We start from the raw sequence: 1,153,433 nt of genomic DNA, 5'->3' as shown, positions 1-1,153,433 counted from the left end.
TGGGTATGGGGTGTCCATGGGTGATCCCCAGGACAGGGGGTTCCTGTGGGCTGCTGGGTGCAAGGAGCACTACATCGCCCTCTGGGCTGCAGATCATTGGGTGTTCCTGGGTCCTGGGTGGCCCCAGGGACTGATTGTGTGATACTGGGGCTCCCCTGTGCCACCATGTCACCACTGCAGAGCCAGGGGGTGGTCATGTGTTTGTTCCCCCACAGCCCCTCGGGGTAGGATTCAGCCCTGCAGCAGCATCCCAGCTACAACCCCAAGGGTCCCCCCACTGCCCTCACCTCTCACGAGCAGGGGCTTCTCCTGACCCCAGTGGGATGCCAACCCACCTTGTGCCCCTCTCCCACCCCTGGGGCCCACCCCAACCCTCCCACAGAGGTGAAGCCCCCTACCCACTCCCATGCCACACAGGGCATTTCAGTATATATAACGTTTCTCTCTTTTTTTTTTCCTTTCTACATTTTATTATTTCAAACGACGTGAACAGTTTGGTAAAACATCCTGTGGGAAAAGCGAGGCCGCAGGCACCGGCTGGAGGGTCCCCCTGGGCTGGGGGGACAGCGGGGGCCGCTCTGTACAGCGGGCTCTCCTCGCCCAACGCAACAGCTAGCCCTAAAAACTAGGCTTAGAAAGAGGGGGGGGATAGAGGCAGTGGGCAGCACCCCCTGCCCACCCTCCTGCCTGAGCTGCCCATCGGCATGGGGGCAGCAAGGCGGGGTGGGGTGCAGACCCTCCCCCCCAAAGGCACACGGTTGGGGGGTGGGCTGGCCACGGAGGATGCCACCACCACGTAGCACTTGATGCTTTTAAATAGTTTGGTAAAAAGGTTTGTTTAAAAAGTAACATGTGCCCAACCGGTGTGGTGTGGTTTTTTTTTTGCATGGTTTTGGGTTTGGTTTTGTTGTTTTTTCTTTTTTTTGTTTTTTTGGTTTTTTTTTTTTCCTTTTTTTCTTTCTTCTTTCTTTTCTGGTTACTAAAAGGAATGTCATCGGTCGTGTTTGTGGCTGGGTGGGCATCCCTGAGGGGACCCTGTGCCCCCCGTGCCAGCAACACTTGCAATGTAAACAGTGAGAGCACCAGGGCTCGGAGTGAATGAAATGGGGGCTGAAGGGTTGAGGGGGTACAAACCAAGATTAAAAACTTGTCTTCCCTGGAAGGGCAACGCCGGCGAGGAGGAGGACAATGGTGGGGGGCAAACACGGCCGGCAGGGGGTACGTGGGCCCTGCCACCATGCTGACACTCAAAAAGTCTCTTTACGTGGTGGGCGGAGGAATGAATCAGAAGAGAAGCAGGAGTGGGAGATGGTGTGGTCCTTCCTTTGCAGCTCCTAGGAGAGAGAGGTGGTGAGCAGGGGAGGGTCTGGGGAAGGGCAGCCTGCAGCTGAAGGATGGTCCATGACCACCACCCACCTGAGCCTCAGAAGAGACCACAGTCCTTCAGGTTGTTTTTGATGATGACGTCGGTGACGGCGTCAAAGACGAACTGCACGTTCTTGGTGTCCGTGGCACAGGTGAAGTGGGTGTAGATCTCCTTGGTGTCCTTTCTCTTGTTCAGGTCCTCAAACTTGCTCTGGATGTAGCTGGCTGCCTCATCATACTTGTTGGCCCCTGGGCAAGAAGAGACACTGGGCTGCCCCACAGTTGCCCCCAACCACCAAAGGGTTTGGGCTTGGCTTGGCCCTCCACAGCCACTGTCCTGTGGCCAAATTGAGGCTCCAAAGGCAGAATGACCCTCAGACAACCACCCTTCAGGACAGCTGCCCTTTGTGTTGGGCATCACTCCCCCCACATGTCCTGGGGCAACCCAAACACCCATCACACCCCACTTGCTGCCCCAACCCACTGCTCCTGCCAGGAGGGCAGGGGGCACAGAGGCTCCCAGTGGTACCTGTGTACTCAGGGAAGCAGATGGTGAGGGAGCTGTGCACAATCTTCTCCTCAAAGAGGTCCTTCTTGTTGAGGAAGAGGATGATGGACGTGTCTGTGAACCACTTGTTATTGCAGATGCTGTCAAACAGCTTCATGCTCTCATGCATCCGGTTCTGGCAGGGAAGATGGCAGCATGAGCCAGGCAGGGACCCGCAGGCAGCACCCACCCCACTGCTCCCCAAACTGCCCCCCCTCATGCTCCTGCCTGCCTGGGCAGGGGATGGCAATGGCCCTGCAAGGCTTGGGCCACCCTGGCCAGGGCACTGGTGGCCACCAGAGGAGGGGCTGCCACCCCAGCCCCCCACAGAGGGGACAGCTCATGGCACTGGTTCCATGCCCATGACTCACCATCTCCTCATCTTCAGCCAGCACCAGGTCATAGGCACTCAGGGCCACACAGAAGATGATGGCTGTCACCCCCTCGAAGCAGTGGATCCACTTCTTCCGCTCCGAGCGCTGGCCTCCCACGTCGAACATCCTGCAGCAGGGGGGTGACACGGGATGGATGGCAGCTCCCAGCCCCACCACCCTCACCCCATGCCCTGCCTCAGTGTCCCCAGCTGCTGCAGCAGGAGCAGCACTGGTGCAAGCAGAGCACAGTGCCTCTGCCCCAGGGATTTTGCCAGTACTGAGGATCTGCCCTGGCTCCTGCTGCCAGGACAGTGCCCAGGCTCATTTCCCAGCCAAAGCAAATCCCTGACGTCAGCTGGGGCAGGATCAGGCCACCTTTCCCAGGGGTTGTCAGTGTCATGGTCCCCAGAGACCTGCTCCAGAGCAGGGACAGCAGAGCTTTGCCAGAGACCTTGGACCAAGGGGAGCAAAGTCAGTGTGGGCTCAGCAGGACTGTGGCAGCAGCAGGGCTCAGGGATGATCCCGATGCACCATGTGCCTCTCCCTCCACGGGCAGCAGAGGATGCCCTGCCTCCATGGAGAAGAGCCCAGCAGCAGCATTCCACATCCACTGCCATGCCCAATGCCAACTGCTTGGCTGGAGGGAAGGCTTCCCCACTGGGACACACTGCATTCCCCCAGACCACCCTCACTGCCACCCCCAAAGTGCTGCCCTGGCAATGCACAACCAAGTGTCTCCATTCTACCAGGGGGGCATCGGGGTCCCTGTGAGCCCCCTGCATTCAGAGAGGACCCCAGCAGATCTTTCTGACATCAGCTCTGTTGCCATGGGACCAAATTCCCTGGGGATGTGCACAATGGCAGCTTTTTGCCTCCGAAACTGGAGCCCTTATTATTTCCCATGGGTTTTCAGTGGAAAGCAACCGCAGGGTGCCAGCAGGCAGCGCTGCCACTGCCTGACCCCGAGCCCCCAGCTCCTGCCCAGCGCCCTTCCTGTAGCGGAAGCAGCGTCACAGCAGCGGGAGGAGGGACGCCTTCCCCCTCCCCTCCTCGCCAGAGCCTGGATCCGCCCCCAGGCTCAGTTCTGTGAAGTGTTTTTGAGGCCGTTCCAGCTATTTCAGCGGTTTCCGCTCTCTGAGGCAGCAGTTCCCGCCATGAGCAAACCAGGAGGTGGGGAGAAGTGAGTGCACACAGTGTGTCCCATGCTCCACCTGAACAAGGGGAGGAAGGGGTTTTTTTGCTTTCAAAAAGGCAAAAGGGAAAGATGTCAGACATACTTGAAGTGCAGGTCCTTAAAGGTGAAGTGAGTCTCTACAATGCCCGTGGTCTTCACCCTGGTGCGCAGCACATCCTGCTGGGTGGGGATATAGTCAGCACGGGCTATCCTCTCCAGGTCGTTCAGGTAGCTGGGGACAAAGAGGAAAGGTGCTGTGGGAGCTGGACAGTGGGGCACAATCCACCCAGATCCCATGGGACATCCCCATCCCCTGTGCATCTCCCAGCATTGCTTAGTTGGGGTGGGCAGTGCCAAGCTGGGATGCACAGCAGAGTCCCCGTGTGCATCCCGGAGTAACCCCACATCCCTGCCAGACACAAGCAGGGCAGGACACCAGTGGCCAGGGACACACAGCACCGAGGGACTGGGGGCAGTGTGCTGGCGCTGGGAGCCAAGCAGAGGATGCAGCCAGGGCTGAGGGGCTCACCCCGTTTCCCTGGCCGTTTGCACGGGGGGAAATGGCAAGAGGAAAATATTCAGTGCTATGGCAACCAGCCGCAGTGCCGGCGGAAACAATTGATGGCGCCATGCCATTTATAGTCAAAAACACAAAGGGACGGCGTCCTGGGAGGAAGCAGGAGGTGGGAGGCTGGAGAGACAGGGAGCAGCGCCGTTGGGGGCTGCAGGAGTCCTGAGCCCCCCGGGAGCATCGCCCACCTTGCTGCCCGCACAGCCACAGGTGGTGGCTGGGTCCCCAGTGTGAAACACCCACCAGCACTGATGAGGGCTGCCAGGGGGATCAAGGCAGGTTTTGATTTCTCCAGCTCACATTGCTTTAATTGGGTTACTACAAACGGGCTCCTTTAAGCAAATTAGGCTTGTCTTAATTAAGGCATTTGTGGCCCTGTAATCTGGTGAAAGCCAGATTACAGCCCGCGAGGCCACAGGGATCCTTGGCTCCGACTGCAGCACGGCCACTCGCCAGCTGCTGGGAAACCCTGCAGCGTGTCAGGGCAAGGCCAGGGCTGGAGGTGCCCCAGGAGCCTGCTGTGGGTGTGAGGGTGGGGGACCTGCACGTTTCTGCTGCAGAGCAGCTCAAAAACAGCCGGAAACACACATGGCCTCTGGCTACGAAAAACAGGAAACACCACAGCAGGGCCCTGCGCAGCGCCACAGGCTCTTGGACATTGCACCAAGCCCCAGGGTGCTGCTGAGCACCACCCCGGCACTGTTGGAACTTCCAGAGGCAGAGGAGGACCGGGATGGGGGCTGCTGTGCTGCAGAGGGCTGGGGCACAGGTGGGCTGTGTGCTGGGTGGGCACAAGGCTCCTCATTCCCACACTGTCCTGCTCTAGCAGCACCGTGGGCACATCATCCCTGTGTGATGGGCAAAGGATTGGCCACTGCACAGGGATCTCCACGGGGCTGGAAAAAGGCTGGAGCAACAGCTTGAAGGTGCTCCTAATTAATGGTTGTCCAACCCCCACCATGTGCTAAACGCTGCATAATGGCACTGACAGCGACAGGCACTTGGCAGACACTGTGCAGATACACCTGCTCCAAATGTGTGTGCAAGCTCCCTGGCACCTGCTGGGTGTTCTGTGCTTCCAAACCAACACCCACTGCCAGGGAAATGCCAGGGCTGGCTGGGGAGTGATGGGGCTGAGCAGACAGGGGCTGGGGAAGGTGGGGTGTGACCATCAGGAGGAAGTGAAAGCTGCGGGTGCTGGGGGAAAGAGCTGACAGGAGCTTCTCCAGGTCTGGGGCTTGCCAGGAGCTTTCCTGCAGTCTCCTCCCCACAGTGACCTCAGTGCAAAAGAGAGACCTGACACTGCTATGCATGAGGGGACAGCTGGGGAATGGGATGGCAGCAAGTCCCAAGTGTGCAGGGATCCCAGGCAAGGCCAGGCTTGGTGGGGTGTTCCTGGCACACCATGAGCTCCCCCCACACTGCTTTACCATAATGGGTCTGGGTGGAGAGGGTAGGAGGGCACTGTGCAAACTGAACACAGACTCAGCTGTGTTGCTCTCTCCAGCAATGGTACATTAGGCAGATTAACTTTATTTATTAATCTCTTCAAAAATAAACCCAACCAGCTGCAGCAATCTACCTAAACACCAATTTGCTGGGTAATGCACAAGTATAATGCCAAGTCGTTCTGTATAAAAATAGTTAAAAGAAAAAGAGAAGCCTCTTGATCATCCTACTCATCCTCTTCAGACCTAGAGTGTCCCCAGGGCTTTCCTTGGAAATTTTTCTTGCCTTGACAGCCCATGAAGGGTGATGAGGATGGGCTGTGCTCATGAGTGGGCAGCCAGTGGAGAGCCTCTCCTGGGGAAGGGCAGAGGGGACAGAGCAGGGGCAGGAGGGGGATGCCCCAGGGCCCCCCTCCCAGGGTACACACACCCCGCCAGAGAAGGAAACAGCTTTCGAAACATCCGCCTTCCCAGTTCCGCTCGGGCTCAGCCCCAGCACCCTGCGGGAAGTGGCAGCACCAGCTCCTAAGCCTGGGGAGGGTGAACAGCAGCCCCTGGGGGAATTTTCTGCTGCTTCATAAAAGCACTGTTGCTCCCAGGGCTCAGCTGAGCTGGGCAGAGGAGGGGGCACTCACTAGGCAGCAGAGTCGTTCAGCTGGTACTCTCGGGAGCGGTTGAAGCAAGCCTGCACCCCGTTGTCAGCCCACAGTCTCCGGATGACGTTGGCCAGGTCCTCAGGCATGATGCCCTGCTCCTCAGCAGTGGAGGAGAGTGCAAACAGCTGCCGAGCATCATCCTGCAGGGATAAAACAGCTGAGCATTGGCACGGACTTACTGAAGCTCACTCACTCAAAGGATCTGATGGGAGCCCACCAGGGAACAGCAGGGCTTGGGCTGAGCCACCTTTAATCCTAGTCTCGTCTTGGACACATCTGTTTAAACCACTGAGAACCCCCCTCCCTGCCAGGCACAGTGGGAGAAGGAGGGCACCCACCGCTCTGGAGGAGTCTCCAAAGTCAATCTGCAGGTTCCCCATCGCCTTGATGATAGCCATAATGGACTGGATGGTGTTGCTGTAGACCACAGCTTTGTACTGCCGGCACTCCTCCTCTGAATAGCCATCCTCATGGATGATCCTGGGGCAGGGAAGAGACACAGGCAAGGTCAGCCCTTTGTGGGGTACCCCAGGATGCTGCTCCCCACCCATGCTCTGTGGCAACACCAACTGGGAGCTTTCCCTGTCAGGCACTGTTTTTGGAGCCCGTGGCCAATGCCTGAGCAGTGCCAGCCACAGTGACAGTGCAGGGACCACTCACTTCATCTGTTTGACGATGGTGCTCTTCCCAGATTCGCCAGCACCTGTGGAGAAATGAGAAGGGATGAGGTCCTGTGCAAAGCCAGGAACCCTTACCCTACTGGGACACCCGCCCAGCCCACAGAGGGAGTGCAGCAGGTGCTTCAGCCATTGGAGAGGCAGCATTAGCCAGAGCAGATGACTGGATCTACACTGGAAACGTCAGGACCCAAAAAAGAGGGAACAAAAGTAGGGCCTGGGGGGCCCTCCCAATAGGTCCCAAGGGAAGAAATGACACCTGCTCTGGGCCAGGAAAATGGCATCAACACACTAACATTTTCCCCACAATCCTAACATGCCACAACTGATGGGCAATTCTGGCTTTGGCTGAACCTGGGGACTCCCTGTGACGAGGGGACCAAGCCCTGTCTATCACCTATCTATCCCATCTCCAGGCAGAACCTGAGATGCCACATCCCCTCTGTGCTGAGGAACAACGGAGCACCAGCCCCAGCACATATCCACAGCTGGAGGCAGCAGCAGCCAGAATGCAGGGATGCCTGTGCCACAAAGTACAGGCAGGGAACTGGGGAATAAGTTGCCACCTCCAGCAGCAGCTCAAGCGATCCCAGCGGGCTCAGCCGCCCCCGGGCTGGTTCTTAAATAGTGAGCACTTCCCAGCCTGCCGGGTCCTGAGCCCCAGCCTGCTGTGGAGGCGGCTGCCAGCAGGGAGAGCCGGTGGCTTTTGGGGTCGTTTTGTTTTTCAGCATCCAATCGCAGGGTTCTGTGAGTTCAGCGAGACAGGGTGCCTAAGGTTCTCCTTCCCCCAACCCTGTCCCCTAGGGATGTCACCCCACGCAGGCAATGTGCAGCTCAGCTCAGCCCTCCCTCCACTGGCTGAGAGCAGGGAACAAGCAAAGTCACCCTGGCTGCAAGAAAGGGGAAGCCAAAAGAGGAAGCTGAAAGAGGCATGTCCCTTGTCCCCTCTCTGTGCAGGGAGTGTCACGAGATGGATGAGTGCCTGGCTTGTCTTGCCCCAGGACCCCCAGCAGGATGAAGCCCCTTTGGCTGGGGACAAGTGCGGTCCCTGCCTCCAGGTGCAAATCCCAGAGGATCTCCCAAGCAAAGTCCATCCCTGTGTCCTCTCACAGACCTTTTTGTGGGTCCCCAATGCTGCCCCTGGCCATGGAGCTGCCCTTACAGGGGGCCCCAAGCAGGATGGTGCCAGCATGGCCACAGAGGGGGCAGAGATTACAGAGGAGGTTAAAAAAAAATCAGAAAAAAAAGTAGCAGATTATGCTAAAATTAACTGGGAAAACCAGGGCCCATCATGCCAGCTGAGACATGGTGGCAGGGAACAAACTCCTTGTACCCATGTCACCAGCCTGAACACCACCAGGTGACAGACATGCACCCCCAGGGACACCACTGTAGGCAGCGCTCGGGGCATGGAGCGCCCTGATGCCGGGGCCATACTGAGGCTACAGGGATCCTGCATTTCCCACTGGAGCACCTTGCTCCGTGGTTCCCATGCTGTGTGTGCCAAGGGAGGGGCTCTGCTCAGCTCAGAGGGCAGTGCCCAGCACAGCAGGGGCTCTCAGCCCTGCTGACCCATCCTCCCCCAGGATGCTGACGCGGCACCAGGCACAGCCCGGCCAGCACTCGTGGTCAGTGCTGGCAGCTCCTGCCTGGAGCTGGGAGCAGGGGGAAGGACTCGGTGCAGCCCTTCAGTTTTTTCCATTAAATATCTCTCATTTCTAACACCATCCCATAGCACTGGGTCTGGTGGCCAGTGGCATTCACCCAATCCTTTCTCAGTGGGTGCCTGGACAGGGAAACTGTGGCAGGTGGCAAGCAAGAACCTGGATTATCAGCATCTCTGAGGTGAGGTGCCAGACAGCCATTCCCAGCTCCTCCTCTCTCTGACCCTGCCTGACATTTTCTCCCTGCCAGGAGGGAACAACCCTGCCGGGGCCTCCTGCTTTCCCCGGGCTGGGTGACAGTCACAGAGTGACCGTCACCAAGGCTGGCTATTTCCTTGCAAACTTCCTCCACATCTCCCGGCTCCTTCCCATCCCCCTGAGGAAGGCAGCCATGTTCCAAGTCAGCACCTCTGCCTCCCAGCACAGGAGACTGTACACTTGCAGTGAGCAGGAATTTCGATGTGAATTAACAGCCCCCCCCCCACGCGGGGGACCCTCCCCAGCCCCCTCCATGAGCGCGGCGGAGGGGAAGGATCTCCAATCCCCGGAAAGCCCCAGCTGCCGCCCATTCAGCCCCAAAACAATTCCTGGGCTGGATGCCAACTGCCAGTTCCCACCCTGCAGCCCAGCCCGGGCAGGATGAGGCAGTGTCAGAGGAGCTCTGGACTCCTGTGCCAGCATATCAGGGTGGGGTGGAGACCCCCCATTAGCATGGGCTGACCCCAGGGCTGTGCTTCCTCCAGCCCTGCCTCTCTGCAGGCAGCGCTTGTTCCCAGGGCAGCGCCTGGCAAAAACAGGACGAGAGCTCTCTCTTGGGCTCATTTCCTCCTTTCTTTGTTAAAAATAATCTCCAAAAATTTAAAATAAGCAAGCAGCTGCCTGGCTCCAGAACTCCCTGCTAATCCACTGGCAAAAACTTTATTGAGCCAACATACGTATTCTGCAGCCCATGATTTATGGTGCTTTCTGGGCAGCAGATATTTAGTGCAATATATGCACATACTTCTGGGCAGCACCTACATAATCCCTGTATTTTAGGAGCTGGCCAACGGTTTCAGGATCCACCTCACCCCCCACCACTGACAGGGGATTTTCCATTTTTCCACACGACACAATCCTTTCAAATATTCAGGCATAGATGGAAGCAACGCATAGCTGGAAAATTCTCATTATGGGGGAAAAGTTGAAATTCAATCCACCAGCAGGTCCAGAGCCATCGCCAGCACCCAGAGGCCCATCCCCTGCTGCTGTCCCGGCAAGCTTTCCCAACCTGGCAAACAGCAGCTATTATTTGAGCATGGATTTACAGATGGGTTTTAGCTCTGGACAAACCCACCAATCCCCTCCCCTGCAGGACAGACAGACAGCAGGACAGAGCGATGGCTGCAGAGCCCACCCCCCCTTGGCACCTGCGAGGTCCCCACCATCAAATGGGATGGACAAAGGGGTGTGTTAAAAGCAGAGTTACCCTAAAGACTCCAATAACAAAAAGAGATTCCCCTCGACATTTTCCTTCCTACCCAAAATAGATGGAAAATTGCTGTAAAAATAATCACATTTTTTTAAAACCCCACAGTGACACAGGCCGTTTTTCCCAAGGGCCATCCCATTCCAGCACAGGGCTGGCTGCTTCCCAGAAGGAGCCGTGCATCGTTGGCTGGTGGAATGCCACGTCCTCAGGCAGGACCTTGAAAAATTGGGGGGTGCAGAACCCCTGTCCAAGGCAGCTGATAGAGATGCAAAAAAAAAAAAACCCAACATAAAAATAAATAAAACAGAAATAAATTAGCAGCACGAAGGATGCTCAGGGCACACAGGGAGGAGGTGGGCTGGGGATGGTTTCCCAGAGGGAGCATGGAAAATGCACCCCCGGTGCCAACACGGGTTGCCGGTGTCCACAAGCTGGACAAAACTATCCTTGTGCTGGGCTTTTTCCAGGAATCCTGAAACTTTGCTGCTCTGTTTCTGCCCCTGCCATGGCCAGAGTGCTCCCTCTCCCCCTGCACCACTGCTGCCATGTGCCCTCAGGCCTGGGTGCCATTATCCCATCCACCCTGCCCTGACAGGATAGGGCCTCATCCTCTGCCACAGTCGGGATGCTGCTGGCACCCAAATCCCCCCGGCAGGGTTTTCCACACCCGAATCCCCCCGGCTGGGTTTTCCACACCCGAATCCCCCCGGCTGGGTTTTCCACACCCGAATCCCCCCGGCTGGGTTTTCCACCAGGGATGGAGGATTACTCAGCTCCCCTGGCTCCGGTGATTCAAGCAGTCTCCGGGCCGGAAAGCCGCGCTCCGGCCTGGAGCAGGAAACCCGGTGGCTGCGGAAAGGCCAGGCCAGCCCTGGCTGTCCCCTGCCTGGGGACACTGTGATCCCAGCCCTGGCAGGCTCAGACCAGGGGACACCATAAAGCTACACATATACATAGGTGAAGATAGATATACATATTTATATGTGCTTTAAATCAATGTATATGTTGCTCCATAAAAAAGTAAGATGGGTGGTGTGTGTATATATATATATATATACACACACACACAAAAGTTAAAATATAAAATGCATTTCCAATGTACATCTGTAAAAATATATGCTAAACATACACATATAAGCCTGCTGCTTCCCCTGGGCAAGGTCTAAGTGCTCATCTTGGAGCAGAGGGCAGCTGCCAGCCCCTAGGACATCACCAGTGGGGGCATTGTAGTGACCCATCCTAACCTATCCCAAGCTGATACACCAACTTCAGGGGTTGGATATCATATCCCTCTGGATTTAACAGCACTGAGTTCTTCCCTGGTCCCCCTCACTGTGACATCTCCTAGCCCATCACAAAAAACAGCATTAGGGCTCCCAGTGTCCCCACTGAAGGGAGAACCCAAGCCCTTCAACAGCCAGGACAGAGGAAGGAGTAGGGGCAGAAACAAGCCCCAAGACAGGACCAAGCACAGCAAAGCAGGCGGCTCACACAGAACCCAGGGCAATTCTGGAGCCACACAACCTCTGAAAGTCACAGCTGGTCCCTCCCTTCCTCTATTTTTATGCAAGCCCCAAAAAAAAAAAAAAAAAAAAAAAAAAAAAAAAAAGCTGCTTCCGAGCCCTGCCCAGCCACTGTCTGTCCCAGGCAGGATCTGGTACAGGCAGTTCCTACATGACGTACCCTGGTGCCACCACGCCAGCAAGGGCAGTGTCCTCATCCCAGGGTCTGCACAGACCCCTGGGGATGAACATCATCACCCTACCAGTGCCTTCTCAACCTCTAACACAGCTGGGAAATCCTTCACTTTCCTAATCCTCCAAAGATAAGAAATAAGGGGCTTTGAGCACAGCAATCACTTGTCTGCTGCCAATCCTCAATCCCCCTGGAGCATCCCAGCTCCCACAGCCAAGGAAGTGGCTTGGCCAGAACACTGCTGCCCAGCAGAAACAGCCACTGACTGCAGGGCTTTGTGTGCTAGGGATGGTGAGGAGCTGACCGTGGCACCAGGAGGTGCTGGAAGTATGGGGCAGATGCTCCAGGTGCTTTTAGATGTCAGTGATGGCTCCTTGCCCCTCCCAGCACCAAAACCGTGGGAGACTGGTGGTTTCCAGTAGCAGAAAGGGACACATTTTTTGTTTGGGGGGAATTGCTTTGCCTGGGGGATGTTGCTTCATCTGGGTCTTCTCTCCACCAGAGACTGGAGCTTCAAACTATCTGGCAGACACTCACTTTGCCAGACCAAACAGCACAGGAAAACCTGAAGGCATGGACAGGTGCCACAGCAGGAGCGGTGCTGTGTCCATGCCTGCAGAGCTGTGTGCCACTGGGGCGTCCTGGCTGTCCCCACTGCCCTGACAGTGTGCCACTGGGGCATCCTGGCTGTCCCCACTGCACTGACAGTGCGCCACTGAGTCGTCCTGGCTGTCCCCACTGCCCTGACAGTGTGACCATGCCTCCCCAGCTCAGCCACCACGGCAGAGGAAAGGCAGGAGGCGGTTCATGCCCACATACAGAGCACAGCACAGATCTGAGGCACCTGCAGCAGTCAGCCCCAAGCCTTCTCTGCTCCTACACTGCTGATGCCATCACCACACACCGAGACTGGTGCCTTCCACTCACATCCTGCCCTGCCTGGCTGTGGTGCTCAGCTCCAAAGCTCAGCTGTGGGACACCATGAGTTGACACCAAAAATATGCCACACTTGGAAGAGACATTCCCTCTTCATGCTGTGGTTGATGCAGCACAAAGGGTGAAGCTGTTTTTCTCTTTAGTTTTTGCCTCCCTTTTTCTGGAGGAGGTAGGAGGGCTGCAGCCCTCAAGGAGGACCCTGGAGCTCTGCCTTGCTGAGAGTGATGAGGAGCTGTGGTGCTCACCAAAAGGCACGTGAGGCCTCAGGTCTCCTCAAAGCTTCCCCTGACCATGGGGAAAAAAATAAACCATACAAAGGACGAGCAGCAGGGAGGTGGGAGCATCCCCCCAGCACTGGGTCCCACCTCACAGAGGGGACATGTCACAAGCCCCAGGTGTGCTGGCCACACCTGCCCAGCAGCTCCCTGCCAGCTCGGGAGGATTTTCCGGCCAAGGCTCAGCTCGGAAATGGGCAGTGCTGACCCAAGGCTGTGGTGCCATTGACACCTGAACAGCTGCAAGGAGAAGAAAAGGCCATTTTTTTAATGTACAAAAAGAGCCATTTTGCTCTATTTTTAGCTTTAGAAAGCAGCTGAGATCAGAAATGCCGCTCATAAACACTGGCCCCAGCAGAAGGGAGTGAGGACATCCTCTTCCTCCTCCTGCCTCCACTTCAGGACAGAGCAAGACCCAGGAAAGGGATGTCAGCCAGTCAGCCTACAGCAAAATCCTGCTCCTTGGTGACGCTCAGCACCAACAGGATGGGCCCTCCCTACCCAGGCACCCAGAGCTCACAGCACCAGGTGATACTGCCTGGACAGGCCCAGGAGCCTCCCAAGGCTGCAGGTGCCAAACCCCCTTGGCCAGCGACGTCCCCATTGCTCCCCATCAGGCCCTGGGCTGAGAGGAGCAGACCTGGCAGCAAAGCCAGCACGGGAGCAGCTCACAGCAAAGAGCCACCACGTGCTCCTCCACTATCCCACATATCCCACGGGATTCCACTCCCCCCACTCTCCCTTCCACAGGAAAAAAACGGGGCAGCGAGTGTGCCCAACCATGGAGCCCCCCAGACAGCACAGACCCCGTCCCAACGTCCCCAGGATGGGTTTTGTTGCCAGCACTGCTGGTGCCAAGGCAAAAAGAATCAAAATAAAACAAAACGCAAAAGAGCCGCACTCTGATAAAGGAGCATTTTGAGGCGTTAATTACGTATTTCTCAAGGCAGGCAGGGGTTGAGCAAATAAAGGCCTGCCGGATTTCAGCGTGACTTCCTGCTGCTGGCAGCTTCCTCTGCAGACAGCAGATGAGTCCAAAGACATTTTCTGTCAGGGTTCCCTCTGTCCCTGCCCCACGGTGCCACGGGAGCCTCGCAGCTCCCAGCTCGCACCTGGCGGGAGGCCCTCCCTGGGAATTTCGCAAAGGGAATAAAAAACCCAACTGGGAGTCATTAAGAGAAATAATGAATTAAAATAACGAAGTGCTGCCTTGCCCGCAGGCACAGGGCAGGGCTGTGAACGCCCATGGGAGCATCACCAGGGTGCTTTGAAGAGGAAAGCGGCCCGTTATCAGTACCCAAATCGAGTGTCCGTGAGGCAGAGAGCCCCTGGGCTGTGGGGGGCCCTGCCCGTGGCAGGCAATGGCCCAAGCCCCCCAAACTCCCACGGAGAGGGCAGGGTGATGGAGAGGCTCGGGCCTGTCCCAGGGCTCCAGTGGGGAAGGCACGGGGCAATGGGTGGCTCTCAGCCCCGTTACCTCCACTACAGCCAGAGGTCAGGGTAAGAGCAGCCCAGGGAGGAGTCCAGGGATCCTAGGCAGGTGGGACGGGGTGCCTGAGCTTGCAGGACCTTTGCTGGGAGGGGACATCCAACACGTGAGTGGGGATGCCCCCACCTTTGTCCCAAAGGGATGGACACTGACCAGCCGGGAGCACAGCACCATAGTGGGGTGGCAGCTAATTCTGGGGGGATCCCCACAGCCCAGGGTGGGGTGGCAGCCTCTCTGAGGGGCACCCAAGGCTTGCTGTAGGGCCAGCACCCCACTGCCAGGGGGATCCCCAAAGCCTGGAATGGGCCGGCATCTTGCTCACAGAGGGGTGGGGAAAGAACCCCAATGTGGAGGGGACCCAGAGTCTGTTGTGGGTACAGGGTGCCATTCCTGTGGGGGAACCCTGGGAGCTGGGATGGGGTCAACATCTCACTCCTGGGGGGAATCAGATGGGGTCAACATCCCAATCCTGGGGAGGAGGGCATCTGTGGAAACTGGGATAAGATCAATAACCCCCTCCTGGAGGAAATCCCTAGGATTTCGGATTGGATCAACATCTCACTCTTGGGGGGGAATGCCTGGGATGGGATCAACACCCAACTCCTGGGGGGGATCCCTGGGATCTGGGACGGGATCAACACCTCACTCGTAGGGGAGATTCCTCAGACCGGGGATGGGATCAACACTCGACTCCTGGGGGAAACCCTACGGCCTGCTGCTCCATCGGAGGGGGGGAACCCGGAAGCCTGGGGCGGGGCAGGCCCCAGTTCCCGGGGACATCCCCGCGGCCCGAGATGGAGCCCACAGCTCACCGTGGGGAGAGCCCGAAGCCTGGGCTGGGGCCAGCATCCCACAGACGGGGGATCCCCGGGGCGGGGCGGGGCACTCCGGGCGCTGGTACCCAGGATGGCCCCGGGGCAGCGGGGGGCGGAGGCGGCGAGGCCGCCCGGTTCCGGCCGGGCCGAGCCGGGCGACGCAGCCAAGATGGGGGGCCCGAGGGTGGGGCCCGGGGGGTCTTACCCAGCAGCAGCAGTTTCACCTCCCGCGCCGCCTTCTCGCCGTCCTCCCGCAGGTTCTTGTCGATCATGCGAGAGCGCTCGGCGGCCGCCTTGTCCTCGGCGCTCACGGTGCAGCCCATGGCGGCGGCGGCGGCGGCTGCTGCGCGCCCGCGGCTCTGCCGGCCCGGCCCGGCCCGCCCCGACAGGCCCCGCCCTGCGAGCCCGAGGGGCGTGGCCAACGGGGCGTGGCCAAAGGGCGGGGCGCTGTCGGGGCGGAGCTAGTGGGCGGGGCTTGCGGGGCGGGGCCGCTCGGTGTCGGTGCGCGGGCCCTCCGGCGGCAGCGGCCGGTAACGGCGGGGGAGGGGCGGGGGTACACGGGCTGTGAGGGATGGGAGTGAGCAGGGACACGGGGTGGCCCGGGATAAAGCACGGTGTGTCCCGAGATGGACGCGTGCATGGGACACGGTGTGTCCCAGGATAGACGTGTGCGTGGGACACGGTGTGTCCCAGGACACACATTGGAGGGAGATGGAATCTGGGTGCTGCGTTTTGGGGCCCTTTGGGTGCAGAGCAGTGGGTGCAGCCCTGGGAACGGTGGTTTCGGTGATGCTGTGTTTCAGGGCTGCCTTCTGTGGAGTCTCGGTGTCACAGGGTGGTGGCTCAGAGCTTGAGCATCTCTCACTCCTCAGGGTCTCCTGCCGCAGGGGAAGGAGCTCCTTGGCAAGTTCTGGGGCTGGGGGTGCCTGTGACAGGGGATGGGTCAGGATGGGAGTGGGCAGGATGGGGCATCTCCAGGTTTCTCCCAGAACAGGGGCTCCCTCAGGCACTTGCCCTGTCCCCCATCTCCCAGGGCTGCTCCCTGAGGAACCAGAACTCCCTACAGGTCCTGAGGAGGGGGCCAGGTGTGCCCACTGACCCAGGCGGCTGGTCCGTGCCCAGGTGGCCACCCTCACTCCATGCCAGCCCCACAGCATTGCCTCATGTCTGCCCAGGCCCTGCAGCCTCTCCACACACCCCAGCGGCACCAGCTGAGCAGGATGAGGGCAGCCAGGGATGCTCTCCACTCAGAATGCCAGGGGAAGGGTACAGCATCTCCCGTGGGGTCTGCAGGCCTGTGCCCGTGGGCCTGCTGTGGGGGAGCAGGGCTGTTCCCGTGGGAGCGGGCTGCCGAGCTAATAAGGCTTTGCTAACGAGCTGGCACTGAGCCCAGAGCTGGGGCCAGCTGAGGGAGCGAGGGGCCAGGGCCGGGGGGGCTCACCCCCACTCCACACTGTGCCATGGGCAAGGGCTGGGGGCTGGCCCTGAGGGCACTGGGGGCACCCACTGCCCTGGCACCACGCACGAGATGCCCCAGCACCGCTTCCCTGGAGCCCTGCTTCCACAGCAGCTCCAGCACTCTCCAGCACTGCCGTGGCACTTGCTGGGCTCCTGCTCCTATGTATCCCACTCCTCAGGAGTCCCACTCCCCAGGGCTGTGCTCCCACTCGTGTTCTGTTGTCCTGGGGATCCTGCTCTCACAGGTGTCCTGCTCCCCAGGGATCCCACTCCCTCACAATCCAATTTCCCCAGGGTCTAACTCCCACAGGGGTCCCTGCACATCCATGTCCGTGTGTCTGTGCTGTCCTGCTGTATGTCCATGCTGTCTGTCGTGCTGTTCATCCGTGTGCACCTATGCTGTACATCCATGTCCATATATCCCTGCTGTCCTCACACACGTCTGTGCACCCGTGTGGCTTGTGTCCGTCTGTCCGTGCCACCTCAGGATGCCTGTGTGAGGTGCCAGCCTGCATGCCAACACCTCACCCACCCCAGTGATGCCCGAGACCTGGGCACATTCTCATCTTTATTCTCACCTCGGGCCTCCTGCCACCGCCAGCATCAGCCCCAGCAATAATTTACAGGTGTCAGGGTGGCCCTGGGGCAGCCAGGCTGGTGACAGGAACAGTGGGGCCACGCTGCACATGGTGAGAGTCCAGCGCCCCCCCACATGATATGTACATTATACAGAGCTACCCAGAGCAACACAACACGTTAAAAAAGATCTACTCTTATGTACAGTATTTATAAAAAGCATCCCAGCCTCCACCACCTCATAAAAAAATACGTCTCTTATGTACTTTGCCGCAGGACAGACCCCCCCAGCCCTGTGCTGCCCACCCTGCCGGGCTGCCCCCCATACTGGGAGGGGAGCTAGGGGGTGAGAGAGCCGCTCTCCGGGTTTTGGCATGGTTTGGATAGATGATCCCAGCGGCATGGATGGATGGGTGGATAGCCCAGGGTACAGGGCAAGCAGGGACAGCTTGGGTTGCTGGGGTACCCATCACCCTGGCATCTGGGCATGCAGACAGGGTGCCTCCAGAGCCCCGAGCTTGCCCCCAGTGAGTGCTGCCCCCAGCCCGCCCCCAAATCCCCCTCATGCCCCCTGGGTGCACCAGGCCCCAGCAGCCCAGCGGCAGCATGGATGCAAAGCCCATGGCGTGTGTGCCACCTCCCTGGAGCAATGCAGCTGGTCCCCCCCGTACATGGCCCAGGGGTCAGCAGGGTCCCATCCGCAGGCACCCGGAGCCAACAGTTCCCCTCAGGCTCAGGAGCAGCAGGCTGAGCACCACCAGCCATAGCATGAGGGCCACGCCTGTCCACAGGGACCGGGGTGCCCCTGCAATGCCAGGACAGCGGGTGGCATGTCTCTGGGGATGGGGGATGGCAGGGGAGAGGGCAAGAGGCTTGGGCACAGGTGCTGTCACAGGTCCGACCGCCCCGCTGGATTCCAGCCCCCACGGACACTGTTCATCAGGCTCTTGATGCTATCTGGGGGAGGCCAGGGAAGTGCCCAGCCTTGGTCCCCACGGCAGGCAGTGCCCTGCGCCCCTGGCAGCGCCTGCTGCTGCTGGTGGCTCTTGGGGTGCACAAGAGGTCCACCTGACAGCCAGCTCCGGGTGAGGTAGGGCAGTATTATTCTCCCCATTTTACAGATGGGGAAACTGAGGCGCAGAGCAGGGAAGGTGCCCGCTGGAGTGGCTGGAGGGCACAGGACCTGCCCCGGGCTCACTGCCCCATCCCGGACACAGGTCGAGGAGTCTCCATGCCTGCCATAGCTCATGCCCTCTCACCATCACCACAGGTGACGGGCAGCAACAGCAGAAGTCCCCAGGGAGTCCTGGTGGGGCTGCAGCATGGGGGCTGAGCCCAGGGTGGGCTCTCCCTGGGCACCGGGCGGGCGGGGGTGAGGTTGGCTTGGGCACCGGCAGTGGCTAGTGGCTGCCGCCGCTCTTCCCCCCACCCGTGGCCCAGTCGATGATGATGAAGCTCAAGCTCATGATCATGAAGACCACTCCGAGAAGGGCAAAGCAGGCAGCCTGTGGGGACAAGGAAAGGACTCAGGGATGGCCAGGGCGACAGGGTTCCTAGCCAGGCTCAGAGCCCCATGCCTGTCCCCATCCTTGTACCCCTGCCCACGCTTACCAATATTTTGGGGGTGGAGCGCAGCGGCTCCTTGTCCTTGGGCATGATGCGGATGTAGAAGATGGCAGGGAAGATGAAGATGAGGCAGGGAGCAGAGGTGGCACCTGGAGAAGACAGGGACAGAGTGGGCAGGGGCCTCCCACCCTGCAGCTCAGCCCTGCCAGCTCCACTGCCAGGACAGGTCCTGTCCACCCCCACCCCCTCCTTGCCCTCCCCAGTCCTGGCAAAGCCTTCCAGGAACCCAGGGACGCAGTGTGCTGGCACTGTCCCCACACCCCTCCCGCAGCCCTGGCACCGAGCTGAGCGCTGAGGGGGGGGAGCCTGGCCGGGGGGATCGAGGGAAACACGCAGGGAAGAGTGGTGCAGGCACTGCGCTGTGGGAACCGGCCTGCAGGACAGCCATGGGATGGGTGAGCCACACAACCACCTGGTCCTGGCAGGGTAACAGGGGAAACTGAGGCACGGCAGGGTCAGTCACAGCTGAGCACCAGTCAGGACAGGGGCTGGCATGCTGCTGCAACACCCCATGATCAAGGAGGGACAGGAGCAGGGCACTGCCACCCACCAATCAAGCCAAAGATGCCGAGAATGGAGGGGGCAAAGATAACGAGGAGGTTGATGAAGGTCAGCAGGATGACAGCAATGGCGATGTGGCGGATCCAGCTGAAGTCTTTCCCTTGGAACAGCATCTGCTGGATGGCCCGACGCACCTGGGGACAGGGACAGGGTATCACACTCCATCCTTGGAGCCAGGACCCATACCCCGTCCCTGCAGTCCTGCTGGTCCCCATTGCCCTCACTCTAACCCTGTCCCTACAGCCTTGCAGGTCACCATAACCCCTTTCCCTTCCCAAGCTCTGACCGTGATGCCCCAGTGGTTCCTGTCACCCCTTCACAGCCTTGTCACTGTGGCCCTCCCTCTGCCCCATCACCCCTGCCTCTGCCCCAGCCCTGCTCCTGGCACCCAGAATGTCCTGTTCCCCAGTCCCTGTCTTCATCACTGCCTCAGTTTCCCTTCTCAAAGCCTGGTGCTGAAGCCACCTGGCATTCCTGGTGGGTCACTCACCGGGAAGAGGACGATGGGGACGGTGAGGGTGACAGCCGTCAGCACAGCCACACGCACACACAGGATGAGCACATCAAAGGGATCCACCTTGTTGTACGTGTGCAGCAGCTCTGACTCCACACGGTCTGTGAACACCACCAAGGAGCCCCTGGGTGAGCCCCAGCACCATCACCCCCTGGCACAGGTGTGCCAGCCCAGTCCCCTCCCTGAGGGCTCACCGTAAAACGTGAGGTAGCCAAAGAGGGCAGCCAAGAAGTACATGAGGTACATGACCATGATGGAGATGTTGGAGATGCACTGCATCTTCTTCTTGGAGGGGCTGCAGGACATGGCGGGCTCAGCACAGCCCCGTGGCACCCGCTGACACCAAGCACCCACCCAGTGAGGAGAGGTGATGCCAAAACACTCTGGGGTGTGTGGGGGATGTGCAGAGAGGGGCTACGTACCCCTTCCTGGGCAGGGGGGCACCAACCAGCCACCCACGCTCTCTGGGTCACAGCACCCACCTCCCAGGGGTCACACCACCACCCCTGGATCATGGCACCAACATCCCAAGGGTCACACCACCACCCCTGGATCATGGCACCCACCTCCCAGGGGTGATACCATGCCTGCACCCATCCTGAGTCATATCCCACACCTCCCAGGGGTGATAGCGCCCACCCAGGGTTATATCCCAAATCTCCCAGGGGTGATATTGCCTACCCACCTACCCCAGGTTGTATCACCCACCTCCTGAGACTGATACCACCCATCCCAGATCCTATCAGCCACCATGCACCCACCCACCCACTGTCCCACCCAGGGTCATATCACCCACCTCCCCACGCTGCCCCAGCGCAGGTCCCCACACGGATGGCACTGCCTTTGGGTGGGCACCGGGTGAAGCCCACCCCTCCCCGTGGGTGCCCCCACCCAGGACTCACTCCTTCAGCTCGGTGTAGATGGGCAGCACCTCGGGGTGGCAGACGAAGGCGAAGGCCATGATGGGGATGGTGTAGGCTGTCTGTGTGAGAGGAGCACAACTGACTGCTGGGGGCCCAGAGGCAGGGGCTGGCAGCACCAGGACCACCCATGTTCACTGGGTGCATGGGCTGGGGGCTCACCCAGAGCCTCAGGTCCTTACCTGTGAGTTCAGGGTAAAGAAGCTGGGTGTGCAAGTGTCCTGCTCGGGAGCCTGGAGGACTGTGTAGCCATTCTGGTAGTCGCTGGTGCTGACAGTGGTGACATTGAGGATGCCCGTGATGTTCCCCTCCTGCTCTGGAAGTGGGCAGGGGATCTGGAACTTCTTGTAGATGACCTGGGGTGGGGGGGACATGGGGCCAGTCAGTTCTTGGTGCCCCCAGCTCCCAGCACACATTGCCCACATGCCCAGCAGGAGAGTGACCCTGCCGGGACCCCTCCCAGGGACACCTTTTGCTAGTGCTGCCCTGTGGCAATGCTGCTCCCCCAGCCTGTCCCTGTGGGGGTGGGCAGCAGGACAGAGCCAGGCAGCAGCACGTGGAGGGGCCACATGTGCAGATGCCCCTCCAGCACCTTCCCCCCTCTCCCTTTCCACAGCATTCGGTTCCTTCAGCCGAAAATAACCCAGCAGCTTGACAGCCCAGCCACAGCGTCTCTGCAGCCCCGAGCACCCGCTGTCCCTGCTGCTTCTGCTGTCCCCACAGCAAGCAGCCCGGCCTCACACCCCGGCAGGAGGGATGCTTGGCACCCCAAGGCACTGCCAGTGCCAGTGGGCGCTCACCGAGATCAGGAAGAAGACCATACAGCTGAGGGAGAAGCCGCTGGCATAGCCAAGGTAGCCTGGGGAGGGAGGAGAGTGGCTGCTGGGTGCGGGCTGGAGCCTTGCACCGGCTCAGTGTCCCCTCCTGGCCCAGCACATCCAGGCTGGCACCATCGCCCCGTGGGAGACCCAGGGTGCAAGGCCCCAGTGCCATGGGTAGCATCTCCCTGACTTACCCAGCTGCTTCATGAGCGCCAGGGGCAGGATAATGGTGACAGAAACCAGGATCACCAGGTAGTTCCCATTCATGTACCAGTCCCTGGAAGCAGAGGGCCTGCTCACCACCTCAGTCTGCTGGGGCACAGCAGGCAGAGGCAGCCACTGTGCGGGCTGTCTGCCATTCCTAGGGACCCTTCAGCTGGCAAATCCCAGGGGCACTGGTGTCCCCTGAGGCTGGCATTTCTGCTCTGCTAACATCCCTGGGGACCCCTGAGACAGCATCCTTGGAGACCCTGAGGCCAGCATCCCTGGGGGTCCTTGAGCTCGGGCTCTGCCTACCGCCAGAGTGGTGCACCCACAAGGGCTAGAGTTGCTAGTGGGGATGTGGGCATGGGGTGGGGGGACCTATACCCAACCAGACCCCCACCCTGCAGCCCCAGGTTCTGCTCAAGGAGGAAAGCCTGATCCCAAGGGGATGTGAGGAGCAGGGATTGGAAGTTCAGCTCGGTTTAATCTCACCCAGGGGCTTATTCAGCACTGACAGTTATCAAAAATAGTAGTGGCTTAATGACAGTAAATCCCTGCCACAGGCTGCACAGCTGGAGCCAGAGCCCCGGCGCCTGCCCGGGGAAGGCACGCAGGCAGCGTGGGCAGGAGGCACTCACGTGGTCTTCTCCTCCAGGTTCAGGAAGGTCTGGATGACCAGAGGCACTTCAGATTTGACAATGTACAGGTAGCTGGACATGGCTGCAGGGCAGAAGGAGGTGTTGCTGCACTGGTGTTCTCTGGTCCCACCCCATCCCCAGCCCCGGCGTGTCCCCCAGCTCACCCCCGATGTTCTGCAGCGTGATGGCGATGGCTGCTGCCAGCTTCCCCGGCGTGCCGAAGGCTCGGTAGCCCAGCTGCTCATAGGCACGGATGCCTGTGGGACAGGGAGCAGTGGTGGTGGGTGAGAGTCAGGGTGGGACCCCCAGCACGGCCCTGCTGAGGATTGGCACTCACCCACAATGCCCGAGGACTTGAGCAGCAGGTGGATGGAGTAGCTGGAGAGCAGGGCCACTGCTGTGAGGAGGAAGCTGCAGGAGGAGAGCACAGTTACCAGTGGGTCACAGCACAGGGCTCAGACATGGCTGTGGGGCAAACCCCATGCAGATGTGCTCTGCCTGTGGGCAGCTGGCCCAGGATACCACCCCCAGGAGACCACCCTCTTGCCTCAGCACCAGCTGGGTGTTCATGGGGCAGATTCAGTCCGTATCTCCACACCCAAAAGGAGCCATCACTCATGTCCTTCAAGCTACTTTTGAAAATCTGACTTTGTAGTAAGGAAGGCAAACCTTCACCCTCCTCCTCCTCCCCCCCCCAAGTGGGGCACGGCACTCAGGCAGACTTTTGCCAGCAGTGGGCATAGCTCAGCCAGCAGGACACTGGTCCCTGCATCATCCCAAGCCAGAGACTTCTTTCTTGCCTGCACCCACCGATCCCCTTGGAGGAGCCCCCCACACCTGGACAGCCCCCCCATGCCCCCATGACACTCACAGGAAGAGGATGATGCCGGTGTTGGCCATGGCATAGGCCAGCCCCAGGATGCCGCTGCCCATGATGGCATTGCTCAGGTTGAAGACCGACATCCCGAAAGACGTCTTCCCTTCAAACTGTTACAGGACACAACAGGGAGGGGATGCACCAGTCACACTGGGAGCTTGCCCCATCCTACCCTCACCACTGTGCCCGTGCTGCTACTCACATCAGTGAAGTGTGTCTGCTTCTTCTCTGCACCATGGGGCAGGAACTCCTCCATCTCTGCCACGCCAGTCTGGTTCTCTTCAAATCTGTCCATGGAGGGAGAGGAGTGAAGCCAAAGCAGAGACAGGGACCATCAGCCCTGGCTGGTATCTCACGGGCAGGGAGCAGCTCGGAGGATCCCCCAAGTCCCTGCACTACCCCTTGCCCTGAGTGCCCTACCTGTCACCCGCCAGTGAGGGGACAGTGGAGGCGGTGAGTGCGGCCGCGTGCTTCCCGTTGGGCACCAGCTCCACCATCTCGGCCTGCAGGGGAACGTCCGTGGTATCCATGGCTGGGAGACAGCTGGGCTTGCTATGGGCTCTGCTCAGGCTCTGCAAGAGGGAGGCAACAGCGGTCCAGCTCTGGGCAGGAGCACGGGAGGGGCTGGCCTGGAGCCTCACAAGTCCTGCCTCCACCAGGGACTCTGGAGCTGGGCTCAGCACCAGCGCTGGTGGCACGGCAGGGATGGGAGGGTCACCGAGCCAGGCATCACGGTGGTGTGCTTCTTCTCCTCCCTTCTGCCTGCTCAGCACACAATGTCCCGCGGAACTCAGCCCCAGCTCCAGTGCCCCACCAGAGCCCCAGTGTGCGGGTGCCCTCTCGGCCAGCGAGACATCCCACAGCCCACCCCGTCCCCTTGCTCACAGCACAGCACTGCGCTGCCCAGCCCCAGAGTCCCCATGCACACCGCCTGCCCGCCTCCACTCCCCTGCCCGCAGCTCTCGGCTCCATGACTCAGTTTCCCCTCCTGCAGACGGGTGCCAGCAGGCGAGTGGGGGCGTTTGGGAGGGCGGCTGAGGACGGGGCAGGGAGCTCAGGGACCCCCCAGCCGCCGTTATGTAAAGCCCGTGGTGCTGCCCGGCGCGAAGGGCTCACCCGCGTCCCGCCGCTGCCGGGGTGCCAAGGCGGGGGGCTCGGGGGCACGTCAGGGCTGGACAAACGGAGCAGGAAAGAGCGCGGGCCCGGGAGACAGCTCCTTGGCAGGGGAAGGCGGCCGGGCTGCCGAGCGCGGGACGCCTTGGCACGCCGCACAAAGCCGCCTCTGTGCGAGCCCCGGCCCTCCCCGCCCCGCTGGGAAACGGCACAGGGTGGCTTTCTGGGGCAGGCTGGCAGCCGGGGCAGGGTCCCGCCACCCCCCACTGCCCCGAGGGGCTGGGGTCTTGTCCGGCTGGCCAGGGGGCTCCACACTGGGGCTATGTCCAGCCAAGGGCTGCTGCCACCCAGCTGGAGGTTAGGCCTGGCTGGGATGCAGTGTGGTCCCCAGTACTGGGAGGATGCTGCTGCCCCCCCAGCCCTCTGCCTGGGGTCGCCATGTGGTGAGCAGGGGACATGCCCATCTCTATGCTCCCAGGGGACTGGTGTCCCCAGAAATCTGAGGAGCCTTCCCACAGCACAGTCAGGTCCAGCAGTCCTGCTGGCACGCAAGGGAAGGATGACACGTCAGGGTGTGGGTGCCAGCACCTCCGGTCTCCTGAGCTGCTGCCCTGCTTGTCCCTGCCCATCCAGGCCACAAAGACCTGGCAGGGTCATCCCAGGCCACACACTGGCTGCTGGCACTGCCAGGGGGGCCGAGCCCCTGTGGTTGGCCCGGGGTGGTGGGCACATATTTGGGCCACCCTACCTGTAGCACCCAGCCAGGTGGGGAGGCTGAGGCAGGACACAGGCCAGCAGGAACCAAAATGAGAAGGTTCAGCCATGCGGGGGACGAGAGGGAAGCGCAGGGCGGGCTCTGGGTGATGATTTATCCCCTCCACTAGGCCTCCGCTTGGGATGGATCCAGGCATGAACAAGGCTGCCAGCACGTCCAAAAGCCACCGTTAACTCTGCGCCTTCCCACCACCACAGGCAGGCATCGCTGAACCCACTGCTCACCCAGCATGGGACTGGGGGGGGGCACCAGATCTGTGAGGTTCCAACACCTCCCTAAGCCCCCCAGTGCCGCTGGGCTGCCTGCGGGCAGGGCTTCACCGCATCCCGCTGGTGGCACACAGCATCTGCCCACTCCCCTGCCCGCTCCCCCACGGGCGCCAGGAAGGCTGGGCACTCTCGTCTGCAGCCCCTTTCTTCTCCCAGGTTATAATTACACCTCTATGGGCAGCTCAGGAAATACCAACTTCTTCCCCCAAGCGTCTCTCGGAATAGCAAGCGGCACGGCCGGGCTCATTCAGCATGCACCGGGCTTCGTGCTGCCACCCAGACGCTTCCTCCCGCCGGGCAGCCTGGCACGGCCCTGGCACAGCCCTGGCACAGGCCCAGCACCACTCACTGCCACTTCCCCAGCTGGCCCTGGCCTTTGCCCCCCGGCCAGGCTCTCCTGGTGGCAGTAGCCAGGGCAAGGGGGGAGATGAAAGAGGAGGGAGCATGAGACGATTCGATCGGGCAGTGTGAGCCCTGCCTGCTGCTGTTTGCCTTGCGATAAGGCAGAACAGCAAATACAGAGTGACGGGCGGCCCTGAAGGGGTGGCTTGGTTCCCCTCCAGGTGGGGTTGGTGGGTTCACCACCTCACTGTGTGCCCACCTTAGCTGGGAACCCTCTGCACGGGGCAAGGAGCATCTCCTCAGGGATCTCCTCCCTCAGGGTGCCACCACGTAGAAGAGATGCTGCCATCTTCACTGCCATGCTGGGTAGCCACACGCTGCCTGGCATCATCCCACTCCTGACCAGCAGCTCCAGCGCCCACTCACCCAGCTGATGGTGTGGACCTGGCCACATGCATGGGCACAGAACCCTCCAGGCTGTGGCACCCAGGGCCGCATTCCTGGGGGTGCTGGGCAAGCTGCATCGATTTCCCGGCATGTGCCTCTCTGCTGCCTGCCGGGCTCTGGGACACAAGGACAACACTGCAGCCAGACCTCCTACCTCTGCCAGGCTGCTCCCAGAGCTGGTGACACCCCACCAACACTGCGGGGTGGCCAGGCAGCCTGGGCCGGGCCCCGGTGCTGTCCCGCAGCCCCGGCAGAAGAACACGGAGCCGGATGCGTGGGACGGCACGTCCCGTCCCGCCGGCCACGTCTGCGCTCCCGGGCAGGCTGCGTTCGGTCTCGCACGCTCGTCCCGCCCGGCCAGCACACAGCCTGCCCGCCCTCGCTGCGATGGGGACACGTGTGTGGGGCGGCCCGGCTCCCAAATCCCGGCCCTGCTCTGGCACACGGGCAATCCTGGGCTCACCTCGGCCCCCGGCCAGCCTTCCTCGGGGACCAGGGCACCGCTGTGAGGGTTTCAGTCCTGGAAGGGACCGCATCCCTCTCTCTGCCTCACACCTCCCTTCCACGCACCTCATTGAAAAGGTGGAAAATCCCCGCGGGAGGCGGGAGCTGGGGGCTGGGCAGGGGAGCTCCGTCGGCAGTGCCAGCAGATATGCAGGATGGGAGGTCCATTGCATCAGGCAGCGGGGCCAGCAGGATGTGTATGACCCTGGGCGAGCCTGGCTCCTGCGCTGTGCCCGTTCCCCCGGTCAGGGCCCGGCCCGGCACAGGCCCCAGCAGCACACACGGTGCCGGTGGGAGTGCAGCACACGGGGACAGGCAACCAGTCCTGCCAGCCCTGCCTGTGCCACACAGTGACAGCCTGAGTGTCCCCACAGCCCGCAGCACCCACCTGCGAGCCCCCACGGCTCTCACCTCTGCCCAGCGAGGGCACAGGGTGTCTCTGGCAGCAGGTGGGTGCTCCCCCAGGCCGGGGACCCCCGCAGGGCACAGAGTCCCTCCCCATCTCCTCTCCTTGCAGATGAATCCTTGTTAATCCGGCCCAGCTGGAGCCGTGGGACTATTCCGGGTGGTAATCCGGCTTTAGCGCCAAGCCTGCCGCAGCTGCCGGCCTGCCCTGCGTGCTGGCAGCCAGGTATCCCTCCCATCCCATCCCGCCGCTGTGCGCCGGGCACCGCAGCCCCCCCGGCCCAGGTGGCCGTTCGGGTTTCAGCAGAGCTGGGCACACAGGTCTCATGTTCCCTGAGGCTGTGCTGACGAGCGAGCCCTGCCAGAGAGATGGGCAGCAAGGGCAATGGGCAGGGATGGCACCAGCCATGTGCCCCCAGTGCCATCAGCCCCAGCCCTGAGGTTCCCCCCAGCACTGAGCCCAGAGTGAGCCCAGCCTGGGGTCCCTGGTCAGCCTCTGGCACTGCTGTGGGCACAGGGGGTGTGGGCACAGCTGGGCAACAGCCCAAACCTGGGCACTCCCTGGGCAACCCCTACCCAGGGAAATTGACCCCAGCAGGGCACACAGCAGAGAAACCCCTCTCTCCTTGCCTTCCACTGAGAACTGCTCCCTACAGTTGCTCTGGGAATATCTTTGCCTTTCCCCTGAAGCACACACAGGAAAAGCTTTCCTCCCAGCCTGTCTTCCTAAAATTAGTAACCCAAACCTGGATTTAACCTGTGCTGTTCCACCCCCCACCTACTAGCCAAGCAAAGGCAGTGCCAGGGTGCCACCTCCCACAGAGGAAAGGGGCACCCAAAGGGGCAAATCCAGCCATTCAGGGGATGGCCAGGCACCCCACTTTGGGGCAAAGGTTCTGGGGGGTGCCCATGTGGGCATGGGATCCCCAGTAGCTGTGGGAAAGGACAGCTGGAGGAAAAACCTGCCTGGGGCATGGCTGGAGAACCTCTCTGGGTAGCCCTGCTGTAGACCTTCCCCAAACAGATCCGTGGGAGATTCTCCTGAGATAGATCCACCTGGGATCCTCTGCAGATGACAGCCCCACCAGCTGGTCATGCCAGCCAGCCCCACTCATGCCCCCAGCACAAGGTGGGTACAGTAGGCACTGGGCTCACCTCACCTCACCACAGCTCAGCCTTGGGGCAGGCAATTCCCCCAGTGCTCCAGCCAGGGCAAGACAGGCAGTAGCAAGTAGGAACAAGTGGCTCTGAAAGCTGCTGTCCTGGCTAGCAGGGCTCTGGCAGCTGCCTGGGCACTTCTGGCCATCTCTGCTACACCATGTGGACAGCAGTGTCCATCCAGGGTCTTACCTCTAGGAGCACAAGTGGCATCTCTGTCCTGGGGGACAGCTGTACCTGAGCCTGGGAATGGTGTCTGGGACACACCAGAGAGGGGAAAGGCACTTCAGGGAAGGGAGTGGTAGAGCCAAACATCATGGTGGGGCCATGGAGAGGGTTTCCAGTGCCAGAGCCATGGTGCAGCTCAGCCATGGCATCACCTGCCAGGCACAACAACAGGATGCCACGACAACCCAGGATGGCTGCAGGTGTCAGCCATCACCATCCTGCCACATCCTCCAACATCCAAGCACCAGGACAAGGCAAGCTGGGAAAAGCAGTGAGGAAGCTGAGGCCAGGCAAGGGGAGTCATGTCCAGCACTGGGACAGCCTGGGCTGTTGCTGTCACCTGCCAGCTTGAGTCCATGTGGTACAAGGTCAGGTGGCAGGTACAGCTGGCAGCACGGGGATGGGGACAGGGTGGGCACAGCACGAGGCCGATGGCACTCAGTGTGGTTCTTGGGGAGGCTGGGTGAGACACCAGCTTGAGCCCAAAGCATCTCAGGCAGTGCTAGGCTGTACGATGAGTTTTGCTATAAACTTCAAACACTGCCCTCCAGAAACACAGGGCCGCCCAGGGAAGGTGGTGGCACAGGTAGTGGCACTGCAGAGACTGATGGACAGACAGTGCCTGGAAAAGGACATGTCAGGTTTCCTACCACACCTCTGGAGTTCTGTTTTGCCTTGGAAGCAAGATGCTTTCCAGGGGTTCACACTCTCCAAAACACAACTGGCCTTAGTGGGATGACATGGAGGGGTCAACAGCAAAACCTCCAAGGTGCCATTTGCTGCTGGCAGTGCTGGGGACTGTCCCTCCATCAGGAGGGACTGGTCTCAACCACAGCCTCACGTGCCTCTGGCACCTCCAGCACAGCCTCCTGTGGCAATCAGGAGCCACGATTCGCCCAAGCCCCGTGGCACCACCGCTGTGCCTGCCCATGGCACTCTCACCATTGGACCAGCCGGACATTTGCTCCACAGGGTCAGCGGAACCGGGCTGGCCGTGCCCCGCTGGCATGGGGGACCCAGCCGGTCCCAGAGCTGCGTCAGCAGCTGGGGAGGCACGCGGCGGCCGAGACCCACGCGGCGAGGAGAGCCGGGGCATGGGGGTCCGTTCTGGCCCCGACCCGCCTCTGTTTTCTCAAGGGTTGCACTTCCAAAGGAGCCCGTGGGATTCCGCTCCTTCCCCCATCCCCACGCGCCAAGGAAAATAGGCTCTGCCGGCGCTTGTTTGTTTGCCGTGGCCGCGGCCCCGGCGTGTGATTACAGCTGCAGCACGGCCGGGTGCTGTGGGGCCCTTTGCGCCCCAGCCAGGGTCCAGCAGTGCCAGCAGCCCCGTGCCACCCCCCAGTGGAATGGAGTGTCCCACTGCTCCTGAGCATCCCTGGCCACCTGAGCCAAGGCACACCAGCACTCTGTTCTGGGACACGGGACAGTGCTGCCAGGCAAAGGCACCTTTTGCTGGGGTACCCCATTGAAGCCACAGGGACCAGACAGGTCTAACACCTCATCTTGGGCCTGGTCCAGCACCAGTGGAAAATTCCCCATCTCCTGTGCGTCAGCTCAGTGCAGCCATGCCCTCCGCAGCCAGTCAGGGTTCTGCGTCCCTGCCATCCCACCTGTTGGGGACTTGCCAGGTCCCCTTTCTCACCCATGCCACCACACGGCTTGGGGGGCACAAGTCCAGCAACCACCTGCCATGGTTCTGTTTCCCTTGGGGAAGGTTTCTCTCCAGTGGGACTTTCACAGCTGACACGGCAGAGAGAGCCACCACACCACGCCGGCTGGCCCAGGGCACGCGTGGCCGACAGGAACGCAGTGTGCTGCCCGCCTTTCCACGCTGCTGGCCCGGCCAGCCAGGCTCTATTAATACCCCAGCCCGTGGAATCCCCGCACGCAGGTCCCAGGCAGCCCCGGTGCCCGTGACGGCCGGCACCGCTCTCCCTGCCAGTGCCCCCCGCCCCGGCACCCCGGCACCCTGACACCCGATCCTGCCCACAGCCGCTTCCAGCCTTCAGAAACATATGTCATTCCCACGGGCGATTAAAAATTAAAGCAGAAAACAGGGAAAGTAAAGGGAGTTTGGGGGTTGGTGTCACTGTGAGGATCAGCGGAACGATGCACGCCGAAGCCCCCACACCGCGCTCCGGGCAGGGGCAGTGTCGGGGCGCTGGGCTCTGCCTCCCCCGGCACCCGCGGGATCTGTCACCCACCCGTGGGAAGGTGCCAGCCGCTGGCAAGTGGCAGGAGTACAGCAAAGCAAACAGCCCCGGGGCGCTAGCACCTGCCAGAGCTGCCGGGCCCCGGAGCCTTCCCCGTGCTGCCCGGAGCCGGGAGGAGGAGGAGGAGGAGGAAACGCAGGAGGAGAGAGAGACGGGCTGTGAGAGGAAAGCGGGGCCGGCGAGAGAGAGATGAGAGAAAGGACTGGATGGGGTGCGGAGGAGAATTAGGGGAGCTGAGGGGTCCGAGAGCCCGGCAGCCTCCAACCACGGAGCTCCAGGGAGGAGCGAGCCCGGGAGTGCGAGCGGCAGGGGAGCTCGGAGAGACCTACCTGCCCCCTCTCCGCCGTGCCTCTGCTGCGGGCTGGGGCGAGCAGCCCCCGGTGGCCGGTGCCGCGGATTAGAGACTATCCTGCGACCGTAATCCGGCGGAGCCCGAGATTAAACCGGACCCGATCCCGCCCCCAGTGAGAAGGCTCCCAATCTGCTCTCCGCCGGAGCGCTGGGGAGGGAGCGCTGGGGAGGGACCGCCCCCATCGACTGACCCCTGCCCCGCCCCGCCCCGCTCCGGCGGGACCACCGCTCCGCGGGCACGGCCGCCCCCGGGGCATCGCCCCCGCCGGGCATCAGGGTCCGCTGGGCATCGCCTGCCGCCTGTGAATCACCCCGCACCAGGCATCATCCCCCCCGGGCTGTCAGTGTCCAGGCAGCGCTGCCCTGTGTGGAACGGGGCAGTCACCAACATCCCCACGCACCGCACACGGCACCAGGTGTTTGTGCCCCTCACGGCACCCGGTGTCTGTGCCCCTCATGGCATTATCACTGTATGGGGCATCCCTAGCCTGCCAGGTATTGACACCCCACCGGGAATCCCTGCCTACAGCAGCCGAGGCTCCTGCAGGAGGCCAGGGGCCACTTCCAAAGAAGCAGGGCTGGGGCAGCTGCTCTAATCTACCTGAAGGGATAAATCCAGTACATGCTGAGTGTAGGCACAGCGTTTTCCCCGTCCTTTGGTCAGATTCTCTCCCTGGCCTGGGAAGCTCAGGCTCTCTCCCACGTTAAGCCAGCCCAGCTGCCTGCCCTGCTCATGGTGCCTGCTGCCCCCAGAGTTCTCACCCCAGCATCTCAGCACACTGGGAAGAAACAACCCATGTGGAATCATCCCAACAACACCCAGAGTAACTGGGCCAGCCCCCTTCCCCAGTCTCCATCAAACCTCCCCACTTGAGCCGAAAGATGTCTATTTTCATGAAGAAACAAACCCCCAGTTCCCCAAAGCAGAAATTTCTCCCAAGTGCATCCCATATGCTTTAGGGAGAGCCATGAGCTCTGGGGAGTCACCAGCTGTGTCCCCAAAGATTCCCTGTACCTTTACAAGGTCTGCCCCCCCCTAAACTACCTCCTGCTCCTCTGTCCTGCCCAGCTTTTACTTCAGAGGAACATTTTGGAGGTCCACGCTTGAGAGTCCCCTCAGGTCCCATGCGAGCTGCAAACCCTGCCCAGCTGCTGTGCTTGGGCAGAATGGCTCCTCACGCTGCTGGAAGGTTTTATTTGTGTTATGCATATCTTTCATAAATCCTTGCGGAGCCTCGGGCAGCCTGGGATGGAAACGGCTTTGCCAGCCAGCAGCGAGCGTCGCCATCGGGAGCAGAGGCAGCCTCCCTCTCGCCTGGACATCGAGGGATGTTAAATATTCAGTGGCAGCTCTGCCCTCCCGCTCCCGGCAATCCCGCGGCTCCTGTTACTGCCGCTCTCCTTTGGCTGCAGACATACATCCATTAACTAATTTCTAATAACAGCAGCATGCGTAAGTGCTGAACCAGCGCTGGCTGGCACGCCGGGGGACTGGAGGCAGCCAGGTTTGGCAGTGTGACGGGGGAGCCAGAGGCACCCAGAGGATGGGCATGGCTGGCCTCAGGCCATCACTTTAACCCTTTCCCTGCTCTGGTGAAGGCGGGTGCAGCCACGTGGCACCTGCGGAGAAGCGTCCCGGGCTGGGCGGCCACGCGTCTCAGCGGGGCTGGAAAAGGCGGCAGGAGCTCCCGCCCTGTGAGCAAACACAGCACAGGTGCTGGGCCTGGGGACAGCACTGTGGGCCCGTGGCACTGGGCGCAGCCACTGCCCTGGGGCAGCGTGCTGGAGGACCTGTGGGAAGTGATTTGGAGGCTGTCTGCTCCTTCCAAGCCTCCAATGCCCTTCCCCTGCTATTGGCACTAATGCAGCCATGTCTGCTTTGTCCTGTCCCCTCTCTTGTCCAGCATGTGACAGCCTCACTGGTGTTCTCACTTTCCAGGTGGGCAGAGGACAAGGGCTCCACCGTGTCAAGCTGAAGCTTTGTGGAGAATCAAAGCAGTGAGGAGAGGGGGAAAAGAGAGTGAAGATGTCCCCAGAACCTCCCAAAGCTGTCCCAGCACTCAGCACACAGTAGCTGCAGGCTCCTGCAGCCAGGCTGGCAGCACAGAGAGGAGCCATGAGAGGGGTGGGCTAAGACCCTCTCTCACCCCCTGAGCCCTCTGGTCACCAGGGCTGCCCCAGTGCAGCTCTGGCCAGTCTCACCAATGGCTCTGCTGGTGTCAGGGCTCCAGTGGATTGCAAAATTGCAGCCGTGCGGTTTTCTCCAGCTGGCTGGAAAGTTTGACGCCGGATTCCCGTATGTGAGGAGCCTTCAGGGGAGCACGGCCCAGCACGGCTCATCTCTCCAGCAGCCTCACCAGTGGCAGGGAGCCGAGTGCTGTGCCAGAGCCTTGCCCTCAGCACACCCCCGTGGGCTTTGCCTTCTCACCATTTCCCCCAGCCAAAAGCTGCCCTGTTTCTTATCCTTCAGCCATGCTTCCAGATCAGAGATTAAAGGGAACCCATAAAACCCTGGGCCTCAAATGTCACAGCAGGGACAAGGCCAGGAGCCGGGCGCAGAGCAGTGGGTGCTGTGTATGGCCAGGACACGCTCTCCTTGTCACGCTCGGCTTCCTCCCCAGCCCTGAGCCCGCTGCTGCCTGCCGCTGCCCGCTGCTCCCAGGGCCCAGATGGCAGGAAGATAGGGCAGAGATAATGCTGACATTTGCAGCCCAAGCAGCACTCCCCTCACCACCACTGTGACCTCTCGAGCAAGAAGTGTTCCAGAGATTGCCCTTTCCAGGAACGTTCCAGAGGGTGCCTCTGTCCCCATCCCTGGGCATCCCACAGACACAGCGCCAGCACACACAGGGGCTCCAAGAGGGAGCAGTTGCAGAGGGTTATGCATCCTGAACCATGAAGAAGAGAGGCACAGAAGGAATGCTGACTGTAAGAGGAGAGGGATGCCTGTGGCCAGCAGCACGGGCTGGGTGGGCTCCAGAGTGACCCCAGGCCATGTCCAGGGCTGCAGCCTTGCTCCCCAGCCCTCCCTGCACAGAAGCAGCCCAGTGCTGGTGCCTGTGCCTGCACACAGAGGGGCTGGGGAGCAGCTGGTGCCCCCTGCCTCGCCCTTGGCCGCCTCCCTCGCGGCACACGCTGTCATGTGGCAGGGCACAACAACAACACGGGCTAATTGGTTAATGTGATTTCAAAACATGATTTGCAATTATAACTCACCAGAGAGCATTCAATGATCCCGCACATCGCAGAGTGGGTTTTTCTCCTTCGTTTGTTCCTGGAACCTCGAAACCAATTAACTTTACAGAAGCCAGAAGCAAAGCACTGCTCAGCAGACCTGAAGGGTGGGTTATCTCTGTGCTCAATCGCTCAATCTGGGAACCAAGGGCTGCAGGACGAGCCCCGGGGTAACCCCAGTGCTTCTCCCTGCACCACTGAGGGGTTTGGGGGGACCTACACAGGCTCCCCCAGCTCCAACCCATCAGGCACCAGGGCTGCTTGGGAGCACTTGGGGACAGGAGGATGCCCTGAGCCATCAGGTGTGGGAATGAACTGTTCCTGTTGGCACAGGGACACTGTCCCTTCAGTTCCCCCCAGAGGTGCTGGCACCTGCTGGCAGCCTGCTCCTCTCTGCCACCCTCACTGGACAGCCGTGTCCCCACCATCCCCATGGGCAGCACCCACAGCCCCACCAGGGCCAGGGGCTTTGCTTCTGTGGCTTGACAATCCTGCAGCAAAGGCTTAAATGCTGTTAAGGTAATTAAGCAAGGATTTAGCAAGGACTTGAATGCCTTCAAATGCCTTTCAAGCCAAACAAACCCAAGTAGCCATGATGCTCCTGAAACATCCAGCACCCAGTGCCCAGCTCCCCTGAGTCTTGGCTTGTTTCCCCAGTGACCCCAATTGCTGGGCTCTGTTGCTCCCCACATCCCCCTGGAAAGGCAGACATGGGACCAGCAGTATTTTCTCTTGGGTGGGCAAAGCGATGTTGGGTTCCATCAGCCTCTGGAGGGATGATCTGGCAATTATCCCTCAGGATGGTGACCTGGCACCACTCTGCAGGGAGACCCCTGCTCACAGGGGAAGCCTCCCATGTGCACAGGGCCTGAGTCTCTCCGGGCTGGGAGCTGCCTTCCATCAGCTCCCCAAGCCTCAGGGAGCTCAGCATTGCACCCTGCAGCCACCCAGGCTTCCTGAGGACAGGGAGGGAGCTCAGGCAGCTGCCAGAACCTCTGGGGAGGCACAAGGTGATGCCAGCAGTGCAGCATGGGGCAGTGGAAGGAAGTGTGGGGCCGTGTTGGGGGGTCTCCAGTCCCCGGGGAGGGGCTCTCCTGCTCACCTCCAAGCTCCCTGCAAGCTGCCAGGAGTGTGGAGCCGGCTGGGAGCCCCTGGGGGATGCCAGGCACAGTGCCCAGGGCCTGGGCAGCAGGGTGGCAGATGGCTGGGGAGCTGGGGACCGGAGAGCAGGGGAGGAGCAGGGACACCTTTCAGCCCACACAACTGTAGCATCCTTGTTTAGAGTTATAAATAACTGGGCCAAAACTGGAGCCGTGGCCACAGCCCTGTCCCTCCTCTCCCCAGGGCGCTGTGGTCGGTCCAGGGCTGACCAAGGAGCAGATCTGGTCCCTGCAGCCCCAGTGAAAGGGCAGCCTGCTCTGGCTCCCTGCAGAGGCACCCACAGGGCTGTCCTGAACCCCCTCCCCGGCTGGGGTGACTGTCACTCCCAGGGCTAGACAGCCCACCACAGGCTCCTGCCTGGTGAGATCCAGCAGGAGAGGGGATAAAGGCCCTTTCATGGCCCATCAGGGGAAAGGATTCAGAGAGAAGCACAAAAGGAGGTGCTGGCAGGACTGAGGCTGCCGTGTCCCACAGCAGTGGGGCTCCTGAGCTGCCCCAAGGTGGATGTGGGTGCCTGCCCAGCCAGGGGGCAGCCGGGGAGCTGGGTCTGGCAGGCACCCCTGGGTCCCTGCTGGCACCACCCAGCCTTGTGTTTGGGTGGACTAAACCTGGTGCTGTTTCAGGCTGGGCAGTGCTGGCATGGTGGCCCTCTCTGGGGTTGGGAAAGCCCAGGGGCAGCTGCCCCTCTCCCTCCCCTCCGAGCTGTACAACAATTGGCTGCCCGAAGGACGCCGGCCTTGATCCGCGTTGCTGGCCGTCCCCAGGGCCGAGCAAACAGAGAGCAAAACAGCCCCGGCCGCTCCTGCCACCGCCGGCATGCGGCCAGCCCGGCACCCCCGGCCAGGGCTGCTGTCCCCGGAGCTCTGCCACGCTGCCCTGGCACCCAGCTCTGCCACCCAGCTCTGCCACGCTGCCCTGGCACCCAGCTCTGCCACCCTGCCCTGCCACCCTGCTCTGCCACCCAGCTTTGTCACCCTGCTCTGCCACCCTGCTCTGCCACCCAGCTCTGCCACCCAGCCCTGCCACCCTGCTCTGTCACCCAGCTCTGCCACCCAGCTCTGCCTGGTGCTGCCAGGGGGGCAATGGTACCGACCCACCCGCCCCACAGCCGGGAGTGAGCCCGGGGCTGCAGGGCTTGAGCCAGGAGGAGGAAACAGAAACCGGGATCAGCACACACCGCGCTGGCAGAGGGGCTGTCCCCAGCGGGGGAAGCGAGGCACAGCCAGTGCCTGTGACCGCTGGCCCTGCGCGTGGGGTCGTCCCTGCTCGCCCAGTCCAAGGGTCAGCTCGCCCACTTGAGCCCTGTTTGCCGTGGGGCTGGGCCCGTCCCTGGGGCTGCAGGCTGGCCGGGGGCAGCTGCTTGGTGGCAGGAGGCCAGCACAAGCCCAGGGCACGTGCCATGGCCTTGCCCAGCCACCTCACATGTTTCCCCCACAGCCCAATTCCCTGAAGCCTTTTCCCACCCGTAGAGCACGGTGCTTCACAGAAGTCCCCCTGGCACCCTTCCCAGACCTCCCCTGTTGGAGAACCACCCCAGTCCCACCAGATGCCAGGGGGACACCTGAGGCCAGCTCCAGCCCCATGTCCCTGGGCACATCCCACACCTTCCAAAGTCCTACCACCCACTCCGTGGCACTGCTGGGACCCCCACCTGCCTGTGAGCAGCAGCACGCACGCTCCACCGGCCTGGTGGGCAGCAGGAAGTACGGATGAGCGCTGGGATGGGATGGGGAATGGCATCACCAGCAGGAGCAGCCACCGTGGCGCAACGGTGACACAACGGTGACACCATAGCAGCGTGGGATGGGGATACAGGCCCCCAGCTGCCCTCTCGGCACTACGGCTGTCCCTGGGAAGGTCAGGCCATGGGTGCCAGGCCACGGGCGGCTGCTCCAGCTCCGCCGGTTCTGCCCTGAGCGCTGCCGCCGGCAAGGTCAGCGCGGTGCTACGGCAGCACCGGCCCCGCCATCCCCATCACCGGCCAGCCGCTCCCGGTTCCCACCGGCTGCAGGGACGGGCATGGCGTCGGTGACCCCACACCACCTACGCGGGACATGGCGGTCCCGTGACTCTGTGGGCTCGCGATGCCCTGCCTGGGAGCGCCGGGGGCGCCGGGAGCAGCAGGAAGCGCCGGGGGCAGCGGGGGCAGCGGGGGCAGCGCCGGGGGCAGCGGCAGCGAGCGCGGGCGGAGCGGCAGAGCCGGCACCGCTGCGCCACCGCCCTCTGGCGGCCGCCGGCGGCACAGCAGGGCCCGCCCCCGGCCCCGCCCTGGTCCGGCCCCTGCCCAGTGCCCGCCCTCCGCCCGCTGCCCGTGCCCTGCCCACACCCTGCCCACCGCCCGTGCCCTGCTCACATCCTGCCCACTGCCCGTGCCCTGACTGCCCACCCACTGCCTGCCCCCTCCCACCCCCTGCTTGCCCACTGCCCGCACCCTGCCCACTTCTGACTGTTCCGTACCTGGGGTTTCCCCAGCACCCTCTGCCTTGTCACACCCTTGTGACTCCAGCCCACGTTCCCCCAGATGTGTGTCCCAACAAGCCCTCTCCCCCCACTTGCACCCTAAAACCCTGCCTGCCTCTCTGTGGGATGGCACGTGCCCTGGGCTTGTGCTGGCCTCAGTCCCTCAATCTACCCATGGGCAGTGGTGGCCGTGCTGCCTCGCACATCTCCAGTGTGTGTCATCTGTTTCCTGAGGCCTTTGGCCACCCCAGTGCTTTCCATGGAGCTCAACGCTGAGAGGTGCTCTGGGGTTTCACCTGGTACCACATGGCACAGCACAGTGATCCACTGTCGTTTCTGCTCAGCCCTGTGGTGGCACTGACATGCCAGGATCATGTGCCCCAGCCCCTCTCCACCTGCATGGCCCAAGCTGCCAGGAGGGAGGCTGGGCTGGCACAGTTCTGGCAGAGTCCTTGGCTGTCCTGAGCCCACCCCAATGCAGGAGGGGCTCAGCTGGTGCCGACTGCTTGCTTGGGCACAGATCCTCGTGGCTGGATGCTCTGCAGCCTCTGGCACAGCCGTGTCAGCACCTGGCCACTGCCACAGAAGAAAAACACATTCCCTTGCCTCCAGATGGAATTTCCTGTTTTGTTTTTTTATTAGAATGATGCCCATTGCTTCCCGTGCTGGGAGGCCCTGCTGAACAAAGCCTTGCTCCCTTGCTCTCTCACCTCATGCCCTCTTGGAGGGCACATGGGCTGAGATCATCGTGTCCCTCCAGCAATGTGCATGTGCCCAGCCCAGCGCTGCCCACTCTGTTCCGCCCAGCCAGCTCTGGGCACCCCAGCGTGTCCAGCCACGACACGGACTCTCCTCCTCCCTCCTGCCCTGCCTGAGCGGCTCTTACTGCGATAGAGCAGCAAAGAGCAGTAAGAGCCACTCGATCCCCTGCTCCCAGGATGCCGGGAAGGCAGGAGAAGTCATGCGGCTCAAACGGCCCCAGCCCAGCGGAGAGCTTGTTACACATTTACCCCTCACTAATGAGGCGTCACCGGCGGCTCGGCCTTCGGACCGCAGGGGCGCTTCCCCCGGCCCCACGGCAGCTATGGGGGTTCCGGGGTGTGGGTCCCCCCAGAGCCGGCACCATGGCAGCAGCCGCATCCCCTTCCTCCCCCTGCAGCCCGGCTGGGCTGGACTTTGCAGGAGCAGCTGAGGCGCTGGGACGGTGATGAGTGCCCTCACCCTGGCGCTGCTCCAAGGCAGGAACAGGACTGAGCAGGCAGGAGCGGGAGCGTGGGGACATCGGGATGTAGCGCGGCTGTGATCGGGATTCCTAGGCTTGCTCGCACCTCTCCTCCCTTCCCAGGGCAGGCTGAGGGGGTGGCAGCGCCCCGAAAGCCCTGCGCTCCCGAGGGGCTGTTCCCAGGCAGGTCCTTGGGTGCAGAGGGAGGACACACGACACAGTCGCCTTTTGTTGGTGGCGGCCCCGGGAGCAGGACCGGGGCTCTGCATCCCCTCCCTCCACCCCCGCCGGCGGCGGGACTGGCGCCCAGCACCGGGATTTGGGGTTTAAGGAGCCGGCGGCAGGCAGAGCCCAGCTGAGCCGCGGGCGAGGAGGCAGGCGAGCTCCGGCAGAGCCACGGCTGCACACAGCAGGTGAGATGATGGGTTTGGGGCGCCGGGCCGGCCCGCTGAGGGGGGCTGTGGCGATGGGACTGGGGACAATGGGGCTCCCTGGGAAGCTGTGAGGTCCCTGTGTCCCCACAGCGGGTACCGGGTGCCAGCAGGCTCGGACACGGGGCTGAGAGCGAAGTGAAGGCATCACTGGGCAGATGCCCCCTCCTTGTTCCCGTCACCCCACAGTCGGGCAGGAGCCCCCAAATCCTGTCCCAGCGGGGGTGGCAGGGGTAAGCAGCACCACGCTAGGAAGTTTCCAAAGCCACGCTCCTTCCCTGGCACTGGTTTGTGGAAGGGGAGCTGCCCTGCTGGCCTCCCACCTGCTGCTCCTTCGCGGCACTCAGTGGCTCGGCCGAGGCAGGGTTTGGCACCTGGGTGAGCCCCGGGGCGATGGGCAAAGGGGGTGTCCCGCGGCTGGGCACGGGCTGGGCAGGAGCGGAGCGGGGCCAGCACACAAGGCCCCATTGTGCCGTGCCGGCTCGGCCCTCAATGGCCCCATTATGCTCGGTGGCGGCCCCCGCAGCCTTCCCAGGCGGCACAGCCCCCCGGGAGCACCGTGGGAGGCGGGCTGAAGTGCCTGTTGTGCTGGGGTCCGGGGTGACAGGAGCAGGGTGAGAGGAGAGGGCAGGGTGCCGGCACTGCTCCACCGCTGCCTGGCCGGGTGCTGCTGCGTGCCAGGAGCGCTGGGCTCCCTGCTGCCACCAGCTCTGGGGGCAATAAGCCCACGATAGGGAGCAGGCAGGCTCGGGGGGCAGCTGGACACCCCTGTCCTCTCTTGCCCACCCTCACCATCCCTCCAGGGCATTGCCTGTGCCCGAGGAGGCCGTGGCTGTGCTGCTTTGCCCCAGGGCAGGGAGGAGCAATGGGCAGTGAGGGGCTGACATCAGCCCTGTGTGTGCATGCAGCGGGGCCAGCAGGAGAAGATGAATGGACCAGCATGCTTCCCAACAAGACACACCCTGGCTAAAATTACTGACCCCATGGCAGGGACACCAGCCTATTTTTAAAGCCTAAGGAGCTGGATGCCACTGGTTGGTGTGGCTCAGGGCAGGGCCAAAGGGACGTGGGCAGGACAGCAGGCAGGGGGACTCAGCCAGCATCTCCCACTGCCCTCCTGCTGGGGTGGGGAGAGTGCTTGCATGGTGGCAGAAAGCCTGGGTGTCCTGCTCCTGCCCCACATATGGCTTTGAGGAGCTTTGGTGGTTCCAGTGCAGGGCAATGGCCCCTCTGCCTGTCCCAGAGCCTGGCTGCTGGCAGACGCCAAGCCAAGGGCAAATGGTCACCTTGGTCAGGAGGACAGGATCCTATAAGACCATGATCCCTCCCTTTCCCTTTCCAAAAAGCCACTGTCCTGCACGTGGAGGATGGACATCCCCTTCTTCATCACCACCCCAAAGGTTCATCATGCACCCCATGGCTTGGTGCCACAGAAGGGACACACGATGGCAGCACCCCACAGGTGCTCAGGCACTGGGGTGCACACAACGCCCCCATTCCCTGGGCAGCCCAGATCACTCCAGAACAGGGCTGGGACAATTAAAAAGGGATTAGCTGGGCTACACCAGCATGGCACTGCCGGGAGCCGGCACCTAATCCCGGCAGGAATGCACTGGGGCCACTGGGCTCCCTGAGGCTGGGGTCTCACCAGCCTGCTGTGATGGGGGTGGACATAAGGTCAGGGTGTATCCACAGACAGGGTGTGAGCCCAGAGCTGGTGTCGCCCTGGGGCATTGCCTGCATGCTGTGCTACAAGGATGCAGCTGTCTCAGGCACGTTTGCTTGCTGCCAGCCAAGCCCTCACACTGGCCCACTTGGGATGCCATGAGCTCTGTCCCCTGCCTAGCACATCCTTCCCCTGTACCAGGAATGTGGCAGCCATGCAAGGCCTGATGCCATCTCATGGCCCAACATTATGGATGTGGACCACCACAGACAGACTCCCAAAGAAGTCCTAAAGCCACATCTTTAGTGCTATCACAAAGCACCAGCAGTTTTTTGGGGTGTCCAGACCCAGGGGATACTAGTTTGAGCAGCATATCCCTGTGCTTGGGTATGGGTGTAGGCTGGGGTGAGGATGCCACCACTCTCCTGCCCTGTGACGAGTTGGCAGCGTCACTGGCAGTGCTGGCAAGGCCACCCTGCTGCACAAACACATCTCCTGGCTGGGGAGGAGCACCGTGCCCAGCCCATGTGTCACAGGGATGCCCATGGCACCAGCTGTCATGGCACAGCTCATCCTGACCCTTGGACCCATGGATTGCCATGTCCCAGCCATGATGGCTCCACCAGGCCAGAGGGAAGCTCTCTGGGCCCCAGGGACATGGGGACCACCCTGCAGCACCCCTGGGGGAGTCACCCCACAGAATCAGGAGGGTTCCTCTGGTGAGGTACCATTCCTGTTTGGGATGCAGGATTGGTATCCATCCTCAGGGCTAGTGGATGCCAGTCCCAGCCCTCCTCCCTGCATTCAGGGCATCCAGCAGCTCCTGGTCACCCGTTTGATGGCATGGGCACCTCCCGTGCCCTGCTGGCTCAGCCCAGCACGGGGGATGCAGGAGCCTTGGCGCTGCCTGCTGGGTGGCGCCCCCGGAGCCTACGGGGGTGCAGAGGAGCCGTTTCCTCCCGCTGACACCGCCGCGGGCCCGGGCGCTGCCGGCAGAGCCGCAGATGCTCTCCGGAGCCGGAACCGCCGGGGGAGACTTGGCCGAGGCAGCGATCCCCGTGTGCGGATCTGCCAGCGGCGGGGTCGGGATCAAAGAGCGAGAGCGGCAGCACCTGCAGGTGCCGTGGGCAGCGACACCCCCGCGCTGGCGGGGAGCCAGGCCGCCGGCACCTGGCTGTGAAACCCTCGGCGGGCGGCGGAGCGCGGGGATGAGGGCGAGATGCCAGCGGCCATGCCCATTCCACATGGGCACCGTCACCGTGCCAGCGGCCGGTGGCTCCGGGGCTGGCCAGGAACACCCCGTGGGGCGGGTAGGGTGGCCAGCGAGCGACGTGGCGCATCCCTCCCGCGCCGCTTGTTCCGGGATGGAAGCCCGGCCCTCCTGACGCTTGATGGTTTCTCCAGGCGGAGTCGCTGCCAGCAAGGTCCCCTCAGGGCTCCGGGGCGATGGTGACGTCACCGTGTCACCTCGCCACGCTTGCCGGGAGCGGCGGTAGCTGGAAAGGTCCCAACTGGGTGAAGGGAAACTGAGGTACGGCGCTGGAATAGGAAGGAGCCCATTGTGCAGGGCTGGGCACGACATCTCTGTGCCCACCATCTCAGCGCCGTCCTGTAACAGTAGGCATAGGGACACAATGCCCGTGTGAGGCCACCCAGCCCAGAGTCCTGCCGGTGCCTGGTCAAAGTCTGACAGCAAAGTAACCCCTGCCGTACCGGTGCCAGCTCCCCTGCTGCCCCACCCGTCCCCTCGCTGTTTCTGTCCTCCTTGCTGCCATAAAGCTGGGCTGGGCTGGGCTGGGCTGAATGCCACTCAGCACCGCGGCACAGCCAGGAGAGGAACAAGATGTGGTGCTGGAACAGAGCCTGCCAGCATGCCAGAGTACCGGGGCTGGCAGCACGAGGGTTACTGGCAGCGGGACAGAAGGGCATTTCCCGGGCACCCTGCCTGGCACAGCTTCTGCCTTCTGCACGGCTCTGGCTTCCTGCTGAACTCACTGCCTGCCTGTGCCAGCTGCCTGCCTGCACCTGCACCTGACCTGCCCGCACCCGCTGCCGGCCCGCCCGCACTCCCTGCCAGCCCACCTGCGCTCGCTGCCTGCTGGCACCCACTGCCCGCACCTGTCCGCACCCGCTGCTGCCCGCGCTGCTGCTCACCCTGCACCTGCCTGCCCCCCTGCCTGCCTGCACCCCTGCCCGCAGCTCTGCCTCCCCACGCGTTCCGGACCCGCCTTCCTGCACCCCCGCACCCGCAGGTAGGGACAGTCAGGGGCGCGGGGAGAGCGAGGCAGGTGCGGCCCCGGGGCAGCTCGTGTTCCCCGCCCCGAGCCCTGCCCGCCGAGGCACGCGTGGCCCCGCTGCCGGCACGGCTCGGCACTTGCTATTCTTGGCAGCGGCAGCTGGAAAATGGGAGGCAGCGGAGGAATTTTGTTTGCTCCGGGCTGGGCCCGGGCCAGACATCTGGGCTGCAGCTGAGCGGGGCCCGGGACCGGACCCCGGTACCCCCGGCACAGCCCCGGCACCCCCGGCACGGCCCCCGCGCTCGGGCAAGCAAGTGCCTGTCCCGGCGAGGGGGGAGCCCCGGCGCCGCTCGTGGGCTGAGCCGCGCGTGTGCGGAGCTGGGCACACTCGGCTCTGCCCCGGGGCAGCGGGTGTGACCGTGGGTGTCCCCGTGGGTATCACCCCGGGCCGCTGGGGGGTGGCAGCACGGCTGTGTGTGTCTCTGTCTGTGTGTGTGTGTGAGGGGCCGTGGGTGTTCGCCTGTGTGTGTGTGCGTGTGTACATGTGTGAGGTGCCCGCTCGTGAGCGTGTGCTCGCACACTCGTGTGCGTGTCCCTGCGCGCGCCCCCGGCCCCGCCCCGCCCCGCCCCACGGGGCCGCCCCGCTCCCTCCCGGCGGACGCGGGCGGGGCCGGGCCGGACCGAGCCGAGCCGGGACACAGGTGGGTGCCGGGGCCGCGGGCCGGCGGGGTACGGGAGTGGCCGGGGAGTGTCCCGGGGTGGCGGGGTCTCTGCGCTGCCGTCGGGGGGCTGCCCGTGCTGGTATTGGGGGGCTCGCGGCGGGTTCGTGTCCCCTCCGGCACCGGGGGGCACCGGCGGGCTGGCGTCGCGGTTGGCACGAGGAGTTCCGAGGGCTGGATCTGCCAGGGTTGGCACCGAGGGTCCGTGGTGCTGCCGCTGCTGCCCGCCCCCCACCCGACCCCCGTGCCAGGCGGGTCAGAGCCACGCGGGTCCGTGTCCGGGGGTCTGCCCCGGCCGCTCGGCCAGCGAGGGCAGGCGGGAGCCCCCCGTGCCCCGGCACGGCCCCGGCTGGCGGCAGAGCCCGGCGGGTCCCGCGCCTCATCCCGGCGCCTCTGTAAATGCCATTAGCGCCGATCGCCTCCGTGCCGGGACACCGGGCAGCCGTAGCCGGCACAGCGCCCAGCCAGGCCCTGCCCGCTGCCCGCCCCGGGCTCACCGGCCAGCCCGGAGGGGCTGCCGTGCCCGCAGGAGCCCCTTCCGTGCCTTGTGTGTGTGTGACCCTCCCGGCCAGCATGCACCAGCTCCCACCAGCTCGGGGTGATTGCACCGAGCCCCGCGGCTGTGGTGGGGCTTTGGCTGTCACTGGTGTCCTGGTGAGACCCCAGTGGCTGTGCCATGATCGGCATGGCTCAGTGTGTGCCTTGCACAAGGCACCGCAGCATGGCCAGGAGGCAAGGTGGGATCTGTGTTCTGGCGCAGTGCCCTGATAACCATCACCTCCCACTCCCCAGGGGAGACCTGCTGCTGCCAGAGTCAGAGGAGGAGTTTCCTACCTCGTGGTGAGCACCCATCAGAGTGGCAGACACACCAGCATGGGCCCCTCTGGTTATTGTGGGCACCTGCTTAGCCAGTGCCTCCAAATCCCTGCTCCCATTTGCAGGGTGGTACAAGAAAGGCCAAGGGCTAATGGTGGGGCTGTAGCAGTGGGGGAAACTGAGGCATGGGACTCCATGACTACCATCATGGACAGCTTGCCCAGTGCTCAGGAGCCCACTGACTGCCCCGGGTGCCCTATTTGGTTGTCACCACTTCGGTGCTTGCTCTGTCCTTGTCCCCATTCCTAGCACAGCTCCGTGCTTGCAGGCAGGAATGAGCAGAGCCCGGCACACTCGTGCTGATGGGCTCAGACAGGCATGGGCAGGGCTGGATGCTGCTCGGCTGGGCTGCCTCTGTTTCCCCACGGGCAGGAGCAGGAGGGGTGTTTCTGAAGCCCATTATGTTTGGGATTAGATTAATGGGGACTTTAAAATAGGGAGGGACGTGGCTGGCTCACATCCCCTCCGACTACGAGGCCGAGCCCAGTGGGGGATCCCCTTGTGCCGTGCCTGGAGTTGCCCTGCGCTGATGCTCAGGGCTCTGCAGACACTCGGCAGCATCGGGGAGGGATCGTGGTCTGGGGGATGTGGGGAGGGGGCTGTAACCCGAGCTGAGGTGTTGTTTCTGTGCCCCAGGCGCGGCGCCACCAGCCAGAGCCCAGCCATGAGCCGCACGCTGCTCCTGCTCCTGCTCCTGCTGCGCGGGCTCTCCGCGGGCCGGCCCCCGGTCGCTGCCACCCCCCGCCTCAAGCTGTCCTTCCCCGGTGAGCGCGGGACACGGGCAGGGCGGGGGTGCGGGGTCAGCTCTGGGTGCGCTGGTTCCGTGTCAGCACAGCCAGCATCATCACAGGGACGGGAGGGTCCGGGGGGCAGCACGGTGCGGTGGGTGCAAGCCCCAGCAGTGGCACATCCCTGGCGCTGCTGCCGCCCTCCCCGCGGGCTATCAGGTGTTGGCACTGCTCCTGACCTGATGCCAGCCCCTCCAGGGCCACCTGCCTGCCCTTGGGGCCGTGCCGGTGCTTGGGACCTCGCTCCCAGCCCCCGGCATGTGCAGGCGCAGGTGCCCCATCCCTGTGTGCACCATGGTGGCACTCCCTGGCCTCAGCTGTGCCATCCCTGTCGGGAATGTTGTGCCAGCTGGAGAGCTGCTGCCGTGTCCCGACCGGCCACTCCAGGGGCTCCAGCACGGCGCAGGGGGCTTTGTCCAGCGGCGGGGCTCAGCGAGAGCTCTCCTCGCAGCCTGACAAAGGGCTGTTTGTTCCCGCCACGGTGGGATTAGCTCCGCGGGGCAGGGAATGGCCCCTTCTCCCCCGCTGCCGGGTGAGCGGTGCAGGGATGGGTGCCGAGGGCATGGGAATCACTGCTGAGTGGTTTGGGGATGAGTCTCGGGGGACACGGGGGTGGGTGTGGGGCTGGCATGGGGATGAATGCTGGGCAGGCAAGTGCTTGGTGAACCTGGTCAAGCCAGTGGGACAGGTTTGGGGGAGGGGATGGCAGGGCAGGGGGCCGTGGCCTGACCCGGGCTGCCTCGGAGCGTGTCCGGGGCAGCGGAGGTGGACGGGCAGTGGCGGGGCCGGGCTGAGCAGCGCCGCTGGGTCCCGGCAGAGCTGCGGGCTCGCCATGGGCTGCACCTCTTCTCGCTGGAGCACTCCTGCTGCTACGAGGCCCTGCTGCTGGACGAGGAGCGCGGCCGTCTCTTCGTGGGCGCCAAGAACCACCTTCTCTCTCTGGCCCTGGATGACATCAGCCAGCGGGGCAGGAAGGTAACGGGGCGGGGGGAACACGCTGGCAGGACAGTGCTGGGTGCTCCAGGTGCCGTGAGCATCCCCTTCTCCACCCGCAGATCTACTGGCCGGCTCCCGTGGAATGGAGGGAGGAATGCAACTGGGCTGGCAAGGACATCACTGTGAGTTATGGGGAGTGTTGTGGGATGCCAGGACTGTGCCAGGGATCTGCCCCAGCACTACGTCACCCTTCATTCACTCCATTCCCAGGCTGAGTGCATGAACTTTGTGAAGATCCTGCACCCCTACAACCGGACCCACCTGTACGCCTGCGGCACTGGTGCCTTCCACCCAGTCTGTGCCTTCATCGAGGCTGGCCAGCATGCAGAAGTGAGCCTCCCCTGGCACCACCACAGCCTCCAGCTGCTGCCACCTGCCCACCTCCCGTCCTTACCCTCTCCAGGAGCCCGTTTTCAAGCTGGACCCCCACCACACTGAGGATGGCAAGGGGAAGAGCCCGTACGACCCCCGGCACACAGCAGCCTCTGTCCTTGTGGGTAAGGGCATTCTGAGCCTGGTGCTGGGTGCAGCGTGGCACAGGGGTGCCAGGGGGGCCCCTATAACACTTCCCTCGGTGCCTGCCAGGCGAGGAGCTCTACTCTGGGGTGGCCACCGATCTGATGGGCCGTGACTTTACCATCTTCCGCAGCCTGGGCCGGCGTCCCTCCATCCGCACGGAGCAGCACGACTCTCGCTGGCTCAATGGTCAGTGCTGGGCACTGGGAGCGTGGGGAACAGGGGGGCCACTGGCACAGCAGTGCTGCTGCGTGGAGGCACCAGGGCAAGGACTCCTCCAGGCTCAGATATGTCTTTACTGCCTCCAGAGGGTGATTTCAGGGGTTCGTGTATTGCCTCCAGACCCTCAATGTCTGGTGGAGTCCCATCCTCACTATGCCTCTGCTCTGCAGCTGGGCAGAGTTGGTTCTGCACCCTCCCCTGGGACTCCAACATGTGCTCCAGGGTCCCTGGGGAGCACAGCCAGTGGAGGCATTGGAAGCACCACCCTTCTGTCCCCAGAGCCCAAGTTCGTGGCTGTTTTTTTGGTGCCGGAGAGTGAGGACCCCGACGATGACAAGATCTACTTCTTCTTCCGTGAGACGGCGGTGGAACGGCAGCAGGGGCTGGGCAAGACCAGCTTCGCCCGCATCGGCCAAATCTGCCGGGTGAGAGCGGGCACGGGCAGGGGGGCTGGGACCAGGGTGCCCAGGGGTGCCACCTGCTGCTGCTGACACTGGTGTCCCCTTGCCCTGGCAGAACGACATGGGCGGGCAGCGCAGCCTGGTGAACAAGTGGACGACATTCCTGAAGGCTCGGCTGGTGTGCGCTGTGCCAGGGCCTGACGGGGCAGACACCCACTTCGATGAGCTCCGTGAGTGAACGGGGATGTGGCCCCAGCAGTGCAGCTTGGGCAGCACTGGCAGCACTGATGCCTTCCCTGCTTGCAGGGGATGTTTTCCTGTTGCAGACAAGAGACAAACGCAACCCTCTGATCTATGCCATCTTCTCCACCTCCAGGTCAAGCCCCTTCCCCAGGATCCTGCACATACCCAGTGGTGCCCCTCCTTGCCTCTCACATCTTTCCCCTCTCTCTCCCATTAGCTCTGTTTTCCAAGGCTCAGCTGTCTGTGTCTACACCATGGCTGACATCCGCCGGGCTTTCCTGGGCCCCTTTGCACACAAGGAAGGTCCCAACTACCAGTGGGTGTCATACCAGGGCCGGGTGCCATACCCCCGCCCAGGCATGGTACGTGGAGTAGGGGTGTCCTGGCTGGTGCCACCACTGAGATGCCACTACATGGGGTGGGGACACTGGGCTGTGAGACCCTGCTTAGCCAGTGCTGTCTCCCTGCAGTGCCCCAGCAAAACCTTCGGCACCTTTGGCTCCACCAAGGACTTCCCAGACGAGGTGATCCAGTTTGCCCGTCACCACCCACTGATGTACAACCCTGTCCTGCCTCATGGCCAGCGCCCCCTGTTCCTGCAAGCCACCGTGCCCTACACTTTCACCCGCATAGCTGTGGACCGTGTCACCGCTGCTGATGGCCACTACGATGTCCTCTTCATTGGCACAGGCATGTAGTGACCCTAGGGATGGGGCAGTGAGGGAGAGGTGGGAGATGCTGGGGCTGGGACCCATGGCCTCACCCCTCCCTGCCTGCAGATGTGGGCACAGTGCTGAAGGTGGTCTCAGTGCCCAAGGAGAGCTGGCACCGCATGGAGCCGCTGCTGCTGGAGGAGCTGCAGGTCTTCCAGGTGAGGGTCAGGGTTCCACATCCCACCAGTCAGACTTCCCTGCAGCATCCTCATGTGCTGTCCATGCTCTGGGTTGCATGTGGGAGCCAGGATGCTGCATTCCTAGGCTGCCCCATTCACCCTTAACTCCTGCCCATGCTCTGCCCACAGGATTCCTCCCCCATCATCAGCCTGCAGCTCTCCTCCAAGCGGGTAAGGGGGACCCCTGGGCATTCCCAGGTCCACCATGGCTCTGCCTAGCCCTGTGCCACAGCATGGGGTGCTCAGCTCTGCTCTTCCCCCAGCATCAGCTCTACGCTGGCTCAACCACAGCGCTGGCCCAGCTGCCCCTGCACCGCTGCAGCGCCTATGGCAAAGCCTGTGCCGAGTGCTGCCTGGCCCGGGACCCATACTGCGCCTGGGATGGCAACACCTGCACCCGCTACGTGCCCAACACCAAGAGGTAGGTGCCATGCCGTGCCGGGATGCAGTGCTGGGGCAGCCATCCTGCCCCCAGGCCATGGTGGGGAGCATGGTCAGGCTGTGCAGCCCCTGCTCCTCCATCGCCCTCCCACAGGCGTTTCCGCCGACAGGACGTCCGCAACGGGGACCCCAACGTGCTCTGCTCTGAAGGTGAGCTGGGACCAGCCCGAGTCTGGGGCTGCCCTGCCGTGGTGGGGGCTGACAGCCAGGCTGTGTCCCCGCAGATCCCAGGCGGGACACCGTGCCCCAGAAGCAGCTCTACGGGGTGGAGGGAAGCTCCGTCTTTCTGGAGTGCATCCCCAAATCCCTGCAAGCCCACATCCTCTGGACATACCAGCGCACCCTGAATGATCCCCAGCGAGAGGTAGGCTCTCCCTGGCCAGGTACCGCCGGTGGGGCCGTGCCGTGCCGTGCCGAGCTGACCGCCCATCCCCGCGGGTACTGCAGATGCAGATGGACGAGCGGGTGGTGCGGACGGAGAGGGGCGTCCTGTTCCGCAGCGTGCAGCGCTCCGACGCCGGCCTCTACCTGTGCCACGCCACGGAGCACGGCTTCACGCAGCCCCTGCTGCGGCTCTCCCTGGAGGTGATCGGCGCCGGGCAGGCCACGGGCGCGGCGTCTGCCGGAGACCCCCAGCTCGCCGCCGGGATCCCCGGCCGCAAGGTCTGGTACCGGGACTTCCTCCAGCTGGTGGAGCGCCCGCCGCTAGGAGCCACGGACAAGGCGTGCCAGAGGCTGTGGAGCCGGGGCAGACCTCCAGCGCCGGCCCGCAGCCCCGGCGGGTCCCCCGGCCGCGGGCAGGGCTCGGAGCCGCGCAGGGCCCGCCGCCGGCGCACCCACGAGGGGCCGCGGGCAGAGCGGGGGCCCCGCAGCGCATCCCCCTGGTGACCCGGGCGCCGGCCCCGGGCGCCGGGCTCTGCCTAGGAGCGGGGCCGCGGGCGGGGCACAGCCTCGGCAGCGCCGCGGGGGCACTGCCGGGGGCTGGCTGCGGCTCCGGGGCCGCAGAAGGGCAGCCGGGCTGAGCCGCCCCCCGAGGGGCTGCCGAGGGCCCTTGCCACCGGCTCCAACACCGGTGGGGACCCAGCCGGCTGCCGGCGTCGCAGAGTCACCGAAATATTTATTAACGACTGTTACTATGAATGTAAACTGCGGGGTCAGGCAGTGCCCCCCCAGCACGGCACTGCGGGAGGACGGCACAGCAGGGTCACGCTCGGGTCCCAAAAGGGCCACGGGCAGCAGTGGGGGCACGGAGGGGCAGCACAGGCACTGGTGGGACGCAGGAGGAGGGGGGAATAAAGGGGAGATGTTGGGGGGCATAAAGGTGGCACCCACTGCTCTGGGTGTAGAACAGTGGCACAGGGGACCTTGTACTAATTGAGCACAATAAAGCAGATTCAGCCGCCCAGGCTCCCGCGTCTGACCCGGAGCCCCAGAAGCGCTCGGGGGCACCCCGGTGCCCCACAGCATGGACCCACTCTGGCACCCCAAGCCTGGAGGGGTGGGATGCCTGGAGACACTGGAGGGCTGAGGGGAGACAAGACCTGCAGGGACATTGCCAAGATTGATGGGTTTTCCCCAGACTTCCAGCTGCCCGTGCTTTCTGGAAGATGAAAACCAAAATTCCCCGGTGCCAGCAGGCAGCAATTAACGCAGTGACCGAAGGTGACCTCGGACTCTGCTGCCTCCTGCTGTCTGTGCTGGCATCAGGACCCCTGGTGGCACTGGCCACATCCCACAGCCTGCAGTGACACCATGCTACCAGCACAAACCATGTCCCAGCGCTGGTTGCCCCCCAGCCTGAGCACAGGCAGGCAGTGGTGCAGGCAGGAGCAGGCAGATAAAGCAGATGGCTTTTTCTCCTGAGGTCCAGCTGGCAGCAGGCTGTCATCCTTCACCCCACCAAGCACCCTGGGGTCAGGGAGCACTGCTTTACTGCACCTCTGTGTCCCTGTCCCATCCCGGCAGCTTGTGGCATTGAGGTCCCCCCTCAAAGTGTTGGCGACCCCAACCCCTTTGACTACCCCATGAGACACTTGTCACTGTCCCCAACAGAGCAAGCAGCACAAGGATCTAGTAAGTATTTATTTCCAGCATGACAGGAGGGTACACAGGGGCATGGGCTGGTGCTGAGGGCAGTGCTCAGCAAGGCAAGCAGGCAGGGAGCTGGGGGCCTGCGCCTCCCCGGAGCCGCAGGAGCATGTAGATTGTGCTCATGGGCCTGATGTTGTAGTGCTCCAGCGTGTGCTGGTCCTGCAGCTCCCTGGAGCCGTCGGTCAGGCGCTGCTCGTTGGCAGAGGGCCCCTGCCGGGCCTGGATCTGCTCCTTCAGCTGTCGGACGGTGTCGGTGGGCAGCACTGTGTAGGTCGTGGTCCGGTTCTTGTCGTCCTTGACCAGGACCTGCATCCTCTGGAGCTCGGTCTGCAGCAGCACCAGCGTGGTGTTGTAGAAGATGCCGTGCATGGCCAGGGTATCGCTGTCCTGCAGGGTGATGTTGTTCCTGCCTGGCTCCTGCTGTGCCAGGCGCTGTTGGTATGGGGAGATGCCCCAGCTCTGGTGGATCATGTCCTTCAGCTGCCCGATGGTGGTGTAGGGGCTGACACACTCCGTCAGCCTGGTGCCTGACAGCTGCACCACCTCAATGGTCACGGGCCGGGCTGGCTGCAGGGACAGGAGAGTGGGTGGGCAAAGACAGCAGGGACAGGGGTGGGGGACTTGATGCTCACAGGGTCAGGCAGCCTTACCTGCACATTCCAGGGCTGGGCGTCTGCAAGGCAGGGCAGTGAGCGGCAGTAGCTGGCAGCTGCCTGTGCCATCAAGTTCCAGTCCTTGTCCTGGCCCAGGATCCCCGTGGGGTCAGCAGGGTCCACGATGACAGGGCTGCAAACACAGAGTGGGCATTGCTGTCAGCCCTGGGCAGTACCATGGGGCCAGCAGGCACAATCCCACTGGGCATGATCCTCACCGGGGACTGCGCAGCAAGCCCTTGACGTGGGCACCAATGTCTCCGTGCAGTGAGTAGTACTTCTCCCAGTAGATGCAGATGTCCCGGTGCCGGCCCAGCAGCTCCAGCACTGTGCGGAAGCCCTGAGCCGTGTCAAAGTTGCGGGAGGAGTCTGTGCCCTCCTCCCAGGCATAGATGGTCAGCAGCTCCAGGGCATACTTAGGGGGCAGGTGTGCATCGGGGTACTGTGGACTCAGCAGCTGAGGAGAAGAACAGATGGAGGTGAGAGCTGGCTGGGATGGGTGTCTGTTGGGAACTGGGAAAGCTGGGCAGCCCTCACCTTCTTGTACCAGTACTTGACCAGGCGCAGGAGGTCCTTCAGCTTGGCAGGGCGATACTTCACAAACTTCTTCTGCAGCTCAGTGAAGCAGGGGGAAAACTCCCCGGGTTGGCTGTGGGCATGCAGGAGCTTCTCATACACTCCTGGGTTTGGTGGGGCATCCTGGGTCACCTGCCCTGTGGGGTGAGAAGGAGGGTGAGAGCCATCCCAGCACTGACACCACTGCCTGTCCCTGTGCCAGCCTGCAGCCCTTACCCAAAGCATCATAGGCAGGCAGGACGTCCACATCGATGGACTCTCCAGTCTCCAGGGAGGACAGAGTAAGGCTGAGGGAGCGCGGTGTGAAGTCAGGACCTTTGTACCTGGGCTCACCAATGCACACATCAAACTGCAAGCTCTCCCTGCAGTCCTTCAGCCTTATCATGATCAAATCCAGGATAACCGTTCTGTTGTTCCTCTGGTCCTCGTAGCTGGGTAAGCAGCTGAGGAAGAGCACCACATCAGCATCAGAGCTGTTCTTCAGAGCTGTGCCCTTTCCTGCTGATCCACCCTGCAGAGAGAGACCCTGCTTGCTCAGCACCACTGCCAGCACCAGGATCGGCTGCCACCACTCCTGGAGCTGCCAAGGGAAACTGAGGCAGGGCAGGAGCTGGAGCATGGGGCAGTGGGAAGGGCGGCAGCAGGGGCGTCAGCTGGCCCCCAAGTCGGGTAGCACTCACCTTGACGGTCTTTTGGACGTGGATATTATCCTCAAAGCACTTCCTCTTCAGGAATTCACAGATTTTCCACACTGTCTCCTTCACCTGTGCAGAGAACTCCGGGCTGGGCTGCAGGGTTCTGGCGATCCAGCCATCCAGCTCCCTGGCAGTTACTGTTCTCAGTCCGTCCATGGATGCCGCCGGGTTCATATCCATCCTGACAGGTGTATCGCTCCCTTTGCCCTCTTCTGATTTGCTGCCTCCTCCCTCTGCTCCTGCCCGCAGCACTCCACCCCACAGGCTGCTCCTGCCTGCAGCAGCTTTTAAACCTTCCCGGGCCGCCGCCCCGATGCGTCACCGCGGGGAACTTAAGGTGGCCCCTGGTCGTTTCCCCGAGATGCTCCGGGTGTCTCCGGTGCCGCCCTGCGGGGGCTGGGAGGGGGCTGCGGTCACCCTGACACCCAGCTCGGCTGGCCGTGGCAGAGAGGCAGCAGCCTGCAGGCTGGCCCTGGGGTGCCGTGGGGCTCACAGCCCGGTGCCTTCGGTGACACAGGGTCTCACAGCCCCGTCGATGACACAGGGTCTCACAGCCCCTTCGGTGACACATTGTCTCACAGCCCCGTCGATGACACAGGGTCTCCCCCGACAGGCAGAGCCCCAGTGTCCGGGCTGGGGCACAGCCAGTGCTGGGACACGGCTCACGGCTGTGCCATGGTGTGAGCAGGGGCAAGGGATGTGGCAGTGCCACCACGGGCAATGGAATGAGGCTGTCCCCAGTGCCTGCAGATGCCCGGCACCGCTGCAGGCAATGAGATTGCAGACGTAGCCAGTTTCTCCGAGGCTCCTGGTGGCAGCACCGTCGGTGGGACACGGCTGATGCCGGCATCACCAGGGAGGCTGTGCCCTCCCCTGCAGGGGGATGCGGCCGGTGCAGCGGCACCAGAGCCCCCGGAGCCCCTCGATGCCGGGAGCAGGAGGCAGCAGGCAGCACGAGTAGGATGTTACAGCCTGTGCTGCCTTAAACCGGGAGATCGGGAGTTTCGGTTTCTGTTCCCGACGCAATTTTCAGTTTCTGGCTCTGCCAAGCTGGAAACGAAAGTGCGAAGGAGCCCGCGACTGCCCCCGTGGCCCAAATAAACAGGGAAGAGCCAAATGACAGAAACACACCTGGGAGCTCGGCTTGGGGCCAGGCGGATGGGCGGGGGCTGTAACAGAGCGGGAAAGAACAAAAAAAGGGGCAGGGAGTCGGGACATGGGCAGGAGACAGGCAAAGGCTGGAGAGCGAGGGAGGGAAAGGGATGGAGACAAGATGGGGCAGGGAAAGGTCAGCAGGAGGGGCAGGGATATGAACAGAGGGAGATGGGGTCCATTTTGGGATCAGGGATTGGGATAGGGGTACAGATAGAACAGAGGAGAGATGGGCAGGGTTACAGGGATACAGTCAGGAGCAGAGACAAGGACAAGAGTAGAGATACTGGATATTAGGAGAAAGTTTTTACAGAAAGAGTGATAAAGTACTGGGGAGGTGGTGGAGTCACCATCCCTGGATGTGTTTAAAAAAAGACTGGATGTGCCATGGTTTAGTTGAGGTGTTAGGGCTGGGTTGGACTCAATGATTTTGAAGGCCTCTTCCAACCCTGTGATTCTGTGATTGGCAGCAGCAGCAAATGGCCAGGCCAGGGATGCAGGCAGGAGCAGGGATGGGTGTTCCCTGAGTATTGGGTGACAACAAGGCAGGAATACAGGCAGGAGCAGGGATATTAGGAGGAGAGGCAGGGAGGGGACCAGCACTGGGGACAGGGTTACAGGCAGGGGCAGAGCTGTGGGCAGGGACAGGTGTCATGAGCATTTCACACCTGAGGAGCAAGGCCAGGACACCAAGGTGAGCATGACAAGAGATGTTCTTTATTCTCACCCAGGGGGTGTCCCAGCCAAACTGAGGCACCCTGAATGTGGTTCACATGTGGGTCCCACATTCCTCAAGTGTTGGGGTACAACAAGGCTCCACAGATTGCCTGCTGTCCCCATGGCTTTGTAAAGCCAGTGCAATTTGTGGCTTTGGCATCCTTCTTTCCTCGTTCTGGAGTCAGTCTCACTATGCCAAGAGGTGCCTATCTGTGAGGCCAGATGGTGGGAGGGCCCAGCTGCGGGCCTTATCTGCCTGCCTGCCCAACCACAGCAATGCAGTGTACAGCAGTACAGGGGATGTATAGATCTTAGTAAGGGCCAAACCATTTCATAGTAGAAAGGCTAATTGGTACTTTACTTAGGGAATGAGATTTTCCTATTGAGATGCAGGCAGGGACAGGGACAGAAGAAGGGATACAGGCAGGGATAGTGAGTAGCTAGGGATGAAGATAGAGCAAGGACACAGGGCAGGGATGTGCAGAAAATCACATTAGGAGAGGCCAGTGTCCATAAAGGAGACAGAGGAGTCCTGCAACTTTATTCAAATAAAGGGAGAGACTCCACTGGGCCATATCCCCACGGAATTTCTCTCCTGACATTCACGATGCAGCATCCTTTTACTCTAACTCTCGGCTGCATGTTGTCCTCTGTCTTTCCCCATTGGCTGAGGTACTAAGAAGGTACAGCCTTCCCGGACCGCCTACCACGTGTTCCGCCCCTAAACCTGTCATTTGCCCCTGAAGTTCAGAAGTTCAGGCTGAGTTCTGCAAGAGACTTTGTGCTGACCGAATTATCTATTGCCTTAAAGTTCAGGAATTCGAGCTGTAGTCAAACTGTCTGGGTTCTGTACCAAACCTGTGTGGCTTGAGCTTAGTAGAGACATTAAGACCCATTTCAAATACATGAACACCGATTTCTCCTAAAGACCCGCACCCATCAAATTGTTTTAAAGATATCAGTAGGCACCTTTCCTATCAGGGACCAGGGATGAAGATAGCATCAGGACAGGAGAGGGGCAGGGATGCTGAGGGAGCAGGGATGAACATAGCGCCTGGACAGGGAGAAGGGCAGGTAGAGGGTCAGAGAAAGGGGCAGGGAGGCGAGCAAGGACAAGGAGAGGGACCAGGAGAGGGACAGGGACAGGGGACTCGGGCAGGTCCCGCGACGCATGCGCAGATAGTGGAGGCGCTCTCAGGGGCGTGGCGTGGGCGGGGTGTGGGCGGGGGTATCCCGGCGGGGGCGGGGCGTGGGGTCCGCGCGCGCCGGCCATGCCGCGCTCCCGCCGCGCTGCGCGCCGTAAGTGAGGGGGGCCCGGGAAAGGGGACCGGGGGTCGGGTCTGAGTGTGACATGGCCGGGCTGGCAGCGCCGGGCTCACAGCGCCGGGCTGGCACCGCCGGGCTCACACGAGTCTGCTCCCAATCCCGCAGGCGGCACCGGCAGCGCCCGGGCGAGCTCGCCCGGCAGCGAGGAGGAGGCCGGCAGCGAGGTGCTGAGCCACTGCAGCAGTGCCAGCGAGAGCGCCGGCCCCGCTGAGGAGGGAGCAGGTGAGGCACGCGGAGCCCATGGTGACCCCCACGTGGGTCGCGGTGTGCCCGCCCTCGGCCTTCCCGGCTTCACGTGGTGCCGCCCGGGCAGGGAGCGAGGCGGCGAGTGAGCACGGCCAGGAGGAGGAGGAGGCGGAGGACAGGCTGAAGGAGCACATGGACACCCTCCTGGACAAGAGGTGAGGAGCGGTGTCCCCCCGCGGGCGCTCCGGGCGCGCTGCCAGCCGCGGGCAGGGACGTGCCCCGTGCCGGGACAGCCCAGCCCGTGACGTGCCGCGGTGTCTCGCAGCGCCAAGGCGCGGCAGGCGGCACTGCAGGGCCTGCGCCTGGCCCTGTCCTCCAGAACCCTGTCCGAGTTCCTGCTGGAGCGCCGCCTCACGCTCACCGACTCCCTGGAGAAGTGTCTCAAGAAAGGTCAGGGGCCGGGCGGGCGGGCGGGGGGCGGCGGGGCCGCTGGGCCGTGTCTGAGGCTGGTCTCTGGTGCTGCCCACAGGTAAAGGGGAAGAACAGGCGCTGGCAGGTAGCGTCCTCACCCTCCTCTGCCTCCAGATGGGCTCCGGCCCGGAGGGAGAAGAGGTGTTCCGCAGCCTGAAGCCGCTGCTCGTCAGCGTCCTGACAGACAGCACAGCCAGCCCCAGCGCCCGGCAGAGCGTAAGCCTGGCCCCTTTCCTCCTGGGGACACCTCCGTGCTGGGGAGAGCCCATGCAATGTCTTTGGGAGCCCCTGCAGTCCCGGGAGGGTGACAGGATTGGGTTCTGTGGAGTGCGCTGGGGCAAAGCAGGGGCACCCCAACCCGGCTGCCCCTTGGCTGGGTGCTGGATCAGGCCTGGCATCTAACTGTTCCCCTAACTTCTCTTGCCAGTGTGCCACAGCCCTGGGCATGTGCTGCTACATTGCTGCTGGTGACCTCGAGGTAACTGCGCCTGGGTGTCGTCTGTACCCCCTGCAAAAGGGCACCCTGGGGCTGCCATGCCACCTGCCCTCAGCCCACAGTGCCAGAGCAGCCTGGAGCTGAGCTGGAGTAGGGGTACGGGGACATGAGTGACAGCCCAGGCCCCTTCCCTGGGCAGCCTGGAGCTGAGCTGGGGGCAACCAGCTGGGGGGGTGTTGTGGGTGGAGTAGCCTCCCCTGTCCCAAGGGGCTCCTGGCACCTCTTGGTATAGTGTGTCCCCCTTTGGTCCCCAGTGCACAGCTCAGTGTGGCATTTCCATGGCAGCTGTGGTCTGACTGGCACAGTTTCTCTCCTCCAGGACCTGGTTTCATGCCTGTCCTGCTTGGAGGGCATCTTCAGCACCCCCAGCACAGGCGAAGGGGGCACAGCACCTGCCCAGCACGGGCCTCTGCACTGCAGCGCGCTCCAGTCATGGTCCCTGCTCCTCACCATCTGCCCCCCCTCCCACCTCAGGAGTATTTTGGACAAGTGAGTGGGGTGTGAAGTGAGTGGAGGCTGGTGTGGGGCAGCCAGCTGTGGAGCACAGAGCCCTTGGTGCCGTGCTTGGCCTCTCTGATGCCCTCTTGCCTCCCTGTCCCAGTCGCTGGCTGCAGCTGCCCCCACTGCTGACCAGCAGCAGCGTTGCCCTGCGCATCCTGGCTGGGGAAACCATTGCGCTGCTCTTCGAGCTGGCCCAGGACCTGGAGGTAAGGCATGGGCTGTGTCATGGAGCAGTGGGTGGGCACTAAGCAGGCAGCAGGGAGGGAGCTGCTCTGACACCCTGACGTGCCCCGGCTGAGCTGGCATTGACCAGCAGGCACCCAGGCAGAGGGGCTGGCCCCAGTGGCCAGCCACTGCTGGCCATGGCAGTGGGCAGTGCCTGGAGGTCATCCCTCTAAATCCCCTGCTTTTTGCCAGGAGGACTTGTGCCACCAAGATACAGAGTTCCTGTGTACCCAGCTCAAGGTCCTGGCTACTGAGAGCAACAAGTACCGAGCCAAGACAGACCGACGGAGGCAGCGATCCATCTTCCGTGACATCCTGCGTTTCATCGAGGTACCGGAGCCTGGGGCTGCCCTGCTCTGCCCCTGCTTCCCAGCTGCCTGATGATTCCTCTCTAGAGAGCCAGGGGACACACAGGGCTGGTGCCCAGGTTATTGCTGATGCCCCTCTCTCTGCTCAGACTGGAGAGTACCAGGAGGAGACCGTCCGATTTGGCCTGGAGTGCATGTACCTGGACAGCTGGGCACGCCAGCGCACCTACCAAGCCTTTAAGGAGGTGCTGGGCTCCGGCATCCACCACCACCTACAGGTATGGGCTGGCAGATGCCCCAGGGAGTGCTGGGCTGGTGCTGTGGGCATTGACAGATCCCTGCTTTCACAGAACAATGAGCTGCTACGGGAGATCTTCGGCCTCGGGCCCCCCTTGGTGCTGGATGCGGCTGCTCTGAAAGCCAGCAAAGTCTCCCGCTTTGAGAAGGTGGGTGCCACCTCCCACATTTGTGCCCACAGTCCCCTCCTCTGCCACCAGGGGCTCCAGCTGAGTGTGGTGGGTGCTGCTGGGGAGGTGAGCAGAGGGGCATCCCCTGCCCTAATCTCTCCTTCCCTCTCCTTGCAGCACCTCTACAACTCAGCTGCCTTCAAAGCGCGCACGAAAGCACGGAGCCGCGTGCGGGACAAGCGGGCGGATGTGCTGTGATGGGCACGGGGGGCAGAGCCCCCAGCCCACCTGGACTGCAGACCCTGCACTGTGAGGGGCAGGTGCCCCCAGCCCTCGGGCTTTTATTCATGTACAGCAGAGTATTTAATGCCTGGAGCTGCCCCAAGGGGGGGGCTGCCCCCTCTTTTATTTTTTTAACCAAAAAATAGGAAGGATAAAAGAAGAGCAGGGGGAGGTGGTGGCGTGCTGCCATGTGCCTGCTCTGTGGCTGGACATGCATGTGTCACAGTGGGAGGGGGTCTCACCCAGGCTTCTGCAGCCACTTTCAGTGGCAGGGCTTGTGTATACCCTCCCTAGTCCTGCAGGGGCACCAGGGTGGCCTGGCACAGCCTGAAGAGTGGGTGGGAGGGCAGAGCTGTGCAGGGCTGCAGAGCAGCTGGTCCTGGTGTCTGTGCCTGTGGCAGGAGCGTTCTCCCCACCCTGCCATGCTGAGTACAGCCCCTGCCTCCCCAGCCAGCCTGGCATCAGTGATGGTGGCAGAGCAGTGTGGAGTGGGAAGCTCTGCCCAGTCCTGCCAGCTGCCTACTCTCAATCCTTTTGCAGCCAAATGCTTTATATGAAATAGTAATCTTGTGGGAAATTAATTACAGGGGGGCCACTGCCCAGGCGGACATGGGGCCATGCCAGTTGGCAGTGCCTGCCACCCTGGGAATGTATCTATCATGGTGATTTTCTAAGACTTTGATTGTAAGAGGTAATTAAAAGGCTAAATAAAGTTTGCCTTCTGCCTTGTTAAGAGGAAGGGCTGTCACTGGGGCGGATGCAGGTCCTTACCAGCCCGGTTTCTCTCTCACAGCCTGGGACAGGGTCTGGGATTGCCCCTGTGTTCCAAGGGACAATGCTGCCAGGTCTCAGTGGGTAAGGCTGCTGCTCCCCCCTCCTGCCCTTCGGTGCCCCTTCCCGTGGCGGCCCAGAGCCCGTGGTGGGGCCAGGGGCAGCTCAGCGGTGCCCGCCCGGCTGGGCACTGGCGTTGAGGCGAGCCCAGAGCTGCCTGCTGGCTGCCCGCAGCTGGTGCACGGCGTCCTCCTGGCTCTGCAGCCACTGGGCCAGCGCCCGCACCGACTGGCTCTGCAGGACTGCGGGGACAGGACGGGAGCGTGCTCAGCGGGGGCACTTTGGTCCCCCACATGCCCCATCTCCCACCCTGCCAGTGCCACGTACCACTCAGGTAGATGGCCAGCGTGGCCAGGACCAGGCTGGACAGTGCCAGGAGCGCCAGCAGGGCCAGCAGCAGGGGGTGGCCAGGGCCGAGGCAGGGGCAGGGGCTGGCGGGGGGCACGGGGCGCAGGGTGGGCAGGAGCGGCGGGGGCACGGGGGACACGGGCCGAGCTGGGGGCCGGTGCAGGCTGCTGGAGGGAGCCGGGCCGTTGCCTGCAGCAGGGGAGAGAAGGGGTCAGAGCCTGGCCACGGGCACAGCCGGGCCTTGCACAGCCCCTCTGCCCCTCCTCTCACCCTCTGTGCCCTTGTGCCCCCCCGAGGCCCAGTACAGGTCGCTGATGGACTCCACGGGGCGCAGGCTGATGGCTCCAGACTCACTGCTGTCGGGGTCCCCAGGCTCTGCTGGTGCAGCACCCTCAGCCCTTCCCATGGTGTCTGCTGGAACAGAGGCAAAGGGTCGGCCTGTGCCCTGCCCTGGGCACCCCTGTGGGACCAGAGCCCTGCTGGGGGGATCTCAGCCACGGCTGCACAGGGCAGGCAGCCAAGGCTGGTGCTCCCTTGGCCCAGCCCTGCAGCCACCGTGGGCAAGCCCTGGCTGTGCCCCCCCGGCCCCACCACTGTCATCGCAGCAGTTAGCGGGTGCCTGGTGGCCACGATCCCGGAGCCTTGTTAGTGGGGCTGGAATCTGGCCCTGGCTTGGGGGCAGGAATGTGCCACCCCCCAGCCAGGATAGCCCAGGCACTGTGGGACTGGCTGGGGCTCCAAGGGCCAGCTGGAAGCTGGTGGGCAGGTGCAGGGCAGTGCCAGTCTGCCACGTGGCCCGGCTTGCCCTGCAGGTACCTGTGCTGCTTGGGGTGCACAGATGGAGATGTGGGGTGCATGCTGTGCCAGGGGGCCCTGGTGCCCATTGCCCTAGTGAGCATGTCACACGGGACTGAGAGGGCTTTTCGGAAGTAGGCATTGCTCCAGCACTGTTTTGGGAAGCAACCATGCCTGCATTGGGGTAGAGGGAAAAGACTATTTTCTAGGTGTTTGTGTATTTTTGAGCGGTGTGCAGGGCCCACGCACTGTGCCCTTGGCAGAGCATGGCAGGCTGGCAGTGTACCCACCCCCAGTCCCTCCCGGGGTCAGTGGCATGTCGCAGGGCAGCGTGGCGCCGTGCTGCTTCTGTCCAGACTGTGTGTCACCCACAGGCTGGCAGGCATCAGGGTTGGGGGGCCTCAGCCGGTATCCAGGGCCCCCTCAGACCCTCCCCACAGCCCTACCCTTGGCCAGGGACTGCTGCACACATACCCACATCACCCCTGCACCCACTTGCCCCAGGTATGGGGGCACAGCTGGTCACATAGGTTTGCTGCAGGGGGCTGTGTGTGCCAGCTGCCTGTACCCTCCCCAAACCCTGCTGCCCTACACCTGCAGCCCTCCAGGACCCCCTTCTTCCCTGGGCAGGCATCTCTGCCCACAGCCCCCATGGCAGAGGGCACCATCTGTCCACTGCTCCCATCCCAACCCCACAGCCTTGCATTGCCCGGTATCCCCTGGGGTGCCAGAGCCCCCGCCAGCCCCAAGCCCACTCCCCAGAGTACCTTCTGCAGCTTCCCTGGGCATGGCTGCCTGTGCTGGGCAGCGTGAGCGGGCAGTGAGGTGGTGCAGGGCCCCCAGGAGCTGGGCACTGGGCTCCCGGTGCGCCAACTGCGCCGCTTAAAATAGGACAGTGAGAAACACGGTTGGGGGGCGATAAAAATAGCTGTGGGGAGGGGGGCCTGGTGGCGTGGACAGGGCTGCGGGCAGCACAGTGCCAGTGGCAAAGGGACAGCAGGTTGTGGCAGTGCCCCATGCCCCCTTTCCCAGGGTAAAGCTGCTGCCAGCTCACAGGATCAGGGCAGAGCCCATGCAGGAAAACTCATGCACTGTTGGACCCATCCAGAGCCAAACTGGGGTCTGTGCTGCCTCTCAGCAGCAATGGCAACTGTGCCCAGCATGGCGACACCACAGAGTCCCCCAGCTTTGCCCACAAAGACCATGCCAGCTGTGCCAGGAGAATTTATTTAGGTTAATGAGACCATAGGAAGTGCCAGCAGCAGCACTGCTGGGGTAGGGGACCGTGGTGGCCCCTGGCCTTTGTCACCAGCCCCACGTGCCCTGTGGCAGGCAGGTGTCAGAGGATGTGAGATCCTTGTGCCCATAGAGGCTGTGAGAGTGGGTGGGCACCTGGCAGGAGGTGGCAGGGCTGAGCCATACCCGCTGGGCACAGCCCTCCCCTGCCCAGCCACGGTAGCAGTGGCAGCGGAAAGCAGCCCACGGGCTGGCACCGGGGCCGAGGTGCAGGAGGGTGCCCAGCTCGTGGGGCTGCCGGCGCACACAGCGCCCGTGCCCGTGGCACTGCCCGTAGCTGCACTCTCGGGCTGCTGCCGTCACGTTGGCCACGTAGGGACCCAGGGTGGACACGAGGTAGTGGTGCAGGCTGGCACAGCTTTCCTGGGGAGGAAGCACCAGTGAGAACCCATCCCAACCACAGAGACCTGGCCAGCCCTCCCTGGTGGGCACAGGCAATGTGGCCACCCCGTACATCCCACATCCCACAGCCTCTGGTGCTGCAGGGGCAATACTCACAGCCGAGTGGGAGTAGGACAGGTCTCCCCAGAGCACGACTCCAGCCGCTCCCAGCGCCGCGCTCTCCCCGATGGTGTGCACCAGGTCAGCCTGCCAGGAACACAGATGTGACCCATCTGGGGGACACAGCCTGTGTCCCTGTGCTAACCAGAACCCCCGCGTGCTGGCACCCGCAGCCAGCTCCAGCCCCACCGTGCTCACCAGCTGCAGGAAGCGCGAGGAGCGGCGGAAGGAGAGGCGGGAGTAGGGGATCACGGGCAGGAGGCCGTGGGCCCCGCGGGCGGCCACGCGCAGGGCCTCGCGCAGCCGGTGGTGCACGAAGCGGCGGCGCAGCGCGGGCGGCAGCGCCAGCGGCAGGTAGATGCTGGGGTACAGGGCAGAAGAGGCGGCCCAGAGCCAGCCCAGACGGTTGTTCCGCTGCACCTCTGCCAGCTGGCACCGCCCGGTGTAGTTTGCCTCCTTGGCCCAGTTGCTGTTGAGGCAGTCGGGAAAGCGGTAGAAACCCCAGAGCCCCCCGGGGCGCAGGGCTCGGCCCACCAGAAGCGTCTCCTCCATCAGAGCCTGTGCCGCCCGCTCAAACTCCAGCTGGGCCAGCTGGAGCTGCTGCCGTGCCGGCAGGAAGCCGTGCTGCTCCCGCACCCACTGCTCCGAGGCTGTCCGGTATATCCTTTTGGCTCCCCAGTTCTGGGCCCACAAGGGCCTCCACTCCTCCCAGTCCACCACGGCCAGGCCATGGAAAGCAGGTCGCAGGAGGAGGCGGATGTCCTCAGCCACCCTGTTGATGTGGGCATCGAGGGAGACACGCTGGGGGAGGCCCCCGTTATGGGGCACACCATGCTGTGACAGGTAGGGGTACAGCCCAAACTTGTTCTTGTAGAAGATGGTGATGTTCTGGCCGGCAAAGTGGCCACCCTGGTTCTCCACGATGCCGTAGTCGCCGAGGGGCAGCCCTATGCCAAAGCGGCGCTGGCAGCGCTCGGTGGGGACGTTCCACACCACGGCAAAGGGCTGCCCGCCTGCCAGGGGCTCGGGTGCCGGGCTCTCCTCGCTGGCTGTGCCCAGTGCCAGGCAGGCCCACAGTGCCAGCACCAGCACCATCCCGCCTCACCAGCTGCTCGCGGGGCCGGCACCCTGCGAGGAAAGGAGAGCCGTGGGGATGAGGCTGTGGGATGCAGGGGGCATTCCAGCAATGCAGGCACTGCCCCCCGGCACATGGTGGACTAGGACTGGCCACAGGGGCTGGGCTGTCCTGCAAGCACATGCTGCCCACCCCAAAACCTGACAGGACTGGGTACACTTGGGGCTTTGAGATCCCTCCTGCCTCAGCACTGCCAGTGTTACCCTATGCCTGCTGCTCTCTGGTGCTGTGATCCTACTTGCACCACCACAGCCATGGCACAGCACTGGAGTGGCACTGCAAGCCACTGACCCTGGTGCCTCAATTTCCCTGCTGGCTCCCAGTCCTGCCTGTAGTGGAGGCACCAAGACTTCCTGGTCCCCATTTCAGCACAGTGCTGAGCCAGGCTGGGTGACCTGCTGAAGGACCGAGTCCCACCAAGAGGCATGCTGTGGGGCCAAAGGGACAGCTCTGTCCCTCACAGCCCAGGCAGGGCCAGAGGGGTCTGGTGCCCCTGCCCAGCACTGGCCAGCTGCCCAGAATGAGGGGATTAGGCGGGGAATGGGCCCAGGGCCGCGTGACACAGCAAGGACAGCGCTAATCCCTCGCTGCCAGGCCGGACGCTCTCTCTGACCTTCCCGCTCCCATGCCTGTCCCTCACTGACACCAGCTGCCTCAGGGGGGCTTGGCCACCTGCCCCCCTCGCTGTGCAGTGCAGGGGACCTGATTCTGCAGCCCCACCACCGTGCCCTACTCCCACAGTGCCCCCCCCCACCCAGCCATCCTGTGCCTCAGTTTCCCCAGACTGCTCAGTGAGGACAGCTGTGGCCATGCTGGAGGCCACCACTTCCATCAGCCCCAGCTGCCCCACTCAGTAAATCCTGAGTGGAGGACACAACTAGCGGGACTGGGCAGTGCTCCTGGGGACTAGTGCCAATGCCACAGCCTGCGGTGGGCCTGGCTCCCCACCATGCTGGTGGTCCCAGAGCCCCAGCCAGGCAAGCTGGGGGCCAGGCAGGAGCAGAGGCAGCGTGCCCAGGTAGGGCAGGGTACGGGAACTCTGCCCATTCCCTGCCCCAGCAATGGGGCCAGGGTGATCCACAGAGGCTGGGGGAGCTGGTGCCAGCCCTGAAGAATGGCAGCAGTCAGGCAGGGCTGCGGCGGGCAGCTCCCACCCACACTGCTTTAATCACTGCTCGGGGCCCCTCAGATGTCCTTCTTCATCCAGAAGATGGGGAGCCCTTTGGCATCGCGGTGCGGGGTCTGCAGGAGGCTCTGCTGCTCGCCGCCCTCAGCCAGGACACCCCTCGCCCAGATCACAGTGGGTGGGGGAGGCGGTGGGGGCACAGCGAGGGGCGGCGGGGGCGGCGGGGGGACCGCGGGTACCCACGGCCTGGTGCTGGTGGCAGCGGCAGCCCCAGAAGGGGCGGAGAAGAGCCGCAGCACCTCAGAGGATATCGCCGGGCTGAGAAAGGCCACGCTCTGCACCGGCTCGCCCAGGACATAGCCCAGGTGCGCATAGAAATGCTGCTTGTCGTGGGTGGTGAGGCGCAGGCAGCGAAAGCCCCGGGCCCGGGCCCACTGCTCAGCGGCCTCCATCAGCCGGCGCCCGTAGCCCCGGCCCCGCAGCGCCCGCGCCACCACCACGCTCTCCACGAAGAGGTCATGGGGACGGCTGAGCACGCGGGACAGTCGCACGTGGCCCACGAGCTCGCAGGGCCCCTGCCGGGGGGTGGCAGGGCTGTCGCTGGGGCCGCGGCTCCGCAGCAGCAGCAGGCACACGGGAAAGGCGTCCGAGGAGCGCTGCAGCGAGTGCAGCCGCGACGCACGGCTCTTCCCCCACTCCTCGCCCAGCAGCTCTGCACAGGCTTCCAGCAGCTCCGGCCTCTGGTGCAAGGGGACCAAGGTGAGCTCCTCTGACACAGAACCCATTCTTCTCACTGACGGGAAACCAAGCAGGTCACAGCTTAGAGGCAGTAAGGCACAGACCGTACGTGTGTGTGCTCCCCCCAGCCTGCCACTGGCCCCAGTACAGGCACGGTGCCCCAGCAGCACAGCCAGATGAGTTCATGGCAGGTCCAAGGACAAACAAGAGACTCATGGCAGGGAAGTGGCACATGGTGCCAGCTCCAGGAAATCATGCCATGAGACATACAGAAAGCTCTAGCACTGCCAAATCAGCGGAGGGGCAGGAGGCACAGTGCTTCCTCCCCAGTCCCTGCCACCAGCTCCTGCCACCTTGGCACCCATCAGACCAGCTAGCTCATCACACATGTCCTCAGTCAGGGTTCTGAGGAGCCCAAATAGCCTCTGAGGGGTCAGAAATCCCCTATCCTACATCATGCTGTGGGGTCCCCTCCCTCAGCCTGGCAGTTCCCCTTGCAAACAAGCCACAGGCAGAAGGCAGGAGCAACCACCACGCCAGTTGATTAACTAGGATTGAGCAAACTGCTCCACTTCCTCTCTGGGGGTTGGGGAGGGACTCAGTCTGCCCTCCCACACCCGAGGTTCTTCTAGGAGACATGGTGGGGTCACCCCCCTAGCTCCAAGACTCCTGACTCACAGCCCAGCCTGCACTGTCCCCTTCAGAGGCCAAACCCCACCAGCACTCCTGAGGAGGTGATGGTTTCCTTCTGCCTGCCCAGCAAAGCCACGCCATGACCTCAACAGCATCTGCCTGCCACCCACCTGCCCACATCACCCTGCCTTCACCCACCCACCCACAGGTGGGTCTGTACCCACCCTGCTCACAGTCACTCTGCTCAGTCACTGCTCACGCTGATCCTGCTCACGCTCACCCTGCTCACACTCACCCTGCCCGCTGCTGCTGGCTCCTTTGCCCCGGGTGCCAGCGCAGCAGGAAGCAGCCCAGGCTCATGACCAACCACAGCGCCTCATTCTGCTTCCCCGGTGTGAATGACACGTCTGTCCAGGGCCCCACACAGCACCCCCCACTTCCCACGCTGCACCCCCACACGGGGCACTCAGCCTGCCTACAGCCCGATTGCTCCAAACCACACTGCACTCACACACAGACACAGCAACTGATCGATGCTCCCACTGCATGGCTGCATCTCCTGAACACGGGTCCCCACCCCACCACTGATCCTCGCCGACCACCACAGAGCCAACACTCACCTCATTACTGACCTGTCGTTTGACCTGCCATTGACGGCTCACCCCACCAGTGACCCCCCACCAACTCATCATTGACCCTATCATTGACCCTATCAGTGACCGCAGCATTGACCCATCACTGACCCCACGCTCACCCATCACTGGCGCATCAGTGAGCCCCCACCAATCCGTCATTGACCCCAGCATTGACCCAGCACTGACCCCCCACCAACCCGTCATTGACCCTAGCAGTGACCCCAGCACTGACCCATCACTGGCCCGTCCCTGGGGCACGGCCGAGCCCCTGTCCCTGCCCGTCTCCCCGCTCTGTCCCTGCCCAGCCCGGTCCCGCCCGTACCGCTCTCCGGCCCCGCCGTCGCCGTCACTTCCTTGGCCCGGCCCGGCCCGCCCGCGCCCTCTGGCGGCCGGAGGGCGCACGGTCCGTGCCCCCTTCCGCACTGCCCTTGGCATGGGTTCCTTCAGCCTCAGAGCCTGAGCAGCAGCTCCACAGCAGCCTGGGGCCACCAAGACCAAAATTCCATAGCCTGGACAGGCTTCCAGCCAGAGACGGTGGCTCCTCTTGTAATGCCCTGGGGTGCTGAGCCTGGGGGCAGCATCAGTCCCCACTGGTGCATCCATTGCACAGGCTGGGACAAGCTCTCCCTAGGCCTGTTGCCCTGCAGAGACCAGTGCAGGACGTTCCCACTGTCCTTCCCTGACTCTCCCTGTGCCAAAGAGAAAAGAGATTGTTTGCACATAATAAAATTTCTGCACAAAAGCAGTTTTTAGCTCTTCAGAGCACTATCCGTCCCCGACAGAGAAACGCTACCCCAGCATGGCCAAGGACGGGTCCCTGGCACTCCACAAAGGACATGGGAAGGGAGCAGAGGCCATGCCCGGCAGTGGAGGCTGGTTAAGGGTCCCTGAGGGGCAGGACAAGCTGACCATGGTTTCGGAAGCACCAACCCACTGTCACTGTCACCACGGGGGCTGCCAGCTGCGGGACAGCGCCCGAAGGGCCATGGGGGCAGAGGAGGCAGCCCGGGGGCCCGGGGGCTCTGACAGCCGCTCCAGGCTGCGGGTCCCCGGCACGAGTGGCCGGTCCGGCCGCAGGGACCCCGGCACCGGCACCGGAGAGGCAGGGAGCGTGGTCAAACAAGGGGGCGTGGCTACGGGCAGAGGGCGGGGCTGATGCGTGACGTCACTCTCTAGTGACAGCGCGGCCGTCGGACCGGGACAGGGCAGGGCGCGCTTCCGGGACCGGGAGGTGGTACCGCAGGGCCAATGGAAGGCGGGATCCTGCCGGCCACAGCCAATAGGCTCTGTCGGGGGCGTGGCCTGGGCCCCCGTGGCGGCCGGGGGCGCCCACGTGCGGCGGCAGCATGGCGGCGGCGGCGGGCGGCAGGCGGGCTAAGGCCCCGCGCGGGGCGGCGGCGCGGCGGCGGCCACGGCCGGCGGTAAGGACCGGGCCGGAGGGAGATAGCGAGGCCGGCGAGGAAGGGCTGCCTCGCGGGGGTCCCCGCCGTGGGGCTTTCGCTGCGCCCGTCCCCATCCCCATTCCCGTCCCGTCGATCGCCCCATTTTGTTCCGCAGGCACCGGGCGCCGATGGGAGACCGCGGGCGACGGCCGGTCGGCCCGCCGACGAGGAAGTGTCCAGTGATTCCGAGACAGAGAGGTAAGGGCTGCGCCTGGGCAGTGCCGCTACCGCAGCGGGGCGTCGGCATCGGGGGATGCCTGTACCGGAGAGATGCCGGACCGGGGGATGCCTGTACCGGAGAGATGCCGGGCCGGGGGATGCCTGTACCGGAGGGGGTGTCTGACCGGGGATGGCTGTAGAGGGGGTGTCGGACCGGGGGATGCCTGTACCGGAGACATCCCGGACCGGGGGATGCGTGTACCGGAGGTGTGCCGGTACCTGTGGGGTGCCGGTACCGATGCTCACGCACACGTGTCCCCGCAGCCCGTTGTTGGGGCGGCGGCGGCGAGAGGCAGCGGAGGAGGAGGTGGAGGAGACGCCGCAGGAGAAGAAGCTGCGCTTGGCCAAGCAGTACCTGGAGGAGCTCCGGCAGCTCGGTGAGTCCCGCCCGGTAGCGGTGCCCCGCGGGGCGGCCTCGGGCGCTGAGCCCGAGCCTCACGCACTGTCCCGCTGCAGAGGAGGAGCGGGCGGAGGACGAGGAGGAGCTGGAGCCGGCGGATCTCATCGGCGACCGCCTGAAGGAGGACGTGGTGAGCGGGGAGGCGGGCGCGGCCTCTCGGTCCCCTTCCCGCGGGACCGGGACTGAGGCCGCCCCTTTGGCTGAACGTGCCCCTTCTTCCCCAGCTGGAGCAGAGAGGCCGGCTGCAGCGCCTGGTCGCCAAAGATGTGAGTGCCGGGGCGCCAGACTGCCAGTGCCAGCCTCGGGGACACGAGGGCACGGCCAGCACAGTGCAGCCTTTGTCCCTGGAGCAGTCAGGGTGCGGTGCTGGGGTGCTGCTGTGCCTGGGGAGGGGTCCTGGGCAGCCCAGCTCACATCCTGCTCTTCCTGCAGGTACAGCCCCCAGATCCAGCCAGGATCCGTGTGCTGCGGGGACACCAGCTGCCCGTTACCTGCCTCGTCATCTCTCCTGATGACAAATTCATTTTTTCTGCTTCCAAGGATGGCTCCCTCATCAAATGCAAGTGTTCACCTGGGGCTGTGACTGGCTGTTGCCAAGCCCAACCCCTGCAGGGACCCAGGTGCCCTCTGAGGTGGCTTGGCCCTTGACTATTCTTGGATTGTGCATGATTCCAGGCTGTGTGGAAGGCTCATTGACACTTTTGGGAGTGGTGGGAGGCTCCCAGAGGGTGATTGTGACGATTTTCCCGCAGGGGAGGTGGACAGTGGGAAGAGGCTGTGCGTGGTGCCTGGGGGGAAGAAGGGCACGGAGGAGCGGCACATGGGGCACGCGTCCCAGGTCCTTTGCATGGCCATTTCATCGGACGGCAAGTACCTGGTACGGGCACGGGGGGGAGAGATGGCCCTGGGGAGTGTTCTCCCTGGGTTCTGGGAGCACAGCCTCATGCCCACATGTGCCTTGCTGGGTTAAAGCAGCCCCTATCCCCTGCTGGGTCAGGAATGGGTCCCTGGGACAGCCACAGCCCATGGAGTGGGGGTGGAGGCAGGGGTGGGCTGTGGGTCTCCAGGGTGCAAGTGTCAGGTGTCCCCTGCTGCCTGCCAGGCTACGGGAGACAGGAACAAGCTGATCATGATCTGGGATGCCGCCACCTGCAAGCGCCTGCACATCTTCACGGGGCACCGTGACGCCGTCTCGGTGAGCTGGGGGTGTTTTGGGCACGGTGTTGTGGGGCCAGGCAGCTGTGTCCTGCTCAGCATCCCTCACTGCTGTGCCGTATCTGTCCGTCTGTCCCAGGGCCTGTCCTTCCGAAAGGGCACGCACCAGCTGTACAGCGCTTCCCACGACCGCTGCGTCAAGGTCTGGGACGTGGCTGAGAACGCATACGTGGAGACCCTGTAAGACCTGGGGAAATCCCACTGACCCCTCCAGGGTGTGCCCAGCAGCCCTGGGGAGTGAGGGGTAGAGGGCCCTGCTTGCCAGAGCTGTTTGTCATCATCTCCTTGTGCAGGTTTGGACACCAGGACGTCATCACAGGGCTGGACAGCCTGAGCCGGGAGTGCTGTGTGACCGCGGGGGGACGGGACGGCACCGTGCGGCTCTGGAAGATCCCTGAGGAGTCACAGCTCGTCTTCTCTGGGCACCAGTAGGTCTGGGGTGGCAGAGGGGGCTGTGGGCAGGTGTGTCCAGTGGGGGCAGTGCTGTGTGGGTGCCAGGAGCCCTGCAGGATCCCAGAGCACACCTGTAGCTGCTGGTACTTGCCTCTTCTCTTCGCAGGGGCTCCATCGACTGTATCCAGCTCATCAACGAGGAGCACATGGTGTCTGGTGCAGATGATGGGTGAGCACGGGGCCAGGATGATGCCTGGGTGGGCAGGGTGCTCCCTCAGCCCCCTCATCCCTCCCATCCCTGCAGGTCTGTAGCCCTGTGGGGGCTGACGAAGAAGAAGCCGCTGGCGCTGGCTCGGCAGGCGCACGGTGAGCACGGCACCGAGGGCCTGCAGCAGCCCTGCTGGGTCTCAGCCGTGGCTGCCCTGCGCAACAGTGACCTCCTGGCCACAGGTGTGTGGGGTGGCAGCCTGGGGGGACACCAGTCCTGCTCCCACGCCTGGGCTGGGTGCATGACAGGCTCCTCTCTGCGCCCCAGGGTCCCACAGCGGCTGCGTGAAGCTCTGGAAGTGTGGGGAAGGATTTCGGAAACTGGAGCACCTCTTGGACATCCCCTTGGTATGGATGGATGGGCGGGCTGGGAATTCTGGAGCTGGGCTGGAGGGTCTCTGAGCAGGGACTGCCCTTCTTGGGCAGCAGGAGAAGCCCATGGGAGCCCCTCACCCTGCCCTGTCCTTTTACCCTGTGCTGTTCCCTCCAGGTGGGTTTTGTCAACAGCCTCAAGTTCTCAGCAGCTGGTGACTTCCTGGTGGCTGGCATCGGGCAGGAGCACCGGTATTGTCCCCCCTCCCTGGTGCTGCCTGCGGGTGCAGCTTCCCCCTCCTTTGGGTCTTGTTGGATGGTGACCCCCTCATCTCTCTCACCCACAGGCTGGGACGGTGGTGGAGAATCAAAGAAGCCAAAAACAGTGTCTGCATCATCCCCCTGAAACAGAAGACCACAGCCTCCAGCCCTGAATCCCCGGGCAGCTCCTAGCCCTCTGTCCCTGGAGCCACTGGAGCAGGTCACTCTGTCCCTGGAGCTGTGCCCCCCATCCCTGGTGCAGCCACCACCGTGCTCAGCAGGATGTGAGTGGGGGTTGTCACACGGCCCCGATTCTGCTGGCCCCCATGTCTTGATGTGGCTCTGCCCTCTGCGAGGGTCTGTTCCCTTCTCTCAGGTTTGGCTGTACCTGAGCTCTGGAACAATCCATTTTGTAAAAAAAAAAAACAACACCAAAACCACTTTATTTACATAAATTACAAAAAAAAAATCACACTTTTGTTCACAGAAAAAGTCTACTGTTAAAAACTTGGTTGGGCTCAAATACCTGGGTCCTGTTACTTGCCCTGAGCCTCCAATGCCCCCTGGGCTCTGCAGGGGCTGGGGTCAGCAGGAATTTGTCTGCCCCCACTCGTGCCAGTCTCCCAATGAGGGATGAGAAGCGCCACACCCAGTGAGGGAAGCGATAGGGGAGGCTTAGGCCCAGCCCAGCCACGCTCGGCGGCTCTCCTGAGGCCAAAACCAGGAGGAAAACATGAAAATGCAAAGCACTGTGGAAAGGGTGATGTGGTCCAAGGCTTGGCACAGAAGGTGATGGCAAAGGCATCCCTGGGAAGCTGGGGTGGGCTTTGGGGCACAGGCAGTGTGTGGCACCGCAGTGGAAGTGGGATTGGTGCAAGCCAAAAGCAGGAGGTGGAACGTGGCTGGAGAGGGAGTGGTGTGTGCCCAGGGCTGGGGACAAGGGGCAGGGGCTGTGTCTGCACCAGGGCTCAGTGCAAGGGACAGAGACGGGGTATTTGTGCACAGCTCAGTGCGAGGTCCGTGCCGTGTGCACCACGGCTCAGTGCAGGGCTGGGGGACATGGGGACGTTCACCATGGCTCAGTGCAGGGCTGTGGGGGCACATGGCTCAGTGCAGGTGACACAGAGGGATGTGCCATGGCTCAGTGCTGGGGACCTGGGGACGTGCGCCGTGGCTCAGCTCGGGGAGGGGGTGCTCACCATGGCTCAGTGCAGGGTGTGGAGGACAGGGTACATGTAAGGTGGCTCAGTGCAAGGGGAGGGTGACACGTACCATGACCCGACATGTGGGATGTGTAGCTCGTGCTGGGGCAGGGACTGAGCCTCCTGGCTGCACCTGGCACCTCAGCAGGCCGTGCTGCGGGCACTGCCCTCCCTGGGGAGCAGTGGGGGTGCTGTGTGGCAGCACCACAGCCTGGCCCCTGTCCTTCACAAGGATGACGTTGTGGAATCCACCACCTCACGGCCATTGCACACCGTGGGCACGTACGGCGAGGCTGAGCCTGCACAGGAAGGCAGCAGTCAGGGCTGGATTGGGGTCTGGCAGCAGCTCTGCTCAGCATCCTGTAACAGTGGTGCCCAGGGAGTTGGGGTGGAGGGTGCCCAGGATGGCCATATCCCCCCGGGTGCCCAGGGTGGTTATATTCCCTGGAGCTAAAGGGGAGAGTGCCTCGGGTAGTGACAGGAACATGGGGGCAGCTGAACCCCCTGTGTGGGGTGGAGAGTGTCCCCTCAGAGCAATGAGGGCCCCCCAGGAGCAGAGTCCCTCTGGCAGCTGTGCTGTGCTGGGAGATGAGGGACAGAGGACAGGGAAGAGCCCCTGGGGACACATCCACCATTTTCCCCCGCCATTTCCCCCACAGCCCACCTTTCTTCAAGAGCCCATGCTGGGGTGCCCACACCCCCCCTCCCCAGCAGGACAGGGGTGCTGTCCCCCGGCCCTGCCCCAGCCCCAGCGTGCTCACCGTGGGACTGGCTGGAGCTGGCGGCTGCCACGCTGAAGCGGGCGGTGCCCACGCGGTGGCTGGCCACGTTCTTCTGCGGCTGGAAGAGGATGATGTGCAGCTTGGGGGTGAAGAGGCAGCCGAGGACCACGGTGCCGCTGAGGCTCACCGAGATGCACATGGTGGTGGTCTGGACCTGGAGACAGGGGTGGGCATCAGGTGCTCCACCCGTCAGCCCTCTGCCCCAAGCAGGGCAGGATGAAGCCCATGCTGTGGCGCCGGCCAGCCCCACTGGGCACAGGCTGCACCCTGCAGGCACATTCCACCCCACACCACATCCCTCTGTCAGGGTGGTCCTGCAGGAGACCCATGGGCAGAGTATGGACACTGCCCTGGTGGGGACGAGTTGCCCCTGCAAAGCAGGAACACCCCAGCCCTGCCCGCATGCCGCTCTGTGGCACTGCCCAGGGCCAGAGCCTGCACTCCCCCATCCCAGTGCCCACTCTCTCTGGGGGTGCAGGTCCTCTCTGGGAGTCCCTGACTAACTGCCCCACCAACTCCTCAAGGCCCATCAAGAATCTGTTTCGTTGTCCATGCCAGGATGTGCCACATGCTACCCAGTTCCTGGCACTGCTTCCAGCCCAGGTACCAGGCTCGCCCTAGGGCTGGCACTCATGCCCTGGGCTCTGGTGAGCCAGGGGCTGTCTCATGCTGTTGTGTCACCAGGCTGAAGGATGACTATCATTGCTCCATGATAGTCATGGCTATGGGGGATCTCTGGAGGTCTCAGGACCATTTCCCATCCTCATCCCAGCAAAGGAGGGAGGGGGGCAGGTCCTCTCTCCAGGATTCATTGCCCCATCAGCCACAGCCCTTCAGGACCATCCACCTGGTCCTGAATTACCTAGGAGGTGACCATCACTAGGTGTGTGGATGCAGACCCTTCCCCAGGCCCATGCATCTCCTAATCATGGACCCTGCGTGGCCCGGATCTCCAGGACCACTTAGATCAAGCCCTGTCAGAGCCCCTCAGAGCTCCAGTTCTTACACGGTAGTCGCTGGAGGTCACGTAGAAGATGGGCAGGAAGGCCAGCCAGATGATGCAGGTTGTGTACATGGTGAACCCAATGAACTTGGCCTCGTTGAAGTTTTCGGGACATTTCCGTGTCTTGAAGGCGTAGACCGTGCAGAGGACAATCAAGAGGACATTATAGGTGAGCGAAATGAGCATGTTGGAGTCACGGTTGTTGCACTTGAGGGTGACAATGTACCTCTTGTCAGGCTCAGTCTCCTTGCCTGTGCCAGGGGTCTCCACCAGCAGCCAGATGATGACGATGATCAGCTGGCAGGAGATGAGGGCCATGCAGATGACCACCTGTGATGTTGGGCTGATGAAGCGGGGCCGCTGGACGCCCTCCTTCACCCCGCTGAAGATCCTGGCGATGCGATTCGTCTTGGTCAGGAGGGCCGAGTAGCAGACAGCAAAGGAGGTGCCCAGCCCCAGGCGCCGCAGCGTGCACACCCCCGTGGAGGGCTTGGCGATGAAGATGAAGGTCATGCTGTAGCACATGAGCACCCCAGTCAGCAGAATGTAGCACAGCTCTCGTCCAGAGGCCTTCACGATGGGAGTGTCGTTGTTCTTCACGAAGACCCCGATAACGAAGAGGGTGGAGATAAAGCCCAGGCAGGAGATAGTGACGGGACCGATGGCCCAGACGTCTTTCCAGCGGATGTACTCCTGGGGCAGCTCGTAGCAGCCATTCAGGGTCTCGTTGGGCCAGTAACCAAGGCCGCAGTCCATGCAGGTGAACTCGTCCAGCAGGTACTCGTAGGGCTGGCAGGGGATGCAGATCCAGCAGCAAATGTCTCCCGGCTGCATGCTCTTGATCTCATTTTTCTTGCAGGGGTCGCTGCACTGGGACACGGGAATGGAAGTCTCGGCCCAGGGGATGAGGCTGGTGTCCAGCATGAGCCCCTCTGCCCAGTAGCCCACTTTCTGGTACCGGTACCGCCCGTCCATGTGGTGGTAGTTGAAGATGTTGTAGCGCCCGATGCCGTCGCCGTAGCGGTCAAACCGAACGACGCTCTCCGTGTCCGCTGGCCTGAAAGGAGCTGCAGGGAGGAGAGGGGGAGACAGTCACTGCCCCAGGGCAGAAGAACACTCACTCCAGCCTCGAGGCAGGGCTCATCCAAAGGGTCACATCCCACCATGGCCACAGGAAAATGCCCAGCCTGGTTCCTGCCTTCATTCCCATCCTTGCTGCCTGTGCACATGTTAGAGGCAGGAAAGCAAAGGTGAAGAACCACCCACTTGCCTGAGAACCTGTGAGCCCCAGCCAGCTCTGCAGGGACAGAGGGCAGTTGTGCAGCCTCCATGGCTCTCAGTGACTCCTGGGAGCCAAGACATCCTCAGCCCAAGTCACAGAGGACATGCTTCTAATCACTCCAAACTACATGGATCCCTGATCAAGGGTATCCTACCAGTCTAATCCCTGAAATGTAAATAAATCATGATGGTTGGAAGGACCTTGTTCTCGAGGGTCCCTGGGGCTGGGTGGGGCTGGTCCACAGCTCCTCCACACATTTCCACTGGGAATAGAAGGCCTTGCCTCCCAAGGATGATGGTGGGCTGGCCGTTGGCACCTCAGGACAACCACAGCCCTGGGCATGGGCAGGCTGGAGGAACTGGAGGGTTTTGGGTCAAATTTGGGCCTCCTTTTTTCCTATTCTTCACCTATCCCTTTCCAGTTTGGCAGCCAAACCCCATCTCCGCTTTGGACTCACCGTCAAAATTAACATTGAGTATAAAGTCCTTGTAAAACCTCTTGCCATTGACAGGCTTCATGGCATCACAGAGCTTGGTGGAGTTGGGGCACAGTGTCCGGTGCATGTTGTGCAGAGAGTGAGCCATGGCATAGACTGCATTGACCACAAACGTGATCTTGGACTCTGGCTCAAACTTGCCTGTCTTGAGAGAGTACCGGCTACAGTCCTGCGTGTGGAAGCTGCACCTGAACTTCTGCTCCCAAAACTCTCGGAACCAGGGATTTCGGCTGTTATTGTAGGGGTGGAGGCTAAGGAAGTAGGAAGCAAACTCCTTGATGGGGTAGGCTGCCAGTTCAATGGTGATGGCTCCCTCTGCCACCGCTTCACTCCCGGCCACCACGCTCTCCAGGGCTCCCCACCCATCACTGGCCACCCACATGAAGGACACGTTGGCTCTCTGGGCAGCTGCCAGCAGCTCCCGGGCATCTTCGCTGCGGGTGAACAGCACGACCACTCTGGCATTGGGCTTCTGCAGCAGAGCCCGCACCACCCCATCGTAGGTCTTCTTGTTCATGGAGCGCCCCACCTTCTCGGAGGTGGCGATGCAGATGTTGCGCATGCGGGCTTCCTGCTCGAAGGCCTCGATCCCCGTCTCGCCGTAATCGCCCTCGGAGGCCACAGTGGAGACGTAGGTCCAGTTGAAGAAGCGGAGGATCTCTGCCATGGCCTTGGCTTGGTAGAAGTCTGGAGGGACTGTGCGGGCGAAGTAGTCATAGCGGGACTTGTCGCTGAGCTTGGCGCTGGTGGAGGCATAGCTGATCTGCGGGATCTGGAAGAGCCGCAGCAGGTTGGCCACCTGCGTGCAGGAGGAGAGGTGAGTGCCTGAAGGGGTGGCCAGCAAGGGACATTCCTGTGGGGAGACCCCCGCCCTGTACCCAATGCTGCATGATGCTCCCAAACACAACCATTGGGCTGAGGAGCAGCCCATCCCATCCCAGAGCATCCTGATCTGTGGAGGGACTGGAGAAGAATGGATGGCACATTCACAGAGTGCCTGAGCCCTCAGACATGCTCATTAATCTTTATTTTTTTTTTTTTTTTTAGTGTTTCAAGCACTACACTTTGAAATTGTGGTCTGGGGATAGGACAAAAGCAGAAAGTCTGCCATAAGTGACCTGTGGGAGATTCTCAATGGCAAGGAGAAAGCCAGGATGCCTGGCAGCCCTACAGCACAGGGGAAAGGGTTCTAGGGGCTGGGAGCCAGGGCAGAGTCCCCCACCAGGCTGGGGGATGCTGCAGAAGTGGGTCAGGGGAGCGGCGCCTGCGCATCCCACATCAGCAGCTCAGTGGGACTGGCACCTTCCAGCACTCAGCAGAATCCTCGTTAGCTTCAAAGGGGAAAAATCCCCACTAATGAGGCTGTTAAACCCAGGCTCTGGGGGCAGCAAGGGGACCTCGGGTGTGCCAGCGGGGCTGCCAAGCCTGCCCACATCTCACTGCTCCCCAGGCAGGAGACGTGGCTTAATTAACGTGGACAAATGATCCTGACGACAAATTCCCCTAATGGCAAGAGTGTCCCCGAGTGCAGCGATGCTGCCTGTCCTCACCATGCATGGGAGCTGCCAGCCTGCCATGCCCCTCCAGTGCCCCTTGAGCTGCCCAGCCAGCCCACATTCTGCCCCTGCTCACCCTGCCTGCCCAGAACTGGGACATGGGGACGTGCTGGGCTCCCAGCAAGGCAAGGGACAGGTGCCCAGGTGGGCTGGGATGCTGCCTCCATCACACAGTCCCAGCTTTTTCCACCCCATGCTGGGGGATGCAGGGACTCCAGGGACCAGGACACACAGTCTGGCACATGTTGGGGACTCATTAAATCTCAGCAAGCATGTGGCCCACCGGCCACCCCTGTGACTCAGCTGGTCCTGCTGAGTCCTGCATCCTCAGGGGATGCTCTTCTCCCTGCTGTAACCAGCCTCCAGGTCCACAGAGGTGTGGGTTTGGGGACTGAGATGCACCCCAGGCAGGGTCACAGCCAGGCCTGAAGCTTGAGGTGCCTGTGGGATCACTGGGGACACAGGGGCACTCATCCTCTGAGCACAGCCTGCCTTAGCCAGGCAGCCCTATGGCTGAGCCCCTCAGAGGTGCATGTCCCTTGCAGCACCTCATGGGCTGACCTTTGGGAGGGAAAGGGGGACAGTGCCCCCTCACACTGATCTGCCCTGCCTGGCACAGTCCAGACATGAGCTGGGCTGAGGAGCTGCACTTGCCACCTTGAACCCAGGAGAGGAATAAACACCTGTCCCCATGTGAGGCTTGGCTCCTATGGCTAATGGAGTGTTGGGGGATTCATGCAGCCCCCCAGGGGACCCCCAGGCACATCCCCCACAATCACAGAGGGATGGCTCATTCAGATGCCCACCTAGCATTCCCTCCCCACTGGAGGAAGGGGCAGAGCATCACTGTGAGGGCAGAGTGAGCTTCCCTGTGCCACACTGGCAGTGGCATCACTGCACTGCTGCCAGGGTTTTACCCCTCTCCCCCACTTCAAAGCCCCAGCCCCATGCGAGCCCCTGCTGCCCCTCAGGGAGGTACCTGGATGGACACGTCGCTGTAGGAGCCGCCGATGACGCCGGTGATGGCAGTGGGAACATCATCGTGGACGGCGTAGGAGCCATCAGGGCAGATGTGCTCAGAACCATCCACCCTGGTCAGGGAGGCACGCACGAAGTCAAGGGACTGCTCTAGGGCATAGGTGTCCTTGGAGCAGGTGTCCAGGATGTGAGCACCCAGCTTCACCCCCGGCAGGATGCTCTCGTCCCTGTTGATCTCGTCCAGGGCAAAGAGCATGGCCTCCAGGCGCTGGATGCCCCGGTGCTCGTTTATCTTGCCGCAGTCTTCGCTCCCCACTCCTTTCTCATGCACGGGGAAGAGGCCCCCAATCACCAGGTCCCCATCCATGCTGATCTCCTTCTTGCCAGCCATGCCGTGCCCAGCAGCCAGACAGGTGGCCAGGTGCATCAGCCCCAGCCAGGCGGCCAGGGGCACCGCCATGGGGGGCGCTGGTGCTGGCTGGGGGACCCACGCCACCCCACGTCACCCGCTGCCACCCGTCAAGGCGAGGGTGGGCAGTCCCCAGGCATTGGGTGGTGGGGGGTGGCACGGCGTGGTGTCGGAGGGAGAGAGGTGGTGTCACCCCAGCAGAGCCCTCGGCACCTGGAAAAGCAAAGGGAAAAGCTGCTGGGTCTGTGGGATGCAAGGCATGACAGGGACAGGGACAGTCAGTGCTGCACGGGAGAGCCAGGCCATGAGCCTGCCTGTGCCCCCCACCTGGGGTGCCCTTAGGAAGAAATCCCCTGCAGAAAGGCAAGATAAAGAGGTGCAATAGCTCCCACAGTGACCCAGAACCCCCAGGACACACACAAGTGACACAGATCCCAGGGCACATGGAGGGACACAGGGACAAGCCTCCCCACAGCACTCCCAGGGACACACTGGCATAGGGTGGGCACAGAGCTGGCCCCTCTGGCAGCATCGGGCAGAACAGCCTGCAGGGGGACAGCTTGACAGCCCTAAAATATCACACAGGGGGAAAGAGCCAGGGATGTCACCTGGCACAGGCAGACCAGGCTGGGCACACAGAGCCAAGGCCGGCTCCAAGCCGAGCCCCCGACCCACGCAGCAGCATCAGGGGTGCTGACAGATCCCACCCTCCAGCTGAGAGCACTGCCAAAAGCAGCCAGCCAGGAGCCCACAGTCCCCACAGCACCCAGTGCCCACAGTATTTTCATCTCCATCCCACAGCCATGAGGCTGCTGCTGCCCCCAGAGATGTCCATGGCACCGGGTTGGAGCAGGGACCCTCCACTGGCTTCACCCTCACACAGCAAGGCGCAGGTTCTGGCAGCCGCGGTGCTTCAGAGTCTGTTCTCTCACCACCGCCCCTTCCTTCCCTGTATACTAAATTCAGAGATTTCAGTAAAAGTAAGAGCCAGGTTTGCTGACTCCTTCTGCAGAAAGCACGGAGGCGCGGGGGAATCAAAGGCTTTTGCAGCAGGCAGGCCTTGTTTTGGCAGAGGATGCAGTCCCCTCCGAGATTGGTTGTCTTTTCCCAAATCACAGGAGAGATTTGTTTCCCATTTGAAGCTGACTGCTGAAATCCCTCGAGGCTGGCATTTCAGAGACCACGGGAGAAGGAGACCCCTTGGCAGTCCAGAAGCCTCAGGCTGCTCTGGAATGGGAAGCTGCTGATGCTGTGACCGGACCACGGCCTCTTCCACAGCCCAGCAGTGCTTGTGGGGGCACAGAGGGTGGGAGGGGGATGCCAGGGAGTGCTGCCCCCCTGTAGTTCCCTGCAGCCATACTGAGGCTGCTCTCCCTGAGCAGCAGGAGGGGACCCCCTGATGCCCCCATGCTGCTCCCAGACAGGTGATGGCTGTGCTGGGGAGCGCTCCGGCAAGCAGCCAGAGCTGGCAGTGATGCCCAGGGGGCTGCAGGCAGCAGTGTGGCACAGAGCCTAAAGGGGTGGGGTGGGGTGACACATGCAGACCTCCTCCTCTTCCTCCATGCCCCTAAGTGCATATTCTCAGGTGCTGTCTGCTGCTGCTGAGTCCCCATCTGTCTCAGAGCATCTCCTACCTGACCCCGCAGTGTGAAGGACTTTGGAGATGAGAGAAGGAAGGGTCCCTGCCTTATTTCAGGAATAAATGCTTCTAAGGGACTCGGGGTTCCCTCAGGCAGGGGAGAGGCCACAGGCACATGGATTATTGATGGAGCCCATCAGTGGCAGGCTGAGCCTGGCACAGGGGTCTGGTAGTACTGGGAACCCGGGTCCCTGTGATCCAGATCGTTTGGGGCAGGTGACAGGACCCACCAGATGAAAGGCACCTTCAGGCCAAGCTCCTGTGAAGGGCAAGCCAGCATCCGCCGGCAGCGAGCCACGATGGGCAGCGAGCAGGGCTCCCGCCATTCCCGCGGCTGCTCCCCTCGGCTGGTTCAGTGCCGGGGGTTTGACAACCCGCGGGAGCCGCTGGAGAACGCCCGGGGAATGGAAGCACGGGGCAGGGCAGAGCCAAGTCCAGCCCGACAGCCACGGAACGGCGGGAAGCTCCAGCGGGCAGCCTCCCCTCGCACCGCGAGCGGGGTGGGTGAGAAGGGGCAGCGACTTCTCCGTGCTCGGAGCGCTTCCCACTCGTGCCAGGAGCCCCGACCCCGCCGACACCGCATCCCAGGGGCCGCGCGACACCTGGGCCGTGTGCGAGAGCGGCGGGGCTGCGGGGGCGCAGGGACAGTGTGGCCTACCGCGGAGGTCCCGGAGGTCCCACGGCCACCGAGTTCTGCCAGGAGCCCCCTGCTGTCCCCTGCTCAAGGACTGCCAGCCCCGAGACCCCGCGGGGCAGAACCGCTTCTCCAGGGCGCTCCCCCGGCCCCGCGGCCGCCCCGCATCCCGTCCCGAGCGCGCCCCGAGATCCGGCTGCCCCCTCACAGCCCCCTCAAAGCCCCGGATCTTCCCGGCCCGCACAGACGGACCGGAGATCGGAGGAACAGTAGGGACCGGGGTCTGTCCCCGCCGGGCCGGGCGGTGACCCCGCGTCCCTGCCCCGGTGCCGGCGGGCAGCCCCGGCCGGGAGCGGCGGGTCCTGCTGAGCACCACTGCGGGCTCGGGGCTGCCGGATCACCGGGGGACCAGAATCCCCCATGCCGCTCTCCCGGGGCGCCGCGTCTTGCGTCGGGCAAGGGTGAGCGGCGGGAGCAGCCCCGGTGCCACCCCGACCGCCCGCATCCCCGGCCCCGCCTGTGCCGGTGCCCGTGCCCGTGCTCTGCTCTCGTCCCGCAGCTCTGTGAGCCCCGGCACCGGGCACCGGGCTCCGAGCCCCGCCGTGGCGCGACCCCGACGGCAGCGGGATGTCGCCGGTCTCCGTGCGGCTCCACCGCCGGTACCGGGGCTGTGGAGACGGAGACGCGCCGCCGGGGCACGACGCGAACCGAGGTCACGGCGACGGGAGCGCCGGGGTGGGAGCGCAGCCCTTACCTGTGCCCGGTGGACTGTGCCGGGAGCCGGTGCCGGTGCCGCGGCTGTCTCGGAGCTGCGGCTGCCACCGCCTCCCGCCGCCGCCTCTGACACTCCGCCAGCCCCAGCAGAGCGGAGCCGCTCCGCCCCCCGCCCGGCCCGGCCCCGGCCCCCGCCCCGGCCCGGTGGGCAGCGGCACCCCCGGGGCCGCCCCGACTGCCCTCCGCTCGCTCCGGCACCGGCCGAGCCGGGCAGGGCACGGCCGGGGCTGGGGTAAAGCCGGGGGCAGGTGGCCAGGTCCGGGCAGAGCACAGGCAGGACATGGACAGAGAAGATAAAACATAGGCGAGACACAGCCAGGTCCAGCAAGAGATGGTCAGACTGAGCCACAGCACCGACAGGATGCAGACAGGACATGGCCAGAGCAGGCAGGACACGGGCAGAGCAGGCAGGAGCTGCTCTGCACGCCGGCAGACCTGGCAGGGCACAGCTCAGCACCTGCTCTCCCGGCCCCAGAGCCCCCAGCTCATTCCCAGACAGTGAGAGGGGACCCAGCCCCAAACCAATCCCACAGCCACAAGCCGGTGCCCCAGGGTTTGTTCCCCCCTTGCCTGGCCTGTGCCCAGCTCCCCAAGTCCTTGTGAGGGTTTGAGGCGCCCGGCATTACCCCACTGCCCGGCTCTGCATTCCACACAGCCCCAGCGCTCCCTGGCAGCCCAAGCACCCGGCTGGGAACGGCTCTGGACCATACAAAAAGAGGCACGGGCAGGGCAGGGCTGTGCCCCAGATCTCCACCAATTGCCCAAACTCCTCCTAGAGCCGTTCAGCTGCCCAGGATCCTGCAGCACTGCATCTCCAGAGCTCCATCACTCAGAGACAAGAATGACACAGGGGACAAGGGTCCTTCTCTGCACTGCCCCGAGTAACCACCTCACCATCGTGTGCCTCAGTTTCCCCTCTGCCAGCTTCTGCACTCACAGGCTCTGGGTTAAGGGCACTGCAGTGAGTCAGACACTGCTGGACCCCCTTCCCTCCGGCAATCCTGGTTTGGGGAGGGATAACTCAGAACATCCGTGGCAAGGACCCCAGACCACACCAGCCCTGTCCTTTCAGGACTGTTGGCACAGACAGAGTGGGACACTGGGCAGAGGAGGGTGCCTGGGCTGGGGCAGCTCACCACTGCAGGCCGGGGTGGGCAGAGGTGGTGAGGAGGACTGGAGGTGTGCTGTGCCAAGGGATGTGGCACTGCCGTGGTCCCACCTCCCCCCAGCAGGTGGGTGCTGGCTCCAGCCTCACACACACCTTGGCACTGGCTGCTGCTCCAGAACGATGGCAAAGCCCCTGGTGCCCAGCTTCAGAGGGGTTAGGGGACAAGCACCATCAGTATCCATCCACTGCCTGGCTCCAATCCCCCGGGAGCCTCAGCCAAGCATAAATATTTCAGGGGGCTTGGCAGTTTTGTAATAACCAGCAACAAAGATAAACACCGGGAAGAGCAATATTTTTCCATGTGGGCTGGAGGAGTTTAATATTTTATCACTCGGAGCACAAAATATTTATGAACAATCCCATGTCAATCACTGGCTGAGGACTAATCATGACCTTTCCAAGCCAGGGAGGACACATTCCCACCATGGAGAGACAGTCACACCTCCCCTGGTCCTGACACCCCCAACCCAAGTCCCAGTTTTGGGCTGCCACACTTGACCACCAAGAACAATCCCTGGGCTGCTGGAGGCACCCAGGGCACTCAGCAGGTGCTCTGGCACCTGGCATTGCCCCATGGCACCGTGACCATGGTGTCCAGGCTGCTCCCTTGCCCCAAGTTGAGACAGGGAACAGGGACCACCCCAGGCAGCCCTCCCTGCCTGCATTCCACAGCAGCAGGACAGACAGATGGGATGTCAGGAAGGCACAGTGCAGACAACCTGGTGTCCCCTGCCACAGGAGGAGGCCCAGCAGCAGCTTTATATCTGGCTTTATACTGGTTTTACTCTCCACATGTTCCCAGGAGTGGGGATGCCACTTCCCTCCAGCTCTGCCCAGCTCAGCAGGGCAGATAGGACCCTCCTTCCCCCCTTCCCCTGCAGCTGGCACAAGCTGGGCACAGAGCCCGTGCCCTGCTGGGTTGCCCAGGCAGGGAGAAAGCCTGAGCAGCAGGGAGGCAGAGCCCCTGGGCAGCTCTTTGGCTCAGCTGAGGGCTGTGGGGGCAGCTCCCATCCACAGCCCACTCCCCACCACAGGACAGGATGGCACAATTGGCCAAAGGACAAGTCAGCAATGCACCAGCCACCAGTGAGGAAAAGCATCCACTTTATTACAGATCCCAAAGCGCCCGTGGCAGTGCCAGGAGGACCACATTTACACAGGATGTTTCCATTGCTCAGCAAGGGGAAGAGAAGAGGGGAACAAACCCAACTGACCCAACTCACAGCTCTTTGGTGCTAGAAAACGTGGTGGTGCAGCAGAGAGAAGCTGTGGGAGAGAGGGGCACCAGCAGAGACGAGGGGGGACATCTCTGACATCCATCACCATCCCCCAGACACCTGCAAGGATCCTGCCACGTGCCTGGACACACACACACACACACACACAGAGCAAATGCATTTCATGTCCCCCCAGCCTGCACCTAACCCTGCGCCACCAAGCACCACAGAAATCCCCCCCCCACCTCCCAGCACCCCCAAAAACAGTCAAACACCCTTTCTGCAAAGAGGGAGAGCAGGTCCTGGGGGGAATCAGCAGCCAAAATCTCTTGGCTGGAGAGGAAGGAGGTGGGAAAGGCAACTGGTTCCCATAACTCAGACCCCGGTGGGAGGTGAGGCAGCCGGGTCTCTCTTCACTCCTCTCCTCTCTCAGCAGCAATGGGCTCCTTGGTCCACTTGTCTGTGAGCTCCTGGCTGCCCACGTCAGGCAGCAGCCCCGGGGCTCCCTCCCCGTCGCCGGCAGCCTCCAGGTCCAGCTCCTCGAAGGAGGAGCCGCTGGCTCCCGACTCGCTGTAGCTGTGCTCGCTGCGCGTGTCCGCCTCCTCCCGGCCGCGGCTGCCGGCCAGGGGCAGCAGGATGGACGTGGCCACCGACGTGTCCCTGCTGTCAGTTGTGGCCTCCACGCTGATGGAGCTCGTCTCGCTCATGGTGTCGACCCCTGGGATGGAGAGAGAATGGGGAATAGTGAGTGCTGTGGGAAGGAGGCAGTGGGGATGGGGCCACAGCCTTCAAAGCCACCAGAAGCCTCTGAGATATCAGAGACCAGCTCCTACCTCTTGTCCCTCCTATGCCTTTGAGACGTAACCAAGTCAAGCATGGGCTGAGCTCAAACTGCACCCTGAAATCAGGAACCCCCAAACAAGCACCAGCTTCCAGCCATACCCTGACCTGGCCACACCACGGCCCCACAGCTGCTCCTCATGCACACAGCAAGGACCTGCCAAGCCCTTCCTTGGGGAGAATGCAAGTCTGTCTCTGGCTTGGCACCAGCAATGAGACAAAGAGCAGGAAGGACACTGTGCTGTGAGGGTGGTGTGGAGCTGCAGCATTGTTTAAGCACCCAAAGGGATGATGGTACAAGTGCAAATACTCAGATGTCCTGCTGTCAGAAGCAGGTATCGATGTCCATCCTCATGCCAGGGCATCCTGGTGCCTCCAGCACCTGACAGGATGCTCCCACTCCCTCCATGGCTCCCCCAGAGCCAGCAGCCCTGGCAGCAGTGTGAAGACAGGCAGGGGACCAGCAGGCAGGTCTCGGGGCGCCAGAGGACAGGGGGAGCCTTCCCAGCTCATTCTGTGCTTCTGCACATGACCTGGCTGCCAGCCACACCCCATCCCATGGCCAGGCCCCCGGGGCTGTCCCTGCCTGCCCAGGTGGGGCCCTTGGCCCAGCTCCCCCTCCCCAGATCCCTGCCTCATTAGCTCCATCGACAATACAATTAAGGAGTCCACAAGGAGAGGAACGTGTCAGATTGAGACCAGCAGCTCGGTGCTGTTGCCAGAGCAACCAGCCAGGAGACAAAACCCTCCTGTTAAACATTAATTATTGTTAATTATGACATCACAGATCCACGAGGTTTATTATGACATCACAGATCCTCATTGTTAATTACGATACAGGCTTCCATCACGGCCCTGCCTGCTCTATCTCCTCCCTGCCTGCCTTGCATCAGTGGGAAGTGAGTGCCAGGCTCTGTCACTTCCCAGCACCTCCATCCATGCTGGACTGAACACCAGGATCGTGCCCCACACCAAGAGGGAAACCAGGAGGAGCAGCAGCACTCCTGGAGGACTGGGGCCTGCCACCAGCAGGGCTGGGAAGTGGAAAAGGGGAGCATCACCATCCTAGGTAGGAGAGAAGAGCCCTCTTGTCCACACTGTCTCCTGCAGGTGCAGCTCCATCCTCAGCTGCTGCCTTGGGGCTGCCTTGGGCTCCCACAGGCGTTTCCAGCCTCCCCCAGCTCCTGCAGCCAGGCTGCCCAAGGCTGGGCTGCTTGCTCTCCTGCAGCTGTGTGGCAGCCACTGATCTCCTGAAGGAGATTCACCAAGGAGGGAACTTTCCTTCCAAACATCCTTGAATCCTTTTTCTGCGCTGTTTTTCTTCCCAGCCTGGGCAGCTGCCAGCAGAGCTGCTTGTAAATGGCAGAACTCTGCCTCCTGAGCAGCAGCATCATCATCCCACGGCCCTGAGAGCCGCCTGAGTGACGGCTGCTCCCAGGACCCAGCAGTAGCAGCACGATGAGGGGCAGCCAGAAATGATCCACAGACACAGTGCTTCATCCCACCTGGATGGCTTCATCCTGGAAAGGAACCTGAACCTCACCCTCTCACCTTGGCAATGCTTTGGGCAGCTGGCACAAACTGAGCCCTCAGCCCCTCCCCAGGCAATACCAGGTGACCCCTCCCATGGAAAGGAGGAAAAAACCACTGCCCACTGACACACATTGCCTTTGCTGCAGCATCAGGGAGCAGCTGACATGGAAACTACATTTACTCTAAGTTAAAAAGGATGTTGTGCTCGCTGAAGAGGACAGCAGCCACTGAGTGGGCAGCAGGAAGGTGGGAGATGCTGTCCTGTCCCACCTGACAGGAGCTCAGCAGGGCACTGGGTCAGCAGGGAGCCTCTGGGAAGACTGAGAGCTGTGGGGGATGAAAGGGAGATGAAGACCCTGAGCCTTGAAGACAAATTAGGGTTTGCAAGGTCTTTAGTGGTCATCTGAAAAGAAGAAATAATCTATGGGGACATGGACATGGACATGTTCCCACCATAGCTTCATGACAGCTCATGTCATGTGTGGCCATCTTGTGTCCCTCTAAGATCCCAGGGGACAGGAGTGACACCAGCCCCCCAAGCAGTGCCCTTCCTGCTCAGCACCTCTCCCCTGGCACCCCAGGGAACATTTTGGCTCAGAATTTGTCATGAAACCCCATGACACAGAGCAAAGAAGCTCCTGAGGAGAGGAGCAGCAGCTCAGGGAGAAGAAGAAGAAGACGGGGTGAAGCTGACCTGCACACCGCTCCAAGCCACCACTGTGGGAAAGCACTGCTGTCCTTGCTCTCATGGCCACCTTCCTCTCCCTTGCTCCAAGGGTGACAATAAATCCAGTCCTGTTTCCCTTCAGCCAGGCACTTTGTCACTGCTCTGTCACTTCTGATCATGTTCGAGCAGCCTCAGCAGGCGAATCTGCCCAGTTCAGCAGCCTCGCTCTACTCTGCACAGGAAAGGGTGGCTCTGGCACGGCCCCTCAGCCTGGCCACGATAAATGTCTGGGGTGGGCAGGGCAGCAGAGCTCCAGGATAAATGTCTGAGGTGGGCAGGGCAGCAGGGCTGCTGCTGCCAGGGACCGTGTGGGGCCAGCTCTGCCAGGGGAACGTGGCAGCAACACCCAGCTGTCCTAACAGGGAGGCCAGGCAGGCAGGGCAAGGGGCTCTGAGAGGGCAACCAGAGCCCTGGGGGAGGGCAGGCAGGGATCCAGCCCCCATCTCACAGGCACACCCTTCCAGCAGCTGCTACACCTGCTTGTCCATCCTCACACACACCTTGTCTGGTCCTCCCATGACCCATTCCTTGCATCCACCTTCCCAAGGCTGGTCCTTACACCAGGAACCAGTGAGGCACCAGCACACTGTGAGGCAGCAGCCTTCCTCTATTGAAACTCACCCCTGACCTTGCTCCCTCAAGGATGGCACAGCCATCCCACAGCACTCTCACTCAGCAGGAACATGGGACCCAGGAGTGTTCATTTGGGAAACAGGCACAGCCTGGGCTGAAGCCATGGCAGGGTGTTAAGGAGTCCCCAAAAGCCAGGAAGAAGGGATATCAAGCAGCCAAGAGACCAAGCTCCAAGAGACCAGCCAGGGATGGGTGCAATGGGAACCACTCACCCCACGCTGCCAACGAGCCTGGTGGGGAGCTGCCTCCCCAGACAGCTCAGCCCTGTGCCATACATTCCCAAATCCAGAATGAGGGCAAGCACCACCCTGTGCCACACTGATGCCTGAGCAGTGCCCCACTCCTGGTGCTCCTGGGCCCTTTCCTTCCCCTCATTCCATCAAATATTCATCACCCCTAATACAGTGTGCTGCCAGGGGGCACAGCTTATCCATGACTGCTGAAGCTCACACACAAGCCACCAGGAGAGGGACTGGGGCCCTTCCCAGGATGCAGAGGCAGGCAGGAACAGGCAGGGCTCTCAAGGATGGAAGCAAGCAAGGATGAGGCAGAACACACCAGGAAAGTTGTTCCTCTGTGGCACTGGAGCTCAGCATGTGATGCCATCAGTTGTACCTGAATGCCGTGGGACAGACTCTGCTCCATGAAAATGAGCACCTGAGGTTCTGGGCAGAGCCATATGCTCGGGAACCATCTGTGTTCATGCCAGCCCGTGTGGAGAGGCTGCTTTTTTTTGCTTCCACCTTGCAGCGCAGCAGCGGGGTCAGTGCAGAGCGCCGGGAGGGAGCCGGCAGCCGGGACCCCCCCCAGAAAACAATTAAATACAAAACAACTGATCCTGATTGACACTGCCCCCTGCAGACCCATCAGCCGCCTTCAGAAAACGCTCCCTGTCTTTCCAACAACCCTGACCATGCTGAAGAAGGGACGGAATTGGTGCAGGGGCAGCCACAGCCCCGGCCCCTTCCCTGTGTGTTGAGTGTGTGTGTCCTCAGCAGAGCTGGCAGCACCCTGGCACAGAAAGCGAGAGCCCAGACCATGTCCCACAGCCTTTGTGCCACCTGCTCACAGCCACAGGCACCCAGCACCTCCCAGGGTGAGCTCAGGAGCAAGGACAGCAGGTGACAGCCTAAATGGAGAGATGTGCTCCAAGGTCAGGAGGCTCGAGAAAACAAATCCAAGCTTTTCTTACACTTCCAAGTCGCATGGTAGCGTCTGGCACCAGCCACAGTGACAGGTGAGGAGAAATGGCAACACCTTCCACTGGAAACTTCTCAAGTCTTTAATTCAAAGAAAGCAAAATCCAGCTGCTGGTGGGGAGTTTCTTGAGCTGTGAGTGACCAGTGGTGTGCTCACACAGAGTGTTACTCAACATGATGTCCTTGCTGAAATCACACTCAGTGCCCTTATCTCAGTATTTTGGGAGGGGGAAAGAGGAGGCTTCCTTTGCTACCACGTGAGGACACACAGGCCAAAGCTTCTGTGCACAGAGCAGCCTCAGCTGCCTTTGGGAGAGGAAATGGGGCTCAGAACCTTCCCAGTCTCTTTATCCATTAAGGCACAACTGGGTATCAAGGCCCTACACCTGGATTTGTGCAGCTCTGACACAGCCAGAGGATCTGAGAGCCACCATCAGGGACTGCCACTTGCCCCCACTGTCCCAGGAGCACTTCCTGAGCCTCCAGCAGAGCAGGACCATTTTGAAACATTCATTCAAACCTGAGAAGGATCAAGAAATAACCCAAATAAAAGCAACTGGGGTTGAGCAGAGATCATGCTGACAGGCAGATGGGGACATTGCTGTGCCCACCCTCCAGCTGGCAGAGGAAAGCTTGGAAGCTGTCATAGACATCCTGGGATCTCCTGGGTCACCAAGATCTCATGTCCATCATGCCTGTTGAAGGGGCTGTGACTAAGTGGAGCCTGCTTCCTGCTCAGGGAGGAAGGCTAAAAAGGATGGGAAAAGAGGCTTCTCTTTCTCCAACTCAGGGGTGATTGCACAGATCCCAGCACATAAAATCGTTGGGAAGGGAGGACCAATCTCATTCTATAAGGTGTAATCTTCATGGGACCACCAAAGCACTCAGGCAGGAGCTGCACAAGCCACCCACAGGCTTGCCAGAGCAAGGATGTGACACCCCATCACATGTGGTTGTGCCATTGTGCCCAGCAGTGACAATCACAGTGCAACATCCAAGCCCAGCTCTGCAGTCTCACAGGCAGGTCCAACCTCATAGGTATTATTATTTTAAGTTGGTTTTGTGCAGACTCAGCAGATGGCACTGCATCAGATTGCACTGACAAAAGTTCATCTTTGTGCCTGGAAGGGAAGGGGTGGTGGAAGAGCTGGCCCAGAGCTGCTGCTGGAGAGCCCAGCCCAGAGAGAGAAAGTCCAGTGTAATTTTCCTTCTAAAACTGGGAAGATCTTCCTAGCCCTTCTTCCAGCAGGTCAGGGGACTCCCCCACTGTGGGCATGCTGGCAGTGGCACTCCAGGGAAAGCAGTGAGAGCCACAGGGCAGTGGCTGCTCTGAGCACCCCTGGCTGTGCTGTGGGACCTTGCACCCCCTGAGCAGGCACATGAGCACACACAGCTATGGAGGCACCACCCTCGAGCTGCTTTTGCTCCCATGGATCCTGCCATCCCTCTCCAAACCAAGGGGAAGCTGTCAGAGGGAGTGGGCTTTGGGCACCTCTGCCCAAGCAGGGCTGGTGCTGCCCCAACACAAGGCAGACAAAGAGGAGAAGAGCCAAGTGAGCACCGTGCTAACAGGGGCCCTGCAGGGGCTGGGAAACAGCTCCAATTAGGCTCCTCATTGCAACACTAAATGGACACAGCTCCCAGAAAGCAATTCCCAGGCTTGCTTTTATGTGATTAAGAATTAAAGCGACCCAAACCTGGAGATGTGCTGAAGCAAATGACCCAAGTGCCCGCGAGGCGAGCACAGCCCTCATGGTTTTTTCATGCCCATTACACAAGCGTGGGCAACCCGTGGGGCAGGAGGGAGGCCCCTGCCAGCAGCCAGCTCAGATGTGCTGTCCAGTGCCTGGGAGTGCTTGGACAGCCAGCTCTTACATCTCACAGGCACGGGAGCATGTGGGCTGCTGAAGGCAAGCAGCATTTTGGGTTACTATAGCACTGCTGCTCTGCGCCTACAGCCATTGTGGTCCCTTCCTGTATGAATACATCCAGGCTCCAACAAATCTTGCTGAGCAGATGCTCCCAGGCAACTCCACCACGAGCTACAGCAACCTGGTATTTAAGCTCTTTGCAATCCCAACATGTAACAGATGAAGATGAGATCAAGGAAGATGTATATGACAAAGAGAAAAACAAGCCCAGCTGCAACTAAAAGCTGTGAGATCCAGCTCTGTGCTAGCAACAGTGGCTTAACCCAAAACTGCAAGGGTTCCTGGGTGCTCCCCAAGACATGCCATGATATCTCAGATCCCAGGGTGACGGGAAGAGGTGTGCTGAGACTCTGGTTGGGTACCAGGTGGGCACAGGCCAGTCCCTCTCTGCCCAGGCAGCAGGATTGGGAATACCAGGACCCCACCTCTGTGGGGGCTGATGAAGAAGGAGCCTGTGCACAAGCCATGGATACCTGTGATGTCTGTCTGGGCATCCTCAGCCACAGCTGCAGCAGCCCTGCTCTTCCTCTCCAGTTCTTTCATTTCAGGCACATAGAAGTCTCCTTGGCGGGCAAGAGGACACACGAAGTAGATGCGGTCCTGCTTGTAGATCTCGATCCGGGGGTGGGCACACAGCTTCCTCTCCTGGAAGACACAAAGCAGCCATGGGCAGGGATGTGTCCTCACCCCCCAGCCCAGCAGATCCCCCACCACACTGACCTGCCAGCCAGGTCAGCCTGGTCCTCTTTGCCCACAGGTGTGGAGGCCTAGTGAGGAGCAGAGGGTGCCATCCCAAACCACGGTGCTGCTTTCCCTACCACAGCAGCCCCAGGTACCAGGGCAGGCAGGTTAGGCCCAGAAGATGAGCAGCCAGCTGGGCTCCAGGAGGAGATGCTGAAGACCCCCAGCTCACCCTTGGTTTTGATGTGCTTATTTTGGGCTGGAGTGAGAGGTTTTGGGGAGCCAGGCAGCTGCTTCACACAGACCTGCCAGATCTCCAGTTCCTGCTGGCAGCACAGCCCCACAAACAGCACAGCCCCATGAGCAGCACAGCCCCATGAACAGGCACTTCTCTGCTAATTAATATAATCCAGAGCCGACAGCTCAAGCAGCTCCTTTAAGAACCACGAGGGCAGGGGGAGTGGGAGATGAATCCCTGGCACTTCAGACAAGTCTCCCTCCTCCTTTTCCTCACCCCAGCTCCCCCTGGCAGAGCCCCTCAAGACCCCAGGCTGTCAGGGCCCCATGGCAGGGGCTGAGCCGGGGCTCTGGGGACTCCTGGGGTGCCAGGGCTGGGTGAGGAGCAGCTGGACCCTCCTGCCACCCCCTCCTCGCCCGCCCGCCCGCCAGCTGCTCGCTGGCAGAGGGGGCGGCTGATTACAAGCCGGGTGAGAAAGGAGAGTGTCTCTTTAGCGGGTTTTCTTTTTCTTTCTTTCCCCTTTTCAAATCACTGACAGCTTTTATTTAACCCTGCAACCACCTTGGTTAACATCCTCCTCCTCCTGCTCCTCCTCCTCCCTGCCTCAGCTATTCTCTTCCTCCCTCTTGCCCTGATTATCCGCTTCTTCTTCCTTGACCCAGTGATTTTCCTCTCTGCCTCAACTATTCTCCTCTGTCATGGCCTGTTGGTGTGGCTTGTTTGCACATCCTCCAGCAGGGTCCACATCCCTCTGGGGCTCTCTGTTGCCAGAGCTGGCCCCACACCAAGAATGAGCTCTACGGACACATCAATCATGACCTTACAAAAACCTGACTCCTTTCAGCCCTGGGGATGGACCAATGTGATTTAAGAACCATTTATTTCCCAGACTAATGCTGGCACCAGGCAGGATCCACAACAGACATGAGCCAACACTGACCCTCTCCTGGTGCTGGCAGCTGTACCACCTGAAGAGCCACCTTCACACTGCCAGGATGCTGTACCAGAAATACAGGCAGAAATCCCACAGGAGCAGTTTTTGGGTCCATTTTCCTGGGAAAGCCTGCAGGATCTGGCAATGCAGAGGCCCAGTTTACCCAAAAACACCTCAGTGGCAGAAACATGACCCCAAGAGAAGCTTCACCTGTCCCATCATCCCAATGCCTCCCAGCCTGAATTTCAGCAGTGCCTCCTCCAGTCGAGGAGGAACCACATTTCCTGTCCCATGCTGCAGGGACACGCAGGGACGCAGGCAGGCTTCCAAGGCACTTGGAGTTTGGAGTTCCCACTTGCAGGCAGGTGAAACACTGGGGCCTGCAGATCAAAACTGCATTAAATAACAACAAGCTGGGTTGTTTTTAGCAGCAGAGCAGAGGCGGCTCATATCACTGCTGCTTTTTCAGCAGCAAGGCAGACAGGAGCCCTCCCCGCCGCTCTGCCCCTTGCTCTGCCAACCACAAGCCCATCCACCAACCCCCAGCTCAGCTCCCTAATTTAGGTTACTGCAACACACACCAGAGATAGGTGTCCTCCAGGATTTGCAGGGTTTTTTTGACAAATCCAGCTGGCCCTCCATCACTTCTTGCACACAAGGACAACTCAAAGGATCTTAGAGCAAAGAGACCTTCATTAACTTTATGTGAGATCTCCGACCAGTCCAGATCCTCAGGGCTCCAGTCTGGTCTTCAAGACATCCCATGCTGACTTCCCAAAGCCTCTCCTAAGGTTCCAAAAGAGTGGATCTGGGACATACCCTCTTCATACAATCTACTCTAGGCTGCTACAACTTCCAGTTACACAGACATAGAAGTGGCTTCCCCAAAACAAAACAACACCCTCTCTGCCCATACAAAATGTGGGAATCTTGGCTTTTTAAGGAATAAAAATGTGCACATGAATGAAGAGCAGGACTGTCTCTTAAGCCAAATGCTGCTTCACACTCAAGATTATCCTACAAGAGAGACAAGGATATTCCACCCTGCCAGGAGCAGCTCTGTGTCCCTGAAGCCAGAGGAGCCCAGGTGTGCAGCCCAAAGCCCATGGCTGGGGACCATGGTGGGACCATGCCAAAGTGGCTGGACACTCACTGTCAATACCCATGCCTGCCTCATTAGGGACAGATACAATACTTGATTTCTTCCCAGTTCATCCAGGGTTTTCCCAAAATGAAATGGAGGGAAATCAAAGCCTGAGAGTGCTAGTTTATGTCTGTACAAATTATGCTGGAAGCCAGGCCAGTGAGCTGGCCTCTGCTTCTGTGCTTCTTCCCAGAGAAACCCAGCCTGTGGCAGGGCTGCTGCAGAGCTCAGCACTGGCAGGTGGGCTCAGGAGAGGACAATGTCCCCAAGGAGGAGCAAGGATGTTGCACCTGGGGATGCTGTCCTGTCCAGCCTGGATGAGGCTGCATAAAGACTTGAGAAATGGGCACAGGCAATGATGTGGGGAGCCATGACAGTGGAAATGGATAAGGGGATCATCTAAAGGGGGTGGGATATCAGCCTTGTGATCATACCAAAGGAGATTAGGAAGCAGGCAGAGGCCAGGCAAGAATAGTGCAGCAAAGTGCAAAAAAGGCTGGTGACAAAGTGAGTTTGGGATTATCCCCACGGAGAGAAACACTGCAATGAAAAGAAGCAACCCAGAGAGACTGGAGAGCAGAGGCCAAAGGCAAAGGTGTGGGAAGAGAGCGAATTAGCAAAGGCTCAACAACATGGCAAAACAACAGAAAGGCTCAACAGGCAGTATAGCACTGCCACTGAGAAGGGAGCCCCTGGCTGGCTGTGCCACCAAGCCAACAGATGGAGCAGCAAGGGGAATGTGGAGTTTGCAAGGCAGAGCCCTCCAGTCAAATCCAAAGCAGTCTCACACGGGTGGAGGAGCTCAGCGAGAGCTGAACAGTGGGACACTGTCAGTGTCAGGCTGCTGGCTGTGACAACAGGACCAGTAAGTGGGGCAGGAAAGAGGACTTGTCCCTTTGCAAGGTCGTGCAGTGCCACCTCCCTCCTCAGCCTCTGCCAGCAGCTCTCCCTTCCCATGGCCAGCAAAGACAGAGGCAGCAGTGCAGCATTCAGGGCTCATTTCTGTGCAGGACCCTCCCCATGGCACCTGAAACAGGGAATTGATTCGTTGCACATAATCCATGCAGCCCATCTACACACACAAATGCACCCAGAGTCCACAAGCTCAGTTCTGACAGAAGAGCAGCTCCAGCATACTCCTGCCACATCAGATCCATGCTTCCCATGAAGCCAACTCCTTCTCAGCCCATCTGAGGAATGTGGTGGGGTGCTGCTCACCACCTTCTCGGGAGCAAGGCGTTACGTAAGGGAAGACTCTTGCACTCCTCTTTCCCAGATGGAACAGCACCTCGCCCAATCTTTAACCTCGGGTTCCATATCACCTCCCACCACGTACTGACTGCAGGATTTCCTCCAGGTCACTCTCATCCTGCTAGGAATGGAGCATCCCCATGCCTCATGCATCAGAAAGGACAGGGTTATGCAATGACTAGAGTTTTGGGAGACCTTCCCCAGCAGCAGGAGGTGCCAGCTATTCATCAGCACAAATCCTCCTCCCCCTACTCGTCCATAAGGTCTCAATGTGTGCTCATGATATGGCTTGGGCACAGCCTCCCAGGGGGAAGATGCCCTCACTTTCCTGGGTGAGCATGAGAGCAGTCCCAGGGCTGCAGAGGACATGACAAGGTGTCCGAGCCATGACCTGCAGTCATTAAAATCCCAGCAGAATTGTGCAAAGGCAGAAGGAGGTGGCAGGGTGCTCGTGTCACACCATGGCCCTCAGCACCTGCTGGGAAGCAGAAGATGAGCTGGGGCACTGCAGGGACTGTCTCTGTCACTCTGCCAGGTTCAACTGCTCAGGAATTCAAATGTCACCAACTGGATTTGCTTCATCTCCCACTGCTGCAAGAATTCATCTTGTTCGGAGACCACAAACGAGCCTTGTGGATGCTCTCTGGATCCTCGCCATGCACGGGCATGCTGGCAATCAGGCTCCAGCTGAATCCACAACACTTCTAGTGTTGCCAGGAAGGCAGTGGGGAGGCAGCTGCTGTCCTCATCCCACTTCACTCCACAAGCTCCCTGTCACCCTTGACTCCTTACTGTGACCTCCTGGAATCACTTACAAGGTGCTGGTTAAGTCACACCAGCCTGCAGAGTCCCTGTTTCAGGACTGATGCTGTAGGAGCAGCTGAGGAGAGGTTTTTCACGCCACCACTAAGCTTCCTGCTGGAGCAGAGCTGGAGGCTGAGCTGTTCATGCTGCCCAGCAGCTCCTGGCTCCACTGCAGAGATGTCCACTTCATGCTCCAGCCACCTGTGTGCCACAGGAACACAGCCATTGCTTGTGCCTGGCACCCATCCCTGCCAGAGCACCTTCTGCCTGCAACACGTGAAAACGTGCCTGTTAAAGCCCAGCCAGGACTGGGAAACCAGGGGAGCAAGCAGCTGGTCACCCAGCAGATAAAAACCCTCTTCTCTCTTAGGGGAACCAGGCAGCCCCGAGCTGGAGGCACTGGGAAAGCCAACAGTGCTGACAGTGCAGGGTGCAGCCTCAGCACTGCCTGCTCTCTGCACAGAGCCAGTCCAGAGAACTTCCCAGAGGGGCCAATGGACACATGCCCAGGAGGGCCAGACTCAAGGAGAAGCTGTGAGTTGTTCACAGGGATTGTCTAAACTTCATTTTGGCACAGTGTGCCAGTAAGTCAGTGCAACTGTGCCTAGAACCCTTGCTCCTGTTGTGAGAGGATGTGCTGCTGCCATTGCAGGGAAGCAGAAGGGCACATGGAGCTGCTCCATCCACATCCTGGCTGTGACACTGGAGCAACACCAACCACATGAGGAGCTTTTCCACAGGCAGCTGGGCTCAGTCCCTTCCCTTTACTATGCTGCCACACCTGAAGAAGGGATAGATGGAGGGTGCAAACACACAGGGGGCTTGTGACCACCGTTGGGGATTGCTCCCTGTTGGGGGGGCTCACCAGCATCCCCCCAGCCAGCCAGGGCACCACCACAGCCTCGGTGCCACAAGGCTCCCCTTGCCTGTGCTGCTGGCACTGGGGCTGCTCTGGGCACTGCCAGCAAGTCAGCTGGCACCTGGGAGAGTGTGGGGAGACCCCCAGGAGACCCACCAGCCCTGTCCTCACATGCCAGACAACACAACTCCCCCACACCTTCCTTCCAGCTGGAGGCAGCCATCCTCTCCATCTCCCAGCGATGGAGTCGCACGCTCCAGTCCCAGGGATTTTAAAGGAACAACAAAACTGCGTGGAGCTGAACGGCCCTAAATCAGTTGCTAAAATTAAAAGCTGAAACTGAGCCACCAGCTAGGACTGGGGGGAGCTGTGCTGTGTGCCACATCCTCCTCGCTTCCTCACACGCTCCATGCTCGGTGTGTCATCCCTGCTTATCTTAGAACACGGGTGCTAGGTAGTCCTGAGAGGCTTTGCAATTCATTTGCACAGCACACAGCCCCCTTTGGTGTTCTCCTCCTTGCTGGGCCATCCTTCTGTCCCAGGCTCAGACTGGGAATGTCCCTGTTTCCATTCCTCTTTGCTCAGACAGCAGCTTGAGGTTAGACATTGCTTCAAGTCATCCATGTGAGCTGATGAAAGCAAAGAAACAGAGGCACCCCTTCCCCCTGGGGTGAAGGGTCTCCTGGGCTGCACTGCAAGTGGTGTGGACAGCAGCCTGAGGGGGATGTTTCCCCTCAGTTCTGCTCTTGTAATTCCACCTGGAATATTGCCTCCAGCTCTGGGGACCCCTGCATGAGACAGCCATGGACATGCCAGGGCAGGTCCACAGGAGGCCACAGAAACAGTCCAAGGGCTGGAACAACTCTGCCATGGAGACAGGCTGAGAGAGTTGTGGTTGTTCAGCCTGGAGAGGAGAAGCCTTTGAGGAGCCCTGAAGTGTGCTTGTAAGAGATGTAGATTTTTTACCAGGGCCTGTTGTGACAGGGCAAGGGGACTTGGGTTTAAAGAAAAAGCTAGCAGGTTAGACTGGACATAAAATGCCTTGTGCTGAAGGTTGTTAGGCACTGGAACAGGCTGCCCAGAGAAGCTGTGGATGCCCCATCCCTGGACATAGCCAGGAGTTCAAGGCCAGGCTGGATGGGGCTTTAAGCAAACTGTGCTAGTGAAAGATGTCCCTGCCTACTGCAGGGGGGCTGGACTGGATGACCTTTAAATGTCCCTTCCAAACCCAACCCAGATTCTGGTCCTCTCTGCTGGGCCACAGCCTAAAGCCTACCAATGGGAGACAGGCATGAAGCCTGGGTGCTCAGGGCTGTTCAATGAAGGGCAGCCAGAGGCTGGGGCAGAGCCATTGGCCCCAGAGATGGCTGGGCAGAAGCAAAGACAAACTGCTGGAGGGAGAGGCAGGCAGACATGCTTTACACCAGTAATACCTCAAACATCAAGGAAACCCCAACATCTCAGCTAGCAGCTCCAGCAGGGTGCACATGGAGCCAGGCAGGCCAGAGCCAGCTCCAGCACATGGCACAGCAGCACCAGGCTGCCAAGGGCTGGGGAACAGCTGCTGCCTCCCAGCTTGGAAAAACTCACACTTCAGGGCTGGTGAGACTGCTCCCACGCACGTGCACTTTACTTTCAAATCCTCTGGGCTGCGAGGTGTTTCAGAAACAGAAGGTGATATTATTGCAATCAGGAAAAGGCCGTTTCCATCAGGCAGCAGGAAGAACGAGTGCCACCACCAGCACTACGGCAGCGGAAAACAAAGTCTCGCCAAAGGATAACAAATCCTCCAGGTAGCAGAATGCAGAGCCTGGCAATTAGCACCTCCCACAGCATCAGCATCCTTGCCTGCCCTCAGCACACTTCCCCTTCCCACAGCAGGCCCCCCGTCCTGCCTGCCACCAGGACACTGCAGATGTGGCAGTGCCATGGCTCCAGGACAGGCAGGAGAGAACCAGCCCCCAAGATCCTCCCTGCAGCAGTGACAGGGAGTGGGAGGGCATTTGGACCGTGGGAGCTGTGAAACACTGGGCTTGATAGCTTGGGAGAGTTTTTCATTTTCACCTCAGTGAAGGCAGCCCGCCATGCAATTTACACCTTGCCCGCCCGCGCTTCCCAGGCCCAGCCACCCAGCTGCTCCCAGGGCTCCTCCAGGCAGCACCTGCAGAGTGGCAGCTGCCAGGCACGGACAAACTGAGAGCTAAAGGAGTGAGTCTGGGGCAGTTGGTGGGTGCAGGAGATCCCAGCACCCTGGGACAGCTGGCAGGGACCAGGCACAGGCTCTCAGGTCATGCTGGCAGCTACTGTGGGAGTCATGAACACTGTTCTCCTCCCTGGGATGGAGATTCCATCCTCTTCTCCAGCAAAAGGGAATATGCTCCAGCCCTACTTCACTAGAGGCCCTAACACACTCTGGACCTTTTCCTCTTCCAGCACCCACTTGAGCTGCAAGAGGAATCCTGCAGCACACAAAGAGGCATCCATCATCTACAGAGACGAGCCAGGTAGCAAGTCCCAGCAAGATAAAATCTCTCAGAAAGTAGCCACAGGCAGTCAGAGCCCCCAGTGGGGGCAGGACAAGCCTTGGACAAACTGCCAGCCCAGAGACGTTCAGGTACATCAATCCGTGTGCTTGCAGGGATGGATGGTACTGCCCCCAACTATGGGAATGTCACCTGCAGAATAAAGGCCAGATGGTGCAAACAAACATAATTCATGGGGCTTGGGTCCCCCCTGGTGTTACGGTTATTTGTTGGTAATTAGTCCTGAGGCAGAGAGTTGCAGAAATAAAGGAAACTTTTGCATTAAAAAAGTTAGTTTTCCTAAAGACTCAGTGCTTTCCACTTTCCCAAGTTCTGCCTTGCTCCTGTACCCACAATGGATAAAATACCAGATGGGGAGATGGTACTCACCAGCTTCCCAGAGCTCCATAATAACGTTCTCACACTCTTCCTCCTACCCGACCCCACCACCTCCCATCTTCTCCTCCTCCTTCCCCATCACAGCCACGCACAAGCTCTCTGAAGGGGACTTTGATTTTAACCATCCTGAAGCTCAAACACCAGATTTTCATCACAAGACAAGGAATCTGTGTAAATCCACATAATCTCTCCTCTCCTGAGGAACCAGTGCTAGGTTCCTGTCCCAGTTCCCAGGAACTCCATCACTATGGGAGCACATGGATTAACAGCTGCACACGAAAGGAGGAGGAAGAGACTGTGGGAGAGGAGGACCACAGCTGGAGAGGGCTGCCTCTGCTTCAGAGAGAGGATCTCCAGGGACAAACACACTCCTCCCAGCCCTCACAGGATGCTTCTCCAGCATTAATCACAATGCTGAAGGGGTTGATGCAATGATCTCTGCCACCACGGATGACTGGAGCAATGCTAAATCGCTTTGCCTGCTCTGCTGCCTTGGCAAGGCTGCCAGGAGCAGCAGCTGTGGCAATTTCTCTGTCTCCTGTCAAGATAGGGCCTTTCAGGAAAGGGATCATCATCCAAGATCATGTCCTGTTGTTCTACCTCAGCCAGGCAGCTCACTGCACTGCAGCCTCCCACCCAGCATGGGACACCACACAGGTAAAAAGAACCTCTCCAAAACTTGTGTCTTTGTCATGTTCCTCACAGGGAGAGTAACTCCTAACCTAGAGTGACATGCCCCACGCTGTCATGAGACTCTTGTGGTGACAGATCTTCCATGGACAGCCTAGAGAGCTCCTCATCCAGGTGGACATTTCTAACCCACCTTGATGGCTTTCCCTCCTGGGCCACCATTCACTTGAGTAGCTGCCCTTCTGCAACAAGAATGTCCAGACAGGCTGGAGGGTTGTGGTTCACAGCCTTCTCACACATGTCCTCACCTGCAACAAGTCCTGCCATGAAATCCTCTTGCAGCAAAGCCAAAGCAACAGCCATGGAGCGGGAGCAGCAGTGTCTGTGCCCACAGCACATGGGGGCTCTCAGTCTCCTGAGACAAGCTCTGAGCTGCCCCTTCCAAACCTCAACCCTTTACTCTTTGGATTGCAGGCATCTCTAGTTGTTCTTCCACAGCCTCAATCACCAGGACAAACTCTGGTGTCACACCAATGGCCCCAGGAGGAAAATGGTCGAGTGGAATAAATACCCTCCCTGTCCCTTCCTACCTCCTTGAACAACCTTGTCTTTCTGCAACGCCCCCAGCTCCCAGGCTTCATGGAATATATTTCACGATGAGCTAAGCTCAGCCTCACACCATCCCTTCACAGCTGAGAAAGCCAAAAAGGGAAGCTGAAGAACTTAACCTTGTTGAACTTGCACAGATAAAGCCACCAGCAGCCCAGGGCAAAGCCACGATGCAACTGCCTGATTCTCAGACAAAATAGTCCTCCCTCCCCACCCACAGGGACTTACTGTCAGGCTTGCTGGCCTCATTTGGAAGGCAAGGAAGATCCAGAGGAAGAGATCAAGTGGGTTTCAGCCTGGTTTGCTGAGGAGGAATAGGCAAGCTAATCACAACATCCCTAAGCACATCTCAATTACAACACATTGACAAATCTGAAGTCAGAAAGCAAGTTTCCAGGACAGAGGGATCTTCAAAGCTATCAGTTATGTGCAGCCAACTATGCAGAAAGATTGTTTGAGCTCTGGATTAGGGAAACCCTGCACTCACAGGCTTGTCTTGGGCGACAGGGATCCCAACCAGGCTCTCTGTAGGGCAGACACCCATGGGCCTACACTGGTTACCTTTGGCTCACTGCCCCTCCTGCTCGTCCTTCCCTTGCCCCAGCGACAGCTATCTCCACGTTTTAAATGCAAGCCAGGGCTTGGAACAAGTTCCTTCCTGAATGCTTACAAATGAACAAGAGGCATTTCCCTGGAGGCTTCCAGCAAAGCCACCTTCAAACCCCCACATCCAAGAGCTTGCACCTCTCTTCCCCAAAAACCTGACAAAGGGCAGAGAGACAGCGACAGCGGCGGGCTCCTGTGTGCTGACAATTCCGTGCTGACAATCCCCGGGTGAGCTGGGCTAATGAAGCCCCCGGAGCCCTCGGCGCTGCAGCCGCGGGCGGTACCGATTGCCCGGGGAAATCCCCAGCGCACCCACAGCGCCGGCGGCACGGAGCGAACGCGGAGCGAACACAGCCGGGCGGGCTGAGGCTGCTGCAATGCGGGACGAGCCGGCGAGCAGGGGTGTGAGGGAGGCCAACCCCGGCACCAGGCAGATTCACCAGGGGCAGCTCCATGTGTCCCCACACACGCCATTTCAGCGGCCATACGTGCTGGCCGCACTTCTCCATCGGCCCCGCTGCGAGCGGGCATGGCAAGGCAAGGCAAGGCGAGGCGAGGCGAGGCTGCCTTTCCTCCGCAGCTTTCACCTCCTCCTCCCTGGCCCACCAGGGACCCTGTGCAGTCCCAGCGGGCTCATTACCTTGGTGTGGAGAGCAGAGCACCCGCTGAGCAGCACAGTGCAGGGAGGCAGCGGCTGGGGGCCAGCAGGGACACAAGCTGAGCGCCTCCAGCCCGGGCTCTGCTGCCGGCAGCACGGGCAGCAGGGGAGGGAGGGGAGCAGCTGCTGCCAGCGACCTTTGCAGGCTGGCAACTGCTCCTCTGCCAGCACAGGATCGTGAGTTTGACTGTGCAGATCAATCAGGAGGAGAAATCAAAGCAGTTAGGCAAGGACAGAGCCCAGCCTGACTCTGTCCTTCCACAAGGATCCCATATGTTCCCAGATGTGCTCCATGAGCTGGTAATGCTCTGGAGATGCATCAAACCACTCAGCTTTTCAGATCTTTCTACCCTGGGAAGCCAACTCCCCATCTGTACCGCTGCTGTGCCCTCTCAGGTACCCCAACCACACACAGCCCTGTGTAACACCACTGACGGCAGCACAGCAGCCAGAGCTGCCCCACATCCTCATTAGTGCCCTGAGACCTGGAGGACATCCCTCCTCTTCCCAGTGCTGATGCCCCTCCTTAAACTCTGGGCACCTGGAGGATGGGGAGGCTTTTGGGGAAGCATATCTACACCTCTGTCCCATTGTGCCCCTCCCCAAGCAGCCACAGCTTGCCATGGGCAGGCAGTATGCTCTGCCTGGGCAGCTCTGTCCCAGGACACAGCAGAAAGCCAGAGCTGAGCCAATGCTATGGGTCCAAAAGTAGCTCCCCCCAGGAGACACAGCTTTGAGGGGAACTGCTGGGAGATGAAGGCAGTGTCTTCTTGGGGTGGCAGGACCTGGGTGGGACAAGTGGACTTGGCTGGCACCTAGAGATGCACATAAGAGAGGAGGAGGAAGATGCAAGAACAGAGAGGAGCTGATGGCTGTGTTCCTCCACTGTGAGCCCACAACATCTGGCAGCTCCTGCAGGCACAGCACCACTCTGCTTTGCTCATTCCTGCACTGAGAAGTACCTGAGCAAGTCTTTCTCCACACTGACCTCCTGATAAGCTTTTGCCAACTCACGGGCTGGTTACTGAATCACTGGGAGGACCTTACCCCAAGCTGTGAATCTGCACAGCGTGAAGAGCAGAGCAGCTGGCCCCAGCAGATGATAGATATCTACCTTCCTGCATGTCAAGGACCTGCCAGCAGCTCCAGGCAGAAATAAACCCCTGAGTTAATGACAGCAACCGGCCATCCAGGAGCAGGCAAAAATGCAGGTGTCCACAGTGGGAATGAGGCCATTGTTTCCCTCCCAGAGTGCTGTTATGTTACAGCCCTACAGAATGGGAACAGAGCCTGTCAGCAATGCTGAATGAAGCCAACAGGCAGCTGCAGACAGGGCCGCTCTGTGATCAGCCATGGCACATTCTCTTCCTCCCCCAGGGCCAGGACACCCCTTCAGGTTTCATTTGAAAGGCAACAGCCCCCAGTGCTGGGACTGGGGCTCCCAGACCAACCACTCTCCCAGCTGCCTTAGACCTCCACCTCTGACCTTCAAGCAGCCCCTTTGCTGAGTCCATCCCTGTGAAGATAAGGGAAAGAGACACAGTAGCAATTTAAAATGTACTAGGAGATTTTCTGGTTGGTGGTGTATGGAATGGGGGAACAGAAGAAGAAATTTCCAGGGGTTGTGTGATGCAAATGTGCCCATCCACAAGTTACCACTGTGATAAGCAGCCAGAGCCAGGGACTCAGAGCAGCTACTAACTTGCTGTCTCCACTGTACTCAGCTCTGTCACTCCTCTTCATCCCTGCAGGGTTGTTATAATTCCTCCCATTAGCAGAAGATGCAGGTAAAACCATCTGTCTGTGGAGCAAGCACCCGGTGGTCATTGTACAAGCCGCCAAAAAAAAAAAATCATTCCAATTACTCCATAGCGACAGCAAGTCCCAGGCATCCTTCTGCTCTGAGCCTTTGAAATGTAAAGCCATGCTGTTTGGTGTCATTTAATTTGGAGCTCAGCCTCAGATCAGCAGAGCCTTGCTGAGCTTTAGGAGGAGGCAGCCATGCAAAACATACATGTGCAAGATTCAGATGTCAGTGGCCTGGAAGACAAGCACACTCCAAGCTTCATCAGTAACTCCATTTCATGGCCCCAGCATCTCTCTTTTGCCATCCCAGTGCCAGAGGAGGCTGACTCTGTCCTTAAAGCTGTATTGAGTCTTTTCTCCAAATCAGTACTAGTTTCTCTCCGGTACCCAGGAGAGCTGACTTCCCATCACCATCTCCCCGCTGAGGAAGGTTTGCTCCTCTCCTCCACACTGGAAGCACATTCTTTTTCGGATTATGCACCCAGCCTAGCTGACCTGGCAGGGCAGAGGCATCTCACCTAAGGGAGAGCTTGTCTCTGACAAACCCAGCAGAAATGCATCTGCTCAAGCCAGGTGTGAGCCTCTGCCTCCTCACACTCACCACAGCACTGAGGAGCTCAAGAAAGGTGAATGTTGGGTGGGCTGGGGACAAAGAAATGGGTTGGACTAGAGGCACCATCAGGTGCTGCTGATCACTCTTGAGGGTAACAGGCACCTTCCATCTCTTACCAACACCAGGCACTGCACTGGATCCTGAGAGAAATCAGCTCAAGGGTGACAGAGGACAAGCCCCTCTGCCCACTGTGGTCTGACAACAGGGGAACAAATGCCTTTCCTTGTTGCCATGCACTCAGAGAGGTGCCAGGTGACCCACCCAGCACAAGGGCCATGAAGGCAAAGAGAGCTGCCATGACATGTTGCTCACTTGGGATGGAGCAGGGGAAGCAGCTCAGGAAGCCTGGACATCCTGCCATGCTGCAGACCTCCATCAGCTGCCTCAGGGCAGCTCTGATCTGGAGTAATCCCTTCCAGCCCCAGGCATGAGTGGTGGAGTTAGAAACTGCCAACATTTCTATTACAGGCTCTGATTTTCCCTGGTGTGGCTGGAGCACAGGCTGAAATCAACTGCCACATGCTGGAAAAGGAAAGACACAGAAGGAGTCCTAGACTGAGGGCTCACAGGCACTCTCCAAAAGCCTGCAAGCCAATAATTAAGCATAGCTCAACCTTCCTCTTTCAAGGAGCTCATAGACCAGTCTGCAAACTGCTCTGGAGCCCTCAACAGCTGAGGCAGCTGGATACTATGAAGATGAAACCAGTCCTGGCAAATCCAGAGGAGTTCAGAGGGCCAGGATTTGGCAGCCTACTGGGACAATCCAAGTTGTCCTGACAATAAACAGGCAGTGGGTGTTTGCTCCTCAAAGCAGGGTGGGATATACTGGCTGTGTGTAGGTCTGCCCTGAACCATACACCTCTCCACACCCTGCACCCACTCCCCAAAGGCCCTGAGGCCCTGTGGGTCCAGGCAGAGTGACAGCCAGCAGGCAATAGCACAGAGAGAGGAAAGCACATCCTGAGCCCATGAAGGCCTCCCCAAGATGTGAGCAGCTCCACAGAACTCCACACCTGTCACTGTCATGAGGAGCGGCCACTCTGGACACCTCCAGCCTGCTCCTCTGCCCAGGGCCACCAGCACACAGCAGCATCAATTCAAACAGCATCCACAGGGCAGCAGCTGCTGCAGGCAGGCACAGCTGACAGAGCTGTGTGTGTGTATCTCTTGTGTATCTCCCTGTCAAACAAAGAGACCCTGAGGGACTCCCAGTATGACCCTTTGCTTCAGAGCAAACAGCTGGGCTCTGCCACCTCGCTGGTGCCCCAGCCTCTGGTGCAGCCCCAAAGCTTGTGCCTTGCCTATGGCACACAGGCTCTAGGCAGGAGGAGGAGGAAGAACTGATTTTGTTCTTTCATCCCTGTGATCTGATCACCACCCAGCCTCGCGACTCATCCATCCATATTTTGACTCACTGCAGAAGAGAAATGTTTTCACTCTCCTGCCCTCCCCAAAGCGGGGCCTTTCCTACCGTTTTATACCTAACTAGAATTGAAAAAGTGCAAGTTAGTCATAGCACAATGGTCCCTTTTCTGGAGGTAAAAATGCCACTGCTTTCAAGTGTATTATCTGCCTGCTCCACAGGTTTCAAAGTGGGAGCTTCACAGCCAGGGAAACTGGGCCAACAGCATTTGTTGGAAAAGAGCAAAATTTCTATGAAGATGTTTCTCATTTGATCGGGTTCATTTTCCTATTTCTTAAGCCTGGCACAGCTGGCAAGGTCTGGCTCAGAGGGCTATGGGGAAGAACCTGTCCAGACAAAACTCATTAGGACTCAGCTAAAATAATTGCAGAGAGGCAAATCAATCTCATCCTTGAATTAATTGACTAGCTGTCCAGAAGGGAAGACCCCAAGGTTCAGGACACTGTCGCTGCTGGAAAGAGCTGGACACGTCTCCAATGCCTGACAAAGAAAACCTTTCGAACCGATTGCATCCTCTGGGATTCTCTATAAATACATCTGGGGAGAGCACACGTACAGATCAAGTCGATAAAGAGATCTGACAGAAAAGCACTGTAGTGTTTTACTCTCCCTCCTTGCCCAAGGCAAACCATTTCAGTTCTTTCTCTTCCTTGGACAGCCGTATGAAATATCCCTGGCTTCTCCCGTGATCATTAATCCTCGTTGCAAAGAGGGGGAAGCAAATCTTTTGTCTGAGAAGATTCATCTCTGTGAGAATCTTGCAAGGTTGAGCAAGTCATTCCAAGGCTGCTCTCCCAACTTTCCAAAGCAGCAGCTTGGGAAGGTGAGGTGGATTCCTACTCCCTCCTGGGACCAAAATGCCTCCAAACAGGACCACTGAGTGACAGCCAACAGGGGTCCAGCCTTTTGGCTGCCAGGCCATCAGGGATGCCCACACAGTTTGGCATGCATGGGAGGGCAGGCACTGGAAGTTCACTCTTCTCCCAGGAGCTGCCTTTGGAAATGTTCCTGAAAAAGGAGCTGGGATAGCAATAGGCTCAAAATGCTGGATGTCACAGGAAAGTGCCCACTGTGGCAGCAATCTGGGGCTGAGCTGCCAGCTGGAGAAACCTCCACAGGAATGTGGTGGAGGCCCCATAGCCAGAGGCTTTCAAGATGCAATTCTGTGCTACATAACCACACTCCTTTTCCTATAAAAGGCTGTACCAGACTCTCTTTGCAAGCCCCTTCCAACCTGGTCTGTTCCCATTTTGTGATCAATTAGAACTGGGAGGCCATGGAGGCAGGAGCCTGCATACCACACATGTGCATCCCACACCCTGCTTCCCTAGAATCAGGACTCCCCTGCCTGCTGCTAGGACAGACTCTTGCACAGAGTCAACAAAAAGTTGAGGAAAACCTGGGTGATTTCACACATGCCACAAGCTGCAGAGGCAGGGAAGGAGTCTTTTTAACTACCAAAACTCAAAACTGGTCAGCAAACCTCTCCTGCTCAAAGTAGCAATGCTGTCAGAGCTGCAGTTTGCACCTGCTCCCGTGCAGGAGCCAAACAGCAGAGCTGAAACAGAAGCTGCACAGTTCGCTTGCAGGAGGAAAGGTGTGTGCAGGCACAGGCAGCAGGAATGGCACCAGCACAGGCTGGGAAACCAGCACACACTGACTGGTGCACACCGACGTGCCTGGCACAGGCAGCACTGAACATGAAGCATGGTCAGTGTTAATTCACAGCCTGCCCACAAGGACCAGGGAGAAGGTGACAGCAGATGAGTAGTGGCGTGGGGCTGCCACATTCCTCTGGGGAAGGGACAGTGGGGCTGCCTGCTGCGGGTGGCAGGAGCCGTGACGCAGAGCCCCGGGCCCCATATGTTCCATTAGCTGCACAGGAGGAGCGCAGTCCCTGCAGACACAGGTTAAACAGAGCTGCTCCGAAGCACTGCACAACCCTGCCCACCAAAGCCCCTCCACCTGGCTCAGCCCCCAGCCCGACCTCGTGGGCATCCTGCCCTCCCCTGCCCGCTCCACGCTGAGGGCGAGGTCGCTCACGCTCGCGGGACTGAAACATCTTTGGGTGGTTTTGTTTTGTCGCTAAAAATATTTAATAACTAAAAGCTGCTGCGAACGTGAGAACTGATGTGATGTGACATCCAGCTGGGGGGTGCCAACCAGCAGTGAGCAGGCTGTGCTGCAGAGAGGCCACTGAAAACCAGCTGTCAGTGCAGGTCAGCGAGAGATGAAGGCGCCCGCACAGGCACAGACACCCCGGGGTCCCTCTGCACACCCTGCCGTTCCATGTCACCTTTGGGACAGGCTGGAGCATCACAGTGCCCACCCTTCACCTGCTCCTCCTGCCCAGCCCGAGATCCAGAGCTTCACTGCTCCTGGCAGAGAGCACACACCAGCCAAGGGTGCTCTCCAGCACTGCACAAGCCACTCTGGTCCTTGTCTTCAACATCAGCCAAGAAGGGTCCATGAATAGTGCACAAGCCACATGTGACATGACCTACAGCCCAGCTTGGGACCATGCAAGGGCTCCCAAAACACTTTCCCTGGAGCCTCTATCCTTACTCCAAATATATGACAGCCCACAGCCAAACAGCCTGTCACACTGTCAGCTCTGGTCTCGTCCCTGACATCAACAGAAGATGGACACATCAAATCCTCTATGACTCTCTAGGATTTTTTGCCCATTATTATTTGATGTGTGAGGATCATTTCCCAGCAGTGTCAGGTAACCTCCTGTTTTCCTGGGAACCCTAAAGACCTACACCCATGAGCACACGGGCTTAAACTGAGGGTTATCCCACCCAGCCAAGCAGCTGAGCCACCACTCCTAACCCCAGCACCCTCTTTAAACAAATCAATTCCCACAGTCATGCGGGAAAAAGGCAGGAGAAGGATCCAGGGCTCCATCTTCCAGAAATTCACTGGCATATTCTGAAGAGTAACCCACTGATGCAAAGAGGAAGAACATCAACTGGATGAGTCTTGCCAGACCCACATGATAAGACACTGAGGGCAGCAAAGCCCCAGGTTAGAGGTGCTAAGTTTGGATAAAGGTATCCTGCTCCTCCTTCTCTCTAGAGATGTGGATATGTGGCTTTGAGTGGCCCTGGCTCAGCAAGGGCTCCACCTTGGGCAGCAGTCTTCAGCCTCTGGTCCCCAGGGCTTGCAGGAGAGCCAAGGAGCTCACGAGGACAAATGAAGCTGTGGTCCAAGAACACAGGACTGAGCATCTGTTAGTAATTCCTGGACCTCTGGAGGAAAATTCAGGCAGCAGTTGATTGGCTGAAGCTGCCACTGCGATCAGCTCTCACGCACGTGCAGACTGAAGCCTGAGCTGCTCACACACGACAAGCTGGCATTTAAAAATGCTTCATGCACAGAGCCCGGAATAAATAAACTAAATCATCCAGGAGAAAGAATTTAAGTGGAAAAACATCCCAATAATTGAGCCCTTTTTGTAAATGTTTTATCAGCTCCCAACCCCCAATCCCAGCCTCCCAACACAGCCAAGCAAAAGGATGGCCTTTAAAGCACAGACCACCTGGGATGGGAACACAGCTCCACAGACCTTCATTTAAAACTGCTGGGAGAAAAGGATTTTCAACAGATCTGAGCAAAGGCAGCAGGCTCAGCAGCGTGGTCAGCTGAGCCAGAGGGGAAAGATGAGGTGCAGCCTCGCAAGGGTGCTGAGGCTCAGCTGCCATAAAGGATCATTTAAGCTCCCAGCTCCCCCCAGACAGAGGTATCCATGCTCTGGAGCTGTTTGGGGCACTAGGTAGGGGAGAAATGTCTGAAGGATGGCACAGACCCTGGATAGGTCAGCCAGGGGAAACCTCAGCAGCACCAGTGAGAAGGGAGGAGTGTTCACTGAGTATTTCTGCACTGAAATTAGGACAGAGTCAGATGACATGGGCAGAGGATGCGGGTGAAATGTTTGTTCTTCATGACAAGATAAAACACATGGCTCGCAGGCCCAGATAACACACATTTCAACATGCTGAACTCCCTGCTGACAAGCTGTCCACATGTCAAAGGGTGATCTCTGGCCAGCTGGAGATGCTAAAAAGTCCCAGGAGAGACAGCAGCCTGTACCTGCCAACATTCAATGGGTAAATAACTGACTTGAACAAGCACAGACTGCCCAGGCAAAGCCAGCCAAGACAAAATACACGGATGGCTGCAACTGGGCCAGATCACCAGGAAGCAAAGGAGATCAGCATAATTAATGCCAACCAACACTCGTTTACAGCTGTCAGATCCTGTTGGCAAACAGGATTTGTTTTAGTGGGGAGGGAGGGCTTGACTGATAAACAAACCAGCATTTGTGCCATTCAATCCAGCTCAGAGGAGATGCAGGACTTGGCATCATTTCCCATCTTTAACTGAGGAACCACAACTCCATCAAAGGGCAGAGGCACGTGTCTGAGGTTGCTATTAGCTGGCTCAGATCAAACCCAGGACAGGGGGGCTGTGGCAGGGGACAAGGCCTCCACCAGAGATTCATGTGCTACAGCAATATGACAATTGCTGAAATAAAAGTATCTGCCTGAGCTACTGACAAGTCATAGAACTTTTTAAGCTCAAAATAGGTCCAAAAAAGAAACTGGAAATTAGGGTCAGAAAATATGGAAAACATTGGAAAATGTGGGAACTTTAAAAGGTTTTTGTATTTAGCTTAGCAAAGAGAGAGGCAAGAGGTGACCACATCCTAAACTGCCATAGCTGACAAGGGGACAAAAGCTTGCTCCAAGCTGATGGTCCAAGGAATAACACATTTCCCTGGCTGTAAACAGGAACAAGCCACATCTTTCCAGCACCTTGTGGAGCTCCTTTTATGGGGAGCTGAGGTGTGGAGGAGCACGACAGCCTCTGTCAGGCAGGAGCCAACCTGACAGTTCCCAAATATCTCCTGGCATCACAGAGTCCATGCCAGCCATTCTTGCCTGAGATCTGCGTTGTAAAGGAGTGATTCACAAGCCCATGGAAGTGGGAAACTTGTGATTACAGAGACCAGGGGAAGGAAAAAAGCTGGGGGTTTAGCTGAACTTGGAGGATACCTTTAAAAGACCATCCAAAGAGATAAAACCCCAGTTTTCCAAGTTAGGCAGTCAGACTTTGAGGTCAGTCAGCTGGTGCTCTGGAGGGTGCAAAGCAGTCAGAATGATGCTGGCATCCACTTCCACATCTGCCTTGGCTGAAGACCACAAAACTGACCCAAAAAAATCACAAAAAAAGGCCATGTTGAAGCAGGCACTTCTAGGGCTGTAGTGGGAGACACCTGCCAGCTCTGCCTGGGATGCAATTAGCCACCTCTCTATGCCAGAGAAGACCAACAGCCAGGAGGGCCCAGCAGGTGCCAGAATGGATGCAGAGAAAAGCAGGGACACACAGCCCACCACAGAGAGCTCATTATAGCTAAAGCAGGAGAAACACTCCTTGAAATGGCAGGAGGTTGCAGGGGAATAAGCTGCTCCCAGAGCTGTCAGAAAGGGTCCCCACCAGAGAAGAGCTCTCTCCTTTGCTCCCAGGAGCTGGGAGTGCCTGGTCTGACAGGCAGCTGGGTTGTGGGCCAGGAGTGCACATCCCAGGAAAGCAGGACATACCTGCCTGGAGGCAGAGAGAAGCAACATCAGAGGTTATTAGGGAGGAAATGCTTTCAAGGGACACTAAATAACCCCAGCCTATGCCTTAAATAACCCATGTTCAGAGTAATGAGCCAGCAGCCCCTCCTGGGCTCCTCAGAAGGCAACTCTAGCCAGTAACTCACTGCCATCCCAGGGGAAGGATGTCCTCTTACCTGCCAAGGATGGCTGCAGCCATTTCCCCACAGCTCCCAAAAGCCAGGCCTGCACCAAAAGTCTCACAGAAACACCAGCTCCTGTGCTCACAAGAGCCAGGGGGGCAGAGATGCAGGCTGCAAGGACAGCCTGGACATGAGACCCCCTGCTCCATGCCAGCTCATCTCCCTCCCACCCTTAATGAAAGGAGACTGTCACCCTACTGCTCTTTTTAAATTCTTGTTATAAATTTGTTTTTAACTTTTCCTTCCCTCTAAAGCCATGGCAGACTGGGAAACACAAAGTTCAGACTGCCAAAAGCCAGCACCACTGCACCCTCACTGCTTGGGAAACACGAGCCACAAACACTCCTGGTAACTTCTGCACAGCAGCAGCAAGCCCAGAGGGAGCCACAGGTCTCATCCAGCAGCCTTTGGGACTGGATGTCCCCAAGTTAACCCCACAGATGCCATGGGAAGGCTGCTGGAATGCCATCTGTGCTAAGGCTTCTTTCAACTCTGGCCCAGAGTTCCTCCCCAGCTCTCGCTGCCCTGATCCCTAAGCTGGACCCCAAACCCTCAGTTCCTTTGCCCAACATAACCCCCTCCAGTTCCCTTCTCCTCCCATTCCTCTTCTCTATTTTCAGCATCTCCACAGCTTTCTCCACTCTCCCTCCCCACCTTGCAACTTTCTTCCTGCCTCCTTCAGCTCCCTCTCCATCCCCAGCTCTCCCACACCTTCTTTCTAGGACTAGGCAGCCATGTCATCCTCCCTCCACTTCAGCTAATTCCCTCTCTCCATGGGAGCCAGTATTTCATCCCTGCCACTGAGTCCCCTTTCATGCCTCATGGCTTTTGCCTTCCAACCTCCTGAGATGGGAGAGCTGTGAGGGACCAGCTCTTGGCAGGCCTGACCCCCAGCTGTCATTAACAGCACCTTCCCCAAAGCAGGCACACAGGAAATAAATAAGTAAATAAATAAATAAAGCAAATCTGTCTCGCTGCTCTCTCGGGTTGCTTAAGGGAGTTGGGCTCTGGGGGTGGGATGAAGGATGCTATTTGGAGAAGCTGTTTCCATGGCAACCCCCATTCCCACCACTGAGCGGGCACAGGTCACCTGTTTCCATGAAAGTTTCCCCCTTCCCTCCCCATCCCTCCATCCCAGGAAGTGCCAGCACAGCCCCAGGGGTGCAGACAGTCCAGGCTGAGGGAGAAGTGGCAGGGATGCTGCTGGCAGGGCTGCAGTCTCCTGAGTGCCCTGTGCCACACTGGGGAAAGGCAGGGCATCCCCAGGGTGCAGCGTGCAGGGAGCAGCAGCACCCACTGCCCTCTGCCCCTCCCAGCATGGCAAACCCACCCTCCCTCTGCCCGTGTCCCCATGGTCAGTGCCAGATGGGCAGGGGGCTGATCCTGAGTCCTGATCCTGTTCTGCTGCAGGACATTCAGACAGACACAGGCACCCTGACCCCCGTGCTGCTGGGACTGGGCCAAGATCAGAATGTGTCCCCTCCCTCTGCAAGTGCCTGTGGGTGTCTGTTTCCCTATGATTTCAGTTATTGTAAATGGAAAGGGACCACTCCCATTACACACTGCCAGGTGCTCCCAGAGCAGCCTGTGTTCCCTTTTGAGCTCTCACAGCTCCATCTCTCCTGTGACAGATGTGCTGCTGGGCCCTTCCCCAGCTCAGGCAGCCTCAGCCCGGTGTCTCCGAGCGCTCCCGCCCGCTCAGCCCCCTCCGTGCACGCCCGCCACAGGGCTGGCAGCTCTGCCTGGTGCCCCCACAGAGAAACGGGCACAGCTCCAGCAGGAGACACACAGCATGAGAACAGGGGTTCTGCTTTCCACAATGGGGGAACAGCAGTGCTGGTGTCACCTACTGCCAGCACTAATGCACGTTCCCCCAGGAGCAGCGGGCAGCTCCCTGCGGCCAGGGTGGACAAGAGGCTCGGCAGAGAGCCCCCAGCTGAAGTTCCAGGATTGGCACCCAGGCAGCCATGCTGCAGCACAGCGCAGGCTGGAGGGATTCACACGGTTCCCCCACAAGGCTGGGAGTTTCGCCAGGAAAAGCAAGTTTATAAATAGTGTGTTTCAACACGAACAAACCAAAGCGTCAGAACTCGACAGTCAGATAAGCCAAGGGCTGAGCGTGGCCCCTCCACAGCATCCTCCCCCACTGGGAAGGACAGTCCCTTCCCTCCAGCATCCAGCTAGCCAGGACCTTCCTTGCTCTCTGGAAAGCCTGCATCTGGAGGTGTCTGTGGCAGATGTGCTGCTTGGGAACACCCCTGCCCCAGCTACGCTGGCAGCCAGAGCAAGGCAGCAGAGCTGGCTTCAAAAGGACCACAAGCAGCAGGGATGGCCACTCGGGGCAAGGGCAAACACAGCCCACAGCAGCCAGCTGCCCAGCCAGGGCCAAGGCCCACAGATTTCAATGTATTGCTTGAAAGAAAGTTTTCATAAGCCTGCAGGCCAGAAAGTTTCTAACTTCTCCTCCTGTTCCTGAAGAAGACAAGCTGCCCCACTGGTGAGGCTGGCACTCAAAACAGAAGCTCCACAGCACGAAGCATTACACCGAAGGGCACATACCTGCCAGATCCTAACAACAAGAAAGAAACTCAAGGGGAAAATCAGCTCTTATCTCTGTGTTAAGGAGAAAAACAGCAAGTTATTAGACAAGAACTTGTTTCTAATAAACACGAAACAGCAGAAAAGACACCCCTGTGCCTACCAAGCGAATGGAAGGACATCCCTGCTGGGGAACTACCTGCCAGATTGCAAAAGGAGGAGATCTTGATGGCAGTGCCCAAGGGAAAATATCAAGACATGGCACGTCAGAGCAGCCCCATCAGCTGTCAGGAAGAGAAGCCTCTGACAGCCCACTGAACACAGGCAACGCTCCTCACGCCACACTCGCTTACCTTGATGTAAGTGTCAAGGGCTGGGTGGACACGGTTGACTGCCAGATGGATGGACAACGGTGTAGTGAAGGGGAAGGTGGCCATGACCACGTGGCTGGGAGCAGGGAAGCTGAAGATCTTGAAGCCATACTTCTGGAACCGTTTGATCTGCTCCTCCGACGGCTTCGCGTCTCCCTCGCTCAGGATGCGGCCGATGGCGAAGCGGCACTTTTCTGGAGACACCTGATGGAAGGGGACAGACAGACAGTGTCAGAAGAAAACACAGGCTTGGAACTGGCCAAAACCTCAGCTTGCTGAGGTTGGAGGCAGAAGATGACCATAAACCAGTAAAAGCAATGGCCCAGCATGATCAGGCACACCAAAGCAGGTGCCCAGTCCTAACCCAGGGTGATCCAGGCCTAAATCATCTACACTCCTCCCAGCCTAAATGCACAGCCCAGTGGGGAAGGTGCTGCTCCTTTCCTTGGAGGGTAGATGGACTTGCAGCAGAGAAGAGCTAAACCCCACCAAGCTGCTCACTCAAACCTGTCCCAGGTGACAGTCCCTGCAGGAAGTGTCTCTCCTGATCTCACATCAGACACCCTTCTGTCAACAACTTGTCAAAGCCATTCCCTTCTGCAGGACACCCCTGCAGCTCAGGGAGGGGGCTTAGAGATGTGATCACAGCTTGCCAAGTTTGCCTCCATCCCACTCCTGAGAAAGTCCCCTGGCAGCCATGTGCACATGCCACCAACCACCATGGGCCACGGGCACTAAGCTGGAGAGAAATCCAGAGGCTCCCAGGTCCTGCCAAAGTAGGCACACTCAATATGGCAGTTTTGGGGTGGGGAAACTGAGGCAGGTAAAACCTGCATGCAGTCACCCAGCTGTTTGTAATAACACAAAGAGAAATATACTTATTTCTATCCTGAACCCCACAACATACAAAACCTCTTTACAGATTTGAGGTTGCCTCCCATTAAGACAGGGGGTGCAGCCCAGCAATGGGGGTGCTCAAAGCCCTGCCACCAGCACAGTGATGACCCACAGCACTCCAGCCATCTCCACACCAAAGCTGACCCAGGCCACAACTTCCATTTCCAGTTTTCAACAGAATCCCACCACTTGAGTTCAAGCTTACCCACAGCCCTGGGCAGGAATTTGGGAGGGGGCTGGACAACCCAGCCACTTTCCCTGATATAACCTAGGGCCACAAAGGTGTCACAAAACTCTCACAGGGACGATGTGAAGCAGAGGATGCATCAAGGCCAGCGTTTTACAGGTCCCCATCCCCATGCAACACCACAAGGGGATCTGTGCTCCCTGATCCCATCCCTAACTTTGCAGTACTAAAGCCCACCCTCTCTGCACTCCCTGCCCTGCCTTTCCCTTAAACACCTTCTGATGTCGCAGGGCAGGACCATTGCAGAGGGAACACGAGCAGATGTGAGTGGAAGGAGGAGAGCAGCCTGTGGAGCAGCACCCACCAGGCTGGGGACAGTCTCACGGCTCGCTCTTGCCCTCCTGTGCTGCAAGAGGGAGCTGCACCAGGGCTGTGCCCAGCATCCATCACTGCTCCGGGCAGGGAAGGAGAAGCACATCCACCCCAAAGACAGCAAGAGGCAGCCATAAATGGCATCCCTGGGAAAAGAGCCAGATGAAACGAGGAGATATGGAAATCTAGATTAAATTCCTTTAAACATTCAATCTCCATTTATGTCCTGAGCAAAAACAGCTCAATCCCAGCCCTGGAGCAACTGTCAGAGGGACCAGAGCTGCTGGAGTGGGCAGCAATGCTAGGCCAGGCATGTTTGCTTCCCCCCTCCTCCTTTTACCTTTCCTTTTCACAGCATGTAGCTCCACAGACATCTTTCCAAGGGTAGCAACAAGGCAGATTTGCCTTCTTGGAATGGAACAGAAAGGAAAAGGAAAAGGAAAAAAGGGAAAAAAGGAAAAGGAAAAAAAGGAAAAGGAAAAAAGGAAAAAAGGAAAAAAGGAAAAAAGGAAAAAAGGAAAAAAGGAAAAAAGGAAAAAAGGAAAAAAGGAAAAAAGGAAAAAAGGAAAAGGCTCCATTTAAAATCAGCCTTTCCCTAACAGATTTGTCTATTCCAGTAGACAGGTGCTGATCAAAGCCTCTGGTCCCCCAAGCACCCTGACAGAAGAGTTCTGGAAATTATTGCTTAACCTATCCATCAGCTTTGCCAGTTGGAACAAAACCTATTTCTGCATTCACAGAGCATTTTGGTTTTATCCATCCAACACTTGGGCATGGGCTTGTGGCTGAGCACATGGACTGCAGGAAAAGTCCCTGGCATGTGCCCACAGCTATATGTGAGCAGGAGCTTGGCTGGAGCTGAGCACAAACCCACCCGCCACATCCACTCCTTGCTGGGGAGTTATTTTTGTTCCTGACAGAGGTGGGAAAAGGAGGGAGAAGTCCTCTGGGCTGCTAAATATTAAATAAAAAGGAAAAAAAGAGAAGATTAAATTAATATTAATCTCGTCCATTAAGACACATAAACATGGCTGGCAGGGTTCTGGCAGCACTCGGGGAGCATCCTTGTCTGAATGCTGGGAGAGGCAGGAGTCAGCAGGGAGCCCCAGGGACGCTGGTGGCAGTGGCTGCCCTGAGGACTGGCATGACCCTGAGGCAGCCCACATGCTCCAGGCCATGGGGCTCCCCCAGCCCCACTCTCAGCCAAGAGCAGCATGCTGCTGCTGCTCTCCAGCTCAGCATTCCCACCCTTTCTCCTAGCCAGAGCTTCCTCTGACCACGAATCCACCAGCACAGTAATTGTCACTTGCTGGTCACCAGCCCCTTCCTTCCCAGTGCTGGGGGCACCAAACCCCCCAGGAGCCATGGCTGGGGTGGATGTATGGCCAGAGCCCCCCAGTGCTCCACCCCCAACACCACAGGACGCAGGACTCAGCCAGCACCTTCTGCTGCCTGATGACAAAGGTCTATTTTTAGAGACAAGTCAACATCCGTGGCAAGTGGCCAGCTCTGGGCGGGCCAGCTCTGCCAGAGGGTGCTTCACCGAGGTCAGCAGAGCACTGAGAATGAGGAGGAAGAGGAGGAAATCATCTCTTCCTCCCAGGGGAAAGGCAGCCTGGGTGAGCAATCCCACCCTGTGGAACCTCCAGGAATGAGGAGCCAGCAGTGCACAGCATCTCCCAGGCCATCATGGCTCAGTGGATAGGAGCACACAGGGAGCCCCACGGGACACTGGGCTGTCTGCACCTGAGCCAGCACATCACGTACAGGCACTGCAGTCTCCACCCAAGAGACCAAGCCACAGCTGGCCCTTTCTTCACCTGCCCAGAGGCAAGAGAAACACCTGCCCAAACACATTCTCACTCCCAGCACCCTGCCTGGCCTGACCTGCCTGTGGGTGAGATGTGGATCTCTGTGGGGAACCAAAGATCAGCACGTGGAAGGTCCCACCAGCACCCCAGCTGCTCCAGCACAGTGCCCACCACTGTGCTCATGGATAGCAGGCAAGGCTCCTGTCACTATGCAGAGCTGCAGGCACTGCAGCTGTATCCTGCACACCCCCCTGTGCCCCAGCCACCACAGTGGCTACAGGGACAGGAGGCTCAGGCCAGTGTCACCTGCTCAGTGCCATGAGCAAAGGACGCTGGTACAGAGAGGGGCAAGGTCCGTGGGGCGGCCTGCCAAGCCCAGGAGGGCAGGTTAGACTCTTGCACAAGGAGGAACAGTTGGCTTCCAAAATCCTGGATGGCCACCAGAGACAAGGCCTGCAGCCCCACTGCCTTCTCCAGATACAGGGTAAAAGCAGAGATGCAGCAGGTGCAGGGACAGGAGAAGAAAAGACAAGAGCTGGAAGGGGAGGCAGTTTGACCGTGCATTGACAGCCCAAATTTTCAGGGTCAGGTCAGAGTCACTCCTTCCTAGCCTCACCTGGTGCTAGCAGGGAAAGAAAGCATTCCCTGTGCCAGCCAGGGCAGGAGTTAACACAAACAGCCTTATCAGTATCCATGAGCCAGTACAGTACAGGCTTTTACTAGCCCAGGCTTTAGCAAACAAAGAGCCAAGGCCCTTGATACAATGTCAGCTGAAAGGCTGCAGGGCAACCACAGGCATGTGCACATCATATCCCTGGAGCAGGACAGCAGTGGGAATGGACACTGAGCCCCTCCCAGCACTGACTGCCTGCTCTGTGCCCAGAGACCGCAGCAGAACAAGCAGCACCATCAGGGTTCTCAGCTCCAGGTGAGACCCTCAACACAAGGAGACAAATTAGTGGCCATGAAATGGCCACTCTGACCACATGGGCACCATGGCTCCAGCTCCAAACATGACAATTCCTCCAGACAAAAGTGTCCAAGCACGTCTAGCCAAACCCTGCCTCTGCTCAGCTCATCCTAAGAAGTCACCCTTGCCATCCTTCCCAGGCCAGGAAGGGGCACCATGGTGTTTTCTCTGCCTCCCATGATCCAGGTAGGTAGAGACAAGTCAGGGCACCACAGGACACAAGGAGGCTGGACACAGCAGGCTCCTCTGTGCACAGCCAAGCTCAGTGCTTTCTCACCTCCAATATCCTCCTGTCACATCTCACTCAGCGCTGTTTTCATAGACAAGTTCTTCCCTCAAAGCAAGTTCAATCCTTGGGAGAACCATCTTGCAAGCAACAAAACAAGGTTTCTAAAACAGGACAGACACCCCCAGAGCAGAAGCACTGGGTGAGAGCTATCAGCCCAAGCCCTGTGCCCTGCACCAGCCCCCAGCACACGAGCCCAAGCACACATGCACAGCTGCTGGCCACTCTTTTGTCCCTCCTCCCCATGGATTCCTCCACGGTCACACGAGCTACTGCAGAATTACCAGGGAGCCAGGCTGTCTGCCCCAGACAAATGCCCACATGCCATTATTTGAAAACCCCAGAGTCATTCAGCATCAGCAGCCAGGTTCCAACCCCCCCCAGCAAGTTCTGATGCTCTTTTGTTTGTTCCTTGTCTCTAACTGTTCCCATGGAGTACTGGGCTCTGGCTGGCAGCCACCAGGCAGCGTGCTTTCTGCTCACCTCTCAGCCCAGGAGCATCATGGAGCAACTGTTTCATCAGACAGGAGCCCTCAGCACGCAGCACCTGAGCTTTCAGTAAGAACTCTCAGGGGATGGAAGAACTACAGGGAAGCTCAGAAACACATGAGAACACTAGAAACGAGAGAAGGAGTATGGATGAGAACAGACCGAGCTTTTGAGAAGCGACCATCTGCTTTCAACCACAGAGCTGCAAGTCCAGAAGGAGCCTTGGCTGCACTTCCAAGGAACATGCCAAGGAATGCCTCACCTTGGGGTCGTGAACACTGGTTTCTGTTCCATAACCAGCTCTGTTATCCTGCTGATACCCTGTTCAGCAGAGGCTATCAGAAGATACCAAGCTTTGCTCACCCAATGCCTTTCAATCAGGATTATGCAAATCCTGATGCAAATTTCAGGTGCTTTTCCCCACACAGGGTGCTCTGTAGATCTGGGAGACCATGTGAACCCCAGTGCTCACCTACAGAGAATGAGTTGCACGTGCCTGAGCACATTTAGGGAGCATCCCAGGAGCGTGCTGGGCACACCTTACCGTGTGAGGGTTGTCATAGTAGACGCCGATGGAGCAGAGCTTCGAGGAGATGCTGCAGCCGTCCGTGAAGAGCTGCCCGGACTCTCCATAGGGGCCCACCCTGAACTTGTAGGCCAGAGTCATGCTGCCCACAGGGGGGGAGCCAGCACTCACAACCACCTCGGTGAAGAGCCCCGAGTAGACGACGAAGCCGAAGACGGTGAGCAGCAGCAGCACAACCAGCGCCGCGATCAGCCCCAGCAGCACCCAGTCGGTCATGATGGACACCTGGTGCACCATGGCTCCTCTGGCACTGCAGCAAGAGCAGAGGGGAAAAAGAAGGGCAGTCAAGATACCACTTGGGCAAAGAACTGCTTTCTAAAATGATTTATTTGCAGCAAAATGCACTCTCTTCTTATGTGTGAAGCTTAACAAAGTGGAAGTCCTCCAGAAGCCTGCTGTATATGAGTGCTACATTGCATCAGCCTGCTCCAATTGGTCACCAGGTACAAATTATATTGCTTCAGTGCCACTTGGGAATGAGGTGGTTTGGAAGGGAGGACAGAGAGGCATCATCTCCAGCTCCTCAAAACTGTTCAAATCCAGTTTTGTATCCAGGAGAAACCAAAAACCCACCCTGGGAGCCTGCATCATACAACAGATAACAAATACACAGCACTGGTCTAAGGATCAGGGAACCATAATAAAATAATTTATCATTTATGGGTACAAGGCCCACTCCAAGCAGGGCAGCCCCTTTGTCAATACATCCAGAAGCCCAGACCTTCCTGCCTGATCCAAATGATGGACCACACCAGTTCAGATCCAGATTCAAGCACTCAGAGAAAGCTGAAAACCCAGCTAGAAAAAGCATTTCCAACACACTCAGGTACAATGAATTACTGGTATTTCTTTCAGAGGGCTTTTTTTAAACTAAAAGAGTTTTTATAACTTCAACAAAGGCTTCCTGTTTTGTTTGGCATATTTTCTCTTGTGCTGACTGTGGGACACAGTAGCCTGGTGAATGCCTCCTGCTTGTTTTCACCCACCAAATGCAACCACTCTGGGGAGTTGCAATCCAAACTATTCCAAGAGTTGTTTGTGTTTTACACTCCCTTGAGACAGAGCTCTGGTCACACAGGGAACGGTTGCGATGCTCCCCTGGGACTTTCACAGAAGGCAGGTTTGGGAGTGAGCGCTGAAGTAAACAATCCACCTTTACCTCTGTGTGTTATAAACACACTTTGTCCACAAAGTGTCGTTCACCGAGGCTGCTGCTTGTTCACTCAGCTTTACAAGAGAAAAGCCACATCCTGGTAGGAAGCGCAGGCGGCTCTGCTTTGGCCCGGCAAGCAGATACACAGCAAAACCAAACCCTGCTGAGCCCAAACTGGGGCCGCGCTCCTGGGCCAGGCACCATCTCGCACCATGACCCCACTCACCTGAAAAACCAGCTCAGCCCAGAAACGCTTCAAGACATCTGATCCACTGGGGTGCAGGATCTGTGGCGCTGCAGCAGGAAAAAATAAGGATCATTGCTTCCTCTCAAACTCACGGGACCAAGGCAACACAGCTGCGGCAGAGCAGCCGAAAGGTGCCCGGTCACCTCCGACCTGCTCCCCACAGGAGGGGTGTCCCGAGGAGAACCTGCTCCTGCAGGACCTCGCAGGCCAAGGTTTCTTCCCAAAACTCTGCGGCTGAATGCACGGGCACCAAGAAACGTGGAAACGGGGAACGAACGGTGAAAGAGGACGATGTCCTGCCTCTGCTGGGTGTCCCAGCCCGGCCGCCCCCGGGGACACCGGAGCCTCGGCCGGAGCCGCTCCCGAGTGCCCTGGTAGCGGAGAGCTCCCGGAGGGACACAGCCGCTCCCGCAGCGCCTCCGCTGCTCCCGGTAACCAACACAGAGCCGGCACTCCAATCACGGCCCGGTGATTCCCCCGAGCTGCCAGCCCCACGCCCAGCCCCGGGGCCCTGATGGCAGCCGCCCCAGAGGAGAGCAGGGTATTTTTGGCCGTTCTTCCCGGTTCCCGTGGCTCGTTCCCCGCCGGCACTGGCAGGCACTGCCCGTTCCCCCCAGCCCTCCTCACGGGCCGGGGATGTCACCTCCCCTTTCGGCCCGGGATGCCGACCCTCCCGGTGCCCGTGCCCGGCCGAGGCTGGAGGTCTGCCCCGAGCGGCCCCGCAGTCCGGCCTGCCTGCCGGGAGCCGCAGCCCTGGGCCCCGCCTGCCCGCAGGCAGCGTCCCTCGCACCGGCACCGGTGCAGCCCCGCCACGGGCGTGCCCACCGCCGGAACCCTGCGGGACCCGGCCGGCGCCCTCCGGCTCCAAGCAGGCCGCAGCCTAGGGGGACCGGACCGGATCGGCACGGCGCTGCCCGCCGGGCCCCGCGGATCCCCGCAGAGCCGCCCCCGCCGCGGTGCCGGGCGGGGTCCCCGGGCACCCCCCGCGCTCTCACCGGGGCTCCCGGCGCGGCCGGCCCGGAGCGATCCCGGCGCCGCCCCGCCCCGCCCCGCCGCCAGGGGGCGGCTGCGCGCCGGGCCTGGGGGCGGGGTCGGCGGAATGGGCGGGGCGTAGGGCAGCGGCACCAGGGGGAGGGGCGGGGGTTCCGGAGGGGGCGGAGCCTGGGCGGGGCAGCCCGAGGGTTTGTCCGCCCCGCTGGGAGTGCGCCCTCTGGCGGACGGGCGGCGGCACGGCCCCTCACAGCTCCCGGCTGCTCCCCGAGCCTCCAGTGCCTCCCCGGCTGCCCAGCTCTGCCGCTCAGGAGCCCCTCCCTGCGCCGAGCAGGAGGGCTGTGGATGGAGGGCTCTCCTCTCTCCTCCCCTCCCAGCCCTGCTCCCTCCAGGGCACTGCTGATCGCCAACCAACGCCATGTCCTGCAGCCTGCCGCACGTCCCTGCCGGCTGAGCCGCGCCTCAGGCTCCCCGGGCCTGCTGAGGAGCCCCCGGTGAACGGGCCCTTCCTTCCTTCCTTCCCCCGGGCGCTGGGCGAGCAGGGGCCCTGAGCCGGCAGCCGAGTCAGGGCCCTGAGCACACGGCCTGGCGTGGCCGGTGCGGGCAGTGGGCAGAGCTGCTCTGCTGCACCCAAACCCTTCCCAACAAACCCTGAGAGGGTTTTCAGCAGCTGCTCTCAGGTTCCATCGCTGGGGCTGTTGCAACCTGGCAGAAACATCTTGGCTTCTGCCTGTGCTGGGGTTCTCCCACTGCCCAGCTGGAAGGAAAATCAGCCAGACATCTCAGACAGCAGTGCCCACCAAGGGGAGCACCAGCAGGGCACAGAAGCAAACTTCACACCTCTGAACTGTCTTCAGCCTCTTCAAGCCTCCTAGGAGGGAAAGTTTGCTCTATGTTGGTCCATGAGCAACCTCCAGATGCAGCAACAAGGAGCAGTGGAGTTTGCTGTGGCCTCTCCTGCTGTGGTTTCACATCCATTTCCCTGCATCCCAACCCCCTTCACTGGGGTTGGGTTTTTTTGTTTTGTTTGCAGAGAGAGCCCAGCCACTGCTTTTCACCAATGTGCTCATTTATGAACAGCAGTGTGAAATACTGCAGTACTTCAATACTTGCCTTTCTCCAGCAGCATCCTTGTGAGGATCTCGAGGCTTTCCATAACCTGAAATTAGTTAAACCTCAGAGGTCCTCCTTGTATTTGGCATTATAACTCTTTTGCAGCTGGAAGAAAATATTCCAGCTTGGTTACGTGTCTCGCCTGGAGCCATGCAGTGAATCACGGGCAAGAAGAGGAACAGAACTCAAAAGCCCTGCAGCTGCCAGCTCTGGCCATCAGACACCTCTCCTTCCTCCAGCCTTAAAGTTCTTTAAATCTGCACACATTTAGTACATAACACGTATGTTTCTCCATTACAACAGCAAACACTAAAATTTGGGTCTCATTTAACAGCTCCATGCCTTCACTCTGAACCAGTACATTGGGGAGAGGTGAGGCAGGTAAAATGTGCTCTCCAGCACATGGCAGGAGAGGTCTCAGCAGATTTGTTTGAGCCCTAACATCTCTAACAGGGATGCAGATCAGCCCATTCTCATTTGAATGCTAAGTGGCAGTCAGAAGTGGAGGTGGGTTGTGAGCAGAAGCAGATGTGGGCGAGCTGCCCCACCTCTCAACCTCCAGCCAACATTTCTCCATCTCCTGTAGCCTCTCTATGGAGGGACTCCAGCTTCATCCCAGCATTAGCAGGCAGAAATGATGTTTAATAGGGCAGTGACCTCATCTGACTCCTGCAATACTCCACAATTGCCTCAGCAGGGTACCTGTGCTGGGATATTCAGCTCAGCCTTGGCCCAGTCCTTGGCTTTCCAGTTCTGCTCACACCTGCTGGACCCTCTGTCCTCTGCTCCAGGACAAGATTCTTCGTTGTCCTTCCTCTCTCAGTTGCCTTCACCTGCTGGACAAGGTGAGCTGAGCTTTGCAAAGGTCACTTGAGGTGTGCAGTAAGCAAATAGATGTGATAAGGATACTGATCACCCTGGGAACATGGCAAAACACAAAGGGCTCTGACTAACTCTGCATGGAAATACCCTCCCTAGAGGGGCAGGCAAGAGGCCAGAACAGATCACACAGCCCTGAGGAATTTCCATCAGCACAGACACAAATGGGCTCCACTCCCAGGTCCTTCCTGGAGGTCCTTAACAGCAACTCTGCATTACTGTTGATGAACCAAGACTGGCACTTCGTTCCTTGCAACCAAAGGAGACCATCAGCTGTGGGAAAAACTGGAAGGAAGGCAGCACAGGCACATGGAAATGCTCCCTGGTAGGTCCCCTTCAGAGGAGAGACACTGCAGAGGGAGGGACTGTGCTGGCAGAGGGCAGGACTGGGCTGTGTGGACAGAGTGAGGGCACAAAGGGCTGTTTGGGGGCTGCCAGCACCAGGGTGTGGCTCACTCAAGTCAGTATGGTTTTGGCCACTGGCCTCCCTAAACACAGGGTTAGTGGTGCTGGGAGCAGGAGGCTCCTTGGGAATCCCTCACAAAGGCTGCACAAGACAGGACAGGTTTGCCCCTCTGCATAACGGATTCCACCTCTAAGCACCCAGAACTCACACATAAGCTTTTAATATTTGCCACTATGGAGCTTCTTGTACAATCCATCCATTTTCTAAAAGATCATTCCTTTGTTGAAATGCAGCTGCTGTTGATGGGAAAACCTCAAGGTGAGACCAGGAAGGGCTCACACACAACCTGGCATCTCATAAGGGCCAGGCCTGTGAAAGGCAAACAGCATGAAGAGCTCAGCAGCACTTCAGCCCCTGACCTTTTGGTGCCTCTGCTAACACAAAAGAGGAGATGCACTGAAGGATTAAGTGTTGGTCCATTGGCTTGCCCTCAGATTTACATTCATTTCCCACTGCAGGACAGAAATGTTTCTTTCTCATGACAGGAATAAAAATTTCGGTGTTACAGAGTAAGAAAAGGCACACACATCTTTTCAGACAAACTTAAATGTGTTAAGAAATATGCAAATTATTCTTATGGCTAACTGTCTATTTAGGTCACAAATGCTAAACAGCAAACTATGTCCCCCCAGGATCTATTAGCAAAAATGGTCTCATAATTAAATGCAGTTTTTAAGGTATGAAGGACAGACACATAACCTTTCCTACCTCCTGCCTTTGGAAACCAGAAGGGTCAAGTTTAGATTCTCACCTTGTGCTCAGATCCCAGTCCTGAACCACACAAACTTGGGTGTTGTAGGATCCAGTAAAACAAAACTAGCCACCAAACCAAACAGAATGGATGGCAGTGACAGGCAAAACACTCAGTAATGCCATGACACAGAGTGGCAGGACAAGTAATTCTGTCATGGGGAATTTCCATGGATACTACAAGCAAACTTCCATAAAGTTATGGAATAAAAACATCTGTAGGTTGTAGCCTGTGAGCTCCTCTTTTTGCTACCAAAGCCCTAAATAGCAGATTGGAATTCTGCACCTCTGATCATCATCTATTTAGCAAGATACTGAGGTGGTTTTTATTTAACAAATTGCAATGGAGCTTTCATCTCTTCCTTTCAGATGTCACATCATCTCTGGTAGCTGCTGTGAATGACAAGGAGTCATTCAGACTCCTGTCCCCAAGGCCAGCAACTACCTTTGTACATTGCTTTGATTTTCTGTGAATAAAAGATCACTTACAAGCCTGAAGAGATGCATTATTCATCTTTGAACTCCCCTGAAAATCATTTTAAGCTGTTTATAGCTCCAGTCACTTGGAACTTGGGTGCACAGCTTTGACTCATGACCAAACAGGTCTGGCCAAATTCCTCCTGAGGTGCCAGGCAGGGGCCATGCTCGAGAGGATCTGTTCTTACCTTGGTGACAATGCTTCTCCCTGACACCTGTGTTTGACCCAGAGCACAGCACCTCCCTTTGCCCATGCTGGGAATACTGCTACCTCCTACTGCACTGTCACACACACACAGAGCACAGGGCTATCCACACCTTTTCCTGGTGAAAAATGTATTTTACAGGGACATCTGCATTGAAATATTCTCTTGTTTCTCCTCCTGTGACATGCCTTCAACTTGCATTGCCTTAGCAGCAACTGTGTACTTCCTTCTTTACCCTGAGGATTATCTTCCATTGGCTTTGAGCTACAGAATACACATTACACACCAGGCCAACCAGGCCCTTCCTTCCTCTTTTTTCTTAACCTCCTCTCTTGTACATGAAGTCTAGATTAAGTTTAGGGTGTTTTTCTTGCTGAAAACATGAGATAGTTTACCCAGAGTGTTTTTCCATTTTCCACCCAGACAGAACCAAGAAGGGAATCAGGAACACACCACACTTTGTCTCTCTGGGTTTGCAAACTGCGCTCGTAAAAAGTGCTGGGTTTAATGTGTGCTTGTCAACAAGCTCATTCTCTACAGCAAGTGACAATTTAAACTATCTTCCAGATTTTTTAATGAGGAATCCCCTAACAGGATTCAGGGATCTCAGCAGGATTTTAAGAGCCTTACACAATGTCATTGTAACCAGAGTCTGGCACTCCACAAAGCAAAGCAGCCCAGCAGTAACGACACCAACAGAGCTTTCATGTCAATGGCTCTCCTTTAGTTTTACAAGAGTGACTGCAGAAGAAACAACAAGCAGGAACATTTGTTCCAACCTTAATTGCTAGCTTCAAAACCAGAAAATTAATTTCTTATAGCCATGTTGTGCTCCTGTTTTTAATGCACATGTATAAATAGTGCTTTTTAAAACCTCTCTGGCAGCTCTCTAAAGAATTACATTGCAACAACAGCTCCAAATTTAAAGTCAAAAGACATTTTTGGTATAAGATTTTCATCTCCTTTCTGGCAAAGAAAAACTGTCTTGCAAAAATACTTCTGAGACTCCTCCAACTACAGAACATCTGTGGAGAGCTGCTGTGAATCTGAGGAGGGGGAAGGCTTCCAAAAGGACTTTGAGAAACCCTGATTATTTATACTCTCATATTTCCCTTTCTTTTCCTACTGCCTCATGGTGTAGTGGACACACCATTCATAATAAAACTACTAAACACAGAGGATTTCTGACATTATTCCACCTCAATGTGACCTCCTTCTCTCCTCCAAGTGTCACAGTGACAGGCTCAACTTTGCATATTTTGATTTTCTTTGTTGTTTTTGCAGGTAAATCAATTTCCCAAGATTTTAGAAGTTTATGAGGCGGTTCTGGTCCTGCTACCAGTCAAGGATCAGTCAGCCACATCTGAGCAACCCTTACAGAATCACTTTGAGAGTGCAGGAGGGTCTCCAGCCTTGGGATATGGCCTAACTAAGGAAATTGAAAGTTGGTACTGAGCTGCAGCAGTTAACTCAGAGCCATCCACCACATGTCACACCCAGTTTGCTCCCCCTTTCCCAGTGCATTTCCCCTACATTTTCCTCTGTTTACTCCAGTACCAGCAAAGGTCCTATTTTTGTAAAGAAATGCAACACTGTGCAGAGGCTGGGGAGGGCGAGTCACACAGATCCCACAGGAGCTTCTGCCAAAACTCAGAAGCCCAAAATCAAGTCTTTTTTCCATTTAATTATGAAACCTCTGCTCCTTGCATACAAGAGGGGAAGTTTTATGCCTGTGGAGTGTTTGCTCCTGTAACTTTTTCCTCTTGTCCAAAAAAAGAAAAAAAAAAAACCCAATGAAAGGGCCACATCAAGTCTGTCACTGAGAAAAGCAATATTTTCCAGATAGATACAGTACTTTCCTGGGTTACTGAGGCTAAAATATTCTTTAAAAAACCTCTCCATGAAATTGAGAGATTAAATCTCAAGTCTATACTTTGGTTTTTCCTTGGGAGATTTTTGTGCAACTCTCCATTAGTCTGAGCTAGATACCTAGCTAATACCTAGAACAAAGGCTCCTACTGGTTCAAGTGATCAATTTTAAACTCTTGTAAAATTGAATAGTCTGTCAACACTCTCTGTACAATCCTCACATTTCAGTATGAACAATTTTAGAGGAAGATGTCCAGAAATTGTCATTCTGAGTTGCAAAAGCTTTGAATTCACAAATATTTCAGAGTGTCAGGGACAGTTCTCTGGCAAACTTGAGTGTTATTTTTCCTGGAATAAGTGATCAACTGAGCTGATGTGAGTCAGTCCCTGCTGTACACAACACAAAACGTTTTTCATTAATCCAGACCAGATCACAACATTAAGCTGATGCTGGTACATTAAGTGGGGCAGAGGAAAGGCTGCTGGTTTCTAGCTCCAGTTCCTGGGGGAAAGAAGGATTTGGGATTGGAGGACTCACTGGGGCTGGGAAGATATTCCATTTCCTACAGTGTTTGGTATTACCTCCACATTTGGCCTTGGCTGAGTAACAATCCATCTTTCTTGGGCACAAAGCAACACACCAAACCCAGAACCACAACAAAGACAGTGTGTGCTCCTAAATCATCAGTTCAGGGTCTCACTGCAATTTAAAATGAAGTCATCTGACAGGGATTATCTCTGTGGCTTGAGAAATAAAGGACAATACCCTGGGTGGGAAGACATGCTTTCAATCTTTGTCACCTAACTGCTGCCAGAGGACAAGCATGGTGGAAACAGGTCCCAAACATGAAACACAGACACCACATTTCCTCACTGCCCTTTTTCCAAGGACCAGCAAGTGAATGCCCGTGACTCGCAGAAACTGGGGCTGAGCCACATTTCTGAATGCAGTAAGACTGCAGAAACACAGCTCCAGCACGAAGGAGAAAAAGATCTTTGTGGCAAACTGAATTTAGCAACGTCACTGGGAGCTCCTGACTTAACCCTGCTCTGCCTGGCTGCACGCTCCAACCACCACCACCCCACATACCTGCCAAACCAGCCCCATCCAGCCCACTTGGAGCCCTGCCACCAGCAGCTGGACAGGAGATGACTGATGCAGTTGTAAAGCAACATCTAATGAAGAAATTCTTTTTATTTCAGGGCTGTAATTAAGCCATACCTCGCAACACTGCCACTGGCTGAGGCAGGAAGGCTGCTGTGGGTTGTACCAGGAGAAGCAGGAGATGGAATCAGGTTGTTATTCCACTTCAGACCAGTCCACGTTGGCTTGAGCCAGCCTCAGACCAGTTTAATGCAGCTGTTTCCTTGCCTGTTTCTGCTGCCTGGCAGGTCTCCCAGCTAAAAGGGCTGCTTGCATTGCTGTGGCACAGAGGAGGGTGCTCTGGCTCTGGTCAGGAAGGTGTTGTCCAGGTTTCTGGGGACTCTTGGTACAATGGAAGGGGACACTGCTACAGCCACAGAAACTGCAAGGTCCCACTGCCAAATGTTCCACCTCCAAACAGCTTCTCAGCCCCACTGCTCCCACTGTCCCTGCAGACCCACGGCTGTGGTTTCATTGTACAGGGACACAAACACCCCATACATGCACTTACAGCAGAAGATTTAAGCCCTTCCAAATTAGCTCCATCTCCTGCACATCAAGCTGAACACGTCCCTCCAGCGGGCGGCCCGGACAGCTTAGGCAGCTCCCAGGTGGGCACCGCTGCCTGCTGAAATGCTCAATGCTGAGCTGACAGCTCCCTCCTCTGTCAGAAAGTAATACAAGCGGCCTGAAGTCTGTCCGAGTGTCCCTCGGAGCAGGGGACCTGAATACCCGAGGATATTATGCATTTTCTCCCATTTTTTTGAATGCAGGCAGAGAAGTCTCCAGAACAGCTTCCCGGTGGTACAGGACTGCCCAGCCAAACACAACCAGCTCTTAAAACTTCAGCTCCATCCTGCCCTGCTGCAGCTGATCAGGGGGAACCTTCCACAGCAGCAGGGCATGGCCAGGCCCTCCAGCTGTGTCAGCACATGCCAGGGCTCCTGCTGTGCTTTGGCTTCTCCAGGATGCAGCAGGAGACAGCAGAGCACAGGCTCAGGCTCCTGTGGTCACTGGCAGGTCTGTCTGTCCTTCCCACTGCTTCACACTGAGGGGGTACCACTGGTCCTTTGCTTCTGACTGTGAGGGAAATATTTGATTTAATGAGCATTTAATGGCAGGGCAAAATCACATATGAAAACTCAGCTGTTTTCCCTGATGTGCCCCCTCTGCTAGGATTATGTCAAGTGTTGCATGTGCTGAATGTTTGTGCCCCACACTTAACCAGTTTTTTGCTGGTTCTTGAAACAAAACTGGAAAAGGGGAGCATGGGCACTTCACAGAAAAACCAGCTTTGGCATAATAAAATGTTGTAGAAATCTAATTATTTCAGGATCAAGTTGCATCATTATGTTCTCTTCTGTTTACCCTTTAAAACTAAAAGGGAAAGGGGTTTTACTTCACTTTTATTTCTAGCACAATTTACTAGAGATCTTCCAAATATTTCAAAATTTAGAAAAGAGGAAGAAAATTATCTCAAAGTGCACAGAAAGATTTTAATATTAAATGCCTTACTGTACAATTGAAATATTCTATTCCCTTTCTATTCTATATTCTTTTGTTTTACAAAGCATTAATATTTGTCTAATACACTTATTGCTGGATTCTGCTGAACATCTCTGAATTTATTCTGTTCTGCTCCATTTACAAACTCAAAGTTCCGAAATTATTTTGGGTTTGGTCATAAACTGAACTCCACTGGCCTTGTTTGCTGCCTGTTAGTCAAACTACACTTCTCTGACAGGGTTTTTAATTCAATTAAGTTTCTCTGAACATACCACAAAGTAAAGTTACTGCCATTTCATTTTCTTGCCACAGCAGCCAGTGCTCACTGAAAGACAGCAAAATGCCATATACAAGCTTAAAGCAAAGCTGCTGTGTTGGTGTGAAATAAACTACATTATTCAGCTTTCAACTGAGACACAAGCTGAAAAGAATTGTGTAGAAAAATAAATGATTTGCAACAAGATGATAGTGGACTATAGGAAAGGCTTTCAGAGCTGCAGGAGGAGCCTGTGCCTATTTGTGGAACACAGGAAGGTGGGTCACACCAGGATTAAGGGATGAGCTCGTGCAAGTCACTGCAGTCTGGAGCTGTTGAGCCCAAGGGCCAGCCAGGGTCCCTGAGGGGTGCAGCCTCCTGGATACATATTCCCAGGTAAGGACAAAACAACTTTCAGTTCAGGCAGTAAATCACCTTCCTTCACAGGAGGAGACCAGCAGGAACCCACACTTGGACAGGGAACACAAACCCCAGAGTGCTCTGATGCCTTGGCTGCAGGATTTTAGAGTGCTGGTTGCACCCATGGAGGCAGAGGACGGGCTTGGAGACACACAGTCCTTGGGAGGCTGGTGATCCTCTGAGCCTCAAGGCCTTCCCACCAGGATTCTCTCAGCAGGAGCACAGAGCTGCTTTCTCCTGCTGCAGTAGTCCTGCAACAGGACCTGCCAATGCCCAACACTTCAGCAGCACCGATCTGGGGCTCTGGGCATCCTTTCCCCAACCACTGCTAGAGACCAGCAAAGTTTGGAGCTTCTGCTCCCCCTCTGCATATCGAAGGCTTTGGAATTCATACCTGTGTGAACAGTAAAATTTTCTTCTGTTAAAATCCTCTCCAGAGCACAGGACTGCTCCCTTCATCAGGGCTGTCATGACAGCAACACATCAAAGCACCCGTGGGCCCAGCAAACTACCAGCCATGGGCAGACACAAGTGAGCTAATTGCTACAGCAGCAGGGAAGGAGGAGGCTAAAGGACTGGCTTTTAAGGTGGCCACTTCCTTTAGGACTTCAGACAGGTGACTTGCCCTTCAGGATTCTTTATCTGTGAGGCAGATCAAAAACTAAATCCATCAAGGCCTGCACTTGGCCTAAATGTGGTGTAGGCTATGCAGAGAGGAAGACTGATGGCCTACATAGAAGAAATAGATCTCCTGTTGGTTTGGACTCTGCTGGTTTTACTTTTTTTATTTTTTATTGGCACCATTGGGAAAGTTCCCATTTGCTTAATTAGGCCACATATGAGGAAACAGGAAAGACACTTGGCATATTTGGCTTGACCTGCTAATTTTCATTGTTTATTAATCTGAGCCACCTGGGTTCAGATAAAAGTTCTTGACAGTAGGAGCTGGATATCCAAATCAGCTGGAAAGGATAGGTGTTGGGGATTTTGGGTTGGTTTTGTTTTTTCTACAGCAGACACAATCCCACATTTTTATTGTGGTAGACAAGATGCTTTACACTGCTCAGCTTATAGCCCCAGAACAAAGACAACATTGACATACCATCATGTTTGGTTGGCAAACGCTTCTAGATACTGCTCCCAGTTTCTGACAAGACTTTTAAAAACAAATTATAATGCAATTAACTAATGGGTAAGTTATGGAAGCATTCTTAGTAAATCATGTGAATGCTGTGGTGTTTGGAGGAAGCTCTCAGTTCCCTGGCACAGAAATTACATTTACTCTTCAGTCAAGTCTATAGCTTGACCAAAAATATAATCCATGGTATATTCCCTAAGGGAAAAAAAAACTTATCAGCTACTGTATGCTATTATTTCTTCTCAGCCTTTGTTTTTGGCTTTTTTTTTCTGATAGCTGTAAACACACTTGAAAGACTGTCTGAGTTAAGCAGAACTGATTGCAAAAGATATCTCTGCAATAAAAATATCTGCAAAAGATATTCAGGGGTGTTTTAGCTATTCAGTTAATAAATCATTTTTCCCCCTGTATGGGCCCTTACCTTGGCAAAAAAAATAAATTGAGGGGAGGAGAGAGGGAAGGACTTATGTTTATGACCAAACTAATAGTTTCAGAATACATTGCCTTTAATTCATAAACAAAGTCCCCAAATGTTGTGTGAGAAGAGCTGCACTTCTGCAGCTTGTCTGCAACTTTCTCACCCTTGACACAAAAAACTTACTGGGGTCATGGCCATCATGAAAGTCAGGATGAAAACTGTTTTCAACAATAACACACACAAGACAAGAGAAGGTGGCAAGCTCACACTACAGACACCTTCAGAAGGTGTGGTTTACAGAGAGCTAGACTGAGGATCCTCACTGCTGGCAGTAGAGCTTGTTGGCCACCTTGATTAAAAGCAGTTTTGAATCCATCAAGAGCTACCTATTCACCAAACTGGGAAAAGTCAGCTCCTGAAGTACTTTCATTAACATCATGCCCAAACAGTACCCAGCTGAGAGAGCAGGACCTGGGGCCACAGAACCATCCAAATTCAGTGAGTGCTCTCCCTTGGGCAAGGAGCTACTGCCAGGAAAAGGAAGCACACACACTGTGATCAAAACACCTGACAGTGTTTTGTAAACAAAGCCAAAATTCCCAATGGATCATGAAAAATAACCAGTAGGCCACAAGGATCTCTATCAAACAGTAATAAAAAACAATTATGAAAAGAACCTATGGCCTAGAAATAACTGATTTCTGGTTCAAGTCTCACCAACCCAGTGTCCAAATCACAGGTAATTTCCCTATGGACTTCAGGAAAATGAACTTCTGTCTCAGCATCAGAAGTGGAGGTGTACTGGTCAGCCACAGAATAAACCATCATGTGCCTCAGACTGTGCACACTGTCAGTACCAAGCTGTAAAAACCATTTACACCCCATTGAATCAAATGTCTGCTTGGTAAGGAAAAGTCACCTTCCTTGCAATGCTTTCCAGAACAAGCCAGTCCCAGGGAGCTGCTTACTGAGAGGAGCCAAGCAGCACCTTTCCTCCACAGGCACCAGAATAGCACATAAAAAGGTCAGGCTAAAGTTAGCTGGCAAGGCAAATGTTGTCAAATGAGGGAATGGGGACAAACACTGCAGATCACACATCAGAGGCAGCACAGCTCCAGTTTGTTACAGTGCCCAGGTTAAACAGGCCATCCCCAGGCGCCAGCTAAAGGCTGCTGCGCCTGTTCACAAGGGAGCCCTGAGACACAGCAGAGGCTGTTTGTCATCAACCCTCTCCATGCACACATTCCTTCTGCAGTGATGTCCCCACCCCAGGTTCCCTGAGGCCAGTTCCACATGTTGAACCTTCTCAGGTGGACAAGGAAGGAAACAATGAAGCAGTACCCTTCCTCCAGTGCATCAGCTACAGGGCTCTGCACCCTGGGATGAGGGCAATCCTTGGCTCTAAGCTCACCACAGACATGCTCAGGAGATGCTGTCAGTGAGTCCAACCCTTCCAGGCCCTGCTTTTTGCTGCCTCTGAGCCCCTCAGCTCTCTCCAGCCCCAAGAGCACAGCTTAGTGCCTTCTAGGAGCAGGGCTCACCTGCTCCACGGGATTAAACAGGCCCACAGACAAACAGGGCACTTTGATACCACTGCCCCCACCCATTTTTAACGGAATCAATTAGGTTGTAAAAGACCTGAGGTCATCAAATCCAACCTCCGACCAAACTCCTGGATGTGAGCCAGACCATGGCAGAGTGCCACAGCCAGCCTTTCCTTGAACACCCCCAGGGAACGTGACCCCAAATCTCCCAGAGCAGCCCTGTTCCAATATCTGATCACCTTTGCTGTGAAGAAATTCTTCCTGATGTCCAGCACAGAGCAGTTTTAGACTACATCCTCTCATCCCATCATGAGGTCCGAGGCAGGGGACACCAATTCCCACCTGGCACAGCTTTCTGCCAGGAGTGGTGCAGAGTCATTCCTGAGCCTCCTTTTCTCCAGGCTAAACATCCCCAGCTGCTTCTGACAGGACTTGTGCTCCAGACCCCTCCCCAGCTTCTCTGCCCTTCTCTGGACCTGCTCTAGCCCCTCAATATCCTTCTGAGCTGAGGGCCCAAAACGACGCACGGGACCTGCGGTGAGACTCCGCCGGAAGAAAGGGGGAAACGAACCACCCACAGGCCAACTGGGCATCGCGATTCAGGTCCCCACCACAGCCGCCTTTCCCCCAGTAGGTGCGGAGGGGCCGTGCCCAGCATCGAGAGCTCCTCTCACGGTAGGCACGCATGAGGCCGCAAGGAGGCAGGCAACTCCCCTGATAGAGCGCACACACCATAAGAACCTAACCCCACCGCTCCCCAACTGGCGCGATGTAAATAGCACCAGCGTTTTTATAGCGGCCCTTCCCGGCAGCCCCCGCGCGCGGCCGCGCCGATTGGCCGGGGGGCGGGCGGGCGCGCGCGGCCGGGCGGGGCGGCTCGGGAGCGCGGCGCGCGCGGGGGGCCGGGAGCGCGCACGGCCCGCCCCGCCCCGCCCGTTTCCGCCGCCGCCGCCGCCGCTCGCGCTCGGGCCTGTGGAGCAGGAGGCGGCGGGAGCCGGACCAGCGCAGGCCGCAGGTACCGGGGGGCTCTCGGCCGACCGGGGGGCGCGGGGGGGAGCGGATCGCCGGTTTCTCTCCTCCCTTCCCCCCTTCCCGCCGCCGTCGCCGGGTGGGGCCCGCCCGCCCCCGCCGGGAGCCCGCGGCCTGCGGGCGGGGGCGGCCGGGCCCGGCCGGGCCTCTCGCCGCCACCGCCGCGCACAAAAGGGGAGGGCTGGCTGGGGTGGTCTCTCCGCGAGATCCCGGGGCCGGTAACGGGGCCTTTTCCGGGCCGCGGGAGCGGGGGAGGGGAGGAAGGGGCGCGGCCCCGGGGCTCTCCCGCGGGAGCCGCCCGCGCCCCGCCCGGGCCCCGGTACCGCCGCCCGGCCGTGGGCGGCGCGGAGGGAGGCGGCGGCCGCGCTGCCCCGGCCCCGCGGGGTGACACGGGCGGTACCGGGGCTGCTCCGGTGAGTGGCGGCGTTGTGTGACGTCACCCGCGGCGGGCCGCGCCCCGCCCGCCCCGGGGGTCGCAGGCGGGGGTCGCGCCGGGCCCCCCGCGGCACACGGGGCCGGGCCGGGATCCCTGCGGAAGGGCTGCCGGGATCTGTGCGCCGCTGAACTTTTATCTTGGGGAGGAATCGGCCTTTGGAGCGAAACTGGAAAGTTTGGGCGGTGTTTTTCGGTGGGGCGGCTGCACAGGCCGGGAAACGGCGGGGGTGGTTTGACACGGCCGGAGCCCCCAGAGCCTCACCTGGCTGAGAACTGCCCGGTGTTCAACGAAATCTGCACAAAGCTTTTCTGCCAGGAAAGCCACTCCTTCGAGGGCGAGAGGAACCTCGAGACCACTGTTTGGGTTTTAAAAATAGAACCTAAAAACTTCTCCCAGAGGTCTGGAGAGTTAGTTCTTACAGATCCTCAGGATGAAGTATTGTTCAGTCCAATGATACCACATCTGCTTTGATATCCCTTTAAGAGGTATCTGGAACGGGCGTTTGTTTGTTTTTATTTGCTGCCTCATATCCAGCTTTTGTTTCTCTCCTGGTACAGTTCACCTGTTTGTTGCAGGGAACCCTTCAGGAGCGGTGGTTCCCACCCACCCTTTCTCTGTGTGATACGGTATTTGGAGAAAATCAAACACTAAGCCCTCCCTAGGTAATGTTAAGTTTGTTGTTGCCTTTTCCTCCCCCTCCAGAGCTTAGCCTAAGTGTCAATTCTGCCATCTGTGTGACTTTGAAATGGTGAACTTCTCCCAGAAGCAGACTTCTGTTGATCTTCTTTTTACCTCAGAAATCTCAAAAGTTAATTTTATGTGCCCTAAATATTGTTTGTGACTCAAAGTATTAAGTTCTCTGATGGCTTTATTTGGAGATTTTTTTCCCAGTATGGAAATATTAAGTCTTTCCCTCCCCAAAAAGATTGATTGTGAAAATATTTGCTTGCTGTTTTAGGCTTTTCTGATAGATGTGTACTTTCTCCCTGCACTCTTCTGGTCTTATCCAGGTCTCCACACAGCCACACAGCCCTGGCATTTCTCATTCAAATATAGAGTCTAATTCTGGCACTGATTTGGACCAAGGCTGCATGTTTAAAAAAAGAAAAATGTTAGCCTTATTTCACTTTAATTAGTTCACTGGAATGTTTAACAGCATATTCAGGATAAATGTTTGACATAAATTTATATGATTTGTACAATCACCCGTAAATTTGGGTGCTTTATATCATTTAACACTAGAATACACGGATTTTTCCAAAATAATTTTTCAAGGCGTGAATGCACCGTCACACCGGGGGCAGAATAAATTCAGTCCCAGCAGAAGTGAGCTGAGCAGCTCCCGTGTTGTCCCTCCTCGCTCACCAGGCTCAGGCCCTGGCCGAGTGCCACAGCAGCCAAGCGCCAGAGGCGGGGAGTTCTCCGAGCCAGGAATTGACAGTAAAAACATCCTAAATGATCTTAACTGCCACCAGGATGTAGGGCTGGGGATGGCTCTTCAGATAAGCAAATTCCAAATGAAAACCTTTTGGTGGGGTCTTGGGAGTATCATCATCTTTCCTTGTTTTTCTGACAGTAACTCTTGGGTTTTCTGGTTTTTTACACTTAATCTTTTTCTCTCAATTTATTTAAGTTGCCCAGAACCCTGTGGGCTCTTCTTCACACCATGTCTGTGGTCTGCTCTGTGCTAGATATTTCTGACCTTGGCTACCTTTTCATTAGTCAAGTGTGCCTTCTCAGTTTCTCTAACATTTTATTCCCTGCTGCTGTGGCATCTTCAGGTTCTTTCCAAGTCTGCACTCAGCCACCATCTTTTACCTTTAATACTAAATCTCATCTCACTCTTGTTCTGCTCTGTTGCCTTACAAAGTGTCTTTAAATGCAGTTTGAACTGTGGAGGAGAAGTGTAATTGGGTGAGTTTGAGGAAGTGAGCATGTTGATAAAGTACAGCAAGTGTGCCCTTGAAATTTTAAATTAATCCGTGATGAGCTTGTCCTAGTAAAACACATAATAAGGGTGAAACTCTGTAATAGAGAACAGCACAATGCAAAATAAATGTGCCAAAAGACAGCTGACCTTCATTCCATTCCCAGGGTACAGCTATGCACCTGCACACACCTGAGTGCATGATGAAAATCCTCTGCTCCTTGCCTTTTGGTATAATTCCTCTCCTGCTATAAATAGTGGGTAGCTAAATAGAAAGAGGTAGTTGCTTATTACTTTTTGGTAAATCTCAAAAATAAGCAAAAATATCCCAAAATACTGCCTGTGGTACACTGGTTAAGTTACTACTACTTTTACACTCCTGTTTGGTGTCTGGTGCCTTCTGGTCTTGGTGGGATCTGTTACCACTCATTCTGAAGAGTGAATAAAGTAACAAAGGCTAATTGGAGTTGGTAGAGTGACACTGCCCTATCCCTCCTCTCTTCTGTCCTTTTCCTATCACCATATTTTCATTTGGAAAGGACATTTGAGACTATAAAAGTTGAACTAAAATATCTATAGGCCACCTTTTAATTAAGATATTTGCCATCCACACAACTAACAGCCAGTCCTTCTGAGTGAGTCAGCTAATTAAACTAATCAGAAGAAGGTTTGCTGTCTTTCTGTGACCACCTTTCATGACCAAGGTCCCTTGTAAAACAAACAGATGGAGAGTCACAAGTATACCCAGTAAAATTGGGCAGTACACCAAATATGAGGTTTTGCTTTCCTGAGGCTCTGACAGTTGTGGGTTTTCTGCTTGCTTTTTTATTGTTGTTTTTTAATCAGAAACAGAGCTCAATTCAGTCTCTCTGCTCAGTTAATTAGCAGTGTTTTGCAACCATAAATAGTTCTGTCTCACCTGGCCTGAACTGTCACATTTGGAGCAGGTTGCTAGTGTGGATGTGTACAAAGGGATTCCTCCTCCTCATCTTCACAGTTTGAAGGAAGATTGTCTTTGCATGTGTCAGTGGTTTGGAAGAACTAGCAGCTGTCCAAGTACCAGTTATCTCTGTTTGCATTCTTTGCTAGCATTTCATTTTTCTTATATTTTACACCTGGAGATTCTTTACCCTACACCTCCCGTCTGCTCTGTTGAAACTGTGTGAAGTGAGAAGGCTGTCTCACAGTGGGATCTTGACTGGGTGCTGACCAAGTGAATTGGCTCATTTTTTGAACCTCAGTCCAAGAGCTGTTTGGAAAGGCTGGGTTCCATGTAAACCACAGCAGAACTAGGCTTCTGCACTTGAAATTGAAAATGTTGTTGGGAGGATTTTAAATTATACTGTGGAATGTTGACAGATGAGAATGAGCATGCAGTTTGGGATAAAGAAAGTATTAGAAATAAGAATACAGCCTTCAGAAAGTTTAAGTCATGAAGTTGACCAGAAAAGTAAATAAGAATGTGAAGTCTGGCAAGTCAAATGAAAAATACAAGGATGCAAGGACCTGCCAGAGAGACTCTGAGAAACATCATACTAAAAAAAAAAAAAATCCAAGTTCATCAGAAACAAGAAAGGTTCAGGATTCTGGAGGGCCAATAGATGGAAAAGTGAAAGAAATATTTGATGATGAAGCCATGAGTAGGGAGATGACTTATTCCTGTTTCCTGTGGAGGAGTCCAGGAGTCCAAAGAGTTCCCTGTGCCAGATATTCTCATTCTGGAGAACAGGACTCATTGGAAGATCTGTCTCTGCTTGAATTGTCAGCAAAGTAATTTATAGAGCAAAGTAATAAATACAGTTACAAGATGCCAAGACCAGATGGTGCTTGCCCAAGGGTTCCAAAGGAAACTCAGGCCTGAAATGACCGAATTACTAATTACACTGTGTAACTTCTCAATACCTTGAAGCCACAGAAATAGAGGAGGATTTATGTGGTAGCAGTTCTTAAAGATAGTTCAGCAGGATATCACAGTTCAGTGCCTTTTTAAAAAGTAGAAAACAAAAAAAAAGCTAACCAGATGGACCAACAACTTAAGAGTAGCAGAAAGCCAGTGTGGCTTTTGCAAAGGAAATGGTGCAGCTCGTAGCTGCTGGAGGTTTGTGATTTCTTGAGAAGCACAAAGAAGGGAAGTTTGGGAGAAGAAGAGGGATCTGTGTTTCATCTCTACTGTTCAGCATATGCATAAATGATCTGGTGAGAAAGGTGTTGAGGATGGAGGGAGGAAAAGACTAAAGCTGATTAGGAAGAATTGCAGCTTGTCCTTCTCACACTGAATTACAGGCAGCAAAATGCCAAATGAAATTTGTTCCAGATAAATACAAAGCAGGGGGATAGTCTTAATTTGTTTATGCACTGATGGGGTGAAAGTTAATTATTGCCACTTAGAAGGAAGAGCTTGCCATAATTCTGTGAAAATGGAAGTTTAGTGTTCAACAGTGTTCATATGAGTTTGTATGAAGGGCTTTGGGAAAGGAATAAAAAAAGGAAAACAGGGATAGCATCATGGCTCTTAGTCCTCAACACACTGATTAGAGTGGGGTGCCACAGAGAAAGATGTGCTTTGAGATACATTGCAACTGGAAAAGCAAAGATGAGGCTGGAAATAGTGATCAGAGATAAGGAATGGATTCCATACAAGGGATGCTTAAAGAGATTTGAACTCCTTAGCTTGGCAAAGACATGACCAAGCAGTCTGGTCTAGATCAAACCTGAGGTGCCTCTCCCTCAGTCTGCACTGGAACCACAGAGTGCTTTGAATGACAGCGATTTACACAGCTCCAGAACCAAACAGGTGGAATGACAGCAGAAAGCACTGTAAATGTTGGGCATAAAGAATAAAAATAAATAATTACCCCCAAGCTGTCTACTGAGAAAATACACTTGTGGTGGTATCAGTGCATTTGCTCCTTCTTTTACTCTGAGATACCTGCAGTGTCAGGCAGTGTTGGGCTTGCTGGGTGTTTGATCTGAACCAGTGCAGTTTCAACAGATGTCTTGTGGTGGGAGAAGAGGAGGAAGGAGCACAGGTGAGTGTCAGTTGTGGGTACAAGTGGCTGTCTGGAGAAGTTAGTGTTAGTTTTTCTCGTCCATATGTGCTTTGCTGCCAGCACCTGAAGACAGAGCCACCACACCCAAGCAGAAGCCTGCCTTGCTCAGCATGAGGTGCCCCACATCCCATCTGACATGCAGCAGGTGTCTGGGAGGAGAGGACAACAAGAAAAAACTGGCTGAAATGCAAAGCTTTTTGCAGATTACACAGGCATGGAAATCCACAGATCTACTATAATTACCTCAATATTAAGCCCTAATCTCATTTTGTGCAGAGTAATCTTGGGACTCGGTATTGCATAAGAGAAGTGCTCTCGTAAGTCGTGCCTGCAGACAGCAAAGATGGAGTCAGTGGGGGCAAATGAGCAAGAATGTTCCATGGGGGAGCAAGGGCAGCAACAGCAGCCACAGATCCTGAGGACAGAATCCTTCTTCCTGCCCCCAAAATCCAAACTTTGCCTTCAGCCTCAGAGAGGGACTTGTCGTGGTAGAGGAAGACAAGGGAGAAATGCTCAAATTAGTCTTCTTCCCTGGGTTCTGAAATGGTGTTAATTTACTAATTATGTACCAGTAGGGAGGTGAACAGCATAGGGGTGAACTTTGCAGGCAGTTATCAGGAGCACCCTGCTAAGTTTGGTGTTAACAAAACAGGATGCATGTTGACAATGTTAAGACAGAGTTTTGCTTGCACATATTGCTGGTTTAGTTTTAAAAAAAGTTGACTTAAACATGCTTTAAAAAGGTCTTTCAGGAACCTTCTTTTGCAGTGTTTTTCTCCTTCCAAGTGTTGAATGTGAATTAAATAACCTGGCTTGGAAAGGAAATGAAAGCATCTGTTTTGTTCACACTTAAAAAAAAGTGCAAGAAAGCCCTACAGATGAAATAAGAGAAAAGTACTAACTGAACATAGAAAGTAGAAAACAGAAGCTCAAAATTGTAGAAAGTAACTGGGAGGAAAAAGGAGCTCAAATAACTATGAAATTGTGGATCTAAAAAGTAGAAATGTGGTGAGGCCTTGCCATGTGTCCTGCTGGGAGGCCTGCCTGCCTTTGCTTTCAACCTGGCTCATCCCATGTGCTCTTGTCCTTGTTTCAGGCCCCAGCTTTGCTCACTGCTCTTTAGGGTCTGAGAGAAGCATCCAGTTGTTTTCTTCTGTGGCTGTGTCTCTTCCAGACTGTCCTTTTTCCAGTCCTGCTGTAGTTGTTCCTCATATGGTCACTGCTGTGTAGTTTAATCATCCGTGTGCCCTGCTCTGAGTCATTTCCAGTTCATTTATAGCCTTTTGACATGGGAGGATCACAGCTGCACACATCAGAAGATGCAGTCATGCGATGGATTCCAACAGCATCTTAATGGTTTCTGGTTTGTTCCTTTTCTCCTAGTTCTTAATACTGGAATCTTTAAAATTGTGGCACTTTGGAGTATTGAGCTTTTATTTTAAAGGCATTAACTATATCACTTTTGAATGCTGTCCTTGAGTGGCAGTGATCAGCTCCTAGTCCATCATTTTGTATAGAAAGTTGAGTCTGGTTTTTACATTGCATATCACTTCACATTTCTCTCTTTCAAATTTTATTGCCAAGGCACAGAGCCTGTTAAAGTTCTGAAATCCATCACAATTAACCCTTGCCTTTATTGACATCACCAGTAAATTTTGTTGTATAGCTATTTTTCTTCGCTTTTTCAGGTCATTTATGAACGTTGAGCTGTGCAGGTTCCACGGGTGTTTTTCTGAGAGCGCTGAGCATTTCCTTCTGCCTGGTTTCCTATCTTTTGGCACTTATTTATCTATACCCAGAGAACTTCCGTGTAATCAGGTATTCTGATTATCTCATTAAGTTTAAAAGAAAAACGTTGAATGATATTGCACACCTAATCTGACCAGATTTGGTAATTGACACCTGTTTTGATATATATCTTAGGTCTGAAGATCTCTGGCCTGAAATTGAGGGGGGCAATGTAATTTTTTTTCCGGAAAGCTCTTTACATGCTGCAGCAGTTTGAGTTTGAAAGAATGCTAATATGCACTAATAATAAAGACAACTAGGACAGTCTTAATGATTGTAATCCCATCGGATTTAAGACATCAATCCCAGGTACAATAATGGAATAAGTAACAAAGTGTTCAGGAAAGAATTAAGGCAGTGTCACTCAGCCTGGACTGGGGGAAATAGAAACAAGAGGTGTTAATTGTTTTAGTTCGGTTCTTAAGTACAAATGTTCATCTTAACCTTCAGTTAGTACTTGACAGTAATTACATGTCATTTTCAGTGAGAAAAGAATCCAGAATAAAATCAATATGGTTCATATTAAATTTAGTAGAAAGGCAAGTGGAGGCTCAAGTGAGTCTGTGTGTAGTGAGAGCATGAAGGAGTTGGACTCTTGGGCTGTGCTTTTGAATGGTCACCAGGAAGAAATGCAAAATGCCAGTAATGGGAAATTTGCAGAGGCTGAAGAAGTGAGGAAGTGACTTCATCATAATGCAGAAAATGTAGTTGACTGCTGGAGCGAGGAGCATGGTGTATGGCATTCTCTGTTACTGCTGTTTTAAAGTCAAGATGATCTGCACTTAATGCATGGGGTGAAATGTGCTGGGGAATGACCAAGCAGTGGCTTGTTTGCACTTGAAACGCATCTCAGGGTGTGTTCTCTGATACTGAGTGAATGGGTTTAAGGCTCCTCTCCTGGAGCTGGGCTGCTGCAGCCCTGAGGCGTTTGGAGCTGGGATGGATAATGTGGGATGGTGACACCTCTACCACTTTGTTACTCCTTATGCCAGGAATAGACAGGCACTACTGTCAAAGGTGTAAAGGTAATTAAAAAAAAACAAACAACCAGCTCTGTGTTCTGTGTGTTAGGGTGCTCCAGTCTGGAAAGGCTGTTATGTGAGCAGCAGGAAGAGGGTGAGCGAGGCAAATTGTTCACTCCCTTTCCATTTCGGAATTAGGAGGCAGTAAAGAAACTAATAGGGACAATCTTGAATTTGAAGGAAGTGGCTTTAGACAATGTGTAATTAAATTGTGGGAACTCCCTCCACAGGATGTTTTGTGTGCTGGAAGTTTACATGGGTTCAAAGGGAGTCTGGACAAGCTCATGGAGGAGAAATCTGTTTGAGGTTACCAAATTCATGGGAACCACATCTGACCCAAGAAGCTCCTGAGCTGAAGGCTGGAGAACATGCAGGGAGAAGCTTCTTGTTCATTTTTCCTCTTCTTTAGTGCAAGAATCCAGTCCTGAGTTTATCTGAAATGCCAGGCACTGAGGTGGAGAGCCCTAAGTCCATGTCCCCATTTCCATGTGTGTAGACCTGCAGTAACAGATGGTCTGTGAGTCTCTAGGTGTAAGTTTAGGTGCAGAAACAAGTTGGTCCAGTGGTCAGTGTCCATGTTGGAGTTGCTTGTGGGACACAGTGCTGGGTGTAGAGAGTTGCCCAGGTCATGATTTGGGTGTTTTCACAGAAAATAGTTTGTGTGTTCCTGGGAGCACTTGGCAGTGCTGAGGCTCATTCCTGTAAAGCAGGTGCTCTGTACAGGGAAGGAGAGCAAAGCAAAATGTTTTCAAGCAAATTTATTAGAATCCAAAACAATTTTCTTCTCTGAGAGGAGGATGAATTGTGTGTTGTCACACAGGATTTTTCCTGAAGAGGAAGGCAAGGGCAAAGGCTGTAATTTGATAGGATGAATCCTACTTTGAGACTTCACATGATATCTCAGATTAGACGTGCTGTGTCCGCATGACACTCAGCACGGATCTAGTGCTGACAGCTGATTCAGGTTTCCTCCCAAACATTGCACTGGCAGCTTTATTCTGCATGAGGAACCTCCTGCCCCATCACAGCCATTGCAGAGGCAGCATGAACAACACTCTGTGTCCTTAACGAAGATTCACTGTATGCCCATGCCTGTAAAACACCTATTGTGTACTTTTGGATAACTCTTAATGACTGTATAAAATTAATCAGTCATTAAGGGTTCACTGGGGCTGGCAACCAGTGTTGCTAAGACCTAATGCAGTTAAGCTGACCCTGTTCCCAGTTCTGGTGATGTAGTACAAAGAGGCTTGAGCTGGTTATTTGTGGAGTTAGCTGAGACCTGGGGAGGTTTATTAGCTGGGGCTGAGCACAGCTATGCTGCTCTGGATTTAAAGCTGCCTCTGGAAATGTACAGCTCTATTTGCAAGACTTTTTTTCCAAGCTAGTAAAACATGCCAGACTTGAGCCTGGTTGATGTAGGCTGAATGAACTGTTATCAGAAAGCTGAACACTCGGCTTGCCTTGTCCAAAGACCTTCCCCAAGGACCTGTGTTTTGTGTTTAATCCTGTTGGATACTATGCTGAGCTTCTGTGTCAGTTTTTCAATTGTACTTCAGTCTTACAACAGAAAAATTCTATTTCTCTGTGGGTTAAATTCCATGTGCAATATCAGTAGCCTGCCCTATGCTTTGCCACCTTTGGAACTTTTTTCAAATGTTAGATTTCATATGTAACCCTCCCCAAAAGCCCCAGCAGATCTCTTTTTCTCACCAACTGCTCCCACATAGTGCTGTAGTTAGAAATAGGTCTGTTTTGCAGTACTGTCAAACTGCTTTATGTACTGGCTGCAGTAAGGAATATAATTATAGCTATTTCTCAAAGGTCTTGTTAGCAACACTTTAAATAATGTGGCTTTTTGGTTTATGAGTGGAAGTGTCCACAGGCAAACTTGCACAGAATTAAGAAAATCTCAACTATTACAATGAAATGTATTGACCATATTCATGATTCTGGTGGCTTGGAATTGAACTGAGGTTCCATGCCAGTAATGCTTGATTTCAGGTTGTTCATGGTGTCAGAAGAGCAGATCACTGAGCTCAGTGTGTCTGCCTTGACTGCCAGTGTGGCTGTACAGATCAGTTCAGACAATAAATAAGTGGTCACTTGCTGCATGTTTTGGGGTATGTGCATCTTCCAGGATCTTTTAGGAACCCTGGAACAGAAACATGGGTTGTATCAGACTCCTTTATGTGATTGAGTCACGTTTTTCCATAATTTTTTCTTACTTTTATTTCAGTCCCAAGGCTGTTGATTTCCCAGTTTGCAGCTTCTCTAAGAGGTGAATTTGGGTCACAGCTTCTTTTACTTCACAACTATTGCTATGGAAGAGCAGGGCCATCCTGTGTTGGTTATGTGGGGAAAAGTGGAAAGGTAGCACACATAGGTTTACATAGGCTGAAGGAAGCTGATTTAAGGTAGCAGGATTAGTATTTCAGCAGCAAGCTGCAGTATTTCTGGTATTTGTTTATATGTGCTTTCACTAATGAGAAGTGAGCAGCAAAAAAGGATTATAGAATGTATAGTTGCTGGCATTCTCCATTGGGACTTCAGTGGAGGAGGAGATTGAGACTCTTGCCTGCTGTTGGAAATGTGGGAATCCTGGATTGTGCTCTAGAGGAGTGCTTACATCCTTCTGTTGTTTCCTCCTGGCCTGTTTGTCTGACCCCTTCCCTGGCCATAGTCTTTGGGCCACTTCACCCACTCAGATGCTCTGTGTTCAGTCTCTTTCTTCACTGTACACAGCTGCTGTAAAATCAGGCCTGGTTGCTTTGGGGCTGATCTACTTTGGGCTCCAAACTGCTTTGCTAGTTCTCAGTGCTAATGCCCAGCCTTGCTAAATGGCCAGAAGAAAACTGAGAAAAGCCTGCTCACCCCCTCTTGATCCCTGGAGTCTTTGGGGACAACTCTTCGTTCCTCCACCTCAGACTTGAACAAAAGTGAGTATATTTTAGGAGTAAATGCAGGTAGTGAGGCAGAAGCAGCTGAGGGCTGGGACAGTCAGTTCTCCCCTGTGGTAGGTAGAGGGCAGGGCCTCACTGGTCAGGGTGGGAGACACTTGAGCAGGGTTTCTTCTTCTGGTCCCTCAGCCCAGCTCTTGTTCCTCCTGCTGCCCAGGGCAGGGCTGACTGAATGAAGGGAAACACAGCAAGTGAGAAGGGTGCCAGGCTGTGATTCACTCAGCAGCAAACTGCTTCAGTACTGTGTAGAGGAGTCAGCAGCAAGGCAGTCTTTCTAAGATTTCAAAACCTTTGCCTTCCAACATTTTGGTTTTAAGAACTTCAGCAAGATTAAGTGGAAAAGAATTTAAAGGATGTTCTCCCCCCATCCCCTGCAGCATCCTTACTGCATGCTGAACTGCTTCTGAACTGCATCTGCTGAGTTCTTGCTGACGTGCAATAATCCAGAATTATTTTTTTACAAAATTCTGTATTTATGCCAAGGGTCTGCCTGTATAGCATAGCAGGCAGCATAAAGTTACTAGTAGTTAATTGGTAATTGAAATTAAATATAATTGTGATACCTATGTGATGGTAAAGGGCTGTTTCTTCCATCAGTTACTTTTTCCAGGATGAGATCCAGAGTGAAACAGACAAACCTGGCATGTTTGTTGTCAGCCTATCCAACTTCATAATGTCAACAGTGTCCACAATCCTCACTCATGCTGTGTGGCCCTGGGACCTGCCAGAGAGGTGGCACTAGAAAAGTTGTTCCTTGGAAAAACAAATAGCATGCTGAAGAGGCAAATTCCCTTGCAGTAAAGAGTAATACTTGGGGGGAGTATGTTTAAAACATGAAAAAAAAATTTCCTCATTTCTAATTCTTCTGGAGTATTTGGTGGATTCCCTTAACAAGCAGGGCTTTATGCTGCAGGAGTCTTGGAGCCTCACTGCACTTAGAAACAGCAGCCTCCTGTAACAAGGATATTAGTGTGGCAACTCTGCAAACAGGAGCTCCTTGTGTTGTAACCTCCTGTGATGTTAGTGGGATTGAGCAAATGATGTCTAAAGCTCCTGTAATACCTGGGAAAGACACTGGCTGAGGCTGGGGAAATGTCATAATTGAATCTCTTCCATTCAGATGAGTCACTTGAGTCATGTTGTGAGAGTTTCCACTTTGAATCTAGCAGCCTAGCTGGTTTTGAGAATCCTATAAATGCAAAGGAAGAGGGAAGAGTGGTTTATTTAAGAGTAGGAAAAATTGCAGATCTCTTGCCTTGCTGCAGAAGACAGCACAGATTCTCCTAGAAGATCACTGCAGCCATTCTGCTACACTAATTGGGATAAATTATTTCTTGCTCAATGTTGTGTGTGCATCATCAGTGATGCAGTTCCAGCAGCTTTCTGGGTTTATTGGACTCTCCCTGCTCTGTGTGTTGTGTAGAAGGATGAATGTACTTTCATTCAGTTACAGGAGGCAGTAGGAGCTGTTTGTTACAGCCTCTCAGGTAGCTCATGGAGGTTTTTTAGCACTGGTGAAAAGCTGTGATGCAGCAAATAGTAAATTGTGTGTAATGTGCATCCTAAATGAAACTCTTTAGGCCAACAAAGTGCTTTGATTCTCACATACTGCTGGTAGAAATTTGATGTATTTCCATGTTTCAGAATACTTGAAGAAGAAAAGCAGAGCATGTCAGAGTGCAGCAGAAAGACCCAGCTGCTGTGAATGCTGTTAGTGTTGTCCTTGCTATATGCACCACTAAGATGCAGCTCCATTCCAACAATCCATTTTTTTCTCTATTGTGCTACCAAGATGTTGTTTTTCTGAATCTTTGCCAGACCTGACAACCCCTTACAGCTGTCCACTGGAAAGGAGTGTATTTATTTTAGCTAAAAATAACTAGCTGAAATATGCTGATCTGTACACTGAATCCTCTAAATTAGGAAATTCAAGGAATTCCTAAATTAGAAAGTGTTGGATGAGGCTTTGAGCAGCCTGGTCTAGTGAAAGATGTCCCTGCCTGTGTCAGGGGTTGGAATTATATGATCTTGGAGGTTCCTTCCAGCCCAAACCTTCTATGGTTCATTGATAATGATAAATAGAAAGAAGTGGTTGTGATGTTTGGTGACTTCCTTCCGAGGTGGGTGGAGGTGATCAGAGCTGACATCCTGAGGTGTTTATATCTACCCAGCATTTATAATCCGGGCTGTTTCTGAAAACTGGAGATTTTAAGTGGTGATCTTTGCCTCCTGAATTGAACTTTATACAACACACTTGTTCTAGAAAGAATTGTTTTGTGGTAATGCTGTGGAAGGTGAAACTAAAGTAAAAAATACAAGGATGCCATAGGTCACCAAAAAATGATAATGTGGTTGAGGCTTTATGTGATGGTCCAGAAGGATCTTCTAGAAGCTGATGCTGAGGGAATTTTAATTCCCTGGATTTTGAATGTACCAGATGGAGGGAACTGAGGGCAGGTTTGATCTGGCCTGGTGATGGTTCTGCACAGAACTGTGAGCTGGAGAGCCTCGAGGGGCAGGTGCTGAGCAGTGGGAAGGAAGTGGTTGAGCACACACTGCTGAAGGGCATCTTGGGTCCAAATGATATCAGCACATCTCAGGAAGCATTCAGGCAGAGAGTTTCATGATAGGATTTTCTCAGGGAAAACAAAGGAGATAAATTAAAGCTCCTGAAATAATTTTGATAAATATATATCCATAAATTTTCCAAGCTTTTTTGGGGAAGGATTTTTAGAAAGATCTACATTAAATAATGGGTTTGTGGGAGTTTTTTTACACAATTGTAGTTTTCTTGTATACCTTAGGCATAGGTATGTAGAAGGCCAAAACATAAAATTTAACTGGCAATACTTTTAAAATAATGTGAGTGATGGAAGTATTTAGAAGAAGATAGAGTTGATGTGATACTCCATTGAAAAATACAGTTATCTGTAGGTGATGCCAAAAGGTCACATACCCTGGGTGATCCTGCAGGGAACTCAAGGCATCCCAGGCCAGGCCCAGAAGGGAGAAGGAGGGAGGGTGGCAGGGAAGGACAGGCTTTGTCAGCCACCCACTGTGTCTCCAGGGTGGTTTCATCAATGGCCTGGATAATTATCTGGGGATCACTGCTATTAAACTTGCATCCAACAGACCGTGGTTAAACGGGAGGACAGAGCTAGAACCTGAAGGTAGAATAAACAATCAGTCACTGTAAGGATAAATAAAAGTGTGGCAGTGGATACTCAGCTGTGTGAAGAGAGAACTATTCACTATAGAGACATCTGAATGAAAAAAAGTCTGTGAGCTATTAGGAATTAAAAGCTGACTGTATCAACAGTGTTGTCTTCAGGGGAGAGGAAGAAGGAAGAGAAAGACACATAATTCCAGATTGGTGTTTAAGCAGGGTGTCCCAGAAGATCAGTGAAATTATTCCTTCAGCTCTGGGCACTCTTCACAGAGCCCTAGGAGAAATACTGGATTCAGCTTTTGGGCTCCACACTTGGGTACATTTGTGCCAGTTGGACTCTGCCCAGAAGGGAGCAATGGGAAAGTCTAGGAAATATGATTTATAGAGGAGGCTTGAATAAACTGGCATTGTTTTCCCTGAAGAGAAGACTAAATGAAGGCATGTATTCTCAGCTGCACTGGGGAAAGGGAATAATCAATTTCCTTATGGCCACAAAAACCAGCATAAACAGTAATGGGCTTATATTACATCAAAGAAGGGCAAGGGTACACACTGAGGGAAATTTTCTCTTTGTAAATGTTGTGGAGCACATGAGTAGATTACTTCAGAGGTTTTGTAGGACTTGAAGGGCAGATTAGCCAAAACTGACATTAAATAGAAGTTACAAGTAGTTGATCTTGAGTTGGTACAGACAACAGATAATTTCCAGTTCTGTAAACTACCATTGCTAGAAAGGATTCAAAATCATCTCAAACAATGGAAGGAAAACTTTTATAAGGCTTGGATCATTTAAAACCTTCCACAAATGTAAAAATTGCCCCAAGTCCCTAAGGTAAATAACTTTAACTTGTGTACATACATGTTTGCAAGGTGAAAGAAACTCACTTGAGACGTGGATTTGGATCACTTGAGCAGTGGTGTCTGACAGGGCTGTCCTTGAGCCCTGCTGCTTGGTGGGTTGAAATCGTACCTGGAACATTCTCTGTACCTGGAGCAGAGGTACAGAATCTCTCAGTAATATCCAATGCTTCTTCACCACCTAACAGTACCAAAGTTTGCTTTTAGATGGTAGTTTTACCTTTTTACTTGATTTCATGAGGCAAAAGAAGAGGTGAAAAGGGTAAAATGTTTTTACTGTGTCCTTTAAAACTCTCCTGTGCTTCTTTGAGGCCTTCTCCCCTTGCCAGCAGCCATGATCATCCTCATAGATCTTTGTTCTGGGTTTGTCATGGCAAAAGTGACCTCACAGGGTGCTCCCTCTGTGCTGTTTTGGTCATGCAGCCATAGGTATTGTGGTGGGGTTGCTGTTTGCTCCATTTCCAGGAAGCTTCATGGGATGACTAAGCGGCATCCCCTGGAGTGCCTTTGTGTTCTGAGAGGAAAGTCCTCCTGGCTCTGTCCTCAGTGCACTCAGCTGCAGGCAGGTCACTCCCTGAATCCCTGGCTAACACCTGGAGGAAAGAGAGAGCAGGCACATACATAGTGCTGCTTTTGTTTGCTTTGCCAGATCCAAAACAACCATCTCCTTCAGCCCCACCCTGACTCCAGGCTTTCCTTAGAGCTTTCCAAGCTTTTGTACTGTCTTTTTGAGGCCAGGTTTGCTCATGAGCAGGACATGGATTTGTGTGGTCCTGATACAGACCAATCAATTAATCATTGATCATTTCATTGCACAGCAGAGATCTGCATGGAGTATCACAGGGGTCTCCACTTCTGAGTCCCCCCTTCTCTCACTGCCAGCTGACAGCAGGCTCTGTTAACCTGGGAGCAGGTTAATGCCCAGGAAAGGGGGTTGAGGAGTGAGATATGTCCTGCCAAAATCCTTTGCAGAGTGGTGGTTGTAATCTGAGGAACTGGTTGAGATCCTTCTGTTGGTGCTCTGAGGTGGCAGCAGATGCTCCTCAGTGCAGCTGACTGGCACTTTGTGGTTAAGACAGCTCAGTGTGATAAGAAAATGTTACTGCCCTTCAATTGAAGCATCCTGTATATGATTACCTGGAATCCACTTCTGAGAGGGTACCCTGGGACAGTGCTCATTGTCTCTGGGTGCTGCTACCTCAGCCTTTAGGACAGATCAATAAATGCTAAACCAGGCCCATCTCTTCTCCTTTCTATTATTCTTGCATTAGTGGGCTCACTGGTGTGTTTATAAGTGCTGTGGAATGTTTTTTTCTTAAAAGAATGGGAATCTGAACGCACCCAAGTCCAGATATGTCTGTCTCTCTAACAGTCATGTATAACCAATTTAAAAGGTCTTATTAATTGAAGACTTGGTGTTTATTAATTATTAGCATCTCGGTTAAAAGCTGTATTAGTTGAATTAACAAGTCATTGTTTTGTTTTTCAGCTATGGCAGCCATTCGAAAAAAGCTGGTTATAGTGGGAGATGGTGCCTGTGGAAAGACCTGTCTGCTGATTGTATTTAGCAAAGACCAGTTCCCTGAAGTGTATGTTCCCACTGTCTTTGAAAATTACGTAGCAGATATTGAAGTGGATGGAAAGCAGGTATGTGAACCCTTCCCTAAGAGCCAGAATGAACTGGTGTTTGTTCAGAATAGCATGGACATCTCCACACTTCCTTCATTTAAGGGTGTTCCTGTGGAAAAAAATTACTGGCCTTGCTAGAACGTGCTCATATCCAGTGTCTGTCTAACAAGGTGCTTCTAGCTGTACACAAGCTGAGGTTCTAAAAGCCAGGCAGTCAGTGTGAGGAGAATGCTGCAGCAGGTGGGAGGGGATGGAGCAATGCAAAGATGCTGAGGGCTTTGGGGCTCCTGGCCTTTGGAACAGAGTCCCTGCTTTAATAAGGACCTGGTATTGTAATTATAAAGACTAATTCCTTGAGAGGATTTTTTTAATACCTGCTCCTGGCAACATGCAGCATCCTTCTGAGAACAGATGACAGACAGGTTGATAAGGGGGTTGATTTTTGTAGTGTACATCAGCATCACCTGTTCTGCTTGTCTGAAGAACCTCAATTCTTAGCACCCAAGTGTAGCCACAGCTCACTGAGCTTCATCTTCAGCTTGTACTTCAGTAAACTAATTATTAAAATATTTCATTTTAGTTTTAAATATTTTGAAAATCAGATTTTAATCAGGGGAACCTCTTGAGTCCTTTTGTTAGGCAGACATGTCACACACCCGCTCCAGGGGCAGCTGTAGGTGCTGATCCCTGGGTAAATTGCCTTCTGCAGTTCTGCCAGCAGGGTGCTGGGTGATGTGCAAAATTGTCACTTTCCAGGATGCTCCAGAAGCACACAAAGCAGGAGCTTTGCACCTTGAAAGCTCAGCTGTTGCCACACCCTGCCAGGCAGGCACAGCCTGTGTCTGTTTGGGTGCTGTGAGCACACAGAGCCGACTCTGCCGTGGCACTGCAGCTCAGGCATGTGCAGCTCTTGGTGCTGCTGGTGCTGAGCTCCCCTGTTTGTCCCTGTGGGACATTGCCTTGGCTCTGGCCTCAGCTACAGCCAGGACATTGCTCAGTCCATTCCAGCTCAGATGCAGTGACTGTCGATCCTGACTGGAGAAAAAGAAGTTTTTGAGCTAGTTTTGGACTTAATGTTAAATTTGATTTCCTGGTGTTGCAGGGATGGGTTATTTATGGATTTAGTCATGATAGCTCTTGCTACTTGAGTCTAAAAAGAGCTTTCCTCTCCCATAATGTGAATCAGTAAAAGAAAATTTACTTTTAGACTAATATTAGGACATATTTTTCCCCCAAGTGACAGGTTCTACAGTTTCTATATTGTATTTTAGACTCCAAGGACTATTGTTTGAAATATGTATGATATCCATTTCTCTGTCTCATCACCAAGTCTAACTTCCTCATTCCTTTCTGCCTGAATCTCTGCATCTCTGAATGGGAGAACAGGGAGTCATGCCCTATCAGCTAGATGCAGCCAGTAGCTAAAGGAAAATAGCATCAGCAGCTTGAGCAGTATCAGCTGATTTTATTTTTGTAACTAGAGGATATATTTTACCTAAGCTCTTGGTCTTCAGAAAATTTGATGACAAAAGTTTGTAGGAGAGATTAAACCTATTCTGTTTGACAGACTCGTACCACTGTCTTCCTAGAAAAGGATTACCAGAAATGTCCAGAAGTCATATGAAGACAAAGAGGTGATGGTAGGAGATGTGGTGTTTTAGGAGCTGATTCCAGTGTCATAGACATCACTTTAAAAATATCAACATTTGCCCCAAAATTCACATTTGCAGCTGCAGAGGTGACTCTGAGAGGAGGAGTATTTCTGACTGAAATACAGAAGATTATTTTTGTATATGTGTGCACTCCAGGCTCTGTCTGTTCACAGTTCAAACAGACAGTTGCATTGCACATGCAGGCTCACATTTGGGTCCCAGTTCTGCCCATCTGTCTTTGTCTGAGTTGCTGTGGACTTTTTTCCTGGAATTTTTGAATGCAAGGGTTTAAAGAAGGCACCCAGTCCATTATGAAGGCAGACTCATCAGAGAATCTTAAGCAAGAGTATATGTACCTAAAGAGCTTGATTAAGGTTTTTAAAGTTCTTTGCTTTAAATGTTGGCTAGTCCTTCTACAGGACTTTGCTTTAAATGTTGGATAGTCCTTCTCCTATTGGGGTGTTCTCACCTAGCTCCAGCAAAAGTAGAAAAATTGAGAACATTAAGTACTTTACTTCTTAGTAACAAGAAGCTTTACACACAAATCAGTTTTGTTAAATTTGTGCACAAATAAGTACGATCTTGACATTCTTAGTCACTAAATGTTCCATCTGTAAACCTATTGAAAATGTGCATAATCCTAAAAAGCATATACTTAGTCCACTTTCACTGAAAACTGGTATTTCTGGGATGGTTGTCAGAGAGCTCCCAGCCCTTTGAAGCTCATTCCCTTCAATTCTTCTTTGTGGCTTTCCTGCTGGTAGCTTTTATGTCCTTTTAGTGGTCACAGGTATAAAGAAAATACTCATAAGCAGCAATAAGTTGATTTTTGGAGTTACAGAATGTAAAATGCCTAATAGTTCTCCTGGCAAAGGAGAACTTGCAGTCTCCTCCTTTTGAGTGGTACTGACTGAAATATTTTATTCACTCCTGTTGTGTTCCTGGCTTCTGAATCAGAACTTTCCTGGTGATCTGACTAACCCCTTATGTTAACTTTGCAGGTTGAGTTGGCTTTGTGGGATACAGCAGGACAGGAAGACTACGATCGACTTAGACCGCTTTCTTATCCAGATACCGATGTTATACTTATGTGTTTTTCAATTGATAGTCCTGATAGTTTAGGTAAGTAGATCTCTAAATGAATCAGAACCACTTCGCTATATCAATATATTCCCCCTGGAAATTGCACTGTAGAATGCATTTTCCCTTGGGGGGTTTTCCTAGTTTCAGAATTGCTGCTGCTTTGAGTTTGTAGTTTTCAGACATTAGGGAATTCTGCAGCAACACTGAGAGCTGCAGCAGCACTCACTCTGTGTTTGCCCAGATTGTAACAATTCTCTTCCCTCTCCTCCCTTCCTGCCCACCAGTGTCTGGGTGCCAGGGTCCCTGGGAGCAGTGAACTGCCAGGCAGTTTTTCAGGTGTGCAGCATCTCGAGGCCAGCACACCTGAGCACTCCAGGTGCAGCTGCAGAATTGGTATTTTGGCTGTAGTGCAAAAACTGGCTTCAAAACCCTTGTTTAAGTTGTTCCTTCAAGCAAGAAAATATGCCATATTACATAATAGTGAATGTCTCTTCAAAAGCTGAATGGAATTTCATGAAGATAAAAAGTGGTTATGCAGCCTGCAGGTACATCCACTGGTGAATCTCAAATGTCTAAGAGCTTATGAAAGCACAGCCAGATGTTTTAGGCTGTTCAGCACTTCCTGCTGTACAGAACTTGTCAAGGTTTTGCTTTCAAAAGCCCCCAAGTCCTCCTTTCACTAAAAAACTAAAGTCACGTAGCGATGTGAGGAGGAGGTTGCTTGTATATGAGAACAAATTCATTTGCTGCATGTAGGGAGAAATGGCAGATTGAAAATTACTTACCCTAAGCCTTTGTTTCTGTGTATGTGTAATTAGTGTGTTGAACAGCTCTGCAGTAAGGGGAGAACTGAGAGGGGTTGTTTTGTGTTGCTTTAGGAAAAGAAGTGAGGTTAAAACTTAGGCTTCATTATTGTGCCCACCTCTAGCTTCTGGAGATAAATAAAATGTTTCTCTTGAAGCAAAATATTCCATAACTTTCCAGTCCAGAAGTCTGCATGCTGTTCTTTAAGTCTCTTGTGCTAACCCTTGTCAGGTAGCTGCTGAGAGAAGCCAAAATGTTACATGTCCTTCAGCCTTCAAATTACCACACACAGGCTTGTCTTTTTTGGTAACACCAGAACAACTCTATTTGCTTCCTTATGAAGAGCAGAAAAAAGGGCATCAGTGTGGATTATCAAGTTACAACGACTCAATCCGAGTGTAAAAGCTTTAAAATAAAACTCTCCTCAGAAGTGGGATTTTTTTTACAGTCATGCCTCAATTTATTTTCTTCAGAAAACATCCCAGAGAAGTGGACCCCGGAGGTGAAGCATTTCTGCCCCAACGTGCCTATCATCTTGGTAGGAAACAAGAAGGACCTGAGGAATGACGAGCACACAAGACGAGAGCTGGCCAAAATGAAGCAGGCAGGTTCCTTCCAGAGCCTTACAATAAATGCTGTATTACACAGAAGCGTGTGGTGGTTGCAGCAGAGCATTAAACAGGCACCCACAGCTGGCTGCTGGTTTCTGTGGGCTGGCTGATCAACACCTGTATACAAAGACTGAGGCATTGATTTGGGGATTTGTTCATAGGCTTTTTTACAGTGGTGGCAAAGAATTGCATAAATGCTTCATCAGAAATAGGCAGTCACTTGCTCGTTTTAATAAGGCTTGCAGCTTTCAAGCTCAGAGATATCAGAAAACTGATCGTGTCCTCTGGCATTGGATTTTTAACTAACCAGTTCATTATGTGTGCTTAATCCAGAAATTCTTTGCATTTGTTGGGAAGCTGGGTGGGAAGGGGAGGAGCAGTGTGGCTTTGGGCTGTCCTCACCTGCTGCTTTTGTGCTGTTGCAGGAGCCTGTGAAACCCGAGGAGGGCCGGGACATGGCAAACCGCATTGGTGCATTCGGGTACATGGAGTGTTCGGCAAAGACCAAAGACGGTGTCAGGGAGGTGTTTGAAATGGCCACTAGAGCTGCTTTGCAAGCCCGGCGTGGCAAGAAAAAGTCCGGGTGCCTTCTCTTATAAAGCGTGGCCAGAGGAAGATGGCCAAAGCAGCACCCTGCACTTGAGTAATTTTGAAGTGCTGTTTATTAATCTTAGTGTATGATTACTGGCCTTTTTCATTATCTATAATTTACTTAAGAGATTTAAAAATCGAGTCATCTTGCTACCAGTATTTAGAAGCCAACCATGATTTTTATAACAATCTGCATCAAATTCATCTGTGCACCCAAGGTTAACCTCAACATTCCTCTAACAAACCTTTTCTGCACTCACAGGATATGCCAGGCGCTAATTGAAGACAATTCTCTATCTTCTTTCTTGTCTCTATAAAGACAAAAAGCTGTCAGCACAGAGGATTGGTCTGTAACTACTTTATAACTAACGTCCTATTCTAATTGAGTACAACCGTTACATGGCTGTATGGAATCAAGAGTAGCTTCAGTGCTATCACATTTAGGAAGATCTGATTTTCATGGCTTGGTGTAAAACATTAATTTGGAAATGTGATCACTCTGAAATGACCAAGTCCCATTCAGCTAAGGAAAAGTGAGGGTTCTGTGGTTTCATGTTAGTTACCTTTTAGTTACTGTGTAATTAGTGCCAGTTTAAATGTATGTTACCAAAAATAAATCTATTTACCCCAGCTTAGATGTAGTATTTTTTGTATAATTGGATTTCCTAATACTGTTACTTGTAACCTCTGCGTTAAGGTGTTCTGGGTTTTTTAAGAAACTGTATTTGAAAATAAAGTCCGGTGGAAAGCAGCTGATCCTCTTCCCCTGTTCATTTGTAAGAGTCTGACCCATTTGAATGATACGAGTGGTCTGCACACCCAGGAGGAGTTTTTTCCATAACGTGCTGTAGGGATGAGAAAAGACAGCCTGCTCACACTCAAAGCTTCTGAACTGTTCAGTTGCCTTAAATTCATTGCTGGACCCAGTTTCAAAACTTAAAAAAAAAAGAAACTTTTTGTGTAAGTTTGGTTACCATGTAGTGATCAGACTCCTAACCTGTGAACTTCTTGCTGTTCTGCAGCCAACTAAACTCTTTCTGTATTTTCATTTTTCCAAGAACTAATAGAATAAAGGCAGTTTTCTAAGCTCCCTGTATCCTGGTGTCTGTATTCCTCACTCTGGGTTTTTGTCCCAGCATCTGACAGCCTGAATTAGAAATAGCATTTTTGATAAAGCTGAGAGAGAATTCGCTGAGCAGTTGCAAGTGCTTTAATACTTATTTTTATTTCCCAGCAAGGGACACCCATCTGCTGCTTGTGGTGCTTTCCAAACACTGCAGCAGAGCTGAGTTGCAGTATCTCACCTGGCCCCCACAGGGAGCGGCAAAGCTTCCCAGGAGCTTTTGATACCAAAAGATGGGAGTGCATCACTTGAGTTGGGTTTGTCAGTCCTGAGCATGGGACTAGAGCAGCAGGAGGAGGCTGTGCAGGAGGAAGGGAGGAGCAGGTGCAGTGTTGCTGTGGGAGCATGCAATGGTTTGCAGCAGCTGGGCTGCACTGGAGCAGTGGCAGAGGTTGCACGAGGCAGGGTGTTTGCCATGGCATTGCATGAGGGAGGCCTGGGCTCACGGTGTGGGCCCTGTGCTGCACCCATGCTGGAGAGAGGAGTGTGCTGCTCCTGGGGAGGAAAGGCCAGGGAACAGCAGTGGGCATCTCCATGCTCACACTGGTATGAACAGCAGTGGGCATCTCCATGCTCACACTGGTGTGAACAGCAGCTGCTGCTGAGCTGAGAGCCTCCTTGCTGGGCTGGGTAGGAGGGAGTCCATGTCTGAGCACCTGGCTGCATCCCATAATGGCACACAGAACACCTGTGTCACTTTTTTTTTCTTTTTTTGATCAATTCCTGATTGCTTTTCCTGCAGCAAAGGAGAAGCAGACCCAGCCGTAGCAATGCCCTGTACCTCTGGTCCTTGTCCTTCCTCTTCTGCCACAGACACCCAGAGTGAATTGTCTGACAGCCCCAGTGTCTCACCCACCCCGCCCCCCTCCTTCCTCTCCTGGGTGTTTGTCCTCCCCCTGCAGGGTGACTGGGTTGAACAGAGCAGGAAGTTCTCAGCTGTGGCCGTGGGGCTGCCAGGGAGGATTTAATTTGCTGGCCTGTTGATAAGTTTAGTGGCTCATTTGCAGTTCCCTTTTCTGGGGGGGTTGTTGCAGTTAAGCAAATCTGGGGGTTTTCAGTCTTAGAGGGACGTGGGGTTGCAGTCTGCTGTGGCCACAGTTACAGAACAATTCTTACAGCAGTTTGGAGTCAGGTTGCCTGTTCCTCAAAGCCTGTGGCTGTGTGTCTGCTGCTCTTTTTCAACCCAGCAGTGACTGTTAGCCCAGTGTGACCAAGCTTTTGCTGACTTACACCATCATCTCAGTTATCAGTCAGCTTTCCTGCCTTTGAGGGCTGGCAGCCTGGCTCCCTCTGGCTTTCTGCCACATCTGTCACCTCTGGACAAATGTGAAGCCACATTTGCTCTGGATGAAACTGAGCTGAGGACACAGATGGCCAGACCTGACCTGGGGAATGAGAGCTCAGCATTAATGGAGAGTGATCCAGGCAGGCAAGGAGCTATAGAAGAGGCAGGGGAAAAGCCAAGCCAGGAGCCAAGTGCCAGCCCCCTGGGCAGGGGAGGGAGTTCCCTACCAGGAGTGGGGACATGATGTAAGCAGGAGGCCAGAAGGTGTGGCCTTTGTGATTACTCGCTGCTGTTGCTGTTGAACAGTAATTTTTTGACCGTGTAGGACAACTGTCACTTGTCACACAGCCCAAAAGGGGTCCCCTGAACCCATCTGGTCCCCCTGGAGCTTCTGGCACTCCTCTGGATCCCAGCTGAGGAGGCTGCACAGAATGTGTCCAGGCACAGGCCATAGCTCTGAGCCAACAAGGAAGTTCATTCCGTACCCTTAAACTCGCTCATCAAGGAAGGGAAAGCCCTAACCTGAGCTTCTCTGGAAAGGGCAGGGCCCCAGAAGTAAACTCCTCCACTTCAGAGTAATTCCGTGGGACCAGACAAAAAAGTGAAGGTGCCAGTCTGAGGTCAAAAGTGGCAGCAGAGATGTGGCCCCACTGTAAAGGTCACCCTGAAGGGAAATTCCTCTTGTTCAGAGCTGTGGCTCGCTATGCCCAGGGTGGGTGAGGAGGAGTCTGTGGTGACTGCAACTGTCATTTTTTTCAAGAGCAAACATGGATCATGTGCCTCTGCTCATCAGCCATTTTTCAGCACTAATCTCTCTCAGGACACTTGACATGGCTCCTGCCATCACTGCTGCAACACACTGCAGGTCCCCAAAGATGCAAGATAATCAGGAAAGTCCCCAAAACTTGCCACAGCTGGGAACTGGAATAGTTCCAGTCCCAGTCGCTGGGGCAGGTGCCAAGAGCAGCTCAAAGCAGCCCCCCAGATCCTGCAGTCACCTGGGCACCCAGAGCAGAGAGGCACATTGTGTGGTGCCTGTTGGTGACAGCTGGCATTTCGTGACAAGTCCCTGCTCCCAAGCACAAAAGAGAGCAGACAGCGGGGCGGGCTGAGCGCATCCCCCGCGTGGGGGCCCCGGCTGCCTTGGCTGCTGGCCAGCGCTGATAAGCAGCTGTCTGACCTTGGGCTGTTGTGAAAGGAGCTCGCTTGGCACAGATGCAGGCAGGAGGCTCAGCAGGGGCTCCCTGCTTCCCCTGGGAGCTGCACTGGAGCTGAGGCCCTGGCTCTTTGTTCCTGCTGGGCTGTGCTGCTCCACTGTCCCTGTTGGTCCAACCCATGGACATGGACACGAGGCCTGACCCCGACCTGCCTCTTCACAGGGTGCTCTGGGGGAGGGCAGTGGCTCACAAAGACCTGGGAGGGACAGCTGGGCCACTTGCTTGGTGTGAGCACAAGAAACAGCCCAGCTCACTTAGGGCTGCCTTCAGTCTGTGGGGAACTGAGCAATCAATACTGCATGGCATAACACTCCTGCAAACAGACTGAAGCAGTTAGGCAAGAAATGGAAAAGCCAAGGATGGGAAAAAGCAACCCCTGAAATTGAGAAAGGAGCTTACTTCTCTTTATCTAGTGAGGATATACCAGCTGTAATCCTGTGTGTAGACTTTACCACCCTTAAATAAGTGGAAAAATTATAGGACTCTGGAGAAGGGAATTTGTTGCCCTTCTTTCTTGTGCTCCTCCTGTTCTTCTTCTGTAAGAGCTGTCATGAGGGATGTGGGACTCCAGGTAGCTCTTCATAATGTAGTTTGTTAGATCCAAGATGTTACAGCAGCCCAGGGTTGTGGGTGACAGAGCCTGTGCCTACAGCTGTCAGCTCCAGCTGCAGGCAGGCCTGGAGACCCTTTGGTTTTGGTTACAATGCATTATAGACTTTTCTTTGCTGAGCACCTTAAAACAGAAGGACCAATCTATACCTTAATTTTTACCTATAGCCTATCATAGCTACTATAATTACCATATTCATGTTATTGTTCACCAATCACTAAACGTTAGTATGTTACAGTTAAAGCTAGAAGTTGTTTTTCAGTTTTCTTGCAGTGGAAAATTCTGAGGCCTTTTTTCTACTTGCAACATCGGCAGTCTTGTTTGCCTGTGCTGTCTTTCTGCTTGGTAAAAACACCTTCTTGTTTGAGGTGGGTTTATCCTTTGCTCTAAGCCATAAAAACCCCTTCTAACTAACACACCCTTTGCCTCCTTGGTTACCCAGTAAGACTTGCTCAGCAATTATTTCCTTCTATATCAAAACTTGCTTTCAATTCCGTTCCTTCTTCAGATTCTACATTCAAAAATCTTTCTGCCAAGCATCCATATTTGTGAGACTTTCTTGTCAAACTTTCATCTTTCCCATTCCTGAAGCACAAACTGCAGGTGTTTCTCTCCCCAAGGCCACGCTCAGTGGCAGCGGTGTTCTCGAAGAATGCTGCAGCCTTGGTGCCACACTGCGCGGGTGGCCTGTCACTACGAAGGCTGCAACTCCCGGGACCATTCTGTGTTTTGCTGCTTTTCCACAGCGTTTCGGAGGATCGGTGACACTACCCTGTTAGCTGTGGGTTTAAAGCCACCCCGCTCTGCGCATTTCACTGATCCCAACCCCCCGAGCCCCTCAGCGCAGGCCCCGCCGAGCCCGGGCGGTGCGGGGGCGATGTCCGGGCGGGGCAGCGCTCGGGGGCGGCTCGGGGCGGGGCCGGGGCCGGCTCCCGGCGGGCCGGGGCGGGCGGAGCGAGGCAGCGGCGGGAGCGGAGCCGCTCCCTCAGCATTGCGCACCATGGCGGCGGCAGGAGCGGGCGGGCGTGTGGCCAGGCTGGAGGAGCTGTCGGCGAAGCCCCTGGGCGCGGCGGAGCCGCTGTCGCTGGGCTCGCTGAACGGCAAGGTGCTGCTGGTGGTCAATGTGGCGTCGCTCTGAGGCACGACCAAGCGCGATTACCAGCAGCTCAACGAGCTGCAGCAGCGCTTCGGTCCCCGCGGGCTCCAGGTCCTCGGCTTCCCCTGCAACCAGTTCGGTCACCAGGTAGGGCGGGTGGCGGGGCCGGGGAGCGGAGGGGAGCCGTCCCCCGGGCCGGGCTCTCACGGGCCGTTCTCGGCGCGATTTTACCTTTGTTTCCTTAGGAAAACTGCACCAACGAAGAAATCCTTCCCATGCTCGAGCACGTTCGGCCTGGCAACGGCTTCAAGCCCAATTTCATGATGTTCGAGAAGTGCGACGTGAACGGGAAGGACGCGCACCCTCTGTTCACCTTCCTGAAAGAGGCGCTGCCCTTCCCGCACGACGACCCCTCGTCGCTGATGACCAACCCGCAGTACATCATCTGGTCCCCGGTGTGCCGCAATGACATCGCCTGGAACTTCGAGAAGTTCCTCATTCGCCCTGACGGCATGCCCTTCAAACGCTACAGCCGGCATTTCGAAACCATCAAGATCCAGGACGACATTGAGATGCTTCTGCAGAAGGTTGACTAGAAAGTTCTCTGCCCTTTGCCCTTGCTGTTGGCTGTTTTTCTTGCAGGGACCCGCTGCTTTGGCAGAAATCCCAATGTCTCGTGCAGATTTTGCTTATGATGGTGCATCTTCCAAATCCTTGAAGTGTGCCTGATGTTTTCAAAAGTTGCACGGGAATGTTTGGGAAGGTATGCCAGGGCAAGCAGCTGTGAGTTTCAGTAGTTCACTGTGATTCTCTGAATAAAAATTGTGTAGTTTCTTTAAGGCTGTGGCTTGATAAATCTGTGTGAGTTGGGTAAAATGTGGTGGGTCTGTTACCTGTTCATCAGCCCATGTGGGTGCTCACCTGGAGCACTCGAGCACGGCCGTGCAGTCAGGCTGAACTAAACTGAGGGCATGAGCTCTGCAAGCCCACTGCAAGTGAATCAGTACCATGTCCTGCCCCACGTGTAACAAGCCTGGGAGGGTGGTGGGGAACAAACAGACCTTGCCCCAGTGCTCACTGGGCCTCCCTTAAGGCTTCGGTGCAGAGGGAACACCCTGGCATGTGGCCAGGGGGTGATTTTACACTGGCTGAATCCCCAGTGTGGCTACCAGCAACAGGTCACAACAGGCTGATAACTGCTAGGGCAGGGAGATGAGCGATTCTGCAGCTTGGGGGGACCTAGACCAGGAGCAGCACCCACTGTCCCTCCCCTTGTCCCAGAGCCACTGCCCCCTCACTGGCCCTACTGGACAGAGCCACTGTCCCCTCACTGGCCCCACCACTTTGTGTCAGTGGTGGCCCAGCACAGATCCTCACGTGCTTGCCCAGTCCTCCATGAGACTGAAGCGCCATGCAAGGAATCATGTGACAAACCAGTTTGTTCATGTTCCCAGTGCAATACCACCCCAATCAACCACCTGGCCCATGGGAACTGTGCCCTGCCTCAGTGTGTCCTTGTTTCCTTTGGGCACAGGAATTGCATGTGACACTCCCAAGTGCAGGTCTGCCAGGAAATATTTCCTTTTCACTTCTTCCATAACAGTTTTTTGACTCCTGGCAACCATGGAGCTGAGAAGTACTTAATGAGAGGTTGGTACAACTGAAGCCAATGATCTTGGAGGTCTTTCCTAATCTTAATGATTCTATGATTCAGTAATAATTCTGACATATTGGCCCTGCTCAGCAATCCTGGTTTTACAGGCTGCTGCTAAATGACTGGAATTATGATTGGTTTCCCACTGGAAATCATGAACCTCTGCCAAATTTCACCTGCCATCCTACTGCCCAGTAGCTCAACTCCTTCTATAGGAAAATGTTCACTCCTCCAATTGCTCTGTGAGCATATTTTCCTTGCAAGCCACTCCTCACAAGGCCTTGTAGCACTGTGCATAAACTTGGTGTGGGACTGAGGAATCCTAACCCTGACTAAAAACTTGGGCTCTTCAAGGGAAGGCATAATGCTTTCAAGCATTCATGCACTGTTTTCATAATAAAAACACTCAGGATTTGAGGGTTTGGTAGGGTTTTTTTCCTTGTTTGTAGCTTTTCACTTCACAAACTCACAGTTGCTTTGTTACTGTACCTATATCCAAGGATCCCTCAAGATTGAGGAGAGACTGGGTAAACCTTGCAACCAGCACCACCCTGCTTGCTGCTACCCCTGAGTCATCGAGCTTTGAACTCGGATTGCACAATCCTCACCAGGGGATTTCTTAAATCCCAGAACAGCTTCATAGAAAAAAACAGGATGTTTTCAGCAGCTATTGTAGCTTTGCAGCAGATGATGCATGGTGTAGGGGATTATTTTTTCAGTTAGTTCTACTTCCTTCATAAATGCAAGATGTTGAAATAGGTGGAAAGTACAGGGGATCAGGAGCAGCAGAAACCTAGGGCACTGAAAATCTTTCTCAATGTGAGCTGTTGCACTTCCTCATTCCTGACTCACCGAACTCGAGCCGAGCGTTTGAGTGGGGCCTCCTCTGTCCCTAACCAGGCTCTGGCTCTGGCCAAGGCCCACAGGGAGCAGAGCCCAACACCTGCTGCAGCTGCATCATGCCATAAAGGTCTCTTGCACCTTGCACTGTGCTTGTTCTGCACCTATGGGGATTTATTTACCTTCTGACTGCTGGGGCTGTGCTAGCAGAACAACAAAGCAACAGCTCCAGCCGTGCCAGAAGCAGCACAGTGACACGATTCCAGGACAAAACTGAGCCATGCCAGCAGGAAGATGAACAATCCCAGTGTAAGCACACCAGCAGGAACTCTGCAGCGTGGCTGAAAGCTGCCCAGCCTTGTTATTCCCTGTCTCATTTCAGCATTCCCTGGAACAGCTGGCTCTGGGGTCCAGTAGGCTGCAGCACAGAGGGACTGGCTGGAGCTGCCTGGCAGTGACAGGGACAGTGCAGCACGGTCCCCACGCAGGATCTCACCCCAAACCTTGGCTGGTGCTGTGATGAGCGGAGGTGAACACTTCACCACAGGCAGCAGCTCTGTACTGAGGGGAGGCATGAAGAATCCCGGGCAATTCTTCAGGTATTATAAATCAGCCCAGTTCTATTTCTGTAATTCCAGAAAGAAACAGACTGACTCAGAGGGCAACCTTAAAATAAATACTACTTTAGCACAATTGGCTGCTTCTGTGGCTTGAGGAAGTTGTTCTTTCAACATCTCCTGTCTGTCACATATACACTCCTACACTACACTTTAATTGCAAACACTTAATCCCTCTGTTAGTGTTCCTGTTTTTCCATTCTTCTGCACATCAAAGTTTCATATATTCTCTCCTTCACAGAAAGTGTTTGTCCCCTACTTGTCCTCCCTCCCAGTGATTCTTCCCCCCTTTAGCTGCTGATAGTTGCAGCCAACTTCTTAAATTCTTAAACAAGTTCAAATATTTGAAGGTGTCAGGAGTGTTAACTAGTTCCATGAAAAATTATCCTTCCTGGCCCTTTCTCCCTCACCCAGATTCCCTAGTGTTCTGCCCACCAAACCCTGGGCTATCTGCTGAAATCCTGGCTGATGAGATGTGTTCAGAAGTGTCTACTCAACAGAAGTGCCATCAGCCTGAGTCTGAGACCTTTCTTACTCAGCCTGTACAAGGTTCTTTCAGCTATTTAAATTCCCTTTCTCCTCGGCAGCTTTCAGTCACTGTGTTTGATCATTGCCACCACAAGGCAGGCTGGGAACACCTGCCTCAGTCCTGTGGTACTTGAGGGGGCTTTGCTGCTGTCAGTGCCACTTTCATACCCATTGGGATGAGCTGGAGATGGGGGCAGAAATCCATGGCTGAAAGGAAAGTGCTTGAGGAGCGAGGAGAACACAGACATCTCTGTCTACAGTGAAACTGGAACAATGTAATTTTCTTGCACTGAATCAGAAAACCCTGAATTAAACCATTTAATTGTTTACCACACTTTCTATGAGGAGTCAGTAATTCATTAGCAGAGTGAGGTCAGCCACCAAGTACTATCTCAGAATAGCTGACTCATTTTAAAAACACACCCAGCCTTGCCATAATAGGGTGTGTTAGAGCCTGAAGGGGCCCTGCCCTCTGAGAAAAACTGAAGTAACAACACTCAACTCTTACTGGAAGGAGAAAATGGTTCTTTCAGCGTTAACTGAATGGAATTGCTCTGCTGTCAGGAAGATAAAAGGCTTTTATCACGTTACCCTGGTTGCTGCAGCAGTGCCAGGCTGGCAGAGCCCACCTGCCCATGGTGCTGCCAGAAGGCTCCTGGCACAGGCAGTCACAGCACCCCCGCCTTTTTTTCACATAAGGTAAAGGGATTTCTTTGGTGCATCCGTTTAAGGCAGATTTTTTGAATTCTACCCAAGAGCCCTCCTTCTCAAGGACCCGACACGGTACTGGAGGGATCAATGTCTGAATCTCCTGGAGCAGTTCTCTCCTCAGACATGCCCCAGTCAGTCACACACACCCGTTGTCCCGTTTATTCCCCTAACAATTTGCAGTGCAACGCCCTCACCAGTGTGCCCCACGTCAGAAAATGGAGCGTCTAAAACCGAAACCACAGTCCAACGCAATGGGTCTGCCACCAGTTTTGACAGAGAGAGAGAGAAAAATAAACTCTTTATATGAAGAACTAAAGCTTGGGTTCGATCTCCACTGAGCCATAATTCAGGGAGGAGATTCTTGCTGAGAAAGTGAAGCACACGGTGCCTGGAGCCCAGAGCAAGGGGCTGGCAGGAGCCACCCTGGGCAGCTTTGGGGAGGGCTGGGCTGGTGCTGCTGCGGAGGCGGAAGGGAGCACAGTGTTCGCACAAGTGTTCTTATCTGAGCACTCAAAGAGGCTGGCGAGGGAGCCCTCTCGACCACGAAGCTCCCTCGGGGACGAGGTCTATCCCCGCGGGCAGCGCTCCTGCTCCCCGGGCTCCCCCTGCAGCCCCCGTACGAGCGCTCAGCGCGGCGCACACTCCGCCCTTCCCAAGCGCCCTCACGGTGCCGCCGCAAGATGGCGGCCGCCGCCATAGCGCGCGCGGCCCCGCCCACCCCGTCACGGAGCGCGCGCGGGCGGGGCGGGTCCCTCCCACTCGCCCAGCGCGTGCCCGCCCGCGCGCTCGCGCGCGCTCCGACCTCCGCCCGCGCCGGGTCTCGCGCACGGACATGGCGGCGGCCGCGGCCGGCGGGGAACGGACCCGGCCGGACCCGGCGGAGCAGCGGGCCGAGCTGGGGCCGCTCCTGGCCACGGCCCTCCGGCCCGGCGAGTCCTGGTGAGCACACCCGCGCCTCCCCTCCCTCCCCGTCCCCCTCCCCTGCGGGCGGCGGGGCCTGCGGGCCGGGCCGCGCCGCCGCTGAGGGGCCGCGCCGGGCGGTGCCGTGTGTTGCAGGTACCTGGTGGAGAGCCGGTGGTTCAAGCAATGGAAGAAGTACGTGGGCTTCGATACCTGGGACATGTTCGGCGCCGGCGATCCCAACCTCTTCCCGGGCCCCGTCGACAACGCGGGCCTGTTCCCGGGGCCCATCGACAACTCGGGCCTGTTCGGCGGTGAGTGCTGCGGGCAGCGGGGCCGGGGCTCGGCCGGGAACTTCCCCGCGCCGCTTTCGCTTTCGGAGCCGGGCGCTGCAGGGGGCGCGCGGCCGCACCGCCCTGGCCCTGAGGGGACCGGCCGGGCTCTGCCTCCCCGGAGCGCCGCTGTTCCTCCGTGTCCCGGCACTACGTGTGTGCCTCTGGAGAGGAAAAGGCGCTGATTGATGCCCTGCTCTCTGCTGTCTGTCTCTCTTTTAGATCCGCAAACTCAAAGTTTGAAAGAACACCTCATTGATGAGCTGGATTACGTGCTGGTGCCCACCGAAGCCTGGAACAAACTAGTAGCGTGGTACGGCTGTATAGACGGACAGCAGCCTATTGTGAGGAAAGTAAGTATGGCTGAATCAACTTCTCCTGGTTTCATTTTTTGATCTCCATCAAACGTAAATGGTTTATTTTGCCACATGCCAGCTAAGACAGGATTCTCAGTAGCTCTTTGGAGATAATAATGTGAGGTCTTTTTGCCTTGTGTGAAAGAACAGCTTGCCTGTATTTCAGCCAAAATGCCTGAATGTTTAGGGTTCTGAGTTGATGGTTTATCAGGAACAAGAACCCTGAACCTTGTTCAGGTTATGATTCTTTGGACTAGAACAGTGCTTTTATATTGCATAGAGTAGTTTGTACTTTGTGGGTCAGTGTAAGTTGCTGGTCAAACTAGTTTATCTTCCAGGACAGAATTAGTCTTTTGGTAGAGATGGATTAGGGACTTCTCTGGAGCGTAAGGTGATTCTTATTTTCTCTTCCAAAATTGTGTGATTCTAAAATCTTTATAAAGAGATGGATATATGATTTTGTTCTGTAAGTCATATTTTTGGTTGACAATTGCAGTCATCATTCTGAATATGTAACCTGTTTTGTAAGGTGAAATTGGCAAGTGTTTGTTTTCATTTTGTTTGGGTTTTTTTTTGGTTGGTTGTTTTTTTTGGAAAGTGCATAGGTAAAAGGTTTTTTGTTTTTATTTAGTTTTAGCCAATTGTTCTGACTAAATTGAGCAATGCCAGTGTGTGGGGCTCATTAAGAAACTAATCACTACACCAAGTGTTGATATAATATGGAATTAACATCACTTATGTTTAAGCAGCACTGTGTTGTAAGTAAGGATTACTTCAAGGTGTAACACCTAGCAAAGTGTGGCACCAGAAGGGAAGTAAGATCAGGAAGTGCTGGAACATTGTCATTCAGTGTGGGCTAGAAATTGCAGGTAGTAAGAAATTCTGATGTCTTAGGAGTGGTGAGTTAACCCAGGATCACCTGGGTTACTTCAGGTTCTCTCAGCTGAGTAGACAGAACTCCCATGGAAGCAAGAAGCAGGAGAGGAGAAATAATTACAGCATTAAAGGAGATGTGGTTTTAGAGGAACATGTAACATCTTGAGGAATTGCAGGTCTGTGCTGAGAGGGAGAACTGGTGCTGTCAGTGATCAGTGCCTCTCCAAGTGAGGGAGCTTTTCTTCCTGAGCTGGCTGATTGCTGTCACAAAGCCCTTTTTTTGTGGCACACACTCCCTTTTCTGAAAAAATTGAAATTTGACAAGAGATTTGGGAGCTATTGGGGAAACACTTGGGCTTAACTGCATGAGCCTTCTTTTGTTGTGGTATCTGATGCTGCTTTCAATAGTGCAATAACCAAGGGGGTAGAACTCAGTGCTGGTTTACAGACCTGACATGCCAGGTTATTCTGGGTCTAGTTAAGAGTAAAGTTTTCAAGTTTTGAATTGCTGTGAAACTGTCAGTCTCTGTTGTTAACCTGATAACTGAAGGGGTTTTTATATTTAAGAAAATGCTAAAATATAGCAGAATAGTAGGTTTGTGGGATGTAAGAGCATCTTACAAAAATCCAGTGGGTCAGTGAGACACAGAAGCTGCCCTGCTGCACCTGAGTAGGATGTGGGCAGGATCTGGTTACAGTATTCCCCAGATTGCATTATAAAAGTCAAGCACTTAAACTTGTGGTCCTTGAGTGCCTTAAGACTTTTCCTAAAGGTGGATCAACTGTAATTCATACATAAAAATATCCATAAAAATAGGATCTGGGAAATGATTTTCAGGCATCTTTATGGTTTTAAAAGATATTTCTTCCATCTCTGTGTTTGATGATCAGAGCCAAGTACAGGAGGATTAGATTTGATTTATTTGTGGTTCAGTTTCTTTTGATAGTCTCAAACCATATTTTTGGGCAGTCATCTCTGGAGTCCTGTGGGAAGGTTTATTAATGTGCTTCCTCAGCAGCTGGGTTGTGCTGAGATTGCTGGGCAGTGGCTTGACATGAGCTGTCCTTTGGCAGAGAACAAGGGAGCTGCTCAGATGCAGTTTAAAAGACATCTGCAGGTGATTAGAGACTCCATTCCTCCATCCTGATGGACACAATGATCTGATCAGGAACTTCTTGGAAAGAGTTCTTTTCTTTTCTGAATATGGCTCTTACTTGTTTCTAACTACAGAATGCTGGAGAACAGGAAGTCACGTTTAGTGACATTTATTCTGAAAAATAAATGGAGAACTTTTGACTTGGTTTCTTTTCTTTCCTGAAAACAAGTCTGCTCTGCTTGTCAAGAAGCTGCTTAAACAGGGAGTTTTACTTTCTGTTGTAACAGCAAAGTACTGAAGATCTTGTCAAATGTGTTTGTTAATTATTTACCTTTAAAGCACCTTGCATATCTAATACAACCTTCTAAAAGCAGCAATCCTCAGAAATGGAAGCATAATTTAGTGGAATTGTCACTATAAGTCTAGGTCTTAATTCTTTGTTTCTTTCCAAAGCTGGGTAGTTTTTTCTGTAATATGTTAGGTGTAGATCATACCAAGTCTGGTGTCACAGGAATAGAATGGAATATTTCAGTTGGAAGGGACTTAATCATCTGGTCCAACTGCCTGACCAATTCAGGTCTGATTGAAAGTTAAAGCAAATTAAGGGCACTGTCCAAATGCCTCTCACTGTTACTTTTAAATATTATACCAGCTTTTTCAATGAAATATGTTCCATTTTCTACAAAGCCTCCAGAGAGAATTGAGGTGTGGGGTTTTCTTTTTTTCTTACTCTTCCTATTACATTGCAGTTGTCTCATAACTGGCCTGTGAAATGTGCTTTTCTTTATGGCATAATGCATTCTGTGATCTGGTGATCCCAGAATACATTAAGTGAAGAATGGTGTCCAGTTTTATGGAAGATTTTTAAAAAATATGCTGGAAGCTAGGGGCATGAGTAAATGTACCTACTGGAATATTCTCTCAAATGCAAAGTTGATTTGAAAGGTACTCTGAAATAAAGCAGTGGCATCCAAACAACTTCAGAGGTACTTTTCTGTTCTTGCTAGGAGAGAGTATTGAGGCAGGTTCTGTGTACTGTGCAGAAAAATAATTAATGCTTTGGTTTGCTCTCTTCTGGTAGAAGAGATTTTGCTCCAGTGTTCCAGCTTGGTTTAATTCTTTTATAAAACTTAACCAAAGACTAGAGGCAAAAGGTATTTTTCTTCTAGAATGCTTTGTGTTATCAAGTGTTTTTCATGAGTGCTTAGCTGACACTCAGTTCAGCTGTGATATAGACCTCTGGAACTTTGCACTGTGGAAGGAAAGCACTGGGATTTTCCATTTAAAAAACCAAACAAAACCCCCCAACAAGCTGGTGACTGAATGTGGGAGCAATCAGTGTTCAGTTTATGGCTTGACTCTCAGTTCTCCACAAGGCTCACAGCATTTAGAGCTGTGTGCTCCAGAGGGGTGCCCAGTGCTGCAGCTGTGTGTTGCCTTGCTCCCTGTGTGCAGGTGGTGGAGTATGGGCTCTTTGTGAAGCACTACAAGGTCGAGGTTTATCTCCTGGAGCTGAAGCTGTGCGAGAGCAGCGATCCCGACAATGTCATCAGCTGCCACTTCAGCAAGGCAGATACTGTTGGTAAGTAGCTCTCTGGTAGATGAAGCTGTGCTCTGAGGCTGTCTCAGGAGATAATCTCTGCCCTCCAGAACCTCCAGACTGGAGCAAATCTGACTTTTCTCTCTCTCTCTCATTGCTATGTTTTTCACATGTTAAAATGCTGAATGTCTGCTGTCCTGTATGTACAGTACTAAACTGAAGAAAACATTTGTCTTGGTATGACCCTGGCCAAAAGGCCAGGCACCCTCAAAAACTGCTCACTCACCCTCCCCTGCCACAGCTGGGCAGAGGAGAGAAGAAAATTAACGAAGGGTTAATGAGTTAAGGACTGAGAGAAAACACTGCAAAGGCAAAACAGGCATGACTTAGAGGTAGACAGTCAGTTTATTACTAACAGAATCACAGGAGGATAATGAGAAGTAAAAATAAGCCCTTAAAAACACCTCTTCTTCCCCCAGCCCCTCCCTCCTTCCCACCAACAGGGCATGGGGGTTTGGTGAGTTTATCAGCTGAGGTTTTCTTCTGCTGCTCCAGGAGAGGAACCCTTCCCTGTGGGGCTGTGGGATCCCTCCCACGGGGACAGCTCTCCATGTACTACTCTGGTGTGGGTCCAATCTCCTGAGCAGCACTCCTCCCAACACTGCTGCAATGTGAGCCCCTCCCATGGGCACACAGCCCTCCCAACACTGCTGCAGTGTCAGCCCCTGCCATGGGCACACAGCCCTCCCACAACTGCTGTGACGAGGGTCTCTCTTCCCACGGGGTGCAGCACTCCAAGGACAGGCTGCTCCAGCCTGGAAGCAGGGCCCTCTCTCTCCACTGGGGCTTCTGCTGGATCACAGCCTCCTGCAGGCATGGTGGGTGGATCTCTGCATCCCCCCTGGATCCCCATGGGCTGTGGTTGAATCCCTGGATCCCCATGGGCTGCAGGGGCTCAGCTGCTTCACCCTGCTCTCCCCACAGCCTGCAGAGGGGTCTCGTTTCCAGCACCTGCAGCACCTCCTCCCCCTCCTTCTCCACTGACCTTGGTGTCTCCATGTTGTTTCCCTCACATGTTCTCACCTCCTCCTCTTCTCTGACTAGGAAATGACTTTGTGCAGTTTAGTTTGATTTTCTTCTTAAATATGTAATCACAGATGTTACCACCCTCTCTAACTGGCCTGTCCTTGGCCAGCAGCATGTCCTTGTTCAGGGCCATCAGGGATTGGCTCTGCTGGACATGCTGGAAGCTTCCAGCAGCTCCTCACAGGAGCCACCTCTGTGGCCTCTCCCCCTACCAAAGTGCAGGCCATGCAAAACCAGCACAGCATCTTTGTGGGCAACTTGACAGTGGTAACTGAAAACTTGACCCTGTGTTTTCAGATGAAGAGAAGTTGGCCTTTGGGCAGAAAGTTCTCAGAGTGTTCTGCATGTTATTGGTTTGAGGGCTTGACAGGCAAATACATGACTGAAAACAGAAGTTTTTCAGTTTTTCAGACTTAATATTTGACAAACTATATGAGCAATTATAACTTCCATAATATGTTTTCTGCTTGAAGGATCTTGAAGGACAAGTGATGTACCTCCTTGCTGAATGAATGTCTTAGTGTTTCTCCTAAAGCACTCATGTTTTAGGAATTTTGGTGGTTTTACTTTCTCCTGAACAGCTACCATTGAGAAAGAAATGAGAAAACTATTCAATATCCCAGCTGAGAAGGAAACCAGGCTATGGAACAGATATATGAGTAACACTTATGAGCAGCTCAGCAAGCTGGACAGCACAGTGCAAGATGCAGGGCTCTATCAGGGTCAGGTAAGGGACATAACTTTTTCTCTCTCTTTTTTTTTTGTTAATGTAGTGCTTTTGCTGATGTGTATATTTTTTCACTTGCTTTTATGTACTTTGAGCAAACATTGACAGTGGGATTTGCTAATGCTTTTGCAAAATGTGTAACAGACTTGCAGTTACCTTTATTACCTGCACTCTCTTTCAGGTTGTTTTAATAGAAGTGAAAAATGAAGATGGCACGTGGCCTGGACAGCATTGCCTGGCAAAGTAAGCAAGCATGTTCTAAAGGTTTCTGTTATTTTGTGCAGCTTGTTTGCTAGGCTTTAGTGACCACATGTTCTCTCTGAAAGCCTGATTATCACTGGCTGTTGTGGCTTCCTTTGTTTTGGTTATTTTGAAGGAGAGAAAATCTGAAATATAAATATTCTTCAGTGGTTCTACTGCTGGTTTCTTTTCTTAGCAAGAGTGTGTTTTAAAGCCTGTTTCAAACAGGTTGTATAAGGATTAAATAGCTTAGGGTTTCTATAGTGCTTAGGAGGCAAAAGTGCTATTTGTGTTGAGCTAGTGTGCTTAAAAAGCTACCTCTGCACACTGCACAGTGAAATAAATAATCTGTCCTTTGCAGCTGTAGAACAGAAAGGATCTTGGAGTGTGTTCCCAAACCTGCCAGTAGTGAATGCTCAGAGTTCTGGTAGTTCCTTCTTAAAAAGGGTATAGAAATAGGTGACTAACACCCCTCCCACAAAAGACAATTACAGAAGCCTCTAAAAGTGACCCAGATTCCCTCAGTGCTCTCTGATTTAGAGAAGAGCTGGGTAATTGCAGGGCTTGGTGAAATATGATGTGTATAGAGTGAATGGTGTAGAATGGAAGTTGCAATGATAAGGAACTGCTCATATCAAGTCCTGCTACAGAAAGTAGAATTTGATGGCTTCCCCTGTCTCATGCCTGCTTGGTGCCTTTCCAGGGGCCATCTGACTTGATATTGATAAAGAAAATGCTTTTCTGTACAATCAGTTCACTTACAGAGCCTGATGCCAAGTGAGCTCATTTGAAATCAAGATACACTAGTCTTAAACTTGAAGAGTTGATGAGATAGGTCAGTGAAACCTCTTCTGAAACAGCACTTTGAGAGATCATACTGTGGAAATTAATCAGGAGAATGCCCTGAATGGGATTATAGTGAACTTTCTATAGGATTGCCATGTAAAAAGCAGCTAAACATTCATATCATGTACCTGGTTGAAGTCAGTATGGGAGAGGCAGCTGTGCAAGACCAATCACAACCTTTTGTTTCTACAGGAAACAAAGCTAAAAAGGAGCTGTGTAGCATTCTCAGGCCTCAGAGCAGTCCTTTGGCAGCAGCTAGTTTGATATGTAAAGGCTTTGATTTAACCTCTAGTGATAGATAAATGAAAGTGGGTATTGGTATGTAGATTACTATTTTCTAATGACATAAAAATATTTACTTACTGTAGCATGAAACTTGTGAAATGGACTTGATACTGGTAATGGTGGCTGAAAGAAGTGTACTAAGTAATACAAAGATTTATATGTTCTTTTGTACTTTGTCTTATGCTTTGTCCTATCTTAGGCAAGATTTTCCTTCAGTGTTCTATTTCTCAGCTCCAGAAAATACATGAGGAATTTAATATTTGGAGCTCTTTTTTTTCTGGGCTGCACCAGTTTATTACTGAAAGCTTATGAGGGAATTTTTCCTGAATTTAGAGTTTTGATGACATCAACCAAACAGAATGCAGAGCTCCCTGCTGTTGATAGAGAATTGGAGAGCACCTGCATCACTGCCCAAGTGCCAGGAGAGGTTCTGGCAAGCTGGGAGTTCATTTCCTCCCCCCTCAGAGGGTGGGTGGTTCTGTGCCATCAGGATTTTTCCCCACCCTTTGCTGCTTGTCAGAGGCACTGGCCCCCTAGCAGAGGAAATAGCTTTTCCACAGGTTTGGCAGCTGTGGAAATTGTTTCCCCAGCCATCAATCTGGCTGACATTTTACAGGAAAAATGCTCTCAAACTCCACAGCAGTCCCTGGGTGGTATATTCAGCCTGTGCTTGGCCACTGCTGTTAGTTTGCTGCTCTCTAAAGAACAAAATACTTTCTTCTTACTGTAGTTTGAAACTGCTTTTACTTCTAGACAAAGTTTCAGAAGAGGGAATGGATTTTACTTATTCTAGGAATTTCAAAATTAGAGGCATACTTTGTTTCTGAAGGGAGATTGTCAATGACTCTGTGGAATTTAGTACTCTTAAATTGTTACTTACAGGACTCCCAAAATAAAGTCCTGAACTAGCAGAATTCCATTTCAGCCCTAGCACACTTTTTTTTCTGCCTTTTTTTTTTTTTTCATCCTGGATATAAGTTTCTTAGTGAAGGCAAACAAGAAGTTGTGTTAGTTCTTGAAAATAACACCTTTTCCACCTGGGATTGTACTTGAAAACTGAAGTTGTATTTAGTGTCTGCCTGGTAGCTGTATTTCTCCCTTTTCAATATGCAGCAGTAAAATACCTTTTGGTTGGAGCTAGAATTTTCCTGCTGTTTACTCATGGCACTGTGTGATTTCAGAGGACCCCTTCAGCACTGGGTTAAATATTTTGTGTGCAGATCTTTATTCCCTGACTGTGAAGTGCTTGAGTTTGCAGCAGATGCCAGGCTTGCAGAGGAGCCCTGAGGATGTAACATAAGTTCTGGAGGCTTTTACATGTAAGAACTTTCTAAATGAGCATCCATTACTGCCTCTGCTTTGTCAGTTGAACAAAATCCCAGCTAATCTGGCTCTGACAAAAACTTTTTGTCACAAAATTCCTATTTTATTATTGGTTGTGTAAAGGAGGACTGACTCTGCTGCTCTGAAGGTGGCCTCATCTGAATTGAAACACTTTTTCTGTCTGTGCCTTTCAGCCACTTGAAAGCCTTTTACAATGTTTTTCAAGTTGTTTAGTTTAGGAGTTTTTTTACCATATGGACTCAGAGTAATTTGATTTTATCCTCTTTGTCCTGTAAGTCTCCAGATTTCTCCTCACTTGCCATTTGTGTGGGTTTTTGACAGGTTTTGTAGCCAAACAAAGCAGCTGTCTTTACCTGCAGATGGGCACACAGTGTGCTGCAGTGTTGTGAAGATGAAGTTGGGTTTCAGTGGTCAGATCATAAATTTCAAAGATGAAATAACTTTGTTCTCTTACTTCAGAGCAAGGTCTTGGGGCCTCCATTTCTGAGGGAGCAGAAGTCACATCCTGTGAGAGAGATGGCAATAGAGGGGGCAGATGCCTTTGACCAAAGTCTGCATGTTCCACAGAAACCCTTTTTGTGGCACTGGGGATAAATATTTGGCATCCAGGTTGTCTGTTGTCACTGTGTGTGAGTGAGGCAGTCCTTGAGAGCTTGCAGTACTCTGGGGTCACTAACAATGGCTTTCCAGGCTTCAAGTGGGAAGCTTTCAGAGAAAAATGTTTTTCTTTGCTTCTCTCTGTGCCTTTCACCTGCAATCAATGGCTGCCTTTGTGAGCATCTTGGGAAATGAGGGGAAACAGCTGTCCTTAGGAAATCCTTTCTTCAGGAGTTACACACAGATGAGTAATTTCTAAAATGTAGGAGTATGTAGAATTCTTTATCTTCCTAAATACATTTGGTTTCTGTTCTTTTATTCTCTCATGCAAAGCTCTTACCCTCTCTTGTTGTTTTGCTTACATGAACCTTCCCAATTTTCTAGCTGGAACTTGCTCAAGATCCTGGATGACTTTGTGGGTAGCACCTTGTGAAAAGACTCTTGACTTGTGTCTTACCTTTGCTTTCTGATCTGTTTTTTATCTTCCTTTGTAATTCTTAGCTTTTTTTTTGTTTGTGTAGGATGCTGTTGAAGTACTTGGAACTCTTTAGTTGCCATGTGACTCTTGATGAAACACTGTCTCTATGCTTCTGTTGGAAACCTTGAAATCCCTTAGGAGGTTGTCCTCATTTTCCTTTTTCACCAGTAGATTTTCTTCTTATGATTTTCTGAGTTTCTGTCTCTGGGAGATGAAATGTGTGAAGCAGAGATGCTTAGTTCTCAAGTCTAGCATTTTCTGGATTGCTCCCCTTTGCTTCTAGATAATTCACTACTTCAGACTTTTAAAATGTGTTCTTAATGGATTTACATGCTGTTGTTACATAAACTGTTTTATTCTTGAGCCTTGAAACCCACACATATGAACATGAGTCTGATAATTGTTGTGTAGCCTAGACCTTCTGCTTTTCCATTGTTTTTACTTTGGTGTCCAGGTAATCTTGAAGTTCCACCTGCAGCATGGAACAACAGAATGTTGTGTATTGTCCCAGACATGGTTCTCTCAGTTATTCTGCTAGATCTCATTCTTTCCAGGATACTTTCCTGTATACTTTTTTGTTGTGCTGGCTGGTGAGTTTTTTTAGCATGCTTCAGGCTTTGACTGTGTTTGGGGTGTTCCAGTTCCATCTGGAAGCTCCTCCTGTAACTTGTTTACTTCTGTATTTATTTTACTGCTATTATATTTCCAAACTGTTGAGGCTGTCCAGCTGTTCTGCCTTGTCATGGCCTTTATGGCTTGTTCATTGTTGTATAGTTTTTTCCCCACTGAGGTTTTCCAGAACAATTTTTTTAGTGCCATCTGAGCTATGAATATACATTTTTAGTTTGTATCATTTGAAAACAAGGGCCACAATAAAAAAGAATAAATTCACAAGCTGAAGCTTGACAGCCCTATCCTCTGCTGGCTCCCTGCTCTGGTTTGGGGCTAGTAGCAACTGTTGTGTGGCTGTTGGTGTCCTGCACCTTTTTAGTTTTGGCTTTGTGTGTTTATTTGGGCAGAGATGGAGAGATTAGACCAGTCAACTCTTACTATAGAGAAACTAATTAGTGTCAAAATTAGTACTGCCTTGTGGTTTTGCCTTTTTTTTATGGAACTGTTGATGACAGGACACTGTTAAATTTTAGTGCCTCGTTGGTTATCTTCTTCCTGATGAATGTTGTGTTTGAATAGATGGTCTGAGTTTCAGGCAGGGAAGGACTGACCTGGTCACTTTCTAATGCAGGTAGTGTTCTGTGGTCTTCTGATTTGGGAGGTTTTGCTTGCTTATTTCAAGGTGGTTTACTCATAAAATTAAAGCTTGCTTCCCTCTCACTCACACTGAATTGCTACTTATTTCTGTCTGGGACCCAGATTTGCCTGTAAGGAATAATTGTTGCTGCTACTTCTGGTACCTTTTTCCTGATGTTTCTGTTCCAGACAATTGTTTGGAAATGTGATCAAACAGATTAAAGCAGTAAATTCTGTGTGGGGTAACTAACTATAGCTCAGCAAGTCCTTGGAGTTTTGTGGGAGGTGGGGCTGGGGATAAAGAAAGTAGTAGCACTGTTTCTGCTTCTTTTTCCTTTCTCCCAGATCAAGCACTGCAACTAGCAGAAACTTTACTACCTCTTCAAAATCATCAGCAAGTTCTTATTCCTCAGTGTCTGCCACTTCTGTCATTACTAACGGTGATAGCAGTAACTCCTATGGACTCAACAGCTCCCACCTGGGCAGGGGGTAAGAGCAGGAATGTTCTTTTTGTTTTGTCACCCTTCATGTGAGTGATCCCTTGCATCCTTGCCTGAATAGAAAAGGAGTGTGATGGTGCCCTAGAGGACTTCTACTACTCTTGTGTACCTGTTTATTGGACTTGGCTTTTTGAAACCACTGCCTTCTGCTGTTCCTTGCTGACTTGCAAAAGTAGTGCATGTTCCAGAGCTTACTAACTGCCAGAGCATTGCCTGTTTTTTGTGGTGACTCAGAGCATGAGGGAAGGGATTGTGTTCTTTTGTCTGTCTGCCAGTGTGGTAGAAGCCTTCCAGGTACAGATCATAATTCTCTTATTGTTCCTTAAAGTGCATTATCTAGACTCTTGCTGTGTTAGGGTAGTGTGCTGTTTACTTACAGACAGAGGAAATGAATGTGTTATGAGCCATAAATAAATAATAGACTTTGTAAGGATTAATGTTTCCAAAGTTAGCATGTACATTTTTTTCCCTGGTATTCAATATTAGCCCCTATGAGGTAGCACAAACAGGTATCCTGATTAAAAAAATTCAGTAAACAGTTTTCTGCCTTGTATTTGATGTGACTTTTAAATAGTAGTGAGACTCAACAAACTCATTGTGGAGTTCACTGTATTGTCTTTTCTTGCAGAGGTTCTGGGTTTGGCTGTAACTCTTACAACTGCAGGGACAGTGCTTCCCTCTCACAGCCTGGACTCTGTGGACTCAGTAACCTTGGAAACACCTGCTTCATGAATTCTGCATTACAGGTAAGAATTAGAAAGAGCCCTCATTAGAATTAAATAAAAGATTAGTCTCATAATATTGTGGATTAAAATCTGTGAAAAGAATATTTAATGTGATTCCATGGGGAGACTACACCTCAAAAATAAACAGACCAAAAAGTCATGTTTAGTTTGGCTTATATTTAGCTCATTAGTACTGTAAAACAGATGACAGTGTTAGGGACTTGTCATGGTTTGACCCGGAAGGAGTGGGAATTCTGGGAAGCTGTGGTCAAACCAATGAAGGTTTTGAGTTTCATACTGACACCTGGTGTAGCCAGTGGGGTTTGGACACACCTCCGAGAATACACAGGGGTTAAAAGCAGGGCACTGCCCTGGCATTTCCTCTTTGGGACTCGTCGGGCGAGGAGGTCAGATCTCTCTCCCCCGCCCGGCCCGCTGCTGCTGGGCGGGGGAGGGGACAGCCATGCGGTGAGGCCTGGGGCCAGGGCCTGGACAGAGGGGGCTTCGAGGATGGAAGGGTGGGGGAGCCCCAAGAGATATCGGGCAGCCAGCCCTTCCCCCCCCCCCCCCCCCCCCCCCCCCCCCCGGAGAGAGAGAGAGCCGGCGGCACCGAATGTGATGGCAGCCCGCCAGGAGGAGAAAGGGGAGAGAGAGAGAGAGCCCGGCCGGCCGCAGCAGCAGCATGTGTGGGAGTATCATCTCCCAGGACAGACAGAGACTGAAAACTTTTAACCCTTTCTTGCATGATTGGGGCCTTACAAAAATGCTAATCCTCCTCGAAGCTGAATAAGAAGGGAGATGAGAGATGATATGAGATAAAGACTTTGGCCCGGAGATTGTGGAGATGATTGGATGGGGAGAGATGATTTGGAGTGGCCTTTTAGCTGGACTTTTCTTGTAGCCATGGACTCAGTTGTTCCTGTGACACAGACTGCATTTAGGGGGAGGCAGTGCCTCAAAACCAGGAGGGTTCATTTGTGAGGACCCCCCGGCCCCAGGGGGTTGGAAATATATGGGGGGGACAGTTGTCCCAAAAGCAGAGACTGTGCCTTTTTGGAGTGAGACAAGGCATCCTTGAAAGACCACCCTAGAAGCAGCTCTGGCCATGTCTCGGTGGTGAGAGCACTGAGCATGGAAGGAACGTGTCACAAGCGGCAAATGGACTTTCCGGGCGGTGCCGGAGTGACAGGGAAGCACACGAGGGTCTCAGTGTGTCTCCATGAGAAGCCTATGGAACAAGAAGGACTCCTTTCCCTCTTCATGAACTGATGTTTGAGTATACTAAAGTGTCGTGCCGGACTGGGCAGTTGGTATTTTTGAGAGAATGTATTGGATTGGGAAAGTCAGGGAGTGGGGAGGAGGAAAAGTGGTTTTTGTAAGGTTTTCAATTTTTTTTTTCTTTTCCTTATAGTCTTTCCTATTTTTTCCTGTAGTTTTAGGTAATAAAGTGTTATTTATGTTTAAGTTGGAGCCTGTTTTGCTTATTCCTGGTCACATCTCACAGCAGACACCAGGGTGGGGCATTTTCATGGGGGCACTGGCTCTGTGCCAGGCTCAAACCATGACATTTTTTGGTTCCCTGACCGGGAATCGAATCACGGGAGAATGATGAGGTAAAGCTGTGAGATGAGACCAAGAAGAATAAGGAAAGCATGTACTAAGTTAAGGTAGATAAATAGTCATAGTGAATCTAAGGTATTGTTGTGTAGAAGTGTTTTGTAGTCCTGTTGATAATTTTAGAAAGTGTATTCTCGGAGGTGAAGGTGGATTGTCATGGTTTGACCCGGAAGGAGTGGGAATTCTGGGAAGCTGTGGTCAAACCAATGAAGGTTTTGAGTTTCATACTGACACCTGGTGTAGCCAGTGGGGTTTGGACACACCTCCGAGAATACACAGGGGTTAAAAGCAGGGCACTGCCCTGGCATTTCCTCTTTGGGACTCGTCGGGCGAGGAGGTCAGATCTCTCCCCCCGCCCGGCCCGCTGCTGCTGGGCGGGGGAGGGGACAGCCATGCGGTGAGGCCTGGGGCCAGGGCCTGGACAGAGGGGGCTTCGAGGATGGAAGGGTGGGGGAGCCCCAAGAGATATCGGGCAGCCAGCCCCTTTCCCCCCCCCCCCCCCCCCCCCCCCCCCGGAGAGAGAGAGAGCCGCCGGCGGCACCGAATGTGATGGCAGCCCGCCAGGAGGAGAAAGGGGAGAGAGAGAGAGAGCCCGGCCGGCCGCAGCAGCAGCATGTGTGGGAGTATCATCTCCCAGGACAGACAGAGACTGAAAACTTTTAACCCTTTCTTGCATGATTGGGGCCTTACAAAAATGCTAATCCTCCTCGAAGCTGAATAAGAAGGGAGATGAGAGATGATATGAGGTAAAGACTTTGGCCCGGAGATTGTGGAGATGATTGGATGGGGAGAGATGATTTGGAGTGGCCTTTTAGCTGGACTTTTCTTGTAGCCATGGACTCAGTTGTTCCTGTGACACAGACTGCATTTAGGGGAGGCAGTGCCTCAAAACCAGGAGGTTCATTTGTGAGGACCCCCGGCCCCAGGGGTTGGAAATATATGGGGGGGACAGTTGTCCCAAAAGCAGAGACTGTGCCTTTTTGGAGTGAGACAAGGCATCCTTGAAAGACCACCCTAGAAGCAGCTCTGGCCATGTCTCGGTGGTGAGAGCACTGAGCATGGAAGGAACGTGTCACAAGCGGCAAATGGACTTTCCGGGCGGTGCCGGAGTGACAGGGAAGCACACGAGGGTCTCAGTGTGTCTCCATGAGAAGCCTATGGAACAAGAAGGACTCCTTTCCCTCTTCATGAACTGATGTTTGAGTATACTAAAGTGTCGTGCCGGACTGGGCAGTTGGTATTTTTGAGAGAATGTATTGGATTGGGAAAGTCAGGGAGTGGGGAGGAGGAAAAGTGGTTTTTGTAAGGTTTTCAATTTTTTTTTTTCTTTTCCTTATAGTCTTTCCTATTTTTTCCTGTAGTTTTAGGTAATAAAGTGTTATTTATGTTTAAGTTGGAGCCTGTTTTGCTTATTCCTGGTCACATCTCACAGCAGACACCAGGGTGGGGCATTTTCATGGGGCACTGGCTCTGTGCCAGGCTCAACCATGACAGTACTGTAAAACAGATGACAGTGTTAGGGACTGAATCTGAAATATGTGGCATTTGAAATGGCCAGGGGAAGTTGTATTGAGCAGGTGCCTGACTGTAACACAAGGTCCCAGTGCTGTGCCCTGCCAAAAATGTCTGACATGGAGGATGTTTTGGCTTGTGTGGGCTGCACAAGTGACATGAGCAGCTCACTGTGTGCAGTTCTGGGCCTGTGTAAAGATTCTTGAAAAATGAAGAGCATGAAAAGCCACAGGAAGGGTTCAGGTTCATTGTACAAGTTGTTAAGGTTGAAACAGTGATGCAAAGCTAATAATTATTTCTTTTCTTTTGAACTTAATTTCTTAGGATTATTTTGTTCATTTTAAAGAATGCAAAAACTTGCTGGAGTAGTTTTTTGCTAAGAAGTTCAAACAAAATATGAGACAAATTGTATGAATTTTGATTTAAGGAATGGGCAAACTTCTAGTGTGATACCAATGCTGTGAAATTACTTCAGTCACTCTGTGATGGCTTTGAAATCTGGAACAGGTCTTAAAATAACGAATGCATTATGCACATGGTATTCAGGACACCACAATAAACTTGGGCTGCCCTGCTTTTTGTTCAACATGACTTTATTTTCAGTTGTGTATCATTAAGCTACTCTGTTTTCTTGGACTTAGCTAAGAGACAACTTTAAAATTTTTTATTATCCAAGTGACTTAAATCAAATGTACTTCAATCTTAGTTTGTCATGCAAACTAGTCATGTTGAGGACTAGTTACTTTCTTTCTTGTATTTATCATTATGCTTTAATTTTCTAGATATCAGTCTTTCAAATGCAGATTTCTGCCTTAATTTTTTCTTTGTTTTACTAAACAAGCTTCTGAGTCTCACCAGTTTTGTTAACTTGGTACATGTTCTGATGGTGAAAGTTGGTTTTGTTGTTTCATTGTCACACAAATCTCTTGTCCCGTGCAGTAAATTAATTTTCTTAATCTTTTCTCAGTGCCTGAGCAATACTCCTCCTCTGACTGACTACTTCCTGGAAGATAAATATGAAGCTGAAATAAATCAGAACAACCCCCTGGGGATGAGGGGAGAAATTGCAGAGGCCTATGCAGATCTCATTAAACAGATGTGGTCTGGGAGGCAGTCCCACGTGGCCCCACGGATGTTCAAAGTAAGTGTGTCCTGTTCCTGTAGCACAGCTCTGGACAGCAGAAACAGTGCAAGCTAACATGCCTGCCATGTATTTTGATGTTATGAAGGCAGTAAGGACAGAATTGCTCCAGTGTTTCATGGTTTGTGAATGCTTTTTGGGGTACAGGGAGGAACTTGTCAGTGGGCAGTGTCCTTCCTCAGGGTTTGCTACTGCTCTTTAATGTTGCTTAGTAAATGCCCTCCCAGCCTGAGGGCTGTTTGCAGATGAATCAGAATTTGCTGCAAGACTAAGCAAGGTCGTATGAATTGCCAGCTGTGAACTTTGGTCAGTGAGGAAAGGTTTGCAAGTTACAAATCTAAACATTTAAATTATGAAGTGAACATCAAAACACATCCCCTTGTCTATAACTTTGTTTATTGGTGTAATGTTGTCATTGCTTCAGTGTGAAGAGCTGCTTTCTGCTGAAATACTGAAAGTAGCTGGGGAAATGGTTCTGGCACCTTTCCCTGCATTAGCATCCAGTTCACCATGGCCTGCTGCCCACAGAAGGTGGTGCTGAGCTGAGCTCTGCCACAAGCACAGCCTGAGTGTTCTGTGTCCCCTGACTGTTGCCTTGGTGTTTCAGACACAGGTTGGGCGATTTGCTCCTCAGTTCTCAGGATACCAGCAGCAGGACTCCCAGGAGCTCTTGGCTTTTCTGCTGGATGGCTTGCATGAGGATTTGAACAGAGTGAAGAAGAAGCCCTACTTGGAGCTGAAGGATGCCAATGGCAGACCTGATTCGGTACAGTGCCCTTTGCTTAAGGACCCTCAGGGCATTTAGTTGGGTTCTGGGACACTCCTGCCCTTCCTGCTCACAGGCCACACAAACATCCTTCCCACAGAGCAGTGTCCTTGGCACAGGACAGACTTGTCATGCCTTGTTGCTCTCTATCTAAATAGAGAAAAGGAATTATCTTAGGAGGTTTACCTGATAGAGGCCCAATAAGTTTCTTGTTTTCAGTTTTCTTCCTGAGACTAAAAGTCTCATGCTAAGAGCAGCCCCTGATTGCCCTGAATAGACAAATGCCAGATGCCCTTTGGTAAGGAGTTTATAAGTTGTCTTGTGAAGGTCTTCAGGGAATTGTAATTTGTCTCCTTTTAGCCTGTCTTTGTGAAACATGGCCATCATTTTCCAAGACAAAAAAAACTCTGCTTTTTTCCTTGAAAGCTGTAACTGCAGTTGCCTTTCCAAAGCAACAGGCAGTGCTCCATTCCATCTGGAGAGTGGAGCAAACCTGCTTGTCCTGAAGAGCAGCATGTGACCCTGTCACTGTCCCCTCAGCTCTGTTCATGCTTCTGGCATTGTGTGCACCAAGGAATACCTGATCAAACTCAGCCAGAGCAGATAGATTAAATTTTACTTGTTGCTAGGCATTAATTTCACTGAGAAGAAATCCCAGTGTGTTGTGCTTAATGTACACATATTGGTAGTGCTCCTTCCCTCTGAAATTGACCTATCAGTATCAATTTTCCAAGTTTTCTTTGATCCTGGTGCTCAATCCACTGTAGAAATCTTTGCAAGAAATAACTTCTAATATATTTTTTTAAATTGTTTTTATAGGAGGTGGCAAAAGAGGCATGGGAGAACCATAGGCTGAGGAATGATTCCATCATTGTGGATATTTTTCATGGTCTTTTCAAGTCTACCCTTGTTTGTCCCAAATGCTCTAAAGTTTCTGTGACCTTTGATCCCTTCTGTTACTTAACTCTGCCCCTGCCCTTGAGGAGGGACCGGCTGATGGAAGTTACCCTGGTGTATGCAGACCCACAGCGCAGGCCTGTCCAGGTGAGGCATGCTGGAGACACACATTTCTTTGAAGTCATCTGAGTTCTATTAGATTTTAAAATTGAGACTCTTAAAGTAATCTGAAGGATATTGATGTCCACCTTTGAGTGAGGTAGTATGGGTTTTCTGATGAAAAATCTGGGATATGAAATCAAGTGACTTCATAAAATCTTGGCTTATGAAACTAAAGGTCATGGTCAGCTGGAAGTGGCTTTCTGTGGTGAGGTGACCTGTGTGATGTGCTGCTCCCTGAAAGCAGCAGTGTGCTTACAACATGTAAAGATGTAACTTATATTGTGCCCTGGGGTGCACAGCCTGTCAAAGGGGGCCACTGTCCCCTGCTCTGCACTGGGGCAGCCTCACCTCAAATGCTGGGGGCAGTTTAGGTCATCACAATACAAAAAAGACACAAATCATTAGAGACTGTCCAAAGAGAGCCATGAGGATGGTGAAGGGGCTGGAGGGGAAGCCTTATGATATCACAGCTTTGTTCAGCCTGGGAAGAGGAGACTGAGGGGAGAAACCTTGAGGTCTTCAGCATCCTCAGAGGGAAGTGAAAAGGCAGGATCCTTGTTCACTTTGGAGACCAGACAGGACCCAAGGGAAGGGCCTGAAGCTGAGCCAGGGAGGGTTTAGGCTGGATGCCAGAAGGTTTTTCACCCAGAGGGTGGTTGAGCCCTGGAACACTCCCCAGGGCAGTGGTCACTGCACCAAGCCTGTCAGAGTTCAAAGAATGTTTGGACAATGCTCTCAGGCACAGGGTGGGATTGTTGGGGTGTCCTGTGCAGGGTCAGGAGTTGGGCTTTGATGGTCCTTGTGGGTCCCTTCCAACTCAGCATATTCTGTGGTTCTGTGATTGTAAATGGGTAAGGCTGCTGAATTTCAAACAGAATTGAAAAATAACTCCTCTTGGGGAAATAAAAAAAGAAAAATGACATTTGCTTTTTCAGCCTCCTCAATAGACTTGTTTTAAATTTGCCCCCACTTTATTTTCAAATGGATACACACATCCCTGAAGTAGCCTTGTGCTTGCCACATGTCACAGAAGCACAAGCTGGGGCACCCAAGGAGAGGGAGTGGATGTCCTTGATGCAGTTCTGGAGGAGCTGATTGGCAGCATTTCCATGTCTGTCAAGATTTTTGCCTTGACCTTCAGCAGCATTGAAGAGAATGGCTCTAAGATGTTTTTTATCACAGAAAAAACCAGCAATTTTATGTTCTAAGCAAGCTGCTGTGTTTGGTGATTATGTTTTTTCCTGGGTTTTACTGCTGCTGAGCCTGATCACAGCAGAAGGCTGTTCATGGCTTTCATTCCCTCCAAATCCCTGCTTTGTGTAAGGCAAGGCTGAGATCCAGAAGACCTTAAAGTGTGTGGCTGTGACCTTAACTTCAGCAGAACTGCTGTAAATTAAAGATTTAAGAGTTTTAAGATTTTATTTCCATTTTCTTGCTCTCTGCCTTGTATGGGTTTCTTTTGCCTGGTGTAAATATAACATTATTTTTGTTTCTAGTACCGGGTTGTGGTGCCAATGATGGGGGCCATCTCAGATCTGTGTGAAGCACTTTCCAAACTCTCTGGTGTTCCTGCAGAAAATGTAAGGATAAATGGAGACAGTAATGTTGATAAATGTTTATTCTTCTTGAAGCATTTTGGTGGTCTAGCTTTTATATGGGTGATAAGCTGAACTTAATGGGTTAGTGACAAAACTGTAACAAATTAAAATGCTGTTCTTTGCTTGAAGATTTAAAAGATGCATGAAATAGTCTATATTTATTCTGATAATTCCATTGCAGTAGAGAGGTTTAAGAGAAGGGACAGAAAAGCAAAGTGCAGCTGATGTTGGTATGCTGACAATTGTGTTAGAGAATTGGAATAAACTGTAGCTTGAATTTAAAGGTAGTTTGCCAAAATTTATGTAAGTTTTTACTATAATCACTTTGCAAATCTCACTTGCTGTCCTAGATGGTGGTGACAGACGTGTATAATCACAGATTCCACAAAATCTTCCAAATGGATGAAGGTTTAAATCATATCATGCCAAAAGACGACATCTTTGTGTGAGTAAACTGGGAAAATGCCACATGTGAAGAATACTGCAAAACATTTCCTTTGATTTTAGGGTCTAAAACCCACTTCCTGTCCCCTCACAAGACCTAAACCTTCTTGTAGACCTTTTGCTTGGCTCAGCAGCACTGCTCCTACCAGCAGGTCAACATCTGCAGTGTTCAGCTGGTATTCTTCTAACACAGGAGGACATGGCCCTTGGATCACAGTAAACTTTCAGTCTGGTCTGTGTAATGCAGTTTAGAACTTCCTACAAGCCTCTTTAGGACATAATTACATCTGGATTACACTTTTGCTCTTACTGACATTTTTACTTTTGCTCAAGGTTGTTGTTATGTTTTCCAAATCAGCCAAAAGCTTTGCACCATTAGTAGGATAGTACAAAGTCTAAGTTGTTGCACTCTGCCTTTCCAAAATCCATCGTTGTTGTTAGAACACCCTGACTGGGCGTTTTTATGGGCTCTTGACTGGTACTAAACACTGTATCTAACTGTTGTTGTGAGGGCAAAGCTGGGGATTTGGTCCTGCTTGGTGTTCTACATGTGTGTGGTGAGTGAGATATTTTCAGTCACCTCTGAAATGTGGTGAGGAGAGCAGAAGGTGATCCTCTATTGCAGCTGAAATAGGAGAACATTCCAGTGCAAGAATATTGCTGCCATGGAATTGTTGGGTCTGTGTGGAGACCTGCACTGACATCCTGTGGTGCTTTGTGAACCTTTCAGGGGGTGGGATGCTGTGACATCCTGGTGCTCTTCTGTCATGCTGTCTGTTGTGACCTTATTGCTGAGATGTAATGAAGGAGTTCTGTAAAAGTTGTTCTCTTCATCTGGGTGACCAGTTGGGATCTCTGGGAAGGAAGTTTGGCTTCTATGAAATCTGTTTGTAGAGTGTTAGTTTGTAAGTCTGTCTGTCTCTGCAGCACGTAAAACATTTTAAAAACAAGAAGCATGATATTGCAGTGGTAATTGCAAAAAAACCTCTGCTTTCATACAGGCATAACATGTTGTAAATCCTTTCCCAGAAAGTAACTGTGTGTCTGAATCAGGTCTGCTGTGGGCCTGGGGCAGGCATTGGCTGAACTGCAGCTCCAAGTGGATTTTCCTTTGCAATTGCCTCTTCCTTTTATGTGCAGGGTAGCTGTAAATGAGGTGCTGCTGTGAGTCACAGTGAGTGAACTGACCTGGGTTAAAAATAACCTTCTGAGGAAGAGGAGAGGTAGCAGGAGGAAGTTTTGCAAATCCTGTTTTTCCATGTATGCCCTCCAAGATCTTTTCAGCACTAAGAGGCAAGAGCAAGAAGCCAGGCACCAGGGCAAGAATTAGGAAAAAGCTGTTCATAGGAAGTCCTTTTAATGGGTAATGCTGCCAGGAAAAAGATATGTAAAGTAATATTCTACTACAGCTAAAACCCAGCATTCTTTTATTGAAAGAAGTCTTGTTTAAAAAAATGAGCAGAAAAACACTTGTTCATAAAGAGGAAAGTTTTTAAAAGGCAATTGCATAATTACTTCTAGTGTGGCAATCTCCCTGCCTTGCCTGGTTATAAAAGTTCTGCTGTTAGGTGTTCTAAGATCATTCAATGAATCATTAGAGTAGTGTGAAGGTTCTTGACTTCCACTTTGTTTCCATCTATTATTTTTTTGTCCTGCCAGCTTCAAAACCTGTTTTCCATTAGGGGATGTACTTTTAGTTGTGGATGTACCTCTCTGCCTTTTGCTTCTTGCAGAAAAGATGGTTTTACAGTTAAAGAGAAACTTGTCACGTGCTGCTCAAGCTGTTGTGTTTGTGCCAGAAGTTGCAGGCAGTGCCTTGGCAGAGCAGGTTTCTGCCTCCTGCAGGTGCTGTGGAATGTGTGCCTGGGGAATGTGGTATGTGGTGCTTTGTTCAGATTGCTGCTGCCAATAGCTTCAGGAGTTTCTGATATCTCAGCAACTTCTTAGATTACTGGCAAATATCTCACTGGTTATTAAAAAGAGGAATAAAAATACTTCAAAAAAAATAGGTCTTTCAAAACCTTCCACCTTTAAAGAACAAACTTGTTTCCACTTGAAATGTTGAGAAACATTTTATTTCCCCAGAGTCATTGAAGAAGAGTTTCTCACTAAAATGAATTTTTTTCTTCTTAAATTGAGGCAAATTCTTTAGAGGAGTGACAGGAAAAGACTTGCTGCTTGTGACTTGGAGGATGCTCTGTGTGCCTGCACAGTCCATGAAATGTTCAGCTTGGAAAAGATCTCCTGTACTGGTGATGGAGCTGTGGGGTGTGGAATGGTTACACAGAGTGATGCATCTCTGCTGTTCCTGGAAGAAAACTGGCTTTGTATCACTTAATGAAGGGGAACAGATGCCTTTTATTAGAAAGTACAGCAGTGTAGGGTTTTACAATCACAGTATTTTCACCCAAAAATCACAGTTGAAATCAATAACTTAAGAAAGACTCAATAAAACCATGCTAACTCATCAAACATTTGTTTGCACTACATTTATACTGGATATTACCACAAAAGAAACTCTTAAGAACACTTTCTAGACTGTTGGCCTGAAAAGATAGCAATTGCTTTTTAAGAAAGGAAGAATCCTTCTGGAAGCTTCTTGCCTACCATGTTTTGAAAACTTAAATTTTTTCCTGAGATTTGTATGAATCACTTAATGGCCTTGTATGGTAAGACTAAAACATACCAGCTTTGAGTCTAGGAAGATAGAAGTCACAGAACAGATGGGTTTTCAATAGCATTACTTATCTATAAATCAAATAGGGAAGCTGCATCATTTCAGGGTGTTGGGCTCAGTGCAGTAAAGCCAAGTGAGAGCTATGTCAGCTTTCAGGTGTGAAAAACAAACTGGAAAGGGATTATCTGGTCCTGGCACCTTTTGCAGGGTGTGTTCTTATACACTAAATCTTAGTGTAAGTGTGCTTCAAGTTGACATATAATGGGGCCTGGGATATGACTGAGTAGTGTCTATTAATTTTTTAAATTCAAGTAAAAGGTGTTTTCTAGAATCAAAGTATCTCTTGTATTTAAATGATACTTCATGATACTTGCTGTCTGATGTGCTTGAATTCTTTCCTAACTCATGTTTTATTGATCCTGTCCCTTTTATATACTCATCATGTGCTCTTATTTCCCAGTAAGGTTCAGTAGCAAGACTGCCCTGTGGGTAAACTGTAATGTGTATATCTTGCTCCTTGTTTTAAGTAGTTGCAGTTAGATGCTAAGTTTCTTTCACTGGTTAGAAAACAAAGGGAAAAACTATCCAAAACAGAGTTAAATCAGTACAGCATATTCAGAAACAGATATTTCTCATGTATATTTCCCCCAAACTCGTGTGCATGTCCCAGACTTACATTTTGAAATTACACATGGCTCAGTGGGTTCTATTGATTTTTGAGGTCTTTTTCTGAAGGATTTTGTTGCCTGGTCTTTGAATTGGGGTAGGCTCACAGGCCTTTTCTTTTGTTCTTCCTGATTCCTTGCACACTGAGTGAATTCTGAGAGAAGCTGTGATAAAGTGAAGGCCACACCCTTCCATTTAAATAACTTTTTTTAAGGTGTAACAGTTTCCTCACCTGAGAAGCACTCCTCCCTTCCTCTGGCAGAAGCAAACCAAGGTTGTTTTAGTAATCATCTGTGCTTATTTGCTGAACTCTGAGAATCCAGAGAATGGTAGGGCAGCACAGAGCCCTGGGGCTCTGAGTTCATGAGCAGCTGCCATCCAGTTGTTCCTGTGTTCCTTGCTCTCGTTATTCCCCTCTAAACATGACCTTGCTCAGATCTCCCACCTGTGATCGCCTTTGTGGCTGTCTCCTGTAACAGAAATCAGTTGTGTCAGTGGTTCTGAAGCTGTAGGATCTGCTTGTAGCTTAAACTGGCAGTTCTTGCCTTCTGTACATTTCTTAGCATCATATTAAGTTGTTTCAGGATTGAAAAATTTAATTATCAATGTCGGTCTCTTCCAGTGTTTCTGCAGGCTTGCTTTGCTGAGAGCAGTAGCCAGGCCTGCCTGTGACAACAATACCCCTGTGGTTTGCCAGACCTCTTACTGTATTGTGCACTGGCCAGCTGGCAACACACATCTCAATTCAAAATTCAAAAACTCCTAATACTGTGGGAGATTTGTGCTCCAGCAGAGCTGTGGCTTAAAAAAATTAAAGTCAGTGTCTTGCTTTTAACACCAATGTCTGTTAAGTCTCAGCTTTTCATTTGGGCCTCTGTTGGTTTGTTAGTGAGCAGATCATGGATTTCCCTGAAATGCTTGGGTTGGAAATGTCAGGGAGCAGGAGCTCTCACAACACATTGCAGCAGGAATAGAGCAGCTGGGGTGGGCCTTGGCTTTTCTGAGCATTTGCTTGACAGAGGACATGGCCTGCAGAATAGGTATTGTAGTCCAGACTGGGAAATGTGCTGTATGTGGGATGTATGGATATTGAGCTGCTACCTTTTATGGGATATTTCAGTGGCAGGAAGAACTGTGGGTTTTTTTTCTGGTTTTCACCCTAGGGTTATGAGGGAAGACACATTCAGATTTTGCAGGGCATCTTGGACATCTTGAGATGTACATTGTGAATTTTAATGTGCCACTAAAGTGGTTGGGAATACTGAATCTGGGGGACTGAGGAAGGGGGCAAGAATTGGACTCCATTTGGAACTTAAGCTGAATGGATTGCAGTTTGGAAAATGATGATGTGCCCTGGATGTCTAAGATACGTTTTTCCTCTGAGCTGCTCAGTTTCTGGTTCATCAGTTCTTCTGGTTTATTTTCTTACCAGTTGAGCTCTCTGATAGTAAAACCTCAAAAAGAAGAAATGCAAATACACACTGGTTGATATTTAGGTGACTTCAAGTAACTTTGAAATGCATTCCAAAATTTGCCTGGCACCTTTTACACAAGAGGACAAAACCACGTTTTCTTCTCCTCTGAGAGGGAAGGAGGATTCGGACATTTTGGAAGTTCTCCAAGCCTGTTCTTTCACAAGGCTTTGCACTCATCTCTTTCTCATCTTGACAGGTTTGGAACTGTCAGGTAGACCTGGAGCAAGTTGTGTTAATATTTATCAGAGAAGAGCTGAGATGCAGAAGTAGAGAGGGTTGCTAGAAGCCTTGAAACAAGATCACTGATCCACCATGCAGGGGCAGTGCAGCCAGAGAATGGTGGGAGTATCTCACTTCTCACAGCTGGAAATGGTTCTCTCCAAGCATGTTGTTCTGTGGAAGGACAGGGAGGTTTGTGGCAAATGATCTGAAATCTCTCCTGTAAAGGTGGTCTGCAAATCAATTTGATGCCAGTAGTTCAGTGTTTGTGCTGAATGCTCTCATTGCCCAGGCTAAGCAGAGCACAGCACTCAGCACACAACCCAAACACTTGCTGTTTCTTTTCCCCAGGTCCTGGGAAGCCCAGCCCCCCTAGGACCTCCGGCTCCCGCTCCAATGTAACCCCTCCCATGCACCTGCTGGTGCTGTCCCACCACCAGGGATCCTGCTGGAGCTTGGGGCCGGCCTACAAGGGCTCAGGTAAGTCCCACATGGACACAAACTCCACAGCCCATTGCAGGGGCGTTGCTCTTAGTGTTTCTTCTTAGTTCTGAGGAACTAAGAAGAAAAGTGTTCTGATGGATCAACTAGATACCCCTGTTCTCTTAGCCTGGCTCATGGGGCATATTACAGAACATGTATTGTTTATGTTGATAAAAGTTCCACAAATTGATTTGCAGGTCACCTTTAACCCATACAAGTGTGCATATTTGAATAGCATCTATTCAGTTTGCCATACATGCCATGTTTTCTGCCTTCTCTTACAACATGCTGTGTATTACATTCAGATAAGTTCATGGTCTTGAACAAGCATCACTGGCTGCAGAGATGTCAGGTTTGTTAGTGTGACTGAGCCTACAGCAATTACTGAGCTCAGTAAGTGAGGTCAGCAGACCAGCAGGTCCAGTAGTTTTATACAAGACATTTGAGATCTTGTAGCAGACTGATCTGTGAAGTTTGTTCACACTTATTAAAACTGGGCTTTTCTTGTTTGAAATGAGGGTTTGCGTCCTTTCCTAAATGAACTTGTATTTTTTTAAGCCAAGTATAAATCTCCTGTGTGAATTTCTCATAATTTTTAATCTTGTTCCTCTGAAAGACTGGGAAAATCTTTTGACCAGGTTCTGTGGTGCAAACTGTCCATTGTCTTAAGAACATTGCATTTTCAGTCTCTGATCTCTTAGTTGACTTGTTTGTCTGTGTTCTGGTATTATGAAAGGAAGTAAACAGATCAGGTGTATCTCCACTTCTAGAAGAGATCAGAATATGTGCCACAATTTCTCTCAGTTTTTTTCCAATCCTGTGTTTATTCTTGTTATCTACTTTTGACCCTGTTGTGGTTTCTCAGCAGCATCTCTGGGTTGTTGTACAGTAGTAACTCCCTCAGACAGATCTGTTTGGCAGCTTCTGCAAAGCATTTCTTCCTGCCTTTCTTCATTCTTTTTCAAAATAGACTTCTTGGTTGTTGCCGTAGACTGACTTGTGGTCCACATCGTGTTTTGCAGCTGGAGTTAATATCACAGATCCCAGCACCTGTGAGGGAATGTTTCAGTGACATACAACCTATATATTAGCCTGGTGTTTACCTTAGAGGATTTTTTGCTTTCAGTGTCCTTTCCTGTAGCTCTGGTCCTTCATAGCTTTCCATTCTTCTGTGCACTTGCTTTACCTTCATTGTGCAATGGAACAAAGTTACCTCATTGCTCAGTGCCTCCTTTCTGAATTGAAACCACACACCTGAACCTCCATAATGCTGATAAAGACTGGTCAAGTCCTACCCTATTACTTAGCAGTTTTCAGACGCTTCTGAGTTGTCATGAATTATAAAGGCAATTAGCCAGTGTCTAGCAGTGTGGTAGCAGCTGAGCTAATGTTTGTGACTTCTAAAACCATGTTGTGTCATCTGGAGTAGCATCACCTTCATGTTCTATTATTTCAATTAGGTTGTAACATACAGAATTATGTGGTATTGCCCAGTAATTCCCAGTATCAGCTCTACAGCATGTTACACTGTACATAAAATACTTTGGCTTTGGGTTTTTTCAAGGGATACTTGTTGCTCAGGAGATCATAAAAATGACAGATCTTGATTCTGATGTGTCTGCTTTTAGTGCTATAAAAGGTGTTCTGAGATGGAGTGGGTAAAGGGACACTTGAGTAATCTGTTGTGTTGTGGTGAGAAGTGTGTGAGATGCTCTCTGCAGTGTTGTGGGGTGCTGCATGCTGGCTCTTTGTGATGGATGATCTCTACCTGTGGAAATAATCTTTTATTTCTGTCCCATCTATTCCTTCTCATGGGCAGGGCTTCATTCAGGTGCTTGAGGCTGGAGTGTAAATGGGGCTGCATGAATTGCTGCTTGCAGAGCAGTGTGGGTGGTGTGGGAGGAGGCACAGGAGTGGCACGCACTGAGCTGTGTTACAGGAGTCCAGGCTAAGGTCTCACAGGACCTGGTGTTAATCATGGCTTATATTCTGGGACTGATTGTGGCCTTTTGTGGTTTAAACAGTACTAAGTGAAATAATTCACCTTTTTGTAGTGCTGTTTCTCAGGAGGCTTTAGGAGGTGTGGGCTGTGTGCAGTGCTGGTGTCCAGCTGAGTAGCATTGACAGCCCAGAAAACCTCAACAGCTGCTGGCATTGGACTCTTCTGCTGACTCTGAGCTCTTGTGTTCTTGGTGGGCTGGGACTCCCTGGCAGGATGTTTTCCTTCTGTACTCCACTGAGCTCAGTCCAAGTCCCAAGCTGGGATCCTTTTGTGTTGTAAGTAGGATGAAGCAGAATTACAGCTCTGAAATTTGTTCTCCTCCCTGCTCTGAACACAGGAATAAAAAAATGTTTCTCAGCTCTTGAGAGAAGGGGAGTGGCTTGTCTAATGGAAGAGAATTGTTAGGAGTTTGAGGCAGTCAGGTATGTGACTGTGGTCTAGGTCATTATGTGTAGTGACATCTTTTAATGAGATCTTTCTTTCTCTTTCAGTTTTAAGGTAAATCTGGGACAGGTGACTCACTAAATTAAAGAGCACTGGGGCTTGGCATTCCTGAAAATGAATCTTTTGTAATGAATAGGCCTGAAGCAAACAGTGTGATAGTGTTGGAGCACGTGGTTACTTTTGCCTCTCCTCTGACAGCTGCAAATACCTCATTTGCTGTTTCACCCAGGGCACAAACTGCGTCACAGTCTCCTCACTGTTCTCCCAGGCTGTTTGTTGTCTTCCAGAATTTTTCTTGTTTGTTTACTGTCCTTGGATTTTTCTGTGAAGCAGATGTTTCCAGACTCTTGGTTTTATGAAACATTAGCTGCTCAGTGATGTGAGCTCAGGCCATAAAACTGATTGAGAGGCTGGCAGAATGCAAGACCCAAGGTATCAACAAGATTTCTTTCTCCAGGGGGAACAAACACTGTCAGAGGAATTTCAAAGTACATTTAGTATTTTTCACTGGTGGAGTTGTCAGGGTAGTGTCTTGGGAGGTGATTGATAACAGGGGTTTGAATTAGGAACAAGGACAGAGGGAAGGTGGCAGCTGAGTCATTTGCAGGTGTGTGTCCTGTGCCACTGTGAGCCATGGGGTGTGTTCAGAAAACGGCTCTGTAGCATGAGGACAGCACAGCCCTCTTGCACTGTGGGAGAGACTTGAACTGAGTTCATATTGGTCCTGCTGTGCTTCTTGGCAGTGGGAGTAACCCCTGGAAATACCTATCTTTCAAACAGGTATGAAGTGTGCAAGCCAAGTGAGGATGGCTCAGAGTATGTCACTCTCTCCATTTACTTTCGGGAGAAGACAGTGAGGCAATCCAGCAACACTTCAGGGACTGTGCTCTTTGGGCAGCCACTGTTAATATCTGTGCCCAAACACAAGCTCACTGTGGATCACCTGTACAATGTGGTTTTGGAGCAGATCAGGTAAGTCATGGCTGTACCTTTGAATCCTGTGCCAAGCTCTAGAGGTCGCTTATTCAATTACACTGTAATAGGATTACTGAATCCTTGTTACAGGGAGAATTTTCCTTGATTTGTGTGGGTTGTATAAACCAGGATTTGCATTGCATTAGTGTCTGGAGGCCCCAGGGACATTTCAAGGTCCTGGTTTTTTCGGCTTTGTAACAGATATTGCTGGCTCAGCCTTGCAAAAGGAATCAGGAGCACAACTGAGGGCATGTTTTCAGGGCTCAGAGATGGGGCCACCATAACTTACTTCTGCCTTTTCAATATACAGCCAGTGAAACATGGAACAAGCAGTGAGAGCAAAGATTCAGGGAATTGTTGTTTGACTCATTCTGAGGGCTCTTGGTGCTGTCATGTAAATGTAAATGGTGCTGTACAGGTTGGGTTCTGGTTTGCTGGAGGGAACTGGGCAGTAAGAGCTGATTAAAGAGGGGTGTGCTGCTGTTCTGGTGCACAGCTCCAGTATGGCTGTGTAAGAAATGTATCCCTTCTCTTCAGCCGCTGTGTGAAGCTCCCTCTGGCAGAAGAATACTCCCCACCCTGCCCAGACAGAGGAACCTGCAATGGCTCCAATGGTGTGGTTGAAGGTAAAGCCCTTTCAAAATCTGCTGGAAGCTTTTCAGCACTTTAGCTTTCTAACAGCATTTGTTTTGTGCTGTATGGATTTGGCTTAAGCTCTAACAGGTTGTTTCTCCACCATGATTAAACCACACTGTTGTGCTGGACATGTGCTTGGTACAGGGAGAATCTTGTAGACCATTTCCTTCCTGGGGAGATGAGATGTGCAGCAGCTGCAGAACAAGGTGTGGATGTGCATTCATCCTGACCAGTGTTAGAGAAGTCCTTACTTAATTTGAGGCGTCCAGGTGCCTCCCTCCAGAGGCAACCCTTCCTGACATGCCCTTTGGTGATGAAAACTGGCCTGTTAGGTCACAAAGATTGTGGAGAAATTTGTCTGTTGGAGGACATAGAATCAACAGTTTCATTCCTAGGCCACATGCTCTCTAGGAAGCTTTTAATGCTGATGGCACATGAGTGTTTCCCTTCCCTGTTTGAAATGATTCTTAGTGTAGCCCTGAGGGTAACAGCTGCAATCAATTTAAATGGGGGGAAAACCTGCCCATTTCCCCCAAAGAGTGGAAATACCTTTCCTGGTGACTTACATATTCCTTTCTGTGAGGACACCCAGCTGCAACCTTGCTGATTCTCTTTTGGAGATGCTTCTCAGGGTGTGCTGCCAGAAGGAGTCATTGTTAACCTGCAAACTGAGCACTCTCCTAAACTGGCATCTGCTAAAGGAGAAAACACAACTTCAGATGGAGTGGTCAGCAAGCAGAGGTTTCTTTTTCTGTGTGCCTTTTCATTGCTTCCCACACAAGTGGTGTGTGTTGTACAGGCTGATGCACACAGCTGTCCATAGGAGGTGTCAGGCTAAACTTCCATTGGAGCCCTGTTACATTGTCCTTGTTTGAAATGTTTGTCCAGGCGACATTGAAGAGATGGAGCATCAGGATGGTGGAGAGGAAGGCAGGGAAAAGCTGACAGAAGTTGACCCCTGCCACTCTGAGGGTTGTATGCAAGTGGAGTCAGCAAGAGACCTGCAGCCTTGCAAGAAGCAGCATTTCACTTTAAGCCTTGTGAATTCCTCTGGGACCTCGGAGATAAACTCCATTGTTGAAGGAAAAATCTTAAAACTGAATGGTAATTATTTTCTTGCTGTTTTTTTTTCCTTTCTTCTTTTTACACCTGTACAATAACTATTTCCTTTTTTTGGTAGCTTTTTCTGCAGTTGCTATTGACTGGGATTCTGAGACACGGAGGCTGCTGTATGATGAACAGGAGGCACAGGTTGTAGTATGCTCTTTTCATAAGTCATCTGTGTAAATTTGCATGGTATTTAAAAGGTGATAGTAAACAGTGTTCTGATGGGTCATCTTTTTAACAGAATAAATTGTTTTTTTATAACAGAATAGGACAGTTTTTACTGTCTTATAAAAGCTCTAAACCCAAGTGAGGACATATATTTTCTCTTAAGGACTATTTAGCATAAGAAAGGAGTGGGTGGAAGCTGGAGATGATTGTCTGGGTAGGGAAAGAGGTGCAGAAATAGGCATTGTAGGGAAGTGAGCATGTAATTTCTTGATGTCAGGGATTATAGAGTACATGGAATTGACTAAAGCACCTGTCTCTTCCACTAGGCATTTGAAAAACATGGAAGCATGCTACAAGTACAGAAGAAGAAGGCTGTTGTAGCCCTCAGAGACTGCATAGAGCTCTTCACTACTATGGAAACACTTGGTGAACATGACCCGTGGTAAGAACCTGCCTGCCATATTTACCATCAGATGTAACTGTTTGAGTTCACATGATTTTTCATGGGATTCTTATCATTTCCCAGGTCTGTCCTTTTGTCCTCATCTTTGAGAAGTCTGTCAGATCTGTATTAAGTCATTGACTCAATAGGCTGTGGCCATGGGTTAATAAAAGTATTTGTTTCCTGCCTATATTTAAGAAAAAAGTATCAGTGGGAATGCAGCTTCCAATAACCAGGCTGTTTTTCAAAGTTAGTTTTTGTACATTGTGCAGTCAGCATACTTGCTGTAGGACTATAAAATGAAAGCAAGTGGAGTTTGGAATTCTCTGAGGCAGAATGTTCACCTGCAGATTCCACAGGCAGTGTGCCTTCTGTCAGGCAGGGACTGTGCTTGTGCTAGTGAGGCATCTTTAAGGGAAGGCCAGAAGCTTTTCCTTTGCTGTCAATAATTTCCTTGCTTGTTGCTCCTTCCTTAGGTACTGCCCTAACTGTAAGAAACATCAGCAGGCCACGAAGAAGTTTGACTTGTGGTCTTTGCCCAGGATTTTGGTGGTACATTTAAAACGCTTCTCGTACAGCAGATACTGGAGGGATAAACTTGACACGGTTGTGGAATTCCCCATCAGGTAGGATTCTTCTCTCAAGCCAGGAAGATCTTGGTCAAGAAAGATGTACTTCTGATGTTCCTGTTGGGTGGGCTTGTTGTAAAGGCTGTAACTGGAGCAGGTGTTTTCAGGGTTTGAGTGGCTGGACAGCAGGCATGAGTTGAGAGGGTTAGTGTTTTTGAGGGATGGTTTTTGTTAATGCTATTCATCTCAAAGAGCATTAATTACTAGCAGGTACTGTTTCTTCTGAAATTCACTTAAGCCTATGTGATTCAACCAAGAGAACTTGTGTAGCAATTTTAGCAATTTTTTTTGGCAGTGCTGCACTTGCAGTATTGAGTACTGCACAATTACAAGATGAAAGCCTGCCTTGTCCCTCTGCTTCTGCATCCTGCTGTGGGATGAAGCAAATCCCTTACTATTCCTGTCTTACTCTTCATGCCTACACAGGGACACTCCAAGCTGTGTTTTCTTCAACACCTCCCTCTAAACTGGCAGTGCTTGGTGTGTTTGTCAGGACCTGCCTTGTGTAGGAGGGGTAACAAGCCTGGTCTTCACACTAACAACACCTGGCCCCTGAGCAGCAGAGCAGCACTGGTGCCACGCTTCATTTCCTAAAAAGTGATGGTTTCTGGTGTACTGATAGTTCTGTGTTTCCTTCCAGGGGCTTGAACATGTCCGAGTTTGTCTGCGACCCGAGAGCAGGCTCATACGTGTATGACCTCATTGCAGTATCCAATCACTATGGAGCCATGGGAGTGGGCCACTGTGAGTAACTGCTGCTGTGTCCTTGGTGTGCAGGGAAACGTGGGCTCAGGGGACATGGGAGGGCTCTGCACTGAGACACCTCAATAGCCCTCCCTAAGGTGTCTGGTGCAAAACTGACCTGTATTTGTGTGCAGGCGAGTATTGGATTGGGATCCTGTTAGGATTGGAGGCCAGATAGGTAGCAGCACTTTGGCCTGAGGTCTGACTGATGCCTGTGGGACCCTGGTTAGTTGTCATTAGTTTGTGTGATGGTGTTCCCCAATTTATGAGTGGAGTCCAGATTTTTCAGTGTTGAACTTGAAATTGTGACACTGGCTGACAGAATGTCCCCACCTCTGCACTGATAAGAACTGACAGAGCAAAATGTCATTTCGTCAAGAGAAAACCCACTTACATACAAATTTTGTACATGATGAGTCTGTGTTTTCTGTCACTGGTTTTGCTGCAGCACAGATGAAAAGTGTCTGTTGGTGAGTTCCCTGTATCAGGTGTCCATGCAGATCCATGCTGTAGGTGACATTTGTAAAACCACCCAGAAGCAATTTACCATTGAGAGGATGATGAACTCCTGTAGCTGAAGGGGCACATGTTCTGAAACTGGAGATCACAGTCACAGAAGTCTTGGCTGGAAAAGATGTTGAGGACTTCTAACTTCATTCTTGAGTGAGGATTCTTGCAGGAATCAGATCAGATCCATTAGCAGCAGAGAACTTTCCTTTCTAGTGAAAATGCAGAGTCTTAAACTATGTGTGTTTGGGAAAGCTCTGATTCAAGGGCAGTGAACAAAGCCTATTTTTCCCCTAAGTTTCTTTTCCCTGTATCTCAGCTGGCAGGGCTAAGCCTGGTGTGTGGAACCTGGTCCTGGACTAGCTGGGCCAGCTGGCATGTTGTAGATACTCATGTTGGTTAGCTAGGCTTGGGGCAGGCAATGCCAAAGCTGGCTGCTGGCCTCCCATGCACACGTGGTTGGAGTCCCAGTGTCCCAGGTGTGCATTCCCTCCCTGCTGGCCCTGGCCAGCCTGCTGAGCTGCAGTTCCTCCCTGACAGACACTGCCTATGCCAAGAACAAGGTGAATGACAAGTGGTACTACTTCGACGACAGCAGCGTCTCGGTGGCTTCAGAAGACCAAATAGTGGTGAGTATTTGGCTTGAGGCTCTTGCAGCTCTGTGCTTTGTGTGGTTCCCTGCTTTGTGTGACATTGCAGCCAAGCTGTGGGGATGGTTTCAGGTGGGTTTTCTCTCTGTTTGGTAGACGAAAGCTGCGTATGTGCTGTTCTATGAGCGCCGAAACAGCGAGGAACATTCTGCCCCCTCTGCTCCCCAGGAAGAGTGTGATGGCATGGACACCAACTAAGCACCACCTCCAGCACTCAGCCACCACGGTAGTGGTTGCTCTTGTAAAGCAATGCCTGAGGCGCCTGAAAATTTTTCTTCCTTCTGTAGGGGTCAAGCAGAAAATCAAGCATTGAGAGAGTCAGTGCTGGGGGTTGCAGAATAGCACTGAAGAGCCAGGAATAGGTGCTGACACTTGGGTATTTAGAGGCCAAAAATAATATATATTGGAGCTTCAATAAAGTTGTTTTTAAAATCTGGCTGAGCTGTGTGGCTAGAGGCAGGGGCTGGGGCTCTGGTTCCTGGGCTGAGGGTTGTAGCTGGGGTTGGGAGAGGACAGCCTGAGCTGGAGGCCAGCACAGCTGAGCCTTGAGGGGCCCGTGGAGGAGAATGGTGGGTACGATTCTGTGAATCGGCACTGGGGCTTCCTGCCACCTCTCTGGTGTTGCTGTTGGGCCCTGCCTGTGTCAGGGAGGCCTCCTGCACCCTTTCTGGAGCTCAGTTCAAATCTTTGTACTTCTGGTCTGTTGCAGTCTCTGCCATTGCACCTAGGTCCCCTGGCAAAGCAACAAATGTTTCTCTTGCTTGCATCCTTTCACTGATGCATTTGAGGCTCTCCTGGGCAGTTTTGACTCAGCATTTTTTATGTGAACACTGAATCCAGTGATGCAGGAATCTTGGCCAGAAGTGAATCATACCTGCCTGTGGTGTGGCATATGTGCAGGCTGATCCCCATGGAGATGCAGGTTACAGCTGCTCTGGCTCCTGTTCTTCTGCAGAGAAAATACCATCCATAACATTGATGATTTCTTGTCTTTTCAGTCTCCACCCCTCACTTCCAGGCTGCTCTGTAAGCACTTTTCTGCTGCCAGCATTTCTCCTATGGTTTGTGCAGTGACAGCATTTTTATCCTTTTTTGCTCAGTTATGTCTCCAGCCAAGCTCAGCACTGTGTCCCCAGAGGTGTCACCTGTACAGGTGACAGCCCAATGCCATGGATTGTGTGAATTTTCAGCCTTTTCTCTTGTAACTTTGGTTTTTTTGGACTGCTCTTTCAGCCCTCCTCCACCCTTGAGTGCTGCCTTTCTATCCTCACCTGATCCCCCTCTGTGGGGCTGCAGGTGTCACAGTCCTGTCCCAGGTCCTGTTGGCCTCTGCTGTTCAATGGTTCTGCTCCATCCTTTTGTCACAACTGACAAATGCTCTTCCCTCTGTCCTCCTTTACTGTGTGCTGCTTTTTAGGATTCAAGTCCAGCTTTCTTGAGAAGAGACTCCTGTGAGTCTCAGTGGAGGACTGGTCTTCCATGTGAAAAATGGGAAAAATTCCAGAGCCTTAGCCTGTATTTTAGGGGAACATCTAGCTCAAGGTAGTGAACCAAACAGGAAGGTTTTTCCTTTTAGATCCAAGTGTGTTGGCAGAATGAAAGGCTGAGACTGGCCAGCAGTGTGCTTTTTGTTCACTCTGGAATATGTGCTTGCAGCTGCTGTGACTTCAGTGCTGCCATCGCCTGTTGTGGTGGTCAGCAGTGCTCATCCATTTAATTCCAAACTTTCCACCTCAGCCCCACCTTTCTGCAGCCCAGGCAGTGCCTGACATTGCAGTGTGCCTGTCCCTGCACCCTGGCAGGGCAGCACAGGCAGCACTGGAAAGTGATGGGGAGGAGGAGGGGCATTGTCTCTAGCCAGCATGCTGCTGCTGTGATTCTCCTTTGTGGAATTAGCTTTAAAGCATTAAAATTTAAATTTTGAGATCACAATTGCTTAGTTGCTTCTGCTGTTTTATTTTTATTTTTGCAACTCTTAATATTGAATTTTTTTTCCTTATTACTGAGGGGAGCATGCAAAAAGCAACTTTTAAGCTGTAGCACTGCACTGAAATTACTCTAATCAGCATTTTTTTGTTTGTTTTACCCTGAAAGTTAGTCATGTGGGCATTCCAAATGGGGAATAGAGGAAGGGAGGACAGTAAAAGACCTTTTTAAAAGATAAATCAATCTGAAGTAGCCTTTGTCCTCCTCCTCACCTCCCTACCTGTGCTGACACTGAGAAATGCCTCTGTGGGGTTCAATCTCAGATCCTGAACAGACTCTGTTGTACTGCAGAACAAGCAGCCCAGCTCTGCTTTCTCTGCCTCTGAGCTGCTGGGCTTTGGCTGGTGTGTGTGTGCTGTAATACCAGACTGTTTTTTAGACTAGCACTTTGTAAGTGGCTGGCTCTGTTGTACAAAGAGGAAAATTAAAGAGTGGTTTGCACTGAAACTGGGTTTTGTTGTGTTTTCAGCTTTCATTACGTGGCCTAGCACTGCTGGTTGTGGGGATTCCTGGTGCTCTGGGAGAAATTTGGGCTGGGGGAGGGTGAGTCCTGCAGAGCCAGTGGGGATCTGGGAGGAAATCAGCTGTTGAGGGCACAGCTCTGCACAGCTGAGGCTTCACTCTGCTCCAGGGTTGCCTTTTCTCTCTGCAGTGCTGGCTTGCTGGTACCCGGTGCTCTAGCAAAGCTGTCCTTGCTTTTTTGTGGCACTGGACAGCCTCAGCTATGGTTTCATCCTTCCTCTGCAAACTCCTGAGAGTTCTGGTCTTCCTTCTGTCCATTATCTCCAGGGGTACCAGGGCTGCTGAGCTTTGCTGTGAAGGGCTGGTCCCCAAAACATGAAACCCATTGTGGGAAGAAGGGAAAGCCAAGGGGCACCTTCCCTGTTCCCTGGGAAGGTATTTGGTGAGAACAGAACATCAGTGTCCCAGTCCTGGCTCACCTCCTGCCTTGAGAGGATTTACAGTGTTACCCTGAGAAAAAGGTGCTCAGAATAAAGAAGGGGGAAATGAATAACAGCCTGAGTATGGAAGAGCTTTTTGCAAAGCATTTCTCTAGGTTGGGGAAGAGGTCTGAGGAGTTTCTACAGAGGGATAAACCAGGAACAGTTGCTCCCTGTTCTCTACAGTGCAAGGTGGGCAGCTTAAAGCATTTATTATCCCACCTGGCCCAGTAAATAACAGCCAGGCACTCTGCTCAAAGGCAGGAGAGGCTGTGTGGGCACTCAGGTGCTTACAAATAGACTTGGGAAGGATTAAATTAATGGGGAAATAGTGAGTGTGTGTGTGTCTGTGGGCTCAAATTAAAGTGAGGGCACTGCAGTTCTGAACATGATGTTTTTATTTTAATTGCAGCCTTGCTAAAATACATTATATAGTTCTAGATAACAGATTTCTTTTCAAATAACTTTTACAAGAAGTGACAAAAGCATATTCTCAAATTCAGAAGATGGAGGTCTGAAGTTCTTCCTTAAACATGCCTTCAAAATGGAGGTCCTTTGCCATGAGCTCTTCTTCTACATCTTCTAAGGCCCACTGATGATCTGTCAATTCTAAGGCTTCCCATTCAGTCTGCATTGGCAGTGAACAGAAGCAGAGAAGGAAAAGTAACAAAGGATTAGTTAAACAAGAACTACACAAAGCAGTGCTTGCTTTGAAAACTGCAACAAACACTGATTTCTATTAAAAACCTGGCAATCATATCAACTCTCTGAAATCAGTGGTTTCTGCTTAATTAGATGTTAGTTGCTCAATACAAATTGCATCACAGAAATTAGAAAAACTACATTATCTATCTTCTGCCAACCCTCTAACCTTCTGGAACAGTCCATAACTTTTGTAACAGCCAGTTCTGTTCTGGTGGGCTAAGTGCTTTGCAGTGAGGTAATTCTTTAGTTCAGAGTTAGCTGATAACAACAGGTAAGAGGCCAAAAATTTTGCACCTGATGACAGACTTGGGCCTGCAAAAAACCCTGTCACATGATGCCCAGCAAGGGATTTGTGTTTCTTGGCCAGAACACTTCTCCTGCAATATGGGCTTTTTCCCTTTTGTTTCTGCTGGAACATGTAGTGGGTTTTGGTCCCTGCAAGGCTGAATTGGCAGAAATGCTGTGGAGAGCCAGTACTGGGTGAAGTGGAGTCAGTCCTGGCTGGAATTGCCCCTCTGTGCTGAGTGTGGCAGAACAGCCAGTGCTCCAGCACTGCTGCAGCCACCTCTGCCCTGGCTGAGCCTCTGCCTGGGTACTGTGGGATTTTTAACCAGCAGGGTTACTGATAACACACTGCAGGAGCAGGCCATCCCAGCTGCCCAGGATGATGTGTGTGGCTAAACATCTTCTACAGCACACAAAACCAGAAATCAGGTCTGTCCTTCGTGCATAAACCTGGCCATGAACACTGCCTGTGAAAGGCACAGGCAGTCTAACAAGCAAGTGCCTGTGGAAAGTGCTTTAGGAGAACTGCAAGACAGTAAATTGCTGATGGATTTTCCACTGAACTGACTAGCTTACTTGATTTTCTCACCCAAGTTCGATGAGGATCATGCTGGACTCATGCTCAGCTGCACTATTAACACAACTTTTGGAGAGCCAGCTTCTGCTTTGGAACTATACCTCAAGGTAAAAAACCCCCTTCCTCAGCAAAAGCAAAGCATGGGACATAAATTCAGCTTTTGTACCAGCAATGACTGATCTGTCAGGTTTACTTCAGGGTATCTGGGCTCTGCCAGACCCAGAGTAACTCCCACAGCCTTCAGAAGCTGTCAGCTCTAATTTTAGGAACAGGAATCCAGAGCAATTCCCTTACTTGACACATGGAGATGAGTTACATGCAGCTCACAACCCTGCAGGCTCACACAAACAGGGGTGCAGGTGGGAATACTGTACCTTAAATGCTTTGTTAGTATCTGCTGGCATGGCCATTGCTGCCCCTGTCATTTGTTCTTGCATCACCCTGGACTGATCTGCAGCTGCAAATGAGAAATGAGAGGATGATTTCTGTGCTATTAAACAGCATTTCCTGGAGCATGGTGCAGTTGGGAAGGTTTTTATCTGTAGATGAGAACAATGCAGCAACAGCCAGAATGCAACACTGCTGTGCCAGGAGTCCTCACAAGACATCTTGCTCCCAACCCGCTCTTAGCCAGATTTACAAAAAGCCTGCAGAAAAATTGAGGAAAGTAGTTTTCTATTCCCAATGCACATCTGTCCTGCCCCACATCTAACATTAGGAAATCTCTGCAGTTTTCCTTAAAGCCAGTACTTGCTAGAAATAAACACTGGTTTGATGGGAAAGCAAGCCTGGACTAACAGCCATGGGAGTTTATGAGCCAGTGGCTGGTGCAGGAGATGTCAAACCTGGCCCATGGACAGTAAGTAACCTCACAGAAACAAGAGAAGAATTCAGGAGCTTCTTGGCTGGAAACTCAGAAATCTTTTCTCCAGCCTGCCCCAGACAACATCCCATGGAAGGAGCAGCCAGTTCCCAGAAATGGCAAGTGCCTTACCATTATCTTGGCCCAGGATGAGAGTATAAATGCTTCTGAGTCCAAACACATTCAAGAAGTACCAGGAAGCAGAGCTCACCCTGACAAATCAGAACAAGCACAGTTGTTGTCAGTTCAAAGCTGGCTCATGACCTCATTCCAGCAGCACACACAGACCAGCCAAGGGCCATTAACACGTTCAACATTTTCCAAGTGGGAACTGGGCCTTGCTTGCTGAGGACAGGGACTTACCAGGATGCATCCAAAGTGAGCAGCTCAATTCCCTGCTGCAGCATTGGCTTGAAACGCAGCGTCAGGGGAAACGGGACCTTTGCTGCAGGGTAAAGAAAAAAAGCCCAAGTTCACAAAGTGACACTGCATGACTGCAAAGGAGCAAGTAGCTCTTTTATTACATCTAATGTAGTCTCTGATGTGTACAATAAAGAGTTAACTTGGAGTTTTGAAAAAGCTGCAGTTCTGTATTCATTTAAACATGAAAAGACTTTCTAAAACTTCATCAGGTGACCAAACCCTTTCACAACTGTGAAAGGGAATGTCCCTTTTTAAAGAAACAATTATCACATTAACAGTATAGAAAAAAAAAACCCCAGAATTATGAATTTAGTAAGTATTTTTGATGTGTACACTCCACACAGTAACCAATTCCCTGGACAGGTTCAGAGGAAAATCCACTGCATCAAGCTGGATTTCAGGCAGTTTTAATAAAATACTGGTTTTGTCACTACAGTTGTTCCCAAATACATGAGCTATTTTCTTTGAGACCATGACCAACACTCAGAAAACAATTTCCACCCTTTGCAATGGGACAAGCAAATTTGTGCAGTTTGTGGAGTGAAGAGCAGCAGTGCCACAAGCCAAATTTATGCTGCTTCTGACTGACTGCTCTCAGGGCCAGGAACAAATCTCTGATGCAGCTCAGACCCTCAAGGCCATCTTCAGAAACACAGGCAAACCCTTGTTACTCCAGACACTTACTTGTGACAAATCCTGAAAATGTCATGTTGATCCAGCCACCAATGAGGATCATAGGCAGAACATTGGTTACATTCCCTTTCATCATATCTGTCAGCATGGTAGGATCTGCAAATCATAGATGGGGTGTGAAGTAGCAGCACATCACAATAAAGAGAAACAAGTCATTGCATGTCAGATAATTTGTTTAGGAAACTGCATGAGACAACACTCCTGTTCCAGTATCTACAGTTTTCCATTGCTGACAGTACTTTGCAAAAGGAGATGAGCAGCCAATGTGGTGGAGACTGCTGCCACAGAGGTGCTGTGCTCTGTGCTGTGCCTGACCCCATCCCTTGCCCCAGATCTCTGGACTTGCCTGACCCCTGTGAGCTGACCTGGGTAGAGGAAGGACAAGCTCCTGTTTTGCTGTATACATTAGTTAAATTAAATCACTTTAGAGAAGACCCTCTGGGAGCTGGAGCAAACCACTGGCAAAAGGAGCCAAGAGCAGGACTCCCACTCCTGGCTACCCTGAGGAGGTCAGGCCTCCTGAGATGCTGCAAGCAGCTCAAGGCTGAAGTTAAGCAACATGAAGCAACCTAATGTTTTTGTTTTCCAAGAGAGGGATCTCACTCCCACCCCCTCCCTCACACTGCCCGAGCTCCCTGCAGAGCTGATTCACCTTCCACCCTCAGCAGACACTGCAGGTTTTTCTACCTGGCTGCAGTTAGGGTACCTTAACATACCTGTCATTGGTGAAGGAGGCACTACCTTTCTTTTTGTTTTCTTAAAAAATCCATCCTCGGGGTTATTAAAAAAATATTTCCGGGACAGGAAAGACTGAAAGCAGAGAAAGACAATGCCAACACCGTAAGAAGTAAAAGGACAGAAGCATTAGTCCTTGCTCAGACATTCAGACATCTTGTGAGTTCTTTCACAACACACCTTCCTGGGATAGGTGCCTCACTGCCCATGTGTTCTGAAGCTCATCACATTTTTCTGCATCCAGAGTACCAGATCCCTGGCTCTTTAAAATTCTTGAAGTAATTATAAGAATTCTCTGAAGAAAAACCCATGTTAATTAAAGAGCTTTTAGTGTTTTGTGCAAATTCTTTGTGCCAGGGAGCACCAATACTTATACACAGGAAATTTTCACTCGCCCAACTGACCTCTGGATTTCACAAAATACACATTTGGTACCAACAGAGCCAACACGAGTGATGCATTTTTAGTTTAGCAAATATTTCAGCTGACAAATTATGACCACCTCGTTATCCCAAGCTAGCACTGCATCCCTGTGTGCTTGCTGGCACATATTAAACAGCAGTTTGGAGGCACATCTCATGTCAGCACGCAGTTAAAACATCGAGCAGTGACAGCTAACATAAATGTCAAGGAAAAGACATAAACAGCAGTGCTGTATCCAAGATTCCCGGGAATCTGCCCTTACGGACACTGCTGTGCCCAGGGCTGACCCGGCAGCGTCCGAGCCCGCAGGCGCTGCTCGTCCCGCGGCACTGCCCGGGCACAGCCCCCCAGCCGCCCTTGTACAGCCCGAGCGCGCAGCTCCCTACCTGCTTTGGAATGTATTTTCCATTTTCCCGAAGGACTCTGCTCCGGATCAGGACTTGGCTGGAAGAGAGACACGCGGCGTTAGCGGCGGGCCGGGCCGGGCCGGGGGAGCGGGGCGGGCGGGGGTGAGGCGGGCCCTGACCTGTCGGACACCTGCTCCTGCGTGAGGCGCTTGTCGCTCTGCAGCAGGATGGACACGTAGTGCCGGATCATGCCCACGAAGAAAGTGATGAAGACGATGGGCAGCACCACCCATAGCCGGATGTTGGAGTCCAGCAGCAGCTCGGGCTCGCTCATCGCGGCGGTGCCGCTTCGGGCCCGGCTCCGGCCGACACCGGGCCGCCGCCGCACGCCGCGCTTCCGCTTCCGGGACCGGGACCGGCCCTTCCGCCCCCGGCGGAACGGCGTCAGCGCGCGCCGCGGGCGGGAAACTCGAGCGCGAGTGGCGGGAGCGGCGTCTCGGGACAGCGGCGTCTCCCGCCCCGCCCCGCCCTGCCCTGCCCGGAGAGGACGGGAGGTGAGCTCGGCTCGACTCAGCTCAGGTGAGGTGGGCACAGGTGAGACGGGCTGAACCGAGCCGAGCCGAGGAAGTGGAACGGCCGCCTGAGGCACTGCCCACCTTTGGCAGTAGGTGTGATGGAGGGGTGCCCGGCTGGGCTGTCAGGCTGCGCCTCGCACCCAGGACACGACCCCAGCAGCGGTGGGGCTGGAAGGGAGCTCAGGGGATCAACCAGGGCAGCCCCTGCCGAGGCAGCGACACCCAGGGCAGGTGACACAGGAGCGGGTCCGGCTGCGTTGGGAGTGTCCGCAGGGAGGGAGAGCCCTTCCCTGGGCATGCCTGGGCACGCCTTCCCCGGGCAGCTGTTCCAGTGCTCTGCCGTCCACAGCCTGAAGAAGATTTTGCCCATGTCAAAGTGAAAGTTCTCGTGTTTTAGTTTTGGCCATTGCTCCTTATCCTGTCACTGGGCACCCCTGAAGAGAGTCGGGCACCATCGCTTTGGTGCCCATCTTTCAGATATTTATACACCTGAAACAGCTGTGAAAAGCTCGTTGCACTTTTGTTTTTAAACTATTCCACTGCCGTGCTGGTATTTTAAATAACTTATTTTACCAGCCTTTGCCAAGCAGTTGAAATTTAGCGTGAGATGCTCACATCTTTTTTTCATAACCTTTAAGTTTTAAAGGTGAGTTAAGTTTATTTTTCTTTTTAATTGTTGCCACCCCCCAAAAGAGGATGGTGAGATGGAGGTTTGTGCTGACAGAGCTCACTGGCTGTAATTCGTGGTTAGGGGCATGAACAGGATCACTTAATGTGTTTGGGCTCATGAGCACCTATCTGTGAATCCTTTGTTGCTTTGTCATGTGGAGAGCTTGACTTTAGCTCAGTGGATGCAGTCTGGGTTCTCATAGTTGCTCACTTTAATTTGCCATTTCATTTGCCTGAATGAAAGGCCAAGCCTTGTTTTCTGAGAATTTCAGAAAAAGGCATATATTGTGCTATTGAAATATGACAAACTCTAAAATTTCAACCTGCACAGCAGAAAAATGTGGTGTGATATTGGTTACCCAGGCAATCTGTCTTTCTTTGAGCACTCTCAATTTCTGTCATGTTCCCTTTTTCTATTCACATTCTAGATCTGCTTAAAAAAGAGATTAATAAAACACTTGTCTTTTTCCTGCATTTTTTTAGGCAACAACAAAGGTTTTGTTACCATGGTTTCAAAAAGGAAATTGTCCAAAGTTGATGCTTCTGAAGAGAGCTGCAGGACAGACTTGGCAAGTAAGTACCTGGGTATCATCTTAGTGGAGTGGAGACCCATTAATAGAGGCAGCACCTCCCAAGCAGGGGCAAGGCCAAAATGGCAGTTCTGATAATGCTGATTGTTAATGACTGTGCTGATTTTTTATATATTTGCTGCAGCATGTGTTGTTTTCTCAGAAACTAAGAAGTCACGGAGTTCTGATAAAGAAAATGCCTCTGCCTTCTGTGGGTTGGAGAATGAGGGAGTCTTTGAAGAGCTCCTCAGGACATCAGGAATTGTGCTGAAAGCTGGGGAGGGACAGAATGAAATAGGTATGAGTTCAACATTTGCTGTTTCTGCTTCAGATCAAAACCTGCAAGGATGGATAGTACAAAGCAATGATGTGTTTTACTTGCAGCACAAAAGTGCTTGAGCCAGCTTGTTTCAAAATTCAAGCAAACCTTCATTTGGCCTCTTATTTGTTATAAACCTCTTGTTCCTGCTGAATTCAGTGCATCACCTAAACTCATTATTCCACCTCTTTGGGTGTATACCTGTTAAGTCTAAAGACTGAGCTCTGAAATGGGGAAGCAAACATGGCATTGTTGCCTTTCATTTCAGGCAATGCCTTCAGGGTGTCCCCTGCATTCAGTGTTTCAGTGCTGCTCTCAGCCCTGACTAGAGAAAGCACAAGTGCTGATTCCACTCAGGCTTTTGCCAACTGCACTTCTCAATAGAGCAAATGCAAAATGTTGGTGGATGGGCTTGAGAGCTTGTACTTGGTGTAGCTGTTAGGATGTTGTATGGACAGATTGTCTCATTCTTTATTTCCTTTCTAACCTGTCTCCTCAGCTGTTGATCAAATAGCTTTCCAGAAGAAGCTCTGCCTGGCCCTGGAGAAGCACCCTACTTACCCAGCTGTAAGTAACTTTGGCAGGAGCCACCTTTAAAGCTGCTTGCTGAGTAGGAAAATATGCAAATGCAGCTGCCTGTCCCTGCTAGTCCCATACAGAAGTGTGCAACACAGCAGCTTGTCTTGGATTTCTGTGGTTCAGATTTTCCAGTTCTCTTAGTGTTGCTGTTCCAGCCTTTTAGTCCCACAGTTTTTCTGACTCTCAAAGTAATTTTCATTGGTAATATTATTCAATAGACAAAGACTCTCACAGCAGACAAATCACTTGCATAGCTCTCTGGTGGAAGCTGGGTTTGGTTTTGTGTTGGGTGGGAGCTGGCAGCATTAACAGTGCCATGATGTGCTGGCAGCATTAACAGTGCTTCTCCCCAGACACCAAGTCCAGGTGAAAGTCCTGAGGCAAATGATTTGGCTGCAAATGTTTTTTGGGTGTAGGCCTTGTCACATTATCTCAGCAGAACAGGAAGAAAGGCAAAATCTTCTTAAATCAAAGTAAAATGTGAGACACTTGCTTTAGAGTTACTTTGCAGGGCAATCCTCTGGAAATGGTCTGGACTAGCATTTATTTATTATCCAGCATTCCTTCCATCACAGTTTCTGTCTGCAGTTCCCAGATTAGCTCTCCCTGGTTCTCACCATCTGCTTGCAGATTGCATCCTAAAGCACAGCAGCTGGCTGGGGTGTCCCTTCAGGGTGGGTAACTTCTCTCTGCCTTGCAGGTGGTGAAGCAGTTCATCAGTGGCCTGGAGTCTCACATCAAGGACAGGAACCAGTTCAAGAATTGCCTCTTGCCCTGCACTCCTGTACGGACTGAGGGGTCCAGGTAGAGAAAATGAGTTTTGCCTTCCCCTCAGTCAGAGCCACATCTAGGCAGTCTCTAGAGCTGTGCTGGGACATTGACCAGGGTGCAGCTAAAGGCTCCAGCTGGTGCACACCAAGGCAGCATGGCTGGTGTAATCAATTGCTGTTAATTAGCAGGGAGTTTAGAGTATTAAGTCAGAATTTACTGCCTGCCCATGGCACACATTGGATTCTATGGCATTTTATGGCAACAACCAAATACTGTGAAAAAAATTTGCCAGGGCTGGTGGAGGTCAATTCCTTTTTAAGATTTTTTTTCCCCAGGAGATACAGCTTCACCACAGACTTTCACATTTTTAATCCTGTAGAAAGTGAGCTGGTTCAGAGCTAAAGTGCACTTGTAAATCTTTTTATGTGTCTGTGATTGCCATGTGCTACCTTAAGTCATTGTATGTAGTTTTTAAAAGAAAACAGTAATGGGAAGAGTTACAGCCTGTTCTCCCAGCATGTTTTTGACACAACTGTGGTGGAATCTTTCATCTTGCAGGAATCTGGTGCACTCATATTGTGAAAGCCTCATTAAACTGCTTCTTGGGATTAAGATCTTACAGGTATGGGAGCCTTACCTTGCTCTTTACAATGTTTTGATTGTAGGGAACATTTTGCTTACTTAAGTAAAGGATTAACAGAGCTGGTTTTGAGGCAGGTGAGGCTGCATGTGGAATAGTGTCCAGTTTGTTGTTGTAGGGGCACAAAGATGCCTAGAGCCTGAGACACGTGGCAGACAAGCAGAGACAGAAGGAACTGGGTTTGTTCAGTTTTAAAAGAAGATTAAGGGAAATTTCATGGTCTTCAAATGGTTGCAAGGTGTAGGGAGCACAGAGCCAGACTCTCCTCAAAGGTGAACAGGGGCAGAATGAGAGAGGATGGCTCAGGTCAACCACAGGAAATTCTGATGAGATATAACCACTTCCACTGTGGAGAATCTTTAAGTGCTAGAGCTGGGCACTGTTTTCAAACTTATCTAAAATTGATGCTTTAGTTTTCTGAGTGGTGAAGAGCAGCTCAGTGTCTGAGAAAAAGAAGTTCATTGGTCCAGAGGAATTGTACATCCTGCCCATATGGCCATGTTCTGCTGGGTTATGTGGGTAGTTTATACAACCCTCTGAAAAGTGGTTTTCACTTCTTAGGCTGTGTGCCTCATTTCTGGCATTAGGCAAGAGATTTCTTATACAGGCAATACTTCATTGAGCCTTCCAAGCATTTTATTCTCTGTATGTATGTCATCTTTTCTGAAAGGTCAGTTTGGGTGGCAGTACCACAGTGCAACCAGTAAATCATCCTAACATTGGTTTTTTCCTTTCTTTTAGCCTGCTGTCATAACACTGTTATTGGAAAAGATCCCTGAATTCTTTTTTGACATGTGAGTATAAACTGGCTTCTCTCTGCCTTGAAATGAAATTTCTTTTGGACAATCACCAGCAGTTTGACTTTAGCTGTTACTTCAGGTTTACCTGGCTGGCAGTTTGCACTGATGTGGGGGTTTTTTCATACCTGTGTAAAATAATCTGTGAGGTACCATGACCTTAAATTGGTGAGTCCATAGAGCAGAAGGCAGATTTCTAGAAGGTGAAATGCAGACATTGTGCACTGATTGATTGTGCTTTTCACAGCTACTGACACAAGCTTAGGAATTATTTCAGCAGAGGAACCAGAGAGTGTGTCATCATTTAAAAAAAGATGGAAGTGGCTGCTGACAGAGTTTAGGAGGCTGGGAGATGCAAACAGATCTTCTTTTGTGTTCAAACTAGGGAAACTGAAAGAGCATCTCTTGGTTTTTGAATGTAGAACACCACAGTGGAGTGAGAGATCTTGAGGTGTAACACAGGCAAGACTTGGCCACTCCATCTCTTTTCCTGTGCCCTGGATGCTCACTGCAGAGTCAGTGGGGCAGACCAAGGGGCAGAAAGAAGCTGAGGCTGTTCCTGCTGCAGTTTTTGTTCCTGTGCTGAAATACAGCACACAAATGCTGCACAGAGCTGTAGTCCAAGAAATTGTGTCAGACTGAAATCTTGTTTGAGGAGGGTTTAACATAGACAGTCACAAGGTCTGAACTGTTTTCACCCAAGAATTCTAAAGGATCTTGGATGTAAAAGTGATAAGCTGTTCATTGTGCTGTGAGTCCTTTGGGAATTCTGAAAAATGGATGTCGTTACATTTGTCTCCTATCAACCTGTAAGAAGAGAGAAGTTCTTTCTGGGTATTAGTGACCAGTTAAGAATGGGGTCAGTTGTTCTTGCTGCCCAGCAGCAGAGCTCTGGACTCTGTAGGTGTCACTCAGCTGTGTTTCCTTTTCTGCTGTTCCAGTGTGGGCACCTTTGGAACAAATTTCCCCCGGCTCATCATCAATCAGTTCAAGTGGCTTGACAGGCTCCTTGACAGCCAGGTGGGTGCCAGAGGTGCAGTCACAGGGATGATTTTTCCAAACAACTTCTGGAATGCCTCTCAGGTGGGATTAGATTGAATTATTGTGGTGATGAGAACTGATGTTGTTCTTGTATTTACATGCTGAAGGAGAGATTTAATTTTTTCTGGTTTGTTATGTTTGCCTTGAGTTACATCTGAACATCTTTTACTATTTTTTTTTACTATTTTTTTCTCTTTTTCTTCTTTTCTTCTCTGCGTCTTCTTTTACATAAATTTATATATATGCATGTGTATTCACACAGATGGCCCCATTTTAAAGCTGTTGGCAGGAAGTTACAGTCCCCTCTTGTTTAATTTTGACAAGGTACTGGATACTTGCAAGCGTGTGGGGATGAATTCTCTGTTCTTGTTCTGGTAATTCTTTCCCTTCTTTCCCTAAGTCATTTGGTCTCTGTGGGTTACTCTACTGGAGTACTAAACACTGGGAAGCTTGTTGTGTTTCCCAGTTTCCTCTGTTCACCAAGATCATTATATCCTAGCTGTAAAATATCCTTTTTCCACAAAAATCTGTGTCTGCTTCATGATGTCAGCAGGACAGTGAGTTAAGGGACAGTTGGCACAAACTCAAGCAGATGTTGCACTGAGGGACCTTAGGTACATAATATGGTTGTGCTGAGAGATTTGTGCATTTCAGCAGTGCTCCTGTTGCCTGCAGGATCTGGTCAGGAAGTTAATGCAGATGGTCAGTGTCTCTCCAGTACCAATCCAGCACGATATCATCACCAGTTTGCCTGAGATCCTGGAGGATTCCCAGCAAAGTGAGGTTGCCAGAGAGCTCAGGTATGGATGATTTGGTTGGGAGGGTTTGTTTTGTTTTGTTTTTTCCCCCTGGCACTTAGCAGGAAAGGACAAGATGCATTAATGCAGGTTGCTCTGGGGCTGACTGAAGTATTAGGACAGCACTGTGTTCCTGTTAACTGCAGCATCTGGGGCCACCCAGCACTGTCCTAGGACATTCCATTTGTACTGTTGTGCTCCTAAAGAGAGCACAGGCAATCCAGCAAAAGACATTGCATTTAGACAATGCTCCAAAACTGCTTTTATCTAAATTATGATTAAACTCTTGACTACATGGAGACAGCACAGGTAGCATCCAGTTAAGTACTCACTGCTTCTGCTGGATAGTCTGTGATCAGTCACTTGGATATTACTACTGACAGCTTCTGATTTGTCTTGGATTCTGCTGTGGTAAGGATCAACATGGTTTTTATTAATAAAGAAAACCCCAGATCCACAACACAGTTAATGTGTGTATGAAACAGAACTCTGGCTATTTTATGTACTTTTCTCAAGCATATTTGCTGATCCAAACAACTGGGGAGCCTAATGCCAAGAGTTACCCTCCCAGGGAGCACTGCCATAGGCTAATCCTTACATCTGTCTGCTTTAATAATGCACTCATTTTACACAAGAATTTGAGTAGTCTAAGTGTTTCTAATTCTTATTATTGCACAGATCACTTACATTTCTGCTGGAGTTAATCACCTTTTCAAACCTGTGATCACTTGCAGATTATTACTGCAAGCAGTGCATCCTATTCCTTGTACCCTCTCAAACTGTGACTTTGTTTTCATTCTCAGTTTATTGCCTCAGCTTCTAGATAAAAAAACTCCACACATTTTTCCTATACTAATCAAACTCCTCAGACTTCTCTTTTCTCTGTTTGTGTGTTTTGAAAGCTGAGATCCAAACAGTATCAGCAGGGCACACTTATTTCCATATTCTCCATAGCCTCTACCTATTTCTGATGCAGAAAACAACTCATTACTTCTAATGAGTAAGGGAGCACAAACAGTTACCAGGATGCTGCAGATGAGCTGTTTTTCATCTAACAAAATTTAAGTACAACTTCTTACTAGAGAAAGTTTGTAAGAAACTCAGAGGCCAGCCAAGAATGATTACATGAGCTTTGGGAAAGTCCATGAGGCTGTTAAAGACAGGAGCAGTTCTTACATGAGGAGTAATAATTTTGAGAACAAATTTTCCATAATCCCAGTGGCATATGTTGTCAGCTTCAGAGATTTTTTTTGCAGTGGCCACAAAAACTACTGGAATCATACAATACACTAAAGATACATTCTTGGTTTTGTTAAGAGGACCCTTTGTTTTCTTTTCCCTGTGTATCAGCTGCCTGCTGAAGCAGGGCAGACGGCTGACAGTGCCAATCCTGGATGCCCTTTCTCGTCTGGATCTGGATGCAGAACTTGTGGCTGAGGTGAGAGCATTTATGAGCACTCCAGCACACCCCAGCCCCTGCTTAGCAACATGAGAACTTCATTCCCAGTATTTTGCTAAATCTGACTCCTGTAGGCCTTCAAAAGTCCTGAGCTCCTGAAGTTGGAAAGAGGTCAGAAGCTAAAGCTGGTTTTTGAAACATGTATGAGGGATTCAGGAAAAAGCAGAGAGAAGTTTTCTGAATTCCTGCTGTAACAGCCAGGAATTTCAATCACAGCTGTTTTAGCAAATGCAGAAGCACTTTGTCCTGCTGCAGTAATTTTTTACTGCCTGTCTTAAATCTTATTGTCAATATTTCCTCTTTTTTAAGTACAGTGACCAGACTAGACTGTTATATTCTAAGGAAAGGCAGATTGGTGATTAAATAATTAAAAAGATTTTCTCTGCAGAGTGCTGACAAAGGAGAAGAGATGATGATGTGCCTTGTGCCTTTTGGATATGTTGCATTGCTGCACTTTTTGGAGTTGGGCTTCTTATGGATAAAATAAAACTGGTTCATTTGAGTACATAGTGTTTTACATAGTGCCAAAAGGCTGGTGCTGCATAGCCAGCTGGTGCTGCACATCCTCCATGCTTTTCCCTTTTGAAAGCCAGTTACAAAATGGTGGAGCCAAGCTCTTCCTGCTGAAGAGTGATAAGGGGCAGTGGCCACAACAACAGGTTTAGATTGGATATTTGGAAAAACTGGTTAAGGTCTGCAGCATTAACTTAAATTATCAAAGAAGTGGCAGAGATTGGAGGTTTCCTCCATCCTTCAAGACTCAACAAAGCCAAGGTGAATCTGATCTGGTACTGACAATGCAGAAGGTTGGACTGTTATCTCCAAGGATTCCTTCCCACTGGCATAACTATGTTTCTGTGAAGTGTTGTCTTCCAGCTGATGCAGTGCTGCTCTCTCCTCAGGTGAGACAGTCTGCCATGACCATTGTGCCTTCTGTAAAACTGGAAGATTTGCCTGTAGTAGTAAAATTCATCCTCCAAAATGTCAAGGCAGCAGATGCAGTAGAGGTACAGTATCTTTTTCATAATGAAGTATGTGTTTTCCACACCAATGTGTGTTTTAACAGAGGGAAGTTGCTTCATACACAGAGCTGTGTGTTTTTAATGTTTTCAAGTAAAATTTTAATATTGCCAGGGATCAAAGCCAACCTTGCTGAGCTATCAAACACACTTTGTTTCATATGTTGAGGAAGCCTCAGCCTAAGGGAAATGAGGTTTGTGATCTGCCCAAACCTTTCAGGGAGACCCCTGTAAAAAAGTGTGCCTATGACATGGCAGCCAGTCTGTGCTGGTACACTGCATTTGAACAGCAGTCACATTGGTAAACTTGCATGTCCCAGAGTTCCTCAGGCTGTCATGTATCTTGCTCAGCTGCTAAACAGAATAAAAACAGTTCACAGCAATGTAAAGCAGATATTGGTGGGAATTTCACAGAGTAGGTCTTAAAAAATTCTTTTTTGTATGACATACAGGTGAAGAGAAAAGTTTTGTTGGTTCATTTTCTGAATTAAAAAAATTAAATTTGGGCATGATTAAATACTTGTAAATCTTTACAAATATATGAGTTTTGATTTGTAATTTTAGGGTTATTATGGGAAATTGTTTTATTTTCCTCAGCTTTTTCTGTTCTTCCCTCATTTGTCACAGTGATTTGTGCATGGGTTTGTGCTTTACAGGTGATTTCTGATCTTCGGAAGAACTTGGATCTGTCCTCGTGTGTTCTGCCCCTGCAGATTCACAGTTCCCAGAAGAAGATTAAAAGCCAAGTCCAGGCCAGGTACTTTAAGAAGTTTACTTGATTCTCCAAGGGTTAGGATGAGACAAGATAACTTAAACTGTTCCTCTTCTGGTCTCTCTGGTACAACTGGCTACAAACATGAGCCTGATTTATCCTGTGGCAAGGCATGGACACATTTATTCCTTCCTGCTTGGTGCTAATGCAATCCATGTGTCACTCCTTGCTCAGCCAGCTTCCCCTGCCATGGCTGTAGTTCCTTTTGAGCCATCTGCCTCCATGTCTGCATGGGGATAAGCAACTTCATTTATAATAATATTGCTACCAATTTATCTGTTTTAAGTTCCCTCCAGTATGTTTTCCATTGATTCTGCAACCTCTGGTTCCATCCTCTTGGAAAACTCCCTCTCTTTCCCAGAGCATTCCCTGTGGACAATGGCTGCTTTAAGTTACTGCTGTGGCTGCTGGGCTGCCTTGCTCCTGTGACAGTATTTGCAGGGACTGAGTCTCCTCTTTTCTGATGATTTGCAGTTCTTCCCTGAGCCAAGTAACCACCAGCCAGAACTGTGTGAAGCTACTTTTTGATGTCATCAAGTTAGCTGTGAGATTTCAGAAAGATGTCTCTGAAGCATGGATTAAGGTAAGAGACACACTTCAGTCCTTGTTTCCTTATTTATTTGGGCTCCTTGATTGAGCCTGAGCTTTTCTTGTAATCAAATGCATTAAAAGACAGATGTTAGCCCTTCATTTTACTGATACAGATTTCATTCTACAAGAGAGGAAAAATGTATACCATATATTGAGACTGAGCTATGTGAGGCCTTAAGATGTTTGAAAATGTCCTGCTGGAAATCAGTATCAGCTGGTATTAGGCTAAATTTAATTTTAAATTGCATTTTAGTGTAAACCATGAGGCTGTTTCTTGTCCTCATTACTCAATACCTCAGTTCCTTTCTCAAGCCTCATGTTACTTGAGAATATCCTTGCTCCAACTCAGTTTTCAGCTACTTTTTAATACCTCCTGGATTCTCTGTTGTTGGGAGGATCCAGTTTGCTGACTTTGATGGGTATCCTGCTGTAGAGGAGAGAAATCTGTGGGCAGGGTGTCACAGACTTCTGGTGTCTACCTTTTTTGATTTGGTTTTGGAATATAGAATTGTACTGTAACCTAACAGCTTGCTTGTTTTTTTTCCTCTCAGGCTATTGAGAACAGCACATCTGTGTCTGACCATAAGGTAATAGTTCTGCTCTGTAAGTGTCCTCTTGTTTTCTCAAGGGCTTTCTTCTTGGTTGTAGATTAGGAGATATTTGAATTTGGACCAGAAACTTACTGGTGATGTTTCATGGATGGTTCTCTTGGTGTTGGACTTGTTCCAAGTATAACAGCCATCCATTTTCTTGTAACTCTTGGTTCATCCCTTCCTTCAGATTCATCCCTGTCCCTTCTGTTAAGGGACAGAGTTAATTCAGAGTTAATCCTGCTTTAATTCTGTACTGTTCTACTCATAAGGTTTTATTTAAGTTGTAACTCTTGGGACTTTCTGAGCTCTTTTTTTCTTCTCAGTTTAGACTTCAAGTCTTGATTTGGAGTTATCTGAACTGTTTAATATTTCAGCATAATGAGTGGTTGTTATTTCCTCTAAAAGGTTCTGGATCTGATAGTTTTGCTGCTAATCCATTCTACAAACACCAGGAACAGGAAGCAAACTGAGAAGGTTTTGAGGAGCAAAATCCGACTGGGCTGCATGCCAGAACAGCTGATGCAGAATGCCTTCCAAAACCATGCCACGGTCAGTCTGATCCTGCTTTGGGACTCTCTCTTTTATCTCTCAAAGATCTTGTCAGATGATGATTTAGCCCTGTGCTGCATTATTTATACCTTTCCAGTAATGTTCATGTACTTCTCTTTTATAATTTCTAGTCCATATCAGTGTCCCAAGGCACATGTTCTCAGTTGGAACTGTCATGTGGTTTTTTGGAGCTGAGTTTTCCTCAGCATTGGATGTGTTGAAAACAAGCAATAGTAATCTCCCCTTTCATGGTGTCTGTATTTCAGGTTATCAAAGACTTCTTCCCTTCAATCCTAGCCCTTGCTCAGACATTTCTGCACTCAGCACACCCAGCTGTGGTCTCCTTTGGCAGCTGCATGTACAAACAAGCTTTTGCAGCCTTTGACTCCTACTGCCAGCAGGTACAGTGTGATGGATGGCAGCTGTTTTATTTAGGTTTGCACTTTGTTCTAGAGTTTATGTCATAATCCTTTGGGGACAGGGTTTCAGGCAGTTGGAAGCCTTTGGAGGGAGGTCTGTGCCAAACACTAGGCCAAGAAGAAGATGGGGAACAATCACAGCAAGACTGTGATAGCGAGTGACTTCAAGCACAAGGACTTCTCTGATTATCTGTACTTGATCAACGTAGTCCATATGAGCAGAGCAAGGCAGACATTTTTCTGTTGATATTTCACTGTGGTTCTTTTGGTGGCTTTTTCCTTAGGAGGTTGTGAGTGCTTTGGTGACTCACGTGTGCAGTGGAAGTGAGACAGAGCTGGACATTTCTCTGGATGTGCTCACGGATTTGGTGGTGCTGCACACGTCCCTGCTGATGCGCTATGCCACCTTTGTGAAGGTATCTGCTTCTCTGGGTTTGTACTGCATTTTGGGGCCCTTACACTGCTGTGCCTCAGATCCAGAATAGACCAGTACTTCTCCAAAATAGAGGTATTGGAAAAACTTGTACCTGTAAAGCTTTTCTGCCTGGAGAAAGGCAGTGGTCAGAAGTGAAAAGTAACTGCTGTCCAAGTGTGAGTTGTACGATAGGACTGAATGATTTTTTGACAGGGGAAATTGAGATAGACAATTCCCTTTAACTGGACAATGCTTAAATTACAGGCATGGAATGGTGCCTACAATGGAAATGTTGCCTTTATTTACATGAGCTATTTCAAAACTTGGCAAAAACTCGCCCCCTTTGTGGACTGCACATTCTGTCTGTTGAAGGACTGACAGTACTTCAGCCAGTATTTGAATCCTAAGACAAAATTGCTTGCAGAGATGGAAAAAGACATATCCTAAAATTTAAAAGAAGTACTCAGTGGGGAGAAAAAATATGGACTACTGAATTCTAAGAGTCACAAGCAGGGTCAGACCTGCGAGTTGCCTATTTCCAAAAGTAGTAAAAGTAGAGATTGAGGGAAGAGTTAAACAGAAAGGCAAGCATGTAACAGTACTTTCCTTGAACACTCCCCCATCCATGTTGGTTTGTAGCTTAAGGACAGCTTTTGTTTAAGAGCCCTTGAAGAGCGTGGGTGTGGGTATTCCCACACCTCTCTGATATTTTGGTGCTCCTGGTGATTTAATTATACATTGTGAGAAAGGTGTATACTTTTTGCTGTTTAGTTGGTTGGTTGTTAAATGAAAAGTACTTGCTTGTCAAATATTTGAATCCTGTGACCAAACCTGTGATAGAAAACAGACAGCTGCCACTTGTCCTGAGCACTCCCAAAATGCTTATGGTAGCCAAGTTATTCTTTCAATTCAGCCTCTGATAAAATGAAATCCCATAAGTAAGGCCAGAGCAATAATCTGGCATTTATGTTTGGTTAATTTGAATGTAGCTTTTACATGCATGTACAAAAAGGTAATTATCTTCCCTGAGGGTGACAATTAATGTGTTTTTGAGAATATGGAAAGGGATTCTTGATATTCTGAGCTAGTTTGTGGCTTCTCTTCCAGACCATTTTAGACTCTACACAGAAACTGAATCCATGCCAGATCCGGAAGCTTTTCTACATCCTCAGCACTTTAGCATTCAGCCAGAAGCAAGAAGGGAGCTACATTCAGGTGAGCAGAGACACAACAGAAAGTTGTTCAGTCTGTGCCTTGGTTCTTCTGCTAGGTTAACTAAATATTGGCATCATCTATGAACAGGGATTGATGTCAGGATAGCCTTGAGCTTAAAATCCTCTTCTCTCCAAGTGTCTGCAAACCAGCTTGTGGCTCTAGACTTTCCACCCTGATATCAAGGGCTTATCACAGTGACTGTGCCTCTCATCTTTCCCAGAAAGGTCCCCTTCTCTTGCACATTTGAGAAAGGCAGAGTTGTTAGACATGTTGTAGGAAGGGTGCTGATGGTAGTCCCTGCCCTAACCTCCCAGTCAAAGTGGGACTGTCACCAGCATGGTGTCATGTTGATTGTTGCTTTGTCTAGCTGAGCCTTGAAGGCTTGCAGAAGTGTAAATTCAGCAGCCTCCTTGCACAGCTCTGTTCCTCCATCACTTGGAAGCCTTCAGAAAGCACAGTTGAGCTTCCTCCCTGAGATGTTTGTATTGATTCAGCCACTTAAATTCTGCACACCAGAGACAACAAAGACTCTCTTGTTAGAAGAGCTGAAGTGCACAGAGCAGAGTATGTGAAGTGATAGACTCCACACCTCTTGTGCCTGTGGTTTAAACATGAGAAGCTGTCAGACCTGGTCTGTCTAAATCCACTTCCATCTTGCACAGGATACCTTGTGTGACTCAGCTGCAGCATACAGTGGTGGTACCTTTGTCTGGATTTCTAAATCCTTGAGCAGAGCAGATAAAGAAATAATTCAGAGATATTTATTCCACAACAGAGACATCAGGATTTAAAATCTTCCCATTCATAAAGTTCAGCTCTAGAAATTAGGACTATTTGTCTTTCTTTGAGTCCCTGTGTGGTTTGTAGTTTTAGGTATGTTTGCACATGCTAACTTGAGCCTATGAAGGAAAACTGCTCTTCCTCTCCTGATTGGTCTGTGGCATGTAAAACAGCATGTCTGTAGCCATTTTATCCTTCCCACTCACCCTGTTAATTGGAGCTCTTCACTGCCAAAATTCCCAGTTGTGTGGCAGGTTTAGCTCCTTTCTGATCTAGTTTCCTCAATGATTTCCCTCCTCCCACCCCGAGTCTTACGTGTGACTTGGGAAAATTGCCCTGGCAACACACAGTGTGACTTTGCAGCCCTGCAGGACCTGCCATCAGGATGTTCTGCCTGTCACCCTCAGAAGTTGTGAAAAGAAGGGGAGGAGTGTCTAGAATTTAGTTTGAGCTGAGAGTTTGTAACTGTGGAGATCCAAGGTTGGCAGTTTGACTCTTATCCTCAGTGATACTGAAGACTCCAGGGGTAGGTCACCAAAAGAAATCAGTACCTGAGAGCCAACTTCCTCTTTGCCTTCTCTAAGTGTTCTTCTAAGCTGATGCCTCTTAGACATGAGGATCTCTGCAGGCAGATTAGGAATTTTTCCTTGCACTGCACAGATTGTCTTTGGAACCTTCACCACAAACTGCTCCATCCCTCAGCCTCCTGAAGTTGACAGTGTTTTGAAGTGCAGCTCTGCAGCTGCTCTTTGGGTATGACAGGCTCCAAGACCATCTGTTTTTTAACATACTCTCCTATTAATTATGGTTGAAATCTGGAGCAATTGTGTCTGTGTTGTAGTTCTTTGTAGTAGTTACAGCAAAGTCAAACCAAAGCACTTTTAATGCTGCTTACAACCTTACTTGGAGTTGGGACCAGTATTTTCATAATAAATGAAATGTCAGAATGTACATTCCTTAAGCAAAAATCCTTGTACACCATCCCTCTGTAGCCCTTGGAGATGACATTAAGTGAAGATGCCAATAGAGTGAGTGATGGACACAGGTAGCTCTGTGGTGACATGGTCTGTGTCTCTTTTCAGGATGATATGCACATGGTGATCAGGAAATGGCTCTCCAGCACAGTTCCCAACCACAAACAAATGGGGATTATTGGTGCTGTTTCCATGATAGGGAGCGTGGCATTAAAAAGGTGAGAGAAAATGTAGCAAAGATGAATCTAACATGGCTTTCAGTTCAGGCCTGGAGTGAAACAAAGACAGGAGAGCATTGCCTTTGAGTTCAGGCACATCTTGGGCAAATCCAGGATCTTAAAACTCTCTTCTGCATACTGTGGTGTTTGCTATTTCAGCCTGTGCTGCTCACCTGCTGCTGCTCTGAAAGGCATCCCAAATTCCTTGGTAATGCCTATTTGTGAATCCCTTGACCACACTGCACAACCTATTGCTTGGAAAAAAATTGAACACTGGGAGACTGACTACAGGTCAGCTTCTACCTCTAGGCTGAATAACCTGAGGTGCTCTGTGTTTGAGTCCAGGGAAGTCCAAAAGAGAAGTAGTTCCAGACAGCACCAAGTGTTTTCCTAATGTGTTCTAAAGAAATCTTTTTATTGTCTAATTCTCTGATTTCTGGAGAGAGAACCTTGTGTGTGTGATGGGTTTTGCTGTCTCTTGGGTCCTGTGCCACAACAGTAAGTTATCAATTGCTTCCAGGAGTGAAGGAGAAGCTGCTTCACTGGAGAGACCAGAGCTGAACAGTGAGCGTGATGAGCAGGTGAGTGCCAGGAACAGGGCAGTGTGGGACACAGGGAGGACATGGTCAGCAAGGAGGGGTGACTGGAAGTGCAGTCTTAACTGAAGAACTCTGTGGGTCTGGGAGTTGGCTTTCCTGAGCCTGGGATTCTTGTACATTGACTGCAGAGACAAGAGTCTATTAAAAATGGTTTTGGAGAAACAAAGGTGCCTGCTGGTGTTGCCTCTGCTACACCAGAGCAAGCAGCACTGCAGCCATTTAGTGAAAGTCTTCTGTCCAGTTGTTGTTTCAAATACAAAGGAAAGAAGCAGGACAATCTGCTTCAGGGAGCCAAAGGTGACCATGGCCATCCTCTCAGCTTTGGTAGCTGTGCCTTTCAGGCCATCCAGACAAAGTAGTTCTGTTCCACAGGATTGGCCTAGCAGCCTTTTTCCTTAGGTTCTGTTAAAGAGCCTTCTTCTCTGCTGACACTCTGTTTAAGAGTGATCCTGAGCAGACTCTTTTGTTATTTCATGACAGAGGACACTAAAAGATCCATGTTCCTTCTTAAGTCTGTGTCTATTCAAGAATATTCACCATGGATTGTTGTTACTCTAGAGATGGAGCTTTGCATATGCCTCACAATAAATTAATGTAAAAAGGACTGAAGGTAAAAGCTTGAATTTGATCCTTTTACCTTACCCATTTCTGCACTATTTTCTCTCCTTTCAGCTGTCTACCCTGCTGGACCTTGTGGGCTTCTGCTGTGAGCAAACACCAGAGGTCTTGGCTCTGTACTACGATGAATTTGCCAGTTTGATTGAGAAGCAGAAGGGCAATTTGGACTTGCAGCTCCTAGTAGGTTGCAGAGCATTTTGAACTTAATCACTTACATGAATTCTTCAGGAAATATGTTGGTTTTCAAACATTGGCAAGATAGAGTCAATTTGAGGATTTCATTCTAGCTGGGAACTTGTTTTGTTCTGTGAGAGATTGGTCAGATACAAAATCCTCATTCAGCTCTCTGGGCTTTTTTTGATTGTGGCAGATTCCTCATTAACAGAAATGTGCTCATGTGCTTTAACAGCTTCTTTTTTGTGAAATTTTACATGACAATTTTACATTACAAGGGGAAGCCTTTTAAAGGAAACTAAGTGACATTTCTCAGAGCATGCTGTTCCTATTCATAGACAAAAATAGAATTTGAAAGAACTTTAAGCTTAGTATGGGAATTGGTTTCTGGGTCAGACTATTAAGACTATCTGATCCCTAAGATCTTGGAAAAGCCACAGTCATTAATGGTAATAATTGAATAAATAAATGGTATTTATGGTGATAGGAAGAGTTTTGTGAAGGCCACTGGACACCTTTCTTCCTGTTGGGAGCTCCTTTTACATGTGGGCTGCTTTCCTCTTCCAGCCAGCTGCTCTGTCTCTCTGCATCACTCTGGAACTTGTAGTCAAGCCCACATCCAAAGAGCAGGGAAGAAATTGGTTGTGCACACTTAGCAATGTTTCCTGGCTCTGTCTCTAAAGGCAGGCCATGGGGCTTCATTACTGTGGTGGCTCCAGGATACTTTTGCTTGGCCTTGTCTTCTGCATCTTCCACTGCTGCTGCTGGAGCTTCCTTCACTGAGCCCCTTTGCTGAGCAAGTTTTCTTTTCCTTTTTTTATAACAGGATGAGTTTGGGAAGAGTTTGGTGGAGGATTTTCCCAGTGACTTTGTGGTGGATCTCAGCCCCTCAGTGCATGGGTATGCTAATCACAAATAAAGCATTGGTAGTGTTTCTGTCACTGAGAACTGAAGTTGCCAACAAGATGTTGTCTGTCTTTCCTTGCAGTTCATTCTTGTTCCCAGTGAAGTCCTTGTACAATCTGGATGAAGATCAAAGTCAGGATGCAATTGCCATCAACCTCTTGCCATTGGTGTCACAGAGTGAGCTTGGCAGGGTCACTGCTGGAGCAAATAACCAGAGTAAAAGGTATTTGACCCTTACCTGTGGGATGGCTGCAAAGGTGAAGGAAGGGTTTCCATTTGTGCCCTTCAGGTGCCTGATAAGGAGCTGGTCAGAGAATTTACCAATTCCCAGTGTTCTTCTCCTTCTTTTGATGTTAAACATACTCAGATAGGTTTGGAGGCTTGGGCTGTTTGGGTAATCTTGGGTGTGTCATGGTGGCAGACAGCGCTAAACCCACAAACACGCTGCCAAAAATGAAATTCAACTGAAGAATCAGGTCATTGTCTTTGGCAAATGGAACAGGAAGCCTGTAAAATGTAAAAAACTCTTAAGTAAACAGGAGGACACCAAAGTTGAAAGAATCATAAGAGTCATAGACTTGTTAAGGTTATAAAAGCCTCTCTATTTTTTTTTATTTTATGCACATAGTTTGTAATTTGTTGTCATAATATTTTGTTGAGATTTTAATTGTTCTTTAAAAAAGACATGATCATTTTAAAATGAGAGAAAATGTAGCTACTTTGCATGCATCTCTGGAAAAATGTTAATTTTAATCACTCGGAACTGGAGCAGTGGCACACTGAAACATTGAAGGAGGTTCCTCTACTCCTTATAACTGTTGTGCACAATTTCTTACAGTTCCTTCTGAGTTACTCAACTTTGATTTCCACCAGAAGTAAATCTGACCCCATTTTTTGTTCATTGCAGCCATTTTTCTGCCCTTACATGCTTTCCCAGAAAACTGGTAGTCACCAGTTGTTAATTTGTGGGAGTTTTTTTCTAACCCACATGGTGCATTTCTGCTCTCTGTTGCTGGGACTTGCAAGAAGCAAAATAGAAGGCATAGGCGAGGTGGCCTGGGAAGGACACAGGACATAAGGGAAAAGTGATGGGCATTCTGGAGTTCTATAAAACATCAGACCCACTCCATTGCTTTTTTCCCCCAGGGCAGTGTCCCCCCTGTGTCTGTCACCCTGTTTCCGGCTGCTGAGGCTCTACACTGCAGAGCAGAACAGTGGAAGCCTGGAGGAGATTGATGCCTTACTAGGTATGGGAAATGCACTTTTTATAGAGCCTGCCTGCCTGCCTTGCTCCTGTGCCAGATCTGCACAGATTCCCTCCAGCTGCAGGAGGGGTTGTGCATTTTGTGAGGAGGCTGAGATGCTCTGTGCCCACAGAGTGGAAGGGGAGGCAGTTGCTGTGTCTGGGGATGGAGTGGCTGATGGGCCTTACTCCAGACAGCCACTGGAATTGGGGCAGGCTGTGGTAAGAGGCCTGGTTAATGCATGAACCAAAGCATGGGTAGCACACAGTCCAACCTGTACTGTTCTTGCTCTGTGCCAGGTTGTCCCCTGTACCTGACTGACCTGGAGGTTGAAGGGAAGCTGGACTCTCTGTCCAAGCAGGAGCGTGAATTTCTGTGCTCACTCCTCTTCTATGCTCTCAACTGGTTCCGGGAAGTGAGTAGAGCTTTGTCTGCAGGTTCTGGGGTGGAGGGATGAGGGAAACCTGGGAGGGCAGGGCTTGGTCAGCCAGGAGAGGGGAAACTGGAGGGGAGGGAATGTTGTGGTCTTTTACTGTGGTCTTTATCTAACAGAAAGGTTGTGCTCCACTTTCAGAGAGGCTGTAAATTTCCTCTCTTGGGGTGCTCTGTACTCTCTGTTCTATACCTCTGAAGAGTAAAATGCAGTGCCTTCATGCAGATTTGGACAATGTATTGGTCAGTGGGATTTTTCCTGCTGGGGTTATTCTCATAACATGAGAAGGGCAGATTTGGTGCAATTCCACATTCCCAGTTCTGCTCTCCTCCCAGGACTGCCTCTTTCCTGGCAGACCTGGGAAGTGCCAAGGGATCTCCAGAGCCACAGGTATCACTGAACCTGACAATGTGCTGTCTGCTAATTCCTCTTGTTCAATTAATATTTTATGTATAGGTATTGTCCTATTGGTTTTTTTTAGATTGCACCAATTGTATCCATGCTCTTATGGACTTCTGAAGAGCTTTGTTCATGCAGTGTGAACCTGGTCACACAGGCCACCTGTGCTGTGTTGTGTATTTATTCAGGACTTGAGAATGTTATTCAGAAAAGAAAAAGTAGCAAAGTGGGTACAAATCTCCCTGATTCAGTGAGCTTGGTTTGTGTCTCTAGGTTGTAAATGCCTTCTGCCAGCAACAGGATGCTGAGATGAAAGGGAAAGTTTTAACTCGATTACAGAACATCACAGAGCTGCAGAATGTGCTGGGAAAATGTTTGGCAGGTGAGTATGAAACATTTGTACATTCTGGGCCTGTACTAGCTGTGAAATGAAAGGGGTTGCCTTAGACATCAATGGAGGAAACAAATGGTAACACACACTGCAGTTTTCCAGTTTTAAAAGTTTGTGCATGGGCAGCTATAATTTTCAATTTGTCCAAATCCAAACTGCTCTCCTTAATCACTTCCTCAGTGAGGAACACACAAATTGCACACTCCAGAGTCACAAGCACACAAACTTTAGCAGATCCCCCAAGTACTGACACACCTTGTCCATCTCCCAGTAGCCTGCCCTGATCCCAGGCACTCTGATCTGCTCCACTGCTCCCCACTCACTGCTGTTCCAGCTCACTGCTCGTTAGCAGGTAAATTCTTACACTTACCTCACCACTCCACACTTTCACCAGGACAGTGAAATTCATGATACTTCCTTTAGATATGTATCTGGCCTGTATGTTGTCATTCAGGAGTTGAATTAACCCAATTTCTACATTTTGGCTCTTTCAGCAACCCCTGGCTATGTCCCACCACCAGCTACTTTTGACTCTGAGGCCCCAGAGGCTGCACCATCCGTGAATGCTGCTGGTCCAGCCAGGAAAAGAGGTGGTAAAGAAAATCTAAAATGTTTGAGCAAACAGATGTGATGGGGGTTGGCTGGCAGATTGCACTTGTATGTGCCTAAAGCACTAAATTTTTGGCAAAGTCTGTCTAGCTGGAAATTTTACCTCATCAACTCCTGTTGCACCAGAAGTGGAGATGGAAAAATAACCTACAGCAAATAGGTGTTGGATAGTTTGTCTCCTTGGGAGAACTGCTGCATTTAACAGTGAAAATCCACGGCTTTCATTGATTGCTTTCACCTGCCAAAGTACTTTCTGCTTCTGCAGCAGCAAGTTCTGTCTTTGATAGGTTTGTGGCATCATCTGGTACTGAATCTGTGGCTTGAGCTGCCTTGTAAACCCCTGAGCTTTAGGCTGCACCTAACCAATGTCCTGGGAACCTTGTCATGGCTCTGCTGCACAAGGAAATCTTTCCTTCATCCTTTCCCATTGCTAGCTCCCACAGAGAAGACACATAACTTGCCTTTCAGTTGTTTTCAAGCTGAATCAGATTTTCTTTGCTCTTCCTGTCTCTAGTTCTGTTTCTAGATTAGATTTATTTCTAGTTTAGATTAGCATTTCCTGGGAACATATCTGCCTTAAGCCAAAGTAGACAAAAATTCACATTGCATTCAATAAGAACAACTGAAGGAGGCTACAGATGAGAATGCCTTTCCCTCCTGTGCCAAACCCATTGTGCAGGGTCTGGGCCTGTTATGTAGGAGCATGTTGGAGGCAGAAGGAAAGTTTTGACAAGAGGAGAATCCATCACTTTAGATACTGTATTTTGAAGGAGCACTTAATCTATGGACCTGTGCTCCATGTTTTCTTTGTGCTGATTCAAGTGCTCCTAGTGCTGAGCACAGTGTGCAGCCTTTGAGTCTGAAGTTGCTTTTGTGTTTAAGGAAGGAAAAAGAAGGCTGATGGCAGCAAAGCTGGCTCTGCAGATCGTTCTCAAGCAGAAGACAGTTCTGAGGGAATCCAGCCTGATACTGAGCTCTCTGAGCTGGACAAGGTAGGTGTGCAGCCCTGGGCACTGCAAGGAAGCCAGAGCAGGGAAGATGCCATGGAAGCAAAAACAAAACCTTTGACAGAGGGGTTGTTCCTTCCAAAGCTAATCACAGTCAGTGGTTCAGTTCTGCTTTCTGGCACCTGTCTCCCATCAGAATTTTGTAAATGATCCCTGCAGTGGCCATTCTCCTGCAATTTCCTTTTCAGAGTGCTGCTGACAGAGAGGCAGGAAATCCTCTGGCCCAGCTGCAGAGCTACCGCCCGTACTTCCGAGAGCTGGACCTCGAGGTGTTCACTGTGCTGCACTGTGGGCTGCTCACAAAGTCTGTCCTGGACACAGAGATGCACACAGAGGTGAGTGGAGCAGCCTGAAGCCCACACTGATGAGGCTTTGTGGAAATGCTTTTCTCAGGGGCCTTGGCCCTCCCTGTTCCACTGAAGTGCACAACAGGCTGGTGCTGAGATGTGTTGGCCCAGGGCTGTGAGCTGGGGACCAGGAGAGCATTTGGCCCCAAGTACTTCAAGGCACAGAGAAAAAGAGGACTTTCCTGAGAAGAACAGACATGTCATATAGTAATGTTAAAAACAAACTAATGCAAATATTTCATAAAAGGTGAAAGATACTGGATAACATGTATAGACCTAATGGGAAGAAAGGGGCTTTAATATTAGCACAGGTAAGATACAGGATGGTAAATACACTAAGTATTGCCTGTCAAAAAGAATCTATGACATAAAGTAAAGCCTGTATTGGAAAAACTCAAATGTCTCAAAGCATGAGGAAATCATGAACAGCACAAATGTTGGACTGGAGTCATGGAGGTGCTCTCAGTGAGCAGGGTGCTGTGCATCATCTGGGAGTTTGTAAACACTGCATTGCTATGGCTGTGAAAATAGATGTGCTTAATTTTGCTAATACCTTCTTTGTAGGCAGGCTGACTCCATCTGGAGTCTCCTTTTGTCAGGCTACAGTAAATGCATGAGATGGGAAAAGGCCATGGCAGGCTGGAGCACAGCCTGGTCTGCCCTTGCAGACAGCTGTCTCTGTGCATGCAGGTCACAGGCCAGCTGCAAGACTGTTTGACAAGTCTCTTGGGCTATGTGGCATTATTTCAAAATACTTCTTGCCTGTTACTCAGTTGGTGAATTCTGTGACTCCCTGGGCTTAAACCTCTTTTTATCTTTAGAAACTTATTTCAATGTCAATGTATATAAATCTGTTCTTTCTCAGTTGTTAAGTTGTACTGACATTGCCTCAGCTGTTTAGAGCATCAGGATGGCTTCTTGCTTTGAGTTACCAGAGCCAATGCCCCATCCCTGCCATGGGGAAGCATAAAACCAAGCATCTACCAAATAAGTCCCTTCTGAGGTTAACCTAGTCCAGGAGTCATGACTGGAAACAAGGTAAACTTGAGCTTCAAGGCACTACAGTTACATCTGGGTCCTGGGACTGACTGTTCTTTTAATTGCAGGCTCGTGAAGTTGTGCAGCTGGGGCCTGCTGAGCTTTGCTTCCTTCTGGATGACCTGTGCTGGAAGCTGGAACATGTGCTGCCCTCGGGCTCCACAAGGAGGGTGCCCTTTCCAAAGGCAAGAGCAGCAGCAGGCTGTGGGCCCTGGGCTGAGGCAGAGCACATCAGGGGCTTCCAGGCTTTTCCTGAGAAATGTTTTTCAGAATTTGTTTCACTTGTTAGTTAAATGGAAGTGTGACACCCAGCTGTGTGCCAGAGCAGCACTTGCTCTTTCAAAACTCTTGTGTGCACTGCTCTTGCTGAAGTGTTTGCAGCATCTGGTTCTCTGCATGTCTCAGGAAGGGGTATTTAACTGAGGCAGTCTTGTAGCCTCAAAACTCAAGTGACCCTTTTCCTAGCCCTCCCTGGGGACACTGGCTGTGCTGCTCAAATTCAGCCAGGCCAGATGGCTGCAGCAACCAGCAGAAGCTGCTGCATCCATGTTTCTGCTTTCTCTGCATTAGAAACCCCCCTGAGTGCAGAAACTCCTTGCTGATGCCTTCAGGAGGAAAGTAAATGCATGTCCCATTGCATTAAACTGAGAAATGCACTGCAATTGGCTGGGCTTTTCATGGTCATTGCTCTTTCTCTTTGTCTTTTTACCTATCTCAATTCCCACATGCAGAGACTGTCTTCTCTTGGTGTTTGAGTAAAGTGTTGGATTCTCTGATCCAACCTAAATTATTCTGTAAGAGAGCTGTGTGTCAGATCAGTTTTATCCTTTTAGTCAAATGTTATCCATTTGTGTGAGTTGGTGGTGCTGGTCCAGCAGAAGCCAACTTTCCTGCCCTGTGACCCCTTCTGACCCTGTATGGCATCAGGGATTGCACTGCTTGGCAGCAGTCTGAGATGTAACAATTGATGTTATTCTCAAGAGAGGCCAATGAAGCAACTTTTATCTTTTGGGTTTGCTGCAGGAAAGAGGCAACAAGGATATTGGCTTTTCCCATCTGTGTCAGAGATCTCCCAAGGAAGTTGCCATGTGTGTGGTTGATCTACTCAAGCCATTGTGTAAGCACATGGAGAACATGCATAACTACTTCCAGGTTAGTGGTCAGCAATTTTGACCAAAACACCCCTAAAGTTTTGTCTCCTGTAAAGATACTTTTAATTTTGTTTGGGGAAAAAAGAGTCACTTTGTTTTCTTCAGGTTTTTTAAACATGGAATTTTTGGAAATGAATTCTTGTGCCATTATCTTTATTTGGAATAGTGTTTAATGGATTATTTGATTTGTATTAAAGGCAGCTGTACAAAATCAGGGTGCAGAAGGTGAACCAGGAGAGAACATCCAGGAGCACCAGCTGATGTCCTCCTGCTACCAGCTGCTGTTACTGACTTTTCGCTCCTTATTTGCTTGGTGAGTTTAAAATAAAAGTCCATAGTTGTACTCATTTATTGCTTCTTCTTCTTGTTTCTTTTCTTTAAAGTGTTTGCACCCTGCCAAAGGCCTGTCAGCCATGAAAAACAACCCACTGCAGTGGGTGGAGGCTTCTAAGCACTTCTTAGTTAAGCCAGGCTTCATTGCCTGATTCTGAGCAGTGCTCAAGCTGTAGGTGATGAAGCACTGAACTGGGTAGAATTCAGTCTGGCTTTTGGGTCAAGGTCAGCATAAAGGGCACACTGGCACACCTAGCTGAGCAATTTCCAGTCTGCCTAGGGATCTTGGATTTTCTTACCCATCCTTTCCCATTTCCTTCCCCTCATCCTTTGCTAAATTGTCACTGCCTGAATCCTGAGTGATGGAAGAATTTCTTTTGCCAATGAGAAAGGATGAATGTGTATTTCACTGGCAAAAAGCCAATGCTGTTGATGCACTCAAGCTGGATTCATAAATATCCAACTCAGAAATGCTTGTGCAGCCTGCAGACTTCTGCATCTGCTACCATAATCCAGGATAGTATCATAAAAGTTTCTTTCTAAACCCCAATTTGGATTTGCTTGTGGAAAGCATTTTACCTTTGTTGTACTTCATAAACAGTAGTAACTGCATAAAAAGATGTCTGAGGTTTGTCTCCTGTTGACTTCTACTGGAGCTTGAGGGCCCCTGATCCACTCCTGACCATTCCCAGATTTGTCATTCCCTCTTTAGCCAGTGGGAGTGTTGGTTGTTCCTGAGTTCATCTATTTTGTGAATCAGAGAACCTGGTCAGTTTTGTACCAGACAACGTAAGATCAGTTTTGCTGCCCAGTGTAATAGCATGCATATCCTCACAGACACTGGGAGTTCAGAGAAATAAATGAAGATCTCTAGAGTTTTCCCCCTGTTAGGCTCCTACCAGCTGCTCAGGAGGTGACCACCCATGGTCACTGCATTTGCAGAGCCACTGTCATTATACATCCTTTGGTTTTGATCTGCATAGCTTTGCTTTAGTATATATGGACCTCCACTTCTGGGAAATGGCCTCTCCTCACCAAGCTAGATCTGCAGTCTAACTGAAAAGTTGATATTGTTTGTGCTCAATGCTTTCCATTCCCATTGAGTTTTCAATTTTTTGTGTCCCTTTATAACTTTCATATTGCAGGACTTATCTTGAATTTCCAGCTTCTCTATTTTTCATCTTGCCAAATGGGCTTAAATATACATTTGCACCTGATATCTCTTCTGATCTGATGATGAACTGGATTTGTTTCCCCCCTCAGGAATGGTTTTTCTCAGCATGAAAATACTGACTTGCTGAGGTCAGCCCTCCAGGTGCTTGCAGACAGACTAAAGCCAGGAGAGACAGAATTTCTTCTTCTTGAGGAACTGATAAGGTAGAATCTGTATTTCACAATGTTTGAAATGAAGAAATTTCAGGGATTTTTCTCTGTTTTGTGTGGGCATTATGGGCAAATGTGTGTTTGGGAGCTGTCATAGAGACTACACTCACTTCAAACAGAGCTTTGTGTTTAATTGAATGGCAGTGTAGTCAAACCTCATTAAAGGATTAAAAAATGTAAAACATGCATGAGTCTGTGGATCTCATTTGCTTGTATGCTGAGACAAGGATATTAGTAGAATGGCTGTGTTCTGCAGAGTTAAAATGCTTACAGGTTCACTAGGCAAAAGCAGTATATGAAGCTGTTGCTAGACTCTGAGTGGCTGGGGCCTGAGAGAATTTTTCAGTGATTGAACTCCTATGTATTACTGGCTGATCACCCCTTCTTCAGAAGGGCACTGCCAGAGACAAAACACTGGCATCTGGAGACCTTGGATCTGAGATAGTCTAATGCTTCCTTTTTATCTGTGTGTGTCTGAGACATTACCCTGCCTGCACTTTTTTTACCTTTTCCCTTTCCTTTCATCCCCAGTGAGAGTTTTCAGTACCTCCTGAATTTCCAGCAGAGTGTTCCCAGCTTCCACTGTGCCTATATCCTCACTCAGCTCCTGATTGCCATTGCTGAGAAACCCATGTCTGGCTGGAAGAGGGACAAAATGGGTAATGTGTGAAGAGTCACTCATCTCAGATGAGTTTTTGCGTGGTCTTTGCCTTTTCAGGGAGAGATTTCCCTTTCACATCCTGGTAATCTTACTGGGTGAACAGTCCTAGCCATTAATAAAGGGAACAGCAGTAAATATATTGGACCCTCTGCTGCTCAGTGTTGGTACCAGTTTAATCACTGGTTATGGAGGTGAGTGATCACAGACCTGATCTGATGTAACTTCTTACTCTAAGTACAGATGTCTGTGACAGCTTGTTTCCAAAATTTATTGAAATGAGCTGCAAATACAGCTGTTACTCCTGGGCAGAGAGAGAAAAAAATTCTTAACCCCATGCAACAAATGTTTTCAGTTAAGAAAGCTTCTCTCATAGATTAGGACCCATTACATGAGATAAATAGCAGATAAAGGATAGACATGGTTGCAGGGAATATACAAGAAAACTACTTGATCTCCACTTCAGCACTGAAATAAAGACTCCAGACACTTGCCTCTCTCAGCCATTCCTTGTCATACTAAGACACCTCTAGAATTTGTCCTTCTCCAATCCCCATAGCCACACAGAATTGTAACTTCCCTCCTTAAAGACAATTTTGCAATTTAAACAGTCCCACACTGGGAGAATGACTGAGTGTGGCAGGCAATAACCTATTTTAACAATTAATTTCCTGGTTTTAAACATTTCTGCAAGAGCCAAGCAGGTTTGTTAGCAGTTTGGATTTCAGAAATCTGTAGACTTTAAATTTGTCTGTTCACATTTATTACTACAGTGCTGTGGCCAAAAGGCCAAGCCACTTGTTATTGGAACTCTGTTTCTAGAGATGGATACCCTAAGGCTTGCACATGGCCTAATTAAAAACAAATACATGGCACACTGTAGGAGCTACAAGGAGCTAAAGAAATAAGGTTTAACTTAAGTTTGTCTGAAGTGGCCAGAGGTGGATGATGGTTCTGATGTGAACAGATATTCCAGACCAGGAACATGCTGGATGTGCAAATACTTTGTTATCATGATATATGTCCTTGTGGCCTTGCAACTTTTTAGGGAAAATGCATTCTGACTTAGAAAGGTCAGGCACATGAGGGGCAGTGATATTGTGATCTTTCAAAAATCATTTGAATATGCAGATTTTATATGGAAGAAGGATTTTTTTTTATTATTATTTTTCTTTCACTAAGTTGTCCCTTATGTTTCCCAGCTTCTCTAGCAAAGCAGTTCCTCTGCCAGTCCTGGGTGAAGCCCAGTGGAGACCGAGAGAAGGGCAGCCAGTTCAACAGTGCCCTGCACACCCTGCTCTGGTAAGGCCCAAGCCATTCCCTTAGGCCTGCCAAGACACTCTGTTTTTTTAGTGATTACTGTTGCTACACAGGAATGGCCCCTCTGAATCACAAGCCTCATGCTTGCAGAGCTTGGCCTAAGGCCCTGTTTCTGCACTGCTTTTAAAGCACACTTTCTTTCATGGTTTGAAGCATGAGGTGCAGCTGAGCACCTTTCCTCATCAGGTCCTCTGTCACTTGTGTCAAGTTCTCATCAATGGCCTCCAGGAGACTCCTGGATTGCTTATGCCCTGCTGGGCTGTCCTTCCAGCAGGTGTCACCGTGGTTAGTGTGCCATGAGGATCATGGGGGTACTCCTGGCTGTCTGTAGAAGGCTCTGTTGGCTTGTTCCTGATCCAGGTTGCCCATAGCAGACAGCCATTTCAGTGTCACCCATACTGATTGGGTGTTCTCTCTCAGAAAGGGCAATTCCATCTCATCCTCTTCCCAGCCTGTCCTTCCTGAATACTAAAATGGGGGAATACTGAATCCATGTTTCAGATCATGGTAGCTTTTAATGACACCACTGTGACAGTTCTAAGTAGTGCTTTGGGTTTCCTGCATGTGATTGCTTTTGCCAGGGAAAAGCTTGACAGTTTTAGGCAACACATGTTTCAGGTAGGGCAGTGTTCAAGGCCTTGTTGTGTCATTCTGTGAGGTATCTACTGATCAGCTACATTGGTTTTGGATTTAGTGTCTACCTGGAGCACACAGATAACATCCTGAAAGCCATAGAGGAAATCTCCAGTGTTGGTGTTGCTGAACTGATGAACTCTCCCAAAGATGCATGCTCTTCTACTTACCCTACCCTAAGCAGGTAATTGTAGCAATAGAAACTTTGAATTCTATGATACACATAATGATAATTTCTGCTTTTAAATATGTAGTTTTCTTATTTTGTGGCCTATTGTGATTTCATGTTGGTACTGTGATGGCTACTCTGGACACTTTTAAACATTGTTTTGACACTTTCCAACAGGTAGCATGGGGTAGCTTTATGCCAAAATGGAATGTTCTGTGCTTAATATGATGCTGAGTTTATTTCTGTGAGCCATTTTAACTGGAGAATGAACTTCTGTCTGTCATTGGTGTTGTCTCTGTGGTATAAAGCACTCCAAAAGTCAGCCCCAGAGGCCTGGGGTGGCTGTAGGCAATCTGGGCAGATATGCAGTGTGCAAAAACACACTCAGGGTCCTTCTGCCCCAGCCTGGGAATTTGGAAGCAGGGATGAAGAAAATTCCTGCACTTTGAAACTTCCAAAATCATCTTATGCTGAGAGCTGCAGTCCTTCCACTGTGCACCCCTACAGCTACAAGGAAGTGGTGGTGTCTAAGTGTCATTCACACTGAGGAAGTGCTAGTGACTTCCCAGGATTCTCCTTCTGTCTGGGCAATTGGGCTGGGCTGTACCTGTTTATGAGTCCTAGGGCCAATCTTCTGTGATTTCCTACTGAGAAGGATGCCCAGCTGGGCAACCTTCGACTTTTCTGCATCATTCTGGTCACAAACAGCCTATCAAAATGCTCAGAGCTGACTTGCAGTTTTTTCATTTTCTCCATAGGCAGACATTCCCAGTTTTCTTCAGAGTAATGATGGCTCAGCTGGAGAGCTCAGTGAAAAGCATCCCAGCTGGGAAACCTTCAGACTCAAGTGAGGTAGGAATATCGATACACTGGACTTTGTAAGGGGAAGAAAACTTAGGTTAAACTGGACAGTACAATAAAGATGTATAAACTGGAAAGGAATTTACTTCTGAACTCTTTCTAGGAAATGCAGTCAGACACCTTCCCTCATCAGTGTATATTGACATTGATATGCAGGGTAACATATAAGTAACATCTTTTTTCCTGGTTTGCACCATGTCCAGCAGAAGTTGCAACCAGAAAAGAGGCATTAATCAGCAAAATTCTAAACTGTGCAGTTGGCCTGCACACGCGTGTGGGAGGACAACAACTTTTTGCAACCAAGAGCTGCTCTGAGAGCAAGCAAGTTAACTCCTAGCACTTAAAGCCACTGATCAGGCTGGAATTGCCATGGAGTGTTTCTGCTGTGATAAATAAGCTTGTGGTGAAGCTTTGTTCCTTTGTCTTCAACAACAACAGTGCTTTGGGTACAGCAAATGCTGAAAGCACATGCAGCAAAGTGAGAGGAAATGCAGCCTCCTGGGTTCTTGTCCCCTTGCATCCCGTAGGTGCAGCTGGAGAAGCTGCTGCGCTGGAACATCGCTGTGCGGAACTTCCACATCCTCGTTAACTTGGTCAAGGTGAGCTGCTGGCTGGTTTTCTGCCTTTGCCCCCAAATTCTCAGTGAGGCCTGGTGTTCACAGGCTCAGGAGCACTGGGGAAAAACAAAGTGTGACTGACTAGTGGAACAACGTGGAGCCAGCCATTATAAAGCCAGTTATAATCTGTGCCCTGTCCCACTGGACGAAATATCCCCTTCTGGTTCATCCAGTGTCTCTTGAGTGTGCTGCTGTTTGGGCCAGAAGGTGATAGGTACAGCTCCACTTCTCTCCTTGCTTAGGTTGATCATTACTGTTTATTTTGACATATCTGAAGTGATAATTGGCAAGCCCAGGTTTTTCTATACAGCAGCATTCACTGGAACCCTACCTGTGTTCCAGATGCCTTTGGAGAGCATAAAGGGTAGAGCTGGACCACTTAGTTCAGTTTTGCCCATAGTTCAGTTTAGTCCATAGCAGCACCAGGGTTACCTTCACATTATTTTGCCCATCTCAGTTTTGCTTTGTCTGCTATGTGATTATTTGCCCATCAGCTGGGCTTGGGTCTCTCAAATCCCAAACTGTTAAGAACTTCAGACTCGCTGAGATAATTTTGTGCCATCTGCAAAAGGTGCACCTTAGATCACTGAACAGCAATCCTGCCAAGGGCTTCCAGCTGAGAGCCACCACAGTTCATGTGCTTATGTGGTGTTCCTGCTGAATGAGAGAATCCTTGAGAATGGATGTGCTTTAGAGCAAGGTTCACACATTCACAGGGGTGTGCTGTGCTTACATGGTTTTCCTTAGACTTGTGGACTGATCTGACTCTTTTTTCCTCTTGTCCATGTAGGTATTTGACAGCAGGCCTGTACTCAGCATCTGCCTGAAAGTAAGCAAAAGTTCAAGATAACTGAAGAGAGCAGTTTAAGTACCAGCTTTCTTGACTCATTGCCTCTAGTGTAGTAGAGTGGGTACTGGATTCTCAGGAAGAGGCACATACTGTATTCCTTACACCTTGCTATACATATATATGTATAGTGATTCTAACATTTGCATTTAGTTCAGTATTATTGCCAGATGCCTGGTGGATAAAACCAGGGATGTGTACAGTGATGAGACCTGGTCCTTCTAGCCTCTCTTTGCAAGGATTTAAGTGGGACCCTTTGCTGATCCTGTATATTCCAGTACTGCACATATGTACAGTACATATTCACATGAATATAATCTTTTTCTGAGCAAGAACAGTCTCTGGGGTAGCTTGGAAGATTGTATCATTACCTCATCTGACTCTGTGATGGTTCTTTGAGGAGTTTCAATTTGCTTGCTGACATATTTATCTCTGTTTTACAGTATGGCCGCCTCTTTGTGGAAGCATTTCTGAAGCTGGCCATGCCCCTCCTGGACCACAGCTTTAAAAAGCACACGGTAATCCTGGGGACAGAAGGGCTGCAGCCAGCTGGGAATCACGACTGATGCTGCCTCCATACACACATCTCACCTCTATCCCATAACCCCTTGAAAGGACTGCTAGGACTAAGGCTGTTCAATATTCTTGTTTCCCTATGGAAAAGTCCTTTGAGAGTGATTTGCTGATCTGCTTATTTATTGCAGGATGATGTGCAGAGTTTGCTGAAAACCTTGCAGATGAGTACCAGACAACTTCATCACATGTGTGGCCATTCCAAGGTAAGATAAGTTCCATTTTCAGCACAAACTCCTGTCCTAAGGATGGTATTATTTCCCTTCCACTGCTTTTCCAGGGCATTGGCAGGTTCTACTTGCATGCTTCCAGCAGGGTCTGTGCAAGCAAAAGCTCTGAAAGAAGGTGAAATAACCTTGTTTAATGGCCAAAAGTTGAAGCATTTATTCTGGAAGTGGCCGACTTGAATGTTAGGTCAGGTTGACATAATATTTTTTAACACAGAGGTTCTGGACATCTTTAGTTATTGGCATCTATTGCTGGTTGTTTCTGAGAACACAAGCTAAGATCTTAGAGACCTTGAACAAAGTACAAATGCCAGATTGATAATATAGGAGAGAAGCTTTGCCAAAGATGAACAGCCTTGTGACTCAGAAGAATCAGCAACAGGAGGTGGATGGGGAAAAACCCTGCTCAAAGTCCTCTTGAGGTGGCTTTTATGTTATGGTGGTAAGGGCAAAGGGAGAAGGAGGACAGTGATAACAGAGTCTCTGTGGGAGACATGGGCTGGAAGGAAGGAAGGAGAGGATTAGAGCTTTGCTTACAGAGTCTGTTGCAAGAGAGAATCACACAGGAGCAGACAGGAAGATCTTCCTGTGTGCTGCTTTGTTCCTGACTCCTAAAGGGTTCATGACCACTTGTCCAAGAAGGGAGCTTTGCCAAAGTAGCTGAAGGGAGAAAGCCATCTACCAGCATGGCTCCCAAGCCAGATTTGCTACCCATTTAGGCAAGAGCTGGCATCAGGAGCATAGATATTTAGAAGATCAGAAAATGCTGTTGCACCTCTCAGCACAGAGTGAGAAGTGGAAGCTGGCACAAACCCTGACAATGCTAAAAGTCCTCATGTTTCAAAGTGAAATCTTCATGCCTGCTTTAAAGTCACAATTCACCTTGTTAGCAGGATCACAGCATTGCAGCTTTTCATGTAATCTTTATCTTTGCACTTGGCCAGCATGTTCAAGTGCTGTGGCCCATGGTCCTTGTTAGCACAGGGCTGCAATTAATGAACACCTGTGTTCTACCACTTCTCTGGTACAGATCTCTGTACCAAATCATTTTGCAAGAATGAGAAGGCAGAAACTGAATCTGGGGCAAGTAAATGGATGCAATGAATGTTCCATACTTGTTTGAAGAGGAGTTGACACCAACATTTGTTAAACCAACCTTGATTTCACTTTCACACAAACCTCAGGGATGCTCACTAACCCATGGTGCAGTGTGACCTAGGATTTGTCACTCTCCCTCAATACATGTGTCTTTAAAGAGCATTACACAGCAGGCAACAGCAGTCAGCTTCACCTGTCATTCTCTAAGTATTTGTCATTTCCCCTTTCACACCAAGCCTCTTTTCTGTTTACATACCTAACCCTGGCCACGTGGACAGTTTCTGGAGACAGAATTTTGCAAGTGCTGTACTTTGTTGAGTCTCCAAACTGCCTGCACACAGTGGGGCAGGTTCCAGGGCCCAGGGAGCACTGTGAGTGTTGATTGTGTCATTAGCAAGGGTTCTGCTGATTTGGTTTTGATCAGTGCTGATGATGGCTGGCTCCTGCCTGTTACATAGGCTAGAGAACAGCTTGCTGTTGGTAAGCAGTTACCAACTTTGCTTCAACCCTGTTGGCAGAACTTGAAGCAAAGCAGTGTCCCTCTGCCCAAGCATGTTGAACTCTTCCAAGAAATGCAGGTGACCTGAATTCAGAGTACAGCTAATGAGAGCACCTTAATCCCAGAAGATTACAAAGTATTCTCATGAAAGAGGAAAATACTTGCATACAAAATAATTGTGCAGGTTTTGGCCGGTTGACAGGATTTGTGGTTTAGCAGTGACTGTTCTGTACTGCAGATTGAAGCCTAGCAGGAGATGCTCACCCAGAGCTAAATCTCTTAGGATACCTGGCATAGCTGCCCTTCCTCTGGTGGTTTTTGCTTACAGCAACTCCATCTGTTCCTCCTGTCCTAGTTCTCCAAAAGCCAATGCTTCTTTGCTCCAGAGAAGCTGGATTTGGAGATTATAGTGCACACACATTCCATGTAAAGGAATTGCTTGAGGCAGTGAGGAAGAAAAGGTTGTGATGGAAGTGGTATATTTAACACCTTTCTCGCTTTTTCTTTTCTGAGCTTGGGAATTCAGCAGAGAAGTTACTACCTTCTCTCTAGAGTTCATGACAAAACCAGATTTATTTTAATGCAGGTCAATGTGAATATTTGGATTGTTGTAAGGGATCAGTTTAGACAAAATACTGATCTGAGCTTTATTTTTTAACAATAGCTATAATTTGGCCAAGAAGTGATGTCATGTGGGCAAGCTTTGTGGGGGTCATGTCCATCCCACCTGATAACCAATAATGGCTTTTAAACAGCCAGAACACTCAGACAGGAATCAATCCTCATCACATTTTACTGTTGCACAGATTCACCAAGACATTGGACTGACCAACCACGTGCCTTTGTTGAAGAAGTCTCTGGAACAATTTGTGTACAGAGTGAAGGCAATGCTGGCATTCAACCACTGCCAGGAGGCCTTCTGGGTCGGCATCCTCAAAAATCGGGATCTTCAGGTGAGAACCACTGCCCTGCCTGGGGCAGTTAAAATCTGGGAGAGGACAATGCTGATCTTGTCCAACACTAGAGACATCTCTAACTCTCCCCTTGTGTGTGGGTATAGCTAAAAGGTCAAATTCAGTGTGACCACAGTACAGTCATGTCTAGTGCAGGAAAAAGAGACACTTTATTTCCAGATTAAGAGTCTGTATCTCTAGGCTCAGGTACAGGGAAATGCCCTTTCCTTCCATCCCACCCTAGCACACTTTGTCCGCTTCACGTACACTCAGTACAGATCTTGTGTTCAACTTAGGGAGAAGAAATTTTGACTCAGGCCTCTGAGGAGAGGGGCTCGGATGAGGACGAGGGGGACGAGGAGGATTCGGCGGAGGGCCCCGCTGAGGAGGTACTTCAGGGGCCGCCGGGCTGCGCTGCTCCGAGGCGGGGGAGGGCGGGGGTGCAGCCCGGGTACTGACGGGGCCCGTCCCGCAGGAGGCGAGCGGCAGCGACACGGACGGCAGCGAGGAGCGCGGCGGGGCCGGGCCCGGCCCTGAGGCGGCGCGGCCCTGAGGCAGCGGGCGGGCGGGCGGGGCGCGGCTCCCGCGCAGGCGCGGCGGCGGCGGCGGCCATGTCGGTGCAGGAGGACCCGGTGCAGCGGGAGATCCACCAGGACTGGGCCAACCGCGAGTACATCGAGGTGATCACCAGCTCCATCAAGAAAATCGCGGACTTCCTCAACTCCTTCGGTGAGGGCGCGGGGCGCGGGCTGCGGGCGGGCCGGGGCGGGCGGTGCGGCGGCCCGCGGTGTCTCACTGCCGCCTCCCCGCAGACATGTCGTGCCGGTCCCGGCTGGCTACCCTGAACGAGAAGCTGACGGCGCTGGAGCGGAGAATCGAGTACATCGAAGCCCGGGTGAGCAGCGGGGGAGGTTGGCCGGGTGCGGGCCGGGCCCGGGGCCGGCCCTGCTTGAGGCTTTTCCTTTTCCCGTAGGTCACCAAGGGGGAGACGCTGACATAGGCCCGGGGCGGCCCCAGCACCGCCGCCCCTCACCCCGCTCGGGGCCCGCCGCCACCGCCGCCGCCTCTGCTCGTGTTGCCAATAAACCGCTGTGCTCCTGCCCTGCCTGCTCTCTGCGTGCCTGCCTGGGGCCGGGCCGCGGGATGCCCGGCTCCCTGCCACCGTCCTGGATGTCCAGAACCTGCCCTTCCATCCGCCTGACCCGCGGGGTTTGGGCACACGTTCCTCCCCACACGTGGGGGCTGCACCACAGGGGCTGTGGGCCAGGCTGTTGTCAGCTCCTGGAGGCGCCTGGCTGGCCTTTGGGGCGCTTTGTGCTCCTGCTGGGATCATAGAAAATCTGGTGATCCCTGTGGTCCGGAGGGTGTCTCAGCCTTCACATGTGCACATGTCAGGGCAGTGTGGGGACAGCAGGCTCACCTGGCGTGGTGCACATGCCACAGGATAGGGCCCTTTGCCAGCACCGGGGAAGAGGAGTTTCTCCTCTCTGCGAGGCAAGTGGCAAGGAGAAGGAAGTCTCTCAGCCCTTCCCCACCACTCCTCTGTTTATCTCAGTTTTTCAGTGGGCATCTAAATCTGCAGATTCACTGCTCATATTTAGTGTTTGTTGGGGAGTCAATGGAATTGGTGTCAGCAAAGGTTTTATTACTTCCCAGCAGGCTTTAAAAGTCTTGGTATATTCTCCAACTGTAATCTTAGCTTTGTCATGATGGCACTGTCATGCCTTCAGTGTTTACTGAGCACCTGAGTTACTTAATGTTTGTTATATTTTTGATGCTATCTGACATCAGCTGGTTCCTTGTTGATGTAGGTCCTCCTCCGAGCTCACAGTTTTGTTCTCCATAGGAATCTCTGTTTTCCATTGTTTGAATAAGTGCTCCTCCAGTTTTTCCCTCAGCTCTCGTGGTTACTGTCAGTTGGGCTGCACATCAGGGAGGCTTGGCTGCCTTTGGAGCACAGTACCTGTGGAAATGAGTGCTTTGTAGCAGCCCTGCAGTGAAGTGGAACAGCCATGGCTCACTGCCCTTAGGTGTAGGGGCCATATCAAATTATCCTGTTGTCATAAGAAGATTGATAGATGGAAGGAAAGCAGCTCTGCCATGGCCCATGCATTGCTTACTGTGCATGTGCTGGAGTCCTGAGATCTCCATCATTGGAGATAACTCAGTATTTATCTGGAGAAGGCCCTGAACTAATTGGATGTTGAAGTTGGCCCTGGGTTGAGTGGGATGGGGTTGAGGCAGAGACCAGCAGAGGTTCTTGCGTAAGTTATGGTAAGATTCTTCAATCCAAAGACTGAATGGGAGACATGGTACCACAGACAGTCCCTGGCACTGTGTCTGTACTGGGCTGACCTCTTAACTTGAGATCCATTGCTTGTTTCTGTTCCCAGCTAGTGGCATGGTGTGTCTCAATCCCTTCCTGGCCTCCTCACTGGCTGTTGGAATGGCACTTTCTCCTCTCATACCAGGATTTCTCAGAGGAGTAGGTTTTGCCACGCAGTTGGTGGGATCTGCTGGAAGTTGCCACTCCCCCCAGGATTTGTGCTCTCACAGAGCTTCAGCCCTGTGGGATCAGCCTGTCTGGTTCAATCCCCAGCAGCAGGGATGCTGGGCAGCTCACTGCTCTACAGAGTTCTGCCCTTTTCCTTTCAAGAAGCCTTACTAGTTCCCTAAGGAGCCAGGTTTTCTGCTTGGGTGCTGCTTATTCCAGGCTATCTCTGGGAAGTGAAGCCTCCTGGTCCTCAGGCTGGTACTGCCTCCTCCAGCAGCTGCTGTGATGTGCAGCCTTGTAATAGATGGAGCTTTGATACATTTCATTATTTCAAATACTGGGGAATTCTGTTTGCCTTTTTTCTTTGTACTGTATTTTGGTTTTTGGTTTGTTTTTTTGGTTTGTTTTTTTTTAGAATATGATGCCCCAGGAACCCACATTAAACTTTTCTGGAGTGGATTTGTGTATTCTAATTTAGATGACTGATTTATGTGGTGTGTTAGTGGTGCTGTTCTTCCCACCACACATTTAATGTAGCAGAGATGGCTGTGTCCTCTGTGTCCTGATACCATGCTGTCCTCATCTCCTGAGAGGGCTGGGTGCTCTACTTGTGGTCAGCAGAGACCTGTTGGTGATCTGAGACCTTTTCCCAGAGTCTGAACTGCAGAGAAGCTGCTTTGAAGCCCCCTATGAAGGTGCCAGAATTGACCTGGGAAGTCTGAGCCAGTCTGTAGCTTGAGAAGGGTTTGCACCCTTGGATGACAGACAGTGAGTGGGCTGGTGGTGCTCACTGCCTGCTGGACAGGCAGCCAGGCTCATGCAGTGATGGGAGCAGCCCAGCAGTGCTCATTAGAGGCTCCAAGGTTTGGGAATGGGCTGTAGTGTTTTCATCTGGGTGGAAGACATGGTGTATTGGTGTCACCCTTTGTGTGGTATCAGCAGAACAGGTCCAGAATTTGATTCAAGCTTTGCATAGCCCAAAAAGGTTTTAGTCTGTCCAGAGTACATCTTTTAAGATGAATGGATTGGACCAGATTTCTCAAATAGTGCTAGCTTTTAGTAAATACCCTTTGGGCTCTCGGTGCCTACTGTGAGCAGACCCTTGATTTTAGGAAACAGTTTAGAAGTGAAATGTACCTTCATCCCCTTTATGTTGCAGGTGATTGAACCTGATAATTCAGTGAGCTGAGGCCATTTCAAGGGAGGAGTGTTTTAGGACACAGCTGAGTTGTTGAGGGACAGCTGCACTTTGATCCTAAGAGCTTTGCAAGGCTGAATTTTAAAGATCCCAGAAGATGGTGTCTGCTTGCATCCTGGTGCCAAGGCACCCACATCACTGATGTCACTGGAGTAGTTGTCTCACAAGGAGAAGATTGGCCCTGCCAGCCTGGCATGGCTGCTGCTCCCCAGGTCAGTGAGATGGGAAGGTCACAGGAGTGTGGGAGGTCTCCACATTCACTGAGGCTTTGTGTCCAATTTCCAAAAGCTTCCAGCAGTGCTGCTCTGAGCTCTGCAGGTCCTGGGAGCTGGAAACTTGGCCTTGGAGCACATAAAAGCATTAGGGTGGCTGTACCATGAGCTCACCTTTCCATTTACCTTCTCTCCCTGTGCAATCTGACCCAGCCTGTGTGTTTTCACTTTATATCACAGCACTGTGAAGCCAGTCATTGACAAAACCCTCTTTTTGGAGGAGGAGAGGATTCTTGTTGGGTGTGTCCTGGAGCAAAAGCTTGAGAATAGTATCCTGGGGAAATAATGGATAGATCAAACTCTGATTCCCACTCTGGGTGGGAGCTCTGAGGTTCACCTTGTCTGGGGGATGTCCCAGCCAGTTTGGTTGGTGCTGCACAGAGCTGCTGGCCCAGCCCCAGCCTGGCTCTGTGACTCCCTGTGCTGCCCCTGTGCCAGCAGGTAACCCCACCAGGAAACCACCCCGTGCCTCCTTACCCTTACAGGCTGTTCTGCTTCCTGGCCTTGCCTTCTCCTGGCAGGTACAGTGCTGACAAAGCTCTGGGGACAGGTCACAGCCTGCCTTGCTGACAGTTACAAAATGGATCCAGGACCAAACCCATCCCACAAAACATCAGGATTAAATATCGAAATCCTTGGTGTTGCCTGTGTGATTAAAAGTGCTGAGGAAAAGGGCTTTGTCAGGAGGGAGGATCAGCTGAAGCTGGGAATTGTCCCAGGGAGCATCTGTGTTCTCCTGCCTTTGACTGCTCCCATCAGGCACTTGCAGCCCTATTGCTAGACCAGAAGACTGGGGATGGAAGGGGAGTCCAGTGAGCTGGGAGAACGAGGAGAGGAGAGGAGCAGATACTGGAGCAGATTTGTTTTTGGAGATTGCTCATGGAAGCAGTTCTCCAGTTAGGGCAGAGGGTGGGGAGAGCATCCTGGGAGCCTGTGTTGATCCCTGTGCTTGCTGCAGCACTGCTCAGCCAGGCCAGGGGCTGGGAAGAGCTCACTGTTCCCTACTTCTGTCAGCCAGCAGCCTGTCCTTTTTGGATTTGTGCTGGGGCTGCACTGTCTGTCCTACTGATGGGCCTGGGCTAAAGCAGCCAGATTGTAACTGAAGAGTGCCCTTGTGGCTAAATTGGAAGGACCAATGTGCCCCAGAGTGCCCCAGAGACCAGACACCCCCTCCCTCTCATCCCTCAGAGGCCATTTGTGAGCCTCTAATGTGCTGACCATAGTAAAGGGGAGCTCCCATAATGAGGGAATTTCCACCATGACCTGCAGCCATTAAGGGGAGGATCCTGTGCTTGTCAGTACTGGAAGCACTCACTCTTCTGCCTCGGGAGCTGTTGATAGCAGCACCTGGGGAGCTCAGTAATCCTCCAGGAAGTGAGTGATACATCCTGGCCTTTGATTTAGCCTGCTCAAACTGGCCTAGTTCTTAAATTTAACGGGCTTTAGCAAAAATTGTATTAGTATTTTAAATTAACACAGTACAATAAATTATTTATTATGGCAAGTAATTCCACAGAAGGGTACAGAATGAGAAAAAAATTTCCAAAAATCATAGTAAGGTACAACATGATCTACTCATGATTCCACAAGCTTTCATAGCAAAATCTCAGGCTTTGTCCCAGCCAAAAGCAAACATCTTTCACCTGATTTCAGCATAACAGGGTGTTACTGGTTCAATGATGGTCTGGAAGGTTAGGAAGTGAGTTGTATTCACTGTTTATTGCTTTTTTCTTCTCTCTCAAGTCTCATAGTTTAAAAGTAGAAAGGTAGCTGTAAACTACCTGTAGCCTGCAAAGTACAGCTGGCAGTGAGGCATAATCCCCCTGCACTTACCTGTGCTTCACAGGCTCACAACAATCGTTGAAGCAGACTTTATTTAAAGCAAAATAAGTAGCAAGTAAGTAAGTAGCACAGGAGGGAGTAATTTAACCACCCCATTGGATGAAAGTCAGGGTAGGGCAAGAGGAGTCATGGGACTGTTTAAATCTGTCAGAAATGTGATGACATAATGAGCAATAACTACTCTGTGTTCCATCACTGGGCCCCTCCTACACTCACTTAGCAATATTTCTACATTTCTCATGCAACCTGCCTGTGTGACAAATCCACACACCCATTGCACCCAATTAGTGTCAAGCATAAGAGCTGCTCTGCCTGTGTCTCACCTCTCTAAACCCCTCCTGGAAGCAGTTTTCCCAGCATACAAAGAATAAATCACCATTCTCCTTAATCTCTCAGAGGACAGTTCCCAAATAATGGCCGGGTAAACACATGTAATACATGATAAAGCATTATAATCTTCCCAGCAGTAGATGCAGGGTATTTGCTGCTTTAAGTGTTCAGTGTTACATGTAATTAAAAATGTCAGGGGAGGTGAGACAAGGCACTTGAATAGGCACTTGTAGAAAAGTAGTGGAATACCTGACTTAAAAACCACAAACCTCAATCCTTTCCCCCTCTAAAAAATACAAAAACTCCACAGCAAACAGCCAAACAAACTGTTAAAAATAAATGCACACCTACTTTAGTAGGTATAACTTACTTCACCCGTGTCCCAGTCACTCCAGAAGCATCAGGAGATGAAGAAGTGAGGAGAGCAGAGGGAGGGAGTACAATCCTTCCTGGGCTACCAACTGCACCAGGGTCAAACCATTAGCTGAATATGACAAATTACTTTCATGGCCACACCTTGTGGAATCAACAGCCACTGTGCTATTGGAGTGTCCCAAGGAGTCTCCTTTGACACTGGCTGTCACTCCTCACATACATTTTCAGGTGAACAAACATCTGCCACCTTGTGCTGTGGTGCACTGCAGGAATTTATCCCCTCCTTTCCTACTCCTGTTTCCTTGTGGTGGAGGCTGGCTGGCTCAGAAAGCATCACCTGCCAGTGAGGGAGCAGCTGTCCTGAACAGCAAACAGCCCTGGGTGGCTGCAGATACTGTTGTGCTATAAGATGTGTTCACAGGGGCTGAGAAGGGCTGGAGGGGAGCACCAGTGTCCTTACAGTGGGTATTGGATGAGCAGAGCCACAGGGTCTGTGTTGTCAGCACCCTCTGTGGCTGCTGGGGACAGGTGGGGTGGAGGGCACGTTTCCCTTTGCTACCACTGGCCCAGCTGCACAGGCAGTCCACCTGTGCCATCCTGGGATGCCCTGAGCAGGAGGGGAGCGTGCCTGGCCTTCCACACCCTCATCATGGTGTCCCTGCTTAGCTTTAGCAGAGCCCAGGCCGCTCCCCACAGAGCAGATTCTACATCCCCAGTGCCCTCCTCATGTCCCAGGGAGGCCAAACAAGCGGGGCTGGGGTCTCCTGATGTCCCAGGGAGGCCAAACAAGCGGGGCTGGGTCTCCAGCCTGAGCAGGGGCTGTGTTGGAGCAGCCACAGGCAGGAGTGAGGGGTCCTGGCTGCTCAGGGCTGCTGAGGGCCATCACTGCCTGAGGCTGGCTGGGAGCTGCACAGCTCCTCTCTCTGTGCCAGTGGGACTGGCCCATGGGCACATCCCCGGGGCTCAGGGACATGGGGACACGCCTGCAGTGTGACCTCAGCAGCCACAGGACAACGGAGCCGCCGCCGCTCAGCCGTGACTCAGGGGAGGCCACGTGAGGCCCCGGCCCCGACGCTTCCCTGGGCTGGGATCCCTGAGCCAGGATCCTGAACCACCACACGGCCCTGCAGGTGAGGCCCCGGCCCCGACGCTTCCCTGGGCTGGGATCCCTGAGCCAGGATCCTGAACCACCACACGGCCCTGCAGGTGAGTGCTGGGGAGGGTGCAGGGGCTTCTTGGGGCCAAGCCTGAGGGTGCTGGGGGGCTGCCTGCTGGCTCTTGGTACTGCTGGGTCATTGGCTGCTGTTTGAGGCATTGAGCCACCGTACAGGAAAAGGGTGCTGGTGCTGTGGGGATTACAGGACTTCCCTATAACCTCTCTTACTGACTCAACTGGAGTCTTTTTGACTCAACTTCCCCATCTTTTAATTAGTTTTTTTTCCTCTAAATTCCTCGCAGCAAGCCCAATACTTTATGCAAAGAGAAAGATTTGTTTGCCTTAATTTTACTCAGGCTACGAGCATAAACATTTCTGGCTTCTGATGAGCTAATATTCTTCCTTCAGAGCTTTACAGCTACCACAGAGAGGCACAGGGTGTGAAAGGAGAAACACAAACTGAGTAATTTCAAATGTTGCATGTCAATGCTTAAGGCAGAGCTGGAAAATGGGCAGCAACCCCCCCAGGGCTCACAGGTGTGGGGCTGGCAGCAGTGCAGCCACCGTGTCTGGGCCTGCTGTGAAAGCCAGGGGAGGAAGGAAGTGCTGGAGCTGCAAGGAGTGCTTGGGCTATGCCTGCTCCTTGCTCACCCCCATGGGGCTGTCAGAGCTGGGAGCTGCCTTTGCTGCAGAGACCTGCACTTGCTGGGTCTCTCTACAAGCCTGTGTTCAAGGAGAGTGAAAAGTCCAAGTTTTGCTGCTTCTCTGTCACATTTCAGCTGCATTTGACAACAGGAAGGCAAGCAGAAGGGTAGCAGAGTTATTACCACAGCCCGAGGAGCCTGGAGCAGGAAGGTTTCAAACGGAACTGGTGTGGATCAGCTTTTGTTGTCTCACAGGAAGAAACTCAGCTTTCACCACGGCCACGGCCCTCCAGGACGTCTTCCTGTGGAACCAACAGCTAGGACCAACCTGAGACTTGCAGGTGTGCTTTAAGAAGTTGGTTTGGTTTGATTTGAGAGAAGGCAATTGAGGGACTTTATAATAAAATTTAGCAGGTTTAGGTGTCAGCATATAACTTAAAATGAAAGGTGAAAGCAGTTTCAAAGGGAAAAGGTCTGGGATTGTCTGATTTTTGTCTTGAAGTTCAAACAATCTTATTTTATTTTATTTGCATATTTTTTGTTTTCCCACTGAGCAATTTCCCTCAGATATATTTAATCAGCTAAGCAAAACTTCATGGAAATTGTTATCCTCCCTTTCTAAATCTGACTCTTCACAGAAGTTTTATTCTAACACGTTAAAAAGACCTCACTACAATTAAATTCTGATTTAGTGAGGAAAGCAAGGTGAGGTCTGTTGTTCATGTCATTCCCCAGTGAGCTCATGGCCAGGCTGAAATGCCTGTATATCATCATCCTTCTCTCATTATGAGGTATAATCAACTAAGTCACTTTTAAAACATACAATAATTAGGCACCTATACTTATCCTTTGTTTAGATCTGATTTTCTTTCCAGAAGAGCCACAAGGGAATTAATGTGCATAGTCTAAGAGAAATTAGCTACCCAACTTCCTTGGCTAATGTAAATCTTGGTGACTGACTGGGCTGAGCTGTGCTGGAGGCACAGAAAGGGAGATGGGAGCAGATGCTGAGTGCTCCTGGATCCTCCTGTGGCATCCAGGTCTTACCACAGCAGGATACAAAAATGCATTGGGCAACTCTGTTTCTGTTGCTGGAACAGCTGAGCAGTGTGCTGGCTCATTTGGGCCAGCAAATGAATAGTTTTGAAGTAAATCAGTCTGATAGCTGGTGAAGATGACGTTGGCAGTGCCTGCCCTGCCTTCACTGTTGAATCTGCTCTTCCTGTGTGCATGGCAGGACAGGTCAGGTAGTGCCAACCTGCTCACTTTGTCTTTGGGATGATGCAAAGCTGGGATAGGGCAGCTGCTGTGACAGGTTCCTGTCAGGGGAACAACAACCTGCCTTAAAATGCCACTGAAAGTCACTAGGTATGAGGAACCCCAAAGACAAACCTCCTGAGTTTCATTAGACAGTAAAATATCAGAATACTTGTAAATTATTTTCTGAAATTAAATTAATCAGCTGGGACAAATGTTTATATTTAAGGTACTTTTGTTCCTTTAGCTCTGGTATTTTAATTATACAGTCCAGAGAGAGGCATAAAGGATTTAGGTTAAACAAGCAACTGTTGCAAGGTCTAAGTTGAGCAAATAGGAAGGCAGGAAAGAGACTGAAAAAGGCAGAAAACTGTAGCTGGAGATATCTAAGTGCTGTGAACTGACACTGAGTGGCCAAGAACGAGTCTGTCCAGGGTGTGGCGTGCTGGGTTCCTACATTTCCACATCAGCTGCTGCTTACCCACAGAGGGGACAGATGCATTTCCTGCATTCCCTATCGGTGCTCACAGCTCCCACAGGGCTGCTGCCACAGCTGCAGCAGCAAAGGCTGGATGTAAGTCAGGGGAAGGGGAAGATCTGTAGATCTTTTGCATAGATTCATCACTGGAATAATTTCAAAATGTTGTTAAAATATTGTTTTCTCTCAATACACTTTGGAGGCAGGTAAGCCAAGTTTTCTGAGCTGATCCTTTGAAAGTGGTTATGTAATTTTCCCAGAAGTCTTTTGAAGTCTGTTTGTGTCTAAGTTCCTCTGTCTGAGAACTGACACCCTAAAAAGTTGTTCTGTTTGAGTGTTTGCTTATGTGTTACAGTATCCTTCTGAAGATATTTACTGACCTGTTTTGGGTTTTGTATTAGAATGTTTTTTGGACTGATATGATTGTCCTAATACCAATGAGAAAAGAAACAGGTTTTCCTCTGGAAGTTTGAAGGGTATACTTAGTTTTCAAACTGCTTGATTGGAAGTGTTTTCTTGAATGGATCCAAAATCATATTGTAAGAAAATGTGTGGACATACAAACTGTTTGACTGTTGCATCCTGCATAGTGGCAACTGTGCTTTAGGCTCCCCAAAACCCTTTTGCAGCTCTCAGTGCAGCTGTTGGTTGGTTGCAGTGTTGCACAAGGGGAGATGCATCAGTGCAGAATGCCTGGACCATGCTAGGCAGAGGCATCAGTTCAGAACCACAGCCAGCACAAAATGTGCACCATCAGAATATTCCAGCCTCAGCCCAAAACTTCTGTGGCAAGTTTATCAAAATGAATTAAATGCTGAATTTTGGGGATGTCAGAACATTTGTTTCTTTGGCAAATACCAATAATTAGTCTGGGATCAACACTTAAAAGTTTGTAATTCATAAAGCTAAAGTTTATGGAAATTTCATGACAACTTGGGAAGAACAGACATTGAAGTATCAAAGTCTTCTGTGAGGCAAGAGTTCAAAGTCTTGTGGGACTTTCCTAGGAAATATTTCTGCTCTTTTTCCTGGCTGATACATTTTAAGTATTGGGATGTAAAAGCTACAGGATAATTGTTCTGTTTCGTGAATGGAACCCAGCCTATTAGGTTACTCACATCTGTGGTAAATGTTTAATTAGACACCTTGGTAGCTTTACAAAACAACAATGTGAATGATCAAGTCTGACTTCTTTTTGTTTTACTCATGATGATCAGACTTTTGTTCTTTCCTAATAACCAAAGGCCAGTAGGGCTCACTTGGAGGAGTCAAGAATTGGGTCCCAGGAGGGTAAATGAATCATGATGTGAAACAGAGAAGTGATTTCAAAACTGAAAGGCCCAGAGACAGACACTGTGTTTGCAGAAAATCACAGGCAGAAAACCAGGAAGGTCAGTGACCTGATTCTAAATGTGCTTTTTCTCCCCTCTCAAACAGGCACAGCAATGGAGAATTTGGATGTCCCAGTCCCAGATCTTACTGAAGAACAGCAAGGTGAGGGAAGCACACAAAGATCAGAGCTTTGGCTCATGCACAGTGCACAGCAGTGTTTGCCAGGCTGGATATGAGTCAATAAAATGTTTCCTCTGAAAACACACCCTATCCATCTCCTTGCTTGTAAAGAGTGACCAGCACTCAATTCCCAGCTCTTCCACAGGCTCCTGTTAGGCTTTGTGCACATGCAAGTGGGAATTTAGATACATGAAGGAGACTTTACTGTGCATTAAATGCCTGATGAGCAATCTCAGTGCCTTGGTATGCAGTCCTTGGGGTCTTTGTGCCTGTCTGTAAAACAGCAGGGTCAGAATAAACACTTGTTAAATAGCTAGGAATACTTTGGGAACACTTGCCATGCTTCTCTAACTGAGACAACAGCATCACAGAGACTCAGTCATTCCTATGGAGTATTGACATTTGTCTAGTGTTTTGTGGCAGACTGAGATGCTTTATACAATACAGCAGCTCTTTCCTGTGTGCTGTTACTGGGCAGTGTGTTACAGCCTGGTGTCTGTCTCCATACCTGAGCACCACAGGAACTCTGCCATGAAACCCCCCCTGCTCCTGCACAGTGACAGGTTTGTTTTCCTTACAGACATTTTTCAGAGAGCTTTTGCTGCTGATGCCAATTACTTGGAGAATCATGAGAAAATGAACCAGTCCTTCTGGGAATCACTTGTGAAATGCTTGGCCACTACTGACCCACCTATCCTCAATACTGAAGAAAAGAACAATGTAAGTTACCAAAGGAACACTTATCCTTGTTATTTTACTTTTCTCCTATATTCTGGGGAGAGAGAACACAGTCCCACTAGCTGATGTACTGAAATATATATTAGAAGGTGTAACAGGGCACTTAGATAAATGAGGTTCAGGCCACTCCTTTTTATTTCACTGCTCTCCATGTGCAAAAAGAACTGGCTCTGTATAAATTCCTCAGGATCAGCTCAGCTCAGTGTGTTCTAGGCAGGACCATTGTTAGTCACATTTTGCTGTGAGAAACTGCAGCAATTGCATGGCCTTTTTCAGATCCTATAGCTGTATTTCTCCTGCTCTCTGATTAGTTAACTATTGCCCACCATGCTGTTTTTCCCAGCTGATGGCTCTGCTCCCAGTTGCTGAATGGAGTTTACATTCTCTTCCCTTCTTTGACATGACTGTGTCCCCAGTTTTCCCTTTGTGTAGTGGGAGCAGGGGGTTACATTTCCCACAGGGTGGGATACACTCATTTGCCCATCAGGGTGTGCTTCTACAGGCTGTGTTTTATTGGAAAGACCATTTGCTAGTTACTGACCTCCTTTCCAGCTCCTTAACAGCTGTGATGACCTCCCTGGAGGCTGTGCTGCCTGCCTGAAAGCCATAGAGAAGAAAGGAGCCAGGGCAATGGTTCTTCTTTACCTTTTGCTGAAGACTTCCAACCCATCTGGGTACACGCAGCTGCTCAGCTCCAAGGGAAAGGGTGAGTCCTACCTGTCCTCCTGTCAGCTGTCAGTGGGACTTGACAGCAGCTTGAACACTGGTATGTGCTTGGAAGTGATTATTAGTGAGCAACTGAACTGTCTGGAAGTGCTGCTCAGGAAAAGCAGTTAGGTGTGGTGGTAAGGAGAGCCAAAGTTAGTATTTTATTGCACTTAGACTTGGCTTCTTCTGGGGAAAACCCACCTGTGTTTAGGGAGAGAGCCTGTCCTGGGATGGTGCTGCCAAAGAAGTTTCTCTGACTTGAGAACGTTTTCCCTGATGTTTTTGCACAGACTGTTATCCAGCCAGCCATGACCCCCCTGAGCACTCACAGTGGTAGGAAATCAGAGCTGAGCCAGTAAAATATTTGTGCAAATACAATTCCCTAGCAGCACATGTAAAACTAAAAATGAAAATACTTGTACAAATATAATTCCCTAGCAGCACATGTAAAACTAAAAGGAATGGACAGGGGATGGCACACAGGGTGCTGAACCTGGCAACAAAATAAAAGAGACTTAATTGCCTGGTTGTGCAGTAAGGAACTAAGGGCAGTTTCACAGGGTCCATAGTCATTAATTGTCTTTAACAGATGACAAAGGAGCACTCACTTAAGATGACCCTAAATTTATCTGGGGACCCTCAAGGATATCCTGTTCCTCCTTCTGCCTTGATTAAACATGTTCCTGAAGGGGAGAGACCTCCCAGCCTGGTGCACAGCCCAGCTTTGGTCATCTCTCAGAGCAGGAATGTTGGTAACAAGACCTTTGGGCTGTGAGCAGCCTCGAATTCCATCTACCTGCCTGTGCCTCCAGATGAAGAGATGGTGTTCAGGGTCACCCCTGGCCACAGGAGGCAGCAGCAGTTGGGATCCTGGCATGGCCTGGCTGTCAGGGCTGTGCTCCTGTGCCACGAGAGGGAGCTGCAGCCGCGGCGTCGGCACTGGGAGCCCTGGCAGGAGTAGCCCAGGGCAGGGTGAACTGCTCCTCTCCAGCTGCTGCTGCTTCAGGGAGTGGGAATCTGCACAGGGGTAACATTATGAATAATTAAACGCCAGAATATGAAAATTTAGGTGTCTACCACAACCAGTTAAGAAGGTCTAAACTGTAGTGTGTGTGGTGTTTTCATTTGATGCTTTGTACTACCCTTTGTGTGCTAAAAACACAACTGAAATTAGACAAAGGGTCTGATTTCCTGTCAGGCAACTTTTAATAAAGCATTGGGAAATTTGTAATTGTAAAATAGCAAATGTAGTCACTGATAATGTTTTTTTTTTCTCTCTTTATAAAAAAGATGAAAAATTGAAACTCCTGAAGAGTTTGGAAAGGAATTTTCTATATTCAGAAGAGGACAAAAAGTCTGAAAACTCAGCCCAGGAGTCCATGGATGAAGATACACAAGGTAAAGAGGATTTATTTTATTTTTCATGATACATAATTTAGTCTGACTGCATGTTTGTAAGGATTGTCAAAGGAGATGTGGCAATTCTGTAGAGCTCTGAATTAAGTAAGAAATTGTGCAAAAGAGAGAATGTAGAAAATCATCAGTACCTCATTCATAATCAGCAAAACAGTGGCTGCCACCCACTCTTGTGGACGTTGGTTTCAGAAATATAGAAATCTGCTGCAAATTCCTTCCCCAAATAAAAGATCCTAACTTCTCTCTACAGTCCTTTATACAAGTTAATCCATCTTCAGGTTTTGCTGAGCTTCACCTATCCAGCCAGCTTTGAAGGGAGCTGTGAAGCAAAAGCAGCCAATAGTGATCCCTGCATTTCAAAGCCTTGATTTTTACCTTCATATGGTTACATTGTGAGCAAACAACTACAGTGCTGTTGTTTCTGATGCTGCTAGCACATTTTTCTTTACTCTGATGAACAAATATTTTCTCCTATCCAGACAGTGATGAGGAATATTTAAGAATAAGAATACAGAAGATTGAAGACCAGTTACTTGGAGGTAGGACATTACTAGAGGCAACCAATGTAAACCAAAAAGGGATTATTTTTTGTATTCTTTGCTTTGGCTGTTGAGCAAAGGTATATTAATGCGTAGATGTAAAAGAAAGACAAGTCAGAATTTGGCTGTAGGAAAGACATTTCCTACAAGTTGAAGGTCAACTAATGCTGACACTCAGCCATGCCCTGTGCTCAGAGTTGAACCAGGAAAGCAGCAAAATCTGCTGTTGTGGGAGGAGTCCTGCTGCCTGGGTCTGCACAGCTGCCACTGAAATGCAGCAAGAGGGTTCTGAAAACATCTGTCACAGTCACAGCCACTGCTTAGAGGGGCTGCAGTCAGCCCACAGCACTGACTGGAGATCATCAGCAAGGGCCACCTTGTTCCTGAGGATTTTCCTTTCCTACCAAAGGAAAAGTGGAAAATAAGTACAATGCAGATGAGGAAAATGTGCTGTGTCAATACACAGAAATACCTATACAATTATGGATGTAAAAATGTAAAGCGTTAATATTTTAATTAATGTCTTAAACTGAGTTCAGCCCAAATGTAAGAGCAGTTAATTTAAAATTGAAATTAGAAGATCTAATCTGTCTCACAGGAGTCTGATTCTACCTGAATCATTCTACCCCTCCAGATACTTGGAGAGATGGAATAGCAGGGGGGAAGAATTCACTCATTTCCCACTTTTTTACTGCATAACCCCCAGCAGAGGCACCCTCTTTAAGGGGTTAGAGTCGGTCTCTTCCTTGTCTCTGTTACACACCCGCACTGATTTCAGGGAGCTGATGGGCTGCACTGGCACAGACACCCTCACTGCAGGTTTTAACCTACCTCATCTCTGTGTCATGTTTTAGGAATACCAGAGGAGGTGGTTCCCTACAGAGATTCAGGTAAGTGCTCCCAGGTCACCTCATCCTGCTGGAATGACTATAACTGCTGTGCCTTCTTTCTGACCTGCTGAGACATTTAAAAATAACTCAGGCTGTAAATCCCTTGGTTTCCAGTTAGCCTGGTGTTGGGCCTGGGCATGGTGCACGCATTCTGTTGCAAGGCTGTGGTAGTGCCTGGCTGACAGCAGGTGATTTGCACAAGGTGTTCTGGCAGATCAACCCATTTTTGTAGGCCTGCCAGGTTCTCAGAAGATCAGCTCATAGCAGTCATTTTTTAGGGAAAAACCCAGCAGTTCTGTTGGGCAACTGTTCAGTCTTAGCCAAAAAAGCTAGAGGCAGTTCTTAGCATTCCCTGAAGCCCTCTGTCCCCTGCTGAGCAGGGGTGCAAGGCTGGGAGGAGCTGGAACCTGCTTTCTGCCAGCAGTGATGCTTGGCTCTGAGTGCACAGCATTCCCAGCAGGAGGTGCCAGGTGAAAGCCTCAGCAGCAAAGCAACAGTGCCAGGCAAGAGGCCTGCACAGACAGGCAGTGTGAAGGCAGACTTCCTCCCACCAGACACTCTGCACAGCCCCAGAATGTTTGTAAAAGCCCACAGCAGGAAATTGCCAGCAGCTTAATTGCATTACTGAGCTCATCCCTCCTGTGCCCAGGCCAAGGCCAGAGGATGAGTTAGGAGAGACAAACAGCCCAGTGGAGCAGCCTTTGGAGAGGACATCTGCTCCACTTCTGTTCTGTGCAGTGGAAAGTTAGAAATTGCAGTATAATCCCTTGGGGAGGTTTTTGAGTTACCTATCCACAAGGAGCCACAGGAACATCAGGGCAGAGGGTTCCATTGCAGGGCCATATTCTCCCCACACTGCCAGGTGCAGAAAGGGTCATGGTACTTTTCCCCTTGCCACTCACCCCGGTTTTGTTGCAGGTAGGTGATTGCTCACTGTGCTTCTTGGTGCTGAGTGCAGTGGGAAGCTCTATATTTGTATTTTTTCCATCAGAAGTAACAAAACTATATTTCTTTTCAGAGATTGCCAGAAGAGAAGATTCAGATGTAGATGGTGAGTACAAACATGCAAATAAGTTTATTTTGTGGATGTTCTTTCAGGAGTTTTGCTTAGTGTGATGAGGGCAATTCCAGCTCCTTGATGCCTAGAGATTGCCTAATCAAAAAGTTGAAGGTTGAAAACAGGTAATAACATGGAATGCTTTAACAGAAAAAATACTGTGCAAGTCATTCCATGATGCCAAGTTACAGTGGGACTGTTGCATTTAGGAAGTAGAGTAATACAGGACAGACACTTGCCAAGTGTGAATTGATGTTCTGCTAAATTCTTTATCTATATATCATTCATACAAATGCACAGAGTTGTATCTGTGAGTCAGAATAATGCAATACTATGTTTTTAATAAGAAAATAATTGAGTTTGCCCCCAAACCAGAATGTGATCAATCCAGACTGCTCAAAGAGGCAAAGATCTGATGTCTGTATCAGGTGACCCAGAGCAGAGGTTCTGTTCAAGGTTTAGTTGTTCTGTGGTTCAAAAGCACCACAGCAAAAGTCTACATCTCATGTAAAGGACCCCTCTAGTACTCACCTGTTACATCTTTAGAGAGAATTCACTGCCAGGCAGAGGCTGCCCAGTGAAGGGGAAATCAGCACCTGAAACTTGTTCTGAATGAACTCCCAAAGGCTTGGGTGCAGCAGGTGCCTCAGGGGCTGCTCAAACCACCAACAAAGACAAAAGGAAAAAACTGCTGCTTTAAACCTGTTGTTGGAGAGATGGTAAAAGACTCAGCTCTTTCTGGCAATACAGGTGGAGAGAAAAGAGAATTTGGCAACTCTGCTCATGACAAAGAGCAAACTGCTCTGTGTTTAAACTTCTAAAATACCTTATTTGTTCTTATGTTGTTTTTCTCTTTGCCAGTGTAGCTGCAGGAGACTCATTTCAGCAGCAGGTCTCACTCTGGGAGGTGCAGAAGTACTTGGTGTCAGGTGTTAGTAGAGGGATGGTTCTCACACCCTCAGTAATGAAGGGGAGCTTTTTAGTGTGCCTGTGGTTGTGCAAAGCACCCAGGAATCAAACTGAAGCTCCCTTGTACTGTGGCTTTACTCCCCCACTGTCATTCTGAGACTATGGCTTGTCCCAGAAGAGGCAGAAAAGACTCAGAGTGCTTTAAAACAATTCAGTATTGTTAATGCAGCCATCTGGTTATACTTTTTAAAATTCATTTTTAAACCCATGCTCTTTGGAGTGATTTTAAAATTGCTAATTTGATCTTTCTGAAAGGTTTGCAGACCAACAAACAGTTTTACATATATTCTGCTCTGACAATCTATTTCAGATAGAAAAAGGGAAATAAACTTTGAACTCCTTGAATTCACAGTTCTATGGTACTGAAAGACTTCTCTTTTTTGTAGCTTATGAGGAGAGCACTCACCCCCCTCAGTGCACAGTACGGTGGATGGGCATACGGAAGGATGGTAATTGATTTATTGAATCAAACTGATGGCAAACCTGTTGAACCTTAGTCCAAGAATAAGATCTCTGGTTCAAAAATCCTTTATTTTTCCAACATCAGTGCTTTGTTGAAGTGCATCAAGGCTTGGTGATGAAAATCATCGAGGCTTCTCACAATGTTGAGCCTAGTCCCTGAGAAATCTCAGGGAAATTGATTTAATTCCATGAGTGATACTCTGTAGCTAAAGATGAATTTGGAAGGGCCATGGCTGCAGTTGTGACCTAATCTTCCCTCTCAATTTCAGATGAATTCTTTCATTTTGTCATTCTTTGCTTTGCAATTGGAGCTTTACTAGTTTGCTACTACTACCACAAAGGTAAGGCAAGATTCAATAGAAGGATGTATTGTTGCACAGTAGAAAAATGAGCAAAGCTAACATTTATTTTGTTGCCTTAGATTGGACTATTTCTCTTGGGATTGGTTTAATCACCTTTGCTTCCCTGGAAACCACTGGGATATACTTTGGTCTAGGTAAGTGTCCCTCCAGCAGCAGCTGTGTCCCTGCTCTAAGGACAAGGTCACGCAGTTGCCACAGCCCATGAAACTGCTGGGGCTGAGATTCTGTAACTCACCATGAAACTCCCCCAACATCTCCCAATTACAGAGGGGATGCAGACAAGCAGCCTTAGTGCTACTGAAGGGAGAGGTTGACTCATTTTTCCTTCTCAGTGATCACAAGACCCTGAGTCACCTCTTTCTGCAGCAATGGCCGAATGCTGTGTTGCCATGACAACGAGTAATTTTAGCAGCCAGGCCTGTCTTCCCAGATCCACTGGATAAGATGCTGTGCATCCTGGCTGCCATGCATTCCCCTGGGACTGAGGATGAGCTTGGGGCAGCAGCTACTGGAAATATTAAAACCTGTGCATTTTGACAATCCTTAAGGATGGTATAGGAGTGCTGCTACCAGCAGCAAGTTATGGCTCCCCAACCAAGAACTTGTCTCCTCTGTAATCTCATGTTAACATGGTGGGAGGTTGTGGATGGTTCTCTCATGACTCAGCCTGATCTTTCTTATTAATGATATTGCAGATGTGCTTGTTTAAACAAGTGTCAGTGTTTGGGTTTTGCCATTTTTTACTTTTTTATGTTTTACGTTGCTTACCTTATATGTTTGTTTTCACACCCAGTGTACCGAATTCGGAGTGTCCTTGACAGTTTTGTTCCTCTGATTGACAGATTCAGGCCAAGAGGTAACAGTGCTCTTTTTCCTGACAGCATGTCTTCCCTGGACCTTGATTTGGCCAAGAATTAAGATCAACTCAGTTAAATGACAATTTCCCATCTTGATTGCCTTTAAAAAAAGGAGTATTTTACTACAGTTCGTTACAGCTGCTTGGGTTTGGAAATTAATTAGTCTTGACTCTTTCCCTGTGGCAGAACATTTTCACATTTTTAATAGTCCACCCTGTATGGGGTATTATTTCCTGGCAGTGTCTTGTGTAAGAATTCTATAGCTTAAATAAAAACTCAAGGGCTGGAGGGAGTCTTCACTTGTTGGGTCTTCAGACAGACTCCTGGTTCATGTTTAAGGACACAAAACATGAAGAATACTGAAAAAGTTGCATGGATACAGTGAATACAGCAGTCCTGACAGCTGTCTTTTTCTTCATCCCACAGGCATGAGGAAAGCTGCCTAGGAGGAGTATTTCAGGAGAGTTCCCCAAACCTGGCTGTCCAGATTTCCAGTACTAAAGGAACTGCTTTATGAGGTGAACCTAACAACCAAATGGCCAATGTGAAATACTGAAATGTGAAACCTCTGAAAAACATCACTCCTTTCCCTCCAAAATAAACCTGAAACTGAAGTACAGGGCCCCCTCTGGATTCTGAAGTGGTTTGGGGCTCAGCAGAGCTTGGAAGACAATGGAAATACAGCTTTGTGTTCAATTCCATTGAAACACAAACAGCCACCTTCCCTGCCCCAGGCAGCCACATGCTGGTGCAGCTCTCGTTTTACAAACCTCATCAGTCTGCCTGTGCTGTAGCAGAACCAACAGACCAATGGCCTGTGCTGGTTCTGGCTTAGGCTCTGGCTGTTTCTGTCGGCATTCTGGCCTCCTGCTCCTCCCCCTGGTGCTGCCCAGAGCAGGCAGAGGCGGGCCCTGCTCTCCCAGCTGAGCCCCGCGGTGCCGGCACTGGGGCTGATGAATCCATTGGGGCAGAACTCGGAGCAGGGGCGGGCAGTGGTTCCACCCGAGGAGAGCTGGGGAGATGTTACAGGCACTGACAGAGTGCTGCAGTAATGAGATTGTTATTAACAACAGCAGATTTCATCTTTTCTCAGGGGAAAACCAAAGTGTTTGATTTGACTCATCCTCCAACCTTTTTCTTTCTTTGAGTAAAATAAACATGAAACTTTAACATTATAGGATGTGTTACACATTGCAAGAATGCAACCATAGGAAGACTGCAACAAAGCTACATTTTAAGTAAAAATGTAAGGTCTTCATACCCACAGAACGATGAAGGCAACCAGTTGAACAGAAAAAGCCATAAACATGGACTTTTAAGGAAATGTAAATCTGAAAGCTGTAAAGCCAAACAGCTCAGAGTTTTACAGGAACAATGTCAAGCTTTGCTCAGAAAGTTAGAAAGGTTACTTTTTGTTGTAAATGGTTTGAAGCACTAGTGCCAGCCACTCTTGCCTGCAGTTCCAGCTGCACTGCCAGAAATGCCAAGAGTTGCACTCAGGCCTGCACCAACACAGCACAGCTGCCACCCAATGCCTCAAGGGCTAAATTGTGCAAGAAGGGTGAATATAAATTTTTCATAGTATTTATATGCTCCTTTATATGTCTTTGTAGAAATATTTCACCATCCCAAACTACTGTATATTTTGTGTTAGCCTGCAAATAAAGTCTTGCTCAGAGCACTGCAGCCATGCTAGAGGCAAATGGCTTTTGGGTGAACTGAAAACTACAGTCACCCTGCTCTGATGAAAAGGGCTTTTTTGGTGTCCTCTGCTGTCTAATGTCTTTCTGAAAGGCAATTTGTGGAACAGTCAAGATGAGAAACATGTTTCAATACTTAATGTTTTAAATTTGGTACTCTGCAGTAAACATAAATTTTTAATTTTAACAGAAATTGCTTAAGGGTAAAATAAGCAAAACATTTAAAAACTGCAAAACATTTAAAAAGTCACCAAGTGCATCCCACCATGTGAGATGAACAGCTAAGCCACTTACAGCAGGTCCCATGAGAAAAGTCAGGTCTCAACAAAAAAGCAACTTACACATTGAGCTGCATCCCCTTGAGTACCTGGGAATTTCCTGCTCTTCTTCCAGATCCTTTAGTCCTTCTCAGCATCACCCTTGCTGTAGCATCAGCCAAGCACTCAAAACTACAAGTTCCTATGAGGAGTTCCAATTTTTTTTCCTTCACCTGTGCTGTCTGTGTTACCATTCAGCCCAGCTGGGCCTCACCTCCCCGTTGGTTCCCCAGGACCTGGAACATCTCATTCCACCTCAGCACCACCCAGCACATTGGGTACATCCTCCTTGCCTTTGGTTTGAAATGGCTGGGGGCAGTGCAGAGAGGAGGGGCTCTAAACATGCAGGTATTGCCCTACAACACCAAACCCCACAGAGAAAAGAAGAGATGAACCCCAGAAGGTTTTTTAAGCTGGTATTTTTATTAGAACTCTCTACATAAAGCACCTTTGCCTGCCTTAACCTCTCCGAACGCAGCTCTTCGTTCCACAGCACGAGATGCTCCCGTCTACTCGGCGTTCCTGGACTTGGACAGGGCTGCCCTCACCGCCTGCATGATGGCATCCTTGTCAATGCCAAACATCCTCAGCAGCTCCGCTGGCTTCCCGCTGCGGGGCACGTGGGACACGGCCAGGCGGGTGACGGTGACGCCGGGCTCGCCCACCACGGCGGCGCACACGGCTTCGCCCATGCCGCCTGCGGAGAGAGGGAGACACGGCACTGATGGAGCGTCCCAGCAGAACATCCACACTGTGTGTGGGGCCTGCACCTTCCAGCCTCCATCCCCAGCCTCAGCAGAACACCAATCACACGTGTCTGAGTGGGCTGACTGCGAACTGAAAAGCCTGTCCTGTGCCAAAGGCGTCCTGAGGACAAGCAGGCTGCCGTTTCTGAAGTACTCAGCCATAAGCAGCAGGACACACCTGCCTCTCAAGGGCACAGGATTGTCAGCAAGCTCTCACCACCTCAGCATCAGCCACCAGGAGCCAGGTTTAAAAATACACTTTGACTGAAGAGCATTTACAAGTGTACTTAACGTGCTGAAATTCCAACCAATCTCAGCAGCTCAGAGCTCCATCTTTTCACAGTGTCTGTACGTGCTGCTGGGCACCTCTCTGGCTTATGTAATGTATTCACAACCTTTGCTCAGAGCTCAGCTCTGACTCACTATCAGTCACAGGCATAAAGCATGTAACGGGAACTGCATGGAGGCAGGAGAGACACTGGAAGCAGAAGTACTAAGGAAGAAGAAAACAGGACTGGGGTCAAAAGCATGTGCTGTAAAACCTGGTAGAAGGGACACCTTACTGATACCCTTCAGAGAGTGTATCCAGGATCACAGGGCTGCCCACAGCTCCTGGCATGGTGGGATTTAACCAAGCTGAGCCTGCAGCCAGATGCCCCTCTGTGGATGCAGCTGGTGAGCTCAGTGGGATGGGGCCTGCAAGCACAGACACCAGCCCTGCCTGCACCCCACAGAGCACCGTGTCAGCACAGAGCCCCTGCTCAGCACCTCACAGTTAAGAATCTGCTGTCTTGCAAGCCTGTAGTAAAATGCTTATCCAGAGCTGAACATTGAGCTAGAAAATGAAGAGGTTCAGGTATCTATCACCATCCATATCCAGCACTTACAGTAGAACCAGCTCACTTCAGGTACCCAGCCAGAGTGATGCTCACCTTAATTTAAGATAATATTCTCATAAGGATATCTACTAATTTCTGTTAGTAGATATCTATGGTGGTGGAGAAGAAAAAGGGAGGAATTTATCCCAGAGTAACTGTGGAAAAACTATGGAAACTGCCCAAACCATCTGATTTCAGGTAACCTGGAGCCAAGCTTTTGGACACATGGAATACTTAAACCTGCACAGCAATGGTATCTCTTGCAATTTCACATCTGCAAAGAAGCTGCTGTGCAGCCTTTCAGAGAACTCTGTGAGCAGAACCCCTGCAGCATAGCAGGAATTTACAATTTCACTGGGCACAAATGAATCCGGACTTCACTTGGACCAAGCACAGAAAGGGCACACAAGGCCAAGTGAATCAGAAAGACAGCCCTGATTACCCCTTAAATCTTTGGAGCCTTTCAATCCTCAGTGTCACTTTATAATCCTAACAGCACCAAAAAAACCTGAAATCTCTCTTTTGCTTTCATGAGATGACAGCATCAGGTCTCATACTCCTCTGTCAGGTCAGAAGCTGGGAACTTCCAGCTTCTGAGGGCTGTGACCTCCCAGACCCTTCTTACCTTCATGGTAATGGTCCTCAACAGTGATGATTCTGCCCTTGGTTGCTCTTGCATTTTCAAGTATTGTCTTCTTATCCAGGGGCTTTATGGTGAAGGGATCAATCACACGGATGTAGATCTTTTCTGCATGAACAAATGAAAATTATTTGCAACAATGAACTGCAACATGGAAGACAATGCCAGTGGGACAGGCAATGGCTGTGATCTCCTAGACCATTATGAGAACTGCCCACATGAACTGCCAGGTACCTGTACCTATGGCTCATCTACCACAGAACCCAGCCAAGCCTAATTTCTATATGTATTCTTTCTCCATGGACCTTGTGGAATAGTGATACCCATTTATTCACAGACATGATGGAGGAGGTTTGGATGAGGGACTCAAGGTTACCAGGAACACCCTGGTAAAAAGTAATGTAACTGGCTTTCCCCAGGTAAGAGAGAATTCAGTCACCAGAGAAATCCTCCTTACTCAGGCTGTCAATTGTAATTTTTTCCCCAGACCTTTATTTAACCTTTATTGTCAAGCCAAGTGCAATTTCCACCTGATTCTTTGGTGTGTAGGCATTCTGAATTCTTTCTTCACTGCAGGCTGCCACCTCTCAGGTGTGCCTGTCTGAGCTGCCCAGCCCTACCAGGGCACCCTTAAGGTTTGTTGGCACCAGACCCAGATCTGCCCTGCCCTCGTAAGGCAGGCCCAATGGCTCATTAAAGCTGCACACAAATGGCAATTGTTTATAAAGAATAGCAATTATGTGAGGTTGTCTCTGATCCTGGCTGGCTGAACACTGGGCTGATTCCTACACATGAAGAGGCCCTATTGTCATTTTGTGACTGAAGGCTCTTTAGTGGCCAATACATTTTAGATATTAGACTTTGCACTGTGGGATTATCTCTCCAGAGGTGATTACTCAGACTTCAAGACCAGCAGAGCACTGTAAAGCATGGTAAGTGTAGAAAAATAACAATGGTTCTGAAAATACAACTTTCAAAATGTCCTAAGCCTGGTGACTGAAGGTCATGGCAAAGTATCAGTGCACCCAGATGCTGCACACAAAGCTCCCCACAAGCCACAGCAGCATTACTGTATTATCTCCTGCTATTTGTAATCTCTTCCTGAGGAGAGGCTCCTGACTCACAGATGGGTTTTTGATGGTTTCTTTCTCTTGTTTCATTGAAGGGTTACCATTGCTGTGAGATGTCAGTGACTTGAGCACTGCCATAGATTTGTGCCCCTCCCACACTGGTTCAGAGTTGCTGCATTCAAAGGAACCCAGGTCAGCAGTGAGCCCAGCCCAGGGCCAGGTGCCCATGGGCACACACAGGTGACAAGCTGTGCTTTGGGGCCTGGCTCCAGCTGGTTTGCAGCTGATTGTGCTGTAGCAGACCAGGTGCCACTCCTGCTTCTCACACAGTGTCCCCCAGGCTCTGCCCACAGGGCCCTACCACAGATCAGCAATTCTAATGAGACCCTGGTGTGATCTGTTGTCAATTTTCATGGCTACTGAAGCTGCTAAGCCAACTAAAACCTCCTCCATTAGGTGAGACTGGCAGCTGCATGCTGTGTTGCAGTTTCAGCTAGCAGTGCCTGACCAGCTGCCTGAACAGTGTCATTCATGTTTACCAGTACAAAGGGTGAGCACTTAGGCTGACTGGTATTGATTTTTTTTGGTGTTACATGACAAAAAAGAAAAAAGCCCCACCTTTTCTCAGCTGCTCTGCTGCAGCCAGTGCTTCATGCAGAGTGACTCCTGCTCCAATCACAGTCACTTGGTCATCCTTACTCTTCAAAACCACCTGCAAGAAAACACGTCCATGTGTTTTTAACACAATCTTACTGGAGTTATTTTACATTTCTAGAGATTTTAATGAAAAGATCAAATCTTTGTAACACTTTAGAGGCAAAAGGGCTTTTACAAAGGGAACACTGCATATTTTTCTGATTCTATTTATCTGTGCAGTATTTACCTTTGCCTGTCCAATATGGAAGTCCTCATTGTTGTTGTAAATGACAGGGTTTTCAGGACGACTGGTTCTGATGAAACAAATGCCCTGTTTCCGATGTAAACATGGTAGAAGTTAGGAAAACAGAAAAGTGTTAACATTCTAGTTGATAAATCCTATGAAAAAAAATACAGCAAAAATGACTTTTTCTATTTGTCTGATGTTCACCCTCCTGTGTTGCCTCTGATTCTTATAAGTAAACTCTGCCCCACCAATTCCCATTAGTCCCTTGTGACAGCTGATTGCTTCAAGCAGTACAAAACACTTCACCTCCTCTTAAAGCACACTGATAACTTACAATTTCCTTTCTGATTCCAAGATACTTATCTCTCTTTTGTTCTCTTGTGGAAATGGAGAATCCTACTTGAGTTAATTAGACTCTTGGAACCTTACCATACCTGTGCAACTTTTACTCTGTCAATTTTAAATTGGAGAAGAATGCTTGGTTGAAAGCAAGGAAAAAGGCTTTTCATCAGGTAAAGTTCAGATGCCCTTCCAGAGGAAGTAGCAAACTTGTACTTTAATCTGTTCTTCCCACTGCTTTCCCCACCTCCCATCTTTTTTTCCACAAACCACTCATCATATTTGTTACACTCCTTCACTAAAAACCTGTAGTAGCAAGATTGGATTTTTTCAGATCATTTTCTCCTTTCTCAAGAAAAACTTCCATGGCAGCCAAGGAAAATACTGATCAAGGAGATGATCAAAATCCTCAATATAGAGATTTATCTTTCCATATCCAGCTCCAAGTTTGACCCCAGAGATAAGGTACTAGGAGAGCACTTTTAGGTTTGCTAAAGACCTACACTTTAATTCAATATAGATTCAAACTGCACTTGTGTAATCATTTACATCTCCCCAGATCTGGCCCACAGCATTCAAGATTGTTCATTCTGCACCAGCCTGGACAGAATGTCTGCAACCTTTCCGTGAAAAGAAAACATCCCACTGCCCGCTGGAGCCTTAGGAAGAATTTACGTGGGTAGAGACATGCAAGAAACATGCCAGAAGCAACAAGAGTAGTACAAAAGCCAGAATTATTTTCTGGCTCAGAAATACTCTGATGCAAACCTTGGTGTTGGCAGCTATTTCCACTGCTTTTTCAGTGGCTACAGCATCACTGGGGTAAAACACAGTGGAGTTGGGAATGGCCCGGAACATGCTCAGATCCTCCAGCCCCATCTGAGATGGCCCATCCTCACCTGGAAGAATTAAAGCAGGGTTACAAAGGAGCAAGTGCACATTTTTGACAATCACTCAATATAGAAGTGAGGTTCAACGTAAACCAGGCAAAAAAGGAGAAAAGGATAAAATCAGGCACACACACGACATGCAAGTCTACCTGCTTGAGAAAAGAATCATCTTCTCCTTAAACTTGGAACCATCTAAACAGTAAATAAGGATAGAAAGAGACTAAAAAGAAAGAGAACTGGGATTAAAAAGAAAAAATAGGAAGTAAAGTATAACAATAAAACAACACAAAAGGAATACAACCAAATAGGAGGGGTACAGATACAGAAAGAGGGTCACAAGATATCTGAACATCTTCAGATTTACACGTGCTGAGGCAAAATTTATACTTGTCAATAAGTGTTCCTCCAGATTTAAACTGCTGGAAATGTGAAGGGAGAATTGCATGTGTCCCATCAGAAATGGAGAGTGCAATTGGTACAACTACTCTCAAATTCTTAGGCTGATTTCAAGATTAAATGAAAGGTATGTATGTACTTTTTAATGCTGTAAAAAGGTCTTTTGAGGAGCAATAGGGCATCTGTGTTGTTATTTTAACAACTCAAGCACCTCATGGCACAGATCTCTGAAAAGGAACTGTTAGGCAGGACACGTGCTGGGCGCCATGATTTCCCATGGTTAAAGAAACAACCACCACAACACCCCCCGCCCCCAGTGACCTCATGTAAGGGAGCTTTGGGAATGGCACTGCTCCAAAGCCGCCATGCACAGAGCTCTGAGTCCACTCATGTCACAGCCTGCAGCAGCAGGGCTGGGAGCCTTCCCACATGCACCCACTACCTGTTATTCAAGAAGGACGAGTTCACGAGGAAGGAGGAGAATATGTTCCTAAGAGCAGCACAAAATTCTGAAGAACTTTAAACACGTTAAAGAGATCAATTATTGAACTCTGCCACTGCACATTACTAATGAAGTAAGCACAGACCAGGAAAAGGAATTGTCTTGGCTTTCAATCATGACATGAAGACTCCCTCTCAACATCACAGTTTCTAAAGGTGTGTACTCTGAGTGAGAGGGATCCAGTGGGCATTTCCTTTCCTAAAATGCACTCGCACAATGAAGGCATAGAAGGAAAATGAAATTATGAAGAATAAAATTATCAGGTGATAATTTTAATATCCTGAATCTGAATATTATCCAATGCAGAGAGTTACTCGTGCTTGTCCTGCTTTTGCTATGGTGGTGCCAATACCACCAACATTCCAAGCTGCTCAGTTCAATTCAAAGTAACTTACAGACTGGAATCAAGTTGAGTCTGGCCCCAAGTCCTTATGAAAATGTAAATTTATATGGTTTTGGAATACTACAGATCAAATGAGAGTATAATTCTCAATTACATCTGCAAAACTTACATTTATAGCTTAATAAAAGAAGTAAATGCTTAATATGAGCAGTAGCAAATGTCCAGAATATAAAACAGTCTAAACAATTGATATTTCTATTTCTGACACATGTACGCTATGATTTCTTTTTCTATATGTTCAGTTTGAAAAATACAGATTTTTCCATTATACTCTTATGACCTTATAATTTATTTAATGTTTCAGTCCATCAGCAACTATTGGTCTAGGAGTGAACTTGTACAGAAGGTCATTGTGATAGCTATTTCTCATAAGTTTAATGGTTCAAATTTCAGTGCAGTAGAAGCCCAGGTCTGCCTAGAACTGCATACATAAAACTTCAATTTTCACCACAGGTCCAGATTGGATTCTGAATTGCATGCAGATTTGGAATTCCATGCAGGCCCAAAGTTCTAATAGGAAGTATGCTTCATTCATACCCTTTCATTTAAAATTGAATTTTTTAACTGCTAAAGGATTTCTCTGAATAACTTTCTTTATAACTCTTCATATAAGTTGCAAAACTTACATTAACATCATATAACTCTTTATAAAACTTTATATAGCTCTTTATATAAGTTGCAAAACTTTAGGTTGAAATTCTTTTTTGAAAATCAAGTCGAGGCTTGAATGAGATTTGTACCTCAAACAACTTTGTAAATCCAAGTCTGCGCTTCACCATCACAGCTCCCAGCAGAACATCTCATGTGCTGAAAATTGAAACTTGGAAGTGTAGTTCTAGGAGACAATTTGGGTAACCCAAAAGAGTTTCATCTTCCTAAATCAGCAAAGACCAAAGCTACTTGGCTTTTACATCAACACTCTGCTTGCTAGAAGTCTGAAAGTGGAAGGACTGATTTTAATAAGAGGCTTGTAATAGAATCCCTCCCTTAATTACATATACAATATGTACAGAGTCTGCTCCAGAGAACTGCACTGCTGCAGGTAAGTTTGAAGTTTGGGATGAGATTACATGTGTTTATGAAGCATCTTTAAATCTTTACTGATATTACAGATCAACTTAACTATTTTGTTTTAAATGAAAAAAAAAAACCACATCCAACTCTTTGCCAAACCTTACTGCCAGCCAAAACTATTAAATCAACTGAAATACTGATGTAGGCAGTGAACCTTAATTTACTACCCCTGTCAGCTCTCCCTCTCTTTCACTTTCCCTACAAATACCTACTAGTTTTTCAAGCATGAATGTCTACTTGCATTTTTCTTCTTGGTATGCAAGTCTGTTCCTGTTTTCATGGGTCATGTCTATGCATTTCAGATTAGAAATAAAATTCTTTTCCTCCTTCAAACCAAAGCCAACCCCACTATGATCTGACGTGCTCCAAACAGTTAGAGTGGGAAGCCAAGACTAGAGAAGGCTCTGCTGGTGAGGGCCCCCAGCCAGCTCGACTGAGATGTGCTGGCTCTGCTGCCTTGGTCTCCACTGGCAAACCCTTTTCCCACACCAGGACAGGGTCTGGACAAGAAAAGTTCCTTCTGCTGTCAGACATTCTGGGTTTGGCTGGTTCATTTTTTTTTCTTAGCTGGTACAGTGGAGTGTTTTGGATTTAGGATGAGAATACTGTTGATAACACATCAATGTTTTGGTTGCTGCTGTGTGGTGTTATCCTAAATCAAGGATTTTCGGTGTCCTCATCCTCTGCCAGGGAGGAGATGGACAAATAGCTGGGAGGGACCATGGCCTAAACTGGCTACAAGGATGTTCCATAGCACAGAATGCCATGCTCAGCATACAGACTGGGGGGAGGAGGGGCTGGCTCCAAGGGCCTGACCACAGCTCAGGGACAGGCTGGGCATTGCTCAGTGGGTGTTGAGAAATTGTATTGTGCTTTTCAGTTTATTTTTATAATTACTATTATTATTATTAGTAGTAGTAGCAGTTAACTTACAAGTTTTTTTCTGATTCTCCTCCCAGTCCCATTGCAGGGACAGGGAGTGTGTGAATGGCTGGGTGGTACTTAGTGTCCAGCTGGGATTAAACCACAACAGATCAGGCTTGTGATCTCCTGAGGAACCTCAACCTACAGACTCCATGGGAGCTGAGCAGATGCATCCCAGAGTCCTGAGGGAATTGGTTGAGGCAGCTGCCAAGACACTCCCCAGCAAAAGTCACAGCAGCACCAGGTGGAGTCCCCACTGACTGGAAAAAGGGAAACACTGCACCTGGTTTTAAATAGGGGAAAAGAGAGAATCCTGGGAACTACCAACTACCACTGTGCCTGGGAAGATCCTGGAACAGATCCTCCTAGAAGCTGTACTGAGGCACATGGGGAGAGGGAGTTCATTCAAGACAGCCAAGGGTAAGTCCTGCCTGACTTTGAGCAACCTGGTCTAGTGGGACATGTTGGAAGGAGATGACCTTTAAGGTCCTTCCAACCAAAACTTTCTATGATTCAATTTTCTGAATTCTGTAACAGCTTCACAGTTCCTGTTTCATTAGTATGTAAGAGATTTCAGATTTTATTAATCACAATATTAACAATTTCAGTAGTAAAAAATACTGGGATAAGTTGAAGTAGTTATTTTAAATGTGTGATCTCTAAAGTGTTTTTGAGATTGATGGACAAGAGCATCTGTGCAAAACCAGTTATCATTAGTAAGAGAGAGATTCCCAGTAAGAGACTGGGAAACAATGGCACAGTAAGCACATGACTATTCTCTCCACAGAGAGAATATTCTCCTCTTTTTTTCATCAACTACAAAGATGAAATGGAACCTGAACCCCTCAGTTTCAGTCCAATCCCTTTATATCAGTCTGTACTTGTACAGTAGGAAATCTTGTAGGGAAAAGTCCTATTTTCATCAGGCCAAAGAGGAAAAACAAGGCCAATGACAGCTTGAAATTTTTCTCATTCTTTCTAAACACAACAGAAGTGGACTTGCAAATACAACTTCCTGCTATCCCTGCTGCCACTGTTACAGCACCCAGCTAGAGCACAGCTTGGCTGCCCAGAGCAGGATCCGTCTGGCTGCCAGCCAGCCAGCAGGGAGTGCCTGGGACACTGTGGCTCCCTTACCGATGGAGACGCCGCAGTGGGAGCCGCACAGGTTGATGTTGCTGTCGGAGATGGCGGCCATGCGGATCTGGTCGAACGCCCGCGAGAAGAAGGTGGCAAAGGTGCTGGCAAAAGCAACGGTCCTGTCACGAGTGGCACAGCCAACTGCAATGCTCACCTGAAATTGGACATTGGGTAAGAACAGTGAATTCCTCATTTATCAGTGGTTTCCAGGACATCATCTGTGCGACTTCTTGCTCTAAAAATTTAGCAAGAAGCTCTCAGTGCAGATTAAAAGTCTCTGTTTAGTCCTGCTTCTAATTGCTGGCACTTCCAGAAAGGAAAGGAGGCAACTCACCCTCCCAGTATCTATTCTCCTGCATCTCCTCTGCTCCATGCTTCAACTGCTAGCTGTTATTGTTGTCTCTTACTGGCAGCTTCTTTTCTTTATCTGCTTAAAGCAGCCATTCAAAGATTTTTAAGACTTATCCCTCTCTTTCTTCTCCTGGATCAAAGGCTTAGGTTCTCAGTCCAATGGACATGGTCTTGCTATCTCCAGAAAACAAAAATCATCATTAGTAAGAGGGAATGGATTTACCTGTGTTATTTGGACTGGTATTTACTAAAAGGGCCCTTCTTTAGCAAACTGGAAATTAGAACAAGGTTCCTAAATTGGTTTTTGCTACAATTACCTCACATTTATTTGAAAAACAAGTATTAGACCCCCACTGTGAGGGGGCTCACACTGAGTGGTCATACTGATGTTTCAACAAAGCCAAGGGAGCAGTTACCATGTTCTGCTCAGCAATGTAGCACTCAATGTAGCGACTGGGATGTTCCTTCTTGAAGAGCTCGGAGAAGGTGGAGTTCTTTGTGTCGCCATCCAGGGCAATCACTCGATCGTTGGCGTGGCCCAGTTTTGCAAGCGCAACCCCGTAAGCCTTGCGGGTGGCCCACTGCAAAAGGAAAACACACCAGGGCTGCTGTAGCTTGCTGCTTTTTTTTCTTCCTGTTTTATTGTTTTCAAATGATAGCAGTATCAAAAGTACACATGAGAATGGTGACACACAGAAGAGTAAGCAAACCCACAACGAAGCATTAGAAAATACATCTGTGCTGAAATTAGCAACGCCCCACCAATCTGGCTAGGAAATGTTTAAACCTTAGTTTCCAATCATAGAAATTCACTGAACCTCAAGGAGTTTCTTCAGTTTCAAAGGCACATAAAATAGTTTATAAAATTGATAATGATCATCAAAGGAAGAAGAGTGATTTGAATCTCCATATTTTAATATATTTATATACCCTTTCGATACCCAGCAAGTTGCCTGTCTGTGTCACACTATGGAAATAGATGTCTGCCTATTGAGAAGTGGTGGGTAGTTGCAACTAGAGGAAGAGAGAACACAAAACCTCCTGCCATCCTGTTAAACGGTCTCACACTTTGAAATATCTGACCATCAGTGAAAAAGAAGGGAATACCTTTTCTCCCACTTTGTAAGTTGGTGGAGATGGCATCTTAATGTTTCTAATATTTACTATAGGTGCATCTTCTTCTGGAAGGGCTGGAGAAAGCTTTTTCTTGTTCTGGATTCTGTCATCTATTTCCTGAATGACTTGCTCAGCCATATTTTTTGGAAGGGGCTTTCCATGCCAGCTTTCCTTATCTTCAACACCTGTGTATTTAAAGTCACATTACAAGTAAGAATATAAAAACAATTAAGGTTTTTAGCTTCAGATTTTACCCAGATGAAAGTGCAGTGGAGTATGACAGTCCAGTATTTTCTTCCAAGGAAGAAATTCCTTGAACAATTACAGTAGTATTCAGCTGCATTAAGACAGACATTTAAACAAAGTGGAGGAATTTTACATGATCAAATTATATATATTCCAAACTTGTGACAAAATCCCAGCACCTTCTACTGAAATGATTTGTAAATTTGCCCCTAATAGACCTCAGTGTGGCAGGAAGCAACCAGTAAATCAGCATTAACATTTCCTATGAAATTTCAACAGTTCTATTTAAACAAACTCAGATAAGTTTGAAACAACAGTTAACCAAGGTGTCCAATTCAAACAAGATCTTATATTTTACAGCTTTATTTGAATAGCTTCTGATGACTCTTATCTGTGCACCCAGCACTAACAGCCAAATCACCTCTCTGGCTGATACACTTTTCCTTCAGTCACTGCAAATAATGAACTTTGCTTGCTTACTCAATGAAAAGGAATGATATTCTCTCCTGTTACTAATATTTATCTGGTCAGAAAGGCAAGCTCAGAGTGCTGCTAAAAGCTGTGGCTAAAGGGAATCATGGCAACCCTTGACACACTGAGTGTGCATTTGCTCCATCCCACGGACAGAACACTCCATAGCTGGCACACGTCCCACTTGATAGGACCAAACCAATTTTCTCAGCAGTAATGTTGCTGACAGGTAGAGAGGGTCAAAGACCTTCTGCAGCTGGTGCTGAGATGTGCAGCTGCCTGTACTGCAGCACTAGGTGTACATAATATCTATGTGTGTATGCAAAACAAGAATTGTTTTATTACCTGATATGCCTTTGCCTTTGAAAGTCTTTGCAATGATGGCTGTTGGCTGATGTTTGGCCTGGCCAAAGGCTTTGCAAAGCTCCTCCACACTGTGTCCATCCACAATGATGGCATGCCAGCTAAGAACACAAACAGATCAACTGTTTCTAAAGGGTTTTAGCATGTGACACTCTCTGGTAGTCAGCAATAACAATAACAAATACTAACTTCATTCCAGTGCAGTGTCTTTTTAAGAGACCCAAAATATGCCAGAAACACGAACTAGCATTTATTTGAGACCATAAAAAAATAGCACAGCTGCTTTTTTATAATGCAAAATGAGTCACAGGGGGATCAACAACTATGAGCAAAATTCACAGCCCACAGATAACTAAGTTATCCTACATTTCTTCAGACATAATGGCCATTTTTAATCACAAGAGCAAATCAAACATCTAAAAATAAGATGAAAACTGACAATAGACGTTGATTAAAAAAACCCCAAGCACTCGGGCATAATTTGGTTTCTATTGTATCTGACATTTTTTTTAGCATGGATTTTGCATCTGCATAGAAATATGAAACTAAATGAAAGTCAATACACAAAGAATTCTCTTTCCATGCTGTTTTTTTTCTGATCTACTTGCTAGGATAGGACATGTGGTCACAGTTATAAAATCTGAATTTGATATGTTAAAAACAGTTTTAAGACCCTTGACAGATTTATCTGTGCAAGCAGTCCTTATTTTTCCTCAAAACCAACAAATTTTGCCACTTCCAATATTCCTGCTGCAGCCCTAAAGTCGACCAATATCAGGCATTATGAAAGACCCTCTTCCATGCTGATGGAATCCTTTAGAGCTGAAAGCTCATTTGAACAATTCTGAGAAGCAAACAGAACATACATTTTCAAATGAGAGATTATCCTGAGCTTCTCCCACTCACATACCCAAAGGCCTCGCAGCGTTTCTGGTAGATTTCAACGTGATGCTGCAGAGGAGCTGGGTCACTTTGTCCAAGACGATTAATATCAAATATAGCAACAAGATTATCAAGCTTGTAAAAGCCAGCAAAGGCCATTGCCTCCCAAACAGAGCCTTCAGATAACTCTCCATCTCCAAGCAGACAGTACACTCGATAGCTAGAAGAAATTAAAAATGAAAATAAATTAGGTTTGATTTGTGAGCACTATTAAATCAAAACTCCTCCAATAATTCATAGTAAGAATTCACTTCATTTTTCTATCCCAAACTCAATTCCCATTGTTCAATGCATTCACCTCAGCTAAAGTTATGTAACCTTGGACAAATCAAATTCAAATAGTTATGAGCCGTTACACGTTAGAAAAATAAGATGAGAAATACTGCACTCCTTTCCAAACCTTTGTCTCAAAAAAAATCAAGTTTAAGCCTCCCACTGCAAGGCTTGACTGAACAAGCCCATTGAACACTGTCACTGTGACTCAGCAAGATCCTGAACAATGCAGGGACAGTTACCTCTGCTTCCTCCTTCCTCCCATATACCCTCTGGAAGGACAACCAACAGGAATTAATTCCAGGAAACTCTAAATTGTAGATGAGCTCAGCTATGGATTAAAGCATACTGCATAACAAATTCAGAGTTCAGTAAAAAGATAACCAACATTAAATGACTTTGTAGACTATTTCTCCAACCACTGAAGCCCTTTATTTAGATAAAACTCAGCAGGAGTACTGTCTCATCTCTACCAAATTCAGCTACAGCATTTGTCTTTTACTTTCACTCTTCTTCTGGACAACAAAACTTTGTAAATGCTTATTACCCACCAAAATGAAAAAAAAAAAATGTAAATTATCCTTCAAATATATAATTTTAAAACAAAATAATTGAGATGGCTGTCAGTGATATTTTTTTTACTCAACATGAAGCTAGAAGAGACTTTTGATCTGATTCCTACCTGCCTTCAGCTAAATGTGAACTCCTTGCACTTAAGCTGCTCCCCAGTGCTGCACGCAAGACCACCTTTTCCTTTTGTCATGTAAGCACTAGTTAGATTTTTTCCACACGTAGCATCTGCTAAACTCAATTAAAATCAGCAAGTCATCTTTCACAGAAATGATTTCAAGCTAGTGAAGTGTAGGACACATTAACTGGGCAGCCTATGCTTGGATGTACTAGAACTGTCAAATAAAATATATCAACCACATCAGGCTATTTTCCTCCTCATACAGATTTGCCTTTAGACATCTTCTCTTCTTGTGCACAAAACAAATGGCAGGAGCAGTCATTTTTGTCTCTGTGGAGTTGAGTGCCTTTCTGATAACATTTTGGAGCCCTACTTTATGATTCAATTATGCTATTATTGACCATAACGGGTCCTTATCCAACCTTCTCCATTATTTGTCATCTGACTTTGAACAGACCTCTCCAGCTTGCACTTTCCTTCTAAAGGGACTCATCCAGTCTCAAAATGGATATCAGTTACTCTCTGGAAGTTAGAGGCTCCTCCAACAACTCCCTGTCTTCTCTGTTCAGGAACATCAGCTTGCAATGCTGTCAGGTCACAAAAGAAACACACATATGCACTAATTGTTGCTAATCTTTAAACCCTTGGTAGTTTCACTGGCAACAGCTTTGTAATTATCTATCATTTAAAACCCAAATTTGAAATCAGATTTGGGATTGAATAAAGGAGAATCAATCTATCTATCTATCTATCTATCTATCTATCTATCTATCTAATTTTAACAAAATTTTCCCATTGAATGATCATGAAGTATGAAAATGGAATTACCTGGCTCTGTCAAAGAATTTGCCAGTGTATGCCATTCCACAAGCAGCACCAAGACCCTGCCCAAGGGATCCAGTAGCCACATCAGTGAAGGCTTGTCTCTGAGAATAAAAAGATGATTATTTTGTAGTTATGAAATAGAGGAAGTAATTTCCAGTGCTAGAAGCTGGTTCAACATACACCAAAATGCAGCTTCTCAGCCATAACAATGTGCAAGTCCCTCTAAATCTTGAACCCCTGATTTCCCTGCAATGCAATTTCCCTCATGTTGACTGTCACAAGCTAACTGGGCACTCTGAGAGGGAATGGAATTTCTCAGCTATGCTTTGGATGGCAACAGTTGAGAATTGATGATTCTGTGTACAAAAGAATCAATTGAAACAACTGGCTGGGAATGGAAAGACCAATGAAGTGGCCAAGCTGGGTGTAAACTCTTGAAATACCTCAAAGCTGCTTAAAGGGCAAGTGAAGCCTGGATGAAACTTTACCTAAACATTTATGAAATGGAAAATACTGCCATGCAGGGCTGTAGGGGAACTTTACTACTGCAATAAAGGTCATTTCTACATGCTCATTCAAACACAGTTCAAATTCAAATTCAGTTGTGAAGCCATAAATGCCATCATCCTTCTTAAAAGTCTTTATCTTTCCTGTACTGAACAGCTAGCAACCAAAATCACTGTGAAATACATACACTTGTTGTTTCACAGGAGGAAACCCTTTCATATCAAAGATTATGAGCACTCACTGGCACTGGGTGTCCTTCTAGGACAGAATCAATTTTCCTCAAGTTCAGCAAATCTGCTTCTTGTAGAAAGCCAGCTTCTGCCCAAACAGAATACAAAATTGGTGCTGCGTGACCCTAGAGAGAAAAAAAAATTGTAAACAAAACACAAGTTTCACAATTCCCAATTACCAGGACAGAACTCTACAAAGCTGACAGACCCTGAAATCAGGTTCTCGTGCCCATCAGGAAGGCATGGAGTTATTGAACATTTTTACAATGCACACACCACACTGATGCTTGTTTCCAAGTTCCCCATGCCCCTGCTTACAGCACCCCAGCAGGATGAGCAGTGTTATCTCACTAGAGCTTGCTTCAGAATGAATGCACTCAGGGTTGAATGCAGTGAGTGACAACAGGCAAAGTTTTAAGCTTTGTACACTCAGAGCAGTCATCTTCCACTCCTGGAGCCATCAGGAGTCAAAAGAGCAGGCAGAGGGTTGAAGCCATTTAGCAACTCTGGACAGAAACACTAATTAATTAGAGAGCTAAAGTAAACATGAGGAAGTGACTCTCAGTGTTTCACCACCTCAGCATCAACTGCTTGCTTCTCACTCAGTTCCTTCTTTCAGAGTGGCCACCAGACATGGCAGCAGTGACATCCAGCACAAGGACATTCACCGTGGGCTCCACAGCACTGCTGAGGAACTCTTGACTCAGAGATGGAATGTGCATCACTGGAGCACTTCATCTGCCACGTTTTACATCTTTTCCATGTTTCCTGAAGGCCCTCACCTGCCTTTATGCCATATGAATAATATATCCCTGCGATTTGCAAGGACACAATGTAGGAGGGGACAGAAACACTAACAGGCAGCACAGACTGGGGTTTGAGTGTTTTCTGACCCACAGATGTAACAGCGACTTGAGTACCATACTGGCACAGTAGGAGTGCAAACTACAAACTACTCACTAACCTGCCCCTTTGCATGCAATGCTCCCTGAGAAGCTGGCAGGAATTAGAGCCCACTGTGACATGGCTGCAGGCAGAACAGCAGGGCTGCATTTAACAATGAGCACAAAAGCCAACTGCAACTGCCTTGTTAGAAAAACAAAATAGACCTTGCTGCATCCTGATAGATTGTATAGACAATATAATATTTATTATTTAACATTATAACAACTTAACATAGTGGAGTTAAGACTTATCGGGACACATTACAAAGACCCTTTTTAAACTGTTTTTAAGTTATGTTGTAACTTAATTCAACCAGTTTCTTTCTTTCTGAAGCTGACAAATTCCAGGCTCTCAGATATTTCCAACAGACTTCTCTGCACATGTAGGTGTATGTAAACACAAGTCAAAGAAGACAAGTCAATTAAATCTACAGACAGACAGCTCTTTGCTAGCAGACTGTAACAGGACAGCAAACCAGTAATTATTTATTTACCTTTGAAAGGACAAACCGGTCGTTGCTGGCGTTTCTGGGGTCTTGCACTTTGTACCTCATGGTATGGAAAAACAGCACAGACATAATCTCTGCTGCACTGCAACATGATGTAGGGTGGCTACAAGTCAAGAAGACCCAAGATTACCACTTGTGTTACTGTTTGCTCAGGACCACATCTTTAAAGTATCACTTCATCAGACCCCAACTCCCCAGCATTAAAATGCACAAATCTGAAGTGTTTGATATCCCACCCCTGTGCCAATCAAATACTTTGAGGCAGAGGGAGCCTCTGATCTGGTTGAAATGGGTGTTCAATCAAGACCCTGCTGATAGCTCAAGAACTTGTTTTTTAGAGGTCTCCCTTCTTCTCCATGCCAAGGACCACCACCTGAAGGGGTGGCTGAAGCACAGGACTGTCACTCACAGGCTGTGTCAGCCTGGGCCTGAAATCAGACTCCACTGATTTATCTGGTGGCAGAAATTCACACCAATCAGAGGAAACAAGGGCAGCTTTCCACAGAACTGGAGCCACTCGCTGAGTGGAGAAATTGAAAGCATGGCATCAGGACTTGTTCAGGCTCTGGTGCACATGCAGGGATTGGTAATGCAAGATTAACTTCTGCAGAGAGTTCTGGAACATTTATAATAGTATAACTTAGGAACCATTTCATTGTACCACATTAGAGTTGACAGAATAAGAATTCTGATTTTTAAAGAGGACATTAAATAATGCAATTCTTTTTCATCTTCTGTTGAAACTGGATATGGAAATTTACTGTCTCCAGTAAACACCCAGATACATGTTGTAAAATACTAAATTGCTTAATCTTTGGCTAGGAGGGGAACTAACATTTTCTACATTTACATCTTTAAGTTTGAAATATTGTATGTGTTGGTTTATCAAACATATTTCAGTATCTGTGTAGTCTCTCTCATTGAATTCTCTGGGATAACAGCACATGAATTCATACTCAACTATAACTTGCCTTAGGAATACACAGGCCCATTTCACAGGCAGCTGTGCCATGAAGTACCACGTGAACATAAAGTTATGTGAAGAGGTCATGCAAGTAGCAAATATGGAGTTATTCCATGACAAGGTATATATTTCATTGGAAGTGCAATAGAAGGGCACAGAATTACTTTTATTTCTCTAGATTACTGTAATTTACATAATAATCACTGTAGTTCTTATGCACCTGGAATGGGTGGCACCATTTGAGCACTTGGGGGTACCAGCCTTGGTTTTCGCTTGCCATAAAGCTTAAAAGGGGTAAGGAGGCTCCTTAAAAATCTTTATTGAATATGCAAAATAGCATTTTTCAGATTTTACTGATGTAAACATAATTCTTGACATCAGCCATCACTACTGAAGTACAGGAAAGTGGATGATGAATAGTAAGGAGGTTGAAAAAGCTGTTTCTTCTCACTTCCTCTTCTACCCACATTTATTTTTCATCTTTTGCAGGCTATTCTTCAAATATTTGATCCTCCTTGTAAAACAGGATAAACTGACTGTGAAAGTGTCACTTCTGTTTCCTACATGTACATTTACCATGCATGTTAGGATTAGACAACACTTTCACTAAGTGAACCAGAATATTTTCTTTTGATAGTAATAAACCTTCCCACCCAATATCCCCAACATAACTGTAATAAAAGAATAAAAACATGCAAAACACTAGCAAAATACAAATTATGGTTAGTGTCGATCCCTTAGTAAGTACTCACACACAGGGAACCAAGAGAATTAGCTTTAAACCATGGTTCAAACATATTAGTAAATATTCATATATTTGAGTTAATCAATAAGCCTTACATGCTTGTTTAAAGCTTTCATTCCTTTAATTTTATTAACTTTATACTTAACCATACTTCTATGAACTCCTGGTCTTGATTAAAAAAGTTTTAAACCACCTAAAATGGTAGCATGTGGAAATAAAAAAAAAAAAAAAAAGTAGAAAAATTTAATAAATTACCTGAAAATTGGAAAAACATCTTGTTAAAGCTACAGGTTAATTAAATTAATTTCTACTATTTGAAATTAAAAAAAACCCAAAGCCTTAACTTCAAAATACAGTCCTTTGATAGGAAACCCAACCAAAGTATACTAGAATACCAAAATCCTGGATCCACACAAAACAAGGGTAAAATAATTGCTCCAGGTTCATTTTGTGGGGGTTTTTTAATTACTGTGAATCAACTGATATTTTTTCCATCTACATGTGTCCACACATTTCAAAGGACAGCAGTGAAAAGCTAAAATGGAACACTGAGTCAAAACAAAACAAAAAAAAAACCAAAAAAAAAAAACCTGAAGAAAAAATCATCTGCAACAAGTGATCACATCACCCATTATGAAACTTAACTGCCTCTTAAGAAACTCTTGCAACTTCCACTTTTAAGAATGTATCCATCCTGCTCTAGGAAGCCAAGACACTGTTTCAAAACTGCAGCAATTTATCAGCTACAGCAGCCACTCTACCCATTTCAATGGGAATGTGTGCATTACTTATCTAAAAGAAAAAGCTCTTCCACACCCCAAAGCAAGTATGGTCAATCTTTACAATGAAACGAATCAAATTTTTGCCCACGTAAGTAATTTTGAGCGCAAATTTTTTTTTCCAGTTCACTGAATTTTTCCACTCCAGCTGATGAAATACTCAGTGATGTGTCTGAGCAACTTCAGGATCAGACTGAGTTAGGTCTTGCCCAGGCAAAGACTGTACTTTCTTTAACAGAAGGTAAAAGAAGTAAAGACTGCAAGAACTGGTGTGAAATATCTACCACACCACCATTTATGTTGCAATACATGCCACAGTTCACAGAAATTACTTCCTTGAAAGTGTAGGCAGGTCCTGTTTCTTCTGAAGTGCTTTTATTGCAGTTTTTACAAGCTACACCTTTAACAAACATGTATTTCCTTAACAAAATCAAAGCCATCATGACAATTCACATTTCTAACTAACTGGAAGCTTCTATTTAACCTTAACTTCCATTCAAGCATCTTTTCCCATCCTCAGTGCACACCAGCTATTTAAGCAAAGCACACTGTCTCAGTTTTTGGGAAACATTCATAATGCACAGCTGCTTTGGAAATGTACATGCTTTGCCTAACTCCACAACAGACTGAATGTCTTTGGGGCACATTACTACACCATCATCTTGGCAACCAAATCTTATTAAGAAAATATATTACTTATCAACAGAATCTTCTCTCAAGAGCCCATCTTTCATAATCTGCTTGTTATCAAGTTGTGTAATAATTTCAGACTACACAACTCCAGTGGCAGAATAAACCAGAGGATTACTGAAATGCCTTTGTGCTAGAAGGACTCAGTATTGTAGCACAGATGAACCAGGGAATAAAAAGCTTGAGTAAAACTACTTTTTCTGTTTCATCAGTATGGTGAGAATGGTTTTACTGGTGAATTTCATGGACCACGGAAGAGAAACAGAGGCTGTAGTATGATCCTTATTCTTTAACAGCACATCAGACAAACCAGAGAAATAATTTTATGTGTTGATGCGACAACTGATACTACACACCGCTGTTGCCTGCTTAAAATAATTCCTGGAAGCTGAATACAGAAGTCCAAGCTCTACAAAACACAGTTTTCAATTTACACTTTCACACAGACTTGTGTAATACTGTACACTGCAGCTCTGAAACAAATCAAGAATGAAAAGGGCAATTGTTGGGTATTCTATACCTCTCTCTCCAGACTGGACCCAACAAGACAGATTTGTAAAAAAGCACTGCTCTGACTTGCTGAGAGCTTTCCCGCGTCCCACACCCCATTTCACAGGAAGAACAACAGCAGCACTTTCACTTGCTGGCTGCAAACGGAACGAGTAAAGTTCAGCTCCGAGAGCCATGTGAGGGAGCTCATGCCAGGCACAGGGTGGGGACTGGAAGGCAATTCAAAGAAGCTTTATAATATTTTGCACATCACCCTTCTTCACAGAAACCTCAGCATCCAGGATTCAGTCAGATTTTTTTAAACACTGCAGCTAGTTTCAAAGAGAGCCAAAGGAGGAAATTGCAACAAGATGGGATATGTGTAAAAAAGAAAAAAAGCCCAGCACTTTATATGGAAGCATTCATATATTTTTCAAGAGGAAAAAAAAAATGGCTTTGATTTTACATGACTAAAAGCTGATTGTTTGCAGAGATTTTTTTTCCATAGGTAAAGCACGATCAAAGAAAGGATAACCCTGGAATCTGCACACATCAGAGCCCACACTAAATCCTGTCCAGAGGCCTGAATAAACTGCCCATTGGAGACCGCGGGCATTGCACAGATAATCCCACTTGGGCTCACTTGAAATTCTGTGCAGAATTAGTTCCAACTGACGGGCACGCAATGAAAAAGAAGCCGCTTGCGCCTCGGGCACAAATTCTTTGGTTTCCAGTCCTGCCCCAACTTAGCATTCTCTCCCAGTCACAACACCCGGCGGCACCGGCGACCGGCGTGGCCCGGCCCGGGCGGGCTGTGCCCGCGGAGCCCCCGGCCGCCATTTCCACACGTGTCTCCTGCGCATCCATCAGCGCCGGGGGCTGCGGCGGGATCGGCGCTGCCCGCTGCCCATCCCCGCGCACGCCGCCCCAGCGCTCCCAGGGCCGGGCCCGCCGCATCCCCGCGCCCCGGGCGGGAAGGGGACCGCGGGACCGGGGGCTGTGCTCGGGGGCACCGGAGCGTCTCGGGCAGCGGGAGCCCGGCACGGCCCCTCCCAGCACCATGCCGAGGCCGGATGCAGCCCCGGGATGCGGGAGCGCGGCTCTGGTGCGCGGCCGGGGCTGAGTCGCTCCACGCCCGCCTCTCTCACTCACCCGGAGCCGGCCGCGGTCGTGGCCTTGATGGAGCTGATGCGGAGCCGGTTGGCCGTGTCCTTCAGCGCCTGCAGCGTCTGCTGGTCGGGTTTGTGGTAATCCTCCATGTGTGCGACGCGGGAGGGCTGCGGCGGCGGCGGCGGCGGGTCTCGGGCGGTGGCGGCTGGACCTGCTCTGAGGACGGGCTTTGCGATGCGGCGGCGCGGCTCACCGGGGCCGAGCGCTGGGGCGGAGAGAGGAGCGCGGGGGAGGGGAGAGGAGCGAGGGGGCGGAGAGAGGAGCGGCCGCCTCCATCCTCCCTCCCTCCCTCCATCCTCCCTGCCGCCGCCCGCGGGCGGGGCGGGCCGGGCCCGCTCTGCGCTCAGCGCCCTGCACGAGCCCGCGGCGGCCCCGGCTCCTCCCGCGGGCGCCATTTCCGCGGCGCGCGCTGAGGCGGCGCTGAGGGCGAGGGAGCCGCGCTCTCCGCCCGCCATCGCTCAGGGAATCACAGCAATGGTGAGGCTGCAAGGGAGCCATGGAGATCCCCCAGTGCAGCCCCTGCCAGGGCAGGTGACACAGGAACGGGTCCGGGTGGGTTGGAATGTCTGCAAAGAGGGGGACTCCACACCTTCCCTGGGCAACTGCTCCAGTGCTCTTCCCCTTTCAACGTAAAGAAGTTCTGTCAGTTGAGGTGGAATTTCGTATGGTTTAGTTTTGGCCATTGCTCCTGTCCTGTTGTTGGGCAGCACAGAAAGGAGTCTGTCGCCATCCTTTTGGCACCTGTCTTTAGATGTTTGTATGCATTAAGGAGATCCCCTCAGTCTTCCCCAGCAAGAACAGGCCCAGCTCCCTCGATCTCTCCTCATAAGAGACGCTCCAGATCCTTCATGTTTGTGGCCTCCACTGTTCCTCTCCAGTGGTGCCTTGTCTGTCTTGCCCTGAGGAGCCCAGAACTGGATAGAGAACCCCAGGTGTGCCTCACCAGGGCCGAGTTCACGGCTCTCGGCATGTTTGATTCAACCCCTGCTCCTCCGTAAGGCTGTTGGTAGCCACCCCAGTCTGTTCGTGTGTCTAAAAGAATGTTACAGTATCCCACAGCATAACAGTAACCTGGCTCTTCCACACAGGAGAAACAGTAGCAGACTTGCCCCATGTGGCTTCCTGTCAGGAAATAATTCATGTTTCCATAACATGTTAAAAAATGTGATGAATGCAGAGAATTCTGCATAAAATGCTGACTTCACCAGCCATCAATCAGCCAATACATTTTCCCTAGCAATTTTGAACACTATGACATTAATACTAGACTTAAATAGGCAAGTACCTCATGTTTGTTCTAGAAAGCTCAAGTGGCATTAGAAGTCACAACCTAGAAACAAACAAAAACAAGGTTAATCAGACAACCATGACAAAAAAGTCGTACTGCTAGGTTGCAGGTTGGAATTGACAATCTTAAAAGTATCTTCCAACCTTGATGACTCTGTCATTCTAAGATACCTCAAATCTTGTTCATTCAGCCTGATATTCCTGCCCCACACTCCTGTATTTTAGTGTTCTGTCCACTGCTAGTTTGTTCTAGAAACTGTATTGTATTGATTTAAAAACATCCTAGTTACTTTTAGTGAACTAATGCTATCATCATCTACTTCCAGAAAACACTGGACCCATTAAAAACCCTTCACCTTCAAGGCTCTGCAGACTTTGGGTTTCAGAAACAAAGGAAATGACCTCAATTCACAGAGCATTCAGTCATGATCACTTGGCAAACTGCCAGTAAGGAGTAGCATGTGAAACTCTTAGCAAGGTATGATAAAACTTTTTTCCATAAGCTAAGCAATTTATTAGAAGCAATAAAAGCAGACACCACTCCCTTAGCTCAACTGTTTTCTTAAGTTGTTTTATCAGTTGTCTTCTTGAAGATCCTTTTAATAAAAATCTTCAGAAGAAAAACTAGACTGGAAATAGGCCAGGAAGGATAAAACAGAGCCAAACAACCAGACCTGACAGTAGCAAAGTGCAGAGGTTGTTCTGGAGAACACTATACAAAGGTTAATTGCTGCAACTGCCATTTGCTCTGCCCCAGTCTATATCTGACCTTCAAATAATTGGGTAGGGTAGGCCTACTACCTGTGGTGGGGTTTTTTGGTTTGGTTTGGTGGTTTTTTGTTTTATTTTTGGTTTTGTTTTGTTGTTTGGTTTGTTGTTTTTTTTTTTTTTTTTTCTTTCTGCAAAACCAGTTACCAAAATTTTTTCATTTCAGTAATACACTTTGAAATTATATAGACAATAAAACTGGGATAGGGTAGAGCCTGATGAGAATCACACAAGCCTTGGTTTAAATTTAGGAACTCTGAAGATATGGGCTATAATGCCAAGAGCTTTCAGTGGCAGAGCAGAGGGCAAGAAATGAGGGTGTTAATGCACTTTCATTGCGCAGGTTTCCTCTCAGGGTACAGAAAGACACCTTGTAACCCACTATGTTTAAACAGCAGCTTGGAAATTAAGTAACACGTGATAGCTAGAAAGTAGCTACTTGTGCAGGAAATCATACCAAAGAGATCCTAGCTGAGGAAACAGACACTGTGGGAACTATCAACAGCCATTCTTAACAGCAGTTTCCCCACAATATTCCTGTTAAAATCCACTTTGGTACAAGACAGGGACTTCTTTTGTCCTGGAGCTCTGATGCCCAAAGGAATATTGTCAGTAGGGGAATATGAAAGATCTCAAGAGTTACAAGTAACATCTATGACAAATGCTGATTTTTTTTCTCTTCTTTTGCAAATTTTAAACTATAAAATGTACCCTAACTGTTGGTGAGGTAACAGTAAATTCAAACCTAAGTTCCCTGTACAAGATCCTTAATTGAACCTTACAGTCCAGCAAATATCTTGCTCGGGATCTGGTTGTGCCATTGCCTCAAATCAAATTTAATTACCTAAAATCAAATAAATGTTGTAGAGTGAGGGTGACCAACTTCTCTGAGCATGTTGCACAACTTTTCCTCTTCTCCTCTGTCCATTCTTGAATCCTTTCCACAACCTGTCAGCCTTCTCAAGGCAGCAGCACCCTTGATTCTGTCTGCAGCCATATGGTCAGAGGGTAAGAGTAAGGCAGCCACCATTGAGCCACCATTTCAGATCAAATTTCCTGATTGTTCCTTGCTCACTGTGCTCTGGCTTTCTCTGCTGAGCAGTGCCACAGCTCATGAACTGGATTCCTTTCAAATAAAGATGAAACAGAAGATTCAGTCTGAGAAAGCAGCTAATGCATCCCAGCTGTTAATGAGTATTCAGTTCAACAGGACAGACAAGAGCCAGTCTGGAGCAGAATTCAAGCTCCCTCAGAGTGCAGATGGGGAGCCCTCAGCTCTTTGTCATGTGCTCCATAGACCTGCTCTACAGGAATCTCCTGCCTGCTGGTGTAGTCAAAGGCACAGAACCATTTTAGCAGCACAGCAGCATTTATTAGCTTGAGCTCTGGACCTTGCTCACTGATTGGAGAGCAGTTGTTAAAATACTGGCTGCAAGGAAGGGAATGACACTTTTTCTATCACCCCTGCTGTTTAAACACTGTTCTTTAGACAGATGTTGACATTTGGCTTGACCATCATCTCACTGACACAGAGTTATCCATGTCAGCTGAGTGATGTTAGGCAGGATAATTTGGTTTTCTCTAATCTGTGGTTTAGAAGAGGTGCATAAAGTAAATTCTTCAAATGAGGCCAAGTGTAAGTGAAATCATGTTTATGATGCCAAACTCCACAGTATTTTGTATTGACCAAAGGTACATTAAGAAAACATGGCTGGGCACCCAATTTTAGCTGCAGAAAACAAATTTCAAAAAACTTCATAAATACATTTGCACCAGGAAATGAAAAGCTTATTTTAGAGATATGGCTACTTCATCTTTCTGGATGGCTGGTAGTATTTACAAACACAAGAGAAAAATGTCAAAATGGAAGCAGGTATCATGAAAAATTTGAAGTAATTTCTACACAAAGTTTTTGCTTCCAGCAGGTTAATTTACTCCCTATTTTCTGTCTGTACAATGTGATTGAGAGGTGAGCATTGCCAGGCTGTTACTGTTCTTCTCTGCATAAATCATTGATAGTGGCAAAGTCAACTGAAATGTGGAGTTCAGGGACTCCCCACTCCTTTGCCAATGCCCTTTGTTTTCTCTCACAATTTTTTAAAATATAAACTGGCCAGATCATTGTGGAGGGATAGAATGTAAGAAAATAAAGATAGTGCAGAAGGTAGTGTCACACCTGAGGAGCTGCAGCTGTACAAATCACCAAAGATTAGGAACAGGCCTGCCCTTAATGGGCCACAGCTGTGTCCAATGAGAAGATGAGTGCTACAAAAGGGTTGGAGTGAGCTGGGTGAGGACAGGGTTGGAGTTTGTTGGCTGTGCTGTGAAGAAGAAAAGAGTTGGTGCTGTGAGGAGCTGGCCATGAGAAATCACTGAGGAGGTGTGGAACTTTTGCAATAAGATGACAACAGATCACAGCCTTGCTTTTGCCTTTGTTGGCCCAGGCTGATTCCATTCTTTGCCTGAAGGGTAAGGCCTGTGGTTGAGTCTCTGTGATCACAGTGATGATGTGCTCTTGAATTGCCTTGTATGGCTCCCTCACAAACTGTCCCAAGTGTGCTGGCAACAGCAATCTTAGCAAGTGCCTTCTCTGGCTGGACATACAGTGCTGTTCCCCTCCTGTAAGAAAATAGGGGGGATGATCTGAATCAGTCCAGTATTACTACAGCTCACTTCTTTTGTTTCCTCCATTGTTATCTGAATGGTAAAATGACTTAAAGATAGACTTAGCTTAGACAATGTCATTGGGAGATCACTGCCCACAACTCCCCCTCAGTTCCCTGAATCCTTGTGCTGCATCACCGAGTGCTTATTGTGGTATTGTGCTGTTAAAACAGCAGCTGAAGCATTCACAGGATGAAATTCCACCTTGTGTCAGTGCCTCCTCTTTGATCTACTGAAGAGCCGTGTTATTTCTGCACCTGTGGCCAAGTGTGATGGACTGTAAAGCAACAGCTGCAGTCATGGTATACATTGCATACAGCAGGCAATGTTTCTTCCACATTCCTCAGCCTTGCCTCTGGAACCACGTACAATGTGATTAAACCAAGGATGCAAATGTATGGACAAGCAGCCTTGCTTCAGAACATACAATCACATCTCGTTAGCTTCAGAATGAACTACTAGACTAGACAGCTTATTAAATACATACACAGGATAACTGGATTTTTCCATCCCTTCATCCACATTTCAGCATCAGGGCATTATGTGCAGCAGAAGCATGAAAGCTCAGCTATGACTGACATTTGCTGAGATACTGCAAAAATGCATTGCTGACATAAGTACATGCAACCCTGTTTACCAGAGCAGGAGCTGCAGGCACTCAGCACTGCTAGAATTCAGGCCAGTTGCTACCATGGGGCTATGTGCCCAATTTTGCCTTAAAAACTGTTCTCAAAAGATTGCCAAATCCAAGTCTAGTAAGAGCTCATCACTACAGAATCCAAACAGTAGTGAGTAAAGAAAACGCTTGGAGATGTGGGAGGAGACCAACAGGCTGTGCAATTGCAGTTTGAGCAGTGTATGGGTTCCAGACTGAACTGGAATTGCCAGTCACTGCTGTCCTGGACTGTCACCTTGCTAGTCCTGAGCACCTCCATGTAGTGCACAGGGTTTAATGTCCTTTGCTGAGTAGCTTAAAAGAGAAGTGGAATTCCACTCATTGTGGAATTGTGGTGGAATTCCAGTTGTTGTAGCCTGATGGATGGGAATGCAGTACATTGTCAGACCAAATCTGGTGCTGCAAATTTTCCAGAGACTCAGTCCTTACTGTCACATCTGACTCAAAATAAATTCTATTCCTTCATCAGTGATTGCAAGTGGTTTTAGATAAGCACAAGCGAACCCTCAAGTAAACACCCTGTGAAAAGAATATTCAGCAGGCTGTGAAATAATGATCAGCTCTGCAGTTCCCATTGGAGCATGAAAAACACTCTCAACATCCTTTAGTTGCCATAGAACAGCAGTTTGTGCTACACAGACTACAAACAGCTATAACCAGCAACCTGGAAAATGCAGGGTTCTTGTGCAGCACCTGATGCAGAAACATCCAGAAGGGAAATCCATCCACATCTGAAGTCTGTAACAGCAAGATACAAGGACATGATACATACAAACAGAACAGATTCATAGTTCAGCTAAAACTTTCTCCTCACCTGAAAAAATTGTCTGCAAAACCAAAAATGTGTATGGAAATCTTCATAAAAGAACAGACCATTTTTGAGTCACAAGCAGGCAAATGTTGAATAAAAACAATTTCAAACCATAGTTCTTTTTATATTGCCTCTAAATAGAAATGTCATTTACTAGAAAAACCAAACCCAACCCAAAAATTGCAAAGTTTCCAAAATATTATGACAGTTTTATTATACATGAAAAATGTTTAGATTAAACCAAATAACTCAAGACAACTTTTACACAGTGAGACTTTTTTATGTCTATCTACCCTTTAGCCTGCCAGAGAAAAACCAAAGCATTTTTTGTCTCACACAGTTAAAAGGAACTCACAGTGATTAGGTTTGGGCTGTTTTTGATGATACTTAGGGAAGTATTTCCACTAGCAGTGCAAGAAAATTACAGTATTTATATCAAAATTTGCAATACTAATATTGCAGTATTTTGGGGTATTTGGATTGGTTTAGTATGATCAGTTAAAGATATTATTTACAAAACTATATAAATTTATAATCTGACTTTTCACTTGCTGCAATTTCTTCAAATTATGTTAATATGAAGTACTCATGTAGTAGGAGTTTGAGGCCTTTGCCTGCATCTGTGCTTGAAGGGCCAACTGAATAGAGAGATGTTCCACAGTTACTTCACCATGCTTGCTTTTCTATTTAATTCTTGACTCAAGTTCTATGACACTCTTCAAACAAGCTCAGAAGTTATTAATTTCTTTAGTCTTTGTTTAAATGAATATCTGTACTCAATTAACTGAATGTGACAAAATTGAAAGGATGAAGTTATTGGTGATAACTCTTGTGAATTGAAATCTCCCAAACAGCAATGCTTTCATAGGATGTGCACATTTAGAAAGAAGGTGTAAGAGAGCTGTAATGACCAAATAAAGCAGGATTTATTTGTGCTGAATGCATAGGAGAGAAAGTGAAAAAATCCTCTTCAGCCTGACCTCTGCAGCACAACAGGGTTTGACTATTCCTTTGAAAGAACAGCTGCATTAGAAGCCCTTGGAGAAGGAAATCATTCAAGAATTGATGAAGTGGATTGATGCCAGAGCATTCTCTCATTATGTGCCACCAGCACATCCTTCCACATGCAAAAACAGTGACTTCAGTTAGACATGGAACAGATTGTTCAGCTCATCTCCAGTAATAACATTATTTAGCTGCTAATGAATTTAAGGAAAAAGAAAAAACCTCTCTGATGTCTGTGCAGCACATCACCAGTAATTGTAAGAAATTATATGTACTGCATGAAAACAGGTATAGGAGCAGTAATAAGATCAGGCTTTTTTATCTAAAATGATGTTACAGATAAAGCTACATCACAGGCTCAGGCACTACAGACTATGAGTCTACATTACTTTCACATGTCTGTTATGTTAGCAGTTTCCCTCAGACAGCTGTCTTCATATCTGAAGAATATTAATTTATTTCCAAACCCTTATTAAAATACTGCAAATGTTTCTAACCAAACCTTTGGGTCTTCTGTAAAAGCTTCTGTTGTGGCAGGATTTTCCTACTAAACCATTGAAAAGCAGAGCTCTCATTTTATAATGGGCACCCTGTGCCTCCCATCAGGAGCAGGGCTTGCTGTGAACCACCACAGCCTCTGCACACATCCAGCCCTCAGCTGCACTCCTGTACCTCAACTCCTGTGGGCAGGTTAAGATGACAGAAGCTTCCTTTGCAGCAGGGCTGTTACATGGGAGAGCTGTGTCCCCAGAGGACAGAAGTGAATTTGTTTGATGCTCAGAACACAGAGAATGCACTCAGCATCTCCCACACATCTCAGACCTCCATGAGAACGCTGGATAACCTGCTAAACCTCTCTGATCCCTCTTCCAAACCACAACAAGTATGAGCAGGATGTGCAAGTCATATGCTGTCTAAATTAAGACCAACATAGTTTTGTTTACAGGAGCCAGGCTGGGTGATCTTTGCTCTGTAGATGCTCTTAAAAGCTTCATAACTTATTTATGAGGAGAAAAGAAGTAAAACTTGTGCATTTACATCACATCCCTGCGTGTTTCCAAGAAAGGCCTAAGGGCAAGTACTTTCATTTCAGCCAGCATAAAAATCTAATTATTTTGTGGTTTTATTTCCCAAGGTTGATTTTGTAAAAATGAACTGCTTGAATTTTAAAGAATGGATTCTGGTAGAAATATTTTTAAAGATCTGTTTAAAATGAAAGACATAAGGCAATGAGGTATGAGCAGCCTTGTTCTGTGTAACAGATTTTAAACTGTAATGGGAGGCCACAAAGCAAAAAATGAGGTACTGCTGTGATCAGTCAGCTCCACTGTGCTGCCTCATTACCAGAGGTTAAAAACTCCACAGCAGACCTGAAGAATTAGAGCAAGGAAATCATGCCTACCCAGTCATTTTCTGCATACACCCTGAAATACTCTGAATTCTCACAGGCAATCTGCAGTGGAGCTTGGAGAATACCTGAAGACAAGCAGCAGTACAGAAGCAAAACTGTAACTTAAATTCCTCTGTGCTTCAGGAAATACCTTCACAGGCCATACTTCTCTCTCCACAATATCCCCTTTCATATTTACATGGATGCTTTTGCTATTCCTTCCCTTGTTTTCTTCTCAGCAATCTTCTATTCAATTGTTTTCCCCTCTTTTTATTGCCAGTACTCTTTCAAGAATGCAGCAATTGATAAAAATCTCTTTTCACTGCCCTCTTTTCTCAATGCTTTTTGAGCCTGATAAGGAGTGTCTTATGAAAAAATTGTTGCATAACTGACAACGATGAGTTTTTACATGGCTGTATTTTAAGTTACAGGTCTATCACAGGAGTTTAATTCTCCTAAATTAGTAGGTCAGATCAAAAAATAAATCCCCCAATCAAAATCTAGAAGATAGAAAAAAGCTGATTCACACCTGAAGTTGTGTGAAGATAAGTGAAAAAATTCCACTACTGGGCACTGGAAATATCTTTCAATAACATGCCTTATACTTTCTAATATTTTGGTTAGAAAATTAAACTGAAATTTACCTCAGTCATAATAAAGACTATTTAGTAACCTGAAGGCATCCTATTAACAAACAAACAAACCAATCAAAAAAAACCCAACTGATATTACCTTCTGTAGTGAGAAGGAAGTGTAGCTGAACCCTTACCAAACATGAGTCCACCAACTTCAATTAATTTGGCCCATGAACGTGAGCCACAACTTGTTATTTCATTCTGCAAGCCTGTAAATGAAATTTGGATTTTAGACAATGAACTTTAGGAAGCCTAATGCCTATTCCCTGATCCTATCCAGTACATATCACCATTGTAGTAGGGATTGGCTTCATTCTGTCATACACTTTAAAAAAACATGACTGTAGAGCACCAGGATCAAGTGTACAGTGCCTGGTTTAGCTGGAGCTATACAGAGAAATTCAAATTATTCCTTTATTCCCAAACCAAAGGACAGCACTTCCTGTGAGTATCAGTGAAGAGGAATACCTGCACCAGACAAGACAAACAGATTAATGGCACTGAGAATGAAAAAATATTCTTGATATTGAACCAGACAGGCAACACACCTAATATGGAATCTAGATCTAGTTCCAGAATTTAAAGTTTGATTCTAAGCAGTTTTCCACTTTTTTTCCCACTTATAGTGCAGTAAATCCATGACTTTGTACCTGTTTTGTAGGCAGTCTTCTATCAGAAGAATCTGCTTCTGGACATAGTACAGGAATCAGTCCCAAATGAACCAGCAGGGCAACAAATGCTGTTCTTCACTGGCCTCCCTGGCATTTGACCTGCCCTGCAAGCACCAGCTCCTATGGGTAGTTAGAATTGGAATTATCTAAGATTTAGGCCTAAGGTTTTATTTAATTTCAAGATGAACTTCTATGTTTTTCTTCCCTATTTTACTTGGTGAAACTTGGATCAACCAGTTGCATGATATTGATAAGATATGGTAGGAGGACAACTGCAATTTCCAATGTCTTGGATCAAAGACCAACACTGGACTGAGAATCAAATGCCATGTCTAGAAGGATGAAAGGGGATACCATAAAAAAGTGCCAGAGAAAGGCACCAAACACAGAGCTGTACTTACAAACCAGTGAAAGTGCAGCTGCATTCTGAATGTGAGAGGAAACATCTGTTTATCAAATTCAGAACACAAGGCTGCTGACAGCAGCACAGGGCCTTGCAGAAGCTGTTCCCTCCCCACTGCCCTTCAAGAAGTCAGGTTGCATTTTCTATGTGGACAAATACAATTTGGCTCCACTCCCCGAATGAAGTAAAGGAATTTGAGTTTTTTCCTCTGGAAAATATTAATCCTAACTAAAAACTGAACCTTCCAGTAGGCTAATAGAGTTCTAGAAATAAAAAGAAACATCACAAGATTTTAGGAGGTGCTGAAACATTTGTTTTGAAGTTTTATTACAAAAATATATTTGCAAACATACAAAATTTTGGATGAAAAAAATGCTCATTCTTAAACATTTATGCAATAACTTAATAACTGCAAACATACATAGGTGCTATAAAACCCACACCATACCAAAAACGTTAATGATGCAGTATCTACATTTTTTGACTTACAATTATTCAGGTTTCCAGAAATCTTTCCTTGAAGCCCCCCCTTCCCCATGGTCTTCATATTGAAAGAACATGCAAATGGCTACAACTGGTGCATATGCAGAAGTGATAAAACTCAGAAATTACTAAAAGCACATAATGCACATAAAAGAACCTAACTAACCATATGCCCATACACTGAATAGATAAAAATAAATACACCACCAAATCAGAGATACTGCAATTTTTCCAACTTGAAGTGAAAGGAAGATATTGCATCTTAACATTTTAGTAACATTGCCAGACAAACATGAGGTGATACATATTGCACACATTCCTCTTGTTAAGATATGCTGTACAAGCAACCCAAATACCTGGCAAAAAGGTGGCTGATTCTCTTAAAATACTTTTAAAAATCAAGAAGTCCCAAATTAAAGTTTGCTTTCCAAAGCACTGCAGAAATTTTATCAGTGACTACACATGGCATAATGGATTTCAGAAATAAATCAAAATGAAGCCATTAGAAATGCAAGCAAAAATGATACATCCAGCAGCAAGTGTTTAAATATTGAGTACTTATACACAGAATTACACATTTTATATTAAATCAGGATGAATTACTTGAATTTTTTTTATCACTCATTCTGCAAGTCTTGTTTAATTTGGAAAGATATTCTCCTTCTAAAGTTAATAACTGTTAGGCACCTTTCATATAAACTTTGCATTGTTAAATAACAACAGATACAGTCTAACTACAAAACTGAGAATTTTGATTTTCCTGAACAATTCAGCAGTTGTAGGTTTTAAAACTGTCTTTGATTAGGGAAAAAGTAAAAATCCAAACTCAAACCTAAAGTAACTTAATATGAGCCACAAAAAACATGCTTAGGTAATAATTTGAGGAGTGCAGTCTGAACTAATAATATTTTGATTCCCAGAAAGAATAGATAAAATCCCCATTAAGCCAGCAATCAAAAAAAACCAGCAACTTTGAAATGGTCACAATCATTTTTTGTGATGCCCCAAGGTAACTTGCTACACACTGGTTATCCCTACATGCAGAAAACACAAATCAAGCACTTCAACAAGCTGGTCATTTCAAACTTACACAAAAATTTAAAACAATTAGGGAAAAAAGTTTTTAAAGATAGCGATTACATAAAAAAAAATCAGCTTTTACACTGTAATTGAGCTTGTGTTTTACAATGAGCTTTTAATGAAAGGAGTTTATCTGTTTGAGCCACTCCCTGGCACTTGGCACACCTCTGCCCTGGGGGGTTCCTGTGTCTGCTGGCCCCATGCAGAGGCTGGAACAAACACGTGCTGGAAAGTTCAAGGTGGAAAGTTTGCTGTGGACACTACAGTTCCAACCCTTTGGAAAGTTTGGGCAGGGAAATAAACCATCAACCTGCTGCTACAAGGACACTACAAAACCAAAGTGAAGTAAGGATCTGCCAACTGCTCGTTTCCAGCTGCACAGGAACCCTCACAAGTTAAGGATATTGAAAGTATTATTACTTTTGTATATGGCTGAAGAACTCAAAATCCAACTCCTTCCTATCACTTGTACAGATCTTTGGATATGACTGGATTTAGCAAACAGTACCAACGTGTGCTATCAGCTTCCAACACTTCTGTTCTTCCAAACCTTTATCAAATCTTTCATTGAAGAAACCAGAAGCTGTCCATGAGAAGTGAGAAGTTACAGACTCCATCTTTGCTAAATCTAGGTAAGAGCAACCCTCTATTTGGCTTAGACTGTCCGTTTTTGTTCAGAGGAACTGCTCCCTGGTTTCCCATTCAGTGAAACTTTTCCTAAAAAAGCCCAACATAAAATCAGTTTAGACCTTCAATCTAACTTGAATCTCACTGTTTATGTGCATACACAGTATTCAAACTCCAGAATTTATGGAAGAAGTTCCTATCTTCCTTAAGAAATCTGAGTTTGTATTGCTGAATTTAGATGCTACCATTAAATCCAATGTATTTCTTGATGAATGCACATAAGCATCTTTCCCTGAATCTTGAACATTTTTCTAACAATATATTAATTGGAAACACTGAACTCAAAGGCTGAGAAGAGCTTTTCAGAAGGCAGGTAGTGCTAAATAAAATATATTTTCCACTAAAAAGCTAAGAAAAAAACCTAAAATAGTTCAAATACATAAAAATATTTAAATGTTTGTAAATATTTGTTGTATCTAAAACATCCTGATTTGTGAACAAGTCACAATTAAAGCTCAATTACTAGTTTCCAATGAAATGGCCATGCACCTTGACTATGTCAACATGAACTAATCCTTAGGAGATCTATACTTACATATATGTTGTAAGGAGCCAAACAATATTTTTCTTCATATTTCAATAGTGCTTGAGGGAAAAGAATGAAGCAGTGCATCACAACTCACTACAGATTATCTTTTTACTTAATAACCCAACACTTTTCTACTGAAAAACTAAACTACTATTGCTGGAAAATGTTGGGACCTGAACTCAGATTAATTACCTTTGCATGCCTTTAAGAAATAAATATAACCCATGGGTAAACCAACACAGCAGCATAAGAAGGTATAATTAAAATTTTTCTGATTTGGGAAAAGTACCCAGTTCAATTCTTAGTGAATAGTGACTTACTAAATCACATATACAAAGCAGTAACATTTTAATTAGATTAACTTCAGACTATGAAGTTTACACTAATTATTTGGGGAGAGGGCAACAGAAGAAAAGCATGCATTTGTTTCCCATCTGCATAGTTTTTAACACTGCAGTTCCAACACAACTGAGGAGTGAAAGCCAACTATGGTGTGGTCCATCCTTAAGCTAAAAGGAAACAAAATGTTTAAATTTTATCAAACACTCATGAACAGGAAGAGAGTCTTCCAGTGGTGGTCTCCTAACTATAAATTTAAAATGAGAACTTCAACATGCAACTCCTTTGTTGTTTAAAAAAAAAGTACAATCACTGAGGATTTTGCATATTTCAAATTTTGCCTCTTTAGAGAAAATGGCCTTACCCACTTGGGTGTTTTATGTCAGTAACACAGAAACAAACAAGATTAATGAAATATTGAAAGGATGAATTTACATGCATTAGCTAGAGACTGCCAGTGTATTGAGCCAATCACATTTTTAGACCTTTTGTTAAAGATTTAGCTCCAGTGGCCTGGCTTCCAGACCCTTTCCCTCCCCACACCTACCAGCTTCATCACAAGGCATTTTGCTCTCATTTTCCTTAGTCCTTCAAGCGAGGTTCCCACAACTGAATTTGGTTCTGGTGTGCTGTAGTGTATTATACTGTGCATTTGCTGGTTGAAATAGTTTTGAGTCTGTAATCCTTGAACAATGAATACAGTCAGGAATGAGAGCCAGAGCAAACATTTGCACATTCACTTAATGCTAATGAGAGCTCAAATGCAACTTAAGTCCCCTCCCCAATAAAAAAAAGGTTTGCTGGTGATGATCACAGTGAAAACCTAGATCATTCTGAGAACATTACTTTCATAAGTATTTAAGGAATAATAGTTCCTAACAGGTTCAAATTCAAGACATTGAAAACTAAATATTCTTTTACAAAAATATTAGTTTTATAGATGAGGCATAATTGTTTCTAAAATGAACATATTTTAAGTAGATTCAGCTTCAATTATAGCTTAATGTTGTCTGTACTCTTGGTGAGGACTTGCAAGTAGACTTCATGGATAGTGCTGAGAAAACGGGAATCATTCTGCAGGAAAAATAGAAACACATTAGAAACATTAGTGAAAAAATGCCAAAAAAAGTTGAATTTGCTGTCACTTTAGTTGTGATAAGGTTTGAAGGAGCTGTGTGCCTGCACAGAAGGTGCTTTTGGAACACACACAGGCTGTGAACCATGAAGCTGGGCAGCAGCTGAAGGCACCACCAGGCACTCTGGATGCCCAGACAGACAGACAGGGTCACTGTGTCAGCCTGGCCACACTGAGCTTCCCTCCAGAGCCCAAACCACACACTCAGGCACAGAGAATCCCATTCTGGGTACAGGCTCCCAAATCAAGCCTGAGTGTCAGGTGTGATGCTGTTTGTCGGGCAGAGCAGCCTGAATGCGACTGCAGCGAGCTCTACAAGAATTCCCAAGTCAAAGCATGACTGGGAAGTGAATTGGTTTCATCTGTGGACAATATTTACAGATATTTCTCGAGTCTAATTCCTTCAAATGACAAGTTACAAAACTGGTATGTCATCAGTTAGCTTGAGAGTGTAATACTCTCTTGACAAGACCTGAACAGCAACTGTTATCCTGCCCAGAATGCTGTGTGAGTACTCCCATGCTGCAGGATATGCCTATTTTGGTCTTCATTCAGTCTTCTTCAGTCTCAGTAAAGGCTGGAGACAAATATCCCTGTCAGCTCTCTAAAATCACCACTCAGAATATTAGCAGGTGAGCTCAGTTCCAAGATTAGTCTAAGCCCTTAATTAGAAAACCCATACACACCAGCAGAAGAAAAGGTTATGTAAAATGGAACAGACAAATCAGGCAACCTAGTGATGGGATCTGGCAATGACCTTTTTGGTCCTAACAACATGGTCACTGGGAAGATGCTGTTTGTTATTTTTGTTATTCTTGCATTTTGGGTATAAGCTCTACTAACACCAGCATGGAGTGAGCAAGAGAACCCTGAGCTAAGAAAGAACAGTTTGTCATTCATTGCAACTTCATCATGACATTAGAGGTCAAAATCATCTCAATGCACAGCTGCTTCCAACATCAGATTTAATACAATAAAAGTTTTTAGTCCCTAAAAATAGCAGAGCTAAAACTTTGCAATTTCCATTTCAAAGAAACACACTAAAAGTAAAGATAAGGAAAGGTTCTAGGGAACTGAAAACAGGAAATCTTTCCTTGAGGAAGTGGAACACTTAAAAAGACAGCAAAATCAACTCCCACCCCATACCAGCTTCTACTGCTGCAAGTTACTCCTCACTTCTCTACAAATTCATATGGATGTGAAAGGACACACCAACCAAAAGGAGCAAGCTGTGCCAAACTCTGTGTTCAGTGTGGAGTAATCTGCCCCTTCCAAAAGAAAAGAACATCTTTTGTAATCTTTCAGGGCAAAAGGAGTTGCAGGGGTACAGAATCTGTCAGTGCTGCCTTCTGTGCTTGGAACCCCATCCCTCAGAAACTGTGAGCTCTCTATAGACACTACCTTTATTAGATGTATCAGTGCTTCTTGAAGCTGAGACCTACTGAGAACAGTAGGAGGTGTAGTCTGAATTTCTGTTGTTCCAAGTGTTAGAGGCGAAGAAGAACTGGCTTTATTCTCCACTTCAGTAGCTTTTGTAGCTGATTGCTGAAACACACTTGGAGACAAGAGCACTGAAGGTGTTACTGTCGTCGTGGCTGCAACAAACTGTGGAGGTGCAACCTGTAAAAGAACAGAAGATTAATAAGCACTGGGTTCAGTAAGAATGAATGATGCTGTAAAGGCTGGAGAGATAAGCATAAAGAAAATGAAATAAATTGCAGCCACATGTACTCAGTCAGATATTGCAGAACAGCTGCTCTTAATCAAGAAATATCTACCTATGAAGATTAATATTAGTACCAATAGTACTTCTCATTTTCAAAGCTGAAGAAGGTAGCAGCCATGAACATTCTTGTATGCAGACTCCTTTCTACTCATGTGGTTGCTACAGAACAGATACAACAAAAGTTGAGCTTTTCACCTCAGTAATCTAAGGAGCCTGTAGCTGTTTAGCAAATTCTTTTCCTCTGGAGTTTTCAGAAAGATCAGTCCTGCTTCCTGCACCCCCACTTCTGTGGTCTCCCACAGATACTTGACTTCAAATTTGAAGTGCATCTCAAACATATTTAAAGAAACTGCTGAATTATAGTTAAACCATTGGAGTACACAGAAATATTCTCATTCTGTTTTCCCTTAGGGGGATGTAGGATGGAAATATTTTAAAGACCATCTTTGCACCTCATCATTCCACAGGTCTGTCTCCATTTCACTACACAAATGCCCACACTGCCTACACCACTTTTTCTTTTAAACATAAATTGCACATTTAGAGGACTATTACATTTGCATCAGCTGGACACAAATAAATGTCCTCTTTGAGCAACTCTGACATCTCCTGATAACTGCAATTGTTACTCAGGCTGATAATCTGTGTCTTGCTCAGGCTTCCAGGATGACCAATGTGGTGAAAAAAAAAGAAAATAAATAAGCCAATCTCACTCCAAAGAAAAGCAACACTAAATGTGATTCATAAAGATGTTTGACATATCAGCAGAAAGAGCTCACCTTGGATAACCAACAATCTTCAGAAGAAAAAGCCCTCCAAAGCCATCTAAAGTTAATGTGTATGAAATAACATCAACAACAGCAGAACTAGAAATTTGATTTTCTTGTAGTCAAAACTGTGAAGACTCACAGCGTGGGATTTCAGCTGAAGACAATGTGCTTAAACTGACAGTTTGCTATACAACATGCACATGTTTCTTAAAATTCCCAAATCCATATAAAATGCTTTGAATTAGGTAATTATTTACTAACTGGGTCATGATCAGACTGTAGAGCTTATTTTATAGCATCCCAGTGGGTAAACCAGCATTTTACTTCAAGTAGGACCATTTTTTTTGCCTTCACAATCAGATCTGGGCATGCTACTGAAACTGCTTTCATGGAGAGCAAGTTTGACAAGAATGAGGCAAGATAGCTGAAAAAGGAGTGGGTGCATAAGGGAAAAGCAGAAATAAAATACAGATGGTGTCCTAAAATGAATACATAACAAAAAGGTAATTAAAACCAGTTCTTGAACACTTGACTATTATCAAGTTATTTTGTAACTATAACCTGAAACTTAAACTTGACACTATTTCAAACTGTTATCCAAGGCAGTTCTAAGAAGCTTAAACCTGCTTTTAGCTGTCTAAAATTTGCTATCACAAATTTTGCAGTAGCAATTATTGGGTTTTTTTTCCCCATCTTCAAATTTTTCTGCTTTGTATCAGTTTATAAGATACAAGGTATCTCAAGAAAACTGAGACACACAAAGGCCAGGATAGCATTTTAAGCCTCTGGGGTGCTTAAGGTTGGGCCAAGGCTAAAATACCCTCCTACAATATGATGGCATTAAGTACTCCCTGCTTGCAACATAAAAAAACCCAGTTCAAATGGTGCAAGCTCAGTGCAGGGCTGCAACCCCAAAAATGTGTTTTCATTTCTGCATTAGAACCAACAGAAAGAGTGACTGTGCAAGAGCAGTGCACTGACAGCAACTCCCCCTTCCTCCAGCGCTGTTTCATAACAGCTCCTTCAATGTGGGCAGTGGGCAGTGACTATTTGAGATATCAGCTGGGTTTTTCCCCCTAAGAAAACCCCTGAGACTGATTAGCACAGGTACTTATCCACTTACTTGACTGGCTTTAGACAAAGTTTTCGGCTGTGGAAATACTTCTGATTCCTTGTTTTGCTGTACAGTCTGAGTTAGGAAAAAAAAGCAAAATTTACAGGTTACCATCCACAGCTCAATTTCTAGAGGTCATTCTCTGTTTTTAAGAAAGCCACAAAAATGCAAATTTCAAGATTTTAGATATAATTCAATCAATTTTGTAAAACTGATATAATCAATGGGAAGCTGTAAAAAGAGAAAAAATCTGAACTTATGTTTTATGCTTTCAATATTATGGCAAACCTATAAAGCCATATCTCAAGGTAGCCCACAGAAGAAGTGGGTCAGAATTGAAGGAGTACAAAACACTCAAAGCAAAATAATCAGAAAAATGAAATTGTCAATTGTATTGTAGACTTCCACACATCATCTCCCATTACAGTGCTCAGCCTGCAGCCTTCCATCCCTTCTCAGATCCCCAGCTCTGAGCAGTACTTTTCTGCCACAAGGTGAAATCTTTAGGACTTATTCACCCATCACCAGCAGCAGTTTGAAAAACCTCCTCCACTAGAGAGCAGATGCTAATGATACAAAACCAATGGAACTGCATTTCTAACTTAGCCATTCAATCAATACCACACAGTGGAAATCCTTCATTATCTTCAAACAGCTAATACATAACAGCACAGTTTTCAAGGGAAAAATACACGTAGTCTAAAGCTTCATGGATATCAAAGCCCACAGAATACCTGAAGGGGAGAGATTATCTTGCTGTTCAAGGCTGATGGCTTACTGTGAGATTCTTTGAAGCTTTCTGGTGTTGCAAGTTGGCCAACCGAGGCAGAGATGTTTGGTGTTAAGGGACTCTTAGCGAGAGACTGCTGCTGTGTTTGGTCGTGCTGTGGGGTCAACCTGAGTTTCTGGAGAAGATCAACACTTGTGTGAGATGCATTGGAGACAGTCCCTGTGTTTGCTGCAGTCAAGGGTGCTATGAGCTGGCTTTGGCCAGCCATGAGATTCTGTGGAGCGTGGTTCACGTCAGCTGGCGGCTGATTCACCAGTGGGGATATGGGCTTGGCAGCTTGCTGCATAACTTGCATTATGCTGTTGCTTTGTTTGAGGCCAGGAAGCATCTGAGCAGGGGCAGCTTCCATTGTCGAGGCTGAATTAAGAACAGGGCTTAAACGAACTGAATAGCTTGGAACGTTTTTCAGCTCAGGCTGGGAAACTGAAGCTGGAGGTATTATCATAGGTGTCAAACAGTCCTGCTGGCTGGCACTGGCTTTAATGCTTGGACTTTCACATTTCCCCAGGGATTGTTGCATTACTGGTGACTGGTCAAAGGAAAAAGGCAAAAGCAAACTGTGCTGCTCTCTGGCAGATGCATCTGTCTGCAGCTTCTCCATTCTCTCTGGATTGGGATATGGAGCTGCAGGCTGTTCCTTTTGGACAGAGGTTCCAAACAGTTCCTCCAAAGTCAGATGCTTCTGCCTTGACTGAAATGGCTAAAAAGAAGGGAGAAGAAGATTTCAGTTTAGAACTAGACACAACACTGTGCAGCTCACACAGTCTATTACAAATTCAAGGAAGTTAGGAGAGACAACTAGGTCAAATGCATATAAAACACAGTTTGGATACCAAGAGTGCCCCATTCATAGGAATTTTAAAATTAATTTAATTTATGAGGAACATCCTGGCTATGTATGGCTTTTCCTTAGGGCCATCTCAGGACAGTCTCTGCAGCAGTAGTCAGGAAGGGGGATGGCAATGGATTCTGTCAGGAACATGGCACCTGCCATCATCCATCAGCCCTAACTACACAGGGCACTTCAGGGAAGTGGAGGGAAAATCATGCATGTTGAAAAAATCCTCACAGAACTTACAGAATTGGAAATAGTGAAATGGTCAAAAAGATGGGAAAGGAACATAAAAACCAGAAGCTGCAAAACTGAACTGGCAATACATGTCTAGACAGCTTTCCTAGCCCTAGTGCAGTAGATGTTACAATAGGTAAGAGAATTTCTATAAACTTAAATATGTATCTCCTTGAAAAGTATGTTAAATGTACACAGTTACATCTAACAGTCCTTTAGTCTTTCCCCAAAAAAATACATCTGGCCTACACCACTGACACTGTTAGAAAAATATGGTTTTAACAATATCATATTTTGCTGAAAATATTTCAAAATGTGTTTAATTAAAGAGAAAAGAAACAGCTATTAACAGTGATCTCAAATTTTCCTTTTTTTTTTTTGAGGTTGCACAGGAGTTATGTAAAACAGCTGGACTGAAATACAACATTCTGTTCAGAAGACTGAATGGCCTGAAGCACAATTCCAGTGTATTCTGATGGTATGTCTAAACAAAGATGCTACTTCACAATGACAACCACTGCACCATGACATTGCTCTGCTGGCTCTGATTTCCCCAGCACAGAGAACAGGACAGCACAGCAGCACAGGTGCCACAAATAGCCCAACAAGAGCCCCTTGAGCTTGAAGTCACACTGTCTTTTTCCCAGGTTACTCATCTCCACTGTCACTGTTATTCCATTTTAGCTAGTTAAAAGCCTGGCACCCTTTCATTTTGGGGCTGAGACATGCAATAGTTTATAAACTTTGTTAATTATGTTAGCAATCTTTTCCTAGAAAGTTGTTCTTACTTTTTTCCACTGATCCTACTGTCCTTCAAGCATAAAGATTCCATTAAGAGAAAAATCACTGTTCCAGATCATTTCAAACTCAGCTGTTCACTTCAGTATGATTAATTGACCAGCCTTCCTTTATTAATACATTGCAATAGTCAAGTAATAAACTGAAATCTCTACCATGCCCTGATCCAGGTCAGACTGGATAGTCTCAAACATCAAGTTCCTTTCCAGCATGGAGTATAAAACATCTCTTTTACCCTGTCTGGCTGAGGTGTACTTTGAGCATTTCATCAACTCAGTGTGTTTATGAAGACCTTTACCACAAGGGGCTGCATAAAGGCCACAAGATCACTTCATTTCATAGGAACAGAGTGCTGCTGCTGCTCAGAGGGTTTCTCCAGAAATGATTTCAGATAAATTAAGCTTTGCAGTCCCAGCTCTGCTTATTCATGGTTCAGTACCAGTGGTCTGGTTCAGTTTTGCAGTCTGCTGGCACAGAAGCATTTCATGATACAACTAATTTTAATTTTGAATTGCCAAGGTACAACACTTAACTACACAATATCATACAGGAGACATTTATTTTTATTCCCAAATGTGTGGTATCTTTAGCATGAGATGAAGTTAATCAACATGCAAGTGTGACATTTTGGAGGGAATTTAGCAATCTCACTGTACTTATCATATGCACACTATTTTTTGATTTCACTGGCCATCTGCTTTAATTAGATGAAAAATGTATATTTTTATAGTTGAAATGGAATGTTTTTCCAGTAGTCTCTCAGTTGTCCATGTTAATAAAAATGTGACTCAGAACCAACACATCTGAGATATATTTGAACCCAGCTAACTGGCTTTATAGAACTATCACTTATGGTACCCAATTAATTTTTTCCAATATCTCTGCAGCTATTATTTTAAATAGCTCAACAGAATTAAAAATATGACATTTTATATGTTCTATAAATCAACTTTCTCTTTAATTACTTCAGAGAAATTTGTTAGAATCTTACATTTCCAGTTTTTCCTTTCCTAGTTAATTGATGCCTGTTCTGCAATTCCATGCACTGTCAGGTGGAGCATTTCAGCTGATTTTGGACAGTCTACATGGAATGACCCAAAGCAAACAGGAGCTTTGAGAGCAAAGCCTCAGGCAGCCCTGGTGCCAGGTCTCCAGACATGGCATGCAGCAAACAGAGCTGGCTGCCAGGGGTGAAAACCAGAGGTGCTGCTCAGGGGCTGGAAGGGCTGGGATAGAAATAATCCCAGCAAACTCCCACCCTTCATTTCAGTTCATTAACTGTTACCACCCCACCCTCAATCAGATTCCTGCTGCCCCAGCTCTGACCCAAACTAGGAACTACAACTACCCCTCCAAACCGTGTGTATTATTTACAAGTACTAAGTGCAGATTTCCCCACATTTTCCTAGGGGATGCCACTTCTCAGGCACGGTGATTTATTGCATCAGAAGCACCCCAGAGAAGCCTGGCATGGAGAGGAGTTTTCCATGGGGCACTTCCAGGAGCAGCAGCAGTGCCTGTCCCGTGCCCACTGGGTGGCACTGCAAGCAGGCCCATGGCACCTCCCTGTCACAGGCAATCCAGGTACTGCACAGTTCACTCACTTGTTTCTCTGAATTTCTCTCTACAAAGTCTTGTATCAAGCCCCAGCTTCCTTGCACAGGTACACTACTGTGGCTCTGAAGCACAGACAAACCTTCAGTAAATGCCTGAGACAGAACACCAGGGCTTGAGTTCCTGAGGGAAAGAGCTGACCACCAGGCACGGTCAGCTGCTCTTGCCTCCTGTCTCTGCAAGTCAGCCCACACACATCACCACAGACTCACTTCTTCCACAAACCACGTGGGCCCATTTAAACCTGAATATTCACACTAGTGGGGACATAGCATTTTTCATAAGACAGAATTTAGGATCCTAAAAGTGTTCAAACTCATCTGTTTAGTGATAATAAACTGGGCAAACACTGAAGGCATCTTAAGAAAAAAATAAATTTTGGTATCAAAACAAAGTATTAATGAAAAAACCCCCTCATTTAGGGTTGGATCAAACGTACCTGCTCTTGCACTTGTAATGAAGGCTTCTGTTCTGAAGGCTCTGTACTTTCTGGCTTTGGAGGATTTGAATTCTGTTGCATTCCAGAACTTGATATAATACTTAGGTCACTAATCTGATTCTGAGGAGGAAAAAAAATAATATAAATACATGAGTTTCAGTCTACATTTACCCACTATGCAGTCCCTGGCACTTGGGACTGAAATACAGATGAGGTACAAAAGCACTGGTTTTTGTAAGACACTGTGGAATTCACAAATATTATTATTTATTCTAGGAAATAAAAATCATACCAATCCATCCAGAATCTGGTATGCAGTCATAAAACTTTTACTCTTTATTATTACAAGAAAAGCAACAAGAAAATACAACTGATTTTATACTTTGTCACCAAGAACAAAAATGATACAGTAAAGAAAAGGTGAGCTTTTCACATCCTGTATCTGCATTGGCTGCTAACAGAAGTTTGCTACACTTCCTTCAATCAACAACCCAAACTAGAACTGCTTGGGAAAAAAAGATCCTGCCAGAAAGCACTCTAAGTGGATGGAAAGAGCTTGTCACTGATTTACTTCCACCAGATTTAACCAACCAGGTACATCTTTTTTCAGGTGTTAATTTGGTTTTCTGTGAACAAGACAAAACCAGGCAAGAGAGTTGCATTATGACACAGTATGTTTCAGATGGATTTGACTTTCATCTTTAATAAGCATAAAAATAAACTAACACAGATATTCTGTTACTGTTAAAATCACCAGAAAAACCCAGACTGTAGAATAATCCAGCTTTCATGGGTAAACTACACCAGATGCATCTCATGGAGTTCAACCATTGGTACAACACATGGTGATTGCTCTGGTATCTTACCCAGAGCAGTAAAATATGGGTTAAAATTTCTAGCAATGGATTAAAAAGCAATCTGAGCTTTATTATTTTGTTTTCAAATTCTAACTGAAAGCAATAAATACAAAACCAAGCCTACATATTGTGATTTAAGGACAGAGGAGGGAAGCAGACTTTGCATCTTTCTGACTTTTAGCCACTAACTTGAAGGTCAAAACTCCTTGTGCCTGAAAGGCTGGAGGCCTTTTAGTTATAAAATCAGGAAAGGCAGAGTCTTGTTTTCACTAGAGGATAAGCCACAGTATGTTTCCCTGCTCAAACTGAAATACAAACACAAAACCACACTATAAAAAGCATCCATTCACTTCATTAAAAAAAAAAAATCTCAGAGTTCATTCATTTTCACATATGGGCTTGATGTAGTGTGTACTTGAAGGATTAAGCTGATTTGGAATCCTAGATTAAAGCACTCAGACCTTCATAAATCTCTTTTTCACTCCCTCTGCCCCCTTCTCATGCTGACACTCTGCCAATCTCATGTGGGCTGCACACAAGGATTACTGTATGATCCATCTGGAATGTACCAGCAGATAAGTACTTTCTGCTCCTAAATACAAATTCATGCATAATTACCAAGTGCCATAAAATTATTGAAAAAAAAATTAAGTCAGGAAAGGTCTCTCAAGAAGGCATCTTCCAAACAAGTTGGTTACTTCATCACATTTACATTGGCACACTCTGGCTACAAGAGCTCCAAAATTAATGTACCAAGGGTTTGTTGCTCAAGCTGAGGTGGTCAACAGAACATTCTCCAAAGAAGTTTGCTTGAAACGTGACCAACATTGTTCAGTTCTGCTTTTCTGACAACTGTACAGCACTACAGTCACAGCAGGCTCTGATGGGATCACCATGGACAGGTTCATTTATGGTTCATGTACACAAAAAGGAAATGAAGTAATTATTCCAGTTTCCCTGGCTTTCTAAAAACATCAAGAAAGAAACACACACATATATAACAATAAGAAGAAATAAAGATACAAAGCCCCCAGTTTTAAAGTAGCTCTGCTGTAGCCCATGCCCTGCCTATTTCACTGCTGCATTACTGGCACCACAGATATTGTCTGTCCATTGAACTATCTGCATCTGTTCCTGCTCATCAGAATTTTACTTGTCTACAGAGCTTCATCCATGATGTTCAGGAGCTTTGTTTACAGCAAAAGCTTTTCAGTATTCTCATATGAAAAATATCTGAAAATTAGAAGAGAAGCTGGAATATCCCAAGTCACCCAAGAGCCATCTGTTGGAAATGTGCATTATCCAATACTGCAAGGACAGAGAGGGAGAAAAGCTCCACCACACCCAGGAGGGCACTACCAAAGCAGTGCATTCCTGTGGTATGGGCTTTTCCCCTTTTCAAAAAGACCTCAATTTCTTCAAATCTGTCTAGATTGATACAGCACTGAAAGATGAACCATAATGTGATATTTCCTTCTGTGATCTCACAAAAGCTGCGACCTGCACAATGCTGGCCTTCATCCAGAGACACCTTCTCCCCAAACAGCACTGACACACACTGGCAATTAATTTTGTTTTCATCTGTATTTTAAAGCATTAAAAGAACATAGGAGTGATTTCCAGAGATGAGTTTCTAGCCTGGGGCAAAGATACTGTTGTTTATCACATTGCCCTGACCTCAATGTACCTCACACAGTGACAGGATAAGAGGTCTCACACAAGGTTTAATCCACATGCTTGCTCTCTTCTCATCCCACACTGTATTGTAACCATTCAGAATCTCACAAAGACTCAATTTCAAGTACTCAAAGGAGCTCTGCAGCACAAGCAACTCCTGCAAGGAATCAAGCACTGTACAAATGTGCTCCCTGTTCTCCCAGCAGCACAGGCACAGAAGGCACACCATGGCTCTGCAATGCAATACTCACACATTGCTTTACTATGGCACATTCCTGTATTATTACTCTGGGAAGAGGCGCGTTCAGAATCTCTGCTTCCATTTTTGGATCTCCCACACATTACCTTTATATTCACCCTGCATGTATGAATTTGGTCCTCATGACTATATAAAGTAATTCTTTCTTAAGAGAAGTAACATTCCTCATTATGTAATCTTGTGGATTTAGCACTGGCAAAGGATAACAGGCTTTTCCTTCTGAGATGAATTATTTTATTAAAGGGAGAAACAGTAGACAGGACACAAGAAATAAACTGGAGAACAAAAAGACAAAGGAAGAGTATTGTTACACTTAGTCTACAGCTAATAAGAAATATGCTTTATAGAGTCTACAAACAAACTGAATGCCTCAGTCTCTAACACCACAGTTCATCTTTTGAGACTAAGAGACAGATGCTGTTTGGTACAATTTTTATTTGCTATTCCCAGAGACAAGATTTCCTCACAGCATGAGAAATCACTATAAAATGGGTCCACCCTGCTACACTTCAAGTTGGACCCCATGATGGGGATTCAATTCATCTTGCCTGAAATCACAGAATGTTTCCTAGTACAGGGCTCTTGAGGGAGGGAACAACACAGCACTCTGAAAACAAGGCTGCTGGAACTATTGCACACTGCCCACCCTTTGAACAAAGCACAGCTGATGTGCTAAAAACTGGTTTCCAGAAAAGAGAAACTTACTCGTTCATACTCATCCTTGGCTTTACTAAGCATCTCTAGGATGTCAATGGGCCTGTTTTCATTGCAGCCATTGGTTCTGCTGGGACTTTTTCTGTCCTGAGAAACTTGCTGCGACCTCTGAGCTTCTTGTTCAACCACTCTGGAAAAGGAAAGGAGAAACAGGATTTAAAAATTTAACTAGAGTTAACATCTTGCAAAAAGCAGTAATGAAAAAAGTACTCCCAGTACATTAACCCATTTTTCTGCCTGAATAAAAGCCTAACACATAGCTGACCAAAGTTACACAAGTTTTCATTTGCTACAAGGTTCAAACAAGACAAACTGCCAAATGGTCTGCACGATTTATCTCCCATTCACAGAGCACTGGTCTGTCTCTCTCAAAGTTTGCCTACAGCAAACACTATTCCTATAAAACTCTCATGTTTAGACATTTTTACAATGAAATATGTGGACATCCAAGCATGTGATACACAAAACCCACATGTTTTACACCATACACTAAGATACAAGTTTTACTCTTTACTTCCTAACATGCATTTCTCCATATTTAGTCAAGTCAAGCCATGTCATTCAACAAAATCTATTACCAAATAGTTCTAATTTAGGATGTGGCCTACCATTATGCAACAGAGACAATGGGAAAGAAGAGAGCTGGCTCACACCAGATGTCTCTGGAATCAGTCTGCAAGAAGACTTAGAGCAAGTCACCCCTCACACCCCCACCTAAGGCTCTGGAAAGAACAGCAAACCATTTCCTCTTCAAGCTGCCCTGCAGTCATTCCAATTACCTGCATCACCTCTGGCCCCTGGTGCCTATGGTTCATTCACCACTTCTACTCCAGCCCTGCCTGCCTCAAGTATCCAGAACCTTCCAACTGAAGGACAGGTCAGAGATGCAAGAAGGTGAGGTGCACCTGCTCATTTCATTAATGAAAATAAAAGCAGCATATACTCCTAATCCATATGCAGTTCACAAGATATACATGGCTGTGCAGTGCACTGAAGCTTATCCTCTTGAAATAAACACACACCAGCCTGTAATCCCTTCTTTTTTAAGCCTGCATTAATCAAATATGTTAAGAAAAAACAAGCACTGTAAACAGGGCAGAGCTCTGGAGCTGGCATGTCACTTGGGAACTCTCATGCTGTGGAACTGATGGCTGAGGGGGGAGCCAAGAGGTGCCATCACAGCAATCACAGAAAGTGTCAATCATCCCAGCCTCCAGTTTCTTTGGGTCAGTTAGGATTCAGGACAAAATCTAGATTTTATAGGCTGTAATTATTTATATGTACCTCTATGTTTACATTTCTGAGGAAGAAACAGTTTGAGTTTTGAAAGTTTCTTCCCAGTTTTCTAGCTACCAAGCTTCTTTACTTCACTAGAGTTTAGCTGAAAAAGGGTTAGATTTGGCTTTTAACAATTCAATGTTGCTTTCACAATTTTTCATCATAAAGGCTGGTTATTTAACCAGCTCCTGATTACTTCCAGCCTTCTCTGTAAGCAGCAGTCACCTGGCAAGGTAACTCACAACAGGGAGGCCAATGTAACCCTGATAATTTGTGAGAACTGCAGCATGTGCTCGTTTGGATGAGGCAGCTCCATACTCCACAAGTGTTTCTATGGTGACTCCCTGAGAGAACATTTTGTTCTAGCACCTCACGTGGTCACCCAGTCCTGGCTTAGGACCTCTCTAAACTCAGCTCCAAAACTAATGATGAGAAAGAGCAAGGTAAGAGAATCAGAATGCTTTGCTGAGATGTTAAGTGCCAGCATAATTGTATAAGAAAAAAGAAACACTTCAGTTAAAGGGAAGATTCTGGGCAAAGTGAAATCACACAAGGTGCCTGGCAGGCACAGCAAAGGCTTCACTCTTGAGACTTTCCTTTTGCCTTAATTAGTTGGCCCAGAAGGTTTCAGTAAAACATTTTCCCCTGAAACCAGTATCATTGAACTCACAGCAAAACACCTTCAAGGAGTGCAGGCATTTCACAGAAATGTTTCATAAAAATTTCTGAAAAACAGTTCATAAGATTTTTCTCTTGTTCATTTATGAAGTGTTTGTTACCTTTTTAAAGTTCAAAGTTTACTTTCTTTTTGAATAATAACAAATTCTCTTCTTATCTAGGTAATTGTCCAATAGCTTAAACTCATCTTCTGTCTTGTGCACCACATTTCAATGGTGGTGATGGAATATAATGTGAAACTGTATCCCCAGAACTCTGAGATTCTCTCCCAATTCTAGTCTGCTTCCTCTATCTCAGAAGCCAATTTGGGTCTGACTATTGAAACAAGGTAAAACAAGCTTGTAAACTAAATTGAAAATAACCCCTCCATACAAACTTACAGGTCAGAATGCAATAGTTTTCTCAAATATTTGGAGCCCTGCAGTTTCTGCCCTACTCCTTCTAGAAAGGCCATCCCTCAATCAATCATCTTAATTTGACACAAATTAATTTTTTCTCAAATCAGGAGTTTGACTCCCATGAAATATTTTCATTTCAGAAGATTCTAGAATTCTTAAAAAAAAATCTGTAAATCAAATACCTAAATAGCCTTCCTGGAGGGAAAAAAGTAACTGCTGCAAATCTGTACACTGAACATGCTCCGTGTGCAATCCAGGATTAAATCTTTTTTAAGCAAGGCCTGCTGTTTCTTTCCATTATATCAGATAGTGGAAGAGGCACACATTCCTTCAGGGACACAGTAGCTGCTGTGACAGTTTGTTGAAGAATATCTGGAGTTGCAGCATTGAAAATATACCTGGCACAACCTCACAGAAGGGCAGGGGGAGGGAGAGAATGTGAGAAGTGAAGTCTGTGATTACAAAGCCTAATTTACTTTTCTTTTCAAAGATAAGCCACCAAAATACAAATGGATGGCCTGCAATCTTGTTAACTCAGGCTGGCACAATAAGGTCAAGTTAAATGCAGGGAAGAGAATGCAAATCTCCTTGAAACCTTTTATGGTTATGTTTTGGAACTGCTGAAGTATTATAAAGGCAGCACTGTTTCCTATCAGTGATTAAGAAAAACTCCACCTTAAGAATAGGGTGCAAATCCAAATTTCCACCCCAAAGACAAAAAAACTACAGAACAAAATTAATACTCTTGGAAGAAAATGTAAATATTGCAATCCAGCCAAAGGGGTAAATGTGCTTTATGGACTGCTGTGCCATGGCCAGACTGGTCTGTTACCTGATCCCACTTTTAAAGACTCCTGAATTATCATTTGTAGCCCATCATTTGTGCTACAGTGACCAGAGCAGCTCAAATGGACTCAAGGTTTGCTATCTGAAGTTAGATCAGCACTGTAGCTGTGAATATGGTAGAGTTTGACAGGTCCAGCTCTCTCTCACAATTCAAACATTAACTAATGGGTTTAGATTAGAAGAGAAAGCCATGTCCTTCTGATGCTCTGTTTATAAAGAGGAAAGGCAGTAGATGTTTTGTTATTTGTTTTGGTAACAACATCCAAGAGTCAGTTTCACACAATTGCTTCCCACTAATCCTTAGATACAGACAAACCAACTAACAATAAGAAGTCCAACATAACTAGGAAGAAAAAAATCAAAGTGGGAAATGGGGTTATAAGGATGAGAAAAAAGAAAAAGAACTTAGAAAGATATCTTGATAGTAATGTCTGTCATTTGTGTTTTCTTTCACTGCTTCTGTGTGAAGATAATAACTAAAAAAAAAGCCAAAATAACCCACACCAAACCCCCTACACTAAGAAATTAGAATTCAGCTTAAAATATCTACACTGTGACTAGTTTTAATATAATTAGATATTATATATTTCCATGTAATTAAATTGTGCAAGTTTTCAGGACAGCCTGACTGGCAAGCCCTGACATGCTGCTGAAGGCACGCAAGAGATAAGAGGCTTCAGGAAAGCAGTGTGATAGCAAAGAGGAGCAAAGCTGAGAACGAGGGATGAGAAGATACCCTGGGTAGTACACCTACAATCTGCATTTTAGCAAGAGTAACTATCCCAAATCCAGAAATTAGCAACACCAAGCTCTTATTATTTCAGTTTTGCTTGCACTCCTGAACCCACTACAATTCTAGAAAATTCTACCTAGTTCTCCTCTTAGTTTTTTGTCAAGAATAACAGCTAAGTCTTATAAAACCCAAACAAACCACAAACTCCAAGAAAAAAACAGCTCTCCACAAAACAAACAAAAACCCCCAACCATTGTTTATTTAATTACACTCTCTGCATCAGAAAATCTTTTACCAGCACCCCTATACAAAACAGAATATAAAATAGCACACAGTGCACATAGTTGCTTTCTTTGGAGAATGCCAACTAACTCTTCAACTAATTTTTTTAATCACTCAATTGAAAATATTAATGCTGCAGGTTTTTTAAAAAACAAATCTGTAATTTTCATTAGTTAAAAAAAAACTTGTATGAGCAAGAATGTTGTATTCCTCCATTTTTAGGAGAGTGAGGAAAAAAGCAGACACATTGAATAATCTCTAGAAGGCCCCAGTACTTACTTAGCCATGAGCTTTGCTATTCGATGACAGTCATTCTTGTCATAAAACCAAATACTGTAAATTGACACTAGAAAACAAGAAAAAAAAAAACAAGTATAAGACAAAAAAAAAGTAATTAAATCAATAGAAAAAAACCACGAGTCCATTAGATCTGCAACATACAAATTTCCATCCGTTTCCATTGAAATACTGTGTGTCACCACCTACTATTTATTAAATCATCAGAAACAGCACATGTGCAAACATAAGTACAACTTCAGTCAGACTGAATGGAAGAACTATAGAATCTTGATACTGTTTGTAAATAAAAGTGGCAGGAAAATGTTTTAACCAGCAGGTGCCTTCTCACTACAGTTGCAACCTCCTCTTTTGAGTTGACTTTATCATTTAAGCTAGGCCAAGGAATATCCATTTAAAAAAAACCCACTGATTTTTAAACGTGTCAAATTCAAAGACCAACATTAATATTTGAATTACAGCATGACAGTTCAGTCAGAGCCTCTCTGGAAAGTTGCCTCTGCAGAAGGAAGCAGTACCCAAGCTCCCATCACACAGCCACATTCATGGAACAGCTTAAAACTACACTGATAGGGACCCCTGCTCTTGGAAGGTATCCAGGACAAAGCAATGAGAGCAAAAAGGCAATTGGACACTTTACACATGGTACCATTAAAGTATTTGAATTTCTGAAAAAATGCTTTCAAGCCTTTTAAAACTCATCTTTATACTGCAGTTCATGTCAATGATTTTATGTAGATGAAATCACAAATTATAAATACACTTAAAGTGAAGGAAAGGACTGTTCAAAAAAAATTACACAACCACTTCCCATTAGAGGTAGATTTTTATTGCGCAGTGAAATCCTTTTTCTTTCTTTACTCACTTTTTTCCCTCCACAAGATGCTCAAAAAGCTCAAGCAAAGCCCACTCAAACTAATGTCAAGTCATAGCAAAGAGGGCAATTATTTACCAAACTTTTTCTGGCCTTTCAGCTTATTCCAGGTGTACTCTGTTGTGCCAAAATCATCAAGAAGTCAGGTAGACATCTCATTTCCAGAAGAACATCCTACGACAAAAGTTCTTGACTTTTCTTTCTTTCATTAAATACCAGCTGTATTAATTTGGGTGTTTATATCTTTAGAGGTTCCAGCTTAAGTAATAGATAACAAAGCTTCTCGAGTAATAAACAAAGAAATCAATGCACAAAAGACATAAATCAATAAAAAAGCATTTCACACATGTAGCCAATGCTTCTGAAATGCTTCTATTAAACTTTGCAGTTTAATACAACTGGATTTTCTGTTACATAGAAACCTACAAAGTTTCCAGGTTGCTACATGACTAAAGAAGTAGCTCATACTTTAACACTAAAGAAAAGACTTCATTACCAGACAAACTGCCAAGAGGAGAAAGCTGCTTCAAAAGCATACTTGCTGAAGAAATGAAGATATGGAACTTATAATAATATTTAAATAGGAAAAATGATAAAAGTCACACTCAATTCTGCCAGAAACAGGTCTAGACAAGACCACAAGTAGATCCAAATCTCTGTTTGGTGTAGAGTATGAGGCTTTTTTCCACTTTGTACCACTGGCAAGCAATCACAGGGAGTCACTGCAAAACAATTTTACACAATATGATGAAGATGCACAGCAGATTACAACTTGGGCATTAATGCAGGTACAGTCCACAGGCTGGAATGTTTATCTGCCTTTTTCCAAAAGCCCTCCTGTACTGCCAGTTCAGCTCCCTTCCCCAGAAGTGTGTGTCCCAACAGCACTACTATTACTATTTAATATATAATTGCCTATACACTTCCTTCCGTGCATGTAACTTCAATAAAAAACATCCTTATAGCAAAGACAGAGCTGGCTCTTACCAGCTCCTTTTAAATATGTGATTTTTTGCTATACTCAGCATAAATATCAGCTGAATATTCCCATGTCTGATGGTACCTTTCTACTGCAGCTCTTGCAAGAGTTTCATCCAACAGAAGCCACTGAATTTTTCCATCCAGCTTTTCTACACTGAATGCTGGATGGCATCTTCAGCAATCAAGTAACAAGTTTGTAATCATCAGCAGCAATTCTTTCAGTAGGATTCACACTGCATTTTGACACCCCTGGAGTAATGAGTAACCCATACCACAGACAAATCAGGCTTCATAAAACTAAAAGAAGTTATCCATTTTCGTAATCTGTGTTCTTCTCTGTCATATGCAATTTTTGTAGGAGATACTCACCCATAAATATTTATTTAAACACATAACACTCAACTTCCCTCCAAACTTGTCTGCATCAATCCTTAAAACCTGATTAAAACTGAAATGGGAAACCAAAGAGCTTTTGAGAGAACAGAAGGATTATGGAAGACTTCCTGCTCAAGCCTAACAACTGAATAATACCAAAAGGAAGGTCTTGGGCTCTTCTATAATCTGGATTAAGAGTGGGAATAGCCAAGTGCCACTGCGAGACAGAAACCAACATAAAATGAAGCTGCATCCCCAAACTGTAGTTTCACTTCAGCTCTCATTTTAAGTAAGCAGCAAGAGGCAGTGCCCCCACCCTCCCATTGCCACAACTTTGTTAACCCATTGTACCCCAAGGGGCCCCCCTTCCTCATGCCAGCTGGGTACATTCTAGTCCAGACCAGGTCCTTGATCCCATTTCTGCATCAGCTTCACAAAAGGCCATTGGAGCATGAGACAGCACAAACAAGAAGCCTGGGACACACAGGAAGGGAAAGCTTAGAACGGAACTGTGTGCCAGAGGAAGTGCACATGGACTCATCAGCACTGCCAGTTTCAGCAATTCCAGACACTGTCACTCCCTTCCCCCAGGCAGTTTAGCCATTTGTACAAATACATCCTCAACTCATTCAAACAGATGATTTGTTTAAAACTTCCATTAACTATCTGGAAGAGCTGGTAGAAGAGAGAGAAAAGTTTTATTTTACAGGTCCAGTTTTGATGTTGCCATACAGTGAAGGAGAACAACTGCAAGTGGAGTTTTTCAAACTCTTGAAAGAAAAGGAGTTGTAATTTGAAACCCTTCCTATAATGTAACCATGGAAAACAACCCCATCTCACTTCCATAAAGAAAAGCACATATATCATCATTTTACAACTCAAATAGAGTTTGAGGCAAAATGACATAAAACTCTCTCTCTTAAAGCTTGTACTTCCTCTAGTAGCAATGCCAGCTGAAATGCCACCTCTCCTCAGTCAGTCAGCTCTGTATCACTGACATTCTTCATATTTATTTCCTACATGTAGGTATTAGCCTGCCACATAGACTTACAAACCATTAGAATGAATGGGAGAAGTTCCTCCCTTTCCTGTTTTCAATACCTAAAGGCATTTCACAAATATATCACAGAGCACAATCCCAGAGGCAGAAGAATGCAGTAATTCAGCAGTGTCAAGCAGCACCCAAGCTCAGGAACACTTTAACTGCCACCACAGTATTATATGGAGGGAGAGGGATTGCTTCTTTGCAAGCTGAACCACAGAAGAAAACCTCTTGCAGTTAGAGTGCTGTCTTTCAGGTCAAACAATGTATTTTTAGAATGTCTCCATAGTTTTCAATCATTCCCCCCCTCCCCCAGCTTGCATTGCTTCTTCTGCTATGAAGATATGAAGAAAAGGCTCCTTTCTTATCTCAGACTAAAGCAGTGGGTTAATGTGCTTGCTGGAGAGCCAGGCAGCCTCAGCAATCACAGATATGTTACACTTAATGGAACATGTGTGATAAGAGACTTTCCTTACAGCTTTGAAACCAGTCAGGAGCTCTTTGAAACACTTCTAATGCAACTCATTTCTCTTTTGCTGTTCAGGATACAAGTTGTTTTCATCAATAATACAACAAGACCAGAAGACAGCACTTTGTAACTGAGTTTTCCACTTATATTTATAAACCTCTCTAAAATCCATTATCTTTCTATTACTAACTCTTCCCTTGGACAGGAATAAGAAGCAAGGAAAAAACCACACCACCACAAAAACCCCACACCAAACAAGGACCATTTATTTTAATGCCCAACGTTTATGCTAAACATCTGTCTTTTGTGCACCATGGAAATCAGCCTGTCTGACCTCCCAGGTGAACTGGCTTGGATTAAAAACCCTTTTTATCAAGAGCAACACCATCGATACAAGGGAAAAGTTATAAATGAGAAAGGCTCAGGAGAATCTTTCCTGCAGACTTTAGGAGGTAAGTTCAATAATGCTTAAAACTTTGACTAATTTTCCTTAATTATAAAGCTAACTATTAACTAACAGCTCCAGATTCTCACATTACAGATTGAAAAGAAATACTGAACTTCAGACTAGACTGTTATTACTGTTACTGGCTGAACTGTATGCATTTTTTAAAATAGAGTTTAACATGCTTTCCACAAAACACAGACAAGAGAAAACAAGTTCAGGTTCATTAAAAAAAATAAATAATCAATGGTATTCAGTATTTAATGAGCAAATAATTTGAGTTCTCTAAAGAGTGTGCATGCGTCCAGAGGGAGAGTTCAACAAGGATCAAATATACCCAGCAATACCTATTCCAGACTAATAAATAATAAATGGCACATTATGTATGGAGTATAATCTCAAAATTTTTACCTTTTAAGAGTAATTCTAATCTAAAAATATGTTACAATAAGTCAAACAATCTCTTTTCAATTTGATAACTTCTTATCTGTTTATGTTTGGTGATATTTGCTTTCCTTAGTTCTTTACAACAGTGAAAACAAGAATGCCTTTTTTTTATTTACTGCAAGTGGTATAAAGTCTCACAGTTTCTTAGTTACATTGTTATCATCTTTGTTTTAGGGTCTTATGCCCAACAAAATAAATGGAGTAAGTCTTGAGGCAGCATTATATCCAACTTTTTGCATTTGGTATTCTTTTGGGGCTGGAACCACATTATGTAGCCAAAATAATTTTGAGAACAAAAATTCTGGAGCGAGGAAAGATTTCCCCATTAAAAGCTGAAATATGAAAAAGGTAGGATTGGGATGGGGGGAACCTCACAGAATAATAACAAACTGATCCAAATGTCTTCCATTGTGCTCAGAGAACAGCAAAAGGCAGATATAAGAAAGGTACCTGCTCTCCTTCCAAAATGCCCACGGAAGTTTCCTTCAGCCCCCACCCTGCCAAAAATGGGAGGATTCCTCTCAAGAGCTGTGAAAATCAGTAATTTCCCGTAAGAATAAAATGACCATTACCCAGTCTTGGTCTGAGAGTATGAAAATGCTTCTGTGCAATTGGATAAAATATCTCACATCTACAGCTTAACAAAGTAACTTCTGATATGCAGCAAACCAACAATTCCTTTGTATACTAAGAGTGTTTGAAGAAATCAAACTACAAAAGAACAGTAAAACCCCACCAAAATATTATGATCTAGTATGACAGGCAAATCATTCTTACAGCCTCCAGCCAAACAAAACCAATGTTTGTAGAGTGCTTGCAAAGTTCCTCACACAAGTCACAGCAGCTTGGAGCAGGTTACTCACTGTCCCAGAACAGCTCCTGTGCTGCTGCAGACAGAAATGCCAGAGGTCTGATCTGCTGCACAGAACAGACTTGGCCTCATTTTAAGTCAAGACAGAACCCCAGAACAAAGTGAGAACATGAAGTTTGTAGAACAGTAGTACCACATTGAATATAAATATTGTTGACATGGAACCTTCCCCAAATGCATGGTGACATAATTTTGCTTTGATCATTTTCTACTTTTCTGCCATGCCCTGGTGAAGCACAAATCTGTATTTGTTACTGATCCTGTTACAATGTAACTACAGAGGCACAAAGTACCTATCTGTCTCTGACAAACAGCACTATTAGCATGATTTTAGGTTTTTACTGGATAGTCTGAGCCATCACCCGTTTGTAAACTAAGGAAACAGAATCAGCCTCACTCATAGAGGGTTTCTAATGATAGGAGATTTCTTTAAGGCCACAGTAAAAGCCACTCTACAAGACACAGGGTTGTGTAAGAGGAAGCTGCTCCTTACACAAACTAGCAGTCCATCCTCTTTCAGTCATTAGGAGTTCTCAGAAGAACTTCACCTTAAGCCACTAGAGACACATGACATTAAGCCCTTGGAAATACACATTATAGTCACCACTGGCTTAAACCTCTGATTTGAATTAGTTCCAAAAATGCAAAGGTTTTTCATGCCAGCAGGCAATGAGCAGAAGTGGAGATCCTTCTGCATGAAGAGAACTCGGACAAGAATCCCCTGATCCACCCAGACAAACAAAACACACACGTGTTGAAATTTGTCTGCAAATCCAAATTTGCCTGCACATTCACAAATACTTTGCAAACAGAGGCAAACAGCTTTAACACAATTCAACCATATAATTTGTTTTCCAACTCTTTCAGAGGACACAAAATTTAGAAAACCTTATGTAAGGAAAATAATCCAAAACAAAATAGCTTAATGCAAAATGTAAGGGAGTAAGTGATGTGGAAATTATAAGGAATAAAAAGCTTAGATGCCATTTTCAATGCTTTTAAGCTTGTATTTGAACAAAGTGAACACACTCAGAGGGCAGGAAAATTCATCTGCAGTTTATTTGTGGCACCTGAGAAAATAACTCATGACATACTAACTGCACTGGACATCTTCCATCTGCAATCACTGGAGACAGGATAATGAAAGAAAGGATAGTTTCTGACCAAAGTCTTTTAAAATGTCAATGGCAAAGAAATAAGAGGAAAAAAAATACTCCTGATTACTTCAGAATGCAATTCCCACATCCAGTCTGTAATTTCTTCCTTGCTGACCTTTGTATGATTTCTCCCCTTCCTTGTACTATTCTATGTCACCTCTATCCTAAATCCATGAGCCTCCCACAGATTGTACACACTTATGCCCCAGAGGAAAATGAGAGCTTTTATCAAGGAAAACAATTGGCTTCAGGGGTTTCTGATGAACTCACACACAGTCTGTACCTTCTCTGATTACAGATACCTGAAAGGAGCTTGTAGCAAGGTGCTGCTTGGTCTCTTCTCCCAAATAAGAAGTAATGGGACAAGAGTAAATTTGTGCCACTGGAGGTTTAGATTGGGTATTAGGAAAAGTTTCTTCCTGAAGGGGTTGTCAAGTCCTGGAACAGTGCCCAGGGCAATGGTGGAGCCACCACCCCTGGAGGTATTTAAAGGATGTGGCACTGAGGGATGTGGGTTAATGGTGGACAGTGCAGTGCTGGGTTAATGGTTTGGTGTGATGATTTTAAAGGTATTTTCCAACCTAAATGATTCTGTGATTCCTTCCCTGGATGATCCAATGATCCTCTAGTCACTGTCACACACCATGGTGATTCCACAGCAGCTCCTGCTTCCTTATACCATCAGCAGCCCCACCAAATCAATCAACTTCTCGCTTCCCTTATGTCACCAACCTCAGAGCTGCAATTCTTTCCTGACACCTTAAGGTCCATCTTATCCCTGCTGCCTCCATCTACAGCTCTCCTTCTTTGCAAACCAAGCAATCTGCTTAAACACCCAACTCAACACAGTACTTCTCCCAGTCTGTTGCCAGTCACTTCCCTCATCTCCCAGACTTTTCAACTTACTGATCAGTTTTGACTTCTTCCTCTTTGTGACACTTATGGAAGGAAGATTGCTAAGATTATGAAAGAAAGATCATCTGTCTTAGGCTGTTCTTTGCCACCATGATGGAATCTATCCTGCTTCTTACAGATCCCAGAGGTCTTCCACGAGGAAAAAAGGAAGGGATTAACTTTTGACTGGTCTATTAGGTACACCAAAGCACAGCCAAAGCAGTGTTCCCATCAAGGGGACATGCTGATGGAGGAGGGAGATAATATTTCAAATCATTAATTAAAGATCAAAGCAATATTGCACTTTGGTAGTGTATTTGCTTTTTACTGAAAGCAGCCAGTCATGATAATATAATAGAACAGCAATTTAAGTAAATTTAGCACTGTAGACAGAAAAAAATCATGAGATATTTCACTGGAACCCTCCTCATTACATTGTATTTGAAACAGACATCACAGTAATCAGAAGTGATCTAGGTTATAAAACTGAACCTGAAGTTTATTTGGATTAGAGAAAGTTATACTCACAGCTGGCATTTCTGTAGAGCAGAAAAGGTTCATGGAGCTGAAACTCCAAATCTTTATTTACTGGCTCAACCAGGTTGTGCATATTCAGTCGATTCACTATCGTAAAACCATGGTAAGGAGAAGCTGACCTATTGTGTCAATTAAAACAAAACCAAGGATTAATATCTTCATCAACAGAAGTAATTTTCTGTAACCAAGTTAAGAATTATCTTCAAATTTCCATTGCTTTATTATGTGAAGCTCTAGCAGCCCTGCAGCTCTCACAGTTGTTTTTCTATGCCATTTCTTGGCATGCCACCTAATTTCAATTTCAAACTACACTTACCTCAAAGCAGGATTAGGATTAACATTACAGTTCTACACTGTTAAACTGCTGAATCGAAGATATGCCTCTGAAATATATATTCAAAAAAACTAGGGCAGGTCCACCATTAAAATGTAAATGTATTCAATACTTGACATAAGATCGTTTTGAGGCATTCCAGAATTTTTTTTATTAGAGGAGAAAAACCAAACCACTTACACAGCACCATTACCTTACTGCAAATAGACAGGACAATAAAAAAGAGCTGCTGTCTTAAATAGCATGAAGTACACTTACAGGGGGAAGCATAAACAGCAATTTCCTCCTAAAGGGAGACTTTGGAAGTAAGGACTTAACCCAGAGTCCTGAAAGTAAATTATTCAGAATTGTACTGCTTAGTGAAGCAATTTTTATTTATCTATATTTTTTTCTGGACACCAAGTGGAACCAGAGAACACTGAGCAAGCACTGAAAGTTCAAGACAGTTTTAGATGTGTTTTCTCTTGCATGAATGTCCTGTCACCACTCAGCTGTGCCTGTAAACTGGTGTATAACCAACAACAGCAGCACAATGAAGGCAGGTTAAAAATCAGACACACTTACCTGGTAAATATAAATATTTCTGTAACAATGTGGCCACTTTTACCTAATGATTTACAACCTGTCAAGAGCTTTCAAGAACAGGGTAAACAACCATTACCATCACAAGTGAATCTCTTAATGCACCACAGAGAACTTGTTTGAAATCATCAGCTAGTGACACTGAAAGCTTTTGCTTTGGTTTTTGCTTTGATTTTTTTTTTAAGTTTGGTTCACTTTCTTACACTAAGTATTTCCAAACTGGGAGCTGAAGTAGCAGGAAGTGGTTACTCAAATCCCTACATAGTGCCAGGATAAAATATCGTAATGAACAACTGTAACAGTTTGCTTCAGAAAGGCTTAAGTTTGCGTAATTTATATTTGTTACTTTCACCAAAGTGTTATTTCATTTAGATTTTTTTATTTGCCTATAATTGAAACTTGAACTTATTATTGATTTTATGTGCGGGTTCTCCTCCTCACCCCTTTTACTTTTCCTAGAGAACTGGAAATTTCTCCCATGGTTTGGAGAGGAAATCAATTAGCCCCCAAAACCAGACACTACAAAATCTCCACTTTTTGGGCAACTTCATCCATTTACAAAAATTTATGCCATATTCCAGGAGTAAATTAAAACATATTACTTAATTTCTCATCTCTACTGTTTTCATAATCAGCTTCATGGATTTCAGGAGACAAAGGGAGACTTGGCCCTTAAACTCAATGCACTTACAAGAGCTACTGGATTAATAAGATAAGCTCAATAAACCAGTTTTTGATGTGGGTACATATGTGGCATTCAGGTTTTATGCTTTCTCAGCAATACTTTTAGGGGCTTTTGACAGAGTTATTCACCCATGTGCAGAATTTATTCTTTTGAGTGAGTACACAGCAGTTAACAGCTGGACAAGCAAAAAATGATGAGTATGAAAGCTCTGCAGGAAGCCATCTGGAGTTTGTTTTCTTAAGGAAAGAAAACAAACATCACCACCACTATATCCCCCCTCCCCCAAAAAAACCAACCCAAACCACCTCTTACCTTTTATACACAAATAAGGTCCCTTCTATGTCGGTTTTCTCCTACAAAAAACAACAAAAGCACTTCAGGGATGAGCTTGTTCACACAAGTAGGTTTTAGACAGTGTTCTAATAAGAGAATTACAATATCCTTATCTTTCCATAAGATTTGACATCACATGTCTAAAAATATGGCTACAGTTCAGAAACTACTAGTTTTTTTTATTAGAAAGATCAGGAAGTTAAACCTGCTGCCAAAATACTTTGCTCACTCTCTCTATTTGTCGATGTGATACACACAGAGCGTTCCACAGCCTTGCCCCGCAGGGCCTGACGGGGCAGGCTCCGACTCTCGCAGAAGCTGTTCCAGTTGTGCTCCAAGGAGAACAGCAGAGCAGGGCAGGACTGTGGCCATGGCTCTGTGTCAGACCCCAGCTCCCAGAGCAATCCGCCCCACGGCGTGTGCGAGGGAAGCTGCTGCAGCTCCAGGGCTGCCCTGACACCGTGCGGTTCCCCGTATTCCCCTTTTTATGGCTCCGTGATGAACCCGGCAGTCGAGCCAAACTGTGCTTTAATGCAATGACGAACACTCACATCTCTTAAATCTCCCTCCTCCCCAGTTAGGGCTCTGTGCAACAGGCGCGAGCAACAACAACAAAGTACGATTAAAAAGAGAAAAAGCCAATGGCCACCAGCAGCCAAAGCGCCCTCCAGCCCCGGTCCGAGGGGGAACGGCGCCGCCTCCCCGAGCGCACACTCGGCCTCGCCTCTCTCTCCTCCTCCTCCTCTGCCTCTTCCTCCTCTCCCTCTTCCTCCTCCTCTTTCTCCCTCTCGCTTACTTTCTTCGTCTCCTTCTCTCTGCTCTCCCCCAGCACAAGCGGGGGGAAGGCGCTCAAACCCCGAACTCCCCCTGGGCGAGCGCAGCCCCGCGCGGGCCCCGTGCGGGCGCGCCGGGCCAGGCGGCTGCCGGGGCAGGGCACGGCCGGGCCCGCCCCGCCGGACTCACCCACTCGTTGTCCTTGGGGCTGAAGCTGTAGAGCGCGACCTGGCCGGTCACGTCGGCGATGCCGGTGATGAAGGGGTCGTGCCGCCGCAGGGCCGCCAGGCTCATCTCCTGCCCCGCTCTGCCCGCCGCCTCCATCTTGGATCCGGGCAGCCCCGCCCGCGGAACGGCAACAGCCGCGCCGGTGCAGCGGCGCGCCCGGCCCCGCCGCCGGCCGGAGCGCCCGGCCCGCGCCTGCAGTTCCGCCACCGGCCAGGGCCCACGCCCCGCCCCGCCGGGCCCTTCTCGGGCCCTGCCCAGGTCTCGCTTCTCAACTCGAGACCGCAGCCCTTTCCCGGGTCCCCGCTCTCCCCTCGCAGTTCCCGTGAATGAGCGCTTGCAGGGCCGTGGGCTCGTGGCGGAGCTCCGTGGGCTTCGGGCAGGGCCGCGCCCCCGCCAACACGCGTGGGCAGGGCTGAGGGCCGGCCCCCGCATCGTGGTGTTATTTATTTACCCCAATGGTAGCCCAAAGAATCCGGGGTTTGCTGCAGGCTGCTTTGGGAAGCGCGGTGAGCTCGGTCACAGGCTCAGCATTCTCTCCCAGTACTTGGAGGGTGATGCTGTTTGCTCCCGTGTCTGTCTTTTGCTGGTGTGTCAGTAGATCACAGTCTGCAGTGGGATATGGAATTTTCAATGTTTTAGAAGAATTTGGGGATTAAATATTTCTTTCAGGTATAGTAAGCATCCACAGATACATTTCTCAGGTAAAGTAAAGGTACACAGGACAGCAAACTGGCATATGTAGAGTGCTATGTAGTACATGTCTGCGTTTGCTGAAACAAGAACAAAGTAACATGCAGTGCACTGAGCTTTGTTCTTCAGCTTTTTCAATTACCGGTGATTTTAGGAACAGGAAAGTATAGATAATTCATCATAACCAAGGCATTAATTACTTCCAAGATAAGTTCACTCAAGTTCAAGTACTTTGCAGCATTTTGTGCAATCTGACAGGAAAGAAACAAAACCTTGTAAATTTCAAAACAAACCTTGTTTGTAAATTTCTAAACAAACCTTGTTGATGGCAAACTCCTGACCCTCCTGAGAATGTAAAGAATGTGTGCTATGCTCTGTTTTACCGCAGGTGATGTTCTTTGTTGCAGGTGGACAAACGTCTGATTTTAGTACAGCTTTACAGGTTAGTTCTCTCCCATGATGGCTGACATTTAATGCACAAACCATAAACAAGGACCCAGCAGTTGTGTGATTCCGGAAAAAGTCTTTCTGTTAAGAAGTGGAAATATCAAGTTCCAGTTTAATATATTTTTTTAAACTGTAAAGCTTTTGGGGCAGAACAATAATGTGCTTGTTTTGGTGTCAAACAGTTCTAGCGTAAAATAAAAATGCTTTTCTTAGGAAAAAAGTAATCTAGAGAGAAAACTTCATCCCAGTAACTCACCCTTGAACCCCAGAGCATAGGCATCAGTAAAAACCTTAACAAAAGTCATGTGGAATGTGTTAGAGCTCCATAAATAGTCCATGTCTCTCTAATGGTTTCACCACAGAAGAGCCTAATCCATAAATTTTGGGTTTTCCCTAGTTCTGTAGTGTTTCCTCTTAAAGGCAATACTTTGATATAAAATGTTTCATTATTGTCTAACAGTTTATATTAAAGACAATAAGAGGAAATTAAAGTTTTAAAATTATTTTACAGAGCAAAAACATTCTAAGAACTCAAAGAAAATGACAAAAACTTTTCTAAAAAATAGTTCTAAATGGCATCTTAAATGCCTGCATGAAAATGCCCCTTTTGCCAAGATTACTGTACATAAAAGGTATCTTTCAAATTTAAAAACTTACTGGCAAAGGAAGTTTTCTGCTGTGTGAGATCTCAGTTGTGAAAGCTCCTTGGCTTCATCTTGCATTAAAAGTGAATCCCAAGGAGCAGCAGGAAAGAAAGGGAAGCAGTGCTTCCTGGCTATGGATTGTTTTCCTCCAGCACCTGCTAATTCTAGCTCTGCATTTCAGTGAATTTATTCTCCTTGCCTGTCTTCCCCATTGTTGCATTGGAATAAAATATTTTATATCAGAAGGGATGCACAGCCTGTCCTCAGCCTTGTAGGGGGATAGGATATAAGAAAATAAAGATAGTGTAGAAAGTAATCTTACCCCTAAGGAGTTGCAGCTGGGCCAATTATCAAAGATTAGGAACAGGCCTGACTTTAACAGGCCACAGGTGTAAGCAATGAGAAGAAGATGCTATAAAGAGTGGGGTGAGAGGGGAACTGAAGTCAGTTGGCTGCTTTGTGAGGAAGAAAGAGTTGGTGCTTGGAGGAGCTGCCCACGAGAAACACCAAGAAGGTATGAAACTTTTGTGATAAGGAGACAACAGTATGGAACCCCTGTGATAAGATGGCAGCACAGCACAGTGTGTGTGCAGGCAGAGTCTGGGGCTGCACTGGGGAGCTGCAGCTGCTCAGGGATGTGCTGGGAGTGTTGCGAGGTGCAAACGTTCCTGTCTCACTCCCTGCTCCTGTTCTTGCACAGAGCCAGGCACAAGGGGATGATTCAGGGATGCCCTTTTCGTGTGTGCTCTAGGAGCAGGACCGATTCTATTTGTGTTTCAACAAGTGAAGAGAACATCATGTTTTATAGTTCACTTACACTGCTGAGGTTTTGTAGGACAGGATATGATAGTTTATTGCCCTGAGTACTGTTGTCTACTTAATCTATGTAAATATTAAGGTAGATGAAGTAAAAAAGATTTTTCTTTCCTTTTTTTTCTCTTTCATTTGCTTGTGACACCATGCTAGGTCTCTGTTGCTCTGCTGTTGGCAGTTCTGTTATACAAACTATTTTTCTGGCCCCTCTTTTTACACAGTAGATTACTGGTGTATTCCCAAAGCTTATTTGGGCTGCAGTCACTTGTAGGGGGATAGAATATAAGAAAATAAAGATAGTGTAGAAAGTAATCTTACCCCTAATGAGCTGCAGCTGGGCCAATTATCAAAGATTAGGAACAGGCCTGACTTTAACAGGCCACAGCTGTAAGCAATGAGAAGAAGATGCTATAAAAGAGTGGGGGAGCTGGGTGAGAGGGGAGCTGCTTTGTGACGAAGGAAGAGCCAGAGCTCTGAGGAACTGCCCACGAGAAGCACCAAGAAGGTATGAAACTTTTGTGATAAGGAGACAACAGTATGGAAACCCTGCTGTGAGATGACAACAGTCACTCCTTTCAACTTCCTGCAGAAAAAGTCTTCATTCTTCAGTCCTTTTCTTTTTCCCTTGTGGGCTGAATATCCTCAGCAAAAGATTTATTGATGCTGTGTAGATGAGGGAGAAGTGCAGCCAGTGCTCCCAGCCAGTGCATTTCCTGGTATTACTCCAGGATTAGGGTCCAAGGAGTCCTGCAAATCTGAGTGCTTTGTATTTCATCTGTACATTTTCCCACTCAAAACAATACCAGATATTCCTGGTTTTATGAGCTGTTTTGCAAATGACACACTCCTTTTGGTTTGTTTGCAGATGCTTTTCTTGTTTTGTAATGAGAGGCAATTTCTGGGCTATTGATTAATAATTGCATTGTTATCTATACCCTAAATTTCAGGTTAATGGCTGTAATTATACAGGCTGTTTGTTTGGGCTGTTCTAGATAGGACAAAATGTCCTGGTCATAACTTCCTTAATAACTTAATGAACATTTATTTCACATTTAATTATTTTAATAAAAAACCAAGGAGCAGGGGATGCTAGAATTTTTCGAATGCTGACATGTTATTTGAAAAACCCTTTTACTTCACAGGTGGCATTACTTGAGCGTTTTCCTCCTTTGTGTAAATATGGTATAAACTGCTCAGGGTCTGTAGTTACCTTCCCTGGCAGTTGTTCTGCTCTTTGGAGGGCCAAGTGGATCAGCAGCCTTCCCTTGGAGCTCCAGCTTGCCCTGTGCTCTCTCTGCACTAATGCTGCAGCCACAGCTACCTTATTGCATATTCATGGTGACACATATTTATTTTTAGCTGTACAAAATGATCTTCCGCTTTCAGAGGAAAGTTTTCCAAATTGCTACATATTAACAGTACCATAGGGCAGCAGTGTTAATCCCAACAGTTCAAATTGGTGGGATAGGATGGTGTGTGAAGGGACTCCAGGCTTGGCAGGACCATCACATGGGAGTGACAAGGTTTAGGAATATTGTTCTGGGGCTACTGACTTACCCAGCTGTAGGTAGGGATTTTTTCCTGTTTCCATACTCTGTATAAAACAGAGATAACACAGATCTGCTTTGCACAACATCTGAGTTTCTCAGCTTTTGCAATACTGAAGTGTTAATTTAACCTGTAGATTCTTGGTAATGAAATAATTGCAGTAATGATTCTGTAAAGGAGTGGATGACTTTTTTTTTTTATTTTTTTCCCCTTCTTTTACAATTGGAACAATCTTCTAGAAAATGTGAAGCATGAAACATTAAAAAAAGGATCACTTTCTGAAATAATATAGCTTAATAAAGTACAAGAAAAATATAAGAAAAAACAGCAGTTAGCCATCTGGGTGTCCATTGACATTTTGGATATGAATGTAACCAACAGTTACAGTCCTTCCAAGAGATTCTGAAATAATATTGAAAGAAACAGAAGTCATGAAATTACAGTTACAATTCAATAAAAACAGAAGAATGAAAACACTCAATTCGATTTATACAGCAAAGCTACTCCCATAATAGCAATGTAAGAGGGTGAAATAGGTCACAGGCAGCCCTCCTTACATTGCTCAATAACATTAGAAGGCTTAATCATTTATGGATTATCTCCTAGAAACAATGATCTGGTGCAGACAGGTAATCCAATCTCCTCTATCTTTCGAACCTGGTTTGCCATTTCACAGGAGATTGTGGAAGGGTGGCAAGTTTTTCTAGGAAGACCTTGCCTGCCAGCTTGAAACATGTAAATTGCTGGAATTTGCATCAAAATATGACAGCTCTTCTCTGATGAAGGTAGGTAGTGAAATTAGACAGGTAAAATGATTTTTTTTTTTTAAACTAGGGCACAGAGGTTCAGCTCCAAATTGTATCATGTTCACCCTTAGTTAGAATCTGTCACTGACAGAGAAAAGAGAGAAATTTATCATTGACATAAATCAGAACTAGAGAGAAAATGTTATTCCTGGGACTCTGCATTTTGCATAATGTCCAGCAATGTTCTACAAATTTACTCAGGAAAAAAAAAATTAAATACAACTTATTTTTGAATGCAAGCTTTTCAGTGATGGCAGCCTCTGTAAGTCCATTGGATGCAGGTGTGCTGCCTAACTTTTACTGATTGAAATGCATAATGTGATATATTGGCTTTGAACAAACATCTTTAACTACTTCTGGGATATTTTATCTGGCTGTAGCCTCAAGGCCTGCTGTTGAATATATTAGGCTGTGCTAATTTCATTGCTGAAAATGAGCTCCATTGCAAATATTCATTGGTCAAAATATTGCAGTAGCAAAAGTGCACTGTCATGATTTTCAAATGCTTATTTCATTTTGCATGTAGTTGCTGTTTTATTGCTATAATAATGTTAGGAAAAATATTCAATTACTATTACAAGCAGAATAGCCTGTTCCCCTAGGTCTCCTTGTACAGTTAAAAAAAAAAAAAGAAAAAAATAATTAGATTAGCAAGGTCCTGCTCTGTACAGAACGGAGAAATACATCAGGAATAATAGTGCATTGTAGTAGTAACCCTGAGTCTTGAGAAAGCTACTTTAGTAGAACCATGTTAGTTTGTAACTCGGCCAATTTTTAATTACTGAGTGATTTCCCTTAAATATACAGTGTCAGCTTTATGGCGTTATTGTGTAGTTATATTTTTGTCTTAGAGCACCCTTTTTTCCCTGAGCCACATTTGATGGCTCCATGTAGCTGGCCCTCTAAATACTGGAACCATCACATAAATTTTAAAGTGTAGGTTTCTATGCTGCTTTATATCTGAAGCCTTGCTGTAAAATAGCAAGTCAGTATTCCTTTTAATTATTTAAATATTTTAATAAATATTATTTTTATCAGTATTTTCATTTAATATTTTGTTTTCATATTTTATTTTAATGTTTCACTTTAAAATATTGTATCTTTCAAAATATGCCCATATCAGAGCTATCATCTCCAAAATAGGTTAGATTAATTTTTTATGGGCAAGTGTGTATTTTTCAATGGGCTTTTCTTGATGTGGTACTGTACTAATAAGGAAAATGCAGCACAATTCTGAGAGTAAATAGCTTCTAGAGCTTTTCAGACATGACTGAAAACAAATAAAATGTAAAACACCCTGGTGGTTTGGGCTGCCTTTGATGCTTCTTGGGTTTTCCAGTGTCAGAGGAATGGGAATCAGCAAACCTGCATTCCTTTCAGAGGTTATTAAACCACTGCAGCTCTCTCCACCTTTATTTTCCCAGCCATAAAATGAGTACAGTGTATTTACTCATCCTCATAAATTTAATTGGAATACTTTCTGAAGAGCAGTAGGCATTCTGGTGATATTTCACTCATCCAGGGAAGGGCTGGTGGGATGCTGAAGGATCACAGAACCTCTCTGGAAGGAGAGGCAGCAGCACTGGGTGCTGTCACCAGGACAAAGGAGCAGCTTTGGAGCTCTTTGGAGCTGGGTGGGTGTCCTGGAGCCCCTCAGTGTCAGCCAACACCTCCTGTGGGCTGAAAACAGGAACAGAAACAGGTGTAGAGAGAGGCTGGAGCACAGCATCCCTTCATTCCTGCTGTGAGCACAGGGATCTTTGCTTTGGCAGCTTTCTCCAGGATCTATCTTGTCCAAGAGAATTCAGAGACTTAAACCACAAGGATTGAGTGTGTGTCATGTGCTAAATTCTACCTCTGTCAGATTCAGTCAAGAATCCATAATGTGCCCCTGCTTTGAAATGCAGTTCTGAGGTAGAGGCAGCCATTCTGGATGGCTTTCCTGCAAGGGCTGAGGAGGGCAGGCTGGGAGAGGTGGGGAGGAGTCACTGTTCCATCATGACTAAGGGAATAAACTGGATGAAATCCTCACCTCTTATTTGGCCTCTTTCCTCCAATTCAGTTCTGGCTGATGGAGAATTCCTGTGCTGCAGTCCCTCAGAAAAGAGCCATAAAGTTGTGTGCTGAGGATCACCAGGGCAGCCCTGTGGATAAGGTGTGTGAGGAGTGGCTCAGGAAGGGCATTTCAGGGGAAAGCATTCACACACAGTGCTCTGGAAATTTGCAGCTAAACTGCAACATAGCTTAGCTAAGGCACAGCTGGAGCTCAGGCCTGAAGGGCTGTGGTGGAAGTGCAATTGCAGCTTTTTAATTTTGGGACCTCATGTCCCTTGACATGGGTGTTAGAAAATAAACGATCTAATAGTAATGAAGTATTAAAGAACAAAAGCAGCAGCATCTTATTTAATTTCAAGTGGGTTGTGTGCAGTTGCATGTGTAAAGAGAAATGGCAGTCAGTATTTTCTACAGAATCTTCTACAAAATCCTGTGCAGAGATCACCTGAATTTTCATTTGGAAAATAAGTATAGATTGAGATATTAATCTACGAATTGCTTGCTTTTGTGTATTTTCAAAGGAAAAAAGAAATAAGTTGTGTGTTGAAACCATCCCTTGCATTCAGACAAGAATTTCTTTCCCAGAGGTACATCATAATAAAATTACTTTTGCATGTGGAGTTAGTGCACGGAAATGCTGAATGTAAAGAGCTTGTGTAGGGGTGATAGATTTTTTTCAGGTAAGGATTGGCAAGCTGCTGAACAGCTCTCCAATAGATTGTAATAATCTCAAATAATTATTTCAAGATCTCTTGAGTACCAGTTCTCATGACAGGCTGTAATAGGTTCTTTCAAGACTCTCATGGTCAGTACAACTAGTTCTCATTTTCAGAATTACTACCTCATCTAAAGTCTGTACAAACCATGCGATTTTCAAAACAATTAAATGGAACAGACTTTGAGAGCTGCAGTGTAAACAATGCACAGATGCACCAACAGCTGAAGGACCCCATCTCCTCTTGCTTTTTCCTTCTGCTGTGACTCCTTGCAGAGCTGGCAGGTTGAGCTGGGCCCTGCAGTGCCAGTGCCTGCCTGCCCAGCTCCCCCTCTGCCCCTGAGTGCAATCTGTGGCTGCTGACAGCTGGCACAGAAAGCAGGGATGGGGAGGTGAGGCTGGCCATGCTGGCCCTCCTGTCCCTGTGTGCACCTGACAGTGCTCAGACACACACAGGGCAATGTTACACAGCTTGACATTCCATGACAGAAAGCCCTGTCAGCCAGGAGAACTGAATTCCACAAGTGATGAGCTGTAAACAGGGCAGGAGTGCCCAGGGTCCACCATTTGCCCAACAGAAAAAGACTCAAAATCAGCTACCAAAACATAGAACAAAACATTGCCTCTGTGAAGTGTTTTCACTCTGAGATAGAACTGGATTAAGAAAAATTCTGATCAGCTCTGTTTTCACGATGGGTGTGAGTGATTGGGTTGCTGTGTCTGAGAGATGAGCTGGGCACAGAGGAGAGCTGGTTGTGCTCCTGCACAAAGGGACTGAGGGAAAGGCTCTTCCTCCTGCCCTTGGCAGCAACAGTGTCCACACAGGAGCAGCAGGGGAGCTCAGGCTCAGGGAAGGGCTAGGACACAAAACCAGGCATGTCTTTGTAATGTGTTGTGTGGGAAGGGGACTGTTTAACTGATAATATCATGGGCATATATTTTGGTAGGATTCTCCCTTTATATTCTGTTTTAGTGTTTGTTTTTTTGGACTTGTTCTTAAATTCTAGTTGCAGTGGGGGTTGGCCAAGCAGGCTGTCTAAAGCTCTAAGATTTAGCACTTCAGGGCCAGCTTCTGTGACACAAGAGCCAGGCAATGCTGTTGGCTTACAAACAGCTGTTGGGAATGCTTAAGTTAAAAGGGTTATTCTTGTTCCTTTAGAAAATCCCCCTAATATTGTGGAATATCTGGATTTTTACTTTTATCCAGCCTCAGATATTCCCTTTGTAGGCTCTTGCCTACTTCATGGTGCTTCTTTAGTGGTGACACTTCTGCAAAGTGCTGCCTGTGGCTTGGTGGCAGCAATCCAGCTGCTGAGATGTTTGAAGGGTAGTAAATTTTTATTTGAGTTTAAACAATGAAAGGCTCAGTAAGGGAAATCCACTGCAAGTGAAAGATGGTAACTGAACCACTGACTTTACCAGAAAAGCATGACTGCCAGAATAGGGGCACTTTGTCAAACACTTTGACAAAGAAAAAAATAAATGTGTAATAATGAAGATAATTGTACCAATGGTGTTTTATTACTATCATGTCAGAAGGACAGGGACACTTATTAAACTTACTTCAATCCCCATCAGTTCTTTATAACCTTGAAAAATATCAGAGAGGAAGATAAGGAAATTGTCTATATTCTGTCTCTTTAAGTTGATTTTTCATCTGGATCTCTAGTTGAAATTTAATAATTAATGTTTGCAAAAACATATTCTGGTATATGGGCTATTTGCAAACTGTTCACTGAGATTATTATTTAAGATTTCTCTTAACTGTAGTTTTAAGCAGAATTGTGCTGGTTTTTGAAATGCTCCCAAAACCATCAAGTGCTCTCCAGAGGATGTACTAATGAGGATATAATGGGACATCAGGATGAATTTTTTATTTTAATTTATACATTAAAAGATTATTTTTTATACTTTTGTTACTTGTGTCCCATTATGAATAAGCTAACACTAGAAAGTGTTTACCTTGTAAAATCATCAGAGGTGAATGTCTTGCTTATCTGAATTTAGGCAAGGAGATTCAGTAGCAGCAGGACTTCTGTTATACTCAGCAAAAAGGTAATAGAGGAAAAAGGCAACTGAAATGTAGATCTGTAACAAGATCTTCTGTTAGCTCAGGGATTTTTGAGGCTTCTGTAGTCTCTGTGGGACCCTTTTTTTTAATATTTCATCTGGAACTGCCTTTGTTTGCATTTCCACTGAGCTTATGCAAGAGAGGAACTTTGCAAATCTGTATAGCTTAATTTTCCAATGGGAACTGCAGATAAGTTGTGGCTATCATGGGCTTCTTTCATCTGTGTAATCCAGGGGAGCTGTTCCCAGCTTTAGTCTGGATGTGGCTGACTCAGAGTGACCTCAGTGATGGCTGGTAGGGACTGGTGGCTGAGCCCAGGAATGCTCCCAGTGCTGTTTAGGGAGCATCTAAATCTGTTCACTGACTACTCAGTGCTTGGAGGTGTGTGGCTATTTGAAAAGGTTCATTTTGTGACCTTTGGATTGCATCCAGGACCTATTTCAGTCCTAACCTTTGGCTTGTATCTTGGTTTCTGGCTTGGGCTCCTGACCTTTGGTATTTAGCCTGCCTGCTGGCCTTTGGGTGCCAGATCCCCTCTTGTCCTAGCCTTGGATTCCAGTTTTGGATATTAGCTCTAACAGCTTCTTGCAGCTTGGCACTTAAATCTTATATGTGCTTTTGAAATTTTCCCCTTAGGGCACCAATTGTACTTCTCACATTTCTTTTTCAGCCTTTATGTAAAACTGTTGTAATCAGAACAGCTCGATTCTAAATGCATCCCTTCCCTTGTGGCTCGTTAAACAGAGGATGCAGAGCTGTCTGGACACTCTTCCAGGAATCCCTGATCCTGCTCACCCTGGGGAGTCTCTTGGTTTCCTTTGTGCTCACACTTGTGTGATGTGCAGGTGGGTGGGTGCCCACCAGCACAGCCTCAGCCCCAGCTGGCCATGGCAGGTCTGCCTGATGGTTGGGCATCCAAAAAGCCAAAAGGGATGCAAGCCTGATAAATCCCAGCATCCTGTTTGCTACAAATCTGTTGTTGAGATACCAGCCTTGAAATTTGACTGAATGTGTAAAAATTAAAAACGCTCATAAATTAATATTACATCAGTCAATTTCCTCCTAAAACATGATATATGAAATGACAGCAAAATCATTTTTAAGGAAGATAAACACAGCCCCAAGGTCCCCATGGTATTTTCAGTAAAAGCATCACAAGGTTCTGTTGCTTTTGGAGGTCAGATGGCAAGCTTCATGTTCACAGTTGTGACTACATGCTCATGTGAGTTTGTTTCCCTGGCTTTGCAGGGATTGTTTGCATGAATAACCACTCCTGCAGAGTGAATAAAGGCATTTGCAATCTGGTCCCAGCTGGAAACTTATTTCTGAAGCCAGTTCACTCTCTTCATAAAGCACAGATTCTTTATTTTATCTTGTTCTGTGTTTAGTTCATACAATTTGAAATCTCTAGGTTGATTGCTATGCCATTCCAAATTGCTTCCTACTGGAAGAGATGTATATTTTACAGTTCTTGATTCTTTCCCAACACATATTTGGAATAGAGATATTCCTGTCTGGGAGGAGAAGGGTAATTGCTGCCTGCCTGGATATCAGTTAATTAGCAGTCTCCTCACCAGTGGACACCTGGCTAAATTCACTCTTTTGCTGAGTAATTTATTAAATAACTACAAGTCTGTTCAGGCAGCCTCAACAGTATTTTATAACAAAGCACTAATTACTTGATATATTTAATAGCAAAAAAGATGTGAGGAAGTACATGGCATATATTCTCATTGCTTAACACCTTTCTCTTGGAGCTCAGTGAATTAGACCCAGTCATTCCAAGTGAGGATATGGGCATCATTTTACAGGACTTAACTGAGAAGAAAAGGATAGTCAGTAAGGCAATCTTGGCCTGGTTTGGAATGCAGAAGAACATTTCAAACAGCAATCCCTGCCACAGCCTCAGCAAGGCTACAGGTAGGGAGAATCAGCTCTGCTGAGTGCTGACACTTGTGCAGAGGCTGGGCAAGTGGGCAGAGGAGGTGCCAGATGAGCCCGGTGCGGGGCTGCCCTGTCACTGCTGCTGTCACTAACGTGCCACTGCCTGGGGACAGCGCTGGGCTCAGCCCACATCGCCGGGCAGCTGTGGGTGAGGCAAACTGGCCGGGGAATGCACCGAGATAATCTCAGCAAGGTGAAGTAGAACCTCACACGTGTGCTGCGCTGAGTGCTCCGAGCAAAGGAGGCTTTGTTCTGCAGCACAGAGAGCAGATGGACTCTGTGCCTGTTCTTTGGGTTTCTGGGGGAGAATTCAATACATATGGTCTGGAATCAACACCTCATTTGGCAGTTCTAGTCACATCATTACACCCTCCCACCCCCCTAATTTTTGCTGTTGTTTTACAAACAGAACATCTCCTGGTAGCAGGTATGTGTTACGGCAGCATTCTGAAATTTGCCAGCTCTTTATCCCTTTTGCTGAACCCCTGCTGGAATCCAAAAGCCCAATTTCTTTTCTTCTTTTCCTGCAGGGTACAAGCAGCTGTTATTTCCATAGTCGTTCTTCTCAGCAATTTGTAAAAAAAGCACAGGCTTTTTGTTACTTCTAATGTCTTATCAGATGATTTCTGTTTTGATTTATAAAACATACTACTGTATAAATAGTGAAAATGGAAGGTTGGTAGATTTGAGGGTTGAGTCTAACTCTGTTTTAAGACCAATTCTGGCAGCACATCTAAGACATCTTAATGCACAAAAGGTGTGCACAGGTGTTTGCTAGGTGTTGCTGAGAGTCACTTTTAATGCTGGGATTTGCTGAGTGGGGAGGAAGCACACTCCTCTTTTTGGGTATTCCTTTTCACTACATGCTTCCTTCAGAACTCAGCAAGTGTTAAACATTATCCTACACAGCATTGCTTGCTAACTCAAGTTTAAGTGTACATGACTGTATTTCATGGTATGGTCATAGAAAAGCCATCAATTTTTTATTTTAGAAAATAATTTACATTTTACTTTCTTAAGGAACGTTGCTGCTACATTTTTAATTTCTGTAAAATCATGAAGCTTTGTTTTCTATGAAATGTGTATGGTACAAAGAAAGAAATGATCATTTTAGATATTCATACATAATAGGCAGAGACCTAAATGATGTATTTTTAAGTCTGTTAGTTCTTCCTTGACTAAATGCCTGCCCCTTCTTTAGAAGTGTTTGTGGCAGGGAAGTTTTGCTGTTGTTCCATCCAACAATATTAGAATATTAAAGCAGTAAACAGCACAGCAAAGGAATTTTTCATAATGAAGGAAACTAACTCACACCAGGACCAAATTGTGTTAAAGAGCAGCATTGAAACTGACATATCAACTGACATGGCACTGTCCTCTTGTTACAGATCAGACACCTGGGTCTGTAAAAGGGTGTGAGCAACACAAACCAGATCATTTTTGGGCTTTAGCAGCTTGGATCTTGAGTCAGTTCAGAATATTTTTCATATGAACAGCAAAACTGAACTGGTGTGAATGGTAAAGGAGAAACAGGACCCCATGGTCTCATAAACGCATTTTAGAAAACTCATTTAGAGGAGTAGTCAGTTTTTGAGGCCGAAGGGGTTAGTAAAAGTACTTTAAAGTGATGATGATTCCTTTCTTATTTTATATAAACCTTCTTACTAAAATGTTATCAAATGTTCTTTAGAATGCTTTCATTAAAATTAAATGGTTGAGTGGAATTAGATAAAGAGTTACACTGAATAATTCAGCAGTCTTACAGATGGAGGGTCCAGTTTGCTCTTTGGGAAGGTCTGGAGGATTGCTCATCACTGTTGCAGCTCCTGTACCTCACTGACCACTGGAGTTGCTGTATTTTGTTTTTGCAAAAGAAGCTGAAGTTTTATTTAATCCTGAGTTGTTCACACTGCCTGGATGCAGAGTTTCAGATGTTTCAGCAGTGTATGTAAAGATCATTAGTTTGAGAGAAGTAAGTTTTATGGATTCCTTATATTTGATGTTGCACAGGACTTGTACCATGCATAGTAGATTTTGTAACTCAGTTTCAAATCTGATATTTTAGAAAGCACACCTATGACTTGAGCGATAGAAAAGTCATTGAAGCTTTCCTTGTCCTTTGCTCTCAGGCTTTGACTTCTCCCTTGTATTTCTCATTATTCATTAATACTGACATGCTGGCTGATACATTTTATGATGCACAGATACTCCATATGTATGAGAAAGACCTGTCAAAGACTAGGAGGCTTTTTTTCCTCCACTGAATTGATTATCTTCAAAGTTCTGGCCCATATCTACTTTTAATTTTTTTTTTTCAACAAGATCTTTCTATTTTTCAGGGATCAAAGATGCCTTTAAACCAGCCTGTGTTGACAGCTGAGGGATCAGCCTTAAGAAGGTGTTGGTTTAGGATGTACTGTAGGGTTGGATGTGAGAGGTTTTACAGCCTCCACATTGATGGCAGTGGTTAAATTGCCTTTAATCTCCACATGTATACTAGTGTAGGGTCATTCTGGCTCCTAATTTTTTCACTTTAGTTCCTGCCTACTTCATAGATTGTACACTTAGAACTAATCTAATGACCTTCAGGAATAAATTAATATAATTTTTCAACTAGACAAAAATTTGCAAAACTATCATGAAATATTCCGTTTTGCCTCATCCATTTGTGGACGAGTATCTGTATTTCAGCCTGGCTCAGAGGCACTTGCTCTGCTCTGTCACTCCCTGCACAAGCAGGTGGAATGGCTCCATCCCTGCACTCTGCATGGAGGTGGCTCCTTTTCCTCTGGCCACAGGTGCACTTGGGCAGGAGCAGGGCAGTGGCTGCAGCATCCCCATAAGGTCATTTTGCTGCTTTTCCATATCCCTGGGTGTACCAGGCTTCCCTGCTATGGTCTGGGTGCACTGCAGGAAAAGCTGCTGGTGCCTTTCAGCAGAGGATTCCCACCTTGCAGAGCTGGGGATGAGTGCTCTCCATGACCTTGCTTCTCTCAAATCCCTTTTGCACTGTTTTGAAACTGCACTGAGACCAACGAAGTGGAAGTTCCAACATCATTTCCAGCTCAGGCAGAGAGCATGCTGACCTTGCCCAGACTTCATGCTTGAATGTCTTCTGTTCTCTCAAAATTCCAATAAAAAATCTGGGGTTGGGAGAGCAGTACAGCAATAGGTACTGCATAATTTGACACATGTTTCTGACTGGCTGGAGGTCATTTAAGGCTTTGAAATTATGCAAAAAAAAAAAGTGATGTGGAAGCTGTTTTTGGGATAAAAATAACTTTTAGGTGTCTTAAGCAGTTCACAAGGTGAATCTTGTAATAAATAGTATTTGTTTATATATTTTCAAGAGTGTTACGGTAATCACTTTTTCTGTTACTATAAAATATTGAGTTTAGAAAATGCCCACTGAATTGGCTTTTTAACACTTTTAAACTTCATATTCTATGACTTTGGTGTAGGCATTAAAATAGTAGCAGGTGTTTCTATTCTCTTTTTTTTTCTCTCCCTTAATATGGATCACAGATGCAGATTACATGATTTGTAAGATATATGCAAGTGCAGACATGTTCCTTAAAGTCAGGACAGTTTCAGTGATTCTATCTTATTTTACTGCTGCTTTGAAAGCTGATAAAATTTAATTTCCAGTAAGCTGTAGAAAAAAGATTTTTTACTCTTGAAAAATACCAAATTCAAAATCTGTCAAGAAGAATTTGATCTGGAAACCATTCAAAATGTTTTAAGAAGGAAATTGAACAGTGTAGTTCTATTTTTTATTTGGATATGTTTTCTTGTGCAAACCTTTAGCTGTATGAGCTATAACATTTCAATACTACTACAAAAATATTTCAACAGGAGCTGGCTGATATTTCCAAATTAAAAGATAGTGCAGTCTACATTACACTGAACATTTTGGGGTTTTGATATTTTTTTATCCACTAAGGATGGAAGCAAACTTCAAAATGCCTGAATTTTCCAAAGGATAGACAATTTATTTCTCTAACTAAGCATGTTTTGCCACACTGCTCCCTGAAGTAGGATCTGTGTCCTTATTACACAACATGCTTCCTCTTGCAGTCTTGATGATCAAAGCATGAGAGCTGTCAGATGAGCAGAAATGTGTAGCATGTAAGAACTGGGTATCAGTAACACACTGGTTAAAATCAAAGAAATCAAGACCAAAAAAATCATGTTTCTTTTCACCTTAAAACTAAGTCAAGCCAGTGTTAATGAATCTTCAGAGACAGTAGTAGCTTCAGGAAATAATGGCTTTTCTGGGGTTTTTATCAGCAGAAACCCCTTGGTTTCCAAATATATAGCATAGAACAGTTTTTACAGTTCCAAGGGATTATTTAAAGAAAAAAGGAAGTTGAATCAAGATTTTTAGTCTCACTGAAGTCCATGAGCATTGGATTAGGTCCTTAGATCCGGTTATGTAAACACTTCTGTAACATTTTTAGACTGCAATGTTTGGCCTGTTACTACAGAGTGCTGCAGTGCTTTTCATAGCTTGATGCTTTAATACTTACACTTGAAGAGCTTATAATTCATTTTCTACCTGATACATCCACTTCCTGTGTTAGCATACACACTGGTACTTAGGAGTATCACTCTTTCCTTTCTGTACTCCCTGAAAAATGTGGAACAGCTGCCTGAGGTCTGACAAAATGTTGCTGGATATCAATGATTTCTGACCCACAGGAGAGAAGTTATTCTTTGCATTTCATGCTGCAGCTATTTCTGATTTACCTGTGGGTAAGAACAGGTTTTTATAATCCACCATCTTTACTCTTTGTGAGGTGATAAATATGATAAATAAATAAACCACTCATGTGAATACTGCTTTGAAGACTTTCAACCTTTTCTCTCCTTTTCTTTTTGGAAGTTTTATCCTTATATTGCCTTATCTTTGTATAAATCACAAAGTCTATGTTAAGCCCAAAAATGTTTAACCTCCTATAAAACCTGGCTTCAGGTGTTGGTTGGGGCTTCAGTGGCACAGGAGGATTGTGCTTTGCAGAGGACCAGGAAATAGCTGGGTTTCATTCAGGGAGCTCTGTGGTCAGACACACAATGAAGATGATCAGTGGTGGTAAGCCTGCTTGAAGGGAGGAAGGACCTCAGGTTTGAAAAGTCCTGACTCTTGCCCCATTAATCCTGCATGCTGCACTCACATTTTACCTAATTTTTCAAAAGATGTATCTCACTATTAACTGGGTAGTGTTGACCAAAGGGAGCAGATTGATTTGAAAAGAGTGAATAACAAGTAACTTCTATCAGGAGTACTGAAAGATTGCACACTGAGCAAAGTGAAACATGGCCATTGCTCATTCATTCTACTCTCCTGTGCCATCTGTTCTGCCAGAGCAGTGACACGCTAAATCATTGCATCTCTAAGGCAGCAGCGTTTTGCACAAAGGCAAAAGACTGAGAGTGCCAGGAAAATGCTTTTGGAAGTGTGACCTGTATCTTATGCAAGCAGTGTGCCCTTCCCTGACAGCACAGGCAAGCAGGAGAGTGGAGCTCCACCTCTTCTCTGTGACAAATGACAACAAATTTTATATTATAACAGGCACTCATGACCTGACAAACTTATGACAGAACAGTGGTGCTTAGGCACCTGCACTGTAAATTACTACAGTGCCCTTGCTACCAAATGAAACTCATGTTGTGTGGGCGGATGTTTGTTTTAACATTGCTTTTAATACTCTCTTACAGCCATCAGAGCTCTGCGAAGATGAGCACAGTGCTGTTTTTACATGTTCAGCAGTAGCACTGCTCTAAGAATGATGCACTAGAGTTTCTCAAGCTCTTGAATGTTTATTATGAAGGATGCACAGCTGCCCTCCTTCAAAAGCTGCTGGGAGAATATCACAGTCCAAACCCTCAGTTATTTAGGAAGTCAAGGAAGATGTGACCCTAACAAAGTCAGTGGGATTAGATGACCTATATAGTTGTTATCTTACAGTCTTTTTATAACTAATTCTGAACAGGGGAAAGAAGCACACTCTTTTTTGACTTACTGGAATCCTCATAAAAATTTACTGAGATAATAATAGCAATCATATGTTGTATAGATAGTGCAGTTCATCTCTAAGTGCTTTTTAAAGATAAGAAGCATCTTCATTGATGCTGAAACAAAATTAAGAAGTCTTGTGATATGTCCCACAGCACCAGCTGACAAAGATGGGGAATGATTAAACCATCCAATGCACTAAGTCTCTGCAACAGTAGCTTTATCTTTGTTGTTCTTTTAATCAACCCCGTTAAAAACTTCAAAAAAAGTAGTATCTAATACTATAATCTCTTTACAGTTAGCATTAGCTATCTCTGTTACTGCAAGAAGTGGTCCTAAGCCTCTCTGGTCTCTGTCATAGCTTAGTTCTGGTCTCAGTTCTTTACTCTGGCTCTGCATGGGTACCAGGTGGACAAAGGAGCTGAGGAGACTTGAGGGGCAGGTAATTCATGCCAATAATGTAAGGGTTACTACTGGAGTATAAGAGGTAATTTGGTCCTGTGCTTAGTCCTCTTTTTTTCTTGTATTTTGGACATTTGGACTTTTGGAGCAACAATCTCAATGCTGAAAGGAGGCAGGGAGGAAGGTACTCTACAGTGCTTGAGAGGAATTTCTCATGTTAGTGGACTTGGCACCCCAAACCAGTCCAAGCCTACACATTTTCTTACATTCCCAAAATGAAGTCTGATCTCTTCTGTTCAGATGTAATATTTGTGTGTGGTCTGCCTTTCTAACTTATTTATTTCCCTTGTACTGCAGCATAAATCTAACTGAAATTACTGTAGTAATACTCACCCTTCTGGACTCATAGTGGTTTCATAACAATATGTGTCACTGAGCCTCCAGTTCAATCCCCTCTCTGTGACACCATGTTAATGAGAAGAGATAGTTTTCCTGGCTTAATTTCTTGCATCATGCTTTGTAAGACACTGTTTGTTCCTGACATGTAAAGGTATCTTAGGATACTGTCCTTGAAACCTTTGCTTTCCTTTTTGCTGTGTTCTTATTGTATCTGTCTGGGCTTTAAATTTTATGCTCTGCCAAATTTCAGCCTGGAGTGACAGCAGAGGAATGAGCATTATAATGAAAGTGCTGACAAACCCTTGGCTGTAATGACGTGAATGGTGCAGCTATCACTGGAGTTTGCTGTGTTCTTTACTTTAAATCTTTAATGCTATTTTCTCCTTTTATCCCGTGTTGAGCAGTGGGATTACTCAAGTGGTTTATGGCTTAGAAGTTGTGCAGTTAAGTGAGTTGTTCAGTGGGGTGGAAGGATCTCTCTCTGGGGGCTACCTTCTTTTTAGAGGTGTGGAAAAGTTCAAGGTTTGAGAAGGAAAAACACTGTCAGCAAGATGGTCAATACTGCACTGCCATTCCAGCACTGCCATCAACTTTGGCCACTGTGATCACTCCCTCTAACAACCCCTTATTTTATATACACTGGTTGAGGTAAGGCCAGGCTCCTCTGAGGTGGGAGAAACAGCACATTTTGTATTGTAAATGGGAAAAGAATGAAGCCTCAAAGAGAGAGAAAATTTAGCTTATAGTAAAGAAGTGTTAGTTGATGTTGTAGGCATTAATATTTTAACTTGTAAGTAATTTGAAGCTGGATGTCTGCATTCCTGTGTGAGCAGATGTCCAAAGCATTTCTGACATTACACAGAACAAATAATGTATGGACTGGATATGAATCTGTACTGCAGTGCCCATTCCCTGCCCTGTCTGCCTGTACCTGATGTTGCAGCAAGGAAAGTAACAATCCTGTGGAGTTTTCCTTTGATTTCAGTGAAAGCAGAAACAAATGTTTAAGATGCCTTTTGGATTATATCTCTAGCTTTTCTAAAATGGCAGAAGTTGTTTCATCTTGAATAGGCCCTGCTATTTTACACTAGACAAGGATTTGGCTCCAGGAATCGCCTCTGCCTGATTCCAGTCAGCTGCAATTAGCATGTGGGTGGATGTGTGGCTCTCTTCTGCCATGTGACCAGGTAATGCTGAAAAAGAGGGAACTGTAATCCCTTTAGCTCCACCATACATCTCCCCATACTGCCTGAGATTAACTGAGGGGTGATTTGAACAAAGTAAAAATGGTATGCAAATATTTAAAAAGATAAAAGATGTGTGTGCAGAGGGATTTTAGCAGCCTACAGACATCCACTGATATGAACCTCATGAAGCTCAGCCCTGTTTCTCCACTAGGGAAATGAAATCTGCATCTTATGACATGGAGAAGACTTGACTGTGCAAGGCCATGAGCATCCTTTTTCAAAATGGTTCTGCTCTGAGCAGGAGATAGGACCAGGTGACTTCAGGGGTCCTTTTCATCTGATATTGCTCTGGCTTGTTGAAGGAAAGATTAGTGGTGAAATCATTGTCCTTTCTTTGTGACTCTGACTCAACTACTGACCCAGTGCTTGTTTAGACCTGCCTACAGGGAATTAATAGCTCTGGCAGGATCTATGAGGCAGACCCTTCAAGTGTGTTATACAGCAACAAATTAACTCATTGCTGTCAGCAACGTTAGGGTACAAGCTTACTTTGGTCTCCTGTGCTTCCCTGTCACTGTGAGCTCTGTATTTCTCTCATCCTTAATACAATCTTTGAATCAAAAGGCTTATGCCTCAAAAGTTCACCTGCTTTGTCTGAAATCCTCCCACTTTTCCTTTGCTTTACTGTATGGAAATGATGTTGATTCACAGAGATGATTGTGTATCATACCTACCTGTGCTCTTATTTTCTTTTCTGCTTTTCACACACAACAGCATAATATCAGGGCCCTTGCACCCACTTCTCAGGCTCCCTGTAGTTATGTATGACTTGTGGGGTTCCTGGAACTGTGTTAATACAAGTGCAGCCCTGGGGAACACTGCTGCAAGCTGCTTTCTGTGAGAAACAGCCAAAAATCTTCAGGTCATTCTCTAACTCCCCTTGATTTTTCAAGATTTCACTACCTAAAGAAGGTAACAGACACATTGTCCCTACAACTGTGTGCAACACTTGATTTCTTGAGCTGACAGCTACCACCACCATTCATTAACAGTCTTTTGAGGGACAATGCTTACAAGAGTGAGAACAGCAGTAGTGGGGGTGATATCATCATTCTCTGAGTCAGGTTTGATTAAAGAAGATAAAAAATCATCAGGAGAAGCTTCTGAGAATCAGAATTGCAAACTAGATGATAACAGCCTTCTCTGGGTTATGCCTCACTCTACAGTTAAAACAGGTTTCTGGGCTCTTTGTTGACAACATTGTGCTGGGCATAAACATATGGGCAAAATAAATTTAATGGGAAAACCCCCAAGCAACCTCCTTGCTTTATTAGGCCTTACCATCATTGTACTCTGGGGCAGATCACAGCAGATGAAGGAAAGTCAAAAATTTGGGAAGTTTATTCTTACCCAGGCCTGCCTGTGATAGCAACAAAACTTGTTTTGTCTCTCAGTGCCTCATCTTATCTCCAGGTAAAGTGCGGTGGTTTTGATTAATATAAAAAAAGGAGGATTAGAAGCTTAATCCATTTATCTTTGTACATTATTTTGAAATATTTAGAAGAAGACATGGGAGTCCAAAGATTTGCTGGTTAAGAGCCTGCTGTGCAACGTGGCAATGGTAGTAAAATCTACGTGTGGCTATTTTTGAATGATTTTCTGGACTCTTGGTTTGCAGTGTGACATAAAGAATTCATAAAGAGCCCTTGGCAGAAGTTATACAGCACCTCCAGAACAGATAGATGTTCTCAGTGACTCCAGAGCTGAGAATACATACAGGAGACAGATGCACTTATTTTCTTGAGTGTAGAACCAAAGTTATGCAATGAATAGTATGATTTGAGTGTTAAGCATTATTCTGATTTCATTCTGATTGCACTTTGAGACACAGATGTGATCTGATGTATAAAAAAATCCTGATTTGTTGAGTGTCTAGTAAATGTTAAGAAAACTTCAAAAAATACCATCATAACTAGAAGTATAATAAATTATAGACTTTTTGGCCCTGTATTGCTTTCCAAATAGCTTATGGGAAGTCCAAAGTTGTTAAGTCGAGTGGAAAGCTTTAGAAAAATAAATGTATATATATCTCAAGAAGTAATGCAATTTTTCATCCCTTCATACAGAGGCAATATTTGACAGTAGGAAATTCTGGTATTTGTGGCAATGTGTCAATCTCTGTTGGTTATACAGACACCAAATATGTGTCTTAGCCAGACTGCCATGGAAAGAATTGCTCTGCAAAGAGGCAACCAGGTATGTGGCTGTGCTCTCAGCAACCTCTGCCAGTGACCTTTTTTTTTCTGGCAGCCTCCTTTTCACTGGATGCTAAGGGAAAAATAAAAGTTCATTTTCAGAGGGACTATGGCAAAGGCCTGTGGGAGACAACAGTCCCTTCCTCTGCCTCCCATTCTCAGGGCTCACTTACCGACTTTGATTAACTGCTGCTTTGTCCCAGCTACTTTAGCTCATTTCCCTTTCCCCCCACTTAAATGTATGTGTTAAATCATCAGCAAGTCTGCATTCTATTCTAAGAATTACTTGCCTGCAGATTTCCCTATGGAGAACTCAACTCACATGTATCTTGTGAGGAGAAGAAGTGTGCTGATGTCTGACACATTACATTTCCTTCTATATTTGCCCTTCATTCATGTACAGCAAGAGGCTAAAAATTGTTGAGGATATTTGTTGCTTGTCACTCTTATTTGTGCATGAACATGCAGATGCAGCCTTATGGAAACTTGGAATTATAAAACAGTGAGAAAAGGTTTTATATTGTTGTTTATCCTCTAGGCACTGTGCTCTCACTTCTCTTTTCATACTGATGGGAAACAGCTTATTAATGGGCTGGTTCAATAGACTTGTTAAAAGATTTTCTTTATAATAAAAGGAAAAACCCAACCTTTTTGAAATTCCATCATTGAATGAAATTACATCACTTATTTAGTCTTTATTTTCTGTATGACTAAACATCTCATTTTTATACAGAATAAAAATTCTTGTCAAGAAAAATTGGTCATAGTTCAGATGTTTTCTAACAAGACATCAGCTGCATCATTAGTATGGTTTTTCTCTAAGCTGAGCATCAGCTTATATGAGAAAGAAGGGATTTGCTGAGCTCCACATTCTTCTTCCCTCTCCGATCTGCATATCGTGCTCCATTGCTGTGGTACATTAATTCTCTTGTGACCCAGCCATTCATAAATTAGCTCTCTCATCATCACTGCAGAGAGCACAGAATTGCAAACTTCACTGAGGGAAAGATCTTGTAGGTCAGCCCACGCCATCTCCTCAGCAGTTTGAGATTGAGCTGTGCTTGTGAAGGAATGGGGGGAACCGGGGGCACTCAGGTTCCAGATTATTCTGGTGGCAGAGCTGGAAACCTGGACAACCACCACTGAGATACTTGCTTTCCACTCCCTGAAGAGTTTGGGACTCTTCTGTGTTCCCTGTGAAGACCTGATATTCATCTGTTTAGAGGTCTCTCAGTGCAGAACAACAGAAGAAGGATCCTTGTTGTTCAGAACATTTAATTCTGACAAGTATATATTTGGTATGTGAGAAGCAAGTTAAATATTTGTTCTGTATAGTTTGAAATCAAATACATGAGTATTATCCCAAATGTTCTGAAATTAAATACAGTTTTGTGGCAAATGTGGTCATCAGAATCTTTTTCTGGTTTGTAAGAATCATTCTAATACAAATTCCATTGTTTCATTTTCAAGTTCAGCCTTGCTTACATTTTTTTCCCTGCATAAAGCCTTGTGACACTGTGACAGATATACTCCTGTATTTACTCACCTTCTCAGATGCAGACAGATGAAGGTAATTTAATAAATTATTTGTTGATCTTGTCTGCTCCTACAGCTATTAGATGTACTGTGCACTGTATGTGGTGTGCAAGAGTTTGGGGTGCTGTGTTATGTTCACACATACAATGTGGAAATTGTAGCCCAACTTTAAGGGAATAAACACACATAATTTTCCTAATGATGCCAAAATTTAATATAAAGTTCTTAGTGATTTATGTTTGAGGAAATGTAAAAGCTTCAGCTCTGGTTATATCTTTTACACCCATTTCGTAGTATTGTGACTGAAAACCCTGCTGAACGTGATGGTTCAGCTTTCAAGTCACTCTTGTGCTCCTGGGCCATAAAAGTGAAAATATATTTTGACAGTGCCATTCAAACTGTACCCTGACTCACAAATGGCAGTTGGCAAACATCTGTTTCATTTCTCTGTGGAATTGTGCTTTACTATTGAGTGTTAGTGGGTGGCCCTACAGTATATACTGTGAGCAGCCAGAACCAAAAAAAGACTATTTCATAATTTAATTTCTTACATGCAGTGAAACCCTCAGTGCCAGTGTTCATGATGATGGGTTGTGGTCACTCTGCTACTGTAATGAGAATCCATCTCCTGGTAAATACAATTCTTTAGGAGTTTTGCATTTTCTTGATTATAAACAGCAGCTTTATTCAAGTCAGGCTTTATTTCATCAGCTGACCTCAAAAAAAACCATCTGAGAGAACATTTTGAGATATTCCTCGAAGGCAGTTAAGAAAAGCTTAATTCATATGACTGCTGCACAGGTTTGCACATTGTATTTCCATCCCAGACTGATGTGCAGAGTGAGCTCCAAGTCAAATGTCCATTGGAATTTTAAACCTAGTTCTCAACCCTGTTCAGAAAGAGGATAAATGGAAATGGCCAGCTCTGAAACTGGCTTCACTGGTGTCAGAGCTCATCCTAAACTTCTGCATGAGCTCCTGGTTCAGATAAAACCCTATAGGAACTAAACTAAGCAAGAACATTTAATTTCTTCAGTAAAGGCTTCTCTTTATGGGCATGAAGCAAAGTTCAGAGAACCAAATGGAAGAAATAATTTTCTCATGGTAACTAAGCACCAAAATCACACACACACGCTGAGCTGAAATTGTGGCTGCTGTTCTGGATGCAGTTTAAGCAACCATGACTAGAAGAGGGCTGGAAGGGCAGGAAAAAATAAATAGTTATTTATCTGTTCTGAAAGCATTTAATATCTAACAAAAGTTCAGTCATCTATGTGCCTTTATATGAGAGACATTTTTCTGTTGTGATCTGGCTGCATGATAATGTGGGTTATTATCTCCCTCACACTCATATTCTCAAATACACATAAACTGAATGAGAGTCTTGTTTAGTGTGAGAAAGAATAGGAAAAGAGGATGGAAAACACATAGACAACATCTACTTTAAAAGTACTCTAAAATTATTGGATGCTCACAATAGATACTAATTAACAGCTGATGGAGAATTTAAACCCTGCAATTTTGTGTTAATTCCCAGATTTACATAAGCACTGGGAAACAACTGATGATGTATCCAGATGACAGAAATTGCTTTGTGGGATATTCCTGTGCTTGAAAAATGTGAAAAATACACCACAACAATTCTGAAATTAAAGGCATAGTAGACTGAGCAGACCTATATTGGCTTTCTCTTTGTTGATCCTCTTCACACTGATTGACTTCTTATAATCTATAAAACTGTTTTATGAAGAAAGGAGTGTTTATGGTGTGGAAAATTACCAGAAAGGGACAGAAACTTAAGGAATACTTTAGTGACATTTTATTACTTCTGCACATATTTAACTGCTTTCTGTCTAGGTCTGTTTCTAAAGTTTTATTACTTCAGTTACTTATTACTGCTGTAAAATGATGTGAAGTTCAATAGTTGCTTCTTTTTTTCACAGATTTTTTATTGAATTTGTGCAGCAAAAAGCTTCTCCTAATAGATGCCTTCAGGAAACTGTCTTTTACTTCCTCTGCAAAAGCCTGTTGCTGTGACACTAAAATACGAGTTCAGAAATGAGAGTAGGTAGTAGCAGATGAAGCAGTATTGCTGCTGTTTTGGGAACAGGAAAAGGTGTGATCACAAAGCAACAATTTGCTACTTTTTGGAAATCAATTCACTATATTCACTATATATGGCTGTTTCAGGAGTAAAGGGAATTAAACACATGCTACATATGAATAAACTATTTCTAGTTAGTTTTGTACTCAGTGTGTCATCATAATTTTGGTGAAAATTGTATTTTAATATTATTTCAAGAAAAGTATAACATGTATAATAAAGACATAGTGTGAAATCTTTTAAAAATCAATGTAACCTAGCTCAGCATTAATGTGCACAGAGGTATCAGTTTGTGTCTTTAGCACTGTGAGTGAAGTGGCCAGTTTAAGCAGACAGGAGAATGTCCCAGATCGCTGTCATATGACACTTTTCTCTCTCTTTCAGCACCTTTTCAATTGTAAATCCTAAATCACAGATGCAGGCAGTCTCCAGCAAAGCCATGAGCCATACCTTTAGCTGCAGGCACCTGCAAAAATCCAGTTTGTATTCTGACTTCCAGAGCTGGAACAAATTACTTCTGAGACACCTGCCCCAGGTGAATTAGACAATCACAAATTTAGACAACCTTAAAGAGAACATTTTTGTAAAAAAGGAAACAGAGCAAATAAAGTACAATGCAGAGTAGATACTCTATAAATAAATGGTGCATGAATAAAGTGCAAAACCTGCAAACCTGCCTAAGTCAAAAGGGTTTTGTAACAGGCTGCTATTAGGAACGAAAGCTCTCACAGCTCTGGAGGTCTCTGCCTTCTGGATGGAAACCTCTTCAACAAAGGCAATTCCACAAGAGAGAAATACCTTCTCTCAGAAAGCTCTTATTATCTCCTCACAAATGTAAATGTGCTTTATTTAACCTCACAGAGCACACAGGCACAGGGACTTTGTCATTTGCAGTCAGGTTTACTTGTGCTAATGCTCATAATTCCTTTGCTTCTTGCCTCTGATGCCTTGTCTCTCTTCTGCTTCCTCCTGGCTTAGCTGAGTGAAGAGCTGTCTGTCTGAGACCTCTGTCTGTCCTTCCTGGAGTCACTCTGGGAGCTCCTACAGCCACGTGGAAATGATTTCAGGTGGTTTCTTATATGGCCTCGTGCTTTGCTTTTGTAGTGAATGTCTGTTCTTAGACCAGAGCTCCACAGGCTGAGGCAAATATTTGATTGCTGAGCTGAAATGATTTAATGTAGGCATTAAAGAGGAACAGAGGATCTCTCTTCAAGAACTGACCTCCTTTTTTCCCTAGGTGTTTTTGAATACTTTCCATAAAATCTCACAAGATCTAGGATTTGTGCTTTCTAGAAGATAAATATATCTTCTTATAAAGAAACAAGATTTCTGTTGAGATACTGATGCATTAATATAGATCTATACATCTGTCAGACTTACTGCATTACCTATACTGATTTAATAAATTTTTTCTTATTTTCCTTCTTAATTCATAATGTTGTTAAGGTTATTTAGTTCCTGAAATTCAGAATACAAACCAATACATGTTTACCTTAAAGAGGAAATTTCAGATTTGTTTAGAAAGCAGCACAATCCTACCTGCCCACAAATAGCCTTTTCTGCCTGCAGTAATAGCATTTGAATGTGTGATACTTGATACATGAGCCATTAATTTGTGCCTTGGAAAGATATTGAAAGAATGATCTCCACTTTACAGTGATTCTACATGAGATTATATAAAGTATAGATTTTGAACTTGTGAGAGACTATTGTGACTGTCTATTTTGAACGATGTAATTTTATGAATGAGTCATTGTAGTATGTCCAATGGCAATGACTGAGAGAGAACTGAGCTTTTAGGAAAATAGACAGTGATGCAGTCCTTTGCAGGCCCACAGCTTGCACTTCCTTCAAAAGGGACATCAGACAATATTTAATCCATTGTATGCCACACTGATATCATCCTGCCTTAGCTACCAAAAGGACATGTCAAATACCAGAGAGAAATGGAAATATAATTTTACCAAGACACCTCTTAGTCTCAAAGGGTAAAAGCTGGCAAGGTGGTCTGAAAGATTTATTTTCCATTGCCTTATGCTACCTTTTATAAATCATGTTGCCTCCTTAGTTTTGCTAAAAACTCCAGTGCTGCCTTTTTTATTATTTTGCTCAGGATTGCTGTCAGGCTGACAGACATAAAATTACCTTGGTCCTTCCATTTACACTGTTTGGCACAACTTAGCTTTTTTTTTTCTCTAAAGTTGAATTTTAATATTGATTTCTCCTTCCAAGCTGGGAGACTGTCCTTGGAAAATTTAAAAATAATATCTGATACTGTATTGTTCTCATCCTGAAATGACAAGCATATGTAATTGAGATATAAAATGGTTTTCTATATAATTAGGCTTTACATCTAAAAGGAAAAACCTGTAGCAGTAGAGAATGACTTAAAATATGATTTTTCTTTTGGTAAGAATTGCTTGTGTGCAGTTAGAATTTGAATACTCATTTTCTTGAACTGCTTAATCCACCAGCCAGTGAGCATAGGATGCTTTTGCAGCCCTGGAATTCCTGCACACAGGAGGGCAAGTTGGGGTGATAGGTTGTATTATTGCATAAAGGTTTATTTAGAGGTCAAATGATGACAAGTTAAAACATCTTAGTAGTTATTAAGTAATTTGCAAAAGCAAATTAGTGCTCATGAGAACTCAAAACCATCATGATTATGAATTCAGAAGGTCCTTCAAGGGAGCAGTCTGGTTTATCAATGTATGCATTGCATTTTTAAATATAAAAGAAGTGAAAGACTACTGAGGACTTTTCTGAAATGGCCACATTCATTCTTTATTGCAGATGCAAAAAAAAAATTATATGGTAATTTTAGTAGTGCTGTGATTGAAATACATTGGCATAGTGAGAATGTCTTTATAGTGAATAAAGTCTTTATACTATTAAAAAAAGAGAAGGAAAAGCAGTACTTAGGAAGCTTCTAAAAAGGAACATGCTGTCTCTTAGATTTCTCTATAGAATTCCAGAGAGTTACTACTTCAATACTTTACATCCCATGCTGAATAGTAGGCTATGATTAAAACTAAGCTCTAATGTTTCTCATGGCTGCAACTTCATTGCAGAAGTATCATGATTAGAAGATTGTTTCTCCAATAAAAAGTATTACTTTATTCAGCACAATGTGTTTCCCTGAAGATTTGGTGGTTTATTTTAACAAATTTGATTCTACTTCTGTGCCCATTTTAATGTCTTTAAAGACATTATACTTCAGTAGTATAACATAATTTTCCACTTTTAATCTATCATACAAGTATTTAACTTTTTCCTTCTTTCCATGAAAAACTATTTAATATTAAAATGTGCCATTTTAATATCATTAAATAATAAATTTTGACATGCTTTATTGTATTTACAATTACTTGTAGTACTGATTATATTGAAAACAGTAGGATCAAGATGTATTTTATAGTGTGGAGAATCTATCATGACAAATTTTATGGAACATATTCTTTATAACATAAACATAGGTATAACTTAGAACATAGTCTTATAAATAGGACAATTAAAAATAGGAATCTGAATTCCACCTGCATGTTCACTGTACTATCACTGAGTTGCTACCTAACATCAATGAGTTGTCTTTCATTTAATTTTGGTTGCACTGCTGGAATGGTTCCTGCAGCAGAAAGTCTTACCACTATTGAAATTAGCAGCAGAGCTCCCTCTGCTTTGTCATTCCATGATTTTATCCTAAATTAATAACCCTTCCTGATGCTGATAAAATCAATACAAGGCCACGAAAGCTACTGTGGAGGGATGCCCACAAATGATCAGATTCATTGTAATTAAACCAGACAATTGCTGCTGTGCTTATGTGGGATGCAAACCTAGAGAAACCTTGTTCCTTGGTTTCAGAAGCAGGTGCAGAGACCTCTGTGCTGGCTGTCATTGCAGGGGCAGTTCTGCCCAGGGAATAGGAGCCTTCAGTGGCATTTTGCCTGCTTGCCCCAGCAAAGCTCTTGGCTCCAAGCTCTGCACTGCCTGGGATTGCTCTGTGAAGCAATTAGCTAACTAGCCTTGTTCTTCCAGCTCTGCTGACATCAGCAGTGCTGCTGGTGGCCAAGCAGCTTTGGCATGGATCTCTTTGATGTAATGTCATCAAATAGAGCATCTGTAGTAGCTTCAGCACAGCCTCACCCAGGAGAGTGGAGGCTCTCAGAGAAAGGTCAGGCAAGGAGCATGTCCAGACATTTATATTAGGCAGCATTCAATGACAGAATGGTGAAAAGCTACCAGGTTGTTTCAATGTGCACTCAGAAAATGGGGTATGTGTAGAGAAAAAGAAAGGCAGCTTGCATAGTGGTGAGTTTATTTAGTGTGGAAAACCTGGGCAAAAGTATTCTGAATCTGATTAAGAGAATGGTTGGATGAAATGTATTTTTCAGCCTTTTTTTTGGCAATTCTTAGGCTTCAGACATTACTTCAACAACCTCTCCACGGCAGAAAATGCTGTGAAAATGGTGAATTAATCAAAGAAGCTACACAGTGTTACTGCATGCTCAGGTGGGGAGAAGCCAGGAAGGCACCAGCTTCTCTTTTTCTCTGGTTGACTAAGTTACTTACTTTATACAAAGGGTTTAATTAAACTAACTTTAAGTTACAAAGAACATTTTACATTCTTTAATTTTGTGTACTGTCTTGTGAATCTAACTGGGTCAGTGAATTCCTTCCTGCTGCTGAATTTAAGGCCAGGGATCTGATACTGAATGGGCCTGCTGACCTTTTTATACAAAAAGCAAGTAGAATATAAGATAAATACACTGTTGTGAAGAACTTTCAGTTTTGGGGTTATTTTATGGTGCTTTATAGGGCTCATGACAGATCCTGAAGCACCCATTCTTTCAGATCTGGTGTCACATTTTCGTAAGATTCCCACTGAAAATAAGGGTACTGCTGCTCTGCTTTGGTTCTGTCTAAGTAGTAAGCCACTGGTTTCTGTGGGAAAAAAGACAGAAATCAGGGGAAGATTGCAAACCGTTGCCTCAGATTGACTTCACTTCAAAGTAAAGTTGGAAAATGAAATTTGAAACACTCCATATTTGCAAAGGCTGTCCCATTGTGGATTTCTATGGAAGGCTTTTTATTTCTTCTAGTGCCATACCTGGTTACTGATGTTCTGCTCTAATATCAGTAGGATCAATGGCCGCTCAGGTTATAATGAGTCATCTCTGCTTTCCCAGCTCTTTCAAATTCTGTTTCTGAAGGCTGGAGTAACATTACTTACTTTTTATGTTCAGCCTGAGTTCTTTCTGCAAAATCACCATTGAAGGGTCACTGTTGTTTGACATTTTAAGTATATTTGTTGCAAATAATCTATCCTCACATCTTCCTTGTGTTACTGGTTATTCTAGATGGCACAAAGGTCATAACGTATTTTATTCTTCTTAAAATCTTATTTATTCAGTGTCCTCATCTGCAAGCTGTGTTCTCTTTTCTGGCATTTCACTTCTCTTTATTGCATAGATATTGAATAGAAGTGAGCATTTACATTTCTTGGTTTATCTTATTGTTTTGTTAACTCCTGTTGTGCATAGGTTCTGTTAACAGTTCAGGAGCTGTTTCCCTGTTGATCTTCATATCATTTCAGTATTTTGAGGTCCTTTATTGCTTTTCTTTGCAGTCTTCTCACTTTGTGAATTCTGGCAGCCTTACACAGTGCTGTTGTTGGGTTTGGGGGTTTTTTGCATCCTTTCAGTTCCAGTTCATAATTCTCTTAATCCTCTTCGGATTTCATGTTCTTATATGTGTCATATACCCTCTATTTTTCCTCAAGAACTCTTTTGACATTCTTAGTCATCCACATCAGTCTCATCCTTCTTTTATGCTTAGAATAGCTGATGTTTCTCATGCTCTTGCAATCCCTTGCCCTCCCTTCCTTGCCCCAACTCCTGCTTTGTCCATTATTTAGCAGTGGGTATGGCTGGATTGAAAGAAATACCAGATCTCATGGAAGTCAATGATATTGAGTGTCTGCCTATTTCGGGGAGGCATTGATGTTTGGCTCCAGTGGTTCTGAGTCAGCCTTTGCCCCCAGGCCACTGCTGCATTGCTGGCTCATTTGCACAGCAGAGAAGGTGGTGCTTGCTGATGCAACAGGCACAGGCTGAAGAGATAGATTCTGCTTGCCAAAAGGGAAATCTGTATTTAAGCAGGATGCTGAGGCAGAGGTAAAAAATAAACTGCTGCGTTTTTCAGATTATGTGCTGTATTTCTAGGAAGCCAAACCCCATCCTTCTGCAGAGTGTGTCAGCTAATGCACTATGAAATGTGGCATCTGCTTTTATAGTGGGCACCTCTCCATCAGAGGCAAGATCAAATCCATTTTATATGCACACACTCCAACCTCAAACTTTCATATTTGAATATAATTTAATTAGTCTTTCTGATGGAGTCATAACATTGCAATATTGTATCTGAAAACAAAATTAGATTTGAAGTATGGAGAAGAAGAATCATTCACATGGGTTTACAGGGTAGACTTTTGACAAAAATTCGACCTAATGAAGAAGCTTTCCTGTCTGTTTTTGTATAGCTTTGTTCCCTATGTTTTCTATGTAGCCAAACAGCTTATTATTCTAAAAAATATCTTCACAACCACCCTTTTTGGAAGCCCCTGTTCCATTTGCTCTCTCCAGAGTTCTGAAGCTCTCCCTCCCAGGCATGGCAGCGCCACCTCTCACTGCCACAAATGAGGAACAGCTGAATGCCTCCTTTCAATCAGCTATTCCCTGGCTGGAGTGAGTGTCCCCGTGGGGGTGGATTTGAGCTCTGTGTGTTCCCAGGTGAGATCCACAGTTCAGGAATATGGGCAGGGGCAAGGCAGCATCAGCCTCTTTTCCTTGTGCCAGTTACTGAAAGCAGTGTAAGACATGCAGTCCTATTTTTTTTTTTTAAGTTGTTGTTGTCAAAACTGCCTGAAATATTTTTGAGCTCTTTTTTCTCCTTTCCACACTGAAAGAAAACTTTCAACTACAATTTGTTCTTCAATTAGAGCTGCTCTGTGGAGACATGGCACGGAGGGAGACAGGTACTTTGTGTATGTCTTCACATTCTGGCAGCCCAGGACTACATCTAGGGGCTGGTCTAATATTTGACATGCTTTAATTTACCTTGGAGTGTATGCCTGACTACAAGATGCTAAGAAACTGTATTGTTAGCCAGGGATCTCCTTGGCAAAGGTCACAGCCATTTGAATTTCCATTGAGAACACAGTGTACTGAGGGCTAAAGCACTTCTGAGGTTCCTCTGAGACAGAAAAATTTCAAAAATAGTGATGCTTGAGACAAAGTCTTTCCTAGAATTTTTGAAAGAATTGTGGTTTTCTCTTTCAGCTTGGTTTATATCTTGAATTCTTAAGTATATTTGTTCTGGCATTTATGAAAGGCTGTGTAAGATACAAAGTACAGCTGTAACCTACCCACACTGTGTGACTCTAGAAGGGGATTTTGTATGATAGGGCACACACACGTGGTTTATATTGCTAAGTGCTATATTAGCTCTCAGGGGGCTAAAAATGCTAAAAATTATTTCACTGTCATCAAGAGTTATTTAACCCACTGTATTGTACACAAACTAGGTCAAAATGTGCTGCAGCTTTGCAGAGCCCTTAAACCTAAATCAACTTATCTAAATTGAACCTTTAAGGGAAATTCACCATTTGGTTTGTTTACAATTTTCTAAATTCAGTATGAGGCAAGAGGAAGCAATCTGTATCTTTAAAGAATTTAAATATGCCCATAAATAAGCTCAGTCACTTGCCTTTGTAGAGAACAAAACAAAACCCCCTCATCTACTAAATCGGCTGGGAGCTGAAAATAAATTTTGAGATTTTACTCTATGTTGGTTTTGTTTGTGGTTTGGTTTCTTTTTTTTTTTTTTAACTGTGTATTTATATGGAACAGCAAGCACAGATTATGCCTTAGTAATTTTTATGGATTCGGCATCTGTCTCTTTGCTTTTATTCACATATTTTCATAGCCATAATCTCTGGTTTCTTATTTGATGATGCAAACCTTTCAGACGTAGAAATGGATAAAAATCTTACTGAATCTAGTGAGAGTCATTTTCAGGAATAATCCCTTTATTAGACAGGAAATAAAAGACCCCAGAGCAAAAAAAAAAAAAAAAAGAATCAAAAAGAAAAAAAAGGCAACATGTATATTAAATGACTGAAGATATTAGTGTCCAGTGTTTGCCCAGCTAGGTTTCTGCACAGAGAAATGCTTGGAGAATTCCTTACAATAGCAAACTGGAAAAGCCTCAAGACCTAATCCACCTGATCCTAAGTTTTATTTTGCATGCAGAGAGCTCTGTTGTGTTTGAAATGGCAGGGTGTGTTGACAGGTCTGTCACTGTCCCAAGCTGATATCCATGGCGGGGTACACCCCCTTCCCTGGGAAGTGGCACCCTACCTTGAGACCTCAGTTACACAGCCATTGAAAGGAGCCTTACACATGAGTTCAAAGCTGTGAGTGAACTGCATCAACAAGCCAACTGTGTGAGGCAGGTGATTATAAAATATTGAGATTTGGCTGCACTACCTGATTTTCAATTAGCTTCAAGGGCATGCAGAAGAAAGCAAAAGTGTGACAGAATTTGTTAGTTGTTTTAGAAATATTAATATGATGTGAACCTGGAATATTTCCATGGATATAAACACATCACAGCACATCCTCATTTGATGTGCTTGGGCAGTGATGTCTCTGATGACAGAAAAATCCCCAAACCCGCTAAGTGACAAAGTGTATTTCACAAGCCCCTTTTGGTACTTGCACTTGCTAACTGAAACACATAAAGAGAGTGTCTGTAGTGTGCTGAAGAATTTTGTTATTTGCATCTCCTCTATTACTGATTGAAAGCTCCTCTGTTGCCTTGTCTGCTACTAACGTGATCCCTCAGTGCTTTTCTATAGGGATTTGTTTCCCTAGTCTATTAAGCTGGTCTTTGTGTTGTCAAGAGCTACACAGTAAAGCCTTATGATATGATGGGATATTTACTTTGCTTCCTCATTTATGTTTGTGTCCTTTCAAGCTCTTTGAACTCCAGTGGAAGCACCATTGTGAGAGGTTTGACCTAACATGGTCCTGTGTTTTGTTGAATGTCACCATAAAGCCAGGAAGAAAACTTCTCAGTAGGGTAGAAATCTGGACATCCTACAGCATCTGGAGAGACAGAGAAAGGAATTTTTGAATAATGCATAAGTCATATGTGTTTAGATACTCATAAAAACAAAGACTGATGATTCGTTCAAGGTGTTAATGTTAAAGCCAAAGATGGAACCTTTGCGTGACAGTCTCTGTTCTACCTGGTGAGGCACTTTAAAAATTATTGTCATATAATTTCAGATTGAGATTATATCACACTTCCTAAATTATTTAACTGCAGTCTTTTACTCCTGTGAGTAATGCAGCTCATTGGATCTATTTGTAAGACTGACAGATTTTAAACAAAAATTACCTTAAATGCTTGCTCTAGATCTGAAATCTAGACTTGTGTTCCTCTTCAGTAGTGTCGTATATTTGCCTCCCCCATTCTCTAATGCACTTACTGTGTCTCCCCTCATTCCATGGGCCTGTGATCTTTTCATCATCTCTGGTTCCTGTTACAATATGGGTTGCCAATGCCAACAAAGAGACATGATGGCATTTCCCCCAGTAGGTACCTGTTAGCATAGAGAGAAAGTTTTCTTCTTAGAGTTGTTAATTCCTACTTTAAAACCAGTTTGTGCTTATTTCTCATTGTGAAACAGGTATGGGCAAATCCTGTGTGCTTTTGCTGCAGTAGAAAATTGTCTTCCAACAAAATAATTTTGAAATACATTTTGTGTCATATCCATTGCTGAATACATAAATTAATTAATGGTTTGCAAAGATAAATATGAGAGTATTTACCTTTCATTTCTGGCTGTAAGTGCTGGCTGTCCTGCATATGACATAGCACATATTCCTGCAAAAGGCAGAATGGATCATGTGAAACTGTGTCATGACACAGCCCCAGAATGAAGTAGGACATTTCTTGACCTTGGTGTGCTCAACCACGCAGCTGCAGTCTTCTTATGACAAGGAATGTCTCTCAAAGTAATGTTTAAAGTCAGTTTGGGAAAGGTTCTACAGAGAAATTTGCTAAATTAAAGTTTCCTCTATCTGCCAAGAGAGAAATATTTTTTGAAGCCCAGGTAATGTGTGATTTTAGTAACTGAAGAATTTGACTAGGGACCTGAGAATTTGATTTCACTCTGTGTTCTGCTAAATGTTAAAACACTTGAATTCTCACACAGTCCCTAATATCTGTGTCAGTTTGTTAATATTTCATACAGAGCCAATAAATTTCACTTATTCTGGCAAAAACACCTCCAGGTAGCGCAGCAGATAGAGTTGGTTTAAAACTGCAGAGTAAGTTTACATTTTAAAGGGTTCATTTGGGCTTTCGGAGGGGAGATCAAAGGGCTTCTGTAGGAAGCGCAGGGACTGTGCCCGACAGCGTGCGCTCCTTTGGGCTGGGCTCGGGCAGCGCCTGCAGCGGCTCCGGGGCTGGAATTCCCGCTGGGGGCTGTCGGGCAGCGCCGGGAGCTGCTCCGGGGGGCTCTGGGAGCGGCTCCGGGGCTGGAATTCCCGCTGGGAGAGGTCGGAGAGGTCGCCTGGAGCAGCTCCGGGGCTGGAAGTCCCGTCGGGTGCTGTCGGAGCGGCCGCCTGGAGCAGCTGTGGGGGGCGGTGGGAGCAGCTCCGGGGGTGGAATTCCCGCTGGGCTCCGCCCGGGCAGCTCCTGGAGCAGCTCCGGGGGTCTCTGGGAGCAGCATCAGGGCTGGAATTCCCGCCAGGGGCGGTCGGGCAGAGCCTGGAGTGGCTCTGGGGAGCTCTGGGAGCGGCTCCGGGGCTGGAATCCCCTCTGGGGGCGGTGGGAGCGGCTCCGTGGCTGGAATTCCTGTCCGGTTCTGTCGGGCAGCTCCGGGGGCCTCTGGGAGCAGCATCAGGGCTGGAATTCCCGCCGGGGGAGGTCGGGCAGAGCCTGGAGCAGCTCCGGGGGGCTCTGGGAGCAGCATCAGGGCTGGAATTCCCTCTGGGGGCGGTGGGAGCGGCCGCCCCCGGTGGCGGAGCCGCCCCCGGCCCGGCGGGGCTGCAGCTGCCTGGCTGCTGTCTCCTGCAGGCGCCGGGGGAGAGCCCCCACACGGATGTGTTTGCTTGCCTAAAGTCTGTGCAGTTTTTAGTTGTCTCTTCCAGCCTCCGGTGCGGGGTTTCGAAACTCCATCACAAGCCACCAGCAGAACATTTTGAAAAAACCTGGAGTGTGGCTTGTATTTATAAAAGTTATTTGTTTGCATGAGGCACATGTGCTGATACTGTGAGTCATCCATCCATTTTGCTGTGACATTTGCAAGCACAATTATGTGTAGTGGAATTTTTTTGGTAGCTGGCTATGTTGCCCATCTGTGAAATCATCATTCTACCGAGCACTAAAAATAGAGATGAAACTCTTGAGAGAAAATTTTGAATCTACTTAAATGACAGTTTGAAATGTGTTCCTGCAGTCAACAGTTTAAATATTTTCTATCCTAAATATGGATACTCTAAATTTAAGGTGATGTAGTCCTGCTGTCACCATTTCAATTCACCTTGCTAGCACAGTAATAGAGCTGGAAATAATTTCTGGCTGGAAACCCGGTCTGGTGCCCACCAAAGCCAAATCACTTGGGCCCCAAAGGAGCAGGACTGGCATAGGCATGAGAGAGCTCTGGAAGGTGGATATAACACATGGAGTGGAAAGTATTTATTAATAGCAGGGGATCCCTGGAGAAAAATGTGAGGACAACCCATGACTGTAGATCAGAGGGGAACAAGGAGAAGATGATTTTTTCATTTTTGCCATCTAGGAAATGAAACTTTGAGATAAAGAACAACAGAATATCGAGCAACTTTTAATTAGCTGTATTTTCAGTCAAAGGAAGTTGGTGAAAAATATGGTAGACACTGAAAATAGTGAAGAGCTGCAGCTAAAAGAGGGAGCTGCTGGAAGAATATAAACTGTGTTGCTGAGTAATAGCATCCTAATTGAAGCCACACAAAGCCAAAGAATCTAATTAGTCAGGAAAACACATTTCATTACATTCTTAGTAATTTGTTTTGAAAAAGTCCAACTGGATTTTAAATTTGACAGATTTCATTGTGTTCAGAGCAGATTACACTGTTTATACTTGCATATAGAGATAATGAACAATATAGTTGCAGACTATATGTCTTTTATAGACATATATAAAAAGAATATTTAATTCAAAATCATGTTTGCTGTTGTTCCTTGCTATCTGGGTACCATTCTATGAACTTCTGCAGAGGGGATGGACAAAATAAATTGGACTTTTGTTGAGTTGGTGACCAATACTGGAGAGCATCATCCATTTCTTTAATTTACTTGAAGCTTCAGCTCAGGCAAACAAATGAAAAGAGCATTGCCCGTCCATCCTGCTGCCTTTCCTCCTTCTTTCCCTTCTCCCTCACTCCCTCTCACTCTCCTTGTCTTTGTACAAATTTTTACGAGATTTTTTCACAAAATATAGAGCTAAATCTCCAGCTAGACTGAAGTAGTCTTACTCACTTCATTTATATTCACCTTTCAAAAATTTGTATTTCTGGTGAGTTTATATGCAAAGGATTACGTGGCAAGACCTCAGTGTGGTAGGTTTCTTGTATCTGGAATTATTTTTTTTCAAGTGCTAAATAGGAGAGAAGAAAATAAAAATTATGCTTAGTAGCAGGATACTTTGCTCATGCAAATTAGTAAAAAACCCAGTGATGCAAAACCATAAAAGACTATTCTTGCAGAGGATATATAAAAATTCAGCATCTTCTCCTCTTGAAAGTTCTTTTACCTATTAAATCTCAAGTGTGGATAAGGTCAATAACATGGACAATTAAGCCTCCCTCTCATCATTTTTATCCTATAGTGGATTAATGTATTTTAAAATCCATTTATGTACATTTTTATCTACTTTTAAGATCCAAGTTAATGGTTTTTCAGAAGTCTGTACTGTTTCTATTTTTCTATGTAAATTACATCCACAATAACAATGTGCTATTTTAAGTTCTTTAAAGAGTCACCCTTACTCACAGTGACATCAGAAAGGTGATATTCACTGATCTGACATAAACAATATATGAACATATTTAAATTTCATCATGGTCTTTTTTAGATAAAAATTTGAACTAAATCTTCAAATTCAAACTGTAGCTCCATCATACTTTAGATGAGTAGAATGAAAATATAAGTCCTTAGACAAGAAGAGAGCCTACACATGAAAATATATACAAAATTAAAAGGAAATGTATAACATGGACAAGAATTAATCCTGCAAATCCTTGTTTGCAACATAGCCATGTTTCCTTAAAATATTCCTCCCATGAATAAGGATAGTAATGGTTTAGTATATATTAGCATAGTAATAACTTCAGCTGGACTATTAGAATTAATAATGGATTAACCTGCATGAGTGAGAATCCCTCCCTTGTTAAGGACGAGGCCACTTCTGCAGCTTCCCATTTTTTATAAAATTACGTATTTGTGACGTAAGTTCCTCCCACGTGCATTGCAACTGGATTTGGTTTTGCTTCCTGCAATGATCTCCTTCACAGCCTTGCTGTGCTCCACTCCAGCAGTTCATAGGGGCTGAAGTTTTGGTTAAGCAGGTTTATCCTTCTGCACAGCACCCCAAAATTCTTAATGGGCTCTCTATGATACCCCTGAGTGAGTTTCTTCATCTGCCTCTTTCCCTTACACAGAATAAATCCCTGGGAAGCAGTAAATGTTATCAAGAGGGGAATGATGGTTATTTAGCTGGAAATCTGCATTAAATGTATTATAATATTGAATATATCTACTCCCTGCTCTGCCAATCTGTAACATATAAATGAAGTACACTGAGTATGGTGTGGCACAGAGGTATGACACATGGTAACATCCATATTTCTTTCTTTTCTGGACAATGTTATTTCCATTCAAACTGTCATCACTTGTTATAGTAGCTGGGACATATTCTAAAACATCCACAGAATGCTGGCCATTTCATTCAGGAGTGAGTAACCAATATCAAAGTGACAGAAAAGTGAAGCAATCCTAGAGAAACAACTGGACACCAGTTTCTAGAAGAAGGGAAAACTGTTCAGAAAAGAATTGATGGCTTTAGTGATTAGCACTTTTGTAACTAAAGACTATCAGTGTTCCTGAATACTTCCTCAGAAGTTTCTAAACAGACTTGCATTTTCTTTTTAGCTCTAATTTTGATTTGAAAATGAGTAGGTAATTTGATCTAGCAATAAAGGGACAGTTAGCTTTTGAAATATGCACAACTACGTGCTCACAAGTTTGGACCAACTGTGAAATTTTTTTCTCTGTTTAATGGTTTTATTGATTTTGAGGAGTATTTGGTAGCTTTCAGTATGTATTGCTGTGGTCATTATAAGGGCTGGGGGTTAGAAAATAGACATTGGTGAGGCCAAAATCAGGAAATTTATGAAAACTTTTGCAAGGGAAGCAGTTTTTTTGGGGATGTTTTTGTTTGTGTTAGACCTAAACCTTAGCAGATGAGAATTTCTCAGTAGTGCCTCAGTGCTTAAATTAATGAGCCTAACTAAAAAAAATTATTTGGATGCTGGAGTCCAGCTTTGCCAGGAGGGTTAGGCACAAACTCCTGCTAAGCACATGAGGTGCCTTCTTCAGTGCCTGCAGTGGTTGTTAGGCAACTAATCTTGATTTAGATACTTTTGAAAAATCTACCAAGCATAAATATCTGGCTGTTGAGTAGTCCTAGTTAATTTCTGGACATGTAAGGCAAGTACCTAAGTACGTTAAGATTGTTTAAACTGGAAACACCTGCACTGTAATGACACCTGTGAGAGGGTGTGGTGCCATCCCAAATCAACCAAATCTGCAACAGCTGAGCCAGTCAGGTCAGAAAATTGCAAAAGAGGAAGCATCTGTGGAAGACTGCTCTCTAAATCAGCCTTGCTGCTATTTTTTTTTTTAATTCTTCAATTAACAAAGGTAAAGCCAAAAAGGATGGGCTCTACCTAACGGAAAGCTTCTTATAAAGCTGCTGGCTGGGCATTCTTCACTGGATCCCTGGAGAATATCAGCAGTATTAAGGTTTTATTGCTCATCTTCTAATTACTGTCTGTAGATGTTATTTATTATTAATTAGATGGAGATAGTTGTGGATGAAGAATGGATGAAAGAGTGGGTAGGCACATGAATACAAAAGTGGGAGAGGAAAGGTGTAGTAGAAATAGTTTAATGAAAAAGTTTTCTTAATGCTTTTTGTCAAATATAAGGCTTCACACCCACCGAGTTTGACTGTGGCTTGAAATACTCTTTAAAAAAATGGGGAAATGTTCATTGCAGAGAAAACAAGCTATAATTTTGAAGGATCAGTTCTGTTTGAAATTGGAATTTATGTCTATAATTCTTACGGGACTTCATTAATCACTTTTTGTTGTGATTGAAGCAGTGCCTTGCCGTAAGGGAAGGTGGCTGTCCCGAGTTTGCTCCTTTGTGGTAGCAGCTCACAGTCCCTCCAGACACGGCGCTTTTGGGGTAGCTCCACCACCAATGAGACAAAACTGAAATGAATGTTGGAGGGTTCTGCAGTGGAAGGTAACGCCAAAGTTATCTTCCCCCAAGTCAATTTATTTATTTGGATAAACTTTGAAGGTCCTATATTAGCTTGAAGTCAGAATGAGGGCATTTCAACAGGTCAGCGGAGAAGTCGGCGTTGGGATAACTCGGGAGTTTTCCTGGAGGTGAGGGCAGAGGGTGCGGGCAGGGACGGAGCGGCCGGGGAGCCCTGAGCCTCCAGGAGCGGGGACACGGGGACAGGGAGACGCTAAAGCCGCTGTCGGTGCCCCGGCGCTGTCGCTGTCCCTGCCCTGGGCAGGGGGCTGAGGACGGGGGCCCCGGGAGCAGGTGCGGCGCTGCCCGGGCTCAGGCGGCGGCGGGCGCGGGTCTGTCGGCAGTGCCGGAGCTGCGGGCGATCGGAGCGGGCCCGCGCCCCCGCCCGGCCGCAGCAGCAGGTGTCGGTGACGGCGGTGGCAGCAGCGAGGGAGTTAAAGCCCGCGGCGGCGGGAGGAGGGGGACTGCGAGCGAGCGGGCGGCGGCAGCGGCGGCGGGAGGAGGGGGCCGAGGCGGAGCAGGCGGCGGCGGGAGGAGGGGGACCGGGGAGCAGGCGGCAGCGGCAGGAGGGGACCGAGGAGCCGGCGGCGGCAGCAGCAGCCGGGTTGCTAGGGATGGAGAGATCCCGTGTCACCCGGATGTGAGTGTCATGTTGGCCCAAACTCTGAGGGATTTGGCAGCGGCGAAGCAGCAGCGGCAGGAGGAGGAGCAGCAGCAGCCCCTCGCACGTCTCTAGTCACTACCATGGGGGTCGGGTAGCGGGTAGCGCAGGGGCAGCGCGCACCTGGCTCGGGGTGGGGTTGGGGGGCGTCTCTGCCCTTTTTTCTTTTTTCATTTTCCTCTCACACGCTGGAGAAAGTGAGAAAAATGCACCAGCAGCCGCAGCCCGAGCAGCACCCTGAAGGTAAGAGCCGAGCGGGGCGCCCACCAAGGGCAGCGGCGTGCTTGGGGCTGAGGGGAGGGTGGGGGCGGGGGAGGATTTGTGAGGGATTTGGGAATCGGGGATTGGGGGGATTAGGGAAGGGGTTGAGGATGGGGTCGGTTTGGGAAGGGAAAGGAATGAGCGGCTCTGTTCGAGGAGGGACCGCGAAGGGCAGGGGATGAGGCGAAGGCGGGACAAGGTGCTGCCCTCGGCGTGTGACCAGCGTGCGAGTGCATTTATGCGCGTCTGTCCCTTGTCCTGGGGCCATTAATATCAGCTGCGGGAGGACGCGGCTGGGGCTGCGTTTGCCTCGTCCGTGTGTACCTGGGGCTGAGCCTGCCCGGAGCTGCGGCTCCCGGGGGCTGCCCCGCGCCGGGCGGGAGGGCGGCGGGGCCGAGGGCAGGGCGGCGGGCGCGATGCGCTCGGCCCCTGCCCGGCGGGGCGCACGGGGGCGAGACGCGGGGCTCCGCGCCGCTAATCCGCTCCGCCGACGGGCTCCGGCGCTGCCACAGCCCCCGCTGTTGTTTATATATGATTTCTCCCTCCTCAATCAGCAGCAAGTTTGTGTTGCCCCCGAGGAACGCAGTCACCCGGGCTTTGTTTCCCTTTCGAGCATCCATTTAAAAAGATGATGGCTATATAGATAGATGAGTAGGTGGGTGGTTTATTTGCGCCGAGCCACGTTTCATGGCATCCCGAAGGGCAGGCGGAAGGCGGGGGAGATGGCTGTGCCATTGCATTTATATCTGGGGGAGGGAAAAAAAAAAAAAAAAAAAAAGAGGGGGCGGGAGGGGAAGCAGGGATGCTTTGGGAAAATGTTGGAGGTAGCTGTGCCACCTTTGCCCCCGCGGCGGCTCTGCCCCCCGTGTCACCCAGCTGTTGATGCGCCGCCGCTGGCCAGCGCTCGCCGCGCCGGGGCCGCTCCCCGCGGAGCTCCGTGGGGGCCCCGCCGTGACCCCCCCACTCCCCGCCGCCATCCCGGGGAGCCATCTTAGGGCATTCACATCTTTGGGCTCCCGCGCCCCCGGAGCGGGGGCCGGCGCCGGCCTCGGCCGCGTCCAGGCGCGTTCGCGGCGCTCCCGTGGTCTGTGCCCCCCGTGTGGAGCGGGAGGGCTGTGCTTTCCCTGCCTCTACGCCGCTTGACGGGGAGCGATCTTTCTCCCCTGCCTGGGTAGATCCGTTTCACATCATCTCTTTTGCCAGCCCGAATTCCCAGCACGTATATTGTGCCGTTCCTCCATTTTTTTTCCCCACCCAGGCATCAAGTTTTGAATCGCACTCAGGAGCCTCTCCTTCCTACAGGTGCATGTAGGAGTAGACTGTTGCGCTAGTCAAAGAGCTCGCGAGGAAGGATCCTTGCGAGGAGGTGGTGTTTTGCCTCTTTGCTGTCATCTGCATAAAGAGCACTCGATTATTATTTGGAAGGTGCAGTTTATTTTTTAAATTCTCACGAAGAGGCAAAACCAAACACCATCCTTTTACAAAACCAGAGCTCATCCTTCTACAATGGGTCTGTGGTTGTGATTCCTTGTGCACAAGACAGCAGAGCTTTGTGAACGTGTTTATCACAGACAGTATTGGATCTTCGCTCGTGGGAGGCATCCACGCATTTTTCTTTGAGAATGCAAAGCAGGGCAAGATTTAACTTGCTTACAGAACTTCCCCCTCTACCTTGCTGCTTATTCTTAATTGAACAATGTGTAAGAATTTGGAATGACTATTCTTTTGACCAAAATAAATTGAGAGAGTAGTAAATGAGAAGGTGCTACAGCAAACTTGATCTGAAAGGGTAGGTATGGTTTACTGAATAAACATGAGGACAGGAAGGCTTTCATCCAGTTAGAAAAAGACAATGTAAGTGGAAGAATCAAAACGGGAAGTGTTTGTGTGTCAATACTTACATCAATCTTGAAGTTGTAAAACTGATTCCTGAGCCCATTTTCTACTGTTCAATTGCATATACCACAGCACTAGTGTATGCATGTGTGTCTGTGTACGTAATGCAAACATCACACTGCCAGGAGGTCTTAGAAGAATCTTTTTGGGTTAGACCCATTTTAGTGTAAAGCAGTTATAACCAAGTACTTTTTTCTTTTGTCCCACAGAGGTGAACTATGCAAGCAGCACCAGGATTCCTCTCCCTGGTGACGGACCAGCTATTCAGTCAAACAGTTCAGCACCATCCAAGCAAACTGTTCTATCTTGGCAAGCTGCAATCGATGCTGCTAGACAAGCAAAGGCTGCCCAAAACATGAGTACCACCACAGCCCAGCCTGTAGGATCTCTGTCCCAAAGAAAACGCCAGCAATATGCCAAGAGCAAAAAACAGGGTAACACGTCCAATAGTCGGCCACCCCGTGCCCTTTTCTGTTTATCCCTCAACAATCCAATACGAAGAGCCTGCATTAGTCTAGTAGAATGGAAGTATCCTTTCTTGCAGTTGGCTTTTTAAATGATTTTCTTACTTTTTCTGATCATGTAAAGGGGATTGTTTTACAGGATCTCTTGGAGCATCACAACTTGCATGTTACATCACTTGTATGTGTGGGTAACTGTCATTAATGTCAATGGGAGTTAATTTGGCTTCAGTTGCTGTTAAAGATAGTCTCTTGTGTCATGTTGACACAGAATATCATTTACTGAAGTAGGCAGCTCGGAGTCAGAGGAGAGCTCATAGCTGTTCCTTTTTTCTGGGAGAAGTTGGGGGAACATTTTCAATCTAACATCACATTCCAGCAAATCTCTGCATTGCATTTTTTGCCTTTCCAAATACGGAAGAATGGATGGGAATGTACTTAGCCATCCAGTGTTAGGGACATGGCCAAAGATGTCAAACCTATATCTTCCATATTGCAATTTGGGGTACTGCCATTAGGGCAAATGAGTCAGATGTAGAAATCTTTTTAAAAAGATTGTTTTCCCTGTACTAAAAGTAGGGAAGATTTTTACTTAAGCCAAGGAAATGTTTTAAATACACTCAAGTGTCGTAAATATAATAATCCTCTGAGCTTGTACAATTTATGTCAACCAACAAATATATTTGGAAGCATGTTCATCTAGGTGGGAGAGCAGAGATGCTGCCTTGTGTTCATGATGACCTGTGTGATGGGAAGTCCTTTAGTTCAGTGGTTATGATGTGGAAATATGTACATTTCTCTGGCAGAATGGATAGCGTGATGGTTTAGTATAATATTTAATTATCAAGAAAAGCTTTGAAATAGAAAATAGTTTTGCTGGGGTACAAGGAGAAAAATGTTAGCATATTAGCCATGGCAACATCTCTGTAATGGGAAACAGCTGTTCAAGACAGTAGATTACTGAAGTAAAACTCAATTTGTTACTATAAACAGAACAGCCAACCTGGCAATAAGAGCTGTTACTCATTTATGGGGTTGGTGCTTCTCAGCTCTTTGTACAAAATTCAATTGCAAATTAAAGATAGTGAAATGGCTTCTTCTTTCATTTAAACTGGTAGAAGTCCAACTAATTTCAGTAAATTGGCCTCTCCTTGGCTAAGGTCAGGTAAATGAAATTACTATGGATCTGGAGTGGAATAACTCAGCGAGAATTTGTCCCAGCAGCACCACATCATAAAACAAGATTGTCAGTCTTGTGATGGTATCCAGTCTGGAAAATGCTGTTGTAACTTTATTTTGTACACAATGTAGCAGCTGTTCATGTTGATCTGCTTTGTAGACATAAAAGTGGCCCTCAAGGTGACAAACTTTTAATAGGGCAGCAAACAAAATGTAGCACATCTTATAGGACATATGGGCTTTGTAGGACTTTTTTTTCCTCCCCTCTTTTTTCCCAGGGAACTTTTTAAACTGGCAAAAATATGCTTTTGAATATATTTAGTACTCTTACCCCAGTCTTTTATTGGACTCTTATGGAAATGCATCCAGAAGTTGTGCATCAAAGGATGCCAAAAATTGTAGCTGAGGTCCAAGCACATCTTTTCCAAGCTCCCACAGATAGGCTCATCTTGGTACCTCCATGTTTCTGGTCATTGAGAAAGTAAAATATCTTGTGAGAAAGGGAAATCAATGATGAACTGAAGAATGAACTTCATATCATGAATTTTAAGAAAAGGAAGACATATTTTCCTGGAAGACAGAAGGAATCTCCAGGTTCCCACTGCTGTTGTCCAGCCTAGTATAGAAAGCAGAGCTGCAGTCCTTGCTGTTGTCAGTGTGGAAATCTGTAGCCTCTCTTTGTGTGGCTGCCAAGCCAGCCATATTCTATTTCTATTATATTCTATTTTCTACTCAGCTCACCTAAACTTTTATCTGGCTTGGCCAAATCCAGGATTCAGAAATGCAACTGTCAGAGACATGGAGTGGCTCAGAACTTTCCTGTGTCAATTGCACAGCTTTCTAGCTCTCCTGTAAGAGAACAGTTGTGGTTTTCTGGGAATCTTTCCCATATCCTGCTATGAACTGGATTTCTAATGGTTTTCCTCCTTTGGACAAATGTATATTTATGAAACCTTTATATGAGGACAGAACAGCTCCATGAGTATTCCTTGCCCATTATGATGACCTGCATGTAGATTTAAGAGTGGATAATGATATTCATCTTTGGAATTTAATGTAAAGTGCTCTGTGACAGCATGAGTAATAGTTTTCACTCTTTTCAAAAGGAAGAGGACGTTGAAGGATCATTGTGATGGAAAATAATATGGTGTATATATAGTGCTATAACTAAAGGTGATGGAGTGTTTGTCAGAGTTATCAGTCAAAAGATTGCCTTAAAGCTTTACCATTGTTGATGCTGGAATGGAGAACTAGACTTAAAAGTTTGCTGATACTCATAAGTCATGAGTTCCTTAACGAGATTTTCCAGACCATTTGACATATTTATACTACTGTCTATTTTTGCCAATTGTGTGGCCTTAGCTGTTTACATCCCATTCCCAGAAGATGATTCTAATTCAACTAATCATAATTTGGTAAGTAATCTTGAATTTTTGTTTTTTGTTTGCTGTGCTTTTAATGTGATTAACTGCTAGTATTTGAGATTGCACCAAATATAGGTAATTTCAGTAAAAGAAATTGGTATATAGTTTTATACAAAATGTGTTTGAAATTTCTTTGTGTTCCTCCCCCCCCCCCCCGCCCAGTATTAACTGTTACTTTGTCATGTGTTCAAAATTAGGTTTTTTATTAGTAGAACTCTTTGGAAAGAAATGTGCATTAATATGCTGTGTATGTCTATATATTTGTGTGGCAAAAAAGTTTGAATTGTTTCCATTGCTTGTATTGATTACTTACATATATTGACTAGCTGTTACTGTTTCTGACACTTATTTCAGATTTGAAGGTTTACTGCCTTTCCTAGTGCACTCTCTTTGCAGTTTTTAATGGTGTTATTTGGCTGTTTATTTTACTGGGTATTTTAATTTTTAATGAGAGGGTGGTGGGAGATTTTGCATTAATACATTTTAAAGTTTTAGGAACATCAATGTGAATTTTCAAAGTGGTCAGTGGTGGTATAAATGATCTTTCAAAAAAGGGATGGTGTTGCAGTAAGTGGTGTGCAGAGATGTATTTCTTTGTTTGAAAATAGTATACTAGGGTTGTACTTAAAAAGATAAAATGGAAATTAATTTTTTAAAATTCTGTAAAACTTTCAAAGGCTGTCACTCAAGGGTAATATTGAATTACATTGCAACAATTTTATTGTTTATATTAAACTCCATCTTGAAATAGTAGAGTGGTCTTGTGCACTTATAATCTGCATGTGACTCTTTGTATGGGAAAGGAAGTTCATGAAATAAAGAAGTGGGTACCAAGAAGTAGATATAATTTTGTATTAACTTACCTGGAAAATAGGGGTTGATATGAGGTCTTCTATTTTATGAACTTGTTTGTGTAATTTGTGGTGTGTATGTTTATTTTTCTAAAAGTAATTATTTTGTGCAGATGACTTTTTAATTGCAATTAAGTAAATATGGACAATAAAAATTGCTGATGAAAGGCAGAATAATTCAGGTCAGTGTAAAGGAAGAGTTATGCAGCTGTGTATCCAGCCAACCAACAGATTTTCTTTTTTTTTCCCCTGAGAAATTCAGGGCACAAATTTCCATAGCTGTCAGTCCACCCCGAGATCTGCTAATAACTAATTTCAGAAAACATTACATGAAAAGGGTAAAGCAGTTACTTGTGTCAGGGGCTAATAATTTTGAAAAATGTTTCTAGCATTAGTTTTGTTAGGTTACTGTCTGGTGTTTCTGAGCCAATTTCAATTCTACAATGTGCTAATATTTAGAAAGACAATGGACATTTTCATCCCTGCTGATTTCTCTTTTTTTATTTGATATGGCCAGGCTAGTCTAAGGAATAATAATTGGTGTCTTTTTTTTTTTCTTTTAGTAAGAGATACTTAAACCTTATCTATTTTAAGTAGAAGGGCTCTTGAACTCCTCCAATTATATGTATGTAAAGTTTAGTTGGCCATTAAGTGATCTCAAATTCTCATTTAAATTTGCATCCTGTTTATCCTGTAGTTGAGTCATTCCACTAAGTTTGCTCAAAGAGCAGAATTTATACTGGCTGTGTACTTTGAGCTGCTGGGACAGATTTAAACTGAATAAGGGAGCATACAGACATATCCTGTGTGTTCAATCTAATAAAATAAGTAGTTCTGGAATGAGCAGCATTGGCTTTTCCTATGACTGGGGTTCTCTACCATGAAATATGTTACCCAGTGGTCTGGGTCCATGCCCCTCCTCTGGAATTTCACTGACAGTTTTCCTTGGTTAGTGTGGATTCCAGTGCACTGTGAGGGAATACGGGAGAACCTGCTGGATCCTGTGTTTCCTGCTGCTTAAGGTACTTGTGTCAATAAGTGCTGGAGAGAGGAATGTCTTACACTGGGAGTAGGGATTATTCTGTTGATAATGTTCAGACCTTTCCTCTGGTTTGTGAACAGACCAAATATTAATCATCATTGAACCTTTGGCAGGATTTTGGCTCCCTTGGTCTTGCTAGGAGCCGCCCCTTTGGCTTTAATTCAAGTTCATCTTCATAAATTTTAGTTTGCATATGGATATTATATCTAGCTTGGTTCTCTCAATGCTGCTACATTGAATTGAATAGATGAATTGATTTCCATCAGCTAGCTGAACTGGCTTTTTTTTTTTTAATTTGTAAACAGAAAAATGAAGTGTTTATACAAGTGAGGGTTTTCTATGAATACGAAATAGACAAAATTTGTAATCAGCCTCAGGAAAAACCAATGGAACACTGGTAAATGGGAACTAGAAATGTAAACTTGTTCATTTCTGGTTGGGCTCATGAGAAGGTAAATATGTGAGAATTTGATCAGGCCAAGTGTTCATCCTTTATGACTTGGAAAGTTTGCAGTGGTGACCTCAGTGCAAGGATGTATGTGCAGAGCAGGTGCTCCCACCTCTCTGGGGTGGCAGGTAGAAGGCAGAGCCTGTATCATGGAGTTTCCAAGACTTGTAAAGGAATCCTGAGAGGGTTTCTGGGTCTGTCTTTGCCTGTGGCTGAGCCAGTGAAACACTGACCCTGTATCAACCACCCAAACTGGTTGTGTGAGCCACGTTCTCCCTTTCTCATTGAGGCCTCCAACACAGAGTCACTTATATGTTGCAGTAGTAATGGAAACATGAATTTTATAACCAAATATATAACAAACATTGTAAGAAACAGGTATATGTGTCTTAAGACAAGTAGTGAATCAAATGCATACTTATGTATTTTTTGAAAATAGGCTGTATCTTGGGTATCATTTATTCTTGGAAATGAATCTATCTTTAATCCTAAATATCTTAAGATAAAGGTCTGTGAGAGGGTTCCAAACCCTTCTTTTTGGAACAGTAGACTATTTATAGAAAACTGATGGTGCAGGGATGATTCCACTGTGTGTTTCTGTGTTGGTCACTTGCCTTTGATTTGCAAGCTGTGATTACTGATGTTTTTGTGACAGAGCCAGCAGCATGCTATGAGATATTTATGATAATTTAGGGAAGCAAGAAAAGGTTTTTTCAGTATATTGATGACTGAATTAAGCAGATGGTAATGGTAAGCAGTGATGTAAGAATACGAGTACCTTTCATTATTAGTTTTGTTTTTTTTTTTAATGTCTTTTTGTGCTCTGAATGCACAAATTCTGGTTTGTGTTTGGGCTTTTTGCCTGTCTCTGGGATAAAGGGCGCACTACAGTTACCTCCTTGCTCAGGGGACTCATGGTCCTACTTACCCTCTGTCAGGCCAGAGGTGTGAGTAGTGAGTGATACAAAACAATGCATTCAAACAAAGCAGAAGTGCAGAATCAAATTCAGACTGGGCTGTGCTTGACCACTTGCCAAGGGTTACAGCCCTGTGTTCTAAGGGAAAATTTTCGTCATCCTTTGTCTAAAACACCTTGATGTGTCTTTGATGTGTGCCAGGAGAGGCAGGAGGAAGGGATCCTCTTTTCTGCCTTTTAACTGGAGTAGTTCTCTCATGGCTGTGTGTGTTGCATGCAGTGCAGCACAGACTGATGAACTTAAGCCTGAATTCTATTTCATCAATAATTAGTCTCTAATCACTGAATGTACTGATAGAAGTGGGCCCTGTTCTTCTCCAAGTAGATGGGTCAAAGTATTATGGAACTGAGAAGTTTTCTGTTAGAGCAGAGCAGGGGCAATGTACTTTGGGATGAAATCCTGCTTCATAATTTAAGGTAGTTTCTTTCATCTGCTTTCAGAAGTTTCAGGTGATCTGAACTTTCCATGCTTAATTGAGCTCTTCTTTTTGGAAGTGCTTCTTGTCTGAGTTTGATAAGAAGCAGTTTCTAGCAGAAAGGGCTTCCTGTATATACATATATATATATATTTTTTTTTTTAATTTCTGTTTCTGTCTTTTCCTTTACTCCTCATCTGTGCTATGTTATTCCCTTCTTGTCTTTCGTCTTTGACTTCCCACTCATTTCTTTCTTGTTATCTTTTGCCTCTACCCTCTGGCTTCCCTCTGTGTTTTCTCTTCTGTTTGTCCTCTTGTGCAGCATGCTTTTCTCTATCTCCTTCTCCCACCTCAATTTGTCTTCCTGGTGTTATCCTGCTGTCCCATGTTCTGTTCTGTGCTTTGCCTCCTGCTGCCTTTCCCATTGCCCAACTTGCACTGGGCTTCTTTCTTTATCATGTGCAGGCAGACCAGCACTATACAATGGATTTTGGCCCTGGTCAAGATATTGTTGGTTATTCTTTTTCTTTCCTTCCTTTTAATAAGTAAATATGAAGAGTAAGAAGGCATCCATCCATCCAGAGTGGCTGGAAATGACACCCCTGAAGTTTGAGTTGAATTTTTGGTAGCACTGCATCTCTCGTGCCTAGACCCCCAGGGTTTGTGTGGTGACACTGTTCTGCTTGAGAAGAAATTGGCAGCAGTCAGGGGTGGGAGACCCAGCTGTGTCAATGACAGCAAACTGGCAAAGTCCCTGAGTAAAGACCTTGCCTGTAGTGCACAAAGGGCCCCTAATGTTAATGACAAGTCTCTGTACCCCTGATAACAGGATTTTTCAGCCTTGTCTGAGTGCTGCTGTTTGTGGGGAAGCCTCTGAGTGAGGCCATGTGTCTCAGGCTGTGCTTGCAGAGCAGGGCAGTGCTGATGGTCCTGGATGCCTCCTCTTTATCCCAAGGGCTGGGAGAGCCTTAGTGGGGGACACTGCTAGAGAAAGGCAATGTTTGTGTCCTACTTTCAGGCCAAGATTTCCTCTGTAAGGAGCTTTATGGGGCTCTTTGAGTCCCTTCAGCAGGAGGAAAGCCAGTGTTGTGCCTTCAATCTAGGGCACAGCAGGAGAGTGCTCTGAGGAGAACCGGTTGAACTCTTGACTTAGAGGTGTCAAGCTTCCTGTCCTTATCTCATTAGCAACTCGATGACTCATTCAGTTCTGGGGCCACATGACTAATTAATCCATCCATTGAAAAGGTTGTTGGTTTTTACCTGGCACCCAGTTGTCCTTTATAAGGAGATTATCTGAAAATATAGTTGTAGAATTCTGTAAATTTTAATCTCATTTAGTAAATAATTCTAAAGATTTTTTGTTTAATTGCTAAGTGCTCAGTGTTGTATCTTAGAAGGATTTCTGTGTTTATCTACTGTCTTTGCCATGTTTACTTTTTCAGCTCAAGGATCTTTAAGGCCTGGCTCTCTTTCCACTCACTTAGAGAAATCTTCCAATCTAAATAACTTTTTGATACTGTGTTTCTGATATTTTTCTATCTTTGGATTCTTAGCAAATGCACTCTCCTAATGTCCCTGTTAGCTGGCATGAAAGTCACCCAAGTAAACTTTTGAGGAAAGATGCAAGATAATCTGGACTCTACTGAAAATACTTCACTTTGCTTGGGAAAACATGGTGGAGACCTTAGAATGACTTATGTGTACTTAGCCAAGCTACCCGAGATATACTAAGATATTACCAAGATATACTAAAGATATCAGATTAATTTGTGAGAGAAAATATCAGTGAGTTTATCTTAAAAAGATTCAAAAATATAGAATCTAATTGTAACTGATACACCACAGGAATTTTACATTGTGCATTGATTCAAGTCAGTGAAATGGATTTACATGTCTGTGTATGGATAGGAGGGGCCTGTGAGAAAGTCATTTATGAAAAAAAAGAAATCCCACTCATTAAAATTAAAATAGGAGACTTGGGTCAGTTTTTTTGCCTATATGCAAATGCTCTGAGGGATAATTCTGATAATTTTTTTTTTTTTTGCTGTTTTTCATGTACATTGATACCCTGACGTGTATTTTCTTGTTCAAAAACCCATGAAATAACTATTTAACTACAAGAACAACATGCCTTCTCTCTGAAAATTAATAATAAAGTTATTTCATGGTTATTAGGTGAGAGAGAGTGCATCAGTAACCTTTGCACATTTGCAAGAATTTCTCAAGAGATGACATTTCTGCAAGGGGATTATAAAAAGTATTGTAATTTAGTACTCACCCCTATCTCCTATTTCAATTTCAATTCTTTGTTTAAAATTACAGTTAGCCCAAAACTTCAGTAATATGCATTAACTAATTATTATAGATTATTTTGATTTTTCAATGCAAATTTTGAATTTAGGATTTTTTCTTCCTTTGTGTTGCCATGCACACCTCTGCAAAACAGATGAAAATTCTGAGTTAGTGTTTTATTCCCACTTTGTCCTGCAGTAAGTTCTGGGCACTGTCTGTGCTGCACTGCCCCAGTAATGTAACACAGCTCTTGAATTGTTCTGGTGAATGTAATTGCACGTGTCAAGTCCATCTCTAGCTGTGAATGAAACAGAAATTTTATTTCACTCTGGTGTAGGAAGAGCGACATTCCCAGAGGAAAGCTGTGACCAGGATGACTGGCAATTTCCAACTGGCAGAAAGGTCATTTGGGTTTGTAGAGGTGTGGGAATAACACAGTCAAGTCCTTGTTCCTCTTCAGTTTATTTTGTGTGTCTCAGTAAAACTTAATCTGCGCTGAGGTAGCTGATCCTAAAATGTCTGTTTGGAACTGAAGGGTATGTGAAGATCTGCAGTTTGGTGTTACAGATTTCAGGTAATGACATGACAAAATTTTTTTTATATGCAAGAGAGAAGCTTCTCAGTTGTCCAGACCAGAAGATCTTACAAAAAGATGTACTTAATCACTCCCATTTGAAAGGAAATGTTTTTTCCGTGTTCAAAGTTGCAAGCTTGTTCCTGTGGGGAATTCCTGCCAAGGGCTTGTCTCTCCTTAAAGAGGTTTGCTGGTAGTGCACTGCTGGCAAGCTGCCTGGGGAGAGAGCACACACCAGCAAGGGCTCTTCTGCTATTTATTATAGCCTAAAGTCAGTCCCCACACAGAACAGTGCTGCACTGGTAGACAAAACTGGTTTTTTTGGGTTTCTTTATGTGGAGAGCAGTGATTCCCCACTCTCTTTTTCCTTTACTCCCTGCTTGATGAAGATATGCCAGTGAAATATTTAAGTATAGACTGATTGTAATAAAAGTAAACCTGTTAATTTAACAACACAGAACAATCCTATTAGTTACTGTACCAGTTGAGTGGCCAGTGGGGAAAGTAGTTAGATTTGGTATCAAAATAGCTGTAATTGAAATATAAATTGAGCATTTTAGATGAGTGGGAGAAGTTTGTACTTTATATGCAAACTGTTGGAGTAGAGTAAAAGTGGATTTTGAAATACTCTGAAAAACCCATGAAAATCCCCGTCGATAAAACTAATTTACTGACTTTATGTAAAGCATGTGAATTTCTTGTTTACTGAATATGTAAACCTAACAAAACATTATTTATGGTTTTGTTCCTTGACAGTAGCTGCTGTGCTAAAGGAAACCCTGAAAGTTGTTTCTGGAAGTTTTACTCAAAACCAGAACACCATAGTACTGAGAAGTTTTCCATGTTCCATGAATTAATGCCAAACCAAATGCAGATTGCCATAAATATTACTTGGATTTTTTCTATAAACCCTGTTTTAAAACTCTAGGTTATGCAGATTATGGGTGTTTACTTTCTTTCAAAAAGATGTTCAGATCAGATGTATCTTAGGCTTTGAGAACTGTGCTTGTTTTCAGCATGGTTTGTGTGTGAGTGCTGTGTCTTGGAATACCAGAGTTGGGATCCATGGTTTTTGCAAGTGCTGGTCAAGGATAGCTTGCTTAATTTGAGCAGAACTGGAATAATTCTGTGTGCTATTAGAAAACTGGTCCCTGACTATTTCAAAAGATTCATGTAGCTGTTAAATCAACTGAAATGCAGTTTCTAATCTGGTGAGCTTTAATGACAAACTGTTTTTGGTCATGGTTAATTGAATGTGTGATTTGGTTTACTATTCATTTTGCAAGAACTCAGATTTGTTTATCCTTCTGTCATGCACCAGAACCTTTCTTTTGCAGGGCCATCTGTAAGAATAGAGCCATAAAGAAAGGTTAAATGGATATATAGTGATACTGGGAGAATATTAATTAGGATGGAAGTGATTTTTTTTTGTTTTGGACATTGTGTGATCATTTGTGATAGCATTTTCATTTAATGAATTGCAAATTGAATATCATTGTGTTTCCTCCCCACTGCCTGCTTCAGAAGAGATTGAGACTGAGTGTTGTTTCTGCTTGTATAAAATTCACTTGGTAAAACCAATTAGCCACTTAGAATTGTTTGTGATTCTTTTCATGGTTATTTTTATGAAGAAAAGAGCTTTTAGAGCTCCTTTTGTTTTTTGAAGGATCCTTTGATCCACACACAGTGTGGTATTTCTCAGAAATGTAGGTGCTTGACTTCAGCATTTGAAGCAAACTTTAGATAAAGATTTGTATGCTCATAATTCTGTGATTTTTCAATAAGTCAGTGTGGCTGATCATGATGCATATTTTGACTTTTCAATGTTTTTAGGGATTAATTAAACTTTGAAATGATAGATTGAGTTGCATGGATTTGTTTAGCCATGAATCAAGATTTCCCACCCTTCTTAAAAGGTATTGTGCCAGTATATTTTTTTGTTGAGATGCATGGCTAGAAGTTTGGGCAGTGTCTAAGTCTGTTGCTGTTACGATTTTTTTTCACCCTGATCATTATTCAAGGGGGTAGAGAGCTGTTACCAACTTGCAGTCTTGTAGAATTCTACCTTTGAGTGATACTGTTCTTAAGGACCTGAATCTTGCTATTTGTCTGTGGTAAAGCAGATAATACAAGCCATGGTTTGTGAGGGTTGGTAAAGGTGAAGGGACCAAAGTAGATAAAGAACCTGCAGAAGCTCAGAACTGCAGAAGCTCAGAATTTTTATTTTGGTCTTCAGTTTTATTTTGTTGCAAATTTCCCAGTACTTAAGATACATCAAATATTATTTTGAGGGAAATAGTTCAGCCTGAAGATTCATTTGCCCTGTTATTTTAGTTGTCCTTTTCCCTTGTGATACAAGCCAGGTGATATGTTGGATTTAATCACACCTGACAGGTTTTGTATGTTGTGCTGAGCTACCAGGCAGCATTTCAGTAAAATCTTGTGGGAGATCCAGTGGCACAAAGGAGCTCAGAGAGCTGCTTACATTTGTTCAGCATAAAGGAAATCTCTTTACAGGGTAAGAATATGAGCATGAGAAGTGTTTGTTAATAAGGTTCAGTAGTTTAATAATTATACTTTTCTGGGTTGCTGACGGTGGCTGCAGAGTGCAGCAGCCTCCAGCAAGACGGCATCTTGTGCAGCTCAGCTAATCAGACAAATGCAGTCCTTCCAAGGAACTGGGTAGCAAATACCCCAAAGCTCTATTATGTTTATCAGACATTTTGTTAGTGCAGTTTTCACTCTGTTGGGTTTATTATGATGCCATTACTGATTTTTTTTTAATGTATTCATCCAGAATCCTTTAAAACACATACCAATGTTGTGTGGCATTAGTGTTATTCATAATAAATGATATTTAAATGATTATATGCTTATCTTCATCACAAGAATACTTAATAGTTCTGAGTTAAGTAACTTTATATCATATTGTATTTCTTGCTATAGAAAAGGAAAAATCTGAAAGAAAGCAACCCACAAAATTATGTACCTCTTGTATGTTTATTAAAATAACATCTCAAAATCTCTTGATGTGACTGACTTCAGAAAAATGAAATATTCAGTGATAAAAAGTAACAATGTTTAACTGAACTATACCTATAAATCTCATGGTATTAAATGACGCTTCCATGTTACAAAGCTAGAGATGAATAGTCCCAGGTGCAAAGTCTGTGACTGGCTCTGTTGGTGCTGTTGAGGTGGCTGAGCTGCTCTCATTCTCAGGCACAGTGTGGGCCAGAAAGCTTCTTTCTGTTCTAGTACCAAGCTGAATGGTACTTAAAATGTTTTACACTTTTTCTTTAGTATAATTAAACCTCATTGAAGTGGAGGTCACTAAACCATGTTGTTCTGCTGTGTGTCTGTGTGGTCACAGGGGTGTTGGTGCAAGCCCACCTTAAGGCAGGCACGTGTGCCATCTGCATTCCTAATGCCATAAGAGGACCTTACCCTGAACTCAAACTTGCTGGAGGCTTTGCAGTGTTAACACCCCCAGTTAATGCAGATTGAGCCCAGACCTGGCCTGTCAGCATGGGTTAGACTTGTGACTTTTTAGTCAAGGACTTGGTCTCCTGTTGTGGGACTGCTTCCCACATCTCTGTTTTCCCTGAGCACTGCATGGCTCAGAGTGTGTATCAGTGTGGATGAAAAATACATGGGCTGCTGATTTAGCTTCAGCTCCTGAGAGCATCTGATTTCAACCAAATAAAGCAGAAACAAACATTTCCAAGTTATTTTTATATATTTGAGAGCAGGGAGAGGAACTTTGTGTTTCCTCTTTCCCCCACATGCAAACCACTTGTCATCCCAAACTCAATCAATGGCAGGCTGAAGGGATCAGGCTTTATTAATTTTCATGCTTACAGAACTGGTTGCTTTCTTTAAAAGGAGCACTGGTCTGTGTGGGCTAAGAAAGTCAACTAGTGTGGCCCTATAAGGGAAAAGGGTAAGAGAACATAGGTAAGACTTTAGCCCGGAACTTCAGGGATGAGCCCTGAACTTCTTGATGTTCTTGGACAGGATATTTATCTTTTTAGAATTATTGTTTCCTGCCTATAAAATAGCTTTCTGCTTTAAAAGGTTGTCAAAAGGAAAAGTAAATTTGAGGCTGTGAAAGACCCAGATATGGTAAATGGTGTTTGTATAGACAGTGGAATGATATCTAGGGAATTCTCTTAAAACAGTTCCTTTGTCTTTATCTGGAAATGGTTTGGCTGACGTTCTGGTGAGTGCTTCTGGAGAATTTTGTTGTTAGAGGCTATATTTTAAATTTGAGTACGTAGAGTGTTTTGGCAGCAAATTTTGGCGAAGAAAAAGTGATTGGTAGTGGCAATATGGGAACAGAAGGAACAGCCACTGTTCCCATAGTGATACAGCAGAAGCAGTGACATTTAGGTAAACAGCAGTAGGACAGGAAATTTGGGGGAGTTAATGTTAGATGTCTCAGAAGATACAGTAAGCTTCCAGGCAGAGTCTCATGTGTATCTGGAAATGCTAATGTTAAATCTCTATTTGCTATATTGGTGGCAAAAGCATCCCTCAGTATTCAATTGGGAAGTTCAGTAATTCCTTGAACAGGTGATCTGTCAATGAAGCCAAGGCACACACCCCATTCAGCAGAAATTGCACATGACAAAAGAAAGGGTGATAATTTGAGTGTTCAAAATGATGGGAGCTGTCCAGCTGGTGGGAATGGTACAATTGAAGATGTTTTTGAATTGAAGGATTCTGCCTTCAGAAATGTTTGAGTTCTGCATTTCATCAGTTAGCAATAAAAAGATAGAATCACAATCTTGGCTTAGGTTGGAAGGGACATTAAAGATGTCCCAATGTCCCTTGCAGTAGATCAGGTTGCTCAGAGCCCCATCCTGCCTGTCTTTAAACACTTCCAGGGATGGCAACTAAATAGTCATGTTATATTATTTGATATTTTGCTTTGTAGAATACTACTAAAGCCATGAAATACTTCACTGTTGTATTTCACAACCATGAAAGGATGAAACAGCACTGAATTTGCTTTAACAGAAGTACAAAACTTCTCATGTTCTTAGTCAAAAATTTCACTTCTAGTAGAGAACAAAGTTTGCATGTAGTTAATTCAGTCTTTGAATTTTTTTTTTTTTGGAGATGGATATTTGTCATGTGAAGAGGATTTATTCTTTAGAAGAGATTATGAATTTTTCAACCAGCTGTGTAAACAACATTTTTGCAGAATGGGGAAGAAAAAGCATAAACCCACAGAAATCTTACTTAAATCTTCAGACTATTAAAATGCAAGTGAGCATATTCATTTTATCCCACAAAACACAAAAGTATTTTGTATCAGACTCTTGTTTCCCATGTGAAATTTTGAAGAGTTTGTGTTTGGAATGTATGGCTATTATTAACCAGTAATCTCAGAGTAAGTCCCTGGCAAGTGTGAAGGACAAATTAAGGTGCCAGAGGTCCAGGTACTAAGGCTGTTTTCCACTGAGTTGTTTATTCATTTCCTTCTGCCTCTTTTTCTCATTTCTTGCAGGAAGAAATCTGGTAGTAAAGGCCCTAAGTTGATGTTTTCACATAATAATATGCTTTTTAACCTTGATAAATAGTGGGAAGTTTATCTGTTCTGCGAACTAGATCTTGAGTGATATGAACTGAAAGGTAACCTCATCAGCTATCAATGAACTTAAAGGATTTGGGTGTCTCTCCATGTCATTGTGCACACTTAGAGTCTCTGTAATTACAGAGCAGGGTGCTGATGCCTGCTCCTTGCTAACCTATTAGAGAGGTCACTCATAATAGAGATGCTTTGGTTTCTTGGGCAAGGGCAGATTGATGGGCTCGCATTTGTCTGCAGGAGGCATTTCCTCAGCTGACAGGCAGCATTCAGAGTGCCAGACACTCCAGTGCAGGGTCAGTGCTGAGCAGGGGGACCCTGGAACATCAGCTGGTCCTGCACTGCACAGCTTGGAACTCCTTTGCAGTGCCTGAAGAGAGGGAAATCTTAGGGTATAACAGCACATCCTATCTTATCCCTCTAAAACTTTGAAGGAGTAACCATGAGAAATAAATTCTGTGAGTTTCAAGTCCATGGTTTACTGTTCACAGAGACAGTTCAGGAATTTTCCTATCAAGCTCTGACTGTGTGTTTTAGAAAAGAGTTACAAAACTCCAAATACTGCCTTGCTTTTACTTGCTGTGACTTCAGTCATACACAGTGCATATTAAAGCCCTACTGGAATGAAAGAAAATCCTTCAAGTTGAATCCTTGGGTATGAATGTTGCTCAACATATTTAAGTTTGTGGTGGAATATTTATTTCTCTGAAAATTAAAAAGGGGCAATTAGAAGCCTTTATCTTGACTTAGAAAGGGAAGCTAAAATGGCTTATTATCATTTTATCTAGAAGACAAAACTGATCTTTTTATCCTAAAATTGTGTCCTTATGCAAAGACCGATTTATATTTATTTCTCTTCATGTATTGACTTGATTAGAAATGACTAGGTGGTGCTCTGAGACAACCCCAGTTGCAGGGTGAATCATCTTAATGCCACTTTTCCATGGCTGCTCATATTTTAAGTGAATGCATTTTACTTGCAGATGAGAGGTGTTAACCATGAACACTAAAAATATAATGACTTAGCTAATGAGTGATAAACTGCTGTGGTCTTATGATCACATGAAAATACTTGACTCCCAGGGAGCAGAGAAGTTTTTAGCTTTCAGATTGTAATTAATTAATGTTAGAATTGTTATAACTCTGAGTAGGATGTGGAGTCTCAAGGGATTGTAGATGTTTTTTTTTTAAGCCAAGCCTGGAGTGTAGCTATCATACACAGAACCTGCCTTTTGAAATACCTAGCTTTGTAATTTAAATACTGTACCAGTTTTCAAACCTGAGGCAGCTTATCTAACTTAGTGTGTTCCCACATGTAGTATTAACTCCATCATGGACACATATTCTTGCATGTAGTGAACACTTTCCTAGGGCTAAAGGCTGGAGAAAAAAGGCTGTGGTTCCCAGAAATTGATTGAAGAATTCACTCATCTTTGAAAGCCTATAAATAAGTACATGTTACCGCAAATTTATACAAAAACCAGAGGCAGAAATCAGAGTGGGTTAGTTTTTATAAATGTCATGACTTCATAATGGAATTTACTCTGTCAGTAGCTGTTAGGTTGATAAACATTTATGAGAATTGATTCCCTCATTTGTAAGTTAGCCATGTGTTGCGTGTATCTTCACTCCACCAAAACAGTTGGATTCTGGCACATTTTATTCTAAAGCTTTTCCCAATCCAGTTTTTCTTCCCATACTAAAAGATTTTTATAAGCAGTGGTATTTTGATGATGAAAGTAATAACACTTGGAAAGATGTTAAAATTGGTGAATGGTTTCCCACAACTTCAGAAATAGTTGGATGCTGCCACAGGCAATGATTACTTGATAATTTGGTGCTATATCTATGCAGGCATGCTCTGCATGAGTTAAGAAAAATAGCCCATATTTTAGCTTGGAGTTGCTAGCTGTGGTTTTGTATAAGCTGTAACAAGCAGTAAAATGTGCACTCTGTGGTTTGCAGTGACCTTCGCTGTTGGATAAATCGCAGGAAAAAAATAAAAATCAAAGATGCTTAGAAATTCTTTGTTTGGAGGGCTAAATCTGGCCTGTATTCTGCTGTCCTAATTGTGCATAGGGATTGGAGACCTTTTCAGCTTGGGCAGACACAGATCTTCCAAAGGGGACAAGCAAAGCACTCAGGTTTTTTTCTATTTTACAGTACTCTGTGTGTGTATATTTGCCTAAAACAGAGCAATGTGTTTGTTCTGAGCTGTAGACTTCTAGTTGGCATATATGGGTTTTATGTAAATTTGAAAAGCTTTCACACCTCTGAAAAGATATAGAAGGTTATTTTTATCAATAACTTCAGCACCGTAATTATTTGGAAGATAAATGTCAAGAATTATCTGTGCCCCAAAATTAACTTCAGCATGCTAGAAGCAACTCTTGCTTTATAAAGATTTTCCTTAGTGTAGGAACAGCAAATTATGGCAGCTGTACTGAACCTGTGGGATCAACCCCTTGATCGTGGCCAGTTGAGGATGTCTAGGGAACAAAATAAATGCTCAGTACTGGAACCAGTAATCCTCAGCTCAAGAATGTTGAGCTATATGTAAGGCCTTTGTGTTCAGTGATTTTAGATGAGACAGTTCACATCACACTTTATAATTCACACCATACTTCAAGTGGTTTGAGAGAACATAATCTGGTCATTGTGCTTAATTATTATAATTTTGATTCTAAAGATGCTTCAGCAGAGACAAATATTCCAACATCTTGCCTATTAAAAAACCTTCTGATGTGGAGCAGTGTCCAATTCACCTGCAATTTTTTGTTACTCTTTCTATTTCTCCTTTAACAAGCTATTTTATCCTTTTATATCACTGTAGTAGATATTTTTCTTTTCTGTCAGGAAGTGAAAGTTAAGAATGCAGTGATTGCTGTGAAGGTATTGTTCAGAAATAATATTTTGAATCAGAAAACATCATGACACAATGATTTTTTGGTTCCTTGGAAAGATGATCTGAGGTGTTGTCGTGTACGCTGTGTCACACTGGAGTATTACATCAGATTGAGTCTGACCCAGTATTTACCAAGTAGTGATCTGGATTACCAGTTGTTGAGCTTTTTTCCTGCCTGTGAAGCATTTCTTGTCTCATTTATTGTGTACTGGATAGATACTATTTATTCAGGGTCAGATACTCTTTTTGATGGAATATTTTCTGTTAGCAGATGCCTTGTAAAAACTGTATTCAATAGTGTTTTCTCTCTTTATTGTAATGCTTATTTTGGCAAATAAACTTTGAAGGTCAAAGTTTTCTTTGTCAGGTGTTAAACAGAAGCCAACAACAAATTTGATCCCTATACCAATCTCATTTTCCTCCCTCAGCTACACCTCCAATTTGTTACATTTTGGATACTACAACTAGCCTCCAACATTTCATGTTCTGTGCTGCTGAGATTCTGAATTGTAGTGGTGTTTCTTGTATAATGGAAAGGTTGGTAAGAAAGGTGCATTTTGAAGAAGTGTAGCAGCTGTGATAATAATATATCTGCTTTTGTACCACAAGTAAACAGAATATGCATGTGGAACTTAAAACATCATTTAAGACTGTGTCAGCTGTGCCTTTTAGATCTTACACTGCCACAAGTTCCTCATTTTGATTCAAACATTTCATTGTAGCACTTCTGAGTCATTTCTTTGGTAGAAGTTAAAGCCAGCACGTGTCGGACAGATTCTAGTAATGACTTCAGGTAAATCAGCTCATCTGCAGATATTTAAACATAATTTATGTGCATTATTGGCAATAACACATTACATATTGCCTACACATAATGCTGGCTCAGAACGCTGTAGCTAAGTTTACTGTTGCATGCAGTATTTCTCATTAAAGTGTATCACAGTATTATAAATATCCTTCTAGTTTATGTGTTAGTAAATAGAAACATATTCTGTTATCATGCCACCATAAACTTATTCACATTCTCTGGTGTTTTATGTGAAGAAGGCAGCCAGTAGTGATAAAGTAAACTATAGAATATCCAAACAATTTTCTCAAATCAAAATGTCTGGTGGACACAACTATCTCTTGCTTTATTTTCTTGTCCCAAGATTTTAGTCTAATTTTGTATCTTAATTGACTGGTTTATAGTTTCCTTGAAAACAAATTTCTGTTACCAGATTACTGAGTTAACATGTACATACAAAAAAAATCAATAACCTTCTTGGTGTTGAAAGACGGTGAAAGAAGCTGCTGATTCCAGGTGAAGTAGGAGGAAAACATGGTGGGACTGAAATTGGTCCACAGTAGGGACCAGCAACATAATCAACTGTTACCCTGTCTTCGTTACCTGATGAATGATGAATTAGTCAATCAAGAGCATGGAAGTATCTAGGAGAAAATAGGACATTATATTTAAACAGCAGAAAACCAGTTCAATTGAAATTACACAGTGCCAAAATGTGTTTGCTTGTTTTGTTTGGAAAGCTCTCCTCGCTCTTCCTTTCGTAAAAATAAAAATCTTTGTAGAAGTCTTGAAGGCGGGAAAGGGACAGTATTACAACCCTGATTCATAAAGCTCTTTTTTCCCCAGTCCTGTAGGTGACGATGATGACAACAACAACATCACACTTCTGTTTTCCAGTGAGATTGACTAAAGTCTCTTTATGAGGTGCAATTCATGAAATATTTATAATTATTCATCAGAAGAGGTTTGGGGTCATGTTTAGGCATGTTTTTCATTATGATGATGCTCCATTTGCTAGTAGGAGCACCTCAGTAAGGAGGAATGGAAATTCTTCTGGGGGCAGCCTTCATTATCAGGGCCTTCTTCTGGCCTTTGGGCCAAATGTCGTCTGTCTGCAGTGCTGCATTGGTGTAAGTAAATATCCAGCCAAGATATGAAAAGAGGCATTGTCCTCTTAGTGGATACAGACCATTCCACCCTAACTCTCCCGGCTTGTCCAGCAGTTCTGTTACCCTTCAGGTCTCCTAGATGCTGAGAAGGGGTGGACTGCAAATTTATTTCTCCTGAAATTTCTGTTATGCAGAGCCCTTCAGTTAACTGATTGAGATTTATTCCCTTGCAATAAAGCAGGGAAGCTGGATAACAAGCAAGGGATGCAGTCATCTGAGAGCATGCCTCTGTAAAATTGCTAACTTCAAAGTCTTCCAAACTCTAGGAGCTAAAGCTGTGGCATATTTTTTTGGCAGTTGGTGCACACCTCCATGCATTCTTTCCTTTGCCTTAATTGTTTAATGCAACTCAAATTTTAAGTGGGAGATTATTCTACTCTCTTGAAAAGAGCTCTCTGTAGCTGCTGCTGCTGAAGTATGTAGTAATCAGTACAGTAAAGATGAAGCTATGTTACAGGAATTTCTTTTTCCATTAGATGCTTTTGGATCACTGATAAGAACTTCCCCGAGTTCCCAAAGGAGAATCTGTCTCCAAGTGGTGCAGATTCCTAAGGAGCCATCTCATGAGCAGCTCCATTGCTGGTGTAAGGTCAGCAGGCTCAGTGAGGAGTATCTGTCACAGATCCTCTCAGCTGAACTTTGTGGCTTTTCCTGTAAATTTATTTTTTTCTAAATGCACATTTCTTGGGGGGCAGGATAGGGGTCAGGGAATCTCCCTGGGTCTGTTTGCTCTGCCCACACTGTCAGGGTGCAGGACTTTGGCAAAATAATATTGGCATGATGCAGTTTAAAAGGAAGTTTCTCTGCAGGATAAGATGCTTACACATTTCAGTTGCTGTTTTGGGGGTCTCTATGGGAAAGGCCCCAAAATGAGCTCCCTGCAGGGCAGGTTGGGGGCAGCTGGTCATGGTTTTCCTGTTCTGTACAGGTCACAGGCTTCCAGCTGGAGATGGGTGAGCAAGTTGGAGCCTGATAGTGCGGTGTTCTCCTTCAGCACCATCTCATGTCCTCCTCTGGTGGGGATAAGAAGATGGGGCTCAGCTGCCAAATGGGGTCTAAGGGAACCATAGATTCTTGCTGTATTTGTGCTGGCAGCCTGCAGTGATGGTGATGCTTGCTGAGATGAACATTTTGCAAAACAGCCATCAATAATCTTTACAGCATGATGGACTGTTAAGGATGGCACCTCATTTTGACCAGAAACTGTGAAACTGTGGTAGGCAGATTGGAACTAGATGGTCTTAAAGGCCCCTTCCAGCCCAAACCATTCTATGATTCTGTGGAAGAAAATGAGGAAATATGTTCTGGAAGTCATACACCATTTTCCAGTCATATAAATTAGTGTGTTTGATAGCACTTTTATATTTCTATTCTGTGTTTTGTTTTCTGTCAGCCTCCAAAATGCAGGTTAGTGCAACTTTTGAAGCTGATACTGTAATTTTTATATAGTACAACTCATCCTCTTTTTTTTTGAAGTAGAAAGTTATTCTGTGCTGAAGGCTGATGTCTGTAGTAGTTTGTGTACTTGTGAGAAAAGCCTTTTCATTTAGCTCATCACTCAGCTGTACCTCTCTTTTTTATCTTCAGATGAAGACAACAGCTGGGAGAAGCACGCTCTGGGTTGCTTTCACTGCTGAAAGCTTTCATTGCTAAATACTTCAAAAATCATTAAAGACAGGGCTATTTCATGCTGAAGCAAAGTCCTGCTTTGTTGCCTGTCTTCCATAAAATGTAGAAGGTTTAGTGTGTCTCATTAGCATTTGCTATCTGTTGCAAGTGTGCTGACTGCCTCTGGAAGAATAAGGCAGCAGTTTTTAGTGTTATTCTCAGCTACCATAATGTCACTTTATCCCTTGTTTTGCACAATGAGCTTGGACTCAAATTCTGTGCATGAATCCAGTTTTGTCTGGGGTGTAGAGGAGGAAGGAAATAGCCAAGTCCTCAGTGGATGCTTTGTGTGGAATTAGTATTAAGGTCATATGCACTAAACCCCCTGGTAAATGTAGAATTCATTTATCTGAAATTGTACTCTCAAAGCTTTTTTCTTTGGACCAGAACACTTTTAAAATATTAGTTTGGGTCAGAACTTTGGCCCATATCAAGATTTTCTCTATAGCTTGTAAAGAAATATCATGTTTCTATAGCCAGGTGTCTGTTTTGTGGTGCCAAAATCTGTTCAAGGCTGGGTTATACAAAGTCAAGATGCTTATGTGTGTTCTGTGATTCTTTCTTTGTGTCTTTTTTCTAAAATTAGATTTTTAATACCACCTTTAATCGACACTAGTGTCATGGAGCTTGCTTGCTACTTCAGTTGCTTTATGGAACATTCTTAGGCAAAAATGTGTTGTGATATAATAATTTATTTTCATAATTTATTTTCATATTTTAGACAGTGACTGCATGCAGGAAATTAGGGCAATAATATGTTGAATTCAACATGAGTTTTAGTAATTTGCAAAAGGGAGCTCATGACTGGAAGTTCATAGAGCAAGTGCTTTTATGTTGTAGTCTATTCTAAAATATGTGATTGAGAATTTAAAAAGTCACTAGTAAATGCATATTTGAGATATTAATTTCTTTCTTAGTGGAATAGTCTTCAATTTGCAAGCTGGTTTCCACTCTCCAGCTGTGATAAGGACATGGTTCATCACCTTTCAACAGCTGAGGTGTCAATGATGTGCAAGTTTTCAGTGGGTTTCAGTACCTGAACCTGCAGTTAGGGTAAGGGGGAATAGAAATATATTGAAATGTGGATACTTGATTGACAGTGGAGGGAGAGCACAGTGTTATATCATTTTATCTGTCTTTTATTAAGAATGTTGCCAGACTCAAGATGTCAATGCTTTCTGATTAAAGTGTTGAATTTGCTTTTGGACTTTTAGGATTTTACAATAATGTAATTGTAGATTTCAGGTGTTGAGCTGTGCCACAAAAGGTAGATTTATGTACATGCATTTTAGGGGTCCCGGTTTTTGTTTTACTCACTGACATTTCCTAACTATTGTTTGATATTTGAATTCTTCCTGATTACTGATATTTATATAACTTATGGTACTCCTTGAGTTTGAAACTAATAACGATTGTTTGGCTGAAAAAGCACTTCACTTGCTAATGCAACAAAGCTGTGAGAATGGGAGCCCTTTTGTGTCTTTGGAGAGTGACAATTGTGGCAAAGTGGAGGTTGGGACTAAGAAGGACCAGCAGGAGAACTCTACTGCCTGTCCAGCCAGGGAATCTCATGTGCAGAGCCTCAGGGACACTAAAAATGATTAAAAATGATCCACATTAGGTTTCCTTGCAGAACAGAGGACAGAGCCTATAAATGGGTGATAAGGAAATAGGGGTGATAGAGATGAGGCTGACACAGTTATTTGTGAATGAATTCAGAGCAAGCTGAATGTATTCCTTCCAACCTAACATTCTTATTAAACCTAAATTTGTGCCTGGATACTTGGTGAGAACTGTGTTTAATATTCTTGGGTTTGAAAGTCAAGTCTTTAATGAACTTGGATGTTTTGTTCAGTTCCTGGGCAATGTCCCAGTTCATGATGCTGTTGAAATGAAAATGTTTTTAATGAGTAGTGTTGAAAGGCACAGCAGAGATCTTAATATGGATAGTATTGAAGTATTAATCAGGAACATGGCATGTAGTGGGAAGTAACTATGTTCTTACATAAACTTTGTTACTTTGATATGACAAGAGGTTGTTTCTTTTGAAGTTAAGACCTGGATTGATTCCATTTGTAGTCATATAAACTAGGAGTTTATTCAGGAGATGTCTATGTACAAAAATATTTTCCTCTTGTCTGAATTAAGTCTTTGTTGGTGTTGGCTTTTTTAACCATTGTAATTCAATTTAAAAGGCCCAGATGTGCCTGCATAGATTTGGGTTACTTTGTATAAATATCACATTTGTGCTATTAAGCATTTATGGGACAGTGAGGTGACTCTTCTGACTTCACCGGTTGATGTGAAGTTACCTGAACAGCAAGGAAGGGGAGGTGCCCTTCAGGAGAGTAAATGGATATTGTACCAGTGAAGCTTCCATACATGGTTGATTCTGGAATGCAACCTGGAGTTTCATAGCTGAGAAACCAGGGACGTGGAAGGATTTTGATTAGCAGTGAGGACGACTATTTATTAAATTCCTGGCTTCCTGTTTTGATTTTGGCAAACTAAATGACCGTATATTGACTCAATTGTTCTTCTGGGACTGAGGAGGAAAGCACAGAAAGAAAAAAAACCATTAAATTTTGGAAAACCCTAAATATTTCCAAAACATTCAGAATTGTTGAAAAGGTTAGGACTTATTTGCATTATGAATATTATAAATGTAAGTGTTACATAAAGCATTTATGATTGCATATTCAGAAGACCTGTCTTATGGAAGGCCTTACTTCTTTTTCTGAAATCCAAATGCTTCTAAAATTTAACATGACCTTTAGCTGGAAAAGCAGAATAACATTGGCAAAGGTGGGATAAATGTCTTTTGTATAAACTCATGGAGAGGTTTCAGAAACCTGCTAAGACTGATGTTCAGATTTGAAGTCAAGTTTAATTATACATAAGAAATGTTATAAGACGTTTTAAAAATGTATTGAATTATATTAGAAACCAGATTCATCATTAGATCTTGTCTCCTCTTCCCTGCTGGAGGGAACTTGTTCTCCTGTCTCCCAGAGCTGTCACTGTGGTTCTTCCCTACCCTCATGTTTCAAAGTGAGTTAATTGAAATAGTTTAACAATAAGCCTCACGTCATTTCCTAAACTAAGCAGTGATGAAGAGCTGAAATGGCCTGAATGGGGCTCTCCTTTCTGCTCTTCAGCTGGATCCAGATGTTTGCCCACAGTTTCATTTCCAAATTCGACATACATACAATATTGGCAGCTTTTCCCCTCTGTGAAGGATTCTGCAACCAGAATCTCCCTCCCTTTGTTGGAAGCACAGGAGGGGAGAGGGTTTGAGAGCTTTATTATCACACAGCAGCAGGGACTGCACCAAAGCAGGCAGAAGTACTTGAGCAAAGGGCTTGCATGAAATTTCACATGATGGATTGCACTCTACAGTTTTCCAATACATTTACACCGGCATTTGAATGCTGGTCCTTCAACAGTGGAGTGATGCAATTTCAGAATGAGTAAAGAAAAAGAACTAAAATTCTGGTAATGGTAACCTGGGTTTGCTTGTTTGTTTTTGTTTTGCCCTCTGTGGACTGTTTGTTTTGTGGATAAATGGTACTTACATTAGCACATGGCCAAAATGTTAATTGTACTGGTTCAGGTAATTCAGAATTAATGTCTCTTTTTATGCTTCAGTGCATTTTCAGAGTAGAAGCCTTAATACATACATGAGCATGCAGCATTTGGTAACAAGACATTATTATCAATTTGTTAAGCACACAGATGGTACCTTTAATGCCATACAAGGCATGAAGAGACATGTTGCCAAGTTCTTATTTTAGTTATACTGATTGTGACTATAATTCTGCCGTTCTAGAATTATATCTGAATTTAGTCCTGACTTTGGAGGAAAAAATAAACATAGCAGCTGAAATATAGTGTCTTTTTCCCCCTCACCCGAGACCCAATGCACACAGATGATTTAATTATATAATTTAATTTATCCTGTAGTGAAAAATACTTGAAGCATACATGCAATGAAGTGAGTTCAAGTCTCTTTTTGGGGGGGCTTTAATTTTATTTTATTTCTCTATTATTAAGCATGTGAGGTTTTCAGTTAGGAGCAGCTTCTCTATTTTGGTATTTTTTCAAGGTAAGCTGACAAATGCCTATAACAGCCTGCATACTTCCATGTGACAAGTGTGGATGTCATTTAAAGCATGTTGTGTCAAGCTGCTGTTGCCTCAAAGAGCAGAGTGCTGTGCCAGTAACAGAGCATCTGCTCTCTGTTGACATTGTCAGAGGTTGAGGTCAGTAATGGTATTATGATCTCCTGTCTCCTTAGCAAAGAGCAGGGGAAAGCTTTTCTGTCTCTAACGTGGTTTGTGAGCTGTGTTTGCCACCACTGACGTGTCTGATTATAAAAAACTGTTTGTAGTTTCCTTAGGTGAATTTGCACGTTGGTTTTACTATTTTCAGAGATCTGAGAGCTCCTAGTATTCCAGTCTGATCATAAAATATAAAAGGTGTTGTCAGACACACTTCTGGTGAGTTGGATGTCTTTGATCATCAGGATAACTCTCTCATCTTTGTAGTGTGGGCCTGGGGAATAGAGATCTGAGCTCACAAAGATTCTATCCCAAAGGTGACAGCGTTGGGTGTTGCAGAGGAGCACTTGGGAGGGCCTAGATGGCATCAGGGAGCTGCTCAGGAAATACAGGTTTCAGAGTGCCCAGGAGATCCTTGCAAGGCTGATGGCTAACATGTGGTGCAGGTATCTGTCCTGACAGTTTTAAGGCAACAACCTTGATTTGTTTCAGAGAAATCCAGAGATGAATAGAAGAGTTGAGTCTTAGATACTCTCAGATTGCTTACCTGACTATGGAGGTACAATGTGGGCAGTGTGAGCAGAGCCTCGTGTGCAGCAGAAAGGGATGTGACCAACAGTTGCTGTTCTTGCCTTGTTTTAGTGACATTTTGCTGATGCAGCAGAGCTGTGGCCAAAGCAAATCACACACAAAAAATGTGCTTTGCTCCTCTTGTTTTGCTGATGCTTCTGGAGGAAAGGAAACCTAAAAGATGCTTCTGTACATTGAAAGTGTAAAGTGTTGCTAGTGATAAGCATTGTGAAAGCATCGCTAGTTATACTGTAGCAGAAATTAATGTGCTTTGAATTTTCTATGAAAAGCATGAGAAACTAAATTGTCCTTCCTAATGAGAAATTGTCACCAGTCTCTGCTTTGGTCTAACAAAATTCTAAGTGATTTAATAGTAAACCAGAAGAGCTTTTTCATTGTCATGGTGTATTTAATTAAACAGGTTTAGGAAAAAATAGGACACGAGTTTTGTGCTTAATTAAAATGTTAATTTGTAATTACAGGAGGCACATATGACCTTAAGTTATTGTGCAATAATCTGTTTCTTGTCAGATCCTGCATCTAAATGGTGTAGTAGCAGTAACATTTCTTGTTAGAGTGGTTTTGGTAATCAAAAGCAGTTCCAGTTTGCTTTTTTGGTAATCAAAAGAGCTCTAGAAGTGTTCTTTATTAGGTAGCAAGGCACAGACTCTCTACCAAAAACACTACCAGAATTTAATTTGTGGTCCTGCAAACTGACCTGGCCACAGCAACCTCTTCCTCTGGAGATCTGTGAGTTTTGCTGGTGGGCTGCAGCAGCGCCTGGAGAGTGGAGGTGTGTGCCCACACAGCATGGGCTCACTCCTAGCTGTGTAAGCAAGGTGTGCAGAGCTGGAAGGTGTCACCAGGGACCTTTTAAATACCTTGTATAATTGGGTCTTATTGATTGCTCTCCATGTCCCTCTGTGCTAGGTAAATATTTTATTACACTTGCAATGTGGATACTGAGGTGCTGGGGACGTCAGGCTTTGGGCGCTTTGTGTGTGTTTGTGCTGCTGGAACTTTTGCTGGCTGGCAAGGCAGGGGCAGTTCTCCCCTGGGACTGCAGAGCTCAGGCTTTCTTGGTGTTGCATGTGTGAGCCAGGGGCCGTTTGATGGCTTCTTTTCATTCTAGGATCTGCTTGTGGATCATTTTTACAAGTTTGCTTGTACTTTTAGACCTTGCTCTTTCTTAAGTGTTCTTCAAGCTGTGTAAAACACACCACACATACACTGTATTTTGTCATAAGTTATATTTTTTGCTCTCCATTACCCTCAAATTGATTTGTCCCACTCCAAACCAGGCATGGCTACCTGCGGTTGGAAATGGTTTTTAGAGCTAAACCAAGTGGAAGGAAGGCATCAGGTGATAGAGACAAGTTTTGGTCCAGATCCAGCACATCGGGTACAGAGCCTGTGCCCTGTCATTGGCAATACTGTGTTTAAAGGGCTATAATTGTCTTTGTGGTGCGACAGAGCAGTCAAAGTAATCCTGAAAAGTTGGTATGTGAGAATGGATTGCAATCATAAGAGTAATTTAAATTTTTTTTGTGGTTGCAAACCTGTACAGCTTCCAAAACGTTCCTCCAAGGAGGTGGTTGTGAGGAACTGTGTGAGTTATTTTGGCAGCAGATGCTTTCCCAAAACTCTCATTTATCAGAAACTGCTTGGGACTAGTGAGGGGTGTGCATGCTGTCAGGAGCACACGCTTACTTGCAGTTGTTACTGGGTTTACTAATGCGCAACCTCCTACCATGTTGCATGATTTCTTTTTCTACTAGGAATCATACACTGGAAATGCAGTGCCTGTGTGTGAACTGCAAAGTTTAGAGCCAATGCAGTGAGGTTGTGACTGCTGCTCCCAGATGTGCTGTGGCACTTGCAGGTGATAACACTGGACCTGTTTTTGGGTCAGTGCCTTTGGGGACAGTTAAATACAGGGAGGGAAAAAGGACCAGTGCTTTGTACTGACACAGGAGGGGAAAAAGGACCAGTGCTTTGTACTGACACAGGAGGGAAAAAGGACCAGTGCTTTGTACTGACACACTGAAGCTGTGGTGATACAGGAGTGGCTACGTGGGGAGGCTGATTAGAGAATGGCCCTCAGCAAGAATAGCTTGCAGCAGATAATCCTATTTCTTGCTCTTTATCTTTGTCCTGTTTCCTCAGATTTGCAGGCATATCTCCATGGCCAAATGCATGCTGTTAGAGCTCTCTGAGGGAAATATTTTCGACCACAGCAGTGCAAATGCAGTGATTAAAACTTTCTAGGTAATTATATAAATATTAACTGGGAGCCTACTGCTAATACAGTGAAATCTGACATGTTCAGCCTATCTGTTCTCACTTTCAATTCAGGTTTCAGAGTACCCAGGAGATCCTAGCACAGCTGATGGCTAACATGTGGTGCAGGTATCTGTCCTGACAGTTTTAAGGCAATAACTTTGATTTGCTTCAGAGAGATCCAGAGATTGATAGAACAGTTGAGTCTTAGATACTCTGATTGCTTACTTGAATATAAAGTTAATTTCAAAGCAGCAATGTTATTCTTGAATAACTCTATAGCTTCCTAGTGTTGCTGCAATAGTTTTCTAAATTAAAATTGTGAACAGTCATAGTTTTTAAATGTGATAATCAGATTCTACATCTTATAAAGAAACTAAAATGCCCATAAAATGACAGAAAGCAGCAAATTTTCTCTACTCAGGATGAATTTTCAGTCCTCTAACAAAAGTCAAAGAAATTAAGATGAGAAAACAGGGTTCTTATGTGCAGTTGTTTCATTTGTCAGGTTCTCTTTACTTCTTTGTTAATGTGGTCAGAGGCTTGGCTGTACACATGGAGTGGAAGGATTACACACAAGACAAAATAAATGTTGTCCTCTCATCTGTTGACTGCCCTCATGATTATTTGCAGGATCAAATACTGGGGTTTTGTCCTTATGACATGTGTTGTACATACACAGTGTAAGTGCACTGGTAAAATGCTCATAAATGAAATGAGGTTACAGGATTTCTCTCTTCAAGCAAGTAAATTATTTAACCCATGTTCCTTATCCAGCTATTCCTTGGCTAGGAGTGGTTCCTGTTTGAACTCAGTCTTGTTTCAGTGTCACAGAGAGAAAAAGAAGAATATGAGCTTGGGAAGAGACTGCTTCCTAATTCCATTCTCAAAAGTAGTGTCTTTTCTCTAGCAAGAATAACGGCAAAATTGATCACTAATAAAAGTCTGTCTTACTGCACCAGATTAATCAAGAGCAAAAAAATGTGTAAACTCTGAAACTTTGCAAGAAGAAAGAGGAAATTTTTGTGTATGCATGTGTATGTGTGTGGTGTGCAGACTGAATGAGTACTGACAAAATTAGAACTTGAAAAATTTCACAGTTTGAATAAAAAAATAGTATCTAGTGTTATAAACACAGTTCCCTAATTTGTCTTCTATGGCCTTACCAGGGCTATAATTCCCCTCCATAGAAGATTTCCATGCTATTGCAGTAATAGGGGGTGAAAATATTGAAATGTTTTAAGACTGTTGGAAAATTCATCAGTACATTCATTGAACCTGCTTTATATTGCTGAAGAATTGAGATTTTTTTTTTTAAGATAGTATAACCAAATAGATTAATATTTTTCAAAAATGCCATTAATTAGGAGCATTATCCTTTAGGATTTTTAAAATGCCTGTTTACATTTTTAATGAAAAACAAACCAAGTAATTGCTCTCTTCAACTGGAACAGGTAGATCAGTAAACATGAGTTTAAACTACTACTGTGGCTATTGCCAAATAAATAAGCTAGGCCTGTTTATGCCAGTAGCTCTAGTTCAAATTTAAGTGTATTCCAAAGTGATTTGGAAACTACTGGTTGCCTATATTTAGAAGTCTCTATCGGAATTTCTGTATCAGAAGAAGGAATGAATCATCTTGAATAACTTGTGCTCAAGTGATGTGATCCATACAGTTTCTGCTGACTGTGGACTAAGATATTAATGTTGAAATGGTTTTGGTTTATGCATTCTCACATGCTGTATCTTCTCAGGAGCTGGGAAAAGGTGGCTTTGAGTACTTGTTACAGACTCTGCCTATGAAGTTCTGTACAATTACAGAAATCACATTAAAAGTAAAGTTGAGTAGAGTGGAAGGAGTGTCATAGCAGCCTGGCACGGTGATGCACTGGCAAAACACTTTTTTTCTGGAATTTTATTTTATTCTTCTTTAACCTTTTGGTCAGGCTATCTTTAAGGAAGTGAATTGCACCTCATGTAAGGTCACAAACCCCTGCAAAGCTGGATTTCCCTTTTGCATGACACTAAACTTGTATATGAAAGTGTTACAACTTTATATTTTCCCAAATCATCTGACATTATTTTCTTACATACAGCTATGAATTATAAAAACCCAAATGACTCATCATTGTGACTTGAAAAGCAAGAGATCCCTTTCTGTTTTCTATTTTGGCCAGGTCTATCAGCTTAGTTAATTCTGTGTCTGATCTAGAAGTCCAAAGAAGGAATTAGGAAGAACTTAAAAGAAAAAAGAAGCCTGTGATTGAAAAAAAAAAAAAGTAGGAAGGAAACTACTGCGTTTCTGCACAACATATAGGCATTTCTTTGGGAAGTTTGAGCAGTTCAAAGACAGCAGCTGTTGCGGCAGTTTAAATTTCTCTCAATGGAATATACTCCTTTAACTGGGTTTTCTGTTTGTTGTGTTGCTGTTGTTGTTTGAGTTTTTGTTTGTTTATGGTTTTGCAAGCCAGTCACCAGGAATGCAATTATATAATTCTGGTTTAATCACAGACTACTCTAAAACTGAAAGAATATTTTGCATGTGAATCCAAACTGATCTGGCTCATTGGCAAAGACATCATTTTCCAGGAAGACTTTCAGATTTTGGTCAATGGAAATATGTAGTAGCACAGGTCACAAAAATGTATAAAATTGTCATTCCTTCTGCAGTAACTTTGAATTATTCAATATTTTGGAATGGACTCTTTTAACACCTACTGTGAGAATAAGAAGTGTGAATCTCTTGGTTTTGTTCATGCCTGAATATAAGAATCTCTGAATTCTGGTCCCAGCACATGGTTATAGGAGAAAACACTTTTATATCTTAATAACAGATATTATATAGATAATCAGACACAGATACAACAGATATACCAGAAACAATAATTCCATGAAGGACTTTATAAGATTTAAGGCATTTCTAATCTTCTGATTAGGAAATTGTGATACAAGTGGCAACTATTAATAATCTAAGAGATTGTAAATTATAAGGAACTATAAATTAATCTAAGAGAAAGAGGATACATTGCTAACCTAGAAAAAAGATTATGCACGACACATGCATCTTTCTTATTATGGGACAGAATCCTTTTCTGATTTCTAAAAGCACTTCAAAAGCCACATTTTGGGGCATTTTGAGCTTTGTCTTTCTGTATATTTGAAAATGAATAGCTAAGAAGTTGCAGGAGCATCATCTAGATACTTTTTAAAGACTCTCAGGGATTTATGATTAAAATTGCTTTATCTAGTGACATAGTAAATCAAAGATAGTTTAAATGTATTCTGGCCTGAATTTGCATTTCTCCTTCAGTACTTCTACTGTGTAGAAATTTGCCTTGTGGAGGATTAGGAGACGAAGACAATGAATGCCAAAGTCACATGCCCTGGGAACTCGTTACCTTTCCTGCAATCTTGTAATCAGAGCTCCATATAAAGAAAACTTCCCTTGTGCATGTACTAATCTAGGAAGCAGGCCCATATTAATTATGTAAGGGAAGTTGCTTCAGATGCAGTTTTCAAATGTTACTTTGTTACAGATGACTTTGCTCTTGAAGTGTTACTACATTTACTAATTGCTTAAGACCTCTAAATTATTCTTATAAAAAATAGGTCACCTATTTTGTTTTCTAGCAGCAGTATTAGTTTTATATTTTGAAATCCTATTATACATTTTTGGTCTAGCCCAGATTAGGAGAAATCTTTGAATTGATCTGCTTCCTATCCCTTAGATTTTCTAAGCTACTTTTGTGCTTCCATGTGTATATTATGTTTGGAGCATAGCCAAAGGAGTAGAGTATGGGACCAAATCAGGAATTTGGTAGAAAAGGTACTTTTATGTTGAATTGTGAGGTAGATGTGTATTTTGATAGATACGTTACTAATTTAGGAGTAATATGTTCTGTATTCAATTGCAAGTTTATTTTTTATTCACCATTTATTGATTCAGAATATTTTGTTAGGTCACAGTTAAAGATACCTGGTTTTATTTACTATACTGTATTAATTTGAATTTAGAGGAGAGGTGAAAAGGTTCTACCCATCCAATAATGAAAAGGTGCCACCCATCCAATAATTCTCTTCAGCATTGTGTTAATCCTTTCTGCATGCAAGCCCCCAAATTTGAAATATTAGTGCTCAAGTATTAGTTAGTGCTTAACTTTGGTTAACTGCTCTACACTTTATTTTGTAGGCAGCACTATGGGTATTGTAGCAAGGTTGAACCAAGAAAATTCTGCACCTGGACTGGCCAATTTTAGTGCCTTTGGCTTTTCTCTGTGCATGGAAACAGCTAAAGAAGGAGTATGGATATTCCTGCTGGACAAGGAGTTTAAATATTAACTCATGTGTACAATATCTATCAAGTTGAGGTGGTAAAGGAACATTATCCTGGCTTTTATCATGATTTGTTTTATGACTCCCACTGTAAATTGCATCTCCGTAGAATAACAAATGCTCCTAATTAGAATTGCTAGAACTGCTTTTATTAACTAAGACAGCTTCTATAGGACTTTGCTTAGTCATCAGAACAAGTATTCAAATGTAAATGGATACAGAAGCACAGTCTACGAGCACACATTGGCATGAAAATGGATTTCAGCCAGTTTTATTCCAAGTACTCAGTTATTGTGGTGTTCATTTAAATTGAGGTGTCTGAAAAGTTTTCTGGCATGAATAATGACAGAATATTGATCCAGAGAAACAACAAGAACAGGTTGTCATACAGAGTTCACAACAGTGTAATTGGATCTTGACAGTTTTCTTTTTCATTAATGATTGAAAAAGTCTTTTATAGTAGGGATAGTATAGAGAAAAAGTACTTAAACTTGTTTATAACTTTCTGAAACAGAAAGTGCAATATAGTAAAAAATCTTAACTATTGTTTTTCAGTTGTTCCCCACATTTTTTGCCATGATTTGTTTGAAGCACTGTGAATATCAGAATATGTCAAATAAAACATTCATGTCTCTGTTGAATCCCATGTAAATATTCCATATCCCTTCCAAATAAGGAAATGTTGATCAATTTGAAGAAACTAATTTTTAAAAAAGGATTTTATTACATATATTTTGGAATACTCTTGGCCATTTGGGTAAGACTTTAATAATGAATTTTTTTTATTCATCTTGGCAGTTGTGTTAGAGGAGCTCATTGAAAGCATGCTGACCTATTGGACCCTCACTTGTGACTAGGCTCGTTAAGAGGTCTTAATGAGGAATTCTTAAATTAGATTTTTGTGTAGAAATATACTGCTAAGATATCAGTGGTTTGTTCATTAAATATTGTGAGCAATGCTTCTGTGAAGAAGGAAAATTTTTTTAAAGGTGGTTGCTGATTTTATGTATCTGAAATTGAGGGACTTCTGAAAATTGAGCAGGAAATCAAACTGTTACTCATTAAATATCAGTTTTATTTTGCACTGAGTTATTAAAAGAGAGAAGAGCATTGGCCTTCTGGGCTTGGGCAGAAGTAAAAGGCAGAGTGGCTGCTTAACATCATTCTGTATCTGCCCTCGTGGTTCCCAGAAAATCCTGTTTGGTCTTACTCTGGTTAATCTGAGGGTTAAAGTTGATCCTGTAAGGGAAGTCTCCAGTTTCTGTCACTCTGCCTCCAATGGGCAGGTTCTAGCCATTCTTTGGGGGCACTTGGTATTAACTGGAGAGCTTTATGGTTTGGAATATTTCTGCTGGCATTTTTATTCATTAGCCTTACACATGAGATACCAGGCTAACTGTCCTATGGGCTTGTGTGAGCCAAGGTCAAAAACGTTTCTCCCCAGAACTGGTCTTTACTTGGTCTCCTTCCCAAAGGGAGCAGTACCTACTCCTGCCAATTTTTCTTATTCATGATATGCAGCAAATGAGTGGGGATAAGTGGGTTCTTTAGCAAAATTTAATTAAGTTCATGTCCCCCACACATTCTAACTTCCTTCCAAAAGCGAGAACCAGTATTTCAAGCCTTGTTGTGATGTGTAATCCATTGTAAGTAATGAAATTCTTTCTGCACACAATGCAGCCTTTTAAAACTTATGGTATGATTCAGCTGTTCTTGCATTAAGTAGTACTTACTCAAGGTGTAATTCTATTTGTTTTGATTATTAGATGGTTATTGTAACACTTGATCAGAATGACTCCGCTTTTAATTGGTCTCCAAGGGCATGATGATGTGACTCATCTTCATGCTGAGCTATTTTTAGTAAATATTTATATTCTTACATAGTACAGAAAGGAAATGGACCCCAGTATGTTGACAGAGGAAGGAGTCCTTACTCTGGAGGTATTCTAAAGTGCAGATTAAACAGCATCTTTTTTTTTTTTTGACGTTAATATTGGGAGATGAGAATTTTCTAGACTATGTTATCATTAGATGTGACCAGCGATGTGAGAGTTGGACAAAAATGTAATCAAAGAAATTTCAGATCCCTGTTCGGTTTCAGGTACACTTTTTTTTTCCCAGTTAATATGGCCACTGCCAATGTTCTTGAGCTCGTTGGTGATTTTCAGGGATATTTTATTTATATGTATATATCTGTATAGCTGTATATTTGCAGAAATATGAGAGGTGACTTGTTTAGCTTCTTAGAATCAAATTAGAGGATGAAAAATGTAAGAGTGCGGAGATAGAGTTTGTTGAGTAGGCAGTTTTGGGGTTTTTGTGAATGTTGATATCAACCTTGATATTGGCCTAACATAGCAGTGGCAGGAGTGTTTTTCTCTGCACTGCCATCATGCAGATAAAGCACAGCTTTTTGAGGGCTTTTTTCCCACTTTAGTGTTGCAGTAACTTGTACTGATGTTCTTCAGCCCATTGAAGTTTTCACTTCTGTCATCAGGCTGTAGATTAAAATTCATATAATAGGTAATGAAAGAATGTTCAGCATTTACCTACATTCCGTTCTGTACAGTTTAGGAGCTTTTCTCCTGTGTAAGATTTTGATCTCAGTATTCCCAAATAAGGTAGTAATATTTCAAAATGGGAAGGAAGTCATGCTGTAAAACATACTCACAGAAATAGTAAAGTTGTCAGCAGCAGCTTCTAAAATACATCCTTGTTAAATATTTTAGGATTCCATCGTGTTCTCGATCGTTTCCTTAGAAGGGACTGTGATCACAGTGGAGAATGTGTTACTTTTCTTTCAGCAACGTGTCTGTAGTCAACAAGAAATAGTTTGGGGCTCATGACCTTCTAAAGCCCTGCCAGAATTCTCGTTAGAAAGTTGTTCCGTGGCTGTAAGGATGGAAATAAGAATCCTGCTGTATGAGAAAAGAAGCCTCTGGAAGCAGAAGGTGATTTACACGTACCATGTTTTTCCTGACAGGGCTTTGTTAGCCTGCTATATTTTAAGCAACAAGCTTTAAAAAATGTTACAAATAATTTCTGGGGACAGGTGATTTCCATTTTTCTTGCAGAGTTCAGTGTTGCCAAATCCTCTAGAGAATTTGTTTTATATCCACTGCACCAAGCTGTCAGGAAGGTGTTTCAATCACGTTTGTGAGCAGATCTTTCTGGTTATTTGTACTTGGATGTTCATTATAGGAAGAAGAAACAGTATTAGACATTTAATATTTTAATGGTGCAGAGATATGAGAGAAATTAGTTCTGATCAATTTTGAATTTTATATTTGTGTTTTCAGGACAATAGCTTTACTGAAAATATCTGCATTAAAAGAATTTAAAAAATCAGATAGCTGGAAGAACTTCATTTAACTGGAGTAAAGATTTATAAAATTTAATCTAGTAAACAAAGCATCTTTATTTAAATAACATTGAACAAAGCTATATTTTCTTAAGGCCATATGACATAAATATTGATGTATTAGTATAAGCTGTTAAAATGATTCTCCAGTCTTAGCATGAATCTAGTGAATTCTCAACAGTTTTTGCTAGTTTCAAAAAGTAAGATCAGTACTGTATAACCAAGCTGCAAGTGATTTCTCAGTGTTTCAAAAACTGGTTATTTCATCATGCATTTGAAGGAATTTGTCAGAGCAAAATACTCCAGTGCAAAATTTGTTTGTAAAGACACCATGCAACATACGTCACTGGTTCGCTTTTTTGGTGTTCTGTGGTGTGGTTTTGAGTATACTGAGTATGAAGCAAAGAACTGTATGTTTGAGTAAAATGAACTTTTGCTGAGCTCTTCATTATGAGATTAGAAACCTGGACAAGGTTGCCTTCAGGGATACCTGTAGGAGCAAAGAGCACCTGAAGGACTTCTGGGGAGCAAAAGAAAAACAATTCAAAGGAAAAATAATTTGGTCAAAGTCTTGTATTTTTAAACTTTTGCTTTCTAACTGGGCTGTAAAAATATTTGTCATGTTTTCTTAAGCATTAAAAAAGCATTTAAAAGTCTTCCTAAAAATGTTCACTTTCCCCTGTTAAAACCAGGTTCTTTTAAACAAGACTTTCCCTGCACTTCCTGAAACAAGCTGGGTTAATCTCTGCAGCCCCAAAGAAAATCATTACTATGAAAGCAATTTGCATGTCTCCTTCCTCTTTGAGTACTCCTGCATTTAATTTTCTTGCAATTGGTGCTAATCCAATTTGTTCCCATTATACTTTAGATCTCGTGATGTTGTCTAGAGCAAATTACTGCCTGCAAAATTATGGTAGACTCACTCAGTTCTTCCAAACTTCCTTCTGTGTAGGCTGACTTAGTTGTGACTACTGTTAACTGTGTTCATTCATTACATTTTGTTTTGCTAATCAGATTTTTTTTTCTTCCTAGTCTAGTTAGATTTATATTTGTATCCTATTTAATGTTAATTGCATTACCTCTCATTTTATCATGCAGCTCTTTGCTAATCTTGTAATTCCTTCCACTTTTGTTTTTAGGTAGGTTATTGTGTATTCTGTGTTAGAGTTCTGAAGGTCATTTTAGGATCTGTCAATGCCTACAAATAACAGAACTGAGAGAGTCCTGCACAGGCCATGAAACACTTGGGTTGGATTATTACCTTGCTTTTGTCAAGTCCTAAACCTTCTGGATATAGAAAAACTGAATATCTTGATGCAGCATGGGGAAGCTGTGCCATGTTTGTGATGTGAGGCGGAATCTTTGCGCAGTGGCACCACAGCAGTGTGGGAGAGGTGACAGGAGATGCCCCACGTGCATCTGACCAGCCTGCAAGCCTGGCTGGGATGGTCTCTGCTGCTCAAAGAGGGCAGAAGAAATTCTACATTCTTGGAATTGAAGAAAATCTTTGTTCAGGGATCAGTCAGAGGTTTTGACCCAGCTCTTTAGTGAATGACATGAGTCTCTGGTGTTCACTCTTAATACTTAAGCACAGTTTCATGTGTTGTGCTTTTCTTCTGACAAGTTTACATAGGATCTCAGCCAAGAAAGAGCAGATTTGGTCAGAGATATATTTGGAGGGCAAAATGGAGTTACTAAACTTATTAAGGGACACTTCTTTATTCATAGATTAATTTCTTTGCTCTAGGTTGCTTGAAGGGCACTGCTTTTTGGCCCTGAGAAAGGGAGAAGATTTTATTAATTGAGTTGAATTGTTCTTGTTTTTATAGCAATAAAGTTGTCTGATTATAAAACATTTCCCTGGGTTGCTTTTGGCAGTCATTATTTCAGGCTGGCAAAAGCACTCTAGGCTTTGTTGGGTGAGATCAGATAATGATGATTTCTGCTTGAGCTTTTAGCTGTGTTGATGTTAGTGGTAACTTCTATGGTCCCTTCTTCAAATTCCTGGAGGATGAAGTCTGGTATCGAGCTGAATTTGCTTTCTTCTTTCGCCTTCTGCTGAAGTTACTTAGAGGATCCAGCTCTTGATACTTCTTCAGCAATTTCCCTGATAAAATGTTAAATATATCTTCTGTTTTACTTTCTTGTGTAATTTTATATTTTGTATGGAGACTTACTTTTCTGAAACTCCTCCCTTATTTTTATTTTTAAGTTTTTTTCCCCCTGAAGATAGAATATATAAGATTTTAGCTTGATGAACAGTCTTATTGCTCAGTTGAGCACTGCCTTAATCCTCCAGTGCATGCTTTTCTGCTTGGACTGTGCTGAAGTGACTGTACAGAGTGAGGGGAGACAGATCAATGAACAAATCTGTGTGAAAATGGCCTCTCCCTGTGGTTTTTAATAAACCTTTTTGCTGAATTGGATCAACATATGCCCACTATAGTCTCATGTAGTTGAAATGCTTTTGCCTTTGTGAGAAAGCGTGAAAAGATGGAAGTGGAAGAATGCTTTGTTTAATTCCGTACTCCTGCTGGAAAAAAAGGTTGTCACTGTCCTTCCCCACATTTTTTATCCTGTCACAGACTGAATGTACAACCCTTAAGTATTTCATTGTATGTAGAACTAATGTAAAATGAGGAACTGTGGAAAACTTAGCCTTCAAGTCAAGCTCCAGCAAATAGGGTTTGGTTTGGGGGCTGAAAGTGCCAAACGCCATGTGCACGTGGTGTAGCACTCCCAGCTTGAGCAGACTCATGCAGATTTTCAAGTTTGGTAAATGTTTCTTTCAGCTGATAAACTTTTCAGTGACACTTCAGCCGTGGCAGGTATTGCCTCCTTGCCCTGCTGGGGATCTGACACGCTCTAGAAGTCTGATATGTGTTTATCCTAACTTTCTAATAAGCTCCAAGTTGAATAATTGAAGATACTCATTATCATGTCCATGTCTGATGTGAATCAAATTTTCACTGCTGCCTGAACTGGCATGGATATACTGTAAATGTACAGCCTCACCCCTCAGAATTTCCCTAGGTTTGGATTCTCTGAGCAGAATTTTAAGAGAAGAACATGGGGCCTTGTGGGTTCAGATAGCCTAGCTCTGGATTTCTGGAGCTTGAATGAATGAATGTGAAAACGTTACAAGAATATTCCCAAAACTACAGTAAAAATAATGCTTTTGAGGCACAACATTTTAATTAATATTTTTGAATCCTTTTTTCCGCTCTCCTCCACCTTCAAGTTTTGTAGTCTAATGCTTTTAATTTGGAACTTATTTTTGGTGTTGGCAGTTTGATTACAAGTGCATTATCATGGTTCCTTCTGCCACTGGAAGTACAAATATTATGTGCAGTTGTCAAGTGACTCAAAGTATTGTAATGACTACACAAGTGCTGCAGAGCAGTCAGTGTTTAGGCATGGTAATGCTTTCCTGTGGGCTAGTTATGAAAATATTGAGGGGACAGCATCTCTGCTTAACACTTTGGGGTTTTTTGCTGTGTGAATTTGGAATCAATGTAAGAACATCCATTCTACAGAAAGTTAAGGATGTAGTTTCAGTATATGTAGTACTATTGAGTGATGGAAAGTCTTATGATAACATTTAAAATGTAGTTTGGTTTTGTGAATTTTTTAAATGCACTTTTTGCTAAGTTGAGGTAATTGAGGTAAGGTAGCACACAAAAAAAGCTGGCACAGTTTATTACACTGAAACAGTGAAATATATTGTATTTCCGTCTGATCCCATAATAATAAATACTCTTTTGCAAATTAAATGCTAAAAAAATTGAATTTCTTGCATAGTTGATGAATAGAGAAGCTGCTTGCTTAAATCTTTCATGTAAGGCCAGTACAGCATTCATCCTGCTGGTATCTAACCATCTGCATTCTTCATGGAAAGTGAATTTATTGCTTGAAGCAGGCTGAACTTCCTTATCTACAAAATGATACTACCCAGGCAGCCTTCATGGAAGCTGTCAGATGCTTCATTGTGAGCCTCAAGTACTGTAGTTACTGTTATCTACTGAGAACTTGGTCTGCTTGGGCAAGTGATTGAAGACAGATATAAGGATGGATTCTGAAGAACTTGACCTAAACTTTATTAAATTGACATTTTCCAAGTAGACACAGTGTAAGGATTACATGGTTCCTGCCATGTAATCCAGAATTTAGGGCAGATCTCAGTATACCAAAAGGATTCAACTCTTTCCTTGAATTCCTCAGTTATCATGCTTCATATAGAAGAACAGAAAACAGATTTATGATTTACCAAGTTATTTCCTTTTGTGAGTGTAGGTATGATCCTTTCTTTCCACTTCAGTTCAAGTTTATTATTTAGTCTTTTACCTGCACTGAATCTGGGTATGTGCACAGCTAAATGCAGTATCTAAACTTCAGTGTATATATTAATATTTTAATTTTAGTTAATGTTTGCTCAGTAGAAAATAACTTCACCCACAGTTCAGTCAGTGGATTGAGGTTGGCTTTCCACAGTTTCTGCCAAACATTGTCCAGCTGTTTGTCTTGCAGGCACTCATGGCAGGATTGTGAGTGTGGTGGTTGGTTATACTGGAGCTGCAGAAGGACATCCAAAGAATCCAATTTCAACCCTTATGCACCTAAACAGAGTTTAAACAAATGATTGAAAGGTGATAGGTTCTATATCCTGTTTTAACCTTCTCTTCACCTATGTTTTAAAGTTTTAATCCTCTACTAATCTTTTCTTACATGAACTTTCTGTATTTGTGTTCATCCTAAACTGAACACACACAGGATTTTCAGACCTTTTTTTGGCCCATTTTTGTGCTGAAAACCAGATTCATGCAAATCTCTATGAATAGTGTTATTTTAATATTTACAGCATCTGGGGTGGGTAAGATTTATTTTTGAATTTTGTTTTTAAAGAGCAAAGATAATACAGTAGAAAGTAAAAATTAAGGAAACAGAATTTTTAAAAAAGAAATATTCATCAGCATTATATTGATCTGGCAAGGAGATATTATCTAGATTAATATCAGGGCAGGAATAATTTAGATTGAAATAAAAATAGCTCTGTATTTTCAATTTCAGTTTTTCACCTCTGCCTGTTTCCTCTGGCTCTGTGTGTGAGGGTACAGCAAGCATATGGAGGAGTTTCTGATGGATGTATATTTGAAATGTCTTCCTTGCAGTCTGCAATTGTTGGCCAGCATAAACATGTCAGGAAACACAGCCAGGTCATATTGACCTACTTTGTTTTTGAAGGGCAGGAGAATGTTCTCCTTCCTTGTACTGTGCTGTAGACGGATTTGGGAACAAGCCCAGCTGAGGGGCTTGGCTTGAAACGTCCCTTTCTCCCCAGTTTTCAGCAGGAGCTGCTGTGAGGAGTCACTGCTGCTTCCACCAACTGGAAAGGGTTGCACTTTCTGTTCCCCACTGTGCCAGTGGTTTGTGCACTGCCTGTATAGACTGTGTGACATGCAAGCAGACTGCAGGCTGTGTGTACACATAATCCATAATGCACAGGCTCTGTATTATGTATTTTTTCTAAGCTACCATTAAAATATGGAAGCAAATGAGATGCAGGTAGAATTTGCACAGAGCAGCCTTTCAGCTGGCCCAGCTGCAGAGAGTGGTGTTGGGCTGGCTGCTCTCTCCTTTGCAGAGTCTGATTTCATCCCTGCCATGTGTGCTGTGCTGGAGTTTGTGTTTGTGCATAAGGTTCTTGGGTGCTGGAATAGAGGCCCTGGACAGCCAGAATGCTCTCATGGATCAGACTGCTTGATTTGCCAGCCAATACCAGGTTTTATGGTGCTGCTGGGTCCAGCTGGTGCTCGCTGCAGCCAGAGGTTTAATTACAGAATAGGCAGGGTGGATTTAAAGCTCAGTGGCTTGGGCAGGAAGATCAGTGCAGAGTCCGTGACTTCCCTCTCAGCTGCAGGTTATCAGCCTCTGCTGCTGTCTTGCTCCTACAGTTTTAAGGTTATTTCTCAGCTAGATCCATTTGATATTTATCTGCCTTTTCATCTTATGGTCACTTTGCTATTCATAAGATAAATACATCTGCATGAATCTTTCTCTGATGCATTTTATATTATACATGTGTATTAATTATTTTTTATTCCATTGAACCAATTAAAAATTTGATCAAAGCTTAATGGGAGTCTAGAAATAATATACCTGTTACATAGACAGCCTAAAGCAATGTCACACCAAGTGAGCACAAAATATTATTCTCCAACTTAGAGCAAGCACTCTCAGGAATGTGTATAAGCAATTATGGTGTATTTTTACTTTCCTTTTTGCAAACATGCTTTGCACTGATGTTTTGTGGAATTTGGTGAAACTGGGAAGTGAAGGAAAACTAGGGAGAAGAAAGCTTAGTGTCAGTTTGTCTTCAGTTTTCTGTCCTGAGCATGTCAAGTGAATTTCCTTGTGCCATTACTGTACTAATATTTTGCTGCCTGACTTCAGGCTTGGCTTTTGGTGTCTCAGGTCCTCTGAGGAAGCAGAGCTCTGCTTGGCCAGGGGTGGGGTATTGGTCTGGAGAATACCCTGGGTCACTCAGGAGCTAAACTAACCTATCTTGGCCTTTTCTTGAGACTTTTTATGCTTTTCCAGAGTGGAAGAATAAATGGTGTCTGAACACATAATTTTTCAGAATTAAAATATGTCCTGTAACTTAATTTTATTTGATAACACATCTGTGCTGCCCTTTCTTATGTAATGAACCAAAATCTAATTGAGGCATAAAATGTCATTAGTACTCCAGTATTCCTGTTTAGCAGATGGGATAATAGATGTAATAATTGATGGTCTAACTTTCAAAATATGTACTTTCACCTGGGCTAAGTATTATCAGAATGACTCTGTCTGAAGTAGGTTTATTATTTTTGGGAAAGCAAGTTAAGGTGAAAGGGTGCACATTCAAGAGAGAGAGAAAGAACAAGTGACAGCATTTCAAATGACCTGTGCCAGTACATGCAGTAAAAACCAGAAAAATAAACAGCTACAGAGCATAGCCTCTGATTAATCATACCTCTAGAAGACTGAAAGTAAAGGTTAAGAAAATTATTACTTCTTTCAGTGTGAAGTATTTTTTACAGAAATGTCAAGTGTTTAATAATCACAGGAGCTGACTGCCTGAGTTGTCTCTGCTCCTCTCATGGCTTGTTGCTGTCACAGAATCGAAATGACAAAGTGTGTAGCCCCAAGACCTAATCCAACCATATTTTGTAGCAGTAGTAAAAAGGCTTTACATTTGTTCAACATATTTCATCCAAAGAAAACATTACTACAGCTGGATGCTTTCCAGATTCTGGGTTCAGGCCTACTCCTTTTGACTTAAAAGACAATGCTGTTTAACTCTGGACATGAAAAATACTTGACAACACAGACATCAAGGCTTACGTAACAAGGGAAAAGATGACTTTGTATGAACCTACCAGAATAATCCTTTTCTCCTCCAAGAAAAGTGAAGTATTTTAAGCATCCCCATGGAAAGGGCTCCCCACATGTGAAATATTAAGAAGCTCAGTGTGCTTATATAGAAATGCTAAATGCTTAAGGTGCCCTACTGAAATGAAAGTCTGGGGAGCCCCAAAAACTGATGTAATGGATTTCAATCAGATGTGATTGGAGAAACTAGTGCTGATTCTTTGGTGGAGTTCAATGGTGACAATTTTGACCCTAAAGTAAGGAATTGAAGGTATGGAGTTTAAAGAGATTCATAGAAACAGACATACAAGAAATTAATATTTTAAAGTTACATAACAGATTTATGTGCCTACTTCGTCACAATGTGGAAATTGCTTTCTGACAGAGGGTAAATTAATCATCCTCTTGTGGATCAATTCAAATAAATAGGTGCAGAGGAAGGATAATAGGATGACTGTGTAGAATAAACTTATTTCATAAGAGGGAACTAACAGCATGACATTTTTCAGCTTGGAAAATTGAAGAATGAGAGAGAATTTCAGTGGGGGAACATGAGGGGGAGAGGAAAGCTGCTCTAGCTAAAGGGTAGTGCTGGCACAAGAACAGCTGGGTATCAACTAGCTGTGGGTAAAGTTGCATTAGTGATTAGAAGAGCTTTCTAAATGCCAGAGGGGTGAGATATGGGAACAGACTTCCAGTAGGAGTGAAAAGGACATTCATTTTGGCAGGATTTGGCCCCACAACTTCACATCTCAGGGCTGTCAAATCTGCTGGAAAAGAGTGCAGCAATGAGCGAAGAAATAAAGTAGGAAAAGGGGGCAAATTTGAATTCCCTGTCATATTACCTTGATTTACCCCCAATAGTAATAAATTATTAGACTGTGTACTCCTTGTGAAATTATTGTACAAAAATGAGCTTTATAATATCTGCAAAACCATGTTCAGAGTTTAGGCAAACTGATTAGGTTATTAATTAGGTTGTATTAATTAACTAAGGAGTTTATTAATTAGTACTGCTGCTTCTTTTCACTAAAACCATTGAAAGTAGTGATTGATGATTTATTGAAGTACATAGAGTCCTAAGCAAATAACAGACCTGATTTGAGTGGCTGTATTTCATAGGACTCAATAGGAGTGCATGTTTTATTATCTGAATGCATTTTTATGTTCTGACTTATTCTTTATAACAGGAAAGAGTATTTCTAAAGGAAAATAACTTCCCTGGTTAGAAGAGCCCATAGTTATTTAATTATGTATACTTTTTGTGGTGCTGAGATATTAATGGCAATGGTGATTTATTGGAATATGGTTTCACGATGACTTTTGAGCTATTTTCCTAAGTGATGCTATATTAGAAAAATATAGATTAATGATAACCTTGGAAATTAGGAATAAATGAGATACTTGGGTAGAAGTGCTGAAATGCCTTTCTACAGAGTAAGAAATGGATGGAATTATAATGCAGTTAAGGCTGAGATGGGGAACTAGTTGAAATGTAAATCATGTTTTTATCCTTGTTGATATGTTAGGTACAACAAGCACCATCAAGGCTATTGTAGATACTGGTGCAGGACAAATATTATGCAATAGTGTGGTCATATTGAAACATGAAGTGCTTCCCTGTTTGGAAGAACAACCTAGAATTATTTCTGAGAAATGTTGAGTGATGTTGCTAAAAAAAAACCAAAACAGTTAATGTTAATTATAGGTAAAAAGAATAAGCATGGTATGACTTTTTATTGCAGTGAGGTCATGTGTTTGTTGTTTTGGTGTTTCAGGTCATTCAGCAAACATTTACTGCAGGGCTCACAGCAATGTTTTGTGTATCTCTACACCAAATGTTACTGTAGGAAATTGCACAATTGCTGGATGCCTCACCAAAATTAAATGACATTGTCAGACAACAGAAAAATTGGTCTCTGAAAGAAACAATTTTATTTATACCTGAAGGGTTGTGTTCTGTGATAGACAGTGAGTCTGGAGTCTTTCAACATTGATTCTTCAAAAATTCGTAAACTCATCTAATTTATTTGGTTTCAGTAACATTATTACTGAGTTATACCAAAGGAAATCAAACAACTGATTTTCTTGTGGCGTTATGATCAATTTCGAATAATTGTGACTTTAAGTTGCCTTTCAAAAAATATTATTTTTCCAAGCTATTATGGAAATGAATCTGTCCTCCTATTTTTATGTTCTTCACTTCTTTAATACTTAATTCTGAGATTCATCAGTGAAACTTTTTATCATTATTATGATCAGTTGTTGTTGTGAGTAAATGAAAATTTATTTTTTGTGTTCCCATAAGGATCTATTACAAAAAACCCAAACCCAAGTTTTTACTTCTGAGTTAAGATACCATTGAATTTTTCAAGAAGAAAACCCAGTCTTGCTCAACCCAACCAAACCAACACAAAGAAACTTAGATTATTGTTTGGCCAACAAGCACATCATACTCTTGCCAGTCTGTTTTTACACTGCACTTCTTCTTCAGCATCTTTCATCTTTTAACTATAATTCAGGATAAACTAAGCATGCAGATTAAAAGCTTTCCACTTTCTGTACACTGTGTTAATTATGGAGGGCACATGCATTCAGTGCTTTCAAGGGCCTTCTTCAGGTGTGTAGCTTTGTTAAATAGGGATCAAAAGATTTAGACTTACACGCCATAACCCCCCAGATAACTGGTTAATATTTGTAAAGGAAATGGTGTCTAGTTGAATTATCAGGTTTGAAATATACAGTCATGTTGAGAATGGAGGTCATTCGCTGGCATGTCAGTATGGAATTTAACTGTTTCAGAATAAGTACATGGTTTACTGTGGGGCTTTATGATTCCTAAATCATAATATATGTAAGTATTAGGAAGAAATTAGTGCATGTAGTCCAGAGGGCCATTACGGAGTGTGTTGTATTTTACTTACTGTTTTAGAATATGGTTTATATGTATTTATAACTTAAGAACTGTTTTTGTTTCCAAAATATCCAGATTTCAGGTCATAATTGTTTTCAGGTCAAATCTGTAGGATTTTTGGAGATCAGGGTAATTATAATTATTGTTACATACTTTTCTGTGAGATGACTTTATCACCAGGCACCAGACAGAATTTGTTGCTGGTGTTTTTGTGTGTTTTTAGCTTAAAAAACCGATAAACCCAAAACAAACCACAAAACCAGCCAAACATAAAAAAGTTGAGATACTTAAAAAGGATGTGAACTAAGCCATGTAATATGGCTGAATTTCCCTGAAGGAGGAGGAAGGTGTCAGTTACGATTAATGTGAACAACATTTATGGCCCTGGAGATGTGACCTCTCGTTACAGTAAATGTGACAGCATGAATTACTTTCAATTACAGTGAACTACATTCAGCTACATTAGTTCTGACACACCTCACTAGGAGAATGTTGCTGTGGTAGCTTTAACCAAAATAAAAAAAAGGCAAAACTTCTGAGTGCAAATGTGTGTGTCACTTGAGCAGAGCCATTGGGTTCTGACTGCGACGTATTCTTGCCTCAGGTTTTACACACTTCTATTACATCATTTGTTATTTTCACTGGCACTTTCAGCTTTATGCCTTGGGTGCTGGAGAATATGAAAACCACCTTTTAAATATGCTGTGTATAATAAATGTAAATGCAGAATTATTTTTTTAAACAAGATTAGGTGAATTATCCTTTTTATTTTCATTTGACAGTAACCTGCATGATTACTTGGAATGGTAAGTGGGCCCTATCTGTCAACATGTTCAACATGTCCCATTTTGTATGGCATAACTATGTTTTAATCTTTATTACTGCTATGAATTTATTGGTACAAATTAAATATATCGTATCACAGGATATTTATCACTTGACAGAAGCAGTTCTTATAATGTCACTACTTTTTCCTTCAAGGTTCAATTATCATGCTTCAGTTTCTACCTCTAAGCTTTCACAAAATATAAAAGATGCCCAGGGCAGAAGTCAACCTTTCACTTTTGCTACAGAGGAGATGCCGTCTATTTCACGCTGTGCTAAGTATTCCATCGAAACACGAGTAAAACAGTGCCTTTGGCAAATCATAAATTAGAAATAGCACTAAGCAAAGGAAATAATTAAAGCATTTTGTTGCACTTTGAGGACTTTATTTGCAGAGTACTGGGCATTTTTGGTGCAGAGATGAAGACCCTCTTTTCAAATTTGAGGTGCTGGTGTTGGAGTCAGAGTAGAAAACTTGTGACGTCAAATTGTCAATTCACAGAAGGAAACAAAAAATGGTGGTTGCTGACTCCAAAGTGATTCCAAATTAAGCTTGTGGAGTGTAAATTGCTGTTAGTCCTCCTCCCATGTTAAGGACTAATTTTCAGACCTTCATTTTTCCAATATTTTACTGGACATTCAATGTGTAGTGGTGGATTGTGGAAATATTTGTAAGCGTTTCAGTGGTCATTTTAAAAGCCAATGTGCAGTATAAAGTGGCTCCCATATGTCGTCAGCTCCCAGGCCATTAAGGTACAAAGATTTGTATTTTAGTTACACTCATTGAAGTAGAATCAAATAATTTTTAGAGCTGTCTTCAAATCACTGAAATAGTTGGAGACTAATAGAATTTTCAGTTCAGCTCTTCTGGCTGTGAAATATCTTTACTTAGGCAACCAAATTACCTTGAATCCTGTGTCCACTTTTGGCCCCCTCATTTCAAAAGGAGATTGAGGCATTGGAGTGTGTCCAGAGAAGGACAGTGAAGCTGGGGAAGGGTCTAGAAAGTCCTACAAGGACTTACCAAGTTGTTTAGTCTGGAGAAAAGGAGGCTCAGGGGTCCTTCCCACTCTGTACAACTCCCTTAGAAGAGATTGTTGTCCTCTACCAAATCTCAACAGAAAGGACAAGATGAAATGGCCATTTAATTGTGTCAGGAAAGGTTTCCATTAAATATTAGGGGAAAAATCACTGAAAGAGTGGTCATGCTTTGGAAGAGGCTACTCAGGGAGGTGATGGAGAGACATCTGGAAGGTGTTCAAGAGACATCTGGAAGTGGCACCTGGGGATACGGTCCAGGGGTGATTATGATGGTGGTGGGTTGATATTTGAACCAGGTGATCTTGAAAGTCTCTTCCAACCTTGATGATTCCGTGACCTTCAGTAAATGCACGGTTTTTAAATTATGTGCATATAACTGAAAGAGAAAAAAAAAATTGTTTTTGGCTCTTTGTCTCTGGCATTTTCATCTGATCAAAATAATGTATTCTTTTTTTCTTGCCTATTTGAAGGTTCTTTAGGAGAGAAAGCCTAATTTTTCTAAAAGGGAGGTAATGGATCTTGTTTCATGTAATTACTTTGAAGAACAATGTTTGTACGTGTGCTTTAGGGGCGATTCCACCGAATAGATGGGTGAAAAAATCCCAGGGACTATGGCATTCTATGTCAGCTGGAAAGCAGTTTTATAGGTGGAAGAAAAGCAAGTGTTGGTGTACTCAAACTGTCTTATAGTCATAACAGAAGTGAACTTGAAGCAGTGACAGAGCACTTAGGAATATATTGTTGTGGACAGTGAGTTCTCTGGAAATCAAAACTGATATTCCAGATAGGGGAATAAATTAAAACAGGCTTAGATGCAGTTCAGATGGGAATAATAATAAAATAATCTTCTTGATCAAGTGCTCTGTGTGGAGAAGTGGAAAATGAAATAAGACATTCAGAATCTAAATACATCTCCTGGGATGCCAAATGGTATGGGAATGAAAGGAAGAAAATGATTTTGCATTGTAACTTAGAGATTACAAAGATGCATTTAGAAGCATTTGCAGAATCTGGAATTGTAATTGTAGCAGGCACTGGAGGGACCCTAAATTATGTTGGCTACATTCCACAAGATAGAGGAAAAACTGATTCATCCATAAAGAAACAAGGAATGTGGCTTTAGGGCAGGCAGACTCATATTTTACTTTCTATCAGGAGTTGAAGATTTTTATCACTAAGGTTTGATCTGCAGATCAGAGGAAATGAACGAAAATGTTTTCTGCTTTATTCAGGTGGATCAGTTGTTTCCACTGTGCCAAGTTTTCCTGATACCTTAGCAGTGGATGTCAGTAGTATTCCATGGCTTTCTTTATTTCAATATTGGTACATTTAGGGTTACTTTGAATTCTTGTCTACCATGGTTAGAATTAAGAAAACAGGAAAGCTTCATGGTGGTGCTATTAGCAGAGAAACCATCTAAATACTTGACTTTTTAATAGATTTTCATAAGAGTTGGATCAGTGTTGTACCTGAGCACTGCTGAAATTAAAGCTGGTATATCATGGGTCATGTTTGTAGGCTGGATTTAAATAGCTGGTTTAGCTGTGCTACTTTTTAAACTTTTTTTGCAATGCCTTTATGTTTATAGAGAACCATTCCACCTTTTAATATTTCTTGTCCAAGAGCTCTATGTTTGCAGTGGAGCAAAGGTCTTCCATTGAATACTGTCATGGCAAAAGAGCACATTTCCCTTGCATTTTCTCTACAGATCCTCATTTTCTTTGTTGTTATGGAACAGCCAGAGCAATCTAATCCTCAGATGGGCGATGAAAATGTTTCTATGTTCACTTAGCCTTGTGTGCAAGATGGAAGAATTTAGAGGGCTTTCCTTTCATAATTATCCAAATACTTAGTGGATACACAAAATGAGAATATTCCTGCATTTTATTGCTGCAGGGAAATACCAATTTCTATAGCCAAATTACATTTCTCATGTCTGGAATTTACAATGAGATAGTCTTTCAAAACAAAGTCTTTTATTAGTGTGTTATTTAATTTTTTGACTATGAAATAAATTCTTTATTAAAGAGTTACCTCAAGCACGTGGCTCAAAAACTACCGCAGGAGAAGAAAACTGCAAAGGACAACTTGTTCAGCAACTGAGACACTCAAAGATAAAGTTGTGTTTTAACATTTTCATGGCTACTGCAGACCATTCTCCTGTCAGTTTGGATAAATGCATTCTTTTGGTTCCCCACGTTGTTGTTCTGGGCAGCATCTACCAGGAATATTCTATCCTGTCTTCTCTTTTAGTTGAAAATGTATTTCATCAGCAACATTGCTGCTGACATTTCTGTAGTTTATGGCTTCTAGTGCTCTGGCAGGTTGTGTGCTCATAAATAATGCAATCTTTCCAGATTTGTTGGAGTGATTTTTAGTGCAGTACTTTGTTTTACCTGTTAAGAAATATGTAGAGTAAATCAAAGTCTATCTAAGGAGTTAAGAAATTCTTTTTAAAAGAAAATAATTGTGAAGAGGTAATAGAGTGAGCAGCATGTAGTTCTCAGAGAGGCATTAGATATTTCACACTGGAACTTATTTAGCAATCAAACCTTCCTCTCAGTAGGGAATAATTTCCACATGATGTATTGCATTCAGTGTCTTCTGTATGAAATTCTACTGCTGAGCTGATGTTAGGATGTATTAAGAAGGAGTCAGAACTAAATACAAATTTCTCTGAAGAAATTTCTTAACACTGTTATACCAATATAAGGGATCCACATTCTCTAGTACATTTTAAAGCCCTTGAAATTTTTTAAAATAATATTTTAATTCTGTAGCCAGTCCTGATACAGATACCCAGTCTTGGTAATGAAAGTTGACTACTGTCCAAAAACAGAGGTTTGAACAAAATATTCTTGGTGCTGCTGGTTTGCAGGGGCAATAGTCGAACCACAAGTGTAGGATGTAGCTCACAGATTGACCACTGGTCTGGGGCTCTTCTGTTTCAAACTTGAGAAGGGCGATTAGAAAAATTCCAATTAAGTACCAGGCCTCACCATGTCCTCCCTTTGTATTCACCTCAAGGTCAGAGCAGGACATGGGGTGTATGGTGTATTTGAGTTTTTGAAAACCTTGTTGGTGGGTGTCAAACCATTTCCACTGTGATAAAAACCAACCAACAAAGAAACCTCACAAAACCAAACAAATGAAACAAACTCAAACCAAACCTCACCAAATGAAATTATTGAGCCTTATATAATGCAAATTTCTACCCTGCTAAAGGTGTTTAGGAAAACAAGCTGTCTCATTGGGTATGTTCTTAACAAATCATTCTGTAGTTCTTAAACTGACAAAAGCAAAGAGCTGATGGAGTCATATATCTGGCAGATTAATGAGCAAAGCATTGTGATGAAGTTATTCTATCAGTTTTGTCCAGTTCTTTCGTAATGAAAGTGGAAATTAGATTTGCAGTTAGATGAATAAATCAAGGGAAAAAACACCTACTCAAGGAATGTCATTGTTCTGTTTCCTGGCTGACACTACCAGAGCAGAACTACAGACCCAATCTGTTCTCCATATTGTTTTAATGTTTCATTTTATTTTTTTTTTTACAGAAAGTCCTTGACATTTTTAAAACACAGCACTGGATCATTATAGAGCTGTGAATGAATAAGTAACACACAAAAAAACCTGACCTTTTTTGGTCTTCTCCTTTTCTTTCCATTTTGGATACCATATTCCTTCAGAGCCACTCGGAATTGTTGCTCTGTTGGGACAGACTCTTGCTTTGGCAGCTCACCCACAGAAAAGCTGAGTGCAGAGTGACCAGGACTGGTGTGAGAGCCACTCCTGTGCATTTCACAATTGTGTTGGTCAAAGATGTAATTACATGGGTTGGAAAAACGGGGAAAAAATGGACATTGTTTGTGGGCAGGTTTAAATTCAGGCTATTGCAGCATCACTGGAGTAGGTAAGTTTTTGTGACATCTGAAAGTTTTTATGGCAGCATTTTAAGAAGCATATAAGTAGTATCAGTATGTGCTTTTGAAGTATGATTTGCAAAAACATACAGGAAGATATTTTAAGTAAATTTTTTTTTTCATCTGTTTCATAGTGAAATGCCAAAATAATTGCAGTTTGATGTTGTTGGTGAGATTTTGGTCTGTAGTTTTCTCTTTTAAGGAAAAATAATTTTTGTAACTTTTGGAGCTGTTTTGGGTTTTTTTTTAACCTACCTTGCACTAAATTCAGTAGAGGGTTTAATACTGTCAGTGCTCCTGCCTGTTTTCTACTCATAGGTTTCTGCATGGTCAGAATGAATTTATAAGGATTACAAAATTCTCGTGATTTCTAAATGTTCAGAATTTTAATATGTTCTCTAAAGTATCTGAGACCTACTAATATTCTCATACCCTGGTTTCTGGCCAAAACATGGTGTCTTCTAAACAAAGAAAACTGATAGTAGGTATCAACGTATATTTAACATTAGTGCTGTTTTATGATTAGATGTAGGTTTAATTCACCACTTGACACTGATTCTATTCAACTATGTAAGGAAAATGATGAGGCCATGTGCCAGTATACACAAATATTGTCTTCTACTTATTGTGCTGGCCTTGTTTTCCTGAATGTCATCAGTTAGATGGGGGCAGAAAGACACCCAAGTAAATTGGATTTTATTCCAGGTATATTCTTTGTTGCTTAGTTGGCCAGCTTTCATTTGTGCAATTCTTTGGAATCCTGTGCTCAATCTTCAAGTGGTTTTATGACTGAAGCTCACATGTTTCTGCCTGCTGGCATTTCTACAACCTGCCTTTTGCACCTTGCAAGAATGCAGTGATTGCCAAGTGATTGGTTTGTTTGTGGGCCCTTTCTTGATAATTTTTAAGTAGATGGTCAATTTGCAGGAGTTCAGTTTTGCTGTTGGTTATTTATGATCAAATTTTCAAAACCACACCATTTGTCTCATTTCTTCACAGCAATAGAAGCAGAAGGGCTGTCTGTGCCTCTCTGAGGTTGTGCAAGGCAGTGCCAATAGTGGATTTAATTATTATGTACACACAGAGTGGATGTCTGTTGTTTTCCCCAGCTGTTGCTCAGCAAAGCTCTGCATTACCTGTCCCAGAGCAGAGCTCTGACTAAATATAAAGGAGAAAAAAAACAAAGAGGTTGAATTCTTTTCTATTTATGGACTGAAAATACTTAACATGTAGTAAATTGAACTTTTGCATGAATAAAACGAATGTGGCTCCACAAAGAAGCCTGTATTATGTATGACAAATTCTAATTTGGATGCAACATTTTTCTCTCTGTAAAAATGGTTATTTACAGAACAGAGGTGTTTACATCTCCATTATTGTATTACAACGTAAAGTGCAAAATACATATGAGATGCAGTTACACTCAAAGATGAAATGCAGGTCTACACATTTGGAGGAAGTGATTGCAGGAAATAATGAAAAAAGTAATCAGCGTTAAATATGCTCTGCTTATTCCTCTACCTCTGGCTGCCAGAATCCGTCAGATGAAAGGAAAACTAAAACTGTTTTTGAACTTGAGGTTCTATTTCAGTGATGTAAGTAATTCAAATGCTCCTTCAGACTACATTGATAAAAAGGGACTTAAAGAAACTTAATTGCAGTTAATTTTAATTACGCCTCAGTGTATAGGTTGCACATCCATTTTGTTCCTTTGCTGTGCTCAGTGTCAGAGATATTCTCTGTTCCTGCAAACACAAATGCCTGCTTGAGATTTGGGGGTGCAACTGTTGTTAACTGTGAGCAGACCATGGGATTGTGAATCCTCAGTTCAAAAAAGATGAAAGTATTCTGTGCTCTCTTTGAAAGCAGTAAAAATGTTGAATGAGATTTGTTGCTTGGCAGTGGTACCAGGAATGAGAAATCCTGTTCATTTAATATTGAACTGGTGTAAGAATGTTCTTGCTGTGTAATACCTGCTTATTTCTACTCCTAAGTATGGAGTTTGTACTTGGCGTTGACTTTCAAGTGTCAGCCTTGCCATGAGATGCACCAGCCTGAAATTCCAGAGCATCTGGGTCTGCAGTAATGTGATGGTGTCCTGTAAAGCCCCTCAAAAGACTGGAGATGTTTCTGGGCCTGATGCCAAATTCCTGCCCAGTCTTGCCCTGGATTTTACATGTGTTCAATGTATTCAAACATAAAAGGTCTCACGTACATGAAATGTGCTCTTGAAGGATGTAAACAAGGTCTGTTGCCCAGGCCTCTATTAAAGGAGTACAATTTTGTGAACATAATGACCTTTTCTATAGTTGCTGTAGAGCAAATCTGCACTTACAAGGACAGTAATGCAGCCACCTGACAAAGCAGAGAGCAGGGGTTGCATTCCCTCCAGTGGGTCAGGACTGATGAGGGTGGTGAAACATGGTTTATTTGGATTGATCAGGACAAGAATCCTTACAACATGTTTTTCAAACTCTCCCTCCTTGTTTGTTGTTACGTATCTAAAGGCACAGTTAATCCAATAGTTATCCGAATTGTTGAGAGATAAATAATTCCAGTTCTTCTAATGAATAGAGAGCAATTTCCATGTCTAATCTTGGTAGTACATTACTTTTAAAGTTGATGAAATAAAGGCAAGTATATGGATTTCTTTCTGCCAGGTGTATGGATTCCATTTTTGTTTCATTTTTTGTATTGGGAAACTGCTATAACATTTTTTCACATGTGGGAATAAATAGGTTTACTTTCCTACTGTTAATTGTTACTTGTGCTGCATGTCAGAGAGGATTTTCAGAGGAATACAGCTATACAAAGTGAAAAATGAAATAATTATGTTTTAAAATTCAAAACTCAAGTTACTTTTCTGTCTTGTGGATAGAATGTTTTTCCAGTGCCAGAACTTGAAAAAATGGCTGATTGTCAAAAAGATAAATGGCTTTATATGTGTTGTCCAAACATCAGTCACACAACTTATTAAACAATATCTGATTTTTTTTTTGTTTTTGATCCCTATAACAATAATGTCAAAGTATTTTGTGTTGTGTCTAAGCTTCAGAAAGTTGATCAGTCTGTTTAATTTGCTTACATTGAGTCACTTTATCTGCTAAGCAGTTTTTACTCTGATGCATACTTGTTACTCTGGATGCAAAAATATATTTCTTCAGTTAAGAAATAATTCCCATCTCTGATGCTGAGGGAATAGAAATTTTAATATAGTAAGACTTAATTACCTAGCATAATAGATTAAGGTTTTGCAAATTAATGACTTCCGATTTTGAAACCATTATCTTGTGAAGCATCTTAACGTAAATGCAGAATTTTGGTGTGTCACCTTCTGACATGTAACTGTAGCTTTGCATATTTCTTTCTGAGATTTTGAAAATATGAAGATAATAAATGATGACTAATGTGCACCATCTGGCTACGGTGGGGGAAAAAAGATTTCCTGAGCAACAGGGTTTCTGCTAAGCTGATTTACTTAAAATAAGAAAGCAAATGCTTCCTTTTTTTTTTTTCCCCTTTTTTCCTTTTCCCTTTTTTTTGGTGAGAAAATGAGGATCTAATGATGGCACCTAAACTCTTGGGGTAAGAGTGGCCTTTGTTTTGTGATTCATGATAAACACCAAAGGCAAACTGCATGGATTCCATGAGAAGGGCAGTTTATCTTATCAGTCCTGTTGCATCATATATTCAGAAAAAGATTGCTGAGACTTGAAGATTTCGAGCAGCATTAACCAAAGTGTCAGACAGCCTTGCTGGAATCAGCTGCCTGTGAGGAGAGATGACCTAGCTTTATCAAATCAGTGAACAAACAACTATTAATCTATACAGCCTCAGGATTAGATCCTTCAGAACTCAGACATATTGTTGTGCTCCATATATTCTTTAGGTTTACAGCTGTCACTTTTTTCTGCTAATTTGATCATGCAGTGTAGAAATAAATGCAATAATAGATGTTAGAAATTATGTGCAAATTCTGCAATAATCTCTGCAGTTTCTTAGAACTAAACCTGCCTTCTTGGTTTCTTTTAATAGATTATCTTTTGCAAGCACTTCATATGTACTCTTAGGTATTTCCTTATTATTTTGTTTAGGTATCTACTTTTTTAGTGTACCTACTGCCATTTTGAATGAAGTGTTCATTTAAAGATATCAACTAATTTGAACAAAATATAATTTTACCTCTGTGGAGAAAAGAGACCAGATAAATGTATGCATCATATCGTTCTAAAATTGCAGTCTGGAGTCCGTGTTTTGAATTTATCTCTTACTTTTTTAGTTTTATTTTCCCAAACCAACCCTGTCTCTGCAACTCTTTCATGGATACTGAAAATTGAGTGTTATTTACTCTGAGTAGTGGTTGGTTAAGCTCTGGATGTACAAGGTGATGTGTGGCCTACAGATGCATCAGGGCTGCAGAGGCAAAAATTGATGTCCATAGGGACCAGCAAGAAATTATCCAAGTGTGAGAAGAGACCACCAGAACCTTCCTGAGGGTGAGCAGGTTGTCAACGCTGCAGTTTATGTGAGAACATCTGTTGGGTGCCTATTTATTAAAGAGCCAAACAGTCTGTGAGGAAAGCACAGCCTGTACTTTGTGTGCTAACTATGGGGCCAAGTCATTCATCTGGCCTCTGTGGAAGACACAGGTTGTGCTTTAAAAAGAAATAAATAAATAGAGTGTGTGAGAGCATGAAAGGGAGGAAAGCAGGAAGGAAGGGAAAATGAAACAGTGAAGTTATGGAATTGGTCTGATTTAAATGAGCACATATTTAAATTGATGTGCAACTTCCAGGTCCTTTCTCAGCCCGTATTGGTGTGGGATTATTTAAGCCAAGATGCAGCACTTGCCATTTTTCTTTCCTGAGATTTCATGTGGCTTCTGTTGGTGCAGCTCTCAAAGTTTCTTATGATCCATCTGGGAAGTGACACACACTGATCTTGAGCCCATTGGAGGGTTTAAAAATGAGATTGTCCTACATTCCATATGGCTCTATGGAATGTTTGTAATACTGTTTAGGAAACAATAAAAACTCCTGCTTCCATGAAAGAGATGAGATAAACAGGATGGAGACCAATACTATTTTTCAAGGATGGATGAAAAATGATAGGGCAGAGTTGTTCAGATTTGAACTGTCCCATTAAAATGAGCTGCAGGGCTGTGTGACATTAACAAAAGTTGTGTAACTTTAGCACTGGGACTGGTGTTTAGCCCAGAGAGCAGAAAAACATTGGAATATTTTTGAAGGGGAGCACTGAAGAGCAAAGATGGTTTTTAGGATGGAACTGGTACTTTAATGGATGGAATTAAATTACATGGTTGCCTATAAAACTCTGGACTTAGGGACCCATGAGGTTATTTTGCCTCAGAAGGTCCCATCCTGTCCTGCATTCTGTGTTCCTTTTAAGAAAAGAAGCTATTGAAATTTGGCATAAATGAAACATGTATTTTGTCTCCCTTTTTTTTTTTTTTTTAACTACTATGATTTTGATATATATTTTGCCCATGGCAAATGACAACTGTAATATTTTTGTCCTTCTTATGTTTTCCTACATTATTTATCTTCCTATATCTTAGCTGCAAATTTAGCTGTATGTAGAGAGACAGAAATAGCTGTTATTGTGGAATGTGTATGTGGTAGGATTTGTTGTATTTAAGCATCTCTGAGTGTGTTTTTTAGGAATGCTGATAATTCATATTATTGTAATCTCAGTGGTGTTCTGTAGCCAAAGAGATCAGATGGATTTTGGTGCACAAGACCTTGCTATTTCTTGTGTGAGGCCACTTCACTCTTGTTATCTTGCAACTGTCCTGGCTGATTGGTGATAAATTGATGGGTAAGTGGGAGGGACAATTTTGAAAGAAGTATTAGGAAGTTTGAGGACAGGGAGGTTTCGCTGGGCTGGAAGATCTCACCCAAAATGGAAAGTAGCTGAGGAGCCTGGGATGAAGCTCCACAGTGTTCATGAAGTGTAATCAAAAGAGGGGGAAAAGGCAGAGGTGCAGGACTGAGCTGAGCAGGAGAGGAGATCCAGGAATCCTTGTTTTGCAATGAGAGTGCCTGACCTGCCCCAGTGACCCCAGGTGCTGCTTGCTGCAGGTAAAGGCCTGGAAAGGAGTTTATTGACCAGCCTGTGCCTCTATTAAATCACCAGTGTCAGATTTATAAATGGAAATATCACATCCTATACATAACCATCCTAAGTGGCCTCTTTGGCAGCAAGAGAAATCTAGCTGCCCAAATTAAAGATTTGCACATAAGAATATCAAGATCTTTGTTTAAGTTGCAAATGATTAAGGTTTGGTTTTTCCTTTGGTTGTGTATGAGAGTGCCAAGCTATGTCACAAATAAGGAATGTGTATTTTTTCATGTAACAAATAAAGAGAATGTATTTTTGTGTGTAATGTTGGTGTTCTGTTTGAGTAATGATAGTAGAAGATGGTAATCCTGCCTGAGCAGTTACAGTCATGTAATGAATCTTGTATGTGATAAATGAGCAACATCATGTGTTCCTGAACAAGTTTAAAAATGAATCATACTCTTTGTGCATTTTATTCTTGGCTGTAATATTTGAGTAGCAACAGATAACGAAACAAAATGTTATAGGAAATAATGAAATGATCATGTCTGAAGGTAAAAAGAACAGTTGTTAACTGCTCTGTTTTGATAGTGGCGACTTCTTCAATTTACCAAGTCAAGCATGCTAATAATGTTTTTGAGGGTTTCTTCTTTCTAGAGTATCTAGTTAGCTAAGAAAAGATATTCAGTATATAGCTCTAAAATAAAAATTTTGGTAAAATGCAAAAACTAATAGCATTTAAAAAAAAAAAAAACCATTAAATCTGATGTTGGAGCTTCCATGATACAAGGTGGTGGTACAGTACCTTAAAATTTCTTCAAACATAATAGGGTATTTTAAAGAAACTCTGGTAATGTGGAAGGGAGAATAAGTGAATGCAAGCTTCCATATCAAGATTAAAAAGTTGCAAGACAGTGCAAAATTAAATATTAAACAATTAAAGCTTTTTTAATAGTGAAAGGAAGTGTACCACTGCTTACCTTTCAAGGATATTTCCAGGGCTCTGTTCTACAGCATTTTCTGGTTATAATGAATGCAGAGAATCCTATTGACCTGGATGGGACTCTTTGCTTAAGCAAAGGTACAGTATGCTTAAATGTTTGCAGAAACAGCTTTTTTTCCTCTCACAGAATGTGAAAACAAGAAAACCTTGTGCAATTATGTAATTATAACCTTGTCAGTACAGTTATAATTAAGTGTTATGCAATTAAAACCTGTGAAATAAACTGCCATGAACGTATTTCCTTAGTCCTGATCAGTACTCACTTGTTGCAAATTGTCAATAGTAAAAAGAGCTGTTACATTTCTTGTCTTTCATTGTACTTTTTTTTTTGTCTTCTACAGGAAAAAGTAGAATATGCCTTCCTGATAATTTTTACAGTTGAAACATTTTTGAAGATTATAGCATATGGATTATTATTACACCCCAATGCATATGTTAGAAATGGATGGAATTTATTGGATTTTGTAATAGTAATAGTAGGGTAAGTAGCTTATCTTCCATTATAAAAATATTTAAACTTTTAATTACAGTGAGGTAAGTATAGGCCTGTTTGGCTGTGAGTATATTCACCAATTTCCTAAATGTTTTGAAGATTGTGTTAAACAGCTGTTTAACCAGTACTGCAAATTTTGTTTGCTAAAAGTATGCATCATTCAGAACATGGAGGACATTATCCACATATAACTTTGTGTGTTGTAGCAAACACAACCTTGGCTTGCAGTATGCAATTCTAATTTCATTTTAAATTTCAAACCGCATCAAGGGTTGCCTGTATTTGAAAAGGCTCAGAAATTAGAGTGTATGCTGCTTTTAAGTTGTTACTGCATTAAGGGAAAGAAAGAGTTGCTAACTAAAGGAATTGTTAAATTGTAAAGCATTGTTAAATTTGGGGAGGTACTGTGAATATAAGAATGCCTGATTTGTAACTATTTGATTATGAGATACTTGATGTTACAGAGAAGGTGGTATTTGGGCCAGTCCTTTAGCATGCAGGCAGTTTTGGTCCAGGACTAAAGTTTGTGTATAAATAGATCCTTCATCAGGTCAGGTCATTCTCAACAGATTGGTCCCTGTGCCTGAAGGGGAAGCTCGGTGGGCAGGTTGGAGATTGTCACACACAGCTCTGCTCCCTTGCCAAGCAGTCCCTTGAATAGACCTCTTCCCTTTGGTCAAGTGACCACAGAGTTACAGTAACCCTGGAGCAGTCTAATTAACATGACCTCTATCTTTGGCTGTGTCCTAAATACATGATAACTAAAAAATTTTCCACTAATTCCTAAAGCACTCTTTATTGGAGGCTAAATGGAGTTAGGTCAAATGCTCACACCGAATTTGTTAAAAATACGAATAAAAAAGGACTAAATCTTATCGAATGCCTAAAATATCACACTAAGATTAAGTCCTAATTTAAATCCAGAAGTTGGGAATATAAACTCTTGTGCAGGTTGTCAGCAGCCTGCCTGTAAGACAAGGTGGACCTTTCCTCACATGTCACAAGCTGGCATAATTGTGAGCAAGGTTTTTGTTCTTTCAGTAAGAACACAACCTGCATGATTAAGCAAGCATGAGTCCCATTTATTTAATTAATACATAGTAGTAGAGTGAAAAATTGATTTTCATATATAACCCAAGGTGGATATGGAACCACTTCTGGACCTGATTCTATTTGACTAGCTTCAATGGGAAATTTCATTAGGTGTTCTAATAGCTTGAAAGAGCTGCCATGATGCCTTATATTGAATGTATTGAAATTTGCTTTCTCAGCAGAGACTGCAGCCAGTCCAATTCCATTAATCTTAATTATACCTAAAGAAATCTCTACGAGCAAAAGGGAAACATATATAGAGATGGTTTTAAAATCAAATCTTAATTAAACCTCTAAACTTTGATAAACTGTAGAGGAATATGAGTGTAAATTTCAATAAAACAGATCAATAGTTTTATACCTTAATGGCTTTTTAGGAATGACATATGTCCTGGTTTCAGCTGGTCAACACAAAATGACAGAGCTGTAGACAGAGCTGTGAATGTGATGCTTTCTATTCTTTGTCACTTCTCTCTGTAACCCATCAGAGTATGAATTACTCTGATTAGTCTGCTCACCTGCATGGTCTCTCATGTAATTTCCATTGATTTCTGTGGAAGAATAAGGTCCCGGTAGAGAAAGCTTTCATAGCACCTGCCCATGCCCTTTAATTTTCTGAATGTTGTATGAACTGACAGCTGAGAGGTTCTCTGAATTCCGGACTTGATTCAGAAGCCTTTTTAATAACATCTGTCTTTGAACACAAATAGTCACTCTTGAAATCACTGAGGTGTTAGTTTTCCTGCATTTGTGCTTCCAGTAAATTCTAGGGCTGAATCAGGACCTGGTGTTGGATATCTGAGTTTGGTGAACAGTATGTGGGCTGCTGATGTTCCCCTTAACATCTGGGGAGTCTTTGGGGCTGAGTTTTTCTCTGGAGCAGAATGAAGCAGTCTAGGGATGGGTATGGCCTATGTGGGTCAGCTGCTTACTGGGGGAGGGTAAAGTCTGCAATAATCCAGTTTAGGCACCCTATTAAATAATATATGATTTCAGGCAACTATCCAGCGTGACAGAGTTCTTAACCAGAGCTGTGAAAACTTTTCATGACCAAACTAAAACCCTTCACATTTCAGGCATCCTTTACAAGTGTGAAACATTTCTCATGATTGCAAGACTTTATTAACTTGATAATCCTTTCAGGAGAAGTGCAGCTCTGCAACTACAGTCTCTGTGCAAAGGATAACACAGTTTGTGTGGTCTAGTGGCAGTCTAGAAACCCATGCATCTGAGATGGAGCTCCAAACTAAAATAAACCTAAGATTAATTTGCATCTCAAGAACATGCATCACTTTAAATTGCTGCTAAAAGTGGGAAAACAAAATAAAAGTCTTGTCTTGCAAACTGTTCTAATGAATGACTAATTCATTTCTGCAGGGAAAAAATACAATATAATAAATGAGCCATCTGGGAATATATTTTTCCTCAGAGGTATTATGTGTAAGAAACAAATCTTTTTGGTGTTATTAAATGGTGAACTCTAATTATTTTTAAAATATTCAGTTTCTGCTGACTGTATATAGAATATTGTACTGCTGTGCCACTTAGAGTTCATATATTCCACCAAAATTAAACCAGATGGTTTCAGTTATTATCTATTTCTTCTTCTAAAGGGAAGATTAATTCTCCAAATGTTAAAGCTAAAATGTTTGAACAAAAGTGGCAAAGCAGCTTCATCTATTTAAAAATAGCAAACTGTATATATAAGCTGAATGCTAAATTATTGGAAACTGTGTGATCCTCATTCTCTAGAGGGATTATAAAGTCTTGCACTTCATAGCTGTGTCTGTCATGATTTAATGTGTAAATATACCTCTCAGTCTGACATCTGAACAGCTTTGCAGAATGATCTGCACTTCAGCTAATTTCCTAAGTAATATCTTTGACTGCGTGTTAAAGAGATAGTGATGACCTTACCTTTCATCTCATTTTCTAGATTATTTAGTGTAATATTGGAACAATTAACCAAAGAAACAGACGGTGGCAGCCACTCAGGTGGCAAACCTGGTGGCTTTGATGTCAAAGCCCTAAGAGCCTTTCGTGTACTGCGACCTCTCCGACTCGTATCAGGAGTGCCCAGTAAGCTCTGCTCTCTGTATTTCCTTTATTTCTCTTTATTGCAGTCAGGAATGTGGCTGCTCTCATTGTTGAACTGTCTCCTTCCAGGCACTACAGAAATGAGATGGGATAAAGCTGAGTTTTGTTATCTGGCTATGTATATAAAGTGAATTTCAAGATGAGTGATACTCTATTTCAAGTTGAACAAGGCATTGTGAATTCAGTCAGTGTATGATCTCCTTACACAGTTCAATAAGCAGACAGGGGAATACACTTCCTTTTTAGAAGCTTTTTATATAAAGTAAATTACATGTTAAAATGCAAATACACCAGAAAATTAAATTTAGATTTTTTTAATTCTAAACCCCTGCATCTGAAAGTGTAGCTGGTCCTAAAATAGTTTATATGTTGGTAAGTGTGTGCCAGAGCACATAATACATTTTGTGCTTCCTGCCCCCTCCAATGCCCATGAATGCCTTCTGTTTATCTAGCAGAGCTAAGAGATAAATTAGGAAACTTAAAAAGTAGAGCAATATTGTTTAAGAAAGCAATTGAATTTTCTGATATTTCATGTTTTCTTTGTATGCTTTATTAATTATTGAAGCTATTTGGGCTATACAAAGTTCACGATTTCCAGTTCAGCTCTTTCCAAGGCATTCAGAGGAAGAAAGCTGATTCTGTGTTTAATATATTGTGGACTGTTACATGGAAATGATTGATTTTTGACAAAAGGGCTTCAGTGTGGACAGAAGCATGCCTATGAAATGTCAGAGAAGAAGTCTGTCAACTTAAAAAGAGGCATATTTTATTCTCATTGGTACTATGGCAGCTTCATTAATCTGGGATTAGATCATCTTGGTAAAGCCAAAAGTTGGATAAATATTTAATTGAAAGCAAGAAAGTGGAGCAGTTTTGAAAGGGATAAATGATGTACGAATAGATTTGTTCAGATTAAAAATGTGTGTTCCCAGTTAACTATATTTTTCTCCCAGAGTAAGAAGACAGTTCTACAATTGGCTGAGTGCACATTTTCTCAGAACTTGCTGCAAAGTTTTTGTTTTAGCACAGAACTTCTTCAATGTCATATAAGTGATTTACAGGCACACACTGACTAAGTGACCTTTTTTATAAAAGCACCCACAGATTCTTGTGACACATTTCAAGCACTGACTTCTATGATATAAACTTTATTAACAGAGGAACTAATTAGACAGGAAGCTTTAGATTCTTATGAAGATTTTTATGTTAAAGAAGCATTTTGTGGTTCTGGGTAATAGATATTTTAAAAAAATCTGATTATCGCTGCATGTCTGCATCATTGAATCCTAATAATATATAATTATATAAAATTTGATAGAATAAGATACAGAAATATGAGTAATATCTTGTATCCTATATTTATTTTTTTTTTTTTTTTAGGTTTACAAGTTGTCCTGAACTCCATTATAAAAGCCATGGTCCCCCTCCTCCATATTGCCCTTTTGGTATTGTTTGTAATCATAATCTATGCTATTATAGGATTGGAACTTTTTATTGGAAAAATGCACAAATCTTGTTTTCTTATTGATTCAGGTAAGTCATTATACTGTTGATTAAAATAAGGGTTTGATGATGTTTTCTTTTAAATCTGTGGGATTTCAGTTTGAAGTAGAACTAGGGGCCAAAGCACTTAAACTGTTGTTACCCCAGTTTACACTGGTTCACAATTTTAGGTACAGTGCATTAAATGAAAATAAAACCTCAATACCAAAGTCACCAAAAAATCGAACTACTTAGAGACTAGACCATGCTCTGAATAGGTTTTAATTTCTCTTATGTGTTGCTTAAGTACCAGCAGTGAAGAAAATAAGGGTGACTACTTATAAGGGACAAATCCAGATTGTGGCAGCGTGGTGAGGAGTGGAGAGCAGCGTTCTTCTGTCCAGATGAAATAATGAAGTGGAAGTGTGTGTTGTGGGAGAACTTTGTAAGAGTGAAACCATCTTAACTGGTGGCTAAAGATGCTTTTCTTTCTGCTAAGGATGAAGACAACTTTGTATAGGAATTAGATCCACTTTTCCTTAGTAGTCCATGTGTTGTTGCAAAGCGCCTTGAAGTGAAGTAGCAGCAGTAAAGAGGAAAACACAATCAGCATGAGGAGCTTTTAAATGATGTATTATTACATTGTGCTTCTTTCTGCTGCTTAATTATTTTTATTAACCTGTTCTTGAGGTTATAAGGCCAGATCTGAATGAGACTAAAATCTCCAAAGCTCTGATGTGTTTTCTTTCTCAGCGTGAAATCTGGATTTATCCCACAACAGCGTTGATATTTCCTCATGGGAAAGGGTAACTCCTGAAAGCTTGAGGACTCAGATTTGTGACTCTTGGGTCCTTTTGCAGATATTCTAGTTGAAGATGATCCAGCACCTTGTGCATTCTCAGGGAACGGCCGTCAGTGCGTCATGAACGGCACCGAATGTAAGGGTGGATGGGTTGGACCCAACGGAGGCATAACCAACTTTGACAACTTTGCATTTGCAATGCTGACTGTGTTCCAGTGTATAACCATGGAGGGATGGACTGATGTGCTCTACTGGGTGAGTTCATAAATCACTGAGCTTTGTGTGCTTTTAAACAAGCTTCTCTGTTCTAGTGGGCATTGAGCTGTGTTTCACAGGGAATCTTGGTGAGTTTTGCAGACACAAACTCAGCTGCATACTTGTTTCAGTCACAGCCTGTTACTGGATTCCTCAGGCTAAAAGGACATTTTAGAAACAAATTTATTCATTGCTTATTTGAGGGGTTTTTTGCCTATTCCATTTGGATAAATGTAAAAGTACATTTCTGTCCTTTGGACTAGCTTTTTTTTTGTGTGTGAGCTTACAGATATTAAGTATGTCTTCACTGATTAGGCTTAAGAGCTCTCTTTTTGCAGTATTTGTGCAGAATTTTTTACCGTGTTAACATAAATTAGAACAAAGCAAGCTCTCAACTGACATTGCTTGCCATGGGGACTGAAAATCATGTTCACCATTCAGAAATTACAGATTTACAGGAACTATGGCCCAGATATCATCTCCATAGAAGCAGCAAAAGGTATTAAAAAACTTAACTCCCTAAATCCTCACATTTAAATGCTCCTTTGGTGTAAGGTATGGTGCTTCCAGAGCCTTCTAACATTTGTAGTCAGCTGGACACAGACTGGGAACTGAAGGATAGAGGAAAATGAACATAGAGATTTTTAAAAGAGTAGAGTAACCTAAAACCAAAGATAGACATTTCTCTGCTTAACCCCATTCCACTCTGAGTGACATGACATTGTTCTGTGAATCTTGGAGTATCTCAATATCTGATGTGATTTGTCCAAGTGCATTCAAGAAGTCTGTGACAGAACCTTCCGCAGGTGCTGAACATCAGTGAGAATATTCTGCACTACATGGTATTCAGCAGGGAGTCTTTGCTGCTATTAGGACCTTACTAAAAACCACAATTCTGACAGTCCAAATGTTAGAAAATATATATGGAGGAAGAGAAGTGATCACTGGTAAGGATCACTGTTAGCAAGCTGTTAAAAAGGATTATCTCAAGGAGTATCTTAGTGGAACTTTAGGTGTTGTTGCTAAGAGCAGCTCTCTTTGTGAGTTTGTTGAAGTTTGTCAGGCCAAGTGGGATTATTTACTAACAATGCATTGGTTGTGGAGTACTGGATGCGTTTAAAAATGTGGTATTACCCAGTAAATGACCACGTGATTTGATGTGAAATAAGGGTGAAATAAACTGTTGCCAAAACATATAGCACAGTGTAGTCTCAGATAAAATCTGTGATGCTAAAGTATAGAATATGGACATGTTTTTAAGAGAATATCAATGTTAAAGATAATTAAGATGTTAAAATGGCATTCTTTTAGGATTGAAAGAAAAAAAGGGCAACTATGAACATCTTCTTCCATTGCCTGTTATCAGTTACAAAACTGGCTAGAAACACACAAACGTTCAACACTAATGAGTAACAATCATGTATGGCTACACATAGGCCTTTGCATGATTTCCCATTGTAAAGGTTTTTCAGTTCCTTGTAATTTGCACTCCAGCTCTCTCTAATTTACTAGGACACTGTGTGAATGTAGAATTAGCATTGCTTTATGGTTTGTGTTCATGGTGATGGCAGTTATTTTAATTCTTCCTGAAAAGGGAAGGTGTGCCGTGATTATCTAGAAAAGAATTACACCTTTAATATCTCTTGAAGCAAAATATACCCACATTTCAGGAGCTGATAATTCCTCCAACTTTTTTCAAAGAAAATTAATATAAAAGCTTTGGAGAGTTGCTGTATTTAGAATACAATTGTTACAAAACATATAGAAACAATTTAAGTTGAGCGTCTCAGAATTAAATAATTTTTTCCCCTGGGATTTAATGCCCTAATTAATCTGCTGCCCTTTGCAGAATCTCCAATGACAGCAGAAAAAATAAAATCATTAAGGTAGGATGTTGAGTATTTTCAGGATCAGGCAAAATGAAAAGTGTAAGAACATTATAAACAATTGATAACTGTATGAATTGATTTTGCTTCTTTCTCTATAAGGAGTTTCCACTGTAGAAAGTATTTACAGGTACAGAGGTGTCATTTTTCATTTTATTACAAATGATACTGGGATTGTTAGACAGTGAAGCAAATATTTATTGACCTAGTGAAATATAATCAGAATCAGGTATTCAGGTGGCTTTGGATCTATCTTGACTGATGCCTACATAATTAAATTATAGATTCAGATTCTTTCTATCTTACAGACCAACAAGTTGCCCGTTGTCAAACTGAAATTACTTGCTGAGGACAAGAGGAATGACAGTTTATGTGTTTGAATTTCATCACTGGATCAAGTTGAAGTAGTTTTGGCTAAAAATTGGAAAAGATTTAATTTAATTTGAAAATTGTAAAAGCATTAGGGGGATACCAAATTGTAATAAAAGAATCTGAGGAAGCCATTTTAGCTCGATGTGCATGAGGTTTGTGGGTTTTTTACTTAGAACTCTGTTATTAATACACAGACTGAGTGGATTTTATGCAAAACAAATAAAACCAAACCCACAAATATTAGAAATTGCACAAAATTCTCATTTTTCATTCGGTCACTGAGGGAACAGTGAAGTAAACTTATGTATGCTTCTCTTGCTAGCAGGTGTAATGTGAGTGGGTGAAATCTGTGCAATATTTTGCATCGTGTTAAGTGGCATTCTGTCAGCAAGGATGACAGCTGAAAATGACAGCTTCCAACAGCCCTCACTGGCACAGCTTGTTATCACCTGGTTAATGACAGTAAACTGCTTGGAAAATTCTCCAAGCACCAATAATGATTTTTTTCTTGTGCATATCTATTGTGAGTCAAGGCCTTGATTCTGCTGCTGCTGGGCACCCTTCAAATCATGGTGACTCACGTGGGCATCCTGCTGCTCACCAGTTTGCGTCCCATCCCATATGTCCTACTGGGTTTTAGTGTCTTCATCTGGCCTCTTCTCTCTAACTCACTTGTAACTCACTGCATTACATGGTTTATCCAAAAAAATTGTGACTCCTTAGTGCCAAGGTTTGAATTGAGAGGTTAAGGGGTGCTGTCCTTGTTCTCATGAGCCAGTGCAGCACGTGTGCTCCCAAATTGTGTTTGTGGCTGCTCATCTCTGTATATTCTCTATTTCTGTTGGGACCATGTTTATTCCCATTCATGGTCCGTTCTGTTTGCTCTGGAGCCCTCACTGGAGGTTTATGTTTTTGTTTTGGATCCAAGGTGCAGTCCTTGTTATCAGCCAAGTGGCAGCCTCTGTGTGCCCAAGTTTTTAACACTCTGGCTCACATTCTAAATCTGAGAGCATAGTACTCTCTGCCTTATTTCCAATTTGTGCTAGCAAGCTCTCAGGAATTACAGAACTTGAATATGCATTTGCATATCTGGCTCCAGATTTTTCCCATGCCTTTGAAGCATCTCGATGTATAATCTTCTAATGGCAAACACATATTTTGTAAATTGCTTTTTATTTTTAGCTGCTTCACTTGATACATGGGAGCACAGATAATAAGCAGTGATACTTGCCAGCAAAACCCCCAATTTTCCCATGAGCACCAAATTGATCACATTTAATTCTTCTTGTTTTCACCATAGTGAAGTTGACTTACTACACTTGAATAATGCAACTCTACCTTGAATGAGAGATGGTCAGGGCCTCAGAGAAACAAAGAGGATGCTTCAAAGTTGCTTCAAAGCTAGGACAAATGTATTAGTGGCTACTGAATTTTGCTAGGTTAATTTTATGGCCAGATACTGCATCACTAACCACAATTTTAAAGCTCCCCAGTTCTCTAATACTTGTCTAGAACTCTTCAGATTGATCTGAAGATTTCTGAGATTGAAGCACTCGAGCTAAAATTGCTAAATAATGGTACACTGATGTCTTACATGGCTTTGCCTATTAATACACCTACTGATATGTTAAAAAGATATTCTGTAAAGGATTCTTATTTAAAATACTCAGATCATTACTTGAAATGTCTAGGCAATCTAAAATATACCTAAAACTTTATATAAAGTTTAAGGAAAGAGATGGCAGGTTTTTTTAAATATACCTTTTACTGATATGCCTATGTTAAAAAACTGTTAGTACTTTTTGCTAATAACATATATTATCATCAAAGAAATTCTTCATTCATTGTTCCTCTGCTTTTATAACAAAAAAGGGTGCAGTTAAGCACCTCTCTCCTGTTTAAGAAATTGAGCTTTAAATCCTCCAACATACTCCTTGAAATATTTTAGAACATCTGAAAAAAGTCCATTATTTCTGTAACATAGACTGTTCAGGCTGCACTGCACTCTTGTGTATGTCTGCATGCACTTTTGCACAAGTGTCTGCACAGCTAGTGTATTAATGTCAATCAGATCAGGTCAGGAGCTCAATCTCTACTCCTTTTAGAATTCTTCTATTCAAGAATATTTAAGGGTGGAATCAGATGTAGTGTACTTGAAATCAGCTGATGTGCAGCCAGAGATATTTCCTAAACACAAACAAATGTTTTACAAATACATATCACACAAGAAAATCCCTTGGCTCGTGCACAAAATGTATAAATAGACTAGAAACTAAAAAACTGCAAAATATGTTTCAAGTATTACCAAAACTGTCATCAGAGTGCTGGCAAGGAATCTCCTAAAAATATCTTTCCAAAAATATGACCAAGAGTCAAATAAGCAATAATAGTCTAGAATTTTGAATTGAATGATTTAATAAGTGGGAATCAACTACTTAGGGTGATTTAAGCCATGTTAGTCCCATTCCACCTGCAGAAAGAAAAGGCATGTTCCTGCATCCAAGCAATATTTGTCAGCAATTAATTTCAGCTTATTGTCTGAGAGAAGTCAAAGAATGCTTCACAGCTTTTTTCCATTTGTAAATCACTTGCAGATATTTAGCAATGTGAAAACTGTGGGGAATTGTGCCTGAAAAATCTTAGATAATACTCCTGCCTTTTCCTCTTATGTACTTAGGGAAAGCTCAGTGCTGTTCTGCTGGCATTGCTCAGCACCACTCACAGGTCATCTGAGGGAGGCTCTGGAGTGAAACAAGTCAGCTCATCCCCAAAGGCATCCATGTGCTGCTTGCACAGAGCTCCCAGCCCTCCGTGACTACATAGCAGGAAGTTAACACATGATGTGCAGCTGGAGACAGAGCGATAGAAATTTTGACTGACAGCATTAATATACTGCATAAATCTCCCTAAAGAGCCAGGGATTGCAGGCAGAATTTTTTCTGTTTGAGTGTTAACTACTTGAATCTGTTTTCACGTTAAAATCAAGATCAACCTCCCTCCCTGCCTTTTACGTAATGATTTGTACTAATTGCTTTTTTATATTCTCTTGTTATTAAAAGCTCTGAATCATCCAGTTTTGGATTGCAAAGAGACAGGACTTAATTTCAGAAAGAGAAAAAAGAGAATGATCAAAATCAGACATGCAAACAGAGCTACCAAGCCAAGGAATGTACCGATTAAAAGTTTGCATTAGGATCAAAAAGGAGGTGACTTATAAGTATCTCACACACATATATATGGTTATAGTATAATTTTTTTCCAATTAGCATCTTAACACAAAGACCCCACCAGAGGAGGATTTTAAACTAACTCACAGGGAAATATCTTTCCCATGAGGTGAACTTGATTGACTTTGACAAGATATCTGGTATCTCAGCCTCAGCTGACTGCTGACCTGTACTGCAGTCAAAACGTGGAACTAATTTCTTGTCACAGATCATTGCAAATACTAAGAAGAACCTATTATTTCTCCCCAGAAATTTTAAATAAAACTGGGTCAAAACTGGATGGGAAATAGAGGCTAAACTTGGGGTAGTGCTAAGAACTCCACTAGTCCATCAGCTAGAATTTCCTCCAAAATCTTTGCCACAAGAAGCCAACAACTATTTTATAACAATCCTAGTTCCCAGTCTGTCCCAGGAAAACAATTTAGTAGATAAATTTAGATCTTCCCGAGTATTGAGGCTTTGCTTGTTGATGCTACATAAACAAAAGTAACAATTTTATATAATCTATCTGAAGAGTAAATGCATTGTATTTGTAGTTTTTGTGTCCAGTATATAAGAAATATTAAACACATCCAATTTTTGTATAATGTATGGTATATATATAGGTGGAATAGCAGATGCCAAAAGAAAGGTGTTTAATAGAGCACACCTGTGTAGGTGTTCTTCTCATTTTCATACATGATAGCTAACCATTTAAAAAAATAAACACATTGTTGATCTCATTTGTTATTTAATTTTAGTAGTTTTTTGAGCCCTTAGATTTAACAAGCTAAATCTATGCATAGGTTTTATAAATTTTTGTGAAATTAGTTTGGGCAATACAGACAAATAGGTACAAGCACTAAAAAATTCTTAATCTGAAATTAACATGATGCTCTTTGTGAGAGGAGTCAAACACTTGGATTTTGTTATATCTGGAATACAGATTTTGTTAACCTGGTAGTGCTCAACAGCAAACTTTCTCTGGGTTACTGTTTTGTAGAGGTAGCACTCTTCATGTTGTTATGGTTCTGTTCATCTGCTCTGCAGATTAAGCAGGGATGCATAATTATCTGAAAAAGATAAAACAATTTCTTAACAGTCACATTTGAAAAAGATAAAACAATTTCTTAACAGTCCTGTTTGACATCTTGGCTTTCCTTGGCACAATGACTTGATTTCCGCCCAGCCCCTCCTCCCAGTTAATGACAGTAAGCTGATTAATGGAATGCCACTAACAGGAATTAGCTAAAATAGTCTTAGATAGAATTCAGTGTCTGAATGAAAGACCTGCATCTAAACTCATTTCCATGCAATCATAGTAAAAATTTATAAATCATGTTTTGAAGAGTAAATGCTTTATGGGAATACCAAAATGTTATAATGCATTTGTTAAGAATGGATGAAACCAACAGAAGGAAGAAAATGAGGTCTGTTCAGCTTGGTCAAATTCATTAAGCTGAAGCAGTGTCTTCCAAGTTGAGGTTTAACTTGAGAGGATCACTTAGATGTGTCCTGTATGCAGTTGCACGGTACAGTTTGAGAGTCCAAATTTAAGAGGTGATTAAGCAATTATGAGGCTCTCTATGCCCTGTGACAATTTTGGACTTCTCAATGGGATCTCTTTCTCTGTAGGCCCTACCTTGCTGCCTGTGCCATGGAACTCTTATTTTTGCAGGTGTTGCTGATCTGAAATGCTTAACAAAGGGTGATCTCAGTGCACACCCCACCAGTGCATCTCCATATTCTGTGTCAGAAGCACAAAAAAGTCTGTCCAAGCAGGACAGTGCCAGGGAAATCTGTGCTTTGACTCCAGAACACTGAATATAAAATTCCATATAAATCAACCTGGGGGGTGCTGTGCTTCAAGCACAGCCTGTTTTAAGTCAACTTTAAGTTAACTCAGATTGAGCCAAGAATATCTCAGGACAAAACCTTTGAAGCCAGGCAGCTTTGAAGAGCTCTCTGCTGTGCTCTTCACTGGGTAGAATAAATAGACTGATCTGGGGTTTTGTGAACCTCCCTTCCAGGCTTCCAAGGATGCAGGGATAGTCCCACTTCACAAAACACTGATGTCTGCAGAATTTTTACACCTGTCAAGAGACTGAGTTTGTCAGTCTGAACAATTTTTAGGATGATGAGGTAGATTACAGGTAGCACAAAGTAAACCCACCAGTTATATGCCTGTTGGCATGTTATGAAAAGAGGAAGGTAAAATTAAAATCTAAGGAAGCTAAGAAATTCAACAAATTTAAGAGAGTTTGAAACACTGTGGAAAATCAAAATAGGTGCATGCATCATCGCATTTTATCTGTAATGCTACAAATGCAGTGTTAGAGGTCTTGTCTTATCATTAACCCCAGGTAGAGCTTATATTGATTGCAAATTGGGTTTGCAACAATTTTCAATAAAAGCATACCAGGTGTACAGAAAAGTGAAGACCTTGATTTGCGTGCAATTGCATATGGGGATTTTACTCACAATTACCATAGATAGGGATAAATAATATTTTAATGATTTCTAATTGATGTTTTAGGTTGAAGTTTGCCATCTGCTGCTGTGTAATACTAAGGTTATATCAGCAGTAAATGTGACTTTACCCCTGTTTCACTTCAGTCTTGGTCTCTGATCATTTATGCTGTGTTGCAATGATAGTTGACTCCACCTACATCACAGCTCACAAGATAATTCTTCCAAATGCCATTTGAGGCAGTTTCAGACTATATCAGGTTTGTCCAATCAGCTCAAGATAATTCTTCGAGATTGCAGACTCACCAACATATATAGGTAAACATAAAGAGCCAAATAAATCATGTGTAGTGCACATCTACTGTTATGGTGAAACAGAATGAAGGGATTTGAAGAAACCTTTGTCCTTCATATTGTCCATTATCTCATCTGCCCTCTGGTTGATGTGATGGACAAACTGCTGAGAACTGACATTGAAATAGTACAACTGGACCTTTAAAAAGACAAAGGGCAAGAAGGATGGTGCTTGGTGGTGTCCTTGCCATAGGTGTTTTGAAGGCTAAAAGCCCCATGACCCCTCCCTTGGTACAGTGCACCCTGAGCCATAGGGCAGGAGACCCTTGCAGGACAAGAACTTTTGCTGAGGATTTCAGATGTGAGATCTCCTTGAACTCCTGGTGTTGCTTTAGCAATCGGAAATTTCTGACTTTAACTCATTCTGCACTTTGGGTGAGAAGTCAGCATTAATCCCTTCAAATGAATATATCTTGGTTTTGAGGATGGAGATTTTCCTGTTCTCATATATTAACCAAGCTCTGTCTCTGTTTTTAATCAGAAGGCAAATCAATTCCTTTAATCTTTCTTTAATTGGAAGTTTTGGAAAATGCCATTTGACATGCATGAAATGAGGAGCAAAGTTTTCCAAAAGGAAAGGACTTCTTTTTGTACTTTGATCTCTGGTATTAATGCAATCTGAAATATTATTTCATGAGTAGAAATTACAATGCATTACTTGATTACGATTTAATTGTATCAAGAATTAAATGGCAAAGTTGTTGAGTAGTTTTTAGGAATTCAATCTTAGATTTGTTCCAAGGTGTTCTGCTAGGTTCAGGTGCTCTTGAGTTAAGGAATGCTTTTGAAGTAGTTCAGCACCTGCCCAAACTGAAGCATTTCTTCTAGTACTGGTTAGCTGCAGTCGCCAATTTTTGTTTCACAAAGCAATAATCCTAGATAGATTAGTCTAAAATGTTGGGCTTGAAATCCAGCTGCATAAATGTGAAAGAATTTTTTTAATATGTTACACGTTAAAAAGTGAATACAAATCCCAGCTGCTCATACTAACAGAGCCTTTGTGACAGAGCATGAGAATTTCAGCTTTGCTCCTGGGTAACTAAGTTAGCAGAGTGCCTGGCTGCCTGAAAATGTTCTCTTTATGAGCAAAAGCAGAGCACAGAGTTGTATTGCAGTGACTGCCAGAGCTCTGTTTTTTGAGCTCTGCTCAAAGTAAAATTGCAAATATTAATCTCTCAGGTTTTTCAAAATGACACATTGCAGAAAAATGTTGGCACTGATACCAGATGAATTTATATCTGCACTCTGAACTCTGGTGACTTGGAAACAACTGTCTGCTAATTGTAGAGTTTTTAGCTGTAAAATACATTCAAATGTATTTGAAATTTAATTAAAATGTTTGTCCTGATCAGTTATTGCTAGAAAAACACTTGATCTGTATGGTATGAGTCAGGTCTATGAAGCAAACTAATTCCTAAAGTAATAAAATAATTATGCGTACACTTAAAAATAAATAACTATTGCTCTTAAAACATAAGGCCAGATGCCTATGCTTGAAAGAAGATGCAAAGGGCAGCATCCACTGGGACGAGGCAGAAATTCAGTCTGGGCAATGGGATGTGTTCTACTCATTAACTTTGGGGCTTCACTGCTGAAACTTCCCAAACACAGGGGACTCAATTTGACAGAGTGGATGTGGGTGATAGAACCCAAAACTTCACAGGCACTGTCCTTAACAGAAGCCCCTGATGTGCCAAGGGCTGTTGAAGGCTTTGCCCAGGAGCGTAGATAACTATAATGGCAGCATTGTGAAAGACTTCCCCAACTGAACGATGAAAGCTTGGGGTCTCTTGAAGGTAATGAAGCCAATCTTGCTGAATGACTATGACCCTTGTTTATTTTAACTTTTCCAAAATACAGTTTTATTGGAAGAAGAAAAAAATCTAAATCAAACGTGTTTTCAAGTTTTCTTTCTTTTTTTGTAGCAAGTGTAATTGTAAGTTAGTTTTCAGTACCTCAGTTAATTTTAAAAGATGATACATAGACCCTTTTAAAAGGTGCATGAAGAAGCTGTGTAAACTCATCTGGTTTGGTTACTTAGGAGGTTTGTTTACTGTAAGGACAAACTGGTGCTATCACAGGTCACCATGGAAGAGAAGTGCCGTTGGGCCTTAACCTGAAAAAGCTTCTGTCTAACCATCCAGAGGGTCCCCTTGCAGAAACTGAAATTATGATGTTTAGTTTAAAGACAGGGAAAAAAATAAAGGAAATAATTTTGAAAAATATTTGTTCCCATGTTTAGTAGGTTTATTCCAACGAAGATGTTAAGGTGAGGTGTCAGACTTGACTGTCAGTAGAGCTCAAAGCCTAATCACAAATTTCAGATGCAACAACCCAGTGACATTCACAGAAGAGAAAACAGATTTGCAATTAGATTGTTTTACAGTGACATATGTAATTTTATTGTTTGCTGAATTTTCATGACTATAAAACATCTTAAGAAGAATCCAATGTAAAAGCCAGAATAATTCCTCTTCAAGAAGAGCTATTTCTAGGAAGCTTCATGTCCAAATTATTTTGTGACTTATCAAAATGTCTTTTTCCACCTGAATCCTACACGCAAAGCCAAATCTCCCTGTTTTAAAATATTGATTTTTCTGAATAGGCCTTCTTAAATCTCCATGGGTATATTTCACAAGTCCATCCTTTGATAGGTATGATGAGCTGGCTAAGAATGGCAAGTGGAAGAAGTTTTAATCGAAAACGCTGTGTGAATCTGTAAAGAGTGTATTGGAAGCTCAGTGACTTCAACCTCACTTTAAAAAAAAAATCCGCAACAACCTTTTAAATTTCATTCAACCTTGATCTGGATATATAACTCATGTTCAGAAGTTTTCCTGGAATGTTTCCATGTTTCCATTTTGTTTCTAAAATTTGTTTACAAATTTTCATTTTCCTAAAATTGTGTTCATGCTTTTTACACAGACTTATGCTCATTTATTTCTTTTTGAATTGATTTAAAATGTCTGACTGCATTTGACTGCTTTATTTCAGGTAAAAGTGTGGGAATTCTGTGGTACAAAAAGTAACACTGTTTGTACAGTTGAGATACACATTTCTGTTTATTTTCTCAAATAATCATTAATGTAGATAGGATATACATGAACTAAAAATCCAAGATCTCCAAGATCCAATCTTAATTGGAGATCTGAAATTTAGTTTATGTTCTCAGCATTAAAGAATTATACCTATTATTATTAATACTCCTTATTCTGTAATATTCCTGCAGGGAAAATATTAGAACTGTTGCAGGGCTCCATTTATGTTCGATAATATTTCTGATCCAAGTGCTAGTTTCACTCAGCATTTTGTTTTAGGCTTGTGTTGGAAATGCAAAATGAATGTGGCCAGTGCCTTCTTGCTCTCATTGTTCTTTGATTTCTGAAGGTATGCATAGCATGTTATCTAATCTGAATGATCAAATTCTCCTTTCTCTGACTCTTCATTGCTGTTAATATAGTGATCTACTCTATAAGATCATCTTATTTCTTGCAGATGAATGATGCAATGGGATTTGAGTTGCCATGGGTGTATTTTGTCAGTCTCGTCATCTTTGGGTCATTTTTCGTACTAAATCTTGTTCTTGGTGTATTGAGCGGGTAAGCATACACCTTTTTCATCATGAAGGCAGAGTCCTGAATCCAGTTGCCATGAACACACAGGTTATCTCGTCCAGGTGAGACTTCAGTTGGGATGACATCTTTTAATAAACCTCTATTTCTTCCTCCTCGTATTACAGCACAAAAGGTTTTCTTGTAGCTCTCCTATAAATAACATACAAACACCAAAATTGGAGTTTAGATGTGCCAGTACATATTCTTCATGTCCTTTTGGCAAAGTTATAAAAAAGACAAAAAATTCTCATGCACTCATTTGGATGTTATTTCAATTAATCCTCTAAAGTCTCACATCTGCAACAAAATTTGGGTAAGTAAATTTAAACAATTATTCACTCACTTTTTAAAGACCTGGATAGGCCATAAACTTTGCATTGAACCTACGTGATCTGGCAGCTGCACAAAGGACTCTGCTGTTTAATGAATGACTGAATCATAACTTATTTCCTTGCGTTTTACAGGTAAATGATGCAATAGGATGTGAGTGGCCATGGATCTATTTTGTTAGTCTTATCATCCTTGGCTCATTTTTCGTACTTAACCTGGTTCTTGGTGTACTTAGTGGGTAAGCAGTTGAGTTAACATTGTGTATGCTACTGCTACTTGTAAGATGGCCTCTGCATTGACTCCAGCTTCTCAGCAATGGCTTTTTTGCATGCACTTGAGACTCTTATGTCATCCTACCAGTGTTTGCTCTTTGGACTGAACTGTGTGATTTGAGTGCCTGTATCTGTCTTGACATCATGTTCACCATGCTTGCCAAAAATATTCATTCAGTGAGGCACTAATCTCCTTGTTCTATAATATTCCTGCAGAGAAAAATATTTTGTGCGCGGTGATGGGTGGTGCACCCATACAAATATCCTCCCCTGCTGTTATATACAAATGTCTTTTTCTGAAAAACCAACTTCTGCTCTTCTTCAAATAGTCATAGTGCAATTGGAGTGTTATTTATGTTTAACAGTTGCATATTTTGCTCAAAATATGGCAAAATATTTTTAATAAGTGCTTCGAGACCTGCCTTACAGAGTGTGGTTGCACTACCCTGACAGTGTTCAGTGGTTCCTGGGTTGTAGAGCTGTGAACTGCTGGGACAACCTGCACCAGGAGCTGGTAAATTCATCAATAATAATGTATCAATTTAATATAGCTGCCAGTGGGAGGTTGTCACAGCTTTTTGTTTGTTTGTGCACTCCAGGCTCCGGCCAAGAACTAAAGCCATGTCAGTTCTAGCTGTATAATGTGCTTTAAAACTGTAGTTTATGACAAGAGTTTACCAGTTTTTCTTTTTACAAAGTCCCATTATGTGAAGTTACAACCCTATTTCCTTTGCCATTTCCTGATTTCTAACACACTTGAGCTTGGGAAGCTCCAGTCTATGGTAAAGATATTTTTTGATAAATATATAAAAGATCCAGCTATCATTCAGGTGCTGAAAAGAAAATTATTATGGTTGTATGCATTAGGTTTTAATTATACAGCAAACAATATTGCTCTGGCAATCTCAGGCAAGTTGTACCATGTTTGTCAGCCAACAGAAACATTTCCCTTGCATGGAAAGCAGCCTGACAGTGCAGGGGATGGTGTCATCAGAGTGCTGATAGTATCTGCAGCCCTGTTCATGGTTTTGCCACACTGTATCTGAAAGAAATGATAAAATTATTATTATATTCCTGGAAAGCAGATAAGCAAATAAGATTTCCAGGTGTTGATGTAATTTCGTTACAGGAGCACTTTTATTTGATGAGTGGTTTTACATTGTGCTTTAAAAAATATTTAGCCATTTATCTGTGACAGATTACTGTTGCACACAGGAAACCAGGGAAAGTATAGTTTTGCCGGCTTTGTAAAGCAGATGTTTAAAAGAAATACGGTAGTGCTTAAACAACACTGCTGATTTTTAGATTTAACCTTGTCCTTCCAAGGACAAATGTGTAAATGTGTAAATTGTTGCAAAACTAAGGGCCCAGCTTTCAGCCACCCTGGAAAATGAAATAAGAAGAAGGACAGATAAATGATGGTAGTTACAGTAATTTATTTCTTCTTTTGATGCTGTTACCTAACGTTGCTGTGTGACTGGCCTTTCCACTGAAGTCATTACAGGATTAGGCTCTCACAGTTCCTTCTCTGGCCCTTAAGAACATCACAAGCACCAATTAATTTTCTTCCTGTCCTGTGAAGATGTCTGGTAACAGATAATGAATATTCCTGTTTTTCCTTCCATGACTCGAATTGTTATTGGATTCAGTCTTTTCTGTTTTTATAAAAAAATTACAGGGACAGTGACACACAATTTGGTGTTTTGTTGCACATAATAATTTCTTTTCCTGAAGTCATGGAAATTTAGAGAGACTCTAATGAATCAGCTTAACATTGGATTTAATAAGCTTAAAATACTGTGTGAAGTTTTCAGTATTATGATACATATATTTTTTGGACTATGGAATAGTTTTTTAGCTGCCATTCCAATACAGGGAAGAGGTGTCCCCTTGTCCTTGGGTTCCTTCCTGCAGACAAGAAATCACCACTCATTTCTAGGTTTTGTGTGATCCATAGATCTCTAATACTCCTCACAACCCTTGCTGGCTTCCCTTGGACTTTCAGTGCACAGAAATGGCAGTGAAAAGAGGGATGTGAAATCTCTTTATATTTATCAAGCCATTAATTGCTAAATTAATTTTTCTGCCATAGTGTCAGCCAGGGTCAATTGAGTGCTCAGGGTCCTTGATGAATTGTCTGAATCCATGTTTGCCCTAAATACATGAAAGAGCTTTCCTAAAACTCCAATTTTGTTTTCTTTCTGGAGACAATGACATTGGAGGGCTGAGACACATGATGTATAAATATCACCAAGGACTGACATTGAAAGTGCAAGGAGAAAGGAGATGCTCCTAAAAGATACCAGTCAGAGCAAACTTATGTTTGGTAGGGAAGTGAAGAGAATGTCCTGGCATACTTGTTTGAAACTATGGCAAACAAGGGCCAGTGTGGAATACTGTTACTCTGATTTATTTTAAGCAGTATATGACAGTTCTATATAAAAAATTTTCCCCATACTTTCTGTTTAGAGCTCCAAGTCTAAATTCTATGCCTAAATTTGATGTACTAGTAAGATCCAATGGATGTTTTTGTGTTTCTTAGTAGAATGATATTTTTCATCCTGAGCCAAGCATTGAATATATAGCACACAATTTTTTTAGGTTTTATTTAAAAGTTATTAGCTTTTATGTTTTATACTCCTCAAACCATAACACAAAAACTTGGTTTATGATAAATCCACAGATAAAGTTAAATTTTACTAAACAAATCAAATATCAAGAAAGCAAAAATTATGCCAACTTACTTGAAAAGCATGGATCTGCATACAGATTTTGAAATTGGAATCTGAATGCTTAATACCTTTTCTGTATGAAAGTGTTACTTCCTTTATATCAGGTTGTGCCGTGTACATTTTAATCTGTTTGCTGTTTTTGATCTGTTTGTTGTTGTAAAATATTCAGTTGTTCTCTTTGCACCCCTTTGTTATTCTGTGACCATCTGCCCCTTTGTAGTTCTGTAATGCCTCTTGTGCACTGCATGTTTGATGTATTTAGGTACTGTAAAATGGATGAGAATGATGATTTGGCAGATCTTTTGTTTTACATCTAGCTCTTTCTGAAGGTGAGTATTTCCTGGTGATCCATGTCAGTCTTGCCTGCAGAAGGTGACATTCTTAAAATACAGTTCATATTTTTAATATCAGTAGTGTAAATGAACAGAAACAATGTGTGTATGGAATCTGCATGTGGTAAATATTGTGATTTCTGCATGGAAGCTGACTGTGGAGATTTTTTTCCAAAGTAATTCCATTGAATAACAAGGATGGAGAGAATTCATAGGCTTGAGTTAATTCAGCTTTTTCAAAAAACTCTAGAAAACTCTTTTTTACTCTTACTCCTTTTGCTCTAGAAGTATTCACATTACTCTATAAGTAAATTCTCTCAAGGCATGAAATACTAGGCATAGAAACTGGGGGCTCAGGACACAGCTCCTCCAGATATTCCAGTGTAAAAGATCAGAGCCTAGAATGGCTGTTGGTGCCAAAGAGGGAGCTGAAATTGAAGGTTAGAAATTATAAGGTTAAGGTTATTAGAAAGTTAACAAATAATGATCAGGGTGGAGATACTCATCCCTCCTGAAAGCGTAAAAAGTTAAAAAAAAAAAAAAAAGAAGCCCAAGAAGTTAAAATAGGCATGTCAGTAATTCAGCATGCATTAAACTGGTTTGCTATGAACAGAGGAAATAAATTATTTACCAAGAGGCATGGCTTTTAATGATGCATGATAATCTATTCCTGAAGATTGTCCTTATCATTAGGAGATGGGTTCTGCTGATGGCATTTTCTGCTCAAGGCATTAGGATTTCTTTGGGCAGCCACAGGAACAAATAAAGCTTTCAAATACACTTTAATAAATTTATAAGTTGAATTTATTGCCTCACAAAAGGACATCAAAACATAGGCTTTGACATGTCCTTACATCCTCCTGCATGTGATCTTGCAGATTACTAAGTGAATGTTAATTTTTCAATTTGTTTTCCCCAGCAATATTTGTAATGTGTGTACATAGTGATTCTAAAAGTTAAGGGTGTGTGCTCATCCACCCCACTCTCCCAGCAGTATCTGTCAATTAATGTCATATAAATGATGTTGGTGCAGATAAGCTTATACACCTAAGAACTGTTGTCTACAATATATATGGGAAAAATCATAGAAAAAGACATTTGAATAATGATTCACCAAATAGAAAATGGCAGTAAACTGTCATCCATAGCCTTTCAGCAAAATGAAAATGAACTGGTTTTGGCAGGGCTCCTTTTCACAGTAGCAGAAAGGCCTAGTGAAAAATATAAAATAAAAATTACTGCTGAAAATGTAACTCCTTCCCACAGATAAACTGAATATACTTTGAAAACAAGGAGAGGCAGTTCAGCTGTAGATCTCAAGAAGTTATAAGCTGAAGCAGGGTCATTTAATTTCTGTGTCTTGGTGAAAGTAAAACTTTCCTTTTGAAAGCAAATGTTATATTTGAACAATCAGTTGGATATACTAACAATAATTAATCAGCAAAGACTTTGAGCTGTATACAGCAGAAAGTAACTGATTGCTTTAGACAGAAACCACTAAAGTCAGGTCTGTAGTCTTGAGTAAGAGCTTGGAGGGAACTGATTTTATTCCAGTCCTGTCTGAACTCACCACACCAAGGTGTTTCAGGGATTAGTGCTGTGGGTGCTTGGTGGGCAGCCCCGGGCAGGGAACAAGACAGGGCAGCTTCACAAACCCATGGAGAGGGCACAGACCAATGTCAGGGGATGGCAGCCTCTGGTGCTGGGCTCACACCTGCCCCTTCTTCTGCCCAGAAATCCTGAGTGTCCTGGGCCTAATGGGGCTTGACCCAGGAGAGAAGGAGCACATCTTAATGTGCAGATCTAATTAACAATGGTCAGAAACAGCAGATCTCAGTTTTGGCGCTCTATCCAATGTCTGTTCCCACTGGTGATCCCATAGCACTCCTGGGCACTCTGGCACAGTCAGGCTGGACAGGCCCTTGCTGCACAGAGCTGCTGCTGGAGCTGTGGAATGCACATTTTGGTAATTGCTACCCAACTGCACAGAGATAGCCATGAGTGGGTGCTACCAGTTTGCCTTTCCCCATCAAGGGCCCAATGCTCCTTGCTCAAGGAAAATTCCTGCTAGGACTTTTTGGTTTTGCCCTCGAGTAATAATTCTAGTGTTCAGCCTGTGAGGTTTTTTTCCCCTAAAAGAAGGGGTGACAATGATGTGTACAAATCTTCTGTATTTAAAGATGTGATGTTACTTGACCTTTTTATGTCTCTTTACATCTGTTACACTTTACACCCAGCTGTGAGCTGCTGTCCCTGCTTATTTGTACACTTGAAGTAGTTTTAGTTCTCTTTAGATTCTGCTGATTTGTTGGTTGGTATGGTTACCACAGTGTGAAACCTCTCCTGCAAGTCTGGTGCCCAACACTGTACTCGTGTGAGTACATTTTTGTTATTATGTGGCTGTTCTCTGTGAATAAATGAGTCTGGGATGTCTGGTTGGCAGTTCTACATATAGAATTAGCTTAGCACTTTCCACATAGCAGACCCTGTGTGCAGTGAGCTCTGTATGCAGGAGATTCACTCTCCCTCCCACTGCATTTGCAGTGACACAAAAGGGCAGGAATATGGCTAGCAAAGGATTTGTGTCCTGCTTTATGCTCTGATATCAAAAGCACCTGTTTGTTTCCCATCATCAATGCCTAGAGAGACGCAGGAATTTCAGCAACACTCCTGCTGCTGTGCAGGCCCCCTGATGAAATGTCCCTGGCCTTTAGCATGGGAAAGCTTTCAGCTGGTAGGAGGTGGTGGAGGTGTCTCTAGTTATTATATCTGTGAGTATATAGAGAGAAGGGAGAGTGTACCAAAAGAATTTCAACAAATTGCCTTAGGATTTTTGGTTAATATGACCCTGTCTGTAATTGAAGGTGTGAGAACCAGGGAGATGTAATTGAGTCCCAGCAGGCACTCCCTGCTGCCACTTCCACCTTGTTGCATCAAGCCATTCCTGAGTGATGCACACCAGCAGGGGTTATTTCACTCTGCTGAAGAAAGAAAAATCTGGCATGATTACCCCAGACTATTGAAGCATGAATTCAAGCCCTGCATTTTATATGCTTCTGCCTCAACAACCATTGATGATGATGGTGTTGTGCCTGAACAGAGAAATGAGATCATCTTTCTGCTAGGAGACAAGGAATTTTTGAGCAACAGAAATAAACCCTGAATTTTATATAGTGGGTTAGTTATCACTAAAAGTAAATGAGATTATGTAAATTAGTCTCCATAAAATGCTTTATTTTGCAAGTGATGTCTCTATTGTGCTGCAAATGCAGCACCACTGCCCAAAATACTTTAAAATGTCAGATCCAGGTCATTTTATCAAACCAGATTGAAATACGTGTTTCAAAGTTAGCTCTTAGCACAGGCATTTGTGAAACCAAATATTTACAGAGCTTAAGTCCACTTACTGCAATTAATGTGCAGTTTCTTGAGCCTGTCAGCTTCAGAGGCTGCTGGCCTGAGTGCTGGGTTGATGACAGGGAGGCCAGTTCAGGCCACCAGTCTGACCACGTCAGTCCCTGTGCTGCCTACAGAGCTGAAAGATTTTCTTTATTGCCCTGGACCCACCCTTCCCTCTCCACAGCCATGAAATGCTGCACAAGCAGCTATCTCAGTCCTCCTTCCAGGAGATCAGCCAATGCCTGTGTATCTTTACCTAAATATTCAAGTATCTTTTTGTCCAGGTGGCTTTGTCAGAAGCTTTAAAGAGCCAACATCTCTCCCTCTTCTCACCCCCATCATCTTTTTCAAATTGCTTATTTCTTGGCCAAGAAAAAGAGATGCTTTTGTTTTGCCAACAGGAAATTCATTACTTTCCAATTCTATTAAATTCTTCTTTCTTATTCATGGCATTCCCCTAAAAAGGAGTATGTACATATTTGTCTGAGTGATACCCCTTCATTGTGGATGAGATAGAAAAAAAATACCCTAGAGCCAGATTCTTCCCTCCCCTGAAGAAAATTACCTTCTCACGTTTTATAGTTCCTAATAAACAAGTTTTAAAAATAAAATTGAAATTTTTAAATATCATGGAAATGAGCACCCTTGCATCTCCCCCTACTGATAAATGGCAGCAGCCTGTAGCAAGGCAGCATCTGACTTCTGTGCAGCACTAAAGGGAAAGGTCAGAATCAGCTGTGTATGTAAAACTAAGTTTAATTCTCTGCATGCAGCTGTTTCAATGTGAAGTCAAAGAGCAGTTCAGCCATGGGTGAAGTTCTGTTCAAAGTATCAGCCTTGCCAGCTGATTAATTTAAAAATTATTTTGTTTTACTTCACTCTATATAATAACAGCAACTTTTGTTTTACTTCACCCTCATGCATCACATCTCCTTTGAATTAATAAGAAATACCTGAAGGACTATAAATGAAAAGCACATGAATATTTAGTAAAAGCCAGCAAGGCTTGCTACTTCTCATTTCCTCCTCTGCCATGATAGCTTTCTCCAGAGATGCTGCCTGTGGGAAGTGAGTCATGAGCACGCTGCCTCAATCAGGTGGAAAGGACAGGCTCTAATCCTCTCTCTGAGAGAAGCTTAAACCTGGCATTCCTTAACCCAAACGGTTTCTTATTGACTTGTGGAATTACTCTGGTTATTTTTTAGAGTGATTATCTTTCAGAGAGGTCTTTAGAGCTCTCTCTCTCACTGGCATTTTTGTGAGGAGATGGCCTCCTGCAGGATCTGGTCCTGGATGGGAGGTGAAGGGGAGCAAATGCAAAGCAAGCACTGGCATTCTTCAGCTTCATTACAGTGCCATCAGATGGAACAGGATCATCCCCATGTGCCAGGCTGAAATGCTGTTGAATTAAGTCCTCAGCTGTAAAAGATGAAGTGCCTGCCCCTTAGCATTTGCAGCAGAAAACTGTGTAACTTCTGCAACACAGCATTAAAAAACCTCCAGCATCTCTGTAGTTGTATGTAAACAGCTTAACATTTAAATTTACTCATGTCATCTAAATACTAAATTTTTTCTCTGACATGTTTAAAGACTAAAACAGCTAGTAAAAATAAATAAGATGCCCCCTGGAGAGATTATGTCTTTGTAATTCTAAACAAACAGTGTATATCACCAAATTGTAATATTATTTTGAAAAATGGAGACTTTCTGTTATTCTATTCTACTGTCTTCAGGCAATATTTTTATTGCTAATTGTTTGACTGTCTTAAAATATTTTTGTCCTCTGTGAATTTTATAACTTTCCACTTGAGAAAGGGTATTATTGAGTGGTTCAATACATTTCCCCTTAAGAGCATATTAACTAGGGAATATCTTCAAGTGAAATTTTCCAATAAATAAAGGAGTTGCAAATTTATGGAAAATGAAGTTGCTCTAGCCTTTTTTTAAAGTTTAACTTAAGCCCTGTTGCAAGATTAAAGTGAATAGCATTAGGACAAGGGGTAACTGCTTAAACTGAATGAAGGCAATTTACATCAACAGTAGGAAGAAATTCTTCCCTTTGAGGGTGGTGAGGCCCTGGTACTCGTTGCCCAGAGCAGCTGTGGCTGCCACATGCCTGGAAGTGTCCAAGGCCAAGCTGAACAGGGCTTGGAACAATCTGGGATAGTGGAAGGTGTCCCTGCCCACTGCAGGAACATGGAATGGGATGAGCTTTGAGGAGCGTCCCAACCCAAACCCTTCTATGATTAACATGTTAGTCAAAACAAGCTTAACTTTAAATACTGAATTGTGTGTACTTAGAATACAGTCCAAAAGATCCTTGCCTGCCCCTAACACTATGTATTGGTACTCAGATAAACTGGAATGTGTTGGTCCTTGTAGCAGAGGGGGTTTCTGATTTGGAGCTGGGGAATCACACCAAAAGTTGTAATAATGTTGGCATGTGAGATGTTGTGGGGGGAGAATATAGAATATACTTGTTAGTTGTCTTGAGTTTTATGTCATTCATGGAATCTTAGGTTTATGGGGTAGTTAAGGTTGAAAAAGACTTTTGGGGGCCATTTTATCAAATCTCCTCATCAAAGAGCATGATTTTAATACTTTTATTATCATTCAATTCTAATTCAGGGATTGATCCCAATAATGAACTAAACTGGATAGACGGTCCAATACATTGTCTTGAGATTGGGGCAGTGAGATAGAGGATTAAGTTTCTGTTTCTGATCTGTGAGGACTTCTAGGTTCTGTTGCAGGAGCAAATTTCCAGCATCACAGGGGTCTGTGTGTGATATTGTTAAGGGAGAGCCCAGAAGTGGGGTTCTGTGTGTTTGGACATGGCCAATGAACTGTGACTGGGAAAGGAAGGATTTTAGAACGGGCTACCAGAATTTTCTTTTTACTGAAACTTAATACTTAAATGTGAAATTGCTTCATTATTGCAAGCTAGTTTCTGTTTGTAGATAAAAGAAATTTTGAGATCTGTATAGAAGAGCACTAATTAAATGAGAAGAATGGACTCTTCCCTTATGGGAAGTGTCAAAAATACTGCTTAATTTTTGATTAAATCATAAAAGCTCTGAAAGTTGAGATGTAAGGTGGTAGGGATTTGCCATGACTTCTTTGCACCTCTACCTTGTTTTCAAAGCAGCACTCCAATCTTTGCTGTATTTTCTATGTCACTGTGCTAATCTGCAGTATCAAGACTTTGCTCAAAATGCCTGAGAGTTTGTCAATCAGTGTTTTTTTTCTGCTTTATCTGCATTTGATAGGGAATTTTCCAAAGAAAGGGAAAAAGCCAAGGCCCGAGGGGACTTCCAGAAGCTACGTGAAAAACAGCAGCTTGAAGAAGACCTGAAGGGATATTTAGACTGGATTACCCAGGCAGAAGACATTGACCCCGAGAATGATGAAGAGGCTGATGAAGAAGGCAAAAGGAACAGTACGTATTCCTTCCTCTGTACTTCTGTGGGGACAGTTTGGCTCCTCCTGGGGGTGCTGCACTGCAGGGAAGGCAGCCTGGCCAGTGCTTTCCCTTTCCCAGCTTGCAGAAGTGTTGGTTAGCAGAGCAATTGGCTGTCAATATGGAGATGCTGAGTCATGGAAGGTAATTTGGAATCTTACAACAAAATTCTGCTTGGGGTGTCCATGTATGAATCACTGTCTGCATTCAGTCACTGCTGAGATTTATAAACTTTGCTTTATTTGTGTTCTGGAAAGAGTTAGTGCAGAGAAGCCATATGCCATTAAGTCTCATTGTAAATCCTTAGAATGTGTTTTCCTGTGGGTGCATACAAGGAAAACAATAATGATATAAAGTGCTTAAAAATATGACCAAAGTTACAGTCAAGAAATAACCTTGTGCTAATACTGAGGATGCTTTGTTGTTGTTGTTGAATTAGGAAAACAACAATCTGTGTCTTTCTTTTTGATATTCAGAATACAAGAGAGAACATTTTTTACTACCTGTCTTAACTGGGTGTGCAATAAATGAAATCTTGTGGGATTTTCATTTGACACTAAGAAATACAATTTATGATGTATTTATTTAACAGTAGGTTGTTAAAACCAGGTGATTTATCTGGCAGTTTGATATTGAAGTATGATAGACAGTATACTATCTCTGTGTTGCAGTGACAGTAGCAGTTTTTCAGAATCTTTCAATTTCAGAATTTTATGAGTCCTTTAGTTCACAATAAAAGCCAAGTATGGGAGTATGGGACTGTGTTACTGACTGGAAGGGCACTGATTTTATGAGGGGATGCAAGGGAAATTGTGGGTTGGTGTTGATTCGTGCACCTCTGGAAAGGAATAATTTATGTCTATTGGAAAATGTGTTGCACAAATAGGATTTTCGTATCGAACAGAGCAAAAAAAGCCAGAACTCACAATACTTAAGTTATTGCTACTAATGTGTGGAAGGAGTGCATAAACTCTGGGTTTGAGTACCAGTATAAAATCCTAAGCCTGAGATGTAAAAGATGGCACATTTTATGGAGTAAATACGTTTGTACAAGGCTGCTGTGTAGAATTGTATGTGATGCTGAGTTTGCACAGTGTTGGATGACTGAGTTGTCAGCTGTGGTGCCAGTGGACTGGGCTTACAGATGAAATCCCAGGAACCTTTTTTTGTCCTGTTCAAATTGGGTGTCTGTTAATAGGCTGCAAAACCCCCCCATTTGCTCTGGCATTCTTTAAACAGCTTTGAGGTCATACAGATAAAAAATACTTTGCATATCTACTGAGTTTGAAAGAACTTTTATGTCTAAGCTGTTAACTTAGGCATAATTTTTGGCTAAGTTAAAGGTTGTAGAAGACTTGCAGAGTGAAAATAGAAGGAAAGTAATTAAAAGAGCTTTAAGAGAAATGCCAAGAATTTAATTTCAGGCAGACATATATGCTTTTGTGTGGAAATTTACAGTGAATAGGCAATCTCCTAGCACTCCTGGATTTATGCACATGTCCTAAATATGTGGCTTGGTATTCCAGTGTTAATATCAATTGCAACAGCCTGCAAAGCAGGAAGGGTTGCTGAGATGCTCCACCTCCTTGCATTTCAGATATTTTTAGGTAATAAATTTAGATGAAATATATTGGTGATGTTTTTTTCTTGAGCCATCTTGGAAACATGAAGTAGAGCTGGGTCCCAAGATAGTCAAAATAATAATTTTCAGGCTTCTAGGCAACTGTGTCCCTGCTTTGAATATCTAAACCTCTGGGTGATCCAGATTGCTACTGGTTTATGGAGATGGATGATGACCATGGTATTCCTCAGTGATGTAGAAGAGCTCTGGGTTTGGGATACACAAGATTTCTTTGGCAGGCAAAGAGAGAGATTTCAAAGACGGTTAAGTCAGTGATTAAGTTTCTCATGTAATTGTTTAAAATTGTAGTTGAGATTCCTACAATGCCCTCTCAACATTTGAAAATTCCTAATCAGAGAAGTCATTAAGTAATTTATTTATAAATCCTATGCATTTCTACATCTCTGCTGCTGATATGGACAGGTATTCAATGCTGCTGAATAACAATAACTTTTAATTACTAGAATTGTAAACATGCCTTTAGTGAAAGTTGGAAATCTTTATTATTGATTATCCTGAAGCCAATGAAAAAAAAACTTCCATTGCCTTCAAAGCACTGCGAATTTAGCTCAGAATGCGAGGAGCCGTGAGAGGTGAGGGGTTTAGCTGTGACAGTCGTGCTGCCGGTGATGTCAGTCTGTTCTGCCTAACCTTGCCTGTGTTGTGTGTACGGACACGTTTTTGTTTTTTGCGTTGCGACTGCTGCCACCTCCCGCGTCACTGCTGGGATTACATGTGCTTCCCCAGGGCTTACACTGGCTGACTTAATGGAAGACAAGAAGAAAAGCAGACTTAGCTGCTTTGGCCGTTCTTCCAATAAACATGGTAAAACGTGCTTGGATTTGCAGTTGAACTTTTCTTTTGTGCCCATACTGCATTGGATGTGGTAACTTTTGGGAGCACAGACTGTTTGCATTTCTCTAACGCAGGCACAGCCCTCTAGCATGGAACCCCTTGTGCATGCAGACCTTCCTCCTGGTTGAAGTGCATGTTTGAAATAGAGGTGCTCTGCTCTACCTCCCTAAAACAGTGTTTAATCCATTCACATTTCCCCTGAAGTGTCTTTGTCTGTGGCTGTTCTTGAAGAATAGGTTTTCTTTTTCAGAAGTCAGGTAACCCAGATCAAAAGTGTATTTTAAATCTAGGCATGAAGAAAGTAATAAAAGTGTTTTACAAGTCTTTTAATCCATCATAGTGTAAGCTTAGAACAGCATGATAATACTATTTACTTTTGATACTTATGATGTAGAATCCAACAAAACACAACAAGCTTTTACTGTATCTCCTTTTGTTGTTGATGGTTTTGTTTCTGTGGTTTGTTTTATTCACTTTTCCCCACCCACAATGAAGATGGAGGTTTGTAGTATGGTAATTATTTTCAAATCTGCCTGTTTTAATACTGGCAAATGTCCTGTTTTGACATGAGCACAGTTGCAGTAGTTAGGAGATCCAGTTTTAGTGCTATCTGTAACTAAGTTATTTGACCAACTGGATTTCTTGCTGTCCTAACAGTTCGTATTGTGGCCCGGACTGAGGCTGGTACTCTCATCCAGTTACTTTAGAGAATGCAGAATTCTAATCAGAAATTGCTGGGACCTGATAGACTAATTTTGTTCAAACAGTGAGTCTGCTTGAAATTGTTTGTGCAGCTGTTGCATATAGATATATACATATCGCTGTCTGATAGCTCCCTCAGCTCTGCGTGCTGAAATAGTTTTCCTATAAAAATTGTGAGAAGACAATAACAATTTTACTTTGAACTAGCCCTTAGATGAGCAGATTCAGGTTCTGATGTCTGTGAGGACCAGCCTGGCACTGCCTGGCACCTGCTGTCACCTGCTGGCAGTGGCTGCTGTGCCATGCCTGGTGCCTGACTTTGCAAGCCAGAGACATCCCAAACTCATGGGCACTGACTTGGATTCCTCTGCCTGGCCGGGCAGGTGCACCTTTTGGTTGGGTTTTTCCAAAGTACAAATTAATGGCCTAAGTTTATTTCTTCCTGAGATGATTATGCTGATCTGAGGAGTTGAAGCTTAGACTGTCTCTGGATTAGAAACACCACACTAAATATTTTTCTTTGTATTCCCTCTACCTGTATGTCCATTAAAGCAACATATGTGTGGACTATGCAACATTTCCAAGGTTCTCAGTGTCATCCTTCAGTCTACAATTGGTTGGTTCAGTGGTGCTACTACAACAAAACCCAATTTATTTGCTCTCTTTCCACTGCTATGCAGCCAGCCTTATATTGCTTTTCCATTTGCCTATAAAAACAGAGAGCCCATAAGAATGATCTACAGCAACATTAAGTCTGCACTATGAAAAAAGATATCTTGCTACACTATCATGGAGAACATCTTCCAAGCAGACTCTCCTTAAACTGAATTTACCCCAAGAAGTTTCACAGTCAGAAGAGATAGTGCCACTTCTTTCTGAAGTGTTTTCTGGGCATACTGCAGACTTGGGAAAATTTGAGATGAATTTGCAATGATAATGTTGCCACTTCGGGGATTTTTTTTCCCACTCTGTTTTCCCGTTTGACTACCTCAAAGATTTGGTATAAAGGATTCACAAAATTCATGTACTAATTTGAGAAAGAATTAGGAAAAATTTGGAACCAACAATTCAAGGAATTGATTGGCTGTTACTAGCAAACAGAACATGTAATTTTTTGTAAGAGTGATCTAAAATGTTGCCAGTTTAATATAATGCCAAGATTCTGTGCAGTAGCCAATACTGATGAGCTGGGCAGATCACTCCTCTTCTGCAGCACTCTTCCTTCAGCACAGTTAAACAATAGGCTGCCCAACATGCACCAGTGTGAAAATGCACAGTTGAAGTTGAAACAGATTAAAATTTTAATAATTTACATTAGAGAGGAAAACATTTCCAACAATAATACTTGAAACTACAATTCAGTAATTCAGGTTGTAATTTAGCCTGTTTCTGGATTCTACAGTGACACTGAATTGTTGCATATCAGGATTATGGAATTTATTTCTTCTAACTGTAGCTGGCAAGGGCAGAGCATTGCTGATAGACAGTGTCTTGCTCTTCACTATGCATTAGTTAGGTTACATCCTGGAGTGGAGTTGGAAATCCTGCTCCAAAGTCTACTCCTTAAACTACCTTGTGAACACAATGGATTGTTTTTCTCATGTTATATTCTTATCCACAGAAGCAAAAAGTAGTAGTTGATATATTTGACCTGTTTTCTATCCACTCAGGAAAGTATTAAGCTGCATGCTGTATGGGTTGCTTATATTGTCTAATGCAAGCATTCTTTTGTTTGAAACCAGTTAGTTCAATTGAAGAGATTATTGGATCTAGAAATGTAGATAATCTTTCCAGAAGAATGCCAGTAAAACAAGGGCAAAAGGTGAATCAAGAAAAGACAAAAATTTGGCATCTTCCTTTCAATACTGGGGTGCCAGTTTACAGATCTCAGAGCTGACCCTGCTGAGATCAGTATCCCAAAATTCTCTCAAAATTGTGTGCTGTGTTTGCCTCATGGACACCACCTGCCTTTATGGAGCTGTGGCCATGGAGCTGAGCTGTTTTGGGACCTAGCAGGCTGCTTGCATTAGCAGAGTGGATGTGGACATGCAGTGCTGCTCTTTTCTTCTGCCTAAGGACCTGATGACTTGCTGGCATTGCTGGAGCTGGACTTCCACACGGTGCCTTTCTCAGTACTTCTGTCAAGTTTCAATTTTGACATATAAATTACATTATAATGGCAGCTGAGTTTCTAATGTGAATTGGTTCTTTTTTCTTCCCCTCTTCTGTTTGTAATACAGCACCTGCAAGTCACTGATAGAGATGCAGCAAGAGCCCTGTGGTGTCTAAAACACAGTAATATTCTGATGTATTTAATAATTAACAGAACTGACATTCACTTCAGTAGGGACAAAGATATTTTTACTTTGTTTTTCTTCAAAAAACCTTATTCAAAAGGGGCTGGTATTTCTTATTGTGGGCTAAAATATAAAGTCAGGGTAGATTTGAGTTAAAATTACAGTACTTCACTTTATATGCACTTGCATTACTTGCATTAGATGTAGCTTTTTTGTCACTCAGTGGAGTGACACTTTGTGAAGAGTTGGATTCTAGGTACCTTTTTTTCCAGGGGACGGAAGTGTTGATAAATTTGAAATAAAAGTGTGGGACACATTGCACATATGCAATAATCATGGAAGTAGGCCTAGCTGCGTTTTCCTGGCAGCTCTTAATGGTATGTGAAACAAGACTTCAGCACTCTTATTTTGCAGTTGCTTATCACAAGTGCTGAAATGCTCATCATTAGGTGACTGCAATGCTATGTTTTCTAACAGCAAAGTCACCTGGCACAAGGCAAACAGTTCAGTTATTTACCAGACAGGGTATGCTTATATATATTTATAGTTATTTCAAATGAAACTGGCATTTTAAAATAAAAATTCTTAGTTCCAAAGCCCTGAGACTATGCTTGAAATAATTTTGTGATTTTTTTCTTTAACCCTTTGAAATTTTAATAGTTGAATTTGAACATCGAAGATTGTTTTCTTTACTTTTGAGTGAAATTCCTTTTGAACTCTGACTGTAAGCAGTGAAGTTCTTACAGGTCTAGAAAAATTCATTATTTTAAAACTGATTTATAAAGGGAAGTATGATATTAGAATTGAGACACTTGCAGGTGCTAACCAGAGAATTTTAATATATAAAGTCATTACAGAAATATTTTAAAAGAATCATCAGAACAGAAGAACCTTGTGAAAGAAGGTTTTGCTGTGCTTACTGCCTGAAGTGCTTTGTTTATTCAAACACCTGCATGGACACTTTGGATCTTTGTTATGCCACTCTGTTTAGCATTCCGTATAACAGTGACTTGCTTATGGGGCCAGATTCTCAGCAGTAGCTGAGTACCTGGCCTGCACAGACCTGTCAGTCTCCAGCTTGGATGGGACTGATGGGCACAGGAACCAAACCTGCCCTTCCCACTCCCCTCTGTCCTCATGTCAGTGTTGAGGCAGTATAAAGGCTGTGCAGAGGGACTGTTCCTAACCCTTACCTCTTTGTGCCTGATTTGTGCACAAACCATAACATTCAGGGTCTGATCCTTAAATCTCATATCATCCTTTAGCTACCAAAATAGTGAGATGTCCCTGTCAGAAGTTGGCAGTGTATTGCCCTGAGTACTGTCAGTTCACAGACTTTGGCTTAAACCCTTCCTAACAAATCAAACCAAATAAACCAACCAAGGAAACCATTAAAACAGTGAAGGTACACACCAAAATACCTCTAGAATGCTCTGTTTTTCTTTTGTTCTTGCTGCTTTACAGTAATTTCAGTGCATCTTTCCCATCTCTTTTGTTTCCAACTTTAAATGGCACTTCTACTGTATAGACCAGCAACATTAATTAACCCTTTTCTTGTTCCTGAGGTTTTCCTTTCATTCTCACTTTGCAGACATGGGAGCAGTGCTCTCCCCTAGGAAGTACTGAGAACTTTGGCTGTTCATAATTTCCTAATGCTTTTTGACATAAAGTGTCCTCCCTCTATATTTCAGCTGATTTGCAGACAAATGCTGATGACCCAGCTGAAAATGGGTTTTGTCTAAAAGCCATCAGCTGCAATTACTAACCACTCAGTTCCACTATATGTGCAGTAATTCACTCTGGGCCAAATGTACTTGTCCCCTTTTTATTAGTGGTAATTCTCATCATGCTTTGAAGGACTATTCTCCCATTCCCCTGCTCCTGCCTGCTGCTCACAAAGTATCTGCAGGCACATTTACCTTCTGGCATCTTGCCTCAATAATTCACCATGTCAGTAAAAGCAAAGAATGGTCAGTGTGACCACGGTGTGATTGTTCCTGCTTTGAGAAGTTTGATGATATTTCTTGGAATCAGAGAGCTTTTAATAGCACTTCAACAGAAAAGCATCTCCAAAGTGTTAACAGAGCATTTCTCAAAGTGAAAAGTTTCAGAATCTAGCTCAGGTTAATTTCTTTTCTGGGGTAGCATACTCTTTGTACAAACTTTCTCTGCTTTATACTCTGCAGTGAATTGTAAGCAATTACTTTGAATCACTAAAAAGACACAACAAAACTAAAAAAGCCACTATTCTCTCTGGAATTCCGCGTGCTTCCTTTGGGTGAGAGAGGAGGAGTGATGAAGTGTCTGACTTCATCTACGACTCCTCAGGCCTTCCAAGCTCTCAGCAGAGCTGGAGGCCCCCTTGCCGTGGGTGAGGAGATGCCAGCTGTGCCGTGCCTTGCGTGGGGCTGGCTCTGAGGCAGTTGTGTGTCCCCACAGCGAGCATGCCCACCAGCGAGACCGAGTCGGTGAACACGGAGAATGTCAGCGGCGAAGGGGAGAGCCCGGCGTGCTGCGGGAGCTTGTGGTGAGTGCACGGCTGGGATCACACCCAGCAGCTCAGGGCATCTCAGCTTTTCAAAGGGTCCTTCTCTCCCCACTGTTTGTTTGGCCAAAAGTGCCTTGGAATAGCCAGGCTTTGTATGGCACACACAGGAGTTTGATATTTGACCAAATATAAGAGTATTAAAGCACTCCTAAAATTCTCAGGTTAAGGTGGTATAAAACAATTCAACTCAGCTTGGAGTGGAATTGTGATTTTCCTGAAAGCTTTTATAAAATATGATTTTTGTCAAAATTATAAGAAAATAATTGAAGCTTCATGACATGGAAAAACGAATATTTTCTGTTAAATTGGGCATGACCTGAGGAATATGTATTTTTTAGACAATAACTGAATGTATGGGAGAATTTCTATAACTCATGATGTTCAGTATTTATTTGCAGAGATATTCATGACTTCCAGGCAGCTTCTACATGTTTATTCAAAGTTTATTTACAGAGTTTTAAAGGAGATTTCCTTTCTTTCACCAAGATAATTTGTAAGGTTTTTGAAATAGTATTTCAGAAAATAAATAACAGACAAAAGAGTTTCAGCACTCATGATGCATTTTGTTAAAAGTTTGTTTTATGTATGTATAATGCCAATGCAAAATTCTAAAGAAAATTAATTTATTAATTACTTTTCCCCCATTCTTAAAAATGTATTTTCCTTTTCTTCCAGTCAAACCATCTCAAAATCCAAGTTCAGGTCAGTATTTTCCTCTTATAATCACATTCTAAGGTAAATGCAAAATCTTGGTCCGATTCTCACTCTTCTGGGCTGATCCTCTCTCCAGCTTCTGGAATGTTACTCTGCAATGTCAGTACACTGAGTTTGAGCACAAAGTAAGTCAGGCTATAACTCATCAAGGATATTGTTTTGAAAGTAATGTCAAAATGTCTTTGGATCAAAATAGAAAATGCTTTTCATTGCAAGCTCGCCTACCTGCTGCACTACAAGTCAAAGTTGAAGTTAATCTTTGGGAGCATGCCTTTACTTGTATCAGCCTAATGGAGAAATTGATGCTATTCTCCTTTTTGAAGTTTTGTTTTATTTCTGTAGCCTGTTTATGCATGCCTATGTTATTCATGCACATTGATATATATATACAAGTTAGCTATTCTTTACTATCACTGACTCCACACATCTTTCTGGGGAAAACAAAAAATAGCTTCACAAATCTTGGAGTTTTGCAGTTTGAGCCTGCTTTTGAGTCTTATAAGTGAAATATAGCATCACTGTTGTTCTTCAATATTCTTTCATATTGATCTTGTCTCATGGACTTCAATGCTAGGGTGTTCTGTAAGTGTAAGAACAGCCAGTTTAACCTACCCAGGGAGTGATGGCCATGGACAGCCCTTAGAGCAGGGGATTGGCAAGATAACAATGTTGTATCTTGAATTCCATGTTGATTTAGGGCAGGACAGGATATTTTTCCTTTATATGGTTAGAATACTGCCAAGACTTGAATCGTCTTTGTACTGGTATCTGAAACCAGTATTGATTTCCTTTACTACAAGTACAAATTTAAGATGCACAAAGAAAACTTAGTTAATGCTTGAACAGAGTTCCCAGAAGTGAAGCAGAGAAATCTAGTTTCATGAGTCCAAAGATATATCCTCACTTTTGAATCCAGCTCATATCTAGGTACAGTCTCAGCTTGTCACTCTTTTTTATTTCACAGACATTTGCCCACTGACACAATTTCAGTGCACATCAGTAGAAATCTCTAGGAATTACAAAAGAAGGTTTCTGATGTTATAGGGTAGATTTCTAAAAGGTGACCTCAGCATTCCTATTCTGTTTCATGCTGCCAGAATTCTTTTTGTGGTTTAGCTCAAAGCCTACATTTTTAGACTGAATTTAATTTGAATCCTGAGTTGATTCATTGACTTCTCTTTATTGCTATTAAGTGTATGGGGCCTTGGAAAGATAGATATACTTTGTTACCCAATGAAATGTTAAATGCAGCTTAATCTAATTATGTCACAGGCAATTTAAGTCTCCAAATGTTGTGGTTTACATTTAGAAATCTATAAGGAAATATAAAAAAAGGAATAAGATGTTAGCAGTCCCTAATCTGCAACTGGTGATGACTTACACAGCTATTGAAGTATTATACACATATTTATGAAAATACACCTGCTCACACAAACACAACTGAACTTGTTTTCTACACACAAGAAAACCACACTCTCCTTAAGTTCATATGTGTTTTCCATATAATAATAAATTTATTTTTATTTGAACTTTCAGTCGACGCTGGCGTCGCTGGAACCGCTTTAACAGAAGAAAATGTAGGGCTGCAGTAAAATCTGTCACATTTTATTGGCTTGTTATTGTCTTGGTCTTTTTGAACACGTTAACTATCTCATCAGAGCATTACAATCAACCTGACTGGCTGACCCAGATCCAAGGTACAGTCAAAAATTATTTGTCCTGGTCTTGACTATGGGTGGCTGCATTCTATCAGTGGCTACTTTTGTACTTTGCATTTTGTTGTTTGCTGTCTGATGGATATTCTGCCCAGCCAGAGGGAGATAAAAGAAATGACTGAATGTGGTCTTTGATTTTCATAGCTGTAACACAGCTGAGTAATGCAGCAGCACAGACCTGACAATACTAAATTGTAAATAACTGTACTTTTATCATGAAACTGTGCTTGAAAGATGAGGAGGAAGTGGGAACTGGCACAGCAGGACTTGCTGTGGGCTGGTTGCTTAAGTTACAGTGTGGACTCAAGCTGTGAGCTGAGGAACCATGAACTGCACAACAGATTGGAAAGATGAATAGTTTATAGCTGGCAGGAAGCTTTACATCCTTGTGTAACTTTTGCCACTCAAGCATCAAATACAGTCCAACATAAAAGCAACATCTCCTTTTTAGGCAAAAAGCTGCAAACTCATACAGAAAGTATAGTACTAATATGTTAAAATAAAAATGGAATCTATGAGGCAATTCAGAATCTTTTTTTCTTTAATATTTTGTTCCAGATATCGCAAATAAAGTTCTTCTGGCTTTATTCACCTGTGAAATGTTAGTAAAGATGTACAGCTTGGGCCTACAGGCCTATTTTGTTTCTCTCTTTAACCGCTTTGATTGCTTCGTTGTTTGTGGTGGCATTGTTGAAACCATTTTGGTGGAGTTGGAAATTATGTCACCCCTTGGAATTTCAGTGTTTCGCTGTGTTCGTCTCCTGCGTATTTTTAAAGTAACAAGGTAAGATTATCTAATACTGCTAATTCTAAGGATAGCTGAAGAGTGATCAGCAATTGTTTTGTAATACTTCATCATGCACTGCTCTTTTACTGTTTTGTTTGGGGTTTTTTTGGTGTGTGTTAACACACGCATTTTAATTTATAGGCACTGGGCATCCCTGAGCAACTTGGTAGCATCCTTGTTAAACTCAATGAAGTCCATTGCTTCACTGTTGCTTCTGCTTTTCCTCTTCATCATAATCTTCTCGTTGCTTGGAATGCAGCTGTTTGGAGGCAAATTTAATTTTGATGAAACTCAAACAAAACGGAGCACCTTCGATAATTTTCCACAAGCCCTTTTAACTGTATTCCAGGTAACTTTATTTCATCCTGTATGAGACATTTTACCTTCGATCAACAAAACTGTTTAAGTGATCATGTTGCCTGAAAATGAAATCACGAATACTATTTATTCAGTTTACTTTAAGTAGCATTCTTCTCATTAAATTCAGTACTCTGGTAACTTTGCACCATTTGTACCATTTGTTTCATATCTTCTTTGATCTATCTATGCAACATAGCTGTTGTGTTATTTCACAGAGTTAAATCTCCTTTCTCCATCAAACACATGACTAGAAGAAGAGGTGGAATGTTATATTTATTTTCATCAATTTATTTTCTTTAACTTATTAGGTGTGTAACATATACATTGGGGTCATATCACTATAACATAAAAATAAGCATTAATTAATTAAAAATAAGCATTAATTTCTTTAGAGACCAGGTTTTATTAAAATCTTAAGGCAGACTTGTCTGCTACTAGTGAAATGGTAGAGGCATACTTAGAGTTTACTTTTCACTGATTTTTGATGCTTTTTTAAAACTAATTTTTCCCAATTTGGATACTGGAATTAGGCTATTTGATTTCATCTTGCTCACCATTTTCACACTTGGCTGTGTACATTACCACAATATTTGGTTTCAGCCACTGTAGGTGAGGGTTAAAGCTGACCCTGCAGGATTCCCCTTGGTGTCAGCTTCCTGTCACTTTGGCAGAGGTCTCTTCTGGTGTTTGCCCAGAGCAAGCAGAAAATCTTTCCATTTAATTTCAAGATAAGGAAATATTAATGAGAAATTTCCTTATGGGTTAAAGTGTTTACATTTGACCTGACACTGCCCCTACAAAAACTTAAGGCTTTACTTCCCAATTCAGCTGAGTTAGATTTTATTCAGATTTTAAGCTGCCTCATTTTCAAAGGAATGGTGATTCCTTCAGTTTTAGAAGACATTCAGGAGCAACCAACCTGTTGGGTGCCCACCAGCAATGAAAATTAGTTGGATAAGTTTAACTCTCCAAAAAAAGAATTTTAGAAAATGGCATGCATTTTATTTTCTTAAACAACCATTTAATTGCTTGGAAGGAGAGTGAGTATTGCGTGTTTTCTCAGGGTGGAACTGATAATTTTGGAGAAATATATGAAGTGTCCCTAAAGCCTGCATTGCAACACTCAGAATTTTTATCATAGGACAGATTTGTAGCCAGTATTCAAAAAAAAGAAGAAAAAAGGAACCTTAAAACATGTAATAACTTGATTTTTAAGTGATGGACATTTGTTGGCATTGCTATGTAAGTGGCATTACTGAAAACCAGGGCTCTTACTTTGGTGTGCCAAGATCAATAAAATTTCAATAGAATTTCATTTTATTATTTTTGCCTTTGAAGTTCGGTCATATAAATGCATAGCACAAAATAAAAGCTGTTAGAGTTAAACCCAAGCTTTCAGGAGAGGTTTAAATGGGAATTTTAAAACAATGCATGAAAAGAACATGATATTACTTTATGCATACAGAAAGTTAGTGTGTTGTGTGGTCAGAGGAAAAGTGTTTCTCTGTTCACTTTTGATGCTGAGTTACTATTAATCTCCTAATATCTGCTCCTTAGATCCTAACAGGGGAAGACTGGAATGCTGTCATGTATGATGGCATAATGGCATATGGTGGTCCCTCATCCTCAGGCATGATCGTCTGTATATATTTCATTATCCTCTTCATCTGTGGTAACTGTATCCTTTACACTGGCTGGAAACATCTCTGATGGGGCTGTGTGCCAGGGACACCCACAAAATCCCTCTGGGAGGGGGTCAATGGCCACGGGCAAGGGCTCTCTGCATGTGCTGAGTCCTTTAAACAGAGCTTGCCTTGCTCCCTGAGGAGCCAGAGCAGCGATCTCCAGGCCATCTCCTTTCCCTATTCCCTGAGGAACCAGAGGCAGGGATCTCCAGGCCATCTCCTTTCCTTGTTCCTCAAGGAACCAGAGGCAGGGATCTCCAGGCCATCTCCTTTCCCTGTTCCCCAAGGAACCAGAGGCAGGGATCTCCAGGCCATCTCCATTCCTTGTTCCCCGAGGAACCAGAGACAGGATCTCCAGGCCATCTCTGGCCACCACCAAGCAGAAAGCAGAGAATGTTTTCTTTCTGCCTTCCCTGGGAGCTGTGCCCTGCTGCTGTTTGTGATGGCTGGAGCCCATGGGCAGTGATGGTGCCCCATCCATCCCTGGCACTCAGCGCAGCCCTGAGCTCTGGCATGGCTGAGGGTGAGCCAGGGACCAGGGCACACACCCTGGCACAGCTGGGACAAAATCTGCTGCAACATTCCCCTTCCCTGCCCTCAGTGATCTGGAAATATTTCCTTGGCCCCACATAGAAACAAACTACTGCCATGCTCAGAAGTTCTTAAAAGGTCAGGAGGTGATGAAAGGGCAAAAACATTGTATTTTCTGCACTATATGGTATTTGTATCAGTATTTGTGGTTAACTGATATGGACTGAAGAACTGAATTTGATATAGATTGTTGTAGACATGAAAGACAGTGCATTATAAAAATGAATTTTTCAAAATGCCTGAACAGTCTTCACATATAATAGACAATTTCATATTCATGGACTTGCTCAGGCTAGCATAAAGTTGAATTTCATTTGTTTAAAAAAATACCTCAAGCATTCTGCTATTTTAAAACCCATGACCCTAATGGATCTCTGCTCACTTTACAGCCAGTATCAGTCTGGTCCATTAAATGGGTGTTATTTGCAGTACACTCCAGCAGCACAAACCTCCATGCTGTAGGTTGGGAACATGTGTTTTATATCTCTCACATTGTCAGTGTTTATGCTGATAATAAACCACACAAGTGTGGTAAGGCATAATGTCCTTAAAATGATTTGAAATAGATATCTTGCTAAATGTCTTCTTGGCCATTGCTGTGGATAACTTGGCAGATGCTGAAAGTCTAAATACAGCTCAGAAAGAAGAAGCTGAAGAAAAGGAAAGGAAAAAGAATGCGAGGTAAAATAGATGGGCATGTTGAACCAGCAGGAGAGGGAGGAGGAGGGTATTGAATTATTCCATAAAGATGTTTTTATATTAATGTCTTTACCAATTTCAAAATGTGCTGGACTCAGGAAAAAAAATAAAAAGATTTGTCTAGACACTAAAATAATAGACAAAAAATATAATTTTAGATAAAAGGTAGTAATTGGGTGAATTAAGAATGTAATGATAAACCAACTGATATTTAAACATTGCAACAGTTGGATTTATTGTGCAATTAGCACAAGAATTTATCTGTTGTTGCCAGTGCACAGCTCCCTGTGGAATCAGTTCTCTAAGCCTTATATAGACAAGCAGAAAACCTTCTTTTGAAATCAGTGCAAGCCTGTTGAAGTCAATGAAAGTTGTTTGTATGAGTCCAAGGGCACAGTTTATCCCTCTAGAAAGGAGTAATGATCATGCATTGAATGTTTTAGGGATTAGCCTCTGGAATTATATTCAAAATAATAATCTTTTAAATGGATCATTGCATTTAAATGCAGTAGATTTTATTGCTCTGACTCCTTATGCTGTACAAAATATTTCAAATATTTTATTATAAGGCATTCAGATTTTTATAGAATTGGTATAGTTCATTTAAAATTGTCTGTCTTTACATGGCATGCTTTGTAATTGTTATTGTATTGTTTTATAGAAAGGAGAGTCTGGAAAATAAAAAGAGTGAGAAGTCAGAAGGTGACCAGAAGAAGCCCAAGGATAGTAAGGTGTTTATCCTAAAGCTTGTCTCTTTTCTAAGAAGCAATTTTACTGATTTTGCTAGGGAATACCTTGTATTGTGCATTGTACAATTCCTTTTGTGAGCCCATCATCCCTACATTTTTTCCAGGCAAAGGAAACTTAGTTCTGATACTTTGCATCCTCACACTGTCTCTTAAACTAGAAAAATCCTTTTAGTTCCAGGATATCCTGAGAAGGGAAGCTTTTAAAGAATAAAATAATTAATGTTAGAAAAATGTGATTTTATTGTTAGGATCTCTGTAGATATTTTGCTTGATAAGTCACATGAGATCAGCGAATTATAAACTCTTAGAATGTTCAAACATTCTTGGTAGATTTTATCAAAATGTGTTGGTTCTATTCTTATTGTGATTTACACAGCCAGAGTAATGTGGACACTATAGAAAAATAATTTTGAAAAATTAGTAGCAAAATGTCACCTCTCCTACATTCTCAGAGTTACTCTGCTTCAGAAAATTCACTTCTCTGACTTCAGAGGCTTATTTGGTTTGTTTTCTCTGGGCTTTGTACTCTGTATTAAAATTTATTTTTCTTCCTGTGCATCCCTTTCATTGCTGTAGGTGACAATTGGTGAATATGGAGAAGGAGAGGAAGAGGATAAAGATCCCTATCCCCCCTGTGATGTACCAGGTATGTGAATACTAGCTAGAAACACATCTAAATTTATTTTCTAAAATATTCTAAACTTGCCCCTGGTGAACATTAAATCAATTCCTTTGAAGCCAATGAAGTTGTGCTCTCTTATCAGTGGATAAATGGGCCTAAGTATTATCTTTTTCTGCAGCTTCCTAAACAGTACAAGCAGCATTTGAGAGTTAATATTTTGAGCCTCAGGACTGTTTTGGTAACACTATCTGGAAGGGAAAGCAAATTCTAAACTTCTCTGAAACATTTGGCAAAAGAGGACATTCCAGGGCTGATGATGTTTGGTCAATTTTTTCTTGGCCCAGTGGACATACTTATCTAAAAATCAGTTCTGCCTGGTTGTCTGGATGCGTGGCACAGAAATGTGCCCTGAATTTTGAGCACGCAGTGCTCACCCAGTGCCCAGAGCTCAGGCATGGACAGGCTGTCAGGGCTGAGCTGGACTGGGGCTCCAGAATCCCCAGGTGAGGCTGCTCAGGACCAGCAAAGCCAGTTAATGCACTCATGCACACACCCACGAGTGCACAGCACCCTGTGTGAGCTTGTGACAACATTTGGATATTTATAGATTTTTAGAGTCATGCTACGAATGCATATTCCTATATTCTCATACAAGCTGTGCTTTTGTATTGTTATGAACAAAACCTTGATATTTTTTAGTTTATAGTAAAAAGAATGTTCAATCTAAAGTAGGTGAAGATGAAGAAGAGGAGGAGGATGAGCCAGAGGTACCAGCAGGCCCACGTCCCCGTAGGATATCAGAGCTCAACATGAAGGAGAAGATAACACCTATCCCTGAAGGCAGTGCCTTCTTCATCTTCAGCAGCACCAACCCGTAAATATGACTTTGAAAAATATTGGTTTAGACATCAGGGTTTAGCAGTGAAATAACAGAACTCCTTCTGGGGAGACCAGGAGTAGAAATCTAGTGTCTTCTCCAGAAAAGAGATCGGCTTCCCTCCTAAATTTTTCTGATTGACTTGGCAAACGAGAAGAATTTGAAAAATATCTTATTTTTCTTCCCACTGTTGAAGATAGTAACATTTTGTACATGTAGTCTGAGTTCTCACAAGTACCCTGCAAAGTACCCTTTGAGGTGTATTATCTATGTACTATGTTAGCCACTGGATATAAAAGATCTGAACATCTTCTGCATGAGACAGAATTTCTAGTAACCCTAGTAACCTTTGTGGAGGAGAAACCAGAAAAAGAGAATAGTAGGAGAAAGGTTGCACATATTCCTCTTAGGGCAACAGCATTTCCCAGATTCAAAAAAGCATCAAAGATAAAGACAAATGATTTCAAAAAATCAAGAACTGTAATACTTGGATTTTGGGGAAGGCAGTGGAATCTTTCACCACTTTAGTCTAACTCCAGAGCATTTGGAGTTCTGCCCTGATGAAGACAGCAAGCTTTACTAGTCAGTAGAAGTTGCATTCTTGGTCTAAAATGGCCAATTTGCTAAACTAAGATACACCACGCTCCAATCATCTGCTTAATAACAGGAGGAAAAATTTTAGCCGAGAACCTTCTGAGTCTTCATCAGAATTTAGACAACTTCAGTGTTAGTCAGTTATGAACCTGATCCTGCCTTTTTTGTCAGTTTAATCCCAGACCTGCTCTGTATTTGTGATTACTTTGGGCTCAGTGACTGTAAGCATATGCACAGTTACACTTCATGTCATGTGGCTAAAGCCTGACAGCTCTGGAGCCTCCAACACCCACTTGTCCTGTAATTCTATAAGAAAATCTTCATGGAGATTCTGATTTGACTCCTAAGCAGCACAAGGAGATCTGCAGCCTAAGCTGCATCTCTCAAGATGAGTAATTTTGACAGCTTCAGTGAGAATCAAATAGAACTGGGGATCCGGGATGATTTATCATCTAGCCTTGGTCTTTCTGACCTGTGACTGCACGTGCACAGTGCTACAAGCACTGCACCTTGTGGTGTTCATAACCCAATAGAAACCAACCCCTCCCAGATGGCTTTAAGTGCATCTTCACTGTGGGTGAATTGGATTTTGGATTTATTTACATTCTAAGGAATCAGACCGATGGCTTCAGGACTCTCATTGCTTCTAGCTGCTGATTGCTGCTCTGTTCCATCAGAGCTGGCAGAGTAACAGAAAACATGTTGTGTGTTAACCATCTGCTGAATTCTGTGTGCAAAAATGGTGTATTTCTGTATCTCCTCTTTAGAATTCGAGTGGGATGCCACAGACTTATCAATCACCACATCTTTACCAATCTCATCCTTGTCTTCATCATGCTGAGCAGTGTTTCCTTAGCAGCAGAAGATCCAATTCGCAGCCACTCGTTTCGAAATAATGTAAGCCCTTCATTTTTGTCTGAAGTTAAATATACCCTCACAGATACAATCCTTTGGGCCTAGTGACTTGTTTTTAATTTTCATGTTAAAAAACATTCCTTCTTCTTTTTCAGGCTATACGTTTATATTCCTTTTGCTCTAAGAAGCATAAATCTTTAAAGGCAATTGACTTTATTGATGGAATATCATCAGTATTAAAAGTGTTTATTATTTACATAATGCTTTTTCTGTGAATATAAATATATCAGGATAAAATATTCTCCATCTGAATATAGTATCTATAATTTTCATATTTTTCCCTACTTTGCAGCTGGAGTAACTGATGTGCAATTCCTGAATCACTCTTAGTATCTCACAGTGTTTGATGCTGATTTAAAAATGCCAGTTAGAATTATCACTGTTTATCGTGTTTGGAACAGACTCTGATGTGTCCTCTCCTCATTGATTCTATTATGAGGCCTTGGGGCACTTGGATGATCCCTCTGTCAGTGAGTGCAGGGGTTCATGGGGGTGTTCCCTCCTCTCTCAGGGAAGCTTGTGTGGCCACTCTGAGGGGTTTGAGCTCCCCCCACATTGGACTCAAAAATATTTGGGTTTTTGATTGGCTATCAGAAACTAAACAAATTTCTCTTTTCTCTAAAGACACATGTAAGAGGAGGATCAGAACATGCCCAGCTCTTGCCTTGACTCAGAGAAAAATGCCATTTCAGCCTAAAAACCATTAATTTCAGTAGTGTCTTTATTAATAAATAAAATTGTAGTTTATGTGGGGACTAAACACCTATGTTCTCCCAAAACAAATTCTTGAATTTGTTTAAGCACATTTTAAGTGCTTAATCTAGTGGAAGCCCTAACTGCTACCCAAAAGCACAATTATTAGAGAGAGAAACTAAAATAAATCCACTGTCATGACCATGGACTTTTTTAGCCTTGTTGCATTTGATTCATAGCAAGACTCTCACATTCTTGTGAGTTGGGTTTGCTTTGGATTAGGTAGGAAATGGCCGAGATGGTGCAGCTTGGTAGTGATCCATGGGGACTTGGGGGATGCTTTGACAGAACTTCCAGCCCTTTCCTGTTTTAGGTACAAAATGACCTGTAGAGATGGGCACAGAGTCAGAGAAACTCTTCTGCATCCTGCAGGACAGGTGGCCCTGCTGGGGCTGCAGAGGTTTTATCTCTCTGCTTCTTGCTGGTGTTGGTGCAACCTCTGAAAATCTTCTTTAGGCTGATGGCATTCTCTGAACACTTTTCCAGTAAGTTTAGTAAAAACCAAAAAGCTAAAACTTTCTCCAGAGGTAAAAAGAGGCCAAAGCACAAAGACACTCTTCATGCACTATTCAGCAGAGCAGTGTACTTCCCTTATCCACAAAGCTGGACCAATGTAATCCTATAAATAAATCACACTAATGGGTAGGAAGAAGAGAGAGCTGGTGGAGAATACTGAAATTGTTATTATAGAAATGGCTTCAAGGGCTGATAATTGTGTTTGTAACTAGAGGAGCATTAGGAAAATGTCAGTGGAGAGTGTGGTAACTGAAAAGATTATTTCTGTTTGGGACACAGACAAAATGTGTGAGGGATTTCAGGAAGGTGTTGCCCTCTTGTTGTAAGTACTCTCACATGCCCCAGGCCTGCATCATTTTCTTTTCACTGCCTTGAAGGTTCATGTTCCCTCCATCAGCCAGGTCAGCAACAGAATGAAAGTTTAGAAACTGGAATGCCTTTAACTATTTTTTTATTTTATTTTCAGTCTGGAGTGAATTGTAGCTGATTAACCTTTGTCATATGGCTTTAACATTTGCCTATTTTTTCAGCCACACCAAGGGGCAGCAGGATGGGATATTCTACAGAATATGGGGGGAAAATTATTTGTTCTTATTTGATCTATGACTAATTTCTTTGTGCATTGTCTTTTTATTTTATTTCTCCTTCCAACTTGGTTAGTTGCTGAACTGCAGGAAGGATATTTCTGTGCACAGCTGTTGGCTAGGTGGATTGCTGGATCCTTGACACCAAACTCCCAGCCTCCTGCAGTTCACTGATTTAGGTGTTAGTGATGTGGCCACAGCTCTGGGTGGTTCTGAATTACCAGTTCTTGTGCAGTGAGGTCAATCCCACAGCCACAATCCTCTCAGAAACTTCATATCACTGTGCAACTCTTGTGGGTTTTTTAGATTTCCTACAAATAAATCACTGCTGTATCTTTTCCACTTCAAGGAAAAGGGGTTGTGGTGCTGATTTTTAGTGATTAGTTATTAATTAATTTGCTTTGTGACACTCTGTACAAGCCCATACAAGAGCAATATAATGTAGCAGAATGTGGGGTGATCTGCACTCTAGAAGCAGCCACTGAAGTTTTGTGATGCAATACTTTGGTAAAAACCACAGACATTATTAATAAGTATTTATTCTTTGTTTAAGATTCTCTGCTAAAGGCTGAAGAAAGTATCTGTGAAAGCTGGTAGAGGAAAAGTCTGAATTGAAAGAAATTGTTGCCTATTTGGTCCTGTCAATTATTGAGGGGTGAAATCTAATACCTGAGCACAGTGGCATCTGTTCAATTTTTAAGCAAATAAAAATGGTTGCACAATAGATGAGATTTTAAACTACTTTGTCTAAATCCTCCATGTGTCTACTTAGATTAATTCAGGTGTTGTGTTTGTGGTCTAAATTGTGAAAATTATTAAGAGATGGATTTCTTACTGTGGCACATATTATACCTTGCAGATACTTGGTTACTTTGACTATGCTTTCACAGCCATCTTTACTGTTGAAATCCTGTTAAAGGTAATGCATTGTTAATTGATCCTTGTTAGCCCAAAAGCAGCTTTAGCAATAATGTTTGTAACTTTTTGTTTACCTTCCAGATCCTAGGGTATGCAGATTATGTCTTCACTAGTATGTTTACATTTGAGATCATTTTGAAGGTAACAGGTTTTTAAAGGAAGCTTGTTTAAAAGGATTTTCCTTGTGTGTCACCTGCCAAGAAAAGGCCCTTGAAGTGTTCTTTGCCTTTTCTCTAAGCTATCAAAGCTAAACTTTTTTAAACTAGAGGATTTTTTTATTTGACAGTTCCTCATAGTTTTGATTGGTTATTTTTTTACCATTGGGTGCATGAAGAAGCTGATTTTTTATCATTACATCAGTATAATAATTCATTTTTTACCCTTTTTAAACTTACAGTTGTTAGAAAAGGGAAAAATCAATCACTGCGCATGAGCTTTTCCTTCTCCTTGCTCTGGCATTTCTGAAAGAGATAATCAGTCTTATAAGGAGGGAGCATGTAATTTCTCATTTATTTTGCTGAACTATATCCACAGAGCTAAAATAGTAGATAACTATTTTCTTGCAATAGGACTTGCAAGATATCTTGCATTTATCTATCTATACACTAAGATACTTTGCATTTATTTTGGGCATACATTTAAATTCACAGACAGGCATAATTATGCTTGCTTAAATGTATTACCCATGCATGAGCCAAAAATTGGCATTTTAATGTATAGTTTGTGTGCTGATTATTAAGGATATCTATTGGGGTTGCTCAGATATTCAATGTACAAGATTTACTGTGGTAAAGAAGATAAATAACCAAAAATTGCATTCACATGAAACAGAATGCTGAACAAGGAAGTAAAATTTTTCATTGGAAATTGGTAAAATGTTTTTTCAGACATTTACATATGATTCATAAATGTTTCATGCTGTGCTGATTCTCACCTCAAGTTTTTGGTTGAGTAACCCTGATTTATACACTTAAAAATTGCTGGCACACTAAGAATCTGTACATAAACTATGCATTTCCAGTTGAGGATTAAGCTTAACAAGATCTCTTCTCCCAGCTTTTGCTCATATTGCTGTGCATACTCTTCACAATGCAATTTGATTATTACTAATTGGTGCAATATTTGGGCTGTTTACAAGATAAGCTGTTCTGTAAGTAATAGGCTATTTTTATGCTTGTGAATTTTCTCCCAGGCTTAATGTTTATCCCCTTATTTCACATTTTCAGCAGTGAGAAGCTTGCTATAGAATTGATTATTCTTATTTGTAGCACATTAAATAAATATCCAGGGGTTTTGCTGCTAGAGAAAGGCCAAACTAAAGGAGAGAACAAGGCATTGAAAAGAGCTGTAGCATTAAATCAGACTAGTTCCCAACTATGAATTTGGGAAGCCATAAAAATATTTTACCATTGTACTGTGGCAGAAGAAAGGCAGTAAACTTCCACATGCAGGTTCTCCAGCTCCTGCAATTCCATTTGTGTTTTTCTAGGAGGCAGAGGAATTATAAAGGGCAGGATAAAGAGGCATAACTGGATGGGTTAAGAAAAGCAACATTCCTGCAAACTGCAAGAGATTCTGGGACTGAGCAATTTATGAGTTATCCAAGGGAAGCAGGAAACTCTAGAGCTTGGGCTACTGAAATCTGGAATTGTAAAGATAACAAGGAAACAAGAAGCTACATCACAACCAAAAATGTTGATGCTTCTGACTCTGGTTTCTCCAGGAAGCTCTGTAGTGCACTCACATGAAAGGAAAATAAACTGTACCATGCAGATGTGCACGGTCAGGAGCTGCCCCAGACCCCTGCCTGCTTTGCTAACCTGTCCCAGCCTCTGGCTTTGCTTGCTTGTGCCTGGGGCCCTCCCTGTCCTCTGCTGCTTCCCACAGTGTCCGAGCTGTGCAGAAGGAGAGTGCTCTGCAAGGAGAAAATTCAAAACCAGACCTGCAGGAACAATAGTGCTCCTTAATCTCCAGCAAAAAGATATATATGAAACTGAAATCAGGATAAACAGAGGAAATATTATCACCAGTAGTGAAGAAACTTGTACAAAAGCAAGCATTAAACCAGAATAACTCTCAGCATGTAAGAAGTCTCCCTGTGCTCTTGCTGCTCTCAAACAAGAATTTCCACATTGCAGTGTTGAGGGTATGAATGAGGATGTGAATAACAGAAAAGCTGCAACATCATTTTTAAACATTTGAGAATTCTCTCTGCATGACATTGAAATTCAGTTTATCATGCTGTTTGGACAACTTGGGAAAGGTGAAAACATCAGAGCAAAGGTCAGATTAGGGATTTGTGCTTTCTACCTCCCCTTACTGTGCTGATTCCACACCATTTAAACTTACTAGAGAGTTGTAACAAATTCTTCCACTGGGATTTGTGGTGATTGAAATATAAGTCTCCATGTGAAGATGGAGAGATATGTGCCTCACCTGCACTTTAATGTCAATTATTCACCTAATTTTTGTGGGAGTTGTTACATGAAATTTTGTGTGCTGCTCTTATCATATACAATGTACATGGGTAGTTGTAGATAGATGTTAATTTGATTTTCAGGGTTATTTTTGTGTTCAGCTCCCAACAGAGTTTAGATATACTCTGTATAGCTGTAAGTGAACGAGCTAATGTAATGGAAATTTTATAATATAAATATGTTACATGTCTCATCCCATGGCTTAGGTTAAAGCTTTAGCATTTTTACTCTTCTAGCTTTTGGGAATATTTTTATCACCAAAAAGAGGGCTTAAGAACAGGAAATTAATTGATTTTTGCTTCCCAGAAAAAGACATATTTCCTTTGCAGAGGCCCAGCCCTTTACTGGTGGTGCTGGTTTGCCATGCAGAAGGCCTGGAAATGTCTCACACTGAGCAGGATTGCAGTGCACTGGGATGCCCTTTGCCTGTAGCTCTGCTCTACACTGGGAACTGTCTGGAAATCTGCAGTAATCTGCTGTGAGGGGAAACGAAACAAAATCTCTTCCCTACTCCTCGAGGAGCAGAATAGAAAGTAAAGGGAAAGTAAAATTCACAGTCAGTATGGGATGCTCCCTAGATGGCATCAAATTTTCTTACCTATGGAAAACAAGGAATAGTTCAGTGTTCAGGCTCTGTGAGAGGATCTTGAGGCTGAAGAAATTAGAATTCTTGTGACTGAGCTGACTACAAGGTGTTTTCCAGAGGTATCCTTGTTTTTGTTCTGAGTTTTTAGTTTCAGTGTTTCAGACTTAATCCATAACAATGGAAAGACTTATGCAATATTCTGGTGAGTCTGTCCATCTAATGGTTATTTGGATTCCTCTGTGCCATTTTAAATTTGTATTTACTTACAGTTATGGTAGGAAGTCTAATTGATGGATTTAGGAGTCAAATTCAGCTTTGTGATACCCAAACCATCTGCCCAGGTGCTGGCTGCAGCCATAATGAATGGAGCCTCCATCACTGGCTCCTAATGAGACCTGCAAATGATGCATACAATATCCACTTTGTAAGCTTTTTTCATTCAAGTATAGGGACAGAAAACAAAAAATTTAGAGAAAGCCCAAAAGGAAGAGCAGTGTTTGATATTCCCCACAGAACAGCAAAATTTAGGGACCTCTGATTTCACAGAATACAAAAGATCTGTTGGTTGTTCCAGGTTATTCCAAGACAGCCACTCATGTCTGCCATAAGCCAAAGCTGAATAGCCTTGAATTGTTGCCTTAGGACAGCCTTGTCCTGCTTCTGGACCAGTTTTGGCTCTCAGGTGTTGGCAGTACATTTTCAGCTCCTTTTCAGTTCTTAAGATAGTATGAATTATTAGGAGTAAGAATTTTGACCTTACAGTTTAGTAAACATGGAAATCTCAAATGATTTTTTGTAGCAATTTTTTCTAACAAAGGCCAAATTAATTCAGGGTAATGATCTCAGCCTCATCTGTTCGTACACAAAATAAAACATTTGTTGATATCAGAAAAAATTACCATATTTATTTATGTTGCTTGAGCAGAATTTTTATGATTTAAAAGAAAGATTTAATGTATGTAGAGGGATTGGTTTATATCTCAAAGGATTTTAGAAAGTGAGATAGTATTGTATGCATTCACACTCCAGGCAAGTGTCTTGTAAACAGCCTAAATGCGAATTTGAATAAATTGAAATATAGACTAAGTGTGTAACAATTCTATTTTTAGATGACAGCTTTTGGAGCATTCCTTCATAAAGGGTCCTTCTGCAGGAATTATTTTAATTTGCTGGATTTGCTGGTTGTGGGCGTTTCTCTGGTATCATTTGGGATTCAGTAAGTACTACACTCACACTGTGAATGGTTTATTTTTGCTCTGGGGTTTCAGACTGAAATCAGTGTTCCAGCTCCTTTTGTTCCCCCACGGTGTGTGGGTGTGCAGTGCCAGTGCTCAGGGATGGGCTGGCAACAGGGAGTGCTTTCCATGGAGGGTGTTGTAATTCACCACTAATATGGGCTGGAAACAAATTACTACTTCCCACAATCACCAGGAGAGCGAGGAGGAGCCCCATGACACTGGTATTGGTACAGCAGGGATTTCCTGGAGCTGCAGGAGGTTTAAATCCCTTCCTTTGAGCCATTGTCACACCTGCAATCTGATTTTATGGGCTTGTTCTTTCAGTGTTGACCTGTAGGGATATGGAACTAGACAGGGTTTGAGGGGGGAGAAGTTGTACTTTAATCAGTTTGCAAGTGATAGTGGAGAGGTTTTTTTTATTTTGTTTGGTCAGATTAAACACAGTAAAAGAATCTAAATGTGCTTCTTGATTCATTGGGTGTTGTTTCCTTTTTAATAATAATCTGTGAAAGCATTAGTGACTCAAAGAGAGCAGGGGAGGGTGTCAGGCAGCTGCTCCCCACTCTGGGCCCTGCTGGTACCAGACCTCCCACTGCACAAACTTTCAGTGTCACGGGCTGTTCTTTAGAACACTCTGCACTCTTATTTCCTCCTATGCAGTCCTAGCTACTTAAACAGAGAGAATCAAAGCCATTTGAGATCTTTTTATCTGAGGTTAGTTGGAAATTGAAGGATTCATTGATTTACGGGAAATACACAGTATCTTCAAAAGAGCTTGTCAACACTGGAAAATACTGTGGGGACTATTTTGCTCCATTATGGTCTTAGATGAGCTTCTAAGCTCTTAATTCCAAATTTGCTCCAGAAATCAAAATGATTCTTACTGTATTTATGAGGTCAATACTATTTTCTAATAATAAAGAATCAATAAAGAATAAAGAAAAACATTTTATACATATCTTACAGTTCTAGTTGGAGGGTTTTTTTTCAAATGTCGCATTTCAAGTATTTGCAAGGATGTTGTTATTCTGTAATAAAATCAGTTACCTTAACAGTAACAGTATAATTTTTTTTCTTCTAGATCAAGTGCTATCTCAGTCGTGAAGATTCTCAGAGTTTTAAGAGTCTTGAGGCCTCTAAGGGCAATAAACAGAGCAAAAGGACTTAAGGTGTTTATTTTTATTTTTTAAGTTATATTTCTGTTGGCCTGATCCTTCAGTCTTGCCTCAGGTTAAAAATTCTTGCTCAAGAGAAATTGTCTGCACAGAACAAGGGCAGAAATCAGTTATTGATTGTTAAACATGTCTGGTGTTGGCCAGCCCAGGCTCTGCCCACAGTTACAGCAGTCTGTGTGTGCAGGAGCTGCCACTGAGCAGATTTGGACTGTGATGAGCCAACCCACCAGTGCATTTCAGTTCTTTATGCATAGTGCCTATGTAATTTCTAGTCAGTTGATGTTGATGGATCTGTGTCAACAATCCTACAGACAAATTTAGAAAACCTGTCAAATTACAGTGTTAGATATTTTGCTGGCAACAGAAAAATAGTAATTTTTAAAAAGAATGCAGAAATGACTTTTATTATATATGGTTTGTGACAAATTGCATTGAAACATATTTTGTTCTTTCTTTCTAGCACGTTGTTCAATGTGTCTTTGTGGCTATTAGAACTATTGGTAATATCATGATTGTTACAACTCTGCTGCAGTTCATGTTTGCTTGTATTGGGGTGCAGCTGTTTAAGGTAAGACACTGAGAATTTACAGTCCATAAAGAATAGAAAAGCTGAATTGAATTCTTGGTGGTTTGTTGCTGGGACTGGGCTGATCCCATCCTGAACCAATCATAGTAAAAAGCTTATATTTTGCATATTCTGCATTTTGTCATTGCTTTTTTGTTTTTATGTGTAGGGAAAATTCTACAAGTGCACTGATGAGGCCAAACAGAACCCCGAGGAATGCCGGTGAGGAGAGCTTTGCTCTAAGAATGTGCCACATTTTGTTCTGAATTACTTAAACTGTGCATGGGCAGGCATTGTGCATGGGTCAGGCTGTTTAGAGTTGTGTGAATTGGAATTGTCATCTTAATCCCACCAGAAAACACAGGTTAGCAAGGAAATAAAGCCAACATGAGGAGGCAATGTAAGAAACAGCTTTGAATGGAGCGTTGAGTTACCCTGAGGCCAGTTCAGCATTTCACCAATGCCAGTTTCTTTCCCACAGAGGGATTTACATCGTCTATAAGGATGGAGATGTCGACAGTCCCATGGTCAAAGAGAGAGTCTGGCAAAACAGTGATTTCAACTTTGACAATGTCCTGTCTGCTATGATGGCCCTGTTCACAGTGTCCACCTTTGAAGGCTGGCCAGCGTGAGTGGGTTCTCCTTGTTTGCACAGTGTTGTTTCCAGAGTTGCATTTTCCAGAGCAATTCACTGTCATTTAACAGACATTTTTGGGCAATAAAGCAGTTTTAAGTGGTGGTGTAAAAAGGGAGGAAGTAAAGAAACCTATTATCATGAATCTGGGCACTTATCCTATCTTTCAGGAAAAATAAGAAAAGGTGAACTTTTTGGTATTGTTTGAATCCCAGTCTTGCTGCATTTGCTATGGGGAACTTCTCCTTAGCTCTAATGGAAGTAACAATTCTAGATGCTTATCCATCAGTGGCCCTTAAATAAGGCTGATTTGAAAGTTTTAGGCCTTCCAGTAAATATTTTACTAAAAAATCAGACAGCAGTACCCTCATAGAAAAATCTAGAAAGAGCTAACTCCCACTCACTATTTCCCTAAATGAGAAAATTTCATTTCTGGAAATAAATAAATAAATGAAAAATTCAAAATTATGTCATTAACTTAATGCTTTCAGAAAAAAAAAAAAAGAATATAACAAAATGTGCTGTGATTCTTCTGGTTTCTGTATTCTTGCAAGCACTATCAGCAAATAGAAGAAGATATCAGTGAACATCAGACCATTTCTGAAATCTGACCTCTCAGTCTGCATATTTTACTATTTTCATTTTAATGGTAATAAAGATAAAATCTTGTTTGTTTTTCAGGCTGCTCTACAAAGCCATTGATTCAAATGGAGAGAATGTAGGACCTGTTTACAACTATAGAGTGGAGATCTCCATCTTTTTCATCATCTATATCATCATTATTGCTTTCTTTATGATGAACATATTTGTTGGTTTTGTGATTGTTACATTCCAAGAACAGGGAGAACAAGAGTACAAGAACTGTGAGCTGGACAAAAATCAGGTTAAAATAAATAATGAATTCTTAAGTTTTGAAAGTAACCTTTTTTGTTTATGCATGAGGAGCATCCTTTCTGCTTTGGGGCAGAAGAGGGCACCAAACACATAGCTTAGTATTTATTAATTTTTTTACTATCTGGGTATTTATTTAGCTGGGTATTCAGGTTGTTGTACCTTTCTGTGAGCCCAACCCATCAGTGTTTTTGTTGTGAAAAGTGTCCACTAAGCTTATTGTCTTCCTAGCATCTTGCATTTTGGTGTCACATTAATAAGAATACAGCCAGGTTATCCTGAGGCAGAGATAGGTTTTACACTAAGAAATGGAAAATAGTTTTGTGTTCCAAATAGTCTGAAAGTGTCCAAAGTTCAAGTTTTCAAAATGTTCCACTTCTCACCCCCATTTATTTAGAAATTCACTGGGGATATTCAGATTAAAATTACTAAAATCTGTCTCCATTTACTGTTTAATCTTTTCACTGAGAAACTCATAATTTTTTGGCTATTTTTGGCTGACTTCATTTAAAGAAAGCCAAGCATGAGATGTAGCCAGGATTCTTTCTGCACCATGTGCCCCATTAGACAGCCCTGTAAGAAATCCTTCAGAGACGAGTAGGAGGCTCAGCCCTGAAGATTCTGGGCACTAATAGATTATGAGATGAATCCATGATGTTCCTACACATGTTATTTTACTGGGCAATTTAACTGGGCTATTAGAAATAACACCTCCTCAGTATTTATTTTGCTGATTCTGGAGTTTTATGCTAGGCAGGCCCATTGGTGGTTGACAAGGGAGTAAAGACAAAACATGGTTTAGAGATGACTTAATAGTCTTGCTATGTACTATATCCATACATACCATAATATATTAGTGCATAAAGGCAAAACCCTCTAGAATTTCCATGAGCATTATTTGATTTTTGTATGTGGCTGAGTAGTGGATATGGTTAGACAGAGTTGTAAATAATCAAGTAAGGATTGGTGAGCTCCTTCTGCTTAATAATAAAAGGCCTTAAATCAAGTAGACAGGCTGTTTTTGACAGTTAGATTTAACAATTTTCACTTAATGATTGTGTTCCCAGGTGATGACCTGCTAGGTTACAGTCTGACAGGTTTTGCTGTATTTGCTTTCCAGAGGCAGTGTGTAGAGTATGCCCTGAAGGCTCGTCCTCTCCGCAGATATATTCCAAAAAATCCTTACCAATACAAGTTCTGGTATGTGGTGAATTCTACTGGATTTGAATACATCATGTTTGTCCTCATCATGCTGAACACCCTTTGCTTGGCTATGCAGGTAGGAAAAGCAGAAACTCTCTTGAAGCTGTTGGCATAAATTGAGGGGAAGGGTATGGGAAGTATAATGCCTTTAAATTATGGCAACCTGTATTTTTTATGAAGTAGAATTTTAAAGAACTTCTGATCACAGTAGTTTTCTGTAATATGTTCTAGTTGTCTCTTTCTTTCCCTAGTATTTCAGATTTTAGTAAGAAAAAGCATGGTTTGAATTCAGTTTACAAAATCATTCTGCTTTTTTCAGTATAGTTGCATAGACTGTCCTCTTAAAAATATACCTCCTACACTCTGTTATTTTGTGACTACCATACTTCAGGCTCTCTAAGCAGGTGTGACACAAGCCTGTGTAATTTTAAAACCTTGCATATAAAACTTGGGCAAATGTTGTTATCTAATACTTCTATTTTGAGGGAACAAGTTTTCTCTGGAGATTCCCTTAGGATGTTGAGGAATGACAGTTTTGTTCTGCTCTGTGCCTAAACAGAATGAATTTGAACAATTCCATGCTTGACCAGGGATACGCAGCTAATCTTTCATGTATATAGATCTGCTTCACAAATTTTACTAGAAAATGTTTTCCTATGCTGATTTTTTGTCAACTTTGTCTTAGGCTGCCTTGCTTTCAGTACACATTTTAAAGCCTTTACTTTTGTAAGTGTTTTATTTTTCATTCACAGCACTATGGACAGTCTAAGCTATTTAATGATGCCATGGACATTATGAATATGGTTTTCACAGGAGTGTTCACTGTTGAAATGGTTTTGAAACTGATTGCATTCAAACCCAAGGTAAGTTTAAGATATGCTTTAATTAGGTCATCACCACAGGAATTAAGTAATGATGAGTTTTACACTTGTTGTATATTACTCAAATAACAAAAAGAAACAACATTTCCCACCTTTATGTATCAGAGAAATTATAATAGAAAAGTAACTCCAGGAAATGAAATGCAGATATCAGAAAAAAATCTAACGAAGTGGTTGGTGAGATCTGGAATATTTTGAGGTAATAAAAATGTCCCTTTCTAAATCAGATAAATAATTTCCTGTTAGAAGCATTACTACATCTCCTGTTCTGGGTACTACATTCATTACTTGACCCTAATTTAATCTCCAGTAAAGACCTGTATCCAGTATAATTTCTGATTCTAAAATGCAAAATATTATCATTACTTTATAAAACACAGCCAAGTATTACAAACATACACATAAATAATTTACATATGCAATATCCTTTTTAGATTTTTATGTTTTCAGTTATATATACATAATATTTGGTAGAAGGCCCCACACTGAGTGGTTGGTTCCTTGTTTTAAAGGGACACTGTCAATATGAATGATGCAGGCACATTTTTAAAAGTAGATTTGCAAGAGAAACTGGTAACTATAATTGAAAAAAAGATAAAACTATCCTGTGGCAGCTAATGAAGCCTCTTTTTTCAGTTCTAATACTGCATTAATGAAGTGCAGAAGTTAATGATGAACAAACAGACTAAATTTGCTTTTAGTACAATGAAATTAATGTTTATTCTGGGCTATGTAAATGAGTAAAACGTGCTCACTTGCTACACTTGGAATTTGAATAAAGCCAGATGAGCCATTTGAGGTTTACTGCTCTCACCACCCAAGGCTGGTACTTTTCCTTTCCCATTGCCCTTCTGTTGAAGCAGCCAGGATACCTGCCCAGGGGCTGGCAGAGCTGTGCCCTGTGCTGGGTGCAGCAGCCCTGGCTCTGTGCAGCCCCATCCCTGCTCTGAGCCGGGCACTTCTGTGCTCCCAGCACGGCTGCCCGCAGCTCAGGCTGCAGCAGCTGACTTGCAAAACTATTTATTCAGCTTGTATTTAGTACTGAGATTGGCTGTACAGCCTGAGCTGCTTGGTTTAAAGCCAGCTTTATTTGCCTGCAGAGGTGAAGCAGTGATCCATCTCTAGAGATCTGGTGTTGAGATGTGAACTGTGGAGTTCGGGGTGAATGCTTGCCCGCTCTCCCGTGGTCTCGCTCTGCACTGTCCAGTCCATTGTACTCTTCTAATGAACTTATTTGTATTTTTGTGTCAGCTATCTTATTTAAATGCTAAGGGTTTCACATTAAAAATAGCACCATATGAGGCCCCAGAGGAGCTAGCTCAGCTGTGTGGACCACAGTGTCATGAGTATGCTGGTTGTGTTTCCTGATCTGTATTTCCTGTTCTATATCCTTGTTTTGCACAGAGGACTTTGCTGCATTTTATCATCTGCTTTTTGAAAGAAGATTGTGAATCCTTGTATGGTTCTCCATGCACTTGTGACTGTAGTCAGAAATAGCAGCTAATGCCAAACACAGTGGTCTGATCATGAGTGTACAAATCACAGTGCTCCATTTGTACTGTGGGCTTCCTACTTGTTAGCAAATGCAATGTGTTAAAACTGGTCTCTAAGACTCTGTACAATTTGAGCTTTAATTCTGTTGCAACATGCTTTCTATCTGACTGGACGCTTTCCCTGTGAGACATCCCTGGATCTGAACCCTGAGAGTTTGAAAGGCAGACCCTGCCCGTGGAAAGGTCTCCTTTCCTGAATTTCAGTCCGCCATAGGTGCAGAACATCTTAAACTTTTTAATTAGCAGGACAATGTTTAAAGACCATGATGATAATCAGACTTTTGGAAGAGACTAATGAGCAGGAAGGAGTAAAGTATATTTAAGGTTGTTCCTGTTATTCTTTGGAGATTGTAACTTTTAAAATTATCAGATACTCTTCAACAAAACCTATTGGCAACACATATTACATAGTTCATTAATAATCAAAAATCAGATAGCAGCCTTAAGCAGAATTTTAATGTCTTTAATCTAAATTTCAAAATAGATGCATGTTTAAAACAATTAATTGCTTTAACTCATATTAAAGTTTAATAATAGTAGGAACAATCTGAAACCAAATTTAATGCTTTACTTTAGGATCCATGAGGGTTAAATTGATAAATTTCTACTATGTCTGTGTCACTGGTGGGTGGGTCTCTTAGATCAGTCTGACAGAATAAAGTTTTATTTATTAATTTTGTGCCTTTAAAAAGTTATTTCAGAGATGTTCAAAGCATCAGATAAAAACTCCATTTAACTCTGTAAAAATAAGAATAGATAAAAACCTGTTAACTTTTATCTCATCTGCTTGACAGTGTCCCCTTAATATGCAGACAAAAGTCCTGTGAAAACGGTGATCTTTTGGTTTTGCTGGTCATATAAACTTAAGGCTACTATAAATTATTGATGCTCTTCCTATGATATTGTGTTGTGTAAAACCAAGGCACTGCAGGCTGCCTTGCAGCTCTGAAATACATAAAACCTGGAGAAGTGCTCAATAGCAAAGGTGATGCTGAGTGTCTGGCACACTTGACTGGGAGATTGGATCACAGAAGGCTTTGCAGAATAAGGCCCTAAATTTTCCAAGAGAGTTCTAAAAGAACTAAAATATTTATGTGGTAGATGTATGGAAACATATTTTGTTGCTAATTCTCTATGCCTACCTATTCCCCAGGATTTGTGATTTTGTCCTTCAGCATTTCTCAATGAGCAAATTTTTCATAATATAAGCTAAAAGAACAGGTCTTTTTTCTCACATTTGCTAAAATCTGTTACTCAGCATGGTTCAGTGCCATTCAAAACAAAATACAGCTTTGGAATCAAAAATAATTCATCCACACAGACCGTATGTACAGCCTCCTGGTAGCCAGTTGTTGCTTAAACTTGTAATGATTTTCCATGTCGTTTTACATCAGATTTTTGTAAGAAAAAAGGAAAGATGGCTAGTAAGTGAATTGATCTTGGGTCCTTGCAGTGGTGAAAACAACTTATTTGCATGATGTTTATTTGCTGTGACTTGTCCATTCCTCCCTTTTCCAAAACCATCTTTATTTTCTCTTAGTTTTTTGTTTATTTGTATGCTTTTGCTTTACATATTAGTTTGAACAATATTTGTCTATACTGATGGAAAAGGTTTCATAAAATTAAGAAATAAATGTGTAAATTATTTTAGCTGTGAAGTGTTTTAGCTGTATTAAATCAAAATGTGATTTTTTTTATTTCAGTGCTTTATCTTGTATCATGTCTAGTAAAATAACTTTTTCTATAGCTGAAATTATCCTTTATTTGGAGAACCTTTTTTGGTTCCATTTGTAGAGGAAGATGGATAGCACAGCTCAGGATTGTGCTAATTATGTGTTTACTGTTTGCCAATAGTCTCTTATTTTGTTTACCTATAGATAAAAATACTGCTATTCTAAAATCAAGGAAGGTACTTAGAAATAAGGAATGCAAATGATCAGGAAGAACATGATGAGAGCAGCTCCCTTTCATTGGTTGGCAGCTGCTAATCTCATTAGGATTATAAAATTCAATATTGCTGGGATGGTTCAGTGTGATTCTCAGCAAAGCTTTGGGAATTTCTTGTTCCCATGAGCAGGAAGGGTAAGGAGGGAGCAGCAGGGAATTGTGCAAGAGCTCTTTGGAGTGGAGGCATTTCTTCAGGAGGCCAAATCCAAGAGCACTGGCTTTTGCCCCAAAACTGGAATTGGTGGTTGATCCCAAAGAACCAGAGAAGCACAGAGAGTTGTGGAGATAATACTCTGATCTATTTTCCTCTTTCAGCCCCTTTCTTAGACAAAGGAATGGTGGCAGCAATTTGAGTTTTAAAAGAGTAGAATTAGAAACATAATGAGCCTTTCCTGACCCTGCTTCCTCTCCAAGAATGTGGAGCTGTTGTCTACTGAAGCAGCTCTCTCATAGTCTCCAAGAGGAAATTTCCACTCAAAATAATCCTTTTTGCAAATATTAATGCACTCAGGTGCATTACTTTAAACTGTGAAATTACTAGAAATTCTAACAGTTTAAAACCTTGAGAAAAATATCATTCAAATTCTAAAATCGATTTTGGAACCAATTTTTCTTTACTCTGCTAATAACTCATGTAATAACTTAAACTACTCAGCTAAAACATTATCTTAGAGCAAACAGTGTAATAAAAAGTGTGACTAGATATAAGGTTAGATTAGCACATATGTAATTTTAAAATTCTTGCTAAATGTATTATTTTAGAGCTTCAATAGTGGCTGAAAATTTAGCATTTGAAAATTAATTACCAAGAAATGTACATGTATAAAATGTACATTCCAGGTTTTCTCATGTAATGCACATTCCTTAGTCATGGTAGACTGATACTTTAATACATTTGAATGAGGTAAAGGGCAAGTTCAATAACTTTTGCAGTTCTGGTTTTCTATAATAAGTAAGAAAAGCCACATGCTGCAGAAACCTCTGGTTTCCATATTTATCTTAACAATTGTAATACATTTTGATTTGTGCCACACTGGAACCTACCTGGAGGATTCTTCTGAAGAACCTCTGCTCAAATATGCTGTTTTATGCCCACAGTCAGCTAATTGCATTATAGACCTTTATATCCCTTTGCAGCCATGTCCCAGGAACACTCATGTGGGGAATATATTTAAAGGCATACAACATCAGAAGAGTGGTGAAGCAATTGATTAAAAATGGGTTTTCAGACCCTGGACTGGCTGCACCAATCAAAAGCATTAAGAAATTGTTCAGGTTGCTGGCTTCACTGGCTACAGAATCACCCTCTGACTGCAAATGTGGGATGGGTTCCTATATTAGACCTAGTTTATGAATAGAAGATTAAGTCAGTTCTCTAATCTTTATGCACAGTTTCACATTATTAACTGTGCATGTTTAGCCAGTGATGAGACATGACCCTTTGAATATTTTTACCAACCACTTAGATAAGACTATCACAAAATCCTTGATGATAAGGAGGTTTAAATTGGCTTGATCTTGCAGAAATATAATAAAAGGGGCCTTGTTGTCCTCATTAGGATATTTATGTTAGAATTTTTCAGCCTTGCTAGAAGCCCAAAGCCAATTTTGGATGATGGCTTGCTTGCCAACATCGTGCTTATCTGATGGTGTGTTCTGCATGTGTAGAGTGTGTGTGTGTCTGTGTGCGTGTCTGTACATGTATATATATATTTATATATATACACACACATGCACATCTATGTTGCTTTTCCTTCAGTAGGCAATATTGTTTGGTTTTTGTTTTGTTTTCTCATTAGACCACAGGTTTTGTTTAACTAATTTCTGTTTATGCAAAACTAAACAGAAGTATGCAAATATTTGACATTTCATGTGTAATCACAAACGTTTGCACCCTGCCTGCTCTGTTCAGGGCTATTTTAGTGATGCCTGGAATACGTTTGACTCCCTCATCGTTATTGGCAGCATAGTAGACGTCGTTCTCAGTGAAGCTGATGTGAGTATATCCCAGCTTACTTTCCCCAGTCCCTACTTCTCTTTCTCTGTCTCCCCACTATTTCCATCATCTGGACAAGTCACAGATTTTGATCTGATGTTTCTAAAGTTTTGAGTACAGACCAGTCATAGGTCAATTATGTTGATATGGGAAATAAATAGCCTTTTTTTTCTACCAATCTTTTTTAGCTATGAAAGGGAAAGTTTAGATTGTATAGTGGTACATCAGAGAAGCCTAGAGTGTTTCTGTGTTATAACACTGTCCTTTTCTTCTCTTTTTCTGTTTGTGTTTTTCTCTTGCTCTCTTTCTGCTGAATGCTTGTCCTAACAGCACTATTTCACTGATGCATGGAACACTTTTGATGCCTTAATTGTTGTTGGTAGCGTCGTTGATATTGCTATAACAGAAGTTAATGTAAGTAGCAACTGTTCATGCACTAAATAGTAATTGCTGTCATCAAGAAATACAGAAAATGTAAACTTAATCCCAAAAAAGTCCTTTTTATAAAAGTATGTTTAAGCCTGGAATCAAAGACCAAAACACTGATACAGATGTTTGTATAAGCTGCTGTTATTTATTTATATACTTGTGTAGTTGCACACAGCACAGTGAGACAATAAAAATTGTTTTTCTATATATGCACAGAAAATATTTAGAAAAAGAGATTAAAGCTTATGTTTCTATCTTACTTGAAGCCCATTGCTTTTTGTAGTTAATGTGACCAAAATAATTCAAGATTCTGTAAGTTTTCAGTGGCTTGGTTTAACAAATGATGATTTATTTTTCTGTTAGAGGTTTGGGTTTGGAGGCCATTCATATCTCATGAGGTTGCAGAAGAAGGCCACATAGAAAGTCAGGCTTTCCATGCTGTGGAAAATAGAATGTTTAATTTTCCCCAGTCCTTTTGCTTTTCATATCCTGCAGTAAATGCTTGGAAGTTTGAATTACTCTTAAAGTACTTGGAAAACTCCATAATTTACCAGAATTTTGTCTGATGGCCATTGCACATTATAGGTGTTTGGGCAACAGATTCACCTTGAAGTTGCCTCCTGGTCTTGTGTTAAACTGTGAGAATCTCATGACTGACTGACTTTTGGAAAGAAAATGGAAGAGTGATGAGAGAACATGGGAGCAGGATAACTTTATCTTGACCTTTAGATTTCAGACTGATTTTTCTCAGTTCTGTGGGGATGGATCTTCCTGTGAACTGAAGGAACCTGAGCTGACAGGGAGGGTCAGTCAGCCCAGAACTGCACTGTCCCTTTGAGACTTTTCTTTAAGGATAATTATTCTTCATGGAGTTCATTTGTAAAAGCTGCCTCTGATTTATTTTGATTGGGTTTTCCCCCTCTGTTTTGTTTACTTTTGGGTTTGTTTTATTTCCCCAGAAAAGTTTTGCATTTAGATTTACAGCTCAAGTATTTGCAATTTACCCACGATTTCCATTCACAGTAGTACTGGAGTAGGTGAGCACAGTATTTGAGGAGAGTAAAACCACCAATCATTTAGAACAGCTTTTCCTCATAACTGCAGAAGGTATTTGACTGTGAGGAGGTTGAGGGGTAGCTCAGAGGTGCTTCCATGGCCAAAGCAGATGTGTCAGTATTCAGCAGCGTTAATTGGACAGCACTCCTTGTAACTCTGAGCTGTCAGCTGTGAAGAACACTGGGATTTAGCAACTCCCGCAGCTGTCTTGGAAATATTCTGGAGCCCAAGTAGTGATGTCCAAGATAAGTGCACACCACAGTCAACAACCAGCACTGCCATTTCTTGGTTTTCATGTTATTCTTGTAAGAGAAAATATGCTCATCTTTGATTTCTTTTACTTTTGCACAGCAGACTCTCTGTGTACTAAGCATTGTCTGTTTCTGGTCTTGCCACTTTTCTGTGCTTTGTTTGTGCAAGTCAAGAATGTATTATGGTTTCTATATATTTCTGGCCTTGATTTCCCATTTTCAACATGAAGCATTTAATGTTGCAGAGTGTCCAGGGAAATTTCTTAGATTTTTACTTTCATTGTTTTGATTCTACTGAACTATACCTACTTGAGTAGTTGAGTGTAAATTTCTGTCATCGAAATCCAGTATTTCAGAATCTTTTCCTCAGTATTTTTTCAGCAGTCTGAATTGTGCCATTCCACCTGTATTTGTTATCTAAGGCTGGCAGTGATCCTGGGAAAGCTGCATCTCTGTTGAAATGCTAACGAGACTTTGTTTCCAATGGGATTTTGGAAATAAAGAAACAGCACCTGTGAAAATTCCTGCTACAGAAACTTCTTGAGCTGAGGAAGCTCAACTTTGTTTGAGGGCTGATTTGGAGCAGGGTAAATCACCAGCACTGACAGAAAATCAGAGCTTGTCACAGCTCTAATTGTAGGGGCAGAACCATCTAGACTGAGCAGTGCAAGGGAGACGTGAGTGTGAATATTTCACGTCCTCAGTGTGAACTGAACATTGCTGTGGGATCACAGATGGGATTGCCCCATTCTGTGGAAACAGCTCAGCCTCATCCTGACAGTGCACCTGGGGATGCTCAGGTCCTGTGCAAGGGCCAGTGAGCTCTTCTAGCCCTCAACAAGTTTGCATCTGACCCAGTTTTTACAGGAGAATGGATTGGACTGTCTAGGTTACACACTGCCTTGATTTCACTATTAAATACTGGAAAATAAATGTCATCTCTTTTATTTTGTTAATTTTTTAACCCTTTATAAGAATATATATGCTTCCCTGAGGCTGATTCCTCTGATCCAGTAACCTCCCATTTTCACATAATCCAGGAATTACTATAGTTTGAATATTTTTGGTGCCTGTGGAATTCAGTCTTTAATGTATTAAGCAATTTACAGGATTGCTCAGCATTCCCAAGGACTGGATCAGTGACCAACTCAAGAAATGAACCACCTCAGAGTAACATATATTTTGGAAATAAAATGTTATCTGTGATTATCTTTTTAATTTAGTCTTTCATTTAATATCCCTTTCTTCAACCTCCTTCTTTTTTGAACCTAATTGGTTTTCATGTTCGTTTTATTTTTAGAAATTATTAGAGGCAAGTATATATAAATAAATATACATGTGGTATAGCATTAAAAAAATTAATATCACTACTAAAACCTATATAATTACTCCTGGGCTCTGTGGCCTTTTGCTTTCAGAAACTTTCACATGTCATGCAAGATCCTGTGTGGTCATAGAAATGGTTCTTTTTCAATTAAAAATGCAGAGTAAGGATTGGCAGACACAAAGTGTGGTCGATCCAATCTGGGAGAGGGGGTATAAAATTGTGAGAATGAGGGAGAAATAAATTGAAAATAAAATCTGAATAAATAAGTTGTTAAAAGGAAATAACATACAAGTTTCAATCTGGCCTGACTGTATAGAAATGATCTTATTTGTCAGCTCAGAAGCCATTTGGATGACCAACACTGAATGACTTGGAAGCATGATCACATTGCTGCAGTAGTGGTTGTGAAGGTTTTAATTCTCATTTTTTATGTAAGTTTCTTTTACCATTCATGTGCTGCCAAAATGTTGAGAAAATAATGGAGAGTTCTCTTTCCTCATCTTTTATGTAAATTATTAATGCCATCTTTATAGGACTGATTTTATTCTTGACATAAAAAACCCTCTGCTGAAATAGGGCTTAAAGGAACAGCATTTATGTGTTCCTCCTGAGCCCCTCAGAAAAACCCATCTGCCTCAAATCTTGATCTTGTGCTTGTGTGGAGGAGTGGAGTAAAGCCCCTGTCTGCCTCCTGTAAGAGATTCAGGATTCAACTTTGAGCAAGAGCAGTCCAATTTAGTTTGAATGCAACTTTATGCACCCCTATCATATGTTAGAACTTGGATGTTGGTGCTAGTAATTTGTATTTTTGTATACTATTGATATATTTTGTAAACTTTTGCAAACACCTCTCTTTAGGCTTAAGGGTAGCTCAGAAAACTGTGTTCTCATACAGCTTTGTTTTCATTAGAGTGAAGTCTTAGTGCAATATCAAATCTCTGCAGTGTTGTACTATCTAATTTGGAGCCAGAAATAATTTTTTATTAGTTATCATATAATAACAAAATATTAATTGTGACTTTAGAACTTAAATACATATTTTACAGGGGAAGAGGCACTTATAAAAATAGTTTCAGAGGTTTCTCACAGTGACTTAAAATTTTAATTAATTAATGTCTATGGGCATTTGGTTCATGTTGAACAGGGAATATAGAGAGCACTGATAAGACAATGAAGATTTCTTGCTCACATCTGAATTGCAGTAACTATTATCTGAACAAATTGTGTGTGTTTATGCACATGGACTCACAGCACACGTTTCTGGAGATATTTTGGCAACCTGAATGTTTTGCTATAAATGCTATTGTCACCATGTGTGTTTGTCATTCAGATGCTTCCTTCTCTAATTCTGGTGATGAGGACATTATCATCGTGTGTCATTTGTTCTGACATACTCTTGGACCCTTTGGCACAATATGTAAAAAAGAAGCTTTTGACCAGCACCATTTACTAACATCACTGGTTTTCACCATGTTTATTTTTTATTTAAGCACAGAGTTTGCTTCCAAGGCATGATCCAATCTGTTTCACACTGTTCACAGTTTGACACTGAAGTTCTTTATAGTCAGGATATTTATTTTTAACATTTGTTGCAAACATTTGTGTAACAAGGAGCTTCTGTTTAGGAAATGTGCTAAATTTTTCATAAGCAGCATTAGTACTTGACCAAAATTGGTGGCAGGTTGCAAACATTTTCATCAGTGAGTCAGAAATTTAGGTTGATCATTTGTTATATTTTTTTTGAGTATTGGGATTGTTTGAGGAAGAAAACTGTTGTGTTGAACTTCAGTTAAGTAAAAAAGAAAAATCATATTACTGCCTATTTGAAGTATTTAAGGATTTGCTCACATTGACATGGCTGTGAAGTGCTTTGATGCCCTGGGTGTGACTGGTCCATGGCTGACAGAACAGGCAGAGCCATGAGGGATGTCTGTGTTCATTTCCCTCACTGCAGGGTGTCTGTGAGCCCCAAGCAGGGAAGCAGAAGTTGTCCATGTATTCCAGCTGTGACCATTGCCAGACTTGTAGCAGACAGAAGCACACCTGCCACCTTAGGAATCACACAGTCACACTCTTTGGGGGACAAAAGAATCCCAGTAATGACCAGCCAGTCCCAAAGTGTTTGGGACCAAATAGCATTGGAATGATTGGTGGAAAAGGAGGGGAAAGAGGAAGCTGGAGGTAGATTTTCTGACCACAGGTTTTTTTATTTACCTTATTGTCAGCAGATACCATCCCTCTGCTCAGCCTGCCCCCCGCAGTCTCAAGTCTATTCTAAGAGTTCCCTACAAGTACAAAATCAAAATGTGCCACCCTCTTATGTGTGTGTGTGCACAAGATGTCTCTGGTGCTGCAAATCAGGCTGGAGCTTGGGCACTGTCTGGTTTTCCCTTATCTGTAGGAAGCAGACACTCTGTTTTTGTCAGTCTGTCTGTTATTGTTGCTGAAGTTTGTCTTATCTTTATCTCAGTTTCCCAGATCTGAGCATTGCTTCATGCTGGATGGACACATGTAACCATTAACTAACTTTGTCTCCCAGATGAGCATTTCCTTTATAAATGAATATGAATAATGTTTTCTTTTGTGGTGTATCACTACATTAGCTTCATTAAAATTGGTATTAGTAAAATAAACTAAGCTGCTGTATTATCAGAGGGAAATGCCAAAGAGGATAAAAAATTAGATGCACCCTAAGATGTCAAACCCAAAATGCTTGCCCAGTGATGAACACTTTCACCTTCAGTAGGAAAACCTCCTCTTGTTCATGTTCTTGTTCTTACTTTGTTTCTAGATTTATCTTCACCTTGGCATTATTGTACAATTTGCTTTTTGTGAACAGAGTATTTTTATTTTTCATTGCTGGCCTGCACTTTCCAGTGTCCATAATCTGTGATTTCTTGCATATGACATCCTAAGACTCCCCAGCAGCATCAGATCAGCCATCAGAACCAGACAACTAGAACTACTTAGTCCAAAGAAGCTGAGGAAGAGGGATTTGTGAGGGGAGTGTGCATTGGGCAGTCCTGGGCATACACCACTGAGCAAACACAAATCCCTTCAGTGACCTCCTGACAAAAAATAAAATGAGGGATCATCATTCCAGAGCAGCTCCAGTAGAACTGATTGCATAGTTTGGGTAATCTGACCTCTGCATTTTTAAAAGTGAGAATTAAGTAATTACCAAGAGGGTTATATGTAGAAAACATTGTTTTTGCTCGCTTTTCCTTTTGAGATCTTTTTGTTCATAACCAAGTCATAATGCAAACTCATTAATTTTTGCATTTGGAAAAGTGATTAAATGAAAACATGGAGGACCAAAGTATCCTTTTTCTGGTGTTATCTATCCCATTATATATTGCTATCCTAATACTCATGCTAACTTATTTGGGGCCCCATCCTGTTCCCATAAAACACAGTGGGAAAAATTCTCAAATGCCAACTCCGAAATTTTATTTCTTTTTTTAGTGTCAGTTTGTGATGATACTGTAATTTAATCTGATCTCTATCTGTCAAATACTATGTTCAGGTTTTGATCATACAAAATACTAAAGCAAATTAAGTAATTTGTTCACTATTTAAGAGAGTATCAAGCTCAACCTGAGTCAGTCACCAGAGATTAATAAGACAGTTCAGGCTTCATCTGCAGAAGGTGTAATTAAACCTTTTTCCTTTAAAGCTTCAGATCAAAGGGATTTTTTTCCTCTGCTAAAAAGTCAGTAGCAGTGTGGGTCTGTGTGCACTGGTGCAGGTTTGGGATTGGTTTAGGTAGGCAGCTTTGCAAGGTTGCTTCCATGACCTGTGATATTTTGACATTTATGGTGTTTGTGATAATGAAGTTTTTCCTTGATTATATTTTGATGATTTCATTTCAAATTGTTGAAATATACAGAGAATTTCTAATGAAACAGTTGTCTTCCCTTGGCAGCAGATTTTCCATCTATTTTATATAAGTTCTTGACAAATACTCTGCTTGCTGAAGTTTAATAAGGACATCTGGGGTTTTATTAATTTATTGCATAAATTTAATAATAATCCTTTATACAGTTAAAATTTTTTTTTGTTTCAGAATATATTGATATCCTGTCAGGGCAGTAATTTATCCATACATGACTTGCACATAGTTGAGCAAACCATTTTTTTTACTTTTTTCCCCCTAATGATGCCTTTATATTGAAGTAATAGAGAACACAATTAGCATTTGAATAATGATCCTATTTTTTAAAAGTACTACCTCTTGTTGCTTTTCTTTACAACAATAGGTTTGCATAACATATTTTCAGCAGAACCAGCTCCTTTTTTTTCCTTTCCTTCTCCTCAAGTTCTATCTTGAGTACCAGTAGCCTGTGAGGTTTGAGTAGGTGGAGTGTGGCACAGAGTGTGGCTGGTGCTGGAGCAGCTCTGGGGTGGCACTGTGCTCATTGCTGCTCTGAGTGACAGCAGTTGATGAAAGGTGCCTCTTTAAAAGGAGGATATTTTAGGCAAAGGGTAAGACTCATCACTGGGATCTAACATCCAGAATCCCTTTCTTTTCTAGTGCTATAAATGTTTTTAAAGACACTCCAAATTTGGAAGAAGCTGCTGCAAGTTTGTCATTGCACAAGCAAGCACAGAACTTGGGTCCCTTAAGCTTTGCTGCCTGCTCTGCGAAGTGTGTGACCATTTAGGCTCTCAGGAAAGCTTCTTCAAAATCAGACAAGAGAATAAAAGGAGAAAAGTGAGATGTTCCTCCCAGCACACAGAGTTTGGCTCTGTGAACAAGGAGCTGTGTGAGCCTCTCTGCTCCCTGAGGCTCCTGAGGGCTGCACAGATCTGTCCCTAAAGGATCAATCAAATCCTGATCCCTTTGTCCATGCCTGATCCTGTTCCTCCAGCTCAGGGATGGAGTTCAGGAGCTGCCTCCCTGCACTGCTGGGGCAGGCTCAGCCCCCAGGGCGTGGGACTCAGAAATTTCTGTGTCCTCCTGTCCTTGTTGGGAGCTGCAACACCCGGAGCTCATCACTGAGCCACCTCAGTGAATGCACTTTGCTCTCAGGGAGCTCCTGCTGTGGTATCAAACACAAATTGCTTAACTCTGGTTAGATTCCAGTGATGGAGTCATTAATCTTCAAAAAGGGCAGAGCAGAAAAGGACCTTGAAAGACCAGTTTGGCGCCAAAGCTTTGTTCTTGAGTTTTAGGGGGGCTTCCTGCTATGATTTCATGTAACCTGTGCAAATTGATGGCTAACTTTTTTGGCCTACATAGGAGAAGATCTTTTATTTTGTATTCACTTTCCATTGATTTTATAAACATGTTTTATACCAGCAAAATTTATTATTAGTCAGCCAACACAAACAGATAAGAGGATCGTTTAAGAAGGGAATTAATGTTTTATTCAGGACATATATTGTAGCTGAAAGATGTTAATTCTCATTTAGAAATTAAAAAATGTTCTTAATTTTGCTTATGGTTAAGCTAACTTAACTTTTTTTATATTTTATTTGATTTTAATATTTAATGTTCTTAATTTCTTAAAGCCAAAGCCAACTGAAACAGTCACAACTGATGAGTCTGGGGTAAGATCAGTAAAGTGACCCCAGTGGTTTTACCTATACTTGAGTTTATTCTTTTTACCATGTCTTTTTTCCACCAAGTTTTTCTGTATTTTTCATTCCTGTCTGACTGCAAAGGTGTTATGCAGTGGTTTGCATCCATTGTCAGTGTTCTATTGGAGTCTATTACAAACAAACCCAATATGATCCTATTAACAAACCAGAAAACTTGGAAATGCATGTGGTGTGTGAAGCATTTCTACAGGTCCTGTGTTTTCAGCATGTAATTTTTCCTTTCATACCATGGTTATCAAGGTGAACAGGCTTTCGAGATACATTTCCAAATCTTACCTCTTCCACCTTTGCATTTTATGTTGTTTTTCTGGAAGTGTTGCATGTTTGAGTTTGTATTTGGTTTGACTTCTCCTGATGCTCTTCAGAACTCTGAGGACAGCGCTCGGATCTCCATCACCTTTTTCCGTCTCTTCCGTGTGATGAGGTTGGTGAAGCTGCTGAGCAGAGGAGAAGGAATCAGAACATTGCTCTGGACATTTATCAAGTCATTTCAGGTTAGCACAAGTTATTTCAATTTGCTTTATAATTACAGCCATTTATACACCAAATTATAAGAAGAAATACCCTGTAAAACACAAAAATATTTTTAAGTTAATCTTATCAATAAGGACATATTTAAATATATTTGCATACCAATGCCAAAATTATTTTCACCAATTACTTCTGGGAGTCTGAGGGTCATTCTTTGTCATTTAATATCAGCTGTTACTGTGAGGTTTTGATGGTACTTCTGGAAAAATATTTGGCCTATTTAAAAGAGATATGATAGGTTTGACATACATAGATCTCATGCTTCCATACTTTTTTATTAGATGACTGCAAAAGAAGAATTTAACACATATTTTACATAAAGCCAATTTCATAAGTGAAATAGATACATGAATCATTGCTCCTGGAAACTGATGAATGTGAAGTTAATGAAACTCTGCGACTGTATAGAACAAAGTATCTTTGTGTTGTCAGAATCAGTTATGAAAGTAAAATTAAAAATACTAAAGATGATCCTTCCCTCTGGATTGCTGGCAGAAGTAATTTAAAATACAATGAAGCTGATACACATTGCATGCAGCAAAGTATTAAGAGTGACAGGTAATAACATTTTAAGCACTTGCATAGGAAGAAAAACCTTGGAAAAGTCTGTGTTGAACCGAGAAATTACTTTTGCAAATTGAAATAGAAATGATGGTGTGAGATTATTAAAAGACAATGCACCTGTCCCTTTCTAGGCCCTGCCTTATGTTGCCCTTCTGATAGCCATGCTGTTCTTCATCTATGCTGTCATTGGAATGCAGGTAATTAAAGATTTTTTTTAGCACTAAACAACAGTACAGATTTGTCTGAGACTTGTTTCTTAAGTTGCTTATTGAAGCATTCCTTTGATTGTTGTGTTATGTATAAGGCAGAGCTTTCAGAGTAATGGAAAAATCTTTATTTGGCTCTGATTTTCTTGATCAGGAAATTGCAAAAGACACAAGAGAAGAACTTGGTGTGCTGCCTTTTTTTTCCTTGTTTATGTGATAGATTTATTGCACTTATATATAATGAAAAATCTAAAGTGTAACAAAAGTGTTTTCGTGACATTTCATGCATCCTGAAGGAAGTTTAGATTTCAAGGTCTACACCCTCTGACAGCACAGGTCACTGGAATGAAAGTCAAAATTCTGGTTTATTGTAGGTTTTTGGAAAAGTGGCCATGAGGGACAACAATCAAATAAACAGAAACAACAACTTTCAGACTTTCCCCCAAGCTGTGCTGCTTCTCTTCCGGTGAGCAAACCTTAACTCTCACTCAGTGCATCCCATTTCACTGATCTATGAAAAATGTGCAAAATGTGTTTGCAAGTGAGAATCAGTTCAGCTCAGCAATCCCCTCCTGTTTGTGAGTGAGTGTCCTTTGGCACAGAGGGTTCTAAGGAGGGGATACAGAGCTGAACTCCTCTCAGCCCCTGTGAAACTCCTCCTTGGGCAGTGTTCAGAGTCCAAACCTGCACCCAGACATCAGCCTGCCCTGCCTGGGCATGGGGAAAGCTGCAAAAGGCTCTGCCCTTACTGGTGGTATATTTAGAAGTGCAGCTTGTGTGATGATTTGAAGAAATGAAAAGTTATTGCAAATATAAAGAAATAAACTGTTCTTTACATTGCTGAAGGGGGTGTAAATTGCAGAAGGGAAATACCAGATGAGCCATAGGAGAAGCTTCCTGATGGTGAAGGCAGCTAAATCTGCAATGGAGGGGTCATGGAATGAAGAGATTTCCATCTCTGGAGAATTTAAGAAGAAGGCAAACATTTGCCAGGAGTGTTTCAAAATGTCCTGGAGCAAGGAGAGAATGACATGGGACAGGGATGCCTCTAAAGGTGATGGCCCTGAGCTGTCTCTTGCCTGAGATTGTGTAATTCAGCTCCGGTGCATTGTTACTCACCTGGCTGGAAAAACTGGCAGGGCATTCCTGGCACCAAAGGCATCACCCACTGAGACCTAAGTCCCTTTATGCCTTTGACACCAGGTAATGAACACAGCTAAAGATGTCATAATTATGTAATTGTCTTTTAAAAATTTGAAATTGTGGGACAGGCTTTATGCAACTGTGGAAAAAAAACAATAGCAGAAATTAGAGAGAGGCATTTCTTCAAACACAGGGGAAAGTTCATCTTTTACAAATATGTTCTTAGAAATTTTATGACTGATTTTCATCCACAACACTGCTTTTGTACACAGTAACTCCATTGCAATAAGTACTTAACTTGTAAATCACACTTTGGGGTTGCAGTTTTTATATGCAAGCCTTAGTAAATTATCTTATAAAATGTGTCTGCATTGTCAGATTATGCTTGTCAGTTCTAAAACTTGCTCTACACTTTTCTTTAATTAGTTCCTTTGAAATGTTCATAGTCAGTCTTCACATTTGTGCTTGTATACATGTGTACAGAATGCAACGAATTAATTTTGAATGAATCTTGATCAAATAATGCTGAGTTTATCTCTGTGGTGTTTTGAAGGTGTGCAACTGGAGAAGCCTGGCAGGAAATCATGCTGGCATGTTTGCCTGGAAAGCGCTGTGATCCAGAATCTGATTATAATCCTGGGGAAGAATACACATGTGGAAGCAATTTTGCCATCATTTATTTTATCAGTTTTTACATGCTCTGTGCATTTTTGGTGAGTTTAGCTTGTGCTTATTAACAGCAATGAGCTTTGACATTTTAGGTTTCTTCTGAATGAAGAATATAGTGTTGAGAATATGACTGAAAATCCCATGTCCAATATATTTTGGCAAGGTTATATTTTTCCATATAGAGTCTTAAATCCCATATTTTCTATCCATTTTTTACAGTGAGAGTGGAAAAACACTGGCACAGGTTGCCCAGAGGGGTGGTAGGTGACCCCCATCCCTGGGAATATCCAAAGTTTGGTTGGACAGAGCCCTGAGCAGCCTGATCCAGCTGAATGCAGGGAATGGGTATAGATGACCTTTAGAGGTCCTTACCAACCCAAACTATTCTATGATTCTCAGTTCCCATGTGTGAGGGTTTCTTCTGACTGCTCACATGTGTAGGGTGGTTGGCTGAGTGAGCTGAGTTAGCAGTCTTTTCATAGCTGTTATTTCATGCATTTCTCAATGGTACTATTAAATATTCACTGATAATGGAGCTGCAATTCCCATGACTGAGCAGTAATGCTGTTTCTTTTGTTTAAACTTGTCAGAATTTGGATTTGCATCTCTGCAAGTGTCCTCATGTGTGGCACATGAGATGTGAACAATAACCTTTCACCCTAATCTGTGGCAGAAATGGATTATTTGCTGTGAAATAATCATTGAAATATGTTTTTCCTCATTGCAGGTGTCTGGTATAAGCTGATTGTTTTGTTCTATTCACAGTAATTGTTTCCTTGCAAAAGGAGAGTAGTCCAACAAAATTCTGTGAATTGATGTTCTGTTTCTCTGTATCACCTTCTGTTTTAACAAAATGTATTGTCATGAAATTGAATTCTATTCCTGAGATACACATGGTGTCATAATGTGTGTATTGGATCCATTCTTCCATTTAATGTAGGGATCTGGAAAACTGAGGAAGAGAAACAAAACTGTGTTGTAGCCTATGTCATAAGATGTAGTACTCTAAAATACCATGTTCTTGTTATGTCATCATTTGATAGACTTCCATTTAGTTAAATGCAAATATTTTCAGTGATATTTGATGATATTTGCTAAAAACTATTGATTTACTTGAGTTCTTAATCTACTACATATTAAATTGATAAAAATTCAAAATAATCAAGGAAGATTGTTCTTAATTACTTTTTAATTTTTTTTTTAGATTATAAACTTATTTGTGGCTGTCATTATGGATAATTTTGATTATTTGACACGTGACTGGTCTATTCTGGGCCCCCATCACTTGGATGAATTCAAAAGAATATGGTCAGAATATGACCCTGAGGCAAAGTAAGTTAGATCATTTCCCTGACTTAATTTATTTGGTAAAAACAAGCAGAGCGGGGTGTATATTTTGGGAGTGGATGTTTGCTCACTGATGTGTGTTGTTCTAGGGGAAGGATAAAGCACCTGGATGTGGTGACATTGCTGAGAAGGATTCAGCCACCGCTTGGTTTTGGCAAGTTGTGCCCTCACCGAGTGGCCTGCAAGGTGGGTTCCACCTGATTCTGTCTGAGTGCAAGGGGATAGACCAGGCTGGAGTGAATAACAGTGGGTAACAGTATATAGCACCAAGTGAGAAAACAGAAAATTAATGGGAATTTAAAACTATATAGAATCTTTCAGGCAAAATGTGTAATTTTGATAAGGAATAATGGCATTTTAATGTAAAAGTTGAAAAGCAATACAAAGGAGCTGCATGATTGTTACATTATTTGATGGCTTCAGAATTATGGATATTGAGGTTTTAGGAATTTCATTGGGAATAAGATCAAACCTGTTAATTGAAGGACTGATACAAAGTGCTGTCATTTGGGTTCCTTGTATATCTGTTTTATAAACGGGTAAAATTGACATGTAAACCTCTGGGCTGGAATTCAATGTCACAAGGCATACTTAAAAAAACTTCTACCTGTCTATATGCTAACATCAGTTATTCATTGAGCAATGCTTTTAAACTAGAATAGAAAAATTCCAAGTCAGACATTAGGAAAAGATTTTGATAGGTGACATTTTACCTTTTGGCAGTCAGGGTCACAGCAAAGCTGCTTTAGAAGGAGAACCCTGGTGCAAGGACGGACTGACCCAAAGAGAAAAGCCCCTTTCCCCACAGTTCTGAGTAGTTGGCATAAGTTGGTGTAACATTAATGAGGAGTTACCTGGGGAATGAATGGGCTGGGACAGTTCAGACCTGGTGCTCTGGTTCTTTATGGAACATGAGGAACCCCTGGGGAGCCTGGGACACAACTGCAGCTGGAGTGGGTGCCCTCAATAACTGCTTTTGTCCTTAGTACTGGCACAGTGGGACTCAGTCAAAAACTGGGCTTCAGTGTTTGAAAGTTAGCTCATTAAATAGCTCAAGAAATCTTCTGTACACTTTTAACTTGTGTATAAGCATACATATCATTAAAATGAAAAAGAAGCAAATTATTCTTAATTACTGCATATTATACACAGGTAGGATAGAAAACTCAACTTTGTTTTGAATAACTTACATAATTTATGCTCCTCTCAGTAATACTATTCTTTGAACTCATCAGCTTTTCAGAAGTTATCATTACAGGAGTTGGTTTTTTTTTTTTTCCAAAGAAAGCAGCATCAACATTTGTTTTCCTTTTTTCATTTTCAGAGGTTAGTAGCCATGAATATGCCACTGAACAGTGATGGGACTGTCATGTTCAATGCTACTTTATTTGCTTTGGTTAGGACTGCTCTGAAGATAAAAACAGAAGGTAAGGTTCTTCACTGTAAAGCCTTCACTGCCCTTGTCAGAAAGCACAATGAGGAAAAGTGACAATTTATTTATTTCATTGAGTAGGACTGCCTTGGTCTCACTGAATCTGGTTTTCTTTTGGATTGTATTCACTGTTGGTAGGAATGATTTGCTAGAAAATGAAAGGAAAGGGATAGTGGGGCCAGAGCCCAAGATTCTTCAGAAATTATTCTGTGGTTTTGTCTTGTCAGAAAAAAATGTGCAGCACTGGCATAGCAGGAGTTCTACTGCAAGAAATGAATGAATTTCTCTTCCTGCCCAAATAATTTCCCTTCCTGCTCCTTCCTCACTACCTTCTATCTCAGTGCCTTGGATCCCACAGTGGTGCAACTTTTGCACACGTGAGAGCAACATTCCCACTCTGGTTGAGGCCAGTTCTGGCTGGGTTGAATGAATTTCTCTCATTTACACTAAAGAGGGAAAGGTTTTTAAAGGTAGTAGAATATTTCAAAGATCTTTCTACTTTTACACATTTTTCAAGTTTTTTTGCTATCTTTTACTGCTTTCAGTTCTGGGTTCTGCTGGCAGTAACAAACTTAGATTAAGGCACCTCAGGCGTTGCTGTGTGAACAATGCAAGAGATGAAATGCTGCTCACTAAGTTGTTTGAACATCCAAACCTGTACAAATGACTAACTACTGTGATTAAGTAGATAAAGGCTCAGCTTTGCTTCAAGGAAGAAGTGGCTTGTAAAGAAAAAGTCATCACTTTTTGGACAATTTAGGCAGAAGGAATGACAGAGTGAGGCCAAGGTTTGGAACTCACCTTTAATCTTTGCACTGCTCCAGAGCTGGATTTGAAAGCACCAGGAATTTGCTGTCTTATGCCCTTTTTCTCTTTAGTTGTGGCATTGTTGCTATATCACATAGCATGGGCTTGCCCCAAAGGATCTCTATCACAGTCTTTCATTGTATGTACTTCATTAATATCCAAAGGATCATTCACTGCAGCTGATAACCATAATTACCATTCTTTGTTTTGCCATTTCCTTGCCACAGGTAACCTGGAGCAAGCCAATGAGGAACTTAGAGCAGTTATAAAGAAAATATGGAAGAAAACAAGCATGAAATTGCTTGACCAAGTTGTCCCTCCCGCTGGCGGTCAGTCTGATAAACTCTGCTGTGTGCTGTTCTCTGTGCTTGTTGGTCTTTCTAGAGTGGCAGCAACCAAAGGAATAAAACTGCTGAATTTTGAAATTATAATGTGATTTAAGGACAACAAAAAATAGCAAAATGAATATTGAGGCAATGATATCCTATTGCAATAAGCCATATATAGAGGATTGATAAGTGAAACTTAGGTCAAAGTGAGAGAGAAAGGAAAATGTTATGCTGATTTTCTTGCTTGAAAAAAATACCTTATTAGATCTAAATATAGTCTTGATTTCTAATCATTCAGCAAAATAAACTAGCTTGATTTCAATGCATCGAGCAAAACACCATGTTTTGTACTATGCTACATTATAGCTTATTTGCTTGTATATGTTGAATACTTCTGGGAGGAAAAATAATTAATTGCCAGCTTAAATTTTTTTTTGCTAAATTAATAAAGCAAGAAGCTAAATTATCTCAGTTGCACTTGTTTAAACCAGAGCCATTCCACAGGTGATGGCAATGGTTCAGATTTATGCTGATAAGACTGAGATATGAAAGTAGTCCATTTAAAGAGATATCTGAATTCTAATGACACCAAACATTTGTGAGAACTACAAGGCACGTTTATTAAATTTCTTACGTGCCATAAAATGACATGTCAGTATCTCTCTTTGTAAATATATATATTCTGATATATATATTTAGCCTTTTTCAATATATACATTTTTATTAATTCGCTCTAGTGTAGGTTTGGGTGACTGTTTTCTACTTGCTTTTTCAAGTTTTAAAGGTGCAGGATCTGTCTCACTGTCACTCATAGCCAGGGTATATTTACCCAGACATCCAATCCTCAAATCCAGTGTAATCCCCTGGTGTTTCTTGAAGTTTATTGTACCTTCACAGCTTATGGCAGCTCCCAGGGCTGCTCAGACTGCAGCCCCTGGCCCTGGAAGGGGATGCTCAGTGCCGGGAGGAGGAGCACAGCCTGCCCTGCTCTTGGTATCACTCAGCAGCAGCAGCTCTGTGGCTGGAGGAGCCAGCCTGTTGGTGGGGTGGCTGCTGGATAATGGTGTGGATGAAGCCAAAAATCTGGCTAAATTGACTCTCCAAAGGGGAACTGATACTGCACATTTAAAACAAATTTTGTGTTCTACTCTGTTGTTTTTAGCCTTACACCTAAGTGCTTGCATGGCATAGATGAATCGCTTTGTTATTGTTGTAACTCTGTGCTTGAGCTTTTTCTGCAGCCTCTGTTCCTTTCAACTATGAGTCTTTCCGAATATTCTGAAGCAATTCTGTTTTAGGGTGGTGGCATGGAATTAGTGTTGCCTCTTGCCAACTTTATTCCCCTACATTTTTATTGAAATAGAGACGCATGCTTCAGAATAGCGAGCTCTGCCTGCCTAAATCAATCTGACAAAGAACCTGTACAGATGACATTCCTAGAACTAATCCCACCTAGTGATTCACTCTTAACTTCAGCTTCATTTCATTGCTGAGTATAAGCTGTGTATTTATTTTCAGCTATACTAAAATTCATTGCTAAATGTTTATTCTGCAAATGTAGCTCTTCAGTGTAGCTGGAAGGATGAAAACCTGGATGTGCTCAATTGATAGGAAATAGGATGGATTTGGCAACCCAGTATAAATGGGAATGGGTTGGGAATTCCTGCAGATTTATGAGTTTTCAATTCCAGTTTACTTTGTTCCTCTGTAGATCTTGTTATGATTTACCTGAAAATTGAAAATATTGTAAACCACCTAGAAAAAAAGAGGAATACAGCTATTTTACATTCATATGCCATAGGAGTGTAAAATAGCTTAGTGTAAAGTAGAAATGAGTTTTGATGTTTAATATTCAATGGAAAATTGTCTATGAATTAACACCAATGATAGCTGATAATAACAGTTTCCCAAGAGATGGAAAATTCTCTTCAATATGAATCAAAAAGCCATTCAAATTCAATATGTTAAAATCACTCACACTTAAAATTATTGACAGGTGCAGTTTATAGTAATTTGCTCCAGTATTACTTGGGCTGATATTACTGAATGCTGGGTCCTTTGCGTGTCATGGCCATGTCTCCAGAACACTTATTTGCAGAGCAGAATGAAAATAATCCATGTAGTAGATGTTTCCCCCCTTGGATTATAAATAGATGCCCTGGAGAGAAACAGTTAATTCTTAGTACTGATAAAATAACTATTATAACTCAATGAGACTGTTAATAGTTAGCAACATGTTTTCATTGCAGAAAGGTGAAACTGATTTGCAAAAGCATAGAATGTCAGTCAAATGTTTGATGAATGAGACTAGAGAGTAAGAGAAATACATAAAACTCACTAAGGACTCACCTATATTCTCTAAACTTCCCAGTCTCCTCCTGCAAATCCATTTAATGCTTCCTATACCTTTTGCCTCTTCCAAGAGCTTCCTTTTGAAGTAATTGCTACTGCTGTCACTAATTGTAATTAGTGATTTGTCTGTTCTGTGGTCAGTTATGCTTAGCTGCCTTCCTACAGCTGTCTGTACCTGGCTATTTGTGTGTGACCCAGAGAAGAGACCAAGGATGGCTCCCCTTGGCCAGGCAGCAGCTCCTGTGTGCTCGTGTCTGCAGTCCCCCTGGCTGTGTCTGTGGCATGGACAGGCACCCTGGGGACACAGCCAGCCTTTGGCACAGGCAGCAAACTGGCAGTGCCTTTGTCTGAGGTGCTTATGAACAATTGGTGAATGTTCAAAGTGACCAGTGGGGGCTCTTTCTGCCCCCTGGTGTGTCCCAGGTGGTGTCACTCAGGCACAGCCAGTGGTGGGGCAGTGTGTGGCCTGATGTGACCATGCTGAGTGCCACCACAGCAGTGTGTGTCACAGCCAGTCTGTCACTTCTGTGTGCCTGTTCTCTCTGGGAGCCATTTGCTAGCTCGCTTCCTTAAAAGTTCTGTTCAAGTACTTGGAGTGAAATAGTCTGAGGGATGGGGAAAGGCTTATCTGGGGAGTTAAACCAGAGCTATGCTGCACATCAGTGGATTTGTCTAAACTAGGGAAGGCAAGTTTGCATTACATGCTGTGTAAGAGATCTCATCCTAATACAATGCTCTGTTAGTCTCCTGAAGAGCTGCAAAGGAAGATTACAGGTGAAAATCAAAGCAAATGTTCACAAAAAGTTTATTAATGAGATTCATGAAGTCAATGAAAAAGATTTTTATTGCTGAGATGGAATCCATAGCCTGGTGAGCTTTCCTTGCGAGGTGTTTTTGGTATTTCCTGCTAGTTCCTCCTTTCCTGGCAGGCCTGGGGGGCTGTGACCCTTGAGGGGTTGTCAGAGTTTGGCAGAGCAGGCTCTTTAATACACTAAGACAATTCCTGCAACAGACTGGTCTCCCAACCAGTATCTCTTGAAGCAATTGTAATAACTATTTTTGTTTTGATATGTTTAAAGACAAACTGCTGAGAGAAGACATTCTGGGTGCATTTTCAGTGTAGTTAAAGCCTGTTGTGCTTTCTCACAGGCATACAGCCCATTTCAGACAAATTATAATGAGAGGAGCTGATTTTGCATAGTAGAGGTTTCATTTTGAGATAAATTTAATCAGAAAGATAAAAATAGATTTGAAAAGTATTGTCCATGGAATGCACATGGATTCCCCAACCTCTTTGATGAGAGCAAGTCACTAAAAGAAGAAAAGAAGAAAGTCGATTTAAATTACAAAACCCAGTCATTACAGGTAAAAATAGTGCTACAAATACTATCCTTAGTGAGATACATTGGTACATATTATTGATAAGATACATGGACACTTTATTTTAATAAAATGTTTAGAAAATGCCTATAATTTCTAATAGAGGTGTGTTAAAATATGTCTGGGCTTTTTAGATTTCAATGCTCTGTCAAGCCATGACTGGACAGAAAAACATTGATGCCTAAACCACACCAGCCCCTCTTTATGTGCTACAGGAGCCAGAAATCCTGTTACCAAAATCTACATCTGGATACTGAAAAACATGGGTTGATTGGGCAGTACACCAGAAAGGGAAATGGAACTTCATGTCAGATAATCCAGGGAAAAAACTGTGTGACAACAAAAGCAATGTTTTTTAATAGAAAACTATTTCTGGTTTTCTGGCAAGCATTAGTCACTGAGAGATCAAACTTGCCCAGCTGAATGATTCAATGGACTCATGAACAGCCCCATTCATTCTCAACCTGCTGTGAACCAGGAGATTTTGGTGTCCTCACAAGGCACCTGCCTTTAGAAACTTTCAAATTTGGATTTTGTTCACAACAGTGACTCTGTAAAAATGCTACATTTTACTGCTCTGGCTGTTTGCCTGTTGTTTGAATTGTACAAAATTCAGTGATGGAAGTTGTTTTGTTTCCTTTCAGCATTACAGAACTAACACAATACATACACTGACAAGCAAATTTGGTTCAGCAGGGACAAAAAAAGGCAGAGTCACTCTTATGAACATCAATGTATGTCAGACATAGTAGATTTTATTAAATCTGTTTACTCTAAGTAACTAAAGCCAGTTTCTATGTATATACAATCACATTTATGGTTTTGGTAAAAACTTAGAAGTACACAAGTCTTTGTAATATATTGAATTTTCTCTTTTATTAGGATGAGTTCACTTAACTGAACAAAGCTGCTTGCTGAAACATTGCTTTTGAGCCCCTGCCAGGCTCCATTGTTGGAAGCGTAGTCCCTGTTGCACCCATCACATTTCCCCCAAATCAGATGTGAGTGTACAGGCTATTGGTCAATGTGCTGACTTGGGAGAGATCTGTCTGGTCTGTTCATTTAGATGATGAGGTAACCGTGGGGAAGTTCTATGCCACCTTCCTGATACAGGACTACTTTAGGAAATTCAAGAAACGCAAAGAACAAGGACTGGTGGGGAAATATCCTGCGAAGAACACCACCATTGCCCTGCAGGTGATTGTTTTATGTTTTTAACTAACCATTTTGTGAGCTTACTTGACATAGCAGGTAGATGAATATTGGTGATTGTGCAGTGCTGCCAGGATTTTATTTAGCTGGGACACTTTTGGCCCTTATTCATCAGCAAAGTAAAAGCTAATCCTGCTGTTCTGTCTAAAACAAGGTAAGTGCAAAAACTTATTCTCTATGGATTACTCAAACAGTAGCAGTTGTTATGAAATTTCTTAGCAAGTCTAGCAGGTAAATCACAGTCTAAAGTTGCTGATTGCATATTGGATAAATAAAGCCCTGAGCTATCATTTATGTTCTTCGTTTTGCTTTAACTGTTCGATTTCTTGTGTACCTGAAATGCTACAAGCCCATTGTCAGGGAACTTCCTACCATGCATTATCTCATAGTAATTAGGTTTTTATACAGTACCATTTTTCTTAATTCTCATTTTTCTTTTTATTTTCCACTTATGATATGGTGAAATATCTTCCTATTTTTTATTATTTGCAATTTCTGAATTTTTCATCCATGAATTTATATCATAGGAAGTATTCACATACTGCATTAATATCACACACTTCTGTCGATCTCTTAAAACAAGCTGTCACATGGAAACAAGGACAATAGATTTGGCCTTCTGTCTCTCAAGAGGCCTGCAGCAAGCAGTCCATAAAGTACATGTGATCTAAAGAGCAAATTGTGACAACTTCTTTCCACTGGTACCTTTGTAGAATGAACTTTGAAACAGGCAAATGGAAAGCTGTTCTCAAATAATTCCAGACATCATGCACTGCACCATTTTTATTGGATTGGGACTTTGTGAATTTCAGTTAAAGATTAGCAGTTTGGTACAAACTATAAATATATTTGTTTCTGATGCCAAAATTTAGGACTATGTTTAGAAAATCCCTTCCTAAAAGAGGAGAGCTGTGTTAACTTGGTTTGTTAAAACCCTGTTGGTTTGTACTTCAATTTAGCAAAATGATCTTTGCTGTGTTAAATGGGTGATGTGTTTCACTCCCATTTCCTGAGAAAGTCTCTGCTGGCAGCTCTGACTGCCATTGTGTTCCAAATCACCACCAGTGTCAGAGATGCAACAGGCAGGGCAAGATTCACCACAGTCCTTGCTATGGGTTTGGGCCCACATGGCTTGGCAGGGATGTATTAACTGTATTTCCATACAGGAAAGAAGAGAAAATTATTGGTAATGGAATTGATGAAAAGGCTGTAAACAGTTGAGAGGGCAGTGAAAGTTGTTGGAGTTTTAGGTAGGCCTGTTCAGACTTCTTTATTGCAGAAGCATTTGAGCATAAGGAGGTCAAAGCTGGTTTTGAGGCTCAGTATTGCAGGTTTCCACTTGTGTTTTTGAAATTGCACACCTAACAATGTAGAGAACCACTGAGCTGTCAAATGTGAGTGTGATCTCCTGTTTATTATCAGACTGTTCCTTGTTCAATGACTGAGGGCAAGATGGAACTGGAAAGACTCAGCTCTTCTTCTCTCATTAGGCAAATATTTTTCAATTAAAAAAATGACCATGAATCTCCACTAGAAATCTGCAAAGACCTGTGGGATTTGAGGTGTGGAGCCTTTTTTTCTGATTAAAACAATGGTATTAAGATGACCCAGGCCAGTAGACGGGAAGATTATCGCTTCCTTTTTTCTCATCTTCCTCTTTTCTGCTTTTGTCTTTCTAACAAATCAGTAGGAACTCAACTTGATTGACCAAATAAAAATGGAAATATTGTTTCAAAGAGACCTGAAACACGTAGTTAGAAAAAAAAGCCCAGTCAGGCATATAAATGAATGATATAATTTTAAACTGGAAGCTGCAGCATGTCAAATTCAAAGTCCTAATGCTGTGCTTGTTAGAACAATTACTTATGTGAGGATACAGCTTTAAACAGAGCTGGATATCATGCTGCAAAATCCTTACGCAAACCAGCAGATAAAAGCAATGCCACCTGTTCCAAATTGTGTCAAAAGCCATAGGAGCCATAAATGCACTTTTGCTGATACCTGTGACTTTCTCTTGGGGTGAATGAACTGGTTAATTAGTGAAGAACATGGTTATTAAGGATCTAATAAACCCTGCAGTTCCTGTATTATCTAGCCTGGCTTTCCTTATCTCTTGCAAGAGAGGAAGAAAACAACCTGCTATTCTCTTCAGCTATTTACAGTCCCTTCCTAACCTTTGGGTGAAGCAAGAGGTGAGTTACAGTTTTATAATCCTGCTGATTCCTTCAGTTGGCCATGTCACACTTTCCTGCCCTCAGAGAGTAAACAGCTCCTGTGAGAAGAAGGCTCCTGGTGACAGAATCCACTGTGTTTTAATTCAAAGAACAGCTGTTGGGGAAAACATTAATGGATGTTGCCGTTTTCCCTGTTTTATGAGGCTGAAACAGCCTTTTTAAAACATAGATAAATCTTTTGCCCTCTTTTATTCCTCATGCTCAGGAGGCTGGGTTTTTACAATAATTTCATTCATTACTTTTGAGGATACTGAAGAGAAATCCTGTAAATGTCAAATGGCCTAAGGTCCTGTTTTTCCAAGGGAATTACACTTTAGTTTTTTTTTAAACTAGTCCTTTAGTTGTAATCTAGGATATTAAATTGGATGCCTTGCTTTTAGCTAAAACTTTTAAAAATATGTACTTCTTATGCTGCGGTCTCTGATAGAATGACTTGTATGAATATAGGCAGAAAAATGATGCAGAATAATAACTTTAACATGCAAGATAAAAAGGGTTTTTAGGACTGCAAAACAAAATCTCCACAATATTACAACTAGAGTTCAAAGTCATAAAAATAACATTTGCAGCAAGAAAAACACTTCTAGAAAAAGTGTAGTATGAAAGCCAAGGAGCCATCCGCACAGTCTTTAGTTAGTTTAGGAGGATTGCATAACACAGAGTAAAATTCTGTGAGTTCAGAAAGTCCAGTCAGGCTTTCTGGTGGCCTACAGTAGTTGTTTTAATAAGTTCTGTTTCACCAAGTGTGGGAATAAATCTTCCCTTGGAAGCCACATTACTTAGCTAAAGATGCAGTCTGTGCACTCAGGAAGGCAGAATGACCAAGGAGCATGGGAAAAATACCGTTCTTAGATGTTATCTTCAGAGAGACACCCAGAGCATTTCATTTCAGGGTGATTGAATGCTAGAATATACAGAATAGGGGTTTTATGTCATTAAGACTTAGGCATTTTAACACATGGAACTGAAACTTGCATCCCTTGCCTGAGCTTTGTTTGGTTATATGAACCCAGAAATTGAGAACTGTGTCACAAGAATGTCCCTGGCAGCCCCCTCATGTCTGGGGGTCAGAACCTCCACCCAACCCAATAAAGAAAGCAGCTCCTTTTGACACTGGCATTGAGCTGTGTTTGGTGCAGGAGAAGAGAGAATGGAACTTGGGGTTGAGTTAGAAAATGAGAGCAGAGCTCCCTGCAGAACTGGATTTGCTTTGTGTTTGCCAGAGCATGCAGCAGGCAGGGATTCCTCTTCTGACTCCACAGTGACTTCATTCAGGGTGATTTTTATCCTGTAGAGCTCAGGTTTTCCTCAAGGGTGTAGCATTGTCTGTCAGCCTAACCCAGGCTGCTGTTTGGGAATGTCAGAGGGGAGGCAGCAGCCTGGAAAGTGAGGAGGGGAGAGGATGATTATCTGCTCTTGCTGCTAAGTCAATGAAGTCTTTCTGCCATGAAGTTTCAAATTCCTCCTCACTCAGAAAAGGACACTTCAGATGAATACCAGCAGCAGTTTGTTTAAACTTGCATATTGTCACTAAACCCATCTTCAGAGCTGCAGTGCCAGCATCCCTTGGAACCCCACAATTTGTGTTCTGCAGACCCAGGGGAATTCATGTTCTTATGGAGGCCAGACAAAAGGAGGCTCTGAAATGATGGGGTGACCAGTTTGAGTCACCTGTTTATGCCATTTTGTGGTGCCCTGAGGTCACCAACAAAAAGGGTTTCCATTGCCTTTCTTGTGCTATTGACTGATACTTGTGCAGTGACCACAAATATATTTTCTGGGTCAGAAAGGGATGTCTTTGTGTAATGATGGAAACTTGTATTGAGCCAAACAGTGGTCACATTGCTAGTAAAATAGATGTTAAATGAAGCATGAACAATTTTAATTACTTTCATCTAGTACAGAGAAGGAATTAACTAATTGTACACTATTTTTCCTATTGAAGACACTTACTGTAACATCTGTGTATAGATGTGTTATATATGTAACACATCTATATTTAATATTTATTTATGTGTAGCTCTCTTTGTTAATGCCCACAAATAAAGGATATTTTCTTTCACATCCCAGATACATGAAAGCACTGATTTATTAATCTGAGCCTGATTTTGGAAACATGTTTCAGATTAAACTAATCATGATTTTTTCTCTCTGCAAATGTTACAACCACTATTAACCCTGCAGTAAACGGTGATAGAAGAAGAAAAAAGCCAAACCCTCTGGTAGGCATCAGCTGAGGGGTTAATTTGTTGCTCTAGTCCCATTTAATTGTGCTCTGATGTTCTGTGGTGCTCCCAGAAGGGCTCAGCTCTGGCAGCCTTTGTGCAGCGGCAGCGCTGGGAGCGGCTCTGCCAGGATGGAGAACTCAGGGCAGTCCAGGCTTGACCACTATGTCTCCTATGTCCACTGCTACAGTGTAGGTCATTCAGCTCTTTTTCTGCATGCTTATTTCCTTTTAAAAGAGTTCTGTCATTGTATTCTGTTCTTACTAACCTCTGTTTATTTTTGAGTGTCAGTGTATCTCTGAGGTTTTTTACTGTTTGTAGTTTTCTCTGCTGTAAAATAAGCAGATAGTAAAAACATGTTCTTTACCTATAAATCTAATGGTTTGCAGGAATGCTTTTAGCATCATTCGAGGCTTCCAGGATTGTGAAGCTCTGAAAACATGAGCATTTAGTATTCATATTTGTGCTTTTTTCCAGTTCTAGTGAGTTTATATAGCAATATACATAAATATGCATCATTGCTCTAAAGTCTGTGAAGCAAAGTTTGCCAGTGTCTTCCAGTTCCTGGTACCACTCTTGGACAGCTCAAAAGAGGGAGCACTGGAAATAGCATAGATGACAATGATATTGTCATTTATTTATTGTCATTATTATTTAAATAAGGGTAGTGTGCTTCCACTTCTTAAACTGAGCTTAAACTGCATCTATATATAGGTTGGATCATACCTTAAAGTGGTTGTGGACTGAATTTAGGTACAAGGAAAAGGATTTTTTTGTAGTTCCAGTATTTGTAAGCATTTGAGGTTTTTTTTTCTGAAAGTCATTACTGGAGTCTTGCATTAGACTCGGATTTCTTAATATAAGACATGTATTTAAAATGGTGTTACTCTTTTATGCATACTGTAGATGTGGGAAGTGGGTTTAAAATCTGTTTGGCATTTTTTAAAAGCAGCCTTTTCATAATGTTTACATGTTTAACTTCCAAATGTTTTGATGGTTTGGTGTGAGGTGCATTTCAAGCCTCTTAAGGCATATCTCTAAATAACCTGTCTAGGGGTAGTTATTGGTCATATGATATCTTTTCTCACTGAAGATAGGAACTCCTACATTTCTGTTATTTCTGCTTTTGAAAACACATCTGTGTCCTCTCACTGGTGTGTCAGAGACAGGGGCATCAGTCATTGTCCCTTGAGATGCTATTTAGGACCCAGCACTGTTTATCAGCGCCTTTTGCCATCCAGAAAACACTGCAGGTGCTGTTGTGCCTCCAGAGCACAGCTGCACAGAATTACCATGTTCATCTGCAGTCATTCCGGGCATTTATGGCAAAGCCTAATTAAAGACATGCTTGGGTTTCTCATGTAATTATGTTGTTCAGCACTCTGTGTGTCACTGCTTTGCTGAGTAACCTTTGGCCTGATACTTCTCATCTTTCTCTCACCTACAAGGAGAAAAGATGAAGCAAGGAAGGAAATGAAAATTAAATTTTGAACAAACCATGTGTCTGAACAAGAAATAACTTTTACAAACTTCTAGTGAAACCTGTAGAACAGAGTTAGAACCATGCTCAAGGACTGTGAGGACGCAATCCCTCTATAACTCTCAAATTTGATTTTTTAAAAAGTCATTATAACATGATGCTTCAGGAATGTGGCACATCTTGAATCTCTGTATGTAATAAAAGTTTTATGAAGTTCTATGCAGGGCAATAACCACCTGCTAAGACCTTTAGCAGTCCTAGTGAAAAAGAAACAAGCACACCTCTGGCAAGGGTAGAGAATTCACTGTCCAGGCTCTCTTTTTTGAAAAGCCCCATCTGCTCAGCTTTTGTTTTTATTTCTGATTTAAATGTAGCAGTTTTTAGAACCAAAAAAAAGGAGGACATGGAGTGCTGCCATTGCTATCTTGTGTGTTACATCGTCACCAGGGTTCTTCTGGGTAGACTAAAGTGTGCAATATTATGTAGGGAATGTGTATCTGAAGGGCACTTCTTCCCTGTAAACCAAAGAAGAGGTGTGGGAAAGGTTGGTTTGATATTTGTGTGCACTCTTTTGCTTTAGAGATCTTTGGTTTTGAAGTGCTTGTATGTAAAGTCAAATGTTTGATCTGTCCATGCTGCCTCTTCAGTCTTTGCAGAAGACATTAAGCATTCATTAAGATTCAAAGAAGGGATTTTCCTATTGCCATAAAAGTTCCAATTGCTCTGGGTTTATGTCAGTCCCACTTTAGTCGACTGATCTTATGAAGGATTGTCCTATCAGTGAGAGATCAGCATGAGCATTTGTATCATGATATGGTGATCCCCATAAAATGTTTCTTAGATTAATTATGGTGCTGTTGGGTTGCACCAGGTAAGATGAGACAGAAAGTGGGAGTAGTCATTTTCAGCACAGAGTTCACAGAATCGTTGTAGGTCATTCATTAAAACAAATAAACTGGAATATTTCAATTCTGTAGATTGGTGTTGCTTGAGAGCATCAGTGCTGGCTGTGAGTGAATAAATCTGCTGGGTTTAGTGTGATAAACATAAACCTTTGCATATGGTGATCCAGGTTTCTTTCATCCACTGCTGACTGTGTAAATGCAAGAGGTCTGTTACTTGGAAATGAGTATTACTGGAGAGAGATGAGATGATAAAGGGTGCCTGCTTTCTCTAGAGTAAAGGAGAGGTAATTCACCAAGAAGTAAGCCAGAAGGCAACTGGAAATGTAATCAAAATTAAATTACTATTCAGTGTGTTGCTGTCAAACACGTGGCTTTCCTCAGCTTCCAGGCATGTATTTGTGGGGCTTTGTCACAATTTGGCAGACAGGACTTTGAGCTAGTAGATTTTGTCAGAGTTAAATTTTGTGTGGTGCTGCTCTCTGACAGTGCTGTGTTCATAGAAGGGCTCAGCGCAAAGGCAGCCTGGGCTGGCTGAAAACTCAGAGCTTTTGTGCAGTTGTAGAGCAGAAAACTCAGCCAGGGTTGGGAGATGGGGCCCTCCAGCATGAATAACTCTAGACAATCAATACTTTGCTATATCTCTTATTATGTGTATCTTATTATTATGTGTTCAGTGTTGTAGTGTAGGTCTATTCAGGTATTTTTCTGGATGCTAATTACCTTATTTTAGCAGTTTTAAAATTGTATTCTGTTCATACTAAGCTCAGTTTATTTTTATGTTCATGTGCCAGTTGAGATTTTTTGTTGTTTTTAGTTCTCTTTGCTCTAAAGTCAGCAGGTAGTGAGTGTGAAATGCAAGTGGCTCTTCTAGCTAATGATCAAATAACCAAAATATAATAACAGTCCTCTAGTAAACAACTACTGCATTTGTCTCTGCTAAATCAATAGAAGCCTCTGGTCTTCCATTTGTATAGCTGTACTTAAAGTGTTAATTTTGCTTTCCTTTAGCACCTTGCAAAATGATGACATTAGCAACCTTGCTGAGGTTCTGACTATGCAATTAGCACAAGAAGTGGGAGAAAGCACAATGTATTCATGAAATGAGTATTGTATATTAACTCACTAGTAAATGATTTTTAGAGCCTTGTTCAATTATAGCATAACTCTCAAAGTTCATCCCTGAGGAGGAAAACTGAATTGCCAAATAGATGTAGATAATGTGATTAGTCAGGCACCTTTTTCAGGAAGGGAAATACTGGAGTGAGTGAAACCTGAAGTGGAGCCTGTAGTAAATCTACACCGTTAAGGTTCAAAGCTTTTTTGGTTCATCCCTTTCCAGGCTTTGATTTCCCACCCTGCATAAATGCCATTTTTTTCCCCAGCAAAGCAACTGTTTCTGTTTTGAGCAGTTCTGAGCAGGCTCCTGGGAGGGTGTGAGGAAACAGCATGAATGAGACCAAGCCATGTTTGGGGTCCTCCAGGGTCTGTCAGCTCCTTCTGCAGCTCTGAAACACAAAATTCTCTGCACATCCTCGTGCTACCCCAGGGCAAGTAACATGCAATGTCAGTGTTGTGCTGGGACAGCCCTCACATCTCATTAAAAATGCTAAAAAAGAATAAATCAGGTTTTTAGATCATAATCAAAAATTCAGCCAAGTGCTGTGCAGGATTTTTAGTAGTGTGTAAGTGTAGTGGTAGTAAAGGGTTAAACACACACATCTTGGATTTTTCTGACCCCCGAGGAGATAAAAGAAGTGGCTGGGAAGAACAGGAATGTGGTTCTTGCTTGGCATCATAACAGGCAGAGTTAAATCAGGAGGAATTTTCTCCTTTTTGAAGTAAGGCCTGCAAAGCACTGAGCTCTTGGTGTGGGGTATGATGTCTCTCTCCTCCCTGATGTGCAGGTCTGTCCTGGACAGTGTCAGCTTTATCCCTTTTCCTAAATGTTGCTTGTGGTAGCAAACTTGAGAGGAACTGGTGTACACTGAGTCTCTGCTGCTGTAACTCAACTGTTTTCTATCCTAAACTAAAGCTTTAAACCAAATAACTGCAAATCACAGTGCAGTGCAGATGAGCTGGAATTATTTCACTGCTTTCTTTTCCATCTGAGCTCTGCTAAAATTGCTGTTGCTATAGCAAAGATCTCCTTGTGTTTCCTTTGTTGACACAGGCTGCAAACATGTTTTGAACATTAAATATACATCTCATTGAAATGCATTTTATTATAGTTCTTGCTGATTACACTTTTTAATAAGATTAATTTTTCTTCTGTAGGGGTCCATAAACATCAGTGGTGTTTTAGTCAGAATCTACACTGTGATAATAAAGACATGATCACCTCAGTACTACGAGGGTGGTACTGGAATATATAAACTTTTTTTAATAACAGTAAAGGAACATACAGCAGAATACATCCTCCGTGGATGTCAGGATACAAAAACTGTTCATTGTCCTTTAAAGTAATTTTAACACCAGTAATTAAAGAGCAAAAAAGAATTTGCATTCCTAATGTGTTATGGTGTTGTCATTGATTTAGGCAGGACTAAGGACACTTCATGATATCGGCCCAGAAATACGCCGAGCTATTTCCTGTGACTTGCAAGATGATGAACCAGAGGAAAACAATCCAGAGGAGGAGGAAGATGTTTATAAAGTAATGTCAGAACACAACCACGTGAATTGTTTTTTGTATAATATGAGAGTAAAGAATGACCTTGTCCTTGAATATGAAATAACATAGTAATACTTTTAAACCCCTCAAATCAGAAAATAGAAATATTTTATAAATAAGTATATGTTATACATAAGTATATAAAAATGGTAGTATCGGGACACTTGCATTTCTTTATAAATTTAGGAAGCAGTTCCTACAGGGTGCTTCTCCTGCCCCTAATTCTTTCTCATTAATTCTTATTTTTTCTTAAGCAAATCCAATCAAAATGTATGAACCTTGCCATCTCAAATTTTGATAGAGGCAAGGTTGAAACTGGTTTTAGCCTCTGCATGGTAGATAGGAAGGTGAGAATGAAAGTCTATGCAAACAAACCACAACAGACACGGAGCTGCATATTTAAAACTGAATACATGGGGTTACACAGAGATCAACTAAATAAAATGCCGTTTCCAATCACATGAGGGATATCAATAAGAATCAATCAGAAAAAAAATTAGGTTTCCTCTTTATGTTATTTGGTCCTAAGTGGTGAACCTGTAAATTTGATGTTATAATCAGATGCAGTCTGCAAACCATTTGTCAGCCAGCAAGAAAACTTATTTTTTCTCAAGCATTTCAGACGAAGCAGATGTAAAACCATGCTTCTGCAGGAATTACAGCAGAAGCCCCATAGCTTGCTACTGTGCTTTGCAGAAAGGAGGATGTGGCACTGGAGACAGTGCCTCAGCTGCCATCAGTAGATGCATTTCTCTGCCAACCATCATTACCTCCTGTCTTCTCTAGATTGAGCTGCAACTCAGACTGCTGTCATCCAGGACCCCCACCTGGCTAGACAGGGAGGCTCCCTAACCTGGGTCAGGTGTCCAAGACAGCTGCATGTCACAGTCATACCTCAGCACCTCATCCTCTCTTTCACCATCCATCACACCCCCAGGGCTGATAAACAGAAACTCTTTCTTGTACCTCTGCGAGAAGAAAGAATGGGAGCACTGGAGCTGAATGTTCCCTCCTGGGATTTGCTTGCAAGCTGTTGCATGGCACTCCATCCTGTCTGAGTGACTCCTGCTGCAACCCCTGCCCTGGGAGAGCAGCACAGAACTCCACCAAGGCCTTCCCAAAAATTAAACGAACACATCTCTTTCTGAGGAAGCTGGTGCATGTTCATTTATGGGAATCTAGGTTTCTCCTGCGTAATAAAATGTGGAGAAAGCTGGATATGTCACTTTTACTTGGGTGGAAAAGAATAATGATCACAGCATACTGTTGATTTGACTCTGAAATACAATATTGTCATCACCACAATCACATCTCTGTCACTTCAGGAGATCCCATCTGAAGCATCATAAAATTAGAAAGAAAAATCACAGGTTACTTGAATTGCTACTTTTCTATGCATGTAGGAGAGAAAAGTAAGTTGTCACGGTCAAGAGTATGTTCTCTTAAGGTATCTGATATAATTTTTTCTTTCTCTTCCCCTAAAACAGAGGAATGGTGCCCTCTTTGGCAACCACATAAACCACATTAGCAGTGACAGACGAGATTCCTTTCACCAAATCAACACCACACACCGTCCCTTACACGTCCAGCGGCCTTCAATTCCCTCTGCAAGTGATCCTGAGAAAAACATGTACCATCAGGCAGGAAACTCTGTGTACCACAACCACCATAACCACAACTCGGTAGGAAAGCACGTTCCAAACTCAACAAATGCCAATCTCAATAATGCCAACGTGTCCAAAGTCCATGGGAAACACCCAAGTTTTGGGAACCGTGAGCACCGATCTGAGAACGGTTACCGCTCACACTCCAGGACTGACCACGAGAAGAGAAGAAGGCCAAGCAGTAGGAGGTAAACTTAAATATGCCTTTGTTTTTAAATAAACTTAGAATTACACTATAGGAAACTTACACTAAGTGAAATTAATTTCAATTTTCATTTCTGTTGCCTACTGATGTGTAAGCTGTATTTAAAATGTAGCTCTGATGAATGGGAAATGCATAAAGCTTTACTGGGGTTTGAAAGTAGCAGTTTTCTTTGAAGTGAAATCATTAGTTACGGCACAGAGATTGTAATCACCAAAGAATTTCTCTAAATGACTTGTTCTTAAAATATTTTTCTCATTTTCGTGGCCTACCTGGATAGAACACGCTACTATGAAACATATATTAGGTGAGTTGATATTGTCCTGACATCCTGACATAATTGAAGAGGACAGGAAGTTTTTCTTTTTTTTCCCCCTCTTCTTTCCTGTTTCTTTTCTAAATTACCTATATAATGATACATATGCTCAGTAACTCAAGTGACAATTTCTATTTTTTTACTGCTTGTTGTAAAAGGACAAACTTTTGTTAAAGTTCAAAATTATTCAAGCCCTTTTGAATAATTTTGAGAGTCCAGGCATGTTTCTGCAGTTTTCAACAGGCTAAAGATCACATCTTATTGCAGCCCTTGTTAAAAATTTACTTACCAAGACTGGAAAAACCACTGGTGTTAGCTTTAATAAATGGTAATGTGTACAGTTCCTTTTATAGGGAACCCAAAATCTTTCCTGGTCTTCTGTCCATATGTTTTCTAAGGCACTTCTTAAAATATAAGATCTCTTGTTTTAATTACAGTGCATTGGTAAATGGATGCTCAGTGGTGGTTTTAATGTCTAGATTTGCATACCAATTTCAGATTTCTTTTTGAATACCTCAGTGAAAACTTAATATTTGAGCCTTTTGGCAAACTTCAGGCATTGGAGAGAGGATGTGTTTTTCCAAATCACAATGTATACAATATAAAATGTCTTGAATGTATTTGATTTCACTGAGCATCCTTTTATTATTTTTCTATTGTACCACAAGGAAATAAAGAAAGGCCATCCTTAAGAAACAGATACATCATTCATGTTCTGAACTGCACTGCTGTAACACCACATCCTGAACTAGAGAGTTGTTAATGCTTGTGTTTTTCTTCTCCTCTTTGAAGAACATTAAAATAATTATAATAGCATTATAAACAATATAAAATTCATATAAATAGAATAAAAATTCCTATTTGGTTGCTGCTTCCAGGTCTGACACTGGTGATGGGCGCCGCCCGACCATTCGCCGGGAAGAGCACGAAGTGCAAGACTACTGCAATGATGATCATTATCTGACAGAGCAGGACTATTACAGCGGAGAAGAATACTATGAAGATGACAGTATGTTGTCAGGAAACAGGTGAAGACATTTGTTAAATAAAAATATTTGTTAAATAAAATAGCGTGCAGAAATATTTTGGTATTTTAGGTACATAGATGTAAAGGCTTCACTAAGGACATTGACACTGTCAATTCTCTAATGAAATTAATACTCCACAACTGCTGAAATGGGAAATGATGAGGAGGAAAGGAGAGTATTCCAAAGATGGAATGTTTCCCTTCTACTGACTACATTCAGTACTGTCTCAAAAATAATCTCCACTTCCATCCATTTTAAAAAAATGTTCAAGTCTAGCCCAGAAGTAGAGGAATTTATTGCCATTTTATCTTAGATCCATAATTGGATATGTTAAAGTGCCAGACATGCTGAATTCTCCTCCTCCTTCTCCTGCTATATGGGCTACATTCACCAGCTGAATTCTGGCAAGATTGGCACCCTAATCTGCATCCCATGGATTTGCATGAAAGCTAAATTTTACACAATTCTCAGGTCACTTTTTTTTTTTTTTTGTATGATAGTCAGCATCAAGTAACACCCTTTCAAGATCTGATTTTAAACATGAGAATATCCAGAATGTAAGAGACTTAAATCCATTCTGAGCTTCTGTGCTCTGCACCTTATCCAGGGCTCTCAAGAGAACTGGCAGGAGTAGAAGAGAGTATTTATTTTATTTTTTTAAGCAATGTGTGACTGAGATCTTACATTTTTGCCTGTACTTGTAAGAATAAATTAATTGAAAATACAATATGATTAAAAGTTTAACCTGAAAATTGACCTAGTAGAGAAGTATATGCCCTCTCAAAATCCTACAGAGACTGAATTTTAAATCTGAGTTGTGCAATTACAGAATGCTGTGTCCAATTCTCTTCCTGGAGAAAAAGTAGATTTGAAAATCTTTTAGAAGGAAACAAATTTTGTAACTTGTAACTACTTACGAAAACTCACTGAAATAATATTTTCTTTATTTTTTTTAATGCAGGCATAGATATGATTATCACTGTAGATATCACTGCCATGAATCAGATTTTGAGAGACCAAAAGGTTACCATCACCCACATGGTTTTTTTGAGGAAGATGATTCACAGATCTGTTATGATACAAAAAGATCTCCTAGGAGACGGCTGCTACCTCCAACACCACCACGTAAGTACATTAAGGACAATTGCTTTGCAAATCTGAAATAATTCAAATGCATTTAGACAGATTCCAGTTTAAAAAGGATTTTTTTATAAAACTTGGATTTTAAGCATCTTATTTCAGATTGACATTGGTACTTTATTCTGCTGTCTCAGGAATGATGCTTAAATTTTTTGTTTCTTCTGAGGGAGAAGATATTTCAATTTATAAATAGAATTAGCATTGTCAACAGATGTTTTTTCCTGATTCTTTAATTTTCATTTCTTCCCTTCCTTATATCTACCCCTTGGTTTTTCCTTATCTCAAGAACAAAATTGCTTTATATGCATTCTACTAGATGTCATGATTCTTATCTTGCAATCCTGTCTTTGTATGTTCCAGGCCATACTGCAGAGATCAGCAGTGCTAATCCTCTGGTGAAACTAGGCACAGACTCAAAATTCTTGGGTTTGGTCTTTGACCTCTAAGTGCAAAAGCAACCTCTTTTTAAGGCTTTTTCTTGTCTCAGAGATTCTCAAGTATATTGAGATAATTTTATATCTGAGGTACGGTCTCAGACTGTTTAAAGCTGCAGAAAGCTGTGGTACAAGGCAGCAGCAAAATATATTTTTCTATAATAAAGGTGGCATTCTCCAGCAATACTGCCAGTACTGGATCTACACTTTAGGCACTCATCTCCTTATAAGACTGGCAATGCTCTCTGCTTTTTGGCTTTCTGCTCTTAGGGGATACAGGGGCAAAATGTGTCTTGCACCACAGAGAGTAAATAATTCAGCTGAACAGTAGTGAAGCGTACAGAAAGCTGCTGTCTTTCAGTCTTTCAGCTGCTCTCTTTTCAGAAGGGAAACACATCAGACGAAGGAGAGACTTGAAAGGAGACCCCTGTACATCTTTCTGCCTCTCTGATAACAGAGGAATTTTATGCCAAAGAAATAGATAGATGCTTTGTATATCCATTCCACAGATTGCAGGAGAAAAAAAGTTTGCACAAAAATTGTCCTGGGTCTGCCCATGAAAATGTTTTGAGTGGAGGGTTAAAGGTTTCCTCTCACTGCAGTCTTGGAGATAAAGTTTTAATGACAGTGTTTGGCAGTCATTTATTTAGAGGAAGTTATGCTTCTTATCTCATCTGCAGGAAACTAGATTAAGGAACTAGATAAGATTACTTGATATCCTAGGATAAGAGGACATAGTTCTGATCGAAGTTGCATAAGGGTAATTTAGGAAGTCCTTGACTTGCACCAATGTAATGTTGTAAGAGCAGTGTCAGATCTCCTGTCATAACCATTTATTTTATATTCAGGAAAAGAGTTGAGAGATTTTAGCAGCTCAGTATCTGAGCAGATTTTTAAAAAATCTCAAATCTATTATTTGTAAGTACTGTATGGGCTGTTTGGCCTGGGGAGGAAGCCTTGATTGTCTCACATTAATAAAGAAAAAAGAAAAAAAAAAAAAAAAGAACGTGCAACATTGCACTCAACAGCTCCTGCTAGCATCTGAATCAGTCCAAGTGAACATAACACCCAGTGCCTTGGCTGAGTACTGCAGTCAGTAAATTGAACTCTGTACAAGCTTTCTGGATGCTTCTATGCCAAACTCATCTCCACAGTATTTGAGCAGCTTCCAGAAGTGTACTGAGGAACAATTGAGATCTTCTTTCAGCCTCTTCTCTGCAGGGAAGCATGTGCAATGAAGTGCCTTTGTGTTGCATGAGGGGACTTTTTGGGTTGGTTATTATACATTTTGGTGCTGGGACATTTAGCCTATGAGGATCAGGAGCTAAGGCTTACATCCCTCTGTTTGGATTTGTCATAGAGACCAGGGAGAGGGACAAAGTTTGCTTTAGTTTGTCAGAATGACCTCGTGGAGGTGCCTGTTTTGGTTCAGTGGCTCTTTCTTAGTATCCAGCATGAAGTGTCTGATAATAACTGTGGGGTGCCATAACTCCATGGCACTTGGTAGAGCCAGGTTCTCCCCAGTGTCCCACTCCAGTGCTTACAGCTGTGAGGGTGGATCTGGATCCCAGCTGCAGTTCAGCATCCAGGCTCTCTGAGCATTGAAGCTGGCACAGGGGAATGATACCCACGTGCTTCCCATAATTCTGCAGGCTTTCAGCAAGATCAGCTGAAACATCTCCCCATCAGCCAAACATCTTGATTCAGTTCAAAGTTCTACTTTTTTTTTTCTACCATGAATGTGCACATAACAGCAGAGACTGTGGATGATTGCTGTCCTAAGCAACAGAATAAACATCAGGAATTGACAATCTGAGTTGACTTGAATGTGGTTTTACATATTGCATATTGCTTCCAAGGAACTGCAGATTTCATATTTCCTTTGGGAAATCTGGTTTATTAGAATAGAGAGCTTGAAGCCGTGGGGAGGAAAGAAGAGTCACAGCAGGTTATGGCGAAACTCTGCAGTTGAGAGTCTGAGCCAGTCAGCTGCATCAGAGAAGTTTGTTTTCTGAAAGAGCTGCTTCCAGTTCTGTCATGTTAGGTTCCTTCTATGATTTCTACCTTGCACTGCTTTTGCTTATGTGGGTAATCTGTCCTTTATCTTATAACCTGCTACTTGCTTCTATTAGTACAACATTTTTCTTACTGGAGGATCTGTTTTAATTTGTATCACAGCTCACTCACCCTGGAATTCTGGAAATAATAGACTTAGAGGAAAAATACTTTGTTTTTCTAATGAATTATGATTTTCCTGTAGCACACAGACGATCTTCCTTTAACTTTGAATGCCTCCGCCGACAAAGTAGCCAAGACGACATCCCGCTCTCTCCTAATTTTCACCATCGCACGGCTTTGCCACTTCATTTAATGCAACAGCAGGTAACCTCAAACTCTTCCTTAACCAACAGTGGATTACATCTTTCCATTTATTAAATCTCTACATTGCACTCATGACTTTCACTGTTGTATGAAGCAGCACTGGTGTATTCGTTTCTAGACCCAAGGCTTCTCAAACATCGACCTTGTACAAAACACAGAATGAGCAGCTTGCCCCTTGGACCCTGCGTGCTCACAAAGAGTCACCATGCCCTAAATTTTGACCAGGACTGCATAATACAGCAGCTGTCTATTAATGTTTGCCTATCTCAACTCCATTTGTGACAATTTGCAACTACAACTCATACACTTTCTGAGGCTCAGTGCCCAGCTTGGAAAATGCTGATAGCTTCCTATCCTGTCCTGGACAGAAGGAAGGTTTCTATATTTTGTTTTCTTTAAGATATTAATATATGAAGTTATTTATTTATTTATTTATTTTTAATATCTTAATATATTTAAAATGATTTTGTGATATGAGTAAATGGAAAAAATATAATTTTGTTGATTCAATTTACCAATTTCAGTCCTGTTCCTCTATTACACATCAGAAAATGTTAACTTTGCATAGCTGCTGCCTGAGAAATTGGTTTGAGCTAACTGCTGAAGTGAAAAATGAGTACGACTGAGCATTTGAAATCACTAACCTCTAAAATGCTTCCCTTTGCCAGGTGATGGCTGTGGCAGGTCTGGATTCCAGCAAAGCTCATAAACACTCGCCGAGTCGCTCAACGCGCTCCTGGGCCACCCCGCCCGCCACCCCTCCCAACAGGGAGCGCTCCCCCTACTACACCCCTCTGATCCAGGTGGACAGGGCTGACTCCACAGAGCACATGAACGGCAGCCTGCCCTCCCTGCACAGGAGCTCCTGGTACACGGATGACCCCGACATCTCCTACAGGACGTTCACCCCAGCCAGCCTGACCGTGCCCAACGACCTGCGGCACAAACACAGCGACAAGCAGAGGAGCGCCGACAGCCTGGTGGAGGCGGTGAGTGCTGCACGGACCCCGAGCCAGCCAAGAGGGCCCCTCTGGGACGTTTAGGGTTAACTCTCCAAGGCATAGAATTAGGTTTGATGCCCCAGGTTTTAGCTTTTATAGTTTTTAGATTCTGTACTGCTTCAGTGTGTGGGTCTGAGCTTCATGTTAGGAGATAGTAAGCTCTCTTCACAGAGTAGGGAAACAAAACAATTCCTTCTCTAGCTGGGCGCCAAGGACAACCAGCCCAGATCTCAGGCCCAAGAGCATAAACAATGTGGACTGAAGAGAGAAAAACAAGAAGGACAGGACTTCATAAGCTAAATCTGTAATTGGATAATTAATTTCAATATGCTAATGGACCAAAACTTAAAAAAATGAGAGACCTTATGACCAGTCGTCCATTTTGTGAGCATTTTGGGTTCATCTTGGGTGTAGCCCTGGCGGGGCTCTGGTGTTACTCAAGGTGGATCCATTGCAGCCTTCTACTAATCACTTACTTTATTTTTTAGCTGTGTCTATTCTCTGGTCTAGGTCAGCCTTCACAAGGCATCAAGTTCACATCAACGCTATGAAAATGGATTTTTAGTTTTATCGCCACAAATTGGTTTTAGTTAAAGAGGGGAATTTATTAATAACTGTTGTGTAGTTAAGGATTTCTACTGAATCCAGGTTCTCAAATTAGTGAGAGATTAATCAGAGAACTAAAGACACTTTAGAATTTTGAAATTTAAGTTTTTTAGGTGAGCATCAGTTCTGAAGTATCCTTCCACAATGGCAATAAGGAAGAGATTTATATGCCTGTTCTCTGTTATTTCTACAGAAATGAATCCCTATTTTTGCAGTTATCTGAATAATGATGCTTTCATCAATGAACAATGGTATGACCTGTCTGTTGTTCTGTAATTCCACTGAAATTCTCACTCTCTCCCCTCCCTCTGCCAGGTACTTATATCTGAAGGCCTAGGAAGGTATGCAAAGGACCCTAAATTTGTTTCGGCTACGAAACACGAGATTGCTGATGCTTGTGACATGACTATTGATGAGATGGAGAGTGCAGCAAGTAACCTTCTCAATGGGAATATCAGCAATGGGACTAACGGGGATATGTTTCCAATTTTAAGCAGACAAGATTATGAACTTCAAGATTTTGGTCCTGGCTACAGCGACGAAGAGCCGGAAACGGGACGATATGAAGAAGACTTAGCTGATGAAATGATATGCATTACAAGCTTATAGTATTTAGCAAGGAAAATGTTCTAATAACAGAAAAAGTGCCTCATAGTTTCAAGATGCTAGGCACTAGCTGGAGTGAATAACCAATCCAAGTTTTGTACGAGTGATGCCGCACCTCAAGGAAGCCATAACTAATAAATTTATTATCTCCAGGTTGCCGAAATGTGAACAGAGCTGCAGTAGGTCAAGTCTCCTCCCACGGAATCTTCAGTTCCTCTGTAGGAATGAGGTTCTTTTGAAACCTAGCAGATTGTGACAATCAGTTTTTTGAGGGCTAGAGCAGGATTCTGAGGTGTAATATCTTGCCTGTCTTTCCACCTTGTGCTGCTGTCCTTCCTAGTAGAGCAGGATTTTGTCAGTGACAATGTCTCTGTGGGTCTGGCACAGGACTGTGTGGGAAACAGCAACATGAGATGAGTGATGACAACCAATAATGTCATTACCTCAGTGCTCAAAGCATATCAGCTACCATTGCATATCCATTCTAACATTGTTTTCAAACTTGCCTCCTGATTTCTTTTCTTAATGCTCTTCTAAAATACGATTTGTCATGCTCTACCTGTTAGAGATCGTTGGAAAAAGAAGTTATATAAAGAATAATCCGTCATATGTAACATCAGTTTACATAGGAAAATATCATTCAGATGGTCTGTTTTCTGACTATCATGTTAAGGGCAAAATATACTGGAATAATTGCATTCTTACTAATGCACTTGCAACCAGGTTATAGTAGAATTAGATAAGATAGTTTGCTAAAAATTATATAGTAGAAAATATTGTAAATTAATTGTAATATACAATGATTTGTATTTGTAAAGAGATGTTCTATATTTTGTAATTATTGTACCGTAATTGAACTGCAGCAATATTTATGGACCCTAATTATTGTAACTCTCCACAGAATTCTAGATAGAAGTATTTTTACTTGGAATATATAGATCTATAGCATAAATATTTAAATAGAGCCACCTCTCAGTGTAAATCTCTTTTTGGGATAAAGTGTCAAGTATAAGCTTGGCAACAGATCAGATTTTTTTAAAATAATTGAGTCAAAAGAATCTCTCTGCAAAAGGGATGCACCATTGACTACTCAGTCTTATACTTGGAAAGGTTAAAAATTTAAAGAAATTTCTCTTTTTTTTTTTTTTTGACTGAAAAGTAATCTGTAATTTTATTTTTGTAATAACTCCATGCAAAAAATCCAGAACCTTGGCAAGTTCATGCCAGGGTGTTCCTGGTCAGAAGAAAATTTTGACAAAGTACATACCCTAAATTGTCATAGAAAATATCTGAGGAAGAAAATATTTCAGAGGTAAATGAAACTACTTTCTCTGCTTGAAAAGACAAGAAATGTGATAGTATGATTCTACACAGAACCAAAAACCTTGATATAAAAAATATTTTATTGCCTCTACCTTTCTGTTGTTCTATGTGTACTATTTCAAAGATTTATTTTTATGCAATCAAGAGAGGGCTTTGATATTGTTCACAATGCAGTAAAACCCTGAAATGTCTTTGAGGCTGAAATGACCTTGGAGGATAATTAAAACACCCTGAAAGCTACTGTCTATTTTGTTAGCACTGGATAACAATGACTTGTTCTAACAAGTTATCTTATCAGGTTTTACCTGTAGTTCCTATGCTAGATAGCAATCCAGTTCACATTTTTACAAATGTGATGTTTAAAACATGTCAATAAACATTTTGTACATAATGACAGTTTCCTATGAATAGCTTACAGACTTCCTCTGAAATCGTTCTTATTTCAAATGCCAGGATGAGAACTTAAAGGTTTGTAAATTATTTCTTGACCTACATCATTTTGTATTAAAACAAATGCAAAATGTTCTTCAAAATAAAACTGTGTAATAATTTTATTATACCTGGGAGTCCTTTTACTAATATTTTTTCACCAAGAAGTTCCAAAGGTTAAATTCAATTTGCCATGTTATAAGAATGGGAGGGAATGTGTGGAATAGGGTATCAGTCTGCAGTGTCACATCATTCAAGTCTTTTATGAATGGTAGCTGTGAACCACAAAGAAATAAGCAGGGTATTCATGTGCAAAAGGGATTACTACTTTTCCAGAGACAGACCTATGGAAATGATTAGGAAAATTTGACTAGAATACCCTGAAACATCTAAATAAATTTTCCATGCTGTCTTGGGAAGCTCTTGGGTAGATTACCCAGCAATATTCCCTCTGTACACTTTTCCAGCTCACAGAAACAAAATTTGGGAGGCCAAAATGGAGCTATCCCTGTGAAGTAACAATGAGTAGATTTCAAAGTTCTACCTACTGTGGTAAAGCCACTTCTGATAACCACCTTCAAGGCAACTGACGTTAAACTTTAAAAAAAAAGGAGGAAAACAATCTCAGAATTGTATTTTGTCCATACATGGACAAATGTGGTAACAAGTAATCAATATATGCAAAATTATGTGGTAATTGGCATCCTTAGAATACTACCAATCATAGTAATTAGTACTAAAAACCTAGAAGTTCTCTCAACAATTAAATCATTATTTATGAGACTCCAAATTTTTATATATGTATTTAATGAGAGAAAATACTAGTAAAGAATTAAACACTGGTAAGTATTCTACAGTGAAGTAAATTCACTGAAAAAGTGAATCTATAACATATATTCATATTTGAACATAGTCTTTTTTTGGAGCTTGGCTGACAGAAGAATTGAGACTAAAAATTGTAATAATGTAATAAGATATGCTTGTGTTCTCCCTCTTCATTTTAACTATAATATAAAAAGAAATTATTTTTATTATTATTTAATGATGTATATCTATATTTTTCTATACTTTAATATATTTTTTAAATTATTTAATTACTTTCATTATTATTTAATTATATATATCTAAATTTTACATAATTTATTTATGCTTTTGTTATTACTCTAAATCCGTTTTTATGTTTATTTTATAGAAAATGTAATTCCAAGCACACTTTTCCAGTGTTCATATAACTGCCTGATCTGGTTGCAGACTTATTGACAGTGGGCACTTGGCAAGGATTTTAAGGTTGTGGTCTACAAAATCTTACATAAATTGAATACAATGCAATTTTACAAAAACTGCTATAATTCTGCTGCTTTTAAAAGCACTTCTCATACTGAAACCACTTGAGTTGAAATGTGTGTACAAAAGAAATGTTTTTGGTCACTTTTCTTTCTTAATCTCATTGTCCCCAGCCAGAGACCTCCAGCTGCCTGGAGCATCTGCAGCAAGCCATTCCCAAGGAGATGCTGGTGTTCTCTCTTGCAGTTGCTGGTTCTCTCTTCCATTGCTGGTCTAAGCTATGCTGGGAGGTCTAGTAATTATTGAATTAAACAGTTTTTACAGTTTTGAACTAGTTTTGAACATATAATATATTATATGCATATTTATAGAATTTATATCTGGATAGAATTGGGAATACTCACACTGTATTATTCTGTTAAATAGGTCAAACTGTGGAATTACAGAGTGTGTTCTGCAGTCCAGTAAGGTGTAAAAGATGGTTAATTGTAGCTGTGAGACTGCCAGTGCTCCACAGGATATGTCAGAACAACCTAGACCTGTTTTAAGAACCCTTTGACTCTGCTGAAAGTCAGTACAATTTTAACAAGAATTCAATAACAGCAACCAGGTACAACACAGGACAAATTAATGCTAAATTGATGCTACTTAAAGATTTCCCCAGGGCAACAAACCCTCCAGCACTGCATCAAAGCAATCTCATGAGGGAGCCTCAGTGTTCTACAGCAGTGAGGCTGGAATTAGTAAAGCAATAGCCCACAGCAATGAAAATGTTCAAGTGTTTAGAAGGAGAGGAATCTACAAGATGTCTGTGGATGGTTAGAACTGCAAGAAAAGATGATGATGTTTCAGAAGAAATGCCTGATTACCTGATTTCTCAGTGCAGCAGTGAGGATAATACACATAAATACCTAACCTTGCCATTTACTCCTTGTTTTTAGAGCTTGGCATAACAGCAGAGAGGTCTGTGCATGTTCAGTGGTAAGTTATGTAAGCCAGTGGCCAGTTAATCCTCTGAAGTTGCATAATAACAATTCCCATCTTGCATGCCTGGAGTGGGAACCCACATTGTACATCTGCAAATGCAGGAATTTCAGTGTCTCATCTTGCCAAACTGCCTCCCTTCTCAACTGCACAGGGCTGTGGTAAGTCTCACCAGTATATATAACTTAAAATATCCTAATTGTATTTCAAATGACACTAGAACTTACTGAACACCCTTAAAGATAAATCTCACAAGCATAATTGCTGAGAAAGAATTATTTGCCATGAGGAGGTACACAATACACAGTCCATGCTTTTCTCAAAGAGCTCACCAGAGGAATTGTCTCCTTAACTCAGCTAATCAATCACCTGTGATGTGAAATATTCTTGTTCTTCCCCTCATTTCAAAAGAATGCATCACATACATAGAAAGGCTTTACCTGTCTCCCTTTGGAGCAGAGTTCACTGCTGTTATCTTCCATCTTCAGTGGTTTTGTTTGTGTTTATGCAGATGCTCTGAAGAATTAAGTCCTTTCCTTCAGCAGAGCTTCCAGTCAGTGCCTTACAGAGAGCAGCAGCAGGTACAAGTATCTGCCTTAAACATCTGCAGTTGTCCCTCCAGCCAACATCTGACTCAGCAAGGTTTTCTACAGTCTGTTAAAATTGTGTAAAATTCCAATTTTTCTGCTGAAAATTTGTTTATTCTCTTTGTCACAAGTCCTGAGCAATCTTAGGCTACAGAAGATTTTACTTTATGATTTGACATCTGCTTAGTCAGAAGTTACTTTGGAATACTTAATAAATACAAAATAATCAATGGAATAATTTTCCTTCAGTGAGTTCAGTTTCTTTAGGTTTTTAATTTGACATCAAAAACAGCCATGAAAGCTCGAGTATTTTAACTTACACATCTGAAAATTAAAAAAGCATAGATTTAAGTCCTAACTAGAATATGGCATTGGTTCACTGAATAAGATATTTGCCTTCTAATTTAAAAAGACCTCATATCATCAGTATCTGACCTTATACAGTTATTTTGAGTAACATTTCATTTTAAATATAGTTTGGTAATTTTTCTAAATAAAATTTGAGTGATAGCAAGGCACCATTCAGAATATTTACTGATAAATATCTTTTGCAGACAATCATCTGAGCAAAGACCAATCACTTTAAGGATGTTATACAAAGTGCAGATCTCTTACTGCTAGAGTGGTAAAACTACATCAGCTTAAATTGTGAGCAGGATTCTACTAAGTGCTTTGTTAAAAAAAAATCAAAAGCAAAACAAAACAAAGAGGAAATAATTTTCCAGTAGATTTTTATAAATCTCAACTCTAGTTCTGCATTTTTAGAAAAATAAGTTCTGATAAATACACTGTGTGTCTTCTCCCTGAATGCTCTACAGTTAGAGGCTGCTGAGCTTAGTGAAACCTAAATCTGAGTGGGATTTGTAAACTGTGCATTCCTTTCATAAAGGAAATGTTTGTCATGTTTGACAAACTCTGAGCACATGCAGGTTCCTCCCTTTCCTATGAATTCTGATACAAACTAATTCAGCTCTTGAATTTGGAATTGCATAAGTGCTTACATTTGCTTGACCGTTCTCTGCAGGATGTGGTGATTACTGACAAGCTGTTTTCCTGGGTAAAATTCTCATAGCAGTTAAAATTCTTCAAATAACATAATCATTTTCAGAACAGCCCACATTAATCTCTTCCATTCCTCATACAGTCACATGGTATTTCTTGTGATTTAGAAACAGCTTCTCTTCAACAGAAGATTTGAATTTACCACAAAAGGTCATATTTAATTAAATTTGTGATTCTTGGAGTGTTCTGCACAGGGCCAGGAGTTGGACTTAATGATCCTGATTGGTCCCATGAAATTCAGCATATTCTATGATTCTAAAAAAGGAACTTAAGCCAGCTGATTTAAAAAGACCAGTAGGTAGTCTAATACAAAAAAAATTATTAAAATTAATAGGTATTTTAATAGGATATGTTGTTTTGCATATTTATCATGTTGGCATATTCAGTGTGAGATACCAACATGTGGATGAAAGCCTAAATATCAAATGATATGAAAGGATGAGAATATTAATTTATCTCTGTGTTTCCAAGGTCTTGGGCTTGTATACAGGAACATTCTTCTCCTGAAGTGATGGCAGGCCCTTAATTATATCTGCAGCTTTCTCTGCTATCATGATAGTTGGGGCATTCAAGTTTCCAGTGACAACACTGGGCATTATTGAAGCATCAACTACTCTCAAGTTTTCAACACCAATGACTTTTGTTTGGGGATCCACTACGGCGGTGCTGTCTGAAGGCTGACCCATTTTACAGGTGCAGGAGGGATGATAAGCACTATCAGCCTTCTGCCTTATGAAGGCATCTATGTCTTTGTCAGACTGAACATGATTTCCTGGTTGAATTTCAGGCCCGCGAAATTTTTCAAAAGCTTTCTGAGCAAAGATCTCTCTGGTCAACTTGACACACTGGCGGAATTCCCAAATATCTCTTTCTGCAGAGAGAGAAAATGAGAAAATTGTAAGTACTCATTTAATTTACCAGTATACACAGAATGCAAAACAGAAAAAAGCAGCATTGTGGGGAAAAAAAGCTGGAAGGAAAGTCTCACTTCTTGCTGAAAGCCACAATAAAGAAGAATATTTTTTAAAGTCACAGATATTTACATCCACTGTGAACAAAACTGTTGCTTATACTGCATTAGCCCAAAAGGGAAGATGTGAACTGTGAGGAATTGCACTTTATCTTGATGTGCCCACTGTCTAGGAAAAGGAAAATAGTCTCAGCACAAAGGAGCAAAAGACATTAATTCCTTCACAAGCAGAGGTGGTGATGAAACAAACAGCAAGACACAGCAGATACTGAGAATTCTGACTTCATCCCAACAGGAAATTCCTTCTAGCTTACACAGTGCTTTGCACAATCACCTCTTATCATACTAGTTGGCTTTTATAAATGAGAAATAAGTAACAATGTACCAACCAGCACTTCTGAACTGTGTTGAGTAGGTACAAAAATCAGCTCCTGAAACAGGCAGGAAATGAGCTGACAGAGCAAGGAGAGGCTGCAGTTACCTGTAGACAGGTAGTTGGGCTCAATGATGGGGTGCTCATTTGGGTCTGAGCTCTTCAGCTTCAGCCAGCCCACACTTGTGCTCCTCATGGGTCCCACATGGACCTGCAACACACAGCACAATCCCACCAGGTCTACTTCCAAATTCAACATCGCTTTTTTGGAGTTTTTATTGCAATTTAGACGGACTTTACAAATTCAGCAAATATAAACATTAACCAGAGATAGTGGAAAATACCATTGAGCATTTTTCCATTTTATATAATTTATTTTGTAAATATGTAATTCCATTGCAGGGACTAAATATGTCTGTCACATCAAATCACAGCTGTTCTTTTCATTTAAAATACAACCATTCCAATTTAGTAGCATCAGAGCTCTCTAATATAATCAGCAACTGGACCAAATTATTGGGTCTCTGAAGGAAGGAGATTAGTGAGGAAAAAGATGTATATTCAGTCACAGTTCCCCAGAATTAGTACTCAGAGTTTTGGATTAAGATGATAGTCTAAAAAGGGGCTTGGATTTGTGCCAGTGAATTAATGAGTGTTTCTATACATTTTCACTCAAACCTTTCTCTATCTAAACTGCAGAGGAATGGTTTTGTTCCATTGCAAAATTGTGTCCTAACCCACAACACTAGGGCACTTTAGCACAGTGAATACTTCATTCAGTACTTGCCTTCTTTCCCAGAGATAAAAGCTAAGATAATTTTGGTGGCAATATCAAATAACAAGGCTGTGTTTTCTCCTCTGAAGGAGGTTAAGCAGTCTATTTCATATTAAACTGAATACAGTATTTTTCAGTATATAGCCAAATTATCAACATTTATAATGGAGCATAAACCTCTTTGCTAATGGCTACAAAGCCTTTCTGGAACATTCTCTTTGCCTCACCTGGTAAGCTTCCATAGTGGAAGCAACCCGGCCGTGGTCAATCACCTGGGAAGGGAGAAAGTGGAACTGGATGTCGGGGTGAGGCACCCCGGGCTCGCTGCGGATGAAACCCCCAGATTCCAGGTGGGCAGTGGCTCCCTCACCTAGGGAGGGCAAAGGAGGGATTAAAATACCCATTAAAATACCTCCAAAGAGCAACAGGTCCACTTGTTTTTAACCTGTAGATGCACTACCATGAATAATTGATTTGTTAATTGCAAGGAATGCAAATGCATTATGAGCAGCTTGCAGTTTAGGCACTGTGCACCACTTTCATCTGCCTTTTAAGTTCCTGGATAAATGTAAATAAGCATAACTTTGGAAATCCCACTGATCTGAGGATGGGGTGTTACAGTTATCTCACTGGCTCTGCCTGCAGAAGCAGATTTGGTCCTAAGAGGAGTGGAGGGAACTGGCTGCACATCCTGGTGTTCCTGCACTGCTCACTCTGTGCACTCCAGTTATCCCATCAGTCACATGGAGCAGGCAGAGCATCCACAGTGCCTGCCCTGAAGGGAAAGATAAAGCCCTGCAATGTGCCTTATGTTATTTTCATTTCTGTTTAAAACTGTGAGTTTGCCCTCAGTATTTACTTGCATGGTAAAAAGCCACATATACCCAGAATAAATTGCCAAATAATAACATAATTCAGCTAGGTATGTGGAGCTCAATTTTGGCCAAGCTATTTTACTGCCATTAAGGATTATATTTACTGGTTCTTTTTAAGGTACAATTTATGACTAAGGTACTGTAAAATTCATGTGTCATTCTAAGGAAAGGCAATTCACATTTGCTTACAGGGCAAAAAGATTCTGATCAGAGCCACAAACTAATTCTTTTGAGACAGTTATACAGAAGTCAGTTCAATAATATGCTTTTATTGACATCACATTAATTTAAACTAAAATATTTTCTCCATCTATTTTGCAATAGCTTTTCTTAGGAGCACTCATTTTTAAATGTAGATATAGAAATGTTAATAATAACCTCCTTCATTACCTAAGACATAAAAACTTTAAAATATTCTGCTACAGAAGAAAAGAAATAGTTCAAATCCATTTGCAAATTCCAGTTATTTCTCAGAGCATGGAAAAGATTATACATTAAGGCTCCATGCCTATAAAACTCATGGATAAAAGGCTGTCATAATTCTAAATCAGTCAGTGGTAAAATGATTGCAGACTTTGCTTCATACCTGTAAACTTCCAGAGCCATTCGAGACCAATCCTCACCATGTTCAGTGGCTTTTGTGCACTATACAAAGTAATAGGTTTGGTGCACTTCTGCTGGACATACACTTCTAAATGATCTTGCAGGTTCTGCCCTACTCCTGCAGAGGATAGAAAGAGAAGAGGGAGAAGAAAGTGAGAGGAAAAAAAAAAGTTATTTTGCACAGAAAGATTGCCCACCATGTTTCAAGCAGAGAACATCTTAAGTGGGAACTAAACCAAGCTCTTACAAGGGCAGGGGTGACACAGACCAAGGCCATGAGTCACATCAGCCTTTTGCTCATGTCAGAATAAGTTTTTTCATATGTTTTCATAAACATAACTAGAATGAAAATAGTTACATATAGAACTAGAATAGCAATACTAGTTACATACATAACTGGAATGAAAATGGAAAGTTAAATGGCAGATATATCAGTTGTTGTAAAATTGCCACTACTCCTAAATGCTGTGTTAACTTCCTTAGCTTTAAGGAAAAGTTCATGTTATTTATTCTGTATTTGAATATTTATGACAGTGGGAGTTTACACAATGTGTAGTGGATCAAAACTAATTCAAAACTCTTAATGACAAGTGCGCTGCTTAATTATAAAAATATGCCTTCAGAAAGGCATTTTTCACTGTCAGATGTGGTGAAGAAAGAGTAGGAGTTTGTTGCTTAGTTCAAAAATCAATGCATGTTTCCACTGATTTGTATTAAATCAATACATCTTTCCACTGATTTCTAACAAACATGTTTTCAACATGTGTTTCAGGCTACACAACTTGACATAAAGAAAACTCTGTTTCATGATTAATTTAATTTAATGGTCATTCAGTTGCATCCATAGGAAGATGAAAGAAAGAAAAAGAATTACCAGGAAGATGGCAAACAACAGGGATCCCCAGTTTTTTTAGATCATCTGCATTTCCAATTCCAGACAACATTAGCAGCTGGGGAGAATTTATGGCACCTCCACTTAAAATAACTTCCTTATTGGCAAAAACCTAAAAGGAAATGAGCACAAAAGCCCTAAGATTATAAAGCCTGAGCTGAATGTGAGCAACACCAGGGGCTGCTGTTTGAATATGCTGCTCTGATCCAGATTAGACACCCTTCCCTCACATTTTCCTCATTTCAATGTATTCCTGTCTTGTCAGAATTTTCCACAGAGAGAAGTAATCAAGCTTTTGCTTTGATCATTCCTGTATTTATTCCCATCTTTACAATCCACTCAAACTGTATGGCACAGAAACATTCAGCTCCTGTCCTTGCCAGGGGAATAGCACCTGTGGCACTCAGATCAGGCAGCCAAGCTTCTCTGCCATTTTCAGTAACCCTTTATAAATTAAAACTAGAACTCCTAAGGAAGATTTGGAATTCACAGACATGGTAGCTCAAAAGTTCTTAAGAGGTTTTTTTTTTGTTTTTTTTTTAGATTCAACCAAGGTTAAGGTTTGATTTCTCAGCTCATGGTAGTCCTCAAATCCCTCCCTACCATTCACCAAAGCACTTCTGATAAAATAGTAGCAGGCATAGATTGAATTTTGTTTTGCTGACAATCTTTTCATCAAATGGTTTGGTCTGAGCCCTGAGCTGGTCATGACACAGGCTGCTAAATTATTCCTCTGCCTTTGACTTGGAGTTTTAACCGATTAATGCATATAAACTTGGAACCTTGTCCTTTTTGAATGACACCTCAGCTATACAGAAAGATGGCAAAATGTTGCTACAGTAACATCCATGGTTAATAATAATAAAAAGAATTTTGACACTATTTATCCAATATGGCCAACAGATGGCCAGTGCTGTTACCTTGTGTTTGTTACTGCTTTGCTCTGGGCAATGATTAGTGTGTTAAGACTAATAAACACTGTATCAGAGCCTGTTGAATCAATACTTAGATCTGGATTTTGCATGTTATAGAAACTTAATTAACTTATTTACATTTACACACAGAACTGGTACCAGTTTGTTCAGAGCAGCATTCAAATGATGCTTGCTCAGTCTAAATCCCCTGCAAAGTCAGCACTGTAGTTATTCCTGTCCCACAAGAAGTTTTTCATAATGTCTCAGCTAACATGGTAAGAGGAAAAAGTGACTTTGATACACTTTTGTTTGAGTTAGACTACAATACATGAAAACATTTTCATCCTTTATATGAAATATGAAGTAGAAATGTACTTTTCTGCTTGATTCTGAACTTAAAAACTCCAGGAATGTTCAATCTATCTTTCCTACTTTTACTGGGGTCCTGGGAGATCTCTAGGACTTCAGGGTTAGACAAATAACAAGTCATTGGCTGGTGAATACATTCTGAATAACTTTTGAATCAGGTTTGATGATCTTTTCATTTTGCTGATGACTGATGTAAATGAGATTATATCTAAAATAGACTGTAAAAACAAAAACACTTTAATGTAGTCAATTGCTTCATCTTGATGGTCATAATGCAATAAAATTATTAGTTCTTCCATCCTGACAGGTATAAAATTTTCCAGAAAGTAAAAGCAGATACTAATCCTGCAGTTTTGATGCTGGGGGAGGAAGGGGAGGGGGAAAGAAGGAAGGGAAATACTTCAAAGATGTATTTTGTACAATACATGATATAAACATATATTATTAACTATGTAGAATTCATGCATATATTAGTATGTATGAAAATTCATAGCAATTGAAGAATTTTGCCATTAAATGGTCCAGTACTTAGAAAGTCTTTGATCGTGTGTAATTGGGTTTTCAATACTTTCTTCAACAAAATTAATCTTGATAATGGTACAAGAAGAGCAATTAGAGGTACTCTTTTCACAGAAATTTAATAGCTTATGAAATCAGTTAAAGGTTCTGTAACTTTTGTTTCATATTGGTAAAATGATTATCATTTGCAATCCACTTAGCAGCAGATTTGATCTGTGCTTTAGGAAATCAAAGAACAGATTATTTATACTGCATTTTAACTTCTGGCAGGTGCTCAGACACTGTCTGCTGAGTTTTATAAGAGTTACTGAACTCAAACCACCCAGATCTGTACTCAGCTCTCTCTAGGATATTATTATTACACTTTGTAATTGTTTTGTAGTCCTTTCTGACCAAATATCTTAGTTATTAGCATACAAGCCCCTTTTAGGCAATATCCTGGTTACAGACTAATCCACAATCAGCTGTTAAAGGAAGTGAGGATGGTTTGGGTCTTACAGAGGTCAATGTATTGAAAGAGACATAAAATCAACCCATTATCCAGAATTTTGCAATAACAATTCAAGCTTCCTTCCACACAATCACATTTTCAGCAGGAGTTGGACTGAAACTGAGAAATATTCATTCCATAGCCAACCATAAGGCAAGATGTGTCATCTATCCCTTGAGCAATTCAGATTCCAGTATCTGGCTTTTACAGACTTTCCTCTGCCAGAATTGTTTTTCAGAAACATCCCCATTGCAGCACTCTGGTCAATGTGCTGGGACAGGGCATGGTTGCACCACAGGCTCCAGGCTTACACAACACTGTGGAACATCAAGTTACGGCCTGTCCCCTCAGCACTGGCAGATGGAAATGTGATGATGAAGTTAATCTCTAAATCAATGCAACTGGAATATATCATCTCCTGCAAAATAACTGACAAGGAATCATATCTTGAAAGTAACAACACAACCTCTAAATAAAGAGAACATTTTGCACAGTAAAGTGCCAATTTTAATAGACTTTTTAAAAGAAAATATATAATTTAGCTTTGATTCATACCTCTCATACTGAAAATTGAAAATCTCTTACCTTTTTCCTTTGCCCATTTTTCACATACTCAATACCAATGCATTTTGTTCCTTGGAACAAGATTTTTGTTACAAGTGTCTTCTCTGCAACTGAGAAATTTGGGCGTGATATGGCTGGGCGAAGATAAGCACTAGCTGTGCTCCATCTTTGACCTACAATGTATATTTGCATTAAACATCAAAACAGTCATGCTCAGTATGCTTCAGATTTTGGCCAATAACCACCAGGATGCCTACAGAGGGAAAGTCTTCATAGAGTTTATAGGGTTCAAAGCAAATGTGATTTGATATAATAATTAAAGATATTATTTTAGCATAACAAATTTCACAATGACATAATTTAACTGTGAATCAGTACTTTTCCACCAATGCAACTTGCAGTGAAGTGCACAGTACATTGATAGCAAGCTGCTGAGAGATGAATAGGTGTAAATACAGAGTGCCATAGCTGGGCAGTAACCTAAACACTCAAATGGCATTCAGTGCAGATTATCTGTCCGTATTTCAACATTATTTCTGGGTCAGAAATAGACATTACTCGAGGACCCTTTCTGGTTTACCTTTGTGTATAGTCATGTCCATCCAGCCAAAGCCTTCCTGCTGGTACCCGTTCATGTCATCCGTGAAGGGGTACCCGGCTTGCTGGGCAGCCTCCAGGAACGCCTGATGGAGAGGATGGTTTGTTTTCCCTCTCGACACGTGCAGGGGGCCATTCCCGCCTCTGTACCGATCCGGCCCCAGTTCGTGCGTCTGTGCCTTCTTGAAATAGGGCAGGCAGTGCTCGTAGTCCCAGCCCTGAGCGCCCTCCCTGTCCCAGCGGTTGTAATCCTCGGCGTGCCCGCGGATGTAGACCATGGCATTGAGGGACGAGGAGCCGCCCCACACCCTGCCCCGGGGCCAGTACATCACCCGGCCGTCCATGTGCCTCTGCGGGGTGGTGTGGTAGTACCAGTTGTACTTCTCATCGCACAGGTTGTACGTCAGGGCAGCGGGCATGTGGATCTTCCACATCAGCCTGGTGCTGCCCAGCACGGTGTCCTTGGGGCCGGCTTCCAACAGCAGCACGGTGCTGTGCGGGTCCTCTGTCAGCCTGTTGGCCAGCACGCAGCCTGCGGAGCCAGCCCCCACAATGATGTAACTGTAAGAGTCTGTCTTTGCAGAGCTCAGCTGGGATGATGCGCGTGAAATTTTGAGTTGTGCATTGATGCCGAATGTGTTCTTTAACGTGTGTGCTCTAAACAGGCTTCCTGCTACTTTGCACATCACAGAACTGTGACGCTTAAATCCTTTCATTAAATATGACATCTTTACTGATAGTCACTCTTGCTGAATTTCTGACAAAAACCCAGTGGTTTACCCTAGAAAAAACCCAAAAATACTAATTAAAATGTAAGCATTACTACCGCTAAAATGTCAGTCATTTTCAGGTGACAATGGTATACTTTACCCATTTGCACTACCCAAAAAGTTAACAACAATGGCAATAAACAGGTAAACATTATTATTATTAATTTATTATTATTATTATTATTATTATTTAGTCCTATTATTCTTTTAGTACAGTCTATGCAGCAGTCAAATGTACTATCATAAATTATATGTAGTCTGATTTTGATTTGCTTCTGGTTCCTGAGACAGATATATATTTTCAAGCATTTGCCAAACCCAGAAGAAGCAAAAGCTTTTGCATTCTTTGCAGTCTCTCTCTGTACACCTCTAATAGCAAGAATTTAAGAACAACAATTTCAAAAACTTCTCTGTGAGTCTGTGACAGTGATATCACACAAGGCAATTCACAATGGAAATGATGAGTATGCTCACTGCACATTCTGCCAGAGAGTGTCTCCACAAAACAAATGTGTAAAAAACTCATTTCCAGCTATCCCTAAGGTGAAAACTGCTGGATTTGCGGGTGTCTCCTAACACGGGGAGACTGGTTTGGGCACAGGGACTCAGTGGCACATTTTCTGTGTGTTACAGGTCCTGGCCAGCCTGAAGGGTTTCTCCTGCTCCCTCCCCCTGAAACCATTCCTTTTGGTCTAAACAATTATTGAAGTGGGGTCTTCTTGGACTGTGAATAATATTTCTCCCTGGCCTATGACTTCAGTCTAAGCTGTTGTCCTGCATTCTAGAGACAGCAACTTATCCAGAGTCCACTACACTTATCTCTTCCAGCACTGCCCAGCTGAGAGAGATAAGCAAGAATTCTCCTGAAATACGTTGAGCCTTCTGTAACAAAATTAGGTGTAAATTGCTGCTAAATGTTAAAAATTTTCCATGTACATTATACAATTTTATACACAAAGTATGTTCCTTGACTCTTGGGAAACAGATTGGAAGAAGCATAATTCTCTGACTTTTCTTAGGAAAACTTGTAATAAACTTGTTTGGGGCTGTACAAGCCCCAAAACTTCTGAATGAACAACCAACCATGGATAACAATTTGTTCTGTAAAGAAAAAAAGAAAGATGCTGGGGATATCTCTGAGCCTAAAGTTCACCCAGCTGATTCTCCTCACATGGATAACTTGAAATTGTTCCCAGCTGGAGATGGGGACTTGTCAGGTTTTTTTTTTTTTTGCAGGTGAAGTCTATTAAAGGATTCTTTCTTGAAGAAAAAGTTTACCAGCTTCTTGTGATGCAGCAGAGGATGCAAAGGTAGGGAGGTTTTTACTTGTTTTGGTTGTGAGGAAGAGGGTTATGGTTTTGCAATAATTGTGTTTACCCTGTGGGACTGGTGGGCCACAGGACTTTATTGATCCAGGAGCACCACAGTGGTGAGTTGGTGGAATAGGGGCCTGGGCCCTGATAATCTGGAAAAGACACTCTGTCCCAATAGGGAACTATAGTTTTGTGGCTGACTCTTCTGAATATTGCAGCAGTTTTCTTTGCATTTTTTTTTGTTATTTTACTTCAAATGGAACAGGACTGGCAGAATAACACCTGAGAGAATTTTTGTTTTGCAAAGAGAGCTGGGAGTAAAATCAGTCAGCAGTGTCCTGGCCATAACAGTGAAGTGACTTTGGCAGTCAGTGTGTAGATGATTCACAGACCTTGGTGCTTTTGAGTTTTGAAGTGCAGAGGTCAAAAATTAAGTCAGTCTGATTTAATATAAATCTAGCACACATGTTTTGATTGAATGGATTAACGCACTAGTTTCAATGGAATAAAAAATAAAAGATTAGTTTCAATGCACAGTTCTTTTTGCCATATTGATTCACATCCACTCTCTTCTTTCAGTGGTCCCTTTGCATGAGCACTATCCTACCCCATTTCTTCTAAACTGATCCTGAAACAAAAAGGAGAGTGAAACAAAAAGAAAAGTGCCTGAAACACTTAACTCCCTGCTCTGTTGACAGAGGAGGAACAAGAACATTCTTTCTGGCAGATGGAAATCATGACCCTCTCCCAGAGATGTTCAGAGCACAGACAACACATAATGTAGCGGAGCAATGGGGCTTTGTTAGGATGTTAACCCTTCATGTTACCACCGAATGCTGTCGGGCCTGACTGTGCAGGGCAGGAGGAAGAGCTCCGCAGGCTAAAGCAGATCTTGCTTTTTCTTTCTTTTGTTTTTCCCTGCGGCAGACAGTGTAACAGGTTTAAATGTATCTGCTGCAGAATGTTTTGGACTAACTTTCCCTTCATTCCTGCTAGGGAGAAAGTTTATTCACTTTCAAAAACATCGTGGTAAGTTTCATTGCCAGGGCTGAAAGTGCTGAAAGTGTTCAAGCTGACTTACCTCGCCGCTTCCTCCTCTGCACAAGCGTCTGTGAGCTCCGGCGGCTCCGGGCTCTGCCCGCGACCCCGCTCTGGGGCTCCCGAACCGGACCGGGACCGCGGCCGCTCCCGAGCAGGAGGGCGATGGGTCTGTCCCGGTCCCGTCCGCAGGTCAGGGCACCCACAGGCCGCGTCTGTCCCAGCCCAGCCGGGGAGGCCGCTGGTGTGCGGGGGCTGCCGCCGACCCTCGGAGCCGGCCGGCCCAGCGCGGCGGGCGGAGCGCGGGGTGGTCCCTGCGGCGCGGGGGCCCCGGCGGGAGAGTCCGCGGGGAGGCCGGGCAGGAGCGCGGCTGGGACTTCCCCCGGAACGCACCCTTTGGCCGCTGTGCGGGCTGTGCAGGAGCGGAAAGCGCCCCGAGGGGCAGCGGGCGAAGTCCTCGGCCTCGCCCATCCCGCCCGAGTCCCCGGGCGGCTGCGCTGCCCCGCCGGGACTGGGCTGCCAGCTCCTCCAGGTACTCGCGGTACAGTGCTGCCAGCTCTGCCAGTGCCCCCGGGATGGGGCTGCCAGCTCTGCCAGTGCCACCGGGATGGGGCTGCCAGCTCCGCCAGTGCCACCGGGATGGGGCTGCCAGATTCCCCCGGTACAGGGCTGATAGCTCCGCCAGTGCCACCGGGACAGGGCTGGCAGCTCCCCCGAGGAGCTCCGGGGCGCGGGGCAGAGCCAGCCCCGCGCTGAGGCGACCCTACCCCGCTCCTTCCCGGAGCGCTCCAAGTTTTTCACCCCGCTCTCAGCGGGGCAGGAAAAAACGTTTTTCGTTTCGCTGCGAAAACGCTTTCAGTGGGAGCGCTGGGAGCTGCAAGGCGGCGGGGATGACACCCCGGGTGTCCCCGCTCCGTGCCCGTGCCTTGCTCCGGCCCGGCGCTGACCGGAGATATCTCTGGATGGATGAGCGCTGGGCGCAGTGCTCGAAGGCAGCCCCTGAAAGTTGAGTTGGAACTTGCAGTTGAAGGCTTTAATTGCGATCCTTACCTATGCAATGCCTTTAATTAATTGCGATTCTTACCTGTGCAATGCGTGCTCCCAGGAGAAAGCCTTGATTAAAGTGAGAGCAGCAAACGCGCTGTCCCGCCGGGCCTGCCTGTGCTGGCTGATTCGTTACCTCAGCAGTGACGATGTTCAGGTTTGGTTATAGCACTGAAAAGTGTGTGTTCAATCATAATTCTGGACAGTTTCCTGCTGGGTAAGCAGAAGAACTAATAATTCTGCAATAGAACTCAGATAAGTTGCTTCTCTATTGGCTTTTTCCTCTGAATATCTCCAGTATATGCTAATGTAGTGCATACTCGTTGTAGACAAGACTGCATTAAAACGTGCTGGTAATGAGAGTAGCTCAAATTCCCTGAGAAATGGCAGGGATTGGTATTGTGGGAAGAGGCAGTACCACTCTGGGAGGGTTATCTCGGGGGTCTTGTTTACCCTTTCAGAACAAAGCTGACATAATGAAGACAAACCAAGATTATTGTGACATCTTATAATTTTTCCTGACATCATTTAAGGACAAGGGACTTTGCTGCAATATCTTTGATGTTGCTTCTAGATGCTGTGTTTTTTCCATGTCCTTCCTTACCATTCTTCTCAGAATGTATTGAACCATTATTAATTTTCTAGCTTAATTACTTGTTCATGTTTTTGTTCTTAATCAGATAAGTAGATAATGGACAGTCTCTGGGTGATTGGTTATCCACACTCAAGCACCACATTCCAAACTTCTGAATAATTATTCATTAATGGAAAAGAGTAATTGTTCCCTGTGGAACTGTGAGTAAATGTGTACTTGATATAAGTGGTCTTTAATCTTTGCAGTGATTAAGAATTCTTGAAACCAAACTGATGTGTGCTTGCAGTGTTGAAAAAGTTTTGTACACTTTCAGTGCTGTTATTTGGTAAGGAAATAAAAAGTCCATAGAAAACATGCACTAAATATGTATAAGAGTATAGGAGTTTCATGAAGTAACAGAGCCATTTCAGCAGTTAAATAGGGGTAGATGTAGAGATGAACAAGATTCTAAGTTCATTGTTTGGAATGTGAAAAAATAGAGGAGCTTCCACTTCATTGTAAGGGCTCCTGCAGGTGTCCAGTATTTCACAGGTTTGCAGACTAGAAATTGGTGATCTCACCCCTTTGTTACCAACTGAATCATAGACATGGCCTTTAAACAGAAATTTTGAGAATTCTGTGCAGGTGAATTTGCTGGTTTTTAAATGCATGGATACTTGAATATTTATCATTTTAAAGTCAGTATTCACTGCAAACTAAGCTGAAACTACTCATTGTTTCCTGTTGCAGTATTTATCAGGTATATTCAGTAGATTTTCCCCTGGATGTTTTCAAAGCTCTGGGAAAAAGAAATGTTTTGGCTATACAGATGTTCAGATGTTAAAATCCTGTCAAGAAGTAGGTGATTTTGGTCTTAGGTGACTTTATATATACTGGCATTGGCAAATTTTGCCTTTCACCTTCCTCCTCTTAAGTTTTATGCTCATTAGAGTAATGCTGCACTTCAGGAATTTGTTATTTTGTAGCTTTTGCTCAGGGTGAAACTCTAAACAAAAAGGAATAGAAGAGATGAGATGATGGTTGATGAGACCTCAGGCTGCAGGGGGAGGTACACTCCAGTGACATGGGAGGAATTGGCAGGGAGCAGACTCAGACTGATATATCTTGTATCTTTCAAAGTAGGAAAGAAAATTAAGTAAATTAAATAATGTAATCAACAACTAATATTGATGATGAATCATTTTGCATTGCTTTTTAGCAGATTTTCTAGGTATGGACATTGGAAATGATCATTTCAATAATTCTGTGTGCATTTTCTCTAAATTCTATTAATATACATGGATACATACCATATATTGGTGTTATTATAACTGATGATAGCTTTTAGAGACTTGTTTCAAAGTGATTTTTTTTTCTCTTTTAGAGCTCCTCACAATCCATTCAGTTGGAGAACATGAGTGATTTCTCCTTGCTGCTCTACCTGTGACTGTGTCTCATTGCCATCTCAGACAGAGGTAAGAGTTCTGACCTTCCTGAGCTTTTGTATTCTGTAGTTTTGCTGCAAGCATCCTTTTAGATAAGGTCATGTGAAGGACACTGCCTTTTAGGTATTATTGCAATAGGAATGCTCTCAAGGTTGTTCAGGAAGCTCCAGCTTCAGTATTTCAGTTCAAACCAGTCCTGTGGTTTTGAAGGCAGCTGCCCAACCAAACCAGGTCTGCTTGGTGTTGCAGGGTGCTTGAGGAGTGCAGCCTCACTGCCCTCAGGTGGAGTGAACTGGAAGATGTGCTGGCTGTATAAATTTGCAGCTTGGTCTTTTGAGTGTATTATATTGATTTTTGTAAAATAAGGAAAAAAGTGGACTCTCCAATAGATAATGAAAAAGTAAGAAGTTTTGATGATAAGTACAGGGCAAGAAAAAAATACTCCACTTCCAAATTCTTTGTTTTTCCACTGAATAAAATAATTTATTACATAAGTAAAATACAAACAGTGACTGTAGTTTTAGTTCTTCATTTCACTTTTACCCTAATGATCACTTATATAACAACTTCATCTCCTGGTAACATTAGAGTAGCAATCAGAATATTACATTAAACCCACAGCTGAACTCTTCAAATGTTGCTTCTGTGTACATGTTTCTGGAATGAATCTTGGCTTAACATCTCTCACATAAGTTCCTACACTGTGCAATTTTAATATACATTACCTGTATAATATAAATATAGTTATTCTGGAGATGACAGTGGTACCCTGTATGCAGAATTCAATGCATACAATTGAAAAGACAAAGGGTAGCTGAAGTCAAATGAACTCAGAAAGTCTTTTGGTTTTTTACAACACGTCCAGAAAAATCTCAGTTGAAGTTAATAAAATACAAAAAATATGTTATCAGCAGAAGATCAATTCATGTGCACTGGGAAAAAAGGGTATTTGGGGAAAGGAATCTTCAGTGAAGTTGCCACAGGTTCCTCTGTGAGCCCCTCCTTTACCACACAAAGGCAGCTCGCTCCCGCAGCATCCTGACCCCGAAGCGCTGCCACTCCCTCTGGTATATCCACAGCTCCTGGGTTGTGTCCAGACAGGCCAGAACTGCCCCTCCTTTCCAGGCTATTAAACGTGGATCCATATCCTAAATTCAAAACACACATTGCACACAGTCAGTAGTCTCATTCTGCATCATTCTCCAAAGCTGTATCCTATTTTCTGACACTATTTACTAGTTAGAATCTGATGGGGTAGGCGAAAAGTTTTTCAGTATTATCCAGGAAAGAGTAGTGGGATAAAAATATTTAAATGATATTCAAGATGCTTTGAGAAGTCACTTTGTTTTAAAATGCTTTCTAAGCACATAATGAAAATCTTCCCTTCAGTAAGGAGGCTCTGAAATAGATGGAAGTATATTTACAAGTTTTGCCTGATTAATGCCAAATGAAAATTAATCTCAATGCCTGTTTTTCTATTATCTTTACAGTACTAAAAAATAAAAAATCCCAATTTCTTGCTGAGGAGACAGGTTACCTTCATGGGCCAGTACTAACTGCTTCTTTAAGAATAGGGCCTTGAGCTAATAAACACTGCAGTGATCTGTACCAGTCACACTCTTGCTTTGCCTCTAACTCCCCATCCCTAACCAGCCAGTGCTATGTTATAGGCTGAGAGCTCCCTTAAATCTCAGATATTCAACTACTCTGGGATTTTAAAAGAATTTTTTTCTTTTAACCTTTCAAAGATTTCAACCAATCATAGTTTATTATTTACTTAGCTATCAGTTAACAGTTACCTTAGGCCTTGTGATGACCTCAACATTTTCAACAACTCTTCTGAAAGAAGGTGGCATTTTGTTGAGAATTCGGTGCTGAAGGAACTCTTGAGCTTTATGAAACATAAGGCCTCCTCCCACTACTAAGATGGAGCTGTACATCTTCTTTTTTGTATCATCAGATGCTGGAATGAAAGAATATATAGACATAGATCTGTGTTTTGAAGTTATTATGGCCTGTGTTACAATTAATTTAGTGCAAGTCAAACCAGATAGAAACTGATGTTTGCTTTTAAAATTCTTCTTCTATTCCTTGGATACATAGCTCAAGAAACATCAACAGAGATGCAAGCATAAGAAACAGTGTAGCTACTCTACAGACTGTAAAACCTAGGGACACATCTTTCTTTGGTGAAAAACAGGAGTTACATAAATCCACCCTGAGGTCTGTTCCACAGACTGGTACAAATGTAATTCTTACCACAGCAGTCGATACTATGAAGGATGGCTTTGTCCAGGCCCAAGGCTTTGCCTTCAAACTGAGAAATAGCAGTTTTCCTGGACATGTGTGCAGTTAAAGGCTCCTCTGAGTCATTGCCAGGTATCATACAGTCACCCTGGGAAGAGCCCAGCTCCACTTCTTGTGGGTAGATCCTCTCTGAAATGTCTGAGGATTGGCCTCTCAATTCTCCCTCAAACGCACCAGGCTTTGACATGGATTTTCTGTCAGCTGTAGCTTTTGCAGACTTAAAAATGAGAAAACAAAAATACAAAAAGGTCACAGAACAGTACAAAGACTTAACTAAGCACCATTGTACTTCCCTTCACCTTTTTGCACAGCAAGGTTAAGCCCTGTGTTATTCCCTCATCTAATTTTCATTTTAATCCTCGTGTTCTAAGGGCTTATTTTGAACTCCATCTGATTGCTCAATCCCATAATAGAGGGACCCCTTCTTAGACTTTAAAAATGCACACTTTAATTGAAAAATTGTTTAGGCATCTGTAACTACTTACTTTAAATTTATTCTTTAATACTTCTGACCAAGATTACAAACTCTGGTTTCTGAGATAAGCCAATGAGTCCTCATTTAATTCCCCAATTAAATGATAGTTCATGAAAAATAAAACCAGCAATCACACACCTGCTCCTGCTTACTTTGTGTGGCCAGCAGATAATGTTCATCATGAGGATCCTCAGGATCACCTTGTGACCTGTGCTGCAAAATTGTCATTTTTTGTCCAACAATTCCAAAAGTTGCTGGATAAAACAGAGCCATGGGTGCCTGAAGAGAGATTTGGCATGGTTTTACTGCAATATTCCTTCTTATGGCATTTACTACAGAAAAAAGAAATGTCTTGTTCCATTTTTCTCACAATCCAAAATTAAATAGAGGTGTTTTTTTTTTTTTTCAGGTAGTCTGTAAAATACTAAAGTGTCTTCTGTTTTTTATAATTAAAATATATCCCAATAAATACACAAGTTTCTTTACAGATTTAGCATTGTATGATCAACAAGTACTCAAATGTCATTTATGACAAAATTAGACTATTCAATGGTGAACTGAAAAACTTGCAAAATTAACATTAATGCTTTGCACTTGAAGGATAATTATCATATTTAGATGAAGTAACAACAATTGTGGCTAAAGCTACTTAGAAAGTCTTGTGCATCCACCAGTTCTGCATTAGGTCCACCCATCCATATAGGAATTAATTTTTTCTACAAGCACAGTTTAACAAAAATCCATAAATAACATGGTCTTAGTAGCACTAGACTGATACAAATTGAGGCTCTGAGTCTGAATGCTCATTATATTTGTAATTTAATTTAAAAATCACCTGTAATTTTTCATCCCCTAATCGGAACTGGTACAATAAAGCAGGAGAGTCCGGATGCCGAATTTGGAACTCGTGATCTTGTAATCCAGAAATATCCTAAGGTAAGAAACAATGGAAACAAAAAAACAATGGAAACAATGGAAAAAAAAACCCCAGAAAATTAATTACAAATGCTGTGTAATCTATTTAGCTACAGAAAATAGCTCAAAGTAACAAATCTCTCTTCTAACAATGGACTTTATTTACCTATTCTTGAGTTTTTTAAAGTCTTTTCCATGTAGTATGATGTGCCAGACAGCTTTCTACATGCCTAAGCCTCTGCAATGAGGGTTTTGCAGGAAAAAGAGACCTGCTGGCAGATCTTACAGAACTGAAGTTGAAAACCAGCAAGTATGCAACTATTATCAGCTTCTTTCAGCAATAAGAACAAAGAAATTATCTTTCTAAGGGTTAGCATTCCTTTCAGCTAGATGAAAAATAAACCAAGTTATAAACATTTCAAGTCTAAAGCTTCTACAGCTTTTGCCAGTATTCTCCTGGGTAAAATATTTAAAATTAACTTGAACTCACAAAAAGGATCCCCAGAGTAACATTCTGTAAAAGAAAAAATATTACTTGGATAACACACGATTTTCCCCATCTCACCTGATCTAGATGACAAAATGTCTCCTTTAGGTGCTGAAGCAGCAGGCAATCCAACTTATTAGTTAACTGGCAGTCTCTGTATGGGAACCCTGCTCGCTGCATAAGCCAGTAAAAACACCTTGACACATCAGATCCCCCATATGCAAGGCACAGCCTAAAGCACAGAGAAGAAAGAGATCTTTTTATCTAGTTTCTGAAATACTGGCTGACTGCAGCAACAGAGAGAGCAATGCTAGGAACATTTCAGACATGTTGGAACCATGACTTGGACAGCCTGCAGAACACAGTATTGGTTCTGATCAGTTCTGCCTGTTTTCTTCTTTTAAAGATAATTCTTTAAGGTTTATATTGTAACAGTTGTCTCTGTTAAATGCCTCAGAGCAAGAAAACCCCTATATTTATAGAAATTTTGTCTCCTTTTACAAGTCCAATCTTTGGTAAGCAAATAAATCCATGATTATAATAATTCTGGACACTCCAAGGTACCTGGTATTGCGATGGGAAACACCATCTTCTACACAGCAAACACTTGTCTTCTGATCTCCCACATCTACAATGCAGGCACTGCTTAAACCACTCCCAAAGGTAGCACAGACTGACTCCTGGTGAACAATAATTCCTAGTAACAAGAGAAAAAATTGTATTAAATTTATGCCAAACTTTACAGTCACATTGCTGACATTTAAAGGACATTTTATGTCTTTTCAAGATCTACAAGTAGCCTGACTGAAAGCCTGTATATTTAGTGAAGATGGGGTGGAGGGTACTTAAGAGATTTTTTTTGTTGAATAAGGCTTTAAAAGTCCTGAAAAGAATCTAAGAGCAGGGTCAAATGATCCTTTTTCTACAAAATTGAAGGTATTGTCTCCAAATTACAATTATTTTTTTAACCTGATAGTGCAGGGTCTTGGCTACTGGATGTACATGAAGTGTTTTCCTAATTTTTTTCTGGTTTTAATCAAATAGCATTATTATTAGCATTTCAGATATGGTCTTCAGGTAGTTATGAAATGAGATCCAATTTGACCTTTTGTTTTCCCTACAATCCACCTTTACAGAGTACATTTGTGTCACAAGCCCATACTTAAACCTGGGAAGTACCAAAGATTCCAGTCTGTCCTTCTAGACAGTCGTGCATTTTAGAAATATTTAGGAAAACAGACTGCTACTGCTTTTACCTCAGCTGAATGAGAAGCCCACAGGTGGAATGCATAACAGCAAACCAAAAAACTTGTTTCAATATTAGCCAACCATTTTGCCCCTTTAAAAGAGACAGCAGTTACATGATTGGCAAAAGATGAGGGTGCTAGTCCCAGCTAACCTGAGACTGATGTGCAAAAATATGCCTTAAAAGAAAAAAAATTCTTATGCAATTAATCATTAAGTACTTGCTTCATTATGGTTTTTACCTGAGAAGCCCATCTTCATTAGGATCATATTTACCAGTTCTTTCACATGTTGTTTATTATAGATGTCTGGAATTAGTAAAATGCATCTGTAGTACTGAAGACAAGAAGAGTAAATTAAAGCCAGCTCTCAAATAAAATTTGATATACAACTTATTTAAAAAAAACCAAGATTTTAGGAAAGGGGAAGGTTTTCAATACTTTAAAAAATATGTTCCTAAGTAAGTGCCAAGAGTCTATAGCCTGTAAATTGTTTAAAAGTACATCAGGCATGAGACAAACTTGCCAAGGATAAGTAATTATACAAGTATTAGGCAGCCCTTCCCCAGGTGCCTCCTTTACAGCCAACAAAAAAAACCCAAACAAAGACTAAGACTGAAGTGTCTAAAATGGGATTTCTAAACATCCTTGTTAAAGGTTCTATCAACAGCTTTTGTCCTAAAGACATGGACAAAATTCCAGATGAAGTCTTGGGAACCCTGCTCACCAGCAGAAAGAAGGTATTTATTAAGGAAAACACCAGTAAGAGGCTACCAATACCAGCAAGTTGCTTCCCATTTACAATAACACTCAGAGAAGTGGATACAGCCCACACCACAAAAATGTGCTGTTCACAGCTCACCTTTAGGTCTTTCAGGGGTATTTCCAGGTATTTTTGTATTGCATGTGACCATATAACTTCCAGGTCTGCCAGTACTGCAGTGAGGGAGCCACCAGGTCCTGCGTGGAGGTTCAGCTGCCCCCTTCTAATGGGCCAGTGTATGTTGTAAGAATCTAATGGATTAACATACAGGGCCTGAAAATGAGAGATTACATCCTGGACATTGCTCTTCCCAAAAAAATAGTAACAAAATGAGCAACAACTGGGAAGAAAAGTATTTCAGAAGCACATAGAAGACACTGCAGAGCTCAGACTGATGTAATAGCAATACAGGAGGTTTCTTTGTAACAGGGCTTTGATAATAAACCACTAAAATAAAAAGACAACAAATACATAATCTAGATTGTTTGAATTTTGAATGTTTTTGCCCACAGACATCTAGTGAATATAACGGTATATTTTTCCACTATCTCATTTAGAAATTAAAATAGTTTAAAAACTTTGAAGCCCACAAATATCAAGTTACTCAGCAGCAATTCCATGTAGTGATACTTTTATCAGTTTCTTGCTTTTTCTCTGAATTATGCCATATGGGTGAAGTTCTCACCTATTCCCTGCAAAACCACTGATTTATAGCAGCAAAGGATCCAAGATACTTGTTAAGCAAATAGGGGAATCCTCTTGTCTTACTGAATGATAAAAAATACTAAGTTCCTCCACAGTAAAGTTTCTCAATTTTGTTTGGTTAGCTTTACACATCTTTCAGTATGTACTAACTTACAGCAACTGTACTAACAGACTGCAACTAATCCATGGCTGCATTAAAACACACAAAGCCTCATTCAGCAGGAAAATCAATCTTACCTCTTCTCCCACCAAAAACTCAGGGTGATTTGATGTGTTTGTCCACTTGGCCCCAGAGCTGTGATCCAATATGGCAGGCCTCATCTGTCTGTTGTAGGACCTGGCCTGAAATGTAACCAAATCAAATCCTGTTGATAAATATTTTACTGGTCACTTTTTATGCATGGAAGAAAAATGAGATACCCCTTTGAACCCAGCCCTTATAATATACTTATAATATAAATTTTCTCATGTTTTCAGAGTTAGGTAGTACAGTAACACATCCATATTTGGTGTAGAAAGGGTATTAATTCTTGTCCACTGAAGCACAGCATCTCACTGAAGGATTGTCTGAATGAACAATTTAATAAGACCTTAGAATGAGTTACCTGATCAGGTGACACCGGAATGCGCCTCGCTCCATTCGACATCTTTTTGGACCATATTGCTTGGTCCACCATTTTAAGGCCATTTTGTCTCTGCTCAGTACTTTCAGGTTTCTAAGGAAAAACCCCAAATATGCAATGTAAATGTTTTCAAACCACGTCTGTATACTGGCAGTACTGAAGCTATTAGGAAACAATGAAACCATTACTGATTAAATTTAGATAATTGACAGAAATGTACAGAAAAATACAGATAATGTACAGAAAGGACAGATGTTTGTACAATCCAAAATGGATTTATGCTCATTTTTAAATAAACTATTTTTTATATTAGAGCTCCCAACACCTATTCAAGACAACTAGAATCTTTTAACTGTTTTTAGCGGTCATTGGACTTCATCTCTAGTGATGAGCTCAGGCTATTATTCTACTTAACTACAGACATATGAAGTAGGAGCAAAAATGTTTAAACAGATCTCAATTATTTAACGGTGAGGTTTACTATTACAGAGGTTAGCTCTAATTTTTACAGATTCAGATTATTACATATGTCTTTTGACCAGGCTGGACTAAAATGACTTGCTGTGTTACCCAAGTCACTAACTAGTAACCAACACATTCGAATCCTACAGTTGGCATTCCAGCAGAAGAAATACTGACTGTGGTACCAGACTTTAGCACGGGGAAATCAACATGTACAAACCCTCAACCTATCAATTCCTCGGGTTTAGTTCATTGCAAACGAATCAAATAAAACGCAAACACAGACTGGTCCAAGCCTACTGACTTCAGCAGGTGGCACCTACAGTCCTTAAAAGGGTGAAACACAAGTTTGACAGGAGATGTACTCTCATCTGGAAAACCATGAAGGATGAAGGGCACACATGCACCACACAACAAACCAAACCACCGCAGAACGGGCGATGGGCAGGCGGGTTCCGGCGAGGCGGGGCCGCTTACATTGAGGCCGTCCCTGAGGAGCCAGCTGTCCCTGTAGGCCGCCTGGCCCGGCTGCTTGTGCCGCCGCGCGATCACGTGCGGGATGCCCGCGGGCAGCGTGTCCGTGGCCCGCCCGAGCCGCAGGGTGGTGGAGCCGGGGTGGATCACCACGATGAAGTTGCTCTGTATTTGCTGCAAGCGGCACAACGAGCACGGAATCAGAGCGAGACACCGGGACCACCTGGAGCCCTCCCGGGGCTTCCACACCCCCCTCCGCAGGCCTTTAAAAGGCCGAGCCCGGGCCGGGCCCGCCCCAGCGGGGAGGGAGCAGCGCCCGGCAGCCGCCGCTCGGCCCCGGCCTCACCTCCTGCAGGGACTCGGGCACGGCGGCGGGGACGATGGGCCGCTTCACGCCGCGCTGCTCGCGTTCCCGGTCGCGCTCCTTGTCCTTGCCGTTCTCCGCCTCGCCTTTCTCCGCCTGGGTCATGCTCCGGCCGGGCGGAAGCCGCGTCTGCCCGGCCCGAGCGGCGCCGAGCCCGGCGCGAGGCGGAAGCGGGCGGGCCCTGGCCGGGCACCGCCCCCCAGCAGGTACCGGGAGGGGCCTCGGCGGCTCCGGGCGCCGCCTGGGATGGCCCCGCTCCCGGTGCTGAGGGGCCGGCTGCGGCACGGGGAGCCTCGGGAGCAGCCCCACGCTGCCGCGGGTCTGGTGGAGCACCGGCCACACGCTGTCAGCTGGGCTGGTACTGCTGGAGGGGCTGCAGGAGGGACATACGGCCCTCCAACAGCTTAAATACTCTATACAAAGGCTGTAGTACAGCTGGTGTGTATGGTAAGGGGATAACCATGTAAGGGTCTCCCTGTTTGTGGGCAGCGAGCTCCTTTATAAACTGTGCAGAGAGGATGTTTAGCTGGAGATGGGGGAGATGTGGTGTTTGAAGGCTCAAAGTTGCTGTTACACAGCAGAGTCTAAAAGGGATTTTGTGTTAGGTAGGAGTGGTATCTGCTGGAGTGGCTTGTTAATTGAGGGGTATTGTTGATCAATTTCCCGCTAAGGACTGTTAAGGAATACAGTCAGTACAAGAACAATGAGAAATTCCCATCCTGAAAAGGGGAACAACAGATAAAAGCTAGTTACTATTTAAAAGAAAATAACTACTCTGGGATAGCTGTCAGTATTTGACTTGACCTCTTTTTTTGTTCATGTTATAACAACACCTAATTTTATGGTAAAAAAATCCCAAAATTTGTACAGTAAATGTTTTTACATGTTTCAGTAAGTTTATAGTGAAGAATGAAGCTCTTTCAAAAGGTGTTTCTGTTATAAAAAACATTATGGACTTAAGTGAAGCAAAAGGGTTGTAAAACACAGTAATTTGTTAACTGCATTTTTGAAGTGCTTTTAGAGTATCATTAATAGAAGGAAAATACAGCAAAGTAGAGAGTGTTTGTCCTGAGAGAGTGAGTATTAAAGCTCTTAGGAATTGCTGCTTTGACTCTTCAGGGACCATCTCTATCAACTGTAAATATGTATTTTTTCTCATCTGAATAGCAGAAGGCTTATTGTACTTCAGATTTTTTCCGTTTCTAAAAATGATGAGAAAATCAGTCTTGTGACAAGCCAAATATAATTTACTTACAACTTTGCAACTACAGTAAAATGTTCAGAAACTATACAAAGACTTTAGACAGTAAACATGTATTTAATGAAACTGTGGCTCAGTTACACCGGATCCTTGAGGAAGGAGTTCCCAGTACAACTTCATTGATCTGCTTCTATCACAGGACAGTTTCCAGTCAGGCATACACATCCCCATTTGGTCCAGCACTAAACTCTTCTTTTCATCTGGCTGATGTGTATGCTTGTGCCTGCCTCTTCAGCAGGCGTTTACCTAAAAGATAAAGTAGTAAGAGTACATTTAAAGAAGCCTTTCTTTGTGAGATAAAATTAAGTAAAAAATTTAAAATAATATCGCTTTTAATTTAGCTAAATGGGACATGCTAAAGACTTGCTAACTATTTCTCAGCAGGTTACACATTGCTGTGAGTACCCAGAAGCAATCTCCAGTCTTTGCTGGAATTGTGTCTACGCAATAAGAAAAAAACACCACAACATCCTGGGGTTTTTCTCCCACTTGGAAGAAGCTTATCCTGTTCCAGTGAACTGAAATACTGGTGTCTGTGTTTCCTGGTACATGAACTTTTTCCTACAAGGTTTACAGGTATTAACCACCTGCATGGGTTGTTTTTTTTCCTTGTAACTTATAGTAACAATGGGAGTGACTGATGAAAAACAAGGACTATATACTTAAGTCTTAAAGTAAATAAAACCATACTGTAAATACACTCAGTGTCAGCTGCAACTCCCAGCAGCCAAACTAATTATTAAACAGAATAAAATATCAGGCAGCTGTAAGAAATCTTCTAATCTTAACCTCTTTTAATTTTGCCTCTATTTTTAAGCAATTCTGATTTTTACACTTTACTGGAATTCAAGATTGGTATGGTTGTATCATTGTAATGGGGGAAAAAACCCAATTTTTACTGTCTTGTAACAACTTTATATTTTTCTTTCTTTTCTATTGAGAAATATCAACTTTAGCCAAAACCCATCATATGTCATATAACTATTAGAAATGCAAACAAAGCATCATTTTCTAACAATCTGATCTTTAAATTAGCAGCCAAAAAAGATGAGAAGTTATAAATAACTTATCAGCTGTGCTCAAAAATCTTTGCTGCACTTTGTCCATCGACTTCTGGGCAATTAAAAGTGAAAGCCCACCATTCCTAAACCGAAATAATTTTTAACATCCCTCCCCCCTGCTTTTTCTCCCCTTTACTGGAAGCATCTTTATTTCTTTTATTATTGAATAATTTTGATTATTTTTCTGTTTTGGTAACTTGTGCAGCAGGAGGACAAAACACTCCATTCTACCTTAACCCTGAATTAACACTGCTATTTAAAAAAACCCCAAACCCTCCAAAGCAGGATGCAGCAGATTTGGAATTACCTTCCTCATCCACCTCCAGCCATGGGTGGTGGACTGGGGCCTGCACCCCAGTGATTTATTCGGCCCATCCGACGGCGAGGATTTGCTGGAGGCCTGAAAAGAAAGGAGTTCTCCCTTCATTAAACTTTTCAACTAGAAATACAATTACTGCTTCTAAATGTCAGTAGTGAGGAAGTCTGAACCTCTAAAGTTGAGTTTCACCTGGAAAGCTGTAACAAAACCCCAACCCCACTATCACAGAAATCCTCTCCTGTTTCATGACTGCTGTGTGATGTGGGAAGGCCACAGAGCACTGATGCTTTTACACAGACTTAGGCTGCAGTGTTCATGGAAATTACACCCCTGTAACAGTGTTCTGCTTTAGGTAATGTAACACAAGAAATGACTGCACTAATGCAACTCAAATGCTGAGTACAAACATGTCTAAGAAAATAAAATTTTAACAAAGATATATCTTGTCTCCTAGGCAGGCTCAGAAATATTTTCAGGGATGTTAGTTTGTCTGTACTGCTATTGCAGCTGTCCAAAGCTGTGTATTGTTACCAACAATTGTGCAGATAACCATTTCAGCCTTCCTGCACAACCCAATTCAATGCAAACCACAACTGTAATCTACTCAGATTCATGCCACTTCACCAAGAGAGGGGAAAATGTGTGAATATGAAAAAAATACCCTCTTCCATCATGGTATCCTGAATAGGAGGAAGATGTGTAGCCTCTTCTTCTTAAATCTGGTTGAATAATGCTCTGGAAACTGAAAAATTAAAACAATGGTTAGGTGAATTGATAGCCAGGTACAGTTTTTGAATATTGTGATTGGAAAGTAAGAAACGGCCTGAAAAACAGTAAGTAGTGTTCAAGAATGAACAGTGTATCTTCTCATGATCACTGTTGTTTAAATCTTGGCAATTTGTCTCCTACATATGAAACTGAAATATGAAATAACTCCAAATTACAGTGAAGCTTAAACTATAAAATCTAAATCATATTATATATTTTTAATTATAAATAATAATAAATTATATATTTTAAATTATTAAATCTAGTTTTTTTGGTAATATGCAAGAAATGCATAAGGTATAAACTTATAACTGAAATCACTAAGAACTATTGAATACATCACATGAACTTTCTGTTTGTTAACTGGCTTTGAATCAAATTTGTGATTACTGTGTGTTTACTTTTACGTGGTCAGAATCTATTGTCACCAGTAGAAATTCTCCAAACAGCTTAATTATTTGATCAGCTAGTAGATGCTTTTTAACAAAAGTGTATACTTTCTTTTTGCAGTATCAAAATAAATGAAATGTAAGAAAACCCATTTGAACTGCCAATAAGTTATAGTCACTTTTCAAGCACTTTTTGTTAAGTATACTGTGCTTAACAGACACAACCACAAAGTTGTAGTAAAGCATTTATACATATGGAATGGTAGAGAGTAAATATAATATTTTTATTGTTGTGTACTGATAGCACTGTGTAACTTCCACCTCTGTCAAATCTAAAATGAAGCTCACCAAAAGAATTAACTTCTACTTACAACAGAACCACAAAATCTGCTATTGACCAGAAGAAATCTGTTATAGATGACAACCTCCAGGGAGCCCGACTCTGGTTATCCAAAACTTGTCCTGTAACACATCCAGATACAAGAAGTGACGTTCAGTGTGTGACACTGAACAGTGCATTACACAAAACCAGATCTGCTAAGTCCAGAGTTTGCAGGTGGGACGGTGAAACTGCACTTCATGGCAGGGAGTTTCATTTTCCGCAGGTTACTGCCCACGTACGTCAGCTAAAAGGGTCAGCACCGCCACAGGCGCTCTCCGTCCAGAAAACCCCCAGACAGCCCCAGGCAGAGTCTGATTCCCCGTAAGCGGTTCAAGCGCTGCCGTGTGACGCTCCCGGTGTCTGTAGCACGCACTTGAACTCGTCAAAGTCCCCAAATCCGCTTTAGAAGCAGACCAGGCTCGGCCACAGGCCGCAGGGCAGCGCGGGGTGACGCGACACCGGCAGCCGCCAGACCCTGCCCGGCTGTCCCGGCAGCGGCGGCGCTGGGGGCGGCGCTCCGCGCAGCGCAGCCCCGGTGCCCCCGGTCGGTGCCCAGCCCCCGGCCCGGCCCCCCACCGCTGCGGACACACACCGCGGTGCCCCGGCCCCCGGCCCCTCACCGTTCGAGATGTACACCATGGCTGCCCGCCGGCCCGGCCCGGCCCCGCCCCTGCGCCTGCGCGGCCGCCGCGCGCATGGGCAGCGAGCGGTGACGGCGGCACCCGCGGAGGAGCGGCCGTGGTGGCGCTGGGCTCCGCGTCCCCTCGCCTCAGGGCAAGGGCATGAGATTAACGGGGTCCCGCTCAGGACCGTCTGTTATCGAGGGGTCCCTTCTGGAGTGGTCTGCCTGAGGAGGTGGTGGAGTCACCATCCCTGGATGTGTTTAAAAAAAGACTGGATGTGGCACTCAGTGCCATGGTTTAGTTGAGGTGTCAGGGAACAGGTTGGACTCGATGATCTTAAAGGTCTCTCCCAACCTTGTGATTCTGTGATTCTGTCAGCAGCCCTGTTACTAACGAGTTTTCCCTCGGCATCCTGGATAACGAGGGGTCACCCTGAGCAGCCGCTGTTATTAACCAGGCTCCTCCCAGTGCCCCTGGTAACGAGGGATCCCCTCACAGTCCCGGTACCGGAACCCCTCAACAGCCTCTTTTATTAACGAGGGGTTCCCTCACATCCCCGGTACCGGGACCCTCAGCAGCCCCTGTTATTAACGAGAGATCCCCTTAGCCCCGGTACCGAGCCCCTCGGCAGCCGCGGCGGGGCCGGCCTGAGGCGGGCGGTGCTCAGTAAACGGCTCCTCCCTCCGAGGGGGCGGGTCTGGTTAAATTATTCATTAAATAAATAATATTATTATTTAAATAAATATTATTATTTATTAAATAAAATAAATAATAATTTATCATTCCAGTGCTGTTGGAACTTCTCTGCCGCATTTAGGATAGTAACGGGAGTTGGAATAGTCAGTCACTGTTTCATAAAAACAAAGTGCTCTTAGTTGCCTTCTGCGGTAATGATAGAATTACAACCAAGTGCAGAAATAATTTAACATTTCTCTCCAAAAGGAGAGAATGTTTGTGCCCTGTATTTAATGACAAATATGTGGCTATGTACATTATGTTCATGGGAATGTTCAACCCTAACTCGGGAATTTGTTTTAATTTATTTTATTTTTATAAAAACCTTGCCCTGCAAATATTGGCTAGCATTCCTTTTCTAGTGGAATACATACTTGTAAAGTTGGGGGTAACTATACAGCTTTATGGGCAAATTTAATATAATACCTTCTGTCTCTGAGTTTTTAAGCTGAACTAATAAAGAAGAAATGTTTAATTCTGATGTGAAACAGCAATTAAAAAAATTATGTAAAAACACTTTAATACTTCCTTTGCAAGAGCTATATTTTACTAATGATGATGAGGTAAAGTCCTTTGCTAAGAGGGGAATAACAGAAGAGGGTTTTCTGAAGGTGGAATTGTAATACAGTGTTTCTGACAGTGCAGCTGTCCCACAGTAAAAAAATTGTTTGCACCTGACAGGTATTTATAAATGTTCGATGTTTATGAATAAACTCTTGCAAACAACAGAAAGCAATTAGCAAAGAAAGTGTCTGTAGCACGTATGAGCACAGTTTGTGGTAATTGGGAGTGGGGCTGAGCTTCATCATCCCCAATTGGGCACAGCTGTGAGCAGCAGGTGAGCAGCATTAAAGGTAACGAGACTTGGTGTGCACTGCCCAACCACCAAAGGGAGCAGAGGGCACACAGGTGCAGTGCATCAACAGGAGGGGATAAAAGGTTGGGCTAACAAAGGGCAGACTCTTGCAGCCTCCTGAAGTGTTGGGATGTTCCTCTGTATGGGCAGAGTCCTGAAGCCTTCTGAAGAGGTATGGTGTTACTGTGTATGGGCTGAAGCTTTCTGAAATTGTACAGGGATACTCTGTATGTTGTGGGTCTCTTGACTGTACGTTTGTCATGACTGTAACAAGGTGTCTAAAATAAATGTTTATCATTATTGTAGGAGCTGGCTAATCTGCAACTTGCTAAAAGGTGCAATACAAAAGCATTTAGAAAATGGCGCCACATAGTGCAAAATGGGCATAAACACAGGCAGTATGTTAAAATAATCCAGGGACACCACCTCTGTACCTTTTGCTTTCCCAATGACAGAAAATCCCCAAACATCAAAAGTGGTTAGTGAGTTCTTAATGTGCTGTATTTTTTTTTGTTGTTGTTGTTTGTTTAGTTTTTTGTTATTTGTTTTTTCACTTGGGGTAGAGGACTTTTTAAAGTAAAATAAAATGTGAGCTAGTCTTGGGGTTTTTAATAACAGTGGTAAGTAATAGTTCAGTGCCCTAAGGTTAATATAAATAAAAGGCCATCTTCCTCTGTGACATATACTTCTGGTGAATGAAACTAAAGACCTTTTTAAAAATTGCATTATCAACCTGATTATGTCTTGGCCTGTCCTTGGGTGCGTAGAGAGGAGGAATGGGAGGAGCTCTCCTGTGCAGCTCAGTTTGTGCTAAGCACAGTTTGTAGTGTTGTTGGCGGCTCAGCAGCTGTGCCATGAGCTGTGGTGGAGCTCACTCCTGGGAATGCCATGGCCCTGTGTCCCAGTCAGCCCCACCTTTGGGGCTGGCAGGTTCAGAGGATCAAGGGGCTGTGCACCTGTGCTTAAAGAGCAGTGGCATTTGGAGAGTCAGCAGCAGAAATGCAAACCAGTTGGGTATCCTTGTGAGGGTGGGTGCTGTGAGCAGAGGTGTGTAAGAGCTAAAAGTTACCAGCAGTGCTGTTTGGAAGCTGGGGAGGTGTGATTATTTGATAATAGGACAAGGAAGTATTTGTGTAATGCCATGAAAGAGTAGTGTGGCCTGTACATTAGGACAAGCAATTGAAAAAGAACAATGTTTTTACATTTACCATTTTTGGTGCCTTCTGAACTCTTAATGGGATGCCTTCTGGTTTTTTTTTTTTTTGATTGTTTAGGCTGTTTCTTTGCACTTTGTTCCAGGTATAGGTTTGTATATTTTGATTCCTTGTGAACTGTGTTTTGTACCTATACCAAAGTACCCATGTCTGGTACTGTCCTTTAGCAATGTTTTCTATTATTATAGAATTTTTCAATTATTACTATCCTTTAGCAATGTTTTCTATTTTTTCATGAAAAGTAAGAAAACCACAGGTCAGCTACTTTGATAGCATTGTCTATTTTGAGGGATGATCTTTTTGTTGTGGTGCAAGAGAACCTGAAAATGGTGTGCACAGATTGGTGATACAGCATGAGCAGAAGCTTGACCCTGCCCTGAAGAGGATTTGCAATGTACTGATCACATATAATAGCAGAAATAGGAAAGCCACTTTTTTTGTCTCGCTGACCTATAGTTATTTCACATAATGATTATCATGTTGCACCAGCATACAATTAAAATAGAAGTATTCAAAACTTAACTTGGACTTGAATTATTCATAAAAGAGCTGATTGTTATGTAGTATTTGTTTTATGCACACAAAAGTAATACTGTATGTCTTAGAGTGAGAAGGTCTTCTAAATTCCACATTACAAGTGTGGAATGTTTATTGCAACATAAATGTAGTACTCAGCGGACATTTCACAGGATTCTATTTATTAACTGCTTTTATAAGAAAAATTTAAATAACTTGCTGTTTGTGGAAGAGCTGATATTCACTTCTTGGGACTAGCTTGTGTTGATTTAATGACAAAATTTTAAGTAGACTTTACCTATTTAGGTAGCTTCAACCCTTGAATAATTGATTGAAAACCTTTTTTTTTTTTTTTTTTAAACTTTGGTGCTCCAGATAGAGATCTCTTTAACTGAGAGCCCACAACACATGAAAATATCCTGTACAGATTTCAGCTGGAAGGTACATTTTGCAAAATCAGCATCTCTGATCCTGGCATAAAATCAGGTCAAGTGCATAAGCACATAATGCTGTAGACAATTTTTTCCCCTGGCTGGTCAGAGACCAGATGTTCTACTAAAGGAATTTGTCTTCAAATTGTTTGTTTATACAATTTCCTGAGATCTGAATAACAAACATGAAGAGGCTTTTGCGAGAAACGGTGGCTCGCTTTTCATAATTTAGAAAGGTTTATTAAACCTTATCAAAAATACAACAGAAGACTGAATAGAGAAAAAGGCTACTGTGCTGGGAGCAAAGGGTTTTCCCTACCATGTGCTCACCTACACAGTGGAGGTTTTACCTTTTAACCCTTTAACCCCTCCCAAAGTTCTGTCCATCATCCCCTTCTTCTCTCTCCAGTGTAGAGATGTTTTTCCTCAAATCCCCATTGGATGTCAGATGTCGCCATAGTGCCAAGCCGGCCCTCCCAGATGTCCCAGCCCTGGCTGTCTCTAGATAACCACGTGAGGGATTAAAACATAATTATAAATCTATAAAACTTTTCTTAACCTATAGACGTATTTGTTAATTTGTTAACTGTGTGAGTCAATCATCGCATTACTCATCTATCACACTTTAGTTCAAAATTATTACAGTTTAGGGTTTGAGAGCACGTCCATGCTGGAGGAATGCCAAAGGACTGCCTAGCTTTTATATTTATTTAGATAATGGCACATCCTTATATTCAGAAAGCCATAACATGTGCTATATGTTCCTCTTAACAACTAGAATGAACTGGAATGAAATTGGTTGTCACCAATTTAAAGTTGTCTGAAAGTCTAGAAAGAGACTTCCCTGCTCTAGGCAGAGTGAGTAGTGCTGCATTTAATGTTGGGGCAGAGAAAGAGCAGGTTCAGTCCCTGCTGGAAGTACCAGAGTGAGGAAATGCCCGGGATTCGGGCTGGGGATGCTCGCAGTGTCCATCGGGTGGCAGCGCGGGTGTGATGCAACGGGACCTGCCTTGTTTAACTGCGCTCTCTGTGCCTTTGGCACAGCACAGCTGGATCCTCCTTTAGAGAAAAGTCCTCACTCCGCTGCCACTTGACACTTTGTCATGCATTAATAGCAAATTCTTCCCGTGTCGAGGACTGGTGTCAGCTACACAGATTTAGAATTTGTTAGAAGTTTCATATAGGCAGCGTTTTGGGTAAAGTGGGAGACATGCTCGTATGTTTACACATCACTTTATTGATGGGAGTCATTGGGGTTTTTTTTTGTTTGTGGTTTCGTTGGCCTTTTTTCTTTTTTCCTCCAGCTCTCCATACTTCCCCCAATTAGTGGGATAGCAAACTCTTCCTTTTTTGTTAGTGGAACAATTGGCTTTTTGTATAAATGAAAAAAAAGGTGAACATAAATGAATGTAATGGTGACCTTTTGAAACACAGCAGATAGGAAAAATAATGATCATGACATGGGTCAACTGCAAATAAAAATCAAGTCCTCAAACCTATGTGGTAAAAACCTATGTGGCAAAGCCTGAACTGCCCTGCTTACTCTCCTACTTATGTAATTTCTTGAGGATATACTTGCATCTGTCAGGTAGAGGAAGCAAAAGCAGTCTCAGACTGTGTCGGTGTTTTGGTTTAAGGCAAATATCCTTTGCCTTGTTATGCTCTCTGCTAATACATGAGAATTTGATTTTTCATGTACCTGATGAGTCTGGATTGTGAATGTGTGCACACACATGGTGCCTACTTTGGCGTGTTTTTCTTTTCTTAATTCTTTGAAAATATTTGGCTTTCTAAGGAAAAGTAAGATTTAATACAATGAAATTTGAAGAATAAGTGTTCATGTTACAGATTATCCTTTTCCACCTCTGTTCCTTTATTTTAAAATCCTCTTTGTAAAGGTAGCTTGTAAGCACACCTACACATTTTGTATAGTTGTTGCCACCTCCTAGATTTTACTTTTTGGTACTAGCAATGGTGTCATTATGCTGTTGTGGTGTCTAGAAATGAAAAGGAGTGATTAACCAGGGAAATGGATTTGTAAAGACAGATGTGAATGTTGCCTTTTTTGCCAGACTGTTTAGCCCACAGACCAGGGCAGGGCATCAGCTGCAGGTGATGGTGTAGTTCAGCTGATGTCACAGTCTTCTACTGTGATTTTGGTCTTATCTGCACACAAAAATTTGCTTGTACTGATTTATCATGATAGTACTAGAAGATCAGGGGGAGGTGCTCTGAAGACTGAAAAGATAAACATTTGAAGGGGAAAATGGCATCTCAAAATGCTGAAGAACTGGTTAAATGCCAGACATGATCATATCTGAGTAAACCTGGTCTCCTTCAAAAGGTCTTACATTGAATGTCTTCTCTGGAGCCTGCTAGGGCATATAGTGTGTTCCTGTTATCTTTAAAAGCTGTCTTAATTGTTTGGCATACATTAGACTGTCTGTTTTTAGTGATAGCTTAGTTGTGAATATACTCAAAAGAGGAAAAAAGCTTTAGCTCACTGATGCTGTGGAGCTGCTTGTAGATAACTGGAACATTCTTATCAGCCACCTGGTGGGAGAGGTATGGGCTGTTTGAGGAAACTCCTGCATGGAAAGTGGGAAAGGAAGCTGGGAAGAATTCTTTCCAGCAAGGTGCTGCTATTTGTAATTTTTCTTTATTTTTGTGTCTGAGGTGATTATAGCACAAAGCAGATACTGGAGCTCTCTGGCCTCAGTGATGTGATATCCCTGAAAAATATGTGCAGCTGGGATATCCCTGTGCTGTTTCCTGCTGGATGTGCAGGGGTTGCATTTACACTGATGACTGAGTGAGTAGAAGTGTTTCTTCTTGATTCATATTTGCTTTGCTGTGTGTTTGGAGCTTTGTGTCTGCATTTGGAGCCTTTTAATGGGCACTTGAATGTGCCACTGCCGTGCCAGGAGTGGATTCCCCTGATGAAGCAAGGCTGAGATTGCACAGCAGCTGGAGCTCTCCTGCAGCGTGGGCACAGAGTGATCAGCTCTGCTCATGTGCTGTGCACACTGAGGACTGGCAGCTGGCAAAGACGCTGTGTGGATAAGCAGTTCTGGAATCAACAGATTTCAGCAAATGAAACCCTGTTTTTTCCTTTCTGTGCAGCAGTCATGGCCAGCAATTTCCTAATGGCCACCAGTTTCCTTGTCAGTGGAAATGGTATAAAACCGTACATGACAAGATTAACATAAATTTTGAGAATTTCGCTTACTGCATTTGAAAGGGTGATGCAAATAAGGTGGCAAATTGAACAAGGCTCTAGCTGTGGCTAGAGGCATCTCTGATACTTGATATACCCTTTTAGCTGTTAAACTTTCTTCAACTGCTACAGACTTAACAGCCAAGGTAGAAATAGCACCTGGGGTACTTGGCAGAAGTAGGTGGATGAAGCCCATCCATAATCTATTTGGTGAGTGAAATGTTGATGTGATAACTGGAACATTGTTCTAAAGAGCTTGCATTGTTCTGTTGTTGTATTACTATCAATTTTTTGTCTTCTAAAAATTTCTTACTTCAATAGAATGTATTTGTGCAATCAAAGCACCTTTGAATGGGTGCAAACAGTGTAGGTATTCTAAAAGCATTTTTGAAGTGATTATTGGAGGTTGGAAAAGTTCCTGCAGGACTATATCCCATGTGAGGGGACCCCAGGTTGGAGGAGGGGAAAGACTCTTTGAGCAGTGGCAGGAACAGTCAGTGATGAACCAACCAGCCACCCCATTCCCTGTCTCCCTGTGCTGCTGGGGAGAGGAGACAGAGCTTGGGAAGGAGAGAGGAGTAGTAGGAAGGTAGTTTTAAGATTTATTTTACTTCTCTTTATCCTACTCTGATTTTGCAAGTAATAAATTCAGTTAATATCCCAAATTCAAGTCTGTTTTGCCTGTGATGGTATTTGGTGAGTAATCTCTCTCCTGGACCTTAACCCATGAAACTTTCATTATATTTTCTCTTCCCTGTGCTGTTGTGAAGGGGAGTGATAAAGTGGCTTTGGTGGGTGCCTGGTGTCCAACCCACCACAAAGAGTTAATTGCAGAAGTGTTATCTAATATCTGATTGTGGAGCACACGCCTCCTCCCAGGTTTAGCTTTTGTGCAAAAATCACATTTGCTTCTGTCATTATCATGTGATAGAGGATCCTGAAGATTCTGATTTTAAGATAAAGTGACACTCTTTACTATCCTATTTACTGCATTTTCCATCTTTTTCTCATTTAATGCAATCCACTGCTTTATACCTCACAATCTAGAACATAATGTACATGGGCTTTGTGCTATCAGAGGCAGAACTAGCCCCCAGTAAGAAATTGCATATAAACTTGAACATTTTTTGTTCTTTTTCATCAGATGACAGATTTTAGATGAAAAAAACAGTTTCAGTTCTTTACAGTCATATTGTCATGACTTTAAATAGTCTTCCTTTTATGCCTGACTGAAATGGGTTTCAAATTCAGAAGGATTTCCAGTAGCTTCTTTATATTTAAAATTAATTGCAATTGAATTATCATGTGTTTTGTGCTTAAGGAAGCAGAAAAGCCTACCTGTAAAGAATTCTGAAGTGCTAATTTTATTCATCAATAACTATGGTAAAAATTAAAGTTCTCCAGCAATCCAGTCAGTGTGAAGCTGAGCTTCAGTGGCACAGAAAAAGAATGCAAGCAAGACTAACTAATGACATGATAAAATTTCTTGTTGAGTTCTTCCGTAAAGTAAAATGTTGAATTCTAATTACTGCATAAAAAAAAGGTCTTATAGTAGTATTGAAGAAGATGGTAAAAGTTGATTTCTTTTAGAAACAAAGGCAGAGATAGATTGGTGGTATCTGAAAAAATAAAAAATGAGAGTTGAAATATATAAACATGTCAATGGATTAAGCAGCGGAAAGCTTTGTTTTCTTTGGCAATAGAAATATTTGATGACAGTGGAAATTTAGTGGGTGGTAACTGGTATCTTTATGGTCTCGTGACAGAAAAGCACTTCCATGTGGAAGGAGGTTGTTCTTCCCACAAAAACACCCCAACAAAACCTGCAGAGTCAGACTGAAATCAAATGTTTTAGATCTTATGCTTTCATAGTAGGATGCTCACATTCTAGACTGCTCTCAAAACTAAATTTTTTTGGAAGAAGTAGAGGTGAGTTTAAGGAAAGACATTTTTTCCTTAGGCATTGAATTCCTTCAGTCTTCTTGCTGTTGGACAGAAGAAAATCTGTGACAATCAAAAGGAGTTGCTTGCTTTTGACTAAGAATAGTGCTTAAATTTGTGCTTTAAAACCAGTCAGGTGTCTAAGCAATCACCTCTGAGTCTCCAAGCAGTAGGAGTTAAGCTGAGATGTTTGACTAAGGAGCTTATTCTCATATTTATCTCAACTGGGATCTCCTGAGCTTTTCTTTGAAGTGTTTGACAGCAGGTACTGGAGAGAGATACAGCAAAGTGTTTGATGCCTGGAACTCCTTTCAGAGACTTTCCAGTCATCCTTGCTGCCTCCTGCTGTGGATCTGCAGCCTTTCTATGGGCATTAGAAGCAGCCATTGGGCTGCAAGATTTACTTCTCTCCCTCTGTGTTCCAGCTGCATGTCTCCCATCATTAACAGAGGTTTTCAGTCTGTCTGGGCAGTGTTTCTCTAACTAATTTTGAAGGCAAGACAATCCTGTCCTGCACTGTCCCACTGTGTGACAATGGTCTTGCAGAGAACCAGTGAGCACCAGTTGATGGTGAGGATCAAGTGTGGCACCAGCATGAAAAGAAGGATTTTAACAAGCAGGTCTCATGGCTGGTTTCTTTATGCAGGATGTACCCCAGCCCAGCTTGCTGCAGCCCAGTTGCTTTGGCAGCATTCATCTCCTGATGCTAAGTGATGTTGGGTATCACCTGTGTAATGCTTTAGGTGGGTGGAACTGGTGGAGAAGCTGCTCCTGAGCATTTCCCAGCTGCACCACGACCCTGTGGGCAGGGGTTTGTGCTGACAGCACAGCACACGAGGTCCCCAACAGGTCACAGGGCAGAGGGGCTCAGTGTCCAGCTCTTCAGGTGGCTGCCAGAGGGAAGGACAAGGATGCCAGGCTCAAGGTAACTGCTTTTGTTTGTTGTGCAGAAAATCTGCAGGTGTGTGGCAGCAAGGTAGGGAGACAGTTGGTGATGAAGTTCTGTGTTTAATTGGCTATTTCCTTCTCTGGAGGACCCACCCTGCACCCTTCAAACCTTTAATAATTTTAAATCATTAAGGAGACAGAGAAAGGGTAAAGCTTGTTTCTCCGGGTTCATACTTTCATCCTGTAACATAATCCTTTATGTTACAAGGCTTTCTTCCAGGCTGTTAGCAGGGTACACCAATCTCTGAGACTTAATCAAAGAAATGACAACTATAATAGTGTGAGAGAAGCTTCCAAAAAATTGAACTCACAGCAGACTACAATGCTTTATTAGGCTAATAGACTTTAGAAGGTGCTTGTTTCCAGATTCCCCCCTTTAAGCTGTTCAAAACATGCTCCTGAGGGCAAGCTGAAAAAAAAATCAATGGAGAGCAGTTTTGGCTATCACTTTGTTTCCTGCTGCAATGTGACTGATCCCATCCGAGTTCACTTGTTAATGCTGAGAGGCAGAATGCAGGTTCTGGAACCGTGGGCTGTACTTTGTCAGGTTGCTTTCTTTTGTCAATTACAGCTGTTTTGAAGACACAGAAACTTCACTAATAGCCTGAAGTTCCTTCTGTTACTTTGAGTTAGTAGCTTTCCATGCATGGAAAACTGACACTGTTGCCTTCAAATTTAAGCTGTGTTTCATTTCTTGACAGCATCATGTGTTGATTTTAAGATATTTTTTCCCCCCTCTCAAGACTTATTTTCTAAATCTCTTTTTCAGATGACACCTGACTACATGAATAATTTTTTAAAAAATAAAAATTTAATAGTAGCTTATGAAATCTTTGTTTTTCCATTGAAATGTCATAATTGGACAGTAAATTACCTAATTTGCATAGAAGTCAGATTCTTGATAACTACTGACAGCATGTGTCCTTTGGGAACACAAATGCAGAGATTGCTTCTGAGTCTTTTCTCATAAACAGTACAAAGTGTGGGGGTCTCTCCCAATGGGTAAATAATTTATACAGTTCTGTACCTTCCTTGAACCTTTCCTTCAGCAGTTTCTGGTCCATTTACAAATGCTGCAGTGATAACATATCCAGTGGGTGAATATATTCAGCATTTGGGTACCCAGAGATTGATGTGTCTGCGAAGTGATTAAGCACAGAGGAGTAATTTATTATTAAACTTAAATAAAAGAAAAACTGGAATAGAACTTCTTCCTTTTAGCCTCTGAAGCCTTTGAGTCTCTTAATGTTAATTACTGTTAATATATCAGTCTTTTTCTAGTCATTCTTTCATTTTGATGGAGTTGAGGTGACTTAATGTTCTTACAAACAGAAGCAGGGACAGTGTGCAGACTTGAAGATGTGAATGCATTTCAAGATCTGAGTTTTGATCACAGCAATCTTCACTCCCTTTCCATTAACTTTCTTCGGTTTACATTACAATTTTCATGGTTATCATTGAAATACCTATAGTCAGCTCAAGCTATGTCTAAAATAAAGACAGAATATTTAACTACACTGTGTATTTTAATTTAAGCATGAAACTGAATAAACTTGATACTTCTGGAAAAACCAGTTCCCTTAATAAGAATAATCAATTACATTTTCCTTTCTGCCACATGGCCAGACATGCAGAGAGATTCTTTCCACCTGGGTTCCTCATGTCATTTGAAAAGCCAGAATTAAAAGGGACAGAACAGGGATTGCAGCCCTCTCCATGTCATTACATAAACTTTCCCTCTGTGCAGCTGATACGTCAAAACCAAAGCTGCTTTAGAATAGACTCAACAAATATTAACTGTGAGAACAAAACAACTTTAATTCTATATCGTGATTTTTGTTCTAGAGAATTAGTATTAATGTTATTGTGGGGTTCCAAAATCACCTCAGTACAATGTAAAAAGCACCTATGTCTTTTTTTTCCCTTCCCTCTTGCTGCCCTCCCTGAACATGCCATCCCCTGGCAGTGAAGTGTAGGTCTCCTTTTTGCAATATTGAATATATGTGACCTGTAGTAAGAAAAACCCTGAAAATTATGCACTTACTCTCATCTCAGCAATTACTTCCTTCAGTATTTTATGGCATCTATACAGCCACTGGTAAGTTCAAAACAGTTGGAATAAGCAGAAATTAGAGGAAGTATATAAATAAGCAATTAAATATAGAAGCAAGGGAGAAAAGTGTTTTCTGGGCAAGTGGGTTTTATGTATGAGCTGCAGCTATTTGTCTCCTTGCTGAGAAAAGTCACCTTCAGAGGTCAGAAGACCCTCCCTAGGCAGGAAATGTCTTTGTGGCTCTTTCTGTAACACTGTGTTGTGGCTCCTACCAGCTAAAACAAGGCAGAAATGTCTCTCTCCAGGCTCAAGAGTTACTGCATGTGTTGTGTACAAAGAGTTTTCACAACCTGTGTTCTGAAGCCAGTTTAATTTTACTGATTCATTCATCTTCATGTATAGTCTTTACAGAGCCTCTTAAGCTTGGTCAGTTCTTTATCAGAATTTATTGTATTTGAAATAATCTGGGTCTTTGAGGTCCTAGGCCTGCTGTGACTCTGCAAAATTCCTACAGATTGTTGCTAATTTTTTTTGCAGGAGCTTTCTTATTCTTTGCATATTGATACACTGCTCATCTCTCATAGGTCTAGTGCAGCATTTTGTTGTAAAATGTTGTTGTAAATCACTTTAATGTTTTAAAACATCTTTGCAAGGTGGTGGAATGACTTAGCAGAAAATATTGCAATTGCTGACAGCAGATTTTTTCCTTTAAGAGATAATGCTTGCAAAAAAAAAAAAGAAAAGATAGTGTAAGCAGAAAAAAATCTGGAAGTCTCATTGTCCACTTTGGTTCCATGACCTTGGATGTAATTAGAAGACTCCTCAGCTTTGTTGTTCAAGCAATGTGTAGATAGTCCTATACACAAACTTGACTAATTTTATGAAAGAGGAAAAATTATCTAGGAGCTTGAAATGAAAGGTAACTAAATTGATTTTCTTTTCCTAAGAAATTTTTATTAAAATTTAACCTCTCTGAGATGTGAACAAATACAGACTCTTAATTTTTTATGTTAGTTCTATCTACTAAGGAAAAAAGAAAAATCAGGGTTTTGATTTTTTTCCCTGCAAACCTTTGAGTTTTGAGTATTGCCTTTATTCTACAAGGTTATTTGATTAATATTATCTGTTTCACTAGTGAGTGTAGTCCTTAGACATTTTTGAATGAAAATAGGACTTTTTAATCTGACTGTATTCATTGTATCATGGGAAATACTATTCCAGTTATTTCTCATTCTCTTTTGTCAATGAACCTATTTTAAATGTCTGATGCCTGTGATAGCAGTTATGTGAATTCTGATTTTTGTAACACACATCCTGTTTTATGTATCTTTATTTTATTGTTGTTAATCAGATCCATTATGTGTTTTGTAGCATCCTTAGTCCATGCCTTTCTTGCCTTGTCTGTCTGTTCTATTGATTGCACAGGAGTGAAGAAGACAGTGTGACAGCGCTGTTTATTTTTTTTTTTTTCCTTCAGTCTACTCATTCCTTGTTTCTGGACCTGTGAAGGAATGATGGGAACTCTTGTGCATTGCTGGCTGGTTGTGAGGGAGGAATGTCTGAGGGGAAATGAGTTAATTGATGGATTTAGACTGAGGCTGTAGGAAAAAGAGCCCCCCAGCCCAGCAGTGACTGTTCAGGGGGCTGTGGGCAGCATGAGGCTGCAGTGGCACTCAGGCTGCTGCAGGAGCACAGTGCAGCTGCCCTTCATCACATTGAAACTTCACACAAAATGAGGCTCTCTCAACTTCCCAGATTCCTGATCGTGGCAGACCTGAGGTTACTTTTGGGGGAGTGGCTGTTGGTGCTGACAAATCCAGTTCCTTCCTGGTGGATTTTTTTAGGAAAGGGAAGAGAACATGTACTTAAAGCTGAGTGCCAATCATCTTAGGGCAGCAGCACCAGATGACATTCTCTCTCCTCTTCTCACCCTTTTATCCTCAAACTGGTAATGGCCTTTGACAAGCATTGCTGTGATTAAGTAAAGAGACAGATTGCCTTGTTAAAGGTACTTCACAGAGTAGGGAAAAATACTTTGAAGACTGCTTAGATTAATAATTCATAATTAGCTGATGTAGCAGGACAAACAAAGTGCACTCCAAGTTCCAGTTACCTGGAGATCATGAATGTCACTGCATCCTTAACATAATGGACAAGATGCTGCTTCAGGACTTCAGGGACAATGTATTCATTGTTCTCCACTTTGTCCAATGTGGCAATTAATGTGATTAAGCTAGCGCCAAATCTGTTTTAAATACTGCTGCACTGGGTCGTTAACTTTAACACTGTCATCATGTTCTCCCTAGTGCATTTGCCTTATTTAAGGGAGGTACTAATGCTTTGCATTCACTTGAATCAAGAATATATTAATGTTTCTTTAGTTCTCAAGATATTACTCAGTTTTCATGTATTTAGAATTACATTGGACTAACCCTATGTCCCTTAGCCACTTGAACTCCCACTAGCATAGTAGCAAGTGGATTTATACCCATAGTTTGCAAACCTGTTGGTGTTTAGCCAGTTGAATGTACTGTTTTATATTTTTATCTTTAATCTTCAAGGCTGCCTAGAATAAAAGAAAACTAGATCTCTTAATTGGTCTTATAAAGGACATGATGCAGTGTAGTTCAGAAGAATTGCTAGGTAATTCTCAAGCAGTTCCTTTTATTCAAAAGATCCATCAAGCCATGCTGGATTTTCTAGGGGTCACTATTGGGATTGGCTGGACACTGCTGCAAGGGCTGGCTGAAGATGTGTGCAGTAGGTCTAGACAGCAGTGATATTGCTTTTAGGGATAACTTAAATAGAGGCAAAACCTGCATATTAAACTGGTCTGATTTGGAAAATCAACTTATGTTTAAGGGTCCCAGTGAGTGAAGTGGAATGCATATAGTAGAAATTTGAGCAAAGGTTCTGGTGCCAGTTACACAGCCATGAACCCACAGAAACACTTAGGCAGCAATTGGTGCAGGTGGCTTCCAGTCTTTGTCTGAAATTCCTCATATAGTTGAAACAATGAAGTGATTTGATATCACATATAATGGAATCTCTGTGCTAGAAACCTAATGTAACAAAAGAAGAAAAAAGAGTGCATTGATTTTTTTAATTTAAGATATCAGTCTGTCACTGCTCTCATTGTTCACATGTGGGAGCAAGGGTAAGAAAAACGTCTAAAATAAATTCTTATTATGTAATTTTCATGTGTTTGGCTTTAGGAGAATGAGTCCCTGGCCTTGAGCTTAAAGTGAAGAGGAAATGCACTTGTGTGAATCTGTGTCTGACAAAATTCCTAGAGAAGCATTGAATACACAAATGTCTGTTACTGAATTTCAGACATGCTCTTCACATGTTCATGTTGCTTTACTTGGGAGAGTTTTAAAAGTAGTTAGATATTAAATTGCAGATGTGTTCACCAACATGTGAAAGTGTGTTAGGAGCTAGAGTGGAAATTGATCTGTGAGCTCACTTTCAGTGAGATTAAATACATTCACAGCTTAGGGTGCACAGTTCCATGTGCAGAAAAGCATGTGGTTGTCCAAGGGCTTGTATACCTAGGAACAATCACTGAATTAAGGTAACTTCACTGAATGAAGTTAAAACCTCCATAAATGAGATTTGTGACGCATTAAATACAAGAAGGGGTCTCATCAAAATGTAAATGTGAAACTGTTTATTGTGACTTTTGTGACTACTTTTTAAAGATGTGTAACCTTCTCCGAAGTACATGGGCACTCAGAGATCTCTTTGTGGAACAGGAAATGCGGTGTTTTTATGAACCAATCTATATGGATGGCTACATGTCTCTAATTATGCTTGCTTTTAACCTCTTCCTTGATTATTTTTTTCTTCTGAGTTCTTGTAGTTTTCAAAATAACACTCTGTGCTTTGTAGTGTGACCTGAGCAGTTAGAGTTAAATGTATAGAAACCTGCTCCTATAGAGCTGGTGAAAAACGTAGTGGATCCCATCTCCCTCATGTATAGCAGGAGTTGTGTTGTGTTAATTAGCTCTTTTCATAGCTGCATCATTTCCTAAAAAAAAGATAAATTGAGAACTTGTTGTGGCTGTGGATGGAAGTTAACTTCACATTGAGCCCTGGCACATACTATAAACTGAATTACCTCTAATAGCCCTTCTGTTCCAAAATTGTTAATTTTTTTGTCTCAGCAGCCTTTGAAAGCATATGTCTGTGGCACTTTGTATCTTGAAATAAACTGAGGGAACTTTCACACTACTGTGGAATCATCTGACTTGTTAAGTACCAAGGAAGATGGAGTTTTTCTTGTGCACTAGCCAGATGGATCCCACAGATTCCACACTGCACAGTCTGCTCCATGCTCTTGGCAAGTTTCTAATGTACATTTGAGCTTCATTGTTTCATTTGCTATGACCTTCACTAGTTAATAATTTTAAAGTATGTAATCTACTACCTGGTTTTCTTTCTTCTTTTTTTATTCAATAGCCATGTGCTTCTAGAAATTCTTCCCAATAGATTCTCTTAGTGTTTTATGTTTTTACAGGGAGGGTGTTTGGGAGAACAACTTCTTGGGCATTTTCCAACTTTTTTGCAAAATTTGGGTTGTGAATGTATAATGCTTAAGAAAATCTCACATTAATGACCTAGTCCACTTCCTTGTGAGAAAATTTGACCTCCTCTGTGCAAATTCCTGCACAAAATAGATTTTTGGGCAGATTAGGTATATCTGCACTTCCATCCTTTGCATCTTCTTCAAATAATGATTATTTTTGCTATTTTTAAAATGATAAAACCCAGTGAATGCTTATGGACATTGCGTTTTCCATGCGCTTGGGAAGATATGTGCCTGTTTATCAGATGTTTTATGTGTGCATTGCTCCTGCCCAGCTCCCCAGAGGATTTGCTAACTGAACCTCACACTCTCGTTATGGTGTGTGCCTGTCAGGAGTAACTCAGGGGGCAGGTGGGAGGTGAGAAGATACTTCTCTAAATAAGGGACCCTGTGAAATCCTCATCTGAGACAAAAGAAAGACACACTCGTGTGAAGGTACCATGGGATTTTTTTATGGATGAAAAGAGAAGAGTAATTTCATAATGTATCCCTGCAAGATAAAAAGATAGCAGCCTGTTCTGACTGCATTCCAAAGGACTTGTGGCACATTAAATTAATTCAGGAAAGTAAGAGTGAACCCAAGAGCCTTAGGTGTTATTTCATGTAGGCTCATGTAAAAAAAAAATCCAAATTTTTTGTGGGTTTTTTCCATATATGATGAGCTCATTAGTTCCTCAGAGAATACAGAGCTATCTGAACATAGGAAATGTTAGGTCACAGACTAGTGTAAAATAATTCCCAAGATGAATTTTTTCATCCTTTTAGATGAAAATAATACAAAATTAAAAACAAAAAAGTGCATTTCGAGGTTAAGAGATTATTGCAATGAGATGAGTATACAAAAATATGCATAAATTATGCCCACTAGATGAAGCCCATTAAGCTATTATTCTTACCAGTGCTGCATTCAGTGTTTGTAATACAGACTCTAAGGAATTCTGCTTGATGCCTGTATTTAAATTAAGGTGGAGTAGTGTATAAGCAGAATAAAATGCTCAATATTTCATATTAACAATGAGCAAAATAAAATATCTGCCATAAAACGAGATGAAAGAGAAATAATGCCTAAGTGGTGTGCATTGGCCCTTCATTGGGAAGATCAACTCTCTTTAGGGGATTTGATGCTTCACAGCAATTGCTTGCACTTTGAACTGCATTTTTGACTTGGGTACAAAATATATTGGACTCTTTGGAGCTTAGTGACCATGTCATGGAAAACCTACATTCGGTAAGTGGCATGCAAGGACAGTATAAATATCAGTGTGTATGTATGGGTAGCTAACACATAATTATCAGTAAGCTGTCATCATGAATACAAAATTATGGTGATTATGAGAACAGAAAATAACTACCTTTCTGCCTCTCTTTTTAATACTAGTACATATTCTCATGTCAAAACCACAAGTTCTTTTTCAGGTCAATTTTGTGTGTGCTGTTTCAGTCTGTGGAAATCTTGAGAAAAAGAATTCTGAAAAATGGAGATTTTTCAAGCCCTCATGGACTATCTGTATTTGACACTTTCCAGCAAGTTAATCTCCTTTACAAAGCAAATTCATTATTGATCAGATAGTTTTAGGCATAAAACACAGTAAAGCCAGGGCAGAATCTACAACAGATTTCCAGCATATTAGCAAGAGTGGGATAGTGTGAGACAAATCAAGTGCAGTTTGTGATAGTTTGTTGCTTTTCCAAAGAAGAAATAGATTTTTTCATGCAGTAATGGAAAATTCTCATAGCATGGCTTGTCCAGCATGTGTTTTCAGAGGGTATCATTACAGAGAATGGACTTCGTTTGCCCCCTCCTTGGGATACTGGAATTTTGCAGAGATCCAAATTTTATTGCCATGTTCTTAGTGCATCCCTGAAAATCCATAATAGAAGCAGTATCAAAGCTGTCAAAAGACCCAAGCAAACAAAACCCACAACAAGTGTTAAAAGGCAAAGTAGTATGTGTTTTTGTAAGTGATACTGAACTTCAGGATTACATCTGCAAAAGACTCTGCCGCTTGTGGGCTATAGTGCAGAATATCAATTAGAGAAATGTTGCAGAATGGTCAGTAAGGCAAAATCATCAGCCCTTGGTGTTATTTGAACAGGTCTGTTGTAATGATCCTCTTTCATGGAAGCATTTAGATGTAATGTGAGGCACTTGTGGATGTTTGATATACATTACAAATGCAAATATCTTCTTTCTTATCTACTCTGAAATTACCTGTCACAGTGCCCTTCTCTCACCAGTCCTTTTGCTAAAAGGGTTTGTAGCTTGCAGATCTCTGTGTTTCAGACTGTGGTTGATGCATGTGCATTCCCTGCTTGGGCAGGTGCAGTTCCTGATCTCCAGGACAGTGATCCAGTCAAGTGCTAAATGTGCAGGTCAGCTGTGGCATCACTTTTCCAACTGAGTCCTGGCAGATTCTGTGCAACAGGTTTTCATTGCAGGGATCGTCTCCAAATCACTGATTGAAAATTTGTGTATGGAACATGCTGTAGGAGTTCCATTATAACTGCAGAAGGCACTCCTGTCAGTTTCAGGGTTTTGGCACAGAAGAGCTGCAAAGCCTTATGTAGTTCTCACCATGGAATTAGGCTGTGGAACCCTTCTACCATGTTGTAGATTCTATGTGAATTCAAAAAGTGGCTATGCAAATTTGTGAAAGGAGAATTCTTGAAGGATAGGGAGGTACAAATGTATCAACTCTGGGTCAAGATGTCTAAGGTGCAAGCTGGTAGAACTTGTGGGAATATATGTTAGTGTTATCATTGCAAGTTTTTTTAATTTCCTTTACATTTGGTCTTGGTATCTGTTGGAGCTGGAGCACTGAGTTGGCTGGCTGGCTTAATGCAGAGAAACTTATATTAAGTTCTTAAAATCTTTAAGGATTTTTTCACAAGAAAAAAATTATTTAGCAGTAAAGTCTTTTTCAAAAGTCTTAAGGGGTGTCTCAGTCCTTCTCAGATGCGGGGGGAGTTGGTGATAGCCTCCAAACTGAGGTTAAATATGTTTGGATCTTCTTGAACCTAAGTCTGTTTGTTGCTGTCTCCCTGATGGCTGTGCCTTCTAGGATTCTAGCAGCAAGCTTAGGCTACCTGATTAAAACTGACGTTCCCCGGTTTTTAAAGTGATGGCTGACTTACTACCCTGGTGTGGAATGGGAAGCAAGGTGAATAATTCACTGTATTATGTAGAAAAACCAAATAATTGTAACACAGATGGATTTCAACTCTATCATTCCATCTCCTTCCCTATAGGTGCTTGGACTTGTCTCAGCATATTGCCTGGTTTCATCAGAGTAACAAATCCAAAAAACTGTCAGGTTTCCATTATCACCATGTCTTTGGCACATGAGGTAGATTTTAAGAAGATGATTCATGAGAATACGTTGTTGGAAAGGGCTGTGCTGAAATGTGTGTGACAGATGTCAAAGAAATATTGCTGATATATTTTAAGTGCTGCTCCCAATTGAGGCATTCCTGAAAGTGTAAATATCCTATAGCAACAAGGAAAAATCCTTCTGTACTCATCAGGAAGTGGTTTGTATATGGAGCCAGGCTGAACTTTTGTGATGTTGACAATAGACAGATATAGAGCAACAGAATTAAAGTCATCCTTCAGGATAGCAATCTGGGACACACAGCTCTGCTCCCATGCTGCTGTCCAGCTTTTGTGTGAAGGTGGTTTCCTCTTCACTGCCTTTTGTCATTTCTTAGTGCTGTAAACAGAACACTTATTGTTCAGTTTGCAAGAAATTTTGTGTAAAATGCAAAAGATTCACGAGTGCCTTGTGAATGCAGTTACAATAGCAGATATGCAAATATGTCAATGGAATTTCCTTGCATTTATGTGTGTGAGTAGGACCAGCTTGAGAGAGTTATTTGCCACAGATGCAAGACTGTTTAAACCATATAAATAACTACTTACATGTCTTGTGCATTAAAGTATCACTATGATGGAGGTTCTTAAAATTAAGACCAAGTTAAAAACCAAATCACAAATTCTCAAAATAGTTTAGAAATTCCAGACAGGATAGGAGAATACCTCAGGGTAAAACCAGTCCACCGAGATGAGAGTGAAGGGGAGTGCATGCCAAGCTTAGGACAAGGACTCTGTTTCTCTTGTGGCTGCTCTCCAAAAACCATGAGAGGAAAAGGCTGAAATTAATAATTTTGACCAGAAAGATGTGAGACCACAGCTGTTGGCAAGGATGTTCTCAGGAAATCTAACAGCACCTAAGGAAAGTGGCAATAAAAGGGAAAGAGCCACCAAACCTCTGCCAAGGCTTTGTGACTCCATGAACTCTGTTCAGTTTCTGTTTGTATTCAAAGATATCCTTGCAAGTTAACAGATCTGAAATTTCCTTATACTTAACAGTATTTACCAATCATTATGTCTGTAAATGACGCTGAAATCAAACTTTTGTTTTGTTTTCTGAGTCCAATAGAGTTGTTGAGAATTTTTTTTGTACTGCCAAGTACTGAGGGACTTTAGTGGACTGAAATACAAAACAGTACTTTCAACTGCAGTGACGACAAGGAGCAAATATGAATAAAGATGTATTAAAGTGAAAATAGACATCATAACCAGGTACTAAAACAATTACTAGATATGAAGTTAAATCACAATTTAAACTTTAAAAAGTATTTTCACTTATGATAATTTAACAACTTGATATCTTTATTCTGTGCAACAGAATCAGGTTTGTTTCATGACAACAAGCAAATGAAAAATCTCTGTAGGTAAGGTGTGTTAATCCCCTTCCTAAGGCACAGGGAAATAAGAAAGGTGCCTTTGTCATCTGAAATTTTCCTCTTCTGCACATGGAGTCACAAACATTATAAAGAAATATATGCCTTGAGCACAAGGAACTTAAGCATATAGTGACATTGGAATCAATGATTTCTGCCTAGAGAAGTGACCTTTTCTACAGCAGCCAGTGTTCTGTTTTATAAATATTTGATGAAACCCTTTAGACTGGGCTTGTTGTTACCAAAGGAGATAAGTGGGGGTAAGTGTGCTGTGCTTGCCGTGGGCTTGCTGGGCAGTGCTGTCCTTGCCAGCTGCTGTACCCTCTAAGAGGCCATGTGAGGCTGTGAATTTGGCTTCCACATCCTGCTGTAGCAATAAATAACAAATGTAATAGATATGTGTGTATTTCTGTGTGTCTATTTCTATTCATGAGACTTAATTCTGGCTTTGTGTCTGATTCTATAAGGACAGAGTTAAAAATCCATTTCTGTGTTTGCATCCAGGATGGGCCATGCTCCAAGCAATGCCACAGAAATTGTCTTTCCTCTTGGTTTCTGTCTGCAAGTTCAAATGAATTCCATGATGTGATACTGTCAGCTAGTTTTGTGCTTTCATGTGTTTGCTCAAAAAGCAGCACACTTTTGATGTTGTTCTACTTATGTCTCATCAAAGGTTTCGTAGCAGCTGCATTTCATGGTTCTGTGCAAAACCACCTGGAAAACATCCATCCTCTGCAAGTGATATTCTTAAGAGCGCCTTGCAGACTCAGATTTGCAGGTTGCTGAATGCTGCTAAATTGAAAACGACCCTATTTGAAAGGAAATGGATGCCGTCAATCCTTTAAGAATATCAAAAGCTACAGTACAAACAGCTCACAAAATGTAATGGGTGTCTAGAGATCCAGCTGTAAAGCTGCAGTGTAGTGCAATCTGTTGAATTTTAGTCATATAGAGTGAGATTTTGCATATCTCTCCTGAAACGATTTTATAGTGAATGGCTATTTTAAACATTTACTGAATGCCTGATTACCTGTGCTTATTGAAAGAGACAAGACCTGTATTTAAAGGAATTGTAGTTAAATTCTCCTGTTACCTTCATGTCTTCCCCCATCAAGTTGTCAAAGAGCAAAGCATGTGCTTTATGCCTGCTTATCCAAAAGTAAATGCGTTCATTGAAAAAGTATCATTGCTGCAGTTCTGAAATGGTTAGAAGAGTACTTGAAAAATTATTTTAAAAGAGAAAGGAGAAATAAATTATGCATGTTCATGATGAAGTCGCTCATGAAGGCCTCAAGGAACTGTTTGTGTACTTGTGCTGGTTTATATATGCTATATATGCATAAATTATTAATAAAAAAGGTAAATAGTACTATCAACAACAGATTTTGTTTCCTCAATGATCTTAAACAATGAAAACTTAATTGGACTGTGGAGAGCTTGAGAAGGATCTTTTAGAATTGTATGATGAAGACAGCAGAGGAAGTCCTAATATAATTCTGCAATGATCCTCAAATTGGCTATTGTTTTTCAGAGAAAAAAAAGTCAGATATTCTTGATGGTTCTCTAAGATTGCCAGCAGAAGGTTTGCACTGGATTATTCCAAGTGGCTTTAGAAAATACTCATCTTGATGAAAATTCGATACCTTTTTTAGCAAATCCATTTTGGAAAAAAAACCTATTAGAAGTGTTCTCGTGTCCACCTTGCTCCTTTAAAGTAGATCAGTCAAATGAAGTTAAGATCCTTAAAGATCCAAAATTAACAGAAAATACTGAGTAAAAGGAGAAGATCTGTGTCCCTTTTTGCTTTTTTTTATTCTGTAGCAATCTGCTATCCTTCTCCATCAATCATTTGTAGTGGCACTTAATGCTGTGATTCATACCATTAATTTGTTCCAAGAATTAATAGATAGTGTGTAGTAATTAACTACAACATGCTGTAGTATGGGTTTCACTGCCTGCTACATGAAAGGACAGATATCTCTGTACTGATCTGAGATTTTCTGCTGTTCAGGTGATAGAAAGGAGCCAGATGCTGGCTGTAATTAATCAGCAGAGAATTGTTCTGTTGATGGAAAGCTCTCAGCTGGAATAAAGCACACAGAGCTGGCTTCTGCACCAAACACTTCTGCCTCTCTGCCATCAGAAGAGGGACAGGATTTTGATCCATTAATCCATCTGATATGTAATGTTTTATAGAAAACATGTGTTCCTAGGACATGAGGTTGGTGTTGGTTTGCCCACAGAATCATGGAGCTGTAATTATTTCCTTGTTTTTCATCTGCTGCACTGGTCAGATGAAAAATTTCAGGTGATAGCATAATGAAAGAAGAATTTGGACTTTACCATTTTTTTGAGTAATGGTTATCCTCTTAAAAATGATTCCAAGAAGTATTAGAATGATGTGAAACTAAGTCCTTTAAACCATTTCCCTTGTTACATTGACAAAGATTTGTCAGGATCTCATTAGTCACAAGAAGTGCAATAAAGGAGTCCTAACTCCAAGAAAAATGTTTCTTTAAAAAAGGAAATTTATTATTTTGGGTTTACACAAGCAGCAGGCAGTAAGGTGCCCTTCTTGCAGGGTCACCCAAGTAAGTAGTATGCATATGTTTTCTGTTGAGCTCCTTCCCCTGTTTCTGCACTTATTGTACGTTTTAAAGCAAGGAGGATAAATTTGTACCAGTATATAGAACACAAAATGAAATCTTTATTCAAAATACAAAACCCAAACACTTTGTGGAGATTTTTTATGTTTGCTAAAAAACAAAATTATGGGTTTTAACTCGTCCATAGTTTTTTATAATCTCCTATTCCTTCGAAATCACAGCAGAGAAGAACTCTCAGTGGGGAAGATTAAAGTGGGTCGTTTATGGAGGATTTTGGGGTGAAGCTGCGTTTTTGTGTCAGGAGGGGAGGCTGCAGCTGGAGCCCAGAGCGCCGCCCGCGCTGCGCCCGTTCGGCCACCGGGGGGCGCCGCAGGACTCGGGAAGCGGCGGGAGCGCGGCTCGGGAGTTCGGGATGCGGCTCCAGGGCAGGGCCGGAACGGGGGCTCTGATCCAGCCCTCCCTGCCGGAGCTGGAGCTCGGGGGGCCGGTGACCTCTCTGCCGCTCACCCGAGAGCTTAGAAATGCGTGGTGATAGTTATTCTTTCTGTGCTGGTCTAACTGGGGAGTTCCTGTCCCAGTGGAGTATCAAAGTGGATAGGGGTGGTAGAAAGAGAAATTCCTAAACCCTGCTCTCTCTCTCTCTTCCCCCCATTTTATTTATTCATTTATTTATCCCTCTGTGCATTAGTTACAGAATTCTGGTCCAGACCCTTCTTTAGAATTTCCTTATGCTTTCTGAGCTTGTTTCACTCATTGCCACTTCACGGTGCGATGACAATGACTGATGGCTTTGAAATGAAGTAAACACCTGGAAGCCATTTCCCCCAGGTGTGGGTGCTGACCACATTTAACTGCAGTCCTCATACCCATACCAGCTTTGCTCTTTAGTGTTCTCTACAGATCCATGGCAGAGAGACACTGCTTTTTTTCTCTTGGCATCAACACCATGAGGAATCACAGCATCCTCATGCTGGCTGCAGGGAGGTGCAAAACCATCCATCAGTTTATTCATCCACTTCAGCTTTCTGCTTGGGATCACAGGAAGGTGGCATTGCCGCCTCAGGATGTGGTGGAAACAAAGTGCATGGCTGTGGTAGACAGGATGCTGTTCTAATCCAGGTTCTCTTTGGGGTGATTGACAATTCTGGCTATTAGAAAAGGTATCATGCCATCACAGCTGTCAAACACTGTGGAATTTTTACAGACCTTCCAGGTGGGTTTGACCCTGGAATCAGCTGGGTTTCTGTTATAATGCATTTCACAGTCAGTGAAACACTTTGCACCTGGGAGTGCCTCCAGCCCTGTGATGAAAGGGGCAGCTGCGTCCTGGAAGGTCTCTTCTGGTCCTTTCTGGGCAAAAGAGCCCACTCAAAACACCAGTGTGGATAAGAAACTTATGACAGACACCTCTGGGGAAAGTAAATCTTTCCAGGTCTTGATGTATTAATGTACTGGATGCTTTTTAAAAAATGTTTTAATTTATTTTTTTAGCTATAATTAGAGCTCATTAAAGAGCTAAGTGGATCAAAACCTATGGCCTGTGATACAGTTATAGACCATGTGTGTGGTAGTCTAAGGATCTATATTCAGTTCCTGACAACACAGACTTGGCAGTTTCTGTGCTTTCACTCCCACTTGCTATAAATACACAACAGAAAAATCTAAGTGTTAAAAATTTTAAAGTGTTTCCCAGGCTGTTCCTGCAGGGAAATTATGGTGCCAAAGTGGGTCATAGGTGAGAGTGGGGAGTAGGAGCTGCTGTTCCATTATCTTATTGCCTCGTGTTAAGGGTAAAGTGCTGTAACAGTGGTACTGTACATCCTGACAGGTCAAACAAGCGAGAGTAGTGCAAAGAAAACCACAACTCATTTAATCATAGAGATTAAAAAAATATTTAAGCCAGAGTTTTATTTCTTAAGGTGAAAGGTTTTTGCACTGCCTTTGTAGTTATTTCAATTTTGTTTTGTACATACTGCCAAGCAGCTCACAGATGTAGGGGCAGCACTTCTGGTTTTGCTTCTGAGGAAAGTCTGTCTTAGAGCTGGCAAAGCAGCAAACCCTTGAGTGGCTATTGACCATTTGAACTTCTAATAATGAGCAAAGGAATCCTTCAGCTCTGCAGGGCTTCATTCATGGTTTTTGCATTGAATTCCATGTTTTAAAAAAATCTGTAAGAAGAAAAATATTATCTCTAAATTCTAACATGAATTCCCATTAGAAGAATGATGGGGGTGTTTTCCTCATTTCTTGTTGACCAGTTTTCATCACTCTTTTCTCTAACAGAAAGACAGTCTGCTGTGTATTAGCTTCCCTTTGGGGTCTGCCATCTTTTTCCCTCCCTAACGCAGGTACAAATCTAGTGTGTGGAGGTGTTCCTGCAGTCCCATGGAAGTTGCAACGGAGGTGGTGTAAAGAAATATTCAGTCCTCTCTCTTACAAGTGTACATCTTGTGTTTTTCATTATATATTTTTGCAGGGATGGTAAAATACAGCTTGAAAATCACTTGCTCAGCACAAAATCACTTCCCTATTGATTTGGTTACCTTCTTGCTGCTTTTGCCATGCAGGCCAGCAAGCAGTTTTGTTTCCTTTGGTGAACTTAATCAATGAGGAGAGAGAGAGAGAGAATATGGAAGTAAATATGCCTGTTCATACTAAAAATCTTACCATGTATTTCAGCAATGTTCATACCAAAACAATTACTCTTTTTTTTCCATTAATATTCCTGTAGGAAAAAAGCAATTTTCATCTAAGCATTCGTTTTCCTCATGAAAGCTTGGAATGCTCAGAGAGATATGGAATTAGGAATATTCCTAATATTAGATTAGGAATATTCAGAGAGATATGCAGCTGGTGGTAGTGTTTGGGAAGCCCTTAATGATTGGCTCCTGAGACCTCCTTTCCTCTCTGTGCTGGGGGCTGGTGTGGGTGAGGATAATTGTTGGTTTCAGTGCAATGTGTGCCAGTGCCCTTTGGAGCAGAGGGCTCAGGCTGCAGTGTGTAATTGCTGGATAGATGGATTTACAGTGAGTTGTGGTCTACAGGGCAAAACACTTACTGGGCACACCATCCTGCTTCTGCACAGCTCTGCAGCTGCGTGCTCCCAGCTTCATTTTTCCACATGATGGATGCTGTCATTCCTGCTCTCTGAGTGAATCAAAGAGGAAAAAATCTTGGTATTAGTTCCATCATATGCTGATAGTTTGTGATTCTCTTATTTGAGTACACTGGAATTATTTGAAGTTTTTTTTTTTTTGGTTTATTTTTATTTTATTTTTGTTTCCAGATACTTTTCAGCCCATATTCAGTTTAGAGTCCCACAAGCCATCTTAAGTGCAAAAACTTATAGTAGTGGTACTTAAGAGTTTCAATAGGGCCTTGTTTATTCCTGTATAGTTTTGTTATCTCACCAAGAACATGTTATGGCATTTGACATGCCTGGTATCTTCTAAAAATGTGGAAATACATCTGAAGAACAATTTTTTAATTCCCATTTTTCAGATAGGAAAGCTGAAGCATAAAACCAGAAGGATTCACTGAGGGCTCACAAAAGGCTGCTGTTAAGCTAGAAATAACCTGAAGTCTGGACTCTTAGAATCCTGCTTTATTATTCATTACTGATCCATATCATGTCCTATTTGAAATATATGGGAGTCAGGATTTTATTTTCTGTTACTTTAAATAGAAAATATTTCTCCTAATAGAGAACCCTGTGCTAAATACAAATGATTGTAAGTTACTGAATCTACAATCACGGAGTTATTTCCTTGTTTGTTGTTGTTTTTTTTTTGTTGTTGTTGTTCCATGAAGCTACAAATGTGTTATTTCTACTCAGTGCTGATTTTGACCTTGACATCATGCAAAATCTCAAACTCCCATTCCCTCTGCTGAGCATCTTAGAGCACAGAGGAGAGAGACACTGTAAGAGGATATTTGATTAGTTAGTGGTTCAACATAGTAGACTACAAGTCTTTCTCAAGTATTATTACATAGTAAATACAAATTTATTTTCTGATTTCATGGAATGTATTTTCCTGGTACTCAGCAAATGAAACAGTATCAACCAAACTAATTCAGCTACAAAAAACAATACCTGGATTTAGACAAAGAAATGGGTTTTTTTTCTTTATTTTTTTAATGCCCCCATTACTTTATTCTGCATACTATTTAGAGTAGTAGAAAAGGTGAAAAATTCAATTTTAGTGTGTCTGTGTGTAAGTGGTATATTTTGGGACATGTTCAAAAGAATGAAATGAGTGTGCTGAAGGAATCCATGGTGCTTGTTTGGAAGGCAGCCCCTTGGGAGCTGCAATCTGCAATTGAAGCAAGATGTTTTTAAAGGAAGCCACACTGCTTTACAGGGCAGCTCGGATCATTGGCATTTATTTCTGTGACTGCACCTTGGCAATCATAAATCACCCTGCCAATAGATGCCTCACCTGGGGGATTTAGATTTGAGACATTGATCCCTAGGAGTTCAGTTTTATAGAGAAATACTGTCCATTTCCATCCAAGAAAAGACACCATTGAAAGTAAAGATGGATGCAGGAAGGATGGGCTTCCTTTTGCTGTTTGCTTTCTTCTCCAGGCAAATAGATGATCTGGGTTTCAATCCCACATCCTGATTCTGTTAAGCTTCTTAAGTTAGTCCACTTTTGATATTCTCTGCATATGAATTTACCTCAATAAGTACATGCCAAAAATGAATGTGCAATCAAAAAATGGTGCCAATAGGTAGTGTGTTAAAGAAATTAATTTTTGTGGCAATAAATACACCAAATAATTTTTAGTATAAGCCAGGCAGTGATTTGATGCAAAAAAAGTATAAAGAGGCAAATAAAAATCCTTCAGTAGTGAAGTTAATGAATAAAGAACAGTTCTAAAGTTTCAAAAAACCAGTGGTCCACAGGAATGTGTTGGTGTTAAGATGTGTACCACAACATGAAACATTGCTGTGCCACATGTGTTAAAAATACACTTTAAAGAGAATTACTGGGATTTGATTTAATTGTATTCATAATGGACATTCACACAACTTCCTGGTTATAACATTAAATAACCCTGCTCACATTCTTACTAAAGTTAGGGCCAGCTGTGGCATATGCGCAAACATAGGAAATATGGAATACAGCCATCTGTACTCTGTGGTGCAAATAAAGTTAAAAAAGGGACCTTACCAAAAGGTTTTGGTGTACAAATACATACATACATATATATATACATATTTGCATATATACATGGCTCTATGTGTGTATTAATAAAAAAGTATTATTTCCTTATATAGTTCTTATTTGTATTTCACTATTAATTAATGTGAAATGCTTGTGTTAATCTTTAAACGGCTGCTTCTCCAAGTCTTTTTAGTGTACCTCCACATTTTTATGATGTACTTATCAAGTTTTTGAGGTAACTGTTGTGTTAGATCTTGAATCTTCAGTTTTGGAAAGCACTCTGTAGTCAGCTGCCAGTTTTTATTAATTATTTCCATTTATTCTTTCCTTAATATTTCAGCTTTCTCAGCTTGTAGCTCAAACTTCTGAGAAAGTTTGGTTTGCAGCTCCAGCAAGTTCTTCAACAGCTGCTGCTGGTTAGTCAGCATTTTATAGGAGATTGTCATTATGTAGTACTACAGTAAAAATGCTGTACTGAATAATGCCATATATTTAATAAACTTACAATTTTTGCAAGCAATATAAACCTTAAAATGATTCCTAAAATAGAGATATTTGTTAATATATTTTCATCTGTTATAACAAGTAAAAATTATGTGTAATAATTTGAGGCTTCTTTTAGAAATTCCCGTGGTCCACAGCCATAACTGTGCTTTGCAGTCCTGCTTTGCTGGGTGTGAAGCTGCTCTGTGTTGAGGTGAGAATGCTTTTACTCCCAGCTGTTATCATGGGGCAGGGTTTTATTTCACCAGAAGGTTTTTTTGCATGGCGCTTGCTTCTGCAACGAGCTGTGACAGTAACTGTGGAATTTCTCTTTGAGAGCATTCCCCAACCCCAGGATGTGATCTGACAGCACCTTGGCCCCAGCGCTGCTGCACTGCAGGCTCTTTGCAGCACCCCAGCCCAAGGTGACTCTGGAGCAGTAGAATTGGCCATGGAGGATGTGCAGAGCAGAAGGAGCTCCCTGGGGGCTGAGCTGGGCAGGGCTGGGCCGTGCGCAGGGAGTGCCGAGCTGATGGTGCAGGAGCCTTTGGGAACCTTGGCAGGCACAGAAAATCCGATTAGGCTCTGGACAGCTCTGATTTATGGGAAAAGCCTGCACCAATAAATGTGCAGCCAGTCCACTTGCCAGCCAGGCTGTGGGGAGAGGTGCTCACAGGGAGCTCATGTGTTCACAGCCTGCTTTGCAGTTTTAGTGTATCTCCACCCTTTAGAGATGTGAAAGCTTCAGTTAAAACTCTAGGACAAATAATTTAATTTTACTACTTTTTTTTTTTTTTTTTTTTCTGCATAATTATCACTGTGATAGCAGTGTCCCAGTCTGTGTGTTTAACTTCATGCCCAGGCTCAAGTACAACCCAGTGTAAAGAGCTCCTCATTCCGCAGGAAAGGGTTAACAGGAGATGAAGAACAAGGGATGTGCTGCTAAAGATATTTGCATGAAATTGTTAGGGGATTTGTAGGAAGCATTTTAATCTTATAATTTTTCACCAATTATTCCTTTTTTAAAAATAACATCACAAATTTGAGCACAGCTAAAAAGCCCCAGGCTTTACCACACATCCCAACTCTTGCAGTCACAAGAGAAAATGTACCCTTTCAGATTTTCATGTTTTCTTCAGCCATCTCTTCACTTAGAGAGTAAAGGGAAATGATATTTAGGCTTTTCTCTATTCTTTCTCATCCTCCTACCTAGAAAATTATGGCACTGAGTCAGGTGGGTAATTCAGAATAGAAAGAATAGCTCTTGTTTACATCCTTCTATCTAGTTTTCAGAGCTCTTTTTATATTTCAAAATTATTTTCTCTGATAGTTCTGTGTAAATTTGGCAGACTGCTCACACTGCATTTATTGATGATTCAATACCAATTGTCCTTCTCTGAGAAGGTAGTAATGATTTTTTTTTCATGCTTCTTTCTTTCACTTAAAAAAAAAAATCAAATCCTGGCAACAATTGCATCATTCCTCCACTAAATTTTGAAAAATATTCATTACCATAAGGGAATTATAGTTAAGAATCCCTTTGTGACTTTTTATAATAGAAATGGGAAAAATAATAGGGCTATTACATGTGTAAAAGGCTATGCTCATCCATTTTGTGTCTTAGAATTTGAATAGATGAAGAATCAAGGCTCAATGAATTATCTTCCCCACTACTGAGTCAAAATAGCAACAATGGCATTTTTGGGATGGCCAAAGGATACCCAGGATGTTTGAACTGCTTTTACTTTGGCTTGAGTTGGGCACTGGATCACTGATTGTCAAATAATAACTAATTGGGTGGTATTGCCCCCACTGTGGCAAAAAGAGCAAATCCTTTGGATTACCAAGTCCTCCTTGGAATAGAAAAATTACAGGTTTATTTTAGCAGAAAAAGTAAGGCATTAAACAGACTCAGACAGAGTTACCCTGGTTAGGTGCATCCAGACAGTGACTGAGGATTGTTGGCGAGTCAGTGTTAAAGCCTCTCAAGCATAACCTTGGTTTCTTATTGCTACTCAAAGTACCTCTAGTAGCATTTACATTTGTATTTTTTAAAAGCTTATTTATTACTGAGAAAAATTTACAGTATCTAAAAACTTTTTTTATGAAAAATAAGTGCTTAACCTTAGTAGGGTGTTTGCTAATCATCAAATGGTCAGTATTTTACATTCCTGCTTGAATAGAGATGTGAAGTATCCTTCCTGCAAGAGATACAAAGGCAGATATGAGGTGGAGGGCAGGTGATATTTAAAGAAAGACGTTCATAAAGAGTGGGTTGAGAATAGCCTTTATTACTTACATACCATAGTATGTAAAGTTTCAAAGCCAAGTGATCTAGGTCTTTTTTGTCTTTTTAAGATGTGTCCTATCAAAAACTTTGTTTCAGAGCACTGTGTTTCAACTATATGTTTGTGGCTGTAATTTGAAATTTTAAAATTTGAGTGTCCCACCATGAAAGATTATTTCTGTGACTGCAGTCATGGCACTGTATCCCTTTGGTATTTCTGCCATTGGGGTAGGTCTTGGTCTGTATGTTTTGTCATTTCTGCAGGAAAACCTAACGTATTTCTGGAAGTTTTGATAATAAATTACATAGATATACATATATATAAAAAATAATATATTTAGTTGATTTCTCTATAAAGGACATATAGTTTTGCCACTTTGTTCTCGTTTTGACTTCTGCCAGAAAAAATTATCTTGAGGTTTGTCTCAGGTGTTTACCATGCATGTTATTTTATAGTCCAGTTCAGAAAACACATTTATCTGGGGGACATAAAATAAATGATGCTTACAATGGTGCTTAGCATTATGAGAGGATTAAAAACAATCTCCAGTGAAAGTGTCCCATTCAAATATCTCAGCTAGCATTTCTTCTCTCATCCCAAGTACTAAGTGGATCTCAAACTGGAGCAAGCAGTCCAGCAAAACAATGTAATATCACCTGGAAACTATGCCCCTGCAACATTTCCCAGTGGGGATGCACCCATGCCTGGCATGTGAAATTAAGGGTTTGTCACATCCTGGCTCATCAGCTGTGTCATTTCACCCACACCACAGCACTGCAGACTGGGGTGACGTGCCACAGCTGAAGCGCCAGCATTTGACAAGCTCTTCATTTCAGTGAGTGTGCCAGGTGCCAGGAAATCCAGCAGTCACCACTGATGTTCTGTGTAATCACTCTCCAAGACACCATGCTCTCTCCAGTGTAGTATTTTGAAACACCACTTAGGCAGAACAATGATTATCTACGCTTTAGGTGTGCATCTGGAATAAAATAATGCCAATAACCCTCTCCCCACTGTCCTGCCCCTACATCTGTAAATCATTTAAATATAGCCCTTTATTTCTGAACTCCACATTTGCCAAGGAATATCAGAAATCCATGTAAATCCCAAGTGCCAGATTTTGTGTCTGGATCTCTGATTTAGATGAGTAATGTGTAAAAGTTCATGAGGTGTGAAACTGCATATAGATAGCTCCTACTGCTTTATGCACATGAGGACATTAAGGTTTCTTCCAAGGTCAGTTCAATTTATGCTCACTAAATCCTATCAGAGATGTCACCTCTTCAGACAAAGCACGTGACTGAGAATTTTGTTAATACTAGCTTACTGCCCCACCATTCTCACTTTTGAAACCTTCATATTAAAAGAGGGATGATGTGAAGACCATACTTTCTTAAAGATGTCATGATATATTCTAATTGTAATTTAAAAGTAAGGACTGCTAGCTACTCTCACAATCTTCATCTTCCATATGATTAAGAGTTATGAGCTGGATTTAACATTAAATTTGATTCTAAGACTTTTTTGAAAAATAACCGCAATGGCTGTGGACATAGCTATTCCTTTTTTCAACACATGTTTCAAATATACACACCTATTCTTTATTTGGACTCCTCCAGCCTATTATTGGAAATCATGTTTATAACAAAAAGTACTTTTTCCCTTGTTCAAAACAATTAGCTGATCTTATAAATTGTCCAGTGAAATTTTTCACTAAAAGTTGTATTTCAATTAATAGCACTGTCAGTCCTTGTAGCTGTGAATTGTTGATAACTGCAGGCTATTGCTAATGCCACAACAAAGTTATTTCTAAAGCATGCAGCTACATAATAAAGAACTTACTGCCTGGATTTGATTAAACTGCTTTGGATAAAAGAATAGACTTACACAAAATGGAAGTTAACCAAAAGGTGTCATCACTGAAAAACAATATAAATAAAACTACCTGTTAGAGTGGTTCAAGGAGAAGAAGGATTATCCTTTATTTAATAATTATTTCTTATTTATTATATTTCACTTATAGTTCTCTGGTTCAAATATATTCCAGAAACAGGAAATAATTTCTTTCCATTAGAAAATGTTGAGCTATTCAGTGCAAAGTGATGCCTCTGATCATGTGCTTTGTGTCATAATAACTTCCACATTTAAGTTTTAGATCCCTTGCCAGTAGCTCATCAAAAGGTGTAAGGATTAGCATGAGTAATACAGATTTATGTCTACTGTGATCCTGGACTGTCCTTTTGTGGGAAAGGATAAGACATGTCATGTCTTACTTTGCTGCAAAGCTTTTCTCTGTGAGGGACCAGGTCTGGGTGTCACTGAACCTGAGTACTGCCAGAATTCTAAAATGATACTCTTAATAATCCTTAACCACCATTCTTCTTTGTGCCTGCTAATAACTTGCAAAATTAAGTGTTAGTCTTTGCTGTTCTTCTTTTTTTTTTTCCCTCACAATCTCTCAGAAGATGTTGATGAGAACACAGTTCTGAAATGGTGCTTATGGGTTTGTGGCTGTTCTGGAGAATAGGACATGAGGATTAAATCAGTAGCTCACAGAACATAACAAATGACCAAATGAGGCATTTTATATACCTTTTGTTGACATAAAAATAAGCTGCTACCTGCTGTATTATTTCTGCGCTGGAATTTCTACAGCGCTTTGAAACCCACACTAAAGTGAATAGCCATGGCTATGGAATGTTTGAAGCCCAGCACAATCCATGACTTGATAAGAAGTGCCCTTGAAGTGCTTCAGCTTTAGGGTAAGACAAAACAATCATAATCATGGTGGGTAGACAAATTTGCTTCACTTTTACTGCTATTTGGATAGCCAGGGAGCTCTAAGCTGTAAAAGTCCCTAGAAGTCATAAGTCAATACTGGCTTGAGAGAACTTCCCTAAGGATTTCACACTTCAGAGTTGCAGTCATTGCTGTGGCCCATCCCTCATGTGCAGTAGTTTTGAGTAAGGTACACCAGGCACGCTTTAAGACAGGAAGTTTTTAATGTATCAATGATCCTGATTTTTCAGATTTATCTGTAAATTCCTTCCGAGCTTTCTTTCCCTTCTTGAAAGTGTGTTTGTATTTCTTAAGCACAAATATACTGTATTTCTATTCAGGAGATGGAAAATGGAAATGTGTTGTTCCTTGAGATGTTCATATCTTTTTCTGGGTTTACTGGTGGGAGAGAAAAGCTGGCTAGAGTTTTAAGAAATATTTACATATGTGAGTTGAAATGTTGCTAACTGCACAAAGAAAGACAGCTTTCAGCTTACAAGAGGCATTTTTAATGCCAACTTCAATTACATTTTGCAAATGCTATATTACTAAGGAACACAAGGTTCTGATAAGAGAAAAATTTTTAGGGCTGGAATGATTCTTTAAGGTCTTCCATATTTTCAATATTAGTAAAGCATATATAGTTACAAAGTACGTATCAGCATTGTCCCTTTGAAAATCACAGTAAGAGATTTCTTCAAATTCCTGCCGAAGTAAAGCGTACTTCTTTGGATCAGAAAATATACATGTTGATTTTGTTTAAGAAATAATACCTGTGCTAACCACAGTGAATTTAAAACTGTCAGAATTTCTGCAAAAAACCCCAACATTGGCCCCACTTGCTTGATCATCTGAATGAAATTTCAGATACCTATTTCCTGTTCTAGTTGCATAGGATATGAATTTTTTCTGTTTTACCTTTTTAACTCAGTCAAATTGCCCAAGAAGGAGCTTTGCATGCCTATTGAAGAACAGCTCAGAAGAGCAGGAACAAAGCATTTTTGTAGGACTAACACAAACTTCAGATATGAGAGTGCAGAAACTGTTGCTTAGCCACAAATGGTTTCTGTCAGATTCAGCTTTTATCTTGGATATTCCTGAAGGAATCTGGATTAACATAATGAGAATTGCCATGAACCAGCTCATCATAATTTTAGAAATTTCAGTGCTGAATAATACACTAGGCTTTATTATAAAGCTTTGTGACTGGGTATTTTTATTTTATAAGACATATTTGCCCTATATAGTTTCATTTACATTTGTTTTCCTGTTTGTCAGCTCTTCTTTTATTGTCTAGAATTTGAAAAAAGGACACAAAGCACCAGTAAAATTCTGACCACCAATGTTTAGGATTATATAATCCAAAATAGCAAATAATTGCACTTTCTCTATATTTCCTAGAGCCCTTTGAACTGAACATGTCCAAGGGAATGTTTATTATATATTGTTGTGAGTTTCAAGTAATTACAATTTATTTCAAGAATTAATGGAATTGCAAATATCTCTCACCTGGATTTTATGTTAGGATGAGAACCTGTGCATTACTTTTAAATTTGGCAATCAAAATAAATCAATCCCAAAGGAGTAAGCATATATAATATGCATTAGTCTTTGATGAAACTGTCTGGGTGGAAGTGTTTTTAAAATATGAAGTATTTGCAGTGATACCAAAAATCTGCTAAGATCTTTCATAGATAGGCTTTTTCCTTTTCCCACATCAAAAACACAGAGCAAATGAGATCTAGTTGAAGAACTGATGATAAAGGGATTTTTCTGTTTCATTCAAGTTATTGACAGCTTCTATGGCAGTTTTATATCTCTACATGAGTGTGCAGCATTTTCCTCTTTATTCTTGCTCCTTTTACGGCTTTTAAGCTATTTTCCTTTCTGCAGTCTATGGTTCCACTACTTTGCTATTAAAGCTGGAGAATGAGCCTTCACAAGGGAAGCAGGTTTGCCATCAGAGATGACACAACAATTTCTTTAAATGCTTCTGTTAGTAATATAAAAAATATTTTGTATAAAAGAGTTTATTTTGTAAAAGAACTCTCTTGGAAATTCACCTGTCCTCCAGTTCAAATATGTTCTTACCTCTTTTTCTTATTTATAGGGGAATTGAAATCCACCTTTCTCTAGACCCAGCGCGGACAAAAGTAGCATTACTTGTTGCTGATGGTGTGGATCAGAGTTATCTTATAACAAAAACAGTTATCTTGTAACAAAAATCCATGAAATTATGTCCCCAGGATATTAAAAGTCTATGGTGACTGAACTGTTGAATTTCTTTAGTAATTTTGCCTCATTGGCAAGGATATTGAGTGGATTTCTGTAAATATTGAAATAAATTTAAATTTGGATGTCTGCAGTCAGGTTCCAAGTCCATAGATTGGTGCCTAAATATAACTGGCCTGGTTTTTAGAAGGTTGAATATCAGGTCAGTCATACTGAAGCATTGGAAGTTATTCCCAAGGGATGGGTACCAGAGGCTGGTTTTAGATGTGGGTTTGGAAAACTCAGACTTGGAGCTTTAAATTCTAAAATATATACAATAACTCTTTCTTGTCACATCTAAATTTTACTATTAATCTTTGTTAAATGCTGGGAATGAGAAGTTGTTAACAAACTTTTAATGCATTTTTGAATTGTGTAACTAGAATTCCCATTCTCAGATGACCAGGTGTTTAAATCCAGGTGCACTGTAAGTGCTGTTTTAGTGAATATTTATGAACTTCTCAAGATGTAAACTGAGCTAAATAGAAGAAATGCCAGTTTGAGTTAGCACACAAGTAAACCTGGACAGGAATTGTCTCATAGCCCTGTTCTGCAGGAAGATACTTTGTAATGAAATGAAACACCATAATTTAGTGATTTAATATTATTGTTACTGTGCAAACACTTAAAATATTAGTCCCATAGTCTTTATGGTTCCATATTTTATTACAAAACGTAAAACATGCAATGCTGCACCAGTTTGTATCCATCTGTTTCCATCTAGACTTTTCTAGGTTCTTTCATAGCAGGATTTTGGGAGCAAAGAAATGATCATCCATAGAAAATCCTTTCTGAATTTTAACTTGGTTTGATGGCACTTGAACGAAGCTTTGAGAGGTTAATGAGGGTTCTGTGAGTGTTCACAGAATGATAGCCATTAAAAAGATGGCAACTGATGTGGTAATTGTATCTCTTAATGGAAAATTCTCTGTGCTTCTCTGATCATTACAGAATTCATAGTGAATTTCTGAACCCCAGCTCAAGAAGGTTTTAGAAGCTGAGGACCCATGACTGTGAACACCTTGTTCCTGTTGTGTTGTCTCCAATGCTTGAATTTTTTCATGAGTAACTGCACTGTAATGGAAAAAGATATTATTGTTTTATCCTTTAATAGTTGCTTCTTTGGAAATTTGTATAAGCTAGAAATATGCTAATTTGATGTACCTTTTGGGCATATGCAGGCAGCTCTGTGTAAGTTTTGGAGGCTATGGAAAAGTAGAAATTTTGAAAAATAGCAAGATTTAAAATATTGTAAGCACAACACACAAAAATTTCACCCAACTCTCCCAGCTGTTCTCCCCCAAAAGTTTTCCTGCACAAGTTTTAAAATACTTGAAAGCATATATCATTAATTATCTTTTCAGTGTTTGGCTGCATTTTTCTCCTTGCAGTTGTGAAACAGCCACATGTAATGGAACCTTGCCAAACAGCATTGGGAGGTTGTCAGAAAATGGAGGTTCTTTACATAAGTAACATATGTAGATGAATATATAATTAATTAAGAGTGTATGAGAGGCTACATTCTCTGTAAATCTGCAATATATTATTCATTTTTCTTCACCTTTTCATTAGTTAACCTATTACTGTAATTATCACTCATCTTTTGTGGCAAGCTTTTTAGATTAGAACTAATCACTCTAAAAATAATGCAGTCACCTAAAATAGTCACCTCATCAAAGATGAATTTTTTTGTGGTGCTGCAACCTGATACACCTTGGTGAAAATTTGTAGATGTGGCATTTTGTATACGTTAGGGAAAAACAGGCTGACGGCATGAGAAAAGGAGTGGTGAGTCAGAAGAGGGAGATAGGAGTGACCTTTTCCTTTTTACTTTTGTCTTATTCTTGCACTTGTGGTACACAGTCATCATTTTCAGAGCAAAAAAATGCCAGGCTAATTAATTCAGTATAATGTCTGAATGCTTTCTGAATATTTTATAGTATTCAACAATATTATGTTATTTAAAAAAATAATTGGGATGTGAAATCTTTACTCGCATTTTCCACAAATATTCACAACTCACATAAAAATTCCTTCTAGGGTGAGTCAATCATCATTTGACAGTTTTTGGCCAAAAAGTTGTCCGGTGTTCCTTGACGTGAGAGTTTCTGTAGTATCTAAATATTCAAAAAAACAGCCAAGTGATGCAAAATATGGTCTGCATTTCCTTCTCATTTTTTCTTGTAGTGGTATAATGTTGTGCTCTCAAGAAGTAATTATGACATCTGAGAATGGATTTAGAGGTGTAAAAGCTCTAAATTAACACTACTTGTAAAAAGGGACTGAGCACTGTATGTAATTTTCCTGTGTTAATGGCTTCAGAAGGTGGGTGAGTGAATCAGCCCCAGCTGGAGAGGTCAGCCTTGCAATTTTTCCACCATCACTTGCACTTGGAGTACTTGTGACAACAGAAATGGAAAAATATTGCAAGGATATTATTTTGGATCAGCAGTATGATATCTTTATGCATGATGGATAATCCTGGTGAGCGGGCTGTCAGCCAGGAATTCTCTTCCACTGCTGAAGCTTCAGACTGTGGCAGGACTTGCATTAGGTACAGTGCACAGAAATATTATTTAAGACTGGATTTTCAGTTGTTTGCCCCATGGAAGGAAGAGCAACTCTCTCATATCCAACAGGTCCCAGGGAGGAAGGAACATGGCCAACCTCTTTTATTTTATCAAAGGTGCCATCAATGAGCACCTATAATTATCTAATTCAGATTAATACTTTTATCATGTCTGTTTGTGCCAGCTTTTATGTCCAGCCAGGAAATAAGACACTTGTCCTTTTTCAAGTTGCTTTGAAAACATCAGCAGAAGATAAGTTCTAATTGCAGCTCCTGTTCCTCTGGCCTTGTATTTAAGAACAGAGCAGGACCTTTCCCACATGTCCTTGTCACAGTAGCTGAATATTCAACATTAGGGATAACTTTGAGAAGGTATTTGCTATGAGTAAGTCAATCTGTAGAAAAAATGCAACAAATGAGCTATCAGACAGCTCAAGGCAAATTTATGAAGCCTTTCACTTACCCATGTTTCAGCAAGAATCCAGAGGGACAGATTTTCCATAGTGTGGATTAAATGAGTTTTTGGCCTTAGTGCAATGAAAGATTGTTATTCTAATCATTGTTAGTAAACCTGTGTAACCTCTGTCCCAGTGTAACTGTAAATGTTTTGGTCATGGAATCTTTTGCAAAATCATTTGATGACCATGACAGAACTCTATCTCCACTCCTGCCTCTTGTCTCTGTGGCAGTAGTTGGTATCCAAATCCATCATCAAAATATCTGTCCCATGTCTCTTATTGATCTAATCCATCTGACTCTTTTTTTACCATGGGAAGCCAGTTATTTCTCCTTAGTATCTGTGAATATTCTCTTTTCTATAACAGAAATGTAGCTGCTTGGTACTAGTTTTTCTCCAAATGGCTTTTTGAAAGGTCTAGTTCAGGCATAGTGCCCTGGAGGTATCGACTAATTCTAAAATCAGGCAGATTTCCAAAACTGAATTTCCTTTCATTCAGACACAACTTTCAGCATAAGAGATGAAATAAAAAGGTGAGAAAGAATAAATGTTGATAGGTGAATTGATGTACTTTTCCCTTGCTTAGGGACAAAAAGGAAAAGTAAGGAAATAAAAGTTACCATTTGCCATATCTCAGAAAAATGAAGCATTTCATGTTCACCTGTTCACAGACTCATCTAAAACACCATTTTCACTGTGTGAAAGGTGCTTGGAGGCCTATTCCTATGAAATTCACTTGCTTTTACTACTCCTAGTGAAGAGGCAGGTAATGAGCAGAAAGTTTGGAACAATTAAATGAACTGCAGCCCCTTGTTCCCTTGTCCATTAAGGAAAGAGCATTACAGGAAGCAGCCATGGTGAATAATAACTCTGGAAAACCAAGAAGAGAGCTGACATTAGTGATAATGCACTTTCTGCCTCTAGAAGGTAATATGTCTGCAAAGCAAACAATTTGAAATCCACTCAAAAGCAAAGAATAAATACTGAGAGTGGAAATGCTGGATAGCAGATTGAAGCAAAACACGAGTTTGAAATGCAGTCATTGACAGTAGGAAAAGACATCAGTTGGTGTGTAAGTGCTACTGGGATTTACATAGAACATTAAAAAGTTTGGGGAAAGAAAAAAGCATAGCTCATATGTCAGAAACATTGGAAACAACTTACAGAAGAAAACAATGTAGCTATTGATTCCCCAAAATGTCTCATAAAACTTGAGGGTATTGGGAATTGGATGGGAACATGTGGTTCTGTGGGCTGGATTTTGGCCTGCATTCAGTTACTCGGGGTTTATGGTCACCCCTAAGCTTACAAACAGGTCAAGTCTTGCTAGACCTACCTCTGTAAAACTGGAGTTGCAAGGGAGGAATGACAGAATGGCTGCATGTTAATGACCAAAATGACCCATGCGAATGGTCTACTGAAGGAAAGCAGGCTCTGCTGAAAGCATTTAGGTTCTGATTGTGGAGATTAGATTGTATTCCCCTTAAGAGTTGATCTTAGATTTTACAATTATTAAATACACCAGAAATGAAATAAGTAGATGACTAAAGCAAGCCTTAATACTTACATATTGTATTTGCATTGCCCCCTAGACAAAGGAAGGAATGATGAATTTGCCCCCATGTTCTCAGAAGGCTAACTTATTTTATACTATATTATATTAAAGAATACTAAAGTAAACTATACTAAAGAATACAGAAAGGATACTTACAGAATGCTAAAAAGATAATAATAAAAACTTGTGACTCTTTCCAGAGTCACGACCCAGCTTGGCACTGGTTGGCCAATGAGTGAAAACAACTCACACCAGAAAACAATGAAATAATCACCTGTGGTAAACAATCTCCAAACACATTTCAAAGGAGCAAAACACAGGAGAAGCAAATGAGATAATTATTGTTTTCCTTTTTCTCTGAGGCTTCTGAACTTCTCAGGAAAAAAATCCTGGGCAAAGAGATTTTTCGGAGAATGTGAATACCACACTTGCGTATTTTAAAAATGTATTTTTGCCAGATAGTTGCATCCTCTAATTAATTGTAAATCTAACATAACAGCAATTCACATCTGTGTTCTGTGTGTTAATTTATCCATTTCTGTTTCTCAGTGTCTCAGTTACTGTGAACACAGAAAGTGAATTGTTATCCCAATGTTGTCTCTGTTCTGTAAGTTGTTTACCCAGCTGCCATAAGGCTGTGCTGTTTCAATAACTCACATGGAATTATTCCACATTGCTGGGGATGCAGCTGATACCCAGAGGGGTGTGCATGTGTCCATGTGCCCCTCTGCAGCCACACACAGCACACCCTGAGACATCCAGGGTGGCACCTGAAACACCTGTAAATAACTTATTAGATCTTTCCAACAGTATAGCCGCTGTATTCTGACTAGCTTGAATGTTTAATTTAGAAAGAACTAATGAATTTTTCATATTGATATAGTCATTTTCCTTTTAAGTGTGTGTTTTGTATCCACAGGGAAATACATGGAGTTGCCAGGGTAACCATGATTTTCTTGAGGTCCTAGGATGATGAAACACGTGCAGTTCATGCATCTGTGTCTGTGTGGGGTGAAAAGGTTTCTGTCTAGGGCCATTTTGACAAAGTTGGGAGGAATGACATCCAGTATCCCAGGGAAGCCTGTAACTAGAACTACACTGATGTTGGCATTTCTTTTGCAAGCTTGTGTAACACAGGAGAAACCACTTTGCTGTGCAGCAGCATTTATTGCTTGCAAGGAAAAAGTAAAGACAACACTGAAGGTGCCCGGGTGGTGAAGACTCAAAGGCAGAACCTGTGAACCTTCAGTGTGTTTTGCCTTGGGAGCAGTAAGTCAGGCCCACAGCTCTCCTTGCCTGGGAGTTGGGATGCAAATGGGGTTGTGAATTCAGGGACAGGCTGCAACCAGTAAAGACAGGATCTACTGCTGCAGTAAATCTTCCTGATGCTTAATTACACGGAGATGACTAAACTTTCCACATTTCATAATACTTGGTTTCCCCAAACCATATAAAGATTAGGCTTGTAACATTTACATGTATGAATCAGGTATAAATGCATTTGCAACTTCAGCCTAAAAATCATAGACATAGTTATTTATAAGTCAGATGTTATGACAGGACATCACAAAAAAATCTCTGTAGAAGTAAAAATCAAGGCTAAGAAAGGTAATATTTAATATGTTATAAACATTTGCTTTATTTTTCTTTTTGTTGCTTTAACAAAAATATTCTTGCAGGGTAATTCCCTAAATATCCATCACAAAGCTTTATACTAATGAGAGTATGTATGAGTAGCTCTGTTCTCATTATCTTTGGTTATCATGAACTAATATTCAAAGTTGGAGGTGTAGACCCAAGATCAGTTTTTTAAGAGTAAAATGAATACTATTTCTATATATAATGTGTACATACAATATTAGTTGCACTTAGACTCAAGTAAGATATCATTCTATGATCTAGACAAAGGCAATTATTTTATTTTAGTTGAAAATTTAGAAAGCTGTCTTGAGCTGATGTGAATTCTTCTGTTTAATGTGCCAAAGGCTTTTGTCAAATTCTCTTCAAACAGCTTAGTTCTGCCCAGGTTAGAAATGAGTTTGTTTTGTTCAAACTTTAAAACTACAGTAGTGCTGTTTTACATGTTCTTTTCCTTGCCTTTTTTCCTCTTTCTTCAGAGGGATGGAAGTCTTTTTGTCTGCTACTAAGCAATGAATGACACTGATAAAACTTGGCTATTTTCAATAAAATAGAGCAAGGTCAATTTGAATAAAGAATATCTTATGCTAGTCAAAATGCTCAAGGACAGCAGAGAAAGGGAAGGAAACTGAGTGGTGGAAGGGATTACACTTTTTTCAGGGGAAGTCCAATGCTCTGCAAGGCCAAAATTAGAAATGTGTGCTGAATTGAGAAATTAGCAGTAAGAAAAGTGGACAGTCTAACAAAACTATAATAAAATGATTTGTCAAGGTCAAATATCTCAATTTAATGCAGCTCTAAATCTCTCTAAAGTACTTAAGTGAAGCTGTGTGCAAATCTGAAACCACTTCAGTCCCACAGTGAAGGTTTTACAGTGAAATAGATCAGCCAGTGGGAGAGAGCACATCATGAAGAATACATATAGAACTTAGTTATGGATTTTTATGGTTGGAGCCATACTAAGTACTAGGAGGACTTGATAAAAAGGAACCTCTCAATAGATATTCTCAGTTCCCAAACTGTTTTTGCATGTCTGGCTCCAATGGTTATTACCTTGGAACACCTTCAGGTGTTTGGGCTCAGCCTGAAGTTCACTGATGCAGCACTTGACTGAATTCTGTCCCAAGTGTTCATGCACTTAAATGTAGACCTGTACTCAACAGTGTGTTCACTACTGTGTCAGTCACTCTGTCTTTGAGCTTGTATAAAAAGTTAATGCTGTTAATTTTTTATGCATGTGCTTTTTACCATAATATAAACATAAAATAAGTATTTTGCACAGTCATTGGATTGTGTTCCCAAGAAACTTAAAAAGGTTATACTGAAGTCATGTTAAATGTATGTCTACCCTGAGCAGCTGAGTATAAGGCAGTGAATGCCATCCAGGCTGATAACTCCTCAGAGCAGGACAGAGCCAAGGTTTAGCTTCCAGTAATAATCTCAAGTCCTTGTCAAGACCAACCACTTTGCGGTATGTTAGCATATGCTTGAAAGACCTGGGAGAGATCTCAGGTGGGACTTTTGACTGGGAGTTGTTTCTGTGCCTGCCTGGTGCTCAGAATACTTTGGATATGTGAGTTTCTCTTGGACAGTCCTGGAATGAAATCAATATTGATGTAAGTGAACACAAATCGCTGTTTTACCTAATTTGATGACAAGAAATTGACCCACAGTGAGAAATATCAGAGTTCAGTATCTGTGTTTTCTTTCAGGATTTCCTTGCAAACAGAGGTAAGGAGTGTAACGGAGAGAGAGGCTTTGGGGCTTTGTATGATAGAAAGAGAGAAGAAAAACCTGTTTGTCTAAAACTTCTTTCTCCAAGCTGGACCCTCTCACCAATATGGTGTTTGCCAAGCAGCTCAAGGCATCTCTGCTAAATGAACCCCAGTCCTCAAGGCTACCAAAACAGCTCGATTTAGATCATTACTTCAGTGAAGACAATGTTCTGTAAATTGGTCGATGTAATCCTTGTTTCAACAACAGAGGACATGAGTATTAAAATATACCAGTGCCCATTTAAATTTAGATATCAGTGTGAAAAAGAAAGGAAATGAGTATAAAATATACCCCTACCATATATTTAACAAACAGTGCCTGTTGATTTGTGCCACTCATCTGGAGTACCTGGGGCACATCTTCTAAGTCTACAGTTTCTAGAAATTATGAATTAAAAGCTGAAATGACTCTGAAGATTTGGTTGAATTCATTAGTGTTTGTTATTGTTTATCCCTCAAGGAGCTAGATTTTGGCTACAAATGTAAATGCCCTTGCTGCTATGCCTGACTAGATGTAAAGCACAAATTAAAATTAAAACACATTAGAAAGAATGAAGGATTTCCAAAATCTCCCCTCGTCAAAGATTTACTGGACAAAAGGAGGAGAAATAATGTGGGAGATTTAATTCCTCATAACTTCTGGCTCTGCCTTCTCTGCTATGGTAGGTGTAGGCTTCTACCACTCCATTGTGCAATATCTCCTGGGGAACCAAAGGCTACACAGCCTTGTGTAAGGAACTGAGAATGGGATAGTGCAGCATGTGCATCTTTCATCTGGCTCAGATCAATCCCTCACTCATCCCTTTGGTCAAATAATTTCAGTGTTGATATCAAAGTACCTGAATATAATTTTTACAAATATTTTCCAAGGATGGGTTAAAATGATGGCCACTGATATAATAGGTCTCTTGTGTTTCATGAAGTGGGTGAGACTAACTGTGATTTAATCAGATCTTTCTGTCCTAATGCATGGGTTTGCACAGAGATAGTTCCCATCTGTGCATCTTTTCTTTTTGCCTTAGGGAATTCTGCAGAAAGCCTAGTGCTCATTCAAACAGCGCAGCATAGCTTAGTGATTTGTATTCTGGTCACATCATAAATAATCCTCCCAATGCTTGTTCCAATATATAGTAAACACATTTGGGAAAAATACACACAACTGTGTTGAGTGGAGTTGATTTGGGATCACTAAAGTAGTATTAAACCAGCATGTTTGTAGCTCCTTCTTAAAATTTTAACCATGTGGGAGAGAGAGATTTCTAAAACTATCTGATTGATAATAGTGAACACGAATACTTCTTTTCCTTGAAGAGACAATCCTTTTTTTTGATATTGTAAATTAATTTTATTTCTTATCTTTGTGCCTTGCAAGCAGACCCAGAAGCCACAAACTGAAACAGCAAAGCAGAATCAAATGCTTGAACACATTTAAAAAAACTCAAACACCTTGTTCACAACAACAGCCAGAGCTGAGCAGTGAAAGTCTCAGTAGTTTTGAAAAGCAAGGCTGCTAACAAAGAATTTAAAGTGAGTTTTTAGTAGCTTTAATTACAGGTGGATTTTTTAACGTCAAACACATTTGTTGAGCAAAGAGTAAAGTCAATCAGAGGTGGTTAAATGAAGATTCCTTATGCTATCAAGGGCCCAGCCAGCTGAACAGCTGAAATGTCTGTACCTGGCTATCGTGAGAGAAACATGAAAGCCACTGTAACCTCAGATTCCTTTCACACCCTGCCCCAGACAGAAGACTCCGTCCTGTTTCCAATACCATGTGCTTGTTATCAGTATATTGTGGTTTTCCATCTCCTCACCTGCCCTGAGCTCTGTTTTATACTTGTTCCTCTGGATATCCTGGTTCATGAGGAATTTCCAAGGGTCTAAAATCCCTGAAATGCCAAAGGTGTCTTTCAGTTGCTGAAGGCTTATTAGGTCCTTAGAAATCAACTTCTTACTGTAAAAAAAGATGGGAAAATGTCTGTTACCTCCAAGATATGTTGCAATTGTGAGTGCCATAAATGGTAATTATTTTAATGCTTAATAAAAATAGAGATGTAAGGTACTACATGAAGAAGACTAAGGCAGCCAGGGGCAGAGAGCAAGGCAGCTGCAACACCAAGAATCCCTGAATTCAAATGAAGTCTGTATTGAACTTCTGCATTTTAAGGACAAAAATATATATTTTTTGAGTCAGAACCTTACTGAAACATCTCATCTATAGATCTGTTCAATAGATGAACACTGTTTTTGCACAGTCATTTTTAATATTTCATCTCCATTGGAAGTCCTTCTGTGCAGGGCAGGTCTCTTCTAAAATCCATGGCAAAACCCTTGAAAAAAAACCCCAAAGAATATTTAGAGCAAATATATTTTGTTCGAAAACCAAACATCCAGAGATATTTTCCATTTCTGGTTAACTGTCTTTTCATAAATAAAAGTTCCTCTAGCCTTTTTTAGAATAGTCTAAATAAATGTGTTTTTACACATTTATTTGTTCACAGAATTATTTAATTTCTCAATTGCGCTACTTTTGTGGGACAGATTTCAAGGATGAAATTTCAGACAACATCCAGGTGATTTCACTCACCCTCCTTAGCAGATAAGTTTTCTCCATGTAATTATTTTTCTGGATGTAACTTAAATGATGTGGAATTAAAAAGGGACTAAATAGCTTTTTGTTCAGGAATTATATTGAGTAAATATACTTCTTTTTCCTCAGGGTCTTACCAAGGACTAAGCTGTAAATAATATAGTGTATACTCACTTTAAGATGGCCATTACTGCAATGGAAGTTGGCTCAACTTTGAATTTTTTTTGGTTGGCTGAGGAATGAAAGGAGTACAAAGAAGAAGCAAAGAGGCACAGGCTTGAATAACTCCAAATGCCTCTTGGCAGCTGAAATATTCAAGTGTTTAACAGAATCATAGAATAGTTTATGTTGAAATGGACCTTTAAATATCATCCAATCCAAAGCCCCTGCCATGGGCAGGGGCATCTTTCAGTAGAGTAGCTTGATGGATGTAAATACTTTGTGATGTTTAAACTCTTGCTTTAATGGTTCTGGCAGTTGCATTTGGAAGACTGAGCCTTATCAAGGGTCAGAGCAGTGGCTTTGGGCAGGTTCTTGTTCTCTGACCTTTTCCTCTCAGAATTGAATCTCTCTGGATCTAAATAAACTAGTTAACTCCTGCTTTTCCTTTACAATAAACCTCAAGAAAGAAGTGAAACATTTATTCTGTAAGGTGACCACTATTCACTAACGAGGTAACAGAGGCTTGTTTTAATGCAATAGTAATTAGGAGAGATTTGTGCAAGATTTAGGGCAGGATACCCACATAAAATAGTGCTTAGGCAACTTGTCAAGTTGGTTAACGTGCACATGTTGCACACAAAAATAACATGTTGTTATTTTTTTCCTCTCCTCTGCCCAAGGGAGGGTGAGCAGGTGACTCTTGTGGGTGTGTGGTGTTGGGTCAGTGTCAAACCACAACAACCTAAAAAGGAGAAACTTACATTCAAGTTCATCTTACAGAAAAAACTGCAGAGATGAAATTTGTAGTAAATAACTCTAGATAAATACAAACTAGTAAATCTTTTAACAGATTTTGTGGTTTAAAGAACACCACCACACACACCTGGTCCTCATTGAGTTCATCATTATTGTCCCCATCTGGGACCAATCTGCACATGAGATTCAGGTGCTTTGGGAATAACAAGCCAGGTTATAAGGGATGAGGCTGGCTGTGAAGGAAGAGGTGGAGGGGAAGAAAAAGCTAGAGAGGTGACCATAGAGACTGCAATACAAAGGAGTTGTTGGAGTTCATCCTGTTTGGTTTTCTTACTGTAAGAAAGATGTTATGATTTGTGAGAAGACAGATGTGGGGCTTGCATGTTGGGTAAGTAAATGTTCCTATCCTCATTTGCAGTTCACCTAACTTCCGTTCATCCTGGATTTGTGTGCTGGTTTTTATTTTCCCTAGTGAAACAGGTTTTCCTAAATTTTGTCTTTCTTACCTGTGCACTTACCTTCTTTATGATATTCAAATTCAATAGACTTTATGTTGTTGTGTGCTATGAGAAATCTCCAGTAATGCATTGTTGCTGCATATAATGAAAAGGCTTTGCAATTTTGCAGACCAGAACTGTAAGCCAGGGACAAGGCCAGGCATAGGAAGATATTCTGAGTTTTTCTAAGTGCATAGAAGTGGAGCCCTCCTGCTTTGGCCCCAAGTCAGGTGTTAGCCCCCAGGCCTCTTCTCTAGAATTCCATATAGAGCAGTGAGTGATGTTGAGAATCTCTGGGCTACTTTTAAATGGTGCAAAAAGCAGCTACTGCCAGTAAACTTGTGTTTGCCATATGGGGACTCTAGTTGAAAACAGCTGAAAATGACTGATCTAAACAATAACACACCTGTGAGAAGTTCCTCTGTAACTTCATAACCCCTTGTGCCCTGCTTGGCTTGGATCAGAATCCCTGAGGGAATCTTGTCCTTCTTCTCCTGCCTGTGACATTCCTGCTGAATCATGTAAGTGCTCATTTTCTGACTTAGCAGTCAATGCCCTTCTGGTTTCCAAAATCAGTTGTGAGACCTTTCTGTTCCTTCTTTACAAAGCTTTTTTTTTTTATGGCAGGCTTGCTCTGAAGGTCTAAGTGCCCATCCAGGTGGTTATGTGGTTACTGCCTTGGAGTTCTGATATGAAAAACTTGTCTGGAAATTAGTGGGAGTGACTTTTGCACTGTGGCATCTTTCTGGAATATATCACTCAAGATTTAAGAACTGAAGTTACACCTTGGTTGTTTACAGCAATCTCTCTTGTGTCAGAATGGAGATGAGTGTTTTTCACTCCTTTTTGTGATGTTTAGTAAGTTTGCAGTTGGACATGGACATCTGAATTCCAGGTGTTAGAAAATGTCAGTGGTATTACAACTTCAAGTTCATCACAAGCCATCCAATGTAGTTGGGACAGAAGCTGTTTTCTCCCCTCATCCCCATGCTGGTTGTGTCTCCTCCTAGAAAGATCTATTCCATTTTGGGTCCTACTGATGTGGCAATTCAGCCTGGATTGCTGCATTATTGTTATGTTCAGTTATTATCCTCAGACTCTTTGTACTGCTGAATCACCCTATCTCATCTCAGTCTTTGCTTGTGATCAGGTGGTTGAGTGACCTTGGTGCCTACAAGAGTTTACTTTGGGTTGCTGCAAGAAATATGATGTTAAATAGGTGTTAAAGGCTCTTCAGAACAAAACTGCAAAGCCGTGACTCACTGAGCAATACAGGCTGGACAAAGACAAGGATTTGAAAACAAAGAAGGTTTAACAATACCTTGTTTATGCTTGGCGTTTCACTCCAGTCCTTAGATAAGTATGACTTATCTTTGGCATCCCTTGCCCAGTTCTCTTGGGGCCCAAATTACAATCTGCTTGCTGCAGCCTGTGCCTCTGTGAGATTGCTGCAGCTGACAGCTGCAGAGCTCAGCCCTGGCCAGCGAGCCAGCAGCAGTGAGTTTGCAGACGTGCTCGTGCTCTCCCTGTCTTTTGCTAACTTGAAACAAAATTCTCTGGGCAGTGGACACCGGTGGTGACTGAGTTTATATGTATCTCCTTTTAGTATGCCAGATAAATATATGTATATACAGATTTAATAATCTGTTAAAAGAAGTGATGCTGATTTTGTCTTGTTTTCCCTTGCCCTTTTATTGTTATCTCTTTTCTGTTATGTTAAAGAATGACTTGGAGGGATGATGGGGCAAGAGACAAACAGGAAAAAATTTAAAAAAAATTATGGCAATATCTTTAGGAGTTCATGCTAACATATTTCCCTGTCTTAACTTCAACAAAGAAAATACCATGGACTGTAGGTCTGTAATGTAGAGCATGGAGAAGATGGTGCCATGTGCCTAATTTTGAGAATAGAAATAAAAGTAAAACTATTTTTAATTTGCTAGTGAAACTACCCAGTCCTGTTCAGCAACTAGGAAGTTAGTGGTGAAAAATTTTTCGTTCTAAAACTTTTTTAGTTTTATCTTGGGTGTATCTGGCTGTATATTCCTCAAAGCTTTGTTTGTTGTTTTTTTAAATGATTCAGTATTCTGTTATTTTTTTTTTTTTGAAAGCTTGTACTAAAATGTGTATTAATTTCAATCTAGAACCTGCTTTGGATTATTTAATTATAGTCTAATTGGAATACCTAGGAAGCTCTATGCATTTTGAATGATACCAACTCACTGGTGCACTGCCTCCTGTCCTACTTGGAGCTTTTACTTCTCCCTGCAGGTTAGAGAATCTACACTGATTAATGGTTTCAGTCTTTATTTAAAAATAAGTAGTTTTTCCCTGTTGCCTGTGTTTAGGTTTCCTGGATTTACTAAGTAATATTTTACTTGTTTCTATTTTATTGGAATTCTGTACACAGTTTCAATTGAGTCTCAAAGAACAAAACATGAAACAATTGAGTTTAATAAGGAAGAACCTCTTCTCACAGTGATCAGCAAAGCACAAAGGTGATGCTTATCTGTAGGAGCACCAGATACACTACTTGCAAACTTTAAGGGTTGTTCACGCTTTTTTTGGAAATATCTTCTCTCTTTATTGACCCTCCACTACTCAGAAATCAATGGTGACATTGCACATGTCTAAAATTGTAGATAAAAGCCCACCTGGAGCACAAGCAGCAATTCCAAGAATTAGATTTAATAATATGCTTCAAACCTATGGATTTTCTTCAATGACTGTATTGGAGAATTTACCAAGTCCCCTTTTGTAAGGTTGATCTTCAGTGCTTGTGCCTCTGGAAATGTGTAAACCAGAGGCATTACTGACTTGACAATTACAAAGCAGTAAAATATTTTTATTCTACTTCAGCGCTCGGATAGTTGTGTGTGTGCTGAAATTATGGTGATCTGTTTTGTTGAAGAAATCTTAGGATTGCTTGAAAAGAAAACAAATATTAATAAATGCAATGAAACTTTGCAGACTGAACCTTTATATTTAAAAATAATGCAGCAAGCTCTGTAGTGGTGGAACCATTAGCAGACCTCTTCTATGTTTTGTGGAGCAGGATAATACTTTCCAAGGTGCAGAAATAACTAGCTAGTTTTATTCCATGGCTTCCAATTTTTTGCTACCCAGAAAATACTGAAAATACTCTTCAATTTTTTAAAATAAGTTGTTATCTATGGACCGACATTAACCAGAGCTGGAAAAATGATTTTTTTTTTTTTCTTAAAGAACAGAAGGGAAAAAGTGTTATGGGCTGTAATTTTCTTTGAAAAGCAAGTAGGTTTAAAAAGTTACAATATGCTCTTTTATTGTTACTCATAAAAGCTCAACTGTTATTGGGAGTTATGTGAAAATCATGTTTTAGTTTGGGCAAACAGTATTATCAATTGTTGAGGCTTTGCAGAATTTTTTCTGGGTCATAATTAACATCTTGGCAACCTTGCACATACATAGCTTCATTTTTATTTTTGTGCGTATTTTTAAAATAAAAGTGCCATCTGCAGTGCTGGTAGCTTGCTCTGCTTTAATGTAGACCTGGGAGGTGCACAAAGGCGTCACACACTTTGGTGGTGTGTAAATATCCTTGCTCTACAGCACTCATGACAAAATTTCTACTTTTTAGAATTATGTGAATAATTACTGGGGTTTACTTCCTTAACAAGGAGTTAGAGAATGAAAACAAAGAAGGCTGGGAGAAAGAATTAGGGCATATCTTCAAATGTCTTTGGGGATTTCTCAAGGCTAGTATGTGAAGACCCCTTACAATAAACTGTGCCTTTTGTAAAGCTCTGTGCTTTTGGACCTGCATTATCAGCACAGGTGTGTTTCCCACTCAGTTAAACAATGTATCCTTGAAATTGCTCTAAATGCAGCTAAGAGAGCAATGACCAATAACTGCAATACATTATTTCAAAGGTCTCATGGCTACTGCTATTGATATAAATTTACAAATTCTGTTATGTGTACAGCATTATACTATTAACAGCACTTATTCAACCCTCCTATTTATAGTCTGCATACTATTTCTATACAGTCTGCACACTGTATGGTGTGATAAGTGATAACAGGGTTGTGTCCCTTCACAGAAAGAAACTGTGAAGTGATTTTGTTTGGGTACTTCCACAGAATTTATGTAATTGCTTCATATATGGGAACTACAGTCTTATACCAAGAACCGAGTTGGTGTAAGTTGGATTGTGCAAGACCCTTGGTCATTAATAAAAATAGTTAGATCTAAACTATAAATGGCCAGTATAAAACAAAAAAAAAACCCCAAAAGAAATATATTAGTATTTTATGCGAACTCCTTGGAACTAATGATTGAAAACAGGGTTTGCAGATGGCACTGAAACAGAAAGAACAAATATTGAGCAATGCAAATAGACATGAGAAGGGTTTTGTTCATAACCACCATGTGTGGAGTGAACTGTTCATTTGATACAAATGCAACAACAGATGCTGAAAATGTCTATTATGACATTATCACAATGAAACAATATTTTTAGTCTTAGTGTGTGCAAATGGCTTGCATATTAATTATTATAATTTGTATCATGGTGAATTATTACAATACACAATCCTCACATTCCTGCAGTACCCACAACTTTTTACTTCCATTGATGTGTACTAATGCTACTTGAAATTTTACAGCAGATCAAAAGCCCCTTGTCAGTCTGAAAGTTGACTTTATTTTGCACAAATTCTCTTCTTTGGTTCGTTATATTACTTGAACACATTGTATCTACAAATTTTATTTCTTAAATCCACAAAGACAAAGAAATCAAGGACTTGCCTTTCAGCCAACCATAAATTTTTTTAATATATATATATTTTAGTGCAATTAAACAGTATAATTTGTGTTTAATGGCCTGAAGATAAAAAAGTCCTTGCCCCACATTAACTATTTTCACTCTTTATAACTCAGCGGCATCGTGCAGATCTTCTGCTGGGTGGCTTTGTTCTTTAACTGCTTCATATAAGGATACCCACTTATAAACCAATAGCTTCTGAAGCTATCACTTGCTCATGTCTGACTACTCAAAGTTTGCCTGTTGTTTTCAGATTATTCTCACCAAAACAACAACAGAACTAATTTGGTCTATTAATTTTCTGGTTTGCATATACTATTATATCCTATATAAAAATGCTATACATAAACTGTGTTGCTTATAGGACTACCTCTAAAATTAGCCATTTCTTCTTTAACTGGAACAATGTCTAGATGCTGTTCCAGACTTTGCCAGTTCATTTGAGGTCTAGAGTAAAGCTTTAAGGGAAGTTGAATGACATCCTGAAATCCATCACTGATTTCTGTGTTAAATGTGCAAGGCAATATTAAAACAAGAGCTGGCACCTTCTGACCTCTCCCATGCAGCTGAATTAACAGTTGAAATGAAATAGGTTTACCATTAGTGTCAGTCTGTGGGCTGGAGGCAATGGGTCACAACACTCTCTATCTGCCTTGGAGAAAGTGACAGCAAAAACATTGATATTGAAAATCTGCTTTTAAATTCCTGCATCTGGATGGTGGCAATCTAAAAAAAACTAAACTAGCTGAAACACACTGTAAGGGCTGTGGGGCCAAGGTTACCAAAGTGATGTGTTTTGTCCATTTCCTACCTAGAAAATGAAGCCAAGGGAATTGGTTGCTTACCTTGTTTTTCTTCCAGCAGTTTGGAGTTTCTCTTATCCCTGCCTTTGTTTTGTGCTCTGTAGAGGTTCTTCCCAGATGAAATGGTTCTGATTTTTCAGCAGGGCTTGCTTTTGCTTCTGAGACTATTGCTGTTCAAAGATGAATGCACCTGGTAATTTTTATCAGTGCTGTCTTTAATTTGAGCTCAAAGGTAACTGCTCTTAAATTAGTAATTCCACTGCAAAGTTGAAGAGTCTTTTTGAAGCTATGAATAAGTGAAAATGGCAGGAAATGAAGTGTGGGTTTCTATTTGGAGATAACAGCACTAATTGTCTTTCTTGTACCCCCAGGTTTTGGGTCCTTGCTCCTAAACTCTGTTTCCCATTTTGCTCAAATTGTAGACCTCAGTTCTGAAGTCTTTAAGTTGGCAATAGAAATTTCTGCCTAAATAAAATATCGCTGATATTTTTCCTCCCTCTGAGTGTTATGGGAATATAATAAGGGCTATTAAAATAAATTAGATTACATTTTCAATTAAAGTTTTTGTTTTGAAAACTCAAGAGTTCCAATGTCCTTTTGAAGGATTGCAGAAGCTGCATATTTGATATTTCTTCAGTGGTGTCAGCTGCAGGGAACACTTCAGGACAAATCTCAGCCACCACCCCTTGCCCAAGAGGAGACACTAAGCCACCATGTGATGGAGAAATGAGTGTTGTGTTATTTAGCTGCTCTGTAACAGCAACAGCAAGTGCTGTTTCAGATCCATTGAGGTGTGAAGGGATGTGACTTGTGCTGCCCGTTTCTGCCTTTCCCTGCTCCCTTCCAAAATTTTGCCCTTGAGTTTTTCTGGTGTGTTATCTGGCCAGCAGACACTGGTTTTCAGCCCAGTGACCTCTCATAGCTTCTTGTTTCAGTAGCCCTATTTAAAATTAAGAAAAAGGTTTAAAAATATGGTGAGACTGCAAATGGAAAGTGCTGATTTTTGTTTAAATCTCTTATTACTCTTTGTGATGAAGGGACTGAAATATGTTAAAGAAAAGCTCCAGTGATGAGCCCGCATTAACAATACAGTGAATCATGAAGCTTTCTCTAATAGTACAGATTGTCAGTGATTACTGAATTTTCTGGCTCCTGCTGCTTTGGACGATTCCTGCTTTGTGTTATCAAGGGTCAGGGGAAAATTGTGGTGTTTCTTTTGTGGTGCTGAACAAAGTGCCATGTTTTGTGACTTGTGAAATTAAATCATTTTGAATTTGTTTTTTTGCCTTTTCTCTTCTTATTCACCTTATTTTGCACAGTAGTTTGAATTTCCATTAGAGAAAATAATGTTAGTAACAGGCTTTCAACTTCCCAGCACTTGCAAGGCAATCATTAATGGAGGCATTTTGACATTCTTCTTTCCATGACAGCCTTAAGCTGCAGCCACAAATGGCTTTTCAGATTTATTTGAACTCTTGTCTTTAGTTTTCATGTTTTTGATGAATGGATGCTGCCTTTAGAGTTTCTAAATATATGTTGGACATATGAAAACATATTCAAGGTCTCTTCTTAAATGAAAAGAAAGAGTAAAGCCCATAAATAAACCATCAGAGCTTTGCTTTAGGAGACATGTCACACCTGTTGTAGAATTAACATTCTGAAACTTCAGAGTGTCAGACTGTTTTTGGAAAGATTCTTCCTAATGAAGAGGAAAAAAAAATAGAAGAAAAATAAGGAAGAAAAAAATAACACTTCAAAGAGCTACTTGCCTGATTGAGTTGGGGTGAAAAAATGACTTGATGGCTTTGATCCTTCCATCAAGTGAAACAACATGAGAGAGGAGGGGGGAGGGAAATGTGTGGCTGTGCAGAGTAATGTCATGCTATCGATGAGGACCACTGAAGATATTTATTGGCTACAGCAGACTGTATCCTAATACAAAAGAATTTTCAGTCACCGTAGGGCTACCCATGTCCTCTGCATTAAAATTTGGTGGCAGAATGTTAATAAATCAGCAGTGGTTATCTAACCAACACTGGGTGAGTGGAGACAGATTCAGCATTACTCTCCAAAGAAGAAGGGCTGTCTACTCTGCACAGCTTATTTCCAGTATAAACAAATGTTGTATTAGATAAATAGAAACACATTTGTCTAAATATGCTGTGAATATTTTATGCACAGCTCCTACTGGGGAAGGAAAAAAATCTATCAGACTTACAGTCTGAGTTTCATTGAAGAAAAATGCTACAATTTCCCTATCTGCCACCAAATTTGATCTAAGCCCTACTGAAAACAATTGCAGGGAGGGGGAAAGGGACTGATCTTGAACATCTGGTTGTTGTTTCAGATCCTGTGTTTACCATTTGTGATATGCATGAAGCAATTGAGGACTCTGAGGAGGGATGGGTTGGAGGAAGGATAACAGCATGAATGCGCTGGGAGAGGAACCCTGGGTGCTGAGTGGTGTCAGGAGCTGGCAGCTGCCACAGGAGAGCTCCAGCACGGGGTGGGAACACTCAGAGCTCTGGTGAGAGCCACGGGCAGTGAGCAGGGAAAATGTTCCTTCCTGTTCCTCTGTTATTGCTGTCTTCAGGGAATTATCCTGTCTCACTAAAGATGGACAAGGTTGCATCAGGAGATGTTTGGCTCTGTCATCAGTTTTACCTGAAAACAATAATCTCCAGGATTCTGTGCTCACTTCTGGCCCAGGAATAGTTATTTCTGTTCTCTGATGTTGTGATTGTGAGTTGCTTTTGAAGCCAAGCTTTGCAGCTGACCTTTCAAATTTGAAGTGCTATCTCCTGTAGCAGAATGCAACACTCCATTTTCCAAGTAATGCTACAGCATTCAAGGTCTGCTTTTTCTATTTTGAGGTTTTGTTTTTCTAACCTTCTTTTTAGTCTTCCATAAAGATGATAGAAGAAGGGGGAGGGGAGAGAATAGTAGCAAATGCTTTTAAAGATTCAAAGAAACAGCAATGCAGAATTATTTTTAATGTGTAGTCAAATCTAGGCACAATTTCTTTCTTGTCATCTTTATTGTAAGGCTGTAATAAATAATTAAGTTGGATGCACTACTTCTGTACAGGTTGGTGTAAACAGCTGCTGTCTGATATTTCAATCTCATTTTACTTACTCCCTTTAGTGAAAATGCTGACCTAGAAATTGTCATCTCTGACTGAAGCAGTGCTGCTTCTGCTCCACTACCTACATCTGATAGTGATCAGTGGCAGCTGTTTTGGAAAAAAAGTAGGATAAAAAAAGTCCATAGTGGGAATTTATAGAATGGTTTTTGCAGTTGGAGAACATTTCTGCATATGATGGTGTGGTAAGAAACAAAAGAAGACCCTAGGGGGTCAAGTAACGAAGATGTGTTCTCCTGCAGAACAATAAAACATTGAGTAAAAAAAAATAAAGTAATAAAATTTGTGAAAGATCTGTTGCTTGGATTATGGTAAGCATGTTTTTTTTTTTTTTTAGTATCCAGCTAATTTTTAGCTAAAACTAATGTGTGATTTGTACATCTTGCAATCAAAATTCAAGTGTAAGATCAACTATCAAATCTTTTGCACTTTCAGAGGCTGGTTCTAGTAATGTACAAATTTGACTCACTGTAAGTCATTACATGCTCTGGGAATGCTGACTCAATTACTTGTCTGAAAGACATAGGAGAGAATAAATGTGTTTTCCTGCATGATGTGGGTACAGGGTGTACAGGACAGGCCTGTAAGTGAAGGCTGGTACAGTTTGTGGCTCTTCAGATGAGTTTTGTATGTTCAGAACATCTCATTGATGTGAGTGTATTGTTTTGGAAATGGATATTGACTTTACAGCCTGGTACTGGTTTTGTGTAACACTTAAGAAGAATTGAATAGGAATTATTGCTCCTTTGGGCTGGAAATGCTGGCTGCTGGCTTTGAGTGGAAAGCAATTGTAGCCAGTTCTCACCAAGGCAGGCATCTGAAGTGCTAGATGCTTTTCAAAACTCTAGCAGATGTCTAAACCTATTTTTAGGTGCTTGAACAACATTTTGGAATCTATTCTGAAAAAGCTAAAAACCCCCTGTAGATAGCAGTAGGATTTCCATGGCAGATTCAGGTACATAAATTATCTGTCTTAATAATATATTTTCTGTGAATGCCTTGCAAGATGTGAAGGATGTTTTGCTTGTGATCTCACAGGTAAAACACTTTAAGACACTTTCTGTTCACTGAAATAGTAGTACAGGTCCTTTTTCATGGCATTGGTGGATATGAACATTCATAAAAGTGATTTCTGATTTTACTTTTATTTTTATGTTTGATGGCACCATCCATAGATGCTCTTGGTTATGTTTGAGGACTAAGAGTGGTTAGGTGATGGCTGTGAGACTTTTGCTGTTTGGAGGGATGTTTTTTCTTCTTCCCTAAATTCACAGTGGTAAGGAATAACTGAGGAAGTACTGACAGCAAAATTTGGGAAGGTATTTTGGCAGATGTATTCTTTGTTCCTTTGGTTGAAACTCCTTTTTGGGATGTGAAAGAAGGCTTATCAGTGAAATGGAAAATTTCTGGGCCTTGGCATGTGGTGACTCTGACCTTTATGATGACATTGATTGATGCTCTGGATGACACTCTCCAGAACACTCTGCCAAGCAACCTTGGCCATTGTTCCCCAGCAGAAAAAGCCAGAAGAGAACGTGGGGGTTGGGTTGAAACAGTGAGCTTGGTGAGCCAAGAGAAAGCTCTGGAGCTGCTGCTCACCTCTGTGCCGGGGCTCAAAGCTCGGGGCCCTCAGTGATGTCTGTACTACAATAATTATTTAAGCTCTTTTGCTGAGAGAATAACAAAATAATTATCTGTTTATCCAGATAGATCAGTTGAGCACCTGTGGGGGAGGGATGACACCTTAAAGTGAGCTCCTGTTCATCTTATTGGCCCTCCACATTCACTTGTAAACTTGTTTAAATTCCGTCCCACCACTACTGTTGGCCATTCAGATGTGCTGCCACCTGGGCTTGTTCTCAGTAGAGTAACTGGTTTACCCACAGGGAATAAAAACTGAATTAGTGCAACTTGTCCTGAGAATGAAGGAATGACCTGAGCTCTGGTTGCTGCTGTGCTGCTCTGACCAGGCTTCCATCAAAATACACTTCTAGGGGTACCCCTGGCTGTTATTTCCCCTCAGTCTCCAACAAAACTGGTTCACAGTTGCATGGCCAGAAGTTTGATGCCTTACTTAATAAGAGCAGAGTTATTTGTGTGGTGTGGGAAAGGCATAGACAAAACTAAGGCAAATTGCCTGGCTGATGTGTCACCAGATGTTGGCAGGTTGTTCTTGAGCAGAAATTAAGAGTTAATGACTATGTGACACACAGGTTTGTGGTATCTGGGTTTAAACAACTCTGGAACTCTTTGTTAGGAAGGGATTTTTTAATTGCAAATGATTCTTTATTAAAAGTAGCAGAGATTAATGTGTTTTGTGTTCAGTTTTTTCTGGATTTCTCGGTAGTGTTGGAAGCACTGTGTTGCTTGAGCGCTTTACCATGGAGGCAGTTTAATGATTCAGTCGGGTTTTGTTCCTGTGAAAATGTGGAAGTCTGGGAAAAGAAGTCACTTAGTCCTGTTTAAAGTGTTTTTGATAAATATTTACTGTCTTGCATGAAAGCTGCCCTCATCTATATGAGACTAGGGCTTTTCTTTACCTTTACTTCTAATACAGCAAGGAGAATGTTGAGGCAGACTTGGTAAATTAAAATGGATTGTGGTTGCAGTAGATGCAGGTCCTTTTGAGTATCTTTGTTCAGCAGCTTCCAATAACATGGAGCCACAGTTTATAGTTCTAGCTTGGGTTTTTTTAATAGAAATTCTATCATTTCATAGTCTAGTAAAGTTAAATCAAGAATCCACTAAATGCCAAGTTTTGGAATGTACATTATATGTGGAAAACCCAAACTGGCCATATACCCTTAAAACCACAACAAGCTGGTATCAAATAATGTGTACTCCTCCCTTTTGGCTTGCTCATTTTGTAGCAAGAATCTGATTTACAAGCTATCCTTATAACCAGCTGATTTCTAAAGATCTTGCAGTGTAATATTTTTTGCTTGTGACTGTTTTCAAGACTTACAGTGAATGAAATAATCTTTACAGGTTGTTTAAAGTACATAATGGATTTTGTGTTTTGTATTTTTGAAGAAATTTTCCTGACATAGCATGTGAAACTAACAGCTGGATAGTGAAATAATCTGCAAGGAGCTCAGTGTGTGTTGGGAGGCAGTTTGTGGGCTGGGTTTTTTGTAGCTGTAGTAAACAGAGAAGATCTGAAACAGACTGAAATAGGGAGGAGCATGCCAATGATAATAGATCAAAGCTTTTTCAAAATACTGTTTAACTTTCCACGTGTTCTCTGAACATGTTATTGCAACAGAAAAGGGGAAAAATCCCATTGTAGAGCAGGAAAAAGTGAACAAAAGTTTAGGTAATTGAAAGTGTAGTCAGATTATTTAATAACAATTAGGTGGCAAATATGAAAAACAGAAGAATCTTGCACCAAAAGATGAATGATGGATCCGGGGGTCAATAAAACTATCTGAGAAGTAAGAAATCGGGTAGGAATGATTAGCTGGTTTAGTCAAAAGCAAGACTTTGAGCATGTCTTGTGCAGTGTGCTGAGCCAGGTGATGATAGGGACTTGCCCTGGCGGAAAGCATTTCAGCGAGGTTGAGCTGTGACTGGATCCTGAGGGCTCCTGCTGCTCTGTGTCACTTCATTTTGCTCAGTCCTGACAGGCTGGGCTCTCTGTGCAGGAGAATTTGCTGTGAGGGGTTCAACCCTGTTTCTGTTCAGTGCCCAGTGGTGGGGATTTTGTTGGGAACCAGTCTAGTAAATATTTCTTGATCTGCCCAGTGTACAGCATCAGGAAAGGGAGATGGTGACAAACAAAAGCAGGCACAGCTCTCCAAACCAGCCTGTGGCACAGATGGGCACTTGGCACGGGGGCAGTGATATTTAACGGGCAAATTTGTATCCTGGAGACTTGAATGCCCTTTCCCATAACGTTCATATGGTATAGTTTTCTTTCTTTTTCTGTTTTTCCCATGCTGTGAGGGAGGATTGGTCAGGGAACAGGCTGTGGTTCCTCCCTGAGGGCCTGTGTGCTCCTGTTCTCTTGATGCATTACTGGACCCACTGTGCAGGAGGATGGGTACTGGCTGGAACCCAGGTGTACACTGCACTGTCCCTGTGTTTAACAGGATTTTCCTACATTGTGCCGCATTTCTTTATGCTAATTCACTCCCAGAATAGGTGTGAAAACATCTACAAAGCATGCATTCTATTTCTGAGTCTTCAGTAACAAAAGTTTGAAGTAAATCACAGGTAGTGTGAAGAAAGAATAACTTAATCTTTCCAGGCAAGTCCTGGGAGACTGTTCTAATATCTCAATAATTACAGAGCAAGTATAATAACAGGGCACAGAATAAAGTCTGAAATCCATCAAAAAGAATCTAACAGCTATTTTTAGTTTGCTCTTTTGCTTGGATTCTTACCTTGCAATGGCAAGCTTTCCTGCAGTAAAGATATTTTCAATTGGTGGCTTCAAAGCCTTGCAAGTTTTAAATAATATTTCTTTTATTGATATGTGAACTCCTGCTTACACAATATAATATGTTTATAAAATAATATATTTACCCTGAGTAGCTGTGTATTGATCTGGCACTTAGTCCTGGCTCCCATATGTAACACAAAGTGAGAGATTATTCTACATATTCTACAGTCTCATTCTAGAATGATTCCATTCTGAAGGGCCTCAGCTGTTGAGACTGCAAAGTTCAGAGTATTTCTGACTAATAAGTAATAGGCTTTTCTTGATTTGAAGGTTTACCAGCCTGCTCCCTTAGAGACTGACACATTTGATTTGTCTCCTGTGAGCATGTAACTTCCTTCTAGAACCACTGTTTGCCACTTTACAATTTAATTAACTCATAGTTGCCAAGTTTTTTTTTAAAGTAGCCTAAGGCTTCAGCTAAGAAACAAGTAAAATATGCTCTGCTAATGCCACCTGCTGATGCTGAGAGTACATGTCTGTCTGCAGTTTCATTTGCTGCAAAGTTTTTGTGTCATCCTGTATATATGTAATGAATAACTTCTTATATGCTTGGTCAGAGTGTTATTTTAGACACATAACAATGAAATACTTCTGGCTCTTACTCCTGTGTGCAGTAATTGCACTTGAGCTCTAGTCCAGCTCATAAAGTGCAGTTCTGGTCACTAAAAATAAACAAAAGAGCCCAACTTAGCCCTTGTTCTCACTGTTGTGTACTAGTTCTATGCACAGTTAAACGGCAGACTTCAACTGAGCCATCCTTTACATTTTTATAAATGTGTCTTACTGCCTCAAAAATTTCATGTCTGTGAAGGTATAAACTCTTGGGCTTGTGTGTGACACAGTGCAGAAGAATTTCATTTCTCTGCCCCAGTTTCTTGCTGTCTTCCTCTGTTACAGAGGACTTGTGTACAAATTGACCCTGGTTATCAGGATCAAAGGAGGGGTAAAAAAACTTCCTTTGCTGGAAATAGTTTTCATTTTTCTGATAGATGGCAGGCAGGGCTGCCAACAGCACTGGGCAGAATGAACGTGCACTTCCAACTTTTTGGACGGGTTTAGCACTGGATTGCTCTTGTTTTAAACCTTGTGTTTGGTTTTCCCTCCTTGCACAGTTCAGTGGGATGCAAACTGAAATCAAGAGCTGGAATTACTTAGTGTCAACCTGTACATAAACAGTAATTGAGTGATTTTGAATGGGACTGTGCAAAAGCAGGGCAACACTAAAAGTTTAAGTTACTGAAAACCTGCTTTTCATATTTCCCTCCACTCAGGGTGTGGTTTGGGAGAGAGAATTGTGATAGAGAAGAATGTGTCAGGCATGAGCCTAAACTGTGAAACAGAACTCTGAAACGGAACTCATATCTCTTTAGGGAAAAAAGCTGAGCTATTAGCACCATTAATTTATTTGTGCAGTGGAATCTCCTTTGACAGACAGCTCTGTGTGTTTAGCATCTTCTTGTTTCAGCCACAATCATACCCTTCACCTTTATAATTAGGGACATAGTAGCTGAAACAAGGTCTGCTTCTTGGCTTTAGTAGGACTTTAAAAATGTTTAATTACTATTTATGATTATTTTTCTCCTGATCAGTTTTAATTGTATGCTCTGTTGTTCCTCTCATAGGACCCATTTCTTTAGCTCATCTGATTCAAATAGTTGCCATCAAAATAATAGAGGATTTAATGTTTATATACCTTTTTTCACTGTGTGTTTTTACTTGGAGTTGCAAACATCCCAAATTTCTCTTTACTTATAAGAAAACAATGGATGTCTCTCTTTGTGTTCTCTTTGGATGTTGGGGCAGATATTTCTGACTCCCCTCAAGCACTGTGCTCCAGCCCTGTGGGATTGTCCATTTGTTGTTTTGGGATCCTGGCTATCTCCCATAGCTGACAAAATTGTGTTCCTGCAGAATATAATTACTTTTGATTATTCTTCACTGTTCTTGCTCTGTGTTAGTTTTTTAATGAATTTTCAGTAAGAAAAATATTTGGACTCCTGATTTTTCTTATGTATTATCTCAGAAATACTTGTTTTGTGGTTTAAAATAAAAAACTGAGTCAGAACCTCTACTGACATTGTACAAACCCCTTCAGCAAATGCAGTTGTCTCTCACATAGATGGGCCTTCCTATGCAGAAAGGCGAGTTTATTTAGCAGAGAGGTTAAAGTTGCTTATATTATTCTTTATGTACTTATGAAAGTAAAAAATGTCACTGACAAAAAATGGGCCCTGAGTTTAATTTTTCTTATGTACAGTTGTAATTTACTTTGTTGGGTATTTTTTGAGAAAACCAGAATTTTTTTACTCAAGGTATTAAGAACAAAAATCAACTTTTATTTTGGTAGACAAGTGCTTACTCATGATTTAAATTTTAAAGCCTCTCTTGATCTCTGAAAAAGAAGCAAATGAAAGGCAGAGAAGAGTGATGAGTTGAAGCTGTTTATCTTGTGTGTGCAGGGGATTTGAGAATGCGATTCTGATGTGTTTCAATTCTTTGAAATTTTTCCTGCAGTAATGCTTTTCCATTTTAATTTTGGATGATGCATATGTACATAGAACTAACAGAGTAAGTTTCTGAGTTTAAAAGTCCTTGCTTGCAGCTGCTTGAACTGCACTTTGCTTTGGACTGAAACAGGTGCTTGACTTGTCCATCTGCCTCTTATCCTCTCCTGCACCCCACGTGCCTCTGAAGTGGACTGTGAAATGCTGCAGCAGCAGCTGAATAGAGTTGTTAATGGAAATGGAGGGAGAGAGACTCTTGCTTTAGCACAGCAGGAGACTTTGTATGTTGTGGAGACCTGCTGCACTCACACAGCTACCATGCAAAGATCATGTCATTCTAAAACACCATAATAAAGGAAAATGGTCCTAAATGATGGACTTTGCTAGTATTGAAGAGTTGAATTAAGAAATGTTACAAAAGGTCTAAACATACCTGGGTTTTTCTTTTCAGTCTAACAGGGGCTGATTACTGTGGTCGGAGCACTTAAGAACAGTCCCATTATGAGAAGTCAAATGAAGGGCTTATGTAGTTTCCAAATATTTAATTTGGAGGAGAAAGGCTCAAAAGTGTGACCCAGAGGAAAATATATCTGATCTGCAAATACTTACCAATGAATGATACTTTATGTGTGAATGTACCATTGGAAGTCCAAGATGTAGGGAAAATGTGCATACCTAGAACTGGCAGTGTTCAGACATGTGCAAAAATTCAGAAATCAGAGTCCAGTTTGCTGGCTGGTTTTGTAGGCATTTTTGAATGTTGCATGCTTACCAACAGAAGGCTCAGCCAGCCTTACTTAGCCTGTGAACTCTGAACTCAGTAAGTAGAGCAGACTTTTCGTCTGTCAAGTTTTCATTAAATTTTAAAATACATATGCAGGTTTGTGGTGTCAGCAAAGAAGAGAATTCCTTCTGGCAGGATTCAGCTCCAGGACTTTGTGCTCTGGGATAACCCTGCTTGAGCAGGGAGGTTGAACCACTGTGGTCCCTGCTAGCCTGACTATTCTGTGCCTGCAGAACTTCAGTACCTGTGCTGGTACCTTGCAGCTCTCTGTGGTGTTATTTATATACATAATACCTATTAGCAGGAGCTGAGGGCTCTGCTCAGTGAAGGCAGATTTAGTGTGTGCAGAAGCTGTAAACCTTGTGATGATCACTGTCACAGCACTCTCAGCACAAAGGGCTTCCCTGCCCATCACAAACAACTCAAGCTCACTGCACATCCCTTGCTAACCTCTTGCTGAGCCTTGACAGGCTGGCACAATGGCACGTTCTGCAGCTGGGTTCCTTTTAATGAACTGGAAATGGCCTTACACGGGTGCAGGCTGGGTGTTAACCCCTGATTGATGTGTTATTTCACCAGGTAACTTCCTCTGTGGGTGTGCTGGTGCAGAGCAGGCACGTTCCACTGCACACAATGGGTTCATTCTTCGCTAGATAAATATAATGTGAGTAATTGCAGTTCATTATGTAAATTCCTCTCTGTGAGACTTTTATGGAGTAGTAATGGATTTTGCAGAATGCTGTTTTTTAAAACAATGTAAGAGTGTCCATCAGGAGGGAGGCTTCGAAACCTCCAATTTAGAACATTTTGTTATTACTTAGTTTAACTTTAACTGGGGAGAACAATCCTGACTATACAAACATCTTACCACCTGAAAGGTGAAAGGCTGTTTGTTAACTGTATTGTTATTTTACTCTTTGTTAAGTGCCTACTTCATAGAAGGGTAACAAGGGTGGAATTTAAAAGGAAAAAATCATGTACCCCTAAATCAAGGGAAACGTATGGGAGAGTTAAGATGTGATAGAGAAGAGGAGAATGGAGGTCTAGAGGCACCATTGCTTGTGGTATTATTGGAAAAATATCTAAAATATAGATATTTTTTTTACCAAGCCTCTTGATAAATCCTAAATTTATAGGGATTATTTTAAGTATTTCTCTCCCTGTATTTGTATATATTAGTACTGGTACAGAGATAACAACAAATATTTGAATATAATAATAGAAGAGCATTCCAGTGTGAAAAATAGGAACAGATCTTCTGATGGTAAAGCATCACTAACAATGAATTATTAAAGGATTGAAAGGTATCCCAGTGAACCTGATATTTTTTTTTCTGACAGTATGGTTTAAAATCCCATCTTAAATTTAACTGCACATTTTTGCCTAAGTTTTGTATTCTGGCATGTAGAAAAAACCCCAGTCAAATGAAAAAAAGAGCTGGCAACTCTTATACCTCAGATTGCAGTAGTTTTTAAATGAATCTTTTCTGCTTGGAATAATGTGGAATGGCCTTTGTTTCTGGGCAATAATAACTGAATGTGTGCGAATCTTATATTTTATTTCTATTGGATTATTCTGTGTTGCAAGTAGAGGAGAGAGCCTTTGGTCCTTACATTGACTGATAACACCAAGATGCAGTTGTGTCAGTCAGGTCTGAGGAAAAAAAGGTTGCCCAAGTTTGTGAAGACAGATCTTTGTTGTGTCCTGGTGAATTCCAGCCAATACTGTGACATATCTGGAGGGCCCTGACAGGCTTCCAATCTAACAGTGTCCCTAAAATATCGAGGTATACAGAACAGAACCCTTTGTGTGTTTTTGATATAGCTGAGATCCCTGCATGCTAAACAAAAACTGTTAATAAGGGAAATAGTTTCAACATATTCAGAAAAGCAGCTCAAGTCTATAAATGAATGAAAGGAAAAGCCAGATAACACAGCTGCTCTATGTAATGGCTAGCCTGTCTTCAAACAACTCGACTGTGAAATGATGCAAGCCTTGAGATTATTACTTTTCCCCATTGGCAATTTGTATGCTTGAACAGCCTGTGCTCTACTATATTTCAGGCTCAGGATGGGGGTGGCAGGATGCTGGGGGGTTCATATTGGGCCAGTTGTGGTAAAAAAGGGCAATTAGGGCACTCAATTTTTTTAAAAAAGTAAATCCCTAGTCACTTCATCTACAATCCTTCAAAATGCATAACACCGGCTCTCTGGGTGGTAGAGCAAGGCAAGATGCCCAGAAAGATGACATGTGTTGTCTTCAACTACTGCCGTTTCCTGGTCTTACTGCTTCAAGAAATATGTAACTGCTGCTCTAAAAAGTGCTCCTTGAAGTGTGGGCTGTGTCAGATCTGCCTCTCGCTGCCAGCAGGCTGTGGGATCAGATGTTACCCAGGGTGCTGTGAAAGAGCTCAGCTTGGCTCAGGGGCTGATTGACTCTGTGCACCTGTGGGTTAAAGGCTGGGCATGCACTGATTGCATCCAGAGCACCTAAATGTTGTCTTGGGAAACTGGAGCTTTTTATTGACTCGATTTGGGAGAGCCGATCTCTTCAGAGCTCTGCAGCCTCTCAGCTCTGTGTTATGACTGTCTTGATTTGCCTGGGAGTAATTAGTTTGGTTCAGCAAACCTACCAGACTGCTGACTACTAGGACAAAACTGTTAGAAACAAGTGCCATTGGACTGCTGCAGTTTTCCTTGATAACAAAAACATCATAGTATTGCTTTCCTTTCATAAATAAAAAAAGGTCTGGCTTTAGATTTTAAAGCTTGAAGCAAAGTAAGGAGCTGCTTGGGAGGAGGATTTTAAGCAGTGTGAGTAGGTGACAGCTCAGGTGGAGATTCCCTGGGGACAAGTGACACCCAGGGAATGAGCAATGCACTGGGGAGGGGGTCAGGGGGCTCATGGTGATGGATGGCAGTGGTGCCCTCAGGGGCTTGTGGCTGTAGCCCCTCATTATGAGGCAAGTGTCACAGGAGCACAGGGCATCCCTTCAGAAAGGTTTCCTTGGAGTTCTGGCACCTCCTGTTCTGAGCAGCTTTTGCAGTTCAGGTTTATGGCAATTTGAGAGAGAACTGAGCATAGGCTGTGATTTACATGGCTGTGTCTTCTCCAGAAGCCTTTAGGAACCAGAAGGGTATCTAGGATGAAATAGCCTTCACTACATTTGTAAAGGTGGATGGGAGCATGGAATTTAGGGATCCAAGGAGCTGGCAAACTGTTTAGGAAATTTGATGTGTTTTTGTGAGAAAATGGGTGGCACCTTTCTGTGGTTAGGAAAAATGGGACTTGCAGTAGATAAAGGTGAGAACTGAAAACAGAAACACACAGCAGTGGAAAACAAAATGGTGGGGGAATGAATGTATTGGAGAAAACCAGGGAGCTTTCGTTTACCCAAGTTTGTATCAGGCTGTATAATGCTCAGGAGAAGCTCTTGGGGTCTGATGCCTTTCCTGTGTCCTTCTTGTCTGTCTTTTTTGTAAACATTGACAAGATAGCCTAGCCTATTGCTTCTTATCTTGGCAGCCCTCAGCTAATTAAAAAAAAAAAAACACTTTGAGGAAAGTCAAGAAGTCCATCCACCATTGAAATGGAGACAGTTCTTCTAGTAATGGCTGAGAACTGCACAACCTTTTCATTCTTTTTTTTGAGGTCCCTGATAAATAGCACATGGAATAAAACCTCCCCTTTGAATTGTCACTGGTGTTGTCACCACTGTGTCCCCTTTGGTGTTGTCACTGGCCTTTGCTCAAACGTTGCATTGAATCCATTATCTAAATCTACTTTATTGGCCCCAATTGAAGAATTTGGGCCAATAAAGCAAAAGTGTTTTCACAACATAAAAAAACCTAGAACCAAATCCTGAACCAACCCCCCAACCCCCAGCCAAACTCCAGCCCTCAAAACCACCAAATATTGGGGTGGGAAAAGTGGGATAATAAGTTTGACTCAGAAATTTTCTTCTTTTTTCTGTATTTTTTCCAAGACCCCTCTAGTATTGTGTGCTTATAAGTAAAATTGTAGTATAAACTGGCATATGGGTGGTGATTTTTTTGCTTTTCATTTTATGGATAGGAAGGATGACTATATTATAGCCTGAACTTGTTAGTATTAATGTTTAAAATGGAGTGATGCATTAAAAAGTAATAAGCACAGCAGTCTGAGTGTGTCTGTTGCAATGTTAGTGACACTATGATGGATTAACAGCCTGTAAAATAGAAATGCATGCTCTGGCAAATATTTTACCTAACACTTATTAGTATATTTATGGGTATCAATTTTACTTTTACTTTGCATCTTTTAAGCATAATCATGGTTTAAAATATTTTAAAAACCTACAGACCTATAAATCTGCTATTCTTCTGCAGGTGTGAACTTTCCATGATATGCAATGTCAAGTTATATTATTAAAGTAGAAGTAGAATTTGAGCATTACACACAAGCCAGAATTTGAAACCCCAGAATAAGAAACTAGTTGTTTTGGTGGTGATTTCATGTGATGGGGTATTTTGTGTGATGTTGGGGTCATTCATTATGCCCAAGTCCACTTTTCCACTTTAGAATATTATGGAAGTGCCCTGATAATAGATGTTTTCATCTGTCTACAGCAGCCAGGTGCCATCAATTAATGCTCACCAGAGCAAGAAGGCACTTGCACTGGTGGGAAAAAATACAATCCTAAATTTGATTCTTAGCCAAGGTGACAATAACCCCTTAAGAAATGAAACTTGATTTGCATAAGCCAGCAACTCTTAAATAGGTTTTATCAGCTTGCTATTGTGACCTTAAGACAAATAATGACTTGCTTACACTCTTCTTGAAGTTAAGTCAATTTTAAACTCTGAAAAGTTTGAAATTTGCTTAGTGCTCCCCAGTATTCTTTTAGATCTTATTGAAATCTCTTTTCTTTTGGTAGTTCCTGGTGGGCTTTATCTGCAATTGAGATCAGATATGTAAGCCTAATGACTTCACAGGACACTTTATTCTGTTGATATATATTATTTTTCCTTATGCAACAATTTAATGGAATTCATTACCACAGTGTGTTTCTTTTTAATACATACTATTTCCAATTTGAGATAACTTTCCTTTTGAGATAACTTTGATTTTCAGGATAAGTCAATGCTCACAATAAATGAAAAAGGCTCAACAAAGTGATGGAGCAGAGGTGGATCACAGGTTAGCAACTGCTGCCATGGAATTATACAAAATCCATTTTCTGTACTCAAGAAGCAGAACTGTGGTGAATATCAGATCAAGAAGCTGCCAGTTTAGTCAAGACTTCATAAAAGCCACATTCCCACCACAAAATTCATACTTGTGATGTAGGAATTAATTGGAGAGTGACAGAATTATGGGCCTCTGAAGTACCTTGTGGCTCTGTGTAATTACTTGACATGGCCCTGTTTCTTGGATTAAAAGCCACGTTATTTTTTCCACTTGGAAATATGAATGTTGTTTTGAAAATAATTGCATGCCAAGCTAAAGTTTGCTGGCTGCTTTCAGCTGAGTGGTTGGAACCCTGACCTCCCTGATGACAGTGGCTCCACAGATGTCACTTCATCTCCTGCTGGAGAAGGTGCCCCTTTGACAGTGGCTGCTCAGGGCTGTTGCTCCTTTCTCCCCCCTCAAATACATCATTTTTGTCTCCCAGTGTTTGTGTCACCAACCCTGCCAAGGTCTGGAGTAAAGGCAATGCTTTTCCTAACCCTTGGAGCTGCAACAAGGGTCCCTTCAAGTGGCTCTGAGGAATTTGTAAGGTTTGGGGGGGGGGAATATTCACAGACCATTATAGACATGATCAGGGGTTCATTCTAGAACATAGACAGAAATAGATTAACAAATAAATATGCTGTGACTTCTAGTGTTTGTTTTTTATTGTCAGAGAAAGAATGCTAGATTGGTCCATTTCCATAGCATTCTATCCATTATATCAGAGTTCTTAATTACAGTTTCTCATTTTTAAGTCCTATCTTCAGTTTGCAGGTATTTTGAATTCATTGGAAGCATTAACATTTACAGCTTTGGGAGTAAAAGATAGTTTATTTGCTTAGAGAAGAGTTCATTTCCCAGCGTGAAACACTTGAAAGAAACCAAAGGCAGACTTTGTCTTAATAGTTGAAAATTCAAAATAAATGAAGCTTATGTAAAATGGCAGTAACAGACTAGAGCTACAGTGGACTGCTGAAATTGGATTTGGGTAGCTATAAACATAATTAGCTTAAAGCATTCTAGCTTGCCATGCAGTGTGAGCTCTCATAGGCTGGGATTGATAATGCTTTGCTCTTTTGCATTTTAACTCCTTGTGGAGATTCAGAAGCCAGCTGATCTGAGGCTTTGTGGAAGCGAAATTAACCACGCGTTCCCTGGGGGTTATGGCAAACTGTGAGCTTTATTGGGTGTTGAAGTGTGCTAAAGATAATGTGGCAGTAACCTGAAATGCTGTACTACCAACATGCTAATTAGGTTTATATATTAATATTCTTAAAAAATTTTAGAGATTTGTGTTTCTAGTTGCGTAAATGATTGATTATATGCAAAAATTGGTTGTGCATGCTCTTCATGCTCTCCTGGATGAAATACTAGTGCTTGATTTGACCTGAACAATATACAGAAACAAAATGATAAGATTGCGGAGTTGTATATAACAAATAGTGATGTGGTTCAGAATTTCTGCAGGATTTTTGTTTCTCTGAAACACGAGCTCATTCCCATTATGTGAGGCTGTGCTCATTTAAGGCAGTGACTAATGCTACTTGACCTCAATCTTTGCTGTAAGTGGGTTGGAATTGGCCAATAACTTGGCATTCCCACACCAGTGGAACACTTAGATTTATACAAGAGAGCTCCATAACATTCTAGGAATACACGTCCAGCCTCTCCAGAACAGGCTCCACGTGCAGCCTCCTGCTCCTCCTCAGATGTGAGCGAGCCTGTGTTCTCACAGCAGGCAAACACTGCTCCGTGAGTGCTTCCTACACTGGGCTGTTTCCAAATAATAAATTCAGAACCTTCAGATTTTGCCTTTCATCTGGCAGACTCAAGCTTTGCAAAGCTGAGATAAGTTTTGTTATCCCCCTACTTCCCCCGTTTCCATTTTCCATGAGTAAGTGTAAGTGGAACATTATGCTTGCACACAAGTAAGGGAAAGTTTCATAGAGTTGTTGAAGGCTGGAAGGATTTTCACCATGATATTATAAAAAATTGAGGTGACTCTATATTCTTTCACTTTTTCCCTTTTTATTCTCCCACTGATTATATTTAAGGGAGATTTTTTGAAATGAAGTATTTCAAACAAGGCTAAGAATGGACAATTTAGTCTGTTAAAAAAATCACTGTGGAGAACACATCTGAGGATTATAATCTTAGTATTTAGGAGTGTGGAGGAATGTAGTACAAAGCGAGTATTAATACAATGTCACGCAGAGTAGTTACAGCTTTTCTATTTTTGCAGTATCTGAATCTTCTAATATATGTGGAATTAAGATAAACTGACTTATTTCCTTTCTTGTGTTCTTTTTTAAATATTAATTTCCATTGAAGGTGGCTTACATCTTCAGCAAGGCTTTTAGTACTTCTGTTTAGAACTCATTGTAGATAAGCATTGGAAAAAAAACACAATAAACATTTGTGTTAATTATATAATTTCCTCCTACCCTTCTCCCCTGCACCATATGTTCTCTTCTCTGTATGGCTCTCAATTGACTTTTATTAGGGTTTGATACGTGTCTAATCAGAGACCTCAAAGTCTGTGCTGATGATGCAGTTGTGACCCTGTTTGTGCACCCTTTCCTAAGTGTAAATATACCTTGAGGTGGGAGAAAAGAACAATGGGATTAATTTATCAGGCAGTTATTATGTGTGTTTATATATAGGCTTTGCCTTAGTCTGTAGTCTCTGCTTCAACCTTTGTGTCATATCTCACATTGCCCCTTGGCCTGGATGTTTTGATTGTTTATTTGTGGGTTGGTTTGATTGGTTTTTGTTTTTCCTCTAATCCCTTGGTTATTTTCTTGAATGTGATCCTCTGAAAAACCTTTGGGGATTCATCAAGTTTCTCTACCTCTGTCTGACTTTCCATTACAACATTTGAGTCACATATCCAAGTTTTATTTCTGCTTTCATAGGGAAAACAGCTTCTTTCATTTTCTGTGAGACACCAAAATGAACCATTGTGCTTGATCATCAAGGACACAGCAGAAAATTACTTGCCATTTTTTATCCCTTAAAAATGAGAGGCCAGGAGCAGTGAGGTGAAACTTAATACACTTGGATGGGGAACCCTACTTCAGAGACCAGTGGCATGTAAGGAACTTACCTGCACTTTCTGCTGAGATGCACTTTGGTTTCTGAATGTATATTTGCTATGTGCATAAATGCTTTCCTTCTCCGGTCAGTTATGTGTGCATTCACTTTTCTAGTGGGACCAGAAATTATTCCAGATTCAGCAGTTGTTTATAACAGCATAAAGATATGATAGAAATGGCACATTACTTCCAAAAGAGAAAATCATTACTATGCTTTGAAACTTGGCTTTCTGCAGCCTTTGCTCCAGGACATCAGAAGGCTGGAGCAAATAATGAAACACACTGCTCTATCCCCACTAAAAATGACTGAAACTGTCCAGCAGAACTTGCCACTTCTTTTTCCTGTGCTTTCCTTGGACCTTCATTATGCAAACCACTTAGGGAAAGTTTCTGCATCCTGATGGGAGCAACATGGGAGAAATGCTGACGTGAATTTGGAATCCGGTGTCACGACTGCAGTGATCTGCATACCAGGAATAGTCAGCAGTGGTCAGGCCAGGACACAGCTGCAGACGGGTTCTGGTGTCACCTGTGGTGCTTTGTGGGTGCTGTGGTTCAGGTTTGCTTTCCAGTCACTGAATGGTCAGGAGGAGCTGATTTCCTGCATGGACAAACCCAGTGTGCACTGATGAAAGGTGCTGGAAGCACTCTGAGTATAGTGTACACAAGTGCTTGTTAACACAAACAAAGATTGCTCTTTCAAGCAAAAACTTCTTTTCTAAGTGAATTTAGTTCCTTAGACTAGCAATAGTGCAAATACAATTTGTGTATTAAACAAATGTGAGTGTCCAGTTTTGCACACAGCAGATGCTTAAACTGTAGATCTGATATAGTATTGAATGTATGATAAATGTAAACAAAGTCAAGGTTTGATGAATGACTTTATCATCTTTTCTTGCCAATAATTAGTGATGTGTTAAAATGTGCTGGCCTCTTGTACACAAGCATTTTGTGTGCTTTCAAAAAGCTTCCAGTAATGCTTTCAGAAATGAAGGTAACTGTTACTTGCCATAAGGGCACTGTGTTGGCTTGAAGCAGATAAGGATCTTTGTTAACATAAGAACTGTTTGAATCTCACAAAATGAGCTGATGTATTTACTGCCTGACAGTGTTCAGCATGTAAAAAGAAGTAAACAACACAAGTATTGAGACATTCACTCATTTCTGTTTCATTCCTGGCTTTGGAAAGATAGTATTGTTTATGTAATATGTTCAAAGGAGCACATAATTGATTATATACTGTTAGTCAGCCATGTGCATTTTTACATTTCTGCCTGTAGGTAAGCTGAACACCTGGTGACATGGCAGCATGTTTTAAACACTGCTTAGGAAACCCACAGTAACAGCACAGATAACAAGACTTTCAAAATGGTTCAGTAATACACAAAATAAATGTTCCTTTTAAGAAATATTTTCTTTATTGCCTTCATACAAAGGTACTAGTACGGAGGGAAATGTGATCTATTTACTGTTTGTGGTGGGGATGGCTGGTGGGTGGTGAAACTTGCAGGGTGCTGTGCTACTCTGTTCTGCACAGTTCCCCTGTTAATCTTTCTATCTTTAAACTTCTCATTTCTTTTGAGAAAGCAGGATGCTTTTGTCAGCTAGATATTGAATAGAGGTTTTGATATTTAAAGCAAACTGTTCAGGGCTCTTAGAGATATTAATGTGGAAAGAAATACAGGTACTATATCTCGAGCTTCAAGACAGAAAATGTTAAGATAAGGACAGTGTACAAAGGCAGAGTGAATATTTTGAGGTGTTAATTCTAACTACAGAGGGAAGAAACTGGAATTCTGGAGCGGACACTGGAGCTATATTGTAGGATGCAAGGATGACTCAGCCCGTGCTCAGATCATGGTCTTGCCATACTTGTTTACATTAAAGTTCAGTTGCTATTTTAAGTCTGCACATTTAGTAGAGAAGAAGGTGAGAAAAAAGCAGAGGGAGAAGAATAAAAGCAAAAAGAGGAAGGGAATATTTTAAAACGCAACAACAACAAAAAATACCTGGACCAATCCCTCCTGCTCCGTACGCTGCTCTCTCAGTGGAAGAGCTTGTAATCCTATATTTGCTATATCAAGAGGATTCTTCTATGAGCACAAATTAATAATTTATTCATAGGCTGGAGTCAGCCCGCATTGATTTACTTATGCTGCATTTCTTTTCATTCATAAGCCTTTGCCGGTCCCGAGCTCTCGGAGAGTGACTTGCTGCAGTGCTCCGGCGTGGGAGGAAGCAGCAAAGGCGCCTTTATGCACAAGGACGTGCTCCCCACGACTCGATTCGATGTGCGAGCCTGACCGGGAGCCGGGGCTGGCTGCGGGCGATGCTCCCCGGGCCGGCACCGCCGCTCCGCCCGCTCCGCCCGGTGCGGCGCCGGGATGCAGCGGGATGCTCCGGGCACCGCGCTGAGCTGCGAGCAGCCCTCGCCTCTCCGGGCTGTGTGACGGACAGACGGACAGACAGGTGCTCGTCATGCCGCCGTGCCCTGCCTGATCGCTCTCCGGTGGGTGTGCACGGCCCCGCGCCCCCGCCCCTGCCAGCCCCGCCGAGCCCTCCCAAGCTCAGCCCCCGGCAATGTGCAGCGCTCTCTCCTCGCCTTCCTGCAAGGGCTCAACTCCACTTTCAGCGCCTCCAGACTTTCTCTGCTTGTGCCGTGCCCTCCCTCTGGTCCAGCTCCTCCTGTGCCTGCCTCTCTGTGTCGGCGCTATCCCGTTAAAAGGCTGCTGCTCCCGCTCCGCTGAACCAGAGCTCTGCCTGCCTTGATCGGGATGAAGGCTGGAGGTTATCGGCGAGGGAAAGGAGAACTCTAGGCAGCTTTCCATTTGCCAAGTGAGCAGTAATTGCAAGAAGACAGCCTCCCCAGCTGGAATCAATAGTCTGCTTTCTGGCTGCTAAGGGCACTTTGGAGCAGCAGTAGGTCACTGAAGTAACTTCAGCACACTGCTGACTGCGGAGTTGTAAAGAACTACATGCAAGTGGCTGCAGTAGTGCTGGAAAACGCTTTGCTGTTACCAGGGACACAATAGTTTTCAAGTCATTAGCGCTTCGATTCTGCTCCGCTCCTTCCATTACACAGAGAGGGTCATTCTTTGGAGGAATGAGGATGGAGCTGTGAATTTTTCTTTTGCGGTGTTCCAGTGTCCCCTTCTAGTGGAAGGGGGTAAGAGTGGGGGAAAAGAAGCTTTTAGAGACAAACCCCCACTGCTGCTGGACTCAGCTTCACCTGAATTTCCCCAAACCTTTCCAGGCACAGAGAGGCACAATGCCAGAGAACCTGAATCTTCTTCGGGCTTTTGGGGGCTTTTTCTTTATCTTCTGGACAGCTTTTAACACAGCCTTAGTGGATGTGGTTGGATCGGAGCAGCAGATCCCCTTGTCAGTGTAAGTGCTTTCGTGCTATTCCTCTCAGGACCATGCTCAAGGATGAGAACTTGGCTGCTCAAGTTCTCCTGTTTTCCTATTGCAGATATTTGGCTGTTCCAGGGCACCTTTGCTCCTCTGTCACCTGTGTTTAAAGTGGTTGTCTCCAAGGCGCTTGGCACTATGATTTTATTGTAGGAGCATGTGTTGGTGGAGTATGTGGCCACTGAGTTTTAAGCGCTTGCATTTACTAAAATTGATGTAGTTAACACTTTCTCATGTGGGAATTTATCATTCAGAACTGTTTTGCTATCTTATCTACTATTTTCCTTTCAATGGATATATGTCATGTTGTGCCAAAGCATGTTTCTGTACAAGTTAATTCCTTAAATTTTAATGGTTCAGGTTGGCAGTTTCCTTATCAGAGGCCTTACCTTAGCACAGGGTCTGCTTTGTGCTTATACTTGTCCAGCTTCACTGATCTTTTGCTGTGCTCAGGTTCCTTAGTGAGCTCTCTAATGCAAAATTGCTCAGATCCTTCCGAGTGCAGCTGATGCTGTTACAGTCTCTGTTGCTAGCTCTGACATGTGTATTACATTTCTTCCTGTCTCTTTTTTTTTTTTCCTTCACAGTGTAAAGCTCTGGGCCTCAGCCTTTGGTGGAGAGATCAAATCTATTGCAGCCAAATACTCAGGTTCCCAGCTCCTACAGAAGGTAAGGATTTCTTTAGTTGTAATAAGGAAGGTTTTAACCGAGAAAATGGAGGCAGATTTAATTTTTTAAATGAACAGGCAAGCAGTGCTGTGCATGCTTTTGTCCAAGATCTATTTTTGTATTGCATACTAGTCCCTGATGACTCTTTGCATTGCACTGCACTATCTGTAGAGTCCTTGCTTAACCTGATATTTTTCTGTTGGAATGACTTTTTTTTTTCCATTGGAAAGTAAACTCCAACACTTATTCCTTGTAGCCTAGGCTTCAGCCCAGGTTGCGGGTGTTTAGTCTGGTTGCTGCATTGTGATGATGATGATGATGTTTCTGTGCAGAAACAGCTATTTCTTATGAAAGATGCTAACTTCATTCAAGGAGCAGAATTAGTGCATATTGTATTATTTTCACCCTGGGCGCTATGCACACAATGCACTGTATCAGGAGAAGGCGGCTGCTCTGTTGTTTGTCATCTCTGCAGTTTTTACAATGCCATTATTCCCCAATCATCTTAACCCAGTGCTGAGATGTATTACATCATTACAGATAAGAGGAATGAATGTGGTTATCTTCTTGCTCAGCTGCACAGCTGGGTAATAAGGTGGTGAAGTATAGCAAAAACTTGAGAAATGGGTATAAGTCTGCATAATTGGGACAGAGGGTAATGAAAAAGCAGATTTGAGTATTAGGTATAAATCAAAGACTCTGTTTAATTTAAATATGCAACCTATAGTAAACTTCTGTATCGTGGACAGTTTATTTTTACAACAGTTGCAAAAAAAATGAGAGACTAAGAGGAATATGTTAGACTGAGACTGCTATTTTGGGGCATTTAACATGTGATTCTCAAAATGCAATATGTAAATGGGAAAACATTGAGACATTCACTGATCAAAAAACGCTCATTCAACCCATACATTAAATTTCTGCTGAATTTTTGCAGACATGATTTTTACTTCTGAGTAACACTAATTTTATTTTTTGTCTGATTGCGAAGGAAATTATTCCTTCAGCTTTTAGCATTTATTTTGAAAGGCTTATATATGTGTGAAATTATATAACTGTACATGCAGCAGCTGAAATAAAAAGCTTGTGCTATCCTTTAAAATGAAAGCAACTGGCTTTAGTAATTACTAAAGATGTATGAATTGTTTAGGAGCTTGCCTTTTCAGATTTGTACACCCAGGACTGTAAAACATGAATTTCACTAAGCGAAAATACTGAGCAGTTAGGAACCAAAATATTTGCGGTCTCTTACTGCCTTTTAAGGCCTTTAAATGACTTCACTTCAATATGTTGGGCAAACTCATTTTATTATGAAAATCTGGACACTCAATATTTATTATATTTCCAGCTCACATTCTTTAAAGTCTCTGTAGTCTTACATTGTCACTGTTATTTATGAACACCTTAAATTCATAAAGCAGTTGGAGCTTTCATTTTTGATTAGTTTGTAATCAAGTATTATTAAAAAGATTTATTTTTTTTTATTGGGCCATAACAAACAAGTATCTTTATTTAACTTTGGAGCTCTTCCATGTGCAGCCATTTCTGCGCTAAAATGGCTTTGGAAATGAAACGTACCCAGTCCTGAGCCCAATGTTTGCTAGGAGAATATGGAATGTACCCTGTGTGGCAATCATGCTAAATCCCACAAAGAGTCAGTATGGAATCCTTAATCCTCCTTCTCTTCCTCATAGTAGATGCTGCTGTCATCCCTTCTGTGATGTGTTTTTTCCCTCTGAAGCAGCAAGATTGGTTCCTATTGGTTGTTATAATTGTAGGTAATTGGAAGCTATTCATTTTACCTTTTCATCAGCATCCTTTCTGTTTCACTAACCAGTCTGTGCTCCTGTTTTTGAAGGTGGACAGTTTGTGTTCTTTCAAAGCTATTTTGTTTTTCTTTCTTGCTTATATTTCCTTATTTAATGAAAGAGAAAAGAAAAAAACCGCAGGTTTGGCAGGTATTTAGAGCATTTATTCCTCTGTCACATGTATTGTTTTTTTCTTTTTTTCTTCCTTCTGGTTACAGTAGTTTTTAAAATATGTCTGTTGCTTTTTCTTTCATTTAGAATTCCAAAATGTCTCTGTCCATTTAAGCTTGCTGTATCCTGGTGTTGATTGTGGCAAATGAGCCTGGATGACAGATGACTTTACCATGTACTTTTTTTGTATGGTTATAAAGTATATTTTTTCTGTAAGCTTGTGTGAATAGAAACATACCAAACTTCAAGGTCTGCAAGTATTTTCAACATGCAAAGTCAGTGACAGAGGTTGTCACAACAGTTAAGGAGGTGATAGCACAGGAGGGCTCTAAATACAAATGCCTTTTTTTCCCACCTCCTCCCTCCCCACTAGCCAGGCATCAAGAATATGTTTGGTATTTACTGTGAGCTCTGGGTGATCAGAATCCATGTCATTTTAAAGTCAAGATTCCACTTTTAGAAGCAGTGAGACTTCTGATATTACCAAAGGAGCCCACATTTCCTGATTATGAATTAAGCATCCTTAAACAAGTGAAGATATAAAATGTGTGTATGATTATGGATCTGGACAGTATAGATTCCTCAACTGTCAACTGCTTTGGAGTGCCATTTAGCTTAATACAGGCTTGCTAAATGAAAAATTAATGTAAAGGTTACTTGATTCATTCTGTCAGCACACACAGTGAGTGCTGCTTTCAAAGGGATGCGCTCACAGTCGTGATTGACAATCTCTGCTGCCCAAATGTTTTGCACATTGAGTCATTTGACCCACACTAAAATTCCATTGAGCAAATTAATTCGTGTGAGATACTCAGTAAAGAAATTTTTTGCCAGTTTACAGTTGTGAGTGTTGATGGAGTTATTGCAATTCTTAAGGTCTTGCTCTACTGTGAACATCAAATACGTGACCAGCGCTGGTGCTCTCTGGAGTTTGTAAAAGATGTATGAGAATATTTTTGTTGCTTTTTGAAAGTATATTTTAAAAGACACTGCTTCCCATATCTTAATTGAATGTTTTATTATTTTATGTGATTACCATAATCTTATTCAAGTATTTTTTTATGCCATCTAGAAGTATCTGGGATACATGACTTTTCCCAAAACTGACTTTAGGTGAAATACAGATGCTTCAAATTCCTTGAAAAATAATAGTTCAGTAAGTAATTTCAGAAACTATGATGAGGTTATAAGCAAAATTAGCACTTAAAAAATGTTCTACACCTTGATTTCAAAGAGATGGAACACCATTAAGTGTAACGTAAAACATCCAGTAGCAAACAGGACTGTATCATTCCTAGTTTGTCTGGTGTCTGGAGGCTTTACAGTTGTCATATAGATTTGGAGAGACTCCTTGATGCTCTAGAGATGTTCATACTCTTCACCTACTTAGCAAATACTACTGGGGCCCAAGAATTAATTTTAATTCTCTCTTAGGTGTTTTTTTTCTTCCTAAGACTGTCAAAAGACATCTGCCTTATTTGAATCCTGACATATTTGATTTGTTTTTCTTTTGTAAACACTCTGAGTTTTGTGGGTCCTGTACTGAATGTGAGAGCATAGCCCACTGGCAAAGCCTGGCTTCCAATATGGGATGCAAAGCAAGGCTTAGGTGCCAGGAACATATTCACTTCAGCTGCTGCAATTAGAGTTCTGGAAAACAGGCTTTGGGGAATGCTGTTGTAATACAGTAAAGCTCTTAAATCAGTGCAGTGTCTGTGTGAAAGTGCAGCATGGTCTGTGCTTTCTCAGGTTCTTTTTGATGAGACTCTTTTTTAAAAAATATTCTCAGCTTTGGTTCTTCATTTCTTCCTGAATTGTCAATATTATTCATTGCAAGTGTAGGAAGGGTAAAAATACCCTTATTTTCTTGGTCCTTCCACAAGGTTTTTTTCCTGACCAGAAGCTTGTTTCAGGCTCCCTGAGATGTTCCTTATGTAAGTTGTGTGCTGGAGCCCTCAGTGTTATGTAAGCCCTGCCTGCCTTGCTCTGAAGCAGGCTGGAGTCTGCATCTGCCTCTCCTTTCGACAAATCCTTCATTGTCTTGGGAGCTCCCAAATCATTGTTTTCTCAGAGCAGGTTTTTCAGTCAGCAGAGCATTCCTGTGTTTAAAGATGCAGAACTGCCTTTTATCTCCCTGACTAGGATGGGGTGCTGTATCTTAGGAGTTTCTTGCAACTGTGGAAATGTCAGTGCAAAATTAATATAACGGGGTGATTTAGATCAATTAGCATTCAGCTGGTGGATCTGATTCATACAGTACATCTATCTTTAGTTTAAATTGTATAATAGAGACTTAAATTCTTAGGCAAGTTTAGTGCAATCATCTTGACATTAATTGCCTTTCTTTTATTCAGCCTTATGTTGGTTTTGGTTTTTGTAGGCTGTTTCTTTGCTCGAGACACTGCAACTACTGCTTGTAAGGAAAGGGTCAACTAGGACTGAGACCTGCAGGTTAAAGGATAGGCATGGACTGACTTGTTGGATATCAATTTAGACTTTGCCAGTTGAGCATTTCTAAAACAGGAAAAAAAAATAGGAAAAAATTATCAATAAAATCTGTAGACATATGACTGTGAATCAAAAGATACAGAAACTCCATCAAAGGAAATACCACCACCCTCAAAACACAAAAAACAAACCCAACCAACAGCAACGACCCCTTTTTCCCCACCCACGAAGCCTGACACTTACCCCAAAGCCCAAATTCAAATTCTACACCAAGTAAATGGTGTAGACCTTACCAAAAACTGTATTCAGAGTTCATTCATTACAATTTGGACTCCTGAAGTCCATTTTATGTAAAATGTGTCTCTTAGCACTGACTTAAAAATCAAACCTTAGAAAGTAAAAAAAATATACACCTGAGATCCTTACACCAGCGTAATTCTGTTGATTAATGCATATGATGTTTTGGAACTTGCAGATCTTAAATCTCCATCACCTTTAATTCCTACAGATATTTGGGCTATGTGAACAATGAGATTATTCTCCATGCCAAACTAGGTGCAGAACATTTGTGTGCTTTGCAGTATTTTATGTTTTCTGCAGACATAAAGATGTAAATACTTCTGGATAGACATTTTAACTTTGGTCAAGAATGAAAAAATCCAACAAATGGTTATGCTACTAATCTATTTGGTGGGAAAACCTTTGATTCCATGCTAATCTTCAGGTAGTATGTTCATCTGTAGAGGAAAGAATTAGTCTTATCAAATTTTGAATACTTCTTTTTCTCCATAATTAAAAAACCTTTGGACTTTTTTTTGTAATAAAGTTGTGCCTTTTCTGGAGGTATTGGAAAATTTTCTTTTTCTTTTATGAAGTTAGAATTGCACCTTGAACAATCTGTGATTTGTACTCTCCTCTCCTGTTTGAATGTTATGGTGGGAGTAGTAATTTTTTTGGTGTTGGTAATGGTTTTAAAATGTAGTCAAATCATCTTGAATATCAAACATCATGTTTCAGATTTCACTTGATCTGAAAGGGAAGCCATGCTGAATTCATGTTTTGCCTCTTTCAGCACTATTTTGCAGTCTGTTCTGTGTCTGTCTGGGTTTGAGTGTGATCCTCTGTGTTATTCAAAGTAAAAAACTTGTACTGTTAGTATGTAAGAGGAATATGAGATGGCTTGAGTAAGTTCATGATAAATGCACTGCACTTTCATTAATGTATTTTAATATGGAAATTATTGAGCAGACAATCCAACTGGAAAACATTAGATCTTGAAAGGAAGAGAATGCTAATTCCCTTGCTTAATGCATTTATGGTTGTTTGTTTTCACATCCTGTATTGGAAAATGCTTACGTTTCAAGGTTAAAGGAGCTGCTCTCCATGCAAATTATCTTGCCAGTGAAGGTATGTAGAGCATGAGTGGATGCTGTATTGTAGTGGTGATTCACTCTTAAGTAACTGCCAATCAATACTCCACACTTTCAAATGTCATTACCGTTCTGTAGGGGGCAGTTTTTTGTTGCTGATAATAAGTCTTAACACATTTTACATCACAAATTATATATTGATGAGGTAGATGGTATTTTAGTTTCTGTAGGAGCTTCACTGACAGGTTTTAATGAAATAGCTAAATTAATTTGTAGTTCTTGTGGAGTTCCATTTTGCTTTTTTACACATAATGTTTTTGCAAAAATTACATGGATGATCCTGTTTTTATGGTCCTTTTTAGCGTCCACCAAGTTAATTTGTGTAAAGCTGTAGTGCTTTCTTAGAGTGTGTGATCAAATACTTGCAAGATTTGTACTTAAAAATGAAGTCTTCACAAAACCACTTTTAAAATCATAGTTGGGAAGAAGTTGCTAAGGGTCTTGGTAGCCTTTCCAGAAGTGATTAATTTCAGAGACACATAATTACTGAAAATATCCCGCCCTCAGGTCTCCCAGGACCTTCCAGGTGAAGTTACCCCTGTAATAGATGATATCCAGTGCACTGGTTTTAAAGACAGTGATATAACATATGAGGGGATTGTGATTGCTCAAGATACTCCTTCACATAGGATCCAGCATACCAAAAAAAGGCAACATAAATGTGTTCTCCACATCCATAGTAGATGTACAAGAACCTTGTAAACACAAGAATTAATTTTAATTAATTGTGTCTTTAAACACAAGAATTAATTTTTTGCTACTATCAATTTATTTAATTTTGTTTTACTGAGAGAAAACCCTAGAATAGTGTGGAAATCTTGCAGGTTGGCTGCTCAGACCAGGTTCCTGGGCATTATGTAGACTTTGTTGAACTGCCTGATATGAAGATGAGCTAAATCCTTTATTTTGGACTATCATCAATTATAGTAATTCTATTTCTTCTTTGATGTCTGTATCTATGTGCTATTAATCTTTGTGTCTACATCTCCTTAAGGCATAGCTGGTGCGTCCTTCACATTTCAGAGCAGAAACATGTTATGAACACAATTGTCAGTGCTGGGTAGCCAGGCTGGATGAAGTCTTGCTGGTTTTCCCCTCCCCTTTTAAACACACAAACAAATTATCTTATTAAAATATCATTTTACTATATAGGAATAAATATGTCAGCTATAATAGAATAAACTTTTTGGAAAAGTTTATTTGGAAAAAATGTGGACTGCACATATCTCTTGTTGGGTTTCAGGTCTGACAGCCATGTGATAAGGTATCAATAAGATGAGCTTTTCAAGATGCTCCTGTGTGTTCTTGTGTTAAATGTAACTGTGAAGTCTACAAGGGAACTTCAGTGGGGCTTGTAAGACTCTGGGATGTCCCAGGGAGAAAGCAGGAAATGATCAGATGTAAACTCCTGGTCGATTCCTTCTGCACCAGCCATAGGTTCTAGCGCTTTTTAATCAACAATTGATACTTGTTAAAGTTTGTTTTTCACTGTTGTTTTTCTTGAGAAGAATTTTCCTGAAGAAGCACCTGCATTGAAATTTTACTTGTTTAGGTGGAGCCTGGTAGGTTGGTTGGATGGGGTCTTCAAAGCATCTAGGTTCTTGTAGTGATTCTTCATCAAAAGAGTTTGAGAAGGGATTTCTTCTAACCGTGTTTTCTGTATGTCAAGATTCATGAAAGAACTGGAAAGAGTTAAACCAATGCACTTTATTGAGGTGATTAAAACCCAAAAAAATTATAAAATCTTAGGTGTTTTCTTTGTCAAAGCATCTGCTCCTACTTGTGTGTTTGCTTTTAGTTTTCTTGACATGCTTTATTGTTGTCTTTGTTTCTCTCCCTGTCTCTCTCTGAACCACCTTGTTTATCTCTCATTTTAATCTTTCAGTTTTTAAATGGGCATATTTTCTAGAGAGAAATGTTTTCTTCTGAGCCTGATGCCAAATGTTTTGCATAAATAATTTTATAGTACAGAGGCACTTAGAGATAGTTATTTCTATTTATCCTTCTAGATTGAGATATTAGAGTATCAAAGTTAAGCAAGTAAAAGATGAAGGAAAAACTTTTCTCGGGTCTATTAACAAACAAAACTATAAAGTGGCCTAATCTACATCATAAGATTGGGGAAATAAAGAGAGAAATTTGTGTGTATAATTCATTCAGAACATCAGGGATTAATGTGTGGATTATGTGGATTGTTGATTAGTGAAGTTTCTCATATGTATCACTGACAGTAATTTCTTTGAAACATTCCTCTTAGTTTTTAGGAAAAGGTGGAAAAGCTTCTAATTGATCTTCTGATAGGATGTTTTTCCTTTGTGCTTTCAAAATGTGGATTTGACAGGCTTCCCTGAATTTTGAGCAGCTGATGGATTATATGTCCTGTCAGTACCATTCCTCTACTATGTGCAAGTTAAGATTTCTTTGGCTTACTGTTCTGAATATAGTGATGCTGAATTAAAAAATTCTAATTGTACTCTCTAAGAATTGAGACTTTTGTATTTGACACTAATGACTACAAAAAACTGGTTCTGGAAACCAACACTCATCACCTCCTCTATACAATGTCTTTCTGTCTTTCCCTGTGGAGCTCTGTTTTTCATAATTTCTGGACATATGGAATAATGAATTCTGGAACAGGATTTAGAAGGTCTTTTAACTCTGATTCCTGTTCAAAGCATGGTCAAAGCTAAAATCAGTGCAGATTTCTTGGATCTTTGAATTTGATCTTCAAAACCTTCCCAGGCAGCAGAACCACAACCTTTTTGGTTCCAATGCTTGTCTCTAGTCTGGACAAGAAGTTACTTGAGCTGTAACTTCCCATTTCCATTTTATTGCTGAGTGTCACTTCTACCTCTCTAAATATTGTCCGTTCATCATCTTCACAATCTCCTGGAGGGCATGGAAAGGCACAGCCCTTTGTGATGGCAGCACCCCTAAGGTCCTCCCAGTCATAGACAGCATTATGGAGTTCTTCAGTTGCTTCATCAGGTCCCAACACTTTTTCTGACCTATTATTTTAAAATAGTTCTTGTAGCTTCATGGACTCTTAAACTGAGCTCTCTGCTGTTTGATATTCAGATGGGTTTTTACCACTCACAATAGGAATGTGTAACTGTTCTCATAATTATCAAGTCTCAAGAGTAATTTCCACTTAGCTGATTGCATGAATAGGAGAAGACTTTTTAATTTGTCGTGGTAACACAGGAATTTATTTTCTAATCTAGGGCTAAGACAAGCCATTTAGCTTCCACTTGCTTTATTAGCCATTTCTTTTACTATCTTTTTCCCCCCCAGTATCTTAAGTGAACTTAGTGTTGTACAGAAAGAGTCTGTCAGCTGGCAGAAGATTTTATGTCTTATTGTCTATTTCTGCTTTATTCTACAGTAGCTGTCAAGGGATTTCTTTGTGCTTTTATACACAAACAAGAATTTTAGTTGTTTTCAAAAAACAGGATTCAAAATTATGCAGTCATAATATCTGTAGCCTGTTAGGTAACAGCACAGTGAAAATGCTGTTTGGAATGCATTATGAAAACTCTGGTCAGGGCCCCAGTGTTCCTATTGTTCCTCCAGGTCCCATTTTAATATTTGACTATTCAATATACTTTGAAGATTTTGTGTCAAGCTATCTAAAATTTCTGACTTTCAAAAGAAACACACAAAAAAAAATCTACATACTACGGGTATTAAAATTTGATGTGTTGGGAACACATCATTGGTCACAAAATTAGATAATTATCTTCTAAAGTAACAAAGCTTCAGAGATAAAAAGCAGGAACACTGAAACTTTGGCTTTACCTTGAAGCTAAATGTCTATCATCTTCTGACAGCTGTATGAAATGTATGAGTTCTGAGCTGCTTGGCCATGATGCTATCGTATTACATTAATAGCAATTTTCACTGATAATGAAAACTGGTAGGAGGCTAAGAGCAAAGCTTTAGATTATGACTTGCAGCCATTGACTATCTGCATCCAGCAGATTTATTACCCCCTATGCACATTGTGCCTTTTATAATGTTTTCTGCAGTTTCTTCATCAAAGTACAAGAAGAAAGCTATTATAGATGGCATGAAAGAGAAAAAATCGGGGCACTCGCTTCACATTTCAGACATGCACTCGTTACAAACTGCAATGCTGCTTTACAGTAAAAGTAGGGATAAATTCCAGCATCCCCCATGAAATCTTTGAGAGCGAGAAGAGCGTGAATGAAAGAAAACTGGAGAATTTCTGTTGGTCAACACTAATTTTCTATGTATAGATATATCTGCCTTTTATCCTGAGGCTATGATAACCTTTTCTTGATGGTCTACTTAAGTCCTGTAATCTTGGTGGCCAAAACTCAGTGCAGTCCTTAAGCACAATGCTAATTTCACCTGTAATGTCACACAAATCTGGTGCATGCAGTGGTGATAGTATTTCATGGAGAGTTCCAGAAACCTTACATTGAAAATTAAAAGTGCCAGTGTAACTCCCCTCTTTCCCCAACTGGAGGCACCTTTTCCCAATTTTCTGTGTAAAATGGGCCTAGTAATACCTTTTTTCCCCCTCAAATTTTAAAATTTTGGTATTAGAATTAGGGGAAATGCTTCATTATATAGAGTTTAGCATTTTGAGAGAACTGGCTGGTGAAGAACACCCTTAGCATATGGATGTGAAAACAGAGGGAAGTGGAATGGAATGGATCAGCTCTGAGAGCTACAAGGCATTAATTTTAACACACTATTTAAATATAACTGCTTGCACTACTGAGAAGATAAATGGTTTCCTGTAACATTCCTGAATAACTACAAAATTGATAAAAACTCTCTCTTTCCTGTTGTTGATATTTGGTGTCTGTAGCTGGCAATAAATCTCCATATGGCATTGCACTGGCAAGGGAGATTGAACCTTTTTTGTCAGAGGATGAATCCCTCCTGTGCCTTGAATACAAGGTGATATGCTCTGCTGATATCAGAAAATAATTTGCAAATTTGCAAACCTTCCCTTCTTTCCCTTGTAATTTTTTCCATGCTGATATTTTTCTCATTATACGTTTTCCGCATAACTTCAATTTTGCACTACTTTTTCCTGTCTAGATCCTTCAGACCTTTCTGACCTATTCTGGTTTTCTTCCAAGTAAGATCCAACTAACAAGACTCTCATTGGAGTCAAATTCACAATTGTGAAATGCAGCTTAATTGGGAATTGAGCAATTTTGTTTATTATTTTATGAGTGGCTGATTATTTCTGTCTACATTTCAATTACCATAGAAATTTATTTTCATGTGTTATTTTTCACTCTGTCCTTCTCTTTACTCCCACTTGTTCATAGCCATTACATTTTTTCCTTTGGAAATTTTTACCATTAATGTAATTTTTTTAAAAGTGCCTTTAAAACTTTTATGGCTCTGATTATGGTTGTAATCATAATACTGCAGTAAGGATCTGGTCACCTGAGAAAATGATGCAGAAATAAAATGAGTAATAGCTCAGTAATACTTTCATACCTAAGAATGGGGGAAGGTTTTGCAAATAAAGCTGTTTTTCTTAAAATCTTTTCATTAAATTATGATGCATGAACCCTTCAAAGGAAGAATAAATAGATTAGGATCCATTGGTGCACTTTATTCATTGTGAATGTCATTGAGAAAAAAAGATGGTTATTTCCCCAGTGATAGCCAATATACTTTGTTGTGCCTTGGATGGCGTGTGTAGGAAATGGAGTGGGAGGGACAGAATTTCCTCCAAATTCAAAGGGAAGTTCTGTCATGGAGAGGGAGGCAAGTTTTGCAGAAAGGAGCCAGAATCAGGGGACTGCTGCAGGCTCAAAAACCAGCCAAAGGTGAGAACAGGACACATAAAGGTAGCAAATGAAGAGGAATGGAACACATTGAGGGCAAAGAAGCAGAATGAAGAACGTTGGTTTCTTCTCTGTATTTTAAGACCATTGGAGAATAAATACATTTGTATGAAAGGCAGGCAATATCTGTATCCTGGAGATGATTTTTGACAAATCTATTACATAAATAACATATTAAAACATATAAGTCGTAGAAGGTCAAGCTGACTTTTTTGCACAAGTACCACATGATTTAAAACTTGAGCCAAGAACTGAAAAGAAGAAATTACATGCTAAGAAATGTAAATTTCAATTCAGGAACGGCATCAGAAATTAAACTGGATTTAGTAATGATGTAATTCTGACGTTTATGTTTTGCTTCTCAGATGCTTAAAATTGGAATGCTTAAACATTTTTAAAAAATTGTAGTTTGTTTTGCTGAAGTTATTTATTCTTTATAACCTCAGTGTAATAGGAATATAGTTCAACTACCTTCATAAATTGGCACTGCTCCTGTCCAGTCCACCTTAAGCATGTTATTAATGTAGATATATATTTTTTCAGTAGAACTTCCTCAGCATTGCAAGATGTCTAGGGAATTTTGTCTGAAAAAGGATGGCAGAGCACAGCATGAAATGAGGGACTGGGACCTATACTTATGTGTTGGAATAATTCAAATGTTAGTGTATAGTATTATTCATCTAGACCATATTTATCTGATTGCATGCTGCTTATTTATCTTGGTTTATAAATATACAGGAGTTGAATTACTGAAAGCTCTAATTATTCTGAACATAATTTGTCAGACAAAACCAGCTGCTAACTCAGCTCTTCTCAAGAATCTTCAGTAAAATGCACAACCTAAATAATAATGTCTTGAAAAGTACAGAATTCCCATTCTTCCCACAAATCCTCCCTGTCTGTTGGGTACCTTCCTCTCCAGAGTCTAGTAAAAGCCCAGGTTTTTCTGATGTGGCTGAAAGGACAAGAAATCCAGAGTGTTCTGTGGCTTGTGTTGCTTGGGCTTCACTCACAGAAAATTTTTCAACACTATTTAACCTGTAGGTTGGCAGAAATTATTCTTTCCCATCTTGGCTGAAATGTTGATATGTTCATTGTCTAGTGCAGCCATTAAGCTGAATTAAATAGCATTCCTGCTTTCAAAGCCTTCAAAAAACCTACAGGTCTAGTTTGCCCCTGACCTGGTGATTAACCTTATGCAATTCAGTTCTGAAATGTCTTTTTCCATGTCTATAAAGATGTGCAAAGTGTTGCTTTCTGTCTACAGTTAAAAAAAAAAAAAATGATGGCAACTTCTATGCAAAATTTGCTTCTGTGGGGTGTGTTTTAATAGGTGTGGTACTCTCTGTTTTGTAAGTTGGGTGTTTTTTTTTTAATAGAAAAGGGTCAAATATCACAAGTAGGTATAGATGAATGATTGATCTAGTTGACTGAACAGGTCAACATCTGTAACTTTGCATAGATAACAATGTTGTCAAAAAAGAAGAACCATCTATATGGCATTTATAGCATCTGTTTCCAAAGGCTTGAATGAAAACAAGATGTGTGCAGGATTAATGTTATTATTTCAGTCTCATTTGGAAGTAAACTAATTAGCACAGCATTTGAATGCACAGCAGTTCAGGGTTGATTGAGGCCAGGGCAGATGGGAGCCACTTCTCTTGTGGAAATGTCAGTGGCACCTCTGTGCAGCCTTGTGCCTCAAGTGAGGCTGGTTTTGGGTAGCTTTTAATGAAAAGTTCTTGCCTAAAGTGTTGTGTACCTCAGTTATTGTCAAAGAATAGCAGATTCTCTGCTGAGGGTCTAGGGCTAAAATCATCACTGCTGATGAGAAGTGATGTAAACAAGGAAAGTGAAGGGAAGAATTGCTGTTAACATGCAGGTAGTTAATACAGAAAAAAATTCCACATAAATCTAGGATATATGAAAATAATCTGCACCTACTCTGACTGTATGCTGCCTTCTTGGAATGCTGAGTTTTGTATAAATTGCAAAAGGATTGAATCTACAATCAGGAAGTTTTCTTTTATATTCACAATAGTCATACACAGTAATGAGACTGTTATCTGTAATGAAACCATATTCTCTTGGAAAAAAGGGGGAGAATATTTGAGGGGGCAATGTTTTTCAGACTAGAAGAATGTTGTGGTTTAAATATGAAGAGTAATTATAAATCTTATTGATGGCTTCACGTAAGTCGGCCTGTAATTTATTTCACTGCAAACATGCATGTACTTTGCTGATTTCTACTTTTTCTCCTTGGTGGGTAGGAGGTTAGAATTGAAAGATGGCTTTTGTTTCCTTGTTTAATTGCCTAAAAGGAAAAGTGACTGGAATAGAATCCCATTTTTTGTAGGGGAACAATTAAATGTGATTCTCTCACCTACTGATTTCAAAATATGCAAGTCTTAATTCTGTTCATTGCTTCCCACAGGAGCTGGCAATCCTTCTGTGACACCAACTATTCTCTGTCCTTGTATCACATATAAAGAATTGCTTTTTTCCTTTTTTAATGAGTGGCTTGATATACAACATGTCATTTGCCTTAAGCATTTATTTCCATTCTCCTTTCTAATACATTTAATTTCCTTCCCCCTACAACTGTCTGTCCTTGCTCCAGACTTGTGATATTATTTGATAATTCACTTTTTCTTAGTACTGTTTATTTAATTCTGTTTTCAGGTTTACTCCTGTGTATTAACTTAATTTTTAAAAAATATATACACATGTAGTAAAGCTGTTAGTACCTTCTCAGCTCCTGGAAATACCCCAATACCTATCTCTGAAGAAATATCATGTACAAAAAATCCCTCTGGGGATGGTGACTCCACCACTTCCCTGGGCAGCCTGTGCCAGCGCTTGACCAGGTGATGAATTTTTTCCCAATATCCAATCTAAACCTCCCCTGGTGCAACTTGAGGCTGTTTCCTTTTGCCCTCTGACTTATCATGGACCTCTCTGTCTCGGCCAGTGTCATTCAGCCTCTTAAATGCCCCTTGGTTTTGACTGCATTTATTCTAGAACTTCTCCTTGGTTGTGGAATGTGATGTTGTCTGGAAAGTGAAAATAATTCTCTGCTTGTTCATTGTGCATGAAACAGCTCAAGGTCATGATTTGCTATAGTTGCAGAAAGAAACTGATTTACTTGGCTGTGTCTTAATGGCCAACACCTTCATTTGAACATAGAGACACTGTTGAAAGGATTTTACCACTGCAGGCTAAACACTGTGCTATAAAAGGGTAACAAATAACATTTGTGTAGTTTTATGCCTGTTTTTTGACTGCATATTCAAGATTCCATTTTTAGGACTATTTACCTGTTCCATCTTAACTTTTCTCTCACTGCTGTTGATAGATTTCACAAGATATGTTACGTGTGTAGGTACATAATCATATGCCATTCTTAAAAAACAAAACTCCCTAAAATCTTGAAAAACCTTGTATTAAATTTGATTGTTATGTAGCTGTATGAAGCATTATGAGTTTTGGTAAAAAAGATATTGCAGAGCCATTTAAATACACCTTATTGTATGAGATGGTGAAATTTGTCACTAATGAGCTACATACTGTGTTGTCTACTCTTTGTTTACTTTGTCTAAATAATCCCTAAAAATCATATTTTAGAATTGTGATATGATTCCAAGTCTTGATAAGGTTTACAGGGTAAACTTTTTAATTTTTATAACATGGTTATCCAGGAGAACAAGAAACAGGCTGATAAAAAAGCACCTGTACAGATTCTCCCCTCTGCCATGTATTCATTATACATTCAAGGATTGCTCTACCTGTACAGAGATAAAAATACCCAAGCACTGCAGCAGGGTGTTATACTGCAGGTGGTGTTTGTCTAGGCATGAAAAAGACCTTTCTTACTCTGGTTTTCTGAAATGTGGAGAAAATGTCAACAGAAATTTACTTTGTAGTGCTACACAAGTATTAACATAAGTATTAAGTTGTTTATTCTGAATTAGAGAGGTAAAGGAGGAGGACAGTAGGTGAAGATGGATACCATTGTTCATTGTCCTAAACAAGCCAAGTCTTATGTCTGATGTTCTAAGAGCAGGATTTAATTGTTGTTTGGGTGTTTTTTTTGGTAAGATACTGTCTGGATTCTTTCTTGACCTTTTAAAGAAACAAATCCTTTCTGTATAAAAGTATCCTTTGCAACTTCCTTACCATAAAGTTATTGCACGCTTGTAAATGAAAAATAGAAAGAATGAGAGTTAAAAATAAGCAACATCCCCAAGGACATCTAATTTGTCCAGAGCATGCTGTGAATGAGATCTTAGCTTTACCTAGTTATTTTTTGTGTGTTTCCTTTGTTTGAGGTTTATTTTTGCTTTACCCAAAGTTTTATAAGGACGAAATAACAATTTGCTGCTTAAACCATGTACATGCAGTCCCATGTAGAAATGGTAATTTAGTAGTGCTTGGAGCTGCTGCTATGGCAGGTGCTCAGGAGCCAAGAGAACTAAAAAATCAATGGTATATTTTGGGGGAGGAGGGGGGTATAGGTATGAAAAGCTCTCACTTTGGTTGGTGCAGTTAAACTCAAAGTAAACCAGAAAATTGTTGAGTAAACTTGACTTGTGGAATCATCATATTTCTAAGGTTGGCTGTGTAGCTGACACCAGAGGGAAAATAGTGGAAAAGAAAAGAGCAGGAAATGAAGGAATTTGTAGGCTGGCCTGGGAGCCTGGTGTAGAGGCAGATGTGTCATGGTGTCTGTGTCTTGCCCCAAATCTGCTGAGCTGCCTTCTGAGGAGTCTTTGCCACAAATGCTTTTGAAACAGAATATAAAGCAACAGCTCAAAGGGAAGTAATTATTGATTAAAACTTAAAATTAAAGTTTTACTCAAAGGGGGATTTTAAATTATGTGTCCCATATTTTTTTGATGAGTGCTGTTTGAGAGTGCCTATTGTGTGTCACACACATAGACAATTGTGTTTCTGAAGATCAGTGTTGCTTGGGTACTCATTTCCTCAGCTTTTCTATTCTGGAGCTGGGAATGGCAGCACAATAAGACAACAGTAGGTGTTGTCTTATCTAACTCTATTCCTTTGTCTAGGCATAGTTCTGTCTTCTATTTTCCCCTCTCACTAAAGGGAAATGTATTCCTATTGTAAACAATTGGCTTTCAGTTAGTTGGCTGATGCTGAAAGATGAACTGCAAAAGAGACAGAGGGTATGAAGTCACACTGGGAATCTTGGTTGTACTGGCTAATAGGAATCTTTGGGGTACAGCTCTCAGTCCAGACCACATTTTTTCTATGAGCAGATCCTTACCTGGACACTCCATTAAGTTTTTAACCCTGCCTACCTGGAATCAAATCAATGACAAACCCCTCCCCACGCACCCTGCCCTGCTTCTCTGTGGGTGAGCTGTCTGAAAAGTTCCTTTATTCAAATTCCACTCTCTCATGTGTTTCTCTGCTGAGCCTTTCTCATCTGATTGGAATAACAATAAATAGATAGTTATTAACAGGCAAATTAGAACAGTTGAAATCAGGCAAAATATTGGTTTTTACACACAGATCAATATTTCATTTTCTGCCATTTTTTAAATCTGTTTGGGCTCCTGAGGATAATTTGCCCTTCTCCTCCAAGTAAGCAGATGCAAATTTTCAGGCAAATGATTCCACACTTCAGAAGAGTCTCTTTAACCAGTGCCATGTGCTAGCCAGATTTTTTAGGTGATCTATCTCTACTTTTAGAAATAAATCCTTCCACATTCCTGCAGTTGCCTAAACATTTTGTATCTATGACATAGGCTTAAAGAAAAAAAAATTCCTGTTTTACACAATAAACTTGGTCAACACAGAAAAAAACAACCAAATCTCATGAAACTCTCTTATCTGTCTGGGATTTATTACCATTGAGAAAAATTAAAACGCCTTGAGGACATTCAGTTAAGCTTTGACTCTTGGTATGCCTCTGTCCTCAGGAATGCTGAGCCTAATGTGGAGATTTTTGGGCTCCATCTCATTTGATGTGTTATGGGTACTTCATCAAGTCAGCAGAAGCATTTTAATCTCCTGTTGCTCTGCCACGAGGCAAGGTGTTTCTAGGAAATGTTACCTGTTACACTGTTACAGCAGACAATAAAAGACTTATGGGATCCATAATAAGATTTTATTAGCTTGACCTATTTAGTAGTTTTTCTTCCTTTTTTTGTGACAATTTCTGTAATGGGGATCAGAAGTGTCTGTTTTTCACTGTGGAAATGGTAAAGCAATTACGCACACCTTTAAGGCATTGTATTTTGAAATTTTAAGTTTAATGCAAGACTTGTAAGCTTAAAAAATGGGAAGGAATTTCAGAAGTATTTTGATAATGGTCTGGGATTTTTCTGCGGAACTTTTTTCTTGCGTTTACTGTTTTTTGTCACAGGATGGCAGCATGAGTAAGACCCTAAGAAGGTATAGCAGGGAGGCGTTTTTGATGTATTTTAAAGATCTCTACAGGGTTTGATTTGTTGCCCTTCAAAGGGAGACGTCAGCTATAATTTTGCATCCTAAAGACTGATTAACTAAGTTTGCAATGCTAGTGCATCATCCTATGATCTGAAGACAAAATTATGAAGGGATGGAGTGGATAAGCTTCTCATTTGAAAGATAAAGTTTCCATTCAGATCAGGCTGTTGAATAGAATTGGCTTTTACACATTGGCCTTTCATTTTCCAAATTAGAATCCAGGGTTCATTTTAGCATGCTTCTATATGGCTTGGAATTTTTTTCCTTTTTGTTACTGGACCAATAACTTTTGGCTTGTCAGAGTATTTCACAGAACACATACTTGAGGCGGAACCAAATGCCTGGATCCCTAAACCCTGATGCATCTTGGCTATTAGAACTTTGTAGGCCAAATTAATTTTTAAAATGAATTATTGGATCATTGGTTTAACCAGGTCCTGGGGAAGATCTCTCACAAAGTGACTGGTTTTGCAAGACAGCTGCTACTGCTAGACATGCCCCTGTCAAGTGCACTGATTGTGTCTCAAATATCTCATCTGGAAAAGCACCTGTTTTTCACAATAAGTGGTTCTTGAACATGTACATATGTTCTGATTTGTACAAAATTATGGATTGATTTTTCTTGCCATCGGTTGCCTTTAGCCTCAAAGCTGTTTGCTTCAGAAGGTAGAATACAGAAGGAGGAAACCCAACTTCTACTCATGACCTAATGCTTTTACATTTTATTTTTCTTACTCAAATCTAAACTCTCTAAATTTTACAGCCTTATTTTCCTCTGAATTATATTCTCTGATAGTTTTGTGTCCTGCTCCATTCTTGTGTTTAGGAGCTTTATAACTGAAGGTTCAGACTTTCAATACTTGTTCCAACATTGAGAGTTTTCAGTAAGAAAATATTTTTCTTTATATGGTAGGCTGAATTGTTCATCCTCTTTCCATAGATTAACTTAATACAAAGATCCTAGGATGTATCTTCTTGACCAAGTGCTAAGCCTTGGAAGTTTATGGCTTGGGTACAGAGAGCAGTTTGGGTTCAGATAAGAAGCAAAATATTTCAGTCTGAAATAAACCCAGTAATAGCCATCATATTTATACAACTTATAGCTATTAGTAGTAAATGCAGGATGGTGAGAGGCAACAGATTACTTATTCAATTTTTTTCTGTAGGAACAAGAATTGTTATTATAGGGCATTGTAAATAGAAAGGGAGATTACAAGAGGAGGGAGGATGAGGTTTGGGTGGTACATGTGCTGATGTTTCACTTGGTGCGACTCTGACTATGTAATCTCTCTTTCCCTGCAGACTTCTTTCATACTGCCACTTAATTTGCCACTGCAGATAATTCTGCTATAAACCACTTAGAGTTGTCATATGCTCTCACATAATGCTATGTCAACCACAAAGCCAACAATGTCTTTGATCACTTCTGTGGTGTTTATTAGTCACTTTCCTTTCAGGAATTTCTGGGCCCTTTTGAAAGCTTCAAAGAATTCTACTCCAATCCTGCATCAAACCAAGACACCCTTCAGATGAAGAGGGCTCTGCATTATCCCTGCAGATGCCATTGGTGCTGGTTCTGAGTCTACAGAGGAGTTCATGAACAGCAGTGTAGTGCTTTTCTACTGCTGCTGGGGAGCTGAACAAACTCCTGCTGTAGTGCTCCCAGCTGCCAGTAATTTTAGAGGCTTTAAGTATAATGCTCACTATGCAGATTTACATTTACAAATTCTATTACTTTGTCCATTTTATTCTGTGAGTGGTTCACGTCCTTCCTATTCATTTTTCTGTTCGAGTGTTATTTCAGCTCTAATTTGTTTGACATTCTTGGTAGTAGTATATTTGTATTCACAGAAAAGCATGTGAACAATTTCATCTATTGATGCTGTACAATGTGCCTATTAGATATACAAGTAGCAGTTGAATATATCCCCCGACCATTGTTAGGCCTCTTCAAATGATAATGTGCCCACGTTCCTCTGTGAGGCTGATGCAGCATAAGAATGAGTCTGCAATCTTCAAGGACTCTGTGTTGTGCTAGCAGTGACCAGAAATTGAAAGTAATTACTTCCATTACTTATGCAGTGAATAGCAGGGAATATGTGTACTTTCATTATGTTCATTAGTTTTACTTGTAGATTGCAGCCATTAGGAAATCACAGTGTTGAGTTCACCTGGCTCAGCTGGGGAGCTCATCCTGTTCCTGTGGTGGCATTGTGAGCAGAAGTAGTGAAGAGTTCTGGGGCGTTCTCCAGATATTTCCACATGAAGTGTGGAATCAGCCAGAAAGTGACTTCTAAAATCTCTAGTTATTCCATACCAGCTCCTTCACTAAAAACGCCTTTGTAGAATGATACTTATGATAAAAATATATACACAAATCTTCTTACTGGCCTCTTTTTGCAGAGCTATTTCTGCATATTTGGACGAAGTATGAGCATAAGGAGATTTGCTTTCAATATCCCAGGAAAGAGAAATTATGCTTATTTTGTCCTTTTTGCTTAAAGGTTCTAATAGTAATAAGCGATATTACATAAAGGGATCTCAGTGTAGCATAACTAGAGAGCTGTCACGTCCATGTTCTAAGATCCCCTCAAAGGCAAGAATTAAGAATGACAACTTGTTAACATTTATTTCCTGAGCTGAATTTTAGGCAAGTCTACGTGTTTTACAGAGGCAACTGTATAGAACAGTGAGCATGTGGGTGTTCTCAGCAGGATCACAGTGTGCTTCTACCAGCAATCTCACTGAAAAATAGTAATGAAGCAAGAAGGAAAACAAGTATCTGCTAGTAATGTATATGCTAGTGAATGAGCTGCTTGATAGGAATAGCTCAAATACATCACAGTTGCAAAATGGAGCAAGATCCTCCCAAGTGAATGCTAATCGGGCAGCTTCTTTGGGCTTGTGTGGCTTCTCACTCTTCAGAGAGAACTGGGGAAATTCATGATGCAGAGTTCTTGAAATGTCTGCTTTGACGTGGTTCTGGTTTAATGCATTCAATAGATAAGATGAACTAAATAGAGAAGGCAAGCTCATGGGTGGCTGAATGTGGGGCTTTGTCACGCTATTTTGGTGTGGCAGCATTTTTAAAGCATTTATGGACTTCAAGAAGTGAAGTAAGTAGGAATCATGTGACTTCTTAGTGTCAGGCTTTTGAATTTTCTGTGAAACTCAGGATTTGCTTGAGCAAAAAGTTATTTGGTTTGAATTGCTGAAACAGCATGCTCAGCTAGTCATAAAAAATATAAATGGTGCAGTAGGACCTTGCTGTGCTGTGGAGGGTAGTAGCACCGGATTGCCATCTCTGAAAACTACTGCATAAATGCTCTGAAGTGTAGAGGTGAATGCAAGTTCTGTGCCTGAATAAAGTTTGTACTGACCATCTTTTATTGAAAAGGGCAAATCCAAGGTTGGACAAGTTTCTTCTTGGTACCACGTGTGTCTGTGTGTTCCAAGGACCACTGGCAGGGCACTTTCATGGTGTTTACTCACCCACACATCCTATGAGGGATTGCAGCATTCAATTGACACACTTTGCACTCAATACCATTAATCTAAAGGATGATATTTAACTTATTCTGGGTTATTAGCTGCTAACCTTGAAAACCGGTGAATGAAAAATGAAAAGTATCCTGATGTCAAGCATTATTTCTTGAAAATGCAGTGCCTGGATTCAGTAATTGTCATTCACAACAGAAAGAAGACAGTGCTAGCTGAACTATTAGTTTACATCAGCTGTTATATAGTAAACAAAATAAAAGGTAAAATACAATTTGGGAGCTTGAAGGGACTGCCTTCCCCACTTTTTTCTTTCCTCATCCTCACACGTACCAAGACACTTGGGGATTTAGTTACCTAGTGAATCTTCCCCCACACACTCACCATTCTCTTTGTTTATCATAGTATTGTGGTTGGATTCTGGAAATTAAATGTTTACTGGATTCATCAGGCTGTTAAGAGAAGCAATATTGACTCTTATGTGTTTTGCTTAGTTATGGGCACAGTAGAATTTGACATTGTCATTATCAACCTTCAAAATTTTGTTTAGGAAAGAATAAATTAGAGTTATGTGCACCTGACATGCCTATTGATTCAAAGCATGACGGGCAATTCTGATAAGATAATTGATTTCCTAATATGGCTGATAATTGAAAAAGGGAACTCTTCAAACAGATAGGCTTTGCATTACAAGAAGTGATTTACTATGTTTTTATGTTTTTGATTTTTATGTTTTATGATTTTAATTGTTTTACACTTACATATTTTCAACATAATATTTTTCTGAGGTTTTTATTTAAATCTAGGGGTTTTTTTGGAGATTAAATTTGGAATTATGATTATTTTGGTTTAAAAATAAAACTTTGGATTTAACAGGTCTTGTGTTTTCTCTATTTGCAGTTTAATTTCTCTCAAACTGTGTAATGCCTTTCACATAATTTAAATTCATGAGTTCTGTAACTCATGATCATGTGAGCCTTTCAGTTACAGGGTTTATAACTGTGCTGGAATAACTGCATAAAGGAGTGGTGACTCTGAGCTTATAGTCTTTCAATATGTGAGAAAAAAGTAATGTTTGAAGAGCAAGAGGGGTTTTGTTCCTCTATTTGTAAGGAGTAGGAAATGTGATATAAGTTGATGTATGGTGGCACATCCCACACTCCCTCCCATTATTTCTCTCCCCTCACAAGAATTCATTTTCTTGGCTACTTCTTGTCATTATGTACTCTGTTTTGAGACAAAAAAGTAGAAAATCTCTTGGCTGGTGTTATTGCAGTGATTTCAGTTAGTGGACACCAGCTTCAGCTGGAAGGATTTTGTGAAAGTTATTTATTTAGTGTTATTATATTTTTTCCTTATCTGTTTAGTGGATATGGCCACATTAATGTTTATAAAGTACTTTCTGAAAATGGAGGGAAGGTGTTTGAAAAGCATAAAGCAGAGCCTTTCCCCTGTTCTCTGCCATAGTCTTCAAAAGGGATTAAACTTAAAAGCAGTCTGGTAGGATCAGTTCTGGGAAAGCAGCACTGTGTTTCAGCAGATTTCACATGGCTCAGAACTGGGCAGAGGCTTTTCAAATCAGTTGTATTTGCAGAGCCAGGCTTAGCCATATTTGTTTGCTGTCTTTTGTACCAAGCCATGAAGTTTTCTTTCACCATGGAGAGTTGACACACTATTTCATATTTTTGGGTATGAGAAGGGTCACTTAGCACCAATAACTAAACTCCAGCTTTGCACAAAATGTTCTTCTCTTGAAAAGTTGTCTCCAATGGACACCATAGCATTTTTGTAAAACGATTTTTTTTGTTTCTGAATGCATTCTATCCCCATAGAATAATCTGAGGGGGTGAGAACCCCCTGAGGATGTCCAGCGAGTTATTCCCGTTTTCCCTCTTTGGAAAGAAGGTTTTGGTGTGCTCTAGGCCTAGCCTTGTGTACATGACAGATCAAGTTAGTGGTTGAAGTGTTTTCAAGGAACAGTGGGACTAAATTTAGAGAAAGTTTTATGCAGGGTATTATGGAAAGAAAACTGATTTTGAAGCACAGGGTTGAGATTTCTAAAAATCACCCCCAAAACCCCCATTCTGGGGGGATATAAAGTGGCTTCTGTTGTAAGAAGGAAACTGCTTGGAAAAACTTTCCCCTTCAGGATTCCTCCTTGCCATGAAATCAGAGCCCTTCCAGGACAGGCTCTACAGGAGGAAAAAAGGTTTTCACGTGATAGTTATTGGTGAACACAAAGAAACATGATGTGTTGCTGGCATTGAAGATGGATGGCTGCAGAATACATTAAATATTGCTTGAAATTGCAGGGCAGAGCACACACTGTTCATTTGGGTTATCCTGTTTGTTGGTGTTCTTCACTTGCCAGTGGAATCTACTCTTTCTGAAAATATTTATATATTTTTAAGAAAGGTGTGTGATACAGTGGTTGAGCTATGTTGCTATAGCAATTGAAATAGTTTGGATATCTGAGGAAAACATTGTAATAATTACAGATGGTGTCGGGCAAACTTTAATGCAAACAAATTTTGTATGGTAGAGATAACTCTGCCAGGGATAAGTATATAAAGAGGTATTTCTGTGGTTTCTCTTCAAGATGGAAAGAGAAGGCACTTTTGTAGGACTTCCTACAACTTATCTTGGATCTATTAGGAATTTGTCCCAAAATATTCTTCTCCAAAATGCAGTTACACTACTTTATCCTATTTTTGTTCTTTATGTTGCATATCAGAAACTGCTAAAACTTGCCATGTTTGATTAAAATGAGAAAATCTTTGCCAGGGCAAAAGCTGTTTAGACATTTAATGGTATATGTTCAGAGAATGTTGCAGCTGAGACATCTGAGAACTCCTACCAGGGAATCAGGTTGAGACTTTGAGAAGCCCTGCACAATTTAAATACTTCTGAGAACAACCACTTGTTATATTGCTTTTGCCCTTCTTAAACCAAACTTTTCATTTAAATAAGAAAATATGTCGATTTTCCTTTTTCCTGGTCGCTTGGTATAATGTTGGTTTTTTTTGGTGTTTTTTTTTTTCCTTAAAATTTAACATGTAATATCTGGCAAAGAGCAGGGAAGTGTCCATGGTGCTGGCACACCAGTACAGCTTGAAGCAGCACTTACCCAGAACTGCTGTCTGTTTTCAGACTTTCATCTTTAGCTGTATCAGCCATTGAATTTGAGTGGTACTGTGGAAATACAGCACTGCTTGCACAAATCAGGCATTCTGTATTCAGTCATAATCACAGTGCTTTTGTCCTGCTCTGGTCCCAGCTTCATATTATCAGTTCTTCTTATTTCTTCTTTATTGTCTGCTCTAGAAGTGAGATCCATTCAGATGTTGACCATGTGCAGAAAAGAATCAGGCTTATTTTATGTAATATTTTAAATCCTTTCCTTTTTTTTTCTGGATTCAAGATATGCCTCTATAGAAATGGAAATAAGGCCTAGCAACTGAGTGATATTGTGGAGTGAGTTCCATCAGCTGCATGAGTAAGTGAATGAAAAGATGAAAGAATTTGAAATGAGCTTAAAAATATCTCTTCCTATTACTTTGTCCCTTCTAATTTTTGAAATCTGTCATATTTTATATTTAAAAATTGAATTGAATCAGAACTCTTCCTTAGGATGGTATATTTTAGTGGATTCTTAAATTTGAAAGCTTTAAAAGGCAAGCGGTTTTCTTTTGTGAGCTTAAGATTACTCTTGAAAGCAATAACTTCTTCAAGAAATAGAGTTAAATGGATAATATTAATGTGACCAGGAGCAATTTTAAATGTGCAGTTGGTTATACGCCTTACAATTGGAAAGGAGAATAATAAGAAATTTTGCAATCCACCAATACATCCTAATACATTCAGTATGACCTGATTCATATAGCCACAGTTTCTTAGAGTCCAGGAGTTTGCTGAAAAACCAGAGTGGTGGAATGCTACATTGCAGTTGTGTTTGGCTACATCTCAGTGTTGGCTTTCTAACTCTCTCTGTGTAGAATCTTGCAGTCTTTGTGCTGCTTAGTTCAACAAATGGCACAGTCAGTCTTGATCTCTGCATTCTTATAAAAAGCATCTCTGGTTTCCAGCAAAACAGTGAGTTTGGTGGTGCACCTGGGTCCTGTAGAATCATGCTTTGTGCAGAATTCCAAACTGAAAAAGAGGATAGTAAGAATTCCTGGGAATGGAACAGGATGAAATCAATTATTATGCTAGGCTATTAATGCATGTTGAACTCTTGAATAAAATATGCAGGGCTGATTTTCCATCCCAAAAAGGTTGCAGTAGGATGAGCAAAGGTAGAGGAAAATCTTTAATATGCTAAAATGTACAAGACACCTTTGTTGGGTAAAATTAAGACCAGCATACAAAAGAAATGAAAAGCAGGGAAAGGATAGTTTGAAAGCTGTGTAAAATCACTGATGACAGGAAAGAAGTGATCAAGAAATTATTCACAGTTTCTTTTAACAAAGGAGTTGAAAAGCCTCATATGACATTCAGTTAAAAGTTTTGATATAAAGAAGATGCTGTTTTCATTAGACATAATTAATCTATGCAATTCATTGTCATGGGATATTATAAATGCCAAAGTATAAATAAGTTCAAAAAGCAATTAAGCAAGTGCACAGAGGAAAGGTTTACCAAAGAGCATTAAAAATTAGGTGGATGCAGATGCTACTTTTATCTTGAAGTTCTGTCATCACAGGTTTTTAATGCCTGGGCGAATATATGAGGAGCATATTAACACCTACACCTCCCCTCTTTATGGCATTTAAGCATCTGCTGCTGGACACTGTGGCAGTGAATACTGTGTTCATCCAATGTGACTGTGCTTGTGTCCATAATGATTATTGTGGGCTACATAAAGCATACCTTGTTCATTTGTGCTAATTAAGGGTGACAGCATAAATTGTGGTGGCTTCAGGGAGATGAAGTTTAGGCATGACTTCCTGTGCTGAGCAGAAACAATTTCAGATGTGTCATAGGAGCTCTTACAAACAACCTGGCTGCTTTGCTTTCCATTACAGGTGTGTTATTTCCTTGCTGAGTACAGTGTGTGAGTTCAGTTCAGTATTATGAGCTTGGGTACCACTCTAGGAGAGGTAATCCTTGATCTCTGCTAAAGGAATGATTTATTTACAGTGCTTGTCTCTTGAACCGCATATGGCATCTTCAATACACACAAAAGGAAGACAATAAAACAGGTAGTTGACAGCAATACCAACCACACCAAACGGTTTCCTCCTGCTAGTTCCTCACATAATTTGCTGTGTCATTGTAGATTATATTTGTTAGTTCAATTACTTTTAAATTCCTTGATAAAATAATTTGCTAGTGTGCCTATTTAGAAAGGTCAATTAAAATTACTTAGCCCAGAGAAATCAATTTACATCAGAAAAACTGCTTGAAGACACCATTAAGTGCCTGATTCACTGATAAAACTGGATATGCAGTTAGATTGGAACTCCAGATGTGGGGGCCTCCCATCTACAATGACCTTGCACTTTTGAGTTACGAATGCTGAAGCATATGGAAGGCTTCATGAGTTAGGAGTTCCATGGCTGAATGTTTGCTCTTGTGCCATTTCACTTCAGTTCCTTCTTATTTATTGCTTTCAATTAGTTTTTCTTTGTTGTAAAACAGCTAAAAAGAAAATTAGAAACATAAGCTGCCATAGTAAATCTTTCCTGCATAGTCACTGTAGCTTGTAGTCTGCTGCTCTAAATAAACTGATTAGGCATCAGTAGCTTCTTTGTGTTTTGTCTTTCCAGCTAAAGTAGCAGAAATGGGCACAGCTAAAATTAATTTTAAAAGAACAGATTACAATATATACACCTCTTTCTCACCTCTTTTACCCTTTTTTAATGGTGAAGAGCAGTAAATCGACTTGAAATTGGGCCCAACTGACACCTACAATTCTTATGCTGTGCTTATTGTGTGAGAAACTAACTGTAGCATCATTAATCAAGCTGTCAGGTACAATGTGAAAGTCCTACATTCATTACATAAAGAGGAACTCCACGAAGAAATGGAACCCCTGTGATGAATAGGCACTGGACACCAATTATTGTGGTGCTATTAATCATTACAACCAGAGTTAACAGAGACTGGGGAGTGCAGGCTTAAACCAGAGTGGGGAAGAAATGCACAATATGCTCACATTCATATATGTGGTTTTGTGAGCTTTATAATCTTCAACATCCACTTGATGAGATGACAACTAGAAGTGAGTGTTGCCGAGTTAACTCAGAAACACTTCTAAAGGCAGGAATGATAGATGAGGAATGTTCTTGCCATGCATGCTCTGGGAACACATGAATCACACTGGCTGTGGCTCCTCTCAGGTTTTCCTTGGGAGCTTGGGTGTTATTTCACAGAGAGAATTCTCATATTTAACCTGAAGGTGATTGTCTTGTTTCCAGAACTGGGAAGTTTCTCATCCTGTGAGAATATGAAAAAGATACACTTGCAAATGACAGGAGTGGTAATATCTAGTTAATAATATCTGAAGAATGTGTTCTCACTGATAGGAGTCTTTGCACATCTATGTAATGAATATCTGTGATTGAAGTATCTAAATTGTTTCCTTGGATGGCAGACATCAGCCTGATTTACAGTTTTTCGCATAAGTTTCTGTAAGTAGTTTTGTGGCAGGTACTTTTTGGGGGTCTTATTCCTACTTCCTGTAATTCCTGAAACTTTGTCTGAAATCAAAGCTTAATGAATTTGATGCAAGTGCCAACAAAGCCAACCCCTAAACTGTAGAAGCAGTGGATCTCAAAGTGATTTATTGCTCTGTAGCACCATTGCAAAGCAGCATCTGTTGTTGAAATGATGTGCAACAAGAAATGTGTACACTCCACTTGACTGGCAGTCAAATTGAAGATTTTTCAGGAAATGCTGTGAAATCCTTAATTTTTGTGGAAAATAGACACTTCCTTCTGGAGTAGAAACTATACAAAAGGCGTTTGAGCTTATATGTATTTGATAGCTCTTAATGAAATGATTATAATTACGAAATTATTATTATTATTATCAATCTCCAAAATAGTATTTCTTTTCTCCTTATGTCTTTTGCTCCAACATTAACTTTTGAAAGCCATTCCTTTGTGTTAATTCCTATCCCTGGAATAATTCTCATTCATTTCAGATGTTTTGAATACTAAGTAGATATACTTATGTGGATGATCAGTGACTTAAGCTAAATAGTGAGATTTAAACTCTTCATCTGCTTCATGCTTCTCTTGCATTTTTATGGAAAACTCTCTGAGCTGTGGCAGAAATCAAAACTTGATTTTTGCCCTGATGCATAAGAGCACTGCACTGTGCTGTTCTTTCTTTTTGAACAGAATTTGAGTGGAAACCCTGTCTGCTGCTTTGCTTGGACTTTTCAAATTATCACTTGAATCCTAAAGAGTTTTCAGGATTTCTTGTCCTTTCTCCAGGCTGCTGAGAGCAAATGTTGCCATCTCAGTGTTTCACTGCAGAGAGAAAACTAATTGCACAAGGCCACTTTCTGTACAATCATCACAGAACATTCAATCAGAATTAATTGCTAAAATTATATAATTACAGCTGCACTGAATGAGACTAGACCACAGCATCTGTTCCAGTCCCAACTGTATTTTCTCTTGCTTTTCGGAGAAAAGTGCAAACTAGGATATTGCTTTTTCTGCACCATTTTATGAATACCTAAATAAAATAGTGGTTTATTTAATGGGACACTTTGAAGTGAAATAGATATTTTAAAACCACCATAGGGTAATGATATTACCATAGGAAGAAAAGAATTATGACTTAAATTATTAATTATATTCTGAAGGGCTTTTAGGTTTGGTCATCTTATCTTATAGTAAGCTATCTGAAGAATTGCCATAAAAGAAAACAGTAACTTGAATACAAGTTCTCTACATTGAGTCCAAATCAATTAATATTGTGTTAATGATGCATGAGAAAAGTAAGTTTACCTCTAAATATCAAGTAATCTTTAGAAGGGAAAGATGTAATGATTTTGACAAAGCAGGATGAGGAATTGAAGCTTCAAAACACACAGTGAGAAAGGTAAAAGCCACATTGGAGTTCCTTGCTCGTGTGACTGATCTTGATGTCCTGTCCATTGCATTTGCTTTTAGGCTGTTGACTAAGCAGTAAGGAAATATTTCTTTTTTTCCAGTCCTAAGGCATCAAAATTTTTGATGCTGTCCCCTTAAAACAAGAGATGGGCTTGGAAGATAGAACCAGTGCATTCCATCTACCTACTCCACTAGTTCTTATCTTGAAGCTGATCAACTTGCAGAATTTACCCTAAAATCAAGAAATTGGAATAGATATTTTTCAGCAGAATTCGATTTATATGTAATAACTTTTCCCTCAGAAAACAAATCTTTAAGAAGGCATAAACAGCTTGAGATTTGCAATCATGAATAAGGAAATTCAGCAGACACTGTTCTGCTATGGAAATTCAGGGTTATAACAGAACATTTATTAAAACTAATTTATTGTCAATCATTTCAGAAAACTTAGATACATCAAAATGACAAAGAAAGTAAGAGTTATATACTAAACTAAAAAGCATCTGTGTGTATCTCACAAACATTTAATTCATAAATTGTTTCTTGGTATCTCATCCTTTTTCAGAATTGCAGTGACATGTCACTGAATCCTTGTTGCTCCCCTTTTTGTGTTGAATTCACTAGTTTTGAGCATGTTTTTTGGGCATATTAGACTTGTTAATACAGTCTGATTAAAATGCTGTCTTTCCTAAAGCAGCCAAGCAGCATGTCTGAGGCTGTCATTTAACACAAAATATCAACTAAAAACTGCTGTGTCAGTCCTGTCAGTCCTGGAAGTTCATTTACTGCTCTGTCCTTGCTAAGAATGCAGGGTTGGGGTTTTTTTTCTATTCCACACATATAATAAATGTTGACAATATTTGTCAAAAACTTTTTATTAGATGAGACAGAGATAAAATTGGATTTCATGATAAAAGGAGCACTCAAACAATCTCATTTAGAATGTATAGGCTTTTTTGCAGTGCCACTCTGCAGAGCTGTTTGGTGATGAGTTCTGGTTATAGGAACAAAATATTTTACTGATTGAATTGTTAATGTGCTTAATTTCCAGCAGCCTTTGCAGATGCATGGAAGCATATTGTGATAATTGTTAAAAGGACATTTTAACATATTTCCTTGTTTCAGAATTTCTTTTATGTTCAAATGTTGACTTCTCTCTCCACTTTGAGTAAGACCACATTTATTTATGACCAGCTGTTATACAACACCTAAACTTAAATTGAAGTCAGAAAGTAATATTAAGTAATATTATTGATGAATAAACAATAGGTTTAATATAGAAACAATATTTCTATGCATTTCCTTCCTAGTTCTAACTACAATAGCTGGATATGTGCACATGATTTCTATGAAAGGGGTAAAGGCGCATGAATTTGTTTTATGTGGACTAGGCAGACTGACAGTGATTCCTTTCTTGGTCAGGAGACTGAAGCTGGATAAGGGCCTTTGACTTAATAAAATGCCGTGATAGAAAAATGCAATTTGTATTTTTTCACACGTACTAATTTAGGTATTTGCAATTTTATTTGGTTTATAATAGCTTCAGATGAAATATCCACATTACAGGAAGTGTTTTCTGCACTGTGGATATCTAGCAGTTGAAGTTCAGATGCAGCTTCTTAATTGGCATTGATAATTAAAGGGAAATAAAATAAGGAAGTTTTAGGGAACTGCTTACAACTAAGTGGGATTTTTGTGCTGTTGAGATTCATGACTGAAAGATATTTTGATGAACACCTTGCTATGGCATTATGTGTGATTAAATTACACAGTGTCAGCTGAGCAGCATTGCCTTCAACAGTATCCCCATAAATTACCTTGATGCTCTTTGCTCTGAGAGCCTTTGGAGCACCTGTATTTATGTGCTGCTGTCTGCTCTGGAGGGCCCTTCTTTCACAGTGAGGGTGCAGCTCTCCTCACGTGGTGGTGTTTGATGCAGCCATGATTACAGACAAGATACAGAAGGTTCATATAATTTGTTTTATTTATTCCATTGCTGAAGATACATATTTCCATTTTAAAGATATCCTTAATGAATTCAGTAAGCAAGTGTAATTAGAATTTCTTTCTAATTCAAACAGTGATTTTCCTGTTGGTGGGAGGGTTTTTAAACATGTGCCTGGTGGTTATTACATGCCAACATTCTCATGTTTATATTTAACCAGGTTGAATTCAGGTCTCCTTGAATTGGGATCTTAACCCACTGGAGACTCTGCCTTTGGCCCTACAAAACTTTATTACCTTGATGTCAAAAAGAAAATTTAGAGTGTTGAGCAGCAGGGACAACAGGGATAGGGCATGTCAGGATAAGAAGCAGGCCATCTTTGTTCATGCATCCCTCTTGTAGCTGGAACAGGCTGTGCAGGGAAGGTCTTCCCCATCCTGCTGAGCTGCCACTGGGGCTTTGCCTTGTGCTGAGTTGCTGATGTGCCACTGGGGGGTTTGCTCAGCAGATTCTGGTGCCCTGTTCTTTGCACTCTGAATTGTGTTCAAGTGACCTCTCTGCACCTCAGCTTGGTAGAAACTGAGACATTTGGAAAACATAGGTATTTCACTTTTTCATGGTCTCTCATATAGGTAAATAGAAAAGAAAAAATTATTTTTCTCTTCTACTTACCTGTATGAGAGTGCAAATCAGTGCAAGTCTGACAATTTGCACTGCTTTTTCTTTTTTTTTTTAATTTTTGTTTTAAGCTAATTTGGATGGCTGGTATGGTGATGTAAAGAAGCAACAGTTGAAATTGTTCTTGGTGCACTGGTTCATTTCACAGGGGATAGGTAAAGTGCTACTATTTGGGACATGATTCTTAACAAAAGGATCGTGCAAGAAGTTATGCTGTAATTCAAGTGAAATGTTTTAACTACTGTTACACCTAAACCTTTCTTTTGAATGGTGAAATGATGAAATAGGAGTAGGAGGTGAGTGAGCAAATATGTGGCTGTGGTGTGCATTGGTGTTTGTTATAACTGAATAGGGAATAAAGGCAGTCTAAACAAATAAACCTAAACGTGCTTGAAAATGACAGAAAATCCTACTGAATGTGCTCCACGGTGTGCTTAATGTAAGCTTTTTGGATATCTCAGCCCTTGTTAAAATGTGTGACATTAGATCTCTTAATTTAGCTGCCTAATGTCCTGGATTTCTCTGAGAAAATAAGATCTTGATTTCACTTGATTCATTAATATAAAACTTCATATTTCAGTGCATTTGTTTCAGAATGTGAGAATTGTTTACAAAGCCCTGGGCATGCACAACACTAAAAATCCACATGAAGAAGTAAAGTGCTCAGTGTTTTGAAGGATTCTGCGTATGTTATTTAGTTTATGTGTTAAGTACATTTGCTTATGTGTTAAGCAAAAAGTTGGAAAAAACCCCAAACAAACAGGGAAGTAAGATGTAAAATAGCTATAAAAACAGTAATCCTTGTTTTATGCACATGTTGTACACTATATTCTGTATTCTTACTGGCAGGTAAGGCACAGATGTGGCTGATCAGTTTGAGTGTAGTTGCACTAGAATGTTCCTTAATTCTGGGGAGATGTATTTGTGACAAATTCAATTCTCTGTTACTAGAAAACGTGCAAGTTTCAGAAGCGTTGAAATAATTTCAGTTTTAAGAGGCAAAAATAGGAAATAATTGAAAGTTTAGAGGAAAACCTGTTACCTGACTATGGCTGTGTGTATGATTACTGGCAAGATACAGAAGGTTCATATAATTTGCTTTATTTATTCTACTGCTGAAGATACATATTTCCATTTACTGGGGGCTGGGAGCTGTCTGTGTGGAAAGGAGGAGCTGGGACAGGGTGACTTTGGGCAAACCAGTAAATAAAACACCCTGAGCCTCATATTTCTGTCCTGCCCAGGTAGCTGCAGTGGTTTCAGGGTAATGGTGGGTGATTTCTTGAAAATGTTAGCAAAGAAAAAGGCTTTTGAGATGTTAATTTGCTCTTATGCAAATTTATCTGTCAATGGCACACTGAATGTGGAAGACCCAACTTCTTTTCCCAGAGTGGTTCCTATGGTTTCAGAGGTATGCTTTCTCAGTTGGGAAGATATGAATATTTATGGTACACAAAAAACCCTCATCTGTGTTGCAGTTTCTATAATTTTTATTTAATTTTACATTAAAAGATGTCATTTCTATCCATTGCATAGGTAAATGGCTTCATCAGCAATCATTTTATGCATGCAGGAGCTGGCCTGATTTACAGAATGCTAAACACAGATGGGTTTGTTCCTAATGCTCTCTAGTAGATACTGCAGGAAAGAGTGCACAGTATATGCCTAATACATTATTTACTGAAGATAAATGCCAGACATGATTATGGTAAATTAGACCTTTTGAATTATTTATGAGACTCAGTGCTAAATGTTTTTCTCCTCCTTGTGTTACTATAAAAGCTGTTATATAATTGTTGGTAAACACTTTTTTTGTTAATTATTCAAGATACAGGAAATAAAATGTTTGGTTAAGTGAATCTGTTATTCACTTAAAGCCATCTGGTTTTTTTTCCTAAATCTAATTCAACATTTTTCTCTGCTTTCTGAGGTAAAAAATTAGTGCATTATCAAATAACATTCCTTGTAGTCATGTTGTCACCTAGATGGAGAAACTGAAAAGTAGAGTATGTATGGAAAACCTTTTTTATTATTATTAATTTTTTTAACCATCACACTTTACTTTCTAATATTGCCTAAATATGTCAGTGGAAATATGTTCCATGATATGTGGCTATTCTCAATTGAATGGATTTGTGGCTAAAGTTGGGTATTTTAGCTCGTGCCCTGACTTGCACAGTGATTGCCCTCTTTTCTACTGAAATATTTGAGTTTCTGAGGAAAGCAGCTCTGTGCACTACTGGGATAATACTTTGCATGCTCCAATCTCTAACTGCTTCATTGGTAAAACACCAAACAAAAAAAAATCTGAACCTGAATTAAGTATTCTATACAAGGCATTCCTCCTCCAGCCATTTTAATGTTTGTAGCGTTCTTTTTTATTTTTCTAATTATATTTTGAAATTGAAATTCTAAGATGCCACCATTCCCAAAGGCCAAATGAACATAATCTATTTGACAACAGACTGGTTTTTGGCAGCAAGGAACACAATGACAATGTGGGCACATACATCTTTTGTCAGTTTTTATTTAGCATTCAAAAGATATTTCCCATGCTGTGAGAGTGCTTCTGCACCAGTTTTAAAGCTATGCTGGCAATTATGTGTTAAAGTCTCATTCTGTATTTTGGACAGAAACAATGCCCACTTATTTATTCCAACTGGAGCATCTTTGGAGCAGTTCATGTTTATTTTGATAAATTTTCTCCATTGTTTTTTCACTCAGTTGGGATAGCAAAGCTCCCTGGTTGGTAGTTGTTTGGGCATCACATTTGAATGAGCTGTAAAATGTAGCCATTCTTAGATGTGGAGATGTTTTCGTGGTTTTGGGAGAATTAATTCCAGGAAGATTTTCTCCATGTTTTTGTGTGCCTTATGAAATACCTTGTCGAGCTGAGAGGTGTGAATGGAGAAATGCTGGAAACACATTCAAGGCTGTTCTGTGATATGTGCCCAGATCCCACTCACCAAATTTCTGACTCTGGAGGAGGAAACAGTGAATGTGTGGAAGGTGTGGAAAGTTTGGTTAGGAAATTTTAGGGATAATGCACTCCTGCCATGGTGTATTTCTTATCAGTCTTACTCATCAAATTAAGAATCAGACAACTTTCTTATCAACTGGGATATCTTAGAAAGCTGTTACCATTTCTTCTTTCTTTCAGCAGATTAAATTTCTCTCCCCTATTCTCTCTTGGATTCAGCAAGAGAAATGAAATACTATTCTGTGTTACCTTTTCTTGACAAGTGTTTTTTGAATAGTGTGATTTTCCTCTATTTATAAAGCATTGTGAGAACTATGGTTTGTTTGTTTTGTTGTTTTTTTTTGTTTTTTTTTTTTTTTTCTGAAAAGTTTTTTCTTCTGTAAAAGGAGAATGGACAATTCAGCCCCAAGTCTAAGCTGTACATTTGTTTCAGGAAAGCTTTTGCAAGTAATGTTAAAATAATATTTTTGTTCCATTAGAATGGTGAAGTGCAAAATGCTTAGCACTTAAATCTGTGAGGAAAACCGGAAAAAAGCAGCTTTAATTTAAATTAATTCAACTTTAAGATAAATTTCTACACAGGTCCAAATTCTGTTTGTTTGGTTTTTCCCCCTGTAAAGGGATGAGTTAAAGGCAGCAGTCCCAGTGTGGCTTGGCCAAATCCTGTGTGCACATTTCTCCAGAGTTCTGTTGGATGTGTGAGGCAGGAGGAGCTGGTTGAGAACACGCTGAGCAATGATTTATGTTTCTCCTCTACCCATTTACCAAAGGAAAAGGAGAAGAACAGATAATGATTTGTCCACTCAAATTCACATCACTTGAGCTGTTCAAATTTTTTTGTTCCCTGTGATCTTTTCATAAATGCAGGGACTTGAATTTCAGATGTGATTAAAAAGAATAGTTGTAAACCCTGGGCTAACACAATAGTGAACAAAAGGGGTTTGGGGCTGTATAATTTTCTTGGTTTGTGGCCTTTCTTTCTCTAACAAGAGTTTTGTGCACCCTGACACAGTAAAAATTACTGTCTTTATAAATTCATTGGTATAATTTAATTGATTTCATAAAAAACTATGAATTCTAATGATTTTTAGAGTGTCACCCTGCAGTTAGTTATAGGAAAAAGCTGAAAAAATCCTGTTATAAATTAAATATTCTGAGCATAAACAAATTTGGAATCCATACTGTACTTAAAGAGAATTAGTTACATTTCCCTATTTGCTTATTAGAATTTGTAATTTTGCCATAATAATTAGTTTGGAAAATGTCCCCATTCATTCTGTTTAAATTTTGATCCTATGAAAAAAAATTAAATGTAACTTTTCATAAAAATTTTTTTCCCTTTTGAATTCTATCAAGTGGAATTAAATATGGCCCCTTTGTTTTCTCCTAATCCACTGGCAGCCTGCAGTTTTCTGATAAACAATTAGAGTAATGATTTATCTAGAGGGAAAACTCAACTGTTTAAAAGTTACATTATCTGGAAAATTATTTTAAAACTAAATGGTGAAGCAATGAACCCAGAGGGCATGATGATTCAAAAGACCACTGAGGAATACTTAGAGTGAGGTTTGTAAACTAAACAGCCATCAACATTTCCAGGTTCAGACAAATGGTGATTTATTGTCCATGTGCTTTAGCAGAAGCCCAGCTGCCAAGACAAAAAGCAACTCCATGTGCCATTTGTTTGAAAGAGGACAAATGAAATTTTAGTGGCTGAGAATAACAGAAATGTCTGCAAGAATTTGGATAGCTTGTCTCTAGCTTGAAAAAACAGCTGAACAAACCCACCACATGGTAAAAACCAACCCCCAGATAAAACAAACTTGGACTAACCAATCAACAACCCCAAAAGACCAAAACCCAGGAGCTGTGTGCAGTGAGATACTGAGGATCATGTGTGAGATGCTGATTCTTCTCGGCTTTCTTATGTTAAAGGAGATGTTGCAGGCACCCAGCATGGTGTGTGTTTGGAAACACAGGTGTTAATAGCTAGCAATGAATAACAAGTATTTTAAATGGAAAAACTGTCCTAATGTAGTGGAATAGTGTTTGCCCCAAAGGGTTAACATCTTTACACCCCAGCTCCCCCCTCTGAGCACATCAATAACGCATCGAAAATTCATTACTGCTAATTTTATCATTGGTAGCCGTTTACTGTGCTTTAATGGCAGCGCTGATAAAGGCCTGTCTGCAGATGATAACAGAATTTTCCTTCCCTTTGCTGTGCTCAGGGCTGGGGTTGTTTTCTCACAGCTCAGGAGTCTCAGCTGAACTCAGGAGCTCCTGGAGCTGAGCAGCAGCAGCCCCAATCCAGCTGTTATTCCACGAGCTGACTGCAGGAATTAGCACTTAGTGCTCAGTGTTCCCCAAATCCCAGGGAAAAAATTGGCTTTAGAAGCATCCTGTTGTAGCAGTGTTAGCACGGAAATGATCTGGAGGTGAATGGAGCTGGGTACTTTCAGAAAACACTTTTCCAAGGGTGTTTCACCTATAAAGAGGAATAAAACCAATTTTATAAAAAAGCTAAATTATTTTGCTAGATAATTATTTTTTTTCCTATTGTGGTGATTTCTACCTGCTAATAGGAGGCTGACTCAGGCAGATAATAGCTTTACAGAGTCACCAAAATCCCAGGCTTCCCTTGGGTATCTGCAGCCCACTGGCTGCTGTGCAGGGGGTGGTGGAGGCTGCTGGGGCCACGGGCAGCTCTTTGTGTCCCTGGTGCTCCATTCAGCATTTCCTAGGAGAGGAATGAGCTTCTTTCTTCCCTTCCAGTCCATGTGGCAAAACCTTCTCCTTGTCATGTGGGACCCTTCCTTGGGAAACCAATGACCTGCTTCTGCCTCTCCTGTGTTAGGTAAAAAGGTGTTTAAGCAGGAGGTGAGTGAGATACAGTTCTGCTTCAGTGGTGCCTTCTGCAGGGAAAAATTGTTCTGGATTTTTTATTGCTCTGAGTCCTCAATGCCTCAACCTTCTAAGCAAGTGCTGCAGGATTGTGGGCACTGTTCAGCTCTGGCAAACACTGAGATTTTCCCTATCTGATGTTCAGGCACAAGTTTGGAAATACCATCAGGAAGGGTGGTTCTCTTGCAGAACCTGAGAACTCAGTAGATCTGAGGGCAGCCTGGCTGTGACTCTACTAACTCTCTGCTTCATGACTTTGATCCTTTAGCTGCTCCCAGTGTTTTCATGTACGGTGGCAAAGGCTGTCTTTGGCTATGTTCAAGGGCTGATTTGTGTTTTTGGCTACTTCCAAGTATAAAGTATATGTCAATGAAATAACTGCATATATCATATACTCTATGATCCCAATTAATTTAATATGTCAAAGTTCCAGTGTAAACAAATCTCTGGGTGTATTTGGAATACTTCCTCTCTTCAGTGAGAGGAAAGAAATTGGGACTGCTGTGCATTACATCCTGTTTCATAAACAGTCGTGGAAATGCACAATTTTCTGAACATAAACAGTCTCATTGGCCTCAGCAGAAATGTTTAAAGTGACTGAAGTGATTAGGAGCTGACTGATGGAACTGGAAGGCTGCAGTCACTACAAAGATCTGTGCTTGGTCCCAAAATTCCTACTAGCAAGCCTTGTCAGCTCTTCTATATTCTGGGAATATGAACCCATTACAGGTTATGGATCAACCTAAACTCCAAAAATCTAAGATATCTGAAAATAATGATTGTGCTATAGAAAGAGGGCTCCCTCTGTCAAGACAAATCAAGTGCCCTGTAGATTAATACAGATGAGAATATATGTGGAAAACATGCACAGCCTATCAAGAAGAACAGGAACATAAAATAAGAAGAAACCAAACCTTTCCTACTATTTCTTGAACTGATTTCAACAAAATGAGCCTATTATAAAATTGCCTTTGGGGTTTATTAATTGCATGTTTTCATTTCTATGTAAATACAAAAATGAAAAAGAGAAACAATATGAACCTTGAATCTTTTTAGGAAGATTGATCTCAGGTTTCCCAGCTTTCCTCAGTGTGCTCAGCTGTTCCCAGCTGGTCAGGGCCCTGTGTGAAATTGGCTGTACCTGCAGCACTGCACAGTGCCAGGCAGAGGTGGGTCCCTGTGCCAGTGGGCAGAGCTGGACCTGTAACATCTGACATCCCTTTGAAGTGTTACAGTGGAACAGGCTGAAACCTGCAGAAAGAAGCTGCTGGGGATAAAACACTACCTGCAAGGAGCCTTGTAGGGACAGTAGGATGAATAAAAAATTACTATGATGTCCATGCAAAATGTGTTCTAATAGAAACGCAACTGCCTTTTTTTTTTTAACTTACATTTTGCTAAAATCTTATCAGTGTGATGCAATGGTAGCATTTGAAGAGCTTCTTAAATTGTGCTTGATATTTTTAGCAATGTGCAATGTTTTCCTTAATCCATTTTAATAGGATTTACAATCCCTTTTTGATCAGAAGCTTCAAGCCTTTCTGAAGCTTCACTAAAGCAATAATTGTGGTAAAGCCAAAAGGGTTGTATGAATTTGGCTTGCAGTCTCTTGATGCAATTTATATCCATTCCTACCAAGGGAAATAGTCCAACACAGTGTTTGTACTATGGGTCACACCTGTTGGAAATAAGTGGTCTTTTGTAGTGCTTTACAGTTAATGTATTTTCTATATATTTGTCTTATTTCATTAGAGATTTTATTTAAGAACATTTTGAGACTCATCAGTATATAAAATTCATTTCCAGGGCTAAAACACCAGGACTGGATCCTGTTCAGAGCATTTTGTTGTGTCACACATAATGAAGTGTTAGTCAAATATTTTCTTTAGTCGTTATCTCCTTTTTAATCCCCTTAATCTGGTGTGATCACACAGTCCCCTTCCAAGCCAGGTGACTGGAGCACATGCAGACTCCTCCCATCAGTGAAATCAGGGGCAATTAGAGCAATTGAGAAATCAGGCGCAGAATCAATAGTCCTGATGATCAGATTTGCACAGTACACAAACTTGTTATATAGATGTATTACCAGAAATAGGGTCTAGACATAATGTAAAACTACCCTACCCACCTGGTTATATAACTTGATCTCAGCACATTCCTTTTTACACAGTTTGCTTGGTGTAGAAAATAGGTTTTTTAAAGCAAGGATTAATAGTAGTTAATGTTTAAAGAAAGCATTTTGCACCCTTTTGCTCATAAAGAGGATTATATTTAAGATATCTGACTTGACCTGATTTTCCCACATGGGAGAAGCAAGCCTTCTTTTCCTGAAATGCTGTGAAGGTGTCTTTGGCCCTTCATCCACACAGGACAGCCTTGGTCTAAATGGGAAGTCCTGTAGAGCCTTCCATTGAGCCTGTTGGAATTATGTTTAGAATCTTGAATAATTTTCTCTTTGTATATTTATTTCTCTTATCCCCTTCAATATTTTTGCCCTGTTGTATCTGGGAAAAACACAAAGTGCATCACAACTGAGCTTTCCTTATTAGCTGATTAAAATCTTAGGTTTTTGTTATTATGTCTGTCAAAGTTGATCACTGATAACATCAGAACAGCAAAAGCAGAGAATTTATTATATCTATCTGCTTCCTCTGAAATGCGCTAAGTAGCAGAGACAGAGGCTTTGGAACAGCAGTAGTGCAAAAAAAGATATGGTAATTACTGTGGTGATGTTTTATAAAACTACTTTGTGCTATTATTTTCTGCATATCCTTGGGCTCAAAAAGCACTGAAATGAATGTCATTAAAGACAGTGAATTCCCAGCTGTGCCAAGTACAGTGTTCAAGAAATTCCTCCTGTGCCTTTTGAAAAGTGTTTCAACTTGTATAAAATCTATTTACAGAAAGGATGAACCAAAAGACTGAGTGAGGAAAATACTTTGGGAAAAAAAGATTGTAAACAGAAATGAATACATATTTTCCAAAGAATTTTGGAATATCTGCAAGGTAAATACAACAGAAAAGGTTTTAGTGTCTACTCTGAAATAGGGCTTTACTCTGTCCCACTCACCCAATTTATCCATTTTAGGGGAAAAGTTAAATAGGAAATCACTGGGATAGGTTGTTTTGAATGTGCAATATGTAAAGTGCATTCTTGTATTGCAGGCCATTGCAATAAATTAGAAATTCCCTGTTCCCTTTGTCATATTTCCTGTTGAGCTCTAGTCACATGAATGTTGAGTAAGTTAGATAATTTTTTTAGTTGACGACGTTTGTTTTGTCATTGTTTAATGAGTAAGTTCCATGACTGCCAGATATCTGATACCAAAGAATTTTATTACATGTTTAGGTAAATCCAGCCACAGTATGTTGTGAGGGTGCTTTAGAATATTCTTCTTACTGACTCTAGAGGAGACTACAGATATTTGGTCTCATTAAACATGTGTTGAGAATAGCCTGTGTGAAATAAGAACCTGGCATTGTATTTTCTCAATAAAATTCCCTTTTTGCAAAGGAAGGAATTCTAGATAATCACTGCACTCAATTTCTAGCTTCCACAGTTATAATATTGTATATCAATTCCTTTTTAATGTGCTATTTATCCACTTTGCAGAATTCTATAGTCAAATGTTTTAATTTGCCCTCCTATTTAAAAATCATAAATTGAATAATTGCAGAATATAAACCAGTGTTGAATTGGATAAGCTTGGTTTAAAAGGTCTGTCTCTATTTCATGATGAAAATTTCTTAGAAGGCGTAAATGCTGAGAAATTCCAAATTGTGAAACAGTAAAATTGCAGTCAATGCAGGGTCCATCCCCACCCCCAGACCCAGAATAAACCTGAATAAATGGGATTGCAGGATTCTATTGGGAAGGCAATTAATCCCTTGAGAGAGGGAGAGAGATCTATTAATATGCAAATGGAGATCCTGACACGGTCAGCATATTTTAAAGGGTTTTGTGTCATTGGCAGGCGTTCCCATTGAAACAAAGACATTTTCAAGAACTTGCAGGAAAAGGAAGTTCTGAGAAAAGGAGTTTATAGAGGATAACACTTTCAGAAGTGCCCCTTTGCTGCTTTGTTTCTGACAGAAGCTGCAGCAGCCCAGGGAGCTGCACCCCTGGACACCCAGGCACTGGAGCTTTGGTGTTTGCTCCATGTGCTCTTTGTCCCCCACAAGCAGAGACTGCCAGAGCAGGCACAGACCATGCTGTTTCTATGGCCAGTGTGTTTCCAGTCAGCTGTGGGAAGGAGGAGCCAGGGAAACACCAAGGAAGAGTGACCCAAGGGGTTTGCAGGGCAGGCACCTGCCCAGGCTTTGCCTCCTTCCTCTGCCCTTCCATCCTCTCCATGCTTTCCTCTGCCCTGGGCTTCTGTTCTCCTCCTGGATAATTCCTGCCCCAGAACCTCTTTAGCTGTCCTTGCAGAGTGCCTTTCCCCTGTACTGCATGTTCTGCCTCTTATTTTCATCCAGAAATTTGAGGCAAACCTCCTCCCCTACATGTGAGCGAGAACAGGGGCATCAACTGCATTTTACAGAGTGTTTGACCCCCAGCTCTGCAGAACATCCCTGCTACTGAGCCAGGCTTCCAAAATCACTGAAATATTCTCAATCTGGATGGTTATGAAGGGGCTCTGATGTATTGTGACAGTTTAATTTTCTCTTTATGAATCTCCCTAAAGGGAAGTGGTCTCTCAGTGTTATCTCTGGTTATGACCATCTCATGCCTCCAGTCCCCTCCTGTGCAGGGAGGGCAGCAGAGCTGATTTAGCCCCTGGCTTTCCTACAAGGAGCCATCTCCTGTCTCCAGGATGTGACCACCAGCTCTCAGGAGCATCACTTGTGCTGGGAGGGGACCCACTCTGGGACACAGCAGGGACCATTGGCCCTTGGTGCTGCAGTGCAGAGCTGGGGGACAGAGGGATGCTCAGAGCACCTGGAATTTGGAGGCCAATTTGGAATGTGCAGTGGGAAATGCCTACAAACCCCTGCAAACCTCTGAGGATGCACTGAAAATTATTTTAAACTGCTGAGTCTAGTTCTGCAGAGCAGGAGCCAAGGCAGATCCTTTGGTAGATAAGAACTCTAAGGCTGGAAGAAAACTGAGTTGCTAGTGGTCTCTTAAAAGGCTTTGACCTACTTGAAATCTTTGTGGAAACAAACACATAGTTGTGGGATGTTATATTTTGTTTCATTTCATGTATTTTGTTTCATTTTAGTTCATATTTACGGCTCCAAGCCACTTTCTGAAAAGCAAGGAAAAAAATGACTGTGTACAACTGAAAGGTATGAAGGACATAATTTTTGTGAAGAAAATCCCAGAGCTTCCAGTAATCATGGTAAAGCAGAAACTAATAGCATATGAAGGACTTTAAGTTGAGAGATTAAGGAAAATAGCCATTCTTTGCTGTGATACACAAATAATTTTTCTCGTAATAAAACACTTTTTGCTACAGAAGCACTACAAGAAAAACTCAGGATATTTTAAGTTCTTCAGAGAAAATGTCACGAGACAGTGAAATCTTGAGGTTGTGCAAATCAGCATTGGAAAATAGTTTGTCAACCTGATTCTCTGATTATAAAATAACAAAAATGTTTTTGTCATAGCCTGCAACCTACATTGGAACTGGGATCTCAAGAGAAATGACACCTATATATAAAATATCCCTTTAGTTTGTGGACAGCGGCAAAATTGAGTTTTTAGCATGAAAATAAGGGAGGTGCTGAGAAATTATTGAGTGTCCAAAAGTGCCTGAACCAGTACAATGGTCTTTGAATTTGTGCAAAATGCAAAAATTTGTGTAAATTTGGCTTATTATTTACTAGGTGCTTACAAAAATCTTGGGTGTCAAGTACTTAATAAAGTGGTTATTTTATAGGTAGGACATGACATTTATTTCCAAATCCTCAAATGTTGGAGAGTGTCTTTGAAAAGGTTTTTGTCAAGATCAGTTTTTAAGGGAGCAAATCCTTCTCTCTGAGGTGGGGAGCCCTGGCCAGGCTGGGAATGCTCCATTCCTGGGCTGTTCCAGGCCAGGCTGGACACTGGGGCTTGGGACACCCTGGGACAGGGAAGCTGCCCCTGCCCAGGACAATGGGGCTGGAACAAGATTATCCTCATCCTTTCCAACCCAAGCCACTGTAAGGGTTTTAAAATAATGTATAACTAATGCAAAAGATTTGATTTTACTTCCCCTTAAAGCTTGCCTTTTGATTTTCTCTTTGCTTTGCTGTTTAAGTCAGATTTTGATATGAAATGACAATTTTGTGACAGAACACAGTTCAATAATATTCAGCCATATCTAGTTGAGGAATATTGCTTATTTAATATGCTATTTGATGAACATTTGCCACTATTCCTATGTTTTATAAAAGGAGCAGAGGTATTTTAGTTTATCAAACAATGAAAATGTAAGAAGGAAGAAAAAGTCATTTGAATTATAATGAAGTGGTATAAAATTCACAGTACATTAGTTTTCATCTGTGGGATGTTATAATGAGTATTATTCTGCCAGGCTAAAAATTAATGTTGTGAGGAACTCCCCTCAAGTGCTTTGTGATGTTTCATATCTTTTCACTGTGTTAACCATCATAGGGTTTGACCCTGAGCTCCCAAATGTATCTCATTAGCACAGAGATTTCTGCTTTAGTTTAGATAAAACAATTGCTGTAGCTGATTTTCTCTGTCAGTTTGTCAGTGGGATGGAAATCTCCAAACCTCTACTCGGTACAAAAGTACCTTGAGAGCACCAATACTTGCCAAAGAACCTTTGTTGACATTTCCTGTGATGTTGTGGAAGTATATACAGTTTCAAGTTGTATTTTCTGCAGTCCTATCAGCACAAATCTATTTGACAGAACCCAGAAAAAAAATCCCTGTCAGGTTGCACGTTAAGTGTTGGATTAGAAAAGCACAGAGACATTTTTTGGTCACTTCTACATTCTTGGATTACTTGTGCATGTTGTGTTTTCAAACTGAAGATACAACCCCTTTACCTTGACACAGGTTGTAAAGGCTTTTTGTGAAAGTCACAACTGATTTTGGGAGATGATCTCAGTCAGTAGAATCAAAACACTAAGCATTTCTTTTTTAAACCAAAGATGCAAAGGCAAGTCTTTTTAGGGGGGTATTTTCTTAAGAGGTTTATAGGAATGCATAGGATGCAGCTTTTGCTTTTATTCACACTGTTTCAGCTGTTGGAATTAGTGTCTGGTGTTCTGAGGTTCAGTCAATGATTCAGATCTACATCTGGAGCTATAAAATGTTGCTGTATCCATAGAAATGTTTCCTTGATGTAAAACATTAGAACTGAATAGAAATAAAATAGCAATTAAATATAATAATTTTGCATAAAAAGCATCACCACAATTGCAAAATTGCACATTTGAAACCTTAATTTGTGACATTGAGAGACCATCCTGTGCACTTGAAGTCACTGATCTCATAAAGAAAGTTAAGTTTACATCATAAAGTGTTTGTACATGCAAGCTGAAACGCTTTTGCTTTTGAAACAGTAAATCGAGTTTCTTTTTGTTTACAAAGGCTTGAGTTTGTCAGATAAATTGTTTTCCTTAGCAAAACGTGTTCATTTGTTACTCCCCTGAGGGTTTTTGTTTGCTTGTTTTTAAAGGCAAATCCTCAAGGAGCTTCTTGTATTTCCAGTTGCCAAACCCCTGGGGATGGGTGGAGCTGAGCAGCTGCTGTGGCTGTGAGCGCTTCATCCTTGGGGCTTGGGAGGGTGCTGAGCCTGGAAAACAGATGGATGGGATATTAGCTGGGCATGAAACCTCTGTGCTGCTCCTGCTGGGGAACTCTGGTCTCTGCCTGCCCTCCTTCAGCTGCCCAGGGCTGTTGGGAAGGATGAAAGTTGGACAAGAAAGTCTCTCAGATATCTATGCTTAGCAGAAAGATTTTTTTAATGTAGTCTGTTGAAGGAATAGAGATGGAAGCAAATTTTGGTATAGAAGGAAATAATTGCTGAGCCAGTCTTACTGGATAACTAAGAAGGCAAAGGGTGTGCTAGTTAGAAGGGGTTTTTATGGCTTAGAGCAAAGGATAAACCCACCTCAAACAAGAAGGTGTTTTTACCAAGCAGAAAGCACAGGCAAACAAGTCAGCAAAGCTGCAAGTAGAAAAAAGGTCTCAGAATTTTCCACTGCAAGAAAACTGAAAAACAACTTCTAGCTTAAACTGTAACGTACTAACTTTAGTGATTGGTGAACAGTAACATGAATATGGTAGTTATAATAGCTATGATAGGCTATAGGTAAAACTTATTATAGTAGTTATGATAGGCTATAGATAATAGTTAAGGTATAGATTGGTTCTTCTTGGCTCAGAGAAGTATATAATGCATTGTAACCAAAACCAAAGGGTCTCCAGGCCTGCCTGCAGCTGTAGGCACAGGCTCTGTCACCCACAGTTCTGGGCTCCTGTAACATCTCGGATGTAATAAATTGCATTTTGGAGAGCCCCCTGGAGTCCTGCATCCCTCATTATGGCTCTTACATAGGTCCCTCCAAAATCTCTCCATCCCTTGTTCAGTGATGCTGGTGGAGCTCAGTGGCCGCTGCCTGAGGGCTCTGCAGATTTCACCTTCAGTGGCAGCTCTGGTAAGATGGCAAAGTAAAATGCTTCTGATAATCCAAGAGAGTGAAAGGAGAAGCTCTTCCCATGTTGCTGACATGAAGTATCTCAGGGAAAACAAGCACACTGTCGAGTGTTTCATTGTCCTTTGAGAATATCACCTGCTCTGGCAGCAAACAAAAGCAGAGAAAAGAACAAGGTAAACATAGGGCTGGCTGTCTTTTTCCCATACACAGACTTGGATTTTGTTTCCTATTTGTACCCAGGAGATTATTTCAGAAATGGTATAGTGTCCTAGAAATATTAAGTACTTAATTTTTGCATTTTCAGAATTTTTTAAAAAGTCAGAATTCAAACTCTGTGTTGTCTTTGGAGTCTACTTCTGTTTCCCAGTTGACATCTGTTTTTTCTTTTCAAAATGAAAGGACAAGAAGGGCATAACTCCTCTTGACACAAGCTAAAGTAATTTATTCATCCACTAAGGAGTCTAGTTTTTTTATAATTTCTGTAATACAAATAACAATACTGGCAACAAATCTGAGGGAGAACAAAAATCAAAATTTTCACACAGTGTGCATTTTATTGAGTAATTTTTACTTTATTTTTAGAAGATCTCAGAGATCAATTGTGTACAGTTACATGTGGGCAATGAAAAGACAATTGCAGCCCCAGAAGTCTGCAGTGTAAATACAGCAGGAGAGAGAACAGCTGGACACTGAGCAGCACAGGTGCTCTGGAGTGAGTGCAATAATTGTGATTGCTGTAAGAAGGGGCGCTCACAGCACACCAGCTGTCTCACCAACATGGAGCAAAGTTTCAACTGGATCAGGAATTCATGAGTTTAGCTGCTCTGGTTTACTGTCCTCAGGCTTGCAAGTGAGTTTATTACTTGTCAGAGGGGTAAATTATTAGTGGCTGAAATAACAGGAGAATGTGTCTTGGCAATGTGGTTGAGAAGAGTCTGAAGATAAGAGGATGACAGCAAATAAAACTCTTTGTCTTTAGAAGAAGTGTGATGTTCTTTGAACTAGTTGAGTTAATCTGCATTTATGTGTGCTTCATAGTAACAAACGTGGCAAAATCTGGAATTGGAGAGATTTATAGTAAAAGTAAGGGAACAGCTGATTTAACATAATGCTCTGGGTATGGAAGGATTAAAAAATACTTTGGAGAAAAAGCTTTGTTTCCATTCAGGGTTCAATTTGCAGTGCAGTGCTCACAGGTTCCTTGGTTGGCCATGTTCTGTACAATTGATGCTGGAATAAATTATATTTATCTATGTCAGAGGAAGGTGGAATTTAGTACTGAATTAGTCTAATTCTCTCTCTCCCCTGTCTGATCTGCAAACACCCATTTGTAATCAGAGTTAAATGCATTGCAGAGCCATGTCTTTTGTGTCATGGTGAGCAATTATTGGTTTTCTCTTGCACAATTTTTGAGGCAATTTTTGTATAGCAGATGAATAAGGCTTGTACATGTAGAGTATAGCATCATGACTGACTATTCCTGGTAGTGTTTACATTTAAGCATGTCATTTATTTACTATTAGTTTAGTAGTCTAATGAATTTAATGAGTAAAATGCCTTAAATAGTATGATTGCATGTCTAATGAAGCATTTGGCTGAAGAAGTCTTGCAGTCTTCTGAAAGCACAGACACTTCCATCTCCCATGTCTGCAAATTGTTACATACACAACCTTACAGAAGTGTGAATGTATTTCCTTTCAAATAACTCTGATTCAACATACAAGATAATATTTTGTGGCGAGTGTATATTAGAAGACAAATGGAATTTTATTTTTCATTTTCTTTTGTTTTTTACAGCAGTTTTAGGACAAGGTATTTCATCCTCAAACCCTTGAATTTATTCAGATAACTTTCATGTCTTAAAAATGAGCACTGAAAATTATCTTATGATTTTTAGTAGATTATATGTTCATTCTAATATCATATGGGGAAAAGTGTAGGACATTAACAGGAGTGTTCACAATATACATCCTGAATTACAATGTTTGAAAAGGACTTGATGGACAGATTTCTCATGATGTGGCTGAGTTTGGAGAGTAACCTGTTCTACTCCAAGTATTTTGAGTAGTTTTATAAAAAAGCCATTTTTGTTAATATGGAATATCAGGCTATGAAAGGTTGAGTATATGTTACTGCTATCCTGAATTCTAAATTTTTTGTGCTGATTGTGGTAAGAAAATTAATGAAGAAAAGTCTTTTACTGTAAATTTTCAGACATTTTCAACTTGAACTTCACTGAGTTTGCTACTCTGTACTTTTCAATGATTTTCTTAATGCTGTGACATTTGAGAACAATTGGAGGAAAAAAGAATGTATGCTGCCCTTTATTCCAAAACAGTAATTCTGCACTTTTGCTTGTGTTTATATTTGCATTAAAAGAAATGTTAATGCTTGCACCGAAAGCTGGACCACTCTGGAACTGCAAATGCACTGTAAGCAGGAGAGAAAGATTATATAACTTAGGCAGAAAAGGTAGAAATGGCTTTGAAATTGCAAGTACACTGAAGAGGTGAAGCTTCCAAAGTGAAATTGTGTTGACATTTAGCAGTGGAACAATGGGCTTGCATCATGATTTGTTTTTATATAAGCAGATTTTAAAGTTATTTCTCTGAACCTTTCTGCTTAAATTGGATTTTATGACCCCCCTATTCATAAACTGCCTTAATAACTGAAGAGTAATTAAGAGAATGAGCAGATTTACCCAAACTTTATACAAAACTTTAGCAATTCTAATGAAATAGTATGCATTGATGCTATCATCTTTATTAGATACTTGAGTGATGGAGAAAAAAACATCCCAGCAGGCAGTTTAAGAGAAAAATGTGTTTTATAATAATTCTTGTAATAAAAACCTAAAAGTAATTATTGGTTTTTATACTTAAAAAGGTGAAGGTTTCTGTGAGGATCAAGTGAAATAAGAAACTAGAAGAGGGTTTTTAATATATTACAGGGCAGATTAAAATGTTGTCGTAATTTTTCTGCATAATAACTTTTGATAGGTTTCAGTCTCCTGTAACTCTGATCAGTATCTGACAGCTGTATTTACTGCACACATTTCTACTTAATTTTCCTGAGGGTAAGGTATAAAATCTGTGTATTTCCTCCATTCAGCAGGTTTTGCCAACAAGGCTTGCTCCATGCATGTGAAGCAAGAATCCTTAAAAATCATACAAAGCCACAACTTCTTTGCACTTGTTAGTATAAATATATTTTAAAATATATATATTAGTGTATTAAAATCTATGTTAAGTCTGCAAAAAGTGCATTAATCAGACTGGCAGGAACTGATGCTAGAGAACTTAATGCTGGTTGCAATATTTGGCTAATCAGGAGTGCAGCCTCAGCTCTGGCAAATGGTTGAGAGTGACTTTTTTCCAATGCAGTTATCAGTAGGTTTCTGTGCATGTGCTCTGTGTTACTTACACACAGAGTAGCTGCTCTGCCTTTGATCCCTGTGTTTCTGATGGAGAGAAATCTGCTTGCCATAGTAAATGTTTATGTAAAAGCACACACTTGTTTAAATACAGTACAATTTGGTAACTTTAATGGGGACTCTTCTATAAAATGCTGGTGGTATTGCATTTTAGCATTTGTGTATATTTAAATACTAAGTTAGTTTTTTAACATTCAGGCTTTTTGTATCTTATCTGGTCATCCATTTAAACTCTCTCTTGCCTCCTTGTCCCTTTCTGGTGTATCTGTACATATGAAACAAGATCAGGGAAGATATTCTTACTCTGATGTAGCAGTATCCCATCTGCTGTGCCAAGTGTTTAACCTTTTACCACAACTTAGTTCTCACATAAGTGGCATTTTAAGCCCATTTTACAAGAGATTAATTTTGCTCTGCTTGTTGTTAGAGAGCTGTTGTGTCTCACAGTGCTTGCAGTCGTAGTGCCAGCAAATTTCTCAGTTTTGAAAGTTGCTTATGCTATGGCTGAGCAGAGATGTGTCACACATCCTGTCTTGCTGAAACAACATGATGTGTTTATTACAGCACAGAGTTGTGTTGTGTGTCTCCAGCCCCAAGGAAGCCTTTTTTACCAACTCCATTCATGCAGGGCTGTGGATTTTCTTGTGTGTGTAATAGGCTGCTGTTTAGTCAGCATGAAATCCAAATCAGCCGTCAGTGTAAGTGTGAGTGCCTCCACAGGAACTGTGTCGTTAAATAAAGGTTAAATCAACAAAATGTTGTGGGAAGAGAAAATTGCAATTATTCAACATTTTCTGTTTTGTCCAGAGCAACAATATGGAACTGCATCTATAACATGAAATGCATAGAAGCAAGACAATCAGTTGGAATAGTAGTCAATCCAAAATGTCTAAGAATTCTTCAATATTTTCCTGTCTGTTTGTTACAAATTCTGCGTATCTGTGCATAGGTGGGAGTTTCTCAGGGCACATCCTTTTATGTGCTGCAGGGGATTTGGAGGAGCTCAGAGCTGGATTGCTTCCTGTTGGTAAAATCTTCAGGTAGGAAAATGTAAATAGATGGCTTGTAACCTGCTACAAGCCTTGCTCTGTGCTGAACTGCAGTCCTGCAGGAGGTTTTAACACCAGCAAATTGTCTCTGAGCATTACCTACCTACAAAGATTTCTGGCCCTTGGAAGGGAGCCCTAACTGGGAACATCATGGCAGAAAGAGATACTTCAAATCTATAGGAACAAACGGAATAATTTCACCACTTTTTAGTGAAGGTGGCTTATGATCATAGTAAAATGTTAAGATAATTGCAATTTATTAAAAGCATCTCTCCTTGTTTAATAACATTTTCTGTCTTTATCAATAATAAATGTCACTGTCAACATTTTAATGTTTGTTAATATGTAGTATTAAATGATAGTGATATAAACAATGCAGAAGAGTGAGATGTGCTTTTTTTTTAGTGGTTTATCAAGCAACTATCTCACTGGCATTTTAAAATTGTTTTTAAAAAGCATGATTTGTTGAAATAGAATGGACAAGCTCAGTGTTAATGGTGGCACAGACACCTCGGGCATCATGAGCTATTTCACTCTGTCATCTATTTTCAGAGGGCAAGGGTTTTATGACCTTTCATTCACCAGCTGTTCATAGCTTTTGCTCAAGGAAGGTTTCTAAAACAGATAATATTATGGTGAATTAAAATTAGAGATTATGAAGACATAAGGATGTATACCCTGAGAGCAGAACATGCATTTGGTTAAAGGGGATCTCCCTCTGTACGAGTTTTCCTGTAGGTTCTAAGTGACCTATAATTTATAGTTATCTCATAAATACTCTTTACTGTAGTATTTTGAAAACATACTGTCATAAAAACTTCCTTGCATTTTGAGAATTTCTGTTTAGGCTGCTTTTATTCCTGTGTCTGGAGCCTGGGCTTGTAGCTGGTCCTGCTATACTCTGTACCCTCAGCACAGGATAAATATGTTTGCATGGAGAACATGGAAGGAAACCACCTGTTCTCTAAAGATGTGCAATCTGCTTGGTCTGGTTTTGCTTTCTGTTTTTCTGGGGGTAGTTTTTTACCTCAATTTTGTAAATTTTAGACACACTGTTTGGAGAAGCTTTTCCTAAGATTTCATTTTTTGGAGAAAGCAAAATGTGCAATAACAGTACAAGCTTCTGGTCCTTCATCCTTGTCATGGTAGGGTTAGAACATGTTGGTGCACATTAAGAAGTCAGTATTTACCAGAAGTAGTTTGGTATTATCTGGCAGTTGTAGCTCTTTCATGATTAAGTTTAAAAAACTGTGACAAGTCATAGTGTCAGATGCCTCATGCATCAAGATTTCTCAAGCTTTAAGATGCTGCATTTGACAGACTTTAATCCAGGAAATGATTAAAGCATCTTGGATGAGCATAGATAAACTTTGTGATAATATCATTACTGTGGAAATGTAATCCCCTTGAGGAAAAAAACCATGGCAGCATTAGTGACATGGAATTATGTAGTGCACAGCTTAGATGGTATAAATAAACAATACAGAGAAAAAGTATTTTGCTATCTGAAGACTTAAATATTTTATATTCTCATTCTGTTGGTATTCATGGAGAGCTTTGGATTATGAGGCCTCATCCTATACATAGGAGGGTAAAAAAGAAATTTTTTCTTGTCATCAGTGGGACATGGAACAGGATATATATAAGCTTTTGGAGTTTCCTCATTACTACCAATGACAGACTAAATATGGGCTGTTCTTTAATATAATAATTGTTCCTTTTTTTCCTTATTCTGCAAAATTTCATTTCTTTTGCCCTAAGCATCTTGGCTTCAAAATGTTCCATGTTAGTAAGTCTGGTTCTGAGACCTTCAAGGATTTGTAAAATATACTCTTAGGAATTAAAACTAAATTGAAGCATTTTCACCCTGCAGTCAGAATTCCACCACACTGTTTTCATGTTTCAGCTTACCTTTTCCTGTTTCAGCTTACCTTTTCATCTGAGATGCCCAAATATTTATGCTAATATTATCAAGAAAAGAATTTTAAAAATCCTTCCAGATGACTGTTTACCATTGAGGATTCTGCAATACTGAACTCAGTCTCTGTGTGTAGCCAGAGCAAAAGTGGAATGTTTAAGGTCGACTGCGGTATCAGATTCTGGGAAATCTATTATCAGGCAGAACATTTCACACTTCAGTAAACTCCAAATTAATTACATTGATGGTACATGAATACCAAAAGTAAGTGAGCGTAATTAATGCTACTTCAGCAAACATCAGAGGAAATATTAGAGATTTCCAATTGATGATAATGCTAATGTGTTACATAAAAGTATTTTATTAGAACTGGTATAATGCTGTCTCTTGCAGTGCCTGTGTAATGTGCCAGTTTATTAATTTAAACATGTTTTTATTGGCAATTTAAGATTATATCAACATGCAAATGTATTTTAATACAGTCTTAATTACATGCAGTTCCTTTGCAGGACAGTTTAGGTGTGGGGACAGACAAATCTGAAATGAAATAGGAACATGTATGAAGATATTGGGAGACAGCAAACCTGCTACCTTAGACTTGTGGAGGGCAGACTTTGGTATCTTTAGGAGTCTGGTTGGTGCAGTTTCTTGGAAGGCTTTTCTGAAGGGCAAGGAAGTCCAGGAAGGCTGGACATTCTTCAAGAAGGAAATCTTAAAGGCACAGGAGCTGGGTGACCCCAAGTGCTAAAAGATGAGCAAGTGGGGAAGACTGTCCTGTCTGAACAAAGAGCTTTGTCTGGAATGCAGGGAAAAAAAATAGAGAGGATTTATGACCCTTGGAAAATGGGATAGCAAACTCAGAACTGCAAGAATGTCATGAGGTTATGCAGGGAGAAAATTGATGGGTCAAATCCTAATGTGGCTACTGTCATAAAAGATAATTAAAGAAAGATGCTATAAAGGTATTGCCTTCAAAAAAGGAGGCCTAAGGAGAATGTCCATCCCTTATTGGCCTTGGGGAAAACAGTGAACAAGTGTGGCGAGAAGGCTGAAGTAACAAATGCCAGTTCTTTGCCTGTCTTTAATATTTAGACCAGTTGTTGTCAGGTACAGATCAGGCCCCTGAGCTGGAAAAAAGGGCTGGGAGCAGAGTGAAGCCCCATTATCCAAGGGGAAATGGTCAGCAACCTCCCACACCCCTGAAACACACAGACTATGGGACCCACCCAAGGGTATGGAGGGAGCTGGTGGCAGCACTCATTGGGCCACTTGCCATTTTCCATTATTTATCAATGTCTGGAGAGGTCCCAGTCCACTGCAAGTTGCGAAATGTGATTCCCATCAGATGGGGTAGGAATGGATAAGAACATTGGTAGGAATGATGATCTCAGGAAGGTCAAGCTTGTCAGTGTTACCTGGGAGCCAGGGAATGTCATGGAGTAGATCATCCCAAGTGCCCTCATGTGGCACATACAGGACAACCAGGGATCAGACCCAGTTTATACAAGGCAGGTCCTCCTTTACCACCCTCATTTCCTTCTGTGACAAAGTGACCCCTTAGTGGATGAGGGAGAGGTGTGGTTGCTGTCTCTCTGGACTCAGGAAAGCCTTTGACATAATTTCTGCAGAATTCTCCTGGACAAACTGGCTGCTCTTGGCTAGGGTGGGTGTGCTCTTTGCTGGATCAAAAACTGGCTGGGTGCTGGGCCTGGAGGGTGGTGGGGAATGGAGTCACCTCCAGCTGGGGCTGGTCACCAGTGCTGGTCCCTGGGGGTCTGAAGTGGGCCCAGTCATTTATCAATAAATAATAAATATTATAAATAACAACAACAATAATAATGATAATGATAATAATAAGTTACCTAATGAGGAGGTTGACGGTCAGGTCAGGCAGTTGCAGGTGACTCCGGGGTGGGTGGCAATGTTGATTTGATTTGCTGGAGGGCAGGAAGGCTCTGCAGAGGGCTCTGGTGAAGGGTCTGGAGCACGAGTCTCATAGGGGAGCTGGGGCAGTTCAGCCTGAAAAAAAGGAAACTCAGGGGGACATCATGGCTCTCTACAGCTACCTGGCAGGAGGTGTAGCCAGGCGGGGTTGTTATTTTATATTCTCTCATGTAACAAGAGACAGGATGAGAGAAAATGGCTTCAAGTTGTGGCATGGGAGGTTTAGATGGCTATTAGGGAAAACTTCTTCAGTAAAAGGGCTGTAAAAGTCCCTGAGAGAAGGCTGCCCAGGGAAAAGTGGAGTTGCCATTCCTGGAAGTATTTAAAAGATGTGTAGACCCACTGAGAGATGTGGGTTGGTGGTGGTTTGGATGGTACTGGGTTAATGGTTGGACTTGATGACATTAAAGGTGTTTTCCAACCTAAACTATTCTATGATTTTCTATCTTCTAGGGTTTATAGAGCAACATTAAGAGCTGATGCTATCTCAAAAGACTATCTATAATTCAGTGACATTTACACAAAAATATGCTATTAATGGTATTATGGCTTCAATTGTTTACAATCTGAGCCATAATGAATTCCACCCTGCCTATTGTGGAGTACTGTAAGAGCAGCCACTGTAAAACAAGCTGTCGGCATCCAGAATGCAGTTTCTCACCCAGAAACAATGTAATAAGAAAAATAATTAGATTCTGTGATTAACAGAACACAGCGAAATTATATAAGGTGGTTTTGAGTTTTTTTGCAGATGTTAGCACTTTATAAATTTGCATTGGAATCTTATTGCAGCCACTACGACTGACTTTCAAGCAACAGTAAGCAGGCTATAGTTAACCACTGAAGCAGAAATTTAGAGTCAATGAGTAATTATTAAGAGCTTTCCAGAATATTAGCTGTTTCAGTTGCTGCAGTGATGGAATAGTCCATTAGATATTTCTGTTTCTGGCAACTCCTGAGAATTGATTTTGATACGAAACAAGGAGCCATTTTGATCAATACTGTAATTACTCTTATTGATGGATTGTTTTACAATGATAGTCATCATTGCCATGTGTCTGCTCGGGAGGCACCGGCGCTGTCCGCCGCGCGCCGTAATGCGCCACAAATATCGGATTCAAATCAACACACTATTGAGACTGGGCTGACAAGCGTGAAATTAATTGTTCCACTTCATGTAAGACCTGCATTCTTCTTTTGAGAGAGTAATTTGTTGCTGTGTGTAGCCTGGGAACAGTACAGCTTCGGTGCCATGTTAGGTGTGGCTTCCTTGGTCTTTGTCTTTTCCCGGCAAGATTGGTTCTCTAACCCTTTTTAAGTAAAATCAAAGGAATTTGTGACTCAAGGGCTCTGGCAAAGTTCATGTTCTGTCAAGTTTTTCAGAATGGAACTGCATATTTTGGTAAGAGAAAATTAGGCTTTATCATCGAAGCTATTGAAAGGTTTTAAAATCTAGGAGTATAACTGAGGCAAGGAAACTCAAAATCCTTATATATGAAAATATTGCAGAACAAGATGATGTTTCAAAAGCTGTTTATCTGGTTTTTCTTTTTAATCTGAAATGTTGCATCAGTACTACTAGTGTGTTTTTTAATGAATATTTATACTGAAAATGTTTTCTTCAAATTGCCCTGATGGAAAAAGAGGCTACTTACAGGGAGAGGAAATATTTAGAAACATAAATATAGATCTTCTGTGCCACACCACTATGGTCTATTCATGGTTGGTTGGACAAATGGCTTATTAATAAATGGAAAGCAGTTAATTAATTAATTGTGATAATTGTGGTAAAAAGTGACAGTTATTAGTACACTTCCCAAAATTGTGTTGCCCTTTCACTTGTGTGTTTCACTTTGAGTATGTTAATTTTTAGCTTTAGGTTTCTTAAAAGAATATTCATGATTTTAAAATACCTGAACTCAAAGGTTTTTAACTTTATTCTATTCCACTTTGCCATTTTTTTCTCTTTTGTATAAGCTGCTCTCTCTTAAATGAAAGGCAAGTTTATTGCCAACTGGCATGGTGTGTGTGCACCCATGCATGTGTAATTTCACCCCATCTGTGTAAATTCTAACAAAGTAAATTCATAGCTGGCTTTGAGTATACTGGTTTGAATATGGAAAACACAGAGATAGCTGCGCAACTCAATGGACATTTCTCCATCTACCATTCTGTCTAAGTGTCAGACTTAAATGTTTGAGGATGATGCTAATATTTCTGTCATGAACAGCTGAGAATAACCTTGCAGGAGTGAAGAGCCCAGCACAGAGTCCCTTGCTGGAAGCTGGTTACTGAGAATTTTAGATTTTTTGTGTTGACATGTACTGAGCCTTAAGAGAACACTACATTTGACCTGAGGTTGTGGAGAAGGTTTCTAAAATTGAATGATACAACTGGGATTGTGGGTGTGTAGTTTGAATAGAAGTGTGTAATATTATATAGTGGAAAACTTAAAGATTTTTGAATATAGTAATATCTGTAAAACAAGATGGAGGTTTTTGGGTAGAGGCTAATTTTTTTACTTTCTTCTTCATGGGTTTGGGTAGTATTGTATAATTGGATAAAAAAGTCTGCAATGCAGGCTAGAGGTAGCTTGTTAATTAAGTTAAAAATTTAAAAAAAAGAATTTTTAAAAATTAATTTAATTTAATTTTTTTTTTAAAAAAAAGAAGTGGAATTTCTTAATTAGATAGGGGTATTTTTCATTTATTTCATAAATATAGATTTATTTTCATAAATGTAAATGCACTTATTGAAAAAGAGTCCTGTCCTGTTCTCTCATCAGCACAGGAGACTGCATTCTTGTTAAATGCTGTTTATCTAGATGGCTGTGGTGGGTTTTTTGTGATGGCAATTTCAGGGCTATAGAGATACCTTGTGTAGTGATGCTGCTGAGAGGGTTTTGCTTCTGAAGGGACTTGTTCATTCTGTTTGTGTTAAAACTGCTTTCTTATGCCCTTCCCAGGGAACCTTCCAGTGCTGGAACACTGCAAACAGGTTTTTAGTGCACCCTAAGCAGATGCGCAGATGGTTTATTTTTCAAGAAAGCCACTTAACAGACAAACATTTGCTTTTTACCCAAAAAGCTATTAAAGGGCTTGAATTGTACTCTGACAGCTTTTATCACACTGATACCACATCTGGCCTAAGTCCCATGTTTCACATTTGTGACATGTCCTAGAGAATCACAGAATGTTTGGGTCAGAAGGAACCTCAGACACCATCCTGTTCCAACCCCAGTGCCATGGGCAGGGACACTGTGTCCCGTGTTTCACATTTGTGACATGTCCTAGGGAATCACAGAATATTTGGGTTGGAAGGAGCCTCAGACACCATCCTATTCCAATCCTGGTGCTGGGGCAGGGAGAGCTCCCACCAGCCCAGGCTGCCCCAAGCCCTGCCCTGCCTGGCCTCAGGCTTTAGTGCTGAGCAGTAGCTCAGTAATACACAGTGCTTGTCTAGTTTTAATCTTCTAGATTACCAAAATTCTTAGGCACTGATAATCTCAGTATTATTTGCCAGCAAACATCACAGATCCTGAGTCTCACTGAATCACTCTGCCCTCACCTTGTACCACGTAGGTGTCAGTAGTGTGCATCAGCAAGACAAAAAATCAAGCATCATTTAGAAGTGGGAAAAGTGATTTGTTTAAATCTACTTTCCTATATACAAATATTTTTATTTGTATAAAATAACCGAAAAAAATTCAAATCTTTAATGAAACATTTGGCTCAAGATTTGTCCTGTGCTGAGTTTTGGGGTTTTTTTTTAAACTTGTTTGGGTGTTTGACTCTTTTCTGCCTGAACCAGTTGAAGTTTATGCCATCATCTGAATTTCAAATTGCATTTCCTGGATGCAGGCATGAATCAAACACAAATGAAGGAAGCCCAGGGCCAGTTGTGGCTCAACTCCAGCAAATACAAAAAACCTGTCAGGGAGATTTAGCATTGTGTTCTCTTTTTCTCACGTATCTGTATTGCAGCAGTCAGCAGGGAACTTAAGCTTTCAAATATATCTTGAGACAAAACTTTTGAATTTCAATTTTGTTATAAAATTCACATTTATATATCTATCAAAAACAATGCACAGAAGTTTGTACACAAATTAATCAACTATGGTGGGTCTTCGATAAATTAAAAAGAAAAATAAAATACACCTTCTCCCTAAAGACCAAACTTTCTTTTTTTGAAGCTCATTATTTTTGTTGAGTTTTGACTTGTTCTTTGAAATTGTTTTTTGCAATGAACTCACTGAAATCTAGCATTTATCTTTAATTCATCCCTAGGCTAAACACACAACAAAGCTCTTTGCTGAAGATAGATCATGCCACAACAACAGAAATGCATCAGGCAGTTCTCTAGATCAGAAACTCAAAGAACTGCTACTTGCTGGCTTTCCAAAATGTAACAGATATTTTATTGATCTGTGCACTTAATTACCATAATTCTGTCTGCTTTATTGCTATTATGGTGTGTGTGATCTGTGATCACTGGAGTTTTATTTTATCTGGGGTATCAAATGTAATACACCCTCAGTCACTTATAGTTTTGAGATTGTTTCTACACATATTGATTTTTCAGCTTGTTTTATTAAATTGCAAGGAGAATAAATTCAAAAGCTTGCTTGCTTGATAGATGTTTACAAGTTTGGTTTCTTGTAGGATAGAAATCTCAGTGATACAAAGAAGGAAAAGACAATCAGAGTGCATGGTTTGCTTTTCGAGATTAAAGGAGGGACAGGACAGAGAGTAGGTAGGCCCAGGCATCCTGAGGTGTTTTGCTTTGCTCCACAGATGTAGATAAGAGCTGCTTATCTTCAGTGTGGGCAACTTCACCTGAGCCAGAAGTGTTCTGGGCAGAGAACATAATCCCCCTGCTGGAATTTCAAGGAATGCTTTCCATTTCTGAATGGCAGAAATGAGTTTCCTTCTTGAAATTCTCTGAAATGCTCTCTTTTGGTGGCTCTTGTGTTTGAACAGGGTTCCACAGCAAGTTTGCTACTTCAGGCTTCTCTTTGTGTAAGGTTTTGTGCTGGTGTGTGTGTGGAGCAGTTGATGAGCCCAGATTTTTTTCAGTATTCTTTTAACACCAAAACATTGTATTAGTTTATGCCTAAACATTGATGTGTACATTTTTAACAAAAACTGGTTATTTCTTCTTCAAAAATTAAAACCAAATCAAATTTAGATGAAAAAAACCCAGAACTTGCTATTTTCTAAGCCTTAGCAGGCAAACCTATTTACCTTCATGCTGATTTTTAAAAGGAAAAAAGTATTAAATAGTATTAAAACATTAAAACTTCAATTTATTTGATGGTGTTTGCTATGTAAAAATTCTGCTATAATTTGTAGCTAGTGTTAATGTAACTACTGTCAGGAAAATATTTATGCAAACTTTCGTGTGATAAATCACCCAACATTTTGTAGGCTTAACTAGTCACTGCTTCTTTTTATTTACTATTTTTTGTATCTGTTTGGTAGTGAAGGCTATGTATTTATGTGCTTAACATTATAAAAATGAAAATATTACATGAACTTGAAATTTTGAGAGGATTTTTTTATTTGTGTACTGCCAAATCTTACTGATAATTTAAAGAAATAATGATTCTCTGTCCAAGAGCTTTGCCAGGTGTACCTTGGCTTTTTTTCCCTTTGCAATGTTATACTGCAGCTGAAGTCTATTTTGCACTTTGTTGCACAGTGGAATTTCACCCTTCTTGCATAAAAACTGCCTACTTGGAGCAGGGTGCTTTAGAAAAATAAAGGAAGGGAGCAGCTATGAAGAAAAACAGCTGAACACTTCAGAGTGGGAACTAGTTGGACAGAGGGAAGTTGTGGCTATTTACACCCTGAATCTGGTACAGTTATGAACCTGAGTGTGTTGTGGAAACTGAACCAAATGCTGCCTTTAAAACCAGATTTTTTTTTCCATTCCCAGCAGACATATTTGAAGTAGCAAGTGCTCAGTGTATAAACGCTTTGATCGGATTAGCAGATTTGAGGATTAGGTTTGTCTGTTTCAGAACTGGAAATCACTTTTTCTAAAAAACTCCTATGCCTGCATATGTATGCTAGCTTTCAGAAATTCTCCTTTCTTTCCTTATTTATACTTTAATCCTGGATAATATAAATGTAGGCACATATAATGCATTGTATGATTAAAACTTGTGAGAAAAGTGGAAAAATGGATGCTTTCATTCACTTGAGTCAACGGTCCTAAATCTGTCTCACAGTACTGGTTATTCATCTGACATGGTCACAAAAACCTCCCTGTCAGCTGACAATTGTCTGCCTAAAGCTTACTCTGTAAGCAGGAATTACTTCCCTCCTTTCTCCATCCATTTGGGGAGTAAAGCTGAAGTGACTAAATTTTGAAAATCTGGAGCGCTTGCAGAAAGCACCTTGGGCATGTTAGGCCTGTAAAATCTGATGGGCACTGGAATGTTCTGGCATTTGGTGTGTGCACAGTGGGCATTGGTGCTCCTGCGATTTCGCTGCAGGGCTTTGTCCTTGGGCTCTGTCTTAGGTGGTTGGTGGCCCTGGTGGCAGTGCTGGAGTTGTCCCCTGTGCTCTGTGCCACAGAAGTGTACTGAGATGTTATGTGCTTTTATTTTTATACTCCTGATTCAGTTTGCCATTGAACATTCTTTAATCTGATTGATTTATATGTGGATAGCTGAAGGTAATGCATATAATCTAGTGACCTGCTCTAAATTGAAAATCTCTAATTTTTATTGGATAAGTCTGGTGTCAGACCTGAAAATAAGAGTGAAATAAGTTCACATGCGTGTATATATGTTCCCCTGAACATATATATATATATATATAAAATGCAGTATATATATGTTCCCCCTGAGCATATGTGTATATATATAAAATACAGTATATATAAGTTCCCAGAACATATATATACTGCATTATGTATCTGTAGTTTTAAAAATAGTTCAAATCTGAGGCTTCACCATTTCTCCTTTTTTATGGGAGAGCATGAAGATTTAGTGCATGAAATGGACAATTTACACTATAAGGATGAGGAAATGTATAAAAAAAACTGTGTGGAAATGAATCTGGTTGTTGTGGTTTGAAAAGCAGCCATTGTGCCTGTGTGTGGATTTGTTTCCAAGAAAGTTTCAGTGGCAGATTTATGGAGCAGGTAACCAAATTGTCCTGGTAAAGTATAGTCACTCTGGATCTGGATCAATACTCCATAGAGTAAATACAGATGAATTTCTGCGTACAGATGACTGACATTTCAAGCTAGAATTTAAAGATTCTGTATTTTCAGTGGTTTTTCAAGGAGAAGATGGGTGCACTTTTAGATCTGTAGCTCTCAAACAAAATTGCCAGTGAGAGGACTGCAGCCTCTATAGCAATTGGAAATACAGTATCAGCTCCTAAAAAAGAGCATGATTTTCACTAGATTTATAATTATTGGATGAATTCTTAAAATAGTAATAAAACTGATTTTTTTGCTTTGATTGAATAGAACACAAATCTGAAATACATAGCTCAGTGAAGAATTCTAAAGTATTTTATTTTTCAATTAATAGAAATTGATGACATCAATTAAGTCAAATTACTGTCCTCTGGTTATAGGATTTTATAGAAAAAATGTGTTTTGAAAACTCTCACCTTTTTCATAAACTGCAGTAAGTAAAAACTTCAGATGGGGTCAATTAAATTTTAAAGATTTAGCAAATAGAAGGTTTATTAAACATTCCTGTTATCCCTCAGTGAAGTGCTGCAAAATACTGTTTGCTGCAGTACCTCTGCAGGTTTGGGGCTTCATGCAGATCACTCCCAGCCTTTATTTGGTTGCAGTAACATTCTACTCTTTGTATTATATTGCACTTAGATTGCATATAAGTCTGATTCTTTCTGCTGCTTGAATTACAGATTATTATATTTCATACTACTTTAGGTGTTGTGGACTTTTTATTTCATGCTACCTACGCAGGCTTTGAAGTGTAAAACCTTTTTATGGCAACTGCTGCTCCTGTGATTACTGTTTGCACAAGTGGGATCTGCACTGATGGCAGTTTGATCAAGGAGGTGAAGGAGGCTTTGCAGGAATGTATCATGTACTGTATGCAAATTTCTTTTAGTTTAAAATTATTTAGAACACTTGCATACTCTGCATTAAGCAATTCCCCTCAGATTTAAGGGGGAATAAAAAAACCCTAAAAAAAGATTCATCCACTCCTACCTGAAGCTTTTTTTGGGCTAATTAAATGCCTTTCTTTCAGGTCCCTTCCCCTCTCCCCCCACATTAGCATTATGAAACAGGTTAGTAAAGTCACGGTTTCTTTCAAGCTATTTTAGTAACATAGATTTTACTTTGGTATCTTATTTTCACAGAAGTTTTTGCTGTGGTTAATAAAAAAGTTTGATCTGTTGGGGCTTGATTTGGTAGACAATGTGAATATTTTGTCCTCTTTTGGTTTGTTTATTACAACTTCCCAGAAACTGAGTATATACATTTTGTATTTCTGAATGGGAAATTGAAGGAGAAGCAAATAGTTGGTGTGGAACCCTCTGTATTATTTTTGGACTAGAGAAACCTGACATCCAAGAAAATTGCTTATGCAGTTAGATTTTAGTTGTTTCTCCATTGGGGTGCATTACACACTTAGCTTTAGAACACAAGAAATGATGATTTATGCAGTACATAATGGTCCAGGGGTAATGAGTATGTCACTGCATGCTTTGTGAAAAGGAAATTCAGGGAACCATAAGTTACAGAATAAATAGTGACAACAGTGAATTAGAGATCCATAATTCCACTGAGGGGTTCTGAGCATGGCATAAACTTCAAATGTGAGGCTTGGGTGGTTTCTGGTGCTCCATCACTGGAGCTCAGCAGAATTAATTCCTGTTTGAGACCCTTAATTCCAAATTAATGAGATTTTCTTTTCTTGTTCAACACCTGAACCTCACCTTCTTTTCCATTTTAAGCAGTGTGTGCCCACATTTTTCTATCAGGACATCTTTGCTGCTCCCAGTGTGTTCCCTTTTTCTTGCAAGTTTCAGGAAAGGAGCAACAACACCTTTCATTTTCAAACTACTGCAAACTGACATCTCAGCCTCACTTAGAATGGTTTTATTGCTGTCTTGTTGTCCAAAGCTGTCCAAAGCTGCTCATCAGTCAGGCCTAAAACCTGTGACCTTGTGTTTGATAAAAGCTCTTAGCTCGATATGTGTGTTTTTTATGGAATTTAAAGAGAAAGTAAGTGTGCTGTGGTTGTAACTGCAGTTAATTTCTTGTGGAGTTGTGCAGCTTTTAAATAAATGGTTAGAAATTTTTTTTATGCAGTTAATCTCTTAAGAATTCTTTGGGAAAAATAAAAATAGGGGATTTTTACAGAACATGGTTGGTTTTATTTTTAAGTGATATAAAGTACTTGTGATGCTTTATGATATGTATTAATCATAGGCTACAAAGTGGATATCTTTTCACAAATTGAATAATAGATTATGTACATAAGTATTTAGTGGAAGATAATAACAAAGAATTCCTTATGTTTTTTCCAATGTATCAGTTGTCCAGAATCACAGGTGCTGGCTGCTCTTGCTACATAAAGAGTGTTGCTTCTTAGGCTGTGTATGTCTCTCTTGCATATGAATTATGAAAAGAACATTTTATTTCATCAGATTCAAGTTTTAATCAGAATTCTTTATTCTTTCCTTTTTAAAAGACTTGCATACACACAGAGTGTATGTGCTGAAACTATAGTAATGGATTGAAAAACCCAAATACTTCTATTTTTGTATTAGGTTTGAAGTTTTCTAGTGTTATTTTAACAATCAATGTAGTAAGCCTTTGCCTTTTATGCAGACACAGTACAGATGACACAAATATTATTGCTGGAATTCTATTATTATTGATTCTTTTTTTACTGTCGTTCCTAGGATTTTTGGTGTTTGGGATCCCACAATGCAAACTGAGACTGATGCCAAGGATTCAGAACAGGAAGCTAGTTCTAAAACAAATTGTTCTTGGGGATAAAATAGTGGGGCCTTTCACAGATTTTTTTTTTTTTTCTTTCTGATTTGCCAGAGAACAAGGTGAAGCTGACCATGGAAATATTATTATCTGTGTTTAATACCTCGAGAAGAGAAGCACCAAGTAATTAAGTGACTAATTCAAGGTTATGCAAAACTCTGTGGCAAAGCTGGGACTTGAGCCCATTTCTTTCAAGTCCAAGGTTAATATCTCAACCACCACACCATTCTTCCTCTAAGAATGTAGCTTTCATTTTAACCCAAAATTTCACTTATGCTAATTTTACTGCAAAACCAAAATCCCTTTGAATTAAATTTTCTGTAGTTACTCTCAAGTAACAAGGGACTTAAAAACTACTTCTGCAAAGTCTGACTATTATTAAGGAGTATTTGTAGATAAAATAACTGATATTTGAAAACATGTTCAACCTTAAATATGCTTTTATTACTTTTTATGTTTTCTTTGATATTTTTTTTTCTTTCCTCTGCCACCTAATACTATAGATAAATGATTATTGACTGTAACTGCTTCTGGAAACTAGATAGGTTGTGTCTATCTCAGCAATATTTGAATTACAAAGTATGGTTGTTATATTTCTTCTCTCTCTCAATATATATTTATAAAAGGGAAGCTGAATTCTGAAGGAATTATTAATAATGTGACAGTTCAGTGTTCTAAAAGTTAAAGCTGCTGTAGAGGGACAATTGACATCAGACTTGAGTTATACTTTAGCTCTCGCTTTAAAGAATTAAAAGTGTAGTATTCAAGACAAAAAGTGAGGTATGAGTACATGCTGCCTGTCTAGAAGATGTTTTATCATGGACCAAAATTATTTCTTCTAATGCAACTTGTGCAACTCCATCTGGAATAATATGGGAATTGTTTTACGGTTCAGCCCTGAAAAAGGGTGACAAGTCAGGACCAGTAACTGGAAGAACAACAAAGAATTAGGAGTGTAATCATGGATGCTATAAATTACTGGGAAAGAAATGGAACATTAAGGAAGTCTGAAGTATTGTATATCTAATGTGTGTGCTGCTTTAGGAAACACACAAGCATTTTATTTGCCAAAATATTTTCAGGGGAACTCAATATTCAGAGGCAGCTTCAATGATCTGGTTTGTTAAGAAGCCAACTGGGGTAGAAATAAATGTAATGGTACTTTTGGATATTATTCATTCTTATTCAGTTGGCTCTGTGCTGTGTGCTAATACCTGGTCCTCTTAAACTAATTCAGAAGATCTTGTAAATATTTGAGTGAATAAACAAATAATGTATTTTAAATGTTTATATCTTATCTATACAAAGATATTGGAGAACAATAACAGTTTTGGCATCAAACTATTCCTGAAGCACAAATTTAATTTTTTTAATGAATGAAGAAATAAAGAAAGAGAAAAGTTAAAATAATTCCATCAGAAGGCTGCTGCAGTGCAGGGAAGACAACTGCAGTGCTCATGAGATTGGTGTTGTCTTCCCAATTGTCATTTAGCAAGTGCTTTGTTCTGACTCAGTGTACCGTGCAAAACAGGACCTTTTTATCCTTTCTCCTGGTCCAGACATATAACCTCTAAACCTACCTCTACTTTTTTACACCAGGAGGGAACCATTACGTTTTGATGGAAAATATGCGCAAGTTAGTCTTTAATAGTCATGCAATTGTATATATTTCCTAAACCTATTGATCCTTTCATATGCTGTTAACTGATACTATGTAGAATTTGGATTACAGAGGAATTCCAAGGAAAGCCAGGGATGACCAGCTGATTATGACCTTTACCATTTGTTAAAAAATTGGTGAAATGTTTCTGCTTGTAGTGAAATTATTATCTAGGAGCAAAGGGTTTTTCTGGGCAGGATTATAGCCACTGCATGCTAATTAATGGAACAAAGGGATAAGGATTACAGAAGCAATAACAGTAAAATATCCAGGGGCAATTGCACTGGGGCATTATCTCTGTCAGCTGTGCTGTTGTGTGCTTTGGCACATCTCTTCTCTTCCCACAGTAACCAGAGACTTTTACCAGGGCCTCAGAGAAACTCGCCTCGTTCTGTCCATGTGGGTTTCCCTTGCCAGCAGAAATCCTGCCCACAGGGTCAGCAGAACCAGATGGGGAGGAGAAAATAATCTAATGCTGGTATTCTGAGTAAGATGTCAACTGTTCTCCAAAAGGGATAGAGGATGGGTGGTTTCTGTAACCACTAATTGTGGGAGAAACTGTTTAGGGTGAAGTGATTCACTCTTCAAAACTACACAGTGGCACTTCGGCTATCCTCAGTTTGTTCTGCCATGACATCTTAATGTATAGAGAGATTTTCTCAGCTATCAGGGTCATCAAATAGTTCTAAATCTGGTAACTGATAGTTAAGTTTTTACTGGAAAGCATGGCAGTATGATAAAAGGTTAGTTTGCTGAAGAATGTTTTCATTTCTAGTACTGAGTACTAGAGACCAGATATTCTTAGCATATTCTCTAGATAGTCGGCGTTTTCTTCAATTTCTACTCCACTGTTTAATTTAGAAATATTGTCTTGTCAGTGCTTCTAGTGGCTCTTTTTTAAATTTATCCTATCTCACACCTTGAGGCCCCTAAACCCTGATTTTTAGGTAGTTAAGCAAGTGGCTTCATGCGGTTTTTCTATTTGGTGTTTTGGGAAGAAATTTCAAATCTCTTCTAACACAAATCTCTTCTAAAGAGATCACCAAACACTCTTCACTTGAACCAAGAATATAAAAGGGCCAGGGGTGTGATTGGAGTATTTACATGCTTATTTCTTGATATTTTTTTTCAAAATGCAATATTGACAGAAAAGCTGTAAAATTGACGGAGATCAAAGTAAGATTCTTTAATATAAACAGTTGAAAAATTTTCTAATTTATTGCACTAAATGCTCCCTTTCACTGTTCCCTATAAATGTATAATTTTATTTTTCGGACGTGCATGGATGTACTGATTGGCAGTGTTCTTGTGGTTTGACTTTTCATCACCACTTGGAACAGGAAAACTTTGAAGAATGAGCCAAAAGCAAATTATGAACAGTGCAGTTTTTTGTTTGCTTTATAGGCTGGAAAACACTCTCTTATCAGCTAAAGCATCTTTCAGCCTCCATCTGATTAGGGTGTTCTAGAGACATCTAGAGATGTGTGATGGCACCATTAGAGCATTAATAAAGCTCAGGAATCCACACAAGCTAAGTGCTAGTGCAGTGTTGCAGGCAGGCTTGGGCTGTGGCTGTGAAATGACCTTTTCCATGTTCAAAAGCCCTTTAGGAGAGTTTGGGTGTAGGTTTCTGTCGTGTTCTACTGGGACACAGCAGCAGGAAACTGAGAGGGGTTATTTTAAAAATGGATGGTTGGGAACGAGATTAAGCCAAATGAGGCAAACATTGGATCTGAGAACCATTTATTGGTAACAAAAATGAGATGGAAAAGGAGTTTCCCAAATGAAAGAGGGCTAGAAGAGACAGAAAAGAAGGCAGGAAAATGGAAAAGTCCTGGAGGAGAGGGAAGAGAGTGGAGAGAGAGGCACAAGTGGAGCTTGGGAGCGCTGTCCATGTCCTGTGGTGGGGCTGGGCACTGGACAGGAGCTGAGGGGGGAGAGAGCAGCAGGGCCTGGATGGGCAGGGCTGGACAAGGTGGCCCAGGCAGGGACACAGAGACAAGCAGGCAGGGCGTTGGTCAGGGACACAGGAAGGTGGGATGGACATGAGGGTGAGCAAGAGCCAGTGAGGTCAGGAGAGCCAAAAGATAGCCTGGGGCCAGGGCAAAAAGCCTAGGATTCTAAAAGTCCCACAAGATGAAAGCATAAGCCCCAAATGCAAGTTCAAAAAAGCCCCCAAGGCTTAGGGTACAGTCACTTTTTATGCCTCTTGGCCTCTCCCAAAATCTGCCTGCTGACAGGAGACTTGCTGATACCCATAAAGAGTGGTTGAATGTCGAGTAGGTTTTATTATGCTGTAGGATTTTCAGTTATCAGAACCCTTCCCAGTTGTGATACTGTGATAGGAATGCAAGCTTTTTTTCAGAGTCAGGAATTTCTATGCAGACATTGAAAGTAAATATAAAATAAATTAATAACTCTATATAACAGGTTATGTGGTGATAGGGCAAGTTAGAATTCTAGAGCAAGAAGAAATGCATGCAGTGCAACCCGTGATTAAAATGGTCCCTGTGAATTGTGTTCAGTCTGTGTTAAAAAAAAATAATGTAGGTGGTGTTCTATTGCAGTCTTTAAAGATATCTTGCATCTTTTGCCAGTGGCTATTATGCATTCAGGCACCTCAGGAACAAAGAAATGACAGAGAAATGGATGGCCTGGGTTTAACTAAGTAGGTGATGGTACAGATGAGGCCTGATAAGCTTAACACTCCATCTCTGTGCTGCCACTGTGGTTTGCAAGGAGATTAGAACTGTCTGACTGTGAGGAGGGCAAGCTCCACAAATTCACTCATACATGGCAGTTCTGTAATGAGGTGATACTTCATTCCTTAAACTACTGAACTAGAACTGCACAAACAGATGTGTGCCTCTGGCAGTGCTGTGCAGGCAGCACAGGCTCTGCCGTGCCTCCAAATGCAAACACAATGTCCACTTGCCTCAATTATATTTTATTGGTATATGCTGTTCTTTGTATGTTTGTAATAGTAAGGGACAAATTATGTTGTTGTGAAAAAGGGAAAGTAATTTTAAGGGTGTTTATAATGCAGGGTAGGGTCTGAAAGGATCTAAATAATTATTGTAATTTTCAGTGGGTTAATGTGAAAAAATTTGTGTTGGAAATTGAGAGCACCTTTCCCTTGGTTATTTACACTATGTTGTTTTGTAGTAAAGCTTTCAGAAAGCTCACAAGATGGAGATGTGGCCCCACTTTGAGTGTTTTACACAGTGAACAGCCCAAGGTCAGCTCAGACTCAGAACTCAGCTTCTCTGTGTTTGGGGGCAACAGTTTCACAGAGCCATGGAAGGATGTGAAATGACCACTGAGACCCTAATTCACACAGGGGTATCTTTATGTGCTGACTTGTTCTGCCTGCTTTAATAGCACCACTTGTGATTTTAACTTCAGTATTTGTTAATTATTCTGCTGCTTAGAGCCTTGAATGCAGTTCACCAAGGTCATTGCAGCTGTGGTGCACACTGAGGAATTTATCAATAGGTTGCTTTGCAATGACCTGTGATTGTGGTGCCTTTGTTTGATGTTCTGAGGTTTAGTGAAATTCTGTATTTTTATGAAGCAATGAAGTAGTTGCAATCTGCTGATGGCAGTTTGCTGAACCTTGTCAACAAAGGATATATTTTTAAAATGGAAACTTTAATTTCCATGTCTGTGAAAATGCAGTGTTAATTACAGCAGCCTAAGGTTTACTTTGTACAAAAACAGCACTTAGAAGAACTTTAACACAATGAATATTTAAATTGTGTTCTTTAGAAAGCAACAGCACTCTCTTTTAAAGCAGAGACCCAGTAACTTTATCTTGTTTCCTCTCCTAGAAGCTTGCTGGTCTAGAGACAGTCCATTGGATTAACAGAACCTCCAAATGCTTTTTTTCCTAAGAAGGGGATGCCTCTATTAGATGCTGATCACTTAAACCTTGCCTTTTTTTTCACTTGCAAAGAAAGGGCATTATTTAATTAACAGTGGAGTTGAATAAAAAACTTACTAACTTGGGGCATAAGTAAATGTAGTTTTCACTGATAAGCCTTTCCATTATGGGATATTGAACCCCACAAGACTTAGAATATTTCTACAGGTACATTCACTAGGAGAGTTTTTGTGATGCACAAATGTTATTTTAGGCATTGGTCATTTATACTAACATACAACCCAATCAGAGCAAGATCTTTTATTTAAGAAACAAATTTTCAAATTGCAGTACTTGAAAATATCGGCTGGTATGTGCATATGCTCCCAAAAACACAAGCTGTTTTTTCTATGTGCAAATAAAGTAATAATTTTTAAGTGCTCTAAGTGTGTGAACAGAAAAGATACAGTAAGGAGATAACAATATGTGTTCATTTTATACTTAAAAAAATTATGTGGTTACTGTGTTCTTCTGCTTGCTTCCTCTCTTGTGTGAAGGGAGGGAAAGTAAATTAATTACCATTAGCCTGAAGGAGAGCACACTGTACTCTTTACAACTTCATAGTATTGATTTGGCTGTTATTCATGGCTTCTATCCTCTGCTATGCAGATTGATGCATCTTTAATTCATAGATACATTATCATTAATAGTGGTTTATTGACCAAGCAAAACAAAGCTGTTGTTGGGGTCCTTTCTAGTGCCAAAGCTCTTGACTTTTTCTGATAAATGTATTTGTTTGTGCAGTCTAATACAGACTCTGGAGTTAGATGGTTTATTTCTATATACTGGGGTCTTAATCTGTTGTGGTGCTACTATAGGTAATACATATTTTTTTGTGAGATGATCTCTGTTGGTAATGTAATGAATTCCTAAATTACAAAGACGCTTTTTTGCTCTTTTTGAGACTCAGAAAAAAATCTGAAAAAGCATCTGTAGGTGCAGTTTGTGGTAACTGGGAGTGGGGCTGGCCCAGCATTATCCCCAATGGGCACAGCTGTGAGCAGCAGGTGAGCACAATTGAAGGTAACGAGCCAGGGAGTGCCCAGGGGCACTGACCAACCACCGAAGGGAGCAGAGGGCACACAGGGGCAGGGCATCAACAGGAGGGGATAAAAGGCTGGGCTGAGGCACAGGAAGGGCAGATACTTACAGCTTCCTGAAGTGATGTTCCTCTGTATGGGCAGATGCTTACAGTCTTCTGAATTGGTAAGGTGTTACTGTGTATGGGCTGAAGCTTTCTGAAATTGTGTGGTGTTACTCTGTGTATTGTGGCTGTCTCAACTGTGACTTGTGCTGTGACAGGCATCCCATGTTTGTATATGTATTTTACAGCAAACTGAACCTAGAAAAGTTTCAACATAGTAGAATCAAGAATGTGCCCTGCATTTTAACTTGAAATAGGTTTGCTTCAGATTTAATTTGGGCAAATTTCTTTGAAGCTGTCAAAAACAGAATGAAGCTGATGGTTTGCTGAAATGCTTACAATCTGATCAGATACTGACTTGTGGGTACACAAAAATAAATCTTCTCTAGCTTGGTAGCCAACTTATTTTCTTGTTTAGGTTTGTGAGATTTTTTGGCCGAGGAGAAAAAGGCAAGTTTGTAACACAGGTGTGAGAGTACACAAATTTCTGAGTAGCGGGTCTGAATCTCGTTCATTTTGGATGATAGGTTTTGGTGAAGATGATATCATTAAGCACATATCTACAAGTAATAAAACCAGCTTGAGTTTTCAGTTTTGGAGGAAATAGAGGCAGAGACTGGGGCTGCTGTACTTCAGTCCTCTCTGCAACATTTGAAATTGCTCAGGGTTTATTTACTCTTTGCAGTGATGTTTGGGAATACCTATGTGTGGGTATGATATGGTACCCACTCTATGATCTAGAGTATTCATCCAATTTTCATAAAAAACCAAAACAACCAATCAAAACAGAAAAAAAAAAGCACCAAAACAAACAAAAAGCCCTCCAAAAACCAAAACAAAAAAAAGGAAGAAGCAAACCAAAGAAAGAGCTACAAGCAGAACTCTGGCTGGGATTTTGATGCACAGGACTTTTCCTTAATGAGGTTTCAAGTGTCATTTTTAAAAGTGTGAGAGAGAAAAAACTTTGTTGAGGGGAAAAACGCTTTGAGAGCCAGCATGCCAGATGCCAATCTAAGACTCTCTCATAGCTAAATGGTCCAAAGAGAAAAGGATCTGCACCAGTTCTGCTGTACAGGGCATTCGTTTATATCATATTACAGCCTTTCAAAGGCAGTTATTAAATATTGGACTAAGGGTGGTTTGGCATTTGAACTTTAACCCTTTGTTTGTCCTGGTCTGTTCACCAGTTTGTTTTGTGAAGCTTTGAAGGGAATCATGATGGATCTGCTGCTCTCCAGAAGGATGCAGCAGGGCTGGCCATCCCCTGCTCTTTCTTTGAAGTTTTATAAGGGACTGGCAATCACATATGGAAGTGAAAAGCATTAGCTTGTGTGGCAAAACCACAAATATGTTTTCACGCTTCCAGGCAGTGCCAAATGCTATAGTTAGGTTCCCAAATATTTTTTCTTTTTTTATGGGTAACTTACTGAATTCTTTTTAAGACATTTGCCCTCAGACCACATGCAGGTGGTCTGATTGGTCTGATTTTCACAGATGCTGAGAATAGACTGATATTGCTGGCTTTGATGGGACTGAGGGGAGTAAAGATTTTTGAAAACATAGTAATTTTTAACATTCAGTCATGAGCTGAAGAACTGGGAGCCTAAATTTAGGTACCCAAATTCAGGTATTCAGATGTTATGCTGTTTCTTGTCATTACAATTCCCCTTTGATCTGTAGATTCTGACACCTCTCTGAAGCCCTAAATCAATCAAAATACTTTTATCAGGTATTGCACAGAAAAGTGCAATGATGAGCCAGAGCAGCAGGGATCAATGCCATGTCCTTCAGAGTGACAAACCCTGAAATGAAATGCTCATTTTAGAGTTAATGTTGAAGGTACCACACAATGGTTTAGAGGCATCCAAGCAGACAAACGTTCATGGTAGAGAACATTGCAAAACATAATTTGTGTCCTGAGGAGATTGTGTTTCTTTTTCCGAGGAACAAAAGCCATTAGAGGTTCTTAAAAGCAGAATTTTTGGACCTTCTCAAAAGGCATGGATATTGCTAAGCAAAGGTTTGTCTTGGAACACACTTCTTTTTTTCTTTGTTTTTTTATTCTGCGTACATTCCACTTTATTTCAAGTTTTCTTGGCAGCTCATTTTATTTTATTGCTCATTTAGGGGCAACCATGAAGGGTGGGAAGGCAATTGTGTAATTTTTCTTAGATGGAAAATAAGTGCTGTCTAGTAAAAGTCTACAGAAACAGCAAAACCTGGTACAAGAGCTTGGTGTAAGGCAGGCATAGGTCGAGGGGGAACAGTAATGAGAGAAAGAGACATTCAGTGATAAGAGTAGTATAAAGAGGGAAAAAAAAGAATTAGCAGAATGTCTGATCGAAAAAAATTTTGTGGTTGTATCCTGTGACATTACAGCACAAAGTAAGCTGTCTCATTTGGCTGTTCTTGTTTCCAGCAGCCATGGAGGTTTTTGGAGTAGACAATGCAGCTTTGTGTACAAAAGAAAATGTAGTATCTCATCCCTGCTGAGAATTGGTGATGGCAGTGAACTGTCAGGTTACCTCCTCCTGAATCTTCAGTGGCTTAGAAGTGTCCAGGGGGAAAGGATTGCATTCTCAGATTGCTTCAGTGTTTTGTGGGGAACACATTAGTTATACATGCTTTTAATATACTTACTTTCCCCTGAAAATATGGAGAAGGCTTTGCCTTGGATGAACACAACTTCTGGATCGTGTTTGATTCTGCAGATTTATACTGACAGGTGTTTTGTTCCTCATGGAAAGCAGTTCATGTGAAATACTGTAGTGAGTATCCAGAATAGCCTTATGGAAAAAGGAGTCTCCAGGGCAGTTCCAGAATGTTCTTATTCAGTTTAAACGAGGGCTTTATGTTATTTTCTAAAATAGAAGCAAAGGTGTGGGTAATTGTATAGACAGCTTCTGTGAAATGTATTTCCAAAGCAGCTCTTAATAGGCTTTGTTAAGTAGCTCTTGAAAATCCTTGCTGGCCTGTGGAGATGTTTCAGATGTCTGAAAGAATTTGCAAGATAATGGTTGCTTTTTCAGCTATTTCAGTTATGATTAAATTGACAGTCAGGGGAGCTGGTGAGGTGACTCTCCTGGGGAAGGAGCCCCAGGTGGGCTCTGGAGGCAGAGCCAGGCAAGCCCTGCCAGACATTTCTGACTGGGGACAGCACTGACCAAAGCTACTCTGTTAAAGGGAGACATGGGAATGTATTTCCAGTTGCTGTTTCCTTGGAATTAGAATGCCTGTCTAGTTATTTGGATCACCCATTTGTGGTGTTTTTCTTTTAATTACCTACTTTGTATAAAAGTTAAAATACTGAAATAATCTCAGAGAGGAAGCATTTGAACCTCCTGGAGAATGTTTCCTTAACTTTTAATTTATTGGATGCTATAATTTATAGCATCTAATAAATTAAAATATAAGGAAAAAAATCTAATAAAAAAGCACCAATGTGGCTGCTTTTCTAAAATTGTACTTATGATGAGAAGTACTCTGTGGCAGAGTAGCTTTTATCTTCTCCCACTAGCAGAGCTGTTTTAACCATGCTGAAATTCCAATTAATGCCCTTCACATGGTATTTTCAGTTATATGGATGTTGTGTGTTTATATATAGATAGACATAAACATATCTAGTTGTGAAAGGTTCAAGAAGACACCTTGTGTGGCCTTTCACAGATGGGGCAGAGGAATGCTGCTAAATCAGGAGTTGGGATGTTTGGTTTTGATGATCATTCAGCTGAATGCTTTAATGCATTTGGTTTTGTGGCATTTACATATAGCCATGAGGTAAAAATAGGTCAGAAGTAAATATCTTTGTAAAGATTAAATATGCTGGGGGTATGGTGCCCTTGCAGTGATTTTAATGCGCAAATTATTTTGCAAGGAAAGCAGCAACTATCCTTGTCAAGTCTGCTGATGATAACAAATTTCCCAGGATAGTTGATCTTTGGCTATGACATACCAGGTACAGCACTGAGTAACTAATCACAGTAAAGAAGTATTCAAAAATATCCCAATATTTTGTTTTAAAAGTGTATTTTGTGAAGTAACCCAAATGGACTTTGAGGCAACAAGAGTTCCTCAGATACCAGTGTGTGTAAGAGTCAAATGTGATGAGCTAATCCAGAGCTCCTAGGAGATGTTTGATGAAATGAGTGAGAATTTCTCTGCAGAAAATGAGTGTGCCATCACACTGGGCATTGCTGATGGATTTCATCAACACAAAGAGGCTCAGGAAAGGTTAATAGGAGTGTGTAATGTGGTGTAACACAAACTCTCAATTACTAAGGAGTTCTCTGATGTCAAGGTGAGGAGAAGTGTGCTGTTGTGATTGATCTTGCCATACAGATCAAGAGGAAGTTAACAAAGCTGACTGTGGTTTATTGAGCAGGGCATTGGAAGAATAACCAAGAGAGCTTGTTCTCTTTGTAGTTCTGAATTGTTGTGTGACTTTGGGTACATCACTGAATTTAAGGAAAGCCCAATATCCCCTTCTGCATGGAGATTTTGATCTACATGCTTTATAAAATCTTTAAAACTCTGTGGGTGAAAAACTTAATACCAATTCTGAAGTAAAATAATTTTGTTCAACAACAAAATATCAAAATAAACAACTAGGGTTTTTTAGAGTTGCTCCACTGAATGAATGCATTTCAGAGTCAGGAGGAACAGATAGCAGCATGAATGTGGCACTGTAACAAAACCACCCCACCATGGGGTCAGTGTGATAAGGGGAAAATACAAAATCTTGTAGGAATGAGAGATTCACAGATGAGTCTGTCAGAGGAGTGCACCATCTGTATTGGATATCTCTGCTGTGCCTGTGCCATCTGAGTACCCTTCTGCTCAGTGGAAAAGCTCAGACTCCCCCTCACAGGCACATGTGATGCTGGAGAAGGTTTTTAATTTGGCTTGCAGTCGGGTTTGTTCCAGCAGTGCATCCATGGTTAGTGACCCCTCAGCTCTAATGAGGCATTCAGAGGCTGGGCTGGATAATTTTAAATCTTCTCCTGGGCATTGCTCTACCCTCTCCCACATGCAGAAGGGATGTGTGCTCTATGGTAGAGCACTGCAAGAGCTCAGGCCACAGAAGGGTTGAACTGTCACTGCTTTTGTCCCATCAGTTTCAATATGGATATTGTCTTATAAAATTCTGTGATTGACTTTCCAGATGAAAAGTAATTTATGCTTGTTTTGATTCAAAGCCATATTTTGCTACAGTCCCTTCTCTGTGCATAGCTTTTTAAAATTTCAACAGAACTGTTAATGGAGTAAGGCAGCAACTAATGAGACATTTTGAGTTTGCTCCATGTATGTGGCAGGTTTTGGGTTCTAGAATTTAAAAAGCCCACAAAATCAAAACCTGTATCAAGTGCAAAGAGGAAGAGGTGCTTTTAAAACACCCTGAATAAATGACATTTAAAAAAATAATTGTGCTGTTATGCTAAAAAAAAAAGTAAAAATTGTTATACATTAAGAGGAGTAAAGAAAAATGAAGTGCCTTAACGTTAGATGGCAATGAAGAATTGATTATTGAAAGAAAAAATTTCTTTATGCATAGAAAATTAGTTTATTATGAACCTTTTGATCCCTCAATTTAAAAGAACTTGACATAAAAATTTAAGGCTACTTCAGCTAGGAAAGTCAACTTTAGTGATAAATTCATGCATTTAGGGGTCAAGAATATGGTCAGGACTGTGGCATAACTTTTGGCTCTGTAACTAAAGAAACTGCTTTAAGAGCTGCAAATTGTATCAGCTGCAAGCTTTTTGCAGCCTTTCAGTCTCATTAATTGCATCTGATTGTTGGGGTATCTTAAATATATAATCAAAATAATTTTAATAAATTTATTAACATCTGTGGCCCTTCAGTCCAGCACTGCCGCTCTGCAGGGAGTCACTGCCAGGACTTGCGTGGCAGAGGGAGTGAAGCAAATCTAAACAGTTCAAGCTCTGCATGGCACAGCATTTCTGATGGGCCAGAGATATTAATTGAAATCAAAAGTTGGTGATTTAATCAAAAGCATATGTTTCTGCAATCTCTCTTTTACATTCGCAATGTTGAGGCTTGCACATCTGAAAGTGGTTTTTTGAAAATGGCATGGAGTAAACACACATTTAATTTTTTCATGGAAACAATGGATAGATTGGATATTTGATCTGCCATTTGCATGCTGGTTCTGCTTTTTCATTATAAAACATAAAATGTATATATGCACATATAGTTTTAACATGCCTGTGACAAAATCTCTCAACCAGCAACATTTGTGGAGCGTGTGCAATTGAGCCATGAATGCACCTCAGAGGCAAATTACAGCTCCAAACAGGCAACACAGAGAGATGATTTTTAAAGTATTATTGCAAGATTCCTGTTGAATTCCTTTCTTTAATCAGGATGGTAGTGGTATTTACTGGCTCTCAAAATCCCAGGGAGGGGGAAGAATTTTCATCATAAATGGGTAGTGTTCTGCAGATGTACAAAGCAACCAGAGCCCTTTTGAAAGACTGAGACTAAGGATGGTGTGCACACATGTAAGTAACTTGAAATATTTTTGTTTACAGCACAAAGGTGAATATCTTGATTTTGATAAGACTTGATAGAAGTAGATACAAACAGGAACACAAAGACCATTTTCTCTTTAGAATAAAAACAAGGAGAAAAAAATTTAAGCTGAAGTCAAGAGTCTTGCTTCAGGAGCTGATTCCTTTTCCTGCCTTGGTCATTCGAACTCTGTAGGTTTTGGAGTGGTTTGGCTTTTCTTTGTTTTTTTTGTTTTGAAGACTCTGGTATTTTTTTTTTTTTTTGTTAGGAATTCTTAGTTTGTGTGTGTTTGTGTTATCTTTCAGTGCCAAGTATTTAGATTGCATTAAACACTTCTGATCTGAGTTTTGTACAGATAGCTTTTTGGTTTGTTATTTCTAGATGATCATTTACCAAGAAAAAACCCCCACACCTAAATCAGTGAAAAACATAGAAGCATTAAGGGTTCTGACAGTGAAATACTGTCTGTCTTTCCCCGGTGCTTATGTGAAATGATCTGGCAAAACAGATACTGAAGAAATAATGTATTTTTTGTGGGCTTTCTCAAATGATAAATGTTCTTGTCTCTCTAGAGAATTTCTTACCAAATGCTGATTTTTGCAAGCCGACAGAATCAGCATTTCAAGTATTTTTTTTTATAATGCAGCAAATCAGAAGTTGTGCCTGCTTCATCTTCTAGACAATTGGAAATTCATTTATCAGAAGTTTCCAACTATGCCTCTAATATCTCATACTCTTTTTTTAAGCAAGTCACTTGTTTATAGCAAAGTCAGAGCTATTTTCTCTCCTTATAATAACAATAAACATGTATTATTGCCTCTGTTACAAATTATGAGAATTATCAGTATCTCTTAATGAAATAAAATTAGGGAAGATTGAAAAAACTGAAGGAATTTTTTTTTAAATAAAACAAAATGACAACTTTGTAATCAGCTTCATTTTTTTTACAGGGAAGGGAAGTAATTTAAGGCATTGCTTGTATGAGCAGCTTCATAGTAGCAGTACACCAAGGTAGTTTGCAAGTTTGATGTATCAAGGCCCAAAAGCTTTGTTTTTTCCACTACTCATTTTGTTTAACTGGAACAATAGTGCCATGCTGCTTTCTCAAGATGACATGAAAATAGAACAATTTCATTTAAAATTTTTCAAATTTATTTTGGAGGGACTATGTCTTTGCTGTTTTAATTTATTGAAACTTAACCCCAAATTTAATATGTAAAAATTTAGTGGTGGGGAAAGGATGAGGGCCTGGAGGTCAGATAACCTCTGCAGTGAAAGGAAGAGAATGCAATGTTAATGACGGCCTTTGTTGTGGTTTTATTGTGGCTTTGTGGGTTTTCACTGTCCTGTGTGATTCAGGTTTCTTGCATTGATAGTTTTTATAAAATCAGGTTCTCTGTGGGTGGAATCTGAATCCCAGCATCCTGCAGAGTGAGCACTGAGGGCACAGACACCCCCAGGTCAGGCTGGCACCTCTCCTGTCCAGGCACCAGGAGAGCAAAAACAGCTGCAAGTTTTTTACAACCACATACTTTTCCACATACTTTTCCTGTTTTGCAACCTTCCAATGATGGCTGAAAAATGATAGAAATGCTTTTTTTATGGCGGTGGAATTCCAAATATAAAATATATAATACATAAGCCTCTTGCTTGCCAGGGTCTTGCAGACCAAGCTCTCCTGGTTTTGTTGCAAATGTTCTTGAAGGTTTGCAGCAACTGAGCAGAGTTGCACACCATGAAACATGTGGGGTCTTTTCACATAGATTTGAAATAATATCTTCTATTTCTTCTTTTGTTTTGGAACTTTGGCTTTTGAATTATGAAAAAATGCCTTTATTTACTATGAGCTGGCATAATTATAAGATCATAAATTACAAGTTAAGAAATCATTCGCATCTCTTTTGAGTGCAAGTTATTTTTAGTTTTCAAAAGCACCAGTTACTCAACATTGAGAAGTGTGGCTTTTTAATGTGCTTTCACAAGAGCCTAATAGACCATGTGGTAGGGCTCTGTGTGCCTAGAAAATGTTGTGGATTTCAACAGTTCCATTCAGTTTTCAGGCAAGCACAGTGAGTAATTGCCTGGCTTTCTTCACTCAATGGCAAAGCTCAAATCAATAAATCTGATGACCTGAAAGCTGCCTCTTCAAGTGATGCATTTTAGAATACTTTCTAAAAACTCAAAGGTCAAGTCTAAAGGAAACATTTTTATCAGGAGGTGATGTGTTGAACATGATCTGTGCAGCTGGAAATAAGTGATTCAAATTTGTACTTGATTTGTTTTAAATTCCCCAAAGCTTCAAATCCTGTGTGATGTGGGCAGACATTGACATCATTAATTAACTGGTGGTGTTTTCAGTTTACTGATCATTTACTGCATTTTATCATGGTGTTGGTTGCAATAGCATTTGCCTCTCTTTTCTACTGTGCTCTTATATTTTCTCCAGTGAATAAAAAATAAAAGTGCATTTTTCTATTTTAGAAAAATCCCTTTTATCTCGAGTAATGACATAAATGGACTTTAAGACTTGAAGTCAGAACTCTGTTGATGGTATCTAAGTGCAGATCAAAGGGGGGAAAATCCCAAATCTCTCTGCCTGCCTCGAGGGAGTAAAATGCAAGGGGTTTGTTTGAGGTTTCTTAGGTTGCTAGATTCCTATTAAGGTCTCAAACCAGAGATTTCCTGACAGGCAATAATGTGGGAAAATGAAATTATTGCTGAAATTACATATATAAAAAAATTGCCCTAAATATTTACTGATAATTTTCTTTTTTTAACTTTGTTCTGAAATTGGCTGCAAATTATGTTTTATTAAATATTGTTTCACTATCAAAATATTCACACAAGTTTTTACAGAAAAATGTAAAGTTTAAAGGAAGTATAAAGTGTCAGTCTATCTTGAAAATTAGTTTTGTTGGGGGAAATGGGTCCAACATGTGCAGGCATTCTCTTAACAGAAGAGCCCTTTCTTGTCCCACCAGCCAGGACATAACTGGTTCTGGCTTATTCACTGTTTTGAACATTTTCATGTTCATCCAGCTGCTTTGAACCACTGTTTTTGCTCACCTTATTCTCCATTGTCTCTCTGGAGTTCTATAAGAATTATCATTCTGCAGGCAAATTTTAATGATAATTTTTTTTAAATGATACCACTTCATTTTATTCACTCAAACACTGGGCTGCCCAAGAGTCTGCTGGGGAGGTTGGGGAGATAATTTTGGCACAGGGCTTAATTGGCAGGAGGCAGGTGTGCCTTCCTCTGCCTCCCTGTGTCATAGAGGTGCAGGTTTGTGGTCAGGTGAAGGGTTTGGTGATGGACACCCATCAGTTCAGCACAACTGTGCATGTTTTAGAGAGAGAGAGAGGCAAAGAATGGCCAGAGTGGAAGCCAACAGTTCTCAGAGTACAGGCTGCAGTGGAATAACGTGGGGAAGAAGAATGTCCTCAGCATTAAATTCTTTCTAATAATTAATTTTTACAAAGCTTTCTTATAAACACTGGTGAGGAAAAAAGTATTGATATGCAGAAAATAGAGGATAAAACTTGTTTTGAATATATTTTTAGTGCTTAGGCATTCTGGGAGTTATTCACACTGTGAAATGTAATGCTCATATTGGATAAAGGATGCTTTGATGCTTGTGTTTAGATGAAGGCTCAAGTTGATGTACTTTGTTTAGGCTTTTCTTTGCATGAAAAGTTAAGCATGTCTAGATAAGCTTGTAGTGTGAGTACTCCTAATGTAAGTGTTGGATAAATCTTGTGAAATAGGCATCTGCAGGAAGTTCAGCTGAGGAGGATTCTAGGTTGCTAAGGCAGAGGGATTGCCAATCATATCACTGTTTTTACATGATTTTTGGAGGAGATACAAGCATTTTTTGTTACGTTTTTGGCTCTTGTTTAGTTGCAGGGAAGAGTAATTTAAACATTGTGAAGGGGAGTTATCGTTTTCCTACAGTGCATGAGATAAATATTTTTATTATTTTTTAAATGGACTTCTGGTTCTAATCCAGTTGTTCTCTCCCCATGACAGCATCTTGGCACAAAGCAGCCTGCTGTCACGCAAATAAACATCAAATAGATGAGGAATGTCAGCAAAAGTGTAATATAAAACGAATAATTAGTTGTCAAAATTTCAGCTGGTTCCCTGTGAGTAACTTTTCCCTATTTTTCTTTTCTTCTTCCAGAAATACAAAGAATATGAGAAGGATGTTGCAATAGAAGAAATTGATGGCCTTCAGCTTGTGAAAAAGTTAGCAAAGAATATGGAAGAAATGTTTCATAAGAAGTCTGAAGCTGTACGGGTAAGCAGCAGATCGATCTGCTATTTCCTTTTATGATGTAAAACTAAATATATGGTTTAGGCTCTGCTCTGAAGGCTGTACTAGCAATTGAAGGTGCTGAAGTGGAAATGCTAAAGCATTCAGAAGTATTTTAGAATCACTGTTCAAGAGAATAGATTTAAATTATGTATACTATCAATAGACAAATGTAAGAGTGTGCAATGAGATTGGGACTACCAATTTCCAATATGAGTTTGTAGCATATCACTGTGTGCAGTAAAACCTGAGCGCATATGGTTGAAATGTTAGATTTTAAAATATGCAACCAAAGCAGGCTTAATTTCACTGCTCACTATTATAACAATAGTATTGGAGGGAAATGTCTGAGTTCAGTAACTGTCCTTTAGTTCAGCAAAAGATGCAAACACTTCAAATGGTAAGCATTTTAATTGTGGTAAGTACTACATCACTCTTCAGTGATGATTATTTTTAATTATTATTAATGATCATTGAACAACTAGGCTGCTCTCTCTATGTCTGTAAGGTTTTGTGCCTTTTTTGCCTTTTCTGTTTTTGTATTTTTCTATCTCCATTCTGATCCTCCTTTTGTAGTAGCTTTGGTGTCATCTTCCTGGTGTAGTTTTCCTTTTGCATTATTCTTTACTAGAAATTGAGGTGACTGCCTGGAACAATGTGGCATCACCCCTGTCAGCAAACTCACAGGGCATTCTGGTGATGCTGTTTGCCATCAGCTGCTCTATTTCAGCCAGACTTAGCTGCTCAGTTGAGCTGAAGATGCTCCTGTCTCCACTGCAGAGCTGGAGGTATCACCCGAGGACAGGGATTCCTTTTGTGTGACTGAGGATACAGTTCCACCCTCAGCCTTGTATTATTTGTTATGGTGCAAAAGGGAGGAAGGAATTTGGCTACGTTTAAGAGGTTGAATTTTCAGGGCTGGCAGTGAAGTAAAACATATTTCAGCTTGTAAAACTGAGCTCACTTGGCAGGGAAGCAGAGAAAGACAATAAACATGGAACCCCGCAATGCTATTTTTACAGTGTGTTTTTCAGGGGAAAAACTACACTTTAATATGTGTGCAACAGCTTCCAGAAGCCTGAAGAATATTGACTTGGGGAAGGGGGAGGACTCTTTTCCTTGTTTCTTTGCAGAGAAAACTGCTCCCCTGAGACCATAATGTGAACAAAGCATTCTTGGAGCAGCACTTGTTTAGCGCGAGAGGTGACCAGTGAGCCGCGCTTGGCTGGTGAGGGAATAGAATTCCATCAGGGAGGAGTGGGGTGGGGAAGAGCAGTTTGTGTCTCAATTAGAGCTTCATAACAAATGCTTAGAACAGGTTTGGTCTCTTCATACAGATGGTGTTTTTATTTGAGGAGGAAAAAAAATACAGGATCAATACAGACCACCATGCTCTGAGTGAAAACAAGCCCAAATTCCGCGAAGTTAAACCATGCGTGTAATCTTGACTGAACAGATTTTAGTGCTGGAAAAAGTGACTGAAATCCAGAGCCCTTTTGGAAGGTTTCCATCTTTGGAAAGGAAGCTAAAAGTGTGGTTTGGACAGGGTCACTTTTAAGAAATCTGTTTAGTGTACTTTCAAATTAAGCTATTAATTTTTGCTTAATAATATAAATTGGTCCTTCTTGATGCTAGAGATGTAAAGACTGACTCATTCTGTTCTGGTAGTAAGTAGTGCTTGGTAATTTGCATCTTGAGAAGTACAAAAATCTTTGGTACAACAGAGGTTTTGCATAAATTTCGTCCTTGGTTCATCACAACTAAATTTCCCCTCATATTTGGGGAGGTGAGATGGGAATTAGAAAACTCCTTTACACTTAAGAGCTCTGTTCCATCCTGGTGCTGGATCATTTTGTCTCTAAAATATTTGAATTTTGACATAAGCTTTTGATGGAAAGATGTGCAAGAGCGCTGAAATGTACAATTCAGAGCAATATATATATATATTGGTGGTGATGTTGGAGGAAGTACTAAATGAAGATTACCATACAAAATATCCCTCAACCTTAGAAATAATGGGGACATGATTGTGAGGCTGCAAATCCAAGGACTCAGAAAATGTGTTCCAGTATTAGCCCAAATTGTTACCCTACACCACTGAGTGAATTTGCTTCAAGCACACATCAAAATCCAATGTTGATTAAAATGTTTTATCCAAAAGCATTTTGGGCTAAACATACTTCTTCAGGTGTTAGCAGATGTAGCACTCTGAAAATGTTTGGAAATTCATAGCACGTAAAGTGTTTGATTTGTAGAAAAAGCTGGGAAGAATGAGTTTTTGTGGAGATTTTTTTTTTTGTTGTCTTTTTTGTGGTTCTACTTAATGCTTTCAAACATATAAACTTATTTGAAGCTACTAATCACATTTGAACTCTTCTCCCCCTTCTCCCCCTTAATATTCTGGATGAATTTTTATCTTTCTGTCTCATCGCTTTTCATAGTGATTAGTAGGTTCAGTGTGATTTTTATCATATTCATTCCCTGTTTGAATTACCCTTCAGTATGCAATTATCCTATCACAGATTGTCCTATTTTTGTTCTGTCAGATACATAAGATAAATGGAAAACTGAAAGTACTAAACCAATTATATAACCTTTTGTCATCTACTTTCTGATGGAAAACCTTGCAAGCAACATTCCCCCCCTCCTTCTCCCCAGTGTTCACTATTTACCTTGGGTTTATGTCAGTTCAGGATATTCCTGTTAACCATTTCCTTCCTAATGCTGCCCTACTGATTGAATTTCAGGCAGGCAGGTTTGTGTTTTACTTTCAACTATTTGTGACATGAATTAAGTTAAAATCCCTGAGCTGTGGTTTTGATTCAATGCCGCTGGTGTTTTGTTTCTATCTGTGACAAAGGTAAATGAATCCATTTACTTTTAATATTACAAAGCTTGAGATGGGAAAAATCTTACTGCCCATAAGGTGAGAGACACAGAAATGTTTCCTGCACTGCTCAGCAGTTGTTTTAATTTTACAGCCAAACACAAATAATCCCTTTGAGACCTTTGTGTAGTCTGCTGTCACTTGAGGTATTGCTGCTTTTCTGGGACTTTTGCTTATTTCACTCATAGGAAGTTTTCTTCATTAGTCTTAAAGTTATCTGTGATTTCTTTTGAATATAATTTTTAGAAGGTTTTATGAATACTTCAGTGACTTTTCTAATTTGAAGTGGAATGGGAATGAATTATGTGACATAATGCTCAGTAAGTAAAAATGACCAGGGCAACAAACTTGATAGTGAAAAAGAGGTTAAAATTGTTCATTTGGTGCTTTTACTTTTCCTAATTATTGGCATATTGGGAAAAAATTGAAGGCTAGAGGGAAGAGAAAAAAATAGAAAAATGAAAGGTAACAAAGTTATTAGGGAATATTTGAAAAGCTATCATAACTTTAGCTTAGTACTAAAATTTTGATTTTCATTAATATTTTCTTGCAAATAAAGAGGTGCTATAAAAACTATTGTTTATTCACTGATATGATGGCAAATCAAGTGTTAAGGATGGTTTTTCTTTAAGGCAACTACCCTTGCTGCAGTGGAAAATGCAAATAAGAGGCTTCTTTTTATTAACTTTTCCTACTATAGCTACCTGGTGTTCATTGTGAAGCTGATTCTCATTATAACTGTACTGTGAAAAGTAATTGCTGTTGTACAGTAATTCAATTTCAGTGCATTCATGCATCAGTAAACCAGCGGGGTTTATCTAGAGAAACCTGGGACTCTAAAGCCTTTTATCATGAAATTCCACACGCAGACAAATGTTCTTCCAAGGAGTAGAATATCAGCATTTACATTTAACAAACATTTGCAATGAAGATAAATGGTTTTTTTTTTTCCACTGATGATTTTTACACCAGTCTTCAGGCTTTTTTTGGGTACTATTAGGATTATATGTTTTATGCACAGTTTGAGTAATGTATGTGTTTGAGATGTTTGTGCTTACTCATATGCATATGTGGTGTGCACATTTTAGTATGCACATGTGTATTTGTGTGGGTGCATTTTGGGGTTTATATGTGCCATATCAACAGCTGCAATTCACTATGGTTTTTCTGCATGTATATGTACATATATATGTAAGACAGTATTAAACAGCACATACTGCATTCAGATATTTCCAGGAAAATACTGGTAAATTGGTGCCCTGGTCAAAAAATGAATTTTTATTTAAAGTGATGTGTTAATGGGTGCAAAATGAACTTGATTTGATGAGCAAAAGATCGCAGCAAGTAATTCAAAGCTGAGAGTGAAAGTTGCTAAAGAGTGCTTCTTTATTCAGAGCATAAAAAGATTTCCATAGAGTGTAGAAAAGCTCAGTAAAAAATTAATACTGAATACTGTAGTCAATAATTGTAGCTTTATTTACAAACCACCTTCAAATACTTTAGTTTTTCCTTGAGTGTACTTGGAATTTAACTTGTTTTTAGTGTGTAACTTAGTGGTGAGTTCCTTCCTATGTGAGGCAACAGTGAGGAATATTCCAGGTGCGTTTTGAACTGATTTTTTTTTTTTTTTGAGACTGTTTTAAATGTGTGCCGGCTTGAATGCCCACTGTGCATTTTATTGCGCTGTATTTTCATTCTGATTTTCTATCACTTTGATCAGGGCTAGATCGGGAATGGCATTCTTGAGAAGAGAAGCAAACAATCATTCATATTTTATATTTATATAATAGAATAGAAATAGATATTTAATGTCAAAACATATTACTTTTCTGGGCTCACTACTTCAAATATAGAATAAACTAAGTTTCTTCTTGGAGCTAATTTGCATCTGTAGAATTAGAAGAAAAATGAATATCAATGTGAACTCTTTACAACTGCAACTCAATGGGGGCTGTATTGACCCCTGATTTTTTTTTAAATAAATATAGTAATAGAGGGTTTTTTTTAATCTGCAGATGGAAACGAAAAAAAAGAACCTCAACATTAAGTTTATAAAATTACTGAGGGGAAAAAAATTATAGATGGTTGTGGGTGGAAGGAAATTATGGTGAATCAACCCAGTATCACTATAAATAGTTTTAACTGACAGAATAAAGACATAATGAATAAAGGAGAGATGGCTACAGTTTTGTTAATTACTGCTAACAAATTAAAGGTTTTCAGCAATATTTTTGTATTCACATTTAGTATTTTAACTGTAATTGTTGCTATTTAATTTTGGTGTCATTTAAATTTGCTCATAGTTTTACTGGTCTCCTTCATGTGTCAGTAATAAATTTGTGTTCTTGAAAGCATGAAGAGCTTTATTTTTACTTTTTTGAAAATTGGAATACATCACAAAATGAAAAGATGGATAGCAATCCACTGACAGTGGAGTATTCAATAGCATAATGCATAACCTTGATAGCCATGATCTGGAGAATGTTTAAAGGCACAGTAAATTTTTTTCTTCTTTATTGCTATTGGACTTGAAGATTGCTTTTGGTAAATGGGTAGAATTTAGGATAGTCAACAAATGAGGGATTGGAAAACATATTCTAGTGCAGATCCACCAAATCCCACCTTGCCTGCTTCTCTTTTTAGTTCTTTGGGCTTGTCAAGAAATTTTTGTATTTGTAAACAGATACAGGTATGAGTTCTGAAAGGGGGAAAAATAATCTGTTTTATTGGAGTGTGGGTGGGCTTCTTTTCTCTTTAACTTTCATTCTCATCCTATGGCTGTGGTGTGAGAGCTCAGACTGTCCTCAGGTGCATTTGCTGGTAAACAGGAGGAATGAATGAAATGAATGAAACAATTTTACCTGTGTGTAATGGAATAAATATGGAATAGACGGCTTCAATGGAAGTTAGTTTTTCTGTCTGTAGACCTCTCTGAATCATAGCAGGGAGCCCAAGTGCATTGATGAAATATTTAACTTTCCTATGTCCTAACCAGGTTAGCTGAGTTGTCAGAACGGGTCCTGGCAGGGGGCAAGAGGTAAAACATGGAAAAGCTCAGTGGGGGAGAATGAAAAGAAAACTAGTGAAAACTTCAGGGAGATGTTTCAGGGGATATGTGTTTGCCACGATTTCCAGGGAGTCATGTACAGGATGTGCAATATCCAGGAATTCCTGCTCCCAGCTCATCCCTGCTGGAGCATATTCTGCTACAGCTCTGCAAATGTGGAGCTTTCATGTCTGGGTAGAGTTGAAATAAATATCTACAAAAAGTAAAGCCTCTTGAACCATCTTTGGATTTGTCTGTCTTTAAAATCCTGGCCTGTTTGTATGCTAAAGGAAAAAAAGAATCCATGGTCTAGTCAGTCTTAGGAAATTTAGTGAATTCCTTGGAGTTCAAATTTAGAAAAAAAGAAAAAGTAGTCATAACATAAAATGGAGGAAAATTAAGACTTGTAAAGGAAACTTCAAAGCATTTGCTGCTGGAGACAATTAGGATGGTCTCACCTCCAGTGGCAAGAAAAGAAGGGGGAAGTATTTAAAGATAGTTCATTCAACTGTGTAGCATTTATGTGAAAATACAGTGAGTAAATGCAGCCACCTCACAGATTAGTTCCTTCACTGCAACAACACATACCATTCAGTCTCTGCCATCAGCATAAAATAGTGTTTTAGAGCAGGAAATAGAGCAGGAAAAAACAGTAGTTTTGGAAGAATGAAGTAGGATAAATTAGTCTCATTTATCCTTCTTTCTTATCAGTGTTTTAGGGTATTAGCATATTTTAGTGCTTTACATTAACATTAATTATTTTAACAAAGTCATGTTGTCCAACTTTCTGTTCTATGTGGGATTTAAACTTCAAATAGTAATATTTTAATTAAAACTTAATTTCACTTGCACAGCTGTCATCTTCTCAGTTTTCAATTAGGATCCTGATCTCATATTGTAAATACGTATCATTGAATCTATTTGTTGGAATAATAAAAATAAATACTGGTACTTTTGCGTCAAAGAAATGATAGATGTTCAGTGTCATGTTAATTTTAGAGGGTTTATTGATACCTATTTTTAATTGATTATAAATATTCTTTTGAGATGATGCATTATAACTTGCTGATCATCTAACATTAGCCCATTTTTTGAAACTTTGTGTTCATTTGCTTTAATACTTAGGTAATAAAAAAGAACTTTTTTTTTAGATATTGCTCAGGGTGTGCAGAGCAGGTTTCCAAGCTGCTGCCTCCTTTTTCCATTCCGTGAATGATTCCAACTCCTCTGCTCCAGGAGCAGCAGTGAGGAGGAGCCTGCTAATGGCTTTCTTGGAGGCATTTAATGAATGGTCATTTATCAATATTTTGAGGAGGAGAGAGACTATCATCTCTGTGCGATTCTTCATTCTGAAGTGCTCGGAAGCATTTCAGTGAAAAGAGGTGTAAAGGGAATTCATGAGTGTTTTTTATGAGAATTAACCCTTCGCTCTGCTCTGTGATGGAGCTTCCAGCAGGGACTGTGCTGGCCCAGCCTGCCCTGCCCCTGGAGCACCATTGCACCAGAAGAGCCTCCTACACACTGAACTGAGGGCAAACACCCCATTTATCCTCTTCACTCCCACCTTTCTTGAGTTTGGCTCTAGTGTAATTAGGTAGGAAGAAGCCTGCTTAATCTAAAATACTTCCAGTTTAGTTGATTTTTTATGTCTCTAACAGCTGATTCTGTATTCCAAACCTGCCCAGCAGTGGTCGGTGCATTTCCTTGCTCTCTCACCTTTTGGATTTTTAACACCTACTGCTTCAAAAGTTATTCTGCCTCATCTTGTTTTCTTTGGACACTACAGTTTCTTTTGGATTCTAATTTGAATGGAATTATACCTTATAGGTTTATAAAATAAACCCACTGTGCTCCTTCTTCCAGCTGAAAAGTTTCTTTAAGACTGGGGAGCTTCACGGACTCTCACAGTGTCCTTTTTAAGCTCATTGTCCCAGGGAGCTGCTGAAAGGGATGAGGGTAAAGAAACTCTTGCCAGCACGCTGAATTTCAGGTGGTCACAGCTTTTGCTGGAATTAAATCAGAATGTCATGATTATCACTACTGGTGGTATGTGAAACTGTCAAACATTTAGTTAATGGTCTTGTTTTGAACTGTAATTAACAGCTGTCTGAAATACAGCTGCAATAAAACATCAGATTTGATGCTGCAACTAGAATTTCAAATGTTCAAAACTCATCTTCCTTTTTGATGAATACCAAGAAAAAGGCTCAAGTTTTGTTCGCTAATGTTAGACTTCTGCATTGTCCTGGCCTGCACTTTGACCTTTTTGCAAATTGAAAAGGGCTCTTCTGGCTTCCACAGGTGCTTGCTCACCTCTCCTTTCTCCTTTACTTTTACTCCTCTGAGCTGTGGCAAAGCTGTGCAGAATAGCCTGAGATTTTTAAGACTGAAGAATTACCCAGTGCAGAAACCCCAAAACAAAAAGCTAAGAGGTTTTCTATCCCTTGGTTTAATTAGGATCTTGCGCATTGCACGACATGAAAAATATTTGTAAGAGTAAGGCCCAGGAAAGAGATGGGAGACAGGAATGAGTTGGATCATATGATGCTTTTTTATTTTCTCATGGGAATGGTGATGATGACTTAGAACTCTATTGAACCAACCATTTGGAGGACTTTTTTAAAAACTCTGGTGACTCTGCAGCTGTTTAGGGAAGTTATCTAATTACTTATAGGTCCCTTCAGGTCTGGTATTTTGTGTCTAGCTGGGTTGAAATGTGCTGTGCTGTTGCCTGCTGTACTAGAGGGTGAGAATCTCCTCCTGTCTGGAGGTGATCAGTTCCTTATGTGAGGTGGCTGCAGAAAGCTGAGCTCCCAGCTCAAACCCTGAGTGTCTGAGCAAAAATGCTTCAAATCAGTAAGCTGAATCTCTGGAGGTTCAGTAAAATATAAACAAGACTAAAAATTTCATTTTCCCTCGGAATAAAGCAAGGTGGCTCCCACATGGCACATTGGTAGATTTGAGATTCTGCTGGACAGAAAGACCCATCCTGAGTCTCATAGGGCACAAATTCTGTGGTACTTCAGTCTGTGACACTGGAGACCAACCAGCTTTAGGGCTGATAGGAGGGGTGGAAAGACTCTTACTAAAACAATAGTCTTGCTGTGGATCGATTTAACTAATTGATCAAATTATGCCTAAAATTAAAATGTTAATGGATTTCAAATTACTTCCAAAGACAGGCTCTGAACGTGAGGTTTCACAAAAATGTCTAGGCAGAGCTTTCCATGTGCACAGCCAACAGCATCCTAATAGATTTCTGCTGGAGATTTAGGATTTGTGGCAGGAGCAGCTGAGGCCCCCAGCTCTGGCAGGAACTGCAGCACACTGGGGTGAGAGCAGGTGCAGAATCTGACACCTGGAATGGAGTTTTTCTGTTTTGAGGAGACACAAAGTTAAAAATCCCTGGGTGGGGGGAGCAAAAGAGAGAACTTTGATTTTGTAGTGTTTTAAATTTGGAAGGAAGATTATTATTAGTTATATGGATTAGCTATCCTAATCACTGTGTCATTGCTGCAGGGGCTATGGTAAGAACAAGTTTAGTCATTTATTTCAGGAGCATCTTGATTTCCGTGCCATGTAATTATGCCACATTACCTTTGGTATATGTTTTAAAATTATTTGTAGTGAAGGGAACAAACAATAAATTATAGAGATCACTTTTTAATTTCCTTTACCTCCACATGAATAGATACACAGCCATGTATTCTTGGCCAACATGCATTTCTTTGTCATTTAAGCTAGCACAGCATATCTTGGATGATTGCTTCTGTTGCTGTGCAAGTACTCCAGGAGGACAAATTGTTTGAGTAAATCATAACAAAAGAGGTGTTTCATGTAAGAAATAAACAGTTCCAAACTAATACCATAAATTGAAATTTTATTGATTAGTCTGTGTTTTTTTTTAATGTAAAGTTTAAATTTCAGCAATCATTGTGGCACAAAGCACCACAGAAATACTACATTGCAGAAAAATCTTGTGCCCTGTATTTTCCATGTGTCATTTAAGAGCAGTGGTATATACAAGCAAAAAGAAAAGAACTGCTTTGGACCCGTGAGTCTTTGTTTTAAAAAGAAGCTGGAACTGGAGAAGCAAGGCACAGGAAAAGGCACAGCAAAATCTGTGTGCAGAAATAGAGTTAGGGAGCATTTGGAGATTTCATGTAGCTTTGCATCACCCTGGCCAGGTGTACCATAACATGGACTGTACACTGCAGCCTCCCCAAAAGGATTGCAGTGCAGCTTTTTATACATCAGAAAAAATTTCAGGGACATCTCAGGATAATTCTGTAATTCATAAGTATGAGGACAAGAGATTACTTAAAACCACTGCTGTAACTGGTAAACCTTTGGCACAGGTTGAGAACCCTGGTAAACATCTTTATTTTCTACTTTATACCTTGATTTCTTTCATCAGTGAAGTTCTGATTTTGAAACCCCTTGGGGCTAGCACAACATGGGGATTTTCTCCTTTTTTAACACACTGAGCAGGCTAGAATAACATCTATTATTAAAAAAGATTGGCTTATAATTTTCCATTATATTGTAAGAACTGGGTTTTGTCAGTAAAATAATACTTTTATAACTCATTTCCCATAACTTGTAGTGAGATGGTAATTTAGCACTCTGTAAATGTGCCAGTAAATTAGTAATTCTTGAGTCATTAATTTTGCATTTATCTTAATTGTGTTACATCTATGGATATTTATGGAGTTTTACTTTTTTACACTTGAAAAACATTACTACTGAGATGGATTTAAGAAAACTAAATAATCTTAATGGGAATATTTTTGACATAAAAAAATGGAAATTTTGCCTTGATTTGTGAGTTAAGCAATTTTCATTGAAATGTTACTATGAATTTTTAGAGAAATGGGAATAGCTATTTTCCTTTTGCTTTTAGATAACTTCATGCTCATGATCTAGTAATTACATCCCTAACCTCTTGATCTTTATTTTTGACAGAAGTTCAATAAGGAATTGGATAAATTGATAAAAGATGAGTCTATAGGTGGCTAATTAATATACTAATGGACAACCTTTAAATCAGGAAGCCCATAAAACACTGATTGCCATAAGCTGAAATCATTTAATGAGAAAAGAAAAAAAGGCTTTTGTCCTATTTCTCAAGTTCTTTACTCCAGCAATCTCAGCTGCAAAGGGGTTGGGAGCTCTCCTGTGTCTCTCTGAGCTGAGATTCTGTTCATGGCTCAAAGAGTTCAACTTGAAAAATTATTTGATGAATTCTGTGTTTTTGAAAGATCAGATAGTCTGAGCTTATAACACAGTTCTGTGGGTGCTGCTGTATTCTTATTTTAAAAGTGATATTGTATTAGAAAAATGCTGCAAATTATTGCTTTTTCTCCTCATCTATCACCTTGTTTTCTGAGCTTGAAGAAACTGAACCATGCAGGTGACACTGGCCAGGCTGCCTGGTGCAAACCCAAAGCAATGTTCAGGAGAAACTCAGACCTTTGCATATGTTTTTCTTTCTATATATGTGGAATATGAGTGGAACAGGTGAGAGAAAGTAGTGTCATCATAATCTCTGATGATACAGTCAGGTGATGGCACAGAAGATGATGTGGTTTTATTACAGAACTAGCAGAGAAATAGAGCATAGTTTAAAAATGATTAAAAAGTGAAGTACAAAGCAATGGCTTTTATATTATATGTTCTTAAAACATTTTTATGGCACATATTATCACAATCTCTAGGCCTATGTGTTTTTGCTGTTGGCAGCTTGTTAGAATGTGGCAGGTAAAGGAGAAATATTATCTTCTATAATTGCAAAATTGTAAAAGTCCAGCTGTTCCTGGAGGATTCCCTGAGTTAAAGGGATATAGGATGTAGTCAACACAAACTCTGGGTTTTCTAAACGACATAACTAAAATGTTTCATCTAAAGTAGCACAGCTAAGACAAATGTAGAAGCCTTTCATATATTATGCATGAATGAATGAAGCCTTAAATAGCTTCGTTCTGCAGCAGGGGAGGTGAGAATTGTGGGGTAATGTGGTGCTTCCTCAAATTGATCTTGCATTATTGTGATTATGCTGTGGGGCAGGACTCAGGAGGACGCTCAGCATTTCAGGAGTAAGGATGATGATGTTCAGGAAATCAGAGATTTGGCATTTGTAAGTAGGCACAAGCATTGTGCATTTCTTCCAGGAGAATGCAGTGCCAGTCCTGGGGCAGATGCTCCCTTGGCATAGCCCTACATTTACTGTGCTCCCTACAGGATAAATCCACACTGTTCGTGCAAAGCTTACAAGGCAGGGACCCCTGTGGCTGCTGATGTGCATGGTATCCTTGATTTCTGGTTAATTTTAATTTATTGAAGTAAAAGTCTTCCAAGGTACTTACAGGGCAAGATAAACTCACAGACATTCACTCCTTGCAACCCCATAAAAATTTAAAGTTCTGATGTAGAAAAACTTGTGATGTCATGTATAAAATACATTCAGATTAAATAAATAAAAGCAATGAAGTGGCTTTTTTTTCTTTATATAACACAAAATGCTTTTTTTTTGTGTTATCATTGCTCCTGGGATAAAGGAAAACATCTTGGACAGTAAATTTGGCTGCTTTTCCTTCAATCTTCGTGTGTGGTGACAAAAATAATTTAGTTTCAAAACCTGCTTAATCCCCTGCATTGAGTCTGTCACAGTTAACACATTGACTGAGCCATCCTGATTGCAATGTAGACCTTTGTCCAGGCAGAAATTATTAGCACCAGCAGCTGATTTCAGAGGGCTTGGACCAGCCTGCAACAGCACATTTGACTTACTGCTAATGGGACTGAATTTAAGAAAGTGTTTTGCAGGAGAAATGTCTTCATTATCTATTATAAATGTCTGTTATTTGTTTCCCCTTATTTGTGTTACAAAGCACTAATGCTTTAGGAAGTGAAATAGGAAAGTGCTATGGTGATTCTTACTCCAGAAATTAATTGCACTGCAATCCTCAGTGGCTGAACATTTAATTTCAGACCAAAGTAAAATAACATAAAATTAAATCCTGGATGAAATTTCATTCAGTCTGATCTCAGTATTAGTTTCTTATAATGCTTTTTGGGAGACAAAGAAATATTACCTACTGGCATGAAAAGAGCCTATAAAATTTAATAAAAACACAAAGTGGTTAATATACTTTTTTATTGGAGTAAGATTTCATTTTGTTGTTGTATTTTATTTCCATTTTTCCTTCAAAAAGAACATTTTAAACTCAATATTTCCTCCTGTACAATTCTGCTTCTTTTGAAAATACAGCCTTCCTTTTCTAGTAGTTTTCTTTTGCGCTTTATGAAGAGTTGAGAATAGACAAATTAATCATGACTTTTATTCCTTTCTCTACTCTAAGTGCTTTAGTGTTAGTAAGCTAGGTTAGTCTGCTGGTATTACATCATATATGAATTAGATAATAATTTTAACTTTTTGAGGAGAAAATTTTAAATTTTTGTGGAGTAATCATAACAAAATAACTAGGAAAAGAAATAATTATTTGATTTGGAATAAAATAGAAAAATGTAACTAAACACTTCTAATTTGCAGTGTTGTATCTTACTTGCCTACTCTCACTTTTGCATAGTTCCCAATATATTTTCCAGTGTTTTACATATTATCACATTTATGGTTAAAAGCTGTGAAATTGTTCCCCTTTCCCTTTCTCTCACTGGGGAATTTGAGCACTCTGAGCCAAAATTAGCGTTTGGGTCATTACAAAGACACTGCTGATATTGTATTTCATACTTAATGAATCTTTATTGGCATCTGGGTCTAACCTTGACTCTGCTCACTGAATCATAACTTGGCAGTCTCAGAGTAGGTGCTCCACTGTCCTATCAAATTCCAGCAGAGATAATTTGGTCTTTCCCAGAGATTTCTTTATAACCTGCAGCATTGTGATTTTTAAAAAAATAGTAATAATAAAAATAAAATTATAAATGCAAAATAAAGCTTCAAAATGAAAGTCATACTAGAGTTAAACTTTGTAAATTTAATACGGTTGGATTGGTAGTAAAGGTGACGTTCTCATCTTTTGTGATGTTCTGCTAAAACCAAGCTTCTTCATCTCATCATCTCAGAGGTCTCAAGGCTTGGTATGAACCTCAGAGCTTTCAATACATGGAATAATTTTTTAGCACAAGAGAATAGAGAAATTCAAATGTCCTCTATGTGCAACAACTGAAAAGGAGCTCATTTCCTAATCTTAATGCAGATCTGGAGAGTTCCCCTTACCCTTTTTGGGGTGTGAGAAGCTCTTTCAATGTTTCAGATGAATTAACCAGGACTCTGTATAACTGCTCCTATTCCTTGCTCAGTAATGCTGTCTGGAACTTCCAGTATTTCTGTTGTAATTCCTTTTCATCTCAAAATAAGTAGTACAGAAGAGAAAACAAAAAGAAAAATGCTGGAATTCTGAATTGATAGGAAATAGAGTGAAATATATTTTTGAAAGGTAAAAAACACTGAGAAAAGTACCATTTTTATCTAAGTGGAAACTCAGAGAAGACATTTGCAATCCGTGAACACAGATTAATATTTTTTAATCAAAAACATGTATGTTTCTGGTAGCTGAGTGCAAATGATACTGTGATGTGCAGTGACTGGCACAGGAAGCATCATAAGCTTTGACCTGCTGGTGACCAAGGTCTGGTGGTCCAGGCAAGGGATGCAGCAGGAGCAGCCAGCTGGTGCTCACCCTTCAGGCTCCATTGCATCCCAACTGATGCCCCAAATCCTGGCTCATGGTTTGGGAGCTGTGTTCAGGTTTGTGCTGAGGATTTTCACCTTGTGCTTTTGGGTGTTGTAAAGGCCCCTGTGAACTCTCTCATTCCTGTGTCAGCTGTTTGCTAATATCACAATTCACAGCACAGCTGCAACTTCAGCAGTGCAGGGTTCAGGCCTTAGGAAAGCAATAATGGACTTTAAAAGCTCAGAGAAGAGAAGCAAAGGCAATTGCAGGTTGGAATGTCTTTGTTGCAAGAGGATTGTCACTCTGGTTTTTTAAGATTCTCTAAGCCTTCTGCTGTTGACATTCTCGCGGCGAACTTTCTCACACACTTTCTGGAAATAACTCATTGTTTTGCATTCCTTCATGGAGGAAGAGAAAGTTGATGGACTGTTGGTTTGTCCAGTGTCATTGGAGAGGTGGCACTGTCACCCTCCAATCCACTGTACTTTTGGAAAACTATAAATGTTGGAGTCAGAAAAGAAACTTCCCTTTTTTCTTCACCTTGAGAACGGCAGCGTGTGTTTGTGTTCTTTTGTGTCCTATAGCGACAGCGGGTTCCATGCATGTGAATCCCTCATTCTTGAGGAAAAGAGCCGAGGTGGGAGTGAACAGCATCACAATGGGTGGGGAGGATTGCAGAGCAAGCAGCTGCTCTGTTTTCCAGTGCTGTGCTAAGGGAGGCTGCTCAACTCTTGAGAAGTCCCAGAGCTGCAGAAGAAGCTTGGCAAAGTATTGCTAAACCTCCCTGCACCCCAGTGCAGTTTTATGCCACCTGAAGGAGCAGCTTGTTTGGTTTTGTTTCCCTCTCTCTGTGGTCAGGCTGTAGACACAGTAAGCTTTGTGGTTTTTCTCTTGGAGTGAATAACCCAATAACCAATAAAACAATAACCCTGGAATGTTATGATGATATGAATGTTATGAATGATAATACATACTGGATGGTTACTTGGTACTTTATTCCTTTGGATTTCTCCTTTTGGCCACTTTTGATGGGCTCTGTGCTCTGAATGCACACCCCTGTTCCCAGGTGCAGGAAAGGAATTTCAGTCCAGCTCTGGGGTGCTTAGAGCCTGAAAAGGAGACCCAGCAGCTCCCTAGCAAGGAGAGACATCTCTGTGTAGAAAGCTAATTAAATTAAACTGGAAAAAAGAAAATTTCAGTGCTCAACAATTTCTGTTGCAGGGAGGGTGTTTCTAAAGGTCAGCTCAAATCTAGAATCCATCTACCCAAATAAAAGTTTCTGAATGCACTTTCCCAGATCTTTGGCTGTCATGAGGTCTCTCTCACTTGTACCAGACTTGGCCTTCTCTCCTTGCACACACACAAAATCCTGGTAAATTTTTAATCTAGCTAATTTTTGAAAAACAGCTTTGCGCTTTTTGTTTATACTTGAAACCAAGCTCTGTTTCTAAACCTGAGGGCCATTTAGTTTTCCTTAGTTTTGACGTATGTGCAGCTCTTGTACTGACAGTTTTGAGGGTTCATAAAGGACCATTTTTTCTTCCTCAGAAACTTGCCTTTGGCAAGAGACACTGTTGCACAGTTAGCCCCCCAAGCTGTGTTTTTTATCTCTTTCTCATTTTAGCAATTAATCTGAATTTTGCCGTAGGGAATACCTGGTATTTCTGCTCTGTGGATGTTCCTTACAATTCAGAATATATTGTGATAGGTACTGTGTGATATAGAAGGAAAAGGTTGAGAGCAATGGATTTTGTGGGATGTAGGTGAAATGTGGAACACTGCAATCCAGAGAGAATATTTAAATGTCTCACTTAAACTGTCAGGCAAAGTAGATATGCAGTGAATGCATATGTTCTGAGAATATCAAATCTGCTCATGTGCTACCTTCAAAGAGAGACTTTGAAATAGGAATTGCAGCTGAAATTAATTCTGTATGGCACTTTCCCTATCTTCTGGAATTGGCATCGAATTTGCCTCAGAACAAGACAAAAGCTAGTCAGACATATAGAGAGCTTCTGGAAATGGTAAAATTCTCACTGGAATTGTGCTACAGCAAAACTAGTAATAAGATTTGGTGTATTCTTTAATTTTAATACTTCTGTCTACTCTATCTGGATGTCACTTAATTAAAAAAGAAGGAAAGGAACACCACCAAGGCATTTATTAATTTTGGGGTAAGCTGTGTAAAATCTGTCAATCTGAGTTCACCATATCCCTGAGATTCATTTTCCTTGGATTTGAAAATAAACCTTAAACCTCAAGGATGAAATGCCACTATGGCTCATTTCATTACTTGCAGCAGACAATAAACCAGCCCAGAATTAGCATTCCCCCCACAGCTGTGCCCCTTTCCCCTGTAGCCTTGTGTGGAGGGAGGCTTGTGAGCTGAGGTCTCTCCCATTTCTGCAGCTCTCTGGCTGCTTTAGCCTCTTATCCCCAGGAAGGATCTACAGATCTCAGCACTCGCTCCCTGCCTGCTCCCTGATAATTCCACGGATGCAGATACAGGGATGTACCTGGGATATTAATCTTCCTGCATGCTAATAAGCAAGGTGCAGCATTTCTTAACCTCCCTCCTCCCCAGTGCACTTTCTCTGCCACCTGAAGGAGCAGCTTGTTTGGTTTTGTTTCCCTCTCTCCGTGGTCAGGCTGTGGACACAATTAAGCTTTGTGGTTTTTCTCTCGGACTGAAGGAGAGACTTAATTGGCTTTGAAGTTTCCAAATCTGTTTCTGAAGAAGAGATTTGCAATGAGTGACTGTGAAAAGGAGCCTGTGTGGAAGCCAAATCACTCTGGAACCAGAGCAGTGCTGGCTGGGTCAGCCGCCTGCTCTAAAATCCTCTGTTAGCACTTGATGTGAAATTGAAATTGGAATGATTTCCATCCCTCTGATGGAACTGGCTTCTCTCACTGCTGTTCAAGCATCTGTGCAGATGATGATTCTGTCCTGATATCTCTTAGAAAGCACTCCTAAATCTAAGAGTATTTATTTGCTTATTAAGTTCTTAGGGAACGAAAATGAACAAAGCAACCCCAACACCACTGAATTCTCCAAAAAGACTTACCTGTCTGTGCTCAGACAGCATGTGCTGATTCCCTGGTGCCAGGAGTGCCGAGCTCTGGTGATGCAGAACTCTGTTACACATCAGGCAAATTCCTTCCCTTTCACCCTTTGTAGGTTTTGAACTTTTAAAAACCAGAGATTTACAATAATTTCTGAGAAAGTGGTATCAAGTTTGGCTTTATCAAGTGAAGTTTTAATCTAGCAATATGAATAATGGGAAGGGACTGATTCTCTTGATCCCAAAGCAAGGGAGGTCTTGGTGGTGTTTTGTCTGGTGGTCCCAAACTTCTAAATCCTGATTTGCCAAAGGATGAATTTGAACCTCTTGAATGAGATGTGTTGTAGCTGATCCTGACCACTTTCTACTTGCCCTCTAAAGTCTTGGAATGGCAAATGATGGGTTCTGCTGGATGCCATTCCTGAGATCCCTGGTGGAATTCTGCACTTGGGGACCCTGGCAAAACCAGGTTTCCCAGAGCTGTTGAAGACCTGCAAATGGTGTGAGTGAATGTGATTCCATTGTGAGGAGCATCATCCATGGCTTCATTTCTGTGGTGCAGGGGAAATTTCCCCAGTAAAAGCTTGTGGGGAGGTAGGTTTACCTTTCTCAGGAGTAGAATGAATTCTAACAGGAATGCACAGCAAATAACGTCTCATTTTCCCTTTGGCCTCTCCAAATACAAAGCACTTTCCTTCTTTCTTGTTCTCCCCACTCTATGCAATGCTAATATATAGGATAAAAAAAGCACATGAATCACTGGAGAGTAATAGTTAAAAATCAATACCTTCTCAGGTAACATTACTAAAATTAAAACTAAGCAGTGCATACTTATCTTTTGGGACAAGGAAAAGGTTTTATTTGTGACAAGTTGTGGAGATTGGTGCACTGCTGGCACTCCTGTGTGGTGTCAGGTTTGAGATGCTCAATTCAAGCCTGTCCATACTGTAAAGCCACCTAGCTTGCTACTGATTAACATCTCTTGTAGCTATGATTGGTTTTAAGACAAATTAGTAGGTGTAAAATTCTCATTCTTAGACTTGCTCAAAAATAATATTGATATATGGCTTGAAAATTCAAGGTTCCTCTGCATTTGAGTTTTTAGAATAAAGCTTTTTAAACTGCTGCTTTACAATGATGTGCAAAGACAATGTAGACTGAATAGAGTAGGATTTCTGATTGCAAAATGGGAAGTGATGTGCAGAGTCTGTGGTGTTTCATAATGTAAATGTGATAATTGCTAGATGAAGGTTATTTGGAAATGCTTCTAATATTTGATTTGTCTTTAGCATGACAGAATTTCATAACTTATAATGTTTTAGATAATATTAATTGATGTGGAGGAAATCTGTGTAAAATCTGTTAAATGAGCTGAGAACTACACGACTCCAAGTTACTTTCGGGATGTCAATAGTTAGACATCTCAACAGAGCCAACCACATAATTTTTCAAGGTTTGATCTTCATACATAAACAATATTTGAATATAGCAGTTGCCACACAGAACTCGAGAATTCAGTACTGTAATGTGAGGTGGCTGAACTGCTTTTGTGCAGTATTACCAGAATACCTGCAGCAAACAACCACCTGTCTTACAGAGCTAAATTTTTTTATCCTTTTAACTCTTGAACCTGAAACAAACCACTATCCATTTCAAAGAAGTGATACTTCCAAATAAAATTTAGCTCGAAATGTATTAAACCCAAAAAAGGATAAAAAAAACCTACCAAAACCCAATCCCAAACCTGAGGTTTATTTCTTCATTTCTGAGGCTGAGTGATGTGATGGAAAAAGAGTGGCTTTGCACTGTGTTCCAGGGAGGATGAGTATCCTACCAAGGTTATTAGAGAATTATGCATTTCACCTTTAAAGCGTTATCTGGCACCGCCACTAAGGCTTATCATTAGCATATCCTTTGATACTTCCATGGCTTCAGGAAAGACATAAACCAAAATAGAGAAGGGACTCATAAACAAAACAATATTGTGACTGTGTTGGCTCACTCAGAATGGTAATTTTTTCTTTACCTTTTCTGCAGTCCTTCAAAATGGAGATAAAATTGTTTTAAGAACAGTGCAGACTTGTATCACAATGTAAATGATTTGGGAAATGAGCCCAAGCCAGTGTAGTCTGCATAAATGAAAGTGTTATGTGTGAAACTGCTGTAAGCAGGTCAGAAATAATAATATTGGGGCTTTCTATTAGCTTCTAACTAGCTTTCTTCTTCACAATCTTTAAGATGGGTTTTTCTATTGATTCTGAAGCAGATTTGAAGACTTAGTAGCTGCCTGGTGAAATATTGGGGGAAAATAACTTTCTTCCTTTGGAGGTCACCCTCTCTGTGTGGGCTGGAGTAAACAGGGCAGGGCTGGACTTGCAGATTTCCCTGTTTCTTTGCAGATGTTAAAATTTCATATATACAACTCATGTATAAAAAAGGTAAAATTAAGATACTGTGTTATTCTTCCATTTACCTTACCTCAGCAGAGTTCAGAGTGATGGTGGACAGTGCAAATTTTTCCTAACGAAATAGGATCTGAATTGATCAATATCCATGTTTATACATGGGAGTGCTCCATTGTGGTACTTGCAGCTTCTGTACTGTTTTACTACTCTAAAAGGTCTTATTCTTTGTTTTTTTGCTGTTTCTCTTAATGAGGAACTGAAATATTTTTCTAGATGTAGCAGTGGAGATCCCTGGGGTTCAATGCCTGCTTTTGGAAATCCCTACTGAATGTCTGAAGAAGAAAGCAATATCCCAACTTTCAAAAATTGAGGATTTAATTGCCATTTGCACGGTCTGTTACACATTTGTGTAATAAAATTGACCTTGCAAGTTTTATTAGTGTATGACTTAGCCATCATTCATACTTCTTAAAGATTCATGGGAAACATCTTACACATTTTTATTTGAATATCGTTTGGCAAACAGTTCAAACACCGATTGGAAAAAGACTTAACTTGAAAAGAGTAAGCAGCATATGCAAAACAACTCCTCAAAATCCCAAAACAACAATATTCTCCCCCTCCCTCCACCCAAAAAATGTCTCCCAAAATTCAGCACCGAAGGAATTCAGAGTTGAGGCTGCCAAGATGACACTGCTTTACAACCCTAATCCCAGCCTTTATACCTAAGAGCTCTAAAAAAAATGTTTTTCTTTACTTCCTCAGTCAGTTGAAAACTACCAAGGCCGAGGGGATTGCAGGCATTAAGCCTGACCACCAGGACATGATTTTGGGAAGGCTGGAAATGGCACGTTCTTCAGCAAGCCATGTAATGTGTGCAGTGGGAACATGGCAGCCCCCATATGGAAGTCCTGCTGACAGCAGCAAAATAGTTTTTAAGCAGCATGTACTGTTACCCTGCTCCAAAGAGCTGTGAATTGTGTGGTGTGGAAGCCTGGGAGCCTGCACCAGATCCCTCTTCCATCTGTGCACCACGGCCATGGTGCCAGACAGGTAGTAGGCTCTGCTGTGCTCTGCTACCCTTCATCTGCTTTCATGGCTCCCACTAGTAAAAGCAGAATTACGCTGCTGAAATTCAGTTCAATCAATGGAATTCCATATGGCAAGGGGTTAGTCACTTGTTTTCAATGCAGACTTTAAAGGGCGGGAGCTTTTCATTTTGATGATATTTAGGTTCTTAAAATCAGGAGTAGAGTGCTGTTCAAGTTCCTGGTTTTAATAGATTGTGGGTTTAATACAATTAGAAAGCTACCAACAAACAACCCCACACAAAACCCCAAAAACCAAACCATAATAAAACTTCCACAAAAAACGTGCCAACAAAAAAACCCCTCCAACATTTGTATAAGAAAGATATGTTTTTAACATGCTGGAAATAAAACTGATTTTGAAAACAGCTAAAGCTTCAAAATTCTATTCTTCAATTTAAGACTAGTTTTTTTTTTTTTTGTGAAATTACATTATTTTAAATTTTTTTTAAATACAGCAGATGTATCTTAATGTTTGAAAATTTTGCCCAAACTCAAACTAACCAAATGCCCCTATAAAGTGCTTGACTTCCTTTCCCCCTCTTGCTCTTGATAATTCAGTGCCAAGATTACTCACACCTGGTGCTTTTGTTTCTCCTCAGTATTCTGATTGCCTCTTGAAGCTCTTCACAATTTCATTCTTCTACAAATGGCTCAGCTGTCTGGAAAAAGGCCGATTGCTTTTGTGAATTTCAGCATTGAGAAGCTCAGTAAAATACTCTTTTGATCTTTCTGTAATTGTTTTAACAAAAATATATCTGCATTTCTGTGTTCATTCTTCAACTTTGATTTCTTCACGTATTGAAGTTGCAAATTACTCTGGCTCTATCAATGTTATCTTCGTTCATCTTCTCAGCTGTTCTCTGTGAGTTCTGGCTTTTACTTTTCTGGTGAAAATAAAAACTTGGATAACTATTTTCCTCATGCTGCTGATTTACAAGCTTTTCTCAGGCCCTCTGTTGTCCTGTTTTGGCCCTTTCTTTGTCTTCTATTATTGATCACTTTTGGATCTCTCAGTGTATTTCATGCTCATGGCATGTTTCATTTAGTGTGAGTATTCTCTGGAACTTCTAAGGATTCTTCTAAAGCCCCAGACCATTCTTGAATTATTCCCCAAGAGTTTCTGTCCATGTTTTAGAAGAATTCTACCTGCGAACTTCTGTATTTCTCAAATGGAATCCAAACATTTCACACGTTTTGTTAATTTATTTATTTCAGTAATTCCTTTGTCTTGCTCTGTCAAGATGCTGCTTGTGACACACACTGCTGGTTGGTGATTCCACCGTCCCTGGTGGGTTTTTGTATCAGGTACATTGCCTGATATAAAAGTTTGTCTGTTGAATCCCTGGGATTATACCCCTTGTGCTGTATGACAGAATCTGGTTTTACCCCTTTTTATTTCAGCTACTAGAAAAGCCCCAATGATCAAAACATCATGAAAAATCCTTGTTTCCAAGCACTAAAAAAGTAGATAATACCATTTAAGGTTTCCAGCAGATTATTTATGTTCTGGTAGATTATTTATATTCTGATGCATTCTAATTATTTAATAATTTCTCTTTAAGACCTTCTGACCTAATGAATAGAGCAGATGTACTCAAAGATTAAATCAGTACTGCATGGAGAAAAAAATTGCATAAAAATTAATATTTTTATGTTTAAAAATGAGTTTTCCTATGTAATATTCAACTTTGTGTGCCAGGGCTATCTACTCAATGTGCTTCAGGAAAAAGCCCCCTAGGTCTGATTTCTCTGATTCCAAGCTAAAAAACCTATGTTGCTATGCAACAATTCTAAAAATTGGAATTCTTTCAGGTTGGCTTCAGTTAAACCCCATGTTTTGTTCTTCACTTTGCTGGATATAAGATGCAAAAATAATACAATAAAGATGTTCCCTAGAATAAGATAATTGACGTAAGAAACTGGGGTTTTTTTGTTACAGACTATTGCCAAAAGGTGGCAGTCTTTGTCCCCAAAATCCTGTGCTCTCTAGGAAATGTTATATGGCAAACATAATTTATTCCTAGCTACACCAGATAATAAAAATTACTTTTTAAGCAGACATAGAGGGTAAAACCTCCTATATTTGAAAGTTTAAGGGTGACACAGCTATAGTTATATTTTATTTTGACAGTGGAATGTTAAATAACAAAGCTGGGAGGGGAGCAGTGATGGGGAAAGAGCACTTCACAAGTAGACTGCTAATGAGCAAGAACTACTTGGGTCTCAGATTTGGTTGGTGCCTGCAGTACTTCAGCTTTGGGAGATGCTGTTAGGATCTGATGCTTTAGATCAGTAGGTTGCTCTGCTCATCAATCAACCCCATGAAATTAATAGAAACTATCCACTTCCATTAGAATTCGTGTTCAAGTGGTTGATTTTTCTTTACGAGTGATTCAGTTAGATCCAAGCAAAGCACAGATTGATTTCTTATAAAATAGCCTAAAAAAAGGAACTGATGATAAATGATAGCCTTGCTAAATATGTGCAAAAATTTGGCTATATATTTTGTGTTTAAAATTGTACTTCTTTTGATTTTGTTGTTGTGCCTTTGTTTATTTTTTATAGTGAGTGCTGCTCAGGCTGTGGGTAGAAGACGGGCTTTTTGGCAGGGCTCTGTCAGACCTGTAGTAAAGCAAGGGCTTCCTCTACTAAGCTGAGGAAAGAGCTGAGTAGTCCAAGAAGCTTGGGAAAGTTAGTAGCATCTCAACATCTATTATATTATTGAGTTAAAAGTGAGAAAAGTTAAGGCATTTCAGAATTTGCCAGTGTTACACTCTGAATTCAAAAGTGTGGCAGGCAAATTTCTTGTCACCAACTGAAGGGCATGGAAGGAATGTAAGCTGAGCTGCACCTTGTGTTCATTATATATGCAATCTCTGTCTAATTTTCTGAATCCTTCTCCCAAGGTTTTTCAGTCAATGGTATCTCAGATTTCCTGCCAATAGTTACAGCAGACCACTGAGATGTTTTCAGATGAAAGAAATAATTTCTCTGTCTTTTAATTTTTTTTATGTCTCTTTATTGGTACTTACATTATTGAGGTCTTATATAATTTATAAGGATTGTGTGAGATATCAGAAAAAGAAAAAATCCAGTTGGTGAGAACTCATTCTGAACCATTTAAGTGTTACACAGAAGTGTTCTTCATTTCAATTTGCTCCTTATTTCTCCAAGGGCCTATGATGAAACCCTAATTACTGAGCATGTTTGACTCATCTTTGTGTCCTGGGGTAGCGAAAACATTAATTATAATGGTTTGGTCATACAAAATACATTTGATTTCCTCTTATTTTCAGTAGAAATAGAGAATGGTTTGGGTTGGAAGGGGCATGAAAGGTCATATTGTTCTACCCTGTCCCAGGTTGCTCCAAGCCCCAATGTCCAACCTGGCCTTGGACCTTTCCAGGGATCCAGGGGCAGCCACAGCTTCTCTGACCAGCCTATGCCAGGGCCTGCCCACCCTTGCGGGTGTTTCACAATTCTCTTATAATCCAAGATAAATGGAGAACTATTGTTATAATTTACTCACTGCCTCTGCAAACTTAAGCTAATAGTTTTTGTTGGCTTGGTTGTAGTCTTGGTTGTTACTTTTTGGACCTGCAGGTGTTGGTTAGCTCTGTGAAGACTCTTATTGTTCCCCAGGCTCATTTTAGAAGCACTTTGAGAGGCAAGAGAAAAAAAAAATTAGTCAGAAAAATGGGATTATTCTATGAAAAGAGTTCCCTAGGTCATACCAAAATCTAGAGATGTGTCAAGCTTAATGGAAATTTTGTGCGGTGTTGCAAATTTTAACTCGTTTTCCAAATAAATCTGCATACGATAATTAAATGGTGAATGTTTCAGTTGATAAAGAGTAATTAAGAGGTGAAAGTAAAGCTATCTTTTAGTCACTAGGAGAATACAAGAACAAGACTCTTCTAAATAGGGAACAAAACACCCACTGGATTTGAACTTGTTCACTTTACAAAACAATGCAGATAAGGTTTTGATTATGCAATGCAGCCTTTCTTTGGGTTTGGGAATTTGTAATTTTCCTTTAATTACAAGGACAGTTTAATATTGTTCTTAAGATAGAACTAAAAATACTATTATAACTAAAAAAAGTATTTAAAAAATAAATTAATATATGGGATGGTGTCTGTACCTGAATACAGACTTGTATTTAATTGTGACTTTGGCAAAGTGATACCCCTTGTACTCTCTGGGACTTGAGCATTAATCCACAGGTGCCACCAAAATCCTTCAGGTACATGGAATTGATGTCCAGTTACTAACTCTGGACAAATGTCTACACCAGAGAGTTTTTCCAAAATGTCCAAAACCAGAGAGTTTCAATATAGTATTTTTCTTTTTATTTTTTTTTTTTTTTGTACCAGACCAGCCAGAATATTCTAAACTATGAAAAGACTAAATTATCACTTAGTCTGAAAGTTGATTTTGTAATTATTTCCAGCATTCTCAGCAAAGAAGTCTCCAGAACTATAAAGTATGGTTCAGGAGACCAAAGAAACTTGGAATTTTATCTTTGAATGTCATCTTTTTACAAGAGAGAAACTGGGGAAATTCAATGGTTTACTCTTTTAAACATAATACTGATGTTCTTTTCATTAAAACTCTGTAGCACTTCTGTGCTTGGGAACCAGCTCTTGAAATTGGCAGGGCTGGGGCCTTGACACAAGGTTTTCTTTGAAATTCTGTTCCAGCTGGATCAAGTTTTTTGCATTTGGAAACTCCACACATGGAGGCATATGGCCATTAGAAATGTATCACAGCAAGACTGTCTGCAAGTGAAATCTTTGAAAGTTCTTTGCAGTGTGAATTTTCTGTGCAGGGTTGAACAAGACTTTCCCCCAGCTGGATTGGGAAATTAAATACAAGTCTGTATTCAGGGACAGACACCATCCCATCTTTCTTATTGCAGCAGGCAGGGGAAAGAGTGTCTTTGTCTGCTGAGGCACTGTCAGTGTGCCCATGTGCCCTCTGGACCCAGGAGAGAGCTCTCATCTCCCTGTATTCACCTTGGGGCGCTGGAAACTGGGAGGGTCAGCAGCCAAGGGGGTTTTTGGTGCATTTAGGAGAGGCTGAGGAAGGTTCTGCCACAAGGAGAGCAGAGACTGGGGAAGAGTGACATGGTCTAAAGAGAAAAAGGTGAAAGAATTAGACTGTGCTAGTGCAAGATATTCTAGATGTGCTTAATGAGAGTGCAAAGGGAATAGGGAAAACTGGAAATGGAAGTCAGCAGAGTGAGGAATTGCTAGGGACCTAGAAAAGTCTGGTCATGAACATGCTTGACAGTGTGCACACCAAGGCTGTTTTAAGCAGAAGAAGAAAGAATAGTTGGTAGGTGCTACAGAAGAAGTGGAGAGTAGAATGAAAAACTTTAACAGTGAAGTTTGGGTCACCTAATGTGGTATTAATGAGCTCAGGATATGGAGACAGGAGTAGGAAAGAAATAGGAATAGGTCCCAGTCTTTGCTCAGTAAGAGAAGGAACAGGGCTAAGCCATGGCTGTGTTTGAAGGCAGAATTTGGTACATTCTATTATTGAATCTGTGCCTATTTGACTTGAGATGTAACACTGGATTTCTAAGTCTTTGGTGAATGCTTGCAAAATCCACTACTGATGCATTTAGAAATGGATACCAGTTACTTTCCTCACATATTCACAATAATTTTCTATTTGCCTCAATATCTATCTTAGAGAATTCCACTTGCAAGAAGAAGCTGGGGAATTTTTAGTTGCAAACTTGGTGTTTCGTTTTCCTTTCAGTGTTTTAAAATTTTCCTTTTCAGTTAATCTATTGGCAACTGACATCCTGACCCTGTCAGAATTAAAAACCAGTCCAGTGGACATTGCATTGCTTGGTTTGAAAGTGAAGACAAGGCTCTGTGCCTTGTGATGGAGTGCTGGGCTAGGCAATGGAAGTCTGTCCCTGCAAACTCTGGAACTGACCTTTGTTTGGAGTAATAAATCTTGAGGGTTGGTTTTTTTCTGCTGTTGTGTGACAGTAATCTGGTTGGAAACTGAAAGAAGGACAGTATATCATGACTGGTTTGGTTGAAGCAGATCACAAATTGCAAGCTGAATTTGAATTAACTTGAGGGACTGAGCCTTAGTGCAGAGGTGAGGAAAAAGCTGAGTGAGGGAACAAAGCAAAGACAATTGATTTCACTTGGTGCTTCTAAATGTAAACAGAACAGAAACACCTTGACTCATGCCAGGACTGCTGGCAGGACAAAGTGCTGCTTCAAGTGTCCTTTCCCTATTGAGTGAACACGGGAATATTTCCATTTCCCTTTAGCTCATTTGTGTTGCACATATGGTGTGGGATTCATCTCCCTTAGTTTCAATCATATAAAGTTAAACATCTAGTGAAGGAAAAGTTCCAAAGGTTTTTCTGTATCTTATGAGCTCTTTTAGAATGGAAAATGCAGCACCCTTGGAGTTTGATGTCTCTACATTTGAAGGATATTTAGGAAACTTCAGTGGAGAGATGATTAACTTTGAAATAGATGAGGTTAGGTGAGATAAATTCTACCAAAGGAGAATTTTTCATTAAAAGAATTAGACTGAAAACAGTTATCCCAAATCTTTCTCAAGCAAGACCTGCCAAGCATCCAGCAGTGGTGCTGGGAGCTGTCAGAGCTGAGGGGGAGCTGGTTTTGCTCAGCCATGAAAATCCTCACTGTCCTCAAATGCAGGAAAGACAGTCTGGCATTATCCAAGCAGGGGAGCAATTGTGACAGTCAGGTAAAGAGTATGACCTGTAGCACCCTAAATGTGTGGAAAAATTAGCAAATCAGATGTTTTAATCTAGGGGTTTCAATATAGGAGAGCGGGAAAAAGGATCATAATGACACTCACAGGTTAGTGTTGACAATATTTAAAGGTGTGTGTAAGCAGGTGAGTCTATGGACTCATACACAGGCTGCTTCCCTTGCTTTTGGAAGGTGTTTTACAAAGTAACATTTTCATTAAATTTTTAAATGTATGTGGAAGAGAAAATTCACTGGTTGTGAGCTACTCATTGAAAGTAAAACTTTGCAAATTGTATTGCCATGTTGCAAGTGAAGTGAAAAGGATGAGTAAAGGTATTGCCAGAAAATTACACAACCTTGGGTGGATGTGTGGTTGGTGCAAAATTCTGAAGAATCTTCCTCTTGGCCCTGAGGCAGGAGAGGTGGCTGAAGGAGCTGGCTGTTGCTGTACCCCAGCCAGGCAAAAAAAATCACATTTTAAATGTCCCTGGAACAGCTCTAAGTTGTGTCTGCAGCTGAACTGATTCCTTCATGTCTGGGACATATGGAATTAAAAGTATAGAATAAAACCCTATTTAACACCTCATTCTGCTCTGTGCTAGACATAATAACATGGTAGGAGCAGATTTGATAATCTGCATATTTTATATCTCATATATTGGGTTTGTGCAGCCTTTGAGCAATGAAGAACTTGGTACAAGACAAATGTGTTATCTTCTTCATATGGAGTCTTCCTTCAATGCCCTGGCAAACTCCAGATGCCATAATTAAATATAGTGTCAGCCTAGTTGAGTAGAAATGCATCTAATTACTCCAGGATTGTCTTAGCCACTGTTATGCAATGTATGAATTTCATGTACTTTAATCCACTTGCAGTTTCATTTCTGTTTTGTCCAGCACTGTGCCAAGCTGAACTCTTGTTGCCTCAAAAAACCAGCTCGCACTCTAACAACAATCAACCTGAATATCTGCCAGTTTTGAATGAATATAAGTGGATAATTGAAGTTATTTGCGATAATTGCATATGCTAAGCTTTTAATTTATTTTTATCCTTTATTTATAATTTCTGCTTTGATTGTGCTTTGCTGCACTTAGTGTGGCTGAGCATTGTCTGGCTGGGTTGCAGTGGAATTTGATAGCAGTCACAGAGCAGGCAGTTTTTGTGTGGCATTAGTTGCAAGACTGATATCTATCTTAAGCCATAAGCACTAGGAATTTGAATAGTAAAGTAACAGGCACTAAATTATTTTTGGTGCATCTTAGTGACAGCAACAGCAATTTTAGTACTAAACTTCCCTAGAAAATACCACACAGCTGAGGAGAACAATCTGGGGTATAAAACACACTGCCAGGCTTTCTGGAAAGAGGAAACCTTCTCTGTGTGTTTGTGTGTCCCCACCTCAAGGACTGAATCAGCCACGGTGCCTTGCCCTGCTGCTGTGCTCCTGAGAGGAGCAAAGATCCCTCCAAGGTCAGCATCAGAGTCTGATGCTCCTCTGTGTGCTGTGGCAAACAGGTGCAAAGCTTTTTGTGATAAAACATTGAGACTGGGAAACCTGTTTTCACCCTGAGGCATTCACTGCTATCTGATATGATACTGGGTTTGGGCATGGGAAATAAAAGTGAGGCTGAGGAACAACATCAAACTCTCTCCTGGCTTCTTTACCTTGTCTGCTAAATGAGCTGTGAAAGGAGCACAGCCCAGAACTCTGAGGGAACTCAGGAGGACCTGCAGCACAATTAGCACCATGCCAGAATATTACCTAAGCTCAGTAAATGCTAATAAATCTTATACCCTCTCTAAACAGCCCCGCCTTTTCAGAAGTTTTCAAAGCACCTGCAGCCTTACAGATTTGCTGCAGAGGAAAACCCCTTTTTCACATGTGAAACGAACCCTAAAGTGGGCAAGTCACAGGAAGGTACCTGGGTAACGTCCTTAAAGTCCAGTGATCTATTGCTGATCCCACATGCACAGTGTGGGTTTCTCACGGGGAAGCCAGTGAGGAAAATTGCTCTGATGATGGAAACCCAATCTTGTTTCTCTCCCAGGAATACTTTCAACTGCTGAACTGTGTTTAAATAGTTATCTGGCAGCACTTTAGGAAATATTTTTGGCATATTCACAGCTCAATTACTGTAAATTTTGATTGGGAATTAGACATGCAAATCAATAGTAAGGCTACTAAAATTGCACTAAATATTTCACCTGAGGAAGGGTAACTACTGGTAGTCGTAAGTATTTTCTGCACACAGAAAACTGGTGTTCCAGCACACAGACTGCTGCTGGTTTTTGGTTGGTAATGTAGCAGAAACCTTGATACAAGATATGAAAGAAATAATGCTTTAAAAACAGGCATAGGTTTTCCTTTCTTGTTATCTGCTGTTTTGCTTAACAGAGTTCATTACATTTGATTAAGATAGAAATCTTGCTTACAATTCCATATATATAGGAGTCAGAGAGACAGGCCTGTTAAAGTTACACAAATGATTATTATTATTTTTAGTTCCAAAACACATTTCAAATCTACATTGAAATTATATTAATGTTTTTAGGAACCTCAAATAGATCTGATGCCATGGGAAATAGTGAGAAAATTTGTTAGGGTTCAGGGTTATTTTTTCCTGTAGGTTGAATGCATTTGATGCTAGAATATAAGAGCAGCCTACACAGGTTTGTCTACACTTCTTTAATGACTGTGATATGCCTGTGCATTTTTGAAAAGAAATGTTATTAAATTATTATTATTGAATAGAAACTAGTTATGTTATGGACTTAGATGATGCCAGTACAAAGCTGATACTAGTTATAATTTAGTTTGAGCTATCAAATTAATTGATGCTTTCTTGTGATTTGTGGCAGTTTAGTTTTGAGAAGAACAGTTTTGAGAAGCATTTCTGTTTTTTTGTGTTGCAGTTAGTTCATCATAGAAAAACAGAAAGGAAACAATGAAACACAATTTTTAAAAAGATTTCATAGTTGAAAAGAGAGAAGGGCATAACTTCTGTCAGCATTCATGGATAAAAATTAGTAACCCTCCACAGTTCAGGAGTTCAGAAACTGTTTCAAATTTGGTTATGCTTATGAATTTATTTAATCTAACTTCAAAATGGGATTCTAATGAAGGAAAATGATTGAGAAGTAATCTGCAGCCCTTAAAAAGTACATGAAAAGAGAAAATATCTCAGAAGCTAAAATAACTACCCTACCCTCTGGATGTTTGGCTGATGTTTTTTTCTTGAAATTGTTATTTTCAGCTTTTATTTTCACCTCTCCTCTCCATTTCTGTTCCTTTCCTCCCTTATTTTTTGTTGAATTCTTCTTCATCCATTCTGTTTCACCTTTCCTTTGCTCTATCTATAGCAACCAAACTTGAAAGAATTTATTTGGGAATATTAGTTCACTGAAATTATAATATCATTTGTCTAGAAAATTACCTTGTTAGGTAACTTGAGAGATAGTTCAGTGACTTATTTTTGAAAAGTTACTGTGAGGTAAAAACCATTTATTTTTCATCTCTCAACTTTTTCTGTGTAATTTATAACATTAGTACCACTGAATATACAAAACATAGAGCTTATGTTTTGGTGACCATTTTGAGGTTTTTTGTGATTGTGTTATTTGTTCATCTCCTGCTTCATTCCCTGTTTTTATGCATGTTGCATTGTGATATTCTGGGTCAGGCATTTCATCTTTGTCATGTTTATGTGTGTTGGGAAAATTCTAAGGATTAGTTCCTTAACTGAGAGAGCCTCAACTGAGCTGTGCCTTAGAACATTATAATTTCTTTATCAAAAGATTGTGTGCTGCCCTTGACTTGCCTGTTTATGTGCACACAGACACTTTTCCACATTTAGGGCTAAATTCTTCTGAAAACACCCTTGAATGGTGTGAGTGTACCAGTTCTTACACTGTGCTCATAATTCATTCCACGTAAGTGCATGCAGATAACTCACAATTCCCTGCAGGATAACCACAGCTTGGGAAGCATTTACTTGCTCCAGCAAGGAGTTGAGAGCATGGTTGCTCAAATGAAAATATATTGGCATTTCTATTTAGAGTGTCATTATAAACTATTAAGCTAAAATTGTTAATCATGCTAATGTTGAGACTCATTTGTAGATAACTGCTCAGTCATTAAAATATTTTAAAAGGGATCTTTCTTCTCCATATAAAAAAGTTGCAGTATTACATGTGGTTTTTATGTTTTTGCCTGCAGAGTGTTAAGGAATTTCTTCCATTGTGCTTCAACCCTTTGGGGACCTCTTAAAAAAAAAAATCCAACCAATTCCCCCCCCAAAATACAACAAAACCCCATGAAACATTTGCATTCAATTTCTTCATTCCGATATAATTTGTGTATATCCACTAATATGTCATTTTGTGGAGTTGGACTTATTATTGGCTTTCCTTCATAATGGTGTTGAGATACTTTAAGCAAACTGTGGTTAAGGACTGACACATAGAAAGTGCAGCACGTGCTTGTATTTTTTTCATTTCATGTACCAAAAGTTTAATTTTTTTATTTGGTTTTGTGAGGGCAAAGTACAAAATGTGCTTATGTATTTGCTTCTACAGCTTCAAGGAAAAATTCCTGCCAGTAGACACTTTACTTCTTTGTCATTGAGTTTCTTGTAGAGAATGTTGCTGAAATGTACATTAAAAAAAAAAAGTAACAACTGAAATCTTAATGAATAATTCAATAAAATAAAATGCAGTACTTTTCATTTCTGAGCTGCTCTTGTTACCAGATGTTTCTACTATTGCCCATCTTATACTGCTCTAGTTATTTCTTATATGTGGGGATAAATCTTAGTTTAAATTTATTTCACTGAGGCAAAAATGTAATTGAAACACATTGGGATCAATACAAACTATATAAGAAGCCATGAATTATTTTTCTAGCCCGCTAGGTACTGATATCTAATATCACTGGTATCTCATGAAATGCTATAATAATTTTTCTTTTGATGATTAAGTAAGTATTTCAGCACAAAAAGAAAAACATGGTTTCCTTCTCCATGTATTCTTTTCTGTATGAAGAATTTTTTTGATCCTTTCACGTTTTTGCTCTCAAGCTCATCAGTCATGAACTTTTGTATTAGGTGAGCTCAGAGTAGTAATACACCTATGCCTTTATTATAAAGGAAAATAAAGGTAATGCATTGAATTAGAGTAGTTATTTTACATAAAAGGCTTTTTTCATGTTTGAAAAATGAGGGCTGTATTTGTAAAATCCTTTCAGCAGGTCACTAGCACGCTGATTAAAGTTGGGCTTCTGAGAATGTTCAAATGCGTACGGGTTTATTTCAGCTGCTATAAGGCTTCCCCTTCAGAGGAGAAAATTTGTGTTATTTCCCTTTTTAGATTCTAAAGACAAAGATTTGGGGCTCAAATGAACGTTCATTAATGTTTCACATTGCAAGGTCTGGTCTTGGTACTATTCAGATAGTGCAGGAGTAGTGGGAACAACAACACAGATATTCATAGTTCCATTTGAAATGTTTTCCCTCAGATCCCCCTCCTGCAGCAGGTTGGGATGCATTGTTATTTTTGGGTTCTTTCACCCCTGTACGTCGGAAGGTGAGCTCAGATATTTTGCCAGTCCAGTTCTGGTTTGATTTGCTCAGTGTTGGACCCAGCTCAGTTCCAGTTTGGGTCAGATGGGTTTGCTGTGACCAGCTGGGTTTCCATGGGACAGGATGTTTAAAGCTGGAACCAGCCAAATGTCAGGGAGCTACTCCCAGCACAGGGCTCTGGGAAGGTGACCTTTGCTTCTGTGAATCAGCTGAGGCAACAGGACTATTTCCAGCTTTTAATTGTATGTTTGAGATTGTCGTTCTGCACCAAAGAAAAGTCTGGAGAGCCTCCCCACGGCGTGTGCAGGGAAGGGGCAGGAGCCTGGCAGAGACCCTGGGGTTTTGGAGCTGGTGCTGGTTGTGGGTGAGTGGGAGATGGGATGGGACAACTGGGAATGGGGATGGAGCCAGGGGGGAGATGGGATGGGCAGCTGGAGGTGGGATGGGGCAGCTGGGGATGGGATGGCACAGAGGGGGGAGATGGGATGGGAATGGAATGCATCGGGGGAGATGGGATGGAGCAGCAGAGCAAGGCTGGGACTCGCTGCTGCTCCGCAGACCCGGCGAGCACAAACCCTCCCTGCAGCCACCGGGGCTCTGCTCAAACTGTCAGCGTTCTGCTCAACCATTTGTTCTGCATTGGCAACTAGAAATATTTTTCTTGGTTCAGTTTCCATTATAGCTCAAAATGTATAGCAATCAATATGAATTCTGATTTCATTTTGATTTATTTCCAAAGAGTTGATAAATGTGCAAACTGTTATGAAAAGGGAGGAAAAAAAATGTGTGCATGGCTGCCCACTCTGCGTATTGTTAATGAGAGTCTGGACCTCGCTTTGTGATGTAAAATATGTGAAAACATCCATGTGTACCAGTGTCTGATAGAGCAAAGAAAATAAAAGACGCTGAGTATTCTTTGTTTGATTTTGGCTTGCACAGATATGAATGTTCAGGTAGATTAAATGAAAATTAGGAGTTTTTTCCATGGTTAAAATACTCGGAAGTATAAAGAATGCTGAGTAAAACCTTAGAAAGGGTATAATGTCAGCTCCCAATAGAATCTCTGCAGCAAACCCCTTTATGAATTAAATGGTTCAGGTAGCTGTGTTTTGGTGCAACGGTGGTTTTTTCCTGTCAGATGGCAATGGTGAGGGAAATAACTACTACAAGGAGTTCTGGATATTGTTAAGAGGGCAAAAATCCTACTGAAATGCTGCCATTCAGTAAATGTTACTTCTGTAATTGCAGAAAAATCTTGTGATAATGTACCACGTTAAGGTAGTATTTCAGCCTGCTTGGTAAACAAAACTAGTCTATATTTTTCTTATCATTTATAGTTGATGTGTAATTTAGAAATTAATTTTTATGTCAGTTTCTTGAAATCAAGTGCATTATTGGGGAATTCCTCCTATTTGCTGTTATGGAAGATTTGAAAAGCGCTCCTAGGTGCAAAATAAAGTCCATGTGAAATCAACTTTATTTCAGAATGGGAGATAGAGAAAGCTGAGCACTGGTGAAAAAAGAGACTTTTTTATTTCTGTATTTATTAATAAGTGAGCTGTCTTTAGAGTTTTGTACCACCATCAATGGGTACTGAGGGTTTAAAAAACTTGGTCTTTTATTTCTTTTTTAAAATCTAAATCGTTTATTTCTATTCAGTGAAGTAAGAGAGCAGATAAATTGCACAAAATGCTTAAACAATCTCTATTTTTATACTGGGTTGTAAAGTTGTTTTCCATTATTTCAAAAACACACTTTTTTTTTTTTCCAGCGTCTTGTTGAAGCTGCAGAAGATGCTTACCTGAAACATGAATTTGATGCTGACTTACAGGTAGGAAATAATTATTTTCTTGAATGTTTATCATCAGAGTATAACTAAGGGTTTGTACAACAGCTTGCTTGAAGAAAGCCAATCATGTGAGTAATAGAAGGATGCTGATCACAGAAAATGGAATTAATGAAGGCTGGCTCAGTATTTTGACAGGTTATGTACTTAGTGCTGGTGTGTTGGGACGCCAAGCAGGTGGCTTTTACTCTTTCAGAGATTTCATTTAAATTCCCTTGCATATCTGTGGAGATCACATTTTAAACCCAGCAATTAGCCTCGTGTTGTGTCGCTGCTGTGTGCTGGTGAGGAGCTGCTCTGCTGAGAGCCGAGTTTGCAGATGGGGAGGGACCCACAGGGATGGGATTAGCACGACCTTGGTTTGTGCCAGTGGTTTGTGCTGGGATCTGGAGCAGAATTGCCTTTTCTCTCTCCTAGGAGCCCTTGGAGCTGCACCACTGCCGTGTGCTCCCTTTAGGAATGACACAGGAGGGAGCAGCACCGTGGCAGCTCGCAGCTAAAAATGATTAAAAAAAAAAGCCTTTTCCTGAATAAGACATATAATTAAGTAAGACACATAATTAAAAAAAAAAAAAAGTTCGTTTTAGAAACTGAGTAATTTAACCTGACATTAAAAGTTTAACAGAAAGTCTTATTCAATGCTTAGGTGAGTAAATACCTCCTTACCTTCAATTGAATACCTAGATCCATGGTTTCTGGAATGAATGCTTTTTTTTTTGAATGTTAGGTGGAGTTTTGTCTTTGTCTCTCCCTTGTTTTAATTTTAAAACCTTCTGTGAATATTTGCCATAAGTCTATTTACATTTTGAGCTTAAAGAATTAAAGGAAACAGACTTTTTCCACAGACATTTTCCCATATGTATATCTAAGAAATAAACTGATCTTTTAGGTTTTCTTTTCAGATTTTGCCATGGTTATTTCCAGTAATCACAAACCACTTTATTTTAATGAGAATATGATGCAAATTACTGATTTCTGTGCAGAAAGGAAGAAAAAATAGAGTCATCTTATCAGAAACAAGCATAAAAAAATTGAGTTTAGAAGGCTGTGATACTGAGATCTGTCAGCCCAGGCTGGAGTAAGGATAAAATGAGCCCACTGAAAATGATCATTCACATTATTGTTGTATATTCGAGGAGTGCTGAGTTTTCTATTCAAATGCTTTAGAGTTCTATTGTACCCCAGCCTTGCAGAGGTGTGCTGCGTTTCATTCTGTTGAACTTTAAGCCTTGGAGAAATAGGAGCCATTGTCTGAATAAATCAGAAACACACTTGATAGAAGATGTTTCAGAGGGCTGCAGTAAATGCTCCTCCCCTGCAGGACAGTTCTCACTTTGACAAAGTCCTTCATTTGCCGGCTCTGGCGATATTAACACTTTGAGGAAGCCAGTTAAAAGCCATTTGTGTCAGCAGCATTAACAGGACAATCAAATCTTTGTGTGGAGCTCTGTTGTTTATTACTGTCACGGTCCATTAAAGCTAATCAATTGTTAATCTTGGTTTCAGCGACCCCTTTGCAACCCTTCCTGGGTGATTGTTGTTCTTTATCAAAAATCTCATAATACCATCTGCTCAATAGAAAGTAATGGCCAGGATGATTTGATAGTGTACATTCAAGTGGAAGGGGACAGAAGGCTTATAAAATGTACAGTGTATACAATTCTGCTATCAAAGAGGAATTTCTTGGCATTTGTATTGCTTTGGCCGACGTGTGGAAGACAGGATTAAATGCTTTGAATTAGTGATATGTGATACAGCATCAGCCTGTGCTCTTTGTGCACAGATACTCAGGAAAATCAGAAAGCAAATAAAGAAAGTGGTTTTCTTGCTTAAGAGAATGACAATAAAGTGGGTAACATCTTCTGCTAGGAGATGTTCTGCTTAAAAAAAAAATCAAATAATTTATAATTATTGTTAAATGAAATTTGACCTCCTGATCTTTTACTAGCTCTGTGCTTGAGAGTGTGTTTTGTAAGATGTGAACTGCCTTGTTATGGTTCACAGAAACACTGTGGTGGATTTGGTCTTCTGTGTCTCGAGGACAGCATAGATAATATTGTTTTAGTACATAAAAATGATAGAAGGGAGAAATAAAATAATATTAATATTTTTATTGACTGTAGAAGAGCACCAAGTTAAAGAAAATAATAACTGTAAGGCTTCACCTTTTAGACTGCTGGTATTCTCTTCAGCAATGCTGAAACTGTATTACTTGGTTGGACTAAACCTGATCCCTTCTGGGCATTTTTCTTAGTAACATTATTAGTTTTGTCCTTAGTTATTCCATAAGTATTCTAATCAATAAACTGTAATTCTGTGTAATGGTCTAAGCACTCACCTATCTATTCCTGGACTGAATCTATTGGCACCACTGACCTTGTAGTTATAAACATAAATAAAATTCCCAGACAATTGAAAGAAATAAATCAAAATGGGTGATGTGATGTTTAACTCATCAGCATTATACACTGCATGTTTGAGTAATGGCCAAACTATGAATCAGTGAGACCAGACCTTAAAGATTTACCTTGCAATATTTGGGGTTTGGGATATTCTTTTTTTTCCTATTAGGGATGTGAGGTTATAAGGAAATAACCTTCTAAATGCTACTTATATTTGAGTCTCAGTCCAGGGTTTTCTTACCTCGTGGATAAGGGTGCAAGTCATTCCGTGTTATTAAATATTCTTTCTAAGTTTATAAGTGGAATTTCTTTAGTCATGCCTAATGCATTTGGGGATGTAAAATAAGTTACCATTTGTATTACTGCAGCAGGTTGCCCTGTCACAATATATTCACAGGTGCAAAGAATTGCTTCCTTTACATGGGAATGTCTCTGTGCTCACCTTTGTTTAAAATTAAGCCATTTCCCTGATTTTGTCACTTTAACATAATGGAAAAACCCCCAGCATAGAGGTCAACTGCTATTTTCAGATATCCACAAAGGGGACAGAGTATTGGCTGTTGCAGGTTTTGAAGTAGTTCTACAATCATCCTTTAGTTTTCTTGGCTTAGCTGTTTGCCAGAGAAAAGAATTTGGAGAACGATATTAAAGAGAGTACCATCTTATGGTAGGAGATGATGTATTATATAAAATAAATTAAAATTATTTATAATTATTGGTAACTGAAATTTGGCCTCTTGATCTTTCACTACTTCTGTGCTTGGGGGTGTTTCCTGACCTGTGAAGTGCCTTGTTGTGGTTCACAGAAACACTGAGGGGTTTGGTGTGCAGACCCCTGGAAGAGGCTCTGAAGTGGAAAACTCTTCCCTGGAGCTGCCACGCAGGGAAGAATTTGTTGCTCACTGTGTCACCTGTGTCACCTGGACTGAGCCCTGCGCACACAGACCTGCACAGAGCCAGGGCAGGACCCCTCTGGCAGGGCTGGGCTTTTTTGGGCTCCCAAATCTCAAGAGGGGGTGCCCAGAAGTGGGGCTGGTGCTGGGCTTTACTCCGTGCAGCAGCAATAATAACTTGTGCTTTGTTTCTTACAATTTTAGAAGAAAGTTTTGTAATAACTTAGCGCCTACCCAGTTTTTGTACTTCTGACCCCAGTGACTGGAAGAAGTAATATAAAATTTTGTCATGACTACTTGTTCATTTGCTGACTGATTTCACTACAAACACACATCTGCAGGGTAGTTCTTTTATTTTCTGTGTGTTAATTAAGTTCATTAGTTCATTTGCTTTACATTCCTGCCGAGTTTTCTCTGCATGTGTGTGATGTGGTGATAAAAAAGCAAGGTTATTTCTTTCTGCTGGAATCAAAGCTGGTGTGCACAGTTGATGCACCGGAATTACCAGATTTTATGTTTCTGATTGTTGTAGTTTTACTTCCTGCATAAGACAGCAGAGATTCAAGTGACAATGTGTTAAGGTGGTTTGACCTTATTTCAGTTTTATGCCTGAAGACTAGAAGAGGATTAATCAAATAGTTTTTAGGAAAGGATTAGTTTCTTTTAAGAATACTCTTAAAGTTAATTTAGTGGGATAAAAAAGGAATACTGGTGTAAGGCTGTTTTTCATTATTCGTTTTTCTAAGATCTATAACATATGGCTGAGCCTTAAGGAAAAGGTTTGCAAAACTATACCAGAGTCAGATACCTGTCTGCCAGATTTTGCTGTCTGTTAACCCCAAATTGCATTTCATGTCCTTGAAAAATCACATCCTTACTTTCAGACTGTGTGTGTTGGCTACATTAAAAGCCTTGTGAAATCAGCAGATGGAGAGCTAAGGGGTTTCCAGTGGTTTACACATGTGAACAATGCACTTTTTTATAAAAAAAGAAAGACTTGAGATGTTTAGGAGAAAGCACAAGTAGTAAAGGAGGGCTGAGGAACACAATTAGTCCAGTTTGTGTGATTTACACTTCTGGGTCTAATCCTCCAACTGTTAATATTACTCAATAGTTTATTGTTTAAGGAGAGCTGCCTAATTTTTTCTAAATTTGCAATTTAACTGTTAAATACAAAGCCTAAATAAAATAAAATATATAGATATAAAATCATAACCTAAATTGATGCTACTTTAAAAAAATCTTACCTAAATGTTCATTTAGTATAATGATGCCAGGCAAAAATTTACGAAGATGGATTATTAAATGTTTAGGGATTTAATCAGCATTTAAACAAATAGATGATAATGACATTGATATCAGGTACTGAAAAATACAAGGACAAAAAATAATAGAGAACAGTTATTCCACATAGTCTTTTGAAACTCCTGTTATAACACATGCATTACTTTTATGTTAGTACTTCAGACAAGTCTGTTTGTGCATTTATAATCTCACTAATATTGCATGAAGCACATGATAAGTAAATTTACAGTCTATTAATATTTCTTGGTGTTAGAATAATTTCCACTAGTCTGAATTCAGCTCTTGAAGGGTCCTGGACATGCACAATGGGAAAGGGAAGCCTGTTGGACTTCAAGCACTTGTAACCAGCAATTGAAATGACTTTTTGAAAAGTGCATTTAAAATAGCAGTGCCACATCTGAAGTCTGGCACGCTTCATGCATTATTTATTCAAGCTGCGTATTTTCTACATCAGAATTCAGCCTGTTTAAACTCCAAGCCTGGAAACAGCCTAAATTCCTTTTTAGACTTTGAAACGCTCTGCAGGCCCAGGTGCTCTCAGCTCTGTTTGGGTGGGGTGTGGACACTCAGCTGGAGCTCCCAATAAGGCAAGAGGAGGAAGGGATCCCTGGGAGCTCACACAAATCTGAGCTGGAAACTGAGGCTGTAAACTTGTGCACAAGGAGCTGCAGAGCACTCCAGGTCGTTCATCTGTAAAATGTGGAGCTCTGTCCCCAGGTGCCTCAGCCAGGGTCTGCTCTCAAGGGTTCATCTCCATCTCACTCTGAGCCTCAGGCTCTCTCTGGTTTTGTCCACCCAGCTGGAGGCACAGTTTGGACACAGCTAGGATGCAAAATGCTGCCAGGCCCTGCGCAGGTGTGGTTCTTATTCTGAATAGTTTGAATTTTTCCATACTGATCAAAATATAAGTGAGATCAAGGAAAGGCAGTAAGCACAGAATTCAGAATGTCCTTAAAAAATGACTGCATCACCTAAGGCCCAAACTCTTAAGAATTGCAGTGCAGTTTAAAGGTTAAAAGGAAGGAAAAAGTGCACAGAAATGTGAGTGCTTAGTGACTAATGAACTATAAGACTCAGCAAGCCCCATTTAAATCATAAAAGCATCTCTTACAGTTTTTATTTGGTGTTAGTTTTTCCTTTGGTATTTTTTTCTTTCATAAAATACTTCTGGTTTTTTTTCTGAAAGAGATAAAAGGTTCCTCTTTGCAGTTCTTAGTTTTGTATTATTCTTTTTGATTTCTCTAAGCTCAAATTAAGGACTTCCCAACTGCTCTAATACTGCAACAAATTGATTTTCAGATTTTTAGCTCTTTCAGTGGAGAGCATTTTAGCTTGTCTGCTCTTTCCTATTTATTTGTTGACGTTGCCAAGAGGAAAACTGAAATGGCTGTGAAACTATTGGGAAAAAAATAATAAAAAAAAATTAAAATGCAGCAGAATTAATGCACAAAGTAATCTTCAGAGGAAGACTTCCACTTGGCCTTCACTCTGCATGCATGGCAGGGATTAAGTATCAGAAAGGGAGTACAGAGAAAGAGAGGCCATGCACCTTTTTGGTTATTTTAATTTCAGAGCTTTTATGTTTTCTGACTCTGTGGCAAGTGAAGAGTAAAAGAGAAGCCAGGTTCTGTGAAGCCAGACTAGCAATATTTTAGCTCATCTCCTAATGATAAATAACTTCATTTATAATTTTTTGCGCTTTGGAATTTTTTAGTTTGGGGATTTTTGAGCACTGCGTGAATATTTTGGATGTTTGAGGACAATAATGATCAGTGGATAATTTCTATTACTTTCCTTCCTCCCACATATTTATCTTGCTAAGAACTGTGTTCTCTTACTACAAAGAAATCAAATGTAAATAACTAGAGTGATTTTATTTTTGTTGTGAGTGATTTTTTTAAGTTTGTTGATAACTTCTGTTGACAAGGAGTGACTTTGAGCACAGAAGAGCAGAGTTTACCTCTCTGTCACAGAAGCAGAGATGCAGGAGAGGTGATTTTTCAGCAATTTTGCAATTTTGATGTGGTTCTGCAGTATACAAGGGGCCCATCCAGAAAGAGCAGAAATTCTCTGCCTGCCTGGTTCAATAGCTGTCCTGTATACTCAGGGCTTGACAGCAGAGGAACTGGCAGCTCTGGGCTGACTTTGTTACTGCAAATAATCTTCTCTGCTTCTGAGGAAGTCTGGCACAGGTTTCTGGAGGTTGGTTCTTCTCACTCCACCTACAGGATTTGTCCTCTTGGCACCCTTCAGCCAAAAGGGTTTACTCTTGCCAGACCTTTCTGGGTTTACCCTTGCCAGCCTCTCCAGACCTGCAGTCTCTATCTGAAGTGTGTGAGGTGTGCACTGAAGAACACTCCATAAATTCAGCTCTACCCATCAAATATGGACTCAGTGCTTTTTCCTCCTGATACCTGCTGTAAAAAATTACTGAAACCTCAAACCTGGAGTTGACAAAGAACTGCATGACTGGCTGATAATGCTGTTTTCCTGAGATTTTACCTTTTATATTTATGTGGTCTTTTGTTATGTTTGCTTGCTACCAGCAATGAGAAGGAAATAACTTTATCATCCCATGAGTGTTTTCAAAATTTCAAGTTCTCTGATTAAACATTGAGACACCCCAAAGGTTTTCCTGAGCAAGAGAAACTTCTGCTTTGGAGCAGCTCATAATCACATAGGTGGGGCTCTCAGGATATGAGCAACCTGTTCCAGTTGCTTCTCTAGTGAATATTAAATTATTTGTATGATGTGAAGCAATTCAGCAGAAGAGTTAGTGAGGCACTCAGCTCAGAAAAGCCTGATGGATGGGGCAGTTGTTTTGGATCTCAGAGGCTCTAGCCTGAGTGTCTCTACTTGGTTCAGAGGAAAGCTTTGAACAGTAGCACAGATCTTTTCCTCTCTGGCACAATTCTGCAAAAGAGAAATGTGTTTTCCAAAACTAGGAAGATCAGCAGGTCTCATCTAACAGCACCAACAAAATGAACAGAAAGTATTTGCATGCAGACAGTACCTGTACAGTTTTTGCTTTCCCATTCTCAAGTCATTAAAAATCTTCAGGTTGGGTTTTTAATGCTCTTTGTATGCATCTTGGAGGTATTAGAGACATGTTTAAAAGAACTAACAGCTTAGATTTTTGCATATTCACACAAACTCATGGGTTTTATAAACAAAACTGAAATGCTATTTAGAATAGTGATAAAACAATTGTTGTTTGCAACACAATTCTTTCATTTATTGTTTTTGCAAGGCAATTCTTTAACTTATTCCAGTAGAACAGAGGAATGAACAAGTGTTGTTCAGATCAGGGGATAATGATGTACCAGAAGAAACCAGTCACATGAAAACAGATAAGTTCGTTTTCTAGCAGGTAATAGGGAGAAAAAGAAAAAGGAGAGAGACAGTATGAAATGAACATTCAGCAGAAAATCAATAACAGTACTTAATCCTTAAAATTAGAGTGAAATTTCTCATATCAAACTGGGAGTGAGGGTCAACTTGCAAGAACTTTACCTGAGGCTCCAAAACAATTTATTCTCAAAATGCCCAGGGTTTCTTCCCAGATTGTCCAAACCAGAATAGATTCAGGCAATATTTTTGCTTTCTCACCCAGTCAGAGCAGTGTGCACTGTGCTGTGCCACAGTCTGAGCAGATGGAGGCTTTCCTGCATTTCAGCCTGGCCTTTGGGAAGAGATGATCCCACCTCAAGCCTTGCCCTGGGCAGGGATGGACCTGTAGGCAAAACAGATTAAACAAGGCAAATTTGTTTTGTGAAAGGAAGGACGTGGAGGATGCAGAAATAAGCAGAAACAGTGCAGAAAAAGGTTAGGTGTCAGAAGACTGTGAAGTGCAGGGGAGAAGGCTGGAGAAGGAGAAATACCTAAATAAAGTGTAAAGGCAAAGCTGTTAAGTGTTAATATTCAAGTGTTTCAAGAGTACTGACAGTAATCTTTTTGCAAGTCTCTCTAAGAGCCATTACCTTTGCCTGAAGTGAGACTAAAATGGAGAAACTATTTTCAACTACTTAAAAATACCCTTTGGAGAGAACAGAAGAGTAGGTAACATTCAAATAAAGTTTTAAAACAGGTTTCAGGGAAGTCAGGCAAAACAAGTGCGCGCTGGGAGTGAGGGAGAAATGCTGCATAGATGAGGAAAAAAGATCACAATGTTATTGAAAAACATGCACTCCTTGAGATTGCTGTAAACCTTAGAGGACTTGGCTTATCATTGTGAGAGCAGACAGAGATGATGTGTTTAATAATGTGTCTCTCATAGATGTTTATGGGCCTATCAATTTCCAATTCTAACTAACCAAGAAAGCAGCTAAAGAGCCAGAAAAATGACATACAATGTGAAGTTAGAGTTGCCCGTGCTTAATGTTTGGCATGTTGGCGATAACAAACAGGAATTTGACATTGAAATTTGCTTCATAGGAGGCAGTTTTGTGTCTTCTTTTGCTCAGATTTGTGCTCTTGAAAATACTGGATGTCCCTCTCTCCCAGAAAAAAAAAAAAAAAAAGAAAAAAGAAAAAAAGCTTGTCATCTTCAGAAAATGCTTTTTAATTAGCTTTTAGCTTTGTGCTGCAACAAGGGCAGCAGAACTCTGAGCGCTGTGCCTGTGCCCTGCCCTCAGCACTGGTAAGAGCAGAGTTCACACTGGGAGTCACACTTACTCCTACATTCCCACTCCTGTCAAGGTCTCTGAGAATGTTTTAAGAAAATGACTTTCCATGGTTTAAGTGATGCCAAAGGCAAGTGAGAGATCTGAGGAGTTTGATCCTATCAAGACTGGTTTTGAAAAACGCTGTTCTGGCTGAGCTTTCCTTTATCCGTGGGTGTTCAGCGCGTATCCGACAGCACAGGGAGGAGGTGATGTACAGGGATTGTTGTTGTCTGATTTGGTAAGTCTTCTACAAAGGCACACTCAGCCTCTCATCAAAGCTTTGTGTCTGAGATGTGTGTTCTGCCAGGATCATGTGTTTTCTGAGTTCCCTGGAAAGTATATTTTAAAAAAATCTACTTGAAACCTCTATTTAATTCTGTATGTACTTGTGCTTCTAGCAGAAACTAAATGCAGGTACAGAATGTTGAAAGTGCAAGATGCTGAGGTGCTTAGGGGAACAGGCAGAGCTGGAGTTAATGCTTTTATTTATAAGGCTCATTGGTCAATGATACTGAGCTCTCCTCCAGGAAAAAAAAGATCCTTAATTCACTCTTACAAAATTCAATGCCCTATTGTTCTCACTTTTCTGAAGTCACTGTTTATAACATTGCTCTCCTCTCCCCTCTGAGGAATAATATAATTTATTGGAGCAGTTCATTCATAGTCTATGTGATATCTATCTTTTGGGACAGAGATACCTTTTGCATGATGTACACACTGTTAACTTCAAACTCTTCCTGTTTGCTTTATGTGCAAGAGCTCATAATCAGGAATATTTATGCATCCTGGTACCCAGTTGTGCTGTGCTTGCTGTTTTCTGCTCTTCATAGAAAATTAAACTTTTTTTCTTTTTGGCTCACACCTACCTGAAAAGCAAAAGATTTGAGAATATTACCCAATGGATTTATGATTACTAGGCAGATAGCCAGTAATAAGCAGTGATATCTGATACTACAGCCCAGACATTCTCTGCTTTTTTCCACCTTTTTCCTATTATCTCTAGGTTTAATAAACTATAAATGGGAGACATAAATGGCAGACCATCTTTTCTCTTTTTGTGCTTTTTTTTTTCTTTGGAGGTGCTTGGTGATGAGATTAAGTTAAGGGTCATATATTCTTCCAGCCTAGTATTTAGGAATAGGCAAATTATTGAAAAGGGTGGAAGTGATCTAGGCTTATTCGTTTTTGTGGGAGAGCAGCTTTTTTTGCTACACAACAATCATTTTAAATGGAAATAACAGTATTACAGATAGAGATTTAATGAATATATATGAGAAAGGCACGATAGGAGTCACTAAGCAGTTCAGGGCTCTAGATGAGGTCACGTTTCTGACTTGTGTAGTATGAAAGTGAGTAAATCTTAGATGATCATAGTAGAAATATTTCCAGGGTATTGTACATACTGCTTATTGTAGGGAAAAAAAATACTTTTTGCCTCTGGCTTAGAAGAAAGATATTGAGTGAAAATGCATTTGTACCTTAACGTTTCCAGTGCATGTATTGTGTCTTTGTTTCTGGATCTCACATAATTGCTGACTGTGAAATTAAAATACCAAGCTCATTATTTCAATCTTGAAATATAACTTGCTGTAGACTTATGCTTTTGTCTCTAATTGTAGTGTCCATGTGTTGAGCTTCATTAACTTGAAACAGAAGAAGCCCCCACTTTTGTGTTAAAGTTAATTAAACCTGGTAATGGTTATTGTCTGAAAATTTTCTGGGTTCAAGTAGGTTATTTTGCCTCTGTCTCTATTTTCATGCATCATTTCATCAGTTGTGGTTTGTCAATTCATAATATACAGGATTTGCCTGGACTCAGTGGACTATGGGGTTTTTTAATCATAAAAATACTCTTGCATGTTTAATTAATGCATAGTTGGAAGCTACTCCTTGTGAAATAGTCACTGGTGACTTTTAAACTCAGATTATAAAAAAAAATTGGAAAAACAAAAGCAATTATTTTTCCATGAATAATAGGTGACAGCACAGCACACAATAGATTGATGTCAAGGGCCACAGTTAATGACTTTCAGGTCTTTTTAATATAAAACCTGAAGATTTCAAAATTCTACAAATCTATGATGTGTAAAACCTTCAGACTTGGAAATGCAGCCCTCTGAGCTGCACTCCACATGGATATGTGGCCATAGCTGAGAGGATAAATTAAATATGCACATTTAAATGCATGTATAGTTTAGTATTTGTGCTTTAATAATTTTGTTCAGAGTTCTGCAATTCAGCCTTAAGTATAATGTGTGATGTGCACATCTTTGTCACTGGTTGTGTGGGTTATGCTTTGTGGGAGATGTACTCCTTAAAAATACCACAAAAACCTCCTAGTGAAAGACCCTGCCTAAGATCAGACCATGAGTTTTGCTCAACAAAGTTCAATGATTAAGTGCATGAAATAAAAGACTGGAAGATGCACTTGCCTATGGGAAAAGCTTGGGAAAACAGCAATGGTCTCTTCCTTGAAAAATCATGCACACCAAGTTTAAATAAGTGTTTTGTTTGTGATTCATTAAAAAAACCCCATTTAAATAACAGTAATTTTATTTAATATCACTTTTAATGCATTTTAGATTTCAGATTTAAACTATCAACTGTTTAGCTAAAGCTTTCAGGCTATTCAATTAACATGTAAAAAACCCCAACTATTTTACATCTTATTCTGTGTCCAGTTAGCTTTTTGAAATGAGGAGCATGTGTTCAGAGAAATATTGCTGTGCATCCAAAAGGTGCCAATCAGAGATATTAATGAAAGGTTTCATGGATGTTCTGTGCTGTGTGAAGCTGCTGCTGAAAAAGTCAGCTCAAGAGCTTTCAGCATCATGTGCAAACCAGAATCCTGCAGCAAAGCAGAGATGAGCAGGCGGGGATGTGCTGTGTTGGAATGGACCGTGGAGGCTTTGGGTATAGGGATGGCAAAGCCCAGCTGGTTGGCAACAAGCTGAGGAGATTTGGTGCAATTTTTATGGCATGTGGAGGCTTATGTTGGATTTGTGATTATTTTTATTTTTTTGACAGGGTGTATGAAACTGTGATGAGGTAAAATGGTCTGGACAGAGGCCCTCTGAGGTTATGAACAGCTGTGGGAGGTTTTGGAGGCTGTGAGGTCTTTCCAAACCTTTCTGCCCAGCCCAGTGGCCCTGCTGCCCTTGCACAGTGCAAATCCTACACTGCCTTTTGAAAACTTCCCTCATTTTCACTGAAATCCCCATACATGCAAATATCTATGGAGGAAGCTCCCCAAAACTCAAATTATTATTTTTCTCCTAGGAAGACCTAAATTTCCATGTCAAATGTCAATAATATGAAAAGGCATAATAAGGAGGCGAAATACAAAATGGTAGTGTTATGAGAAATTATTCAATTTCTATATCATCTCCCCTTCCCTACTCTGTTTCATCTCTTAGAATAGCAATTTTCTGCAGATTTTATGGGACCTATATTCATTGGGATCTATTACAGGTTATAGAATGAGAAATCTCTTAAAGATTAATTGAAATTCAGAGAATGTGTAGCATGTACTATAAAACCACTTGAATTCTAAAATATTTTTTCATTTTTGATCTAAGTTCTGCACTGAACTCCTTAATATAGCAGCCCACAATTAACCCCATAGATAAATGAAATTTTTTAAGTGTTATTCCTTGATAAATACTTTGCTGTATATTTCTTACAAATAATTCCCAGTCCTTGACCTTTCTACATTCAGGCAGCACCAGTGTTCCTCTTGAGCAGGGGTTGCTGGGCTTGTGGAGAAATACAACAACACAGATTTTCATCTCATCTTCCCGTTTTCCCTCTGTGTGTGAGAAGACAAAGCTGAGAGGTGGGATTGTTGTCAAGGCCAGTTTGGGTGGATGCAGTTTTATTTTAGCTGGGTGATTCACCTGTGTAAGCCCCTGGCGTGCTGAGATAAATCAGGGAGAGGCAGGAGGAGACACCAGGGGTGTGGGATACAAAGCTGCCTCATTTGCTGCCTGGCCCTCACTCTTCGGGCTGCAGCTCAGCTCCTGTTCGACTGACAAAGCATTTCTGCAGTGACAAATCCCCCTCAGAGCCGAGGATGTGCTGATGGTTTCATCACTGCTGCCGTGGTTGCTGCACCCCGGGCGCGCCCAGCCGTGCGCAGGCACCTCTGCTCCAGGCTCCAGATTATTCCTGACAGTGACTGGAGAATTTGGGGAGTGTTGCCGTCAGCCCAGGTGTGAGGGACCTCCAGAAGGACAGTATAAAATCTGTTTTCTGATTTGGGCTTTCCAGTGCCATAAAGAGTGACATCACTGTATGTACACACAAATATATAATGATGAATACAGCAAATGCAGTCTTGCACATTGGCTGAAAAATACATGCTCCAGGCCCAGATTTAATAGGAACTTTCATATTCCATTCTTGGAATATAAAGCCAGCATTTTTTGTCTATTTTGACTTTTGCATTAATGAAATGAGGTCAGGAAATCTGTTAAAGTTTATCTTTAAAAATGTTTTCAACCCAGTCACCTTGTTTTAAAAATCATTTCCGTTTGTTATCTGCACATTTAAGTAGATTGTGTTTCCTCGTGATTGAGTCTCTGAAGGAAAGCACTAACAGATTCCTGTAATTGATTATACTTTAATGATACATAATGGCAAGTTCTGGTTTCCATTATTGTTACCCTACACGCTGGACTGTAACTGCTGAGATACCAGAATGTATATTGATACACAATTGATTTAGTGACATTTTACTGGTTGAAATGTCCTGCATTAACCAAAACCATGTCTCCACCTCTTCAGGAGAAGTGGCCATTGACACATCCAGGGCAGGCTCTGTACAAACCTACAGCTCTGGCAAAGCACAGCACTGCTGGGGAGCACTGCCATGCCTCCTCTGGGTTTCATGGGTGATCACAGATGGGAGCTGGCTGGTCTTACTTTGCCCTGTTTTGCTAATTATATTATTTTCTTTTTGCTTGTCCCTTTTCAATAAGTGTTCCACTGTTTCTCCCTCCCACTGCCACCCCTGAAAGCCCTCAGTGGTGAATAAGGTGGTTGATGATCTGAAGATGTTGCTTATTTTCCTGATTGGTATTACCTAATTATTTATGGATGTCCCCGATGGTATAAAACTCCCCCCTTTGTGTTTGGGTGGAAAATTTGAGAGCAGGGATTGCTTTGTGTGCCTGCATGCGATGGTGTGTGCAGTGCGAGGGCAGTGAGCACAGCTGAGTGCTGCTCTGTGGCTCACACCAACAAATGGAGCAGTTCTGTTCCCACCCAGCTGCCCTGCAGCCCCTGGACACTTGGCCTGTCCTAACAGAGAGGTCACAGGGAAGTTCTGGTGGGTGATCCAGCACACAGAGCTGGCCTACATGGGGAAAAACAATTTTGAAAAGCTAATTTAAATGTTGCATTTGAAGGGGCAGTAAAAAGCCATGGAGCTCTTGTCTTCTCAATAATTATAGAATAAGGAAACTTAATAGCTAGAACATTATAATGATGTAGAATTGGTGATGTATCTTCAAAACACTGGATAGAATCACACAGTGTAGTCAGATAAGGTACTGACTGAGGCTTTGCTTTTGCCTTGATTTTTAATTTTCTTTACTGAGAAGAGGATGGTGCTTAAAGCTTGCAATTCTGGCAAGTTGTGCCAACAAATCTCACTTATTGTGTTGCACATCAGCATCTATATTATCAAAATCCTTTATTTGCCAGGAATTTAAATTTAAGCATTCTCATAGCATAGACCATGTTAAGCCAGTGAACATTCTTAACCAAAATTCGGGGGTAAAAAAGAACTTGTCAAACTGCTGTTTGGGCTTGATGAATGTCAATGTCTCACAGAATCAAAATACTTTCCAAAAATCTGAAACAATTTTGTATTTCAGTTTTAAAAATGAAATTTTATCTTTAAATTTCACTTTAAATTCTGAAAACTAAAAGAAGAAAGTCACTTCTGAAACAGACACTTGGTGTAAGTTGAGCTCAAATGCAATGACTTGACACCACACAGATTTTTTTGTCTATTCTCTGCTGCATACACTTTGTAATGTTTTAAATTACATCACTGTATATATATGTATTAGCATTCAACACTTGGATTTTGTTTAATATATGTTAAATATTAGTTTAATGGCTTTGTGTCTGACACTGATTGCAATTCAAATCCTCCTTGCATGCTGTTCTGCTGATAGTAATAGCAGCATTTGTTATGTTCAGTCACTGGCACCCAAGTCATAAACAGTAATATCAATTAATATATACTTCTGCTTGTGTGGTAACTGTGCAGGGATTAATAGAGAAATTATTTTTCAGAAAAATATCAGAAAACCATTTCAAAGAGATAAGAATGGCAAATGCAAAGCAGATGAAGTTACATAAATGGCCTTTTCAGTGGTGATATTTGAATGTTTGTAGTGTCTCACAGCAGTTTTGGAATATAATACACAATTTAATTTCCTGTATATTTGTGTTGTAGAGGAACAGTTTTTGGACTGTGAAGGAAAATTTATGCTCTAGTGCAATGTATTCTCAGCTCAACCCCAACATTGCAAAAGAAACCTCTACACATTTCTTTAATTTAAGAAACATGAGTTCCTAATTAGTTATACATAGACAATGGAGGATTTTTCCAACTGCAAAATGATTAATAATACGTAATTAAAATGGAACCTGGATCAAAAACTCATCAAGTCTCCCTAATGCCATAATGCCCTGTTCCTAGGCAAGTGAGCTTCCCCCAGGGGATCTGAATGATTCTCTGGAAATACATTCCTGCAAATGCACTGTCTACTCTCATAAGGAACTTCCAAAATTTTCAATAGGGGAACTTTTTTTCCTATATTTTCAGGTTAAAAATACGTAACTCATGAGAGTGTTAAGTAAATTTTGGAAAATATGGCCATATATGTACACAAGGTATGAACGCGCTCTGTTAATACAGTTGGAAGTCATGTGTAAGTAAACAAGCACACATGAAGAGCAAACCAGTATTAGTCCTACAGCTTTACTGAGCATGTTCTTAAAAAGTGTACAATTTATTCCTGCCAGATTAGAACAAAAATCCCACCTACTTGCCTCTAAGCAAAGACCCTAACACAGCACCCATAAACCGAGAATAAAATCTCTTTATTCCTTAACTTGTTAACCTCCTCACCCCTCCATTACTCTATTCCTTAACTTGTTAACCCCCTCACACCCCCATTCCCAATTCTGCTATTGGGGACTCCCCAGACCCTCAATTCCACCCAGAGGGCTGCAATGGGCACAGCACAGAGCAGCTCTGGCTCCATCCCAGTTCTTCCATGGGCAGCCGCACTGTAACGCTGGGAGCCACTAGATGCCACTCTTGTCTCATCCCAGTACAAGTCTGAGAGTATTTATGGCTGTTTAAAAAACCCAACTGTGCCCTCCCACACTCAAAGCCCCTTTAAAGATGTTCCTTTGGTATTTCAGATATTTTGCCTTTTTTTTTTCTTAATTAAACTTACAATATGACCCTGTTGTTTATAGTTTTCTTTCCCTCCGCTGTAATGCTACACTTGTTTATAAATATTTTAAAGCTATTCCTAGACAGTATTTTTGTTGCTGGACTCTTGCATAGCTGTGTTGTGCTCTATCTCATTTTTCTCTTTGGGTGGGATTCCAAAAGTTCTGACATAAACATTCCTCTATGTTTGATTGATTTCACAGCCACTTATGGTGTAAGAACCTCTAAATCTAATTTTCTAAAAAATTCTCCAAAGAACTCCGCCTTTGCATTTTTTTTTCTATACCAGATACGGTAGGAAGCTCTTGAAATTGTTGTATGTTCAGATTTTGCCATTGATAACCTTTTTACTGCATTTGCCATGGCATTTCCAAGAGAGTTGCCTCACTGTAGTTTCCCCAATTTTCAGGATATTCTTAGCCAGGTAGTTGAGGAAGAATAAGTGTAAAAATGTTCAGGTTATTTAGGACAATAAAGGAAAAAAATTAAAAAATACAGCAATTCCTATGACAGTCAACATAAATTTGTAATGTTCTATCTGTGCAATAGTAAACTCAAATTTCTTTTGTTGGCCAGACTGGAACTGTTCTCTTCTTTGTGTGAACTTGATATAGACCTTGTGATTCTACTGTTTTCCATATAGAATCAAATGCTCTTTTTCAGTTTTTAATGACTTTTATGTACTGTAAGCTACCTCTGTGGCAGCCAGAGCTAATGAAGTCACTTGCTTGAATGATAGACAGTACATATTCTGTAGGTAACCTGCAAAAGCTTGTGAATAACATGACAGAATAAAGATGAAAGGTTATAGGCATATAAAGACCTCCTGCACTTTCACTTAAGTTAAATTTAGTTTTATCTGAGCATTTTCTTGCACATGTGGGATGCTATGAATTAATACAAAAGTTCAGAGGGATAGATCTATGGAGAAAACCTTTTGCACTCTGCTCACTTTCTCAGAGGTGAGGGTTGTTGGTTGAGCTCTGTGGAGAGAAATGTGATTTTGGAACATCTAAATGTGAGAATAGAGGGAATAGATGTTCGTGCATAAAAATATGTCAGTAAAAAGGATTATTTAAATACAGTAGAGATACCTTTATTGAGAGTTGATAGACTGTATGCCAGTAAAAACTATTATTCTCTTCTTTTTAAGAAAAAACCCAGAACTATTAGTGGTTTATAGAATTAACAACAACACTGCATGCAGACCAAAGTCCAGAGCTAAGGTTGCCTGTGGAACCTTAACTTTATTGCTTCCATATCTCTGAATAATAACTGTGCAACTTGAAAGTTCCCTTTTTTGTCATTTGCAATGTAATGATTTAATTTATTTAAGTTTCTGTGATGAACACTTAATGCCTTACACATGTAGGGAAGGGTACAGTCCGTGACTCAGCGCCTGAGTCTGTAATGCAGCCTGTCTGCACTGCTGCTCTGAGGAAGCTTTTTGTGGCCATTAGCAAAGGCTGACCTCTCTGTTTGTATACAATGTCTTGACCATGCAATTGTTGAAGGGCAAGTTTAGGGATGTGGTTAAATTTGTCTGTAATTTCATTAACTTGCTGGGGACCACAGCAGTTATTTATGAAAGTTCGCTCTGCAGTTCCGTTCTCCTCTACTATCAGATCTTTCCTTTGTAATCTCTTCCCAATAAGCTCCCCATTACTTCCCTTTCCTATGAATATTTAAGTGGTGGTGGTGAAAAGAGACTCTGTATCAGCTTTTCTGAAGCACGTCCCCACGTGGTGTATCTGGAGAATATAAACCCCTCACAGAAATGGGCAAAAGTGTTGAGTTTCCTTCTTCCCAAGGGACAATGGCTGGCAGTTCCATTTGTCAAGAGTAATTCCATGCTCTTGCTTGGAGAGCTCCATGTGAAGGGTTTGCAGATGCCAGTTTTGCTCAGGAGCCACCATCTGCAGGATCAGCAGCTCTTGGGACGGGCACATACCCTCTGACCCCACAGCAGCTCCTCACACCACATCCATCTCCCCCCCTGTGTGTCCATGTCCCACGGGAGCCCTGCTGGCCTCAGTGTCCATCCTCACCTCCCCCAGCAGCTGGGGCACAAGGACAGCACGCCTCCTACACCTGCTGCTGTCACTAAAACCCACAACTGTGAGTGTCCAGTACAGTTTCCCTCTCTGGGCCGATCTTCAGGTGATGTCTCCTCACCCTGACGTGGACAAGTTGCCAATGTCAGGAATGTCTTGTCTAACAATAAATGACCTTGCTCGTTCCATCTTTGGGGTCACTAAAAGGAGAAGGGGCAGCTCTGGAATGGGGTTTCCAGTCCTGCAGCTGCACCCCAACCCCTGCAATACTTCTGGCAGTCAGAAATGCACAGCAGGGCCTGGGGGCAGAAGGAGCCGCTGCAGGGCTGGGCTTGCAGCTGGATCTGCAGTTTCCTCCTGGGAAACCTCAGGCACAGCTTGTAGGGAGCCCCAGAATGGGAGAGGACTGTGCCATCCAGGGATGAAAGGGTGTCTGATGTCATGGTGGGGGCTCTGTGCATGTTTTCCCCCCTAATTAAGTAGGGCTTTTTTCCTTCTCTTCCAATATTAAGTCAGGATGCGTTCGTCAGATGTAGAAGGGCAGACATTTTGAAGGAAATTAGCTTTAATCTAATAAAGTCTGTTCCAGGACAGAATTTGCAGTAAGCATAACCTTTTATAAATAAAACTGAAAAAGTAAAAAACCACTGAATTTAAGAGAACAGAGTGTATGTGACATGTTTTTTTGAGTAAATCCTGGGACAAGGAGGTTTATTCCCCCATTAGTGTAGGTATATAACTTGGAGGCCAGTAAGTGCCAGTTAAATATGGACTAAAAATATAAAGTGTGGTTAAGAGAGAGATTTTATTTTCAGTTTTTAGATCCCTACATATGTTGAATCTCATTCAAAAACAGTTACTACAGAATGACAACAATAAAATAATCAATGAGCTTACGGATATAATCAATGATCTATATGTTTTTTAGCTGACAAAAATAATAACCTTGATAGAAAGGGATTAGGGAGAATTTAGATTAACATCAACCTAATGATAGTTATTATCAGAGTAGGAAATTATGATTAGAATGAGGAATGTGTTATGAGCACTTTGTGTTATGACATGTCATTTACAATATAATTTGTTTATTCATGGTTTTTTCTGTAATCAGTGTATGGAGTGCTTCTTTTTAGTGAATCACAGTAAGAAATGGGCAGCTCAGGACCCTTTAAAGGGACTCTTGTAACTTACTGCTGGGTAACATGATCAGAAAAACCTGAATCCAGGGTTTCTCTGACATCCTTTGTGGTCTGTGTGGTCAGCCCCAGGGCCATGAGGAAGCTGCTGGCTGGGGTTTTGATAGCAGGTGATCTGTGTAGGATAAGGCTGCCTCTGAGGTCAAAGGCTCCCTGATAATAATTCTAATTAACTTGGGCACAGTCCTGTGTAGTCAAGGTAACAGAGCACCCAGCTCACTTTTCTCAGTCTCTGTATTGGGAGTTGCTGCCCTGGCTTGTGCTGTACAGCACAGTTGTACTTAATCACAGCAGAGGTCACACCAAATTTAAAGCCAAATGTAAGGTCTGAGAATGAGAATTAAATATTTAAGTCACCCAGGCATTTATTTTTTCCATTTCACTTATCTTTTCAGGAGGCATGGGGAATTTTGGGCAGAGAAGAACTAAAGTAATAGTTCCCATGCTTTATTCCCTGTATCACTTTTTTTCCTCTGTCATCTTGCTTTCACTTAAATTTAATTTTAGCATGGTGAAATGCACACCAAATTCAGAAACTGGGCATACATTAGGAATGCATTATTCTTGCTGATTGCAGGTAAGTAAACACCAGTGAGGGACTGTGCTTGCCAGCCCTTTCCAAACCTTATGTTAGAACTTGTGGAGCCATGCCAAGCACTGATGGACTTCAGCTATCATTAAAAGCTAAATTTCCATCAGATTTTTGCTAAGGTTCACAGAACTCCTCAAGCAAATTTGAGCCTCATGGTGGTAGTCTGAGGATTGATTTATTGTTGTGTATCAAACTTAAAATGGCTTGGGTTTCATGTTTTCAGCATTACAAGCAAACTTGGAAGCTCTGATCCTGACGCATAGCTGAGTGCAAAAATCCAGAGTGAGCCAAAATAGAAATCAAAACTGATTCTTCTCAAACCATGCAGATGAAGCCTGCAGATTTTTTTCCTAAAAGTCTGTGCTATGTGCCTTTCAAAGGACTGATAATAGCTTGTTCTTATTTTACAAATATAGACAGATAAGAGTTGGCAAACACTCTGAGAAAGAAGAGAGAATGAAGGAAAATAGGTACGGAGAAGCTGTGAGCCAAGCATCCCCAGAACCATACTGTGAAATGATATGGCTAAAATATGTGCATGGTAAATAATGTGACATTGAAAAATGAAACATTCAATATTTCAGCCAGAGGAGAAAAATGCCAGCTCCAAAATTGGGTTCTGGCAGTATGTTCAGAGAGTCAATAGGCATATGCTTGATTGCAGTTTGGGTGGAGAGAAAGGAGATTCACAAAGCTCTATTTCAGCTCTTTCTGTATTTTCCCACACTATGAATTAATCACATCTAATACTAATTATATACTTGCAACATTCTGAATTCCTGCATAAACTGTGGAAAAATGTGGAGATGCTTCCAAGACTGGAGCAGCTCTGACAATGAATCCCTCTGTGTGCTTTTGCAACTGTTTGCTGTGCGTCATCTTCAAGCCCAGTTATGTTCTGCAGATTTACTCTTCTGTACTTTGATGGTGATTTACACTCCTAGGGAAGCAGTTGGGTGAAACCATGTCTCAGAAATGTGGAAGCTTAATATAAATAAATGAAAGCCAGGCGCTTGATTTCAGTGAATCACAGCCCTTTGACGTTTATAATTTCAACACTTGATTGTCCCAGCTACTCAACCACTGTGACTCATGGGGATGCTTCAGCTTTTGGCTTGATAGAAAATGTAAAACGTAAGGCTGGGGTTTTTTAGCTATTCTAGGATGCTAAAAGATCTGGATCCACACAAGTGGGACAAATTCATGCATACCAACAGCACGTTAGGAAACTGTCTAATCATTCTGAATTAATGATGCCCTCATTATCTTGCCTGAGACCATGAGGTCAAATGAAGAGTTTTCTCCAGGCTTTGAGATACAGGCAGGTGTAATTATTTTGTTGGTGTTGAAAATAGAAGTGTGACCTGACTACAGAGGTGAAATTATTTCAGGAGATTAATCTGAGAGAGTTAAATTCTTCATGTTGCTAGCGTTGCTCTTGCCTGGAATTAGACAGTGTGGGAAGGTTTCATCCACAGGGAACCCATTAGGGAGCAGAAGTGCTGGGATCAGGAGGGGCAGGTGCTGCTCTCAGGTGTGGGCAGTTTGAGCTGCTCTGTGTCACTGTGGCCAGTGGGGAGCTGAGCAGGGACTCAGGTGGGACAGATACATCAGACAGAGCATCTGAGGACACAGAGGTACCAGCGATGCTCTGAGGGGCAGGGAATGCTGTGCGGATTTTTCATCAGGCAGTTTCAGCTCTGCAGGTATGACAAATGTGATAATTCCCATCTTGCAGCTCAGGAATCAAGACTGATCACCTCTCTCATTATATATATAACGCTGATTTTGGGTTTTCTTTCCCCGCACTTTTAACAAAGCGATTAAAGAGGTTCCAATGAAAAATTGAATACGTTTCAATTTCAGCAAGATTTTGTTGCAGAAATAAGCTTGATTTTCTGATTAGAAGTAAAAGAACTTGCTTTTGGGAGAAGGAAAAATTGAAGTGGGAGGAAAAATTTTTGAGTTTCAGAAACAAGATTAAAATTTCCCAACTTCATTAACCTACTAAATTGCAGTTAATAGCAGAAGCACAATTAGTTAGACTCCAACGAGGCTGGTGTAAAGTAAGTTTCTCATTTTTTTCTCATTTTTTTACTTCTAGCAGCCTGGTGATAGATACATTTACTTCAGTTTCCTCTGAATTTGTTATAAAGTAGATTGAAGAAGAGTAGAAACAAAAGAATGAATTGAATAAGGAAATAAGAAGGGTGAATCTCCACACCTGTCCTCTTGCAGCACTTCAGCAGATCTGCCCAGTGTGATGAGGTGTACAAAGGCTGTCTTTAGAAATACTCTAAAGGTTTGAGAAACAAGAATATCAGAGCTAATTGGGGAAAACATTGGTGAACTAATCTTGCTGCTTTCCATGGAGAACCATAAAGCTGGCTGTATTTTCAGGGCTGTTTCTTTTTTCGCTATTTGTTAGTATTTGCCTGAGTCCTGCCTTTCAGTAATGACTGTGAGGCTCAGGTAGGAGAAACCCCAACTTAACATCTGAACTTTGGATGCTGTCAGTGTTGTGTGTGGGTCATGAACCCCCAGCACTCTGATCCCTCCCTAAACGTCCCCAGTGCAGAGCAGGCAGGTGATTTTCTCTTTGGCCACTGCTCACAGGAGAGCCTGGAGCTGAACTCTGCCAGAACTGCTAAGGAGAAGCACTAAAAACCAGACTTATTTCACCTTCTCTGGCACAGTCACACCCAGGATTTGGGGAGCGGGTATTAAAATGTGCAGATGCAAACCCTCCTAATTCTTCTGTACATAAAAGTGGTGTTGTATCAGATTAGCCTCTTGGTCATGTATATGCTCCAAGATAAATGGACAGCTATTGTTTTCAGCTGCAGCACCCACCATTCACATCAAAGTCCCTGCATGGCTGTAACAGAGATGAGAAGCTTTTTTTAATCAAATGTGTCTCATTTCCTTCAAGTATTTATGGCTTGTCACTGTCAAACTGAACCCAAGATGCTGACAAATATGCAAGTCATTTGTAAAGCAGTTAAAGTACAGGATATACATAAGTAGAGACATTCTTCTGATTAGAAAATAATCTTGTATTAATAATAAGTCTTCCTGTTGTAAAATTCTTTCTAAATACAGTAATATTCGGAATGGGAATTAGAGATATTTCAGGGATGACATTTCATTATTTCCAATCAGCTTTACTATAAACAAACCCTGCAAATTTTCAGTGTCAGCATATACCTCAGGTAAAACTAAGCTCATATTTGTGCTCTGAGTACCTGAATGTTTGCTGAGGATTTATTCATGGCATATTTCTGTTTCTGGATGATGTGTGTTACATTAGGCATTTTGAATGGTATCCATTAGCATAAGCCTTTCTGTCTTTGAAAATATTTATGTCACTAAAGTTTATAAGTCTGTTTTAGGTCTCTATGTTTGTTTAAAGTAGAGATCAGTAAATGGCTGAGATGTGTGTTACATTTCAGGGTTTCTCCATGATACGTTGTAGGTATTGTTGTTCAGATCCCTGTGTGGTCCAGTCATGCCATATATTATTTAAAAAAAAGGCTAATGACAAGCTATTGCTTAATGAAGTGCTTTCATGGCACCTTATTTAGGAGGGAGGATCTTTTTTCTGGCAGTTGGAGGCTTTTGTAACAATATCTACTGTAATTTCTCCCTTGGAATCTACAGAGTAAGTCATCTGTGCAGTAAACTTATGTCCAGGAAGCCTGAATTAATAACCTCTGGGTCAGCTTCACAAATTTCTCATTATTCCAAATACCTTTTCCTGTTGGCTAAGCCTTTTGTTCAACATGACACTGAATTGCAGTGGTTATAGATGGCTTATGACCTGGAAAAGGCTATTGGCAATACAGGTACATTTTGTCACAGACTTAAAATGAAGCAAGCATGGGAGTAAAATACATTAAATGTACTAGTTATCCATGAAAATAACCATTACAAACAAAAATAGGTTTGTATTTTTATTAATATTGTTTTAGCTGTGGCAATAAGCTCAGAGCCAACATATTCAAAGCTGATAAATCTTTTTTATAAGGGAGTATATTATATTAGCACTAATCTTTATTTCTACAATAAATATTTAAAAGCAATGGAGGATTTTCCTGCCAAGCATAATTAACAAATTTATATAATATTTTTATTCAGCTCTTCTCCTTCAATGTAGACAAATGCAATGGAATTTTTAGAACTGTATATAATCTTTTGCATTAAGAAGATAGTAACAATTAAGAAAAAAATGCTATTTGCCCTTAAAAATGTCATTGTTCAGATGATGTCCTGCACAAAAGATGCAAGATCTCAGATAAACATCTGGTAGGAATGAGGGCTTCTTCATGGTTTTTGTTAGATGAGCCTTCAGACTCATTTGTGACTGAATGATACTGTATTTTCTCTTGTTATTTTCAATTTATCCTTTACCAGAGAGACAGGAAGGAGCAGTGAAATAGGAAATTAGGATGTTTAGAGAGAGTAACTGGAGAGAGCTAAAAGATTGTTTTTTAAACTGTTTAGATGGCTGAGAGGCCCCTGTGTGTGTGATCTTTGCTGCTGAGCTGAGGGAAATGCACAAATACAAGTTGTGCCCAGTCTGGGCTGCCCCTGGCTGCTGGGGACATCCTCAGCTCTCAGCAGATGTTTCACGCAAAGCCCATCTTAGGAATATTTCTTGGATTCTTCAGAGGCCTTGGGAGATGTTATCTCTCTTGCTTCTTGAACTTAAACTCCTAATGAATGTAAACAAGACCGAGCAGCAATCTGGATTGTGGGGTAGATGATTCATAAAACTACCAGTTATCCATCCCCTAGATGGATTCCAAACTAGAAATTTGCCTCTGGTTGACTTCATTTGCCTGATCAGCTTTTCTACAAGTGTTTATCTGTTTTAATTTAGAATAGGTAAAATTGCCCCACGAGCCAGAGCTGGAGCATGGAAATGGTGGTAGTTTCTGAAAATCTCAGTCCTTTCTGCAGTTGCATTCACAGTGTCCCCCTGTGCTCTGCTTTGACCATAACCCTGAAGTTGTGTGTAGGATTCCAATAGCAACACAGTCCACAGCTCAGTGAGTATCCCAGTAAATTGTTCTGTGAGTATCTGAGAATTTAATATCGTGAAGAAACAGTTGTCCAGACTCCAGATAGTTTCATGATGTTGCTCTGACAAATTCAGTTTATGTAATATGTTCTTCTATTGCTGCTGTTATATTTATCATTGTTGGCCTGTCTTTGCTTGATGTGAAAAATGGTTAGAAGTTGAAAACATAAAAGAGACAGTTTTTGTATTTCATAAACTTAACTCTTGGGCTCTACCACTCACTTATTCTCACAAGTTGAGGATGGGAATAGTGTGCAGATGTTCATTTTACCTACACAGATATTTTTCAATATCCAGGTTCTTAACTTACCCCTCTTTCCAACCTCCTTTGTCTCCCAGCTCTCCCCCTAGGGCAAATAAAAACTCAAATTTGATGTAAACCTGCCTCAACTGGTTTATGTGGATTCTGAATATCTGTATCTAGGACTCACGCTTGCTGAATGGAGTCAAGAAAAAACTTAGTGTGTGACATGAAAAAGTATTTTCTTTGCATCTTTATTTGTACAATCAGTACAAAACGAAATTTTAAAGAATCAGAGGAGTGTACATGCATACTCTGTGATACCCTATGAGATGATTTTAAACACTTCAGACTTATTTTATGAATAAAATAGATGCCATTGTCCTTCCCCCTTTACTCTAGAGACATGTGTTTCTTTTATTAAATTAACTCATCATCATGGTTTTGTTATTTCAACTGTGGGCTTAGCTGACCAAATTTCTGTATTGCTTGAGAGAGTCATTAATCATTTGAAGAGGATTTGTATATGTTCAGTTGCTCAACATCTCATCTCTCACTTTACCCCCAAATAAATTCAATAATGTTGCACGTGTTCTTTTGCTTTCCTTTTTGTAGTCAATAATATTAATTTAACCTCCTGTGTGTTGGTGGGTGGTTGGAAGTAACAAAACAATGATGGGATTGTGGTGAGTGCCATGAAATTCTGTTCTGTTCTAGCTCTTCACTGTTTAATTATTTTGATTATCCCCTGTTGGTCTGAAAAAAAATAAATCTGGTAAAGTACATATTTAATTCATCATTCAGGGCCACGGTTAGTGTTCAGATGCTGACTGCTGGGTATGAACTGCTTGTTGGTTTCTGTATTTTTGGGAGCAGTTATCAGCCCCCAGCCCAGCCCAAGGTTACAGACAGGCTGTCCCATCCCTGAGCTGGGGAGGCTGCACAGAGCAGCAAGACATGCTCAGTGCTCTGGGTTAAAGTTGCTTCTCATGGGACACAGAGATGATGCAGAGCTCGAAAAATATTTTTTTCCTCCTGCTTGGAAGCAGGAATGAGGCACTTAGGGCATGTGATTGCAGAAAGGCACAGAGAAGTCACACAACATCTCTGCCGATAATTGGAAGCAGCCTTGAGGTTGTCATCAACCTGAATGTGTCAGATGAGCTGAATATGCACAGAGCGACACTGATTTCACTTTAAAAGTTTTCATCTTATCTGTTTGGGAAATAGTTTGCTTTTCTATCTCTACAGCACGTTTTAAACTGTAGGGATGGTATTTTTTTAATGTTCTATATTGAAAACCACTCACTGGTTACCTCATGGTGAAATGAAAAACATCAGAATATATTAGTGCTTTGATTTTGAAGCAAGTCTGCCATTTTGCTCTTCTCTTTTACAGAATTATTTTGGAGAAGTTGTTGATCCTGCTTGTTCATTAGCTTGGTATTAGCTGTAGGGCTTTCAAGAGAAATGAAGAAATCCTGTGGTTCTAGCTAGTAATAAAAATGGTATTAAAATGAATTAAAATCTAGCAGGTTTTTTTGCATCTGTAAGGATACACATATGGTATGATTTGTCTAAAAAGGTCAGCCCCATAAAACTGGTTTGGGGAATATTTGAGCTAGTGGAATTTAGAAGAAAGACATCCTGACAACCTGTTGGCATGTTTTGCTTAATCTAAGTATTCTGCATCTGTGATTTGGCCACACCTCTATTAGTGGGATACTACTTCTAACCTAAAAATAAAATGAGACATAGTGAAGGTTTTTAATGCTCTGAAAATATTATGAATTAATCATGGCTTACTATGCAATGTTTTATCTTGCTTTTCCTAGTTTGAAAAGGGAGGATCAAGTCTAGTGCAGGATGGAAGTAATTGTAAGCTTGGTACAAATGTGTTCAAAAATGTTTTAGCATCCTCAAGCCTTCAGAAGTACCTGTTAGTCTTCCCTTGTTTAACGTTGCTCCAGAGATTTTCATTACATTTATTCCATGGATTGCTGCATCTCTAGGATCATGGGCCCTGGCTCTGAACTCACTGTTCCACACAACTAGAATCTTTTTAATCTACGCACACTGGGAGAAGGGAAAAAGTCAGTATGTCACCAGAGTAGGGATTTGTTTTGGTTTTTAGCAAAAAGTATTCCTTAGAGGTTTCTTATGTGTATGAAAATGAGCACACTGAATATTAAAAAAATGATAGATATCCAGTAAGGCTTGTCAAGGTGTCCAAAATATTACACTAAAAGCCTGTTACATAAGTGTTTTCTCCTTCCTTGTTTTATTTACTAAATTTTAGTGAACAACGAGTTTTTCTTCAGTCTTGTGACAAAGAAGAGACTCAAGAGATTTTGCACGTGAAAGTAAATACTTTTGAAGTTATTTATCTGTAAAGGAAAGTGAGGCTTCATCTGAAATCTGTAACCTAATGTGATGTTTTTAACTTTAATGGATGATTTAAAATAGCCATCATAATAATTTCTACATTCAGTGAATCAGTTAATCCTTACAAGTCTGAGACCTTGATGTCCTATCAATTTACTGCTACAATAGGTTTTATACTATAATGAAGTATTATTTATTTATCCTTTTAATGGCAATTTTAATAGGGTAATCATATTGGGACAGAATGTATAGCCTGGGGGAAGGTCATCTTAATTTGAATGTGTAGAAAACAGATCTTTTTTTTTTCAAGGATGCAAGTAATGTTTCTTTACTATTTTAATAATTAAAGTGGGATTGAATACAACTTTTCAAATCCCAGGTGTTCTTTGAGCCTTTCTGGTGAATAACGACATAAAAAAGAGGGGGGAAAAAAAGTGCTGGATGTTCCTACAGAGGAGCAAGGAGGAACCTTTAGAGAATAATTGGAAATTATAAAGGGAAATTATTGTGTCTTACAACAAGAGAAGCTGTTTTTTCAAACATAACAGCTTTTTAAAATTCAGAAGTTTTTACTGAATGAGGTTCTTGGCTTTTATGACCTTTTATACTCGCTAAACAGACCAAGCTATTGAATACAAGAGCTTTAATCATATGCTTGAAAACATAGATTCTCCTTACTGGACAACTGCCAGAAGAGATTGTTTTGGGCCTTAGAAAGAGATGTGCATTCAGATGTTTCTCTCCTCTTTAACTTGAGTACCAAAATGGGGATTGCTGTCTCCAGAGTCTTCTTAGTAGGACAGCCTCCCTCAGAATGGATAAATTTCCTCATTTTGCTTTTCACATATCATGAACCTTTCTGGTCTCCTCAGAGATATGTCTTATTTATCAGTCTTGAGAAAATAAACTCTTTGTTTTTTGTTTTAACTCTGATGATAATAGCTGTTTTGTTGCAACTGTAGATGTTTCAAAACTGTGCATTTCTAGCTGTCTGTGCTATTTCATGGTAGGTTTTGCTTTCCCCTTAATTTTCCACGTTATTTGCTGCTACTTCATTTTCTCTGATGCCCTAGCCTTTCAAGGCTCAATGCAAATGCCATAAACTTCCCTTAATTTAATATCTTTCAGATACATTTAGCTTTCTCTTTAGATGAGCTGCAAAGTTACAGAAACACTGTGAAAATGGTTCTTGAGTAGTTAAGAATTATCAGTGTAATCCAAATATTGCTCTAATGCTGCTCATTAGTGCAAATCATTCCTATTTACACCTTTCTGGTCCTCATTGCTCTGTGAATGAGACTATTTTGCTGCCTTGATAAAAATTTCTATAGTGTAGGAAAAAAATATAGCAAACTAAAATTGTGGCTTGTATTCTTTAATGCTGTTAAATACCAAACCACTTCATTTTAAAATGAAGTGATAAAAAGTGATGCTTGTTTACTCTTAAGCCAAATACTCTCTAAGTTACAAAGGCAGTTTGCATTATAATTTATCATTTAAGTTTAATAGTAAACATTTATGTTTAAATAAATATGCTGTTTACAATGTTAACAAATACTTGATAAAATATTTAGGCATTGTTGGATATCTATTTACAGAATAATAAATGTAAAAGGCAATATAGAATATCTGTCTTGTACAACACTGCAATAATGTGAGATTTGTGCAGTATTTTTCAATACTGCATCTAAATTACTGAAGTTTTGTTTCAGACAAGTATCCATTGTTGTCAACGTTCTTGGTTAGCTGAGACATTGTGCCAAAATACGTGGCCAAGATGGAATAGAGAACTTTGAAGATGTTTCCTTATCTTGAAGATCACTTCTTGCCTTCAACTTACTCCTGTGGTTCTCATTGCAGGCCACAAACTTTGCACTTGCCTGGTTTTTCTATTTTATATTTTGAACAAATCAATTTTTGTCATAATTAACATAAGTCTTTGGCAGCCATCCTAAGTGAGCACACAGCACGTGTGTTTTCATTGTGGCTGAAGGTATCTTTGTTTTAAAACAAACTTGTTGTGCCTGTCAGCATGAGTGATGCTGTAAAGCAGTTTTGTGATCAGCTCTGTAACAGCCCCATAAGTCTCTGTCTCCTGTGATTACAGGGCATGGCAGAGCAGCCCAGGACGGATTTTTAGGATTATTTGGGGTGTCTCAAACATGGTCAGTGCCCTGCTGGGGCAGAATGGTCCAGTGCTTGTTCTGCTGGGCACTGATCCCTTTATATTGGCTTGCACTAGGAAAACTTTACAGGGATAAAACTGAAAATTGAGATTTCAGTTTGCCTTTTCTTAATATTATGATACAGTGTGGGCTTTCCAAATGTCAGCTCAAGCATGCAGAATGATGCAGATGCTGCAGAGGAATGTACAAGCAAAAAGCCTGAATGTATTTACTTGAGCAAATCTAAATGCACTAAAGTCTAAAAGCTGATTTTTAGTTCTAATGATTCGTGTAACAGCTGACACGAAGGGGATTTCCTCACTCACCTGCAGGTCTCTAGGTAAGGTTGGAGTAAAATCATCTGTTGGACAAGTCACAGTAGAGCTGAGTCTGCTCCTAACCTGGATAATTACCTTGTTATTTATTAGACTAATAACTTTCTGGTGTGTTGTATTGTGTGCACTCAGAACTCACCTAGTTAAGGTTATATCAAAGACTGACCTCCATTGACAAGATTAAATTGAAGTCATTTTCTGTAAGAGCTTAGGCAGAGTATTTGTGTTGTCAGCAAACAGGACTTTATCCTCTTTCCCTTGGGCTTTATCTCAAATGCAGTGTCAGAATGCCAGATGGATTTGCCTTCACTTTTTTTCTTCAATTTTTAATATTCTTTCTATCACCTTTCAGCTGTCACACTCAATAATTTCCTTGGAAAGGAAGAGCCCAAAAGAAGCCATTGTATAACAGCTCTGCTTAAATGCTCATCTTTTTCAGTACTATTTTTGAGCTGCATACATTAATGAATAATCCTTAGAACTTGCAGGACTGTCTTAAATATGCTATTTTTGTAGGCTTCACACTTGCAAAAAATCCCTCAACAAGCCGAAGACAAGCCCCCTCAACCCCACCCCAAACAACCAGAAAAAAACCCCAAACTAAGCAGGAAGATATTAATAATATAAGGACTACTCTATGCTACAATTTGCTTTAAAATAAACCCCCAAATATAAATCATATTATTGTGTATTCACTGGTAGAATTGAGAAGAGCAAATACAGACTCAGAGAAAATACAGACTCAGACCAATAAATCAATGAATACTAAATCAACTGAAGAAACAATCAGTCCTAAATATCCTTCATTGTAAAATAAATGGTTTCTTTTTTCCTTTTTTTTTTTTTTTTTTTTAATATAGCAGATTTTAGTAGTTGGCTAGCCTTGCCACTTACAGAACTTGATGAAAGAGGTTGCCTAGTAATTAACTTCTTTGGAAAAGGGGATAATCCATGGAATGAAATTAAATAATGCTTGTTTAGAGTTGATTTCAAGTACATTCTGACATCCTTATTTGAAATTTTTCCATTTTTCCTTCCATTTACAAAGTATTATAAAAGCCATGGGCAAATAAAATTTACATCCTTGAAATTACCAAGTCCATATGTGAATTTTTTTAGAAATTATTCCATGGTACATATCTTAAGTTCAGTTCAAGAAGAACAGTATATTGCTGCATATTATAGTACAGAGTTCTTTATCATCAAATAAACATAGATTTATATTTAAATATGATATGCATTTACTCTCAAATGGATATTATGGCAGGAACTAATATTTTAATTGATGTGATTCTTCAAAGACACTAAACTTTGGCCTCCTCCAATTAGGAAGAACATCACAAAGTGTTGCCAAGGGTTAATGTATTTCAGACATTAAAAAATAGGCTGTACTGTTTGTTGCTTTCAAAGCTTAGTAAAATTTCTGGTTAAACTAGGTCATAAAGATATCAATAATTTTATCTAAATTGCTTTTGCTTGTCTGGTTATAGTTCTGTACAAAATATGCCAAATAGTCTTCAGGAATCTTTAACAGGCAGACAATTATTTCTTGTTCAAAATAAGTCACAATTAAGTTTATATATCCAGATTTAAGTATGCATATTTTAGAAGGCCAGCTATGATGTGCATTCCTAAAATTCAGTATAAAGCAAATAATTTTAGGAAATGTCAGTCAGTAAACATTGAGTACACATCTACAGCTGTAGTTAATACTCCTGAGAAGTAAAAACACTTTTAGTTTGTCAGGGACCAAGTTCAACACTGACAGCAGTTCTTGATCTGGTGGAAGTAAGCTAAACAGAACTCATAATTAAGTAATCATCCAGAAAAATATTTAAATTTAGAAAGCTTTGTATTAAAAATAGTACAAATATTGTTTATGATTAGATCTTTTCTTGGACTGCCCTTAACATTTTCAGGGCAGCCAGAGAACTGAAACAATATGGGGTTTTCTTGAGATGTATTGATAAATCTGTTTTCATAAATGTACCTGTACGAAGAGTACAGAGGGAATCTGAGAGAGGATAAAAACTTCTTGTTCTAGCTGGAGCTGTTAATCAGTGAATTGATAGATGTACTAAACCATTCAAACCTCATTTTGATGCTGAATGTGCGTTCTGAACAGGGAATGTGGGTTTCTGTTGCAGTATGAATACTTCAATGCTGTGCTCATAAATGAACGAGATGAGGAAGGGAACTATCTGGAGCTGGGGAAGGAGTTCATCCTGGTGCCAAACGACCACTTCAACAACTTGCCTGTGAACATCAGCCTGAGCGATGTCCAAGTACCCACCAACATGTACAACAAGGGTAAGAAAAGAGCTGCTTTATTTCATCATTCCACTGGCCTAACAAAAGCACACCCTTCCTTAAAAATGAAGCTGTTGATTAACTGTGTATTATCTGTGTTTTCCAGTTGGCAATAATACTGAAATTTTCTATGGAAGAATGTTTTAAGTGTGACAGTTTTGTAATATCTTTTGTTTTGTGGCAGTTTAGCAGTTTAATGAGGTTAATGATTTGCATATGAGGCTTGCATGAGTTCTGTCATAGAGTATGGCAGAATATGTTTATTCCAGTGAATTATTTTCCAGAATCTTCAAATCATTTGAACAGGGCGTACATTGTCACCAGTTTAATTCTATCCTTGATGAGATTTAGAATTGTCTTTGAAAGATACAGGATAGGTGGATGGAAATACTTTATTAGATTTATGCTTTCAAACTTCTGAGAATATTTCTAGCAGTAAACACAAACTCTGCTCTGATTTTGCAGATATGATTTAGAAGGAATAATTTCTACTCCCCTACTTGATGTAAATCCACATTGTACAAACAGCAACATTAGGTGTTAGAAGTGATGGACTTTGGTCTAAAAATTTGGAATGTGAACTAAACTCAGACGTACATTTACTCATTTTCCTTTTGCCACTTCCCTTTAATCAGACAGCAGGAATTTGTGTTTTTGCAGTGTTTATGCAGCACCTATCTATTTATTTTTCTCAAGCCAGTAATAAAAGAAAAATTTAGAAGGGAAGTGCCAAAGTTTCCTAACAGTATCTACAATATATTTGTCATTGGTCTCTAGAAAGCTGCCTAATCTCCTTATCTGGTTCCTCTTCTGTGTTTTAACTATACTAAAAGACATCTAAAAGGACGTTAAATGCTTTCCTCTTAATACATTCCAGGCTAGCAATTGTGGAAATTCATGCAAGGATATTGTGTAATAAGGCGAATTAATTCAGCTAAGTTGGTCTGGTAAGAGAAGTTGTGGATATGGCAGCTTCTTTTCAAAGTTAGGATTCTGACTTGAGAATCCTGAGAAGTCAAAATTCCTACAATAGTCTTAAACCAGGGATGAAAATTAATCTTCCTAGAGATTATTTGAAAGGTTGTGAAATGATTAATGCAGGATATTTTGAAAATACTTGGAAAATGCTTAAAGCTTCTAAAGATACCAAATGACTCGTTTTGTGCAAGTGCTAATAGTTATTTCATCAAGTCTGTCTATAAATTAATTAATTCCAGAATTGCTAAGGAGGAAAAAGAAAAGGAAGGAATATAGAGGTCAGGCAAATGTGCTTTTCTGGAGAAGGAAATTATCCTGAGTAGTTAGTGAGAGCAGTAGAACTAAAGAACCTTCAGGTATGTGCTCATGCTATGTAGTGAATGCATTTTATATACTGATTACTTTGAGTTAAATGCCAAAGGGCTTGCTACATCTCAGCTTGGCCTCTCATACAGGGATTTTCTGTAGCTATGGGCAAGATGGAGTTCTGTGATGATTCCTGTTTCTACTTTGTGTAATTCAGACCATCCAAAATTGTCACTTTATGCAGCTGCAGAAGAAAGCGCATTTTTTAATAATTTAAATGTATTCCAACAGCAGAAATCTGGTTTGTTACTGGCATTTTCCTTGCACATGAACATAATAATCTTGTTTGGAGCCTGTCAATGTCTGGAAATGGTTCTCTTACCAAGCAGAGAACTATATACTTAAAATTTTTGTTGCCCTGTTCTGTAATGCAGAGGGGTGATAACAAGTTAATTTAATCCTAACCTGAGGGTACAAGCAGAATATATTGATAGCTTTACAACCAAGTGTCTGCAGAATACCATTTCTCTATAAAGGGCCTGTTGTTCATTTCCAAGTTATGTTTTATTTTATTGAATTACTTGGGAGAGCCACAGCCAGAACTCACAGTTGGAAACAGACAAGTGTGATCACTGAAGAGTTAAACACAGGGTTCTTGAGTCAACATGGAAAAAAAAGAACCTTATTTGTAAGCTGATTCTAAACTTTTTCCTTAACTTTGGTTTTTTTAGGTGTACAGATATTGATAATTTGCAATGGGTTCAGAGAGGAGTCACAGGACTCATCAAAGAATTGACAAATGTGCCGTGGACTGAGACCACAGGAGCTCAGTTCATTTAGCTTATTCAAGAGATGATTAAAGGCTTAATTAGTTGTTCTGTAGTTAATTACTAATACCAGGCTCTATAATCTGGTTGCCAAAGATTGTAAAAATCCTGTGGCTGAAATCAGGTTCCATTAATTTGCAAATTGCACAACTGTGGGCTCAGTGAAGCTTTGGGAAAAGGTTTGGCCTGGTCAACTTCCACAATCACAGTGATGCTGCCCAGCTGTGGAATCACTCAAGTGCACAATCCCTAAACTGGGCATTAAATGAGGTTGGCTTAAAAACCTTGGCACATAAACATATTGCTATTCTTCATTTGTCTTCTGGCTCTTTCAGCCTCTTCATAGAAAAGCTTAAAAATGTTGATGGCAACAGCAGGAGTAAATAATTCTCATTCTAAGGACACCTTCAGGTTTGGAAAATAAAGAGCAAACCTAAATTTCATTACATTTATGGTGAAATCAAGGCAATGAAAATATGATAAATATCAAATCTATGTCTGTCGCTGCATTCTATTTCTTCTCTTTGAACACAAAGTGTGCTCATTACCTATAGGCTCATTGCCAATAGCCACAGGATTTGCAAGGCAGTATCTTTTCAAACAATTACTAATTAATTAATCAAGACATTTTGTGATAACAGTCTTGGCAAGCAGTAGTTCTTCCATCCACAAATTTCGCAATTGTCCACTGTATATAGATTTCTGAAGGAAAGCAGGGAAAGTTTCCCAGTGAATTAGTCATATAAAAATACTCATAGAGGAAAAAGAAGGGAAGAATGAAGGCATGTTTTTCACTTTAGAAGGAAAGTTTAATTTTTGAAGTACAGAATCAATCTGAATCTGGTTTGGGCTATGCAAAGGCAGAGTCTAGGTGTAAATAAGACACTGTTTCATTCAATTGCTGGGATCTTTTATTAAAAACGTTTATACTGGTTACATAGAGGCACAAAATGAGTTCTCATAGGTCTTATTTTTTATATCTTCCTATTAATTTAGAATGGAAATTATCTGGGACTTGCTGCTTTCTTGGACATATCTTGCAGGTACACTTTCACAGCACAACTACACATTCTTAAGATACTCAGATACAACTTTCTACATATCAATCAGTACATTTTAAACAGCTATTGTAGAAGACATTAGTGCTAATGAAAAAAATGATTAGTAATTTAAAATTGGTATGGCTTCAAAATTTGATTTATTACTTTCTGAGATGACAGTAGTATATTTAGAAGACTCCAGGAACGTGACATATAATTAAAAAGTAGCACTTGGAATGAGGGCCAGGCTTTCTGGCAACCATCCATGGGGAGCTTGGTGTTAGCATTGCCACTGGGGAGAATAAGATTCTAGGATGGATTTATGTATGCAAGGAAATGATAAAAGAAGACTCAAAACTGATGTTGCAGATGTTGACAGTGTATAAAAGAAAAATAGACTAGCATTTTACCTTTTGTTAGCATGAGAATATAGGTAACCAAGATCCCATATTCTTTGTCCAAAGTATGTGCTGTATCTGGGATGAAGAACCTACTCCACATTTTGGGGTTTTTTCTTAAATCTGTCACCTCATATTTACTCCTACTTGTGGACAGCAATGACATATTTTCTGCTATTGAGTTTTCACTCAGCAGTTTTTCCATGGAAGAGGCTTATGAATACTTGGATAAATGTGGTTTTCAGAGGAATGTAGATGAAAACCAAAGCCAAGGTGAGGGTCAGTGTGTCCTGGTGACACACTTCTCAGTTATGGCACCTGTTGAAAAGCAAAGCCTAGAGCAGCACAGTACCAGAGGTGACACACAGCAGGATCTCATCCACTTATAGTAGCTTTGCATAAAATCCAGGAAACACCAGGGGAAATCCATTGTCTTGGTGTTAGCTGAAAACAACTCCTGGATTTGGAATTTGCAGTTGGTCTTTGTTTGTATGACAAGGTAGGCTTTATGTTTGTAGAAAGGGGAAGAGCCCAGGTTCTTTTATTTTCAACGATTCAAAAATATTAGGATGTGATCACTTCTCCTTGCCTTTTAAACTCCATTTCTCAGTGCAACAGCTTCTTCACGGTAAGAAATTTAGAACTGAAGAGAGACTTTTTCATGTATAAAATTATTATTTTTTCTAACACCCTTGTATTTCATAAAATCTTACAATGTCTTTGCCTCCATATTTGGTCTAAGATTGATATTTTCGACTAAAATATTACACACTCAAGGACAGTCTTTCTAAATGTTTTTAAAAATAAAAATGCCTTGTAGAATGAGCCAAGCTTGACTTTGCTCATTGGGTATTTTGACAGAAGTAGAGTAAGGTGAGCATATGTGACTCCATCTAGCATCCCTGGACAGTATCTCTGAGATGTGGTGGAGGAGACAGATATGTGCCAATAGAGGTAGATTGGAGAAAGGATAATTCCTCTGTTTGGATCAGATCAGATGCATCTTGAGAAGTATGTTTCATTTTGCCTTTAAAAAAAAAAAAAAGAACAAAGTGATGCAATTTATCTTGGCAATAGAAGGGAAGTAGGCTTATGTAAGTTGATTTAAAGTAATAGGAGGTTTTTCCTTTGTTGTCATTTCTAGTTTACTGAATATATAATCTTATTTTACTTGCTCAGTTTTATAATGGAGAAACACTTCCTAGGGGATAAACCTTCATCCCATTAATACAGCTGACAGTGAAATTAAGTGCATTCTACAGCTTTGCAAGCCTTAGTTATCCACTGAATTTTTTGTACTTATTAAAAGTCATTGAGCAAAGAGTTCAAACTTTATTGGATAAAACCCCCAGTTTTTCAATTTTAAATACTCTTATTTATTCTAAGTGTATTTTTGTTTTCATGACTAGTGAATGTCTGAGGAAAAGACGTATGTATAAAGACATAAATGAAAAAAAAATTATCTATATGTGTATATATGTATCTCCTGTGTGGTGGAGAACGGTGCAGTCTGTTCTCACACCAAAGGATGTTGACATATATGTGTGATTCACTGAAGTATTTCAGGAAATATTATGGACACAAGATAGTTTTGTGACCACAGTTCTGCATCAGAAGAATTTTAATTTAAGCTGTAGTACAAGGTTAATGACTTTTCCTGCCCATGCAGAGATAGTCAGATCACAGCTCTGCTCTGCCTTTTGTTTGTACAGCACACTGATCACTTCTGAGAGCCAGGCTGATATTGTAACCAGTATTTCAGTGCTTGCCTGTTTTCCCAGAGCTTGTTTCCAGCGAGATTCCATTGTACAGCCTGAGGCACAGCTTCTCCCTTTAAGCTCTGTGACTACTGAAGCATTTCAGAGCTGGCTCAGCAGTCTGGTCTCTCCAGCACAGCCCCAAGTGCCACCATCACACACAGAGCTACATTTTCATGGTCCTGAAATTCAACTGTGCTCTGTGTGGGGAGATGGAAGCCTGTGCTACTGAATTCTGTGACATCTGTATCTTTCAGCTTGGGCTTTTTGCCCTTTACTCCCAGTAAAGCCCTGGGGTGAACATCACATAAACCCTTAAATGCCTTTCAGAGGTGCGCACACAGCAGCACCAAGCTGGTACAAACGGACACACTTGCTCTGAACAGACTCACTTTTGGAAGTTTTTCTTCCCAGGTTGATTTACAGTGATGTCTGTTCAAATTAGTTTGATCATGGAAACATCCACTCCTGCTGTGGAGCTTTGTAAAAATAATTGATTTCTGTCTTTGAAGTGCCCAGGGTGAAATGTTGACTGGTGTGCGGAAAAGTGAGATGCAGTGGGCAATGCACAAAAGGATCACATCAACTTGTGAAGTCTACAATAATTATCTTTCATCCATGCCTTTTTGGTACCTTCCTTCTTTCCCCTGCTACTCCAGCTGAACTGAAATGCCAGTGTCTGGCATGTGCAGAGGGTAATTCATGAGCATTTCTCTTTTTAGAAACCTGATATCAGTAACTGCCTCACCTAAAAGGCATTAGGCTCTGCTTCAGGGAGGATCTGTGCTCTCTGCATGGAGAAGGAAATATCTTAAAATCAATTAGTGAATCTAATAATGATATGTAAAAATAAGGCATTAATTTTTTAAATTAAATTTTAAAGCATTTACCCAAAAGTGTTGGGCCTGGAAAGCTACTCACCAGCTTTCATTATGCTAGATATAGGGGCTCATACTAATGAGCAATGTTTCAGTTTTTTCCTTATATGAATACATGTTAAACTCAGGAATTTAGGTGAACTTTTGCCCAGTGCTTACACTGATTTCTTTTTAATGCTGACATGATATATACTGAATACATTTCTCAACATTTACCTACAACTATTTCTGACATTGCATCTATATCTACCAATATAAAAGAGTGAATTTTCACATCATCTAGCAAGTTATAGTCCATAGTGCTGCCATGTGACTTAGAATTATATTTTGAGTTCATTGTCATCTTTTTGTGAATTTTGTAGTGAAATCTTTATTCCCTACCATAATGTATTTGAGAGGGGAGGGAACTCTTATTAAGAGTTCCCTCCTTCCTATCCCTGACATTAGACTGTACTCTGTGAATTCTGCTAGTTGCAGTTTTGGCACTAGGGAGGATTTTTCTTATCAGATTGGCTGTCTTTGGTCAATACCTATCAGCAGCCCAGTGGTTGGTGAGTTTATAAAATCTCTACTATCATAAACTGCCAGGTGCCTCAGTAAATTGCTTCTGCATTTTGACATTGTCAGGCCTGGTTCTCTGTTAAGTTAGGAAATACATGTATGTTACAGGAAAGAGCACAGTTTGTGCATGATCAGGTGAAAATTATTTGCTCCAAATCCTTTTCCCAATTGAGATTAAAAGAAGAAAAAAACCAACCAAACAAAACCAAGCCCAAAAGAAATATATTCCACTGGATTACAGATTGCCAGTTATTTATCCTGATATATTTAGAGAATAAAGTAGAAGCCTCAGTGCAAGATAGTGCTTTGTCTTTAGTGACAGAGTAGACAGAATCAAGACAGAAAATAAAATTTGATGATCAATTATACAGCCTGAAGCTAATCTTCTGCTTTGAAAACTAAAAGCAATAATATAAATTTTAACTTAGAGAAAAGTCTGTCTTAACTGCCTTCCGTCTGTTTTTCTCATCCTGATACTGTGATAGAGCTGCAGTTGTGGAGTTTTTGAAGTACAGGAAGCAATTTTATCAGTGCTTTCCATAACTGCAGAGTTTTTCACTGATGGATGCTGAAGTCCATGAATATTTTCAAGCGTTTCTGTCAACAGGAGATATGGTTTATGTCAACTCAACTAACAAACATAAGGCACACAATATGTTGCTGAGAGTCTCAAACTGTGTAAATCAAGCTGTAAAATCCATTTTAATCCATCCAGTTTTTAAAAATTGGTTCATGACTGTAAAGTAAATTTTAAAGTTCAGTAATAAGTAAAAAGATAAAGGAGTCTTCATTAATAATAGTCTAAATTTGTTTTTCCTTAAATTAATACCATGCTAATACTAATTCCATGTCAGTGCATTTGGAATACATTCAAATATTGACAACCATTTTGACTCTGTAACCATGATCACGCTGTGTAAGAATGGATTTATAAAAATAAGTGATTAAAAAGTATCTTACAGCTCTTAAGGTGTATTTGGATTTCACTTATTTTGAGGACAAAATGACTACAAATATTTTCCTATGGATTTAAATTTAATTCCTATCATTGCTCACATTTTCACAATTCAATTCCTTTCCATGTTTTGTGTTTTTTTTTTACAAGGTTGCAACACTGTTTTGCACAAAGAGGCTGTATCTCTTTGTCTTACAGCTTTGCTCATGACATGATTCTTTGCAGCACATGTGCACTGTCTTTTGTGCCTCCCTTTGTCTCTGCCATCTATCATTTCACTGGCTGCTGAAAGTATAGATTTTATCATGTGACTTCAACCTTTGTTTAAAGCTTTTAGTTAGGATTATTGTTATTACTGCTGTGGAAAGTTGGCAATCAATTATTTATTTGTATGCGCTTTTTTGTTTTGTGGATTGTAGATTGTGGAGCAGTTTGGGTTGGAAGAGATCTTTCAGGGCCATCTACTCTAATTCCCCTGCAAAGAGCAGGGACATCTTCACTTGGATTGTGGGGCTCAGAGCCTGACCTGCAGTGGTTCCAGGGAGGGGACATCAACCAGCTCTGAGCGACCTGTTCCAGTGCCTCACAACTCCATAATAAACATTTTCTTCCTTATATCTACTCTGAACTTACCATCTTTTAATTTATAACCTTCATCTCTTATTCCATGGCAAGATATTTGCTTCCAATTCTTTCCATCCTTTGCCTCTTTCTACCTTTATAATCACCAATACTTTTAAAATTACTTACAAACAATATGAATAGAAGACAACTGTGAATAATTCTGACCTCAGTGTCTTTCATAGAAAAGACATCAGGTGTAGCCTGTGTTTTTCTGCTTACCTTATTTACTTCTTGAATGCTGAAAACATTGCAAAAGGAGATCTTTGCCTTAGACTTCACAAATATTATTTAAGTTTTGCTTGAACAATTTAGAGACTGGTAAAGAATATTACCTGTGTCAAATGGCATTTCCATTGCATGATGCTCACTGCATGTTAAAAATGAGTTTATGCTCTACAAGTCAATAAATGCAGACTCTAATCAAAAGTTTTGCTTGCAGAGGAAAAAAAATCCGCTGCATGTAATGGTGCCTTCTCTAAAAGATATTGAAATTTGATGAACCACAACCATTTTTTGATTAAGTAAGGTTTTTTCAATTTGATACTTAAAAAGAGCTATGAATATCATTCAGTCATACTTTCCTATCAATGCTTTCCAACTGGCTGCCAAAATTGAGATTACCTATTTTCTAGAATATTAGACCCAAAAAAAATCATTTCTCAAGTGATGCAGAAAGATTATAATCTGCAGCTAGCACATATGCAAAATCATTTTCCTGTAAGGTGTGAAATTAAGAAATAAAATCTTGTCTGTCACTGTTGTATATGATTTTATGGACCTTGCTTCTGCACATTCAACACCCTGGAGCTGTTATTTAAATACTCATGGTCACATACTGTCCTGGACCACTATATTTATGTTTTGAAATCCTTCCCCTGGATTGTTTGTCTTCACTTTTTAAGGTCTCTAGGACAGTGTTTTCACTGTCTTCCTAACACTGGACATTGTTTAATTTAAAAGGAGCTTTCTTAGTCCAACAGATTTAATCAAGGTCGCAGAAAATGTCCTATCTTCCCATATTTCTTTGTTTTAACTCTTGTTGCCTGTTGGACAGAGATGCACAGACTTCTCTGCTGCTTCCATCTGGTTTTGCTTAAATTCTGCCTCAAATATGATTCCCAGAATTTACTCAGGCTGCTGCTTTGTTCTTGGAAAGGGCTTTAGCTTCATGGATTTCTTTTTTTCTTTCTCTCAAACCTCTGTCTTTAACAGCAAGCCTTTTGGAAACGTTGGCATGGCCATGCAAGATGTGTACCATGCTTTATCTTTGCTGTGTTCTAGTCTGTCTCTGGCTGTGGATCTAATCTGTGTGTTTCTAACACATCCTCATCACCATGGCAACGAGATGTCAGATCCAGGCTACGTGGAAATGTGAAGTATTTCCTCTAGAAAGCCCTGCTCTCTGCCTCTCCTGATCCAGCAGCTGTTGCTTAGTTACTCTGAGCTGGGCTTTGCCTTTTGACAAATGTGAGCAGTGCATGTTTGTCACTGAACACCATCTCAGGTACAATATTAAGAGGATTTTTGACCTGACGTGCCTCTGTCAATCATGATGCCACCCCTACTTTCTTGTTGCTTTTAAGGACAAGAAAGTGACAATCCTGGGTTTTTGAAAACTTTAGGAGTGAATGTGCATTAATTAAATGGTTGTCTGGCAAAGTAAAAACTGTAACTTTATATGTAGTGAACAAGATTGACATTTGACAATGAATAATAATAGTTTATCTAAATATACATATTCATTTTGTCTACTGTTTTAGAATACTGTAACAATCTGTTTCTCCACGCTGCTGCATTACACAGACCCTTTGATTTTTCCAGAGTATGTGTTGTGTGAAGAAGAAGGCGGCTTGCTCTTCTAGTTAAGCATTAGCATGCTTGGCTAGAATATAAACTGTTTCAAAATATTGTTTGGCTAAAAACGTACAGAGACATTTTTACACTATACTTTGTTTATTTAGGTGTCTTGCAGCTTTTATTTGGCACATTCCTGAAGGAGTAAATAGTGTTTAAGAATACATAATGGATTTTGTAATGTACTCATCTCAAGATACATTTGTACATCTGCTCAGTGTTTTTATTACTATCTTCAGAGGCTTTATAACCAGCTGAACATTTTCATATCTTGTATGAGTAAAGCTTCCATTTTACTCAAATTGTGCAGACAGTCTTTAGGGCAAGGAGGCGCTTCATAGGCACTTCCATTTTACTCAAACTGGGCGAGCAGTCTTTGGGGCAAGGACTATAAAAGCACAAGAGAAGTAAGGGCCTGTTGATTTGAGAGGATAAGAGGTGGTGATTTGCCATGGTAGTAGATAAGTGTGCTGTTAAATCCAATAATTGCATATTCGTACTCTGTTGATGGTCCCAGGAATGGAGCAGTAGAAGTTTAATTTGTTATAGCCCACTGCAACTGGGATGCATTCTACCTGGTAAAACATTTCTCTCTAAAGGTTTTCGTGCCTCCATTTGCTGAGGCAAGAAGCATGATGTGTTGGTAAACACAGGATGACTTTGGAACCTCCTTCAAAGCATTATTTGTTGGTCCCAGCTGCACTGTGCTGTGCCATTAAGTCAGCCTGCTCCTGTAACTCTGAGTCTCTGAATATCTGTGCAATAGGAATGGAATAGTTTTTGTGAAGTGCTAGTTAACAGGTTTGCATGGTCTTGTGTTTCAAATGGCTTTTCTAAAGACTGGTGGATGGATCTGTCCCCAAGAAATTTCTGTAAGGATGACTTTTATTTCCAAGGCTATGCCTTGCCTTTGTCATTCATCACTTTGACAATAGCTCTGAATAAAATTGTCCCTTTTGTAGGTTGTGCATTAAATATTTTACAGTACAGTTGGCTGGATTTAGCAGCAGTCACATTTGCTTTCTTTTCCCTGCTTTGCAGTGTGTTCCACTGGCTTCCTCTATTGCTTCTTGTGACACTTTTTCTGGTCTGTCACTTACCAGAGGTTTGAATTTCCTGGCTGCTGATAGCCACTCTTCCATCAGACTCTGCAGAAATTTCTGCTTGCTGTGTGCTAGAACTGGCTCTTTTTCTTTGCAGTATTCAGGACTAATTTAGTGATGAAAATGCAATGGATATAAGGCCTCTGTTTGATTTGCAATGGATATAAGGCCTCTGCTCAATTTGCTTAATTCCTGAGTTCTCAAAATTTGTTTTCTCTTTTCCACTCGGAAAACCATTTCTATCAGTGGCTTTCCATGTTGTTCACCCTTTCTCTTTACATCATGGCATCTTATAGTTCTGTGATGCTGTATTTTCTTATTATCTTTTCATTTTTCACCGTCCTCAATTTGTATCATGCAGAAATGTGGAAATTAGTATGTTTCACTGAAAATACAGAAATACCCTATCTGAAGTATCATTAATTAATTTATCTATCATGATGACTGGCTTGTGGCATTAGCTCTCAGCTCAAAGCAATTGCTGGGTGGGCAATCCCATCTGTTAGGGCATGTTAGAGGCAGGTCTAACTGCCCCTGATACCTGGCTCCTGGGACAACAGCTCTAGTAAAGCAGAATCTTTCTTTTTTGTCCTGGGATGCTCTTGACTTCTCCTCTGAGTTTCTCCTTTAATTTAAAACAGAAGTTTATGTTGTATTTTCATAGCTGGTGCCTATATGCTGTTTCCAGAGCTTTGCTTTAACCTGCCCACTGCTCAGCCCCCACACTGTTTGCATTTAGCTGTTACATCTGAGAAGTTAAGCAAAGTCCAGCCAGGCCAGCATCAAGTGGATGAAATGGGCTCAAATCTCCACTGATTTGCTGCAGGACATTTTCTATAACTCATGAGAAGGCAAGCCCTTAAGACACAGAAATGAATCTGTATCCCAGAATGCTGTTAGTGAGGAGTTTGCAGCTGTAATTCTGACTTTCAAATGAGCTAAAGTTAAATCTCAGTCCATCTCATTAATTAAAAAAAAAATAGTAAAAACCTCCCCCCTTAAACAAAAAAAAGAACACTGTCCCCTCCACACCATAAAGCAATACAAAACATCACCTAAATGCACTCATGAAACAGCATAAAAGATAAACACATCTGGCCATACTCCAGTTCTTCTGCTGCCACTTCAAAGGAGGAGGGTGAAGTTATCAGGGCAATGCTGGAAGATGAAGGCACTAAATGCCTACTGCTATGCCTTTATGCAGGCACGTACTGGAAGCCTTTAGCATCCCATATTCCTGCAAGGAGGGAATGTGATTTCTGACATTGGTGAACAGTTCCCAGCACATGAAGCAAAATGGACAAACACCTTCTTTTATGTCTACAGATGGCCAGATGCTTTGATCTGTGAGCTGATGCATCCACATTACCCTGGAGTCAGAGAGAGGGGAAGAGAGAGAAAAAAGTGAAGGCAGTTGCCAAAACTGGCATCCAGCCCCAGCTCTTGAGTCTGCTGGACCACCCTGAAAAGCATTCATATTAGTGTTGAGTAGTGTAATTATTAGATTGTTGGTATATGTCCCAGCAAAGTATGTGATTTTGTTATTCTTTAAAATATGACCAGACTAAATATGTTGTCAATGTCATAAAAACTAAGCTAATATTGTTGCTATCTCTGAGCCAGAAATGTGCAGGATTTGCATTCCTTTTGCAGTGCTTGGGCCCTTAGGTTGTGCTTGCATTGCTCTGTGGCAGGACAGAGCTGCTCTGCAGTTTAGGGCTGCTGCTGAGGCTGTCAGATACTACAGGAGGGAAGATCATTTCCAATGCCAGCATCGCTGACAGCTTTCCAGAAAAAAGTAATGATTATATCACAAAAAGAATAGAATAGGGAGAAAAGATTAAGGTTCATTGGAAACTTTTATTTTCTTGAGAATAAAGCAGAATATGTCAAGAAAGAGAACTTTCTTCATAGTTACTGAGTTCCTCAGTGGTTTCCCTTATTTTCTGCATGCTGCAACAATTGAAATGCAGAATGGGCTGTGTAGGTATTAGTTTTGTTCTATTGACTTCGCATACTCTGGATTCTGGGGACATTAAAAAAAGTCATTACCTTTGGCTATTGCACATCTTTTAGCCTGTGCCTCTTCCTTGCTTTTGTTCAGTCCTTTTCAGGCCAGCAGGGTCTGTGACAGCCCCTTAATTGCTACATGCATTTGTACTGTTCTTTGGCAATCTCATTTCAGTTTCCTGTCACTGTACTTATTTTCCTGGAGGTTGGATTTATGTTAAATGTCAGTAAAAACAGGCAACATCTACACAAACAATGGTGGAGCAAAATCCCATATAATTGCAAGCCAGCTCATCTAAAAGACAAGGGAAAGGGAATATTTTATCTGCCAGGAAGCAAAAGCAGAAATCATATTTGAAGAACTGTGGTGAAAGCTATTTCCATTTATTATCTTTGAGCCCCATAACATCACATTGATGATTCTGCATTTATATTAAGCTTTATCTTTTTTTTTTCTCCCTCACCAAATTTCTGAAGATTCTCACAGAATAATTTACTACCATTGACATTTAACTACCTGGGGGATGCAGATGATGCTCACCAGTAATTGAAAAACTTAAGAATACTGTTTCTGAATGAAGTACTGAGGGAATTTAAACAGTTTAGTGTAATTACTAAAATTGGAAATTGCCCAGAACAAGTTTAACGTACAGGTTATTAGATGATGATTTAGTGTGACATCTGGTCAGAAATGCAGCTGTATTTGGGATGGTGCATGAGGACAGAGATGCCTCCATGTAGTAGAGTTGTAAAGTTCAGAACAAAGAGATCCAGAGTGAAATCCCTCTGGCTGAAGGTGCAGCAGCAGCAGACACTCATGACTTCCAGGTCTGCTGCTTTGTTCTGTGCCTACATTTGTCCCTACACCACTTTTCCTTGTATTACAAGAAAAAAAAAATTATATACCTCTTTGCTTCTTTTATTGAAGTGGTTGGTGCCTAAAATGTAACTTGATATATTGTAAGAAGAACAGCCAGCATAACAGACATGCAGGGCGTGGGAAGGCAGGGAATTATCACCAGCTTTCATTTTGAAGGAATACAGTGAGCATAGGTCACACTTTAATTGTGCTCTCTTATTTAAAATGCCTGCTTTATGCTCCTTCCAGCTAAAAACAATAAGTCTATTAGTTTCAGTGTCACTGGATTAATGTTCAGGAGTTGGATGATTAGTGTTGTCAGCCTAATGCAGAATATGGATTCCACCAGACACATTCAGGGAAAATTTCCTGATTTTTATTTCCATGGAGTTCTCTAATCTGTAATACACATATATAAACATGTTAAGTGGCTCTTCACAGATGGTCTAAAAAAAATTATCTAAACATCTAAAATTATCTAAAAATTATCTAAAAATAATCTAAAAAATTATCTAGTACCCATGGATATTTCAGTGTGATTTTTAAAAAGTGATTTATATCTGTATTTTGTATATACAAATACATTTTTTAATATGCTACTGGAAAGACTTTGGTTGAGAACTTAAGAGGTAAACGACTAAAGTTGTGCCATAACCTTATGGAACTGGAGTGCATATAGAATTCAAAGGAAATTGTCATTGGGTTGGTAGGAGGAGGGTTCTGCTCATGAGTGGCATTAAAGCTCTGATTCATTAGGAAAGGACATGAAAACTTAAGCCCTGAGGAATCCAGGATAGGAGACATCCAATGAATTGATAAAACTGTAAAATACCAAGGTACAATGGGCAGTCTTGGAAAGACATCCAAACGTAAGTTTCTAAGAAGCACTGCAGGTTATTTTAAATATAAATTAATTTAGAATTATTCTGTTTGATTTGTTTGGCTTTTCACTAATCTGATGACTGCAGGGCATATAAAGAGCCTCTGGAGTCTTGAGAAATGGTGCTTTCTATTTTCCTCTAAATAGACCTTTCTTGCAGCACCAGGAAAAGTAAAAGAACAAAACCCAATCCTCTGAACTTGCTCACTCTTTTCAAAGATTAATTAAACTTATTGCCTTATGTCAGGATTGTGATGCTGAGTCAACAGTGCCACTGCAATTTTTAGTGATTTGGATACTCCATTATACATGAAGTATAGGAGCTTAATCAGAATATCAGTGTTTGAACTGGTACTGGGAAATTCCTGTGGGCTGAGGAATAGAATTCTCATTTTAGTGCTTCACATCTCAGGTAATGTCTAAATGTTGAGCAATGGGCTGATATTGGGATGCTGAAATAGAAGCATATTTTGCAAATCAATGATAGATCTCAGTCTTGAGAGCTGATTTGTGATGTTTTGGTCCCAGCTCATTATTGGGGTAACTACAGATTGGGAGGCCATTGGACAATGAAGGTTTTGCCAGCTAGGCAGGATTGAAGTTAGTGCCCTTGGACAAGCGACATCAGTTTGTTTGACACGTGTCTGGTGTGGCAGAACTTAAGTGCATATATCATCTTCTAGAGAAACAACTAACTGCACTCCATGTGTTTTAAAAATAAGATCTGTTTTGTTGACCTTGCTATTTCAGCACTTCTTCTACATAAACCTAAATACTTAGGTGAAAGCAGCATGCAAAGTTGTGTGGCTAAGACATTTCAATTTTTCTGCTGTTTTTTCTTGATGAATGCAGGGGAAGATAACAATTTGCCTTTTTTCCACTCCATTAAAATCACATTTGAAGCAGTCTTCTGAAATCAGTACAGTGACATTATTTTGCAAGCTAATGGCTGCTTTATTTCAAATACTTGAGCAAATGTTACTGTGTATTCATGTATGCACACTTTTGAAAATTAAATAATGCATCTGTGATTTCAGTTCTGCTTTTTTCCTTTATATTCTGTTGACTTCACATAAGATTGAACTGGGAATATCCTGTATCTTAATTGTTTCTCACCTTTCAAAATTCACAGTTTGAAATCCACTAACTTTCTAAGACAGGTTCATTGATTTCTCATTTCCCACTATTGAACCAAATCTGCAGCTTCAAGACACACTTGAGCAGCCTGGGGTCTTAGGGATTGATGGATGGGGATGTCTTAAACAGAACGGTTTCAGCATCAAGTATTTGCTTTGTAGTTCTCTTTCTATGGAAATAAAAACTAATTGGGTAATTGTTGTGGAATGTGGGTTCAGTGTTTTCCAAATAACAACTTGTGGTATTTGTAATGAGATGTGTTTTTATGCATATTCAAGGGCAAAGTAAAAGGTATTTCACTTTCTGTTCCAACATGAAAACTTTCAAACATAACGAAATGTAATGTTTTAAAAAATAAAGTGTTACAATGAGACATTCCATGCATTTAGGGAAGGTACAATGAGTAAATAATCTATATTAGATGGAGTTATTTATGTTCTCCACAACAAGCAAGGTGGTGGTTCAAGATAGATGCTCTAAAGAGCAATTTTAACTAATCTAAAAAATAGTACCAGGTTTCTCTGTCCTGTTCTTTAAGTGAATTATTTATTTTGGATCACTTATTTGACAAAGGAAACTAAAACAGTTTTGCAACAGTTTTAAGTCAATGGACTTTTGGGTATTGAATAAGCTGAAGATGGTAGAGTTTATGGGATTCTACTTATCAAAAAATCACTTTTCTTTGTGTGTGTTCTTTATTTTTTTTTTCCAGATCCAGCCATTGTAAATGGAGTTTATTGGTCAGAATCTTTAAATAAGGTGTTTGTTGATAACTTTGATCGTGACCCTTCTCTCATCTGGCAGTACTTTGGAAGTGCAAAAGGATTTTTCAGGCAATATCCAGGTAGGAAGAAGAGAAGTCCTTAAAATACAATAAAGAATTCCATGGCTGCATTGAGTATTGTCACAAATTCTGACTGCCAATACTTGCAGGTTTGATTTTACTTCATCTAGTTTTCAGAAAGATTTCCAATCAAAATCTTGAAATTTTTGAGTTTTTTCTACCAATTTATATTTGGAGGTGAAACCCTCATGATAACTCATGTACTCATAAAAATTTCTATTTAGATAAAATATACAGACATGTGAAAAATAACTTCTAAAGAGGCTGTGAGAAGGAGAGCAAAAGGATTAGAACCTTCATATAGTACTAAGCTTGAATTCTCTGCTCTATCAATGCACACAGGAAGACTTCATCATTATTTGTTTTATTTTTAAAATTCCACTTAAACTGGCAGATTTACATTAAAAAAATTTAAAAACTTGTTTGAAAGTTTATTTTCACACCAGTTGTAATAAAATGCAATCACATCACTTGTATTATTTCTATAGAAATAGGTTAAAACTTACATTGTTGCTATTAAGTTTTATGTGTAGTCCTATACAAAATTTACCACATTATAACAAACTATGAGGTTAAATAAACTGATTCTCAGCTTCTGTAACTTTGAATCAGGCTCGTAGTGGGTATTGTTCCTTTGGCTAATGTGGTTTAGCAACCCATGTTTAAGTCTTGAGTTTAAGCAAGTTCACTATAAGCCTGTATGTCTGAAAGTGGCTGAGAGTAATGGCTACTATATCTGTGCTAGTTTTAGATTATATTTCAGCTCCCAAGCTCCATGATATTTCAAATATAAGTCCTTATTTCCAAGGCTATTTCTTGTTTTGTGCTAGAAAATGAGTGTAAAAAGCAGGAAGAGTTCCCCTGGCATTTATTTTTCCTTGGAGATTTTTTTTTATCATATTCCTTCTGACCCACAACCAGGAGCTGTTACCTCTTCACAGTGATGTGAGTGAAAATTCAGAGTATGACCTGTGAGTGAAGCAGGTGGTGTAAGGACAGCTCCTGCAGCCAGCCATGAGTCAGAACTGCTCAAGGTCTGGAAAGGACTTGGCAAGATGTGATAAAGCTTGCCAGCACCAAATACCAAGAATGGCAAGAATTTTGTGAAAATAGTGCAATGAACATTGTAGACCTGAAGAGCTTTCAATATATAGTAGGCTAAAAAGGAGTGAGAAAAAAAAAATATTTCTGGTTGCCCAATTTTAGGAACTTTTCTTCCCCACAGTATTTCCTATGTTATGATGACACTGCCTGTTAGATTAAAGTATGAAACTCCATTAACTGCCACTTAGCCCCAATACCACAGATACATTTTCCACAGGTACTGTGAAAATTTAATTTAATATTTTATCCTTTTTTTTTTTTTTTTTTTTAAACAGGAATTAAATGGGAACCTGATGAGAATGGAGTGATTGCATTTGACTGCAGAAACAGAAAGTGGTAGGCAATTGATGACTGCCAGTGTTTAAGAAATTTGAAATGATGAAAAGTTCAGTATTTAAAAGAAGTTTTGTCTTTCACCTCAGGTACATCCAGGCAGCAACTTCTCCAAAAGATGTGGTAATTTTAGTGGATGTCAGTGGCAGTATGAAAGGGCTTCGCCTGACTATTGCCAAACAGACAGTTTCATCCATTTTGGATACCCTTGGAGATGATGACTTCTTCAATATAATTGCTGTGAGTGTCTCAGGATTATTTTTTTTTAAACTATTTTTCTTCCATCATTTCTTGCCATCTGTCATGTTTTACTTCACTCAAGCCACTTGAAAAATGTTGCAGACAGGTGATGGCTGACATCTGAACCCACTGGACAGAAACATTTGTTTTTTCAGTATGAGATTCTTTAACTGTCAGAGATTTGGGCTGTTTGTCTGTGACTTGCAATCTGAAACCCCTCAAAGAAGTAGCCTTCAGTCTGGGGTTGCGAAGAATAGTTGTATCTATTTTTTTAGTTTGTTTAAACTTTGTATATTACCTTAACTTTTATTTCAGGGTGTGTCTGCCTTCCCCCCTGCTTTTCCCCCTCAGCTTCTGCAGTAAGGTGCAAAATGGGTAAAATGTAACAATTAATGGATTCAGATTTTAGCTTTTTCTAAGACTTGCATGGCATGATGAAATACCAGCATAACTCCCAATGTTCATGTTCTGGTCTGAAATGTGTGTCTGGGTAAGTTGTGTAGATGGCTGCTGGTGTTTACCAGCAGTGAGAAATCAGATCTTCAGTAGTTCCTCTTGTGTAAAAGTGAGTTTTCCATGGTACAGGTACAATTCTCAAAGCTGTGACAAGAGGCTGGTTTTACTGTACTTAAGAGTAATGGGATTAATCTTGTGGGTAAGGATGACTTCAACAAATCCAAAACTGACATCAGAACTATGATTTGCAGGGGAGGGAAGGGAGGAGAAATTGGTTGTTACATAAATTTTTGTTTGCTGATAGTGTCTTGCTAATACTTTGTAAAAAGGGGTTTTCTCCAATTTGTAAATGTCTTCAACTTCTTAAATATAAGGAAGATTTTGGCCTTTTTGTTTTCTTGCACAAGTCCTTTGTGTACTAAATTAAATGACCCCAGAGACACAAGTGTAAATCATTGAAATTGTACAGAAAATGAAGTATATGTGCATGAAGTATATGTACATATACTGTATTTTTAACACACAGCCAGCAGTTCAGACTGTCATATTAATCTCTTTGCATGATAATTGCATAATTAGCAGAAACTCATGTTGTATAAAGATATAATTACATACTATATCAAAAAAAGATTTACTGTCCTTTAAAAAAATGTGATTAACTGCAATCTAAATAATTTCTGTAAGTTAAAAGAATGTTTCAGCTAGAGTAATTACTAAGATGCCTGACCAGCTATTTTTTGGTGTATGATCTGTGTTTCTCAGTAGTTGTAACAGTCACTGTGAATTATGTAGGAAGAAAAAAGAAAAGTTGGTTGGCTGGTGAGGGGGTAAAGAGCTGTCCTTGCCTTGGGGTTCTGCAGGAAGAGTTTGTAGGGAGTTTTGCACTAAGTCATGGAATCATGGAATATGCTGAGTTAGAAGGGACCCATCAGCCTCATCATGTCCAACTCCTGGCCCTGCACAGGACACCCCAAGAATGTCACCATGAGCCTGAGAGCATTGTCCAAACATTCCTTGGACTCTGCCAGGCTTGCTGCTGTGACCATTCCCCTAGGGAGCCTATTCTCCACTCTTGAACCACCCTCTGGGTGAAAAATCCTTTCCTAATATAATCTAAACCTCCCCTGGCTGAGCTTCCTCTTGCTGTCTCACAAGGCAAATAAATAACTGTGTAAAAACCAAAAAAATTGCTTGAAAATAGAACAAACTAGCAAGAGAGATGTGCTGTGGAGGGAGTGGGCCTTTAAATGAGGAATGGCACAGGTAGGCTGGGCTGAACCATGAACTGCTTTCAAAATGTGCTGTGTGAGACAGTGAGGGGACACAGCAGAGCCAGCCACTGGGATTTATGTTATCTGCAGAAATTGCTTCCGAGGCATTGCTTTGACCAAGTGCCAGCAGGGCAAATGAAATTTGTCAAGAACCGAGATGTTCCAGTGATTAAAACACGAGACAACAAAGCCCACACAAGAGGCTGCTTGGTGTGAAAGCCCTGAAAATCCCATACAGCTTTTATCTACAACAAATGTTTGAGTGAGATTGTATCTTGCTCTTTGTAATTCAGGCACAGCCTGCTGATGTGACAGCAGTTTCATTTGAAGGTAGGACACACATATGTCAGTCCAAGAAATCCACTCTGTACCAGCAGATCCCCTCTGTCTCCAGAGCTGTCCAGCTGTGCAGTGTGTGCAGAAATGGATCTGCTGTGCCCTGATGGTGGAGACTGAACCTTCACACAGCTGAGCCTTGCTCAGGCTGACCTCTCTGGGAGGCCACTCCAAATTGGTGCTCTGTGACATCCTGGGCATGTGGAAGTCTCAGACAAATCTCCAAGCACCTCGCTCTCTCCCCAGCCCAAAATCTGAGGTGGAATAAGAGCTTTATTAGTGTGGGAAATCTGGACAAATTCTGTACTCACTATATAAAGCAAAATTTTGAACTTGAATGACCATGACTGTCAGGATGGCTTTATTAAGCACAGTGATTAACAGAATGAATACTTGCATGTATTTCTGCATACATATAGATAGATATAAATGTATACATATATCAGAAAGCAGGATTCACTGCAGGTCTTTCCAGAAAATAAACAGAAAAGGATAATGTTAAAGATCATTTTAGCTTTCATGGGTAGGTTGTTGCAATATCCATCTGAAATTGATGGACTAGATGATTGAATTGCAGAAAAAATTATTGAAATACGAGAGCGGTTTTGTGCTGCCTATGTTAAAATTTAAGGTCAGTTCACTGGTGCATGAACAGAGATATCTGCAGCAACAACAGAAAAGGCATGTTTTTCCAATTCACTTTGAAGTATAATTCCAAGTCAAGCATTAAATTGACAACATTATCATAAAACGAGTACTAATTTTGTCAAATGCTGAAATTTTAAAAATGCTTTTATACAAACTCTACACGGAATTAGCAAAATATTAACTGAGCCAAGAATGTTAAATTAACTTTACTGCTTTGGACACACCCTTTTAGCAAAATTGATTAGAATAAAAGTAGTTTTTAATTCAAAGCACAGTAGTATAGCTCCCAGTATTAATATGTAGAATTTTCCAATATAAATAGTCTCTCTTTTTTTTTTTTTTTTTTTTTTTCTACAGAAGAGACCATGGATAAATTTACTTTTCAGCCTGCCTAAATAATCAGATTCTGATGTGTGAGCTGGCTGACAAAGAGAGGCAGCAAAAATGCACCTCCATAAGAAGTTTCCAAGCAGTGGCCTGTGCTTGTGTGCCACTTGTTTGGCACAGTAAACTATGGAAACACCAATTCCTTTGGTTCCTTTTCTGGACTGGCTTCTTAGGCTGGGCTGAATTAGATAGCTGAATATACTTTAATATAATGTGAATTTTTTATCTGTATTCTTGCACAACAAAATGGAAATTTAATTTATTTCTGTGGACCTTGTGCCAGGCAGTTTAAATGTGACAGAGAAGAAATATGGAAAATGCTAAGGAAGATGTATACCACTTGTGTAGGTGTGCTAAAATAATATATATATATATATAATTTTTAGAATATGAATAGTATCTTATTATAGAATGTAGGCCCACAGCTCTCTAAATAATTATATGGTTTCTCTTAGTCCACATTTTAGCCTGCTTACATTTTTATGCTATTGTGCACAGAAGTAAGAGGGACAAAATAATGTGAAGCAATAAGACAGATAACTATAACAACATAAATAAAATAGTAAATATCAGTGTAATTACATGTTAAAATTACAAGAGTAACCCAGGGTTTTTGAAGAGGAGCTCAGAAAGGAAGGTAATTAATTTTTACCTCCCTTCCCTCAGCAAAACCCAGGCTATTCCAGGCTATTGTGCAGGTATCAGCTCTCCCAGCTACTGCTGTCATGTGCAAATATGTCACATGCCAGGGCACGGAGCACTGGGGTGTGTAACACTGGGAAATGTGAGAAAACACCATGATGCAAGAATTCTTGAAAAGCCAAATGCAGGCTTTCACTGAGGTAAATTAACAAGACATCTGTACTGGGCACTGCTGGGGAAGTCAGCAGTTGTGAATCAGATCAGGAGCGTTGGCCACTTGCAGACACTGTGCCTGGTATGATATAAAGATAAATATGTATGCTCTTGTAGTTTCCAATGACAGCTATAGAGACAAAACTAAGAACAGGCTGAACTGAAAAGTATCTTGATTAAAGAACATATTGAGAAAAACCTGTGTATGACCAGAAAAAACTTGGGAGTAGGGGCTTGTGTACCAGAGTGTCACAGATTTTCAGGATCTTATTTTTTACAATAGAATGGAGTATGGTCTTGACTTTGGACTATAATAAGAGATGCTGTGTAGATTTGGCATTATTATTTTGCAATGACCCTCAGGAGATAGACTGGCAAGCAGTCTGAAGAGAGAAACTACAGGGGAAAGTACATCATTTATCAGATCAATAAACTGTTATGAGGCTGAGATGCACATGGGACACTCTCAGTGACCCTGAACTGTTCTAGAAGCCTTTGCCTTGTACTTTGTATTACCTATGGAACAACAGAAAGTCCATACACTCTCACACATTGAAATAACATTGATGGCAATAAAACAAGTAGGAAGCATGCAAATCTGCTGCAGAAATTATATGTATATATCATTAAAGTATTTTTTGCTTGTTTCTGTGTAACCAGTTCCTATGCTGATGCTGATATAAATCATCTGTATATCCAGCAACAGCAAGTTACTCTGGGTTTATATTCCCTTATAGCTGAGGACAGAGGCTGGCACAGTGCCTCCATGCAGTTCACATTAAATACTCTTCCCTGTGCAGGAGCAATTGCTGGTGATGGATGTGGTGAGCAGAGCACTGCTGGAGTGACTGGTGACGACAGGTGTCCCAAGGGGAGCAGGTTCCAGGTCTGAGCTGTGGAGAGCAGTGGTGTTAAGCTGAAGGGAGTGGAGCAAATCTGGAGCTACAGGCAGAGAGAGACAGTGAGAATTCACAGTGACAGGGACAGTGAGAATTCACAGTGACAGAGACAGTGAGAATTCACAGTGACAGGGACAGTGAGAATTCAGTGAACAGGGACCCCTGCCCAAGCAGCTTTTTGTTACCAGTCAGTCATTAGAGGGCTCTCTTTATTCCCACTGAGGTGGAGGAAGAAGGGAGGAAATGCTCACATTAATCTAATGAAATGTTTTCCCTGATTGTTTTTGTGCTGTTTACTGTGGATGTTCTGATTCACTTAATCCTTTATGAAAGGATGAAACCACCTAAAGTCTAGATGCAAAGTCCTTACAGTTTGATCTCTGATAACTTATAAATTTATCTACTTCTAAAGGAGATGAAATTAGCAGGAGAAGGAATTCAGTTAAGGCTCTAAGTAGAAAACTTTTTGTTGGGGGTACTGCTTTATTAATTTGACCTGTGTTGAAAGGTTTAAAAGACTGAAACAAGTTCAAATTTCAATTAATCGTTCATTACAAGTTCTACTGACTGCAGATGAGTTTTCATTTATTTTTTTCATGCTTAGGATGCTTCTGGATGTAGGACTAGGCTATGTAGCTTCCCTACCCCTTGTAAGAAAACCAGATAATTCCTTCAAGATCCATCACATATTCATGACCTCGTGTATAATAAACATCTCTGCTTGACTGAAATTTTGAAAATTGTCAGTCATTTATAGGACTGATTCAATTTACAGATTTTTTTGGTGTAGTTATTCCAGTATTAACCTTTTAAAATGTTAGACAGCGCCATAAATATTTTTCAGGATTTTCTTATATCTAGAAAAGAATTATGAGTTAATTATGAGCTCAGTTTGTGATGTAGCAAACATGATCTCTTAATATTATCCAGATTTCAATTTGAGGGATATTTTTGCCAACTAGTGTATATAGTACCCTTAAGTCCACCTGAGTTTTGTCATCCATTCAATGCTCCTTTAGAAGTATAAACCTCTGAAAATTAAGAATCATGTAAAAGGAAAAGAAATACCTCAGCCAGTTTTTTAAAATTAACAAAATCCTTTTGTTCTTGCTTTCTGCGCATATTTCATTCACTGTAGTTCTAAGTCATTAAATTGACTTGTATCTTCCAAGCTTTTAATTAAATTTTTCATCATACTTTGTATTTCCCTCTGTAGTATAATGAAGAACTCCACTATGTAGAGCCATGTCTGAATGGAACATTAGTTCAAGCAGACAGAGCCAACAAAGAGGTAAGAAATGAAAGTAACAAAACACTGGAGAACTGGGATGCAGTGGGTGACAATGTGCTATAATGATCTTTTCCTACTACAATGCATTCCATTATGAAAATTTATTAATTATTCTGCTCATGCCATTTCAAAGAGTTTTTTGTGACTCCACAGAAAGAAAGAAATAATCTCCTAGTCAATTTGGTTGAATAAACCTAATGAGAAATTGCAGGAGTCACTGAGAATATACTGTTAATAAAGTTTGGTAATTATTTTAAGTAAAATATTTCAGCCACTTTAAATTGAACTATCATTCTTTTCACAAAAATTACTGAGGAAGAGATTGCATTCTTAACTCAAAGTAACACTAAAGTTGAAGCAAAACCTCCAAACAAATGTAATACTGTAAGAATAAAATAATTTAACATTCCAAATAGGTCTGTTAATGTAATAATGTATTCATTCAAGAATGTTGTGTGAAAATGTTCAGATTAGTTTCATTTTGCTAGAACTTTTAGGGGAAAAAACCCATTATGGTGACTGCAGTGCAAATTTTATTTGAAGAGAGATTGCAGTATGAATCTGTAGCTTGAAGTTTAGTTTATTCCCTGACAGTTTTCTTCAGTGGTTCTGTGCAGGCAATGTTGGGAGCTGAGGTAAAATTGTTTATGCCATGTGAAATTATGAAATACGATGGTTGAAAAGCCCTGTGATTCTTGTAGAGTGAAAGGCCTGTTAAAATGAGCCATGTCTCTAATTATACAGCTTCTTCCTTGCTAAGGCTTCCTGTCTCAGAGTGGTTTGTCCTTCTGTCCTGAGCCTGACCTATGGTTGGGGCAGTTATAATCTTTCTTTGTGTAGTTTATATTTTCACTAAAAGAAAGGGAACAGAAAAGTTTCAGCTCAACACTGAATTCTGCTCAACACCCAGTGCTGTACTTCACTTGTGCTCAGGTTGTCACTGATCGGTTACAGGAATTAGAGAACACAGCTCTGAAAACACCCTTTGGAGTGTGTCAGTCCTGGGTCTCCTTATGTTTACCAAGACAAAATGATTTTTGATGTTGTCATGCTGATCTTTACTCCATTGTGTTACTCCCAAGAGTTGCTTGCACTTTATCTATGTCCTACAGAATTTATTCTTCATGGGCTTCTCCTTTTATGTATTTGATATTTACCATTGTAGATATCTAAATATCATTTGGTTGCTATGTGGGCATGAATTGTTAATAATTTAATGTTGAAGTCTCTCATTTGTGAATTGTGATGCAGTTTTCTAAATGAGCACTTTATTGTGGGTACATCAAATGAGCCACATGAAATCTGTGCAAGTTCTAGATGCAGACCTAAAGATTCAAATGTATTGCCCAGATGTCCTGTCTGGAATTAATCCCAGTTAACCTTTCCATCATTCTGCAACTGATCAAAATGCAGATTACCCCATACCCATATGTTATTTAATATCAGATTTATTTTAACTTAATTGATCAAAAAGCTTTTATGCCACCCAGATGATGCCCAGATTTTAGGAACAGAGCTCAATTTTTCAAAATAACTAAGTAAAAGTTCATATTTTGTTTTTCAGAGTAAATGTTGATATAATTTCTGATTAGAGAAATTATTTATTTATTTTGAGAATAACTTTGTCCTTTGTCTATATAAACTGTATAATATATGCAAGATTTGGGGACATACTTAAATATGAAATTTTTTCTAGCTGGTTATATTTCTAAGGTAGTTCTTGTTCTCTCCTTGAAAGGCCAAAGCTAAAATAAAAACCCTGAGATAGGTAGCATGTAATAGTTGGGTGCATTTGTGTATACCATCGCTTTGCCAATATTCATTTCTTTCTTACACGTGACCTTGTATGTTCTTATATCATTTTTCTAGACACTGTAATGAAGTTAAAAATTCATTTTCCTAAACACTGTAAGGCACAGAAGTTCTGTTGTTCCCAGTATAGCTCAGAGTACAAAGCAGAGATTGTCCAAGGAGGTGGGCAGCCACTCAATCCTACATGAGTAATTCAGTTATCATGCTCCTGAACCCAGTTAAAAACAGCTTTCTGAAATATCTGATACTGTTCTAAGATGTGATACTGTGTGATTTGACTGTAGTGACACAGCAAATTTACCTGGGGGCCTCATCAAGAACTCACTGAATTAACTGGAGAAGTTTCTCTTGAATTCAGAGCTCTTTGGTCAGGCCCATAGAAACAAGATGTCCTCACATGTTGTTCATGTGCACATTCCAAAAGTGGTCCAGAGCTATCAGAGTTATTTAGCTGTGTTTTGGAACTCATCAAAAGTATTCAACTGTTTGGGTTATAACTTTTATTTCTATGAGTCTCACAGATACACCAGACTACTTCTGTAGGGTTTTTTGGGTTCTTTTTTTTTCCTTGGGTGTAATTGCCATTGGTCCATTGAATTATCATAGAAAAAGTAGATAAAATTACACTTTCTCAACCAGTCTTACAAGGTAAATACTCCTTTGCAAGTTCACTGGTAATAATAATAACAACTCTTTCTTTTCTTTTGTTTATTAAATGATGAAAAACCCAAGAAAAATATCAAGGCAAACACTGTGTTTTGTAGCTTTTCCAAGCAGTCATTATCAGCATGTGAACATGTTTCTGTACTGGCAAAGTAGAGCAGGAGATTGACAGGCAATGTTTTGATATAATCTATTGTTTCAGTTTAAATATGTCTACATCTGCCTGATTTTTTTTTTAAATTCCAGTCTAAGTCTGAAAATATAGCTATATATTTGGTTCAGAACTTTCTATCCTTCATTTTTATGTCAAATATTCTTCTCAATTGAATGGGTGCAATGATGATCACATCTGTTAGTATAAACTTTACTAGCACCAAAAGAAATACGAGTATTTTCAAAAAGTCAGAACAATTTTTCTTTAGCTGGCAAATATCTATTCTCAAATGATAACTTGAGATGGAAACAATTAAAATTTGCTGTAATGGTATTTCATATTGCTACAGTTTTCTTTTATGTGGGAAGAGGAGATGTATGATGCTGATGATTGCAGGGATCGAATTTTTAACAGTTCACTTTTATGTTACTATTCAACTTTTGTGTTACTATCCATAGTCCTGACCTCTCTTAAGACACATATCACTTAATGCAGCACTGTAGCTGGAAACATGCATGGACCCAAATAGTTTTACCAAACTATTAGCTTATGCTGAATAAACTTGAATTGTTTTTTTTTTTTGTTTTTAATGAAATACATAAAACATGAAATGTAATTAATACATTAAATATAATTTAATGACCCTTAAGGAAGAAAACCCCCTTTGTGACAAACATGGATGCACACCCCAGTTCTTGCTAACTGCATCTTGCCAGGTTCATCTGACACCACTTGTACCAAATACAGAGAGTTCTTAGAAGCAGAGATAAGAAATTACTCTGAGATGTTTGGAGCTTTTAATCTCACGAGGGAGGCAGCTGTCTCAATAACTCCAAATAAAAATTGCTCTCACAGGATCAGTACCCCAGTCTATACTTGTCTTGAAACTATTTATTGAAGAACTACTTTGCTGTCTTCCTCCAAGGCTCAGATGTTTTCAGATGGAATCTTTCCACTCTGAGGATGTCACTTAAAGATGCTGAATGGTGTTCTTTGAATCTTGTTTAATCTCTCAACAAAACAAAGAAACAGACTCCAGAAGAATTGCTGTCCTTATCACTGGCACTTCATTTGTGGAGAGCTGAAGGGCAAACCAGGTTCTCAGCAGAATAAATTAAATTATTCTGACTTGGAGCAGCCGGGCCAGGGCTGGTTGTGGGGCGAGAGCAAATCCTCCTTTTTAGGGAGGACTGAATGTGGAGTTTGCTCCTTCTGGAAGGTTCTGTGGTGCCAGCACAAAAACCAGCCCTGCTCCTGCCAAGCCCTTCCCAGCACAGCCTTGGCTGCCCAAGGCCCAGGCGTGAGAGGATCCTGGCTTTGGGCTGCAGCCAGAGCCTCTTCTGCTCCATCCCCAGCCTGGCCAGGGAAAACCTGACCTTGGGAGCATCTCCAGGGAATGGAAGGATTTGTTTGTAGGCTGCAGCAAAGGGCCTCAAGCTCAGGCCTTAGAGCAGCCTGGGAAATGAGTGCTCCTCCTTAGTGGTGTTGGTGCTGAACATTCAGTGGATTAGGGATAGCAAATAAACATGCTCCTTCACATTCAGGGGTGGGTTGCAGGAACTCTTACCCATAATTTTCAGGAATGTAACAGGCTTCCACAGAGCCCAGCTTTCAGAAAATTCAATTAGTCTTAGTAAAGAAAAAAAAAAATCTGTCTGGTTTATACATTTTCTCATGAAACACTGTCACTCTTGATCCCCTCCCCACCTCTTCTCTTTCTGGGATGGAGACACAGTGTTCATTCCACACATTGGCTCTAGAACACTTAACATTATTTTCTGGACCACAGCAGTAAGGGAAAACTTACCTTAAAGAAAAAAAATCCACTCTCATTAAAGAATGAAAAAGCATTTAAAGCATTGTAAATCTCTTATGTCCACTCTGGTGATATTTTCCCTTCAGTAATGGATTTTAGCTTCCTGTTGCAAGCACCAGGGAAGATATTACAAAGCCAACTTCAGTTCCACCTCCTTCCTTCAATTTTTCTCTGTCTTTCAGGTAAGAACATATACCTGACATTGGAGTAAATCTGTACCAAGTGCACACAGAGGAAGGAAGCTGCATTTCTCTCTGCATGACATCCTAATTATTATTGATGAAGCATTCTTTTCCTCTAGAATATGCAGTCTTTAGTCCATTTACATCTCTACTTAAGAGTTAAGACTCAACTGGAATATCTGAACTGAACTTTCTTCTCACAGCTATATCAGTAAGGGGTGAAAAGTTAGACTTCTTAATTTATATGATAATGGAGCTCAAGTTAGCCTGAGATTCTTGATCCTGCATTGTTTTGTTAAGTAAAGGGAGCAGTCAGAAAAGAAAATATAGCATCAGTACTTTTACCTTTGCAATAATACAGCATCAGTACTTTTACCTTTGTAATGTTCAGCCTGGCTAGATGAATGTTTTGAAGACTGGTACAAATTTCATAGTGATTGGGGTAGCAAAAGCAGGAATGTTTTTTGAACAAGCCTAATCCACAGGGTTACTTGATCAAGACCACTCCTTTCTTAAAGCATTAATAAATGTCTTCTGTATTACAGTAGACTTTTGAGGGACATCACATGCATTTATTACCATTAAGAATTTTAACGTTTAACACACCTGTGCATTTTTGTGATGGGAAAAGAACAAAGGTTGGAGAAAAACGTTTTCAGCCCTGAATCTCCAGCATGTAATGTGCTTTTCTTTGAGAAAGTGTGAAGATACTTTGAAAGAAGTAAGGGTTTAAGCATCTAGACCTCTTCCCTGCCAGCTCAAAGAACAGCCAAGTAACACAGATTTGAGTAGTAAATCTTCATTTAACTTTAATTTTTCTTACTGCTGGCAACAACCTCCAAGGAGGTGATGCTAGTATAATTTGTATAATCTGTTTAGAAACTTCCCCAGGTTTTGAGCAGGTTGTTCTATTACTTTTCTGCAAAACTGCTGATTCTGTAACTGCTTGTTGTATGCAGCTTTAAGAGCAACCTGGAATTTTTTTCAGGTACACTTCAGAAGGCATTTTTATTTTCGGAAGCCTTACTGAATGGAGTTTGCTTCATGTATTTGTAAAAGACAAAGTTACAACTTGAAATATGTTTGCGTTTTGATATGACAGTTATGTGAGTAGTGTTTATGTATTTGCCACCAGTTTCCCTAAGAAACACACAGGGATCCCAGTTCTATTATTCTTCAAAGATAGTGTTTCAACTTTCATTTTACAATGGGAAAATGCAGTAATATGTTTTTGGAATAATTATAATGTCAGGTGATATGGCAGGTGTCACTCTGTCTCCACTTATTGCTAGAAGTTTTCACAGCCTAGCAATTGTCATAAATTTTTTGTTGGCACAAAGCTACAGTTCAATTTAGATATGTGGAAATTGTAAGCTATCCCTAATTTGCAGAACTTGCTTTAAGTTTCGTTTATCACAAAAATTAAATCTGTAATTACACTGGGTAGCATAACTGAGGTTGAAATTAATCTGTGACCCTAAATGTGGTTTGGTAATATAAAATATGCAAGGTATATTTGAATTTTACCAGACTATTTTATAATTTGGCATCAGTGTTAAACAGCTGCTACCTTGAAGTGTATCAATTTGCTATACACAAATTTAAAAAAGAGTGGGAAATAGTTCAGACACTATTCTGTCACCGTCTGCACTTTCTCCACAAATTGCAAACATGTGGAACTGCCTATTTTAATACTAGTTTTCTTGGGCCAAGAGGTTTTCATCTTTGAGAAACTCCATGTTACAATTTACCTACCCCAAAGGAATCGGATGACAATCTGATTTAATGTAACTTCAGATTTAAAGTAACAATATGACAATATACATTCCTCTTTTATATGTTTTTTTAATGTACTATATATGGGTTGAGGACATTTCTCTGTAAATGTTTCCAGATGAAATATATCATCTTCTAGATGCACAGATAGGCACAGTAACTCCAAACTAAATCAAGAACTTACCCCAGTGTAAATTCGAATGACAGAAATAGACAGATGTAATGTATAACTTCCAAAAAGCTTTTATTTTTCTACGCAATTAGCAGAAATTAAATAACCAGAAGACTGATTCAGCAAAGAAGCTGAGTGAAATTGCCAATAAGAGGTTGGTAAATACAAATTTTGCATATTGAATTTTATTTAAGCAAATTACTTTTGCGTATTTATCTATCCATCTCTGTCAGATCTCCAAAAAAAAAAAAAAAAAGGATCAACTGCATTGCTTAGCTGTTAAAAATCCCCAAAATAGTAAAGTCTTACTGAAGTCTACTCTTATTTTAAAACTGAAAAGCTGTTATAGTCTCTCAAAACTTTCATTAGGCCCCTGACCACTGAAATTTGGTCTGACGTTTCCTATTGCAGTAACTAATTTACTTAAGAAGAATTTGGTTTAATCTGAGTGTATTGAATCTTGAGCTCTTCATTCAGCATTGTTTTTATGATTAGATTTTCCCAAAAAAGCCCCTTCTTTTCCAACACAGCGTGTTAGGAAACAGAAGGAGTTGGATAATCTTTACTCAGGTAAGCTGTAACTGCCCTGACCAAGGGTTTGGAATGGGCTGGTGCCTAAATGCATTTTACACATTTACCTGTCAGTGCATGTGGGTAAACCTCCCTGTGACACAGGTGAACATCACTCTCCCACCTCACACAGGCCTTCTGACTGGTTTTTCTTTCTTGTTTGTGTGCTGATGCAGTCCATCTTCACAAATCTGATAAATCCTTGCCAAGTATGTCCCAGGGCCATGTGGAGTTACAGCATGTGTGGATAGGCATGGGGAGTAATTCTACAAGTAGCAAAGACTTTAGTAAAGCTGACAAAGAAACCTGGAGGAATGCTGAAGCCATTAATAATGCTTTTGTGTAGGAAGCTCAGCCTTGTCAGACAGTTAATAGCAAATATCATGCTTTTCCAGTGGAACTGTGTAACCTCTGTGCATATATTAGTTGTGAGCTGTTCCTTTTTGGAGTCAGTGGAAAATGCTTTATTCATTGGCTTGAATCCATGGTCCTGTACCCAATCTAATTTGGGTATTCCCACTCATCATAAGTAATACCTTGTTTTTGGTAAACATAAGTAGGCTCTAATAAAATATTTATGCAAGGTACTTGGACTCCTGTGCAGAATATTGGCTTAACAAGAATGAAATTAAAGCTTTGGGTGTTGTAATAAAAATTAAACACAATAAAATAATTCTGAAGCCCAAAAATAAATAAAATTAATTTTAAAAATGCATTATTTTTTTCTAGATAAGTGTGAAGAGTAGAGATGGGGACTTGATTTGGTCAGTTTATGAGAGTAAACTCTCTATTGGTTTCCTTCCAGTTTGTCAGTGCCAGAGAGAGATAATATAAAGGCAAACAAGTTTCCAGGACTTCCAGGGGAGGTAGATCATAGCAAGCTTAACTCACTGAATGATGTATCTCTGTGTGAGGCTTGAGGCAGTGTTCTCATGTTAAAATGCATTAAAGCAACCTGTGAGGTCTAATCTGTGTGCCAATGAAAAGGTGAGCCGAGCTCTCTGCTGTAACAGTCTGTCATGGTGCTGGGGAAATAAAACCCGTTGGTATAATTGTGCAAATGTTGGCTACAGTGAACAGGAATGCTGGGCCTTTGGGATTGCTCAGATGGCATCTTCTGTACTTTTTTCTGTGTGTCTGAGATGGGCTGGTTGTCACAGCCCTACCTGGAACTGGAGAACTCAGTTCTCTGTGTTAATGTGCCATCACCTGCTTTCAGATGTGTTTGTTTCATGTTTTCAGATGTCAAATGAAGATGGCTGTAGTTTGCTCTTTTCCTTTTATTCCTGTTTGGAAAGGATAAAGCTTTGAAGATTGTGGAGTATTCTTATATTATTTTAATGGAAGCCAAATAATTTCCCCCATGGTTGTGCAGACACTGGACTCTGTTTGCTTGGAGGGTGATCGCTTTCCCTCTCCTTCCAGAATGTAAAAATTCATCATCTTCTTGTGATCATAGATACCAGTCGGCTTTTCTAATCTCAATAAACATTGTGAGGCCATTACAGCAGCCTCTAAGATAAGAGACCAGAAAAAGGAGTTGCCTTACAATTTCCTGAGAATTGCCACCAAATAAGCAAATAATTCTTCAGGCTTTGTATGGGCTAGATAAATCAGTGTCTCATTTTGGCTACAAATTTGACAGCTTCTGCCATGAAGGAAAAATTCAGTTTCTGGTCTTCATCTCAGAAGAGTTTTTTTAATTTCTAGCAATGACCTGGAATTGGGAAAGGAAAATCAAATTCTTGCCTGTGTTCAGATTGCCCCCTTTACCTCCCTAACTTTGCCTGTATTCTGAATCATGAAAAGGGCTCTGAATATGTGTCAACTCCCAAGTACAGATTTGCTGAAATAAATTGCTTAAATTTATTTATTTGAATTCATTAACTCTTAAGTCCTAGTAAATCAAAAGTAGGAAGCTAAAAAGTAACAAAAATGCAAGTTGCTATCATATTTTGAGAGCCAATTTTACCTAATCCCCAAAGAATGAAAATTTAATGTGATCATCTAACCAAGTATGATCCCAAATCCCTGCAGTTGTTCATTTAACTGTAAGGCTAGAAAAGGGGAACACACTAGGGTGCACCAAAAGATGTTTTCAACAACCTCATGATAAGAGAAATTCCAGCTTCAATCATGATAATTGGTTATGAATCTGTCCTCTTGTTCATTTATACCAAAGCCATATACACCAGTGGTGTGATTTTAATGTTCTGTGTGACTGTCCCATGACACACAGAATATGGAGGACATTAAAACCATCCTGGGTTTATTCTCATTTAAGTTCTGGAGGATCTCATCCTGACTTACCTGCACATGTGGATTTGTGTCCTCATTCTCCTCAGCCCATGTCTTTGAGACCCTTCTGGGTGATCACCTCCCCAGCTGAACACTTCTGTGCTTCCTCACTCAACGTCTGTGCAGCTCTGACCCTGCAATTTTGTAATCAGACATCAATGTCTGATTGTCATAATTGTGTGCCTATTTTGCATTCAGAATTACCAAGATTATGCATGTCAATTAGGTATATGAGTCTGCAATTAGATATTGCACATTCTGGTATTTGCACATGGGAATTAAGCATACAGTTGCCCAGGAATGTTTGTGCACACAGTTGGACAGATCCCCCAGTCAAACAAGGGCTCCAAAATGACAGCAAAAAGAGACTGAGGTAAACCAGTTTATTACTAAAAACAGCTTTTTAAGTTGTAAAGTTCAAGTATGCTTTTTGGCTCATTAAGAGCAAGGGACTCCTGCTTTTTGAGATCTGTTTGGTTTCTGAAAGTTACTGAAAGTGGAATTAAGGTGTTTTTTATGTCATTCTGAAATCATATATTTTTTTTCTTTAAACTAATATTACAGTGGCATATGTCTTGCCCTGACATTTTTTCTCTACTATTTGGGTTGAAATGGCCTTTTCTGTTTAGCAGTTCTTTTGTACTTTTTAGCCAGTTGTAAACACTGAAATAGCACTTCACAACAACATTGCCTCCCCTGCTGTTTCCCACCACACAGGGCTTCATTTTCTTCTTACAAATTAATTGTGTTGTCTTCTTGTGTAGAACAGTTTTTAATGAGTCTAATATTAATATTGAGTGATAAACTCCATTTATACTTCAATGATCTAATGATTAGAATCTACAATGACTTAATGATTAGAATGCATCATCTTTTAGAGGTGTGTACTCTCAAAGCTAATTGTTAGAAAAAATAATTTTTATTAACTATCACATTCCAAAAACCTGCAGGGAAAATCGTTATAAATTACATAAAATTACTATACAGATTGAAAAGAAAATATGAAGATGATCTTTAAATAAAAACACAAAAAAAACCCCCAAAATTATTGGATTGAATAAGTAGCCAAAAATATAGGAAAACTGTGATGCCTTTGCATTATTAAACATAGTTTAGTGTTATTTGAAGAGTCAGAAAAGATTAACTGGGAATTATTTTGTTAATTAGTGTATGTGGTCATTTAAGCCTAAGAAGTTGGTCTAAAGTATTCAGAAATCCTTCATCATCAACAAGTCTACTGTAAAAACATCCTGGCAAATAAAACCTTCCTGTTCATGTTTCAGCATTTCAGGGAACACCTTGACAAACTTTTTGCAAAAGGAATTGGAATGCTGGACATTGCTTTAAATGAAGCTTTCAACATGCTCAATGAAGTAAGTTGATGCTTTTCAGATTCTTTTTGTTTTTCACCTCCTTCTTGTTTTCCCTTTTTTCAACTGAGTTTATATTCCTGAAAATGTTTTAAAAAGTTTTCTCAAGTATAATAATGTATTTTGTGGGAAAAATACTGAAGTGTGTTAGTCTGCTGGAAGATGAAAAAAAGTCGTCTAAACTAAATAGCAAAATGTCTTTTGATTGAAGGATGTTCCTTGGAAATAAGAGCTCAAACCCAAATATTCTCAAAAAAAGTTTGACAAGTGTGCCTGCCTTTATGCTGTGTGATCCTAGATTAATTAATGGTTCTAATTCCTGTGTATTCATCTTGAAGGGCAATATTGATTGATTCTTTTCCAGGCATAAAATCTTAAAATGAAAAAAGGAGTATCTTCTTCCACCCACTGCTCATGTGTTCAGTTAGACAGTGTGGAACTAATGCCTTCGTGTGGTGCATGCCAAAAACGACAATGGGAAAAGGTGCATGAAGTAAGGACACTGTGGGCTGTTTGTAGAGGTTTTATTAAGAATTGTAGGCACCAAATAGAGTCCTGGGAACCAGAAAAACAGTATGAATGCCTCAGTGCAAGAGATGTTCTGTGCTGGTCCTCCAAATCATGTAAACTGAAAAAAAAAATCACATTGCAGAAGTGAAGAACTGAAACAAGATGTGTTTTGCTTTGGTTTAAAATCTGTGAGGTAACTGGAGTTATAATGATCAATGTGGTATAAAAATCTCATTAGATAATCTGATAGCCCTGAGACTAAAGGGATCTGACATCCCATGTGCTGAACTGCACCCATGATGAGAGGTCTGTAAGATCATGATGGATTCTGCTACAGGTATGCTCAGATCTCTTCAAGGTGCTCTATTTATTGCTTCTATTTATACTTTCAAATAAAGTTTCAGATAGGTTCAATCCTTTTTGCATGTAAACTTCCAGAAATGCCAGCATAAAAATATTTTCCATTTTATACAGGTATATCTGCATTGTCTCTGGGAGATTCAATTAAAGCCACCTAGGCCAGAGGAAAAGCTAAATCTCCCCTTAGCAGAATACAGAAAACCATTTTCCACTTTGTCTGTAGGATGTGACCTTTATGTGCCAGAAGCCTATCTGAATTATAGGTTAGCTAAGGATGTCTTTTCTTCATTAAAAAAATAAATGAAAGTGGGTGAATGGGGAGGGGGAAGGAGTGGGTGGTGGTGTAGTAAAGGAAAAAAAAATAGAGAAAGCTTTGTGTTACACAAATAGTCTATAAAGACTCTTGTTGGGTTTTAAAATGGTTCAGGGGTTACACTAATTAAACTCAGTCAATTTTGCCTTGCAATTACCTTTCAATATTTGCTGTGGTTGTCAAGACTTGAAGATGTTTGCCACTGATACCTTTGAAAAGCACGTTTAAAAATCCACTTCCAAATTCTTTCCAATTGTCAATTTATGCAGTGCACATTGTAGAGAGGAAGAATACAGAAGTGCTTGGTACAGTAGTTAGACACCTACTATGTCATGTGACAACTGCAATTATCTCTTTTGGTGACAAATGTGCTCTTTGAAGTGATTACCTTTAAAAAAATCATAACCAATTAAATAAAATTCTGTGACATTTCAAAGACTGTTAATCACAACCAACTGCTGTAAATGTCAGGATGCATTGAAATTTTTGCTGCTAACTGATGAATCACTGAGTTAATTGTAGTTCATCATAAGCCCCTTGTCATTGTTATTATTATGGAAAACACTTTCATCACTCTTGCTATTCAATAAAATTAAAAGTTTTAGACAAATATGAGAAGATATTACTCATCAAAGTATTTGAATTTAATCTCATTCTTCAAAATATTCAGATAACAGTGTAGAATAATGCAGATGCATACAGAGTGGTGTTTTAAAATAAATGTACAAAGGCACTTCCCCTTCATTAATTTCTCTTTTCAGATACCTTGTCACTTTTAAAATATATCTTCCATGTGAGGAAGGTATCCCTGGAAAAAGTAACTTCACCTTTATGTGAAAATAACCTCTGTAAGATCATGAAGGAATCCCACTTTAATAATTCTGGTTCTGGTTGAGACTGGAAATCCTGTCATGATGGGACAATTTTGAGTGACTGCCTTGCAAATTACACAGAGGCAGTGATGACAATACAGCTGACCCTGTAAATCCACACTAGCTGCCCTTTTAGGCAGAGTGTTTCTGGTCCTGTTTGCTGACGTTTCTGCTGGATGAAAAGGAAGCTGATCCTGAGGAGAGATGCAGGTGATGGAAATGGCTGTTGAATGTGGGTATGATCACCCAGACACAGAAATGTGAAGGCAGAAAAGACAGAGGACTTATGGAACCCAGCACCCACCCTTTTCTACTGCAGGCATTTCTACAACGATGAAATTTTTAGGAGAAATTTTTAGAAAAAGTGGGTTTTAGAGTTTGGAAAACAGTAATATGTAAGGGCAAACAGAATATGAAAACAGTGAATATGTAAGGGAAAACACACTGTGGAAAGCTTAAAAGACAGAGCTGTTGGTAGTTAAAATCAAACCAGAATACTCTGAATAATTTTTCGTGACTGCAGAAGCAGTCAGAGTCCCTGCCAGGTAATTCACCTATGAACACAGGTACTGCTTTTTAAATGGGACCACCCTGTTCTGGGGCACAGCAAGGCTGGGGAGGTGGGACAAGGTAATTCTTACTTGGCTTTCTCAGCATCAAGAGTAGGGTGATAGGATGAGGCCTTGCCTGACCTCAGATGTGATAATGTACATGAAAACTACAAGGAAGTAATTGTAATATCCCATTTATTGATATTTTCATAGATTTTTTAAGTGTTCACACAGAGAAATTAAAAATCAAATAATTTTAAAACTTGGCGCATTTTTTGTGCTAAAAGATGGATGTTTCACCAAAGTACCTCAAATATGTAATGCACAGAACAATAAGAATTTATTCTGCAACCAAAGCAAATGGAGACACATGGATTCATAATCAGAGCACCAGAATGAAGAGATCAAAGCTCATAATATGACCATGTGTTTGTTCTTTGACAGGGGAAAATCCCATTTGTATAAGGATGAAGCTTCCTTTGCTTATGCCAGAGGATTGCAGATTTCTGTCTGAGTACCTGTGCTCAAGTACTGCACTTCAGCACCCTGAATTACTTACATGTATTCATTTTGGTAATAGGAGAATCTCAGAGTATATAAATATGAACTGGGTTCTCCCAGATAAATATTTAAAGGAAAATAGCATATGGAATGTAATCCTGAGTGAATATGAATGAATGCCATATGAATAGTCAGATGTCTCTCAGGAGTTGTGTATCTCCTGTGCTTCTCAGAAAAATCACCATTCATTACTTCTTTTTGTGTAACCTGTTCTTCTAAAATGATATTTAAATCAAAGCAAACCTTATGGATGTATCAACACTCATCTATCAAAACCAGGGGAATGCCATTTTAATTTTGGGTAGTGCTACATTTATGTATGTTTCTTATTTTTCAATTCACCAAGAACATAAAATCTATGATAAAATGTTTTCAGCCTGAATATTTTTTGACTTCTTCTAAGGATGCTAGAGATGTGACAAAATCCACGTGTGATCCTGTCTTCATGTAACAGGAATGTGCAGTTCCTAATGGTTGTTTCCTTTTGCAGTTCAATCACACGGGACAAGGAAGCATTTGCAGCCAGGCCATAATGCTGATCACTGATGGAGCTGTGGACACATATGATACCATATTTGCAAAATACAACTGGCCAGACAGAAAAGTAAGTGTGTTATCACCTTTACTGAATGGGAAACCCAAAGCTTCATACCCAATCTAAAGTGTGTATCTATTGAAAAGTCAGTTAACAATCATTCTAATTATCTATAAATGATTTTGGATCTCTAATTAAAAAACCGCTTATATGATATTGCCTGAGGATAGAGATGGCCTTTTATGGTAATGGACTTAGGTTAATAGGATATAAAGGCACTATTTCCCTTCAGGTTACATTTTTGAGCATTGTATAATCCTTCCCCTGAGACACATCATTAAGTATGAGAAAAAATGTTGTTTTCTCCCAAAATACACATTAATAATTCAATGCTTTTTCAAGCTGAAGATGGGTATGTACTACGGACAGCAAGTGGCTTACTATGACAGGAGAGAGGAGATGTAATACTCAGTATTTTTAATTTCTTCATTTGGCAGAGTGAAGGATAGAGCTGATAGTTGGTAAGATTTTATTAAAAATGTATCTGGCTCTATTGATCTATACAAAGAAATTTGCCCAGAGTTAAATTACCTTATCATATAGCAAGTGGAAATTTCACAGTAGGGCAGAAATGCCTTGAATTTATCAGATGAGGAAGCTCTAGTGGGCCCTGTTTCTCTATGGGAAATAATCTTCTTCTACATTTTGTCTTCAGGTGAAGCAAGTTTTGGGACTATTTTAGGAAGTTTTTGTTGTTCTTTGCCATTTTACATGCCTATGGAAGCAACAACCACATGGTCTGAGATGCAGTTTGAGCAAGTAATTGATTAATGTGACCGTGCTGCATGGAGTCTATATTCTGTGTAAAGTAGTTGTTTTAATTTTCAGCTTTTAGTCATGTTTCTCTTTTATAAAATTCCGTTTATTTTCTGAGTGACTTCTCTAGCTCTGTTTTATGCAAATATAATACCATTCCACTGGAAAGAAGGCCTAAAAGCTGAAGGCTTTGTGGCCAGCCCTGCCTCTCTTACTCAATGGGACGCCATCTAATTTAAGTTGTTAAGCCCTCAGATATTCCATGAGAACATTTCACTTTATCTAACAAAAACTGTTGTTAAAGGAGATTCTCAGAGTCTCTCAGAGGGTTGTGCCTCTGGTGCTGCATTTTCTTATTCTTTGGAGTTGGTTCCTCTGTTAAGAAGAAGAGACTCTGGGGAAGCTCTTATCGTAGGGAATCAGCAAGGAAAGAATTCTCTGAAAGAGTATTTTCACAAAAACATGTGTTGTGTATCTTTCATGTGCTAATCCTCAGCTCCATCTGAGATAACCCCGCTCAGCACAGCTGTTGCAAAAAGCAGCAGGAGAGGTTCCCATTGGGAATTCTTCTGCAAAGGCCCAGCATCAGGAGTCCTGCCTTGTTCAGCAAGGACATGATGTCTGGGGAGCAGCTTTTAGTTAATATTCAACTCAATATTCTACTCAGTTCTTCTAAAAATATTTAATGTATTAACACAGCCTTGTAAATTGTGTTTTAAGAAACATGTATGGAAAAAAAATCAAATTTTTTTTCCTCTTTTCAGCCTGAAATGTTTCAGTATGAAAAATGTAAAAGATTTCCATATGTAGGCTTTAATGTATTAGAGCTTTGAATGTCTTTGTTGGATTTGTTATTCTAGAAAGGAAGGCTGTTGAAAATGCAATATCCTACATATTTGCAGTGTCAGTGTGCCTAGAAATTATGCATGCCATGCACTTGAAATTCACTACCTTTGCATTACACCCTTTATTATCTCCAAAGCTGGTTTTTACATTTATAAATCTCACCTTTGAACTGCTAGATTTTTTTTTTAATGTACATAATTTTCCCTATTATCTGTGTACTACCCTGCCATCTTTTTTATAATTTATGTTTTTCCTGCATTGTGATACTGGGGTGGACAGTGGTGGAAAAGGCAATAGCTCTAATTGAGGTAAATTCTGAAGTTTTTGTTTATCTCAATTACCTGGTTAGCAAAGTACCAATTTCAGTTAGAGTTGATCTAATGTTAGATAACAGCAAATAGTTTATAATTAGTTGCAGCATAAGTTTTGTTCTCCTATAGAAAGGAAAGAAATCTTTATACAGCTGTGAAGACTCTAAAAGTTTGTCAGCGAGAATCTCTAAAAATGGAGAGTGAATACAAACTTGCAGGACAAAAGCACCAATTCATGTTTTCTTCCTTTTTCCAAACCATTTTTATCTTTGCAAGAGATAGCCTTAAAAAAAAAAAAAAAAAATATATATATATATATATATAATGTAAACAGGGAAAACCAATCTTTATTACATATTATTGGAGATATATTCTGCCTAACAACTAATTAAAAATCATCTTCCTTCTGATAATGCATTAAAATAAAATTGTGTTGCTGTTATTAGGAAAGGGAATAAAATGGCTCCAATTAAATCCCCAAAGTAGCTTAAATTAAGCAATCGAGTTTTTTGAAGGAAATCAGCCTGATTTTTTGCAGATACCAGGAAATTATGACCATCAAAAGACTTTTAAAAATCATCTTCTGGACTGTTTCCCTGCAAGAAGGAATGCTTTCATTTTACTGGGTTTTTTATGAGTCTCTGTCTTCCTCAGCAAAACAGAAAAAAACCCCGAAAATATTTCCCCATGTTTACTTAGTATCTTCTACTACTTTAAATGTAGATCTAGTAGATGCTATTTTTATAACACACTATATTTTATTTATATGACTAGTTGTTAACATCTATTTCCTTCTTTTTATGAGGCCATAGGTGCAATCTTAAGGAGCTGATTCTCACACATTAGAAATGAGTTTGTGCTATGTACATAATTTTTCTCATTCATGGAACTTACATTCAGTACTTTCCAATTTCTGTGATTCATTCAAGGCAACTCTGCCACGTGAAGTACCAAAATGGGAATAATTAATCCACAAGAGTAAATAAATCTACACATCTCCTATAAAAGCCCAGCTTTTCATCATGTAGCAGAAATAAGTATTTAAAAGGAATTGTACCAAGGAAATGTTTGTTTACAATGAGAGCTATAATATAGTTCCAATAATTTTCTTTTTTTAAGATGTCCTATTTCAGGAGAAAGCCTTTTAAGTCTCAAAATATCTTTTTGATGTCAGTTGTACCAGAATAATGCTTTTATTCTATGTTACTGCTCCTACTATGAGATCCAAAAGCATTATCAGAAACCAAACAAAATACTGCACTTAGGTATTTCTCCAGGTCCCTTGTTCTAACTCAAAAGGATGAAAGGCCATGGGTAGGGGAGGCAGGCAGACAGATAAATGTGACTACACGGAAGGATAGTGCTTCAGGTCTGCTCCCAGAAGATAGTACCACTAATGATCTTTTCTTAAATAAAACTGTCCTACTTTCTTTCTAGTGGAAAATTCCAGCAATAACTCACAGAAAATTCCATGAAGATTAATCTTGTATATGTTGATTAAATGCCTTAGCATATCAAAAAATGAAATTATGATGAGATTAGAGATATTAACAGAGCTTCAAGCTTTGTCAGGTTCTCAGCTGAAAGCCATTTTAATCACTAATTGAAAATTAGTAAACTTGGAACAGAAAGCATCTACTTAAATATAATTTAATATATTTTGTCATTTTAAATATGGCAAGACTTTTCTCAGAATCTTGTGATATTGCAAAGGAAAATAACGCAGTGAATTTTCTTCCATGAATTGGCACAACATTTGCATGAATGTGGAAGGGAACAATTTTAAACCCTATAAACTCACTGACAACTCCATGAAGCCTCATGATGTTTTTTCTCTGCTGGCTAAAATGACCCAGTGCTTGAATATTTGAGGGTCTTTTTCTCTCCTCCATTTCCCATTGTTTTTATGTGGCTGTCAAGTTCTGTACTCCTAGAATCCCCATCTACTCCTTGTTTTGGAGAAGCCCAAAAGCATTTCTTCCATAAATATGATTGAGAGCAGAGTCTAAAGTCTCACTGAGATCAAGGGGAAGTCAGTATTTCAGTTTGGGTACAGAGTTTCAGTATTCTTTTTGGGTCAATGCAGCACTCAGGTGGCCAAGGGAGACGTCAGCTTTGTGACCTCTTATGACTGATGGCAACCAGAAAGAGATGTTCTGCTCCCTGGACCTGAGAGGTCTTTGCTTCATGGCATTGTACCATATTTAAAACCTGGAAAAGAAAGCAAAAGAATCACTGAATCATTTGAACTTCATCCCCTCCTTTGGGTGTGTCTTTGAGTCTGAAAAGCATTTGGTTCCATAATTATGTGAAATGGTTATATGCGATGGTAAATACATGCAAAACCAGAAGCACTAATTCCTTACTAAGTCAAGTCAAATGGAAACCAAAATCCCACCTAAAGTTTCCTCATTTTCTAGAATCAAATCCAGATAGAGAATCTGGGATAAAAATACCTCTGTATCCAGTTACCTAGTTAGTTATTCTGCAGCCTTTCTTTTTCTGGGCAAGTCAGAGGGAATAGAACTTCATCTGTCTGTCTCCTATTATTCTGAGGCTCTGGGTAGAATTAATTTTGTATGGCACAGAAATATTTTCTTTATGCTTATGAACCATTACAACAAGGCAGAGATTTAAGATGGTTTCTATCAGTGCTAAGACTTCAAGAAGGGTGAATATAAAGCATAACTGCAATAACATCTTTATTCCAACTGCTAAATGATTATGGTGTAGAAAGACCTAACAGCCAGTGCTGCCCATGTCTGAATGGAACTGTTGAAATTACAATATAAATAGTTCCATGACTTTTAAGTGTTTATACCTACTCTTACATCTGCTTTATAGGAAAAGTTTCACAGTCTGCCAGGTCTCTGGTTCTATATACAGTACTTAAAATTGTAATTGAATCCAGAGAGCAGCACCTTGAAATTTGCTGGATTTAGATTTGGTTTCATAATGGAATATTAGATTTGCAGGCAGTAATAATCAGTTAATAGCTCCTTAATTACATGGGACTTTCATGTATACTTTTACAGGATCAGTATTTATGGTATATTTAATAATATATGGCTTTCTTAAATATTTAAGAAAACACTTGGTCATTCCTGGTGAGAACTGGTCACTTGGTCACTAAAGCTCTTAATATCAATCCACTAATTTATATTAGAGATCTATGAAATAAAAAATTACATGTAATTGTTCTGCCTTTTAAATTTTTTTTAGCTAGAAATCTATTTAGTGAGTTTATTTAGTGATCCACAATCTATTGGCTTCAACTGCTGTATATACGAAATAAATGTCTGAGCTTTGGGTATATGTAAAAATCCTCAAACGTTTAATTTCTGTCATAGGACAGGAGAGGATGCTTTCCTTATCCTCCTTGAGCAAAGAAAGATGAAAACATGGCATAAAAAGTAAAGAAATTAATGGGTGCTGTGAGAACAGGCCACAAGGCAATGGGTGGCTGCATTGTGGCACTGCAGTGGTGGCAAACCATCCTTCTCTTCATCTGCCATCCACAGGTTGCAAACCTTTCTGCAGAGCCTTAACCAAGTCTGCAGCTTAGAATGAGGCAAAGTTGGCAACATGGAGCATTTGTACAGCAAATTGAATGTCTCATGTGCAGTCCTGTCTGGATGTTATTAAACTGAGTTTCTTTCTGAAAAGGCTGACGTACTCTGGAGGCAGATGCCATTGCTGCTACACAAACCTGGTGCTTTATTACTGCTTATCTCAAGAACAAAAGAAGGTCCAGACACTTTATAGGCCTTTCAAGCTATGATGTAACTTATATTAATTACTTACCTTTTTAGGCACTCCTGTAGTATGACAAAAGATGGGGTATGAGATCAAACAGAAGTTTTTGATTTCAGGATAAAAGAAACAACTCATCACAGCTAGATTCCTGCCTCAAGTGTGATTTCATTTTGAGAAAAAAAAAAGTATAACAAAGGTTTCATTTTGCCTTATTACTTCTTCTCTTAGAGAGAAAAATAGGTGGGTAGGTTCTCTTTAAGTGAATGGGGGTTTTTTTGGTCAAAACTACCATAATGATTTCTACAAATTTGTCACTAGTGTTTTTACTTGAATTCTTTTATGTGACACTCAGAGTAGTTAAGACCTCTTTTTCAGTCACTTGTCAATTTAATTTGCCACGAAGAAACTTCCCCTGCAGTGCTTAAATTGAAACAAATGGAGAGATGTTTTTTGTGAAGATAAAGGTAATTAAATATTATCCTCAGGGCTTACATGATTGCCAGAGGAAGGATTACTGCTTCTTGTATGCAGTCACTTGGCTGGAATCATGGAGGAGCTAATGCTTTCTGAATGTTTGAAGACTTTTAGATGGAATGATAATTTATACCCATTGAAAATGCATATTCAAAGTGCCCTTACTGTGCTAATATTTGTAATATAATCAGAAAATAGATACACAAGTGAATTGGCCATGAGTCATACAGAACACCTTATAAATAAGGGACAATCTAAATGGAGAATAATCCACAATTTGAAATAGATTATCCAAAGTACTCTTTGGGAACTCATGAGTGTCAATAATGCAAAAAATGATTCCTTTTCCTTGTAAAAAAGAAGATAACTTTTATGTATATGTAGGCATAGAGAGATCCAAAATTTGAGATAAAATAGGTGTCCATAAAACGTGCCTAGATGACTCCAAGCAATCACTATTTGCCTCTGGCATAAAACTCCCTGTGGCTGAAATGTTTGGCTGATGGCCATTATTAACAAGACAGACCAAAACATAAGAAGTAAATATCATAATAAGAAGCTGATATATTATGGATTCTGTTTACTAAAAAACCCCAACCAACCAAACTTTCTCCTGATAGTTTATGTGCTGTAAGGTGTTAGTTTTTCAAAATTATCATGCCAGAAGCAAGACAGTTAAAGTGGAGATGGTAATTGCACAAATATGCCTATTTTGTTCTTTGGACTATGTCTTTTCCTGAGGTAATGTTTTTTGTGAAGAATTGTGTCATCTGCTTAAGGAAATGGTGAGATCATTTATTTCTTGAAGTTCTTTAACAGCATAATAAAAGCTGTATTTTAGTTTGTGTGGTTTAAACTGAGAAATGCTGCAGTTATCCTTAAAAGCCAGTATTCAGTTTATACACTGTTTTTAAGTCTCTTTAAAATGTATGCATCTTCTTAAACTTTACAGAAAGAAAAGCTCTGAAGTTTGTCAGAGCTGTTCTATTTTAGATGAGTATCAACAGTCTCTGCAAAATATCAAGAATGTTTATTGTTGGTTGTGAGTGACCCACCACCAAAAAGGTGACCACAGCTGCATATATAAAACCCATTATTTGCACTGGACAATAAAGGGATAATACAGTACTCCAAACAATTATTTTGGATTAATATAATTTCAAAAATAAGTATATATAGTAAAAAAAAAAAAAAAAAAAAGAAGGCAAGGTTGTGTTGGATTGAATGTCTTCCTAAATTTCCTGTTTAGAGTTGCCTTTTAGAAAGAGTTGAAATAATGTGATTTTATATTAAATGTTACATTACAGCCAAGAGTCATAGTGAAAACTAAGTTGGTGCAAGAGATAAAACTAGAGTTATGTTCACTCATCTCTGCTTCCTCCACTAATAGCCTGAAATTAGGATATAATATATCTGCAAACTTGCTCAATAGGTGTTTTCTAATCTGTAGAGCAGAAGTCACAATGTGAAAATTTTAACTGACTTTACAGTCAGGGAAGATGGAAAAATTCACATGCATTTTTGGAGTAAGCTTTAAAAAACTGTACTTATGATGTCCTGTTATACCCTTATTTTTTTTGAATGTAAGATTAAGCTTGAGTCAAAACCAGTATTGTGTGGTGGACAAGCACTTTAATAGGATTAAAGATTTTTTGATGACTAAGAGGAATGGCCCCAGTGTGATGTAGGAGTAAGAGTAGAGGAGACAGTGCAATTGTGAGGCTTGAACAGGAAAATGGGTTATTGCATCTTCTCCTGACCAACAGGTCAGATTCCTTCCTCTGGTGAGGTACAGCAATTCCAACAGCCTGTAAGCAGCTGGTAAGTACCCTGGAAAACTAAGGACCACTCCAAAAAATAACTGTTTTCAGACATTTTCTTCTGACTTCTGAATTATATTTCTGCCTTGTTTGTATGATCCATTCTTAGTTGACTCCTGTATCATTTTTCCCTTAATGAAATCTTCATACACTCCTATTTTCTGTAACTCTCAGTGTATTAAAATAAGCCATAGTGTGTTGTTTCATTGCACAGGGAAACTTTAACTTCTGTTGGATATTTACATTAAGTTGAGAAGGTTGGTAAATTGCATGTTTAAATATCAAATCTCAGGAGATGTTTGGAAAGGGAGTGTTACAAAGAGAGGAAGTTAAATGTTTGGTATAGTATTCTCTTGCTGGCATCCCATTACATACAGCAAATGGTATTTCTTGCTCATTTTACTCTGAGAGGCCAAATTCTGCTGGTTTGGAAGTACAACAGACGTTGTTTATATGAAATTATTATTCATATATACCATTTTCCCAGAGTACCTCTGTTATCCTTCGTGGTGTCTGGCTGTGGAACAATCCCTCAATGCATGCACATATATCAAGGCAGTAGGAGAGATTCATTCCATGCAGGGGCTCATATATGTCTAGTTTAGTATTCATTTCAGTGAAATGCTTACATATGTGAGTTATTACATCCCTGCTAACCAAAGCAATGGATTCAGGCATACATTAAAGCGCTTTACTGAATTAAGAACTAAACAAGTTATCCAAACAATCCCATCTTTAGAACTCTGTTGTGGGTCTGCTGATTCTTTCTGAGTGGTTGAATCTTTAACTTTGTTAGTGGTTAGGCATTTTATAGAACACCCATTTAAAGAGCACTGTTTGTTTATCTCACTGTATTTATACCTACTTTTTCTAAACTGGCATAACAGCATTAACTGCATTCTGAGACTTCTGCAAAACATGGCAGTCTCTGTGGACTTAACTTTTGTGTTCTGTTCCCATGTGCAGACAGCTGCTGCAAAACTGATAAAAACCTACTCTTTTCTATGAGGTTCTAAATTCCATCATCCCATGATCCTCACTACTATCCTTACCATCAATGTCTCTGTGCAGAATTGGGATTTGCACATCTGAATAAATATGTTCTTTTTCTGTGTGATGCCATTTGTGCACTGACTTCTCTTAAGATTTCAGTTCAGTCACGGAGGTTTCCCCTTGCAAGCTGTTGAGAGGTTTTTGCTGGATCTTAACACTGAAGCTGAGTTCAGTGCAGTGTTAGAAGACAGAAGTCTTTATTCTGCCACCTTACATCATTAGACATATCTTGAGAAAACATGAAGGATTTTGAATCATCCAGGATTTTTTATTGAAGAAGGCTTTAAAATCCATTGTAGTAGTAAAGTGTAAATGCCACTGACTGCTGTTCAGCATGTTGTTATGAAAATAGAAGCAGCTATAAATATTTATAAAACATTTTGAAATACGTGTTACATGGAGGTTCATAAAACAGAACACCTCCAGAGCCTGGACAATTCAAGACAGAAGCCACTTAAGGTTTGTTTTCCTGGAAAAATGTCTCCTTCTCAAATTGTACAGTCAAGCTCCTTAGCTCTCATGCTTCCGTGCGATCTGGAAATATTCAGCAACTTCTGGTATCACTTTTATGTTCACATCACCTATTTTAAAAATAAGCAGAAACAAGTCATCCCTGTGTGAGGAAAAATGCCACAAACACCCTTAGAAAGATGACTACTCTCTGTTGTCATGATGCATAAAGGAAAATTTAGAAATCTGCATGAATGGAGACAACAGACAAATATTCTAGGCAACCTGGGCCATCCTCTTGGCAAGAATAAAATATGATGGTGTGTTAAGAAAAAAGTAATTTTTCTAAGAGTTTTAAATGATTCAGTATTTCAGCCTCTGATGAAGGAGAATTCTTTGGGGTTTTAATAATGTCTAAGGTAGTATTGGATATTGTCTGTTTCTGTGTTTTTTTAGCTGGTTTAATAATACAAGATAGTAGTACAACGATGAAGAAGGTTTCCTAAGAATAAAAAGCAAAAGATAGAACAACACTGGCCTTTCAATGAATCATATTTCAGTCTAAATCTTTACCTATTCCTAAAAAAGCAAAATAAAAAAAATTCTTAGGCATTTTGTCTATTCTATTAACTTAATCTCCAAGAGTGCAAATAACTGAGTATACAGTTATTGAGTTTGCTCATCTTGTGAAAAAGAAATGGCTGAATTTTTCATAAAATGAGAGTTTTGTCCAAATACTGAAACATCTGTGGTAGGGATGGGTGAAAACTGTAAACATTTGCTTTGGCTAAGTTTGCATCACGTTAGGGGGTGAGCTTTCATAAAATATTCATGCTACCAAGTTTTCTAGGCACAAAAATTCATGGAAAATGAATTTCATCCTGTATGCAAAAGTGCCTCTGGTCAGACTATCTTTCTCTCCATCCATTGAAATGGAAACTTGAAACTGAAAGTCCCTCATCAGTCCCCAGTTTGTGAGAGCATCACCAGTGAAACCTTTTTGCAGTTGTACAATACTGTGTGTTCAGCTCTCCTGCAAGAACTTCTTTAGAAAATGCTTCTAAGCACAGATCAATAGTGGTTTCCTCTTTGTGTCTCACACAGGGGGCAATATTTGCCAAGACAGAAGATCCTGTTAGCTGCCTTGCGAAATGAGTTTTCATTTTCTCTGCTGGAGGTAGTTTCCAGCACTGTCCTGTGTGTTATTCAGTACAATCCTGTCAAATTGGGAGTTATGGTCTATGCTGGGGCTATATCTGACTTGTCCCTGATTCCGTGAAGAGTAGTACCCACAGTATTTATAAAGCCAATGGAACTGTTTAGAATTTTTTTGAAAGTATGACTGAACTCAGTCCATAATCAAAACTTACCTTACAAATTATTTAAACAAAAAAATTATATCAGCATAATTCTGACAACTATGGCAATAACTTGTGAAAAATATTTTGATACATTTAAGCAACCAAGCACAAATTTTTAGAAAATATTCAAGTGTGTACACAAGCAGCATGAGAAAACTGTGAGTACAGAGTTTTTAGCACCATATCTGATAATACTGAATTTTTGGCTAAAATTTTACTGGCTAAGTACGTTTTGACATATGGCACCCCATTTTGAAACAAACTGTTTTATTTTGGCTGACCTAAATTCTCCTTAGAAGGCCATGTATGGAAACTAGGGATGAGCCAAACATCTGAGGATGCCTTTGTGCTACGTCATGTTTGTGCCATTTCAGACAGAAAAATGCACTTGATTCTGCATTTGTGTGCAGCAAGCAATAATTAATAAGCCATTGGACCATCAGTATAATTGGTGGGTGCTTCCCCATGGTTTTAACAGTTATATACAATAATCAATTGTATGAAAAGGTGAATACCAAAATGAAGTCTTTGTGCTCTGCTTGCATTAGCAATAGGTAATAATAAATAAAATTTTCAAAATTACAGTTTGGCTCATTATAAAATCCTCACATACCTTCCCCAAGTGAGGAGACATGGCTAGACTGAGGTCGGGCCGTTTTTGGTCACACAGCAGCAGGGATGTATGGAATGTCTTTTCATCCCCCTGCCCCTCCACAGCCTTCACCAAAGTAGCTCAAAACGGTCTCTTCTCCCAGGCAAGCAGATGACAGTCATTAATCATTGGCAACCAGTCAGAACATACTTCTAGGCTGACAAATAGTGAACCTTTAAGGGCATTAAAATTCCTTAATTCCTTTCCTGAATTCTTCCATCAAACTCCTGAATTCACTGAGGGAACTCGGACAAAACTTGTGCCACTCTGCACCAGAGCCACTTTCAGATGTGCTGTTCCAGAGACTCATGTGCATAACTACTGAGAATTATCGTTAAGGATAACTGGTTAGCAGGGATGGATCTGTGCACAATATACACCCCAGGGACTCTCAGAAAAGGAGAGGAATTCAGCACAAAAGTGCTCATGTTGTATAAATAACCACAGCTGCTTTTGCTGAGGAGAGGGAAAACAGTTGAACTTGAGCTCAGCTCTAAGGGTTGCAATGTTGCCATATTGCAAGTATTTTCAAAACTTCATAATTCATTAGAAAACTGTCCATTATTTAGTGAGAAATAGATGAGCAAACACCTGGTTTAGTTATGGTTTGTTGGCTGCTTTTTAATTGTTGGAATATTTAATAGCCATAAGGGAGTTTTAATGTAAAGGAAGCCACACAGGTATTTTAGAAATACCTGTAAATGAACTTAATGTTCTTTTATATACATGCAAACATCAATACACTTTATTTTTTCTACTAATTTACAGATCTAGCTTTTCAAAAAGATGGTGGCTCAACAAAAGAGGTGTATTTTCCTCCTTTCTCCAAAGTGACTTATTAATGGGTTGTTGAGTGGCAAAAGAGCCTGGTTTTCACTCCCACATTAATGTTTAATCCAGTGTTAACAGCACTACAGCATCTACATGATCCAGAGCTGGTCACAGGAGCTGTGCCAGTACAAAGTGTAGTTGCCCTCTGAGTGAGGCTGGACTATGAAATCAGAAGCATGGGCAAGATGATCATGCCATCATAAGCAGATATTTTCCTCCATTTTTCTCCATTTATTTTGCTGATCTAATAGTAAAAATGTTCTATGTGGGTTTAATTGTCTGTGTAGGACTGCTCAGATTGCGAATGTATTTCCCACTAGAGAAGTTTCTTTTGTGGCATAGGTTCTTGCAAAAGTTTTCTAGAAGAGCATTCTGCAAAGAGACTTTTAAGAATTATCTACACTGTGCATGTTTGTCTCTAAGTTTTGGAAGAGGTACATGAAAAATCAGTAAGATTTTAGAAGGAACTTTTGTGCAACAGTGTAATTTTATATCTGGATGTTTTCATTTATTCTCTAATGTGCTGACTGAATGTAAACATAAAGTGTTACATTCTTCATGAACATGCAGAGGAGTCTTTACCATGGGTGCAGATTTGGACCCAGTTTTAAGTTGTGCCATGTTTTTGTTTTTTTGGTTTGTGTTATTTTGGGTTTTGTTATTGCTGTTACGGATTTTTTGTTTTGGCTGTTGTTTGCTCCACTGCTTTAACTATCTGATGCATCTGTAACTGACAGAAATACAGAATCCTAAGGGCTGGACTGTGAGAGCCTCTCAAACTCCTGATCCCATGTTAGAAGCCCTTTGTTAATGGAATATTGAATTATTCCTGTGTTGCTGAAGTGCTCTGTACATGCTTTCGGTGTGGATTAAGCAGCTGATGTATTCTGTTCAAATAATGCCTGCACTTCATGGCAGACACAAGCAGTTCTAGTGTTTCTTTGACACTTGTTTGTTGTCATAAACAGTTGTAATATTTTAAGAGTGTTGTACTGTGCTAATTATGAAAGTAGGCAAAATCCTGTGATACAAATAAAAATGTAAGAGAATCTGGACTGCCTCACAAAATGTAGGGCTTAAAAAAATCTAGAACACCCAGAAGTTGGACACGGAATTGTCTCCCTTCAAGATAACTTGAGTCTTAAGCTTCCTTATCCTATGATTTATAAGTCTGGATCATAATCTGAGCATTAAATAGAATCTGAGAGATGCTGATATTTTATCATATTTATCAATTCCACTGCATTTCACCTGTCAGCACGGAAAAAATCTCAGGAAAAAATAGAAGAGATTCTTTTATGTAAACATGTCATTGGCAAATCTCTTACATTTTTTCCCCTAACTGCCACAGTCAGTGCTGCCTGTATGACAGAAGCTGTTAATAAATTAGGCCCCGAGCCTCTTGATGGCAGTGTATTTCCTTCTTGAGTTCATAGGCTTTACAGAACATTTATGTCTCATTACAGCCAGTACAGCAGTTTATGCCCTAATAAATCAAGGGAGCTTTGCAGAGATGATCTTGACAGTAATGAATCTTTCTGTTGGCATTTCCACTTCACAGACACAAATAATGAAGCAAAACTGCCCCATCTGGCCACTCAGTAAGAGTCAAATCACAGTGGGAAGCTGTTTTCTCAAGCATGACAAAGGTCATTGTGTGCAGCAGGAGTGAGGGATAGCAGGTTGTGCCGTGAGTGACAGTGCAGGATGAAGCCATTTGTGAGCTCTTATCATTATAATTACATTTGTTAGCCGTGCTGCCAAGACTCAGCCCGCCCTTCCACCGAGTCTGTGTGCTCTTGCATCAAAAGCTGCCTGAACTGATTCCTGCAGCTTGTCTGGAGAGGGGTTGGTTGGATATTGCACAGGAATTGATTTCATCAGCTCAATCAGCCACTGAAGTGGTGTTATTATTGAAATCTCTCTCGGTAATATAATTTTTCGAGTTTCTGAAAATGTACTGATTTGAGAGAGGAAAAACTGGCAAAATATGCTGCATGCTAGTTGTAAATAAACAGATATACCAGGATCACTCTCTGAAGGGGTGTTATCATTAAAGTCTCTCCTGGTAATATTATTTTTTAAATTTCTGAAAATGTACTGCCTTGAAAGAGGAAAAACTGGCAAAATATGCTGCATGCTAGTTGTAAATGGACAGATATACCAGGATCACTCTGCTTTAGGAACATATGGAAGAAATGCAGAATATGTCATCTCAGATGGGCTGGTGGGTGCACTGAGCCTCCGGTGTGGCCTTTGGCAGAATGTGAGCAGGTGATCTTCCCACCTGTTCTAAAATCCTCAGTTCTTGGCTCTGACATTATTCCTATACTATTCATTTGTTAATAAAGTCCTTGCAGCACAGAACTTGGATGTACACCAATAATCCTTGAAGGCTTTTTCCAGGGTCCTTCACAAAGCATCTTCCCCACTTTGGTTTTCCACAGCTCAACATTAAACAGTATCCTCCAGCATATTTCTCTCATTTTGGTATTTCCCTGCTTGGTAAGATGCTTTGGTCTGATTTCTTCCTTTGGTAAGATAAAATACTTTCTCCTGGCTTAGTTTGTGCTTTTTACATTGCATCAAACAACAGAATTGAAAATAGAGTTTTCTGTTAGATGGGAGTTTGGGGTTGCTTTAATTTGTTAACTTTTTATTTCCCCCCTTCTATTTCATTCCCTCTTCCTTCCCTTTCAGCAGTTAGTGCTGCTCATGTGGTGTGTGCCTGTGGCTTGCTGACATCCCAAACAGAGCCACCAGGTGCCACTGAGGAGGTGTCACCCAGGCCCCTGCATGGCTCAGTGCTCCTGGAGCTCTGGGTTTGCACACAGAATAATTCAAGTGTCTGTAGGTGCATACAGTCATTGCTCTGCCTTGGATCTTTCTGAATTCTGAAATGCTGTTGTTTCTGTAGGCGTGAATCAGCAAATAATTTGATGTTAATGTGCATGTGGCAGTTCTCCCTTCACCTACAGCACACATTTGTGCTGTAAAGTGCAGGTGCACTTACAGGCTGCATGTTTAGGGTGTCTCATCCTCCCCAGGAATGCAGGTACCCATTCTGTATTAGCAACATGACACAACAAGGATGTTTTATTTGGAAAGACAGAAAGTTATCTTTTCCAGTTGATAATTTACAAGGGTTATGTTGCACTGTGAGAATGCAATTACCTGAGAACAAACCTGTTGAGAATACAGACACAGTCACAGGCTTGTGGGAAGTCCCAAGTGTTTTTTAATGAATACAGGTCAGAAGGGACTCACTTCTATTTTAAAGAATATTAATAATTAGGTTGAAGAAAGAAGTACATTTCAATGAGATTGAGGTGCCAGGTAAATGTCTAAGAATGAAGATGTTAGGTTTACATTTACAGACAGGAAATGCCAAATTCCTGTACAGAAGAAACCCAAAAATTTCAAAGCATTTTCTTTTTCAGCTGAGAGTAAAGGTAGATGTGAATGAAAGTACAACAGCAAGGGCTGTAATCCTCCTGACACCTGGTAAAACTCCTGGGGCAGAGGCTGAAGTCAGAAATCTCTTTTGTGCAAGGGCAGCCGGTGTTCCAAGGAAACACTGGAGATGCCACACTTGGTGTTACAGATGGAGCAAAGGTGGTGCTGGAAATCTCAGTCCTTCCCACCTTTGCTTGCAAATTTTGCTTTGCCTTCCTCACCTCTGCCCTGAGCTCAGTGACTGCCCTTCCATCACCCCAATGCCTGGGATTCTTCTCCTCCTGCAGCTTCCTGTTGGAATCTTGTTTCTACCTGGCACAATTGCACATTGATATTTCTCCCTGTCTCTCCTCACACTGTGTCTGTTTTGGAAGTTTTTTCTAATTCAGGCCTTTAGTATTTTTTCTTTTTTTTCTGTTGGTTTGTTGTTTGTTTTTCTTCTCCCCAAAGACCTCCAACAATACCCATATTCATATTTATTCAAATTTATTCCAAAACCAAGTATTTCTTTTGCAAGACAGAGGAAAATTAAGTGTTGAAGTTCCCTTTTTTTTGGTAGCAGCACACAAATGTAGCCAATTGAAACAAGCATTGAAAAGCTTCAGGCAACTTTCTTACATTTTTGGAACAAGAATCAAATGTACAAATCCTAGGCTATTTGTATGCTTTTCCTGTTCCATCCTTTCTGTTTTTTCCTTTTCTTTCCATACATGAAGACTGACAAGTTAAAAGATTATACCTTTCAACTGCAGTCTTGACAGATATTTATCTGTGGCTTTTATTTTGTCTGTCTTGTGAGGGGACTCACTATAAAATTTCAATACCTTGCCAGCATCTGTGAAATGGAGGGAAGGAAAAATACTTCTGCAGTTTTTGTGTCATAACAACAATTTTGATTGCTGGTATCCAAGCTACTTTTTGCAGTACAGCATCACTTCAGTCTGCTTTTTGTTACATCTAGGTGTTTTTATCCACTGAGTGCTACTGTGCTGGCCTGTGGGGAATGTATGGAATTGGTGCTGCTTGTTTCATCAGCTGTGATGGTTATGAAGTCTCTCTGTAAATTCAGTTATCCTTTTTTTTTTTCAGTTCTTTCAGTTTCAAAATAGAAAGGAATGCTCAAAGAAAGTTCATAAAATCAATGTTGCATCAGCTCCTTTGGTTTATGTCTTTTCTGGCTTTCTCCACAGTACTGTCATTTGTTGACTGCAATTCTGAGGGAGAAATGCATTTCTTTTAAAAAATTATGGGCTGGTGCCTTAGAGAAAGACCATATTTTTAAGTATAGCTTTTAAATTTTACTGTCCCAAAAAGTCTTTCAAATCAAAGCACTTCTCCTTTTTATCCTTCTCTGCATCACACATTTTATAGTCAGCACAGATCTGTCTCAGCTGATCTGTCTTCTAGAATCCCTGGTTTTTTGCATCAGAGATGAACATATTCTGCTTTCTCAGGTGTGAAGTAGCAAGAATAAATTTGACTTTTGTAGATTTTACAGCTTTTACTCTTACACTTTTTATGTTTAGAGTGTTTTGCCTCATGCTTGTGACTCTCAGATAAAATAAAGGTCTCTTTAGCTACCATTCCATTAGCAGCTTAAACCCATCTAAGGCTATGGAGGCATTGTTAGATGTGATACCACACAAAAATGTACAAATAATGCAGAATACTTTGGGAGTCTAAGGTGTAATGGATGCCTCTTATGTTTAATATGTTTTTACTCATGGCAGTTTATGATTTTGAAAAGAAAAATTGTCTGCTGGTAAATTTAATAATGTTCATGTTTGACTTAAGCAAATGTTATGTGTGGTTGTTGGATTAAGATGGTTTATGCTGTATGACCTGAAAGTAAAGATAGACTGCTTAATTTTTTTGCTACCCTTTTCAGCTATATTCAAAGGACTGTTTGAGAATTGCCTACTGAAGTAACTAAGAAATGGTTGAGCAAAATCATCCAAAGCTGCATTTGCAGGAATACTTGAAAGTGATTCTGGTAGAGAGACTCACTGAATTTGGATTATTTGATGTTATGACCAGTTTCCAGTCTTTGATTCTAAACCAGGTATAGTGTGGACCAAGTATAGACACCTTTATTCCTCACAAGAGATAAAGGAGATATATCCCTAGAAACACCCAGGAGCATTCAAAAGCAGCTGTGAGTGTGCAAGCATGGTGCTCTCAGATATTGGGCTAATGAACACTCAAACCTGAATTTCCTGGGCTGTATCTGTTTGTTACCATGCCTCAAACCAAGCTGAACATTAGTGGTAAATGCTACACTAAATTTCCATGTTCGCTGGAGTGCATACTGGTTGTACAGTATGTTCAGTTCAAAGATTGTATTTCCATTTAAATTAGTAGGATTTGTACAATGAGACCTTTGGAAAGAGGTTTATACCATGCTAATCTTTGTTATGAAATGTTAGTCTTAATATTTTAGTTGTTTTAAATATGCACTGGTTTAAGTGGGTTTTTATTAGGATTATTTATTCCAAGTTAGAAAGTGGATGTCTAACAAAACTCTCAGTGTAAGAATGTTTGGAACTGTATGCAAAGGTTTTCACAACAGCACTGTGCTTTTGTATATCCTATTTAAAGTGCCTGCTGGCAGGAAAACCATTCCACTCATCTTCAGGAGATCAGGAAGTCAGTCTTCCTTCCCTTATAACACACATTCTGAACATGGTTTGGGGGCATTAGGTTAATCACACCGGATATGGAGAAATTTCTGTGTTCAGAGCTCTTTTAAATATATATTTGTGATGTTCTTCACGTTATGGTGTACTTAAGACATCTGAAAAACCACAGTAGCTTCAATCAATTTTAATTTCCAGCTGGCAGGAAAATTAGTATTAGGAAAAGCAGTAATTGCAATTAAGCTAAGATCAGATTATGACTAATTTGAAATATTGGCAACCTAAAAATATTTCTCCCTTCTACCTGTTTAAATCCCATGATAACTAAATTATTTGCTCTGCTTACAGTTCAATAATTTGTATTTGCTTGCAAAAAAGCTAAATTTGTTTGCTTCTACTTCTTCTAGGATAGAGAAAATATGACATTTCCTCTCTGTCTCCTAATACATGCTCCCAGATGAAAACATACAGAATCCTTGAGATATGTGTAGACTGGGCAGCCTTGAAATGCAGAAATGTTCCATTAAATTTGTAAATTGAGTTTGGGTTATGAAATACTTCTAAATCATCAAGTATTAGTACATAATTCTGCTATTATAATTTTTCCTGAAGTAGGATTTCTATTATTTAGGATATTTTTTCTCTTTTTACTGCATGATTTTTTAAAAATTTCTTTTATATATTTTTTCAAGTCAAAGAGATGCTTTATGACTTTTAAAAATCCTTTTATCCCAAAAGAAATTTTGGAAAAATGCTGAAAACGTCTCCCAAGTCACAAAACATTAAGTAAATCCCTTGGTATGAGGAGTTAGCAACAACTGAGTAAGATCTTACAGGTAGGAGGCTTTTACTTCCTTTGTGCCAGGTCCCATCTCTCTGTGTGTGTTTAGGTGTTCTGCTTGCTAGCTGGAACAGGTGGGGTATACTCTGCTCTTTAGTTTTTCATCCAACCACCCTACTTTAGCAAGTTTCTGAAGCATCCAAGTTCTTTATTTCCCATTTCTGAAATGGCCCTGCATTCTCTGAGCTGTCACTTGAACATGGCCTCAGAGAGTCGGAGGGTTTTTGGATAAATTTCCTGATCAGTAAAACAATTCTACTGGAATAAAAAGGAAGAGGGTGCATGTCTTGTACTGTGGCATTCTGCTGGAAAAGCTTCCTTGCTGATTACCATTTGCATATTCCTGAAAGCAAATTTTCTGCAGAGCTGATGCTCATAATCTCTGGTTCAAAGCAAGAATTAAAATAACATTAATAGAAGTTAATACAGGCAGGCAAATGCACTGCTTGCATATCAGAGGCCTTGCTGCTGCATCTAATTAGAACAGCTTTTAAAATTTTTACTCTATTAATAAATTACTTTGCATGCACATTAAGATGTTAATATTCATATTTGAGTTTCTGTTGTTAACACTCATAAAGCTTTTTTTTAAAAAAAAGACTGAAGGAGATGACTATGTCTGCATCTAACCATTATTAAATTATATCATTCTTTTAATTAATAGAAGTGAAATTGCTCATCACCTATACAGGATTACTTTCAGTGGGTTTTTTTGCATCTGTTTTCTTGCATGCTTTTTCAGACCCAACACTTTTGTTCCAAACTTTTTTTTTTAATGAGTTTTGTTTACTTTCATTTATACACCTTCATGATCATCAAGAGGGGTGCATGATAAAGGGAAAAATTAAACTGAGCAATAAATAAGTCAGTATGTCCATGAGAAGATCATGTTAGTGTATAAACTCCTCTAGCCTTTCTTTTATGTGGTCTGTAACAGGGTGATGCTTCCCTTGCCCCCCAGGTGAAAACACTCAGGGATGCAGCCCAGGCAGGTCTCTCAAAAATGTGAAAGTATCTGCAAGAACACATGTGCAGGTTCTGCCATTTGTTCTCCCATATCAGAATAAACTGGAAAAATGACTGGGTGACTTCATATTAACTGCAGGTGGAGATTTGCCATCTCCTTCACCGGTTAGCTCAGGTGAGCACTTGTGAAGTCGCTGAACTTCGTAGGGAGCAAGGCTCTTAAGGCATTCTGTTGATACTTCTCTTTTTAAGTGGTACCTTCTCATCTTATTCCAGTTTAGAGAAAGCTTTATGCACAAGAAGTTTTGCACCTCAGTCTGCTTTTGTTATAAATTGATGTGGCTCTAATTTCTCTTGGATTACATCCTTTGCAAGAGACACTTTCAACACTAGAACTAACTGCAGTCATAAAACAAAATAAAGGAGGAACCAGTGCCAGCTGTGAAATAGCACATTAATATAGAACTCTTCTTATATTAGATCTTTCCACATAAAAGCATTATCTTTTATCTTCCATCTGTAAGGTTTATGAAGAAACAACTAAATTGGGAAGTCCTTGAACCCTTTCTATTTCCCTCAAGTTTTGGACCCAAGGGTGCATACAGAAGTAGTTAACACTCATAAATGTCAGCAGGCTGGAGAGCCACTGTGCAGTGTGAGAATCTTAAACTTGGCTTTGAACACTGCTGTGCACTACAAGTCCAGTCTGGAAATGAGATGACAGGCTGCTGGTTCTTTGTGTGTAGTCTTATCTTACATTTTGAATTGATTTCTACTGTGCTTGGCTGGCTTTGGAATACAGAACAGGGACTTAAAAGTTGTAGGTGCAGAGTTTAGGGTAATCGGGAGTGGGGCTGAGCCTCATCATCCCCAATGGGCTGCAGCTGTGAGCAGCAGGTGAGCAGCATTAAAGGTAACGAGCCAGGGAGTGCCCAGGGGCACTGCCCAACCACCAAAGGGAGCAGAGGGCTCACAGGTGCAGTGCATCAATAGGAGGGGATAAAAGGCTGGGCTGGACAACAAGAAGGGCAGATGCTTGCAGCCTCCTGAAGTGATGGGATGTTCCTCTGTATGGGCAGATACCTGAAACCTTCTGAAGAGGTATGGTGTTACTGTGTGTGGGTTGAAACTTTCTGAAATTGTATGGGGATATTCTGTGTATTGTGGCCACCTCAACTGTGTCATACACTATGGCATAAAATGGGTTACTAATGTGCAGGGAATGTCTTGAAAGAAAGACCTTGAATAATAGAATTTTTTGGTATTTTTTGTTGAGTATTCAAAGTTTCACTCCATGCTGTGTGGTATTACTGTAGTATAGTATAAAGTATCAACAGCTGCATCTCACTGCTTAAAGGTTTGCTCAGCTTTTTAAAATGGTTTAGGTATCTCTGCTTCTGTTTAAGAAACAAAAGCCAAAAGAACAGGAGTTAACGCTGTGACACAGTGTTGACTTTCCCCTATTCCTGTTTCCTGGAAAACTCACTTCCCTGTCCTGCTTCAGAAAGGAGTGAGAGGAGTGTTCCTCACTGACCTGCTGGAACCCTGGGCTAGCATCAGCCATTTCCCAGCTGTCCTGTGTGGAACTGCTATGATGGTGTTTAGGAATTATGAATGTTTAATATGTTCACAGTTCTGCAAGTGGCTAATTAGTCCTTTTATGTGCATTTAGCGGCATTTTAAAAAGCTCTCAGGAATTCTACACAGTGCATGCTGCTTTTGAGGGTCACAATGTCACTTACGGCAGTTCCTAATTCAGAGTGGGAAATCTTACTCTGGCTTCCTTTTCTTGTAAGTCAACTGGAAAGAAAACTCTTTCTTTTGATAACATATAATTATGATACTGATGCATTTTTAACTGCACATTCTGAGTGTCTGTAGCTTCAAAGTTTCTGTGTCCTTTAGAATTTTTTAGAACATGATGTATTAATTGACAGCAGTGTATTTTCTATTCTTTTGGCAAAACCATCGAACTATAGAGAGAATCCTGTACCTTACCACATGCTGTTTTAATAATAGACATGTATTTGAATATTCATAATTTCTTTGTCTTTTGGACTGGTTTGATATTTATATATAGCTTCTTACACAGTAGAATAAGATAAAAAATAAGAGTAAATATATGCATGTCATTGGATGTGCTAGAAATTGGCTGGAGTGCCTCTACAAAGTTGAAAGGGAAGTGTTGAAATGTGAAAAAAGGGAGAGAAGAATCCAAAAAAGGGAATAAGAAAGTCATCATGACTATTAGGAAAACATTGAACATATAGTCATTGCTTTGTTGACAATGGGAGATGCAGGAAGGAATGCTAAACAAGCTGTCCCATCTGTGCAGCATTAACAAGGCAAGAAAAAGAAAGGAAAATGCGTTAAGAAAGGGACATTTATTTTTACTTAGATGTGTGTGTTTTCTTGGAAAATCAGGGTGCTATATGCCCTGTGTGCACGGCCACTGCACTGAGTCCAGAGGGCGAAAATGCACCTTGAAAATGACTTCTTTTGTCACTTTCCATGTGAAACAAAGTGTGAGTGAAAAGAAATGAGAGATTCTGTAAAGTTTTGATAGTTTGGTGAGAGGGATGTGATCAGGTACAGCTCCTTTTCATGTTTCTTAATAAACATGAGGTTTGCAACAATAATATCACTAATGCCTATGGCTTCAAAGAGCTTTCTTCTCTCTATTCTCCTTTCTACTTTGGCAAGGCTGCATTTCACCCTGATGGAGAGAAAGCCATCACTGCTGTATTTTTTCATCTATAAACTAGAGAACTATTTAAACAAAATGGCACTAGCTCGGCATCACTTAGCTACTACGTGTAGGAATTTATTAGAAACTGCTAATAATAATTGTATTGTGAACAATTAGCTGATATTTTTGAAGAAATTGGAGCAGTTAAAGGATTGATAACATGTAAAGAGCTTATTCTGTGGAGCAGCACAAACTTGTAGCTCTTCAAGGAAAACCTATTTGAATGTTTACCTTTGTCTCTCAGTTAGCTGGACTGTGTGGCATAGAATGGAAAGAGGTTTTTTACAGCTCAGTTCCTCCCTTTGACAGTAGAGAAAGTTAGATTTATGTATTTTGTATTTGTAGGTTGTCACATTCTTAACTGCAGTTTTTCTTAGGAACAAAACTGAGCTTAAGTGAATAGGTGAAAAAGGTTTTCCTGTGTTGGCAAACTATTCCTTCATTTATAAAGTAAGAAAATATTTAAGTAATGCTACACATGTAACAGCTTAATTTTTCTTTGTACTATGGCAAAGAAACCGAATTTGGTAACTTATTGGATTGCATTTACTTTGACATTGCCATGTTTCATTGAGTAATTTCTACAGAAACTGTTACATCTATAATGTATTAACTCTGACTTGACCATCTACTGGAAATACGAATTTATTACTATGTTTATTCTAGTTGTGCTGGAGCCTGGGGTGGGTACAAGTGAAGTTAAGCATCAGGAGCTCAACAAATGGAGCACTAGAGGAATATATACATTTTTTTCAGTGGTTTCTTATATTACGTGTTTGAGAAGGGACAAGTTACATTTTGTTTCACACATGTTCTGGGAACTTGGGATAGACTAAAGCGTGAGTCAGAACTCATCTTGCTTTTCAAGGTATTGAATGGAATGGCCATCTTATCTAGAAAGAATAGAATGCAGCAGTATTTATTTGTTTTCATCATCTTTTCTACCCACTTTGTTGCTGTATTTGCTAGTAAAAAGTTTGTTAGGAATCCCCAATCCTTCCAGTACTATTTTGAGACTTCTACTTGTAATTTTTAATATATATAAAAAAATGAATATATATAAATATTCAAATATATCAACATAAAAATTATTTAGGAAATGCAAGCCTTTTCCAGTTCTCCACAGCAGGCAAAATCATTGGCTTTTTTCTCTAATAGTTTTTTCTCTAATACTTTCTCTAAGATAAATAATGCTTTTAAAATTTAGCTTCTTGCTAAACAATTAATTTTTGGTTTCATATACAGCAAAGGAATAAAATGTTTACAGCTATCCAAAAGCAGCATGTTCTTGTCAGTAGCCTGATTTGGAAACGTCACCATGGAGCTGGTCCTTCATTAGCCTTAATTTGCTCAGTTTCACGAGTGAGGTGCTCAGAGTAGGAAGCACAGGCTGCTCATGCAAAATTCCACTGTTGTGTACAACACTTGGGGTGTGCTTGCCGTGGGGCTGGCTGAGGACCACAACAGGAGCGAGGAATGGGGTTCGCCCACAGCTGAAGCTGAAAAGCTGCAAGCTCTATGGTGCATGCTGCTACAGCAGGAACCAAGCGAAAGAGGAGTGAGAAGACATTTTTGTCTTGAGGCTCCATGATGTACACTCACCCCCGCTGAAAAAAAAAAAAGACAAAAAAAGCTCAGAACAGGCCTGCGCACAGGCTTTTATACAGCTACAAACCAGGGGTGGACACAGAAAATCAACCAATAGGAGGATTTCAAGGGGAGCAAGGGGATTACATCAACAATGTGGGACCAATCAGGATAGGGGGAGGAGAGGGAAAGGTCTCATGGGCCAATGGGGCACCGTGGATTAGGGGATTTCCAAGTGGGTGTTGCAATTGGGGATTGGCCTAAGGGGTGAGTGGCAGGGAACATTCCAGAAAAAGGGGCAGGGTCACCTTGACAGGCAGACAAGGGACCAGACCAAAGGGAGGGGACTAACTTGAGGGACAGCTTTAAGGGAGGGTACAACTTAGGGATAAACCAACTTTGGAAGAACATGGGGGATAACAGAATGGACCATTTAACAGCAACTTAACAAAATAGACACGAACCGCAACATGTGCTCACTGTCAGTGAAAGATTTTTTCAATTTGTATTTGTTCTTCATTAGTTTGTAATGTTACAATTATATTCAGGATAAACACATGTTTTATTTGGCTTACCATCATTATTTCTCATGTTTCTGATTTTGTCTTGTTTGATATATATGCAGTCTTAGAAAGAGAAACATATTTATAAGGATGGTAAAAGTCAAATCCTTCAAATTTTAATAGGGATGTCAAAATTAAAACTAGAATGAAATGGTTCTGAATGTCACATAGAAAATTATTTTTTTTAAAAGAGCACTGGAATTCATCAATTAAAAATTATATTCTCTGTGCAACTGAAGTTTTGTGCATATTATATGTTTTTATTAGAAGCATTTTTCTCTGTAGGCTTTTATGATAAACTTAATAAAATACATCTTCTAAATATTCTAAAATATCTTCTAAACCTTTTGGTCACCATTAAAATTTTTACAGTTGACCAGATCATAGTGACAATAATGAATGACTGTTGAGTTTTATAGAATGTTTGTATCTGAAGTCTTCAAAATACTTTTTATTTTTTAATTTTTGGCTTATAGACAGAGAAAATGCATTGCAGAGAGTTAGAAATTAATGATGTTTAAAATTCATGAAGTGGCAATTTGGTCAGGATCATATTCCATTTGTAATGACTACACAATAGTAATGGAGGTAGAGGTACAACACAACTGCAGCTTGGATTGCAGAGCTGAGAAAACTCTCCAGGAGACAGTGCAGCTGTTAAAGTGCTTTACTCACATGTTCTTCTTGGAACTCCTTGTGCTTAAGTGGTTTTGATCTTAAAGTTTGCTGAGCCCTGCAAACTTATGGACCTTATGGACCCTTTTTAACCCTGGCCATCTCCCTTCAGGCCCAAGGGATCAGTCGCTGCCAGAGGTGATTGTCTGGTAGCCACAACCACTGTAGAGAGCAGAGAGAATGTTCGGGAGGGGATAACACTCCCTTGGGACAGTGGTGGTTTTGGAGGAGCCCTGCTGTCCTTCCTGAGCAATCCAGGTGCTCCTCTGAGCCCTGGGAGACTGTGGCACTGCCTGCTGCAGCTCACACATTTATCTGCTTCTTCCCCGTTGTGGCAATGACACCACTCCAAATCCTTGTGGCATGACACTTTTGAAGTTTTGGGGAGGACTCGGGGTGCTTTCTGAGGGTACAGGCAGTGCAGGGCAGGTTGGAAGCCTGGCAGAGCTGGGAGTGTTGCATCAGGCGTCCAAGGGTTGGTGCAGGTCCTGTGGGGAGCCTGGGGCTCCCTCTCACAGCTGCTCTGCATTTGTGTTCTTGCTACTGCTGTGCTTTGACCTTGCTAGATTAAAAAGTACTGGAGTATTTCTGTTTGTGTGCAGCTCCTTCTACTCTGCCTGAAGCATAAATCTGCTCTGGCCCTTTTTTGCTAGATTGACTTTTGATTGGAGAAGAAGGCGGCTCTGGTGGGTAGATGACAGGGGGATAGGTGACTTTGTGTTGACTTTTCCTCAAAACCCAGCAATACGTTCTGATTGAGCCCAAAGGCTTTAAGAGAGTATTCCTGTTAGTTTTCAGTATTTTGCATTTTCTGCAAAGCTTCATTTATTTTTATTTGTTTAGATTTTGTGGGTTTGTTTATTTTATTAATTTATAGCGGTAATGGGGGAGCCCAGAGCAGACACATGTCCCACTCCTTTGGCATGGAGTGTGGCACTGGGGTTTTCCATACCACAGCCACATGCTGCTGCTCTCTCCAGCTGATTTATCACCCCTTCCTCTGCCTTGTCTGAGCCCATGTCTGTAAGCAGGGTAAGCTCCAGGCTTGGGAGGAGGCTGCCAGGCATTTGATGATCAATTCAGAGTACCCTGTAATGCTCTCTGTTCAGCACCTTGTGTTCCTTCAGCAGCCTTGAGCACCTTCAGCTGCCAGGATATTGATTGGGTAGTCTCCACTGGCTACTGCAAGTGCTGTGATAGTGTAATTTCCAGTTTCTGTTTTTCTGCTGTCATTTAGAAAACTGTGTACAGTCCAGATTGGGATTTTATGGTCTGCTGCCCCCTTGGACAGTTTTTTTTTTTTTCTATTTTGATGGAGAAAACCTTTGAAAATGCCTGTAATCTAGAAAGTGTATTGTTGGTGCATGGCAATGATGCTATCACAGTAAGTGAAAAATTGATAGGGGTCATTGCTCCCTTGATAAGGGATGAAAATAATGCAAACTTGCACAGGGCAGAGGAAAAGCAAATAGCCCAAAGTGCATCTAAGAGATCAGAAGTTTCCACTGGCATGTTAATGTGCAGCTCCAGTTTTACACTGCATGCTTGGCATTTCGAAGGGGGAAGGAGGTGCCTGGGTCAGGACTGATCAGTGACTGATGGGGAGCCTTGTCCTGCAGGAGCTTTGCTCATAAAGGGTGAGAGGAGAACTGCCTTTTTCTAGTGGCTCCCTGAAATATATGGGCAGGAGCCCGTTTAAAAGGTTTTTGTGATAATGAAATAATAGTAGGTGATTTTTCAAACCCAATGTTCTTGTGATTGGAAGCAAAGTAGTTTTGGCAAGTTGTTTAAGCTGTAAATTGGTCACCAGGTAAATACTGCCACTGAAACAAGCAGTGTTTTGTCACATTGGGAAGGTGGGATGAGGAGTTGAAAGAGGTTTGCAGGATAATGGGAAGTGTTGTAGGCTGTAAAGGCAGGTAATTTTCAACATTTGTGGGTTTGATTCATGCTGGTATGTAGCAAGTCTTTATTCAGCCTTCAAATTATGTTTCCTTTTTTTCCCACATACTCTTTCTTCTGTAATGTTATGAAAAAAAAGGGGAAAAATAGCCTCCATCTTTCATGTATCTTTTAAATATTTTGTTTCTAAATTTTTTTTATTAATATTACTTACAGGTTTTACTTAGATAGTTATTAAATATTTACATATGTTTTTTGCTTAAAATGCATTATTCTGAAATTAGGAACCCTTTATAGTAGATGTCATTAAAAAAATCATGGCTCACTAATCCAAAATGAGGTGAAGATAGATCTTAAAAGATACTGCTACATTGCTGCAGTCAATGGAAGATTACCCAATGTTCACATATTAATGTCCACTGTAAATTCAATTAATTAGCAAGTAATTTGGAGAGAAATGCAATTACTGTTCATTAATTATTCATGATTATGAAGCATACATTAAATGCAAAACCAAGTGCAATTGATTAAGTTTTAACTTTCTTTTTATTTATCTTTTGACATTGTTTCTCTTTATGTCAGGATGGAGCTGTAATCCTGAAAAGGCTTAAGCATGTGCTCTGCTTTGTGCACTGGGAATATTCTGAGAGTCTTCTGTGAAAAGCATTTTAATTTGTGACCTTGTCTGTTTACTTGTGTTTGAGTTTGCCACTTCCATAAGTAATTCCACCAAATCCTGACGCCTTTTAACCTTGCTGTCCTCATGAACTGCCTAAATTTTATTTAGGCTCAGGATGCCTAGAAATCAAATCTGGCACCATGTATTCATGATGGAAGGATACTGATAGGGAAAACCATTTGAATATTCCAGATTACATAATTTTTAGTAATAATTTTATAGCATTAAGAAACCTTTAGGAAAAAATTGTGTGTCAGGAGACTGAATGTCCCATTAGCTCATGTATCACTAGCAGTTTGACCTCATGAAGGCACTGGAAGATGTATCCCCTCAGGACGCAGAGATTGCATCAGAAAGTGATGCAGGATCTGGGATCCTTTTCTGCTTCACCAGCTGCCCAGCATATGGAGCATCTGAGCCAGCTTAAGGCCTTTCTCTGCTTGTTCTGTGCAGGGAAAAATAAAATCAGAAAGAACACGGGACATTTCTGTGTAACTTTTTGAAAGCAGGCGAAAACCAGGTACATAGCAGGCACACAGAGCTCAGTGGCCTTCAAATGTGCCCGAAAAACTTCCTGAATGAACAGACAAGGAAGGACTGGGTGGAGAATTTGGGTTTGTCCAGTGTGTTTGTGAAAAAAAATTCCAGGAGATTAAATGAAATATTTGCCCATATCTCCGCAAAATCTCAGGACCCAGGTTTATGAATTCTGGTATAAAGACCTTGTCCCACTGTCTCTGAAGCAAGCAGCACTGTTGGTCAATATTTGGAATAATTATTTAATATAATGCATGTAGTTGCTAACTAGATAAGAAGTTTCTACCTTTCAGAAAGCTTCCCTACTTTCTTTGTTTTTAATGAAATGTTTCCTGCAAAATTTCTGTGTATATCCATCCATTTATTTACCTAAGTTTATTTGGGAGCCTGATAACACAGCCTATAGATTTTTAAATAAATTTCTCCTTCAAGTTCCCCTGTGATACATTGTGACTTTTAATCTACCTTGTCAAGTCGAATAAAATTTGTCAGGAGAGTTTGTGGTGAGGAACCTTGTTCATGAAAAGCTTCACACCATTCCCTTTATGTGTTCTGCTCCTTGGCTTCACCCAAATGTTGTGTTTTGTGGATTGCAAACACTCTATACATGAAATCTGCTCCGTGCTTAAAACACAGATTTTTATTTGAATAAATAAAAGGCATTGAAGATCTTGGCTTAGAAAGGAGATCTTCTGAATTCCATTCCTGCCTTGTTTTCAGGGTAACACGCTGCTTGAGCCTTTGAGCTTTTGCATGTCTTGGCTTTCTTTTAAATGAAAGTATGAATAAACCCACCAAATTTGCACATTTTTTGCATTTCTGTCCGTATAAGTTAATTTTATTTAACTTATTGGTACCTCAGTTGAATGGGCAACATCTGGGGTGTCTGACCAGATGCAAATGAAATGTACATGCAGGCTGTGTCAGTGGAGCCAAGTTTTTGCATGTGAGTTTTAATATACTATGGAAATGCATAAATAGTTGGCTGTAGAGTTTAGATTAGTGGCCCATTTGATTCTGAGATCTCTACAGCTAGCAGAGACAAAAATCACCATAAAAAATAACAAAAATAAACCTGACACTGAATGGATAAACCTGAACAAAATGTCTTTGATTGGAGCATTTGGGATGGCTGCCAGGCTGGACTTTGAGATGTTTATAATGGGTTATGTGTTGATTGAGGAGAGGAGCATGAAAGGTGCAGTTTTAGCACCCCCAGCCCATGCCAAAGTATGCAAGAAGGTGGGGACTGCTGTTTGGACAGGGGACAGATCAATTAAATCTTTTAGGACAGGATGCTTTAAAATGCATGTTTGTAAGTTAAGACATAACCTAAACATTTTATTCACAGGAGATTCTGAAGTTTTATCCAGCTGCTGAGTTCTTGGTGGGGAATCAGTGTTGAAACAGACTCTCCCAGGTCTTCAGCAATTCATTTATGTTCAACCTTTAGGTTTTGAATTGGTTGAGCATTTAAAATTCTTTCCCCCCTGCTAATTAGTGAGCGTAAGGAGAAGTGGTGATGCAGCTTTTCTTTCAGTTTCAGATCAGACACAGTTTAAATTTGATTTATTCAAACACATTTTGAATCCTTTTAATGAAATAAATAAATCCTGACAAGATGTCATGGTTGAATTGTAATCTTAACTAGAAATACATTTTTAGCATTGTGATTCTCAAACTCCTAAACAAAATCAAAGGTTAAAAAGGGTTTCTTATTTAAAGAAAGAGATAGACATGGGCAAAGGAAAAACAAAGAGTAAATACAATATTTCCTCTAGCCCTTAGAGATAAACAATTCACCTGTTTCAGTAGTTTTATCAAACAGTGAAAGCTGGACTAAAAATCAGGTGTTACCCATTTTGTTTGTAAAGTGGCTCTGGAGTTACTAAATTAAAGCACATTGGTTATTAAATTTTTGATTAATGGCTATTTTTATATGGAAATAATCTATGGTTTGCTAGGTGGAAGAAATGGCATGAAATAGCAGAGGTGATGTTAATAGTGAAGGACTAGAGTAAAATTTCACATGAAATATTTGACATGAAATGTACATGTGAAAACTTGCTTGCTTTGCTTTATACTATCAGCATAATTTAAATCCTGTCTTTGGGTTATCTTTTAGAAAAGAAATTTATTCTTTTGGGACTTGCAATTTTGACTGTGAATTTTATTCCTAAGAGCCCTTAGAACATTTGTATAGTTTTCTATTGTGAGAAATATTATTCTGTTGTCATTTTCCTATTTGGAGGTTTGGTTTTTTTGTGAAGTTCTGTGTTGTACCATCCAGGCAGCACAGCAAGCAGTTAAGCAGATAAATAATTGTACTGAGTACTCAAGGGCAGAAGAATCATGAGTGCCAACAGAGTTACCTCAGTGGAAAAAAAAGGGCTTTGGCAAGGTGAGACAATAGAGCTTGTGCAAAAACAGATGAAGAAAAAGTCTGTCCTGATAAATGTAAATCCAAGTACAGCCATTGAAATTTTTGGTTGGTAAAATTAGAGCTAATAATTTTAGAAGAATGGACTGGACAGAAACAAAGTTTTAAAGCAATGAGCAAGATGAGATTGCACAGTCTGCCTTGAGATCCTGGAAATAAACATAAGACTGAAGAATAGGTGAAAAGTCAATTGAATAAGGGATTTCTTTTAAGACTTGGGAAGAAAATGCCACGTATTTATACAATCAGATGATAAGCTCAATTCTGCCTTAATAGAGAGCTTAAAGGCTAAAGTAGCCTTATCAAATTAATGCAAATAAAATTTACCAGATAAATTATTGCTGAAAACAAATTTCAGTAAGAAAGTAACATGAATCCATGACTGCTTGCTTAAAATAGCTGTGAAAACAATAGAACACACAATAATTTGAATTTTTATAGCAAATTCACATATAGGTTCACTGGTCAGTATGGAGTACCAGTATCTAGGCATAGGTCAGACTAAAATTCAAATGCTGAAGTACTTTTCTCTTTTGTTATTTTCATTTGCTTAAATCCTTTCAAGTGGGACTGTATTTTTTAATTGTCCTGTGAAGAATGTTAGCACCTTAATTTTAAAATAATGGTTATTTTAAAAACCCATTAGTTATTATTTTGGTTTTATTTAGCAGGCATGAAAGTGGATCAATGTTTTCATGAAGTAAGCCAGAAACCAACTACTTAAAATATATTTCTCTCTTGTAGTGTCACACTGGTTAATGTTCATACCCACATGCTGCTCTGATAGTCACAAAAATTCCTGGTAGACACAAATTCTGGTTTTTCATACAGTTCTGTGTTTCTGTGATGTTCAGTAATAACTTGTATTCATATAAAAAGGCAGCCCCAAATAGGAAAATTTGCTCTTCATTTACTGAGTCACTGTGAATAGGATATTAGACAGAACTGTGCAGGCACTTTCTGTACATTACCAGCAGGGAAAAACCCCAGATTTTAGGTCTTTGAATCCCAGATCCCTGCATTATTCTTTATAGTGTGGGTGTCAGCTTTCTGAACGGTGTAAAATTCAAGCAGTATCTCCTGAGGCAAAATGTCAGTGAATTCACCTATCCAATTATTGAGCCTTCTATAAATTTGTTATTACATTTTTATTATGTAGGTAATAGTAAAATGCCTTGGGCATCCTTGCATAAAATAGCTAAACCAATATTAAGTTGCCAGCAGAACAGCAAACCTTTTTCCTGTCTCTGTGAGTCTGAGGGACTTGCTTTGCTCAAAGTCTCCATAATAAGATGGCTCTTCTATTATGTTTTTATGAAGGTCATTGGTTCTGGACAATTTCAGGCAGATGGTGGAACAAGAGTTTCTAATGTAAAATGCTCTATTGCAAACCTCTTTTGAATTAAGGTCAGGGTAGCTTCAGCACTTTTACAGGTGGAGTCATCCTGATGAGACTAAAATAGACATTGTTCACATTATTGGGGTTGAAAGAATCAACCTTCATTTTGAAGTTGATGTAGGAATTATATTCTGTATTGTCCTGTTGAACTGAGTCAAGGTACTTTTCTGTGTGGAATATGTTGCCATAACCTGATTTTGAGTAGAAAGGGTACATGTGAAACAAATGGTTGCAGTTCCCTGGCTAGCTGCCCTTGCAGAAATCTCCTTTGCAGGGCTCAGCTCTGGTTCCAGGGCAGCAGGGGCAGCTCCTGTGTCACTGATGTGTGTGGCAAACGCAGGAATGCACTGCAGAGAGAGGGAACAGATCATTTCAGAGCATAAGCTGACTTCTTCCCTGAAGTGTACTGGCATCATGTGGGTTTTCTCCTGATTCAACATCAGCCAGCAAACTGTCAGCCTCGTCCTAATCTCCCTCTGACAGTGGCCCAGATAATCAATGGCACTGGCTGGCTGAGGAGAGGGCTGACACCCCTGACTGAGACTAATGGCTCCATATGCAATATCACAACAAATAAAGGAAAGCACTTTGGCAGTCCATGTGCAGCTCTCCTGCACTACTAACATTTTTGGGATGTTTAGAGACCTCTTGTACATCTTTTGTCTAAGCAATGCATTGAATTTTGTTTTACACTTATATACTTCATTTCTAGTGATGCTTTCAGAAAAATGTTACTTGAGGAAATTTGCTGTAATGGGAAATGACAGAATTCAAAGAAAATACCTCATCTTAGAAAATGTCTGACAGTGAACAACTGCACTCAAAGATGGTGTTAAGAGTTAGGAACAGGGACACTGTAGGAGAAGGCACTTGGCAGTAAAAACTCTTCAATAGCTGATTTTGGAAAGGGCATGCAGATTGGTGTGTGGCTTGTGTTTGCAGTAAGTGTTACCTGAATATGGTGGGTGCTTCATGTCCATCCTAAACTGCATCTTGGGGCCTTTGGGTTGATCTGAAAATGAAATCAAGAGTATCAAAGTTGGCAGCTGTAAACTGAGGGATGACAGTGTCTGTGTGCTGTCTCAAATGAATGCACTGTTATTTGAAAGTTGTAATTATTCTTCTGAGAGATTCCTGTACTTGAGTGAGCTTTATACGTGTACTGGTTCAGTGAAACCCTGGGCCTCTATCTCATTTATTGGATTTATTGGCATGGTGGAGCTTAAAAATATGTGAAGAAAAGATATGAAGTTTTACTGAAGAGGATAATCTTCAAGTAAACTTTTGGGGGTTTTTAGGTTTAATAAATAAAAATTAGCTGTCCAGAAAAATCTGAGAAAACAAAATCTGATTTCAGTGACTGTAATGGCAACATAATTGTGTGCTTCACTTCAGCAGTATGGCTGACATCAGAGTAAATGTTACAAGGACAAAATAATAAAGGGGCTTTTTTATCCACAGCCTCATCTTCATTGCTGTCTCTTCCAGGGAGCATAAGGGTGATTTAAAAGCATATTTAAAAGTTGTATCTTTGTAGCATAGAGAGCACCACAGCCTAATCTTGGCAATATTGAGAAGTGTCTATTAATAAGAATTTGGATGAGTTTTTTGGAATTTCACGTGCAGGTATCCTTATCCTCATACCTTCCAAGGAGATTAAACTGATAAGATCAGAATTTGTGCTCTAAATTAAGTTGCCATGTATGGGTTTATTCAAGAATAGCTGTTGTTTTCAGTTCAGATATCTCTATTTCAGATCAGTGTGTAAATACAGCAGTCCTCAGAGGCTGTGCGTGATGTGACAGGGAGCAGTGCAGACACCAAATGTTTTTCCTGTGGAGGGAGAGGCAGTGGCCAACCCAGAGGAATTGTGGAGTTGGACACAAGAGCAGGAAGGGATGATGGACAGATTGGCAGCAGTTTTAGTGGAGCTGCATTTGTTTCCTTGCTCTGGCATCAGCCAGGGTTCCTGGAGTTTCATTGCCCCCAGCTGGCCGTTCCTGCTCTTCTGGTACCCACCTGCATCTCCTGTCTCTCCGGGCCAGGGGGAAGCTCCATCCTGGGGCTTCCCCCTCCCTCTGTGCCAGCTGTCCCTGCTGCAGGGCCCCTGGCACTGCTGGACCCTCAGGTTCAGCTGGGCAGAGATTTAATTCCATGTGTTCAGTGTTGTCTGGCTTAATTAACCTAATTCTACCTCTGATTGAATAACCCCTTTTCCTCTTTTGACTGTCTCATTAAAAGGTTGAATAAAATCTGTCTTAATTTGTTACATGCTATTTTTCCCTTTCCTGAGGCACACTTTTTAGAGAAAGCTTGCATGTCCACATGTTCTGTTCTCTCTTCTGTGTTTTTGTGTTTGCTTGTTGCTCTCATTTCATTTGAAGTCCTCTGTAGATATATAGATATATATATATATATGATGTCATATATATAATGTAAAGAATAAGGTATAGTTTTAGGCTCATATCTTGACTTCCTAACCTTCTCTGTTATTGCATTTTGTTTGTGTCTCAGCTGGGCACTGTGACCCTGTGTTACCTGACATTGCATTAATGATGTTTATTCTTTTCATCACACTAACAGCTCTCAATGTCTCATTTTAAGTGCAGTTTGCAATTTTTACAACCTTGCTCTTTACAGTTTTCAGAAGTAATGGCTTCCTTCTGCAGTAACCTATTTTATTCTTTAATCCTGTCTTTGTCTAATTTCCCAGCTTTTATTCTTTCTCTTGTCTTGGCACTGAGGGCATCACACGGCTCTTTTGTCTTTACATCCCTGCTCCAAGAGTCTCTTACTTTTTCTGCAGCATTAAGCAACTGCATAAGAAATTACAGAATGATTAGAGGTGTTGTAGATATTTAAAATGACTCTATGTGATAGAAATGTTCTAGAGTTTGGAGTTGCTTATTTGATTTTAGAACTTGTGATAGGCATTGTGATGGAGGCAGTAAAATGTCAGAAAATGGGATTTTATGAATGGATTCAGTTTTATTCCCCAGAAAATATTGCTTGAAGGAAAAATAAATACAGTGATGTACTATGATTTTTAAGAAATCAGTTGCTCAGTGTCAAAAATCTCTATTTTTCACCAGTAACTTAATTTTCCTGTGTTTCCTAATGTCAAATGCAAGTTCAGTGTAAGTGTACTGGGGCTCAATGTCCTCATTTTGGTTCTCAGTTCTCCTTCCTCCCATGTTTCTCTCAAAGAAGGCAGAGGAAGCCCTTTGTTTAGGCTACATGTTTTAAGAATGAAGAGTGTTTATAGAGTGCTCATCTGTTTTTTCTTCTGCATGATACATATGGTGACATCACTGCATACTTTTAGATGGTTTGGACAATGCAAAACCAGCAGTGAAAATGGAGAGAGCAAACAGAGCGTGTTTTTATAATTAACTGCAGGACTTGGAGCATAGCTTGTGAGTCATGTTAGAGAAAAAAGCTGACTTAGTTCTGAGCACAGAGGATGGACCTCTCTAGGCTGTCTTTTGTATTTGATGTCCCCAGTATTTCAGGGTCTTCATTCTTTGTTCTCTCTAGTATCAGGTTTAAAAAAGCCAAAGTATTTCTTTACAAACACCTCAACTGCTGTTTTTGATGTTTAGCAACAAATACTAGAACATGGATGAATTCAAACTGACAGGTGAAACACCTCACTCTTTTGTTAACACTCTAAAAGGGTTAACCAGAGTATTTGGGGTCACCCCCAGGTACAGTCCTTAAATAAGTTGTTCTTCAGGATGCCGTCAGAGAAGAATGATGAAGCAAACCTGTAAACCAGTTTTTTTTTTTTTTATTTTATTACAATGTCTGCAGCCTTATGTAAAATGCATTTTAATATTAAATTACATTCTCAGTTATACTGCTTCTAAAATTACCTAGGATAGCTAATGGTAAGTTTAAAAAACCCAGTTCTTGTGTACATGGAGGTTTCTTCCTTATCACAGACCTTTCTAACTGCCTCAGGCCCTGCAGTGCACACCAAGTCCAGCTAAAGCTTTTTCCATTTCTCCTGTACACAGGTAGGGCTGAATAACCACTTCCTTTACCTTGCATTCATGTCAAGTATTTATTGCCATTTGTTTTAGGTACATTCAGCAAGTGTTTGATATTTGCTTTTATTGCAGTAGTTTGCCATTTTTGACCCACAATGAATTTCTTTCAGAAACCTAGATCTATTTGTGGTGTTACGCTAAGTTCTTATTTATCTTTCATCCATGAATTAGAACTTTCCCTCTCAATGATGTACTTTTGGCACATATTTAATCCTGTTAATTTCAGACTGTTTCTGTTGCTCCCAAATATTTTGAATTCTCACAGAATCACTGCGTTGGAATAAACCTTCAAAATGATGGAGTCCAGCCTATGCCGTAACATCTCAACTAAACCATGGCACGAACTGCCACATCTAGTCTTCTTTTAAACACATCCAGGGATGGTGACTCCACCACCTCCCTGGACAAAGCAGCACTTTATCAGTCCTTCTGTAAAACACTTTTTCCTAATATCCAACCCATATTTCTCTTGGCACAGCTTAAGACTGTGTCCTCTGGTTCTGTCAGTGCTGCCTGGAGAAAGAGCCCAACCCCACCTGAGCACAGCCACCTTTCAGGGAGTTGTAGAGAGTGATGAGGTCACCCCTGAGTCTCCTTTTCTGGAGGCTGAGCACCCCCAGCTCCCTCAGTGGTTCCTCACAGGGTTTGTGTTCCCAGCCCCTCTCCAGCCTCATTGCCTCCTCTGGATGAGCTCAAGTGTCTCAACGTCCCAATCTGAGGGGCCAGAGCTGGACACAGCATTCAAGGCTTGGCATCAGCAGTGCCGAGCACAGGGGCAGAATGACCTCCCTGCTCCTGCTGGCCACACCATTCCTGATCCAGGCCAGGGGCCATTGGCCTTCTAATTCTATATTCCAAGGGGCATGGAATGACCTCTGGCTTCAGGTCATTTGTCAAATTTTAAGGATTCTGTTTATCTACATCCTCAATCAGGTACTGGCCAGACCTCTCCCTGCTTTTCCAAATTCTCTTCCTAACAATAATAAATCCACTTTGAGAGCACATCTGTCTGAGAAGTGCGTTCACCTTATGTTCATTTCATTAGGCTTGGAGTCCTTGGAGGGAAACAGCATCACTGAGCATGTAATATGCTGTGCCTTATTTGTGTCAGGCCCAGGTGGAAGCTCTCGTAGATGGTATGTTGCCCATGAGTCCAGGATTGGTGAGGATGGCCACACTTCTAAAAATATTTAGAGAATTTAATCAGGATATCTTTCTCCTCCTCTTTTTACTTGAGCAGTACAAAAGACACTTGTTATGAAAGAAAATAAGATTGGTTAAGCACAATCACTCTTAGATTCATGTTGGCTGTTTCTTTCCACGTTATTGTGTTGTGTATGATTGTGAATTAATTGTTTAATCACTTTTGCTACAGTCTGTTCGGGTAATAAAATCTAGGAAGTGATTCTACAAAATTTTTCCTTGGTTTTGAAAATATTTAAAAATTAGTTTCCCTTTTCTTGTCCTTGTCATATCCTTTGCTACTCACAGATCCTAAAAAAATATTCACTAATATTTTTAAATTATTTGATTAGTTTCTCCAACAATAAATGGGAAATTTTATCAGGCTTCATTGATTGAAACACATATTATTTATCTATCTTTTTTTCCAAATATGACCTCAGCTCCTAATCCCATAGTTAAAAATTCTTGTGTCATAGTAACTGTTCAAATTAAACTGTCTGGTAAAAGCTGAAAGATATAAACCTTTGAATAATTGAACTTTCTCTACAGTTGGGTTCTGTACAATTCTTGTTAAGATTTGCTTGCATACACATTTTATTATAACTTGGGCCTCACATGCACTTGCTGAACAAAGCAAATGTTTTTGAATGTAAGAATTTGAGTTTAGATTATGGTCCTAGATCCAAGGTGTCCTCTGGCCAAGTATTCCTGATTAGTAAAGAGAAACTTTGCATTGGCCCCCATTATTCCAAGGTATGTATTCAATTGGCACAGTGCTGTTCAGGTCAGCTGGGTTACAGTCATGGTTTATAACATTTAAAAATGTGGCCTTTGAATCGTAGCATCCTAGAGTACTTTAGAATAGAGTTAACTCTTACAGAACAGATTTCTTACATTATTTAGTGGTTTAAAGATGACACCTGGTATCCTCAGTTTCATGTGGAAGTGAGTTGGCAGCCTGTGTAGCTTAAGGCAAAAAAAATAATCTAACAGTCTCTTTTTGATTCCCAAGTTTGTGTGAATTCTCTGCAAGTATCATTTTCTATTCTGCTTCCTCAAAAATCATATTTATTGTCACACTGCACATGTTTGCAGAGCAGGAAATGGAGTTAAACATTTGGATTTTTCTCAAGTAGGGCTGTTTTGAAAAATCAGTTGTTTTTTCTATCACGTGAATTCTGCTCTGTAATGTGATTCCTCTGAATTTACCTATTTTCCAGAAGAAAATCAGAATTTTTGTCCAAGATTAGACAAATTGGAAGAAATAAATCATAAGGTCAAAAGACCATGTGCTTGCCTTTAGCCTCCAAATGATGCTGCAAATTTTGGTGACCTGGTTAAATTCAGGGGTTAAACAAAGTGCTGTACACTGTTTCTGTCTTTAGACATTTGTTCTGTATCCATGGACTTATTTTAATGTAAATAGTCACCTCGACAGCTGTGTCCCCTTAAGCACATTTTATTTAGCAGCTGGATTATACACGTCACTTGGCAGCCATGGATTTTCAATTTTTCCCCATGCCAAGGGGGCAGCTGGAATAATTTGAGTGCTCATTAATTTGGGAGAAATATGAGCTGCAAGTCAGACAACATGAGTCTTCTGTATGGTGTTGTACAAGGATAAGCGGATCAGGGTAGAAGCAATTTGCCCTGTCCCAAGGGGGTCTTCGTTTTTTAATAAGCTGGTTATGAAAATTCTATTTCTTCGCAGTTTAAAGAGTCTAATTAGAGCCTGTAATTTCTCTCCTATAGCTGGAGTGGATGAAGGTTAACATTAGGCCTCCAGAGTCTTTTCACATTCATTTACAGACTTAAATCAGGTAATAGTTTGTAGCTAATTAGAATGGTGTATTAAATATTTAGTTTGACTTCACTTAACTGTGAGAACACATGGATGCTGTAGGGCTACAAAAATTATAAAGAAGTACATTTAATTTTTAATCAAAGATAAAGGCATAGCAATTTCAATACTGACTGGTATAGTGTGACAGTCTGAGCAGCAATTGGCTTCAGTTGGTTAAAATGTCAAGATAAAGGAATTTCATGTCTATTTTATGTTCCTGCTGTAGCACTTTGAAGGCTCAAACAATTCATGGGTGTATATATATAGTGTCTGAAGGATTAAATATTTTTCAGCATAGCAGACAGTGGATAGAAAAATGAATGAGATTTTACACAAAAACTAACTCAGCATTTTCAGAAAGATTTTCTTAAAGAGGTTGTAGTGTTTCTGCTCACAGGAACTCCAACAATAAGCACATTTTCCTACCAGAGTTTGCCAAGCAGTTGGGTCTGCTGTTCCATCAGAGCAGCATCTGTGTTTACAGCTTCTTCTGCTTTGGCTGATTTTGTATTTCAATGAACAAGTAAAGTAACCCTAGAATTCTATGGACAAACTTTTTCCTGTTCTTATAAGTGTTTGGTTTTATTCTCAGGCACGTGGTGTGATTCCTGGGGCTGTCCTGTGCAGGTCCAGGACTTGGGCTCTGATAATCCTTGTGGATCCCTTCCAATGACTCTGTTCCATCTACAATTCACAAAATTCTTTGCATTCTCTGAGTAGACCTCATACACTTTTCTGTGCTACATTATGAAAATCTTCCTGTTGAAGTTGCATTCTTAGAAGCTGAACCTTTTGCTGCTGAAGTTAGTATAAAACCTGCCATCAAATTCAGCTCTAGAGGACCAAATATAGGCTTAAAAATGGAAATCAGCCCTGCATTTTTTACCTGAAATGATTGGTTCAAAGCACAGGCCAGGGGGATTTATGGCTCCTTGTAGTGAAGGAAAGTTTGCTCAATTCAAGCCTGAATGAAAAGAGACAAATATCCTAAGCCACGAACCTCACTTCAAAACAATTCTGTAAAACTTCTGCAAATGGATCATACTTTATTAAACTGGACATTTTAGAAATGCCTCCTGGTTAGAGCAGGAGTGGCTATGGATTTATTTTAATGATTTTTTGTGTGTGTGAAATTTATTCTACAAAGCAGTTGATTAAATATAGAGCTTCCAACTATTGCTACATACCTGCATGATACAAAATGACATTGCACAGATGTAGCTGTGATGTACCAGAGAGCCCAGAAGCACCTTCCGCCTTCTATAATTATCCTTCTACAGTCTGATGTCTACCAAACAAAAATTACATTCTGCTCACTTTTATCTGGTGACATTTTTCATGCCTTTTTACCAATTTACAGGACCCATATTTATTTCCAGTGGAAGTTGTGTGTGCTAATTCCCTTGACAGTGAGTACTTTAGTACTATTGCCTGTCTGCTTGTGTGCTAATGTCATTTTAGTTCACACTTGATCCTCAAATGCTCATCTTCCCAATGTTTCCCGCAGTTTTAGTGAGCTTATTTCTTTTGCAATAAGCTGAGTGCAGCTCCCCCTTGTCTTGTCTCATGGGTCTCTTACATTCTCAGTGACTGGTCTGGATAGCACTGAAATCCCTTCTTCATTTGTGAGCAAAGCTATGGGTCTAAAACTGGAGCACCAAAAGGGATGAAATACTTCAAACTGAAAAAGGAAGAATGCTGATGAAGTGGTGACCAAATAATCAAGACAAAATAAAGAAGAAATATACTGTATATTTGACAGAGGGACAAAAGGAAGACAAAAGGTGTCTGTAACCTCAAAACAGTCAAGCCTTTCTGACTGTCAGCTTGTTGAGGCCTCAGTTTCTTGGCTCACGATCTGTAGCTTTAATCTCAAGTTTCCTCTCCAGCATTTTTTGGATGCTAGAAACTCCATTACAGATTGGTAGAAAATCAGTGATAAAACTTCTAAATATCACCTTATTTTCTTACAGTGCTTTCCCAGTTGCCAATTTTTATAAAATGGTTTATGACTGCAATAATCCCCTCAGCATCAGCTGTTATGGGAGATAATAGCCGGTTGTCAGAGCATTAACCACCCTTGACTTCACTTTGGGCCATTATGTAACAAAAGAATGAACTGGTGGTAAAGTTGCCAGGTGTATTAAATTATATGATGAATTATAGAGACTCTGTAGTGGGGATTAGTGTCCAAAAGAGACTGGTGGAGATTGCCAAAGCCATTATCTGATAGGAGTGCAGGCTGGCCAAAATCCCAAGGGTGAAAGGGCAGTGCTTTATCCATTATGTCATCCTCTAATCTGTGTCTGCACCATGCACGGTGAAGTACACTGTAAATGAGTTGCCATTGTTCTGTGTTACATCCTGGAACTGTGTAATAGCAGGAGTGGAGACATGGGCAGTATTTAGTTACTTAGAATTTTGTCTGATTTTCATCTTTTCTCATGCATTCCTGCAAAAAATTAGTTGATACACAAGGAAGTTGAGTGGAGAAGTAGCAGGAATTGTGTGACCCTGCTTTTTCCACAGGAGCTTCAGTTAGGTCCAAGAAAGTTGGTTATGTCATGGCTTCTGCTCTAATCCCTTCCCCTTCTCTCCATCCAGACAAATTAATTTGTTTAGGCTGCTATTTTGCATTTAAGGAAGAAAATGTGTGTTCTGCATGTCAGCAAATCCTCCAGGATTTTGAAGAATGTCAATATTAGGTATAGTTGAATTATGCTTGGGTAGTTCATTGAGGCTTGACTTGTTAATGATTTGTAATGACTGACCTGGAATCCTGGAAATCAAGAATGCAATTGAAAATTTCCTTTGCTTTTCAAATGCCAGCATAGAATTAGTTCCTAGCTCCAATAAATCTATTTAATTTTACTTTGAAATATTAACGTTGTTATGATAGAAAACTGATGTCGGGTAACATTTGAAAGCCTAAAAAAAGTGAGTTAAAATTCTCCTCTCCCTCCTATACCCCATGTAATTGAAGTCATTGTACCATGATTGGATGTACCAGTTGAATGATGTAAAAAGCAGAATAAATAATTCTTTTAAACTCAGGAAAATAATTCTAAAATAGTTCTTCAGTAATAATTTGTAGTACTTACATAATATTTGAAGCGGCTGTTTAAAGATTTTATTCACACTTTTCATATAGCTGAAATATTTATAACACAACCCCATGGGGCTCAAAGTAATTTGTTACAGTTATAGCTCATGCTGAAAATAAAAGTTACATTAAAGGCAACAAGCTGGTTTGGGATAATCTCAGATTTTTGGATTTTTTTTGAAGAGTAGTCTTTGGGATGTAATTTCTTAGACATGGTCTCAGCCAAAGAATTTAATATTATCAATATTTGTGAGAATTGTGTTTGCTGAATTGACTTGTTAAACTGCTAAGAGGAATTTAGTCCATTGAAGCTACACATTATTGTACCACCCTTAGTACATTATTGGCTGCCTGTGTGCCATCATTAACATGTGCTGCACACTAAGCAGGAAAGAGAGCTAGAATGGATTGGATGCTTATCAGACCTATTTTGTCAAAGGTTCTTGTTTTGCTTTTAAATACCATCTCTTAAATGGTTATTTAATAGCATTTAACCTATTTGCTCTGCCACATATTTGCATATTATTTATTGCTAAACTCCTGCTGTGCTGTTTGTGCCACCTGTGAAGGAGCTGACCTTATTCAGTGCAGTGTAACCAATAATCAAGGATGGGTAAAATGGCTAAAACTTGTGTCCCATATAAAAATCCTGGTTTTCTTTTTTTGTTTGGTTTTTTTTTTGTGTTTGTTTTGTTTTTTTTCACAGCTATGTCAATTATCAAACTCTTTTAGAGAAACAATAAGCCTTGAGCTGGTCACTTCACTTTCCCATCACCTCTTCTGTCCTTGCACAGTGTAAAACAGCATAATCCCATCTCTCCCTGCTAGCTATGTTTCTTATGTACTGGGAGAATTTTCACAGTGGGAAATTATTCTTTGTAAATCCTCAGTTTTTCAAAATCATATGAAAATCATAATTTGCTGATTTTCTGTAAATCAGCAAAGTATTTCAGCACATGTTCAGGGCTGGAAGAAATATTTTCACTTGATGTCTCATGTAAAACACGTGGCTTGTTTGAGTTTTCCAAAAGTAACTCCCAGCAGCCCTAGGCCCAGAGAGCAGATCCAGAAATGCTGCTCACAGGTGAGTGACACTGCTGCTGTCCCCTGGCCCCAGGGATTAACTGCAGCACCTTTACCTTTTTGCCCGCATGAATTTCGGAGATATGCGAAGAGCTGTTGGGGGTGTGGATGTTTGGGCAAGCAGGGCTCAGCTTCTTGATGTTCTTGCTGTCTTTGCTTACAACATCTTGTTTTCCAGTGACATAGACATTTCAATTATTTGGGGTTTTGTTTTTGCTAAATGCTCCATCAGTTTTTAGGGTACAATGTATGGAGTTTCAATGTCACTGAAATAGAAAATATTATTACAAAATTGTCTGGATACAGTGTGCAATTGCAGGAAGAAAAAAACATGAGGAAATGTATAAATGTAAACTTTCCCAGAAGAGGTATTTTGAATAGAGCAGGAGGAAAATTAACAATGAAGAACCTTTTACTGAGTAACTTAACATTTCAGGATTCAATTTCATGAGGTAATGTCTTCAATTTCATGGCTTCCTTGCTCTGAGTGCACTGCAAGTTGAGGCTTTCAGCACCTCACAGGGCAAAGGTCCCCAACAGGACGGGAGATATTGAGGCAGTGCTGTCTTACACTGCATCACAGGGCTTTGCACCCCTCCTCCATGGAACTTGGTGTGCTCGTTTAGATCATTGTCTTCATAGAATTTCCTGTTAACTTCTCAATGCAAATAGATGTTTGGTTTTGGTTTTTTATTTTACTGCTTTATAATAAAAAATGAACTGAAGTTTAAAAGAACTATGGAAATATTTAGAGATAAATTGAACATTCAAGAGTGACTTTATATTTCTATTTCTCTTTTCCCATCCCTGTTCCCTGTATGTTATGTCCTTTGCAACAACCAGATGCACTGAACACACTTGGAATTTGTGTTTATTTTTGGATTGATTGTGTGTGTATCAGTTAAAGTTAGTTCCTATAATACATCTCACACTGGTCCATTTTACAAGTTCAGCATTTTTCCCTTTTCAGATTTGGAAGGGTTTCTTGGGCAAAGACCTGGGGCTTGTTCAGATTTTTTTGTTGTGGATCTTACTGATTATGATGAGTGAATCCACTATGTCTCTCAAAATCCTTCATGGCTGCACCCAGACTGTGTCTCACAGGAAGATGTGGGGTTGTGCCATCTCCTTAACACAGGACCAACAGAATCCCCCCTTTTCCCACTGGTGTCTTCAGAGGTGAGGTGTAAAAAAGGATTCTGGAGAGAGAGGACTGGGAGGATGAGACTATGTGGAGAAGAGTGGTATTGCAGACTAATCTGGAGGTGTTGGCAAGCCCAGTGTGATGTTGGGTGGGAAGCATGAGGTGCCTGTGAAAAGCTGTCCGGAGAGCCCTGTAACAGTTAAATCAATTCTTTTTTGTGAGGCTGCTTAGGAGTTGAGACAATCACTTGGTCTCACATTGGTCCATTGTTCCCAGTCAGTCCATGTGCATATCCATGCAGAGAATAGCTGAGGTGTTCCTGGACCACCACAGATTATCACTATGGGAACTTGAATTTTGTCCCTATATCCCACTTAAATTCCATAGCTCTTGCCACAGGATTATTTTTATTTCTTGCTGAGCCAGAAAGGAAAGGCTGTTTTGCTGAAGGTGTCCATGAAATAGTTTGCAGCTGCAAACAGAGGTCTGCACTGTCAGCTTCAAGCAGAAGTCCCATTTCCCATCCCACACAGTATTTAAGGATTCTGGGAATACTGTTTTAGCAGCTGTTTGGCACAAAGATGTGAATTCACAGTTTCATTGTGTCGAGTCTTGCAGATTGACTTGTCTTGCTTAACAGAGATGGGAGAAGGTCCCTATTCTCTTCCCTACACTGCAGGTTTAATGAAGTTTCAGAGGTGAGGACAGTCCAGGGACTGCAGATTATCCCACACATAATGGATGGAAGTGTTCAGTGGATATTTCACATGGAGTGCTTAGCGCTGAAATAGCTGTCATTGCAGTCATCATTTCTAGCTTTCCTCACTAATGGTTGAGTGTATGCATCTCTGAGATTTTACATAAACTTTCTATCTGGAGTTTAAAGGTTCAAGCTTCAGAATATTCCTATTCCCTGGCTGTAAATGCAAGAAATTTGCTAACAATACTCTCTTACTCCCTAAAATTTGAGGGGCTGCAACAAAGACTAGAGAGCAACCCCTTGTGTTGTCCAAACCATGATATGTGCCTAGGTAAGGCAACAATTATGAAAAACCAGAGACTGGAAAAAACAGAAAGCAAGATAAAAATACCAATAATGTATGCAGTTATGTATCTGGTTTTGATCCGTGTGTTTTGCTCAGTGCAAGATTCGTGTTCAGTTTTGTCTGAACTACTGAGCTTGGAGGTTTGATGCTTTCATATTGGTTAATTCTGCTGTGTAGATGGGAGTAGGTGCCAACACAGCTTGTGACAGCTGCTGGCATGTTGTGCTTCTCACTGGTTTAGTATGGACTGCTGGTGTGGACCAGAGTGCACAGAAGGTGACCATTAGAAAATGCACTGTGGAAATTAGTTGGTTGCATAATCTGAATTTGATCCCACAGTTCGGAACCATTTGAGCTTTTGCAGCAATCTTTCAGTGAGAAGAGGAACTGAATGGGGTCTCTTTCCAGTGAGTGACCCTTCCAGGTCAGGAATAAGACATAATAAGAAGGTAACATGTGGGAGGTTTCCACAGCTGCTGTTCTAGATATAATTAAAATACATCAATCTCAAATGGTATTCTTTGCTATTCAACACTTGCTTCAGAAATATATGAAGTGAGAAAGTCACAAGCTCTAATAAAGTTTCTAGTTCCATTGTCCTTTCAGTTTCTTTCAGCGCTCACTCCATATTCTGTGAACGTTGGCTTAAAAACAGCAGTCTGCAGCACCTACTGTGGAGAAACAGCAAGTGCAATTGAAAAGGTTAAAGTTTAAAGTTTTTGCCCTTGGAGTAAGCTTTGCTTTGGGTTCAGTGAATCTGACATCTACAATTTTCAGTTTTGTAGATAGGATATAGAAATTCAAGACTAGTGCATCTGCCTGAGAATATTTTCTTTCTCCAAACCTCATAGCTCATGATAAGCCTTAATATAGTTGATATAATACTTTGCAGGTCAAGCACAGAAAATATTTTGGTTCAGGTATGTCTTTCAAGTATCTTGTAAAGCTTTCAAAATTTTCCAGGACTGAAGGGCTCTCTTTCTATAACATTTTTTGCCAGAGGCACTTACACCTTCTGAAGCAGATTGTTTCTCTGATGGAAGTTGTCTCTTGATTCAGTCACAGCCCTTGGATATTCAAAGGTCTTATTCTCTTATTCTCAGTTAGCCAGAGCATATGTAGACTTTTTAAATGTTGTTACTGGATCTTCTGGGATGTGCCCATAACAACTTTGAATTTACTCAGTCTCCCTTGACTGAACATGCTCTCTATATGGATTCAAAGGAAGTTTTAGTGTCCTTACATTCTGCTCTACCATGAGATACCAACATGGGTGCATCAGTGTGTGTCTGCGTAGTGCACATATTTATTAAAGCTAATAGTTTCTATTTTGTTATTTTTATTTTATTTCTATTTTCTCCAAGGTCCAATAAAAACAACAAAATGAGACAGACACACCTTGTACTTCCTAATCTATTATTAATTACAGAGATTTTAATCATATGCCTCAGTATACAGATTTGTAGTTACTATGCATATTTACTACAATGCTATACATATTTATCATCAGAATACACAATATTAGTGCTATATGTGGGTTGTTTGAGTAAAATAAGCATTTTCTGCAATCATTTTGCAGAGCAGGACTGATTTGACAGACTTTCCATTCAGTAACCTCACATGTACAAGAAGAAAATTCAGTGGTTGCTATTAACAGCTTTACCTACCAACATATATCTTACCTGGGATCTAAGAATATGGATGGATATTAAATCTGTTCATTAATGTCTAATCAATGCACAATGACAATTTCAGTGATTATTACAATGCTATGTGTCCTGTTTGGCACCATAAATAGCCCATCACTGCACAGGTCTCATCCATGGACAGCAGTTGAACTAGTTTAACTTCCCAAATTGATGTAGTATTTCTGTAATACTGACTTGGTTATATTTTTATGTATCTGCAGTAAACAAATCTGTAGCCACAGTAACTGTTTTCCTGTTTATTGGGGTGATATATCCAGAATTAGCACACAGAACACCTATCCAGAAGACTAAAATTAGTTTAAAAGTTGTGTGGAACCAAGCTTGTTTTGAAAACTGGGATTTAGAATGTAGAATTATTCATGCAAGTTACCGGTTCTAATAATTTATTACCATGATCTGATTCACAAGGTGGTGTTGGGTCATAGGTTGGACTCAATGATCTCAAAGGTCTTTTCCAACCTTGTTAATTCTGTGATTCTGGGATACTTCTGCAGTGAATAGTTAATGCTTTTCACTGCAAGCTCACAGTGAATTAAGTTTATGCTGGTGGGTTCAATGACCTCATCAAATGAAACTTTTAGAAGTAGAGGAATATCAGAATTGTTTTATGTCAATCTTGATCTTGAGGATTTTTCTCACTATTCTGAATGAAGTGTTAAACAATATTTGCAATATCTTTTAATGTGTCTTTAAGATCAATGTAGAAGGAAACTTTAAAGTATCAGTAGCTTTAATTTTAACTAAAATACCTTCCTGTGATCCTCTCTTGGCTATTTTCTTACAATACTGACATGAATAATAGTAAGTTTATTAATTCTTGAACAATATAGAAAGGGTATTTTAAAATTATAGTGTGACTTATATTTCACTGTATAAAAGACTTTTTCTTCATGCTGTCCATGGTAAACATCACTTGTATAACATGTACCATGGAAAGTGTGTAGAGGAAAGCACACAGTACCTTGGGATGGGAAGGAAACAGCACTACATAAATCTGGATTACTCACCTTCTAGCTCTCTGTTTCATAGATTCCTTTATTTTTTTAAGTAATTACAATTAGCAGATTTTTATCGTGCTTTATTGGAATATGAATGCTTAAAATATTTTCTAGCAAAACTAAGTGAACTAGATATAGAAAATATAGTCAGCAAAAAATCATTAAAATCCTTGCAACGGCATCCCAGAGACAGCCCATTCCTCATGGTGATCCATGTTACCAGTTTGTTGAAATTTTATTTTTGTAGGTTATTTTGCTGCCTGTGCCTGTTATCATGCTTACTGCTCATCTGTTTAGATAAGGCTGGTCTCCTTTTATTAGGAACACAGTCTAGTTTGATTCTCTGTAGATTAAAGCAGATCATTAAGTATAAATCTCTCCAAGTATTCAGTCTCATCATAGGCTATTTTCAAGCATCATTTGCAGGAAGATAAAACATGACAGTGATTTATGCTGTATTTTGAGACTATAAATCTCACTGTGCACTTTCATGTGTCTTTGCAGAACAAAGAATTTCTTTATTAATGCTTTCATAGTAATCAGCAACGTATAAAAGCACCATTCTTTTGTTTAATGTTGTGTTCTTTAGAGTTTTAGAGTTGGATTATGCAGACTGCTGGGCTCAAACTTGCAACACTACACCATCAGTGTGCGGACTTTTTAAACCATATAAATCACAATTCAGTTCTGTGCATATTTTATGTTTGAGAGACTGGGGAGAGTTTTGTGATTGGAATCTGGTCTCTAGGCATGCTGATAACACAAAGCACTGTGTATGCCTAGAAACAGGATGTGGCCATTAAGAAAATGGATAAAAGGCCAGTGAGAAAATGGGGTGTCCCAACTGATAGTAAAGAGGGAGACTTTCAGAGTATTTTATAACTACTTCTGTGGGGAAAAAACCTATGGGAACTTAGTATAAAGTTGGTTTATCCTACAAATATTATAATTTGTGAATGAGGAATCATTTGCTAACAGGAAAAATTATAAGTTTTTGTTTAATTTGAAAATGAATGAAATTATATTAAAGTGCTACCTCTGAGTACCTGTCTCTGTGTTGACAATGATATTGTGTCATATGAACCTTGAAAACTGAGGGGAATTATCTTGCTTGGTGTTGCAGATTCTTTATCCACAGAAGTATTTACTAGTTAAATGCCTCTTTCCCTACATAATAAAAATTTTCTGAATTCATAAGTACAGAACAGATTTGTCTGAAACATACCATTTTTTACTCCAATGATTTTAGTTTATTCTTAATTACATATTAAGCATAGCTGTAGTTAAAGGTCAGATATTAAACACATTCAAAAAGATAACCATTCTATTACACAGAACAAAAGCCATATTTTGTCAGGAAGACATTGCTGGCAGAAATATATTTTTAATCTACTGTACTTCTTAACCAGTAATGCTTTCTTATGAAGGGTTTGTCCTGTGAATTACACATCTGTATCTGAAGTTCCACTGGATATGTTTTAAATGCAGTATTAATTGATTTACTTTTTGCATTTTATTTTCAGGTCCGTATTTTTACCTATCTGATTGGAAGAGAAGCTGCATTTGCTGATAACCTGAAGTGGATGGCCTGTGCTAACAAAGGTTGGTTAACCCTCTTCTGTGCCTCCCTTGTTTTCAGAACCCCTGGGCTGAGCCCTCCTGCACATCTGACCCTTCTACAGATATGGTGTCACTGGCAACTAACCACAGAGGATGGGTTGTTTTCTTTTGCCAGAAAAGGAAAATACTTAATTATATTGTAACATAAAATTTAAAGAGCAAAACCCCCTAATCTGAAATTTTCTTCCTTAAAATAGGTACGAAGCTTTTGAACTATGTGGTCTTACATTTTTGTTCCGAGAACAAAGTAATTTCAAAGCATTTGTTCTATCTGTTATTACTCAGAGTGAGTTTGCTTTCTGAGAACATTGGGTACAATCCTGCTGAGTTAGGCATGGTGTGTAAAACACCAGACATCCTGTCCCTTGAGGAACTGACAGTGTAATTGAAAAAAACTGGTTTATATCCTTTAAGGAAAAGAGCATTAAAACATTTAAAATGCTGAGATGCTGCAGTAAAAGGATTGACTAGTATAAGTAGGAATGATTCAGGAAAAAACAGCCCCAAACCCCAATTAATCTTCAGGTTTTCCTTTTTCTTTCCTCTTGGAAAGAAAAAAAGTTCTTTTTTTCCATTGTGCCACATTACATTATGATGAATTGCATCAGGTGCTATCCATTTAGTCATTATTTCTTTAACTACTGTTATGTCCAGCTGATGGAAATTACTCAGTTTGAAGTCTTGTCTTAATCAGCTAATATTACACCATAATTTAGTTTAAACAATAGTATAAGAATCCTTTGAAGCATCTTTTTTTGAAGACAATTTAATCAACAAAATCTTTTAACTTTTTAGCCCAGCTCTGCAAATTCATAAAGATCTAAGTACAGCAAGTCAGAAATTAGGACCAGGCAATGGAGGCAGCCTTAGCAGATCATCTGGTCCACGTCTTCCTTATTCCCACAGGGGAAAAGTGGTCACCTTTGTCATTCTTCAGGACCACTTTGTTCTTTTCAGAGCCATGTTGCTTTGAGTCAGAGTCTTACTCATATGAATCAACTAAGCAGCTTAATGACTGTTACGCTTATAAATTTATTTCCCTCTCAGTTTAATAGTTACAATACCTGCTCTCTGATAGCTCATAATGTAAAAAATCTTCTACCTCCAATCATTAATTAAATAGATTTTTTTTTTGCTTTGAAAATCACAATTGGAAACAGCATGTCATGGTCAGACAGTTCAGGTTTAGATTTTTCCTTGCAGTTTTCACTTACAGCTTGTCCATTTTATTTCAGTGAAATGAGGGATTACAGCACAACAGATGAGGAGTGTAGTAAAGCTGGTCTAAAGACTGGCTGAATAGCAGGACTGCAGTTTACTCCTTGTGTGGGTGGGCCAAAATTTGTTGTTGTCACTGAGGGTGAATGACCCTAAAATCAATTTTCCTTGCAGTGATTTTCCCCTTGGAAGCACAGCATAGATGAAGGCTGTTTGCAGGGTTTCCAGCTGACTGGACTGGGCTCAGCAGCCCTTTCCCTCAAAATGGGTCACAGGGGAAATTCACACCACCTTGCAAAACTTCTGCAGCTTCTAAATTCTGATTGTGAAACCTTGAAAAACCCCAAGCATGTTTTTCTGTTACATTTTTCTGTTTAAGTAGGGCGTATCTAGAGGGAGCTTGCTTAATGAAGCAAAACACCAAACCATTTTAAATACATTAAAACATTCAAGATCCAAAAAATCCCTCTAGAGCGGTTTGTGGAATTTGCAGTGATTTACTCTTCTGTATCATAAGCAAGTGCATATTAAGGAAAACAGGATTTACTAAGGTTCTGAAGTAAACAAAGGTGGAAATTTCCTAGTGCTGAGTGTGCATGTGCCAGATGTTAGCAGTACCATCTAGAACTTAGAAATGGCAGGCCATTTCCCTCAGCATCACTTTCAGCAGAAAGCTGTAGAGATAAAGCTGAGAGTTAATGCATTACTTGCTTACCAAACAGCTGGGATTAATTTTTTTTTTCCAGTAAAATTCACTATTGCAGTAGCAATTTGACAGCCTCTGTTTTACTTATTTGGGTTTTTAAAACATTTTGTCCCAGGTCATCGCTGTGCTTGGCATAGTATAAAATGGACAAAGGGTTGGATTCATCAGTGCAAAGGAGCAGGGGCTGAGAGAGCAACACAGAGAAAAATGCTTCATGTGTCGGGGAGCTGATGGTGGCTCCAGCTCAGGCAGAGGACAGATGAGCCCCGAGGCAGGCTGTGCCCCAGCTGGAGCAGTTGATGGAGCATTGTGTCAGCAGAGGAGAGCTCTGTGCAGGAAGCCCCCCTGACATCCATTCCCATTCTTAGCATGACCCCAGCCCCTCGTGCACAGGGCTCTGGGGTGGCAGGCAGCCAGTCACTGAGCCTGTTCACCTGCTCCAAGGCTCCTGGGGGAAAGGGGGATCCTCCATGGGGCTTTTACAGCTGCACGAAACAATGAATTCACTCCTTAGTCCTTACCCAGAGGATTTTTAAATTCTGCTATTGTATTATTTGCAAGAGCATTGCATCTCTTTTGCACAGTGCCCAGGAAACGAACTGCACTCCATGTAAAAATCAGCTGGAGGCATTTTGAAAAGTTATCAGTCTAATGGTGGACATTTTAGAGAAAAACAAGCCAAACATGCAGGGACTGTGTAATGGGGAAAGGCAGCCCACATGCAGAGCATAAGTGTCTGTCTTTTGCCACATTATTATACATCTCTCATGCTTGTCATTACCAAATCTTACCCATTTCCTTCATGAGTTTTTTTCCTGCTGAGGAGGAAAAAAAGGTAGTGCTGGCTGTGAGGGGGCTCTGAGGTGGCATAATTCACACACCAGGGAACTGAAGAGCAGGTGTTGGAATGCAAAAACTGGAGCATGGGCTTGCTGCTCTTGCTGACATGGCCTCAGCAGCTGTGCACAAGGAGCTCAGAGCAACTCTTTATCTTGACTGTGTATTGACATTTTCACCAAATCAAAAGGACCAAATAAATAAAATGCCTTAAACAGAATATTGAATATTTTAACAGTATGAATAGCATATATGAGTAAGAATGCATACTAGGAATATTTGAGATCATACTATAATCAAATTAGTTTAGAAAACCACAAACAATGCATCCCTTCTCCTTTTTATTATCAAGTTGAAGATATCCATTAGGATACTGCTACAACTTGTTTCATTTTATAGATCTCTACTAAAAAGTCTGTTCTTTCACTGTGCCTTAATTCACACACAGATAAAATTCATGCAGAAACATCCATTTTGTAGCATTTGAATTATGGGCTGGTGTATTGATTCAGAAAGTTCTGGATTCAGACAGACCATCTTAACTGTCTTGCCAAAATTGCCCCATCTAGAAAAACCACAGCTCAGAAGTTCTTTGCAGCTGCCATGTTTTCTGCTGAGCTTAATAAAGCTCAATATTGCAGCTCCACAGAAGCTCTGATCTTGTCAAATGATTAAAATTGTAGTGAGGCCTCTTTCATGTTGGTCTGTTCTCATTAACAGAAAGTAAGTGAAGGCAAGTGATGCATTTAAATAAGGCCTGATGAAATTTTAGCCTTGCAATTTGTCAGTCCTTCATCACTATTGCATGATGTGGGCTCCAGATGCCAAGGTTGTGATGTGTAAGGATATTCGACATCTACTCACTGAAAGGGAGTGGTGACAGCTCAAATAGCTGAGGCTCTGCTGTTCTCAGTGCTGTCAGGTTGGAAGAGATGCTTTAGAGAATTAACAAGGCTGGGATCACCTAAGCACACCATTCTAGTTGTAGCCTACATTTTCTGTGCCCTCCCATATTTGTAAATTATATATTGCTTTTTTAATTTCAGTCACACTGTGTAGGGATGAATGTTTCAGAGCACATGCAATGACCATTCTGTTACTGTAGTTCTGCTCCACCATGTTTGTTGAAACAGGAAAAAGTGGGTGAGATATGGTTGGGCAAAGGTAATACTTGTAAATTTTAAAGCAGACAGCATTAAAAGAAAAAAGCCCAAACTGTTAAACAAAAGATGTGGCCTTGAAATAAAAGTTTAGCACAGACAGTGCAGCGGTTCATAGCAATGTTGGAAACCCTGGCCTTGAGGGCTGCCCAAAGGTTTCACAGGCATCTGTTTACACCAGTTATTACTGTTTGAGGCTGCTTCTGATGAAACATTCCTCCTTTGTATCTTCTTTTTGGAAATAAGCAAAAAACACGACAGACATACACCACATCATACTTCTTCTTGAAAACTTGTTTTATTTGTTCTCTCTGGTTTCTAACATGGAATTGTGTGTTTTCACAGGGTTTTTCACTCAGATCTCTACCCTGGCTGATGTGCAGGAGAACGTTATGGAATATCTCCATGTCCTCAGCCGCCCCAAGGTCATTGACCAGGAGCACGACGTCGTGTGGACTGAAGCGTACATTGACAGCACTGTGAGTCTGCATGATAAACCAGAAATATTGTGCTAAAAACTCTCATTATGAATCTGCTTTCTGTTGCTGGAATGTGCAGTGTAAGAATTGGGACTTGATATCTTTAGGCCACAAGCAAATAATTCAATATTACTGAGCTTTAGCAGATACTTATATATTATAATTACATAGAAAATACTGAAAAAAATATAAGTAACAGAATAATTTTGAAGTTGATAATGTCCAAACCTATATTTCTTTTATTAATCAAAAATGGGCATTGAACAGATATTGATTATATTGAGTAAACATTTTTTCTATATGTTTTAGAACATGTAAGTGAATATGTGGGTATAAAGATACAGACTGACAAGAATCAATAATTTTAGTGTAGAAAAGCGATTTAACATCCAACTGTGATAACTTGGGGAAGAATATTGAGAAGATTCTGCCTTTTGAAGTGTATTGAATGGGTGATATGCTAAAATAATTGTAATAATTATCTAATTTTAACTTGACACCCCTGTGAAATATTAGAGTTAAGGCACAACTTTCTATTATGCAGTGACTGAGCTCTTGTGGTACTTCTGTGTGGTAGCATGTCTGGTAAATCATCAGATTTGCAGGTAAAAGTTGTTCAATTTCATGGATTGGTCTGAAATGGAGTTTTATCTATTTTCTTTTGCTTACTATATTTCCTTTGTTCCAATTAAAATATTTTGGTTAGTGTATTATCCATAGAACAAGAGTCTGTAAAAATGTCTGCTGTTTAGCACAGGAGATGCCAAATATTCAATATAATGGATAGAAGATCACAAATTACTCATGATGCAGATGTTTCTTTCTTGCTGTTTTAAATTTTCAGTTGATGGGTAAGGTGGGAGAATCTCACCAGCTTCACTCTGATATTTGGTGGGTTTTGTTTGTTTTGAATCTGTGTTGCTTCTAGATGGTTCAGTCTTAAATCTATATAAAACCACCCTGGCAATAGAGCTTTTATTTTATTTTCACAATTGTTTAGGCCTTTTCTAGTCTTCATTTATGACTATGGATAATGAAAAATAAGTACTTAAACTGCAGTTATAAAGGAGAAACAAAAAGTTAATTGCTTTAGAAGGAATTTGCCTATCTCTGTTTCCTTTTTAAAAATAACATATTAATCCATCTCCCCTTTGCTCTCTTCCTTTTATTGAACCATACGATCAGATGAACAGAATGTTTTATTACTGTGCCTTAAGGGCTTCCCATGAAATGGGGAGATGACCAAGAGAATCTTGTTCTCATTCACTTTATATTTTTTAAACATTTGTAGTAGTCAGTGTGTGAATGTAGAAGGGAGTTTGTGTTTGCTGGAGAGAGTAGCAGGAAGACACTCAGGTAAATGATGTCCTGGTGCAACTCTCTCTCTTTGCCTATGAATAATTCATTAAAAGTATTGTAAACAAAATCTTTTTCCTTTCTCAATACCAAGTCATCCCCTCTACCCACCAACAAAGTGCAAATTGCTCTCTCAGAATTAATTTGATGCTTTACTCTTGCTTTTGCCTGTTAATCTGTATTTCCTCGATCTTTGCAGGGAGGAAAATACTCATAAAAATTAGTCTAACTTTCAGGGATTCTCCTGTAGGTTATGGAAAAGCTAAGGGAAATTAACAATTTGATGTTGTGTGAAATGCTAAGTGAATGCAGCAGAGCTGAGTAAAAGCAAGTGGATTTAAGAACACTAGAGGGAGTGTAGAGAGGGAATCTTCAGAAGACCAGAAAATCAGACAATGGGGCTGTTAAAATCTTGAGTAACAGAACTGCTTAAATCCAAACAAAATGTCTTTTGATGCAGTCAAAACGCTTCCAGGTTCTTCTCTTGTCTTCCTACTCTCTTGACTAAACTAATCAATGTCACTGTGAACACACTCTCACATACACACATATAAATATATTATGTATATATACATATGCCTGCACTCATGTACATATGTGCACACATATATTGTAAGTGCATGAAAGCTCCATTCAGGCCCCTAATGGGTTGGATTCTATAAGAAAAGATTGAAAAAGTAAATGCCATTATCTGCTTCCTTGCAAGCTACCTTTTTCCTTCCTCTTCCATCATTCTTCCCACAAAAAACCCCAAAAAGCCCCCTAAAAACCAAAACCACAAAAAAAAACCAAACAAAAACCCAAACCAAACAGGCAAAGCAACAGGATAAATTAGGGTATATAATACAAAATATACAATACAAAACTTGAAAATAGAAATGAAGAGAACCTTTTACCAAACCAGGATTGCTTCTGCCTCAGCTGAGGGCTGCTGCCTGAGTGCTATTTTCAGAGACAGATTCCCTGGCCATCTCTAATGCTTTGACATTGGAAGTGCTGTTAAAACAATCTTCTCCTCCCATAACTTGTTGATTTTCACAGACAGTTTGTGTGGCTGCTGCTTGGACCTTTCCCAGTTAAAAATATTAGTGTATTTCCAGACAGCTTAAATGTTCTTATCACCCTGCAGTGTGTGAACAGCCAGGGTTAGATTCCCAGGGCTACATTTCCATGGTTGCACTTGGTGTCATTGTGCCCTAACAGCATGGAATATCCTTCCCCCAAACAGCAGAGCTAACTGGCCAGCTGTGCTGTTTCTGAGCAACATTAGGCTGTAACATTCAGGGATCCAGACAGAAAGAAGCTGGACAGTAATAATCTTAGGGTAGAAAATACTTCCCCTGTCACCTCAGACTGTTCTCATCCAGTATTTGTGCAGGACAAAGGCATCAGTGAAAGCCAGAAGTTAGTTCATTTAAGTGTTTGATACCATTTAGGAATATTCCCAGAAGAGTTTTGTAACTAAAACAAAGCATCTAATTCCCGTGTCTGTTCATCTTTCCTGTATGAGGATGTCTGCAAAATGTTCATACAGCTGCCTCTTCAACATGGTTTTGGCATTCCTGAGGAGCTTCACATACTATTAGAAAAAATGCAACCTCTATAGAAGTGGAAATCTCTGGCAAGGTGTGATATGCAGAAAGCATGACATGGATTTATGTGGGTCAGGGCTGTGTCCTTTGGCACTGTCAGGATTGCTGCTTGATGTAAAGCAACTGAGACAAGGCCTCTCTGGTGACTCCATGCTTCCCTTTCTCCTGTCCCTGCACTTTTTTCTCTCCCCACTGTTTCCTGTCTTTCTGAGAGGTAACCAGAGAGCTTCTATGCTCATTTTCAGTTACCCTTCATTGTTGTGTTTATTTCCTTTAAACCCAGGGTTTCATGTTGGAAATATGATTATCACTGTGTCAAGCCTCATTTCTTTCAGAACCAGGACTTTTGACATAGGAGTGATAGCATTTTAACAAGTGGCTCTGGCTCTTGGAGAAACAACAGGTTTCTGAAAAATGGATTCAGGTCTGTGGGGAGCTGAACTGGTTGTACTTGGCTGGTGGTATTTGGTTTTGGTACTCACCTGGGAAACAGTCTTTAGAGGATTATCTTGGGCTAATTCTGAAGTCAGCTTCAGAATAGTTGGGAATGCTAGTCTTGTAATGGGCCATTAGTTGAAGTGCTGCCAATACCTTCAGGCTAAAATCTTGGAATTGAATTATGTGATATGTACCAGCCAGACTCCTGTCTTCTGATTCAGAGTCCTCTGATTCCAAATTCCACACCTTTCCTTAGAATTGTTCTCTTTTCCATTTCTCTACTCAGCAGTTTGACACACAGCACAAGTGGGTGAGCTCTGTTGGAGCTATGGAATTCTGTTAGGAAGGGTCTTTGGGCTGTCAAGAGGGAGAGGTCAGGTGTAAGCTTCTTAATTGTGGAGTTTATTAGGAGAAGAAATTGTCTTGCTGCCTGTTCCTGTTCAGCTGTACAGCCCAGAGATGCTGTAGGAAATAGCTCCAAAGGCTGCAGATGGGATACATGGGACCTAGACAGTGAGGTCTGGACACCACTCCTATAGAACAGTCTCAACACAACTTTTCTGCTCAAAAATGGGTCACAGTTGGATCTGATATCACTCCTTCGCATTGTGAAGGCCCACAAGCATGTAATGGTTCAGAAAATAAAATAACTTAATGAATGCTTAAAAAAAAGAGATTTCTGAGTGATAGCTTTCAAATATAAGCAGAAAGGAATTCTAGAACTATCACAGTATTTCAGGAAGGCAACAGTTTTAAAGTAGTAAATTACTTTTAAGCATGCATCTATAGTGAGTCAATAAAAGTGAATATTTTAGAAGGAAAAGGAATATGGGCTGAGCATCAAAATATTCAAGGGCAGCAATACATAGAGGTCATCAACAAAAAACCTACTTGGACCTTTGTTAACTCTTCCTGGTGGAATTTGTTCCTCATAAGTGTACCTGAATATATCCTCTGGATCTAATGGACCATTGAGTTCATCTTCAGGCTCTTGGTCTCCAGCTGGGAGCAGATTCAGGCAAACATTGCCTCGCTGTCTCAGTTTCCAATCAGAGGAGTTCTTTGCTTAAAAAGAGAAAATTATTGTTTCCCTGAATATTTTGGGATGAATGTCTGATGCTCCAGAATTTGAGTTCATTTAAAGCAGCAATGTTCTGAGCCATTACAGGTCATGGTTCATCATAATATGAATGGGGAGTGCTTTTGCTCTTTGTAATTTTCTTCTGTGTCAGAGTACCATGTGCTGATTCTTCACTTGCATTATCCCCACAGACATACATTCTATTATGGCTTTTAGTTCAATTCTAGTTCAAATCTACAGTTGCTATTGTATATATGTGTATTTGTAAATATAAATATATTTTCCCCATTTCTTTATTTTTATGAAAGAGGTAATATTTGACAGTATTTTCTGATCAACAGACTGATGCTTTCCTCGGAAGGCAACCAAGAACCTCATTTCTCTTTATGGGGCAGTAAATGGAGATAGCTCCACTGAAGTAAAGCCTTTAATAGCCATTTCTAAAATGCTTATGATGGGTGTTACAATTACATTATTATGTAGATGGTAAAATAAATTCATCTTCCTCCTTTAAAAAGATGAAGAAGATGATGAATTTATTCATCTTACTCCTCTAAAAAAAGCAAGTACTATGCAGGCATACTTTTTACTCTGATCCAAGTTCTTTGCAGAAATGCAGTAGCAATTTAACAATTACGGGAAGCTCATTCCTCCCAGCTGGCACATCAGAATCCAGGTGTTTTGTGCATGAAAATTTAAATTCGAGGATACAGTTCTGACAAAGGAGAATTATAAACCAGTTCCAGAGAGGCACTATATATACATATATATATATATGTATGTATATATATATGTATGTATATATATATATATATATACGCATATGTATGTATGGACAGAGTTATACAAGAAGGCCCTCCAGACTGAAAGCTGTTACTCTAGGCATATTTTTCTACCCAGGACTTTCTGGTGAGGCATTAAAATGTTTAGTGCTTCTTCCATTCTCAGTTTTCTTTGTGTTCAATGCACAGAAGAGCTTTCATGAAGTAACAAAAATAAAATAGTACCCCATTTCCACTCGCTTCTATTCCCAGAGATATCTTCAAATACTTTTGGTGGCACAAGTTAATTGTGCTATTATAGTAAGAGGGTGTATTTAGCATTTCTATAACAGTAAATGTTCCCCAGGCCTCAGTTTCAAAAAAGTAACTTCTAGATTGCAGTACTGGTAGGCATTAAAATGGATCAGTGTGTTCAGAATGTTCAGGCACGTCTAAAGTAAGTAAATATTGGTAATCACTGCAGAACTGAATGTCAGCAAGTGTCATTAATCAGCAGCTGAGATAAGAAAATTTGCTCACAATAATTTTTATTTTTTTTAATACACTAAGAACTAGAAATCTATGTTTCTTTTTTTCCAGTCCCACTTTGGATTTGCTTACATGCTCTAACCTTCCCTTTGTGGCCAGCATCTCTTAATCTCTAAGAATTTACAAGTCTTTATCAGAGAATGTCATCATCAGCAAGTGCTTCTGAGGTTCTCATGGGAATTTTCTTTTCTCACTTTGACATTTGAGCAAATTGGTTTAGGGAAGAAAAATCCCATGCATGGATATCAGGCCTTCCACCATGTAGGATTGTTCATAAAATAAGGTTCTTCAAGCTCTGCTTTTTCTCCTACAGATCTCAGTGGTCTTTTGAAGGTTCTGATACGGGAGAAAAGCAGAAAGTAGCCCAGGAAATGCTTTTAATTCAGCACTTCAGTTTGGATTAATTTTCCTGGGAAAGTACAGCAGTTCTGGCCATTTCACCTTGAGGCTTCCATGGGACCACAGCTGCAGCAGTGGCATTCTGATGTGTCTGCACTGGGACCTCGGGGCTCTGGGACAGTGCTTGAGCCATTGGCACTGCTGATCCATGCAGCTGCATGTGCACTACTGAAAAACCTGCAAAAACAGGTTGTGCACACATTTATAGGGAGGTGCAATATCCCTTTTTGCTGGTGACTGGTGCACTGTTTGTGGAAATCTTCATTGGCAGTCTCATAAAAAAGAAAGCATTTGAGCCAACGTTTTTATGAGTTCTGTGGCCCAAATTTTTCAGTTGCTATAATTAAGTATCTCATTTTCTCCCAAACAGTTCTAATCTGTTTGTTTTACTGCTGGGTCTAGAATAAATGAATTATCATGAAACACATGAACTGTTTCAAATTCACTAAGTTCTGTGTCAACTGTCAAAAAACATAATGAGTTCTGGAGACAGTCAGTGAATGAACCTCTAAACTGAACAGAATTCATGCTCTCCAATTGTCTTTCAGATGCAGCTCAAAACAACAATGGATGTTGTTCTTTTATGTTAGAAAATGAACATCTGATTTACTCCTGCTCAGCAGCAGGGTGCTCATCAGTGCAGGGAATGTTTTCTGCCATTTATATTTGTGCTTAGCTCCCACATTCACACACCAAGACAGGAGTCTGGGTGTAGTGTGTCCCAACAAAACACATAAATTGAGACCCCTGAAATCAAAACTGGGGCATGCGCAGGAAAATCAAGCCCATAAGGACCTAGTGGGGATATGGATGCTTAAAATAAGAATGATTATTCCATGGAAACAGAGTACATGCAAGTAAGGTTTCATCACAGGAAGCACCTATGCACACATTATGGACACAAGATTGTGTTGCTTTCAGCTTTTTGAAGGAAACTCCTTCTTTTGATAAATTACACGTTTGTTTTCCTCCACTGCTAATGCTAATGCTGGAACTTTACAGTATTAGGGCAATTTCCAATGATTGCATTAAGCAAAGAACATTACTACAGAGAGCTAATTGCTAGTTGTCAAAGTCACAGAAAAACTGTTGTAAGGAAATAGCAATACTTAGTTTAATGAATTAACACTTTTCATGTGTAGTACTCTACATGGTATTTACACTGTAAAATGCTATAAGTGATACATAAAAAAGAAGTTTAAAACATCAAAACCAAAACTAAAAGTCCTGCACTTAAAGAGGAACATAAAATTTCCTGCTGGGGATGTGGAACATGGAATGCCATCTGTATTACATGGCACTGAGAAAACTGATTATGTTTGGACCTCTATTTCATAGCAGATGGGTTCATTAAATTTAATAGCCTCCAGAGCCTTTAGAAACAGTGTTAAAAACATGTGGAACATGCTGAGACACTTCACTTCTCGCCCCACAGTCATTATAACTCTGGCACAGACTATAAATATTACACTACTTTATTTCCATTGAATCGGATTACTATTATAATTATTTTCCATACGGTACATTTACATGAGAAATGCAGAATGCAATTTGTTCTCTTCAAACTTTGAGATATGCAGTTGATGTCTTTAAATGCATTTTACAGTTCTTTGCACTTGGAGGCTTTTATATAGAATTTATTTTTATCTTCCTGTGACATCAGGAAGCAGCTGTAATGCCAAAGCAAAGCTGGGTCTTAAGCAGCTCTGCTCCCACTGTGGTGCAAATAAGACAAGCATTAGGTTAAACAATTGAAGGGAAATCACAGGAGTGCTACATCTTGGCTTTTAGCTCTAAATTGCCCAAAGATTCTCTTTTCTAGTATTTTATTATTTATATGATGAGATAACTTCAGTTTGACCTTGGTCTCTGTTCATCTTTTATCACTGGATGAAAGAGAGATTAAATATCTAATTTTGAATCAGATTAGTTCCTACAGAAATATTGCTTCAAACAAAGTAAAGTCTCATCTTTTTGAAATATTCTCAGTATTTGATAAAGGATTATTTTACTACTTAGATTTTTATTTTAAATAATACTTCCAATGAAAACAAGTAAGTTTTACCATGTTTAAGTGCTTTGACCCCTGTCTAACCTTCTCCCACATTTTCATTTACTACATGTTCTGATATTTAAACTAAATTACAGTTGAAGAAATTGTTCTCCTTGGTCATGATCTTTTTTTTTTTTTTTCAAAAAATAACTGTTTCCCAATACCCATATCAGCTTCTTATTGTACAATGTAATTATCTTTCCACTTCCTTTCCTGCAGAATCCTGTGACTATCCTGTCTTTTACTGTTTTTCTAAGGTCACTCTTGGTTTTGGACTGCACTGATAGTTTTAATGTGGGTTTTCACCTTCTTCATATCACTGACTTCAACTCCACTTTTGCCACTGACCACCGCTGATATTATTATCATGACCTGCCAATTTTAATAAATCACCAAAGTCCTGCCACAGTAGATGATGGATGATTACAGAATTAAATAACAATTCCTTCCTCATATAATTTATATTTAAAGTAATAGGTAAGAATGACCAGTTGCTTTAAAAGGGCAGAGAATGAAAGGACATAGTAAGACAGGGTAGGTCAATGCAATAATTCATTACTGGTCTTTCAAACAGTAGTACCCCCTTCTACAGATTTCCCACACAAGTCTCTAGGTCTCAAGAATCATGGAATTCTTGCTTGTGTTTGGTTAAACTTGATTTGAGGGAATTCCATTAGGCAGAAATATTTCATAATATCCAACCTAAACCTTCCCAGGTGCAACTTGAGGCTGCTTCCTCTTGTCCTGTCACTTGTTACACCTGGGAGAAGAGACTGACCCCACCTGGCTACAATCTTCTTTCAGGTGCTGTAGAGCCATAAGTTCCCCCTGAGCCTCCTTTTCTCCAGGCCAAACACCCCAGCCAGTCCCAAGGAGGTTTGTGCTCCAGCCCCTTCCCCAGCTCCCTTGCCCTTCTCTGGACACACTCCAGCCCCTCGATGTCTTTGCGTAGTGAGGGGCCCAAAACTGAACCCAGGATTTGAGCTGTGGCCTCAGCAGTGCCCAGTACAGGGGGACAATCACTGCCCTGGTCCTGCTGGCCACACTGTCACTGATACAGCCAGGCTGCCACTGGCCTTCTTGGCCACCTGGGCTCCGCTTCACCTCCTTTTGACTTACAACCCAATGTCTTTTTCCACTGAGCAGCTTTCCAGTCACTCTGTCCCCAAGCCTGGAGTGCTGTGTGGGGCTGTTGTGACCCAAGTGCAGGACCCATCTTTACCTTGTTGAACCTCACACCACAGGCCTTGGCCCATGGACCCAGCCTGTCCAGATCCCTCTGCAGAGCCCTGCTACCCTCAGCAGATCAACACTCCCACCTAACTTGGAGCCATCTGTAAATGTACTGAGAGTACCCTCCATCCCCTCACCCAGAGCACTGATAAAGACATTAAACAAGAGTGGCCCTAGCACTGATCCCAGGGGAGCAGCACTGGTGACTGGCTCCAGCTGGATGTAACTCCATTCCCCAGCACTCTCTGGGCCCAGTCACCCAGCCAGTTCTTTGCCCAGCAAATGTTCACCTTTCCAAGCCATGAGCAGCCTACTCCTCCAGGAGAATGCTGTGGGAAACTGTGTCAAAGGCTTTCCCTCCTTGATTCTTGCTCTAGACAGGTGTAATGTTTTGTAACTTGCAGTCAACTGGGTCCTCCCTGGTTAGCCAGAACTGCTGATAAATAATTGAAACTGGCTTCTGAGATGAAAACTGATTGGATGTGTTTGAATAAAAATCCATAGAACTACAAATGTCAGTAGGTTTCACCTGCTGGATGTTCTCCCACCAGTTACTGTGTACAAATGACAAAGAATTGCTCTGCTGTTGAATTTGATTAACAGGAGTATTCATGCCAAAAGGGTATTGGTCCCACTTGCAGACACCTGCACACTGGAGATAGAGCAGCTTGGGACCATTTCCAGCTGGGCTCTGCCAATGACTTACAGTGCCTTTGACTAAGAGGATGCTCTGCATTTCCACCTTATTTCACAAGGAATTGTCTAGTTTTGTTGTGACACAGAAATAAGATCAAAAGTTGATGAGACACAGACTAGAGAAAGAATTTGATTCTACATCCCTACATGCCATGGTGAATCCAGCATTTAGGAGGACAGATCTGTCCTGTCCTCATTTCAGTCTTTCATAAAGACATTCATCTTTTGTTTTACTGCCTCTACTCTGAGTGAAATTGAGTTAATTATAAGGAAATTGTAGGTATTTTGTCTGATATATTATTTTTTCTGGCATATTCTCATCTTTAGTTTTCACATAATATGTTTTTAGGGTAAATGATAATGTAGGAAAGCAATGATTTTAGTATAATGTACTAAATCCCATCCTTTGATCTCATATTTATCATTCCTTGACTTTCTGGAAGGAACAGGGCAGTGAAGATGAAATGTAATTTATCTGCACTGCTGGAGTAAAAACCTGCAATAATAAGAAAGGCTTATTCAATTATTGGTACTATTTGAGCTTTGGTTCAGTGGCAGAATTCAGTGCAGAAAAGGAGAATAGAGAATAAATGGAAATAATCTTCTCTTTTGTCTATTCTTCTGCAGATATAGAAGTCTTCAGTTATTTATAGCTCTTTTTGTATTACGAGGAGTTTTTGCATACAACCCAGTCATATATGCACAATAAGCATAAACATTGAATTTTGTGTTTATCACAACCATTATGTGATTATGACTTTCTTAGAAGTTGGTTATTTGCAGAGAAATTATTCTGAAATATACTTTATAAGGAATAACAGGATATTTCTCACTGATGCTCTTGCTTCTTGACAACCAGGTGTCTAGCCTTGGTCCACACCACCGTATTTTGTCAGATCAGATCTTTCCAAGCAGAAATTTCCATGAAAGATTAGTTTAAAGATGATCTATCCAGTTAGTAAATGACCTTCAGCAACATCAGTGCCATCAGGAGAAAGTTTAGAACCCATCCTGCAGTATGAAGAGTCCATAAATACTCCATGGCTGTTTCAATGAAGTGTAGCTGTAAAATCTCAATGTGAAACTAGAATGGTGAGATGCATTAGCTTTGTGCTTTTTAGTAGGGTACAAAGGCAGAATCTGGTCCTCAAAGCAGAGCTAGTGACCAGGATGCAGCATTGATGATGCCTTTGTTATTTATGATGGCAGCATTAACCATGTCTGTAATACCAACCTCCCCACAAGATGATAGAAAAATTTATAGAAAAAAGAATCTATTTATATATTAGGAGCTTATCCAGCCAAGAGATTTCACAACATTAAATAATGGAGTTTTCTAAGAGTTCTTTTTAATTCTTTGTTTTATCATATAGTTTAAAAACAATGCTTTTAGCAGTTAAGAGACTTAAACCTGCCTTCTGATCTTGTACATCTCTGCTAGCTAATAAAATCAGTTGCTCTGCTTAGGCATGTGAACCTGAAACCACATGGTGGTCACCTTGCATAGTATTTTAGCATAATATTAATTTATTTCCAAAATACACATTGAGCATTTGATTCTCAAATTTTTATACAAAACCTGGACAAAATTTTTATCGAGATTTGTTCCTGGTTTCTGGGAGCATCCCTCTTCCCTGATAAAGCAGAACAGCACATTTTAACATCTACCTGAGCTCATTGCCTGGGCTTCATGTAGTATTTTTATGCAGTTTTTTGCACATTTTTTCCTTTTTTTTCTTTATGCTTCATCTGAACTTTTTCAGATGTGATTTGAGATGGACTTGTCAGTATTTTGCCCTTTCAGAGGCAAGCTGACAAATAAGAAAAAAGATTATTTGAAAGGGAATCAAGATTTTTGAAAGGTTTGAAGCTTCTCATTTAACTGTTGTGCAGAAGCTGCATTTCCTGCTGGTTTCTGGTGCCCTTGAACTATTATAATATCTGTGGATTTCTTCTCAGCAAATGAAATGATCCTAATAGTTTTGTGCAGCCCTTCCTCCTTTGAAACCATCTCCTGTTGTTTATCAGCTCAAATGACCCTATGAGCCTGTGGCTCCATCTTGTTCTGCCCTGCAGCCTCCTGCTCCTCACAGAGCAGTTCTGGGCCATTGCTCACTGACATTGCCTCCAAGGTGTTTTGTGCCAGCTAAATACATAATCTGTGCAACATTTCTGCTCATTCAGAGGCAATTAATGGGGGAGAAAAAATACCCAATAAAATACAATAATTATTCTGAATGTGTTTGTTAGGCAGCTAAAGCAGTTTGTTCCCTCTAAAAATGATCCAGTGTTTTCATTCTAAAAGATAATTGGTTCCAGCACTTAGAGCTTTGTACTGGTTCCAGTCTTTGCATCAAACTTCTAGAATCAAAAAGTTAATCTCAAAACATTTTTGGAAGGACTTCTCTTGAAGCAAGTAAGAGAAAGAGTAAGTTCCATTAATTACAACCTCCTCTCCTCCAAACACAGCTCCATTTTCCTTAGCTTTGATATTCCTAGAACCTTTTGCAGCACAAATTCATTCCTTACAAGATCAATTTAGTCCTCTAGTTAGCAAAAGCAGATAGATTAATTGTATACACAGCCTTATTGATGAGATCCTCCTTATTGATGATTTTCTTCCTTCTGCTTGATTTTTCTTGTCGTGTAAGCTGAATTTCAGACATTTGAAATCAATCAGTTATTTTTCTACTTTTCTTCATGTGTTGTGTGCTAAACATTTCACAGTAGTTTTGCAGGTGCCTTGTTTTGCACTGGCATTAGCTAAAGCTAATTGTTTTTTCAATTCGAAGTTCATTGATTTCATTATAAAGTAAAAAAATAAAATCAAAAACTGCCTCAATAAGAAGCTTAAATGAAGATAAAGGAAAGCAAAATCATCTTGAATTAAATAGTGTAAATAAGTCCTGTCAGTCCTCTGATATTAGGGCAGTTTTTTTACAGAATCCAATTATTTTTTTATTCTTAACCCTGAATTATGTGTGACACAAAATTATGTGTGACCTTTATAATGGGTCACTTTTGTCTTCATACCTGTAAATAGTGTCCCCTGCAATAATGCTTCTACAGGAAGCTGCTTGACATAAGTAACTTCCTGTCTGTTTCTTCATTGCACATTTTGTGATCACAGTCCAAAATGCTGGGAACTTGAAATGATGCCATTTGCATGTAAATGTCAGCAAAAGATTCTTCTTTATTAAATGCAAGATCCACGAGGTAAAACTGTCTGGTATGAATTGTGCTTAATTCCAACTTAGCTTTAAAGTTATAAAAGCCTTTTGTCACTGTAAAAAGCTTCTTTCCTGTGAGGCTGTGATCTCCATACAGCAAAGGAGAAATTATCTTGGGTTTCTAAGAGCCCTAAAAGGTCCAGATTATTTGTGACAGTAGGGGAGAAGGACAGAGCAATGGAATGGAAAATGAGTCTGGATGCACCTTCCACTGCTTCTGGCTGAGCAGCGCTCTGGACACACAAGAAATGGTATTACTGTATGAGAAAAGATGGGGAAAAACCTATGGTTTGGCATAATTCAACTATACATGTTCTTATAGCCATTCCCTTCTTGGGCTGTGCTGGATGGTTGTAAAACAGACAGCAGAGCATGACATCTCTTCTGTAAGTACAATCCCATTTTGTACAATCAGAGTGACATGCTAAAAATCACAAACACAATTAGGAAACTTGATTTTTTAGAAGACATTCTGGCTTGCTTTACACATCCATTAGATCAGCACACTTTCATCTATCTTCAGAAAGATGATCTTCTTTCATCTTTAGATGTTGGTCTTACATTGATATGTAGAGCAAGTGAGAATTAATACAGTGCAAGATCAAAACCCCACTAAACTCATTGCAGGATCCTCATTGACTCTAGTAGTTATTGTGTGAGACTTGCTTGGGTTGCCTTTGATTTTACTGTGAGAGAAAGAGGATGTGTGACTGGCTCCTAAGAGGATTTATGATCAAGGATTAATTTTTTTGTTTCTAGGAGGACTGTCAAAGAACCTGTCTTTTTTTCCATATGTGGAAGGGCCTTTATGTGAGATGAACAAATGAATATGTGTATTTGCACCCATTTTCTGAGGCTGATTCCTTTTTCCTTCCTTCTCTTTCTCCCTTTTTTTTCTGTAAGAGATAAAAAGACTAGACAATAGATATACAAATTTTAATGTCAATTGCATCACTTAGTATCAGTGATGTGTATCTTACAACCACAAGTTTTCTTTGGAGTTGTCTATATTTAAAAAATTATTCAAATTCCATGCATTAACGTTTGTACAATTTTTAATTAGGAAGAATAGATCTTCTACATCGTAGATAAGAGAGTAGTTGTATCAGTAATTTCTATAGGGAATTATAAATCTAGTAATGTTTATACAGAATATATGTTTGCACATATAAGCAGAATTAATTGTGGACAAATATTTTATGCTTAGAAGTATTTAGTTATTGGTGTAATAATGAAAATAGGACTCACTCCCTTTAAACACAAGCATGAGGCCAAAATTTTGACCATGGTGTGTGGAATGCTTGTGAATTGTCTGATTCATTAATTGTTTCTGATGCTTTCATTTGTTGTCCTGTGGCTTACCTGTATAATTAGCATAATTCTTTAAAAAATATTTTTAATAAGGTTTTAACCAAACTTTGCATTTAAAGGTAATCAATTGGATTAGTGTAAGTATAATCTTTCCTGTAAATGTTTTGCATTCATTAAAAAGAGAACATTTAGTTTATACAAGTAAAATAATCACAGCCACAGACTCACAGAATATATGAGTATGGATTTTTTTTTCTGTTAATTTTGCCATGAAATTCAGAGAGCAGATGCAGACAGATATAACTTTAATAACTTCTTTAAAAGTTGAGAACATTTAGATCCTTTTTTGTGCTGATTCTCATTTTAAAAACAAGATTCCTAGACTGCTGTGGGAATTCTTCAGTCGTTTGCATTAATAAGGAATTAATGTATTTTAGAAAAGGTATGAAATCTTCAAAGAATGGAGCCATTTTATTACAAAGATCTTAAGTCTATGTATTTTTTTTGCTTTTTCCTAATTCCAATTCAATGCCTTTACAGCTCCTCTGTGTTCTCTTTTTCATATTTCACAGAAGCTAAATTCTTTCCTTTCTGTCATCTATAGGAACTCTTTTTAAAGAGAGAACTAGAATTGTAAGTTTTATCTTTGTTTTATGACTCTCTTCTCCATAGCAACATTTAGATTTCCTTTGATGAGTGTACTTTGCATGCAGAGCACAATCTATCCTTGACTAAAATGCTGTAGTTACTGAAAAATATGTGGTAGCACAGTGAAACAATTATGTGAACAATGAAGGATTGGTCTTAAATCCCTTGAAAAATCAAGTACATTTCCTTAGAGATGTTGGCCTAGTAAGCTGCAGGTTTATGTCACTCTTCTAATATTTATACTGAAATTTTAATGTCAGGAGCATCCCAGTAGGAGGCTAAATTTTATTTCTTCCTCTGTGTGTGGATATCATTTTGTATGATGCCGGTAGTACTTAGATGGGGGAATAAGGGCATAGATTACAAAAAATTATCAAAATCATATTTAAATGCTATATTTAATAGTAACTGAATAAGTAGATTTTAAAACAGAAAGTTTACATTTTCTGCTCAAAACTGAAAACTGGAATATTCTTTCTATTCTTCCCCAAGTTTTTGCTATTTATGGGAAGAGCTGAGGAAACCTGCTAGCAATGTATTAAATGCTTTGCTTTTTCTCCATATCTTTCCTGAAAATGTATTTTTGAAAAGTAAAAGTTCTGAGCCATGTCAAAGAAAGAGTCACTATGTGGCATGGATGGGAGGAACATGACCATTAGAAACATCATACATTTAGCAATGCATTAAGGTTAAATTTAGTGCAGCTCAGAAGGTATTTATATAAATGTCTGTTTTATCAAAACCATTTCCAGACTTGCTGATTATTTACCGACATGTTTGCAGTTACTTTCTATTGATTTGTATTGTATCTGATTTTGGAGCAATCAAGTCAGTGGGGCTGTTTTACTGTGACTGGTGACTTTTTAAAACTTGGCAGGGAGGACTGTGGAAATAAGGTCAGTGAATGTAAAATAAGAGTTTTTATTTATTTTTCAAAGTTTTGAATAGTTTCAATTGAAATAGTATACTTTTTGTAACAACTGCATTAAATAATTAGAAAAAATAGAAACGGAACATTAAAATCTTAATGATATGTGTTATTTTTGTTATGTGTTGTTTTATCTGATACAAAAAATAGTGCAAAGTCTGTGGTGGTGGATCCCTTGGCCTGTCTTGGGGTTTTTTACCACATTATTAGTGTCCAATTTTAATTTTTCTGGTAATACCAAACACATTTCCATGAAGGGCTCAAAACAATACTAGATTATTTGCAAATGTGGAAAGCATGACAGTGTGTGCAACATCAGTATTGAGAAACCTCCTGCAGTTATTTATTCTGTTCTACATTGTGTGACGGGACCCCAGGCTGACCTGAATTTAGACGTGGAATTCTCAACATATCTTACTGGCATAAAGCAAATTGTGAACCTCAGGGGGCCTCCAGTTTCTGAGAGTAATTTTTTATTTGTAATACAAAATAGAATAAGAAAATGTATTTAGTAAAGAATTTTTTTTTTCTGGTTAAAAGGAGTTTGAAAAGAAATCCCACTACATTTTTACCTGTGTTCTTGCAACGCTCCATGCTTTAGTCTTGCTCTTTAAGAATTTTTTTTAGGTTGAAGCAAAATCTGCATATTTCCATCAAGATCCTTAAGTCTGCTTTTTTAAATCAGAAAATTCTCTTAGGTTTCCCCTGGAGCTTACAGGTTTGCTGGGTCCTGTCTGTGCTGTACCTGGCAGCACAGCAAAGGTCTCTTCCTAAGCAGATTTGTGGGGCAAGGTCCAATTTCCTTCAGACAGCTCCTCCTGAGCCACAGCTGGGTGAACCAGGAGCCAGCAAATGGCCCGGTGTCCTCCCAGCCACAATAATTTTAGCAAAACTTTCTTTACCCAGATGTCAAACTGGGAGCAGGTAAAACAGATCTATGTTATGTGCATTGTTTGGGGACAAGCACCTGAGGGAGGGAGAGACACCAATGCAAAACAAACAGGATCAGGAGGTACTTTGGTGTGGCTGGAGCTGAATGAAACTATCAAAAGGGCACAGTTTGCCAGGGGGGAGGTAGAATAGAAATACCTGCAGTGCTGGAGGGCCAGGGAGAGATCACACAGTTTGCTGCAAAGCTGCCTCTTGGCAGGGAGTGAAGCAAAGCACAATCAGAGGCACCTGCTGGCTCTTAACACAGACAGGCAGCTCTTACACTGCTCAATAAAGGGTCAGACCAGAGGACTATTGCTATTATTGTTAGGAAAATGATTTGTTTCCTATGGCCTCCCAGAAGGGTAATGTCAGACAAAACTCCACAGTTTATTTCAAAGGAATACATAGCAAATATTGAAAAACTGAATAAACTGAATTGCTGACATACAGGACCTTGTAACAGCCAAGTCTCAATTCAGCAATAGGATGAATATTTATATGATGGGAATAAGGACATTTTTTTAATTGTCCTTTGGTTTTTTATTGAGGAAAGACTTTGAACCTGGATTTTTAAGCTTAGGTGAAATGTGTCAAGAATTCCAGCCCTGGAAAAAGCATGATCTGCTGACTTTATTATTCTTAATCATTGTGACTACAATATTTCAGAGAATGGCAATGCTCTTGATTTTGTAAAATCTTATAAATGGTCTAACTGAATTCAGCAGCAGATAATAAATAACTCTAGTTTGTAAATGCTTATTAATGTGCTCTTGAAAATTATCTGAGAGCATTAGGGGTCACTTTGTGTTCAAAAGCGTGAAGCATCCAGTTTGTGTGGTAGTTCTTAATAGGAAATCCTCACTTCAATCCATCTGACTGTAACTCTGTCACTTGGCAAAACATGACCTAACTGCATATGCCTGACTGTATTTGGTAAATCAAAAAAAAAAAAAAATGAAAATCATATTGCAAATTTCTCCTCTTGTTTGAATGTAAAAAAGAAAAAGTTTCCACTTGTCAGAGTCAAAGTAATTAAGTCAAAAACTAACAAGTAGTTAAACTTTCAGAAAGGCTTTAAACTGCTCTAACCTGTTATACAGGATTTAGGTCATGTGTTTACAATTCACAGATAGCTGCAATTTCTGCAGCAACCCTTTTATAGTGTTCAATATAGTAATTTATTTTATAAAAAGGCTTTTTTTTGAAACGCATACAAGTCATACTTTAATGTGATCCTGGTTTGTATTTTGATATTGGATCACTGCCGTTTTAGGATTAAAGAATTTTACCCTGTAGCATTTCTTCCTGCTGTGAATTTTGTTACATTTTATGTTGTGGAAACAGAAATTGTGGCTGTTTGCTCCAGTATTTGTGAATTAGACATCATCTGACAGTTCTCTTTCATGAGAGGTACCATGTGGATATTTGCTTTTAACAGAGGACTGCGTTCAAGTTTGGTATTTTTCTCTGTATTTTTCATTCAGAGGAAGGGCAAAAGGTCAGAAGCTCACTAGAGATCTTGAAGGTCTTTTTGCATTTGGCATCGATTCACCTGCCTGTTTCCTTGTTCGGATGATGCCTTTAAGGACAAAATTTGAGTTGGACAAACAAATTTTCTGAGGAGGTGCACTTAGCACAAGGCTGGAGTGCTACATGAGTGAATTTCTCCACAAGTATGGAGTAAGAGGAGGAGAATTCAGAAAAAGGGAAAACTGTATTGTGCCTGTAACAGTTTGGTTTTCTGACTTCCTCTGTTAGAATGGGTTTTCTTTTTTCTGAAGTGAAAACAGAACCCATCTTTCAACTCTTGATAAATAAGGTTTTTAAATGTGATGGAGTCTGCTGCCTGCTCTCAATGCCTTTATCTGTGAGTTGTTGCTTACAGTAAATACTGTGCACACAACCAGGTATGGCTACTCTTGTCTGATAACATCTGTGTGGTACAAATATGCATATATGCATAAACATTTGCATTTGATTTGCATATATGCAGATATAATCATACTTGTGTTTACAGCACAGAAATGTATTGTTCTATGCATATATTATTGTATATTCTGCATGTATTGGAATCTGTTTGCATAAGCACTTACTAACTTTCTATTCCCATTTTGTTTTTCTTTCCTCTGTCATGGAGGATACAACCTTCTACTTTAATATGATGATCTCCTCTTAATGTCAGTTTCATTTAAAACCAAAACTGTCTCTATGTTGAATTATATTTGTGTACAGGAAGATGGAATTACTTCACAGTTCAGGTGTGATACCATATCTGATGAGAAAACAATCCTTTTCTTGGTGTGGTAGTATTTAACAAATGTCATGGTGCTTTTGTGATACCTTGTAGAGAAGCTGCCAAATCATAGTCAGTTAATAAGCCCTCAATAAGTTGAATCAATTGGCAATGTAAACCTAGTTCCTCTAGTTTCCTTTACACTTTGTTTTATACTATGTTTATGCTTTTATTATTACAGCAGCTAAAGTGCCTGTTCAGATTAATTTAATGTATAATTGCTTGTTCTGTTTTGTTGTTTTCCAGCTCCCTCAGGCACAAAAGGTAAAATATTTTAATCAAATCCTAGTCATTCCAAGTAGTCACCAGTGCTTCACCAGTGTTTCCATGGTGGTGTGGGTGTGGTACAGGCGGTGATCAGTGAAACTCTTCACTGTCACGGGGCTCTGAGCGGGCCCCAGAGGAGGGTGCCTGGCTTTGAGCCCAGCTTGAGGTACCTGCTGAGAGCAGCTCTTCAAACACATCAGCTGTTTAACATGCCAGGCATCCAGCAGCCTTCCACTTGCAAACAACAGGGAGGCTGTTTTATCAACAATTTGAAATAATAGTAGGGATTAAAAACAAAACCCAACCCACTCCGTTACTCCATGTGAAGCATTTCTGGGTCTGTTGTAGAGACTGCAGAACCCATGGCACAGCTGGAACCCTTTCACTGCTCCCCACTGTATCTACCAACACACCCCTGAACACATTCAGCATTTGACTTCTCTAGCAGGTTGCATAATTTCCATACAATGTGCTCTTGCCTTTAAACCACTTCTGCATCGATATGGTGTCACCAGAGCCAGGACAGCACAGCCACTGTGGCAAAGCTAACAATTCCTTGATGCCTGTTGCATCATCCTTGTGTATTTCACAAATATAATCAAGGCTTTCAGAAACTAGAAAATCTAGGTGATGTTTTGTGCATTTGGTAAAAAAGTATTAAAATGATAAAAAGGAATAGAATATGCTGGGCAATTGCAACACTCACTTGTCCAAGTCATTCTTATTGCTCTTGGAAAAGCACTTTCAATAAGAAATGTCACAGCAGTTAGTCAGTTTGACATCACTGTCAGTAACATTCATGGATGATGATGAAAGTTCTGTTTTTAATGAAAGCTATAAGTGAAGTGATCTTTCACTTAATAGCTTCTGAAGAATGGTGAGGGCATCCACAGAGCTTAGAACTTCACTAATGTATCTCAGCCACTTTTTAGCTTAAAAACCAAGAAATATGAGGATGGGAGAATCTAATTTTATGATACTAGATGTATTTGAAATTTCCTTGCTCATGGAGCTTGGAAAATTCAATTTCAAGCCTGCAGGTAACATGCTATTTTATGACACTGCACTATGTCCATAGTTTGTTCATGCTTGGATAGTTGCAGAACATGGTACCAAAAGATGTTGGTTTTGTTTTGGTTTTTTTTCCTTCTTGAAAAAAAAGTTTCAAGAAATATTTTGTGTACAGCTTTCTAGAAGAGTAGAAGGACAAAAAGATTGGCTAGACTAGCTAACTTTGGCTTTTTCATTTTCACCTGCTTAAATGTTTGTGCCAAATGCTTCTCTTTACAGTTTGCAGAAAGAAGAGAGAGTCAGACTGTGATGTGCTGGTGCAGAAATTACAACCAGCCAGGCTGTCAGCTTGTGGCATGTGGGGCTGTATTACCTGTTCTGATGGCCACAATTCTGAGCTGTTAAACAATATTCTGGTACAAATTATTCAAGTTTGCTGTTAGCAAATACAATTTTCAAAAATGGTCAAAATTGCACATTTGGAATGTTTTTTCCCTAGATCAAAAAATTGCAGAACTAAAGCCAGATATTTTTAAATGCACTCACAGCTGACTACAGTCTAATTGATTGTGTATTTTGTGCAGTGAAAAAGGAGAGAGGTGGGAAGGAAGAAATGGGATGGGGAAGGGGGCAGGTACCAGTAATCCTCCAGGGCTTTTGATAACTTCAGGCAAGAAATACGCCTTTTAAATAAGTGTGGCCTGGAAGCTTATGAACAAACCAAGAAAATCTCTCTTGCTCTCTGCAAGGTGAAGGGAAGCAGCACAGGGCTGGTGCATGCCTTTATGAATGACTTAGTCACTGTTTTGCCATTTGGTGTCTGAACTTGTACTGTATTTTTGTTGGAATCTATGTATCATCTTGCAAATGTTTTCTCTATAAACATTTCAAACAGTCATGTCTCTCTAAACATGTTCACTTTAATCTTTGAGTGATCTGAAAGAAAAATGTGGCATTTCAAGTTTACCTTTGCTATTTCATATCTATTCTAAATAGTTCACCATCTTGATGAAATGTGTTTTCTCTTATATGTGGGACACTTTGGCTTCAGATTTTTCAGTGTTTAGTCAGTGTTCTATGGTCATTAGCTATTGATTTTGAAGACCTGTAGGTTTTAAACTGTCTACAGCAGTTAAATAACAAACCTGTTACTCTTATGCTGTCTGCTCTTGGTCAAACTGGTGCAAATTCAGAATTAGAGAGCAGGTGAAATGAATAATGATGAGTTTAAGGTGGATATGTCTGTTGCACCATGATATTTGTCTTGAAAAGATCTTTGTGATATACCCTATACTTAAAACAGAAAATACCACAAAACCAAATCAAACCAACCCCCCAGCCAGCCAAAAAACACCAATGAAAATCTCACCAGTTTCAGGCAATAGAGACCTTGATTTAGTATGGGTATGTTACTTTCAGAACAAAATATGTGTAGGAAGAGTTAATATATCTAAAAGGAAGAACTGCTACCAGACAAATGAAACAAATTCATAGGAATTTTACTTGTCCTCTATGTTTCTTTTATGCATGTTTTTAAGTAGCTATCCCACAGGGCTGTGAAATATCAGTAAGACAAAATAATAACTCAAATTTACCACTTTTCAAATTTGTTCATTTTGATTTCCAAAATGACCTTTATCTTTGAAACAGTTATGTTAAACAGCTTTTTGTATGCGCTGAAGAGCAAAAGCCATTTTTCCTTAATAGTTCAAAAAGGTGTTTTGTTTCCTAGTAGGAAAGCTTTACTTGCTTTTTTGAGCAAACACAGCAGGATTCAAAAGCTTTTGCCCTGCTCCTGCTGTGATGTTTTGTTCTACTTAGCTTGAGTGAAAAGGTAGAAGTGAATAAATTAGGCACACAAATCAGAAGCAGAGAGTTGTGTTTAGAAACACTTAAGAAATTTTTAATGATTCTCTCATGAATGGAACCACATTTCCTCCATACAGAAATGTTTTAATGATATTTATTGCCCAAAAGTTCCTGACAGCTTTCTTCTCTCTTTCTGTGTAACCCTTAACTTCTGTAAGTAGTGCTGTGCCCTCCTCATATCTTGATGCTATCCTCTTTCAGCCTTTTGGGAGGATCATTTATCATCTCCTGCATCGTTTATCTTATACTTTGAAGAGCTGAATTAACTGTCACTGGGAATAGAAAATAGAAAATGTGGAAAGCTTTGGTTTCATTGAAGTGGTTGACTAGTGATTTTAGCACTTTTGTAAAATTATAACATTTAAGTGGAATCTAATGGAGTGCAAAATAATCATAAAGTAAACAGCTTGACATAGCATTCCTTGGATCTATTTCCTCCTCATGAGATGCTACTGTCTTTGTTTTGTAATGTATATTTGGTTTCTTTTCAGAAAACCACGTTAAAATTTTCACTTTTATTTTAATTGCAGTCTTTAGATTCCAAAATCTCTCTCACATTCCTCAACAAGCAAGCTTACTTTTAATAACATTTTGAATCAGCAATTTACAAACTCCAAGTAACTATTTTACAACATAAGGGGTTTTTTAAAATTTACTCTGTGTATCAAACAGAAACTTCTCTTTCTAAGACACTCACACAGGTTCCTGTATTGTCCCAGACCATAACTTGACTCTGTGCCAAAATAATAACATATTCCTTATTCTTTTAGTCCATATAAAACAGAAATTCCAATTCTCTGAGGCTTCCAGCCTGCCTCATGACTCTGATCAGCACATAAAAGTGCAGTGGTCACAGAAGACAGCACATTGTGGAGCAAATCTATACAGAGCAGGCCAAGGAAGAAGGGCAGGGTGGGATGGGCAGGTGTCTCAGAAATGCTGATCAACCCACTGTAACACTCATTGCTATACACTCCCAAGGAAGATATTTCAGAGATGTTTCTCAAATTCTTCTTTCTGTACTGGGAACACCTCAGAAAGTGTTTATATTCTTTCCTGTATATGTGTGTCTGGTTTAATTCTGGAGCCTGCCTTACTCTTTGCCTTGAGATGGATGCTGGTGCTGAGTGTGAGGCTAAACTCTTAGGTGGCTTAACTCTAAGAGGATGATTTCTATTTGCTTTTTGGGAAGTTCTGTTGGGGTTGTTCTGAGGGGGGTAACTTGTGCACAGCGAGGAATTAAAGGGAAAAATGTTGTAGTTAAATCTATTTCTAAAGGGAATTTTTCCTCCAGTTATAGAATTATTATCACTAGCCATTAGAAATCTGTACCTTTTTCAGAGAGGAAGTTCTATTTCTTTATTCTAAACAGCCAAGAGACAATTAGCCTGGGAATGCATTTTTTCCTCAGTCTTGAGATTTATTTTCTTTCAAAGATTTGTTATTTTTTTGCTAAGCATTTAATGAAACTGTGTCCATAGCCCTTGGGTAGTTGCCCACCTAAAACTGTTACCACCGTGTCTTTCCAGCAGAAGAAAGACAAATCACTGGGGGCAAATCACTGATGCTGTCTCCTACATTCATCATTTTAGACTAGGTGGTAACTACATTATGATGAGCAGTGAGTGACTCAGTAAAACATTGCAAATACAGGTCCCTGCTCACCCAGTTATTTGCTGACTCCACTTATGGAAGTGGTCAGCAACCTGTTCATGTGCCAAACAAATAGAAAATCAAACAGGCTGGATTATACAGTGGAATTCTATAGAAATGAGTGCGACAGCCAGCTCTAGTTGCTACTTGTAGATAACAAAATTACAAGACAGTCACTCTTGCCTGCTGCCATAGTCAGTTTTGAGAGTTAATGAGCAGTCCTTTCATAAACTCCCCGGAACTCCAGACTGTGGGGTTTTTTTTCTTCATGTAAAGAATTTCAAACGCCTAAAACTCTGCTGGAAGTCCCTTGGCTTTATCCTATCCATTGAATTGTTTTTAATAATGTATTGAAAGTGAGCAGACTCCTAAATTAATACTGTCCAGGTACTTGACACAAACATGATGCCAGAGAAAACCACCCAGAGCAACCATAGAAAATCTTGATGTGCTCCAAAATGTCATCTCATGATCAGCAGAATGCTTTCCCACTTCCTGGGCTGCTCTCCCCAGAAATCATATCAGTGTGCTTGACTCTGCTACTCTGGCCAAGGAGTGGAAATTCCAACATTGCTTTGGCTGCATTTCAGTTTCAAGTACAACCTTTGAACCCACAATGTTTTGCCAAGTTTTTGTGTTTTTTTCTTGTTTGTTTAATAACTTACTATTCCTTGATATATCAAAGATTATATTAGGGTTAGAATTATCTCTTCTTGCTAACAAGGAAACAAAAAAAAAAAAGGAAATATGATCATAAGTTTGTTCCACCTCATATCCCTGGTGGTTTCTTATCAGATGTAAACCTTCTTGACTCTAAACCCCATTTGTGTTCCTGTCTAATGTCTGCAAGCATTCCTTCTCACCATGAGACAGTGCCATGCCTCAGGAAATATACTTGTTTAAGAAACTTGAAATCCTCCTGAAGAAGACTGGGAGATGCAAGACATGTAATTTATTAGATTTTCTTTGTCTGATTTGTTAATGTGGAGTATGCTTCATAAGGTATCTGTATCGTAATGTAGGAATTGTTTTCTGAGAATGCGGGGAGCCAATTGCTATTGCTTCATTATAAGAAAACTTCTGTAAACACAAACAAAGCAAAAAAATGAATTTCAAAAGTTGTAAAAAGAAAAAGAAAAGATTAGAAGTTTTACTTGAGTGCAGAAGAGATGATAGAGATGTAAGAGTGATAGGAGAATGTCCCAGTCACAATTGGGCATGACTGTCCCGTACAGCATTGCTCAGCAAGATCGTCCCTGTTGCTGCATCCAGCTGGCTGAGCACAGGTGCAGCAAAGCAGAATTTGTGTTCTACACAATCTCCACTTGAGGTCATAACTGTCTGTGTGACACCTTCAAACATTGGATAAACCTCTTCAGCTTTAATATCTGTCCCTGGGGACAGAAAGGGTTGAACAATGACTCTCCACTCCCTGCTTGAGTTGTGTTTCTCACGCTGCTGGTGAAGATGGACAGGCACAGGGCAGTGCTGGTCTGGAGCACCCCAGGCAGGTTCTGCCTCAGGGGAGAGCTTCATCTGAACAGGGAGGAGACAGTCTGACCACTCTCACTGTCCTGTGGCCAGGAACCAAGGTCAGGAGATCTGTTTGCTCCCTAACCTGAAAAGCTGCATTGACACCTGATGTGCAGAATCAACTAATGCTTCATGGCACCTCTGAGGGCAGCTGGAGCAAAGTGCTCCTGGGGTCCTGACTGGCTGTCATCCTCTGTGCTGCTGTGTGAGCTGGGATCTCTGTACCAGAACTAAACCCACACAGCCCATGGCCCCTTGCCCTGTGCTGGGAGAGAACAGCCCGAGGCAGCTGAGGCAGAGCTGGCCAGTGGGAGGGGTGTGGAGCAGAGCTCCAGCTGCTCTGCTGCTGCTCCTGCTGCCTCCACAGCCATCCCAGCCCTTCTCTGTGCCACGGCAGGCTGCACTGGGAGAGAGGATGGGGCTTCTTTCCTGTCTGGAGGGGCTGGGATGGGCAGAGCTGGGTCAGCTCAGATGGGGCTGGGCTGTGCTGGCTGCAGGTCCAGCTGCATCACTGCCATTTGGGTGAACTGCCTTATCTCATTTTAAATGGAAATAATGACATTGAAAACTGCAATCACATGTTTGTAATTGTCCCTTAGTTCTCAGAGATAGTATTTCTTTTTCAAATATAGCTGGCTGATGATCAGGGATTGGTGTTGATGACAACTGTTGCCATGCCAGTATTTAGTAAGCAAAATGAGACTGTAAGTATTCCGGTTATTTCTGTCATGTGATAATGGTGTGACTGATGTGAAGTTGCTTTCAGGGATCTAATAAGTTCAGTCAACTCCTAGATTTTTAAAATGTATTATTATTATTATTTTGTCTGCAGTTAGAATCCCTTTATTAGCATAAAAACATGGACAAAATAATCCCAAATACCTATACTCTATAAGCCATGGTAAAATGATGAAACCCTATGTCTGAGGGAAAATCTCAGATGACACCAGGCCTTATGGTTTTCTTACTTCTGCTTTGCTTTTTATGTAGTAAATATTATATATAATTTTCCTCTTTGCTCTGATATAACTCAAATTTTAATTAGTTTTATGTCTATTATATATTCATCTATTTATCTTTAGTAATTCAACATTGTTAAAGAAACTTAAGCGTACTTTCCCTTTAATGCTTCACCTTCCTCTTATGTTTATCAAATGGTAGGAGAAATTGGGAAAGACAGGAGTAACATATTTTTAACAGTAGTTTTTAATTTTAAACCTATTTGCATGTGAAAGATTTCAGCAGAGGGGCTCACCAGCTATCAAAACCTTGCATGCCTTTTCTATATAAATTGTAAATAAGGCAGAAAGGAGCAATATTATTGATTTAATTACTGATTGATCAGCTGAATTGTACCAGTGTCTGCCTTCCCCACTTTTAAAATAATTTATCTGTCATCTATTCAATTTCACAGTGTAGCTGCAAGGTGAAATAAGTGGTGAGAATGTTTATTATCATCATGGTTCTGAGTGTATCTTTTATTGTTCTTTCAGAGGTCTAAAGGGATTCTCCTGGGAGTAGTTGGCACAGATGTTCCAGTTAAAGAGCTTTTGAAAACTATTCCAAAATACAAGGTAATACACAAATGGTGTATATATCATTTATATTCAGTATAATGTCTCAAACACAACATAATTCATTTAATTTTTGTTATTGTTTATGCTTGCATAGCTCCATTATTTCACCCATTTTCCTCAGGAATTTTACCTCTGTAGTGTCTGAAATCAAGTGCCATTTTTAAAACCCAAGTTAAAATATGGCCTGATTTTCACATTTTTGTGAAAAATCAGGTGGTAATATTAAATACTGACCGTGTTTTGTGGCCTAGAGGGTCTAGTATTAAATTCTGTCCATATTAAAATCAATATAATTATAAAATCAATGAAGTTATCAAACTATGAAATATAGCCAGAATACAGTTCAAAATAACCAAAAGAATCATGCTAAAAAACTGCATGACTTTTAATGAGAACCTATCCTTATTGTGGCTTTAGGCTTCCTGTTGGTGTGTAATTCTTCCTGTCCTAATTCTGTGTCTCCTGGAATTAAAGAAAGTGGCACATTGCAAGAACTTAAGTTCCTGCTTAACCAGACTAGTGCTTCCTTCTCTCCTACCCAGTATCTGCTAAATATTTTCCTCCACTTAGTTTTCCAAAGTGAATGACAGTTCTACAGTAAAAGTCTTAAAATAAATGATCACAAAAATTTTCAAAATCTGAACCACTATGTCTCTTGTGAAATTTTGCATTCGGTAAAAGCAGGCTTCAGGCAAACACAAAATGTAATTACTTTTCATTTAAATTTGATGCAATACATTAGTATTTCACTACTTCTCCATGTCTGGAATGTTTTACTATAGCACTCTTCTATTCACAAATGAAAATTAAATTAGTATTTTCCCATTAATAGATTTTTTTGCATGACTAACAAGCATGTAACACAGCATTGTAGACAGCCTTTGCTAAAGAGACAAGCCCCTGGAATAAGTGCATTTTGACAGCACCTGTACTAAGCATAAATTTGTATATCATACAAATTGTCTCTTAATTGTTTTCCATGTTCTCATTTAGTGATTTCTAAGAGGGTGGAGAAAGAAACTGACTTGTCAGTGCCTTCCAATATTCTCACATAAAAATTCCTCCTATCAATTTTAATTCTAATTTGAATACCATCAGGATTTTCCAAATGATTTCGTGGATCAATATACAGTAACTGTAAAGTTTAAATTAAACAAGAATTTGATGAAAAATGATGCATAAAAAGAGTGGCAATATTACTGATAAGGTGAATTGGAGTAAATTCCTGTGACCTGGATCCCATTAGGACAGGGCTGTGCAAACCCAGCACAGAAAGGGCCCTGTCCCAGGGCTATGGAAGAGGCAGCAGGAGACTCCACACTGGTATCAGAGCACAGGGACAGAGGCATTGCTGCCCGGAATAAATAATAGGGAACTCAGGGCACTGACCACCAAAGTTTGCTAACAGATATGTTAAAAAAATGTTATATTTCTGTGCATGCAGAAGAACTAAATTAGTAGAAGGTGGAGGAGAAAGGAGCAAAATTTGCACCTTTGCTGAATTTTGAGCAATGGACACAATCTCTGGAGCTGCCTGTAAGGAGCTGTGAGGAGAGCAAGTTTTATCTGTAGTGAGAATAGAGAACAATGTGGTGGCACCTGCAGAAATAAAAGCTTGGCTGTGCATGGCTGGATAGGAAAAGCCAGGTAACAGTGATGTTACTCCTAAATAATCTGTGAGATTTGGACATAGTCTGAATATGAGAATCTAGAAAGAGTGGGAGGCCCAAATAATGGGTATTGGAACGGAGTGAGACTGATTCAGGAAAGAACTTTTTTAAGAAGTAGTTTTCTGTGGAAGGTGATATATGATCCTTTTGCTGAATATTAGATTTTTATTTGAAGGTATGTTTTATATTGCAGGATGTACTGCAAAGGAGGATGATTACCAATATCATGCAATGCAGTTGGGTTAGTGAGATCACTTGAGTTATAACTTCCAGTCCCACATGCCCTAAACAAAGAGTCTGCAATTGCAAGAGCATAATCACCCCTGGGAGCCATTCCTGCAGAGGCAACACGTGACAGAAAATTCACACAGGGATAGAAAATGATGGTTGAACATAGAAATCTGCTGGCCTGGAATTCTCTCAGCTTGGATGAGGTGGATTTTATGCTGAGGAAGATGAATAACAGCAATAAGCTGTTTTCAGCAGTTGTTACCTTGACTAAACATCCCCAGATGTCAGTGGCAGTTTCTCCTGAGTGAGCTGGGGCTGGATTTGGTAATATTTGACTTCCATGTGACATTTTACCACAGTTAGAAAAACGTTTCTTTGTTTCTGAATCTGTGATTTAGAGACAGAATTCAAGGTTTAAAATGGCAGTGCTGCTGTAAATGGTGGCATCATTCAGATACTGCAGAGGCTCTGCAGTTTCATGCATTGCACAGAACATGATAAAAATGCTGCCCTCGATCCTGTGTAGGCCTCAAACAGGCAAATGCTTTTTTCCTGTGAAAAATACCACCCACATTTGTTTCCTTACCTGACTTGCATTGCCTGGATGTCATTCTGCAGTTATCAACACAGACAATTACACTTGAGATCTGATATTTAGCCAACAGCTCGTTCCCTTGTCACACCATAATAGTTAAAATATGTCCACTGTTATTATTTTGGTTATCCCTCCTTTATGAAGAGATGCCAAGAACATATCACCCTCTATTGCTCTCACTGAAGTTTATTGCTATAGGAAAACCACTAATTTATGAAACAATCTTCTGTGTGGCAGATACAGCTGACCATATACAACCATTCACACAGAGACACTCTAAATTAACCTGGAATGTTTTACCTGTGACCTTGCCATAAGATCCTAGTCTGGTTTATGTTCCCAGAAAATCACAGAATCCAATAAACTTGATCTCCCTTTTGCCTCTTAGAAAGGATTCTGACTTTCCTTGCTCAAGTTGCTTTGTGTCAGACAAATTCCTAAAGACCCACTTCAGCAAAGCATTTAAGAATGCTCTCAAGTTAAATAACAAGATTTAGTAGTGAGAACTGTAAATATCAAAGCAAGATAGTGCTGGACTTTCAAGTTCCTCTTTTTTTTTTTTTTTTTTTTTTTTTTTTTTTTTTTTGGTATTTAATACCTCACTGTAATTTCAGTGTAATGAGATGCTTAAATAAAAAGACACAGGATATTATATTGTCTGAAGAACTGAAAAAAATGGGTAAAGAAGGATAGGAAGATACTCTCTGCATGGCAAAAGATACATAGTGAATCTGTAGAAAAAGTCTACATTAGCAGCAAGCTTATGCAAGAAGGGATGTTTGAATGACCACATGAAGGATTTAAAGGCAGATTTGTTGCATTCAGTGGATGCAATCAGCTGTGTAATAAGCATATTGCTAAATACACCAGTATTTTTATTTAAATAAGTACAATGCTAAATTTAGGCACTGTTAGCCTCATCAAGCATCTCATTGCTCTCAAGGAATCTCCCACAGTTCCACTCAGTACAAAGATGAAAACTTAGAGGAAATTCTTTAGCAGAAATAGCTGCCTTCTGTGGCTGCAGCAGAACAGGAATTAGCAGAGCGGCTTTGTGATGGGAAGATGTAAATATCACATATGACAGGTCACTGTTGCTCTCTGTAGCTGTGCTTTCCTTATCTTTGAGTTAAGTGGTTCTTTGACAGCAAACGAAGAAAGTTGTGCACTCCTGGGAATGGGGAATTTATAATATCCCAGTCTCTCTTTGCCCTGGCCCATGTTCTGAATGCCACATGCTATGACATCTCATATATAGCTATATTTTATATGTATATATATAATAATTAATTGACTCTATCACACATAGGAGCAAGTGCCCTGGATAGCAGAGATGTGGGACAGTGTAAAATCCTGCTCTGTGCTGAATTCATCACATGGCAGATTCTCATTTGCACAAAATGTCAAGGATCTTTGCCTATATTATAGCAAAGCCCTGTGTGGATAAGGACTGGGAATGTCAGGTGCCCTGGACAGACAAATTATTGCCTGATTTTTGTTTAAGGGTTTACTGGAGACCATGCTAATCAGTATTTCTTTCTCATTTACTTTTGCAGTTAGGAATTCATGGATATGCTTTTGCAATTACAAACAATGGATATATTTTGACTCACCCAGAACTCAGGCCTTTGGTAAGAATTCTCTTTATTGATCTGTTTTATTTAGCTGCATGTGTTGCATTTGGGTTTTTTTCCAAGTGTGAATAGTCTTCATTAAAAATTAAATACAATGGAGCAGATACTTTATATTGTTTCATAACCCATCATAGTTCTTGGTAAATTTACCTCTGGAAACAACACTTAGCATGAAAAAAACCCTAGGAAAATAAATATACAACTTGCTTCTGCAAAAGATGCAGACCTCCATTACTGCGAAATAGCAAAGACAAAAATTGCTATAATTATGTTCATTTTACATTGAAATGGAATGTTGGAATGCTCTAGTGCTGTGTAATAACCCCTATTTGTCATGCTAAAGTGTTAAAGTTAATTTAATATATGTGCAGAAATTTCAATAAAGCATATTTTTAAGCAAAATAGGAGCACTGGGGATTTTCTGTACTAAAAGAGAAATAGCAGCAATTTTTACCTTTAGTTCCCCCTTATCATCTTGTTTGCACTAATCGCAGCAAGAAAAATAAAGTCACTGTTTTGCAAATGTTTATCAAGTTAACACCCCGGAGGGCTGGTGCATTCCTGGTTGCATCATTGTTTAGGAAGAGCCCTGCCAAGTGTTCCATCACCACTGGCTCCCAGCAAAGCACTGGCATTGATGGTCCCACTGCTGTGGCCACATGGCTGCCACATGTGCTCCTCATGCAGGATCTCCAATGTCCAATCTCAGCAGTATTTCAGTAGAAAACAGAAATATTAACCGGTTGGATAATTTAATTTGAAAATAAAATTATTGACAAGCATGATTTATTAAGTCATTAGCATATCTGAGGTCTTCACCAAGCAAAGGAATTTTTCTTTCTAAGATATAGGCTAGGAATTACACACTAAATTAACATTTATATTTGCACTTAGTTTGGTTTTTAACTGGAACTTAGGAAAAGTGCAACAAGGATGTTTCAATGGGTAAATCTGACATCCCAGGTTTGCAAGCCACAGGAATGTATTTAAATTTAAACTTCTCTCTCTACATCACAAAAGTCTGATCACTCTTGTCTTTGCTGTAGTAGTCCCTTTCTTTTTGGGCAAATTACTTATTTTAAATTATTAGTATTTATTCAGTGTATAATAAATATTTTGTAAAACAGAAGGTAATGAGCTCCAGGCACTGTGGACAGCTCTAAGGCTGACAGAGGGTCTTACCCACTCCCTAATTTCTGATGTTTTGCTTTAGTGAGGTAAAGGTTGTTTTGCTGTAACTATCCCTCACCAAGGGTACATCTTGAAGGCACTTACTTCATTACCTTATACAAAGGAATCTCTTTTTAAAATCAAAATGTTGGGCAGGAGCCCATAAGCTGTCAGCTAGGGGAACTCATTGTGATATATTCATAGTCTGTGCATTTCAGGTTTTTGGAAGAGTCATTTTTACCTCTGGGTTCTGTCAGTGGTGGGTAATGAGAGTCTTCTGTTGACTTCAGTGGAGTTTTTGAGAGTGAAGTGATTGCTGGCCTGGGCCCTTGGTTTAATATTGCAAGCCAAATCCTGATACCATTGTCATATTCCATGGAATTTGTCACAATAATTATGTGAAAATAGGCCATAGATCTGGAATTAGATAATTTACTAAAGATACTCTCAAAAATTATTTCTGTCTTGGATTTACATTCAAGTCTCATTGATTGCTGACTTGATCCACTCTGATTTATCCTGTTGTTATATTTTCCAGCAGGGATGTAAAACTAGAATATTACTGAATTCCTGAGTTCCTAACGCCATATCTATTAGTTCTGGAGCTGATGTACTGCTTTTTAAGGAACTGTCTTGTGGGACCCAGAGCAGAGAGGCAGGATAGCAAACAGCACAGAATGCTTCCTGCTGCACCAGATTTTTATCTAACACTGAGCAGTGTTTGTAATCATTAAGCTGGCTGCATTTTTGTGCTGATTATACTATTGGGTTTATATTTAAAAATGCTTTTCAGGGAGACTTATTCTCTTGATTTTTCTGCTGGTTTTTGAATAAACTTGGCTTTTGGTGAGGCTGACAGGGTGGGTGCTCACGGCTGGGTTGCAGGAAGGAAGGCACTCCCTGAATCCTGAGCTGGATTCTTCTGCTGGTTTTTAGAATCACCTTGGCTTTTGGTTAGGCTGATGGGTTGGGTGCTCATGGTTGGGTTGCAGGGAGGAAGGTGCTCCCTGAATCCTGAGCTGCTGCTGCTGCGTTCTTCTGCTGGTTTTTGAATCAGCTTGGTTTTTGGTGAGCCTGATGGGTTGGGTGCTCATGGTTGCGTTGTCGGAAGGGAGAGGAAGGTGCTCCCTGAATCCTGAGGTACTGCTGGATTATTCTGCTGGATTTTTTTAATAAACTTGGCTTTTGGTGAGGCTGACAGGTTGGATGCTCATGGTTGGGTTGCAGGGAGGAAGAGGAAGGTGCTCCCTGGGTCCTGAGGTACTGCTGGATTCTTCTGTTGTTTTTTTGAATAAACTTGTCCTTCAGTGAGGCTGATGGGTTGGGTGGCAGGAAGGAGAGGAAGATGCTCCTTGAAGACTGAGCTGCTGCTGGATTCATCTCCTGGTTTTTTGAATAAACTTGACTTTTGGTGTGGCTAACAGGTTGGGTGCTCATGGTTGGTTTCCAGGGAAGAGAGGAAGGCGCTCCCTGAATCCTGAGCTGTTGCTGGATTCTTCTTTTGGTTTTTTTGAATAAACTTGTCTTTTGGTGTGGCTGACGGGTTGGATGCTCGTGGTTGGGTTGCAGGGAGGAGAGGAAGGGGCTCCCTAAATCCTGAGCGGCTGCTGGAGCAGCCCCAGCCTTCAGCTCTGCCTCGGAGCTTCCACCGGCCACCGTCCCACAGAGGGACCAGAAAGAACCTTTTGGCTCGGTTCCTCACAAGACATTCGTGGGGCGATGAGTGGCGCCAAAGGAGCCAATAAAGCGGGGCAGAGGGAGCGCGGCCCCTCAGGAATGGCCCCGGTGACACGGGCCCGGCCCGCGGGTGCAGTGCGGGGCCGCGGCCGGCAGGTGGCGCCGCAGCTCCGCGCAGGCCGCTGCCCCCGCCGGGGCCGCCCCCGCAGCCCTTCGTGATCAACGGGATTGTGCCCTGTTTTCTGTTTATTCCTTTCTTCCTTTTTATTTTTAAATTTTAATTTTATTTTTGTCACATAGCTGAAGAGCATCCATTGCACATTTCCCTTTTTAAGTCTCCTTTCCTACCAAAAGCACCCCATTAGGAGCGCCATAGACTACACCTGATGGGAAAACCCCTTTTTCTAAATACTGCTTTAATACATCAGAATGCCTCTATATGCTGAGCTTGACTAAAAGTCTATATTTTTACAGAGGGCTGCTTTATTTTCCACGAGAGAATATTTTCAGTCGTGTGATGTAATTTGTAATTTTATATTCTCTTGAAAACCTCGATCTACTGCTAATTTAAAAAGTAATAAATTGTTTGGGAGTTCAAAACTGAATTTTCAGTTTTTTCATAATTTAGTGTGTGAGGCTCCTCACCCGTCGTGAAATGTGCACGTGAGGACGCAGTCTTCCTCATTTGTGATCATGGCAGATTTAATCTGCTTTTCAGGAGCCTCTTAACACTTGAGGTGTGTGCCAGGTGTTACACTGTTAGATTTTAAAATGAAAATATGTCATGTTGATGATGTTACAGTTTGCCAAAGAAACGAGTTTAGTGAATGCAAAGGAAAATACTTGTTTTACTGCCCTTAAAAACAACCTTAACCTGTCTAACCTTAATTGTGGTTAATTGCCCATTACTGCCACTGTCACTCTGCAGTCTGGTAAAGGTTGGTGCCAGAGGAAAACTGCTTTCTTAGGGAAGTGTAGTGGGACTGCAGAGAAATTAAGGAATGTCCCTGGAAGATGAGTGTCAGCCACAGTCACAGATCAGCGCCATGTGAACCTTATCTGGTGTTAGGGGTTTGTGCTGCTGCCTCTCAGCCCTAATGTTTGCATGGTTTTCAATAAATAATAGCAAGGTTGCTACCAGGTTTTATGAAGTTTGTGGCTTTTTTTGATTCATAGTTAGCAATGGGATTTGTGTTTTTGTTCAGGGAGTGGAACAGGATTTGGTTTTTTTCAGTAATTACTAGGGCAGAATACTCAGAGTTCCTGAACAAGGAGCCTGAGTTTCTTAATTAAAGAAAATATGCATTTAAAGACAAATGCATATGTTCTTGAATAAAATTGCATCTTTTATTTATGTTCTACCATTTCAAAAATAAATCAGAGGTTAAAAATGTGTTCCGATTTATGAATTAATCTAATGACATCTCTGCTTACTAAAGATTTTGTAATATATGTATTATATTATTATTATGATTATATGATTTTTGTGATATATGTATTATTTAAATCAAAATCCTCTGTCTCGGAGAAGATTGAGACATTTGTTCTTACTCTCAAAATAAGCTCTGTAAGACTTGTAATGGGGTTTATGACTGGCTGTTTGTGAATGCTCTTACCAAAGTAAATGAATTTAACTGATGCCTTTCTATACAAGGATGCACATCTTTAACTTGATCAGTCTTGACAGGGAAAGTTACACCTAAAAATCAAAGCTTTGTGTAATATTTCAGTGCCTTCCCCAAAATATGTTGGTGGTTCAGGTGCCTGAGTTCGTTCCCATTTCATCCTTAGAATGGGAACTGTCACCGTGTGTTGCATTAAGCTGAAGGACCTGCAGTGTTTGAAGATTCTAGATCAGTATTAAGTCTTTTGTAGCTGTAAATTTCGAGAAAATTTGTTTCTCCTAATATAGAAAACCAGAGAAATCCGAGTGTCAGGGGAAACATTAATGCCCCACTTAAGCAGTGTTAGCCTTTCAGAAGCAGCAAATCTCATTTCTCTCTGGGGAGTCCCGCCTGGAATGTGAGATAACCTACACTTACCCTTGCTTTATTCATTGACTCCATAAAACTCTACAGCTGTAGCTGACAGCAGAATATTTAAATGATTTGAGCAGTGTAAATGCCTCACGTTCATTTAAATAACTGAAGAATTCAATCACTTGAATGCCAATGATTATTCCTATTGGAGTTTACATTTCAAAAAAGACAGCCCATCTGAATCCCTGTGAGAGCATTAAATTGCTATCTAATTAGAAGTGCAAAATTACATATATTTAAAAGATAATTAAAGGTTTGAAGGCTGTTGAATAACTGGTTGTACATATAAATGAATCACTGAAAATTTGTTAGCAATATGCGAAGCTTTCTTTTATTCTTTGCTTTCAGCTTTGAAGTTAGGTATAACTGAGCTCATGGGTTTAAGTCTGGTAGTATTAAGATAAAGGCAGATGTTTTTAATTATTTCTACTCGAACCCCAAATAATTATAAGCAGCTGCCAGTTTTACATAATCCCGAATGATAAATCCCGAGAATGCAAATAAAATCCCAAACAGAGGGGTTGTTTTCTGCAGTGGAGTAAATCACATCCATGTTTCTGTGATAATTGTCTGCAATCCACCTGAGAACCTGAGCTCAGCTGATGAACTCCTTGGCCAGGCTCAAGGTGTGGGACTTAAAGCTGGTATTTTTTGTTGACTTTTAATTCACTATGTATATTTCCATATTGCTTTATCATTTTAAACATTACTGCACTGTTTGAAAAGCAAACACATATTAGGAGAGTGAGTAGACAGAGTTAGTTAATACATATTAGTTAATACATGTTAATACAAGTCTTGTATTAATAGTTAAGACAAGAACTATTTTCTTCTATTGTTTTGCTAGCAAGTTCTCCTGTGTACATGGCACATCTAATAGTTCCTACTTTTTCTCTGCCTGGAAACTTAGAATTAAATTATTCTCTTTTCCTTAGCAAATTACATGGCTCCTGTTTTCAGCTTCTCTTTGCAGTATTTGTGCAAATTTTATAGTGCAGCAATTTTTCACTACCATCTGGCATGGAGAATCAATCCAAAATCACTGGTTTTACTACCAACCATAACCTAGGAACTTCTGGATTAACATCTCAAATAATAGGCTGGTCATGAAAATCTGTCTTTGGACAGGGAAGTTGTTTTTCCTATTTTCTTAACAGAATCCATTACCTTTTTTAATATTAAACCAAGGAGGTTTGTGTCTTTGTGAGGATTGAAACAAACTTTGTTTTTTGACTGAACAACTATTAGTGTTCTACAGATCCAGTGCTAAGTGCAGATCAGTAAGAAATCATTTGAAGTTGCAGACTGGATGGAAACTGTGAAACTAAAGTATCACAAATGACAAACCAGGACCATGTGAGCAGAGGAAAAAGTATTCCAAATGAAATAAAGAACTTAAAGGGCAAGCAGCAGTGATTTAGATTAAGATGCTTCTTCACACGTATCTCCAGGCAGAATGTTTAGAGCTAAGTAGCACAGGGAGAATGAAAGCTCAGTCACTGGAGGTGATGTTGTATTGTCAGGTTATAGGCAGGTGAAGCAGGGAAGGGGATTTTTCACTACTGTTGATGGTTTGTTTGTTTGTTTGGGTTTTTTGTTGTTTCATTTGTTTGTTTTTAAATCACACTTTCCCCTTGCACAGTGGGAGCAGTGGGACAGAGCAGCAGCTCGTGCAGGGAGGGCTGGTGAAGCTCTTGGATGTTGCAGTAACCATGGGATGTCAGGTCTGAGGCAATTTCCACCCCAAGAGCTGCAGCTTTGTGACAGTCACAGGTACCCCAGACAATAAATTTAGTGTGCAGTTTGAGAGAAGGGGAGATGCTGAAAAACTGCCCAGACCAGGGAATTGCAAATAAGACAGTGCTTCCAACCTCTGCCTGTTTATTTAAAGCTGCATGGAAAAGTGTGTAATTTTAGTTAATTGTGCTTTTCCTCTGATATTTTTTCATTCAAGATTTCCTATCAGACTTTGTAGATAAGAATACCTTTGTACGATGGCTTAGTGCAAGTTAGTTATAGAAATAATTATATTGTGCACAATTGTATTATGTAGAATTCAATCTCAGCAAAGTGTATTTTCTTGTCTCCTCTAAACAAAAGAAAAAGGGGTCATTCTCAAAGGCTGATGAGATTAATACACCTGATGAGATTAATACATTTTCCACATTTTGAAATGCTAATTCCAAAAGCTGAAACTTCATTGCATGATGCTATGTTTTAAAATTGGAGGAGTTTTTTCAGTACCTAATCCCTTACTTTTGTACACATTAGTAGTTTGGCAATGGAGAGTTATTCCTTGGAATTATTTTACCTCTCTAGGTTTTGCTTGTTTTTTAGTAGGTGCTTTTCTCATGGATGATTTCACATTGTGGCTTAGAAAGTTCATTAAAGGCTGGTGATGCTTCCAAGGCTGCTATCACAGCAACTTCCTCTCTCCCACCTCCCCATTATCCAGATGGAGCACGTCTGAGAAATTCCAATCACCTTAGACCCAAGATTGCAGCTGTTAAGATGGAGCTTGCTCTGTCCTTGATCAGATTGCTCCACTCTGACTCTATAAACACGTGGCTGGTCATATTCAAGGCAGATGGTTTGGGACTGCTTGTGTTAATAAAAATAAAAAGAAAATCAAAGCAAAGAGTTTAATGGCACATGTAAATGGTTGTGTACAGGGTGGTGAAAAAGTGGTTGAGTCTTTAGCAACACACATCACATGTTGTTTGAATCATCCAATACTGTAAGAGTCTGGCCCAGTCTCAAACAAAAGATACTGAGTAAGATATGATAAAGCTAATTGTAATGGAAAAAGCAAATCATGAGTTTTTCTCACAAACAATAAGTTAGAACCATCCTGTAGTTTTGAGCAGACCAAAAGTTTCTTCTTTGGCAGTCCAGATATTTAACACTTTTCAGTATCTTTTTTTTCCCCTCCCTGAGGTTTAACTGCTATATAATATCACCTCATATTTTGTATAAGCCAAAGATTAGCAGCACACCTTTTAAATCTAGCTCTTTTTCTCCTGTACTTAATTCAGAGTAATTTGGTAGAATTCCTAGTTTCTATCTTTCCCAATGTGTCCCTTAATGATTTTTTTCAATGCTTTATGGTAATCTTGCAGATGGGTTTGGCTTCAGGCTTAAATCAGCATTTTATACTTTACCCAGGAGCCCCAGAGATAAAAGGTTAGATTAGGTTTGCTACCAGAGAAGAAGATCTAGATGAATGCTATTTTTAAAACCTGAGGAATTGCTTCAGTGTCCATGAATAACTTTTACTAAGAAATTAGCTAAGCAATAAAACCAGAAAGAAGCTGGAGGAGAATGGACTTGTCAGCATTACATTTATGAAATATTTTATATCTGATCTGCCTGCATTGGTGTTTGATGCCCTGTTTACATAAGCATAGTGTAAATTTACTGCTGGGAATAAGGTGATATTTTCATGAAGATTATTAGTTCCTGTCCTAAATGCATTTAAGTGCACTTGCAATTTCTTTTGAATGCTTATAGAGCCTGACTCTTGCTTGACCATTGGGATTTTGGCTTTGTGTCTACTTTTATGAATTTTTAAGACATGAATGCTTCTGATTCTTTTCTGAAGAACTTTGGATGTTTTATCCAGATCTTCATTTGTTTGCTTTTGGTTTCTGCTCTCTGAGTGCAAGGTGTGGAATCTATATGATTAAAATAAATACAAGCCCCATAATATGATGCTAATTGTTTGCCTTGGGTTTGAAGCCTGCTTCTGCTGTCAGACACACAAGATCCAGTTTTCTTGTCCTAAATAAGGATCTGCATTCTCTGTCTGAGCATGCAGTATAGCCCAGAAGCTCTCCAACATCTGTGAGGGAGGATGTAATTAAACATTGGAATCAGTACAGGAGCTGTTTGCTCTACTCAGATGATCCCAGCTCATGTCTTTGTAACACTGTTCAGCCCTCAGTATTTCAGAGCTTGACTGTAACCATTTCTATTCTAGAATGACTGAATCAGATCAAACATTTATTCAGTTAATTGGTGCAGCCACAGAGAATAGATGTAGTTTCTCCCTGTGAAGATTAAAGATAATATTGATGTAGCTGTAGCCATAATGAAAGACTTGAAAAATCCCAGCTAGAGAAATCAAGCCCTAGTAATGAATGGGATGTTATCCTCTCATATGTTATTTTGAGATTTAATTATATTGGCTGCAAATTTTGTACTTCAGTATTTGGGTACAGTTATCTCTCTGGCTATCAGGGCTGTCACAGAGCAAAAATTAATTGTAGGACTGAGCTGCCTGAATTCAAAATCTGGAGTATGAGCACGTGCTGAAAGCAGAAGTTCTTTACATCTCTCTACCCACCTGTTGAATAGTAGAAGAGAAGAAGTAGACAACCTTGTTACAAGAACAATGGGTTTTAGCAGAGGGCAAGGAAAGCACATGAAAATACTTTTCAATTGCATCTGCATCCCTTCTCAGAACTTACACCAACAGAGTTACTGGGAATTTTTTATGCAAAAGAATGAGAATTCTTGGGATTTTATCCCACAGAATTTCCTGAGAGAACTGTCTGTAAGAAAAACTGGAGTATCCAATTTTTTATGAGCAAAAATTAAGGAAGCTCACTCAAGCCTATGCTGGGAGACACTTTACAGTGCTAAATCTCAAAATCTCTGTGTTAATATGTTATATTTGATATTTTTAAAAGTTTCCTGTTCAGGAAGATTTTTGTTGCTCCTATTATTAAGTATTGTAGTCTACAAAAGCAACTGTGGGATTTTTAATTCACAGAGGAGAAAGGATGGGAAAAACCTTCTCAAAGCTCAGAGAGCAAGGCTTTCCCTTGGTCTGCAGAACGTGATTGAAAGTGCCTGCACTGCTGGCTGTGGTGATGAATTGCTTGTCTCACACACTGACAGGTTTGCTTTATGGTGTAGCTGGTCCTGGCCTGAGGGAGGAGAATCAACCATATATATTGCCTTGCAGGTACAGCTTCAATCCTTCTGTGGTGCTGCTGAGGAGTCACAAAAGCAATTTGGGGATATTTCACACATCACAATGTCTCCTGTCATACCTCATAAAGAGACTTGTGGTTTCTCCTGATAAAAGACCAGATTTCACATTATGCCAATCCTCTCCCAAATTTACTCTTCTTTTCAAATGTAGGCTTCTAATTTTACTTATCCAGTCAGATTCTTTATTCTTCCTAAGTACTTCTGTCTTCCCCTGGGCCAGGTTTGTGTGGTTGCACTAAGAAGCTGATTTTGAATGTTCAGCAGAGGGCAGAATTTCCCACGTTATAAACACCTCGGTGTCAAATTAATTTGTCACGAGAATGTTTATTTTAAATGTGCCATTTACAGCGTAACAGTGAGGAGTGATAAAACCCCTACATTATCATTATTACTGTGTTACTTTTCCCCATGAAGTTGTAGATAAAATGAAATATCAGCAAATGCTAACACCATACTTCCCAAAGACTTGCATCTTATCTTGTTTGAAGTGAAATGGGTAAACATTTTGTTGATAAGATTACAGTAAATATAACTTCCTGTACAGCTGAAAGAGCCAGTTGGAGATATTTAACATAAACTTCAACATCGAAGGCCTCGTGCATTTTCCATCTGGGGAGAAGAAGATACAACAGCTGAGTTTGATCCCCCTGTGTGTCCATCAAGAAAAGCTCTGCATCATGGCAAGACATGATGCAAATAATCATGAGTTTTAGGTTTGTGATTCACAGGGAGCATTTATGCAGCAGTATGGTGCACTTTGTGGGAATCAAGCTACCTACTGCTAAATGTATTGCAGACCATCAGCATGCATTTAGAATTTTTTTTAATCTTCTGATGTGAAAATCTTCTGTTGTGCAAATAAAATGGGATGTGCTAATTATTCCACCTTTTTTTGTACCAGTATGAAGAGGGGAAGAAACGAAGAAAGCCCAACTACAGCAGTGTGGATCTTTCTGAGGTGGAGTGGGAAGACAGAGATGATGTGGTAAGTGATGGGTTTTAAAACCCTGTCAGAAGATATTGTTCCGTCCCACTACTGTACCTGGAAACTGTTTAAGTAGTCATTAGAGAGGCCACCTGACTGCTCTTTGGCAGGGAAGGACAATAGACCCTTTTATTTAATTCAGAATTTTATAACTGTTTTGCATTGCTTCTTCCTTATGTATGCATACACCACAAACACAGACTCTTTGTATTTTTGGTAAAACTCATCACCCTTGCAGTCTCCACACATCCCATTGTGTATTTGTGCTGGATAGCAAATATAGCACCAGAAACAGGAATAGAATGTCTCCTCGGGGCTGGCCCAGACAACTGATGAAACTCAGAAATTAGCCTAACTTCTTTCCATGAGATCCTTTTTTCCTTAATGGAAGTAATGGGAGGGTTTTACTTACTGTACGAAGATGAATAAAAAAAATTGGATTCTTTGACTTATGTGCAGAGCAGAGTTTCACTCCAAACTCTAATTTCAGACACATGGGTAGCTGTAGGAGCAGGAGTTCTGTGTCTATCACACAATGCTTTCCATTAACCTAATTTTTCAGTGCCCCATCTACTCTGTAGTTTGCTGTTTATCTTATTCTTTCTTACCTTTCAGGCTTAGCCTTTTCTGCAGTACTGTATCAAAAGCTTTCCTTATGTCCATGACTTAACCTTTGCCTGTTCCTTCTGTCACTTCCTCCATAAATCTGATTTGTTAGGCATGATCCGTTTTGTGTGAATCTGTGCTGACTGTCCCTAATTAAATCGTAACTTTCCAGGTGTTCACCTTTCTGTCCCGTAATTTAGTTTTTCCCAGAAGGTCCCTCCTGCCAAAGTCACGACTGCATGTCTGTATTTTTCATAGATGTCTCCTGGATCCCTTCTCAAATATCAGTGCTATGCTTGCTCCTCTCAAGTCCCTCGTACCTCTGCTTTTCCAGAGAGGTTTGAATGCATCCACTGAAGGTTCCCATATTTACTGTGTCGTGTCCTTCCGAAATCTGGGATGGATCACGTACAGCAGCCCCTGGAGTCTTGTCAGTCTTCAGATGTCCTAATTTCTTGATCTCTGTCCTGACAGAAGTCTGTATTTTCCTTCTCCCTTACAAAATATATATCTTGCATTCCCTGCTCTCTCCACCCCCTTGGTGAATAGTGCAGCAGTTCATCTATGTTTCAGGCAAGGTCTGTTTCACCAGGTGATAGATTGTCCTCAGCCTCTCCTCAGAGGCCACTTCACTTCCTAAGCTGCAGTTTTGTGCTGGAGTGCACACACAAACTTTTTCAGCGTTTTTATGGCTTTGTGTCATTTTCTATGCACACACTATTTAAGGTTTCCTCATAAGATTTTCAAATATTGTAGCAGCCTTCTGCAATCTTGCCAATCTCATTGGCCTCATGGTTTATACCCTGCTTTTTCTCTTAACTTTGATCCTTTATTATTCAACCAGTTTCTCTGCTAATGACCTTTAAAATCTCCTCTGTCCTTTCAAATGTTATTGTTGTAGTAACACACAGATTTTAAACCTTCAGGATTTTTCTTCTTTAAACCTTCATGGGTTTTCTTATTGTTATTTTGCCTTGGTTTGTTTTCTTTTTTCCTTCATATTTCTTCCATTACTTCCTCTGCTTCATTTTCCATTTTTTAATCATATCTCAGTAGAAGTTCAGTGATTCAGATAATGGGACATTGTGCTATTTCTGTGATATTGAAAGTCAATTTTTATTTATAATTGAGATTCTACCTGAGTACACATGAAAGTCCAGATTCAGTTTTCTCTGATTGAGACCCATAAATGCCATCACTTTTTCTGAATATGTCTTTAAAAATTGAGCTTTGTCTTATCTGAAGGCTGCAAAAATTTTATTTCACATTTTGATGAAAAATATATACATACACTTAATCTGAATATTTCTTTCACCTACAAAATGTTTCTTAAAAATGAGTTTTTAACTGTAACACAGAAACAAGCTACACGTAGCTATGCTTCACCCAAGGCCTTGGATTTGATGTTCTTGATTTTTTCCAAGCTTGAGTAGTAAAGCATTGTTTATTCAACTGCAGAGGCAAAGAATTCATGTATTCATATAGCTGCTTTTAATAACATAGACTACTACTGGTATATTTTTCTCCCATGAAACACTTACGTAGAAGCTGATTAAGACATTTTCTTACTTTTTGCCACATTAATTTCATGGTTGCATAGTTTTCCCAGAATACAGAATGATCTCATACTGCAGCAGTGAAACTGAGTTGTTAGGAATTGATTGAAAGATATTTTGTTGAAGGAGCAATAATGCTTATTACTCTGAAAGGTGAAGACATGGGTTTTCTTCAGTGATCCAATGAGGAAAAGGTGGCCAAACTAAGGTTAGAATTTTTTTCGCTGTGAAATATTGTTGTCATAAATATATCAGCTCATTTTCCAGTTTAACAATACCTGCTATCTTGCTGTTAAGGCATTTTATTAGAAACAGAGATTTTAGCATGAGCTTGTTAAGTTAACAGTGTCTTCCAGCAAGGTTTGCAAATATACAAAGAGGAGAAGTTTCAATTTGGATAGAAACCTTTTTCTCATTAACTCACCTAAAATTCTTCTGTTGTAATTTCTAGCTGAATGAAATAATTTTTTTCCAAATAAAAAAAAAGAACATGAATGAATGTTTGGGGGCTTGAAGCCAGCTGAGGCAGTGCTTATTTTATGCATTTGAGGAGGGAGATGAAACTGCAGAAGAGCTGAGAAACCAGATTACAAAGCCAAGAAATGCAATCACAGCAAGCAGGGGAAAAAAAAAAAAAGAGAAGAGTAAAACTCTAAATCCCACATGCAGGCTTGATCTTAAACACTACTGAGAGTTTGGAGATCCTTTTAGTAAATCTATGACTTGCCTGAGGCTTGTGGGAGGAATGGGTCTTGGACAACGACAGGCACCAATAGGAAAAAAATGAAAACCATGTTAAAGATAAATGAAACTGTTCTGTAAATGTTAGAAAGTAGATGGTTAATTAAGACCAGCTCTCCAAGTCCAAAACCACAAAACTTAAAATAGGAAACTATTTCCAGAATTGCCTATTATGTATTGTTAAAAAAATCTACAGTAAAATATATGCTTTATTATATATATGCCTCCAGCTAAAAATTATTCTTTTACACTCACTGACAGAGGAGTAAGACTGTTAATTCAAATCTAGATGCCCTAGAATTAAATTTAAAGAGCTGCAAAGTTTGCAGTTTTTGATAAGTCAGCCATGCTCAACTTGTTTGTGAGAATAAAAATAGATATTTCACTGGCAAGTTTGGTGATTCTCTTTCCCCTCCATATTAACTCAGCCTGCAGAGCACATTGACATTTGTCTTCACAATTTCTCTTTAAAACTGAACTGAATTGCTCAATCTGGCATGAGGTGCCAGGAGATATTTAGAACAGGAGATATTTATTCAGCAGGAACATGATGTCCAAAATTGTGTTTAGATAGATAGGCAATAGAAGAGACATAAAAATGCTCATTTTGCCAATATTTTTCTGCATTTTAAACGCTAAATTGATTTGTAATAGTGGAATTTTCAAATTGTAATGAAAATTACAGCTGTGAAAGATCTATAGGTACTTTTTCCCACAAAAAGCAAAATAACTCAAGTCTTCCATTAGTAAATCTAAGAATGTTCAAATTAAATATTTCCATTTATGCATGGTGTAACTGTTAAGGAGCAACTTTTTCATTTCTTCCCTGAAGTGAACTGATGAATAGGCAAATTCAAAACCTGAAGGTTGAGGACTTCTCAAAACCCCTGTCTTGTCTTTCCTCAGTTTTAGCCCAGAGACCCCGTCCTCATCCTTGGGGACACTGATGGTCATTTTGGCTTACAGGCCTGGGGGATGGCTGTTGGGTTTTTTAAATCTTTTCACCATCATGGCGCGTTCATTTTTGAGAGAGGCTGTGTGTCTTTTGGTAGAAAGGCAGGGAGTACCGAGGTGTGCCAAGGGCAGAGTTTTTAGGGATGATAGACCAGAGACTTGGCAGCTCCCAGGTTTGGGAGCCTGTAGGTCATGTAGAAAGAAAAAGTTACAGGAAAAGTGTGTGTTTGCAGTGGTGATCTCAAAAGCAACAGATTGAACTTGCAGAGCAGCAGCTAAATCATTGTGTATAAACCCTTTTCCATTTGTTTTCTGTTTTCCCTAGCTTCTCTGAATTTTTGGCTTATAAAGCAATGAAACACATTTTTGAAGGGGATTTAAAATGTCTTTTGGAAGACATGGAGAGGTCCAGGCCAATTGTTAAATCTGTGACTGGCCTAGGACTCCACTACAGAGCTAAAATTCAACACCTTTCAAGGGGTGCCTGGACACCAATGGACAACTAGAGGGAATTGAGAAGCACTCTGGCGTTGTCTTCCCCCTGGATCATGCTACTGATACAATGGGCTTCCATTCTGGTTTTCATGGCCTAGTGCTAGGTTTTGATGCAGTTAGGATAATTTTTCTGGTGCTCATTAAGGATGCAGCCCAATGTAGATTCTTAAGCAGAATAAATAGTGTAAGATAAGGGTTTTTTACTCTTTTTATTTTCTTGTTATCTGTGTCAGTGTTGATGTATTTAAACACTGGTCTAACCAGTTAAATCCAGCTAGGAATCTAGTCCTTGCCTTGCCATGCAGTAAATACAGAATAGTAGTCACACTTTTCATACTAAATAAAATCCAGGTTACTACACAAAAAGGTATTTTACTATGAAGGATGCTGAGAACTCCTGTCTTATATACTTCAGCTTGAAATAGTATGGCAGGAGCCTTGGCCTATACAGTCACTAATAAAATCTGTAAATGGGTTCTCCAGTGTGTAGTAGAATTATTGGAAAAGAAGGATTGAAGAAAATTGAGTGCTACTTAGGCCAGATGAATTTACTGGAGAGTTCAGAGTTTAAAGGATTACAGCAAAAGTAAATAAAGGAATTGACACACAGTTCCTTCGTTTCAGCTTCGAAATGCAATGGTGAACCGGAAAACAGGAAAATTCTCCATGGAAGTGAAGAAGACAGTGGACAAAGGGGTAAAATGTCTATAATAGTATTCTAACTAAATATAAAGCAAGCAGATAATTTTTAAAATATTTTTAAGGTTGCTATAAATATGGTTCCATGCCGTATATATATATTTTTTTACTCACTAAATGTAAACTTTGCTTCTAATTATGTCAGTGACTAACCACTTGATCTTTTATACATTTCTTACAGCAAACTAACTTCTTCCCCTCTCTCCTTCTGACTTTCTTGTTGCGAATCTAGAAGCGGGTCCTGGTGATGACAAATGACTACTATTATACAGACATCAAGGGTACTCCATTCAGGTAGAGCCGGCCATAATAAATGGACGCTTCACCCAACTCATTGGATTTGTGCTTATACAGACCCTGTGAACTCATTAAAAGCTCATCAGCAAAGGCTGACAATGAAATATCCCTGGACAATGCTGAAAATAGCAAGGAAAAGGAGCCTACCAGCATTCCTTTCAGCTTTTCCAGGGATGGAAAGTTTGTGCAAGCTCACACAGGCAAAGTCCCAGTATTTGTCATGGCTTACGTTTCATTGAAAAAATATTCAGTTGAGGTTTACGTTGAACGAAAGGCTTTCGCAAGTACTTGGAGAGCTATAAATACTATAATCCATTTAAGTAACTACATCTTGAGCCCCATTTTATTATTTTTTTCCACAACAAGAATGTAATGTAAAACGAGATAGTATTTCACTTCCAATTTGAGGTTTGGATGATTTTTTTTCTCTGAACGACCTTCAGTGGATTTCTGTAACTAAAACCAAGTAAGCTGGTAGTTTTTGCATGTATTTTAGGAGGAAAAAAAAGGAAAGGAAAAACAGGTAGTCACTTCAAAAATGCTCATATTTGAACTAGAAATAATCTGCTAACAAAAGAGCCCCAACTGTACTTTGCACTTGAGGCAGGAGTTTGGCAGTTGTGATACTCAAATGAAATTTTCTTCAGTGGAAGAGTTTCACATAACTTGAGCTGCATTACCACACAGAGAAACTATAGGCACATTTCTCTGACCTCTAATGCATGTTAAAATTTACTGATGGGTGATAATACTCAGTGGTTTTTTTTGTTTTGTTTTCATGTTGTGGAGTTGTTTTCTGACTGCTGTTTGTTTTTCTTTTTTGTTTGTTTTCTTTGGCACTGGCGTCTTGCACTATTAGGTAAACAGAAATCGGGCTATGTACATGCGTGTAGTGTGAGTTATGGTGCTAAGAACAGAAGTATAGTTAAGAAAATTCCTTTTTCAACATGGTATGTGTCTCGTTTTGGATTGTTGTGTAGATTTGGGACAACTGCACACTGTAGTGTCAAAGATGTTTAGTGTTCAGCCCTTTCCCAGACTGAGCTGTTGATTGTGGCTTGTGTGCTCTTGGATTTGGTGCCTTTCCATGTACTTCAAGTACTAGCCCATGAATTTGCAGTCTTGCTGATTACTGCAGATTCCTAGCTCAGGATAATCCCCTTCAATGAATGAATGAATGCCAGAAGGTATTCTGTGTTTGTGTTCAATAGCAAGAGGCATGGGATCCCCCAGCCACTTCATTAAACTTGGATGTTTTAAATGGTAGACTGAAAACCAGACCAAAACACAGTGTGTAACTGTTGAGAATTTATGAAGCTGAAGTCAATACAAAAGAGCTATGCTAGCTAAAAATATGAAACACAGAAAAATTAGTCCAGGAGGAGTCATGATGCTGTTGTCACATTTGAAATTCTTTTCCTGTCAGTAGCACCATCAATTCCCACACTTCTGCAGTTTCTCAACAGCTTCGTCTGATTTACGAAAAATTGTCTCCCTCATTGTGAGGCCATGGTCATGTTCAAGGCTCAGCTGAAGAAATCTCATGCTGGGTGAACAGCAGTGAGCTTAGAGGGGCTCATTTATTAGTTTGCCAGGGAATAATGGTTTACTGCACCTCTAAGCACACATAAATACAGCCAATTGTTGCAGGCACATCAGAACTGAGACATCATTGAAGCAACTAATTGAACAATAAATATAATTGGTGAGGGTTTGGAAACAAACAGTTTTAAGTTAATCATAGTACATGGGCTGGAAATGTTAAAAATGAAAATAGCTCTGAATGTCTGCTATTGTTTGTCTCACAGATTTCAAGGTCTGCTTTATTTCTCTGCACAGTTTAGGTGTGGCTCTCTCTAGAGGACATGGAAAATACTTCTTCAGAGGGAATGTAACTGTAGAAGAAGGTAAGGTACCTAACTTCTCATGTGGCTTACACAGTAGTTTTATTGTTAATTTGGTAGTTCCTTGTCTGCAGATTCCAGAAGAGCATTAGCCCTTTTTTTTTAGTTTAAAAATCTTTTGCTTCACATGGTTTTAGTCATAGTCAGACTGTTTGTGAGTCTTCTTTAGATGTGATCATTTTCCATCCTCTTCTCGCAGTATTTCAGAGAAAAACTCATAGCCCAGTGTTAATTACTTGTGGTGTTTTCTGAATGAAGTAACCACTAAGAGCACTGTAATGGCTGTTGGTTTTGTTCACAGACTATACATTGAGAAATCTTTCAGAGCTATAACTGGTATGTGCATTAGCTGCAAGGATTTGCATGTTTATAATAGTAGTAGAAGTACCCAGGGAAAGAACTGTTCTTTGGTTTTGCTTTTTGATATGTCCCCAACTAAATGAATGGAGTGTCAACTGTGAGTCATAAAGTTGTTTGGCAAGAAGGTTTCTGAAGATGAAGGAAGAGTGGAGGCATCTCAGAATGTCGAAGGGAAGGTTGAAAATTTTAGAAGCTGCTGAGCAAAAAATGTTTCAATAGAAGAAGGCTTTCAGATTTTATGAGAAAGTCTCTATTTCCAACTCTTCTTCTTGTTTTGTCAGTGTTGTTAAACAAGACAGCTAATTTCTTCAGGTCTTTGGGCTTTGGCTGTATTTTGGGACATGAATATGTTCTTCTCAGGAGAGATATGAAAGAAGTGCCTTGAAGTTTGAGTATCTGCACAGCAGCTACAAAGGAGGCAAACAGGAGACTTGGAGCTACTCCTTCCCCAGACTGTTCCCAACATCCCTGTCACCAATTTTCTTTAATCCAGCCATACATCTCAAGCAGTCTGAGTCCCAGATGACCCCCCCAGAAGTGTTAACAGAACCACAACAGTTCCCACTCTTACCTTCACTGATTCTCTCTCACTTCCTCTCACTGCCCTCCCCAGGGACCACAGTTTCAGCTCAGTCTTGGCTTCCCTGCCCTCCTTAGTCATGGTTGCTCTGTCCTTGTTCATTGTGTACTCCAGGGGGTTAGACCCAGATGCTGCCTTCTGAACTCTGTTTGCTTATTGTCTATTGATAAGCGGTTTAAGAGTTTTTAAAATTACCAAAGTACATTTTTATTGTGCTATATAACTAATGATATGGTTCTTATTTACAAGCATATGTGTGACCTGTTAGTACAAAAAACCTTTTCTGAACAATCCCATAAATTGGTGATTGTGTTCATGGGCTGTGTGCTTAGGTTTTGAGGGAATTGTCCTTAATGAATTTTTTTCTTTATAAGAGAGGAGAACAGCTCACATGAAATGAGAAGTGTGTATTTTAGCATAAAGAATTTTACTGGCCAAAGAGAACAAGGGAGTATGAACAGGAGTCTGTTACCATTTTGCATTTGTCTTTGCTCAAATTATCTTCTAAACTTTAAATATATTATGTGAATAACTCACATAAGTTAAACATATCAGCACAATTTTTTTCATACCTTTTCAGTTTTAGATTTGATTTAACTAGTTTTGCCAGTTTGTTAGACCCTGAAGTGCATTTGAACATAGTTTACTGTGATTTATTTCATTATGGTAATAATGCACTTTCCAAGAAGGGTTTATATTATGGAGTGTATGCAAATAACCATCTGTTACCCAGACTTCTCCCTAAATAACCCATAATTATTCCTGTTACAGGTTTACATGATTTAGAACACCCTGATGTATCTTTAGCAGACGAATGGTAAGCCTTAAATAAAGCATGAAATTAGTGTCTGTTACCCTCCTTGGTTTCATATTGTTTGTGCTTGCAAAGCCCAATTCTTTATGTTCAAAGACAAAGAAAGATTGTGCTTGTACAAATAACTTTTTACTGTTTTGACAACGTGTTCACAGGTCCTACTGCAACACTGACCTGCACCCTGAGCACCGGCAGATGACTCAGTTGGAAGCGATCAAACGCTACCTCACAGGGAAGGAGCCCCTGCTCCAATGCAAGTACTGGGTTAAATGTGGATTTGCAGGCTTGTCCCATCCAAAAACTGTCATACTTAACCTGCCACAAAATGCAAAGCTACTTAGTTCAACCAGTGATAGGATTGCTTAGCTGATGTTGCAATTTCATATGGTTTTAAGCTTTTCTCAGGGTATCAATAGAGATATTTTTATTAGAATTAATTATGTATTACTATTATTGGTATTAATTATGATAAAATTTTTCAACTTTTACAGTAAACTATGTGCCTGTAACAAACATTCAGGTTTCTGTTCTTGTGTAGCTGTACTATGCAAGATTATCACTCCATCTGGTTTATAAATTAAATAGGACTGATGGGAATCAATCCTTGGATCATGCCTCTAAAGAGTATACCTGATATTTCATGAGTACTTTAGAGAGGATGCATATGTAATTAGCATTTCTGAACTGCAAAGCAGAATAAAAATTCAGATGGTGCATATTCTGTATGTTTGCAGAAATGCAGAGTTTTTGTGACTCTTACTAGGCCTACTTGTTTTAATCTTATGGCACATGCAGACATGAGCATTAGATAATATAACCATGAATGAGTTACATGAAGTGGAGTGTCATTGGGTTTTGACCTAAAATTGTTACTAATGCAATGAAATTGTATGTGAAAAACTGTATTGTGGTAAAACACTGTGTAATATTATGTAGTAAATCCTTTGCAGTGAAAAAGTTTGAAAGCTTATCACAGATAAGGTGAAATGTAAGAAAACCCTATTGTTTAGTCATCTAAGAAAAGTCTTTATATGCACATACATTTACTGATTTTATTGTTCTGTGGTAGGTGATAAAGAATTGATCCAGGAAGTTTTGTTTGATGCTGTTGTGAGTGCACCAATTGAAGCTTATTGGACCAGTCTAGCATTGAATAAATCAGAGTAAGTTATCTTTGTGTCCATCATTATTCATCAGTCATGGCTGTATTTTTATTATTGATGTTAATGAACTGGTAGAATGTCTTACAAATCCTGATATCCATGAAAATATTACACTAACTTTCTGATCATAAATGCCACCAAGTTTGAATTCAATGTGAAGTGTTTATCTTACAGAGTATGTCATGATGATTAGCTGAAATTTCCACAATATAACTGGTGAAATTGTACCTTAATTGAAATTTACTTATGTGTATTTTTAACAAAGGGCACTTGGGAAATTTAATGCAAAATTTACCAAAATTATTGATGCAATTGGTTCTTTATCTCAGAATAAATCATATATAGAAAAACTTGCACTGGAAAGTAATATTATTAATCCTTGATATGTTTATTTTCCAGAACTACTTGGAGTCTAGGTTCCTGTTAGGAAGAGTCAGGAAATTAGCCAGTCCTTTTAAGAGTTTATATCTTCTACTTTATTCATTTGTGCTATGATATACTAAGGTGTTAAGTAACAAGATTTTATCCATATTGGAGTAAACAGGTATTAAGCTTGGCAGTTTGCATGAAATGCAGTGGTTGAAAGGCAATTTGGGAGATTATCCTGATTAGATTTTCCTCATTTTCAACCATTTTCTAAAAGTTGAATGAAAAAATACTTTGCTGTACAGTATAAATAAAAGCAACATGAATAAATAAAAGCTACCTGATAAGGTCTGGTTCATCAAAGAGCTATCCAGCCTTCTCTGGGAAGATAAAGATAAGAAATTGTTTCATGTTAATAAACTGTGGCCATTGAGAGGTGCAAGGTGTCATCCTACACAATGGAATAACAGATCCAAAGCACAAGGACAGCTGTGGAATGAGGCCAGGGGAGACTTTTGAAGCCCTTTCAGATTCTGACTTTTCTTCATTCTGTCTCATTCATGAAACGAGAAAATGGGTCTGGTCCCTGGTTTTGTGGTAATGGGACTGAAGTTCTTGCAGCCATATAAGAATTGGTTTTAAAACAGCTTGGTACTGATAAGAGTGCAGCAGAGGAGTTCAGTTTGAGCTGTCTGCCATGACCGTGATTTTTTACCAAGTTTTAGAGGCTAAAGCCTGTTCTGATGACAGCTAAGTTTAACTCTCAGCTGCCTGTTTTAAAATGTTTGCTTACCTAAACAATAGTCACAGCTATGACTTGAAGCATAAATACAGCACAGAAATGTTGAGTGGACTGTGAACTCCTGCTCATCTCAGAATCACTGTGTATCACTGGTTATTAAATAGTTTGTATGTAGCTATGCCACACCTTTTTATTCTATTAGTCTATCCATATAATCCCTTCCTACAAATCCTACAAAATTTATTGTGTTTGGCTTTTTAGGGATTCTTAGTCTAAATAGCAATTCTACACTGCATACCATTCAAAACCCAGATGGCTATAACTTAAAACCAGTATTTAAAAATAAATCAATAAATAAGGGAACTATGCATAGAATAATCTCAAAGACATGTACGCTTGTGCTTTCTGTGGCAGTGAAGCAGCTCTGTCTGTTTACTGTCTCAGACGTTGGCTCTGCTGTGTTTCAGGAACTCTGACAAGGGGGTGGAAGTTGCCTTCCTTGGGACACGCACTGGGCTCTCTCGGATCAACCTGTTTGTGGGGCCAGAGCAGCTGACCAACCAGTGAGTAACAGACTCTGCCTGGCAGCCAGGGGAGAAAAGAGAGGGAAAAAAATAGACTATTTTATGAAGCCTTCACACAGAGCAAGTTAGAAAGATATCCTAGGATCCTTTAAATTAGTTCTTTGACTGGAACATTTACATTTATGAACTATTTTACACCTGCAGCCTATAAATCTGCTTTCCCTGCACACACACTTGCAGCCTCACATCTCTCTTCAGAGAAATTACAAACATGCTGCACCTTTTACTACACCACCTGAAAACAAATACCTCCAGGCTATTTCAGGGATTTTGCATCATTTTTGTGGAAAATATTTTTGGTGTTGAAATACACGCAAGGGACAGAATTGGGCTGGGTGAAAGAGCAATCAGGAGACCTCATCATACAAGATTTTCCCATTTTCCTTGAGAACATAGAATCTAGTGGAGGTATTATGCATATAAAAGAAAATCTGTGTTTAATATTTATGATAAACTAACTGGATTGAATATAAAGTTCTATGGGCTTATCTGAGGACAGACGTTGTACAAGTAGGTGACATCAACAGCACTACAATTTGTCACTGTCAGACAGAAAACCAGAACAATGGAGTGGACATTATACTTGTTCTTGGCATAAATTTTCTTCTGTTAGCATTCCCTGAAATTATTGAAGAACAAAGTATTTGGTTGTTCACTACCATCCCCTACATTGTATTTTTAACATAGGCTGTAAAATTACCTTTTTTTCACTGCTTAAGAGTGATCACCAGTGGTAACAGACTAGCGAATCTCCAGTGCCTTTTCCACCTTGTGCAGCTCACAGTTCTTATATTGAGCTGAAAGGAAAAGGCTTTTTAGTTTAAGCATTTTTATTTATACAAATCAGTAAAAACTATTTCAGTGGTACTTAGAGGTACTGGTTTTAGTGCTTTTTATGTCTTTCACAACAAAAGTTATTGTGTGTCACAAATAATTATCAGTAACTAAATTTAACTCATTTGTTGAGCAAGTATTATCAGAAAAATTGTGCTAAACCACTTTCTTTTGTAAAAGACTGCTGCTTTTTTTTTGTTTCTAGCTTTTTTCAAAGCTAGAAACCCTTATGTGCTATGCAACAAACAACAATTATTTTCTTTCTCTCTTTTTTTCTCAAGAGACTTCCTGACAGCTGAAGATAAGGAGAACATTTTTAACGCTGATCATTTTCCACTCTGGTACAGAAGAGCTGCTGAACAAATACCTGGGAGCTTTGTCTACTCAATCCCATTCAGCACAGGTCTGTAATTTTGTCATTCCTTGAATCCTGAACCATGCATGGTGCTGAAAGGATCCCAAGAGTGTCAGTACAGAGTGGGCTTTATAGCTGATCTCAAACATTGATCTGAAATAGGCATTGAAATTTGCAGCTACTTTGACCCAAGTGTGTTTCATGGGTCTGCAAGTGAACCCCCAAAGTGTGGTGTGACACTTTTCATTTACCATTTCCACAGGTAGAACTACATTTTAGCAAATATTTTAAGCAGCGCAAGTCCAGCAGAGTCAATGTCCACATTATTGAGAAGCCCTGCCAGTTGTCACCTTCACTACCCCTTTTAGCAGGGGAGGCAAAATCTGATGGCTCCTTTCAGTGTTTTAGGTTTGTTTTTGGCATGCTGGGGAATTTAAAATCTCAGTGCCAGTATGTTCTGTGCATATGTGATGTTGCCTGTTTTATTTTCTGAACACTATATCCACATAGAATGTTATCTAAAACCAGGGGAAAAAAACCCTAAATTTCCTTATTTTGCAATAGATTGTTTCAATTTTCTCCTCCTCAACACACTCCACAGAAACTTCCAACAAGAGCAATGTGGTGACAGCCAGTACTGCTATTCAGCTTCTGGATGACAGGAAATCTCCAGTGGTTGCAGGTACAATTGCTGTAGTTTATACATGTAGTTAAATTTTTTAATCAGTTTATGAGTTTTTCGCTTTCACTTTTGGGTTTGCACGTGTAGATATCAAATCTTTTAAGAGAGCGGAAGATGCAGTTGCACCTATAAAATATAATTGGATGGCTAAGTGTGGAGAGCATTTAATGCTTCCTCTCCCCAAGAACTTGATCCTTTATTAATTGACTCTCAAACCTCCCTGTGAGCTATTGAGTTTGGCTTTATGGAAATTATCATTATCTGTAAAGGATTTTTGGTAGACAAAATTCTCTATCATCATAAATCAGATTATTATGATAAGAAAAAGGAAATATAAGAAAGGAGTATCTGATGTGTAAATATTCCACCCAGGCTTCATGTTTGAAAATTCTGTGCTATAACAGGATTGATTTTTAACAGAATTCAATGTGGTGAGTTTGTCTAGATTATCAGAGATGTGGTTTGTTCAGAGCATAGAAATTGAATAACAAAGCTCTACTGTCTGTCAGCCAAGAGTAAAACAGTACCTAAAGACTAAAAGGTGAAGTGTGGCAGCTACAGAATAGGGATAAAACACACTGATTTCAAAATGAGAGTAAGTAATTTTGAAATTGTTGGATGTTCCTAACTCAAGTTCAGATGCTTATCTCACCAGTTTTTTCTACTTCCCAGTGGTTACTGACCTTTAAGAAGGAATGAATTTTGATAAACCTTATGATTTATTTTGCCAAAATCCAAGCTCTCTTATCTCAGGAAAAATTCGATACTTACTGCAAAAGCAAGAACCACCAATTTTTTTCTTGCATTTAAAATACTATTAAAAATGCAGTGAATACAATACTGAAAGAACAAGAATGTGCCAGAAAAATGGGAAATCTCAAATACAGAATATTTCCTCAAACACAGAATATTTCCACTGATAAGAAAAGATTTTAGAAGGTCAATAGGAAAGCAACTTTCTGACTCCAATCCACAAGATGCACTCTTCAGAAATTGTTGAACTCCTCTATAACATTTCATGAAATCTTAACTTTCGTTTCATACTCCTGTTAAAACATAAAATAGCATTTATAAAGTAATGGCAATGCAGTTACCTACAAAGTGCTGGAGATGTAATTGAGATTTTTCACTGTACAAGGAAGAAGGTTGACATGTTATTTCTAGAATTCTCTTGGAGTTAGAAAAAGTTTCATCATGAAGTTTTCCATCATCTCTAAAACGTGTAGGGTTAGTAGATATCCTGATATTTATTCTTTTCTCACAATTATTTGCAATTTGGTTTTGACTTTGAGAGGGTATCACATGTTATTGTCTCTAATACATCATCAACAAGTTGTGGGGTTGTTCATTTTTAGTAATTGTAACAGAGAAAAGCAGATGTTGCTTCCATTCCCCCAATACTTCTGTTTATTATTGAACATTTAAAATTGCTTGGGGCCCATGCTTTCTATCTAAAATAAACACAGAGGCTTGAAAGGTTTTTAATGCCAAAGCATGGAGAAGAATTCCATAGGATCTGTAAAATCATAATGCCATGAAAAACAAGAGCAGAGTACCTTCACTCTGAAGCATATCAGTGGCTTTTTATTTCTAGTTCTGTAAACTTTATGTGCTAGATATTTTGTTCACAATATGAAACACTTTTAAGAGTTTATTTTGAATAATTTTTCCTTTCCCTCTTGTATTGCATGTTTTCAGGTGATTTTTCTTTTGGGGGGAATTCACTTTGGGTGCATACAAACTTTGTTCTATGAAAGTATCTCTGACCCAGCTGCAGCCTCTCAGAGACAAATGCATGCAGTATTCTTGCTCTCCTTAAGATCATGAATGTGACTTGTCAGTCCTAGTTTCCCTCAGAAAACTTTCAAAAAAGTATCCAGCCTGTAGTTCAATTTTTAGGTTTTATTATAAGGCTGACAATATTCTGTGTTAAGCAAAATGGATTTGGAGGCAGAAACTGGAGCAGTGATAAATGGGAGAAGTTTGAAGTTTTTATTAGCTTGACTTGGGAGACTGAAGTAAGATTATGGGTAATGTTTTCAAATGCCTCCATTGGAGTTCAAATTTGGCCAAAACATCTCATTTTAATTTGTGTAAAGTAAGTATTCCTTATCCCCATTTGGACTGAGTAGATTACAGTAAGCAGCAGGATGGGATACACATTTCATGTTAAATCACTCTGTTCCCTAGAGGGATTTAACTGAAAATTAAGCTGTGCCAGAATGTTGTTTATTGCAGATCACTACTAGAGTTTAAATCTGGCAGAAAGAAACAAGAACATTGTTATAAAATGGAAAACTGAGTTATTCCTGCCCATAAGAGGGGAAAAAAGGAACAAAACCAACACTTACTGCAAAATCTATAGACTGGGTTTTGGGGTTTTTGTTTTATTTTGGGGTTATTGAGGTTTTTTGTTGTTGTTCATTTGTAGTGGGATTTTTTTGTTTGTTGTTGTTAGAGTTTTGTGTTTTTTATTTGGAAACCCATCACTTATAACAGATTTCATATAAAAGTCTAAGACTTAATGCAAACAGCAAAGATTCAACTGCATAAAATAGGCAAAAAATCCTGAAATCAGTGAGTCTGGCAACTGTTACTACAGAGGAATTGAGTGTTACTGCTGTTTCACCATCTGTACCTACTAATACCAGCTCCCTGTCAGAATGCCTTTGCTTCTTGGCAAAAAGTGCATGTAATTTTTTTCTAAAACGTCTCCTGCTTCTTCCAATTGAGATTGTGATTTTCTTTTTTTTTTTTTTACTTCAATGAATGCAAATTTCTATAGAAGATGTGTAGATAAATCTTTAATATAAGTGCAGTAGCATCGTATTTATTGCTGTGTTCAGTTTAGTTGCAGGAGGGAGGTGACAGTGGTACTGCAGGCAAGGCTTTCTTTAGATTTGAGCACATTTATGTTCAAAATTTCTTTAGCTGAGTGTTTTCTGTGGCCATGTCTTCTATATTAAGATTGCATTGAAAAATTGAGCATCTTCAAAAATTGCCTCAGTTACAAAGTGAAGAGTAAAATATGGTGGATTTTTTTCTTAACAAGAACTAAAATTAGGAGAATGGCTTCAGACCCCAGTCTTGAAATTTAGTGAGATTCCTGGAACATTAGTGTTCCTCTGGGTGACAAAGCTGAACTAAATTATGTTTAATATATAATAAGCAATTCTTTCTATCAGGTATAGGAGTGTTACTGAAACTGAGGCAAAGGCAGTCAGTCCTCTTCTGTTCACTGACAGTGGGATTTTAAATGTTCTTACCAAAAATAATCATTATGCAAACAAGACTACTATGTTTTATTCTCCCAAAGAAACTGTTCCAAGTAATGCCACGATCCAGTATTTAACTTTTCCAGTATTTAACTTTTCAAACTTGATCCTTTATTTTTGTAACCAACCCATATACAAATTCAAGGATTTTTTCTGCAAACCCTGGTTAGAGAGAGATTTTTTTTGCAAGTGACCTCATCCATCACTTTCTTTGTTCTCCCTTTTATATAACGTTAAAACCCAACTTTAGTATAGCAATAAATTCAGTTATTCCATGTTAAATATTCCTAGTCAAAATGCTAAAAGGCCTCAGGTATTTTGAATGAATCACCTTGAAGATTTAGCATCTCCTTCTAGGTTCATATCCATAAGCTAAGCCAAGAAATAGTGAGGACTTCATTTAATCACTGATTTGTTAGAAATGGCACACATTTTGAATTATTCTATTCTGGCCAGAGGACAGTGACCCTGATGATCCTGCTGTTTGAGATAGTCAAACTGTGCCTTGAAATTAGGAGAGATCCAAAATCTCATATTACTTTTAAAATACAAATCAGTAATATTGAGGCTGGTCGCAATTCAGGTGTACATTCTTCCTGTTTAGATCAGACTCTACAGGACAGCAGTTTAAAAAGGAAATTTGTGAACATACCACATTTTCAGTAACTGAGACTTCTGCTGATCTAGGCTCTAAGTATGGAAGATTCGTTAAAATATTCATGGAGGAAAATGTGCACCTTATTTCTGCAAATATGCACTTTTATGACACAAAAACTCTTTTTCACCCCCTTTTCCCTTGTTTTTTTGTGTTAATATTTTCATCTATGTGACCTCAACACTTCATCTGGGTTTTATTTGAATGAATTTAAGCTAGGTTTGCATGCACATCTCTCTTTTAACAAAGTGACTCTCAAGAACTTAATCAAAAGTAATTTGAACTATTGATATTTCTAGAAGTGACAGATGCTGTAAAAGTTCCATAAATACTGAAATCTGCTGATGTTACAGTAGTACATAGAGCAAATGCATCTGCTCTGTTCTTCTTGGACATGTTTCTCCTAATTTTTTTCACATATATTGCTTTCATATTATTTTTAAGAACATTCAGGCAAATGTCAATGCCATATACAGTTCTTAAAATTTATGATGCCATCTATAAAATTGCATTTTAATATCGAGGCCTAGGGGAAAATGAATATGTCATCATAATGACACACCAACCAAATTTTTGAGGCATTCTAAAATAGATGCTTTCCTTGTCAGGCAGGAGAGTGATTTATCGAACTTTTACTCCCCATTATAAGCCACAGAACATAATATTCAGCAGTAGCATTTAGCAAATCCCTCAAAATGTTTTTCATGTTTTGGTGAAAACCACGACTTCATGTTTTTCCAGAGTTTCTTGTTCATTTTGGATATTGTTTTTGCATCCATAAATCTAATATTGGTATACAGACTAATGTTTCCAGCTTCAGGAAAACTGAGCTGTGTATTTCCACAGCCTAACATTGAGCAATTCACATGCTAGGATAAATTGCTTGGGGAAGAGGGTTTGGAGGAGGAGGAGAGTGGAGAGAGGTGAACTCCTCTGCTGGATGCTTTGGAGCACGTAGTGAAGTCCTGTCCCTTTCCATGGGCTGAACAGGGAAGCTGAAGTTAGTGACATTTCACATTTCAGACATTTACATTCATTTGCATTTATTCTCAGTTCATTCCACCACACAGAATCAGTGTGTGGAATAGTTTGATAGTGCTTCTGCTTTTTTGAGGCAGTTCTCTGCTAGAGTTAATTTGAGAATTTAACCTCTATTTATCTAATTCTTGGGCTTTTCTCAGCACTTGTTCTTAGGGAATTCAACTCTTTGACAGATATATCCCAAATAATATGTACATTGAATGGCAGAGAGCAACTGCTCTTTGCTTCTGCACGTCTGCTTTGCTGTTGGGGTTTGTTGGTTTGTCAGTTGCATTTCAGTTCTACATCATTTGTGGAGGAGGAAGATCCTTGTGATCTAACAGCAATCAGATTCTAGGAGCATTTTGCTAAAGAATTCTGCTGCCAGCAAAATAAATCCCTGATTGCAGATCAAACAGAACAAGGGCAGCAGATGAGCTGTTGGGTCCTTTGGATAATAACTTCAAATAAAGCTGCACAAGGTTGAAGCTGCAATCATAAATATGAATACATTGCTATAATTTTAAGTATTGAGAACGGATTAATTTATTTTCCCTTCAGTGGATTATATTTCCAAACATTAACAGTGTTTTTTCTCATGTGTTTTATCTTCAAATGAGGATTTGCAAAAAAGTTGAGCACATAGTGTCCGTATCCCTTAAATGTGAAGGGATCCCTTTGCAATCAGTAGGAGAGAGCAACCACAGCTTCTGCTGAGAGAGGAGAGAGGTGTCAAGTTTGTATTTTTGGTTTGTCTATTGTGGGCTTCTGATTCCTACACCTTCTCCCCTGCTGTGGTTTACTGTGGCTGCTGTTGCTGCCTTTTTTCCCTGCGATCTGGGGAACGTGCAGCAGCATTTCAGGACATACCAAAACTCTGAAGATTGTGGTTGCTAATGCCACTTTTGGCCAAATGAAAAGACCCAAGTTGTAAAAGTAGGCATCTTTCTTGGATGTTTGACTAAAGCCTGTGTGTCCTTGTCTCCTGGGCAGCACAGTTAGATTATTGTAATGGTTGTTATTTTCCTGTTAATTGTTAAGCAGAGATAAGCTATGTGTAGTGTCATTAAATGTGCTACTTTGATATTCAAGAAGAGAGATCCAGGTTTTATTTGGACATTGTATTACTAGAGAATAATGAATATGAATTTTGATTGACTTTTTGCAAGCTCTCAATGGAAAGACAAATATGGCAAGCAGTTATGTTTCAGTTTAAATTTTGTGTCTTTCAGTATAGATGCTATTGGTCATTTTCTGTAAAGAGCATGGATGTATTATAATCTTCAATTTTTGTTCTAAAATGAAATTTTAGACCATTTTTCTGTAAACAAAGCAATATAATGAGCCTTTATATGAAAGGCAGGAATGCAACAATATGTGTGTTTTCCCTGCCTTTGCAGATGCCTTGCAGAGTAGCATGTCCTGATATTTTGTTGACTTTGAGGAAAAGTGTTTTTCACAGAGATTAGAAAAAAATACTGTGCTTACTATAATACTCTCATGAGATTGCTGGAAAGGCAACAAAGCTTTCTCAGGATCCTTTATCTGAAAAAATAAATCTGTGCAGACAAATAATTTCAGTGGCAGATGTCCATTGCTAAGCTTTATAAATTAAGGGCAGTTCTGTGCGAGGATTCTCTATATTCAGTCTTCCACTTTTGTAATCAATAATTTTTATCAACAACAAATTGTGGCTTTTATCTCTGTTTATCAGTAGATGAAAATTCTATTTCCTCTACTGAAAAATAAATATTTTACTTTTATTAAATAACTGAATCAGTACTTCTCTCTGTTCATTTTCTGCTATTACCTTATCATTAGAAATTACTGGATTTCTTAATTACAAACACTTTTACCATGGTAACTATAATATACAGGCTTATTAACATTAAATGAAAAATTTCCCTGTGATTTTTTCCTTTTTGTTTGTTTGTTTTGAGAGGTGGTTTTCTTCATTTTTCCTTTGGGAAACAGCATTTTAGAAAGTATGGAATCAGATTTTGCATGGATTGGCTCGCTCTGTTCCCACAGCAGAGGGAACTAATGGAAATACTTAATACTTTGCTTTCTGGCAGAATTCCCTATCAATTTACAGCCTTGTGTGTGCATGAAAATCCCCAAAGCATCTTCAGTGTGACTCAGAATGAGTTTCTTTAAATGTCGTTGTGCCTTTCATTGACTCTCCCTCATTTTCTTTTTTCCTTCTTCTTCTTTTTTCTTTTTTTTTAATATATGAATGATGATACAATGAGGAAAGTGTGAAAGGTTTTTGGTGCTAGATCTGGTTTTTTAAGGACTGGAAAAATGTTCCTGTTCTTGGCTAGGAAATTTCAAGTCAGTTCTTGCTTTTCTTTTGCTTGAAAATATCAGAAGTGTGAAGTGATTTGTGATGGAAGCTGTGCTGCTGTGTCTGAGCCTGTTAGAAACACTGAGGGTGAAATCTCTCTGGAGTTGGAAGTTTATTAGCTTTCATCTCAGGATCTACACTTTGAGTACAACTGTGCTCATTTTAGGTTGTCACTGTGGAAAAACAGTGATTTGGCATGGCCCCAAACTCATTTTTGGGCCAATGGGCAATGAGATCCAATCCTGTCTTATTTCTGTCTTCTGTATCTGAAAAACTGTGTTTTGCTTTGCAAATTGCTGTGGCAGTAAATGGATAAAAGAGTAAAAAAAAATGTAGATTTACATATTTAAATGACTTAGTTCTGAAAGTAGAATAGATTATTCGTTAAGCTTTACCAAATATTTACAAGAAAAAAAAAGTAAACATCAAGAGATCAGATTAAAGAGCCTTAATACAAATATTCTACATATTAGGATATTGTAAAAAATATAAATATTCTAAAAATGTTGTGCTGATGATGCCTCAGCTGAAGCAATGTTCCCAGTCTAGGGTAGCACATTTTAAACAAAATGTAAAAGAGCTGACAATGCTCTAGGGAATGTAGGAGGAAAAAAAAGGAGAATGTGATCTTGCAGGAAAAATTTGAAGCGGCTCAGTTTATTTAGTTCAGGGCAGAGAAGACTGAACACAGCCTAATAATGATATGAAGTACTTAGCAGTCAAAAAAAAAAAAGGAAAGAAATGACAGACAGTAATTGATTGTTTTCAATATCTGCTAGATTTAGATTAAGACTGAGATACTTAATTTTCTCTGGACATGAAAGTAACGCAGATGTAGGAATGAGCTTTAATATTTAGGTTGCAATTATTACAAAGTAGATAAGAGCAAGGGTTACATGACTTCTGCCACAGAGCCCATTACTCAGTCGAGGCTGTTCCTGGGACAGCTACAGAGCTTGGTCTCAGAATCTGTCTGTTGGAAGAAGAGGGCAGATTTCCAAATGCCACAACACAGCTTCTCCTTGCCCTTATTGCAGATTGTTCCATGGCCTTTTTCCTCCATACTATAAAAAATGCTGATTTCTGCATTGGCTACCTGGACAGCTCTTTATGCCTGTCACTGAGGACAGTTAGGGGATGCTTAAGATGTCTGTCACAAATAGCCTAAAATGTATTTTATCCAGTATTGGAAAAGGTGAATGGAGTTCCTGATCTCTCTTGATTGCCTTAAAATCATTTCTAAGAACCATTAAAATAACTACCTCTGCACACACAAAATATTTGTGGAATTCTAACCTTGTGATATTCAAATAGTTTTGGCTCTGATTTCCTCTGATGGCAAAAGAGCTCGGCAGAGAGCAAGGATGGAACCTTGAGCGAATCCAGCTGAATGTTCCCTCTGAGAGGGAGGACGTGTAAACATGCAGCTACATTATCCTCCTGCTGAAGGGCAGCACTGTGGTGGGAGCTGCATCTGCAGCATGGCATTTGCAAAATGGAGCACTTGTGTGAGGATTTGGGAATAAATGGCCTCAGAAAAGTCTGTAGCAAGCTTGTAAGCCAGCAGGATATCAGGCAGTGTCTTCAGGTATGCTCTGTCTACTCCTTTTGGGGCTTGTATCCAAAGCACTTCTTTTAGCATTTCTTCCTTCAGCATTTTCCCAGCTCTCTTCTTTCTTCCCTACTAAGTAATTAAAAAATTATATGTAATAGTTAACAAGGTGCTTCCTATTTTCTGAGTTAGGAAATGAGTGTAAGGTTTATTTGCTGCTTTCTGGGGCAAACTGGAAAGTTGAAAACATTTTTGGAAATGCTTTTAACACATTTCTGTTATCAGTGGCAGTGCACAGAGTAGCAGGTTTGAAAACTACTTTTCAGTTGTATACATCTTGTACTTAGAGAGTACAAATAGTAATTTGTACTCTCTAAGATAGTACAAATGTAACTAATTGAACTAAGTTAAATGGGTATTTTCTGTGTTTCTTTGCAGAGCATCACTCCTGTCAGCCACTGACTGTATGTGTATCATAGGTCATGTTTTGGTATAATACTGCATCAAGAGTTAGAAAAGGATGGTGAAATACTTTAATCTTGCTATATTAATATTTTGTGATCTCAAACACTCAGCCCTAAATAGTGACTTTGGAATATACACACAAAAGTAAACACATTCTGTTGTTCTATATGAAGTCTTAGTGGATACTCCAAACAATATATATATATTTACATTTTTTAAAAGTATGAGAACAAAAAAAAAAGATAGAAAATAACCCCAGTAATTAGTATTAAAACAATGCTGTTGAGATTCCAGGCTTTTCAACTGCAGCGAGGCCTTTATTTTCGATAATCCACAGACAGAGGCACCTCAAGCCATGGAGCTCTCAAAGGGTTCTTTTTCCTCAGGCGTCCCGTGCTGCCTGACAGGGCCCAGGTGCTCCTTGTGGTACCGGGCGGTGATGGCGGCGTAGGCACAGCCATAGACGGCGGCTGCCAGCATCATGAGGCACACCACGCCGCACACCACGCCCGTGATCACCACGGTGGCGATGGCGTGCCGCAGGCTGACAGGCCTGGGCCGGGCCTTGGGCTCACAGCCGCCGCGGCTGCCATCGCCTGGCTCGCCGTGAGGGCCGTGCTTGGGCCAGGCCCGCTGCTCCGAGCTGGGCCACTGATGGCTGCTGGCTGGTGGCACCGGGGCTGCCCTCAGAGCACAGGCCCCAAAGAGCTCGTAGGGAACCTTCAGGAGATCCTTCCCCTTCCGAACGCCTGGCGCTGAGCAGATGATGCCATCGCTGATTCCTCCTGAAACAACAAACAATGGTCTCGATATTTGACTATCGAATCAGGATGGCCCTCTCCTCCCCGCAAGATGAGGACGACCCCATCTTATCAAAAGGCTAATTAATTACTGTATTATACTGTGTTACATTACATCTAAACTGAATCTGCCAAGTACTCAACTCTGCACACAACTGCACAGAATCTTGTGACTGTCGGCCAACAGTCTCGACATACACACACACTTGACCCTGATAGAAAAACAAAACATCAAGGAAATAAATGCCATCACTTTGGGTAAACAGTCTCCATGTTGCATTCTACTCTGCACAAACACAGGCAGAGCAAATGACAAGAATTCTTTTTTCCTATCTCTGAGGTTCAGAGAATGTGAAACCCAGAAAAAATATTCTTGGGAAGAATTGTGCCTTGCTTTTCTCTGTGAAGGGAAATGTGGTTACAGTTGACAGCTGCTGAATCACCTTAATGTAAAATTAACATGAACCTTAATGTAAATTTATCATCAGTTTCAACTTCCTGCTTTTTAAGACTTATAGTATGTTTTAAAGGCTTTTGTTCAATTAGGTCAGTGATGAGATTATTACACTTCAAAACTCACATAAGAGAGTGCTTTCAAGAAGCAGGTCATCAGGAATTAGGTTATCTGTGTTTTCATGGATGTAAGTGTAAAAAACCCCATAGTGGTAGAAAAATAAGAACTGTCATAGATAAAGAGGTAACTGCAAATTCAGTTTGCTCGACTTCTGACCACTGCTAATTTTTATGGTGTGAAATGGAAACAAGGTATTTAGAAAATATTTTGCACTTCATTGAAATATTGCATGAAATTGTCGTTGTTCTGACATCATGTGTTAACTGTAACAGGGCAAAGAGAAAGTTCACTAAGTTTTATTTACTCATGAGGGATTTTTTTGAAGCAAGACTTGTGGTAAGAAAATACACACAGATATAAAGGAGTTGAGTTTAATCAATCTCTTACCCTGCTCAAATGCTAAATTTGATGATTGTTTAAGCCAGCTTCCCCAAGGAGGTTGTTAGTACAATGGGGAGAGAATTAGGAATCCACAGTCCTGGTAAATCACATGCTTGTTCCTCAGTGTGTAGAGGAGAATACACCATATGTAGCCCAGTCACAGCACAGGGCTTTAGGGGTGTGGTGTGTCAAGGAGTCCACAAGGCCAAAATCAATGTTGACATGGTTTTAAAAATTAACTAATCAAATCAACTGAAATTTCTTTCTCTTCTCTGTCCAAAATAATTCACCTTTCAGTTAAAGCCAGGCACAGAAATTTTCATCCTGAAAAGACTTTGAGAGAGTAGTGAACACAGATGGAGCCAAACTGAAATCTGGAGACTACTCCCCAAATAATGTTGATATTCCAGGACAGATTTGAGCATAGCAGGTCTCTTGGTCTTTAATGGTGAAACCCAAAGCATGGCTCCAGACATCTTCAATGTGTTAGATTGAATATGGATAAAGATAAAACCTCCAAATCCTTCAACTCTTATCCTTTCATGGTTTTAAGTAACTAAATATGTGCGCTTGGAATAGAACCCTGGTGTTCCTCCTGAACTCAAGCATTCTCTATAATTTCCTGTGAGTATGCATGAAATGTCAATTGCCCAGGATGGATTTAGCTAAAAAATACTCAAATATTCTGGACTTACGTTGCTTTGTTATGGCATACAAGAAATATCTGCAGAGCCCCTGTGAAGTTTCATCCCATGAGTGTCATATAAGTAGTGGGAAATGTTATTGTGTAATGTAACTAATTTTTCTTTATGTGATTCAGACAAATAATTTTAGGGAAATACAAACACAGAAGAGAACATAATACTTGGGCTTCCCTTAAAGCTTGTTGCTAAAATTAATTGGTAAGTTCCATGTCACTTCATTTAATTAATCTGTACAGTGTTCAGAAAGATGGAAGAACATCACTGAATTTCTAGACAACATTGTTTTTTGAAATAAATGATGATATTTATACTGCTGGCAGAGTAATTAAGATAATCTGATGCATTTATCTTGGATCATTTCATTCTTCTGCACATAGAAGTCAATCCCTGCTGAATTTCCAGCATAATAGACTAAAGCCCTGTGATAAAGTAATATTTTATCTATTCAGAATATGCAGATTTAATTGCTGAGAGGAATTTAGCCTTTTGTCTTTTCTAAAAATTACCTCACTGTAAGACCATTGCAGTAGTAATTGTGTCCCTGCAAGGCCTGGATGTGTTTCCAGCTGGCCTGCAGAGCTCTGGTCCCTGCAAAAGGCAATCCCTCAGTCTCAGCCACAGGGGCCACCTCCACATCTCCTGTGCTGCAACAGGCTCCACACCACTCTGGTACAGAGACAGGCAATCAGAGCTTTGGGCACATGCAAACATCAAAGCCTGATTTAGAAAAAAGAAAATTGCCCTGCTGTTCTGAATTCTCAGACTGAACATACCTCCTAGGAGAAATAAATTAATTTCTTCTTACACATAATTCCGTTAGAATTAAATCATGTTATCTTTTTCACAGCATAACTCATGAATCTATTTAAAAGCAGGTGTGACCAAAATACTGCCACTACTATTTATAAACTTCACTTTTCCCTGTGTGATGCCTTGGCACATTTCTGTCAGGAAATTGCCAGTGAATTGAGTTCCTCTTCTGGTTAACAACAAATTAGGAAGTGATACTAGGTATTCATAAAACATTAAAGAACCACTAAGTCATAATTGATAGAAAAAGTAGAATCCTGGGTTCTCTAAAGTTTGCTCAGTACTGATATCTATCTTGATGTTTGCCATCATGCAACAGGTAAAAAGCCTTAAAACAGTAGGTTGTTTTCCAGCAAAAATATTTTGGTAGAATTAAAACAAGTGCATGTGCACAAGTCTACTTGTTTTGTATTTAGAAATGTCTATATCTGAATTGACACACTACAGAACACACCTGTGCCTGCTCTAGGGGTATGTGTGCATCCTTGCTCTTTCTCTGGGCACTAATACAAAGTCCCTCTCTGATTCTAGCTTGCCATCTGTATTTACAAAAGCATTCTGACCTATGCATGAGAATATAGCTTAGAGTGTTTATTTGAGGAAGTGACCTACAGTGTGGGGTAAATTTTTAATTAAATTAAAATTTCATAGAAGTGAAGATCAGTTAGATTGTGCTCAAATGTTCTCATGTACACTCTTTGTAATGAGAAAAATTCCTTACCTCTGTATAGAAAACTCTCCAGCCACAGTTTCATGCCAAAGATATTACAATTGCATTGCCAGGGATTATCTTTGAAGAGAACCACTTTCAGGTTTGGAAGTGACTCCAGCAGAATTCTTTCCATTTTCTGAAGTTTGTTATGCTTCACAGAGAGCAATGTTATATTCCCTGTGCTGTTTCCAAATGTCTCAGGCAATCGAATAATGCTGTTGGATGACAAGTCCAGTTCCTTTAGGTGTGGGAGGAAACTGAAAGTCTTGTTTTCTATATAGTGAATCAAATTTCTGGTTAGGTTTAAAACCTGCAGATACCTCAGTTTTTGGAAAGCACCAAGTGCCACACTTGAGATAGAATTATTAGACAAGTCCAAGATTTTGAGTAACGGCGTTGCAGTGAATGCGTTTTGGTTGATTCTCCAGATACGGTTGTTCTGCAACTGTAGTATCTGAATTTCAGGGGGTAAACGGGCAGGAATTTCAGTAAATCCTCTGTTCTTGCAGTCTGCAGTCTTTGAGGCTTTGTGGCAGAGGCATTTTTCAGGGCAGCTGTGAGCTGTGTGTGCCAACAAGGTGACACTCCAAATCAAAAGCCAGTTACCTGTATCACAAGTGAAAGATGATTTGAAATTAGTTTAAAATGTTTGTCTTTAGGCAATACACAGGCCATAAACACAGCCAGAAGGTATACAGTTCCACAATAAATAATAATGTAGATAGCACAGAGTGCATTTCTTTTACAATACATAAGTAAATTACAGATAGTGTTGAAGTACTTCTATAATGCAGAATGAAGATAATGCTACCATGATCTTAAAATGAAGTACTTCCCATGGTTTCTTCTTAAGTACAAAGGCTTTTCAAGAGGGTTTGCCATCAGCAGAGCAGTGATGTTTGAAGGGAATGTGACAGTTTCTTTTTAAACTATTAAATTGAAATGTCTCTCTTTCTGTGGTAGTAACAACATTAAGACATCTTTGTCAGAAGAATTACAAGCAGAACTTCTATTTTTCATTGGTTTTACTAATATCACTGCCTGGATGAATTGAGTCGGTGAACCATTAAAAGAATTACAAGCTTCAAAGTCATAGCTATAAAAACTATTAGCAGTACTTTTTCAGCAATTCAGATTCTCTAAGTTTCTCCTTTAAAATATCCATTTATTCTTTTTGCTTTAATTCCCTTCTCTGAATGCCCCTGTACTTCCCATTGATACAGGTTTCTACCATGTCACCAGACATTTGTCAATAAGCTTCTGAAAATATAAATTAGTTGAGAGGAGTACTTAGCAATATTCATATTTATAATTATCTGCTACTCCCTGATGTTCAGGAGGTTTTAACTGAAAAAAAAAATCCCTTTTATGTCTTGCTAATGATCTTATCTTTGAAAACAGGGTACTTAAAGCTATACTTGTATGCATATAATGAAACATTAAAAAACTCAGTATAGAATAATTAGATTTTCTTTGATTAAAGAAAGTTAGAATGATGAATCCTTTTCTAACATTGTTTTTGGGATGCTTAAAATAATTTTTACCATTTACTGTTTCAAAATGAAAACATTTTAGTTAGTTGCTACTTGAAACCTTTTGAAAATAAAGTAATTGCTGATTATTGACTTACAGAGATCAAATGTGAATTACTAACAGGGAATACCATATTGATCAAATAATGTATGATTCTAGTAAGAAATATGGTAAATATATAAATGAAAGATGTATTTTGAGCCTATAGTTTAAGGAACAAATTATTCATTAATTTTCTCTCAGAAATGAAATATTTATATTAAAATTACGCATAATCTTCTCCAATACTGAATTCTGCATCATGAAATTCAGTTGAAAGAATCCAGCATTCCTGCATGCAAGGTAAACAATACTTTCAGTTCATTACACTGTTCTGCCAGAGCTGGCTTCAGAAACACGGCTTCCAAGGTAGAGGTAAAATAAACTCTTGCTTGGCAAGGAAATGCTTTGCAAACAGAAAAACTGCATTATTAATCTGAATGCTTCAGGATCTCACCTTTCATTCTGCTCTGCTTGTTCTTCCCCTGGTGGAAGATTCAGTCCAGGTTTCTGATGTTGAACAGTGACAGACACTGCTCTGATTCCCACTTCAACTCTGTAATGTGCTCATCCAGTTTGCTTCCTTGAGGATGTTTTAGGTGGTGTCTATGACTTGTGTAGAAGAGCAGCTATTTCTGCTCAATTGCTCTATCAGCCTTTGGTTTTTTCCTTAATCACATTCTCCCCTCTCCCCCCTTTATGGCTCTCAGAGACTTATTCTGCCTCTTAATCAGACAACAAGCCATGCAAGCAGTGTCTGTCCAGCTCTGACTGAACAGCTGTAATGTACAAATAATGACCTGATAAGCTCACCTCTTCAATTTGTTTAATCTCCATCTAAAGCAAAGCACAAAATATAAAGCTGGCTTTTTAATATCCACTATGGATTCTGAATTCTGGTGGGTTATTAGCCAGGCTGTGTCAATTTTTGCAAGATCTGAACATGGATTTTCATTATCCTGGGCTGTGACTGGAGCCAGTGGAGTGTATAATATCACTACAAATAGTCCTGTGGGTTGATGACATGGTTTTGACAGTGCCCTTGTTTGCTCTTTTAAGCTTATTCATCTGACATCCATTAGTTGTGCTGACAGGATTTTATGGCTTGGGAATGCAGGACCAGTGGCTCCTTCCATAAAAATGGCACACATCCTGGTATAGTCACCATGAATATTGAACAAATTAATTTATTTTGAAAGATATTGGAAAGACGTAGCAGATGATATTAAAATTGTACTTTATGCGTGGTGCCTTGGCTTGTTTCTTTGTTATTTCTTCAGTAGAACTCATACTGTGCCATCTACAGCAATAAAAGGATTAATGACTTGTGACTGTGATGGAACTCAGAGGTGTTGAAAGGCATGAGAGATCTCGTGTATAATTGAGTCTTTCCAGGCCATATGATCACTCCATCTATGAGCTTGTCCTATGGAGAGGGAAGCTGTGCAATCGAAACATTTCAGAACTATAATCCAGATTTCTTGGGTACAAATTCTGCTTTTAGATGCTTTTGAAAAGATCACATAAAGCTCACTTTCCAGGTCAAAATTTATATAATGTAGGCAATTATCAAGAAGGAGTACTAGAAAAATCATAAGGTCCAAACTGGTGTTGAAATCAGGGTCTTTACCAGAAGTTATCCAGGATCCTGTCAAGTTGAAACTTGCATATTTTCAGTAGCAGATTCTATCACTTTTCTAGGCAAGGTTCTCCAATGTGTTACTCAGAATCAATAACTTTTTTCTTGCATTCAGTGAGAGTTTGGAGCAGCTTGTGTCCCTCCCTAGTGAAGAGAGCAACCCTATCTTTCCATGGGTGCCTTTTGGTTTCCCAAAGCCTGTGCTGAGCTCTGTGTCCCCCTGGCTCAGGGCCAGGGCTGTCCCTCTCAGTGTCCTGTGCCTTGCTCACTTGTTTCTGACACCAAGATACCCAAAGGAGCAGTGGGTACATGGGAACAGTGAAGGAGAACGTAGGAAAATCCTCATTCTGTAAAGTAAACATGATTGTTCATCTTGAGGATCCCAGGATTCCTGCTGTGAGTAGCAGATCTTAATATATTTCACATTCTTGATGGATGGCACCTTGTCCTGATGTGGGGTGAAGCCTGGGATTTACTGTGGGGGAACACTACAGATGTAGATAACCTGTACCACAGTCATGCTGGTTAACCCCAACTTCACAAAAAAGGGAGAGAAGCTTAAAGATCAAGTGTACTGTACTTTAGATTAATGTCCAGTTAATGCAAAAAGCTTTTTTAACTTTTGTAGCATGATACATTTGTTTGCTATTTCTAGGACCTGTCTTAAAAAATACCTGTGAGTCATTTTAGTGAAGACACAGTTAAATGCAAAAAGGTGTGTTATAAAATAGCATCTTCCTTAGAAGTTATACCCATGTTAGCTATGGATACTCTTACAGAGAATAAAGTTAGGTCAGGTAGTTTTTTCTTGAGATAACATCTCATTCTCCTTACATTAACTCGTCCCTTGTATTAGTGGCAGCTCTTTTCATGATCTTTGATAAACCTTGCAGGAGGTAACAGCTATTATATTATTGGTTTTTTGTGTGATAAGATGCTTTTAAATTCTTTTTGGAATCTATAATTTTATTTAGCTTATGAATTGTAAGGGTTTCTTTTTTAAGTTATTTTCCATCTTAACTAATATTTGCTGACCAGATGGGTATTCAAGCTCCCACTGCAGTTCATTTCATGTAACAGTGGGCTTAAAGAATGTCTCTTAACTGCTTTCCTATTTTAGGTAAGTCTTTGCAACTATAATTGTATTATTTTTAGTATGCACCATATTACAGAGATGTTCACAGGACAAGGTCACAGAAAGTTAAGCCCTGTGGGAGGTTCAGTTCCAGCAATAATGCAGAGGTTGTTTTATTTACTTGGAATCATGGTATAAGAAGTTACTACTTTTTAAAAAATCTTCATGCTGGGTTCAGATTTGGAAACATATTATTAAATCTGTCAATTTGCTTTTCATGCAGATGTGGCTATTTTTTCCTTATATTGAGAACTCTGAATGAACATGTTTTGTAAACAGAAGTTCCCCAACCTATAATCCATGTCCTATTCCCATTTATTAGGAATAAAAATTCGGTTGTGACAGAGAAGTCTGATGTGGTGAAAATTATAGTCGTGTCACAGGTAGAGATTTGCCAGAAACAGGATAACCATGAAACCTACTCTTACTTCTGGCCTTTTGAACCACCAGCAGGATTCTTTTCAGTTGTCTGATGTGGTACAGCAACTGTTATTGCAGCCTCTTAAATTAGCCTGTGCCTTGTTGCAGCAAGGTATGTTTCCCATTGCAGAGAGCAGGCAAGCCCCATGAGCTAATATCTGATCCTGCTGGCTGAGGGGCAGCTCTGTCTCTGCTTTGCCAGCAAACTCTTTGTTGCAGCAATTACTGCCATCTGCTTTAAGGGAGTTCTATGTGTAAGAATCATCTCTTTTACAGAAGAACATTATGTTAATTAAACTCTAGCAGAAAGGATTCTAGCAGAAAGGAAACAATTTAAATATTTCAGATATTTAAAAGTTACAGGATTTGGATTCCATTGCATTGTATATTGAGTCCAGGCAGACACAATTATATTAAAAAATGTTCCCAAGACCACAGCAGACAATTCCTATACATAGCCTTTATTAGATTTATTTTCCTTATGCTTTTGAGTGGGAAGGAATTAAAACTGAGATACTTTCAGGGAAATGGCATGTGCTTTCTCTTTACTAATGTGTGTCTCAGATTGGTAAAACAGCTAAGCTCTTGCTTATGACCCTAAATGAAACTTTGGTAAATGCAAACCCCTCTTCATTTTGGTTCAGGATGAAGAAAAAATTTGTATTTGTTGGTAAAGCAGCCCATAGCTTTATTGTTAAAATTTTTCCCCTTTGACTGGCACTTGAAAAAATACAGTAGTGGGTGATGGAGAGAGGTTGTGCCCTTTTCCATGAGGCAGAACAACATGCAAAGGTGACAGGGCAGAAGAGACCTGGCAGTTCTTCGTGCTTTTTTTTCTACAAGAGCATTCCTTGTACTCTGAGAGCTCAGGACTCTCTCAAATATTTCCTGGCAGAGTACTAGGTTTTCAAAAGTTGACAAAACTTAGAGGAAGGCCCTGGATCCTATTTCTGCTTGCTTTTTACAACAAAAGTATAAGCCAATGGATACAAACTGAATTTGGCTCAAGGAAGATTTATACCTTAAAAATCAGGCCATATTTACTAGAGAGGTGGGCTTTTGGGTTTCTTCAGACATCCTTTGTTCTTCAGAATAAGAGGGGAGGAATATCAGTTAGAATTTAATAATGTCAAATGCTGGTTATGACACAGCATAAGGAGACACCATGATTTCTTTGTGTCTGAACTGTTTGGGTTTGCTGTTATTTGATTGTGTCCCTTTCAGGTGGGAAGAAATGCTGTGCAGCTCTAGAAACAAGAAACCAGGCAGAGAGTTGTGATTTTGTACAGGGGAAGAGCCCAATTTTTTCCTTTCCAGTGGCTTGTTTTGCCTTACTTAGATACATCTGGTACTTGTTTATTCAGTGAGTAATTAATCTATGAAATGCATTGTTGAAAGTTATCCTTGGGCCAGAAGATTAGTAGGATTCATATATAATCTTGAGCCATAGTTACCTCATGGGGGAAAAAAAAATAATTTAGAAGGGATATAAACTTTCACTCTTGAGGGCTTTAATCAACCACTAATGACACAACTTATGGAGAAAAACCTTTCCCTGTGGGCAGTTTTTTTCCATAATTATTATTTATGGGAATTTTTACACCTTCCTCTGACACCTCTAGGAGAGGCCAGAGTTTGAGATGCAGTAGTGGACGAGATGAACTGGAACATGCTGTGTTCCAGCTGGGGATGGGGTGGCTGGGAGCCTGGCAGAGGCAGGGAGCTGCTGTGTCCTGGGCACCAGGGACAGCCAGGCTGAGCAACTTCTCTGCCTAGGTCAGAACTCTGGTTTTCCTCACATTGCTCTTCTGATCTGGACTGGAAAAATCTTTCAATATTCATATCCAGGTCTTTGTCACCAGGTCTGTTAACAACCTATGAACAACTGCTTGGGTCAGTCCTTTATCTGCAGATTTTTCTTGTCCCCTTTCCCCTTCCCCTGTCCCTTTCCCTTTCCCTTTCCCCGTCCCCTCTTCTAAGTAGTGCAATCCTTGATTTCTTGTGGTTTTATTACTCTAATATCACGCCCTTAGAAATTAATATGGCTTGTACTTTTTTCTGTAACTAAATTAGAAGAAATATATGAAGGTGAGAAGGACTTAGTTGGAAAATGTTGGAACACCAGCCTTAAGTGTGCTTTGGTAGGTAGAAAAATGACCAGGATGGATACAAGGCCTTCAGAATGAGAAGCACAGGGAATAAAGATGCTGGGCCTCTTTACCTTAATTGCAAGTTAGATGAAGTTGCAGCAAGGGGCAGATTAAGTGTCAGCAGAGTATTTGTTCCATCACAAATAGCAGCAGGGGGTGCAGATTCAATTTTCAATCATTTCCCGACTAATGTCAACCACCTGTTATACATGCTGAGCATCCATAGATAGAATGTATCTCCAGTAAAAGTAAATTAATGAACTCGCTGTGCCATTACTGCAAATAGAAAATAAGATTGCTTGACATCAAGCTAAGATAAATGAAAGAAATAAAACTGGCTAGAAATAAACACATGCAAAAATGAATACAGGTGTACTATTTGTTTCATCTTGACATTTTAGACACTTTTTGTCCTCTCTAAAACAATAGCAAGATCACTTGCTATTTTTCTAGATAGCTTATTCTTCATCAAAATTTTTTCAAAACTTTTACTTAGTGATTTTGTTTCCTTTTTATATTTAATGAGAATTCTGTTCATGGTCACAGCTCACCCTGAACTCAAACTTAATACCAGGATATAAATCTCCTGTGCATTCTGAGTGGTTGATTTACTAGGGCAGCTCTTGTAAGAATTGGAAGGATTTTTTGAACAACATCTGTAAAAGGGTTTTGAAATGTTCACAGTGTATGAAGAAATATTTTAAAGTGCAGTAAATGCTTCTTATGCTGCTGCTCACCAATTGTGCTACAAAGGAGAACTCATACTTCATTGATTCCTTTTGTGCTTTTAAGGCAAATTGTAGTAGTTCCGTAAAATTCACTGTTAAATTTGGGAACTCCTGTGTTTATGGGCTCACAGGACTCTTTTTGCCCTAGTAGTCATTTGAACACAGAATCTTGCAGAAGTGAGGAGGATATTTGCTGCAGTAAAAAGTCAAATAATTAAACCTCTCTAATTCTTGCAACACTTTGGAAATATCCACAGGAGGCTTTTTCTGTTTTTCATTAATTTAGTGAGGTCCTAAAAAACCTGACATTAAAATTATGCAGCTGATAAGCATTAAATACATAATTTTGGTGGATTTAATCATCAGTGAAATGTAAGAGTTCCATTGGATCAGGGCTGATGTGCTCAGTGGCTTTGGATTCAAGCTGGGATGGAACATTTCCATTGATGATGTTTTGCTGCAAGGGAAAAGGAAACTGTAACTGCTGACAGGATTTCACCTTGCAGCAGGTGAAGTGGGGAGGACCAGCTCCTTTACAGGGTCCCTGTTCCCAGCCTGTCCCTCTGCAGGGTGTAGCAGCTGTGGCCCAGAGCTCTGGGCAGGATCCAAGGGCAGCACCCACACTGTCCCTGTTTGCTGCTCGCACAAGCACAGCAGGGATATTGGGAATTTTCCCAAGTGGCTCCAGTGAACAGAATGAGGCAGATGCCTTTACCTGCTGCCACTGCTCCTCATTTCAACACCAGATAAATGTTACAAGACAGTGCAGAGATTGCTGCTGTTCCAGTTTCCTTCTTCTCTCTGCACTTCTGCCATCCCTACTGCTTGAACTGCTGCAGCTGCAGGCACCAGCAGAGCTCTGAAAACATCCTAGAGATCCCATAGCATGCCGTTATCCTTTCCTCACCCTCTTCTTTTCAGTCTGTCAGCAGGTTTTAAACACCAAGGATGTTTTTAAAATACCCTTTTTTCTCCACAGAATGTTTTAAATGAAGTAACAGGGTAAGTGAGGTGTATGGATGGACTTCTCACAAGTCATGTTTAGTTAGTTCTGCTGATTTCAGACAGGATAAATCCCTGGGAAACTTAGCTAGTATACAGGGTAATGATGCTTCTGTTTAGAATTTGTAAAATAGCAGTGAAATAGTCTACTGAGAAGACTTTTGTTTAAAAAAATAAAAGGAAAATACTCTTTCAGAGGGCATTTTATTAATGAGAATTGCAATACTGGAAAATCTGTTATAGATTAGTGAAGAACAGTAACAGTGTATCCAAATGGAACTGGTTGGATAATTAAATTCATTTAATAGGTACTGAAATTTAAACCTCTTGATCCCTCTGACGTAAACATAACTCTTAAAAGTCATGGAACTTGATTCTAAAAGTGTAATGTGGGAGAGAAACACTGGGACAATGAGTACAGATTTCAGATACCCTGGGAGGAAATGTATTCAGGAGTTAAACAACAGACATTTAAATAAAAAAGAAAAAAAAAACAAACAAAAAAGAACAGCCCCCAAAAGTGTAGCTATGAAATATAAAAAAAAACTTTAATAAAACCCTGTATATGTAGGTGTGCAGCTTATATGAGCAGTATTGAAGCAATATGATCGGGATAACCAAGTGACAAGTAAGGGATACTTAAGATTGAAATCATTAATGAACATCATGTTTTCACTATTCTTACACTCTTTACCTGTTCTGTATTATCATGTCTGTTTTGGCTACATGTCCTGTTTTGGCTTCCTGATTTCATGCTGAGAATTCCCAAAGATTCTCATTCTATGGTTTCTCCGCTCATTAATAGAATTTTTTTCAATATTGATTACAATTTATAAAGTATGCCCACTGTATAATGGTCTCTCCTTGATTTAGTGAAAAGGAAAATTATTTACTGAGTTTTAACACATCTTTTAGGAGGATCATACCAAATGGCTGACAGGCTATCTGCACAGTAGAGAGGAAAATATTTTAGGTTTGGTATAAATTATGAAGTCCTGACAGTTGTAACTGAGCTATGCCTCGTTTTTGTTTGTACTACCTGAAGTTATTGTTAAGCTTTTCACCATGGCTTCTGTTTCACTGTCCCCTAAAGTGCTGAAGGATGAACTTTCTCTCAAGCCCATGAATTAGTTGAGATGATAACAAAATTAAGACCACAGCAGGAATGTCTGTGATAAATTTTTTTAAAGTACAGCATAAAATTATATTATTAGCCCCAAAGTTCAGACAACACTTAAATGTTGATTTCATCTTTTTGTCTTCCATGTTTATATCTGACTTCTGTGTCAACACTGGGTGATGCTGAAGTGTAGAGGTGTAATACATATTGTCATTTAATACAATGATTTTTAACCCCAAAGCACTTCTATTTTACTCTTCCTTAATTTATGGTGGGATCTCAAAAGTACCCAACCTCACTGAGCTTTCTCTCTCTATAAAGCTATAGCTGTCTTAAGCAAAAAGGGTGTGTTTTCATCTTTATTTGCTTTTATTTCCTTCTGCAGTCTGTTATTTTGGAATATAATGGCAGGGCTGATCTTGGTTACTCATATTTTGGCTGAGACTTTTTATCTTTTTCCCTTTTCAAAATGACAGTGCCCATTTCCTCTGTGTCTCTGTGTTTCAGCAGAGTTAGGGCAGATGAGTTCAAAGAGCAGCACTACTGACTTCTCCCTTCTCAAAGTGCTCTGTGGGAGGAGTGGGCTCACTGCCTTTAGAAGGTGAAGTTATCATCATGTGCCTAACTTTAGTGAAATAATAATTTTCATACCTTGAGATTTTTGGTGTTATTAAGATCTTGAAGGGTTTTCATTAGTTGCTGCTACAATCTTCTTTTCTATGAACCTGTTAGAAAGGAGAAAGAGCAGAGCAGCCTGTAATTTGTATTTGTGGTGATTTGGAGGTGTGATCAAACACAGGCCCTTAAGTGAATATTTATATTTCAAGCAATTGTAGTACAGGCTTTTCCTTGGAAAGTGAACACACTCTGCTTTTCTACATGCCATCAACTGGTCATACTTTTACATATTGTTGCTTTCTTCGCTTTGGAGTAAAGAGATACCTGTTTTAGAACTTCTGCAGACTTTGTTACATTGAAAGTGTGAAAAAGTTTTGAGAAAGAAGTGGAAGTTACCTAGTGCTTGATTTTCTGTAATACTTTGTCTAAACAGAACTTGGGTGAAATTCATAATGTAGGACAACGTTTCAGTTTCATCACAGCGCAGATTTAAACTAAAACAGTAAAAACCCCTGTCTATCTACTGTCCTCTGCATTGTACTGTCACAGGACTCTTGCTAAGGCATCTCTTTAAATATTCTGAATTAGGACTTCGGACCTGGTTCTTCTCCTGAAATCTTAGGGAAATGTATCACCCTTCCATCTACACAGGATTTGAACTGAAAGTGTGAATACAGCACATCCTTTCTGATAGTCTATATAAGAATACTATGAAATGGTGAACAAAATATACCAAAGAGTCAAAAATTTTTACACCTTTTGGACAGATGATGGCACCTGTCAGACTTGGGTTTGTAGAGTTCTTTTTAGACTAATATGGGGGGGAAAATTGCTCTGAAGAATAGAATGTTTGATTTTAATTCCTATTTATAGAGTATCTTTAGACCAGGAACAGCCCTAAGTTTTCAGTGCTTCAGACCCTGGACCTACCTTGTTCTCATGGGCAGATGTTCTCTGATGAAATTGTCACAGAAGTTCAGATTCCATGCAATAATTTCCTTATATATGAATATCATAAATCATGAGCAATGTTGTCATTTTTTAAAAAGAGATTATTTTATACATAGAAGACCAGTTAACACATTTTAAGCAATGGCAATGCTGGTATTTCCTGGTTTTCAGAGATGGGCTGAACAATGGTTTCCCATGGTAGAAGCTTTGCTGTAAATTTTCTTCTGGTAATGTAATTAGGAAGTATTGGCTCCAGTTATTGTAACTTAAACAAAACATGTTGTCCTCAGCGAACTCATTGAACAGGCATAGCCTTGTCTAAAAGGAAAACAGGGACATATAGTGTTTCCATGGAAACTCAGTTAAAATTCTGATTTGTGGATATGAGCATGATCAGCACTACAATCTAAACTCATTGAATTAAAGGAGTCTTAGTTGTGAAGTCAACCCAGTGTAAAAGCAGCTGACACATGCAAGAGTCAGAGCCTTCCATCCCTACAGATGCTTTCCGTCTGCACTTTGAAACAGAATAAAGCAGGGTGAACTTGTGTGAGACCCTTCTCTTTTTGCCTTTTGTAGCCATTTGTGACATTTTATGACAAGAATCTATATAAGAATATAAACTAAATCTGTTTAAATATTCTTTATTGGAGGTTGTTATAATTTGCTTCAACTCTAATGTGTGGTTTTGATTTTCTTTTATTTTAAAAGGAGGGCTTTTCCCTTAGTGTAGGGCATAGCAGCCCTGTACTGTAAGAGAATGGAGAAGATAATGTTTGCTTCCATTATAGATGTGCTGAGATGATTTAGTAATTCTGGAAATTATGCTCCAGAACTCTTTTTATAAAACAGCAGAAAAATAAAGCATTGATTGAATTGGCCTTAATTAGGAAATTAATTATGTTCTGTAAATGTGTTACAGCAGAACTTCCCAGAGAATCTTTGTAATTTATAAAAGTCTACATTTTGGAAAGTGGTATTTCAAAGTTATTTAAATGTATATATATCATATATGGTATATCATGATATATCATATTCCTATATCTAGGAATATGATAGAGACTTCAGAATTATAGCCCAACATTTACTGATTGCAGTGTGAAAGAAGTGCTTCTGAAAAGCCCACCAGGATCAGCCTGGTGCTCAACACCTTCCAGGCAAAAGCCCTAGCTGAATTTGCACCCATCAGGCTACTTATTAACAAGAGAAGCTATTTTGTATGATAAATCCTTAGTTTAATGTATAATCAGACATCTCCCTTTCAGAAACCTTCCTGATTTATTTCAAAGCTATTACATTGAAGAGGATTACATTTGGTGCCCATTATATTGATTTCCCTCAAAACTCACAATTTATACTTCTAAAATATGCCTTAAGACTGTATTGACAGCTAAATCCTGCTAATCATCAGTATATAAATTATAATAGACTACTTGTTGAAGCATCTGGATAGCAGTTTATGTGAAGTATGGTCCAGTTGTACTTTTATTGTGAAAGTCATGTCAGCACTTACACTATTTCCAGGAGTTAATAACTCACCCAGAGAAGTTCACTTATGATCACGACTTGGCACACAGGTCTTGGGCAATGCTGACATTTTATGAAAAACTTTTAAAATGTGTCAGTGCCTTCTAATTTTATCAGTCTCAACATTTTTTAAAAGCCTTATTTCTTTGGAGTTTTTTCTTGAAGTATCAATTAAAAACATTTATTAGTTTTGTATTTGGTCATAAGTTGGTCAGTATATTGCTCTTTGTATTTTGTGGCTTTGAAGAGGTGATTTCATCTTTTTCTAATGAAGAAAATAAGCTGTTGGCCAATTTTCAGCAATATGCAAACACCTCTAAATACACCAGATCAGCCCTAAGCAACCATCTCTGCTGGCACTTAGGCAGGCTTATGTAGCAATTCTGAAGATGGTGATTTCTTATTTTTCCTGAAATCTGGTATGACAAGTAAATAGACAGCTGTCATTCCATCCCTGATTGCTTGGCTTCTTGGATGGCATGAACTTCTACACATTAAATAGAGCAAAAGATAAATTATTTTCCCCAATACAGGGGGATATTTATTTCCCCAATACAGGTCATTGCTGTAGCACTTCTTGGCCATGTTTCAAAATTGCGGCAATAAAATGTTCTTATGAAATAAATTTAAGTAAACATGAAAATGTTCAGATTACAGCCAGTGTTAATCCATAGTTTTAGAAACTGACTTTCAAGTGAGGCATTTGTAATATACTGAACACATCTTAAAAGATGGTGTTTCTTTTTATTTAAGACATAAAAAGTAGGAGAATACGAAAGAGAAGAAAATTTATATTTCAGTATGCTGGAAAATCTCTGTGTTATTAGTCTGAGATTGCTTTCTATTCCTGACATGATTTAAACCTCCAGTTCAGGAGATTCCAGGAATGCCAGTTTACAGCTCTAATCCTAACTCCTATTTTGCTGAACCAAGGTGCAACTGTGTTATTTTCTACACATATATTTTATTAAAATACATTTTTGATCCAAAAACTAAAAAAGCAGGCATGCAAATCTGCTTTTGCAAATACTCTTCATGGAAAAGTTTAAAATCTGTGTCTTTTTCTTTTTTTAAAATTGTTCATAAAAGACACTAAATCAGGTTGCAAATCCACCAGTGTTATTTTCTTTGAACTTGCAACTGCAGAACAGCATGTTACTACTCAATTTCAAACACATTTATGTACATTTAGTCTTTTGGACACATAAATATTTTTGTCCTTTTCTAAAACTGTAGATTATCACCATGTGGTTAAAGTAGTGATCTTAGAAAAATAAAACCATTAGAACTATTCTGGAGCATTACAGTAAACATTTCATTTATGAATCATATATGGTGTTGAAAGGCTGGAGATTTTTATTCATTATGGGGTCCTTCTGATGTATTATTTGACTTCAAGTAGCATGACTCATATTTTCAGCAATTCAAAGTAATTTGCTAATCACAGGATAGCACAAACAGTTTGTAGAGATTATCACTATTCTTGTTGTTATGACTCAGTAACTAAGAGATCCAAGACTTATTTCCAAATGATGTGGTTTGATAAAATGTCAATGTTTGCTCATTCAGTGTCTCAAGCCTGGTTTGACTAATGAGATTCCATAGATTCATAGACCTTGTAAGGACACAAATCCCCTGGTGACAGCAGCAGACAGGGAGTGGTTGGTGATCAGTGCTCTGTAGGCAGGAAATGTTGGATTGGGTCAGATCCCTCGCCCTGGAGGGGGGGACTGGACAGAGGACTCATGAGTTCACTTTGCTGTGGATGCCATTACATTTATCCTCAGTGTCTCCAAAGTATTCTGTGTCTGGCAGCAGCACAACTTGTACCCATTCTGCTATGACAGGACTGCAGTTTGGGAGGGATAAACCACCTTGGAAATTATGATGGAAGCTTTGCCCGTGTCTGAGATCCGCCTTCTCACAATGCTGAGAAATGTAGAAACAATTTTTTTTTTGTTAACCTGTTGAGGTAGTAGCCAGAATCAAGCCTGCAAATAAAACATGATCAAGGCTTGAATGTGTTGTGTTCAAGTCACAAGTGGAAGCAGAAAGTCTTATATATCCTAAGAGAATCCGGTGACAGGATAGTCAGATAAATATCCCAATTTCTGGCTCTTTGTCTGGACTTTGAGCCTCTTAGGGTTCCTTAATTGCCAGCTTGAAACCACAGCCTTTTGGCTGAGATGGAAAGGTAGCCTGGCTGTGCTGCACTGAACTAGGACCTCAGCTGTGAGAAGTAAAGCTTTTTCTGAGAACTTGACAAGTCCTGGATCTTCCCTTAAGATTTGTAAAAGTGCTTACAAATCCATACTGTTCCTATTTTTCCTTTCAGTCATGGGTAGTACTCAAATAGCAAGAAAACCCTATAAAACTAAAAAATGGTTAGGGAGTTATAAAAATACTCTCACTGCTTCATTATTTTAGCATTACTGTGGTCAGATTTCAATCTTCACATGCTTCCTCTATCGTTGGAATTCAGAATTATTTGTCAGAGCAGTGGCCGTGCTAGGAGATGCTGGAAGAAAATTGAAGGCTCATAGGAGTTCATAAAAGCTCTGCCACCAGCAGAGTTTCCTCTGTGATGATTCTTGCCTTGTTTCTGTCGGCTGCTGAAACTTCCTGAGGCTGAAAGTAGTACTAGTCAGTTTTCTTTTTCTTTTTTTTGGGCTTCCTTTCTATTTTTCTTTTGCTAATGCAATGAGCCAGGTGTCAGTAGGTGTCAGGATTTTTCTGAAGTCACTGGGAGGATGCTCCAGACACCAGACAGGGCTGAGCTGTGCCCCGCCTCACCCTTTTCAAACTGGGCCACTTAAGCCATTCCTTAATGCTGTCACTGCACTCCTTGCATTCCTCAGGAATAAGGCACCTCCCTGTCCAGCAAAGTGCACCAAGTGTAAATTTTCATACCCAGGGATTACCTTCCTCCAGGCTTATGAGAGGTTTGTTTTAGGGTGTTTTGGTTTTTTTAAAAAGTTACAGATGGATTCTCAAGTACTTCCCGGAGCTTTGCTCCTGGTGCACAAAGCTGATCCTGGGGTAAGTGAGCAGAATTCTGTGGGAGCCTTTTTCACAATGTTGGCAGAACATCAGCTGCTCTCCTGTAAAGTTTGGGATACAGGGTGATTGTCTCAATGCTAATTTACTGATAACCTTTTCCCTCCAACATCCCCTCTGAAGAATTCTGAAAAAGCAATGGACTTCCAGTCACCAGTGTCTATATTTTTTAATGTTTACACTCAATTTATATCCTTTTTGAGTTTCCTCCTTGCTCCTGCTGCTACTTCATTAGTCCTGCAGAAGGAAGATGTGTGTCAGGGAGTCAGAGGGAGTCTGCTTTTTGATGATGTTCACAGACTGCCCTCCACAGCTCAGTTTGTCAGGGCTTGGCTGCAAACCAAGCCCTTCAGCTGTCCCTGGTGCTTTGAGTTTGGATGAACTTGGGCCTCCCAGCAATCATCATCCTGCTCCCCTTTCAGCTTGGCCTCCCTGCAGCTTCCCAGCATCTCCTCCCCTTCTGCTCCAGCTTGGCCTCCAGGAAACACCATTTCCTACCTACTGCCTTCCCTCTGGCTTGGTTGTCTCCATGCACACATCATCTTCCACTAATTCTAAAAATCTTCTGGAAGAAAGCATCAGGCTTGAAGTTTCTGAGTAAAGAGGCAGAAGTTCTCCCATTTAAGGGGAATTCACTCATTTACATCCTGCATCACAATAGCTCTGATGAAAGAGGTAGTCTTTATTTGCTAAATCTGATGTGGTCAAAACTGTCTCACATAAAAAACCCCAATAGTTAAATAGGACTTAAAAATATCTCTCAGTCATTCCACTTACTTGATGACAAAAAGATAAAGGTGAGATGCCATAAATAATACAAGATTTTTTTCCCAGCTTATTGTTTAGAATCCAAACCTGGGTGATAGTTGGGCTTTGAGATATTTTGTTTTTGACACTATATCAGGTTCTGTAGCTCAAACTGAGATGGAAAAGGTGGGTGCACATTTACATGGATTTCAAAGGATTTAATTTAAAGTATTAAAATAATTTTAGAGTACTTAAATATGCAATAGACATATTGTGGTGTGAACAAGAAGGTTCCACGTCGAGAAACAACAAAGTTAGTTGTAAAAATATTAGAAATTGTCTTGGAGTTGAATAATAAAATATTATAAAACCAAAACACAAGAAAACAACTCACAGCAAAGGACAGTTTCTGAAAAATAATAACATCTTATCCAAATGAATAATAGATACTTTATTTTTGCTGAGGTAGGAACCATGCTTTATTTTAAGAAAAACAGAAGAAGGTGTATAACTGCTAAATAGTTCAGCCCATTTTTTTTCAATTGGCTCTTTTATCACAGGCTACCCATAACAGCTCACTATGAGGATGGCTGGTGTCACCACCCAGGACTGAGACTGCCTGATGCTTTCAGGCATAGCTTGTCTTTTCAGTATATTAAAAAATAGCCAGACTTAAACTGTTAGGCTGGTTTTTGTTGCTGTTGTTTTTGGGGTGTTTACATCAGAGTCAGTCATTCTAGGTAATAGAACTAATACATTTTTCATGTTAAAATATAATTTTGAAGATCTTCTCTTTAAAGAGACAAACTGAAAACAATGAGCAAGGGTGAGAAGAGGAAAGTGTAGATAAAAGGGGAAGGATCACTGAGAGGGAAGCTGAGTGAAGTGTGGAGTTTGGAAAGGTGAAACTGCATTTTACTGTGCAAGTGAAACGGAACCTGGGAGCAGAAGCAGTCTGATAAGGGCCCAATTCACAAGTGCTTGTTCACATTTTTATATATCCTGCATATGACAAGGAATGACTGCCACTGAGAGTATAGCTATGTTGGGTGATACTGGAGCATAACTATGTTACATATTGCATAACTATCTTATTGTCTGTAATAATGTCTACATTACTATGTTATAGATAGAGAGGTCTTGCTGAAATACCTCTAATTTGTTAGCTAAGACTTCCTGGAATTGAGGGGAGAAAAATATCTAGATTTTATTTTTAACTGTTCTAAATAAAAAACCTATGTCTTACAACATTTTTTATCATCTTTAGTGGTAGGTGGGAGTCTTCTATTAACCTGCATTGGCTGTTCTTGGCAGTTATGGTGTTTATTTCTCAGGATTGTGCATTGGCCTGTAGAGTCAGTATCTCCTTTGCCTGAGCTAAATGCTGAAGATGGGTTTTTGACTGAAACCTATTTAGAGTATAAATAGAAGGGAAATCAACTTTTTAAAAAGTATTTAAGTGTGTTCTGGAATATTTCACATGTAGTTATTGGATATTTTAAAAGATAATAATCAGAGCTAATACTACAATGGAGAAAGAAGATAATTTTAAATAGTTTAAGCTCAATACACAAAGGTGATACAGATTGAAAAATAATCCTGCTACAAGTCTGTGTCCAACATTTCTCATTTTGAAGCCAAGTTAAACCTCATTTAAGATAATTCCACTGGAAATAGGAGGCCAAAATGTTCTTATGATTTTAGGCATCTTTTATGTATGAGAGAGAGTCTTAATCTCTACTGTATTCTGTGGGAAAAGGAATGGAGACCTTAAGATATTTTTGTAACCTTGCTGATCTAGTGCTTATATACAGTGTTATAGTGTATAGGTATTTCAGAGAATGGAAATCCCTTTAGCTTTTGCTACTTTTTCCTATAATCATGTATTTGGAATCCATTTGTCAGGTTTGTAGGGAGACTCAGCTCCTCTCTTGCCTGAAATAAATCAGTCTAATCTATTTTCCTCTCGTATTTTAAGTAGGAAATTATTCTTTTTTTCTCAGAACCTTAGAAGGATTCTAATTCTTTGCACAGAAGTAATTTGCTAAGGAAGGATTTCCTTATCTTCCTGTCTATTTGCTTAACCACAGAGATTGAAAGGAACACAAGCAATCCTGATCTGTTCTCAGTACTTATTTGTTTTGCTTCATGTTTGCCTTGATACTAAGCAGCCCTGAGCCAGGCAGCATTTGAGCACTTCCCAGTAGTTCCATCTGAAAGCAACCCACTGAGAGAGTGAAATATTACCTTCAGCCATGGAATCGATGCACAAGGAAATTACTTATTTAACAATAATTATCAGTGAGCCAGGAATTTAACTTTGTCCTTCTCAACCATCTGTTATTTCATAGGGTCTGCACTGCAAAAATAGCAGCCACTTTATTAAACAGAGAGAAGGAATCTCAGAGAGTTAAATAACTGTTTTCTGTAGGCAGAATTAAAGTTTTTTATTTCCATCACCTAAGTAAATTTGCTAATTTGACTAAAACAAAAGATTGGATTTGCAATATTTATTTGAAATGATACATTTTTTGTTACATAACACAAACTACCCCTCTCACAGCTCCCATCAATTGTTCTCCTGCCTACCCTCAGCTCCAGCCCACCCTCCTCTGTGGCACTGGAGAAAAGGCAGCAGTCAACACAAAACTCCTTTTTTCCTGGCTGAACAATTTTTATCCTTTGGCCATTTTGGTTGAACCAAGCCTGCAAATGTGGAAGAATATTTCATACTTTGAAGTGTACATTCCACAGAAAAGTCAGTTAGAGTTTTTGTTATTTGTGGCAGTTTCTGGATACCTTTCTGAACAAGATTTAGAAAAATCTCAGTGCAATTTTAGCTTTTTCATCTAAATCTCTGTGGTAGCTGTTACACCCAGAAGGCTAAACTAGGAATTAGAGACATGGGAGATATAATTTGAAGTTTTCCTGTTTCCTTTTCCCCTCTCATGTAGGCAGTTTGTAAAACACAGATTTAATGGTGGTTTGGAGCACAGATATTTTGTTCAGAAGTTGTCAAGTGCTGAAGGATTAGGGATTGCTCAGGAGAATATAATGGCTCAAAAACTTTTTGAAGTATATTTGAATAGCTCTTATGGCATTAAATGGCCAGTCAAAAAAAATGTCATGTTCTAGTCACAAAGTTCTTGAAAAGCTCAGGAGGGAAAAACCTGCAGAAGTGCTTTAGTATCATGTGAGGGGTTGAAAAGAAAGTAATTTCCTATACTTAGCAGTGTTAATTCTTTCAAATCTGGAGGCATTCAAATAATTTTTGGCTGACTACTAACTATTAGTAATTTTCATTTATTATATATTATGTAGGATATAGAACATTGAGAAGCTGTGACAGGGAAGATCCTATGTGGAATTGGGCAGGGAACGATGTGTAAATAAGACAAAACTGTGAGATTAAAATCTCATACTAAGATAGACCTCTCAAAAAAACTGCCTAATGCTGCTTTCACTGTGCCATGTTTGTGAGATGTGTTCTCTCCTCCTACCCTGCAAGCACAGGTAGAGGTCACAGAACCATTAAATGGGAAAAGACCCTTTGGATCATCAAGCCCAACTGTAAATCAAGTCCAGCCATCATGTACTTGACATCATGTTCATTATTTAATACCAAGTGAAAGGATTTCAAAACTAATTTAGGAGTTACTTCACAAGAGGAATATCTTAAAATGTTGCTGTTGTAATGTTGCATTACCTTGACCAGAGTGGGTGGTTTCTGTTTTACCCTCTTTAATGCCATCGTACCTCAGAGATTAGTGATACAACTCTTTTTGAAGGTAGGTAGAGAAATAAACTGATTTCTTCTTATAAGGCAGGCAGTACTTAAATTGATAATGCCTATCCCTTCAGTTTCTGCACAAGTTATCCTACTGCTGAAACTGTGAAATCTACTCAAGTGAGAGCAACCCCAATATTTCTCACTCTCTTTTATTTTCCCTCACAGTCTGTCCAAGAAAGCATCAAAATCTTTGAGCTGCTGCTATGAAACCAAACCTGCAGCTGGCCCTTCTCATCCTCATGGAGAGGGAGGCTCTGCATTTCACAGAAATTAATCCCAGCATTTCAATTGTTGTTCTGCTGCAGCATTCCATTGTGGCTCAGTGGAACATGCACGTGGAACCTTTTAGAGATGAGCTTTGCTGTAATTCTCCTGTCACTGTTTCAGATTCTGTTGTGTGGTAGGTTTTGTACAGGACACAGAAAATTCCCTGTGCATATTGACTCTCTTTGTAAGGAAGGTTCTGAGATGTAAAGTTATCACTTTTCTACAAAACTTTTACACTTAAATCAGAATCATAAGATAATTTAGAGTGGGAGGGATCTCCTTTGCTCATCCAGTCCAGAATCCTGCTCATATTTGGATAAACGTATAATTTCATTAGGGGAGAATAAGAGTTTTGCCTCTTTAATTAATGTTTATTTTACTTCCATTACCTTTCATTAACACTTTTCAAGAGCAGCAGTTTTCTGGGTGCTGGTATCTCTAACAGTGTGAGCTCCAAAGGGCTGAGCTTATCAGGACTTTAACTGAGCAATATCTGAGTACAGTGCGCACAGCTCTGTACATGAATATGAGATTGACGCTCCCCATGCTGACACAGCATCCAGAAGTGATGGGATTTCCTTGGGGAAAGTTCCTGAAAGTGTGTGTGTGTGGGTGGGTGGGTTTTTTGTGCCTGCATTTCAGAAAAAAAAGGTAGGATGTGCTAGGAGTTAACCCAAAGGCGAGCAGTAGATGAAGCAAATGAGCTTCTTGGCTGTCAGAGAGCATCTTCTCATGGACCATAATATTAGTTCCTAGATAATAAAATGTAGCTGGAGAGTCTCCTCTCATGTTTGTTCAAAAGGAGAACTGGATTCCCCTCCTTGCTCTCTGGAGCAAAACCATCCATGAGTTACAGATAGCAGAAAAATATTTATAACCTGTTCACATAAGAAAATTCCTGATGTAATTTCACATCCCATTGTATCAGTCCATTACAGATTTCATTTCACATACTTTTCACTACCTGCTAACAAAAAATCAAACATGTGCATGACATCAGTGTGTGTGCATTTGCAAAAGCAAGTACCAATAATCTAAATGTAAATATGTTTTTAAACTATTCCTGCTGTTGGCCCTAGAGGAGGAATGAATACATGAAATTTCATTCAGTTTTCCAAAACAACTTTTTTTTGAGGCTTTGTTTTTAAAAAAACCCATTAATTTCTAGGAGTTAGATCTTCAGACTTTTAAAGCTTTTTTGAATTATTTCAGTTTGGGCAAGTGAAACCAGAAGAATCAACTGCTTTTGGAGCTTCTGCAAACCTGAGTGCTTTATATTGCTTTTCAATAGAAACAGTGATAGGAACATCAGACCAGGCTGGAAGAAAGGTTCGTTGATATTTGGCAAAACATAATCTCACCTGAGATTATGAGAAACATATAATTTAAACCACTAGTATCTTGAAGAATGATTTTTTTAAATTGCAATTCATTATCATTAATATAATTTGTAAAAAATTTGTAGCCAGTAAGATTTGTCAGATACTTCCCTTTTACAGAATTACACATAATACTCTTAACTTCCATTTTTTCAAACACATTTTTAATGCTTCTTGTGTTCCACTGATAATTTATGGATTAAATGACCTCAAAACAAATCATCACTTGAAGTGTCAACCAACATCTTCATGTCGTTTCAGAAAACCTTCATGAGTTTCAGTAGAAAACACATTGTGTGGGTTCCCTACAGCTGTTATACTGGTACCAGTGAAATATAAATGAAATTGATGTGAACATAAATATGTTCAGTTTGTGGTTCTTTGATATTAACTATGGAGACTTGCAATTTGAATGTTTTTTGTTTGTTTTGTTTTGTTTTTTTGTTTGCCATGTTTATTCCTCACATTATACAAGCATCTTTCTGTTTAAATGATTTAAAATATGACTATGAGATCTCTTCAATTTAATTAGTTGTGGGGTTTTTTTTATTTTAGGGTTTAACTTTCTCCTTTTATAGTGAAATCTTTTCTTCCTGACTAATTTTAAAGAATAATTTGGAAGGAATTTAGCATGCTGGTTTTATTTTTTTTCTCTTTCCCAGCTGTAGGTATCCAGATGAAACTTGAATTTTTCCAGCGGAAATTTTGGACTGCAAGCAGACAGGTACGTTTTAAATTGAAGGTTTCTTTTTTCATTGAATCCACAACAGTTTTTAAACTCTGAAAATGAAGATCTTGTCAGAAGCAAAATATTGTAAAGAAACAATGTATTTGAAGACTTGTTCTGGTTTTACATTTGGATACAGGAAAGGCGAATTCAGTGATGAAGAGCAGTTGCTTGATTTTTGGAAGCAAGTTGAAAGTTTATTAATTTTTGGCCCCAATACATAAGGAATTACATTGTTGGTGCATGATTTTCTCCCTTAGAGAAAGTGTAAACAGAAGTGTGGAATTTGTTTCTAGTGACAGCAGAATCGTGACTTCTCACCTAGGTTTTCTCTCTAACACTAAGTAACTGTAAGATCACACAGTTAACAAAACTACATTACTGAATCATGGTTGGCACTGACACTGCTCAATAAAATGTACCTAAACCATTCACGGATAATAGAATTTGTACTCACTGAAGAGGATAATCAGGTACTTTCTGAGAATTAGGAGATGCCATCCCTGGTTTGAGAATCGATTGGAGCTGTGCTGTTACAGAAAATAAACCCTGCCCCACCTCTGCTGGAGAATCTTCTCTCATCTATGAATGGCCTCAAAAATTAAGAGTATGGAGGAGATTGTGGTGTTTAAAGCAGCTGAAATAGTTACAGTGTGAATGAGCCCTTTCTCTGCAGAGAGAAACAGAACACGTTTGATGAATAATTCAAAAGTTTACAAGTCATTTTTAGAAGTAATTTAGATGAGGATGTTTAATCAATATCAACTCCTTTAAAATTTTGCTCATATGAATTTATATAAAGTTTTATTTTTTAATAATCAAAGAGAGAATTGAAAATATTGATTTTTTTTATCCTCTGTAGTGTGCATCTCTCGATGGCAGATGTGCTATCAGTTGTGATGATGAAGTAAGTATTTAACAGATTTTTTTCCATTGTATACCTCTACTCCAGTAAAAGATACAGCTGATGAATTTAATTTGAGCATCTCATTGTACCTTATGGTCTTTATCACCTTGTAAATATTACACTGTTTGGATAGGGAGACTTTTTTTACGCCTGTTACAGGTACCCACTGAATTACAAAGTTGACTCCAGTACCTCAAATATGTGCTGCAATAATTTCTGCTTTGTGAATCCAGTTTGGGAAATAATTTGCAGCAGTGCTAAGGCATTTGTTTACCACTTTATTGTTAATGAAAAAAAAAAGGCCACTAGCAGTTTAAAGTCTTCAGCTGGACACCAGCAGGAACCATACATATAGAAATTTAGTAATAGTGTGGACATTGCTGATTTACAGATTCCAGACTTTTCCTTAATGATGAAACACACTGTTAATAGGACTCTAACAAATATCACAGCTCCTCTGGTGAGTCTGTTGACTTTCACAGCTTCTCTCAATAGCAAGAAAATATCTGCTGAACATTTATAGTATAAATTAAAGCATTTAAAAGTAAACATGAAGACATTAATGCAAATTGAATGGTACAATAGTCAATAAATATTAATGACTATTAATAATAACACGATAATTGTAAGTATAATTAAAAATAAAGGGAGTCAAGTGATGAATGTGTGATACCTTTGATCCTAAAATCAAGACAACCCATTAATTAAAAATACTGTCTTTTTCTTGAGAGCTTTGAATTTGCTCATTTGTTCTTGTTTTCCTGATGCCTCATGTTTTATTTGCATGTTCTGTTTTCTTTCTATTTCATTTTTGGTTTCTTAACCCACATTACATTCCATTACTGTTATTGTATGCTGGAGCTGTGAAAAATACATAGAGGACTTGAACTGCATCAAAGTTTCTGTAGTTCAGATGTGTTCTCAGACCTCAGTTAACATTCTTGCTGTGTTTATTCTGGACTTCATGCCTGCAGTTTTACAAGCTCAGGGACTCTCCACCTATGGAACGTTCCCTTGAAATCTGAAATTCACTGAACTTGAACCTTTGGGCAAACCTGAGCATAGTTCCCTTCCAATACCTGTGAAACATTGTGAATTAGAGCTCTTTCATACAGCTCTAGTCTATGCAAATGCTATTATCCCATGCATAAAACTTGTATCAGAAATCTGAGATTTGCCAGTAATAAGTAAATGTATTCCGCTGCCCTTTGTCCATGCTAAAGTTAAATTACAAGCTGTTTCTTTCACACAGTAGTAATACTGGAAGTTATTTATCTTGCTGGCAAGTGGTGAATGAATGGTTCTGAATTAATTTTTTTTTTCCTAGTTAATATTTCTAAAATGGATTGAAATTGAAACCGTCTTATCTTTACATTCCACAAAAAATATATAGATTCCATTTATTGCATTATGCCTGTTTACAATAACAGTGCTAAAAAATTAATTTCTTTTATAGTGATACAAATGTGCTAGTGAGTAACCAAATCTTACAGATTTGAGACATGGCCACTAATTCTTGAATTGAGCCAGTCTTTTCCCAACAGCACATAAGCCATAAACTGTGAAATTAAGCCTACACTTTTTCTTGTCCAGCATGACCTCTTTTATTTATTTTCTATACTATGGAGAAATACTGTTTCTAAAGCAGTATCTTTATAATAATCTTTCATGCATGAGGACTGCAAATATGTATCCTCAGAAGATCTCAGTGTTGACTCAGCTCCTCTCCTGTGCAGTCAGTGGGAGGTTTCAAGCTGGCTTTGGGGAGAGCAGAGCTGTGCAGTTGGAGCCTGAATCTGAAATTCCATCCTTCACACCCCATTGGGCTGGAGGAGCTGCCTCTCTGAGTGCATCAGCTCTGCTCAGTTCCTGCCCAGCACCAGCAGCTTTTCACATTGCATCTGCCAGCTTTGGGCTTTCTAGCACACCAAAGGTGGAAAATGAGTTGTTTACACTTCCTTTCTGACAGGTTTTCTGCCACTGGGCCTGCCTGTACCTTGGGTTCTCCTTTTAGAATGAATATCCTGCAATTGCATTAGGGAATGATGTTCATTCTCAACTTTTGCATGATTTCAGCTTCAGGTTTTTTTAAAACCTCCACTTCAAGCTAGCATTTCTGCAAGTTTCTCCTCTTTGGCCCCATAGGAAAGTGCTAATATGTGGTCAGAATGAGAATCAGGCACATCTGGGCATCTCTGGAAACATCAGACTGCATTTTCACAACTTGCACAGCTACAGCTGCACGGGGCTGCTTTCCCCCCTAAAACAGCACAGTGATCTTGCCGGATGTGCAGAGCACAGCAGAAATCATAATTTGTCATATTTCTGTAAAAATCTCCCCATTTGCTGCAGGAAAGGTTTTGAATCAAAAACAAAGCCAGGAGGATTCCTGTATTGAAAGCCATTTTCGGCTTATTTTTTTTCCTTCTATACAAATGTCATGGAAAATTCAATAAGCAAAGATAAAAATGTTGCTGATTTAGACCAACAATAGAAATACAATAAAGATTTAACACTGAGATAGTTATTTGGCAAACCTGAGGAGAAAGTGGGTTATATCAAGGTTTCAGGGTTTGAGTTAAACCTCATGTTGAAACTCTGAAGTGCAGTAATTAAAACTTTGCCTGTAGCAAGTAATTCTGTGAGGTTAAAATGGTGCATGTGTGTGTGGAGGGAAGCTCTGATTTGGCTGTACCTTGTTTTATACAGTTCAGACGTCTGACCTACCAAAAGCTAACAGTCCTGCCTCTAAACCCAGTTCCCAATTAAAAAATACAATTTGAAAAGCTTTAGGAGACCTGTGGGGCCTCTTTTACAGAAGTTTCTGGTCCCATCCCCCAATGAACAAATTAAAAAATACTGCCTGGTCCCCTGTTGGTTCTGCAGGCTGACACTGTGTTTTCATTAGTACATCGTTAGGGTAATGACATTGTGCTGATGTTTTTCTCCAAGTACAGGAGAAGCCATCAGGAGCACTGAAGTTCTCTGCCTTTGCAAACTTTGCTATAAGGAAAACTTTTAAGAAGGGATTATGAAACCACAAAATTTTGGTTTTTATGTTTGTTTGTAATTATATTATATCCTCCAATTCTGTACACATCTTTGTTTAGTTTTGCATGAAAAAAGCATACAAATTAAATTGGATGATATCCCATAACCAAGACTACACTTATTTTGAATTTATGTAAACCTTATAAAAACCTGAATGTTTTAGCCATTTAGAATTGACTTAGAAGTAAAGTATATAATTAACTTATTGCTGTGTCCTAAAATCAAAAATTAAAATAGTATTTTATTATTTTTCAGACAATCAACTGTTACCTAATAGATAACAATGGATTTATTTTAGTGTCTGAAGACTATCAACAGGTAAGTCTAAGATTTTTGTTAAGACTTCTCATGTAATATATTAATCTAAAATTACTTTTTTTAAAATAGGCCACCATCTGAAAATGGAAAGGAATTAGAAATATAAAAAAAATTCCCTCTACAAATAATATAAGCTTTATTCTCACTGGAGCTCAGTTTCTTTCTCCCATTGGAGCAGGGTCTGTTCTTAAACTCATAAATGTTCTCTTTAAAGACCTTTCTTGCTGCAGAAATGTCTGTCTTCTGTAAGAGGCTTTTACTTCAAGAAAAAAAAAAATCCCTGTGCCATTTTTGTCACATGGAAAGGCTGGGAAGGGAGAGGGGGAGGACACAGAGCTTTTACATTCAAACTTAAGATAATGAGATTTTACAGAGCTGTTGGCTGAAGAGTTTGTTTTCTGAAGGGGATTAAAGTCATTGGAGGATTAAAATCAGGCCCTCAGCATCACAATGGAGAGGACCAGAAATATGATTATCACAGAATCATAAAATGTTTTGCTCAATCCTGCAAACCTTGTGAAGGAACCATCACCATTTTCATTAACTTTTGCCTGAAAACTGCTGGGATGGTGCCTCAGCAGTTTTCATGCCAGGATTGTCTGAGGTTGAATTGTTTTCATGTGTTGGGACTGTGAATAGGAATAGCCACACTCCTATTTTGCCCTCAGCTGAATTTTGTTATGATGAGCATGACCTAAGAAATACACTCATTATGGAATAATCTTGATACACTGAAAACCTGTTTGCCCATTTCCCCTTTAGTTGTTGGTGCTATTTACAGATGCAGAGCTGTGACTTGTGCCAGTGATTGGCCAGCTCATAGCTGGCTATGGCCAGTGATGATTAAGAAGAGATGTTTCTTTTGGTAGTCACCTGATAAAAGCCATTTCTATTCCTGTGAATAATTTGGACAACTGTTGCACCAGAAGTAGGCTGGAAATGTATTCTGACCTGTTTTATTAGTTAAATATATCCAGGTCAAAGAGGGGCAGCAGGGAAGTCTCTATGTTTATGTAAATTTATAATAAGATTATATTAGTGTATGTCTATTTTATATATAGTATAGTGTATATTTTATATACAGTATAGTGTACATATATTTTATATATGTATAGTGAGTAAACAGACTGTTGTCGGTAGAGGAGGAGTAGAGAAATGGGATGATGCCTTACCAATTCCTGACCTATCTGGGGTTGCTTCAGCACTGTTTTTCTATCTATCAGCTTTCCAAACATGACCTGAACTGCTCCAAGAATCAGGTTTGTGGGGCAGAGTAGTTCTGAATTGCAACTAAATCCTGATGTATTAAAAAAAATGCTAACCTGAATGTAACTGCTTGGGGGAGAGCTGGCATTTACAAAGGGAGCTTTTGTAGAGAGAACTGTCACTGAAATGTCTTCATCAGACTGGTGCACAAGCTGACAAATCAGGTTTATTGCTATCTAAGGTTATGTGAGGCATTTATGGTTTGGAGTTTCTTGACGTTGCCTGCCTCTCCAATCGTTAGGGTAATCTTTCTTCATCAGTCAGCCAGGGCTATTGAAGCTGGTATTTTTAGTCATGTTCCTTGTGTTTCTAGGAGACTTTACATACCCATATGTTTTGGAAAATGTTCCAAGGTTCCCCTGAGGAAAGGAAGGGGGAAAAAAAGGCAATACTTGCCTTTTAGGTGGAGGAATGCCTTTTTTTAGCTGGGGCTGTAACTTTTCTGCCTGCCAACTCCCAGGTGCATACTTGAGGTCAGCTAAGTTCCTTGTAATGGAATTGGGGTTTAGTTCATACAAAACCTATGGAATCCATGCAATTTGAGAGTGTAGTGCCCTTTCCCCCTCATAAATTGTGGGATTTCTCCCTTTAAACAATGAAGAGAAATATCCAGTCCTCCTGGGAGCTGAGGCTCTAAAATAAAACAGGTCTTCCCAAGGTAGAAAAGTGCTGTACTTGCAAGATTTTCCACTGTCACAGGAATGGCTGCAGATGACGGAGTCACTTCCATCTTGCTGACCAAATTTATAACAGCAATGTTTGTTTTCTCAACAGAGATTTATTTTTATTAGTCCACAAGTACTGAATAGGGACAAAATGAGTAATTCATCAAGCTGAGTGGTTTTAAGTATGAAATGACTCTGAATGGAGTTAAAATTTATAGGATTGATGAAATGTACTGTTCCAGCTCCTTAAACAGGTCATACAGGAATTATAAACAATGTTTTTTAATGACTGTTTATGAAATCCTCTCACAACCTGTTTATATCTTTTTTTGAGTAACATTTTAATCACAAGAGTTTGTGATCAGATTAGTGTGTTTTCCTTACAAGCTTTAGGTTTGGAAGGCTTTTATTTTTGACATTGGATGTTATATAATGTACCTCAATATATTGTTTAAGCTCTCACATCTGCTCAGGGGCAATAATATAATCCCAACAATTTGCCCTGACTGGGAAGTCCTTTTCAGGTTTTATGTAGCAGCAGTCCTGAAAACCTGTCTGTGTAGCTGTCAAAGCCACTCTTGCCAGATCCTGAATATGCCAGTTTAAACTGCATCCAGTGTTGTTTTGCATTTATCCACACTTTTGGTAATTCCTTGCATTTTCCCCTTACAGACTGGTTACTTTTTTGGGGAGGTTGAAGGGGCTGTGATGAACAAGTTACTATCAATGGGCTCTTTTAAGAGGTAAGAATTAACATTTTATCTCTTAAAAAATTTTCTAACAAAAAAATCAAAATCATGTATAAAGAAGCCAAGAGTGGCAGTGTGGCTGGATTCTCATCTGTACCTCTGTATCTTTTCTGTACAACCTGAGTGTAATTTGATTCCATACACATCAAATATTGAGAGTATTGGAGTCAGCCTAGAGTGAGTTTCTTATTAAACAATGGTTTATTTGACAGCAATGCTAAAACTGTCCTTTTCCTCTTCCCACTGGGCTCAGGTGGAAAAGAGATTGGGCCATATCCACTACTGAGCAGTTTTATGCAGCTCTAAAGCAAAACATTTATGCCACATTATCATTTTGACCTGTAAAAAGTTGGAGATTGCTTGAGCTAGACAGTGCAAAATGTCCTGCTATTGAAGGGAAAATGTGTTCTCCCAGTAATCCATCTCCATTCATACGCTAACTTACCTTTGAACGTGGTTGTGACTATTGACCTGGTCTCACTATCATGGTGACATTCAAAACTAACAGTGATTTTATGTGTTGTCCTTTGAAATAAATTATGCACTCTGAGGAATTAAGAATAAAATTTCCCTTTAACCTGTAACTCACCACTGGAGTCTTCCTGGCTTTCATGAGGTCTAAGAATTGTTCATGTGGTCAAAGAGCTGTTCTGTACCCCTTTGTCCTCTTCAGCACAAGAAAATTCCTTTTATACTTTTCCTTTATTTTCCTGTGCATTTCTAGTATGAATAAAAAGAGATATCCCTGCTGCCATCCATCACTGAGTTTAGTTCCTACCTGTGAGGGTTGTGCAGAGCCTCTCTGAATCTCTCTCTGGTTTGTGGGCTTGCGTGGTAAATCAGCTCCCTTAAGCTGTGTCTGTGCATGGCCGCTGAGTACCACTCCCAGTGAATGACTGACCTGAAATGTGAGCATCTAGCACTCATGGAATCATCCCCAATCCTAGTTTTCTGAGGGTGGTGACTTTTTTGCATTTAGCACTACATTTTTAACATATGCTGTAGAAGGAAGTGAAGTAATACCACTGTTTATAAACTGGATTTGGCAATGAAAGGATCTGTTTGAACAAGAGATGAAGCATTTTATTTAATGCAAAGGACAAAATACAGTCAAAACCAAGGGTTAATGCTTTAACTTGTCCCAATTTGTTTAGTCCTGCCCCACAAAGCATTTCAAACAAAACATCTAGTCAGTGATTGACAGTGGTGGGTACCACCATTGAGAAAACAGGCATAGCTTGAGAGCTGTGGGTGGATCTTTGGACTAGACCATTGGTTAGGATTTTGCTGGTCTTGTACTTCATTATTGGAGATAATGAAGGCATAAGGTCAGTGTAACTGAGCTGCATACTAAGGAAAATGTAAGCACAATGAGCCAATTATTCAACCATGATAAACTGACCATTGCAAATCAGTTAAAGATGGGACAGAATCAAAGTGGAGTAATTGCAAGTGAGCAACTTCCCCTACAGCAGATAGCAGCAGCAAAAAAAACCCCAACAAACTGTCTTTGAGCTGTGCTAGATGAGGCCTTTAAATAATTTATCCAGCAATAGGAAGAAGAAATCTTTGCTGGTTCTCAAGAAAAATAGATGCATTCACAATATTTGTAAGATTATTAAATTGTCTGGGTGGGGATTGTATTTTGGTTTTCCAACACTTATTTATATGAGATAGGAGTTAAATAAAAAGGATGCTTCATTCAATGGCAATATCTGTCAGTAGTGGCATTTCCCTGAGAGCACCAGGTGGGCCTTGCACACATTATATTGTCCTTGCTGCTCTTACCATGGGGGCAGAGCAGAGAGAGAGCTCTGTCATTGCATTTCCTTCTGATAATGCCCAGAGCATCCTTCCCTGCAATTGGCTTCTTACATGGCATGTACACATTCCAGCAGGTGAATTTTATAACCCTGCCCTCTGGAGCTGGTTGTGCTCCCTCTGGGGTGGGTTTAGAAGGTTCTGTGGAGCCTGATGTGCCCTGCAGAAGATTTGCTGTCAGCCCCAGCAGCCTGGGGCTGGGAGTCCCCTCTGCCTCCAGTGCAGGGATCCGAGTGGCAGTGCCAGTGTGTGCTCCCACCTTGTGATTCCTGCCAAGCTTCTGCACCCACAAAGGGAATGAAATAACTCTTTGTCTGCTCTCCCAACTACTGCAGACTTGGAGTGATATAGAAGTGCTTTGTAGGATTGAGATGGAAGTGCTAAACAAAAGGGGGTTGTTTGCTGCTGACTGTATTTCTTTTCAACCTGCAGCAGGATGAAATTCAATTTTTATGTTGGCTGTTTATTTTTTAAAGTGAACTTAAATACCTCCTTCCCTCCTCAATTTCTTTAAACTCAGTACTTCTTTTGAATAATGTGTGCATATGTATGTATGTATATTTTCTTAGTTTATGGGGTTTATAATTAGGGAGAAAAACTATATCAGTGCCTGCACAGCAACGTGACATGCTCTATGATTTCATTTAGCAAAATTATGTTTATCTTATACCTTAAGTATTGCACACAGTTAAATAATTTAAATATGATTTAAATGTATTATTAAATAAATTAGGATGTGCTTATGGAAAAGTATCTGCTTCACATAACTTAGAAAAGTTTCTTTATGTTTTTCTCAGCACTTTGTTTATATAAAAACAGTGAAAAAAAATTCAACAACTCAAACCATGAAAATCTAAAAACCAACACTAACATCAGGAAAATTAAGGGCTATCAAAGCAATGAGATCCCTAAAGAAATAAGCATAATAAATCTCTAAGAGAAAATGAAACATCTCTTGACTTCCAAACACTTTCACCCTTTCCAGCAAGAGGAAAACTGAGCAATTCTGTATGAAAAATATGGAAGCAGCATCATTTCCTCTTACCGTTCTCTTTCCAGCAGGCATCCTCTTACACAGAAGAGTCTATGCATTGGTATTTGGCATTTAGTAATTTTGTAATTTTGGTATTTGTCAATATTGGCATTTGGCCAGGTTGTCAGGATGTAGGACTGAGGTGGCACACCCCTGAAATGCAGCTTTCCCAGGAGCTGAGGCTCATTCTATCAACTTCTTGCTGCTCTGAGAGCTTCTATTGTTTCCTAATTTTTCTTGTAGTGCAGATCCTTCACCTGCGCTCTCCATGTGCACCAAGAGGCAGAATTTCATCTGTCTGCCTTGATTTGCTTTATAAGCAAAATCTAGCAAGTGCTTTTTACCCCAGGGTATGAGAATAAAAGAAATTCAGAACTTTGTTCTTCTCCTAGAAAGTAGTTTAGTAAATTCTTAAATCCAAATCATGAGAATAGTAACTGGTTGCTTAACAACAGGACACAGTTTTCACTGATGCAGCACAGCCTCCAAATTAAGGATATTTTTGCTATTTTGGCCAGTATTTAATATTTAAGCATTTTATTGAGATATTCTTAATATTCCTAATATCTTAATATTCTTTTTTTTTTTGTGCTAAATTGACACATTTAAAATTTGTGTTTATTTTCATGTGAATTTTTACAGTCATGGATTTTTACATTCATGGATTTAGCTGCCTATTAATTGGGCAAATCTTACATGTATGCTTTGGAGAAGACCAGACATAGACTGCAGGAACATTCCAAATTGCAGTTTTTGGACTTGGCATTAGACAAATTGTCATTACCAACAAGGTTTACTTTTTATTTCAGCATTTACTAAATGTGCATCTGGTACCTGCACACTGAAACTCCCACATTGCTGTGGGGTATGTTTTCTGCCCATATTTTCATCCTGTGATATCTAAAATTAATGTCTTTAATCTGAGTTTTAGGCATTGTTTGACTTTGTCTCTGTAAATATTACTTTTAAGGCAGTGTATTCATATGCAGAATCAGTTTATACACTTAAGGAGAAACACAGGCATATTTGTTACATAAAGAAGTTTTCATTCCATATTCTGTAAATACAGGCTGAGTTGTAGTTTTTATACATGTTATTCCTTGAGAACATTGGCAATTGGGAATAGCTGAGCAATAAAAGCAAAGATACGTGATGACGAGTTTGTTTTGTCAAAGTGCTGTAATTTAGATTTATTCTTTCCACCGATTTTGATGAAAGGTATTACCCTGGCAGCTTCTGGACACTGATAATGTCAGTGCAGGTGTGAGAGCCAGAGCAGCAACAGCCTGGGGTTTCCTGCAGTGTCCTGCTGTCTCCCCACAGGAGCCTCTCTAGGCTTAGGAACTGCTTTGCCCTCGCACCATTCAGCACTGTCCCTCTTTCCCTTCCTTGTGGCAATGCCAGACAGGCTGCACATCTTAGGTCTCAGTTATGAGCATCTTTCCACCACAATCTAGCTATAGTCATCACTAATTTTTCCACAGACTCCTGAATAAAGCATAGGGTCAACAATTAGGATTTCTGTATTATTGGCTTGCTTTGTTCAGCTCTTTAAAACATTTTTTTCTTTTCCTATAGACTGGATGTTCACTTCCATGGTAAAAAGCTTATCTTTCCTACACATTATTTGAAATCTTGAACTGCTGACAAAACATTTGAAATTTTATGCATTGAAGACCTTTCAGCTGCTACAATTGTCATTTGTGGTATTTTATACTACCAAGTAGAAATCCATGGGTGTGATGAAAACCTGGCTGAAAGCAATAGAAATTGCATCTGCCAAAATATCCTGTGCTGCTTGTAGGTCTTGGAAGTTTAATTTTCTTGAACCAGATTCAGTACTCAGTCATAAGTGCTCAAAAGTAGGAGAGTGGCATTTACTATATCAGGAAATTGGCAATAAAAGGGTTTTCAGTAAGATGTGTTTGGCTGCTGAAGTTACATAAACTGACAGTGCACATTTTGGTTGTGCTAAATAGCTGATGCTGAAGACAGTTGCTCTCTGGATTTCAGGTGTGGAGGGGGACAGTGTGGTGGTCTCAGAAAGTCTCAGGAATGTCCTCTGTAGCAAGAGCAGAGTTCCCTGGGAGGTGCTGTGGTACAGAGCATGGATTTGGGCACACAGGTGGGCTTAGGAAGTTGTGTTCCCTCGCTATCATCAGCTGGACACAGCATGGTCACTATATATAATAGTATTATAAGAGTAGTTGATTAACACTGCTTAGCAGAATAATGAAGTCCACTGGCTGACCATGAAGTTTTGCTGTCTGAAACTCAAAGGTGGGACACTTTCAAACATGGAACCAAGATTAATAAATATATTGAAAAAAACATTTACAATGAATACAGGCAAAACGATGTATTCTGCTTCTAAGGCTAGGTAGTAAATGAAGGAAGATGAGATTCTTTTATCCATATGGAAATCCATATGGAATTTCTTGATACTCTGCACAGAGCACATGAACACCTGTAAACTGCCCTTTTCTATGCATTTATCTCTTGCCTCCATCACTGGGTGGTCCAGGTGCACACACGACACCACTGTGCTTGGATCCCAAGGAATAAAATAGTGGCTAAGGCTGGAAGGGCTGAGCTCTAGAAATTCCTTTCCAGGGGCTGGATCCTGAGCATGGCTAAAGGATGAGGAAGAAGGAAGGGCAAAGCTAGGGGAAGTGGTGTATTTCTGCATGCCCCAGAGGCAGCACAGCTTACACGGTGTACTGCTCTGTTTGTCTTGGCAGATCTGGGGCGCGGATCTGGCCGTGGGCGGGATGCTGCCAAGGATGGTCAGTGTGCGACTCACACCATGTTTAGGTCTCTAGTTATGTTTTGTCTCCCATGTGCCTCTCTCTGCCAGTCCACACAACAATGCCTTCCTAGGCATTGCTATTCTCAGCAAAAGAGAAAAACAATGATGTAAGCAGTATGACCATGTGCTAAATGTTCAGTTGAAGCTGCGACATCCAATATGTTAGAGATTTTGTCTGTAAGCCAGAAAGAAAATATAGACATAATAAAGAAGCTTTTAGTGATGATTGCTGTCACAAAATTAGATCAGAAAAAAAAAAATATAGTCTCTACCCCAATGGAATACAGCATTTTATTGGTACAACTTGCAAGGTTTCATGGCATGCAGTGCAGAATGCCTCATGGTGATGCTGAGTGCATTTCATGACCCGGTTTTGGCAGCTTCTGGGACATCCTCTGTGTAGCTGAATTTGTGTGCTTTTCTTTCCTCTCCACTTAGAAGCAAGGCACACATTGCAAAACATTTTAGTTCCATCTCATACCTCTATTAACCATCTCTGTTCAGTTGTGTTCCCTTGTCTCTCTGATGATGCACAAGTCAAATGGAAATGTTTCAAATAACAATTGTGAGTTCTATATATTTACACTTGTTACAAATTATCAGTTAAAGATCCTTTACATCTTCTACAGATTTTAAATGTTTTCTTTATGTGGATGGAAAAAGTTTATTGATTGTTCTATGGACAGACATATTTAGAGAAATAATCACAATAATTCCATGTACTAGCTCTGAGTTCTGGATTTTACATTTAGATCTCTGAAGTGTTTCGATGATGAGTAAGATTGCAAGCATAAGTAAATTTCCCTGTTTACTATGCATCTGAGGAGGCTTCTAGCATAAGTTGATTACAGCAAGTATCTGGAATATTTTGCCTTCCTGAAAATAAGTAAAGCAAAACCATCCTGCTTCAAGTATCTGTACTGTCAATGCACTGAAATTCCACCTCTGTCTCCTTCAGAAGCAATGCCGTGTTCAAAGCAGCTGTGCACTGAGATGCTGGGACTGTAGAAGAGTATTTCTGCTTTTACTGCAGTTTGAGTGGTCTGTTGTGAGAAGCCTCTCAAATGCATAGGCTCTTTCACTTTCTGGGGCTCAATGTGCTGATCTTAGTCCAGAACCAATTGTTTAAGCATTGTGTTGGATGTGTACTCTCCTCCTCCCCACATTGTTTATGCCATTGTATGTTACACTCTCTGCACATCTTCCCTGGTTCCTCCCAGTTATGCTTTTGCTTTGTTCTGTAGTCTGCTAAAATCCTTACAAAGTTTTCACAGTATTTCTTACACTCTTCCATATAACCTGTATTTTAACAGTCCCATTCCCTCTTTCCCCCCAAGCTGTTACAATTTTTTTTTCCTGTCCACTTTGTGAGCAGAATGTTCCATATCATAATTTTTATTCCACTGCGTTTTCTTCTTTTAGTCAAGCAGTTTTCTGTTCTTCCCTGTAGAATTACCCTTTATGACTACCAGGCCATGTGTAGGACAAACAAAGAGAGTAGCGACAGTGCCCATAGCTTACTGGACGTAAGTACAGCACCTCTCATGAGCATCTTTCCATGCCATCATCAAGAAAATTGCTGCAAATATCTCATGGCCACTGTAAAACTGTTATTTTGATTTGGAATGCTTACAGCTCCTCATGTTTATCCCAGAGCATACAAAGGATGGTCCATTATAAACGAACACAAAGTGTTCTGGTTTTTCGAGTTCAATCATTTTAATGCTGGGCCACCATTTCTGAGGTTCTGTCAGAATATTTTTTGCACTGTGTGAATTTGCCTTCTTAGGAATTTGTAAATTTGGCAATAGATTGTGTTTTGTCTGGGGGACTGGAATCACATATTCCTTTTCTCTATGTAAATATGTAATTAAAATTTAATAATTTTTTATACAAAAGGAATGGTTCATTGACAAGGCATGCAAGTCAGTGATTTTAAAAATTCCTTTTCCCTAGTATTTAAACATGGCTTTTATAGCAGGATTTTCAATGCACTTAAACCCTTGTGTTGCAATTTGAGTACAAACCCTGTCCCTCTGCCAGGCTGGATTAGAGACAACCTGGGTCTTGCCAAGGCAACACTTCCTTGTTGCTAAATCCTCTATCAGGGTAATATCCCAAGGATGCTTTGTGATGCATCCATTTTACTGATTGCTGTAATAATCTATCAGAACTGATCAGGTGTTAGATAGAGGTTTTGCATATTAAAAAGGAACTGTTTTCAGAAAGAGATGACAATAATAGCACGAAAAACTCTTAAGTAAAGAGAACAGCAGCAAAACACTGGCAATTTTGCCAGTCTGGAAAAGTTACCTGATATTATTTATTTTTAAATGCACATCTAACTAGAAAAAAACCAAAAAAAATGCCATTTAATAATTTTGTACATTTGGGGATGTTTTCATTTACATATTTACATGATTCTGTTTTCCATATGCCTGGACTTATGGCATTTATCTGTTTGTTATCCACTAAAGTCTGAACCCTGAAAAAGACCATCTTCCCATCATAAATACTAGACTGCAGTGTGACCTAAACTATTAGTGAAATAGAACAGGCTGCTGTGAAACACATTTGCATGAAATATCTTAAAATATATTACAGCTCTTAACAAAAACCTTCTATCCAAAGACTTGGGACTTCAGTTCAGTTTGCCTAAGCACTCAGGATGTAGAGCTGAGGCATTATCCCTTAAAAAGTGGGATCTAATCCAAAAGGTGTCTTTTTATTATTCCAAATTTTGTCCAGGATATCCAGAAAAAAAGCCCTTGCATCTTTTATGGGATACACTGAGACATGTCAAGGATTTTTTTTATTTAGAGATAGTCAAGCTTTTTAATCCTCAAGAGAATTTTGGTGATCCTCAGTATGAAACATGAACAGAGTTTTAAGTTATTATTTTCCTGTTGATTCAGTCACTTCTATCAACCATGACTATTGAGAAAATATAAAGAGAACTTGCATTAAAGACACATAGGGCTGATTCCTCATTTTCTTGGGTTTTTTGCCCAGTTTTTTGCATGTCAGATTATTAGACAGTATCCAATATAATTTCTGCTTAAGCAAGAGGTTTGCTTACATAGGTTTATCCTTCCTGTTGAGAATTATGGTTTCATAAATAGAGGAATAGAGACAGGGACAAGAGGGAAACTCCCTAAAAAGTTCCTATTTAAAACAGCATAGGGAAGAGGTATCAGAGATTCTATCCCAGCCTTTTAGACTGTGGGAGTGAGGTGATAAATTAGGGATGGACTGGACTTATAGATCACCTGGTCCATTCGTTTGTCAGAATAGTATTCCTTCTTAACAGCTCTCCAGATAAATACTTTGTTATTTAGCACTTCTTTTGTTTTAATTGCTCCAAGACCTACATGATTCTCCATAGAACCACTTTGCTGCAAATGTAGCAGCACCATGGAGCCACAGAAAAAAAATATTTTGGCTCTCTATGGTGGTTTAAATATGTAGAGAGAAAAAAACTCCTGCAGTTTTTGTTGCAGTTTTTAAAGGAACTGTCTGTGAGTGGAAAAGGCTCCTGAGTAAAATCACATTTCATGAGAATGCATTTATATCAATGTAATTACATGTTTTTTGCACTGGAATTTCAAAACAAAATGTTTTTTCATTTTTTGTAGACATTAATGAATTTTTTCAGATACACTGGGGTTTGAAATTTGAATTAATTTCTAGTTTTAGAAAATAATTTTCTTAGTGAAAATAATTACTAAAACACATGGTATATTTCACACTAAATAAGTATTCTTCATAAGTAATAACGGATATATTGTTTTACATTATATTTGGCACTATGAAAACAAAAGTATATAGTAAATTTAATTACTTGGGCACGAAATTTCAGGATTTTTGATTTGGAATTAAAATAAATAGGATGTCCCACAGGGCTGACATTTTCTTTTCTTTCATCCCCAGGAAAGTCTTGTAGTTCTTTATCTTTTCCTATGAGACAGGGCTTCACAGATGAAAATCTTTCCTGTCTCAGACATTTTGCATTCTGCTGGGTTGGGATCTCAGCCTTCCGTGGCACTGACTTGAGTCCTTTGGGTCTGAATCCCCTGCACAGAAACTTTCTCTGTGGCCCCTGAAAATGTTACTTGTCCTGTTACTGCTCTGCCTATCAGCACTGCTTCAGTGAGTGCTGCTTTGGGCTGGTTAGGCGTGATTTTAGATATCTGAGGAGTTCTATCATTATGATTTCTGGTTTTTAAAACGCTCTGTTTGCATCCAACAGAGTCGGCAAAACTTTATGCAACTAGGACATCCTAACAAAAATGAGGGAGAAATTCCAAATTTCTGGAAACTGACTTTTCTGCCGGGCTTTTTTCATGAAAGATTAATCCTATTAATAGTCTTTTGAAAAATGAAATATTCCGAATGTATTAGAAGTACTGTCAACAGAGGATTTTCAAAGGATTTGCTGTATTTGTTATGATCCAGAAAAACAGAGGGAGGAGGGAAAAAACTGCTTAAAGTACTTACAACTGGACTGTCAAATGACACAGATAAACATTTAGGTAAATTCAGACTTTTCTGAGCTTAATGAGGCTGAGGTAATGAATAGAGATTTGCATTATAGAGAGGCAAGCCTGTGAATTGCAGCCCAAGAAAAGCTCATTTTATCTGCCCGAGCTGTTCCTCCAGCAATAGCCTGGGAAATAGGAACCCCTAGAGGTTAAAGATTTAAGAATCATTTCCAAAAACTTTCCTTTTTCCACTGATAATCTGTGCATATGACCAAGTATTATAAAAAGAAAATTTCATTACTTATGCATTTTAATAATCAGTATAATAATATTTCTTGATCCCTAAAAAAGGAGGGTTTTATGCTCCATATGCATTTGAATATCTAAAGGATGGTTTTTACATGAAGAATTCAGTTAAGCTATAAATGCTGCATGTTTTGACGTTTTATTAAATGAGTTTCTTCTCTCCAGCCTTATAATGCCTTCTTTGCTGCAGTAAAGTGGATTATGACTGAACTTGTCTTGTAAGTAGATTTCATCAAGAATGTAACGAATATTTCTATGAATTACTAAATTTTTGTAGTTTTGCATATTTATATTTTTACCTTTTGCATTGTACGTGCATTGTGCTGCTTTTCTTGGATGATTTTAAATATGTTAATATTTGTCTTTTTTTTCCCAATTTTGCATTTTGAAATCTGAGAGAATTTTGGCTGCACTTTCACTTTTATCACACTCATGGTCTTCACTTATATCTGCATGGCTTTGTTTAGCAGATCACAATACACAGCCCAAATTTCTTTCTGTGGTTACTGTTAAATTTTAGATTCATGTCTGCCTGTTTGTGATGCTGCTTGGGTGGGCTGCTGTCAGGGGAGAAACTTGTTACCCTGACTCACTGTATGGTTTGTCACTTCATAAAATTCCACAGGAAGGACCCATTGCAGTGCCAGATAAGGTGTACTTGGATGCTGCTGAATTTTTCTATCTCCATTAATTCTTCTAAAATTCCCAGTTAATTCATAATGATCATTATCTTCAGGAGAAGGTGCCTAAGAAATAGCAATATCACATGGAGAAGAGCAAGCCTTAAAGTGTGTAGTGTTATTAAGTTATATGATTTATTATTATTCTTATCTGAAAGCAGAGCTGCAGATATGAGTGAATTTTATCTTTACTGACATAAAACTGATTTTTTTCTTGCAATCATTTTGTTTAATTGTAAATTGTATAAGCTTTTTTCAAAGTTCAGAATAAGAGTTAAGGAGAATTAAATGACTGGCTGCTGCCAAGGGCAGAGATTGATCTGAAATGCCGCTTTCTAAGTTAATTTGAGGGAAATAAATTGTTTTAAAATGAGACTGATGCTACATTTCACAGTTTTGCAAATGCTAAGAAACCTTCTATATTTATAAGTATTGTAGATTCATGGGCATATGATGAACTGAATATTTGTTTCACATTCTCTGCTTTACAACAACTGATTGGCTGACACTTTTCAGTCCATTCTTCCAAGTAAATCATGGTTTATTTTAGTGTTCTTTGCAATTTAGTTAGAGTTGATTAGGCAATGGTTAATTTTTTCTGCTCTTCAAAACAAAACAGCTTTATTATTTCAATTTGAGAATTAATAAAATAAATTATTTTACGTGTGCTTCTGTGTGGTAGCCAGGACAGTTATAATCCCATGGCATTTTGCTGGAGTTAAAATATCCACATGATGGAGAAATAATGTTCAACAGCAAAAATAGAGTGTGCTGCCATACTTTGAGAGTTTTAATGAACACTCCAAATATAATCAATATTTTAAATTAAAAATGGGTAAATCTATGATTTATTGGTGGGGTTAATTTCAGAATAAGTTTTCAGAGGTAAAAAAATAACCCACTAAAAATATGAGAATAGGAGTAGGTGCTAATCCCAGAGTTATGCCAGTAACTTGAATTTCAGTTCTGTGTTAGCTTTTATTTAAAATAGGATTAACGTTATCAAGCTACTGCCAGTTTAGTATTTGGAAAACATTCTGTGGGGTAATGTGAAAACTCTAATAATTTCTTCAGGTTCCTTGTGGAATTTAATCTATGCAGTTGGTGGCACTCTGATCTAACAGCCAAAGGTAAGTGTGATTTTTTTTTTTTTGCCCTGGAATAATGGCAGAAATGTCTAGAGTAATTAGGACTTTTGAAATTCAGATGTGTGTACACTGTTTTAGATTAAATAATAAACATCTGATAATAGTTTTCCTCCCATGCCAGCATTCTCTTCTTTGTTAATGTTTCCTAAAACACAAGAGAATTAAGATCTTCTGTGAATAACCAGTAAGTGCTTGTGTGCACTCTAGGAACACAGTACACAACTAAAGCAGAAAAGATAAAATAGTAGATAATGATTTAATATGTTTTTTTAAAAAACATTTCCCTTCATTCCAAAACAATCTTTGTGAATAAAGCAATTACACTGTTTTAGTTATACAATTTTTTTTGTTTTGTTTTGTTTGGTTTGGTTTGGTTTTTTTTGCTAGAGCTGCCATAAAATGTAGTGGAGTTATTGTGCTGGAAAATGCCATTTCAAAAAAAGTGTACAGAAATATGACCATCTCTATTATTTCATACAAAAATATTTTTTAAAGCTTAAGATAGTAGATTTTATGCTAAAAAAAGGCTGATCTGTATTTTGTTTTGTTATTTAAAAATAGACATTAAAATGTAGTAAAATTCAATTTATTCAAAATATTTTTTTTTCAATGCAGAAGTTTCATTTGAAATAATGGAAAGTTTTAATAGTTTCACTAAGAATGGGAAGTTTTCAGTGTAAGCTGTCTTTCTATATTTTAACAGACTTTTTATGGCATTTTTAGAAGTGTTTCTTAAAAGTAAAGGGCCACTTTACAAGAGCAGTGCTCTTCAAGTGACAATTTAATAGGCAAATTGTGCTGTGTGTCATTGACTGGTTTAAGAATTTAAACTGAATTCTTCAGCTTCATATTTGCATACTTCTTAGCAAAGCAGGGGATAAAATTTCTGCTTTAGGCTTCATTTAATATCTGCACTGCCTGGATACTAGGCTGTCTTTATGCCAAAATAATATCCTGTCTGAAGATAAAATATCACTCAGCCCCCTAAAACCAAGACCAACTGTTCAGTGATTTCCCTAAGCATGAAGAGAACCATCCCTAGCACTGAGGCTGTGAAGGACAGCCAGGTTTGCTGTGCTGGACCCAGAAAATGCAAATCTGTTCCCTGAGGAGTGGCAGCTGTGCCTGTCCCAGTCCTTGGTGCTTGCAGAGCAGCCAAAGCAGCCAGTGTAGGAAATATTTTTTTTTTCCAAGTGTACGGCACAAATATGTGTTAATATAGCCTGACATGAAACATCCAGTGGAACTTGCATTGTATGCTGGAGAAAATATCTCTCAAACACAACATCCCTCTTCAGCTCATGAAAATGCATGTCCGAGTCATGTTTTAAGAGTGCACTTGTTACAGGAGAGGCAATAATAACTTGCAAACTTTCTTTTATTTAAAACAAAACTATCAGTGCAGCACTTTGATTGACCAGTATTACTGAGAAATTTTCATTCATGGTTTAGTTGACAGTGAAGTTTTAATTTCACAAGTCACTTGCTCCACTTCTTTGATGAGTTAAGAGTACTGGAAATACCCCCTCAAGATGCTCATTGGAATCTCAGTATTTTCAGAGTAGTGCTTGCCCAGTTCATATCTGGTTAGGTAGCAAGGGATGGTTGTTTGGAAGCAGCATATTTTAGGAGGAAAAAGCAGAAGATATTTTACAAGACAGCAGAAGAGAAAAGCATGTGCTTAGGTATTGTCTAATGTAATGCTATGTTACCACTAAGAGTTGTCATATTTATGACTGTGCTTTATGAAATTAAAATTAATAAACTTGCACATTTATTTTTTACTTAAGAACATTTACCAAAGCTCAGAGGGAAAAAAAAATCAATTCCTCGAGTGGAGAAACTGCTTCCCACTGAAATTGTGATGTTAATAGAATGTGATGTACTGTGAAGATGCTGCAGGGTCAACACACACTGGCTCTTTTGCCAAACTCTGCTATGGAAAATACTTCTGCACAAGATCTTGTAATTGCAATCACATTTGTAAATGAGAGAGAAGAACCCCTAAACCTTGGACAGCCCTATCATCTTCTGGACTCTAGTGAGGTGCAGGAAGTGTGAGACCAGTGAATCTTTTCAGCCTCTGTGTTACACAAGCCATATGTTGATACAAGTGAGGGTAGACTCACAACACAGGTGATAAACTCCAGTCATTCCTGACAACAGATAAGGAGAACAGAAGAGAAAGGGAAGATGTCAGTAAGCTAGTAAGACAATGTTCTAAAAAATACTGAACTATTAAACATCTCACAACCACAGTGAACACATCAGAGATAACAAAACTTTTCTGACCAGCTTTAGTACCTCCTTTGAGATCTGTGCATTTGGTGGAATAATTTTTTGTGTTTTTATCACATAAAACAAGTGTGAACAGTTCAGAAATGCCTGCCCTGGTGTGATTGGAAATGCAGATGTGGTGGCTCCCCTGGCACTGCTCAGTGGATGCACCACTCACTCTGAAACAGATCATCTCCAGGGAAGGTCTGTCAAGCCCAAGAGCCTGTTCTGTGTAATCTATTTTTGTCATACCTCATCTTGTTTTCCTGCTTAGCAATTAGTTTAAGATAGGGCTAACATTTGTGCTGATGTGCAAAGTGTATCTCTGTGTTAAGGAGCAATGAAGGGGTGGGGAGGAAAAAGAAAGGGAATGAGGGAGAAACATTTTGTGACAGATACTTCAGAGTGAGAGCCAGAAGAGCAGCTGTCCTGTAGTTTGACCTTGAACCAGCCCCATTGCTTCCTGGTAACTCAGCTTCCCAATCTTTAGGATTGAAATAGTGACACTTTTTCCTTGCATTGCAAAGACTTCAAATTAAAGGTGCTATGGAGTCTTAATTATTACTATTTTGGGAAGCAGATAACAAACATTGCTGTTGGGTAAAGTAACTCTTCTGCCTCTCCCACCCACAGAGTTATTTTAACTGATGAAACCCTACAAAGATTCCCAAGCTGTAATACAAAATAGATGTTTTGGCTTCAGTAAAATATACCACAATTTACATACCAAATAAATGTAAACTCCCATGAATAAAGGTTAGTGATGCACAGCACCACTGAGATAAAAGTGACAGTAAATCCATCTTGGATCTAAACAGAAAGAATAAAAACTCATGCGTAAATGTAAAGTAGGTTGGCAATGGCTAAACCATTAATAACTACTTTAACAGCAATATCTTGCAAAATTACATTCTCTGGATAAACTTTTTTTTTTTTAATTTAATTGAAAAAATAGCGTTATGCACTGCCTAGGAAATCTCACAGGGTGGCAGAAGCTGAGTAACATTTCCGTTCTCTGCGAGCTCTGTAACACAGCATCTCATGTTGTTCACAATTTTGTGTGCTGTTCCCCTCATGTTAACATCAAGATGTTTTTTGCTGTGCCTATAGCTCAGAGGCTGAAGCAGACCCTGGAGCCCTGTGACACAGAGTACCCAGCCTTTGTTTCCGAGCGCACCATAAAGGAGACCACGGGGAACATTGCTTGTGATGACTGTTTCAAGTAAGCCCTTTCCATTTTTTTTATTTTTTTTTTTTAATACAACTGTTTGTGACAAAGCAATAAAACTGAATTATTCGAGGCTGTGTTGAAGAATGTACGAGTCTGTTGTGTTTTATCCTAGGTGCTGACCTCTGTCAAGGTGGCATTTCTCCTCTTACAGGGGTCACTTAAAACTTTGATGCTCTTAAATTAAAGCTGTGCCTATTACTTTCGACCAGAAAAAATGACCAAAGTGGTAAAGGTTTATGTTAATTTCAAATAGTGAATGTTTTAATTCTTTTCCTAAATGCAGGCAGCATTCTAAGGCTGTAAGATTTAGATTCAAAAGGTAAGTGCTGTTCAGTCTCCTGTCCAGGAGTGAAACCCTGCTGGATAGGTTAGGAATTCCCTTGTGGTACAGTGAGATCTGGCTGTTTTACTGGAATGCCAAACAGAGTTTCCTTCTTAGAACTGTTAGTCTGAAAGGGTGGGAGACAATGAAATCTGTTCTCCAAACTTCCAGTGCTGGGAAGCTGAGTTAACGATAACAAATCTCACATGACAGTGCTGTCATGTCATTTCTACCAGTGCTCCTGTAAAATTGTCCCTTATAGAGCTAAAAGAAGAGGAAGATTTCAGTCTAGCTTTCCTCTTTTACACTGAAAATGTATTTTCTCTGCATTTGCTGCCCATGTGCTGTGACATTTTGATTGTAGTACTGGTACATTTTAATTGTGAAATTGCATAGGTATTGCTTATGCAAATTTCTGTACTTTGATAAGTCTCTTAATTGGATTTCCTTTATGCTGAGAGGTTGTCATCGCCAGGGAGATTAGTATTTACAGCAATAATTTGTCTATCAATATAAATGTCAGGAAGAATTTAAAAGTTAAACAAAAATTGTTGCAGCTCTCTCTTTCCAGGCTAAATCAATATGCAATTAGCAAATAAAGGTGAAAACTTCACTTTGAAGTCAATAGGTGTGCTTCTGGACTTACTCCTAAATTTTCTCCTTGATATTTTCATTACTTTAAAACAGGAAACAGGAGTAAGTACACTGCAGATAAATTTTAAGTGCTAATATTCACTTTTCATTTGCTACTGACCAACTTTTAAGTAGAAGGAAATTGTTAATGTCTAGTATGAATAATTGGTTTTATATGGCTTTGTGGAATAGAAGTATGAGAGTGCTTTGTAAATTGATGCTCTGGAACCCTTTAAGTGCAACAATGGGTCCCACTGCCTGAAAAGTACAAACTCAACAAACTCAAGCCGTGATTTTTCCACTTGACATACCAAATACAATGAAGGTTACACTGCTGGGAGTGCTTTGTGCCAGCATTGTAGAATTTAAGAAGCCTTATTTTGTGATAATTTAACAGAAAGTTAATGAGAAGGTTTGCAAATTATGAAGCAGTCCTGGAGGTGTTCCAGGCCAGGTTGGATGGGGCTTTCAGCACCCTGGTCTAGTGCAAGATGTCCCTGCCATGGCAGGGGGGCTGGAACCAGGTGGTTTTTAGGGTCCCTTCAAACCCTAACCATTGAACGATTCTGTTTAAATATTGCAAACAGACATGATTCCATGCAAAGAAGATTAATTTAACAGGACGAGGTTTTCTCAAAGGAATGCAGATTTCAGTCTGTTCCTAGGTAACTTCAGGTCAAAGGAAATAAGTTTCAAAAATAATACAATTCTGCAATACTTGGAACGCACCAAGTTGGAAACTGAGTTTAGTGAAAATTATAGTATTTCAAAAATAATGCACTAAGATCTTTTTCATAGAAAAACATTTTGTGTTCCACAGTGGAAAAAAAAATAAAAGAAAACCCTGTAAGTTGCAAACTGATCTCAAGGCACCCATTATTTTTCTCCACAAGCAATGGCAAAACCTAAAGAAATAATCCAGAAGAACTATTAGATTCTCATGGGAAAGTTGTTCGTTATCCCGTTTACCCTCTGTCATTAACAATCTACAAATTGCATCTAAGATTGCAGACTTCATTGGATTCCAAATATTTTTGTTATAACCCAGGACACTTTCCCGCAGAACAGCTCAGGAATTTGACCCAAAGTCCTTTGTAGACCTACATCTTCTGACCCAGTTTTCTGTTTCATAGCCTCAGTACCAATAAATATTTTTACAAGCAAGTGTATTGCTTAATATTTGTAATTTAAGAATGATGGGCTCAATCAGTCAGAATTCAGATTCAATCTTTGATGCAGCAAGTCTGGAGCTGACACTGTGCTGGTGCTTAACCTGTGCAGCATCACCTTGAGGCAGTGGGATTCTTTTCTGTGTCCTCCTTAGATCATGGTATAGGTTAATCTGTGACACATAATTGCAAATATTTATTGCAAATTGAAGAAGATAATTGTAAATATTTATCTAATTGTGCGCCCTGTGGAATACTGAAAAACTACTTGAAAGTCAGTATATTGTGAAGTTGTGCGAATACTCAGCTTTAAGCAAGTTTGTGTCAAAAGATACGCCAGTCCGTGGCTTTTGTTCCTGCAGTGCCAGGCACTACTATGGAGCCCTTGTCTGAAAAAGGAGACTAAAAACAGTCTCTTAGTAGAAGTAAAAATGATGACTGATGTTAATTGAAACCATATAATGTTACTCAGATAAGGCATTTTGGGCACAAATACTGTGTTTTTGCTAACAAAGTCACAGTCATAGCCAGCAAGGTCACAGGGTGAGGGGCAGAGGCTCAGTTCTATTCTGTTGTGGGTGTGCTGTTACTGATCTTGTAGAAATACTCTGCCCATGCACAGTATTTTTACCAACTGCAATTACCAACTGCAGTAATGAAAATTCATAAACATTTCCAATCATAAATTTAATCATTAGTACTTGGAATTAAATTGGAATATGCTAAAATAAATCACACAGTAAAAAGGACTACCTGCTAATTACTTTTTTAGCAGCTGGCTCACATTTACAGCCATCTCTCATTCAATGGGAACTCATTCAATGGAAGGACACCTATACACCTAAGCAGGCTTTGAGTCAAGCAATAAATATATACACACATATAAAATGCACTCCCTATATGTAAACTTATCTCTTACAAGCAAACTACTTTGGGATAAATTGCAACGTTTAAAAGCGATTTTCAAAACTATAGGTTTTATTAAGAAAGCAGGAGCCTGAAAGAAAATAAGAATTAACATAAGAATGTCATTAGGGTCAGGGTTTGGCTGTCCCACCCCATAATTTGTTGTTATTCAATATCCCAATGATTATTAAATTAATCTGTTATTTAAACAGCAATCAAAAACAAGTCAACCCACATTTTCTAAGCACTGTCAACAAGAGAGAAAAACTGGGATTTTTTTGAAAAATCTGAATTGGTTTCATATTTTCCAGTAAGCTATTCCTTTTTATAGCAAAAAACCTAATAAAAAACAAACCCCATTACTTCTGAAAACTTATATCATAGACTGTTCTATCACAGCCTCAATGTTGAAAGTAATTAATTGCTAAAGAGAAATATTTTTCTTTATCAATCTCAACTGGCAATCTTTCTGTGAGTCAGAACTACACTAATGAGAGATGTACTTGGTATGGGCTTTAAAGGTGTTGTCTTGTTCAAAGATGAGTTTCTGATTAGACATCAAGCTTGAAGTTTTAGACATTAAAAATGTCGCCAGTGCTGCTTGGAATTTTATAAAGTATTTTCCCAATAGGCAATTTCAAATATAAGTGTGCAAACCAATGTTCTTCAGCAATGCTCACTGGTACCTCACCAGTTTTTGCCTTCTGGGAATATCATCATAACAAATTTTAGTTGCAGTAAAAGTGTCTAAGAAAAGAATCCTTAGAATGTCGAAGTCATTATAAAACAAAATTGATGATGGCTGTTAAGACATTTGATTAGAAAATGTTTACCAGTCTTTTTAGTATATCCTCCATGTCTTTGTAGAACAAACAAAAATGGTTTTGTCTAATTGCAAATCTCATTTATGCATGAAAATTCAAATGTTTTTATTTAGCTTCATTTAAGAAAATACCATTAATTTCAGCTAAAACTGCTATGAAGGTGAGTATAACAATTTAGTCATCTGACTATTTATACTCTAAGCATATTTGTTAACATTTCAAAGTTGCAAGGAGCCAGTTGAGTGCATAGTTGCCAAATTTGTGTGTTAACTGTAAAAACTGTGGGTATACACATTAGGCAGCAGTTGCACAGTCAAATGCTTAAAAATTTGCCCTTTTAACCTCTCCTGTTCATGTGTGATGACATATTGGACTTGGATGAAGATCAAAAATCTGGCCTTACTTCCAAAAAAAACCCCCCTTCACTTTTAATTGCAGCACTCATGGGTCTACAAGGTCAATACCAAAACCCCAAAGAAACTGTTTTGTTTCCAGTTGATCCTTTGTTCACAATCTTAAGACAAAGAGGAAAGTAAATATAAGAAAGCCATATTGTCACTAGGGAAGCAAGGAAGCATTTAGGTACAATCATCCTAACCCTGGGAAAGATTTATGCATATCTTAAATATGCCAGAGATGAAAGATGAATGGATTTACTTTATCTTGTTGGGCATCACATGTAAATTGCCTGTTAAAATGTATAGGAACTACTTTGAATAAACACTGTCCCATGTATCATCTATTTGTCCCAATAGAATGTTAGTAAGCAGACATTAAGTTAACATGGAAAACCATCAAGAAATTAAATTGTTTCTCTTGCTTTCTCATAGACTGGGCATTGAATGCCATTTATTGTCAATAAAAGAGGTAAATAGCAATTGAAGTGTAGTTCAGGATGACACTGAACCCTTCATGTGGATTTATAATGGCAAATTTCAGACTTGTACACTAAATGCAGAGATTTGGCAGTAACAGATAAATAACAACACAAATTAGATGCAGACTGCTCAGGGCATGAGTATATTAGTGTCAGGAGCAGTGCAATCTGCAGACATTAAAATGGAAATGGTTTTTAAAACCCACTTAATCTCGAGACATACCACCATTTGCTAAAATATTTCCGCATTTCTTTCTCAGTAGAAGCTTGCCAAACTGCTGTACTTGATCATGTTTAAAACGTGAAAATAAATACACAGTTCAATTTCCCATGAAATAAATAATCATTTGCCTTTTCAGATGTAGTTAGTTTACTTCAAAACAAACCAGCTTGCCACATAAACCAGCCAAAGCATCCAGGGCCGATTTCTTCTCTTTCGGAGCTCTGTCGGTGTGTTCTGAATGTCCCTGTGTCTGTCCTTGGGCATTGAATTACAGATTCTAGATTCTAAATTATAAATCTTCTAGAAGTTATTTTGGATTTTTTTTTTCTTGTATTGACCTTTTATGATCCTGAGGGAAATGCTGTCTGTATTTCCCCACCTTGGGTGTTTTTGCACTGTTCTTTTGCCATGCCCGGTACCCACGGGACTATGGAACATGGGTGGGTTTTGACCTGTGCCCATGCTGGGTCACAGGTGTGCTGCAGCAAAACTGTTTAGGACTGCTCTTCACAATGCTGAACAGACCTTAATTTCTTTCATTCCATGCTCATTTCTTAGATGTGCATGGAGCTAAAGGAATATCTTCAAGGGAAACTCTCTGTTTTGCATGCCTCAGTGGTTCATTATTGAAATCTCAAGGATCACAATCTAAGAATATGGAATTATCTTGCACTTCTCTTTTGAAAAGTAGATCTTCCAGACTTGAAGAATACTTATGGCTGTTAAAAAGTCTTTAAACTTGAGGCAACAGCAGTATTTCTAGAAACTCATTTTTGCCAAAACCCCAAAACTCTAGAAGATCCAAAAATATTTTTTCCTTGTTCTTTCCTTGTAAAAAGTATCAAATTATGCAATTTAAACTGCTAGAATTGTTTATTAAAGGTCTTTATACTTAGCTTAAAATGTTATATTGTGTGTTACCCACACTTCTCCACTTGCAGCCTGAGTAACTTTCTCTTCACTTCAAAGGCACCAGTGATTATAATGTTTGTCATGCAGGTGTAATTTAAAGTCACTGTATGGGCAATTTAATTCTACCCTTTGATAATGTATATTTTGAATGACCAGTTCAGGAAACACTGTAAATTACTATTTTCATTTAAGAAAAAAGGTATATAAAATAATAGGGCAAGACATATCTCAGTTACCAGGCAGGTCTGTGCCTGCCAGTCATCAGTTTAACAATCCCTTGGACGGTTTTCAAGGCTGGAGAATTTCTGTTTGCTTGGGGATTTTGTTTTTTTCTTTTTTTGTTTCACAACACTTTTAGTATGCTTGCTGATTTCTGGAGCATTTTAGTTGTTCGTACACAGATTGCCACCCTATGTTTCCCTCTGCAAGCGCCATAAAATCTTGGAATTTTAGTGAAAATGAAGTTTAGCTATAGTCTTTCTCTCACCAGTAGGACAAGATGTGCATTCTTCCTCTTAGCTCCCCATTTCCTATTAAACCTCTGCAGGGGAATGTGGTGATCTGCACCCATTCATTCTTCATAGTTAAAATCAGTACTCCATTAAAACATAAATCATAATCTACTTAAAAGTTAGCTTAATTTTACATTTTGAACAAGCATTAATAAATATTAATGAAATGATAGATAGTAGCTGATGCAATGAAAGGATGCTTTGTAATGACAAGGGATTTAAAAAGTTGTAGGTATGCCATAATGTATAGAGCTCAGTGGTAATATATATTATTTTTATTAACAGTGGCTTGGGATAGGAAAAAGATGATTGAAATTGAGAAATGTTACAATGAATTTTTAAACTCAGGCACACATGAAGAATTGCTAATAACGGAACATTAATTTTAGTTTGTAATATATTCATATTATAGGCAGATGTAAAACAATGCAAACATGGCTTAAACATCTTTACATGGAGCAGTTTCCTTTTCAAAGGGTTTGGGGTAACTTAATGAATATTTTAAAGCCTTTAACTTAGAAAACCAGCTTGAATCTTAAGATTTGAGAGCCATGCAAGGAACATTTGTATATTAGATAAAACAATACAGAGTTTTAGCTGGCTGTGGAAAAGATGGCACCTTGTGAGCTTGAGTCTTTCAGACTGGCCTTCTCAATTGTTGCTAAAGTTTATGTTAACAGAAATAAATTAACAACATCCTTGCAAAACACACTGTGGACACATCTAATGAGGACTTTAGCTCCAGGATTTATTACTCTTTTAATGTGGATCTCCAGGTCATTTCTGCTTTTTATACTCTTTCTGTTGTGCAGTTCCTTGTTAGAGTCATATTGTTGATGAGACTTGACCTAAAGTTGTGGAAAAGAGTAGTTACCAATTCTTGCAATTAAATGTTTCTTTTACATTGTCATCTGATATCTGTGAGCCTTCCTGAACCAGAATTTATCAACGTGCTTTTTAATCTTAAAATTATATTTAGAACCTAGCTTAGAAATCATATAGCATTTTGAAAAACACAATCTGAGATGTCTCTCAATACAAACCACAACTACTTGTGTAGAGAGCTAAAGAACTCTGCTAAAAACACATATTTGCTAACATGCCGTAGTGGAGCTGCATATTTCAGCCTGGATGTCTTCCCTGACTTCTCTGTTGTGGGCTTGTTAACCAGGTGTCACTGTGAAAAGAAAAAGTCTTTAGGAGACCTCTGATATGATTTTCTTTGTACCAGTCACTGTGTGATCTCTTGGTCACTGTGAGCCCAGAACCAGGTACCACGCATCACACTCACCTTGGCTTTGTTCAGGGGTATGAATGCTGACAAATATTTAAAGTTTATGGGACTTCTGCTCTTGATTTCTCTGATAAAAAAATTGCCAGTACATTTTAAAGCTGGAAGTCTGAAACTCTCCATTATCCTACACCTCATATGGAAAGGTGGCTGCACTAGAAAGGTCACAAACAGTCCAATGCCTCACTACACTGAGGATCTTCTGTCCTAAAGGCTGTGCACTATTAAGTTTTTGGATGCTTGCAGCATTCCTAACATGCAGTTGGTCAAGTACTCTTGTCTGAGCATCAGTTACTTGAGAAAGAATCCCCTCCTGGTGGGGAGTGAGTGAGGATGGGCACTTATGGGGGTCCTGGCTGAAGCTGAGGGGTTTCCAGCCATGGCCCAGCTCTGTGGGGCTCTGAGCATCCAGCAGCACAGGAATGGTGAGGATGACTCTGCTCACCTAAACCCTCAGTGCTGAACTTTGCTACAAGTATGTTTGCACTGATACCAAATTGTACTGCAGTGAGACTGTATGTGGTGACAATATTTTGCTAGCATGAGGTCAGGATCCAATTTCAAGCCTGAGGCTGGAAGTTTATCTGCCTCTTTTCATGTGAGAGAACCATTAGCTGATGTTTTATATACAGCTCCAGCTCTCAGAAATGTTGTTATTGGCATATACGTTATTTTTACAAATTGCATTAGATATTTCTTTCTCTATCATCATTTATTTGGGGAAAAAAAAAAAAAACAAACAAAAAAAACCCCAAAAAACAAGTAGCACAACTTGACTGTGATATAAACATTTCATTCATTCATTGCAAAAATGTGATAAGCGAGAGAGATGTGGGTTGGAAATGTGTCCAGCAGCCTGGAAAGCACATGATATAGGAGTTGGGAAACAGCAGAGTGGATATCTGCACTCCAGTAGAATTCTTAAAGTTTGTTCCAGACCATTAGGGTTGAACGTTTGCAACCAACAGTTATGTGAGTAACACATATTTGAGTGCAGCCTGCACAATATTTTCCATTTACTCTGCCCTCATGCTGGTATATTTTTTTTTCTGTAAAAAATAGGAAAGATCACATTTGTCAGATGTGAAATGTAATCCCGAAGTTACAACTCATCTTAATCCAAAATACTCCAAGTTCATTAATGGAGTTTTGCAGGCAAAAATTACGCTGAAACACCCAGGGGGGGAAGGCTGAGTTTACAGTGATGCTCAAGAGCCAGAGTGGCCACTGAGGGCTATCTAAGTTGAGTTCCATGGAAATTTAGACACTTCCTCACATCTTTGTGCATTTGTTTAGGTTGCCAATTTGAAAATATTGCTCTATGTTTATTTCAGTTCAAATTACTCACAGTGAAATTCTTCCATGCTTTGTGGGATTTGTGTGCCTGAGCAAACAAGTGGCATTTAAAGGATCTTTTATATTGTCACATGAAAATGATTGATATGATTATGTATGTGCAGGAGGGACATATGCTGGCACAATACTCTGATTTTCTACTCATAATTTGATTTTAAGTCCCACAGTCATCACTGTGACATTAAACGATAGTAATAGTGTTCCAGTGGTCATTAAGGAAAAAAATTGAAAATACATACATGGATTTTTTTGCCCTTAAATCAGGCTGCTAATCCTCCTGAGCATGGAATTAAAAGTGAATCCGAACAGTGATTTAAATATTTATATTACTAAAATCCTGCCTAAGCCATGTGTTTGTCATGACCACATATTCTACTGCAGCCTCTGGTATTACAAGCACAGATATAACAGCAGGGTATTTTTGTAAAATTAAAATAGATTACTGATTGTAAAATACAGCATATAGATAAGCAATAATTACTCATTAACAAAGTTTTTTTAAAGCAAAGTGCAATAATGAAGTATTTCTGTGAGAAAAAAAGAATTAATTTTTAACAGGAAACACACAGCATTGTTTTCAAACAAGCAGAATTGCTTTTAGTGTTGTTGCTGTGTTCAAATTCTCCCCAAATTACAAAGAAATATCTTCCATTCTTCAGTATAATGAGAAGATATTCTCTCTAAGTGTTCTTGTCCCACAAGCATAGTTTTATCCTGTGCCTTCCGAGTTCCATGCTGCTTGACATTAGTTCTGTTCCCTCTAACACTTTTCAGCCTTTGCAGCTGTTTGAAGAAAACAGGGGGCCATGGATCTGAAAATCAGAGAATTCTGAATGCTCCCAGGAGGTTCCCTGCCATTCTTTGTTGCTGAAACAAGCCTTGTGTCAGCGTCAGTAGCCACCAGAGCTAATGGCAGCAGGGCTGCAGGCCAGGAAAAGGAAAATAGTTCAGTGCAAATGACCAAGAAATGGTGGTGTTTGGGATCCTCAGTCTGCACAACCCATTATCACTGTGCCCTCTCTTACAGCTGCCTGGCCCACCCTCAGGCCCATACAAAAATGCTGTGATGAGCCAGTTTCCCCAAAATTCACTGTGCTGGGGCTGTGGAAGTGGCTGCTCATTAGCAGGGAAACCTCACGTCTGTGCTCAGTTTATATCCTGTCCAAAGTTTAACACCAGTGGACAAGGAAATGGATTAGCTCTCCTGCATGGAAATACAGAGATTAAGCTGCTCAGCTGTAGTATTGATTTCCTTTAAGAGCAGATGCTGTAGTCAAATAGTGGGGAGTAAACAGCTTAAAGGTTAGGTTTGCTTAGCTGGATGAGACACATCTCTGGTGTGTCTGAAATAGAATTCCCTCAGCTTTGCCTGTTATTGATCCAGCCATGCTAGGAAAGGAAAGGGGAAGCCAACTGCACTTCAGAGACAGGGTGTTAAGCCACCACATAGAGATTTTGCACCACATGATTGAGGTATTTGTAGTGAAGCAATGGCCTGCATTAAGAAGGGAAATCAGTGACTGACAGAAGGGTGTGATCTGCAGGTTGGCCAGTGAGCTGGGCTTGGTCTGTCAGGAGATACAGCAGCCAGGAGGGACAGAGGGCACAGTCTGCCTTGCTCCTGCTGGACCTGCTTCCATCAGCATGGGAAATGCTCCAGAATCTCTAAGGAGACACTGCAGAGCCCTGCAAACCTGCTTCCCTAGAGCCTCTCCCACAGGGCACTGTCACTGCTTGTCCTGCTGTCCCTGTCCTTTTCCTGCATCTTGGAGCATCTTCCTCCTTCTCCAGAGAGGTTTGTCCCTCTCCCAGTTCCCTCACAACCACTTTGCCACCCAGGAATTCAGAGACATAAAGATGAAAGGAAAAGTGTGGAGAGAAGGCAGTGCTGCAAGGGTAGTGTCAGCTCAGTCCCCACTTCTCTACTGTATATATTCTAACTATTTCTCCTTACAGAAGAAAGCAATTCTTCTAATATGAATTTTGGGAATTAGGTTGTGGGGTTTGATTTGTTCGGGGTTATTTTTAAACACTCTGGGGAAGAAATTATTATAACAATAGAATATGTGTTATAACTCTTTAAAGACTTTTACACATGCAAATAAAAGGGAGAGATTCCAATTTAAATTTAAACTAAACAAAACCAAAAAAACTCAACCAAACAAAAAACCCCAACAAACCAGATTTGAATGTAATGTGCTGGCTCTGTAAGAACAGGTGTAGCCCACACTCAGCTTTAAGTGTCATGTTTCACCCTGTTCAGGATGCATTTCTCTGCAGGATCGCTGTCCATCCATTAGAGAGAAGGACCCTCCTGCAGAGGATGACTCAGATCCCCAAAGCCAAGCTCCTGCCCCAAATTATCCTGGAATGATCTGTGTCTGCATGGCCAGAGCTGGAGCTGCTCTCCCTTCTCCTGCAGGAACCTCAGTTATGTGCCCAAGGGCAGCAGGTGTGGTTGCACCCCAGCATTTGCCCTGCAGGGCTCTTGTGATGCTTTCCAATTACAGGCTGCCTAAAGGAGTGAGAAAGAACTGATTATCTGTGGGAAGAGTCATTTAGCCACCAGACACACATTAAAAGTGTGCTTTCTTATTATACCGTCAGAAGTATGACTACCAAATATAATTATGAACACAGCAGTACCTGCAGTCCAAGTCTATTTTTTTATAATTGCACAATGAAAAATTAATTTTCAAGGAACAGATTAATAAGTATTGCTTTTTGAGCAAATATTTTCTACTTCAAATTAAAACATGAGGCTGGGGTTTTTTCCCCAAATCTGTTTGCATTCTATTTGTGCTCATGTTTTCATATGGACCAAAACCAAAACAGGTTAAAAAGAAACAGATACTGTGTGTGCAACATGACAAAATTGTCATGTAACACTCTGACTCAAAAGACGGAGTTCCTTGCAGACTTACTCTCTGTTGTTATTTTTTCTTCATTAACAAAATAGTTTGGCATAACTAGATTTTCTTCCTCCCTCTCTGTCTACCCCTTTCAAGTATTAAATTTCTTCCTTCCTCACCTTCCCCACAAAGTCAAGAAACAGTTTGTTTTCAGGTCTGTTTTAAGCCTCTGAACCTGTACATCAAATAAACCAACCTAGTTCCTCAGCAGATGAAAGATGGAGGAGAAATTATTAATAAGCTTCTTATTGACTCAATGTAGCTTCAACAGGAACCCCAACAGTTTAGTCTGTTTTATATTTGGAGATATTTGCAAGCCTATTCCTGTGCTGCCCCATTGAATGATGGTGATGATACTGTAGTAGAGGAAAAGGATTCAAATCAAAAGGTTTATATTACTTAAAACAAGAAGAGCTTTATCCTTTAAATGTGACACATTCTGTATAAAAATAAAGCATTAAACATAGACCTTCTTTTGATTGTTAAAGCAGCAATCAAGTCCAGCCAAACCCCTTACTCAGTCCTTGAGAGTTGGTTTCCATATTAGCAGGGACACAAATGCCAGCTTAAGCCAGCAGGTGTTCAGGAATGGTTATTGTGAGGGAACCTTTAGAGCCTCACAGTGGATCTCACAAAAAGATAATGCCATTTTCCCTACTTTGTCAGCGACTTCATTTCTCCCTGCAGCCATGGAAGCTGTTTGCTGGAGGTTTTTCTGCCTTGCCACAGAGCCTTGGCTTACACAGTGGAGTATTTTGGTGGAATGTCTCAGTCCCTGAAAGGCTTTGGTCTGACTGTGTTTGTGCACCTTTTGTTTTCCATGAATGTTCGGTTCCTGAGACTTAGTGGCATGAATGTTCAAAATGAATTTCAAAGATGCATATGCATGTCCCCATGGGAACTGAAGGCTGGGCTCAAAGGGCAGAGCTGCTGCTGGGATGATTGTGTGCTTTATCCACTTTGGGCATGGAAGCAGCGCCATGTGAATTGTCTGAATAGTCACACAGCAACCGTGTGGCTACAACTGGCACAAACCTCTTTGCCACTGATCTGGTGAGGGTAGGAATATCTCATGACTGTGAAATTATCTGAAATTACAATGGGTGAAAGAGGTATATTTTGTTTGTGCAAACTATTAATAGAAAAGAAAGCTAAAAGGGATATTTTTTGCCCTTACTTATTTGCTTTGCTCAATCTAGGTCTTGAATCCTCTGTCTTCACTTGTTGGTATGTTGGCTTTACAACTTCATTTGCAGATTATGTTTGAGAATTGTGTAAGGGGAAACATCCATATACTGCTTGAAGGAAGAAAACATTTTCTTTGAAAATGTTAAAAAACTTCTAGTGGGAGAATGAGAAGCAAGTTGTTTCACTTTTCAAGATATTAGTGAAGTTGTTATTGTGCACTGAGGAAAAAAAATGCTACAGAGAGCCAAAATTTTCAGTCTTTTACATTTCTTTATAGCTCTGTGGCAGCCACCATAAGCTTAGACACTTCACAAACTTCTGTGCTAGTTAAACAGACTGTAGGTCTGTAAGAATATTCACTGTTTGGTAAACAGTCAATGTACTTAGTTGTTACCTATGATATAATTCCTAAGGTAGCAAAGAGGGGTTTTTACTTAACTAATATATTGCTCTTTGAACAGCCTTTAATTCAGAATTTCTGTCAGTCAATGCAGGTACTGCATTACCCAAATTGATAAAATCAGAAATGATGAAGGCTTTCAGTAATAAAGCAATACAGAAAATTTTGCTAGACTTCATAGTTTAGCTGTGTAGTAATTTATTCAGCATCACCTGTGTATTTGAAACACTGCTCTGGATAAAGTGCTTTCATCCCAACTAAGTGAAGTGATGGGAATCTTTCATTCCCCCTCTCTAGTTTGAGGAAGGAATAGCCTCATACTGCACAGCCCTTGTGGCACCTCAGAGTGGGTGGAAGAAGAACCAGAATGGGAAATTGCCCAGCTATCATGAGCTGGCATCTTAATTTAAACCTGGCTGTGGGGTACATGCTTTCCACAGTACATGCTTTCCACAGGTTCACGTGGGAGGTGACAAAAAGGGGTATCAAAAAAGGGCTCGGATTTGGGCACACCAGAGGTAAAACAGAAGAGTAATTACTCCCTTCTCAGCAAAAAGAAATTAATCATTTAGCATCCAATAATTGTTAAGGCATTTTATGCCCATCAGGTTATTTTCTGAGCTAGTTTTAAAGATACAATGAATACAAGTTTCAGACTGCGCAAAATGCAAATAGTGCCAATTTCTGGCAATAAAAGTAATGTGTTTTCTATCCTTTACTGTTTGATTTATTCATAGCTGTTTTGAGAAATTCATGCAGTACAATTTTGGTGCTCTTGCCTGCTAAAGATTTTTCCTCCTTTCCTTTTATTGGCCCCATTTCTCCCACACACAAATCCACAAAGCCACAGATGCTCCATTACAATGATGTCAGTCTTGCTACATGCTCCAGCTGTTTGGTAGGTACATTTATAAAGTTCAGCCTTTTACATTATGCCATAAATGTATATTTCACGTATAAACATAAAGTTAACATATTGCAGATCACTCTAAGTGTAATTTTAATGGAGGTTCAGTAAGTTTAAAAAATACTGAAAAGCATTTAATCTTTCCGTTGGCAACATTTTTATAGTAAGTTTTCCAAATTTTTTTTCTTAGGCTAGGTCTAAATATTCCCTGCCCTCTCTGCTATTTCATCTTCTGTGATCTTTGGAAAAAGCAGGGAGTTATTATAGTAAGACAATATGTATTTTAAAGAAAGATGTCTGAGGAAAAATATGTTTCTCTCCACATCTTCTTGGTGCTCAAACCCTCACTTAGCATTCTGTACATTTACAGCAAACCACACTGCAAAACACCTAATTCTTGGAGTTGCCAGATTTCAGTGATATTTTACATGGCTGACATGCTGCTGATAGGATGTACAAATTCTAACAGATTGCTTCAAAATTTTGTGTAGAATTGGGTCTGAGCTTAAAGCCATTTTTTGTATTGTGTCCTGAGTTTCAAAGGAAAGGGTAAATAGTGTCTACCTGGCTCTGCCTTTTGCCCCTTTTCTCTTTGGTATGTGCTTAAGGGTTCAGCTCACTGAAACTCTGTGCATCACTGACTGGTGCCCACAGGATCCTTCCCTGGGTGATTTCCTTCTTACAAAAAATGCCTTTATTTTTTTGCTGTCCCTTTGAGTTGCCTACTTTGTCTTCATTTGAATGTGGTGCTGAGTTATCACCACATTTATACCAGATAGTCATTATTCTAATATAAATCACTTTGGAAAATGTTGAGGGCTAATCTCTGTTTTGTTGGCTCAGTAATAAAATGGCTCTCCAGAGGGCAGATGAAAGCTGAGATCAGGAGTTGCTGTTGTTCAAGCAAGACCCAGAGTGCACAAAGGCCCTGATACAACTGTAGAGACTCAAACTTGGGGCTGTGAGCTGTCAGTGTGTGGCTGCAGAGGAACCTTCATTAGAGTTGTGGATCTGTTCCATTCCAGACTGTAAATACATAAAACTCTCATAAACTCCTAACAAGAACCAGTGGCTCAGAAATGCTGATAATGTCACCATTATTTGTTTTCTTTTTCATTTTCAGGTCTTTTGTTATCCAGCAGATCCCAAGTAGCAACCTCTTCATGGTGGTAGTAGATAATGAATGCTTCTGTGATTCTATCCCACCAATTACCATGGCACCTATAGAAATAAGATATATCCTTTTATAATTACAGACTGGTCAGAAAAAGATTCAAGATGCAAATATTGAAAAAATTTTTATCATGTAAAACTTGTATCATCACCCATTATATGTGCTGTTTGAAATTAAGCCATCTGCGAATATGTTCTCACATTTTTTTAATGTGCATTCACTTTTTTTTTCTTTTTCTGTTTTGTACAGCCAGTATGAACTAAGCAAGCACACTTATATGGATTTTATTTTATGTAGCATAAGGTCATGGTCATCTTTAGACAGGTGAACATCTTTCAAATTAGGCACTAAGTATGTAAATTTCTTATAAGGATGGATGGACCTCATTGTATTGGAACTTACAGAACTCACTCTAATATAGATACCTCTTTATTTAAAGTTTGACTTTGCATTGAAAATATTTCAGAATCCTGCTTTCCAAATCTACAAAAATTTAGCAAAGTAAATATATCACTTGATTTTTTGGTTGCCCCACTTCCTATTTTTTGCTGTTCTGTAGTTCAGGTAGTTTTGGATTCATTTTTTCCCATAAGTTGGAATTTTTCAGAAGCAGCCTGCAGTCTGCTTTTATTGCAGAATTATGGAAAGGCAGGCCAGCAATGTAAGTGCACACGTGCTGTTGAAAACACAGATCACAGAGAGGAAAGCACTAGAATCACTTTCTTTTCCTTGTGGTGACCACACATATCACCTTGGGGCTTTAATGGGCAGGAAAAAGGAGCTGAAATTCACTGCATTCATTTCAAAACACTCCCATGAGAATGCAATGCTCAGAGCATCTCTCCTTAACTGCCTTGCACATAATGAATCCCTTAAATGTGAACGGTTGAAATCTCAGAAGATAAGAAGGCGCCCAGAATCTTGTCATGGATTTCACCCTGAAGTAAGTTTCTATCTGCTTTTCCTTTCTTTTGAGCTCTGGTACATTTTTTATTTCTTTAAAAATGATTAATAGGAAAACTGTCTTCCAAGATGAAATGTTGGGAAATATTCAGAAGACTCGGTATCAGGGAAGTGAGGGATATTGGAAGTGCTACAAGTCTTTTCTGTGCTTGTGTAGACAATGCCTTGAGTTGCTGCTTTTGCAGACTGGTTTGTGTCATGCCAGAGAACGTGGCAGGGTGTGAGCACTGGCAGCCAGGAATATCTGAGAACTTACTCTGGCCCAAGCAGTGACCACATCCATCCTTAGAGATGGCTGGGAATGTTCTGCAGTTAATGTTTGCTGCAGTAATTAGCTTCAGTGTCATCCCTGTCATGCCATAGTCATTGTGCTCACACATAATATTGCCTGGGAGGGATAGTGACCCCTCCACACTGTGTATTTACTGCTCTGTGTTCTGCATGATGCTCTCACACAGTGCCAAGGAGAGCTGGTGGAGACCAGGATGTGATTCCAGTGGCCTGCACAGGATAGGTTCATTGTCATCCTTTTTACTCTGGAGTAACTTTAATTTCTGCCTCTGCTGATTTAATGCAATGTAGAACAAGACCTAAAGCAGAAAGTGGAGTAGATGGTGTAGTGCTTGTTGTTTCAGTCTACAACCTAAACTTGTTCAGCTCAAAATGTGTACTTGTATTTACTTCCTGAGTATATTTCATTTATGGGCTTTGTTGTTTGCATCAGTGCTCTTATGCCTATGTTTGCTAAAAAAGCATGTGTCATGATTGACTGTAGTGGCTTGTATTTATTTTCCTTTTGTTGTTTTATTTTCTTTAGGAAAATGCAAGAGAATGTGGCGGTGTCTCAGGCCTTAGTGCTAAACCTTCTCTTGTTCTTCTTCCTCTGCTATTGATGATTTTCTCCAGGTGACATTGACTGATGTGTTCAACTGGCATGCTAAAACATGGATAAACTGTGAACTGGGAAATGGTGCAACATAGAGGACATGAAATATAGTCAGAGCATCAGCATTTCATGATTTTAAACTGTTGGTGATATAAATTCTTAAAGATATGTTGAAAAAAGATTTATCTTTTTACTTTGCAAGTCGTGCAGATGTGAATTTGGCATATGGCAGTCATGATTCATCAAAAAAGGACTTGGTAGATAGAGGTGACCATTGCTTTGTCCCATTGAATACAATTTAAACTGTGTACTTTTTTCAATAAAGTATATTAAAATCACAGTTTCAGAGTGTATTTTAAGTATGCTAATATATTTGTTCAAATAATGAATGATGGGAAGAAAATAAAATAAATGGATGATATTTTATTATGCTTTTAGCCTCTTTCTGAAAAACTTCAGAGAAGAAAATGGGGACTTGGCTTTTACAATAAGGCAGAATAGCTTTTATAAACAAGTTAAGGAAATACCTGTGTGTGTATGAAGCGGGGCAGGTTATGCATGGTGTTGAATTGAATATGAAGTTTTGGTATCTGGAAATAGACATAAGATATCTTATCTGCATTTAGAAAGTGAATCAAAGTCTTATTAAAGCCTTCTAACTTAGGCAAGCTTTGGGTCAAATTGGTTGATTTGGCTGCAGGTGGCGTAAATCAAATATTTTTCATCTAAAGGAATGGGAAGATATCTAGAACAGCTCAGATCAAAGGGTGACACTCTTCTGCTGGTGTTCTGAGCTCATGTCAGACAGGAGAAGCTCGTTATGAGGAAAGTGATAAGCAGAGAAAGTCTGACTTGCAGCAGAAAATTGGTTTTCATTGAGTGTCCCTGTTGGTAGGCAAAGATCTAGACCTGTATGTTTTTATTCCAGGCCTTACATTCTTCTTTGTAAGGGAAATGAGGTAATAAAGATGAGCATATTCCTTTTGCAATTGGCAGCAAAGTCCCTGGTGTGGATATATTTGCTGGAGATCTTGATCTTTGAACTATGATAGCCTCAGTTTGTCTTTGGAGTTTTATAGAATGCTATCAAAGGATAACCTGTCCTTCTAACAATATAATACATTAAATGCAAAATAAAATGCCACTGCTCTAAATCTGGTGCTTGGAGACTGCAGTTTCCTGGTTGGGTGTAAGTTTGCTTTCAGCCTTGGGTAAATGCTAAGCAGATTTGTTGTGTATCTTGGGGGAACAGGGAGCAGGGCCACTGAGAGGGGCTTTGTTTTAAAGAATACTACTCAGCTTGTAAGGGGAAGAACTAGTAAAACAAAATTTCCACTCCAATGCTTTAATGGGTTCAAATGCACTGGCGCTCCCTCTGATTCTGAAACCATTCAGGTCTTTGCACTCATAAATTTCTTTTCCTCGTGTCTTTTTTTTTTTTTTGAGTATTTTCCTACAGACTTCTTATTGATCTCAAAATCTTTCTCTGTGGAATAATTTTCCAGCTGACATTCAGTCAAACTGTTGTCCTAGTGACATTATCTTTTCACTAAGCAAATTGGGAACTCAAGGCATTTTCTCCACTTTGGCTGACATGGATATCCTGCTCTTCTTTGTTTGGTTTTTCTCTGAGCTCCATTCCCCCTTACCCTCCATCATCCTCTCAAAAAATTAATATCAATACTTTATAAATAAAGGATTTCATTTTTTATTCTCCTTCTGAGTTTCCAGGATTCACAACACTGCAACCTCAAAGCTTTTGTATATCTGATTACATTCTTGTGTAATGGTATTTAATGGTTATAGCCAATACAATACAGGTGGTTTTCCTTGTTAGTAGAATGTGGAAAAAAGTATCTTTCTCATTAGGACTATGGAAAAGCTCTGCATACAACTGTCTGATGTGTTAATCATCTTTGCTTACAAACAAAGGAAATACATTAATGGAGAAAGTGTATTTCTACAAAAGCTAGGTGAAAATCTGTAATAGTAATTCATTGTTCATTTTGGGAAGAGAAGGGTGGTTTTTTAATTGCAAAGGAGACAGGAAGATTAAAGTATGACAGTCTAAATTAATATTGAGAAAGAGATTTAAATATGGGCATGTAAATGAATATTGCTCAGAGAAATGTGACAGTTCATTTTCACACACTAAGGCAAAGTTATGAAGGCAGAATGCATTGGTGTACCCAAACAAATCACTGTGTGAAACAGAGTAATCCAAGTCAATTGCTAAGTGTAATAACAGTTTTATGAGTTGCCACGTCTCTTATTGAAGTTGTATTTTTAATTTTGTATCTATTCCTTTGAAGTTTCGGGTGCAGTGCGAATCCAGGCTGATAAAGCCAGTCAGGAAGGATGGACACAAGGGCAGGGACTGAAGGATGTGCACAGTCAGTCCCTTCTCCAGAGGGAATGGCTGCAGCAGGAGCAGCCTGGGCTGAGCACAGCAGTGATGGTAATGGGTTTCATGGGACACAGTTCTCCAACAGGGGAAACAGATTGAATCTGTTGAAACAGATTTCCAGAAGAGCTGGAAATGCTGATGTTGTTTCTGCCTGTGTTTGATTTTGCTGGTCTCTGTGTCATTAGCTCTGAAGCTGTGAAGATCTCATGCCATGAAGTGGGTCTGTGCTGTCATTCCATAGCCTGTGGCAGGTCATAGAGGGTTATGGAATTTAATTCCATTATCTCACTAATCTGAGATGCTATTTTTCTTAACTATTGAAATTATTATGCAAGGTCTGATGCAAAGTCAATTGCACTAAACAGCGAAAGAAATATGTGTGCATGTGTGTACATACAGCTGCATATATGTGAGCTACATATATTTTAATAAAGAGGAAATTCAGACATTTTCTGTATCTTTTATCTCCCTGAATCTGAGGACAAATCCAAGGAGAACTGGGACAACTGTACAGTAATTTTCTGCACAGCAAGAGGCAGAGCTAAAAGCTTTAGCTTTTGCAGGGCTTGGATCTTTTTTCTTCTTTACTCTCCTTGCTAATGGCATTGATTTGCAACTTATTAGCCCCAGCTGCCTCCTCTTCCTTTAATCTTGATAAAGTAAAAGCTGTCTGGGGGCTCAGGGCTGGCCATGGACACACCATTTACTAATAGTTCTGTGTGGGAAAACTGTCCATAACTGTCAGTGCTGCAAACACTCCTTTAAAACCATGCAAGCCAGAGAGCCTGAGGCAGGTTTCCACAGCTGTGCTATCTCCTCTCATTGTTTTTGTGACACTGAGACAGCCTGACCCACTGTGTTTGGCTGCCAGGGCCAGCCCTGCAATATGTGTGTTCAGCGACACAGGTGGCTGCCCAGGGCAAGAAGATATTAAAAGCAGCAGTAATTGTTTCGTTGCCTAAATGGCTTCAAGAGACTGCTTCAGTTTTCTTCTGATAGCAGGAGCCCCAGAACAAGGCACTGGCCTGTTTAGCCCTTTAATTCACGAGGCAAAATAGAAGTTTGGCACAGAAGGTTTGTGGCTGGAAGCCTCCAGTTATTTCCATGTGTTTCCTGAGCCCTTTATGGCCTCCAAGGACTTTTATATCTTGGGACTTTGTGTGCCTCAGAAATTCCAGATTTAATGTAAATAGGCACTCATAACTGGAAAGTTTTCTGCAGGAGAGTGCATCAAAACCTTTCACCCGTGGAAAATATTTATATTTGATTTTCCTATTTGATTATTCTTTTCCCTGAACTGCCCCAGATACTCCCAATAATATGCAGCTCTTTTTTCTACTTGTTCCAATCCTTCCCTGTGTATTTGACTGCCTTGTTATTTATCTGGTGTACAACAACATATTCCCTGTGACAGGTCCAGCTCCCATGTATCCACTGAGAGAAATGGTTCCCATGTACAGAGCCCAGAAGGTCTCACTGGAGTTTTTCACAATCCAGTCACAAGATAATTTTCATCTCCCTTGCCTTTAGCCTTTGGCCCTTAAGCTCAGATCATATTTCTTCCAATGTAATAATATTCTTGTAGCTCCTTGGGAGCATTTATGTCCTCTTCCAGATTCTGTCCTAAGTTTCTTCCCAAGAACAGTTGTTGGAACTGGATGCTACAACTTGGATATACCAACTCAGAGTCCCTTCTTGTGGTGCTCTGAGTGGAAGGATGTGCCTCCAACTCTTCCAGACATTTTCCCTTCTTCCCATGGTAAGTGCGGGTAACTCAGCAAATGTTATTTTATTGTTTGCACTTCAATATGAATGATTTTTGAAGTCCACAGTTCTGCCTAGCAGATGCTTTGAAGAATTTCAAAGGACAGGGTTAATTTAGGAAGAAGTCATTGACTCTTCTTGCATTAGACATTTTTGACTATTTTCTCCCAAGTCTCATGGTGTCTTAATTAAGACTAGGCAGTCAAACTGTGGATTGATCCAACCATCCAAGTGATGAGAGGCTAAAATCTTAAGACAATTTCCTTTTCAACAGTTTTAGCAGCTTTGATTGCTCATCACTGTGGCAGGAATAGCCAGGTAATTGTGTTTGTGTCACACTACCCTCTAACACCTCACCAGGTGTCAAAAGCTCAGTTTCTGCTCTGCTCTGCTAACAGTTTCTGGCAGCAAATGGGGTGTGTTGACTACATACAAATGTTCAGGTAATTCACACAAGATTGACAAAATAATATGGAAAAAAATCAATGTAATATCACAGTAAGTGGCATGAAAGCAACTGTGTTCCCTGTGATATTTTCCTTATTAATTGCAAGTCACTTGTTATCTTTAAATGGGACTGAGGTTAAATTTCCAGCCTGTCATGTCACAGTGCTGTAAAATCCAAGATGCTTTTGAAGAGTTGAGCTCTAGTTCATTCAAGTAGTGCAGAATTTGGTTATCTCCTACTTGAATTCTTTTATCAAGAGGTTATAAGGAGTTGACAGCTAGTAGGGCCTCTGTAAGATCAAGCTGGAAACCTGATTTTTTCATTCCAGATGTGGTCTTGAACTGCACTTATATGTGTTTAAAGCAGCCTTGTACGAAAAGGTTACACTTGACAATTCTGAGTCAGATTTGAACCTTAACACCAGAAGTTCAAGTGGTTAATGCTGGGTTTGTTTGACTATGTTAGGATTTAGTTTGCAGCTTTAACATGCTGGGTATTTCACTTGCAGGAGAAAGGGAAGATCAGATTTCAGTTCATGGTGAGAAGTGTTTTGAATCAGCTATTTAAATGTCTTAGGCAGAGTGCTAAATGTTTAATAGAGGAAGCTGGTCGGGACTAGCTGGGATGGCTGAGCTGACTGAGAGTGCTCGGGGCACACATGCAAATGTGCAGAGGAATCCTGAAAGGGGAAACTCAGAATCCTTTTGGTTTGTTTCTTTGTTATTCATTTGGCATTGGTCAGTCTGGTTCAACTGGAAAGATGAATTATGATTTTTCATTTTCCCAGGTTGTTTGGGGGGTGCATATGGGTGGGGAATTAATTTAGAAGCAGTCAGCTGCATTCCTGGATCTTCTAATGCTTCCTCTGAGACATTACTGTGATATGTGCAATAGTTAAGAGAGAATCCCAAGTTCCTGACAATATTTTTTTTATCTGTTAGAGTTAATGAAGCTGTTTAGGTACATCTGTTTAATGTCTACAGATGTGAGTGAAATAATTAGTGAAAAAAGTAATCCATTACATTGCTGGTTTCTAAGCACCAAAAACAAACCAGAGCAACAATTAATTTGTAATTCCATTATCTCTGGCAGACTTTGAAAAGCAGGACACGAAACCTGGTCATAAAGACTCTAATGGAGACTTGTGATTTCCCATCATCAGATCTTTGTGGGTTTCAGAAAGCCATTTTCCTTTAAAGTAGACATTCCTCCTGTGCTTTCTTCTTCAGTCTTTCAAACTCTAAACCCAGAGAATTTCAAGAACTCCCAGGAAGTCTGTCCTCTGGAGGGACAGTAAACAAAGAGTATTTTGAATTCTGCTTAAAACCTGGAGTTAGTGTGACACACTTGAATTCATACAAGTATGGACTCAATAAGGGATATCTAGTTAATATCATTTAGGTCCACTAGTAATGATATAAACAGAGATCTCGGTAGGAAGATAAATATTTTGCAAGATATAGAAAGGTCAGGAATTTTTATTTTCCACTGATAAAAGTTTTCTTGGCAGAAAACCTCCAGATTTTATTTAAAAGAAAAAGCTTTAAAAACTTGGGTTTATGAGAACTCAGAGGGGCATTGTTTAAGTCCGGTTTTTAACCATGAAATCCTTCTGACATATGGCAGTCATTATGGATTTGCATCTGTCTATCTTGGAGGATTTTTTCTAATAGAAGATACTTAAAAGTTTCACATTTAACAAATTTTTCAATAAACACTTGAGAACTTCTTAACAGTAAACAATGATCTTAAACTGCCTTGCCAAGCATGTAAATGATCTACAACTTCTAATACACCAAGATTGTTGCATATTTTCAGCCCTGCATTTGGGACCTCTAGGCAATGCTGTTTCAGATTAGGATAAACCATGAATTTCTTAACTGTTTCACTTGAGAGAAGAAGGCTTTATCGTTCTGATATTCATGGCAGAAAACCTGGAAATTTGTCCTGCCCATTCCTTTCCAAATACAGCAACCTTATCTTCATTAGCATCTGAAAGATTTAAGATTAGTGGAGGATACCCTAATTCAAAAAAATGAAAAAATGAATATGCTCTGAGTAAAATAAACAGGAAATTCTATGTTTTATACTGCTTTCCCTGCCATTCCCTGAGCTTTTGCCTCAGTTCTACACAAGAAGAAAAGTCTCTTGCAGCATGGCAGGCATAAAGGAAAGATTATGGCCTCTTGAAAGGGAAGACTGACACATTTTCCCCCTGTCCTGTTGTAGCTATCAATTGAAATATTCATGCCACATTCTTGGAAATATTCTTCCTTTCATGAAGTCCTACAGGTAAAGCTGGCTATGAACAGGGAGGGCATACAAGAGTCAGCTTTTTTGTGTTTTAGAGAGTGAAATGAAATTTTTTGGGACAGCATTTTCATAGCTTCAGCAGTACAGCAGTACAGCAGTACACAGCAGAAAAAAAGAAACAACATACATCAGTGCCTCAGAGGTGACTTTGAGCAAAGGCAGCTTGGTGCACACTTGTGTTGTGCCAAGGGCAGGATCAGGATCTGCCGTTTAAGTGTGAGCACAAGCAAGGGGAGCACTGAAAGCTGAAGCAGCTGAAGACAAGGGAACGGGGAGGGAAGTTGCTTCCAAATAAATTCTGCAAAATGGGAAAACAAAAAGACAAGTTACCCACTGAGCTTGGTTTGGTCCTGATTCAACAGAGATTTCCTCTGGAATTCTTCTACCGTATTGTCCTCTTTTTACAGTTTGGGAGAGGAAAATGCAGAGAGCTCAGGATGTGAATCCTCTGAGATTCTGCATTTGTGTTTCAGTCAGGAAGTAAGAGTAGTCTGGTGCTTGACCTGACTGGGCTGTAAATACTTTGCCCCAGAACTGCTACATTGATCAAATCAGGAAATAAAACTGAGGAGCTCAGGTTTCAGTCAGCTGTGTGCAAACAATGTGGAGATATGGCTCCAAAGAATTTCACCTATCAGCTGCATGTTCAGCCTATTAAACTGCAGTGTCCTGAGAGAAGATCTTCTAAATCAATATAGAATAAGAAATCAAGTGTAAAATCACCTATATCTCACAAGTGCTGGTAGAGGCTTATCCATTTTTTAATGGAAATAACAGCATTATGGGTGCAGGTATCTTTTCCATATCTTTAGTGAATTCTAGCTGGAGTGTATAAAGTCTTTCATCTAAAGTATCTGTTATTTTAAAGTCAGTGCTATAAGTAAATAAGCTATTTTGAAAAATAGCTCTTAAAGTATGTGCATTTATCATGCTTATCAGAAGTCACATTTTCTCCCAAAGAGAGAAATCTTGAATGGTGCCTGTAAGCCCTGAAGTGCAATATCCTAAAAAGTCTGCTTTCTGGAAGAAGAGAGTATTAAACTAATCTTAAAGACTTAACATAAGTAAGTAACTGTGAAACATTGCAAAATACTCCCAAAAAGCCTCTTGGCCCATTTGTTACTGAACTTCTAGAATCATAAATTTCTATTACCAGCACTGTCTTCTGGAAGACATTTGCAACTCATATAAATGAAAAAACAGGCGCTTATCAAACAGACAATGCTTTAACATATCAGTAGATCAGGTTTGGGGGTTTTTTAATGGCTGAATAATCACTAAAGAAGCACAATCACAGCATTCATGAAGAAGGAAAGAGAAAGCAAATGGATATAAAATTGATCTATCATTCTTTGTTCCAGTCTTTAGAGACTACTGGACTCCACATCTGTTTCTTCTCCATGGTTTTATCATGATGGATCTTTTCTGCTTATAGGGCTCTAGGTCCTTTTAAATCCTTCCATTTTGTGTTTCTATTCCTACTCACATTTTTCCATGAGTTTTAAAAAACAATCCTAAAACACCCAACAAACCACCAAACTCTACTATCATACAGAAGAAGTAAAAGAGCTCAGTGAATCTTTTTGGAGTTTTCACACAGTCTGCTGCCATTAGAAGCAGAAAGATCAGTTTAGCACAGCTATAGGGGATGTGTGTATATATATATTTGTATATGTTACAGCTCTGGGAAGTAGTTGTGCTGTAAGGAGCATTATTTTCCTCATGCAGGTATTGATAAGCCACATGTCATGCAAGCACATCCCTGCTTTCTGGTTCTGATTACACCCTCTTAACCCAGCCTATGTCTCTGCACTGGAGGGCCATAACTCATGGAATATGAAGTTCAGGCTGGCTTCTCAGGTGACAGCATAACTCTTTGGAGTCTCCTGGTCCAGTCCTCAACAGAGAATGTAAATCCTTGTCTCCTGATGAGTTTGGAGAGTGTGGCAGCATTCCCTCTATCCATGCTCTGCTCCCTACTCTCCGTTCCATCTATGCTCCCTACTCCCTCTGAAGTGTCTAATGGATGGGCTGGGGGGTGGAATTAATAAAGAAAATCTATTGAGAAGCCTCAAATGGCAGCAATTTTTTTTTCAGTTCTCTTTGCTTTCACTTGGTGTTTTTCAAGGATTTTTGGGGGAGAATTAGCTTCAGGTCCTATTTATGCGTTACATAATGTGCTGTTTAGCACTTGTGGCCTACTTGAAGTGTCTTGGCAGGACCAATCAAAAGTAATTGAATTCCATGGTGCACTTCTAAATTATCTTCTTGAATACAATATAGAGCATAGTACTTTATCTGTCAATTCATCTTTCCTTCAGTTTCTGGGAAAGAAAAGACATTGGTTTTATCTTGAGCCTTGACTTCAACAAAATGTTATTTTTCCTTCTGTTTCTCTGGAGTTTGCTGGAAGCTGGATTGGAAAGGACCAGTGACACCTACTCAGAGCAATCTGAGAAGGAAATAAAAGTACATCTGGGTCTGATTCTGTGATCCACTGCAAGGATTGTGTGTTTGAAGTGGCCACTGGTGACTGGAACCTCAGCATTTCTGGGCTTCTGCAACTTCGAGTTTGGGGCTTTTTAGCAGGGTTTTAAATCACATTTTACCCTCTTGGCTGTTCTTAAGCCCTGCAGTCCTGTGCTAACTTCTTCAGCTGCAGTGAATTTAACCTCTTGGTTAACCCAATGGCAAGAAGAAAAGCTGTGTGTATCTGTGTGTGTATCTGTGCTGCTGCTGTGTTTTCACCCTTTTTCACCTATGCAGTTCTCAGAAACTGACAGTTCTTAAAAGGAACGGAGACCATCATTATTCTTCTTTTTTTATTCAGTTGTCTCAGGTTAATAAATGACCTTTTACCTTTACTGAGGAATTTCCCCATATGTCTGCTCAAAGAATTTCCTTGGATGATTCTCTGTGGATTTCATTCCATGTTTTGTAGAAGTGAATTATGATTGGATTAGAAAGGCGTAAATCTTCCTGAGTTTTCAGGAGATTATTTCCTGGATTTCCAAAGTTAGCAGTATGTCATTCTATCTTCACCCATGCCATGGGCCCTGTATCTCTGCTCCAGGTGGAATTGGTTTCTGTCTGGTTGAAATTAATTTGCTTTAAGTTGGAGTTCTAAATTTTAGCAATCAAGAGCAACTGAGATCATGCAAATATAATCAAAATTTTAAAGTGATTTAGAAAGCTCACTGCTGATAAAACACAGTCTGGCTAATTTTCTCTCTGCAGAAGGCAGCTCTCTATCAGGTGAGATCTGATTGATCCAGTGGAATACAGTGAAACCTCCAGAATTTAAGCTGTTTGACAGCAAATCATACTTTGTTTTCTTTATTGTGAAAGCTTCTAAGGTATTGCATGTTGCTTGTTTTATAATTTTGTTATAAAAAGAAATGTGTATTCTTCAAGATTCTCTTGAAAGCATAGCAATTATTTCTGATAATTTTTCTGTTCAGAAAACTAATAGATATTTTCCAGTGAAATGTTAGCTTAAACATGTTTCTTTAAAAATTGTAATTAGTAGTCTTGTGAGTTTTTCAGTATTCAGTGAATTCAAAAGGATTCCAGTTTCCTTGCACCTCTGCTGAAATGAAAGCAACACTAATTGCACCTGGAGGGTCCTGTCAGGACATAAGGATCTGAAACATCAGGAAATTATTAGTGAAAGAAACAAATATTGGAGAGGCCAGGTCCACACTGCAGATGCTTCCTAATCTGAGGAAGTCAAATATTAGAGCTGCTTCCTAAACAAACCCTGCAAGTTCCTATTTTCACATGAGTGTCCCCAGGGAGCTCTGGGCAGCTGGCAGGTTCCTGTGCCCTGAGCCAGGATGGGCAGGGCAGAGCTGAGGGCTGAGCAGAGCTTGTGGTCAGTTCTGACTGAAAGCTGGCACTTGGCACAAGTATTTTGTCAACTCAAAATATTTGTGACTGGTGCTAGCTGTATCACCCATTGTAATTTTCAATATCGTCTCCATTCTCAGTCATCATCCCCCGGTGCACAATCTCAGTAAGCCTGAAGGGCATTTCCTCAGCAAGTCAACATTCAGGTGGGACTCCAGCAGCTTCTTCTGCTTTCCTATCCTGTTAACCTGTACCTGAGTCTGCTGGGAAGGGCTGGAACACTCCTTGGCTTGGTTGCACTGGCGTAATAATATCAGTTGTTGTGGCTAGAACAATTGTCTGTAAGCTTTAGCAATATGCTATTGGCTAGAAAGCTTTTAAAACATCCTTAACAAAGAAATCTTTGGCTGCTGCTGGCTGTATGTGAGTTTTTGCCATCTTCCTTTTGTCTCAACCATGCAATGAGGCTGATGCTGCAATAAAAGCTCGAGGAATGTACCCCAACAGTCCAATCCTGTTTGGGAAAACAAACTGCCAATAACAGCTGTAATTACACCAGCCTGGCCAGTATAGCTCCCCTTTTGGATATATTTAATATAAAGATATTTTTTCTCCTCACACAACTTTCATAGTGACATAAATTAAACCAGAGAAAAGCACTCATAGTCCTTATATGAATGTACAAATGGAGAGTTGTGTTTATATCCCAATTATAACAGTTATAATTAAACCACTATAGCCATGCTGGTAAATTTCCCAGTGCAGTGAAGCCCTGAATGGGAAGCAGAGTCTGAAAGGTCTGAAATTGGCTGATGCCACCCAGCTCTAAAGCAGCACTCTGTGCCCAGTTCAGTGTGGGGCAAGTCTGTGGCCAGGGGGGGACCTTTCCTAATCTAAATGAAAATACAGCTCTAGATTGAAGCGGGGGAAGTGGAGACTTGCAGGGGAAAGAGATTATGTTGCCAACCTGGCATTCCCCCACCTTTTTAAAAAAGGCTTAGTCAGGAATTTTTGGGGGGTCAGATTTGTGCCCAGCAAAGAGCTGAATTGTTTCTGATGTGCACCAGGAGCCTTTGCCTCTTCCAGATAAGGTGGCTGCAGCACAGCTTTGATTAGGCCAGAGCTCAGCAGAACAGACTGATAAAGAAGGATGTCTCCTGGTTAATAGAGGCTGGTGCAATATAGCACAAGGCCCTGCTGCTTTCTAATCTACTGCTATTAACTCCAGACTGAATTTAAAAGGACACTAGGTTTGATTTAGAAAGATCCAAACAGCTTTGGACTCTCCTGTGGGCTAGAATGGCTTTGCAGTGTCATCCTTTTGTAGTTAAAATGAGCAAAAGCATCCCCTTTCACTCTAAAGAGAGGAGACAGGTGTCTGTAACCCCTTTTTAATGTCATCCCTTCCTAGAAAAGCCTCAGGGTGCTGAGTGATCTTCAGGGCATTTTGCAAAATACATAATTTTCTATTAATTTTAGAGGTTATGTGTTATGATGGTAATTGGAGCTCTGTGATGGTTGGAAGTGGGGGAATTTACCACAGGCCTAATCCCTGGTTGTTAAGGAAGGATGTGAATATTTAAATCTTGTCTGGGTAGTTTAGAAGGTACAGAAAGATTCTGGGTAAGTTCTTACTCTTTGTGACAATTTCTATAAATATTTAAAGGCATACTGTCAGATGCACTGATAACCTTTGCCCTCAGAATTGTTTATATTTTAATTGTACATAGGATAGTTTAATAAACTGTATATATAAATTATATACACTTAGAGAGCTAGCTGTTATGGGAAACACCCTTTGATTTTTTTTCATAGTAACAAATCAATCTCTGTTCAGGAACAAATATTGTACTAAGCATAGAAAAATTGCTGGAGGGCTTGGATATTTTTGGAACTCTAATCCTGATCTTCTAACATTAGATTTTGGTCACTGGAAGTAGCATAAAATATCTATAGAGCTTTGCTCTCTATAGAAAGACCCCAAAAAAGTGCATAAATCTTCTAAATTACTGAATATATTCAGAAGAGAAGGATTTCCAGTCACATTTCAGCTGGTGCTGCAGACAGCAAGTACTGAATTGGGAAATCAGGGGGAAACTGAATCAGATGGAAACTGAATCAGACAGAAACTGAATCAGACAGAAACTGAATCAGATGGAAACCCTGTGCTGATTCTGAGAGAAGTGTGTCACTGATGAGCTCCTGAGGCTGGCGCAGAGGCTTTGATGAGCTCTCTCTCTTGCAGTGCCTGCCCTGGGCACTCCTGGCAGTTTCTGTGCGTGCCCTGTGCTCTTCTGCAGGGACATTGTGCTCAGTTTCCCTCTCCAGCCACCAGCTCAGCTCCTCTCCCAAACTCCCATCTTTCCTCACTAAAAGCAGGTCCCACTTCCAACTGCAAAGGGAAGGAGAGCTGAAAGCAGGAGAAATTTGGTTGCTGTGAGATAGTATAGAGTCAGTCGGATAGCTTTTTAAAGTGCTTCAGGGTCCCTTGGGATGAGATGTGCTACGGAACTTTCAATTATTATGTTTTAAACTGTTCATTTAAAAATGCCAGCTTAAGTATTCGGCAAGGTGAGATGGGACTTGTTGAGCCCAGGTTGGAGACCTGTGTAAAAGCAGAAGCAAGGGGCTTTAATGAGGTTCTCCCAAGGCTCAACAGCTTGAAGAGCTTCTTAGAGAAGTGTGCACTGCCAGGCTGTTTTTTTCCCAAGTCCTTACAGCTCTGGTAATATGGTTTGAAATGAAAATAAAATACAGAAGCTTAGTTAATGTATGCCACTTCCTCTGCTGAGCTTAACACACGGCTCAGTCCTGAACTTACTTGGTCATTTTGATGATTGGCCACTTATGTATAATACACTGTACACTTTGGCTTTTTATTTCCTGTTTAATTCTGAAAAAAACAATTACAGTACCTCTCTAAGAAGCAATTGTAGTCTTTTAAAATGTCACGGCACATTAAACATGCTTGTATTTTAGCAATGCCACAATGCATTACTGCTAAAAAAATATTTTATGCACATTACAGATAAAAGACACAATAGATTTTGAGGAAAGACTTCATGCCACAGAAATAAGCGATGGCAGTTGTGCAACAATATGAGTAGCTGTTAAATTGTATTAAGATGTGGTTAACATTTTTGGACAAAAGATTTTAGCATGGTTTTGTTGTAACCTTTCGCTTTCCATAGAAAATATTTTTCCTTGAGGGGAATAAACCAAAATCTTTTTCTAAAAAAAAAAAAAAATTAAAATCCGAACACGTTTGCTTTGAACTAACATTAAGAAACAAAATGAGCAGTTCCTGTTCCACTTAAAGGGTGTAGTTTTGAATTTAATGTAAAAATGTTTATTAGGATGAAAAATGCTATCTTTTTGTTGACTACCTATTCTTTTATTTTTTTCTTACTTGAGACCTGCAAAGCTCCATGAAGTTTTAAGGGTATATAAATAGCATCATGTTTCAATAGGGAAATATAATTCAGATCTGCCTGACTGTTAACATTGGGAAAAGCAGATGAGGAATGAGACATTTTCCTGAAAGAAAATGCTGTCTCTGTTCAATAAGTTTTCCCCTTCATGTTGCAGTGTAGGAGTCAGTGGCCCTGATCCAAGAGGCACTAAACTAGGTTTGCCCAGATTCTTACACAGCTCCACCAGCTTTGGTAGAGGAGCTTTTTTGCTAAAAATTAAGCAGATGCATAAATGTCTCCTGGAGCAGAGCCCAGCTTAGCAAGGGGCTTTACCCCCTGGCAGGGCAGTGCTGCACAAGCCCAGCTCTGAGGCTGCCTGCACAATGTGTTCCAGAGCCATGCTCAGCCACTCATGCATCCTTTCACTTCAACATGGGCTTGTTTGGGATTCTTTGTTCCAAAATGTGGATTTGAATTCAAATGAGCCTGAACACAAGCCAATAGAGGAACTTCTTTCTGTCTCAAACTATTAAATGCCTAAGCATCTTCAATTAAAAAAAAACAACAGAAAAACTAAACAAGGGACCTGACACACACTGGCTGGAGCTGTAAAAGTCATGTGCTTATGTGGTTTTATTTATTTTTCACATATGTGCAATTGAACACTATCAAAGCAAGCCCACAATAAAATGCAGTGGGACGTCAGCATTAACATCTGTCTGCCCTGTGCTGTTCAGTGGAGGCAAAGTCCTCTTTTCCACCACAATTTCTAACTCTGCTTTCCCCCTGGAGCAGAGTGGGCCTGGGCCAGGCTTTGGCCATGGTGCTCCTGGTTCAAGCAAGGCACAGAGTCCTGGAGCAGGGTGAGCTTTCAGCTAATCTGCTCAGACAGACACCCCTGTGATTTGTGTGCCCTGCCTGATCTACAGGCTCAGATCAAAGGGAAAGGCAGGCTGGTAATGTCAGAGCACACAGCTCCCAGACTGTGGAAGTGAAGAACAGCACCTTGAGCTGCAGCCATAAAGGGAATCTGCCATAAATCCTGCTGTGGTGTTAGAGCAGGATAGGTGAAAGCCACCCACTGTGCTTGGCTTGTAGCTGCCACTTTTAAAAACCTTGTTCACTTTTTTTATAAGATCCTTTGGAGGTCTCTGTTATAGCAGCATGTAGTTCTGTACTCCTATAAAATCAGTTACTTGCATGCTTTTTGCTGGAAGCTGAGAATTTTTGATGACATGCACATTTATGTCAGGGGAGTGACAAGCATTAGTGGCTGTAGCCAGGACTTTGAGTCAATAAAGGGAGAAGCTCATTTCCATTCCAAGGCCTGGTGCATTATTTGGGCCTTGCGGTTGGACCAAAATCCTGACAAACCATAGATAAGTGGCAAAACACTCAATAATCAGGATTAGGTAATAAAATTGAAAAGGTTTGAGGGATATTGGTGGATCCTGGGTGTGGAGACAAATTTCCCTCCCAATTTCCACTGAATTAAAGCATCTAGGAGAAGAGGCTGAGTGCCTGAATGAAGACAGAATTCTGGAGAAAGCATAGGGAAGCCTGAGGGAAGTTGGTCAGTGAGCCTGTACTGTCAGAGAGAAGTGCTCAGCAGGGAATACTTGTCCTCAGAAAATAGGAAATTCTGGCAACAAGGATTCAGCGCTCTAGGTAGAAGGGGCTACAGCCTGCAATCCTTTGGTAGGAAAATCTTTGATCACACTGCAAGAGATGTCCTTGGTGTGGAGCTGAGGTGGGCTGAGTTAGCTGCTCTGGAACTCTCCCCATCCTCTCCCCTGTCTAAAATCCTTGCCCAGAAGAGAGGAGGTAGACAAGAATAAGACAATAAGTGGTTTTGCTGGGAAAAAATTAAGCTGGAAGTAGGCTGAAAGAAGCCAACATCTTGGTTCTTTGAATTCCTCTCAGCTTTGCACTAGCCCCAGGGAGGAATGGTTATTTAGCCACCCTTGGCCCTGCAGCTGAATGAAGTTGCCTGTTGCTCTGGGGAGTCCCTTTGGTGTCTTGGTGACTCTCCCTCCCTGTGTGACCATCACAGGCATGTTCTGCAATCCCAAGGATGTGGTAGGACCATCAGTCAGTCAGAAAGGAACCCTAATGCTGGAAATTGTGGGGGAACCCAAATGGTTTCAGGGTGCCTTGGACAAGAAATTGTTAAGCCTGGGAGGTTTGGGCTCTTTCAGAAATGAAATGTGTAAAGATAGTTCCTGCAGGAACTGCCAACTGTAGTGACTTGGTTGAACAATGAAAACAGACAGGCTTTTGTTGTGGGTGCTTTGTAACAGATAATTCTCAAATGATTAATGAGTTACTGGAGTACCACTAAAGGCCTAACTATTATTCTGCATGGCATTCAGGAACTGCATGAACATGGCTCTTTGGCTGGAGAAAAACTCAAAAGTCAGAGCTTTGGAAAGCTAAAGCACATAAAAATGTTACACTCTTTTGTGTCTCCAGGAAGCACAGTAATGTGAAACATGCACCACATGTTTAAATTGTGTAGGCTTATTTATACATGTGCATGTGTGTGTATTTACAGGGAGAGAGATTCTATGTGATTCTACTGTTATAAAGCTGTTTTTGTGAAAGGAATGTCTAGAATGAAAGAAATGAACACCCAAAGATTAAAAAAATTAGGTAAATCAGATTGTCAGATATCATGCTGGTATAAAAACTGCATCTACAATAATTAATTTGGGAACTGGACCATGAAAGCCAAGAAATGGGGCCTGAAAATAAACTTGATTAAGAAGATAATGCAGAAGACATATAAAGGAAAACTTATTAGCATAGAGGAGAACATCAGTGAATAAGCAGAGGAATAAATCTCCCGTAGACAGCTGCTCAGATCAGATCAGAACATATTTAAAAGATGAAAGACGACATGAGGAGCAATTTCTCATTTAGACTGGAGAGGAAGGCCTCCAACTGATGTATTCCTTCTATAAATGGCTTTTGGCCAAGACACAAAGCTTCGTCCACAAGAAAATATGGTAGTTGGTTTGCTTTTATCCTGAAAATCTGTAGACAGACAATGACAAGAATTCCACTATAAGAAAGGGATGTAAATGATGAATAAAACTAACTTAATAAAAAAATACATGTTAGAATAGCTAATAGATTTGGGGCATGGAAATGGGAATGTAGTTATGACTTAGGCATGTGTGAAGTACATGTCCTCTAAATCTCATAGTAAAGCTCTACTTGGTTGTTTTGGGTTGGATTTTTTTTTGGTTCTTTTGTTTTGTTGGTTGGTTTGGGTTTTTGTTTGGTTTTTGGTTTTGTTTTTTGTTTTTTTAGTGACTAGGCCTTTAACCAATCACTGGGGTGCAGACTGGTACTGTTTATTAATTTATTAGCTGTTGTGATGAGGGTGTAAGACTGAGAGGAAGTCTCTAGATGATGGGTCATTCAGCCAAAAAACTGAAATTAATCCTCTCTTCTCCTAAAGAGAAAAACAAGACCAGAAGAAGGGTGGCAGATAAATAAGCTACAAAGAAGTACATAAGATACAAAGTTAGCTTAAAAAGAATCTTATTTTATTGTATTTTTAAATTGACAATAGAGGCTTAGAGGAAGAGAAAAAGGAGAAAGACCTGAATTTCCACCTGCATTTTACCTGGGGTATGTAAATACAATTTATTTTTTTTTTTTGTCCCAGGAGAAAGAAATAAAAAGGGATGGAAGACCTGATTGGTCTAATGCCCCATTTTCATTGTTGTACAGCATTTTGGTGAGTCTCAGTCCAGAGGAGCCCTGGCATGGCGTGGCCTCAAGCTGGATGTGCCTGGAGACGTGCACAGTTGGGTATTTTTGGTCAGGCACAAGCAGTCACAGCTGTTGCTATTTTTGCCCTGACTCCTCTCTAATCACTCAACACATTTTAAAGCAAGATATAATGATAGACTATGTTGCCAAGACAGAAAAATCAACAGAGTATCTAAGGGAATATGAAAAGAAATGAAAATTCAAAATGTATCTGGAAGAGAAATATAATGGACAAAAAAACTTTTGATAAAGACTGTTCTACAAACTTGGCAATGTCTCTGCTAGAAGTAAATATGACTGTCTGCCTGCCTTGCTTTATGTTCAATATGTCCAAAATTGGGGGGGTGTGGAGGAAATACAAGGAAGTCTCTTCTCTTGGTGTGGCCAGCTGAGTTTTCAGGCCTAATCCATTCTGAAATTAAAATTAGCTCAAATAGTTGGACTCTACCAGGAAGTTTAAAATGGAGAATTTCCTTCATAAATATGGATAAGAAGAAGACAACTTTTTGGATGTTCTACACAGTGACTTCCACTAGAAAAACAAAATCTCCCTCTATTTTCCCATCAGTTTACCAATGTTCTCACTGAACTTCAAATATTATTTTATACATGACCTAAACTAGAACTCCCTGTTACTACTTATGAAGTATCTGTGGATTTATCGTGGTATTTTTAGTGGTAACCATTGATTCTCCTTATATGGCAGCCAAGGATGAAATTTCATTAACCTGAGCACTGCTGGATCAAACATGAGAAGTAGTGGAACCCCTTTGATAAAACAAGTTAGGAAACACCTTGATTTAGCACTCCCCTTCTGTGGAGGGATAGAATGTAAGAAAATAAAGATAGTGCAGAAGGTAGTGTCACACCTGAGGAGTTGCAGCTGTACAAATCACCAAAGATTAGGAACAGGCCTGCCCTTAATGGGCCACAGCTGTGTCCAATAAGAAGAAGAGTGCTACAAAAGGGTTGGAGTGAGGTGGGTGAGGAGAGGGTTGGAGTTTGTTGGCTGTGCTGTGAAGAAGAAAGAGTAGTGCTGTGAGGAGTTGCCCATGAGAAATCACTGAGAAGGTATGGGAGCTTTCACAATAAGATGACAACATTTAATTTAGCACTCCTACTCTAAAGAATAAAAGCTCCAGTCCAAACCAAGCTGACATAAGTTGAACAACTTTTATTTCTGATATCAAATATCAACTTGCATTTTCTGATATCAAAGTTGTGACTGCAAATCATGGTGAATTAGGCATAATCCAGATATGCTTCTCTGTCCTTCAATGTAAATACTCTTTCCATCTCCACTTGGAGGGTGGGAGATGCTTTATTAATAGTATTATTTTTGACAAATAGTAGTGTTTAGAATACCTAGTAGTGTTTCCTGGTAAATAAATTCCATTGTAATGATAAAAAAGAAGTCTCATTCTGAATCCAGTACTCCATCTACCAGGCATTGTAGAAGATAAAATAAGTGATTTTCTGGAAACAGACCACTGGTAATTAGTAAAGCTTCATCATACATTGCATCTACATTAGGAAAGCACTTGTTCAACAGGACAAAGTCTGTGCCTGCAGAGCTCCTCACATCCCTGGGGTCACCCCAACAGCTCCCGTGGGGCTGGGGCTCCCCAATCCCCTCATCCCTTGGAGGGTTACACAGAGCACAGGTTCCTCCACAGCCCCAGCTGGAGCCCAGCCAAGCAATTGGGGTGTCACATCTACAGGTGCATATTTGATCCTCAGCAAGGGCCAATGTGAGGGCACACAAAACAGCTCTCTTTGCTGTCAGTGCTGCTGTTAGGCTTTAAAATACTTTCTGAAGGCAAAACTGCAGTGTAAAATATATCTGTGGATGTTACTTGCCAGAATTCCTCATGAATAAACTGCACTTCCTCTGTTTGAATTACAAATTGCTATAACATAATAGAGGAGATTGATGGCTAGCACTGAAACTATGTGAAAAAGGAGAAAAGGCTGTGGTTTACAAACTGTGTAGGAGGTCCATTCTAAGTCAACACGGAAGCTCTTAAATTTTATATGCAGGATTTCATAACCAGTATTTTGGATTGTTTCAAGTGATGCAATCAGAATTGGTTTGCTTCAAACCCACCTGATTTACTAATTCTGACCAGAAGTATGACCTAACTGCATTTCAGACTGGATTTTTCAGATGACATTGATTTTGGATGTTATATTGGGAGCTTCAAAATTTTACAATTGGCCCAAATGACTTTTTAGATCCGCCTGAATTTGTCATGTGAATTATGCTTTTCATGGCTTAGCTGATACAGGGATAGCATGTTGGGGGTGTTTCCCATAAATGCAATTAACACTTTTCTAGCACAAATGATGAGGGCAAATCTCAGGCAATTTGTGCAGCTTTGAATATTCAGAATATTCATTTCCTTAAAAAACTTCTCTGGTTCATTATGGTACCAGCTTACCTTTAATCTCAGGATTGTCTTTTTGATTTCTTTGTTTAACAGAAACGTATGTTAAAAGAAATAATAATAGTAACTCTTATCACATCTCTTATATTGAGAAAAGACCATTTGGAGAGGAGAGTCAGTTGCTAAAGATGCTTTTAGTACTTGTGAGTATATCCTGAAAGCCTGTAAAAGCAGTTTCTTTAAAGACAAATACATACTAAGCTCCTCTTGTACTTGTGAACCCAGTGATAACCACTATCAGCACATCAAGATCATTAAATCTAAGTAATGTAATTGAATCTAATATTATTGAGATTAAATAGATGTAAATAATACACATTCTAAACTGTGACATCTCTAGTCTGCCCCAGGTACTCCCATTAAATAGCTGCATACACAACAGGGATAATCTGATCCTGTTTCACTGTTGGGATTTCTTAGCAGCATTTTACCTTGTGCACAGAAATATTGAGGATCTTCAATTGACTGAGAAGAATAACTCCTAAGTGGGCACACAGGTGAAGAGTTTTATAGGGTGAAAAATGCTAAACTTATTTAACCAAAAACTGGGTAAACACCCACAGGGACACAAATTCCAAGCTAAAAGCCTTCTGAAGGTTTTAGAAGTAAGGGGGTAAAAGTGCTGAAGTGAAGTTTATAGGAGTATTCACTGTGGTCATTTTTTCCAGATTCAGCCTTATTCTAGATATTGTGCTTTATTTTCCTATGTAAATTGCTTTTAAAAATGTCATGTTAAAATATTTCTGCTAAGGGTAAATGGATTAGATTAGTTTAGAAGTTTGACTGCTTCATTTATTTGTTGCACCTTGAAAGAAGAAAACTAAAATCACACTACCCAGTATGCAGCTACATCTCATTATGCAAAGTCATCCTCAGGTAATACCTGTGCCCATATAAAATAATAGAAGTTAAGGCAATTAGGAAAAAAGTATTTAAAACAGCAACAGCATGTGATACCAATTATGTTACAGCCAAAAATAATACTTTTTGGCACGTTATGCTTAAACTATGTTCTGTTAATGTGCCTTGGATATAGGCAGATTTCAATTTACACTTAGAAATATTTCTATTTGAGAACTATTTGGAAAATATTTTGAAATTACAATTTAAAAGCATGTGAAACGGGTTACCTCCCACAATTTTTGTGAACTACTGTAAAGCAGAGCTGCATTAGCTTCCCTGCAACTAATGAACCATGTCATTAATTACAGACATTCAAAATAGAAATTATTCCAAGGCAAGACAAATATTTACTATAAATGAAAGGGTCAAGAACTACAAAGTAGCCATTTTTATTTTAAACCAATTGTGAATAATTTTTATGCTCTTTCTCCTCCAATTTAATTTGAAGCGCATTAACTTGATTTCATATGTCAAAGCTGACAGCTGTAGGTGTACCCACCATGAGACTCCCATCAGGGACCAGGATCACTGGGAGATTTGCAGTGAAAGTGTTAACTATGTTTAAAGGTGTTTATTAAGCTCAGGTGACTTGTTCTCAGGACAGGTTTCTCCCAGGAATACCTAGGAGGCACATTTCCGAAGGTTTCCCTTTGCTTGTCTCACAGGCAGAACCACCCTCAACTTCCCAGCGGAGCATCAGGCTGAGCAGTCACTGAACCCTGCCAGCTGCCAGAGCAGTGGGAGGAGGAGGAGGAGCCCCTGACTCTTCCTCAGCTGTCTGACATCTGTAAAGAGCTGCTTCTCCATCTCCAGCAGGAGCTGGGCTGCTGTGCTTTGCTGCACCTGGTGTCAAGGTACAGAAAAGCACAGCACAGATGCTGGAAACTCAGCTAGGGCCCAAAGCTGAGTGCTGCTGTTGGGTTTGGTAGAGGGTGCTGGGGTGGAACATCCCCAGAGCTCCCTGTGGTGCATCAGGCAGGCTGGCTGCTGCCCCAGGGCTGGTTCCTGCAGCTGTAAAAGCCACAGTTCCCATCCTGCCTTCAGGGAACAGGTACCAAAGATCTTTCTTTTCTTCCTCATCTCATGCTGCCTGTTTGCTGCTGTGTCTGGCTCAGTAAGACTGGGGCAAATCAGTGGTGTTTTCATATAGATCTTGCTGTGAAGGAGCAAAATTACTTCCTTTCCTTTCTAAAAGGAAACCTTCTAAAGTCCCCCACCCTGCAGGGAGAGCAGTGGCAGTTGAAGGTGAGGGCACTCTGACCTGCAACTTTTACCCAGGGCCAAGCTCTCTTCGCTGCCACTCTTCAAATATTCTGTTGTGTGTCTACTATTTTGTATAGTATTTTTGTTTGGCTTGGGAGATATATTTATTTTATAGCAGATAATATACAGTCCTAAACAACATAACATTATTTTCTTCTGTGAACTCATTATGGTTTGTGTCAATCACATGATGTCCCATTCTTGCTAGTTACATAATTGAATATTTTATATTAAGCATATTTTGCCTTCTACTTTCTTTTATTTTTTCCTCTTTGAATCACATCATTGCCTCTCCAAAAGTCAGGCATGAGGGCAGGCAGATGCGCTGACCATATAGATAGCAAGCAAGAAATCCTCAATGAAACAGGCACATAAAAGTTCCCCTAACATCTACCTTCATGTTTGTAACTAGAGTGTTTGGCATAATAAAGATAACAGCAGTAGATAAGTGGTTTATCTCCATATATTGCCAGGAACAGAAGAGGATGATAAAGTATTGCTGCTAGCAAGAATCCAGAAAGTGCCACAGTTCAACAAGGTATTCTGTATTACTTTGAGTCAGCTCAGTCATTTTCACAAAGGGATTTTTAACAAAATGTGAAGAACAAGAAGAGGAACTTAGTGAAAGCAAATAGCTCAAGTGGGTTTTTGTGGAATGTGGGAAAGTTGCTAAAAGTCATATTAAAATCAACGAAAGCATTCAATCCTTGTCTTGCAGAAAAAAGGTTGTGTTTAAGAGAAAGGGTCAGCTGTTAAAAAAAATATTTGGGCAATATGAAAAATTACAAATCTTTTCATCAGGAATTTGGGACTGAATGGATGAGGGTGTACAGGCCTAACAGTGACAACTTTTACAGCTGAACAATGCTTTTGCAATGAAATCCTGGCTCCATTCAAATCAATGGCAAAATTCCCAACTGCTTCAATGGAGCCAGGATTTCATGTGTATCTGTCTTTTTTCATTCTTCCTTGATATTTGTATCCCATCTATCTGGCAGACTATTGTCTGTACAGGTCAAAAGTAAAGCTTTCTATCCATATATGTCAGAGTTACTGTCTGTTTTCTCACAAAAAAAAAGATGAAAAAGTGTGGCACATACTTGCAGTGCTGTATCATTCACTTCATTGCTCAGAGTAAAGAGAATTGTTTGCTGCATCTGCTAGGAGGACAAAATGTCAGGAAAAAAAGCTAAATGCTGCCTGTGTGTAATTCCTAACTCCAAAGCTTTTAAAGAGCTCTTATTTTCAGCTCTACATGTATTAAGTTTCGGATATGGGTATCACGGGATTTAGGCAGGGGCAGAATTACCTCAATGCTGTCTCCTCTTAAAAATGCTTCCTGAATATGGAAAAGTATTGCATGGGCAGGAAGGAAGGTGACTTTCATCAAACAAATCTGTCAGGCATTGAGACTATTTAACTCATCAAACAAACCCTGGTATTTGTGCCTCTGAATATAAGCATTAACCTAGAAAAATGAGAGAGATTAATGAAAATTCAAATTGAGAGAATGAAAATAAGAGATAAACTGCTGCTTTGCAGATGAATGAATATTTAAAAATGCTTAAATCCACAGAGCTTGTCAAAATGCACCAAGAAGTGCCCTGGTAAGTGAGAAATGACACAGAGATGGTAATAAATGTGAATGGGGAGCTTTGTGTTCCCCCTGTGCACTATTTGTACACTACAAAAGCTTTAAACGAATTGTAATTCTACCCTCACTGTTGCTTAACTTGGGGAAAATAACATGCAGCCTGCAAAGTGGCTGGGTCTATTCTGTTTTAAAGCCCATCTGAGAGCACGTGGACATGGCAAACATTTCACAAATATAATGGGGAGCCTTGGAAAAGCAAGGAAATATTCAGATGAGTGAAAATCCTTTAACCATAGTCAAAGCAAGTTAGAAAAGAGGCAATAAATCAGCTGACTTTAGTCTGTGGCTGGTGTCATGGTCGATGAAACCAATACCCATGGTAGATAAAATATACATGATAATATGTGTGCAATTATCAAAGACAAAGGAATATGTCAATAGTGAGTGAATTTCATCAGAAAATGATGATTGCATGATAGTGATCTCCAGAAAGAATTCAGCTCCAGGCTAGACACAGAGTGAATCCAAGATCAGAACAGTTTTTTACAGTCAGTGAATAAGGACGTATTCATAGTTCTGACATCCTCCAGTCTCTTAACTCTTCTTGTTGCTGTTATCCCTGACAGAGTAGATGAAGTTACAAACATTGCTGTGTAATTAACTTAATGGACAGCTGATCTGATAAAATTTATTTAAAATAAATATGCACATAAATTCTCAGTTTGGTCATAGTCAAATCTTGCACAATCCATGACACAGAGGTTACACAGTCCATCCTTTTTGGGGGGGTGAATGAGCATGGTATTTCCTCTGCAAGTGCTGTTGGAAACACTTGTGAGTAGGTCGTTAATCTTCAATGGCCAGTGGTCATTTCTGGAGCTGCCTCAGCAAATACTTCTGCTAGCAGTGTCTTTCTGCAGCATATTAGTATAAATTAACCCACTTGGGAAGTGCAAACAGCAGGGTTGATGAGCCTGGGATCAGTGCCAGGTTAATGCAGCAACACAACTTTTTTGTACCAGCTCATAGGCTGTGAGCTTTGAAAGCAGCAGAGCAGAATGCATCCCTCCATGCAAGATGTACTTTAAACGTAGCCAGGACACTGAGGCAAACATCACAATTGCTGATGGTACAGGGTGCCAAATGTATCATTTAGATTATCTCTTCAGCTGACCAGTGGAAGAGAAAAATAATTTCAGAGTAAAAAAATTCATTCTGCATTTCTCTGTTCAGTTTGTCAAGCTCTCTTTCTCCTGATTCCCTTGTCTTTCTCAAAGTGATGCTGAATGGTGCTTTTCTTACTGCAAATAAGGATCGTGGAACTGTCCTTCTTCCTTTGGCACATTTGTTAATTTTCTTAGATTTATGTCTGTTGGTACTGATCAGAACTATAAACTTAGAACCTCAAATTCACAGAGAAAATCTGCAACAACCTTTGGAAGCTTTCTGTGAATCCCATTGACTGCACAAATTTAATCTGGAAGCCATAGAGAGGCAATAAACATGGAAACCCCTGTTGCCAATTAATTTGTTACTTTTCAAGCTACAGTGCAATCATAGCTTAATTTGGTTTGCCTCAAGAATCTCTTTGTGATATTTCTGTGAAATTCAAGACAGTGAAATTCTGGTTTAGGAGCCCAAGTTACTGATTGTTGCCAAAGAATTGTGTGCTGCTTAATTGAGTTTTGATGTTCTTGCTGCTATCTACAAACCCAGTTTTTCCACGTGGCTTTGTGATGAGATCTAAATCTCTGTATCAAATGTTAAAGCCCTTGGCACTTGCAAAACAGAAAGATTTATGTAATTAGCAGTGGCTGAGAAAAATAAGGTTATTCTCACCAGGGAAAGGAGACATTTTGTTTATCTAATTGATGCTTTTCCTCATGCAGAAGAGTGATAGAATTGACCTAGACAAAAATTTTCCCACCGTCAAAATCACAAAACCAAGATGACATATTGCACATCCTAGGAAATTAGGAGGGGAAACTTAACAGAAAACTACTGTATTTCATCCAAAGGGAAATAACATACTGAATGGATTAGAAGAAATGTCCTTTAAGAGTGGCAAAATCAATTTTTTTGAGTGATAGTTAAAGAAATTGTAGAAAGAAGTGTTTGAAGAGCATTGTAAAGTGAGAATCTTTAAATGGAGAAAGAGGCAAGAGAATTTGTTTCTTTGGTTTCCATGTACCTTGAATTTCTGGTTTTAAAAAATCAGTAGTTCAGAACAACAAAAACAGGAAATGATGTATTGAGATATTTCAAGTCTAACATCCCAACTCTGAAATGCACCTTTTTGCTCCAGTTATGCACAAAGACATTCAACAGGTCTGGAATGGGACCTGCATGGTCCTTGTGTGTAGGGAAAGTCAACCTTCAACTGGAACAGGACAGGAGTTCTAACCAGTTTCAGACAACAGAGTCTTTCTTGAAACTCAAAACTACAGAGGTACAGAGAGCCTATTTAAAGGTGGTGAAAGTGTGACCCTAGAAATGAAAATCCTACTGTTCCCCCATCCTAATTTTTAATCAGCTTGGAATCTATTGAATGTAATCTGGATATTTTGACTGAGTTTAATCAGATCAAAATTGAATTAATTTGATTTAAATGTTTTTTATGGCCATGGATTGTTCTTCTAGCTTTAAAGATACATATTTGTAACCGCTGCTAACATGTAAATTAGATTAGAAGGACTGTGCAGAGTGAATAACATAATTTAGCAGTTTGTCTTCTATTCCCCGACAAAATAATACACCAAGTCTTTCTGAAATCAAGGCTGATAAATGTGATTTAATTGTGTCCTTCTCCTTAACAGCATTACTTCAGTATGGAATTTATATGCATCCATGAAATTATGCTCTTCTTAGAAATGAAATTTTGCTAGAGGTGCCTGGTAAGAAAGCACTGTGCAGCAAGGGAAAGGGAGGAAAACTCTAGCTTGAAGAAGAGGTTGAAAAGAGTCAAGAATCTGGAAGGATAAAAATGTGTATCTATTTTCTGTTGCTGAGTTGAGCCATTGTACTACTTTTTAAAGTTGGTTATCTTCATTTCTCTGCAGTGTTGAACGTCCCTGGAAGGGAGAGCCAGAGTTTGTCCTTTGAAGCAGCATGGCCAGGAACCCTTTGGGCAGGATAAACCCAGGACAGGGGGAAGGCCAGCCAGCAGAAATGCCATGAGCCCTTTCCCAAAGTGCCTGTGTGCTGCACACTGGAGCACCTGTGCAAAACACATCTCCAGAGGTAAGGGTGAGGTAAAGAGCATCACTGCTGCCTGTTTAGATCAGACACCATCCAAGGGGGCTTCCTCACCAGGGCTATTCCCACTCTAAAAGCTGGGAGTTTATTGCACATGGTGGAGTGAATTACAAAGAGAAATATATGCTTCCATGCTTCACTGACTGAATCAGAGCCTCAGTACCTGGATATGCAGTAAAAGCTGACTATTTCTTGCCTTTTCTGTATCTACTTCTGGATCCAGTGTGTTAACACCCGTAATTAACTACAGGAAATTAAAAGAAGGATCACACCCCTAGGAAGAAAATATTTCTCCTCCTTACTCTGTGCTAAGGCTTCCCTGGCAAGGAATTCTGTTTTTCTGCTGTTCTGGCAGATTGTTTGACACTGAGCAACTGCATTAGCACTTCTGGAACAAGGAATGAGAGCTGAGAGTGTAAAAAAGCATTGTGGAAGCCTTCCTGCTTGAGACATTTAAAAATTAAATGACTGAAGCTTTTAGAAATTTAGTGTAATAGACTGATGCCTAACTAACAGGGAAATAAAGCAGATCGCCTAAGAGAATGTTTAAGTTTCAGTTTTGCCATGCCCTTCTGCTGGCTTGGGAGTTTGGCTGAGCTCTTCCCAGGTAAATGACTCTGTTCCTGATTCTAAGCAGGCTCCAGGCAGGAAGAAGAGGCAAGAAAAAGGTCTTAGAGAGCACAAGTCTCTGGAGGAATGAGCTCAGCTGGTTGCTGGGCTGAAGTGGCCAGCAAGAGCAGCTTTCCAACCACCGAATGGTGCAGCTGAGCTTTGGGCCAGAAGAGACCAGGCCTGTCCAGGCTGGCAGAAACGGAACCCTCTCCCTGTCCCCAGTCTTCTTAGCATAGGAGGGAAGGTAAACCAGGAAAATATCTGCATAATGCCACAGTGCAAGAGGAATCAGTCCCCTGAGAGCCTCTGGGAACAGGTCCAGCCCAGGTCTGTGGGCGCCAAGGGCCAGGCCGCAGCTGCTCAGGAGCTGGGAAGGTCAAACCTCTGCTGGGGAAACCTCCAGGCCCATTAACATTTTCAATTAACATAAATCTCCATGTTTCCAAACAATTTTCTAGGAATTCTAATATAACCACATATTTAGACCCTGGACGTTGCTCACAAAAGCCATATTTTGAAGAGTGACAAGTAAAGCTTCACCCTGCTTTTAGCCCCATCTGCTGTGTCTTGCCTTGTCTTGTCTGTGCTTCTGAGCCAACAATGAGGGAACTTTCTTTCCTGCTCAGGCAGATGTTTACCTTTCAGCACCTGAGATGACCTTTTGACTTGGGCCTGAAATTCTGGCCTTGCTGAAATGGGTGGAAGTTTTGGCACTGATTTTGACAGAGGCAGTATTTCATTCCAGGTGCTTTGCTCAATAAAGCATATAAAATTACAAAACATGGGCCTTCCCTCTTGCTCAACTTCTCAGTCATCCCAGGTATCACTGAGTGATAAACACAAAAACCTGGAGGAAACAAAATGGCATCTCAAAAAAGGCTCCTACATGAATAATTAAAATACCTTTCAATATATATAATAGGTACACCTATACACACAAGCACACACATATAGAAGATGTCAATGGGATCAAAGCTTTTCTCCAGCACTTTAATAGGTGGCATGCACCCTCACTTATCTGCTAAAATCAAAACCTGTGCGTGCACGTGCAGGTGCTGGGAGTTGCTTTTTCATATTGTTGGCATAGGGCCACATAGTAGAGCCATGCACCTTCATTTTTTAACAAGCCTGTGTTTTCTCAGGTGTTCATTTATCTCTGTGAAGAAGTTTCTCAGACCTGTAACCTCATGTTTAGCACGCTAATAGGAAGAGGTGCTCCTGCTGCCAATAAACAGGCCTTACTCTGTCTTACATCCAAGAATATAAAACCAGGGGGTTTTCTTTTTATAAATTTTTTTTTCCAAATATAGGAAATGTGATCATGGAATTTTAACAATGGGCATTTGAAACAGACTACCAAAGGATGTGGTAGGTTTTCTACCACTGTGAGTTCAAATTTGGATAACTTTCTAAAAAACATGTTTAGGTTGAACCTGCAAAATGCAGTTCCAGAGGCATGAGTGCTGTATGAAATATATAGTCTGTGTTGAAATGGCTTTTTCTGGCTTTAAAAATCTATAATTCCATTTTGGTTTTGGTAACAGAGATACCATGAACAAAGGCAGAATGTAATTAAGGATTATATTTTCGGGGAAAAATAATGCTTTGAACAATAAAGCAGAGCTAAGGAAGGTGCAAATAACTATCCATGTGATTAACATAAACTCTCTGCTCCAGAGTGTAACAGCCTTTTAATTCACTGTTAAGCTTTAAGGTTGCAGCATGGATTGACTGGATTTTTGAGTGAGTGACTGAATTGTTTATATTGAATATCTTTTGGCAGTTTAGGAAGTGACTCTGCTCTTGCTACTTAAGCCCCATTAGAACACTTGTGATGTTTCTGCAGGCAATATTGTCAGTTCCCATTTCTCTCAATTCTCTGCATTTTGACAGCAATGAGCCAAATTATGGATTTTTTTCATTGTCTGAAAGGCTTTTGCTTTTCTGCAGCTGTCTGCTTCAAGGGGTTCATTTCTTCTCCTTTGCAGTCAGTGCAGTTTTACTGTTGTTTCTCACAGGCCAGAAACAGGGCTCTGGTTTTCCTTTTGTGCATTTATTTGATCTGAAGAGCTGGCTCTTGTTATCTAAACTGAAAGTCACTTTCTCATCCATTAGTCATTTTATGTTAAAGATTGAAAGTTTGGGGGATTTGTTGTTGATTCTAATCTCACGACATTTTTCTTTATTTGCTGTACTTGTAGATTCTGTATTTGAGAATTTGCAAAACTTGCTTTCAATGTCAACATTCAAGTACTTCCCATAAATAAAAAAGCTGGAGTCACTTAAAATAGTTCCAAAGACTTCTCCACGCAATCTCAGATGGAGCAGCCCATAGTTTCCTGATATTAATCTATGTTTTTATATTACATTGTAGTATTATATTGCCACTTGTTTTTTCTAGTTCTCTTGGATCACTGCTGAAATGTATAAGGTTATGACAAGAATTTTAAAGAATTTAAATCTTTAAAGAATTGCAAAACCTAATTCCTGATTACTTTTATGGCACTCTGGAAAATGTGCTGTTTTCAAATTTTATTAGAATCGAAGATGCTTAATTCATATCCATGTCTGAGTTTCCTGATTTAGCCTGAAAAAAAAAAAAAAACCAAAATAAGCAACCAAAAAAAGATTACTTAAAACTTTATATTATTCTGAGTTCTAAAATGAGAATACTCAAGGAGTGGGAGGACATATGACAGAAAGAGACTTTGGGGAAGGAAATTGGTGCACTCAGGTACCCAGGCATAGCCCAGCATGCTGTGGACAAGGTAAACATCCCTTGTGTTATTAATTATTACTATTAATTAATAATATTGAGCATAGGGGTAAGGAGAAAAAAGGCTGTAAATATGTTCTAGGCAAAATATTTGCAGTGCAATTCCATGTCTGGCTATTTTGGATAAGTATCTGAATTAGGGGCACTCCAGTCTGGGGAGGGATTGATAACATGGGTCAGGTGGACAGTAATTGTCACACACAAGTGTGGAAAATATTGCCCATTGCCAGTACTTTTCAGCAATCCCTGAAGTGGGCTGTGCTTTCATAAAGCTAAGAGGGGATTTTTAAAGTAATGTTTTTGTAAAAAGTGCTGAAGTTAAATTGGAAATAATTTTTTAACCACAGGAGCTGTGACTGTCATTTGAAACATCCATCAGGAATAGCGAGCCAAGGTCTAGTTTTGATGGTTTATAAGTTCTGATACAGGCAAGCTTCATTTCTACAGAGGAATTTGCATTTAATCCTCTTTAAACTTCTCCTGAATTTTGTTTATGTGCTGATTTGGGCTGGGGTAGAGTTAATTTTCTTCACAGAAGCTGGTATGGAGCTGTGTTTTGAACCATCTATTTGTACTTTTTAAAGTAGTACCTTTATAATGTGCTTTATTCTTTCACCAATGTTTGTCCCTCCTCAGTAAAAACCACACAGCAAACTAGATTTCTAAATGCATGTCCTCTGAAGCACTTCCCTAGGAATTTTGCTGAGCTTAAATGTCTTCACTGTGTGTGAGAAAGTAAATATACATGTAACAAAGAGCTCTTCCTTCCCTGGGCAAGAGCATGTTCTATCAGGGAAAAAACATTATTCTTGGCATGATAATTAAAAAGAAATAACACGTTTGAATAGTACCAGCCCACAAAAGCAGGGCTTAAAGCTGGCAAGGCAAATAAGGCATTCCAGGTTGACATTTCTTTTCTACTCTTGTAGTTACATGAGTGTTGTGCAGGAACCTTTGGCTTTGGTTAGTTTCTGTTGTAACTTTAATTCAAGTGAAACCATAAAATTGTATTTTAGATGTTAATTCTGCAGGATTAATTTTCTTCTTATTTTAAACGGACAGTAACAAGTGCAATACATAAATACCTAATCCAAAATAATTTAATGCAATAATTTAGTAACATTGTGTGTGTGTATATATAAAATAACAATTAAATAACAGTATAATGTTTTCTATATCTTTTATATGAGATTTCTTTTAACAACCCCAGCATATTAGATAGGATTTGTTTATGCTCTCTCTTTCCTTGTCCTTCTTTCTCATTTTGTACCACTGCAATATTTGTCCCAGGTTCCTCCTCTCCTCCCAGGCAGAATGGCCCTGGCAGATGCTCTTAGCACTGAAATATCTGCCACTTTCAGGGGTAATTTGCACTTTTATTAAAGATCCATAAAAAAAGTTAAAATTTAGAACCCTGCAAGTTAAACATGGAGCCTTGGGGAATCTGTGAAGCTCTGAAACCAAGTGTTCGGGATTTTTCTCTTTATTTTTGTCCTTTTTCTGACACGTGAATTTGTACAATGACCTCAGTATTGGGACATGGGTAAATACCAGAATCTTGCTTTAAACAGCTCAGTCCCCAGAGAGCACAGCCAGTACCTTCTGTTCCCTTCTGCAGGGAACCTGCTGAGGGAATGGAGCAAACTGCCAGAAAGAGCCAGCAATGTCCCAACCTCTGTCCTTTTCTACTTTTCTGCACTACATTCTCATGTCCCCCGATAAAAGTGTGATCAAAATATGCCCCTAAGGCAACATCACAGGAAGGAAAGGGAAATATTGCAACTCAAGTCCATTAATTTCCGAGTGCCCCCTCTTCTCCCAGCGGTGTCTGGGAGCTGGGATGTCCCAGAGGGCACCCTGGGGAGGGGAGGCTGGCCAGGCCATTCCCCAGGGGCAATGGAATGAGCATCTGGAAGGAGGGTGGCTGGCCACAGCTGCCAGCAGCCTCAGGACAGGCTCAGTCCCACCTGCTGCCAAGGTGAGGCTCTTCCTGCCCTACACCGACATCGTGTCTCCCACAACTCCTTATTGCTAGTCCATAAAACAAGAAAGACCAATATAAACCCTTCTGATGAGGTAAAAATAGTCAAAATATTCTTTCCCACTCCATTAAATAACAGTGTAATGTGTTGCTGAGGGTGCCAGGAATACTGGGAGCAAGAGGAGAGCAAGCCCATGTCACCACCCTGTGCAATCTTTCTTCTCCCTCACCACCAGCAGGATGAGCTGGGCTCACAGCAGCCTATGCAGGGCTCAGGACTTCCAAGAGAAGGAAACCTGGAGAGGGAGATCATGAGGTGGAAACCTGAGGGAGCCTCTGCCTCTGCAGATGGTGTCAGGGCTGCTATTTCCCCCTGTGCACCAGGCTGCTGGGTTCCTTGGGGACCATGAGCCTTTTGCAGGTCACAGTGTATTTTAGAAGGTTTGCTTTTGACATCATGTGGCCAGAGTCATTTGGAGCCTGATCATGCACTGAAGAACATGTCAGGAAACCACAAGGCATAATTTCTCTGTGTGGCAATAATCTGCAGGGAGCCTGTATAGCTGTAATGGTACATTGCTGCTTGCTTTAAGTCTGCCTTTGCATTAACTCTTCAATTTGCTTGCTTTGGCTTCCCTAACTCTTAAATACATACACACAGGATCACTTTGACATAGTAAAAATTCAGTTTCTGGAATTGGCTCCTTAGTCTCCAAAGCATGGAGCTGCTTGTGCCAGTCCTGCTCCCATGAGCTGCATGGGGTAAGTCTCCATCTCACCTTCCTTTCCTAATTTGCTGTGACAGTGACTAATTCCAAAGGCATTGGTAACAAGCTAGGGATTTTCATCTGAAAAAAATTTACTATAAAATTTACAGGGACTATTTTTAACTGATATAAAATGAAAAATAGTTTTTTAAAAGATCTCTCTCTACCACTCCTGTCTTTTCTGTGCCAAACTCCAGCAAGCAGTGGGAAGCCAGCTTTTAAACCCTTTTTACTGTGTTCTACTTTTACAATCCTCTTCTACTAATGCAAAAGCTTTGGCCTTCCTACCAGGCCTGGAATAATCCACTCCCCATTTCCCCAGTTCTCTCTTTTGATCTTCTGGGGTCAAAGAGACTGGACAAAACCAGGTAGATGAAACACCCAAAATCTCTCTTTGGAAGAGGGGTTTGTTGTCCTCCTTTCTACACAAATCAAGATAATGCCTGCAAGGCTGCAGAAGCACCATTTCTTTTCCTGTCCACAGCAATTTTAAATAATAGGGTCCCTAAGTCCCAAAAGCAAAATGTAGTGATCTTGGAAATAAGATCCCTGTGAACTTATAGTACTGCAGTAGACAGTGAGTAGTTGTTGCTAGATGTAGTTTTTGTTAATATTTACTGCTGCTTTTATTTAAGAAAATGTGCTTTGTGTACTTTATATTCCTTGCTTTCATCTAGTAGAAACAACCAAAATTGTATTTTATAGAAACAGCCTGTAACTTGAAATACAGTTTTCTTGAATGACTACCACCAAAACTAAATGAACTTTAAAAATTAATTCTGTATTTTTCCATACCAAAACCTTCCAATCTCAGATTTATGATCTCTGTGACTTTAAAATTAGATTGAAGAGAAGAAGTCAAAGATGAAACAAATATTAACAGCAGCAGGAACAGAAACCAAATGTCTGGCACAGAGCACAATAGATACACACCTTCCTACCTAACCTGCTCTTTCACCTCCACTCACAAAATGGGAACTGGCCTGAGAGCTGGGTGACCTGCAGATAAAGAAAGACATAGCACGGAAAAAAAAAAAAAAATCAGAGCAGCAATGTAGCTACGTATAGCTGAAAATATTTGGCTTGGCTGGAGTGTCAGCTTAAAGCTTAAGCAGTTCTTGATTTTTGTTCAGGTTGGTTTCCGCATCATTAACAAGGACTGTACTCTAGTTAGCTCAGTCACACAGAAGCTGCTCCCAGGATCTCAATATCTTGAACTATGCTGAAGGTACAAGTCAGAATAAATAGACAATGTTTATAATTTATACTTGAAGTGAATAATGCTGCATTGTCAAATCTCAATTAGCCGTGCTCGCTTATTTGGTCTAAGGATTATCTTTGCTATGGACCCTGAGATCTTGGATTTGGCAGATTTCTTAACTGAGATGAAGTGTTGTGCAAACAGGGCTCCCCTACCCCCAGGCCAGCCCAGCTTCTGGGAGCTGCTCACCCTGCTGGATCCAGCTCTGGGAGCTGCTCATCCTGCTGGATCCAGCTCTGGAGCTGCTCATCCTGCTGGATCCAGCTCGACTCCACTGCTGATCAGCTCTGAGCTGCACCTGCGATCCGCTCTGGAGTGCTCACCTGCTGGATCCATCCAGCTCTGAGAGCTGCTCACCTGCTGATCAGCCTGGAGTCCACTGCGGATCCAGCTCTGGGAGCTGCCACCTGCTGATCAGCCTGAAGTGCATCCTGGATCCAGCCCTGGAACTGCTCATCCTGCTGGGTCCAGCCAGAGAATTCCCTTCCCCACAGCTCCCCTGAGCTCCTGCCCCAGGAAAGCTGGGAGCTGACCAGTCTTTATTTTGTCTCCCATCAGGACAGCTTTCTTTGCAATTCTGTGCAATTTTGGATTGGATTCGTCATAATTCTACTCCTTAGAGAATTTTCTCCCAGTCCCTTATGGAAACGTGATTGAGAATGAAATAATAATTAGCAACTCTTGCTTTATTATTGGGGAAAGAAGCAATATTTCTCATGAGTGATAAATTTCCCTCCCAGCCATGATCTGTCAGGGTTGCAGGATGCACAGGGAGCTGCAGAGCACCCTGGCAGGCATCATCCCAGCTTTGTGTAGGGCACAATGTGTTGTTACTCACACAACAGGGTCTCTGCATAATATGGAGGTTTGCAACTAAATGTAAAATAACTGCAAGAACACACGTGAGAAATCCATATCACCTTAGCATATGAGAGAGAAAAGGTTTTCCCTTGTAAACAGGGACCTAAATTAGAAGTTTATTTTAAACTTTAAAAAAAATAGCCTTCTGTAAAATACTGTCAAAATGTGAATGTTTTTCTTCAGATAATGCAGATGCCTTAAGACTGATTAAAAACAAATAAAAACCAAATAAAACCCCCAAATAAAAAATGAGCAAACAACATTTTTAAAAGCCCTTTCTTGAGTTCTGTGGGCAGGTATAGTAATAATGTTTCTGCAGTGAGAATGGGTTAAGCAAGCTTAGCTATGATGGCTCTATTTCCAGCTCCAATAAAATATTCCAGTGTGTCTTGCAAAATATCCTATAAATGTGAATACAGAAAAACTGAACATTCTTTTACACAGGCAGGTCTTTTCCTCAAGCATAAATATTCTTAGTCTGTTTTTTGGAGATAAAGACTATATCATTACCAGACCAATGGCTGGAATTTTTCTTTGAAAAGGAATCCTTGTAAATTCTGTGTCTCTGAAGCCAAATGCTCATAACTTCCAGTGAAAAATTCACTGAATACTCCATACAAGGGACAGATTGTACTAACTAGAATTTTTCAAAGTTTATGCAAAGTTATTATTATATAATATTGAAAAAAGGAGAAGTTATAAAGCTACTTCTCAAGATTTTTGAAATTATTTATGCTCCTAACTCCCACTGAATTAAACAGACACTAGGATCACAAATAGAAATATGTATTTTTATTCTATATTTTAAATTTAAATATGAACATTTTAACAACTTTTTAAAATTTCTGGACCTTTTTTAAATGAGAGAAAGTGACTATGCAAGCAGTCATGTGTGTGAAAACAAATCCACTAGCTAAAATTTCATTAAAAAACAGTTAGTACTACAACATATTACTATAATGTAAAATGTACATCAAATATATGTATATATACACACAATAGTATCTTGTAGCTACTTTAGAATATTTTATTTCAACCAGCACTGAGCTTTAAACTACACAGAAAATAAATGAAAATTCAATCAGATCTGAATTTTTTAAAGTTGTTTGTTGGAAGATGTTTGGCTTGAGTTAAAGAGCTTTAAGATATTCTTTCCCTTTTCTTATGACAAGTAACATAAAAAAATAAAAGAATTCCCCATATAACAGTAGCTGCTGGTGTCCTGTGTCAGGGTATTAACCTTTTTAACCCTGTCAGTTGGCTGGGGCCAGGAAATATGGACTAGTCTTTTACTACTCTTCTGTGTGTCACAACTTTATTATGCATCACATTTTTGCTCCTCTGAAGTGTCTATAGCACTAAAAAATATAGTCTTGTAAAGAGAATGCAGTGTTCCAAGGCTGAAAATGTATGTAGGACTGAATATCATGCATTTTATCAAAGCAATGTCCCTCTTCATCCAGAGCACATTATTGTTGCTCTGTAAAACCTTAACATCAAAGAAAGACTCAGGGCTCTGTTTCATATTTTGTAAAGGTGATCTCTGAGCATTTCTAGTTGAATTATCCAATAGTTTGCTGTATATCATTTTGCTGATGACAAGAGAGCTGTCTCATACCCTTACTGGTGTCTGTGCAGGGCTGGCTTGTCTTTCAAGTAACTATAAAGCCATATAGAGCTGATTAGCAATAAATATTTCAACTGCTTATAAAGAAATGTTAGTTCCTACAGGCACTATTATTGTCCATTGCTTATACAGACTGTAATCTCTTCAGGGAGCTTGTACACATCCTCCATTAAGAATAGTACTGAAAATTATACAACCACTTAAAAATCTTGTCAAGGCGAGATGGCATCATATTGCAAGGAGAATCAAAGACACTCTTTAATTCACAGACATCCATAAACATTGCTTTATCTCTTAATTGTAAATCTTCAGAGATTTACACATTCTTTTCAGCAAGCCAGATGGTGGTAGAAGAATGTTATCTTCCACTAAATATCATTTTGTTAAATACATAAGAGCTTTGGTCATTAATGGCAAGCTGCATCCAGTTCACTCCTAGTTGCTGGGGTTACAGCTGATGGAGTAAACGTGGCTTCCTGCTCCTTCCTCAAATGTCCATTTATTTCCATAATGCCACCCATAATTTACTATTCATTTTTATGCAAAATGTTCACCTCCAGGCACTATTCCTTCTGACAGACGTGGCAGCAACTGGTTGCAGTGACTGGGAGAGAATGTCCTCTAACCACAGCAGTTTCTGCCTGCAGGGCAGGATTCCAGGGAAAGGAGACTTTCTCCTGCTTGGGCACTGAGCTGCTGGGGCAGGCAGGTGTCCCCAGTGTCACCCTGGACCAGGGAGAGCTGCTCTCCAGCCTGTGCCTCCTGCCTGCCCTTCCATTGCATCCCTGCCTTTGCTTGCACCTCTGTCCCTGCTCTCCTCCCTTGGAGCTGGCAAGGGTTCAATCCATCTCTGGTGCAGTTTGTGCTCTTTGCTGTGATAACCTCACCAGCCCACAGGGCACCAGGTGAGCCTCCCTTCCCAGGCCAGGTGTTTTGTCCCCATGTCTGTGTGTGTGTTTCTGCCTCAGCAGCCTCCTGTGACTTCATTCCAGTGTCACACGGATGACCTGAGGGAAATGTGACATTTATTCCCCATAACTCTGTCAGCCTCCACAGCAGGGCATTGCTGATGGGAAACTTAAATGAGATCCAGGGAGCATTCAAATGAGATTTCACCACAATTAAATGGAATTTTGTTCCCAAAATCACTCAGTTTCTCCTTAGCAACTTCAGTCCTTTAGAAAGCAGTGGCAAAGATCGTGGCAACACTCGCTGCAAGGCAGCTTTGTGTGCTGCAGAGGGATTTCAGCTCCACTCCAATATCCCTCTGTGCACCTCTGGCAGCCTTTGGTACAAAGATTTTTGGGCACTGGAAGCTTTGCGGATGAATTCAATCAGGAGAGCAGTAAAAACTGAAGTGAAGGGAAGTTTTCCTATTTGATGAGATTCTGCAGCACTGCAATAATCTGGAAATAGATGGAATGAACAGCTTTCTACTTGTCTTGATTTAGAAGTGAAGTAGACAAAATAAAAGAGAATATACTTTCATGAATAATTCTACCTCAAACTTTTCATATGAAACTTGTTTGAGTTGCTCACTATTCACATTTTCCATTTCTTAAGCTAATCAGTATTCACAGTTTCCAGGTTTTTTTAATTCCTAGTATTCAAAAGGCCAACTCCTTCTGATGTGTATTAAGCCACAGTATTTTTCACATTTTACAAAAAATCAAAATTTTTGGGGCAAAACCACTTTTATTCTACTCTTGTAAAAGGTGTTCTCAATCTTTAACTGATAATTTAACAATGTTTTTGCTGTTATAAGCTACTTTGGTTCCTCACTAGTTTGGGTTATGTCAGCAATAGCAAACTGATCCTATAGTAAGTATGGTCTGTTCATTTTTAATTAAGGAGAAGGACTTGGCTGATTAAAACTGTTTTCTTTCCCTACATTCAGAGTGGGTGTGTCCTAACTTTACATCACCAGGAGCAACTCCACAGTGATGGGTTTGTTTCTATGGGCCGGAGCAGAGCATATGGGTGAGCAGATTGCAAACAGAGATATAATTTAACTGTAGTTTCTGATCTCAGGAGTACTCCTTATCCATTGGTTTGGTGGGGAGGAAAATTTGTTAACTTTATTATTTTTCTGTATCACAGATCTTGTTTACTTGGGAAATATGCTTTAAACCTTCATGTTATGTTTTAGGTACAAGAGTTTTGGTTTTGGTTTTATTGAACACCATACATACATGAATAAATGCATACTGCCCAATTTTACTATGATAATCAATTTTACCAATGCCAAAAATAGAATTTCCATGATCAGCATTTGTAGCTGAAATAATTTTTTTTTAATTTTAAGATTTTGCTTTCATTTTTTAATGAAGCAAGTTTTATGGTGAAAGCAGTTAAAATTGGAACACATTTGGTTCCAGCAGCCCCTTGGATGCAATTCCAGCATTGCAGTCCCTTGCTTTGCCTGGCCTTACCTTTCCCTCCTTTCCTTTCCCTATTATCTTTTTTTAATGCAGCAAATTTAATAGATTTCTACCAAATATCACACATGATTCTTTAAAAGAAATATTATCACTTTTTTGGCATATTTTTATAATTTATAATTCGTTTGTCCATCTTCATTTTACTCTTACTGCTGGCATAACTGAGAGTTTGTGACTTGGTTTTAGATTTTTGTCTCTATGCAAGGAGATGCAATCAACTTTCAGTAGTAAAGTTTTGGTCCCTTAGATCTAAATGCTGAAACAACATATCCCATTTTAAGGTTTTGGGTTTTCTTCAAGACACTAATATGGTGTTCATTATCAAAGGACAAAGGGCACTCTGAATTGTAATAAGGACTTTCTGGTTTTAAATTCCATTACTTGCATTAAAACCACTTACTGCCACTAAGAAAAATGAGTATAACTTTGTGCAGTTTGTGGCAAATAGGCAGCCTTTTGATATCTTATAGCAGAATGTTTCAGTTAATAGGCCTGTACTTGAAAGTCCCGTTTCACACCCATGCTTGCAAGTGTGTTCTGTGTTTTTGTTTAAGTCTGACATCCATGAAAAGACAACCAGGATCTGTTTCTTATTGTGCATTAAAGAGGATTCTTTGGAAATTGCTGAATAACTTAGCAATATGCTCTGTATCATTTTTACTGATGACAAGACAGATGTCATCTCTGGTGCATCTGTCTGGAGTATCCTCTTGGATAACTTCTGTGTATTGCAATCTGCTTCTTTTCTTCACATAGGAAGCACTTCCAAAAGCCCTGTTAATTGGCAAACGCCTAAATATTTCACTTATTTGCAAGAAACATGCTGACTCTTGGGAAATAATTTCTAATAGTAATGAGTATTCCATCTATCAAAAAAAAAAAAAAAAAGAAAAAAGATAAAACCCACAACACCCCTACTCTTTATCCAAGAGCAAGGCTGCCTTTTTCACCAGAAATGTGTTGAATCATTTTAAGCTTTCAGGTCTTTGCCATGTTGTGCTTAATGACCACATCTGTACAAAGTTGGTTTCTCTTCCAGTCAAGGTCAGGACAGATGGTTGGACGTGGAGAATTACTTTCATTATATTTTCATGTTTAGATTAATTTTATTCTGTTTATTGCTTTTGTACTTGAAACAAAAATGGGGTCCTTTCCAACTAAACTCCTTCCAAATCAAGCTGTAGGCTCCCTCTCCCACTGGCGAGGCCACCACCTCACCAGGCTCAGTGTGCAGAGCAGACCCAGCACATTTGTGCTGTTTGTGCCGCCCTTCCTGGGCTGTGCAGGATGGGTGCAGGTGCTGCTGAGCACCTGCCTGTGCTGGGAGGCAGCTGGGCTTTAGCCACTGGTGTTTCTTGTGGAGAAAACTGCCAGGCTGCATAAAAACTTGGTGTAATGTGTGTTTGAGGGGCAGCCGAAAATAAACAAGTGCTCCAGCTGCCTGCTGGTGCATTGGGCATAGAGATGTAGGTGAAAAAAGGGGAAGTTTTCCCACTGTACAATGAAGCTGAATATTTCTAGGAAAATATGGATTTCCTGTAAATATTCCCCTTCTTTAGAAGCAGAACAGCACAAAGAGTGGGACAAAAGGGGAGGAAGAGAGACAGTGGGAAGGAGAGCAAAGGGGGAGCACCTCCTTAGGCAGGCTGTGCATCCCCCCAACACCACTGAGACTGGCTCAGCTACCAGGGCCTTTCCAGTAAAGAAGAGACAGATGGGTGGAGGGCGTTGGCAAAAAGAAATCTGCCCTAACTGGGGAAATGGCCTTTACTAAAAGTGAAGTAATTTCCAATGTGTGTAAGTGAATGATGCTACTGATGATGCTCACTGGACACATTTGTATATTTAGTCTGCAAGTGTTTGTACTGCCCATTATGTGGTATCTCAGGCAAAACTGGCTCTTTCCTAATCAAAAATTCTCAGTTTTAGGGTACCCCTGTTACATCTGGGGTGGGGGGTGAAAGAGGCTGCTTTTCTTTATACACATACACTTTGTTTTCTTTTTAACAATTAGTTCAGGCATGTGATTTTAAGATGTCATCAGAAGCATTTCTTTTAGTGACTGCCAATCGTTAATTGCCTCTCCTGTACGTCTCCATAAACACTACATGTAGATATATTGGTATATAATATTCATGTGTTTTATGTTTGTATAAACATACTGCTAATACTGTGTTTCTCCAATAGAGAGCTCTATAAATCTAGACCTCCAGAGATACCTTATAATGACTTAAACATTACACCAAACAAGAGATTCCAAGGGGACATGATCAGGATGTAATAATGGGCCAATGTCAAAAAGGATTTATGATTATTATTCATATGACTCAACCATATGCTCTAGCTACTGCTATAATCTTGCTAGTCTTGGTCTGACATCTGTAGTGATAATGAGTAAAATTGCATTACGCCACAGAAAAAAAATCAAGACACTTAAAAAATAACTAGTGGGCTGCCAGGAGAAACATTGACCTCCTCTGTAAGGTCAAGAGATGGTTTTAAAATATGCTGGATGCTCCTGACAAAGTTGAAGCACTCTGAGGATCTGGCAACCAGCTGTTCTAGCTTTATTAGAGAAGAACTTAAATATAATTGAATTCCTAAACCATCTGTATTTATCACTCCAGTTAAACACTGTGCATGAGCCAATTGAGTTTACTTTTAAAAAAGGAAGTTACCTGTTTCCTTTTATATAGGAGGACAAATGGAGATTGGGGAAGAAACTTGAATTATGTGTATTGCTAGGATCACCTGAACAGTGGTACCTGTCTGCCTTTCCTGGTTAAGCATCAGGTGTTTGAGTGACTACAGTGAAAAGACACATATTTCGGGTTTTTTCCTTCCAGCAGTGTTGCTCTGTCTTGGTCTTTTATGGAGCAGCCCTCATCTCTGGCTGTATCTGAACCTGGTGCTGGCTGGGAAACAGCAGCTGATTTGTGTCACTTTCAGGCTTCCCTGTTCAGTAGGAATTTAGAAAACATGGAAATACCTTCTGGAGAGATGTCCAGACACTGAAAACTCCCTCCTGCTTCTGGACTAATATATAGTATTGTTCAAGGTAAATATGAGTGCAGACTTCCTTAGTTTCTGTCAAAGTCCATTAATGTTCTGTTACTGGCTGCAGCACTCAGGTGAGAGGTGAAAACTCATTTGTTTTGTATTGAGAAAGAGAAAACTCAGGTGAAATGGCCTGATGTCAACTCCTGTAATCCTGCAGTGGTGGTTAGCAGATGGACAGCAAGCAAAAGTCAAAGCAGCTCATGCATACATAAAGTGGGCTAAATCACAAACCACCAAAGTTGCTGTAAAATCGCGGCCAAACATAGCAGTAAAGGACAAATATTTAGGCAGTGTCAGTCAGTCAGCTAATGTATGTATCAGCATATTAGTGAGGAAATCCCCAGAAGCTCTGTGGGAGTTTTTCTTTTTGATCTGCCACCACCTGCCCGGCTGCTGGCACGGCACCACAGCCACCAGGCAGGCGGGAGCAGCTCCCCTGGGAGCCCAACAAGTTGCTCCTTAAGGCAAAAAACCACTTCATTAATGCACAGGCAGACTGAGCAATCAGCAGCAGGTGAGGAGCAAAAGGGACCCAGACTAGAGGCAAGCTTGTCTGCCTGCCCCAGAACGGTGCCAGCAAAGCTCCTTCTCTGCTTGTGAGCAGCAGCAAATGTTCTTCTCTGCTGTCAGATTGTACGAGCTCCATTTTGCTCACACCAAACTCTGGTGCCTCTCCTCGTCCTGCTGAGACCTCAGCCAAGAGACACGTTTGACATCTGCGAATCCTGAAGTCTTGGCTCACATGAACACTAGCATGGGTAGAGTCGAGATGTTGTTTTAAGCACCTGACATCCTCCATCTGTCTTCTTTATTTTTAATTATTTCTCGTCTATAGAGTGACCTAATCAAACAAGCTCCCGTCTGATGTCAAGGTTCTTTCTTTGCTTTAATCTCTTCACATTTCTATAAAATTTCTTTTTCCTCTGGAACTATCAAAGAATTTTCTTTAACAAGCCCATCAATGAAAAACAAAGTCTGCATTCTTGAATTCTAAGTCACACATAAACCGTAAAGATGCTGTTTGCTCAGTGTTGACAGAAGCAGTCGTCTGCCCTAATTTACCTTCATCGTATGTTTTTATTAGAGCTGTGGGAGCATGCATAAACTCACCAGGGAGACATGCACATTACAGGGCTCTTTTCTTAAACTCTCAGCTCTAATAAAAACACACAGGCTACAGCTCTGTCCTATATTGGACAGCAATACCTCTCTGTTCTGTGTTCTTTTCATATCAGAACAATTGTCTTTGAGAATATTCACTTACTGGAAGTCATCACAACATGAGGGAGGAATGGTCTTTGAGGAGTAATCTTGGGGGGGGGTTGTCTCTTCCTTGATGTTTTTCTGCTCATGAAAGAAGACTTTCTGCTCCTGCAGAGGACCTTAATGATGCTTTACCTCTAATTCAGGTGTCAAGACTGATATCCCTATTTTAACCCAATTGTTTTGGGAGAGTGGTTTAGGGAGAGAGGTTCCACTCCACTACCACTAATGGGCCTCCAACAGTAACTAAAATGGCCATATTGCTACAGACCCACATTATTCTAGACAGGATCTCCATCCCCACTGCAAAATTTTCGAGGCCCTACTGATAAGGGCCTTTTCTGAGGCCCAGCTGATCAGTATTAGATGTGGATGTATGCACCCACATGCATACACATCAAATGAAGACAATCTGAGCTCCACAGCAGAGAGGCTATCACTGTGGCTGATTGGGATGCTTCATATTTAACTTGCAGAAATCACCTAGATTAGAGAAAGGTATCATTTGATCCTCCATTTTTCCACAGATGCTGCCAAATAGTTTTCTAAATCAGTCCCAAATGTGGCCTGGTCTCTGTGTTGGGCCAGTGTGAATATAGTAGTGGTTTTGTTCCTCCTTGCTACCTTTTCTTCTCCCCCCACGCTTCCTCCCAGACTTTGGGGCGAGAGTCCTGAGCCCCAGAATATCGCTCGAGTTAGACAAAACAAAGCTCCAATGTATGCTAGATATAATAACCTGCAATGTCTCCCCTGTCATCCCAAATTACTGCAACACACTGTGTTCCCTGCCTGCCTACCTTCCTGCCTGCTGGAGAGCCGTGCTCCCTCCTCCTCAGCGGGGCTGCTGCAGGGTCAGGGTCGGCTCCTTGTTGCCGAACTGTGCCAGCACCGTGTTCCGCTCCCCTCGGGCACCCAGGCAGGTGAGGCTTGCCCTGATCACCTGCAGGGACCTTCAGCAATCACACACTTCTCAGAAATGTTTGGGGCTTGCTGAAAATTAGTCACTGTCAGCAAGTGAGTCTGGCAGACCAGGCTCCCCAATACCTGCCTTTGGCCTCCTCACTGGGAGTTAGGGGGAGATTTTTCCTTCCATCCCAGGCTGGCAGTGCTGCAGGTTTGGGAACTTGGTTTCAAAAATGAGTCTTTTGTGACATGCTATTTAAGCCATTTCTGTAAAGATCCTGACTATGCAGTCAGAAAGCTCTCTACTGCCATGAGGAGATAGGTCTTTGGCAAGTGTCATCAATTGATTGCTTTCTTACTGAAGTTCATTGTGAGTCTTTTACCTTACTTTTTTGTTCTTCTGGTGGTTGTTGAGAAACAACTACAGTCCAAATAAATACATTCCTGGCTCTCCTGTGCAAGGCACACATTACTGCAGTCTCAGGTGCCAGTAAGAGCTGATGTACTGTTTCAGCCTTAGAGTTTACAGCCCTCAGAAAAGTCAGGTCCATTGAAACAGTCTTTGCAGTAGGTCTTTGAAGCATCATCTCAAACACGGAGAAACAGCTTAGAAAGCCCTTGATAAAATATACAGCCAAGAGCCAAGTCACTACAAGTACTTGAAGATAGTAAACTCTTCGATCCAATTTGGTGGACCAGAACAAAATGCTTTACAGGACCACATGGTGAGGGAATCCACACCTACCACTTTACTGCAGTGCCTGAAAGAGGATTGAGTGTACACAGTGGCACATCTATGATCTCTCCTGTTGTATTCATTGGCACAGCTGAAAGATAAAGATGGAGAACTAATGTTTGGGGTAAATCAATGAAAATATGGCCCAAAGTGGGGCCATATATTCCCTAAATCAGTGAATTGCAATATAACATGTATTTTTTTTCTCCACCTATCCCCTCATATGCTGCATACTGCATCCATCAAGAGGGCTGAAGCCTCCAATAGCTCTGAGATTGTGTATGTGATGTTTTTAATCAGTGATGTTTTGGGCTCTATTTCACTATACTGCTGCTTTGCTCTTACATTTACTTGTCTTCTTCAGAAAGTTATTGATAGAAGGGATTCTATTTTGTAGGATGCCCTTTGCTATCCTTTTCACATAATTTTTCTTCTCTTTGCCTAATTGAAAAAATCAGTAAACATGGCAGAATCCCAAAGGTATGATCTGACACAGAGCCAGCAAAGACCCACCCTCCCAGCAAACCAGGTTTTTTACTGTTATTTCTTGAAGCATGAGTATATGAATTTGGGACTCTAAGGGGAAAAAAGAGCTTGTTTTTGTTTTATTTGATTTGCAAAATGTAATTTTTTGCTTGCAGCAACAGATATTTAATGATGATCATGGCAGAAGTAATTCCTATGTCAAACAGACTCCTGCCAGACCCTAGGAGAAAATTTCCTGTTTAATTTTGCTCTGCTTTGTATATAGGAATGATTGAGTACTGTCAAAGGTGATGGAAGGACAACATCATTTAAAAGTCCATTTTCACACTGTTAACAGTGTGAAAAGGTTGAATTGTACCAAAATACAGGTTGAATTGTACCAAAAGACACAGTGTGTCTTTTGGTACAATTCAACCTGTATTTTTGCCATTCTACCTAAGATTTCAATCCAGGATCAGTGGCCAAAACCATCCAAAGGAAATTACCTCCCAGTGGTGACAGTGTGAGAATAGTCACTGCCACACTCATATCACAGGGATTTCATATCATTTCAAAGACCTTTTTTCCATCTTTACAGTAGTGGTTTGTGAAACAAATGAGGTCCTGTAAGTGAAAACATCAGTAGAGAAGTGACCTTCATACACAGAAGTATAAAATAACAAATCCAGCATCAAAACGAGCCAACAGTGCAGGGACACCGACAGAAGCAGACAAAATATATTAAAGCAATATTGATATCTGCTCTATTTCTCAGTATCTCAGAGGATATGAAAAGTCTCCATACATTTTTATTTTTCTAGTTGCTTATATTCAGATTTTTACAAGCCCAGAACTTACTTTATAGATGTTTTCCCTGTCAGTAGCTACAAATTAAGGGAAGGACTACTGTAACTTCAGTAACTAATTGAGTAGTAATTTGATCATAAGTTAGATGGCAAATGATTTTTTGTTGCTGTTGTTTTCAGTAATAATTTTTACTCTTTTTTGTAAACTTTTTTTTACTTCTTTCCCTTTAATTTAAGATTAAAACCACTTTTCTAGAAACCACCTTAGAACAAAAAAAAAATCTTAGGAAAGGAAGTAGATGAATACTAGTTTCAGGATGTTTTTATTAGGATACTTTTAGAAGAAATTGTTGGTGAAATATTGTTCTTGTAACTCAGTTTTCCTTACTACTGAGGAAAATCAGAAGCAGAAAAGGAGGTGGTTTCTGGTCACACCACAAGCCTACAGAATTAGGGCTCAGTCTGACTGTTTAAACTCATAAAATGAGTATAATGGTGTAATGGTGTAATTCAGGGAAGTCACCCCAGTGGGCTGGAAATTGCCCCAGCCCATTCCCCCAGGCTCCCTCTAACCAGATGTGCCAGTCAGGGTCCCACCTCCCATCCCCTGGGAGTTATCCCCCTTGGAAATATCCCAAATTTCAGTACCTGCGTCCCCAGTGCTGACAGGCAGGAGCTGACACAACTCAGCCACAACAGAGTCGTGCCAGGAGAGATTTCTGTGTTCCAGAGATTGATGTGTTTTATAGAAATGTCTTTCCATGTAAATTCTAGCAGTGACACACTGAGCTCAACAGATTTAACCCAGGAAAGAATTCGAACTGTGCATCTAAAGTAGAAAAAGCAGAAATGAAAAAACAGAGTGGTTTTGGTTTCATTTGAATTCTTTTTATTTTTGTTTTACTGTTTTATATGCTCAGTTGCCAGAGTTTCTGGAAGTTTGAATGCCTCTACCATGGGAAGAGGACCCAGCAGAGGCAGAAACTAGGCACCGTATAGGCACGTATACCTGGTAACGTTTTCACCTAATGCATGTGTGACATCTAACACATAGAGATGCACAGCCAGCCAGCTGTGCAAGCAGCTTGGCAAGAATATTTTTGCTTTCTGTGTTTATTGCACACCCTTCCAACATCTTAGGTGCCTTAAACCAAAGTTATAAATCACTACTGCTAAGCAAATAAGACAAAACTCTAAAATGGGGGACAATGTAGGGTGCTGCCTTAGCAATTCAATGAGCTGGAATAGTTTCTCTCTGTAATTAAATGGGTCTCTCCTATTACCACACTTAACAAAGAGCAGATTAATAGGTGGCTCAGTGCAGAGTGTCCATCTCACTGTAAGAAACTCCTTTGTAGCCTGCTTCATGGGGACCAAAACTTATACATTATTCCTGGAAATTGCTTACAAAATTTCCCTCAGTCTGACCTGAAGATCAGGTTGTTTCCAACCTTCGCAGCCCCTTGGAATCACCTGTTCCCATTCCTGAGCTGCCCAGAGCAGTGAGTGTCCTGGGGGGGCTGTGGTGCCACTGCAACCCCACTGCAATGGGGACAGAGGGGCTGCAGGGAGCTGCTCAGCTAAATAACCTGATTTTTATTTGATAGATAGTCTCTTTTTGCCATGTAATTTCTTATTTTTCTTGGAGGTGTGCTTGTTATTGAAAATGTCCTGTGATTAAGGAAAGTGCTGGAGCGGATCCCACAGGGCCTCTCCGGCCCGGTGAGAGCGCACAGGCCAGGCCGCTCTCAGCTATGGCACTTGAACCGCTGTGAGGGGCCAGCACTGCAGGGGTTAAATGGCTCCTGCCATGGATTTTCCTAACGAGGGGTTGTGCCTGTGGCAGCTGTAACTCAGCTGGTGTGCGCCCACATCACTGGGGCTGTGGGAGCTGCCTCTGCCACCAGGGCTGAGATTACAGGGCAGCTTCCTCCCCGGCCTTGTGACTATGCACCCACACGTGCACGTCTCCAAAATAACTCACTCTGGGGCATGAGGGCTTTTCTGGTGAATTTGCTACGGGACAGAATGTGCAGCAAAATCTTTTGTGTTTTTCAGGGTTATGAGAGGATAGCAATGATGTGCTTCCCATTAGTGAAAAAGTTCCAGTCTCTATTCCAGTGACAAAAATGACAGCTGCAGTGAGTCACTTGGTGTGCCTCTTCCAAGCCTCCTCTTCTCCAGCCATCCATCTCTTTCCAGAAGGCATTGCTTTCATTTCTCTCATTGCAAAGGCAAAAGCTATTGCCTTCTGCTCTCTCTCCCTTCTAATCAAACCTGTTCTTTCTTTCCCTAGAAAATCCTTGCTTCTCATTTTCCCATCAATCGTTTTCATACATCTGCTCCTCTGCTTGGACCAAACAAATGAGTGGAATTTGGCTCCATGTTGACTGCCTAGACAGGATCCCAAGCTCAGGGTTCACAGGGAAGTGCCTCTGAGGATTTCAGTGCAAAAGGCACTCTTTTATTCTCTCCCATACCATTGTAAGCAAAGGGCTGAATTACCCAGTTATAACAATATTTCAGGCCCAGTGGTCCCACGGTTTCCATGAAGCATTGGCTGGAGTATCCCTGAGTATCTCACTCCTTCACTAAGGCCCCTGCACTGGTTATTGTTCTCTTCCATTACCATGATATTTTCATTCAGAGAAGTCAAACCCTCTGTCTTCACACACATGAGCAGAGTTGGCTCATCTGGACCTCAGGGGAAGGATCTGGTCACGTTACTTTTTTGGTATCTTCTTCTGTTAATTTTGTCTTCTGCACTTAAGGCTGCATGAAGACATCTGACATTTTAAAGCAATCTCTGTAATATCCCTAAATTAAACACTCTGTCTTGTTTGTTAGTTTGGTTTGTCTTTGCCATCATGTACCATGAAGCTGCAAGCTCTACATCTTTCCAGAAAACAAACATGACTGACAGCAATCCTTATACAGAGAAGCTGAAGCAAACAATGCTTTGAAGGATTTTCTGTTGGAATTCATAATAGCATGGAGTTAAAAGAGAGAAAATAGGTTCCTTGGAGCATAAGATCGTAAAATGCTAATTTCAGTGACACAGTGGTGGACTGAGTAAATATAGAAAGGATTTATTATGAAGTTCTTTAGTGTTGTTGGCACTAACAGCAAATTGCTGGGCAACATTATATTGCCAAAATCCAGGAAATAGCACAAACATTGAACCACTGTATTTTCAATGACAATAATGACTGAAGCTTTGGTATTGGTTGGCATCCCCACAAAAGGCACATGTTGGCATGTTCAGGAATGTAAATGATAGATCTGCTGCTTGAAGTTTATAATTATTTAATCAAACCCAGACTGCAGAACCTGGAGGGACACCGTGTATCCTTAAAGGAGAAGAAAGAGGGAGAAAGAGAGAGAGAAAGAAAGGAAAGTCATACTTTGCAAATGACGGAATGTGTTGGTGCTCTGGGTGTGCCCACCAGGCATCTGGGACCGCTGCAGAGTTTGTGGGTGATCTTTCCTGCTCACCACATCACCATGTATTTAAGTAGCCCTTCAGAAAACAAATTGCCGACAATCTCTTTTATGTGCTGATGGAAGTCAGATCAATTATCTCCATTTCCTTGCATGGAAGAAACAAAATCTACAGATCAGGACAGGAAACCACTCATTTGATGAACTATTTCTACACTACTGTACACAGACACACAAGCTCCCTCCTTCCCTCCTGCAGACAGACACGCACAGAGCTGCAAGGCCTCTCTCTTCTAGACACACACAGAGAGGCACGTTATTTTCAGCTCACATTTCACGTTTAGATTACTATTAGGGAATTTCAAGAAGACTTATTTTGTTTCCATTTCTTGCTTAAAAAAAAAAAAAAAAAAAAAGAGATAATGAACATTCCGTTTTGAGAAATAAATCTCCCTGCACTCTGTGTTCTGGCTGTAAGAGCCTGAGTAGCAGAGCTCTTCTATGTTCCCAGCCCAGGCTTTGCTGCCGACTCAGTTTTCAATTTAGTCCTAGCGTGATGGAAAAAGAAAAAAGTCTTTCAAAAGCAGTAATTGTGTGTTTCTGGGGAGAGAGAACAAATTACTAAATCAAATTAGCATTACATTTCATTCCTAGACCCTAGGAGATTCAAGGATTTACATAATATACTTTCTTAAATTACGTTGTTAGTGTAAACATCAAGATTCTGCACAAAATCCCTGAGAAGTGTTGCAGCGTTAGCTGATGTCATCATGCAATGTTTAAAAAAAGAAAAAAAGGGAAGAAGCGCCTTAGCTCTACATATAAACACATGATTGCTCTATTTTTAAAAATAAAGTTCAGGATTTAATTATATGCTGAATAATATAATGTCATTAATCCATTCTCTCTGTATGTTAAGAATACTTAAATTGTTTTTTCCTTTTCTGTCTTCACAGATGAAAATATTTGCTGTAGGGTATTCCTGGCTGTTGAAGATGAAATCCAGGCCCTACATAAGGCTGTGGAAGAGTTACTATGGACTTCTATGGGGTCATCATTTGACTCCAAAAGGTGATTTTTTTTTAACAAAATTAACTTATATCAGTAAGGGTTCTTAATATTACTTCATTTCACACCCCAGATTTTCATATCTAGTGACCTTCTTCTTATTCATGTCATCAAGTGCTCTGTAATTCTCTCACACTTTATTGATTTCTTTGTTACAACTCTAAGTTAGGGCCAAGTTTCCATGTGGGGCTCCACAGCCCACTACTGCCCCATGGCAGCTGTGCTGTCACAGGCTGCCACAACCAGCCAGTGGCACCAGGCTGCTGCCAGCTCAAGTTTTAAAATTCACTCTGACAAAAAACCAAAAACATTGCAGTGATCAAAATAAAATGAAAAAATGGCTTCCAAGTCTGGAGCATGTGCATTTGATAATCAGAGTAAAACATAGAAAATATACTTGTTAATTTTATACGTGTCAGGTTCACCAGAGCTGCGAATTGTAACAAGGGAGACAAACAAAAATTGCATTTGTCTCCTAAAACCATATAAAGGATAGGCAGTACTGTTGTAGTTGTAGGATTAGAAATACCCATTTGAGGAGCTAAGCCACTACAGCATAAAGAAATACACAACTTATGTTTAATTCTTTGTAGTTTAAAGATGACTTGAAAAGCAGTGCAAAACAAAGACAGCATTGAAACATACATGAATCAAAAAGCTTCATAATCTTAAAAAACCCCACACTTAATATGGGGTTGTGTTTTTACATTAGGCTGTGCAGTTCTGTCAATCCTAGAATGGTCTGTTTGTGTTTTTTGTGTTTCATACAACAAATGCTCCCCACAAGTTTGTGCAATGATATGTAATATATTCAGGAAAACTAATTACTGAAGCAGAGTAGAAAGGAAAGTTATCTCAAAAGCCAGAGGGATAGAAACATTTTATATAATGAGACCTCACAGTCCACACACAATTTTTTATTTAATCTACCCATGCGTAGAAGCCTATTATTGAAAAAGAAATAATAATTGGAAGAATAAATTCAGCAGCTGAAAGACATACAAAAAATATGCAAATTGTGAAACATAAAGTTGCAGGCATTTTAAAACTTTTTTACTAACAGTAATTATGAAGGGTGCATTTAGTGTGATAGCATATTATGCTACCTTTTACTTCCTGGCAAATGGGCATTTATATTAAAAGAGAATCAGGAAAAAATGGACAATGACCCCTTCTTCTTATCTCTTCTTTTAGGTTTCTTTTCTTGACAAGGAATGTGAAATTTGCATTTAAATTTCCTGGGGTTCATCTGTTTGTCAGCACCAAGGCCATCTCCGTGATTTACAGGTTTTGCCTTTAATGATTTTGTCAAACAAAATGAAAAATTTTCTTTTTAGTTCTCCTTTTGAAATCTTCAGTACTAACATCAGATTTTAAATTGAATACATGACAAATGAAAGATGTGCATTGATTTTTCAACTCAGAGTCCTTTTGAAAAATAAATAAATTATTTATAAAAACCAAAATAAACCAAAATAGAATCACTTGGGAAAGCTTTCACTCACTGAGTAATTTGGAAGGATCAGCTGGACAGGTGAAGGAATATTTGCAATATCTGACTATACTCATATGAAAGACATAAACTATGAACTTTTTTTTTTCACTGTTTCTCAAAATATTTCATTTCCTGCTGAATATTATGGGTATGCTGCTTATCTGCTGTCCTTTCTCAAAGCCTGAATTTTCACGTGAGGCAGATGCATTACCCAAATCCTCATCCTGTCTGCAGCTGACCCCAAATCCAGTGAAATCAAGGGCATACCATGAGTGAAGCTCAGAGGTGCCACCTGCTCATGCAGGCACTGCTTCCCTGAAACCAAGGGAGCCATATCACTCCAGAGGGTAACACTGCACAGAGGGTGGTGAACTGGCTTTTCAAAACTGCTTCTGTTTCTCAAGTCTCTGTATTTGAATCATGTAAAACATATATTTTGCTTATCAATAGGTTCATTACTGATAATGTATCAGACTGTATCCCCAGTGCTGAAGACACTCCTTGGGTAGCACTAGTTAAGCATTAATACAAATCCAGAGAACTTGGGTTTAGTTATTAGCTCACTTTTGTTCCAAAAACGTATTTCCAACTCAAGACTTCCTTTTGTTCTTTCTTACATTGCCCAAATGATCTTGCTCTTTCCCAATGCTATTGCAGTGGGCTGTAGGACAGACAAGGTCAGGATCATGGGCTGCTTTTTAACAAAAAATGTTCAGACATGCTTTTGGTGGAAAAGGTGTGAGCATTGGGCAGCACAAACATACTCCTTTACTTAGACCAAACCATGCAGATGCCCCTGGCATGGCCCTTGGGAATATCTCAAATACAGAGTGTAACTAAAGTGCAGTACTGCTCTGATTGCTTATTGGGAATGCTTTGCTACCTGCTTGGAATGAGCCCTGTTGATAAACTGAGTGCCACTGAATGAACCAGTTTGCACAGCCAGCCCTTGGAGATTTTGGCTATGCTCTTGCTCTTCATGGAACTGAGCAACCCCACACTGGAGTGCCAAGGGTATCTGGGAACACCCAGAACCCTGGGAGGATATATTTATGCCTGGGAGGACAGGATGTGCAAAGCATTAAAAAATTTTGTAAGGTTGCTGCTAAAGCTAGAAAAATACCAAAATTTTTGTTGAAGTCCTATTTAAACTCTATTCTGCACTGTTTTCCATTATGCTTGAAAACCTGGTAATAGTTTAGCAGCCTATCTAAGAAAAAAAATTACTTTTCTGCAAGTGGGAGTACTGACAAGATTACAGCAGCTGGGTGTCTCTTACCCTAAGCTACATTGTACAGAGCTAAAATGGATCTTCATACAGAAAGCTAATCAAGGTGGAAGAGAAAAATTGGGTTCATTAACAATCCCTGTCACTGAAAAGTCAAACCATTTTTCACTCTTTAGTTGAGTCCAATTACAGAGATATTGCTAGAAATTGTTTTTCTGTGACAGAGAGCTTTGACAGTGGTTTTTCTTCTTTGGCACTTTTCTTATTGCTCACTCACACTGCACCCATTGCTGAGTGGAGATTAACACCTGTTCCTGTTTTAACAAAAAATGATGGATTGTGCCATTACTGGCACAACTCTCTGTGAACAAAATTAACGTTGCATGCATTAACTTTGTAGTTACAGCAATTACCACAATTGCTTTTGAATCACAGCCTTGCACCAAAGCTGAAAAACTGTAGACAGCCATTCTCCCATTTTCTTGGAGAGGGTTGGAGGCAAAATTCAAGTTTGCTCCATGCCTCCCTTGAGCCAAGGGAAAGCTATAAAGTACCTCTGCCTCTTTCTGCCCTCTCAGCTAGTGATTTTCATAACACTCCTCTCAAATATATATAAGGTTCTCACATTTCATTTTATAGCTACATTTGACTCAAATATGAAATGGATTTTTCTAAAGCCTGAGTCAAATCTCTAGTGCTTATCTGGGTTTTTGAAACCTGACCCATGTGGCTAAATTCATGGGCACAGTTGTATTTTGGCTTTAGATATATGTATCAGTGGTACCACTCAATATAATTCTCCTCACCTGGTGTTGGCTGTTGGAGGTTTGAGTTCCAGGCTAAGCTGCTCATCAAGGTTCCCTCTAGAGCCACTGGGGATCAAGACATGTCACTCCACAAAGACAGACTGCTGGCATTCACGGGAGCAGCTGCCATTCAGAAGTACCTATTTCCTTCCTGGACTATAGAGGGAGCCAAGACAATTGGCTTGGACCAGGAGCCCAGCTGTTATTTAGGATTTAATTCACAGCCATCTGATGAGGAGAAGGAAAATTGCCATTTCCAGACAGTCACTTACTGCCTTTGAGCTGGACCAGCCAGGTGAGCAGCTGTCTGTCCCACAGCAGCATCTTCTGCTGGATAAACTTCTCTAGCAAGGCAGAGAAGTCACAGAAAGTATCTTTTCTTTTTCTCTTGTTAGTAGGCTGAGCTCCCTAAAGTGAGATGTACAAAACTCTTGACTCATACTTTCTGAAATGTGATACTTAAAAACGTAAAGAGATCTAATAGTCTTTGAGATTATTAAATCTATAGCTGATAAAAATATTAATGACAATTTTCTGCAGCTAACTATAAAACTCAATGTCCTTTCTTTTTTTGTGGTGAGACCAGAAAAAGTATCTTTGAGATTTAATCTGATATAAAATGTTCTCTAAAACACTTTACATAAAAACTGTTCTCACAAATATATATATTTTCCAGAAAGAAAAAACCAAAACAATTTCCATATCACATTTCAACTAATTATCCCCATTCACACAAACCAACTCTTATATCTTCCTGTTGACAGCACTGTTTTCTTCTCTTCTCTTTTTTTTCTAGTACATTTGTAGCATGGGGATCAAAGCTTTATGGGTTCTTGTCTTTTCTTGAACCCACAAGCAAAGTAGCAACACAGCCAAGTTTTAAAAGTTTGCAAATCATTAAGAAACAAAACAGACAAAACACATGGTGTTCCCAAGAGACTTGAGACATGAAAGCATCTGTGTTGTGATGAACGTACACAAAATCTGTTGGGACTAGACTTAGTTGTTTAGTAGGGCTTGGAATGCACTATGATTCAGTTCTCCTGTTGCAACTTTCAGGGATCAGTCTATATATTTTGCCACAAATCCCCCAGATGCTCTCTCTGCAATGGAATTGAACCTGCCCATTACTCTGAACCTCAAATGTTTGGACACTGATCTCCATCCAGATTTTAAGTACGTGTCTCATAATATGTCTTCCACTTGAAGTCCTGCAGAATTTTCCTAGGTTTTGGATTCTTTACATGAAAAACTCTGGTTAGTGGAGTTAGGGGAGCTTTGGGACTGCTTTCAGGATTTCTTGTTGCTGTTCCCTTGCCTCTGATGACAGACTGTTCCTGGTCTCCCTGCCTGTGTCTCTGCCTGGCCCTGGTTAGCCTGGCTGCACGCAGGAGCAGTGTCAGGCAGGAAGCTGAACATGCAACTTCATGCTGGTGTTTGCCACTCTGCCCATAAATTGTTTTTGTCAGTGCCAGTCCTTTAATCAGACTACACCAAGGGACTAAGCCAAGTGTCTTATGCAAGTCTTACACCTGTGTAGTTGCATTCAGCAAAATGTTTGGCAAGACTTACTTTTCCATATAGCCATCTTGACTGGCACCAATTATACTGCCATCCTTTAATTTTATACCCATTGAAGCCCTTATCAGCTTTTCATTATTTTGGTTAGGACTGATGCCAGAATAACTGACCTGTAATTACTGTGATCCTTCTGCTTCCTCCTTGGGCTTCTGGCAGCATTGCATATTTCTACTGTACCCTAACAACCTTTGGATTTATAGTGCATGGAATCTTTGATATAAAAAGATTCATCTCTAATAGAAGGATTTTAGCAGTGGCTTCTCAGACAGTGTGATGCAAGGGAATTTATTATCTTTGGGCCATTGTTTGTATCATCTTTTTTTGTCATCAAATACTAAGCAGTAGAGTATGTTTGTGTGTCTATTACAAGATATATTTTTTCTTTCTTATCTATAGTATTAATAACACTTTTGTTTTAAACAACTCTTGTAATCTGTTCATACCATCTTAATGAATTACAAGAGAGACAATACACTCTTGAAAAGACTTCCTATTTTTCTTAACAACATGTATTTCCCTAGATTTCCTTGTCATGTCTATATTTCCTTCATTGCTGATTTAAAGTGCCACTGTTTAATTTGATAAATGTATATGTACATCTATACAAACCAGAGAAGGTTTTCCATGTCATGCAGCAATGTCATGGTATGTTTTGGTGTTTTTTCCCAGAAAAGGGAGACATAATCACAGACATTGCTCAAATGTAATCAAAGGATCAGAAAAGATGTTCTGACTGAATTGAATCCATTCTGTGCTGAATGGTGTTATTTTACAGCCCAGAGCATTTATTCTAGTGTGTTCCAGTAAAGGCATAATAAGTACAATAAAATAAGATACCCTCTACTGAAACTCCTATTTTTTTTCCTTTTCCATTGTCCTTTTTTTTCCCTGTGTTTAAACATGATTTGTTTAGCAATTCTACTTGTTCTTCTAAACTCATTCACTTTCCTTCAAATGGTCAGTATACATCTGTCAGTGCACCAATGCACACCAACAAAGCAGCTTGAATCTTCCCAATGACATCCTGACAGCTGAAGCCTGCATTCTCAATTTACAGGGGTTTGGATCTCTCCTGTTTACTGTAGTTCCACAAGAGAATGATATTTTATAAACACCTGGTAATTTAATTAAAATAAGGAGCTGGACTTTTAACAAGAGAGTGGGTTTTTTTAAGGTTTGGCATTCAGAAATAAAGCAGATGTTTATTGTGCTTTTTAAATGTCCAGGAGATCTTGTCAAAGTTGTCTGGCTTGTAGAGTTATTTTTATGTTATATCTAAGTGTATATTATTCTTTGGTTTAATGTATTAATACATGTATATTATTTCATAAATGAGTTTTGTTTTCTTATTATAGAGCAGTACTTTTGGTAATTGCCCCAAGCTCTGCATATAAATGTGCTTTACAAAGGTGTTTGGATTAAAGATGTCTGGCTGCAGCTTCATTAAACAAACTGTTAATTAATCTCAAATATTATCTAGGTTGCCAAGGGCTTTTCCTTTGTAGACAATGAGGGTTTATCTGTGGAATCTCCAGCCACTGAGGCTTTCTCCCCTCCTGTGTATGCCAAGCCCGTGAATTTTTCCCCATACAGAGCTCTGGCCATAATGGTGCAAGTGCAGCCAAGCACTAAAGCCTTCCCCTGGAACTTTGAGCTGCCAGATCTTGTTCCCCACCTGGACTGAACTCCTGTCCTCACATTGTGGAATGCAGACCTCACCTGTAAAGTTGCATCAAGGACAAACACAATATTAACTTGTCTTTTAGGACATCAAGCTTTTTCAAGCATTATTCTTAAAAGAGAACATTTGTTGACAAGGGAAAACTCCAGCAACAGTAGCCATTCCCACAAATTTTTTCCCACTAGATCCTACAGAGTTCACCAGGTTCTGATCTGGTCTCCACTCTTACTACTGAATTAGGATGATGGACAAAACCAAGAGGGATCACTCCTTAAAACCTCTCAGATGACAGAGTTTAGGGCTAGACTAACCATCTAGTCTACTAGTCTCACTCTTAGTCACAACCTGACCCTGCTTTTGCAAGACTGTTGGCTTCAATAATGCTCTAACCAAGGAAATGTCACCTTGAATTTTGACCCATTTTTCTTTATTACATCATCTCTGCTCTCTTTAATCTGTTTTGTCTCAGAGTATGTCTGCTCCTTTTGCATCAGCTACTGGGTCCCATCTGCAGATTAACTTCAGCTTTTGCTTGCCTCTGATCTTTTTCTCATTCTTCTAATGAACATACCAAAAGGTGGTTAAAAAAAACATTATTTCTGGAATAATGAATGAATATCATAAGGAAGAATATAATAGTTCTTTCTGTCTCCTCTGATTACGAAAGCAAATAAATAGAAAAAGTTATGGAGCTGTTAGTGGAGGAAAAAGGACAATTACAAGTAAGCCTAAATTTAGAATTATGAGTTTGAGCCAAAGCCCTCTGAGGACCATGAGAGTCTTTCCACCCACTTCAAAAGGATGTGGAGCACACCTCGTCCTACCTCACTGCTCAGCACAGCTTTGGACAAGAGCTGTGTTAACAACCCAGGGAAATGTTCTTGAAGGTTAAACCCAGCTTATTTTCAAAGGGAAAGTTTGACAAATTTTGCCAGACTCTGGACTTTAATTAAAACACTGGAACATTTCAAAGTGACAACTATGTTAAAGCCTTTTTCTTCCATATTCCTACTTGGGTGGATCAAGTGAAGTAAAGGAAAAAAGACAGTCTCTGCTGCAAGTTTTTCTTTCATTCAGATGCCTACCCACACCCCAGTCACAGAAAGGAAAAAGGACTGCTTTGACCTCCTCAATATCTTATGCAGACCTAAAATTATTTATACATGTTGCCCTGTTATTACACAAAGAACACGTCTGCTGTCTTTAAAAAAACATTATTGCCAGTCGTACTGCTCCTGTGATGATCTTGTGTATCAGAACTATATTTAGAAGAACCTTCTGCTCCCAAGAAATGCAAAATGAGTAAGTATGTAATTACAGTTTAAATCTAATTTAGTGAAAAATTGGTGTCTCTGATCCATTATAAAGATTTCAGGTCTACTCATGCTCCCCTTTTGACAGGACCAGCCACACACATTCTGCACCACTCGTGAGGTGGAGGTGCTGGTGTTCCTTTGGTGTCGTTGGGTGCTTGGGGTCAAGACAACTGGAATTTTCTGCTTTCATGTAAATTACTTTTTTTTAAATTAAAAAGTTTGGGGATTGTTGTTGTGCTTCAAAGCAATGACCACTTCCCAATATTTCCCAGGATACGGATGTTGTGGAAGAATCCTGGCTGGAAAGCAATGCCCCATGGCACTGCCAAAGCTCAATGTGCACCTGGGGGTCCAGAAAACATCAAGGAAGGTGATCTCGATCATACTGGCTGTGCTTCTGCCATAACCACATTTCCTCTCCCAAGTCCTAAGCCTGTGTGTGCTGGGTTTGTGTCCCCTGAATGCAGGTCTGGTGGGCCTCCTGGGGAACCCTGGCCAGTTTAATCTTTCAGCTTTTTCCTCTTTCAGTATTGCATGCCATTCCCTGTGCTCTTGAAGTTTGTTGTGAGACATGTGCATGAATCTTGCAGATAGCAATTTATATAAATATAGATTTTTATACTTTAAAAAAGAGGCTTGTGCATAGACATGTATTTAACTGTATTTATATTTAGAACCATTTTCTAGCATTGAGCTAAATTTTTAAGTATTTCTCTCTGTTTAGATTCCCTTTATCCCATGTGCAGACTCATTATTTTCCTGAATCAGAAAAACAAAAGAGAAAACAAGAGTAATTTTTCTTACTCATCTCACTTTATAGCATCATCTGATAAAATGGAAATTTCTACTCCAGATAAACTGTACAAAAAGTGAGCCCTTTGCCAGAATCCCTAGAGTGCCTGTAAAATACTAACAGAAGGCTTGTTTTGACAAAAGGATATCACCCCTAATTGTCAAATCCATTCTAAACAAAGGTGGGAGAAGATGAGTGGGTACTGGTTTTTGTCAGCTGTCACGACTTTGGGAACTTCACTGTGAACCATCAAATCTAATTTTGAACTTTTTGTCTTATTGGTCACAGTTTCATGGATTTCATTATTTGCATGGGTTGCCCTTTCTCAACACTTTAAACATAATGTTTGACTGGTGGTGAAGCTGGATGTGACAGGCAGTGCAGGGGAGGAGAAGGGCTGAGCTGATCCCCACCAGGTGTGTGCAGGCCTGGCCCAGCCTGGGCTGGACAGGGTCAGGGCTGGGCAGCAGTGACACTCCTGACAGAAAAGAGCCGAGCTACAGCAAGGGTTCTTGCAGTTTTTGGAGAACATCTGTCAGAAATTATGTTTCTTTACCATCTTGCACTACCCACCAGGCATCATCTTCTGTTCTCTGTCTCAACTCCTTTACACTTTGCTTGGGATTCCTTTGAGACTTGTTCCCCACACTCTTTTCTTTCTGCAGTACTGTGTTGCTTAGAAGTATTGTCCTCCTTTCTCTAAGGTCTTTGCACTTTTAACTGAATTTCATGGCATTTGGGCCAGACAGCCAAGAGAAAACTGGATCCTTCCAGCTTAGGGACCAACTTTGTTGGCATTGTAGAACAACCAGCCATGGGGATTGTTGAAATAAAGGGAGGCCACACACCCGTCTCTGCCTGGATATTTTAAAGCCTTTATTTTCAAACAACTCTGTTTTTGGAGAAAAGAAAAAACCACAGGATACACTTAGGAGGGAAATAATTTCTAAAGCTGTGCCAGATTCCCAGCTTTTTCCTTTGGCCCAGCAATGAGAAGCAATCTTTAGGCTGCCTGCAGAGGACATCTGGTGATCCTGTGGTGTAGGGAGTCATCATGCTGCTTTAGCCACTTCAGGACATCTGCTCTTTTGAGCTTTTGGAGAGTGATGGGACACAGCCAGGATTTGCAGTATTTTGAAATGGATCTGTCAGCAGGATAGTCCCTGGAGAATTTTATTCCTGTGGTGTAATTTCAGGTTGGTCTCTGCTGTTTTCAAATCAGCCAGGAAGAGCCCACTGTATCTCCAGCTGAGAACTCAGAGTGGAGTTTTCAAGCATCTTTTGCCACCTCTGTGGACTCTGCCCAAAAAGTAAGTTTTCAGGCAGGAGACCTCTTCTGAACACTGAATAATTTTTTGTTTCCAAGAAATGTCTCGCCAATAATAGGGACAAGAATTGTGTAGCTTTATATTCAGCAGAAATCCAGAGCTAGGGATCATCCTGAGCTGTGGAGAGCAGGAGGCAGCTGGTACAGCTCTGAGCTTCCCTGGCCATGAACTCAGTGTGAGGTGATTGCAAGTGCCTGATGTGCTGGTGATGTTTCTGTCACAAATGCCAAAGCTCCAACCATCAGCACTTCCCCCCTGGCCCCTTTTGCCACCTTGTGCTCCACTACTCCTGAATTCAAAGCATCAAGGACTTGGTTGAATGGAGTTATGCTTTATTTGCTACAAAACACAGACATAGACTTGGCCTTACTGTTCCTATCTGAAGAAAAAAGCAAAGTAAATCATTCACAAATCCATTTTGATGGAATCAGAAGGAGGTAAATCTGCCTGAAAAGTGGGTGGATCATTAATTAGTTACCTCCTCCCATTCTCTGCTGCCCTCTCTTTTGGTTAAAGGGCCCAACTTTTACCAAGAAAATAGGATAATAAAAAGATAACATAAGATAAACTCATTTGGGATGATGTCAAGGGGGGTGATACAGAACTTTCCATACCCTCCCATGCTATACATAGCAGATGAAGAATTAGACAATTTATTTTGTCACATTTCTAACAAGTTATTCCATTTTGTAATCCTCATAAGTGCTTAAAACATAATGTGTTAAGCAGGATTGATCCCTCAGAAAGTCTGATGGTTTCGACTTCTAGACAAGTTAGCACTCTTGGAGAACACACTGTAACTTCTGTATGGATGAGATTGACTGGGACTTATGGAATGGCATCATCTCTCTTAGCTCTAAACTGAGTTGGTGAGTACCAAAGAATTAAAGCTATTTCTATATTTATAATGTAGATGCCAATGAGGGAATTCTAGGAAAATTGTTAGGAGGATTGTGTCTGACTTGTATGATATCCACTTAATCCTGTCTTAAACAGATAAAAATTAATTGGTTTTTTTTAATGTGTTTGTTTATAATGCAAAAGACTAGATTTTTCCAAATAGGTATTAGGGTGTTTTTTTGTGTATCCATAAAAGTATGACATTGAAATTAAAAGGAAGAACAATTTGGGCAAATGTGAATTCATTTTCAAGCATTGGGAAGTAAACTGAGCTGTGGAATAAGCTGTGGAATATTGACCACTGCCTTCAGAAAAGATTTGTGTTGTTTATGTAGTCACTGAATTTGGTGCAGAATCATTTAATCCAGTAGATTTGATCTCCTGAAATCTTCTTTAGATTTAAGCCTCTTCTGCAGGTCTTTTAGGGACAGATACATTCCTAGAGACATAAACTTCAGACTTTTAATCACTTTTTAAGACTGCTGGCACCAGTGACATGCATAATTCACAAGTTTCACATTGCAGACATGTTGAGGCAAACAAGCTGTTGCAAACATGTAGCTGGTTACGGTGTACATACAAATCCAGAAGTAAATGTTGTTCATACTTCATGCCCAGTGCAAAATGCCTTTTTGCTATTGAAACACAGAGGCAGCATTTTGTGATTTCCATGGCCACTTAGAGGTACAAGGGTAGTTGGTGGATTTCAGTATTTTTGTCATGATGGAGAAGACCACATATTTTCCTTTCCACAAGCTTTAATTTTTAAAATACATAAATATAAGAAGTGATTAGAATTTGAAATAGAAATGCTATTTTAATGAAGTTTCTTCTCTGCTTTCTGTTCCTCAGAATCCAACATCCCTTTCCTGAATTGACTAACAAATCCAGCAGAAGTTTTTGAAGCACTTCTTGTGCAAATCTCAACCACAAAAGAAAAGCAGTCACGTCTACGGGTCCTGAACTGCCTCAAGGAAAATGGAAACATCAACATTTACAGGTGAGGTGATACAAAATTTTTTATATAGGGAACCCCTGCATTATTAAAGATCCCTTTGTGTCTGCAGTGAAGGGAGACAAGATGCTGGTTGCTATTCTTTGTCTACTGCTCCTTAGTTCATTACCATTTTTCTGCTTCACAGCTTTAACCACTACATGGAGCAACAAACTCTCCCTGTGCTCCACACATCACAAAGAGCCACCCATGCTTCTGAGAGATGCTCCTGGCTTTCGTGGCAGTGCAGGGCAGCAAATGGGACAAAGGACTTCAAAGTAAGCAAATTAAGAATGATCTCTAAGATAAACATGTATTATTCAGTATGTCTGAGGTCCATACCTCTTGCTTTGTGTTGCCCAGAGCCTGCTCTTTGTCTGCTGTCAGGTTTTCAGTGTACCACTGGGGGTGACTGACTTTTCCATTCATTTCTAGGCATAACTGTTTTCTCACTATTCAGTCAGGCTTTGTGACATTTGCATGAATTCCACCAGGTCTGAGGAAGAGAAAGATGTTGCACATTTCCAGTGAAACAACCCAAATCACTATTCTAATATTTCTGCCACACTCCTCTATCCCTGTCCAAAGTAATCAAATAACTTTACCTTTTGCACCTTTATATAGCCTCAGTGATACCTTCTATACCTATTGATTCACTGTTTCTGAATTTTCCTTTATTTTTCTATTTCATATGTACATTCTTCCTGTTTAACAAAGGAGATGGAAGACAGAAAAAAAAAACCTACCTTCAGTCATTCTGCTGGGACTGACGATGAGTAAGGTCTGGATTTTACATACCAAAGGCATCAGAAGGGTGCAAGAAGCATGAAGATTTCAATTATTGAATATGAAAATATGAATGATTGGTATAAAGCAGAAGTTTACTGCAGTTATCACTTGAGTAGAGCTCACTTTTGACAAAGCTCAGTGAGAGAAGCAGGGGAACCATTGTTTACCTTTTGGGTTTTTTCCCATTCATAGTAGAAAAAGAAAAAAATTAGAGCCCTGTCAAACACAGGAGATCCATCTCATGCAGGGTCTTGAAATATGGCTTTGCTCCAAACTGGAACAAAGCTCCAAAATTTCCAAATATTCAATGAAGAAATTTGTCAGAGAAAAACAATCTAACCCATGTTCACAGAATTAGTTCACTTTGTCAGAACTGAAGTGCTCTGTTTTCACTTTGATTACCTCTTATTTATGCATCTAACTTGATGCTAAATAAAATACCTCATGCAAAAATTTCAACTACAGCACTGGAAAATGGCATCATCTGGAGTTACCAAAATCTTCATGGATGTCTACTGAGATGGTTGAGAAGTGAATTTCAGTAATTTATTGGTGTGTACTTGCTCATTCAGATGAGCAATATTCAACCATGTTGAGCAAGTCACCCATCATAGAACACCAAGAAGCAGGGAGGCCACCTGACATACACCCAGCCCTGCCCAGTGATTCCATCCCAGCAGTGCCTGAGGAACCCTAGAAGATGTGAGGAGGGATTATCACAGCTTGGGCTCTGTGCCTCCAACCCACTGCTCCAGGTCCCAAACCTTTTCAGACGAAGGATGGACAGTCCTGGCAGACAACATTAACAAGCTCCCTTCATGATTTGAGTCCTCATGGACTGTAAGCTGGGTTTCCGTAACCTTGGAAGATATTCCTGCCAATTAGCTTTGATTTGGAATCAGCAGCAGCACGGTCAGCAGGTGTGCCCAGCCCATACCAGGTGGGATTTTATGTGTCCTAGAACAACCACTGGCTATAATGAAATATTTGATGGCTCCTTTATCTTTTTTGTAATTATTTCCAGTCCCTACCTAGAACATAACCTGGGTGTGTAAGTGGGAATAGGAGTTTGGAAACGACTGGAGCCAGCCCTGGGAAAAGGGCTGTGCTGCCCTTGCTCAGCTGCCAGTGCTGATCCTGTGGGGCTTGTTGGGTTTTGTTTGTTTAGTAATCAAGCAGGGCCCTTTTAGTCCTTGTGTAATCACTGGGGCACAAGTCGCTCACATGTGGTCATGACACAGCTCCCTCAGAATCCCTCCCTGCTGAGTGCATGAGGTGTGACCTCAGCACAGCCTTGGGGGGCATTGTTCACCCCCTGTTCCTCTCACAGCTCTGTCAGGGCAGTTTAATCACTCATCTGTGCCTGTGGGGGAGCTCAAACCACCACATTGCTCACAGTAACTTGGTGGTAGAGAGTAGACCTCTAAAATGCAAAGCATTAGGGTGGAGAGTTGGTTGGCTCCTGCCACTCATTTATTTTTTACAGAGCACTGGTGCACTGAAACTTCCATCACAAGGAACTATCATTAACTTGTGCACATTTATTTGCTTTAGGAGCCTAATAATCAATCATCAAATTTTTCCACTTGTTTCCTGGCATTTTATTTCATCACTTGGTAAAGTATGAAACATTATCATTCTTTACACAAGTTTGTTAACGGAATATTTATTTGAAGAAGTTTCAATATAAATAAAGATTTTCTACATATATTCCTTTAAAGAGATTTGTTTTCATTTCAACTATTTGCTTTCCTATGAAAAATTTATGTGAAAAAATAATCCAGAAATGTAAATGGCATGAAAATGGAATTATCCATCAGATGGAAGGGGTGATCACTCCAAGCCAGGTATGTGGGTTTGGGTGGGGTACAGCAAATGGCTTCACCAGTTTATATGTTTGGGGGATTTCTCTGCAAGCTCTATCCCCACTACTGTAGTTCATTTATTCTTTGGGAAAGAAAAGGAAGGCTGGTATAAATTAGGAATGGTAATGTAAAAGCTTATACCCACTGCATAAAAGATTTTTAAATTATTACAAGCATTAAATTGCCAAACTTTTTTCCATATACTGCCAGTATTAAACATGACATGCCTCCTAGGGTTGGTATAAAGTTTTGTCAACATTTTTGGCGTAAAAGGTCTCAGCCTGGGGTCAATATTTTCTCGACCAAATTTTGTTGTTTCAGTTGCCTTTTTACACTCATATATTGTAACTCAAACATTTTCAAAAAAATGAAATTTGGCAGGCTATTAGTCCATAATGTGGTCTGATGCCTTTGGGTATTTTTTTAAATGTAAATCACTGAGATATTTAAGGTTTGAGGTTTAAGAACTGTGCACACACTTTAACAACTTCTTTTAAAAATATTTAGTATGCATATTTACTACATATGTATCTTATAGAGACTAGAGATTAAACTGGAGATTACTTGCTAAAATGTGCAAACTGCTATCCATGAATAAACATCCTCATGAACCCCTATTGAAAGTTTCTTATTTAAAAAAAAAAAAAAGTTTAAAGCTGCAATAAAAGCAAAGGGAAGTAAGAAGAGGGGAGAAAAAAAATCAACGTTTAAATAATTTTAATGGTTTAACTTGGCCTCAGAAAATAAAGAAGTTCATTTTTTTTCCTCTTGGGATCGAATCCAAAGCCCACTGAGGGCAAAAGAAGGCTTTCCACCTATTCCCATGAGTGCTGGATCTGTTCTCTGCTCTCCTGCTCCCTCACTGTGCTGTGTTGATGGTCTGAAGCAGCAGCTCCCACAGCATCCCCATCCTTCTGCCTTCTGCAGTGCATGAGCTTGGGGTCAGCTACTGGTGGCACAGGAACTCTCCTCTGGAATGCCCTTTCTCTGTACATTTGAGTCAGATTTCCACTTTTGCTTTAACATATTAGTGCTTCCCAGTCATTTTTTACCATCCTCACCTGGTAAAGAGTGGGCAAAAAGATTTTAGAATCATGCAAAGGCCCAAATGTCCCTGTGCCCACATCAGTGTTATGTCCCACACAGGATCCTCAGCCCAAGAGCCCTAGATATTAATCTCATTTCAAAGTCATTTTTAGCATCAGCCTGGGAACACATTCCCTAATTTTCGTTAATTGCAAATGACAGGATCTGTGTAATCAACCAGCACTGGCGCCATCACATGCAATGCTCGTTAGAGTGCAATTCCTGCAGTTCCTGGACAATCTGTTCCTTATGGGGATTTCTGGGAGCTTGGAAACTCTCACTGAGATGCTGGCAACATCAACCAAACATCTCAGACACATTGTCTTTCTGAACCTGAACTTTTTTAATGGTGGTTAAACATGTTGTCTGCTTTAGTTTCCTGTCTATCTTCATCATAAGCCAGCACCTGTTTCCAATAAATTATACACAGAGCTGTATCAGCAACACCTTGGCAGCAGCTGCCACCCTGAAAAGCAGAATGCCCTGGAGGACAATACACCTGTGAACACATACAGTGTTTATTTAGCTGAAAGGCAAAACTTTAAGTTACATAAAGCAATTATCTAAAGGCCAATGCATGCCCATTATTAACACAAAATAACCTTGTTCTTTCAAACCAATAAAAATCTATTTAAAGGCTTTTCCCAAATCCCAAGGAAACATGTACTAGCACCATGGATCTGCTATTAGCCTAGAACTTCAATGTCTGATGGTGGGAACACGTGTGGGGGAGGCTGCATGTGCAGCTACAAAGAAATAAGGCACAAATTTGGAGTTCATTATACACAGGGATGAGAGAAGAAGCCGAATCAGAGAGACTGTTGAACAACAGACTTTTTTTTTTGGTTGCACATTATAAAGAAGCATTTTGTTGCTGAAGTATAGAACTACTGTGTTTAAAATAGTGTTTGATCTTTCCATCACTATGAGACAGTAGAAAAAAGTAGTTCTGAGAAAAAGGTTTTCTTATTATTGGAACAAACCTTTCATTTCCAGTTCACTACCAGCACTGGCCTTTCATGTAAGAGCAGCCTGTTTTAACAGCAGTAAGTAGACTTGGTTGTTTGCTGCAGATCACAGGATAATGGAAATGAAAAAAATCTTATGATTAAAATAGAACACAAATCTGAGAAAAGTTCTCAAGTTTTGATAAAGCAAGAAGTAACACTAAGAACTCTTTGGTTCAAGTGTAACATACATTTTCAGTTTAACATGCATACTTTAAAGATTACTCAGCACATGAACCTTATAAATCATTTAAAAGGGAAGACATTTTCTACCTGGTGTTTCTAAAATTAGCACTAAATATGAAAAGTTTATATGTGTCCATGCATGTATGTATCTATTGCATTAAATGCCCATAAAATGCTTACTTTTAAAGGTATACTTTAGAATAATTTAATTTCCTGTATTATGCCTCCTGATGCCATTTAAGTGATCAATAGGAATGCTCTTAGGTGAAAATGTGTTTTAACACTTCTGTTTGGCCAGACCTGAAAGCCGTGGAAGGACTTGCTAATGGCTATTACAGCCTTCTTAAGTGTCATTTTCCTAAGCCCTTACAATGCTGAACATAAATACAGATAGAGTGGTGATGCCAGCATGTAGATATTCTCCCACCAATAATATATTGGAGAATTAGATCCCAAGGGTTATGCCATATTTCATGAAATGTAAATAAAATTTCAAGAGAATAGCATTAGCTTGCCCTCACAATAAACACCTTGTCTTTCAAATGTTGCTAGTAGACCTATTTTGTTTCATATTTTATTATTAGACAGTCCAAAGTTCAACATATCTATATTTTTGTACAGCTGGCCTCCTTAAAACTGTTCTATTTTCATCTGAGAACAAGCATAGTACGTTTCAAAGATCTGGGCTAAAACATATGGATTAAGTCAATGATTCAATTTCTAAACCTCCAAATGACTGTTCTGATTACTCATGCAAATCTATTTTTTTGCCAGATTTCCTAAAGACTTTAATATGAGCAAAATTAATATGAATATATTTTCTTCTCCTAATGCATGTGAGAATATGATGGAGTGATGATCTCCATGCCCAGATACAAACCTGTGTCTTGATTCCAATTTTCTTGGCTGTGTTTGATTCTAATTGCATATAAATGCTATGAGCACCCAGCTAAGATTCCAACCAAAAGGAAATCCAGCTATGGCTACAGAACAAAAACTATTTATTTTCCCCTGGAGTGTCTAGCTTTTATTAAATGTCAACAGATCCAAATGCAGGCTTTACTAATCTATGGTGTGCATGGGAAATAAGTCACAAGCACAAGTCACCGAAGATAATGTTTGCTTTGGTTTAGATAAACAGGTTCCAGGGAACTGAAATCTCACACAAGCATTTAAAACCTACCCCTTATTTTCCCTTAACATTTGTGAGATCTCCCACTGGTGCAGAGGAATGCCAAGATGGATGCAGTGTGGGGGCTGGAAGCAGAGCTACATTTGGGATTGTTTACCGCTGTCTCTGATGAGTTTATCCATTAGTTTCCTTCCTGTTGACTTTCGTGCATGCTGTTAACCCAGGACGTTACATGTTCTTAAACAGAAAATGGAATTACAAGTGGAAGATGCTGCCACCTGCCAGGTCTGCCTTTGTTCTGGGATTGCCTTGGGAGAGAGGGGGGCGGATGGAGGTTTTTGCTGGGAGCTGCAGGGCCCCTCCACTTTCCCCCAGAGTGCAGGGTTTCTCCTGATCTCACATCTGTGTTCACACATGTTTGGCTGAGATTGGGACATTGGAGTGGAGATAAGCCCTGCAATATGAGGAAATGTCACAAAATGGAGCTCACAGCCCCTGGGCTGCCCTGGCATGGCCTTTCAGAGGTTATGGGAGGGTAGCAGGAGTGCAGGATCAGGCTAGTCCCACCCTAGGGACACAGAGTGGGGTGTGATTTGGTGAAGAGGTTTTCTAAAGCGGAGTTACCCTGTGGAGGGATGGGACAGGGCAAACCATGACTGACACATGGCATTGCAGCTGATATGGCCAGGAGAGACATTCTGAGACAAAGAAAAGGAGAGTGGAGCTGTGGAAACCTGTCACCCTCTCAGCAACAGCCTGGCTGCAGTGTGGCCTCTTGTTTGCACTGGGTGTCACCATGGAATTTCCCATGGTGTGGTGACATGGAGCCAGCTAAATGCAGGGCTTGGCTTTGGTCTCCAGTCAGATGACATCCAAAAAATAGATATCAAAAGGCACACACATCTTTCTAAAAAGGCAAACAGAAGTACAAATGACAAGACAGTTTGGGTGTGGAAGACAAGCAACCACCAATAAGGTTGAGTATGTACCAAATCATCTTGGAAAACCTTTTATCTCAGGCACAGTAAGGTGGCAAAAGAGCCACAGGAATGAGTTTGCTTTGTTGCAATGCTTCTTTATGATTTTAATTAAGTTTCTTTCCACTCAAGAAGATACAAAGAAAAATAAAAGAAAGCAATATGAAAGTTCACAGTATGCAAGATTCATCTTGTATTCACAGGTTTTGTGTAACTCATTTTAAACTGATGTTTGCTTGTTTAAGAATGCACACCTGCACATTACCACTTGTGGTAAATAAGTTTATTAGCCAAGGAATGTCTGAATTCTTACTGGAAAACCCATATAAATGCAATTATGTTTTCTTTCAAGATCCTGTTTTGGTAAAACATGCTATCCCACTTGCATACTCCAGAGGAAAAAAGGCAGTAAATGATGTACAAACATGCAGGAGAGATGCAGGTGAAAAGATTCACAGAGCTTAAAACTGTCACATGCCTTATGATTCAGTGTGTCTTTCCATGTATAATTTAAGCACTTGGTTTCATATTATATTCATGTCAGATCAAATGCTCCTCTCAGAAACTAGGACTTTATTAGTGTCTCATTTGTATTTGTTTTTACTTTGAATTAAAACCTAAAGGTGGTGACAGAAGAAATTCTGATGCTTGGCATAGGATTAATACTTGAGAGCCATTCAACTTTGTTAATCATCCATTTGAAGAGAATTTCCTTATGCAAAGAGTTTGCTCCACTTTGGACAGAACAATTTTTTCATGTCTGAACTCTGAAAGAGCAGAAGGGTGGAAAGAAAGTGAGGGGAGGCAAAGGAGCAAAGGGAGACGGAGCAAAGTGTGAAGCTTTGATCCTTTCACAGAGAGGCTGAGGCAGTTCAAAATGAAAGAATCTCTCACCATTTGAATAAAAAAAAAAAAAAAGAAGAAGGAAGGGAAACAGAGAGAGCAGTATGACAGGAGACAAAAAGTGAAGCAGGAAGAAAAGCCTCAAAGTAAAGGAGTCATGCCAGGTTCTGAAGGGCAAGGTTAGCAAGGAACAGAAGAGGAAGCACCTTGGCTTTCTAAATGCAAAGAACTTCCAAGAGAAATAAAGAAATAAAAGCAATTAGAAATGTATAAGTGACTTCTGATTTTGCATTTCTCATTACATTTCTCACCCTATCTAAATTATAAAATAACAGTGCCATAACTGACCCAGCAGTCTGGACCTGTAGATATAAAACACACCAAAGCAATTGGGCCAATGCAGGAGGAGCACTGGCTCCAAAGCCTTCTGCGATGGGACTGAAAACCCCATTTCTAAAGCAGAGGGATGCCTGGGTGTGTGACAGTTTGGGGAAGGTGCAGTGCTGGTCAGGCTAAACTCAAGAGAAAAGTGATGTAGCAGAAGGTCAATAACTACCGTGAGTAAGTAATTATAAACAGTGCATGAATTCAGTGCCTGAAGACCTGCCATCTTTTTTTCCTGCAAACAGCACTGTTCATGAATTTAAGTAATAGAAATAGAATGCACACCTACCCACTGTAATTTATGTCATCCATTTTCAACAAGGTGTCCTCTTTGCAAAAAGAAACCTTGAAAAATCCACGTCAATCCTTCATCTCCCCTCTGAGGAATGTGTATTTATATTATTCCTGAGCCAAGAATGGATCATCATTCACGATTCAAAAGAAACATTATATTACTTACAGAGTTTGGCCAATCTTGTTTTATTCTTTCTTCTTCATTTTTGTGCAGAGTTATACACTAAACCAGTGCCTCTGCAGAGTTTAACAGGAGTACCTAGAACCTTTCACAAAAAGGGGTGCTAAGAGACTGGTTGCAAAATTCTACCACTTTTATAAAGGAATAATGTAGGGAGAGGCTTGGGCAAGTTATGGCAAGGCACTGGTTTTCTAGATCCTTCTGGAAATACTATTTACAAACAAGCCAGACCTTATCTTTGTCTCATTCAATGTCCATGCTCAAAGAGAACAGGATTTCACATTTATTTTGCTGTATATGTTTGTTATTTCAAGGAAAACTCTCAAATCATCAAAAGGTCTCTATACACGAGGTATTTTAAGAAAGCAGACACAGGCAGACCAGATCAAAGGTACAGAATACAGTCTGATTAGACTAATTCTTTTAAAGTGCATCCGAAGAAATTTTCTTTGATTCAGGGAACATGAAAACCAAACTACCTTTGAACAAAAAGTTCCAATGAAATCCAATATTTTTTTATAATTTGAGAAATTCAGGGGTTTTAATGTTTCTTTGCTTTTGCCTTCTTATATGTCAATTAGAGTGGGACAGAACTGTTGCATGAAATCTATATGGGGTCAAAGCCTAAAGCAGAGCCATCAATAAAAACGTCTGCAGAACATCTGAGTTTTTTTGAATTTCATGCCACTTTAGAACAAAAATACTTTCAAAAGTCCCAGGAACCAGTGACATTTTAGATTGTTTATTAAAAAATAAACAGAGGCCAAACCTTAAAAGGTGAACTTTTTATACTTTTACAGCTACACCTTTTAATTAATTTGGAAACTTCTGTTCAGCATTTATCCTGTTTAGCTACCACATGGCTGGTCTCACTTAATTCTATCCTGCCAGTCTCACAAGACATAAAACATCCCCAAAACCCATAACATGAGAAAAAACATGGAAAAAGCACAGTTGTGACTTATGAAAGCAGTTAGATATGAATCTTCTTTATATCTTATTTTAGGTAGAATCGTAGTATCTGCTTATTATGTGCTCAGCTTTAAAAATTAGCTCCATTCCTCTATATTCACATGCTGTTTCTTCCCCTTTTCATTGAGAAAAAATGAAGAAACATCTCCCTGAAGATCTGGGATTTTTGTATTTTCCACTAAAAAAAGGCAGCTAAAGGCTGAAAGTACCCAGCCCTCCCTCACAAGCTTTATTCCTGAGCCATGCCAACAGAAGCACACTTCATTGTCACACTTTCAGTATCTACTTCTATGTGGTAGAAGCTCCAACATCTCATTTCCAGCCAGTCTGAGAAACAAGTGCTGTCCTCCTAATTTTTTCTTTCTTTCTCCTGTGAGAAATTGCCTGTAAATTTTTTGTCTCTCCATCAGCTTTGTTTTCCTGTCTAGCTGGGTTTCCTCAATCCTCTTTCATACTGCTCGGTTCTCTTGTATCTCAGTTCCACAGCCTCTCAGCTTTCATCTTCAAATGAAGATCCTGAAGATCCTTCAGAAGCTCCTGAATTCTCAGAAAAGATGAGCCTTTCTCATGGCATTTGTATATTCCTGAACCCAGCTCTTGGTTACTAGTGAGCACATCTTCTGCACAGATTCTCCTTCTCTAGAATTAACAGTATGGTGCCTGCTGGAAGTACTCCATATAAAGTCACCAAATCCATCTATTTTTCTACTTTCTATGGATGCCCAGATCTTGTTTTGAAAACTGTTAAGTGAAAGCCAAGATTATGAAAAGTATTTCCTAGGAGCAAGTAAACTTTACTAGTTATGCTTATAAAGATGTGATAACTGTAACCATCATGAAGGCCATGAGCTTTCAGCACTGGCAAGCACAAAAAATGCAGATGAGTAGGTGTCAGTGGCTGCTAATGGATTTCTTGGCATAATGACAGAAATAAGAAAATGTCTGTTTAACAGCCTATTTTACCTATTTTATACATGTCTAGTGACAGTCACCTTGACCACCTGTTGTGTGTTCTTGCTCATTTCCAGGACATTGATGCAAGCACAGGCTTTGGACCGTGATTGCAATAATCAGAAACCTAAAGACTCACCAAGTGATTGAGTGCAAAGGGTCTGAAGAAGCTGTCAGACATTCCCACGTGTTGTCTGTGCTGTAATTGTTTCCAGTGGTCAGCAAAACCCGAAACAGAACCATAAGGTTTTGAAGATTAGGCTTAATGTCTCCTGCATAGTCTCGTACATGATATGGCCCTTTCCCGGAACACTGCAGCCCTGAAAGAGAGTGATGAAGCAGAAGAATGGGCACTATGCCATTGCATCAGATGAAAGGGACACTGGTGGATATTTGCCATGGGAATACTTGACTGGAAAGCACTTGATCTACTGTCTGTTAGCTCATGGGAATGGAACTAGTAAACTTGGGAAACCTCAAATAAATTCCCATTGTATATATAATATAATCCAAAACAGAATCTTCTCGGGAACAATTGCTAATGATACTGGAAGTCATCCTTGTTTAGTGGAAGAAGAGACAATTTTGTGGTATACATTTCAGTACAGACTCTTACATTGAAAAATTTTACCTAGTATTTACCAGATTGTCATTAGTGAAATCTTCTTTCTAAGCACCAGCTTACCAGAGGATTACAAAACATATCTTTTTAAAAGCCTGTATCTGCCACCCTTGCAATGACATGAAGAACTTTTAAAATTACCTAGATGATAAATTACCATTTCAGAAGAGCTCTTGAATGAGCTCATCTTTGTACCTATCCACCATGGTCATGGTTTCTGTTACAAACCAGATGAGCTGAACATTTACCTTAGATCTTTTTTCTAATTTATGAAACTAATGTGTAATAAAGACTAAGCTTCACATACAAGCATTTTCACTGACATCCAATGATTTCTCAGAGAATCCAATGATTTTGTCACTGTATGTTCAGGGATGAAATAATTTAAATATTCTTCCTTAGTCCAAAGTTTAGCCTGTAAAGTTTTTTTAGATCAATCATCTGCAGATGCCTCGCACTGAATAAGTCATGCATTTCTAAATGGCTTTCCTAGAGGGTTTTTATTCAGTGTTTAATAGAAACCATCAAGTGACTAGAATCGAATACACAGCTAACATATTAAGAAGTCAGGAATAAAATAATTTAAGTCAATCAGTAAAGAATTTCTTTTTTACTTACTAGGTCCCAGACAAGGAATCAACATAGATCAGTAAATGATATATCAAATACAACTCTTTTATAAGGTACATATAAATACTTAAATAATGCCGTACTACAACTGGGGACAGGAAATATAAAGAAAATTTTACATATGTTCATTTAGAAAGTAAAGCAACTGGTGTAAGTTTAATAACTCTTTTCTGTTATAATAACAGTTTAATAACAGTATCATAATAATTTTTCTCCCTTGCAGATTTGCTCATGTTAAGTGTTCTTCTCTAACCCTTGAAAGCAGGTTTCTGTACTTGCTGTCTAAAACCCAATATCTCCATTCAGATTTTATCTCAAAACATCTTTTTTGCCTGCTTCTTTTACTTTCACAAGACATAGCCAGAGAATAATGTGTCTCAGCTGCCATAGAATGCATTCCACCAAAAGAATGCACCCAAATTTGACCCAGGGAACAAGATACACCCCACAGTATATAAAAACCTTAATACTAAGTTGCCAGAAGGGTATCTGGCAAGCTCCAAATTAAATGTCTTTTCAGACAACTCTAGCTACTCTGTTACTCCATAACCTTCCCATGGCCCATTACTTCTATGCTCTTAAAAAAAAGAAAATCAGATTTCTGGAAAGAAAAGTCTTCTCACAATAAATCCAAGGTGCAGGGGAAACTCAGTTTTCCTATTTAAATTATGCTCAATTTTCATTCCCCTTTTTGTCTACATTCTTTTCCCTTTCCCTTTTTTTTTCTGCTCTTATTTCTGAATGGATTAAAATTAAATTAAACTCTTTAGAAAAGAAGGGAGAAAAAAAGACACATGCATGTCTTCTCAGCTGTTTTTCTAAAATTCTCTCAGCCCTAATAAAAATACTATATACCTATGCATTGCAAAACAACATTATTTTTGCTGTAAAAACACCACGTGCATGTCCTTAGACACGAGTCCTCTGTGCAAGGTCTTCTCACACGTGGAAAAAACAGCTGACATTTCATCACTTTCATGAAGGAATAAATAGAGGAATCATGGAAGAGAAATCCACTGCTGTTCTTGCCTGTTTTTCTAGTCACAGATGCTGCTTCTTCAAGGTTCTGCATGTTGATGTTAATCATGAAAGTCATTTTCTCATATAGTTTCTACTCCAGTGTCTGTTGCACCAAAATTTATGTTATTTCAGTGTGCCCTGCAGTTGTCACAAACCTCCTACAAAATGAGGAGAAAAGCTCATTTCCTATACCTATCTCCTGCTGAACCTAATGCAAGAGCAGACCACTTTGCTATTTCAAGCATCACAGAATGGTTGAGGCTGGAAGGGAGTGTGGAGGCCATTTCACTCAATCCCCCTGCTCGAGCACACCAACTGTGGGCCAGTTACCCCAAACCACGTCCAGATGGCTTTGGGACTCCTCAAGGGATGGAAACTCTACAATCTCTCTGTCCAGCCTGGGCTTGTGCTTGGTAAAACTCACAGAAAAGGTGTTTCCTGCTGTCCTCCTGTGCTCAGTTTGTGTCCACTGCCTGTCCTGTCACTGGGCACCACTGGATCTTCTCTAACCCATCCTTCAGAGGTTTAATGAGGGTACATCAATGATGATTTATTATTGATGATATTGCTCAGTCTTTCCTCATATGAGGAAATACTTATTACACCCCTTATTAATCTCTATGGTGCTTCACTGGTCTCTCTCCAGTGTGTGCAATATCTGCAAGTAAGGATGGGTTCAAAGCAAAGCAGAGCCTGTGTTAAACACACTTGAACAGGCAATGAACAGAAAACAAAAAAGCTGTGCAAATATAAAATATCAAAGCTAATCTGTTACACCTTGGATTCTGTACATAAAGCATCAACACACAGGACTACAACTTGTGTGGGGCATGTTCTGTTTTGTTTCTGATGGGGAACAAAGAGGGGAAAACAGGCATTACAGGGAACCAGGAGGTTCAGGGAGAGAGCAGAGATGCTTGGAGCAACTGTGCATCTTTGGGTGCACATGTCCGTGTGTCTGTCTGTGCCTACAGTGCCTGCTACTGCTGAGGCTCTGTAATCTGATGCAAACTGTTTCATATATTAAAAAGCTGTAGTAGTAAGAAGATCTTTTCAGAAACAGACAGATGTGGTATGTATGCCAAAAAATGACATTGCAAAGGGATTAACTGTTTAAGTGGTCAAATTAAACACGACAGAAATAGTTAGCTTCCCTTGGCCTGTAGCTGCTCTGCATGAGGCAGCTTGTCTCAAGTTGCCAATAGCTCATTGCTGCTAAGGCTAGGAGACAGTAATGTTAGGAATTGGGACATTTCCCAGTCTCTCTCTGTCTGAACTTATGCCTCGTGCTCTTATCTGTGCTGGGGCAGGATCCCCAATCTCCCTGTGCCTAAACCTGGCCCACAGCAGAGTGCAGCTCCCCGGGCAGCCCTTTCCAGAGCCCTGTCCCAGCTCCTGGCACAGACGTGTTTATTCTGGCAAAACTGAGCTTCTGCTGCGTAATATGGGGGAAATAAGCTGCCCTGGTGAATGCAGAGTTTTGTCATAACCAAGTCCACAGGAGGACTTCTGCTGACACAACAAGGGATAATACTCATCAACTGATACTGTAGTTTGTAGTGGAAGTCTGGCTTAAATCCAGGGTTTGGACTTATAACAGGCTTATTATTATTATTCTTATTAACAGCCTTATTCAGATTAAAGCCCTGGCTTGATACTTGATTCAGGATTTTAGGAATAGCAATGGGAGCAGGGGCAAGCAGAAGTGCTCCAGCCAAATACATGACTGTCCCAACACCACTGTGGTGCTTCTTGCACTTGGCTTTATTCTTTCAAAGCTCAGCTATTTTTGGACAGTTCTCCATAAGATTAATAAAAGATTACTAGTCAGTGTCAGGGAACATCAGCTGGATGGGGTTTTTTCTTCTTTTCAGGAGGAAAATCCTGCTTTATAAATACCTACCTAGTTGCTTCAGTCTCAAGTTCCACAGCAAAGTATGTGAGATGTGCTTTAGTCCTAGACAAGCAATATCAGTTTGTAGTATAAAATGAATGAAACTGTTCTGAAAGTCAGCCTAATCATTCCAAAGACTGTACCTGGGCCCTTCTCCTTCCCTGTTGTCAGAAAACAGAAGTTTTTCCAGCCTCTGTCTGCACACATCCTGTCCCCTCACTGCCTGAGGGTGGCATCTTTCACTGGGTTATCAAATGCCCACGCTGCCATCATTTTTCTCCTTCCAGCTGGGGTAACACCTCTGCAGCAAACCTGACCTGAGCTCACATTTCCTGGGCTGCTCCTGCCACAACCCAATGCCAGGAATTGTGAACAAGTGTCTCTGTAACTTATCTAAGGTATGTCCTGGCACAGCTCTTGGAGCATCTTGAGTGAGGTTACTCAGACTGAGTCACTTACAAACGCAAGGGCTTCATAACCACGGGAAAGTGTTCTCCTTTCCTCTCCCATTTCACCTCTCAGCTCCAGCAGTCCAGTGCCCTTGTGGTGGTTTAGGACAGACATGGGCATTTCCCTGCTTCTCACATCCTGAATGGTTCACTGACCCTGCTCTGGACCACATATAACCATCGTGCCAGAGAGATCAGCCTGAGTCTGCCAGACCTTTTACTGCTAAAACCTCCTGCAGCTCCTGAGCAAAGTGCCAGGGATTGTTAAAGGCCCTAACTAATGAAAATTGGCTTTGCAACCACTGTAAATTGGAAAGGGGACAACAAATGAGCTGGAAACACTGCTGTTACCAGGTTATGAAAAATAAAAGCATTTGCAGAAGACTTGTATGGGAATGAACACACAGTCCCACACAGAGCAGAAGAGAGACAGTGAGGTTCTCACCAGCACTCCCAAGGAATGAGATCTGGGGCCATAACAGATGTGTTTGGGAGAATACAAGCTCACAGCAAGCCAGACCATAAGGAATTATTAGGAAATGAAAACAAAATTGAGAACTACCCTGTGCTTATATTTTAAATACCAGGTGGAATCTTGCTGTCCTACATTTCAAAAATAGTGGAACTAGAAAAGTTCCATAAAAGGGTACCAAAACCTGGCCAGTCCTGTGGAGTGGCAGGGACAGAAATAAGGGCTTATATGGCATGATCCCCTTGCTCTCAGTGGCACAGTGGGGTCTTTGATCAGCTTCTGCCTTTTGGGGTTTTTAACATGAAAGTCCTTCATGGAGTGAAATCTGCATAGTCTTGAGACAAAATGTCAAGAATCTCTGAAAGAGTCAGTCAACACAGCTGGTAAAAATGTTCTGGATGAGGAATTGCAGGCAGTAGAAGTGCTGAAGTGCAGTTAGATTAAACTAGAGCTGTTCTGAGCAGACTGACAAAAACAAGCCTGTGCAAGCAGTATCTTCAGTATCATTCACAAAGCTGCTAGTGTCAGTGAAGCTGACTTTACCCAAAAAAAATAATGCATTTTTTTTCTACTTTTATCTAGATTTACAAAAATAGCAGCTCTGATCTGCTACAGTGTCTATCTGGAAGTCAGCTGGACAAGCTGACAGGGATTCACACATGCACTCACTGGAGCTCACCAAAGCCTGGTGAGCTGCAGCAAACAGAGCAGCTGCAGAGCCTGCCACGACCCAGGGGCTGCCCAGGTGTCAGATGGCCAAAGAACTAACACAGCAAATTGCTGGAAAAATGCTAAGCACAATACACCACTGATTCTGTGTTATTTGTGCTGCATTTCTCATTTATGGTGTCATGTCTGACTATTGCTACAGCTTTGATCATAGATGGACCTGGCAAAGGACCATTCTAACTCCAGTTTGGATTGTTCTTTCTGGGGGCAGGCTCAGCATGGTCATATCTGCCTGTGCAGGTTGCCTGTTTGCCACGTGGCATCCTTATATATATACATATGTACACACCCATTAATAAGTTAATTCAACAAGATTTCCATGGTGAGACAGAGGACCCCAAGAGGAAAGTTCTTTCCTGTGGAGATAAAGCAGTCACTCTGTTAGCTTAAGCCAGCAGAGACTTTTTTTTTTTTTTTTAATGTTACCCAGAATTGCTTAGACTGAGATTTTCTGAACATCTATGCATTTGAAAAAGACTAAACTATTTGAAAGGAGCTATTAACATGCATGCTTTAACTTCACTTCTTTTTCATGTTAGGCTCTTACGGAAAAATACCAGATTTTGATATGAACATCTGTTTCATGTTTTTCTAAATGTGAGCTTAGTATGAAAATTAACCCCTGAGTTTTTGGTTTCAGCAGCCTTCTAGCTCTTCAGAGTGAATTCAGGAGATTTGTCTTTCTAGTACTGCTAGGAACTCAGCTCAGCCTATGGCTGTGCTGTCTTCTGGAAATAACTTGGCCAACACTGGATGTGTTCAGATGTTTAATGAGCTTTTTTTTCAATTAGTCTCCATTAGCAGATGCCACTTGATTTTTTGCTGAGGCACTCCAAGAGAAGTTACTCAGTTCTCAGTCTCATGCAACCTTATTTAACTTTTATCCCAGGAAAATGCAGGGAAATAACAATCATATTTGCTCTTTCCAGAAATGCTCTTTCCAGTGTTTTAGTTACCAACAGGCCCAGCAGATGTTTGGCAGTTGGGAGGCCACTGTAGAGAGCACAAGTCTGACCTTGATTTTGGGCAATTCCTTTCCTCACCCCAGGGGATGAAGGCATTGGACACCACTGTACTTTCATCCACCAAAACAAAGGCAATTTTCTGTCCTACCAGCTGAGGGTACATTGGCTAAAGGTAGTGACAACTGAAAAATGTCCCAAATGCAGGAGTTCCTGTCAGTGTGGGTAAGCTCCCAAAAGCCAGAGGATTTTCTGAGTTATCCAAACTCCCACACCAACAAAAGCAGACCTTTGGTACTTCCTGCTCCAGGCTGGCTCAGAAATTGCTCAAATGTGCTTCCTTTTTGGCAGATCAGCAGTTCCCATTTAGGGTTAAAGGTGATATAGAAGGGGGGAGAAAACTGAATCAGAAGAAAATATTTTATTCACTTTAAACTCTTCAGAATGCTTGACCTTGATCTGGGTGAGTTTCAGGCACAGTTCATCTGTCACAGGTGTGGCTGTCTGAGATCATATCCAGCTTCTGCTTCAGTTTATGAAAACTGTGAGTATTTTATTCTGTTACTACATAAAGAAATATTCTCACCAGAGTGAGAGAGTTTTGCACACATTTTCATTGAGAACCTAAAAACTCCAGTAGTGACACTTTTCAAAGCTGCTGAGACATTCTTAATTTCCCCTTCAAATGTATGGGTGATGTACAGGGTTTGCTTTTAATACCTGCTCATGTATTTTATTTTTTTTTACATGCTACCATTGTATTTGTGAGGCCATCAGTGACATCCAGTGGCCAACTAGATTAAGCCTAGACATGTTTTATAGACATCTGCCCACTGCTTTCCTTAGTGAAAAAGATCAATATAAATGTTAACCATGCAGTGGACTTCTTTAGTTTAATTCTCTCACAGGTGTGATGGGAATCTTCCTGGAGAAGGCTCTCAGGACTGGATGCTCACTCTGTTTCTTCCCTTTGAGATGGTGAACCCCATGGGAAGCACAAGGATGTGATTCCAGCTCTGTGTTCTGTGCCAGTATCAGTCTAAATTCAGTTTCTCAGGATCTGAACGTGTGCACAACTATAAATAGGTGGGTTTTGGTTTTGATGCAGGCAGACATGATTCTAAATATAAGTGTGTCCTGTCCTCTCCATTTCATTAATGAAATTTTACTTTTACTAGTTTATTTTAAATTAGGTACTCTACAAGCAGCTGATAGTAAATGCAAGGGAAATACAAATATTTATTCCACCCAAGTCATACATCTGAATAAAAAATGAGTAGGAAACACTATGGAATAGATAATTATACTGTAGCTAACAGAAATGTAAGAATAAAATTAAGATAAATTTTCAATACTGAATTCTAAGCTTCCTTGCAGTAAGTGACTGTGTTGTTAACTCAGTTAAACAGCCTTTACTGGGTGACAAAGAGGGTTCTGGAGGAGGTGGTTGGTGATGTTCAGCCCCTCCAGGTGGACAGCATGGGGGTGTATCGGGTCCTGGCAGTGCAGCCCTGCAGAGGTGGTGGGGGTTGATGTCACCCCTTCCTCCTGTCCCTCCCTGGGAGCTCAGGGGAGCAGCCTCATCTCCAGGAGAGTCATATCATCCTCATGGGGGCTGTCTCATCCTCAGGGGAGCTCTCTCATCCTCATGGGAGTTATATCATCCCCGTCCACAGGGGAGCTGCCTCATCCCCAGTGGGAGTGTCACACATGGTGAAAGCCAATGGGGCATCTTCGCCCTCCCCTGGCTACCCCATGCCAAGTGCAAAACCATCACATTTTCATTGGTAAAAGATCTCTTTAAGTAGAAAAGGCCATGAAAAGAGAAGAAGTTGAGGGCCAAACCTTTTGGTGCGCAGTTCCTGGGGCACAGGGTTCGTCCAGTTGCTGGCTCAGCAAAGCACAGGCAGCAGTTCCATGTGTGCTCCCATCATGTTCCAGCAGTCACTGGGCTGCTCACATGTCTGTTCTGTGGTGCCTCTCATCTTGTAGTAGACAGTCAATTTTCCTGTGACCTGACACAATAAACTATTATGTCTGCACTTTGCAAAAAATTTAAAGAGCTAAATGCAGTGCTTTGCAAAAGGACATTCATGCCAGCTATTACCATTGTCATGTTTGTGATTTATTTTACCCCCATTATCCTTTTTCCATAGCTGGCATGAGCTAAAGAAATGGGGCTGCCTATGAAAAGTAGTTGCAGTCATCAGAAACAAGGAGAAAAAATAATAAATTCCAGAACTCTAGTTTAGAATAAAGTGGCTCACTTCTGGGAAACATAGTATAAGTATGAAGTAGCAGTGACTAAAAACTAAATGTCTGTTGTTCATTAGTCCACCAGATAATGAACTAACAATCCTTCATGGATTAGGGCATGGAAGATGGAATCTGTGCTCATCTGTTCAACTAATAATGGGGAAGAGCATCAATGAAACTAAAATTTACTCCCCATTTAGGCTTGCATTGTTGGAGAAGGAACCACCTCTTCATTTACATTTTAATTCCTTTAAATACATAAATAATATGCACTTAATTGGTCTAGAAAGGCCAAATCCAAACCTGTGGTTTCAAAAGCTTACATATTTGAAGCACACTAAATAGAATAATTCCAAAGATAAATGATGTTTACTAAGCTTTCTTGATTCTTGCCAAGGACAGGCTGACTTACAGGACAGACACTGAGTGTGAATATTCACCTTCTCAACAATCCTGATCACACTTCTGCCTCTTCTCTTTCCACAGTACCCAGCAGCCACTGAAATGGCAGCCCTGTGCACCTGGCTGGGAGCAGTGGGGAGTGACTGCAAATATGCACATTTAAACACTTGTAGAGAATTTATATATTTTAATATATATATATATATATATATATATATAATGGCCAAATTTACCTCTTTTCATGCCAAGCACTCGCTCAGAAAGAGCACTTTAATGGGTCTGTTGAAGGTGCCATTCCAAATATCCATGTTCAGTTCCAGGGTATGAGTGCCTTCGCTTTCCTCAGTGGGAGACCAACAGCTTCCTCCAATTCCACAGCAAAGAGAAAGGGAAAAGCTTGAGAAGCTGCTGCAAATGAAATACAGGAAAATGTTGTGGATCATTTCTGTAGTAATTCCCTGTGAAAGGCAGGAATACATTTAAAAACCTGCAATTACACATGCAAGGCATCCTCACTGGCAAGCAGCACTGCAATGAAAGGCTGTACAGTCGGTGCTGTGGTCACTGACAGTTTGCTCTGTTCTGCTACATGGTTTCCTTTTTATGTATCAGCTAAAGATATTTTGATGATGTTTCACCACTGTAATATGCAAACAGCATTTTCTATGAGGCAGAAAATTAAAATCAAAGGTGGATACCCAAAGGCATTGGGAAAGTATGTTAGTTTCTTTATTTATGCAGGTATTTAAAGAATCTCCTATGAAAACTGGCATAACTAAGCCCAGAGTATTCATTTGGATAGTGGAGCTCAAGGTCTTCAACTCACTATCAGCTGCATATTCTGCTCCTTGCAAGAAGCTTTTGCCCTGTTTGCTTTGAAGGGTGCTGATAACCCACAGTCCAAAAATGCCACTTCATTCAGTGTGGAGCATTTGCTAATTTTTTCAGGGAAACTGATCATAGCTGTATTCTGAAAATTTAACTTGCAAAAGGCTCCTGACATTGGGGTTCAGGTCTGCTGAGCTCCTTCTTGCTCCTCAGCCTATTTTCATTAACATTTCCTGGCTCCACAGAGAGCTGCTCACAGCCCTGCCAGCACTGTGTTTCCATCTAGGGCTTGTCTCAGTTTTGGTCTAGGTTAGAGCAATTATGGAATTAATTACTGGCTGTACAGCTGTTCTCCCTGCAGCCTGCCAAAAGGCAGCCTAGCATACAGCCTTCCCTGCAAAAAATGCTGGTGACAAAGCAAATCTGGTGTGCTTAGTCTGATACAGCAATCAGAGAGCCAAACCAGTGTCACAGACACTGCCTGCCAGGAATGCTGCCATGTCCCCAGCATGCCTGACCCTCTGCAGACTTCGAACACATCTCTGGGATCTGTAACATGTAATAAATCTGCAGAGATGCAGGCAAGTCTGTACATGAAAAGTTTTTGTCCCCTGTTTAGGCCACCAGATCCTCCATGTAGTTATCCTAATTCTGAACCTGCTTCATCATTTGCAGGAGAGTTATTTCTCAAGTGCACTGTTTGTGCTTTTGATCCTGTGCATTTCAATATGCCAACAGAGTCCTGTTTGGTCTACTGCCTTTATTGACACGACACTTTTTCTCTAAGAATTAGAGGTAAAATTAGCAATCCTTCAGCCTGACTGGCAGCACTTTCCCCTTTCCATCTGCTTCCCCACATCCTGCCCAACCTCCAGCCCACACCATCCCTCATGTGCTTCAGCAGAGGATCCATTATTGCTATAAAATGTATTTTCAAAGCCTGAATAATAATGAGTGTCCTTGGAAATTCATGCTCCAGCATGGTCCAGCATGATGTAATTCCTTTTGCAAGATTTGCTGCTGGGCAGCTGCTGCTCTCAAAGCCACATCTTGCCTGCTTCCCTTTTTGGCACAGGGATTATGAACTAACCAAGTGAATTTAAATATCAGTTTAATCTTTAAATTGGTTTAATTTAAATTGGTTTCATTTAGGTGATTTCCAGCCTAAATCAAAATCCCTGAGGATTTAGGTGACTTCACCTCTGCTTACAGACCCATGAACCATCCTGTGCTGCATGGAAACTGCAGTGAGGTGCCAGGAGGGGAAGGGAGGGCAGAGTGGGACAAGTGTGGGGTGTCCCGGTGCCAGGGCAGGGCAGTGGGGCTGCACCACCCTCTGAGCTGGCTGCCACAAGCTGGCACAGCAGTCCCTGGCCCACAGCAAACCCTCACCTCTTCCTGCTAAAACCCAGCAGAAGTGGGAAATTGGATGCTCCAAGAAGTGGCAACTTGGATGCTCCTGTAGGAAAAAACACAGCTGCCATGAAGAAGCAACCTGGGCTGAATTTAAAGCTGCATCTTGAACAAAAGTCATCTGCAATGGCTGCAGTTCAGCAGGGCTCTGCCCATGGTTCTTCCTCACCACAGACATCATCTCAGCCCAGGGTCCCCAAGGCAGCTCAGTTTAAAAGCCTCCTCTGTGCTCATGCTATTGTCACCATTGGAGAACTTGAGGCCTGCGAGGATGAGTCAGGCTTTCAAAGATAGCACTAATTCTCCATTGTTGTGCTTGCAATTTGCAATTCAGTGCATTACATAAATCACCCATTAGCAACCCGAAACATTGCTGGATTGCTTCAGAAGCCAGCCACACCAAGGCTTCTGACATTTAAATAGTGAGCCCTTACTCTAAATTGCTTGTGTGCTATTCAAAAAGCAAAACAATATTTCAAAGAAAACAGCAAGAAATTTTTGACAAATACAATGGATAATTTTAAAAAATCTGTGAGCCAAAAAATAACTTGTTGTAGTTAATACTTTCTGAACATCTGAACATCTTTCAGATGTTTTTGAATACTTTCTGAAGCCTGAACATCTTCAAAACCAAATCCCATAGCCAGGTGTTTGCACTCTGACTGTCTTCCTCACAACACTCTACTCAACAGCTAGCAGAATTGTCAGGATTTTTTTATTGTTTTCATTTGGATGCATTATATTAAATACAAAAAGCAGTAATAAGATCCTTTTGGAATCATATATTTATTTCCTAATTAAATATATTTATATTGTTATCATGCTCCTCTGTAAGTGAAATCTGAATTGGCCCTGTGATATCTGTGAAACTGCTTCCATGTTGAGCCCTCACATTGATTTCAGCTTTCAGTGACTTTCAGTAAATTGTCCAGTGGCTCCCTGCCAGTCTGAAAGTCTCTGTAAATGCAAAGCAATTCTCTAAGGAGCATTTTGGAAGCACAAGTGCATTTGGTTTCAGTAACAGACAAGGCAGAATCTAAAATTTGTTTTTGGCTATTTATTTATATAGTATAAATTGGTATAACACTGTGTATGATGCTGTTGGCATTTTAATTCCCAAACTATGTCTCAGAAATTCAGAGCTTTTCTCCTCCTACAGTGAAGCCTGAATGTTGCAGAAACAGAGAGAAAGAAATGAGATTTTTTTGAACCAGATGATCTTTCCAGTCCCTTCCAACCCAAGACATCCTATGATTATCAATAACTGAGCCATCAAATTTCACCCCTGTGGCACACATAAATCTGAAAAAAGCTTCAGCTGTGTCACTCCCAGACACATCTGACACTGTAATTTTGCTTCTCCATGATGTTCACCAGGTGCTGTTCTACCTGTGCTCCTCATTCCAGGCACAGAGACAGGAGCACACCCCTCCCCACGGGGCCGGGACCTGCAGCTCAGCACTGCTGCTGTCCAGCCAGCAGAACAAGCTTCTGAAGCAGTGTGGGGTCAGGACTGGCTGTGCAGGACAGCACTCCTGGCCCGGAATGCAGCCAAGATCTCAGGTGGGGTCTGTAGGGGGTAACACCTCCTTTCACTGGGTGTTGGTAGTGGACAACCAGGAAATTAACCCTGGGGTTTGCTATTGTTGGTTAGCTGAGTGGTTGGGGTTTTTTTTAAGATTCTGAAGAATGTTAAAAATTTGCAAAGCAGAGCTGGGCAGAGAGTTTGCTGGAAAAACAGAAAAATTATAAGAATGACCAGATGTTAGCACTGAATGTTCATCTACCCCAAAACAAGCAAGAATTAAGTTGGACAAAATTCTTTCTTTGGGCCAGACAAGTTTCATTCCAACTGAAGGGCTTGTTTCTATTTTGAGTGGATTTACTTCTGGCTAGCTTTTATTGACCTAAATTTTTTTTTTTTTTTTTTTTTTTTTTGTAAAACAAACTGTCTAAAAACTTCATCCACCTCAGCTGTAAGGGCCATTTTTACACAAAACTGTTCATTGCAGAGCAGTGGAAGTTCATCAATCATTTCTCCCCACCAACACAAGAGAAATGGAGGATCCCACCGTGCTTGGGATGGAAATGGCACAGACTGTGTGAGTCTGAAGAGGTGTGAGCACAGACACTTGCTGTGATAAACAGGGCTGGGCATGCCCCCCCTGCCCTCTCACTTGTTTTTTCAGTCATAAAACACTGTACCATTTTCACTGATCTCAGATAGAATAATCTGCCTCTAGTCCATGGAGATTCTGGGACTGAAAACAGAGGTAGGGATTTTTCCCTAGCATCCACTCACACCCAGTCCTTGCTCAATTAATCACACTGTCTTCTTTGAGGTTTACTGCTTTAGTAAATGCATGGGATTGCATCATCAGCTTGAGTAAAGGGATATCTGACCCAATACTCTTTTCCTAAAAAGTCCTGTGAGAATGTATGTACAGAAAATACACAAATACAAAAAATACACTGAACACACAATGTATTCTTCTTCACCAGATGACTCTGCCCAAGCTGTCACCGGTGTAAACAAATGTGCAAAATCAGGAGACGTACAGAGTTTATTCTCCTGCAAAAAAGTTATTTGCCTACTGAAGCAAATACTAAAGACAGGGATCAATCCTAACTGGTGCTGGCAGGAGACACAAGAGTGGGCTGTACTCAAAGCCCACCAAGGATGATGATAACTGACCTCAGTGGTGATTCTCTTTGCTTTGCCCTCCAGAATGACTCCACAGGCAAAAATTATAATAAACCAAATTTTGGTTGTGCTTGCCACACCGTGTCAGATAGCAGGTGCATCTTAAAAGACAGGTAATTATAACCTTCCAAGATTATTAGATTAGCAAAAACACAGCTGCAAAAGAACTCAGAAGCAAATTTAATTACCATGATAATTTTCTCTTGGTATGAGAAACACTGACTATACTCCTGCAATTGCTTACTTTATACATCAATCAAGTCTTGCTGCTACTACTGTTTCAGTTACTAAAGCACTTAAAAATATGGAACTGCATTTCAGATGTGAAGCTTTATGCTGGAACAGCCTGTGAGTATTGTACAGTCCTAGGATCTTAAGAACCTGATTTTAATCCTTTTTAGGGCAAATAAAAGCTGAAGCTGCTAAGCACTATGCAGCATACAAATATATTTGTTCAAAACTGTGTCTCCTATTAAGGAACTCTGAAGTTTTTGATAATTGATACAAAATGAAATAGCTTTGTGAAAAATCTGGGTGTTTTCTCCCTTGCCAATTAGCATTTCAGCATTGCTTATAAAAGAGTCTTTCTAATGAAAGGATAGAAGAAATCAGCAGGATATTCACTAAGAAAATGCCCAGACTGGGCCCAGACCCCTGAATTTACTGACACTTCTACTAAGAAAAAGTGGAACTTGACACTGAGACCTGCATGATTTCAATCACTCGGTCTTTAACATAGAAACCCCACAGCTCTCCAGATCTTCAGTGTCATGGGATCACAGTTTAAAAAGAAAAAAAATCAAGAAAAGAGTGTTAGTGCTTACTTTGGTGCCCGATAGATGTAGACAATGCTGCTGATGGGAGATTGGAAAATGTCATTGCTCAGGTACCAAAGGAGACTTTTAATCAGATCCCTTAAAGACAATTCCTTTTAGACATCAAAATATCTACTGGTCTTTTTTTTTTCCTGTTCTGTTTTAGAGATTAATATTAATACCTCTTGTTCAGTTATATTTACTTTAGATAGCAAGAACTACCTTTAATTTTTATTTGAGAATATCTGCTGCAGCTGGGACTGGTATTCAGGAGCAAGGAACTGTGTAACATAAACCTTCAAGAAACAATCCGCCCTCAGATGTTCATGGACAAGTCCCATTGAAGCTAGGGCATAATTTCATCGTATAAATTGGTTTTATCAGCAGCATAATGTTTCTCTGTAAAGTGTTCTGGATTTCTGGAGCAAATGTGAAGTGCTATTTCTGAACACTAATGCTATTTCCTCCACAAAAGTAGAATATGCTTCAATTTTTGGCAGGAGACTCCCTCTCTACCCTGGGATACATTGCATGAGTAAAAGAAACAAGCCACTATGAATACTCTAAAAAGAAAGAAAGAAAGAAAACTCTCCTCCTGGTTGCAAACAGAACGTTGGTTCATTTGAGCATGCTGTGCAAAACTTGCCACAAAGTCCTTTGTGCCATCAGCATGAAAAGAATCCTTTGCCCATGCGGGAGATTAGGGTGGCCAGCGGGAATCCCTGCACCCGAAATTGAGATCAGAATGGGTAAGTTCATGGGAAGTTGGAATTTTAAAGGGATTGTTCTGATGATGCCAAAAGAGCAGCAGGAACAGCCAACTCTCCAGGTCCATCCAAATCTCGATTTTCTCTCTCAGCAAACTCTCAGCGAGGGAGCGAAGCGGGAGGGGCTGGCTGTGCTCACCTCCAGGTGTGTTATTTGTGCAGGAGTGAGCCATGGCAGGGCCAGCAGCTACATGGGCACCCCTGGGACCCCCAGCCACAGCCTCTCCCCCCCTGCACCCTGCAAACCCCGCAGGGCTGGTGCTGGTGCAGCTGAAGGCTGAGGGCCCTATTGTAAATGAAAGGCGACTCTGACAAAGGGGAGAGAGAATGATGCATCTGACTCCATCATCAGAAGGCTAATGAATTACTTTGTTATATACTATGTACATTGTGTCTAAACTGAATCTGCCATGCACTCACTCTTGCTCACACTGCACTCATCTCTGATTCTCCCGTGCCTGTCCCGTGACACTCCGACACACACACACTTCTTGGCCAAGGGAACAAAACATCCTCACATTGGGTAAACAATCTCCATATTGCATTCTACTTCAGCACAACACTGGCACAGCAAGCGAGATGAGAATTGTGTTTTCCTCCTTCTCTGCTCGTCTAACAGCTTCTCTCTGTTCAGAGGGTATGTGAATACCACAAGGGTCCCCTGCAGCACAATCCCTGCATCAATCCGCCTTACAGCGGGCTCCTGTTGTGGCTGCCATGGCATCCATGCCCAGCCCGAGCAGGGCACCAGCAGCTGAAGGCTGAGGGTCCCCTGCAGCACAATCCCTGCATCAATTCTCCTTACAGCAGGCTCCTATTGAGGCTGCATCCATGGCATCCGTGCCCAGCCCGAGCAGGGCACCGGCAGCGCTGCGGGCGCAGCTGCCGCTCCCTCCCCTCCTGTGCCTTCAAAGAGCTTCGAATTAACCTTTTCACTGGAAAAGAGATTGTGCCCCTATAGAAAATTATGAATTCAGAGCAAAGCCTTTCTGCAGGATTAGTCCATTAGAGACTAAAGAGAAAGGGGATTTTTTTTTTCTGCAAAATATAAGTGATTACGGGATTTAAATGGTCTGTCTGTAGTAGAGAATATCAGTGTTGGAACAATGAGTGCTCTTATCCTCTGCCTAAGTCCTTGTGCTGCCCTTATCTCCAGCCCATCGGCCTGGCTGCCAGGAGAGTGAGCTAAGAGAGAGATAGAGTAACCACTGTCCTGTGTGGTCCTTCCCTCCTTCCTGCCTGCAGAGAAAAAGGTGCCTGAGAGATGGGGATCTGCTTCCACACAGCTTTTTTACAGAAGGGGGAGGGCTGTGCTAAGATTTTATATCAGAGGGGAAAAAAGTCACCTGTTTCTGTGACAGAGTTTCTTCTTTTTTACTTTTTGACCTTATTTTTGGTGGTGTTTTCTTCCCCCATCCTCCTGCTTTTCCAAGTTTTTCCAAGTCATTCATCCTGTTAATAACCAAAGCAACAGCAGCTGCTCATCTCACCTTTGGGAGAACAGTAAAAGACTGTGGGCTGTGGATTTATCATCACCTTAAAAACAAAGGATTATTATGTATTTTCTTTTTAAGAGATCCATACACGTGGTTGGGTACAAAGGAATTTTTTTTAATCAATTAACTGGGGGGGGGGGCATTTTCAGTCTGATCACAAATCTGAACAACCTTAAAAGAGCAAGATTTTTTTTCTGCCCAATGGCTGAAGAACAGCACTTAATAAATAGGAAATCTGTTCCCTGTTCAGTATCTGGTAGAAAGAGTGAACCTCTCTCTTTTAATTCATCATATAACCTTAAAAAAGGTGGGTTCCTATAGGCCCCTTTAGTAACTAAAGGTGAAAGGATTTCAAACATCAGGCCTTGCAGTCCTCATGTCAAAGCTATTCAGTCCAGACCTTATGATCAGACTTTCAAATAGATTCTGATCTTTGTTTGGAAACCATCTGGCCAATGAAAAATAGCCAACTGTTTCAGCTCTTTTTCATTTTTTTTTCCTTTTTTCACCTCATCCCAAAAATATATTTTGCGAGCAGCATTGCACTTTTCATCCCTATGTGTCAAATGTGATAAAGGACTTTTAAATATCCAGTGCATGTTCTTTACACATAACAAAGTTTGTGTAATCACATGCTTGCAGCAGTAAAATTCCATATTCCTTCGCCTTACAGATGGTGCAGTAATTATCATATAGCTCTCAGAATATAACTCAGGGTGTGGGAAAGACACACAAAGTTTACATGCATGCCAACCCACCCTTTTACAGAATTTCAAATGTAACCAGTTTTTTGGTTGTATGGTCACATTAAAATTCCCCTTTTGCAACATTTTATACAAAAAACAAACACCTGGATTCAGAGTTTCCTAAAGGAGTCGTCTGAAAATAGGTACTTTCTGCCAAAATGTCACAAAGATTTATGTGCTTACATTCATGGATTAAATTGAGGACAGGTGGGAGAACATTCAAGTATGAGAAGGAATGATAGCAAATTTATGTGTAAAAAAGGCAGGGGGGAGGAGGGCAGTTATTATGATTTCTGGTGGTTTAGATAAAACAGACATAGATTTTGTAAAAGGGAAGGTACCATGCCTGGAAAGCCATCCTTCAGCAGTGAAATAATTACCTATGGGATTGTGTTTCCTTAAAGTGAAGAGAGAGGCATTCTGGAATTCCAAACACTCTGTCTCAGCCTCCTGCACGGCACTGAGTGGCACTGGGACCTGCACTGGGCACGGGAGCAGATGTTTGTGGGGTGGATGCACTGTGCACCAGCAGGCACTGAAACCCCACAGCTGCCGCCCTTCCCTGGCCAGGGGAATTGTGCCTCTCCCAGGGACACCATCTATCCCCTCAGAGGAGATCTGTGGGATCTCTGCCCTTCCCTGGAACCCCCATTAACCTTCTGCAGGGAGCCCCAAACAGGGGAGCACCAGCGCAACACCACGGCAGGGGAGGCTCACACTGAGCGAGCTGCAGTGACAGCAGCAAGAGCACCAAGGTGTTTGTGAATATGTTGTCATCTTATTGCAAAAGTTCCATGCTTTCTTGGTGATTTCTCATAGGCAGCTCCTCACAGCACTGACTCCTTCTCCACAACTCAGCCAACAAACTCCATCTCTCTTCTCAACCAGATAACTCCAACTCTTTTGTAGCACTCGTCTTCTTACTGAACACAGCTGTGGCCTATTAAGGGCAGGCCTGTTCCTTTATTAGCTGTCTTTGGTGATTAGTACAGCTTCAACTCCTCAGGTGTGAGACTACCTTCTGCACTATCTTTATTTTCTTACATTCTATCCCTCCACATGAATATTTGGTTTTAAAGCTGATCCTTATTTCAGACACTTTTCTAATCTCTTAGTCTTGAAGTAGGACCACATGATTCCTCGTCTGCTGGGAAGAGCTGCTGGATTCTGACAAATTTCTTTTCTGGATTTTAGAGGGGGTGGGGGTGGTGGCATCCATTAAAACCTGTGTTGGGTCTGGCTACCAAAGCTGGGCCGTGCAAACCCAAAACAAGCCCTGCTGTGCCCAGATCCTATATAAGACACTTTCAAACTAAATTTTACCCCAAAGAAAACTGGAACACAGCTGAATAGTCAGCAAAGCCAGCTGCCATTCTGGCCTCTCTACAACACCACCCCAACTATTATTAGGATTCATAGCTAAAATACATTGTAAACCAAGCTGTTCCGAGCTCACTAAATTCCTTTCAGGATAAAACTAACTTGATTCCAATCCATGCACCCAAGCTGGCTGGGTACACATTATCATTCCTTTAAAACAGTGATGTAATGAAGATCAACATATTCCCACCTTTTAAATCACAGGGGATGATTACATTGAGACAAATGAAAACTGAAGCATTTGGGGTTTTTTTTCCCCCCTCTGCAGGAAATGATTGTAGAGGTAGGCAGCCTAGTGTTTAACAGAAGTACTGTGGCCTGTGTAAATAAATATATAGCTAGGAACAGGCACAGAGGTTAAAGGGCATCTGTAAAGAGAAAACTATGATTCCTAGCTTCTCTTAAATTTATTTAGTAGAGGGACTAAAGAAAGTTTCTGACTGGGCTGTAAGGTGCTAATAGCCCAACCAGATAAATGTTAGCTTCCCAAGTCTGGATGCCAGAAGAAACTGTAAATGGCTAGGAGCTGACACACAATTCTTCTATCCAAGAAAAACATGTTATTCTGCACAAAAAAAATAATGTATAGAGTATTATATCTCAGTATAACATTGATGTATTATTCTTTCTCAACCTCTGGCCTTCAGGAGGGTGCAGTGTTATTGTTCTATATTAATCCTCCCATGCATAAATTTAGCTTTAAAATTGTTAAGTGGAAGCCATCAACCTATGCTTCATAATTTAATATTTACTTTTATTCACTGTTGCTTAAAATTACTTCTTAGAAATCTAAAGCTGAATTAGATTTCCTCTCTGAATTTATTTTTCCTGTATCACACATGCATACAGATTTATCAACACAGAGCACTTGCATGCTGAACCACCAGAATTGCTTTTCTGTATAGAACTGAATTAAATTATTTATACAGAGACGGTGACTTTTGGACTAGACCTTAATTACAGCAACATTTCTACAAGCAAAACAGGTTGAATTTAGCAAGCTTATAATTGATAATCACTAATAACAACCTGCTCAGTGAGTATTTCAGAATTAGTTAAACAACATGCTTCAGGGGGTGCTCCAAACACAGGGGCATTTCTGGTTTGTCAGTTACCCTGCAACTACAGAGTTTGATTCCTGACCATAATCAGGGTAACACTGGCCCATCTGGATCTTTCTCTGAAACCTGAAAGAAAGGTTACTTAAAAACCATGACTCATCATTTCATCTTGAGAGGTACAACTGAAGAACTGAAGCTTCTAGAAATTCATCATTCCTCAGATAACATGGAGTTTCTGGGCTGTGGTTCACCAGTTTAGCACAGCCTCTGGACAGACATATTTAAGTTCCACTAATATCTTATAGCCATGTTGTTTGCACCCCTTTGAAAAGCGGCAGATTCAATGTATGCTCTTTTCCCAGCAGGATGTTAAATTTTGGTACCTATTTACATGGTTGGATCAAATTCTGTCCTCATTTCCACCTGTACAGCCACACCAAAACCAGTGGAAATAGGCAAGTGAAAAAGAAAGCAAATGTAAAGTGAGGTCACTGTCCCCTTTTTCTCAAAGATAAGAAGTTTTCACATGGCAGCAGCCTTGGGAAACAAATCATTTTAGGCCAAATTAGTCCCAGTGGTAATGTTGATTTTTAGCAACTGTCTTACACCAGGGATACATTTAATTCCACTTTTCTTTTTTGTTCTCATTAATAAGCCACCTTATGTCACTCAGTCTGCATGCAAAAGTATAATTACTGCTATTTAATTACTTTGTTTTTGAAAGAAAAAATACCCCATTGGATTGAGTATAACCAAATTAAAGTTGTGCACTCCAATCCAAATATTTTTTTCTTTGTTTCTGCACATATAATTACATGTAATTTTTAGTTGTGTACAGAATGTTTAGGATAAAACTCCATTAACCACAAATTCATCAATGCAGAAAAAATCTATCCTAAGAAATGTGGTAATGTTACAAACATAAGACATGTTTTAGGATGGAAAGGGGCCAGGATTCCCATCTTCATCTATCCCCTAATGTTACATAAATGACTAAGTCATCATATCCGTGGTTTTCACATGGAAATATAAACACCACTGAAATTCCACTCACTATAAATGGCTGTGACTCTCCAGTGCTAAAGTTACCAAGAGAACCACAAGAACAGGGTGCACAAAATCCACTGAGGGCTGGGAGCAGCCAGGGCAGGGCTGGCCGTGGGTGCTGCCCATGCAGGGCACTATTTGCCCCCCAGGCTCCCACTGCTGGCTCTGTTGTCACCTTCCCTGTGCCCTGACACACAGGTTCTCCATATATTCCTTTTCCCCAGCTCCTGAAGTGGTTTTTGTTATGCTTCTGTCACTCAGATTAGCTCTGAAGGCCTGGCACGCACGCTATGGCTCCTGAGAGAATAGGGGCTCAAAGTTTATTTAGCTCCTGAAGGCCTGTTCTAGCACTAATTAAAAATAACCTTTCATGTAGGGCACTGCACAAGCCAGGAGCTGAAGTCAGGGAACTTGCTCCAAATGTAAAACAGCATCCAGGTGAGAAAAATTTCTCTCTCTCTCTGTGCTTTTGCAACTAAACCAAAGCCAGTCAATATTTTAATCTAATTATAGTCCTTAAATCAGCACTGTGTTACCAGCTCAGGGTCTTTTTATCTTCAGAGCCTCAAGAAGACAATTCATAAACAAACAGTGGTTGTGAAATCCAGTCAGGCAAGAGATGCCTCTGATTTCAGAGCAGAAATCCATGCTATGTTGATGGCACTACTGGCTCAAATATCATATTTACATTCTAGTTTTTAATGGCTTGCAGTTAGGAATCAGACAAGCTGTTCTGTAGGTGGTCTAAATTATATCCTGTGTGCACGCTGCATGCTGAGAGGAGTTTGCTGATCTAACAAATGATAAAAGACTGAGCAGTCACCCACTGAAAGTCCAAATCTTTACCCTGGCAAAGCTTACGCTGATTTTTCATAGGGGTTTGCCTGAGTAATGGCTGTAGAATTTGGCCCATTTTGACCACACCAGTGATTAACAGTCAAATACCAGGACCCCTGTCCCTCTGGTCCATTTTAGGTATTTAGAGCTGATTCACATTCTTGCAATAACAAAAAAATCTTCCTATCTTCTAGCCTTTTTTTAACCTCAAATTTCTCTGTGATGAAGATATTTTCTCTGTTTAATGTAGATTATTTTTAGACATATGTGATCACCTAAATATGCACATGTGTGACTTGTGGGATTTTCAAGAATACCTGATTGCCTGTCTTTCACTAAAATCAAGGAGAATTAACAGTTAAATATCTTTAATGAGTGGTACCAAATTGATTGATTAGAAGAAATATCACATTAGAAAGCTTTAACAAAGCAGGATATTTGTTCTGCCACTCCTATGTCAAACCACTACTCAGGACCCTGCATTTGACTTGTGCTAAGACAATCAGTCTCCTTTTTCTTTAACTCACTACATTTCATGTCTGTTAAAGAAGGGGGTATCTAAGATTTGACCTGGTCTTTTGATCTGTGCATATCTCAGCCTCAAAAATCTTAAACTTGATTGAGACTGGAAATTAAAGAATCACAGAACAGTCAGAGTTGGATGGGACCCACAATGGGCATCCATGAGCACTGCTCCCTGAGCAAATGGCCCATAGGAACTCATGGGTCACCAGCTGCATGCTCCAATCAGCTGAGCTGATCTCACTGAGCTGGATCCATTTAGTTCCAATGAAAGGTAAAACAGAAATTGTAGGGGCACCAGTGGAGAGCTGACACTCCAGTTTTGGCTTTAATATATTGGGAACAAAATGCTTACAAGGGAGGGATCTTATTAGGGAGGGTGGGTGAGTAGAACTCAAACAATTCTATGACAGGCCCCTAAATGATATCCAAAATTAACACCTTTGTGTGATAAAGGCAGGAAAGATGCTCTGCTCCCTCCCTGCTCCAAGGTCAGGCACACCTGAGCCCTTTTCCCTGCAGCTGCTGAGGCTCAGCAGCAGTGAGGCCCCTGTGCACATTGAGTGCCCCAGCTGGGGCAGCAGTGCAGGCACACTGGGCTCCAGCCCATGGGCCCCAGAGCAGGAAAAGGGATTTAGCTCCAGGAAAACCCTGTGGCCTGGGCTCACAGTGATGGCAGCAGCCCAGGAGGTGTCCTGGAGCACACCTCCCAGGAATGTGTACTCTGGAAACACACTGGTTAGCAGGAACAATCGGGAGATTTACCTCCAAATCCCAAGTAACATGAGACATCATGTAAAAATAAGATTAAAATGATTAATTTGAGGCAATTGCAGGAGAAACAGCCCTTCTTTATGTCACTTTTTCATAATCCTGAAATAACCCCTGGAAGAAGGCAAATTTGAGTTTCCTTCAACACCTGCTAATATGTTTGAGATAAAAGCTGTAACCCTTATTCCTCCTTCCTGTATCATGCTGGAATTTTGGGGAGCGATTTCTGTCTCTGTTCTTGAATAGACCTCTGCATAGAGCAATGAGTAAAGTCTACTCCCAGCACTCCAGCAGGTTTAGGAACATTTTATCAGATAAGATGCTTGCTTTCCCACTGCATCCCACTGCCTTCCTCCTGAGCCAGTAAAGAGCAGGGATTAGGAACACCAGGGCCACCTCTTCATTCTCCATAAAACACTGCTGTGCCTGTGAATGACCATGGAAGGACAGGAGGGGATGCCCAGCAAGCCAAGCCCACTGCCAGGCCTGATGGTCAGGCAGAGGAGGAGCTGGTGGGACTCTGTGGGGTGGGGGCAAGGGGAGCAGGCAGCAGCCCCTGTGCAGGTGTGTCTGTGGGAGCTGCTGCCACAGCTCATGAACAGGCCATGGAATGCAGCTCCCAGTCCTTCTTGGAGCAGCTATTAGCAGTATAAGAGTTAATATTTTCATTTACAGGCAAAAAATTACTCTTTTTTATTTTTCGTGTTCTGCAGGAAAAGCACTACTGAAAGCTGATTGTATTGATCTGAATTGTATTCTCCACCTGAGTGCAGCTGCCTTGGGGAAGGTGGGACACCTGCACCATGTCAGGTGGGTGCTGTCCCACAAGAGGGGCAGAGCCTGTGGAGGGAAGGAAAAGCTTCTTCTCCAGACGCAACACCCTCATCTCCATGCCTTACAGCAAAAATTCCAATTCTCCATGGTCATGCTTTCCCCCCTTTCCCCTCCCTGGAGCTGCCCACAGCTCTGCCTAAGGGCTGCAGGACACTCCCTACTCCCAGTGCCCTGGATTGAACCAGGAGCTGCTGAACTCTCAAACGTGCTCTTTGGTGGGTGCACACAGTGATGTTTTGTCTGCTGCTCCTTTATCTTGAGTTCATTTGTCTTGGTGTTTCCCACAGATGGTTACAATAAGACTGAAAATGGTTTCCCTGCTTTATTAAAAGAAAAAAAAAAAAAGGCAACCAACTCCCCTCTCTCCTTTCCATTTTCCTAAGTGAAACTTAGATGTCTTAGTTAGGAAGTGAAGTCTGGATATTAACTTAAATAAACTTGTGAAGTCATTTAAGTTTGGGTCACCTGGATTTTTAAGCAGTCAAATCTCTTCTGGCTGGAAATGTTCTCTCTCTACTACCCAGGAAAAAAGAATCTGTTCTGCAGTGGTTTAGGTGGTAAAGGCTATAGATAATAAATAACAACACGGTCATATTTTCAACACTACCCTTGGTCATGGCATTAATCATTCCTATGCATAAAGGTAGGCTTTGTGATCTGCATATATATTGTTCTGCATATTTGTTCCTTATTTGTGGGGGTTTTTTCCTCGTCTAGCTTGCTAGATTGTGATAGGATAACTTCAGGAAATCCACAGCCAGATTCCCTCCTGCTTGCACTGACTGCTCTGAACAGCAGAACATCCACTCCAAGCTAATAGAAGAAAAATAAGAACAAGTTTTCACTGTGAGAGGTTCCTTTCCAACTTCATTCAGACATTCTGGGAGAAGGGATGAAAATGGCTTTTGAAATATAAAAGGCTGCTCTAGCTGAGTCCTCACTATAGTTTGTCACATCCCATTAGCAGTGATCTAGAAATATCAGCCATAGCTTGTTGGCAATCACTCACCTTCACCAGCATCATGTGAGTGCCCATCCGTGGTAAGGTTCAACCTGCCTTCAAACAGCTCCAAAGACAGATTGTGTGACAGGAGAGATTTTTAATGCACCCGGGCTTTCCTGGGATGAGCCAGAGGGAAGGAATAACCTGCTTTATCCTATAGAGTCAGTGCACACTAGGCAAAAAATCATCCCCAGCACAGGAGCTTTCACCACTTCTGAAGATTTTATATTTTAGATACTATTTTATCTCCATTCAAATCCCTTGCTATACATGTTATTTCATGTGCATGGTGTTTGTTGAGGTTTAGATCTAAAATACAGCCTCTTTGCTTAATAAAACTGCATTTTTTTGCACTTGTGTTCAATTTCATTACAGAAACCTGTATGTTCAGTCATTGTAAGGGATAACTATTATACATTCCAATAAAAAAATTGTTCACTTTAAGGATAAACTGAGTAGGAATTTGCTTCCAAAGCATTTTCATCAATAGTGTCAGCTTAAGGCTGATACTTTTTAATTACTTGGTATTTTTTTTCTGGAGATTTATCCTTAAGTCTCTCAATAACACCAGCAAAATCTTCATGTCAGCTAATGGACCACTCCCCTTACAGTGCAACTGCATCAGGCAAAGAAAAAGATCTAAACAGTCCCTTTCCTTTTCCCTCAATTTAATATTGTTAAATGGGAACTGAATGTAGGAAATGACCATCCACAAACAAGAAAACTCCCAGTAAAAGACACCGGGTTATGTGTATTCCTGTGAACAGAAAAAAAATCAGCTGCAAGCCTGTGGCATTCAATTTCATCTTTCAGGAATTTTCTTCATATTCACAAATGAATACACATTATTCAGCTTTTGTCTGCAAATGATAAAACAAAGCCAGCACCAGGAAACAGAGCCAAGCAGAAGAACAGCCTTGAACGCGGAAGAACACCCGGATGCGAGGTGGCTGAGATGTTGGAAATAGAACTGCAGGTACACCGAGCTGTTAGAAACAGAACTGCAGGTATTGCAGGCTGGCTGGGAGGAATGGGGTGAATAACCAAAGATCTGGGTGTGAGCACGCTGTTGGTGCGGGCACAGGGCAGGGTGCCGTCTCTGGCGGAGGCTCCGCGCTCCGAGCGGCTCCGTGCCCCGGGAGCGCGGCTGCCAGGCCCATCCATCAGCCCTCCAGAACGGGCTGTCAGCCCCGCTGCAGGCCCAGAGCCAGCCTGTCAAGTGCTGGGCTCGCAGCCAGTCTGTCATGGTTTGGGGCTGGTAGCCAAGCAGTAACTTTGATGTTGAAGGGGTTAGCCAACTGGTATGTGAGGGTGGCCTATCAGCTCAGAAATAATATACCGCACTCAAAGGTCATGAGTTCTGAAACTAATCTGGCTGTTATAATATTTCTAATAAAAACTGAGGTAGACCTTTTATATTGTAAAAAGTGTTCAAATTATTTCAGTATTTGTTTTGATTAAAATTTCCATTACACGTGCTTTTCATTACGCAACTCAATTAGTATATAAAAGATTTTCTGTTTAAAATGTTCAAATGAGCATAATTGTTCAATTTGGAAAGATTACAATGCTTTTATTTAATTAACACTGCAATAAATACTTCATTTTGTAATGAACCCCATACTTTTGGGCCATTAACCATTCAATAAATTTACAGTATGGAAGGTTCTTTATGGGGAAGAAGATAAATAAAGCGATTTAAATGAATGTGCAACAGCTCTGATGCTAAGCAGCAAATTATAGTTTTTTGCTTCCCATCCAATAGAGACATACCTTGATTGCAAACATATGGGAATGTAATAAACACTATACATTTCAATTACTATTTTGAACATGAGTTACACAACATTTTCAAATTTGCTACGTAGAAGTGCATGTCCACATTTGTAGCATCTTCCCAGATAAAGAGGATGAAATAAACTTTCATCTGCTTTTTGCCTTAATTTCTAAAAATCTGTGTGGGAATTTCCTGGTTTAAAGCCCGCCCATCATTTGTTTCTTCATGAGAGTAAAATCAATATCAAAAAACATCCCAGCTATTCAATAGTTTGTTATTTGTAATATGAGGGAGGAAAGTCCCCTGGTCATAGTGTGGCATGGTGTGCTAAACACGCCAGTGAAGTCACAGACAGTAGAGTTGTGACAGAATAAAAGGAATACAGGATGAACCCCAGAGCTCCAGCTGGATCTTGTCCATCCATCCCTCCATTCTGAGGCCTACAAGCCTCAGAAAGTGTCTAAATTCATAAATCAGAAAGAGGCTCAAGAGGTAAAAGTGGCTGGGTCAGGGAGTGGAAGTACTGCTCCGAGCTGGATGGGAAACAAGAGCCTGGAGTCACAGAATCATTTAGGCTGGAAAAGACCCCCAAGATCATTGAGTTCAACCATGGACCTACAGGTCCCCACAGGCTGGGTGATCCAAGCCCCCAGGCCTGACTGACTGCAGGGTGTTAAATGCCTTCAAATCCCAACAAAATCTGCGGAGCTGATTTTGTGCAGGAGCTGTGCAGAATCCTGTTTCATCCAGGCTGCTGGGGACCTGCCATGCCACCCACCTGCCAGGGAGCTCTCATGGAAAAGGGGCTCACTTCTGTCAATATTTTGTGTCATTTCATGGTTGGACGCATGGAGGGCAAAGCTATTTCAGATTTACAGGGCTTCTCAGCCAAAAATGCTCATAAAACTCCAGTTTGCCAAAAATGGTAACATTACCAGTAACAAAATCTAATTTGTGAACTTCACTAGGAAAAAAGGCTCTTTGTAAAAGTATGATTTCATCTAGGAATATGGATTCAAAAGATTTTATTATTTCATTAACCAAAACTCTCTTTTACTATTCCAAAAGTTGCAATCCAGAATGTTTAAGTGAAAACCATAAAAACGCACCCAAAAAACCCCCAAACCAAACCAACAAGACAACGACCCAAGAAAATACTTGTGAAATTATTAGACTTTTATATTTCACCCATTTAAAATAGATTGGACAGTATTTTTCTACAATATTCACTGGAGACCTTTATAGTCGTGCTGTGTTTACAGTATCAATAGTTTACAATAATTATGAAATTAATTTAAGCCACATAAGCATGTATTTAGGCATTCCCTGTGAACTGTAACCACTGAGCAAACTACTTGAAAAATATTTACCACATGTTGTATTTCTCAACTGTTATTTGGATTTTTTTTCCTCATCTGAAAATGAGTAGCACAGACATAAAATGCATAAAATCTAGTATATTTAAAATGGGTGAAAAGAAAAAGTACTACTAAAACTTGACTTAATAAAAAGTTTGTCTTGAGATCATTTAAGATTCCTAAGTATACCTTAAAATAAGTAAACATTTCAAATAGATATTTCAGAGGAAATATAGCCACCTGCCTTTGTATATTTTCTGGAGAAGGAAAAAAGATAGACTCCTGTTGTGCAAAAATAAATTGTGCAGTTTGTGGTAACTTTATTAAAGATGAGCAATTTTTAAAGCTAGCAGTGAGACATAAATGTTTAACACAGGAGTCTCTTTCTTACAGAAACTTTGAATAAGGACATGCCTGTTTTAAACTATAGATTTATAGGCAGAGAAGGAGCAAAATATTTTAAAATATTAACTTTTTAGCCTGGTCAATGAAAGTGTTAAAATCAGATTAAAACCTCAACAAGCCACAAGCTGTCCTGTAGCAGTTTCATAGTCCCTGGCACTTAGCCCCTGCAAACCTGGTGAATTAGGATATGGTCTCACTACGAGGCTGCTCTCACTGTCACTATAGACTTTCCATTGCTAGGAGAAGAAAAGATAAATCCCTTAAAGTCTATTTTTTGGGCCTATTTCAAGGACCTGATTAATAATTGAGACTCTTAAGCATGTGCTACATTTCATGGTACTTAAACACAAGTTTATGAAGTAGTTCAGTTTAACTCTGATACTGATCTCTATCTGATTACCAGTTTTTTTCCAAATGTCCAGCTATTTGAGCTGCTGTTTTCTTGTCTAACTGCAGGATTTGAGGTCAACTAGATTGAGAAATGATAAAAGATTCCTTCATAATTAGCTGATTTTATCAGTTTATTTTTAACTCCAGACATAAAATTCAAATATTCTGAAGAATCAGGTCCCCCAGTGCATTTCTGAAGTGTTGTCTCTGAACCTTCTGCCTAGGAAGGGAGATACCTCTAGTTTAGAGCTCATGTACCAAGGAAACAGAATATTCCTATTTTTCATCTAAATGGCACATAAGAATTAAAAAACAGCCATAATACTCTAAGGGATAGATAACTAATTTCCTGATTTTGACTGTTTTGCTAAAATTACTTCTGTTTACAAAAAAAGAAGTTGATTTTGTTTTGAAACACCTTCTTGTTTCCTGTTCTTATCCCAATCCTGCAAACTCCTCACCCTTGTCTTTCTATGGCAATATAAACACTGAAAGTAACAATGCTGTCTTCACTCATACCTGAGCACCTTCATCTATCTACTCACAGCATCTTAAGAAAATCCTTTAAATCACCAGAACAGTGTTCCTTCCACCCATTCAATACACAAATATGAACCAAATATAATCTTTTGTGAAACATGTGTTGGTAGGACCCTGGCACAGTCCTGAAGGGGAAGCTGGGAATTTGGTCAAGAATGTTAACGTTTTGACCAAGCTGTCTCATAATAGCAGTAGGAAGGGCTGTGGCTTTATAGGCCTCTTATTTTTTACCTTTGCAGAAGTCTGAAACTATGCCATTAAGACACTTCTGAATTACATGAGCAACAGACAGTCTTGTCTGGTGCCTTAAATGAAAGTTTTCTTTATTGTATGGATCAGAAGTTGAAGTATTGCACGTCTCATATGCGCAGCACTCCGCACTCGCTGGGAGCTCTTCTATGATCCTTATCTCTAAACCAGTTTTTCTTCAAAGTCATAAACATCTGGAAATTGTGCACTATTCTTGCTGTAGAAATCAAACACTCTAGTCCTTATTTGATCTCCCAGGGAACATTCCCATTGCTTTCTTCTGTTGTGTAGGTGCCACAGGATTTGGCTTTCCATTTGACAGCTTCTTTTCTTAGGTGGCTGAGAATCAGTCAGACAAGGATAAATGAGGTCCTTTTTTTTGCCAGCTTTTTGCCTTATTCAACTGACTAAATACTGTAATTTTTGAGAGACAGTCAGTGATTTATATTGAGATAAAATTGTTACAAGAGAAAATTTAAAATCTTTTTTGCCCTTACCATAAGCAGAGTGCCCAGTGCCATTCAGGATTTACCTAGAAAGCTGTGAGCCATTATGAAATCCAAACTCTCAAACATGCTCCTGCTTGTGGGTGAGACATATGCCTAGCAGTGTTTTGCCTGGCTAAGGAAAAGAAATAACCAGCGCATGTATACAGTGATTTCTTCCTCCAGAAGCCCTTGCAGCTTCTGACAGTGTCTGACTTTGGGACTTCCTCAGTTGTTTTCTAAGAGATAACACTCAACACTCTCACCTAATTGAGACATTAATAGTTTTTCCAAAAGAGACAGATCTTTTTTCATCTGAATTCAGCAAGAGCTGAGCTTGGTTTGGTGTTTCAGAATGGAAATTTCCATAGCAGCTTCTAAAACCAGGTTTGAATAGAAGTCTACAATTCATGTATGGCCACAGTTCAGGTTTAAAAGGAAGAGCTTTAAAGGATTTAAAGGATTGTTGGAAAGTTTTTACTATCTCATCCTGATTTTCCCATTTTCTCTGTTACTGTCATCAGGCAATCTCAGTAGCTTCATAAGGAATTGAGGATTTTTTTTTTTTATTAGTGGAAATAAAAATCAGTGGTATATGTTACACTCCTGATTCATCTTTAGAACTAGAGATTACCATGCCCCTTATCATAGTGATCCTACAGGCTTCACACTTGAAAACCTGCTCCCATCAAAGCAGAGCAGCCAATATAACATTTTATAACATTTATCTCTCTTCACTTAGAGAGATTCAGAATGTCTCACATATCTCAGGAAAAAACAAGCATGAGCTAAATCTTACATGAAAAATACAGTCTGAATAAAACAACATGAAAACAATTATGAACTGCATATTGGAGAAACAAATCTTCTATTTTTCATGTAAAACACATAAAATTCCTCCTTAAAAAAATTTCTACCTGTGTTTTCTCTCCCAAAGAGTAGGTGAATTCCCTTCCACTCTTGTTTTTATTTATATTTTTCTTTAATGCTTCTTTTAGGAAAAAACCCGATTCTGACTAGGTCTACTTTTCTGATGCTCAAAGATAAAATATCCCTGGCAGTTTTGTGTCTGCAGGATGGGGTCCCTCGCATGGAGTGGAAGTTGCTGGAGGAGCTGGGCCATCAGACCACCCCATACATGGGAGAGACCAGCAGAAAGTGAGCAAATGGGCCACATTTCAGATCTCAGTGTGTCTTTGTGCCCTAAAAGCCTGAAAGTGTTTTATATAAATGCCTTGACAGTAAGGCTGAAAATAAAGTGCACAAGATTCTGGAAGGGAAGCTATGAAACTACATTTTCTTTACACATTGCCTCCACATCATTAAAATCTCTGGAGGATTGTCTGTATTTCTTAAACTTTTATTTTTGCAGAACCTTTTACAAAACATTTAAGTATTAAAATTCATTCAGAGGATATTTATAGCCATGATGAAGGATAACAAGTTTCATGCGGACATCTGAATATTTAGAAAAAAAAAGCAGCAAGTGTGACTGACTGTACACTGGTGAAGCATCAAATATGTATTTACTTTCATGAATTCAGGATGCCAAGCTAATTTATGAGCAGCTGAATGAAATAGAGCCAAAAGGTGAGTTCAAGTTAGTGGTCATTCCATATCAGTAAAAAATCCTACACTACTACCTTTGGATTTAACCACTGGAGGTGTTCTCTGTCATGTTGGGCCATGTATATTATCTGTGCAATAAGGCTCTTCAAGGAGTCTAAAATGTGCATTTAGTGGTATTAGTAAGCAATTGTGCTGCAGGAATCTTCGTGGCTGTCTGTCTTGTTCTGGTCTGGGAATTGTCAATCTCTCTACAGCACGTGAGAATAACATGTTGGGATGCCACAAGAATGTGGGTAACATTTATGTAACCTTCAGCCTTTGTGGGAAAATAAAATCCTTTGTTACTTGGAGTTGACTCTGTACCAGATGGTATGAATAAATGTTTGCAATGCCAGTGCTGTTCAGCTTGGCTGATCGATTCTGTCATACTCCCAAGGAGGTAGAGAGGCCTGAAGTAACTGATTCAGGATGTAGAAAATATTTTCCTTTTCCTGTTGCAGTAGTATTATGCAGAAGTGATGCTATTCTGACTGCCAGTTTCTCACTCAGCGGGATGAATGAATTATGTAAATATTGATCAGCCTTTTAGCAAAGCTGACAAAGCTCATTGCTAACACTTTCATGTTTTTTAATTAATTCCAAAGATGCTTGAAGCACAATAGTCACTATCTTTCTTCTTTTATTTTTTATTTTCTGTTCTGGTATTGTTGTTGCCTGAAGAAACCAAAGCTGATGCAAAACTTCTGTTGGCTTCTTTATGAAATTCTCTCTTGTTTCCAGTCTGGCCAACAAGTGCATTCTTATGGCAGAGCAATTTGGCAAAGCTCTCTCGAGCAGTATGAGCCTGATGACAGCAATCTCCTTATTTCTTATGTGTGGGATACAGTGCCTAGGCTGGCCTGGAGCTGACTCAGGGCTTCTAGGTGCACGCTATGAACAAAACCAACAGAGTGATTCATTTACAGAGTTTGCACAACATCTTTTCTCCTTCTTCAAATTTTCCTCTTTCTTTCCATAACCCAAGGTGGTGGATCTCAAAAGCACAGGCAGCAGAGATTTTTTTGGAGGGTTCAATCCCTTATGCCACACATCCTCTAAAGGCTTCTGCCCATAAAGTTTGATCCTGTGCCAAGCTTTATGTGGACCCTGCTAAACTGGGTCACAGAGCTCAAACTGCTATCTTTTTTTCCTCTGAAAAGTTGCAATAAGAAATCCCACTGATTTTTCATATCTAAAACATGTGCTGCTTTCAACTTCTGTGCTACAAAAAAAATTTGCTGAAACACCCACTGTGGTATCAGGTGGGAAAGATGACTTTCTGCATGTTTCTGAAGCAAAACTATTTTTATTTTGCCAATGTCAGATAAACAGCTTTATGTTGGTTTTGTTCTTCAAACTCCCAGTCTATTTGAATTCATCTCTTCCATTTACACTGCATTGTGTCAATTAAAAACTGTGAAACCTCCAAGGGGTTTTCAGTCCTTTTATATCCTTACCACAGCATGTATCAGACTTCTTCCTGCAGAGAATTCCCTCTGCTCTTATCAGAGCACAGAAAAGTTAATCTTTCTCTATGTCTATAAGTGGGACAGATACATAAGAATTTACATATTGATGTCTACAAAACTATTTTGCAAGGAAAAGAAAAACCTCTAGGACAAATTCAGATATGAATAGTTTCTTTGATACCAACGTTGCATTTACAATATTGTAACTTAGAATGAAATTCCCCTATATTTGTCCTACCTGAATTTATAGCAGACGCACAAGTACACTTTTGAATATATACATTATGAACACAGCACTGTCATCACAGCACTTGGGACTAGATTTTAACCTGTACATGTGGTGTACACCTGTGCTTTGTATGACAATGCACTTGATTTGCAGTGTGGGAGACTCCCAAGTTCAAAGTTAATCTGGTGTCTTTTTTTCTTTCTCTTACAAGATCGTTTTAAGATTTCCTCTGTAATTCTCACACAGCTTCTGGGGTAACTTTGTTCCACCTCCTTTAAGAGTATGGAACTTATTTTCACTAATGCAGAATTAACTACTATGAAAAGAACACCAAGGATTATGATATGTCACAGCAGTTTGCTGTTCAAATGTCCTACTCCATATATTTTCTCTTAAAGCCAATAATGCTCAAGAAGAAATCAATTTCAGCAAACTAAAAAGCAGGACAGAAAGCCAAACCCACAGGTAAATGCAGAGTTTCTTCACTGCTTCACTTCAAAAACCATAATCACAGTCTCTGCTATATTCACCCTGCAAACAGCCTTGCACTTTCCTGGGATGAGCATTGTGGAAGCATTATACAACCACTTTTCTTTCCATTTTACTCATTCAAAGAAAGATCACCAACCACATCTCTTCCTCCCAGGCCAGACTTCTCATGGACCCAACTGGGATCATCCACCTCCCTTTCCCTTCCCTTCCTCCCCCTCCCTTACCCTGCTCAAAGCAGCTGCTGCATCCTGAACTCAACAATAACAGAGGTTGGCTATCTGGACTTTTCCAGGCAAAATGGCCATACCCCATATAGGGAGCATACTAGGCTCTTTGTAATTTAATGCTGGCATCCTTGACAAGGTAGCTGCATTCTGTCTCACAGCATGTTGTATATTTTAAATGCTGTTGTACAACTGCTGGCCAGACCGCACAGTATAAAGTAACGGCTGAACAAAAAAGAAATTCAGTACTAACAGGCAAACCACAGAAGTTTTGGCTGAGCATCCAAAACTGCTAATGCTTATCAGGACCTCCTGAGAGTCCCCTCCTTCCTGCAGCCCAGAAACCTCCACCGCCAACTGTCCTGATCCTCATTAACTTCACATCACTGTCATTTGCTTGTTTTTTGCAGCAGCAGCCTCCACAAGCTGCTTGGCACTTCCCAAACACAGTATGAGACATGCTTTGCTATTGTTTTCTCCTCTTTTTTTTTATTTATTTTATTTTTGGGGACAGCAGGAGACATGAGCTGTGCTGGAGCAATTACAGAATTAGTGCAAGCCCTGCCCTGTGTCTGTGCAGCAATGAGGTGCCATCTGATGAGAGCTGGAATCTGGCCTCTCCAGCCCTTCAGGGGTCCTTTGCTAATTGTCACACCATCAGGCCTCCAGTCCTGCCAGCTCAGTCTGAGGCATGGAGGCAGCTCCATTAAGTTCAAAAAGACATCCATTTTAAAAGTTCTGCCAGAGAGTTTACATCTGAGCAGAGACAAGGGCTCTTACACACGAGATATGAGAGTGCATCAAAGTGCAGTGAAGGAATGGTTGAACACAGCTCTTCACATAAATGCCTCCAACTCATGTTTAACTACGTGACAGCAACTTCTGCAGCTTTCCCTTCTCATCTCCATTCCCGCTCAGCCTGTGTCTGCAGCAGGATGACAGCTGCCATCCTCAGCACAGCTGTCAAACGCAGTGCTCAGACTCCATGCATTTCTTCTGACAGAAATACCATCACTGATCCTTTCCTCTGCCAACAAGCACTACTGTGAGACTGTTTGGGGCTTTATGCAACTTCTTAGAAATGTCCTGGGACCACAGCTGAGTGTCAGGATGCACCATGAAAACTGCAATTACCCTTACAAAGGACAGAAAGTAGACAAAGACAGCACAGACTCTATCACAGGATCAACTGGATTCACTAATTCACTTTTTTCCCCTTCTCTTTCTCTTCCTTCTTATCTGGATGCTCTTCTAGTGTCATTTTACCTGTTAAGATTCTAATGACAAACTTCACTCCTTCCTGCTCCTTGGTGTTCTCTCTTTGCTTCTCCCATGGTTTGTAATTCTTTATTCCTACATCATAATTAATATTCATCATAATTAATGAGTTATATCTGCACTCACAGGACCCAGTGACTGAATGGCACATCAGCAGAAAGATTAGCAAAACTAATTTTCCTACAGATGGTTAAGAATCACAGTTTTTTGGGAAAGCAACTACTCTAATGAATCTGTGACCCGCCAGTGCCCTGGGGAATATCTGTTAGGTGTCACCAACACTCAGATCAAAACACTTACTAACATGATTTCACTCACTCAGTGTGATAATATGATGTTATCCCTTGGATCTGATCCACAGCACCAAAAAGGGTGAGTATGTATTGGGAGGTTTTGTTTGTTTTTTTTTCAACAACAGCAAACATGGCTTCTGGCTTCCTTGTGGGTGGTATATTAAATTTGAATTTTTTCCCCCTAAAGTGGTTCAGCTATGAATTTATTTTCTCCCTGCCTTGCTTGAACCATAATATTGTGGTAATATTAGTTACATATTTGGATTGTTACAAATCAGATATGCTGATTTTAAGATTTTCTTCTTCTTTTCTGCCAAGTGTTAGAAATAATTAATTAGCATATAATGTAGCACCAAAAGATCCTGATTCCCAGGATTTTTATAACATGCAGTATCTTCTTACAGACATAATTTTGCCATAGATAATAAAAAGGTAGACGTTCAGTACTTGTGGGGGTGTTCCTTAGCAAAGGGCAGCAGTGTAGATTAAACAGCAAATTCTCAGTTATGATTAGAAAATTCTCAGAAATGAAGTGGTAAAAGTACCTGTTAAATGGCTCTAATTAACAATGCAGTGCTTGTTGGCAGTTGAAAAAATAAATAAGCTTTTAACTTAGGAAAGAAGTTGAATCCAAATAATAATTGCCTAAGGGAAAAAAGCCCACCATCCAGTACATCCTTCCCTGTTGTTTAATTTCTCACATTTATAAGGAGATGGGCTTTTCTTTCCTCATCTGGTGAAGAAGAAAATAATGCACGTCTTGTAAAGCAGATCTGGTTTTTTAACTGTATATTAGAATTATCCAAATCATCTAACATGCTGCATAATTAACAAGAAATTGAACTTGTCGGTATAGCTGAGTATGTGTTAGAAAAGAAGAAAAAACTCTACCTGAAAACATCCTGCTGAAGGTTGGATATGGCTTGTGTGCAGTTATGATTTTACACTAACTGCTACCAGTGGGCACCATAGTTTGCTCTAGGATTGCACATCACCTGGATATTTATTTCATAATGACACATGGTTGCACAGATCCTTCACATCAGCTCAACTGCTTCCCTCATGCTGCTGGATAACCCCACAGAGGAGGGGAACAAGGCCTTCACTCTGTGTTTCATGGAAATTTGGTTTTACTTCAGCTAAAAATATGTGTTCAAAATGGCTTGAGGAGTTTCACAAGCAAGAAACTAGACACCGTGCCTTCTGCCCCATCTCTCAGAACCATCAGATACAGTGGTTTCCCACTAAGAAGTCACTTCCAAGCACTTTGGCTCACTGGTTGGGCAGTGTAAGAGGCGTTTATGTATACATTGGATTATATACAATCTTTGTCTGGCTAAGTCTTTTGCTTTTAAGCTTGTTAATCCTGGTATCTTTGGGTTCTGACTCACAAGTCAGATAGTTATCTTTGGATGTCTGCAGTGATTCCTGCTCTTTGGTGCCTGGACCACCCGCCTCTCCGAGCTCTCTCCCAAGCCCACCTTCCTGCCACTGCAGCAGGACTCAGCTGTGACTGCCCCGCCATCCCCACGGACCAGCTGTCCCTGTCACACCTCTGCAAGGAGGGAATGGCACCATCCCCAGCACAGTGCTCACCTGGAACGTGGGCAAAGCACACTGTGCTCTCTGCTCCTTTAAGTACTCACACTCAGCGTAGCTGAATTAATCTGAAATCTGGGCTAATGCTAGAAGGACTTCTCCTTGCCTCCTTTTCCAGAGGCTTCCTCAGCACTCACTCAGCCCCACCAAATGTAAGTCCCTTTTCTATTAGATCAGGTCCTGCCCTGTTCAGAAGCAGACATGGGTTAAGAGATATTTAAGTGTTTAAAGATATTTACAGTTACAAATACACTCATGCAGGAATTCAATCAAACTGAGGTGTTAGCTACAGGGAATTATTTCATGACTCACAATTTGAAGTGCCCAGGTCCCTAAAGAGAGCCTTACATGCTGATTAGTGACTGTTTCAGTGCTAATGGGGAAGTGAGCAAGAAAATAGAGATTGCTGAAACATGGATGTGTGGCACAGAGTTTCAAAGACCAGGGTGAACAAAGTAAGGAGTGACAAGAGCAGAGTTCTCTTTTGGCACATGGTGCTTTGGGTTGCATATGATGTGGAATTTTGTTTTCATGATGATGGAATATAGTAAGCATACCGTTTTGTCTTCTAGTCCACTTTCTTGAAAGTGGACAACCCACTGGTTGTAAAGAGATGGACAAATATGATAAATTTGTGTGAAACATTAGAAACTGTTTCCTCTGGTCCTCTGGGACCAGTTCACTGTACAAAGTTAATCATTATTCTGTGGGGAAAAATACCCCACATATTGGGGAGCTGACCTCTCCAAAAACCTTTTTTAAAACCTGCCAGTTTGGACTTTGATCCCAGCAAATCATAGAAAGTTGTATATTGTTATACAAATCTTCCCACTACTTTCTCTTGGTAATGGAATGATCATTAATACAAAGCCTTCTGTGTTCCTACTAGAAACAAGTCATCTCTAGTACTGACATTCAGCCTGGGAAAAATATATTAGCACCCTGACTAGTACCTAGGCCTGGCCCCTAGTACTAGTCTATTCTTGAATTTTTGACTGCAAACTTTGTTTCAACTCTTCATGTCATGGTTCTCTGTCACCTGTCGAACCAATATTATTTAACAGGCCTTTTTTATCCTCAGACAGTTCTTCACAGAATTTTACCATCTGGCTATCATGGCCTGTTTTTCTGCATATCATCTGTTTTCAATTTAACAATTCTGGTTTGTGGTTTAGAAACTCTGTCTGTGACCTCTGTATCTTGAATATTCTCTGCAAGTCACCTTCTTCATTACTGTCTTTTAATTCCTCTCATTTCTTCTGATCTCCTCTTATTGTACCTGACTAAATAGATTTGTTTATTTTGGCCCTAGTCTAGCCTCTGATCTTGTGCTTATTTAATCCTTAATCCTCTTAACACCTCAATTGAGAGAGATACATTTTTCTTTTCAGGGCATCTGTTCTTTCTAAATTAATTCTTAACTAAAATAGTGTCTCAAGCAGCCACTTAATATTTATATATTCCTCCTTCTTCAACATTAATAGCATTCAAAATTTGTTATTCCTGCCAGTAATGCAGTGCTCAAGCAGTAGGTGGAAGACAGAGCTCAATTAAATCAGGGCTCCTGTAACATTTTCACTGCTCACATAAATGCAGCCACACACATGAGCTTAGGCTCTGACAGAATTTCCCCCAATATACATTTTGCAGCCAGCAAGAGGAGATACAAGGTTTTCTTTGGTTTGGCATTTTGTCCAACAGTAAACTGATGTCCAGGTCTCCCTCCATGGCTTGTGAAAAGGCAACAGTGAAGTCAACACTACTAAATTACTAAATCTTTTCAGAACAAGACTCTGAAGGTCCCTGGCCACCTTTGATAGACTTTCCTGTTACAAAAGGGATGAGCCACCCTTAATATTTCTTTATTACCATTCTGTGAAGAATTGATTTCATAAAAATTGCTTGTATACCTGCTGAAGTGCAACAAAGACTGAAGTAACATGCATTGATTCACAGATTTATTGTACTTCTTCCACAAGACTGCAGATCAGGACAAAATATGGATCACTGATATAGTGGCTAGAGACAATTATTTAGCTTTTTTTTGGTTTTGTTTTTTTTTTTTTTACTAAATATAGCTTCTCTGGAAACCTTTCCTGTTTGCCTAATAGCTTTACTTTGAGACTGTCTGAGGTAGCTGTCAGCCTGTGTGGTGGGAGCATCACCCAGCACATCTGTGTCATCCTTTTGGTTTTCAGTTTTGCACTATGGTTTGTCATGAGTTCACAGAAACACAGCAGATGCTGGGCATGCTGATTGCTGTGCTGCTCCTGCAGATCCCCCACCCTGCTGATCTGGCTGGCTGAGCAAGCCCCCAGCCAGACCTTGGCACTTTGGTCTCTCCTACAGAGAGCTGCTCTTAGCACCTTCTGCATTAACCAGCGCAACTCTCCAAGGGTGGCACTCTGAATATCTCCTACACCATCTGCTCCTGCCAGTGGAAAACGTTTCTTCATAAAAACTGGGCTGTGATGGCTGAAACATGGCTGTGCCATGGGCACAGGAAAGAATTGGATTTGTGTTTCAGCTATACATCTTCTTTAGCCTGTTATAAACCCATTTCAACAATATATCTTAAAAAAGAGACAAGAATAAAACCAGAGTCTTCCATATGTACCAGTCTGGATGTTCTTCATTGCCACACAACTCTTGTAGCAATATCACAGAAAACACCAATCAGTATTTCTTGTTCAATATCACGTACAAAACACAAAATCCTTGCTGAAACTACTACTGCATCCAACCCTGACAAAATGATGAAGCTGTCCAATTTACCTGTACTTGTCTTAGAAGTGCTTTTCAGGGAAAGGTGCTTAAGGGAATAGTAACAATCCAGCTCTTAACAGATAGCAGATAAAAAGTCATTAAAACTTCTCTCTTTGAATACACTGACCTTAGTGACTTTTCTCAGTTTTGGAACTTTTACCAGTTTTCCTATACTTTTATCTGTTTTCCCATACAGTTTTTCAAACCTCCCTAATTCGTGACCCTTTGCTGACTACAGTGTCTCATGTATGAGAGGTCCTGGTTAAGGAGAAAAGGCACAATTAAAATATTTGCTTTGCTTAATATATATGCTGGAAAAATCATTAAATTACTAGAGAAGAAAATACAACTGAAACGGCATTTAACACAGATAGTTCCTGAAAATTCAAGGACATAATCTGACAGTAAATTGCTTTGTTAGAGCAATACTTTTTTTTCCAGCATTCCTTTCCCTTTTTGAGCATCTAACAAGGGCTTCATACAAGCATTTTGTACATGGCTGAACATTTAAAGAACAATGCCTGAGCTCAAAAATAGAAATTCTGCATGATACATGAAATAGGAAGAGTGTCACATTAATTTCTGTCTTCATGATGGACATGAAAGAATTTTACTTAGTCTACAAACACTTTCCATGCTTAGCTACATTAGTGATTAATAAAAGCTTGTGTTTCAAACAGACAGAGATCTCTTTTTCTGCCTTGAATTAAAGCTGACTTCTGGAACGTGACTAATTTACATTTGCTAATGTGGTGGTAAAAAAACATGCTCATCCACAGCTCAGTGAATGTGAGCAAACATGCCTTGCCATGCCTGGCCTCCATCAGCACTGGATTTGCAGTCAAATTGAACTAGACAGACCCAGACCTTGACTACAACCTGGCAGAGGGACAGTATATAGACATGTGTGGATAATTTTATTATTCCATCATCTGTGGCCTTGGTAATGGTGATGTAAAAGCAATGATAAATCACATCTCTGTGTGAAATTGTCACTGTGCTGTCTCTTGACTGCTGTGGTTTCGGAGTAGGGCAGCATAAATCCATTGCTTCTGTACAGACCTAATATCTTTAGCAAGGAAAGGACAAAACTTGTCCTGAAAAGCTCCTGTTTCACACTTGAGTTGGCATTTGAGTTCTGTGAAAGAACACATTACTCAAAAAGGTGTGTACAGTTTGATACTGCTTGGCTCTGTCAAATAATATGAAACATATATGGGAAATATAAATCCTGCTGGTCTTTTCTAGCTCTGCTAATTCACAGTGAGCTGCTGGCAAATTTCAGGTCTTCTACTTTGATTTAGGCTTTTCCTCTCCCCAAGAGAACAATGATGCAGAGATACTTGTCCCTGGACCTTTGGAAATTGGCTGGAAACAAATACAGAAATGTGTCATTACTATGCCTTCAAGAGAACAGAACCTCACATTTGTGTAGCTTTTCTAGAAGAGCTGCTGAAAAAGTTGAGATGGTTTCTCTGCTCTGACAACTGCTTCATAACTTCAAAAATAATATCTCTCTTCTCATCTCCTTATTAAGTAATTTTAACCACTTTGAAGACCTGGCAAATTCACCTTATTAGTGAGAAAAAAAATCCCATGCATAGTTTTCACAGCTCAAATGTTTCAACATAAAAGCAAATATTTCCTTCACAAAGATAATTTGCTATCCAAACAAACATAATTAGAAGCAATCTGGTGAAATAACATTCACAGTCAAATTAGTGTAGAAGAAACTAAGAGAAAATACAAAACTGAATAGTACCTAAAATCTTTTCTGAGTGTTCTTGTCTGATTTATTCTAATTCATCCATTATCCAAATTTTAGATGTGAACAAGGCAATCTTGAAGTAATCTTGCCATCCAAAGTAGAGACCAATTACTTCTCTTCTTTGAAAAATATAGTAAACAATTTTGCAGTGACTTAGTTTATCATTGGCCATGCTAATTGGTATATATTTTATCCTTGCCAGCTCAAAGGCAAAACATTACAAAAGTGAAAGATGCAGAAATAGCCCTCATTTGTATAAGTTATATACATGAGTAAATGCACCAGTTTGCAACAATAACAGATCCAGCCCTCCAGAGAGCATTGAGCATTTGTGAGCTGTTCAAGCACTCATTAGCTGTTGACATTCTTCAGAAATGAATAATTTATTTGAGTTTGGGAGAGTAGCACATGACCTAATAAAATAAACAAGTCATTGTCATCTGCAGGTACTGTGCCAGATACATGACTTAAGCCTTGGTGGAAGCACTGGTGCTATTTGCATAGAATACTCTTTGGTGCTAATGTTCAGAAAGCTCTGCTGACAGCTCTGGCCTCTGCAGGGAGATATGAATCTTCACCTGCTGCCTGCTCCCACCTGCTGCTGAGCTCTCTTGTAAACTTAAGGACAGTCCTTGGCTCCTCTAAAAAAATGAATCTTTCCATATATAAGTATCAACACCAGTCATTTAAAGCATAACTTGCAGCCTCAACCTTTTTATCAGTACTTATACGAGCAAGCTAGGCTGTGCCTTTTGTGAAAATAAATACAAGGGGAGTGATTTGTGATCGGTGCCTTCTGCTCTGCTCAGACTGAGGACAAGGGCTGCACACAACATCCTGTTCCCAGGCAGCCCTCCTGGTTCAGCAGACTCCAACTGGCACGTTCTGTGCTCCGTGGTGAAAGAGTGTCCCACCCCAGAGGCAGCCACTCCTGTATTTCTGTCCCTACCTCCAGAGACAGCCGGCTGGTCCTATGGAACTGACTGGAACTTGGCAGACTTATCTTTAACACCATCACAGAAAACTGCATCAGCTCCCTCAGGCACATGACGTTTACTCAAATGCTTATTATTTACCACACTCAAGGGTTTTGTTTTGCCCAAAGGACATGAACAGAGCACCAGCTAGAAGGAACATTTTAAAAGTTCATGGATTTGTAATAAAATTGCCGATTACACCAACTGTTACACCATGGGAACTGACACAATGCATAATATCAAATTTAACTGACTTGCTAGCTGTCATACAAAAAAAAGCACGAATTTTTAAATGTGCAAAGCATCAGCTCACAGAGCAGGAACTAATTAAGCATGCACTTATGAGTTACGATCTTATGAAACAAGAATTAATGAAACTTCAAAGTGTTACCTTTTGAAGCAAAAAGCTGGCAAAACCAGCTCCAGATAATTGCCCAATTACTCAGAGACAAGACCAAGTCTAGGCTCCAAGACTGGTTTAAAAATCCATCACCAACCTCTCCCATAGCCACGAGAAAGTGGACAGTCAATCTGGACTAACTTCTGATAGTGGTGTTTAAGGACTTGCCCCCAACATATACATTTATATAATATGGACAACCTCCAGCAGGAAGCATGGAATACCATCACCTCGCCAAGAGGAAACAGCTGGGGGCTAAACTACACAAAGCTGTTCAGTCCTGTGTCTGCAAGAGAGTGCGTTGAAGTTAACAGAGAGAAGACAAATTCCTGATTTTGGCAGCTGGAGCTTTACAGCTTTGCTATCAGGAACTTCATAAACCAGTGTTTAGGAGTTTCTCTTGATAAGGTACCAAGGGAGTGACAAAACTGAGAGTTGGAGTGTCCAACTCCTGTCGCTTCCCTCCCTGCCTAGTGAAGAGTTAGTTAATACAAAGCAGGACAGCTAGAAAATGAAAATCAGGGACACATCCAGAAATAACAAATAGTCTGGTAGCTAAGTATGCGTGCCAGACGTGCAGAAGACTGCCTTGTAGGTCCTGGCTCTGAACCAAGGCCACGCAAGGACTTGGGTTTGGTATCCAGCACTTGTATCAGCAGGTTACAGAGGTCATACAAGGAACACTTGTATCTTCCATCAGCAAAAATATTTTACTAGGCTAGAGAAACACTGAGAGAAATTACTTGGTTTGGAATTTTTCACAATTTGTCAGTATAAGTTGTGCCACTTCAAAAAATCCATGGATGAGGCTACCTGGAACAGAGAACTAATGTTGAGCTATTTTTTCAGTTCAGCCTTATCATCTCACCTGAACTTCCAAGGCTTCAGTAACAAATGAGAAACTATCATTTGCTACTGTTGAGACTCTTTCAAAATGTGCTTAATCCAAAGGATGCTGTTGCTGATTTTTTACTTTGACCACAAATTGCACTTCACAAGAATCAGTTGCTACCTGGCTCGCTGGACCATGAGCAGAATGCATGTAATAAAAAAATGGCTTATGCCCTGGTAAGAAAACTACAGCCATTCTCACATTCTAACTTCCAATTGCTTCAGGGTCACTTACATGAAATATAATGCTGTAACATTCAATATGTTTCCTCCACCAAAAGTTCAGACCATTACTGACTTTCACCAAAAAGACTTTAAACCCTTGTGTCAGGGAAAGCCTTTATAGGAGCTGTGTCCGGCAAAGACTTGTAGATTCAACTACAGATTCTAGCCACTCTCACAAATATCTCTATAAATATGAACACAGTTTGTATACCACCAGTATTTAATATGTGCCTTGAGGAAGAACTTCTCAAGCTAACATATTAAATGCATTTTCTTCCTCTAGGTACTGTAGGAGAGCAATAAGTGACATTCCTAGCCTCTTAGGTGAAGTTTATGATTTTAATAGATCTCAGGTGTCTGTGTGTGAAGCACGAACAACTTTGGGATTTCAGCCTCGGTTCCTTTCACTCTACACTAGAAAATGGTACTGTGCAACAATATAGTTCAAACTTCCTAAAGTCTGCATACTGATTTTTAGAGTAAAGATATAATTTTCAACATTTCATAGCTTGCTCATGCACTCCAAGTTGGGATTTAGAATATTTCATTGCTGACCTACTCTACTGTATCTTGTCATGCACTTTACCTCTTGCTGTGTGAACTGCTGCCTCCCCACATTTCACACTGTGTATCATAAAGACTTTAAGCCACATCTGAGACGTCGGGAGTTTTAGTCTCTCCCAAATGGCTGTGACTTTAGCTTCTTCAACAGCTCTGGTTTTGATCTGATTTATTAGTACTTGTCCTTCCTATTTTTACTGTGATATCAGAGAAGAAAACGAAAACTGTCATACAAATTATTGTTCTCATACCTATATTGGAAATCCAGATAAGGACGCAGGATGTAGATTTAAAGCTTCTTCCTTTTATTTAAAACTAGCAGGATTATTTTCATTAGAACATCTATTAAACTTTGCTCAACTTTTTGTAGATATGCTCTTGCCCTTTTTTCTTCAGATGGAAAAATATTTTCCGAGGACATTTGGATATATTTCAAACATATCCATAACCATTGCACAGTCACAAAATATGCAGGATCATATCCTCAGCTGGTGTAAACTGATGACAATCCATTTCTTTCAAAGCTAGCTTTGTGCAACCACCCTGTTTTTTGCCATTTGTAGCTCAAAAACTATCTGGAAAACAACCACTTTGGAAATGTTTATGTGCCTGGCTGATCATATTCCATCCTCTTTTGTTTATGTCTAAAATATTTTGGACCAGATATATGATTAATTCAGTGGAAATTTTACCCTGGTTACTCATGAGTTTCTTTACAGTGGTTTGATTTCACTTCAGGGAGTTGAGAGATTGTGTTTACTGATGGAGGAGAACAAAACAGCAGCGATAAACTCCACTCTTTGACACTGCCGATGCACAGGAATGCTGCATTCCACCCTGTCAGCATTGCACCATGCTCTCATACTTCTCCTCTCACAGCTTACCAGGGAGATTCAAGATTCCTGCAACTCCCAAAGTACCCAAATCTTCAAGACTGAGGCCAAAATCAAGTTATCACAGTAAACTTCAGTGAATTGCTACAGCTTTTCAAACTGTATTTATAGGTCAAGAGGAAGATTTGGTTTGTTTTTTTTCTCTTTGAAGCCTCAGAACATATACTTTTTAACAAGATATTATCTTCTAATTAGAAAAAGAGAAAAGGCTCTCTGGCCCTAAAATCTATGGCGTGCAAAATAAACATAGAAGCTTTCTTCTTTCATGTTTCCCAGACCAGACGTCTTTACACTCCTGGGAAGATGTACCTCCTGTTCCTGTCAAAGGGAGACAGTGAGGAGGGGCACAGGGGAAGCTGGGGCTTTCAAAATTGGTTTATTGGGGGTTCAATTGTAGACTCTGTAATGCTGCTTTTGTTTTACACAGACATCAGGACTCAGGGATTCTTTCCTTCCACAGACTCCAAACGTCCCTTGTCCTCCCTGGCACTTCAGGGGCTATCAGAGCTTTCAGCTGCACAGAAGCTCTAATGTGCAAATCCAAGCACCAACAAAGCCCAGCTAGATGGGGAAATCACTTTCATAAAGAGTGAGCTAGCTTGAACACCAGCTATTGTTCCAGCTTTTCGGAGATGGCAGTGCTGGGGACATTGCGTAGTTTGGCCCGGTCCAGGATTAAAAAATTCACTCCAGCTGCTGATCATACAAATTCTCCTGGTCTACACTGGAGATACCGCTCAGTTCTCATGCAGTTCCTACACCTCTGCACAGCTCTTCTGAACTCTGAAATGTTTAGAGTTTATTCCACAGTAAACTGAGCTCAACCCTGAAGGGGCTGACCAGCCAAGAAGCCAACATCAACAGCTTTTCACAGTTTGGTTGGCCCCAGGGGTGCCAAATATACCGTAGCAGATATAAATCTGAGACATATAATATTATTGCAAAAAAAGAGCTAATTTTCTCAACATCTAATTGAATTCTCTAGTAGTTTCACTGAGAAGTGTTGTGCTGGTTTCATCTCAACATTTAATGAATACTGATTTTTTAAAGAAACTGTTTATTTGCATTAAAAATTTACTTCCCCACACTCCCTAAAGTATCAAAAGAAATTGAATGTTAGATTTATAATTAATGTGGTTTGGATTTTAAAAGAAATTTTTTACAGCAAAGAACATTTCCATAAATCATGTCCATGATTGAAAAAACATGGTCATAACTGAAGACAAAACTGCTTCATTTTGCATCTGTTTCACATATATAAATATATCAGGTTTACTTAGAACACACTGATAAAGATGAGGAAGAATGGAAGACAATGATAAAAATAACTTAGGTTGTATCTGTACCTCCTTTCTTTATAATTCTTTCTGATACTATTGTGACCACTCATTACTTTTCTTGCCTAGTTTAGTCAATTAAGTAATTAAAAAGTTAAAAAAACCCCAACTTTTATGGACTTAAGCTCTTAGTTCAACCCTAGAAAAAAGCTGGCACGTGCAATGTGTCATTGCCTTATTTTCTTCTGACCATCTCAGAGATGCCAGCCCTAAACGAGCTCATGGCAGAACTGATTTCTTTCTGCTCACACCAAGTGTGGTGCTGTTGGTGGCTGTGACTTCAGGATCAGAGTTGGTAGGGCACTGCCAGTTTGCATCATGAGAGAATCTGCCCATGCTCCCACAAGGCAGCAGAAGTGAAGTGAAGCAGTTTGCCAACAGAACCACTTATTGAACTCCATGTTCTACTTGTAGCATTATTCCTTAGCATAACACATGTCTTCCAAATAAATAACTTTGCTGCCTAGTCAGCCAACAATCTGCTGTTAATAAAAAAAGGAACACTAATATGTTTCTTCTAATATTTTTAATTAAAATATACATCTTAAATATATTTGACTTCTTTTTACCACAGCAGTTTGGCATGAAGTATCAGAGAGAGCGAGAGTATACAGCAAAAATTAAGTGTTTAACCTACCACCATCTTAATGGGAAAACTTATGAGGCAAATTATTTAAACCGAGGTAAGCAATGTGCTACGTAATTCTTTTCTCCTAACAAGTGTGTAGTTGGTGTGGCTAGCGTGAAGTCTACGTCTTTCACACAAAGTCTCTTTAAAGTTATTTCTAGGCTCTTTCCATTTATAGTGAAATCCCTTTCTGTTTACTTCGGACTTAAGGATTTAACTCTGTGCTTAAAAAAATAAGCATTTCTTATTTTCTACAGCTTATTTTAGGAACAATACATTGATAAGAAAAAACCCCATCTGCCTGTGAAAAATTTCTGCCAAAAGATATCCTGTCCTTCAGTGGTAAGGTATATTTCTTTTTACGATACACCCATTTACAAATTAACAGGTGGGAATCTTTAAGCATTTTCAAGAAATGGTATGTAAGGGATTTAAGAAGTAAAACTATCACTAAGTTTTCAAGTGTTTAGGTAAATTTGTAATCAGTTTGAAGCTCAAAAGGATCTAAAAGAGCCTCCAGCCCTTACACTGCTCCCCCAGTCCAGCCTCCAGAGGCTCCCACAGCCAGCGCGTGGCAGCCTCATTATTGCTTTGTGCTTCCTTTTTATTTTAGTTGGCGTTTATTTACTTGCTGAGGGCAAGGTATCTTCCAAACTAAGGCAAACCGCACTTTTAGAGGCACAGGGAGCAAGAAGCGATACAATTTGTGCTGACGAAATGGAAAGCGGATTGTGTTTCCCCACAGCCCCAGCAGCCGCTCCTCTGCCTGCCCACAGGGCCCTGACATGGCCGCCCGCCGGGCCAGGCCTCAC

At 41.8% G+C, this 1,153,433-nt stretch overlaps 26 protein-coding genes and 3 long non-coding RNA genes across 68 annotated transcripts; 14 read left to right on the top strand and 15 right to left on the bottom strand.

Annotated features, from left to right (window-relative positions):
• Nucleotides 1-437: 437 nt before the first annotated feature.
• GNAI2 (G protein subunit alpha i2) lies at nt 438-15,544 on the bottom strand. The gene is made up of 9 exons (XM_064724333.1): nt 15,363-15,544; nt 6,796-6,838; nt 6,474-6,615; nt 6,115-6,275; nt 3,564-3,692; nt 2,284-2,413; nt 1,895-2,048; nt 1,417-1,614; nt 438-1,334 (listed from the first exon to the last, which is right to left on the bottom strand). The coding sequence occupies exons 1-8, from the start codon at nt 15,478-15,480 to the stop codon at nt 1,424-1,426; spliced, it is 1,068 nt and encodes a 355-aa protein (XP_064580403.1). The 5' UTR covers nt 15,481-15,544; the 3' UTR covers nt 438-1,334; nt 1,417-1,423.
• Nucleotides 15,545-15,883: 339 nt separating this feature from the next.
• On the bottom strand, nt 15,884-31,265 carry SLC38A3 (solute carrier family 38 member 3). Of its 2 annotated transcripts, none has more exons than XM_064724327.1 (16): nt 31,136-31,265; nt 23,773-23,924; nt 23,555-23,639; nt 23,347-23,462; nt 22,813-22,886; nt 22,640-22,732; nt 22,476-22,557; nt 21,828-21,910; nt 21,613-21,671; nt 20,995-21,168; nt 20,795-20,874; nt 20,087-20,187; nt 19,869-19,993; nt 19,368-19,512; nt 18,803-18,906; nt 15,884-18,696 (listed from the first exon to the last, which is right to left on the bottom strand). In XM_064724327.1, the coding sequence occupies exons 2-16, from the start codon at nt 23,880-23,882 to the stop codon at nt 18,592-18,594; spliced, it is 1,536 nt and encodes a 511-aa protein (XP_064580397.1). In that variant the 5' UTR covers nt 23,883-23,924; nt 31,136-31,265; the 3' UTR covers nt 15,884-18,591. The 2 variants fall into 2 exon arrangements, with proteins under 2 accessions (XP_064580397.1, XP_064580398.1); XM_064724328.1 differs by lacking the exon at nt 31,136-31,265 and adding an exon at nt 24,281-24,368.
• An 8,191-nt stretch (nt 31,266-39,456) lies between these two features.
• SEMA3B (semaphorin 3B) lies at nt 39,457-51,058 on the top strand. Of its 2 annotated transcripts, XM_064724325.1 has the most exons (18): nt 39,457-39,647; nt 45,800-45,927; nt 46,769-46,926; nt 47,007-47,069; nt 47,158-47,277; nt 47,351-47,444; nt 47,533-47,652; nt 47,965-48,110; nt 48,202-48,316; nt 48,393-48,462; nt 48,547-48,691; nt 48,800-49,019; nt 49,109-49,200; nt 49,351-49,392; nt 49,485-49,642; nt 49,757-49,812; nt 49,887-50,026; nt 50,110-51,058. In XM_064724325.1, exons 2-18 carry the CDS (start codon nt 45,828-45,830, stop codon nt 50,548-50,550), a joined length of 2,280 nt encoding a protein of 759 aa, XP_064580395.1. In that variant the 5' UTR covers nt 39,457-39,647; nt 45,800-45,827; the 3' UTR covers nt 50,551-51,058. The 2 variants fall into 2 exon arrangements, with proteins under 2 accessions (XP_064580395.1, XP_064580396.1); XM_064724326.1 differs by lacking the exons at nt 39,457-39,647; nt 45,800-45,927; nt 46,769-46,926; nt 47,007-47,069; nt 47,158-47,277 and having other exon boundaries at nt 47,433-47,440.
• Nucleotides 51,059-51,618: 560 nt separating this feature from the next.
• LOC135453154 (2'-5'-oligoadenylate synthase 1-like) lies at nt 51,619-53,931 on the bottom strand. The gene is made up of 6 exons (XM_064723888.1): nt 53,663-53,931; nt 53,199-53,493; nt 52,944-53,119; nt 52,625-52,863; nt 52,404-52,539; nt 51,619-52,320 (listed from the first exon to the last, which is right to left on the bottom strand). Exons 1-6 carry the CDS (start codon nt 53,855-53,857, stop codon nt 51,802-51,804), a joined length of 1,560 nt encoding a protein of 519 aa, XP_064579958.1. The 5' UTR covers nt 53,858-53,931; the 3' UTR covers nt 51,619-51,801.
• Nucleotides 53,932-56,789: 2,858 nt separating this feature from the next.
• IFRD2 (interferon related developmental regulator 2) lies at nt 56,790-60,443 on the top strand. Its single transcript, XM_064724332.1, has 12 exons — nt 56,790-56,845; nt 56,978-57,094; nt 57,186-57,273; nt 57,384-57,508; nt 57,588-57,745; nt 57,957-58,007; nt 58,345-58,514; nt 58,627-58,732; nt 58,944-59,081; nt 59,209-59,337; nt 59,410-59,505; nt 59,644-60,443. The coding sequence occupies exons 1-12, from the start codon at nt 56,818-56,820 to the stop codon at nt 59,722-59,724; spliced, it is 1,287 nt and encodes a 428-aa protein (XP_064580402.1). The 5' UTR covers nt 56,790-56,817; the 3' UTR covers nt 59,725-60,443.
• Nucleotides 60,444-60,570: 127 nt separating this feature from the next.
• LSMEM2 (leucine rich single-pass membrane protein 2) lies at nt 60,571-61,432 on the bottom strand. Its single transcript, XM_064724336.1, has 3 exons — nt 61,198-61,432; nt 60,907-61,116; nt 60,571-60,821 (listed from the first exon to the last, which is right to left on the bottom strand). The coding sequence occupies exons 1-3, from the start codon at nt 61,331-61,333 to the stop codon at nt 60,685-60,687; spliced, it is 483 nt and encodes a 160-aa protein (XP_064580406.1). The 5' UTR covers nt 61,334-61,432; the 3' UTR covers nt 60,571-60,684.
• A 1,218-nt stretch (nt 61,433-62,650) lies between these two features.
• Nucleotides 62,651-69,960, bottom strand: HYAL3 (hyaluronidase 3). Of its 2 annotated transcripts, none has more exons than XM_064724331.1 (4): nt 69,803-69,960; nt 63,718-64,647; nt 63,517-63,606; nt 62,651-63,381 (listed from the first exon to the last, which is right to left on the bottom strand). In XM_064724331.1, exons 2-4 carry the CDS (start codon nt 64,612-64,614, stop codon nt 63,028-63,030), a joined length of 1,341 nt encoding a protein of 446 aa, XP_064580401.1. In that variant the 5' UTR covers nt 64,615-64,647; nt 69,803-69,960; the 3' UTR covers nt 62,651-63,027. The 2 variants fall into 2 exon arrangements, with proteins under 2 accessions (XP_064580401.1, XP_064580399.1); XM_064724329.1 differs by lacking the exon at nt 69,803-69,960 and adding an exon at nt 68,019-68,096.
• NAA80 (N-alpha-acetyltransferase 80, NatH catalytic subunit) lies at nt 64,615-68,120 on the bottom strand. The gene is made up of 2 exons (XM_064724335.1): nt 68,109-68,120; nt 64,615-66,573 (listed from the first exon to the last, which is right to left on the bottom strand). The coding sequence occupies exon 2, from the start codon at nt 66,563-66,565 to the stop codon at nt 65,840-65,842; it is 726 nt and encodes a 241-aa protein (XP_064580405.1). The 5' UTR covers nt 66,566-66,573; nt 68,109-68,120; the 3' UTR covers nt 64,615-65,839.
• On the top strand, nt 69,133-72,627 carry RRP9 (ribosomal RNA processing 9, U3 small nucleolar RNA binding protein). Its single transcript, XM_064724444.1, has 15 exons — nt 69,133-69,207; nt 69,344-69,426; nt 69,712-69,824; nt 69,904-69,977; nt 70,072-70,113; nt 70,280-70,406; nt 70,600-70,724; nt 70,950-71,042; nt 71,142-71,242; nt 71,356-71,490; nt 71,622-71,684; nt 71,760-71,905; nt 71,991-72,070; nt 72,213-72,286; nt 72,382-72,627. Exons 1-15 carry the CDS (start codon nt 69,133-69,135, stop codon nt 72,485-72,487), a joined length of 1,437 nt encoding a protein of 478 aa, XP_064580514.1. The 3' UTR covers nt 72,488-72,627.
• Nucleotides 72,628-72,721: 94 nt separating this feature from the next.
• Nucleotides 72,722-83,100, bottom strand: GRM2 (glutamate metabotropic receptor 2). 2 transcript variants are annotated; one of them, XM_064724323.1, is made up of 6 exons: nt 83,031-83,100; nt 79,596-80,216; nt 77,022-77,859; nt 75,286-76,349; nt 74,259-74,433; nt 72,722-73,796 (listed from the first exon to the last, which is right to left on the bottom strand). In XM_064724323.1, exons 2-6 carry the CDS (start codon nt 80,052-80,054, stop codon nt 73,723-73,725), a joined length of 2,610 nt encoding a protein of 869 aa, XP_064580393.1. In that variant the 5' UTR covers nt 80,055-80,216; nt 83,031-83,100; the 3' UTR covers nt 72,722-73,722. The 2 variants fall into 2 exon arrangements, with proteins under 2 accessions (XP_064580393.1, XP_064580394.1); XM_064724324.1 differs by lacking the exon at nt 72,722-73,796 and having other exon boundaries at nt 74,292-74,433; nt 75,286-75,405; nt 75,509-76,349.
• A 2,205-nt stretch (nt 83,101-85,305) lies between these two features.
• TEX264 (testis expressed 264, ER-phagy receptor) lies at nt 85,306-124,277 on the bottom strand. Its single transcript, XM_064724334.1, has 6 exons — nt 124,184-124,277; nt 123,168-123,235; nt 121,747-122,038; nt 116,173-116,394; nt 92,772-92,943; nt 85,306-86,153 (listed from the first exon to the last, which is right to left on the bottom strand). Exons 3-6 carry the CDS (start codon nt 122,023-122,025, stop codon nt 85,849-85,851), a joined length of 978 nt encoding a protein of 325 aa, XP_064580404.1. The 5' UTR covers nt 122,026-122,038; nt 123,168-123,235; nt 124,184-124,277; the 3' UTR covers nt 85,306-85,848.
• Nucleotides 124,278-137,238: 12,961 nt separating this feature from the next.
• On the top strand, nt 137,239-160,069 carry RHOA (ras homolog family member A). Of its 6 annotated transcripts, none has more exons than XM_064723644.1 (7): nt 137,267-137,379; nt 138,405-138,491; nt 144,495-144,624; nt 154,093-154,250; nt 156,886-157,006; nt 158,245-158,375; nt 158,808-160,069. In XM_064723644.1, exons 4-7 carry the CDS (start codon nt 154,095-154,097, stop codon nt 158,979-158,981), a joined length of 582 nt encoding a protein of 193 aa, XP_064579714.1. In that variant the 5' UTR covers nt 137,267-137,379; nt 138,405-138,491; nt 144,495-144,624; nt 154,093-154,094; the 3' UTR covers nt 158,982-160,069. The 6 variants fall into 6 exon arrangements, with proteins under 6 accessions (XP_064579713.1, XP_064579716.1, XP_064579714.1 ...); XM_064723645.1 differs by having other exon boundaries at nt 137,269-137,379; nt 138,387-138,491; XM_064723643.1 differs by lacking the exon at nt 138,405-138,491 and having other exon boundaries at nt 137,239-137,379.
• Nucleotides 160,070-164,159: 4,090 nt separating this feature from the next.
• On the top strand, nt 164,160-165,143 carry GPX1 (glutathione peroxidase 1). Its single transcript, XM_064723834.1, has 2 exons — nt 164,160-164,451; nt 164,550-165,143. Exons 1-2 carry the CDS (start codon nt 164,209-164,211, stop codon nt 164,898-164,900), a joined length of 594 nt encoding a protein of 197 aa, XP_064579904.1. The 5' UTR covers nt 164,160-164,208; the 3' UTR covers nt 164,901-165,143.
• Nucleotides 165,144-169,441: 4,298 nt separating this feature from the next.
• USP4 (ubiquitin specific peptidase 4) lies at nt 169,442-204,228 on the top strand. Of its 2 annotated transcripts, XM_064724544.1 has the most exons (22): nt 169,442-169,593; nt 169,711-169,868; nt 170,109-170,239; nt 173,671-173,797; nt 175,423-175,568; nt 175,750-175,811; nt 180,952-181,095; nt 181,735-181,852; nt 185,928-186,101; nt 186,709-186,867; nt 187,687-187,911; nt 189,423-189,506; nt 189,875-189,969; nt 198,715-198,906; nt 199,447-199,535; nt 200,434-200,649; nt 200,726-200,796; nt 201,147-201,262; nt 201,739-201,888; nt 202,532-202,635; nt 203,683-203,771; nt 203,889-204,228. In XM_064724544.1, exons 1-22 carry the CDS (start codon nt 169,487-169,489, stop codon nt 203,988-203,990), a joined length of 2,859 nt encoding a protein of 952 aa, XP_064580614.1. In that variant the 5' UTR covers nt 169,442-169,486; the 3' UTR covers nt 203,991-204,228. The 2 variants fall into 2 exon arrangements, with proteins under 2 accessions (XP_064580614.1, XP_064580615.1); XM_064724545.1 differs by lacking the exon at nt 180,952-181,095.
• Nucleotides 204,229-207,099: 2,871 nt separating this feature from the next.
• EMC3 (ER membrane protein complex subunit 3) lies at nt 207,100-212,235 on the bottom strand. Its single transcript, XM_064724504.1, has 8 exons — nt 211,949-212,235; nt 211,809-211,866; nt 210,981-211,074; nt 210,256-210,360; nt 209,512-209,593; nt 209,281-209,360; nt 208,661-208,743; nt 207,100-207,347 (listed from the first exon to the last, which is right to left on the bottom strand). The coding sequence occupies exons 1-8, from the start codon at nt 212,101-212,103 to the stop codon at nt 207,219-207,221; spliced, it is 786 nt and encodes a 261-aa protein (XP_064580574.1). The 5' UTR covers nt 212,104-212,235; the 3' UTR covers nt 207,100-207,218.
• Nucleotide 212,236: 1 nt separating this feature from the next.
• On the top strand, nt 212,237-247,181 carry FANCD2 (FA complementation group D2). 3 transcript variants are annotated; one of them, XM_064724500.1, is made up of 44 exons: nt 212,237-212,348; nt 213,497-213,586; nt 213,746-213,880; nt 214,401-214,468; nt 215,181-215,284; nt 215,810-215,873; nt 216,633-216,685; nt 217,630-217,708; nt 218,405-218,529; nt 219,877-219,964; nt 220,888-220,992; nt 221,661-221,761; nt 222,251-222,359; nt 222,919-222,954; nt 223,366-223,509; nt 223,776-223,910; nt 224,213-224,344; nt 225,451-225,558; nt 227,421-227,530; nt 228,051-228,111; nt 228,802-228,927; nt 229,748-229,821; nt 229,910-230,050; nt 230,974-231,074; nt 231,371-231,486; nt 232,177-232,285; nt 232,789-232,884; nt 233,786-233,895; nt 234,099-234,245; nt 235,364-235,480; nt 236,319-236,447; nt 236,644-236,759; nt 238,043-238,156; nt 238,694-238,821; nt 240,023-240,122; nt 240,835-240,957; nt 241,701-241,794; nt 242,331-242,402; nt 243,211-243,249; nt 243,711-243,785; nt 243,972-244,046; nt 246,471-246,617; nt 246,914-247,006; nt 247,093-247,181. In XM_064724500.1, the coding sequence occupies exons 2-44, from the start codon at nt 213,520-213,522 to the stop codon at nt 247,168-247,170; spliced, it is 4,344 nt and encodes a 1,447-aa protein (XP_064580570.1). In that variant the 5' UTR covers nt 212,237-212,348; nt 213,497-213,519; the 3' UTR covers nt 247,171-247,181. The 3 variants fall into 3 exon arrangements, with proteins under 3 accessions (XP_064580570.1, XP_064580568.1, XP_064580569.1); XM_064724498.1 differs by having other exon boundaries at nt 213,728-213,880; XM_064724499.1 differs by having other exon boundaries at nt 212,249-212,323; nt 213,728-213,880.
• A 5-nt stretch (nt 247,182-247,186) lies between these two features.
• BRK1 (BRICK1 subunit of SCAR/WAVE actin nucleating complex) lies at nt 247,187-247,718 on the top strand. Its single transcript, XM_064724505.1, has 3 exons — nt 247,187-247,346; nt 247,430-247,512; nt 247,591-247,718. The coding sequence occupies exons 1-3, from the start codon at nt 247,229-247,231 to the stop codon at nt 247,615-247,617; spliced, it is 228 nt and encodes a 75-aa protein (XP_064580575.1). The 5' UTR covers nt 247,187-247,228; the 3' UTR covers nt 247,618-247,718.
• Nucleotides 247,719-252,093: 4,375 nt separating this feature from the next.
• TMEM40 (transmembrane protein 40) lies at nt 252,094-267,412 on the top strand. 2 transcript variants are annotated; one of them, XM_064724502.1, is made up of 14 exons: nt 252,094-254,258; nt 255,064-255,269; nt 258,101-258,157; nt 258,756-258,895; nt 259,466-259,619; nt 260,912-261,019; nt 261,517-261,576; nt 262,431-262,466; nt 263,485-263,517; nt 264,879-264,941; nt 265,224-265,295; nt 265,376-265,450; nt 266,110-266,172; nt 266,600-267,412. In XM_064724502.1, the coding sequence occupies exons 3-14, from the start codon at nt 258,109-258,111 to the stop codon at nt 266,617-266,619; spliced, it is 873 nt and encodes a 290-aa protein (XP_064580572.1). In that variant the 5' UTR covers nt 252,094-254,258; nt 255,064-255,269; nt 258,101-258,108; the 3' UTR covers nt 266,620-267,412. The 2 variants fall into 2 exon arrangements, with proteins under 2 accessions (XP_064580572.1, XP_064580571.1); XM_064724501.1 differs by lacking the exon at nt 252,094-254,258 and adding an exon at nt 254,262-254,334.
• Nucleotides 267,413-268,593: 1,181 nt separating this feature from the next.
• Nucleotides 268,594-290,630, bottom strand: TKT (transketolase). Its single transcript, XM_064723765.1, has 14 exons — nt 290,363-290,630; nt 285,529-285,646; nt 284,102-284,215; nt 283,357-283,454; nt 281,533-281,724; nt 280,605-280,723; nt 279,534-279,727; nt 278,843-279,007; nt 278,073-278,229; nt 273,515-273,645; nt 272,408-272,491; nt 272,143-272,236; nt 270,440-270,562; nt 268,594-268,887 (listed from the first exon to the last, which is right to left on the bottom strand). Exons 1-14 carry the CDS (start codon nt 290,467-290,469, stop codon nt 268,700-268,702), a joined length of 1,884 nt encoding a protein of 627 aa, XP_064579835.1. The 5' UTR covers nt 290,470-290,630; the 3' UTR covers nt 268,594-268,699.
• Nucleotides 290,631-301,000: 10,370 nt separating this feature from the next.
• Nucleotides 301,001-332,412, bottom strand: DCP1A (decapping mRNA 1A). Of its 3 annotated transcripts, none has more exons than XM_064724063.1 (10): nt 332,272-332,412; nt 331,288-331,328; nt 329,366-329,493; nt 321,265-321,331; nt 316,762-316,900; nt 313,264-313,383; nt 309,288-310,043; nt 308,563-308,628; nt 306,345-306,563; nt 301,001-304,882 (listed from the first exon to the last, which is right to left on the bottom strand). In XM_064724063.1, the coding sequence occupies exons 1-10, from the start codon at nt 332,404-332,406 to the stop codon at nt 304,802-304,804; spliced, it is 1,752 nt and encodes a 583-aa protein (XP_064580133.1). In that variant the 5' UTR covers nt 332,407-332,412; the 3' UTR covers nt 301,001-304,801. The 3 variants fall into 3 exon arrangements, with proteins under 3 accessions (XP_064580133.1, XP_064580135.1, XP_064580134.1); XM_064724065.1 differs by lacking the exon at nt 332,272-332,412 and adding an exon at nt 332,105-332,146; XM_064724064.1 differs by lacking the exon at nt 308,563-308,628.
• Nucleotides 332,413-374,282: 41,870 nt separating this feature from the next.
• Nucleotides 374,283-542,541, top strand: CACNA1D (calcium voltage-gated channel subunit alpha1 D). 18 transcript variants are annotated; one of them, XM_064724259.1, is made up of 50 exons: nt 374,283-374,506; nt 376,630-376,948; nt 379,370-379,475; nt 436,573-436,712; nt 439,753-439,895; nt 441,294-441,446; nt 442,256-442,452; nt 454,818-454,921; nt 464,688-464,857; nt 472,793-472,880; nt 473,577-473,603; nt 475,152-475,312; nt 475,889-476,114; nt 476,259-476,466; nt 478,035-478,155; nt 479,320-479,434; nt 480,114-480,183; nt 480,778-480,847; nt 481,553-481,697; nt 483,062-483,191; nt 485,922-485,981; nt 486,062-486,121; nt 490,153-490,259; nt 491,363-491,450; nt 491,917-492,024; nt 492,191-492,243; nt 492,503-492,649; nt 493,337-493,538; nt 494,667-494,825; nt 495,502-495,612; nt 501,043-501,126; nt 501,457-501,540; nt 509,704-509,742; nt 510,159-510,287; nt 511,020-511,085; nt 511,469-511,560; nt 512,791-512,950; nt 514,111-514,238; nt 514,343-514,439; nt 515,578-515,680; nt 516,720-516,821; nt 521,620-521,750; nt 531,146-531,262; nt 532,768-533,132; nt 533,427-533,453; nt 534,341-534,490; nt 535,452-535,615; nt 538,325-538,446; nt 539,115-539,435; nt 540,369-542,541. In XM_064724259.1, the coding sequence occupies exons 1-50, from the start codon at nt 374,470-374,472 to the stop codon at nt 540,660-540,662; spliced, it is 6,600 nt and encodes a 2,199-aa protein (XP_064580329.1). In that variant the 5' UTR covers nt 374,283-374,469; the 3' UTR covers nt 540,663-542,541. The 18 variants fall into 18 exon arrangements, with proteins under 18 accessions (XP_064580329.1, XP_064580316.1, XP_064580313.1 ...); XM_064724246.1 differs by lacking the exon at nt 486,062-486,121 and having other exon boundaries at nt 481,556-481,697; XM_064724243.1 differs by lacking the exon at nt 485,922-485,981.
• Nucleotides 542,542-546,685: 4,144 nt separating this feature from the next.
• On the bottom strand, nt 546,686-558,559 carry CHDH (choline dehydrogenase). 2 transcript variants are annotated; one of them, XM_064723994.1, is made up of 8 exons: nt 558,475-558,559; nt 554,253-555,050; nt 553,694-553,845; nt 550,799-550,928; nt 549,908-550,042; nt 548,674-548,816; nt 547,780-547,882; nt 546,686-547,199 (listed from the first exon to the last, which is right to left on the bottom strand). In XM_064723994.1, the coding sequence occupies exons 2-8, from the start codon at nt 554,995-554,997 to the stop codon at nt 546,781-546,783; spliced, it is 1,827 nt and encodes a 608-aa protein (XP_064580064.1). In that variant the 5' UTR covers nt 554,998-555,050; nt 558,475-558,559; the 3' UTR covers nt 546,686-546,780. The 2 variants fall into 2 exon arrangements, with proteins under 2 accessions (XP_064580064.1, XP_064580063.1); XM_064723993.1 differs by lacking the exon at nt 558,475-558,559 and adding an exon at nt 557,434-557,635.
• A 1,831-nt stretch (nt 558,560-560,390) lies between these two features.
• LOC135453239 (uncharacterized) lies at nt 560,391-567,119 on the top strand. 2 transcript variants are annotated; one of them, XR_010441804.1, is made up of 3 exons: nt 560,391-560,483; nt 564,115-564,171; nt 566,807-567,119. It is a non-coding gene; the product is annotated as an uncharacterized LOC135453239 (long non-coding RNA). The 2 variants fall into 2 exon arrangements; XR_010441805.1 differs by having other exon boundaries at nt 564,112-564,171.
• On the bottom strand, nt 560,908-569,461 carry ACTR8 (actin related protein 8). The gene is made up of 13 exons (XM_064724052.1): nt 569,255-569,461; nt 568,912-569,082; nt 567,955-568,065; nt 567,587-567,691; nt 566,744-566,917; nt 566,125-566,218; nt 565,202-565,334; nt 564,716-564,869; nt 564,071-564,166; nt 563,374-563,514; nt 562,713-562,977; nt 562,253-562,416; nt 560,908-561,601 (listed from the first exon to the last, which is right to left on the bottom strand). Exons 1-13 carry the CDS (start codon nt 569,375-569,377, stop codon nt 561,458-561,460), a joined length of 1,875 nt encoding a protein of 624 aa, XP_064580122.1. The 5' UTR covers nt 569,378-569,461; the 3' UTR covers nt 560,908-561,457.
• LOC135453240 (uncharacterized) lies at nt 569,343-571,868 on the top strand. Its single transcript, XR_010441806.1, has 3 exons — nt 569,343-569,478; nt 570,915-571,109; nt 571,800-571,868. It is a non-coding gene; the product is annotated as an uncharacterized LOC135453240 (long non-coding RNA).
• On the bottom strand, nt 570,497-574,128 carry SELENOK (selenoprotein K). Of its 2 annotated transcripts, XM_064724053.1 has the most exons (5): nt 574,073-574,128; nt 573,442-573,532; nt 572,575-572,655; nt 571,902-571,994; nt 570,497-570,779 (listed from the first exon to the last, which is right to left on the bottom strand). In XM_064724053.1, exons 1-5 carry the CDS (start codon nt 574,089-574,091, stop codon nt 570,776-570,778), a joined length of 288 nt encoding a protein of 95 aa, XP_064580123.1. In that variant the 5' UTR covers nt 574,092-574,128; the 3' UTR covers nt 570,497-570,775. The 2 variants fall into 2 exon arrangements, with proteins under 2 accessions (XP_064580123.1, XP_064580124.1); XM_064724054.1 differs by lacking the exon at nt 570,497-570,779 and having other exon boundaries at nt 571,898-571,994.
• Nucleotides 574,129-575,819: 1,691 nt separating this feature from the next.
• CACNA2D3 (calcium voltage-gated channel auxiliary subunit alpha2delta 3) lies at nt 575,820-1,030,249 on the top strand. 4 transcript variants are annotated; one of them, XM_064723753.1, is made up of 38 exons: nt 575,820-575,838; nt 651,697-651,778; nt 734,427-734,543; nt 769,852-769,911; nt 802,869-803,031; nt 819,911-820,042; nt 821,422-821,482; nt 821,569-821,719; nt 827,788-827,862; nt 838,589-838,678; nt 842,333-842,446; nt 892,864-892,942; nt 897,227-897,360; nt 917,108-917,125; nt 923,827-923,898; nt 924,688-924,768; nt 928,824-928,898; nt 939,687-939,770; nt 944,747-944,818; nt 945,054-945,115; nt 946,958-947,025; nt 948,734-948,779; nt 948,932-949,029; nt 949,846-949,939; nt 951,515-951,610; nt 952,747-952,868; nt 953,422-953,502; nt 989,562-989,623; nt 990,489-990,533; nt 993,840-993,902; nt 996,506-996,576; nt 1,003,696-1,003,771; nt 1,007,198-1,007,250; nt 1,008,787-1,008,842; nt 1,012,248-1,012,359; nt 1,027,924-1,028,039; nt 1,028,838-1,028,917; nt 1,029,755-1,030,249. In XM_064723753.1, the coding sequence occupies exons 3-38, from the start codon at nt 734,505-734,507 to the stop codon at nt 1,029,845-1,029,847; spliced, it is 2,994 nt and encodes a 997-aa protein (XP_064579823.1). In that variant the 5' UTR covers nt 575,820-575,838; nt 651,697-651,778; nt 734,427-734,504; the 3' UTR covers nt 1,029,848-1,030,249. The 4 variants fall into 4 exon arrangements, with proteins under 4 accessions (XP_064579823.1, XP_064579819.1, XP_064579821.1 ...); XM_064723749.1 differs by lacking the exon at nt 575,820-575,838 and adding an exon at nt 650,188-651,085; XM_064723751.1 differs by lacking the exons at nt 575,820-575,838; nt 917,108-917,125 and adding an exon at nt 650,188-651,085.
• On the bottom strand, nt 963,165-985,720 carry LRTM1 (leucine rich repeats and transmembrane domains 1). The gene is made up of 4 exons (XM_064723877.1): nt 985,711-985,720; nt 967,108-967,403; nt 966,807-967,035; nt 963,165-963,601 (listed from the first exon to the last, which is right to left on the bottom strand). The coding sequence occupies exons 1-4, from the start codon at nt 985,718-985,720 to the stop codon at nt 963,165-963,167; spliced, it is 972 nt and encodes a 323-aa protein (XP_064579947.1).
• Nucleotides 1,030,250-1,048,789: 18,540 nt separating the features above from the next.
• On the top strand, nt 1,048,790-1,059,198 carry LOC135453232 (uncharacterized). Of its 2 annotated transcripts, XR_010441797.1 has the most exons (4): nt 1,048,790-1,048,871; nt 1,051,816-1,052,004; nt 1,052,887-1,052,951; nt 1,057,067-1,059,198. It is a non-coding gene; the product is annotated as an uncharacterized LOC135453232 (long non-coding RNA). The 2 variants fall into 2 exon arrangements; XR_010441798.1 differs by lacking the exon at nt 1,052,887-1,052,951.
• Nucleotides 1,059,199-1,153,433: the final 94,235 nt, after the last annotated feature.

The sequence above is a fragment of the Zonotrichia leucophrys genome, chromosome 12, assembly GCF_028769735.1.
Source record: "Zonotrichia leucophrys gambelii isolate GWCS_2022_RI chromosome 12, RI_Zleu_2.0, whole genome shotgun sequence".
Taxonomy (NCBI): domain Eukaryota; kingdom Metazoa; phylum Chordata; class Aves; order Passeriformes; family Passerellidae; genus Zonotrichia; species Zonotrichia leucophrys.
Note: the sequence above shows the minus strand (reverse complement) of the source record. Positions and strands in the feature narration are given on the sequence as shown.

Coding starts and splice junctions, on each gene's coding strand:
- SLC38A3 (XM_064724327.1), bottom strand. CDS start 23,882: ATGGATACCACGGACGTTCCCCTGCAGGCCGAGATGGTGGAGCTGGTG. Junction 22,733..22,812: donor CAAGTCCTCGGGCATTGTGG/GTGAGTGCCAAT, acceptor CCTGTCCCACAG/GCATCCGTGCCTATGAGCAG. Junction 21,911..22,475: donor AACCTGGAGGAGAAGACCAC/GTGAGTGCCTCC, acceptor CTCTGCTTCCAG/GGACTGGTACATGAATGGGA.
- LSMEM2 (XM_064724336.1), bottom strand. CDS start 61,333: ATGGGAAGGGCTGAGGGTGCTGCACCAGCAGAGCCTGGGGACCCCGAC. Junction 61,117..61,197: donor GGGGCACAAGGGCACAGAGG/GTGAGAGGAGGG, acceptor CCCCTGCTGCAG/GCAACGGCCCGGCTCCCTCC. Junction 60,822..60,906: donor GCTGGCCATCTACCTGAGTG/GTACGTGGCACT, acceptor CTGTCCCCGCAG/TCCTGCAGAGCCAGTCGGTG.
- USP4 (XM_064724544.1), top strand. CDS start 169,487: ATGGCGGCGGCCGCGGCCGGCGGGGAACGGACCCGGCCGGACCCGGCG. Junction 186,868..187,686: donor CCAATGGCAGACCTGATTCG/GTACAGTGCCCT, acceptor TTGTTTTTATAG/GAGGTGGCAAAAGAGGCATG. Junction 189,507..189,874: donor CTGGTGTTCCTGCAGAAAAT/GTAAGGATAAAT, acceptor TTGCTGTCCTAG/ATGGTGGTGACAGACGTGTA.
- CHDH (XM_064723994.1), bottom strand. CDS start 554,997: ATGTCATATTTAATGAAAGGATTTAAGCGTCACAGTTCTGTGATGTGC. Junction 550,929..553,693: donor AAAATGGGCAAAGGAAAAAG/GTAAGAGATTTT, acceptor ATTTCCTTTTAG/GTTTTTGCCAATAAGGAAGT. Junction 547,883..548,673: donor CCACTATGGAAGCTTACCAG/GTGAGGCAAAGA, acceptor TGTGTGTTGCAG/GTCCATGTGGGACCCATGAG.
- BRK1 (XM_064724505.1), top strand. CDS start 247,229: ATGTCGGTGCAGGAGGACCCGGTGCAGCGGGAGATCCACCAGGACTGG. Junction 247,347..247,429: donor GGACTTCCTCAACTCCTTCG/GTGAGGGCGCGG, acceptor GCCTCCCCGCAG/ACATGTCGTGCCGGTCCCGG. Junction 247,513..247,590: donor TCGAGTACATCGAAGCCCGG/GTGAGCAGCGGG, acceptor CTTTTCCCGTAG/GTCACCAAGGGGGAGACGCT.
- GRM2 (XM_064724323.1), bottom strand. CDS start 80,054: ATGGCGGTGCCCCTGGCCGCCTGGCTGGGGCTGATGCACCTGGCCACC. Junction 77,860..79,595: donor ACAGCGACGTGTCCATCCAG/GTACCTCCCTGA, acceptor TCCTGCACGCAG/GTGGCCAACCTGCTGCGGCT. Junction 74,434..75,285: donor TGACCTCCAGCGACTACCGT/GTAAGAACTGGA, acceptor CCCTGTCTCCAG/GTCCAGACCACCACCATGTG.
- CACNA2D3 (XM_064723749.1), top strand. CDS start 650,967: ATGCCAGAGAACCTGAATCTTCTTCGGGCTTTTGGGGGCTTTTTCTTT. Junction 842,447..892,863: donor ACAACTGGCCAGACAGAAAA/GTAAGTGTGTTA, acceptor TTTTATTTTCAG/GTCCGTATTTTTACCTATCT. Junction 996,577..1,003,695: donor TCAATGGGCTCTTTTAAGAG/GTAAGAATTAAC, acceptor TCTTCCCTGTAG/AATTACCCTTTATGACTACC.
- HYAL3 (XM_064724331.1), bottom strand. CDS start 64,614: ATGGTGCTGGTGCTGGCACTGTGGGCCTGCCTGGCACTGGGCACAGCC. Junction 63,607..63,717: donor CCTCGCGCTTCCTGCAGCTG/GTGAGCACGGTG, acceptor TGTTCCTGGCAG/GCTGACCTGGTGCACACCAT. Junction 63,382..63,516: donor TGTCCTACTCCCACTCGGCT/GTGAGTATTGCC, acceptor CTTCCTCCCCAG/GAAAGCTGTGCCAGCCTGCA.
- RRP9 (XM_064724444.1), top strand. CDS start 69,133: ATGGCGGCGGCGGCGGGCGGCAGGCGGGCTAAGGCCCCGCGCGGGGCG. Junction 69,427..69,711: donor AGTGATTCCGAGACAGAGAG/GTAAGGGCTGCG, acceptor GTGTCCCCGCAG/CCCGTTGTTGGGGCGGCGGC. Junction 72,287..72,381: donor GGCATCGGGCAGGAGCACCG/GTATTGTCCCCC, acceptor TCTCACCCACAG/GCTGGGACGGTGGTGGAGAA.
- RHOA (XM_064723643.1), top strand. CDS start 154,095: ATGGCAGCCATTCGAAAAAAGCTGGTTATAGTGGGAGATGGTGCCTGT. Junction 154,251..156,885: donor TTGAAGTGGATGGAAAGCAG/GTATGTGAACCC, acceptor TTAACTTTGCAG/GTTGAGTTGGCTTTGTGGGA. Junction 158,376..158,807: donor AGCTGGCCAAAATGAAGCAG/GCAGGTTCCTTC, acceptor GTGCTGTTGCAG/GAGCCTGTGAAACCCGAGGA.
- SEMA3B (XM_064724325.1), top strand. CDS start 45,828: ATGAGCCGCACGCTGCTCCTGCTCCTGCTCCTGCTGCGCGGGCTCTCC. Junction 49,201..49,350: donor AGGAGCTGCAGGTCTTCCAG/GTGAGGGTCAGG, acceptor CTCTGCCCACAG/GATTCCTCCCCCATCATCAG. Junction 49,813..49,886: donor CAACGTGCTCTGCTCTGAAG/GTGAGCTGGGAC, acceptor GTGTCCCCGCAG/ATCCCAGGCGGGACACCGTG.
- GNAI2 (XM_064724333.1), bottom strand. CDS start 15,480: ATGGGCTGCACCGTGAGCGCCGAGGACAAGGCGGCCGCCGAGCGCTCT. Junction 6,616..6,795: donor ACCATCGTCAAACAGATGAA/GTGAGTGGTCCC, acceptor TCCCTGCCCCAG/GATCATCCATGAGGATGGCT. Junction 6,276..6,473: donor TTGGAGACTCCTCCAGAGCG/GTGGGTGCCCTC, acceptor TTATCCCTGCAG/GATGATGCTCGGCAGCTGTT.
- IFRD2 (XM_064724332.1), top strand. CDS start 56,818: ATGCCGCGCTCCCGCCGCGCTGCGCGCC. Junction 57,095..57,185: donor CCCCGCTGAGGAGGGAGCAG/GTGAGGCACGCG, acceptor CCGCCCGGGCAG/GGAGCGAGGCGGCGAGTGAG. Junction 59,506..59,643: donor AAGTCTCCCGCTTTGAGAAG/GTGGGTGCCACC, acceptor CTCTCCTTGCAG/CACCTCTACAACTCAGCTGC.
- DCP1A (XM_064724063.1), bottom strand. CDS start 332,406: ATGGAGGCGGCGGGCAGAGCGGGGCAGGAGATGAGCCTGGCGGCCCTG. Junction 310,044..313,263: donor CATTACAAGTGCAAGAGCAG/GTACGTTTGATC, acceptor CCTTCTTTTTAG/CCATTTCAGTCAAGGCAGAA. Junction 308,629..309,287: donor AGATAATCTCTCCCCTTCAG/GTATTCTGTGGG, acceptor TTCCTAACTCAG/ACTGTACAGCAAAACAAGGA.
- FANCD2 (XM_064724498.1), top strand. CDS start 213,520: ATGGTTTCAAAAAGGAAATTGTCCAAAGTTGATGCTTCTGAAGAGAGC. Junction 213,881..214,400: donor GGAGGGACAGAATGAAATAG/GTATGAGTTCAA, acceptor CTGTCTCCTCAG/CTGTTGATCAAATAGCTTTC. Junction 236,760..238,042: donor TTTCGCTCCTTATTTGCTTG/GTGAGTTTAAAA, acceptor TTCCCCCCTCAG/GAATGGTTTTTCTCAGCATG.
- TKT (XM_064723765.1), bottom strand. CDS start 290,469: ATGGAGGATTACCACAAACCCGACCAGCAGACGCTGCAGGCGCTGAAG. Junction 285,647..290,362: donor ACGACCGCGGCCGGCTCCGG/GTGAGTGAGAGA, acceptor CTTGACTTGTAG/CCACCCTACATCATGTTGCA. Junction 268,888..270,439: donor TGAGGACCATTACCATGAAG/GTAAGAAGGGTC, acceptor CTCTCTCCGCAG/GCGGCATGGGCGAAGCCGTG.
- EMC3 (XM_064724504.1), bottom strand. CDS start 212,103: ATGAGCGAGCCCGAGCTGCTGCTGGACTCCAACATCCGGCTATGGGTG. Junction 211,867..211,948: donor CAGGAGCAGGTGTCCGACAG/GTCAGGGCCCGC, acceptor TCTCTCTTCCAG/CCAAGTCCTGATCCGGAGCA. Junction 208,744..209,280: donor CATCCTGGGCCAAGATAATG/GTAAGGCACTTG, acceptor TCTCATTTGCAG/CTGCAGATCAGTCCAGGGTG.
- CACNA1D (XM_064724259.1), top strand. CDS start 374,470: ATGCACCAGCAGCCGCAGCCCGAGCAGCACCCTGAAG. Junction 480,184..480,777: donor AGAAGCCCAAGGATAGTAAG/GTGTTTATCCTA, acceptor TCATTGCTGTAG/GTGACAATTGGTGAATATGG. Junction 533,454..534,340: donor TACTATGAAACATATATTAG/GTGAGTTGATAT, acceptor TGCTGCTTCCAG/GTCTGACACTGGTGATGGGC.
- LOC135453154 (XM_064723888.1), bottom strand. CDS start 53,857: ATGGATATGAACCCGGCGGCATCCATGGACGGACTGAGAACAGTAACT. Junction 52,864..52,943: donor TCAAGTACTGGTACAAGAAG/GTGAGGGCTGCC, acceptor TCTTCTCCTCAG/CTGCTGAGTCCACAGTACCC. Junction 52,540..52,624: donor GGCTTGCTGCGCAGTCCCCG/GTGAGGATCATG, acceptor CTGTGTTTGCAG/CCCTGTCATCGTGGACCCTG.
- NAA80 (XM_064724335.1), bottom strand. CDS start 66,565: ATGGGTTCTGTGTCAGAGGAGCTCACCTTGGTCCCCTTGCACCAGAGG.
- ACTR8 (XM_064724052.1), bottom strand. CDS start 569,377: ATGACCCAGGCGGAGAAAGGCGAGGCGGAGAACGGCAAGGACAAGGAG. Junction 564,870..565,201: donor GTTTCCCATCGCAATACCAG/GTACCTTGGAGT, acceptor TCTGTGCTTTAG/GCTGTGCCTTGCATATGGGG. Junction 563,515..564,070: donor TAGGGGATGAAAAATTACAG/GTGATTTTTAAA, acceptor ATCTCTCTTCAG/GCACCCATGGCTCTGTTTTA.
- TEX264 (XM_064724334.1), bottom strand. CDS start 122,025: ATGGTGCACCAGGTGTCCATCATGACCGACTGGGTGCTGCTGGGGCTG. Junction 116,395..121,746: donor ACTATGACAACCCTCACACG/GTAAGGTGTGCC, acceptor CCCTTCCATCAG/GTGTCTCCAGAAAAGTGCCG. Junction 92,944..116,172: donor CCCTTGACACTTACATCAAG/GTAAGCGAGTGT, acceptor TGTGTCTTCCAG/GAGAGGAAGCTGTGTGCCCA.
- LRTM1 (XM_064723877.1), bottom strand. Junction 967,036..967,107: donor AAAAACTGAGGTATCTGCAG/GTTTTAAACCTA, acceptor CCACACCTAAAG/GAACTGGACTTGTCATCCAA. Junction 963,602..966,806: donor GGAGAGTTTTCTATACAGAG/GTAAGGAATTTT, acceptor TTGTTGTTTCAG/GAGGAATCAGCGATGGCATC.
- TMEM40 (XM_064724502.1), top strand. CDS start 258,109: ATGGAGAATTTGGATGTCCCAGTCCCAGATCTTACTGAAGAACAGCAA. Junction 258,158..258,755: donor TCTTACTGAAGAACAGCAAG/GTGAGGGAAGCA, acceptor TTTTCCTTACAG/ACATTTTTCAGAGAGCTTTT. Junction 262,467..263,484: donor GGTTCCCTACAGAGATTCAG/GTAAGTGCTCCC, acceptor ATTTCTTTTCAG/AGATTGCCAGAAGAGAAGAT.